Source organism: Rissa tridactyla, chromosome 7 (assembly GCF_028500815.1).
Source record: "Rissa tridactyla isolate bRisTri1 chromosome 7, bRisTri1.patW.cur.20221130, whole genome shotgun sequence".
Lineage (NCBI taxonomy): Eukaryota > Metazoa > Chordata > Aves > Charadriiformes > Laridae > Rissa > Rissa tridactyla.
In genome coordinates, this window is record NC_071472.1 from 40,276,471 (window position 1) to 41,361,689 (window position 1,085,219).

The 1,085,219-nt window shown below is 44.8% G+C and overlaps 2 protein-coding genes across 22 annotated transcripts; both read right to left on the reverse strand.

Moving 5' to 3' along the window:
* Positions 1-183,014: 183,014 nt before the first annotated feature.
* Positions 183,015-816,176, reverse strand: ERBB4 (erb-b2 receptor tyrosine kinase 4). 9 transcript variants are annotated; one of them, XR_008467602.1, is made up of 30 exons: positions 816,045-816,176; positions 579,745-579,896; positions 490,544-490,730; positions 398,008-398,142; positions 377,104-377,169; positions 368,841-368,959; positions 364,871-365,012; positions 363,250-363,363; positions 361,853-361,979; positions 356,017-356,090; positions 354,471-354,561; positions 352,799-352,998; positions 345,479-345,611; positions 342,937-343,030; positions 341,319-341,473; positions 333,833-333,907; positions 313,427-313,559; positions 311,729-311,851; positions 310,532-310,630; positions 289,048-289,233; positions 224,008-224,163; positions 221,261-221,336; positions 219,153-219,299; positions 217,127-217,224; positions 214,596-214,766; positions 195,724-195,771; positions 195,392-195,439; positions 194,445-194,736; positions 186,605-191,857; positions 183,015-186,492 (listed from the first exon to the last, which is right to left on the reverse strand). XR_008467602.1 is itself a non-coding variant. In XM_054207994.1 (29 exons), exons 1-29 carry the CDS (start codon positions 816,136-816,138, stop codon positions 191,421-191,423), a joined length of 3,972 nt encoding a protein of 1,323 aa, XP_054063969.1. In that variant the 5' UTR covers positions 816,139-816,176; the 3' UTR covers positions 183,015-191,420. The 9 variants fall into 9 exon arrangements, 8 of the variants coding, with proteins under 8 accessions (XP_054063969.1, XP_054063970.1, XP_054063974.1 ...); XM_054207994.1 differs by having other exon boundaries at positions 183,015-191,857; XM_054207995.1 differs by lacking the exon at positions 333,833-333,907 and adding an exon at positions 334,028-334,072 and having other exon boundaries at positions 183,015-191,857.
* A 100,544-nt stretch (positions 816,177-916,720) lies between these two features.
* IKZF2 (IKAROS family zinc finger 2) lies at positions 916,721-1,034,591 on the reverse strand. 13 transcript variants are annotated; one of them, XM_054209293.1, is made up of 10 exons: positions 1,034,264-1,034,591; positions 1,033,247-1,033,317; positions 1,032,791-1,032,826; positions 1,031,441-1,031,489; positions 1,030,599-1,030,703; positions 970,389-970,655; positions 960,534-960,701; positions 936,690-936,827; positions 929,144-929,287; positions 916,721-923,633 (listed from the first exon to the last, which is right to left on the reverse strand). In XM_054209293.1, the coding sequence occupies exons 4-10, from the start codon at positions 1,031,472-1,031,474 to the stop codon at positions 922,909-922,911; spliced, it is 1,581 nt and encodes a 526-aa protein (XP_054065268.1). In that variant the 5' UTR covers positions 1,031,475-1,031,489; positions 1,032,791-1,032,826; positions 1,033,247-1,033,317; positions 1,034,264-1,034,591; the 3' UTR covers positions 916,721-922,908. The 13 variants fall into 13 exon arrangements, with proteins under 13 accessions (XP_054065268.1, XP_054065264.1, XP_054065266.1 ...); XM_054209289.1 differs by having other exon boundaries at positions 1,030,599-1,030,706; XM_054209291.1 differs by lacking the exon at positions 1,032,791-1,032,826 and having other exon boundaries at positions 1,030,599-1,030,706.
* Between the last annotated feature and the right edge of the window lie 50,628 nt (positions 1,034,592-1,085,219).

Below are 1,085,219 nucleotides of genomic sequence, written 5' to 3' on the forward strand. Positions count from 1 at the left end.
GCTATAGTCATCTGCAGGATGTTGAAATCTGCTGTACTACAACAATCAGCTGCCAAATAGTACCCCAAGCCTCTGGTTTTCTTCCTTCTGCATCTCAATGTCTAACACCGCATAACAGAATTTATAGGGAATAATCTAGTTACGCTGTAACATTTGTTTCACCCTTATGTTGAAGAGAATTTAAATATGAACCTTTTAATGGGTCCTATTTAAATGGAGAACATGAGATTTTGTCATTAACTAGGTAGGCTAAACTCTCACTCATCCTCATAATTAAAATATATTGAATTCTGCAGACTGATAATACCAATTGAGATAAACTCTTTTAATTCAGGGAAGTTTGTAAAGATGAAACTGAGAGACAAAAGCATTTGTTGCAAATTATGTTCAAGCTTTATGATAAAGTACTTTGGGGAAAAGATGAGTAGGGGAAAAGGTGAGTAATGCTGATGCTTTGGGAATACCATAAGCTTGGATGAATTCTTTGGATTGTCTAAGACAGTATCCAGGAGCAGCAAGTACAGCTGTTTTGCAGGGAGCTAAAAGAAGTGGCAAGAGTTCGTAGTTCTGGCAGAATTCATTCTCCCAGGGAAAGTTTCTTGTTATTAAAGGTCAATTTTTTACTCCTGTAGCAAGAAGTTTCCTAATCTCCATGGATATGGGGTTTTGTCAGTCTCCGCAGAGTTGCTTACACTAGTGCAAAGCCAGCATAATGTTGCTGTGGTGATTTTACACTGCTTTTAGCCTCTGGTGTAAATGATTGCCCAAGATATTCATCATAGAGAATCAGGCACCTTTTCAGGAAAAACATTTGCTCTTCCAGCTCTAGACAATCTTGTTCTTTTTTCTGACTTCCTGAGCATTACTAAATGCTGCCAGGCTCTTGTCCTTCAAGATCTCTTGTAGTAATGAGACCTCATTATAGCTTAAAAAGGCCCTCTGCTATTCACCATCTTTGAGAGGCATTAAAATCCATCCCCTTATGACAGAAGCACTTGGAACAACTCTTAGAAAAGTGTGTTATGTTCTGACTAAGCATCATGGGGCATGGAATGAAGTGTTTGCTGCTTTTTGTGATTCATGGGAGGCAGAATAGTGGAGGTGAAGCGGTCAAAAGGTGACCTTTGCTGAGGGTTACACCTGAGCCTTTAGTCAAATGTTGAATGCATCGATGTGGCCAGCTGGAAGCAAATAGTGTGTTCTTACTGCCAGCAGGTCTCAGTTCTTGGTATAGCCTGAAATAAACATTGAAATCTTTTGTGGTGCTCTTCCAACAGCTATAAAAGTACCAGGATTTATCCATTTTGCAGCTTAGCCTGAGCTGTTGATCCTGAAACGAAAGTCTCAGCAATGCTGTGTCATTTGTATCTTGTTGGGAGATGCTATGTGGGTACCCAAGCACAGGGTGCCTCAGCAGTAGCGTCTGGTGGGGAGTCTCTGCTATGCAGTTTTCATATGGACGGCAAAACATGGCTGTTAGAGCTTGGCACAGATAAGTCCTGTGATGGTGGTGAGGAGGAGGTGTACGCCCACGTTACCATGCAAGGTAGTATAGTAGTGCTGTTCAGCAGCTGAACACTGTGCAAACCAGACAGAAAATAGAGACTCCTACGGACACTTAGGCACTGGCCCTGAAGGGCACAGGCAGAGAGTACAGGGGAAGAAAGACGGACGTTTAAGTCACTGGGCAAATTCCAGATTCGTTAGCTTACGTTTGTTAGTAAATGCTTTTAAGTAATTTCTGGTAGATACGATAGCCTCAGAGGTTGTTATACTTTGAAAGGGCTGGAAGCTATTGCAAGTGTGAGAGAGGTCATGTTCTGTAGCTAGCTGGGAGAGAAACAGGTGAGTGGGACATCGAAAGGAGAAATAGAAGAACTTAACTGACGGTCCTTCTCCATCCTCATGCAGATATGCTGCTAGACTGGAGGGGAAGTACTTCATTTTCTGTTTGAAATTGCAGCAGCACCTGGTGCAGGGAGAGAGTGAATATGGGCCACATCAGCACAGAGCAGGAGTCACCGGGTTCTGCTGTGCTCTGGGTTGCCACCACTCACTCCCCAACGAGAGCACTCATACAGCACCTAAATGAGTGTGTGGCAAAACCACCGCTTGCAATTTCCGCTCTTACTAGCGTGAATGTACCTGAAATGAAGCTGGAGACATCCAGCTGCTCTGAGATGAAAGTACCCCTGAACAGATAATAAAGATCTGAGACCTCAGCAGAGAGGAGAATGCCAATTATATAAAAGCATATCCAAGAGTTTCCTCAAAGATTGCATTTCTGTCCTGTGGGATCTAAACTTAGCGCAATAGCACTATTTCGTATATTAGTGTAAGCCTAGGCATCCTTAACCAAAAGCTGATTTATTTTTTTTTAAATTAACTGCAGAAAAAACAGCCTCAACAAATTCTGTTCACTATCTGCCATCAAGAAAAGCCTATTAACAATAATTGCTGGGTTTTTAGTTTTCAAAGAACCCATAATTAAATTTTATTGTCTCATAAGTGATTAGAATTAATTGCTTCCACACTAGCTCTGGTGCTCATTATCTGCTTTAAATTGGGAGTGGCTTTTCTGCAGAATTCCTTCGTTTACCACAATCCTTTTCTGTTACGTTCCTTGCCAGAGAAAATCCAGTGCAAAGGCTGTTCACTCTAAGGAATTACTAAAAAGTGATAGGTGTTGATTTAATGTATCTTCTTCAACACATCAGGATTAACTAAACAGAATGGCCTCTCCTAGTGTTTAAAGAGAAATGTTATGTTTGTCAGAGAAGAGGATGGAGAAAGCCATTTCCACATTGGTTAGGTTTTTCATGCGTTAAGACTGTGGGCCGTGTATGAATTCTTTATTAAATGGTTTTCTGCTGCTACTCTGAGAATTAATTCTGTGTAGAGGGGAGGATGTATTACAGATTTACTCATGTGTAACCAGAAATAATGGTAGTTGTCTTTAGTTGCTGTTACGATGATTTAAGACCCTCTTCTCACCAATTTGCTAGATGTGAGTCTGACCTTCTGACCATTAAAGCTGTGACTTTTATTAAGCTTGGACACTGGGTGGGACTTGCAAGTTCTACAGACCTCCTAAAGAGCCAGGGTATGCCTTGTTGGAGACCAGCCACATCTCATTCTCTGTCCATATACATTCCTTGCTGGTTGGACTTTGCCCAAGCAAAACCCCCTGGCCATTGGACTTGCAGTATCATACCTACTTTAATCTTCCCAAGGGCTTTTCTAGCCAGCAGGAAGGGATCAAGGTGTAACCCCTTGTCTTCACCTGTTACATGACCTTCCTTCACTGCTCAGGGTTTGAGTTTGTTTTCCCTTCCCACATAGTAACTATTTGCATCCACAGGTGTTTGGAAGAGGAATTTGCTTTTATCCCACATTAGTTCTCTCAGATACTACCTGGCTGGGCCAAGGTCTCAAGGCTCATGTCCAGCTGTCTCTAAGCCATCACAACAGCTTCCAAAAGCTATAGACTAAGGGCCGTGCTCAGCGGTACTGCTCCTGGGGCTCAACTGAAGAGCAGGGCTGATAATGTCCTGATGCTGCTCCTGATAATGTCTTTTGTGGGTCACTCTCTGAAACACAAATCCTGCAGCCTTTCCCTGCCGTGCAAAGTGGAGGGTTTTGGCCTTCCCTCTCTGATATTAACCCATAGCAATGGGCAGCAGTATAAAACCCAGTTAGGCAGAGAACGTCACCCACCTCCACCCCCAATTCCACTCGCATGTGGTGAGAGGATGACTTAAAGGATGCCTGAATCCTTAGGGGGCACCGTGTAACGCATCTGGTGAATGGGGTTGCATAAGAACTGTATAAAATAGAATACTACAGTGCTTAATACAGCGTGACTTCACTCTTAGGCTGTATTTTTAGAGGGTTAGAGTGCTTTAGAGGATGCATTTATAATAAGGAGATGTTTTCTCTCAATGCAGGATGCTGCTTTAATGGAAAAATCCTATGCAATTTTCATACACTTGTCATTATACAAATTATGTAGAGTATTAGGCCCTTTGTTTCAAACTGGGAGAGTTTAGCAGACAAAGTCTTGCTCCCTCTGAATTGTGATAACTTCTGGAATTGAATGGATTTAATTTAATTATCCATCCCATGGAAAATTATCACTGTCTATTCAGCTCTAGGACATAGCAGAAGGCAGGAGTGATTTGCTCTGTAGAAGTAGTGTAGTCACAGAGAATTTATGTGGACAGTTTCCAGTCCAGCTGAATTACTTTATATATGTGAAAATATTAATAAAACGTTTTTTATTAAAATGTGCTAATGGCATCAAGGAATGCCCTCAATTGCTCAGTTCAGCAGCTAATCTGTCTATAGACGCTTGGGGAAGGGAGACCCTCAGGAAGACCAGGAGGTTCTGCTTTATAGAGAATCTTGAAAAGTTGTTTTATGGTAGAATACGTATTTACAGCATTTTATAATTAGCAGCACCACGTAGCACTTTGATCCCAGCTGGAGGGGATTATGACCTTCAGCTCCTCCTCTGGGATGCTGTGATTTATGTCACCCCCCTCTAGCAGGAAACAGGTGGGGCAGGCTGGACGATGACCTTTTCCGGTGTGTCTGCCCAGAGCTGCTGCTCAGTGGTTGTCTCACACGCCCCCTAAGCGCAGGGTTGCCTTATAACATGAGGAAGGATTTTTTTTCCCCGCCACGGATGCCAGTTGTGCCACTAATAGTGGTTCGCCTTCCCTGCAAACCTCTCTCTAGGCAAGTGACTGGGAGCATTACCTGAAGGAGTGATCTGCTGTTCCCACGGCTGTACCTGGGGGTAGGTGTAACCCAGCAGCTTGGGTGCTCATGAGGGGTAAATCCCTTTGGTGACTTTGTTGCCTTAAGCGGGTCAATAGTCTAAATTCATACCTGGGGGCAAAGGGATTGTTGTTACTCTGGACCAGGACCCCAGCCTGAAGCTGCTGGGGTGTTTTGCTGGCTGGTTCCCCGGTGCCCTGGCCAGTCCCCGCCTGTGACACCTCCTGCCGGCGCAGTGCTGGCCAGCCACATCGCCGCCCGCTGAGGAACAGCGGCCACACCAAGAAATCTTACTCCTTCCCCTGCATTTATTCCAGTGTTTCTGTTAAAAAACCCAACAGAACAAACAAAAGCCACCCGCAAGAAAAGAGGGGATATATTTAATCATCTTTTCAGGATCGTTTTTGTTTATGTTAAAATGTATAAAGAAAGAATCTCCTAAAACCAGACTCTCTTCACAGTAAACCAGGTAGCAGAGTGCCACTTCATTTTTCAATAAATTACCAATTTATTCTTCTGAATGTGGTAATAAAAAGAGATAAAAGGACAGGAGGAGGAAAACTTGGGAAGTTTATGTTTACTGCCAAGCGTTTGGTTTTACATTTATCTCATGGAAAGTAACTCTGTATATCATGATAATTGAGTTCCTCTGGAAAAAAGGGCTTTGCTATGAAACAGCATCTTGTGCTAGAGGAGACTATGCATGGCTTTGCCACTAAGTAAGACATTATCTTTTAAATCAATGGTTTAGGCTTTTTACAGTGTTCCTATTTTGTGGTTTGTTTGCCCAGTTGGTGGGCAAACAAGATGGGCAAGCAAGGTCATGGCATAAACAAAGGCAAAATGTTTATAGTTCCCTTAAAGCCCAAACAAATCATCACTTGTCTACCACCACTCCAGACTAAGTGATTCCTGAGAACTTTATGGAGTGAGGGCTTCCCCTCACCCCGCTTGGTTCCAGCAATTTGCTTGTTACCGTCTTGACTGGAATGGTGCAGAGAGGGCTCTCCCACACTCCTGACCAGGGACTTGGATCCACCAGATTTTTCCTTGGCATTCTGGGACAGGAAACAAGGACTGTCAAACAGCTGAGATCTTGAATTTTTCTATCATTTAACACAACAAAAGCACGTTTTGTTGCTGGTGTATTTTGGAAATAACATTTGTAGCAGTTCCTCTCTGAGTCAGTCAGAACAGAGGATGGGATTGTGGCAGGCAATAAAAAACCCTGCTGCTCCTATAAGGACTTTAATTACTCACCTCGTTACAGGTGAGACCAAGGGAGGCTGGCAGCAATGCCAGCTCCAGCACAGCTGCGAAGGATTTATTTTTCTCAACGATGAGTGGAAAAGGCTGTAAAAATACTGTACAAGGTTGGCTAATAAACTGTATTTTATTAGCCATACTTATTACGAGTGTTTACAAGCTAGTGTGCTGATAGGCATTTTGATGAGATGATAGTATTCCTTAATTGCAATCATTCTGGGATTACAAAACAAAGGATAGAAAGCCAGAAAGCTGGAAAACATAGCATATGCATATGGCAGGTCAAGATTTATAGCCAGCTAGTGAGTAGCTAGCTTGGCAGCAGGTACTCTCAATTGTTACAGTGCTGGCCTCGTCAAGTCAATTGTGGCTTGTTCAAAGCAGATTGATAGTGCTGATTTGCGGATGTTTGTGATTGCGAGGAAAGTGAATGTGCTTTATCCATGGATCTCCTTGGAGCATCTCCAGCCCCTGAGGTCTGGTAGCAGACCAGCGAGCTGACAGCATCTCCTTCTTCTGCCTCTGGTTTCCCTTGGTGTCTGTGGTGGACATAGGGAGCGGTGAAAAGGCCAGGACAGCCTCCCCACACCATCTCATGCACCAAGTCCCTTGTCAAGTCGAGACTCAAACTTGGGGGTTTTGAGTCCCATTCTAACACCACCAAGCCTAACCGTGGTTTTCCTTCTGTGGAGTTCCCGTTCAATTTCCCTTTCTTAACGCCTGCTAGCAAACTGGCATCTTGCAAGTTGGAGCCATTTTCTAGAGTGTTTCCAGTGCTCCATCCTAGGAATGCTGCTTGGTTAGAGGTTGCAATGTGCTCGCTTGTTGGCAGTGTTACATCTCAGGCTACAATACACCAATAGTCCTATAACCAAAGTAATGACAAGCTAGTGGGAAATTAAGTTTAATCTGAGAAGAGGCTCTGTGAAAACGCCTTTGTGCTCAGTGTCTTTGCCTCTCAGTTTATTGCCTTTCAGTCACACAACCAAAAACGTGCTCTGCTTACAAGCAAAAAGGTTTTGCCGATCTATTTTTTACCATTGTGCTTCCCTCTTGCCCTGCCCCTTTGCTGGCAATCCTGCAAATCCAGCCTGAGTTGCCAGGGTCGTGCTGGTTTCTTTACTTTGTGTGCCTCATCTCCAGTAGTAGCTGTTCTGCAGGCAGGCCGCATGCCCAGCGGCAGTGCTGGTGGCCTGCTGGGGGCTGCTGGTTTGCCCTGGTGCATCCACTTGCTGCTGAAGTACGAGCCGTGAGCAACGCGTGCGGAGCAGCAGCTCCGTCCTGCTCCCTTACCTGTGGTGCCTCCGCAGTTCGGACAGCTAAAAGGGGGAAAGGGCTGTGGAGAGCAGATAGCATTCAGAGCAGTACTCGCCTAGGACCAATTTTTTCAGGAAATGAGGTATGTAAAGGTGCAGATCAGGGGAAGTGTCATAGCTGCGTGCTTTTGTAAATCATACTTTGTACCAATGGCCGTTTTAGGAGTCTTAATCCCATTCAAACCTTGCCTTTTATCTCAGTCCCTCCCTGATAAAGAGGAAAAAGCAGGTATGCCTTGTTCTGTTAGAGTGCTGTAAGAATACATCTGTGAATATCCACAACAGGGATGAAGCTTCTGACTTGAGGCCTGGTGAATCCTCTTGGGAGACTTTCCATTAATTTCTGTGGAGATCAGATATGAAAGGATCAAATAGATTTGTAGTTTCTCTTCTCTCCCTGAGCTGGCTCTCTTTTGATTGTTTGCATCTGGAAAAAGAAGCAAGAATATATATCTCCTAATATTTTAGGATGTAAGCAATGGCTACCAGCCGCCATGGGAGTGTAATGCATTCATGAATGGCATAGTAGGTGTTCACTGTATTTTGCTATGAAACAAGTAGCACCAATGAGGTCGTCATCCAGTTAAAGATGTGGTCCGTGCTGCCAGACATCTCTTTGCCAAGACAGGATAAACAGCATCCAATTTCTGGTTGAGCTGGTGGGGAAGTTTGCGTAGGGTGTAATTATACTAACCAGACTTTTACCAGAACACTTCCGCAGCAATCAAATGGCTGATCGATATGTTCTGTTTGTGAGGGCTTCTTTTGTCTGGTTTTGGCAACATCTTAGAAATTGCATGTGCCTGATCTTTTATTTTGAGAAGAAATTGCAGTTCTCATCAAACTTCAAATAGTGGTCTTGAAAATGGTTTTGGTTTTACAAATGCAGCAGAAAAGCCCTCAAATCTCTTAGCATGAGTGCTGCAAGAGTGTTTGTAAAAAGAGGGGCTATTTTTAAAGCTGATAAATTAAAGACAATTTCAAGCAGCTTTATAAAAATTACTTCTTTTATGCCTAGTGGTTTATGCCTGGTATCAGATCTTCAAACTATACAAACAGGTGGAACAGCTGGGCCATCTCACTGTCCTCTTACCAAAACCAGCCTCCAGCCAGCTGCAGAGCTGGATATTGCTCACCATCAACTCTGAGAGGAAAGCAGACACTTTATTGAATCATTGGTGCCCCATCTTTGCCTTAAAGGTCACCTACCTACATATCGAGTAAGTGCAACCATATATAGTTGCAGGGCAGCTGGAAGACTTTTTTTGAGAGAACAATGCATAAAAAAAAGAAGTCCAGCAAAACTGTCTGCATTTCTCACAAATGAGGAGAGTCCTCATTTCCTAATGAACAATCTTTGTGCTTCTTTCTTCAGTTCAGGGAGTGCAGCGTTCATTTGTCTGGCTGAACAGAGAAGGAAAATAACAAGCAGGGAAATTAGGGTTAGGTCTGTCAGTCAGTAAGTACTCTAAAGCTTGAAGTTAGGAACAAGTTGGTCTGGCTTGTCTGATGAGTGTGGTGAGGATAGTGGCCATATGTGTTAACACCTGCACTGGAGGATCTAGGGCTAATCACGCCAAATGAATGAGGCTCACACAAATACAGCTCTGTCTCCCTCCATATGCTGTGTGTAAAATTGCAGGTGGCCATTATGATATGGGAAGAGGACTTATGGCTAGTGATCTACAGAGAAGAGGTTTGTCAGACCTTAAATTTAAGATTGAAATTTAAGAGCAGGAAGAGATTGAGACTAAACCCCCAGAAGGTACATACACTTGGTGCAAAAGTGGAAGTTCCATAGTCGCGGAGCTGGTGTCAGGTCAGTAGCTGTGTCTGCAGAGCATGTTGTGCTGCGTCTTGTGGTTCTCAGCACTGCTGACAGCAAGGGAGGAGAAGGGAAAGTCTGTAGAGATAAAGGACTGAAACTTGTGCCTTTGGAATCCTACTGCAATACTAATTCTAATACTAATCCTGTTCTGCCAGGCCCACTTTTCTGTCAGGGCATATAGAGGGGCTTGAGATCACCGGACTTTCTTATGCCTACCTTCATGAACTCAGGGGTTAGAGCTCCACGCTGGCATTCATCCTGCCTCACTCTTGCTGTCTAAAAATTACACATCTTGTGGAGAGAAAGAAAATTCCACATTTTGCTTATCTGAAATGTCTGTCTTGGGAAGATATAAATCTTTCTTCATGCTCTTACATTAATTACAAATTATGGCAAAAACTCATAGTGAGCTGATTCTTTGGCAGATAAGGTTGTGCTCCCATATGAGGAACACATGTCTGTGGTGGTTTGGTGGCTTATAGTTCATGAAGGATCTAGTAGCAGAAACCTCAGTATATGCCTGACTCCACTGAGCTGTTTAGGATACCTATGGAATTCTCCCTGAAAGGTCTCAAACCCGTGAAGCTGAATTAAGGTCCTCTGGTAGACCAAGTTTTTTATATCCCAGTCTATGCTTCCAAATTCACAAAGATAATGCAAAAAATTATTATGCCTTTTTCTAGAAAGTGTTGTCTTAAGAATAAAATGGTGCTCTTGAATCCATGCTGGGATATGCGCAGTGCGGGCAGGTACCAAAGGTGTATGTCTTGTAGTCATTCACACGGTCGTTTTCAGCAAGGTGTGAACGAGGGATCTGACTGGGGCTGATCCAGGAGGTTGTGGCTGCCAGTGTGGAAGAGATACTGAGGGGCTGAGTCTTGGGGCTGTGACAAGTTATTACAGAGAAGTCACAATTGACATTGGCTTAATGGGACAAACTGTGGTGTAAAGGGACAGATTCCTTCTTTCAGGTGTGTATGACATCCTTGATAGCGAATGTGTGAGGACAGGACTTTGCCTCTGTGAAAAGGTTACGGACCAAAGGGCAGGGGATGCGCTACTGTAAACACTGTGGTTTTGCAGAAAGTGTAAATCAGGTCTGAACCTGGCTCGTGGGCTGCAGCAGCCGTCTCTCCTTACTCCAAATTTCAGACAAAATTTGGGACTACAGAGAAATTTTGAAACTGAAAGTCTGATTAGATTTGAAATCCCTCCCCCAGCACTATCCCTGCTTAAAATTCCTAGCTATCAAACAGCTACTTCCTCACAGATTATTGGCTTTTCATGTTGCTCAAGTGCAGCCTTTTCATCAGATCGCATATGTTCTGATCACTTTCTGGCAATTTTTCTTATTGTAAATAGAGCCCATTCAGCCACAGTTTATATAACCACTACCCAGATAATACCCTCCTAATCACCACTTTCCCTGGAGAAACACAATTATGTCTCTTTCCCCATTTCTGCCAATTGCATTTGAGTTTGCCACAGAGCCAAACCTGGCCCCGCTATTGTACTAGTGCAGATGGGTGGGAGCCACAAAAGCCTGAACTGGAAAATTCCCAATCTCTGGGCAAGAGCTTTGGTCTGCTTCTTTCTGCTGCAGGGGTTCCTGCTAAATGAGTTGGATAGAAGAACTTTTCCGTATGTTCGGACTTTTTCACAAGCTTGAAGGGACATGATTTCAAAGGGTTTGTGCAAAATCAGAAGGTTTGTGTTTAGATGGGATTCCAAACAGGAGAAGTATCCAAAATCTGCCTGATGGAGTGTCATCTGCAAATAATTGCATGGGCCATGGTCTGGCTTTTGCCATAGGTATGCATTGTTCATTTTTAAGCTACAAATGCATGCAACCTGGGGATCCAGGGCAGATGAGAGCTGGAGGACAAGCGAGAGGTTATCAGTAGCTTGGCCAATAGCTGGAGGGCAGTAGCAAATTGTGTAGGGAGATGTACTGCCAGCAGGTTACATTGGTTCGTTGCATTGCCCAAATTCTGCTAAATTCTGTGGTATTTGAATGTGCTGGGTTGCCAAAACACACCTCTGATACCAGGGCAGGTGAATCGAGGAGTGTTATTGAGTGTACACCTTCTACAGGCGTTGACCCCCAGAGCTAATGTGCGTGCTGGGTAAAGCCTACCTCCCTTTCACAAGGTCCCCCGTCTGAGTAATGAGGGTGACTGGGTGCATCTGACCTCTTCTCCTGAGCCTGGCGGGGAAAGGTGGAAGAATGTCCTTGTTGCTGCTTCCCTGCAGGCTTCCCCAAGCCCCGCGACGTGGGCAGATTGCAAGGAAAGGGGAACAAGACCACAGATGCCAAATGAGCCACACATCTCCGAGCCAGGAGGTCAATATTACCTCTCTCCCACCCTGTGCCAGGTGGGGCCAGTGAAGAGCAGCTCTTTGACAAGATGCCCTCTTGTGGGTAGATGACAAACCGAACAGTTTGGGAAACCAGAGACAAAGCTTTTCAAAGGCTTTCACCCAGCTTTTCAGGTGCCTGCATGTTTAGGCATCTGCCAGAAGGCTCAACACAGGGGCCATATTTTCATAGTGTTTTCTAAAAAAGGTTGCTCATTTTAATACATTTGAAGTGTAGAGTCTGAAATTGTTACTTGGGCAGAATTACTAGGCTGCAGATTTGGCTGCTTCAAAGGGGAGGTGAAATACTCCCAGGACTGCTGCTGCTGCAACCCGAGTGATCTCAGGTCACCCAGAAGACAGTGATAATTAGCTAAATATCAAAGCAGGTGCAGCTATTTAATTCTGTAACTTTTAAACTCAGCTAGAAAGATTGAAGGAGGGGGCCCAGAAAAGTCTGAACTAGGAGAGTGCCTTCCCACGGGCAGTGATGGGTATGATAATGCAGGTTTAATGTTATTCTTGCACAGGTAAATGGAATTTGTCTGGTTTTAGGATAGGCATGGTGGCCTTCTATCTGCTTACAAAAGGTTGTATAGATGCATTCTAAGAATAGTGTAGGAATATGCAGGTGTACACTTAGAGATGCATGCAATTGTGTATATTCAGAGAGTGAAGTGTCTCTCAGAGGAATACTGATGTGTTTAGAATTTGTTTTGGTTTTAGGGAAGCAAGACAAGTTGTACATTTTTTCCCTTCACAAATAATTAAGTATCACAGCTTGGAAATATCGTAGTAAGGAAACATGCTGGCAAAATGCAAAGGCATGCTCTCGGATCAAGCAGAACAGAAAGAAAGGGGGGAAAACCCAAAATGTCTTTCAAATGCTTTCATGTGAATCAGACAGACAGAAGGTTTATTATCATTCTGTCCTCTTCTAGTGGGAATAGCATCATTTGTTGCCCTTAGTGGGGAAAACTTCAGACCCCTTGCAGACAATGCTAGGAGAGCACAGCTCGCTCATTTTAGCTGGAAGCCCATTGACAAGGTGAAGGTCCTTGGCTCGGACTGGATGCGTGGCCCAAGGCTCCCTGTTTTGCCAGGGCCCATGTGAACAGCATGGACTGACAGCTTGGCTGGATGTAACACGCGCAGAGGTTTCCCATTAGGCAATCAGAGAGAGAAAGGGAATCAGTTCTTGATGTCTCTGGTAGCCTTTGTTTATCATGAGAGCCCACCCTTCCATTGCTGTTCCTCGTGCTTCTTTCCCAGCAGTTCATTGTCTGTCATAATCTCAAGGATAACGGGTAGGTTGTGGGCCAGGAACGTATTGTGCTACCTGCCATGCGTGGACCCCAAAGCAGCCCGTTACTGCCTGAGGCACATGGGCAGTTTGGAAATTACATGACTAGATAAACATACCCCAAAACCTGTGCAAAATGAATCACTCATTGACTACAGCAGGAAGCCTGCAAACTGTTAGCAGTGAATTTTGATGTGAAATGTTTATAAATTCTTTTATATTTTTAATATTCTGTGGAGATTTGGCTGATACTACAATTCTTAAAACTGCACAGAAATATGATATATGGCATACTCACTGGTCCAGAATATATCAGCACGTCTCTCCAAATCGCTGCCAGCGTACTGGGGATGTTTTCAAGGTAAGTCTGTATGGGAAAATCACTGCTGGCTCAGCGGTATCAGTGTCAACGCCAAATCCTGTGACATTGGATCACAGATTTCATTGCTTCCAAACGGCCCGAATCTGCTTTGTTACTTTGCCAGCGATGCCCCTGTGAAGAGAAGTCAAGCCTGTGGCTCCTTCCTGGGCCAGATGGCCTCTCAAACCTGGAGGCCAGGCTCCAATTGCGCTGACACTAGGCTGGATCCACCGCAGTGTCGTGTCACCCTTCATCTTGCTTGAGTCACTCTGGGCTGATGTGGGTAGGTGACAGAGAGCCCTGGGTTCGGCTAAATGATCGGCGAGGCCTTTGTAGCTTGCTGCAAAGCTGTAAATCCCTCTGTGGGTCTTGCAGTGAATAAAACCCTGGCAGGAATTAGCCCCAAATGAGTAATAGCGCCTGGCTCAGACAAAGGAGTCAGCAGCACTCCGACTCTCAGAGAAAACAGTAGCAGGTTTTCGGTCCAGAAAAAAAAAGGCAAAGTGAACCACAGGGCTCAAAGTAACAGTCTGGCAGAGAAAATATATCCCAAACAGCAAATTATTTAAGCAGTCATGCTGATTTTGCTGCTCTCTTGTGTCAGCGCCATCTATCTATTGCTTTATTTATTTATTTGTAAGGAAGGGATTTGCAGGATGATGGCCAAGCCATAGAAGCTCCCAAAGTCTGCAAAGGTTGCTCAGGGCAGTGGGTCCCACCAGTTGGATGAGACTTCAGCTGGGGAGCACTCGGTAGTATGAGCAGGATCTGACCCCTGTTAGCTGGCTGCAGCACTTCCCTGTGGGTTCACGTTATGCCAGGTAGAAGCTCACTCTGTTTAGCAGGTTGCTTAATGCATGCCTTGGGAAAGGCGCACAGCATTCTTCACAGGGTCTGTCCCAAGTTTTGGTTATAAAAAGGTGTAATGAGAAATTCTGAGTCCTAATATTGGTGTGCAGACTCCCACTGGTCTGGGCTGTCCTTACCCAGATGGTCAATAGCTGCAGGTCAATGCAGGGACCCTCAGGGTCAGGCAGAAGACGCCATGGAGCATTTCCTGAGCATCTCAAGAGGTGTCAGAACCTCTTCCACACACGCAAGTCTCTGTGGCAGAAGAGGTGTGTTTGGGAGGTCTAAACACACCTCTTCTTCCAGGCATCCCCAAGCCAGCTGTAAATTACCAGCTTCAAGTGTTGCTACCAGTTAACGCTACAGCCCTGGAACTAACCTTGATTTTCCCTTTATTTTATAAAGTTTACCCCTTATTCAGAGTACAATACCCTGAGTACAATACCTCCAATCAATCCTGTTTAAGATAGGCACCTCTTCCCAGCCCGGCTCTGGCTGTAAGAGAAATGGGTGATGATGAAGCCTTGTGTTTGTTCAACCCTGTTTGGAATTTACAGCGCTTTGTAAATGATTTATTGCAATTGTAAATAATTGATGCCTCTGGAAATGGATTCCTGTCAACAATACATTCACACCCAGGCCTTCATTTCACCCTCATGGTGGCAATATGCATTTAATGGGGAAATTGGTCCAGTTGCTCTAGGTTCTTGTTTATGTCTTGAAATGTAGTGCTTATATACGTGGTGGTAGTTCTCGCTTCTGTGAAAGGAAAACTGTGTAGAGGGTGCAGGCTCCAGGAGCAGGAGCTGTGGTACAAGTCCTACCTGTGAGTGGGCAATGCCCTGCTTTGTGGAGGGGTGACGTGAGGAATTGCAGTGTGGGCTTTCTGTTATGGTATTAATCTGAAAAGTGGAGTCTTCCCAGGAAAACAACATACTCAGAAGGTCTCGACTGGTGGGGGCAGATATAAACAGATGAAGGCATTAAGGCAGATCATAAAATCATAGAACCATAGAATGGTTTGGGTTGGAAGGGACTTTAAAGACCATCCAGTGCCACCCCCTGCCCTGGGCAGGGACACCTCCCACCAGCCCAGGTTGCTCCAAGCCTCATCCAGCCTGACCTTGAACCCCTCCAGGGATGGGGCAGCCACAGCTTCTCTGGGCAACCTGGGCCAGGGGCTCACCACCCTCACAGCAAAGAATTTCTTCCTAATATCGAATGTAAATCAACCCTTTTTCAGGTGGTCCAGCATTGATCTTGGCCTCTCACACTTCGCTTCCCCTCAGCTTGAGATGGAGACTCCTTTGCTTGTCTTCTCTCATCAAGACTTCTCCTAGAGACCATATAGTGTTTCACTGGGATTCCTTTCAGGTCATATCTCATGGTAAGGAGATAGGAGAAGCATCTTCTAGCATGCAGACCAGTTTTAGGCTTTTCATTAAATTTTCCCTTTCTCACTGACATGCCGTGAAAGCTTCTGGATGAGACTCCTTGTCTTGCAGGACCTGGGCGGTTGCCCTTTAGCTTCAGTTCCCACCTGCTTCCACCAGTGCCAACAACTCTTCTACTGACAGGCACTAAGTGCTTTCTGCCTACATGAAACCGCAACGCTTTGGAATTGTGGAGAAACTGGCTGTTCCCCTGTAGCTGCAGACACAGTTGCTCCCACCAGGTAAAACGTCCGGGGAAAACATCAGCGTGGAAACTATGGGGAAGTTGCGCTTGTTCAGTAGCAGACATTTGTCTGTGAGCTCCCCGCCACCACGTGAACTGACTGCAAAGGAGGAAGTCAAGGAGGGAAAGGTCCCTCACCAGGACATGGGTACAGGAGGCACAGATCTGCTGAGTAACTTCTCCATATCTGCATTCACAAGTCTATCCACCCTCTTCCTTGGAGTTTTGATATCTACAGCTTCAGCCACGTTGACCTGTGGTCTCAGCTGTGACAGTGATGTCATGCTGGGAAGTGAAGCACATTGCTTATGTATTTTTGAAGTAAGGATAAAAAGCTTGTATGGATTTGTTAATAAATGCAATAGAAAAATAATTCAACTTGTCCTTTAGAGACAGTAATCCCAAATAGCCAGAGGTCAGGCATTTCACCTAGTGCCCGATTACTATTTTCAATCATCTCATTAAGTAAGTGCCTGGTTTCACAGTGGCTGCAACACGTTATCTCCCAGGGGATTAGCACACCGAAAACAGAGTAATTGAGACCTTGCGATCATTCTGTCACAAGTATCAACAGAAGGGAGAAAAAACTGTTATTTTTTTAAAGAAGATACTTAAAGGGAAGGAATTGCCTTCCAAAAATAGAAGCCAATGCTTTCAGAAGTCACTTGTGATTTTAAGGTGTCTCCGTTGTTTGATACATGATTTTGGTAAATCTTAAGGGCTGCAGGTTTTAGAGAAGTGCTGTCTGTCTTCACTGTGCTGTTTACTGTGTCGTGTATAGGGACCAAAGAAAAGTGCAAAGGGAACATACTTCAACTTCTTATTAGAAAGGCTGGGCTGGGAAGGGATGAGGTCTTTTCTAGGTATGACCCTCTAACATGCCCATGGGTAAGTTGTCCCAACCCTCTAAGCTAGGCCTATACCATGCCTAGAGTTGCCTGAAACAAGGTGGGGCAGACTTGGTGCTCCGGGTGGCTCTTTTGCTTTCTTCTTATGTACTCCTAAAGTGAGGTATTTTTTGGAGTTCTTTCTGCTTGTGACTCAGAGCAAAGCCACCTTTGAACCCACAGATCTTTGAATAGATCGGCTGAGATTCATCTTCTGGGGACTCTGCTCCAAACCCTTAGCTCTCCTTTTCCTTTGGGGAATTTCCTGGCTGATCAAGATCCAGTTTTCATTATTCTCTGTCGTGTGTTGTGCTGATGGGTTTTATCTTTATTGCAAGGCAGTCTTTGCTCCCACTAGGAAGACTGAGATGTGGTGATGCGCTACTAAAGTCTCGGGATGTGTTTGTGTGACTGGCAGATGGAAACAGCCAATGTGTTAGGGGCTAATAAAGATGATGTGGCTGCAGGGCCTGCTGGAAACCCTTCGAAAGGCCAGAGGAGTCAAAGGGAATTCAAGATGTTACCGCAAACCTAGCTGCAAAATGAATGGGGTAAAACTGCTTCAGTAATTCAAGGAGAAGAAAAGCAGGACATTTGGTAGCATTGCCGCATGTGCAGCCGCATGCGCTGCATGTGCATCGCCTTGACATGCAGTTGGATACGCTCTTCCTTCCCTTGTCCTGCATTGCTGGGCTGCACAGATGTACAGGCACCAACGTGCACCAGAAGCAGCCATGCCTCAATCAGATATGGGTTTGTGCTGTATCGGGTTTGCCTGGCCAGGTTTTGGCAGCGGAGGAGCCACAGAGGTGGCTTCTGTGAGAAGCTCCAGAAGCTTCCCCTGTGTCCCACAGAGCCCGTGCAGCGGCTCCAAGACAGACCCGTCGCTGGCCAAGGCCGAGCCCATCAGTGATGGTGATGGAGCCTCTGTGGTAACATGTTTAAGAAGGGGAAAAAACCCAACTGTGCAACAGCAACCAGGAGAGAGAGAGCTAACTATGTAGAAACCAAGGTCAGTGAAGAGCAGAGAGGTGACAGTGCGGGAAACCTCAGCAAGGTTTCCTTGCTGAGAGTCTGCCCCTCTTCCCTCTGCGCTCCCCATCCTTCCCACTCCCCCGGGGCTCCTGGGGCCCAGGCTCTCACCACAGGCACCACGTGAAGGCTGCAGGGACCCTGCTGCCTTAGGGCTCCCAACCGGTTTGAGATGTGGGGGACTCCGTGGGACTCGAAACTCGCAGCCTCGCCTTTGGGTTTCCCTCTTTGCTGTGGTGGGGGGTTTTGCTTCTCGAGGTGGGTACCTAATCGTGAGTCCATGGATCCCCCTGGGCGTTGGGTTCTTGTGCAACGAGAAAACATCCATGGGTGTCCTGGCAGATGGCTGGGCAGGTAAGGGGGAAACATTAAGGGGACAGAGTGTATCCTCAGCAAGTTTGCTGATGATACCAAGCTGGGAGGGGTGGCCGACACTCCGGAGGGCTGTGCTGCCATCCAGTGTGACCTGGACAGGCTGGAGAGCTGGGCAGAGAAGAACCTAATGAGGTTCAACAAAAGCAAGTGTAGGGTCCTGCACCTGGGAAGGAAGAATGCCAAACACCAGTATAGGTTAGGGGCGGACATGCTGGGAAGCAGCTCTGAGGAGAAGGACCTGGGGGTCCTGGTAGACAGCAAATTATCCATGAGCCAGCAGTGTGCCCTTGTCGCCAAGAAGGCCAATGGCATCCTGGGCTGCATAGGGAAGACTGTGGCCAGTAGGTCGAGGGAGGTCATTCTCCCCCTCTACTCTGCACTGGTGAGGCCACAACTGGAGTACTGTGTCCAGTTTTGGGCTCCCCAGTTCAAGAGGGACAGGGAACTACTGGAGCGAGTCCAGCGAAGGGCAACCAAGATGATTGTGGGACTGGAGCACCTCCCTTATAAGGAAAGGCTGAAAGAGCTGGGACTCTTTAGCCTGGAGAAGAGAAGGTTGAGGGGGGACCTGATTAATGTTTACAAGTACCTAAAGGGTGGGTTTAAGGAGGACGGAGCCAGGCTCTTTTCAATGGTTCCCAGCGACAGGACAAGGGGCAATGGGCACAAGCTAGAACATAGGAAGTTCCGTTCAAATACACGGAAAAACTTCTTTACAGTGAGGGTGACAGAGCACTGGAACAGGCTGCCCAGGGAGGTTGTGGAGTCCCCTTCTCTGGAGATTTTCAAGACCCGCCTGGATGCAGCCCTGAGGGATGTGCTTTAGGCAATCCTGCTCTAGCAGGGGAGTTGGACTAGATGATCTCTAGAGGTCCCTTCCAACTCTGAAGATTCCGTGATTCCGTGATTAAGCAAACCTATGACTGAGGCTTCCCCGAGCGGTGCTGGTGACTCAGCAACAGCAGCTCAGAGCCACCCTGCCGATGATGGCTCCATGGCAGCTTCACAGGGTGTCAGTGAGCGATGTGCCTGAGTGAGCCAGCTGGAGGGTAATGGGATTTAATTGCTCTTTGGAGCAGAGGAGAGATGGAGGTGGGGTGGCTGTTGGGTTGAGGGTTTTTTTTGTCACAGTGGGATGCATTTAAAAAACACTTCATGAGGTGAGGTTGGAAGGGGAGAGGGAGTGGAAACGGATATGTGCCTTTATGGAGTGGGGTGAAGCACCTTCAGGAAGCAAAGGGGATTCTTTGATGGTTTAAGTGGTTCTGTGGATAAGCGCTCAAAACAGGAGGTCAGCTGACGCCAACAGCCTTGCAAAGGCTGGAAAAAGGTGGGTTTTCCTTGCTGAGAGTCTGCCCCTCTTCCCTCTGCGCTCCCCATCCTTCCCACTCCCCCGGGGCTCCTGGGGCCCAGGCTCTCGCCACAGGCACCACGTGAAGGCTGCAGGGACCCTGCTGCCTTAGGGCTCCCAACCGGTTTGAGATATGGGGGACTCCGTGGGACTGTTTCACTCCCATCCCCGAGACCATCTGTCCAAGCCACAGAAATCACCCAGTAATTTAATTTGACTCCATCTCATGTGGTTTGGCTCTGTGTCCGCAGGAAGGAAACATCGGGGACGTTGGCAAGGCAGCGCAGAAGTGAATCCGACCCAGCCGGTAGCAGGGAGCCCCTGTCCACATGGCGTCTGGCACCAGCACCACTTCGCGGTCTCCCTCTTAACTCCCTCCTTCCCAAGGAAATAAAAAGAGACATTTCGGCTCCTTTCTCCCCCAGCAAGCGTCCTGGCAATGGAGGAAGGTCAGTAATGGTTTTCCCTTCCCTTCTTCTTTCCTGCTCCTTTTGTCTGGCACGAGGAGCCCTGGCAAATCCAATTTATTTTTTCATTTTTCATTCTTGGCGGTGCATTTGAAGCGCTAACTGGTGCCACGGGAAATGAGCTGTGGTAGAAGCCCACGGGGACCGGGGCTGCACAGGCACTGAAGGATTGTCCAAGTCAGGAGAGCAAAGGAGCCACTCTTCATATTTAAAGGTACCACAAAACACACTGCCAGGGAGGAACACACACACAGAGGTTTCTTGTTGGAGACATGTTTGTCTGTGTTAGGAATATGCATGGCTCCTTGTTTTGAAAAACTCTCACAATTTCCCTTATTAAAGAGCAGGGTAAAGGAAATTCACTATCTGTGTTTAAACGTTTGTTCCAAACTCACCTTTTCCAACACAGGAGTGCATTTGGCTTTACCCACTTGCTTTTAGGTCGTGGTTGTATTGTAGTTTGTTTTCGGCTTTGTTTATTAATTTCTACCACATTAACCTCCTCTTTTTCCATCTAGCCATGAGATAATGAGCTTGTATCATAATCTTTTATGGTGTCTGTTAGACACTACTTTTAAAGCAGGCTAAGCTAATGACACAGGTAATTAAACCTCACACTTCAGGATATAAGATGATTGGCAGCAGACTCAGGATGGCTTTATTCCCTCCCCACCTCCACTCTCCCTGGCCAATGTGGCTATGCACAGATGCCTACGGCCAGCGTGTGGGGAATGTCGCCTTTCTCTGTAGCAGTGAGTTTTATGAGAAAGACTAGGGTTAACAGGGACTAATACATACCCCTGGTCTGTCCCAGTGTGCCAGACTTCATGCGCGAAGGCCTGTCTGAGCAGACCTCCGTTCCCTGAAACCTCAGCCTGAGTCCTGGCGAGGGGCTGCTCCTACCGTGAGCGGTCCCACATGCCTTACTGCCAAGCAGCATCTTGGACAGGCCCTTGAAATTAAAGGGTAACTCTTCCCCTGTGAACATTAAAAGTCATTATGGAATCTCTATTAGCTAAAACAGTCTTCTTGGCCAAAATTAATGTTCCTTCCAAATAGCTCTTCGCCTTGACATGCAGTTGGATACGCACCTTCCTTCCCTCGTCCTGCATTGCTGGGCTGCACAGATGTACAGGCACCAACGTGCACCAGAAGCAGCCATGCCTCAATCAGATATGGGTTTGTGCTGTATCGGGTTTGCCTGGCCAGGTTTTGGCAGCAGAGGAGCCACAGAGGTGGCTTCTGTGAGAAGCTCCAGAAGCTTCCCCTGTGTCCCACAGAGCCCGTGCAGTGGCTCCAAGACAGACCCGTCGCTGGCCAAGGCCGAGCCCATCAGTGATGGTGATGGAGCCTCTGTGGTAACATGTTTAAGAAGGGGAAAAAACCCAACTGTGCAACAGCAACCAGGAAAGAGAGAGCTAACTATGTAGAAACCAAGGTCAGTGAAGAGCAGAGAGGTGACAGTGATGGGAACTTGTGGAAAAATCTCACCCTGGAGCTGCTATTTTCTATCTGCTTTGGCTCTGAAATGAGAAAGAGGAGCTCACATTTTTAAAATATTGCTTAGTAAATCAGTAGAAATTAATTCCTATTCCACAAAAGATGGAACTTCAGCATAAGAAAACAGCAAGCAGATCGTTAGCTGTTAGAGATGTGGTCAGTTACTTGCTGGGGAAAGTGATAAATTTTTTTCTTGCGCATTTGCGCACTTTCCTCTTACCTTCTGCCCTCCTTCCCCGGGTAGCTGAGGCTGTTTAGGGGCAATTCCTGTGACCCAAGTATGTCACCGACTCACGCTGGCAGGAGCTGAGGAGCACTCTGCGGCATAGAATGCAGCAGCTTATTTTTGCAGAGTTCAGAGTAACACCGCGCCGGTTGTGGGGTACCTGTATCGAGCAGGCACTATCTATAGGATCATTTAATTGTTTGAAGCAAAGAGAAAAGCAATGAAAAGAAAAAACCCCCAAAACAAAGGGAAAAGATGAACTGTAGATAAGTTTATATTTTCTATTCTGAACAATAGATCAGAGACCTGCAGTAACAACTACATCAGCATTTATTGCATCTCTGATCCAAAAGCTGTCTGATAAATTCTAGCTAATTTCCAGGCTTGGTTTAGAACGAAGCAGCAATCTCTTCTGAACCTCTTTTATACGCCCATTTTTATTGCAAAGCTATAAAGTAATTTTTATTTTTTTTTATGATTTGCCTTTTAATGTCCTCCAGCGTTATGCCTTTGCTCATCCGTCGGCTGCCAGCCTGGCCTGCCCCGCTGCAGCCCGGCTCTGTTAATGCTGAAAGGCAGCGCCAGTCCATGCTTCAGGAGTCTCGAGCTCTGCCTCGGAGCTGGTGGGGACTGTCACGCTGGCGTGGCAGAAAGCGCACAGCTCCGGTCGGCGGGTCCTCTGCAGGGCTGCGCAACGGGCTGGCCTTGGCAACGCCACTCAGGCCATGTCTGCAGAGATATTGACTGCAGTGGGAATTTATATACCCTCAGGCGTAATGTGCGCTCCGTTAGCTGAGCCCAGCCCTGGCTGAAGCTGCTAGACACTGTCCTTGTAAGAACTCAATAATATTTTCTAATAAAAATAGCTGCGGTTTTATGTTGTCATTATTTCATTACAAGTACTTGTAGAAAGTATTTTTAGACCATATTCTGCTTGCTTTTCAAGAGTTTGTTGTTAATTTTGGGTATTAACTCTTGTAATGTATTTTCTTAAATTATTTTGCTTTTCACAGTTATATGCACCACACCTTTGAATTATTATTGTGATTTCAGTGAAAAATTCTTACCAAACCCTGTGGGTTTTTGTGAGTCTTGTGCATCAGTCCCCAGATTCAGGAGCCAAGTGCCTTTCAGTGCTGCAGCATAAGTGATAAAAACCCCAAGCCCCAGAGGTTTCCAGTTTGGAAGCCCACCTCCCTTTTTTCTGATTTTGTATGGGAAACGGTGCCAGGAGCCCCGCTCTGAGCAGAGACCAAAGAGGGCACTTCCCTGGGAGCAGGAGTGCCAGCTTGCCGGGGATGCCGACTTGCTCCAGGGAAAGGACAGGGATTTGGCTGCTTAACAGTGACCTCAAGAGTGGGAAATTCGGGGACAAACATTAGCATCCATTGAAGCAAACCAGCGCGTTAGGGGCGTTCTAAGCCCCAAGGCCGCAAGCTGGTTGTTGACAGTGTTGTGTTGGCCATCTCCAAAGGTCTGCAGTCTAAAAACAAGCAAAACAAGACATTCTCCTCCCCCAACTCCCACACGTTCACCAAATATTTTCACAGGGGATTCTTCAATGCTGGGGAAAAAAATAGAATAAAAAGAATGAGCCCTTTCAAGGACTCTGTTAATGGCCCAGGGACTGAGCTATATCCCAGGAGATGGAGCTTTCTGTCTCATCCAAGAGCTGCAGAAGCCTGCTGGAAAAGCACTTGTACCCGAGAATATGTTCGTTATGACTCTATTAAGGTCTGCATTGATATGCTGAAAGATAAGGACAAAGTCAGGCTAGTGGAGGTTTCTCTCCCTTTCTCCCTTTCCTCCTACATTTCCACACTGAAACCTTGAGTTCCTGGTCCCCACCATCCCAGGGAACTTTTTTAAGGCAGGGAATGTGGCAGAGCAAGTGATGCTGTGCCCCAGAGAAAAACCACCTTCCCCCCCTCAGTGGGAAGTGCTGAGTGTGGGAAGTAAATGAGTGTGCTTTCACTGATACCAGATTACTTCAGTGGAGAAGATTTTGATAATATTGAGATTTTAATAATATGGGGGGGAGGGGAACCACCATTGATGACACATCACTAAGGACATGTAACCTAATCAACCCTACATGTCTCCCATGCAATCTGCTGAGCTGTAAATGCAATGAAGCGTTTTTAATTCCCCCCTCGCTGCTTTGCAGGCTTCATGGAGCCTCTTTGGATGGGGTGCTGTGTGGTGCTGGGGGTTGGCAGTGTGTGAGCGCAAGCCTACACCTTGTGGTTACGAGCCCTGGGAGAGGTGTGTGATATTTTCTTCAGCTGCATGTGAAAGAGGTAAGTTATACATTAGCAAATCAGAGCCCTGGATGTCATGAAGATGATGTCGTTTTGTGTGTGATGAAAGAGGTTGTGGGAGCTGTGGGCACCCATCTCTCAGAAGGCAAGGACAGGATTTTTGAAGTGCTGAGCAAGACCATACATAATGTCCTGTACTGATGGCTGTTTAAAGAGCCGTGTTTGTGCTCCTGGCACCCACTACGTGCAGGCCCCCGCAGAACTCCTGGAGAAAATGGGATGTCTGTGGATTGGGAGTTGGAGAATAAAATGGACATGGAATGCAGAAGCTGGAAAACAACAACTTTGCATAACCTGATGTTAATTTTGTTTGTGGTATGCTTCGCATGGAGCTTAGTGTCAAGTTGATGATCCAGCAGTGGCACCATCTCAAGTTTAGTTTAGACAGAAGACCTGGACTCGGTGAAGTCAACTATAAGCATCCCCGACCCTCACCAATAACGAGCAGACACTCACTTTTTAATCTAGTTATCAGCCATCTCTGATCAGATCAGTGGGTTCTTCTGAAAGACCTAGTGTAGCCTTGTGGACAGGTATCTCAGATAGAGAGCATGTACCTAGAAAACGTTTTCTTCTTTTCATTGTGCTGCTGGTTAATAATCATAGCAAATGGAGATGCAATTTGAAAAGATTTAGGCTTTTATGCTGTCATCGGGGTGGCTTTTTTATATCTACTAGAAAAAACCTCTTGATTATAAGGACAGTAAAATGACACATGGAGATTCTCTCTTTTGTATCACGGTAGTTTGGTCCCAATGCTGTGTCCCTAAGCTCAGGAGCATAAGGCCGACTGTTGAGACTTGCCACTTTTCTCTGTGTGTCTCGTGAACATTTATAAGTGGAATTAGTGGTGTGACATTTCTGATGGAAGTCTTTGGCCATGTATCACTAAGGGTGGGACAAGATGGGAACTCTGGTTTTGGGGGTGCAATTTTATTTACAGCTGAAGTTCAGAAAGCAGAGTGTGTTCTCTGAAGGAGTTATTTCTGTAGATAATGACCAGGTCTCACCCAACTGGAACCTCCCTGTGCCTCAGCAACCGCCTTTCCCTCCCAGGAAATGATGGATTAAGTAATCTGTGTTGTGGTGCTGCTGGCTGTAACGTTGTAAATCGCGTGCATGTTCTTCCAGAAATACGAGATCCCACGTTGGTTTTTAAAGAACTGCCACAACAGTAATGCTGATAAAATCTCCCTCTCGCAGGGGGTAGGCACTGAACCAAAGTCTGCTCTCAGACAGGCCCATGCATCAAGGGGTGACGAGCACACGCCTCTGACAGCAGACGCTTCCCTTTAAGGGCTGCTGAGCTGAGTGAAATATCTCTTCCCGAGATGTTTTGCAGTAGGTTGGCATGTTACTGTACGTGAACTATTGCTGAGGCGATTGCAGGCAAACAAGAGCCATTTAGAAATAAAATGAGAATGAAACAAATAATAGAAAAAAAGCCTTTCTGTTTCAAAAGGATGCTTCTGTCATGTGGCCCTGGGCGTCGCTGTGGATCGGGTCGGTAGCTGCTGCCGTTGTCCATCTTTTTGGTTGGCTTCAAGCAGGTGATGCCAGTTTGTACCAGTCCAGACCCGAGGTCAGATATTCACGTCGGCAGAGCAACAGAAGCAGCGATGCAAGAGCAGCAAGCTCATTTTTGTCACCCTCAGCAGTGACTTACTGGGACCTTGGCAACATCTGCCCACCAAGGGATAGGCTGTGGCTCCGAATCTGTGCCTCCTGCTGACTGCTGGCGGGAAAAGTGATGTTTGCTACCTCCCGCTTCTTGTCATCCAAATAATCATGGGGCCATGCTCTCAAGTCATAACAGCGTGGTGATAATGGCTTCAGTGACTTTCAAAGGCTTGTTGGTTTGGGGTTTTTGTTTTGTTTCAGTGTTCTAGTTAGAGCAAAGCCTAGCAAGCTGTTGTACAGGTATAACTGGGGGGGACAGGGAGGAGTGGGCCATGTCACCCATGGGCCTGATGCCAGAAAGAGAACAAAATACTGACTCGAGCCCAAAAGGAGGGCATGAAGCTTGTCTCGCCCTGTAAGCCTGCCCCTTCCAATGGGCAGCTGGATGTGGGCTGCCTTGCAATAGCCCATTCATTTCATGGAAGTGCTCTCTTTGAAAAGAAGCTCCTCTTCCCAAGTCTCCCATTTGGCTTGCCTCTTCATGGCTGTGTCCTGGTTTGTCCCTGTGGTTGGTCTCCTGTGTGCGAAACACTGCGTATTTCCTACCTGCTCAGAGATCAGAATGAGCTGGGGCCAAACTTATGTTTCAGTGGGAAATGAAAGGCAGAAGAAATCCAAAAGTACATATGCAAGGTAGGATGTGATTTCACTCCTCTCGGGTTGATGGGGCCATGTCTAAGACTGCTCATCTCGAGCAGAGCCAGTCTCCATTTTGGAGCCTGGCAGGAGCCCCCACGCTGGCTCCAGTTTTGCTAGAGATGGTGTTTGGGGCTGGCAGCTGAAACACCGCACAGCTGTCTGACAACAAGGGGAAGGTCCCCTCCTAGCATTTGTTTCTGAAGAAAGGGCTACAGACCTCTTCAGAAATGAAAAATAAAGCAGCAGCAAAGATAATTGGCTCCAATCTATCTCACAGTCCCCCCAAAGCTGTTCATAGCTGAGCTGCAGCCGAGGGAAGGCAGTAGGACCTGGACTGACAGGAGAAGGGACTGGACTAACACCATGCTCTGGGGACTGTGCAGCATCGCTGCTTTTTGCTCAGGGCTTGAGGTTTGACCTCACCTCAGCCCTCTGGGAATGGCTCTACCGGGACGCAACAGCTCCCGGTGTGAGTTTGCGTGAAGTCTCCTGTAGGTCGGCCGTCAGCCAGGGAGGGTCGCCCACCCCTACTAGCCAAGCGTGGCCAAAGTCCTCCTGCCGCATCAGTCCCCCGAGGAACAGCCAAGCAGCCTGTTAAACGATGATCAGAGGAATCCACAACCTCCCTGTCTGCGTTAGCCAGGCAAGGTGGAGCGCGGCAGCAGCTGGCAGCAACTGCAGAGCCCGGCTCTTGCCGCTCCCCAGGGTCGCCAGCAGCCCGCACCGGGCTTTGCTCCAGAACCTCTGCCTGCGCCATCCCATCGGCAGAGAAGCTGCTGTAGCTCTGCTAGAGGGAGAAGTGACAAAACTGCATCTAAATGTGGCTCTTTCAAGCTCTCTGAATGACAGAGAACACCTGACACACCGTGTTGGGGAAGGCTGGCTCTTTCTTTCTGCACATTGACAGGGGCATTAAAATGTATTTATAACAGCTGGGATGGCTTGCCCTGAGAAGTGAACTTAATTCTTAGTCTGCCAGGCACTCCTTTGTGAGTGACAGTGATTTGTCCCCTGTGTGTTCGTTCTCCTTCTTGCCCTCTTACATTCCCCTTGCATTTTATAGAGCTCGATTTGACAGTCCAATTTCATATAACTAGTAACATTATGTAGTGAAATGAGCTCAAATGTCCGTTTATCTCTCCACTGCTGAACTACTTGGTAAACACTACTTTTCCTGCCTTTCCTGTTGAGCCTCTGCCGTGGTTTGGTTTTCTGATCTCCCTTTAAAACAAATATTTTGATGAAAGAAGTGCTCTGACTTCTATCTTCCATGCGACTAAGCCAGGGAAGTGGTTTATACAGCCCAAAGAGGCCCTTTGGTGACAGGCTGCAACAAGTAACTAAACAAAAAGCTAACCTGAAATTGGTTGTTTAAATTTTTCAGGTAGAAATCTTGACAGCACATCTCAACCCTCCCCCTCATCGTGACATCGGAACAAAATGAATGCAGAAATCCCAGCTCTGCCAAGATGGGGGCAGTGCTGGTGCTGGCTTTGGCAGGCAGCGGGCTCTGGCCCTGCAGCGTCTGGTCTTTGCTGTTCCCCCTCAATCTGGAGCCACCGAGATCGAGATTGTTTTGCCAAGCCGAGAGGGACCTTTCAGGTAGAGGACTTGGATGCATGTGCTGCAGCCCCCGCTCAGTGGGGGTGACGGTGGGGAGAACTGTGGAAATGCAGAGCTTCAGGTCAGTGCAGGACGCCTGAGACAACTGACAGCTCTGGCTGCCTAATTAGAGGGATTTTCTTAATAAGACTCACCAGGAGGTTTGTAGCGGAGGATATATATTGCACACAGGCTACGACTGCATACAGGTTCCAGTCACCCAGAGAAATGACTAATGGTTTTTGTAACAGCTGCTTAAAAATTTTTTGCTCTTGGCTACCAAAATACCTTGGGGCAACCAGTCCCACTGGGTAAGTCTCTGGGGAGAAATTTTCTTTTGGTAGCTCAGCCTAATACAGCAGGCAGATACATCTCCTTGGTATTGTGTGGAAAAGGTACAAATAGGAGCATATGTGCCATCATCAACTTTTTTGTCCTGCACTTGATCTTCAAAACCTCTGTCGTCCCCTTATTGTCTCCCTTGGCCATCCCATCTGTACCCTCTGTCCCTCAAGGAAGAGTCAGATACAGGTTGCTTTTGAGGAGTCAAAATTTCCAGACCTGTTTTGAAGCTAACGCTTTTAAAATCAGTTTTATTTTTATTTTTTTCTGAATCTTTGCTTTTACCATCACATAACACCCACAAATAATTTGTTTTGGTCAAATCTTCCATCAAATTATTTTTAGCCAGATGCAACAAAGCCCTCTGATTGAAAACTGCATTTTTTACAATGTAACCCTGGCCCCTGGCCTCAGCTTTTCCCAGCTGTGGCTCAGCCTTGGTTTCTGATGCTAGCATGGATTTTCCTGACAAAATAAATTCCCAATAAAGGGAAGAGGTCGGGGGGAGGCAAAGCTCAAAGCTGGCAGTTTCACAGACCTCATCCATTCAACAGCTCAGAGCAAATGACTCTGCTTATTACCTGGTTTGCAGAATATCGTAGTGCATCCTCCAAAAATGGCAGAAACAGATGGTTTTCTACTCGTTACCTGTACTCCCACTTCCCATGTGGAAGCAGCATGTGAAGGGAACGGCTGGTAACGGTGCAGCATACCTGCCCCCTGTCCTTTCTCAGCATATATAAATATGTATGTGTATCCATGGATAACCTGTATGTACGGGTTGGGTTATCCCCATGATTGTATATAGCATGTGATAAGGCAAGTTAAAAGCGTGGAGGCAGGTCCCCCAGGTATTGGGGACCAGCCCTGCAGCAAAACTGCTTGCTGCCTGTCTTGGCCTTTGCTCCCCGCCCCTGTGGGCTGAGCGTGGGGGTCTCTCCTGCCTGTTCCCAACCGCTGCTGCTCTGGGGCGTCTTTATAGCCACGAACAGGGGCAAATGAATTTGGGATATGGCCACAGTTCACAGCAGCAGTTTCTCCTGCTGTAGGAACCTGACCCACAAGACGTTGGATGTTTCCTGCCCATCGAGGGATCGTTAGGGATAGGAATAATAGCTCCTGGCGGAGTTTGGGCAGGATCTGCATGTGTGTCCACCCTCTGTGGTGCGGTAAAATGGCATTAGCTGAGAGCGAGGATCCCACTCCTAGGCATGTGCTAAACGTACTGAAAGTCTGCTCCTGCTCCTGCACCTGGGGATTTACAGCTAGCCCAGGGACAGAGGGAGAAGAAATTACCTCAGTTTATGGTAAGGAGGCAGAATGCTAGAGGGAATAAAAGAGCACAGACAAAATAGTGGGTTAGTGATATATTTCGACTCATGCTTCGGAGCGCTGGATCTAGCCCTGAGATCCTTCTGTTTGTGTTTTGCCTTGTCTATTCCTTACTATGCCGTGAAAACAAACACCAGCTGAGGAACGACGACTTCCCTTCAGGGTAAAGGAGGAGGGAGAACATCACATGGATAGCAAGTGCGCTCTCCTTATTCTCTCAGCCCATATGGAGTGCAAACTCCATTCTGAAGAAGAAGCCAGAAAAGTATTTAATATTTTATTTTTAATAATAGATATGGCCATGTGGAGTAATTAGAAAGACGGCAAGCGCCAGACAGTGAAGGGGTTACTTTCTGGTGTTTCCACTGACGTCAGTTCTTTTGGCTGGCCTCAAAATCACAGTTGATATGGCCTAAATTAGCAGAATTGAGCTGCAAAACTGAGAAAAGCTGCAGATCTTTTATTTTTTTCCATCTTAGCATTCTCGATAAAGTTGCCTCAATGGATTTTTTCCTCTCATATTCATTAATATATATTTTAAATGCTTAATTTAGAAATGATGACAGTCCTTGATCACCTTCCTGTTTACATTTGGACGTTGCAGTCGGAGCAAAGGGACCCCTCTTGTGCCTCTTCTCTCCCTCCTCCACTCTCCGAGCTTTGTCGCCCTCCTTTGGGATCTCTTTCCAAAAGATAAAGAGTAGAGAAAAGGCTCCAGATGCTATAAATATTGCAGGAAGCAGCGTTCATCAGAGAACAGCCTCCTTTAAGATCAATATGTCTTCCTGAGGGGGCATTCAGTCCTTCAAAGTAAACAAGCTGGGAACTTTAATTCAGATGCTTTTATACTAAATACATATACATGAATTAGCCTGTGCGGCTGTGATAAATAAGTGTTATATAAGTGAGGTTTAAAGCAAACCACACATGCAAAAAAAAGCAGACTCTGCAAATTTGCTTGGCACAAGCCAATTCCTACCACCGATCTTCTGATGACAGATAATTTTGTTAACGGGCTGAAAGGAAATCCTCCCCACCTTTGTGCATAGATTGATCTGGGCTACCAGAATCTTTTCCTGAGAGGAGGAATACCATTATGCTGATGTGTAAGTCGAGATACTTTGCAAAATGCGCTGAATCTATATTTTGCAGTCTGTCATTGCCGGGGTGGATGTTTCTCGGGGCGGGCAGAGAAATGGAGATGGGATTACCTCCATCTCAAGGAGGAAAGGGGGAAGCAAAGTGTCTTTCTTTCTGTGTCAGACCTTGAGCAGTGCCTCGGACTGATGTCAGGTATTTTGAGCAGGTTTGTCACCCGCCCGTACTCCCTGAGATGGCGGGTGTCGGAACTGTAACTGCCCCGTGGGAGAGCGGGAGCCTGGCAAAGGCTTGGCTTGAACTGGAGGTGGATAACACAGTCTGATTCTTTCACGAGTCTGATAGCAGCTTCCCCCTTCCCAGTGCCACAGGGTACCAGGACAAATGAAACTTGTGGGAGAAGGGGGTCCATGGAAATTCAGGAAAATTGGGATGGTTCTGAATGGACTGTTTGGGGCTGTTCATGTTCAGGGTAGCCCCTGTCCCTCAGGGAAATCAGTCTCCTTCAGCCCTGCAGGAGGTAAGTTTTCTTAAGAGCATTTGAGTCTCTAGGTTATTAACTCTGGGTAAGGGTTTCAAGAAAATCCTTCCCTCATAAAGTATAACAGGGGAGAGAAGACAGCAAAAAAAATTTCATAGGAACACAAGGAGAGTTTGATCATAGAGAAAATGTTATTAATTATGACGCATTCGAAAAACATGTTAGAATAACCAAGTGGAAGAGAGGGGGAGGAGAAGGAGTCTAAATGAGCAGGGGAATTAGCAGAAAAATAGCCCTGTGGTCATTAATTCATAGCTGGCACAGCTGGTAATTCAAAAGAATCACACCTATGTAAGGAAATGGGCTGGCTGGTGGTTAAAGCATGGGACAAGGTGGTTGGCTGCTGTTTCATTTTTTTACACTGCTGGGGTCTCTGCCTTTTCTGTGTTTGGACAGCTGGAAGATTTCCTCTTAACCCATGAGCTCTCTAACTCAGCTGGATAGAGAAAAATCAAAGCCTTCAGCATGACTTGGCCAAACCTACTGATTACGCCCGGCATCAGTGCAGCAAAAACGTATCTCCAGCCCTATGCAGTGCAGACTCGGAGCGTTGCAGACATGATACAGTACCAGCATCTTGATGCCAATGAAAGTACATATGTTTTTATCCCTTAAAAGGGTTTATGGACTTTCCATTCATCTTGCTCTTTACCTTTAAACTAATGGGCTCTCGTCTTTCCAGTTTGGGGCCGTAATTCTCTGAAAGGAAGACTTAAGTGAATGCGAAACTACCAGCCAGGAGAGTCAGTTTTCATGTGGGTGTTCTGGTCCTGACACGCAACAAATACAATTTAAAGGAACTTCCTACAGGAGGGATATAAATGGTAAATCCAGCAGGCCTGGTGAGGCTGCTGTGAGTTACGCCTTGACCTTGGGTAGCTCCACAATATTTATATGCATTTTGTTCATGGCCTTCCATCTCACAGATCCATCTGTGCTGCCTACCCTAATGGGGATAATAAAGACTCCTGAGACATTTCCCAGGGTCTCATACAAAAGCCACAAACTCCTCCCCATCAACCTCATTCGACACTGTTGGAATCGGTCTGTTCATTTAGGACTGTGCTCACTCTGTTCCTCTGAAAGTGTTTGACATTGGTGTTCCTCCAAAGAGTGTAAAAACAGCCATGTGTGCAGAATATGTGGAGTATCAATGCAGACTAAAATCAGTATCATTATATAAATTTTAATCAATATTTGCAGCATTGTAAATACCTGGGAGGTCGTATTTGACTAGCTTTTGGACATACTGGATGGATGTATTTTCCATGTGTATACCTGGGAGGTCACTTTCTGAATTTATATTGTTCCCCTGCAAAAAAACTTTGACAGGAATCAGAATAAAGCAAAAGCATCCAAACAACCTGGAAGGGAGGTGCCTTCTGCACAGCACATTGTGCAGGATAAGTACACGTGTCTCCCTGAGCAGTGCATCATAATGTGTCTTTTCATTAACTCTAGCTCTTGTGCTCGAGTCATTGTTTCACTTTAATGAAAGCTCTTGATAGCTGCAATACTCCCCCTTCCTCCCAAATCAAATTGGGATCCGAAGCCTCCCACAGGCAATGCAAAGACTCTTGTTGACTTCAAGGTTTTTGAATCAGACCTCAGTGAGTTTTTTAGACAGAGAGAAATGAAGTTACAGCCTCTCCATCCCACTCTTCCCCATTCTTTCTCTTGGTGTTCATGGTTATGAGTCCACAGGTGCTTTTCCGATGTGAATTTCTCGTTTTAAAGGAGGGATTCCCTCTGCTTCATACCATACGGACCACATGTTCATCTGGTCAGTACTGAAATGGAAAACCAAGTCTACCTGAGCAATGGGCTAATATAAATATAAGCCACCTGTCTGGAAGCTGTGAAACAGGTTAGGGTGGGCTTGGGCCTAAATGGGTTAATTTGCTGCTAAAACTCTGTTCCTCAGGCTTAGCAGAGCAGTGGTACCAGTCCAGCAGAGAGCACATCAGGCTGCTGAAGTTGTGCAAAAGGTGTCTCTGATGTACTTGAGAGCTTGATGAGAACAGGGCAAATACCTACGTGGAGTAGCTCTGCGCATAGCTTTGTCTTTTACAGCCTGCGATTGTCAGTCTGGGGGGAGCTCACCAAGCCCTTCCAGGCCATGCAAGGCCGGCTGTTGCTCAGCAAATAAAAATGCAGCAAAGGGTTCCCTGCGACTTCTCATTCTGTTGTAGTTCCGGTTTATTTAATTTGGCTTCTGCTATGTCTAAAGGTGGGGAAGACATGACACAAGCCGTCAGGCAGCAATATAAAAGGTTAGCTTCAGAAAGAGACGTGGGTGTATGAACAAGCAGAAGCGGACACTAAAAAAGGTCAGCTATTTAAGTGGCCTGATTTAAGTAGGGCACGCATCAGGCTGTACTGCCCCCAGAGGGAATTCCTTGTGTGGGTTTATGAACTCTGGGAAAGGGGCCAAGTTAGCCCTAATTATATTTTGTTTAATCAGCTATTTAAATAGCGAACTGTTTTCTTGGCTCTCTTCCCCATCGAGATCACATCTTTATACTCTTGACCTTTTTATTTTATGCAAGAGGCTCTCTTATTGGTCTGGACCATACTTCTGAGTGCAGGTAAGTCAGCTGCACTTAGCTTGCTCCTACATCACCTCTGTTCTTGGAGGAGAGAAAGCCCAAGGTTATTTATTTCCCATGTTCTCAATGTTAAAAAAATACAGAATTTCATTTTTTTTCATTTTCACTATGCAAACTCAAGAAGGCCCTCTGGAATAAAGGGAAGTATGTTTAAGGATGTAATACGAGTAGATTTCTAGGCAATACCAGGAACATCTCGTAGTTTTGCTTTGAACAATGTTTGGAGAAAAGCACAGCTCAGCTATCTTCAACATATATATTACTCCTCTCTTCTAAAGCTTCATTTAGCTGTAAAGAAATGCCAGGAGGGCAGAGGAATTAACTCTCCGAGAGGTCCATGCAGTGTGTTTCAGAGGACTGTTCCCCACCATGAATACCGAGTTCCTTTGAAATTCAGCAAGGTCTGGAGGTATATCAGTTGGAGAATAGAAGACTGAAACTATGCTCCTGCCTTTCCCACCTCTCAGTTTGGGAAGGAGTGAGGTCTGGGACAAATACAGCTTCCTTTCTAAAGAGCTACTATCATAGGCTTTAGCCTGGAACCCGCCTGCTGGTGGATAGAGATCCGCACGTTATCTTTGGAAAATGGAGGCAGCCACATCGCAGCTATTGTCATTTCCTTCAGACCATTTCTAAGCATTTCAGTTACTTCTCAAGAGCTTGGAAAACAATTTAATTACAGTTGTGGATTTAACAAGAACAAGACAGTATTGAACAGCATCCAGGTGGATTTGAATGAGGAACATGCTGGCCCTCCAGTTTATCTTGTAGCTAGACTCTTGCTTCCCAGGTGGACAGGGAACTTTCAGCAGCAGCCTTTAAGCTCTTTTGCCCTTGGCTGGAAGCAGCTGCTCTGGCTTCCCCTCTTTAGAGGGAGCCTCCTCACACTTTAGTCCCTGAATTGGCCCTCTCTGAGAGAGATCTCTGCCCTCTGACCTCCGTTGTGGTGTGTTTGTGGTTACAGAAATTGTGAAAATAGGGTTGTCAAAAAACGTAGCAGTGATGCTGGGGAAACCTGCCTCACCAAGCCCTGCTCTCATTCTCTCCTGCCCTCTCTGCACAGCGCTGCATTCGGGGGGGGTCAGGTTCGTCTCTGGGAAGGCCCACAGTTCAGACTGTCGTGCCCCGGTTATGAGCTGCTCTCTGGCCGCAGGGAGCCATGCCTGTTATTAATCACCCCCTCTGCAGCGCGGCAGGATGCTGAGGGGGCGGTTTGTCTTCGCTCGGGCAGCAGGGCGGGATTCTGCTCCCTCAGGAGCGGGAGGCCACGGGCCGCTTGTGCACCAAAGTGATGCACACTGAGATCCTGAGAAATGCCCAGGCTTTCAAAGAGGTTAGAGCATCACCATTTTACTGTCGGGACGCTGACGTGCTTCTGGTGCCCATTCCCAGATTGAGGCCCTAGGGCTGGGCGTGCTGAGCAGCCGTGAGACACAGGAGCAGAGGCTCTGTATGCCTGATGCTTGGCCATAAGGGCCTAATGCCCCTCAGCTTCCCCCACTGTGCTTCCAAGGCGGGGCAAAATTAATTTCCCAGCTGAGATGTGCAAAAGTGGCCTCCATTTCTAGGCAGCAGCTGCTGTCGCCTTTCTCCCTACTGTCACCTCCTTTCTCCCTCCTGGTCCTCTTGTGCTGATGCGCATCCCAGGATGGCAGCTCTGGGAAAGTTAATGTTGTTTCTGCAGTGCCGGTAAATGCGGTTTTTCTAAGGGGAAGGCCTGTAATTCTTTGGCACCGCATGCATCTGTCCCCTCGCCCATACGCAGCTTATTTGCACTCTGGTCCTGAGGGGACAGGCAGACTGAATTTTAAATGGCAAATCGGCACCGATCTTTCCTTGGCACATCTTGGCTTTAGACGGAAAACCTGAAAACAAAGGCAACTTGCATAGAAGGGGTCCCTGGGCAGGGGAGGGAAGTATCAGTGAAGATCATCTGCTTTTGAAAACAACAGAGTTCCCCCTCCACCGCATATTCCCCTTCAACGCCTCTGTCTCCCAGAGGGAAACGGCTCCACGCATCCGAGATTGCGAGAGCCTGAGTGAGTCAGACCTGCCTTTCCCTCTTCGGTAAGGTAGGGCAGGCTCCAGGATTAGTTATGCATCTGATTGTGCCTCTAATAAACTAAATGTAATTAAAAAATAGAGCAGGGCCATTGCATTTTAACAGCTTGGAGCTTTCCCTGTGGAAGGATCAGCAAACAGTGAAAGAATATGAAAATTCAGCTCCCCGGCACCTGCTGGGCAGCCTCTGTCAAGATTAACAGCATCTCACCAGGTTATTAGAGTGAACACGAATACTTTGGAGGCTCTGTGGGTAGTTATGGTATCACGTTTTATTATCTTCCACTGAAATGAAATTACTTATTGTAATTGCTTGTCAGTAATAAGGCCAACAAATCTGACAAAGGAAAGCTTTTGTGCTGTGAACGGGGAGCAGGAGACAGAAGGGAGAAGATGGACTAAGCAAAACTCTGCTCTGATTTTCCTGGGGGGAGGGGGGAGGTTGAGAAAATATAACGGGAGAGGGAGGGAGAGGAAGGGCTTCTGCCTTGCAGAGTGAGCTGAGACAAACGGTTGTGGCCAAATGACCTAAATGGAGCAAGCGTCTTTAAGAGCTAAGAAGGGAGTGCGTGAGCTAAGCCAGGGTGGTGCCTTAGGCTGGGTGGAAGTGGCTGCTTTGTGAGTAGTGTATCAGCCACAGCAGCTCAGCAGTTTCTTGATAACATCAAATATTATATCTCTCAGAGACGCTGCTGAAGCTTGATGCCTGGGGACCAGCAGTCAGCGGGAGGCGTGAGCTTTGCACATTGCAGAGATCTGAGTCAGACAAGAAAATGACCCATTTGGTTTGTTTGCTTTTGGACGGCTCAGTCTTTTCTGTTAGACTTGGACTTAAAGGAGGGAGAACAGTGTCTGGGAACCGAGGGGCTGGGAGCAAACAGGAGAGCAAGGGAGCACTGCAGATATTTGGAAGTGAAGATTGCTGTAGCAGCAGATAGATGGGCTCTTTTAAGAAGAGCTCAGGGGGCCCAGATTGCGCAAGCCCAATAATCGTGCCTAATATGTTATGGTGCAAGGGAGAGATGTGGTGGTTTGGGCTGCAGGCAGACAGCAGTTCCAGCCCTGCCAGGAGAGCAGAGCTTGCTGCAGCGGGCACCCTTTCCGGAAGGCGAAGGGCTCAAGGTGTCATTATGCTGGAAGTGTGCCACTGGTGAGGGAAGTGGCTCCAGTGTTTGCCATTTGCCATGAAAGTACATAAACGCACCAAGTAACCGTGTTAGCTGTCCAAAAGCATTATAGTGAACCCTAATAGGATGTTACCCCCCCAAAAAAGGAGGAAAAAGAAAAAAAGACAGACACAATGTCAAAATCTGCAGGTAAAATGATGCCCTTGAAAGGACTTTGTGTCTTGTGTGCAGCCATAGCCAGCATGAGGCAACAGGAGTGGGTAAGACCTCAGGAACAAGGCAATCATTCCCTACTTCCTCAGTCTTCATGCTGTTTTCCAGCACTTGCAGCTCCATCTTCAAACTCAGAAAGTATTATTATTTCCTTTTGCATCCATGGTATTGACATTTCATCACTTTCGGAATCTCTGTATATTGTAGTATCTATAGCCTTCTGCAATATTTGAAGTACGTACCTCCCTTCATGTATTCTGAACTTGTTACTTCCCGACTTCATTTGATGCCTCCTCAATGCTGCTTCAGAAGAGACTGTGAGCAGCTGCTCCTTATGCTATGGCTCGAGCTAGTCAAAATGCCAACTCAGTGACCCATTCAGTCAAAATAGTTATACAAAAGGCATGGGAAATAGCAGCTTCTAGCTTCATCATGGGCAGAGAAGCAAGCCATGGCAGTGAACATCACAGATCATGTTGGAAGCCCAACATCATGCAGATCGCCGGCCCAGATGGTTTGTCTGTGCCACAGCTGAAAGGTACAATCTTTCATTTACACTAGCATAAATGTGCTAGACACTGTTCCAGAAGCATGTATGTTCAGCTCTTTAATTATTGTTTTGTCTACTGTATCTAATTTCTGAGTGCATGAATCCCTGTCTTGAGGTAGTTTTTGTTATGTAATTGCTGTTAACGATTAGAGCTTAGCATTAATTAAACAGATCGGTTTTCATTCTCAGACATTTTAGTTAAGATGCCTTCAGGCTATTACACTGGGAGGGGGTTCTCTTTTTTTAGGCATGTCTTCATTAGAGCTTATGTCTCTTTTATCTGCAGATGAGGATTCTCTGCTACCTTTGTACTGCAACATCAACCAGAGTAGTATCGGCTTCTCCTCCTCTCAGCAGAAACTAAACTCCCGTACTTTATTAGAGATATAAAGGAAGCCTAGTGATACAATTACAGCTCATACCTTTTGTTATTTTGGTTCCTGTCCTATTGGCTGCTTTTTAAATTGTGAATGATAGTACAATATTTACATACCAATTTTACAACTTAATCTTAAAACTAGCTGTGTGCCATGCACTGAAGTTTTCAGCTGAGCTCTAGTTTAACAGTATCACTTCCTCCTTTAAAGTTTATTCTGTGATGAAGCATCTAAACATGGACTGCCGATGACAACAGTTGCAAATTTTGTTAACAGTAGAGGCAGGAGGAGTCATTGTAATTGTTCGGACATCATGTATAACACAAAACAAAAAATGTCATTTAATAACTCCTGTTTTGCTCCTGTCTCATGTGTGAGCTACAACAGACCCTTGGGAAGGTCATCCAATCTTCACTTACCGCAGAGTTGAATCCATCACATTCCTGTGTTCCTGTAGTTAATCGTCTTCATCACTGGAATCTTGTTTTGAATCAGAGTCTGTACATTTTCAGGTTTTGGTCCCTGAATCATGTAATTTCTCTGCCTGATAAATGTAAAGTGCCTTAACATAATGAAAATCTTCACTTCCATAAAGATAATTATAGGTGCTCAAGTGTTATGTCCAATTTGAATTTCAAAATGGAAGTGATTAAAACTCCTGTAATCATTAGTGAGGAGGTTTCAACTGTTCTAGATTTTCATGATTTTAGAAAGTGGGATGCGTCTGTAACGAGTTAATCAATATCCTTTTCTAAGAGGTAGGAGTTGGTTCTGGAGGTTTCTGATCAGAAGCTCTGACCACATGAGCAGGGCCAGGTAGATGTCATGCACCTTATGGTGGTTAGTGTGAAACAAGCACTATATTTTTCCAGGAAGATGGGCTTTTTTTATTGCTGCTTATTATCTTCATTTACTATTGGTCTTTGGGCTATCAATGATAAGGTTTGATGAGTCATGTTGCACTGCTTAAAGTATATAGAAATGTGGATGTCTTGTGAACTACGGGTATTATCCTTTATAAGACGATCTGATAGCCTCCATGGCACTGACCTGTCAACTGCGCTGTGCGTAGCTGTTCAGAGTCACGGCCTAAGCTCACTTTGAAGAAATTAGTAAGAGCTTGGGTGGGACTGAGAGTATAGAAAAGGGCCCAGATTTTCTGCATTTTGCAGCAACAGTTATCTTAAGAGTTCCCCAGCTGACACCAGATACCCCAAATTGCCTCAGGTCTTGGAGCTCAGAAGCTAACGGGAAAGAAGAAAATACAAAAGCAGCAACAAAATATAACCTTGCCTTGGTTTTCTCAATATCAGGTGACAGAGGCCACCGAGAAGAAACAAACAATAGAGCTGGCTAAATGCTCCTGGATGCCACTGTCCAGCCATTTGCAAAAATGAAGGATTCTCCTTGGCATGACACACTTGTAAGTGCTTCATCTTCTTCTGGATGCCTGTAAATCCTTTGGCAAATTATTGTAGTTCCTTATTGATCGGTTACTCATGCTACCTAATACAAATTACAATTTACCTCTTTTTAGTTTCAGTTCCATTGCTCCCTGCTACGACACATACAGCTTGGCCACATAGTGGGATTCTTCTCCTAAACGCTCATGGTTACTTATAGCTTTCTCTTAGTTTTAACCTTCTCTTCGCCATCTCCTCATGCATCCAGTGTTGGCCTCTTTGAGGAGAGTGTGTCAGAGTCATTAGTTACATGTTGGGTTTGGTTTTGTTTACATGGGACAAATACTCAAGCTACAAGGCTGGGTTACAATTTCATCTCTCTCACTAACGGCAGTCTTTATATTCACACCTTCTTCCATTAGCGAACAAACATGGACTATAGCAATTTGGAAAAAGAGCGAAGCTGAGGTTCTGATCCTTGCTTTGCCCAAACACCGTTACCAGGGCAGCCTTCACCATCGCAGTGTGCCCCTAGGGGCCTTTTTCAAGGCTCAGTTAAGTCAACTGGGACCATTGATTTAAAGTGATGAATTGGCTTTTCATTGCTCATGTGGGTAAGGTTATTCATCTGCTTCGCAAAATAAAGTCCTCTGGATGGAAGTAATGGCCAGGAGACATAATCCCATCCTGATTCCCCAGTATATCTTTCCTTATTTGAAAAGATTTATGTGATTTTTTTTTTGTTATAATTTCCCTCAGAAATGAAATTGTAACCAAATACACTGTGATACAGGTTTCAAGGCTCATTTCCTTGGTGGATAAACTTAAATCTCTATTGCTCTAATTCTTTAACACTTTCAGAGTCAGTAAATTACAATTTGGTGACAGCGGGTTTTGCTCAGAAATTTTTTCCTCTGTAAGGTGTCTTCATAACAAGGGGGCTGCAATAATATAACAACTGTGTGGTATTTTAAAACGACTGTTTAAATGTGCTTTACCTCATATTAAAGTGGGTTGATATAAACAGTGTTGTTTAAAAGGACGTATTTAAAGCCCCTAGAAGCACAGCTGGCTTGTTGGTTTTTTCCTACCTAATCAGATTAAATGTAATATACAATGCCTTTCTGCAAAGGAAAGTAGAATGCACTTCTAATCAATTTAAGAGGAGCCTGTGGCAGTATTTAAAAAAATTAATTAAAAGTTGCTCTGTTTAGAGGAGCCAGCCTGAAACATAGATCTTCCTACACGCATTTACGTTCCTCAAGCCTGCCACCAAGAGAAGCGTGTATTTCTACAACACCGTCCAGTCCAGCTTGTTTACACCAATGGTTTATGGCGTTTGCAGAGCAGCCCAAAAGAGCGGTGCGGGACCGGCCTTAATTGGGAACACTCCAGAGTTACTGGTTTGGTATTTATTAAAAGGCTCCACCCTATTTTCCATCTTGGATAAAGAAATTTCACCCGGGAAAATGTAAGCATTTGTAAATAAGCCTCTTTAATGCCATCTATCACATGGCGTTCCAGGTGTTTGCTGTATCACTGAAGCAAAATACACAGCAGACTAGGCAGAAGTAGAGAGGAAAAGGCCAGACCATGGGACAAGGCGAGCTGCATGTATATGGAAATCAAGTGGGACTTTGAAGACCTGCATTTCTGGTCTCAGTGCTTTTAGACATGGGCAAAGCGTTTGCTGCCACTGCTTTGAGTAGTGCCTGTCTCCCTGAAAGTAATGAGAGACCGTTGCTGTCCTGTCAAGAATGCATGAAATGAGAGAAATCAAATAGGGGCTCTGTCTAAATTCTGTAGGTCCATTGGGGGATCCTCCTTGAGGAGCAGTTTGAAAGGGAACAAAGTAAGAGCCAAAGAAGTCGAGCAGCCTTGAAATTGCTCCATACTCCTCTTCCTGTTCCTGGGGCTGGGGACACTACATTTACACCGAGTGGTGTTCTCTCTAAAAGGAAACTAAATGGGGCATGAACAGCAATTCAAGTCTCTGGGGAAATATAAGGAAACTAAATCAGATTGAGCATGTAGGAAAGAATTGTCAAAACCATCCCAGGTGATAGAGTTATGGGAGAACAAGGAAGGACGTAGACAAATGTGGGAAGGAGAAATAGATGCCGAGTGCTGTGAAGCCTCCTGTGTAGGTGCAGTCAGGACCAAGGGCATCCTGACCTTCCCAGGAAGGAAGGAAGCCGCTCGAGAGACTGATGGCTACTTCCAAGTGTCTTCAATAAACAAAACTGAAAAAGACCCAGCTAGTAAAAAATAAGGACTGAGTAATTCTGACTGTTTACTCAATGAAGCTCCTAGCCCAGGATTTGCTCGCGCCAGGTAAAGAAGCGGATCAGCATGTTTTCTGGTTACTGAAGGAAGGAGATGTTACGTGGTGGTACACTGTCCACGATCATTGCCACTGTGAGAGTGAGCACTATCAGGTCAAGCGAACCCAGCCAAAAAATTGTTCACCCCTCTGCAATCATTTCTGGTTTATAAAAAAGACTATTTTGTGATGCAGCCAGGAACCTCAGTCAAGGACTTCCTACTCATTAGCTCACCACAGATCCAGAACCGAGATCAGTGCATCATTGGTAGCCATGACTGGGAGCAAATGGAATTGAACAACTGTAAGAAATTAATTCATTGTCAGTGAATTGTGTCCCTTTTTACTGGAGTATCTCAAGATCTATTTATCTTGTAAGTACCATCTCTTTTGTGGCCTTTGTCACTGGTGCAAACTTTCCAACAAATGCAGCTTTATGTAAAAATTGTAAATCAGAAAAAATATTTTCTGGGGAATGTCACACAAACCAAATACAGGGAATAAGAAATCCAGAAAATAGATAACTGATAGTCTGTATTAGGGGAAGAGCATCCTAAGGTAATCCTAAGGTATCCCAAGGGATACCATTAATGGTGTCTTTGAAGAGAGGAATGCAGGAAGAAAAAGCAACTGGCTCTCCTTGGGAAGCTACTTAGAGATGACGTTTTGAAGAAAACTGCCTATAATTGAAAGAGACATGAGAGAATGAACATGGAAAAGGACCGCCCTGTAGGTGTAAGCAAGCAGGTGCAAAAATGAGAGTGGCAGATCCCTCTGCTTCTCCTCAGCTTCCTCCACCTGTAAATAAGATAAATTGTTTGGAAGGGAGTAACAGACATGATGAATTAAAACTGAAGTAACAAAGACTAGAAAAGCAATGCACAGGAAGGAAAATAAATGAAAAATACATCTGACTCCTGTTGTGTGATGATCAAGATCCGTCATCTAATTACACACCCTGAGGTATGTATAAGGGATGGTACTGGAGATGGCTCCCCAAGTTTTTAACCTTGTGTCCATCTTCAGAGATGGCTGCAAGCTGGCAATCGTCTCTTGCAGCCAAGCCCAACTATGAGTGTATGTGGGGTAGATAGATAGTCTTTTGTTTTCCATCTGAAATTGAATAAGGCATATGAACTATTATTGGAATGGGAAGGGATTCCCGGGGGAAAAAGCAACAGCCCAACAGCTTGAACAAACTGCAGTGAGTCTATAGCTGTATGGCTCTCTTACTCTTGCATGGCTCTAGGCAGTATATGAGCAAGTCTTCTCCAGATGGAAATTCACCAGAAGGACTGATTTTTGTTCCCCACAGGAAAATGAAAAAATTTTCATTAAACAGTTGCATTTGAAAAAAGGAAAAAAAAAACTGAAACAAAATAAAAACCCCAAAAAACCAAAGGAAGGCAGGGGGAGCTTTTCAGTTCCTGAGCAGTGCTGGCTATGGTGCAAAAGCAGGTATCTGTTCAAACTCAGGGAAAGAGAAGCTCAAAATCTGGGAAGGAAATGATTGTTTTTCTCTGCTCAGGACACAGTATGGAAAAGGTAAAAGAAAGGCAGAGAATATATATGATCCCTGCAGGATAAAGGTCTTGTCTCAGTCAACATTTACTCTCTGGATGAAGGAGATGAAATCATCCCAAATGTACACAGTGCTCTGTCTCTTCTTTATACCCTTTCCCAGAGGTGCCGTCTGAGGTATTTCAGCCTGCAATGGTGGTATTAAATTACAGAGTACGAGGCTTTTCCTGTGCTTCCTTCCCCAGCAGAGAACAGTAGGCCATCAAGTAGGTTGTTGCAGCATGGATAAGCTCCATAGTTTCCACACGTAGTGCTGCTGAAAAGGGGCTTAGAAGAGTGTGAATCCCTTTGATTGTGTTCCTTGTCCCAGATGGTTGATTGATTTATGAACACGGAAAATCACAAGTCGAACCAATGCCAGCCCAACAAGCAGTTTGTTTGGTTAAATGCAGAAGAGGCTGAAAATTACCACTCTTCATGTTTACAGGGATGTTTTTTGTTAAATATTTATATCAAATATGCTGTCCTCCCCCAGAAAAAAAATCAGCTGTCAGTGTGATTGAAAACAGCAGGGGACTCTTCCCTTTAACTGTCAATTTGGTTAAGCAAATTTAGCAGTAAAGATTTTCTATTATTTCAGCTTTTCATTAAAAAGTGGGAAGATAAGCGTGACAAAATCCTGCAGAACTTCTCCCTGGCTTTGCTGCTGCTGCATTGCTTGGTTCTGAGAATCACAGCAAAATAGTCATGTGGAGCCCTCCAGCCACAGGGCTCGTGTAGCTCCTCTTCACCTGTGGATTTTGTCTCGGAGACCTGCTGGACTGAAAGTCATGAGAGATGGTTAGAAAAAAATAAGTTTTATATGTTTGCCATGAATCTGGGAACCAAATAGCCTTTCAACTATGTATTGTCTAGGTATTTTAATGCTCTTTCATCGTATTTGGACGTGCAGAGGAGTATCTTGCTAATTCTCCGTTGCTGTAGCTGTCCTGAAGGCAGAGTTGAATCCAGCACAATTTCTTGATGGCGTGTTGGTGTGTTGCTCATGTCCAAGAGGAGAGAGCAAAGGTTATTTTCAGAGAGGTTTCCAAGGAATGTGTTGATTACATGTACTTCAAGGAGACATTTACAGCCAGATTCCCACCTGCTAATCTTAAATACCCAAGTAAGAAGATGCCTGTAAAGGAGCATGGGCTTTGGCCACCTTCTGGACCATGACTCTGACTGTGCAAAGTCTGCTGCCCTGGTGTTATATAACAAGTAGGTTGTATCATTGTACTACAGAGATAAAAAGGATTTCAGCAAAGGCCGTGGTTTTCTTAAGAGCCTTGGAATTACGTGTTTAGTCCCTGTCAAATTTCAGTGAGATTTTGGATACTCACAGACGCCTTCCAAAAAAACCCAAACAACCTCTGTCTGAATATTACCCGTGTTTGCTGCTCCCCCTGGTCCAGCTACCCACGACTGCACCTGCCCGCACATCACTGTGTTTATTCCAAGAGGTTTCCAGGCTTTATCCAGAGGGAACGTGCCCAGAACAGGCTGAAATATTTTGGAATACGCACTGAGACATTTGACTTAGGATGAACCAGACCAGGCAATAGGAATGACTTATAAAAGATGTCTGACTGCTGTCTATGCTGAGATCACTCAAACAGTGAATTTGGAAGTAATGGGGTAATAGGGAAATATATTCAGAATTAATGTAGTCATATAAATATTGTACAGTAAATTATTTGCCAAATAGCATTCATTACTTTGCAGCAGAGGTCAAATAATGGAGAAAATGTATTTGTGAATAAATTATTCAACAATTAATGCAAAATGTAGCAGCTAAATTATTCACAGAGACTAATTCAACCAGTGCTAATTCATTTCCACTTTGAAAGTGTTTCTGGGTACATCTACATGAGCATTTCAGCCGGGGGTCATGAGAGCACTTCGGAAGTGAATCTCCTGGTTGCCGGCGCTCGCACAGCTCCAGCTCCCATCGCTCTGCCTCCTCACGGCACGCCAGCGGGATGTGGGGGAAGCCCAACTGGGAGAGCTGCTAACGTGCTCCCTTCCTGGTGCATGAGGGTCGGTCCTCCTCCATGCTGGAGCAACTACCCTGCAAAACACGCATGACGGGGCTGCCGCATCCTCAGTGCTGGCTGCTTCTCCCTGCGGACCTGTTCCTGCAGTGCCGTGGACCTGCTCCTGCTGCCCCTAACCGGGGAGTCGCCTGTTGGGGAGCCCGCACGCCACAGCCGGGTCCTGCCAGAGAGCTGAGGTCCTGGTGCTCCTCGGTGGTGCGGGACAGGGGGAGGAGGAGTGACAAGGGAAATGACAGCGACATGGGATTTGTGCAAGAACACTGCCCTGTTTCACCCACCCCAGCACCGAGACCCCAGCTGATGGGAAAGGTGTTTGATCTGATCAGGAGCTGCTTTGTAGAGAAAGCAAGCGTGCCGCCACAGGGGCACATGGCTCTCGCAGCCAGCAGAGACCATTACTCTTACCCTCTGCGTGCGGCAGTTACTAAATTTCATCCACTGAGGCCTGCATGGAGCCTGATAACTTGTGCTTAACTACATAAATCCATAGAAGTGTTTATTTTTGACTCGAAGACACAAATAACCTATTGCTTTCCTGGACCATTTTTCCCAGCGTTGACTACCCTGGTATAAAAAAAAACAAACAAAACAAACCAAAAAACTGCAAATTATTCTTAAATTGAGTTTTGTTTCAAGAACAACTTCACTGGAACTTGTTATGCCCTTTCCTGCCAGCCCAAAGATTTTTTTAGTAACCAAAACTCCTTCTGCTTACAGATCTTAATATTCTTTTTCAGTTAGATAAGTGGTTCTACCTCTGTCAGCTTCAACCTGCAAGATTGTTTCTTGACCCCTCAAGTCATGTCTGTGCAGAAGAGATTCAAAGTCCTGTCTGCTGCATGTGTTCAACAAGAAGGTAAGCAGACCTCCATTGAGGTATTTAATTGCCAGCTTGACTGTGACTTCCACACAGACCTGGAATAATGGCACCGCTTCTGCTCATTAGTATTTACTTTTCTTTTTTCTGAGGCAGGGAATGAGCAGCACCGTTTTGCGACGGCATTGTAGCCGGTCCCTTTGCAGAAGGCCCCCCGGTCGGGGTGGATCTGAGGGGCTGTTGGACCCGCTTTGCAGCGTGGCAGCTCCGGTCGTGTCAGAGCCCCAGATGCTTGTTCGCAGGGTAGGGGAAAGGCTGGGGATTCCCCGTGGCTGCTGTAATGCCAGTCACATTAATGAAAGTGCAGGAAGGAGATAAGAATTACATACGTATTAAGGAGGTTAAGACATGTCAGCAAAGATGACTAAAAAAATGTCATTTTTGATAGTTAATTGCAGTTTTGAGTAACAAAAAGTACAGTGTGCTTCTTGAGGTAAAATCTGAATGCAGAGAAATACAAAAGAGAAACGTAGTCATTCATGTATTTCGAGACCCCATGTTTCCTCTGCAGGAGTGAGCTGCTTTGCCAGCGGTGCTCCCCTGCGGCTGCGGGAATGCCACGGAGCGGACTTGTTCAGGGGACAGCTGCTGGCGAGGGGACTTCCCCTGGGCAGGGGCACCTCATGGCCCCATGTGTCACGGGTGGTCTCCAGCCGTCTACCTTGAGGGTGGCTTTTGTTTGAATTTCAGTGTATGGAGTCGGGATTTCTGGGTGCCGATGCAGGAGTGTGAGCAGGAGCAGAAGGCGATGTGGGCACAGGAGGGGGTGTGGGCGCAGGAGGGGGGACGCAGGAGCACGAGATGGTTTGGATCTGGGAACAGGAGCCGGTGCAGGTGTGGGGCCTCTCCCAGCTTGCTTAATTGCCTGATTGCCCAAGTGGGCTCAGGTGTGCCCCTTGCCTCACCCAGCCCTCAGCTCCTCAGTGCAGCCATTGCCCAGGCAGGAGCTGGGGGTGCTGTGGGAAGAGTCCCTGGTGTGGGCTGCCTGGGGAGCCCCATCCCTTCAGTAGGCACCTGAGGGGAGCCCTGTGTGGGCCTACAGGTCAAGATGCTGAGCACCTCTGCCTTCCTCCTGCCTCTCCTGATCTGACTTAGCGTGTCCGCAGAGGATTTGGGCTTGGAAAGGTGCAAGTGTGCAGGTCAGTCAGCCCTGAGGCCAGTGGCCATCTCCTCACCGTGTGGCATGAGGCCAGGGAGGTGAGTCCCCCTTTCCTGGTGCAAAAGGGTATAAAGCAGCCCTTGGCCCCAAGGGTGTGGGGGGCCATGGGGTGAGACAGCGTTTGAGGCTTTTCTGAGGAGAGAAGGATAAGTAAAAATGCTCTTTCAAAGCTAAACAGGCACCCTGGCAACCTGTGTCGTGCTGGGGCCGCTCCATGGTTATTTCAGGGCTGCTGTGAAGAAGTGAGAAATGGCGGGCTTCTGTCGCGCGGTGCGTTAGAGGCCAGAGATGGCAGAGGTCTGCGAGCAAGCTGCCCACTGAGGGTGTGAAAAATACTCTGTCAGGGGAGGTGAAAGTTTCTTTGTTTCTGTTGGTTTCTTTCCTCAAACAACAACATGACATAGGGCATTTGCTATCAGCCAGCTTTATTTTCCTTCCACGCCCTATTCGAATCAGCCTGCTAACGCTGCTTGCAAGTGGAGGGGAAATGTACTCCTCTCAAAAAATCAACATTTTAACCTAGCCGTTTTGCCAAGGAGCCAGGTTTGCAAGTTCAGAAATGTTTGGAAACCAGAATCTCAGTGAATTTATAGCCTGTGGCAAGGTGTTACGGGCATTTGTTGATAGCTCCTTCCAGGACAGATGGAGCGTGGTGAGGTACATCAAAAACACTCAGACTTTCAGGAGCTGGAACTGTGTTGTTTATTTGGATTTACTTTTGGGAGATGGTGTTTAGCATAGTCTTTGATAGAGTGGAAGTCTTACCTGAAACGGATGAACATTTTTCTCTCATCCTCTATTTTGAGGACATAATCATTTAAGATAGCTGTTAATTATTTTAACATTTTAATCTTTTAATATTCCTTATGTTTTTTGGGGGGTGTTTTTTTTGTTTTGTTGGTTTTGGTTTTATTTTACATTTTCTACCATGTATCATAACCAGAAACTTGGAACTGGTCATTTTTTCCGTTGACACAATTTCTTATTCCCACTGAACTAGAATCCCCAAATTTGCAGTATTCATTTACGCCTTCATTATGTGCTGCTGAAGTGTAACGAATACATGGATGCCTCAGTAGCAGACCCAGATGCCTTGCAAAATAATCATGAAAATTAACCGGCCCAGGCATAAAATGTACTCTTGCCCTTACCATGATCGTATTGGTATTAATCAGGGGGAAAAGAAGCTATTAACTGGCTCACAAAGAATATGAAAGAAATTATTCATTTCCAGTACACGAGATGCTGGAGTTTTCAGTAAAAATGGGTGTTTTACGGTCTCCAAAGCGTCGCAGTGGGTGCTGCGCCCCAGCCCTGCCGGGGCCTGGGGGTGAAGCTTTCACGCAGGTAGGCCTGGACGTGGGGCCTTGGCTGTGCTCTGTGTTTTTACAGGAGGTTTAGCAACAACTTCTGCGTAAAGAAAACACGTCAGGCTTTCAAGCGTTTCACGCTGCATCTTTCCGTGGTCTCCCAGGACTAAATCTGCTTTTGTGCTGCCGGCAGCAGGAGTAACTGCTGACATCTCTGGTGTTACAGAAAAGAAATACCAAAATTGTGCACTTGAAAGAAAAGAGGTTGGGTTCGACACAGCTCAGGTGCAAAAGCAGGTTACTGTGGCTTAATGAATTATGCTGCGTTAGATAAACAATGTGTGCCTTTACCCAAATTGTGAGATAAAGCCACGTTAGAGAACATCTATTCATTAAGGTTTAAAATGGGTAACCTGGTGTTTGCCAGGTTTTGAGCGTGTGCCTGGCAGCTGGTGATCAACAAGAGGTGGCAGTGTTTCTGTGCAGTTGCAGTGTTTCTATTGCTGGCTCTTCATTTACCGCGGCGTCTGACAGAAGGGCGTTCTGACTACACAGAAATATACTTTTTATAATCACCTCTAAGAATATTATGACAGACGATTAATAATCTGACAGCAAAGTAACTATTTTTAATGGCTTTAAATGAACACTTTATTTTGTCTTTGAAACAATCCTCACTGTAATCCCATTACTGCGATAAAAGTTTGGGTAGCTGAGTACGTGCCTGCCTCGCTCTGCCATGGTGAGACCTGTGCTGGCACCAACGCAAAAGCCTCAGGGGCAGAACTGACCTGCTGGGGCATGTAAATATGGCAGCATCTTAGTTATAAAACATTTTCATTAGCTTCAAAGTAATATCCATCTGGTTTTGGGTGGTAATTTTTGTTTGGAGAGAGAATTTCTGAGGATATACACCTGGTTTTTAAAGGGGGACACTGAGCTGTGCACAGCATCCTCCAGAGTGCTGGTTTTCCTGTTACACAATGTAAAACTTCATCCAGATTCTGCTGAACTGAGTTTAAATAGTTTGCAAGGTGAACTTGGAGCATTCCCAGCAATTTTTGTGAGCTTTAGATGAGATCTTGCATAGCTGACAACAGTTCGTTGGTACGCAAGCATCCTTGGTAAGGCTTATTCTGCTAGTCTGGTCATAGGTACAGGCTTCCTTACTCCTGGGTTCCATCTATTGCACTTTTCATTTGAGAATCTAAACCCTGCTGTTACTCAAGTCCAGGGGAAAATGGTGCCTTATTCTTAGATACAGCTTTTGAAAAATAATAAACAAAGTCACTCCTTGCCTGTAAAGGCTGTATAGCTTTCAGCTAAAACTATGGCACTTCAGCAAGATGCTGAACTGTACAATAAATTGTTTTTTCCTGTACTGTGTGCCAACACACAATGTCTGCATTTGAAGGGGTGTTAATAGAATATTTTGAATTATCATTGGTAAATGTTACACCATACATGGCTTAAATCCAGAATGTGACAGATACTGCAGCTTGCTGTGATTCAGGTAAGGAACATGAGTGATTCACGAGGTTGGTAGAAGTGGAGTAAGTAATTCTTTCATCTTGATCATTTTCTCCCTGAAGCCAAATATCTCGCATGTGATGACAGCTTTGTAAAATAGTGAGATGGCCAGTAAGGGTAGGGGGAGCTTAGAAGAGACCTGCTAAAACACGTTTGGTTGGAATATATGCGGTGGAGCCTCTCTCTTTGTCTTTTTTTTTTTTTTCCCCTCCCTTTTTCTTTCCCTGGCTTTCTCTCTGAGTACACAGGGAATTGTTAGGAATGAAAGGTAGCTGGCCCAGAATGCTAATATCTCTGCTTTGATAAGTATGAGAGATGTTTTAATTAGGAAGAAGATGCGAAGACTTAGAAGAATGTAGTTACTCGTGTAACTTGAAAACCCTGGAAACAATCCTGAGGGGCAATAGCCTGAGGAACAAATGCAGTTTATGTCTTTGGGAAAATATAGCCAGATGTAGCTTACGCGTGGCTTTCTGATGTGATTTTATTGGAAAATACCCGTGTGATTCGGTTTCAGTTGGCTGTTCTCCAGCTAGAAGAGCCCTAAAATGCACTTAGCATGTTTTCAACTGCTGCTGCCCTGGATCTCCTCGCTTGCTCTAATAACGTAGATAAAGAGCATCTTTACCTGAGCCAAACCCATAATCTAGTAGACGTGGGATGTAATCCATGGAGGAATCCCTGCAATAAGCTGGAGGAGAAGGGATCACTTGTTACACTGTTGAACATCATTACAACTCATTGCCAGAAGCTGAATCTTGCCAAAGAGGCTTTGCAGTGCCAAACCTGGCCATGCGAGCCCACCGGGGACTGGCCAGTCACATAAAACAGGAAGGACACTCTCTGTGCCAGCCCTAGCATAAATGGTCAGAAGGTCCTTATTCCTAGGATCGTGATCACCACAAAATTGGTGCCAGACTCTCTTCTCTTGAAAGGATGATTTAATATAACTGAGAATTGACTTCAGTATCTGTTTCTACCTTCTTTTTTTCTCTGCGTCTCTTTGTCATTTTCTTTTTAAGACACCCATCCTTTTTTTTTTTTCTTTCTGTCTTTCTTTGTTTCTTCTCCTGTCCCCTACTCTCTGAGGCCTAATTGCACGTCCTAGTACAAGGCTTCCTCCAGCTCACCTTCTCTGCATCAGAAAGAGAAGTTTCATGAGACAGTACAAGGCATTGTTGCCTCCTCTCGTGCCTGCAGTGAACTCCTCGATACAATGATAAACTACTTGTATTAAACAACAGAAGAAGAATTTTGAGGCAATAAATAAATCATGTCCCTGCAGAGCAAATCGGTAAACGTGAACAGAGTAAGCTTTAAGTACTTTCAACCTCAGGAGCCACAGCATGCATAAGGATTTGGTCCAGTCCTGCTGAAGTCAGTGAAAAGAATCCTGCAGGCTTCTAGGAGCTTTGGCTCGGGATTTGTGATTTCTGGGGAAGCATGAACTATTGGTATTCTCATTCCCCCAGCCGCCTGCATCAAAAAAACCCAAAGCGAATCTCGCATGTTCTAGTTTCGCTCTGATCCCCAAGTGGGGCTCTGATCCAGCAGGGGTGCTAGGGCAAGTAGGAAGCTGGACGTCTGAAAACACCAGTAACCCCACTTCTCTCTCCTCCAAAGTGTCCAGTGGTAATATTTCTTTTTTTGTTGTTGTTTAGAAAAGTAGATTTGAAATGAGTTATTCACAATAATCTGCTTTCTGCTGCTTAAGTTTTACATTTTGAGAATTACTTTCAGTGATAACACTTCAATCAATTTTAATGTTTACTGTAATTATGAGCTTTGTGAGCCTGTAATCCACAATTTTGCATTTATTCCGCAAAATGTTGGTCATATGATTTATAAAGATGATCAGAAACTTGCGTTTTGTTTTGTACAGGGAAAGAAATAGCAGAGGCATTGGCCTTTAAGGTTATCTGATTCTATCTCCCTTATTGTCTCTGGTCACAGAACTTTGTGTATTGGGATGAAAGCCAACCTTACTGGAGAGAAAGCAATGTTTCTCAGCAAATCCACTTTCAAGAAAGCTCAAAAGCAATTACACTAGGTAAACAAGAAAGGATGTTGTAGATCTTGTCCCTTTTTCTAGCTGGGTACTAAATGCAAAGCTGATGGGATTATTTGATTTCACTCTTCCAAATCCTACTGTGTGTTATCCTTGCCGAATGACTTTTATGTAATCTTTAGTGTGCATAAGTACATGTTAACAAAAAGTGATGCAATGAAAGCAAAATGGCAAGCATCAAAAGCAAAGCATTATCATGCAAACATCATGATACTGGGCTTGTGATTTATTTTTTTTAATTATTAGTATTTTCCCTGTGAAAGGTAAGCCCACTGGCTTGGATACTGCAAGAATTCATTACATTCTTTTTCCAGAGTGCAGATTCATGAAAAATCTAATGTGATGTGGAAGCTGAACACCTATTAGTTTAAAGGAATGAAGAAAGCTTTGTGTGGTTGTGATCATGATTTTTCACCTCATCTAGCTGCATTTCTTCTCCTGGTTTCTGTCAGATACTGAGCAAACTGGGGGATTCTCACTTTTAGAGCTCCACCTCTTTTTTTGTATGTGTTTGTCCTTGTAAGTCTTGTAGTCAACACATACCATAAAGCTCCCCACCTCATAATGAAATGCATGCCCTGTATTTTAGAGGACGTGATGAAAACTTTCATCAGAGCTTGTCACTTGGTTTTCAGGGGGTTCTTGGCAATCAGCAGTAGAGAAGGAAATGTAAAGAGCTGTGTAGCAACCATGATGATTCTTCATTTCATTGCAGCTGCCATCTGGAGGGGCTGCCGTCCCTCATTTCACATACCAGATGGTGCTGTGTCTTCTGTCCTAAAGTTTTGAGCCTCTTGAACGCTCCTCATAGCTGTTTCGGAAGGAAGTAAATTACATCCTTTGGAATCAAACGTACAAGAGGAAATCAACTAGATCGTTTCTCATTTCTGCATTTCAGGGCAAGCAAAGTACTCCAAGAATTTAAAAAATGGTTTAGAAGCACTGATTCCATACTCGCTAAGTCAAGTGCTTTAACCATTGCAGCAGCATCCCATTCTGCTGTGCCCAGCTTCTGCCTGTGACCTGCACTGTAATACAGTGGGAATGCAATCACTTCTTCAGTATTTGCTGTTAAGATACTAGCCTTGCCTCGCCGACCTCATCTGAGGCCCCAAAGGTGTACCTAGGGACTGAGAGCATCTACTTGCATGTAAAAGTTAAGGGAACGGTGCCTTAGATTGTGTCTTGCATTTCTGATTATGCATTTGTTTCTATGTTTGTGGAATACATTGAGGTATCAAGGCTTGCAAAACGCCCTCTCTTCCAGATTTGATTGCACATTCATTACTCATTACTTAGTGGTATGCAGTTTGCTGTACGGAGTAGCAGTAGTGCTATCAGTATTATCTAGTGTAATTAGCATTTGAAGATAGGGACTCTGGAATCAGGCCAACCAAGTCCAATTTTGCATCTTAGAAACGATGGAAAATTGTGCATGCATGAAATAATGTCACCTTAGGCTTGAGCAATTTTCTAATTATGACATGATAGACCTTCTGCTGTAGGAATGGATGAGGGGTGCAGGTCCGTCTTCTACCTTCACGGCCAGGAAAAAACATCATGAGTATCTGACTGCAGCAATGGCATCTCCATGCTTGTGCAGTGTTCGCACCATTCATAACTTTGCTGTCCGGTTGCATTTCAATTCAGCCTTGTCTGACATTTAGACACCTTGCAATAGGAAATTCCATAAGGTGCCCGTGTGCTGTGCAAAGCGGCATCTTTCATTTGTTTGACACTGGTATGCTCGTAACTTCATTGCTTGAACTCCTGTTCTCTTGTTATGGTTGGAAAAGATCATCAAGTCCAACTATTAACCTAAAACTGCTAAGTCCACCAATAAGCCATGTCCCTAAGCACCACCTCTACACATGTTTTAAATACCTCCAGGGATGGTGTTTCCACCACTTCCCTGGGCAGCCTGGTCCAATGTTTGACAACCCTTTTGATGAAGAAATTTCTCCTAATATCCAATCTAAACCTCTCCTCGCACAACTTGAGGCCGTTTCCTCTTGTGCTGTCATTTGTTCCTTGGGAGAAGAGACTGACCCCCCCGGCTACCCCCTCCTTTCAGGGGGTTGCAGAGAGCAAGGAGGTCTCCCCTCAGCCTCCTTTTCTCCAGACTGAACACCCCCAGCTCCCTCAGCCGCTCCTCACAAGACTCGTGCTCCAGACCCCTCACCAGCTCCGTTGCCCTTCTCTGGACAAGCTCCAGCCCCTCAGTGTCTTTTTTGTGGTGAGGAGCCCAAAACTGGACACAGCCCTCGAGGTGGGGCCTCACCAGTGCTGAGTACAGGGTCATGATCACTGCCCTAGTCATAGAATGGTTTGGGTTGGAAGGGACCTTAACCCCCCTGCCCTGGGCAGGGACACCTCCCGCTAGACCAGGCTGCTCAAAGCCTCCTCCAGCCTGGTCTTGAACACTTCCAGGGATGGGGCAGCCACAGCTTCTCTGGGCAACCCGTTCCAGTGCCCAGAGTAAAGAATTTCTTCCTAATATCTAACCTAAATCTCCCCTCTTTCAGTTTAAAAATGTTACCACTCTTCCTATCATTACACTCCCTGATAAAAAGTCCCTCCCTAACCCATCCTACTCACCACACTGTTCCTGACACAGGCCAGGTTGGTGTTGGCCTTGTTGGCCACCTGGGCACACTGCTGGCTCATATTGAGCCGGATGTTGAGCAGCACCCCCAGCTCCTTTTCTGCCAGGCAGCTCTCCAGCCACTCTGCCCCAAGCCTGTAGCGCTGCTTGGGGTTGGTGTGACCCAAGTGAAGGACCCAGCACTTGGCCTTGTTGAACCTCATACCATTGGCCTTGGCCCATTGATCCAGCCTGTCCAGATCCCTCTGTAGAGCCTTCCTACCCCCAAGCAGATCAACACTCCACCCAACTTGCCGTTGTCTGCAAACTTACTGAGGGTGCACTCAACCCCCTTGTCCAGGTTGTTGATAAAGATATTGAAAGAGAGATGGATCATTTTCACATTATGTCCTTCGTAATTATACATACTTTAACAAAATTGCTTCTAACTGTAATATAGAGTGAGAATGCAGATTTAAGAGTGTTTTACTAAAAGAATTGAACAAAAAAGGCTGTGTCTTTTCTTTTTTTAAATTCTTTATGACAGTTACAGAACAGGCGAAAGGTTTGGAGATGTAATGTTTTTTAACTTAATTGTAGCTGGAACGGAGTTAGTGAGAACACTGAGTAAAATAACAATTCAGTCAAAATATTATTTTATCAAAGCTGGAGGGTTTTGCAGAGGCATATTTATTTCTAGGATCCTCTTGCAGGAGACTCTTGGGTCTGCGGCAGAAAGCAGTGTTTTACACACTGACCTCAGTTGCAAAGAACTTGTGTTCAAACCCCTTTTTTTTCAGGATGAAGGGAAAAAAAGAAATAAAAAAGTGCTTTATAATTTGCAGTCCTGGGACTTTGCACATGGGATTTTTGCATCGCAGATCTTCGTACATGTTCTTTTAGAAAAATGTGCAAAGATATCTCTCTTTCGTTTGTCAGGAAGGCAAATTTTGGCATCTTAGCAGTTGCTGCTTTCTGCTCCGAGTACTTCATCTTCTCTGGATTTCTGGGGAAGTCTGGGGAGGCTCTGGGGGATGGCTGCAGCATGTTCCTGGTACCTGGGGGTTTGGGGTGTGTGTGTCGGGGGGCGGGGGGGCTGTTGGGAAATTAGTCTATTATTTATGAAATATTTATATTGGTATTTGTTTTAAAGCATCACCTAGGGGACCAGTCACAATTTGGATTCAGTGGTGCTACAAATGCTGCAGAAAGGGGTGCCTTTTTTCTGAGGAACCAGAGTCGTAAAGTAGGTGAGGCAGAAAGTGCATGGGAGGAGGGAAATGCTCTCATGGTTTTATAGAGGGGAAACGGAGATGCGGAGATGTATGATGATCCCCTCGAGTTTGACAGGAGCCTGCAGCAGAATCAGAACTGCAGGCCTAAGATTGCACAAGGCTCAGAGGAGTCCTTTGGCCTCTCCTCGAGCCTGGGGAGCTCCTCTGCCTCCCCCTTTCCCAGAGACAGGCAGGAGGCGCCTCGCAGTGAGCCAAGGCGGGTGCTGAGTGCAGTAGGTGTTCCTTTTATGTTTAGTGCTTTACTTCCTTATGCCAAACGGGGTAAGTGATGCTGACTCTTGTAAAGCTCCTAACGAAAGACGCCCACTAGATAGTAACTGTGGCGCTTTGTGCTCCACAAACCCTCCCAAACATCAGGCCCTTGGTTCCTTGAGCACTGAGTAAATGAAGAGCTGTCTTACCACTGCCCAGCTGAGGATGTGGTTTCAGAGCACAACTGCAGGACAACACAGAGTCCTCCACTCGTCTTGCTCGGGAAAGGACAAGGCAACGTAATCTAGTGATCCAAAACTTTGAAATGAAGAGGTCTTAGCTTGCCACTTCACACACCAATTCCTGGGAGTCCTTTGTAGGCAACTGCCAGACAATGGAGCTGAACGCAACAGGATATTATTAGTATGGTAGTGTTACGGTTTGAAGAACCCACAAAAATTTATTGGCGTTCAGAGAATTGTTCTGTCACCTGATGACACCTCCCAACCCAGGAAGGGGAATCGGGACAAAACCAAGGAAACCTGAGGGTTGAAATATAATAGCATAACGCTAAATATTAAGAATAATAAAAAATAATAATTCTTTTATTATAAGAAGAGCAAATATTGATCCCGATACCAATATAAGATATACAAGGATTATACTCAGCAAATTATACCGGTAGGAAGCCACGCACTCCCAGCAGGGGACAGCAAATGTCGGACACTGCAAGCTCTACGTCTTCAGGAGGAAGGGAAAGGCTTGGGGGTCTGGCACTGGGGCAAGGAGTTCTCAGGATGGCAGCCATCATGGAAGAGGAAAATTCCTCAGCAAACTTTCTAATCTATATTGAATGTGACGTTATGGCATGAAATAATTCTGTTGGCCAGCTTGGGTCAAATGCCCGGGTCTCTCTCTTCTTCATCCCTGCACCTGGCTAACTCAAAAATACTGAAACCTTGAAATCTGCATACCATAGCTGGCTATAAAGTAAGTATTTTCACAAATTCAGACACTGGAATCTTCTAAAAATGCAGTTTTCCGTAGCATTAGAAGAGACCTTACTGAAAAGTAAAATTACTGAAAGATAAATTAATCCTGTGTCATTCAAACCAGGATAGGTACTAAACTATGAGTATAATGCAAATAATATTTCATATAATAAAATGACTGAGTAATGCAATGGAAGGTAAAGACTCAATCATGAATCGCCAGCCTTCCCTCCTGCCCCAGGCAGTGGTATACTTAGATCCTTCCATCGAGACACATCTGGCTATTATCCCCCTTTCTGCGGACTACCAATGGCTTGGCAGCCTGCACCAGAAAGACCTCTTGTTTTCCCACTCAACTCTGCAAGAGTTTGTCGTAGATTTCATGACGACCAAGGCTGCACCCTTATGCGTTGGCACTGGCAGTTAGTGCCACTTGACAGATTGCAGAAATCCTTAAGCTGGGTCAATCCTTAAGCACTATGTCAATGCAGCAGCGCTTCCAGACAAGGGGCTAGTCTTTCTGTGATGTCTTTCACGAGAGCTGGGAGAGTGGCAGCTGTTTGTTATTGATGCTTTATCCCAAGATCCAAGTGTTGATGGAGGGAGGGAGACTTCACTGCCCCTTATTAGTTTTGTACTCTGCTCACGTTTCTTGGTGTGAAATTCTGCTCTGCTGCAGTTAGTGGGGCTGTTAGTGCCGATGCTGGGATTTCACCCTTGGTACTTTCAGAGTGACCAGGATTTGCATTTGGTTTCCAAGCAGGGAGCTGAAGGAACCGAGAGCTGGAAGGAAGGCTTGCAACCTGCTTCTCTTGAGCCTTTCTGTGGTGCTTAAGAGAAACAGCTCCTTCTCAAGATACCAGCCCTTCAGATTCATTGGCTCTTTGCTTAACATGAAATAGTCTTGATTTAAGGGACATTGAAGCAGCTGGAGTCAGGTTGATTTTAGACCTTTCTGAATTGTTTCCTAAATGCAATGTAAGTTGCTGTGAGAAATTTACAGCAGAATCAGAACAGGCATTTCAAAATGTCAGATTGTGTCTGTAAATTGCCATGTCTGGTAATAAACCCACCTGTCAAGTAACTGGCAATTGCAGCCTACTGGTGAATCTGATTTTGCTGTGTGCCGTTCCTTGAGTGAATCACAGATAGAGCAAAACTAGTGATTCTTTCTCATACTCTCAGCAAATTTTTGGAAATACAGGTGAAAGCAAACCTGGAGATGTTAAGTTCAAATGCCCCAGCTAGTTAAAAGCAACTCTAGGGAGATAAAACTTTAAAGCTGTACAGTTATGCATTTAAATCAGGAATTCTTTAAAATAAGACTTGTTCTTCAAACCCGCTCCTCAGCGTGGTTATATGCATAAGAAACAGTAGCCTACAAAATCTTCCTTTAAATATTTGGTTCGTCATGTATTCAGTATTATCCTTGCTGAGCATTTTGAGCACACACATGCGGTGTGATGTCTGGTGGGCTTTAATTCTTTCAGTTCAGCCATCTGATCTGAAGAGGGAAGCAAAATTATAGCCGTAAAACTGTACCCTCTGATTCACCTTCCTGTTCTATTTATGATTTTTGCAACCGGGATGAATAAACTCCGTAGTCAGCGTTCAGATGGGCGGGTGTACAGTTAGCTCATTTCTCTGCACGTGTCCTCAGAACAGAATAGTAAATCTGGCTATTTTTGAAAACACTTTACTGCAATATTGTAATTATAATTCTTTTGGCGTGTTTGTGTTTAAATGTGGTATATGGGGTGAATGAGACTGAAAGGCATTTTTGGAGTGCTACCTGTGAAGGGCATGCGTAAGTTCATTAGATGTCAATTGTATTAAAACACTGAAAAGATACCGGGGGGCAAGTCCTCTGCATTGCTAATGATCAAAAATGCCTTGCCCGTTGTCTGTTACTGTCTTGTCTTCCTCTTGCCAGCAAGCCCAAAGAATGTTAGCAAGTAGTATTTGCAATGGGGTGTGTTTTTAATAAACATGGTATCCCCAAAAATGGTTGGCTTTCAGAAAGTGCATGCCCATGTCTTCGCTTTAATGGTTGCTGAAGCACATGCCACCTAAATTGCAAAAAGGTACTCCTTGACCCTAAAATTCTGCCAGCATCCTGAAAATGTATTTGATCTACAACTTGCCCAGTTAGGTGGGCATTAGTTTGGTAGTTTTATTCTGATTTGTTTGGGGTTTTTTTGCCCTTAATTTATTTTTGCATGTGTTCAAGCTCAGGCATCTCTTCCTTGCAAGGAAAACCACAACAAAGCGCCTGTGCCAAGCCGAGCGCAATAGCTGTATTTCAGGTACCAGCAGCTAGAGGGGGTCAGCAACACGGTTTGAAGCTTCGTCCTCTCAGACTTTACCGGACTGGTGAGTCTTACAGTGTATGTCACCTGGTGGGGAATGTTGTAGTGTATAGCAGTAAACGGTGGAGTCTCTGATATATAAGGCTCTATATTCTTCCAAATAATTTGTTTTAGCACATCTCAGTCTTGGAGGTTTTTTTTTTTTTTCACATTGCATGATTTCTAGAGCATGATTTCAGCCTCCAACTATCCCGTGCTATGGATGGTGCTACTTTCTAGAGCTCTTCAAATTTCCATTAGTATTTCCATAGGAAAGTCTTTCTCCATGATAAAATCTCTGTAGAAGCAAGGAGAAAATATTTGTTTTCTTTTTTCCTTTCCATCCAACTTGTCAAGGAAACTCGATGTTTGACTGTACTTCACTGGTCTTCCCCACCAAAGTTGAGGCTGGCGCTGCAGAGCTGTTGACTCCTCTTGTGCAGTGGAGGCAACTGAGCACATACAGGAGGTCAGGGAGGGTGCAGAGACTTGATTCCAGCTCTCTGAGCCACCAGCTGGTTGTCAGTGCTATTCAGGTGCCCCCTGAAAGGATGTTCATTTGGCCAGGAGAAACGTCAAGATGTGGCAAACACACAAACCAGGGGCTGAGGCATTTAACGAGACAGTATCTTGTATAATCACTAATTACAATACATCCACAGCCTAATAAAGAACCAGATTGAACAGAATTGGGAGATGTGCCAGCTCGGTGCTGTGCCAGAAATCAGCCTGGCATTTTAAACCCCATTTCAGTCATTCTTTTCCACTCGACAAAGCACTTATAAATGTGTTTACGAAATGCTTTCTTGTAGTGGGAAGTTACGTGTCCTTGCCTTTGGTACGTTCCCGCCTGCTCTCCTGTAGGCAGTGCTTCACCTGGTATGGTGTATAGCAGGATAGTTTCGGCACAGCTGTATTGCTGCAGAAAATGATAAATTAGGTTTCTTTAGAAGTGTTATAAAAGCATTTACACAGATGACGTTCCTGAAGCTCAGTAATAGCACAAATGTATTGGGGATGTTTCTCAAGTATTTAATATTCTCATGTATCCCCTTCCCCCATCTCCTCTCACCCCCTCCTTGTAACTCCTAACAACAGGGATGGCTGTGACAAAAGAAAATAGATTTTTCCCTATTCATGATAAAGCATGAAAATCTAAGTCACCCGGGGGAAGCCTATGAAATCACATAAGCTCCAGACATCTGAAGATGCTGCAGGTTTTACTGGGAATGCAAATGCTCTGGTGAAGCTATTTTAGATGTTTGTAACAGGAGATTAATTCAATTAGCAGAGCTGGGAAATGCTGCCACAGCTGAAGTGTGCTTGTAACAGGCCATACTGCTGTTTCTTGTGGGAAACCTCATCGCCAGGGGTAAAGGAGAGTGGTTCTTTTAGGAAATTCCTCTAGTAAAGCTGCTAGCCTATCAACTAATTATGTCCTGTGTTTGCTAGCCCAACCTGACAGAAAATAGTTAAGTGTCCCTGGAAGACTGTTAGTTAGGATGTCACTGGGCTAGTGGGAAAATAAAGGTTAGGAAATGGTCGTTGTACCAGAAACGAGCGTGGAGAACTTCTTAACTCTAGCTGGTGCCTCTCTTCAGAGCCACAAAGACATGCCTGGCAGACACACCGCTGACTGTGGTATACAGTAACGCTGAGCGCATGCTGGCAGGTGTATTTGCTAGAGATTCAAGCTGGTGTGGAAGCACAGCAAAATAGATAATTTCCTTAAGCTGTTTTTAGCAGTAAGGTCATAAAGAATGAAATCTCTTCTTCTCTTTTAAGTGACTCCACTTTAATCCAGCTGAGAAGCAATACCAGGCTTTACTAGAGTAAAGGGACTTTCCTTGCTTTTTGCTTGTATAGTTCCTATTCTACAAATCAATAAGAGCCTGCAATATTTATGTGACATCTTGAAGTCCTCTATACAAAAGCTCACTCCAACAACAAATATATGAAAATTCCCTCTGCTTTCTGTCCATTAGAGCCTTCAGCTGGGAAATGTCAGCAAAGGACTGCTCAGCTGAAACGTGACCTGTAGCTTTTCTTGAATGAAAGAGACATTGATGTTGCAAAGTATTGATGCCTTCAGAAAGATGCACTTAAAGAGCATTTTTATTTACTTTACAACATCAACCTCTGTGCTAACTCAGTGCTCACAAATGAAGTCATCATTTACAAATGACTCTAACACAAAAATAACCAGCTCCTGCAGCAATTTTCACCTCTCGGAGTTGGGGAAGATCAGTGTTATCTCCATTGGAATAGCACTGAGAAGGAAAATGGGAGGTTTCTTTATTTGTATTTTATTGGTAAAGACCTAGATTTAATAAAGCTTTGCCATACAGTCTTGTTGAGGTTCTTGTTTTGGTCATCTTCTGTGCCTGTTCCCTGATTCCCTCTTTAATTGTGTAGATTAATATTAACTGATGCTGATTCTGGTTTTTATTGAGACATTCCCAGAAAAGAGGGGGAGAGTAGAAACCCCTTCCTGTCCTCACATTCTGTTCTTAACTTGGACGATTGGTTCTAATATTGCGGTGTTTTTCAGACCTAGATCAGATTCAGCAATTAGCAAGTGAAATACAGCTATTGCAGGAGAGAGATGTAATATATTAGTGTTTGTTCTTTTGCATATGCTGTGGCATCTCAATTAAACATCATGGTGTTTTTTCAAAAGCTGCTGAACAGACTATTTTTAGATAAAGAATCTGGCACAGCCCACTAATGAGAAGTTTGTTCCTTGCTGCGGCTAGCCACGGCCTCTATTTTTTTCTTTTTTTTTTTTTTTAAATTTGTTTAAAAGCTGAATAAGTAAATATTGCTGGGCTCTTGCCTTTTTAGTCTGAAGATCAAATCATTCCCATGAGGAGCTTCTGTTTCTTCTCCTACAGCAGTACTCCTTCATAATCAAGGGCCAGCATTTTAAAGTGGCTGATATAGTAAGTGCTTTAAATTCTGGGTGCTTAGTTTGACGTGTTCATAGGGCTGATTTTCAGAAAGTCCCAAGCCACCCACTATTAAAGTATCGGGTTCTGCTAGCTGGCTGCACAGAATTCCCAGCCAAACACTGCTACTTTATAGTGATATTTTAAAGGAAAATTCTTTACCGAGAAAGGTTATATCTTCTGGAAGTTATGCCATCAGTTTGACTTTACATTTGGGGCTGTAAAACAATACGGGAGCTCAAATCACGGAATCATAGAATGGTTCGGGTTGGAAGGGACCTTAAAGATCACTTAGTTCCACCCCCTGCCCTGGGCAGGGACACCTCCCACCAGACCAGGTTGCTCCAAGCCCTGTCCAGCCTGGCCTTGAAACCCCTCCAGGGATGGGGCAGCCACAGCTTCTCTGGGCAACCTGGGCCAGGGGCTCACCACCCTCACAGCAAAGAATTTCTTCCTCAGGCCTCATCTGAATCTCCCCTCTTTCAGTGTAAAACCATTACCCCTCGTCCCATCACTACACTCCCTGATCAAGAGTCCCTCCCCACCTTTCCTGTAGCCCCCTTTAGGTACTGGAAGATCGTTATAAGGTCTCCTCAAAGCCTTCTCTTCTCCAGGCTGAACAACCCCAACTCTCTCAGCCTGTCTTCATAGCAGAGGTGCTCCAGCCCTTTCATCATCTTGGTGGCCCTCCTCTGGACTTGCTCCAACAGGTCCATTTCCTTCTTACGCTGGGGGCCCCAGAGCTGGATGCAGCACTCCAGGTGGGGTCTCACCAGAGCAGAGTAGTGGGGGAGAATCCGCTCCCTCGCCCTGCTGGCCACGCTTCTATTGATGCAGCCCAGGATGCAGTTGGCTTTCTGGGCTGCGAGCGGGCAGTGGGACAGGCAAGCTGAGGGCTTGCAGAAACTGAGGGCTCCTCCCTTCAGCAAAGTCACGGGGGGCAAGCTTGGGTAAACACAGTTTTCATCATCTTTCAGTACATTTGCTCTCTCCTCAAGCATACCAATCAGATAAGCTTGCAGATGTGTTTATTTACTGCTCTGTTGCTGCTGTTCTACCATGCCCAGAAGCTTGGTGGAGGAAGTAAATTACAAACTGCCACTCAGCAAGAGGTGGTCACGAACAAAGCTCATTTCTGAAAGCAGAGCATGCTGGGCTCCGAGCACATCCACGTCGGTCACTCTCAGCTTTGCCATCAACTTCTGAGGCATCTGGCAGTGACTTCAGTGGAGCAAGTTTGCTTTTAGCCAGCTGACCATCTGCTTCTGGGCACCTTTCTTTGCACTGTATAAAAACATCTTTTCCAGCAAGATTTTCACCTCGGGTAAATCCCTGCACTTCCATGAAAGTCAGCAGAGCTGTGCTGATTTATGCCAGCTGAATGTCTGACCTTTGCAGTCCAGCCTGCTCAATTCCATCCGCAGCAGCACCTTAAATCTGAGGGGACACTATGCAGCTGCAGAAGACGGGACATTTCTTAGGACTGTCATAAAGAGTCCAAAGCTTTCCAGGGAAAAGTCCTTAATTTCAGTCCCTCTCACATCTCATACTTCGTAATGGAGACACTCTGTCACTGGTGAGGCTTTTTGCTAGTCTCCTGCTATTTCGGTGCAAAAGAAAATGTGGTTCTTAGAAAGAGCCTTCTGCTGTTATGGCTAAGGCAGTTGATAATTTTTCAGCCTGGATGTGTTAAGATGAACAGCTTTTAATTCGTCGTGGAAATTAGTCATTTAAAATAGATGTTTTCACAGTTAAGTGGACTCACTCAGTGTGAATCACTGTGTGAAAAGCCACACGGAGCCAGCCTCACTTGGTGATCCATGTGAGTCTCTGGAGCAACACTTCATCAAAGTCAGTCAATTTAATTTAAATAAAGTAAATCCAGTGTGAATGAGTCTGGAATCAAGTCTCATGTTTTCAGACATCTTTGGTGGTTTCAGACCCTGATGGAAGCTGTTGAGAGACTGCCGCTGGGTGATTTTAATGGCCCACAGGAGAGTGCCTCTATAAAAATGATGGAGTGGCACTACTCATTAGCTGCAAGCTCTGAAGGTGAAATAGATAAACTTCACACCAAAAAAAGAAACAGGGTCTGCAAGGCGTTTGTAGAACACGTATATGCCATGCAGTTGAGAGTGAGAAAGTGCCCACTGCATTGCCTGTCTGCATGTACGGTGTGGGGCTGCTGTGTCTGCCACGTGCCACTTCCCTGACCTTGGCACAGGCTGCCTATGGGCACAGAAGAAGTAACTTGCTTAGATCCTAGATGGTTTGACTTTTAAAAAAGTGATGTTGGATCATAAGATGGGATTTCAACTAGAGTAAGTGATTTAGGAGCCACGCATAATTTTTTTGCATTTCTTCTAGACTGTTCTGTCAGTCCCCACCACCTGAGGGACCACCACCGTTAGCAGTGGGGGTTAAGTTTCCTGTGTCGGGGCTTCAGGGCTGGAAGGTATTCCTCTTACGTGGCTAGGATTAGTGGCCTCTAACATCTGTGTGGACTTTTGATGCTTATTAAATCTATAACTTTCAGATTTCCCATGATGTTCATGCAAAGGGAGATTCTGCAGGTACTCCACACTGGGTATGGACATGGTCCTGCCTTGGAGGATTTATAAGGATATGCATGGGGGTTCTACCAAAGTGCAAGGGCCCAAGTTACTAACAGGAGTGGGAAGAAAGTGAGAAAAATAGCCGGTTATCCAAATTTTGAAAATTCAGGTGTGCATTTGAAAATGTCTGCTACCTCCTCACCTCTGCATAGTTTCATGGCTCCTGCTGCTTGGCCAATGGCAAGGTGATCAGTAGCTCAGGCAGTTCTGATGACTTTTCCCAAGAGCTTGCTAGTGAAGCAGTGCTGTGGATTTGTATTCCTTTTTTCCTGCCATTGCTGGATGCAGAAAGCTGATAGCAAGGCAAAGCAAAGCACGTTCATGTGTCCTCTTTTCTGTGACCAAAACGGCATTGCCAATTTGTTGGACGGTTTCTGATTAGCAGATGCTGGCTAGAATGACTTGGACATCAGAATACAGTTTTGTTCCCTGTTTGCAAGTGAAGAGGTATGAAAAACCCTGATGGCATTCAGTTCTGCTTATTTTAAATTTAACCTTTATTAATTTTTGTAAATGATGCCCATTTACTTGTGGAGGAGCATAGTCTGAATTGCCTCAGCAAACTGCACTAGACATTCCTGATGTAAATCAGCCCACCTCCCCTGACAGCTAATGTCCACCAGTGGAGGATCTGGCATGTGCTGTTTTATTACTTGTTGATTCTCCTGTGACATTCAGATGCTGCAAAAATAAAAAGCACTCTGATGGGCTCAGATAAAGCAGGTCTTTCTGGAAATGTTGCTTCACAGAGATGATAGGTAGCAAAGTTCTTCTGCACCATTTGTGTTCCTGAACTCAGAAGTGCTCCAGTTGGAGTACACTGGATGGACTGGGCTGATACTAGTTCGTCATTGTTATGCTGTAGTCAGCAGGGGCCTCAAAAACTTACAAGTTTCTGAAAAATTAGGTGTTGCTGTATATTCCTCTGCACTGGATGCCGTATGTGCTAGTAATGAGACTGTTAATGCTCTGCACTATGAGCTCATGACAGGGTTCTACAGAGTAAGGTTTGCATGTTATGTCTGTGTTACTGGTGTTGACTGTGCTTTGGACACCCTCCTTCAGGACCTGTCGGTCATCTGGACAAAAGGTGGAAAGATACAAGTTGTCTTCTCCTCATACATGATTGCTTCCTGGCACAGGCATTCAACCCTTGCGTGCTTGGGCGCCTGGTGATTTCAGTAAGTGATAGACAAGCAGTGAGGGTCAGCTTTTGACCTTGTGTCTTGTGCTGGTTTTTCTCTGTTTCAGTGTCACATTCCACGCCTGGTGCTAAGGTAAGCAGCTCCGGGGAAATCACTGTTCTTGATTTTCTTCCCCCTCCATTATAAAATTAAAGGCTCTTGAAGCTTCTGATCCTGCAAATGAGAGCACTGCTGGGAATTTGAGTGCATCGTTGGTTTTACTAGAGCTAGTCCTGAAAGTAAATTTACTTAGGTGTGTTAGTGTTTGCAAAGGGAGGTTTTGATCCCGTAAACTGTCATGCAGGGGGAGAGGGCTTCCCAAGCATTTTGAGAGGTAGGAATGAGCCCATAACAAGTGCACCTCTGAGTCATTTAGAAGCTTGTAATCTTGCTTCAGTGTTAGCACACCTTCAGAAGAGTGTCTGTCAACACTTAACTCAGAATCCGGTTAAAGGCAGCTGGGAGAACCTGGCTGAAAATGTCGGCTTGAAAACTACATATGGCTCCATTCAGTCTGGTTACTGCTGACATAAATGTGGATAATGAGTCTCTACAGCTGTCAGTGCATTTACCCCAGTGCAAAACCAGGATGGCAGGGCTACGTCTGGTGTCTGTCATGAGTCACGTTGCTTAATTTTTTCATGCCAGGACTTTTTTTTCACTTTTATTTCAGTTTGGTATGCCAAACATTTCAACATATGTAATCTTTTAAAAAAAAAAACAAAAACCACAAACCTTGCCTGATGAAGATGTGGTCCTAAGTGATTCTGAAGTGTTAGGTATAGCAAAAACAGGGTAGTTCATAACTAAGATACTTCTGATTCTTCTGGGTCACTGTGTTATTTCTTGGGAGTTATATGTGGGCTGAAATAAAGCAGGTGTTTAGTCCGTTTTGATAAGGAAATGTCAGCTTTAGTCTGGATACAATGAAATCAATAAGCTCAACAAAGCCGTGAATGGAAGAGTTGGCCGAATAAGCAGAGGGTTGAATCCCACAGCTCCGTCTGCACAATAATAGCTGCTCTCTACAACTGCCAGGAGGAGATTGTATCCTGGGTGTTGCCAGGGGCTCGCAAGAGGCTGTGGGAGGGCTGGTAACTGCTGGAGCAGGAAGCAGCAAACCAGCTGGATCAGGCAGCTGTGCAGCTCGGGTAGAGAAGACCTCTGAAATGCAGATGTTAGTTCAAAGCTGATGCAAACTTCAAGGCATTAAGGGTCGTTCTGTATGGGAGAAGGCCAAAAATGTTTTGCAGATGTCTTCTGCAGTGCTTTGTGTCCCTCTAAAGCCAGAAAGCGCACAGGCTTTTAAAGTGAGATCTTTTTAAAGCTTTTTGACTACATTCATTTAAAGCTTCCTAGAAAATATACAGGTAATTTCAGAACAATGTGTGGTGATAACGTTAGTTTCTCAAGCGGCTTCTGCCCTAGAGAGGGGAAATGTCTGAGGACTCATCTACAGATTTTTCCAAGGGTGGTATGTCTCAAGGAAGCAAAGACTAATGACAAGCTCTTCCAGCCAGCTGGAGGGCCCGGCGAGCACAAGCAAGGGGGAAGGGCAGCTCTGAGGATCAATGGAGGTTGTTTTAAAAGTCTGAGAGAAAGCATTCATCTTATGCTGGGTGTTGAGCAGCTGGGCCATCTCAGGTCCACTCAGTTTAGGCAATAGGGAGAGGCAGTGAAAAGCTCAGCTCAGATTTGTTTTAAGGAGTAAGCAACCATTTGTGTTGGGTTCATGGGTCTGTTCTGAGGAATGAGCAGAAGTTTGTGGTACTTCATGCCACCCAGCTGGTTCAGCCACCCATTTAATAATAATGTGGCCTCGTGTAAGAGAAACCACTCTGTGCTGGTTATGGGTGGCCTGACCTACTGTTAGGGAACTCAGCACAGGTAAAATTCAGTCGCTTATTGAGCTGCTGGGGAAGACAACAGCTGAGGTCTGGCTTGGATCCTCCACTGATGTTACATGTTATGAACTCAGCAGGGCTCTCTGGTAGGGATGGGTGCTGTGGGCAGCAAGGACGCTTGTGATAGGTATCTCCAGTCCTCCATTTAACAGGAGAAAACATCACTTTCCAGGTCAACTGTTACTCCTGGCCTTTCTTCATCTGTGTTTGGTTTCTCTGCATGGCTGGTGTCCTTGTTTGTGCTGTGGTTTTGCCTGCCTTGCTATGCCAGGTGTATTGGGTACCTGTCCAGCCACCAGCGCAAAGAGGTGGCGAGGAATGGAGGGACCTGCTCATCAGAGAGGATGCAGCTCTTCAGCATGGCGTGGTGCTTGAAGGAGGGGTGTTTCAGATCCTGGCATCTGGTCCATCCCTTGTACAGATCTGAGCACTGTGGTGATTTTCCTAGTGTAGTAAGCTAAGGGGATTTCAGGCTGTCTACTCCCTTGAAGTACACAGGAGGCATTTTGATGCAGGGGGTATTATAATACGTCAGTTGACCCTCTCTGTCTGCAGTATGACTTTTGTCTCATGAATTTTCTTTGATTTTCACGTAACATCTTCAAAGTTATGTGATACAACTTCTTCTTTGTTGTGGCATTTTTTTCCCCCTCCTTTCTTCTTCTTTTGATTAAACTACTGTGGATTTGGGGTTGCATCCTGTGTTTGTGTTCATGAGCTTAATACTCGTGTTACTCCACGGATGCCAAAAGCGTTACTCTGGTTCACCCTTGTGCAACAGCATCAAGCCTTTTATCTATATTTGGGTTGTGGGACTTCTGTCAAAATAATCTATTTCTTTTTTAATATATTGCTGTTCAGGGCCAAATTGTGGGTGGTTGTTTTTTTTTTTTGTTCCTTTCTTTCTCGACATCCCTAGGGACAGAGGGTACTGACTGTACAGAACTCCTTGAAGCAGTAGTGTAGGGTGAGCGGCTCCTGCCGCCTGCACAGAGGGCACTCGGCAGCGTCCCTCCTGATATGCAGTGATTTTCTGTCTTTCCAAACCTCCACTGCATGGGGCCAGTGCCCAGGTGAGCGTGTTTGCACAGCCACCGGGCTTTGGGCAACCACTGACTGCGACAGCAACTTTGCTGAATTTGCTGACCAGTTGGGAACGCTGCATCGTTTCTTGCCAGCGTGCAGTGTCCTTTGCGTTGGCTGGCTGATGCCTACGTGCACACATGTATGTGCAGCTCTTGGGACCAGCCGGCCTGCGAGCGCTAGAAACATATATGCCCAGAGTTTTGTATATTAGAATGGGAAGAACAGGTTTCATGTAGGGTTTTCTTAGTTTCTGTTTCTTACATTCCCAGTTCTGTGGGAGTGTGCGTAGTTTTACTAAATGTACTGTTTCATTTCTCATGTGATGCATTCACATGCCTACAAAAGTGTCAGGCTTCTGGAGCACGCTCATGGCAGGGTTATGAAACAGGGCTCAGTAGATTAGATTCCTCGGTGTTCATGTGATGCCATGTCTGCTTTCCCTCCAGCTCCTTCATCGCTCGCTGTGCATGACTCCAAAGACATTTCCTGTTGTTTTCTCTATGCTTGCATCTAGTGTTGGGTGGGGGTTCTTTGCCTTTGCCTTTTTTAAATTTACTACTCATTTTCCCTTTCAGCAGGACTGTCTGAGGCTGGATGAAATAGTAATACTGAGGACTCCTAATAAGAGGAGGTATTATAGCTCCAAAATTATTTTCCGATAATAATTTATGTATTATAACTTCATTCTAATTTAGTTCCACCTTCTTCTTCCTCTTTGCCTTCCCACCCACCTGCCCTCTTTTTATAATGTCCAGTATTCTCCTTACACAGCAGAACGTGTGTGATCTCGTCACAAAACCAATTTCTTCTTTTTGGGCAGTAGAGTATTAAGATTTCCCTCTGCATCTGCAGTAATAATGTAATTAAATAAAGTAATAATAATAATTCTGATGATTTGCTGTGTTAACGTGATGGCTACTGCCACTGTGATCAGCATGGAGATGTCTCTTGCTGCTGGTAAATATTTGCGATTAACACAGAGCTCTGAGCTTTTATTTTTTCCATTCCACATTACTTTATTTTTTTTTTAAATTGTATTTTTCCGAAATACAGAAAAAGCCACTAGAAAACTTGCAGTACCTTTAACTTCATATTGCCCATTTTACTCAATCTGTGAAAATTGAATTCCAGCCAGGTTCCTGATGTCTGTCATGCTTGCTGGCTCTTCATGGACCTCTGCGGCATGAGGTCTTAGGCACCGACATGCTGAAATTTGTAATGAACAGCCATTACTTATGGATGGCCTGGATGTTTTTCTCTCGCCAGAAGGTTTGAGTCCTTCATGTTTCATGTGCGTCTCTGGGGACGATGGGCTGGAGTGACCTCGGGCAGCATGTACTCTTTGCTGCTGGAAAGGTAATTAAAAAGGAGAACTGGTAAACAGGGCTATGGCAGGTTCTCAGTCACACGGGAAAACAACCACCAGTTTGTGTTAGACTTCTTCCTGGATAGGGAGAATGTGCGCAAACTTGAGCTTAAGCTGAATTCCCAGAGATTCTCAGCAAAGGTCACCTCCTTGCTGAGACAGAGGAAGAGGTGGTAGGACACAGGAGTCATGGGCTTGGAGAGAGGCACATCAGAGACTGCTTCTGCCCCAAAATATTGCAGCTTCTCTCAGCTCCCACGAAAACAGCAGGAGTCCGGTACCACCGTGCATGGAAGCACCGCAGTTGTAACTGTGCCCGCCTGGGTCTGATTCATGGAGATGCTGCAAGCAAAGGTTCCCACCAGCCTCCCTGTGTGCTTTCGCAGCTTAGCAGCCTTTCAAAAGCAGCCAACAGAGGGGTGAAAGGCCTATATGTTGTTTTCTTTCCCATTGTGCAGGCGAGCGGGACCGCAGTGTGGGAGGGGAAGTACGCATTTCAGTGGGGTGCTGGGAACGGGCTGCGGCAGCCCAGGCAGCTGTCTGGCACCCACCTTTCTCCTGCCCCCGATCCTCCACCTGAGTGCCAGTGCTGTGAAAGGTGAAGTCTGTCCCTGTAATTAAATCTCAGCAACTGTGCAGTGTTCAAAAGCCCATCCTCCCAGCCCATCAGAAACCCATCACTCAAGAGAGATCCTATTAATTGCCTGTGGAGATAAGCAAGAGGCATATGCAGCAAGGCGTGTCGAGCTTGCTTGCTCCCAGCCCACCAAAATTTGCTTCCAGAAGGCTTCGTTTAGTCAAGCCAATGTGTGGGGCCAGCAAGGACTCGGAGTGGTAATTTGCACCTCCTGGCATGATTCAACGGTAATGGGATGAAATGTTATGGCAGGGTATTGACCTCTCACTGCCGCAGTTGCTCTGGCATTGGGAGTAAACAAATGTTAACGTGGGGGCGGTGATTCTCTCATAAACAGGCAGCAGGGATGCTCGGATGCTGTTTTGTGACAATGAATAGATCACACTGAAAACAACAGATGCTGATTTCAATAAAATAATAGCATTTTCAGGCAATGGTTTTCTGCAACTTCAAAGAGCTTTGCGGGCCAGAATTAATAAGCTGGTGTTACTGTGGGTTGTTGCTGCACAGCACAGCAATAGACCTGTTTCATTGCTGGCTTTCAGCTTGGCCCGTTCTTCACTCCAGTTAACAGTAAACTGCTTTGCACAAACGTAGTTTAAAAAAAAAAAAGTTGTACTGGCTTTTATGAATGGGCAGAACTCTGAATGACAAGAGGTTCGAAGTGCATTATTTTATCACTTATTTAGTAATCTGGCTGGTGGACAGCCCAGTGTGGTACTGAGCATAATTGTACTTATCTGCAATTAATAGAGAGGTCTTTTTCAAGTCCTTGCAGTTGGAGAACACTGATTGTTCCAGCCTTCTGTCTCAATCTGCAATCTCAGCACTGCACTTAGCTGGGTGAATTTGTGTACTGAAATAGTTCCCTGCCCTGATTCTCTGTTCCAAGATCTCTGAATCTCAGACATTCCCTGAAGAGCAACGAAAAGCTGAAATGCAAAATTGAACAGGACAGCGGACTGGAGAATACAGAATAAGAATACTTTTTTTCCTGGTCTCAACATGGCAGCAGATATCTTTTTCTCCATTTCTATTTTTGTATGAACTTGGGAAATGAACAGAAAACCCGCTCTTTTGGGGTTAGGCTCTAAACACACTGCAGGCCGAACAACTGTTTGGTAATTAAGTTGGTCCAAAAGCTTGGTGGAAGACAAGTAGTTTAAAGCTGTGTGTTACTGCATGAAAAGAAAAGCATCAGTAAATGTTTCCTTCTCCATGCACCATTTTACTCATCCGGTGGTGTGGGAGCCCTCTATGCTCAGGGCCAGCCATTTTGCAATACTAACACTGCATGGTTGGTGAGTCTCCACCTTCCAGGAAATGCCACCTTCTCCCAGTCTGTTCTGCAATGTAAACATTGCATGTATACGAATAGCGGACTCGGTAAGATGTTTTGGGTCAACAGTGAAGCTTTTTGTTAATACAAGCTCTGCGTTTTGCAGTCCCTTTTCTTGGGGATAGGTAGATTTTCTGACCCTGCCTGGGAGGCTGTTCCAGATCCTCCCTGCTGCAACGGTCTGAGATGTTTTCCCCTTTTTTCCTATGCAGGTGCTGTGTCCTCCCTTCCCTAAATGGTTATGTTGTGATCTCAGATGATCTGACATCAAAATGAACTCATAACCCTCACTTCAGTGTTTTGAAAGGTCTCATGCTTCTTCTGTAGTGACACCTCTCTCTCCTTGTTTTTTGTTTGTTTGTTTGTTTTTGGTGAAAGATCTTTTATTGTTTGTCCAAATTTCAGTCAGAAGATGTGACCTGGTTTGTTTGTTGGGCAGCCCTCGTTCTGTATGGGGGTGTGCTCCTCCACTGCACCAACAACAGCTTTACTGGCTTTCAAAAAATAACAGGCTCAAGTGTTTTCCAAGACCTGTAGATGGCACTGCCTCACTGGGCTGCCTGAGTGCCCGTTGCATGTCCCTGTGGTGGGCTCTGTGTAATCTTCAGTAGGAACGGCTCTTCTTGCAGCTAGAGTAAATAGTTCAAAAGTTCTGGCTGTGGGATGTTTTTAGTTAACAATGAAAAATAACATGGAAATTGCTAGGAACCTTTCCCCTTACTCCTCTTCAGGTGGTGTTGTTTTCTGGACTTCTTTTCTTTTTGAGGTTTATCTTCAAAGGGTTTTCGACAACTTCACTGTACAGCTATTTTTTCTCCCCCTTACATTTCCTGTGCCAGTTAACTACCGAATTGGCTGCAGAGTTAATTGCCTCTTCATAGGAGGACCCTGCTAGCTGGGACATGGGGAGGGAGCTTTTTTCTCATCAGTGTTTCCTGGAAGGTTCCCTCCTCCTGGGTAGAAATGCCCTCCTTGCAAAGAAATGGCAGCATCAAGGACATAGTGGTAGCGATGCATCTCACGTCATTGTTGTTGCCGCTTTCCTACTGCAGTCGCTTTGTTTGCACATGCTGTTCAGTTCCCACAGCTTTTCCTGAAGGCTTGTGAGGTGCTGGGGAGGTACCTTCCCCGTTACACAAGGTGGAGCGCTGCTGGCCTCCTGCTTGCAGCAACCCAGTCGCCCCGTGGCTGCACCCAGCCCAGCACCTGGCAACCGATGTGAGATGTTTGTTCTCTGGGGTACCAGCGGTGGCTGGTTCTCCAGGGGGGTGGGGGGGCGTCTCGCACCCTCCGGGACTCTTATCCCGGGTCTTCCAGCCGGTTTTTACATCGTCTTCTGTCCTACACCGGCTGCAACGCAGAGAGACTGCGACTCGTTCAAAATCTGCTGACATTACAAATAGCTGACAAGCAAATGGAGGTCTGTTTCCTCTGATTGCTCTCTCTGGGATTTCATGGCGGGCAAAACGATTTGTTTGCTGTTGCAGTGTTTAACGGAGGCAGCAGCTATCATACGTGAGGGATCTGCCATATTTCCCAAGAGTCAAAGTAGCCACGGAGAGGTGTTCTTGGTTGCTCCCTGTACATAAATCCTCAGCTACCTTGCCTCAAGGTGAATCGGGTATTTCATGCCTCATAAGTGGTTCGCTTTGTTGAGTGACTGGGAAGTACTGCTTCCCAGACATATCAAATCTCCGATTTCACTGCTTATATTTCTTCAGTATGGAAACACTTGAATTCTGCTTTGCTCCATCGCCAATATGGCTAATCACGACTGCACACTAGCCGTTCTGGACTGCTTTCAGGATGACGGCCCCGCAGCCACTGGCAGGGAGCTCCATTGTGTGATGGCAGGTGGAGACTTGCTGCCCACATATGCCCAGTTTTTTCGTGTGGAGCTGCTGGGTATGGAATGGGTGTTTGAAATGCCCCATCTCCTTGGGCTCTGCTAGCGCTCTTCATTTAGAGCATTTGAAAAGGAAGTTTTGTGTCTCTGCTGCCAACAAACTCGACTGAGCTGGCTTTTGTGTTGAGAAGTTTAATCTGCAGCATGTATGGCAAACTTTCTGGTTTTGATGCTTCAGTAGTTTTCTTAATATATTTTTAAAGTGGTTTTGTATGTTCATACATGCAAAGTTAGGTTTGAGATCTTTTGTGTGTGCATCCCAGCTCCCAAAGACAAGCGATCTATGAGCAAACCTCAGGTTGGGAACAAAAGGAAACTAAATCTCTAGGCTGTGAAGAGAAGCCTGAAAGCCGATGAATGGTTCAAAATCCAGAAGACAGGCCTAAACTCAGAAATAATGTTTTGGTAGTTCTCCTGATTGTACAGCAAGACAAGTTTCACGTGCTTGTGACTACGTATCGCAACACTGTGAGGACTGGCTGAGGGAACAAACACAGCCTGGGTTCCTGGCTTTGGTGGCCCAGAGTGCACAAGCTTTGGTAAATTAAGCTGTATATCAAACCTTCACGACGAGGTTAATTAGCAAAACCATCATGCATGTTACAGTATCGGTAGCATCAAATAATTTTAAAAATTTCAGTTGGACATGTAACCATTTGTTTTTGTTATTAGAGCTGGTCAGCAATCAGAAGTTAGGTTGCTCTTAAATAACTGTCCTTTATTTCGAAGACTTTGTGTATCTTTTTGCCAAATTTAAGTGGGCGGTAAGCTGTGTGTCTCTGCCCCAGTAGCTGTTTGCAGGATCCATGTTCTTTGGTATGGTGGTAACAGAATTTACTGCAGGGAAAAGAAACATCTCCAGAATAATTATTATTATTTTTTAATCCAGAAAACAGTTTCCCCTCCTATCCCCACCCCACTTAATTTTGAAAATAGCTAAACCATTAAAACTGAAATCCCCTTTCTTCCTCCAAACAAAAAGTCTGCCTTGTACAGCACCTCTGAGAGGACACTTCAGTCTGACTGGAGGTAGTCTGACAGAGCTGATAACCAAACTGGGACATCATCCTGTAGTGGGGAGATTCTGAGTTACAGTAGTAACGCGTGAACATTGCCTACAGTTGTGCGGGGTCAAGAGTTGGAATATTTTTTTAGTTACTTGAGCCTTTCAAAAAAAGCCCTTCAAATACTTTTATTGTCTTATTTTTGAGAATTTCTTAGCATTAGAATCCAGAGATACAGAAGGAGGGTAACACATCCAGAAACATGAGCACGTGGAAATACGTATTTAAGGATCCCAATGCCTTTAATTCTGCTGCTGTCCTGACATTAACCTCGGTCATTCCATCTTTATATGTACATGACCCAGGGTCAGGTCTTTTCTATGTTCAGCGTAAACATGTAAATTTGTAGAAATTTAGTGTGGGAACAGCCACCACAAAGTTCACAGCTTTCCACTGCCTCATCATTGTCCTTTCTTTTTTTCTGGGGCATGCAAAAATCCTCAGTATTGAGGAGTCTGGTACTGCAACAGCTTGTAGCCCTCCTGCCATGCCGCTTCCTATCAGAGCTACTGCACGGAGGCAGTAGCCAGATTTCATGAAAGTAAACTGAATTGGCAAAAGAGTCAGAGTACACAGAGGAATTTTTCAACAAGTTCTGCAAAAAGGGGTTCTGGCAAACAGACAGGCACCAGCAGCGAAGGCCACCTTGCAGCTTCAGGCAAACTGCAACCAAGAAACGGTAGACGTGGGTGTTGGTGTGCAAGGGCCTTTTTGTGCTGTGCTCGTGTCAAATTTCTAGGCAGACCTCTAAGGCACTTCCTAAGAAATGCTGTTGGTGCGAGGTTGGGGTGATGCGCAGGGACTCTGCAGCAAGTGCAAAGAGGCGTAGCTGCCGTCAGGGTGATAGGACACACCAGTCCATGGCGGGCTTTGGGCTGCTCGTTTGAGGACGGGGCTGCCCCGCAGTGATCCATGGCATATCTGCAGAAACGTGGACAATTTTCATTTTAGTGCTTTAGGATATCCCTGTTTTGGGAGAAATTTTGGATGTCAGCAAATGGTAAGAAGATGCTGACAATGCTGGCATGGGCACAGGTTTTCTCTCCTGGCTCTCAGCTAAACCCAAGCAAAAATATCCTTTGAAAGGTAACTAGGGCCATGCTCTGTTTTTATATCTGCCTAAAATCTTGACTTACAAATGAGTTCCTATTATATGCCTCTCTAAAAATTACATATTTTTTTTTTTAAAACTGCCTTTTGAAGTTATTGACTTACCAGCCCTGCCACTAAAGCAGAATTGAATGTAGCACCTCCTGATTGTTATCAACTGATCCTGGTTGGCTACAGTGCATGATTGCTATCGATCTTGTGGGAATAAAACTAACAATGCTTTTGTTTTTGGATCCAGAGAGATATTTATCTTTTCATCTGTAACTATCATTTTCTATAAAAGAACATATCCAGGTCTGTAAATTCGCACCACCGTTATACACTTTATTATTTTCTACCGATGGTTTTCATTGGAAATATTGAGCGAGAAGCTGGTTTTTTGTTGTACAACTTTCCACTCTGCTCTTGTCTGGTAATGTTCCCAAGGGCTAATGGATATCGATATGTAGGATTCTGGGAGATGGAGAGGGGTGGAATAATTTTACAGCCTAGGTCTTCATCATCTATCAGAACTATATGATGATTTAGATTTTATTGCATATATATTTTATTTGTGTATTGTATTTGGGTCAGATGCATAGCTATTTAATGAGCGTATTGATTATCAGGTTTATGGACCTATCAGAAAGGGAGGAGAGACATGAATGTAATAAACAAGCATTAGTACTAGTTCATCCTATGCTGTGATGTTTGTTCAGATGGGTTTTCTGCATCGAACTCAATCTGAAAAAGGGGGAAGTGGCCAGAACCCTTCTTTTGCTGATTTTCCCTCTCTGATGCCAGGGCAGGAGGTTCCTGGGAAATGGGGGAAATGGGGCAGCTGCAGGGGAGGCTGACCAGATCCCTCCATGTGCTAGGCTTGCTGCTGTTACACCTGGAGTTCCCAAGCAACAGGACACTTCAGGAATATCTTACAGCTTTTGTGGGATGAGACAAAAGGAGGCACCCAAGCTGCTTTCCTTACCTGCTGCTTTGCTTCCAGCCTGGGAAAGGTTGCTGGCCTGGACAAGGTTTCTGTCACCCTTGTAGAAGCAGCATTCACGTCCCGTGAGTGCAGGAGCAGGTCTCAGTGATCACATCATCCACGGGGTTTGTCTGCTCGACTTAAGCAGGTGCAGACTCTGAAAAACACGCAAATCTGCGTCAAATCAAATACAGGTGTTCATCCCAACACGTTTCAGCAAAGCTCCCAGGCATGAGTTCATGATAGGATCGGTTTCAGATTAATGGGACTTGGAAGGTGACAAAAGATGGATCCTGGCTTGTGTGGTGTGGTGGTTGGAAAGAGTTTGGTCATTCCTCTAAAGCACATGCTGAAGTGGGGCTTTTAAAGTCCTCCTTAGAGCCAGCAAAGAAATCAGAAGGTAGCGATCTGAGAACAGACTGCTTTGATCTTATGGCATTATGAATGCCGTAAAGTGAAAAGAGGTTGTTCCCTTTTGGTTTGGATGTGGAAATTACCAGAGATGTGCAGAATTTAACACAGGGAGAGAAGTCTGGTATTTGATGCCCTTCACTCTTGAGGTTTCATAGCGTTGGTTTGAGTTTCATTTGAATTGCTTCAAGAGGAGTCCATCGTATGGAGCAAACTGAACTTTGTGAAACGTGTATTGATTTAATGGGGTTGGTTTGTTTCACTTTCTTTTCATTGGGATGTGCACTGCTTGATGTCGCTTAATGGTTATTGATATATTAGTAAATAATATGCTATTTCTAAATTCATTCATGTCATTTCTAAATTCATGTATATGTAACAATAATTTTTTCCTTGTCTTATGCCATTTCCAGTGAATAGGAATTTAAACACTGCCACCCAAGATGCCAGAGCAATTTTGCTTGTTGACCTAAATGCTGTATATAGAAAGGAATTGTAGCCAATGTTTCTCTGATACTTTTTTATTTTAAACAAAAATGAACTTTTCTAAATCATTTTTTTACAAAAATACTGGACCACAAAATTATCACTGAAGTGTTAGTTTCCTGGAAAGACGGATTTTTGATAGCACGTTATGGAAAAAATATCATAAAGTGAACTTCATATCGCACAAAAAAGCACCTTTGAAAAGTTGTGTTATTTTGTGGTTCAGATGAAGAATTGTAGAATTGTCAGCATGTCAGAAATTGACTGGACGTGTCCTCTAAATTCTCACTACTGAAGGGACAGTAACAATGGAAAATACAGGCAGTGCTCACAGTTTTCCAGTGCACCGTTCTATGCTGCAAAATGCCATAAGATGCTCTTAATGGTAGGCGAATCTCGGGGTGGGGGGAGAGGGGGGAAATCTGCCTGAAGGAGGCTGAGATAAGAGTTTCGAAACCAAAACATCTCTCTTAATTCTGCATTGCTAATTTCTTCAGTTTGTTTGTATGCACAGGGAGAGCTGGTAAAACAAGACAGAATAATCTGAATAATTGCTGTGAACAGGAAAACATGCAGTGAGGAGATATAATGAGAGATAGATGGTACATTAACGTGTGAGTTGCGAATGTTATCAAAAGGTTATCTTCAGCTGCTGGTGCAAACAGGCAGTGGAAATAGCAGCAGAGCTGCTGAAATGAGGGCTTCTGCAGGAGAAGAAATGGAAAAAAAATATTTTAAGTTCCTGATTTTTCTGAACTTTGCCTGTGGACTCTGAGAATTCAGACAGCTTCTCCCATGGAAGAGGTTTGCCTAAGCAGGAGACAAGGACTCTGTCTCCCTGGCTGCTAAGAGAAATTCCGGAGCAGTGATACTGTGCTCTCTGCTGCAAGTACGGCAGAGGTTGTTAGCTGGTAAATGCTGTGGGCATTTAAAAGTGTAACTTGATGTAAGTTTCATTGCCTTTTGGTGGGGGAATGGGTTCTTGGGATACGAGATAATTACATTTCTAGGTTTTCTTTCATCATCATGGATGTTAGAAACTACTTTTTAATGAAAACGTAATTTCCTAATCTTGTGAGTCTAGGAGCTGAGGTTTCAAAACTTTTTTGAGAACCGGCATTAAATTTGTGGCAATCAGGACCACTCATTATCAGCTGTGATCACTTTGTGCGTGTTCAGCTCCTATAAAGAGCAACCTTCCCTGTAAAGAGAACAGCACGTAACCAAGGTCTGTCCCTGCACTGAAACATGTATATCTCAGGCAGTGAAAAACCCAGAAGAAGAACCAGGCATTAACTGGTGTTTGACATCATGGCAGTCATAAGGTTTTTTCCTTGTTCTTTCTTCCCCCAAGGAAAACCATACTGTTCAAGCTGTGTGGCTGCAGCTGAGGACTGAGGTCATTATAACACCAGTGGCAGAGCTGTACCTAAAATTTCCTGGGAAATAGGAGCTTCGCAGGGAGCTGTCGGCAGCTGTTGGATGTTCTGGTCTCCCAAGAACCCTTCCATTTACAGGTCGTGGCTACATGTGCCTGTGTTTCCACATCCCCTAGACATTGCATCTCCCATGGGTTTTCTTACTATTGATTTTCAGCAGGATTAAGTTTCCCCAAGAAGCAGCACTTTCAGTTGATCGCTTGTGTCTGAGTGTTTAAGACAGGTAGGCAGCCATATTTTGGGGCAAATGTGCAGTTTCAGCCACCCTGAAGTCGGGTTTGATTCTCTTTGAACTAGACACAGAAACTCCTCAAGTAAATATGCTGCTGTGAAGTTTAGAAGTTAGCATATTGACTCAGCCTCAGCAAGTCTCAGGGTGGCTTCCAGCTTGGCTTATGTTCTCCTTTTGCTGTCACTACCAGAGGAATTTATTTTCCTGGGGCGAGGTGTCTTCAGCCTGTCTCTCTGGCGTTGTTTCTTCAGTAAATCAGCGGACATTCACTGCAGTTGATGCACTGGCTTCTAGGGCCATGTCCTGTTCCCCGTTGCACGGAGTCTTTCTCCTGCCCTCTCTCCGTGGCTTTATCCAGTGCACTGCGCAGGGTGGTGGCTGTAGGTGGTGGAGAAGACCCTCTCCAGCCCACCTTTCAGAAGAGTACTGTCAGCCACACAGAGGTTCAAACACTCAGACGAAAGGCAGACTCCCGGCCTGAAGCCAGGTTTCCCCGATCTGCTTTATTTAAGTTAGTATTTCCTTTCCTTTCCTTTTCACACAGGCATGCGTAACAAAACATTTCTTTTCAGTGCAAATGGAATGTCAAGTGAAATTATTTGGTGGGGGGATTTTGTTCTGCAGAGAAAAAAAAAAAATGATCCAGGACTGTTCGTTTAATTTTTTTATTTTCACTCTATATTTTTTGGTGCAGCAGCTGAACCAGAAAACCAATTGTTCCTACAGTCCCTGCATAGAGGGTGAATACAGATGCAACCAGAACCATATCATTTTAATCTAAATTTATGATTTAGAGGTGGCACTGAAAACTCTTTTGAGATATGCAAATGTCTAAATACTACTTTAAAGAGAGTAATAGAAACATGAGTGTTTGGATAATTTTCATTTGTTCAGAGATTAATTGCATATAAAAACCAGACAGAAATTGTACATTTTAGAATAGGAATTATGGCATTTGATCCTGATAATTTAAATTAGTTTCACAGACTCCGTTATCTGACTTGATTGTGATCACACACATGGCTTAACCCACCCAATAAACGGTGGTTAGGCACTGAAATTAGGTGTTTCTGCAAAATATTGTTTTATTTAGGTCTCTGCAACAAATGGAGCAGAGAGACTGAGCTGGGGTCCGTACCCTGCCGCTGTGTTTGGGGCCAGAAGTGGGACCCTGGCCAGGTAAAGGATGAGGATGGTGAGGAGCTGCAGGTGGGATTATGGGGAGAAAGGATGTGCTAAAGACACATGCGTGTTGTGGGTAAGGGTAAAACGAAGGCTGGGAGCAGCACGGGGTTGTGTATTTTAGGGATAGAGTTGGAAATGTCTGGAGTTCCCCAGGCACTATTAGGATGGGGCTGGTAGGAGTTAGTTTCCTAGACAGGATCAGGGTTGACCTTGTATAGATTTTGCTGTTAGTTTCATAATTGCTCTGTAATAATGACGAAGAAGCCATAATATTCATTTGGAAAAGCCTGATAACCCGAAGAGCTAAGTGATGCAGCCTTGGAGCAACCCTGGAGCAGTGGGAGTCAAGACTTACTGATCCAGATGTCCCAGAGGCACAGGTTCCCTTTTAATCAATGACAAATTGATCCCGAGCATCTGTGGCTTCATTGCAAGTGTGCAGATGTTTGTTTGGCCCTCTTTTACAGCCACTTTGTGACTGGTTTAGAAGCTCATCTCTTTAGGCTGTTAGCGTAATCTGTAGAGAGAAGATCCTCCAGAAGGGAATTTGGGGCTGTGATTCATTTTCAGAAAGAAGCTAATTTCTGTCAACTGACAATGGAAGTAGCCTAAGGGAAAGCATCATCAGGCTGAGTGAACACTCCCCAGACCAACCTTCTCCTGCTCTTTATTGTATTACTTTTCCATGAACTTTCCTGAACAGTTTTACCACTGAAGGATAGAGCAGTCTCACCGGGTTTCAGGTCAATGTACTCGCTTTTTATAGTCTTGTTGAATGTTTTGCTGCCGGGGAGCACTTCAGAGCTAACTCAAACTGGAATGCAGTCTAAATCATATTGATCCTCCCTTTACGTAGGTGTCGGTGACCTCTGCTGGTCCCAACAACTGATGTGGACTTTCTGGAGCTGCCTTTAAGTGTTGGCCCCAAAGCTGCGCAGAGGCTGGGATCTACCCTTATCCTAGTCCCTTCTCACACCATTAAACACCTTTATCCAAGCAGCCAGTTGGCGACCAACTTCACAAAGCGTCACTGCTAAAAGTCTGCTTGGCACATGTGGGTGCCTTGTGGGTGCCCGTGGCTGCTGGCGGTGCTGTGGGCACTGCATGTGTCTCATGGGGTTGTTCTGAGTTCAGTGAAACTTCTGCCTCTTTTTTTTTTTTTTTTTTTTTTTTTTTGGAAATGAAAACTTGAGCATACACAAGCTAAATTTTTGTTTTTCTTAACATTTTCCAGCTCAAGTTGAGCTATATCTGAGGAAAGCACATTGCTGTCCGCTGGTTTCATAGGCAGGTATGGTTTAATCAATGGCTTGTAGTGGAAGCAATGCTGACTTAAATTTTTCATCTGAGTCTAGAAATGCTTCTTTAAATATTCCAAGGCAACTATTTAAATCTTTAAAAGCAATTCCTGTTTGTAAGGCATACTTAATGCAATATAATATTCCCAAGTATATCAAAATTCATTGTATTCCTTAACTTACAAAAGGGTCTTGTTCTTTTTAAAAACCTTCCATTACTGTCTAACTACACTGGGGGAAAAAAAATCATGTCTCTCTTGAAAATTTGCAGTATCTTTTAGAAGAATACTATGTCATGTATAATGCAGTGAAAGCCCTATTATTGACTCATGGGTAGTCTCCATTAAAATATTAAATTATAGAGCCTGTCTAAAAAATCACTAGGAGAGGTGCATTAACTCGGAGTATTTAGATGGGCCAGCGTAACTGTAGTTACAGTGGTGGGTCACTGTAATCCTGATATGATCGCATGGTTCTTGGTGACAGCAATCCAGCTCCTTCACAAATCAAAAGTAAAATTGCAGCATTTCCAAAACTCTGAGCTCCTGGGAATTTTACCAGGCTCAGTGAGTTCAAAAGTTGGCATCTGTTGTTCCTAATTATTCCGTAATAATTAGTGATGCAAATCCCACTTGGGGAGGATCTTCCCTGCGCTTTTAGAGACTAACAACAGAAGACAGAGCCCTCTGAGCTGAGGTTCGGTGCTCAGTGAGGTGATTATGCAGTTGTGTTACTAAGGATTAGAAAAAGTGAGCCAGCTGCCTCCGCTGCTCCTGATAACACAAAAACTGATATTTTCTACTCAGTGTGATTTTTCAAGAAAGTATTATCTGATGCATGAGTGATTTACAGCTGAGCAAGTCTATATAGACTAAATAAATTACCATTTTTGTTTTGTACTCAGCTCCCCTCCACCCCCCCCCCGAAATGTTGAATGTTTTACCATTAAAACAGCTAATTAATTAGAATGATTTCAGATGGAATTCATTTCCAGTTGGTTTCCAAAATTCCTCCGATAATTCTGTTCTCGATGGTTTTCTCTCACATGATGTCTGTCAAACTCGGCCGTGAGAGAGGATTTGGGCCCTCTGATTTCAGTCTTTTCTGTAAATGTTTATCTCCACTTGCATGTTCTTCTTGTAAGATAGAAAATGATATCTTTTGGTACAGTTACAGTAATTACAGTCTATCTCAAGAGAGATTGTGAATCATTCAGAAAAGCATGTATGCTGTCTAGCACCAGTTATCCTTAGACAGTACCGAGTCAGAATAGCACAGGTGATACTGGAAGACCAGGAGTTTTGGATCATGAAATAAAAAAAAATAATGTTGTGCTTCTGTTGTTCCTGTTCCCAAGAAGAGGTGGCTCTGGTTTTGTGCTACAACTTCCACATTGGCTATCTGCACTATCCCGACTCCAGTGTCATGGCCAAGTATTTCTCCTCTACAGAAATGGCTGTTGGGCTTTCCAATAGCGAGTCATTGCTACTGCTGGTTGGTCGTGCCAGACACCCCTCAAGACCCTTTTTCTGTCTCTCTCTTTAAATTTGTGTCTCAGTAATATGTAAAGTCTGATTAGCCCCAGAAGTGATCAGCTGTCTAGATTGCATCAGGGAATTTCATATTTATGAAATAACTTAAACGTGTTTCTTACACTCTCAGATGATTTAGTTCAGTGTACAATTTATCTTCACAGTGTCTGACTCTTGATGTCTCATGAAAAAAACAAGAGGTCACAGAATGCCTGGAGTGTTGGCTGGGGGAGCTCTCTGGAGGTCTCTGGTCCAGCCTCCTGCTTGGAGCAGGACAGTCACCAACACTAGAGCAAGCCAGCCCTGGCCGAAGTTACTGGAAAAGTAATTCGGCCATTGCCTTTGGTGGCTTTTGGGCCATCCCTGCGCAAGACCTCCACGCGAGGTGCTGTTTTTCCATTCTTTGTGACCTACTAAGATATTGGAAAACCTCTAATTCTGTATGCAGAGAGCAAGCAGGACCTTGTGCTTTCTCCCTTAGGCCCTGAGCAAGATGCCAGAGGGGTCATGCAGTCAGAGCCCTTTGCCTGAATGTTACACGATGAAATTCAACTTTCCCACCTGTGTGGGTCAGCCCAGGCTCAGTGTTTTGGTCTCATACATAGCAGGCAAGGGCTTTAGCTGCTGCTTCTGCACTCTCTGGTTTTGACCAGGTATTTCATTCAGGACCTTGAGGATTCCAGACAATAAACACTGTTCAAACTTTTAGTGGTAAATAACAGGTGCAATTTCAACGAGTCAACATTTTCTGACAAAAGCAAAATGTGATCAGGAAATCCCTGACCTGATCTAAACCTTACCAAAGTTTTGGTCAGTGTGTAAATTTTCTTCACTGCAGAGTTGTAAATCATCAGCTTACTGCAGACATTGAAAAATTCTGCTCTCCTGATGCAGAAACAGTGCTTCCATCTCTTCCGATTAATTTTCATCAGGCCTCTCATAGTAATTGTTGTTTTGAATCTCCTTCACCTAAATTCCTGTGAATATTGGCTTGGTTTCTCTCTTTGGGTTTTGTTTGTTTGTTTGTTTGTTTGCTTTGGGGTTTGGGTTTTTTATTTTTGTTTTGTTTTAAGCAATTTTTCTACCCTTACAACTAAAGAGAAAAAACTTTAAAACCCAGTTGAACAGTAAGGAGCAAAACCCAAAGTACAAACAGAAAGAACAAATTCGAACTCTTCCCCTGGGCTTTTCAGCCAGCTTTAAAACATTTAAATGTAGATCCTGGTATTACCTAACGGGGGCCGCATCCTCGTACCTCCTGCCGGAGTCGAAGTAGGAGCTGGGTGACTCTGTATGTCTTCTGCATCACCTGCATCTTACCACACTGGTGGTTTATTTCCACCTGTAAATACTGTGATGTTTTCTCTCTCTTCATTATTCTTGCTTGCTGCTGGCTATTTTGGTTGCATAATTAATTGCAGAGGTATTTATTACAAGGGGCTTTTTCTTGCGAGATACTTGATCCAGCCTTTGCTCGCCCCTGCTGTTGTTGCAGTGAAGTGCACTTCCACAATTAACCGTTAAGCGGGGATGTAAATTAAGCTGCTGGACTAGCAGATAAATGAAACTGTCACATGTATAATTGCTAGGCAAAGTGGCTACAATTTTAGCTATTTCCATTGGCCTATTATTGCAGCTTTCTATTGCTAAAATAATAAATCATTGTTTGTGTAGAAAGAGGTATGTACCATATGAGAGAGAGGGAGAACTACTGCATATGCAATAACGATGTCGGGAAGTTTTTAAGCAGCGATTTTGCATAGGGGAGCTTTGGCAAGGCCCCAGTCTGTTATAAGTTGGAAAATAGTTGTTTAAACGGGATGCAGTGCTGTGCTGGATGCTTTGTCCGTGGACAGTGTGCTTGACAGAGGGTGCTGCGAGCCGAGCGTGGGGTGTAGGCAGGCTGTGGGGGCACCGGGCTGGTGCTCCACCAGTGCCCGCGTGTTCCCCGGCGGTGCCTGAGGGGGGGTCAGTAGCTCCACGCGAGCTAATCCTCTGTCTTGTCTGTTCGGCTGTGAGCCTGGTTCAGGGACCATACCTCACCGCGGGCATATGCCATAGTTCACTTGGCGATTTGCATTGCCATGATGGAAAACACAGCAAATAACTTCAAAAAGTGTTGGCAAGCTTTCATTTTTCTCCAAAAGTAATTCTTCCTTAATGTTTGTTTCCGCTTAAAAGAGAGTATGGTGTATTTGATCATTTCCTTTCTTGTATGATATCCAAGAGACTTATTCATATGCCAGGTGACTAGAACATATCTTTCACTTAGAAGTGAAACGAGAACAGTTTGGTACATGCTTTTGATGCATTTTTCAGACTGCTCTGTGTAACTTTAGCCTGTCTGGTTTTGTGCAGGTATTTCGAGCACTCAACAGTACTTGCTTTGGTGTATCAACTGGATGTTTTGATTAGTTACAACTTCCATTAGGGGAAAACCCAAGATTAGAAATTCAAGTTTTATTAACTGTGCCTACAGCAGAAAGTCGTCAGAGTTTCAAATAGGTCTCAAGAGCTCAAGAAGCGATAAATCATTCAAGCTCGCTACAAAGTTGCTTAAGCTCTTTTGTTTACCATCCTAAAATTCTCTATTATGCAGTATTTTATCGTATATATAAAGTCCCTATAACTCCTCATTGTTATGAAAAACAAATGCAGATCTTTGTAATCATTTGGTCTGTTTTCATGGAGGAAACTTTTGAGATATCACATGAAGGATCTATATTGCACACTTAAAAAAAAAAAAACAAACAACACAAAAAGCAACCCTAACAAACAAAAAAACCCCAACCAACAAAAACAAAAAAAAAAAACCCAAACAACCAAACAAAAACCCCCAACTTTGGGCATTTTTGGACAAGGTTTCTGAGGCTATCCAATCCCTCAAACAGATGATAGGCAAGGCTGGAAACCCGTCTTTAGTAAACTACGCCACTGTAAGGAGTCTCTGGGGGGTCACTCAACATTCTGTCTGCTTCTAAAAATACTGACCTCGGTATCTCTCTTCACCCTAAAACTTATCAGTAGCATTGACAAAGGAACCCTATCCTGGACTGAAATTCCTACTTTTAATTGGAGAATATCCCATAGTGTAGGCTCTGAATAGGTCCAGCACAGCTGCAGATCCAATTCAATATAAGTGAGGTGTTTGGTCTTTCTGCAGTTTCCCAATATTGCAGTTTTCCCAGAAATATTAGCAGATAAAGATAAAGCAATTTTAGCAATTCCTCAGTGGCATCCTCTGTAGTGATTTCAGGCTCTTCTTGAAATGCTAATATATCATCCTCACTGCTGTACTCTCGCAGCCTGTTCCCCAAAGGGGATTCGGATTGCCTTCTTAGTAGCAGATTATTTCCTGATCACATTTCTCATATTAGGAAATCTATGTATTCAGCAAGAGACCAAAGCGCAATGATCATTTTACAATTTAGCTTTATCTAGTCATCTATTAGCAAGTCATATGATATTTCAAGTCATTTTAGCTTTGATGAGGAAAAGAGCTCACCAAGACATTAATCACTCAGTAGTTTGTATATAAAGCAAATCGGTGCCTCGAAGCATCTAAATAAAATGCTGTCTCTTTGCCTAAAAAACAGATATCCTTGCTATCAAGGGCAGCAGAGGATGTTTACAGATGCCTTCATGTGTCTACTTTGCTGGACCATTTAATGCTAATCTAGTGTTAGATTACCTTTCTGAAACTGCTAATAAAATCTCTTACATTACTGTGTTCAGCTGAGGCCCCAGGGCTTCAGAGATGAGATTTCTATCCACTGACAAATCATGGCTGGGTGAAAACTCAAAGCAGATACTTCCCTGCATCAGGTGTGAAACACACTCCCATCCTAATCCTGCCAAATGATGTGGTAATGGAGAGATGCGTAAAAGGTTTGTTTATTCCACAGAAGGGATTTCATCTGGGGATGAGGGCACGGGAAATATATATCCTTAAGCTATATGCAATTGCAGGAAGGCCAAAGTGGATGTAAAATGCTGTTTGGCACCCAGGGAATGCAGATTTTAAGGTCTGTACACAGTACAGAGTGCTAAAGGGCTAAGACTCTCTTTGTGTTCCCAGCCCTGCTGGTCTCACTGGTGCAAACAGTCCAGGGAATTCAAGAACATCAAATGCACCTCAGTGAAGAGGGCTTGATAAGAGATTTTCAGCTAGCATAAAATCCGTATCATTCTCTCATGTACCAGTGTAATTATGGCTGTTAAACTTTTTGGGCAAGTACTGCAGCAGTTGGTGAGTAAAAGGGGCCCTGGAGAGCATGTGTCTGTATGGCAGCACGACTGGAAGACTTAGATTTTTCCAAGACTAATGTGACCCATCAGAGATTTGTGCTCGTGTTATTGATGGAGTTACTCTGTTGCATTTATTGCCCAAATGTCTTCCCTTTTAACAAATGACAAACTGTATTTTACAACTATTGGTATTCTTGGAAGATTCCCCTGGAAAACGTCTCAAATTCATTTGTGTAGGGAGCCTTTGGGGGTCTTTAATGTTTTGGATGGATAGTGCTGGCTAGTGCCCAATAGGAATGCAATTTGGAGGGAAGCTTGAGTTTGATTTTTCACAGCATTCTCTCATGTGCAGCCCTTGAAATCTGGGCACTGAGAGCAGGACATAAACCACCTCCCATACAGAAATTCACGACACCACACCAGCTTTGTTCTTTCTGTAGTACCAGCCGAAACTGGAGACCAGCAGGAAAAAAAGCCTTCTCTCTCTGCTTTCCAATTACTGTATCCAGTTCCTTCTACTTCAGATGGCAGCAGATGAGCTACTCATCCGGACTTTCTTTATAATCACTGCTAAGAAACAGGCATTTCTAGAGCATGATTCATCTGATCTGTTTCAGATGTCTGCGTTAGGAGGAGGGGGATGCACTGCTTCTCTCTGCCACCTGTGAAGGGAGGCTTCCATGTCTAGTTCAGAGGTAAGTGTCTAATCTCAGCTGACAGAGATCCTAGCCCGTATGTTCGGCCCCTTCCCCTGACGATCTTAGTTGGCCCTTCTAGAGAAGAAGACCTCTTCTGAGTCAGACTCTGTGTGTGTGGTTTTTGGCAGCTGAGCAGTGCAAAAATACAAAGCCCAATGCAGGGATATAATTCGTCCTCCAATTTAGAACAGGCAATTCCCAGATTAAAACCTACATGTTTCCAAGGCTTGCTCCTGTTGGAAGAAATGCTCAGTGATGGTCTTCTACTAGAAGCACTGAGCTCTGCAAGGGGTGAATTACCCTTTGCTAAAGTGGGACCCAAGACTTGGTGGGATGTTGGTTCCCTTTGGCTGCTTCTAAAAAGAAGTGGTGATTTCCTTTAGAATTGGGTGTGAAAAGAAAACCTGGGGCTTAATGCCCAGTTCTCTGGCCTTATTGCAGCAAGGATCGCCTCTGCACATGGCAGCCTTCTGCCATACCTTTTGCTTCAGACTTCAGCTGCCCACCTCCGCCTTGGGACATTTTGCCTGGGTGACCAGACTTTCAGACTTACCCCTTGCCGTGTGAGTCTAATGGGAGAAAAATGAAGAATGACTCCAAGCACCAACTAAAAAGAAGAGCCAAATAGCTTTGTTTGTAGAGGGGGAAAGAAATTAAGAGTTGGTCTACAAAAAAAGGCTGGGAGTTGAAATGAAGATAAACTAGAAAACAGCAAGCAGTCAGTAGACTGGGTGGTCATTTTTTCTTGAAAACTCTTTGCTCTTATGAATACCAGTGACCCTTGAAGGATCTCTTTGACTGATTGGACAACTCCAGCTAAGTGGGGAACACAGCAGTATATTTTTCATAGATCCTAGAGGCAGGCCTGCTAGCAGAGGCTCAGTAGCAGCTTGGATGGCTCTTTTCTAACCCTTTTGCACTGCTATTAGACATTCTGCAGGCTGCCAAAGCAGGGATAATGGAAATCAAGCCAAGGGAGGTCTAAAAACCTCACTCCATCAAGGACAGTGTCTGCTGTATGAATTGTCAGGAAAGGTTTAGATATTGGCACAGTCTTCTCTCCTGGAGGCAGGACAGTCAGGCAACTGAATTCTCCATAAATTTTCCTGTCATTCATCTGCCAGGAGTATTTTTCAGAAAGGCTGCTGTTCCATCCAGGTACTCCCCTTTTGTAATCGAATGATGATTTATTATCCAAGCAATGAAGAAAAATATATTACCTTGGAATTTATGAATGCGTAATGATATGTGAGCCATAATAATGAATCACTCCTTTCCCTCCCCTCCCTTCCTCATGTATATTTGGATGTTTATTTCCATATAAATTTCCATTTATTTATGTCCTCCGAAATTCTCCTTCACAAAGGGGAATTCCCAAGTTAAGGTGTTGGAGAGTTTGAGATACCCGAGTTAAAGAACAAACAAACAAAACCCATATGCCTTCCAGCTTTCTACTTCCCTGTTTACTTGCTTTCCCAATGCTTGCTTGCTCGCCTTGTCTGAGCTATCGCTATCGTGCGTTTCCATTGCAGACGTGGTTTTGACTCAGGTAACTACTTCAGGTCTGGGTGTGGAGCATTGCCCAGTTCTGGCAGAGGCGAAGGCAAGCCAAGGTCCTTGACCACTTCGCTGCCATCGTGTGGTTCAGCAAGGGCTGGTGCAGAGGCAGAGACGTGCTGGGTCCCCTGCAGGTTGTCCTGGTGAGAGGTGCCGAAGGGGTGACCCTCCCAGGACAGCAGTGTTCCATGCCTTAGAGTTGTTCTCTAGTCCATAGTCTTGGGTTTTGCTTATATTTGAGTAAAACCGACGAGTCTAACATAATCCAGGCCGGAGTAGAAGAAAAAACCCTGTTGTTAAAGCCTTGAGGGAGCAGTGTTGGAGAAAGACTGAAGCCTGTCATGAAGTGAAATGAACCTGGCAATGCAACCTGCTCTAAGTAACTCCAAATGTATGTGCTGCATTCAGGTGCTGAACTCGGTTATCATGATGCCTAGCCTTTGCTGCAGGGTTATTTTTTCCACTTGGATGCATTACTCCATCTGGACCCATTTGGAAGACAAGGTAGTGACACGCACAATGGCAGAGCCATTACAAAAGAAGAAATCTATCTGAACTAGATTGGAAATTGTTTAAGCTGGTTCAGTGGCATGGCCTTGGCCAATGTTCTGCTCTACAAGATGGGGTTGATCAAAAGTAATTCTATGATAGCTACAAGTGACACCAGCTATAGCATACCTGATTTCCCTGCCACACACTCCCCAAACCTCTGCTGCTGTTTGCCAGGGAATCTTCTAGCTAGGATGATGCTTATGTTTATTTTCTAGTTATTTGCAAATATTTGTGTGCCATTTACAAGCTTCCCCAGCTGGTTGCTACTATGCTGTGCTTGAAATGTAGTTGGCAAAATGCATTCTTTCAGGCTGGAGATGTCAAAAGAGCTTCATGGTGGTCAGAGACCCAGACCTACTGAAATCTGGGAGGAGCTAGGTATCTAGCACATAGACATTTCCTTGAAAATCCCAGGCTAGGCCATTTGTTCTACTTGGTATATTCATAACATGCCACAGAAAAAAGAAGTTGTGGCCCGTAAGAGCTGTAGGGAACAATCCCACAGTTTTGGCTGCTGTGTTAAAGTCTCATAAGGCAGCATAGACGCTGCAGCAGGCTTCATCCCTCTGGGGCTACAACATGTGGTTCTGAGGGATTAATAAACCCACTGTATTTCAATGAGTGCTGTAACAAGATGGTATTGCAAAAGTGTCTCAGATGCTGAGGAGGACTTTGGCCAGAGGCAGACTTTTCAGTGTCTGGAACTGCACACACACAGGCGCTCTTAGCTTGCTCAAGACTAAGTCGGTCTTTAGCAAAATGAAGATATTACTGGAAAAACATAAAACTTTATCCATCCTTGCAGGCTGCATTTGCATTTGAATGGGTTTTATTCTTTTCATGCTCATAAAAAGTGTTATATTAAATATTAATATGGTGTTTTTCTTGTGTTACTGTACACTTTCCACACACCTGGAAATTAACTCCATTGTAACCACAATAACCCCCTAAAAGAGGACGAACTCCCCAGCTTATATTAGTGGAAGAATATTGCAAAAGCAGATTGAAGAGTTTCATTTTTCCACCAGCCTGCCAAATTCCTTGACTGACATCACTTAAGATACAGGCATGACTATATCTATGTTCCTTTATTATTAAAATGCAGCAGAAGAACAGGGCAGGCAGTGCCTGGTAAAGCACAGAGAAGGAACTCGTGAAAACCTGCTTACCAGTCTTGTCTTGGGGAGTTTCAGTCTCCAGAGGCAAGTCCAGACAAGGGTGAAAATTTGACTTGAGCTGCAGGGTGTGTTGTCCTTGATTCTTCTGCAGGCTGGAGTGGGACACGTACGTGTGTCAGGGGGATGTGAGGTAGGAGAGGGACCACATGAATTCCCTTGCACTGGCTGCACCATGAAGGCACACCAGAAACATCCTCATTAATGTTACCATCAAGTCAAGGGCAGGCATTGATTCTGCTGCAGTTCCTTTTGCACTTACACTGGCTTGAGCAGAACTTGGTGCACTTTGCTCCCTGTAGCAATACCTGTACTCTGATTGCTTTCAATTCTTTCAGCATTAGGTTCTGGCACTTCTGAGCAAGATGTGAATATGTGAATTTAAACTTGAATTTGGAGCAACACGGAAAAGGAAGAAGGAAATTTTCCATAGGCGTAATGGACTTTAGACACATAATATCTAAAAGCACGGTAATTACATTTTCATGCTCTTCACAGGAAATCTACTGAGGTATCTCAGCTGTAGTCCCTCATTAAATTGCTATTTTATCTGAAGGTTTGTCATGGAAACCCCATGTCAAACTTCAGATCTAAGGATGAAGCCTCTCTTCTTCTGAGGAACAGACTGATTTGTTTAGGCTTGCTACACTTACGTCAAATTCTTCGTGCCAGTTGCTAGTGATTAGATAAAAACAGGGAAAAGATTCCCTTGTATGGTTCTGGTCAACTTTCTTATATATTACATACCAGCTGACTGGTCGTCTTATGGGGCTGACCTTACGGAGAAGGGAAAAGCTGAAAGAATCAAGACCAGTCCTGCCTGATAAGAGGAGAACTGCTGACTCAGCTAAGCCATATGTTTGAACTGCACATGCTAAGCTAACAGACCATAGTATTTACAAGACTTCACTAAACACTTAAATCTATTTTGTGGACAAAAGGATTTTAAGTTAATTTATTTTGTTGAGAGAATAATTTAAGCAAGTTAGCATTTTGTTGACAGAATTATGATGAAATTCATTTTGTCTACATAACTGATTGGACAGTTAGCTGAATGCTTTTTCTCCACAGAATCAAGTATGTGCCAGGACTGTCAAACAGGGTTTCCTCCACGGTTTCAAGTCAGTTTGTCAACAAAATGAATGCAAAATCCTTTTGTCTACAAAATGAACTTAGGTGTTAATTGTTTGTCGATAAAGAGTGCAAAGCCAAATGATCCTCTGTTGAACACTGATAAAAACGTATGGGGGAGGTGTGTGTGTGTGTGTACACAAACACACGGAGCTGTGTAACTTGCTTTGTTGTCAGAGTCCAAATGTCGCAAACCAAGTACCTGGCAGGGAATGGTGTCCAATCCAAGCTGGGACAAGGCACGATCTGGATATCGTGTTCGTGTTGAGAGCATCACAAGGAATAAACTTGCGTAGAAATGCAAAACAAGGGGCTGGGAAGCCCTCAATATTGTTTCTAGCGGGGATTCAAGGCCTCCCATTGTGAGTGTTAATTCCAGTTCTACTTGGTACGGTAAAAGCACACATGGGGGTGCCATGGGTTTCCTACCTTGAAGAATTGTATCACAAATAGATGTGGCAGATGAGGAGCAGAGAGAGGATGTGTTGTATTCAGATCATGCTGGCTGGGAGCTGAGGCATAATGAAACAAACTCATTAGTTTGAAGTCCTGTGGGGAAACACTTCTGAGAGACCGGGAATAGATTTAAGTCTTCTTGACCACATAAACCACCCTCTCTCATTCTGGACAGACACGAATTAAGATGCTATAGCATGAGCCATGTGTCCATACAACATGGAAATTTCACTTAAACCTTGATTTTAAGCACAGTTGGGCTCATCTGAAGCCCACTGATGGCTTCATTTTCTTTCGCCATTTTCATTTTTTCATATTTTTGCAGATACGGTGTGATTGTAAGTATTCCCAGGGCTCAGTTTTGAAGATAGCATCTGGGGTGTCAGCTCTGAGCACCTTTTGGGTAGACATGGGAACATAATGGAAAAAATGTTGTGTGTTTTATTATGAAAATATCATTATACTTTTGGAGCGGTCTGCTTAGCATTAAGTATCTGGAAAGAAACATGAAAAAAAGGAAATAGTCACTCATTAAATATGTCATAAAAATTGCACAAAATTTTTTTTTTCCTTTTCCCTCTCCTCCTTTATGCTTTTAAGAGGGTTAAAGTCAATGGAGGGTAGGAAAAATACGAAATAAAGCTATGAAGAAATATGACAGTGTCATAGTGCAACATAAAAGTTCAGCCCTCTAATATGTTTTCATGTTCATTCAGGAGGAAACAACCAACTAATCCCCAAGTTCATTTATACTGTTTAAAGTACCCTGGCTTTCAGCTCTGCTAATTGTCAGAAAAGCCAAAAGGAAAGAAAAGCAGTCCCTTTTCAGCTGTGTTTTCTCTAAATATTCTAGTCACTGCCGGAGTGTTGAGGTTACGGAGAGGTACATTGGGTATGGAGAGGTGAGGTTAAAGGCACAAAAGTTGTTCCTCCTAATGAGGTTTGTCATTTACAAGGGCATAATCATCTCTGCTTTCTGCAAGGGAACATTTATGTCAGGAGCACTATGTGAGATGCCGTTTTCACAGTCTTTTGCAGAATGTGACCTTTTGGAGAAATGCAGCCCCGTACCCGAGGGTTTAAGGCTGCTCAGACACGGCACACGTGCAGCAGCGCTGGCAGGAGCTCGGCTGGCAGTGGGGCCTGCCAGCTAACGTTGGACAGAAAGAGCAACTGGCCTCACTTATACCTGGAGGTGACAACGCTGTTTGGGCTTGAGTGTCCATTGTTCTTTATTATGTGCATTTTTTACAGGGTTTCCAAAATGTTTCCCTACTGGCTTTTGCCTTTTGCTTTCTGGTGAGAGCAATTGGTCTGTGGGGCTGAGTGGGAGCAGCAACGGGGGTTTGCAGTTTGATTATACCATTTGTTCATGCTTTTTTTGGTTGAGCACATTATGCTGTGTCCTGCAAAGAGCCACCATTGCTCTTCCTGTGGAAGGTAAAGCAAATAAGACGTGTCGGACTCCCTTGTTGCCCAGCAGTCACTAATGACTGCAGCATATGTTGCTGCTTCCCAGGCCGCTGGGAGCTCAGAGCATCTGTTACTCCTCCAGGAGCCAAGTCCTGACTGTCAATACCCTGATCCCTGTGCACTTAGTCAGCAGAACCGCGGTGGTGGTAGCTGGTGCCAGGCCAGCAGCAATGAAGCCCGAGGGGAACTATGCCAGAGAGGGCATACTGGGAAACCTAGGGAGAATTAAGCAACAACTGGGGACCGTGACATGCTAATCTGTAATGCACAAATGATGCAAGTGTCTCGCAGAAATCCCAACCTGGAAATAAAAAGGTTGCAAATTGCAGATGTTACATTAATATGGGTTCATGACGCACTCAGTGGGGGCTGCATGCATAAATTGTCCAGGTAATAAAAAACTGCAGTGCTAGTGCTAAGGGACCTCTCCAAAGCCAGGATTTTCAAAAGGATGCAGTACCTGTAGCGTGTCTGTAAATCTGGCCACTGTGCTATGAATGTAAAGCCAGGAGACCACATTTTTAAAATAACCTGATAAAAACAAAATGACAAAAAAAGGCTTTAGTCACCCCTGTATTTCAGATACCGCCTCACTGCTCACCAGCTCATACATTTGCATACTTCCCAGCAGATCACACTGCATTTCCATTTTACCCTGAGGTCAAGTCTGCGGTGTAGGCATTCAAAGTCACACCTGTTCATAAAAGTGATTGTGCAGTCTAATAACTCTTCAGGGCTAGGGAGAGGAGAGTGAGATTTTAATGCAGGAAAAGGCAGGACACTTGGAAGAAATAAAAAGTCTGTACTATGTGCTATAAGGAGGAGAGAAGGAAATATTTGCTATTAAACTTATAATGTCATAGCATATAATAAAACCAAAATTTGAGCCACTAGAAAGGCCAAACCCTGCTCTCTTTTGCCTACGTGAATTTTCTTTGCTAATGTAGTTATTCCTGCTATTGGCTCCGGCACAATCATCTCCCAAATGACTTGGCCTACATTACATCTCGCTTTCTAGGGGAAACCATAAGTGTCATTTTAGTATGTTGCAGTGATGTAACAGACCTTCTCAGTATGTAAATTATTATCAGCTTCGTTTAAAGCCCTAATAACTAAGTGCATGAATGACTAGAGATTCTTAGTAAGGTCTGTCTGCAAAGGTCACATAGGATTATTTTGAGTGTAAACTGCAGAAATGGTTTCTGGAAAGGCTGTGTGGTATTTTGATATAAGGAACATAAATGGCAGTAGTTATTCCACCTGTATCAAAAAGAATCGAGATGTATGTGGTTTACAGCTTCGAAGTAGAGTGCGATAAAGGATGGTTAGATCACCCTCGCTGCGTGCAGGACACTGGAGGTTTCTGCTGTTCAAGGCGTTTGCTCTTGTTTTGTCCAACAGAATCCCAAACTAATGGAGCTGTCAATGTAATCTGACAGGTAGCTAACTTATAAAGGGGGAAAGATACATGACTCAGAGCAGCACTTGTTTGGAGCTATCTCATTAGTCACATGCAGGAAATCAATCAGAATGCGGTGGGGCTCCCATAATTCAAATGAAAATAAAATAAAATATATGTATACTTCATAGTCTGTGCAGGTGACCATTTTCAATCTGTGCTGGAGAGCTTTTCTGGCTCTGAGACAATTTTGTGTGGTATTCCCACAGGGGCTTCTGTGTAGAGCGGTTCACAGTACCTCCCCGAACACATTGGCTTAAAGACATGGCCTGGCTACCCTGCCTGTCCTTGCAGAAGCCACGACGGGCTGAGGAGATGGTCTGAGCACTCTGCTGGGGGAGCACAGAGGAAAAAGGGGGCAAGATTTCCTTCTGGGAAGAAACCCGAGTTGGTTTGCTGCACAGACATACTGGATTTGTAGGTAGCCTGAACCTAGGGTGAGGGCAGCCTGTGGATGGGCAATGCCAGGTCTTGGGGACAGCCAGGGATTCAGAGCAGGGTCACCCTTCTCCCGTGGCCTTGGAGCCAAGTCCTCACTCATCAACATGCTGGAGCCTTTGTGCATGTCCAGGTTTCTGTGTTGCATTTGCTCATTTTGCTGCTTCTAAGTCATCTCTTGGTCACCTTGTACTCTCTAGCAGCCTTGCTTTTAGCCTCCCACTTATCTGGAGCTACCTGACTGGCAGGGCCATCCCTCCACTAAACACTCATGGTGCCCATCACGAAGCAGATGATTCCCTCTCTGTACTGCTCAGTGACAGACAAGAGTCCCACCACCAGATCCCTGCATCTGAAAGGACCAGGTAGAGGGTATGTACCTGGAAACTGAGGTGTGAGAGATGTATCGTGTTAAACTCTTATTAATTACTTTTTTAAGCTCACCTTTAGCCTGATTGAGGCCCCACTATATCCATTTTTGGGATCAGATTTAATTCTTAATGACCAAAGACAAATCCTACCTTTCTTTTTTGGCAAAGAGGGCTCAATTATGTCAGCTAGAGGGGCAGTGTTATCTTTCTTCTCTTTTTATAGCCTAATGAAAAAGCATAAGAATGATGCTTAGAAACAATAGGGTTGACTCATAAGGGATGACTGTATATGACTCATAAGATGTGAGATTATTCCAGAGACTTGAAGTACATATACATGCACTGAGACTTGGGCGGGGGGGGTGTGTGGGTATTTTTCATAACTGGAAGAAGAATGCTTACTGTGTATTTTGAGATGTGCCTGATGTAAAATAACACGTTCCTTGCCATTGTATATGTGACTTATAAGATTCAGTGGTCTTTCTAAACTATTCCCACTCTCTGAGGAAATCCAGAATTAATCACACATTTCACATCCTTTGCTTTAACTTGGAAGGCTGTGGCTGATGGCTGGCACAGTGGGAACTGTAACTTTCTAAAGAAATTGAAATCACCAGCTTTTGTTAGAGGCAGCCTGGGAAGGAAGGAAGGGTCCCAAACCAAGGCTTGGCTGCGAAGAGCCCCAGTGTCATCCTGGGATTTTGCACTGATTGACGATGGCTCTGCCATTTTGCTTTGAAAACTAGGAAAGCCCGATTCGGGAATGTCTGTGCAAGGGACAGCCACCCTGAGGATTAATGGCTTGTCCTTCTAAGCAGCACAATTAAGCACCAAGTATCCCTGAGTGACAAAGATGTGTGCTTTCACTGTTACAGCCTCTCTAACAAACCCTTGTGATCAATCAACTGTCCTGTTCAATTAGAAAAGAAATACGTCACTTGCCTTCCCTCTGCCAAAGGTGTCCTTGCAGTCAGCTGAGTGGAGACACTCACCTGGACCCCTGGAGCAAGACTCAGGGTCACCGCTGGATGAGCACTTGCTCCTTGGTTGGGGAGCTTCATCAGTTTCCCAGCCAGAGGAGGCTTTTGCAGCTCTTCGTTACCACGCAATGAATTAATGAAACAAGCCTGCCTGAATGGGGCTAGTAAGCTATCGATGAGTTTCCTCTGTACCTGCATTGTTCTCCTGGATCATAACCAAAGCTACTTTTTCCTTAAAATGAAGAAAGCTCTTGGGATTACGCCTACCAACATTATTTTCCAATACTGTGACATGTAGTGGCATCTTGTCCCATTAAATTGCAACTTGGAGAATATGAAGATCTTAAAAGAACAGATCCCATTAAAAGAACAGATAGTTCACACATCTGAATTGCAGGGGCCCATTAGTCCATGGGGAAAGATCTCTCCTTCCAGCTTGATGCTTTCCTTTATTTGGCTGCACGTAGCAAAAACAGTGGCTTTTCCTCATACGCATCCAGGTCCTTACTGCCCTTGAACTCTCTGACATGCTCCAGTCATTGAATTGCCTGAACAGCCTAAACTAAAGGAGTACAACTTTGGCATACTTTTGTATTTAAAATTGATTAGTTTGATGTGCATCTTGTGCCGCATATGGTTGTTTAACCTGCACTGTGGGGATACCTTCTCAGAAATTGCAGCAGCTTCGCCGCTGCTGCAGGCAGGTGAGTTGTTCCCCTGCTTTCTCACTGTTCTAAAGAGCAATCAGGTGGCGTGGAAGGGAAAATGCCAACATAGCTCACTTGGTCTTTTGGGCCACATCCCAGGTGACAGTCATTTCCAAGATGATGTTTGCATGTTGGGCTGTGCACACACTTGGGTGGGAGAGGGAGGTATTCGGTATTTTCTGGCACCGCCAAATCAGCTGATGTGAGATCAGAGGTCAGAAGATTTTATTGGGAAATTTGAATCTTGTACCAGCCCAGAGTCCCAACCTGCTAGACGTGGTTCCCAGTGTACTACGGGTGTGTGTTCAAGCACTGATCATCACTTCTCTCCATACTCTGCTTGCAATTGTTTATCAAAAGGAATGTGAAGAGGCTGTTGGGAAAGCGTGCCGTGCTATAAATAATGGCTTTGTTGTGCCGAATATGAGCCATTCAGTGACTGGAGCAGAGACAGCTGTTGACAGAAGGCTGAAATGTTCAGCAACAGCAGACACCAGGATTAAGTGTGAGATTTGGAAACTGCCTCATAACTTGCAGAGGAGCGTTAACATGTGACATCAAAGATTATTGGTGGTGTCAGGCATGCATTCTCACAGCGAGCTTTCTTTGGGTGGGATTTTCCTCCTGGAAAAAAATAAGAGCATGGATTTGTGTAACTCTTTCCAAAATTCTTAGCCTATTTTGAAGCTACGGTTTGTCACTCCCCTCTACAGCACACAGCCCTTATCCCAGCTCTAGCTGGGGTCCATGCAGCGGTGCTTACGGTCAGGCGTGCACATACCAACTATGGATATTTAGAGAACAGGGTGTCTTCTGAAAAATCCTTGTGTGATAAATTAACCCTTTCAGCCATGTGTGCGTCCAGCGCCAGACTTGTCCACCAGCAGAAACCTGTGCTCAGGTTGGGATTTAGCCAGCATCAGAGAGCTCTGTACACATAGCCTACATTTGCCACCTTTAGATAAAGATGGAGTTAAGTGGGTACGTGTGTGCCACCAGTGTGAACGTGTTCCCTGTCTCCAAGGTGTCAGGGTGCAGCGCAGCCCAGCAGAGCCCAGCACAGACGGCCGGGGTGCAGGGTGGGAGCTCGGGAGCTCGGCAGCTCTGCTCTCAGCTGGGAAAGTACCCCGGGCTGCTCATCCCAGCGGTTCGCACGGGAGCTGCTCCTGCGCTTGCAGCCAGTGAGGTGCAAGTCCTGGCGGCTGGCTCGGGTAAGTCTGGTTCACCTTGTTAGAAGTACTTAGGGCAGCTGAACAGCTGGGTGTGTGACATCCTCGTTTATTAGGGACATATGCAGTTATGCCTGACACCGTAACTATAAACCACCTTGAGGATCTGCATAGATGGGAGAGGGTAGGATGTGACAGGAAAAGCCCTATTTCCTTGGGGCTGTTTTTTGTTTTGTTTTCTTTTTTACAAATAGCAAATATAATGTGTTAGAGACTTTACAGGACACAGAAGGTAGCTTTCCGTGGTAACTATGGTTTGGAAAAGGTGACAGATATTAGATCCCCATATTACAAACTACAGGAGTCCAGCAGCTTGATACTTGGAGCTTAGAATCACAAGTTCATTCCTTCTTGCTTGTACTAAGATCAATAAGCAAAGCCTATATTAACAGTGTAAAAGAGGCTTGGCAAGAGATCCAGGATCTTGGCAGGAGTTAAAAAGATCAGAGTGAATGCACAAATCTTTTTTTGGGGGAAAGTATTAATTTTAATTGTGTCTAAACATGCAGTTGGACATGTAAGGTGGGGAAAAAGTGAACTATTCTGTTCTGGTGAAATCGGGACAAGGTGGGGGTACAACTCAACACGGTTCCTGGCTTCAGAGTGGAAATTGGCACTAGGAATTTGTCCGTGTGTAGCTGGCAGGGTTTTGAAACTGTGCCAGTCTGAGCTGGCTTGATTTTTTTCCATCACAGATGAGTATTTTTTACTGTGGTGTTAACCATATGAAACAGGGCTTTTCCTGCTCCCTTTGAGAGGCGCTGCCACAGCCCTGTGAGATGTTAGTTGCAGGAAGGTTTTCGTGGTGTTTATCCCACATTTTTCCTCACTCAGTTCCAGCCCATTTTTAATCATTAGAATTGGTTACGGTGGGGGGAAAAAATGGTTCTTATTGTAGGGAATTTGTTGAAAAACCACTCATGCTATTCATGCTTTTGTAAGGGAGACATGCATAATTGGCAGTAGCAGAAGTTTTGATGAAACACTTTGTTGGGCTCCTGAAAATTTAAACAAGATGTTTCCCTAATTGGTAACGGGCAATGTAACCTTCTCATCCTCCCTCTTGGCTGTTTACTGGAGACTTTGGGCAAGCAGGAGTTGGGATTGAAGGAGTGAGGTGGAGCCTGGGAAAGGGCGGGGAGGAAGTGTTTTAGGTTTGCTTTTGTTTCTTGTGCTCCAAATCTATTTTAATTGGCGATAAATTAATTTTCCCCATGTCCAGTCTGTTTTGCCCGTGACAGTAATTGGTAAGGGATCTTTATCTTGACCCATAAGCTTTTTCATCATATTTTATCCCCCTGTGCTGTTTGGGGAGGGTGAGTGAGAGAGCGGATGGGTAGGCGTCTGGCAGATGGCCGAGGCCAACCACCACAGAAGAGACATGAGGGTCTGTGGCATTGTCAGGAGGTGACCCTGCCTACGATGCACGACACAGAGATTTGTGATGATCACATTCACACCTCCCAAGCCCTCCCAGCTGCGACAATAAAACGGAGAGACAATTTTCTCCTCCTTTGATGTGGAGCTGGCAGCAGGTATCCGCTGTCTAGGATCAACCAGAAGAGTAGCCATTTGTGTTTGTTTCTGCCTTGCCAGAGGACTGTGCCTGACAAAAATTCAGCAGCTTGCATTTGAGGTCTTCCAAACTTCCTTGTGTCTGTGCTGGATGGAAATAGGCCCAGCGGACTATAAGCACCCTTACTGTGGCAGATGCTTGACATTGGAATTTTTGTTTGTATCTGTGAGGGTGGCTGAAGGGCTTTGAAGTCAGAAGAAATCAGTGTCATGTTCACTGAGGTACAAACCGTCTATTGTCACTTTACAACCTACAGATACAGAAAGATTAATGAGGAATATGCTACACACGCTGAGGATGGACTGGTTTTTTATTGCATTTCTGCAGCACTTCAAAAGGATTGAGAGAGAAGAAGAAAAAACTAATGGCCAGGAGTTTCAGAGATGAGTAATTATTATTTTGGGAATGAAATCTCATTTCTTTTCAGTGTCCCAAAGAAATACCTGATCATTGCAGGAGGAGGGATTAGCAGTTATCCCAAAATATCCGCCCAACACATCAGTCACTTTTTGCAGTTGACCAGTTTTCTAACTCAATGGGTAATCCAACTGTCCTATTTTTGAGGTACGTTTGAAGCCAGCTGCCTCTTCCTTACTGGGTACTTCCCTTCTTTGACTCTAGGATATGTAACTAAGCAGAAGATGATATTGCAGCGTGAAATTCACCATGTGGAAAGCAAGAACTTCAAGACAGAGATGATTGCAAATGGATACTAGAAGTGCGCCTCTTCTGAATGGCGTGCCTCAACCTCAGCAACTGTGTACCTCCCTGGTTTTACTGGACCAAAACTGGATCATCTTCTGCTGTCTCTGCTGAAACGTGTTTGTCGTGTCTCAGCCACTATTCATCTCTCTCCAGATCTCCACTGAAAGCATGTCATTCTTTGCTGTATCTTTTGTTTATTGCTTTTCTGTTATTATTCATAGTTCCTTGACTGCATCTTCCTGAAGCACAAATACTTTTTTAGATTATGTGAAGCTAGAAAGCAGAGCCACACATATCTTTGTGGGTCTTACAGATATAGATACAGAACTGTTCATGTCCCATGGCCTGCACTGGACGTAGTCATGTAAGCAGTGACTTCAAAGTCTGTCCTTACCTGCTGATTGCTTAAAGCATTTCACAGTGGTTTCACAATATGGCAGACCATGAATCTACCATCTACGTACAATTCACATGTCGTACGTATAAACTCATGCATGTATATATTTACATAAGTAACAAAATATTTTCAAGCCATAACTGCTGTTTCTCTTCCTAGGAAGTGGTTATGCCTCCATATAATTTAATGATGTATTTACCATCTTAGCATAAATGAGTAGAAGGCCCTAATAATACAGGATGGAAAGGGAGGTGAAATCTGAAAAGACAAGCCTTAGTGGGAAAACTGCAGGTGGTATGAGCACAGGAGGAGGACAGGTAGCTCTGAAGGCCTTGTCGGAGGCGCCTGTTCACAGTTGTGAGTGTCCGCTCCCAGCACATAGGCAGGGAATATATGAAAGCAGGGAAGAAACAAAGTTATTCAAGTGGGATCTGACTGTGCCGTGAGTGAAAGGAGGGTGCAGAGCCATCTCCCTGGAGAAAACCTCCACATCAGAAGTGACCTCTTAGTCCCACAGCTGATTCCCAGGACTCCTGCCTCCCACTTGCAGAGACAAGCTAAACATCTTTGATCCTGTGCAAGGCTTGGCCTTGTAAGAGAGGATCAGGATTGCAGGAAATTCATTAGGGACTCGGCTCCTTCTTTTTATGAAGAGTACAGAGAAAGGCAGCAAGAAAAAAACCCTTGCAACGGGGGAGTGGAAAGATGAGGCTGTTGCTTAGGCAGCAGCGTAGCCTGGGATGCTGGAGGTGCCAGGGCGCGTGTTGAGAAGTTGCTGTGTAGCAAGGAGGGGGATTGCTGCTTGCTGCCCCATGGGGAGAGGTACTTGCCCCCTTCATAGCTCCTCTTCTTCCTTTGACACTCTAAGATTTAAGGATAGTTTGTCCCATTGTAAAGGTACACAACTGCTACTTGTACCAGGAAAAATTAAATGTACGTTACGTATATTGAGCTTCATAGTGTCTTACCTGTAAGGGAACTGTTGCCTTGTTTTCTTTGCAAAATGAGACAGTCACTGATGAGGGGGTAACAAAAGCCATGCAAGCAAAACTAGCTTTGGTATTTATCCAGTGTGTGAAGAATGCTGTGAACAACTGTGTGTGAATTGCAATAGATGTGTCAGATAGTGCTTTCTTTACCGTGTTTTCCTGGAAATTGTGAGGCTGTTTTTAGCTGCTGATAATTTTGTCAGACTTTAATTGCTTGGGTTGAGCTTCTCTACAAACACAGCTGTAGGCTGGTATGCTGAAATTGCTGTTATTTTAGCCAAGTTTGTTCACCTGGTTTTGGAAACAAGTGATTGAGAATGCTGCTTTGATCTGTGCGTACTAAAAAACTCTGGAAACCTTTTCCTGAAAAGTTTGGGTGGTGGTGACTGTTTCTTCCAGCATGTGGCTTTCTGCTCCGCTGTGCAAGGTTAGACTAAGCTTGATGAGGTGCTTGGGGAATAAAGTTTGTACGTGGTGGAGAGACCTGTTGATTTTAGCAGGGAAAAACCTCCAAAGAGTCAAAACTCTTGGAGCACGTGCCATCCCTTTCTACCCGCTAGCAATGAGTGCTGGGGGGAGGTTTCTCTCCCCGCGAGTGGCTGCCCCCGCAGTGCCTGGCCAGGCCCACCGTGCTAGGTCAGTGCCTGAGATTGCTGCAGCCTGTCCGCCCTGGGGGGTGCTTTCATTGCCGTGTGAGTTTGCGTTTGTGCATCGTTCTTGTGTTCGCACAGTGCAGGCAGGGGAGCCATCCTGTTCAAACGCAGAGCAGATGGGGGGCGAAGAAAATTATGCTTTAGTGCTGGTGTTCTGTGACCTTTGAGTGTGTGATGTTGCAGTACTAATAATGATATTTACCGTGATCTGGAGATCGTACACAAGAGTTATACTGGAGTCAGCTTTCAGCAAAGCATCCACGGTGCTGAAGCTCCTTTTTAAAACAGCGGGGACTAGGAAAGGGACAGTTTCTCACAGCTACAGAACCACATTTCATTTGCAGAGGGGTTCACTCACGTATCAAATAGGAAAAAAATTTGAAATATGCAGTGGATTTTGAATTATAGATGTCCAAAGCCTGCAGAAACCAATGAACCCATCTCACTTATCATTCTATATCATCAGATCAGAATGGTTTCTGATTCCCCAGAGAAGGTCCCGAACACATATTGGTTAAATTTTAAAGACACTAGGAAGGCGTCCAGATTTTCTGTCTTCTTGCTCCCGTTCGTTATTGATTTGCTTGTTAACACTGCAGATGGGTTGAACTGAACTTTCAAACACAGTTGCACTATGGATCATAAGTGCCGTGTGCCTGCGGTGAGATGAGTATGCGAATTCCTGCCACATGCACCTGGGTGCCATCTTCTGGTGGGCTGGTTGTTCCAGCTCAGCTTGTTGAATTGAGCAGTGGCCACACCACTTCTACGTCTGGAAACCCTCCTGAAAGCAGGAACATGCAAACTGTAATCCACACAGGGACCAGAAAGGATCTTCTGTAGAGCAGGAGGAGGACTTGGCCTTAGAGGATCTGTGGGTGCATGAGCTGAGAATTTTGACCTCAGATCGTGGCTACCTGGGCAGCCATCAAGGTTCCACATTTCTCTAAAGAGAGCAGATGAGAGAAAACTCCTCATCCCAGCTTTGTTTCCTCTTGTGAGGAAAGAGAGAGTGAAATGCTTTCTGGAAAGCATGCAGAATGGAGATGCTGACGTGGACTTACACATCCTAAAGCTCTGAGCAACCTCTTCATACGTCATTGCTGACCCTGCTTCGAGCAGGGGTTGGACTAGAGACCTCCTGAGGTCCCTTCCAGCTTGAATTATCCTATGATTACTGCATGCAACAGCTGCCTCAGAAATTCCTGTCCCAGTTGACTCACCTTTTCTGCCACAGGCTTTATATACTGAGCTGGAATGATGCTGAGGAGAGCTGGAATTGCAGGCAAGGTATAAGGGACTTTCACCAGGTCCTGGATGTCCTGGCACTCAGAGCCACAGGAGCATCCTGCAGAGTGTGGTGGCTCTTCAGCCTGTGCTTCCCTCTGGGGCTGGGCTTATGGCAGAGACGGGGGAAGCATGGGAAGAGAGGTTCCAGTGCTGCTCCACGTCCTAGATGGGAATGGGTCTGCTCTTTGCTACAGTCCCTTCTTCCCTTCCCTCCCAGGTGTTTGGTTGGAGCGTCGTAATGCAGCTGGATTAGGGCCTGCACACTGCGATTGTTACCTGTGGTTGAGCCCTGAAGGAACAGGACAGTTGGGAAGTATGGGGTCCTGGTATTTCTGATGTGAACAAAAGGTAAAAGTTGAACTGTTCAGGGGCGAATAAGTCTGGATGTTTGTCACCCTTGTTGAATATTAAATTCTGTCTCTGTGCCTGCAGTTTATTCTTTCCTTTAGTCCGTCCTTCCCCTTTTTTAAAATTATTTTTCAGATGCCTAAATGAGCGGCTTTGCAAAATGCACAGTGTGTTTTCCTTATGTTTCTGCCCAGACTAAGAATAAATTATAGCTTAAACTTGGGAATGCTACATCTGTCACTAGTTGTAAAGCGGCCTTGAAGAATTTTGCCTCGGCAAGCCGTAATTGCTGATAACTGCTCCTTTTATGCAAATCTTGGCACGCGTGGGACTGCTAATGTGGTGGTGGGCTCAGCAGAGGCGCGCAGCTGCAGCGGGCAAGATGGCTTCACAGGCACTGCTCTCCATCGCAGCGGCATGTCCCGGGAAGCTGGGTTTTGAATGATCATTAGTTTAGATACCTGCAAACAAGCCATGCGGTATTGAATCCAATCAGAGAAAAAACTACTTATTTAGTCTCTGCTCGTCACTAAATTAGTCTTCACTATTTATTTTTAAATACAAGGAAATTGCCTTTTGAGCTGTGGTTGCTTTTATTGCCTGGCTCCCTTGCCTTCGATGGTAAATACAACTGCTGTGTGATCATGCTGCCTGCCAGCTTGGCTCGTGGGACTCTCACTGAATTACTGCACCATCTTACCTGTTTCTCCCTTATCATAGAAGCAATTATTGCTTGGCAAAAGCTGGAAGTATAAAGTCATAAGGCTGCCAGCCCCATCCTTGGCCTCCAGACGTAGTTATGGTGCTGAGTGAGCGGCCTGGCAGCCGCTGAGCTGCAGTAACCCATGTGTCCCTTGCAGGAAATAAGGCGACTCACTCTTTCTGCTCCTTTAGCAAAGGAGCAACTGCTAAAGGGGTGGTAACTGGGAAGAATATTAAGCTAAGGCTACGTGCTTTGCTGAGCATTCTATAGAGCAGTCCCTCCTATAGAGCAGTCTCTTCTTTCTTTAAGGCTTTGCTGAAGCATAGTCACATCACTGGGAATCTGACCACCCAGTTAACACTCCCAGAGACAGGTACTGTCACAGCAACAACTCCGAGCATAACGTGCACACCGGTAGCTAGCTAGCATCTAGCTGCTGAGGTTTGTACTACCAAAAATGGAGTAATTATAGAGCATGCTGGGGCTCAGTGCAGCGTGTGAAGCATATGTTCAATGCTACATGGCTAATAGTACAAATTGTAATACCTGACTTATCTGGAAAGGTCAGCAAGCAATGCAGCTGGGCGGCTGTCTTGTGGTTGTCATGGCTGTCTCTGCAGCCGGCTGTCAGAGGCTGATTCCAGCACGTGGATGCTCCAGTGGGGCTGGCATTCAGTAGACTTTTCCTTTTTTTCTTCCAGGGAACAACTGAGGTCCTGAGACCCAGTGTGATACGTGATGCAGAGATGCAGGGCCCAGCAGGTGAAAACAGTCCGGGTTCGGTAAGTCTTTGTTCTTGGCTCGTTGACAAGGAACGAGCGAGTGATTATTTGTTGCTTGTGCAGACGTGGCACTTCCCTGGGTGCTGGGGCGGGAGTCTTGGTGCTGGGAGGTGTGGTGAGGAGTGTGGATGCCCCGTTCCTGTCAGAGCTGGGCACGTGCTCTTGGAGAGGAGAGAGCTCTGCGCTGTCAGCTTGGGAGCCTGTCCTTCAGCATGGCCCTGCTGGGAGGGCTGCTGAGCAAAGTTTTCCTGCCCCGTGACTCTCTTCAACCAGGTGTAAGCTGGAGCGCAACAGAAAGCTCCACATGGTGCTGCAAATCCATGTGGAGCAGCTGCCGAAGGGAGGGAGGCGAGGAGCTCACAGAGGGAGCCTGAAATTAAGCATCAGCTACACATTTCGAATGAAACCTGAGCCACACTGGAGTAAACCCTTTAAGAATACGCGAGGAGAGAGGCACCCTCCTTCCTTTCTCCAAGCACTGGGCCGGTTGCAGGAACACCTTGGCTCAGGGAGAGGCTCCTCAGGGTCATCTGACCTGCCCAGGGTACGCAACGAGGTCAGGTGACCCAAACTGACCAATGGGGGGGCTCAGTATAAAGCTGAGGGAAGGGCTCGGGTTGCACTCTTAGGGACACAAGGTAGCGTTGATCAGGAGGTGAGTTCTCAGCTGACATGTCTGGGACTTCTTATCAGGTGGCACCATTTGCATTATCAGCAGCTTGCAAGAGCAGAGACAGTATTTTGTTGCTGTTGTGCGAGTTTGGCAGGTACAGCTATCAATGCCATAGACCGTGTGTCCTCTCATTTGTCTGTTTGTGGTCAGGCTCCTCCTACCGTGTCATAGACTTCACTCGCTGAAGAACAAATAGGGCTTTAATTGCATAATTCAGAGTGTACAGGGACTATATCGACCTGGAGAATTCCTGCTGGCCCTCACTCCATTTCCACCACCTCTACCACAGTGAGCTCTTTGCTCAGGTTTGCTGTCACAAGCATGTGTGACATCACACTGCAGACCAAGTTGGGGTACTGCAGTACAAAGGGTGCAGTAAAATGCAAATACACGCCTTACTTTTTCTTGGCTCTTTGCATCCTTCTGGAGGGATGGTTTTTTCCTGTCTGTCTACAGCACAGGTCCATGAACACTTTGGGACAGTCTTGCTGCACAGCAGCATGACGTGCTGGAATAGGACGGAGAGGACAGGCTCCTTCAGCTGGCCTTGTCGTCAGCATTTCTGTATGGTGAAGCTACAGCCTGAAGAAGCTTTTTGCTGGAGGGTGGAGGGTAACATGACTGGGTTATTTATTTTTTCCTGGCTTGAGATTTTTGTGGCCTCTGATGGAGAAAGGGGCTCAGGAGGAAACCCTTGGTCTGATCATGTACTGGATCTTCTTATGCTCTTATGATCAGTACTGTTGGATTGCCTCCGTTTTGCGTGCCTGTTGAGAAATGGTCCCATATGTCTGATTTGCCACTTTTGGGTGCATTGTGCTTCCTGAAGTCACTTTCTACTAAGGGAGAAATACAGAAACTGAGATGCTCTGAAATCTCTAGTGGTTTTTGAAAGTTTTGGCTTACATTCATTTCAAGGTACTGTGGGATCCAGCCGAGTTTGCTGTGTATGTGTATTGTCATCTGAGACTGATGGCCCTTTGATACTGGGCTGTACAGAAATGTACCATGAGAGGTGAGGCCTGCCCTGAAAAAAATGTAGGCTGCATAGGCAGCAGATGTGCAAAATGAATGAATTCTGTGGATTGTCTTTTCCTCGTCGCAGTGCTCTGCCTGCTGGACCATACAACCTCTTGGGCCCGTAATTGGTTCTCTCCAATACCAAAAGACACAAAAGCAGTATAGCCTCATACATCACCAGTTAAATGAGGATGTTACCCCCATCTCCCAGGTCTGATCATCATTCTGCCTGCAATGCTTTGGGAGTTTGGGCCACTGACTTAGCTCTTACTCTGTGAACTTCAAAGAAAGTGCAGGTCTCACCACTGCACTATTTCATCTGCTGGATTTCGTAGTGTCTCTGGGCTTCTTAGAAGGCAAGATGCACACAGTTAAACCATGCCCTTGCAAAATAGAAAGCAAAGGTGACGTTGGAGTCATCCTTGTGAACCCCGCTAATGAACTGATTATTGCCTTTCTAGTACCTAGAATAACAATGAAGGAGTACCACTGTGCTTAAAACAAGATCCCCTAAATGCAGGGTTTTAATAGGAAGGTGGAATATGAGGTGAAATAAATTTTACAATAATTCTCTTACAAATTGTTCTAGACATGTAAATATTGCATGGCTAGCCCACATTAGTCGCTTAGGGGTCTTCATTATAGAATGGGAAGACTCAAGAGTAGAATAGGAATAGTTCATAGGATTATACCCATTAAGGAATAATGATATCTGCTCTACAGATGACCAATATAGACACATAAAGGTATTATCTTACTTGTTTTGCTTAATAAAAGTTCTGAGGTTTGGGGAATTTGGAATCCTTGCTCTGTCCAGCAATATCTCCTTCATCTCCCTGGTACATGGGCACACCAAGCGTTTTTCCTGGAAAATACAAGAGAACAGCAAGGAAAAGTGGAGTGTTCAAACTTGCTGACGAGGGATGCCCTCTCAGGGTTACCTGGCAGAACTCAGGGCCATCAGATATCTTGGCTAGCAAGCACATAGCAAGATAAGGAGAAGAGTTAAATTTTTGTATGAGTAGCAAAATGCTTAGTGGGGAAAATGGGAGGACCCAGGGAGATTTTGGAGAGACAGCCTTCATGGTTCAGGCTACAGAACAATTTTGCAAAGGAAGAAAGATCCTTTATAAAGAAGAAAGTTCCCTTGGAGAAGCTTTTTCTGCAGCGCTTCTTTTACTTTGCTCTGGAGAAGCTGGTGTGTACTGGCTCTATCAGCATTTGTTTTAAATCACGGTGGTACTCCTTGTGTCTGGCATTTCAAAGCCTCGCATTGTTGCCTTTACAGCCCATGATAGATTTGCCTGGAGGAGAACATTGCATGGGCATACACTGAAGTGTGACTCCAAAATGCTGCATTTAATATTGTCAAAGACCTCTGCAAAATAAAACCAGAAAGGAGAGAACATCTAGTCTGTTCCCCTGATAAATACATGTTCTTTGACTAGCAGTAGCTTTGGGGCAGGTTACTGCAGAATGGTGGAATTAAATAGATAGTTTAAAAGTCCTAGTGTAACTATTGATTTTCCTATTCAGGCAGTTGTGGTTTAGACAAAGAAGCAAGGGAAGTGGGTGCGTTCGCAAGCTTTTGTGGCAAGGAGCAGAACAGCCATAGCATCCACATGGAAGTAGCTGTTCTCTCTCAGCGTGGAAGGTCACCACAATCCTTACTTGTAGCTCAGTCCTTTTTCCCTTACTCTGTTTAGTGCAGATAGTCATGCAAGCAAGACAGAGGAAAAGATGCTCTTAACAGTTCAGTTCCATGACTACATTAGTGCATGTCATTTTTTGGAAACAAATATGACTGTAGATATCTCCCATAGTCAGAGGCAATATTGAACAAGTCATCTACTTAATGGGGACTGTACATCTGAACTGCTTCAACTATGTGGATGACTGGGTCCTTTCTATGTATATAAATCTGCAAATGTGTAGTGGGTTGTAAAATTTATGAGCACTTCAGCCCTTATAAATTTTTATCAAGTGTGGCCTTTAAAATCACAGGTTGTTATTAGTGTTACATGTGGATTATCATTACTATTAACCCTCTGCTCACCCTTTGCCTTATAGGGGGAAAAAGAAAGAGAGAAAATAAACCCTAAAGAAAAGGGAAAGAGAAGATTTAGTTCATTGGATCAAGGTAGTGAAATCCCTTTCAGGTCCAAAGATTGGTGGACTAAGGCCTGGTAGTAAAGATTATATAACCCAGATGGGAGGAATTTGAAGGAGGATATTCCCATTAAATTCTAATTGCCTAAATGCAGGGTTGCTAGAATAAAATATGTATCAAATAAATCACTGCTTGAATTGAATGGTTTTCTTGCCAGAATTTAACTCAATTAAGAATGTAAGACATAATGCTGTTGAAATACGCTAGACTGACATGAGGAAGGAATCGGTAACTGGAACCTTGATTCTGCATCTCTGTGCTCCTTTTTCCCTTTTCCCATAAGTTGCATGTTGTCCATATGAGTCCTGTCAAAGCATGTGCAGGGCTGGAGCATACCTGGGTCCAGGGCAGGAGGAGGCAATGCAGAACCAGGCTGCAGAGCCACGTTACGGATCTACAGGGGCCCTGGGAGAGTCACACGGGGATGCAGGATGTCTGCTTCTCGCAGACTTAGTGGTGGGCTAGGAAAACTTATCCCAGTGCGGTGTGAGGATATCCATGCTCCGTTGCAGGCTTTGGACCAGTCCTCATTACTATCAGTACATGGTATGTTCTCACTCCTGTATTTTCTTCTCTCCTTCCATACTTTCCTTTTTTGTCAGGGAGTGGAGTCCTTCTCCTTCTTTTTAAAAAAAGGAAAAACGGCTGTTAGGATTATGTCCTATTACTTAAAGTGCTTGTTCTGCTACATGTACACGTAAATTTAATTATATTGGCCATATGAAAGATGCATGAAGGTTCACTTTTGGGAAGCATGCCAAAGATATCTTCTGAATGTGTAGCTGTTTGATGTAGGCTTGCGCATGGTAATTGAATTACTGATCAAGTACTGTATCAATGAAATAATCTTGGTAAATTCTGTGTACTTAAGTAAATATAGCCTTGAGGCTGTGGTAACTGGAGTAACCCTGTTATTGATTTTCTTTGTTGAATATGCATATTTTATACCTCTTAATAAGACCGTCTTTTTCAGCTGTTTCCGTGTCCTTCAGAACTGAGGTTTTTCTTTCAATCGCTTGTGAAGGATTTTCCTGTCACTGCTTACACTAAGGGACTTCTCAGATGTCCTTCTCACAGCCCCATTGCTGCCTTCCTCCTCAGCCGTAGGGAATCCTGGTGCAATGCCACTCCAGTGAATTGTCCTCTGCTTCCCCCTCCCTCTCCTGTGGCCCTTGTGAGACAGGAAAAGTAGGACATTCTCTTTCTCTTATTGTTGCTTTCCGTACAAAAAGTCCTTGCTCTAATTCTGCTGGTGTTTTGTGGGAAAGTCCATTTACATCTTCTCCATTGCTTCTTCCTGGTCTATCTGTCCCTATCTACTCTTTGTATTGTCAGGAAGACTTAAGATCACAGAACTGGGGCAGGACAGTAGCAAATATCCATCCCTGGCGTGTCCCGGGGACCAGGAGAAGTCAGTCCGTGAAGATCCTATTAATATTATAGATTCAAAGTTAATTGGTTTGTCGTTCCCTTCCTTTCTTATAGGACTGGAGAGGTTTTTTCTCCTCTCCAGTAGGCTGCTCCATAGTTAAGCTCTGGTCCAAGGTGTAGCGAAATCAGTGTTCTTCACAATCTTGCTATCAAATTGCAGAAAAAGAAGCTGAAGAAATAATAAGCATCATCCTAGGATCATCTTCTGCAAACAGCTGTCGAAGATGCTTCAAAACAACGTAGGATGGCAAATATAGTAACCCATAACACAGTAACTCCATAAACATGTGACCCCACCCACTTATATATAGGGACGTGTATGGTGTGCAGTGAACGGACTTGAGTAGGAGTTATTTTGCAGACCTTCATTTTGGAGTCATTCTGAATCCTGCAGTGAGATCTGAGCATGTACTTTCCACTTCTCCTAGAGCAAAGCTATTTACTTCACCCTTGTCAGTACTAGACATGACTTGTAGTATAGATGGAAATAGTATAAATGACTAATAAAGGTCATTCAGACTCGTTTTTTGATATAGGCATTACGTATAAACTCCTATAGTATGGCATCAGCAAGAATCACAGTCTTAAAAATTGACCCAAACTTTCTGTCCTGAAATGCATGATTTATGAAATGCACTTAGTCAATTCCTTTTGGTATTTTAGAGACCAAAGATTTTAACGAAAATTTCTGACTTGCTTGAAATAATTCATTGTTCACTGCATTATGCAAAGTATTGTTACAAGTTGGATCTGCCATGCTTCTTTAGCAGCTGTAGCCTCTGCTGGCCTGTTCCAGCAATTCCTCCATGCATCCAGGAGGTTTTACGGTGAAATTGAACCCCAGCATTGCGCTCAAGAGATACGGCATGCAGAACCTGGCTTTGTTTGGATGGAAAAACAGCACCTGGGGACGTATTAAGAAGCTGAATCGGACACAGCAGATGGATGGGGAATTGAGGGACTGCTATTCAGGTTTCACGGACAAAAGCTTGCCTCTGGATGAGAGCTATATGATCACTGAAAGAAATCCCTTGGTGATCAGAGTCTCCTGGCAAGAGCTGAGCAGGTCTTGGACTGTGTAGTCTGGTTTAGGAGGGAGGCAAAGCATCGGGCAGATGTGATGAGACCTCTGCTAAGTGTGCACTGCTCTATCCAAGGGAGAATCTCACCCTTCACTTTGAATGTTGCCAGTTTGCCTTTTCTAGCAGCTGTTTCTGAAAAAACTCCTCTTCTCTGGGATCATTGGTTCCCACTGTTTGTTCTTATTCGGGCTAATGGGTGAAACAATGGAAAAAGAAATGTTTGATTTTCTTAAACTCAGATCACCCTATAAAAATGACGCTAGAAACAACACGTCTTCACTAGTAAACTGAACAGAAGTGTTGTAAATACCTCTGAACCCAAGTTTTTAGATTGTGATCTAGCAAACTGAATGCTGTAACTTCTTTCTTTGGTGTCTGAGGTGAGCAAAAAACGTTTGACATCACATTCATAAAAATAACATCCTATTTCTTGTCGCTGATAGAAGGTGGTGCAGGAGCTTAAACATCAAACCATTTTTTCTACCTTCTCTCCTTTCCCACAAATCCCTCTTTGTGGCATTCTGTCTCAACGTGATCAAACTATGGTTTCATTCACCTCCTTTTTTTGTTTGTTTCCTACTAAATAGAGCAGCCAATGGAGGTGGGAAAAAACAGCTGTCTGAGGCTCTAGTGTAGAATTTGTCATACTTAGTCTAGTCCTTTAATTTTTTTATTTATTTTTCTTCTTTTCAAATTTACAGTGTGTTTAGTTATGTTTTCAGGTCAGGGCATAGTCAGGTGGGAACCTGTAACGGCAGTTTGAGTGTGGACAACGCCTTGGCTGCAGAGCACAGCACCATAGGAGTGTCTTTGCTGCATGCGATGAGATGTCTCACCTTCCTTAACAACGGTGCGGGTCTGAGCCTCCCAAGCATCCATGGGCACCCACCCTCTCCCTGCTGCCACAGACCTCTAGCAAGTCCCTGTTTTCTCATAGAATGGCTAAAGTTGGAATGGACCTTGAAGACCATCCAGTGCCACCTCCTGCCCTGGGCAGGGACACCTCCCACCAGACCAGGTTCCTCCAAGCCTGGCCTTGAACCCCTCCAGGGATGGGGCAGCCACAGCTTCTCTGGGCAACCTGGGCCAGGGGCTCACCACCCTCACAGCAAAGAATTTCTTCCTCAGACCTCATCTGAATCTCCCCTCTTTCAGTGTAAAACCATTACCCCTCGTCCTGTCACTACACTCCCTGATCAAGAGTCCCTGCTGCTCTCTCCCGTAGCCCACTTTAGGTACTGGAAGATCGTTATAAGGTCTCCTCAAAGCCTTCTCTTCTCCAGGCTGAACAACCCCAACTCTGTCAGTCTGTCTTCATAGTAGAGGTGCTCCAGCCCTCTCATTGTCTTGGTGGCCCTTCTCTGGACTTGCTCCAACAGGTCCATTTCCTTCTTACGCTGGGGGCCCCAGAGCTGGATGCAGTACTCCAGGTGGGGTCTCACCAGAGCAGAGTAGCGGGGGAGAAAAACTTTAATAGCAGACAATTATCTGTTTTTAAAGAGGCCTCTTAAAACTGTGCTTCTCAGAAGGTCTTTAAGATCTCCATGCTGGTTTTTTTGTATTTTTAATAGCATGAAAGTTTTCTTGAACTCCTGCAAATACTCCACGGTATTTGTCATTGCCTGCCACCTAAAGAAGATGGAGAAGAGACGCCCAAGATGAGTGCTGTTTTCCCATGTGGGACCATGGTGAAGGACCCGGCAGAGCTGGTGCTGCTGGAGCACTCCCTGTGCTCTGGTGGAATCTCTGTGGTGGAATCCTCTGTGCCCTGCAGTGGCCTGGCCACAGGGGCAGCAGGGGTGGGCTGATGTTAGCCTGCCCTCGAGGCATGATAAGCGTGATGATTATTTGCAGATTTTCATGAAGAGTCAGGATGTCTCCTATTCTCTCTGAAGAAACCTGGCACTGAGTACATGTTAACTTCGTTTTCAGAGATTCATGGCAGGTGTTGTAAAAAGGGAAGTAGCGAAGAGGGGAGGGGAGAGACACCCCCCTCAAGAAAAAGTTCAGTTGCCCACAAAGCTGTGAACAAATTTCAGGGAATTGACACTGGATGCAAATTTGAGGGATCTGCATTATTCTGAGATTACAAAGGACAGTACGAAAGTGCATTGAATATCTTAAAGGTTCTATTGCTGTTTTATATTTTAATTTAAAATTCTCATCTAATTAATGTATTTAGTTAAAAAAGTGCCGTAACAGCAATCCTTGAAATGTCTTCCAAGGCATGTTTAAGCATTTAGGAAAACGAAAACACCAGACCTTATGATGTGATGTATAAGATGTTTTCCCTCAGCAAGAGTGTTTAAAATAAGTGGTCATGTTTAGAAACCTCTGTGAACAAACCCCTTTAAAATTCTGTGGTAGAAATGTAGTCCATGGAGATTACAACTATAGAACATATTGTGCTATTAACGCTTCCTTACGCTTTCCTCAGCAAAATATAGCTAATGAGACCACTTCAGCTTCCAGTGCTCTTAGGAATGCTAACTTCATTGTTTAAAAAAACTAAACAAGCAGGAGTGGGAGTGTTATTTAATAAGCATGGTAAACAGTTTGGCTGTCCCTTGGGGAGCGGTTGCTGCTGCAGAGTCCAACCGGAGGAAACGGGTGGGTTTAGTGACGGGAAGCTGTCATTAGTGGTTTCATTTCACATGGAGATTAATAACCTCATTTTCTATTCCTTTCTCATGATATTAAAACTGTTACAAAAGCAAATAATCTGGTTTTATGGGATGAACAAACAGTGGAGAATAGAAATTCAGTCCACAAAAAAGATAAAAGAGGAGGCGGCAAGTATGTCAGAGTAACACGTGCAGAAGGACACAGTGTGGTACAGACAGAGGAAAGCATTTATTAGTTTCTTGACCCTAGATCTTAGTAGAAAAGTCTCGGCTAAATATATGCTTGCTTTTGTGTATGTGTTTTTAATAAAATATTTTCTGATTTTATTCCTCCTTGCAGTTGTGAATCAAAGACCAATATCACTGATAAAATGGAGGTCAGCAATTTAACAGCATCTTGCAGAAAAGATTTGGAGGTGAGTGAAATTAAATGGTTATCTGAATTAGACGTTCTTCCAGGAGGGGCTGCAGCCTCAAAAATCATGAGGTTACCGGTATGCATATTTGGGATTTTGCGAAGTAGCAGGATCCGTAATGTTGGGAGAAGACATAGAAATTGGCTCTGTGACAGCTCGTGGAGATCCTGTCTGATATTGGGGTCCCATTGTGCAGTACCATGTCCTGGGCCTGAAAGCTTTTGGCTCTAGTCTCTGATTTACCAGTGAGATCAACTGATTAAAGTGCCAAATGATTTTCTTTGAGTTCAGCGGATTTGAAATACTTAAAGTTAATCTGAGCTTCAGGTCCTGCTGGGTCGGAGGTTACAGGGACAAAAAATGAGTGATTGTAATGTCAGCTGTACTGGGGCAGACCAGAAGTACCCGTCTGGGCTGCCACTCTGTGGGGTCACAGCTGTAGAGTGTGTTGGCAATGTGACTCTGGGGAAAGTCATGGTGGGAGACCATGGTCCATAGCCCTTTTTGCTGGCTACAGGCTGCAGAATGTGAGTGATGCTGCATCCATCTGGGTTGTAAGTTGTTACTGGAAAAAAAAAAAAGTCCAGTAACTGTTTAAAACCAAAGCAGTGCTCAGAGAGGATGCTAAAGGCAAGTGTAAAAATCAGTAAAGGTCTGAGCGTCAGTAATTTAGCAGGAGAGGGTTTTGTGAGAGGCAAGGGTTGGGGGGCAGACATAAAGGGTGGGAGGTGCTACAGCCCGGGATCTGTTCTCTAACCCCAGACATTTCCCTTCATGATAATCCTCCATCCTGCAGCGGCATCTCCCCACCCTCACTCAGGCTATCCCCTCATACTCAGCTACTTTTTGGGAAGAAAATAAATGAATTCTTCAAGCAGAAAGCAAAAATGTCCATCAGCTTCCAAACTTTTGTACTGTGTTGTATAGGAGGATTAATGCTGTCTGGGTGTATGTCACCAACTGATGTTTTTACTTTGTTTTTAAATTCAGTTTTCTGAGTGTGTGAGCAAGCTGTGACTGTTGGGAAGATGTGCTGCGTTGTTGGCTTTGGGTTACAGCTTTGGGAGAGAGGGGCCTCTGTGAACAGCAGGCACGCTTGCTCTTCTGGCTATAGTTTGTTTTCAAGAGGAAGTTATCCCAGGAGAGCCAAGAACTGGTGTGGGCTGAATTTTCTTCAGAGAAAGATTAGTTTGCACATGGTTGAAAATGTGGGTTGATGTAGTCCTGTAACACCTTCGTGTCTGCATGGAGGCTGCTCTGCTATATCTCTGTTTTGGGAACCATGTCCACTCCCAGCTGGAAGAAAGGCAGTACTGGTAATAAAAGAAGGTATGAAACTGGCTTAAACTGAGATGAGCCTTAGCCTATAAACTCAGATATGAAATAAAAGCAAAATTTGGAGTATTTTAGGGTGTTCAGGCCTATGCTTTTGCTAAGAAATTTCTGTTGGTGCCCTACTTTCTAACTGCTGTAATAGAGTAAACGTCAAGGGGCTAAATTTTCAAAAAGTGCTCTCCCTCTGTCCTCTTAGTTTTACTATTTAAAAACTTTTCTGTGTTCAAAAGCATCTTAAGTGAGGGTCTCAAAATACCTGAAAAAATGCATAGTAGTTAAACTCTCAGTTATGTTTTGGTTATTTTAAGCAACTCCGAATTCCAGTGGTATTACCGTCACTGCTCCGGTTTACCTCCAACCACTGATTATCCAGATTCAGTAACTGCCGAGCAATACAGTTTGAGGCTCTTGTACATCGTTGCGCAGAGTAATAACTATTCAGAATCTGTATATGTCAGTTCTCTATTTAGTGGCTTGAAAACTTAATACAGCTTTCCACTCACTAAATGCTATCATCACCATCTAGTTGTCAGAGGGGTTTAAGTCTGTTACTGGAGTAGGAAACATGCAGAAATGTTATTAAAAATCTGGCATCTCCAAAGAGATAGACAAAGCAAATGTAATGTCAGTCATAAGCATTTGATTTTTGAATACAGCCTTCACAAATACACCTCTCAAACACCATTTTGCTGCAAAACAGGGAAAACGTGGGCCCTCTCAGGAAGGAAATGGGAGACCAGGTCACCTGGAATATGGAGAAGGCTGAGGCACTCTACAGCTTTTTTGCCTCAGTCTTCATTGGCAAGGGCTCTAGCCACATCGCCCAAGTCGCAGAAGGCAAAGGCAGGGACTGGGAGAGTGAGGGACCACCCACTGTAGGAGATGGTCAGGTTTGATACCATCTGAGGATGTCTCTAAATTGGAGAGACATGGATTTGATGGATGGACAGCTCAGTGGATAAGGAATTGGCTGGATGGTTGCACTCCAAGAGTTGCTGTCAGTGGCTCAATGTCCAAGTGGCAACCGGTGACAAGCACATGGTGGATAAATGACAGGTGATGTTTAAGCCTTTAAATATAATAAATTCTATTCATCAAAGCCTTCAGGGATGTAGACTGGCCCAATATGGGCTAACTGAGATCTTGCAACACATCATAAGTTGATTTGTTTCTGCCTATGTGACAACTTTGTGAGAGTGCAGGTGTGTTTTATAAATATCTCAGAGGGCTATCAGTAATGGAATGTGAAGGGCCACTACATTTTAATCAATAGTTTCTGGGTCCCTAAACCCATCTGTAACATTGTGCTTGTTGCTGTCTCCCGCAAGACTTGCTTATCTGCAAAGTCTCTTAATCATTCATGAACTCTTGCAAGAGGGATCCCCCACTGAAAGCGTGTCTCAAAATCACCTCTGCTTTTGCCTTTTTTTTTCTTTTTTTTTAGATCTTTGGGTGTTTTTCCAAATTGGTAATGACTATTAGTCATGCTATCATATTAGTTATGTTACTAATGTTCACAGGGAGGGCCTGTTCCTTCAAGCGCTGGTTGCCACAGTCTTTCTCCGCTGTTGCAACTTCCTTTAAGGCCCTTATGTTATTAAGTTAGCTGCAGTGGAAGTCCTTCAGTCCAACCTTTAAAAGAGATACAATAAATTAAGTTTTTAGGCATCCTGAAAAAAGCAGTTGTTAAGCAAATGAAGAATAGGGGAGGACTAAGCTTCTCCATTAGCACCCATCCCTTGTCTGCACGGGCTTCTTCCTTGTACCGAGCTGGGAGCTCCGTTATGCGCCGTGGGCTGAATGCCCTCTGCCCTGCCCTGCCCTGCGTAGCAAGCTGCACCTGGGGAAAACTGAGTCAGAATTTATTCAGAGCCTGTTGGATTATAACAGACTTCTCAGTCTGGAGGAAAAAAAAAAAATCACTGTCTGCAGAAAGCATGCAGCTGAGAAAATGGCCTTTACAGACTCTGGGAGTCTTTTTCGTGGTATCAAGCTTGAAAAGAAGTGTACAATGTTATGCCAATCTGATGCAAGAGAGACCATTTCTGATAGAGTTTGTATTTCTGTTGGCTGCATATATAATACTAGGCATCGTCTGTAAGCCTAGTGGGAAGGGTTTACTACTGAAAGGTTGTAAAAATAAAAGGATTCGTAAAGATTCTGTCCTCTCTAGTGAACTCATTGGCTTTGTGATCGATGTGCTTTTCTTCCACTGCATGCTGTAGTAATTTGTAAACTTTGGGATTGCTTATTTGACCAAAGCCAATCAATTTTTGCCAGGTGAAACAGGAGAGCTGAGCAGGCTGAGGCCAGTCCTCGTAAAAAGGAGAAGCTAAAACTCGGTGCAGAGTCTCTGGGATGCCCCAGCAGCGTCGGGGGCTGAAGCTGTAGGGCTGGGTCCTGCCCCATTGAAGGGCCGTCCCTGAAAAGGGAGCAGCCAAAGGGCATTGCTGCTGTTGCTATTGTAGTCCTCTTCAAGCGGGGCTGCTAACTCACTTTCCTTTCCCTGTGTATTACCAGGAGAAAGAAAAATGACAACAGCTGCCTGATGTCTAACTGTCACCTCACTGGCTGGAAAGCTTGCCATCAAGCTTGAAAAGAAGTGTACAATGTTATATCAATCTGAAGCAAGAGTCTGTCTTCTTTGTGTATTTTCTCGATTGCTTTATCTAGTGATGTTTAGTATTCTTCCTTCCTCTGTCATCTGATCTGTTGGAGGATGATAATAGCAGACATCAATAGTGAGGATTTTGTCTTAGAAACCCTAGCGAGGAAAGCACGGGCTCCATGTGGCAGAAGCAATAAGCTCTGCTGGTGTGCAGTGAGAACTGTCTTATCAGTTAGACTGTCACTTGTGGGTTTGTGCCGGCTTCCCAACCCTACAGCGTGTGCTGGTAATAGCAAAGTAATAATGGAGATAACTCTGCTTTCTGCATCGTGTAAGGGGTTTATGCTGTAACTTTCTCCCCCTCCGTATTTCCCTCCAGCTATACAGCTCTTTGGGCAAGTGCCATTTTGAGTTGCATGGAGGACAGTGATCATATGTGAAGAGCTGCGTGCAGATCACTTTGGTGGAGCTTAAACATCAGCGTGTGCATGGTTTTGGGTCAGTTAAGTAGTCCTGGCTCCTCCTTGTTTAGCAAACCACCCTGTACAAGCAATCAGGCTTAATCCCACATTAAACATTCAGCATAGGCACAGGAGTTCTGCTGCACGGGACCTGATTCTCTTTCTGATGGAAACTGCACATTCAAATAAGTAATAGACAAATGTATCGGAGGGTGGGCTCTGCCAGGGGCCGGGCAGGTGCCCAGAGGAGGGCAGGGCAAAAGTGGTGTGTGCTGTGCCCGTGTGTACAGGAGCTGGGAGAGGGTAGCAGCCTGCCGGCACATCCCAGGCAGCAGCATCCTGCCCCACTGGTGATAAATGAGTGGTCCATCCTTGGATCCTGGAGCAGATGGCCCTGCAGGGTGGTTAGACCCTGTTTGTAGGCAGTGGTCAATGCAGATTATGGGTCAGAAGTGCCTTAACTATGGATGGTATCTCCCAGCCTGCCAGGATATGTGGTATTGTGTTGTCCAAAAGCCCTTCCGGAGGCCGAGCATACTGCACTAGCTGGGAATTGGGGGCTGGGGGTGAGGGAGACCATCATCCTTCTCTGCTTTGGGAGGGGATGGGAGGGCTCAGGGGGTGAGAGAAGGCAGCCACATGGCAGAGAATGGCAGTCATTAATCCCATCTGTAGCATTGGGATTTGAGACCTATCTTCTATTTTTAGAAAACCGAAATATTGAAAATTGATTATTTTTTTTCTGCATTTAGAAAATTGGCCAGGTTTCTGACATGTTCCCTGAGGGTTACAACCTAGTAGCTGTTTTTTGTGGCCTTCTAAGAAGTAGCCTGTTCCTACCCTTGCTTTCACTCCCTAGAATTGGAAAACCATCACTTTCAGTGTTACTGCATGGGAGAAAAGTATTTCTTCTCAGCTGAAAACATGGGGCTGCAGGCTTGGGACTACCACCTGGCATACTTATAATGTATACTGAGCTCCCTTGGAATACAGTGTTTTATAGAGTTGGTCAATAATAAAAAAAGCCTCAACATAACAGTATTAACTGCAGCTTGGAACTGAGCATTATGGGCTGCAGTCTAGATAAGCTCACAGACTTCCCCAGATCAATCCCATTCAATTCCATGCTGTTTTACAATGATTCTTGTAGTTCCTACAGATCTATGTGTTCAAATCCTTTTTTGAAACACATTAAAAGCTGAACTCAGCCTGGATGGAGGTAGACAGAGTTACCACCAGAGCTTTTAGGAAGCACGTTGCTTTGGCTTACAGGACCGTCTGAGGAAAGTGCTGCAAAGTGCTTAGCCAGGTGCTTGTAATAATAAAAATGCCATGAGCAGGGTTCTAGCAATATAAACATGCTTGGTTTGGGATTGTTATTCCCCTCGTGTTCCAGGTAGAGGGTCCGATCAGCTCAGTATACTGCTTGTTTTCGTCTTTACAGCAGTAACTGTTGGCACAATGTGGCCTTTTGGTAGGCTTGCAGGGGTCAGTCCCTGGCGTGTGGCGGGGAGCTCAGGCTGCCTGCCCCAAAAGTTGTGGGGCTGGAGGCAGCAAATACGGAGCCCAAACGCCTCTAACACGGCTGCTCTGTGTAGAATTGTGCATGTTGCCTCCATGTCACAACTTGGTTTAGCTTGACTTTTGTGTCTTCAATGGGGAGCTTTGGCCAAAATGACATGTTCCACATTTGAGAAGTCCCCTTCTGCCCTGCTCTCTGAAGAGCCGAGGGGCCAGGTGGCAGCTCCCTGTGACATGTAACACGCTTCTCAACCACTGCACCGCTCTCTGCCACAACTTGCTGCTCAGGGCAGCAGAGGTTTCAGAGTCCGAATCAGAGGCCGAATCAGAGGCCAAAGGGTCAGGGCTGATTGTGAACTATTCACGTTTGACGCTGCCATAAAAAAGTTCTGGCCCAGCTTCTTGTATAGCATGAGGCACTGACAAAGTGCACATGACTGTCAAGGGAAAGGTCACTGTTTTGTCCCCTGTACCGATTTGTTTAAGGATATTATGCTGGCTAAACGTGTTTGGTGAAATGCTGGGTGTTGCTGTTACAGTTGTTGGGATTTACATAATCCTTTCTAGAACATCTGAATTCAACTTCTTATATATAATGTAACTAAAAATAGTATGTCTGTGTCTTCTGTTTTGTTTTGTTTATTTGCCTATTCCATGGTGGTAACAGTCTTGAAATTCTAAAAGCAACCCAGATCTCTTCATTCGAAAGGCAGTATTTGAGGAAGACCTCTTTGTTCTCCGCCTGTGCTTCGTCCATGGCAATCCAGCCCACAGTCCTGGCCAACCTGTGGAAAAACATAATCCGGCTCCTCCATGAGCTCCGGCAAAGACGCTAACTGGGGAAGCGAGATGTGGGCAGCTCCCAGGGAGCGCATCCCCTGGGGCTGCCTCAGTGTCTCAGCTTGTCCCATCTGCTACCAGAGCTGCCCCCCTCCTTTGCGCCTCCGAGTGGATGTCTGCTGCGCTAATTGCTGCAGACCAGAGCTGCTGCAAAGGTCCTCATTTGCTTTAGGACTGGGAAGTGATCTCTCTGGGACACTGCAAAGTGCTGCCTCAAAGGCAACCGTGGTATTTTCAAGGTGTAGAGTCTCAAAGCCCGCTGTGGAATCAGATGGACACATTCTGTTCATTTTAAAGGGAACTGGGAGAGCAAGAGAGAGGCTCTTGTTGGCAGCTTTGAATGTCTGTGCTCTAAAACTGAGGAGTCTTGCTAATGAAATATGTTGCATCTGTTGGCATGGAAAATGAGAATCTTATTTTTGAACTAACATTCTTTGACTAACATAACATGTGCTTCCAAACTGCTTTGTTTGTCAATACCCAAATAATGAGAATTTTCCCAGGAACAAGTGTGACTTTCTCCAAAGTTTTCATGTTCTTCATATTTTTCGGCCTGTTTCCTTTCCCTTTCAGGCCTATATCATTTGCCAAACTCGTCTCTAAGCCTTTCTCTGTCTCTGATTCTCCGTGCACTAGTAATACTGCTGGTTTACAAGCATGGCATTTGTTTGTGGGAGAAGCTAAATTGCTTTCCTGGCAGAGGAGAAATCTCTGCCCCGAGGAGTTCAAAGACTAAGCCTCGAAAGCCTGGACTAAGAAGATAAGGGACTATTAGTGGTTTGGGTATTCCAGCTTCATTGGGGTAACCAGATTATATTCTTCCCACAAGCGCCAACCTCCTGTTTGACCTGGGGAAAATCGTGGGGATCCAAATAGTCAAAGATAGGCAGGCAGCAGTGATATGGACACTATATAACTCCAGTCCTCCTTGTAAGATAGCTCTGGTCCCACCTCTATGGAGCACTCCAAAAATAAATGCATTCCAGACAGCAGGACCTCCAGATACTAGCAACAAGGAACAGCTTAAGTGCATTAGCTGGGACTGGGGAAAGGGAAGCTCCTGCACAAAGGACCATAATTTGTTGCAAGCTGGAATTAAATTTTAAAACACAAGAGAGGTGGTTATGCTGACAGCTCGTTCACAAAGCAAATTGGCGTGTCCTGAACCTCTGCTGGCACAGCTACACAGCGTCCTCGGCCCAGCCTTCCTCCTCTGTGCTGAAGGGATTCATCCCACATCCGCAGGCTGGGCGGAAGGAGGAGGTTGCAAGAAAGTGGCAGGAGTACGAAGCAGAAAAGTTCAGAAGTTCAGATATGATGTACAAATTTACAAGAAATACTAAGGAGGGAGACGAAAAGGTGACCAGTAATTTTGATCTGTGAAAGGAATTTCTGAGATGTTCAAGTAAATAGCCATGCTGTATACTCAGCAGAGGTCAAATCTTTTTCTACAGTCCTCTGTCTTTCTATGCTTGCCTCATGGAATTCTGATGGGTGCATGGCTTCATACCCTGCCGGTCAGCCTGGAATTGCCCATGTAGCAAGTGGAAAATGACCCACGCAAACACTGGCGTCTTTTCAAACTAAGGATACTACCTTTTGTTTGAATTTGTGTGGCACGCAAGATACCCATTTCTTTATCAGGCAACTTCAGTTCAGAATGAATAGGGTTAAATGAAGGCAAAATATCAGGGAGTGAATATGTTCGTTTTCTGTAATACAGTCTGTCCTGCGAATCTCTCATGGTGAATGACGGCCAAAACTAGTGACAGAATCGAGTAGTAAGGGACTACTTAGCCCAAGTGAAATGGTAGCACAAATAGGTACGAGGCTAATGTTCTGCTTTTTATATATATATAACAAGAATTGCCCCCTCAGGAGTACTAGGAGCAGCATGTAGGAGGTGTATCAGGATCTCAGTGTTCCTTTGAGCTTCCAAAGACAACATATATTGGCTGGGGGAGACACTAACTGTGGTGAGCAGGCTGGTGGCGGGGGAGTAATTGCCACTGAAAATCAGTATTTCTAATACACTGTTCCCTCTTGTCCTCTATTGAACAGCCCTGAGAATTAAACGGTTCTAAGCGATCTCCTGGTCTATAACAATTGATTAAGCACTTATTGAAACATATATTAAGCATGTATTACCCCTTCCTAAACCCATTATTAAGAGACTGCTTGAGGACTGTGTACTCTACACTGTGTGCTCCACGTACTCTAGCTGAGTTCTTGGGGATGTGGAGATGCACAGACAATAAAAAGTCTTATTATATTATAGCCACATACATCTTGCTTATCTTTTCCACTCTCGATGACTGTAGTTAGCGGAACAGGGTGGTTCAAGGAGAACATGCCTGCAGCAAACTGCCTCTCAGATGGTATTCCATGAAAGGGGCCTTAAGTTCTTGTTTCAGTGCAGCATGTGTGCAGTGGATGAAATAACACTTTGGGGTATGGTGTGTTTTAAAGGGCAAAAAGGGACTAGAAAATCAAACTAACTTTTTAGGTGACATATGTTGCATTTCTACCTTGTGTTACTTAATGAAATATGTTTCTTTTGTTATGCTATCCTATCCACTTTAACTGAAAGTTACTTGATCTTATATAGGAACCTTTGAAATAGCAGTTGGCAAAACCTGATGAGAAGACAGTGATGTGCTTGAAGCAGAAATTTGAAGAACCAAAACTGTGGCTGTTTCTAAGAGATGGTAAGAAGACGACAGAACCTATAGCTCTCTACGAGGAGAAAGAAGTAGGTAATGGGCTCTTTATGCGGACTGACCATCACTGCTTTAACCATACAGACCCAATGCCAGTGTTGCATCAGCCAGGAACTCTGTAGCCTGTGAAGCAGGGGCACCCTGCCCACCTCTTACGCCTCTGGGAGCCCTCTGCTTCTGTTGGCACCAAAGAGGGGATTGGTTTGAAGTGCCTGCCTTTCCTAGAGCTCAGTTCTGACTAACAGCATGATATTAACTGACAGCTGCTCTGCAGAAGCTGTAGTTTTAGTTTTGATGAACGTTTACACAGAAATGGACAAAGTGCCCCTCAACACAAGTTTTTCTGCCCATCTGATGGGCAAAGTGTGTGGTTCCGCAGTGAGAATACCCAGTCCCTCCTAGATGAGACCCTGGCACCTGCCCAGCCTGCCAGGGGTCCCTAACCTGGGGTGGTCCCATGCGCTGTCCCCTTCCCACCCTCTCTTCCTTCTCCTCACTGGTGACTGCCTGCAGGCAGCTCTGACACAGTCCTGCTCTTTACCCTTCCCCATGAAAAAAATTCTGCGCACATGCCTCTTGGATTCACAGGGTCAATCCTCAGCTGCTGTGTAGTGTCACTGGTTGCAGAGGTGCAGCTGTACACCACCACGGGCTCTCTGTCCATGTGGAGGTGCTCCTGTTGCATGGGAGCACACTGGTGGGCTGAGGTACATCTCTGTCACACAGCGCAGCTGCTGATGGGCTGCTGCAGAGGGAGCTAAACTAAGGAAACAAGGGAAAAACTGTCACTTGCTCCCCCTGAATTTTGTCTTAATCCCTAACAGAGACGACTAAGCCTGGACATTTTGTTTCAAATAATTGCTATAATGTGGAATAGAATAGTCTCCTTACCCACCCAGAAATTCTGTATTGGCATTACGACTGAGTCAGTCAATCAAAGAAAAAAAAAAGTAGCATAAAACTAGAAAAAAGGGCCAGTCCCTTCTGTTTTATTGTGAACATGTTTTCTCCTTTAACATTTTCACCTGAAGTGTAGGGGTGAGCTAGATCTGAAGGGCATGGAAAACAGGCACGTATTCCCTAAAGGGTTCCCTTCCTCGCTCTGCTGGAAGTGACTGTTGGCGGGTGGGAAAACCTGCAGCAGTACTGGAGGCACAGGCCGGCTGGGCTCCCTGCATTGCGCGGGCCACACGAGGCTGCGGGCACGCCTGGCAAGGCACAGGTGGGAAGCGAGTCACGGATTGTCCGTTCTCATCCTGCACAGACTGGGGCTGCCAGGAGTCACTCCCCTCTGCTTTTAGGCAAGAGCGCAAGCTCAGTCTGTCGTGAATAGATCTTCATTAGAACTTGATTTGTTGTGCATGAAAGTGTGTGAATTTGCACGGGGCTTCATTCTTGAACTTACACGTGGACTTTATTCCTGTCTTTCTCTTTGAATGTCTTCTACACAGCTGAAATCCAAAGGATTCTATTTTTAAGTAAATAGCAATATACGATGTGAGAGTGCTGCATGTGCTCTGTGATGAGTCTAGCAGTGAAATGATCACAGGTTTGAGGGATTATTATTTGGATCTTCATTCAGGTAGCTCGCTGAGGGAAGCATTCATAATCTGCCTGAATTTCCAGTGCAGCTAATACAAAAATAAAAAAAAAAAAAGTTGGAAGCAGAAGTAATTAAACTGATAGTTAAACCCACACTGAAGGAGCCGTGGGGTGCAGGAAGTCACATAGCTTTTTTTTTCCAGGAGTTTTGCTTTTGTTGCTTTCTTTCAAGTGATTTCAAAGGCTTTTCAAAGGGAAGGTTAGTGCTGTTCCTGAGTTCCGCTCCAAGCCAGAGCAGTCCTGTGGGATTTGTTTCACCTGGAGTTCCTTGCCCAGCCTCCCTGGGCTTAGGTCTCCTGCCTCCAAACCTGCCACGCACTGGGGCATCCACCCGTGTCACGAATGGTGCTGTATCTTATTATCTCCCTATTCTTGCCTGGGTGAAAAGCAAAGACTGTGAATATATTTCTCTTCTGGTCATGCTTCTTCCAAAGGAAGCTGAAAACAAGTTTATCGCCTTTTATGTTTTTGAATTATAGATCCAAAGTCCTTCTCTGACCTCCTCCTTTTGCGTACTCGGCAATGGGCTTTGCTAAGTAGTAGCTGCCACCCTTAGAAAAGCTCCAAAACAACATATCCCTCGCCTTCCTTGCTGGGTCTCCCATGTGGGTAGTGCGGGGGCTTAAGGCACGGCGGTCCCAGAGGAGATGAAAGAAACTGGAGATTTTCTGGGGCTGTAGGACTCACTGTGCTCTCAAGGAAAAAAAAAAAGCATCGGCTAAGCAGGAAGAACAGTTCATAGAATTTGTAGGGGAGATTTACAGAGTACAAATTAGCCATTGTGCCAAATATCTCATTTGGTTGTTTTGTCATGCACTAGTTTTCAGTATTGCTATTGCTGGTATCAAGCAGGAAATAAATGAAAACAAAGATGCAAAAGGAACATTTATTTATGAATTAATTCAGTTGCCTCCAAAGCTAAGGTCATTCTTATATTTCAAATCTGCAAAAAGTGCCTGAATTTTTTTTTCCCGTACTTCTACAAGGTCATTCAGGCTCCCCTCTTTCTTTTTCCCCTCTCCCATATGTATGAGTGAGCATATAACTGCTTGATCAATACAGGTGAGCGCAGATCTTGCTGGAGACAACTGGAAAGAAACAGGTGGGATTTTTTTTTTGCATTGAATGAACGTCCTTTTGTCACTTTTTGGTGCCAGAGAAGTGGAGGAGTGGTTGGGGGAAAACCACAACAGCCTCTCAAGCCATTGAGTTCAAAAAACTATGAACTTAAGTGAACAGAAACCCGTGATTTCTTTCCCAGTGAGCTGTCGGCTCATAACTCCTGCAGGACCCACGCACAAAGAGTTGCAGGGAACGCTAATGTGAGGACTGGGCACCGAAATGAGTGTAGGGGTTTTTTCCCTTTACTTGGCGGAGGAGGGGAGGTAGGTGATCCCCTCATTTCTGGCCTTGATACGATATCCTAGCATCAAAGATGTCAGTCCGGTAAAACCACCAAGCAGGTGATATTACATGGGCAGGAGTATTTGTGTGCTGTGAGCTGGGCATGGGCTTGGCTCGCTGGCTGTATTTGGGCTGTTTTAAATTGAATAGATGCGTGAATAGTTTTACAGAGCTTTTGTTGAGGGAAGTTTGTGAGCAGAACTAGAAAGCTTGGAAATTTGTCTTGAATTCGTTTCTTGCCTGGTTGTTAGATAGTTTTACATTATTTTGTGTCATTCCATAATAGAATTGTAGTATTTATATTTTCTGCTCTTGGCAGAGAGTTGAAACTTAGTGATGATTGAAATATTTTAGTAGTAGCTGTCCAAAATTGTTTTAAAGAGAATTATTTAAACAGTGCATCATTTTATTCCACTAAAACATCGCAGTAATGGCCTGTATATTTTGTAGAATGCAGAAAAAAATATAAAAGTGAAAGAGAAACATGGCATTCCGAAACTGATAATCTTTGGATGTATTTGTTGTCAGTCTGTGTTGGAAAGAAAACAAATGCTGACATATCCAGATATTCTGCAGACCAGAAATCCTACCATCTAGCCTAGTATATTGGTTAAAAAGGAAAGGCCATCAAAAGAGAAAAATTAGAAAGCAAACTTGAATAAGAAAAAACAAAGCCTGGGGAAAGATGAGAGAGGTAATAGAGGTTTTTTAAAAAAACTAGTATTCAGAGTTAGGCAAAACAGTCATTGAAAGAACAACACGATATTCCCAGAAGGTATCAGGAGAAGTTCAGTTCTGCATATTGTACCTTTTCATGTACTAGCCAAAGTAGATATTTACCAAATATATTTATTTTTTATTAATAAATGATGGCTGGATCCTGCCACTTTGCTTGCACCAAGTGAACAGCTTTACTGAAGTTGCTTCTCACTGACTCTAAGGTTTACATCAACCCAGGAGAGTAAAGAACCTTTTGAAGTTACGTGGATCCACTTTAACACCTCCAAAGTGCTGGGAATAGTAATGGGGGACCCACAAAATATGGGTGAGGGAAGCAGCCTTATATGTGGTGTAAGCCAGAGGTTCTGGTCTTCTGCCTGGCAAGAGTGTAAAATCGCATTAAGGGCAGGAATTCGGTGTCCAAAGACGAGTGTTTGTGGATCTGCATGTCTCAAGGTCTCTAACTCTCAGAATGTCTCCAAGAGAGGTTGTTGTCGAAGACTTCACATGGGACAGTGTCTGAAGGGCAGGCCTTGTTACAGCACGTCATCCTTGCCATTTCAGGTCCGTATTGGGACCCACACAAAAATGTATTAAAAGAAAAATTACTGATCCTTTTTACTTACGGACTTTTGAGTGAAAATTGAGGTAATTTACACATTAACTTGATTTCTTGCATCCAGCTGTCCTCCTCAAAGAGAAGCAAATGGCTCTCACCATGAGTGCTTTACTCCTGCTCAGTGAAATGTGCCCGTGTTGGAAGTGAAGCAATGCACAGTCCTAATTTGAGCCTGTTCTTCCCCCTTGAAGGAAAGAACACAGGTGCCTTTTCCAACGTGGAAGGTTCAAAGACCGTGTATACGCACACTGGGATCAATAAGACTCTGGCGTTAATGAGTAGTCACACCCTGGTGCTAATGGCACCGTTTATTAATACACAGTGTAAATGAGAAGGGGTCTTGCTGGGCAGCAGCATGCTGGAGGATGTTTGTAGCCTGACAGCTTCTTCCTAGAAGTCTCAAGGTGCTGCATGGTGTATTTTGCTGCTTTGGAGGACATTATGCTGTTGGAGGAAGGGGTGGATTTGTTCTGAATGTAGGTTAAGTAGGCAAGTGCTCCCTTCCCTTTCAGTGCTCTCTTCCTTGCTTTTCTTTCTTTGCCCACATTTCCCTCCCTCTGCCTCCCGAGCACGGAAGTGCTTTGATAGAACAATAGGGTTTCTGGAGTGTCTTTCTCCTTGGAATATTACAAATTAATCACCACAAGACTCAGTTGTTTCAGCTGAACTTTGCATCTTTCCACCAGATGGACAGTAAGAAATGGTCAAAACAGGAATAAAAGGATTAATTTGAATTGCACTGGAGTTTCTCCTACATTCCTTGACCTAGAATTTAATCAGGGATCTGACTGAGGGAGCTAAAATAAAACAGACTTCACTGGACCTTGTCTCAAGCCCTGTCAGTATTACATGCTAGGAAATAAATTTGAAGCCTCAGTGTGAGAACCAGGCAGAGGAGTGCGGTGGGAGTTGGAGAGGTAGACCGCTTAGTATCTGTGCCATGTATGTTTCTTGTGATAAAGTTCATCGATTTCCCTCATTCCTGCAGTCCTGGTTAACTGACCCACCTTTTTTTTTTCAGTAAGCTATTACTCTCTTCTGCCCTCAGAGTTAAAAAAAAAAAAAAGATTTTTTTTTTTTTCCCCAGTTGTCCCTTTGGTCTGAAGGTAGGGTGGATAGGTAGACATCATTCATCCAGGGGAAAGGATAGACACTGAAGGCTACAGAAAGTTCCAAGCATCTTTTTCTCTGCAAAAGTGTAAATATATTGCATCTCTACATCCCATGGCTCAGAGGTCTCAAAAGCCGTGTTTCCATCCTTTACAGCCCCTTTTGTGTTTGCCATCCCTTTCTCTTGACTTCACTCTTGCCCAGGGCTTCTTGCCCACTCCTGGGAGTGCATGGAGAAATGATGCCTGCTTGGAGGTGTCTTCGGCTGGGGGGCCACGTGGGGGTCCGTGAAGGGATCAGCCACCCTCGGAAATCTTGCATGGTCCGTGTTGGCTCTGGGGGGGCTGTGGTGCCTGTGTCTCACAGGGCAGCCCCCGTCTCCCCTGTCCCCTCCTTCTCCACACCGCCAAAGCCGGAGTAACTGCAGCCAACGTGAGCAAGTTTATCAGCTGTGGCCAGTGGAAATCTGGTCTTGTTACCAGATAACCACGGTATAACTCAGACTGCTTTCCATTCTCCCCTGCCTCTCCCTCCGTGAATTAGTAGCCATAAAGCACAGCTGTGGGCAGCAGCAAATCCTTCCATAATTTCTGCCTTCCAGAGCCAGGTAACGGTCCAGGTTTCTCATCATCTCTCTCCCCCCTCTTTCGTGCTCTCTTTTAGGGACAGGTAACAATAATACTACACATTACATGTCCTCCTAACTAATGATTGCCATTATATCTCTGTCAGAACTGGGTAGCTGCAATACTCTTTATTATATATCTGTCTTAAAGCCAGTAACAGCAGTACTCTAAATTATGTACCTTTCTTCCTTTTTCTCTGTCAGGCAGGTAATTGTTATGCTCATCTTTATGTGTCTTTCCTGGAGCTGTAATAGTTTTCATTGTATCTCCTCAGAGCTTATTATGGTAATGTTCCTCACTGTATATTTCAGAGTCATAAGCTGATATTTTTTAGAGTCACCTCTGTAGTATTTTGCCTTCTATATTTCTTACAATTTGAGTAATTAAAATAGTGCCCATGGATTAACAGCTTTCAGAAGCATTGTGCTTTTCCTCTCAGGAGCTCTCTGTGGACTGTCTTGGGCTTGAACGTGTCCTGTGAAATGGCCTCTGCCCGCTCTTGATCCCAGGGTTGGCTGGTGCCGTTTCCCCTTAGGATGCCAGCAGTGCTTTACTGCCGAGCTGCCATGACCGTGGGGTCAGCCACGGAAGGTGCTGGGGGAGGCTTGGCTTCCCCTGGGACTCGGGGCACCCTCAGAGATCAAGTTGTCCTACATGTCTGCATTTCCATGTCCAGCATTTTGCAGATTGAGATGCTGAGTTATTCGGAGGAACGGGCTGCTCCTGTACAGTGCCTAGCACTGTTACTGATTATTATTAAGAATTATCTTTCTGGGATTTCAGTGTTTCCTCTTCATTTTTCTTCTGACAGCACAATATCTTCTGTGAGGCCCTGATGGAGCAGAAATAATACTGTGTATTTTAGGTGATGTTCCTCCTTACAGCGTGTATACTAAACAGGATAATAAACCAGTAGTTGGTGATCAATTTATGTAAAAGAACTCCAAGCAGCAAGCCCAATCTGAAAATCACCTGATAAACTATTCAGTAAGTGTATCTGCATAAACAACACACAGGAATAAATTGGAACTGGTTTGAGAGCAGAAAAGGAGGGCTACATTTCCAACATGGTTCAGAGACTGTAAATCAAATCAAACCAATTTTGTCTCCTGTTCCAGCTTTTATTAGAGAATCAAAATTCAGATCAGTCTCATGAAAAGATCTCCTTGTACTGCTTAAATCTCATAAGTAAGCCTGACTCTACTTGCAGGTGAAAACTGCCTATAAAAAAAAAATGGAAACGCTGCCTGCCCCTATCCCCAACATGAAATAGCTGAAAAGTAAAATACATTTCAAGAAACATTTTGTTTGAGTTTTGAGATGAACTGGAGGAGAAGCTGCTTAGAAAAGCAATGTGATGTGGCTCCAGGTTAGGGACTTAACCTATGGAGAACTCTTAAACTTCATGGGAAATTAATAGGTATAGCTGAAGTGGGTAATTTCAAGAGTGTAGCCACAGAAGTTGGTGCAGACCTGTGAATAACGTTACATCCAAGAATGGTGTTATTAAAATTGCCACCTTATTTACTTACATGGAAAAAAATCTCAGAGGAAGTCAGTCGCCAGTATTGAGGTCTAATCACAAGCCAGCTCAAATGGGTGGCATTCCGCAGCTTAGAAAGAAGCTGCAAAGTTTATTGCAAAGAGCATTGCATTTAGGAGAAGGGCTTCTAGCAAAGCCAATCTAAGTGAAGTTACCTTCAGCTTAGATGAGAAAGTTATGCTGGCAATATTTTTTCATATAAAAGAAAATTGAATTCTTAGCCAGAGTAAGGAAGAAAAAAAAATCGGAATCTAGTGTGATTGTGAAATTCCCTCTGTGGTAATCCGATCTGGAGACCATCAGCCAGGCGCGCCCTTATCTGTCATTGCCTGACAAGGAGAATTTCCAAAGCAAAATTTCCAAAGGAGTCAGCAGAGGCGATTGCTGTCAGCGGCAAAGTCCATCGGCTGTCGTAAGAGCAGAGCTGAACACCTCCTGTGGCAATGGTTCGTACCTAAACTAATGTCATGAGGTATTTGGTGTAAATTGCTGTTGATTTCAGTGGGTGTAAAACCAGCCCTCATAAAGAGCTTGAAAGCAATAGATAAGTACGTGCTGCCCCAAGTGCTTCACTTCTCCGTGCCTCTGTCTCTTGGATGAAATGTTTTGATGTCTCATTTCCCCATCCATAAAACCAGCGTGTGAGCGCTCCTGTCTTTGCCTTATGTATAGAGGGTGCTGGGCAGTGAAAGGTCACCAAGTTGCATCCTAACTTTAAACGTGAAATGTTCAATTTAGCAAATTGAACTAGGGTGTGAGTGTTAACGTGGTATCTGCAATACAGTTTTGCACAGCCCGTCCCAGGCTGGTTTTATGCTCCCCAGGAACTCTACAGACCGTGAGTTCACCAGTACTGGCGGCTCCTAAGATCTGTGGTACGCAGCACCAAACAGTCAGATGAAGTTCACAGCCCTGTTCAGATGAAGAGTTTTATGGTCCCCACCCCACCCCCCCCCCCAAAAAAAAAGCTTAGTTAGGTTGCATTGACTAAGTTAAAGGAATGATTTCTATCTACCTGCTAATGTAAGGAAAAATAAAACAAGCCATACTGTGTGTCTTACAAGGCCTACGAGTCTCAGACAATAACATGCCAGCATAGGCAGCTGTAATGAAAGCCAAGCAACTTATTGACAAGGAGCCGAAGGAGTCAAATTCTGATAAAAAGAAACAATTTACATTGAGACATTTCTGACATTTCTTTAATTTGTTTCAAATGAGGTCAAATCCCTTAATTCTTTCTTTAAACAACTGGAAAGTTTTTACAGATTTCATAATGTGGTTGAAGTAGCTCATGCTTTTGCAAGAGAGCTGCCTTCAGAGAGCTTCAAATATGAATATTCTGATGGAGGTGGTACTAAACAAAGAAGAGTTACATAAATGCCTTGTAGCATAGGCTTCATGTGTTAGGAATATTAAAAATAACTCCTCAGTGCTCACAGGGTCTTATTTCAGTGAGGCGTGCTACGTTTTCCATCCTTTTATGCATGACTTCAACTACAAAACCATTATGGAATTGAAATGCATCTGAACAGCCAATATACAATGCCCCTTGGCAAAACCTATGTGAAAATAAGAGGGCTAAAGAGGGAAAACACATTTAATATTCATGTATGAATTGACTGTATAGTCAATACACTGGCTTGCCTTTTTGCTCCGTCTTCAGTTAAGTGTAACTGTTTTGTGTCCAGTTTCCAGCAAGTTTCAATGAAGCACCCTACAAAAAAGAAAAAAACCTATTCCTAAACAGAGAAGAGGTCCCAAATGTAAATTTGACTTCCCCACATTTGTGGGGTTTGGGCTGTTATGAGACCCTCTTTGGGCTGTTATGAGACCAGACCCAAATTTGAACACCTAGATCCAGATTTCCTGAGGATTCAGGGAGGTCTTGAAGTCAGACTCTGTTAATTCTGCTTTCAAGTTTTATATGAATCCAAACCAGATCTCTTCCTGGCTCTTTTAGCCTGGCTTCTTGTATAAAATGTCTCTCTGGATAGGACACTCTGTCATTCTTTCCCCAATAACTTTTGAAGTTGTTCATTGCAACGTCTCCCAAGGGATCAAAAGCCTCAAAGCATAATATTCCTACAAGCATAATGAATATGAACAGCTGGATAAAGGAGAAAGAATGTAGAACCGTTCCCTACTACAAAAGACAGGCTGCAGTGGGCCCCTCCTGATAGCCATCCAGGAACTGTGAACCACGAAAGAGCTCAGGATGGAGCCCTTTCCTCCTCAGGCTTCAAAAATCTAAGTGCAAGACACCTACTCATAGTGAAATAGGCTCTTATTCAGCTATATGGGAACTCTCACCTGTTTTCTTTGCTAGTCTGGGAAAATATTTTTCAGCTTTTAGCATAAGATTTGCTCCTATCTGAGACTGGCAAACAGGATTCGCCAGGGTGGGATAGGAACCTATTACCTTTGAACATTAGTGTGCGTATGCAAACCAGTTCCTCAGACACACGCTTGACACCTGATTCACATAGCGTGCAAGATTCTAAAGAAAATGAAATAATTTTGTGAAGAGTTAGGGTTTGGGGTTTTTTTGTTTTTATGGATTTTTTTAAAAATCTAATTAATTGGGAGGAAAAGATCAGAGAATGAGATCTCTCAGGGCCTTTCGGCCCTCTCTGGAGAAGAGAAAAAAAAACCCCAAGCAAATAAAAAATCTTGATTATTAAAGCCATTTTTAGGAGTCGCTAGGAAATTTGAATACCATAAATTACTTATGTGCAACACAAATTCCCATGTTTTTATATTCACAAAGGCCTTAAAACTAATGCAGGAAACTAATTTTTCTCAATCTCACATAGAGCATGTAAATCAAAGAAAGACCTCTTTTACCAGAAACAGTATTTCTAGCACTTACAAAGCCTGTAATAACTTTTGACTGCTTAAAATTTCCCAAGTGCACGTGCACGTGCTTTCCTAGGAGGGCCTGTTATCTGCCTCCTCCCAATGGCAAACACTGGCTGTGAGTTTCCAGTTTTCCTCAGGTATCTCTGAGTCAAACTGCACTGGGCAGGTGGCAGACTGGATGGTTGGCTTGTGTTTAACATACCAGCAGAAACTCTAAATATATTAATTTTGAAGTTTTAGAAGTATAAGGCAGTGTTAATAGGTGTTTCATCTTAATCACTGCCAGGACAGGAGAAAGGATGAAGACTATCGGGGGAAGGATTAATGGAGTAGCTTTGGGATGGTTTGGGTGGCGGCAGCATGTGGCTGGCATAGTTACTTTCCTTTCAAGCTGGGTTTTAGAAAAAAGTTACCACTTTATCATGTAGGTCAAGTGACCTAAAATAAGGCTGAATCTCTGCAAGGGGAAATCTTTCAAGATTAGTGTTGCAATGGACAACAGATCAGCAAGACACTTCAGATTAGACATGGTAAATTTAGGATTTCAGAAGGGAAGGAATAAAGAGAGTAGTTTTCTTCTGAGTGTGTCGTGGCACACAGAGCCGTGAGGAGAGACAAGCTTTTTCTAGGGTTACAGCAGACACCAGTTTCCCATGTGTCCATCATGGTAAGGCGAGGGTTTTTGAAAGAAAGTAATTGGATGAAAAAATTTTCCATAATTTTTTGTGACCCTAAAAGCTAAGCTGGGAAATGGCATTTGTGAGAGAAAATGGCTTTACGTGAAGTGGATTCTCATACAGCACTGTTCACTTAGGCTTCATTTACCATGTCTTAAGGTTTAGGGATAGGATTTCTAAAAGAAAGAAGGCCTTTTTCCCATATGTGTTTATATGTCTGTGTGTATCTCCATATGGAATTATACATATATATCAAAGAACATCCATAAATATATATTTATAGGTATGCATTTAGTCCTCAGAATTGCAGTGCTCTTGATTCAGAGGCTGGTTATCGTGGTGTAGTTGAAGGCAAGGGTGGATGGTAGAGTTCCCCCTCCAGAAGGGCCGGCCCAGGGAGGCAGTGTCCCTGGCGGTGGGTTTGCCAGCTGTAAGGGCAGCACGAGAAACAACGGCTCGTGGAAATGAATGACTTCTTCCATGTTGTTGTAGAGGCACTGCCATCCCAGATGTAGTTTTTCCTGGGGTTGTGGTTAGAATGAAAGCAGATGAGATTGTTTTCTACATATTCTTTTATGGCCAAATAAGATAAAGTAATTTTTCATTTGTTTAGATACAGATATTACTATCGTGGATATAGTTTTCTAGGTAATTAGAAACAAGATATTTAAAAGAAAGTCATGTGCAGAGCTGTTTTCATCCATGCGTAGTACTGTCTAGTGGAAGAACAGCGCTTGTAGAAGCAAATGAATTTATATAATTTTGTGTGTGTAGACACTCCTTACCTGGATGTGTTTTTTGCCAGGGATTTAGAAAGAAAGCAATGAGGTGTGCAGTTTCCTACTGATTATTTTACGGTCCCTGGGGTTAATAAGGAGGCTGGTGTTTGGTAGGAGCAAACGGCCTCAGATGCATTTCAGTACCTCAGCTGGGTATGATTTTCTGCAGTCGCAGGTTCAGCTGGCGTACAGCTTTCTGGAAGAAAGCCCTCAGGAGGGTGACCCCACAGCTGCTGTGCCCAGGGAGCAGGATTTTTGAAAGCTCTGTTGATGTAGGGCAGGCTTTCCAAAGGAAACGGTCAGGAGAGCAGTTTTCTTCTGGTTCTGCTGGATTTGGAGCAAGAGTGTTTGGAGGAGCAGGCGCTGGATTGCTGTGTTGGTTAGAGAGAGGAGTGGAGAGAAGGGCCTGCTGCCAGCCTAGGGGCGGGTGTGGGGAGGGTTTCATGGTTCCAGTGGGGCAAAAGCTGGTTTGGGTTTTGTTTGCTTGTTTTGCTAGTGTTAGGTTTCTGGTCTTAGAAAGGCAGCTCTGACTGTAGCAGTTATTCTCAAATTCTTTCACGGTCTGTAGATTTAGAAAGGGGGAATATGTCTGCAGGAGTGCCTGGCTTTGTATTAGTATTGGTGTAGACTCTGGATTGCTTTCATTAAGTTTCATACGCGTCAGGTTAGGGATTCAGAAAGGCGATGTCATGCAGAGTACATTTTTCTTCTGTTTTCTTTACCCTGATGTTAGAATGTGGAACAATTCTTAACAGAATTGGATATGTACTCTTTATTTCTTGTATAGATACTATTCATGCTGGTACATTTTGGTCAAAGTTCACAGTACAGATCAGGTTTCGGAAAAGAAGCAATTAGGAGGATGGTTTTCCACTGATACTTTGTTTGGCCCACAGCGGGGACGGATTTTGAATGAGACCATGGTCTTTATTTTTTGCACACAATGGTTACCCGAGTGCTGTTTTCCTTGGAATTTAGGTTGTGTGCATTAACCTGTAACATTTTGAAAAGCAAATATTAAGAAAAGACATAGGTCTAGGATGAAGAATCATATTGGAAGGAAGAAGTAGTTTTGATTCAGCTCTGTGAGCAACGTGTTTTACACTGGGTTTATGATTAACATTAGAGTTTCAGAAAGGGAGCAGGGAGGACTTCATTTTCCTATTAATTGTTGAATGTTCCACCAAGTTATGATAAGGACCATGGTTCACAGGGTAAACTGCATTTATTTAGTTTGAAGTAAATATCAGCCACTCAGGTTTAGAATTAGTGTGAGATTAAGCTTCTAGAAAGAAGAAAACAAAACTCAGATGAAGTGTGTTTGCCCTGTGTTTTGTCTTAAAGCTGGCTGGAGGGGATTGCTATCGAGGAGTCCTAAAGTGACATACAAGCAGGTGAGCTCTGTGTGCCCTGTCAACCTCGGTAGCATGCTGAAGGCAAGCAGGAGCACATAGTGTCCAAAAATTTTGTGGATGGAGAACAACCCCATGCAGCGCTACAGGCTTGGGGCAGAGTGGCTGGAGAGTTGCCTGGGTGGAAAAGGACCTGGGGGTGTTGGTTGACAGCCGGCTGAATATAAGCCAGCAGTGTGCCCAGGCGGCCAAGAAGGCCAGCAGCATCCTGGTCTGTATCAGCAATAGTGTGGCCAGCAGGACTGGGGCAGTGATCATCCTTCACTTCACCCTGTACTGGGCACTGGTGAGGCCCCACCTCGAGGGCTGTGTCCAGTTTTGGGCTCCGCACCACAAAAAAGACACTGAGGTGCTGAAGCATGTCCAGAGAAGGGCAACGGAGCTGGTGAGGGGTCTGGAGCACGAGTCTTGTGAGGAGCGGCTGAGGGAGCTGGGGGTGTTCAGCCTGGAGAAAAGGAGGCTGAAGGGAGACTTTCTCGCTCTCTGCAACCCCCTGAAAGGAGGGTGTAGCCAGGGGGGGTTGGTCTCTTCTGCCAAGGAACAGGCAATAGGACAAGAGGAAACGGCCTCAAGTTGTGCTAGGGGAGGTTTAGACTGGAGATATATATATATAATGATTTCTTCACCGAAAGGGTTGTCAAACATTGGACCAGGCTGCCCAGGGAAGCGATTGAGTCGCCATCCCTGGAGGCATTTAAAAGGTGTGTAGATGTAGCGCGGAGGGACGTTGGCAGTGTTAGGTTAACAGTTGGACTCGATGACCTTGAAGATCTTTTCCAACAAAAACTATTCTATGATTCTGTGATTCTACATTCTCACGAGTCACTAAGATGCTCTGGCCTGTACCAGAGCTGAAGGCCAGAGAACAGAAAGATGCAAATGTGTTAGGCTCACGGCATGGCTGGACACAGTTGTTGTTAGTTATTAGGACTCTTGTTAGATTATTAATTGGCTCTTGGGTTATTAACATGGGCAGTGTGGTTCGGTAAATCCTATCCCATTTATGCAGGGACTCTGTGAGACCTTGGAAGCTGTGTTGCCATCACAGCTATGCTTAAAAGCTTAGAGGTAGTAAAACTTCCACGTGGCAGTAGATTTCAAAAAGTACATCAAAAAACAAATCCAGGAGAAATCCTGAGTTTACCCCTGTCCTAACCCCTGTGATTACAGTAGAGTATCATCAAGATGTGCTGGAGTGAAATGAGATCATAAAAAAACCTGCTGTAACTGAGCAGCAGCAGATTTGTCAGCCTGGGGAGGTTGCGAGAACTACAGTAAAGATGAGCGGGGTGATCCGGGGACAAAGCCTGTGATATCTGGAGCTCTCACAAATGGTAGTCATTTTTAATGGGAGCTGCTGGAGCTTGGTAGCGGTACAGCTTGTCGTTTAAAAAAAATGCTGTAAAGGTAAAGTTATGCCCTGTTTCTGAAGGAAATGACAACAGTTTCCCCTTTGGAAATGACTCCCCAGAGCCATGCTGATGATTGAGTTCTGCATAAATTAAAGCATATACAGACTCATTCAGAGGGACTGTGGTACCAGTGAAGCAGAGGCATAAATGCCTCAGAGACAGAAAAAAGCCGAGGCAGATGCGGTGTGTATGAGATTGGCAGCCCTGTACAGTGCGGTACAGGCATGTGGCCTGCCCAGAACCGTTCAGTCTGCGTCGGAAGGCTGTCAGCACAGTCCTCCTCACCCCTTGGAGGTCAGAGGAGCTCTCAAGGATGGAGCTGGGCAGTGGACCAGCCTGCCAGCAAGATCCTGCCAAACCAGCTGGCAAGGGTCAAACAGCATTGCAAAAATATATCCAAGGGGGAAACATGTGAGTAAGGAGTTGAGAGACAAAATATGTCGAACATATAGGCTGTGTCTGAAAGAGCCCTGGTGGCAGCATGCTGCTGCCAAAGCGTGGGGCTGGGATGTGCCTGGCTCAGGGTGCTCTGCTACCAGGGCAAAGGGTGGTGACACTGTGCGCCATGGACACTCTGGATCCTCCGCAGTGGGAAATCTCTTGCCAGGGGACCTGCATTTCTGCTTCCTGCTGCACGAGACTTGTCAGTTGTGCAGAAGGTAAGTGGTGCTTCTGGAGCCTGGCAGAGATGTGCAGGCAGAGCCAGCCCTCAGTGCCGGCGGGGGCACCCAGTCTGTGCTGAAGTGTGCTCCTCACCCCAGGGCAAGCTAGGAATTCGGCCTCCTCTCATATTATACTGGGAAATTCCTGTTAGAGGTAGCCCTACTTAGGAATTACAGAAGTGCCGAATACATCTGCGGTCTTTAATACAACAACATTCCCTTCCTCTGTTTTTATGTATTTTAATGGGAATTTGCAAGGACTGCCCCAACAACGCATGAGCAAGGCAGATAAATGTGACTGTGATTTTGTGTAGTTTATGCCGTTGGTTTTCTATAGAGGTTGGATATTATTTTGGATAATATTGATTGGTGTTATTTTCCTTTTGAGACTGGCCGGGGTTTTGTAAAATCATACCTGTGTGAAATGAATTTCCTCCTTCAAGGCTATGAAGGGCTGGAACAATGATGAAAGAAAACGCATTTATGCTTTTGCATTCTCCACAGATCTGGAAAGCACCTTGTTCTTTTCTGAGTGGAAAGCTCTTACAAAGAAGTGCTTTATGGGGCAAAGGAGGAGCCTGGAGGAAAATGACCTGGCAGCCCTGCTGGCTGCTCTGTGGGCTGGTGAACTCCAAGGGCAGCTTTCCCTGAGCAAAGCTGTCCACTGTCCCCAGCGCATGGCACTCGAGGACACTTCGTCTCTGTGTCGTTCTCCACCCTGCATCTACTTTGTGGGGTTGCTTGGTGCCTTCTTCAGGGCAGGCAGAGATGAGGCTCTGTTTTGTCAGACATGTCACGTCCTGCTTCAGCCCGTACCATCTCAGCCTGTCTTTGCGCAGTGGTAAATAGTTTTTAATTCTGGATGGAGAACTCTCTTAGATGTTTTTTGAATTGCTGGAAGCTAGTGCTTACTTATAATACTAAATGTGTTAGTTATACATCTCAGAGTCTATTTCAGAGATGTCTCATTTGGCTGTGATCATTTGGGTAACTGCTCTGTGATGTGTACCTGAAGTGTCCTAGAAAATCTTTTATTGGCAAATAAGACATAGCTCTAACCTGCAGCAATTGGGAAAAATAGAGAAAAGAACTTAACAGATACGTATCTTTGTGTTTTCTCAGTGATTCTCTTTTTATTAACTCGGTAAAGCAATTTTCAAAATTACATTTTAGGGCTTTCAAATGACCGCAGCCTCTGGACATATCATTATCTTTAGGCTATTCAGTACATTTGTACTCTATTTTCTGCACAGTATGCATTTTTAGCTTGTTGAGAGAAATATTGATTTATCCAATGAAAGCTAATTAATTAATTTTGGGGGAAAAGTGTGAACCACAAGAGAAAGATACAGAGCAGGAATATTTGAACAATGCATATATAGTAGAAAACATTCTTTGCATAGTTGACTGAGGTTAAAGGGAACATAGTTCCCTGCTGCTCTGGAGATGAAGTTCATCACTGACTGAAGATAGGTTCCCTGAATCTTTTCATACACAGGCAGTGATATGGACATTGAAATGCTACTGATCTGCTCCTGATGGTGATCTGTATGTCAGGGCATGGTCACAAATGCACTATGCTGTGTTTGTGCATTTGGTGCCCAGTCCAGTCAGTTGTGTCCTTCAGTGTGTTCTAGACAGGATTTTAGCAAATACCCTGAGAAGGAAGGAGTGGAAGAAACCTTTCCCATGCAGCTCCTTTGCAGGCTCATGGCATGAAATGTTGTGACATGTGAACTCCTACGGTCCAGAGTCAGAGATCAGCCCTTCTGCACGTTGCACCTACTCAAGCCCCCTTGGGCGGTCCTGCATCCTGCGGGTTGAGACTCCTGGTGTGAGGTTATTCTTTGGGGTATTGTGCCTTCTAGCGGTTTGGGGTGAAATGATGCAGGCAGGGGCGCTGGGGAGGAGGGTTGAAACGGGCTGAAAGCTTGTTCGTGCGTGTGCAAACTGGGTGTTAAAGCCTGAGACATGAAAGGTGGGTGCGGGCAGACGGCTGAATGTAAGAAGGCAATGAGGTGTTATTAATCTGAATCATTGATAATACAAAATACGGCCAGAAATTTACAGGTTTATATATATATATATATGTATTTTAATGTACATATATATTTTACATGCATATTCTCAAATTTCTATCCATCTTGGAGCTCACAAAACAGCCCAAAAGATCTCAGGTGGGACCCACTGCCTGGACTTGAATGCCTTGTAAACATTCATCTCCTACGTGTCTCTTGACATGCCTCTCCACCTGGGAGATGAACCCTTCATTTGCACGTAGGAAAGCTGCAGTTCCAGCAGAACTTCAGCACAGTTCCTGTTTGTTTATATCAGTCCAACTGGGATTGGCACGGGAGTCAGTATAATCTGTCTGCTTTGGAGGTGCGCGTGCTTCCTGCTGTAGGAATTTGTGAGAAGGACATGAAGAAGGGTCACGAGGTCCTGAAAAATCCCATCTCGAGGCAACTGGGTGTTGGATCCTGAGGCTCCCCCAGGCTCAAAGGCAACTGGGTCTCGGAGTGCTTTGGGCACAGCGAGCCCCACCGTCTGCAGCCCACCTTCCTGGGGTGGGAGAGCAGGGTAATGTTCAATCAGATAAATCCCCTGACCTGCTCCCCCAGGAGGGCACTGGAGGCCAGGAGGGGAAATATTCCCTGTGCCCTCCTGTGCCGAAGCCCCCGTGAGTCGTTTCCCCAACATGTGCATCAGAACTACAAAGATACCTCAGCCGTAATAGAAAGTGCTGGGAAAGGATATTTGTCTTTCATTTTGTGTGCGTACTTTTTTCTTTTTTAAAAGTATTAGTGTTTGTTCTTTTTTTCCTTTTTGAAGGGGGAAATTCTGTCTCATGGAGAGATGAAATTTGACATGCTGCAATAAACAGCCGGTGGGCTAGCTATATATTTAGGCAATTTTGGAAACCTGTCATACCGCTTGTATTTTGGAGTTGTTCTATCTATCGCATTGGGTTAGCACAGAGCTGAGAGAAGTGCTAACCGCACACCAGGTGATCACATTAAAATTACCACAATGACAATGCACACCGAAACATTTTTGAATGCAGGGTTTTGTGTCTTATTTTAAGGTGACCTCCAAAACAAGGCTGTCTAGAGGAGCATATGGGTTTAATGCAAAGTGGGACTGAACCGAGCGGATGTTTTCGTGGCTCCTCAGCCCTGCCCAGAGGCCCTTAGTGCCCCGCAGTTACATGGGTAAGCTCATCTTCTTCATCTCAGTTACAGTTCTTGAATCTGTTTAGTTTTGGTCCACAGTAAAACAGCAGCTTAAGAGGACTATCTTTGGGATGCATTTCATTTTACTTTCTGAATCCAGACAGGCTTTTCTTTAGTGTGACCTCTGGAGCGTAGTACAAAGACAGGGATGAGTTTTCTCTTCTAAAAGACCAGTATATGGTCTTCATTTGTGACCAGAATAGTTCTTCCCACACATGTCACAGGCCTATGGAAATATTGTTACAGCTGACTCGAGTATCCAGTATTTTGGTAGTGTGCAGAGGGTTGTGTTTTGCCTGCATTATTCTGACTCCAGAACAGCACCAGGAGTGCCCCATGTTCCTCTGCCGAAGCATGTCTTAGAAGCGTAAGAAGAAAGAAATAACCTTTTTCATTCCCTTACTGAGATTCCTTTATAGCGCCTTTCTCCAAATGGCTCCAGCTAACATCCCTACAAACAATTAAAATAAAAAGAAAATGAAGAAGTTTTGAAACACAAAGGCTAAGAAAAATGAAACAAAATCCATCTGCCTGTGCAAAGTAGTCTTGACTAAAGGATATACGTTCTTATGAAGTATAATTACCAAGTACTTAGATAAACAGCGATAGTTAGTCTGCTTTGCAACATCAAAGGCTTTCCTACATTTCTTGATCTTATTTCAGCTAGTATCAACTCCTCTCATTAATTTAAACCTGAAGGGAGTACTTCTCTTCAGTGTCTAGGAATAAGCTTAAAATATTTTAAAATAAATGCAGCAGATCCCCTTTTCTTTTTAGCTTTGTGTATATAAGAGACATAGTATCGTAGAATCTTCATGGTTGGAAAGGACCTTTGAGATCATCAAGTCCAACCATACACACACACAAAAAACCAAACCCCTACAATCTCTGCCACAAGAGCATGCCCTGAAGTGCCAAATCTAGACGTTTCTTAGATAACTCTAGGGATGGTGACTCAACCACCTCCCTGGGCAGGCTGGTCCAGTGCCTGACCACTCTTTCAGTAAAGTAATTCTTCCTAATATCTAATCTAAACCTCCCCTGCCACAACTTCAGACCATTTCCTCTGGTCCTGTCATTATTCACCTGGGAGAAGAAGCCAACCCCCACCTCTCTACAATCTCCTTTCAGGTAGTTGTAGAGGGCCATGAGGTCTCCCCTAGCCCCCACTTCTCCAAGCTAAACATGCCCAGCTCCCTCAGCCTCATATGACCTGGTCTCCAGACCCCTCACCAGCCTGGTAGGTCTCCTCTGGACACGCTCCAGCACTTCAATGTCCCTCTTGTACAGAGGGGCCCAGAACTGAACACAGTACTCGAGGTGAGGCCTCACCAGTGCCGAGTACAGAGGCACGGTCACTTCCCTACTCCTGCTGGCCACGCTATTCCTGATACAAGCCAGAATGCGGTTGGCCTTCTTGGCCACCTGGGCACACTGCTGGCTCATGTTAAGCTGGCCGTCCACCAGCACCCCCAGGTCCTTTTCTGCTGGGCAGCTTTCCAGCCACTCTGCCCCAAGCCTGTAGCGTTGCTTGGGGTTGTTGTGACCAAAATGCAGGACCCGGCACTTGGCCTTATTAAACCTCATACAGTTGGCCTTGGCCCATCGATCCAGCCTGTCCAGGTCCCTCTGTAGAGCCTTCCTACCCTCCAGCAGATCAACACTCCCACCTAGTTTGGTGTCATCTGCAAGTTTACTGAGGGTGCACTCAATCCCCTCATCCAGATCATTGATAAAGATATTAAACAAAACTGGCCCCAAAACTGAGCCCTGAGGGACACCACTTGTGACCAGCCACCAAGAGGATTTCACCCCATTAATCACAACTCTCTGGCATGGCCATCCAGCCAGTTTTTAACCCAGTGAAGAGTACACCTGTCTATGCCATGATTCGACAGCTTCTCCAGGAGAGTGCTGTGGGGTATGGTGTCAAAGGCCTTACCAAAGTCCAGATAGACAATGTCCACAGCCTTCCCTGCGTCTTGAAAGTGGGTCACATGGTCATAGAAAGAGATCAGGTTGGTTAAGCAGGACCTCCCTTTCCTAAACCCATGCTGGCTGGCCCTGATCCCTTGGCTGCCCTGCACTTGCCATGAGAACTCACTCAAGATGATCCTCTCCATGATCTTTCCTGGTATCAAGGTCAGGCTGACAAGCCTGTAGTTTCCCGGATCCTCCTTCTGACCCTTCTTGTAGGTGGGTGTCACATTAGCCACCCTCCAGTCATCCGGTACCTCCCCTGTTGACCAGGATTGTTGATAAGGGATGGAGAGAGGCTCTCCCACCAGCTCCCTGCGTACTCTTGGATGAATCCCAACTGGCCCCATAGACTTATGTGTGTCTAGGTGCAGAAGCAGATCATTGACTACTTCCTCCTGGATTATGGGTGGGTTGTTCTGCTCTCCATCCTTATCTTCCAGCTCAGGAGGCTGAACACCCTGGGGATAGCTGGTCTGACTATTGAAGACGGAGGCAAAGAAGGCATTAAATATCTCAGCCTTCTCCTCGTCCTTGGTTGCAACTTTCCCCCCTGCATCCAGGAAGGGATGGAGATTCTCCACATCCAGCCGTGTGTACCATCCTCCAGATGTGGCTGACCAGATGACTCCAGGTTGAACACAGCTGCCAAAGACTGGTTGGGGTGTGGGGAACTGGAAACGTTACTAGCAGGAGCAGCAGTAGTAACGATGCCCGGGGTTTCTTCAGCCCTTTCAGCAGGAAGTTTCAGGGTGCCTCATGGTGCCAGGAGCATCCCCATTTCGAGAGGGAAGAATCCGGTCTGCGGAGAGGGAAAGTGGCTTGTCCTGGAGAGCCAGCAACCTAGCCCAGACCTCCTCTGCTGCTGGCAATGAAGTTTAAATACTCATCTGCTTCCCAGGGGAGAGGGGAGAATGCTCTGGGAAAATAAATAATTTTGATGCATGTTGAGAATAATAGTATTTTTCTTCTCTCTGTGTCTAGGCAGTTTGGAGAGATATCAGTGGCCTAGAGCCTAGCTGATGTTAATAACGGCGATTCTCTTGACTTCAATCACAATGGTTCATGCCAGCTGAGAATTAGGGCTGTATTTGCAGAGCTCTTTGAACAATAAACCAACCATCTTCTTTCAGTACCTTTTCCCTCTGATAAGAAGCCGTCTCCTGGAGGACAGGTAGAAAACTCAAAAAAAGTCACTGTATAGCAGGGTGACAGGGGGGAAGGCTGTTTTGCCATCCACGCAGAGGAGCTGCTCTGTCCTCAGGGGTGGCTGTGCAGGGAATGGGGTTTCTCTATGGTGAAACATGGTCAAGCCCTTTTTGTCATGCAGGAAAGGGAGGCATAGTCAAAGCGTTTCTCCACGTGGTTCTTGTGGTATAGATGAGTTGAGCTTTAAAAGGGAAATAAGGGTAATAAGTATGTTCAGTTACTTGCAGCAGCCAGCAACAGGGGAAGCAGAGGGAGATCAAACACCCATATTGGAGTGTATTGTCACTGAATACTCTGCCCTCAATTAGGTACGTGGGGGAAAAGGGAAAGCAAGTCCAGGAATTTTTTCTTCTTAGCATGATGAGAGCCTTGGACTCCAGTAATGTTGTTCGCCATGCCTTGACGTGGTGATGTTAGCACTAGTCTATGCATTAAGATTTCAGGTTTTATTAGGACATCAAGCAAAAAAAAATAACCCAAACAAATTTTTTTTTAATTTAAAAGCTAGATGCAAATACCATTATGGCACTGTCAAAATTGTAACTGTGGTATTGCCAAAGTGGAGGGTGGAAGTTATTTACAAAAGCTTTTTTCAAGGGCTAGGGGCTCTGCACCTATTATCCTGTGAGCTTCCTTAGATGACAAAAATAAAAAAGGACAGTCTCCTTTGTTCGGTGGCAACCTGTGAATGGAATGAATTCAGGAGGGACACTTTGCTAAGGCAGCAAAGTCCTCAAATGTTACAGGCAATGTGCCAAGTTCAGTAGAGCAATTGCATTCACAAAGGCTACTAGGGTACAAAGATAAATGATCACTTAGTGCTACAGAAGTGCTTATTTTTTCTCTTTCTCCTTCCCTCTCTTGCCTGTGAAGTGTGAAGAAATGCACTCATTTTGTAACATTTCTATTAGTTTTGGTTTCTGCATGGAAATCTGCAGATGTGGGGATATTCCTCCTACTTCTCGTCCTACTGCCAGTGAGGTTGTCAACTTTGAGAATATCTGGGTAGAGTGAATCCTTTCTCTGTAATTAAAAAACAGTCAGGCTATAGGAAGGCTGTAGCTCTGTAATGTGCTCAGTGTTGTGCTGCCCTGTGTTTTGCAATATGATGGTTACTAATTGGAAAACATTAAAAAGTTGAAAGACCAGTGCTTACATCAGTCAGTTGTTTCTTATGGTAAATACGTAACTTCTAAAGATGTTTCTATTTGCAGTTTGGAATTGCTGTTTCAAACTCCAGATTGTTGTTCTGCCTTTTTCCATTAGCTCAAAGAGTCCTTCAGTGCCTCAGGTTTTCTTCCCATACGGTGGTTTTTCACATCCCTGGATTGGTTGTGAAATTAAAGAGGAGAGCACATTTGCCAAGGGATTCTCCTCTCTGGCACTGGGTGAAGACGTGGCACTAGAGAGTCTTCCTTGTGCTGGGGCTGTGGAATGACAAAGTATCTCTGAACAGGTCCAAATGTCTGGCACGTAACAAAAAAATCCTGTTGGATCCTTTGGATGAACAACCCCACTCTTTCCCTGCAGCCAAATGAATCCTCTTTTTAAGGGAAGAGTTAACAATTCACTCCTTTGAACCTAATTCACTTTTGCTCAAGCCCTTTTCTATCACAAGAAAGGATTTATTACTTTCTATTATCAAGCCTATCCCAACCTATGCATTCCCATGTGGAAGCGGCAAGCTCTGTATTGATTTTGTGAGTGGCAGCTGCAGAAGGCAACACATGGCTTTGGGACACACTTCTCAAAGAGCATGGCCACGTCCTTCTGCTATAGTTTGGGCATTGTCAGGCTGAAAACCCTCTGGTTTCAGTACGGGGGAGATGCTAGAAAAACTCTCAAAAGCATTTTGAATTGTCATATGCTTCCTCCCTTGAGCCCATAGATTCTGTATGTTCAATCTTTCAGTACGCGGCACAAGCTATTTCTGCTCCTAAGCAGGTAGAAAGATGGGCCATAAGGCTTGAAAATGTAGATGGCTATTGATGAGGACTGGCAGAAATTATTTTAATTTCTCAGCTTTTGTTGTGTTGGACCGGTGAGTTTTGGTTTTGACCATTAGCAATGAAAGATGGTGAGGATTTCAAAAGACAGTAGTTGTGTGTTTGATGCCATTCATTTCAGCCCTCCATCGCAAATACCATTAGGGATTGGTCCATATTGGAGCGTGTCTGGTTTGGAGGCTGCAAGAGAGATGCTGACAAGCTGGAGTGAGTCCAGTGGAGGACCATGAAGGTGTTTGGCGGTTGGAGCACACAAGCCGGGGAAGCGGGGGACAGGCTTGTTCAGCCTGGAGGAGAGAAGGCTTTGGGTATGGGGGGAACTAACTGTGGACTGTCACTCCCAAAGCGGGGTTGTTACAGAGGTGCTAGACTGTTCCCAGGGGTGCGCAGCAACAGCATGGGAGGCAGCAGGCACAGGTTGCAACAAGAGCAATTCTTGTTGGGTAGAAGGTTTGGTACTGGTTGTCCCATTTTGGTGCAATTTCCATGATTGCAATTTTTGAGCGTTTGAGTGGAAAAGGTGCTGAGCAACCAGATCCAGGTTTGAAGTCAGCCCTGCTCTGAGCAGGGGGTGACCTCCGGAGGCCCCTTCCCATTTGGATGATTCTGTGGTGGCGTGATTGCATGCAGTGTGTGCGTTGCGCATTGCACACAGTTATGTGGGCTTTAGACTCTGTGTACGGACCTTTAGCAAAGGGGAATGAACTCTTAAAACAGTATTGTCATCATTCCTATTGAATTCACTTGTTGTATAAATATGTATAAATACTCAGTTTCCACCATGCAGTGTTGTATTTTCCTGAAGATCTCTGCTTAGAAAGAAAAGCATTAAGAGCTCCCCTGTCCTTGCTTAACTTGGCACTCTTGGCTTGATAGTGAAACCTGCCCGTTGAGTGCCCATCTGTATTCGTTCTGTCCTCCTGAAGTGCTAATCCGGTTTATCCTGTTGCTGTAACTTCACTAAGTCTATTTATTTACTGATTAGCTCTAGGCTTGATTATTCCCTTTAAGCACTGACAAAACATGCTGAAAACAAGGTGTACACGTGACAAAAATCTGGATAAACAGAATTATCAAGGAAATACTAGAGAAAGTCCAGAACACAGCGCTGAAGATGCAGAGATGTCTGTTCACAGTCATTAGTCTTAGATGAAAATCAGGGGGAGATTTATGTGAGTAATGTGGAAAATTGGGAAATATGTAGGTGCCTGTGATAAGGGACTCAGATTTTTCATCTCATGACAACTGATCAAACTCCACTTACTTCAGTGGAACTGCACTGATTTATTCTAGCTAAGGATCTGGCCATGTGGTTTGTAAAATCAGCTGTGAATATGCAGTGGGCATGGCGTGGGCTTCTTTAGAAAATCCAAGACCTTTTAAATAAATATTCAGCACACTTAATATGTTGCTAGAGGAGGACCAGTTGCAGGAGAACCAAAGGACTTCATACAGACTCATACATTGCTGCTCATAACAATGGTGCCCTGTGGTTTTAGACTGACCTCATGAATAAAACAGCCCATAGTATTTTGTCCCGTGCTCATTCCTGTGTTAAGCTCATAACCTTTTTCGAGTTACCACAGCACTTTTAAAAGGCAGATGTCCTGCCTAGTCTTGAAGACATCAGGTGCTTATATCAAGTCCCTAGGCCAGTCGTGTCAATGGTTAATTACTCCTTGCTATTAAAGGAAAATAACGCTTAATGTGGCCTGAATTCATGTAGCCTTATCCCCGGCCACTCGGTCTTTTTATGTCTTTGTGTGCTGGGTTAAGGAATTGCTGGTAACTGAAATGTTCTCCCTGCGTGCTTGGTTAGAGACCAGCAAGTTTTGCTTAAGCTTTTAGGTTTCAGTTGAGGCTTTCTTACCAAAGTTTATGTTTCCCAAGACAACAGGCTAAACAGCTTTAAAGCAGACCGTGCAGCCCATATTTACCTGGCCAGCTTCCACCTGAACCCTTGTTCCTGTTGGCTTCAGCCACCGCCCGTTCTGCAGAAGCATCTAATTAATGACAACCACAGACACGTTTGGAAATGGAGTTTAGACGCACTACATCTGAGAATATCTTTAAAGAAGGATATCAGTGACTACTCCAAACAGGCTTATCGTAACAAGTTCTGGGATTTCATTTGCCTGTTATTGCTAATTTAGTTACAAATAACAATGCATAAAAACAGTTTCTGAGAATATATACAGACGCTGTGCAGTAGTAATGAATTCATGTCATTAGTGTGATGAAAATAGCAATTGTGTTAATGAATATGGAAAACGATACATTTATTTAATGCAGACTCCTGGTGTCAGACTTCTGAATGTTGAAGTAACTAATAGATGTGTGTTATCTGCCCAACACACTCTTTCCATTCTCCACTCTCATGGTTTCTTTGGTACATCTGTGGCATTAAGCGATGGGAACAGCTCCAGCCCATCCCGTGGAGCAAAGCTGAATCTTACAGGTGTTCTGCATTGCCAGCACCCTGCAGACTTGTCCAAGGGTATCACTGCATCTGTCCTACTGCGCTCATCTTGTATTGTCTGCTAATGCCAGTAACAAACTTTGGAGGATGTACCTGCTGTAGATGATACCACCTTTGGAGTTAGCAATCGGGTCTGTTCCTATTCAGATATTCTTATTTACTGAGTTTTGCCTCTGGCTCCATTGAAAGAAGACTTGAGTTTGTCTTTGGGGGGGCTTACCTTTTATGTGGTTTCCAAAGTACCATTTTTAAAGTGCTTTTTCTCCACTTCTGTGATTTTAAAATGGCCAGATAGATTAAAATTGGGGCACACAAAAATATATCGCCTTCAAAATTCATCTCTTAGGAAATATAGCTTAGTGCTGGACATGGAGGGATCAGACAAATTTTAGGTCATATCCAATTGCTCACTTTATTCCCCAGCACGTTCCCTGCTCCAGGAGCATAGCAAAATTGCTGGGAGGTAGAAGCAGAGACAGGCAGGGAATGAACGAAGATTTGCTCCTGTCCCCGCTCGTGCTGTGTGCTCTGGTCTGCCGTGAGTGTGAGCCAGTGTTGCAAGAGCTAAATAGAGGAAGGAGGTTATTTTGCACTTTGGAGTTCACTGGACGTTACATGGGCCATCTCTTATTTGTAGAAGACCAGCTGATAAATACCACAACGTATTTTCAGCAACCTGGCACATGGTTCTTCTCCTGTCATGGGTATGAGGCAGGAGAATACTCAGTAATTCCCCCCAGTGAGCGTCAGGAGTAATTCAAATGGCTTATTCACAAAGAAAACCACATTATAATAACTAATTAGGAGAACTGTTGAAACAGAAGGAGTAAAATGCCATCTCCCTCTGTCAAAGGTGTTACTGTGGGACAGACTTTGCTGCTTTTAAACTTGTATGGGGAAGTCTTTATTTTAATTCTCCTGAAGTTACAGCAGTTTTTTCCCTGTGGGAAGGAGCTTCATGCCTTTATTTCGTTTGAGGTCAGTCGGAACCTCTTGCAGCTGAGGGAGCGCTGGGTGTGAGTGGTCCACATCCCCTTCCCCAGGTGTCCGTGGGGCCAGGAGGCCCCCCCACCTCTGTTCCACCCCCACGGGAAGGGAGGCAGCAGGCTGGCTGCCTGCAACGCACAGCTGCCTCCAGCTCCTAACAAAGGTAGCACAGTGCGGTAACTTCGAGTTCCAATTGCTGACACAACCTCAGTTACGGAGTCATAAACAGAGAACTTTTACTGTTGCGTGGGGGATTATTTACAGTAGAGAAGTGTGTGAATACCAAATTCTCTGAGTGATTTCTGGGTGGATTTCACATTTAACTTATGATAACTACCTTGATAAAAGCCCTGGGAGAATAATTCCATCTTGTAGCTTTTTCATGATTGCTATTGTACGGGTTATAGATCTTACACTTTTCATTTAGATATGCTAAATAGGTTTTTTCTTCCATTAATAATGAGAAAAATTTCCCTTTTTTGTATGCTTTTCAGAATTAAAATTAGTATTAACATTATTTGGCTATCTGGTTGTGTAGGGAATTTCAATGATGTGAGCAAGAAAGTTAATTTCATTTTTAGAAGAATATTACTGGGTGGAGAAGAGCCACACAAAGCAGTGTTGGTGGGATCGCTCTTCGCTCTAGTAGATTCATAAGTGGTCTGCAATGACAAAATTATTTTCTTTTGCAGAAGAAAAGTTTCGGAAACCCCAACAAGCTCCTCCCTGCCTTAGAAGTAACATCCTTATTCTGTTAAACTCTAAAATTTGGGCTGCCAATGTAGACACATTTTTGTAGATTCTTTAGAGGCTCAGATTAGTGGTGATGGAAGGGCTAAGCCATGCCCTGCCTCAGTTTCTCCAGGGCTTCAGCAGAAATGAGCAGAGCCGTTTGCAGTGCTGAATGGTGGCATCTCTGCTGCTGGGGCTCTCCAGGCTGACCGGGCAGCTTGTTTTGTGGTTCATGTCGTCTTTGTGTCCCTGTCCCCAGTGCTCTCAATGGGTGCCCAGCTTCCTGTGACATGCCTGGCAATTGGTTTTAAGTAAAACAGCAGTTAGCAAATATGGCACATTGTGGATTTGGGATTTCTGGCATGAAACAACTGACTCCATGCCCCTGCCCTTTGTTGCCTGGATTCTCCTTTCAGCTCCCATGTGGGAGCTGCAGTTCTCCTGTCTTTTTGAACCTTGTCTGGTCCCAGCCTACTTCACAAGCCTGCTGGCCTTGTTCCTCCGACACAGCCCTACAGCAGGCTCAAATGGGCTTACAGATACAGCACGGGGGAGTTATTTCTAAAGGCCAATTTCAGCTTCATAAAGCTAATCTCACTAGGTGCCCTGTATGGCCCATGGAGAGAAACTTGGACTCTCCCCAAGGAGCTCAGTGGGGAACGGGTCGTTGGGTTAATAGTTACTGCGTTAGTCCCATGCAAGGGCCTCTCTTGTCCAGTCTGAACCCCACTCTGAAAGGCCTTATCCCATCCATCACAAAAGTAGGAAACAGAATTTTTAACACAGCTGTAGGCTGTTATTCGGTCCTGTCTCAGTTTTACCCTTTTAGGGTAAACTATTTAAATTGTTGCAATCCTTTCCACGTAAGTGTTGTTCTCTGGACTTCTGATCCTGTTTAGTGTTCCAGTCTAAACATATTCCCAGATGGCATCTCATTTTCTAGAGATACAGAGCCCAAATGTGGCGCTTCAGTAAGGCCTTCTGCCTGCTGAAGAGAGCAGGAGGCTTGTTTCATGTACCTCCCAGGCCAAACAAGCCCCCAGTCCTGCTAAAGAGCGTTCTGGTGGCTGGGGCTAGAACTCTCATCTGTTAAATCATTTTCAATTCCAGGTCTGTTCTGCAAAGGATGTGTTGCTCTTCCTCGATTGGCATCATCTGCAGACTTAATGAGCATGCTCTCTGTTTTATCATCCAGATCATTAGTGGAAGTATTGAATAGTCCTAGACCCAGGGCAGCTCCCTGTGGAACACACGGGTCTACACTGCTATTTTGATGCTGCAACATTGATAACTGCTTTCCAAGTGCTGCTTTCCAACTACTTTTGCATTCTCCCTGCAACGTGAAACCCCCATGCTTCCTTAATTCAGCTACGAGACTGCTATAAAAAACGATGTCTGAAGTCGGGATACATGACATCTGCTACTGTTCTTATACCTACAAAACCTGCCACGCTCTCACAGGAAGAAATTATATTGGTTTAACACAGTTTGTTCTTGAGAAATCCATGGTGGCTGCTACTCAAGTACTGCTTTCTCCTAGGTGCATGCATGCAATGTGTTCAACTGTTTGGTCCCCTTTGTTTTTTCTTTTCTTTTCCCGGGATTTCATGTTGCTTCTATTTCATTTTTCCTTTCAGAGAAGGAGTCAAAACCAAGACCCATGGATTTGGAGATGTGGACACTGATGGCGTGTGAGTGCTGTTTGAGGCCGGGGGAGGGATGGTTTTGGGTGAGGACCTGAGGCAAAAGCTCTCCTTGAGGCTGCCACATTTCCAGCGTGATAAATTTCAGTGACCCAAGGTTCTTTGCCGAAGGTTTGCAGATAGGCCTTCCCTGCTCACACAATTCTCACTAGCCTTTTTGGGTTATGGGGTGTTTTTTTCACTCATACTGTGAGCCAAGGATTTCTACTGGCTTAAGAGCTCAAAACTGACCCTGATTTTTAAGTGTGATTTGGTTTCAGGTATAAACTTTACAGGCAGTTACAAAGTGAAAGCTATCTGTTACAGAAAATGGTGTTGTTTTCTCTCTTTTCCTCAATTCCCTCTCCTGTAAACGAGGTCAGGAATGTTATGAAGCTAACATCATTAATGGTTGCAAAGTGTTTTGAGATCCCTGAATGGAAGGGCTTATATAAGTGAGAAAGTCTTATTAGGATAATTATAATTGCCAACTGTACTGGCACAATATAGATCACTTAATAAATTATTTGGCTTTTCCTTTCTCTCTCTCTCCCCCTCAGCTCCCCAAAGCAACATAAACAGACTGATTTTAATTGGCAACTTTCATTTCTAGCAAATGGATTTTTCACTGAAGTTCAAACTCAGCAGCAACATTTAGAAAATGCAAGTTGGTTTCAGATCACTTGCAATTTGCAGGGCCACGGTAAAGAGAAAATTCTCTGCGCTCTTTGAACTAGAGATGTGCACACTGTGCCTGCCTTTTGAATTACGAGCACTTCTCTCTCCATTACCTTGCAGTGTGTTCCCTGCAAGAGTTGTGCTCAACTGTTGACAGATGATTGCGACTAATATGATGAAGGTGAATTGATGACTTAGGCTGGTGACTAACATGATATAGCTAATGGTCTCTGTGGAGGAAAAGAAATCCCCTTTGTAGTTTGATCTCCCACTGCTGTGATTTACTCCCTTGGTTTTGCGAGCATTTCACTCGTGTTGGTTTGAATGTGTGGCCTTCTGGAACTGACCCAGAGATGCGATGAAGAAACCAGTTCTTGCTCTTTTGTTAGGATTTAAAGGACTATTGATAATCAGCTACCTTCCTTCCCGTAAGACTTCTTCTCTTGGCTGCAGTAACGACTCATGTTCATCCCTGTGAGAAGTGGCTACTTAATGCTTTATAAAAAGGGCTTAAGAAAGCTATTAAGATTTAGGAAATTATGATCCCCTTGTAGTTACCTAATATCTCCTTGTTATTACTACCTTGCAGTCATTAATATCAATGCTTAAATCAGTAGAGGGTTACTTCTTGTCGAGCCCTGAAAATTGTATCTAACATGCGCTGTGTACCCATTTGGAAACGGCAAGTGCAGTGACTGCTGTAAAGCATATATGCCCTTTCTTTCCTTTCTGACTTCTTGTGGCTTTCTTAGAAGTGGTCCCAGAGGTTGTTTGCCCGTGCATTGAAACACCGTGCATTTCATTTATACAATTGCCGTAATAAGTGATGCAATACCTTATTATTATTACTGCCATGCAATACTTAGCCATAGCTACAGTTCTGTCCCTTTCTGCTAAAAGTTTTTGAAATATACAAGGAGTGAAATCCCACCCTATAAAGCAAATAACATAGCACAAATGGTTGGTCCCCAGCTTTTCAAGTTCGCCTTCATTCTTGCTGTCAGCATGGGGTAAAACAGCTCTTACAGTACAAACCAGGCGCCACTGAATCCTGTCGTCGAGGGGAAAGTGCCTGTGCCCAGCTGGGAAGCTGGGGGGGGGTTGGTTACTTGCTTAGCCATCACCTACCTGGGCTTAATGTGAAGGGGCTGTGAAGGAACTCCTCAGTGAGGAAGAGCAGCCCAGAGGACTGTGCAGCTCTGCTCGGCCCATGTTCAGCTGCCAGGCTGAGAAACCCTGGTGGAATACCACCAGGTGAGATGACGTGCAAATGGGCATATTTATGGCAATGTCAAAGGGTGGTGATGATAGTTTTTTACACCATGAGTGAGTGGTGTGTCATAGCCCTGAGGCACTGTATTCAGCTGGGAGGAAGACAAGTCCCAAATCTGTATGTGCTGCTACATCGGTATTTTGTTCTGCACAGTGCTGCTGACCATACTGCTCAGCAACAAAACAAAGCCACAGCTACTACCAAGTTCAGCTTTCGAGAGTAGCTGAAGTTTTTCATGCACTATTCCTTTGGATGTCCTATTTATCTCTGGATAAATCACCGGGGACTGGATCATGCTTTTAAAACATGGGAGATGTCAGATGTGTAAATCCAGAACTGTGTCTCAGCGTCCTTCTGAAGCAGCAAAACGCGCTGGGTTCTGCCTCTTCTTCCCACACCCCCAAGTTTGGTGGCGAGGACAGCTTACACTGGAGAGCTGCTGTCGGGTTTTTCCTAGGACAAGTTAAAAATTCAAATCTCGCTGCCACCCTCACTAAAGATAATGCTGATGTTTACAGCCCCTGGAAGCCCTGAGATAAATGCACTGTGTCCACATTGTCTGCCTTGAATCCAAAATGTCACAGCAAGAATCACATCCCATACAAGACTATCAGCTGTAGTCTTGCTACGGCAGAGCCCTGTTGTGTGTCTAATTAGGGGTGGGTGGGTGTGTATGTGTGAAAGCCCCAGAACATCACCAGGTCTCTGAGGGGGTGCTGCCCCATCTCTGCTCTCTGTTCAGCCTCAGACTTCCCACCTTGTGCACAGTACTCAGTGTAATGTTCCTGGTCCTGCTGGGCTGGGACATATTCACCCCTTGGCAGGGTCTAGCTGGACGTTCTGCTGCAGCTCTGGGGACCTCTGCTTTGTGTGCCTGTTTCTTCAGTTAGCGGTTGTGCTGCCTAAGCCTGGCGCTGGGGAGATGCCACACTGCAGCATGCTGCCTGCACCAGGCTCTGCAGAAAGCCCTGGTGGTGGTTTGGCGCTGCACTGCCAGCTTTATCTCCCTCTAGACCTCCTCAGCTCTGTACATGTACATGCATCCACACGGCAGCCCTCACAAGAGTTTGGGTATCTTGAGATACCCAACCGGAGATGCCCTTGTTCTGGCCAACCATGGCGGAGAACAGGAGGGAAACTAAAGCTAAAAGCTCCAGTTCTATTTGTGTCTCTGAGGTGGATCTCACTCTGCACAGCATGGCTTTACCTCCACTAGGACCAGTAACCAGTCTCTGGGAGTTTCAGTCGTCGTTTTGTCTTCTGTTACTAGTCAGGCTGTTTCCATGCAGATGGAGAGCGTGAAGGGGGGATGCAAAGCCATCCAGGCATCAATAGCACACTGTGCTTGGCGTAGGGAGCATTTCTTGTGCGAGTGGTTGCTAGTTGTGGTGACAGCTCTCATTTTTTCCCAGGGAAAGGTTATTTTTAAAGGCCTTTCCCTTCAGTTAAAACAGAAATTGTTAATATTGAAGGTACATTACAGTTTTTAAAACAGAGGGAAAAAATGCTTAGAATAGCTAGCAGTGGCATTTCCCAGCGTAGCCAGCGCCACCAGACTGCTACCTGACGGCTCAGTGTCGCGGGGACCTGCGTGGCAGAGCGGATTGCTGGGGTTACAGGCTCAGTGCAACTCCTGGGGGCTTTGGGCGCTCTGAGTGAGAACGAAGAGGCTTTTATATCATCTTGAGAACATTCTGCCTTTTCTTGGCATGAAATATTCCCATGCCCTTAAAATACTTTTTTTTTTTTGTTTTATACCGTAGTTTTTTCACTGAGGACTCTTAGGCTTTGAAAGGAAGATTTGATTTCTGCGCTTCTGCGGAGGTGATGTGTTTATAGCATCCCTCCTGACCTCTTTCTCACAGGTTTTGTAGCTTTTCAAGAAGGACTTGGGCCAGGGCTGTGCATGGGCTGTGGGTGAGAAGGGTGCTGGCGGGTGGCTGGTCCGGTCAGCCAGAGGCTACCCAGGGTAGCATTGGGAAAAGCTCTGGGCAAATAGTGAATATATCAGAAAATGGAAGAGAACTGACATCATTTAATAGTTCAGTGGGGACCTGGCAAGCCCTAATAGCCCCAAAAGAGGGAGGGGGAATTTCTGAAATGCAAAATCTTTCTGATTTTCCCCTTTTTATTTATTAAAGAAATAGGAAATTCTCAGCTAGTTCATTTCTGTGGTTTGCAAACAAAATTTCTTAGTTGTTTTGTTTTCCTTCCAAAAATGCATTTCTTCATTTAAATATTGACCTACCAATTTAAAAGAAGAGGTTCAGAAAAAGGATCAATAATCTGAAAATGAGATGAAGGATTTTGTGTTGGACTGAACAGGGCATTTTACCCAAAATGGCATTTTGAAGTTTTTTCTTTTTGTTGGCTGAAAGATATTTTTATTTGGACTGCAGTTAATTGTTTTGTTTCAGCATTAGAGACTGCTGCGTAATTCCAGAGAGACATGAGCAGGGGAGACTCTAATAATTGTTTATTAGCTATGGACAGTGAAGCTAAGGGAATTAATGCTTAGACTTGGGATTTTTTCTGCTGTTTTCCCATGCTTTATGTGTTTTGGCTAATCTTTGCTTCTTGCTCCCTTGCATTAACCCTCCTTCTTTAAGCATCTCTCTAATTGTGAATCTCTAAGCAATTTTTTGTTTTCTCTGGGTGTGTTTATTTTATTTTAATTGCTCCACCTACAAACTGTTGGAAAGTTCAGGTATTGCCAAGGAAAGGGAAACATGGATCAGGACTGGGCCAGCAGGGGCTGCAGGCTCAGCCGTGGCGGTCCTGAAGTCACAGCGGACAGGAGACATGGGCTTTTGAAGTGATGACCAATAGGTGTATTGCCAGGACACAGGTGCCAAAATTCAGTTCGGGGCCGTATTATGCTGACCACTGGTGCAAGAGGTAATCCCTGAGAAGAACATCTTGTAGTCTTGGTAGACACACTGGATTAATAGGGAACAGCAGCATATTCGGCAGGTCTGAGGTGGAGCCGCTGTACCAGGAGATGCAGGCACTTGTGGGGAGGTGGGGGGCTGTCAGCGATGCGGCGCTGGCTGCAGAGACCCCAGTACGTACCGGTGTGTCAGAAGGGATGGAGTGCTGGGAAGGAGCTGTGGGACATCCCCACGGTCCTCACCGGTTGCGAGCAAAAAAGCCAGAAGGCAGCGTGCCATTTCGTACAGTCAGCCTGCTGTTATCCTGATCTAGCATGACAAATTGGTGTTCCCAGAGTGGCAGCAGAGTAATCAGACTGTGACAAATGGTTTACTTAGAGCAATTTGTTTTCATTTTACTGAAAATTTCCGCAGTCTTAACAAAAGGTTCCCCCCTGCCTCCTCACTCCCACCGCCTCCTTCTTCCTTTAATGGCATTTGCATGATGTTGAGAGAGGGACTTGGACCTGACCCATGGCCGAGAGAGCAGTGTGGTAGCTGGGAGATCACGTTTGCAGGGACCCCGGGCTTTTCACAGCCGGAGGCAATGAGCTGGTGAGTGTGAAGCTCCCCCTCCATTAGCCATAGGCTGTACACGTGCTTTTGCCTGCGTTTCTCACATGGCAGCTGAGCTGCCTCTCACCTTTTGCAGGTTGGTTCCTGGTAGATGGAGGGTGTGTGGGAGCACGGGTTTCACTGAGGGTCTGAAAAGGATGTCGGTCGGTCTGGCACCTTTCACAATCCCCTAAAAGCACACACAGCCCTGCAGCAGTGCTACAGCTGGGAAAGGAGGGGAGCAGTGTCTACATGAAGCACTGCCAGCCTTGTCTGCCTGTGGGTGCCGGGGCAGCTGTGCAGACACATCCCCGCTCGCAGCACAGCTGGATCCAGCTGCTTCAGCACATTTGCAAAAGCCAAAGAATACAGAGAGAAGGGGATAACTGCTAAAAATTAAATAATGCCCAAAACTGAGTAGGAATTTGAGAGTGTTCAAGTTCCTGTTATGACAATGGCTCCAGCTGGTCCTGGGACAGGGACCTTACTGCCTTTCCCAGCTTGAGTCTCAGCCCAGTCTTGCACAGGATTCTTCAGTACCGTGATGCCACTGCAAGGTTAAAATTTGGATGGAATCACCTGCTTGACTCTCCTGGCAGAGAGATGAAAAACAGGTAAACTTTGCATTGCCTGTTTAGCAGAAATTCACCCTGCCCTATGGCCGGGAAGTACCTGCCACGGGACTGACCTAGGAGCGGGCTGAACTTGGGCTCCTCACCTTCTGCTTACTCCAGTTGCTCTCATTTATAGTTACCTGCTGCTTCCAAGTGCAGTTATTGCAGTTCCAGCAGCCAGTGCTTTCCATGGGCTGCAGGAAAGGGGGACCGACACCTTGTGTGAGATGAAAGGGTAGTGGTACGCGGGGGCTCTGAGCTGTGGGGAAGGGGCCAGGAGGGCAGGGAAGGGTTAAACTGGTGGCAGGGGACTCTGTGGCAGTTGGCCTTTAGACACAGGTTACTGAGATGAATATTGACAGTGCCCCACTCAACACTGTTCTCCAAAATCATGCATTGGGGCGGGACTGGTGGCAGACCTGGCCACCAGGCCTATGCCATCTAGCTTTTGTTCAATTCTGGCTTCTTTCCTTACTGGTCTTTTCCAAAAATGCATCACTGCCCAGGGCAGAGGCCCTGGGGCTCTGCAGACGTGACACGTGCTGCTGCACTGCTTTAAACCCCCACCAAAGCCAGAAATAGTTATTTGGGACCTTCTGGGGTGCAAGCCTTGCTTATGGAGAAATGGTGGGCCTGGAGCGCTGGAGGGTGAAGTGATGGAGTTGAGGATTTTCTCCATCATGCTGCTTGTGGCTGCTACTTGGTTATACCGGGATGCAATTGCTTAAAGATTGCCTCAGTACAGGCTAACGGGATGAAATGCTCCAGCCACTCTCGTATGGGAGGTCGGATGTGACAGCCTGTAATGCTCTCCTTTGACTCCAAGGTCTGCCTGTAGCCTCAAGGGCTTGATTTGGTAAGCTGCTGCATTAGGTGCTGGTACTACACCTTGCATCCTTGTGCTACTGCACAAATACTCAACGATGTGATGCAATTTACTGCTGCGTCCCCCATCCAGCCACCAGAGCCATCCATCAAGGTCTGGGGAGCAACCAGCCCAGTCCTCTTCCGGCACTTCGTCGCAATGTCAGTTGTGTCTGGAAATAGTGTGGTGCCACTTAGAGAGCCTGGCAGTGTAATGGCTTTCCTTAAATGAAATTTCCACTCTGTTGGCAGCTTTGCTCTTTGCAGAAGCCCTTGGAAATAGCAGAGCGGTGTGTAACTGACTGATGCACACTGGAACGTGTCCCTGGCCTTTGGTGGAACGAGCTTTCTGGTATATCCTCATACAACAAAATGACTTAAGTAAGACCATTATCACAACAGGGTTTTCATAATGTATTAGCAAACGTAATAAAGTGATGGAAAATTACTTGCACTAATCGGACATCCATAAATAGACTGAAATAGTATGTTTGACTCTCAATTGGGGTGAATAATTTATCAGCTGATTAAATCTGATAATTTTGTACAACCTGCCAGTAGTTTTCTAGTGCATGTTTTTACTGTCCATATATCTCCGTTAGATTGACGGATTTGGGTTGTTCAGAATAGTAATAGGTACGGAAATGCCATGTGTAAATAAATAAAGCCGGATTTACAGCATTGGGGCACCACTCTCAGATAGCTGACACCTAAATGGGGTGCTGTTACATGTTTAACTGACAGCTGCTCTGTGTCTCTCAGATGATGTCTCTCTCTCTTAAGACCAAGGGAGAAAGAAGAAAAAAACCCAAACCCTCAACTGCCAAATATAACCTTCCAGACATTGAAGTGGGGCAGGAAAGCTGCCCAGAGCCCCCGTAGCGCCTTCGGGGTTTGCTGAAGGAGAGCCGTGGGGTGCGGTGGCAAGCGGAGGAGATCACAGCGCTCTGTTTCTGTCCTGCTTTGTCAGGGGAGGTAGGTCCTAGTGGTGAACACCCTTCAGAGACCATCTTTCTGTCTCACAGCTCCTCTGTCCGCATCTCCTCTCAGTCTACCTGCTCCCATCTGCACTTGCATGCTGCCTGCACCTGCATGGGGATTTTCTGAATGTTTTGGTGTTTGCTTTCCTTCCTTGATGCTACCAGAACACTGGTTCTCTTTCGCTGTTTGGATATGTGATGACACAGTAAAGTCTATATTTGGGTGCAGAATCCCACATGGCTGCAAAACTTCTGAAGAGATATGATTAAAAAGAAATTACAGTTGTGCATAGAATGAATATTAGATAGCTGCAGGGGTCTTCGGCAAAGTCTTCTGGGAAGTGCGGTATTACTGAAGGCCAAGCCTGAGAGCCTGTGCTCTGGCTTGCTTTGCACAGTTGCCTCATCCTGTGCCGCACAGGCCTGAAGTCACCACATCCCCACACCTTTGGAGGCTGGTGCAGGATCCGGGGTGCTGCTCCGGTGCCCTACGGCACATGGTCCGGAGCTGGCCTCTCCCCTGGCCAGGCTGGTGCCAGGAAGTGGGCTGCCACAGGGCCAGCAAGGAGAGGTGCTCTTCCAATACGTGCAGCTCGCCTTTAATCGAAATCGGGGGACGGTCAGTCAAAATGGGTGATGGCGAAGCTTAATTGCTCTTTACTCTGCAAACAGGATAAGTGTACAGAAATGCAAATACAGATACTCTCTTGATTTGTTTGGCTTCTTCTTTTGCACCAAGGGAATGTGCCAACAACCTGTCACGAGCCGAGGAGCTCTGGCTTCAGTGCTGAGCATGATAGTCCCAATTCTGCTCTCCTTTGAGAACCCTACCAGTGAAACTCCTGCTCACTTCCCTAGGAGGAAAGACGATTTGCAGGGTTGCTTAGCAGTAATTTAAAGGAATTAAAATGAAAAGCACCAAGGGGATGAACCAGTCAGCCAGGGAGCATTCATAGGGCTAGCTATGTGTGAAGCAGGGATAATAACTGTTGCCTTTTCCCTTCAAATTTGTAGCTGAAACATCCCTGTTATCCCCAAAGACCATCAGTTCTGTTCCTGACTAAGGAAGAAGGAGAATTGAGAGAAAGAGAACTGATTTTCAGTGCCGGATCAATACTTCGGGCGGATAGAGGTGTGAGTATAGAATAAGTAAAAAAATTACTATGCATCAGGATATAAAGTAAGCATATGAAATATATACCTTTGGTAAGTCAAGAAAGTTAGTGTTAGCATTGTTACTTTGTACTGGAAGTATTTCCTGTGTCTGTCTCAGAGTGGTGGCAGGTTAGGACCCATGATTAGCAACCTTTTGTAGGAAAAAAATTGCATTATTTTCTGTATTAAATTTCTGCAAAACTGGATCCCAGCCTGGCTTGGCACAGAGCAGTGAAACCTGCAGAGCGCCTAGGAGGGCATGATGGTTTTTTTGGAAAGAGAGAGGGTCTACATACACCAGGACCACAATCGTTTGTCAATCAATGGCAGCGTTGCTTGTTATCTAGAAAACTAAAGCAATGTCTCTAGCATTTCCTCTCGTCACTCCTCAGGCCAGCCTGGCCTCAGCACAGCGTGGGTGAGGGATGTGGCCAAACAGGGAAAGAATGGCCAAAGCTTTGGATTTGGCAGAGCTTTCTACTGCTTTCTACTGCTTGTATTTCTTGAGTACTGCCACTGCCTTCACTGCGACTAGCTTTTGTCCAAGGCTCCGGATAATTAGCACTGCTGGCAGCATTATTCTCCTCAGGTCAAGTAACGCTGTTGTGCAGCTCTGGGCTGGCAAGCTGGGAGATGCCAGGGGTGCCGTTCAGAGGCTGGAGCTGTGTCTCACCTCTTACCAGCCCTTGCACAAGAAGAATTAGCTTAAACCCAGATTCACTGGGTCAGCTCTTCTAGGAAGGCACAAAGATGCTGATCCACCACCGTTTCCGTTCTAGTTTCTTCAGATGTGTTTACACTAATGAAGCCTGTGATGATGTTAGCCCTAGCACACACCTCTGTGTCTTGTAGCACTGGCCATAATTACTGTGATACAAGGACTGGTTCTTCCAAAATGTCTTTGGAGTGGGCAGCATGGTTCATCTCTTCCTTCTCCCTTGGGGATAAATCCCAAGTTATTCTTGTACAACTTTGTGAATGGAATGGTGTATGGGAGTACATGCCAAGCTTGTCTTGAAGGATGGCATCAGAATTCAGGATTAGGGTTCACAAAACCTCAACATTTTCCTTGCATTGATAAATATCAGTCTTGAGGACACTCCCTGGGTTTTGGTGTTTATGCGTTGCTAAGGGGACATTTGACACTTCAAGTAGGAAAGACAAATTGCAGTGGTTGTCAAAGCAGCTAAATGTTCACCAGTTAGTGATGAACTAGTTACTGATAAGAAATTGGTGTTCAGGTATTTGGGTAATATCCAAAGCAAACAGATAGGGTCAAATCCTTTACCCATCCGCATCAGCATCCTTCTGTTGACTTAAGTGGGGTTAAGACAATTTGCCATCTACGTACCTCAAAAGAGTACTTATTTCCTGGTGCATGAGCAGCAAGATCAGAGCCTAGGAGAGTTATTTCGCTGTGAATACCCAGTGTGTTTGGTGCCGATTCCCTGCAGCTTCCCGTGTGCGTGCAGGCAGAGCTCACAGCTTGCTCGCAGCCAGCCTGCTCTCCCTTTTGGACCTGGCTTGGGCTTCAGCATTGGCTGTTTGCTGGGTGCTTTTCTCCTGTGAGCCTGACATTGCCACCAGTGATTTTACGTTCCCCTTCTCTTCCTACCTCAAATAGGGAGTCCAGGAACTTCTTCATCAGCAGTGTTTCATTGTCATCATTTTGAAAACAGAGTCGCTGCTGATAATGCCACAACACTTTCTGACACCATTTTATGTGACGCTATTTGCAACTGGAAGGGAAGATGGTGATGTGAGGGAAGAAACTAGGTTTTACTTTTCTGCATCATCTCACCCAAGGAGGGTGAAACTCAAGGGAAATGTTGCAAAGTACTACAGCTGTAAAGCACAAAACCTGAGCCATTTAGCAAGGCCAAAATAACAAACCCTCAGGACAGGGGCAGAGGAGGAAGGTGCAACCCATCTCCCCTCTGTGGGTTGTAGAGAGGTAGACCAGGGAATGGGAATATGGAAAAATGTATCTCATCCTGGTTCCACCTCAGGCTGGTTTCACCCAAAAGCTGCAGCACAGCACAAATTTGTCTTTTCAAGGGACAAAAAGAAAAGGTATGTTTTTGGAGAGCAGTACCAGTGCCTTTTCCCAGAGCGTGTAACGGCAGGGGCCTGGCCTGACTCTGATATGCTAACAGCTGGAAAAGTAGGTTGATGTTTATTTTCATTCATGACCTAATACTTAAACTGCCTTCTTCAGCCTTGTACGTTTGTCCAGTATGTGATCTACACCCTGGTCCCTCCAGTGACCCCTTGATGCCACATTGGCTTTGGCGCAGCATTGCCATCTTTAAACATTGCTCTAAGGTTCATGGCTGCATGAAGCAGGGATGGGGTATCACAGGAAAGCCTGATTTCCTAAAAACTGAAACAATATATTACTGGAGACCTCTGGAGGTAATCCTGGAAATGATCAAGTCTGTGAGTTTGCTGTTGGGCCTTTATGCATTGAGCTGTTTGAGTATTCCCAGCAGGAAGCAGTGGCTGGGTATGCAGTCGGGGGGGTTGTGTCTCCTAAAAGTACATGAACAAACCAACCATCAAATCCAGAGGAGTATAAATAACGCTGGAAAATCCAGACAGATATTCAGTTTCATTCCCTCCAAAGTGGGGAGGGCTGACTGCGTGAAATTCCATCTGAAAGAAAAAAACCTTCATTTTTGCTATTTATTATAATAAAACTGAAAGCAGCCCACATTGTTTCTGAAATGGGAAGCATGACACAGTCAGTATTACATTTTCTTTCTGGATGCAAGAAAATGACCTTCATAGCTCACTTGAGGCTTTGTCTCTTTAGAGTTATGGGCCATTCCCTTGTTAGTGGTAATAAACCGCATTATATTCCACTTCACATTGATGGGGTTTTTCTACATAATGCCAGAGAACTTAAAAAAAAGAAAAGAAAAAAGGTCAGTGAGTTTCCAAATGTGCTTTATTAAAAAGGATATAAAAGGGAAAGAGCTTGTATCACTTCTCAAATTATATGTGTTATATTAATAAGGCATTATGTTTTAAGCACTATTTGTAAGTGTTGGGCACACGTAGTTTGGGATGTCATTAGACCATACACGAGGGTACCAGCTGTTCAGCACACAGAATGGACTGGACAAATATCAGATGGAGAGGGTGGCTTCTGTGCTGCCGGGCACGGCCGAGGGGCTTCACCTTGCCCATCTGAGTCAGTGGCAGGTCCCAATACCTCAAGCCCTCCCAAATTTTTGGCTCTGTTTTTAAATAACCCTACCTGAATAGCAGAGACCAGGACACTGTGTTAGTGCAAGCCAAAAACCCCACTGATGTTGATGCTGTGCCTTTAAATAATGCTCAGAAACCCCCTTATTTCCCCTCTGCACTTTTGGCCTCACGACAGGCCTGTAATTAGCACAAATTTTTCACATTCAGGGATAGATTGGAAATTTGGAAGCACTTAATGAAAAAGGTCAGTTACCTTGACCAGGCTGAAATTGCAGTTAGAGGACATTTGCTTGCTCCCAAGGCTGGCAGCGTACAAATACATGAATATTAATGTCCCGCACGCAAAAATGCAGACATCGTGTGTACTGTTGGCAAGGCTAGGGCTTTGCATTCAGCGTGACTCCTGCCTCGACGGCTTTTTGTGTTTTGGGGGCATTTCCACCTGGACTTACTGAGGCAGGGCTGTGTCTAGAAGTACCCGTGTGATGAGGAGCTGGGCTGCAGGTCCAGATTAACCACCTCCCATATGGTTTGAGTTAGAAACTAGGTCTGAGACATGTCTTTCTTTCATGGTAGGGCCAGCACCTCACCCACCACAGCTATGGCATTTGCTGGTGGTGCCAAAGCCCGTGTTTCATCTCGGGGAGCTAGTTTTGGTAGGAAACTAGTGGTGTTTTAGTTCGGGCTCAGGACCAGGGCCTCAAAGGTCATTACCCATTTTGGGTTTATATTCCTGAAACAAGAAAGGGCCTGTCTAGACAAGAAAACACCCCGCCTGCAATCTTGTGGGCTTGGGGGTGAGTTAAAAAATAACAAAAATAAAATCACAGCCTCTGGATACAAGAAAGGAGTGTCCCTGTGGCATGGGACTGGCTGGTTACGCTCCCATGGCATGTCCTGTGACGTGGGCTGGAGGATGGCAGCAGCCGCCAGAGGAGGCTGCCTGCAAAATGTTACACACAGGCTGGGAAGTGATGAGAGTCCTGTGGAAACAGGAAAAGGTATGTGCGGTGTCATACGATTTCCTGTCTCTCCCCATAGTTCATGAGTTTAATGCAGATTTCTAAGTCACTGGGCAGTAAGTGCATAATGCATTTTTATATATCTGTTTTAATCTCTCAGACTATGCTGAATTATGACAGAAGTAAAATAAGAAACTCACAGAGAAAATCCTCCAAACAACTGTTAAGTTGGGAAAGCTCAGATCCTTTCATTTCCAGATCTCCCAGGTGCAGTTAATACATCATGGGAGAAGAAGCAAGTCCCTGATAATAATTACACACTTTGAATTGAAGCTTGTGATCGGCAGCAAGGATTCTTACAATAATGCGCAAAGCAACATGTCCTATACTCATAAAAAAAACCCCACGTGCCTTTTAAACATTTATTTTTACTGTGTGTGTTTAATACTAAAAGTGATTATAGCACATTGCTCTTCACCTTAATTGTTTGTCAAATGTCATACTGTAAAAGCAAATCCCTCTCTTGCACTTACTGAGTACCGTGACATTCTCCTGCTGCCAAAAGCGCCTGCAAGATGCTTATGAGAGCACCCTCCCTGTAGCACAGTTTGTGAGCGTTTCATAAACCTTTCCATGCAAAGCATCCCTCAGAGACGAGGAGATGATTTTATTCACACTTTACTTTAAACCTGGAGAACTGCAGTTCAGGAAAAGCCCCAGATCCCCTGTGGTGCTCTGAGTTCATCCCACCTGGCTTTCAGGATGTGGCTGATGGGAGGGTTGTGCTGGAAGTTTAGTTACCCCTAAAAGTCAGTCCTGGAGCACCAGATCGCCTCGTTGCATCCCCTTCCACCTCTCTGTAGCCCCGAAGCTGGCTTGCCCCCGGAGCACAGAGCTGGGTCAAGCGATGCATGGCCAGATTGCCAAAAGATGTGAGCACCAATTATTTGAACATCTGGCACCATTTGGATCTGGTGTTTGTTTTGGTTTTAAAAGAAACGGGGCCCTAGCATGTGTAACGTGCTCATTAGCATGGAAGAAAGACCCGTAGACCCGTGTGATGAGCTACTCCCCTTACCAGGAGTGAAGCAGAGCAGAGTGAGACTTGTCGCTCAGCACAGCCAGAGGTGTCGGGGCAGAACTGGCGCCTCTGTCATAAGTTGGATGGACAAGGCAGGGACAGCTGGGGCTTCTCCAAGACCAGCTTCTCATCTGACTGCCCACGAAGGTGCCAGTGGTGAGACCGCAGTGACATGGCTAGACCACCGCTAGGAAAGGAGATTGAGGGCGTTCAAACTTGTTGCATGCGGGAAGGTTAGTGCCCGGCTGCTGGTGCACTTTGCTGTTTTTTGTGGCTTGTAATTTCTAGAATAGAGCAAATAGAGCTATCGGCATCTCCGGAGATGCCTGGTGCCTTGCAGGATGAGGTTCTGGAAATAAACTACTTTATATCACAGTGACTGTCACCTGCACTCTCCGCTCCGCTAACCGGATTTATTGTAAGGCGGCATCAAACAAATGGAGTCATAAGCTGCACTGTCCCCAGGGCGACTGGATGAATTAAAATATCCAAGACAATGACAAAGGGTGTTGATATGGGGCTGCTGGATCTGTGGTCTCTGGAAAGCCCAAGAAACAGACTTGTCGCAGGGAGACTCCAGAGTTCTCGTTCTCAGCAGCCATGAGGAATCAGGTTCCTGTTTCCTCCGCTTTTGCTGTCAAAGGGGCAGCCAGGCTCTGTGATAAAGCATGCTGCCTCTCCACGCTTTTAGAATGAAAAGCTTCATATCTTCAATTTTCACAGGTCTCATAACCTCCTTCCCTCCACTGCTCCAAAATCCAGCAAAATAAAATATAGATAAAAACATGCAGCAAAATACTGTGGGCCCTGTGCAGCTCCTGCTGAAATCAGCAGTGGCAAAACTCCTTGTCATTTAAATGACATGAGATCAGGCCTGTGCACTTGGCTGTGCATCGGTACACGATGCGCGTTCTTTGTGTGCGCTCATGCACCTGCACTTTGTGCTGCATGTGGTTATACAGGTGTGCGCGCTTGGGAGAGATGAGCACCTCTTTATCTATAGGCAGGAAATGTGTGTCTGTGTAGATGTGTATGCTTGTGTGTGTGCTGCCAAGGTATGTTTATACTGGTATAAGGAGTGTGTGTCTGTAAAGTGTGTATCCCTGTACGTGTAGTGAAAAAGCTAGTCTGCTTTCAAATTGCAGAAGCCAGTTCCAGACATAAGCTGTAATGGAGACCTTTGATTTACAAGACCTTCTCTCTTGGTGACTCTTTGTGTAGGATTTCCATGTGATGTGAAATCTGAAATTGGTGATGGATTGTTACCTGCTGGGCTGCAAGGAGAAAGCTCCGCGTGTAACCCCCTCAGCTACAAGCTCCTTATACGATGCCATTTTATTTTACAGGTGGGCAGCCATCCGAGGGGAAACTTTAATTTGAGAGAGTGTACTTAACAGCAGTAGTCCAGAGCCCTGCCATGTCCTTTTCATCCACCCATTTTGTTCCTTTCTAAAAAAAAACGATCAGGAGCCCCTTCTCACAGGAGAAGTCAAGGAGGGTAACTGAGTATATCTGCTCACAGCAGCAATGGCCAGCTCTTGGCTGACAGCCGGGCAAATGATCCCCTGCCAGGAAACGTGACAGAGGAGGGGGGTTTTGTCAATGCCGCCCTCGGGCACTCGGCTCCCATGGAGGAACTGATCCTGTGGAAGGCCGGGAGCTGTCTCTCTGCTTGGAGGAGGAGCAGGGGTTACAGTGGGCCCCGGCACTCGGACGATGACTCGAAACCAGAGCAAGGTGGGCAGTGCGTCTGTTCATACCCAGAAGAAATCCATCCATTACACCTATGTCAGCATTGCACCTATGTCAGACACCCAGAGCTGCATGCTCATGCACAGAAATTATACAGCCCCTCTCCAGCAACCCTTTTCCCACCCCATGCGCATCTTCCTTTTCCCAGCCCCATCCTCCCCTGTTTGCGTATTTCTGTCTCCAAAGAAATGACTGAGGGAGAGATAGGTTTCTTTTCAGCATCATGCTGACCCCCTTTCTCCTCCCCCCAAGCCCTGAAATTAATTAAATGATGTCACGCTCGATTTTATCTGATTTGGAAGCAATTCATCACCCTTTTGCTGGTTCTATTAGTCCAAGCGATCAGCACATTAATTCATTTGTGAGACTAAGCTCAAGGGTAATTACAGTGAGGAAGCTTAATGCCTAAACGTGTTAATGTCTGTAATCAGAACTATTTTCTCAGTGCGGAACAATTGTTAGACAATTACACTTGGATATGATTGGCCTGGTAGGCAACAGACGCTGTGTCAAGAGGGGAATAGCAGAAGCTTGTTTTGCAAGTAGTGTATTATCAGCAAATTCCACTCTTTGCAATCTCTCTTTTTCTGGATTCTGCGCAACTCACCCCTTCCCCGGGTTTTGCATTATTAATTAAGTTGAAAAGTCATCTCTCTCTTTTTCAGGCTAGGTAGTGTGCGGCACAGAGGAAAATAGACTCCTCTGCTTTTTTCTGACATAAATGTCACAGGCTTTTGCGTCTGGTGGCCTGGTTTGTGTCCATGGAGAGAAATGATGAATTTAACAGGCAGCCCTTTGCCGTCCAACAATCAGTGCCTTTCCATCAGAAGCCTGGATGAACGTTAGGATTGAGAATCTCCCTCTTTTGCCCATCTGGAGGTGCCTTTGTTGGCCTCGTGGTGGGGAAGTTGTGCTGCCAGGGTGGTTCTGGATGTGCTTTAAAGGAAAAGTAGCTGTTGATCGCAGGACCAGTATGGGCACAGTGGGACCACACAAGCATACCAAGTGGCATGCAGTCTTTCCAGGCAAGGTCGTTTCCTCTTGCTCTCATCTTCTGAGTGGGCTATCAGTGCCCTTATCTGACCAGAAAGCTTCTAGTTTTATGTCAGGGATCCTAAATGTGTCTGTTTTCTTCATGCCTAGCTCCAGAAGGAAGGGAGGAAACTTACAGCTAAATGTACAAAGTTCAGCTTTTACTAAAAAGGCGCCTGCCCAGAGTATCAGGAAATGTCTGTGTGATCACGCTGCTTAACGCTCAGCGATAACCCCACATGCGCTGCACAGTGTGTATGGTCTGCAGGGGTGACGTCTGCCAAGACAGGTGATGTGCGGGATGATGAGCGGGCACGCCGCAGACTGCATGGATGTCGCCTTCCAAAGGCCTTCTGGGGAAAGATACAGCTCTGGCTCCTGCCTGCGCAGGGTGGGCCATGGTGGAAGCCAGTGTTGCTCGGCCATACAGGGGCTGTTGCCTCCGTGCAGCAGGAGAAGGCCGGGGCATAGCTGGGGCAAGGATGAGGAACACAGCAGTGGGCACGATGCCGCGGGAAGAGCAATCATGCCCGCAGCACGGAGCAAGGGGAGGTGGGTCCAGCCAAGCACCTGCAGCCCAGTGCTGCTGGTTCAAAACGATTCAGCCTTACGGGACTGCTGCTCCCTGCGTGCCTTATCCTCCTTCCAGCTGGTGTGTAGCATTTGCAGGCAGGTTTTGTTCAGCCGCTTCCCTCCAGATATATAAGCCCTCTCAAAGCAAGGATGGATTTGCTGCCGTCTCTGTGAGCTGGATGGTGTGTCTGGACAGAGGGACGGCCGGGAACCCCACTGAGTCATTCCTCTTCTTCCCCAGGTGGCCACGGTGACCTCTGCTGTCACTGAGCGAGTCCAAGCACTTGTGCTTTTCAGCTGGGGAGAGATTTTATTCTAGCTCGAGCTGGAGGTCCTCCAACGCGCAAGGCACTGTACCTTGCAGGGATTCTCATTTGGGGTAATGTCCCATACACCGCTGGTCTTGAAAAATGCATTTCTTGGTATTTGAAGAAAAGCCTGTAGCTGTGCTGGATTGGCAGCATCCCCGGAGGCCCCTGTGTTCGTCCTTCGCAGCAGTCCCAGCCTCCTGCCACAAATGAGGCAGGGGAGGAAATGAGTTTACAATGATGTGTTTTGCAGACACGGTGAAGCTTGCGCCAGTGACGACCACAAGAAGAGCTGTCTGCTCGGATGGTTTCAGAGGGCTGTCTACACCCAGAGGACGGTATGAATAAATCTAAAGTGTCTGTTGTCATTAGTGGCACAGATGAAGAGCAAATGATTTCTTTTCCTCAGGAGACCTGAGGTCTCCTCTCTGGTCTCCAGCTGGACTTGCAAAGGGACTGTGGCAGTGACCTTCTCCTTTCTCCACATCCAATTTAGCAGGACTGGTTTTAGCACTTCCCTGCTTTCTCCAAAACCTAGGATACAACAAAACCCTGCTGGGGTGTTCTGAAGAGTTCTAAGCCCTCTCTCAACAGCACGAGAGCAGGGAGGCTCTACAGGTAGGAAAGACAACATGGCCCAGGCAATTGCAAACCAAGGGCAGTCCCAGCCACTGACGTGCGACCCTTCGCCTGTTCGGACTTGTTCCTACTCCAGTCTTCAGGTTGGTTTGCTTGTGAGTTTCCCAGGAGGGAAAATCAGCGTGTGCCAAGGCTTTATACAGTGCCCAGCACGCCAGTGAGAGCAGCTTCATGGGGCCAGGTGGGAAACTGGTCCAAAGGGCTGCGAGGGCAGCTGCTGCCGAGGGCCAGGTTGGGGCTGGGGTATGGCTAACCTGACGGGCAAAGTTGTCCTGCTGAGGCAGGCCCCCCAGGGATGGTGATGGCTGGGTTGGTCTTCTGAGGTCTCGCTGCAGGTTTGCCAAGGAGCGGGGCATGGCAGGCGGATTTTGACAAAGTGGTGTGAAAACCAACAAGATATCTTCAATGTTGAATGAGTTAAAAAAATAATGAAATTCAGGGCAATCTCACATCTGTTCTCACCCAGCTATCAGGTCTGACAATGGGGAGTGTAAGCACAATAGGATGATATGTGAAGAGGTCTGAATTTCACATTGTTTCTTCTCCTTTATGCTGGAATACCTTCTTAGCAGTGTAGAAAACCCATTTCTCACCCTTTTGCGTTCTCCTGGCACATCTTTGAATATTAATGCTGTCACCAGCTTCCATGAGTTGAAGCGATGTGCGTGGGGTTGATGAGGGGTGTAGGACAGGAGGGACGTTCCTCTGCCCCCCTGCCCCATGCAGGCAGCTGGCCAAGCCCTGGGGCTGCGGCGGCACGTCCTGCCACAGTGCAGGGCGCTCACCTGCTCGGCAGGGACCTGCCCTGGGAATCAGGGATTTATTTGGCAGCTCTGGTACAGGGAAGGTTAGCCGAGGCATCTCCTCCCATCTTCTGCCTGCCTCATGATTGTAATCCAACGCCCCTCCAGTCCTTGCTCTGCTGGTAGCATCAAAAGCGCATTGACTCTGTTATTCAGAAAGGCACTGAAGGCAGGGATGGCTGAGCCCTTTGTACCATCCAAGGCCTCCAAATTTTCCAGCTGCTGTCCAAGTTGCACGGAGTAGCAGGAGACATAGCCCCTCCATTGTGTTATGGATGTTATTCCTCAAGTTTAGTCCCAATTTACTGTAGATACCATTTGAAACTGGTATTTGAACAATAGCTTCTAAAATAATCACCTCCTCCTCCTATTTTTGTCTTTATTAGCAGCTATAGAATATTTCTAATGTGACAGGAAACATGCTCCATTGTTTCTCCACTGTATTTGACTGAAGCGAAGCTGCTCGCCTGCACAAAGGTACCACCTCTGAATAGCTCGCTATTCAGAGCCCTGTTAAATTTGGAGCCTAACTTAACTATTGCAGTCTCAGAGAGCCCGTCTTGTAACATTCTTCCACACCATTAAAGCTCTCAGATAACAGACCCAGAACAATACCTGGCTTCTGATGAAATACAGCCTACAGTTGACTCAATTAGGAGATTAACTTCTTCATCCTCTCTCCCGTGTTTGGTGGTTGGATGCTTTGAGATCCTTTCTGCCCACCAGATTGCGCTCTCCTTTTCCATCACGCATTTAGCTAGAGGTAATGGGATAATAGATGTAGTAAGAAGAAAAAATTAAATTGCCCAGGAGATCCCAGACCCGGATTTGCAGCACTCCCAGCAAAGCCTAGTGAAGCTGGCCGACTGCAGGGCCGGGGACAAACACTCATCCCACAACCCCATCCCTGGACGCAGCTTGTGCACCAGCATCCCTCCAACAGGGAGAGATGTTTCTCCACGCATTGCTGTGGCAGCGCTGTGCAAATGCTCTTGGACCTCTCCATCCCACCCACGGTGTTAGGGATGCTGCCGAATGCTTTTCCCACAGACCTGCCAGTCCGCGAGGTACTGGACAGGTGAAAGCCAAGCTGCTGTGTGGGTACAGGTGACTTGGAGCAGCAAGTTTTTGCTGAGAACAAGCTGGTGCGTATCACCGCGAGTCAAGAAGTGGACCCATGGTGTTGGTGCCAGCCCCCTGGCTGAGAGGAGTGGGTGAGAGGCAGAGCCCTGCCGCGCCGGGGGCATTGCAGCTTCTCCGCCTCGGGTGCTTCAGCCTGTGCCTTGCGGAGCAAAGAGCCGCCTGTACCCATTTACATTGTAAATGCACAACTATAAGGCACCTGCAAACTTCTCTGTAAATTTGTCTAACTGCAAAACCCGTCAGAAGAATGAAGCTCCTTGCTCACAGATTTTGGTTCCTTTGCCCCTGGTTATGGCTTACCAAACCAAAGAAAACAGCCTTTTATGATGCAGGAACAGTAAAGTTATGAGACTGCATTATTTTTCCCGTCTCACACAACTGTGAGTGCTGGAGGGCTCCACCGGCCTTGCTACAGAAACACCGCGGGGCTAAAAATAGCTGGGGACGGCGGGGCTGTGGGTGAGGAGCAGCCGCGCTGGGCAGGACGCCTGAGCCTCCTCCGGACAAAACCATCCCTCACTCCCACCCTGGCCGGCACGCACAGCGCCGCGCTCGCCGGGGCTGTCTGAATGGATCTGTTCCCATCCCGGCCGGTGCAGCGTGTCGATGTGGCTGCCCGCCGCTGCGCCGTGGCCCTGGAGTCAGTGAGCAGCCGTGGGTGTGCTGGTGTGGGCAGGCCAGGGCTCACCGGGGCTAGCACAGTGCTCCTGCTGCCATGCAGCACCCGGGGCCGGCTCCGGCCAGGGAGCTCTGCTGGGGACCAGCGCTGGGAGGTTACTCCGTTGTTACTCCTGCCTTCCATGCATGAGCATTTTCCCCCTCATAGTTATGAGTACGTTCAATCAAAATGAGCGTGTTTTACTCTGCAAACAATGCAAACATTTCACTGTCTGCGGCTCGGTATTTCTGCATAATCTGGCAATTCTGCACAGAGCAGATAAAATGGTAGAGAAAGAAAGTTCTTACCTCATTCTCTCTTCTGGCCAAGACAATACAGCTAATGGCAGGACGCACAATCTGTCTGCCCCAGATATGCAATGTATGTCTCACTCCGGCTGATATCACCTGTGCTGGGGTCCAGGGAGGCTTTGTGGTCCCCTGGTCCTCCCACAGCTCCTGGTTCCTGGTTGGAAGCTGTCATTGCCCATGTAACACTCTCATTTTAGCAAATCAGCAAATTCAGACAAGAAAATATTTCTGGAGCAATTTCTTTTTTCCAGCTGCCCTGCTCTCTCCTCTGTTCATACGGGCACACTGCGTGGCATGACCGTGTGTTGGCAGGTGGCTTTGCTCGTGGGGCAGGGGGGGTTGGTGGGGGGGGGGGGTGGGGTGGTGCGCGCGTGTGTCCATCTGCTCTCAGGCTCTCCCGAAACGCTGGCTCTGCTGTTGAGTGGCTGGAGCACGCTCAGCGCTTCTTAGGGAGTGTGACCTTCTCTCCTGCACGCTTGCAGCAGAGGAAGCACCCCGACAGAGACGGGCTGCGGGTGCCACGGCGGTTATCTGGATTGTCCAGGCAGCACAGCTGTAAATGATGTTTTATGGCCAACAGTGCAGGTGGGGTGGCCTTTGGGTAAGACTGACATATTACTATTCAGCATTAACTACGTATTCATTAATTATAGCTGGTTTTCCTTGGTTTGGCAAGATTCAGGGGTGCCACAACTCTGAAACAAAAAGCAACAAGCAGCATCCAGTGCAGCCATCAACAGGGGAGCCCAAACCCCTCGGCTGCTGTTAGAGAGTAAGAGAAGCGACCAGCTCGTGTGTGGAAAGCTGCTTCCACACAGAGCAGAGGAGGAGCGAAGGGCAGGTCGTTCCCGCAGGACCCGTGCGGTGGTTGAGTAGTCAGGGCCCATTGCTGGCAAGCAGGATTTTGGTGGAGCCATGTCCATGGTTGCTTTCTAGGGTGCCTTCCCTGTGCCGTGCTGCAGCCTGTGATAAATCAGCCATGGCTCAACTGCCCAGGAAGGCGGGACAGTCCTGCAGCCCCAGCCAGACCAGCGAGCTCAGGGGAGAGAAGCAGGGAAAGAGCCAGGTGCCAAAGCAGCAGGTCATAGCAGAGATCATTTTGCTTTTCATGGAGTACAGCTGTTCCTTCATCCCGCCTGCCCTCCCCGGTCCTGCTCCTGCCTTGCCAGGAGCACACTTCCGTACAAAGGTCCGAAAAAATCAAGACCATGTCTATTCTGTGGGAAGAAAAGATTTCCTTTGTTGTAATTCCTCTGTTCAGCTCTGCACAAGGCCCTCGCATGGGGCACAGCAACGCACCCTGTGTGACAGGGACAAAAGCAGGTGACTGTGGGGATGGCTGAAAGCAAACCACGACTCGTTCTCTTGTTACTACAATCTTGTTGACATGCTGGAGCTTTGCAGGAAGAAATTCATACAGGTTTTCTTTGCATAGTAATAGTAAAGGCTTTTCTTGCCAGAAAAAAGCGGGGGGGGGGAAGGGGGAGGGACTATTTATCGCAGAGACAAACGCAGCCTTGCCAGAAACGGTGTATGCCATTTATGCAAAACGAAATGATCACTTTCTGCTTCCCAAATGTTGTATCATGACCCTGATTCAGCATGGTGGAGAGGGTGCCATAAGCGCTCAAAGGCTGGGCGAAGCTCTTTCTTAGGTGGGTGCTGGCGCAGGAGGGGAGGGCAGTGCGCGGCGGAGGGAGGACAGCAGCGGGGCTCTGCCAAGAGCAGGCTGCCGCACAGCTCGCCTTGCTGGTGGTGTTTGGTGGGTTGTTTTTTTTTTTTTTAACTTCTTTTTGCATATAGTTGGGAAAAAGTAGCCTATGTTAAAAGTCATGGTTAACGTGCTCTTGACACCTCTTGAGCTTCGCAGACACTGCTGGGTGTCCCCAGGAACCCACCTGCAGATTCTGCACAGGAGCATAAAATCTTGCGCTCTGATACAGCCAGGCATTCAGCTGCTGTGCCACGGCAATGGCCACGGCAGTGGGGCTGAGCTGATGTTTGATGGGTTTTACTCGATGCCATCTTTTAATGCTTGGTGGGGTGTGTGAGAGTGGGTGGTGGTGTGTGTTCACTAGGATGGTCATGGGGTTCCTTTAGTAGCTTTACAATCATAAGGGTTTGCAAACTGAGCACAAGCTATAAAGCAATTTGTTTGAGTTTTGGGGCTGATCCAGTTTTACTGAAATGGGTAAAAGAGCCTCTCCTGCCTGGAAGGTTCCAGGCCTTTTTTTTTTTTTAGCTAGTTCAGCTTTCTGCAGAAGTGAGTCCTCAGGTTTAAGTAGCTTCATAGACTCATGTCCATCTGGTTCATGAGTGACATGGAGCTGCAGAGAACTTCATTGCCATCAGCGCAGCATGGAACTGCTCACTGAGGCTCCATTGTGCTTTTCCAGTAGCAGCTTTAATGCCTGAATTCAACGGCCTTTGCCGAGCTGTTCTGAATGAGTGGCAGAGAGCTTTAAATTAATATTGTTTCACTAGTATATAGTTGGTTGATTAATGTTTTGGTACCTTTTTTCGGCCAGGTAAGTAAAATCCAGTTGGGGAAGAGGGATATTTGGTGATGCTTGTCCCTGTCTCTGGATTTTATTTATTCTGAAGCATTGCTGAACTTCTGCCATGATCATGTCACTAGTTTTTATGTCAAATCTCTGCTTTTGCTTCAGACACTGTTTCCTCTGCGACGTATTTAATCGGCTGCAGCCTTTCCCGGGGTGCATGGCCCCAGGTGCAGACCAGCCGTGGAAGGGGCCTTGTGTTGCAGAGGTGGACGGAGCTTCAACCCTGGGTGCCCCCCCCCGGGAAAATATAGTTTACAATACCTACAGTTTTAAAGCATGAATGCTTAATAGGGTACAACTAACCCCTTTTCAGCATGCCGTCTGTTACAAGCAGCTTGTGTTCCTGGTGCTTTGGCGAACCCAAACCTGGAGGGACCGTTGCCAGCGCGGGGCCAAGCGAGCACCGTGCCAGGCCGGCAGGAGAGCTGTGCGTGTCTGTGCAATGACCTTTCCAGACTGCTGGGTATAAAATGTTGAGGTCATTCGTGAAACAAATAGTTGCAGTCCAGGGAGATTGGAGTGTTTTAAAATGCGCCTCAAAGAGCCAAATGACCTTTACTGTTTCTCGCTAAATTTAAAATGCTCTCCAGAGGCCTGGTACTGCGGTTAGCCAGTGAGGCGGGCTGGAGGCAGCCAGAGCAGTTTGATTTAGGGTGCGTGCCAGACCCCTGGGATTAACACGGCTTTTGGAGTGACTCCCGCACTGGGGAAGGTGCCACGTGCTCGGGCTGGAGCCCCTCAGTCCCGAGGTCGCAGGATGGTGTGCAGGTCATGGGATTGAAGCTGGCCGTGGGACAAGGGTGGACGTTTGGTGTCACCCGCGGGCTTATTCAGCCCCTCGGCGGGGAGGGGGTGGGGGCAGCTACACCTCTAACTGGATTTAAAGGTGGATCTGCTAAAGCCGGAGTCAGCTGGGCAGGGCTGGTGATGGGGGTGTCAGAGTGAGGGCACTAACACCAGCAAGTGCGTGTGTGGCCCGGGGACGCGTGCCCGCACGGTGTGGGGTTTGACTCTTCTGTTTAAATTTATGGAATTGAGTTTCTGTGCCTTAATAAACACGTCACCCCCACACCCCAATATCCCCTCCAGCAACAAAGCTGTTAATGAGCTAACATTGTTAACAATTAATTAATTGTTAATGAGCCATAACCTGGCTTGGGCCAGGGCAGGTGAGTGTGGGTGAATGGGCTGCAGTCGGTCACTGGGTGAGTTGGGGCTTGGGCCGTGGGACTGAGACCGCTCAGAAACCGTCCCTTTTTGGTTAAAACACTTAAAGCTCAGAACTGGACAGCCCTGGGACGTAACAAGTTGGGGGGTGCGACACACACAGCGGGGTGGGGGCGTTCAGAGAAGGGCGTTGCTGGAGGAGGGAGCCTCAGTGCACCCCGGTGTGGAGTGGGGCGGCCCCGGGGTGCCAGAGCCGGGGGCTCAGGAAGGACACGCTGCTCCCAGGCTGCTGCAGCTTCGGGGTCTGCTCAGCCTCTGCCGTGCCCTCGCTGCCCCTTCTGGTGACAGCCAGCTGTGGAACAGCTGGAGCCAACCTCCCTGGGGTGGCGTGTCATGTCCCCCCCAGCGTCCCCCACAGGCTCCTCACCGGCCTGTCCCTGGCCACCCTGGGCATGTGGGGCACTACGGCTCCAGTGGTGGGTTGGGGAGAAAGAGACTTTGGGTTTTGGCAGGGTGATGTTTTAGCAGACCATGGTGGGGGGCACTGTGGGCCAGGGAGGGGGTAGATCGGGGTTGAGATGTCCCCCCCGGCCCAGCACAGGTGACAGCGCCAGGCTCTGCCCGGGCAGGGTCTGAGCCACTGGCTCTGCCAGAACACAGGGAGCCCGTGCTGCTGGAAGCACTCAAGCTCTGGGAAGAAGTTTCACGCGTCCACAGAGACTTTGTTTCATATTTTATTGAATTTCATTTATATTAAATTAAAAATATATTTCTGACAGATTCATGTAACAAAAAGGCAGAACAGTTTTCAAATTGTTCAGCTGGGATGAGCGCGGGTTGATGCAAGGTGGGTCGCAGTCTACATTTGCCTTAACAAACAGATAAAGCTCTACCCCAAGGACCATGAGGAGAAACTCGGGACTGCACACGGGGCGGAAAATATAACCACACAAAGAGAAGATCCACAGGTTTCTCCCCAGTCTCCAAACAAGACAAAAGGGGAGGGAAGAAAAAAAAAAGAAAAAACAAGAAACCATGAAAAGAAGGGAAATTATGCTAAAATATGTACCTAATATTAACCCAGGTCAGTATGTATTTTAACAGTGCATAATCCTCAATAGCTAAAATATGAGAAACAAAAGGTTAAAGTAACATTACGCCACACGCAATTGGCATACCCTACTGTGTAAGCAAGTGCAGAAAGTCTGAACACACCACAATAGTGCTAAAACACAGAATCACACAGAATGCCAAAAATGGTACTTCTAACCAAAACCAGAGGGTGGGAAGGGAGAGAAAGAAAAGGGGAGGAGCGGCTTAAATCACAAGCAAATTACCTATATACAAATCAACCCTAAGGACAATTATGTTCCAAATAATGGTGTCCACAAGGAAAATAAAAGCAACATTATCCTTATTTACAAATGCAACTAGCTGTGTCTTTAACAAGCTATAAAAATACTATTCACATTTTCAAAGTAACATACAGTAGTTTTTGTATTTTTTTTTTTGTTTCAGAAAGGCAGCTAACTCTGAATGCATCACTTTGCGAGAAATGAGTCTCTTCCCCAACGTGCTGACGCTTCTCTTCTTCTGAAGGTACTTCCTAAGGCAGAAGTATTGTTTTGTCTCTTTGCCCTTTGAGACCAGGGAGAATTGGCTAAAACTCAGACCCTCCCCATCTCTGCCTCTCACCCGCCTCCCTGCAGGTGGCCGGGCTGGCTGCCCTGCGCCAGGCCGGTTGCCCTGGGCCACCCTGGCTGCAGGGAGCGTGGCCCACGGCAGCAGCCGCCCCCCGCACCGCCCCCACGGCGTGGGGCAGGAGCTGGGCACTGCTCCTGCGTCACCTCCCAGAGGGGGCTCAGCCTGTGATTTTGAGGGGACAGTGTTCTCCGGGCCTGGGACTGGAGCCTCATCACAAAAGTTGATAGTTCAAGACTGCCAGGTCAGGAAATACATTTTGGATGTCTCCGTTTTCAGGAGGAGACTGCTATTTCCCCTCCCTATGCGAGGGCTGCTACCTCTTCAGAAATTCCAGCTTACGATGTTGGGGAAATTGCAAAAACTGGGCCAAAAAAAGGATTAAAACCGTAGTGGATAATGTATTGAATATGTACCAATTTCCAACATTAAAATGCTATAAAAAATGTGTTTTCATTGACCTGCATTTTCCTCTTAACACACGCCACCATAAGAAGGCAAGTACCCAGCAACTACCTTCAGTCCCCCTGCTGAAAGGAACAGTGCTGTAGTGCATTCAAAGTTAGCTACCCCTTACACAGCTGCTCAGTTAATAATCGACCCATTTAACAGCAGTACCAGTTTATGCTACATATGTCAGAGTACCTTACCTCAAAAGAACGGCATACATATCTACACTTACTTATAAAATACCATTCACAGTTTATTACTGTGGTTATCCCAAAAGGGTTTAGTCTTCGGAGTGCTATGGACAATACAGTGTTTTCTCCCTAAGAGGCCTCGGAGGCTGGGCAGGGCGTGGGGATGGCGGCGCTGGGGGACCAGCACTCGCGGCTCCATGTTCGTGTGTGCCCTGCTCACCCCCCAGCCGCCAGTGAGGGTGCCGTGCGGACGCACCTCTGCCCCGGCAGTTTCACCCACGACACGTACGGAGCACGATTTCATGGCTTTTTTATTGGGGGATGGGGGGGGCAGGGTGAAGGACTGGGACGTAATTACTCGCACTGCGTTAACGCCTTACAAATCTCCCCGTAAAACCCCTCTCTACCAAGGTCCGCAATGCTCGCTCTCAAAATTAAATAATGGGGAAAAAAAAAGCAGCTCTGACTCCTCTTGTTTCCTAATCAGGAGAATGTCCCTGGGTTTCCCCGCACGGCTTTTCCTGGCCTGTCGGCACAGAGCCCAGCTGGAGGATGCCCTGGGTGGAAGCAGCTCTTCAGGACGCTCTGCTCAGAAGCTGCACCGGCTGCAGTTCCAGCACGTCCCACCGAGTCCCCCCCCCACCGCTCAGACCTGAACACCCGCAGGCACCCCCCGAAAGGCGCTCTGTGCCTCCAAACCAACGGGCAACCCGAGGCCCAGCGCAGAACCATCGACTGAGCCGCACCCGCCAGGAATTGTCCCACGAGCAATGAGCCTGCCGGCGTTACACCTACTCATCCACACAACGGTACGGGAACATGACCCTGTGCTAAAATAAAATGATAGCAAAGGTGGAGACGAGTGATTTTTGGACATTTTTAGAGTGGTGCTTCTAGCCGTGGAACTTTATTTCTGTTATTTATTCTGAATTTGAAAACCCCATTTGTAACAATGCCCTTTTGTACCTGCATAACACTTGGCAAGAGCAAGAAAATAAAAGAGAGGGAATCTTGCAAACACGGCAGCGCTGCAGAGGCTGCCCTGTAGGACAGTGTGGCTCCTTGCACGGGGCGGAACGTGAATATTGCAGTCAACCACCCCCGCCCTGCACAGCTCCAGCTTTCCAATAAATATTTGAACCCAAATCCAAGGTTTTCTATCACAACAGACGAGCTGTTGTGTCAGCAGCAGAGGTCCAAGATCCATGGGAATGAGAATATTGCAAGTGACAGAGCTAGAAATGAACAGTCTTCATGTAACTGCAAGGAACGCCACCTTTTAAAAAGTATTTGCTGAAGGGAACTCGAGGCGATACTGTCCCCTTCGAGGTGCTCTGCAGGAGCCAAAGAGGTGACCGATAACCAGAGGGTGGGCTCTGGTTCATGCTACAGCCTCTGTTCCACCCGCCACCCTGAAGCTGAACAGTCTTTAGAGCAGGTCGCTACCTACCTGAGCTCAACAGTTCCAAATGGGATTCGGAAATCAGGGTGGAAGCCCCGACACGCCAGTTGTGCAAAGCGAGGGAAAACTCCATCCCAACAAGTGAGTGAGCGATGTCCCTGCCGTCAGTCCCTGCCTGTGGCTTTTATGCTACTCCCGTTCCCCCCGCACTGAAAGGGTCGGCAGGCACAGGGCGCGAGTGTCCGTGTGGGTGCTGCAGTGGCTGCTCCCTTTCCATAAAGAGATGCCCGCCCAGGGTGCCCAGGGCTCCCAGGGGGAGCAAGGCTGACCAGGATTGCCTTCAGTTATCCTGGGGATTACATGACCAACAGCCTAATTCTGAGTTGTGCCAAAGCCTCCTCATCTCCCGGGTGGTACAAAGGAGCCCAAATAATCCTTCATTCCTTTAGCTGCCACCATGATGCAGGACACCTATGCAGACACCCCATTAGAAAAAAAAAAAAGATTTTTTGTTTAATATCTGAGTTTCCCATACAGATCCATCCTCAACTCCCCCCCAGTCTATATTTCTAGGCTGGCTCACCTCACAGCTAGTGCTTGTCACAGCTCGCTCTGGAGCTACGGAAAGAACTGATCCACAGAGCCGGGGCCAAGCTGGTCTTTCAGAGGTGCCATCGGTTTTGCTTCTAGGCTGGGATTAGTGGTGGCTGGGGGGGGGGAACGCTCCCCTGTAACCCCCTCTCAGTCCTCAGTGCAGCAGGTTGGTATCAGCTCGTGCACAGGCTGCCCTGCCCCAGGCCCCACTACGCAACTGCCCCTGGAACACAGCAGCGGGGCAGGAAGGGAAAGGTATTTTCCCATTACTCATAGAATCATAGAGCGGTTTGGGCTGGAAGAGACCTTAAAGATCATCTAGTTCCAACCCCCAGGAATAAATGAAAAGAGATCACTGCATACAATTCCTGCAGTCAAGAAACGCATTTTCTACCAAATAAATGCTGCAAAGGAGCGTTAATGCAACCCTCCGCTGTACAAAGGCAAGGATTTCTGGGCTGAGCTTACGGTACCTGACACAGACCCACACTGGTGATGCTCACTTGGATTTATTTCCATTTCTTGCTACCTGTGAGAGATGGCCCGTCTGAAAGCAAGCTGTAAATACGCGGCTACATCTGAGCAAAGGGCCCTGTAAGAATCCCTCCTGGCTATTCTGCAGAAAAATTTGAAAACAGCTGAAACTTAAAAGTAGTTGGTTTCAGTCAATTATGTTACAGCAAGTCAATCAGATCCCACATCCACATCTGTTTGAAATAACCCTCAGGACGATAATAACATCTAAGACAGGTATCACCGAAGGAAATAAGGAAAAAATAAGGTGCTGTTGTCTTTCATTTAGCGCATTGCTTTGTGCCTTGGCCAATGGCTGATACACACCTGGGCATCTGCTCTTGAAAAGTTAGTCACTGCTCTTCTGTCGCGCAGGCTACGATAAGGGAGAGCCAAACATACACAAATAGGAGACTGCATTATAAAATCCACAAAACCTGATGGTGCTGTGTACAGATACCAGGGTAGAGCTAGAGAATTAATTATACCTGGACAAAACATTTCTGCTGATGCTCTCACCTACTGCTTTGTGCTGACAAAATGCAGTTTGTGTGGAAATACCTGCTTTTTCCCCAAACCTGTGATTATTCATTTTAAAGCCTGACCCTCGTACATTTTAATAACATCATCAGTTGAATATTTGCCCCAATTTTGCCACGTGCATTTGCCCCCCTTCCTTTCAGCAAGCCAGCGGCCATACCCACGCAGGCAGATCCGCGAGTTAGGGCCAGCCAGGTATTTCTGCTGATCAGGTTAAAGCAGCCAAACACTTCTGCTCTTAGTTCTGCCTGTTTTTCTTTAACTGTAGTTAAACTTTGGCAGAGAGACAAAAACCTGCTGTAGCAGCTCAGGGGCACTGCTCTTCCAGAGGAGATGTGCACATTTCGGGGCTGTGTTCAGAACACCACCATTCCTACTGGGGAAAGGAACCAGTTAACGGGATGCCCAGCCCCACGCGGGCCCGTAGGCTGCAACACAAGTCAGCTACTGGCACAGCAGGAAACATGACCATTTTTTGGCAACTGCAACTCAAATCAGAAGCTCAGGGGGGCAAAAAAAAAAAGTCCATTTGTGAGGCTGCAGTCTGTTGAGTTTTCCATCGTCAGGAATCACTGTGTTCATTAACCCTTTGTTTGCCCCCTGCTGCTCGGGACACAGCCAGCACGGCCTGGCCCCCGCGCAAGGTACCGTCCCTCCTGGCCTTCCTGCTGTCTCGCTCCAAGGAACCTCTGCATTTCCACACTACTTAATATATTATATCACACCCACAGTCAACAATTAAAATGAATAAATAATTCAAGTTTTGTAAGAAATAAAATGTTAAATTGTTAAAAACCACAGTTATTTACATTTTGATTATTCGACAGGCTTGTTCCAACACTGGTACCACAGAGAAAGAAACAGCCTCACCTTCCGTTAGCAGCGACATCCCAGCACTGTCCCACCGGGTCTGGAGGTGTGCACGCTTCTGCCCCAGCAGCCTTTGGGCGCACCTCTTTGAATTCAAACTGGTAAGCTGTACCAGGATTTTATTTTATTTTTTCTCCATTAGGAGTTACTCTGTTACAAGACTTGTTCAGGGACAGATCAACCCGTTTTTCTCCACCTACCTATGTAACCCGGGCTGCTTCTGCACTGAATCAGGACATCCACAGCCCTATGCCAGTCTTTGTCCCCAGGCAGCTTGGCAATTGTGTCCCAACCTGGCAGACCTTTGCCCGTGCTTCAGACGACACCCTGTGAGCGCTGCCACTGTCAAACCTTCCCTGGAATGGGATCTCCAGGACCTCAGGCCGCCCCCCATGCCCCTAACCGCTTGCCAATGCCCGCTTCTGTGTCCTGACAAAGTCATGAGGAGTTACGGGAGGGCACCAGGAAGAGGCAAGGCCTCTCACGTTCATGGCTTTTTGTAACCATCTATCCCACTTGAGTGGTGTGCTGGTCACTTGGCGCAGCCTCCACAGACCACCTTGGTACCACTTGACCCAGCATTTCCTTTTAATAGCTTCCAAGATCTGTACTTGTTCTTGCTGTTTTCAGACTCTTCAGCTACCTACTCGGTTTACAGGTTTAATACCTGCCCCGCAGCTGGTTCAAGCTGGCCTGAACACACCTGATGCAGAAGCAGGCTGTTGGCTGAACCAACCTTGACCTAGTGATCACACACAGTTTGTTCCCCATCTACAACCAACCCAGGTTTGAAATCTCTTCATACCTTTGTCAAGCTGACCCTCAGCCACCAAGATCTGGGTAACTACTGCTCGTTTCTTACTCCTTCCTCTGCTTACAGCTGGCAAGCTGTTCAGATGGCAGGACTCTGGAGGAGCTTGATGCCATTTCCAGAACACTGGTTGTTGCTGGTTTCGTTGCTAGGTTAGGTCACCCCAAAGATCTCGACTTTACCAGTACTGAAGTGCATAAACTGAAATACTGTTGTACCACCTAAGATTGCCATCCATCGGGTATTGTTTCTTCCCCTTTAAAAAAGCCTTGATGAATAGAGACATAGGCAGATCTTCAAAGGTACTTAAGAGTTCCTTAAGATTTTCGGTGGGAACTAGGTATGCAAATGCTCTTACACACATGGGTCTTACACATCTGCCTCAGGTTGCTAAAAACGTCCAGAACTCTGGCTGAAGGGTATTTCCAAAGAGGAGCAGGCCAGGGGGTGGGGTGTCTACCTAAAAACTGAGGTTGATGAAAGCAGAACTAAGTGCAAGGAGACTGACTTATTTACAATTGTGACCGAAAGCTCTGCGAGTCATGCACATTTTGGCTTCTCAAACCGCATATGCACCGACTTCTGTGCCAGAGTACTCCTCCTTCTAGAAAAAAGTATTCCATCCTGTGCTGCAAGCCAGAGCAAGCCATTTGTCTCCTCCGATGCCATTCAGGGCTTGCTCTGCTGTCCTTCACGTGGCAGCAGTAAGAGCTGGCTGCTCTGTCACTGTATTCTCTGAAGCAGTCAATGCAATGGCCTGTCAGAACTGGTGGACATTGTTCCAAAGACTTGATTTGCTTCATTTTGGCATTTCCACAGTCATCCTTTACATATAATTAATTTTTTTTTAATTTAAAATTATTGTTTTGCATTTTGCTGGTCACTTCCATATTGCTTCATTCAAAATCCAGAAAACAGTTCAAATAAAATCGGAGCTTAAGTGCAAACAAACTTTCCAGTGAACCGCTATGTGCGTTTTCTCCAGTCCAGTGTCTGTCTTCCAGTTTCAAGGACCCTTCCCACCACCACCCCACAGAACACCAGCAGACTTCATGACCCATACCCAACTCTCCGGTTCTCCATCTTGTCCTCAGTGTTGCCTGACAGCATCCCCAACTCCCTTCATGATCACGAAGAAGAAAAAGAGGGAAGAATTTGTTTGGGTCTTTTTATACCTATAGTCAGCAGGTATAAAACAGGAAAGCAAAGCTTTTTGCATACAAATCTTGGTTTCTTGGCCTGTCTTTTAGCTTCAAAAAGAAGATGTTGGAGGTGTGGTTTTGTTACTCTTCTGAAAGGGTTTTTGTGTTTAACGTGTTTGTCGTGTTGGCACATATACAAAAATGGCCGTGTCATGTACCAGTTCTAAGCTGGAGTCTCTGTGGTTAGGAATTGGCACAAAATCATGGTGTGGCTCAGAAAAAGGGTTTGTTTAGCTGTATATTAGAGTCACATCATCATTTCTTGGAAAGCCACGATGAAGATCTGAACGATTATGAAACGCCAGGTTAGCCATTTTCAGTTGCTGGGATAGAAAGTGTTAGAGAAAGAAATTGGATTCTCAATCTCAATTACTATGCTATCACACATGATATAAAAATTGTCCATTTTCCCCCTAATGGAAACTGCATTGAGATTTCCAGGAATGCTGTACGGACTCTCCTCAGCTCCTGCTGACAGAAACAGCCCCTCTGTGGCTTTCCCTACAGCGTCTGGGTTGAATCACTGAGAACTAGCTCCACAGCAGGCAACACTGCCGCTGGCCTTTACTGGTACTGTCTGGCTTCTCTGACCGTCCGACCCTCTAGAGCTGCGGAAAGTGAGAAACGCCAGGTTGTACGCGCCTTCTTTCAGTCTCTTTCCTTCCTTCCTTCCAGGTTCCCAACCCAATCTGCAAACGACTCCAAGACATCCTTTCACTTGGAAATAGCAAAAATGAGTGAACTGGCAAGAGGAGGAAGCTCATGGGAGAAAGAAAGGGAGGGTGGGGAGAGAGAGAAAAGGAGAGCAAGAGAGGAGGAGTGAGGCAGCTAGAAGGGGTTGCCTTTCCACTTCCGTAAGACCGCGGTCACTACACCACCGTATTTCGGTGTCTGTAGGGCGGCGGGGGCAGCACAGTGCCAGGCTTCAGGGAGAACTCGGAGAGGTATTCAGGATTCTCTGCCACAATGGGCCGGATCCGTCCGTTCTGTTTGTAAAAGTATTTTGTGCTGTACTCTTGCAGGTAGTCCGGGTGCTGGAGGGTGCTTCGTGGGGGCAGGCTGTGATTCCAGTAGTCTGGGTTGTCAAAGGCCTTCTTGGCTTTCTCCGGCAAATTGTTCTTCAGGTACTCAGCATTTTCCAAGGTGTTTGCAAAAGTGTTGAGGTACAATGGCTCGTTCACGTACTCATCCTCTGCTTTGGGCTGCCCGTTCGGAGCATTGTGATACTCTGGGTTGTCCACAGCTTGGAGATCTCCATTTTTACGTCGGGAGACAAATGGGTTCTCTTCCACTGGGTTTAGGTAATCTAAGGAAAGATAAAAAATAAATGAGCAAAGAGAGGGAGTAATCCATCCATGTAGCAAGTATCACGTGTACATTACTACCAGGCTGTACCAGAAGCAGTACTTGGACGTGTTTGTCCTCCACCCCAGCCATTCCTAGAACTGCAGATGAGATCAGGTGCTGACTATGTTGAACGCACTTGCTAAAGTGAAGAATTTACAAACTAAACAGACGATATGGGTTAAAGTGAAGACCCTGGGAGATGAAGGGACTCATCAAACATACTGGCAAACTAAACTACAGCCGTTGCTGAGCCATACCCTGTCTTGCTTGAGACTGGGCTCCCTCTCAGTGTATGATCTACAGAGCCAAACACGCCAAGCGACTCCTGCCTCTGCTGCTGACTCTCTGTGCAACCTTGGACATATCTATCAGTCCCTCCAGAACGCTCTGTAGAAATCTTAGTTAAGCCTCTCTGTACAAAAACCATCCCCAAGGGCTAACTTCTAAGACAGCTTCATTTCTAATAGAACAATTTGCCTGATTAAAAACCTTCCATCCCTGAAGGACAAAGGGCCTCGAAGCATTATGGAAAAAATTATTCAAATGAGCCCTGGAAAGAGTACACGAGAGCCTTACATCAGCGCCAAAACAGGACTTGCAGCAGGTTCAAATTACCTTCTGTGGATTAACAGCACAAAAAATTGTAGCTGAATTGCAGAAAGGTTTTAAAGCATATGGAGCTTGTGTGGAAAGCTAGACAGGGCGCGGGGAGGGAAGAGAAACATGAAGAGACTGGCTGTCCTAGGTTAGAAACACACGCTTAGTAAGGTCTCTCCCACGGTCACACACAGGTGACCAAGCCACGGGGCAATGGAGTTGTTGAGTGTCATGTCCTGCTTTGCCCTGTGTATAAGGAGGTCTCGCTGCAAACCAGAAAGCCAGTCAGCCTGGGCGGGAGGGGGGTCACTGACACTGACACTGCAAGGGAACGGCCTGGAGGTGAGCCAGGGACAAGAGGGACGGGGGGTGGGACCCCTGCAGCAAGATACGTCAAAAGCACCCAGTTCGCTCAAGTCTGGAAAAGGTCAGATCAAATCACTTCCACTATTAATTCTGCCTTTCATCTCACAGCCTAGAGGTTGCATACAAAACGGGGGCTCCAAGCCCCCGCCATTAGTGAGGAATGATCTCTCAGCCTGCCCATGTCACACAGGGATTGCCGACACGAGACCTCTGTTTCCGGTGGCGTGGCTCTGGTCATGGGCTCTGGAGACAGAGTCCTGCCTGCAAGGAGACAGGCCCCTGCCTGTTGTAAGAGGGTGGCTATGGTCCCCTTCAGCTCTGGTTTTATCCAGGATGGGGAAAAAACTATTAAGTGTGTAAGTTCAAGACTTAGCGAGTACCTTTGAATACATAGCTAAAACTTTGCTGGATCTGAAGTGAACAGGCACGTGTGCCTGTACCAAGACCGTAGTGGGAACATACTATTTTTTAGCGATGACAGCCAAGCAGAGCTTTGATTTGAATCCCCCAGCTGACAGACAGCATGCAGCATCGTGGCCACACTGCGACATCCCTGTGTCTGCGCCCAGTGAGGCAGGCAGGAGGTCCTTTCTCATCTGCCACATCCCCGAGGGCTCCGGTGGCACCTGGGAAGTGTGTAAGTTCCTGCAGCACTCTGAGGATCCCTAGGGCGAACCTGGACGTGAAGATACCCATGGGCTCACGCCGAAGCAAACTCACAGCATCACATCTCTTACTGCAAGGTGGCTGCTGAAGCGTACTGCACGTGTGCGCTCCCACAACGGCTACTGCTGTGGGTCAGGCCCCAGGACTCCCTCCCTCCATTTCCACCATGTAACACAAAGGGTAAGCGGATTCCAAATTCTGAAGCAAACTCAGTGGTTACTTGGCATTTACATTTGCATTAATTAATTTCTTTAAAGCTAACGCAAAGGTCTGAAAGCAAATTGCTAATGGCATATCCCCTTACACCTAAATGACTGCTGTCACTATTTAAATAGGAAGAAACAAATGACAGCGAACTGGGAAGAGTAGCACTGTGAGCTGGCACAGATCTAGGCAAACTTCACCTTGCAGTGATGGTCTCTCCGAAGCACATCTTGTTCTTTCAATCCTAAACTTCTCTTGGGTATAAAATGCCAACTGTGTGTATCACTTCTGTGATATGTTCAACGTGACATTTACCAAGCACAATGCCATGAAGATAAAGAAGATCAATAAACACAGCAAAGTGGAGACTACAGCTGGCAAAAGACGGATCCTTTTCTTGGAAATAACTGAAGATTTGTGTTTGGATAAGAAGGGGGTTTGGCTTTTTTTCATTCCCCTCTCTCACTATTTTCCAGAAAGAAAAGTTAAAGGGGAATTACCAAACGACACTTCGGCACACTTGAGCTTTTCCAAATAGAAAATTAAGCCAAGAAAAGCGAATCCCCATGCAAAGAAATATTAACCAAGTCAGAATGTTTCAACCTTGCTGAGTTACTCGAGAAAGCCATTTTTGGTGAAAAGCTGCTGATGTAGAAAAAGAGACAATGCAGTCAGACTACAGCAGGAGCTTCTCCAGAAAGACAATTTTTTACCTGTTTTAGGTTTGTCTCGCATCGGCGTCATGTACCCGTCCTCATCCAGCTCTCCCCGGACAACCCGCTCAGGAATGAAGACCGTGGGATCGGCGCTGTACCTCTGGGTGCTGCTGTCCTCTTTTGCCAGGGTTGCCACTTGTTTTCGTAGCGTGCCGTTACAGCAAGTATCTTCAAAGATCTCTGCTGTGGCTCCTTGAGCAACTGGGGCTTCTGGTATAATGCAGCCGGGAGCTCTGTACGGCATCGGCACTTCTGCAGCGTAGCCACCATCTCTGTACACAAACTGGTTCTGTTGAAAAAGAAAAGGCAGCGTGAGAAAGGAGGCTCCGAGGGGAGAGAAGACGCGACAGCAAGTCATCTCTGTGGCTCCTCCGCCTTTCCTGCCACACTTGCTCAATGATGCGTTTCACCGGGCAGGTGAAGCCTTGTCACCCTGCAGAGCACTGCGCTCCCAGCGCCGCTGGGCTGGCAGCAGCACAGGCTCTGTCGTGGAGCGGCAGAGGATCCGTCTGCCCGGTGGTGCTGAGCCGGCTTCCCCTCCCGGGAAGGCACCACCGGGGCAGCCAGGGGAGCAGGGAAGCGGGCTGGCTGCTCAGGGCTGGCAAAGGGGCTAGAAATGGGGCAGGAAAACTTGTCTCCTACCTAGGCATGTGGAGGTTGGATATACGCAGCTGCATGGGGCGCACACAGTATCTCCTCTTCTATTACTTTGGCAATCTCCCCTGATTTCTAAACAAAACCCTTAAGCCTCATGCTGGGGAGATCTCCTTCTGCAAAGGGGACTGGGGATAGAGGACATTAGCATCTCTGAACTCTTGTTTATTCCTGGGGGGGCTGCATTTAGGGTGTCCTGCAGTGATGATCACACAGTCACCCAAGTGCATTTCAGGCTGGTGACCTGTGTTTGTATTGGGACCTCAACTCAGTGGTTCAACTCAACCTACCATTCTGCTTGTCAGCAAGGGCGTGCAAGGAAATTTTGACATCATGACCTATAAATAGGAAGGAAAAATGTACAGATTCATCCAAGACTGTTTCCTAAATGCTTTTTCAAGAAAGGTTGTCAGTTGGCAAAATTTTGGGTGTGGGTCCATAGAGCTTGCACACGAATCCAGGCTGAGTGTAGAAATCCTGACTATTTCATTACTTACATACACACTCCATTCACTGTTGGGTTTGGGACAATTTACGTAGGAAAAAGGAGTTTGAAACAGAAAACACATAGTGAAGGAAGGAGGAAAACCTAACGGATGAAGGTTGAATGAGAAATACTTACTCCTGACATAGGGGTGTAGGCAGGAGGAGGGCTGTGTCCAATTTCACTCTAATAGGAAAGAAAAATGGAATGATGGATACGTAGTAAGAGGTCACATGAATGAAACAAGTCACATGAGCTGTATGAGCTAATGGGGGGAAACATGCACTTCAGTTAGTCTTCCTAACTGAATCCAAAATTCAAAGAATTCAGTCATGGCAAATGTCTCACCAACATCAACAAGCTCTGTGCCCCATGTGCCCCACCAGCCTTAGGGCGGGCTACTGAGTTCCTCTTGCTGGCTAAGGGCAAGTGCCATGTCACACCTGCTGACACTTGTATATCCTGCAAAGGTCTCGTGCCTAATTTTTGGAAAGGCAGCTTGTACAGAAAGAATGACAGATGGTGCACTCAACTTCAAAGGAAATACAGGGCAGAAGTGCAGAAAGCATCTAGCTCCAAGACGCGGCTTCCTTCCCCAGGGACAAAGCAGGAGAGGGATAACCGAGAGGGCAGGAGCGTGCAGGACTGTCATTAGACTGTCACAGCCAGCCTATGTGTCACAGGACGAACAGTCCCTAGGCTCGGGTGAGCCCACACAGCACAGCAGCTGCTGGATTTCAGGACTCCAACATGCCCCGGTCCTGCTCTCAACATACACCGCTCTTCTAACGTCACCTCTCTATCACAAGCTAAGGGGTTTTACCGAGAAGTCTAGAGGCTGTACATCAAAGTACCCCTGCAGAGATCTGCATTTTGATATTGGTTTCTGGAACCACCTTACGCTGCCCTGTGGACCCCGAGCTGCTGTAAGGTCTCCAGCACAGCGGCTGCATTTATAGTTATTACTGCTGCTCAAACCCGGCCTGGTTTTAACTGAGCAAATGCTGATTTTTGGAGGAAAATAAAAATAAAACAACTCTTTATTTTTCATTTGGTTTTCTACTGCCAAAATGTTATTTTTGAGACTACAAGTTCAGTTCTTCATACTCATTTTGTTTCCCATTTTGTTTCAAAAATGTTACTGTATCTCCCTTATCTCTGAGGAAAAGAAAAAGTCAGGGTTTGAAAAAAGAAGGTCTAAATTTGAGATAATTAGAAGGAAAACTCCACTGCATCAGGAAAGAAGCCTAAGCACCCTGAGAACACTCCACTTTAGAAGATATCTCATTCATCAAAATCTGTTTCAAAAACACATCCACACCAAGAAACACAGAAAACTTGCAAGACAAGACAACACGCATCCTCACATCGTAAGGGTTGGATGTACTACAGCCAATCTTTTCCATACAAACTTCTTGCCAAAGTTGCCTGGCTGAGATGACCACACTCGAAAGAGAAGATCATAACAGAAGAGGGAACAGAAGACACTTTACCAGAGATTACTTTTTTTTTTTAAAAAGGGAGCAGACATCAAGGTCCCCAGTACACACCTGAATACAGACTATGCAGCACGCCTGTAACAGCGTCTTCTGCAAGAGGCTTGTTTGGGACAACTAGGAAGGTCCCTTTAAAGAGGGAGCACCGTGGAAACCGGAGATGCCCTGATCGCAGAGGTCAGATCCTCTCTGAACCCCTTCACCTTTCTTTTGTGCCGCAGATTTACTGCCATCTTTTAATGACACACAGACAGCGTACAACCCAGAATGTGTTAGGTAAATGGATAAAAACTATCCCCTGAGTCTGCCAGATGCTACTTTGAAGTACTGATGGCTATAGGATGTTGCACTGCAGGAGACTTCATCTGCCTTCTCCTTGCCCTCTGATCTCATATTTACTTGAATTCAGGGAAGCTTTCTGTATGCTCCAAAAAGACAGAGAGGGAAAGACTGAAGACAGGTAAGTAGTGAACTGTGGTCCATGGAGGGTGGTGAAGATTCAGGCAAACTGATGATTACAGGTTGTATTTCTTTCGGAGAAGAAGTACAAAGTGGTGGCTACAGAGAGTCAACTCTCAACAGTGAAGAATCCAAAACTCTGCTGGGAATCCTCCACCTCCTCATAAAGCTCCCCAGCTCCCTTCCCTCCCGCCTGCAGGCTGCCAGACTCCAGAGAGAGGGTTTGCTTCTTTTGCTTTCCGAGGTGGCTACAGCCCTCCAGACTGCACGCGAGTGAAAAACCCTGCAGCAATGCTGCGTGAGTATTAGATGCAGCGTATTGGAGGTCGCTGCTGACGCTCTTCACAGACGCTGAAGCAGTGACTGTAACCACTCCTTTTCCATTTGGTACTACACCGTGCTATATTACACACCTTTAATTTACATCTTTCTATCTTTGCAGGGGCACTCTCATGAATTTCAACTTGTGGTTCATTGATTCTGGATGAATAAGGGGAGATACATCTTGAACTACTTTTAGTTCACAGCCCACAGTGATCTCCTAAGGGTAACCTCAGAAAAGCAAGTCTTTCGTTAACAGGCTTGGCTTCAGTACGCAGGGCTATATTCCTCTCCCAGTAAATATTTAGATGATTAGCAACTTAAAAAATATTTTTCAAGGATGGCCGCATTATCTGTCTGTGGGCATGCTTTGCTCCACCCTCATCAGAAAAGGCTAAACCCACCATCCTATCTTTAGATTTTCTTGGCTGCGACTCTAACATTTAAATACATACTATGCAACTATAACAACATAATAACAGGCTCTCTTAGAATAGTCCTGCCCCAAGACGTCAGGAGAGAATGGATTAGCATTAATGCATTTATTGCTGTTTTTCTGACAAGACGCTTCCCAGTCAGCGACCTGCCAAATCAGATCACAGTAATGGTATTTTCTTCATGCCCCCCCTTTAACTCTGTACTAAACAGAGCTGTCTTGCAACGAACCCCCTTACCACAGAACCTTACAGCTCGGCTCTTCTCCAAACCACCGTGCCTGCACACTTTTTTAATCCTTACCTTTTTTCCCCATGAGTTAATACCCTGTGGCCACTAGTCCAAAAAAAGGAGGCAAAGAAAACAGCTGTGGTGCCAATTAGTGGGGCTGAAAATGTGATATAATTGTTTGAAAGTCTTTAAATTGCCTGCTAATTGCAATGTGATGTCATCATTTTTAGGCTTCCAAGATAAGTACCGAAAGGCCCAGCCAGCTCTTACTGGTCAGCACGCGTAGCACAAAATACATTTGGACCTTACCAAGTAAAACATAAATAGCTTGATTTGTATGTGTAATCCAATTTACTTTGTTGATTTTTTTGCTGTTGTTGTTTTTGGATCTTAAATACTATCTTGAAAAAAAAGAGCTGCTGTTCCTTTACTGAGAAGATCTAGGTTTTTGGATTTCTGATCTTGAAATTCTGGCCTGAATGATCAAGATCTCCAGCTTGTTGAGACAGATAGAGACTTCAGAGGCTGGCTGCTCACAGACCACATTACATAACCTACTTAAAAAGTCTCAACTTGCATACTAAAAAAAAAATAAAATTAATCAATAATCACCCCCTTTTGATAGTGTAATATGCATTATATCCATTAGCTCCTGAGAGCATGCATCCATCAACATTTAAGCTCGAAGCATCCTCGAGAAGGAGCCTAGCCTTCTTAACTGTCCAGGAGCAGCCCTAACCAGAAATGCCCGACATTTCATTCTTTATACCACATGATTGAATTTTAGGCACAAACATGACATCAGGGAGAAAAGATAAAAACCAAGCAAATGTCCCCTAAAGCCTTTTTAGAAGCCCTTTGGTATTAAACACCAGTGACATATCAGCTGTTATAATCGCTAACGTTTGTGTAAAACGAGCCTTGATAAAAGAGAGGTAAATAAAAATTTTGTGAATATTGGCTTGTGTTACTGCTTTCTATTCATTAATTTCATTTTCCAATGCCTTGCTTCTAAAATCTCCCAAAGGTAAATATCTCCTCCTTTATAGCAGGGACATAATATTTTCTGGCTGCATGTTGAACTGTAATGAAATCAAAGCCTTGTTGGGTCCTGCCGCTCATGTTTATGTAGTTGTGTGAATCTGCCTCTGCCCTGTCTCTGCTCATTTGCGTCCAGCGCCATGCCTGCCAAAGGGCACCCAGAGCCGTGTCCCTCCCCCTGCCCGCGCTACAGCTCAGCCCACGCCAGCCCCGCGGTCACCACAGCTGCCTCTGACGCTGCGCCCACAGCAGATTGCAGGTGGAAGAAAAGCTGAAGGTATTCCGCGATGTGATGCTGCTGTGGGACTACGGGTGGTACAGGACTATCACCAATTAGAAAATAAATGCAACTTTATTTTACAGCATGACCTGGAACCCCCATGCTTTGCTTGCTAGCACAGCCTCCCAACAGCACCCTCGCTGCCACAGAGCTGGTTTTCCTTGTCACCCACCGAGACGCGCACACACATTTGATAGGGTTGCATAATTATTACTGTTTCTTGTTCTTAAGCAGCCTGCTAGGCTCATGGGACTGACCGATTTTTCTTTACTAAAGGCCAGGCTCTGCCAACATCAATGTACGCACACACACATTTGAACCCGCTCTGATACTGCTCGTACCCACATGAAAACCCAATTCCCTTTCATTCTGCTCTCCTACACAAAAAGCACCAAACCATAAAGTAGGAGTAAACCACTCCCACCTTCTTACTGGGATGCTCTTCACACCTTCTCACTGGGATGCTTCTCACACGTCCTGTTCAGGGGCGTCTCAGGGTCCGTGCTTCACGCAACTCGGTGATTATCTGTTTGTATCACTTCTCTGTACCCGTTCAGTCCCGGGCTGTGCGCCCCCAGAAATAGCTCACTCTCCTCCTTCCCCTAGAAACTGTTTACCTGATTTGAAACCAAGTGAGTATCCAGGCTCGAGTCACCAAACTGCAGCCTTCCAACATACCAGGCTGAGCAGGTCTTGCTGCGAGCACCAAGATTTCAGCAGTTCTCTCGGAAGAAGGATGGCTGATTTATGTGAGGGGACCTGAATAATACATTTGGGATGCTGTGGTGGGGCTGCGGGCAGAGCACATAACCCAGAGCTGCCCCATCAGCCCTGAGCAAACTCCAGCCACATTCCAAGGGAGCAGCCTGGTATTTACAGCTGGTCTGAACTGAAATTCAAATAGGAAAGACCACCCCGGGAGAGCAGCCACCTCCGTTCAGGAGCTGCCCTGCTTCCCTCTGCCCGCCGCGCTGACAGCTTACTCTGCCTTGCTTCAGAGAGCCCACAGCAAACATGGCTGAGACAAAAATCAAAGAAAAACCGTGTACCACGAGATTGCTGTGCAGTGTTAAATGGAAATGAAATGCTGTTTGTATAGTAATAGCTATAAGGCTTTGCAGACCCCTGGAGATTCCTGGCCCCGGCCCCTGCTCAGAGCAGGGCCATATATAAAAAGAAAGGATTAGACGTCCCCCCGGGCCGTTACAGTTAAAGCATATCTGTCCCTGCAGCTCGCAGCACCTGGCACGAGTCTGGCGTTCCTCACGCTCTCTTCTGCTCAGCCTGGGCTCCTGACGCTACTTAAGAAAACTCCATTCCCCACCGGGAACTTCCCTCTAGGACTATGAGGAAAAGCTCCCATTAGCACCACTGCCGAGTGTAATGGCTCGGCACGAGGTACGGCTCCTTGCCGGCACCGTGCATCCCTTCAGCACACAGAAAACCAATCCCAGCACACTGGAGATGCACAACCCCGGGAGCTGGTCTGGACATGTGCCTGTGTGTGTCTCTTACATCACCTGTTTCAGGCACACAAACAGCAACGTGGCCCACCTGAGTTAATGCAGCAAGACATGACACCCATTTTTCCAGTGAGAGGAAAGTGCAGCCTGTTATTCAACAACAGAAATAGAAGGTAGGAATAATATACACAGGTTGTGGACAATAGCTATGCAACAATTGACAATGCCCTTAGTTCAGTGGCCATAAAGTTCCATTGGGGATTGATGAATCTTTATAGGAAATGATGAAGTCCCAGTCCTCTTTCCAGCATCACCCTTTCTCAGAATGTGTGTAGACATTTTAACTTGAATGTTGGTACACAAGTATGGAAAGGAATGTAAGCACCATCCTGTGTTAGCTAAAGTGTTTGCTCCAGTCTCTGATGACTGCTCCTTCCACCATCCAGACACAAAACATCCAGTGTAGATCAGTGAGGGAAAAAATAAATAAACAGAAGAATGAAGGACTAACTCTTTTCTGCACCTAAGTTTTTTCTGGTCGCTGTTTGTCAGAAGAGAGGCAAGATCCCTGGAGGTGTTTAAAAGCCAGGCAGACGTGGTGCTGAGGGCCATGGGTCAGTGGTGGTTTTGGCAGTGGCGGGTTGATGGTTGGACTCGGTGATCTGAAAGGTCCCTTCCAACCTAGACGATCCTATGACTGTATCTGCAGGCAGCCTGAGCTCTGAATTGACACAGGCTGCCTGTATCATCTGGACGTGCCAGATCATGTCCTGGCACTACCGTGGGTTTAAGACATCCCTGAACTTGTTCAATATCCGTGTGGACATTTCGCTGGTGACCTGGGTTTGGGTCAGTCCTGACTTCATAGCTTCAGATGAGCCATTTGAACTTCCTCTTGCACAATTTTCTCTCCTAACAGCTGTCTGTTTTCAGACTTACAAACTCTTTTAGAGCAGCCCATACGTAGCGAGATGCCCAAATGTGATTACAGCCTTCTAGGAGTAATTTAGCGTGGACTCTGAACAGTAAATGGCATCTATCACAAACAAAACATGCCCAACGATGTTGGCATATTGGTATAGGAAACGACATACCTAAATATTGCACAGAGTATTTCCTGTGCTGTTACTGGACAATACCAGACATACACCATGTATTTTCAGTCTAACACGGCACCAACAAGGGGAGTCAAAGACTACAAGAAGGCCAATGAAAATAACCTATAAAAGAGATGTACGATATGGACACAAAAGTCAGTATCCAGGAGCACTGCCAAGGAACCACAGGTGAAATGCTTTTCCATAGACTCACCTCCTGTTCCTGGGCTCGGAATAAAAGCATTCTGCTGCTGCATGGCATCAAAAACTCCCCCTGGAGACCCCCCTATCCTCCAGACCTCGGAAACCTTTGTCCTCCTGACTTCAGAACAGCTGGCAAACAGACTTCGGCTGGTACAATACGTAGTTTGATCTAAGCATGACACAAGAATGAAGATGCAACAATTCCGTTTCCCTATTATTTTGTATGAAGGCCCCGTGAGTGTCAAGCAGCCAGGGGAGCAGGAAGAGAGGCAGCCTGCGTGTGTCTATCTTCCCCTTTCAATCTCTTTTACTCCCGCATCATTCCTGTCACCCGTGACTAGCTTTCTGTCACTCCTTTTTTAATACACTCTCCAAGACGTTTTACAGTAAATGGCACCTTCTAACACCGAGCCAATTCCCCACAGTTTGGAAGAGACAACATACCATTTCCCGGCTCCTCTAACAGTTCCCGGGGGAGAGAAGGGTCCAGGCGCCGCCGCTGCTCGTGCTGTAGCATCTGCCCCAAACACAGGGGCAGCAGCAGCTCCTTTTCTGTGCAAACCTCGAGCTTCAAACCCCGAAACAGGGAAAGGATGGGGAATGGGATCAGAACCGCAACACGGGCATGATTTGTGATTGCGACATGGCAGAGAAAAAAACAAAAAGCCCAGAAGAAAGTTGATGAGCAGCACTCGGAGCAGCAGCCCCCTCCTATGCCGCACGCTGCACTGCCATCTTCCCCAGTCTGTTTTATACAGTAATCAAAGGATATTCTGAGCCTCTCAAAATGCCATCAGCCCTCATTGAGAATGAAATAGAGCACATCTCCACTGAAGCCTTTACAGCAGTAATCATTACAGCATGCTGGCCTGAACAGGGAGCTCTTACAGACAAAGATGGGTTTTAAAAATAAAATAAAAAAGCCTTCCTAAAATCTGAATAGAAACTTGATGATAATCTCCCAATTTTATTATGCAAGGGGGAAAAGAAACCCATAATTGTGCACTCTTGGTCTCTTATAGCAAAGAATAGGCTTCTTGATGAAATGCTGAGTTGATTTAGAGCAGGGCTGAGGTTCTGGTAGCAATAATACGCTAGAAGAAATAACCATCCAGCTGATTTGGATAAAATAATCATTTTTTAACATTCTAAATCTAAACTTCATCTGTGCCTCCTCCCACATCTCCCACCACATCTTTTGGAGAGTCTTTTTATAGCTTTGAGAATTTTTTTTCCCTCCCCTACCACAGCATTTAACAAGACAGACAGACTCTTTGCTCTGGCAAACAAAGGGCGTTTTAGGCTGCGCTGGCATTTCTCCCCACTCCACCTATGTTTAGGAAGTACAGTATTTGGCACAGGATGCTCCAGAGTCCTCCTGCCACTTTCGCTGGAAGCGTGATCCTGGGAGTCCCACCGCCATGGGACGCTGCAGACGGCACTCCCTGGCGTGGGAGCCCCAGCCCCCGCAGGCAGACAGGTCTTCAGATGGCACCTCCAGGGAGCCCTGCCCGGTGCCTTTCCAAATGCCGGCCCCTTGTATTTTCAGGTGCTTTTATTATTTTAAGAAAATACGATTCGGACACTTTTCACTAACAACTTCTGTTTCAAACCTAGTCACTAAAGGAAAATTTTCTCCCAGCTCTCATAATTATTTCCTGACTCTTAGTCCACTTTTCCATCTACTGAATTATGTAGAGTTGTTTAGCTTGCTGTTTTCCAAGAATGCCTCATCAGTGCAGTGTAGAAATATTTATTACTTACTCTCTTTAGATCTATTGACTTTTTCTCTTTTCAGGAGAGAAAAGAAAATGGATCAGCTGTGAGCTCTTTTGACTGTTAACACAGCCAGCAGCTATTCATGGATTAAGCAGATGCTGCCTGGTTTTAAACCAGTTTATATTAAAGCTCGATAAATTTACATGTCATGCATCAAGGTTTGAAGCAATACACAGCTACAGACTCTTCCACTGATACCACTTGCAGTAGGGATCACCAGGAAGCACTGTCAGCTGGCCATTTGTAATTAAATATGTATTAAATTTGTAGAAACCAAAATGGCATCCAACACTTTGGGAAAGTCTGACTCTTAAGTCTATATGCCTGAATTCAGGAGCTTGAATGTGACAGAAAACAGCTAATGCATTAAAAAATTCCTGGTTTAAGGTACTTGACCTGCAAAACCACGAGGCAATTTGACAAGTTGGTCCTGATAATCCATCCGGGCTGAGAAGGGCTTACTCCTTGGGAAACACCGCTGACTTCAGCTGGCCTGCCTGCAAAGCAGGGGACTAATTGCCATAAAGCACTTTCAAAAGTTCTCTGTGAAGAGCCAGGCATCATCTATTCTGTTCGAGTCCTCCATATGAATTTTCTTCCTTTTTCCTCTGGCAAACTTAGCACATTAAAAAAAGGTATTTAAATACTCATATTCTAAATATACATATTTTGTGAGAAGCTTTCCTTTTTAATGTAAATTATTAAGACTGAAATAATTTTTCACCTAATGTATTTTACAGTGTATTTTTGCATATTTATTCTTCCTACTTCAATCACCCCGAGTAATGAAATTAGGCTGACGAGTATCAGCCTGGGTTCACCTCTTCCTTTTCATGGACAAAGAGGGCTCTGCGCTATCTGCATTTCCAACAAAGACTTGAAATAGACACGGAAGAATTTCCCAGAATTAAAAAGTTACAGTAGGTAAAATATTTGTGATGGTCGACTAGCTACCAACAAAGCACAGCTACTGAGAAGTGCTTAATGTAAAAAGCAGAGCAGAACAGAGAGGAGCCTCCTACCACCAGGATGTCATTGAAACTCAAGGAAGCAGAAAATGGGAAGGTGAAATCTTGAAAGAGAGCTTGGTGGGACTTCCAGAATTACTCTGAAGGTCTGATGGCAGCAACTGTTGGAAACACTCTACTTGGAAAAACACACTACTTGGAAAAAACACTCTACTTGGAAAACACACAAAACGTAGTATTTCATGAAAGACAAGTAGAATGCATTCATACAAACGTTCCTAACTAATTGAGCAGTTTTTCAAGAAGCCAGAGAGCTAACACAGAGACAGCATCAGTGTCATCCTCTGAAACGTTACGAAACCCTTTGATACGATGTCTACTACATTTACAAGTTCATCTGTTCTGGCACTGGAGATTTCATTGCAACACCTGCTTAAGGAAGTGACAGAGGTTAGTAGAAAGGCAAAAAGTGACTACTAAGATTTTCAGAAAGTTTTTGATCACCTTTTAAGGAGAAGGAATTCAAGAAATGGGATAAAAATAAATAAAGAAGTCCACAACCTGACAGGCTGCAGTAATAAGCAACAATTTTAAAGGAAGATTTGGTTGTATTATTTCTGGGAAGATACTGCAGAAGCAGAGGAGTGGCAAACACCACAAATAAACCAAACATAAAGGAGACATCAGTGCTGTCCTTTAACGACAAACACGTACAAATGGTACTATTCTAGGCAGCCCCTTAAGCAGAAGAGATTTCTGGTAACTGGCAGCTCCTTAATTGAGCACAACCAAGGGCGCGCGGCAGTTCCAAACCCTGCCGAAAAGCCAGCATTAACTGCCCAGTGAGACTCTTCTACACTGTGATGTATCTTCCATCCCGCCTGATACAATCAAGACAATCTTTCTAACAGACAAACTCCACCTCAAACAGAATTTCTGCACTTGACGCAGAAATTAGGAGACAAGAGACTCTGGCCTACGCTATGCCAGAAGGCCAGACAAATGCTTGCAATGGCCCCATCTAGCCCTGGTATCTCTTCACACAAATTCTGTATTGACTTTAGCATGAAGCAGTTTTACTGCCATCAGCCCCTCGTGGCCGGGACACACCTGGAAAAATAACTAGCTGGAGAGCTTGGGCAGGAACAGCTCACTGCCTTTTCTTACAGGAAAAGAAATGGGGGCCAGGACGGCACAGATTGCTACTAAAGCCCTGGGCACAAGGAGAATCACGGACAAATCATGCCGCCTTCTTTGGCAAGAGGAAAGGATGCCGTCACCAACTGCCAGCTCTCCCCATCTGTAATGACGGTACCTCTCATAGCAGCTCAGCCGTGCTGACGCACTGGGAAGTGCCCCTCCAAATTCTGACTGCTCTCCAAAACTCCCCTTCCAGGAAGTAACTGGGAAACAGCGGAGCTTACGGTCCCCTGCCTTCCCAGTCTGCTCTATTTCAGTATGTAGAGGAGGTCATATTAGACCTCAGATCTGATCTTGTACCACTAGAGCACTGCAGGTGCCCAAGAAATTCAGCCCTGTAACTTAAAAATCTAATAAAAGTCACTTAATTCTGGCAGTGATCCCACTGGGTGAATAGTCCCTGTTGTCCATCATAAGCTTTGGAAAGAAAGATGCTGTACGCCATACCAATGTGAAACACGTCTGGAAATCACTAACAACCATCTCCTTTGTAATCTTATGATTTAAAAATGGCTACCTTTCAAATTTAGAAACCAGAACAATTTAATCATGAAGATAACTTCTTGCCTGGTTTCTCTCTGGAATCATCTTTTTATACACAGACATAGACAGCTTGTCAGGCACGAGACACCACCAGACCTAACGCTGCCCCAGGACGGCTGCAATGGCACAACAGACACCCCTCAGGGAACTGAAAACTGGCTTTTGGCATGCCGAAGTCTGCTTTAGCAAAGCAGAACAGTCTCCCTGGACACAAGAATTAGACACCTCTGAAAAAAAAAGCTCAATATTTAATTGCAGGTTTGGCAGGTGCTTCCATGATATATAGCGTATGGAATAAAATTACAGGTAGAGTATCAGCGAGTAATAAACAGCACAGATGGGTTTCAGTAGGAATTAGCCAAGGATTTAGAGCAAAAAGCATCACAGGGTACACAGAGTGATTTCTGTATTAGTATTATCTCTGTGCACACAGGACAGTACTCGTTACAAATACCTGAATGAATCATCTAATGGCTGTGAATGTAGGACACTTGAGCACTAGCTGGGTCCTGTGCTCACGGAAACACTGCCGAGGATTCTGCTTATCTCTCAGAAGCACAGAGCTTCTAAAACTCCGTATTTCCAGAATATCTCTAGACAACGGAAAATAAAAGCTGGAAAAAGCCGAGGAACTGAAATTGCAACTGAAGAGTCTCAGATGCAACGGAAGAATTCAATTTAGCTTAGGATGGTAATTTTTATTTAAAAACTGCATCAGTCTCAGGATGGACTTCATAACAGAGGGCACCGTTACGGGCTAGAGCACGTGCAAGCTTCTGCGCCTGGCAGGACGGGTCCCACAGACCTGCCAGTATGAAGCCAGTGTGGGTGTGAAGGGAATGCGAAAGCTGTGTCTGAGCCTCGCAGCTTCATAAACCTCAGTAATCCCTGGAGGAAGAAGGACGTGACACTTCCCAGGGAGCTGGAAACTCCCCAGAAGGCTTCCCTCTTTCCTTGCAGCATGGACTGCAGCTCTGTGCTATGAATTCATATACAAATAGCTTTTTTCTTCGCATGGGAGGGAGAAGGCAGGCAGTGTTTTACACAAACCTCATCCAGTGGTGCCTCTCCCAGGCAACAAGCTGCAAGGATTTAGGATCGAGATCATCCTAGAGAAACTTCGGAGCTTTCCTTAGAAAGTAAATGCTCTTGCTCTCACTTAATTCCCTCTATGTTAGGGACGGTTTTGAATGTCTGGAACTCAACACTGTAAATGACAGTGTTGAGTGTGTATGGATAAAAATCAAGGGGAAGGCCAACAAGGCAGATATCGTGATGGGAGTTTGTTATAGACCCCCTAATCAGGATGTAGAAACCGATGAAGTATTCTATAAGCGGCTGGCAGAGGTTTCGCGATCATCTGCCCTTGTTCTTTTGGGGGATTTCAACTTCCCAGATGTCCGCTGGGAATACCACACAGCAGAGAGGGAACAGTCCCGGAGGTTCCTGGAGTGTGTGGAAGACAACTTCCTAACACAGCTGGTGAAGGAACCTACTAGGGGAAATGCCCTACTGGACCTACTGTTTGTTAACAAAGAAGGTCTTGTGGGGGATGTAAAGGTTGGAGGTCATCTTGGGCAGAGTGACCATGAAATGATAGAGTTTTCAATTCTTGGTGAAGGGAGGCGGGGAGCCAGCAAAACTGCCACCTTGGATTTCCGAAGGGCAGACTTTAGCCTGTTTAGGAGCATGGTTGAGAGTGTCCCTTGGGAGGCAGTTTTGAAGAGCAAAGGTGCCCAGGAAAGCTGGTCATACTTCAAGCAGGTGCTCTTAGAAGCACAGGTGAAGGCCATCCCCATGTCCCAAAAGACGAGCCGACGGGGAAGAAGGCCAGCCTGGCTAAATAGAGAGCTTTGGCTGGACCTCAGGAAAAAAAGGAAGGCTTACATTCTCTGGAAAAGGGGCTTAGCAACTTATGAGGATTATCAAGATATAACAAAGCTATGCAGGGGGAAGATTAGAAGGGCCAAAGCTCAATCAGAACTCAGCTTGGCCACTGCAGTTAAAGACAACAAGAAGAGATTTTTCCAGTATATCAACAGAAAAAGGAATACTAGGGAAAATATAGGTCCACTGATGAATGAGACGGGTGCCCTAGTGGTGGAAGACACAGAGAAGGCAGAGTTACTGAATGCCTTCTTTTCTTCGGTCTTCACTGATAAAGCCGTCCCTCACACATCCCATACCCTGGAGGCAAGGGGGAAGGTCTGGAGAGAGGAAGATTTTCCCTTAGTTGAGGAGGACCGGGTCAGAGACCACTTGGCCAAGCTGGACATTCATAAGTCCATGGGCCCTGACGGGATGCACCCGCGAGTGCTGAGAGAGCTGGCAGATGTTATCGCTAGACCACTCTCCATTGTCTTTGCAAGGTCATGGGGAACAGGAGAGGTGCCTGAGGACTGGAGGAAGGCTAACGTCACTCCAATCTTCAAAAAAGGCAAGAAGGAGGACCCAGGGAACTACAGGCCGGTTAGTCTCACCTCTGTCCCTGGGAAGGTAATGGAGCGACTCATTCTGGATGTCGTCTCCAAACACATAGAGGAACAGGAAGTTATTGGAAGTGGTCAGCATGGATTTACCAAGGGCAAATCATGCCTGACCAATCTGATAGCTTTCTATGATGTTATAACGGGTTGGCTGGATGAGGGGAGAGCCGTAGATGTCATCTACCTTGACCTTAGCAAGGCTTTTGACACTGTCTCCCATAACATCCTCATTAGGAAGCTGAGGAAGTATGGGCTAGACGAGGTGACAGTGAGGTGGATCGAGAGCTGGCTGAGTGACAGAACCCAGAGGGTTGTGATCAGCGGCACAGAGTCCAGTTGGAGGCCTGTAACGAGTGGTGTCCCTCAGGGGTCAATACTTGGACCAATTTTGTTCAATATATTCATTAATGACCTAGATGAGGGGACAGAGTGTATCCTCAGCAAGTTTGCTGATGATACCAAGCTGGGAGGGGTGGCCGACACTCCGGAGGGCCGTGCTGCCATCCAGCGTGACCTGGACAGGCTGGAGAGCTGGGCAGAGAAGAACCTAATGAGGTTCAACAAAAGCAAGTGTAGGGTCCTGCACCTGGGAAGGAAGAATGCCAAACACCAGTATAGGTTAGGGGCGGACATGCTGGGAAGCAGCTCTGAGGAGAAGGACCTGGGGGTCCTGGTAGACAGCAAATTATCCATGAGCCAGCAGTGTGCCCTTGTCGCCAAGAGGGCCAATGGCATCCTGGGCTGCATAGGGAAGACTGTGGCCAGTAGGTCGAGGGAGGTCATTCTCCCCCTCTACTCTGCACTGGTGAGGCCACAACTGGAGTACTGTGTCCAGTTCTGGGCTCCCCAGTTCAAGAGGGACAGGGAACTGCTGGAGCGAGTCCAGCGAAGGGCAACCAAGATGATTGTGGGACTGGAGCACCTCCCTTATGAGGAAAGGCTGAAAGAGCTGGGACTCTTTAGCCTGGAGAAGAGAAGGCTGAGGGGGGACCTGATTAATGTTTACAAGTACCTAAAGGGTGGGTTTAAGGAGGACGGAGCCAGACTCTTTTCGATGGTTCCCAGCGACAGGACAAGGGGCAATGGGCACAAGCTAGAACATAGGAAGTTCCGTTCAAATACACGGAAAAACTTCTTTACAGTGAGGGTGACAGAGCACTGGAACAGGCTGCCCAGGCAGGTGGTGGAGTCCCCTTCTCTGGAGATTTTCAAGACCCGCCTGGATGCAGTCCTGAGGGATGTGCTTTAGGCAATCCTGCTCTAGCAGGGGAGTTGGACTAGATGATCTCTAGAGGTCCCTTCCAACTCTGAAGATTCCGTGATTCCGTGATTCCGTGACTTCAAAGCCTAAATGTGAGGAGGCTCACCAGCTCCCTGCTTTCTTCCTGCAAAATTTTGTCCCCAGTAGAGCTGCGCTGCTGGAACGCTCAAGTAAAGCTGTCAGGACGACATGCCCAGAGAAGGAGCACAATCCTCTGCCATCACATAACCGGCTCTTTATTCACTAAAACAACAATCAGAACAACTAAGATGGGAAATGCAGTATCCTTCGTGCTTCTGGTCTCTGACATGGAGATCATCATGTAGGTCTTATCTGTGTGGTTTACTTCACCAAATTGCCTGGCGATCTCCCCATAAAATTTAATTTGCCAGACACAGGGAGCGCAGACTACCTAAGCTGTATCAATTCATTTGGCATCTATAGCTGTAGCAGCACCATAATGACTTTGTGTAATATTAACATTCACTACACCAAACAAACCTAAATCACAAACCATCCAAGGAAACACAAAGACAGAATCAGACAAACTGCAGATAGGGAGCTCTGACAGCACCGCAGTTCTGTGATACCTGTAGCTGACATCCAGCTGCACTGAATGATGCACAGCAGATGCACTAATACCTTAAAGGAGCTAGTATGTATTTTGTTTTAAATCAACATGAATCTTCACTGGAAGAATAGTTAATGTACCAAGAACCTGAGTGCTTCAGAAAAACAACAGACAAGTATATTGCTTTCTGTACAGAGGGGAAAAAAAAAAAAAAAAGTACTACATCCAGCAAAAGCCTCTCTGGAAAGGAAACCAGGAATGCTAGGATGCTATGGGGCTTCCGGCTTGTCCCCAAGCCCCTCCAGCAACACAGTGCTGTGGCCTTCCTGCAATCTCGAGGTACTCGCCTATATGGCATTTGGGAGATGCACAACTGTTGGCAAACAAAGCTGAGTCTGAAGCTAATCTGAGACACCAGACAAGCATCAAAATTCTACTGGTAATCCTGTTACGGGGCAGGAATCGGTCTCCAATGATACCAGCAAGTGTTACTGTAAATCAGCTGGGCTTAAAAATGACCCCTCCACAAAGGGGTTCCTGCAATAAAGAAAAACACTACAAAGATGGAAGGGGTGTAAAACTACAGAACTGGGTGCAAGCTTTCTGTCCCCCAGCTGCCCTCTCCGGGGTGACCTGGGTCTGAAAACTTGGCTCAGAATCTGAAAACTTTTAGCAAGGAGTCATTCCAGATTTGTTCAAGTGTGAGACTGTTGTATGATGCCAGAGAAAAATTCCCAGCAGTCGGAGTTACTGAAAGAAGGATACAGTCTCACCACTGTCATTAAACTGAATCGCAAAGCAAAGCTGCCACTGAGTGGTACCAGATCACAGTCTCAAACCAAGATGGGAAATCGTGAGCTGCGGAGAAGAGACGTCACATCAAGAACGTGATGGAGCCCCTGGGTGGCAAAAATAAAGGCACAGGGTCTCCTTCCGCAGCTCTGCTGACTTCAAGAGGATCAAATGTGTGCAAGCAGCTGCAACAGTGTGGTTTAAAGTTGGGCAAAGGCTGTGAGAAAGATACTTGAATTTTCATACAATAATAATAGTAAATGCCTGTGTTTGCTTTCCATGAATATCCCAGTGAGCATGTTGGCTGCCCAAACAGTGAGCATGTTGGCTGCCCAAACAACACATTTTAAATAACTCTTTCAGAATATTTACTCTGGGACTTTTTGTTGGAATTAATTCCCTCAGCTCTAGTGGACTCCTCTGCTTGGCTGGCACTAAAAACAGCGGACAAAAGGAACTGTTGAAAAGGCAAGTACATTTTCCTACTAATCCCTTCTCCTTTAAATGTGCCACAGTGATTCCAGCAAATACGGGACTGAGATGAATATAGCAAACCTTATGGGTCTGACTCTGCTCTCTCAGCCCTATGTTGGTGTACATGTGTAAAACTGTGTAAAACTAAGCTAGAGTGATTTACAACAGTGGGCCAGTGAGCACCTTTCAAAGGTAACTACTGTCATTGCCTTCTTTTCTCAGAAGTTGTCAGCAAAGGAAACAGAACCTCTCCAGAGACAGCTAGGAATAAAACTGACTTATTTCAGATCAGCATCAACACTAAAAATTAACTCTTGTTGCCATAAAGAGGAAGTTTCTTGCTTATTCCTAAATCATGCATCATCCCCTCCTGTGTCATCCCCCCTTCACTGCCTTCCAGTGATGCAGGAGAAATGCTACCTGAATCCTGCTCGGCCAGCAAGACTACACCCAGCCTCTTCCAAAGCCCTCTCTAGTCTCCTTGCCTTTACAAAGAGTAGCCATTTCCTTATGAATTGAATGGATAAGATCAGATTTTGACTTCCTTATTCCAGAAAAGCAGTGCTTTACTCAGAAGGGGTGAAAGAACTTCATGCAGCGTATGGTCAGAACATGAATACTGAGCCAGTTCATGCACTCTGAGCTCCTTTGCTTACCCCCTCCCTGCCTCACGTGGCGTCATCACTTCAGACCAGGGGATGAATTTGGAACTACCTCAGCTAAAGATGTATGTCCAAAAGGTTTCTAATCCACGAAGAATAAACACCAACATTTCCATGAGACTCCACTTAGTATTTAAAATGTGACTTTCCACTGGAACGAGCACGAAGAGAAGACAAACAAACAAGCCCCTAATTACTAAATACGTCTGATGCTTGTGCGAATGTCCTCACATGCGCAATGCATTTCACCATCTCTTATTTTTGTGAGAAGGGGTGGCACCTCAACTGTTGAAAGGACGGAGCCAAGTGCAGGCAGAGGCAGAGGCGAGAGCTGTGGGCAGGGAGTTCAGGAGTGAAAAGGAATTCTGGAAACCCGCACTCAGGCCCCAGCTGCAGCAGAGCTCCTGTGGCACTGAGGCTCGGGCATTCAGGACAGGATCCAGTCCACCAGGGTGCAAACCCCAGGTCTGAGACTGCTCTGGAGCTCTCAGCAGTCAGTGAGAAAGACACCTCCAGAAGGTGACTTACCCACTGTAGATGTCCAGAGCAGGGAGCACTCATCACCCCCTGGGCACACCCACCCTTCTCCAACGACATGAAATGAAATCTAGACGAAAGGCTTAGATTATGTCCCTATCATTTTGATGGTTAGGTGTGTGTGAGCTGAATTCCACCTGAACACTCCCCCTGTAAAACGCACAGCATTTCCTCCCCTGACAGGGATGTTACGAAGACCAACATGCTGAAATCTGTGACATGCTTAGCAAAACCAGGTGCTTGTGAAGGAAGGGCCATGAAAGCATCACATACAAACAGGAAAAGGGGCTGCGTCTAAAATCTGGCTCAAGACACAGAAGCAGCACTATCTATATATTCCAGCCGCCCGCAGTTACATCGGTGCCAGCCCTGTCAAGACGAGAGGATTGCAGGGAATCAGAGCTCTGCACTTCCTGGCCAGGACGGTACGCAACTGAGAAACAGCACGGCTTGACTGCACGAGCTTCAGCTGTGCTTTCAGGACAGGCAGTTCAAGTCAAGCCTTTGTTCACTCAAGGCCGAGCTATTAATTTAGAATTCACTGAGGCACAATGAATAGGGAACCCAGTGACAACGTTTTTATAGTCGCTCTCCTTACAATGGGAGCTTATAATTCCCAAGGCAACCCTGGCCCGTCTTTGATTAGTGTACTTAAATCTCCACCTGTGCTTTTATAACACCCAGTATTTTCTGTCAGAGTTTGCTCTTACCCTGTTGGAATCAATTCTTGTCCTGGAGGTGTAGATGGGAGGAGGGATGTTGAAGGCTTGAGGAACAAGATACTCTTCAGCATCCATCATATCTTCCAGGTCTTCCTCGTCAAGAAGGTTTTGGAAGAATTTGCTGTCATTTGGGCTTGGGAGCTTCATACGATCATCGCCCTAAATAGATTGTATTGAGAGAGGAAAACGGTCAAAAGATGGATTAATTTCCCAGCAGGAAACTTCAGCCTTCTTCATGCTCTGGCAGCCAGGCTGCAGGGACCACACATGCTGCTTGTTTGTTCTAAAGCACCACATCCACATCATTTGTTTTGTTTTGTTTTTTTTTTTTTTTTACTGGGACTATGATGACAGAAAGGGAATAACTGAATAAATCAAGCAAAGTCATTTTTTGGCATTCTTGTGATGGAGCTTTTATTCTTTCTTCCCTCTTTTTTCCCACGCAAGCTCAGTTCCTGACCCAAGTTCTGTCAAGGCCTGATGTATTCTGTGAAATATGTCCGCTATTTAGGCTCACACAGGGGGGAGAAATAACACGGAACCTGCTGTGTCTGGGTGTTTGCTTTGTTTTCATTTGTATTTTTAGGGACTTGGAGGCTAAATTTCCGTCTCTTCCATATGGAAAGTTCTGCAGAATGAGCTGAAAGCAATAAAAATCAAACCAGGCAACAAAAGCAACAACAATGATAAGTATTTTTATTGAAATAGCATCCGCAAGCTGGAGAGGCAAATGTGGGCTGCACTTTGCTCGGTGCCACAGAACATCACAAAAGGCAGCCCATGCCCCAGACACCTAACAACCCACAGAAATGATGCTAAACTCAACTGCGTGGCTAAAGAATGGCCTCCCACTCTGCAGGAATTATTATGCCATGTGTGGAATCCAGCAGGGAACGATGGCTGTGCTATGGGGCGCATACAGACGGGCTTAAAAGCTCAACAGCAAGCTTGTCGTTCTTCACTGGGAATGGGGGGAACAGGGAGTCACAACGGCAGAGATACCAGTGCAATGTAGCTACCCTGCTTTCCCCTCAAGAAGCTCATGGCTTATATTGTCTGCAAGGATCACTGGAGAAGAAGCCTCAAGGGATGAAATACCCACCAGCCTATACGAGAGGGGAGGGAAGGGCACAGGACAGAAAGGGAGGGAAGAGGTATTTGGAATAGGGAAACGTCCTATTCTAATGAAGTAATTTCATCAGACAGATTTTTCCAGAATAACTTCTATCAGCTGAACTTAAAATTTAACACGGTGGGGAATACTGCGAGAGAAATTCTACGTTCACGACCACAGATCCTCTTGACTATTATTTTACTTTTCAGATATATTTTACTTCTCCTCAAGCTGCAGGAGAGTAGCCTGCATTCACCCTGCGCAATTATGCCCCATGAGTAGGCCAGCACGTCTTCACGGTGAAATGAAACACCATACGCTGAGACTAGCACTAGATCCAGAAGCAATCAGGGGACATAAAGTGGCAGCGACCGTACTTCTGGAGGCTCTTCAGCTAAGAATTCTTATGTCAGTGTGGAGCTAAGGACCAGCTGGATGCACCTCTGCTCTGCACTCCATGCTGTGGAGCAGACAGAGCATGAGATACAGCATGAGCGTATCGTTACCTGGATCAAACTAATTCCGTGCTTTGGTCTCTGGTGTTTCAACATCACCTTACTTCCTTTAATTTTTCATTTCTGTCTGAACTGTTCACACACTGGGACCATTTAAGGACCTTTCCAAATGGTCAGGTCCATTTTCTGTAACTTGAGTCTGAGTTGTAATAAACGCATGCACAACTCTAGGCTTCTGTAGAATGTAGGAGCGAAAGGACAAAAACTTCCACATAGGCCTGCACTCGGGGTGTACACACAGCTCCAGCTAGATGTAGTCAACAGATATGACTATACTGGCGTTGCCCTGCTGACACACTGTAGTTTCACGTGATGAATCGTGCTGGTGTGGGTCTATCACTGTGGCTGCAAAGCACTACGAGCCTACTCAGCCTAAGGACACAGAGGGAAGCTCCTCTCTAGCGTGAGAGGTACCAATGTGACACAACTCCCTGTCTTCTGAGAAACCTTTATGTTTAGGCTATGAAACGAAACTTTCTTCTAATCTCAGCAGTGCAGGAAGAGTCCTTCAGGATAATGCCCTGACACTCAGCCTAAGCAACTGCAGAACCACGCAAGCCCTTGGTCTAAAGTAGGTCCACTGTCCACTGATAGACAAATCTCGCCCCAGTTTCATGAGAGAATGCAAAGCACTGAGCAGCTTGCAAAGCCAGATCTTGTGTATGTGCTCATACTTACAAGCCTAGGAAGTGAATTTCAGATTATTTTATTGTTACTATTTTCGAGAAACTGACACTGGCCATTCTATTTCATTCTTGTCTAGTACTGTGGTCACTGCTTGCCTTACGTTCAAGAGCACCTTGAAGCTGAGAGATTCAAAGGCAACCCTTAACAGACAGGTTTGATAGAGAGCATTCTGTTTTCCCACCCCACGTTGCCGAGTTGCTTACTTGAATTACTAGGTATCTCTGAGGGTCTCGAGCCATCCTAGAGAATTCCGCAGCTAGCTCCTTGAATTTAGGCCGACTGTCAGCATCAATCATCCAGCCTGGGGACAGATGAAAGATGAGAAACAAAACAGTTAATTGCCAAGGGAAGAAATTCGGTTTTTAAAAATGCACAAGTTTGAAGTGAAAAGATGTCCTTGATAGCCGGGCCTAAAGAAAAGATGCAATGAAGAGCCCGGAAGAATGGAAAGCCAGAACTCTAGGATACATCTAAAATGGAAAACATCTGGTCTTGCCCAGAGAAGACTAGATGTTCCACACCGCATGGATTTCTTCTTAATTTGCTCTAAGCTCCTGTTTCCCATCCCCAAAACAGAGACAGAAACAATGCCTTGCAATTTTCTGTCTCATTCTTGCCCACTTAGATGTCAGCTCTGACTGTCCTTTATTATGGATGTGTCTAACCTGTAATATAATGAACCTCATCTCATCCAAGTCTAGTGGGTTTATTACAAAGTTACTGCTAAATACATTTTCACTTTAACTGACCTACCGTTCCATGGTGACTTAGATTAAGAAGAGCTGCTCAACAGATCTACAGGATGACTGACCTTGCATCCGCTTTTCAGGTAATTCTGCATTCACCTGTCTGCATCGTTAACGCAGACCTCACACAGGCATTACACGCTATTTTAATTGAGTAAGGGTGATTATTTTGTCCTTCACTCTCCAAGAAACATTCATTAGAAACAACAATCCTCAATTCCTGCTAATGCTTCCTGCAAAACGAGCAAGTAGTATAGGCAGTTGCCACCAGCAACTAGTTTATCTCGGTGTCAGCTTTTTCCTAACGGAAGAGTCTATCAGCAGCTTCCCAAGCACATGTTCTCATTTGCCAGGGAGGCTGAACGAAGCAGCCCTCATCTCCTTCGTGCCCTTTAACTGAAGAAGTGACCAATGCAGGAAAAACAAAGCTACTACAGCTTATAAAGAATTTCATGCAGACGTTACAGGAGTAAGTCTGTACGTCTAGCTGTAACTTTCTGTCTTCCAGATTGCCCCATCTACTAGGACCTCCTTTTGTCCACTGAGATTCGCCTCGTATCACTAGAAATCCTATCAGATGGAACATTTTTGCACCCAACCCACACGAACCCCTTGCACTATTCAGCCACTTGCCATACCTGCACGCACAGTACAACTGTTTTCAGAAGATACGTTGTTTACCTCTACTAGTTTTATTTTCTTTCTTTCAGTGTTTTTGTGTACAAAGCAAAAGGGAAAGGACTATATAACATGGATGAGATGTCTGTATGTTAATCTCGCTTAAATTAAGCCAGAAATACCAGAGAGATGTTCCTAATTCTTTTTAAATTAGAAGCATAGCCTTGGAGGATACTGTCACTAGTGTGGTTATCTTGGAGATAAAAGGGTAGGCAGACTGTTTTCCTTTTTTCCTAAAGTAAAAATATTCATAAATTATTGTCCTGGACTAAGAATGATAAAAAATTATCCTCTCTGCAGCATTTCTAGTATTAATTTAATTTTACTTCTTATTATTATATTGCAATCATCACTCTTGTTACTACTAACAATAAAACATTCATGCTTTCTTTCCTCGATATTTGGAACCAGCATTTCTCCTCTCAGCCTTCACTGGCTGGGTATCTGTGTACCATAATTATGTTTAATACTATCTTTTTTTAACATCAAAATCAATTGTCATGGAAATGACAAGGATTTACAATAACAATCACACAATTTTGACTTCACAGCAAGAATATCAGCTACCATCTGACAGTAATAAGAAGCTGAGCTAACTCAACCCTTCGTGACTAAATTCATATTCTTTGCGATTGCAAAAAATGTGCACACAGTATTTAAATGGAATGTACAGTATCTTGAGAAGCTTTTGTTTTGGAGCAGCCTGCCCTAGTACCCAGCACTGTCAAAGACTATAGGCGCAAATGTTCTAAAATGAGCCCCTCTTGCGCTGAGCATAGTGATGTCAAGAGCGACAATTACTCACACTTCACCATCACCATATAAACATCAATAGTGCAGATTGGAGGTTGGGGCAACCGCTCTCCCTTCTCCAAGAGGTCGGGGATCTCTCGAGTTGGGATTCCATCGTACGGCTTCCCACCAAAGGTCATAAGCTCCCATATAGTGACTCCTAGAGAGAGAAGAAGAGTGTTAATATTTGAGTCGTACTGTTCAGATTCCTTCACAATTTCCTGCAGCGCAGTATTCTGGCCCAGTTCTGGACTGCAATCTCTTCTGCATTACCAGTGCCTGTAAAAACACTGAAGTCCGGTCTGCCATTTAAAAAGCTGCAGAAAATGGTGAAACAGCACTTTGTGGTAATCTTCAAAAGCAACTTCCCCCATTTTTACTGGTGTAAGAAGCAGCATGATAGACCGGAGACACAAGAGAAAGGTCTAAGACAAATAAATGGTGGTAAAATAAATGGATGCAATAACAAAAGAATGTATCACCCTCTTTTATCATATCAAAAGGGAAAATGAATGGCTGATGCACGCTATTATTTTAAGGGGAAAAACTGCAGATGTTCCCTAACTTAGAGCATCAATTTCCCACAAAGGTAAAGTTCTGAGTAACATTATGTCATTGTCTTTGCCTTGGAAGTCATTCACAGCCACTTGTATTATTTTTTTCTTTAAATCACCTTATGGGTTTGAGTTATGATAGTGCTGTGCTTCAAAACCAAGAGTCTCTTTTTGAATAGCCATAGGATTTGCTTTGGCATCGGAGCTGGGAATAAAGATCATATATCATAAGTAACAGAATTCATCCCCTGAACAAAATCTTAAATATTGAAAATGCTGCTCTCACACCAGTTTAACTTTTATTTTTATTGCAAAGGTCATTTTAAACACACCTCCAGATCAGTAGCCATATTTTGCCAGCTGTCACGCTAATGTGAAAGGTGATAGGCAAAATTACCATATGGATAAAACATGTATTTATTTCACCCTCATTCACCTCTTTGTTGATGTTCAATAACTGTAACTTGCCAATTGTTTTTTGGTCTTGTCCTTTCCGATTATAGATATTCTGGGTTTCCTGCACTTAAAATGAATTTCATAAATGGAGGCATATTTTTCCCTCAGTGATATGGGGTATACGGAATTTGAGGAGAAAGAGCAGCTTTACATGACCAATTTAACTTTCATGTGTTTTTCTCAGCTGAAGAGGAGGGCAGCTAGCCAGTCACAGCAAACAGTGGCTTTTGCTGCTACCCACAGGTAAAAGTGAGTAATGAATAGAATTGTACACCTTTTTATTTCAAAATGATATGGCAACAGGAAATGCAAATAGGAGGCCATAGCCCTAGATACGGCTGAAAAATTCCACTTACAAAGGTATACATGATTTTATTAGCAATAGCTATGCTAGAAGAACAGGCAGATGTGGCACAATAGCTCGTCTGGATAACAAAATTAGCAACACTAAATTAACATCTCATTTCCAAAATGTGAAATTTTCTTTGGTGTGTGTGGAATCCACATGACCTGACCTGTCTACCTAATTCCCAAGTTACCTGTGAAATTAAATGGATGCTTGTTTTAACTTGTTTAGCTTGGACAGTTTGTCTTTTTCTCTTCTTTCTCTTGCTGTATTTGCTCTGTATTACGACAAATTCCCTTTTATCTGACTATAGGTACAGAAAGTCCCATAAGCCTGAAAATCTTTTTTGACATTCATAGCTTTTAGAGTTAAGATTTTCAAAGGACTGCTGAAAATTATGACCTGCAGCTGTATTTTTATGAATCTGTGGCTGAGCTGAAAGAGTCCTTCTTCCATCATAATAATCAGCCAAACTGCTACCACCCCAGACCTTATGGCATCATCCCAGCAGGGACATCACGATAATGTATTTTAGTGACCAGGGAAGTAACGCAGCCGACAAGTAACAAGTGCTGTTTAGAGTTACACATCAAAAAAACCCAAAACAAAACCAAAACTCAAACAAGAAAAAGAAAAAAAAAATGAAGAGCAAAAACCACTGGAATTAACTCCTCTAGGAAAAGAGGATATCTTTAACATAGCAACACAACTCAGTTTAATGCTTTACAAGAGACAAATTTTTAAACTAATCACATGAAGATTTACCATAGCTCCAAACATCACTCTGATGGGTAAACTTCCTGTAGTGTATACACTCCAGAGCCATCCACTTAATTGGCATCTAGGGAAAAACAACAGAAATGTAACCTTAGAAATAGAATAATAAACCAATACAGAGAGATGCTGTATGTAGACATCAGATTACTCCCTTTTTCAACTGCAAGCAGCACTACCCAGTAGATGAAATGGTTGTTCTTGCCCCCTAGAATGGGGCTTTGCCTCATAAAACCTATGGAGGTGAGAAATTCTCTTATCTGCAGAACTTCTCATGCCACCCAAATTTTACTGATTCAGATGAAGTAGAACAACTCACTTTTTAATCATTCCGTACAAAGATGGGACCTATGCAAAAATTACGTCCAATCCTCCTAAATCTGAAGTACAGCAGAGAAAGCGGAGTACAGAAGCTCTTCTGCTTCAACAGTTTGCAAACCCAGACGCTGCTATCTCCATCTCGATTGCTCTCTAATGAGGCTGGTTAATAATGCAGTGTCCATAATACTTCACTGTCCACATCATCCTCATCAGAGTGAACAGGCAATGGGGAGAATTTACAGTGCTGAATTTCTAACTCCTAGTACTCGTTAGGAACTTAGCCTTCCCAGTTCTCTGTATCATTACCGCAGTGAGAGACGTTGCTCCTGACAGCAAGTCAAAAGTCCCAAGTTAGCCTTTGGCTCTGAACCACACAGAGAAGGCTGCGTAGGCAAACACAAACCTAGGCTTGGCACAGGGGTTAGCCCTCTTGAGTTTGTGTTAAAATGAGATTCACGGTGTTTCCTATTGCTGAGCTGGGCCTGTTAGGCACAGCCTTGCAGTCCGTTAATTTCTAATGGACAGATGTTAAAAACAGATTTTTACCTGGCAGGGCTTGTATGGGTCTCCTTGAATTTGCAACTATGGGAGATGTACTAAAATAAACCGGAGAGATATGTAACTGCACGCAAAATCGGAACAGATGGTGGGTGTAAAAGCAGAGGATGCGTCTTCCTTCAAACCCTTATGAAAATACCTTCCATGGAGTTGACTAATGAACATAACCTATACAGCTATAGCAAAATAGCACTCTTAAATAAAGGTTGGCTTAGCACTTGCAAAGACAGTTCGTCCTCCTCCACCAAACTCTGCAGAAGCATATCGCTTTCATCCCCATTAAATGTGACTGGCTTGTTCCAAACTTGAGCAACTGCTAAAGTAGCAAAGCTGCATTGCTCATCAGGTCAGAAGGGACCTCAGGAGGTCTCTAGCCCAACCTCAGGCTCACAGCAGGTTCAGCTATGAGATCAGACCAAGTTACTCCAGGCTTTATCCAGTCTGGACCTGAAAATCTCCAAGGATGGAAACGGCACCACCTCCCTGGGCAACTTGATCAACCGCTTGATTGTCCTCATGGTGAAAAAGTTTTTCCTTTTACCCAGTCTGAATCTGTCTTAGCATGCTCTCAACACAACTTTAAGCTGCAAATGTCTGTCGGATTTCACAGGACACTTCTCTGGAACTGGGAAGTTGACACATCTGACGTGTAAATCCTGCTCCAGAACTCCCAGCAGTGTGACTGGCCTCACAAGCGCAAGACACCACCTCAGAGCTGCCAGGGATCAGTGGGTTTGCACGGACCAGCTCATTCTCTGTCATTCCCTGGCTGACGGAGGGAGGAGGCAGAGGGGTTACCGAAGAGGGGACTAGAGAACTGAAGGAATCAGGGAAGACTGCCAAAACTACACCTTCCCTGCCAGGAGGTCTCTTTACTGGGGAAATGGGAAAGAACCAGTGACTCCTTTCAAGCAATTCACCTCGCTGCCTGAAATGCCGACGTAACCCACGCAGCAGCTGCCCAGGGCAGCAGCCGCACAAATACAGCCGCAGCCCATCCAGGAGGAAAGCACACGCTGGCAACAGCTGCTTGTCCCAGACAAGGGCACGAGTGAGCACAGAAATACAGAGATAGCAACTAGACAGAAAGCAAACTGAACATTCGGGAAAAGGAATGACAGGAGAGGCAGAATCCCTTGGGATTTTGTGACAGGTTGAAACGTGGAACTTCAAGATGTTTAGGGAGCAGCTGTCAGTAGTATGTACTTACAGCCTTTACTTACAGCCTTCTGAATTTTGTAATGCATTAATCTGAAGGAATTAGAAATGAGGTGAGGCACTACATGGATGTTGTGCGGTATGCTGAAAAGTAATATGGGAAAATGTCTGGTTTCAAAATTATCCTCAAGCTACCTTTTTAGTGGCCTGGCACTCAGCATGGTATTGGAGGTTTGGATACAAGAAATAGCATATGCATTGTGACAGAAGAGGTGGCTCTACAAACGTGTTCTGTTGTCTTCTTTTTTGTTTTCTGGAAAACTACTTGTCTGGGAAAATGGGACTGCAAGTTATTGAGGTCCATACTGACCAGAGGAAGGGGCTTGGCAGAAATGCACTAGAACATCTGTCACTCCTTGAACTGACTTCAGAAGTCCTCAAAACAAGACGCAAAATGGAGCATAGGAACAAAACCTAATTCTGAGTGTGAAAACTGTTCAGACAATTATATTTTGGCACCTGGAGAAGCTTACTGAGCAAAAAATGAGCAGCTTTTATGCGTGCTGTCACAACACAGTTTGCTAAGTCACTGACAGACTCTTACATGGCTAATAGTCCCGTAGGGATACACTGCCCTAAAGAGTAACTTCAGCAGGTTTGCCACAGTGATACATTCACTTCCAGACATGTACAGCACTCACCTTCCCTCCATCAGCATTATACTCTTTCTCATCCCCTTCCAAAAGCCTGGCCAGTCCGAAGTCAGTGATCTTCACATGGTTTGGTGATTTCACCAACACATTACGGGCTGCCAAGTCCCGGTGGACAAGTCTCCTCTCTTCCAGGTACATCATTCCCTGAAGGACAAAGAACAGTAAAATAATCTTAATGAGTCTCACACGATCTTTTAGAACCACTTTTCACTGGTGACGTGTAAAATTGCTGGTTCTCTTATTAGTATTCACAATAAGAAAGTGGCCTAGAGGGCAGAAGTTCAACACTGCCCTTGCTCTGAGCAGGAGGTGGGATTAGATGACCTTAGGCTCCTTCCAATGTGAACGATTCTGTAAGATTCTATGGTAACTGCCAAAGAAAAAAACCCAAAACAACAAAACCCCATATAGATATCTCCTTTGCTCCAGCAAGTTTAAAACCTGGAAATGTGAGACAAAGAAAAGAAATATTATGGCCTCAATTTTCAGACAGTAAATCTGAAGACCATAAAAAATAATCAACTTAGCCAGAGCCCCACAGACATTAGGCCAGACTGGGAAACAATCCCAGCTCTTCTACGTTCCAGGCAAGTGTCTTCAATTCAAGATGAAGCTTCTTATCCATCTCCAAATGCTTTTCAGTTGGACACAAATTTTCACTACCCTCAGTGGATTAGAAGGAAAACAATTCTTTGTGCCAAGTGCTGCAACCCACTTGCCTTTTCATTCCCTTAAAATTTGGCATGTAGTATTATAATAAGACACTAGATCAATGGCCTTTTTTTTTTTACGAGCATATATGTTCTGTTAGAAGTACTTTTGTTAACAAGCCCATACACTCAAGCCTGGCCTTAACCTTATTCTTAGTCTGATATGAGACTAACCATCCACCACCAGTATGGAAGTTTACGTGATGCTTTGTGACACTGAGATGAACACCAAAGCTTGGTCTTATTAATTATATGACACACAAAGGATAGTCAGGCAGGGTTACAAGCCCATAATTTCATTAAAAGGCATTTATGACATTAACCATCATTATAAGAACCTACAGATGAAATTACACACTTGATAATTACCCTTAAGGTATCTCTTAATATATTAGCTCTGTATAATATATATGGTAATTTTTAAAAGTCATTGTTGAATACCGAAGAGATCGTATTATCCCATAACACAGATGATAATTCAGAGAGTCACAGGTAGTGATTAAAATAACCAGATTATTCAGTGTCATAGGCCAGATTTTATTCCCTTTCACAGCGCAAGAAGCTCACACGTACCCACCCCCATACACTCCAGGAGGGCAGCGCGTGTGGGTAAGCCACCGCTCACGGTCACTGGGCCAGAACGTAGCCCTTTCTTGACAGAAAGTGGATGTCTTTAGAAAAAGCATCAAATGGAGCTCCGAACTGCTGTAGCTTTTAGGAGAAAAATTTCAGTGCAAACACCGCTAAAAGGTTTGAAACTATGTGGGAGAACATTTGGCATAAACACTATTTCATTTTTAATGTGGTAGGCTTTGCTGCAGTCAACACGGAGGTGGTTTGAAAGGGGACACGGGGACTCTTTGGCATAAAGCAAATGGAATTATTTTTTAAAAGCACTGCTAGTTGAAGCAAACACACCCTCCTGCCAATTGTAAATCAATACTTTTGGCTGTTGAACATCAGAACTGTAAGTCTCTGAAAGCATAATGTTTTTTGACATCAAATTAAAACCTGTAGAAAAAGGACAAATAAATCCCACAGGTCAAACAATTGTGAGTCACACAACAAACACACTATGAAACCAGAGGCACCGTGACTTAGCACAAGAATTACCATCTGAAGAAATCCAACCAGAAAAAGACAACACAGTCAATAGCAATGACACTGTTAATAGAGGAAAAAAACCCCACAAAAGTGGCCCTGTAAAATTCAAACAGATTGGGAATTTATATAAATCCTGGTTCACATCTCTAACACCGAACAGTAACCGGAAAGTGCCTCCAGGCAGCGTCAACGCTGCTCATACCAAGCACTCTGGGAAGCAGGTGGCTACAGCAGCCTCCCAGTCCCATTCCCTCCCTCGCACCTGGGATGAGACGTTGGTGGGTCGGTATCAACCCACCATCCGGATGGGTCTCAGGCAGCCACCGCACAAGCAGCATGCCTGTGTCGGGCCGGGCTGGACCAGGCATGCAGGCAGGACTCTGTGGGCCCACAGCCTCGCCTCCCGCTGTGCTGCGATACCGAGAGTCAATCTGACCTGAGGGGTGGCTTCGGGGTGCCCTTAAATAGTCATTCCTCACACATCTAAACTTATACTGGTTCTTTGCAGCTCCTGGAAGTGCTGCCCGTGAAGGCAGGATTGCAGGCACGTGCAAACAGACAGGTGCCTGTCTGCTCCCCCCAAACACTCTCTTCAGTCTTGCACCTTTCACTGCAAAAGAGCTCCTCCCTGACCAAAATGTCTCAAGGTGCTTTGCACTTCCTTTCTACATCAGTTTAGGAAACATCTCAAATTTTTAGAATGAACAGAAACACTTCTAAAACTTCATAGATTTGACACCATTTGTCAATTTGTCCAATTTGTCAATTGTCAATTTGACCAATGCCTTATTTGGTCAAAAAGAGAGAAAATGGGGAGAAAAGAAAGGCCCAAACCTGCAAACAAGTTTTGTGGAGAGAATCTGGTGAGGACACAAGAACCCAGAGAATCCGATGAGGACACAAGAACCCAGAGAATCCGATGAGGACACAAGAACCCAGAGAATCCGATGAGAGAATTCTGTTGGTATTAGAATACATTAGGCCCAACTAAAATTGTCATTTTTAATGGATTAATTTGCACTGAAATGATATGAAGATACTGAAGATTTCTTTTGGCAGAAATGAAGAAATAGAATTTCTGTCTTGTTAAAATCAAAACAGATGACCTGTACCAAGGCTTTTGCCTCCCACCTCTAGCTAATGATGACAGGAATGAATGCTAAGGTGTCCAGAAACATCCTCCTTTGAAAGAGATAAACAATCAAACCCTTAACCGTGCCTCCTTGATCCTATTTTACCTTCTCAACGTATTTAATTTCCAAGCATTTTTTAAACACGTAGGCAAACATTTCAGCATGTTTCACTGTTTATTCTACTCATTCATTTCCATTTATTTCAATCTCGTGCTATTATTTAATATCATCTAAATAAGGCTGGATTTTTTTCAACCTAACCTCATACTCTCCTGCAAACTAGAAAGATGTCTAATCACCAACCCCAACACTGTGCCTAATCAACACCGCACCTGGTTTTCTCTTCTATCCAGCAAGAGGGTAGGGATAGCTGTCTGTGAATCACTGCACTTAATAGTTCACCTCTGTCAAACAAGCTTCTCAGGGCTTTTTCCCACCTGTGTTATCTGCAAAGCTAAAAACAACCCATGTAGGGTTGACAGCTACAAAATCCTCTGCGGGTCCATGACCTGCATAAATGTAAATCCTCTGAGGAATACCCAGTGTAAACACGCTCGATTTTCCCATATCCTATCAACAAGTTTTAAAGGTGGATGGTGCAAGTATAAGAGGAAAGGTATATATGCATATATTTTCAGTAAATGAGATTATACAATGAACTGAATGAAAACAATCTAAAAATGGGAATCCTACAGTACTCACTGCAGCAATACTGTCTAAACATACAGCATGCCAAGAATCATCATTTGAAGGCATTTTTGAAACTGGCAGGAAAAGTGCTTTATATGCATCTCTCATCTTTTTACATGACACAGAAGAACGATAACAAAAAAATACTCTCCGCATTACACAGCTGGTGCCATCACCACCCAACAAGCCCATAGTCAAATAGCAAGAGGACATTTTATGAGTTACGAGACAAAACTACAAGTGATTCTAGACCCGGACAATGGAAAGAGATCTCTTTGTAAAAATGACACTTTAAAGCCCGATCCAAAAGACACTATTCTGGGCCATTTGGGGTGCGATCTGGGAGGCTGGGGAAATGAGGCACCCTTCAGGGCTTGTCCAAATTAGGGCTCTGCAGATCCCATATAATTATCAAAGTATAAAATGTCCAGGTAATAAGAAACCCCATACTTCAGTATACGTATTAGAACATCCACCATAGGATGGGACTTTTATGATGAACCCCCTGAGAGGAAATACTCAACATGAAGCCGTTAAGCACCAGGTGTCCATTTACCTCTGAGCCCAGATTCATCTCCCACGACCACAAGAATCAGCCATGACCCCCCCGTCACTGGCAGTTCCTCCTCACAGTCACGACAGAGGTTTCCTCACAGAGAATGTCATTAGCAATGCAATTACTGCTAGGGTCCCTTAACTTAAAATCACTCTCTGAGTCAGTGCCTAACGCTATTAAGAAGTCAAACAGCCACTGCAAACAGCTGTAACACAGATAAGTTGAGGAAGTCCCTTTGGAAGTTCAGGATGAGCAAGGAATAGCCTTTTGTCTTTCCCAGCTGCGCCCCTCACCCAGTGCCAAGGTCACGTATGAAGACAAACCTGTGCTCCATGGATCTTCACTTGGACAGACACAGCTGTAGCCTTGATCCTGCTACCTGTGCGACCATGCAACCGTGAAAATGTAAATTCTCCCTTCAGAAGCAGACACAAATGCCCTTGCCAGGACTTCGATCAGTGTTAAAGGTCTTTTCTCCTTGCCTACACAATTCCTAACCTGCCCTGCCCACGTGTGTATACATTTCACGCAGGGCTCCCAACAGCACCAGGGAAACTAATAGCAATGCTGAAGGGCAGAATAGGCCAAGGAAGGGAGGTGGACAGGAAAGATGTAAATGGCCACTGGGAGCTGAACTCCAGAAAGAATTTAGTGCATGTCACTTTTCAGCCTTGGCAGTTTTCTATGTAGTAACTAATGGGGGTGTGCATGTAATCGACAGTTTTACTAACTGAGGTGGATCCTGCTCTCTACCCATCAGTTTACTCTTGGAGCTGGCTAGAAATAAGAGAACAAAAATTATCTTGTTGAATAGACTAAAAGTTAGTCATCAAGAGCTGTAAAAGAAGAAAGTCTTTCCCAATTTTATTATGGAGTGTTTGTGAAGTCTCCGGGACTGTGGATAGCCAGATTTGGTACGGTCATCTCAGGTACAGTCAGGAACGCTCATGCTCTTTTCACAAGCAAAATGACAGACCTGAAAACGAGATAACATGTGCTGGCAGCAAACTGACGTGGGACAGTGGAAAGAAGACTCCCTGTCCAAAAAATCCCATGGGAGGAGAGAAGACAATGAGATGGGACAGTGTTCTGTTCTTTCCAAGTGCTGCACTGCAGTGGAAAGTACCAAATGAGGTTCACAGGACTTCCAGCGCTGCGGACGTCTACAGAGGAAGATCATCAAAGGCAGGCTGGTGGTGGAAATAAGAGACTAAAGGGATTTTTTTAAAAAGCAAAATGAAGTTTTTCTGGAAAGTTATGGGTTTGCCCCCCAAGATCTCCTGCCTTTAAGACGTGGCCATAATTTGCTGCTTTCTTACTTTCCTACCAGTGTCACTTTCTGCTGCTGTCATTTGTCTCCCAGTTCCTGAGGGCAGTTTTTGAGCACAGCCTCCATTTGTACAGCTCAGAGCATAAGAGTTGCAGGCACAGACTGGTTCAGATGCTGTTATTTGATTTCCGTCACTTTTCTGGACTTTTCAGAGTCCCACCTCCCCACTGAGGATGCTTCTGGATGCATTTCAAAAGTGGCAGCTGCCATTCTGGGAATGTCCAACTCTTTGAATTGCATGAGCCTTGTCTGAAAGCTCTTTCCATTAGGTGCCTCTACCACATTTCCAGAAAAAAGGCATTCCTTACTCAGGACAGAATTTAAGCAGGTATGTAAGTCATTAAACGCACAGTCCCTTTGGGATAATTACCAGCGATGAACTGAAGTGTGCTGAATCACTAACTGCAGTTTAAGTACATACATATGTTTTCGCACGATACAAGACATCACTTTGCAAGACAATTGAAATTAAAAAAATAAGTATAGAGACCTTTACCTGCCCCAAGAACTTCAGCAAGACAGCAGATGTACTATAAACACATTTTTTTAAGTGTGACTTTTTGCCAGTTTCTATAATAAACATTATTCTCTCCCTACATAGAGGGAATGTTGATCTTATCCCATCCAGAAATTAGGAGCAGCCTGCCTTTCTTCGATAAAAACTTCCACCAACCAAAGCCAGCACACATGGCAGATTCCTCAAACAGGTACGTGGAGGAAGAAAATTTCAAGCCAACTCAAATCTCATGGACATTAATCTCCAGCCTTGGAGACTGCCCTCTTTTCATCCTAGTAACTTGAGGCAGCTTAATAACAGGAATCACTACAGAAAGCTTGAAATGATCATCTTTTCCCCTGCTTACCCCATGGAAAAAGTGTAATTTTACCTGGGGCTAAATAAGCTTTCAAGGAAAACGCAGTGCCCTTTGTTGTCAGGAGCAACCAGAATAATCTAAGTGGCTGTTACTCCAGAGAGAGCTGTGGGAGGGAAAACTGACACTGCTCCGGAACACACTGACTCAGCTGCAGAGGTGGGATCGTTATGGGCATCTGCCTGGGCGCTGGGACCGGAGGTCACCTGCGCAGCTAAGGCAAAGCCAGGGATGCTAATTACTCTTTCAGTCCACAGCTGCCAGGCTGCGCTGGGGACGGGCAGCTTGTGCTCCGCACACCTCCACAGGTGAGCTGCCATGGATTTCTGAAAATGGCCAGAGCTCTGCCAACTCTGGTAGAGCTGGCAAGGGATCCCCATTCCTGCATCCCAAATACTCAGGAGTTCAATTACTTACTATTTATACAGGGTAAACTAATGCTGCTGGGGTAAACTAATACCTCTCTCTCTCTTTGGTAAAGGGTAGACAAAGAAAATGATAGTAATATATTTCTTCCCATCTTCTGTTCCCTTGAGTAAGCTCGCTCTCTTCCGAAGTTTCTCTTCTCTACAGTTTACTTAAGTTTGAAACAATGTGCTACTCACATGTAACAACCCATATCTTGGGGTAAAAGCGCTTTTATCTCAAGCTGGCTGTCTTTAGAGGCAGGCTTGGGATACAAAGCTGATGCAACTAGCTGGATTCTCCTACAGCTGCTTTGGACGTGTCCTCCCGGCCAGGCCCAGGCACCTGAAACTTTGCCAGACCTGCACTCCAAGCTGGCGGGGCGCGAGCAGTGTGGATGCTGCGTGCTCATGCCTGCTAGTATACCCTTTTCTCACAGTCCTGTTGTGACACTGCTAAATGGTTTCTGACTAAACAGTTCTGAGTACATAGAAGCAAGCCCAAGTTTTCTGTACTTGATTTAAGAGGCAGGATCCCAGTGCAGCTGAATTATTATCCCTGAGGAAAGATAGCAGTGCAAATACAACTCCTGCACAGGTAACTCAAGCCAGTTCTGCTGTGAAAAGAGCTAGAGGTGATGTTCTGCACACAGGTTAGCCTTACATCTCTCCACTTGTGGATTGCCCAGAAGTACATATTCCGCCTGCTCACACAGGGGAGTGTGATCGCACATTGGCTGACTCAGCTGAACCGCCAAATCGAGATGAGCTGGCTTCATACCACCCACAGCAGGACACATGCTACCCATGGCAGGATAAACATGCCAGTTACTCATCAGAAGAGCAAGTATGGACAAGAAGAGTCTACACCAGATCTTTGCCCTGCATCGTGTGTCTGCTGCAGTATATTTGTTCCAGTAACAGGAGTCCTAAAGCTTGATTTACTGCATTGCTGAGCTATGGCCCAAGACACAGAATAAAAAAGACACTAAAGCATAACAGGTCAAAACAAAGTCAGGAAGCAAAAGGGAAGGGAAAGAGGCTAGGAGGCTAAGGTTTAGATGAGAATTACAGGAAAAATGCAGGCTACTCCAAAATGACAGGTGATTCATAAAGGGAGAAAGAGTAGAAAGTAGAGAGGAGAAGCAAGTTCATAAGCTTATGACATTTCAAGACTTAATTGACTGGACTGAGCAGACATTTTGATGGGCCCAGACCCACTGCAATCCTAAATTAAAGTCTAAGGAGTGTCTCCTCACCCCTTCAAAGAACAGATAAATGGGTCACCGCTGAACTGACGGGTTCAGGACTCTGAGGTTGTGGAGTCCTTAAAACGAAGCTATCTATCCTGGGTGGGTGTCGAAGTTCCTCGGGTATCACCAGAAGCGGAATCTGTTCCACTGTCACCATCAAACATGTCCTTTGTCTGAACTCCTGCAAAAAGCATGAGTTGCCTCCCTGGCTCCCTCAAATTATGCAGATACCTAGATTAGGTGGTGCTGAACAAAAAGAGCCTGTGAAGCACTTCATGTTCTTCTGATGAAAGATGTTACATAAATATATGAAGTAGCATAAGCAATGAGATGCAAAACAGGTACTTCAACACTGCCCATACTGCATGCGCCTCCAAGTTCTGGTCCCACCTACAGTCACATCTGTGCAGCTGCGACACGGCATGCGTAGAACGGGAGGAAAAAAAGTTCATTCCTATGCATGACATTCCCGAGGGAGGAAGGTGCGGACTTACATCTTATCTCCATTTTGCAATTAACTCGAGACCATTGTACAGTGCTTCCCTAAGACAGCTGGGTGCAAGGCGCTCTCCTGCGCCAGCCTCAGTGCCTCCAATGGCAAACCGGCTCGTATTGGCTGTGTTACCACCTCCCTTGGGCCAGCTGTCCCAGCCTCCTGGGCTGCGTGGGCACAGGCTACCTTAGTCTCCCCCGGCACCTTCTCCCTGTTCCCAAAGTGCTCAGGAAGACGGGGCTGTTCTCTTATAATCTCTGAAGAAAATCACAGCTCAGCTTACATTACTGCAGCCCAAAGAAGCGAGAGAAACTGTAGCTTGTAGCTGCGCTTACAATAAGCATATCACCAGTAAGGACACAGTAACCTGGATACAGCTTTGCAGCTCCTCTCCTACCCTCATTAGGCCAACATAGAAGTGATGCACAAATATACGTTGCAACAGAGACACGCCAAGAGAGTTTCTGACTCTGCAATTACTGAACAGGACCAAGAGCTGTAATAGGAAAAACTTAATAAAGTCAGGGACTCGTGGGTAAAGGGTCACCCCCAACACTCTGACAAAGCACGGAGCACCTGATGCCTCCCTGCTGGCGCTGCAGTATCTGCTTCTCACAAGGGCTTCTGAAGGAGAGCACACAAACCAGGCAGACTGTCCTTTGGGTGCACTGCCCCATGTAGGAAGAGGAAAGGCAAGGTAGAAATCTACTGATGGTCCCTGTGTAAGAAGGACTGACTGTTCAGACGCGGATTTCCGCCCTCCCCAGCTGTACCACCGGGCCTGGGCTCTGTGAGCCACAGCTCACCGCTTGCCGTGTCCACGAGTGCAAACACCACTCACCTCGTGCAGGAAGAACAGAACTACTTAGCACTGTACGTGTTGTCAACACCTTTTTTTCTGTAAAAGGGGCCTTTAAATAAGAACTAACTGCCTAAATAACAAACTTACAACTGCAAAACTCTCCTTGCTGGGCAATAAACACTCATTGTAGAGAAACTACAGTTAAGAGGCTGTCAGGAACGCAGTCCTTACGACAAAGACTGTGAATTACTGTTTCAAAAGCAAATCCTGGTAACCTGTGCTACACGTGCCAGCAGGAAGAACGTACCTTTCCTCTGATTTGGGAAGCGCTCAGAGACTTCAGGTTTCAGCTCCCAGTGGATAACATACTCCTGGAAAGCGTTTGATGCTTTTCAAAGTGGCAACCAAAGAGAGAGGTATCAGCGCATTAGCGATTTGAAAGAGCTTTTTGAATGCTATTCTTCTCTCTGAGATTAATTGCTACAGTTAGACTAGCTCCAGCTCCTTCCTCTGAAGAGGCAGGCAGGCTAAATGTGTTCCTATAAAGGAGCTCCCAGTGCAGCTTTAACAGCGGAGCCGCGACCAGCGCTTTCTTAATACTCTGTAGTTATAAACTGCCCACCAGGGAGATAACTTGGCTTTCCTGAAACGCAGCCTGCAGAGACGCCGGCGCTGGGAAGGCCAGCAGCATACTAAACAACGGGCTACCCTTCCCCCGCCCCAGCCACTGACCTCTTGCCGATGCAATTACAATGGGGAGAGTATATTCTGCACTGCGTTCGCTCTCTCCAAGAAAGTGTATTTAAAATGGATTACTTCTGCTCCTTAGGCAGGCGATCAATACAGATGTGGACTGCAATAAGTACAGAGACGTCTGTGGGCTGCAGCACTTATCCTTTGTGTCTCTTCAGAAATTAATTAAAAATCAATGAAGTGTGCAGCCTATTAATAAGGAACGTCCAGATTAACAGATAGAAGCACAGCCTTCCCTCGGTTTCGGAATGAACGCAGCCACAGCACAAACGCGTTAGAAATTCTCCAGCACTTTAAACAATACCGTAAGAACTGTGACCTTTCATGGCTATGCCCTGCATCTGACTGAACTGCAATATTTGCAACTTTATGCACCCTTAATAAATTATATGCTATTTGTTTCAAGTTGGTTAAACAGAGGGACTCGAGGTAAGCATTTAGAGGCTCCAGCATTACTGTGCTGGCTTTCTAGAAAATAGTCTTATGACAAAGCAAAATCACCCGTGTGAAGATCGGATCCAGCAAACATCTAACCGGGGGAAAAGTGCACTTTGTAACTCCTGGAGGTCACTCTCGGGATTCAGCAATAACTGAAAAATTCAGTTATCTGACTTCTCCCACACCTGAAGACTATACCTTGCAACCTGATGAATGCTTAATTACTGTGAAAGATTGAATTTGCCTGGGTTTAGAGCAGCTAGGAGGGGGTTGGAGAAAAGCCTTTTTGTTGGTGGTTTCTGTCAGCCAGGACCCCCACTACCCTCCGCAGGCCAGCAGTGCCAGCCTGCAACGTGCAAAACGGAGCAGCGTGTGACACCCCCGCGGCCGCCAGCCCAGGGCAGGGCCCTGCTGAGCAAAGAACAGCTCATACCATCGCAGGAGCTTTCCCCTGCTGCCAGAGATGAGAGTCTGACACTCCCCCCGTGCTAATAGCAATGTAATAAATAAATAATATATAAATTATATATATATTAAAAAAATATATAAATATATATATTTATATATAAATATATAAATTATAAATAAATAAATAAATAAACCATTGCATAAACAAAGCTATGTTTTAGAAGGAGGAAGATGAAATGACTTGCCCAAGATCACTGGGGCAGAGGCAGGGACTGCTCCTAGGTTTCAGGAATCTGCAGTCCAATACAACACTTATCTTCCCTTAGTTACAAACCTACCTTTTCCAGAGAGCTTTCTTGGGAAACGAGTAAAATGAGTACTGACCCAGTAGTAGAAAATAATTTTCCACTGGAAGTGCACTGATAAACTGACATGTCATGCGCTGGGTACAAGGTTTTCCAGTCTTCACCTTATGTTGCATGTTATGATAATAATATATGTGACAAACCAGGTCCTTCCTGTACTCTGTGCACTTGGCTGGTTCAGATGAGACAATGTTTTTGGATAGCAAACTTCTTATTCTGCCCTTCTCTTGGACAGTGCCACCGAGCACACAGGGGACACGGTGGTGGCTGCTGTCCTGTGTGTTCGGATGAAAATCCTGCGAGAAGGGCACACGGCAGCTCCCTGCTCTGCAAAAGGCAAACCTGTCTATAGTTGAGAGGGGAAGGTTTTGACCTCAACATACATGTTCCATGGGGCACTTTTGGTCCAATGAAAAGCTTTTAGCATTATCCTGTGTTCCCATTAAATTAAGCCTGGATGATTTTATTCTTTTTTCTCAGCAGACAGCATGACTGGGGCCGAATTTCTGAGGCAGGCACCTTTACTTGAAAGATGCCCTTGAAGCACACACAACTTCAGGGCTCTGTGTCACCATTTTAAAAATCATCATTTCAGTGTAAATAGGAATACAACAGCACAATGGAAGCACCGGTTCTCCAGGAAACCACCACTTTCACAAGCTACTCCACTGCAAGGGCCACCGGGCTCTGCAGAAGAGAGGCCACTCGTTCCCTCTCCTGCTCCCATGTTCCTCTCACGTGAGCAGAGCGAGCAGTTGGTCTGTAGGATGGCTTCTGCTTAGGACTGCAATATTGTTCTACAAAAGAAAATGTTCTGAATTTATTCTAAATGCTTTTGATACTCTGATTCAAGAGAGTTCTTGAATAAATTAAGGCTTTGAACTTCCAAACTCTGTTGGCACTAGGTTTCTGAGCACTTCTTAAAAACCCACATCACAGGTAACCATAGTTACCTATTTCATACTTCCCCCCCCCCCCCTTTTCTAATTGAGAAGCTTATGACAGCTGACAGAACAGGAGAGGCCAGCCACATAAACAGAGTGTGCTAGCTGATAATGGCTGGAGAAACCTGCTAAATAATCCATTAACCTTATTCAATAAATCCAGATGAATGCTAGAGCGGGGTGGGTGGAAGACAGAAATGCGGTTTCAAGAGACACATATCTCCCCCCAGCTAAAACGTCACATTATTATTAATGGCTCAGAGCATCGCTGTGTTGACAGTGAGAGCCCACAGCATGTGAGTCAAACCGCCACCCTGCCCCGCTCGCTACGTGCATTCAGACTGAATAGCCTTTAGCGCGTGTAGGGGGGTTAGTCATTAAATACAGCTTGTCACGTTTTCTTAGGAGGAGGAGGATGTTTATAACACAGATGATTTACCCAACAATATATGAAAGGTCCATATGCTCCTTGAAACAACAGCCAGTGACTGCAGCGGCAAAGGGCCAGCTGAGCACGGCCCGCCGCACTGGAGCCCCGGCCCAGCTGCTCCCAGCTCAGCCCTATCTAGACGCTAACACCGGCTCCACGGAGATGGGATAACGCATCCCGGGCAAGTTTAGACAAGCCCCCACGTTACTTTTTTACAGGTTACTCACACAAAATGAGGTATAATTCTACCCTTTAGGTATATGGACTCAGGTCATTATGGAGACTGACTGCAGAAGTATTTTGTGCTAGACATCAGTTCACTCACCCGGCAAAGTGGTTCTACTGTTTTACTAAGGGACTACAATCCTACATAGAGCAGAAAATACTTCTGAAGTTGTAAATGCCTAAAAAGAAACCTTCATTATGTCCTCAAAACAAAACTGATTCTTCTTTTTGCCTAGATCCCAGAAATATCTAAATGTGATTTGGCTCAAGCTTTCAAAAGCCATTAATTTTTAAGGTGTATCCCAGCACTAGAGGTTTCAGTTCCCAAATCTGAGAAACTTCTCAGCAAGTGAGAACTGGCTATTTAATTAATCTCTGTGCGCGTCCCAGCTACGGCAAATACTTCAGTTACAGCTACATTTTTGTCAAGCTGTCTCCGGAGCCACAGATGCCGTGATTTATTCAAACAGAAAGACTCATGACTTTGACATCTCAAGATTTGAGCATGTGGGTGGGTGAATACATTGGAAATTTTGAGAGCTGCTGAGCTGAAACAGGTGACCTGAGTAGAACAAAGAGGAATCAGGGCAGGCGTATTTCCACTGATACAACATTTCGAGTGTCTTAAGACTCAATTCCTGATTCACTAAAGTTAAAGGGAGTTTTTCCATTAATTACAACTGAGACAGGTTCAAGCCTCGGGTCAGTGCTGCAACCACTGCACAGCACCCAGCTGGAACATGCAAAGCAGGTTGAAATGGTTTTTAACCACTGGCAAAGTAACTCACCAGGGAAGCAGAGGAAACCTAACAACCCCCGGGCTCCTCTAAAATCCCAAGTCTTCTTTGAGAGACTCACATTTGACCCTTCTCCCCAGCTATGAACCCGTGCCTTTTTGCCTCTCACTGTAAACTATAGCCATGAATTTTTCTATGATTTACAGTGACAAACTGCTAGCCCTGGCTATGGACTATGCGTGGGGCATTGCCTGGAGCAGCCAAAGGCCTTTCAGCAGGAATCAACTTCTTCCTCTAACCTGTGACCAAGACCTTCTGGGGCCTGGCTGCTAACACCCTGCCTAGGAAGTTGTCCCTGTTCCTCCTGCGGTTCTGCAGTAGCATTTCCATGCTGGGACTATTGCTCCAGCACTGCTGATTTGCCATATAACCACAATTGGTTTTGCCAGATTGCCATATAGACACATGAACCTTCTTTTTCTTAGTGCTGAAATGAGAAGATTCATAAAAGAAAGGGTCTTCTAATAGTAAAATCATTGCAGTGAGTAGAGAAGTCTCCTGTTGATTTTGGTTCATTTGGATCAGATCCAAACATATGGGAAATCTCCGAGCACAGTTTCCACATGTCTCTTGGCTGGAATTTTTCAGCCATACCTCCATCTCTTGGCTGCTTCATTCACAGTTCCTCCCCTCTCTCTTTCAGACCGCCTAGATATTTCAAAGGCTCAGCTGTAGAAACTCACCATTTCCCTAAGGACCCAATCATGCTGTGGTTTTTTTCTCCTCTTCAATTAAAACTAACTGGCATCAGGCTTAAATTGTTCCTGTGTCTTGACTGAAACACACTGATTAAAACATAGGCACAGGCATAACATGACCCCCAACAGAAATACCTTTAAAAAGGTCTTTGCAGTAGGGGTTCTGTAGGAGCATGGCAAGGAGAATCAAGCTGTCACTGAGGAAAACATAAAAAAATCAGGTCAATAAATGCTGCACGGACTGTAATGGAAAGAACTGCTTTTCCAGAGGCACGGAGATGGCTGAGGATGCCTGAGATCACACACAGACACCTATCAACAAGCTTCCTGCCCATGATATTAGTACTAGAACATAACATACCCACACAGAATTCTGTCTCTGTGGACGACTTGCGCAACTTCTCCAAATTGCACCACTGTAACTATTACTCTAGCACATCAGCACACGCAGCACAGATCCTGTGTGTACCTCCAATCCCAGAGCCTAGAAATATTAGAATTCATTTATACATTTCTAGCACATACAGAACGAACAGCACTAACAGCTTCGCAGAGTCTGTATCGCATCTGCGAAGAGTCCTGCCAACGGGCTGGGATGGGATGCAAAGGCTGCAATTCTTGTATATCGCAAGAGCTCAGAAGTGACGGCTCTCGGTTCTCTTTTGAATTGACGTTTACTCTTTTTTTGCCACTTCGGGTATGTTTAGCTTTGGTCCCTAAGAAATCAGGCTGGTGCAATCATGACGTGCATATTTATCTTTCTATCTGTCCCTCTAAATTTTTGATGCTTTTGACTGTTTTCAGCCCAATTTGGCACTACACTTGTCTCAAAAGTTTTGCATTCTTATGAGTTTCCTGAAAGCTGGTAGGCAAGGAGAGGAGAAAGGCTGTAATACTTTTCCTGCTATTGTGATTGCAGTCTTTCCTGGGCACTAGAGACTCCACATAAGAGAGACACATTATTGAGGATACTTTAACTAGCACTAGGAACATATTAAATTCCAGATAACCTAATCATGAGACATAAATCATAAGCAACCAGCTCTCAGCAGCTCTGCTGCTCATAAAACTGCTTTTCTAAAGAGCTCCAGGGGGCCTCATTGATCACAAATTCCATGAAGCTCTACTGGAGGAAAAAATGCAGCCCTATTTACATATACCTATCTACACTAAAACTAGGGCTTGGCTCACCTGCTCTGGGGAGCTGCAGACCAGGACACTACCCAGGGGATGCTGAACCATCTTACCTTTGAGTGGCTAACGACACTAAAGGGATGCTGGTAACAGGGTCAGAGAGTGCCTTTTTTCAGGAAAACTACTAACATTTCCCTCACATGGAAATCTCTGTGACATAGCCTCACCCAACTTAGCCCATGAGGGACTGAAGACTAAAGGCTACCTGGCCTCAAACTTACAATAACTATGGTCCCCTGTGCAGTGGTGTGCCCTATGGACAGTAGGTGTTCAGGAGTGGGAAAGACACAACCAAGCAGTTTCCTCTCACTAACTCTGAGGCTGGAAGCACAGGCTGGAACATGCAGTTAGGAAAGGCTGAGCTGGCTACATGTTGCAAAGGCCAAGGTTGGACGCAGTGCAGCTCTCTGAGCTGCATGCTGCATGTCGATATGGAGGCAGCCCAGGTCGTCTTAGCCTGGAAATACCATGGCAGCAAACCAGGACACTGCATCTGGACCAAGCTGTAAGTCCTGTATGGCGCGCTACTGCATTACACAGTCCCCCCTGCAGGTCACAGGTTCCCACTGACCTGTACGTTTCTGCACCATCTTCCAGTCTACAGTGGGGCTGTGACCTGTAGAGCTTACCTTGCAAAAAAGATGACATCCCCAGACCACAAAAAGGCTTCACAAAGCTTAACACAGACTAATTTACTCCTCTTCAAGGACCTTGAAGCCTCTTCCAAAACCAACTGAAAGCCCCATCTGAACTTTAGAGGGCTTGAGATCAGCTAGTTTGGGGGGAATTCGATAGCTTTCCAGCACTGAGCGCTCTCTGAAGGCCCTCGCGTGTCACACTGATGCTGCAGGTGCACTGGTATTCTGCTTTAATAAGAGGCAATCCTACTACAAATACATCCAGGAAAAAAGACACGGGTTCATTTTACTTTGCTGCTCTTACCACTGGGATGCTGGGTGGTCTGGGTGGCAAAAGAAATGGAAACAGGAGCAGGGAAGACTCTGAGAGAGCCTGAAGGTAGGTTTTCTACGGCAGTCTCCTGCATGGACTAACAGCTGTTTAATAATGTGGTTGAGCCTACAGTGCCTTTTTTTTCCTTTGGTGGGAGTGTTAATCACAGTTTCATCTATCTAGATGCCTATTTTTATGAAACTCATACAAAGATAGTATCTGTGAGACCTTTTCTCCCCTGTCAAATCTGAATAAATTCAACCAACATTTTGAAAAGTTATTGCAAGGGAAACTGAAGACAGACACAGCAATTGCAGTGAGGCTGACTTCCATAGAAAACCAGGCAAAGTCCAAAAAGTTTTAAGAAAACTCAAGCCCTTACACATTCCTTACTTTTAAAGGAAAATAGCTTCCCTTCCATTTTTTAAAGGAGATTTAAAATAACTATCCAGTCCTGTCCTGAGGGGAAAAAAATATGAACTACATAAATACACCTTGAGCCTTATTTTATGGATGACAAACCTCACGTAACTCTGAGAACTACCATCTGCTTCATCTGAACTGTGAGTTATTGTTGAGGCGAGAGACCGTACTGGAGCATCTTTGTATCACCAACTGGACCACCAGCTCCCTGGCACACCTGGGCCAGCAAGCTTGGGCAGCATCCAGGGTTTTTTTGCCAGGGATATCTTTCTCATCTTTTCTGTAAGTGCAGCAATGCTGTAATTCCCCAGAAGCCAGACTGTCACAGAAGTAAGTCCATCAGTACTCCAGAAGGTTCACCAATACACATACCATACGGATAAATATCATAACAGACACAATACTGCTAACCTCAAATGCTGAAAAATCAAGGCCAAAGCCTCTAGAAAAAAAAGAAAAAGATATTTACTTACTAAATTCTGAAATTAAAAACACTTAGGGGGTTCTGTTCTCATTTGCCCTTTGACCTTTGAGACATTAGGGTATACTTCTATACTTCAACCCTGTGTGCAGCCTCATACATTCTTTGATTTTGCTTTAAATGAAAGCAAAAAATCTTACAGAGTCTGACCGGAGCTGGAGCCTTCAGAATACCCTGAGGACTGGTGGTTCACAACACAACTGTTGGCAAGAGGGTGGATGTGCAAGAAGACTTAAGAGAAAGATACTTCCCAAACATCTGACTCTCAAACTTCTTCTGAAAGTTCTAAAAGCTTAGTTCACCCATTAAATCTATTATAATTTATATTGCAGTAATCATACTATCAATTTATAATTTCTATCTCCTAGCCCCACAGTGCTAGGCACCTGAACAGCGGAGTCTTAGTGTGTGTTGAACAAACAACAGGTAAATCACGATAAGCAGCTGACCTAGCAAACACCAAAGGTTTTCCAAACATCACACTGTGTGTATCTTAAGTAGGAAGTTGGGTTTGTACATTTCTTAGGAGAGAATTAACAGTGGCAAAGGAGAATGGATATATCATCCCAGAAGTCGTGTGAAACAACATGGAACTAGGTGGGAGTGAAAACCAGCTTTCATTCCGTATTAAAGTGAGAAGGATTCAGTCTGATGAGTTAATTTGATGGCTGAAGCCAGAGAGGCCACCCCAGGAGCCCAACCAGGAAGCTCAGATGTCTCCTGGGGGGTCAAAAAACAGCCATGGAGAAAGGGAACTGCCTGAACGCCACCTGGATGTCCGTAAGAGACCAAGGGATACTACAAGATGACACCAGAAAGAAGGACAAAGAAGATGACTTTTAGCAAGACTTGAAGGAAAACCTGAGAATGACGGCTTCTGCATCCAAGGCAGAGGGAAGTCAGGGACTGTCTCCAAGGAAGGAGGATGTTTCCATATATTCCTAAACTAAGTAACATTCATTAAGGAAAGCCTTGAACACATTATCTCTCTGCTAGGCTCATGGAGACAGTGTTACATCTCAATTTTTGGCTGATTGTGTAAGTTAGTAATTACTGGTGTTCAATCTTTGCATGGCCCTGTGTTTCCAAAGCACTGCGACACAAGAGAGACTATTCTTGGGAGAACAATGTTCTTGGGACAAGAATACTTTTCAGAAACAAAAGGGACAAACAGTTGAATACAAACAGCCTGAGCTGCCAAATTTTACGGGATTTCTCAAACACAAACCCCGAGTTCACAGTGAGCTGCTATCCCCTGTCCTGATGATAGGAGCAGAACAGTCCCAGCCCAATTTCCCCACCTTTGCTGACTCTCCTTCCTTGGGGACCTAGACTCCTCCTGGTTCTGCCATACTGCTGGATTTCCTACCGCAGGCAGTGCTCAGCCTGCTGATCTGAGATGCGTCAGTGCCTCTGGAAATGGTGCGAGATAAAGAACTGGGAAATGAAAGGCCAGGACCAGAATTCACCATTTTGGCTACAGCGATGTGGTTCCGTACAGCCAGCAGAAGAGGTTGTAACTTTTATTTAAAAGTTCCTAGGTGAAAAGAGAAACAGATGAAAATGGGGAGGGAGACAGAAGAAGGTGAATTTACAAGAGCAGTGCCCTCAGTTCAAAGGACCTCTAGTAAGGTCATATGTAATGTCTGCAATTTTGAAGAAATTATCACGTTTTCTCTTGTAATTAGCCGAGCATTAGAATCAAAGCTATACTACTTACACAGTTGCAATGTGTTTACTATTCTGGGCTGCATTTTTTTAATGTGCCTAATGCAATTTTAATACTTTTATGTTTTATGACAGGACTTGGTTCAGACCAAAATAATCACTGTATTAACATTTTTTTCTTACCCACTCAAAGTAGTTCAGTTCATTACTGCAGAAACAGCAAGCCTCCCCAGTCCATCATTAATTCCTACTGTTTTAATTAAGAGAAAGAAAAAAATTCTCTATGGAAGATTTTGTGCATAATGACACTAAATACAAATCCTAACACAAAACTGTAAAGTACAAACCAGACAAGTCAGTTGCTAAAGTAAGATTCTAGTAAAGATCACATTTCATTTGGTAGGAACTTAATGTTTGACTCTGCCAAGCCATTCTTATGCTGCTCTAAACCCACTGAAATTAGCTGCATTGCATCTGCCTGGAGAAGAATGAAGCCCTTAAAACTGTCCTAACAATGAGTTCAAACCATATCCCCATATCTTATAATGTGACAAAGTTCAGGGAAATGTCAGCTCTAAATGGTGTAGAAAAGACGTCTTTCTATAATGAGCATGAATTGGGATTCTAATTCCAAACAGCTCTTCAACGTAGGGAAAGTTTTGATGAAGATCCGAACTTGGACGCATGTCTAGTTCAGGCTGGTTTCTTCAGCTGCTTTCACAACCGAAGCCGGATCGATAGACCCGCTGCTTGCAGACAACATCTATCATAATACAGATAAGCTACACATCTAAGATGGATGGGATTTTCAAAGGTATGGACAGACTTCATTAGGACCATTTTGACCTCAGGGCTTTTGGATCTCAAACTGAAGCATGAGAGAAGTGTCACAGCACGGAAACTACATGTCCACGTTTCCAGAGTGGGATTTTGAAGTTCAGTACATACACACGTGGCACCTCAGAAACAACAAGTTCGCAGGCCCACACAATAAACATGCAAACTGGAAGGATTTTTGTGTCCGTTCCTAATCCAGCCTGGAGACTTTCTGGCTGAGAGTTCCACCTGACTCAAATTTATTTGCTTCCAACCATTAAGTCCTCCAATGCTGGGAAAGAGATGTGATGAGACAAATAGATAAGAAACTCCAGGGATTTTGTTAATGGTCACAGGTTCCTGCTTACTCATGACTATTTTAAAAGAATACGAATAGGAGCAAAGAGGGCTACAAGAACACCTAGCGTTCATGCTAATAATACATTCAAGCAAAATCAAATCACAAATTAAAGCAAAACCAGGACCAGAGAAATAGATTCTTCTATTAAAAGAAATAAAATTTTCTTCTACTATCCACCAAAGTTAATTACTTTTTACAACTAACCACTGCTTGCACCAGCACACCTTATTTATTCATATCCTCGTTACATTGTATTTAGTTCAACTACTGAATGATTATTAGACGTAGTAGAATTTTGTTCAGATGACAGAAAGGGAAAAGCTTCTGGCATGTATCGTTGCTGATTACTTGATTCTAGCAGTAGTATCTGGAGCAACAGTGACTATTCCAAATAACTCACTATTTTCATACATATATACATACACACGCAAAAAAGCAAATATGAAATGTTTACTGTGATGCAGAAAATCTCTTAAGAACTTGACCTGACATCAACAAAAAGAGTGAGTAAAGTGAGTAAAGTGAAAAACACAGAGAGTTGTTGAGCAAAAGCATAATGTACCCTCACGGTGACCTTCAAATACAGCATAATTACCAGGTCCAGCTTTGACAGATCAATATTTGAAAGTAAAAAAATCCTCACGTTCTGCATTGCTGCTGGATACTTCTTGTCAAGTCCACAGTGGATTTTACCTTGGGGCTTTACCCCTTATAAAAATCATCATCAAGCTTGACTGTATCACCAGTGACCAAAACTATTAATGGGAATTGCTGCGTAAGGAAACGAGCATCTTCACTGCTTTTGGCATCTTTGCTGGCTATCCAAATTCCATTTGGACTCTCTGTACTCTGCCTCTGCTCCTTTGGCTTCTACTACTTCAGGAACATGGGCATCAAGAAACTCAGATCCCTACTGGACAAGTACAAGAGCTCCAGATATCAATCATGTTTGCCAGTTATCGCAGTGGTACCACAGGTCCTTCCTTTGGCTTCACAAGATGGAGACAAATTAGACCTCAAGTCACTTCTGCTTCTACATAAAGCCCACCTGGAGATCACTAATGGACTGAAGACGATGCATAAAGCAGCACCTCTTGGCCTGAGTTTCACTTCAGGCCTCAGGCAACCCTCAGCAGCAAGGCAAGGTCTGGCAAGGACCGAAGGGCTAGGACCTGCACGGAGACTGGCTGGTGTTAGGCAGGATAAGAGCTTAGCCTGGTAGGACTGCAGTTGGATCTGCTAGTAAAGACTAGAAAAAGCGTGTCATGAAACAGATGTTTTCTAACAAAAAATTATTTCTACAGAAACAAGGTCAAGTGCAAGGTCCTGCACCTGGGTCGGGGCCATCCCAAGCACAGATACAGGCTGGGCGGAGAATGGACTGAGAGCAGCCTTGAGGAGAAGGACTTGGGGGTGTTGGTGGATGAGAAGCTCAACGTGAACTAGCAAAGTGTGCTTGCAGCCGAGAAGGCCAATCAAAAGCAGCGTGGCCAGCAGGTTGAGGGAGGTGATTTGCCCCTCTACTCCGCTCTGGTGAGACCCCAGTTGGAGTACTGTGTCCAGCTTTGGAGTCCTCAGCACAAGAAGAATGGGGACTTGTTGGAGCAAGTCCAGAGGAGGCTACGAAGATGATCAAAGGGCCGGAGCACCTCTGCTATGAAGACAGGCTGAGGGAGTTGGGGTTGTTCAGCCTGGAGGAGAGAAGGCTGTGGGGAGACCTTACAACAGCCTTCCGGTGTCTGAAAGGGGCCTATAAGAAAGCTGGAGAGGGACTTTTTACAAGGGCATGTAGCGATAGGACGAGGGATAATGGCTTCAAACTGAAAGAGGTTAGATTTAGATTTGATATCAGGAAGAAGTTTTTCACTATGAGGGTGGTGATACATTGGAACAGGTTTCCCTATCCCTGGAGGGGTTCAAGGCCAGGTTGGACGGGGCTTTGAGCAACCTGGTCTGGTGGAAGGTGTCCCTGCCCAGGGCAAGGGTGTTGGAATGAGATGATTTTTAAGGTTCCTTCCAACCTAAACCATTCTATGATTCAATAATTCCAGAAACTTGAGCTCTGTTAGGGCTGACCACCTTTGGTCTCCTTCCTGATCCCAATTCCCTGTAGTTATTCTATGGTCAAGAGGCTGATCAGACCCAACAGCCAAGACTCACACAGAAGACATGTGACTGCATTTCCAGCATGAATATAACAGCAACTGAAATCATGGAACAAAATCCATCCCCTTCTGGACAGGAACAAAATTCTGTAGCCCAGACTGATTTCTGGAAATTTTCATGGAAAGTGGATGACAGTTAGTATAGAGACTTACTACAGAAAAAGCAAGAGTTTGTACAGTGACCACATTTGGTGAGAGGTAATTGCTAAAAAAAACATTCTGGCCTTGAGCTGTCTCTCTGCCTGTATTTCAAACAGCTGCTCACCTCTTTCCACGGGCTCCCTGTTTCACAAAATCCAGTGAGGCTGTTCACAAATAAGCAGCTACCGGGAAGGCTGGCATGGAACAAAACTTAGAAGAGACTACTTCAGAAACCCTGAAGCCTGAGGTACCAACAGAAGAGGATTTTTTTTAGAGACACAGTTACAAACAGCCCACAGTTTTTCAGCCACGGAAAAAAATAGCAAAGAGAGCCTTCCATGGCCTTATTTATAACTATATTTGCTAAGGTACAACAGTTAGAAAAAGATACAGACTTTCTTTTTAGCTTTCTCCTGTAAAAGTAGGTTTTTCTTTCTTACTTTGTATTTAGCATCTCAGGGCTCATGACCGATTTTCAGCAACTTGAAGAATATTGGCTTCCCTTGTGGCTGTCTACGGGACCGACAAGGAACTCCTATCCTTTTCTAGCAGCAGCACACAGCTGTTGTGGCGATACACCAGACCAGGGACCGTCACAGGCATTTAAAATGTAACTCTGCCCTTCCACTGGAGTGGAAGTACGTGTAAAACAAGCAAACTGGACACGTGCTGACGGGGTACGGGTGTTACACTGTGCCAGGGACACCCTGCACGTGGCTCTGAACAAACGAGGCATCAGGCGCCTGCCTGACGACAGACATAACCACAGCAAGTACCTCCTGACAACTATTTCCCTGCCCTTTTTCCATATCACATGGGGTTGGTTTTCTTTTTGTTGGGGTTGTTTTTTGTTCCTGGTTTTGAGCTGCCATTCACAAATGAACTTGGATGTGGAGAATTTAAAGGCTGAATAAGCCAGCAGGAAAGGTAACAGACCAGGATTTACTTATTCATCTCAAACGACCTCCTCTTCTCCCCTTGCTCCAGTTCTGGTTGGGACCATGGCAATCACCACTGTTTATTGGGGAGCCCCGTTAGCTTTCTCAGGATGAGCGGCAGAAGTAATCACTTCAGCTATTAGGCAAACAAAAAGAGCCACCAGTTCTCACAGGGCTTGTGAGACCCACCTGAGCTGCCCTGTCTCCTTCCTTTGCTTAAGTTATTGGCTGGCTGTCTGGCAGAAGAATGCCATCAATGTTTGCTAGCTGCTTATAAAACATTTTTCCAAAGGGAAAAAAGTGTGATCCCTTCACCTCTTCCTTGTCCCTGCCGCCCCCAGACCCCAGCCAGCCACTGAGCCGCTGGGCTGCCCGCACTCCTCTCCCACCCCTCTCTGCTTCTCTTTGACTCTATTTTAAATCCCCTTTAGTGTGTTTCCTTAATGCACTGTCACACATTTTAATTCCAGTTCTTAGTCTGTCAACAATGAACTCTGCCAGCTAAACAGAGCTGAAACTGCTTGCAGTTGGCGGCACAGATCTATTGAAGTAGGGGGTAACATTTTTTCAATAGCAGGCTTTCATGTAAAATACTAAACTGTAGTGCAGACTTTCTAGTATAGACTGCGATTAAACTCTAATTCCTTGATAGACTTATAACCATGATTTCCTACCAGCTGGCCTGGGAAATTATTTCTGTACTTCACCCAACAGAGCTGTTATTTAGGTGGCGCACACAGAAAATGCACATTCAGATTTGCAGTGCCCACGTTTGGCAGGGAGGAATGTGCCGCAGCTCCAGCCGGGGGCAGTTTCTACAGTAGATGGCAGCACCCAGGAGCTCTGAGGCTTCCCAGCTGGCCAGGCTGTTCCAGCAGCCCCCTCCTCCTGTGCTCTTAATTTCCACACGTTTTCCACAACAGGGATGTCCTCCTCCTTCCCTGCCCTGCCCCTGCTTGTAGTGACCTCGGCTTTCCTTCCAAAAGCCTTTCTTGACATCCCCCCTATCAGAGCCGATGATGCTCAGCTTGTGCCGCTAAAATGGGCTCCAAGCAGAGTCAGAAGAGAGAACCCGGCCCTTTGCTAACTCTCTTATTTGACAGATACATTTCATCCCTTAAAAAGAAAACAATATGACATATTCTTCAGGGCACAAAACTGAAATGGCTTTGTACTGCACTTGCAACATTTGTGGAGCGAAAGCAGAGGAGCAGTAACAGGTAATGCTAACACAGATTACAGGCCAAAGGAAATGCCATGTGGAGGAGGAATGAGCCCCAAGCAACCCTTCTTAGCTTTGTGAAGTGTCCACACAGCATATGTTGTCTTTATTATTCTCCCACTCTGGCAGAGCAGCATCCCGCTGCTCGTTTGCACCGGGAAAGGGGCACATTTCGCTCTGTGCCAGCTCCGGGTCTCCTCACATGCTTCCCTCCCAGCTGTGGCTGCGCACGCCGAGGCCCCGCTCCTGCCTGCCTCCGGTGACATCTTACACCTGTGCAGCTCACGCAGACGCTCCCACATCTCTCTCGAGTCAGAGGAACAGTAACCATCACCTTGCTAAACTGTTCCAGCCAGCTCAGCTGATTTAGACTGAAACAGGGCTGATTTAGACTGAAACCGGCACAAGCGGCGCAGTGACAACCCCAGGGGGTGACCTCTTCAGACAGCACAAGCACAGCCGAAGGGGACCGTGTCCCACAAGACCCCCACCTCGGCTGTTGTGGCTGGCAGGCCAAGGAGCAGAGCTACTGCTCCGGGTACTGCGTGTCCCCCACCACCCACGGCAACACCTGGGATGCTCCCCCGCGTGCTCTGCTACTGCCTGTGGTACAAGGGATCATCACACTTCCCCCAAAACATCGCCTGGACATCTTCAATATGGAGATAGGAGCACTAAGGTCCTTAGAAAAAGAAAGAGACAGCATAAAAACCTGCAGAAAAGATGAAGATGAGCTCACACGTTTAGTAACAGAGAAATGCCAGGGTATGCCGCCACACGGCAATTGTCTGTCAGATGCCTCTGCACGAGGCAAAGTGCTGTAAATCCAAACCTAGGATGAACCACGGCTTAGCTAACAACGGCCACTGCAGGAGGCAGACCTGGTTTTAACCAGAGAACAAAAAGACCCAAACCTGTAATTTTAAAAATTCTTACATATCCTAAACTTTTCCTAATACTGCCTTTTCAAACCTCAAGTGCCTTCGTTCATGCCGATTTGGCAACAAAGGCGTTAAGCAGATCTGCAATGGCCCCGATACGTGCGTGGAGCAACGCAGGCTGTTTTCTTTTTCCTCCAGATCTCTGTGGTAGCGTAACGCACTTGAGGAAGGTACAGCACAGCAAGCGTGACTGGGGAGGGCTAGTACTACTTTAGTACTATCTCGCAATCATTTCAGTGTGTATAAGCTGATTTCTTAGTACAAATGCAGAAGCCATCGCTCCTGCAAATGAAGACCTGGGATTGTTTTCAAAGTGCACACCTGCTGATTTAATTTTAGGTCTTATATTTTGTGGGGTACATTTCTAAGCCTTGTTTTAAGTGCTCAGACCTCTCTGTTTCGCCTTCTGCATTCAGAGGTGTTATGGTAGAGACCGAGAACAGGGAAGGAAGGGGAGATACTGCTGTTTACTGTGGCTTTCATTCTGCTCCATTCCCCTTCCCAGAAGGATGCAATAACTTTCACTGCCACTTTGTCGGTGAGACAGAAACACGCGGCATCAAACATGCCATGTTAAAGCGGTGTTTGGGATATGAGCTGAGGGAGCTTGAGCCTTTGCTTGTGTCAACAGCATCTTTCACATCTCACAGGCATGGGGAGATGAAGGTCACTGAGGAAGAGCACTTGAATCAACACAAGCCCAACTGACAGCGTTAAGCTCTAAAGAAAAAATTGCTCTAAATTTTTTTTTCTCATTTCTGACCAAAAATAACAGGAGGAAAATATCTATTTAAAAATATCGTACTGCCAACAGCACCTCACCCCCGAACAACCTGCACCTTTATGATAACGATCGTACCGTGCCTTCCCAGCACCTCAGCGATGCGAATGCCCCTCACACACTCACCATTTCTGGCTTTGAGCAGAACTGAGTGCTGGGACTGGAACTTGCTTCTCCCTCTCCTTAAAGCCACCTTGCCAGCCAGACATCTGCTGCCACTGGGAAAAGTCCCTGGATGAAATGCCAAGTGGATGAGCAGAACGTGACACAGGGAGAGAGAAATGCCCATTGCGGCTCTGACCCACGCACCATTCAAACAGTGAGGGACAACTGGAATGAAGGGGGGACCAAGAGCTAGATTCTTTTTTTCTCCTGTGTGCATGGAGGTGAGTTTTGTTTTGAGATGAGGCTCCAAATACATCTAGTTTTAAAATACATAGCAGATTATTTCATTTGGCAGCAATACTATACTCCTATATTGTCTTCTGCAAATGAGTTCAGAGAACGTGAAAAAACCCACCTAATAAATCACTTTCATTACGCTTATATCTTAAGTAGGTAGGGACTTCCACGGGCATTGCACAGGGGGGAACACGAAACACAGGAGGGATTAAGAGGCCTGCAAAAGGTGAGACAGAAAGTTCATGAGATAATCAGGAACACTGTTCCCAATCTTGTGCTCTTATCACTGTCTGAAGACATCCCGTGCTTGCAGGACACTATTATCAGCTCTTGATACAGCACGATGTTAACAACATTGAATCAGCAGCGGGGCTATCAGTCTTCTGATGGATTGGGAGTTTGGTCCCCTCCCTTAAACAATCAACGCAACAGCTACTTGAACGTAGCTGCAGACACATTCAAAAGGTGGTAAATCCTACCACACTGTTTCGGGAGAAGGACAGATAAAGGCTAATAAAGAAACAACCCGGGACATTGATTTTTCAGATTTACAAGGTGTTTCAGACACAGCTGGCTCTGTGGAATTTGGCATCTTGTAAAAGTTTAGCACGGAAATAATGGAGTCTCCATCACAAATTCAACTTCAGTGGGTTTTTTTTGCATTTTCTGCATTATGAAATTCTTCATTTACCACAAACCCAGGAAGAATAAAGTTAAACTACATAATGTTGGACCCAGAGCTGGCAATTTCCTTTTTGTCCTCCAATGTGTTCTCCACTAAGATCCATGCTGACTGCAAACCCGATGCTGGAGAAGGCATCCGAGCTGGACAGCCAGCCAGGCATCCCCAGCAGAATCACAGGCACTCCTGTCCCACTAGACAGAGGATGAATATTAAAGCTCAGCAGCAATACCAAACCCTCTGGCTTTTCACTCACTTTGCCGTAGGAATACGTGCCAAAGTACAGTTCATCTTACTTTTCCCTTTTGTGTTCCTTAGCTAAGAAGTAGCTGGAGACATGGAGACAGAAAAGGAATATGCTGCCAAGACAGTTTTATCATCAGGGCTGTCCCCCAACACTATTTACACCACATCATTCTGGTTCTTCTCCCCTCCAGATGAAAGGAGAGCACATACAGCCTCCAGATGTGAACTCACTGTCCTTTGTATGTTCTTACCTGGAAAAAAATGCCCATTGCAAAGAAATGCCAAATTGCAAAATACTGGGAGTTTGGAAAAATACTTGGTTCAGACAGTAGGAACCTGTAGTGTACATCTGAACACAACATTGAAAAGCAGGCAGCGACGCACCACTGGAGTCACAAAGACTAACCGCACACCGAGCTGTATGAGCAAGAAATAGCCGGCAGGCCAAGGGGAGAGATTATTCCCCTCTACTTATTTGAAATTGCATATGAAACCTCACGTACCTCTCCTCAGTACAGGGGAGATGTCAACAGACCAGAGAGAGTCCAGCAGAGGACCGCTAAGATGGTTAGGGGAATGGACTAGATAAAATATGAGGAGAGGCTGAGGAAACGGGGTTGTGTTTAGCCTGGAGAGGAGGCGGCTAATGGGGGAGTCCAACTGCACACTTCCACTACCAAAGGGGAGGTTACAGAGGAAAACAGCCCGGTTTTTCTCACAGGTGCACAGCACCAAGAGGCAAGTGTCCTGAGGCAATGGCCACAAACTGCAAGAAGGGGAATTTCAACTGGCTAGCAGGAGGCATCCAGATTGTTTGCATTTCTGTGTTTGTTACCTTTTCCTGGCAGATTGCCTGACTGGTGAGATGGGGAAGGTGAAATGCTTCATACAGTCACTTAATCCCATTTTCTCATCAGCAGAACGTCCACCAAAAAATGAGAGGAAAAAAAAAAAAAAAAGAGAAACACACAGAGCATGGCCCTCCTCGGTGTGTGACTAACACGGAGTGGGGAAAAAACGTGTCTCTCATTTTTGGGACTGCCCGTGCGTATTTGTCCCCCACAGTCCATGTGAACTGCTGCGGCATGGTGCTGCCGATCTGCAGAAGACCCCTGAAGAGCGATCCTTCTCATCTGCCGGGCTATGATTTAAAAGAAGATATTGTCTATCCCACCTCTCTCACCCCCAAATTGTTCTCTTTATAATTTGATCCATTATAGACATTTCCCCTGAAGAATCACAGGCCATCCTGGCTGCAAAAGAAGGAGGCCAAGAGCTATCATGGACCAGGAACCAAGCTCAAGCCAGCCCCAGTATTCTGCTTTTAGCCACCACCTCCCGTTAAAACAGAACATCACCCTTAAGCTGCAACAGCTAGCAGACTTTGATATCACTTGAATTACAGAAAGAGAAATACTGCAATGGCCAAGTTATTGCAAGTGAGGAAATCGCAGATAAACAATAGCTTCTGAGCCAAAGGAGTGACAGGCAACACGTGAGCCTCTAAAAGTATCCGCTTATCATTCTTACTATGAACCAAACACCCACTGTCCACTTCCATGTAGTATATTTGTGCATGCTACTATCAAAACTGAACACGAGGGTTACATTTAAATCAGCAAACAGTAATGAAATAGTTCACAGAGAGAACCTAAAGTTGGATCTGACGGAGACTGACCGGACTGGTCAAATGATGGCCTATGCTAAGAAAAGATGAATTCGGCAGTGCACTTTGGCTTTCAGCCTCTGAGGAAGGCTATTTCTTTGACATATGAATATTCTGAAAAGCAATGGGGACCTCCAAAAAAGCAACAACAAATGAAGATTCTGTGATTAGAATTTCAGGCTTGACTCTTTACAACTCCAGCTTCAGGTAGTAAAGGTCAACCCCCTTTTCCTGGGAAGCCGGCCCTGCACAAGGACTGACCTGTGCAAAAATGTTTTTCATGACATTCAGCTAAAGACTGAAAGCTGCGAGGCTGACTCGTATGTGAGAAGATGCGTGATCGTAAAAATGTGGGGGGGTTTCTCCCCATCTTTCCGTGAATTAAAAACCCCAACATTTCAGCAAGACAGGCTTAGCAGCCCTTGAGAAAGACTTTATAAACCTTTACACAGAATTGCCTTCCTGTTACAAGTTTGCAGTGTTGTTCCAGACAATGGCCTTCACTTAGCAGGAGGCAAGGGTCAGCAGTCATTTTGTGATAGGTAAAAATGGTGCCTCACAGCACTACATGGAGTTAAGTAGATAACACGTTTTAGTCGAAAGAGAGAACACCTCCTTGCACTGACATATGAGTGGTTTCATGCCCTGCACTTCACGTGCAGCTGTAACGCAACTCGGAGGTCTTGTGAACTCATTCCATGCTCGGAAGGGAAACGGTGCGTCTGTGGCTTCCTTGGCTTGACGGGCTCATCTCAGCTGGGCCTGAGGTTACGGAGCCAGCATACAGAAACTCCGTGAACGCAACCAGCTTTGCCTTTTGCCTGCTCCTCCACCCGGTCCCTACAGCTTCTGGGTATAACTAATCCTTTCCTCGGCAGTAAGAGTGAGATTCAACAGGGCCTTGATTTCACCTTATATCTTTGAGCAATTTAAGTTTGGTTCTGTTTCCACTCACAAAATTCCTCAGTTCGCAGAATCAGAAAGAGGAGGCAGAGATAAGCAGGCCATTATCACAATTATACTTTGGGGAGAAGACAGCGTTTTTAAGCTGATATCCCCCTATATAAACTTTCCACAAAAACGCAGCAATGCATTTAAATAGCATGGGTAAGCTCATCCCTTTCCTAGGAAGAAGCTGGTCCACCAACGGGCTCCCTGGGCAGCTGACTAACCTGAAACAGTTTTTGAGTTGTGCTTCTACAAACCTGAGTAATCTAAGTAGCCAGTTCTGCAAAGAGTGAGAGTATCAAACAGCATCTTCATTTCAGCATTCTCCCCTCTGCTCTCTTCATTATTGGTCCCGTGCATCTGAACTTTGCGAACACCCCACAGAACGGCTTCCCTAGCCAAGAGTCTGCAAAGCCTACGTAAATGTCTGTTTCCAACTGAAGTGATGCACAGCAGACAAGTCACTTCTCAGAGAGAGACAAAAGGCTGTTAATTCTATTTAGTCGCGCGCGCAAAACACGCAGCAAATAACAAACATGCACAGGAACGTACACAGCCCTCCCAGAGGACAAAACTCAGAAGTAAAAACCAGGAATGACAGAAAAAAATAGTATTGCTGAAAAACATTAAGCTTTAGAAGTAAAGATCAAACGTTTGCCTGTGAGACTAGGAAAAAAAACCACAACAGGATCAGAGAATGCCCTGTTGTGCGTGGTATTCCTGCCATGATACGGAGCTGGGAAAAGATGTTCAAATAATAAGGTTATTTTGACAATAAGGAGCATTGTGCTAGTAGGTGTTTCACATGAAAAGCAGGAAGTACTCCCCAAATAACAATAACAATAATAACTTCAGGTATCTGGTTGCTAGGACTAGCATTTTCCTAGGTGTGAAAGAGCATATGGATGTCTGCTTTTATGGTTATTTGTCGGACAGAAGGGGTATCTATGACATTCACGGATTAAAAAAGGTAGCCTGTAAGAGGTTACCATTATAAGCCAAATGACGAGGAAGGTCAATGATATTGACTGACTGATTAAAAATGAGATTTATAAAAAAGAATCAGATGAATAGCTTGTATACATGAAATACAGCAAATAACAGATAACGCATGAGGGGATTTATTACTAAACCAATTTGATTTTCTAAGCCTTAGGTAATTTAGAACCTGCAAGCGAATAAGAAAAAGGCTGTTCTCCTCCAGAAAATATTTCTCCTGGCAAAAAAATAGAAAAGAAAAAAAAAGGGGGGGGGGAAAACCTGCTAAACATTCTCTCTCCCATAAACCAAAACAGAAAAGGAAATGGGAAAAAACCTCAACCCTTAAGGTAGCAGAGCTCTATGCTTCATAACTTCATGCACTGCATTGTCAACCCGACTGGCAGATATGAGAAAGCTGACAGCTCTCCAGAGGACCCTGCTGAAGCCGCTGTGCAGAAGCTGGAACGGCACAGACCTGATCCCGCATGTAATGAGAGTGAAGGGAGTTGGAAGGAAGGCTCCCCCTGCGCGGGAGGGAGGCAGCGGCCAGGCTGGCTGCCACCCCACCTGGGCCTCTGGGCCGGGCACAGGCACCGGCCCTCCCTCCACCCGGCTTCGCTCGGGGGAGGCATCCTCCTGGGGAGGGGGAACCAGAAAGTCAAGGCTCTGTTTGCCATAAATGCACACCAAGAAGGCATTAAATTATATCACATTAAAAAAAAACAAAACAAAACCAAAACGACTTGCATTCAATGTGCAACGTCTTACTCATGAATCCAGAGAATATACAGTCAAATCAAAGAAATACTGACATATCTGTGCTCCTCTTTTATGCCTCAGGTTAAGCACACTGGAAAAGCCTCATTAACTAGTGACAGTTTTAGCTGAAGGTCTTGTGCACCAGGCTGGCTGAGAATATTAGGCCTCATTAAATTAAAAAAAAAAAAAAGGAAAAAAAGAAAAAAGAAAAAAAAACAAAAAAAGGAACAAACATAGCTACTCTAATGCTCCGTTCAGTTTGTCTAATTCCACTTTAATTGGTATCCGTGTAACTGATGTCTTGCATTCCTCGTGGAACCGTCCCAGACACATGGACTTCACACCACTGAACACAGCGAACACAATCAACCCTCTCCTTTGCTCCCGCCAACGCCAGCCCAGAAAGGTTCCAGAGGAAGACAGAGACTTTTCACAACCTCCCAGCAGGTGAGGCACTCCGGAAAACGTGGCTGTGGTGGCAACTTGGAAAAGTGTAAGCTCCATGTCAGATGCCAGAGGAGGGGTGGCCTGTCGGTAGCTAACAACTTCCTGCGGTTGCTGTATGAAACAATGTACCGGCGCTTCACCATTTGCTGCCATTCACCACTACCTGCAATGAACAATCAACCCCGACCAACACTACGTGACTTCTCTTACTGAACGTACACCGCTACCATGCTGTGCTCTCAGCAAGTTCAGGGTCTCTCTGATCTGCATTTAAAACAGATGCCCTGCCTCTGCAGGTCAGTTACTCTGAAAACCCAGAGTAAACCTGTGGAAGACGTTGGCGTAGGACTCCCGGCAAGATAAAAAGAGATAGCAAGCCAAAAGCTGACACTGACAGTTGTGTGTTTGCTGCCTATGGGCTCCTGCTATATCATCACGTCATTTATGACTTAACAGGATGAAGGCTCAACACAAGAGACCGGAAAGGACAACTGCCACCCTAATGCAATGCAGACGTCAGATCATCCCTACTTCAATAAAGCATTCTGTATTATCAGTGGCATGCTGACGGAAAAGGTGCAGAACAGGAATGGGTTTGCAACCTTCATGCTCCTTTCTGACAGTAACGCAAAAAGGGGCCCGTCCTGCAGGATGGTCGTACCGCCTCCACGCACGATGGAATTAGTAAGCACACAGCTGTACATTAATACACACGCATATGTATACGCACAGACCCAGAGAGCACCAACACAAGACAGAAAGAGAAAGAGAGGGAGCATCTTATTATTTGCATAATATTCAGAGATGTGACTTTGGGTTGCACCTGCTCTGACAGGCGATCTCTCCGATTGCATTGCAAAGTAGTGCTGCTTTCCTTCAAGGTGCGTGAATTCCACAGGAAAGGCTGCGGTTGTGACAATAAGAAGTTTAAGAAGTCAGCAGCGAATGGATGCTGCTGGCTTGCAGATTTTCAAAGGAAAGTATCTCATTGGCATTCCTTCATGTCCAGTATACCTCAGTTAAAATCAGTCACTGTGCAACAATAAAAAAAGACTAGAAACGCCAACAGGAAAAAGAATGATTTTATAGCCTCGTGCCTGTGGTGAGTAGGATATCTATGAGGATTATGATAATTCTGACAAAATTAATAGGTATCGTCACAGTGCAATTTGGGGAAAGACAACACACTACTCAAGTATAACGCAGTGACGGTAACAGACCACGCCGGCATCTTCTAACAGCAGACAGAAAGAGTACAGCCGGAGCTCTGACTCCCCACCCAGCCCTGCGGCTGCTCTGCAGGACAGCCACACCGATCCTGCGGGCCACGGGCTGCCCACGTCTCGGCACCTTCTCGCCACAGGCACCTTCTTGTGAGGCGCATGAACCAGAAGTCTGTAAAGGCAGTAGGGGGAAGAGTCCTTTTATTCATCAAGAGTTTCCAATACTAAAGAAACACTTGAGAAAGGATGCAGAGTTTCACTTTTCAAAGCGCTGAGCAAGACCCTTCTACTTCCATTAAAGAACTTTTAGCAGCATTGCAGAATGACTTGGAATAGGGGAGGGAAAGGGAATTTTCACTCTTTGCTCAGTCTGAAAGACCCAACTAAGGCAGGTGACCCAGCACGTGCTTTTTACTGCACATCATGAAACTAAACCCCCAGCTTCCATTCGCACGTCTGCTCTTGCTCTGCTCGTTTTTGCTAATGTGCCATGTTCTCTCTTTCTGCCCTGCTGTTCTATCCCGTTGTTTCCTTTTCCAGGAGATAATTAATTAATGCACGAACTATAGCAAAACTAAGCAATCAGAATGCAAACTAAGAAGGAACAGTGTATTGGAAAGATACGAGTTATTCCTTTTAAACGTCACTCTGCACACTAATTTACACTCCTCTAGAGCAGATGTTCCCTGGAGCACCCTGCATGGGAGAATGTACCAATGGTGATGACAACATTTTGACAAAGACAACGCTTCCACGATGTCACCATCCCTCGCGGTCAAGTGATCTCAGACACTCACCCTCAGCATCCCCCAAACTGACGACAGAAGCTGTAATATGCTCGTCCTCTTCTCACATTCACAGCATCCAACCAGACCACTCTGCCATACAGCAGTGCTTGGGCCATGTTGAGTGAAATTCCTGGCTCGTGGAGACCATGGCTTATTCCTCACCTGCACCACATGGTTCTCTGCCTTCCTTTGACTTAGCAGGTCACTCAAACGCTGACAGTGTGTTAAGGTGGTTTCTCTCTCTTTGCTCTTCTCAAAGCCAGCAGCGACAGGCACTTTCAAAGGATTGCTCAGAGCACACCTCTCTTTTCTGTGTCCTTATGCCCCTCAGGAAGTATCACCTTTCTCCATTAACTAACGAGGGCCAGGAGAGCTCTAGGCCTCGACATGAGTTACCTTCTGTGGCACCCTCTGGTAATTCCTGGGAGCCTGCCCAGCTGCCTGTGCCGTGACTGACCTCCCTTCCCCGCTCAGGCACGCACACATGCGCGCGCGCGCGCACACACACACACGCATGCACACGCATTCCCAAGGCTTCGCTGCTGCCAGTTTAGGCTGATGAAAAGAGCTGCTTTATGGAAAACCCCTCTGGGACTGCCTGTACATTCTGCAAAACTGCCTCTACAGCAAGTAAATAAATAAATAATGTGATCCTTGTTTTTGATTTAGACTGTAATTTCCTTTTTAATAACTATCTGCTTTCACAGCACACTCACCAACTCAACAGTATTTAACAGGAGGCTTATACTATTTTCAGGGGACTTCAATTATGAATTAGACTGTAAACTTCTTCCTCTTTTTGTTTTTTATTTCCTCTAACGCTTTACTAAGTGGCAGTGTATTCAAATTCCTCTTCAAACACATGTACTGCTTCAAGTTTTTACATTAGGGAATAGGGCTATTCTCTTCCTGCCTGACTCTACTGTTCTCCTCATGGCCATCAGATTAAAAAACAAAACAAACGGAACAAAACAGCACACTAATAAAGCCCAGGCACCAAATAAACATTGTCTGAGATGAATCCCATGTTTCAATCATTCAATGTTCCTTCATCTTGCTACATACAGCATAGTTGGTTGAAATAAATAGAAACATTTAAATCTCACAGTCACCTCTGTCCATTTTAAATGTCAGAACACATTTGACTTTGTAATGAACTGCAGAGCTGTTTATACAGCCTCCATGTTTTGGAATTAAGCAATGGTCCCCGTGAAATCACTCATTACCACCCAGTTTGTTATTAGAGCCTCAGGCAAGCGTAAGGGCAGTTAACTCCCTAGCGCCACGACTGCCAACCCAGTAAGGACTTATTCCCAGGTCTGTCTTCTATTAGATACGTCACTCCTTACAGAGCGGAGTTTTTGCCAAATGCTTTAAAAGTTACACCTCCGACTGAGCATTCATTAATCAATGTAAAAAGCAGATACATGGAGTGAAGTTACTGGGAGAAAGCTCTATCCTAAACAGACCAAACAACGGGACCGCCTTCACTTTGCAGCCAGAGTCACAGTCTCTCGGTCAGTCAGAAGCAGGCTGAGAAAGGGGAAATGCCACACAGAGAACCACGCACGACACGTTCAGATTTGGCGAGAGAGGTGAGGAAGAGAGTGATGCTCTCAGACCACTGCCCGCAAGAAGTGGCTAGGCATGACAGGGAGCCAGCCAAATCTGCTGGCTTTCCACTCCCCCGGAGGGTTAGCAAGAGCAGCCACAGAAAGCAAAGAAATTCCCAGCCATTTTGGCTCCTGCGCATTGCTCACGTCTCCATTGTGATTGCGTTCAGCTCATTGTCTCTTTGGAGACAAAGTAATAACCCTCACTCCCAGGTTAGGAAGAGGGCAGAGATGTATTCTGATAATACAAATGAAGCGGAGTTATGCTTCAGGAACTCATACACGGCGTGGTGCAACCTTTGGGGAGAAGGGAGATGCGAGAGGGCTCCTGTTTCACTTCTTACTCCAGCAGCATCCAGATGATTAGAAGGGACACTGCCACCAGCTGCCATTGTGAGCCATGTGGTCGGACCTGACTGTGTCTAGCAGGCCGAATTCAGACTGGATTTATGAGGAAGAAGCTCATACAAGACAAACAGGGATGTTTCTGGTTGAAGTCACTCTGAATGCAGACCCAGCTCTTCAGGAATCCAAGGAATTTTGATGGCAACAAAGGATGCTGGCTTCCTCACAAAGGGAACTCGCATCTATGGTACCACTTGCTGAAGGGCAGGGCTGGGATTCCCGCAGCCCCGAAACTCCAGCCAGCCATTGGCAGGACTGCAAAAATGCATCCCCCTCTGGCAGGATGCTCTAAAGAAATCAAATACACCTTGATTTAGCTGCCTGTATTTATATCTGGTTAGCCTGTGAATGCAACACCTCCATCTGCCAGGAAAGGGGGGCATATCCTGAAGCCTGCTGGACTGGGAAGTGGAGGGGGAGAGGACACTCGTGGCTCCAAGAACAGCAGGACAGAGACTGGTGACTTAACTGTAAAGCAAACTTCTGCACCCCACATTTACAAGATTATCTTCAGAAATGGATCACAGGCCACTTATAAACCTGGTTCTGAGCAGTGAATACATTCAAATAAACAATGTTGCTCATTTTATATTTCGTTTGTACGTGTATATATACAATTATATCCTGTTATGTAAATATTTGAGTATTTTTACACAATGTATATTTTGTTATAAATCTGTTAAAAAAACCACTCTGGCTTAAGTTTATTTACACCAAGAAGGAAGACTTGCTTTTTTACATATTCAAAATTATTCTTCTATTAATACAGTGCGCGAATGACTCTGGTGGAGAATGCTACGACTGCCAAGCTCTTAAGACCCTGGTTCTGTCTGCAACTACCAAGCCGTTAAGACCATGGCTCGATCTAAGTCTATTTTCAGTTTTTCTATTATACACCCAGAATCAACCATATTTCACGCAGTCCTGATACTAGCGTTCAGACTTCTTATCAACTGCAAGTTTAATATCACACGATAACATCACCGTGTGCTGTCAATGAAGTCAAAATATGAATATATCGCTAGACAGCAGCAGGATTTATTTTCATCCTCTCTAAACACACAGAGGCACAGATATATGGATCTGTGGTACAGTGAGGGAAGGAGGGAAGTGAGATTTTCAAAGATACAAACAGAAATTAGTTGCCCAGTATCCTTCCATTATAAAGTATATATGTATTTATCATAGAAACGGTAAAAAAAAATAACTGCCCACTTAACTGCTTTAGAGAGAAAAATATATACATAATTAAAAAAAAATAAAAATTATCTGCAACACCTGCATTACACTAACACTTTCAAACTTTTCTGCTAGGAAATGACGCTGAGGTAGTGGGAAGTTGAAAAAATTGCTTATTCTTTACTACTGACATGGAGAAGAATAGCTGAGAGCAGAAATGAACCCATACATACATATTTTAAGGCAGAGACAGAACAAAATTCCTTGAAGATCTCTTTTTGGTACACCACAACTTGAAAGAGTCACCAGATGTTGGTATCTTTTTCCCGATTAGGAGCGCAGGCTGCCACTCACTCGAATGATGGTGATCTGGCAGCCAAGCCTGATAAAAGAACAATGGCGCCTTTTAATTCCATGTGGGGCAAGCGGGAGCAGTAAGAGAGCGTTACGCTATTACTGTAAATTACACTGACAGTGGAGGGCTGCTGGGGTTATATGGGATAAGCAATGCTGCACAGCCACCAGTAGAAGTAATTAGCCGGTGTAATGAAGAGCGAGAAAAAGGAGAAGAGCATTGGACAGCAGTGCGCTGTACCGTCAGCATTATCGTTCTCCAAGGCTTCGGCAGAACAATGCACTGCTGAGCCTCTGGTAATCTCTACACATGGCTACCCATGAAGAGAGTAATTAAGAAATGTCATTGCCTCCTTGGGAAAATACCATCGCGTCTCAAAAGAATGATGATAATCTCCATAACAGCCCTGTTCTCTCTCTCTCCTCTCTTTGTTTTGGTGGAGAGTAAAAACGCGTGACAATGCACTCAAAGCTAACTGCGCTTTTGTTCTTCCTTTTGTAGCACATCAACCCAAATAAAGCGCTGCCGGCTGAGCCAAAACAAAGATTTAGAAGCAAGTACACGCACTCCCCAAGTCTCTATTACCAGGTGAAGCCAGATCTGCGTTGGGCATCCCTACTAAAAAGAGTATTTAAAATTCAGGTGTTTGGCACTAGAGAGGCAAAATCATATGAAGTCAAGTCTGCAAAGAGCAAGGCTTTTCCAAAGCTTCTGGGTCTGAGAAGCACTGAATGATCTGGTGAAAGGCAGCATTACAGCCCTTGTCCGAGGGATGGGGAAGTCAATGCAGGACTGTCCTCTCGGGTCTGACTACAGCCGAAGAGCGGCGTTCCTGCAGCGGTGGGCAGCAGCGATACGCAGGAAAAACAGCAATGCTTCCAGGCCAGCATCAACAAGACAATGGCCACTCTTCCAGCACTGGGCCAGACTCATGTCATCCTTTCCTAGGTGACCTTTGTGTTGTACCCATTCTTTGCCAGTCAGCCATAAAAGACTGACCCTGTTAATTGACACCATGCCTGCAAATGTATAAATAAAACTGACCTTAAAGGTTACCACCTCTAGGTTCCTAATAAAGATTTTTCAGAGAACTCCACGCTGCTGGGGAGCAAAACAGAGAACTCCACAAGCTGGGAGTACGTACTGGCAGACAGCACGGCAAAGGCCATTGCCAGGAGTCACTGAGGAAGCCAGGAACATCCCTGTCACTCTTCCTCTCCCTGCCCACTAGATGTGTACCACTGGAAATGCATGAGAGCTAAAAGATATCTTGCTTGTCACCGCGGTACCAGTATAAATACCAGAAATCCCCTTACAAAAGGTGTGATTAATTACACAAGCAAGGATTTCAGAGGAAAAGGGTTAATGCAGCAGTCTGCTAATGAGGCTGATCAATTCAAATACTTTTTTCCTTCCCCAAATTTCATCCCAGGTTGTTTACTCTGCTCTCTGAAATTAAGCAGTTGTGTCTACACAGCTAACATACCTTTGGTTCTCCAATTCACCACACATTTGTATTGTACTGGAGGTAAACATTTGCAGTTGGAAAGCAGACGGCCAAGAGTTTAAATGTAACGATTGCTTTTTCTGTTTATTCCAGACTGTTTCTCTGATAAAACGGAAAGGATGAGAGGAGAAACTTTCAAGGAAAAGGTGTCTCTTGGCTTCCACGTTACACAGCGCAAAAGGCCCAGGTTGCCAGCTCGGGGTTCTCAGACACCAGTACAACCCATGGTCGCTACCACTACTCATGCGTTTTATTCTGTAAACCTTTAGGCAGAAATACAGCATTGATTAGTGTGTTCTGAGATTCTAAGCAATTTTTTCTACAAGCACGATTACATACAGAATGCTTACGCCATGTTGAAGGAATGAGGGGAAAATGAAAAAAAAATTCTTTTTCAGCCTCCACTGATTACAGTAACTGTCACTCTCCAAAGGAGCCTGATGGGTCCCTGTTAGCTATCTCTAGCTTCCCAATTTCCTGACATTATCTAGTGACACTGCTGGTTTAGTCTGTCATTCCCCCTCAGGATACCACTGAAACCAATCAGGTAAGTAACTAGGCAAAAGATAATCACAGTGAGGTTAAAAATATAATGGAAAAATGAATATTTAAAAAGAGCTGAATACACAGTTTGGAGAAAATGGAAATGATGGAAAATGTCAACTCCTCACGGGCAGGTTCAGAAAGAAGGGGTAGAAAAAAGTAAGGCTTTTTTAATGGCTATTGGAAGAAGGGCTAAGTATTTTTAATTTTGACATTGAACTATTGCAAGAATAGTAAAAAAAGACTAAAATCTGTTAAAAGTCTGAATGGAGAATTACCTCTGCAGTAGACACACAACCTTGCCTCATACGAGTTGCAGTCCCCGCAAAGGCTGTATTAAGAGTTTTGGCTTCCTCTACATCTTTTCTTTGCCTCTGTCTACAGCAAGAGACATTTTTCTTCAGCTACGGATTGGTGGGTTTCTACGGATCAGATGGTGTTTTCTACATGATTCCTATACATTCAGTAGCGATGTCTCCGAGACTTTTATTTTGAGTGAAAGTTGTAGAAAAATATAGGTGTGCCAGTGACATATTCAACTGATACAGCCTGAAAAAGCTGCAAGGACCCTAAGTCTCCTTTTGATTTCACATACAATATAAACTCTGAATGGTGAGCCATGTCCCTTCCTGCACATTTACGCTGATCTCAGTTGTTCTGTCATTGACTTCAATGATCTTAATCCAGAAATCTCCAAATTTGGTAAAGGGACGACCATTTGTTCCTTGGTTTATCAAGCCTAAAAGCGAAAAATCTCACCAAGAATTCTTGTGTATAAGGTCCTGAACCAGGTGTTGACAACCAGCCCAGATAATCTAGATGAATACTTACCCAGTATGTGTGATCAGGAACCATTTTCAAAAGCAGCGTTCTTCATAACGAGCAAAATGATTTAACACCATTGGTAGAGCTACCCGCCCCTATTACTCTTATTTAGCTTGAACAAATCCCCATAGATGCTTTGACTGCAATGGATTTGCACCTAGAGGGAATTCACTCACATATTTTCAAAGGGATTTACAATAAAAAGTAAAGCTCTGAGTCTGTACTATTTTAACTAAATCCCTGACTGAATGGGCAGATACAACTTCATTCTCACCTTTCTCTAAAGCCACTCCATTTTCTAAGATGACTCCCAAGGAGCAAAGACCTACAGAACTTCAAAGCAATGGAGAAACGCTTGGCTGAACACTCAGGGTCCCAGTAAACCAGACTTATTTTGTGGGTTACTTTTGCTATGATGCTCTAAAATGGAAAAAGAGAGAAAGGTAAAAGATGCATGTGGTGGACGGGGGTGGAAATTGCATTTAATACGGCTATAAAATTCTGCCTGGCTCAGATCAAATGCTTCTGTCATTGCTGTCAGGCAAAATTATGGCAGATCAGTATTAACGGTGGGTTCCTTCGAATCTACAGTCCTGCTTCTCGTATTGATTTGTGGCAATGGGTCAATACAGAATCCTTAAAAAAGTACATATATATACGTGTGCATACGAGTCGTAGCCAGCAGTGCTAAATTTGTGTGTGTTTTGTTTCATTTTGCTCCCATTTGCCACAGGAACGTCTTTTCAAACACATTCATTATTGTGACAACAGGTTGAATCTGCAATTCACCATCTGCCTAAACAACATTAACCTTCATGCAACTTCCTATTATTATTGTTAGGCTTTGTCTGAAATTTAAAATCCTCCTAATATAAGCTGGGGAGACAACACTTGCACTTAACATTCTCCCTTCTATTATAAACACAACCATCCTTCTCTTCTGCAGTTGGAAACTTGCATTTGAGAGTGATTTTATTTACTGAAACACGCTAGGCTCTTCTGAGACAGCACTAGTGCGTTAGGAACAGCCTTGTACCACTGGACGGTCTTCAGGTACACCCCCCTCCACATCCCTGCCTTTCAGCAGCTGCAATTCTGAACAACACCAAATTCCCTTTTCTCCGCTTCTAGAGACACAGGTACAAGATTTGCCAACCACTTGAAATACCACAATGCTATTCCTACAGAATCTTTTCCAAGGACTGCAAGTAGTTCTGGATGTTAAGAGCTTGCACTGAAAAGCACAGTGAAGTCCCTCTAGTGGGAGCATTACCAGAGCTTGCAGGTGCAACACCAGCACTGAGAGGCAGTGCCACCACATCCAGCACTCGCGCCTTGACAGCAAAAGTATGGAATGAGACTAAGAAAGTTCAGTGAATGCCGAATGTATCACACATTCATCCTACCAAAGGCACAAAGCCTTTCCACAGATCCAAGACTAACCCTCCTGACAGAAAGCTGATCATACACACGCTTAGAGCATGTGCACAGCTGAAAAACAGATCAGCCTTACTACTTTTTAAAAATATCTTACTATCTTAAAAATATTAGAGAGTATTTTAAATCAAAATCCAATTCAAAAACTCTTTCCTAAAAGTATGTCACAGTCTAACAACTCGGGTTACAGCATCTCCGCATTACTGTTCCAGAGAAGGAGGTAGGTGTCGTCCTCATTTCAAGCTACCAGCATGTGTCCGGCTCAGCCCACAGCTGGCACATCTGTCTGCAACCGGCGCTCCCTGCAAGCACCAAGAGAGACTCCAGGTTGGGAAAACCTCCCTGTATGTGCAGGGGCACATTGAAGACATGGTTAAGTTTGAGCACTTGCGTAGGCCCTTTCCTCAATCACAATCAAAGTCAAAACTCATTTTTCATTTTACACTCCAGACACGCACAGCCTTTATTCTCGTGTTTCCTCTCCTTACAGACCATACTGCTCCATGCTGGTAGTCCTCTGCTCAGTTCTGACAGACCTTCCCGCTCTCGCTACCAACATCCATTAGCAAAATATTTTTATATATACTGTACAACTTCATTATCCACTACCGCCCTGTACTTTACACTCAGAAATTAAGCTGGCAGTGACTGGTCACCATTCCCACTACCTTTGAAATCTAACCTTTTACTGTGTGCCTTGGATGGATTTTTTGCAGTGATGAGGTGTGAGCCCAGTTGCTCCCATTTTATCCTTATTCCCCTGTGTAATTGCAATGGCACAAGTGCAATTAATTCCATACCACAACTGGTATGAAATTAGGATAAAAGGTAGCCACTAGAACCAAGCCCCTAGACATCCCTGGATCCCTGGGAAAGGCTGGGTCTGTGTCTGAATTCTGAAATTTCTGCTTCTCTCTGGTCATGACCGGGGCCAAGACTCGATGGAAGTCATCGCACCTACCAGTAACAAGTGCTGCACTGGGAACGCTAGGGTCCCGGTCCTGCAGAGGCTGGATGACCTATCAGAGGATTTACATGCCAGTGATGGCAAAACTGTGTCACTTTGAAAACAAACATCTTTGTTTTGTTTCTGCATGCTTGTTTGCTATAAATGCTTTAGCTAAGCCTCAATAGCTATATTTTACCGGGAGAACATTATCTGTTGACAATTATGCAATTCTATTAACATCATTGCCTTTTTAATCTACGAAAGGTTACATTAAACAGAAAGAAGGCACACAGGAGACTACAGAAAGGAAAGTACCTACCCTTTCAGGGAAAAAAAAAGATTATTCAAATTATCATCCTGACATTTATTTTTATATGAAGGAAAATAGAACAAGAAACATAACAGGGTATTTTGGTGACCCGCATACCAACAGAAAGTAAATTAAAACTCACACAATAAATGCAAATGACAGGACAGATTCTTCCCCCTGCTCAGATACATTTACAAGGGTGGGGGGAATAAGATTAACTGGGAAAGGGTTATTTTGTGGACTTGTCTGCACCAGTCGTTACTGGACTGCCTGACAAAGCACAGGGAAGATCAAAGAGGATGATCTAATGTATGCTACCTTCTATAGACCCTTTGCTGCCTAAAGAATCTGGGAAAAGCAAAAGCAACCACTACTTTTGAAATACTAGCAGTCTAATAGCTTTCAGAGCCACAGGATGAAACACATCTACCAACTGATGTTTACGGCCAGCCCTGGATGAAAATTCCCGCACCATTTCCAGCAGCCAGGCTATTCCTGCTGCAGGGGCTCTGCTGCCTCCGACACCCCGCTCCCCACAGGGACAGCCCCGGAATGTGCATCTCAAACCCCTACACCAAAGGCAGCCACATGGAGCAGAGAGGAGCTGCAGGCTTCCTCTGCATCTGGAGCTGGAGCATTACAGTATCGATGAAAACATGACAGGTGGACAGAATTTGCTTATTTTTCTTAAATCACAAAGTCGGGGGGGGGGGGGGGGGGGGGAAGGTCCTAATTAATCTAATAGGTTATACACTCCAAACGCTGTGCTCCGTTCTACCCAGAAGACTCCCTCCTATCAGGACTATGATTCAAAATTGTCTCAGTGTCCAAATATATTAGTTGCTTCCAAAGTGTCCCCTTCCAACTGGAGTCACTGGCCAGCAGCATATGAAGCTCTGGAAGTTCGTAAATGCTTCTCTGACTTTCCGAGTACTTGCGGATCGAGGTTTTTAATTAGCTCTGGGAGAAGGGTGGGCAAACATACGGGGAAGAATGGCATGTTCTTCTTTCCAAGACTGAAATGAATGCACATGTGTATCAGGCACGGGCAAAGGACAACTGAGACAGCGGAGAATTTACTGCTGCAATTGACTGACTTTCCTACCTTAGAGATCCCATTAGTTATTAGTTAGGAGATTTCAGAAAAATCTGTTTACGACCATTATCTGTTCAAGTACATCTGGATGGGCTTGTGACGTGAAGTTAACTGGCCCTTTGCATCACTCAAGTACTCTTTATCTTCCCTTTCCAACGCTCTGCTGCCTATTGTACACAGTGTACGAGGGATCTGTAATCACAACCCAGAAAGTAGAGAGAAGGGGCTTATTTTTCGTACGTTCTGTTAGTGCTTGAGAGGTTGTACACTGAATGGAGGGGGCACCTGAAGCAGAAGAGAAATATGAGGGCATCTTTCCTGGGAGCTGATGCTGTGTTTTGCAGAAGTTGAACGATGGCAAAATTGCTACAGAACGATAACAACTGCACCCCTGTTTGACACTAGGGCAAGATCACCAAGAGCCAGATTATGACTTCCTATGATGGACAGCACTTTGCTCCATGAGTACAGGTATTACGAGCTGGTCCTTGGAATTCAAACACCTACCAAGAAAATCACATTTCCTATGAAAATGTGCATATTTGGCGCTTAGATTTTTCACTGTTCCTCACTTGCTCTTCCCTAATTTTCATCATGAGACTTGTGCTCCACATATGGTTTGCTGTCAGATAGAGGTAAAGAAAGACCAGCAGTTCAGTATGCGGAGCCAATGTAAGGCATGAAAGTACAGAAGTACTTTCTATACTTTATTTTGTAGCTATGGTAATGTGTATTTCTAATGGTGCTCCTCGCAGGAGTATTTGCTTGCCCTTGACAAAGCAGTCAGAATTACTCAGTCTGGAACTGCCCTTTCTTCACCTGAAATGACTGATTAGAAGACTCTATTTATAATAGAAGGGGTATCGCCTGCCACAAGTCAGTATCTACAAGGACCCAGAAAAAGCCTGTACAGAATCTTATTTCATTTGTGACTGGAAAGGAATAAGGCAATTACAGAACTGAGAAACTTAAACCAGCCCACATCTTCTCTGCGGAGAGCTGTGAACACACATAGAAATGTCAGTCAGAAGGACTTCTGGAGGTGACCTAGTCCAATCTCCTCAGAGCAAGAGTATCGCCTGTGCTGATTCTACTTCTCCAAGTATTTTTAAAATAAACTGGTAATTTGCAAAACATTCTGTTTTCTAAATGATTAATTTCTTCATATGCAACGAGTAAAAGACTGAAAAATAAAAACATCCCTGAAGATACAGGAGATCACACATCTTTAGCTGTGAGAAGGTCTTGCACCGGATCTGTGAGTTGACCAATTGTTACTGTTACTTTATCTGACACTGAGCTCAAACCATAGACCAGCCTCTGGTTGGCCGCCTTCAACCCCAGGAAAGCTGGTCACGGCACACAACTGCATCAGTATGAAGACAATCCTGCATTCCTCCAAAAAGAAAGACAAGGCTACACCACTGAGAACTTTGTATCTTCGGGTCAATCACTCCCCAGCAGGTCCCCAATAAGTGGTTGAATACATAGTGGGCCATTTCTATGAACGAAAGAACTATTTCTATGAAAAACAACACTCCCACTTGCGGTCATGTTATTTCTACCAAAGTCTGCTCAAAATAAAACTAAGGACTGAACCAACTGGTTGCACCAAGACGACAGAGCAGACTTAAGTTCAGAATGCCACACTTTCTATTACTCTATGCTGAGTTTTTTACAAAATCTAAGCTATTTAAGGCACAAAAATTTTGTTGAAATTCTCACAACTGTGTTAGAGAAGTGCCACTAGCTCACTGGCACCACCTACACGTGCCAATGGCCAGTAACAATACACTTAGGCAGTACTAATACAGCCAGGAACTACAGAAAAGATAAATTAGTCCCTGTGGGGGTACTGTGGGGCTGTAATTTCAGTTCAAGTTTCTATGACAATACAAGCCAAGAGACTGAAGTCTGAATCACGCTGAACCTAATTAGAAATGGCAAGCTTTGGAAAGCCATCTATAACTTTCCTTTTAAATGGCATGCTGTACTAATAAATGAAATGGTTTTACATGCCTTTTACCAGTTTCCACTAAGGCTAGTTCAATTTCAGAACTCATTCTTTAATTGTGATGTTGTCTGAGAAGAAGCCTTTCCAAATGCCAAGGTAAATGAGCATCAGCAAGGTGATGGATGAAAAAAGGAACGTGTGCTGTAGACAGACATCAGTGTATAGATACAGATTCAATTAAATAACATTTACCTGAGCTCTTATGTTCCAGTCCTGCTATTAGATCAACATACTTAAGCCCAGACACCTTCAAAAGATTAAAGCTGGCCAGGAAAATCTGCTTCCTGGAATAGGAATAGCTTTGGATACATAAACGTTTGGAGTAAGTTTTCCTCTGACTGCTAGCTAGAATGCAGAGAAGTGCCACCCAGCTCCATCTGGTAGGCAAGTACATCGGCAGCCTTGAAGCAGGATCACCAGACTCATTACATGGCACAGCAAAAAGTCTGACTCTGCTGGAGATTGCTGATGTTTGAAAAGAAGGGCTGTCTTTGTCTTTCCTTTGGGTTTTTTGCTTGTTTTTTTTTTTCTTTCTTCCTAAAGAATCACAAAAGGTACTTGGCCAGAGGCCAGGGATTCTGTTTTAAAAACTGTACAGGCAACACCTACACAGTGATGTGTTTTCCATTATTGAACCTGTAGCGACTGTTAGAAACTTTAGAAAAAGTAGTGTGTTTCAGATCTGCTGAAGCTAAAATACCTGCTGTTCCTAACACTCTCCAATTTGATGTTGGGCTCAAAATACCCATTAGCTCTCTTCAGGGCAGTGAAAGATGAGATTATCAATTATAACGCAGACTGCTTATGAATCTCTGCTATCCGTTTCTGGTAAGTTTGTTCCTTTGGCTTCATAAACCAACATGAGGCCATACATGACGTGTTGTTGTCTGTGTCAACTGCATCTGCAAAGCTCAAGATTTAAATTAGATGGTGTAACACATATCTGTGTTCCTAATCATTCTCATTCACAGTATTGGGGAGTATTGGAACCGGCTCAAACACTTTTGACTTTGCCAAGCAATGTTCCTGGTGGAAACAAAAAGATAGGAAGATATTAAAAAATGGTTGAGATGGAAATAAAAGTATGTCCATGAAACTCAAGAAAACTAGCTACATGGCACATTCAACACAAAGATTTCATCCTGGCTTTTATCCATATTCCACATTTATTTAGACAGATATCATCACATCTCAGACCTACCACCTGTCAGCTCTGATTTGATAAAACAGTGTGTGTGTCTGCTACAACCCCCTGAGAACGCACAGTAAAACTGCTTAACATAAACCACCGTTATCTAAAAAGCTTACCAAAAAGGGACGTCACATAATGACACTGTTGTGCAAGTAAAGCAAGCTATAAGATATAGTTACTTACTGTACCTCAGCTGACAGGTGGAGATTTATTAAGATATGCCAATTCGCATACTTTCAGGTAACTACAAAGGTAAATGCTTTGTCTGAAAACTGGAATCTAACTATTGCACTAATCTTCAAGTTAACTCAAATAAACAAACCTGTGACAGGTCTGGCATATGTAATCTTAGAAAATTCTCTCAATTTGAAGCAGTCGAGCAATAACACTTTACACTTGTACTGTGCCTCCAAATGCTTTATTTCACTAAGGGCTGCAAGCCCATTTGCTGAAGAGAGTTTAACTGATGTGTCAAAACACCGTTAAAAAACCTAAAAATTCTATGAAACAGCAAGGAACAGAATCCTGCCCTTTCTAACCTTGCATCTTGTCTTTTACCATAAAAACGGGGCCTCCCATTTGAACCACTGCCTTCCAATCTAAGACTGAGCGCAGGCATCGCTGAAGAAAGAATGCTAGCAACTGGCTAGAGTAGGCTTTTGCTTAAGAATCAATGGCATTTTGTCATCTACTGCTTTAAAATGTAAGTATCTTTTCTTCACCTTAATTCGTTCTGGGGCAAACATTCAAGATTCAAAGTTGTACCTCGCCTCCGTGCACACAGCCTGGATGAAGCGAGAGATTAGCGTTCATGAAAACGATGAGAAACTAGAAAGCACCTCCTGAGAGGTTCTGCGCACAAATTGACTACGGAATAAAAAATGGTCGGAGGTTACCTTTACTGTAATTGCCAGATGACTTCAAGTGGTTGACTCTTCAGCTGCAAGCCACTATCCATTCAGTGGAATTCCTATCCTGCATAATCAGGAGACACGCACTTGGCACTTACCCAAAATTCTCTGCAATGCACCTGCTTTTCTGTCATTTTGCGGATTTCCAGTTTAGATATATTCATCACATCAAGCAACACAACACTGGACCTTACCAAGAAAATAAATTAAAGAATGTCACATATAATTTCCTTCTTTGTCTGATAGGCAAAATACCAAGAGGCCTAACACTTTGTGGCCAATACGGAAATGTGCATGTACATGCACTTAAAAAGGAAAAGAAAGAGGTTGCACCAGAAAAAAACACCCAACAGGCTGATACGTACAGCTAATTAGAAAGTTAAAAGAGGATCCGAAGATAAGCTACAGCAAATTAGCCCCTGGAATCTACAGCAAACATTCCAATGCACTTGGACTCCATGTGTCCATCAGGATTTCCAGGACAAAAATACAGGCGCGTGTGCTCTGCAGCACATCTATGGTAAATCCAACGCGTCTGACATGAATTGTGCGTAACCTGTGAATGCTCAGATCATCACACCGTTGGTTTGACCCATCCTGAACGCATTGCACTTTGGACACGCTGCACAGCCTGCACCTGCACAGAAGGGCAGGATCTCACGTCTTCTACAATCTGGAGATGAGTTGGCCCCGCAAAGCATCGGCTGCTCAGCGTCTGAGGGCTTCAGCCTCCCCCAGAACACAAATGCAGGCTGTTTTGTTTCTCCAAGCAGCTTTTCATGTAATATTACCACTATTCTGGCACATGTTACATCCGTGGGAAAATCTTGATATTAATTTTTCATACAGTTAAGAGCTTTTAACATTTTTTTTCTTATTTCTCTCCCTTTCCTCAAATAATTGTATATTATTTTATGTTGTTATGACACATCTACTCCCGTAATCATAATGTGACACCATATCATGATAAAATACATAATGGAAGTATCAATTTCTTTTTTATAAAATTTTATGACATTAACAAGTATTAAAAGCAGATACCACTTAAAGAAAACTGCAACAGCTTATTTCTGTGTTAAAAGCATCTCCTTGTTTGTGTTGCAATGAAATAGGCGCTAATGAAAAGTACGAGAGAACCGCTCCCAGGTAAAATCCTGCCTCTTTGGAAGGCAGCAGGCAGCTGAGTGCTGATGAGGCTGGGATTTACATCGAGATTAAAACCCAAACAACACTTCCCTAGTGTAAAAAGAAGAGTCTATTAATGGGTAACTGAATGTTTTCCTCAGCTTGCTTCTGAAGGACTGTATTACAACAGTTTTCCATGAAGACAAATTTTTTTAAAAAACTGTCACCTCAAGATTAGTTAAAACACAGTCAGAACTCCTACAATAAGAAGTGATTCAAAGGTAGGTAAAGACTAAAAAGAAAATAAGATGATTTAACTAACACACTAAAGTGGAGACTGTGATTTAACTAACAGAACAATGAAAGGAAGCTCTGATGAATGAAATTAAAGTAACAAGACTTAACACTTTTTGAATACATGCACTGTGGCTCTTTAACGATCAGCGTGGTAAAGTGGAAGAGCTTTACAGAGGCTGAAGATCTCACAACGCCTGGTTTGTAACTGAGCAGAACTTCATGAGAAGCAGCTTCTTAATCTGTCACAAGTCTCTGATTCAAGTTGGAATGTGCTCCTAAATAAGGCTTTGCTTAATGCACAGGTACCAAACATTCCTTTTTTTTTTTCCCTTCTCTTTATGTTTATAGGAAGCAGATTTAAAGAAAGTAGCTCAGTTAGCTAACATGCATGGGAACGCCCCTGAATGCCAGCCTTTCAGGCAGCAGCACTCGCTGGAGCTCCACTGACTTCAAAGCCAGTTTGCCCCAGCTAAGAGACTGTTCAGAACAGCGTGGAAGATGAAAGCAACAAGAGAGGCAACGACCACATAAACCCAAACCAAAACAAAAATCCCCTCAGGTTTAGGGAGCCTATTTTGGATGTCCCACCTTGCACAGAAGCATAATCCTGCATAAGGTAGCCAAGAACTGAAACCTCCATGCATAAGAGAATACAGGGCTGCGAACAACATTGCCGCCGCTGGGAATGCTGCTGGGGAGCAGGAAGGAGAAGGCTGGGCAACAAGAACTGTCTGCATCTACTCACCTCCTGGGCTTGCTGGCCAGGAAAGGGAGAGCATCCTTGAAGTACAGTACAGCTTGTGACTGCTCAGCTGCCTGGGACGCTACTAAATACAATACTACTGATGTGATCCACACTAATATCTGAATCCAGCCTCTCGGCAGCAACGAGTAACGGGACCAAGTAGGTGTAAGGCACTAAGGGATCTGAAATACCTTCTCAACTGTTAAGATCTGCTTCAGAAGCACAGGACTTGATTCAAGGCAAAGGGTTGTTTTGCTTTGTTTATCATAGTGCTGACTACAAATGCCCTTGCAATTTTCTATCAAAAAACCCCGCCACAAATGAAATCTATGCTTACCTCAGTTTGGGAGGCAAAGCAAAAAAACCCACAACACAGTACCAACATAGAGCTGTCAAAACAAATTTTTTCTACTGTTTCTATGATTAAATTTCCTTTCTTTCTGACATTCAGGGTTTTAAAATGAGAAGTAAAAAGAATTATTATTAGTCTTCCAATTCAAGATACACAGAACTGTATGGAGCATAACACCATTATTAAGATTTTACCGTTAAAAAGACCGAAGAGTATATGGGAAAGAAATTCAAGTAAGGGCAAAATTGGAAAGATTACAGAGGAGGAGGTAACAAGCTCTACTTGTAAGAAGCAGAGTAGAAAAGAATTCATAACTAATGGGAGAGACGCGAGAACTGTGGCAGACAAAATATGAGACATTGTTCTGTGAATACTGGTAGTCCAAACAGGCGTGTAGGCCTGAATAGCTCACAAGAAACAAAGAGAGCTGAAGGCAAGGCAGATAGGAAAAGACCGGGAGAAAATGGAACAAATTGCCTCATCAATGAAATATTGTCCAGGTGGGTGAGCTCTGAACTATAATGAAGTATTTTTAAATGTAGCCAAAATCAACGACACTGTTATTTCATCTTTGCCCTGAACTGCCAGTTGTGCAAAATAAATGTTGCGGGTCATTAGTCTCCAACACAAACTAGAACACTTATGTTTAAATGTAATAAAGTCTTCATTAAATAATTCCATTATGTGTGTTTTCCACCGACTGTACACATACCACGAATTACTGATAGCAAGCCCTGGGCAAAGGCAAAAGGAAAAACAAGAGTTGAAGTGAAAGCTTCATTTTTTTTTTTCTTAGGGTGAAGCAGGCTGAACGCACACGAGTGATTCTGGTATGTTTGCTCACAAGAATAGCATCATCATTGCATGAATAGGCTTCCTGATTTCAATGAAAACTCAGAGTAATGCATTATTCAGGTCAGCTAATGGAATCAGAATCTGATGTAATTTGAATTAACAATTAGTAAGGTGAGCAAGTAAGAAACAGAAAAGCAAGAAACAATCTGAAGCGCAAAACGCAATTTGATCTCTATTGCCAGAAGCTCCAAATTTCAGACCTGGGCTGCCTCCCAGCAAAGCGTGGGAATGCTCCCTTGCATGGTTTATTCTTGCCCGGTTACTACTCAGCTTCCAAACAGGGCACTAAAAGCAACTGTGGCATCAAATCCCGCCCCTTGAAAGCAACCGCACCGTTCAGTCCAAATCTGCTTCATAAACTTATCAAGCTCCATTTTAAAAGTCATGCATTATTTTGCCTCCTTTATTTCTACTAGAAGGTTTGAGAACCTTACCACTTAGAGTGGCTAACAACCTTCTTCTAATCTCCACTCTAAATTTATTCATAGCCAGTTAAGCCTCATTCATTCTCATGCTGGTGTTGTCCTTTACCTTACGTGCTTGTTTTCCTCTTGGGTATTTAACCATGCTAAATTTATAGCTAACACTCAGCATACAAAACTTCATTTAGCTAAACTAAATACACCCAAGCATTTAACCTCTTCTCCTATGATGAACTTTGCATACACCCAAATGACTACATCTGTTGCAATTTGATTTCACTTTTGGGGTACAAGTGGGTGCTTTTCACTCTGAACTTGAGGAGATAAAGTCAGATCTTCCTATAGTGATAGCGACAGAGCCCGTCTCTATTGAAATTGTCCTGGCTGGTTTATTTGAGACTTATCTTTGTGTGGGACTCCAAAGTTTGTATTTAAATCTGAAAACGTGCAAAACAAATTTTAAAATAACACAATTGCAGAAAGAGTCATCTATGTTCCTGCCAATTCAGAAACACCAAATGCTCTATTCTTCTTGTGTATATAAATAGCATTTATGCCTTGTGGAAAGAAAAGATTGTTTGAAGGTTAGGAAATGAACCCTCAGTTTTGGAAAATAAAGACATTGGCTCCAACCTCAGGGTGCTGACACATCACCCGGTCTTTTGACGATGCAGTTCCTCACCTACTAGGACAATGATATTCCCATGCTTAGCAGACATGCGGGCTGCAAGGTGGGAAGACGGTACCATTTTGAGGGTGCCCAAGTATGACAGAGGGGTGCAATAATGATAATGTTGCACAGGATGAGCACAAGATGAGATGATTCCAAGTTAAGCTGCTTTAAATACAACATTCAGAAATGCTTGCGACCGAGTCCCAGCGGCTTCACATCACAGACCTGCAAGTTTTTGTTACAACTTAATGCGCAGGTGAGTGTAGGCAGCAACGTGCCAGCCAGCACAGAGCAGGACTCCACACCAAGCTTTCTCGCCCCCAGAACCAGTGGCGCACACCAAGGTAATGCACGTGGATCCCAGCATCACCCCCTCCCAGGGAGCACCGACGATGCGGTACCACATGCTGCACCACATGTGCCGGCGGCTGGAGTTGACAGAGGAATTCCCAGGAGGCAGCGAAGCATGGCAGCAGGCTCTTATCTGCGCCGCCTCCAAAAGCCTTAACCTAAAATCACTGTCACCTATCGTTCACAGTGTCACACCGTACTGCTCCAGGCCACTCACAGCCTCAAACTCCTCCTTCAGTGACAGCTTTTCAACTATCACCGCTCCCAAACATATGGAAATTCATGTACTTTCGGCCTTTTCAAGCGCCCTTCTGATACCTTATGTTTCATTTCTTTCTCCCCGTCTACTCCACCGTGCAATTTGGATTGGTTTCCTGAATGCTGACACGGGAGATGTTGCTGTAAGCAAGTCCTTACGTAAAGAAATTCATGAGGCAAGTAATGCAAGTTGAGCCTAAACACACAAAAAAATCATATACAGTGAAGCATTTTAGTTATATACAGGTTCCTAGGAAATGTTGGTCAAAACAATTTTTTTTTTTAAAATAAAGTTGCCTTCTCTAAAACTGAGTTCGGTTATACATGTGAAACCACCTGACAAAATACCATTTTGAAAAAAAAAAAAATCCAAAACAGAAGAAAAATATTTATGAAAGTGATAGGTACTTTTTTTGTTTCAAAACAATTTGTTTTAAAATTAATTAAAAAAAACCCCAAACCCATTTTTTAGACATTTCTAAGATCTTGGAAAAAGTCTTCATTTGGAAAATTCAGAACTGTTCAGAACTGTTTCGGTCCAGGACAATGCATTCCTTTAGCTCAATATATGGGATACATAACCCAATCCACTTTCCTCTATCATCAGAAGATACTAACATGTTGCAGGACTTCAGGTTTAAGTCATGCGCTGTCAGAATATGACCCCCTCTGTTTGCTAACATGGACGGTCAGTAAATAAAAATAGAAGCAGCGAGGATTTTACTCTGGCCCACAAACAACGGTAAAGTTTAAGGAAGCATGAAGGTCACAGGATGAAGAAAGAAAACCAAACTACAGTGAGAATTGCTGCACACTGAGAGCTAATTTGCAGAAACGAGCCAGACAAAAACAGATGGGATGTGGGAAAGCGGGAGAGTGGTGACTAATGACACTTGACTGCCAGATGACCCTGGAGGTTTGGGGGCTGGCACGGCACCCGAAACAGTGCCAGCAGCTGCCTGGAACTGCCCTCTCCCCTCTCACATTTCATTAAGCAGACTCACCTTGGTCTTCTGCATCGCCCCGGAGCAGGCACAGAGATTACACGGCATCCCCGAGAAGCGGAGTCTTTCAGCTAGGCTGCCCTTCCAGCCCGTTTATGGAGAGGCTCTTCGAGAGAGTGCTGCTCACGGCTGCAGGTGCGCTCGCTGCTGGGCCCCAGGGCAACTCGCCTGCAGTAGATTTGCTCTGTCACGTATCCTGTTCTGCTGTTTCTGTAAAACTTCACTTTGGGATGGAAGGAATGGATTCGCAAAAATACCAGGATGTAAGGTGCTCTCTTCAGGGCTCACTCATGGTTTGAGATACCTCAGCAAGGTTTCATAAACAGATACCAAGTCACGCTAGGAGAGGGAGACCACAGGCTTCAGTCCACTGCTAACTCCTGGCTCCCACTTGGACAGAGCAGCAGTTCTACATGAAGAGTGGACGGTTTTGTTTTTTAAGATACACCTGGACTTGGGACGTGGTCAGTGAGTCTCCTGCTATAAGACATCTGCTAAGTTTGATCTCATACTCATGGACCACAGCCCTGACCTGGAACAATTTCTGCCGAACATCCCCCTTCCCTTTCAACAGGCCAGTTCTTTCTCCTTGTACAAAAGGCTACTGGATTTATGCCCGAGCACTGGATTACACAGGAGAACTTGGAGCTGTAGCTAACTGTGAAAGCTAAGCTCCATTCAAATACAGGCACATCCTTTAGAGCCCCAGCACCTTTTGCAAATGGCCTTGCAGCGTCTCCTGAAGGCTCTGACGAGGTTTTTGTGGGGGATGTGCATACCGTGATACTCTGCAAAAATGTGGGGGGGTCCTAACTTTAAACATCAATGCCTTGGCCATCCATTTCTTGTAGTTATCCAAGTAGGATAAGTTACGTTCTAAAATACAATGTTGAAAGAAAGGCACTCATGAGGGGAAAAAGCATTTTAATTTATGGGTCTATATATAGAGAAATCCAGCTTTTGTTTCTGAACTTCAGCAACTTAACAATAGCCAAATACATATATTTCTTGAAAAATAATACAAAAAATGCTTTGGGCTGAGACATTTTATGCCAAGTCACAGTCCAGAGCAGAATTTTATGGTTGAGTTATAAACCTGAAAAATATGGGCTTATAATGGAAATCCTGACAGACCCTAGTAGGTGCTCCTATAATATCTTGAATTTGATTTAGGAGTGGTTTTCAATAATGCTTTCCCAAGCCAGTCTGTTGGGGACTGCTAGGAAAAATCTAATGTGGTGTGTCCCCCCCTGCTCCCCCTGGTGCAGCTCAGTGTACTCGATGAGCATGTGAGAACGCTGCTGTGTTCAGGCAGAGCTTAGGGAGCCTGCAGCTGTCAGGGCCCCAGTATCAGAGACCCTACAAACATCAGTGCTAAGTGCACCTTCCATTTAACAAAATAATCAATTGTCTATCTCTGTGCAATAAATTGCTCACTTCTGTGCTTTTGCAAACGCCGATGTGATTTGTAAATAGCTGAAAAATCTGCCTCTTTGCTATTTTTCTAGCAACCACGAACCATGGAACTGTTTTTGGGAACACTGTCTTTCTTGGGGGGAAGGGAAGAGGAAGCTTAGATAATCCAGAAGGAGTCATGTTAAGACTGGAGAAAGAATGATTACTACCCACTATAAACCTCTCCTGGTTGCTGACAAGCTGAAAGCAAGTTAAAATCCCTGCTCACAGGCCCTTACACGGTACAGAAGGGTCAGCTCGTACCGTACTGCGCAGAACAGAAATCTAACTGCTTTTGTGTTAGTGGTTCCGACCTTAGCTCAGTCCTCCAGGAACTGCTTTGTCCCAGATTCCCCGTGTGTCCCTGCTGTCACCCGCACCCTTCACATTTATCCCCCTGTAAATTAAGCTGTCAGAAAGCTACAAGGTTAGCCTACGCTTGTCTTCTAGACAGCGTAGTCAGAGGAGAGGTAGTCACCTTCAAAGGTTGAGTCATTCCACCCAGCTCTAGAGCTAATGACCAAATATATATCTATACCCACACACAGATCCATAAACAGCTCAAATACTGAAGTTATTATAGCATGCAGAAGAGCCTTAGAGAATCAGAGGTCAGAGCACAAAGCTGGAAGAAAGATATCTCTATAATTTTCATATAAACCCAATCTTACCTTTTTGTTCCTGTGGTTCTGATGCAGTCTCCCTAGATTCAAACATCCCTCCCCCACAAACTAGAACAGCACATGGGGTTTGTGCAGTTATCAGCCGGTATTAGAACTCTCAAAACCAAATGCCTTATTATGAGAGAAATGAGGAAACTGAGGTCCTCTCCAAACCCTGTAATGAGACCCAAGACCATAAAACCTCAGGTGGGTGACAGGCATGATGCTCCTGTGCTCTTCAGAGCACTGATCGGGTACCAGCTAGAGGGAGCCAAGCAGCCAGAGAATGAGAACGAAGGAGAAATGATGACACTGGAGAAAGAGCAACAGGCAACAGAGGTTGACGCAAAACACTGTAAACGTAGGGGAAAGACAGAAGTAAAGAAAGCAACGGACAAAATTACAGATAAAGAGAGAGCGTGTATTTGCTGAGCAGACAGTCAGTCTAAGATGAAAGGAGAAATAAAAAAAGAAAGGAAAAAACTTGTTCAACATTTAAGTTGATGAATTTTATCATGCGTTCCTTCATTTTCTCGCTTTTTACAACAAACTTCGCCTGTGAACAACTGGGTTTTTAGAAAAGATAAAGAAGTTACTAAATCAGTTCAAGATTCCAGATGAAATGACTGGTGAAGAAAGGGGGGAAACTGCTTGAAAGTCTCCATAAATAGGTACATAACTACGCATGAAAATGTGGAATACTGTGCCTGCCAAGGAAACACGCAAAGCACAGATACAGTGGAATTATTGTGAATAGGATCCAATTCCCTGATTTATCTGGAGAATTATTTCCAGCCACAGCAACTAACAGTCAAGGGAAGAGTGGCCAGGCTCTGATCCTGTATCTCAGCCGTACGAGCAATGGCTGCACAAAATGTGCCCACATTCATCAGAGCACGGCAGATCAGACACAATGACCAAAGTCCTAAGATTTATTTCCTGCCCTGCCTTGGATGGAAAAAAAATTCCTAATATCTGAAAGGATCAAAAAAACTTCTTCAGTGTCTCACAAAAGCCCAAGGCAGTCCAGTTAACCACAACAAAAAAGAAATCTGTCCCCTTCCACCACTTAAAAGTTAAAAGCTAGGACGCAGAATGTTGCAAGATCCACCTAAATTTTGTTGCAAGGTGCTTCTCAGGTTTGTATGAACCTTTGTAATCCAGGGAGCTGCCCAGAAAAGTCCCTGGGTATGGACAAGGTGGGGTAATTCCTCCCGGAGACTTGATGCCGTACCCTCTTTCAGTAAGAGCTCTCCAGCCACACCAGAAACAAGGGTCCTTCATTTCAATCTGCCACCTGTGGATATCCAAGCTTTCCAGCAGAGTGAGAAAAATAGTCGTGATGAATAGGAATAAGAAAAGAAAACTGCACAGAGGGATTCAGGAGAGTAAAATGATACTTTCCCTACCTATTTTGATCCTGCATACAATTAAAACCTTGTTTCAATATGGCTTTAATTTCATAGTCCTTGGTCTAGATCCTACTCTTCTATATACTGCACTCCCTAATAGAGCAGCCCCATTAGTAAACTACATCTATGCTAATGTACTTGCTTGCAGTGATAATTATCACAGCCTTAGCCCTGGCCCTCGCCAGTGCAAGCGTGTCAGGAGGGGTTGGTATAGCATTATAACTCTACAATTAGCCTTGTCATGGCAAGGAGCTCTGGGAATAGAGACATCTTGAAGCTTAAAACGTGGACAGCTGATAGATGACTGTCATTAAGCGCCTTTGTTCACTCCATGATGGAACAGTCACTGAGCTGTAGGGTAGGCTTCTTTAATGAAAAAGAAAGACCTTGAACCACAGCACTATCCTCCACCTCCTCCCAACCCGTCCGCTCACCCCTGTTTCCTCCCACTTTACACAGCTTCTCTCTCAGCGCATCTGCAGTAGAATAACAAAAGCTGTCTCTAACAAGTCATTCCTAATCCATCAAGTCTTGATGGAGGAGAAAGGCTCCTCACCTCACAGTACAGCCAAGGGGACCTCGCTCACCTCCGGCCCTCCCTGCTCAGAGCCTCCCTCCCTCCACACCTGAGGAGCGCAGGTTGAGACCCGTTTAATTTCGGACGTGAAGTGAGTGCTGAACCAGCTTCTGGATCAGCTTCTCAGTTGCATAAATCAACACGGATCCTTTGAATTTCACATAGTCCGTGCACTTCCATCCAGTTGAGAAGCACTGCCCTGGGCAGTAATAAAACACCCCTTTCTAAAAAGCCTGGCATGGAGTGAGGCTTCAGGAGCAGGCAGCAGACAGGCCCTCCTTTTTGCCGAGAGAACTGCAGAAGGGCACTGAGCCCCGTAACGCGAACCAGCTAAAAGGGAGAGATAACAGAAAGAAGTGGTAAAGGAGGCTTCGCAAGCACCTTTGCCTTGATTGCTCCCCGAGACTCCCAGCTGCAGATCTGCACTGCTGGCAGAGAATCCCTGGGGAGAGCAACGACTGCAAGTGTGCTGGAATAATACTCAACAGGCTTGAAGACGTGCATCTGCTTCATTAAAATTCGATCCTCAAGTTCCTCTCTCCCTTTCTTTCCTAGAGTGTTTTCAAATGTTGTTTTCCTGCGTACCTGGATAACTGATGCTGTGCAGGGCTTTCGTGGCGGTAATTTGAGAATTTTTTTATATTGAAAAAGTATAAAAAGTAATCCCCTGAAGTACTCGATTTTCCTTCCATGACATTCCACATCAACCTACTTCTGCTTTAGCTCGTTAGTATTCCGAGGGGTTGTGAATGAATTATTATAGCTCAGAATGCAAACCCCAGGCCTGGCAGCCCCTGGGGGCCAGAGGGCAGAACAGAACAGGGCGCTGGCGAAGAGCCAGGAGAGCTGAGCTCTCCTCCACAGGCTGGGCGATCCCGGAGAGCTGCTGTCTTTTAGGAAGATTGCTTCCTTTCTTGCTCTTCCTCTGCCTTGTCTTCTTTGGGGCAGGAAAAGTTCCTCTGCACTCGAACACGGCTCAACCAAACTGCTGCAGGTGTAACACAAATCAACAGCAGCAGAATGAAACCATAATTGTACCGGAAAAAATAGTAAAACAGTAGCTGGGGCTGCCTGGGTTGAACTTCCGCGTTGAATTTAGCAAGTGCTGTATGCGAAGTTGCAGAAGCAAAAATGCATTTCTATAAGCCCTTGAGAGAGACAGAGCCTATCACAGCACAAATAATTCCAACAGGACTCAGGCTAATTTTTCCACGAGAGTAACAGTGAGAGGATGCAGCCTCAAATACAGGTGCCTTATAGTTAACCTCAACTAATGGCGGAGTGTAACCGACTCTTTCTGCCTACAAACCTCAAGATGTTTCTTCTCTTCTTGAATGCATTTCCCCAAGAATGTCCTCACTCCCACACCTCCAAGTTGCCAGGGAGCGTGTTTGGGCAGCCCTTGCTGAGAGAAATTATATCAAAGACATTGAAATATCAATGCACACAGTACCGTTCTTTTTGTTTGTTAAATGTTCCTGATGTACATGTATCTGCACCGCCTGACAAGGACGTAATTCACCTACTGAGAATTCACGTTTAAGCCTGTGCTAACCTTACAAAATTTGATTCCCAATCCATTTCTCAAGTAGCCAACACTATGGACGTTCATGAAGCATTACTCCATCCTTCCATACCCTAAGGCCACCAGGGCTGCCACTCTTGCTGCCACTCTAGGAAGTATCTTGACACATGAGCATAGTTTACTGCTTTACTGGACATCAAACTCCACGTAAAATTGCTGAGCTGAACTCAGAGCTAAAAGGTTAAACATTCAGTCCCTGGGTGCGACACTACACATGGAAGTGAGACACAAGGAGACGCCTTGTGCATCTGCAAAGCAGAAAGGAAAAGCCCCTTTAGACACAGCTGCTAACAACCATGTTTTAGGCAGAATACTGGGGGGCTACTCTATTTTTATAACTTTCATCCATAAAATAAGAAGATAAAGCTTCTGGAAAAAGAACACAATTACCCTACAATGATATAACAGTCAGAATAAATTCAACACAATCTGTATAAGCAAAAAGAAAAAAGCATCCAGGCTTTTTTTCAATTGGCAGTAGATAATACTTTTAATAACTGCCCTATCGTCAACCTTCAGAAATGATCTCCAGAGCCATATGCAGGTTGGCAACCAGGCATAGCGCCTAACTAGTTTTTGCATCTAGTTGTACAGAAGTGGAGACATATGGAAATGAACAGCCTGGCAGCACAAGTGAAGTCTGAAGCAATGACTTCGATAAATAAATGCCTGCACGTTGGCAGATGGAGAAAAGCGCAGTAGGGAGGAACTGTATTGCAGCAGCAACTTGATTTTAAATGATTCGTAAAAATCAGACTGAACTTCGGAATCAAGGCATTTCTTGTTGGGAAAATTCTCCCCATAAAAAGACGGAAGATACGCGTAGAAAGATGTATCTAACAAAAGATACCAGAAGCTGCCTCGGTTCAGGGAGCAGGGAATAGGACTGGGTGGTCACTGATCATTCTTGCCTCTTATTACATTGCTAATCACGTTTCTAGTAGCTTTCAGAAAGATACAACCAATCATTCCCAAAAGTCTAGAGAAGCAAGATGTGGAGAGACATCCCCGAGCCGTACGGCAGAGCCAGCAATGTAAGCACAGTGGACACAGGTACGTGGGATACACGGACCTCTCCCGCAGTAAACGGCAACTAGTGCCTGATGCAAGAGCCACCTTCTGCATTCATCCCCCTGGAGAGCAGGCTATTTGTAGGCAAATTGAATCTTTCCTATTTGCAGGCTGCAGACTGATTCCTAGTCACTGTTAAATGCGACAGATGAGTGGAAAACAAGTATTACTACTCCCCTGCTGCTAGCAGGAGACAAGCATGTTCATTCCACTTTTTGGGATAAGGGATCTCCTTGCCTGGTGATCTCAAAGATTACTCTTCCTAGCACTTCTGAAACATTTTCCTGTGTACATCCTCTAACCCCAATCAACATTACAGTCTGAGAGATGGCAAGGGAAAAGGCATTCCTGGGTCCCATCGGAAAGCACAATGCAATGCAGAAAATTCTGTGCAGCATTTGCCTTACTCTTACATGTTATGTGGTGTGGACAGCCCCATGTCCCTACAGCTTTCCTGCCTTTACTGATAGCCTCCAATATAACAATTAAGGTATGTATCTTTATGCATCGATACAACCTGGCGGGGAAGATTTCCAACACACAATTGTCATTCAAATCTCCAAAGACAAGAAAAAAAATAAAGAGTTAAAGGTACATTTTACTTCTTTGGAGTCTACCTCCACAATGGGATTGCACCACAGCGGCATGGTACGCAGGCAGTCAGTACCTCTGGTGACCTTCTCAGCTCTACCAAGCCATCCATCCCCTACCAGACACCACTGACACACACACAAAAGCAGCAAAATACAGAACTCCCTGTCAGAAACGTACTGATTCTCTCCATGCCCAGTACCAACCACCGCAGGAAAAATAAGAGAAGGGGAAGAGACACATGAAGAAACCAAGGAGAAAATAATCCAAACTGCGCTAGCCCAGAGATAAGAGGTCAGCCATATGTACCAATAACTGCACTTTTTCAAGAAAACAGTCACTTGCTGCTGTCTCCAAGCTGTAGCTGAGTGGACGAGCTTCATGCTGTAACATGAGGCCAAGGCAAAATTAACCTTAAGATTATTATGATGCAGAAGAAGATGAATTTAATTAAACTTTAATAAACTAACTAAGCTTCACTAAACACCCCCTCAATAATAGGCCACCTTTTGTTACAAAGAAACTCCCTTTCTCTTCCTGACACTTCAGCAGTTAATATTAGGCCTACGATCTCACTTCTTTGCACCGCTTGGTTATCCACCATCTCAGAACTCCAGTATCTGTACTACCTCATCTTCTCCTCCCACATCACACGGTGATCAAGAAAACCAGCAGGCGATGATTTTCAAATGACCGTACCTAAATCCAATCCCCACGTTACACTGAAACCATTTACAATGGAAATCAGTTTAGAACCTGTTTCACTTTGATAGGAATCACCATGGGAAAACCATGACCTGCCTTCCACGGACCCTCCCACAGCTCTGTCAGCCTCTGGCATGGATCGAGCTATTTGCTGCACTGAATCAGCTGCCCACACGAAGCCCACAGCAAAGCAAGTACTCCTTGTCCATCAGCAAGTACATTAGTCCAATGAGTCAATGGCCACATGCATTTACAAGCTGAAAATAAAGGTGGATTATCTTTTCACGTATGCCACTGTGTAAATGTTCTGTAATAAATAATAACAGCCACTATCAATCAAGAGAGCGGAGAACAGATGGGAAGGAGGTTGTGTTGAGGACTCAAACAGGAATATGTATTTTCTCCCCCACCTTCTTTGGTCTGATAACAGCCCTAAATAAACCCTTGCAGATCTCCAGATACAGTCAATCCCCATCAGTGTGTTCCAACATTCCGTGCAGCTCTGGCTGCTTTACCACCACAGCGCAGCACAATCACCCACATCAGAAGGTGGGTTTGGGACTGCCCCCACCCCTTCCACGGATCAACCCCTCTACCCAGCATTATGGTCATGGCATCTACTGTCACCTTCAGCCGGGTTTGACAACAGGTCTGATCCTGGGGAGAAAATAGTCCCTGTTAATGATGAACCTCATACTCCTCCTCTCCTTGAAGAAAATTGCAGGGCTAGCTGAATTTGTCAGACAGTATTTTGCGTTTAAGATTTTAAAAGAAGTGGATGTTTACACAATGGCTGCTTTTCGGTCCAGCAAAACAATTGCTGAATCTCCAGGTTTCTCTCCAGCGCTAGAAGTTTAACATCACAATTTGAATTCAGATTTCGTAATACAAGTTGTAGCAAAATTCACTTAAGGCTGCAGATTAAAAATAAGAGGGCAGTCTGTGGCACAAATTTGTATGTAACAAGCACCTAAATAATCTAAAACTTTAAATAACTCTAAATAAAAAGTGGGTTCCAGATTCTCATTTCTGGTAACATCATTGTACACAACCCTAGCTGCAAGAGCCTTTAAAATGGATAAACACTACGGCCCCCTACACTCCCAGATCTTGTTACTCTGTGCAACTGATTATCAATAACTTGGGACTTAGCACAACACTGTATACCTAAACACACCTACAACATTTTGCAAGGATTACATTAGGGCTGCATTTCTGACCTATACTCTGTTCCACCTCAGCTGAAGTGGATATGAACGATAATGGCTTCACTCTTGCTCCTCAGAGCCCACATGAAGGCAGAGAGCATTACACCACAGCAAGCAAAGAAGGATCCAGCCCTTGAGATTTCCCGTTCTGCAGAGATGAGCAATGTTACCCTCCAGCCTCAGCTGTTGTGATCGGTCTTAAAAACAGCAGAACCACGGTGGTTCCCAAAGGAGTGACATGAAGTGAATATTTATCTTCTCGGCAGTGTGGGGGCAGCCAATGGATGGCGTATCAGCATTTAACTGGCAATGCAGATTCAGAAAGGTTGAAAAGTACAATCAGGTTAAATCAGTATCTATAGATAGTGAACAGTAGAATGGGCTGAAAAATCATTCTGTACTCAGCCCCAGATGTCACACAGGGGCCTTCTTCCCCTACCTTTTTTTCTTTTTCCCCCAAAAGACCCCCCATTAATGCTGAGTTGGAAAGACAGTCAAGAAAAACTTTGGTTTGCATAGTAACAAGTAATCGATAATACTGTAAGCAGCCAAAATAGCATGTATTTCAAGAACTACCCAACCCTCTTGAAAACAAAAACACACCTGAAAAAAAATAAAACAACAATTTTTTTGTTTCTTTTTTTTTTTTTTTACACGGCACGTTTTTCACTTAGTTATGAAAATGACAAAAAAAAGAGCAACACGAACCACATACCTTAGCTATTTGGACACACCAGTTTAGCAGAAGCTGGGAGCCGATATTATCCTTATGTTCATGAACATAATCCAACAGGCAGCCATGAGGCATCAGCTGAGTGACTAGCTGAATGGTCGGGCTCAAGCAAACACCCAGGAGTCTCACCAGGTGCGGGTGGTCCATGCTGGCCATGATAAGGGCTTCCTGTAACAACAAAAGTGACCCAGTTACTCCAGTGTGCTCAATGACTCTATGCAGAGAAGACTTCCCATTTCCCATAGAGCATCTAAAGGGGATCAGTGTCCCCTAAGTACCATGAATTCCCGAGTTGTCTATCCAGTGCTTGGCAGAACCCAGACCGATGTACACTTGATGTAAGGAGCCCCAAGCAACGGGTCAGCCTGTCTGAACAGATCCAGGGAAGGCTCAGATCAGAAATTCCGAATGGCCCTATATTTCCTGTCCTGATACAGCCACAGAAGCAGAGGTAAGTGTGACACATTTGACTTTACTTAAAGGTCCCATTGGTATTGTTTTAGTTCCCTTAATTTTGTTTCTTGAGTATATTTTCCCAATTTGTGGCTAATCCATTAGTCATCCACTTTTTTTTCAATGCAAGCAAACCATGCTGCTTGTGTATAGTCTGATGTTAGGTCTTATTTGACAAGATATTTGATTAAGCTGGGCTAAAATGCCTTACTGGATCAGAGATTTTATGCTTAGTATTTTATAGGCTTAAGCATGTAACTTTTATATGTCAATTGAAGCCTTCCCAAAGTTCAACCTGCAAAGGGTTAAGAAACAAAAGGTTTACTGTGGGCTTTTCAAATGTGTCCAGTGCTCCTAAGTCCTACTGAAAATCGGGAGATCTGTTAAACCGTTAGGATATGACCATGCTACTGCCTCTATGACTGCTGTACAGCAACAGCCCAAAGCAGCGGTCGTGACAGCGAGCAGCTGCAGCACCGGTCCCGCCTCTCCGGAGGCTGCCACAAGCAGAGCACTACACAAAGCAGCGCTTCTCTAAATCTGCGCCTCTTAGCTCCGCTTCTCATTCTTCCAAAGTCCTCCACCAATAGATCGTGGGTGAGTTATTTTGTTTTTTCTATGGCTCAGCTTCCCACATAACAAATAGGAGATTATATTCCTTCCTTTCTTCTATATTTATCTTTTTCGAATAATAAGTTTTCAGAGGTTTTCAGCTGGCTAGCTGGGTTGTCCCATTCCAAGGACCAGAAGGCCCTACTCTTGGCTACACTAGTCGGCCCTAAAGTTTGTACCACTGACAAACAGCATTGGAGCTCCATATTAAAAAGCTACCTATCCGTTCCTAGAGGTAACGCTGCCATCACAAGCAACTGGCATTCATTTAGGCAGGGAGAAAGCTTTTCTCTCTCATTCACCGAGCTGAGTCCTCCATTTCAAGACCGCTTCATCATGGCAATGGAACAATGAAAAGTGAGATGAAACTGTGGCTTTGTAAAGCTATTTTAGTTCTCTCTCTTTCTCAAAAAACCCATATGACATCTTTCTGACAACTTAAAGAATAACAGCTGTAATAGCGCCAAAGAAAGAAAGATAGAAAAAAAGAATGAGAAAAAGTTGGCATCAGAGGAACACAGCATGCCCCCCCCAACTCACAAAAGTGGGGTTTTTTCTTTCCCTATATTAAGGCAAAAAAAAGTCCTGGCAAGTAGGCTGAGTTTGTATTAAAGGAAATTGCTCATCATAGTACAAAGAATATTTGAAACCAAATTGCAGAGTATTTGCATAATAGTTCTCTCTCTTTCTTTCCCTCTCTTTTTTTGTTAAAACGAAAAGATGAACAAGACACTAATTGTAGGGTTTTTTCCCCCCAATAAGAAAAGAGCAGATGGCCTCCATTGGGGGGGAGCATCTCCTTCCTTTTTCTTCCTAAATGTATGTGAAGATATAAAATAAATAAATGAATAAATAGGGGCTATTTGATGGGATGATTGGAGGAGGAGCTCTGAGGAAGATTCCAATGTAACAAATTAGAAAAGGGATCTTAATTTAAGTAGTTTTGTTCACATTCAAATTAATATAGTTTTTGCTCACTCAACGGGTATATACAGGCTTTCCTTTTTAGCCTCTCTTCTGTTGTCACTAGAAACTGTCACTGAGGGCCATCAGAATAAATACCTGTTGACAGGTGCATTACCCAGTTTCAGAGCACAAAATTACTTGGCCTCATTTTCTCTTCTTACCCCATTCATTTTCTCCTGCACGTGCATAGGGGGATAGGACTTGTTGCCCTCCCCCTCTCTGAGTAAAGGTAAGAGTTTCTCCAGGAACTTGGAGCAGGAGTGATGAGGACTCACTCAGCCTCTTCTTTGTGATGAGGACTGATTAGAACATAGAAAATACATTCTTTTTGCTCACCAAGGGACTAGATGGAAAGCTTTGAAGCATGCGCTCCATTAGTCTCCAGCTACTTGCCACTTACAAGTCTAAGTCCAGAGGAAAGACACTTCTGTACGGTAAAAAAAGCAAGCAGTGTCATTTGTCTCATTCTGATGTTACGGGAAAGCACATATTCTTCCAACAGTTTTGGGCAATGGTTCCAGAAAAAATTAAAATTTTGTTAATAAAATATTATGGACTGCTCTGTAACAAACTGAGGCACGTAACAGAGAGCAGGGAAGCCTTCATTATAGATCTAAGTCACTAATGGATACTAAGTGAGCACGAATCCTGGCTTCACCTAGTTATTCTCATTAGTAAAAGTATTGTTATTTTTATTGAACTATCATCTACAGGAGAACTAAATTCAGGGTTATGCCTATCTGGCACAGCACAAACACAAAGTAAAAGAGATTGCAATTGTTCTGCTAGAGCCTAATTAGACAAAACAGACAAACAACAACAACAGGAACATAATGACTTAGTAACATTTTAAAAATCTGTTCAGCAAATAGGGAATACGGGTCCCCATTTTAAAATCTGTTTGGACACAAAAGACCCTAGAGCTACAATCTCCATCGCACTTAGGCACTCTGCAGCCTGGTTCCCAATTAAATTTTCTATAACGTTTAAACAGGTAAAGCACCTAAACTCCCTGACTTGGCTGTATGACACTGGCATCTTTTAAAACTGGCCTCTGCAATTTCCCATCTCTTATGTCTGCAGACCTCTGTCTCAGTTGGCACAATTACATGAATGATTTTAAAACTGTGCCTAATTTAATGGAGAGGAAACCGAGGTACAGAAACGCACAACCCACTACCCACAGTCACGCAGGAAGCCTAGAGCCGAAGTGCGAACTGAGCCCCAGACCACTTTATCTTTCCCTCCTGAAAAAAACCCCTTCGAAGGCTGAAATAGAAAAGGGGAGGAGGGGAGAGGAATTATTATGTTATGGTACTTTATCTTTCCCCCAGGAGTCAGAGTCTTTGTAACATCACATGCTCACACTAGCGTCTGAGAAACGACAGGAGTGGTGACAGTTTTGAAAGGCTCCTATCGGACATCAGGCACCCTCCTTCATCTGTCTGCAGGAGCAAGAAGTATTATCACAAGAGTAACCCCCCAGCCAACCCAAATCTCTTCCTGCAGTTTGTTTATGCTACTGTTGCTGCTCAGGTATTAACTCTCCCAGCAGTGCGCGGCAGCCACAGCCAGGACAGCTACAAACCAGCCAGCTCAGACGCAGGTAGCAGTTGTGGAGCTCCGCTTGCCCTTGCCTCTAAGATGTATTTTGCAGACTACGGTGAGCCCTGACCAGCTGAGGCTACAAGATCTCAAATGAGTTACTTAAAACCAAGGCTGTGTATGTACATTCTATTCACTCAGTGCTTACAGTGTTAATATGTCCGAGGGAAGGCAGGTAAAGAAAGATTTTGATGCAGAAGGCAGCTAATCCCACAGGTAGCTTGACAGGGCCATTGCTGTGTCCCCCCAGCCTCGTCACAGACAGAATAGCAAGTGACTTTAATTGAGCCTTCCATGTTCAGCTCAGTAATATACTTCTTAGATATGCTATTTTGTATAAAGAAATCATGTCACATTGATCTTTCCTCTCTTCTATCCCTTTTGAAGGTGGCTGAATTATTGCCACATTAAGCTCAACTCCTGTGATTTATATACACAACCCTACATTAAACAATAACATTTTAATCCTTTACGCTGATCTGTCACGTGCATTTAGTAACACAATAGCATACCCAAGAAGAGGGTGGGTTTGTAGGTCCCAGTGAGCCATCACTAGACTTAGGAGTGCAGTTTCTGCCCGAGCAGCTGTGTCAAATAGGGGCTGAGGAGGTGCAAGCGCTACCCACAGCGAGAGGCCAGCAGAAGCCTCAGAGCACCTCAGTTAGACTGCCAAAACACACTTAAGTAGGTAGAGCTAATTTAAGTCACAAGAACTGGCCATTTCTGTAACGATCAATGCATAGTCACATCCAGGCTGCAAGCACTTGTCAACACAGATGAAGGGAACCAGCCACTCATTTCTCACCAGTCACTTAAGTCGCCTTCATTCCTTAGATGGCTTTGAAAATCCCACCTAAAATTGTCTCCTGATCTATCCATACTCTGCAGTCATGTTTGAAATGCCTTTAATTTGACTGCTGTTTCCGAAAAGTAACTCAAAATCCAACTAAAGCAGGATTTTCGTTTCAGCCTTTGAGGATGAGGAAATAAAAACAATTCTCAAGACTCTGAGAAGAAGGAGTTTCCACAGTGCTCTGAGTAACACCTACAGTACGTTTTATAAGATGGTATTTAACTTCCCCATTTCCTACTTTGATGTGTTATTGCTAACAATTACAACTGACAACTGAACATAAACATTAGCCAGCATGACGGTCCCCGAAGAGCATCGTTTGATACAGGTTATGTTCCTCTGACCAGTTAGTTTGTAAAGCAGTGGACTCAGCAAGCTGCATGTGCCACTAGCAGTAAAATAACGCCATACTCATGCCTACGTTGAAAATTTATTCTCCACTGTCCTGGTTTCGGCTGGGATACAGTTAATTTTCAAAAGAAGCTGGGAGGGGGCACAGCCAGGACAACTGACCCAAACTAGCCAAAGGGATATTTGATACCATATGGCCTCATGCTCAGTGAGTAACTGGGGGGGGGTTGGCTGGGGGGTGGGCATCGCTGCTTGGGAGTAGGCTGGGTATTGGGTTCTGGGTGGTGAGCAGCTGCACTGTGTATCACTCGCTTTGTATATTCCTTTATCAGTATTATTGTTATTTCTCTCTTCCTTTGCTGTTCTATTAAACTGTCTTTATCCCAACCCACGAGTTTCACCCCTTTCTCCTGATTCTCCTCCCCATCCCACAGTGGGCAGTAGTGACCAGCAGCCATGTGATACCAGCCAGCTGCGGCTAAACCATGACAGCCATCCAGAGCAGTCCAGGACACAACTCTCTTCCAGGACACGTCCTCATTAATTAATACACCAGTTCAAGTACCCGGCCAAGCATCCCTGGCCAGACTCTTCCTGAAATGCTGGACATGGCATACAGACAACTCCTGCGATCCCCTGGGGTCCTGGAACTGGGCAGGGCTGACAGTGAACCTTCACCCTGCCAATCTGACCTTCAGAATGGGTCAAGAGACCTTCCCTCGGCTGCTTATGGAGGCTCTGAAACATGTTAACAGGCTGTGTCATTAACAGTCCTGTACCGCGTGGTGGATCCCGGCACCTTCTACTGCAGCGTTTGAGAACCTCATCTTCTTGGTGCTGAAGACTTCACTTAACAAGAGAATTAGCATTCGAAGCAATATTGATTATCTCCTTATATCAGATTTAAGTATCTGTCAAAAAGGAAAAGATGCTCCTTCTGAAGACTGGCTCTTTAACACATGAGCTTCCCAGGCACCAACCAAGAGCCCTGGGAGAAGCCCACTTATAGGTAGCCAACATCCCTTCCCAGTGCTCCACAGACACATGCTGTCCCTCAGAGCCACTGCAGGAGAAACACAGTCCCTGTTCCAGAGAAGTATCACACATCTGCTGCCCCAATTCAGCAAGTCCAGGGTAAATTTTACTGCTCCAGTTAAGCCAGATGAACATATATACCCGATAAAGTATTCAGTAAGCAGGGACAAAGTCTGAAAAATCTTTGGTTTCCCAACCTTCGGCTTCTAACCATTCTCACCATAAAATGCCCTCAAACAAAACAAAACAAAAGAAGCCAGAAAAGAACAATCCATTTGTTTTTTCTAATCATTGTCGAGTAAATAAATGTAGTTAAAAGCTGACTTCAGACTGTGCTGTGCATTTTTCTGAAAGCACAAGCTGTGCTGCGGTAACAGGAGAGATACTACAGTGAGTACACTGCTTTTTACATTCATTTTACAATGTTCCAATGGCTAGGGCAAACACCTGTCTGGAATGCACGTCTGACTGCTTCGGGGCAGATCCAATTACTGTCCAACATATTTTCAATGCCTTTTGTCTGTCTGCTAGGTCTTACAAATGTTTTAGCCTATGCAGTCTGCACCATTACTTAAGCTGAGACACAGCGCAACATACACTCAACAACGCCCACATTTATCCTATGGCACTGACACCCATTGTTGTATTTCCCCCGTACTTCCTGTGCAAGATGCTGTTTTCAATTGCTTTACAGTATCGCTAGACTTTCAACCCTTGGGCTGCAATCTTTCACCGCTTGGGCAGATATCCTCTAGGAAGCTCCTGTTGAAACGTCTGAAATTTCTGAACATGAAATGAGAGATGCAGCCATGGGGAGCACCAAGGGATACGTCAGTCCCCCAGCGGGACAGCAGCAAACACAGGCAGGGCAGTAGCAGCATCAATTGCCACAGCTGTTTTTCCATGAACCGTTTCATAGTCATTAGGAGCAGACACATTAATGGGGCACTTTTAGGTAAAAGTCTTATTTGGGACTTGGCAACAGCTTCTATAACCCATTTTACTGCTGTGTAATACAGCGAACGACACTTAAATGCTGCAAGGGCAGACTAAAGCTCGAGGTCACTACTGCAGGACTGAGCTACGCACTTTAACTTGGCTCATACGAGTATGGTAGCACATCCAGTGTCCTGTAACAAAACAGGTTTTTCTGTCGCTGTATCCTCCTGGGATACAACCTCCTAGGTTGCGTACTACAAATTCTCTCAATTTCTCACTGAAGAAGCAGGACTCGGGAGGAAATGAAGGTATTTTTTTTTAAAAAAATGAATCTTTCTATACATCCACATCCATACTACAAGCATAAAGCAAGATGAGTACTTACAGTAGGTACAGTTTCATTGCTGGTGGTTGCACAGAGGTGTAACAGTGCACATTCAGCTCCAAATCCTATAGGCACACTCACACAACCAACCGCTTTTTCTTTGGGGGAACACCGAGTTTAGCTGGCACAGCAAGAAATAACTAGAGGTCTAAATCCAGGCCCTGTTATTAAGGAAGTCTAACAGCTAGAGTTTTGCACTGTCCACCATCTCCTTGAAACTCCCCCTGGGCTTGTTCTGCTTTAGGAAGCCATGTTAAGGAAGCTGTATGGGACCAAACAGAAAAGATAACAGTAGGAGTCTTGTTAATGTGTGTTTCTTCAGAGTTAGGACAAACCCTTACGATTAAAGAGACTACTGGCTTTGAATGGGTGGTTTCGGACTTTATCTCTTTGGGACATAAGAGACGTGAGCTTTTTTGAGTTCACTTGCCAATGAGGAGCTTGAGAAGAGGTCCGTTGGGCAGTAAGTGGAGTTAGTGCATACTCAGACTGGAGTACAAGTGTGCTGCACCATTAAATGGTGAGATTCTTTCAGAAAGGTCTGGAAATCCAGCTGCCGGGTGTGCCACTACACCCAAAACTTTCTAGAATAAAAACTGAGACCGAAAAATAAAAGAAAATAAAATTCCACAGCAGGGACCACACACTGTGGTCTATCATGCACAAATGTGATGTAACCAGCATCAGGCAAGTACCACTCTCTTGGCTGTGACCGAGCTAGTGCCATCGGCAGAAGCTGGCTCCAGGTCAGCGTCCCCTCCTGCACCCAGGCTGCAGTGTGTCCATCAGCAAGGCTGCTACAACACCTGAGTAATGTGCTCTCCACAGCCCAGGAGCAGAGCTGGTCTCTGGCTGCGGCACTGCACAGCCTTCTCTGGAGGTGGTTTGCGTGCTTAAGTGTGCGGCATTTCTCAGACCAGGCAAACCCTCTGAGCCTCCCGGGTCTCACAGCACCCAGCAGAGCGGGGATGCGCTCTTCCTGACTCGGCGCTGCAGAGGCACAGCCTGCACTGCTGACACTGAATTCAAACGCGTGCAATTGCCCCATGCGGTTCAAATGCATCCGAGAGATGCCCCACTTTCCTCCAAACCCTTACTTGAAACTGGCACTATCCAAGGATTTGAAAGCTCTCCCTCTCAAAGGTGACAAAGGTTACAGACTGCTGGGTCAAACATTCCGTGCCCACCTTAGAGAAACAGTAGCTCCTATTCATGCAGGAATAGATACCTTCACGTGCTTATAGAAGCAAATGTGGCTCACTATAGATTTTGGAGCAATATAAACTACGTTAAAAAAAAAAAAAAAAAAAGAAAAGCAGTACTGTGATCCCTGTCCTGCAAACACTGAGGACATGGGTAACCATGCTGACTCCAGCAGGGTCAAATGCTTGGAGTTAAGCACATGCTGAAATGCTTGAAAGTGTAGGAGATACATTTTGAAGAACGCACACACCAGATACTTCTTACTTCTCCCTGCTGACTTTGTACGAATTAAGTCTCCCAATTCATCAGAGCCTGTGTCAGACAGCTGAGGAGGAATCTCAAAGTCTAAAGGAACAACCCTCTAGTGCACAACAAGCTACGCGAAGATTTTCCACCAAACATCCAGTCAGGGGACAACTCCCACCAGCCTTTCTGTGAACCTTGCCTGAAAACATTGATTCTGGTGACTAGAAAGTAAAATCTAGACTATTTTCTGTTCGCTTTTATGCATAAATGGCCAAGAGTTCAGGGCCTCAGCAACCAGAAATGTTTCCATTGAAAGCCATGACGAGAAGTAACGGTGGGTTTCAGGCTGACCACCCCCCTGTTGGGTGTAAGTGCTTTAACAGTGTGCACACCTCTCTGTAAAAATATCATATCATTCTGACAAATGTTTTACTTACAGTTTGTGACACACATCATTATTTCAGAATAGTCTGTCAAAAGTGATTTGTTTCTTACTATTTTGATGCAACCAGCAAAAATGTTTGAAGTTTTAAACGTGCGGTCTAAAACGAGCAATCATTCCAGCATTTTTCGAACAGGAGCGTAAACAGACCTTACCACTGACCAGCTTATGAACATTTTCAGCCTTAGCCGCAGATTCCTTTCAGATGGAGGGAGTTACTGCTTTGATTTTTGATTTAAGATGAATGATGGCAAGGTCTCAAAAATGAGTGATAAGAGAAAAAAAAAGCTATCAAGTTCTCACTCCTTTCTGAAAAGTCTTCGGGCGTTGCTTTGAAATTTGCTGCTATCACTGAAAAGATTGACTTTGTAATCATAGAATCACAGAATGGATTGGGTTGGAAGGGACCTTAAAGCCCACCCAGTGCCACCCCCTGCCCTGGGCAGGGACACCTCCCACCAGACCAGGTTGCTCCAAGCCCCATCCAACCTGGCCCTGAACCCCTCCAGGGATGGGGCAGCCACAGCTTCTCTGAGCAACCTGGGCCAGGGGCTCACCACCCTCAAAGCAAAGAATTTCTTCCTGAGATCTCATCTAAATCTCTCCTCTTTCAGTTTAAAATCGCTACCCCTCGTCCTATTGCTACACTCCTTGATAAAGAGTCCCTCCCCCTCTCTCCTGTAGGCCCCCTTTAGGAAGGGGGACTATAAGGTCTGGAAGGCCACTATAAGGTCTTCCCAGAGTCTTCTCTTCTCCAGCCCCAACTCTCTCAGCCTGTCCTCACAGCAGAGGTACTCCAGCCCTCTGAGCATCTTCGTGGCCTCCTCTGGACTCGCTCCAACAGGTCCATAATCACACATTCAGAGCTTCTTTCTCCTTCAGGATCAATTTAAAAGGACAGCATCAGATTGAAACCTAATTTCATCAAGTGTACTATCAACATTAAGAGTTGTTTTAATCAGAGATAAATTTTGCCCATAACCCAGGTATTTCAACTCTCTCAACTGAGAATTCAAAATAGACTCATCTCCATGCTTTCCTCACCTATATTCAGTTGCTTAAGAGCATCACACTCGGGACTCAAGTACTGCAAAGGGATGATGATATTTAAACAAAAAGGTTTCATGGGACTGTTTGGTTCAGTGTTAAATTTTTTTTTGTTTTTTTACCAAGCTGGCATCAATGAGCCCCAAATTCATCAAAAGCTACAACACATTTCCTGTGTTACAGCACTTTCTTCCTTTCAACGTTACTCTGCCTGCTATTTTTTCCTGAGTTTCTGCAGTTTTTCCTCCTCTCTTTTCTCTCCTACTTTCTTTGTTCTTTCTTTTACCATCCTGTTGTCCTACTCTTCTCCTGAAGATAATATTTAAATAAATAAAAAAACCTCTTAAAAAATGCTTGAAGGAACATCACTGCCACCACCAAAATTCAAACACCTCCTGTTTCCTGTGCACTGCATCACCTCTGCCAACTGCGGGGTGGCCGGGCCCTGCCCTGCGCTTCTCCTGCCACGGCAGAACCTCCACCCCGGCCAAGTCCTTCTGCGCCCAGCGATGTGCTCCTTACCCCCAGCTGCTGGGCAGATACCTCCCAGCTTCAGGACACTCCCGGCACAGCAAATACTGGGAGCGCTGGGTGTGACTGGTGGGGCCGCGGTAGCAGGGGTGCTGCAGGGGGGCCCCTGTGGGAAGGGGATGCCCCAAGCTCTGGCCACCCCATGCTGCCGCAGGCAGCCACCAGCTGGGAGCAGAGCTGATGGGAGCTGGAGCAGGGAAAGGGAGAGGGAAGGTGGGGTTTTTCCACAAATGTTTGAACGTGGGTTGGGTTTTTTTGTTTGTTTGCTAATACCAAAAAAATATAAAACCGCTCAGTCACAAAACGAGTGCCGCTCAGCACCTGCTCAACTCTAGAGCAGAGGGCTGATCTGCAAGTTTTAGTTGAACTAGAAACACTTGTATGGTGACACAACGTGGTTTAAGCCACTTTCTGAAGATAGGACACTTCGAGAGCTCACCAAGCTGTCACATTAACATCAACATCAATAACCATGGGACTGTTTCACTCAGATCTGTGTTCTCATCGTACATAAACTGTGCTCTCAGCAGACGGAAGAGATTAGTCACAGAGGAACCAGAAGTGTCTCCCTGCTCTTCTTAAAATCAGACAGGACATAGCATCCAGATCCTCAGAAAAGACCTAGCACTGGAAAATGTTTCCCATCCTTTACTCAGCTAAAGAAAAAATTCCCCAGCCCTCCCACTCTTTCCCCCTGAATCCATGGGAAAATGTTCCACATTCCAATTTGGATTTGACCAAATTCCTGTCTAATAAACACAGACTGACTTTTGAAACAACCAATGCCTTCAAAACAGATATCTACCAGAGTTCATTCAGAAAATGACAAGACAGGTATTTCAGTCACTATAACACATTTCTTAAACATCTAGCTGAGGAATTCACTGGCATTTCTCTCTCACTGAAAAGCTCCAGCAGAAACTCTTCCTTTTCATTCCAGCAAGTGAATATATTTTATCAAGAAATTTTTTTCAATATTTTGCCAAAAAAGTATTTCACCAAGGAAACTCACTCTCTTTCCCCATTTCAAACACCATTTCTTTCCAAATCTCCTCCAAACACCTTGATTACTAAAATGACCTCTCAGAGGACTTGTAGCTTTAGCAGGTGACTCTAGCCACTGACCTCAACCAGCAATGCTTCATTTAAAAAAAAAACAAAACCCAATTCACTTGGCTTCAGAAAACATACAGAGCTAAATTCTGCTTTTACATACATTTACAAACCACCCACTGAACTCGCAAGGGCACTGTCTACCCAGAAAAAGCATCCTCAACACTGGAGACCGTTTCCAGATACATTCGACCTGGGGCTGCCTGTCCACTGCCCTTACCTCCGCTCAGCGTCAAAGCCTGAGGAACTGCCCTTAGCTAGTCCTCTTCCACCTTCCCCACTTTATTGAGATCTTACATTTCCACCCGATGAACTGTTATTTGACTGTACCTCAGCCATTTCCTACCATTGCATCAATACTGCTTCCCATCACAGGATGTCCCTATGCGAGTCGGTCAATGAATGCCTTTGAAGCTGGTATTGAGCAAATGCAACACAGCTGCAATTTGTCAACATAGCTCAAAAATCTGCGCAACCGTATTTTCTTAAACATTTTTATATCATTTGTCATGTAAAGCATTAAGATAAGAACAGGCTCTGGTCTAGTTGAGACCTACCTCATTCTATTTCGTACAATGCGTATTTGTCTATGCACTTAAAAACCTGATGCCTTCTGTACAGCAGAAACCTTCAGGACATAATTGTAATCACCTTCTAAGAGGTAAGAACACCTATTTCTCTTTTGTTGCTAATACACAGTTCGCCTTCTATCAAGCATAATCCAGCTTCCTTAAAATACCTGACTTGGGGGAAAGCACTGACTAACAGATTCTCGAAAAGAACATTTTAGACACATTCTCAGTGGGTAACGAGATAAACCAGCTTTGTCTGAAAACAAATCTCATCTAGTATCTGCTTTTCCAAGCCAATTTAAAACCAGAACATAATTAAAATTAAAAATTAATTTAAAAACATTAAATAACTTGCTTAGAGGTTATGAGATCTGTGTTGCAATTCACAGAGTCCCATCTATAAATGGGTATAATAATAATCATTCCTCTACCCTTTATCTGTCATGTCTATCTTGACTGAAAGCCTTTCAGGGCAGGGAAAAGCTGACCATGTTTTCACAGCACAAAGGTTTTCTGATCTTAACAGGTCCAAGAGATGCCTTATATTACGAGAAGCAACACCAAAGTTAATATGGAAAATATTGCTCCACAAAATTGTTTTATTTTTGGCAGTACAGGTTCAGTATTGAAGGACCAAGCATTTCAAACCAGCAATTACTGCTCTGCGGACTGCCAGCCACACTGCGACCTCAGCTCTGTCTCTGTTTATCCTGGTTATTGCACTGAAGGCTAAAAGGCCTTGGCAGAATATTATAAAGGTTATCAGCAAGCCAGTCAGGTACCACATTTCCCTGTCTTATTTCTTCCACTACAACTATGTGACAAGCAGCGATAGGGACAGTTGACTATCACTTGTGAATAGTATGTAGAATATTAATATGAACGGATGTTAACTATTCCATTTTTATAAGTCTATGACAGTCGCTGATGTATCAGAGGTGTCTGGATTAGCACTGAGACATGGAAAACACTTAATTTTTGAAGGGTTATCTACAACAAAGCACTAAGGGAGAAGTGTTCCAAACAACAGTTCCTTAGAATAGTTGAAGATAAAATATAAATGAAAGATAATAAATAAATATAAAAAATATAAATAAAATATAAATAACTTGAAGATAAAATATATTTCTACAGTGAAACATTCAACGGTTCGAATTTTGACAGTTCAGCCACTATAAACCTGTGTTTCTGTACCCTTCAATTGCTATTAAAAATGGACGTTTTTGTGTATTTGTATGTATGAAACGGTCCTGGATGTTCTTTTTCCTCACTACAACACAAAACCCCTTGTTCTCCCTTAACTTCAAGTTGACTTGGTACAAACACAGGCGTGACAAATACATTGCCTTGATGCTCCAGGGCCCTTTGCCCCTGCCCACTGCCTGCGGTGCCGCTGCTCTGAGTCGCAGCCTGTGCTGGAGCTCACGCACAGCCCCATCGCCCTGCTCTCATGAAAAACCTGCTACGTAATAGCCTACCCATCTGGCACTGCCCTAAATCACAGACAAGTGTACTTCAAAAATGATCAGCCAGCGTGTATGTACAGTTTTACAGCCAGCTCCTCTGACTTAAATATCAAGGCATTTCTTCCTCAGTCTTGCCCGCAAACCTCACCAGATTCACCGTTAACCTCCACCTAGCGATGGCTTGTTCGGTATGCATTACAGTTAAGCCTGTGGGAACAGTTCCTCTTTTTTATTAACAGAGGTCCCATAAAAACCTACAATTTTTATTAGTGTGGCAACATTCTGGCATAGCATTGCCCTTTAGGAATTTAAACATTAACATGTACCTATTTTATATTGCTAATGTGAGACGGAGGCACAAAGAAAAAATGAAAAGCAATAGGAAGTTTCTTAAATATAGGCTTTTGGTTTCTTTTAGTGGTAAGTCAGCCGTAGTCGCCCAGTTCTTGGTGCCGAAGTCCGCTTTAAAAACGGCTATCTGGGTTAGCTTCTTCTCCTAGCAAATCAAGCATTATCGAATAATCTTATCTCCCACTTTACCAAGTTTTGTCAGTTTTATTTCGGCACTTTGCATCTGAATGTCAGAAAGACTCTGCAAAGAATTCCAGTGTTCCCAGTCACTTTGCTTATGTTTAAAGAAGGCTGTTTCTCATGCGTGTAATTACACGTCTACCAGCTATAGCCTACCACTCCAGCAAGATCTGTTCCTACACAGGTAACGCCTTCCCTTTTGCCTTAAATCACCCCGTCTGCTGGTTGTGCAAATAAAAAGACTAGCACCTGCAGGCACTATCATGTTGGGAGGCGAGTCCTCATAATTCATGGCCTTATAGTAGCCAGCAGAAATTTTTACTGAAGTGCCCAAGATCACTCTCCTAAAAGCCCATATCCAGATAAAAAGTACGTAAGTCCTGGGAAAATAGGAAGCTGGAGGAGAGTAGTCTGGCTCAGGTCTGGATCTATCATGTAGTAAAGGGTTGCAACATAAAGCACAATGCCAAGAACTAGAGATCCATGGTACTGTAAGCAACAGAAAACTCATCATGGAAATACAAATCCCAAGAGCTACTGATTAGGTCTCCTAATTAAACTATTGCGTACCACTTTTGATGCTCACAGCACCACCTCGCTGCCTTTTTAATTTTTTGTATTATTCCCATCTTTTGCCTGTTCAATTTCCAAACGCTTTTTCAAAAAAGTTCTCTCCTACTATGTCCTGATAAAACAGTGGCAACTATGGGATCCTGACCTCCAGACCAGTAACACACACAGCAAAGCAAATACCTGACTTCGTCTGTCAGCTCAAATCTACACTCCAAAGCAACAAGTACTAACCATGTTACTGGTGCAACTCATACTTTCAAAAAGACAGACATCTGTTCAAAATGTTTATTTCACACACACACTCTTTACAGCCAAAACTACTTTTTGAATTTTATTAGAATTTTTACTGGTTTCAATTAATCCACAGCTATATTTCCCAGGGAATAAACTAACACTCCTTCCTAATCTTCTCCCCACTCACAGATTTACCCAACCTTATGCAGGGTTTCCATGTCATAATGCAATACAAACTTTAAATAAGGAGTTCTGCTGCTGCCATCAACAAAAAGCTTATGAATATACTTCCTAACTCATTAAGGAATAACTCGTAATGTCAGTCACTCACTAAAGCATGTGTTTCTCTCTTAAACCTGCGGCAGGGAGTCCTCCCTCCCTTCTCGTAGGGATGACTCTGGAGGCGAAGTCCCGGCCCTGCTGAATTCACTGGTGAGTTCACAGCTCCCACCGACTGCAGCTGGGCTCAGATGTCCCCCATCACCAATAGCAGGCAAACCCTCTTTCCCTCGCTGTATTTTTCAATTAGAGAGTTAGATTTGTTTCCCAACAGCCTGGCTTGTCTGTCTGTGCTTGTACTTAATCCTTTCTCTGTACATACTTTCTCCGTACAGCCACATGCTCTCGCATATGGAAGATTCACACACACACCCTGCACGTACCCCTGTCTTACCTTCGCATACTATGGAAGGAAAAACTACTGCAGTAAGGAAACATAGATAAAATTATTACTTAAAATGGAAATACCAGAAATGTGGCCTTGAAGCAGTTAATCTTCAGATGACTAAAAGCAGTTAACCTTCAGCAGTGATCAGACTTCCAGCTTCTGTAGAGGCTGATCACTCTCGGGGCTTGTGCATGGTATGCAGAGTTCTCAAGGACAGCTTGATTTCTGCCATCTCTGGACAAGTTGGAAATTGTAATTGCAATCGCAGTGAGCTTCTGTGCCGGGAACTGACAGGCAAACAGTTCCCCCTCCTAAGTGGCTATACTTACAGCGTGCCTAAGTGGGAGGAAGAGGGGAGGCTACACAAAAGGCAGTCTAGAGTCAGATGAGTTAGGTCCCCCCTTGCCACCCAACCCCAGCAGCTTCCCATGACGGAGTGAGAACCTGTCTGAACGGCAGCTGAAGCACGCTGCCAGGCAGTGCAGCAACGTTGCCGTGCACTATCAGCTATTCTTACACAGACCCCTCATGACAGCTGTAAAGGAGGATGTTTACACAAATGACAGCAGACGAGGATAAGGAAAAATGTCTCACTGCTGCCATAAAGGATTTCATTTGATCCTAAAGCTGCCCTTTAAACTGAGGTTCAAGATTAACTCAGCTGTATTTCCCATGCAGTCAGTGGAATGACTGTGGGGTACCTGGACATACTATCCAACAACTGCCAGAAGCATCTACAGGGACTGTTGAAAACCTGGGTCAAACGCTTGGCTAGGAAGCACGAGATGTATACAAGGAATTAAAAATAATTCAAGGGACAGGAAAAAATATTTCTCCACTCACTTACATAGTTCTCTAAGGCAGGATCTTACAAGGAGACTCACTGTAAATGCATCTGTGTCAAGTGAGAAACTGTACATCACGGAGCGTGTCCATAGGGAGCCCCAAGGACTCTAGGAAAGTCACTGTAGGCCAGGGAAGGAAGCTTCAAAAAGCTTCAGTTTAGGACCTTCCTACATCGAATGCCAGTGGTGGAAACCAAAACCAGGTAAGTCTTCTCTCACCTTCCCCACTTGCTAGCTAGCTGTTGCTCCAGTGTACTTTCCACAACGGCATCTAGACATACCTGAAGAAACAAAGCAAGCATCTAGACTCATCCACATCTCTGCAGGTTTTCAGTTGAACAGCAGATAAAACTCTCCTTTGCTAGTCAGCTACATGATTTTTTTCCTCTTAAGACCTCTGAACCAAAGGTAAGTTCAATACATCTGGAGGACTTGTCTTTACTATAAGACAGGCTTCCAATTTAGGAAAAGGTGTTTCTCTTTCTTTTTGCAGTACAGGACATCTGACTGCTTTATTAATTTAGTTAATTAGGCCAGACATAAATAAAAGATGTGGGTATCAGCCTCTTATACACAGCTTTAATTTGTTTGCTGCATGCCTGGTGGAGGTCATTGTCACTTATTACCTTTACACTTTGCTTGACAAATGCTCTCCAGCACACTGACTGCTGCTCCTAGAGACGGCAGGGAACCACAGTCAGTCCAGGCGAAGTCAAGAAGCTCCCTAGATCTTAATTATAAAACCGTAAAAGAAACCAACTGCCTCTGAAGCTCTCTTACCAGGAAACAAATGAGAATGGGAAATTTATTTCCAACCATAAATCCCAAACCCTTCAGTTTAATTTTTCCCAAGTTAACTTTCTCACCTAGCTAAGCAGCGCCGCCTTCTATTATTAGCTTCTGGCCCAATATCAGCTGACCACCATCAGTCAAACTGTCTTCATCTCAATGAGCTCAGGGACTCCCAAGGAACTCTGTGTATGCAGACTTGTGCTTGCAGCCTCTAATTATTTTCTAACAGATAATGGAGCATTTAAGTTCAGAGAGGATAGATTAAACTTGTAAGTGGATCAAAACCCTGGACAGAACCGTGGCTCACAGGATTACTTCTGGAAACACAAAGCTTAGAGGGCTAGAGAGGAAAGGCCCTCATCAATTGTCTGCTTCCCCGTGACAAGTTAGTTTAAAGATATATATTTTTAGCCTGAAAGATGGTTTGCTAATGCTTTCCAACTGCAGCATGACTTCGGAATGTATTACATTATCAATCAAGCATCTGGTTTGATGTTAAACCATCTTATCAGGCCAATGGCTACTTATCAGACAATCACAACAGTCAAATAATTTGAGGCTAAGAAGGGGAAATTGTTTTCACAAGTGAAATTATAAGTCCCTGTTCTACTATCAAGTAGCCTCTTACATGTCTATTTGCCTTTTTTCCTCACAACAAGCCTCTCTCTTCCCTCCCTAAAACTCCAAACCCACCTATATTCTGTTACCAGACTTAGGGGGAGGAGCAGGACAGCCTTCCCTCCAGACACCCTCCTCTCCCAGACCCGCTTGCAGGCAGACCAGTAGCGACAACGCCTGTACTCTGAATTCAAATTCCAGCACCCTTTCGGGAGGACAAAGCGTGACCCGCCAAGCAGGGAGGAGAAACTACACCCCACAACTTCAGTGCCTGAGGGGAAATTCTTTAGACTGTGAAATTATTCCAGAGATAATACATATTCAGAAATACATAGAAAAAGGGTAAACCTGCATTTTACAAAGCAGTAGCCACAAGCTCTGCACAGTGAAAGCACACCTGTACATCTGCTCCTGCCCTGGAGAAGGCAGTATGGGTTACTCAGCAGACTTCAGCTTGCAACGTTGTAAGAGACATGGACTGCTGCAGCGATAAAAACTGCGTAAAAAGTAGGGAGCAGAGTAAAAGAAAAAGCACTGTCTGGGAATGTGTGGCGAGAGCCCAGAAAACAGACTGCTGCAAACCCCCAAAGAAGAATTCCAAACAGGGGATGTACTTTTTGATGATGGCCAATTCATCATCCCCTGGTGGGAGGAGGGTGGGAGGTGTTTGGCCACAGCAGGTGCTAACATCACGCATTATCCCATTACAGCCATTACAGGTCCATTAGTGGGGGTTCGGGGTGCTGAAATGACAGACCAGTAGCCAAATTGTTGTTCTTTACTCTTTTAGCATAACATTTAGCAGAATTTCAGGAGCTCACAGAGCGCTTTTAGACTTACATTCTGCCAACTTTAGAAGTTTTAACCAGAGCCTATGGACAATGCCCCTGACATCTATACCAGCTCTTTCTGTGGACACTGAAGTGTGCCAGGTACTTGCTCTGTATGCAAACCGCTGTCTGCGAGAGGCTTTACATTTTCCAGAGCCTCTCTAAAAGGAATGCTAAGTCTTACTTGCAAGTACAAGGACGTACACAGTCGAGTAAGAAGTAATTGGTGATAAAAGCACATCTGTAGTTGACAAGTACAAAAAAATTCAAGTCAAGGGTGTGACTCATATAATGACACCTCCTTCCCACTAACCTCCTCTTCCCATTCGCAACCAACGTGTCAGACACTTATTTAAGAAATAATCCCCACTACGTTCATAACGGCACTTAGCCACCTAAATACCTTCAAAAAATCTGATACAACTGCTTTTAACCAACAACGACTATTCGATATACTCTTTTTACTGAAATCACAACTGATGCATTGTGCTTTCATATGTACGCTTAAATTTTCCTCATAAAATACCACCAGCAAACAGTACCAAGTCCTATGAGGATAGGTATACTGACCAAAGCCTTGGAGTGAGAATGAGTGAAAAGTAGCTTTCTACTATAACTTACTCTTCAATGAAAGATATTAAAGTTATCCCCTCATAATAGCTTAACATTTTAAAAAGTTTATGTCCTTTCTGGGACGACAGGAGCAGTCACATTAAAATCACAAACAACGTCCAGGTCATTCTCTTCAAAAATGTGGCCTGTTTCAGGAAATAAATGACTGGGTTAGGAGGTGAGGATGGCAGGAATGTCTGTATGATTGCATGAGCAATTATTTCAAAAGCATGAAATTAAATCTTCATCAATGCAGCACAGCAAAGGATGTTACAGACCACTGTACATATATCAAATGCAGCATTGACACAAAACATCTTATTTCTCCTTATTGTCACTTACATCAACTAATGATGAAGTCTAATTCTTTTTTTATTATGATTAAAAATAACCCGTAGATTATTGTTAACCTCTAGGACTAAAAGTGACTTTTAACTTTTCTCTCACTTTGTTACTACTGGGTCAGAGACTCGTGAGAAACTGTTCAAGAGAAAACTTTCCTAGTGTGGCTGTACCTAGAGATAGTTAAAATCTCTGAAGTTTCTAAAAAACCTTCCTAATTTCTGAGCCATTTATCAGACGTTACGATGCATACACTGGAAAGAAATGTGGTCCAGTGAATTAAGTCAGCTGATCAGGCTGAGCTATGAAACCTCAGACAAGTAACTTTGTCTTTTAACAAGGACCTTACGTTTTCTTTGTGGAGTGCTTCAAGGTTAATCAATATCAGAGAAGGAGATATTACTATTATTTCCCTGGCAGATCAGGGGTCAGATCCTCAGCTGGTGCAAGCTGCTCAGTTCCACTGACTTTCATACGGAGACAACAATTCCCTCATCTTGAGGCTGGAATCTACATCGTTGACCGCCGGCGTCAGACATGGAGCGCAGGTCGCACTCCGCAGCCCTGGCCTCCCTGCACCATCACTTCAAAAGGGTGCTGAGCACCAGCTCTCCTCTTTCTGGCGCTCTACCATTAACAGTACTTTTGACCATTATTTTGTCCATTAAGCAAATGTCTAATACTCTTTATCCCTTTAGTGCAATTCATTCCTTTTGAACAGGGCCAAAATGGCGCCTTTTAAAATTCATTTGTGTACATGACTACTGAACACATAATTTGCAGTGCTCTGTAAAAAGCATAGGAAATTCCTTCATCTGTACAGCCTTCCTTCAATTCCCTAAGAACTCACACGTGATAATTTGTCTGAAACAGCTAAATAACTGTACATTCCTACTCATTTATAGATGGAAATATAGACTATATAACAGGAGTACATTCTGCTTGTGGTTAACAGTCTCGTTAATGCTAACCAAATTAAGCCCATACACTGAACAGATCTTCAAGACTTAAAAGTCCTATGTACTTTTCTAGTTCAAAAGAAGGATTTACGGAACAGGGCAAATTTCTACGATTTGTCAAAAAATTGGCCCTGAATAAGACATATGCATTCACAGTGTCAATGAAGCTTGATCTTGACATGGAGCTAAAAACTGAGTGCATAGTCTCTGTGAACATAGAACATTCATGACAATTATGATCTTGACCTCTGATTAATAATATTTCAGATTAGTAAAGCAAAAGGGCTTTTAAAATCCAGCGTATTTGAATTTTTTTGTTTCCTTGTTACGCTTTGCTGCTGCAGACAGCTCCCAGACTCAGTGCTCAGCTCTCCGGGACACTGAAGAAGAAGAGAGCTGAGGCTAAATTCCTGCTCCTGTGAGTTCTGCACCAGTGCAGACTTGCATACATGGTACGGTGCTCCTCTGCAACTCCTTCCCTCTCTTGTCTCTAGCTTCTCTGCCATGGAAGGATAAAATATCTGGCACATGAGACAGGAGTTTCAGCCTTCCACTGATGGGAAGACCGTTTATAAGAAAACTCCAGGCATCTCAGAGTCCATGATACTTCCCCAGTGAAAAACCACTGATCATCTCTTACTTACATCCATAAACTCCACATTGGCTTTCGGACCAGTGGTCTCATTAAGGATCTTAATGGCCACAGGAATCTTCACAGTTTCTCCCTCAGGGACCCAAATGCCCTAGAAAGATTTTAAAAAAAGACATAAGACAAAAATCACAGAAACTTCATTCAGAGTTTCAGAATTACAGTTCTTTTTCATGCATTTTGTCACATTAGGCAGTTCAGTTATGAAATAATAAAAATCCCACAAAACTACTTTCTAATTGATATCTGAGAATTAAAAGCTGAGATGGCTAAAAAGTAAACTTTAAAACTTAAAATTCACAAATTGTGTGTCTCTTGGGCTACTTTTCTATCCTCTTGGCAACCTCATGGTACCCATCTCTACCACGTTATTAAGTCTAAGTATATTCAAACTGATTATTCAAAAATGTATTCCCGTGACTTTGCAGCTGTAGTCACCTGGCCTCTTCTTCCTCCATTTCCTCCCCAGTTTGAAGGCAGATGTAGTCTCTGTCCTTCTCCACTGCTCAGACCTACCACCTCGATTCGGCAGGTTTGTGTTGCTCCCAAAGGGTTGGGTGATTGGTTTGACTTGCTCATTAAGCCCTACTTCACGCCTTTGAGATTTGGACATGACCAACAGATCTTAAAAAACCTTTAACTGAAGTATTTTTTCCCTTGCGGGTTCTGCTCTTACATCCTGGTTGTTAAAAGGGTGCACTGACATAACTCATCTTTTCTATTTAAATGGAAGAAACAAAAAGTATCACAGTTTAGCTAACGATGATACTGTTTTACAAGGTATGATTACTACTACAGGACCCACATGACATTTGCAAAATGAGAGACAAAGTTTATCTAGCTTTCCAAAAGTGTACTGTAAAGCCATTATGTAAGAATGGAATGACAAACTTTGACACAGCATTTTAATATCAAGACAGCCCAGCTTGTATAGTCCTCTTGTGTGCAAAGATGTTGCAGCTGACGCTCCTTTTCTCACCAAGAAATAATATCTGCACGTCTGATTAAAACTGAAGTTAATGTTTAAGCCTGAACACATGCTCCTCCCACACAATTCCACTATCCTACGAGTTTCCCAGACATGTAGGGCTTATGATCCCATTCATGGTACAGGGTGCTTTGCGGCAATGCAGAATTTGACTGTTCAAAAGTTAAATGAGAGAACTCACTGCTGTGTACTGAAGACTCTTACCTTGTATACAGTTCCAAAGGCTCCAGAGCCAAGAACCTTGACTCTTTTCAGCTCAGTTTCCTTCAGGATACGAAGCTGTGCTTGGTTGGGTGCTGTGCCACTTGGAGTCAAGGGTTCCACAAGCTATGAAGGAAAATCCAACAGTCTTAAATATTTGAAAATGTGAAGACCCATCAGAAGTTTATAATGAAAACAACCAATCCAACTAAATATTGGAATAAGACCGGGGTAGAGTCTATCGACCATTGACCTGCCAATTTGTGGAGGGATTTCTCACCTTCAAAAGCAAATTGGTAATGCTAAGAAACCAAGAGATCCAAGAAAAAAAGAGATCCTCACTCAACATGTAGTAATTTCCACTAGGAATTGCATGATGGAATTATGAACTGGAAATTGAATTGGTACCATAATAACACACCCAAGGACTTTTTCTAACGGAGGCAGTATAAATATTTTCTACATGACAGAAATACAGCATTTATTATCAGTGCACCACATTCTATTTTTGCCCATTTTAGTGCCTTTTAAGTTGGCCGTATTTCTTTTTTAATAGCCCCGACTTAATGGGTCATCACGGTCTTACTCTGTTTTGGGTAAGGGACTATTTTTCTGAACTTCTGTTATACCACACAGGAGGACAGCTTTAAGGAGAAGACACCTTATAGCCGACGACTAATTTATAACAGCCACTGATTTACTGCAAAATGGCACAATTAAACCATTTGCTCAAGATGCCCCAAGAAACTGCGTAAATGAGCCACAATGGCACATTCAGTTAAAAATGTTCTCAGATCTCAATGTTATACTGTCTCTGCCAGAAAAAATAATGCATCTTTAAAAATAAACTAGAAACACACGAAAAGAACAATGCTCTAAGCAACGAAAAATAGTCTGTTCCTTTATGGGACGAGGAAAGTAATTCAGGGCTACTCCTACCCAAATTGGTTTGAAACCACTGCAGTATTTCAAAGTTGTCTCTTTACAAGGCTAAATGCACGATGCTCTGTAGTTTGAGAACTACTTTTATGGCTCTTTAAGCATCATGAACTACTTAATTAGTTGTCCAGAGTACTTTGGTTCAGGTAAAAAATACCAGTATCTGGAAATTACTGGAGTAAAAAAACCACAAAACCAAACAGCAACAAGTCAGGTTATCACAGAAATAATTTGTGAGCTCTTTTTTAGAGTGATTTCTCTTTCCTCCTTCCCACTTTAGATGTCCGGCACTTACACGGTGAAAGACAGAACATTTACTGTAAAAGAAAAGTAGACAGACTGGCAGTACACTTTCAGTTTGTGAAGGCTGAAAACAGCTTCTGTGCCACAGTCCGCCAACACAGGTATGGCAGGGAGAGGTGGTGTGGGCATCTAAAAAAATGCTTGTAGAGTTTTACCGAGAATGATCTGCAGAAAGAATAGGTCTGTTACAGCCTCCAGCTAGAAACAGAGACTTGAGCTGAAGCTATAGTCACTTGTGTGTTTATCTCAGTATCTAAGACAAGACAACAGCTTCTCCACACGTTCAGTGGAAGACCTTGGTCCCTCAGCAGCAGCTTCATTCATTCCATCAGTTCAGTCCTGCAGAAATTGGCAAAAGGATTTCTACAGACCTCTATAGAACTGGTAACTGGACGGAAGACCTGAACATCAATACAATATAAAAGCGTAACAGCTCTGCATATTTTTTCACACTCTCACCTCAGTTTCCAGGAATCTTCGCAACGCTCTCTTCTTTTTAATGCTTTTGCGCCGAACGTACACAGCAAATGTCAAGCCCACAATGACGATGATGAAGAGGCCACCAATAACTCCCGCAGCAATCAGAGGGGTTCTAGCAACCAGAATCAGAGACTTTATTTTTAGGTAGAGTGAGAAACCAAAGAATGGTTGGGTACATAAAACACAATCACTTGGAAAGCTTATTAACTGTCTTGTGACCAGAATTTCTAAGTCAGTCCAAATGGGAGGTCAGGGGAAACACATTAACATATGGTACGACTTTTCTCGTTTTTAATCAATATACCAATTCTACTTTTTTCAAAACCACCATGCACATGTGAGGAGTCGTGTGGACAAGGAGATACAACATGCACTTTGATGGCAAACGCAAATCTGCAATGGCAAAATGAGGATACAGGTATCTGCAGTTTTCCTGCAAGAGCTTTAACTACGCTTACTCTTTGGCTCCATCTACATTAACTCATGGGCTTGTGCATTGAGGGAGTGACGGGCAACTTCAAACTTGGTGTTTCACAGACAAATCTGGAGGCGTCATACTCATACCCCTTCCTCAAGGCGAGGATATTTATACACAAACAACATAGTTCATTATTAGGACCATGCACCCTCTTGGAACTCCCGGTTCATAACTATTACACACAAACATTTTGGTTGGGGGTTATGGCTGCACCCATCTGGTTTTGCTGTGGTTTCTCAGCACAACCAAATTCCAGACCAAAAAACTCCTGTGAATGACGCCAAGTGAGGCTCAGATTTTGCACAAGGCCTGTTGTCCCCCCACTACTCCTTAAAACTCCTTTCAGCTTTCCAGGATCTTGAGCAGCATGAGCTACAATTACTAACTTGATTTTCCACAGTGATAAGATACAGTAGGCTGGCATCGTGGCAGATCCTATACAAGCACAAAACAAAAAGACTGTCTCAGAGAGTCACTGTTCGACTTTGGTCCCACATCTGGAGGTCGCCTACACAGTCAGTGGAGAGAAGCAGGCTCCTTCCAAAGAACAAGTCAAAGCGATAGCGGCTCTGACTCAGTTTTCTTTCTCTCTCCTTGCCCTGTTTCTGAAGGGCGGGTAGCAGCCTCCAAACCAAACCTTTAAATTAGGGATTTTCACAGAATACCAACAACTTCCTAGCATAAACACACTCACAGCATTTAAGATCCCTCCAACATCAGCTGGACAATAGCTGAAAAGATGGGTAAGAAGAGCCAGCATGACAACTGCAGAGTATAAATGGTGCTGAAACCACTGCCTGGTAACTACAGGAAGTAGGTCAACCATTGTCAAGACTGCTCTGCTTTAACAGCCTTCCTCGGTCATGTCTGAATGCTGAGCAGTGGAAAGCAGTGCCATCTAAACTGGTTTGGTATGTTACGGTGTGTCTACGCTGAGCACTGCTTTGAAGCCCATCTCTAAACTGGCCTAACCGTCCCTTGTCAGTGCAGTTGGTTCAGATTGGTCTCAAAGCTCACAAGCTGGATTCATTTCAGATACCAACCAGAAGATACATTTCTGAGTGTGCTCCAACATCTAACTGGCATTGAGGTCCACAGGATCAAACTAGAGCTAACCCAAAGGAAAATCCCTTGCAGCAAACATAGCCTAGACACTGGGACCATTACCTATTTCATCCTCCACATGCAATCCCACCACGTCACCCAGTTCATGTTAATAGAGACAAAGCCTCAGACTCCCACATCTACTTATCAATGCACCGTGTTTAAAGCACCACTATCATGTTTGCCCAGGGAAAACACATTAACGCTACACAACACTGTAAGGCCTATTACAGTTCAAAGACTTTACAATGGAAACTGTAAAGCCTGCAAAGAAAGGAAGCTGAGCGTTGTCTGGCTGCAAAATGGATTATGAAGTTTGGGAAATACAAGTCCAGTATCAGCAACTCCTCAGGCAGAGGCACTCCTCCTTCATCTACTTTGGCCCTAGAACACGTTCCCCTTTCTCATCCCATTGCTTACTCTGCTGATTTTGATTGCAGAGCTTAGATGAAAGGCCTGGCATATCCACCCAAACCAATGCTCCTCTTCATTTGCATGTGCTTTTCATGATGCTGATGCAAGAAACTCTTTAATAGGCAATTATGAAAAACAGTGGACATCAAAAGACTTCTATGGAGCTAGTGCTGACTAATGTTCTTGAGCAGAGGAATATTATTTTGGTTTTATGCTGTATGAACAATCATATAATTTTTAACAAACACCACCAAACCACAGACTGACAAAAACAGGCAGGAGACCTCTCAGCTTTAAAGTGGATATTAAATAACTATCATAACAGCTTTCAAAATAAATAGTTAGAGTTTCATGGTACTGTGTACCCTAAAAATGGTCCAAACAATATTTACATGACAGACCACAATAAGGAAACAGTTCCAAAGCAGACACAACAACTAGTGAAGAAAATAAAATGAAGTTACAAATTCCTTGCAGCCCTTTTCTTGTTATAGAGTACGGGGGTTCTTTATGATCCGTTGCGTTAGCTCTCATTGACTTTAAAAGAAAGTCCTCATCATTTTTGGTAGTGAATTCAGAAAAAGGCAAATAATTTTCAAAAACTTCACCAAACAAGCATTTAGTCATTAATGTGCTGTAATTGCACATTATATCTGAATTTGCAGGAAGTACCATTTAAACGCAGTATTAAGCAAGCATAAAAAAGGAGTGTAAGAGGAATAATATAAGGTGTGGGGGAAAAAATGTATTTAAATGCTAAACAAATAACTGTAATGCGGAAAAAATTTTATTTTGAACTCAAATAGTGATCAGCTTCCTTCACGCCTAAGTTCACTCTCCTCACATAACGGTCACGACAGACACAAACATCACAGACCTAAACGGACGCGACTGCACACCACACAGCTTCTCCTCACTCCGCTACTGAGCTGAGCCCCGAAGTCCACAATCGTGTGTTTTATTTGCCACAATACCGAGTGACAAATCACTGCTTTTGGTGCTTTCTGGTACCAGCAGCGCAGTTCACTGTTTTTTCCAACCACACACACAGATTATTCTCTAAGCCCAGCTTTCTGCATGTCACCTGCCTCATTTAGGTTATTTTTACTTATGTTCATTAGGCTGAGTTTGCTTTTCTATCTATTTTGCCAACAACTTCAAGTCTCCTTTATCATTTCTCTGCTATTTTTGTGTTTGCAGTGTCTTATCTTTAATACCCCGCTGAATCTCATTAGCATGCTGTTGCCTTTCTTTCACCTAATTGTTAAGGTTGTTTAACACAGATCCCTGCAAGGTGGCGCTGCCAGAGATGCTGCTGGAGACAAGAAACATCTATCTCATTTTGCCTTTTTAATCCACTCCTTTTTTTGCATATGCATCTAAGCAAAGGTTCAGCTTCATATACACCCGGACACGCAGATCTCCTTACCTCTGGTGGCACGCCCACTTAAAAATAATTCCATTAAAGTTAACAGGAGCAATGTTGATGCAGAGACAAAAATTCCGCTATATAAAAAACCTCATTTTGTTAAAGTCATTTTTAAAAGCATGGAGGCCCCATTTCTCTGTTTTTAGGGCTCAAAAAAGGCTGAAGTCAAGTAAGGAGAGGTAGCTCCATGTCAGTCCTGCCCAGCCAGCATAAATAATGGACAACCAGAAGTGTATCCCAGCTCACATTTCTTTCAGCTCCACCACGAACCCAACAGGAAACTCCTGATACAGCTACTGCTCTCCTTTACACACTGAAAATCTACCCCAGAGGATGAAAACAATCTTTGCTACATGTTTCCGGACTTCATGCTCACCAAAATAGACTTGGCAGTTCAAGAAACGTGGCCCTGAATCATAATTCAACCCTACATAACGAATTTGCTATCCCCCAGCCCTGCCCTCAGCTGAGGCCAGAATTCCTAATGATTGGAAAAGGCAGCAGCAGGGGAGGAAGCGGGAGGGAAAAATCCTGCCTTTTAAACTGAAAATGGTGTATCTGTGGCTAAAAGATGAAAGTAAGATTCTAGTATTCCCTTAGGAGAAATGAATAATATATATTTCCTTTTAAATGTGTACTGTGTTTCCATGTTTAGAAGTATGTAACACCCACTCCCACACACCAAAACTGAGACAAGAAGTTCAAAGTTAGTAATCCAAGATGGACAAGGATGCTCAAGAGGGGGCCCTGTATCAGTCCATCCACTCCAAAACATCAGAACATCTGCAATCCCATGGTGCTTTGAGACCAGGTATTAAAGCTTAATTACTGATTTAGATGAGTACACGGTCTCATACTCTCGACTGGAAAGAGAGCGCGGCAGAAGGGGGAAAGGAAGCGGCATTGTGATCCATGGCGTAACACTGAGAGAGAACACCTGCTTTTCTCCTTGGCATTCACCCACCTAATACAGGGGGGAAATAAACGGAGCTGTGAAGATGAGCTGTTAGAGGGCTTCAAGTGTCTGCCCCGATCTGCCCCACCTTCCTTGCCTTTGAGTTTTATATTTATAGCCAAACAGGATTCATTACAACCTTGAATATTTGCTACAAGAAGTAGTTGCTTCTTGTAGATTTTTGTTACCAAGGCATTATTTTTTCCTGATGGACGATTCCTACATTCTGCATTCCTCACCCCTTCCATCGGTGGGGAGTTCAGCTGACTTTGCAGCTGCACTTTTAGAAATCTGACAGATTCTGCTAATCCTGGAATGATAATCCTAGTATTTAAAATATACAAGATAAACAACCAGACTGGGAAGCAGATCTGTGCATGTTTTAATAGCTTCTCTCTGCTGTGCAGCACTCCCCTGGCAGAGCTCTACCGCCACAACTTCCAGGGTGCCTGGTGTTCACCAGGGTGGGAAGAATTCATCTACTATTACTCACATTAAGATGTGCTTTGCGTCATCCTTTTCTTTTTCAAGAACAAGGCTCCCTCCCCCCCTTCTCCACCTAATCTGAGGGTGTTTGTACACTGACAAATGTCACCATTTATGTACAGATTAGGAGTTTTTATCGTGCGGAAACACAAATTTTAACTCACAGCTGATCTCACAATTCCTACCAATTCCGCGTTTAATCTAGGTATGGGCAAACAGCATTTCATTGTACTGTCAACAAGCTGTAGTTAAACTCTGGTGGCAGGTGGTTCTAGCCACAACTTTTCAATATGCAAAATGACCACAATGTCGTAGCCTGCGTCTGGGTCCATGCAGCACTTAAACATCAAACACAGTTTTCGCTTTGGACAAGGCAAATGCTGACAAACAGGTACCTACAGACGAAATTGCTTTTTCCTTACTCACACTGGGTCCTCTATTGAACCAAGTATTTGAGGACATTTCTAGATCACTATAATGAAATTATCTGTATGCTCAAAGTTTTTTCACCGTTGTTGCCAAGCGAGAAGCAGATGTGCAGACCAGAGCCTTGCGGTCTCTGACTGGCAGCGAACACACTTCCCTCCTCCGGTGCCCCACGCGCCAGGACGTGGTGCTGAGAGCGACCGTGCTCTTTGGATACCTCAAAATGTTTAACGTACAGTGACATCATTTACTGAAGGCTTGCACATATTCTGGTTACCATAGTGTTTACTGAAAACAAAACACTAACCAGATGCAAGCAAATATATTATATGTGTTTCTTAAGTTATAAAAGTGTGTCCTACTCATGCCCCTTTTTTCTTTTTTTAAAGGTAGGATTCCTCATGTCACTCAGAAAATAAATGACGACAAAGAAAAAAAATATTAGGTATAGCTTTGAAAATTAATATAGCCTAGAATTCTAGACATTAATACGTATTGATTATAAATTTACGACATCTTTAGTATTATTTAGCACACACAGTGCACACTGGATTTCCTTAAAACTAGTTTAAAACTGAATGGCGTCATTTTGCAGAATAACCAAATTTCTATTATGTGTTTACCACAAATTACTAAGAGCTCTCAATCTTAACTCCCCTTTAATACAGTCAACTGGGAATAAATTGTGACCTCTCTGGGGTTACAGTATCAATACGGAGGCTTTTCACGGGCTTCTCTCCCTGTAACACTGAAAAGCCCACCTGACATCTCTTGCACCCCTGGTATTTTTATGCTAAGATTTTTCTCTTCTGCCACAACATAAAACAGGAATTTTATTGTTAAGAACTTGCACAGTGACTTTGTTTTGAGGCTTGTGCTTTAAGTAAACAGATTAATGTTCCTTGTAAAATATGCCAAGTCAGGCCCATATGATATAGATTGATTTATCTGTGACAGAAAGCCAGTTAAATCCACTAGACTGGACTCACAGGTGAAGCCAGGTCATCAAGTAAAAGAACAATCCTCTCTATAAACTTGTCGAATTTCCCATTTTCTTTGGGAAGAGTAGTATTTTGCTTTAAATAAAGAAAACTAGACCTGTAATGGCCACGGGTGCTGACAGACTGCTCTGAAACTAAACGCATCAACATTAGCTCAAAGAGTTCCTCTCTGCATAAAGCATTCCTGTTAGAAGCAATCAGCGCAGCCTGCTTCTCTGCAACCAGTTGCAGTCAGCTGGCTCTACCATTACGTCTGTGTACATGAAATTATTAATAAGAAAACATGGTTTTCTCAACTAGAAACATAAAGCGCATTTTCCTGTATGACATTATATGCCGAGACTACTTTGGTGGCAGTGCTTTCTGTTCATTAACCACAGAGTAGCACAGTCTGAGGCAGAGCGTTGTAACATCGCTCGAGGAGCTGGAGCAATGCAAGGTAGTGCCTGTATTAAATCAGTAGATAGCCAAAACGTTCAATGGGAGCTGGGTCACGTACAGAATACAAAACCTAGCACAGAAGTGGCGTTGAAATCGAGGAGGAACACTCCCTCCCTCTGCAATAGGTGTTCAGGGCAGATTTGTATACCGTTTTCTTCATTGCTACATTTTGGTTTCTATTATATGTTCTAGCAGCCACGGGCAGGCCAATTACCTTCACCCTACATCCTGTACAACTTCTCAAGCAGAAGGCTGAACTGGAGACTAAATGGCTCCGAAATTATTTCAACCTGCCCTCAGCTTTGCCACCAGTGATGGCACAGATGAGCGAATACTGCAGTCAGTGTTAATAGGAAGTCATTAACATTTCAGGTGGTAGCTTGAGTCAGGCTAATGCATGCCATTTTTTCTTTACAGTTAGCAAACAATTATGTAGATAGGTGTATGCTCCAGAGCTTGGACAAACAATCGGATCTCTGAGGACATGTATTCATGATGAATTAGACATTCACTACTTTGTTCTCTAAAATTTTTAGTACTCAATATTTGGTACAGGACAGAGGGGAAATACACTTCAGTTGGGTGATAAATCAAACCATAAAGAATAGAGGACAGGAAGGAATGTTCAGGAGTATTTTAAATAACCATCAGGAGAAAAACTGAATACTGGGCTCTTCCTTCTGCTATTTTTTAAAACACTTTCCAAATTCCACTGGTGGAAAGTGCTTGCAACTCACTTAAGTTCCAGTTAAGCATTTGCTGAAGGTGAGCTATTCAACATCGGAACAAAATCCAAACCCACACGCGACTAAGCAAAACCTTGCCTGCAGGACTGCACTGGTGGTTTGCCTACCTTTACGGAGCTGCAAGAGGAAGGTTTCTCTACCCCATGCCTCTCATTTTTACTTTACTTCACAAATCATTGCCTTTTTTTGAAAATGCATTGATCTCTCTTTTTACACCTGCCCCTTTTGATTGTTTTTTGGACTGCCAGTCTTTCCTGAGTAGTCAATTGTTCAGAAGATTTAAGGAGCGCAGAGCAGTTTTTTTGTCTAAGTGGTTGTGAACACTGGACGCCTTCCTGCTCCAGCTTGGACTCATACGGGGCAGTGAGTGTTTGCTTTCGCCAGCTCCAGGAGTATTTCACAGTAGGGAACCTTCACTGACTGTATTTGGGGATCAAATCTGAGATTCTGTCCCGGATTCCCTCCTCAAGTCTTCATGACTTTATGTTTCTCCTTTGTAAGAACAGATTCTGTACAAGACTTTTTAACAAGTGGTGGCATTAAAGCATCTTTTGACCCTATGTTTAAGACTAGAGTGCATGGAGGACTTGTAGAAGAATGGGTTTGGAAATATGCACCCATGTATTGTGCATGTATTACATACATTCATGCGTAGATATACACACGAACACATAGGATTAAAAATTTTTCCTTCAAACTCTAAATCAAAATAGTAACACTTCAACATAGTAACACGTCATTCCACACTGGTATAAATGTATCTATAAATATAGCATTTGAGGCATTTATTAGAATACTAGTGATGGCCATGATGCTATTAACTTCAACATACATTTTACCTACTCCTCATTTGAGTTATAAATATGCAGAATTTATCTTTTTGGAGCATAGCAGGGAATAAATGCAGCCAATGCTCATAACTATCAAGTAGAATCAATGGTAGATGAAGAGCAGGGTATAAGGAATTTATTTATGAGTATGCCTGATGCTGCTTTTGGATTTATCACTATTATTTTACGAGGACGGCATTTGATCTAAACACCCTACACAAATTATATCAGTCATTGGAAAATCCCATTTGATTATGGGGAAAAACTCACGTAAAGTTGAGATCCTCCTTCTCACGCAAGGTTTATACACGGTCATCCCCTATACAATAATATCCCCAAAAATTCTTCTATGTCCATAACTTATCAGTCATCTCCCAGTATTTCTTATATTACCAAGTGGAGCAGAGAGAAACTCTGGTGTATCTTGCAACTCCTCTTAATTCTAGTCATCATCCCACTGCCAGCATTTCCCCAGAGGCCATTCAGAAAAAAAAAAGTTCCGTTCGGAAGCTGCGACCCCACCCACCTTCACTCCTCTCCTCCATACCCACAGCCACCCAAAGGAATCGATTTCACTTCACTGGCTGTAAAGCAAGCCAAGGGAAACCAGTCTTTGGGAATATTATCCTCATCTTCCAGTCTCAGCTCCACTGATGATTTTTTTGTGTCTCTGTACCCAGTAACCTCCCATCATCTTGGTAGTCACAGATGTGACTTGATTAGAAAACCAGCTTGTGTCCATGGCATGGATACTGCTCAGAGTAACCTAGACTTTACAACAGCTGTTTTATTATGATTATGTTGCAGTACAGTATGGCCCACATAAAGGCAAATGATAGTTTAGTAAAACAGCTTTTCCTTCTCCCAAATTGCAGTATGATAGTACATTCCAGAATTTATTGCAGATACCACCTTATCTTCCAAATGTTAAAAATACTCTTCCAATAGCTGCTAAACTCCCGGAACTGAGCAGGCCAAGCAAACAGGGAAATGGTGATCCAGCTTTAAAAAAAATAAATCTCTTTTTCCTCTTTCAGCCACAAAGCCCTTCCTCTCCCCCACCACCAAATCCCCAAACCTAAGTACCAGCCTCTCTGGCTCAAGAAAAAAAGAGAGAGAAGGCTCAGATATCTTTTTTCCCCACCTCTATCGTAAGGGACAGATGGATTGCCCCTCGTCCCACTTCAAAAACATATGTATTTCAAGTATTTAAGTGAGAAGAGCACAAAAAGGTAGATGAAACCAGCTAGAGAGAATACACACAAACATACTGCTACGGCTATAGGTTTGGGTTTGCTTTCTTATTAACTGCCTTTTTCTCACTGGAATTTTCCTGGAAAGGGAAAGAGCCCCCTTATTGTAAAAATCCATTGATTAAAAGATGACTCAAACATCCCAAAGTTCGGAGTTTGGCGCCTGATGCACTGGTTGATCCAGGAAATGAAAGCAGAGCGAGTTCAGCAAAGCTGCAGCAGTGAGACAGCGCTGAGCTTACCCTGCATCCCCATCCCAGTCATTGACATGCAGAGGGTATCGCTGCCACCAGGGAGGGAAAAACATATCTACAGGAGATGGGACTATTTTAAAGCTAGAATATTATCTCTTCAATCTGTTCTTTGTCTATTATCCTTACTGTGACTGAGACTACGCATATTAACAACTAGTGGTCCGTTTTTAATGCAGCAATAATTTTTACTTTCCCTCCTCCCCCTACATCAGACCATGAGGGGCAGGGAAGGAGGCAATTTATTCCTGAAATTTCCACATTTTCTTCAAGGAAGTTTTTTCAATCAAACAAAGCAATCCCCACTGATACAGAGCCCACTGAAATGAACTGAAAATTTCCCAATGGCTGATTCAAGCCTACTGGGAACTTAGAAGAGACCAGTTTGGCCACTGCCACGCTGGTGAATTGCCCAACTAGAATTAGTCCTGGTAGAACTCCAGTCTACCAGGTCACTGCCGATTTTGTGCTTCTATACAACCAACCTACAGGATCCCTGTATCATGGTCCATGCTCCCAGATCTCAGATTAATTTGCAGATTAAAAAAGTAAGATTAAAAAAGTAAAAAAGATGCCAAAAGTAGGCATCGAAACGTCTTTTCTCCTCTTCAGCATGATCTGTAAGACTATAGTTAGCCACACTGACATCAAGCCTATGGGTTCTAACTTGGCCAAACCTTAACAGCATTACCCGAAGCAAAACAAATGGTAACAAATAATTAAAAGCACATCTTCTGTCCTTTTGTTTGCTTCTACTTTTCCACTGTCACCTCTTATTTTCACTCACGTTATGCTGCTTTAAGGCTTCTGTGCCTTCTAAGAAGTATCCATGCTACTTCATTTCAGTCACATCTGTAAACATCATTAGGTTTACTACAAGTAGACGACTATGCGTTAAAATGGAACAGCAAGTAAAATAAGAACGTGTAATGTAAACCCAAGCGAGCATTTTAAGAGGCGAGTAACAAGTGTATTGCTTTGATGGCCTGTGTTTCTAATGGATAGACTATGTCACAGGCAGGGTTTTGGGAGTCTAAGACAAATTATTTGAGGAAATAGTGCACACTTCTTACTTAAAAGGTTGATTGCATTTCAGAAGATTTTCCTTGCAGGTACCACAAGAAAAACTTCATATAATTTACAAATCAGGGATTACATCATGACTGGACCACATTTAACCAAAGTCTGGCCTTTGTCCTGATGGCAAGGTTGAATTTGTTCTCAAATTTCTGCATAAATGCCACAGCTCTTCAGGATGAGGGATTACCAGCTCTGTCGAGAGATGTACCAGAACAGGCAATTACAAAGCTCCTCCCAACTCTCTGCCAACGAAAAGCTCAGTCAGCACTAGCCAGTACCCGTTTTTCACATCGTCCCGCAATCTTTCCTTGCCTGTTTGATCATTTGCTCTATCTCAGATAACAACAGAAATGATTATCTGCACTATCTTCTATTGATTAAACAGCCAATATCTGCAAAAGAGCTTGTTCACCAGTGTGTGAAGATGGTGTCATTAGAAATTTACATCAGACTAAAAAAAAGTCTGAAGTTTTTTGACAAAAGTACTGTCATCCCTAAAAACCCTTCACTTTCAAAGGTTACATACAAATAAAACTACCACCTAGATAACACGCTTTCTAAAACTTCACAGTACCAAAGATACAGCTCCACCAAAGCATCTTTCAGGAAAGGAAGGGAGGGACAATAAGAAGAGGGAGAGGACAAAAAAGAAAAAAGATAAAAGGACTCTGCACTGCAGAATAAGAAAAGATACTTAAGTACCTCACTAGTTATCTAAGGCTTAGAAAACCTGATAGAGATGGATAAATCAGACCTTCAAATTTGTGTCATTAGTGGAGAAACTCAGTCATGGGAAACAATTTGCCTTCGTTTGTACGACATCAAATAATAATGCTGAACCACTAACACACAAAAATGCAACTATATTTATTCAAAATAAATGTCTCATTCAAGCGAATGCAGGCATGATGCAAGAGAGTTCAGTCGAACAGGTAAGATCTGAAGGAGAGTCTGAAACCTCAGAATTTTAACTGACCTAACTGCTAATGAACAAGGATATCAGAAACCCTGGGTAAAGTCACCTGGAACACTCACTCCGTGCCTCACCAAAGCTGACAGGAACCAAAGCCCAGTATTCGGCAGGTAGATTTGCTTGTCTGTGTCCAACTCAGTACTAGGAACCAAAATTCAAAGGAGGAACTCGGTCCTCATCACAGAGCATAAGCCAAGAGCTGATCGTAGCTGGAAACTGTCGTCACAGACATGAAAGTGTTCTGTCACACACTGTAAACGACAGGAGGAACCAGTGGAATCCTCTGGCCTGAGAATCTGTGCAGCACAGCCTACAGGCTTGGCACCCATCCATCGCGCTTGCGAGAAAAAGTTCCGGTCTTGATTTTACAGCTTTAGTGATGGAGAATAAAACATTACCAAGAGAAATCGTTCCAGGGATTAATAATCCTCATTAGAAATGCACTGGCATTTTGCTGCTTTGAATGTGTCTCTCCTCAGATTTCATCCATATAATTATCTCACAGCCAGACAGACACCCTACCCCCCCTTTGCAGTCTGCTAGACTAGCACCATCTTTCAGCAAACTTTTGTTCCTTACCTATGTCCTTCTAGATGATAATCAGGCTCTACACTTTAACCTTCAGCCAAAATAAGCTTTAGCTGTTTGAGTTCCCAAACTTCTTCACTACAAGGCACAATGTACAAAGCTTTAATTATTCCTGGTGGCTCTTCTCTAAAGCCTCTTTAACATACAGTCCTGAGATAACAGTCAGTCTCTCTGAAGGTACAGGGTCTACATCCTTGTTCAACTCTATCCACTGCCATTATAACGAGGTAGAAAAGAAGCAAAATACCTCTACTTTACAGAAAAGAGATGCAAAATATGCTGAAGTACCAGAGAGGGAGCACTGCATGGGAAATGAGTTTAGTATTAGGCCCCCTTTTCTCACTACAACTTGAATGTAGTTATTTGAAACTCTTCATCCAAAAAGCCCAAGGGTACAGATAATTTATATGACATTTTCCCACCCTGTAACTTCACTTCACAGCATGACAGGGAAAAAAAAAAAGCAGGATAAAGTAATTTGGTCTGATGGCTCGATTTACTAATGCTCGATTCTTGCACGGTTGCTGGTATTTGTGGTAATGCTCCCACCTTTGGTAACTGCTGCCATACAACTTTCCACACGATGCACCAAAAGGCAGAAGCTTGTTAATTCCTTCAAAACTGTAGCTTGTTTTATTAGCTTACCATTGTGTTTACATGCTACACACTAGTAAAACTGCGAAATGTCTTATCAAATTCAAAGTTGGTATTTCCATTTCTGCAAAAAGAAATGAAAAAGATCAACTGTGAACACCATTATCATCATTAACGAGTTATCTGCTATTTTTTATCTAATGCTGGAAAAACCATTGCAAAGAAACTGAGAAGTAGAACATATACCTTTGTATGTAAAACAAAAAAGGAAATGTCAATTGCAGATTTCAAACACAAATTCTCATCTGCATCAAGTGTTCTATGCTTGATCATTCCAGCAAATGTTTAACTGTTTTTAAATAGGCAACGGAACAGTATGCAGGGGGGGAAATTCTTGGAAGATTACTTCATAGATACCATAAAGGAATAAATCTACCGCAAACGCAGTCCCCGGCTACAGTAGATTGCACTGCTTGAGACAGTAACTTTGATCAGAAGAGATCTAATTAAGCAGACTTGTCTGTATAGATGCTTACAACACAAGCACACCACTATCAGTGGACCGTTGTAAAGAACTCCAACGAAGAGCTTCCCGTTTTATGCAAGAATTGCAGCTCCTTTCTCACCTGACAGGTCACGGTGAGTAAGCCAGAATGCAGAGAATGAAGTCTTGGCTGGCCTCTAAACTCAAACGCATTTGTCATGTAAATTGTCTAAATACAAAAGAGCGACAAATCCTGCATTACGCAGGTAGATTGGAAGTAAGACTGCATGCTTTAGTTCTGATTTATTATATGTTAAATATTAATGAATTATTAAGAAACCATTCACTGAGGTTTAAACAACTCTACATCTCACATATTTCTAAAGCTCTACAAATGTATTTTTAATAATAGATAATTAATTTATAACAACATTAAATCTAAATTAAATCCTCATTTCAAGCCATAAAAGAAACCCATTGGAGAGTGGTGAGATATATACTGTTGCTGTATAATAAGGTCACTTCTTCATGGCACAATTTTATTTCTGCGTATATTATTTGTGTAGCCAAACCAGTCCAGACACCCAACACAAGGCTTATGCAGCCTGATGAGAAATACAGGCAGTGACCTCTGCAACAGGGCTGTGTGTTGTTTTCCATTCTAACAAACAATTTTCAACTGGGAAGTTCCTAATGCTTCTTGTCTTTCAGCAGTGACCCATCATGTCTGGCCTAATCGCTTCTTATTTTTTTTGCTCACAGTTTCAGTAAAAATAATTTAGTCAGTTTTCTGAAGAAAGACTTTTCTTACTTTAAATGTATTTGAAAATTTATTTTGCAACTTGTGGTAGCAAAGCAAAGGAAAAAAAAAGCTTTTATTGAGAACTCTCTGCATTCAAAGAAATTTGGTTACAACCTGACAAAACTCCAGTGCTTGCTAAATATTGTGTTTAGTGCGTTCTGTATGTTTTCCATGACATTATTCATAAAACCAAGCAGCTTGCTGTTAAGGTGGGGCTGAACACACAGCTCACCAAGCTGGACCTTGTACTCAAGCCACAAAGGGGCAGGACTTAATGAACGCTTGGCATGAAGTTCGGGAATAAGAGATGTACTACAAAATTCACGATGTTACCTTGTGTGCTAAGCAGACCAAATACAAGTCCCTGCACATTTCTGCAAGAAACCTGCTCGCTTGCTTTCTAAGACTGGGTGCTACACTCATGGGCCTTCGGAGCCCAGCAGCTGCAGAAGGCCTGAGGGCTGGGACATACTGAATAAGGACTGCCACACCGACACCCACAAGGAGACATGCTAAGGGGACTTCTGTGTCCTCACCGTGGCATTTCTCTGTTTGGTGTGCACCACTGTGCAATCATGAATATTACCCAAACCCATCAAACGAGCACAGCTGCTGAGAAACCTGGTCTATGAGTATCAATAATCTTAATATACTGCCAGAGTATTTCACTCATATTCCACTCTCTGTGGAACAAACCACTCAAAACATCAGATTTCTGGCCTTATTTTATCCGCTGCAATCTCAACAGGATCCTCAAACTACTGGAACCACAGAACAGATTTTAAAAATACTTGTGTGACAGTTGCTTCTAGTTCTTTCACTCTACCAACCTTAACAGTTTATTTCTCCCTATAGCAGCAGATGCTACCAAATCCTTCCATGCTACGGAACCACACCAGCCAACCCTGCTGAGTAAAGCAGATGAAGCAGAAACCCTCGCAGGTCCCAGACAAATCTTTCTGAACGTGTTTTAGAACAAAAGATTAAATACAAAAGCTTTTTTATCTGTGGTCAGATCTGTGCAGCAGAAAAGAAGGAAAAGCCACCTAGGCCCCTAGACCAGTTCTACTAAGTGGGAGCCATAAAAAGTGGGGGAACTCAAGAAATCACTGCAGTGACTTTCATTCATGTCACAGGGGTACTCAAAACGTATTCCTCCTAAAGCTCCAAGCAGTGAAATGTCGTGATAACAAAAGTGCCCACAGCAAAGGTCTGTTTGAGAACCAGTTCAGTAGCAGCAAGTTCTCAACAGAACAGGGATTTCTTGATCAGTCTCTCCCTAAACAGATCAAGCGGAAGCTCAATCCAACCCACAGAAGCAGGATCAAAAACCGCCTCTTCTTCTAGTCTTGATTCTTAAAAAATAAATATAACTCTGTTTCTTCAACTCCTCTGTTTTGATACAGTATCAGAAAGCTCCAAATTAAAAGTCTCTAAAAAGTAGCATCTTTTACAAATCAGGTAATGTAGCTTAGTTTGTACTCGCATATCCTACTTTTCCTCTTATTTTATACAGAGTTTCTCTTCGTCTTCCCCTCCAGAATGCCTATAATTATTCTATAAAAATACAGAGCATATGGAAAGCTTTCCTCCAAGCAAGGGAACAGAGTGCCATAAAAGCAATGAACATAAACAGTTTATTAGAGGTGGTTTCCCTTCCCCATCACCTCCTCAGAGCTGCTGCGAAATTCTATTGAAGTCATACTGTGCAGGGGTACAAAACAGCTATGAAAGGATTTGCCTGCATTACATAGGCTTTACTGTTAATTAGCTCTTGTACACACACGCACTACATAAAAACAGGTGGGTTTTTTTAGGAAGTGATGATTTGTAGAGAGGACATCCTTTGCTGATCTAAAGCTAGCATTAGGCTTGTAATTTAAGTTAACATCTACACATCATTTTATGTAACCACTTGACAACAGTGGTCTTGGCTATTTAGTTTCTTTTAGTTAAAAGGGAAACGTGAATGAAATTTTCTTAGGGCACAAATAGAGAGAGACAACAGCTTACTCAGACCAATAACATCAAGGCGCTAGTTCTTTCCTATCATATCCAACACATGCTTCTGATCACATCTTCAGCTTTGCAATCTCTCACGCACTGCAAACCAGAAACTTCACTCCTTTGATGATCTCTTAGTATTAAGCTGAATGGATCATAGGAAGGATGAACACATTTAAAATTCATACTTTAAGTAAAAACTTTGTCCACAGCCTAGCTTCAATAAGCGAGTTAGCCAAACCCTTCTGGTGGACTTGGGAGCAGGGCAACCTAGGAGAACCAGGCTTTTGTTCCTGCCTAGAGTAATTTTCTTTATGGACAGAAGAGTATTATTTTTACAGTTTTTCAATCTTCCTTTTAGGCAATTGTTATCCAACTCTTTGAAGCAGGCACGCTCCTTTCACTCTTTGTTCCAGAGCTCCTAGAAAGTATGCTGTTCCACCCAAAGGAACCACTGACTACAGTTGCCAGAAGGTAGTGAAAGGAGGAGTGTCATCCTAGCAAGGGGTGGGGAAGGAGGACGGCTACCTCCTTTGGGCACCCTGGGACACTCCAGCCTCCGTCTGCTTTCCATCTTTGCTTTGGTAACTTCTAGGAAAGGTTGATATAGAAGGAGGAACCCAAACTGAAGCCTTACAGTAATAATCTAGTACCTACTCGCCCACCTCCAAAAGGCAGAGAACAAGAGGAGGAGCCAGGAATGGCTGAGAAAAGCCGGGACAGAAGGCTCTTGTCTCCTCTCTCTTTGCCGGGCTGAGATTCTGCGCACGCAGGGAAGGAAGGAAGGAGACAGAGAGGAAGACAAAGAAGCGGTGATGTTAGTAACACACCAGCTGAGGACTCCACCTTGCATGGGGAATTCTGTGCTGGCCTCTCTGCCATCTGAGCAGCCCAAAGAGGCCAGCCAGGAAATCTGCTCAGCAAACTGACACTGTGGCTCACAGGAATTACAATCAGACAACATTGGGATCGGGACGCTGTGAATTAAACACTGTATAAATACAGACAGAACGTGTGTCACCGATGTGAGGAAAGTCTTTCCCTGCTGTACGATTTCAACCACAGTAAATCAAGAGCTGTAACGACAATAACCAGAATTTGCAACTAACCACAAGCAGAAGAGGCACTCAGTTCTCCTGGGACTTCTAACTCCTTTAGAGTTTGAACTTTTCCTGGCAGTTAAGAATACAATGAAAGCCTTTGTGAGGATAAATTGAACATGTCAAAAATAAATGTGGGCTCTTGCAGGGAAAAAAAGACACATGAGATCCAGCAAGTAACCTAACAGTCATTTGAGAAAATCTCTCAAGTAGTCTAGAGGAAGAGGGCTACAACAGCCTTTATACGTGGCACTGAGCTGGAAACAGGAAAAGCGTTTCTTGCATCCTTTTGGACAGAACTCTACTGAAGCTAAAGGTTTTAAAAAACCCAGACATCCATGCAGAAAGACACACAATGCCAAAAGTAACAATTCTTTTTCCACAAAATGTAAGGGACCAAACATAACTTCAGTTTTTCTGCTTTCAGCGGTCATCCGGAAAACAAGCCACTGATGCACATCTGATTCATCTTTATTAAAGACGACAGTAAGAATTCCTTTGCTATTCTACCAGACTCTTACAAAAGCCGTCAAGTCAATGGATCACGGCAAAACCAATTTGCGAGCTGCAAAACTGGAAAGAAAAGCAACACTGGTATGAAAATGGAAATAGGTGGATGAGAAATATCTCCTTGTTTGTGGTCAGAGCCCTGCTCTCATGTTCAGCTGCCCGAACAGCCGAGAACTGTGCCCTTCAGCTCACTGCTAATTCACATCAATGGAAGAAATTCAAATAAACGGATAAGGGTAAAACTGATTATTAATTATTGTAAGGCCTATAAGTCTAGGGAGGCCATGCAATTGTTAAAGGGACACGAAGAAGGCTCTATCTAAAGTGAAACACATCCATTGCTGATTTACACCCCAACCGTAATAAGAAAATATCACTTTGCCAGTGCAGTTTTGCCTATTTTTAGCCCAAAATGAACCATTTTAACAAAAAAAAGGCACAATTTTACTAATCTAATAAATATAAAAGTATGAAATTCCTTCTTCGGCTTGAAAGTTAAAGAATACACATACATGCTGACATTTAAACACAGTGCAGTAATTTTCCTAAAATAAATTCAGCAAAGTTGAGACAAGAAAAAAAATCACCAAATCTAAAGGAAACATTTGAAGGTCTTCCCCCTCAGACTGAATGGAGCAGGAAATTATTCACTTGAGCAGAGTAAAACAATTGCTTTCATTTCCGCCCCCCTTGATAATTTGCTTTACTACCTTCACAGTAGATTCAAGGAGACAAAACCTACGATTTACACAACGTAAAAAGCAAAATAAGCATTGCCTGCTAACACATGGCTTAAGCCTGGCACCCTGATAGACAACACTTCTTTAGTCTTGTGTCATCATGTTCGAGGTTCCGCTCCTTTAACTCCACTTTTAAATATAGGGCCCAACCTAACATCCACTGTGATGATATCAAATTCAGTGGATATTTGGCAGTACCTACAGAGACTTTACTACTATGTGAACATTTTCAATGCAAAGCTAAGTTTTGGAGTTACACTACTTGAATTAAACAGTGACCAAGGTCTGACTGGCTTTTGGGCGATCAGAGGAAGCTAGAGCGAGCAGCCGGTAACGCTCCAAGAGAGCTACACTACAGCCCACAAGTTGTCTTCCTAGTATGAAGCTCTCAATGTTCCCTCAAGAAGCTGATTAAAAAGTCAGTTGATGAAATCATGTTCTTTTTAAATTGGTTACTTAAGCAAAGAACTTCAGCATGGCATTAATTCTCTGTAGTCTGGTAAGCCCCTTAAACTTATGCAAATAATAACAAGTTTTCTGTATTTGTGCTTTGAGTAAAGTTGATCAAATAGAGACCTTTAAAACTGATTGCTTGTTTTGGGCAACTCATTTTGGATGAGTACATCTGAAAATGAGTCCCCCTCAGAAATATCTCAAACTGGATACCCCACATCAGAAAGATTAAAACAAAATATTGAAATATTGAAAATCTGTTTTCTGTTGCTTATTCATTGGTCCATAAATTGTCAGAACTGATACTGATTTAATTAAACACGTATACCATTTGATAGCATTCATAGAGTACTGTTTTTCAACTTTAAAGGTGTTCTCCCTCAAGAGCTATAAATAGGAATATTCACATTAGGTACACAACTAGGAAGGAAAGGCAACCTTAAGAACTTTCTTTAAAGACAATAAAAAAAACCAAAGTAAAATTCTTAATGAGGTGAAGTTGATTGAAATGATACATTTTTCATCCAATCTTAGCTGAGGACGGTAATCCCAAAGCCTGGAAGTCATACTAACCAGTTTGAATTTAAAAATAAACAAACTCAATGGCAATGAAGGGCTTTGATGTAAAAGAATGCAGAGTATAACTGGAACATTTTGGGAGTCTTCCTACATTAATTTGTTTCAATTGCCATTACTGAAAAAATTGCTGCAAGTTTACAATTATTATTTTTTTTAACAGAAAATGAAAAAAAAATCAAATAATAGTGTTATGTGAATTAAGGAAGAAATTCAGTTTTGCTGAAACATTTACTTTTTTCCAAGAAAGTAGTATGAAAGAAAAAGCTTCATTTGCTTTTATGGTCTGTCTTAAACAAATAAACAAAAAAAACAAATGGAAAAAAAATAATTCCAATGTAACCAGAGTTTTCACCACGTTAACATCTAGTAAAATTTCATCAAGAAACACATATTTCTGGAGAAAATTTCAGAATTGAATCCTTATCGATTTAACCTAAAAATAGTAATTTAAAAAGAGGTACTTTCTAATCAGCCAAAATGAGTAAGATATTTAGTTGGCTTTCAAATGGAAAAGTAGATTTGGATGTTCAGAGGCATATATTACTTAAGGACAAATTATATTCTCCCCGTAACTTGCATTTCTGAACAAACTGGATAGTACAACATTCCTACGGAAACCAGGGAAGAACCTTGTGCAGAAAAATGGAATAGTGGTGGATGTTACCTAGCATGTTGTGGTAAAGTGGACTGTCGTGTCCATGGATAGTAAATGCAGTCATGACTAGCGGGACCTCTACACCTGCAGGCAATTACAGAACAAAAGATGTCATTTGCCATTCACAAGGACATGCACAAGCATGCGCCCTTGTCCACACGTGGAGGATGGAAGACACACAGGGAACGATCACTCAGCAAGTACCTATCCATCAGGCCGATGCAGTCCTCAATACGCGGCCCTATGCACCTGCAGCAAATCCAAATTGAAAACAGGGAGAGAAAGAGAGAAATCTGTTATTTACACATCCAAGAAGTAGGAATCCCCTCTTTGTGCCACATTCTTAATTATAATTCTCAAGAGAGACCTAAGTCACCACAAAATTATAGCTTGTGACAAAAACAAGCCTGCAACAGGAACAATAATAGCAACATAAACAGCACTCTAAGGTTGGACATATCTTGGCTCAAACAACACTTAAGGCAGGTTTCACCTGCATACGTGGGAGTCCTGACAATAGAGTTGCTTTTTCTGGATGTTTTCTGAATCATCAAACCAGTCATTACTGCACAAAAGCTGCTCATTCGCAAGATGAGACCTCTAGGAGCGCAATACAAAACTTTTTTTCTTTCTGTAACTGACGCAATTGTTCATTCTGTTCTAAGTTCCTTGCTAGGGCAACTGCAGAAATATTTCGGAAGCTGACTATGTTTCTAGCAGGGAAGCTCAAGGATGAGCTTCCAACAACAAAACCCAGAGCAAAATGGTGTCTGCCGATTCAGGCATTTTATTCTGCTTTCCTTAGATGCTGCCAAAGGTCCTCCACCTGCAAAATCAGCAGGTGCTCACCAAATGGTGAATGCAGGGAATCGCTTTATGCAGCGGCACTAAAGCGCAACCACAGGGAAAGAGCTGCAAAACACGGATATGCATGGATTTTCCTTGCCCTCATAAAGAGCCGTAGGTGAAGCGGTGTCCTAGGTCCAGGGCAGTCAAATAGTAAGTCAGTTACACATGTACACAGCAGTCGGGGTCCTCAGAGACACGTAAAGTGAAGCTTTTAGGGGTTAAGACAGCCTGACGTCCATTAGTGCTGAATGCCTGGCTAGTCCCTCTGTAGCCATGGGGAAGTATCTAGCTCTCAGAATTTTAAGGAAACCAAACCACTTATTTCAACTTTTTAACAAGATTTCAGAACCATTTTATGAACAGGGTCTTCAGCTGGATGTCTACTAGAGGAGCAGGGGATCTGACACATCAGTAGACTGAAACTCACTTCTGTTGACGAGTTTTAAAAATAAGGCAGGATCCCCAACTCTTTTTAAAGTCTACTGCTTTCAGTTTGGCTTTGATAGAGGGATATGCTTGTCAAAAATCTGAAACAGTCCAAATAAGCTCCCATGAGATCCTCTCCGCTTCACCATCACTTGCCACTCATCAGCTTTTGCTGCATTTAAATTAGCTATCACTCTGCCATTAGAAAGTAAATTCAGTGAATTCCATTTCCCCTCACCTGCCCGTAAGGGAGAGCAGAATGACAGCGAACCTTACCTCTTGTTTGTTTACTTCAATTTTTATTTTTACATAAAAACTGTGATGTGCAAACACAAATTGTAAGGATTTCCTCGATAATGGTTTCCTTCAGCAAATATGCAGACATAAAAAGGATTCATTAAATACCCAGGTGGCCAGATAATGGATAAAGTGGAAAAGGTGGATTTACACGCAGTTCAAAAACTTTACAGAAAGAACTCTTGATGGGTGTTTTCTGAACTTTCAGCTGTCCTGGGCTCCAGGACTTCAGAATTCAGGACTGCCTGAATTCTATCTAACCAGTCTCAACCATACACAACATTTCTTCCTTTCATGGTATTCCCAGCAATTTGCAGGAAACCAGTAACGGTTTTCTTTGCAGTAATGAAGGAGGCTGAAAATAAGTTGTTCAGATCTTCCATGTCCTGGCACGTCAAGAGAAGCTAAGCTCAGACTCTTGCTATAAATAAAAAGAAGGCCCTCTTCAAATTAGACGTCTGAGAGCCCATTACTAGTTCAGATAACTGGCAGACTAACCTAAAGAGCCTATTGCCTTGGCTTCATTTCACATCGGTACATTTATTCTCTCAGACTTTCGGAGAACAGGACTTGAATCCAAGAGGAGAGCGCTGTTTGGACCTCACCCACTCCAAGCTAAAATATCATTGATTTTTATTTAAACCTGTAATCCTCTTCAGTGGATTTCCCAACCCCAAACAGAAGACTCTGCCCAGGTGCAATTTCCATTACTCCTACTCCCAGAATCACAGAATGGTTTGGGCTCTCGTGTTGACAGTTCCCTACTCCCTGCCTGGCCGGCCTGATTACCTGCAGTAAAGTACAATCCTGTGCCGGTAATGGCGATATCTATTAACAAGTTGATTTGCACCACCAAGTCATTAGTTATTTTTCCCCTGGAAGTAACTTCCTTGGTTTCAGGCTTTTTGACACATATTGTGTACAAGCATGACACAATCGTACATCACACTGGTACTCCAATCACCCCCAGGGTTCCTTCTTCTGTGTGGAGTCTGGCTATTTCCATTTCCGAGTTTGCTCTGTAAAATGAACTGGTTAACTGATCCGTGCCAATTTATTAATGACAAATTCAGTACCTTACAACAGTCCAACGCAGTTTATACAGAACATTACATGTGGAGCTCATTCTAGCTCTACAGAAAGAAAATGATGAGTTAAAACAGTTTTGAAAATTGGAGTAACAACTGTTTTTTCCTGAAACAATCCTTTTTTCCCCTCTGTCACAAATACTGTCTTTCATCAGTTTTCCTTAAGATTGAAAGGGGGGTCTTAGCTGTCCACAAGCGTGGAGTAGTGAAGTCATTTCTAGTCAGATGAATTCTCAAAAATCTTTGTCACTGGAAACAAACAAAACTGATTATACAATGGCATAAATAGATTAAGTCTGGACAGGAGAAAACCTTAGTTGTGGCAATGACCTGGTCATCGAACTATTGCTGTGGATAAAGCCAGACAACTCAAAACCAGGGGGTTACTTAGCTAACAGGAAGCACATATTGATGGTGATAGTAAGAAACACGAACGGGGGCAGGAGGAAATTTTGCATCAACAAAGTAGTAACAGTTTCTTATTCAGAGTTTGTTGCCATTGAATTTGCACTATTGTTTCATCTGGAATTCATAATGCCTTCCTAAAAATACACCAAAGCTTTAGAGGCAAGACAGTACTTCTGCTTTGAAATCCCTTCTGGACCACACACGTGTTGATAAAGCTCCCATGACTTCTCAGGTTTTGGCTTCGAAGGAAAACAAAGTTTTGGTGAAGAGTAATACACTTCCTTCAAAACGTTGTGCAAGAAAATGCCTTTCTATGATGAGGGAAGGTGTCCAGTGAGATCTCCCATTTGCGTCTTGCCCAGCGATGAAGCAGACTGTTAAATACTATGATATAATTAGTATTTCATTTCTGTGAAAGAGTTCCATTTGGGCTAGCTCTGCAAGAAGAGGTGCCAAATGCTTTCTGACTCTCTTGAATTAAATGGGATAGCTGTCTCACGTGCCTCTCATCTCCTCCAAACTGGCTTCAAGTAGCTGATGTTTATCATGGGGATGTTGCATCCAAGGAAGTCACTCCTTGATAGTTCTCTTAGTCAATATAAGATCATTATCAGGGTTGGATAATTACAAACCTATTAAGAGAAGCAGCCATTATACTTGAATAAAGGAGAAGAATGGTGTTATCAAAGGTCGTGCTCTAGGGTGTAAAGCAATCATCTGTAAGCGCATGATGAAAATGTGGCAAAATGCTCACGGGGAACACAGAGGTGGGACAGATATCTTCGTTGGTGACAACAGGTGGGGATGAATAGAAAAAAAACTATGAGAACCAACAACCCATTTTAGCAAGCAGCAGGATTCAAAGAGGGCAGAACTGCAGGAATGAGATAATACCACACTGGGAGTACTGCTCTGCAGCCACTCAACATTTTTTGACAATAATCCAAGCTATGCTGCAAGAGCATCAGTTTTATTCCAGCAATTGATCTGACAGAGAGGAGAATAGACATTCTAGATGAAGTAGAATTACGGTTTGTCTGTACCATTCAGTTGCGAGCCAAATATCAAGACGTGATCCTTCCAAAACCTATTTCACCGTAGAATCCCAACTGAGGGCAATTTCATAGAATCATAGAATGGTTTGGGTTGGAAGGGACCTTAAAGATCACCTAGTTCCAACCCCCTGCCCTGGGCAGGGACACCTCCCACCAGACCAGGTTGCTCCAAGCCCCATCCAACCTGGCCTTGAACCCCTCCAGGGATGGGGCAGCCACAGCTTCTCTGGGCAACCTGGGCCAGGGGCTCACCACCCTCACAGCAAAGAATTTCTTCCTTATATTGAATCTAAATCTCCCCTCTTTCAGTTTAAAACCGTTACCCCTCATCCTATTGCTACATTCCCTGATAAAGAGTCCCTCCCCACCCTTCCTGTACGCCCCCTTTCAGACAATGGAAGGCTGCTGTAAGGTCTCCCTGGTGCCTTCTCTTCTCCAGGCTGAACAACCCCAACTCTCTCAGCCTGTCTTCATAGCAGAGGTGCTCCAGCCCTCTCATCATCTTGGTGGCCCTCCTCTGGACTTGCTCCAACAGGTCCATGTCCTTCTTAAATTGGGGGCCCCAGAGCTGGACGCAGTCCTCCAGGTGGGGTTTCACAAGAGTGGAGCAGAGGGAAAGAATCCCCTCCCTTGACCTGCTGGCCACGCTTCTTTTGATGCGGCCCAGAATCTTTTGATGCAGCCCAGGATGCAGTTGGCTTTCTGGGCTGTGAGTGCGCATTGCCGGCTCATGCTGAGCTTCTCATCCACTAAATCCTTCTCCTTAGGGCTGCTCCCAATCCATTCTCCACCCAGCCTGTATTTGTGCTTGGGACTGCCCCAACCCATGTGCAGGACCTTGCACTTGGCCTTGTTGAATTTCGTAAGGTTCGCATAGGTCCACCTCGCAAGCCTGTCCAGGTCCCTCTGGATGGCATTCCTTCCCTCCAGCATATCAACTGTATCACAAAGCCTGGTGTTGTCAGCAAACTTGCTGAGGGTGCACTCAATCCCACTGTCCGTGTTGCTGAAAAAGACGTTATACAGTACCAGTCCCAATACTGACACCTGGGGAACACCACTCGTCACTGCTTGCCATTTGGACATCGAGTCATTGACAGTAACTCCTTGAGCCATCCGCCAACTCCTTATCCACCGAGTGGTCCATCCATCAAATCCACATCTCTCCAATTTAGAGACAAGGATGTTGTGTGGGGAAGCGTCAAATGCTTTGCACAAGTCCAGGTAGATGATGTCAGTTGCTCTTCCCTTATCCATCAATGCTGTAAACCCGTCATAGAAGGGGTTAATATTAATTTCTAGAGGAAGCATATGAAACTAGAGAATTCGATATTGAAGGAGAAAAGGAAAGAGAGTAACTGATTTCCCTTCTCCCTGTAAGCATATTCTGCCCCAACAATGTTGGCAAGAAGATGGAAACCCATAAACCCCAAACATCTGGGGCCATCATTAACAGTTTCATTAACATAATTACATGCCAGAAAGTCTTCAGAAACAGTAGAAAAGAATACCCATGCTTACACCAAGATTTGGGGGATGGTGGGGTGTTGTTTTTATGAGGGGTAACGAAATACCTAAGAATAGACACATTAGCCCTTTAATAAGAGGATGAGGATTTCTGTCAGGAATAGTATTTGACTCATGGGAAAGGGATAGCTCCTCATCCAGGGACTAACCACACCTTGGCACGTGTAACCCAGTGAAGCCTTTGGCCCTTTTACTAGTGGTACTTCGTCATTTCTCTGGGGATTGGCACATGATGCTAAACAAGATGTTCTTTCACCTGATCAGCTGCAGAAAAAGAAAAGAAGGGAAAACTGAAAGCTCAAGGATTAAATGACAACATAACTCAGCATAAAGGAACCCTGTGTCACCAAGGCTTGCCAATTAACACCGGCACGTTCAGTTACAACTGCCTAATGCCTGTTCCTATGTGTTTATGAACTAGCATGTCAGATTTTCATCACAAGGCATAGAAGCCTCCCTTCTTGATCCCGTTCTATCCAGGGAAATAAAACCAAACAACCACTTGCAAAATATTGATGCATATGAAGAAATGTAAAGTCATGGAAAACATCCTGCTCCCTTCCTGGTTTAGGAGAAACACAGTTGTGCCACAAAGATGAGTAATAGTTAGATCAGACCCCCCCAGAAAGGGGAGGGAACGGGAAGAAATGTTGTATCGTGGTCTTCTGAGAGGCCAGCAGAGATTCAAGGCGCTTTCTATGCAGGGTGGACAGTAAATCATCCATAGCTGGGCTTGTCAGACTCAATGAGAATTGGCACTTCCACCATATATTAAAACCAGGACCAGAGCTTGTGAAGTGACCTCATCTTTTCACATTGTTTCTTCCTTAAACTCTTCTTCCACAGTAGCAGCATTTTTCTTATTGTGTAACTGATTTAAAGGGTCTGAGGGGAAGACAAATCTGTAACAGATCCTGGCTGTGTCTTTGCGATCTCACTTTCATTTCCCTAATGGCTCTATTGTAATTAGATTTGCAAAACCAGCAAAAGGTCTCATTTTGAATAGCAACAGCTGTTGACATCAAGATTACATTGAATAATTTACTGGTTTAATTTTAGCTGCTAAACAATAAGAGCCTCTTGTCAAAGATTATTTCACTGGCTGAAGTCTTCTCTCTTTTCCCCCGGCTGCCTCTCCCTTTCTTTGTATGCTGGACACCACTAACCGTCTCATCGAAAAGACATTTATGACTTATGTAGCCCATGCAAAACAACAGTTGTATACCTGACGACTGTTATTTTGTTGCACAGATTTTTAATTCTGGCTCAGATACATGGGCTGTATATTTCCAAATTTAACAAGTGATCTTGGGCACTTAGACAGGACTTGAGAAATTGATGCTCAGACTCAGACTCCTGTACAGAGTGTGGTTTCAGAGAAACCCTTTGCATCAGCCCCCGTATGAAAAAGAGCGCAGTAACGCTTTTGTCTCACGGTAGTGTTGACAGACTAGTTCACCGATACCAAGGAGCAGAGACGAATATTCTGTGAACACATAAATACTAAAAATAAAGTCATTTTACAGGCCTACACTGAAGTAAGTATCAATGGCATCATTTGCTACCAATGAGTGCTAGCTAGAAGGAAAGCTAAGAGTGTTGCTGTGAAAAGTTGTTCTCTATGGTTTTCAAAAGGGGCGTAAGCTTTATTTCTTATAAGCTGCCGGACATTCATGACTGGAACCTGAATGTCCCGAGAGACCTGAAAATCAAAGGTTACGTTACTATTGCACATGCTCTGTTTTCAGGAGTGGGACAAGTGCTCTGCCAAGCCAAACTGTATGTAAACCATCCTGTGCTATAAACAGTAAATAGGATGGCTCACTTCACAGAACTTGCACTTACCCTTGCGTGCAGTTTGGATGACATGGATGGCACTCACGATCCTCATCAGCGTACTTGAAAATGAAGCTGTTGGCCCCCTGTAAGCCATCAGGACATTTTTCCACACAATTTGGACCATCCTTAAAATGGAAACACTTTGTGCAGTGGTCAGGTCCCTGGGAAGCGTGGGAGAAAGAAATGCAGTGCATTCAAGTTACTCCATCTATTCCTGCTGCACTAGAATTGCAGCTCCTAGATCTCAGCGATAGCTCTAGTAGCATTTCTTTCCCAATGAACAGTGAGTTATTGTACGGTTCCAGTCTCTGTTAAGGAGCAGTAAGATGTGTAAATCCTGGGGCTTTTGGCCATAAATTTATTCTGTAGAGTAAGACTAAATTCCAGCTTCTAAAGAGGTTTCTCAATATTATTGGTGTGCTTAATACGATGGACTTGACGCTCACTGTAACTCTGAGAAATTTCCCACAACGTTGTTCAATACCGAACCACATTTGCAAGGCAACTGCAATAGCCTTTCAGCGGGATCCTCCACCTCTGCACTCCACAGTTATTTTCCACACTGCATTCTCCCTCTGGTATCTGGTCACAACAATACTGAAGAACTACGAGGTCTCCTTCTTCCTAATACCTATGTAGACTAGACTATTATGAACTACAAACCAAGGCTCCTGGACATTGCAGAAGTAAAATTTTAAAGCTGTGATGATGAGCCAGTGTATAACCAAATACAGTGTTCAGGTTGACTACCGGTCTAGGATTTTATGTCCAGGAGCCTGCTACAAGTCCGCATTTCCCTCATGGGTTGAATACTTGAAACACTAGCTCCTTGCTTTATGGTTGTGTTGCAGAAAACAGAATATTGCAACAAAAATGATGATGTCTTTTTTCCATTCAGTAGGTAAGTTAACAAAAATAAGGAAATAAGTTATGGGTTAAATTTTCTCAATGATAAAGAGCCCAAAATACAACTCCTCATTGCCCAGGATACTTGTGACTTTTAATCTTGGCAATATACAAAAGACCAAAAGAAAGAGACAGCTTCTATCTCACAACAGAGCAATAATCTTTGAAAGACTCACTGGCCATTATAAAGGTGACAGACACAGTTACCATTCATTTAGGATGCATGAAAAAAATTCTCCATCAAAACAACCTAAAAGGCTAAGTTAAAAAAAAAAACCTCAACATATTGTTCGAGCTGAGAGATTGAGACAAATTCCCACACTTTTTTGTGGAAAAGTAACTAACGCTGTAGTAGAACAGGACAGAACTGAGTATAAAGAATGAAAATAGCGATAAAAGAGTGCACTCAAATCATAACTATGTGCTATCTGTCATTTAAAAATCTCATGCATCTGTACCGCTAAGGCATTAAGACAACTCAGGAAATAAGAGGACACTACTTTTTAAGCAACCTTCTTAAGGAGGCTGGTGCAAGGACGTTTATTCCCAGCACCAACTTAACATGAACAGAATTCTTTACCTAAATGCAGAATATGCGTATTTTCTGCTTTTGTTAACATCGATTTTCACTAGCCACTTTAAAGTCTGTAAGCAGAAAATGTCTATGCTTTAGCACACTTCACCCCGCAGCCCATAACACACCAAATTTTGTTCTTACCGGCCCGTAGCACGTGATCATGTTTTCTTCCATCTTTTCGCACTGGGGATCACACTCCACACAGACAGAACCATTTGCAAATTCTCGAAATTCCCTAGGAAAATATTTTGCAAGCAGGTTAGGAGAAAGCAAGAGTGAGACTGAAACTGAGACAAAATGGCTGGCTCCTCCCTCACCTGGTGGGAATCATTTCAGCTTCACTAAGGTCAGCCCACTGCACCAGCTGAGATCATTTCAGTTAACGACATTATGCTGCTTTACACCAGCTGAAAACCAGGCCCCATCAGCAACCTCTTTCATAGACACACAGACATTTTGTTTGCCAGTTTAAAACTAGAGTGCTTTTTTTCTCCTTTCCTTAAGAAATAAGGACCTCATTAACAGGACAAAGCAACTTATTTCTCAAGTTTTATCTATGGAATTGTGCCTCATGGCTCAGACTCAGAGAGCCACTTGTTACATGTGAGACACCACCATCCGATAGGAAGGATTAGGAAGAGTGTTGATCACAGTGCTGTTCTGGTTTTAGTTCAGCCTCTGCACACACTGCTGTTTTAAAGCCCATTCTTCAAAAGGCTTCTTCATAACTTCTTCAACAACAATTCTAGACTGAGGTCTGAATCTAAAAAAATGTCAAAACAAATCCTTTTGCTCATTTATTTCATGCATGCACAAGAAACTGTCACCCTAGCGACTAATTTTTTTTTATTAACCACTTATAAGGGGGGAAAACAGTAGTGATAGTTGGTGGGATTTCTTCCACCAAACACCAGGTGTCTCATTCCAGCTTTCAGTTGCCACTCACAAAAAAACCTCCAGCACCTTCTCAACACAATTCATCCCACCTTCTAGGCTGAGATGAGTTAACACCTGAACAGGTGGCTTCTCTCCCACTAGCCACAGAGAGAATCCATGTAATCTACGTATCTCAGGCTGGGCACCTAAGCTTTGCAGATGGATCCCACCTTGTTGAATTAACCAGTTAAAATATTTGCACTAACCAGTTAAAGATGTGCTGCCCACTCATGTTAGCTGGCATTAATAATATTCAAGTAAAGGTGAAAGCCTCTGAGCCTAGTTTATCCATGTTCTCCCTCTGCTCCTCTAAGCCATTAGGATCTGTCACAACAATATAGCTGGAGAAAACCTCACTTGACCGCAGCGAGTGAGCTCACCCTTCTCTGGCTTTGGAGTGAGAGCTGTCCTCTTGAGGACTAATACAGAAGCGAAAAACATCTGACCCTACCCTGACATACTGTTGCTGCCCTGAGAGATGAATGTGCAGAGCTCTCAAACAAACAAACGAGAAACTGCTCCCCAAGCCCAGGTCACAAATCACTTCACATATTTAGGAAGGAACTGAGCCTACGGAAAGTGTAAATACCATTCACTAATCAATACAGATCAGAACATCCCAATTTGAGGGCTGGTCATGACAGCCTCCTCGTGATCTTACTGGGATAGGCTTCATGGGGACCCCAGCCACCAAATGTGGTCCAACATACTGCAGTGCGTATGAGAACACAACTGTGGCCTGCAACTCTTCTTTTTACTTTTTTTTTCTTTCTTTGGCAGGGAGGAGAAGGGCTTTTAAGCATACAAAACTGTACTCTGATAAGATATTTTTACATGCATTGTCCAGATAGAGGAGTTTATAGTATTTTCACATGTATATGGGAGTTCATTCAATATTCTTTCTATAACAGTTACACGAGTTGGCATCCAAGGCAGGAAAAGAAAGAAAAAGAAACCATACAGTGATCTTATTTTCAATTAGCAGTTTGACATGAAAAAGGTAATGAAAATAATTTAGTTTTTTTATCTTCACTTTAAAAGAGGTGCCAGGGGCCTTGCTATATACCGTTACACAGGAAGGGAAATTCCACCTGCTTCACTCCACAGCCTAATGATGAATTTCTGCTGCTGCAGCCAATACAAGCAGCTCAGCTCAGCTCTACCTTTCCGTCGTAAGCCAGACTCAGACACCTTGGCTGTGCTGTGGGTAGGGTTTCCCCCACCCATGCTCCAGAAAAGATGAGACACATGCATGAGTGGGAGAAGGAAGCGGGAGAACTCACATTGGTTTTATTATTTGTGGGTACACACACGTAGGGCATTATGAAGAAAAAAGAGAGTTTTCTTACTTTGGGGTCCTTATTCTTGATACATGCCTAAATCTAATGTGAAAGAACATAATTGTATGTGTTTCTGAATAGCGGTGTCAATATTCAAGTAGGGATAAGTGGTGAGTTTTTTAGTGTTCACCTAAATCAAATAGTTCACATCATCAGGAATGCAAAAGGTGCAACAAACTTTTCATGTTGCATGGAAATTTTAGTCAGCAAATCCTAGATAAAGCCTTTCTACAGAAGTTCAGATTTGGAAATACCTAAAACTTATCCCACAATATATTTCACTCAAAATCACTAATATTGGCAATGGAACCAGATATTGATCAATATAAAAGAAAATAACTTATTCATGAAAGTCCTGAACAATGTAGTCAGCAACCTTAGGGAAAAGTGCAAGGGAACTATCTTACCCATCATACAGGTTACAAGAGTCTATGCAGGTCCTTCCCCTGATGAAGCGCTTGCAGGAGAGACACTGGTCTGGCCCTGGCCCCCAACAGCCATCGCTTGAGCATAACTCGTTACACACCATTCCATCAGCAGCTGCAGAGAGAGAGGATACTATCATTAACTTACACAGTCCTCTGAAACCCAAGGGAAACCATTTCATTCAGCATTCTGCCATACTCAGGGAAGCAAACTGAACGTTCAGGTTTTCTAGAAACGGAATAGAGAAAACCCAGAAAATTATCATCGTACCACTACAGAAGCACACTGTGCACTGACAGTTTGAAAACTATACACACTTCTGGTTTGTTCCTTTCAGAAAGGATACGGTAGAGCGAGAAAAAGCTTTAAGGGCACTGCATGATCAAAACTAGAGAAGAGCTTCTGTACCAGGAACAAACAGACAAGTAGCATTAGATATGGGTGAGAAAGGACGCGATAAAGGTCTAAGAAATCATGAATGACAAGAGGAAGAAAAGTAAGCATGAAACAGTTGTTCATTGCTTCTTCCAAGACCCTCATGGGCATTCAAGGAGACAGGAACCCAACAGGGTTCAAAACTGAGATTTTTCTTCATAGAAAGTATAGATCAAGCTCCAGAATTCCCTGACGCAGGAGACGGTAAATGGCTCTGCTGTACAAGACACGTAATTCAGCAGGTAGATGAGCACTGCCTTATTCAATACCGTACCACAGATAACCTCATACATGAAAAGTCTGCACATTCATGTGTTATTACGGCTGGAATGCCTGAATACATAGTATTTATTTTTTTCTATCACATACACTTCCTTAATGACAACATCCAGAAGGTGTTCACAAGTATTTTTTTGGCTTTTCTTTCACCACAAAGCTCTAATCAGGTACAGCCAAACATAAAATAATTAAATTTAGGAGTAATTCCAGGTGTTCGTTTAATTTCCTTTAAAGCGTTATTAATTCTCAGAGATTCCAGCACAGCAAGAGACCCGAAACCCAGAACGTATCACAGTTCTAATTAAACAAACTTTTTGTATGAGTAGTTTTATTTTCTAGTCAGTGACTCACTTTAAGTACTTTTCGAACAATAAAAAACCACTCTGCTTTGGAGATCCCTTTGTTCTCATTTTCAATCTTTAGAACATTAGTAATTCTGATTTTGTTTTACACACTCTCATCGTTGGAAGGCAGTTTCCTATTTGCTTTCTCACCTTTTTTTGTACCTTGCAATTGTGCTTTTATTACTAGTTGATTTCCTTCCTTTTCACTGTTCTCAGCTGTCAGACTACTTTGAAATCAGAATTTATTTACACACACAGTGTTGCACTAAAAAATCCCTTCCAATAGCAAGTAACACTATTATAAAATAGCTCAGAAAATAAACTGAGTAACTTTATGCAAATAAAACAAGAACTCTTCAGTAAAGAAAGTCATGATTACCCTACTGAAATCTAGCCAACACAGTGCCTGTGGTCTATGAAAAAAGCAACAGGGAAAAAAAAATCATTATTCTGCTTATTTCTAAGTCATAGAAATGTTTTCATAAATCAATCTTGGCAAGAAGGGAGTGGTTTTCCTGACAACTTATAAAAACCTATTACACTTGTCTTTCTTCCTCTTCCTTAATTATAGGGATGGCTAAATAAATGTTTCAATTTTAGAAACATTATTTGGCATTCCCATGGGCTGAGAATGTTCTGAAGCTCCAGCATATCACATGGCCATATCTGGAAGGAAAGAACAATAATGCTTTTGACAGGAACTCATTTTCATCGAGAGTTTTAGAACAAGTGTTCATTCTTTATTAATGGGGTCACACAGGTTAGAAGCAGAAAGGTTCAATGTTTTTCCTCAGCCTGGATAGAACATAAGAAAATTAGCTACCTAAAAAAAGAAAATTATTGTTATTTGGCTATACACTTACGGGCCTGATCCAAAGCTCCATGAACTCCATAGAAAAGCTCCCACAGACTTCAGTTCACTTTGCATCACACCTGATAATGAATGTAATCATTTATTCAAGTTGTTAATTGGTGGCTAAATTGATGTGATTCATAACAACCACATTTATAACAACCTTCACATAGAAAGGATTCACCATACACTGTAGGTGTCACTAAAGCTGAAAGTAATTATTTAACTAACTTTGTATAAAAGAATATTTTCTCTACATTTATTTTGTGCGCACTCATATTTAACATGAGCCACCTCTGACTGTTCCATAAAAAATACCATCCTCGCAAAAAATGGCAGATTCTTCACTTCAGCACGGAAGAACAGTAAAATCTAACTACCAGAGCACATCCTCTAGCAAATAACTTTATAGTCATTCATTCTGCACTAGTAATGTTCATAACGAAATAAGTTTTATGCACAAACTGTGTTTAACATTACAGTTTATAGCAGTAGACAATTAAAAGTCTACATTAGATGAGAGCTTCATGCATTGCATTTTAGATAAATGCTCTCCAATTAATTTCCACTCAGCTCATCCATTTGAAGATGCCCATTTGCTACCTGAACTCTTAAACAGCCTCGGGAGACACTATCGGACTGTGCTGAAGGTGCAACAGCTGTTGAAGCCTCAACTTGCGCCTTGCTCCCAAACCTCCTCCTGTACCCAGCCCCCAAGCCTAGCCATCTTTTAGGGTCCACACGGTTCAGAAGCCTCCCGCTGATGATCACGTACTGCTGCCCTTTCCTTGGTGCTCAGCCTCAAAGGTGCCACTTTCTTCTATGTTCCCTGTGTACATGAGCTTGGATGCTGATATTTCTATCCCTGAATGTGTGTAGGGAAAGTGGAGACGAGAGAGGTCGCATTCCTTCCAGCCACCCACCCCTCTCTGGCCCTGCATCGGACAATATTAGAAAGACAACGCAAAGCAATAGAGCATTATGGGGTTGATGGATTACTTTTTTAAATTCAAAAAACACACATCTGTTTTGCTCCTGTATTTTCAACATTCTACAAAAAAGTGAAGTCTGCCCAAGCTTTTAACCAGCTTTTGGAAAAACCATCTTGATGGTGCCATCAAAAAATATTTGATGACTACTTTAACATTGTGAAGAAGTGGCAGAAATAACAAGATGAAATAACTGACGATATCAGGAGTATAACGTATATTTTGTGTGTTGGATATTTCTGTAGCATTTCCACTGACTTTAATTTGTTGTCTTTATCTTCCTTATTGAAAAAAAGAATAAATCAGAGTTCTGCCAAACCCTACAATGTCAGTGTTATCTCAAAAATGAAGCATCACTACAGACTGAACTTTTCAAAAAATATTTTACTCCCTCAACAGTTTTTTAAGTATTGCCTCACTGATTTATATGGTCAGCTGAACACAGCATTAAACGGTATGGAAAAGATACTTCTATCTTGTGATATATCCTAAGTCACTTCAATATGATGCTTACTAGGTCTTGGAAGCTCTTACATGATTTTTAAGAAAAGTTACGCATAGATATTAAATGTTTGCTGTAACTTGCTTTAAGCCATTAAGAATCACTAGGTAGTGTGGAAAGCACAAACAAGCCGACAGTGACTCAAAATATACGAAGGAATAGCAATAAACATACCCGAGAGTGGCTGTAATAATTACCATGGTCTAGGCTGGTTTGTTCACTGGAAACCATGTGAAAAAAAATCTTTAATGTTTTTATTACCAGTTCATACCCTGCTAGTTACCATGCAAGCAGACAGTTTTTCAATCATAGAAGACGGATTCCAATCCTGCAAATATTTACTTATGCATTTGCCTTCCCCATTCTGATTAGTCGTCTTTGTCACTCAGAGAGGCATGGGCATATCCCCAAGCATCTGCAGGATCGGGGTGCAGAACAGGCAAAATAACTGAAAGGCAGCAATGGAAACCCTCGAGGCTTGCCACAGATCCCAAACATTCAGGCAGTGGAAGAAGATTCAGAGAAAACTCTCCTAAAGCCCAGCCTGTTGGCCTATCCTGAGAATCACAGATGTTTCAGAGTACGCTGGGGAAATGCATCTGGTCGTAAGGAAGAATTCTGCCTTGCTCTAAGCAATTGTGAAGATTTTAGTTAAAATCTAACCTGCATCAGAACCCACTGAACTCCAGAGAGGTGCTGACTGACAGGCAGAGCTGAAGCAGCAGTAGAGCTCTTCTCATCTCATGCTGATTCTCAAAAGGCCACAGAACATTAAGCAATTCATTCACGCAGACATGCATAGAGAGAGAAAACCACTGTTCCCTGTTAGGATTCAGGAATTCTGCTAAGATACTGCCTTCTGATCAGAGTAACTTAGCCCCTAGCCTACATTAATTAAATACAGTCCATTTAATGAACATAGGTTAGACCCCATTTTTAAAACTAGCCCCTTGGCACTGTAGCTTACATTGTGACTTCTTAAAATGAAATGAATGAGAATTGTTTTCATCACGAAGATTCCCTTGGTGTTAAATTTCGTAAAATATCTTTAGGAGTATCTTTGTTTCCAGAAAATTATGAGTCTCAGTCATAACAAATCCTTAACAAGCTAAAAGTCAAATAAAGTTTACATTTTCCCTTTGTGTGCAAATGTAGTGACAAGATGTACAGTGCAAGAGGATGATGTGACAGTACCTCCAAGCTTCCATGTGCCCTGGAAGTCCGTGTTTCAGTAGCTCTGGCTGCTGGGACTCAAAGGGACTCAAACTTAGCGATCAGAGGAAAGGGCAAAGAGGTATTTGACAAAGCAGTCCTGACAACTAATATGGGAATATCTTCCAAATCATCATGTTCAGCTACGTCCCCAAGCTCTCAAAACCAGTGAAACAAATGGGCTACTGTTCCATGAAGGGAAAAGAGCCTTGCCAAGTTCACCTCTGGTGGCTTTCCATTGTCTTCTAACATATTGTAAGTTATAGAGAGCTTGAAGCAAAGAGGAGGCATTACTGTATGAGACACGGGGCCTATGTTCCACCCTACTACTGCTTATTTGGCTTTTATACTCATTGTCTAGGAATGGAAGAGAGCTGGTTGTTCTTTGATTAAATGATGCACCATTATCAGTCAGCTATAGCCAATCTGCTGTTAGAAAACATCAAAGAGCACCAAGAGCAAGATTTTTCTCCCACACTCAGCAGTTTTTCATATGGTAGAGAGGAAACCTGTGCTCTCTGGAAAGTACACAGGCTCATGTATCTGAGAGCAAGATGCGACCACTAGGATCTTGGAATATAACCGTAGTGATTCTTGCATAGTCATCAAGACCTTGTGCTTCTTCAGACAGATTCTGTTCCGTACGTGAAACCTCAAAGAGCTAATTCTCCTTGTCACGACATCCAAAATACACTTGTTACTAGACTGCTAGCACAGAACTAGGTTCCTCCCCACCACCTATTAAATTCCAACCCCGCTGCAGGGAAAAGCAACTAGCAACCCACCATCCCTGAGCAGATGTGATTCTCTTTCTTAGCAACACCTTTATTTCTCAAATAATACACACCATTTTTCATAGTTGGCTTTCTATGTGGAGGCAGAAAAAAACAGGCTGCATAGCGGAACCACAAGCCATCTACACATGCTCTAGCTGGCAAGACTGAAGGCACTAGTTATTCATGGGAAGTCAGGAGGCTGTTCAGCCTGGAGAAAAGAAAGCTCCAGGGAGACCTTATTGTGGCCTTTCAGTATTTAAAGGGGGCCTACAGGAAAGATGGGGACAAACTTTTTAGAGGCGCCTGTTGCGATAGGACAATGGGTAATGGCTTTAAACCAAAAGAATGAAGATTCAGACTAGATACAAAGAAGAAATTTTTTACAGTGAGGGTGGTGAAACACTGTCCCAGGTTGCCCAGAAAGGTGGCAGATGCACCATCCCTGGAAACGTTCAAGGTCAGGCTGAATGGGGCTCTGAGCAACCTGATCTAGTTGAAGGTGTCCCTGCTCATGGCAGGGGAGGTTGGACTAGATGATCTTTAAAGGTCCCTTCCAACCCAAACTATTCTATGATAAACTTCTACCAAGAAAAGTTATGTTCAACACATCCTTCTGTCTCACGTAAGAGAAGCATACTTAATCAAAGGATAAAGTATGCTGCAGTTTAAAACTGGACAGTGGTCTGCTGGAGGTTAAGAAACAACCCTTTCCCTCTACACCTGCAGGCACGATCACAATTAAACTATCTATATCAACTGCAACAGGCATTTCTTTAACCTTCACTTTTTTAACTTGTGTGTAGAGACACATCATTATCATCGTCATCATACCCCCAAAAAAGTCAGGCCAAACAAGACCTTCTGCTTCATTCTTACGTGGCAGAAAATATTAGAAAAATAACTGAACAGCAGTGATAAGTGTACAGTTTGTTTCACCTAACACTGGAAGGTACACTCATACTACAGCGATGAGCACAGCCAAAAATTCTCTCAAAACATAACAGAATAGTACTTCAAAGGGAGGGCGGAGGGGGAAGGAACTAAAAGAATAAGTTAAAAGTAGGACCATAGCCTGAAAAAACACAAAGCAAACATTTCTGGACGGTCAAAGCACAAAACTCAGAAATAGCTCTTAAACACACAGCAATTTAATGAATATCCTCTCTTGCTAGCAGTCTAACAGAGGCTTGAAATGAACTGTATTGCTGCTACAACATGACTGTATTAATGCAATTTGCTGCCTGATCTCTGCAGAACCAAATTGTTTCATCTGCTACATAGCATTTATTTGCTTTTCAGTACTATGATCTCAGCCCAGGTACTGGCAAGTATGCTTTCCTGAAAGACAATCAGGCCCAATTAAAAGTAATCTTCTTTATCAGACAGGTCAAATGCAGAAAGGAGGAACGCAGTGATCAAAACCAGTCCCTGAAGCGACCTTTCTGGATTGAGACAGAGCCACTGTGGTGAAGCAGGGCAGAAGAATCAAAAGATGCAAATCTCACTCCATAAGGAAAGGGCTGTACTTTTCAAATCTGTGAAATCAGTGCCTTTCATGAACACTACATTCACTCTACAATTATGGCCTTCAAAACTCATATTCGTGAAACTGGATCTCTAATCTGGAAAGTTCACATCATGGTAAGGAAGCAGTGTCCTCTCTCTTCTCCGTTTCATTTGTTCCTACTTTAAAACATTTCATTTGCCTATAAATCTGCTCAGAGGCAGACTGGGCCAAATCCTTAGATTCTGTAAATGATCACAGCTCCACCAACGTCCATGGAGCTCCAGGAGACACCAGCCAAGTTCCTGGCCTGCTCACCGCACTGTATCCTGTCAGTAATTGTACCATTTTCCTCCCAAGTGAGACAATTATAGGCACGAAGACTGTCACTGAGCGGCAGTACTTACTGCAGTTCTCTGCCTTTTTGTTTCGATGAATCACCGTCTTTTGACTGGGTGTGCTGAAGAGGCTGGTCCAGTTAACAGTGTGGTAGTAGCACAGATTGCTGTTGTCTGTTATGTAGATGTTGCCAGCACTGATTTGCTTCAAGGACTGAAACTGCAGAGAGGTAATACCTTGTTGCTTCAGGATGAGTAAGGAAAGGCCACTGTGATGAAAACAAAAGTAAGAGAGAACAGGAATTAGCTCCAGGAGGTGGAACTTACTAGAGCTAGTTGGGAATTTCCCGCTACAGTTAGTTCCTAATGTCAAGATGATCTTTTTGGCAAAACTGGAATTTGGTCAGAAAACTTATTTTGAGGCAACACAAATATTTTATGAGTCAACATCCAGTTCTATTGCCTGGAAAATTATGAGCCCTGCGATATTGCAAGCTGTGATGCTCACACAACTAGGCCAACCAGGTCAGCAAAACATGTCAATTAGTTACGTTTCATCCATTAACACATTCTTTGAGATAAGGTGCTGTTGAGAAAACTGAGTAAAATCCTGATTTTTTTTCTAAGACAACAGAATTCATACTACGATAGTTTATATGCTAAGGAGAAACTGACAAAGTCATGCAAAATGTATTAACATCTTCTGTCAGGCATCAAATTAATGTCATTTATAGTAATACAGGAAGAAATTGTTATTTTCAAGGAAATTTTTCCAACCCACTTTCTATATTTCATTTTTCTTTTTTGTTGTAATATGTGGTTATCTCCTTTCTTCATGAAAGGAACGGTAAATGATTGTCTGTGCAACATGGAAATGACTGCACATATTTTATGACTGAATATTGGTGAAGACAATATCCAGTTTTTGGGCATCCTTTAGGTTATTGTATTTTAATTATTATAATTGTTTTCCAGCTGTTCCAAATAAAAATTGCTGCTTCCAAGCAGAATGCTGGGCTGTAATTCAATCTCAAGGTTTCACTGCTATTCATAATCTGCTTGGGTTGTTGTTTAAGATGCCAGCAGAATCCCACGACTGATTTACTATATTTACACAATGGGGAACCAGGGGTTGCAGTATATGTCATTCAGATGCCTTCTTGTGCTTCCTTCATTATTTTTCACCACATTTTCTTCTCTTCAAATCAATTCCTCCATATGAGTTTTCATACAGAAACATCTCTGGTAAAAATGGTGCTACAGAGCTAATGTACACCTCACCTGGAAGGTACCTCAGCGATTTCAGTGTCCTTACCTGGATTTATTTTTTACCACTTCTTAAGACGACGATGTTCTTTGGGCACATGAGCCTGCACTTCCAATTGCAACCACATAAACTTCCTGATAATGGGACTAAATTCTACTATTAATGTCTTTTCAACTTATGTTTCACATTCAAAAGCTATTTTAAAGCATAAAATATACTTTCTAGACAATGCGTTAATAGCTACAGCAATCAACCAAGATGATGTTCTTTTTTTTTTGAATTATTATGTTCAAAAGGTATTACCTATTATAAACAAATGATTAGCAAAGATACTGTTAATGAATACCTTGTTAACAGAGAAAAACCTATCAATTTGTGATGCCCTTCCCAAAGGATGGTGCACTCTGTGCTACTGAACAAAGAATCATTGAATACTATTAAAAAATTATTCCATCAACAGAGGAAGCACCTTACCTATAGAGAGCTCTTCCACCAATAGTAACCAGGTTAGAAAACACCCTGAAATCTGTCATATTCTCAGGCCACGACTGTATATTCAAATACCCTGAAGAAGAAAAGGCAAGCATTGGAATGTCAATGATTTCAGCCATAAAGACTGCTTTATCACATATATGAATTAGGACAGGCTCAGCCTATGAATAAAAGACAGCGTTGCTTTGAGAAAAAGAAATAAATAGGTAATGAATGCTGCAGACTAACGTCTTTGAGTTCATCAGCCTGCTCACCACTGTCTCCTCCCCAGGAAGGCGAAGGAGGACTCTAACAGTCACAGCAGCATTACATCCACTGTCAACAGCCACAGTGAGGGTGGCACCTAAACCCAGGCTGGAACCTTGAAAAGCCTCCCAGACTTTTCAAAACAGCAGCAGCAGAAAAAAAAAGAAGATTTGCCTGAATTAGGGACATTCGGTTCTAAAATGAAGTTGAGAGATCCATAATTAGAAGATGACAAGACTTTCCTAAAACAAAGAACTTGCGTTCGTTTCTGAGTGTGTTTGAGGACTGTTCATCACCAGAGAGCATTCTCTGCACAAGTGGAGCTACGTATTGTTTTGTGCTACCCATCTTCTGCAGAGCGCAGTTCCCTCTGATTTTGATTCGGTACCGGACTGAAATGCAGTACATCTTTAAGCACAGCGATAATTCCACTTAAGTAGTAGAGCTGAGACTGTCAATTAGACAGTGTGCTTAAGAATGGCAAATCACAGACACCCAGATGCCAGATTATCTTTGACATTAATTAGGGAGAGATTTAGAGTTTACTTTCATTTTTTAATCCCAGTGGCTTGCCGAAATACACAGCTTCTGAGAGGTGAAGCACATGGGAGAGAACTTACTTCAAATGCGAAACACTTGTTGAGTTCCACCCAGCAACAATCATGCTGTAATGTCCAAAGATTTTTTTTGCGTGCATGGAATAGGATTTTTTTTGCATTTCCCTATCTATACATAACTAGCAATCAATCAAGAACTCAAAGCTGTAGTATCTGTCTCCCTGCCTCCGAAAGGTGAAACAAGAAGAAGCAAGAAAACAAAGTACTGTGTTCTTGCTACACGACCCCACTGAAAAGTCACAAAATATAGTACTACCTCTCCACGCATATGTTTTTCTTTAAATTACAGAAGCTAATTTGCAGCAGCATCTGCTATTAGACCAAGAGAAGTCGCTGCAAAACCACATTGACTGGTCTGGTTTTTTCCAAGGCATATTTCAAACACTTTCAAGTGAGGACCAAGACCCCTCACCCACTCAACAGTAAGGTCTTGGTCTCCTGATGCTTTTGTACCCCCAACATAATGAATGTTCTGCATTCATAAGCAGAGGACAACACATTTGTAAATGCCAACTGATACTGAAGTCGTTGTGTATTAAACTTTCACGAGTTTAAATTGAGAGTTTAAAGAAAAAACCACCTTGTGTTCTTCAGAAAACCCAACAAATGACAACCATAAACGCAAAGTGAGAAGTTCAGATTCTAGGAAATCAGAAGTATGTTACCTGTTATCTCCCTCACTGTTTGGAAGATATTTAATTTCTCTGGATTGATTGCGGCAATTGTGTGATACGGGTCCCTGAAAGATTAAAAAGACAAAATGTGATACTCTGAATAAAAAAAGATCAGCACATGAAAGCTATGCCATATAGAAAGCAGCATTCAGGAGGTCAACACTTTGCTTTTAGGCAGCTCCAGATTTCTTCAGACTGTTTCCAGTGTCTTCAGACTGCTGTTCCTGCAGAACCTATGCCTAACTTCTCCCAAGTCATCTTGAAGGAAAATAATGATGCTTAGCATCTTTAAGTTTCAAATCATTAATGTTTTAGCAAACATTTTTGCTCATGGAAAACAAACAGATTCTAAACAACCATGTGTGACCTCCATAAAGGAAAGATAAATTTTCAACATTTTTTCCAGGAACGCTAGCTCAGATGGTACAGTTGTGATACCGTGCTACCAGAACTAACACAACTGCTACTGAAACAAGTGACAAGCTTTAAGCAAAGCAAAACTAAGAGCTTGCCAGCTGTTCCTGATACGTGGCATTAAAAGGGTACACTTGGCAGAAGGTGTTGAACAGGGAACAGCAAAAAGCACAGATCCTTGCCAACCAAGTTTGTCACCTGAGAAATGACCCCCGCCAAACATTAAAATTTTAAAGTTAGATATGCTACGATGCAAAAAGATGAAGCTGACCTTGATTTTGAGAGTGCCATCATTTAGTAAATATTTTTCCCCCTAATTTTAAAGGAGTAAAGACTCTCCAACTATTTAAGAAGACGACTAGAAGCCTAACCCCAACAAAAATCCTTTAAAAATCCAGGAAAAGGCTCTTCTGCACACCATGTTACGGTATTTTTGTGTTTTTTCTAATGGTAGGAAACATCCTCAGTAAATATGGAGCATGCATTTCTACCTCACCTCCTTCTGCTTTCCAAGAGACAATATTCTTGGAATTGGAACATGCAGGTAATCAACCAGGCTGTCTTTGGGGACAGGCCTCACAAGTCTATGGGGGGACAGACTGATGAGGTCACTTCTAAACATCCTGGAAGCGACTCCACGTTAGCAGTGATCAAATGAGTTCTTGAACCTTAACATAAAGCCCAGTCGACCACGAAGCACCATATACACTTAATTTTAACAATTTGGGGCTCTCAGAAAACTGGATAACAAGTTTTGACTACTTAACAGGAACACAACACTTTGCTTTTAAAATGCGCTACTATTAAAAAGGCAAACCCCTGCCTGTAGTAAACATGAGGTTGCTGAATTTCACCTCCAAATCCTATGGTAAAGCAGTCTTTAAAGATACAATGTCTTTAATACAATACAGCCAAATGTCTGTTCAGGTGTTTTATCAACACATAAAACTGTAGAATAACGCAGTCATCTTCTACCATTCTTATTAGCGAAGCCATGATTTCTCAGTAGAACAGGCACAGCTCCAAGAATGAGAGTTTCAGCTCGTTGTGAAACTGGAGATGGACAACTAAAGGGAAGATAAAAAGCTGGTGAGCACTGAGGGCTTGCTGCTCCTACTGCAAGTGAGGGGAAGAAGGAGGCAGCATTTGCTGTGAGCTGGGGCTGTCCATCCTTAAACTACAGCTCTCCTTGGTATATCCCACCCCTTCACAGGCAGGAAGACGAGCAGAAGGCAGCTTGGCTTTTTAGCGTCCCAGCCAGAAGGGAACAGTAGAGAGAAGGCTGCACCTGACCTATACAGCTCCCACCCGTTTTTCAGCCAACATGTTTTCTGTCTGTCTCAGGTAGCAGATTTGGATCCTAATGAAGATCACGTTATCCATACACTTCAGCAGAGCATCACCTTAAAAGAATAAGAACTACTGACTTACCAAAATTAGGTCTACCTTCATCTCACTTAACCTCTGGACACTAATTAAAGCAAAGTCATAATTACCTAATTTATATATAAACTATTATAAATAATTGTGCATCAAAACAATTCATAATTATATATACAGTTGGTACAAAAATTATTAGAAATTCACAAAGACAAAGTTCAAGTACTCAGGAAAGGAAAAGATTGGCTACAGAACCACAGGAGCAAAAATATGACAGGATCAACTGTAACCCCAGAGTTACCAGTGAAAACCAACAAAAAAATCCACTCAGCATTTTCCACTGAGGTTATTGTGTGCCACTACAAAAAGTCTTTCAGTTCCTCATGGAGAGCTAGCCTTTAAGTCCCTACAATCTGAAACACTGAAAATTCATATGCTTAAAAGCTACCGTTCACTTCAAGTAAACAGATTCATAACAGAAGTCAACTAAATGTTGAGTGGAAATATGTATTATTGTTGTTGCTCCATACTGTCCATTTATATTATAAACTACTTGTGTAGCAAGTGTCATTGTTTAAATTTCCTTTCTGTATTACTGATTTGCAAAATTTAATAGAATTTAAAAAAAAAAAAAAAAGGTTCCAGAAGTATAAAGTTATTTTCATTAACTCTCAAATCTTCTTCTTTTAATATATACTATTGCAATTTATGCTGTGGAAAGCTTTAGGGTTGCAGAACTCAGTGTCCTCATACTTAAGACTTGTTGGAGTGAATTTTCTACATAGAATGAGAGACAAAGTGGCACACAGTTTCAACATTACATGTCTATTAAAATAGAACAAAATATTTTAACCCTCTGCTTTGTAGTCCTTAATTTAAATATTTTTCAGATCAATACGGTTTTATTCAAGGTTGGTTTTGGTCCCTTTCATTTCAACAGATTTTTTAATAAGGTTCATCTCGTAACTTTGCAGCTAATATAACCTTTGCAACAAAAGGAGTTCTAATACTCAAAAGTACATTTCATGTAATGCACTGGAATAATCCACACCAAATTGCTCATGTCCTCTAGCTGTTTGTCTTGCATGTACTAGAATACTTCCTGTCCTGTGAGACTTAATAGTTTTACATCCAGCCTCTCAGTCGGCCGTATGGCCAGATCAGAAAGTGTGACAGCCTGAGCGCTGACTCCTGTGTGACCTTCTTCAGGGCTTCAAAAAGTTCAGAGCAGCATTTCCTTGAACCACTTGAACCAAAGTCCTTCTTCCTCCCTATGCTCTGTTAACCTCTCACACCGTACTCCCTGCTGGAGAGATGAGAAGACCAACTGCAGAGTGGAAGCGCGCATTTGCTGGCCTTCTGAGAATCACCGAGCTGTAGGGCCTCAGTGAAGCGGATTTTCAACTGTCTGTCTCATGGCCGGAGTCAAGTTGCAGGTGAAGCATTATAACCAATCACTATATCAAATCAAGGAAACAAGTTGTTTCTTTCCACCTCACCTAGTAGGGAAATTTCACAGAATCACAGAATCTTAGTGGTTGGAAGGGACCTTTGAGATCATCGAGTCCAACCACATAAAAAAAAAAAAAAAAAAAAAAAAAAAACACCACACAAAAAAAAAAAGCACCCACCAACTAAACTCCACACCCACAACCCCACACACAACACCCCACCACCAACCAATAATCTTGGGCACTAGAGCATGCCCTGAAGAGCCATGTCTACACGTTTCTTAAATACCTCCAGGGATGGTGACTCAGCCACCTCCCTGGGCAGGCTGGTCCAGTGCCTGACCACTCTTTCAGTAAAGTAATTCTTCCTAATATCTAATGTAAACCTCCCCTGCCACAACTTCAGGCCATTTCCTCTGGTCCTGTCGTTATTCCCTTGGGAGAAGAGGCCAACCCCTGCCTCTCTACAGTTTCCTTTCAGGTAGTTGTAGAGGGCAATGAGGTCTCCCCTCAGCCTCCTCTTCTCCAAACTAAACATGCCCAGCTCCCTCAGCCTCTCCTCACAGGACTTGTTCTCCAGACCCCTCACCAGCCTGGTAGCTCTCCTCTGGACACGCTCCAGCACTTCAATGTCTTTCCTGTAGTGAGGGGCCCAGAACTGAACACAGTACTCGAGGTGAGGCCTCACCAGTGCCGAGTACAGGGGCACGATGACTTCCCTACTCCTTCTGGGCCACGCTATTCCTGATACAAGCCAGGATGCTATTGGCCCTCTTGGCCACCTGGGCACACTGCTGGCTCATGTTAAGCTGGCCGTCCAGCAGCACCCCCAGGTCCTTTTCTGCTGGGCAGCTTTCCAGCCACTCAGCCCCAAGCCTGTAGCGTTGCTTGGGGTTGTTGTGACCAAAATGCAGGACCCGGCACTTGGCCTTATTAAACCTCATCCCATTGGCCTTGGCCCATTGATCCAACCTGTCTAGATCCGTCTGTAAAGCCTTCCGACCCTCAAGCAGATCAACACTCCCACCTAGTTTGGTGTCATCCGCAAACTTACTGAGGGTGCATTCAATCCCCTTGTCTAGATCATCAATAAAGATATTGAACAAGACTGGCCCCAAAACTGAGCCCTGAGGGACACCACTGATGACTGGCCGCCAACCAGATTTTGCTCCATTAATCACAACTCGCTGGGCACAGCCATCCAGCCAGTTTTTTATCCAGCGGAGGGTACACTCCGCTGAGGAGTACACTTGAGGAGGGTACACTCCGCGGAGGGTACATTTGAGCCAGGCAGCCCAGTGTCAGCCACCTTCTTACAATATAAACATATCTGAATCTATAGAATCTATAGAAGGGCTAAAGAAAAATATGCTGGTACTACTTCAGACCAGAATTCCATTTCAGATCAATCTGCAGACATTCAGTTAATCACATTTTCATTATGCCATACAGCTGCAAACATGGACTTGGTTTGGGAACTGTATTTAAGCAAGCAATGTTGAAAGCTCCAAAGAACCTAAAAAACAAGTTCAAATTTGAAGCCTACACAGTGGTAGAAGCAATTGAGTATTTTTCACTGTTAGCGTACCACAAAGTATCTGCCTACTTATGGCAACAAAGGGGCAAAAGGGTTAAATCTAATTTGTACGTTTTGAGCATTTTGCTCACTTTAATAGGTCCCAAAATACATCCAAGTGTCACATTCACCATGGTTGATTACAACATGAAGGCTTGAATTAGTAAGAAGATACAATCGTATTTGTATTCTCTCAATGACAGAAAGAATACAATGCAAGAAAGCGGCTAGTTGCATTGGACCTCGGCTGACCATCAAAGCAGAGTATGTCTGTCTTCCCAGGATGCATCCCACCTTGGCATCCGCACCATGTATTCAACTTAGCTACAAAGGCAAATGCACAGTGCGCTGACCTGCAAACAGCAAGGCACTAGTTATCTGCCTGGTAAATCTTCCTTTAGAAGGAGACGTTGGTGAGAATTTTAAATACTGGTTCTGTACCTCCACATCTTCAACCGTGACTAAGACTTATTCAATATACAGCCCTATTTAAACCAAAATACTGTATTTAAATACCAGTGAGTTTTGTGCACCTCTGCAATTGAAACTTGAATATATACTTCAAAACTGATTGAGAGAGGGCAGCTTTTTTTGCAAGTATCTGCAGTGACAGCCATCCGGTTTATGCTAGGTGAGGCACTCTCCGCATATTCTGCCCGTCAGACTGCTGGTCACACAAAATTTAAACAAACTAATGGAAAGCAACTTCCCTTTCTCCCTTCTATTCTCTAATTAGCCATTATTGCAAGCCAGTACCGACGATCTCATAAAGTAACGAAATATCACAGTTGTCTTTTTCTAGTGCAAACAGTCTACTTCATCCTTTTTTTCCCAGATGTTGAGTCATAAGAATCAAGGTAACAGTTTCCTTGATAATGGAAGGCAGAAAACTAATTTATCCTGGATCTGCTATTCCGTAAAAGAAGCCAGTGGCCATCATTAAGAGGTGGACGCAATTTGTTTCAGCTGGCACCACGACATAATGTCTTAACGTTTTGTCACTTACCCATGAATCCCAGTAACAAGGAAGATAAGGTTGCCATTGATCTTGGTGCAGTTTATGAACTTGTCAATGTTGCTGGAATCCACCGTCTGAGCTGACACTAAACTCCCTGTTCCAATGCCATCACATGCTGCCAAAACAAGGAGTGTGTGTAAAGAACTAGGAAAAATGATTCCTGAATCAGAATAAGTTCTTCTAGACACCAGTCTTCATTTCTGTCAGAGATGAAGCGGCAGAGAGGTGTTAAAATGGCACTCTTTCCCTTTTCCCAAAGAAGCAGGTGCTGATTTGAGAAAAGCAATAAGCTAGAGTACCTGCCAGAGAAGGACATCCTGGCACACTGGGTAAGGTATTTTACAGTGGATCTAAAGGCAAGTGTGAACCACACAAAATCCCACTTAAGCCAGCTGTAAACAGCTAGTTGGTGACTTAGCTCAGACTACCCTGGTGGCCTTGCCATTTATTTGTGCACTACTCACTGCAGAAGCTGGGGGGTCCCAACACTGCCGTCTCACAGAGTAAGGCTAAGAGCTTGATAGGAACACTACACATGTATTTTCATGCACAAAACTATCCAGCAAAAAAAGTTATTTACTGCAATTAGATGAAAGGGCTGGACATTGCCTTCACTTAAGAATTCAGCATGTCAGTACCCTGCCTTGGCAGAGATCTCTGTGTTGGACTGTTTCGGCCGCGTGGAGTGACTGTTGATTTACAGAGTTTTTCAGTAGCTTCATTGTGAATTCCCTTCCAGATACGGCTTCCACCAGGAGTGAAAGGTGGCACAGGCCCACCTGGCAAAACCGATGCTGCTTTGCTTCTGAGACCTTCAGGCAGGGAGCAGAAAGACTCCCTAGTGGAGCTTGGGACAGCAAAGTAACCTATAGATTTCAGTCTTCTCAACACCACCACCACTGAAAAACTTCTAGTCTATGTTTTAGACACTTAAAAGGAGGTGGAAGATGCTGGGAAAACAGAGACATTTTTAAAAAACAAAGTAAATAAATGGAAACCTGACATTGTATTTACAAGTATGCGACGTGCCATACATTGACATCAGGGCTTTAGTATGGCCCCCTATGCAATGACAAAAGGACATTAAAATAACACAATAATTAGTTCTTTCAGATTTCTCTAAAACCAACTGAGAAATCCCTTTCCCTTTTATCTAACCAAAAGTAATTGGTTTGGTTATATTACCATTACAGCTCAATAAATTTTTGTTCTATTTTATATGCTTCACACACGGCCTACTTAGCTCCAAGTTCTGTGGGTATCCAAAGGCTATCGATATTCTACAACCTACTCATGAAGGGTATTTCATGCCAAAATAACACCCTGCTCTGCTCTACTACAGCACAGACTACATTCAAGAAAATTTATGCTAAACTCTTGCCTACCTTTAGGACAAATGTCAGTGCAGGGCTTACACATCTTAATACCATTTTCTTCAACCTCCATCTTGGAGCTGGGACATGCACGGACGCAAGAGCTGGAATCCACCACAAAGTTGTCTGAAAAGAGAAAGAAGATACTAGCAGTAACTGAACCACTGGAGTGAGTAATACCGGGACACATGTTTTTGGATGCTGTGTCAATACATATTATTAATTACCACATTAATTACCACAATTAATTATTAATTCCTCATTGACATTAACATTTAATGTTCCGTGTTTTCAGAAGCGAGCAAATTAGGCATGGTTTTGGAGACTTAGGAAAATCCATGAATTGTCAGGCCTGATTCCCCCTCCTCCCCCAATTTGGTTTCATTATTATTTGTAGTAAAAAAAGCTACAGTAATTGGGAGAAATAAAACAAGATGCTCTGCTCTGTCTTTTTCATACACATACAAATATATACGTCTGGGATAAAACACTGCACAAGACAACGACAAGTATTTCAATTTTGCCTTGTAAAACAACTGCCAAAGGGGATATAGACTGATCCTACCTAATTGAAAGCTTAATACGGCCAATAAAGGGAAAAAAAAGAAAAAAAGTTCAATGAAGTAGCTGACAAAGAATCATATCCCTTAAGCAGTGCATGTTATACCGGTTTTGTAAAAAATACTATCTTGCTTCAAAAAACCCACCACCCTATTACAGACAGAACTAAGCCTTGACAGTCACAGCCTCAGCCTACTGTCATCTGAAGTTCTCCAAGAGATTAAAAATCTGGATTTTTGGTTTGGGTTGAATTATATTTCCATGTATTATAGATTACCCATCCTTGTTATATGTAATTTATGGATAAAGTAATTAATGCACAACACAACTGTAAACCTTGGTGGGAACGAAAGGGAGAGCAAGATTACTGTCTCCCTTATTTTTCTTTCTAACTAAAAAGGCAGTATCAAAGACTACGTAAGTGCTGACCCTCTGATTTTTTCTGTTACTTGTCATCATCTGTCTGGTATCTCAGAAGCATGCGGTTTTTACATGCATGAGATTATTCTTTTTTTAACTTCCTCTTCCCCTCTAATTTTACTCTGGAGTTTTAAGACTGTATGGTTGTCGGTATTGCATGGTCTTTCCTCATTGGCCAGAACTGCTCAGAAAATAGTTACGGTGACTTTCTGTCAAACCGTCATTACTCCAAGCTAAGAAAAGGGCATCAGTATCATGAAAGCCTTTGGTGCCAGGTACTACTGGTGGTGGACTGTTATTTTTCTGAAACAGAAGTTTATACCCATTTACAATCCCACTAACTATTTTAATAGTTCATTTTGAAATTTACACGTGCTGACCTAAGGCACGACTGTAATGTGGTGACCATGAAAACAGAAACCTAGTGAATTTCCTTTCTTTAAGAAAATCGCTATAGTATGGGTCACTTGGGCAGTGCCACTGCCTTTAGTTAACACGTGACTGAGTTACTACCGGCTGCAAGCACATGTGGAGTGATTCCAGATACTGTGCTATGCACTTTGCTCTCATTCTTACATTGTTTTGTAAGGTTCCTGAAATGCAACTCAAACTTTCCATCACTACAGGAAAAGGCAGCTAACACAGCACTTACGTGGGCACTTTTTGACACAAAAAGCCCCATAGGTGTACTTGGCATTGTGATTATGCTCCAGCTGGAAGGTGGTAGGATTGTATACAAAAGTCTGGGGGCACTGCGTGACACATGCACCACTATCATTGAAATTCATACAGGCCTGCAAAGCAAGGGAGAAAAAAATATTAAATTAAATTATACAGCTGTTTTTGTTTTTTTTTTTAGTTTAAAATACAGTCTTAGTTGTTCAGATGTGTTGCAACAGTGAGGAATGTGATACATAGTTTTCTAACCTTCACTTTGGCTACTTAGATTTCTTGCTAGGATCTTAGCAAATACATGATTTATAAAAGGGGGCTCAAAGAACCCCCTTGATTTGAAACGCGGTTGACTGTTACAGCACTTCTTACAAAAACGTAACAACACTGTAATTTGTTTCATAACTATTGTTACTACTAGCAATCAGCTAATTCACAACTCGATAGGACATTCTAAAACTGCCAAAAGTGAACAGCTATTTATCATAGTCAGTCTAAACAAATGCTAATGACTCCTTCAGAGGTCCAACCTTTAGATTTCTTACATCATCCAGCTGAAAACTGAAATTCCCAATTAGAAAGCAAGAGGGATAAGAGCTTCTTTTGAGCTAGCACAGGAGGGGGTCATTTCCCTAAGTGGCAAGTTTAACAAGGTCAGTTGCTTCACACACTGAGAAAAGAAAATAAGACTTTGTATCACTTAGCATTCAAGCTCAGCCACCCACAGCTGACAGAGGACAGGGCCCTGACAAATGAAGAGGCGAGTGTGTGGATAAAGGGAGTAATGGTATGCAGGGAAAATAATTGACCATGCAAGGTTGATAATTAGTAATAGAAAAACGCCACCAATTTTGACAATCCTTATCACCACATATCGTGTCTATGGTTTTAAACACAGCTTATAAAAAGCTGTTGGGAGCAATATTCACAAAGCGTACTGTAAATGTTAAATTTCATCTGAATATGAAAGCTGTAGCCTGGTTTGGATCCTCTAGCAGTTTAAGCAACCACTGCTGCTGGATTCTGCTTCCCCACTAACCTGCCTTCCAGAAGCCAGGTTGCTTTCTAAGGTTTAGTCTACGGATGAATCCTTCTGGTCCTTTTCCAGATTGTAAAAAATACAGTCGGTTTTGAGTCTTTAATGTGTCAGCAAGTATACCAATATGTGTGTTTTGTCCTTTCCCCTCCAGGGCTGGAAATGAGAGAAAAGTAAAAAAGATTCCTCTGTTCTGCTGCTTTTACTAGCAGTTCTTATCTCCACACAGATCAGGGCCAGCAGGACTGAGGGAGGTTACTTGTCACCTCAGGAGGTTTCAGAAGGGAGAGGCTAATAACGTAACCAGGGCAGAAGGGTAAACTCTGCTGCTGAAGGGGACAAACTGGGTGTTACATGATGAAGGCACTGTCCTATTGTCCTATGTGGAGCGCGAGCTTCCACAGTCCTCAGGAGCTTGCAGGTAGCCCAAACTGATCCTGTCTTTTCTGGTTCTTTAAAATGCGTATTACAAAACCTGTCAGTTTCTCACAGAAACAGGGCTTTGTTTGCGTGGCAGGGTTTTTTTGAAAAACGAAGATAAATACAGAGCATTACTTTCTTACTAAGAACTGGATGGGACGCCCACTCGATGAACAGGGTTGTGTCACTTTTCTGGTTCCAATGAGCACTCAACCAGGCCCTGCTATGCATTTCAAGGTTTAGACCCAGTTTGGTTTTGAATGCAAGATAAGAATATCTTTAAAACTTTCTTTTAGCATGTTTGCTTGCAGTTATGTCAGATGATGGTTATTGTCTTGCTTTTAGAAGTGAGTATGCAAATGAGAGTATGGCAGCATATGGAGGAGGATGGATGAATTTTATGTAGAAATATTAAAACCATATTTACAACAGGATGCTGTTGCAAGCTGCCATAATACACTAAAGGATTTGTAATGCTTCATATAAGCTGTGCTTTTGCTTATTAATAAATACTAATTTAGCTTGTTTCCTCAACGCATTTTTTTACATCCACTGTTGACTTAGAAGGTACTCTATCATGTACATGACAATCCTCTGATAATGGTTTAGCAAATTCGTAAGGTGAAGCACACTGATACTCTTCAGAGAGATGGCACTTCTCAGGAAAAGCCCGCCGAGAAGATTTGGGAACTTCTAATTTATTACTATAATGCTTTGTATAGATCTGTAATTGCTTCAATAATATATGCAAAATTCTAGCATTTGGTGCTAAATGCCACTAATTTGTGAATGAAAGCACAGGAACACACACAGGAAGAAAACAAAGTTGTATCTCAGCTGAAAGCTAAGCTCAGCTGTCTACAGCCTAAAGGATTACACTTTTCACCCAGTGTGTACTAAGCAAGTAATGACTAGCCCTGAAAATTGCCAGATCCCCGCTGAATTTCTTTTACATTGCTCTCAGGGCAGGAGTGAATGAGAATAAAGCCCTGGGTGCTTCTCTGCTGGATCAAAACAAAACCGCTAGTTGATTTTTTTAGCGTACATGTTTCCATAACTGCAACAGTTCAGAAAGTCTAACTCATTTTCTTTCAAGCCACAGTATTACAGAACTTATGCTGCAAATAAGTCGTCCTTAACCTTTGAAAATGGACACACAAGATGTGGGTTCAACATATTAGGTTTGAGAATGTTCCGCAACAGTCATATGGGAACGATAACTGCATTTTCCTCTTTCCTTTACCTACTTGGATTGTACGTGACACGGGAATGAATGTCATTTTCCCATCTCTCTAGTCCAAAGCCAACGCAGAACTTCCAGTGGGCACTGGAGCAGGTGTACCACACACGCTGAGTACCTACTTGTGCAAAGCCCCAGCCACAAAGAACAGTTCTAGTAACACCTGGTAGCACTTACATCAGGCCATCACTGCATTTCGTCAGCAGCGAAAGAAGAGCATTTAGAATGCGATTTTGAAGCACAACACCTACCACTCTCAAACGATACCTGAACAATGAGAAAGTTTCAGGTTCAGCCAGGGAAAGATTAATTTTTGCTGGTTCATTATAATCCATTTGCCTACAATATCAAAACACCTACAGTCGTCCACACCATAAGATACCGCCTCCTAGTCCTACCTGGCAGATTTTAAAAGGAGCCTATCCGACTTCCTAGATATCTGTCTCTTCAATCACTTGGGTACCTTTGAAAATCCACCTCTCTGTACATGTTCTAGTTCTAGGCTTCTTTAGGCCTGGGTTTGCTTCCCCTGAAAACATTAGCAAAACTTGTCTCTGCAACCCAGTGGGATGAGCTGCATGTTTTTTGAGATCAGTGTTGGGTTCTGAAGCTGCTTACACTATGATTATAAATAATGACTACAAAGACAAATTTGTCTAAAGGCCTGTATGTTCATATGATTTTTTTTTTTTTAAGGAAAAAGTTAGCCTTCTCGTTTTAACTTAAGCACACATAGTTGCATGCATCTGAGGTAATATACTTTGGAAACCACTTTCCTTCCATCTCCACTAAGCAGCATGGCAAGTGAAAATGCTGAGTTGAAATCAAGCCTGTCAGTAATAGGGGACACCTTTCACGGAGAAGCTAAATTGCGTTCCTGACTTTCAAACACTAAGCACACAGAACAGTAAAAAAAGCCATGCTCAAATGTAATGATAAATACTTCTAAAAATTCCCTATCACCTCTAAAAGTTAATTTTAGAAAAGCAAAAGATAAAAATCACAGAGATTAGCATATTAATGGTTCCCAATCTGCATTTACAAATCTCATAAATCTGTTAATGGGTAATATTAAGTAGATAAGTGATGTTAATATAATGTGAAAAATATTAAATGCTAAAATTTGCAGTCTAAATCCGGGAGTGTGCATGCAATACGTTAAAAGGGACAAAATTGTGAATTTCATGGATTAAAGCATTAAGAATTTGCAGTGTGACTGCTAGGAAGAAGAAAAATGAGAAGTCTCACACATACAAAGCAATCAGTGTCTTTAGGTCCAGAGCAGCCTCCAGCACATTCCCGGTGGCAGCAGTCGCTGACGTAGGGCCCATAGCACCGTCCATCGCACTGCTCTGCACACACCGTCTTCGTCACTAGGAGGAGGTAGGAAAATCAGCATGTGAGAAGCAGAACTAAGGAGAGAGCTCTTCAACCGCACACTGAGGAAAACAACAAATCGAAGCGCATACCGAAAGAAAACCTCAAGTTTTAAGGTAACTGCCTTAATGGTACTGGCCACTTACATCCTCCACAGAATACCTTCACAATACTCTCTTTAGGAACATATACGTTGCTCAAGGACTGTGGAGAAAGAATTTTTAAAGCATTTTCTCTCACCCTCGGAAATTCAGGTGGAATATTATTTTCAAATTATTAGGTTTTTTAAACAGCTGATGGAAGGATATGAAAAAAACTCCCACAAAATAACACAAGATCCCACCAGTTCTGTGGAGTTCTCCCCCATGAAGAGCAGCAACACTGAGTAAATGTGTGAAATTCAGACCGAGGCCAGCAATCTCCGAGCCAAATGCTGTTCTTGATGGCAACCAATGTGACAAATAGGCAATGAGATAACAGAACACAACCAGCACATTGGAACACATCTGGAAACGTCACTTACCTTTTCTAAGTAACACAATCCAGCCTTCATTCCCAGGGAAACTATATTGTCCCAACTGGAACGCACAGTGGTTTAACTGGTACCATAATACTGTACCTCAGGGCTTAGTCTGGCGCAAAGAACGGTCAACAAGTGCAGCATTTTCCTCCCCTCACTCGGCTATAGCCACTATCTTTATTTTATGGCAAAAGGGATTAATATTATGTGCAGGACTATACCAATCACTGCCTACAGAATGCCAGGAAGCTGTGCTGTCACCTGTCTTTTGATAAAAGCAGGGATGTCACATTTCTGTAATTAACTCTTACCATTTATTTTGTTAAAAGCATTTAATTGCTTCTCTATGGAAAACGCTTTCCAAGAAGCCAGAGAATGCAAAATTCCATCCAACTTTCTGCTCGATTCTACTTATCGCTAAACTTCTTTGTAAGTACTTTGCGATCCAAATTCTCCCCGCTAGTTCTGGAAATACTTAAGGTAATGCCAAAGCTTCTTGACATACACAATATTTATTTAGGACATAAAAATGTAAGTAACCAAAGAGAAGTCATCATTCATAATCAGCAGAATAAAGCAACGCATTTTTAGAGTAATTCCGTCTTGCTGATACCAGAGGCAAACCCCCAGACAGAAAACACTTTCGTGCCTTATGCAATCTGATTTAAGAAATAAGGGAAATTTCTGTAAATGCACTTGCTGTCAACACTGCTAGGGAAACAGATTCCAAGGATTTGTTTATTTAAGTAACAGTATTGATAAACATTAGGACAGAGATAGGAAACAGTAGCATATGCTAAGCAAAACACACCCGTCACAGCATGCTGCCATCACACCATGAGCTGACAGGGACAGAGTCTCATCTCATGAAATGAACAAAGACCTCATTTACTCAGTGACTGCATGTTGTTTTCTGCCATTTCAGAAATTGGTCCGCGGTGCCTTATTTGCGCTAGAACGGGCACTATCTGCTTCAACCTCAAAGGGAGGTGAAGCCCAGATCTCTCCTGACTTGATGGAGGATCCCATTTGCCAGAGGTTCCCCTCTGCCATCAGCGGAGAGGCACAGAAGCAGAAGACATTCTTTCACTCCATCCCACAGCCCAAATCCTCTGTCTTCACCTGTGTCACTCCTCAGAGAAGGAAGGGGCACCATCCAAACTCCCTTGTCTCCCTTTTACACAGCAACCGCTCATGACCGTGCTTACCCCATTGTTTAACATGACCTCTCCTCTCCCACCGCCTTCTGCAGCCGGGCAAGCCCCGAGGCCGAGCACCCCACCATTCCTCATGGCGGCAGCGCAGGGGCAATAAAATGGCTGCCCCCGCACTGAGCACGCCCTTTGCCCCCTTCTAGAAGGTTCCTCAGCATCCGGGGTTCCCCTCACCAGCACCACCCCACTTGCCACGGCCTAAAGAGTTACAGTACACCAGCACTCTATATCCTTTTTTTTTTTAGTTGCACTAGAGGCAGAGAGCCAAGGAGCCAAACTTCAGGCGGATACAATCAGGAAAAGAGAAGAGGCCATGATAGCACACCACGGCTGCTCAACGGCAGAATGCAGTATAAAAGGATTGCTTGCTGTGCTCCACAGCAATTTAATGTTTTGCTTAAATCTGGGAAGTTTTGATAAAAGCTCCTCTGTGCAGACAATTAGTAAGATCCACCTAATTAACTCAATTACAATTTTTTTACCTCAGTGCCGGCTGCTGTTGGGAGCAGGTCAAGCTGTCCACCACCACTACACAACCATTGCTTCCCCGTGGAGGAGGTTTGCTGGCAGACTTCTATAAGGGCAAAGATGTCAAGCCCCAGCAGCGTGTCCCTTACCATCTCCTGCAAGAGGTACTGGGGATCCGCCACCGCTGCCTCCCCAAAACCGAGCCCTGAGGAGGTGAATCCCCCGCCTCGAGGGGAGGAGGGACCTGCCGCTCCGGTCCCTGCTGCCCGTCACCACAAACACACTGACCACCCCGGGCATATTTAGAAGAGGCACGTGTGTCTTGTCAGCTCACAAGCTATTACTTTTAGCCAGCCAAGATCTGTATTTGCAGGATTACACACTTGTTTCAAGCCGAGCTGCAGATAATAGCACTTCCCTGGGCTGCGTAGTTTAAACAGCGGTGGGGAACGAGCTCCAACAACAACAATGGATTTAAGCAATTTACTGACATCTTTTCAGCAGTTTTCATACTATTAGGCTAGGACTAAATCATCTAAACCATTCGCCCTCCTCTAGAGCCCCGCAGTAAGGCCTGTGCAATGTATAAAGTTACAGATATTGACATTTTTTAAAAAAAAATTCTAACTTTTTAAGAGACTACCACACTTTATTGCAGAGTACGTTGGCCTTTTAAAAAAAAACAAGAGCACCCCCCGCACCAGAGCTGTCCTGGAGGGATATGGCCCCCTTTTCAGCACAATACTTAAACAGAATGCCTTCAAAAAGCATACTCTGCTTATGATTAGGCACCCCTTAACGAAGGCCTCTCCCACGCTGTTCAGGATAGGGAACGTTTTGAGTTTTCCTGAAGACTAGTAAGTTATAAAGTGGTTTGCAAAATTCACAATTACAGCAAAGGTTTGTCACTGTTCTTCCCTAAACCTGTATTTTGCTGGGAAAGCAAACCATGACAACAGAAATGCCAACATTTAATTCTAGGTAAAGGCCACAACAGACTATATTTATGTTTTGGTTCATTGCATGTGTATTTGGATCAGAACTGCTCCTGAGGGTCCAGCTCTGAGGAGCACCTGCCAGCTATCTTCAGTGGCACCACACACCAAGACAGAAAAGAGCTTAGTGGGCTCTGGATGTTTTTAAGGACTCATATTCATAACACTTTACAATGAAGGGTTTTCCCCAAAGCAAAAGAAACACGAGGCAACACTACGTATTGTTTGAAGTCTCAAAACAATCTGATTGTTCAGATTCCAATAAACTTAACTCAACAGTTAGCTTCCTGCAATCATTACCACGGGGTAACACTACAGAAATTGTACATAGCTGCACTGGTTTAAAAAAGATAGCAAGCTTTTTCCCCAAAAGCTTTCCTCCAAATGCAATCAATTGATTCTATAGCCGTGACCTAAGATCCGTCCGAAAGAGCGAAATGTAAAGATAAATATTATCCAAAATATCAAACTGTGTATTCAGGCAGATGAATGTTGGTGGGTGGCTCCTAGAGGGGACACACGGACAGGGGTGATCACAGCCCTCACATCACATCCTTCTTGCAGCCCAGACACACACGTGAGATCCAGGAGTTCTGAGCTGGGACCTGAGAGGAATTTTAGGTGCCAGATAATCATTTCTTCACCCAACATAACAGTGAAGAGACCCTTCACTAATCACAGTTGAGGCCCCAAGTTTCAAACCAGACTTTGGAGGGTCAGTGCAATTACTTGTCCTGACGCCTGCTGAGCCTTTGTGGGATCACAAAAATTGGCTGCACAAAACAGTCGCAGCCGGGGCCAAGACAGCAAAGGACAGTAGCAAACACCAAGGCCCTGAAAAAACATACCATGTGTTGGGACGGGTTTCTGTGAGTGCAAACACCGACTGTCAGTCTCTACTAGTATTTCACTGTGATACAGCAATAAGCTGTGTTTGGGATGGGGTGGAATGGGCACTTCATTCATATACGTGTGCAATTAATCAGTCGCTCTTATTGTTTCCCTTAATCTTTAATTATGTCAGGCTGCTATAAAACTATGACTGAAAAAATGGGAAGTAACTGAAATCAATGAAAAAAGTCTTATGAACATGCAAAGTTATTAGAGAAATACAAGGATTTTAATTAAAGATGCTGGCTCCGAGCAAAAATGCTGGGTTACCCTGATTGATCTAAGCTGCTGGTTCAGCTCTTTCTGTCTCCCCCGACCAGACTCCCGCTTGCCTTCTGCGGCTCTAACTGGGTACTTCCTGCGTCGGCACCTTCTTTCTCTCAGCAGCATCAGCTGCACAAAGACTGTATAAATACAATCATGCTCAGGCCAAACTCCTGTACACATACACAGCCATGGAGCATTTCACATTTGCTGAATTATATGTTTTGGGTTTGATTTAAAGGCGCTTTGCCTTTTTTGCATTCCCTTAGTTGGGCCTGTATTTTAATTTAGATTTTTTCTTTTGTTTCAATTGCATTCCTCTAGGACAAAGTGCATAATCTGTCATTTTAATAAAATAATGTATGCAATTTGTAAAAGTTTCAATTTTTTTCATACAAAAAGTAAAAAAAAAAAACCCCGAACTCTTAACAGACATCAACAGCAAAAATAGTAACATAGATTTTAACCACAGATTTTCAAATTTGATTAGTAACTTCCAAAAGCGTTTGTTCTTGAGTTCTTTTACAATTGGTTACATTCTATCTACTGGGTGCCCAATACTCTTTGAAAAATAGATTCTTTTTTAAAGTATTTCCACATTAGCCTCTCCTGACACGGGAACAAAGAACACAGTCTAGCCTTTAAATGTTTGATATTAATATTTACTAATAATTTAATTGTAAAAGAAAAATGGATTGTTAACTGCATAAAACAGTACCCTGCAATTACATCTTCTCTACCTCCAACAGAACAGCTTATTTTAAATTTCCTATTAATTGTCTTCTTAAATACGTAAATTTTCTTGTCACATTCAGAGCGACATTAGGACAAAGTTAGATGCAGGTGGTGTTGCAGACAGAGTTAGAAGTACAGAAAAACATTGCTAGAAGGCAACATAAGAAGCAGCTAGGTAGATGATATTCATGCAAAAAACAAAAGGATTTTGATTTTTTTCTGTATGTAATTTGAAATGAAAGACACGGATTAAGATCTTTCATTTTTAATCCTTTTCCAGGAAAATAATTTAAATCTTATCTTGGGAGGGGGGCTCATTAGAATTTTTTGCTTCAGTGACTCAAGAAAAAAAAAAAGAAATTATTAAAATGCAGACATACCTCTGAGTTGTTTCTAGGAACAAAATTGTTTGACACTGGGATGTAGTACTGCACACGTTTGAGCGACGTGCATCCCCAAGGTGACGAGGTTAAGGTATACGCTGTGTTTGTGATACCATTCATTCTATCTCTGCCTTCTATCTAGGAATAACATTTATGAGCTTGAAAGCCAGGCATGTTTTTTAAAGTCAGAAATGAAGGCAGCAAAAGCATACCACCACTTGCATTTTTATTTTTCGAGTCCCTACTTGTATTCTTATTCTTTGCTTCAAACAGTTTGCAGAAAAACACATTTCGAGAAAGTGCAATGAAGAAATGCCCATTGCCAGACTAATATTCATTTTTTTCCTTAAAACCTGCTGTTTACCCAAGGTGCGGGAGGCAAAGAAGAAGTACATGAAACTACTGTCCTCGACAATCAGAGGCTGCACAGTATGCTTGAAGGTAAAAGGCCACAGAGTAGCTATTTCAAATTAGAAATGTGCGATCTGTGTATCTCCCTGGAACTTAGATGCCATATGTCTTTCCATAGTTTATTATTTTAAATCCACAGTTGTGCCTTAGCCTGTCCCCACTGTTTGGATTTGAGAGGGCAGTCACTGTGAAGAGAGAGATAGCTGTCACTCCTGGAGCAAACCTACCGTGCAGCCCCGCTAAGCTTCTGGCTTCACAACACTGCAGATAAGTTTTTCTCTCTCTGGTATTACTACATTAATCCACCAAATCAGTTCACTTATCGGAGAGCAGTGCTTTGTAGAGGCGGAGGCTGCGGAAGCTGATCCTGCCACGTGGCCTTCTGCAGCCACACGGAGTCCAGCTGGACTTTCCCACCGTACACGAGGCTGGAGCCTCTGCTTGCGGGCACAAAGGCCTGAGGCAGGATCGTACCATCCTTACAGAATGTAACTGCCAAGGCTTTACAGTATTCTTGCATAAGCTAACCACATAAGGCCTGAATAAGTCTACTCAAGTTTGGATGAATTACCCAGCTTCTTACAGAGTTACTAGTTTTAACAGACAAACAGGCTCTCATCAGGGACAGAGAAAGAACCAGCATTAATCGATTCCAACCTAACCACGATATAGAAAAATTTGGTCAGCTTGGGTTTAAGTCCCTTTCCATTATCTACTTCAGCACGTAACCCTGATGTAAGGAGGATTTCGGAGCACTGACTTCTTTGGGGCTTTCATAAAGACTGCTAGCAAAGGAAGAAGATATACTAGCTCAATTCAGATAAAGAAGAATCTGCTTAGCATCACTGTACCTGCTTCATTACGCAGTTACTCCTACAACCTGTCCTAAAGTGTTTTTAATTACACCCGCACATAAAGCTCAATATGAAACAGTAATATAAGGACACATTAACTGCAGCAGAGCTGTAACTGTCATCAGCTTTGCCAGCAGCATCGGCTGATGCTCCTGAACGGAAAGCAGCGCCTGGAGGGTGGCAGAGCCTCTGCAGGCACGCAGCAGCGGCGTGTGTGCCCCTCGCTTTCCCACGGACAGGAGGCCAGCTTGGATTTCCTGCTCGTGCTCACTCGTAAAACGTTCATGTCAAGCTGTCTGTTATTTCTAATTTCCTCTTATCTCTTGCTCTGAGCAGTCAAAAAAAAAAAAAAAAGTCATGGTTGCACTGTTCCTAATATTTCCAACAAAAAAGGCAGATGACATTGGGCTATTGTCAGTTCAGGCAGTTAGTCGGTGTACTTGCTTGATAGCGGTTAATTTGTCACAATCCCTTCCTCCTATCTACAACTCAGCCGAGGAACCAAGCGCAAGCTAGGGCAGTGCTCTCTTGGGGACATACCAGCAACCATTTCATTTCCTAGGAAGAGTGACTCCGGTAAACGCAACCAATTTCCACGCTCCTAAATTTCAAAGAAAGGATATGTAAAGGATAGCTCTATTCCCGTAAGGGGGGGAAAAGAAAAAACTTGTAGGAAAAGACAGCTCTCATTTTCCCCTCTTTTGTATTTGCTAATATTGTGACTGCACTTCTAGCTCTTTAGTGCCTATCTGAAGGAGCTGAAAGCACACAAGGAAAAACCTCTCTCAATATAGTTCTTTTTTATTCATTTTAATGTTCTCTAAATTCAAGAGGACAGACAGACAGACACTGAACAACGCTTCACTTACTACTTCACAAAAACCCTATTATTCTCTCTTTCAGCACAACTCAAATACATTCTGAAGTTATTATAAAGAGAACAATTCTGCAAGATAACTAATATTCCCAGGCTCCCACTGAAATTAACAGAGTGTTTTGGCATTAGGAACTTTGCAGCGTCAGGCCGTCATTAAAGATCTCCAAATCTGCCTTGTAGTTTTTTTCTATTCCTGCAGCATTCATTTCCCTGTATTCCAAAATAACCATCAATATTCTCAGGAGTCGTGCTCCATGTTGCCGCCAAGAAGTGAAAAGAAAATTCAAGTTAGCTTAAGCATTTTTAGAAAGCACAAGGGAAGAAAGAAAAACATAAATTCACATGGGTGGAAAAAAAAGGAGATCATCTGTTGGTAAAAAAATACGGACAAAAATTTCAAATATTTTACAATTATATTAAACCCAGAATTTATCGTATCCCTTCAAAATTAAAAAAAAAAAAAAAAAAAGTAGTATCTCTGTTACATCATTTTTCAGCCCTTTGTTTCTCAGAATCTTGCATACTTACAGGTCTGGCAGTGATTCTCTGTGGGTCCCCAGCATCGGCCTGTGCAAGACTTGTGACATCGACCACCTGCAGGACAGACAGAAAGAGAGAAAGATTGGAAAGGTGGCTTCCTCTCATTTCCTCAACATCCAACAACTGCTGAAGAGGAGCATCCATCTTGTCTTTGGAGAGTTTTTATGCTTTACCAAGGTTGAAACAGTGCCTGTAAAAAGGGGCCAGATAAATAGCCAGAATTGGTGTCAAACATACATAAAATATGGCTACTTTTAAAAGTGCTTTATACCCTAAATACCACTCTGCTACATATAACAATTGGGACATTTTAAAACACCAAAAAAGATGAACAAATCTGGAAGACTGAGGAACGATTTCATCACCCAGTGCTACTACTGTTGCTCTCTGCATCCTACGTGTGACCCACTCATTCCTCCACGGAAGAAGAGATGGCTGTGCTAGAGAGGATCTCTATCTATCTATCTGTCTCTGTCTGTCTGTCTATCTCATGTTCAATTCCCTCTGAACAATTGGGCGATACACTCAATGCCTGTGATTAAAAGCCACCCCTCTCCCCCAAAAGCTTGCAGAGCCTTCATGTCCAATATCACGGTAAAGGAAACGTGCCCTGTGCAACCACTTAACCCCAGTGACAACTAAGCTCACAGGACATTTCCTTTTCTGGCGGTTGGTTCTCCAGTTGCCTGCAGTTGGGTTCCTGAAGGAACGACTTGTTCCTTCAGAACCTACAGGTGATGTTCTACACGGTCCTTCTGTTGACCACGGACCTAAACCGCTGACAGGTTTAGTCCCTCAAGAAAAGGAACTGTAGGTGCTTTCATTGTGAAATACAGATGGAAGAGGAAGAGTTAGCAATGGTACCTTTTGTAAACTGCCTAGTAATTAGTGACTGAAACCTGCTTGGACTGAAGAGGGACCTGAGTTCACCCTGACCACTGTGCAAGGAAATGGAAAGCAGGCAGAAGAACTGGCACCTTCTCCTCTGGATGTATCTTATGTTATTCAAGAAAACACTCAGACAGTCCCACACCAGTCCTGACCGCGAGTGAATGGAGACCTCATTCTGCAGCTCCCACCCAGGCGTGGGCAGAACTCAGTCACGCTCCTGCTCACGGAGCTTCTCCCTCCTGAATGCCGAACACTCCCCGAGCACCCATGGGGAGCCTGCCTTACCGCACCTGGAACCCTGCTGCTCAAACCCTGGTGTGGCAGTGCCTGAGGGGGAGGCAGCCAAGCCCTCTGCACCCAGGCGGACGTGAAGGGATGAGCTGAGAAACCCAAAAGAAGCACCGTTAAAGACTATGCACAGTTCTTATCGCTGCTTTTTGGACCACAGGAACCTAACCACATTTATGATCAAACTTTTATTCATCACTGAGTACTGCTGAGATTCTATTAGGCAGATTTCCCCTCTGAACCCGATCCAGAAGGTTACCTTTGAATCCTGCCTTAACAGCAGCTGCTGTTAACACTGCTCCGTTACACTAAATCAAATCCTTCCCATGCGCCCTGATGGGAGATAGCATTGGAGGAAATGCAAAATGTCTCTCGGCAAAGGTTGGATCACCCCAAAAGAAAACACTGCTCCTCTGCTAGCAGCGTGCTTATACCTCAGAGACGTTATACACTTGAGCAACCCACTGTGATAGTTGTGTAAAGTTGGACTTTCTGTCACTACCTTTGCAAAGCTCACGTTCTTCCCTCAGCGCTCGCACAGCATTCATGGCGCTATTGATGATGTTATGTGGTAATTACCCCACTGCATGCCAACTACCTTGTTAAAACTACCAGCTCCTTGCTGCATTCATGTTCATTTAAAGCAATTATACTCGGGAAGCGTTGTTGCTGACATCACCAGCACATAATTTGCTGTCACATTCTGCCATCTGTTTATTTAGATCACAAATGTACTATAACTACATAATGCAAACTCATTCTGGCTGACAGGGAGGGGACTCCATCTGGCATGAATAATGCAACTTTAATCAGTAATAACGATTATTATGACTATTAAGAGACTACTGGAACCCTGTGCAGAAAGCAAATACATCCATATTGATTTATAAGAAGGTGATTTAAAAAGAAGGTGAGGTAAGCAGCAGGTTAAAGGAAGAATTTTAACAGAGGAGACTCAGTAAGATACTGTTTGTTGGCTTTGGTGTTTCACCCAACCAAATAAAAATGATCCCTGGGAAGCGGGTTTTATAAGCTGGCTATCCCTGACCACCAGAAGAGGGAAGGAAAAGAGCAGGGCCCTGCACGCACGCTCAATAACCTTTTCACCACTTGCTTTGCTTGGGCCTCAGCGGAGCAGGAGCTTCCCTGCTGAGGGCGGCTAGGGAGGAACACAACCCATGGACAACAGAGCCTCCTCTTGCAATGCTCTATTTTATGCCCAATCCTTCCTTGCGGTCAAATCTCATGCCTGTCTAGCTTAAGGGGTCTGGAGTTGAGGGAGAAAGCCAGAAGTCCTGCAGCTGGCTGCAGTTTAAAGCACTGCACGGATCACTTGTAACCACACATACCTGATGCAGAACACGGCACCAGCTTGGCCATTTCTTCCCCTTTCTGTCCCTGGATTCTGTCTCCTTCCAAAACATACTGTATGCACTGGGCTTTCCACTGCCTTACTTGCAGTGAGGTAACACAAAAGAAACTTCAAGCACCCCTCCAAGTGATCTCTAACTGGAGAGGCCGCCCACGCTTCTGCAAAAGCTACACTTAAAATAAAACCCTTCATATTTGAAACTCGTAGGTGCTGAGCTGACCCTCAGTACACAAACAAAAACGTATTCAGCCAACTCTACCCCTCCTGGAAATAAATGCAATCCAGCATCTTCAAAAATAATTTTAAAAACTTTTTTAACTTGCACGCCTGCTTCCTGGTACGTGACTTTGTTTGACAGTGTCAGATGATCATTTGCATTTAAATAGAGATATTTAACAATATAGCAAGCAAAGGCTGCCAGTTTTCTTTTTTCTCTTTGGGAACTCAAAGTATCTGCTTCATTGTTTTCACTTTTCTCAGCTGCACAGACACAACAAGGAGCTGAGCTTGTAGGCAGCACACCTCTGAATTGCATCCTTATGTGTCCTTTTGAAGGTCAAATATACTGAGAAAAACAAAAACCAAACTCCCTCCAAATAGTGTGTCTATATTTGTTTGTTTGTTTAAAAAGAAAAATAACTTCCTTTGCTCTCAGTATGAACTGGTCCAAATTCTGCCCTCACCTAACTCAGTATTTCGGCAGTTTTTCCCCACTGTAATAAGGACAGATCGCTACCCATTAAAGAACAGCTCTGTAAATCTAACACAAAAATAGTCCCACGGAAGTCAACATAAGTAGCCAGGAGCATAAGGAGCATTCATGTGAGGAACAGGGCTCACGATTAGATGTGTATGTCAGACTTAAATGCTAATAGATCTATTGGCCCTAAGATTGATGAGGTCCTTGAAATAATTATACTACTTCTCACAGATCCTTCTGTATATATTTCTTAGGACTTTTAGAATGTAGCGAGCCAACAGAGAAAAAGTGAGAAAAAATTGAGAAAAAATTATCAATCAATTCTTGGCATAGAATAAATTATTCCCGTTTTCCCTTTGGTCTCTAAAATATTCTAAAACCCTCCAATATACAGCAGTAAGGGCTAAAAGAAACAACTAATGAAGAAATGGCAAACCAAGAAACCACAGAAGCGTTCTTCCTTCTGTTTTGATGCAGCAAAGAGTAGAGAGGTAGAACTCCTTCCTAGGATTTCCTCCACTGGTTCTTGACATCAAAAGATGCTGAGTGTCCTAAAGTCCTGGTGGCAACTGCGGGGGCCTAGGAGCACTCAGCTGCAGGGAAACAGCCCATCTGCAACAACTCATCAGATATGCTCCTATTACAATCATACAGGGATTCAAGAAGTAGCGGGAACTGGTGTAAAAAAGGAGAAATAATTCTGCAGGGCTCTGCCTTGTAAGCTCTACCTAGCCCATTCACTTAATTCTTGCACACTAGTGAAGGCACATAAGAAAAAAGGTTTGTTTTTGTTTTTCTTTTCTAAATGAGATATGGAGAGGAAGAACCTGGAAAAGTCTTCTCCTTGTTACAGGGGTCACGCTAGAGTACATTTCTGCTCCTGAATAGTAGAATTGTTTTGCATACACAATGACGTTTTATTCACTAGATTGCAGAGGTGGAGGGAAGGAGTTAAAAGCAGGCTTACGTAATTTTTACAGGGTTTGTTATGAAATTGAAGTTTAGAAAGGGCAGATTCCCACTGGAACATGAAAATTAATTTTGCTTTGGCAAATTCCACGTAGAAAACCAATGACTCGTCTCCTGGGCTCATCTTCCCTTAGCCAATACTACTGCAACAGATCCTCATTATGGGCTCCAGTGCAGAGTATCATTGCGGTAACTTCCAGGATAGAGTTATTGTGGGCGATGCTTCTGCTCGCCCAGCCAGGGGAAGTCACCAGCAGAAAATGTTTGCTCACTAGCACAAGGTTACTTCATCCTTGTGCTTTCCTGAGAATTGAGAAGGGCTTTCCTTTGGCTCCAGACTGACTTTATTATTTCAGGAACAGTAAAACCACAAAGGATTAAGTTACTGACAAGACAAGAAAAATGAAGTCCTCCTCTTAGTTCTAAGCTCAGCGTAGTACAGAGAAGAAACGCTGCTTCTCCCCATCAGCTATGCCAGCTGCCTCAAGCAGACCTCTCTCAGTAGGAGAAGGAAAGCAGAAATAAGAGAAGATATAGTCTCACTTTGCACAAAGCTTGTGTTTACAGATGGTTTCTACCAAGTTAATAAATCATTAATAAATGTTAGTATATCTGCAACACACTGATACTGAAGTGTGAATAAACACAGGCAAAATAAAGTGGCTTTGATGGTTACAAGCCATGGTTATAAGCAGCCTCTTTACTTATCTAACAGTCTGAAATAATTGATTAACTATCAAAACATCTATAAATCATTTATTAGCTTCTGTAAGCTACTTATAAACTCATCCTTCACCTAAAAAATTCACTTCTGCAAAAACACTACAGATGCCATATAGATGTTTCTAGGCATAACTAGCCCTAAGGTCCAAGGAGTTGCAGGTATACTCTGCAGCCTCTTCTTGCCATTGCTTAGAACAGACAGAAGGTTTAAATACACTTGGCACGTTGTTTTTCTAGGCAGCTGAAGCTCCTTAGATTTATGTATTAAGAGATAACAAAATCAAAATATAATTCAAACACTGCAGCACAGCATTAACGAGAATTAATGATACTATTGTTGTTATGGATTGTTCTGCCTTTATCAGGCTGTAATGCTTTCCGTGTCCTTGTCTGACTATTCCTATTGTCACACGTTCATTCATTCACACTCCTTTGTTAAATAAAAATCATTTTGCGTTTCCTACCAGCCCCGTCCTAGCCTTCAGATCTCTTCTATTGATTTGAAAGTTAATTACCTAACAGAGACTCACACTTTTCAGGATTTCCTTTCTTCATGGCAGGAGAGACACATGTCGCAAGAGAAAGTAAAACTTTCTGTAAAAGAAGAAAGTCTTATAGAAATATCTAGTGCTCATTTTCTCTTCCTTTCCATGGAAGTATTATGGGATACAATAATCCAAGGGTCAATTCCTCTGCTGCTATCAAACTATGTTGCTTTCACTGATGTCAGATGAGTTCACTTTGGGATGTATCACCAAACAGTTTTCCAACATGGCATTAGCCACAATAAAAAGCAGGCTTTTCTTTAACAAGCTGTAACTGCACTGATATTGTTACTTTTATTGTGGTAAATAGCAGCACTTCAGCTGACCTTTCTGTCTCGTATCTGTATTGTTGCTTCTACCCCAAATTCTCCATGCCCAATAGAGAGCACAAATATTAACGGGATCCCTTTACAGTGGAAACTCGCACAGTGTTCATCAATGAGGAATACGTACACTGTGGAAAAGCACAGCGCCTTCTGTGGATGCTACCATCATCCCTAAGTCAAAGTTTTCTAGCGCCCAGCCCCTAACTGCCACGTGTGTGTGCATCCAGCACGCGGGCTCCACTGGGGCTCAATCATGATGAAAGCAAACTCCCTCTAAAGATCGCTTCCAACAGGGACTTCCAGCTCTGCCATTCAACGCCTCTATCTTCCCCTCATCTTCCTCAGTAGATAAGAAGAGACATGCACACAAATGGAGAGGGACTCGGGAACAGGCAGCTGAAAAGAAACTGGCACGGGAAATAGGTCTGGGAAATAAAAACAATCCAAGAGATACGCCCTGAAAGACAGGCAGAGGGAGAGGTATGGGGACAGTGTGAGGGAACAGAGATAAAACTGAACCAGCACTGAAGAAAACAAAAACTGAATACCAAAGGGGGACGCATTTTCTTGAGTAATGTGTGATGGAGACAACCCTCGCATGTGCACAGGGACTAGGGATCTGTTGAGAACTGCAAAATTACAGTTTCGCTAGATACGCTGGTGGCACACAGTTTTGGTTTTAAGAGAGATTGGCCACCAGAGGTAAAGGAATAAATGGAAAGTCAAGAAGAATATGTCAGCAGCACCGAACGGGCTCAGGCTGGTGGATTCATATCTATCGCTGACAGCTCGGAGCTGATAGGAAGGCTCACTGTAGCGTTATTTCAGCTGCTACAGAAAAATGTCTTCAGGCCACAGTAACAACTACAGAAAGGGACCTGAGGGGGGTAATGAAGACACTGGTTATTTTTCTCTGCCTGGAACAGACAGCACTGGTAAGGCCATATGACTCGATACATTAATTGGGGGTTTAGTCATCCACAAAAATAAAAACCTTCACATATGACATAGTCTAAAACTTTAAACTGATTAAGCAATTAGGACCTATTAATTATCACTGCTTATAGCTGTTAGCACAGAGCAATGTAAGTGAATTCCCCCCACTGTGGTGGTGAATTAGTTCCAATCAGCATCAAATGCCTTTCTGCACACGCACACGGGGATCCTGAGCAAATGGGGAGACACAGCTGGAAGGCCAAAAGGATAGGTCAAGTCCTACCTGCTGCTTGGCAGGCTCATCAGGAACAACAAGCCCTCAGGAATCTTTCCTTGTAATCATTATTCTTAAAAAAATATATTCACCTCCAGTAAGCCACAGATAACTGTCCATCCTCGCACACTGGCAGCAGGACTCTGCTCCTGAGCAGCAGAGCACTTGGTCTCTGTCTAACGGGAGGTTACACGGGACTAGAAATGAAACACCCCCAAAGCACACAGACCAACAACCCCAAACCCCATCAAAACACAGGGGGACCTCTAGTTTTCCCTTTCCTTTGTGTGAAAGGAGAGGGCAATATTCCACCACCTGTAGACATTAACACTCACCTAGGATGTGGGGTTACGCATTCCACTTTCTCCTTTGCTTCCTGTGATGAAGACTCTCACCTCCCAGGACAGCAACCCAAGAAAGAGCCTACAGGCTGTTCTCTGGAAGGGGAGAGCACAGCGCAGGCAGCCATCCCTGATGACGACAGCTCTCCCGACGACACAGGAGCTCACCAGCCCTGAAGGGAGAGAGCTGGACACAGCTTCTCGCCCCACAGCTAGTGGTTATGACCACTGGAGAAGGGATACATTTAAGGATCAGTCCATGCCCCTACAGCTATTTCTGTATCTTACCCAATGATTACTTAATACTCAGTATTTAAACAGAAGGAGTAGAAAAGACCTCAGCTCAGACGAACCTGGGGCAGTTTCCACTGGGAGGTGGGAGACAGTAGGTACAGATCTGAATGCCTTCAAGCAAGCTAGGAAACTGAACCCTGCTCCCCGCATCCTGGGCAACTCCTAAGCTCCTAATATATTTCGTAAAAGGGGAGAGAAGTCCTCACTGAGGAAATCTGAGTGTGAGCAGAAGACAGGTCTGTGAGGGGAAGGCAGCAGGCAAGTAGGCACTGCAGATTCCCAGCAGACAAAAAAGCAAACATCTTCTATGCCTTTTATATTCATTTCAACATTTCCCCTTGTTTTCCTCCTGGCAGGTACTATTTTAATGGGTTCTCTCCTCTGCATGGGGGTGTCCTGAAGAAGATGGATCTCATATCTAAGAAGCAGCCCTTGCGATGCCTAACGCTGTGACACCCACACCCTTCCTTGCTCCGGGACACTGCCCGTTAGCTCTCAGTGAGAAATGTCAGCACTGTTAGAGGAGATTTTCAAAGGAGTTGCACAGAAAACTCAAAGACACATAGAAAAGTGCCAAAGCTGGGGATGTTTTTGTGCTTGCTTAATACCAACTCCTCCACCCCTCACACAGATCAAGGCAGTCAATACCACATAAGTCAAAATAATGTCCTGTAATAATGTTCCTGTAATGCTGCCAAAGCAGTAATAAAGTTCGAACAGAGGGGCATACAGTTTTCATTTTTTAAGCAAAGTAATAACCTCCAAGAAGGGAAATGAGAAGTCAAAATTGAAGTGGCTTTTAAAATTCATTTTACCTTTTCTTGGTGCCATGTGATATTCCTAGAGTCTGCCTGAGTACAGTTAGGTGTGCTAATGTGTAACCAACTTTTGACTCAATTAGATGGAAATAGTAGAAAGGAACTCCCTATTCCCATGAAATTTGGAGTCCGTTTTTAGACAAACTTCGGAAAAGTATCATAATATGCTTATTCAAATGTAATTGCTTATTCAAAATGTATCTCTGGCTATTCTAAACAAAACTGATTATTACAAAACAATACTTGGACAACAGAAGCCCTATCTCTGTTGGAAAACAATGCATATACTCGGATATTTAGATTCAGTGTTTGCTATACACAAATATTCAATGAAAATAATCATACAAACAAACTGAAGACTGCAATTTCCTGGAAAATCTTCAGCTCTCGGAGATCTGCAGAGAGGTGATGCTGTGGACATTCTGTGACTTCTCATGTTCTCATAATATGATGAATATTATCATATTCTCATAATATGCTGAATTCAGTATGAAGTTGTTTCATATGTAGCAATTTGTATAAAACCACTTGGAAGCCCTGGATTGAGCATCTTACTCTGCAAATATTCCCAACATTTCCCCTCTGCTAGAACACTTCATTGATGATGGCTTTTATTAAGCTTTGAAAGTAGCTTACAAGTTCCTACAACAGGAACAGAAAGAAAATTTGGAGATGTGAAAGCTCCTTTCAATACTAGCCCAAGGAGATAGGAATGCGGAGATCCTACACACAGGGACAGAAAGTGTGAGGGACTGCAGGAGCATAAAATACACTCTTTTTTTTTTGCTTCGCTACTTCCTATACCTTGTCCGTTGTTTAGCAGACAGAAACTTCCCTTCTAGTCACTCAGCCACAACACTTGTCCTCTTCCTTGCAGGAGGTGTGAAGGGAAGAGAGAGAAGACCCCGAAACAGCCCTGGATTTGAGCAGAGCAGTGGCCAGAGCTCTTTAGCCAGGCTGTCCACAAAAGCAGGGCAGGAACTTTAGTGACAGTTTTGGGAATTTCTGCCGAAACAGGCATGTGTAATGAAACCCTTAAAAAATTGCACGTGATAGCAATAAAGACTTGGTGTGATTTTGTGTTTTATGCAAGCAACAGAGGAGTCTGTCGGGACATGCCAGCTGGCTCGTCCCACCGTTGCACCCCCCACTGCCCCTGAGTGATACACACCTACCCTCCCTGCTCCATGCAGCAGCACCAACCAAGGCCACTCTGAGCTGGTGGCTGGCACGTACATCTTGCAGATCTAACAACAGACAACTTCAAAAGGGTGGGAGGCACACAGCAGCTTCAAGAACCAGTAGATGCAATTAAGTGGCTGATTTTATAGTTTTTCTTTTCTTCCTCTTTCCCTAAGCAGCTCTTCAAAGGCAGCTAGCTAGAGCAGCTGGAGCTTGCTATGAAAGACCAATTCCACCCACCCACCCACTCAGTACAAATCTGCCAATTACCATTCAATTAGACTATTTTAAATATTCGGAGTATTTGGAGTTTGTTTCCTACTTTCAAGAAACACTGGTGTTTGTGATAAAGCAAGCTGCTTATAATGGAAAGGGATGCTTTCATGTAAACTGAAAGTCTCTCCCTTGTGCAATATTCTGCATAAATGCCAATCTGCTTATAAACAGGTGGTATAGAGTAATGCATTATACACACACAGGTTGCCATTAAAAGACAAGCATTTAGCAACAGTTGCCACACGCTACTACCTGGAGCACTGCTTAAACTCTGTAGCTATAGAACTAGCGCTACTTGGTGATATCTCTATACATGAGCATGGGAACCTGTGCCACTTGGTGGGTGACTTTCACCCTGTAACTGCTATATAAAGGGAGGGAGATACTCAGTAAAACAAGGTCAGCACTTTGGCAGGGAGGGAGTTGGGTTTGGGGTTGGGTATTTTTTGTTTATCTTTTTGAAGAATATATTTTTCACCGCAGAGAGATGCCCATGTCAGAGGTTCAGGAACTGTTAATGCTGGCTTTTGCAGTGCCCTCCTTTCCGTGTCCGCCACTCCTAAAGATCCCTGGCTTTGTAGCAGTTGCTTTGCTAGATCCCTGGATTAAGCTCTGGCAGCCTAAGGGGTTCTGTCCTTCACGGCATTATTTATTTGTACTAGCTACGTATGCTTGTGTTTGTTACTTACTTTTTATTCAGTGAACTCAACTGTTAGAGGCATTGTATTTCCATCAAATGCCGCACTGCCTGCCTTTCAAATCTGTTTCAAGGGCATTTGGAAACTGACAAATCCCTTCTGAAAATGCTGCTGAAGATATTTATTAGGAAAATAAACTGATTCCCTTTATTCAAAACAGAGTGTTCTGGGTTGAGGAAAAACATTAGTGGCAACTTCAAGCAGTTCAGCTTGCCGTACTAATGCAAAACAAGTTCATTATATCACTGGATTTCATGTACTCCTCCATCTTCAGGTACATACGCTTGGGAAAAACTGTTTTTTAGAATCAGTTTATTCTGTGCCTATATATGTCTTTCTATTCCAGGTAAATAAATAAATTCTGGCCTGACTAGAGATTCCCTAATAGTAGGAAAAGGAACCTCCACGTATGCTGAACAAAAGACGGTTGCGGGACTTTCTGGCTGTCTATATTCAGCTCTGATATACGTTTCCTTTCCAACTGAGATATCCATGAAACTGCTGCTAAAATGCACTGCTGCAAGCCCTTGAAGTGTGTTCCACACGGAAGGAGCTTTCACAAAACTGTTTAGTTATTTGTGGCTTTTTACCAAAAAGAACAGCTTTTCCTCCTGACTTTGCCGCGGTGACACCGGTGGCAGGGAAGGTATTCTGTACTGAGACCACCTCTCTGCAGAGGCCCCGCTCCCTGGTCTCCAAACGTACATTTAAAATGTTAATTGAACTTCAAGTAATAACCTCAATGAAAGGTTATAATTTAACAAACTGCAATAACAAATGTCTTCAGCGCATACTTTCTGGAATGCCATTTTCTCCGTAGGTAGTTTCCCATTTAGATGTACACCAGAAATGATACACTAGCTATTCTGAAAGTTGGCTTTCAGCATGAATTAGTCACTTCCCTCTTTTCTTTTTGCCAGTATACATAAATATACCGCTGTTACTCTGGCCTTCTGTAGAGCAAAATCCTTGTGCTTTGAAAAAGCACAAAATATCTTGGGGGAGTAACTGGACAAAACACAGTCAGCTCACCTGTGTCTTGGTACTGAGGCCTAGGGGTTTGATTTACACATAATTGTCTCCTGTTACCAGAGCATCCTCTGGGCTTTAGAAAGCTTTCCACAAGCTTGCATCTACATTACGTCCAGCTCTCCTGATTTTTTACTAACCGATGGCATTTTTACTGTGGGAAAGGACTCTGTCCTCCCTCCCACTCTGGCGGAAGACACCCTGCTTCACCAGTGTGGCGTCCCGATGGGAACAGGACTGGTCTGCGCAAGAGCCTGTTTTGGATGGTCCAGTTGGAAACACCGGTGTGTACATCTGTAGCATTTTATGTAATTTAAGTGCGGCGTAACTGAGAACTGGTGGAAGGTTGGGACTTTTGGGAGAGACTGCAAGGATCTGAGGAACGCCTATTCTTCAAAACTATCACATAATTACTTCAGAATAAAATAGCCAATCGTTTGACCTGAGTATAAATTTCCAGATAAGCCACTATGTGTAAAAACGATCCTTTTCTAATATTGCGACTACTGGTACAAAAAATGAGTTACTGCCCACTGAAGAATTACAAGGCCACTACTGAGCATTAAATCAATGCGCTGGCTTCCCGTCACACCTCACTCCGCAGCTGCGACAAATGGCCCTACAAAAATTCACCTACAGCACTTGCCAGCAACTCCAAACACAGGCTGTTAACACCCAAAGGAGAACAAAGTTTATCACTTATACAAAACTCCACGCAAATATCAACGTACATTTGTCGTGAAACACACTTCAAGAGTACACTATGTATGCTGAAGGGAACGTACATGTATCCACATGGTCGATTTTCTCCTATACCAATTTAAAAAAGGAGCTTTTGGCCTTAAACTAGTCTGATATATACATTTCTACTAAGCTAAGTTTCTACCAAATTATTCCCGTTTCTGCAATATTTTAAAGAAGTACCTCTTTAGAAACTGTATTACTTTTTTTGCTAGGCATGTGGAAAACTTGCAGTAGAATATGGCCCAGCAAACTCTCAGTTATCAGGGCCGATGAGGTAGCAGGTTAACCTAAACAAAGCAACTCACAAAGACAGTGTAACGCAGAAAATGAAGAAAGGAAAAGAAAATAATGAAGCCAGCACGGACTCCCATCAAGCAAATACGTACTCTCCAGAGATAAGTATGTCAAACCAAGCTCTATTGCTTCCAAACACACCTGCACCCAGGTAAGGTCAATCACGGCCTGGATTGTCTGCACCAGCAGAAGAGAAAGCGGACTTCATAAGCAACCGTGCAGCTGGCTAGTCCATTTTCTGGTCCTTTAATTAAAATGCAAAGAGCTGGCTAAATGGTAAACATTTAATTAGATTTGTCTCTATGTTTCAATATTAATAAAACACATGACAAATGCATTAAGAGCCAGCTAATTGGGGGCTCTGCAAACGTAGCTGTAAATGAGCAATTATAACACAATTGGGGTGTGGTTCCCCCCAGGGGTTGTTGCAGGACTAACGCTTTTTAATATTCCAGCCAAAGGTTTAGAAATTATTAAAAGATCACTCACACCAAATGTCTTTTATGTGGCCAAACATAAGATGGCATATTTTGGAATAAAGCATACAGGCTACATTTTCTGGAAAACAGGGGGTCTCTAAAACGCGCAGGTGTCAGAACTGCCTGAATACCAGGTTCCTCATGTGAAGCTGAAACACAAAGGACACAATTTTTACGTCTACAGGATGTTGGTTAAATCAGTAACAAAAAGCTATACGTGCTTTGGTTTCTGCCTTCTAAAAGCATATTGAAAAATATTTTACATTGACAAGCAACGAAAATTATTCTGGGGCTGGAAAGAAATTCCTCACTATGAGAGACGTGAGCCCCTCTATCTGTTGAGCTTATGAAGAAAAGCTCAAGAGGTGAGCTGACTACACGGTACCTGCCGTTTCTGCAGGGAGAAACTGCTGGCTGCCAGAGCGCTCTTGGAGCTAGCTGGGCAAGGCGTAAGATGCAACGACATCTGCAATTTAAAACGGTGTTCAAATTAGAAATAAAGGCAGCTAGCGTTATTTCTTCTAATGCTAGGGAAGTAACCAGCTTCTTGAGGGACGGCTGCACTTCTGCAAAACTTCAGCGCAGTGCCAGGAGAGCGTACAGGGAACCGGAGCCCCACGCTCGCCCATCCACCGGCGGCAGCAGCTCCAGCCACACTGGGGCTGCGGCTGCTTCTCAAACTCAAAACTGTGGTTAGGAAAGTTCCTGAGCTCAACGCCAGGCAAGAGGATGATAATTCAGGGCCTCCGCATATGGGAAATCAGAGCTAATGATGTTTCAAGGCTTCTTTTGCCCTTGGAAAATCTATGAATCAATAGGTAAAAAAGAGGGAAGTCATTTAAAGGAGCGTTTCCTTGGAATACATCATGGGATTTATTGAATCACAGGTACACAGCTGAAGACCAAGCCTTTTCTTCCAACGTATCACGTAACAATGTAGACACACTTCTGTCCAGCTCAGAACTTGGGTGTTTTTACATTACCGGGTGCAATCAGATTCAAAGCAATGACAGAGGAGTACAATGTTATGAACAGCAGTTAACTGAAGTTGTTCTGCTTGAAAAAATATCTTGCCAAAAATTCCAGCTTTTTGCACAGCTGACAGGGGCTCAGTTGAAAGGCCAAATCAAGTCAAGGGAAATTTTTCCACAGATCTCACTGCACTTCAGAGTCAGAGCAGAAATTTCAGTTCAGGAGAATACTTTAAAATGGGCTTTATTTTCACAGGGTTCAGTTTCCACAACTCTGGGCACATGCCAACTTGCAGTACTGCATCTTTCTTGAATAATTTCCTGAAAAGCAGCCATTTTTTTTTAAACTTGAAAATGGAAAGTAATTTTTTAATCTTTATTACCCAAACAGTTACCAGCTCCATCATGAACATGTACCCATATAATTTCAGTATTTGTAAATGCGTTATTGATTTATTTGAACCTATGCTATTAGCTATGCAAGCGACCTTAATGCAGTAATTCCTTCCAGCTTTTCTGTGAAACAAAATCTCCAAGTAATGGTCCCCTGAAAATTCTGATTTAATACTACAGTCCTTGTCAAATCCTGCAAGACAGTTCCCCTGGCACAATGAGGGGCTAGTCCAGAGCCTGCTAACAACAAACCCACGGAGAACGGTGAGGACCCAGATCAAAGCAGACGGGTTTTCACTGGGCTTTCCCTAAAGCTGGTCAGAGAGGAGTTGCTTACCAACCTAGAAGCATTTTAGGCAAGAAGTGTAATCCTTATTCCCTGCTTTATTTCCTGCACCATCGCTGGGAACCGCCACTCAGGTTTCTAGCTGCAAAGGGCAGAGCTCTGCCTCTTCAGTTAAGATACTAAATCCAACAAGTGGTAACAGGGGAATATGCTCTTGCAAAGAGTGGCTTTAGCATGCTTGGCTAATGCTTGAATTCATGGCTTAGTTTTGGAAGGAGAGAAAACAGATCTTCAGCATTGCAGAAACAAATTCAGTAACATATACCTAACGGGGAAATTTTGTTCCTTAGAGAGTTAAGCACTTTTGAGATTCCCACTGCAAGGTGCCCAGCTTAAAAACCCCAGGCTGATAGCGCTGATTTCAGGTAAATGAAAAAGGCTGCTTTCAAATTACAATTAATTTTAAAAGCTTCAGCTACAAGATACCAGTATAGGAAGGCTCTGCAAGCAGTAAATACTAGTAATATTTCAGCATCTGAGTCAAAGGCAGAGACGTATCTGTCCTGGGAGAGTTGAAGTACGCGTGGTCCCTGGTACAACATTTATTACATTGCAGCGGCACACGCTGAGCTCTGCGCCGGCAGCCACTGGCTGTACTCAGCTGAACAGGGAGACCGTGTAATTCAAAAGCTTCTAACACAAACTTTTCTGCATGCATTTGATCAGAACACGAAGCAATGGGTAGAACGCATTTCAGGCTAAAGAAAAAGAAAAAAGGAGAAGCAGCACTTAGGATCCATACATCTGCAGGATTTCTATCATAGTAGTCAAGATGCCATGGCTTTTTCAACTGGCTTCTTAACGCTGATGTGACAATGAAAGCCTGCGAAGAAGGGAATCAGAAAAGCTTTATTCCCAGAGTTCACTGGCCATATTCTCTTCTGTCTAGCACTGATGTAAATGAAGGGGATTGCCAGAGTTGGCAGATCCAAGGTATGAAACAAGTACAGAGGCAGGAGACTGATTTTATTTCAAAGCATCTTCATTTCACTCCGCCCTTTTGTCTTCCTCCTCTGCTGATTGCCTTGGAGCAGCAGGGAAGGTTGCAAGTGAAATTATCTCTGAAGTGGGATCACTATCAGCTCTTCTCTCTGGCTGGGGAAGGGAGCACACCAGCAGCTTGCAGTGCCAGCTGGCTCGCGGGGGCAGAGCAGGCGGAGCGGGGCTGAGCCCTGAGCACACACACCCCCGCTGAGGCACAGGTGCCCCCAGCATGGCACTGCATTTATACCAACCTGCTGGAGTCCACTCTGCCATCGGCGAAAACCCAGCAAGCCTTGGGCTCTTCTCTGAAGGTGGCCCCTGTTCTTTCGGACATGTAGACACCTTGGGGGAGATTTCATGTTCGCTACTGACTGTTGGAAACAATGCTAGCGATGCCAAAACACCAAACCGTGGCTTAGGCTTTAGGACCTGCTGGAATGATGAAGTATCCGATTCTGACACTCACGGCAGGTCACAGCTTTTTGTCCCGAAATATTCTCTGCCAGGGAGCGCTACTGAAGTTGTTACAGTGAAACAGCCCTAACAATTCCTGGGGCATAAGCTACCCTCCAGTACTGCCAGTCACAGCTAAACATGGCCCATAGGCCGATGCATCTACCCAGGTCTTACATGATCACGCATTTACACAGACTTTCCTAAATTACTACTAGTATGGACTTTGTTATGCTTGACACAGAAGGTTTGGTTGGTTTACTTTCCCAGATTGATGGAGCCTCTCTGACAGACCTTCTCCCCCTCCTGTAAAGGTTTTTAGATGAGCAGTAAAACCCACTCATTCTTTTCAAGAGATGCTGACATGGAAAGTCCCAGAGGGCTTTCCTTGACATCTCTTCCATTTAGGATATTCTTGGTAATGCCAAGCAACGTGTACTTACTCAGTTCCAATGGACTTCACCAAGATTTGCATTTGATGGGAGGCACCTGAGACTTCAGGCAATTTAATACAGTCATGTAAAATAAACAGTAAATACATACACATGCTGGATCTAAAAAAGCATGAGTCGCAGTCTATGCAGAAAAGTACCAAAGACTGAGTATCATTTGCAGCAGCGGAAAACCAGCACGGCTGGGCCCAGCACGCACCCACAGTGCCCAGAAGATTATGAAAAGTGACATGTGAGCCAAATTTGAGAAGTATTTCCCTTATTTAATGATACTCTATACTGATTTCCATTCTAGGGTTATAATTCAATGTTCATTTCTCCAAGTCTGTTCTGCACCAGCACAAAAAACGTGTCTTAATTCTTTCGTAAACTACCAGTGTAGCACATTCTTTTTCTCCTACCTCTTGACAGGTAGTAATAAGGTTCCACCTTTGAGTGATTTCATTTGAGGGCTTTACATAGATATATATTTACACACACCCCCCTATGCATGTGTGTGTAACACACGCACGCACACACACACAGAGACAGCTATTTAACTTTAGTCTATTTTAAATGATGATTTCTGTACCTGAATTGTTTCCCAAAGCCTTAACACCTTTGTTAAACCGTTTTAGCCATTTCTTGGCTTTCTGTATAACGGGGTTTAGATTTTCACCTATGTAAATTGTGAAGACAGAAATGGTTTGGATTAGCTAATTTAATCAAATTTCACAGGATTTAGGAATGGTATTGAGGTGGAATCCAGTTTCTTGTTTGTTAAATGAAATACAGTCCAACTGCACTCTGCTCCATCCCAAATAAGGCAAAATAAAGTAAAATTTGGGTGGCTATCTTAATGAAGCTGCCTTGGTACATAACTCAATCAAATAATTGAAATAATGCTGTTTATCAGGTTTATCAAGCACAAATGGCAAAGCGCAAGTTGTTCCTTCCCTGTGTTTCAAAACAACTCAAAAGAAACGAAAAAATCATAGAATCACAGAATTATAGAATCATTTAGGTTGCAAAACGCCCTTGGGATCATCGACTCCAACCATCAACTCCACTCTACAAAGTTCTCCCTTGCACCATATCCCTTAACACCACATCTAAACAAGTCAAACACATCCAGGGATGGTGACTCCACCACCTCCCTGGGCAGCCTATTCCAGTGTCTGACCACTCTTTCTGTGAAGAATTTTTTCCTAATGTCCAGCCTAAACCTACCCTGCTGCAGCTTGAACCCATTCCCTCTTGTTCTATCACTAATTACCTGTGAGAAGAGACCAGCACCAACCTCTCTACAATGTCCTTTCAAGTAGCTGTAGAGAGTGATGAGGTCTCTCTTCAGCCTCCTCTTCCTCAAACTAAACAGTCCCAGCTCCTTCAATCGCTCCTCATAAGATCTATTCTCCAGGCCCTTCACCAGCTTCATTGCCCTCCTCTGCACTCACTCCAGCACCTCGATATCTCTCTCATATTGAGGTGCCCAGAACTGGACACAATACTCAAGGTGTGGCCTCACCAGTGCTGAGGGGGGACAGGGGGACAATCACCTCCCTCCTTCTGCTGGTCACACTATTCCTGATACAAGCCGGGATGCCATTGGCTTTCTTGGCCACCTGGGCACACTGCTGGCTCATGTTCAGCCGCTTGTCAATTGGAACCCCCAGGTCCTTTTCTGCCAGGCAGCTCTCCAGCCACACTGCCCCAAGCCTGTGGCGATGCATGGGGTTGTTGTGGCCCAAGTGCAGGACCCGGCACTTGGCCTTGTTGAAGCTCATACCGTTAGCATTGGCCCATCGGTCCAATCTATCCAAGTCTCTCTGTAGAGCCTCCCTATCCTCATGTAGATCAACACTCCCGCTTAGCCTTGTGTCATCTGCAAACTTGCTGATGATACACTCTATGTCCTTATCAAGGTCATCAATAAAGATGTTAAACAGAAATGGTCCCAACACCGAGCCCTGAGGGACACCACTTGTGACCAGCCGCCAGCTGGATTTAACTCCATTGACCACCACTCTTTGGGACCGCCCATCCAGCCAGTGCTTGATCCAGCAGATCGTATGCTCATCCAGGCCATGAGCCGCCAGTTTTTCCATGAGAATTCTATGGGGGACAGTGTCAAATGCTTTCGAAAGTTTAGATAGACAATGTCCACAGCCTTTCCCTCATCCAATAATCAGGTCATCTTGTCATAGAAGGAGATCAGGTTCATCAGTTAGGACCTGCCTTTCATAAACCCACGCTGATTAGGCCTGATCCCCTGCTTGTCCATTATATGACTTGTAATGGCACTCAAGATGATCTGCTCCATGACCTTCCCTGCTACCGAGGTCAGACTGACAGGCCTGTATTTCCTGGATCCTCCAATCCTGGATCCTAAAATGTTTTAAGAACGCTGGACTTAGGTACATACATTCTTTCGTCTTGCTATGGGAGCTGATAGTTGCCTTTATTACTTTCAGGGTGAGATTCCAAAAGTACTCAGCACTGATCTTGTACCGATTCCTCTGGAGTCACCACTGAAACTTTTGTTAGCTCAAAAACATAGAATTGATGTTGGTTGCTTTTTTAAAGGAGCTTATTACCTTGGTGTTGCAGAAGCATTTGTCTTGAAGAACTGGCAAAGGTTAAAAGAAAACCCAATAACAGAACAAAACAGAGTAACAACCAAGTCGTTTTCTTGTTGAAGCAATGACTCATAAAAGGGTACAGGCATTCCCTAACCTTCAAAGGTTTTATCAGTCCTGCTTAGAACTGATCATCACTCGTGATGAGGTTTTTTACTATGCAAATAAGATAGCTGGCTGCATTACAACTCTGTCAGGTTTCCAACCAGAAGGCAGCCGAGCCAAGCCTCAGCTCCAGGGCTGGAAGCTGGAGGAGCAGTGGAGTCTGGCAGGCTCCCAGAGGAAGCTGTTTCTCAAGTAGCTGTGCTCTGGTTTTGAGCGCAGCAGGTGTGACATACAAAAGCAAGTTGGCCTTATATAAAATATATTATTCCACAAAGCACTTGGTTAAAAACAAGTTGTTGCTTAGAAATTATGGGGACTCATCAAAGGGTCTTTACCCAGAGTCTAATTTTTTTCCCCTGAATTCCTAATATACAGCTAAAGAACTGAAGTTGTTTCTTGGCTGTAGCCGAAGTTAAAGAGACAATCCGTCATTTATACATCCTTGAGGGACACCCTGGGATATGGTAAGCAATCCAGAATGTCCCTATATCCAGAATGCTCCGAGCAACGTGTCTGCTGCGGTGTCACTTCTGACATCAGATATAAACTTCCCCCCAGCCTATACCTGAATTTCAATCCCGAGGGTACTGTTTAATAGCATGTTATTAATTTTGAATGCACTTTACTATAATATAGAATATTTTACATAAACACTTTATATCACTGTCACCACCATTCACTAGAATTCACTATTGCTGCAAAAATCATCAAAATACTATCAAAAGTGACTAACCCTAGGGAAGAGAAATAGAGAAATGGATCAGACAAATTAATCAAAGTAAACGGATACTCCAAGTTTGAAATTGAGAGCATTAAAATAGAGAGAACATATTAAAACCAGAGAAATATTGGTTATATTGTAAAGAGCATCCCATCCTCTGCAAATTCTCTCTCTTTCTTCGCAGATATACACAAGACAACAGGATAACTATTTCTTTGAGGTTCATTTCTCATCTAAAGTCAGAATATCCGTGAGCTTGTACCGTAATTACTCCAGCAGCTAATTATGATGCCATAGACAGACCGTTGTGACTCAAGGAACAGCCTGAGCAGCAGGAACAAATGCAAAGCAAACAATAACGGTTGTGCTTCCAAGGCAGCACAGTGGCTTTAGTGATAAATAGAAAAAAGAATATGCAGAAGAGAGAAAACAGATGAGAGGAATTTCTGAAAAGATATGATTTTCTCAAATACCCTCTACAGACAAAGTAGAGATTAGACTAAGCGTTCCTACAAGCAGTGTACAAACTTTGAAGAATGTAATGAAAAATGCAGGAAAAATTTACAAATACAATTCTCTGTAACAGAGGATCAAGGAAGACTTGTGTCCATATTTATACTGTTTCATGCTGAGTGGAGACAACAAGGCTAAGAATAAAACCGGTACTTACATCCTGAGCTGCCATTCGTTGGAACCAAAGTGAAGTTGGAGGCCCAGGGGTTACGCACGATGTCCTGCCAATGAATGGTGTCTGCGAAGCAAAGAAATTTGTTCTGGCCAACATACACGCCTCCGTTCAGTATTTCTGCATAAAAGAACACGAGAACATACTTGTAAAACTTTAGACATACAGCTGATTGAATCTCTTGCTGCTTTGTGTACTGGAGAGAGAGGGCATGAAATTTAAATGCAAAAAATTCTCACTGCAATCTCACTTAATACTCTGAAAACTGGAGGGCAAGTAGGCTTATGGTATTTGTAAACACGAACCATTTATTCGTATGCAGAAGAAACCTGATGAGGACAGCCACACAGCCGCTACATGATTACTGGGTTTACCTGTTGTTCCAGTGTAATCAAGTATGGAACAGTACTGTTATTTGTGGGTGAAAAACCTGCAAGACTTACCTGACTTTAAAAACACAAGCAATCAACCACACTACACTGTATTTCATTAATACATATGAACACCTAAAACATACACTAAACTAACGTGCTCCACTGGGGTAGGAATTTTCTAAGCCCACAGTACATGAGAAGGGTCCAGTCATCACCGTGTCCGGAAAAGCATGTTTTCTGGCCAGACTGTGCTACCGTAATACCATGATCCAAATACTCAAATAATATATACGACCCAAAATCTCAACTACTATGATCCAAAACTACCGTTGGCATGCCTTGCTGGAAGCTTTGTGTCAATAGGAGATGGTTTCTGAGCAGATGAAAGTTGAGTGGGTTTTTTTATATTTTCATGTTTATATCAGTTTGTTTAAAAAAATGGCTTGTTGATTTGTCAAATCTCAACATGAAAATGACTTTTAGCAATAACTTGCTTTAGCAATAACTTGCTTTAGCAATAGCTTGGCTTTTTACCCTCTAAACTCTTCTTCAAATTCACAGTTTCGCTACTTAACCTGGCTCTCGTACTTCCAAAGCAGGGGACAATCCATGTGACCTTCATTAAAGTTAACAGGACCCACGCAGCTAAAACCTCTGCTCTGCTCAGTGTCAGAGATTCGAGCCTCAGCAAAGAAACGTTGAAGGTTAGTTACTAATGGCACCTTAGAATGACATTAAGTGGTGCTATACAGCCGGGAGTGTCACACTTCTCACAGAGACATTAAGAGTCAATCTTGACTACGGTAGCAATGATTAAGGTCGTCTGATAGTCCTCATCCCCCAAGAAAACCTTTAAAAGCTTTAGTGTGAACGCTAATGTCTACAAACAACAAGGAAGGAATTACTGCATTATTTTTTTTACATTTCAGGGTTTACAGGCCACAGCATGTAGGAGAGGTAGCCCCCAAGAACAGAACGTATTAAATAAAGGTTCATCTGTAAATACATCCTTCCACCATATTAATAGGTTCAGAGTATTACTATTTCTTAGAAACCGCTGGTTTAAAAGCTTGGTTTTTCATTGAAAAGGAGCTTAAAAATGAAAACAATAATAATAATCTTACACAGAAAAGAGTCCAGATTAGAGATATAGCAATGATCTGTCTGTATGATATTCTTATGATCCCTGAAAAAACCCATACAGCATCTGTTAGCAATTCTGCTCTGGGGAAAAATGGGACTTAGAAGAACACTTGGAAAAATGACTAGTGATGATTTCTCTGTGTTGTCCCAGCTATACAGGATTACCTAATTCATTATGGCCCAGATTTTGATTAAAAATAACAACGAGTAAGCCATCAAAAACTGTAAAATCTACATTCATAGCTTCTTTAACACACACACACGATTCCAAATGGTGTCACTATCAGTTGGTACATCTGAACACCTGCTACTGGCATAATTTCTGGGATTTAGAGCATTCACTCATGACAATACCTATAACATTTTCTTTTCTGCTAGGAACTTTGATGCATTCTAATATAGCAGGCAGCATCTCACTCTAAACCTAATTCTAGTAGTTTCATTTTGTGGAGAAAGACTTTTTTCAGCATAAAAGTAACCATAAAGTGTCCCCTCTGTACTGTAAGGAAAGCTGACAGCTTTCCTTGTGATTTACTGAAAGCAAACATGGAAAATGTTCTGACTTCCCTCATCACTGAATAATAAGCGTTTTTCCTGCTGCCCTTCCCCAAAAATGCGATGTATTACCTGCCCTGCACTGTACCATTTTTTAGAGGTGACAGGATTAAAGTTTACAGGTCTATTCATGTGGTGAGACGCTAATAAACCTGCGTAATAATATCAAAGATGGGCTCTTACAGATATTAAATAACCCTGAGTTCAAAGTTTAGTACAATCCTTAATATACTTGTGCTTGACTCTTTCTGCTCTGTGGGATCCAGACCCATTCCCTCTCTACCTCCCCGTTCCAAGCTGCTATGCTGCTGTTCCTTATGCCGAGCCCTCGGCGTGTGTAAACCAGCACAGATGCGTTGGCTTCACTGACTTAAACTCCAATGCCTTTTGCACTTCTCTGCCCTCTCTTAGCAAGAACAATGCCTGGAAAGACCTAATAAACCCTCTTACATGTTAAGCAAATGAAGCTCAAGTGTAATCAATATACAATAGAGTTACTGTATAATGAACTCATCATCATAAAGCCATCATCTCATTTTAATTTACAGCGCTGAAAGTGAGAGATAAAGTTAAACAATAAGCAGGAGGAGAAAGGCAGGCATCTCTGCCTATGCAGACCAGCTAGCAAAGGAAGCCAGGCAAAAAGAGCTTTCTTCTCCTGCTGCAACACCCGAGGCGTCTCTCTGCTGAACTCCTTCCGAGGCTGGAGCAGGAAAGAGAATGACAAGTCCCCTAGTGAATTCTGTGATTTCTACTGCAAAGAAAGAAGCCAGTTCCTGCCAAGGAAGCGCTAAAAAGGACTGCTCATGGTGGAATGTATTTTAAATACCATTTTGGGGAGAGTATTTCTGTCTTTTAAAACAAATTTTTGTGACATTGGAAAATTGTTAGTCTAAGTACAATGCTGCTGCCTGGGACGGGAGGCAGAGCACCCACCTCTATCAGCTGCTGCCTGAAACACCTACCGAGCCACGCTGGCAGCAAACGTTGCCCTTGGACTTCTACGCTGCTCAGGGACACGGAGTTACCAAAGGGGATTCTGAAGCACGTGTCCCACTAGCTTTCATGGGAAAAAAGTTCGTAAAGGTGTCAGCCAATTTTGGACACCTTCCCGTAAGGTACTGATGGCCACACTTAAGAGTACCACGATCTCCCACTTTGGCACAAGGGCTGCAGCTCCTCTGAACAAAGAAGTAGCTCCATGGTCTTTTGCCACTTGATTCTGAAGTGAATGCAAAATCTTATCATCTTCCTTATCAGAGCTACTTTACTGGCTTAAAAGCAGTATAATTCTGTAACCAAAATTATATGAAAATAAATCAGCAAGTGCGCTCACCACTGACTTCTGTCATTATTTTCCTTATTGCTGCCAAATGATTGTGGGGAACTTATATCTGCGTATTACTAAAATTCTATTAAGTGGCTATTTATTCAGGAAGCTAAATCAGAAATGTTTTATCCATTATATCTGTTATTTTCTGGCTTCCATTAGCCCAGTGATGAAGCAGAGCCATTACCACATAACTCGGTATGCACTACCACATTACTCTGGCAACCCACGATATAATACTTGCGATACTAACAGGAGAAATGGAAACATACAGGTCTCTGGCAACATGAAACACAAGTATCTTACACTTTCCATAAAGTGCCATGGAACACAGATACATCACACACAATTTATACTTAGTCTGCTAAATTCTTAAAGGGGCTACATTCGTAACATCTATTCTAACAGAATGAGTTTGACTGGAGTCAGTGAAAACGTATCACCAGCCAGCAGAAGGTAAATTCACTGTAAATAAGGCAAGGGGACACTAGCTCTCCAAGTGTGCTGTCTGTGGAGACAGAAAGAACTCTTCTTCATCCATCTGTTAAAAGGGCATTTTCTTCAGCTGACTTTTTCTTGTGTACAGTGTAATCCCTCATGGTCTGTTGTCTCATTTCTAATGTGGATTAAATTGGCAAAACATGTTTACATTCTGCAAAGTATCCTGAAGTGCAAGTAACTCATGTGTGTTGACATGCAGTGGGGGCTGTAGGCACCTGTTTAGCAGTAGAATCTAGTTCTGAAACAGTTATAAAATTGTTTATAAAATTGCTGTTGCTATTCAAGGTTGCAAATTAAAAGCTCTTCTCTGGTGCTGTGAAGCCAGCTGGCACGAGGAACTGGAAGGCAGCATAGCGAGAGGGAAAAGAACTAGCTCTGAAGTGGACAGAGAAAGGCAAAGGAGTTAATTAAGAAAAACTGTGGGACATGTCCACCGTAACCACTTCAAAATCAAAACAGAAGATATCTTATACCTTCCAAGTTGATTGTCTGCTAAGGAAACAGCTGTCTTTTACACTACACCATATACAGCTACACTCTGCACACACGTATTACACAATGCATGCTGATGACACCTTCACTTCCAAGGTCAGCCTCCGTTAGAGCTGAAGCATCTCTGTATGCTGACAGTGCTGCGCCCTCGCCATCATCGCCCAGGTGATGGGGATTTGTTGTCAGACACTGTATCACTCTCAAAACACTGTCATATTTCACCCAAGATGTTGAATGCACTATCTGAAAATGGCTTTGGCCTGGAAATTTCATGCCAAACCAAGTCTTTTGATCTCTTACCACAGCTGATTGCTGATGACCCACTGGGAAAGCACTTCAGGTCCATCACTAATAAGCTACGTCTTAAAGGGTAATGAGAACTGGGTGCTTTAGGAGACAATAGCTCATCCATCATCAATCAAGATCTGAAGTTTTTATACAGATGATTTAAGAAGAGTTGGACTGTGTAAAATTGAAATGTCACATTTGTATTGGGAGATGGGGGGAGCTTGGTAATGAAAATGAGAGTTTTAACCTTCTCCATTTCAGCTCAATGACCATACTCAAAAGCTCATGGATGTGGAATCTGTGTACCAGCTAGAAGCCCCAGACAGCCTTCGATCTCAATTATACAATTTCAAGTAAAGATTATTTGGGTCATTATTTGGGTCATTAGCTGGAAGTCAGTTTCAAGGCTTGATGGTAACAGCAAGATATTCTTTACTTCTATCAAAAGCAATCAGTGTTATGTGCAGCCTGTGGGTCTGTACTTCCAGCTGCTAAATATCTAAGAACGCTGGATTGTAGCACCTGAGCATAAATCTTCTAAACCTGGCTACCTATTTTGCTGCTTAAATAAAAATGGAGTCATTTGATTACCTTTCACTGAGTTTGATGGGGTACCCTTTTCACCATTTCACCACAAATGTGTGTGAAGATGGGCCCACAGGGTCCTTGCGAGTCATTCAGCTACTTCATCAAAGGACAACAGGCTCTGGTCAAGTCTTTCTTTAGTGATCTCCCAAAAGTGAGTATCTGTTTCATGAACGTGTTCAGGCATAGTAAACCAACCGAAAGAAGACATTTCTATCTGCTCGGATTATTCCTCTGCCTGCGCATGCCCTGAATTCTTCCTTCTCACAGCCGTATTAAAATTAAGACATCAAATCATTTGGCTGGTTACTTTGTAAAAGGAATAAACACTGCAAATTATCCCAGCTCTTTGCGGTAAACACCAGAGTTACAACACACGTTCCAAGTGTGTTGGTCTCTCTCCATAATCCAGCTAGATTGACTTCTCCCGGTGGCTGCTGAATTTAACCCATCTTGCAATGATCACAGCAGCCTCCGTCTACTTGGATTTTGATTCCCCAAAGTGCTTAGGCCCAGGTTTATGTTTAAATCATCTCCTTCCCCTCCATTCTGGAGAAGGCTTCCTGCTCCTGTAATAATTACTCCGCTTTGACGATGGAGAACAAAAAGATGTACTGATTCCAACCAACACTACTTTCGTTAACCATACACCTGCCCATCAGTATCACACATCCTTGATGTTAATTAACAGGGTAGACAAAAAGCTGTATGACCAGCGTTAGCTCCAGCATTTCCTTTGCGGATATGAACTGCACAAGCAGCAGTAGCTGTTTACGATGTTACCCACCTCATTTGTTTGCTTCTTTTCCCATCACTGGCTTTTGAAAGCTGTTTGACCCTGTTGACTTTGCAGGTGAGGAGCTTTCATGTAATATGTTGACTCTGTTACAGGGATATTAATTTTCAGAAGAAGATGCTAATTGCCTCGTTTCTTTGACCAGTCAAATTCTGAGCCTGATGTTAGCAGCCAAGCGCTTGATTTACTGTTTTCTTAATATAATTTTGGGGGGTGACAGGTATATTAACAGATATAAAACAACATTTTAACAACCCATATGGCTTCCTGTGGGTTTGTCCAAACCAGGGAGAGAGGCAGAAAAGGGCCTGGCGGTCCTTATGGGTGGTAAAATGGACATGAGTCAGCAGTGCACCCATGCAGTGATGAAGGGTCATCACACTGTGGGCAGCAGAAGCAGAGCCAGCAGGTGAGGGAGGTGATGATGCCCATCTGCTGGGCACTCCTGAAGGTGCATCTGAAGTACTGGGTCAATTTTGGGCACCCCAGTGCAACACAGTTGTTGCCAAACTAAAAGAGAGTCCAGAAAAGAACCACTATGGTGATTAGAGGCTGGAGGACTTGTCACATGAGCAGAGGTGAGAGGACTTGGGCTTTCTAGACTGGAAGAGATGACTGGGGAAGGGGGACACCTAACTGCAGACTGCCTCTACCTAAAGGAGGGCTATACGGGAACACAGAGCCAGACTCTTACCAGAAGTGCACAGCTTAACGACAAGAGGCAATGGGCCAAGGCTGTAACATGGGAAACACTGATTAAACATCAGGAAAATATTCTTCACAGCAAGAGTGGTTAAGCACAGGAGCAGACTGACCAGAGAAGTGGTGCTATCTCTATCTGTAGAGATCTCCATAAACAATGAAAACCTGATCCTTGTCTGAAGTTAGTCCTGCTCTGAGCAGAAAATTGGACCAGATGACCTCCAGATACCCCTTCCAACTGAAGTTATTTTGTCCTGCTATGATTATTAATCATCTACTACCACAGTACTTACAACACTCCATAAGTAATCCATTCTCTCCATTTTTATAAAAGCATACTTCATTTTAAACTTTTATCTACTGATAAGCATTTGGTGATGCAAAACACCCAGCTGGAAAATAACATGTATTTAAAAGCACGTCACGTGCGTGTGTGAAGAAGTGCTACAGTATTTGAAATACAGAACCTATGCCACCGTCGCTGCCCCCCATTTAATGCAAAGGGGACATCTGAACTAAGAACCATTACAGCTTCCAGTATGAAAGAACTGTTGCCCTTCGATCTTTTGATTTTTCTCAGCAAAAAGAAAATTGTATTCATTTAAGTCACTGTAATGAATCACTGATGAGTTTCAAATTACTGGCTATGGGGAGCATGACACATCACTAGCTCACCCGAGAAGGCACGCTCTGGAGCTCAGTAAGAGCGGCAATATGCAGCAGTCAGAAATGAGCAGTCATTTCATTCACAGGAGCCAGGAGTTAACATTCAGGTAGCACAGCTCTACCTGATGGGGATATGTGCGTCCCAGTCAGCAGCAACCCACGTTCAGGAAGAGGTGAGCCATTTCTGCAGTGCATTGGGATGTGCCTCTTCAGTGGGTCCTCTGATAACACACCATCATTTGGTAGTGCTTACCTTTCAGTGTTCCGAACCCCAGACCTCTGAGTATGGATTTCTGCAAGGAATCACCTCTGTGGGCATCTGATTATTCAAAAGTTACTAAAACCTGCTGAATCCTAAACAAATCATCACTCCTCTGCCCTGCTCTTATTCTTTGGCAGAAAGCCAGCAGAAGGCACAGAAAGGGAGATGATGTGCAGCAGACTGGGTACACCAACAGGGCAAACAAAGTCTCCCCTGGTGTCCCAGTGGGCTCCAGAAAGTCTGGAGGCTCTGACAGACACCCCACTACTGGAATTCATTTCTGCTGTCTGGACACCTTTAATGGTGAGCATCCTGTGGGACATAATCTGGTGCAATAACCCAAAGCAGCTGTATCAGCACTTGCCTTGCAGTCTTTCATGACACAGTCCCCGCTTTCTGTGTCAGGCATCCTCCAAATGTGTTCAGTGAAGACCGAACAGACCCCAGTGTCACTTCTTCTGCCCTCTTGAAATACTGCCAATGCCCTGCAGCTGCAAGAACTCCTTCATCTGTCACACTCATCAGCCTCTGCAAAGGTGCAGCAACAACAGACAACCAAGCCACACTTGTGGCTCACCATGATGGTTTCACATTCATTTTTCCTCAGAACTTCTCTAGAGCTTTTGCTGTGATTGAAGCATTATCCAGATGAATGATTTCAGCTCCTGAGGGGCAGTATGTTTATTTGCCAGCCCTACAGCAACATGAGTGGCTTCTGGCAGAGTTTTGTGGTGCATCCAGGACATTGCCCTTGGCTGCAGTTTCACCCACAAACTCCACAGTCAAGGTTTCCTAGGGGTAATATTGCAGACTGATCCTTCAACCATCCTCCTTCACCTGTGACCAGCTGTTCTGCTAGTTCAGAGTCCTGGTGTATGACCAGGAACTACTGGACATGCTGGGACCTAAACCTTACTGTCCCACTGCTCCTACAGGGACTCATCCCACCTTCTTCCTTCCCTGATCTTAAGGGCAAACCAACAATCTGAAGAAACACAGGGCAGCGGTGGAGAGAGCATGAGCATCTTATTCCAGGCCAGAAAAAGTGGGAGCTGCTGCTTGGAGCCACCTAATAGATATGACATTCCCCGAGCCAAACCAGCTATCCACTGAAGACCACCTTACATTTCATATCATCTGTGTGGGCCAAATTTGATAAATGTCACTGGGAGTACTTATTTATACTGTTTCCCCTAAACGTTTTACAAAGTTCTCTACTCATAGGATGTTCATATCATTTCGCCACCCAGGATGAGGCTACAGACTTTGACTGATTCACTTCTATGTTGCCAAGACAGACACAAGCATTTTAAATGCCTCTCCTTGTCAGGACATTTGCTATACAGTATTTTGATCACACCTGTAATGTTTCATGTCCGCTGGTGGCAGCCCTCAGTTTATCTTTTCCATCTGCTGAGATATGTAACTGTGAGACTACCGTGTCTCTCCTGGCATCAGCTCTTTATAAGAGACATCTTGCGAGTAACTATTGCATGGTAGTTTATCTGCCGTTGCTGCTGCACCCCTTCCAAGCGGGCTTTTCATATGGAAGTCAAGCTGCAGTTGGAACAGGGCCCCCCTTCCAAGCGGGCTTTTCACATGGAAGTCAAGCAGCGGGGCCAGAGGCATCTGAATGCAGCAGGGTTTCCCTGCAGCATCCCCAGGAGCTTCAACTCTGGCATTATCTGGTGGTATATTTTTCAGTTCTTTTCATACAACCACTGACAAATTCCAGAAGCCTGCTTTCTATCCCAAGCACATCTGGCACTCAGGCCGCACACTTGGCAAACAGACTGATGGCCTTCTGTCTTGGAGTGTAAGTGTTTCAAGTACATCCTGATTGGCATCAACATGCAGAAATTCCTTCTCCCTTTGAAAAAAATAGTTAAGATCTGGATGTAGTGGTAATTTCCTCCATTTTTCTGAAAGGCTGTAAAAATTACTGGCTCCATAGAGCCCTTCTCTTTCAAAACTGTCATAATGTGGCTTGGAATAATCCTGGAAGGGTGCCCAGACCCACGTCCAGCTGCATCCTGCATTTCAGTACAAGCATTTGCATACGGGCTGGTAATTGGCATGCAGCTGGTTTTATGCCAGCTCCAGCAATTGCATAACCTAACTAATCGTTTTTCTGGGCTTGAAAGACGAGTCTGTGTCCGCTGAGCTTAAAATTTCTATATGGGATCTGTTCAAGTACGCTCTCACATTTCTATGCCACGTTGTTAACCTCTCCTGAGATACGGTGTCGACTCTTCGAAGAGGAATTTTAATTGAAATTTGTCTGAGGTGGGAAGTGCCTGTGCCTTTCCCTGGCTCTCCTGTACTGAAACAGTGCGAATGACATGCTGCAAATCCTCCTCCTGCACAGAGGACTGTGAAGTGACTCTTCTTCGGCTCCTACAAGGACCTTGGATTGCGTTTGCCCTCCCAGTGCTGTGGCTGGGGACAGCCAGATAGCCAAAAGAAGGCCTGTAAACTGAGGAACATGCATGTTAGTCACAGCAATCAGTAAGGCCTTCTTTGGAAGCTAATGAGTTTGATAAAGTCTGAGCCTCAAGTATTCCAAATCATGTTTTTTCCCCTTTAACTGCTATAATTGCTAAGAGGTCACTATCGGTCTTGCTTCTTTCTTTTGCATGCGCGCTTAATTCAGGTTTCAAATCTAGCTGGATGTAAGGGAACCTGTCCGTGCTGCTGAGCCGCCAGCCCTGTGGAAACACAGGCAACGTGTTCCTGATTACTGTTCTCCCCCCAAAAAACTCGCGTGCCTTCTGTGATCATCATGTTTGACCACATCCTTTTTGACTTTAATTATTCCCACTTTCTGTGCATCTATTATAAGGTAGTAGTGAAACAGTGGCAAGAGCTAAAATGTGGCTGTTACATTAAAAAAAACAAACAACAGAATTCAGGCCAATTTTCCCTAAACTATTAACCTCAAACCAGATGCTTAGGTGTGGCACATGTGAATTCATGCCAAAATAACCACTTTGGATAGTGGGAGCTAAAGGAATGGGTGACAAGGTCCTCAGCACATGAGACAGTTCAGGATTAGTTCATTCACTTTTTTTAAGACTACCGTCTCTCCTCAAGTTTTCCCAGTTCTGCCTGCTCTTAAATAGCCTTATGCCAGCCTTATGAGCCCTTCTCATCTCCCACCAATCCTAATTTTAAAAACACCTCATCTGACACATTTAGCCACAATGAAAACATCCTCTTCTTTCTTCCCATCAGTATTTTGATTGTAATCAACGTGGTCACAAACGTTCTCCCAACACATCTCTTTCTTTTCCCAGCAGGTGAACTGCATTGAACCCGAGCTGCTCTCAGTTACGATGCAGTAGATCAGGAGTGACACTGTGGGCTGGAGTGACATAGAAGAATTGCAGTGAGATCTATGCCTCCATCAACAGAGGACACACTCTGCTCCCAGTAGTGGCTGGTCACATGGTGGACGGTCCCTTTTCTGACTCGTTCCTGCTCTGTACCCATGCAACCTTGGCAGGAACGAGGGTTGCTTGCCCTGTAATATTTGATAGTAGAACACACTTTCTTCCTGGAAAAAGGATCGGTTTGCTTCCAGCATTTTACCGCTCTGCAGTTAAACTAGTCCAAACAGCTTCTGTCTGCAGGCAGCGAAAGTGCACAGTTTGTCCTTGTCTACACTCTAGCTAAACTGCAGCTGGCACTGATTGATGATATTTATTTCAGTGAGATCATTTTTAATAATGTAGACAAGAGGAGGGAAGAGTAAGTGCCCGGACCCACCAATTCTGTCGTACTAACTGCTATGCTTAGTATTAAGAATAAGTCTTAGTAATTTTTTGCCAAAGAGCTTCCCAAAAAACCCTACACAAAAGAGAGAGGGCACACGAACAGGCCATGGGCTACGAATAGGGTCACCGAGGGTGGAATGAGGCAGCTCTTCTCCCAGCTTCAGGGCTTGGCTCGGTAGGGTTCAAGCCTGAATGTCTGCCCCTGCACTGCCTGTGGTCAGCTTTGTAGCCTTTCTTACCATTGTCTTTTAAGGTCGATGCATCTCGGACACAATTTATAAATAAATAAATAAATAAATAAATAAGAGAACCCGAATTATAATTTCTCTCTCAGTCCATGGAGTGCTGTGTTCCAGAATTAAATAAATGTTGGTAAAGGGACAGGAATATTCATCCAATCAAATATGGGGGGGAGGGAGGGGGGCAGGGGTCGGAACATATTCTTCTGAGTTATTATAACTCCTTATTTGGCTTTAATAGCTTGTCTTTCTCTTGAGCTTCAGAAGTTTTTCCTCAAATTGCATAGGCAGTCAGTGTAAGGCTGCAGAAGTTATATACCTGGCTATTCCTGGTCTTCAAAGGCTACAAAACATCTGCTGGTTGGCAAGAGCAATTAATTAGCAAAATTGAAAAGATGGTTCTTTTTTACAAAGGCTTGGATGAAGCAGGGGAGGGGAGACAACTCCAGGAAAGTCAAGCCTTGTAAAGCCCTGTAAGCTGTGTGCCTCTGGGCAAATTCCCAAGGCTGAAATCTCAATGAATTTAATGGTTCTTAATTCCACAGGATTTCTAATTACAGACAAGGGAAGGTAATGGGATGCGACGTAAATGTTTAAATGAAAATGAAGAAAATAAAAAGCCTGTCAAATTTACTAGCCAGTCTCCCAGACACAGCTCCTTGCATGCCGAGCACCCAGGCAGGCGCTCAGAGCAGCTAACCGATTCCACACACACAGTGACAGGAAAGGAAAATAAAACAGCTCCCAAACCATCCTTCCCACAACTTGTTAGAGGCTTTCTCCTAATGAATATGAGCCACCAGTGTGCCCAGGTGGCCAAGAAGGCCAATAGCATCCTTCAGTGGCTACAAGCAGCTGCGTCTTGGAGTTCATAGGACAATCTCCTCCTTCCCATCCCAAATCTCCCTGTATGCCCTGTTCCTGGATCTTCTCCAGGGTCTTCTCCCGGCTTTGGGGCTTGCTCGCAGCCTCCCTGCCTGCCCCACCCTGCTCTCCAAAATCACAGAGGCAGAGCACTGGGGGCTTGAAGCCAGGACCACATTGGTCCCAGAACGCTGCAGGGAAGCAGCCTTCCTCCCCCTGCCCACCACCACCTTCCTCCCCCTGCCCCACTGCAGCCCCTGCCATGCAACATGTGGCACCCATACGGGAGCTGCTGCCAAAGCACCCTCCCCTGTGGCACCCTGCACGTTTCTGCCTGTTCTCTGTGCCAGAGAAGACAGCAAAAGCCTAATGCTTTCACCTGCAGAGAAGAGAGGCAGTTTGTTAAACGCCATCACCAATGTCTCACCTGCCATATTAAAAGCTGTCACTTTCCCATCGCAAACTCGAATGAAGATTCGCATTCCTGCAGGGCAAGGGCCCTACGGTAATTTGGGGAATCCTGGAGTTGCAGAGCACATCAGACAAGAGGACAGAGTGAAGGGGGGTAACTCATGGACAGCTTTGCAGGGAAAAGATGGGAAGGGGTGGTTAGGCTGAGCGCTGTGGTGTGAGCAAAATCTCTTCCAGGGTGTTAACCCCATTCAGCACTGGCTTTCATTTTTTAACACATGCGAGGATGTCCCCCTTCCCTTCTTCCTTTGTTTTGCACCGTTTTAGAATGAAATTCTTAGAAAAGGGTCATGTGAATGACCCAAGTGTCAGATGGAAACATCTGTAAATCACTACTAAGGGACAAGCAAACAATCCCCTGAGCACCCAGATCTCTGCAGACACCTGCAGAGAAATCCCACCGAGAGCCAAGCCTGCAGCGCAACACGCAGCATCACTGGCCATCCCCACCGACAGGCCAGCCGGCATATCCCATTGCGGAGCAGCTCGTGGGGCTGCCTCTAGCCCCTCTGCCTCTGGGATAACCCAGCAGGGGAGGAAGGAGATAAAACGGGCTTCATGAGGCACAGCATAAAATTCAACATTGGTCTTCTGAGCCGTACCCTTAGCACAAATCACAGCCTGCGTACGAACAAAACCAGCTCCTCGCACATAGAAAGAGGGGAAAATCCTAAAACATAAGACACACGAACCTCTGATGATGTACCAGAGCAAGAGGTACCACAGACAGAAGCGAGGCATGCCTGAGTCATCTCTGGAAATCAATGTGCATTTTGGAAAGACCTATTGCTCTCAAATGAATTGGACCAGTATCCACTTAAAACCACACTAGTAATTATGGACTTAATTATAGGTTTGGGGCTTTTTTTTTTTCTTTTTAAAAAAGAGACTTTATTTTTTTTTTGCAAGCAAATTTTTCCTAATCCGGACTGTGTCAGTCTCCTGTCTCAGCATCCTTTTAACTTAATACCAACTCAATGGTTCAACAAAACTCCCATTTAGGCGCTGCAAGGGGTACACAAGTGTTGCCAACTCTGGTCTGCAGTTCTTAGCCATTTGGCTGTTTTTCACTCAAAAGCTGCTAGGTGCTTTCCAGGGGAGCTTAGGCTTGCTAAGAACAGTAGAGGGACTTTTTGCAAACAACAAGCAATATTCCTCCTCCCCTTTTCCCAAGGAAACACTGTGGTTTGATGAAAGGAAGCACATTCTTTCCAATGGGGCTCGGTGCTCAGGCCTAGCACAGCAGCACTGCACGTGTCGCAACCAAAGCAGATCCCGGCTGAGGACACGCAAGAAAGGAAGAGCATCATCTCCACTCCATCCATCTCTCTCAGGAATTTGCCTTGCGTGAGACTGTCTCTGAGGGGGTAGGCTGGACAGCTTTGGGAAGGAAGAGTTGGGCCAGAGCAAGAATTTGGATAAGCAAGTTCAGCTCAGGCTCATCTCCCTCCTCATGTGCTGTAAAGCACTCCACCTGCATGAACGTCATCTCAGTCCGAGACAGCTCTAGCCTTGCCCCTTCCCATAATGTCAACAGAGAAGAAAATGTCCTTGATTGCCTTCCAGCACTTGTCACAAGAGGGACAGAGTACTCAGGGCTCCAGCAGGCGCTCTAAGATCTCTGGATTCACACATTTACTGGTCCAGGATGCAAAATATAGCTCTGAGCACCTCTAAGATTATGCTGTCAGTGTCACCAGGAGCCGACAACCACTGCCACTGGCGCTGATGCGTTTCTTGCACTTGTTCTTCTTCACCTGCTTCTAGTTATGGAAGCAGTGATTTAAGTCCAAACAAGTCTGAACCTGAAGGTTCTGTTCACAGTTGCCTAAATCTGACATGGAGATGATAGCTGGTTCAACAGAGAAATGCAACCCCTAAAACAGCAGCTGCTCCTCCCAAGCGCAGCGTGTGCCGTACTGGAGAGGAACACCGCAGCAGGCTGAACGCTCCTGGACACTGCCCACTCCTCCTGTACCACACAGTACACTGGTAACTGTGTCTTACTCAGGAGCCAAACCCTCTATTTTACAGCTCTGGCAGAACAAACAGAAATCAGAAATCCTGGCAGCTCCTACCTGCACCTAGCGCTCAGTGTGTCCTGTTGAGACCTGAACTCGCATCCTTCAGAAGGGCAGTGCCAGCAGCCCACAGCAGCACCCATACTGTAAATTAAACCTACCAAATGGCATATAGGTACTTGGAGGGGTCTTAAATAAATCTCAGCTAAGAAAAAAATATAAAGGTACTCACTGCACTCATTTACTAGAAGGCAGAAGGAGAATATGGCCAGACACCAAATACACAGGAGAACACGCTTACGATGATGAAACAACCACCCGTAATTACAAATTTAGGAATTTTTTTCTTTGGTGATTTCGATTCCCTTTCCGAAATAATTAACCTTTCCCAGCATATGAAATGTTTCTTGCCAGACAAGAATAAACAGAAGACTAAGTGAGTCTCAAGGCTGAAAAAAAAATTCAGATCTTCTGTTCAGTCATGGGATGCCCATACGTTTTGCCTTTAAACCCATAACTCAGTTTTATATTTGCTTTGTTAATTAAAAATGAGATTTATTAAATTTGTAACTTAAAAATCCAATAAAGAAGAAGCCACCATAGGCAAAAGCATTTCCCTTGGTATAGCTGTTATAGTAGACTATCAATCAGCTGTGAACACGGATACACAAATTGACTGTCCCTATCAGAAAGTGATAAAACAACACCCCACTGATGTAGGAAAGTTTTGCTTATCAGCAGCACCTGTCATTATTCCCCAAAATACAGAACTATGTTCCATACAGGCAAATTCACGGATGAGGTCTTTTTCCTCTGACGTACTCCCTATGCTATATTATCATTATTCCAGTAATACCTATCTCAGAAATTAATTCAACGCCAAGTACCCTGGCTGCAGAGAAGTTGGAGTAGATAGCACTCTATACATAAGGGATACCAAAACCATGCTGTTCTTTACCTCGGATTTTTTTCCAATAATTTTGAACTGTTCATTAAATAACCAATGCTCTTTGCCTGAGCAAGCAAGACACTGAACTCACAAGAAACTCTGAAGAGAAACAGCGCAAACCTGCCCTGCGAGCTTTCATGTGCTTCCCGTTGCTAAGGGGGACAAGGGCTGCTTCGGGATGAATATATCACTGGGCTCTTCTGAAGAGCCTGTTGGGCTAGACAGGAGGTATGGCAGAGACTGGACGGGATGTTAAGATGCTTTTCTTCTGTGCTCTTCCCTCACTGCTTGAAAAATACATAAGAAAGAGAGAGGAGTCTTTAACTTTTAACCTTGCTATATATTTGCAGAAGGATGTACTGACTTCAGAAGTTTCTGTTTGTCTGTTGATTCATTGTGTAATTAACCTTGTGCTTACAACTCAATGAATTGCTAAAAAACCCTGTGTTATGTGCCAGAGCCTTTCTAAATAAAATACATTCATGGTTCTTAAACGGTATTGTACTAGCAACAGTAAAAAGCAAAGCCTGGCCTAATTACAGAAGTTATTACAGGACATATTTAGGACGAAATATGCCTTTTGTTTGTTACTAAACAGTGGTAAGAGATGAAACTTGCAATGAACCTTACCCATTCTCTTGCGTGCAAAAAATAACTTTTAGGCTTACAGTTTCTTCACTCTCCATGCAAAGTGAGATTTCTGAAAGCCTGCAAACATGTTTTGCTGTAGTTACCAGATGTTTTCATTTATTTGCTGTGATTGTTTGCGCAAGTAAATTCCTGCTCAAGATAAAACCAGAACGTCTCAGACACCCACATTAAAGAGCCTGCGTATCACCTATTTCGGCATATGGCAGTTTCAATCACTCCACCAAGGACCAGAACTGAATGCCATGATCAGCACGACCAGCCACCGTGCCCTTCAAATAACAACTAGATTTAACTCCACTGCAATGGTTTTATCCACACCTCCTAGCTCAACCTGATCAGCAAAAATATCTATTGTCTTCTTTTGATTGAAAGATAAAATAATGTTTAAAAAAAAAAAAGTTTTAGAGTGATACACCAAGAGGGCATCAACTTGGCTGCAAACTACTCCAAGCCACAGTTACACCAAGTACAGGTCTTTCTGTGTTCCCAGCCCACTGGGTTTCACCTCTGTTTGCACAGCTAAGGAACTACCATTTCAAATGTTCTTTATAGTATTTCGATTTGAACCAAATCTAAAGTAATCCTGGGTCACTTGAAAATATTTCTACCACCACTGAAGTTTTTATTTGCTGAAATGTATCAGTGCTCGTACGTATTATTAATATATTACTTATTAGTACAAAATGGATTTGAAGGCCAATAAATGGAGTGACCTATTTAAAGGCCAATAAAATGCAGCAAGGCAAATAAAAATACAAGAAACTCATGTGAATTTTAAAATAATCAAGGCCTTTAGGAAAACAAATTAATACGCAAATAACTGTCATTCCTGAACTGTTTCTTAGCCAAGATAACTTAGAGACTTAGCTCCCAGCCTGGCAATTAGAAATTGGCAAAGTACTTGATTAATACAATAACAGTACTTAAATTAATGAAGCAGATAACACCTATAATCAAGGCGAAAAACCTAGAAAGGGTCTAGGTAGCATGTTATTATATCACAAAAGAGTTGATTTGTTTTGATTTCAGTTGTGCCTCAGTATGTTTACTAAATGGGGTTCATTTGATAGGGATTTTCATCTCTTTATGCACGTGGCAGTTCCCATTAAAATGCCAACTTGGTTAATGATAAATCCCAGAGAGTTTTCAAGTTTATGGGATGTGAAAGCTATAGAAAACTTCAGTTGCCTCTCCCTAAAAGCTGCTGCTGATTATTTAGTGGCAATCAGTTTGCAGACCAGAGTTTCAGAGCTGCTCAGATCTGGTGCAGATAGAAAATACAATGAATTGACGGATTTATATGTCAAAATGAAATCTCTGGAAACTGGCCCCTTTTCTCGGTGACTTCAAATTCTATTCTCAAAAGTTTCTGACTACGTAGCACATCCACAAATCTATGAAAGCACACAGTATTTTCATTTATGACGGATTTTACACCACGCCTGGTGACCCACTAGCAAGGTGCTTCTGCTCAGGGATGGGAACTTTCAGCAGGCTCCAGTGGAGCCGCAGGCTATCCTTGGGGAATATTTCGGGTTTATTGCAATTGGCCTTTTGCCAGCTTCCCACAGAGAAAGCCAGACTAACTGGAAGATATATCACCAGGCCCTGACACTTCATATTTCTCCATCACTGGCAGGACCATCATCCTTCAAAAGTCCATTTCCAACTCAGCTGTCTGAGAATAATGAAAAATCATTCTTCTAAAAAGTCTATGCAAGGAAAAAAGATAAATGGATTTGATCTAATTTAAAAGTTGTTGAAGATGTAAAATGACATGCGAAGACACAAGTACTAGTTTATTTAGGACAGCAGCCTAAGGCACTGCCTTAAATGCCCATCTTTGGTAAATGCAGGCAGGCAGTCTTTTCCCCGGCTTTACTTCTGTAAGGGATTCCACATTATAGAGATAACCTTGGTATAGACACGATGTCCTTTGCTCTAGCACCTGTCACAGATCCACTTTCTTGTCTTGCCAAGCTCTCGAGGGGCATGCCTGCTCTCTGGAGTAGCAAATGGAAGGCATCTGTCAGAGTGCCAGAGATTGTCATTAAAAAAATAATGGAGAAATAACAACAGAATTAAGAAACATCTAGTGCTTGGGAACCTCCGCCAAAACTTCCCCAGTTTAAGATGTCACTATTGCTGTAACAAATGGACTAGCTGAAATGCACTTATACATGCCAGTGTTGCTACCTTCATAAATTGTTGGATCAATTCCACGTTGTATTAATAACTTAGTTCTCCGCTATATTCAGCAAGTAAATCGCATGGCTCAAAAAAAAACAAACCCAAAACTTCATAAGCCCTGATAAAAGTATACTGTTCGAAGGATGCAAAACTATGCCTTTTATCAAATATGTAAACCAAATATGACACCTAAGCCTTTAAAATAAATTGCTACACTTTTCTTTAGTTTATTTATATCCACAAGCATAAACAGCAACAGGCAAAAGAAACAGGGAGAGAGAAGGGCAGTTGTGCGGGCAGCCAGGGCTCTGAAATACTCCACATCTATATTATGTAGACAGGGGAAACCCAAAGGATTCAAACCCTAACACCTCCCCTTCCCATAATCCAGGAATATTACATGATCAACACATTGTAACGGGACAGATCCATTCAGATCATATCTGCCATAAACATATGGACATGCAACAGAACCACGTGAACTATTTGATATACTTTGCTGCTTCTCTTGCCATCGCTCTGCTGCCAAAGGTCAGCTAAGAGTCCTGGCACTCAACTAGCTTTGCCGTGTTGCTCAGGTCCCCCCTCCACTCCATACGTTTCCAGCAGTGGGAGCAGGGATCCAGAGGCACCCAGTGCTACCAGCTCATGCAACAACACTTCTGTGTGCAGGCTCCACGTTTTGTGAAAGCTGCCCTTTCCTCAGTGGATGCAGAGCGTTAGCTTTAAAAGGCTGAGATAAAATCTGAAGTCCCTGAAACACATCCCAGATGCTAGAGTCAATAATACGGTCAATAATGAAAGACCCAGTTTCTTCTTCCCCAATGGTAACATGGTGTACTTTCAGCTCACCGTGCAAGTGCTGCTGCCTCTCCGACGCAGTTCCACAATGAAGCTCCCATTGATTCCTGCTTTCTACAGACTGCTGGATCAAATACCATACCTACTTATTTATGACCAGTGAAGCAAAATAAAACAAAACTCAAAAATCATAAAACATCCTATTTTCTCTTCTCCCTTATACACGCTGACTCAGCAAAACTTCAGCCCAGGGAGATCTGAAATCCATTTCAAGTTATCCCCGAAGACAACGTGTTTAAAACAGGAAACTACAACTACAGTATTTGACACTGTAAGGCTTTTTGCTTAACACTGTGTTTGGCAGACCTGTGAGGTTTCTAGTCTAGAAACCAAAACTAGCTTGCACACTGATTTTAGTCATTCTTTAGGACTATACATAGGAGAGGTAGCAACACAAGACACTAGTAACTACTGCAGCTCAGAAAGAGGTGAAACAGCTGATGCATTCAAGGAACCAGATGTTCTTGTAAGTACGTGTAAAACTGAGTTGAAGCCATCTGGCCTCAATGCTTTGCCACTTGGAAGATGTGATACTGCATTCTCAATTTCCTCTCTTGATATCGCTCATTCTAATTGAGGTTTTTATTCCTATGAGGGTCATGGGGTGTTCAGTTTCTCCCAGAAATTATGGTTCAAAAGTGACACTTTTTAATGTAAAATGAAGTTTAAATAAAAATGAACAAAGACCCCTATCACCTTCTCGCACCCCGTATGCCCCAGAGCTGGTACCATCAGTGAAATTGGAAAGGGATTGCTAACTATCAATAACAGATCGACTTTTTCTCCAAACCTCCAAGTCTGCTTTTGCACTTTAGTTGCAGTTGACACTTTGTGGTCTTGACACCATGGGGCTAGGAAGCAACGAACTTTGGCCTGCAAAGCCCAGAGAGTTATTTTAAGACCTTCTGCTCTGTGTCTAGGCCACCCTTAAACACTTCTGGCTGCCAGGGCTGTCCGAGTAGAGGTTATTATCTTGTAGCAGATTCCTCTTTCACAGGGATTCCTTGTGTGGTATAACACTCCCAGGGCAGCCCTACCCTTCACCCTCCCATATGCCCACTGAGGGTTATCACCAGATAAAAGGGTTGTGGAGACAACTGTTGTGGCTCGCTAGGATTTGGCTACCACCTGGGCCACTGGAGGCCATCAACATGCAGCTTTAATCAGAGTGTCTTTGAAACCAAGAGGACCCGCGTGCTCTTTCTTTATCAGCGCTGGGGCCTTAGCATGGCTAAGTCCGTGGAGCCATGCTGATTTACCGCATGTGCAAATTCAGCCTTACATCTTTTGCTTTGCCCTTTAAGCACATATTTTTGCCTTCCAATGTACTCAGCCTTCTCTGTGACAGCTCACAAGTCACCACTCAGGAAAAAGATGCTCCGTCTGGATAACTGCCAGCCGCCCTTTGGAGATACTTGCAATAAAGCAGCTTTCACGCTGGCTGTTCCTGCATGCCTTCTGGAAGTGCACTCCGGCTCAGGACTGCATTACACCACACCTGCTCGCATCAGAGGCAGTGCTGAACACATTCACTTTTTTCAATATGCTATGCTTGGAACAACAGTGCTTTTGATTTCTGGGGTTTTTTTACAATCAAATGGGCTATGCAAAGTAAGTGTCAACCTAATGGTTCATACAAACACTTTTCTGGAGAACAAATATTAACCGTTCATCATGACTGAACACGAAAATTTCCTGCTTTGGATGTGCACAGGCTTCATACAGAGGGTTGCACAGAAAGGCCATTTAGAAGTTGGAGTTTGCATCACACTACGATCTGCAAAACACTCCTATCTGCAAAACACTCCTAACAGTCCATTGCCAGAGGGCTTTCTCTGGGCTAACTTCAAGTAACTAGGGACAAAGAATTTTTGATGCTTCTGAAGTCTGTATCATAGCCTAGGCAGTCTTTATTATTGAAAAATTTCCCTACCGAAATTTTTCTGTGCCCAGTTTATTCTGTTACTTCTAGTTATAGCTTGTGCCCCGTGCCTGGACTTTATCTTTCTGCATTAAAGCAAAGAAACAAGCTAAGCTTTCACTGCTGCGGCATTCACAGCCCTCCACAGTATTTTGTGCAAAATTTAAGACCTTCCAAATCTGGATTCTTTTTGAGTCGGAAAAGTTATACCAACATGAAGCATTTTCTAATATTCCCTGCTGCCGCCCTATTTCTGTAATGGCAGGCTTGCTTCCTTTGTAGTTTCTTGTAACAAGCCAGAACAAAACCCACAGCACGTCAGGACTAGAAGTGTTGCCCATGTATTGAGAACACGCTGCTGTTCCCACATGAGTGCATATTGTTTCAGAAGAGCTTTGATGACATGGTGTCAGAAATAAACCAGCAGAGAGATTGCTCCTGTCAAGTAATCACAAATACCTAATTTTAGTGCTGCAGGATGTTTCAGCTCTAACAAGCCCCCGGACCAAGCAGAACGAGAGCTGTACCGTTGTAGTCTCTGCCCCTGCAGAGTTTAGGAAGAACAAGGTGAAATCTAAGGTGGGCTGAGGTCGCTCGTAGAAAGGGTCTGTGCAGACTGCCAGTGCTTCAGCCTCTCGAGAGCCAAAAAACCTGATGAGCATCCCTTGAGAATGCCACACAGCGTGTGTGCTGTGCCCAACTGTAGGTTCTTCAAGAAAGCGGATTCGAAAGACTGTGGTAAAAGTCAAAAGCAATATGAAAATGCTTTCCTTGGATGTCTGTGGGATTTAGCAGAATCCTGCAAAATATTAGGAGAAACGGGCTTGGATCTGATGGTCCATGCAAGGCCCCCCCAGGACCCAGTGGCTGACCATGCACTGCAGACCCCAGCGAAGGGGAGATTTTACCATTACCATGCAGTTTGCGTGCTCGCTTCTCGCTGCAGAAGGGAGCACATTTGGGATGAACTCCTCATTAACTTTTTCAATGTTATATCACAGGAGATTCAAATCCAACAAATCACTTGGATGACAACCCACCTTGAGATGATTAATTCCTGAAATCAATTATAACACCGGGAAGAAAAAAAAAAAGGTGTAGGAAATTTGAAACTCTCTTAGAAAAGAATGTCTCTCCTAAACCAAGAAATGATGGTGGCAAATGAAAAATGCTTACACAAACAACAGAAAAGCAAAAGAAGCTGATAAAAAGGCATAATCATACCTACACCCATGTGGTTAAATGCTTAGCAGGAAGCACAAAGGTCTAGATCCTCAAAGCAGTGAAAGATCTGAGAGACGCAGAACAGTATATAACAACTGAGATGACAAAACACCAAAAAGGCACACACTGCAATGGGTACTCCTCTTTTTGGGCTTATCCACATATGGTAAATTGTAAAGTAAGTTTTGCTTATTTGTAGTGGACAGCCAAATTCTAAAATAAACATAAGCGATAACCAGTGTTTTATTTATTAGCCAAGTACTCGCCAGCTATTGATCAGCAATCGACCGATATTCAGTAGGTAGTACATCTCTGGGTACTACTGCAGTACAAATAAACAATTCAACGTACTTTTCTGGGGGCTTTACAGTGAAAACAGTAAAGCTATAGTGAAAGAACAGAGACATCCTATCTGCCCAGGCACAGGCCAACCCTGACTGCTGAATCCCGCAACATGGCCACAGAAAGCAGGGACAATTACACAAACCTCTCGGAAGATTTGGCCAAAGCAATAAATCAGCGCAGGCATTTCATGCGATGGCATTTCCAGGAACTCCCAGGCCGGCCATCCCAGCAAGAAATACGGCTATTCTGTTAGTTTTACTGCTACCAACACTGTGGAATTACGCAGGGCTCACCTGATTTAAAAACACTAGAAGATACAGGCTTGGCTAAAGCCCCAACAAATGTAGTGGTGCAGCAGGAGAACCATAGCCCCAAAGGAATGGGAGATTTTTATCATTAGTATGTATTTACAAGCTTTTCTGACAAATCCTGCTGCATGCAGAGAGTGTCAAAATAGCTACGTTAATTCTATTCACCCAATACTGTTTTCTGCACTAACTAGTTTAGCCAACGAAATATCTCCACCGCATGGGACTGAAATGCTGCAGGATGGAGACAAATCTATGAGTGGTATTTTGATTTGGGATTAAATCATTAGTGTTATCTGGCCTAGTTTCCTGAACCAGTAAGTGAAGACATGTTGTTTTAGATCAGAAAATAATCCAGTTATAGAGCTGCTACAGAGAGAAAACATGGGCAATGGTTTCATAACCATGTTACGTGAAGACTGCAAGACCTGTTTTCAGGGGATTTGAAATTCTGAAGTCCGACTTCATGTCTTTTAAGCCGAAAGTCAAAAATTTAAATTCCTCTGGCAAAAAGATCTCTTTCTCAGATTACCTGAAGCATTTCATATCAGCAAATGTAAATATTTCCTTTTGATTTGCCCTTAGAAAAATTTAATATATAATACAAAGGAAAATATTCAAAGCAAAACATACTTTTAAAATGAAATGCTGAAATAGCACATCGTCAGAACTGTCTTAGGAGAGTCAGGAAATCCCCAAAGTAACTTCTGCTGAAACAGCCTCCTCCACAAAATCATTCCAGTTCTGACAGAAGTACATATTGTCACCGAATACGGTTCAGCTGCACCTTTACCAAGGTCCCACTTAGACATGTCTCATGCACTCAAAAAGTCCATAGGACAAGCCCTGAAAAGCTGTGTCCTTCCATCAATTAGGCTAAAAACATTCTCTAGGGTACAATGAAGAACAGAAGAACGTGCTCCCAGGTGAGACTGAAAAAAAGAGATAACTGCTACAATGGGCTAATGTAAGGGAGTATTAACTATATTACTTAATTAGAAGAGTGTTTTCTGCTCTTTGCTACTAGTTTTCAGCACTCAAAATGTCTTGCAAAATAATGGAGACTATGCAATTTGAAATGAACAGGTTTTACAGTTCCATCATGTTCAGAACTAATTCTAATTAAGATCTTGTCTCAAAATATGCAGAATCTAAAAAGAAAACATGTAATACCTTGGGAAACTAAAAATACGCTTCCCCAGGCAATAGTAAGGTCATGCTGTCAGAAAGCTCCCTCCTGCCTTGAAATCTTGACAAGAGAATATGATGATGAACGAGATATTAGAGGATGCACAAAACCAGCAAAGATGACTGAAACAGAACATATTATAGGAAAGTCTACTTTTTCACACTACCATTTTGATTAGAAATGCATAAAAAGCCAAGAAATGTTTTCCTCATCACCTTCACAAGAAAGGTCATGAAAGGGCTTCCCATCGTCTTTAAGATGAGGGATGACAGCACTGCATGATGAATTCTTATTTTCAAGGTGCTGTTCATGGTATTTGCCTGAAACTTTCACATCTGTGGAAAGTTTGGCATGTTCACTCTGGGCAAATTCCAAGCCACTCATTACACATAATAGACACCAATTTTAAACAGCAAGGTTTCAAGTTTTCAAGGAGACATTATTTTCAGAACACTACTACGTCTTCATTATCGCCAGAGCGAGGAGAGAAGCCAAGAAAGCTGTCAGTCCAGGTAAGAAAAGTTCCTAACGTGATGCTGCCTTTTTAGCCCTAATAACTTACAGAGTAACTTGTTCTCACTACCACTAAATTCACCTGTTTTTACTAAAAGAACAAGAGTTGCAGTTGTAGTCACCTGAGGCAGCTGGAGTCACCTGAGAGACTTGTTAGTACCTCCTGCTCCCTGCCTCGGTAACTGGAACATTTCTGCCAAAGCATGTTAACGGGTAACATGCTTCCTTGATGAATTCTGGAATGAATAATCATTTGCGCAGAAAATCAGAAAACTTTCAGAATTCACAAGCAGTTTCTGTCTCCTTCCCACTGTAAAACAAATAATCTCACAGAGAAAATGCAATGGAAAGCGGTGCACGTGTTTGCAACATTAAACATGAATCAGGCACCAGTGGGAGGTTGCCAGTGTGTCTATTTAATACCAAAAATGTCCTGCTGGGACAGACCAGTGGTACAGCCGGCCCGGTCTGTCCCTCTGCACGGCAAAAGGGCTGGTGCTTAGGGAGAGGAGGTAGCCTGGCCTCTGCTCCAGCATCCCCCACCACCCACAGACACTGTGTTGGGGATGTCAGGTCCCTGGCCTGCCAATGTATGGGCCTGTTGTCCATGAGCCTGTCCAATCCTTTTGAGCCCCCTGCAGTGCCTCGCAGGGCAGCGAGCTCCAGGTGTTCACCACCTCCTGTGCAAAGAAATTCTTTCTTTTATCTCTTACAAGTCAATCCAATCTCCTACTCATTTCACCAAGCGCCCTTTGCTCTAGTACCACAGGATTTGGTGAACAATTCTATATCCAACTTATCCTTCACCTTCCAGATTCTGCAAATCATAATCATATTCCCCCCACAGCCTTCAACGCTCCAAAGTGAAGTCTCAGACTGTTTAGACACTCCTTATAAAGCCGCTGTTTCATGTACCTAATCATTCTAGTTGCCTTGCTATGTACCTGCTGTAATTCTACAATAGCCTGCTTGAAATGGTACGACCAGGACCTGCATGTACTATTCTGCTTGTTTGCCAAGTATTGCTTTACATGGTCCAGTTCAAACTAACTTGCCTTTGAAAAAGTATGGCACAAACTATATCACGGACTGTGTCCCACGGGGCAAACAGATGCACGTTTCCTGCATTCCTAGTCTCTATCTACTAAAGCCAAACCCTCTCGGATGTTTCTGATAAGAGAACCTCATCTCCTGAGTTAAACCCCCAGTTCTTTCCAGCAGGCATTTGGTTTACAGACTCCTAAGCCTATCCTGAATTATTATTTTTTTTTAAATTTTCTTTCCTACACATCTTGTAGTTGAGTCAACTTTCAACACTGTGCTACAAGAGGAGAGGAGAGCTATAGTCCTGAGTGCAGAATGTGTTGGTGACTGCATCAAAGTCTGGGACCCAGAAGATCCAGCTGTAATTTTCTTGGTGTGCCACAAAATTTTCTGCGCCCTTGGACAAGACATCCCTGTCCTGGTCCCCATCGGTGCAATGGAGACAGCAACAAGTCTCTAACTCCTAAGGATGCTGTAAATCTTTAACAACTTTAACAACTACGAGACTTTAACAACTACGAGATCCACTGTCAGGAGAAACCAGTACATTAAAAAAACAACAGCTGCTTCATCAGAGAAGCACAGACTACCCTCCTGCCTGGAAGGCTCCCATTTTAAACCCTTTGTCAAAGGTGTAAGACTACTCCCTGGGGCCAGGAGAACAAAGAACATTATCTTAACCTCAAATCATAAAGTGCTCCTTTACATTCTGGCTGTGGAAAGGCTGTTCCATAGGCTACTGAAGAGCTGGAAGAAGAAATACGCTTCACTGTGTGTGTGATGGTGGCGGGGGGGGGGGACGGACAAAATTCATCCCCTGTTTTTCATGAAGCACTTCGATATCTATGTAAGAGCCACCTACTAATTATTTATTGTTTCCATTCTGGAAGTGCACGTCACAGCGGCTCTGGGGAAGATCTTTCATCTTCTGTGCTGTATATTCCTCCGAGTGTAGGGGCTTTAGTACCGCAGTGTCTCGAGACCCTGCTGCTCCCACAAGTGCAACAGAGGTTCAGCACTAAAACAGAATTATTAAGTGGTCTTATTAACTTGCAAGTTTGCTCATTGGCTAAACAGCTAATGTGCACCTTGGCTCCTTGCCCCGTGAGGGATCTTGCTTTCTCCAGTTCCCTAAGAAACTGGTTTATTCATACCCACATTGTTCTGTAAAGGCAAATGTGATTGCTTTTAATATAGCATTAATCTTATGAAGTTTTGATTAAAGCTAACTACCATTACATGAAAGTCACTGATTTATTTTTTTTAAATAGGTTGATTACTTGTTTGTGTGCACAGAAGAGCATAACAGCAAGCTATTTTATGAACTACATGCATATTTACTCTTGGTAAAGCATTTATCAGATATTAAAAATCAAAGGAGAAAAAGCAGTCATCACCTTTCAAAAAAAAGTTGCCTTAAAGCAGCATATGAGATAGCTCTTTCCCAATACCAAAAATGAGAAATAATGCACCTCTTGCACTTTCCCTTAACAAGCAATATCCCCTTTAACTTGCGCTGCCAAACAGGCACCCAGCATTTCGCAGTTTTTCTCAAAAGCTGATTTCCACCTCAAAGCAAGCTGCAATCCGATATATGCATAAACATCAGTTTCTGAAGTTGTTTGTACAAGAAGTGGAGAAATGCAGGATCATTTACTGGAGCAAGAGGTAATGCAATCAAAATACTGAAGAAAATATCCTTTTTATAAAGTTGAACTTAAATTAGGACTATTGTGCTTATAGTAGTCCTTACTCTTTTTTTACATTTAGCAGATTTTTTACTTAGTTGAAGGTTTTGAGCTCTGTGGTTTTTTGGGTTTTTTTAAAGAATGACGACTCTGATATCCCACTTCAATGATTCAGTCCAAAAAATACAGAAACTCCCCTTGGGAATTTCAAACCTTTTTCTTCTTTAATCGAAGACAATAATCTGTAGCTACCCCAGGGGCTACAGTCTGAAATGAATGCTTCTGTCTTTCTTTCCCCAGTTCTTACAGAAGAAATGAACCAATGCTGCTAACAGTGTAAATCTAAAATGTTTGTATTAGTATTATTTTTGTGCCTATAAAAGAAAAAAAAAAAGGAAAGAAAAGTAGTATATTGGTATAATCTTCAAATAAAAACTGTTAAGCTTGCGATCACAGGGCTAAGACAGGGTTTGGAAATATAGGAATGACTTTCAGACAGGTACAATGTTTGCCTCAGATGTACGTTCTTTTTAATATCATTGACTTGCCAACCTGTAATTAAATCCTACTAAGTGTTTTGATTGTTCTAACTTTGCTGCTGTATACATAAAATCCTCCGATGCTTTTTCAGAAAATCAAGAATAATCACGAGCAGAAAAATGAAAAAAACCCCAAACCAGATAGAGAAAAGCTATCAGAACAAAACAAACAAAAAAAAAGGAAAAAGGAAAAAAATAGTCTTCTACTTAAAACCCAAAAGCTAAACCTCAACAGCCTGTTTGCTGCAGCTCAGTGCAATACCTGCTGCATTAGTAAAAGCTTAGTGTTTCAGGAATCTGTGTGCTAGTCTAGCAGTATTCATCATATTTACTAATGCTTTTACATAGTAAGGAGGAACTATGAGATGTAAGGGGAAGCAAAGTCCCTTCCAAATGAAAAATCCCACTATTTCTCTTCTCTTCCGATTCCTTACCAGATTGTTACTAGCAGTGTACGTGCAATACGTACATGCAGTACGTAATAGCAGCATCCCCACATGGAACACCTGTGGCTCCTGCTCCAGAGCTGATAAGCAGGTCTAGATGCTGAGAAGAGCTGGAGGCTGCACAGCCAGAACCTTTGGCTTTCCCCATCTTTAACCACGTTAGCAAGACCCAGAGGGTGCCCCTCAAAAGGGAAAAGCCTCTGCAATTAAGGTAGGTCATCAGATAAACATATTTCAGCGCCACAGTGAGAACCAAGTAAGGCAAGATGGCAAATGCTGTAGGCTCCAGAAGCACTCTGCCAACCCACGAGATGCAGCCCTCCAGTGCGGGTCTCCTACACCATCCCACCCAGCACAGCTCTACAGGTTCAGCCGCAAAAGCTTCACCAGCACTTGGCTAGAAGCAATGCTCACTCAGCTTCCCAAATCGGGGACGTGACGCCAGACTCCTTGAAATTACTGGTCCAAGGATAAAAAATTGAGAGAGTAATCCTGTTCTACACAAATAAACCACTGTATATGGTAGTGGCACAGCACAGAAACACTTCAGGCAGCAAACACTGGCTAATGGCTGATCTGCATCACTTGCTTTCAGCGTTTTTCAGTGTTCATCAGCTCCCCAAGCACTTTGTTTCCTTAACCTGCTGTTGACAAAAGACACTTTTCATACCCAGGCTTCAATGTTGAGAACAATCCATGGCTCTTGGAAAGGACTGGTATTTTCTTAAGCTACTCTGAGGCTTCCACATGAAAACTGCCCACCTTTCCCCATCTGCTCAGCACAACCTCCCACATTTAACCTTTGTCCATGGTGGGGCAGATTCTGCTCAAAGTCCAACATAATGAGCCGTGCAACTGAATTTATCTACTCAGTGAAACTCAGGAGGGGTGCAGCTGGTGTAAACAGCAATGCAGATGCTTACAGTGTGAAAACACCACATCACAGGAGGTATCAAAGCATGAAAAGCTCCAACCGATAGATTTCAGGAAGTACAGTTCAGTGCCAGCAAGGCAAAGGGACACACCATACAGACACGTGCCATAAGACTGGAGAACCACAATTCTAACATCATTATTTTTAAGTGTTTGTCAACAGGGATATACTGGAAAAGAACAATGTAAACTTAGATACCTGCTTCAGACAGCAGAGCACAATGTCCTCTCACCACTGCTGGAGCCTCGTGTGGTCTAAAGCAGGGAAATACTTCTCCCTGCAAGGAATTCAGTGCTGATAATTATAATTCACCACCAAAGCAAACAAACTCTCTGCAAAAGTAGGAAATTGACAGACCTAATATTTTCATTTACTCATATTTTCGTCTAATAGTTATAGCCAGATGGTAGAGCAGCATCGTACCATACATACCAAAATAGTCCACTTTTCTCACAAGGACTAAATGAAATAACAGCCTGCTTTCCTCTATTTACAAAGCTCGCAGTACCACTTCTAGTGCAGAGCCAGCATCTTGATTTTCTGGTATATACTATGGCCTTGTGAGGTAGGCTAGATTCTCACGTTGTGTTTCTTACCGTGTTTTCAAAAGGTCTTTATGAGAAAAACATTTACTATGGAGAAGAAGCCACCATGTCCCTTGCTGGGAAAAAGATTAGGTGGGTTTATGCTGCCCTGCCTACTGCAATCTGGATCTATGCTAGCAGTGGGAAGAGGTGCCTCGAGGCTCTCAACATAAGCGCTTCGCAAAAGCCTGGTATCAGCTCGACGTGTCCCTACCCAAGCAGATACCCCGTAACACCTGTAGCTTGCCTTTTCATATAGATGCAAGCATATGCCCATTTTGAGGAGCATTAGGTCTGTCAAATCACGCTTGCCATCTCAATTAGGATTGCTACTCTGTGGGAGATCAGAAGCGCTGATTCCAGACTGGTGCTCTACCAACGCACTTCTTTCTTCAGCCTTGATTAAAGCATTTCTATTCTCTGTAAGTACCTGCGGGAAGAGCTGCTGTGCCTGGAGCACCATCTCCCGCCAGCCAGCCCGGCAGGAGAGCTCAAAACATCACAGAGGTGCTCACCTCAGGAGCTACTGGCTCACTTCAGAAGGCCCAAACTTTAAAAAAACATGAGCATCTTTTTAGAAAATACACATTCTTCTACTTGAGATGGAACATAAGGTTGTCCTGCCTAATATTCTCATAAGCAAACTAGAGAAAGACAGTTTGGGAAAACTTGGAGGTGGGTGAAAGCTGGATGAGTAGCTGTGTGCAGGGAATAGCTACCACTGCCTTGAGGCCAAAACAGAGCCCTACAGGGAGCGGTGCTGAGGAGCCTGTCTGATTCTCTACAACTACAGCCTGGGTGATTGACAAGAACGTATGCTCATACGCTTTCAGACAATGTCAAGCAGTAGGGGACCTCAAATAAAGGGGGAAATCAAATTAGAATTCAAATGGCAAATAAAAAAAATGGTCTGAAAAGAGCAAAATTCAGAGACAAGTTCCGGGGACTATCCTTAGACAGAAATAATCCACTGTACAAGCACTGAACAAGAAAAGAGGAGAGAGAAGTTCTTCAGGAAAACATTTTGATCCGCAGACCTAAGATTTTGTCACGAGCCAGCTGTGACACTTTGTCACGAAGAGAGGTGAAGACCATGCTGCAGTGCGCAGAGAGGCACAGAGGCTGCAACATTTATGAGATAATCCTTTCACGCTGCTCATCCCTGGCAAGGTGGCAGCTCAAACACTAGCTGAGTTTGAGCACTGCACTTCAAACCAAGGTGGACCCACTGGGAAAATCCAGAGGAAAAAAAGGAGAATTGAGCAGAGACCTACATGGGTAGGTAGAAAGAAAGGGGGTTATTTGGTCTAAGGAAAAGGATTGAGGAGGATGGTGACAAAAGTCAGTAAAGTCATTCCTGTACAGAGGGAGGGAATAATCTCCTCCCCTGGTCATTGCGAACAGACACGGAGCAACAAGCTACAGCAGTGGAAAGCAAGGTACGGAAGAAGTGAAGCACAGCGACCAGCTCCAACTTGTCTTGAGGAGTCATCTGGAATCTAAGAGCTACTTTCACTTCTAACGCTGACACAGCAATTTCTTTGTGCAACCCTTTTCAAGATCACTTAGCTTGCTGTAAGAGATGCTTCCTCAGCCCACCAGCCACTTCTACTGTCCCGGGGACTCAAAGCTCTTTGCTGCAGAGATGCAGTGCCTGGCTAACTGGTGTGCTCTGCAGCACTTAGCTTCCCATCCTCTTAAGCTTAAAATGAAGCAAAACGGTGCTTCCAATGAATGAAACCTCACCCATCAAAAGGTCAAAAATCACTGACTCATGACATCTATAAATAAAAGAGTACAAATCTGACAGGCGAAATCAGGTGACACATTCCTTTTTATTCTATCTGGAGTTGTCAGTACTTGCAAATAACAGAATGAACAACCAAAGGAAACTAATGGCTGTACAGCCAAGGCAGGCTTTCTTACACGTTGTGGCAAGGCCTTCAAATGACTTTTTGGCAACTATCAAGTATAATGCCATCCACTCCTGACAGGACCTCTGCACAGCCAGGAGACAAGCGGCAGGTTAGAGGGTGTTAATTACAGTATGTAATTCATATCTCTTACTATTATACACACCAAGTGCAACACCTTATTCAGCACAATCAACACGCGGAAAGGTCCAGCCTCCAAACAGAAAGGGGACTGTTAGCAGCGCATTACATAAAAGGACTTTCCAAAGCAACCAGCAATAATGTCTTTTTCTTCCCTGAACTTTATTCAAATTTAATTTAATTATTATTTGTCTAGTTAATTTGTTTTCCTCAAGCTCTTTTGTGATCAGAAGAGCTTAAGGCAAAAACTTGTTTAATATCCCTCGTTAGAGCCAAGTTTTCAAAGAATTCTTGTTTAAGCCATTGGGCTGAAATTTTCAGAATGATAAATGATAACAGAAGGGGGAAAGCTGACATATTGAGAAAGGGACCCGTTGCTAGTGGGAAAATAACAAGTGCTCTTGGAAAAACAAACTACTTTGAGGAATGTCAACTCCAACCTCCAAAAATGGAAGTACCTTATGAAAACAGAATCCCAAAATAGGTCAGTGTGTTCAGGTATTTGAAAAGACATATTTTCTGCTTCATGACAGCAGAGGTTTGGTGACCATTTCTGAACAGAATAGCTGTCATTTACATGCCTAAACAAGAAATGAAATCTTCCGCAAACCTGGCATCAGTCCTGAATGATGAACAGTTGATATTCCAGGTGAAACAATTTTGAAAATCACACTTTTGCAACCATTCCTTTCAATAAGCAAGCTCAAGGTAAGTGAGGCCACAGCCCATAGTATACAGCAATATCACAGGACAATTCAGGCATAGTAATTGAAGCAAATGATACAGGACTTTCTACCCACGCGTAATTGCTTTTCAACAGTTCGCAATGAACCCTTTTAGGGGATCAAGGCTAGCCCCTCAGCAAATATGCGCTCAGCTGCAAGACCTCCTCTCCCCATAGCAGGTTTTTATCCTTCCTGTAAACTGAATTACATTTAGGACCAAAATATGCTACTTGTGGTGCTCTTATGAGCATATTTTGTATTGAAGCAAGTTATCATAGAAGCAAAAGGAACCTGCCCATGAGTAAGGCGTCTGATTAATCACATCTATGGAAGCGACAAAGGCTTTAAAGGAGAAACTAGTTTCCTGTAAAACAGTGACTGGAACTGTTAAATACTCTGATTCATGGACGTTTATTATTTCACAGTAATTAAATGTTCTTCCTTCTTTTCACCCTAACTGTATTAGAATTTGTGACATAAAAAGACATAAAAAGAATAAATGCCACATTGCCTGCCACAGATGAGAAGGCAGCAAGTTGGCGAAAGGTTGTTTTGCAAAGTTGATGTTTTGAAGACTTCAGACTACATTTGAGGGCAGGCATCAAATCTGCACAGAACTGATAGGCACTGCTACCTTCTCCCTTCCCAGCGAGGCCGTAGCTCCCTTCCCTTTTCCTACAGAGTCTCTCCTCTGGCCTGCTACGTTTCCTCCCTTCCTGCTGAACAAGATAAGCCCCGGGAGCAACAGTACCCATTAACAGGGTTAGCAAGGCCAAGCTTAACTCTTCAGTGTAAAAAGGCCCCCTAATTCCCATGAATGGTTCAAAAATTCAAAGGGTTTGGCTTTGTTCTTTTTTGTCTTTTCGTTGAAGACAGATTCTGTTTCTTGTCTTGTTTTTGAACCTTTGAGATATACGTTGCTTTGTTCCTTCTGCACCACAAAGCCTGTTCGTTCTTTTAATGCCAAAGCTAAGCACCATCACTTCAGTCCCATAACTGCCACCGGGGCTTCACTGCTACCACCATGCCCCAGCCAGCACTAGACGTGCACAAAATCATGGGGTCCAGGCAACAAGGAGGGGGATTGTTTGCAGAAGGCATTTTGAGACCCAACTTCACAGTTCTCTCACAGCAAACTTTGACGTGAATATGTATCACACTGTTTAAAAAATGTATTATTTGGGCACCCTTCCCGTGCTGTTCCCTCCGACCCTCTTGTTTCCATATGAAATTAATAAAATGCATTCACTGACTTCAGTGATCTGTGACTCCAAATTATACACTGGGTTCACTTGTTTGTTGAACACAAACATCTACTTCTATTTAGAAAAAGTTTAACATTAGAACATTAGCCTGGGCAAATCTCAATTTTTAATACATGTCACAGTGCCAAGTGTGCATTCTGAACCTATTAATGACTGCTTCACAGAGCATTAATATATGCAGTAGGATCTACAGTATTATTTTGAACGGAAAAATGGTTCAATTCTAACATTTGACCACTATATACTGTGAATTGTTTATTACCAGCAAATCGACACTGAGGGAATCGGCGATTTCAAAAGCAAACCTACCTGACCCATAAGAATTAGGCGATTAGCTGATTTTGTTTGCTACATGCAACTGCTGCAAACAGAGAGAAGCTGAAGAGCAGGCTGGCTCCTCAGCCCGCGGAAGCAGGGGGCGATCACTAAGCTGGCTTTGCTCTGAGCATGACAATGACAGCTCGGTTCACACATACCTACTTCCCAGCATGGAGCAACACTCTCAGTTATCTCCCATTTCTGCCCTTTCTTTCCCATCACAGCAGAGCAGAGAAGAGGTCAAGAAAGTGCAAAAGCCTCGCTAGAAAATTATTGTTGAAGGGCCTCAGTGATTTGCTTTTGTGACTGCCGCTAGCAATGAAGGGACGGTAGGATTAATGGATTTTTTTTCTGGGCAAAAATAATTATGATCCCGTATTTTTTCATCCTTTAGCTCCTATGAATTACATGAGTTCATTTAAATACTTGGGGCTTAAGGATCTTTTTCTTCTAACAAAAAAAAAAAGATGCTAAGCTCCATCTCCATAAGCATTATCATCATAAGCAAAGCAATGACAGACACAAGCAAATCCAAATATGAATTATTAGAGCCTAGCAGAGGACTGTGGCTGTCCACAATTGCGTTCTCAATGACTGGTAGGGCTTTGACTTTGTACTGCCCTATCTATGCATACTGGTCAGCAAAAACCAGACAGTTTCACCCCTGTGTTGGAAGGAGAACGTATAATGAGGAGGGGAAAAAAATAATGAAAGAAGTTACCGCCTTTTTTTTTTTTTTCCTTTTTTTGTTTTAAAAAAACCTTTTCTCCATTTGGTTACAGGAAAGACCGGTGCAGGAGGCTAGAAGGAGGGCTTGTCCAGATGCTACCAATGCCTTGATAGCATGGCATTTTTTTTTCCACTCAAATAACATCAAAAAGCGTTGGCCTTTGTATGTGAAGCCTAAAGTTTTCTGAGCTGATTACTTACATCCATCAACAACCTCAAAAAAGAAGACCATAAATGTACCCAGAGTGTTGCTGAACTGGATCCCCCTCATATCGAAATGGAGCTGAAAAGGGTCAACCCACAAGGCTTAGATGGCAGAAAGGTGACCAGCGAAGATGGCAGCTCTTAAGCCAGGAGATAACTGCTGTGGATGAGATTGGCAGATCGAGCCAGACCTTTTTATTCCTTTCATTTGATGCACTGTTTGGTGTGAACAGTTTCAAAGGCATCCACCACTTTCTGCTGTATATCGATAAAAGAACAAACAAAGAACCCAAGTGCCAGTGCACTTCATCAAACAGAAGAGATCTGGTTAGATATAATGGTACCTGAAACACATTCACAGCACAGGCTCAGCTTGGTTCAAGACTGAGAGTACACACAGAAAGCCATTTTAAATTCTTGCACTTAGCTTGGAAAGTCCACAGAAACCAAGACTGTCACATGATTACAGCATTTAAGATTCCAGCTACAACCAAAGCAATCCCTTTTTTCTGGGTATATCTGTCTTTCTGCTTTTGCTGCCAGAAAATGACAAACGAGCCCGAACAACATAGCACAGGGATATGAAATTTGCCCAAAGTCAGGTGTATATGGAATGACTACTTTAGATATTTCAATTATGCACAAAATTCAAATTTCAATCCAACTCTAAACACCTCACAGAACTTTTAAGAAAAAAGGGAGGAACAGACATGAATCTGCAGCTCTGGTTACGGGTTATGCCTAACTTGAACCCTGCACAAGACTAAAAATGCTTCACTCCAGCTTGGTTCTAAATCAAGCCAGAGGTTTCACGCAGGCATCAGTTTTCCCCTTGCGACATTTCTCATGCAGATTTCTACCCCTGCTCCCATGTCTGAGGCGCTTCTTTGTCCTGAACAAAACCACTTTGGACTTTGCAGTGTTTACCTGCCTGTGATGGATTTGAAAAGACTGGTATTTAGAAATATCAGCAATCCTCATCCACCTGCTCAAGACTTGGAGAAAAAGCCTCCCCCCAACCCCATGTTGTGTGTCTAATCAAAAGCACTAGATAGAAGAAATTAAAAAGTTCTTTCCCTAGGCATTTTTTCCCAGTGCTGCTTTTGTTGTTCAGCTCTTCAGTTCTGTTCTTCCTTTTAATGATTTGTGAAGCTTTGACTAGCACAGAAATTACGCTAAGCATACTTTAAAGTGGTGCTACCTGTAAAATATTATCTTTGCACTTCTGGAACAACAGAAATAAATATTGTTTGTATTATTTCAGGACAACAAAACAATTACCACTTTATTTTGTTAATCCATTTCAGCCACAACTGCATGTGGCGTTCTCTTGCTCACACAGATCAAAACCCACTAGCCAAAAGCCATTCCCCACTAGCACTGCTGAGTTTGCCCTTTGCTTACCGTGTACCCTGATCAGACTGGAAGTCATTTCTTAAGATTTGCTGTGAGGTTTTGTTCAGTTAGGAGAAGATTTTGAGAGGCAGCCAGCATTTGGTAAAACACGCTACAGATTTGGGAGAGCCTTTTAAAACCTGAAAGACCTCCCTCGATTTCACAGCACTTGGTAGGATTTTTTCTGTCCGTGGGAGATGACACCTTTGCTTCTGTGTGCAGACAACTTTAAGAAGTTTACTTGCTTCTTTTTTACATACACATACGATGGTCATTTGGACCTAATAATAAACGGCATTTTGCACAAATAGACAATGAGTTTCCAGTCAGCACCAGTCTCACAGCTCCCCATAGCTGTGTTTATGTATGTAAAAGCAGAGCCACTTGCCCTCTGGCTTGCCTAAAGGCAAACCCTGACCCTAAATGACTTTAATCACTTCCCTTGGCTAAAGGGACTTACTGTCTGTGCTGAAAGTGCTTGCTGGAGCCCTACATCCACTGCTGAAACCCCTTTTGCAAACATAGTTGCTGTCTCCACGTCTCCTGCAGGAACCTTATTTTTAGGAGGTAGAGGCTCCAGCATGTTGCCCATAGTCCTTGCCACTAAGGGAGAACAGAAAGAAGTGACTCTCGTAACCCCAGTGTATGCAAGTTACTGCTCACTCTTTCCACCTCATGAGAAAATTGAAAGAAAAAAGGAAAAACCTCATCCTGCCCCATAATAATTTCAGGTAAACTCTTTTTTCAATTACAGCACTGTTTCGTGCCAGTTCTTGCTAATGCTCTGCAGTTTATTCACCTGTAGAAGCAATTGTCACTTACATCTCTTCTCACTTGTCCCCCTTCCCCTGGGCTATTTTGGCTTAAGACATATTGCTTGCTAGAATAGACAAGATTAATATAGCTTTCCCACCAAATTTAGGCAAGAATATTCAGATGCTTTAGCAGCTGCCTGGGCTTCTTAAGAACTCGGTAATCCTTTAATCTCCAGATACTTTTTTTTTTTTCCATAAAAGATTCACAAGCAAAACAAATGCAATATGGATCAAAAATTCAATCAGAATGCTTAAAATGCAATTACATTCATCAGGGTGTTCTGTTAGGTTGGGTATTAAATCTGGGTTTTATTCAATATCCTCCTTTTATTATAAAGCAATATTTTGCTACTCTGTAAATCATCTGATCCCTAGGCTAAAGTCCTCTTTGCCCAACACATATACAGAAAAGGAGGGAGGGGGAGGGGGCAGGCAGGGAAGAGGGGGGGGGGGGGGGGGGGGGAAGAAAAAGAGTTGGTTAGAAATCCTGCACAAGATCGCTCCGGTGGAGACATAAGAAAGAGACAAATAAGACAGTGAGCAAAGACATTTCTACTGAAGCAGGGAGGCTAATTTCAGAATTTGAGATTCTGCAGTTATGGCTTTAATAAGTAGTTGTCAAATGAGTTCCTTCTTTAACTCCATTTTCAAAGCAAATCCATGTTATCTGCTTGCACCTCTCTGTGAGCATTTCCCCCCATCTTGCAGTTTTAAAAGAGTTCTGAAATTTAATCACATTGTTTTGCACCAGAGCTATTTGGAAATTTTCCAACCCAATGGATTTTTCTTGGGGAAATGCCAACCTGTTTAACCCAAAACTTTTTGTGAAAATGCAACTTCAACAAAGTCTTTCAGCACAGACACTTTTCAGGCTCGGGAGGGAGCTCTGGGGTGAGACCCACCCTAGTCAGCCAATGTCTTCACAAGCAGTTCGCGCTCCGGCTTGGTTGCACGGGAATTTGGCTCTCTCCTCTGGAACAGAGCAAGGAGTGAGGTGGTCCCATGGACCATCACCTGGGCTACTGACCTATCAGCTCTTTTGGGGAAGGGGCAGTAACACATCCCCTTCGCTCTCTCTCCTGCCCCCCCTCCTCCCCATTCCTCCTACCAGAAAGGCTTTGTTTTTATTGGAGTCTACAACCCAACGAAAGCCCGAAACCTCTTTTCTCCTCCCAGCGAGAGGTAAAACTGAAAAACGTACAGACGCCCAGCAGGCTGTCACCATTAGCTTCCCACAGAGCCCCCAGCACAGCCAGCCCCAACCTGCTGCACGTACAGTTGCTTTCCTGTCCTTCAATCAAGTTCTTCAGCATTCAAGCACAACAAAAGGGTTGCAAGTAAAAGGCTGGTTTTCCTTCATCTCAGAGCACACAGGACGCCTTGCACTACCTTTCTGCTGCAAGGAAGGGGCGGTTCTCCGTTGCTGGGTGGTGGTTTAAGACGACTGTCTCTACTGCTTCGCAGATGTTAGCTGACAGACCTTCAGCAGCTCTTATCACGCTCAGTGCATCAACAAAAAGGTTCAAGCACTCAAGAGCGTGCTGTGCACAATCAGAGAAGGCCAGGGATGGCATTGGCTTAATGATTTGGATAATCTGCAAATTAGGGCTCAGAAATTAATCTAATTAACATTGTATCAGTCTCTTTAGTGCTTTGAGACAGACAGGGTTAGTGTTTTTATGACTGGCTTGGACAACATCAAGCAGAGTGAGTGGGGTCCCCCCCGCATATATATTAAGAAGCCCATCATGATTTGAGTCGTGCAGCGGTCCAGAAGGTAGAGGCAATAACTTGCTAAGCCTTGGTAGCTCCACACGCTGCCCTCCAACGGTCTTCTTACAAAATGAAGCTGTGATGTTGTTAGATGCCTGAAAATTGCTGTCTTTTATGACAGCTGGGTAAAATTCAGTCCTGCTACATGCAGCAAAGTACGATGGTATTTTACCAGCTGACATTCATCTGAGTTTGACGGATGGCTGTCACAATTCAGTGTCTCTAACATCTCAGCTTGGCATCATGGAAGGGAGTGGGATCTCTGCGCAATAGTTGTGTCTGAGCACACTTCACCAAACTGCTTCCATTCCTTCTACACGCCACTGACCAGCAGTGCTCCCACCATCATTTTTGAGGCAGAGTATCAGAGTCCTAAAAAGTCCTTCAGAAAGCTGCAGAGTCATATTTTCAACTTCTCAGATGCACACTGACGTACCCTCTTCCAGTGGAGACAACCTGCGCTTCTCTACCTGGGCTGTCTACTGTAACTCACTACCAACTGGGAATACTGGAATAGAGATTTCTGAAGAAGATTTTAGAGGTTTCCCAAAAATACAGCATTAATGTAATTAAAGGGTTTTTGCCAACTGGGAGATGAATTTTGAAATAAATTATTTTGAAATAATGATACCAAGTGTTTTGTTAACCTGAATTAACATTATTGGCATTTCCATTTCATCTACTATAACAATTTAGTCAAATCGTTCTGGGTGACGCTCATTTTCTTCATTTAAAATACTCGTTGACAACAACTAAATTTCCCCAGTTAAGCGAGGGAAATACATCGAAATCAACCCCAGTCTACAAAAAATTTTGATTTGGTCACACTGACAATTTTGGTGGGACCACTGTGTCACCCTGTTCCAGGCACATTTCCCTGCCAGCTGCAGGGAAGGGACGCAGAGGAGCTCCGCAGCACAGCGCTGCCCCGAAGCCCTGGGAGATCTGGCCTTTCTTGTCAGCTCTTCTGTCGAGAAGGATGAGACCATTCTGCACAAGGGAATCGTGACTCTCATTTCCAAATGAACAATAAACTATAAAAAGGTGTCAATGTAACCAGATGGAACAATCTGTATGTTGCTTCCAGTTAAAGAAACTACTGCTGTTCTGTAATTCTCTTCTGTTTTTCTTTTTTTTTTTTTTTTTCCTTTTGTTTGTTCCAGAAGATGCAAAGACACAGAATTAGAAAAAGAACTTAGGTCTCCAAGCCAGTAGCTCTGCAAGGAGCATGATAAAGACGTTTTTCTATTTTCATAACTGAAATAATACATAAAGAAGACAGAGAATGCTTTCTTTCCAACACAGATGTATTAGTGATCAGGAACAGTGTAAGTGAAATGCAGAAAAAACCAGTATTAAATATATATATTCCTGCATGTTTATAAATGTAAAATATAACACATAGAAAATCTATTAAATATGGAAAGAGTTCTTTAAGAAACTGGTTCCTAGTAGGCATAAAACAATCTTAGCTAAAACCAATAGCTCAGAGGGTCTGATTTGTTTCCCCTATGATGAAAATTTTAACTTTTTTTTCAGTTGCTAGGTTATTACTGTCACACACGGAAAGGGCTATTCCTAATTTATAGACACAGTAAAGTACTTACTACTCCTAAAAAATTGTCTTGCGAAAATAGTTAATTTTTTTAATTAAAAAATTAAAATATTCCATGAATTTAACCAAAGAAGGTTATAGACTGTTGAAAACCATATGTAAAATAGTCTGTCTGAAACATGAATATCACATCAGGGTTCTTCAATTAGGTTGGTGGATTGCTTATAGAGCACAACCCATCGCGATTCTTCATTACATTGTTGGGGGAGATAAGGATGTGCTGGAACAGCGAACTCTTCAAACGCGAGGATTCACATCATGGAAACCCCTGTAGCAGGGTTTCAGGCCAGTCTCATAAACCAGAATGACAGGCCAAAAGAATGCATTAGATGTCAGAGCCAACTCAAAGGGAAATGTTCAGCCGAGTTCAGTGAAAGGTGATGCACCAGGAACTAATTTGCTATACTGCTTGCCTCACAGAGACAGATAATACTAATGCTTTTAATATGCATGTTTCTTACACTGCAGCTTTAGCTGTTCACCTGCATAACCCCACAAGATGCAGCAAGTTCCCTTTGCTTCCCTTTACCTTTGCCTGTGCCGTTTCCTTCTCTGCTGATTTACAGTAAGATCAATAAGGAGGCAATCAAGGTCCATCACGAGGTCAGCCGCTCCACTTTCCTGACCCCTTAAGTAGGTGTTTCCACAATGACCGCAGAGCCGGCAATCGGACAGCACTTTAGGCCCACTTCACACTTATTTCAGCGCGATCTAAATGTGCAGGAGGTCAGCTTGCACATACACCACAGCTCTGTTAGTCACTGCCCTCTGCTCCTGTAGTCATCCCCTGGAAACTGGAAAATGTTCTTAAACCCAAAAAGCAGCATCCATGCTAGCCTAATTCACTGCCAGCAAAAATCACTGCACAAGATGCAGGACAGTAGCGGTCCTGACCTAACAAGCCGTTCTTGCCATCAGGTTCAAGCTGGGAGAGCGATTCTGCCATGCTCTTAAAGCTGATCTCCAACGTTCTCGTTTCCCCAGCAGACAAGTTTACACCACCCAGAAGTATTATGATAGCCAAAACGGGCCGTGCAAAATAGCCTCAGTGTTAATGACAGTCACACTTGATGTGTATAGAAAGCAGATGAAGAATGAAATCAGATGCTCCCTGGAAAACTAACTTGCTTGGATTTAATCTTCCATGGCATCCAATTTACAAAAACTTCCTTTATCTTGTGCTTCATTTTCACATACCTGGCTTTCTCCTGCCTGAGTCTTTCTCTTCATTTCCGTCGGGGTTGTTGCTGAATTCCAATTAAATCATAAAAACGAGTGAGAACAAAAAGGAGAGCAACACAACCAATGCAGACCTGAGGAGGTGACAATTGCAGAGTGGAGCTATCACAGAAGGTAGTTTAAAAGTATCATGTCAAACACACGAACTAATTAAAACATGCCTTCAGTGAACCCAGGATAGTATTTCATGGCAGAAAAACTCCCCGTCTAACATAAATCTAAAGGCAGGAAGAACAGCTTGTACCCAAAACATTGCTCCTGCAGCTATCTCTGGAAAACAACCTAGCTTCAGAGTCAAAGGTGCACTCTTAGAAGGTCAAACACAAGTAAATGCAAAAACTTAGTCACAAAGCACGAGAAGTATATGAGCATAAAAGTAGTCAACCCAGCTCAGACTAGGTTTTCTTCTATATCCTTTCTTCTGTTGTTACACAGTGTTTGAAAGAAGTGTACATTTTTAAGGAAAATGCAATTCCTACCAGTGGGGAGCTGCGGCATTTTCATGCTCTGAAGAGAACTGTAATGGTGAAAGCTGGTGCTACCTGCACCAATGGCTGCCCCGTTACTCAAGCCTGATGCTCTTCTGGCTGCAGCAGCTACTGCAGTGAGTGAGTTCCGCAAATCAGCCAGCTGTCTCCAAAGTATTTATTATTCTTTGTTTCACACTTGTAGTTTTAGTCTTTCTCATCTCTGTTGTGAAAACCAATGAAGAGGAGTTGAAGAGAGCATTAGTTTGTCTACTCACACGTGCCATCACCAAATTGAACAATTGCCCCAGTACTTCCATTGGAAACCTCCCTCGGCACAACTTTCCTGGGACTGCTACGTTTATAGCACAAAATAGAATTAAATGCAAATCATCAGTCTGTGCAAAGATTTGTATGAGGTGCCTGGAACAATGCACACCATTCTAGGGATGAGTGAGCATTTTGGGACGGTACAACTGTTGCACAGCGCCGTGAACAGCTTGTTATAAAAGCAGCAGTACTTCAATACACATCTCAATATTCTTTTCTTAGAATAGCTTTGGGTAAAAAAAAACCAGATGTCTTCATTGAATTGTTGATCCTTTGATAACAAAGCAAGCGATTTCTGCAACAGCCTCAGGGAAATTCACATTGGCTTTTAAGCAATAAAGCAAATTAGTACCATAGCTTTAAAGGTTAACAGACAGAATAATCCCATCCAATAGTAGGGGAAGAAGATGAAATTATTAAAAAAATCGATTTGTTGCTATGTTGTGATGTTGTTTATTATCAATAATAGTATAAAATCAGCTCCTCTGCATTCCATAAAGACCTGATTCCTGCACATGGAGTTACACAGCCCAGTCTCTGCCCTGAGTAGCTTGCACAGAGGATGGGTAAGGCAGGTGAAACAAAGGCATGGAGGTGCAAAAAGGCATCGCACAGTGGGACAGAGTGACAGAGGCAACACCATGGCCAGAGCCATGGTCTTTGGCTGCACGACACAAGGCCTTATCCTGCAGCCCACTGAGCCTCTCAAAGGCACCCAAGAAACGGTAAGTGAAATTCCCTCCAAATGCCTATCTGATGTATCTCCGCAGAGCAGTGGAGTACAGACCAAACGCTTTTTCTCTTTCACAGAGCATCAGAAAAGATTACATGGTCCTGAAACGTAAACACAGAAACATCCCGCTTCTCCCCAGGGCTGCAGTGAAGGAACCAGCTCAGGGATACCGCGAGCTGGCAAACTGTCGCACACGCAGGCATTTCAAATGGGGTGATTCACTACGTTGCAAGAGCTCGGCTGTGCTTGGTAGCTAAGCTGGTTCATTTTGAGCTAGTTCAGGTACCTTTCAGAGTAGGTCCTCCTCTGATACAAATAAGCAAGCTTTATCTACGCTCCGAGTCCCCTAAAAGCTTTATAGCTGCTTTAGTACAGTGCTAGACCAGGGCTAATATATTCTGATGCACAACTCAGCACGGTGTTACTGAAGACAGACAGCTCAGACTCAGCTGCGGGCGTGAGCAAAGCAAACTCATACTGACCCGTAAAAGACTGCAGACATAACTTCAGCCACCCTGCAGTTAGCAGTGTAAGCAGATCCCCTCCTAAGGAGTCAAGTCTGATTAATTCTCTAGCACTCCTTCACTGAAAGACCAGGCAGAAAATCAGATGGAGCCATTCTCCTCAAAAAAGCATGTAACACCCCCCGCCATTACCCAAAACACCTCCAGGGTATCACCTCCCATCACACACAGACATACCCATACCCAACACAGCCTCTCAGAAGATAAGGCATATGCACAGCAACAAAAAGGATGGAAGAAACACAAATGCTAAGGAATCTCCCGTTTTCCCCAGAGTCCAGGAAATACACCCTAGAGCAGACCCCTTCCTTTTTTCCCACCACAGCTCACTGGGGTTTTCTGACTGACAAGACACCACCAAGTTCACATCTCTTTAAGGCAACGGGTTGATGTAGGTTTTTTTTCCTTCTAGCCAAACAACCGGTGGTCACAAAATTACTGGTTATTTACCAGTCTTCAGGTCAGGAGTTTGAAAAGCTATCTTGTCTGAAACATTTAACAGTCTGGTTTTCCACATGGACAATTTTACCATATCTGAAAACTGCTTGTTCCATCATCCCACAGCAGCTTGCAAGTCACAGGGTAAAAAAAAGTTACTCTCTTCCTTAATGGATAAAATATGCTTGTCCTGAAGAATATGTTTGCATAACACAAAGTACCCAAACATACTTTCTTTTCCTTTTTTGGGTATATTTTTTTATATGGAAAGGACTACTAGCATTGCCTCATATGACGGAAAGAGGAAAGAAATAAAAAAGGGAGGCAAAGAGAGCAAAAAACTGTTACAGATGGGAGAAAAGAAAATGTTTCCTTTGGCAAAAGCAAGACTAAGTGCAAAGAACAAGGAAAAGATGAACGACAGATCTCAAAATGTAACATGATGGGCATGGTGGCACAGCTTATAGAAATTGTTAGCTTTAGGAATGGGAAACTGCCAGGGGTCTTTGTCCAGCTCCACAACCATGAATGAGGAGAGTTCAGAGGCAGTTCAGTGGTGGTCGTGGGGGCTGGACCGTCCTCTCTCAGGACCCTTTTCTGCCTATGATGTTAAAGCTGCACTGCAGAGGTAGGTGAGGAGTCCCAGAAAGTGAGAAAGCCTTGACTGAAACAACACTGGGACATAGTTTAACACTGTCTGGCCCTCTTTTCCCCCCTCCGTTTGGGCACTAAACTGCCTGAAGTGGGTAGAAGGGACCAAGAGCAAGTTAGCGTCAGCTCACTGTCATCAAAGGGACTAAGTTGCCTTGAAATGGCTCTTACTTGCACCAGGACTCCTGGCCAGCCCACGGGCTGCTCAGAGCAGTGTCCCAGCCGCATTCTGTCCCCACTTGTACTGGGGCAAATTTGATTGCTCTTCCTTCTTTTTGTACCTTAGGGCTGTCTGCAATGAGACCTGCATACGTAGTAGTCTTTTGTGGTGGGATCCTGCATAAAAACACAGCGTTATGTGACTCCCTGTTCCACCAACACACCTTCAAAGCCTCCCACATCAAGAGATGTAGGGAAAGCCTTTTTTGAACACAGACTACGAGACAAAGTGGCTTCATGTGCCACCTTCTACATTTTCATTTCAGCTACTATGTAGAGTATGAAGAAACCAAGCAGTAGTTGGGTTCTTCTGGCACGCTGAAATCAGTGGAGTTGCAATGTCCTACTTGTGTTCACTGTTTGTTCCATAAAGATAATATTGTGATTTCTAGTATGGAAATGAAGGTAAGGATTCCGCAACTGAGAAACTGTGTATGTGACAAATCTGCAACAAAAAGCCATGCCAACTATTGGTCTACTGCTTTTTTTTTTTTTTAATATGGAATGAGAAAAGGTGTTAAAAATTAAAACACAATAGGAATAATGCAACATTGCTAAGCCATCTTTTTGCCATCTGTCAAGTTTGCAATATTTTCAAACTACTCTCAAGCGAATTATTAATTCATCACAACATCTCTCTTCCTGTCATATGATAAAATAGAATACAATTGCTAATGCAGTACATTTAACCTTTGTCAGGAGTTTGTGTATTTGTGTGGAACCATAAACTGGTTGCTAGTGTGTGCCAGAAGGCTTCTGGCAGCCTTCCTAAGGATTTGTCAAAAAACAATTTGGATTCCCATTGCAGCAAATGTGGAGCCACAGACCGATTGTTGCTGTACGTCACAATCTTGTCAAAAGCAGCCCTTGCAGATAATACGAATCTAGGGCTGCTGGATTTATTGCAGTGGACAAAGGCATCATGTCTTTTCCCAGTGTCTCCGTGATTTGATGAATATCACGCTTTTTTCTTCAATTACCCAAATTACCTCCTGATCATTTGGCAGGTTGCTGATTGTTTTACAGCGACCAGGTGAGGTCTCACCTCCCATTTAACATCTACTGAGATGGCCGGGGAATGTTCTGATTTACAGGCGGTCTGAGCAAGACCAGAATCCCATCCATTAAATCGTGAGTGGAGGAATTAAACGGGCATCCTCCTTGGAAGAAACGCCCAGCTCATCGCTTTTTGTTTTCTATCTTTTACAGGAAACTAATGGAACCAGTTTATTCATGTCCAATTTTTCGATTAAAAAAAAAGATTGTTCTTTTCAAGTGTTAACAAAGCAAATGCAGAATGAGTCACCCCAATTACTGTTATCTGTGGATTTTACACTGTCCTACCCATCTAAGATAAATAATTAACTAACCCCTCCATCCTGTAAGCTCTTCGCACATCTTAGTCTGCAATTTTCTGCTTTTCTGCCCCCTTGCTGATACAATTTTATTTTACAAGTTTATTGACAGTAAATATCATAAATTTTTATTTTCTCAGAAGAAACCTCTGGTGCTTTGGACCCTGCTAAGGCTCTGGCTCTTCAGGATGATGTAAACTTTGCATAATGAGTTACTATTGAATATTAACAACTGAAATATTAATAATTAAAAGAACGCCAAGCAATACAGCATTTTCCAGATTATGGGCACCTAAGGATCACCGCTAAATAGAAGGGAAGTTTGAGCTTGAACAGAAGCTTGAACAGAAGCAAAGCTGTGAAAATAAAAAGGGTGGAGATGTTGAGAAGGGAGGGAAAACAGATTCAAGGGAACAAAAGAAAAACCTGGCAATGTGATCGAAAGAGAAATGCAAAAGCTAATTCGATACAAACCGTGCTTCAGTTTTGCTTTAAACACTGTAAAGCAAAGGGCATTCCTCTTTTTGGTATGCCCCAAAGTGCTGTATTTCTCACAGTAAGAGAAACTGCAATATATTGCAGGTTACGGTTTTAACTAAGAAAGCTGTTGGACTGACAGATATCAAACCCACCTCTGACCACTGGGCTGTCACAGCAACCAAGACTGTTTCATTAGTGAGACCAAGAAAAGAGATGAAAATGAAAGTCCATGTGCCCAGCTGACAGGGCAGGAGGTGCTAAAGCCCAAACAGAGCTGAGTTGGAAACAGATGAAGTATTGTCTTCACAGAAAAATTGGCAGAGGGCTAAGATTAGCCAGCTTGAGGAGATGGGCAGGAGGTTGCTGAAGACTGGAGCCAGGACTGATAATTGAAAGAAGAGAATAGAAATGATCAAGCTAGGAACACAAAAACAACAGCTAAAAGGGATGTCAAATATTTCTCTGCTGCTTTTAGTAAAGTGCTGCTTTCATCAGTTAAGGGAATGCTTCAGAATTTTAGGGTCCTGAATCAAAATAGCCAAATTTATTCCCACCCTCAGTACTAAAGGGCATCTTCCATGGTAATGTTGTCTTCGCATTTTAAAATATATGCGTGCATGTGTATACCACCACCACACCACCATGTTCTAAATCGGCTTTTTGATCACTGGTGAGCTCAGGTCTCTGCAGCCTCCTCAGCCTGAAGACAAAGAGTTCACCTTGCCTCTGCATTATCAGGACAGCCACCAGAAGAAAAAGGCCACTTGTTCAAAGAAAACTGCTTTACATCGACTATCAAAACCCCAGAGCCCAGCATACAAATTTCTATTGCTCCTGAGATCTTCCAAAAGCTTTTTGAACACACTTCAGGGCCCCAGTACAATAAAACCACAATCCATTTTCAAATACCATCCAGTCTGTCACATCACACCCAGAGCGCAATGCACAGGGAAGATGTCACTGCACCAGAGGGTTTAAATACAGAAATGCAGAGGCAACATTTAATCCTTCAGCAGCAAAGGGGAGTTCTGCAACTGAATTTCAAGGGATGTGGAACTGACACCTGCAAGAGTACATGCTGTAGCTCCACCCCTGAGGCATAAATTAGCAAAAAAACAGAAAAACATTTGTTTTTAAAGGGGCTGATAGATTTTGTGTGTGTAAATGTCTGCAGGCTCCTGAATTTGTTACCAACTCTGACATTATATCACACTACCTGCTTGCTGGTCTTTCACCAATAGAAATTTTTATATTTAAAAAAAACCCTGCCAATTAATAAACAAGAGCAAGTCTGATGTGTAATGGCACTAGCTAAGGTAGTGCCACTCCAGCAAAATGCCTGCAGTACTATTCAATGCCACTTCTTCCCTGATTTTCAGTGAGCAACAGGAAGGAATGAGTCCCAGCCAGGATGGAGCACGTGAGACATCAGTCAAGGAGCAGGAAAAAGCATAGAGCAGAGGCTGCCTCCACGTTGCCTCTGCCCCATAGGCAGCACCCCAAGGGGTAACTCATCTGGTTCTTCCAACCAAGATTACCAAAAAAGGTGTCATGTGTGGCAGCAGTCGGCTACCTGTCAGCCTGGAAACAGACTATCCTCGGCAGCCAGCTTCTTGCAGGACCAAATGCTAATGGGGATTTCAGCTGAACGGGGGGGTAAAGATACAGAGAGCACTGACAGACCCTCTGCTCATTGCTGACCTGAGGTGAACCTGGCACAGCTACTGAGAGATAAACAGCTCTCTTGCTTTCCCTTTGGTTTCTAAATGCCTTTTGTTAAATTGTGGGCTGCATCCTCAGCAGATATAAATTTGCATAGCTCCCTTATAGTCAGTGAACCATGTCTATTTACACCAGATGAACATCTAGTCCTACACTTTCAATGGCTTTACAGTTTTAGATGGGCTGGAAAATTAAGATTTCTCAGTTCTAAATGCATTCCTGAACTCTCTTCTTTCTAATGTGCCTACCCCCCTCTCCTTCTCCCTTCCATTTTAACCTACAATTTTTCAGGTCATTTGGTTCAGAATGCAAACACAGATGAGTTATTAGGAGTTGAACATTGCCAACTGTGCGTGTAATGTGACTCTGTTTCACAAGGAGTAATAAGCATATCTGCACTAACAAAAAATAAGGACTCACAGTTCAGGAAGACATGATACAACAGGAGAGGCCTCAGCAATCTAACGAGTAAACACTCTTTTCCTTAAAAACTTATTGGAACTTTTTCAAGTACTTTTGAGCTGAGGATATAAGCTGAGAGTAGCAGAAAGGACTAGGCCAGTAGAATTAGCTATAATTTTATGTACTACCACCACTACATCACCAGGATGAAAAAAAAAGATCATCCAGGGGGGAAAGGGTAATAATGTGTGTTCTTCAACATGTCAAATACAAAATACTGCAGAAATGTTGAGGCCTGGAAAGGGGCTAAGCTAAAAGGAAAAGGGCAATGGTCCACAGGATTGGAGAAAGTAAGAGCTGACCCCTAAAAAAAGTGTCAATTATTTTAGATGAGCTGATCCTCTGGGCTCAGAATTTAACTCGTTTTTACTGCTGTTTTATTACTTTTCCCATTTTGCCATGACAAGCTAATGATTTTTCCAAAAAATGTACCATGACAAATTTGCCCCTGCAGGTGGTTTTACACACACTACATTCACGAAAGACTGTTATCCCTCTTCTCTTTATAGTTTTTCTCCTTGTGTTGTGTTCTCAGGGTTTTTTCCTTCCAAAGAAAGATTAAAGGAGAGAAAAACAGACACTGAGGAACTCGTAGGTAGGACAAAATACAACACAGTCCCAATAAACCAAGAAATACAAGGCTAAAGGAAGGTTCGCAGCTGACTTCCCTCACATCTCCACCTCTTAGAACTGCAGTGGGTCATTGGCAGGCACTCAATATGATCCTTTGACGGTCACAAGGCACTGAAGAGAGGAGCTACTCCCTCTGAGGAATCACACTGCTGACAGGTCACTACCATTGCACTTCAATGCTCCCTGCCCTAGGCCATCTCCTGTGCTGTCAGGAACAGCTGAAGACGCTGGCAGGATGACTCTCATAAATGGGGGTCATTAGGAAATCTTCAGGTAAGCCCTTTTGTTGCGGGAGCCCTGACTGTGAACTCATTTAATGCCCATGTGCATTTCTGATTTCTGTGCTACACACACACCACACCATCATTTGAGCTGCAGCACTCCATCTTTGAAGCTCCACATTCTATTGCCATCAGGAGATGGAGTCCAGCTTTCTCCCAAGCCCGGGGCAGCTGAGCACCAACCATGCCAAGTTAACGGGAGCTGCCCACCTCCCCAGAAAACTAGGCGTTATTACTCTGGATCATATTCCCTCATATAATTACTACCTGATGCCTGTGAATGGGAATAACAACAGATGTTGCAGACAGGCTGCGAAGAGAAGACGGGGGGCAAGATGGACTTTATAAACACTTATAACTTCTAAAGATTATTCCTTTTGAAGCTAGACATACATTTTAATCAGCTACTTTCATCATTATTCATGAATGAATTATTAATTAGTCCTCTTGACTAAAAATATCATTTCCAGCTTGCTGCAAAAATACACACACACACAAACATGAAAAAATAATACAAGAAAAGGAAGATACTCCACATCATTAGCACTAGAGTAAAGGCTGGGTATTTGATCTCAGTTTAATTATGAATGCCTAGTTTGAAAGAACATTTCCACATCACCAGTCAATAACGCTGCTGTGTGCACTTGGGTGTTAAGACACGTTAAGAGGCAGTATTGGCAATGGCTTATTTTGCAGCAGCTTCACTCACTATGCCAGTGGGTGTGTGCACATAAGTGCCTGCACAAACACATCCCTTGCTAAAATGCCTTTCATCTTGTGACTTCACATTCAAAATTGGGAAAAACCCACCAACTCAACCTTATGGTTATTTCTGATTACACGGCAATCCAAGCCTTCAGCCACTGTAAGGAACCCTGAGGATGAGACAGCCTTTATCCCCAAACTCCTGTGCCACAAGAAAAAGAAAAGGAAAATCCAAAGAGGAGTACTGCTATTTTACTTTACAGATGGGGAAAGAAGGTAATGACAGTAGAGATAACTTACCCAGGTCAGAAGTAAGGTCTGAGACCAGATCTCACAAGGGAAACCTATTAGGCTGCATGATTCCTTTCACTTTCTTATCTATCTATCTGTCTATCTGTCTGTCCATCTGTCTATTTATCTATCTGTCTGTCTATCTATCCCATTCAGCATAGGAAAACCCTCCAGAACATGCACATTCATTACCTGTCTGACCTCTCCTTTCCTCAGACTGTCATCTACAGGCATCTGGCCAACTGGAAGCACAGTTTTTCCATGAGGGAACTCCAGATGGCTCTGTAATGACCAACGTCACGTTTCCTATTGCATGCCTCCATACAGCAAGGAAGCATCTTCATGGTGATATTGCTCACAGAGCTGCTGGGAAAGGCAGGGCGGGAAGGAGAGGGTGGAAGATGATATCTGGGAGCCAGAGGCTACGGAGGATTCTGATCAGCTTGCAGGGTCTTTTTTTCCCATAATGATAGAGACAACTAACAGTTGTGCCTTTTTGTTATCTGAATTGGTTTCCCTGATGAGCACATCCCTTCAGAAGCCGCTGCAATGTTAATTTCCTAAATGATCAAAAAGCTTCTAAACTAAGAAAATGCTGCACACTCAGGGAAAGAGGGGAAGGGTTCAGAGGAATGGGAAACGATTTGTTATTCTTAAAAAATCTGGGCCATCCTCTGAATGCTGTTATTTTTAAACAGTTCTTGTTTTATGTACGTGAAGGTACGTAAACACTTGCAGAGCTAATAAGGCTGAATGACTGAAAAACTTCTGTTTTGCCAGAGGCCTAGCAAAAATTTCAGCTAACAGGTTTCATGAACCTTTTTTGGGCTATTTTAAGTTACTATATTACACATCTGCCTCAAGCCTGCTCCAGTAAAGTAGCAGTTCCTTAACATGTATTTATCATGACCAGGGCAAAGGAACTAATGTCACCAAGGGAAGACATGTCCAAGACGCAGCTTTCACCTCAACTGAGCTGAAGAGGCCAAAGTCAAAGATGTACCGTGATAAATACACCAAGGAGAGGGGGATTTGGCACTTATTATGGAATAGCAACTGTTCACCTGCACTAGCAGATGGATTTTTTAAAAAATCAGGGAAGGTACTTGAAGGAGAATCTGCTGAACTTGGGTACTTCTGTCCTCTCAGGACCAAGACAGACTTCTCTGGCAGTTCCACCTCTTTGAGTCATGTTTACAGCTCTGTCCCTTTTTATTTTTCCTCCAGATTTCCACTGAGATTTTTTTCACTTAGGTTTAATCTTGCCTGGTGTGCTCTTTTAGGTCCATTTTCGGCTCAGCAGGTTTGTAGATCCTGCTCTGCTGCCCACCCTGACTCTGCTTTACCTGCAGATTCCTACTTGCTAATCCAGAAGGGTGCCCCCAGGGACGCCGCGCTCAGCACGCTCACGTCAGTGTGGGGCACACACACTCTGCGCTGACTGTTCTGCCCACAGAGCGCAGTAAGTGCAGAGCACATTCAGGTCAGGCTTTTCCAAAGTGGAATCATGCGCATCACTTTGGTTGTTATTAATATTTCATTAATTTCCCAGCTACAGTAGTCCTCCCTTGAGAGATCATTAATAAAATACCACCCAAATCAGCAAGATAACAGGCAAAGTGACCAAACTACAAAACAAGTTTAATTACCTTGGTGCTATACCTTCGCAAGCACCAGCTTTAAATTGAAGAATTGTATAAACTAAAGCTTTGATGATGATGAGGGTCTATTGATTCCTAGGTCTTGTCGTTTTAATTACTTCTCTGATTTTCCCCGACTTCCTCTATTTTATTTGGAAGAAGAATGAAAGTGCCTGTAGGCGTTATGGAGGGTAGCTGGGAGGATTTGAGCAAAACTTCCCGGCACAAATCACTGACTGTGGAGGCACCTCACCAATATACAAACCTCACAGGGAATTCAATGCTCCCCAAAGCGGTAAATCTTTCAGAGATAAAGAAAAAGATGGGATTGCTCAATTAGCTAAATCCTATTTCTTCTCAGGTTAAAATATAAATTTTGCCAATAGCTAGTTATTAGATTTAGAAGTAATCCAAACAAGAAAAGAAGCAAACAGCATTTCTGAGGTCTGCTCATAGAAATGACATGGCAATTAACCAATTAACGAGCATGAGCTACACAAAAAACTACAGCAAGGGGATGAAGCGGCACAAAGAAGAAAGATACTTAATGTTTCCTTAAAAATATATGTACACGTTGGCAATGCTACACACAATGTCGAATCTGCAGGAGATACATGCTCCTCCTGGCAGGCTCTGGACTACGGCATATATGAACACGCTTTATGAAACGGTTGTTCACATGAATCCAAATAAGCACGTACAGAAATGCTTCAACGGCCTCCCATTTCTTTATCTGCAGATGATTTTCCCAACTTTCCGCCCCAGACTGTTCTCTTCTCCGGTTGTTAACAAAAACTTATTTCATACAAAAGTACTTACCTAACTTGTATTATTTCTATGGCTCTCCTATGCATATTTTCGTGCTTATTTTTTTTGAGCATGCTCTACTTTGGAATACCCCAAATTGTATAGGCCTTTGTCCAAAAATAAACTACACACCACCTGTGTTTGAAAATTAATTCAGATTACAATGATTTCAAATCGGATCTACTAATCACTAAAGAAAACATGCTAGCGCTATTTTTTCCTTAAGATCCATTAAATCCTCACAATGCAAAATATCATCAGTATAAACATGATCATAAAAATTTGGCCCATAATGATTCTAGTGCCAGTTCCTTTTGTGAGAAAATAAGCAAGGGAAATGCATTTCACACTTTGACACTGATGACTTTTAAACTTACAGTAGGAGTTTTTGTAAGCATACATAAAAGTACCTGCCATGTGCATGTGTGCGCACATACATGCCTGGGTGTACACAAATTTTATTTTATAGAAAGTTCTATTGAAACTACAACAGAAATAAACATGCAATGTTGAGACCAATTCATGCCTGCCTTAATTCTTTTTAAAAAAAAAAAAAAAAAGAAGAAAAAGAAAAAAAGTGCACACACAGTCGTGTATCTCTTGCTCTTAAAATTTCTTTCCTGTTGAAAGTGTTCTCATTTCCAGCCTGGAATTAATTTACTGCACAGTAGGCCCTACCAAACTGTACCCTTTTTAAGCCTAGCAAAGGAAAAATGAAGTAGATTTGTTACACAGAGAAGAAGCTGAAAGGTAAGCACTTCTTCTGCCAAGACAGAAAGAAAGTCAATAACTGATTCTTTGATGGTTCACTAAAAAAGCTGAATCTTTACTGACAAAATGGTGAAACCATTTTGAAAATGTGCAGATTTAAAAAGAGGCAGCTAGAAAAAAGGAAAATAAGAGACTGACACATAAAATAAATAATTGTTGTAATCTTCTCTAACGCTTAGTATGACTTTGATCATCTTCAATAACTCTTGTGATGCACAGCAAAATCAGTTCCAAAACACATTTGCATACAGGAACTTTTTTACAGTGCTCAAGATGCACTTCTTTAGTTACACGCAAAAGAAAAAACAATTTAAACAAGATGGCAGACAAACAGGGCACTAATCAAGCTCAAAGAGACATCAGCAAGTAATTTTCTTTGCCCTTCTGACAAAGTTCCATTAAACTTTGGCCTAACCAAAAGAGAACATTAACTATGGGGCCTCAAAGTGCCGAATGCCACCTGGACAACCAACAGTCGACCACACATTGCAACCTACAAGATGGTCCAGTGAACAACTTTAATAAAGCCAAAGGTGTGAAAGCAGGAAGAGGTGGGGCTCTGTGCACACAGGGGCAGCAGGACGCCGGGCTCTCAATGCAGGAGCCCAAGGCAGGCTCTGCGCCCAGGGCTCTGGCCAAAATGGCTCATGAGTAGGGGCTGTGTTTGGCATCAGACCTTGGAGCATTGTGCCCAGTTCTGGTAATAAAATCAGAATAAAGATTAAATGAATACGGTTCAGAAATGAGCCATAATGATTAGAAGTCATGATTTATAGTGAAGGGCTTCCGAATAGCCATCTATTTTCTTCGCTGAAATAGAGCTGACCTTACCACAGTCCACACATACCAACACAGGGAACAGACACTGGATAGGAAAAGGCTCTTCATTCTAGCAGACAAATATCCTGGACATGGTAAGTAACGCTACCGGAATTTAGGCAAGAAAAACCACATGTGCTCTGAATGGGAAAAATTACCAGCCAGCCCAGCAAACAGCCAGAGCTGAGGCAAAGCTCCTTCGTGGAAGTCTACCTTCCAAAGGCACAGGGGCCATTGCCAGTACATACAAATCAATGGCATTTTCTGGGCTGTTTCATGGAGGAGTTGTAACTACATAATCACATTACCTTTTCAGGCTTCCTAATGACATGATCTTTGGAAACCACAGGGCCAAATGGGGCTTAGTCCTCTAAGAGCCTGAGCATTTGAAATAAAATAAGCAAATAATAACATGGAAGTCTACAAGCCTACTCCTGTAGGCAAACTCTTTGCTAGATTGTGCTCATACCTTGCAGAACTCACTGGGGCCAGCACCCATACATCCCCACACTATATAGGCAGGATTTTCAGCAGGGATCTAGCGAGATTTTCACCAAGTGAAGCAAAATCCTGCCAGTACACCACCACTGCTGACTGGCTTAGAAAATCCTGCCCTACGTACACAAACATTCATTTGTTTCATCCCACTTCTACTATGAAACATGCCTGAAGACATTGCCTTGGGGAGCCTGAAAAAATATTAAAGTGATTACATAGTAATTTATGCAAATTGCTATGTTAATTTTGAAATTACTTAATTCTATAAAATGTCTGCAGTTTTTAGTGTCCTGTTCTGAGTTGGCTCTTGAAACACTCCTTCAGAGGTGTGAAGAAGGAAAGGTGTTGGAACAACCCTGCAGCACAGTGTCTCACACAATGTCACAAAAGCACAAAGGGAAAGAAACGCACATCTTCTAAGAGGCCTGAAGCATTTCCAGAGGACAAGAAGCCATAACTGCTCATTAGGGTCCAGTAGTACAAGAGAAATGAAGTGCAAGAGTAAAGGGATGCTGCGAGCAAAAGCACATGGGGCTCACTGTCTCACCCGCTGTTGTCAAACAACCACCACCACAGTGAGGTGGCACAGGTGGTCAGCTACTTCTCTAACAGGACTTTCTTCTTCTGCACCTCTTCCTATCGACTTCCTAACTCCCCTGGAAAACTAAATTCACCATTTGCTAACTTGGACTGGAAATCAGTGAATAATAAAAGCTTGTACCTCTACTATCCTCAAACCAGCTCTCACAGCCAACTTCACAACAGGTACCCCAGGAGCAGGTGCGTAGGAAACATGTTAATAGAATACAATGAGATCTGCCTGTACAAAATTTGTTGCTGTTTCTGATATGAAATATTGCCTGTGTACATATCCCCGTTTCAGACAGATTTGCTGTTAGCCACTGCTCGTCCAAAGGTGGCCTGCTCTAGGTCAGTGGTGAAGTGGGATGGAAAGAGGATGGGAGCCCTCCCTGCACCACAGAAGAGCCAGGGAAACGCCACTCAGAGAGGAGGTGTGTCGTGGTTTTGGCCAAATTGGCCGCCGACAGATGCTCCCTCCCAGCCTCTTGTGCACGGAGAGGAGGAGGAGAGATAAAGAGATTTACGAGTTTAGAAGAAACTAAACTACTTTAATGAAATATTAATAATAAGATAAAAAAGGAAATAATGAAATTATTATATATAATTTCATTATATATATATATAAAATAAATAAAATATACATGAAAGTATATACAAAACCATATTAAGCTCCCAGGATGATGTCACTGGCAGGCACTGGGGAAGTCCCAGGCTGGACTCAGCGACGGGTGGGAACCGGGTTCCAGAGATGGAGTCAGGAACACACGGATCGGGATCAAAGGCAGATGAACAGACAGGGTCCTCCTCGGACGTCGGCCATTGAAGGAAGAGAGCTGACCCTTTGATCCCTCAGCTTTTATACTGAGCATGGGGCAGATGGGATGGAATACCCTGTTGGCCAATTTTGGTCACCTGTCCTGTCCACTCCTCCCCACAGGTGGGACCTCTCTACACTTTTCCAATTCCGACCCTCTAATGGGGCAAATAATGAAATTAGCTGACCTTGGTTGTTACAGCAATAAGTATAAGCAAGAGCCTCTCTGTGTACCATTCCTTGGCACAAACTGTCTTATCACTCTACATGAACCGTTTCAGACACAACATGCTGTTAATTTCAGAGAGTTAGAAGAGGCCTAGCTAAGAAGTAAAATTACTGAGCAGAAAGTTGGTTCTGTTTTACCTCAAACCAGGACAAGGTGAAATGCTTGCCTGCTTTTAGTGATGGAGGAGAAATGACTGAGAATCCCCAACTCTGCAGTAACCCTGTATGGTTGGTCTTAATTGCTGAGAGGCTCCACAACCAACGGCCAGAGACCAGCAGACATAGTTATTCCCTTTGGCCTGAATTTCTATAAAGTCCAAACTCTATCAGTGGCTAAATGATAAACTCACCCATTTATGATTACTTAGTCATGATTGCCTTGATGGAAAAGACCTCAAAGAACGTAAGAAGTATCCATATGTTTTGAATAAATCCGTTAAGGATAGAGATTTTATCGAGCAGCACATTAAAGCAGATGGGCACAGTGGAATAAGCTTCCAGCCTTAATTAGTAAGGAAAACAGTGACCTGCTTTCAATTTAAAAAATATACACAGTAATAATTTACAGGACACAGAGCATACCATGGCCTAAGTAAACTCCAGGTCTGGCTGACTGTGAACCACCAGTACAGTATGTTTTGCTAATGCTCAGAGTATGCTTTTAATATGCTAAATGTATCCCTAAAAGGATACTAAAAGCCTCACATTAGCATATTCTGCATGATCTTTGAATATATGATCAGTGCAAGACAGGCTGAGACTCACTGTCATGGCCTATTAAAAATGAATAGTGTAGCATATTGACCTAACAAAAGTAATTTCTTCATCTCAATTCACTTCTGTTCTTTTTAGTTCTTTGGCTGGAGCCAGTGAAGAAAGTCGAACTGAACTCCCTTTAATAGCTGGCAGCTTTGGGGTGCTAGTTTTTCATCTCAAACACTATTCGTATTTTGCTAAAAGTTTTTTTTTTGTGTAAACAGAATATATTGTGCCTTGAAGTGGGAACAATACTTAGCTCACTCATCAGATACCTTCTGGTGCCTGCAGCACTCAGGAATGAGGAGTTCTTCCTCTGCCAAAGATCAATACTTGATCTATCCCAGAAGAGGCATAACAGATCACCTCCAAAGTGTCTATGCATCATTATAAATGGAAATCCAATTACATATGGCTGTCAAAAGCAATTCGCCCCAAGTTATCTAGATGCAGTTTCTCCAGCCAATAAGCAAATAAGAATGCTTAAGTTATGGTGACCAAGCACAACTTACACAACCCCCTCAACGTCAAATCTGGTAAATGCTAGTAGATTTACCACATGGCAGGAAAACCCCATGAAACTTTAGTGTGTGTTCCATTTCCATTTCTGTGTGTAACTACAGCGATGAGAGGAACTGCAGGGAAGCAACACAGAAGAACCAACAGTTTGCCTGCCCATTTCCCCAGATGCGCAAAAGGATGGAGTGAGGACCATCTCTCAAGCTTCAGCTTAGCCTTAGCTCTACCAATGTTGTCCCCAGTCACAGACACATCAGAGAAATCATGTGGGGAAATTACATGGGGAAATACCCCTTTGCAGTGACAAGACAGGTGATAAAATGGGGTCCCTCATTTGCCATGGTGACATTCCCCTTCTCTCCGCAGCTTTCCGCCTTCCCCAAACTATTATTTTTATTAAATTATAAAACAGCAAAGGTGAGAAAAATAAATCATTACCTAATTTATGGTTTTCTACTAACACGATTAGAATTCATAACTACTTCCTCTCCATTTCTCTTTTCCTGTACTTGTTCAACATGCAGCCATCCACTTGCGTCTTCATTACACACCTGTGGAGTAAGGGTTTAAATCTCTGCCCTCAACAGAACAGCGACAGGGTTGTGTGTTTTGTTTTTCTTAAACAGGGCCTTGATGTGGAGGTGTATTAAGTTTCACAGATGTCTTATCAGTCCCTGGCACTTTCCGTAACATTGTTTTGAAGTCCAGTTAATTTTAAGTCAGTCTTTCCACTTGTATTAAGTATCTAATGATTTAAGAAACACTGGAATGAATGCTGACAGGCAACATAAAGCAAAAACATGCCATCACAAAGTCATTATTAAATTATTATAATATACGTGTGTGTTTGGTTAACCAAAAGCAAGCCACTGTTTTTTGCTAAGTGACTTCTTTGCCTTCCTGCTAAGAACAGTGCAGCTAAAAGCTAGCGTGTACCTTGATGCATGTAATTCAGGCCCAGCTGTATCTGCTAAATTGCTCACAAAGCGTTGTAACTTTGGTATTGCAAATTAAGCTTTCAGGGATATTCTAAAACCAGATCCCAGGTTTCTCACATATCAGAGCTGGCTGAGAATGAACTGTTCCCTTCACAGCTCAGAACTATCAGACACAGAAATCACATCCAGCTATAATCTTCAAACCCTGGCAGAGAAAAACACATTTTCAATACCTGCTAAAAGTACTACTTCTTGCCAATATGCCAGAAATATCTGTGGCAACTGACAATGTCTTACATACTCGGAGTAGTTTTCTATTCTATTTAAAATAAAAAATTGCCAGCTTCCTCTGTCTGAGGAAGATAACACCTTAAAGGCCTCAATCCTGCTCAAGTAAGGCAAAACATACATTGGATTCAATGAGTCATGAGAGTGCCTCTAATATTTAGGTCCGTATTCTACCTGGAGACCTTGGTACAGGCACCTGAGCTTTTTGTAGTTTCAAACCTGAAAACCTACCAGGCTCCCTGCATGCTGAACGTACAAACACGCCCTTCGGTTCTACTGTGCTGTCTTATGCTCAAGCACCTTCCCGTACTTACACGGTTCCACAAAGGCAACTGATGCCACTCACAGACTCAAAACCATACCTAACCCAGCATTGCATGCACATATACAGGTCTCTGGCTTGCTTAAAATTAGAGGTCCAGAGCTCAGCTGCCTGGACATAATGGGATACTGACACAGAGATGCTGAAGACGAGAAGTCTGTCTCTTCCCACAGTGGTACGCAGCTATCACAAGTAGTGAGCAGATGCCTCTCCCATCACAGGCACTGACCAAGGGAACCAGGCATTTGCTGATCTTACGCATTTTGCAGATTCTGTTTTTCATTTTTGTACGTAATGTAGCAGCACTCGATACACAAGAATAACCCAATACATATGACAAGGAACAGGAAAAGCAGATGCATTTTCTGCAAACATCATCAAACCCCCAAAGAATGAAGTGCTTTGAAGCAGGTGAGAAAGCTGGGGAAGTCCTTCTAGTTGTGGAGATACTTTCCCCTCTTTCCTGACGCAGTAAGTTTGGCTTGGCTGGTTTGAATTTAACGGGACCTGCCAATGAAGTACAAAACTGCTGTTCGCACTAGAATTGCCTGACAAGTGATTGGGCTTAACATGCCATGAGCGATAAGATGCAGACACAAACTACAAGGAAGATATGCTGACTCCACAGTGGCAGTGATGTCCACGCAGTACAACCACGCTGGCTTCACTCTGGTTGGATTTGGGGGAACTCCCCCTCACACCCTGATCTCAGCACAGCCCTTTGCTTTTGTGAGAGCAGGTTTTTGTGCGCAGTCCCTTCCCCGAGCCGCTGTGGTTCAGCCCACGCTCCAGAAGGTGCTGCTCTCGCCCGCAGCTCCTTCTCTGGCAGGGCCCAGGGTCACCAACCTGACCGCCAGCAGCCACAAGTGTCCTTGGGCTGAAAGTGATCTCAAAAACTAAATGCCTGCGAAGAGCAGGAATTCCTGAAAAAGGCCCTTCTCTTTGCTTAGTGCTCTTGCTAAGTGGCATCTATTTCTGGACAGATTACAAACACCGAAGACAGTTGTTGCCACATTTAAAAATAGCCCTGGAGGAAGCCTTAACCTTTCCCTGACCAGCAGCAAATTGTAATTGCTACTCCTAGATCAAAAAGGCAATTATTTGGCAGATCCTATAAAGGAATGAAGGGATCGGGAACATCTCCACATGAGATTCCTTCAGGAGTTCCCTCACCCCACCTAACCCTGAGTCTGCACCTGAATAACTACCCAGCGTCCAAGTCCCAGTCCAAGTCCACCACTCACACCTCAAGTATTTATAAACCTAAAATAACAGCAGGAAAACATCCTTGTGTTTGAGGCCCACAGGAACTTCCATTCACTCGGTACTGTACTTTGCAGCTTATTTAAGCTGTGACTTTAACACCAACCATTTGTTTTGTAATCCCTGTTTACAAGCAAAAGGCTTTATCTGTCTTAAAAACTAGAGACTTAGTGGAGCTGCACCACAGTGTATTTAGCAAGGGCAGCATCCTGACTAAGGGCTTGTATATCCACCTTGTGCTAGCACCATTTAAGGTATGAATTTAAGGTGATACAATCAAACCAGAGGACAGGCTCTGTGGATGGGCCTACACAGGGTATACAAGTAGTGTCTTTCACTAGATATTTAAGAAATTTGGGGAAGTCTTCACCTGTTAAATAAATCCCTCTCCTATTGAAATTTAAACGATCATGCAGACTTATGAAACTCTATCTCAAATAATTTAAAAGCTTACCCAAGTTACACTACCTCACTGTCCTGAAAAATGTTACTTCCGAGCTCAGTGTCAAGCACTTGGATCACATTTACAGCCGAGCTGCACGCTGTGTACAGTTACACACACAAGTGCATCCGCGCAAGGTGGGAAACCAAAAGGAAGCATCTCCCAGCCCCACGCGCTCAAAATTCCTATTAGATTCACATGATGCCGCTTGACCAAACAGTTAAACCCAGCTCCTTTCAGCTTGTTGTGTGAGCAACTCGAGCTTGCGTCTGCAAGCCAGCACTCCATCTTCTCTGCTCTTCTGGCTCTTCACATTAAATATAATGGAACTGTACACGGAGGGACTATTTAAAATATCTTTCCAGGAATAGTCTCAAATAAATGCTTCCCTTCCTGTGATCAGATTTTAAAGAAGCCTTTTTGAACTGTGGGGTTCAGAAGCTTAGTACTGCCTAACGCTAAGGGAGAGGCAGCTTCATGGCACGTAGGTGGCTGGCAGGGGCATAGTGCAGGTGCCAAACGCATTCCCAGACACATCCCACCAATCAGCTACCACCACGGCCCTGCACAGCACACAGAAACCAGAGGAAAGCAGCTTCCTCACAAGAGAAATGATTAATAAGCTAGCAGCAATATTGTCAACAAAAAGTGATGGGGACACCAGCTAGCGGTAGAGCACTTTAGCTTTGGAAACTTCAGGTATACACTCTTCCCGAGCACAACTTTATTTTGCATTAGAGCCTTCACATTTCATGTACCTATGGCTTTCAGAAACAATATATACAGAAAAGGGGAAATACTGCATCTAATGCATATGTATGCTTTGAATACATATATAAGGTTTTTAATTTAAGTATGATCAGTAAGTCAAAAACTTTAAAGCAAAACCTGTGGCTTTAGGCTGTGTGTGTTTAGGCACATATACACGAACCTTGCTTTTGGGCAAATGTTCATCTTATTTGATTCACGCTGTAATAATGTACAATTTTCATAGAGCAAATCACTAAAGGGTCTGATGGTGTATAAGGAAATTCCTCATTTTCATTTTAAATCATTCTTTTGTCATGGGAAATGTAAAACAACTTATGAAGTTACAATATATAACAGACTAATGATGAAAGGTCTCGTCTAAAGTCAATGGAAAAAGTCAATTAATTTCATTTTGGTTTGGATTCCTCTCAGACGTGTCACTCCATTTCAGGACTATCTGCCTTGTCACAAGCAAAGAAACAGAGGAGAAGGGGTGTGCAGAGAGCGGTGGGCAGGATGATGGGCAGGACGGCGCTGGTGAAACCAGCCCAGCCCAGGCCTAACGGAAGGAGGTTCTAACTGGATTCAGGCCATTCATAGGCGAGACTTGCTGTCCAGAAAGCAAGTTCCTGACACAAAAACTGACCCAGCTCAAACTGTTTTCTCTAAAGAAAAGCAACTGTAAGCATAGGAACCTGTAAGGTAATGAGCTCATACATATGCCAGAACACTAACTATGGGCCCTCGTGGTCCTAAAGACCGTAGGAACAGGAGGAATCTATACAAAGCAGGGGGAAGTTTAAGGCAATAGAATCTTTAAAGCAAGAAAGTCCTTTGAACACATGAATGCTGTGGGCAACCAGACACAGCTTTACAACACTAAACACAGAAACAGTCTAGAAGTGTGTCTGTCTAAAGACAGTACCAGGAAATCACGTCTCTGACTACAAAATGCCTGCTCTGTTCTTAATATCCATGCAATGCAAGCAGCCACTTTATACCTGTTGAAAGCAACTTACTTTTAAGTAAGGTCCTCTCAAACATGGATTCTATAATCAATAACAATTATGAAATATTGGTGTGGGGCTCAGTTACCCGTTGCCTATCCTGGAAACACCATCAAGGTACTTCCATGCCTTCCTCCTGCCACAGGCAGGACAACATCCCACTCCAGGAACTCCCAAGTGGACAGGAGTGAGAAGCTGCCTTTTCAGAGCGGAAGAGAAACGAGAAAGGCATCTCTCTGCAAACAGCAAGGACAGTGCTACAGGTGCCTGAAACTGCAACACAAGCCAGAGGCTTCAATTTCTTCTGTGTAACTCCAGTGCTATTCTGGGACAGAGCGTACTGCTCAGCTATAGCGCTGGTGACATGCAGCAAATAATTTCCAGAGCAGTAATCTGAGCAGACTACTTGAGTAGGGATGCTACTTTTGTTCCTCTTTTGAAGATAAATCCATACCATACCAGCATTAAAATTTATGAGGCAAGCCATTGGACAGCATTGGATTAAACTAGTTTTGAGACATTTTTGTATTGGCAATCCCTTTGATAGAGCCGTATTTATCCTTTCTTAACACTGCTTTGGTAACTGAGGAAGGTTTTGTATATACTGCCGCGTATTTTGGAGAAGACTCTTATAGCTGGGTGCCACTTCATGTGTTTGTGGGAAACCTGTGTCCTACATACCTCACAGAAAACTTAGTTTTAGTAACTTACAGGCTGAATTTACTCTGCTGGCTGAACAAGGATGAACAGCATAAGGCGCAATAAAGAGATGCAACTTGTCAAAGGTACAGGAATGGGATGCTTGTACCCGCAACAGCAACCACGTCTCCAGAGCCTCAAGCCACTGTCTGCTGCCTGGGTGATGCTCCCTGACATATCTGATGGCAACCCTCTGCACAATTTTTGACTGCAGGTGAGATGAATCGTCATAGTACTCTGAAGTGGCTATGAGCATATATGCAGGCTTATTGAGCCATAAATCTGGGAAGCAATGCGTTCAGGTGATTTCCAGGTTCACCTAAGTTTTATGAAACCTATTTTTTAGCCAAACAACTGCAAATGAGCAGTGCCTGGTGACATTTTATTACATTTTCCCTTATTATGCCTTAGCGGTAAATTGTTCTTGCCAATCAGTGTTGCAGTATCGGAGAGTCTGTTAAAGACAGTCGCCTAAAGAAACTAGAGATAAAAGATTTGACTCTCTGTCTCTGCGAAATGGGCTTCTTTTCATTTTTCAGTGTAGCTTAGAGTCCTGATTAAAATAATAAACCAATGCAACAATCAATTAAGAGAGTGGGGAAGCAGGTATGCCAGTCAAAACTAGCAGCCATACTATAGGAATAAATCAAAGTTAACAGCAGCACCAAGAAAGGAGCAGTTTACCCTGAATGTTATACTAAGTATTCTTGAAATTGATGTTTCACAGTGACGCTATTTAGCACATTCACACCATACTAATGAGGAAGAAAAGACTATTAAGGATTTTTCTTTTCCAGCTCCACTCAATAACATGAGCACCTGATCTACTAATTTACAATTATCCCTTTATCACAGAAAAGTATCCGCCCATGGAAACACCCATGTTCTCATGGTGCTATTAATGAACAGCACCTTCATAAAGTTTTCAAAGACTGATGAAGAAAACAGAAGCTTAAAAACAAAGCATGTTCACACTTCCTTCCCATACATTTTGGTTAATAGTGTTGTAAACATAATTGCCCAAGATCCAGTCAGTGGAATACACATTTTATTTCTAAGAGACTGACATGGGGTCACCCACTTTGCCACTTGTGACTTCTGCGGGCCCGCTTAATGAATACCAGAAGCCTATTGCTGTGTCCTCCTTCTCTCTCATACATTACTTATGAGTTGGCAGGCCCTGTTAACCATTTGGAAAGCAGGCCTATCGTGAGGTTAGCAGCTCATTAAATGCTGTTCCTCAGAGCTAATAAACTCACATTAGCTGAATTCTACATTACAAGTGACTGGCAAAGCTCAGACCTCACTGTTGCATTCCCTGGCCATCGCACAGCATGGTGCACTACAGTAATTAACATGAAAACGCATGCTAATTCTGTTGATATTTGATATAGAGCAGTGTTCCCTCAAAGTGGTTGTCAAAACCATGTTTGCTGATAATAAATGGTTCCTATGCAAGTGAATGTGGCAGCCTCCAGCCTTGGTGTTTATCATATTACAGTGTTATAGGCTCTCAACTCCGAATATTCATGGTGGGAAATTAAGCTGTAATTTTTGGATGCTAACAGTAGTCGATGTTTAATGTCATTGGGCTTTGGTAGTGCTTTAGGTTGTGTAGGAAATAAAAAGCTAGACACACCATCCATTTTTAAAGCAGCATCTGAAAGGCAGCCTCCTAAAAAAGGTCATGTTTAGGCATCAAAATAAGACACATTCAAGCAACTGCATACTCGTAGGGTTTAGAAACAAACAAAATACTCCAGGGGCCTAATTCCACAAATATTTATAGGCATGCTTCTCTAAATATTTGGGAAATTATTATTTTATGCCAGCACCTCACTTTCAGCACTGTTTTCTAGACCCTAGACCCTAAGCAAATAACAAACCAAAAGAAGAGTTACTAGTTACTCTGGGATGGGTCTGTGCCCTGCTTACGAATCAAAGGGTCCCCCTTCCTCCAGCCTGTGTTTGCTAAATGCTACAAAAAGATCCACTCGTTTTCAACAAACTGTGAGCAGGATAAACAGATCTGCTGCCTGAAACCTCCATTTGGGACAGAATCACCAGGAGAATGATGGCACAAAGAGCAAAGAGCTGCAGTTCTTCACAGTAGTCAGAAGATCAGAGGAGGAGTGTTCCCAAAAGAAGAAAACCTTTCCCACCTCTCTAGGACATCTGACAGATCGAAGTTAGTGAGTGGCTGATAAGTATCCTAACACCCTCTAAACGCACACCGTACATGCACATACAATGAGGTTTGATCTATTTGACTCGGTGTCAGTCACCAGATGAGACCAGAACTGGCACAGCAAGAGGAAAGCAGAAGAGAGCATGGATCTTGAAAAGCCTGAAAGAAAACTCACAAAAGGCACAAAGTCTGCCATCCATTTTATGTACCTCCACTAATTCACTGACCTTCTTGTACTAGGCCCTGAAAGGAGCTAAAACGTCATTCCTTACAAACAGCTATTAAAATTAGGAAACAGAAGCTTTTCATAAAGCAGGTTCTCTAGGAAGCCTGTCCTATTCCATCTCGTCCTCCATGGTTCTCAATAACTAGTCCTGAACACGGGGTGTTCAGCTTTACAGAGTGTTACCCCAGAGCAATGAGTCTGTGGCTTGCAGTTGCTATGCAATTTTTATTGTAATAAGGGAGTCCTTTCTGGCATTCTTGTGTTGCTAAGGAATGTATGGTTCCTATCCCAGACTGCAGTTTCGCACAGCAATCATATATTCCCTTGGACGAACATGTTAAATAAATGCCATTGTGTCATTTCTTTCTGCCTGAGATGGCGGTTTTGTTTTTAAGAAGAACACAGCAACAAGGTGGGAGAAATGCAACACTGGGCTACGGGAAGATAAGAGCACTGCGAATTACATCTTCTACCTGCCTGCAAGCCTGTGATCCTGCTGAGATGTAAGCACAAGATCCAGCACAAGCAACAGGCTGCAAAAGGAATCCTGGGCACTGACCAGCTCCCCCTGTTCTAGTAGAACCCATCTGGACGACTTTAAAGTTGTTCATGCCTTTCTGCTCTCAGTGACAAGGCTTGGACAGAAGACAGAGATTGATTTAACGGAGAATGAATGTAATGCTCTGCAAGGAGCTTAGACTGCACCAATTAATCAATTATCCAAGTACATTGCACTTTAAAACATTCATTACTATTCTAATCTTTAATCAACTGCTTGTTCCACGCACTACGCGGTTCCTACTATTCTGTGCGAAGAACAACATTCGCTTGGCAAAGGAAATATACCGTTTCTGGTGCAAAACCTGAAAAACCAGAGGTGTGTTGACCCCTGTATAATGTGAACTACCTTGTAGCTAATGGCTTACAGACCATGCTGGCGCTTGCTGTGGCTTTGTTTGATACACCCATTAAAAATATTTAGTGGAAATTAATAGCAGAAACTGATCTGAAGAATGTTTTTACCTTATTGTCTCAGCTTGGCATGCGCAACAAACTTCTACAACCAGCTACTGAAATTCCTAAAGTCAGAAGTCCTTTCAAGCTGTGATTTATTTTATTTTTTTGAAAAGGAGGAATAAAGTTTGAAAACTGTTTGCACCATCTCCAAGCCTTCAGCTGTATCACTGCCTTCTCTCCCCCTCTTCTGACTCTAGCATAGGGTAACTGCATTCCCAGAGGGGACATCCCACCCCAGCAAGGCCTGATCCATTTAAGGCTGAAGAACCTCTCCCTTGACTTCAATGGGTTGTTAATTTTTGATCCATTTATTCTATAAAATGTGTGACCTTCATATGACTGCTTCAAGTCTGTCAGTCTCTTTGCCTCTATAGGCATTTCACATATTTGTTCCAGTACAGGAGAGTTTCTGCCAGAAGGTGCTCTGAACCCCCATCATCAGCCAGAAGTTGAGTAAGGTCTTTCTGTAAGACAACCTCTTCATCAGTGTGCCATGGAGGAGTCCTGGTGACAGAAGACCAGGGGCTGGGGTGGGAGGAGGAAAAGTGAGCTCTCAGATTGAAGGTAGAAGTGGATCAAAAATTATCTGCAATAGTGAGAAAAATGCATTTGTTGATAACAAGTCCGGTGTTTGATGTGCATACATACTTCACTATCTAGCCTTTCATCAAGAGCCAGAGGATTTATCCTTCAGGCATGAGAGATGAAACAGCTTAAAATGGTCAGTGACCACAGAACAGATTACCACATTATTATCTTTTTAATCCACAACATTTACTTTTTCAGGATTTATTGGAGCTAATACAAAAGTGATTAGTGTTCTCGTTTTGCCAAAGTAAGAGGTTGTTTATGACTCCATTCCCACACATGGTCTGTAATAAACAGATAGCGCTGGCTGGAAAGCGGCCAGCAACAGAAAGTTTCATCATCTACAATATATTCACAGAAAAAGAAACGACTTGTGCAATTCCTAGTAAGTACCTGGGCCTTCTAAAAGTAAAGCAAAAGTATGTTATATTACCCCACCCTGCAAGCATACAATAAAAGGCGGTGTGAAAAAGTTTTTTGCATTTGCTAGACATGCTATTTTTACAAATGTGGGATAATCAGCCCACAGCATTCCAGGATCTCAGTCAGCCCCCAAGAAGTCATGACTAAAAAATGCTGAGATGTTAAAAATAATCAATGTTATTTTTTGTACGTCCATTCTAGCTTCTGGAATTCAGCATTCATATTTTTCATTTTCACTCCACATTTGTGATGGCTGGACATGGAATGGAAGCTGAAATTCTCAGGCCATGACAAAACTCGAGCATTTAAGGTTTTAGGAAGAATCCCCAAATCGACTTTCTCAAACCTGTCTATGCAAGTGAAGATGCTCAATCTCTTTTTCAGATTACCACAGGAACCTGAGACTTCAGGATTGTGTGTCCTACCCTTTCCAAACTGGACTTGTGTTCCTAGAGTGCATACCATTTTAAATGGTATTTAGATGGCTAACTCCTATCAATTTGAGTTAGATGCTTCTCTATTTTTAAATATCTGGCCCTCACCACCTTTTGAAAACAGGGCTTACTATTTTAGGTCTTTGGCTTTTGAAACTTGTACTTATATTATTGCCACATTAGCAAAAAAGTATGAGAAAACTGGTAAGCTGAAAGGATGGACAGATGGACACATGTAAAGAAGTAACAAACCAGAAAACTTTCTTCCTCCCATTCTTTTGCACTGATTAAATTTGTTTCTATCTGTGTTTGAGCAGACTTGGAGAAGTAGAACTTGTTTCTCCAAACCTCTCTAACACTTAACAGAATCAAACTAAACTTGGTAAGTGTAACAACTGAATGTTGCCCCAGTCTTTTGTGTATTAAAAAGTTTTTAGCTTTTCAAAGACAGAGTCATAGGAATGCCCTTTAGTCTTGCAAATGGCAAGGCAAATAGCACAGCTCACCCCTACAAATCCCAGACTGTGATAGCTTTGTCTTGCAATCAGTCCTCTTCGGTCTGTTACAAAAACAGCAAGCAATTGTGCCCTCACACTCACACAACCCAGTCAGGATTCTTACCGCACTTGGTATTTGAAAACACATCCCAGGCCTTAGTGTATTTGCAATGAATACCTGTACTAAATCTCTCCAGCATGTAAATGTTTCTTTCTTAAGAAAGATGCTGAAATCAAAGGTGAAGAAACTTAACTGCGGGCTGACACCTTTAATTCTTTGTTCACCTTGAGGCTGAAAGGACAACAAACAAGCTTGTGAGAACTCTCTTTTCTTCCCCAGTTTGAACTGCAGATCAAATGTGAATTGCTACAGAACTTTGAAGCAGATTAGGATTTCAAAATGTCTTTTCTCATTTAAAGGTTAGGTCTGTATTGCAAACACAATATCTCGAGTAGATGTGCTGGGCTGGCTTCAGACCACTTAAATCTCGTACTGTGAGCAGTGTGACTTGGGTAGCACGGAGATCGTTTTTGGCCTGCAGCCCAAATGTTCACTTGGTATCTGGGGAAGCCTTTGTGGCCTATGCTGGGTTCCCTTGCTCCACTGCCAAGAGCAGCTGAGCCAGGCAGCTAGCTAGCGTCTAAATCCCAGGCTTCCGCAGTGCAGACATGCGCTTCAGCACTTGTGTGGATAAGGCAGAGCGTACAACCACCTTGCACTGCCACAGAATTGCTAAATTCTTCACACGCTGAGGTTGTCACTCTCACCTTTCACCTGGCCTGCTGCTTTGTGAGGCAGCACCATGTTGTGTATGCTACACGTTTCGTGTGTTAGCAAACACCTGCGTCAACCATACACACTTGTAAACCCGGCCTGATGCTAGACTAACGCTTGGCCATTGCGCGCACGGAAAGTGCACTGCTGGCTCACACCAACCTTCCCTCTGCCTCCCAGCCTTGGCACTGGCAGAAAGCGCCTGACCCCAAAGGGAACACACTCCCTTGTGCTGGGCAGCTGCCAGTTCACCCCACTCTGCAGTGCCAGAGCAGCCCAAAGGGGCCAGGGAAATGCCACAGCTACCCCTGTACATCCACACGTAACAAAGGTCATAAAGGATTTAAACAATATTTAAATTAGTTGTCACTCTCCTTCCATTCCTTGTATGCATTTCTTACCTGCATCTCAGTTTACGTTAGGATCATTTTTTGTAGAGCAAGGCTTTTAAGACAATAGTGCAGAAATCTCTCGCAAGTGTATTCACAGAATCTTCATGGTTGGAAAGGACCTTTGAGATCATCAAGTCCAACCATACACACACACAAAAAACCAAACCCCTACAATCTCTGCCACTAGAGCATGCCCTGAAGTGCCAAATCTAGACGTTTCTTAAATACCTCTAGGGATGGTGACTCAACCACCTCCCTGGGCAGGCTGGTCCAGTGCCTGACCACTCTTTCAGTAAAGTCATTCTTCCTAATATCTAATGTAAACCTCCCCTGCCCCAACTTCAGGCCATTTCCTCTGGTCCTGTCATTATTCACCTGGGAGAAGAGGCCAACACCCACCTCTCTCCAACCTCCTTTCAGGTAGTTGTAGAGGGCCATGAGGTCTCCCCGCAGCCCCCTCTTCTCCAAGCTAAACATGCCCAGCTCCCTCAGCCTCATATGACCTGGTCTCCAGACCCCTCACCAGCCTGGTAGCTCTCCTCTGGACACGCTCCAGCACTTCAATGTCCCTCTTGTACAGGGGGGCCCAGAACTGAACACAGTACTTGAGGTGAGGCCTCACCAGTGCCGAGTACAGAGGCACGGTCACTTCCCTGCTCCTGCTGGGCCATGCTATTCCTGATACAAGCCAGAATGCTGTTGGCCTTCTTGGCCACCTGGGCACACTGCTGGCTCATGTTAAGCTGGCCGTCCAGCAGCACCCCCAGGTCCTTTTCTGCTGGGCAGCTTTCCAGCCACTCTGCCCCAAGCCTGTAGCGTTGCTTGGGGTTGTTTTGACCAAAATGCAGGACCCGGCACTTGGCCTTATTAAACCTCATACAGTTGGCCTTGGCCCATCGATCCGGCCTGTCCAGGTCCCTCTGTAGAGCCTTCCTACCCTCCAGCAGATCAACACTCCCACCTAGTTTGGTGTCATCTGCAAACTTACTGAGGGCGCACTCAATCCCCTCATCCAGATCATTGATAAAGATACTAAACAAAACTGGCCCCAAAACTGAGTCCTGAGGGACACCACTGGTGACCAGCCACCAAGAGGATTTCACCCCATTAATCACAACTCTCTGGGCACGGCCATCCAGCCAGTTTTTAACCCAGTGAAGAGTACACCTGTCTATGCCATGATTCGACAGCTTCGCCAGGAGAATGCTATGGGGGATGGTGTCAAAGGCCTTACCAAAGTCCAGATAGACAATGTCCACAGCCTTCCCTGCATCTAGAAAGTGGGTCACATGGTCATAGAAAGAGATCAGGTTGGTTAAGCACGACCTCCCTTTCCTAAACCCATGTTGGCTGGCCCTGATCCCTTGGCTGCCCTGCACTTGCCGTGAAAACTCACTCAAGATGATCCTCTCCATGATCTTTCCTGGTATCGAGGCCAGGCTGACAGGCCTGTAGTTTCCCAGATCCTCCTTCCGACTCTTCTTGTAGAAGGGTGTCACATTAGCCACCCTCCAGTCATCTGGTACCTCCCCTGTTGACCAAGATTGTTGATAACGGATGGAGAGAGGCTTGGTGAGCTCTCCCACCAGCTCCCCGAGTACTCTTGGGTGAATCCCATCCGGCCCCATAGACTTATGTGTGTCTAGGTGCAGAAGCAGATCATTGACTACTTCCTCCTGGATTATGGGTGGGTTGTTCTGCTCTCCATCCTTATCTTCCAGCTCAGGAGGCTGAACACCCTGGGGATAGCTGGTCTGACTATTGAAGACAGAGGCAAAGAAGGCATTAAATACCTCAGCCTTCTCCTCGTCCTTGGTTGCAACTTTCCCCCCCTGCATCCAGGAAGGGATGGAGACTCTCCCTGGGTCTCCTTTTGTTGATGTATTTATAAAAGCTTTTTTTGTTGTCCTTAATGTTAGTGGCCAAGTTGAGCTCCAGCTGGGCTTTTGCCTTCCTAATTTTCTCTCTGTATAACCTAACGAGATCTCTGTACTCCTCCTGAGTTGCCTGCCCCTTCTTCCAAGGGTGGTAAACCCTCCTTTTGTTCCTAAGTCCCATCAGAAGTTCCTTATTCATCCAGACTGGCCATTTTCCCCACCCTTTAGACTTGCGTCACTCGGGGACAGCCTGCTCCTGGGCCTTTAAGATTTCCTTCTTGAAGAGCGTCCAGCCTTCCTGGACCCCTTTGCCCTTCAGGACTGTCTCCCAAGGGACTCTCTCAACCAGTGTTCTGAACAAGCCAAAGTCCGCCCTCCGGAAGTCCAAGGTGGAGGTTTTGCTAAACCTCCTCCTTACATCACTACGTATTGAAAACTTGACTATTTCATGATCACTAAACCCAAGACGACCTCCGACCACCACATCTCCCACTAGTCCTTCACTGTCTGTTAACAGTAGGTCTAGCCAAGGCACTTCCCCTGGTAGGCTCACCTGCCAGTTGTGTCAGGAAGTTATCTTCCATGCACTCGAGGAACCTCCTAGCCTGCCTGCTCTCTGCTGTGTTATATTTCTAGCAGATACCCGGCAGATTGAAGTCCCCAACCAGAACAAGGGCTGGTGATTGCAAGACTTCAGCCAGCTGCTTATAGAATACTTCATCTGTCGCCTCATCCTGGTCGGGTGGTCTATAGCATACTCCCAGCACAACATCTCCCTTATTTGCCTTCCCCTCATCCTTACCCATAAACACTTGACTTTATCATCACTGGAATCTAGCTCTATACAATCAAAACATTCCCTAATGTACAGAGCCACACCCCCACCTCTCCTTCCTTGCCTATCCCTTCTGAAGAGTTTATAGCCATTCATCGCAGCATTCCAGTCATGACAGTCATCCCACCATGTTTCCGTGACAGCAACTACATCATAGCTGTCCGGCTGCACAATGGCTTCCAGCTCATCCCATTTGTTGCCCATGCTACGTGCATTCGTGTAGATGCACTTGAGCTTGGCTACCGATTTCACCCCCATCCTTGGCCCTTTATCCCTAGGCTCATTACTTGTGGGCCTGGTTTTATCCCCTTCCCCCTTCATTTCTAGTTTAAAGCCCTGTCCGTGAGCCTTGCTAACTCTTGGCCTAGTACCCTTTTCCCCTTTCGGGATAGGGTTTTCCCATTCTTAGCAAGCAGGCCCGGTGTCCTGCAGATCAAACTATGATCACTGAACCCAAAGCCCTGCTCGTAGCACCAGTTTTGGAGCCAGGTGTTGATCTGTCCGATTTTCTTGTTCACCCATTCCTCAGTCCCCAAAACTGGAAGGGCAGAGGAGAACACAATTTGTGCTCCTGAACCCTTGACAAGCCGTCCCAAGGCCCTGAAATCTTTCTTCATTGCCCTCAGACTTCTACTCTCCAGCTCCTCGCTGTCTGCCTGTGAGATCAAAAGAGGTTAATAATCTGAGGGCCGTATCAGGCCAGGAAGCTTCCTGGTTATATCCTTAACACGGGCCCCAGGGAGGCAGCAGACCTCCCTGTGGGAAGGGTCCGGCCTGCATATGGAACCCTCAGTTCCCCTCAGAACGGAGCCCCCTATGACTATTGCCCTCCTCCTGCTCTTCACAGAAGCAGTCTTCATGCGTCGAGCTGGCTGCTTTGGCAACTCCCTGGATGGGGCTTTATCAGCATCCTTAGTTCCCTCATCATCTATCTCCATAGGCCCATATCTGTTCTGTACGGGCACCTGGGGGGGCATGGGAGGTCTGGAGGGGGCTCTCCTGCTGCCCCGAGCAGGTACCTGCTTCCATTCCCCCCCATCCTCTCCTAGTTCCCCTCCTTCTGCCTGGTGACAAGAGGGCAGGGGATCCTCTGCCTCCCGTGGAGCCTCCGCCTGCTGCTTTTTCCCTAAGGATGGCAGGCTGTGGCTCCACCGATCAATCTCCCTTTCACACTCCCGAATGGTCCTCAGCCTTTCCACTTCTTCCTTAAGCTCAGCCACCAGCCTGAGCAGACCATTTACCTGGTCGCAGCGCACACAGGCGCTGTCTTTGCTGTCCTCCTGCCAGAGTGACAGACATTCCATGCAGCCCGTCGCCTGGACGGCTGCACGTCTCTCCGTCAGGTCGGTTTGGGTCACTTTATTCCTTTTGACTTTGGCTATAGACCGAGTGGAGACTGTGTTTTCTTTGCGGTCTACCTAGCCTGCCTGCTTGCTCTCCTCTTGTTCCTCCCCTCACGGTCACCCATCCCCCACCACACTCTGCGGTGGCTGCCCGTCTCTGATATCACCTTGCCGACGCACACCCTCCCCTGGTGCTCCCAGGTAGTTCCGCGGGTGACACCCAGGGAACACCCACTCACCGCTTGTTTGCTCCCAAAGGGCTTCTTTTATGAGGGGGGAGTGGTCCCACCCCCTCCTCGTTCAGGCCTGCTGCCGGGGGTGCTGGCTCCGCCCCACTCCTCCTCAGCCATCAGGTAATGTACTTCCCAATGACATGGCATCCATGTGGAAAACATGAAAGGAAGAGTCAGTAGCTGCTAGCTATCTCGCCCCCTCTGAACTGCAAAAATTTCTTAGGGAGCTGTGAATTACTCCCCTATTGTTCTTGCTACCTTATTATTTTGAAGTGGCTCATGCCTGTGTTATTTGGTTGCCTTTGTTTGCCTTATCAGTTTGCTGGGTGATGTATAATTAAAAAAGCCCTGTTTTACCACCTCACTCACAGATCCCTTTAGATAATACACCAAGTACGATAGCAAGAAAAATACAATATAAACTTCAACCGCTGCAACTTCTTTGTGTATTTATTGAAACTCTCCCTTCTGGGATACGTGTTTCTCATCAGAAATGGGTCTGTGCTACAAAAGCGAGCATTTCTTTCACAGCGACATCCGTGAGCATGACAGTTTGTTGACATAAGAAAGCACAGACTTCGATGGTAGGTGAGGCTGGACAATCTTCCCCAACCGCTCATCATCCACAGCTCCTAACAAAACCTCCCAGGAGGTACTTAGCACGTGGAGATACACCTGGAGATGGTGATCACAGATTAGAGCTAGACAATACATTTCTAAATGCCAGGCTAGATACTCCACAAATGTGTGTCGAAGAGAACAAACTCTGCGCCTCCTTCCCACACACACTCTGCCCTCGCTCTTTCAGCCCCAGCCACTGTGGCAGCTGCTGCCGACTGCTCCAGCGATCTGGAGTCCTTTCTCCTTTCACCTCTTCTCCAGAGTCTCAATCCATGCAACACAGTTGATGCCACCTCTGTTTTCTCTTTGTAACACGGCCTTTTCTGTCTATCATTGAATCGAGAGCTCCCGTCCAGGCTCTTCTCATGTCTTGACAACAGTATCTCTCCTTTAAGAAGCAATTTTGCCCTTCTCTGTTTCCTTCCAAATCCCGCTGTGTGACTACTTCTCTAGCTTATCCCTCCAAACATGCTTTTTTCTTCTCCCCCCATGTCATGTCTCCTCATGACAACAAATAAAAGCAAATTTTATTCACTTTCAGGATCTTCCAGAGCCTATCATTCTCTCATACACTATTTATGTCTTCTCCTACTTTCAATAAGCCCGTCATGCCACCTTTCATCAAACACAAGATACAAGATTTTCAAACATCTTTTGTTCTTTCTTCTGTGCTGTATCTCAAAGACGTGGACGTCCAGCAAGTTATCTCATTGACCTCTTCCAAATCCTTCCCCTCAAACCTTCTTTGCCTTCATATAGAAGTGAAACTTGTCTGCTTTGGTAGCTGTGGATGTGCAGAACTGATGCTGCCCATAAGAAGCTGCTCTGTCTCCCTGTGTTTGCTTTACCCACCTCTCTGGGTCCACTCGCGGCCTCCTGTCTTAATCACACCAAGCTATTTAGGGCAGGGGCTATTTTTCCGATTCTTCTCCTATGAGTTTCTGAGCCATGACTGGGAAGTGCTGCTTACAGATGAATCCTCTGTAAACTGATGACCCTTGTGTTATAGAAAAAAGTAGCTCAGGTCTACATTTACTAGAGTTTATGCTTGCAAACTCATTACTTAAAACATGAACACGGCCCCTAATTTAGAAAAGCCTAAGCAGGAACGCTTTTCTCAACAGGTAAGAGAAAGTTCAATGTTTATTGAGTAGTAGTCGTATTTTCAGGATATTGTGCTGTCACCGTTTAACACTGTCCCACCATCTAAACCTTGGTAATAGGTCCAGTAATCGCATGTAAAAATAAGGCAAAACACATTCCTGTAATCCATGTAGAGCACAAAGGGCATATACATCACCAGTTATCACAGCTCAACCATTGAGTGATAATTTATGAACAAGCGACTCATGAATCTGTGGTAAGTTGCATACCTGCAATCATCTTCCACATTCTGTCTTCACAGAGGATTAAAGGGAAACCATGACCCTCACTGCAGGCCCAGTAGCCAGCTCAGGAAGATGATAGGTTAGGTTTCAATTCCTTTCCACACTGTCAGCGGAGCAGAGATTTGGTCACAAGTGTTAGTTTGGGCACTTAAGATTAGCTCTTGGTGGCTGAGATAAAAAAAGCCTGACAGCTCAATGGTTGAAGGAACACTGGTATATAGCACAAAGAGACACAAAGCTTAGCCAAAGCTGAAAGACACTGTCTGAAAAAGGAAAGAAACCTTTGCTTAAGGGCTCTTAACTGTTCTTGCTTGGCTTTGGGCGGGGGTGGGGGGGGCATTAGGCAGGATGGTAGAGAAGTAGGTCTGTAAGCCTTTTGTTCATCTTCCTTTCTCCAGATACTAGGTAACAGTGCACCTGGGTGCAAAAGGATTAAATAAACAGTCTTTTTCAAAGAGTGCCTTGCAGAAAGAAGACTGTTACTAAGGTATTTAGACAATGCTTGTATCACTTCAAGGTCAAAAATAGGGACAAGGTTAGTAGGGCACCCTAGCATTACAGTCAGCAGAGCAAAAGACACCTTTTCCCTTAAGTTGTCACATCGCTCTTGAACAAACCAGTAGCAACAAATAAGAAAGGCCTATTCTTCACACAAGGCTTGCATTGGTTTAACTAAAATCAGTTTTGAAGTCAAGTCAGTTCAGGTATGAAATCCCAAGTGAATGCACTTAACTTAGTGCACAGACATCAATTTAGCTCATCTGAGTTACTAAAGCAGGCTAAATCAATATAAGGCACTTGTAAATGGATTTAAAAGACCATTCATGTGGGGTTTGTTTCAATTTAACAAGTCGTGTTAAGGAGCAATTTTAGTTAAATCCAAGTAAGTTTTCTTTGTTGTCTATCCTTAAACCCTAGATTATGACACTAATTACCCACATAAGAAAGCACAGAGGAAAGCAACCCTTGTATCTCTGAGCAGGCTAACCTGAGTCTCTGTATCAAATCCCACAGAAGATGGATGTAAAACCGGCCATCAGAACCTTGTATCATACACGTCCCATTGCTGGGTCAGTGAAACCACCGTCACGCAATGCCAAAGCATGTAAACACCAGTCACATGCTAATGCCAAGAGAGAGCCAGCAACCTCCTCCAGTAACCTCTGAGATGCTGCAAACAGCACAGCTTCTGTCTTCGAGGCTGCGCCTGTGCCCAGCCAGAGGCAGCAAGGCAGCTTCCTCCTGCTGCTTATGGAAAGACAGACTTGGTTTGGATACCAACAACAGATGGGCACAAAAGAGTTTAGAAACAGCCCTGTAAGGCATAGGCAAACATCCCCTCTACCTGTTTGTAAGCTGGTGTTTGCCAGGAGACACAATCCTGACCAGAATTGCTGCTGTCAGTGTGCCATGCAGCATGCAAATGCACCGTCCCAGTGGAAAGCGGGAAGGAAGCCACAACTCCATTTGCCCAGCTCCCTCCTCCCCTTCGTAAATCCACGTCTAGCCCTTCAGAAGGTTGTAAAAGGACTACATATGCAATAATGTTTATCTGAACTCAAACAGACTGAAGGTAGTCCCTTCCGGCCCCCCTTTCCTCAGTGAAAGGACATTATTTCCATGTTCCATAATTTCTTTCCTAGGACTGGCACAGTAAGGTAGCCTGTCACAACTAACTTGTCTCCATACAGACAAACAACCTCTTCCCAGAAACACCCAAAGAAAAATGAGAAGGAGGGCAGCTGTCTCCAGAGAAGGATGCAAGAAAAAAGAAGAGTTATTAAACGGGGATGTTGGAGGATATATGCCCAGGAAACAGGTGCCCCATTGGTCCCTGGCTGCTGCAACAAGCACGCAATAATCTGCTCTACCACATACTGTGGGATGGAAAGTGCCCTGAGCAGAGAAGCACATGGGCAGCACTGCCACTTCTTCCTCAGAAGCAAAGCAGTAAGGATGGATAGGCCCACTGACAAAACAGTGACTGCAATTATATGTTTTTTTCTATTTATACCAGAGGCTAAATTAACAGATTAATGTTTACTTCCAGCCACTGCTACCAGCCTGAAGGGGAAATGGAGCAGAATGAGGTCAGTAGAGGTCATAGCTCATTCAACCCATCAGTATAGTCAAATTTGCTCAGCAGAGCTTTGATTACTTTTCCAAACTTCAAGGCTGGTTTGTGGTAAGAAATTTTTTTAGAAAAGGAAGAATAAAAGGCTAAAACTAAGGGCATGTTAAGATATTAATAAATCGCTCAACTAGCAAAACTATTATCTTTATTTGGGAAGCTGAATGCTTCTGAATATTAAATCAAAATCACTCAGCTCTGAACATCTAGGAGTCTTGCTCTTGGATGCAACAGGGGCTGTAGTGAGATTTACTGAGCTCGCACGGGGCTAACGATACAGCCCATGGGATTAAGCCGTTACGGAGCCCCAGCCATTAAAATATCCCTCTCAGCTCTTCTTCTGACACACACAGAGGAGAAGGCTGCCCTCGCAACCTTACCCTATGCATATTTTAGCTCAGTGCCTCCTTTTAAGACATCAAGTCTCGCTTAAAGACCATCACTCTCTAAAGCAGAAGAGCCTCTGAGTCCAGCTGTTGCTGAAGCATTTCATGACTGTCACCTTCACGTGACAGCAGCACTACAGCGCACACCTGGAACTGGCCTGTATCAGCACTTAAGTGTGACCGCCAGAAGCATGGCTACCACAAGTAATAGTTAACTCAGCAGGAGCGAAGAAAACCACAGCCATGCGGTCACAACAGGATCATTTCAGAACTCCTACACACCCTGCGCAGGCAAAGAAAAGAAAAAAAAAAAAAGACTTCATTCCTGATCTGCCCAGTTCATCTTGTACTTGGAGCATTTCAGAATAATCCCTTCCACCTTCGACCGCTTTTGGCGCTTCCCTGACACAGCCTCCAAGGGGGAGCTCGGCCAGCCATGCTGACAGCACTAGTCCAACCTGGCTGGCTGCACCTGCATGATACTGGGAGCAAACACCAGCCGGGGGCAACTCTCGGTAGCAGGGCTTTGACAGCTAACTGAAGAGTAGCATATGTCTCCTGTTAAAGAAATAAATACACAGCACTTTGGTCTTTAAAAGAGTCAGCAGTGTGCTTCTTTCTCAGGGAAAAAAAAAATAAATTAAAAATTAGGGAGCGTAGTATCACCATCTCAGAACAAAATGCAATTCCTGCTTGGTCCCAGTGAGGCTGGCAGAGAGCACCAGCGCTATGGGTACACCAGACTTTGGATGCCCTGCCAATGCCAGTCAATGTCTGACTCTCCTAGAACATAGCTTGTAACATCGATTCAACATGAGGGAAAAATCTTTTATCAACCCCTGTGGGCTTCTTCCACCGCCATTTCTTCTACAGCCTAGGCCACATTCAGGTATGTCCATCCCAGCTTCCCCATCGACCACATACGGGACAGGGAGCTTTGCCTTTATCCTCCCTATATTTGTCTTGCCCTTTTCTGCATTACAACTTTGTTATTAATGTTTTCTCTTCTTCCACATTACAGTTTTTATTAGCGTTCGCAACACTGTGCTCAGGTAATGTATCTTTAGCTGGCTGAGGCTTGTAGAGAATTCAAATATTAGGGGAAGATAGTCATTACTATTTCATGGAAATGAAACTCAGTTAACTCCACCAGAGATGTGAAACCCATCTCCTGGGCTACACATCCACTTTTCTTCTCATGTGAAGCTAGTAAAGACTTATTTCAGTAGCGTCTGGACCGGGCCCTCAAGCCAGGGAATGAACTCAGTCATGACCTAAAGCTCACTGCAAAGGTCACCACTAATTCAGGTGTACTTATTTGACGTTGCTTTGGCTTAAAAATAAAAGGAACCAGCATGCTTTTCTAAAAGAAATTACAACAACAGTAAAACTAGGGCATCACTCCAAGACACAATGTGCTCCTGCATTTAATTCTGCACTCCAGAACAAAACAGAGACATACTGTGAACCCAGAGTTTGTCATATCACTTAAAAATTAGCAGAGATGCACAGAAGTTAGGGCTATGCATCCAGTGTAACCTCAGAAGTGACTGCCACCTGCTCTAGGGACATCCACAGTAGCCTGAAGCTAGTGGGCAAGTTCAAAGATGGCAGCAAGCAGCTCCCGAAAAAAAACAATTTACCCTGCCCAGAAGCAGGTAGCTGATGTCAAACCATGGTGATCGACCTGCGCCACAACCAGCAGCTGATTCATTTACAACTTGCTCTGTATATCTATTTTCCATTGGACACACTCTCACAAGAAAGGAAGTATCTCATGACTGATACTGGGATGAAACATGAGAGAAAACAACTTTTCAACCCTTTTTAAGGGTTTTTAAAACCTTTCATTTCCTAGACCAGGTAAACAGCCAACACCAGACAGACACTTCAATGAGCTGAAATCCAATGGGAAAGAAAACTCCGTCTAAAACAGATTCAATTATTATTGCTCAATTAACACAAATTATTTCAATTTGTTTGGTTGAAATGTGAGTTAATTTATAGAAGAAAGCATGAAAAGCTGTTAAATATCATACGCCACACAGTTTTAAATGAAAGATGGTGCCTGATAATTTCAGCACTTTTCCCCTTGTTTTAAACTACTCCTTTCTCAAAGAAAGCTTCCCTAACAGACATTTTTCAATTTAAAAAAATTTCTCAAAAAATTTGCTACTAGCTCTAACTGAAGTCTACATACAGAAGATCAGAGCAGATGAGCTTCTTTCACCCTGTGCAATACTTTTGGCAAGAACATCTTGAACCTCTCCATGGAAACTCGGCCTCTGCATCCTGCCCTCAGGTACCCATGCCCCTGAGCCATTTTCAAAGCCGACTGACTCTACAGACCCCACACTGTGATGGAACCAGCTCCCAGAGCTTTCACAGCCTTTAGCATCAATCTGAAGGCATGCCCGGCTGACCAGTTAAAAAACACCACCACAAAAAACCCCCAAACCAACACCATGATCTCCTCTCTCCAGCACAGTAGACAGAGCTGTCTTTGATGCTGCCCTTCCTTCTGTGCCCCCGGGTTGGGAGTATCAGCATTTTCAAACCCAAAGCACGTGCTGTGCTATTTCTGATGGGCAGAAGCAGAAGCTGGCTCTCAGGGGAACTCCAGCATGAGCACGTTTGTACAATGATTGGCCAGATGGACGCCCTCTTGCTTCTAAGCCTTAAAGAAACAAAAGCACATCTATGAAAGTTTCACCAAGGGGAAAAAGACAAAAAAAAAAAAAAAAAGGGAAAAAAGAAAAAAAAGAGAAGAAAAAAAAGGAAGGCAAAGGGGTTTCAGAGAAGACAGCCCCTTGAGCAATTTCCAAACATCAAAGAAAAAGGCCTCCAGCGTGTTCTCCTCATCTGATACCTTTGTTCCCCCACTCCATGCCTGCAGGCACATTCCTAGCGATGCACAAAAGGCTCCTACAGCCCACGGACAGCTCTGCGTCCACACACATTACCTGCCTCCTGCTCTGATTACCTCACGCTGTCACTTCAGACCAATCAAAATTCATTTTATATGGAAAGCGGCTCTTGCAAAGCTAGGTGGGACTGACCGGGCAGTCTCGAGTCCCAGGGCACTCTAGCAGTTCTGTATCAGCAGCACTCCTGCACAGCCTGTCTGCTCTTTCATCCGTAATGCAGTCACAGTTCAGATGAGTCCTTCTGCTCTGCCATTAGATTGTGGGGCACGTACTTGGGTGTTTCCCAGTTTCTTACCTCTGTTCACACAGTGATTTCCCTTCTTCTACAGGTCTGCATTTCTATTTTTATGTTCCACTCAAGGTTACCTTTTCCTGCCCATCTTTGCGTTTGCCTCAGTGGCTTTGCAGAGGTGCAGGGCAGGTGGCTGCATGTTTCAATGTTTACAAAGCACAATCACAGCATGCCCAGCTGCCTAAACTGCTGCCCTTGAATGCATCCCTGTCATCACATCCATTCCTGGGGGGCAAGGTGTGGGTAGCAAATGAGACAGGCCAGAAAGGGTCTCTGGAGACAGCTGTAGTTGTCGGTCCTTTTTACTTCCCCCAGTCATGTAAGGAAAGCTCCTGCCGGCAAAGTCCTTGCTCCCCATCAGGAAGTGCTGTTATCTGTGTGCAAATTCATCAGCAGTACTTATGTGGATAAGCCAACAGAAGAGTTTTCCTCACCCTGGAAACTGCAGGCAGGATGTGTCAGCATAGCACTGCAGACACATTCAATCTGCTGGAACCTCTTCTTTCGTAGACCAACACACAATGCATCCTCATAACAGCCGCATTTCCCTTTCACGACCCAACATACAAAGCTTGTGTGATCAAACTCAGTTTCAGGTGAACTCTTAATGAACTGCTGCTCACTCCTGGCCCTGCACTGCTGAACATCTTGAGGCTGCTGCAGACCCAGCCAAGTTTACCCCATGTTGGTTTTGACAAGAATAGTTCCAGTGCAGGCCAGGCTGAGACTTGTGACAATGCAAGAAACAGGTTTGTGTGTAGGCAAGGAACAAGCAGCCTGGGATGGAGTTGGCCAAGAAAGTGGGAGCACTTGCCTCTGTCAGTCTGCAGGCAGTCAAGGCTACGTGACAGTCTTGCCCCTGTGCTGAGGCTTCTCTGCCTCCTCTGTCTGCAAGGACTTCCCTAGAGCTAAATGTAGTAAATAAAACAGGTTTTGGTTCATCGCCTCTCTAGTCTCTCCATATAAAGTTTCTAGGGAATTTTCCTCTGCAGCAAATGACATGAAAATGAACAGGCATGAAAATATCCTAGGAACACCAATTATTTCCACTGTGCAAACCTAGGGGTCTCATCCAACCTTCTTTGAACTCAGTGGAACTTTAGTGTTTGCAATGAATGGTGTCCAAACCCCAACTCTAGGTTGGCAAGAAAAGCTAGCAAAGGGAGTTCACTCTCAGATTTAGGTTTAAATCCAGCTCTGTAAGCATATGCTGCCTTGTAGACATATGCTGCAAAGCCACTGAAATGCCTTTGCTGAGCTTTGCTGATCTTTAAGCAAAGGCACTACACTTGACACCTGATCCCCAGAGTTTCATGCCATTTGGAGCCCTAAACATCAGCAGCCCCACACTGCTGCCAGCTGGTCCCTCTGCCCCACCAGTGGCTCACAGCTCACATCCCAGCAGCGGGCTGACAGAGCGAGCCCGTCACCCCATGGCAACTGAACTATCTTGCTCAGTAACCTGCCTTTTGCTAGGGAGTGCTGATAGGTTACATTCCCCTTGTAACGCAAGACTTTAATTATTTTACAAAAGCACCAAATTCCTTGTCAGCTGCAGCCTGTCAGAAGGAACTATGAAAATCAATGAATTCAGAAGACTGTAGAGAGAAAGAGGGGGGAAAAAAAAATAATAAAACCCACTGAAATTAATGTTTCTTTCATTCACCTGAACTGAAGAAGATACATTACTGGAGTAGCAAGGATTTTAATTTCTAAAATGCTTAGTCAAGACCAGAACTTGGCCTGGGTTGTGGATTACAATCCAGCTCGCTCTTTCCTTTCCAAGCAGGTGGGGAGCTGGGATATATATTTTCAGCAGCGCTGTCGCTATAAACTGTACAATTTCTTCCCCACTGTAATACTTATTGCATTTTACTTAAGTTATAGTGTAGCCTGACACAGATCTGTCTGCCAAAGTTGGATGTTTTGAAATGCCACCCATTCCTGACCTGAGTGATTGAAATGGAGGGATTACTCTGCTCAGATGTTTAACTCCCTGTGAAGCATGTGGCCAGAGAAATCCCTATGCTGCTAAAGCTCTCGAGTCACTGAAGTCAGGCAAAGCTACTCCATTACTAGAAGGCTTCAGTATTACTGGATATATCTTGATTGCCCATATTTCTAAAAAGCTAAAGGGTGTTTCACACCTCCAGAACACAGAGAATTTCTTACTTCATAATTGAAAAATTCACAGATAGAGAGAATGACTGCAGAGAGGTGAAAACGAGAAACTGCCAAGAAAAGAGAATGAATGGCATTATTATTTTACATGGCATTATCAGGTGACAATGGCAGCAGCATACCTGGATGTTTTTCATAATGACATTTAAACTAACATTTGTCAGTGTTAAAAGTTGAAGTCCACATTGTATCAGGTCCTCTCTGAGTAGCATTTTCATACGAAACTATCAAAATTAGACTAATTAAAGTACGCAAGTATTATCGGCTCTGCTGTAGAAGTGGTGATTCACAACAGAAAGCAGCAGAGGTGTAGGTTACCACAGGGCTAGGAAGGATTTCTTCTATCTACTCTAGACCCCAGTCCTTCCTTCCAGTCCACCACCCTTCTTCACCCAGCAGCCATACAATTAAGATCCTGAAATCCCAGGACAACGTGCTTCTGTGTGCAGAGACCATAGTCAGACAGGAGCAATCGGCCGTGCCCACCTTGCCAGGTTATTTAGCGCAAGCACATGACCCAGTGGTGTGGTTAACACTGTTCCTAAATCTAGCTAGGCTCGGTTCTAGCTAAGGGATCCCTGTACAGAGCTCCGCTGCATGGTGTAGACATGCCTTGAGTCAGCTGTCATTAACTGGTATTAATCCTGACAGAGCACCCTGAACACAACATCCTTAAAAGGGCTTAAGTGGGTGTTAGGCACTAGTTAACTTATAAATTAAAGCGTGAATTAAATTATCCACTGAAGAAAGTAAAGGGCAATTTAAATTTCAATTCATTATGAAGTCAAAGCAAGCAAGCCAATTTACACCAGCTAAGGATTTGGCCTAGTTTCTCCTCCCCATGATTTTAAGCCCTGTTTTGTTGCAGAAGAAGCTGTGCGATGTGAAGTTATCCTGCTGCATGACACTGGAGGCTCACGTCAAACATTCTGCGTATTACTTTCATTAAACTGTTTTAGACCATTTGCAATCCACTATATGCATTTCATATTTTATGGGAAAGTACTGGGGGACCGGGGAACACCAGTAAAAAACTTTCTCTGGGATCCTTTGAATTTCCAATTCAAAACATTTACCAATATATCATTACTATGATGGGGTTTTTTTGTTTAACTCCTTGCCATAATCATTCCAAACAAGGTTGAGCATTTCTAACACTAGAGACAGAACTGAAAACAGTAAAGTCCTTTGGAAGAAATAAAACTGAGCATAAAGTTGATTAACAAGTTGCAAAGAATCACAGACATTAGGTACGCCATTTAGCATGACAAAAGCACATCCAAATCCTTCAGAGAGATTGCGCAAAATTCTAACCTTACTGAAATTTTAAAAATATGTCTTACCCTTGTTACTGAACATAATAAACTCATGAGTATAAATCTCATAGGGCTCAAAATCAGTATTTATTTCTGGCCATATACAATATACCTATTTGCCTTGATAACACCTGTGAGCAATTTTCTGCTAGCTGGAGGCAGTTGCTTCTCAGCCTGCAGGTCCCTTAACTGGGATTCCTTGGGGCCACGTCTGCAGCCGTAAGCCAGGGAGTGCCTGGAAGCGTTCCCAGGCACTGATGCCAACTGGCAGGGAGCAGCCCAAACCCGCACTAGTAACTGCCTTCGTGCTCAGCACAGGGTGGCTGCATAGTGACTGCCAGCGGAGATCAGTCTGCGGACTCTCCTGGCTGTCAAATCACACCTACAATGTTCGAGAAGAGCAGTAGCTGGGATGGGGCAATTTTTTTTCAAGGAAGAAGCCTAATGGTGTCTTGGGGGAGAGGAGACAGACATGCACGAGCAGGCACACTTGCATTTATGACCATGGGGGCAGCCACAAGCCTTCGCCCTTCTTTCCACAGGGTGAGGTGAGCAAAGGGAACCCGTGGCAGGTCCTGCACCACGCCCATGAGGTCTGTGCCACCACACAGAAGAGCCCTCCTTTCCCAAGAGAAGCACAGCCCTGCTCAAAGTGTTCCTCCCATTTCTCCTACCTAGTGGCTGGTCAGCAAAGATGTGCTGGGATATAAATGCCTCTGTGGCCTGTGCAGCTCCAAGGACATAAGGAAAGGAGCCCTCCTGGGCAGCCACAGAGCCACTGCAGCTTTTTCTACAGGGCAGATAACTCCTGCAGCAGCCCTGCACGCAGAGGGTACCAAAGGGATTTTTTTAAACTAATTCCTCATTCCTCCATGTATCCTAGCAACACCTCTCTGAGGTTAGAGATGCAGTGCCTTGCCCACCTGTTGCATAGGAAGCCTGAGGCAAGTTACATATTGCTTTCTTCCCAGCTTGCCCCACTAGTATGAAGTTGCACTGATTATGGAATATGCCACAATCAGCATAGCCCATTCTCGTCCACTAAGGCTGGGTGTCACACACGGGCATTCTCTGAACACCAGGAACTGAGCAGTGGCTCATGCAGTGTGTGTGTGCTCCAAGGAAAGGTCTTGCTGACACAAGCTGGGGGCTTTGCGATCAAGGCAATAAAAAGGGGGTGGCCTTAATTCCTGCTGCAAAAATCCTTTATGTGCAGTCACACAGCACAAGCCCTGAGCGGGTATCAAAATAAGATTTCCAAAAACACTTTAAGTCCAAAATGTGCACAGTGAATAAGGCTGAAAGGAAATTCTACTCCTACTGTGCCCCTCCCTCCAACCTGATCAAGCCGCAATGTAATTATAGCGAACGTGCAGTCCTCGTTAAAAAAACAACCAAGAAACTAATTGAAAAGCAATCTGTTTTCGTAAGAGATATTCTTTTTCTCCCTCCTCTAAAGCACCCCTTAAGCATTTTCTATTTCTTGTGGGGGAAAAAAAGAAAATGAAAATGTTATAGATATGACCATAGAACTTGAAAATTTTGTTTTATAGAACAATTAAAAATAAATTTTATCAAATCCTAAAAAACCAAAACCTACTACAAAAATCTGTAGAAGGGGAAATTTACAACAGATCACTTTCTACACGCAGTGAAGATTGTCCTTTCCCTACGATTCTCCTGCCCATCAAATCAGATTTCCTTTCTTTGGCTATCACTAACCAAATCCTTTCAGCTACAATATGCATTTGTCACTTGAACCTCAGTTATCTTAATTTTGAATCTACCTGCATTCCTGCAAAACAAGCAGATAAGAAACTACCCATTTTGCTGCTTTTTTGGATTACTGAACTAATCACTGCTGAGCCCATTTTATTCTGATATATTAAAGGAATTCAGTGGTTGCACAGGCACACGCAGGGCAGCCTCTGTCCCCAAGGCTAATAGGGTAGATGAGGTTATCACTGCTCAGTCAAAGATACATCATTTGCCGTAGATCTCTTTTATTCATCTTCACTCAGAGGAAAATATGGGACACTTCATAAGTGGTTCTGGCACTTGTGAGTTATCCCTCTTTCCCCACTCATGAAGATAAATGCCGTAATGAAACGCAGCCATCAGGTATTCTCTATATTTGGAGTACTCAAAGTGTGAACAATGATTATGCCCTTTCATTGGGTAAGTTAAGGTTGACTGCCTAGCTACCTGGGGAAGACAGGGATGATTTGCACTAGCTCACAGGCAATGAATGGAAGAAGGTGGCATACCTTCTCCCTCAGCATCGGCTATTCTGCTAATCTCAGGCTGAATAATACATTCAGTATGTCAAACCTTCCTTTTTACTTTAAGGCCACTTGGCAGCTGAATCTGCAAGCTGAGATGCATCCAGCTGAGATGGCAGCAGCCACTTCATTAGTTCAGTGTCTGTTTGTTTTTGACACTTCTGTGGAACCATTGCCTAAATTTTTCAAACAAGTGAGAAAAGGGTTCTTATAGGTAAGAGTTTCTGCAAGTGTCACATGAATTTTAGGACATAGTCCTGGCCTGAGCTACACAAACAAAACTCCCTTTTGGGTTGACAGACATTATAAAGTAAGAACTGCATCTTATTTTCTGTGTGAGATAAAACTTACTGCCTTCATAGCTGTCATTTTTTTATAGCGTAAGGGAGGTAATTCAAGCATTTAAAGTTACATTTAAATATGAAAATTTGAGAGAAATATCTGGCAATAAAAACACAGCTGTTAACAACACACTGAAAATAATGCAGTGGTACTGTGGAGGCTGAAACCCTGTCTCTGGTTAAGTCTGAGGATAATCTGCAGGTGAGAGCAGCTTCCTCATTTATTTAACACAGGAAGTAGCATTTGTATTTGTATACTGTGCAGTACTGGGCAGAAATACCCTCAGGATCCCATTAGCCAGACACTGCACAAGTAAGAACAGAACTTTCCAAACTTCTGTGAACAAGGCATAAGCTCTGGAAAGACATTTCTTCACATGAAAGGCAAGAGTTGTGTTTACATTTTACGCAAGTGGAAGAGATACACCATTCAAAAGCCAATCTCTTGAAATCTGCAGTGGACTAGAAGCTTGAAGGATGCAAGCTCAAAGGGTCTGCTTCATCTTTAATTTAATAACAAATCACTGGTTCTTTCTGATGCAAATACAGAGCAGTTAGTTGACACAGGATAGGTTCAGGCACAGCTGATCTATTGCAGCCTTGCAACATCACTGGCTCGCACATCCACCAGTTATTTTTATGCAGCTCCTAATGATAAAGATGTATCAGGAAAATAAACTAATATGCTCCAGGGAGAGCATTTGCAACACGAAGCAGGTTATGGGTTAAAATAGCCAGGTGCATCTTAGCCAGTATACAAAATGGTCAAAGAACAGCTGCTGAAGAGACTCGTGAGGCCCTGGCACACGCTATCTAGAAAATATTAAGAGTATTTTGAAGCACACGCTGGCTCATATTCAGCACCCAGAAGCTATTTTAAGTGCTCAGTGGAGACAAGCTAGTGTTATTAGGGCACTTCTCTTCCAAGAGACAACAATACATTTTGAGCCAAATAATCCCATCAGAGGGCTTTGTAAACACCTAAATCAGATGAAGTGTCTGTGATGATCTCATGTTAGGAAAGACTCAGAGGCTGAGCTAAGGCAGGTTTTCTCGTGACACCTGAAAAGAAAGTCTAATTATTTGCAGGGCAGTTTTGGTGCTGTGCCTATCACGTAAAAGCAGCTTCCAGAGAGAATCTCTGGAGCTGGAGGAACTGCCTATTGGTGCAGGGCAGCTGGTTCAAGAAGAAAATCTTGAGCTGGGGCCTACAAGATAAGGTTTTTTTACCTTACTGAGCAGCAAAGACATAGCTAAACAAGCACTGAAAATACAACCCTCGCTTCCTGGCAAAACAGCAGCCTCAGACCCAGGAGGAAAGAGTCCCAGTCCTTCCCTGGCCTTGGCCTCGCATCACCTCTGTCTCAGTTTCCACCCACCTCATGTCTTTTACAAAGCATTTTTTGTCCCACAGACAAGAAAAAGTATATGAAGATACAGATAATACTATTATTACCCAATGCCATGGCTCTGTATTATGTGAAGGCATAGACAGTCACAGTGAACGCCCTAAATCAGAAAGATGGGAAGAAATGTGGGAACAGAAGAGGAGGAAATTGGATTATGACAGTGACAGAGAGAAAAGTAGTAGATTGCAGGGATTTGGAGACCTTGGGAAGCACTCTGATGGTCTTGTGATGGTCTCAGTAAAGAAAATTGTTAAAAATATGATCAGAAGAAAGAGACTGATCAGAAAAAGTCAGCCCAAACTGTTTTATTTTGTAAAATATTTCAAGCCTCCTTTTCCCACCCGTTTTTGAAAAGCTCAGCTGTACGGCCTGGTGAGGCTTGCACAACAAGGAACTGTAAAGCATTTGCGTGCTGCTCTGAATACGCGACATGAAAAAAAGCAGAGACTGAAGAGTGCCTAAATATAGTTCAGAAGGCTCCCACCTCTCTGTATTCAGGTTCACACTCCACATCCAGCTCAGGTCAGTGATTTTCAGTCAGCGTTTAGCCACTAGCAGAAACAATTTCATAATCACTAAAGCTTAGGGTAGAAATGATCATAGCTGATGACAAATCAGGTATAAATAAAATACTTCCAGTGAACTCCCTAAAAAGAGTTTGCCACTGCCTGCACTTAAGTTACAGTCGAGTGATATTTAGCCAATTTTTAATCTCCCACACCACTGGACTGTAGATCCGTAGCTGGGAGAAATGAAGTGTTGATCTACCCCACATGATGATCCAGCCCTGAATTTACAAATGAACATAAAACCATGGACTTGGCTTAAATTTTTGTCTCAAGAAAATAAGCGCTTTTCTCACTATATATAATACACTAATTTTGCTTAGAAAAGGGGGTTCTAAAATTAAATACACCGAAAATACAGTGTCCCCATCCCACCCTCTTTCCCTCCTCCCACACCAAAGTGCAGCAGCAAGGGTGGTGACACAGCAGCAGCAAGAGCACAGGTAGAGGGGATGCTACATCTGAGCTAACTTGGCAGAAAATACCTAACACCTAAGGCAACACATGTGCAATAACCAAGGATCACAAGGAAACCAACATTCTCGAAACTAAGAAAAAAGCTCATCTACTCTTTCAACTACTGTTTTTGTTTCGAGTGTGCTCTTGGCATGAATTCCATACACAGCCTTTGATCAGCACTGAGAAAAGTACAGTTATGAACCAAAAAAGGAATTAAATGAAGTATCAACGAGCCTCTCAAACAATGTACAACTGCCAGCCTGTTGGGGTACCTCTGTTATTTGCAGAATGCAAGTGACTGAGGGCACTGGGACAAATATTCAACAAGCTCATTTTTTTATTGCAATTAATCCATAACATTTGTGAGTTTCACTTACCTGTCAAGTTCTTCAAGCCAAGTTCCCTGAGTCCAAAGTTACCATCCTTTCTGTAGTTAAGAAATATCGCCAAAGCATATCGCTCTTCATAGAGTTTGGTCCCACGAACGATGCGCAGGTTCTCCAACGGCAGGTATTCAAATTGATTCAAAGCCACCAAAACATAGCCTGTGACTTCTCGGATAGACTGAAAGACAAAAATTAAACAAACGCATTAGAAATGGTCCATTTTTAATTGTTCTGAATTTCTCATGCAGTGGATGCTTTAGTATGAGATGCTGGTATCCAAGAAAAAAAAAAACCAAAACTTTGGAAAACAAATTCTGTTTCAACCTCTTAACCACATTTCTGTTTCAATTTAACAGTTTATTACAGATACTGGTTGGAAAACTAGAAGATAAAGAGGTAGATATTCTTTTCAGTTTTATTAAACTTGAGAAGAAATTCACAGTAAGTATTAAAGACGCATGAAAGGATGATTTTGCACAACTCAAAGCAGAGACCAGGTCAAAGGCCTCTGCAGGACCTGATCAGAATCCACTGGGGCAACGCCACAGTTCAGATAAGATTGTCTGCAAGTAACGGCTCTTTCCAGGGTGAGACTGAAGGGACACAACACGCAGTGAGAGAGACACTATCAAACAGGAAAGGATGGTTGAAATGGAGGGGCAGGTTTGCAAGAATAAATAAAGACAAAGCACAGATGTATTAGCACCCACTTTTGTACTTCTAATGAAATCAATCACCGAACATTTACCAAGATTCAACACCAAGTTTCATTTGGAAGTACTGGAACTGTACATACTATGTATCCCAGACTCTGACCGAAACAGGTATCAAAACCTTTAGCAAAATGATGGCTACATCTTTGGGTTGGCTGAAATCTGTCTGCTTTAGATGAGCTACTCAATAACCCTCCTGCTCATACTCAGAAACTGATTGCCTGGGTTGTAAAGGACAAAAACACCCCGAACCCAGTAATTAGACACAGTTTTTTGAAGTACAAATGGTTAACTGAACTAAGATGTTTTTAGAAAGGAAAAAAAAGATTTAAAAGTATGTTCTCTTAGAAAACAAATTTCATTCTAAGCAATTTAAATAAATGGCCTAGAAATCTGCAAATGCCTTTGAAAAGTGTCATTTCAACACCATCCTCAGCAGGACTTCACACAGGCTGAGGGATACTTCTGCCCAGAGCTGCTCCCAGAAACAGCACCTCCATGTGGAAAGGCTCTCTCCAATACGGTTTTCACGTCTCACCTAATTCCATGCCTACAACAGCCTGCAACCACTGTATATGCAGATATTTATGTGGGTATGTATATTTAATGGACAAAAATTGATATAACTACTTGTGTGCTTAAGTGAACGCATGCACTTTTTTCTTCCCTTTGGCAAAGTCAATACCTTAAATAATACACAGAAAGAAAAATTCTGCTTAGCGTAACGTGCACAGACTATAACTAACGTGATGGGGACTCCAGTCAATACCGTAATAAAAACAAACAGTCAAACAATAGCAGGCATCGAATTAAATGTGATGTGTATGTATCATTAATAAAGAAAGGCAACACAGATTTGCAGCACAAAGGACGGGCTTTTGTTTTGCTGGTTCAGCGCTGTTGCCATGATTTCATATGTAAGCATGTAAGAACCTTTTAATTACATTTATAAAAGTTCATAAGATTATTAACAAGTGTGGCAGTATACATAAGGAAGGATTTATATGCCACAAACTCTAGGCACTAGCTGTCCTTCTAAAGTCAGACGTCTGTACTCAGCTGAAGCTTCTGAAAAAGCGCTGGAACTATTTCAAGACTTGCTTGGCATCTAAACAGAGCACAGTGTCATTACAGGACTCTGATGAGAACCCAGTGAGTTGAGCTAGGTTGAGAAGTACGGTTCAGTAGCTCAATATTAAATGTAGAGCTGCATTATACCCTGGGACACTGATTCCATTATAATCAGAAGCTTTCCAGCACTTTCATGATAGCTCTTTGCTTTCAGACATTTCAGCTTAGCCAGTTTGGTCAGGAATTTGTTTTTCATCATACGCAAGAACTTCCTGAAGCTGGCTTTTTTAGCCTGTCGTCAAAATTTAGGTAATGTTAATATTATACTCAAAGCTTCAATTTCTCCACTGATATTTTAGGTATACTATGATTGCTCTAATTAATTTAAAGGGATGTTTAACTTGGAATGGAGTTGAAAAAAATTAAAAGCCGTTCCAAAACTGCATCTGAGCAAGTCCTCCCTACCAATTTTTGTCATTTATAACCACGTTTTCTATTTTTAGAGTATGCCTTATTTACTGCTGTACAGCAAGTCCACCTGAAAGGGTCCTAAATCAGCATGGCACTGAAATTACACACACACACCCTCACCAGCAAATCTTCATTCCAAAACTAAAATATTAAATAAAAAAAAAAAAAGAGGAGAAAAGGACAAAGTTTTGCTGTTGATAATTGTGAACTGCCACCCCTAACTCAGAAGCCTTCGTACTTTCTTTGTTTGGTTTATCCAACTGAAATGACAAATTATGGCATGTATTTTGAAAGCCAGAAGGTCCTTTCCAGTCCCATAGCTTCCATCACTATTGCAGCACCTATTCTTTGCTAGAGAAACTTTGATGTTAATCCTTGCAAATCAAAATTCTGAAAATAAACCTAAGGGGTTTATTATATTTTTTTAATTCAAATTTGAATGAAAGAGGCAGAGCGATAACACGTTTTGCAGCATGGTGTGTTTTCTGATTGGTACAGCTTGAAAAAACGTACTGGGAGTGCAGCAGGCAGCTCAGGCTTTGGCCACTCATGGGCAATGGTGTCACTTTGACAGTCACTGCTATTTTTGATGTGATTCTTACTGAAAATGGATGCCTGCCCACTTGGAGCTCACTCCAAGCCCTGTTGGAGTCACTGCAAAGATGCCTGTTGTCTTCCATGCAGATTCACAAATCCTCATGCCAGACGGGATAAGACAGCCTGATCTCCTCCTCTCAACTCATGCCAAGGTTAGACGTGATTTGAACCTCCCATCCTTTGTATAGAAGGTTGAACACTTTCCTGTTCAGGTATCCTGAACTCAGGTAGAAGCTCAGGTATCCTAATGCTCTATTTGAGCTGCTTTTGCTTCGACATTAATTTATGTCCCACCAAGAAGGTGGAGTGATTCACAGCAGTGGTAGCTTTGAGTGTCACCTCCTAGTTTGATTCTTCTGCCAGGGCTGGAGGTCCTTGCAAAAACACATTTCTCATGAGTCTGTCCTTCAGGAAAGAAAAAAGGAGACAAGGGTGCCAATAAATGCAATTGTTCCCATAACCTAAACTGGAATGGAAAGAAGCAGATTAATCAACAACAGACTTAAAGCTAAAAGTTTCCGATGGGGAAAACCAAATGAACTCTGGCAACCTACAGTCTTGTTTGCTGACTACTGTGATTTTGTGGGACTCCCCCCTAACCCCATTGCAGCATTATTTCGACTGGGAATTTCTGGCCAGCGTGATCTTGCCTTTCCTTGTCACCTTTCCAGCTCCTGAGACATGACCTGTTATGTGAAGAAGCCATCGAGTGAGGCAGCGACAGGCTCAGACTCCCATAGCACTCCTGCTCCTTCTGTAAACACATTTTGGTTCCCCAAAGTCGTCTGGGTACAGCAGTGGGAATGAGCATATAGATTTGAATGAGGACAAGGCTGAAACTCAGAGACCCTGTTGCGAAGGGACAAGGGACACTGTTCATCAAGCCCCCCAAGCAGACACCTGGCTGTTCATAAGCAGACGAGAAGACACCTCTGAGGATGCAAGAGCCAAAGGTGTCTGCTCCTCTGACTGGGCCTGTTCGCTTCAGATCCTGAAATAAGAAAGGGCATGCTTCTAGCAGGAAACAAACAGGGAGGGCAGGGGGGAAGAGAAGTATTAATTCTTGACAATCCTAAAGCCTCGCAAGCTGCTTTAGAGCCACACCAAGCCACAGGATTCAAATCTCATATATTTACCGGAGAAAAGCTCTTCATCTACGTTTTTGGACAGGAGACCAGCAGCTGTGCTCCACAGCTTGCTGTCCCTACGGCCCAGCACTGCCCCGCACCCGACAACCAGGCATGGTAGGTAGCCTATAAGCCAGTCTCCTAACAGCCTCTACTATCCCCAACAGAGCCAATATTTTGTTTTTAAACCTAAAACCACATTACCCTTCGATGACAATGGACCTAGTCAAGGCCGTATGTCCCAAAACTCCTGGTGCCTCCAGGCAGCTCCCTGCCCCGGGCGGCTGCTGCGCCTCAGGGGCTGCCACAACATGGCGGCCGCCGCTCCCTCAGCCATGAGGGGCAGACACTGCCAAGGGGCGGGGGCGGGGCCAACAGACAAACAGGGGGCCAAAGTGACACCAAAAATTAAGAGGTTATTTTCAGAGGTTCTTTTTCAGGTGATGAACTGTAAAAGCGAGCTCTAGACAACCCCTTTCCCTTAATTACAACTAATATTAGCTGAGCACAGATAAAGCATTTTAAGCTCCCAACAGCAAAGCCTGAATTATCCTGTCAGCTGGGAGTAAAAGGCAAGATTGTTCCTTGCCATCTTAAATCGTCCTTCGGCTCAAGTCAAACGAATCTGTGTGAAACAGCGCAAAATAACAGCGAAAACTTCATCGTTCTGCTCAGAACAACAGATCAATGAACGATTAGGGAAGCTGATGTTTCTCATCAACATTACCACGTCTTCTTAACATCTATCGGGGAAGGTCAGGCTGCGGCGAAGGCACCGAAGAGAGCTATATCGTGGGTTTTTATTTCAGCTGCAGATGCGTTATTTATCCAGTCGCTGAACCCGATCCGGCAAAGCCCATGTTGCCTCATCTGACCAGACACGTGTCCCCGGCACGGGAGTCGGAGCGACGGCAACCCGCTGCAGGGGTCAGCCCATGCTTGTGGGACCCCAGACAATTAATTATTATCTCTTAGGTTAATTTTCCCCTTTTCCATAAAAGCTAAATGCATTTCGGGTCTGCTTTGATCTCACATCGAAAGTGCCAATAAACACAAGCGCAGGAGATGAGGATCACCTGAAGAACGAGTGTGATCATAAACATTAAAAAAAAAAAACAAAACAGCCCAACAAACAAAACAAAGAATATATATTCATCATAGTCACTTGAGAGACAGACAAAGGGCTTGGCTTTTCCAGCGCCTATTTGCAGTGAGATGGAGGTGCTTTGGTCCTCAGGGGAATCCAGGGTGCCACGCCCAGCAGGGAAATAGAACAAAGAACTTTAAATTAGATATACACAGGGAATAAGTTGAGTGAACGCTTTTCATCCCATCTGTTGCAAATACAGTAATTTCTATTTTCAGGGGATATCCATTTCACGAGGCGGCGGCACCAAGGCTCCTCCCGCGGCTCAGCTGCCAGCAGATAACAGACGTCTCCTGACTCCGATCCAAGGAGCTGGGCTGACCCTCCAACGTGACCTGTGCGCTTTGCGGCAGCACATTAAATCCTAAGAAAGTCAGATTCCCAAGTGATACAAAGGGGAAAATATTTCCTAAGTGCATCGTCCTTTTTTCCACTTTAACAAGGTTAACATGCCACAGCAAAGTCACCATTAAAATAACGAATGTGAATAGTCACCACCACGTCATCTCCTTCAGAAGCTTTTCACATCTCAAGTTGACTTGAACAGCGCATTTCACAATTTGCTTTTTGATCAATTAAAAGGTACGCTTTTATATCTGGTTGGAACCGTGCAACACCCAAGTGGCCACATTTGTTTCCTATTTTTATTATGAGGAAAACACACAATACTGCAAAGACAACGCTTGCTTAACTTTAAACAAGTTCTCAAGGCAATCGTAATATCCACCTTCACAAAATTCAGTCAGACACGTTTGTGAGTGTGGTGCTGACCTAAAACACCATCAATTAATTTTCATTATTTGTTCACGCATTTTCACCCATGCAATGCAATATATCTTTCATTGTCATAATTAAGAAATTAATGTTTACTGAATAACCACAAAGTGGCCCCTAAGCAGGCACGGCACTTGCAATGCTAATTCTAAGGCAAACACTAATATCCAAAGTGTGGCAATAGCCAGCCTGTTGCAATTTATGGAGCTCAATTAGCTGTTCCATGCATTGCTCATGGATGGTTGGGAATTTTTAATGACACGACAAACTGAGATTTTCAAAGGAGTTCAGGAGACACATTCACGGGATTCAGGCACATGGCTGTTGCCAGCTTCTCTCAAAGCCCCATCCATAACCATGAGAAATATATAGTACATACTGACATTTCTCACGTCTAAGAGGACGCTCCATTTAGACACGACACAAAGCTAACACAGAGCACCCATGGAAAGAATTTTGTTCCACAACAAGCTCGAGTCTTGTCTCCTTCCACGCTGTGCATCCTTCAGTTACGTCAACACTTGTGAAATTGTGATGTTAAGCCCTTCTGAGCACCAGCGCTTTTTCAGATACGCTGTACAAGCTTCAATAAAAACCCCTGAAGTTTGAGCAGGCTGATCAATATGAGAACGTAGATTGTGAAAAGCATTTTTCTGGTGCCTGATCCAGAAGCAAGCCGTGTATTGTAACGAGAGTTGCCTTGGCAGCTGCAGAGAATTTATTGTCCAAAACACTAAAGTTGCAGGTTAGATTCAAACTTGTTACCAAAAACCACGGGAACTTCTGGGAGTCTTTCAGTTTGCTTTAAGACGTATTAAAGGTAAAGGAATTTGTTAAGAGCCGTACCTGAGGAGCCTCGCGCTGCTCTATGGCTGCAGAATCAAACTGTGACTCAGTCATTTAAGACAGCTGGTAGAAACTTTAAATCATACTCTTGTCCTTACAGACATCTGGTCGTCTTTGGTAATATGCTTAAAAAATATTAATAATATCCTGAGCAGCAGATCAATGGATTGAGCATAGCATTTCATTCCCTCAAATTTAAAGTAAGAGTCAGTTAGAAGCATCTTTAGTTAAAGCTGTTGTAAATTTCTAAGTGAAGATTTTGCCACATAATTTGTAGGGAGTTGTTGCCTTTGTTTTCTGAATGGTTGGGGTTTACATTTTGTTATTCCAAGAGTGGGACCTTTCATGCATTAGAATAGGAGAATTAGCTGTCTAGTTAGTTATTTACCGAGTTTCAGGTAGGAATCGCGCTGTTGCATACATGAGGCAAGTTAGACTGAGTCTGAACTAATATACATCACAGAGGGGTCTACAGAGGGCTTGGAGCCATAAAAAATACCGGTCTAGAATCCGTTAAACTGCACATCAATGCCCAAATCTGGCATTTGGAAAGGAAGCCCTATAAATAACGCCTAAGTGATGGACAAAAATGTGGGGAGCCTTTGAAATGTGTATTTTGACTCATTTTGCAGAGTATTGCTGGGAAAACAATGCAGGATGTGAAAAATACATTAATAATAAACAAAATAATAACGTGATGTGGGAATGGGAACATTAACTAGAAATAATAGATAAGTAACAGTGAAAAAAAACAAAACAAAACCCAAACCCTTTTGCTTTCAAATTTTGAAATACAGCTTCTAAAGATGTATCGAAGTATTCTTGCTGTTGACTGAGTTAGTCTAAGCTCAGGTGTCTGCACCTGCTTTTCAGTTAAAAATATCATCCGAACAGAGAAACTGATCAGGCTTTCAACAATATCTGAGAGACTTCCTAATGTTTTCTTGTCTAAAACAGAATTCCTCCGTTTGTGTATCTGCTTAGGAAGTGTCTAACTTTCAGGTACACGGGCTGCCTGAGTGCACACAATAAATGCCAAGCTGTTTATGTTGAGCGATGTTATGACCTAGACAAAGACTCCACTCTGTAACAGCCCCATCTTCACAGCTAACATCTTTCTGTCCTGAGGAAAGCTATGGATGAGTACATATTTAGCAAGTCAGTAAGAATTTTGACATTATATCTGTAATACCTGATTGGCCTTCAACATATTTGCAGAGTGGTTTCCCAGAGAGTTGATTGTATCATCTCCCAAGGGAAAACTTGGTCATAAATTAGATCGGAAAGACTAAAATGAGAGCATTATGCTGTTACAAAATGCTTTACCATTTGGGCTGTTCACTAGTAGCTACGTTTTGTAGAAACTCAAAGCACATCAGCTTATAGCTGCCCAGTTACAGAATTTCTAACTGGAGAGATTGATGCTTTTTGCTTTCTCTGCTTTTGGGAGCTTCAATCAAGTAAATCATCGTTTCTTTCCAGGCAACATAAAATTGCACAAACTGCTACTTCATAAACCAAATAATAACAACACTCTGGAAGGATTTTAGGAAAGCAATAACCATGGGAAAACACATCCCCTTTTATCAATTTCCCCCAGACAGCCAAAGCCTACAAGAAGCTGTGAGCACGTTCAAGGGGCTCGAGACGCTCTCCTCAGGAAGACAAAGCAAGGGCTGTCTCACCAAACCCACGCCTGAAACTGCTCTAGAGAGGCAGCGCGGGCCAGCAGCACGAGCACTGCGTTGGGTTGTCAGTGCCCACTATCGGCTTTGGCGTTTCTGTTTTGTAGTTAGACAGTATATTCCTCAGAGCAGAGGTGCTTTCCTAACAACACAAGAAGCCTCAACCCCAGTTGTTACCTTCACTGCACAATGCTTCATGGTCATATTTACACAAAGTGCCGACTGCGCTGCCACAGGCATCCTGAGGTACCAGTGAACTCAACTAAGTTGGTGTATTTATTTTGGCAAAACAAGATATCACGTATGAAAGAAGAAAAAAGCATTCAGTTCCTTGTTGTTCCTATTTGTGACACTCTAAATCCCCACAACATCTTTGCTTGGGAGCTTTGAACTACGCCTTGAGAGGCTGCTTACTTGGTCCTCCAGATCATGAAGCTGGTTGGAGCACGCCAGGGAGCCCATCCGTGCCCAAGTCGCCTTCCCATGGAAAGAAAACGGAACAGGAGGAGGAGTAGCAGAACCGGTGCTCTCAGTGTCTCACAGCTCAGAAGCACTCCCAGTTTCTCTAGAGTACGTGCAGCCTGAGACAGCAAGTGGATGAAGTTTTGTACAGGGAACAAAAAGGAGGTGAAAAAGGATGTCTTCCCCACGATGGTTATGAAAGGTCAGGTGTCTGATGAGAAGTCAAATGGAGGAATACAAATGCAGTGCAGGCTGTAACGGGGTGCCCAGAATTACACACTGCTGTACGTAAGCTGCCTGTGAAGATCCTAGGAACATTTTGTGGGCATTTAACAGCAGAAGGAGGATTTATTTGTTCATTTAATATATGGTGAGTGACAGGCTTTGTACATCAGACATTGTGATTTCTTTTTTCCTAGTACACAACAAGGTTAGTTCGTGTGAATTACCGGCAAGTCTATGATTAGCCAGAAAAATTAAATGCATGTATTAAAATTTCTCCACCATCCATTGGGGAAGCAATGGGCGCCCTTGGCTGGCATGATTCCCACTCCTTGGAGCGATGCAGAATGAATTAAACATCCCAGAGATCTGGTACAGAGGTGGAGCTGAACAACAGGACTTTTATATTTTTCTATTCAAACTGCAGGCAAAGGTGTCAGGCCACTCCTGAAATCAAAAGGCTGCTTCTATTTCTGGACACAGGGACTGACTACACGTAGTAAAAACGTGTTAACCTTGCCAAATTTCAGCTAAACAACCCCAGTCTGAGCTTTTAGGTTTTTGCAAGAAGCAAATGGCCGTCTGTCCAATCCGGGAAAAGCAGTTAGCTTCTTTTTAGAGAGCTCTGCTTTTCTTTCCCAAGAAAATACTTTCTTAAAAACATACTTTCAGTTTGTTTCATATGTGCAACAACCACTCCTTAATGAGTATTTTAAATGCATTTCCTGGGAGGAACTGACTTTATTGGCACTCTAGGACATCTTTACACACACACAAATTAGTGAATATTGGAGGAGCTGTCGGCTGCCGGGTTTCATTGAAGAGGAGAATCTTCATCCAAATATTGGATTTTAGCAACTCTTATTTCTAGCTGAGCACATACAAATACATGATCTGAGCTCAACATCACACCTACCTATTGAAACGATTTCAGCATTTGTAACTCTAATCTCTTCAAGAACAGAAACCCTGCAGAGATTCATTCATCGCGGGCTTTTGATTAGGTTTACTTCCATTAAGATAAAAAGTGAAGAGGCTTCTTGTTGTTTTTAAAGCTGTGTTTTTGTTTTATTTATCTAGAAGCTGGAGAATAGTGCTGTTATTCAGGCTTTAATAGATTGTTAAATTCTCCTTCAAGGACAGATCCATAATTTGTAAGATGTGAGCAATTAGTAAATGCACCTGATTTTCCAATTCAGAGATATTCTTTATGAACGACATGTAAACTCCAGATTTTGAGATTATGCAGGGTGCCACCAACCAGGAAAACAACCTCTAATCTGCAGTGACTGAGCAACCATGAGATAAGATTTTTTCTCTGCATTAATTCCACGACTTTTCTTCAAGGGGACACGTTAAAAACTTCTCCCACTCATTAAATTTTCTGTGTGGTTCCTGAACCGAGTAAAATGCACAAACTTAAAGGAGACGGGAGCTTTTTTCAATCATGCATAGAATAACCAGACACCTTAAATACACCATTGTTCCTACATGCAATTATTGAAACAATGAACAAAATTGTGGTTCCCTCGAGGTTCACAAACAACATCTTTTTTGTTTAAATTTTAGGTGAGCTTATGGGGGAGGGGGAGGTGTTGGAAAAGTTGTACGTAAAATTATTTCTCTCTTCCAGAACAAGACTAGAAAAAGTGGTTTGCTCTTGATATAAAAATTCTAAAAAACTTAAGAATTAAGAGTCCAGAATAAATGGTAATTTTATGAAAGGAAAAGATGGGGAACAGCGCAAGAGATCAGAGAGGAAAGGGGAACCGCTCGTCATCAGGAGCAGAGAAGGACAGAATGTGTCTTTCCTAACACAAGGCAGATTCAGGCAGCTGTCATTCTGGCGTTACTTCATTTCTGAGCGCTTGAGTTTGCAATCTTACTGCTTTATTTTTACATCATTTTGTTCTTTTTTTAGGGGAGGCATGGCAGGAAAAGTGTAATACTCTGTACAAGATATAATTTCCTTCAATACTTATCACCAGCAAATGATTGGACAAGCAATCTTTTGCCAATGGCTTAATTAGAGGAAACCTCTATATTTAATAATGTTCCTTAATGTACTGAACCACACACAATAGCTTGTTGAAGGAGAAAAAGCAGAGTGGTTATTGTCATAGCTAAGGATGGAAGAAAGGTTCAATCATTAAAGTCATTACAGAAACAATGTTATTAACTGTACAGGAATAATCTCAAAGGAGTTCCCAGCTGATTGACAATGGTACAATAATGCAGCAAGCTAAAAAAGGGCCTCTCACTCACCTGTTTTTATTAATACCCTTATTACCTTTCCCTGAAAGACAGCTTTTCACAAGCTATTATGGTACTTAATATAAAATAAAATTAACCGTGGCAGATTTTGAATTATGTCTTCTGAACCCCTAAACAGAGGGTGCTCAGCAGTGCATCCCTGCACCAGGATGTGCCCTCCAGCAGGAGGGTTCCAGTGGCCAGACCCCCAAAAACCCTGAGACACCGAGCGCTGCACCCGAGTGAGGCAGCCTGTGTACAAAAACTACAGAAACAGCAAAGTCTGGGCTGAGTGGACTGAACTTGTCCACTACTACCTCCTTCACCCCACTGCCCACGGTGGGGATGTATCCTCCCTCCCCCAGGAAGAGGAGCCAGGGGGTAGAGTGGTCATCCAAGACTCAAGACCAGGCTTTAGCATACCCAGCAGAGGTTTCTCTTCCAACAAGGGCTGTCTCTGCCCAAAGCTGGCAGCCGGCTGTTGGCTTGGTACTGGCCTTGAAAACATGTCCGTCATTCAATATTCGGGGACACAAGGAAAGAAAAGATGGCTCAAGAGAGAGAGAAAAGGGAGTGTTCAAGGACCCAACTACATCAGAAGGCCAGCAGTGGCATTTCATAGATATTAATTACTTTACAGTCTGTAAACTATACAGAAAGTGCCAGCTGCTGTGAGCCAGGACTATCAAAGGTCAGATTATCATGAAATCATTACAGGAGGGGCTGCTTTTACTTAGCACAAAATTGCTGAGCCTAAGCACACTCCATATAACCAATAGGAAAATTAATTATTTAAATACTCTTCTTTTAACAAATAGTATTACCATTTTAATTATACCAGTATTAATTTGAGTCTAAAAAGTGCCTGAGGATTTTGCAGAATTAAGTTTTGCCACTCTGGAGTTTTCAGAAATTTCTTACCTTCTGCACAACATACACGTATCTGTATATATATTTATATTTAGCTTTTGTATGTATTTAAAAATACGCATATATGCTTAAAAAAAAAAAAAAAGTCGGTGTGTTTGTATTCCTGCAGGATTTCTTGTCTTTGGGTATTCTGGGTGTCTAAAAATGCAATCTTTAGGTAGTTTCCTCACTCAATTGCATGCTGCTGTGAGACGAGAAAAATCCTGGCTAAAATTATTTTTTTTCTCAGTTGACCAAAACCTGTTCTCATTCTCACAACACCCAGCGTGACTTTAGGGCTCAATCAGCAGGCATAATATCATGTTAAAGTTGCGGGCATTTCTGGCTCCAGAGAACTTTTAATTTTTCTTTTTACCCTTCCTTTACCTCTTCCATTGTAGCAACCAGTGCTTTTAAGAGTGAATTGGGAAAACAGAAGATGGCAGGTCAGGGGTATTTCACTCCTGGAGATGGAGCACACAGTCAGTATATGCCGCGCCAGCTGCCCGGATACATACACGCTATTTCCTGAAGTACCATGATTTTCCAAATGTTGCAGGAGTACTCTCTCCATACTACTCTACAGCCTCTTTAGCTACCAGCTTTCCTCCTCTCTCTTTTCTCACATGGCCCTAGACAGATGAGACACTTTGATTTCTCATAGATCGTTATTCCCAACCACTTTGAACTACAGTTACTTTCTTGCAAGGAACCACTGGCCCAGGGCTGTGTTTGCCCTTGCTTCCTGACCCAATCTTCCCGACCTGAGAACTCCACACCAGACGCACCAAAAACACCTTTCAGGCCTTAAAAACATCTCACTGAACGAATAAATCCATTCAGTTTTATTGCATTAATTCAATAATTTCATTTATTGACTAGAAGTTGGACGGTCTAAGTCCTGATCCTTTGAAGTCAATATACATCATTTCACAGGCCTTGAATCATGTCTTAATTGGCCAGGACGGGCCCAAAAACATCACTTGGTCACGCAACAACCTTACATAGATATTTCCAGGATGTCTCAAAACCAGCCTTTTCTGTCCCTTAAACACATGAGATACGGCAGACTTGTTATGTGCAGACCACACAGCACATGCTTCAACATTTGGAAAAGTTTCCCTGTGCGGCTAAATGCCCAGCAAACACTAGCGCCTTTGGTTGGCTGCTCATTTGAAATTCTGCGTGTGTGCGAGCTTGCACATGTTGCATTCCGTACTCTGGAAGTCCCACACGCTGTGGGCAGGAGCGGCTCATGTTTAGCTCTCTGACTCACAGATACAGGGAAGATATTTACACTATTTTTCCTGACGGGTTTCCAGGGATGGCTGACCTTTTGGCTGGATACATCAGCATCCCACTTTGCCAATGTTTGTTACAGTATTTTCCTATCCCTATTTGACCCTGCCAGTCCATGAATATTGGATACTAAATTAAAGCATTACAAACCAAGGGATAAATTCTGTCCAGGATGCAGCCCTCACAGACCTTAATTACATTTGCCAGTGTGATTGTTAAAGGCCTGTCATTGTTAAGAGCTTTGGGCTTTGCCTTCTGTTGGACCAGAGCTTGAGAAAGAAGGGAACTGTCACCTGCCGACACCTTCTCAAAAGCAAAGGGTTTTTATTTTACTTGACATTTGCCTGTGTGCCGGCACCGTCCTTCAGGTCAAACTGCTCCCAGGTATTGACAGCAATTAATACAACATTTGAGGTTTTGTTCTGTTACCACTAAACCAGCTAAACTCAGTTCTTCTGCTCTCTTCTTTTAGAGGCTCTCTATTCCCTTTCCACCAAGTAGTTCATTTCTCTGTTCCTCATCTGTAAGAGAGGATTTAGCAAATTTTCCTCTGCCTTCATAAAATTGCCACTTTTTTTTCCCCTTTCTTGTCCGTTTAGGCTGTAAGCTTTCCAGAAAAGGGAAAGGTCTGTGTCATACCATGTCCTTATGCTGCGTAATGGAATTCTTAAGTGACATGAAGTTGAGAAGTCAAGAATAAAACACAAAATTATCAGTAGCTACAGAAAAACGTCTGTGATCTCTGCAGGTCAATACCTAGAGTTTAGTGAAAGGAGCTGAAAAGTTGCTATTTGATATAAGCTTCTCTTTCAAACTACTTATTAAAACAGAGCCGATGATAACATCTGCACACCCTGTACTACAAATCCCAGCAATCCTTCCATTTCCAGTGAAGGTTCATGGACTTTTCCACCTTGTCTTTCCAACAATTCACGTTGGGCTGACGTGAAGCCCAAAGACTGAGGTTAATCTGTCTCACCAGCAGCTAAAAATCAGCAGGCGCTCCCTATCTAAAGAGACAATTACAGCCCTGGCACCCCGACGGCTTTGCCTTGCCACAATATTATCAAAATGGTACAAATAGCTACATGGGACTCCAGTAACCCAAATGACTAGATTCGCAGCAAACTTCAGGGAACAAAGAACTGGCCCCCTGGCTCTCAGCACAGCACCATGGGCTAAGGGATAATGTCCCCTGGAGAAACTCCACCATGGCAGCCTTTGCCACCCTCACTGCAAATATTAGACTGAAGATACAGATGAGAGGTGAGGATCTGGAAGGCACCAGAGGCTCACTCTCATGTAACTTCATATTCTGCTGTTTCCAAAACCAAGGAAAACTACGCTTTCCTTTTCTGCCCGAGTCAAAGTTAACTAACAGGACTCTTAGAAATTAACGTGTCCTTTGCTTTGGCTGTTGTTGATGAGATTTTTAAGTAAAGCTGAATCAATCAAAACAGATACAGGGGGCCATACAAAGAAGTTTGCCAGATTGCACGGCCCCTCACAGCACATATTTTCCTTCTAGGAAAGTGGTGCTGGGATTAATTTCAACTGTACTGACAACACTGAATGTGTATTTCAGTATTAGGAATTATGTGACATGCCAAGTAGAAGGAAGCCTTTTCCTTTCAGAGAAGCAAACAGGCTCAGGGCTGATCCACAGAGCTCCTGAACTGCAGCGTAAGACCAGGAACTCCCTTTCATGTCCCCAGAGCTTTGCTGTGCTTACCCCAGCTGTAGCCAGCTCCCCCACGACTATGTCCGTCCTCCTCGGCTGAGGCTCAGACTTGGCTCCGGCAGGAGGACGAAGAACCACATGCTGCAAACCTTGCAAGTCATGGGCCTGTCCCTGCTCTGCAAAGCACATAACCACACGCAGCTGCTGCTGTCATAAGGCAGATGGAAATGTCTTCTTTTCTGCCTCAGGATGTCCTCTCTGGGTGATGCTGGCACGTCAAACCCCATCAGCCTTTCCAAGCTAACAGCACTTTGAAGGGAAAACGATTTCATCGGAAGAGCATCTTTGGGTAAAAAGTGCCCGATACCTCTCTCTGAAGGTGTGCTTCATGCAAAATTCTGGCTGGTGCATATTTTGGAGGCCAGTGTCTCAGAAGATTGCCATAGTGCAGACGTTTGGCTTTAGTCCTTTCTTATCTTGTCACATTTCCTGCTTTGTTAGGAAGAAATTCTTGGTGTAAGCCTTGAATGAGTCTAGATGGCAGCCCTGGCTTAAGGCATGGAACATCCCTAGTCTCCCACCTCCAGAATCTGACTTACCTAGTGCTGGAAGAGAACTGTTGTCTTACTCCCCGAGAACTGAAAATTAATCCCAGCATAGCACAATGCATTGTGGTGGGTCATAACCAAACAGGCTCCACCTGAAGCAGATTGGGATGGATGGTAAAGTTTCGCTATGGGTCAAGACGTTTGGAAATGATCAGAGCCACAAGCTCTGCCTTGAGGGCTTCTTCAGAGCCTAACTATGACCAGCTCCAGCAATCACTGCACAGCACTCAGCTCTCTAAACATCCTAATCACTACGAAACAGGCAACACTGGGAGATGGCTGGGGTGCCGAGTTCCTCTCTGCCCCTCGGCCCCCTGCACTTGCCCTATTCAGCACGTTCACCAATTTTTTGGATACAAACTACAGAATGTTGAAACTGTCAGAGGAAATGTAGCAAGTGCTAAAAACCCACTCTAGAAAGATTGTGTAACACCAGGCATGTGTCCTCATCTCTCACAGTTACTGACTGCCTTTCCTAAGTCCTGCTTTTTCAAGCATTAGTAGGAATCTCTGGCAGCTGCTGAAGGGCTGATGGTGCGTGGGGTGGCCAAATATTCTTCCTGCTCTTCATGATGTGATTGAACTTTACTCCTGAAACCATGACACTTGGCTAATCAGCAATATTTACATTTCCACATATATATATATATATAAAAACACTTGCTATTTCTGAGGCACAGCTAAGACAGTAACTCCTTATTAAAGCTACTTATGAACACAAGAGAACTCAGTGCAAGACAGACAGGGGTAGGATAAGGGGGGAGAGAACGCTGCCTTCTAGGTGGGCAAAAATGCTGACATGACAAATCTTCCTCCTTAATCAACTTATTTACTTTCTTGAAAGCTCATGATGACAAACTACCTGAACTGGAGCAGCTTGGGAGCCGATATCCCTCAGCGTCCGCTGCAGTAAATTATTGCCTGGCTCTGCTGATGGAGACAGAGAGAGGTGATAGTGTTCCATAACAAAGGATAAATGGTAATATCCACCATTTCTTTCCACTCTGCAAAGAAGCCGCTAGTACAGAGTGCTTAGATTAGGAAGTCAGTGCTATTAAAATAAAATGGCTTTCTCCCTTTTTTTATTTTCTCCCTAAGGTGAACAATGGCTATAAAAAAGCCATATATTTCCTAATAAATACTAAGCTGTGCTAGAATCAGATAACTGAGTTTATGCTAAGTTCTAAAATGCATTTTTTGGCAACAAATAGTCATTCAGATATCAATAATCATTGTGGACTTTATCATCATCCTGCTGGGTTTTCAGCTGGCAAAAGAGCTGTTTATGTTACGTGTCTTCAATTCCCAATTTCTCAGTATCCCGCTGCTGCTATTCCCACCCTCTCCTCATCTCGGAGGTGACTTCTGAGGTGCACGTGTGTTGCTGCTGAGACAGCTCTGCTCCTTTGCACTTCTCCTGCGTATCACTCAGCAGACGACCTTTTGCTCGCCACGCCACAGACACAGCCTGGGGACAAAGTATGGCAGACTACAAAGAGTTCCTACTGTCCTGAAAATAGGGATGTAACTAGTGGTGACTCCACGGCATGGTTCCACTTTGGTAGCTATGGATTTAATGATACACTCCAAAAGGACACAGCCATTAGCAGCATATGCATGAAATGCAGGACACAGCCTTTTACTAGACACCTGTAACTACTGCAAGGCGAGAAACATCGTTCAGGGAGTGGGGCACAAGGGAAGAAGGCGGTAATGCCAATGCAATCGCAAAGTAGCAAACGGAGACACATCCCTCCAGCCTGCAATGCTGCACTGAGACCTGCACAATAAATAGGATGCTGTGAAAATGTCGATGAGAAGCAGCACATGGCTTCTGTTTCTCGAAAAAGCCCTGATGCGTACTGAGAGTGAGCTGAGAATCTGCTCATTTTGCATAATGCAGGCGATCAGCAGGGGAAAAGTGCTGGAAAACCTATTTCGATCCTCTGCTGTGGCAACGGTGAACGTCCCTTGAAGCCAGCAGCTACCCTGGCACTCACCGTGTGTCACACTGGCGAGAGACTGCCCAGCACACCTCTCTCTTCCCACCAGTGGAGCTACAACAACTCCTTTGCTACCTACCACCTTTAACTCTCCTGCATCTCAGCATGGCAGCTCCTGGCAAACCCAAAACTGCATTGGCTTCCTTTCAGGGAGCACTCAGCCCTCGTACTGGAAGGGAGCGGCTGCTGCTCACTGACACAAACCAGCTGCTTTCCACCAGCCCTCCCGAGGCACCGGCGCTAAGTGGGTGCTGTGCCGGAGCTCCTGCCATCCCTGGTTCCTGCATGGGAAATAATTCCCTGAGCAGCCAACACATCGACCAGGTCTCATCCCCAATCCTTCACAAGCTGAAGGGGCTGTGTTTGACACTGGCTGACACCGGTGCAGGTCCTGCACAGCCAGCTAACCAGGACCCCATTAATACCACAGGCACTTATTGGATTTTTTTCACTTGGGTAGATATTATTAGAACAGCACAAAATGCTGTTGCTTCGATCATTTATCATAATCATATTTCTTTTACATGAAAAGCCTCCAGGTCCTAGACGTTTCAGCTATGGCTAGTTTTGTGGCATTGGCCTTTTCTCCTCCTCCTGAAGCCCGTGTGTGAGTGAACATAAGTTCACAAGCTGTAGACAGAGCTACGACGTTGGCCGTAACACAGCCCCACGAGCTTGAAAGTTCGGATCGGGGCTGCCCACAGCTGGGTTTGCAAGTCGCACCCAACACCCCACAGTGCGGTAGTGTGCAGCTATAACCCTGAGGACAGGCTGTCTTAGGAGCCAGAAACACAAAACTACTAACAGCGCTTACCATTCACTTGCTGGGCAGGTACAAAATAGCAGGAACCCTCTCCACAGAGCAAAGCAGAGAGCAACACCGAAGCAAATATTACCAGTGACGCTGCCACCACAGACATGGCTACATTCAGCTCCAAAACGCTCTGAAATTCAGACAACTCTTGGTTAAACTCACAGGTTCCCAATTTCAGCAGATATTATGCCTGTTTATTAGGTACTATGACACAACATCCAACTCCTAACCTTCTCTGGGGTTTGTACCATTTAAGCGAGAGAGATTGAAACTGTCCTGCTCACTTAACTCACCTCGTCCGCCACCTCTAGCCTCTGCCATGAGCTGCACAAGGACAGACAGACAACGAGAGCTCAGGAGGCTGCAGGGCTCTGCTAAAGCGTGGGAGGTGAGGGAGAGAAAACGGTTCATGAGCAGCAGAAAGCACTGCTTCTGGTTTTCCTAAGGCTTCGTAGGGGAATTTTCTCAAGACTAGAAGTGTGGTGAAGCTTGAGCTGCAGCAAATCCCTATGGGGAGGCCCTGACTTGGGTCCCTGTCGTCTACCCTGTGATCATTTTCCAGGCTGGAACATACTGTCATCAGAAACTCTACCTGACTAACAAATTTGTTTGAAACCAAATAATAAAAATTAAAAGGGAAGGCAACTGAGTAACAGGTACACACAACCCTTGAATGCTTCAGAAACCTGTCTGTAAAGGGACTGGGTACAGGCAACCACCCATCTACCTTCTCCCTCCTGGCAGTCAAGCCAGAAGCCACACACGTAGCAGGGTGAGCTGACTCAAGATCATTTATGATTTTGACCCTCAGCTTGGAATGAAATTCAAGCAGAGGGGACACCACACTAATGGTGCAGGAATATTAAACCCATAAACCGAATTTCTTTGGACAATGAGGATCAGCAATCCTGGAAAACTACTGCAAACGCGTGTGGATGAGCACTCAGTCAGGGCTTTGAACAACTGGCAAATTGACAGTGATGAGATTACGTGACGGAGGTCATCCAACTCGTTCTCCAGATGCTTCAGACAGCAGAAGGCTGGAGAAATAGGGCAGGAGCAGGAGGAGAAAGACTCCAAAGGTGCCAAACCCTTGCCTAAAGTACGCTCTGGAGTGGTGAAGGGACGGTGGCTCGACACGCTTTCAGTACCCCGGGTCTTACTTTGGGCCCGCCGCAAAGTAAAGCCTGGGACAGGACTGGCCCCAGGAACCAGGGTGTCCCCAGCCCTACGCTTAACGCTGTGGGCCCAGCAGGGAGAGGCAGAACCACTGCCGCTGAAGATGGCACAACACGGTAACACAACATTTTACAGAAGTTGAGGGCAGAGAGAGAGGAGGTGCCAAAACATCAGCGCAGTAACAAAAGGATTACTTCCAGCGTATGTCTGGCACTTCCATTCCTCAACTGCTAGATTTACTCAGATACTTTTAAAAAGCATTGACTATGAAAGATGTCAGCGTGATTGACTGACCAGAAAAATGTAAATAAAAGAGCCCTAAATTGCATCATTTGGGTAAATATGTATTTATACAGTTTGGAAAGAAAAGCCTTGTTATTCAACTGTTGGACAGCAGCAGCGACACAGGAGCTGTTCTGGTTTATAATGCAAATCATGTAATTTGGGACACGCATTATGTGTATTAAAAATGCGAAGTAAGATCCATGTGAAATGCTGTTAATTTGCAGTAGCCACTTTTCAAAGTATAATTTCTCAGGCATTTACATATTTTTTTCAGTTAAAAAAAAATAATAAATTAAACAGTATTTAGAACATTTGCCATATCTCATTTGCTGGATCAAGATACTTTTGAGCTACAGAAACATGAAAATGGCAATAGGAACTGGTAAATTACTGATTTCCTCCTTTATTTTTTTTTTAAAAATCAAATATAAATTAAATATAGGAGTCTCTTATTTCTAATAGGCCAAACATTTTTAATTACAAACAATCTGATCTCAGTTGAATTACATGATCTTCTTTGCCAACTCCCAGCCCCTGTATTTACGCTGACAAAACAGAGGCACAGAGCATCCAGCAGTGAGAAACTCCAATTCGCAGCAGAGTTGTGCTCTGTGGGTCAGCCCCACACAAGCTGGGCCTCGAGCACAGATCAAGAGGGATGAAGGAGCAGTCTTACCTCCCTAATCGGAAGGTCCTGCTGGCCCTAGCAGGAGTCTTGCAGCTGTTCCAAACCTTTGCTGTAATTCTGCGTGTTTTGGCTCCGTTTCTCCCTCTCCACGTGCCCCACTGAAGGAGCTTCCAAGGACGACAGCTGGGAGGTGCCAACATCCATGACACAGGAGGTGCAACCATGCATGACACACGGTGTTTGCACATTTTTCCTACAGTTATCTCAAGAACCTCTGAGCCTTTCAATAGCAGGGACACTCGCACTGCTGCATCTCCTAGAGAGGGGGCTGTCTTCTCCCTTCCTCTACTGAATTGGCAGATTTACTTCCTAAATTTGCAGATCCTTAAAAATATCACAAAGATTCTTCTTGGGGATCCGGAGGATCACTCTGTGCTTCTCCTTGCCATGTCTGCTTTGCTAGGTTGCTCTCCCTCATCTCAGGAGGGAGCCCGAAGTTGGGGTGTGTTCCCCAAGCAAGGCAGCTTGCTGCCCTGGGCGTGGGATGGAGTATCCAGAGAAAATGAAGGACAAGTAAGTGAAAATAGTGAATGCCACCCACCAGTGGTGAAAAACGCCACCACTCCAGGTCACCTTAAATTTAGGAATGTAACTTTTCATTGCCACAAAATGCAAAACCAATTCACTTACATAAAATTAGAAACAGAGATTTTCTTTTCAGGTATTTTTCTTTGCTTTAGTTTTGCTAGAACTGCTCACAACTGCCTACCTGAACAAGCTGGTGCTGGGCCCTGGGCAGCTCTCGGCCGTGCGCGTCCTTCCTCTCCTACAAAAACTGAAGGGCTGTGCCTGCCCAGGCCCTCCTTGCAGGCACAAGAAGCCGGAGGCCAGTAGTTCTCTTGCAGGGTACTAATTCCCACAGCCGAGCTAGAGCATGGAAATAGGATCTTTGGGCCCGAGCCCTAATCCCGGCTCTGGCGCAGCAGATTCAGCACGTAACCCAAGGCAAGCCATTTTGGCGTGTGCCCCAATTGCTCGCTCTCTAATCCAAACCCCATCGTACACACCGGGGAGCGAGCGAATCCACAGGTTTTAACGGCATTGGGATCATGCCCAGTAATACTTGGTAGCACTCCTGGAGGTCATCACACAGAAAGTATTATTTAAACCTAGCTACTTTATTATTTTCCCAGCGGCATGTCAAACAATAACCCTTCAAGTGGTGAAGCCAAGCCATAGTTTTTGTCAGATTAACCTTCCTAGAGGCCTTCTAAAATCAATTGCAAATGTTAGCTCTGAAGGACCAGGCAGATAAAAAGCAGTTTCTATCCCTCCCCCCCAACTTTCATTTCAAGTTGCGAAACCAATCCACAGTCCTATTACAAATCAGATCTGAAAAATGCTGCTTGATTATTTTTTAAAGAGCTCAAACTAGGTCACCAAAAATAGAGTCTCTAATGGGCTAAATGTGGAAAATGACTGCTCAAAATTAACAAGTTCCTGGGCTCCAGGACGACACAAAAGCTTTCTGAGTAGATTGCTTGCAACTACACAAACTGTATCCTCTGCCACACATGGCAGAAACCCAGCCTGCCAGATGCTAAGCGATCATTTGTGCAAAGTGTGAAGTAGTTTTCAAAAAACCATAAAGGAATTTTTATTCTTAGAAAATAACTCTCCGGCTTCTTTTCCCTCCATCAGGAAGCGCTTTATAAACATGGCTCCCGAGGCGGGCTGGCCGAGCCACCGCAAAGCAGAGGCTTTCAGCGCCTGTTGCTGCTCTCAGGCTTCTCTCGAGCGCGTGGCAGGAGACAGCATTCGATCCCTGGACTAACAGACCCACCTGGTTTCCATAAGAATACACCTTCATAGGCAACAGCAGGCGATACGGGGCCATTTATGGGGAGCTCTAATCGAGGTTAGCAAGCCCCACAGGCAGCCTGCTGACCCACCAAGCTGAAAGCCGGGTCAGAAGTCAGAACACAGAGGATATTTGCCTTATTTTCAGGAATAGGATACCCTCAACAGCAATGCCCTCCAGCCAGTGACTGCTAAGGGCCCACGAGCGGACACCAAGACGCTACAGAAACACTAGTGAATGCTGGTGAACGCTAGCACTGTGATCACGTGCTAGCTACTCTGGCACCAATACGCACAGCATTCCCGTAAGTCACAGCAAGACACATGCAAAACCTAGGGTCTGGAGAATAGCAAACATGCTGTATTTTCTCAGAGCCACCATTTGACCCTCCCACACCAAAACCAGTGGCTAAACCCTAGAGGAACAATCAGGTCCAAGGAGCGACTACCTTGGGCACAACACACTGCCACTCTCCCTCTCCCCAAACCAAGGCGTAGCCAGTGTGTCACCTTGACTCCTTGCAGCACTGCCTGTGGCACCATGCTGAAACCCAGCATTATTTTCAAGGGAGAAAAAGCTACAGGAGACATCCTGCTCTGGGGACAACCTCTGGCCCCCGTTTCACTAGCACCCCCGCAATGATGCGCAGCACCTGTAGCTCTCCTCGGTTGCTCATCTCCATCCTAACTGGATTTAATGCAGAAAACTATGGTAAAGGGGTCTTGACGTTGTGGTGTGTAAATAAGGAAAAAAATGTTATGTACCCTGATTGCTTTCTCCCAAGAACCTTCCGTCTTTTGAACAAACATTTCCACAGATAAAAGCAAGTTCTGCCAGATCCATGGAAACAGATAGAGAAAACATTCTGGGAAGCACATACAGGTCTCGGTAGTAAACAGATGTGCTCGTGTTTTGGACATAAGTCACCCTCTGCACAAAGCTCAAGAAAAATCGATCAAAAACACGGACAGTCTTCCATGCAGAACAGACCGGTTCAGATGTACTTTTTGGAGACTCTTTAGCGAGCAAACGTCTGAAAGCCTGGAAGCTGAAGTGGTACTTCCTAGCCCCACCTTCACCAAATGGTTAGTCAACACTTTTCATCTCTGCCTGTTTCCTCTCTGTAACGTGAGGATTTTGTGTAACACCTAAGACCCTTGGATAAGGGATGCTTCAGTACATGCCAAGCAGGGTCCTGATTCTTCTGCAGCAGCCCGCTGTCACCCACATCAGAGGTTTTCAAGGCTGAGTTTGTTTGCTTGAGAGCACAAGCAGGGCTGATTTGGTTTGCTCTGCATTTTATTTTTGCTGTACATGCCTAGTGGATTGCACCTCTCACAGAAATGTCACTTTCCTGCAGACAGACTGACCTTTGAAAAAAGTGAAGCGTTTGAAAAAAATACAAAATCTATGATTAAAGTCCAGCCATATGTTGGGGAGAACTCCATCTCTTTAGATTTTCCACCTACACAGTGAACACTGTACTGCACTTGTCCTCTTGCATTATGCTACATGACATGATGGAACAAGACATCGATATCAACATGATGCGACGTGTAAAACAAAATGAGAAAGCTCTAAACATATCTTTCTTTGAAAAGGCTTGTTCTTGCAGAAAGTGCAGATCTCAGGGTACCAAGACACCAAGCAGTTTCCCACTTCAGGGTAGGTGCCATGAAAACAACCCGGGTAAGCAGCGAGTGAAACGTGGTGCTCCCCGATCGCAGCTCAGGGGTGGTAACGAAGTGGCAGACGGCGGTGGTACCAGGGGGTGAGTCCAAGCTAACCTGGTTATTGTAACAGCCTTGCAGCTGGTCTCAGGAGGACGGGCAAGGAAGAAGGCACGTATCATTTTCCTCTGCCCACTGCTGGGATCTACACGCAATGTCCCTGCTGACGGCGAGGAAGACTGCAGTACAGCGGCTGCTGCTGGTACCGGCTTTTCCACCTGGCAGTGGAAAAGGGATGGGGACGTGGGCGGGTGAGACTTTCTTCAGTCTTTTTATAACAGCTGTGGGATTAGAAAGGCACTGAAGATAACATAGTTTTGCTATTGGTTTTAAGGCCCATCACCAAAATTCATGCCTGGTAGCTCACATTGCAATTTTATTTTTAATAGGTCAATAGAAATACCGTGTTGCTAAAATTACATCGGTATGATTTACGTTGATATGTTCACACACTTTTTTAGTCTGATCCCTCCAGTGCAGGCAGCTGTCTGGCACTGCATGGCGTGGAGGAGTCCGGACGGACCTCCCGCGCGGCAAACACACGTGTGACTCTCCAGCGTGGGCAGCGCCGCAGAGGTCTGCGCGAATGCATCGAGGCTTAGTGTGACACAGTCCCACCAAAAATGTCTGTGGGATCAACATAGTTTAAGCTGTAGGCACTAGTGTCGTTTCAGCATACTCGCATGCCTATGTGAATACTGTTTAGCTGGCATTCATTTTCTGTACGCAGTCGTAGGAGTTTGTACAGGGGGAGATTAATTTTACAGGACCAGAGCTTAATGTCTATTCAGGCAAATCGCCCACTGATTTCAGAGGGAGCACTGCCGGCATTTTAAGATTTTTGCTAAAAGACCTCTCTGTCTTTATATGAAGCTGATACTTTTAACGTAGGCTGGGATATCCTTGTTGTCACGTGTAGGAATTCTTAAGCTTTATAAGCAACGAGAGTTCATGGATGTGATACAGCAAGTCCAAGAGAAGATGGATAGAGGGGATCGGGTGAGGATTCAAATCCTCGTTCATTAGGGCAAGGAGGGAGAGCGCAGGCACTAAATTGCCCCGATCTCAACTCCTTCCCTCCTCTCCTTCCATCTTTCAAACAGCATTTCCCTTCCCTTAAGCAAAAGAATCCGTAGTATCTTCCATTTAGTGGCTTTGCACAAAAGCTGCAGCTTAAAACCTCAATGCAGACTTATGGCAGAGAACAGCAGAACCACAGATCCTCACTCAAGCTTCAGGAAAACTCATGATTTATACTCTGATTTTACTCTGCAATTTATACAAAGCATTACTGTGCTCAGGCAACCAGCCTGGTGTAACCAGGTTATGGGCACAGCTCTTGGAGAGGAAGACGGACTTGAATTTAGCCAGCTGGAGTACACGTGGTCTCTGGTCAAACCAGTCATAACGAAAACTCACAAGGACCTAAACCCAGGAATTATGAATCAAACCACTCCTAAATTGCACATCAGGAGTGAGACTTCAGATGGGGACCGATAAATATGTAATGCTATCAGAACTGCTTGTGAGACGCAGGGCAGGGCAAATTATAGCAATTACTGTATTCTGTCAACTAGATGAAAAATGAGCAAATTTTCTTTTGCCCTTAAGTAGTGGATCAGAGATGCTGCTGGAGAGCCGCAGCTGCAGCAGCTTGCAGAGGGCAGGACAAGGGAAGGATGGGGACCGCCAGGACGGGGTCAGTAATCACCAAATGCCTTCCAGCCATTTCGTCGTTCAGTGCTTTGAAACAAGCTATTTCTAGCACTAACGCCTTGAAAAATGCAAGTTTTTACCATATGGCAACACTGACAAGTGCTCACTGAACACTCGTGAGCCCTTCCTTTACAGCCGTGCTGTGAAGTTGCACTTTAAAGTCTCAAAAAAGAGACATGGGGAGAGCGTCAGTGCTGTCATTAGCCGTTTTACTCACAGGAATACTCATCAATAGCTGCACAGTCAGTTTTGAACTTGGGCAAAGCACGTTGTCTCCATAAAAGAGTAAATAAATTAGCTTTTCCATCAATGCCTCTTGTTTTCCTGCTTGACAAAGAGTAGTTTTTCATTACTCAAATTGCTTTGTGCATTAGTCAATGAAGTCCCAAACACTAAATTCTGCTCATGAGTTAGAAAAATTCAGTCCAGATAACTTTTCTTTTGCAGCCTTTTTTTTTTTTGTCAGAACAGAAATGTTCTTTCGTGTGGTTCTATCAGTCGCAGGCATTACAGCACTCCCGCAGCTCCCGGCGAAAGCCACCCGCGCTCCGGAAGGCCCGTATCCATTTCTCCTGGCTGCTGTCATTAACCAGCGAGCAAATCATCCGATAATAAAATACCAGCATCCAAAACACCTGCATGTTTCTGCCACACACCAGACACCCGCGTCCTTTTCTAGACAGCAGTACAACATCTTCCTTTCTAATGCAAACTTCCACCCACCCACATACCACACATAATGACTCAAAAAGCAAAGGCAGCGGATTAATTATGCCTGTGATGTTCTCCAGTTTTTTTGTTCTCACCATTATCCAATTCTGAAAGACTGGCATCCCTAAATTCGCAGAAGCCTCTTTCAGCGGACGGCTGCGTCTGCAGGATGGCAGGCAAGGCCGAAGCACCACAAATGCCAACAGGGCAGTGCTGAGTTGTGCCACCACAAGATCTGGCCCTCGGTTTTTGCATACCATGTCTTCAACCACATTTCTACTGAAAAAGTTCAAAACACCTGAATTTTCTTGATTTTCTTTCTTCCCCTTAGAAACCTGATTACCCCAAGATTAGGACCAAAACCACTCTGAGTTTGTTTAAGTAGCAGTGCCAAATACAGACAGCATGTTTCTATTTAAGGGGATGATGAAATAGTCAAGATTGTGTCCCTTTAAAGCATCCCTTTAAGTACAATAACCTAAACACTGGAAAATGGTGATTTTTCTTTTTTTTTTTTTTTAAATTAAGGTGAAAATCATCTCAGAAATATGCAGATACAAAAAAAAATAAAATCATCGTTACTATTGTCCTTTTCAACTTCATTCATGAACACCAAAAGCTTTCTTCTCCTTTGCAAAGAAGCTTCTGCTTTCATGTTTTTGCTGTGGGCTGTAATTTTTTAATAAAAATAACCGCTAATTCAATCCCAGTGCTGAACTGTTTGGGGCTTCATTTCTTTTTAGAGACTAATTTTGGAGTTTTGCCATAATTTGCTGTGTCTACAGTTTATCTGATTTTTATCGACTACTTTAATTAAAATGACTTGCAGTACAATACTAATTGATTTTGTGATAAAATAATTAATAGCAATTAATTCATTTTTGACGTAATTAGCATATGTAATTTTTCCGCCAGCTGCCATTCTCTGCCTCTCGGAAGCCATGCCCTTAGGGCAGGAGAGGTAAAACAGAAACGGATCTTAATCCAGATGCCCACAGAGGATGCTGATCCCTTCCCCTCATTCCAGTCCTCTGCGGACGCTCCTTGGTATTCCGAGCATTCCTCCACCAGCCCCAAATAACACCTGTATCGCTGCCCAGTGCTCGCCAGGGAAGGTACCCAGCCTCTCTCTAACAGAAATGGCGAAATGTTTCATGGGGGTGTTGCCCAGGAAACGCGACGACACTTCATTTTAATTAACCTCTCTTCAATTAGAATGTGAGAGCATCATAGGCACCCTATAAAATGAAGGAATTTTTTCCCTATTCCCAGCATCTTTCTCCCTCCCGGACCTTCACAGCGTCAGTCTCAGACCAAGCACGCATCCCTGAAGTACGTAAGGATTTTTCCAAAGAGAGACCACATGGTGCAAACTCATGTCAAGCGCTTACTTTTTCCTACGGGCCTAAAATTACATAGAGCCTCGTGCCTTTTTTCCAGAGTGAACTCCGCAACAACAACTCAAATAACGCTTGGCTTCCAAGTGAACTCAAGAGCCGAATGCTGTTTGAAAACAGGAACTGCGCATCCCGCGGATCCGCGCGGGCAGGCGAGCCAGGGAGGAGCGGACGTGCTGCGCGATGCCCAACGCAAATAACATTCCAAAAGGCATTTTGTCAGTGCTCACAGTGCTGCAGGCTGGGAAGCAGTGACCCCGGGGGCAAAGACAGCCTACGAACGCTGGGTAAGAAAATTGCTTTAGAAGCGCACGGCACCTCTTAATGCAGTGTCAAACACAGGGACCAGACCCCGGCGCAGCAGGCGCTTGAGGACTGTGAGTTTTCCATTTGAAAATCTTGTTTTGAGGCAGCGGCCGAGGGAGATTTTGCTGCTGGTAGGTGTGAAGTGGAGCAGAACAGATTTTATAGTCTTTGCTACCAGAAACCATGCATCCTAAGCAATCCTCTGGACTACTGATAAACACCAAGGAACCTTCACGTAGGAACCCCTCCGCATTGCACTATGAAAGCTTCTAAAGCTAGTAACACACTGAAGAAGAAAGAAGGTGACCTGAAGGTGCAAAGCAGTCCCCAACCTCTGCAGACATCTGTGGCAGGAATTAAACCCATCACCAGGCCGGCTGGAAGCACCACAGCGCAGGAGAAGACGCTGCCGCGGGGGCTGCGAATTTGAGGGATGGAGAATAAATGCCCTGGGTTCCCTGGCAGCAGACGCTTCTTTAGAGAGACCGGTGGCAGCGCTGTGATCCCCTCACTGACAGCATCCAAACCCGACCCCCGACACATCACTGACTGTCAGCCTATGATGAAGCAAGCTTAGCTAAAAGGAAAGCATATTAAACACTAGAGTTAGTTCCTGTGGTCAGGGTATCGGCGAGCTTTACGCACTAATATTTTCCTTTGAACTGTTCTACCTTACCAACCATTTTTATTACATGCTTTTGTATATTCTAAAAATTTGTTTTCAAGCTGCTGTTTCATTTTCAATGCAGGCATATTTCTATCTGTCACTTAGATCTAGAGCAGTCTTTGCCTAATATTGTGAACTTTTGACACCCCAAAGGTGAATATAATTTCATGCCAGCTCAGGTCTTTCCGCAGAACTTATAAGTTCCCTTTTCAACTGCTTTTCTCAAGACCTCCTGATGTTTGTGCCCAGTGTTCAGCAGCTGGCACCAGCTCGCCTGGACCGACAGATGTTTGTAAAAGGCTGTCTCCTCCAGGATGCCACTTGCTACGGCCAGAATCTGCCCTGGAGGACTTCATCAGTGGTCCCTGATTCATCACACAAGAATTCACAGCCCAAAGGCTTTGCTTGCCAGTTTGGATAGGTATAACCCAGAATTTTGGGCACATTTGAATCAAGTCACCACGAAAGCAGGCAGTTTCATAGAAAATCCATTGCCTTTTGTTGCACAAGTTTCGTATTTTTTCATTACTTCCATTGACTGTCTTTGGAGGGCGTACAAAAGCCCTGGAGCCTGGCACTGTGCGGTCTCTTCTTGTCTCGATGGTGAACAAACGATGGTTTCACCTTCCGTTTCTTACTTGTTTCTGCTCAGTTTTGACACCCTCCAACATATTCCTCTGAACAATAAAATCTATTTCTGCTTTCTTACAGATTATGTAAATAGCATGAGAGCGATAGAAACCTCATACCCTGACACTGCAGCAACCACACCACGGCTCTTCAGCCCTAAGTGACAGTCACAGCTTTCCTTGCGGAGGGAAGAGGCAGTGGAGATGGATTTCAAGCTTTGAGCTAAAAACGCTCCACTGATCCAAGCCTAAATTCCCGGCAGTACTTCTGTCTCTTCCTTTTATCTTTTTATTTAACTGATATTTATTTTCTGGGTTTTGTTGTTGTTTTTTGGTGGTTGGTTTTTTTTCTTTTTTTTTTTTTTTTTTTTCCTTTAGCTGTAGGTTTGGAAATCCTGAAAGAAAATAAAGAATGTTTTGGTTGACCTCAGACTGAAACATTTCTGATGAGCTGACTGGAATACCCTGGTTCAGTTCATCTTTAATTTGCCAAAGTGTTGCTTCATGGCACTTATGATTTATAGCTTTGCTGATTTTTAAGCTGAACTTGCAACTCAGACACCACCGTGGTGCAGCTGGTACCATCACACCTCACAACACGATTCATTTTGTCATTGCCAATACGTTTCTGTGTGGGTATTTCATTCTGCTGAATTTCTGGACATTTTAACTTGTCATCCCAAATCAGGATTACCATAAATGTTGAAAGAGCAGAATTTCCCCATAAGGCAGGAATACCAAGGCGGCATTTAGCCTTGCAGTTTATTTTGCTGCTGTTAGTGGAGAAGTCTTCTGCTGCTCTCCAATAGCTCATTATCCAAAATCATTCGGCAATGCATACTTAAAATAGAAAACCCAGAATAATCCTGCCAAGATTGAATGGCCAAAGAATTGAAAGAAAAGTGCCATTTGGTCCTGCTGACCCTGCAGCTAGTAAAAATCAACACCAAGGTGATGGCAGGAGGAATGAGTTGTGACAAGATGAGAAAGTACCTCTACCTTAGTTATAAAAGAAAATCTATGAAATGCTCAAGGAGATAAATAAAATCTGCTTCACGCAAGAATTATCAAGGCCTTATTATGTCAGGAGAAAGAATAATTCCCTTCTCCTTTCCCCCCTTTCTCCACCCTGACTGCTAAACACACGGAAACACAAGCTACTGATGAACTGACCTGAAGTGGAGAGCTGCTGGCCAGCTCAACAACCAGAAGTATTTTAACTGTAGTTAGACGCAAAGTCAGTCTTTTTTTTTTTTTTTTTTCCAGTTTTCCAAATTAGTCTTTAATGAGATTATGGGAAATTAACAGATTTTAGACTCCTTCTACCAAGCAGAAATGGCTTTAAAAAAGGAACCATGACAATTACACAGATGTTCTGTCCTCCTCCCTTTGCACAGCTCCCTGACCAATGGATTCCTCACCAAAACTGTATATACACCCAGCACAGACATAGCTACCATCACTTGGCCTTATTGCCACCCTTCTTCAAGAAGGCTCTTGGCAAAGTCACCAGCGAGCCCTAGACAAGGACCATGTAGATATTCCCAAACCTGTACCACATGCTGGCAGAGGAATAGCACATCTTGAAAGAGGCGAGTACATGAAGAAGAAAAAATTTTGCACAACACTAGTCGAAATAGATTGAAATAATTAAAAAGGGCTGGAGGGAGAAAGAGATTGAAAGGAATATAATGAGACACAGCACTGGATGTCACTGTTGGTGGAACAAGACAAAGGCAGAACAGCTGGGCAAGACGATGGGATTGCTACCAGCAAGCTGGAAACAACATAAAATTAATGTGTCCATAATTTATTCACCCTTTGAATATTAAGATTTAGGTTCAATATTACCAGGCAGCAACAAGTGAATGCCAGTCATTTATTTATGCCATCCTTCAATATGGAACTTACAGACGGATTTACAGAAACAGTTTGGCAGACTTAGTTGTGACAACTCTTTTAGGGGAAAAATAAGAAGCTTGTAGCCAACCCCACTCGGGCTCTGCTTCCCTGCCCATACAGGACCATTTAAAAGACAGGGTCTGTAACGCAGCAGATGATGCAAGGTATTTAAATCTACATTTACAGGCCCTAGTAAGTCACTGAAATTTTAAGGACTAAAGCAATTCGAAAAGCTACTGAATTTCACATTTGAGGCTCCAGATTAATCAACCTGCAGGAGCGTAACCTGCAGGCAACCGTGCCCATGCCAGGCTAGCCACGCTTGTGCTTCAAAGTGCTCTGCAAGAATAATTCAGTGTATTTATATAGAATCATGGATTTGCCCAGGTTGGAAGGGACCTTTCAGATCACCGAGTCCAACCATCGACCTAACTCTGACAAACCCATCACTAAACCATGTCTCTAAGCACTGTGTCTGCCCGGCTTTTAAATACCTCCAGGGATGGTGCCTCAACCACTGCCCTGGGCAGCCTGTTCCAGTGCTGGATAACCCTTTCACTGTAAAATTTTTCCCCAATATCCAGTCTAACCCTCCCCTGGCGCAACTTGAGGCCGTTTCCTCTTGTCCCATTGCCTGTTCCTTGGGACAAGAGACCGACCCCCCCGCTGTCTGCAACCTCCTTTCAGGTAGAAATGACAAAGCACAAGAGAAGCTGATCACTTTGGATCACAGCTCTCTGGAAACCAATTTGCAACTCCGCTTTGACTTCTATTCCTAACAGTGGACGGTTTAAATATATAATGAGAGGTTTGCATGTAATTTAATCATAACTGTGAGTTTGATTCACCTTCATTTATTGAGTCAAGTTTTAAGAGCGTTTGAATAATGCCAAAAAAATCTATTTGCGTGCTTAACACTTCCATGAGTTTTAGAACACACAAACCTCTATTCAATGATTCATACGACAAACATTATTTCTCTTCAGCAATTCATGAAATTCATTTTTAAAAATAGTTCCAGTCACCCAGTGAGAGAACAGAAATTATTAAGGACGGCACATGTAGATGGTAGCAAAGATTGGTGTGATTGAATGCACCTTACCAGCAAAAACCAGTGAAATATCCCTCAGCGCAGTTCACTGCCAACTCGTGGTACAGGAAATATTTTTCCAAAGTACAGTAGATGGCAAATTCTTGTAAATACCAGTAGTGTGTGGTGAATATGAAACTGGCCATCAGCAATTTGCTAACGACATTAGGAGAAGAAACCTCAGACCATTAGAAAATGATCACTTTAAATAAGCAAGTGCTCAAGTTCATCTTTATTTAGCATAGCGAAGCATGCACTCAAGTCCCACAAGCCAAAGACATTTACCCTCATGCTCTGAGTTAAACAGATGTCAAAAAGCTTTGCTGGATGGGCTGCCACGGAGTCCAGGCTGGAGTCAACGGTTGATGCATCTATGAGACAGACTCCAGGTATGATCAGTGATGGGAAATAGCAATACAGTGACAAATACATGAAGAAAAGATAATAACATGCAAAAATGGTGTTCAAGAGCCAAATGTGTTGGGGAATTTCCTGGCGATCTACACGATGATCTACTACCTCTGCTTTCTAAACTACGTCTAATTCATGCAGAACCCTTATCTCCACATAATATAACTCTTACGGGGACAGAAAACATTCGGGATCAAATTAACGAACCCTTCTAGGAGTACAGAAGCTCACAACGCGAGAGCTCTGTGAGTCCTGTGCTTTACCGGTGGAGTTTGTCGCAGTAACATGTGGGAGCTGACGGCTGCGCAGCCAGCTGACGTGCTCTAACAGGAAAGCTCTTTCCACCTCCAGAAGAGCCGCGACCCAGGAAAATCCTCCCTCAATTCTACTTTTTCAACTTCTGGACATGTATGGTCAAGCCTATAAAACAACCTGGAGCCTTACAAAGCGTGACTTCCTGCAGTCTCCTGGTCCTGCGCAGGGATCTCGTGCAGCATTTCAAGAAGCCTCGACGGTCAGTAATTTTCAGCAAGAAGGTTAAAGCATCAAGGTTTCTTGCTATAGAGAACACGTTATCTAGTAAAATAAGCCTATGAGTAAGAAAGTACTATATCTTGTCAGAAGGAAAATGTTAATTTTGAATAGTATTAAAAAAGCCTATTAAGGCTCCACACAGTACGTTCCCAAAATACCACGGATAGGGCTCACCTTCAAGTAAGAAAGCAATCCTACCAATTAAAACCAGTAGAGAGTAACATTTAAGTCCACAGCTCTTCATAAATGCCTCAAACTGTCTCTCAACACTATCGTTTCCTTCAGGCACCACAAGGGTCATCAGCACACACCGGGGAAGTGTTCGCTGCCTGCAGGTTCTTTGAAATATTTCAAGGCACTACATTTGCTCAATGAATTTCCTTTCCAGCTATTTTTTAATCTGTGGGAAAAGAAAGCTGTCTTAAATGTTTTGGTATCAAGTATACAAAGACTGTTTATTCGTGTCATTATAGCACAGCTTTAAAGCCTTTGCATTTTTTCTTTATTTTTAACTGGGGCGGGGGGGAACCACCAACAACCAGATTTATGAGGCTGGCATGGTTTCAAAGCTGAAGTTGGTCAGAAAAAAGCTTTGAATATAAGACACAATAACCAAGCCAGTCCTGTGAAACTTTTGATGGATGTGGTCTTCCCTCAAGCCATGAAATCCTACTGGAGAAACGTCAGCTTGTCATACCCTTTTAAAAAATATCCAAAGGCTCCCTGAGCCCAAATATCTTTGCAGTGATTCGAGAGCATCATCTGTGCTATGCGTTATCGTCTTCTCAATGCCTCAAGCTCAAGCTACTTGAAGGTTATCTCAGTGCACCAAGAGAGGTGCTCGGACAGGAACACCAAAGTGGAAGGCAAAAGACTTCCCTGGGACGTACCTTATGAAACTCTGCAGCAGGTCACGTCAGGAGCAGCCAACTCCTCTCTTACAGTCTTAGGGAAAGAGCATGCCTTCCTAAACAATGGGAGTCACTTCAATGCTAAATTCCTTCCAAATGCCAAAAATTAGCTCCAGCCAATGAATAACCCAAGAGCAAGAGCTCGGTTCATTTTTATTGATTTATCATCACACATAATGAATCCTGACCTAGACCTCCAGCAATCAGCCTAACCGTTGCTGACATCGCACCATATGTCTTTTCCCTAGGTCTTGCCTTAAAGTCTAGAGGCACTTTGGAAAGCGCAGAACTTGATTTTGATCACAAATGTCTTTGCATGATTCACTGCCACTTCTCACAGCCTCCTGAATTCTTCATTAGTTTGTAAAACGAACACAGGTAATTGCATTTTATTTTGTTCATAGCCTTGTTAACTTACTACAAGAGTATAAAAATGAACATTGACAGTCAGAGCTATATCCCGAGATCATTCAAAGTCATACACTTTCTCTAGGTCTCAAGTTTTTTTACGTGAAACGAGGGCAAAAAGTCTCCCTTCCCATTTATCTCTGAAGGGCCTGACCTGAAAACCCGTAATTGTGCCCATGTCCAAACGCTGACTGAAATACCACAATGACCAGACGTTTTCTTTTCTCTTTGGTGTACCACTTCCAACTGCCAGAATACAGAGGGGTAAGGGTAAATAATCTCACTTTTCCAGATCCCCCCGAGAAGTTTGGCTTCGGCTTAAATTAGGAAGGCCTGGCCTTCCCTTGCCTGCCATTTGTCATGCTTTGGTGTGGTCTGGCACGGCTAGAAAATCCCCTGTGGCCTCTCAGAGACTTGCTTACTATTTGCTCTGCTCAGAGCACAAATCCAAAAGGCAGCTCTTGTGCTTCCACAAGCAAACAGGTTCAACCGAGCCCTACAGAGTACATGAAACCTCAACACAATTTGTAGAGCTTTAGACCAAATACAAAGCCACCTGCCTGGGCAAAGGGAAATATAAAGTCAGCGACACAGAAATCTTTCCTAAAACACCATATAGATCAGCCAAGGGTACTGAAAAGTTGATGGCCGCTGCTTATGCTGAGCCCAAAGTTGTCACTAAAGCCAACCCGGCAGAGGCCAGTGAAGCTGGGACGTGGCACAGGACAGGCACAAGACGTACCTGCGGGAACTTCCCCTGCCTCCAAATACATCGTCTTCTTTTTGGACTCTGAAACCCAGCAAAACCAGCAGTGATGGTAGAGAGGAAACGAGGCAGCTTTTCGGAACGTAAAACGCCTGTGCAGCCCACACAGTCACACACCTTCACGCAGAACATGAGAAACAAGAATAAAAACCCCAACAGGTTCCACCGGGGTTTGCTACCCCCACACAACCGGTCGTACCGCTCACTCTCTATTAAGCTGGCTGCCCCGAAACGCGTGACCAAGCCCGCAGTCAGTGGGGTTGAGCCCGCAGAGAGCGCAGGCTAATGCAGTCCGTGCCCTCTCCAGTAGCCCTGCGGTTTTGAGCTGAGGGCGAGTCCCCGCAGCCATCTGAGGACTCATTTTGCCAAATCTGTGGAAAACTAGAAGAAGCAAAGTTGACTGCCCCGGTCTCTGAGGCACAGCTGCTGGCTCCGACAGCCCAAGCCCATAAAACACCAGCTGCTCCCGTGGACTCCAGGGAAAAGATCTGTGACTGGGCTGACATTTGGCTTGGCCCTCGTGAAAAGGGCTGCCTTGATTAGGTTTGCACTGACCAGAGCAGTCTTCTGAGACCAGGCAAGAAATAACATCTAAACCACTCGCACAGGAAAGCACATTGTGCAACTATTTGCTGGCAGCTTGGTAAGTAAGCTCTTATTTTTTAATTTATTTTTTTTTCACAGGGATGTAAGAGACCTCATGCACAAAGGTGTATATAAAAAAAGACTAAGAAGAGATTTAATCTATAGCTCAACTTTTTCATAGGCTGACATATCTCCCTCAGTGGAACGCAGCTTTTGCACTGTGAGTGTCCATTGAAATAGGATTTCTGATTAAGTCCATAAGCCCGCAAACTCTAAGGATGCAAATTGATCAGAGAGTGAATTAACATAGCATTTGGCACAAAACCATCACAAAAACTAATATAAATTAGAAGAGCCCCCCAGAAATGGGGTATTTTGAAGGGTATTCAAACTGCCTAACACAATCTAGTCTGACTCTTTCCCTGAAGGACCACAACCTCCTGGCCCAGGACCATCGTGCAGGTATCCGAGTTTGCTACCACCGGTACTCTCTTTGTCTTGGTAAGTGGCAAAAGACAACCACACAGGACCCTCGCCAACGGAGTCATCAACAGAGTTGATACAAAAATTGATGCAAGAATTAGAGAACTGCAAACAGACACAGTTCAAAAAATAAAATAAACCCAAACATCAATTAAAGATTTTTTTCCGTAGTTAAACAGCTAAGTATTTTTATTACCCTCCGCGAAAATTCTGCCTGCCTTTTGGACTTTGGGTTAAGACACTTTAAAAAGAAAATAAAAATCACCGGACAATCTTTTTTTCTTTTTTTTTTTTTTTTTTTCCCCTTGGTTTTAAAAATCTGTGGAGATTTGCGCAGTCAGTTTTGTGCTTTTCACATTTTTTCAGGGTTTGGGTGTTTTGGTTTTTTTGAGGTGGTAAGTGGGGACCTAGACTTTGTAGATACCAACCGATTACCCTGAAATCCCTCCTCTGATCACTACAATTGACGCAAGCTCTAATCTTTCCTACTGTTTTATAATTGAGAGGTCTCGTCACACCTACAGGGACAGAGACTCCAAAGCAAGACTCTTTGGAGACTTCTTCGGTACCCCTATCTTCAGCAGACACATTTCCAACCTAGTCCTAAACCCCATAACAGAGAGTTTTCTATGGGCCTGATACAGAGATAACTACACTGTCAGCATCTATAAAGAAGCTTTTCTGTATTGCGAAGACTTGCATATGAAAACACAGTGAAGAAAGAGAAAATGAAGTCATACTGTCTATAAAATTAAGTATTAAATCCTCACACAAATGCTTTTTTATATGTAGAAGGCACGCTTGAGTTCAGGCGGTTTGACTTCGGTAATGGCTGGGATCCCTGTCTCTTGCTAGCCTGGCATCTCTCAGGGAATTACAATTTCTAACGTTGTCATTTCGGAAGGAATCATGGAAAGTCCCACACTCCGTTGCGCAAAAAAATTGCCCCCTGTCTCTCTGCACCGTGGAGGTGCATAGCTGGGGACCACGGAAAACATTTTGTATCAAAGAAATAAAATCAGGATTGGAAAATGCTGCCTGCAGTAGGATACCTTGCAATATTTTCTTCCCAACTGCCCAGCATCAAAGTGCATCCTCTAAAAAATGAGACCTCGCCCTTGCATAATGTGACCACCCTGAGCCTTTCATTGACCCATTTTTGTGATTACTCGCTGTCCTCTCACAGGACCTAAGAAATGATCAAATTTATTGCTTTTGATAAGTATTTCTTACCCACTCTGGCAAGGACAAAAGTGCTTGAAAGAAAAAGAGGATCATCTCCTCATTACATGACACCACTACAATGTCTTCTCACTGTTTATCTTTCCACACAGCCTTACTCCCTGCCTTTGGAAAGCACCAGCTTTTAAATTACACCTGTTTTGCAATTGCTAGCTTCTTGTTTTATACCGTTTTGTGAGACACAACCCTGACAAAGGAACAGTTTATAAAGCAAGAGAAATCCCACTTGTCACACGCGCCTGTGGGCGCTGGGGTGGCCATTTGGCAAGTGGCTGCTCACAGCCTGCCTTGACCCGCACGCGCAATAGCTCAGATCCCGCTCCCAGCCCTCGCAGAATGAACGGGGATACAGAAAGCAGTCAGGGAGGAGAAATACCGGGAGTTATCCAAGATGGAAGCATTTCAGGTGAAGGGCGATATGATTTACCATTTGTTTGCAATTACTGCCGCACGATTCAGGTAGCTCGCAGCTCGGCATTGCTTCTATTGACTGTTTTCCCCAAAAAACATTTGCTGGTGGGGCTTAAAAAATTGCAACAGGCTGGATGCAGGTGTCTGTTTCGCAGCCAGCCTGTCACTGAAGCTAAATGGATTTACACTGGCTCAGTCACAGCCAGAGGCACGGAGAAGGAAAAGATATCTCAAGGCACAATGGGAATTAATGGAGAAATTCCCCCAGATGGCTCCAGCGCTACCCCATTTTCACTGGTGAAAGCAGCCTGGGCCACGGCCACGCACCACATCAGCCCTTATCATGACCATGAAATGGGATGGAGGAACTGCACATCACCTTGCTCTGCGCTCTCCTTTATTCCGGCACCTCTAAATATTTATTGAAACTGATAGACCTGGCACTGCGCTTCAGCCAACTTTATCGTGCTTTTCCACACAGGAGGATGCTAATAATTAGGATCCTTCCTGATATTGAAAATAGTTGCAAATCTCCAGCGTACAGGACTAACGATAGCTTTAAAGCAATAGCTGTGAGCTACTGCTCTGATACCAGGGCTAAGTTTACTCTACTGAAACCTGGTGTTGGCTGATTCACACGAATAACAGGTAAGCAGCAGAGAGGCTCAAAGTTCAGAGAAAACCCTGTGTTTTAGACGCTTACCCGAATTACCCTGGCCTCTTGTGTCTGATGGGCTGCAGCAGCAGCTCTTCACAAGCAGTCTTTGATATATTCCAGAGACTTTTACTATACCGGGTACAGGGTATACAGGTACAGATGAGAAAACCCAACCCTCAGCTTCAGCCTGTTGATCTGGTTCTCTGGGATGGTATTTATTACCTGCACAGCAGCAGCGGCTGGGAGCAACATCCACCCCAGGAGAAAGTCCCTCATTTGGACAACTGATAGCCAAACTCAGGCATGAGAAAACCATGAGATGCAACGCACACTTGTGAGAAGCAGAAGCAAAGCTCAGGGATGAACCCAAAAAGCACCATCAGGTGGGGAGGAAGCACCCGCGCTCCCCCATGCTGAGGGAACTTCTCTGCCAGTGGCCTGGAGGAGGCGAGCGTTAAAGGGAGATCGGAATTACGGCCAGATTGCAGCTTGCTTTCATCAAGAGCAGCTCTCCCACCAAACGGATGGGAGGCAGCATCCAAAGGATATCCGGATGGAAGGGCTGGCAGGTTACATGGCATAATAAAGTGAAAAATAACGGGAGGAGTGAGGTTAACTAAACATTTCTGAGCCTTTAAAAAGGCTGGGGTCCCCCCCTTCAGCAGAGGCAACGCTTTGGGAACGAGCGGACAGCATCCCTCCCGCTAACAAGCTGGTTTTCAGCCTTATTTAGTGTTCAAATGAGTTAATTTTCCTAAAGCGTTCAGCTATGCAGCAGCACAGGCACCTTCTCCCATGGCATGTTGTTCTAACAGATCAAAACTCTGTTGTTTTTAAAATCTCATTAAATACATATTCAGCTGTCAGATACTAGCGCGCATTACAAAAATGAAATTGATGGTTGAGACTGAAGATCCAGCCTGATGTGCTGTCCCTAATTTACCCCGGCTATTTCAGCAGACTCTTCGGAGTGTGTGAGCCGTTACAGCGCACTCGCTGTAATACTGAAACACAAAACGGATGAGTCAAAGACAGAATGTCAGGTCACATTTTTCAGGCTTAACTCAGGATTTAATTGCATTTAGAGGTTTAAGTCAGACTATTACAACTGACTTTAAGGTAATCTCCTCATGTGGGAGGGAGTATATATGTCCCACAGCAGGTACCAGCTAACCCTCTCTGCTATTAACCATTGCTCGACACAGCTGCTCTAAGACCCCTCTTCTCGTTTTTGACTGACTGCTGGTGAATAATCAGTTTGGGCTGTAAGTCAGGAAGCACAGGCATTGCTTGTGTCAAGACATGGGACTCCCCTCCAACTGGGCTACGGAAGCGCACGGAAACCCTGCAACAGGGATTTCACAGAGAGAGGGGCTCAGAAATGGCTGAAGTCAGGAGGAAGGCACCATGAGTCTCTGCAGCAATTTTGTGTGTCTAGTTCGAAGTCGATGGCTAACATGAACACGTTTGCAAGCTCAGCCCGCATGAAACAAAAGGCACACGGCTTGGATCCCAGCTGCGGGCCTGCCTTCACTGGAGAGGTACGTACTGCTACCAGTAAAGCCAGCGGGCATCGCATGTAAACATTTCCAAGGGGGCATAGCGCACCGGATTTTCGTGCTAATACCAACTCAGAGGCTCAGCGCAAAGGTTGCAGAGGGTTGTGCAATCAAAGCCACCGCTGAAAAGAAGAAAAGGGAGGCAAAGGCACCTGGAAAAGCAGCACCCCCACGACAGGGGACTTAGCTGCTGCTTTGCACGTAATTCAGAAACAACAAACATCACCGCTTCTGTTGGCTAAAATGTTGACATTTTAAGCCAGGCATCCACCACTGTACCTCGGTGGAGATAAACCTGCCCGCCCTAACCCTGCCGGCGGCTGCGTGCATCACACTATCTATCTGCAACCATAGTGCTGCCATCCTCACGCTGACCCTACCCACGCAGCATCAGTCAGTCCTCTCCCAGCGCTTGTCGACCTTCCCTCCTACCACTCACATACACATGCTCACCTCTAATGAAAATAAACAATGAAATAAAAGAATAAATAAATAAGACCTCTTTTTGCCCCTGTACTGCAAGTTCATGACTCCTAGGCCATTTGGTGCAGCCAGCAGAGCACCAGCCCGGACGTCCCCTGCCAGGTCTTCTGCACTTCTCGGGCCCTTCTCTCGCTGTTCCCCAACCTCTCCAACTCCCTGCACCCTTTGCACCGACACACCGCAGAGCAGAACGCGCCTTTCCAAAACGAAGTTCCCTGTAACGGTACTCAGGTGAGGCTCTTTGGACTGTATCATCACACAAATAGTGTGCAAATATTTATAGACCCAATATATTACTTTGTGCTTTTTTTTTTCAAAATTAAGAATCCAAATTCTCCCACCCAAAGAGAATTATCTCGCTTGTTATAATAAATAAAAATAAATTTTTAAAAAGAAAAGACTCTGAGCGTTCTTTGGCTGTTTGGACCAACTAGTCCAGCAAAAAAATGAAATTTCTTCCCTCGATCCTGAAATAGCCTTTGAATTAAATACTTGTTGCAGCAAGAGAAAGTTTGGTTTGTTTTTGTCATCAGATTTGCGATCAAGAAGAGATGAGATGGTCTAGGACGAAAGGCAGAAGCGCCAGATGAAAGACTGAAACGCAAAGATGATTTAAAATAACTACACAAAGGTGCTGGGAGAAAATCGTGGATAACTCCATGGTACCAGGCTTGGTTCCAGCATATATGCCTTGAGCTGGATGCAAACAAACACCAGAAAGAGCCAGAGGGTGGTTATGCAGTGCTGGCTGGGATGGATCCCTCCACCCCCAATGTCAGCATCGCCTCTGCCTAACCCTAATCCCAAATTTATGGTTCTGGCGGGGGATTTCTAGCTGCAGCCCTCCCTTGCCCCTTGGCAGCTCATCCTGAGCAACACTTTCATTGAAGGTTTTAGCTTTCTCCTGTTTTGGAGACTTAACCCTAACTACGCATCAGCCCTGAGGTGGGACTGAGACCCTGGGCTGTCCCAGCAGACGGCCCCGCTTTGCTTTGGCAGCCCCTTCTCCTGTGCTGTGCCTTGGGGGGCCTCTGCTCGGCGCCCCAGGGAATTCGGGCTCTCCCACACACACTGCTGTGTTACCACAGCCACCCCTGCAAACCAGGAGCCACTTTCTCTCCAGCCCAGCCTTTACTCCCACGTTGTTTTTTTGGTTGGCTTAAACAAATTCCGCCTGGTTGCACAGGGGGCTGCTGCGCACGCAATTATGCAGAACCTGATTACAGCAATGATAAAACACGACCCATCTCATTTCCTAAGCCCAAGTTTATAAAGGGAGTACAGCACAAATGTCTTTTAATCACCGAATATTCTTCTCATGGAGAACCCTCTCAATTTGGGGGGGGGGGGGAGCTGGGTTGTTTTAAAGTTCATTTTTCAATTTACAAGCCCCCTACCTACTTTTCATCAGGATCACATCAGGGGCACCCTTGGATAATCAGACAGAAATGGGTTCAGCATAGGAAGGGCTCCGACAACCTGTGGGAAGTAGGCTAAAATCCATAATAACCACAAAAACCAAACTCAAATCAAGGTAAATCAACAAAAATCGTAATAGAAAAAGTGCAGATTAGAGATAATCAGCCATTATAGCAGAGGAACAATTTCACACCAAAGAAAGAGAAGGAAAAGCAAAAACCGACTCCCAACTTTAAAAGACTCAATTCGGTTCCTGTGGGTTCATCATCTTCATTGCTGACACAGATCTAAACCCTTCCTCAGTCTGGAATAAAACACTCCAGAATTGCTTGCTAAGGTCTCCAGCCCACCCGAGGCGGCTCCAGCAGCAGATGGGTGCTCGTAGAAAGCTGAAGTGGGTGCTCCAGATAAAACTTAGGCCAGGGGATTACTGGGTCTGAAACACCTTGCAAGTATTTCTTCCATCCTTTGGATTCTATTGTACCATAAACCTGTTGCTCTGGAATAACCACCAAAAAATTACCTTCTAAGACACCCAAACGTTGATAATTTTTTTTGTGCCTGTGCCTTTTCCTGTGTTTCATTGGCAACGTTGGTAAATTCAGTGGAGCTGCCTAAGGTGCTTTAAAAAAAAATTGCAGTTGGGGTGTCAAAAGTATCAGCCCATACTCTATTTCTTGCAAAATCCCACTAGCAGAGAGAACAACATGCCCAAGAACCTACTAATTTGAATTTAACTAAAGAAGTTAAACAAAGAGCTTCACAGCACCCAAATACTCTAACTTATAAGCAAACAAACATTATAGAATTAACAAAGAGGTGCCAATCTAATTAAAATCAATCCACAGATATCTCTAAACACCGAGGGAGCCTGATTAGTAGCTGTTTATAGTAGCTGCTTAAGCAAATTGTGGAGGAGTAATAACTCTGATCTTGTCACTTGCCAGAAAGATTTTTCTCACCTCCAAAACATTCCTTCAGCTTCAATTTATTTAAAGTTCACGTTTTAAAACAAACCAGCATCTTCTGTGCCGTAAGTCCTTCTAAATAGTGGGTTTTAAAAGATGCGCGTTACGGTAGTGACTGTTTCTCATGCACCATGACACGCTCGTGAGCATCGTCGCAGGCTGGTGAGGCTGCAGGAAGGGCTTCTCTGGGAGGGAAAGGAGCCAGCGGTGCTCAGAGCTGCCCCGCCAGAACTGCCCGCCACTCCAGCACCGGTTTTCTCAAATACGCTCCCTGCCTCGTTGCAGCACAACTGATTACAAATAGGCCCCTCCGTTAAATTTTTGATGGAGCGTATTTATCCAGACCTCCCACACCTTCTCCTTTCTCCCATCAGCTTGATTGGCACGTTAATGAATCCCTGTTGCAAAACAGATGGCAACTTTTCAAAAGACTTTTGCAAATATTTGGGGCAGGAATGGGGGAGGTGGGAGAGACTTTAACATACAGGAAAACCTTTCATCCCCTCCCGATGTTCGTGGGTCCCCCCTGCAAGCTGCCCACGTTCCCCATTCAGGAGGTGGCCCCTCTCCTGCCCCCTGAATTGCACCAGTCCAAGAGCCTTTCGGGGTGCTCTGCTCCTTCCTCTGCCTCGAGTGCTAGTCACCATCTGGGAAAAAAGCACCGCCAGACACCTAATAACGGGCTATAGGGAACGAAAATCATGTAGGTGCTCCAGTTGACAACTAATTATTGCGGGGGATAGACTCAGACAAAGAGATACATAAGAAGTGAAAGGGAATACATCTCCTAAGATGCTCCGAACCATTCCTGTAGACCGCCTACGTACGTAAAAGGCGGTGTCGGTGGCTGAAGAACTACAGCACCCGAGCACATTTGGGTCATTGGAATACAGGACACACAACACCCTAAATAAAATGAGGGTTTCTTTCCCCAGGTTCTTTCCAGGGGTTTCAAGAACGGCAGTTGCCAAAGGGAGAGAAGACAAGAGTTCAAAAAACATAGAGATCTGACAGAATAATGAAATAGGGGCTGAGAGATAACACTTTCAGAAGGAAAAACAATTTTTCAACTGGACTTCAACTCAGTCCAGGCTGGGAGAAAACTGGCTGCTGGACAGAGATGCTCTGTAAGTCACGAGGAAAATTATGAGCCCCAGGCAAATTTCTAGAGACCTTGAAGATCAGTAAATCCTGAAAACTCCCAAGAGAAGTGATGAAGCTGAGACTGAGCAGGGGGTGAAGGTGTTGCTTCCCTTGCATGACCTGTGTATTTCATGACTGGTCTGAAGACAGATTATATTAACAACCTCCTCTGGCAAAAGCACTGAAAGGAACAAAAACTGAAATGGGAGACAGAGGTTTGTGCTATACCCTCTTCAGAACCAAGAAATCCTTAGAAAAGGTGGGGATTAAAACACAGCAGCCTCAGGATCATTTGCCCTGGACTGTCTGGAGATTTCACATGGACCTTCTGATGCTGATAAACACCGAAACGTGGGAGACCCCTCCACGCTCAGGTACCCTTCCCACTCCGCAAGGCAAGACCTTGCAGCCCAGAAGGTCTGAGGTTGAGGAGACAGCAGAGCTCTTCCAGCACATAGACCTGGCTCTCGCCCCTGTAATTATGTGTTTGTGTCTGAACCGCTTTATTTCTTAATACCCAGAGTGTCCCCAGCGAGATGCCTCTGGAGATGCCTGTCTCTGCTCCCCCCACCTCCTCCTCCCCCAGCCAAGCCCAAAGGCAGCAAGAGCAGAATGTGCAAACTCAGGCTGTGCAAGGCCATCTGCAGCCCCAAACAATACCCAGCCCAACAAATCACTCACTGTTGCTCTTGCAGGCGCTGAGTGGGAAAGCGAAGTCTAGAGGCTCAATCTGTGGGTGCCGCCCCGCTTCCCCCCCCCGCCCAACGGCACAGCTGCTGCAAAGCATTTGTTTTTAGCAAGAGGGGAGAAAGAGGGGTTTTTTTCAGTATCCAATTCACAGAGCTTTGCTTTTTCCTTTTTTTTTTCTTCCTAATGTGAAAAGTGCTTTGTGAATGGGCCAGCTAAAATTATTTATAATGAGCTAATTTCCATAAAATTGGGCTAATTAATTTCCATGCTGCCTGATGAAAATTGCTAACATCGGCTTTTTACTGACAATCGAGGTCCTGCAGGCACAGTCTCACACCCATCTGACTAGGAGGAGGTCCAGGCTGGATCCTCAGCTAGCATAAATCAGCAGATACCTACTATAACAAACAGCAGCGTGCGCATTTCCACAGGAAAAAAACAGTTTGGGACACTTTACAGTTTATACGGGGTGACTGTGTAATACCTTCGATTAAGTGCATATATAAATAGAGAGGCACAATGGCAAGTTTGTTCTTCAAGCTCCTGAAAGCCAAGCAAAGACTCAGCTCATGTAAAACGCATTTACCCTCCGCTGGATTTAGGGAAAATATCAGTCTGGGTGCAGGAGTCAGCCAGAAAGCAACAGGAGGGGCAGCTCAAAGGGAAAATGGAAAACAACCTTACGGGAGTGCTTCAGTGCCTTGAGGTTTTGCAAACAGCCAAGGGGTATGTGCGCTCCTAACTGATTTGCAAGTGAAAATTGCCACTAAAGGGATTAATATTACCCTTTTTAAAACCATTTCACACAGTATTAGTGGACACAAGTCCAGCTATGGCTAGTCCTGCTTCTTCGAACAGTTGACTTTGCAAAACAAAATGTTGGTGTCCTACATCAATGGGATTTCACAGGTACAATCAAAGGCAAGTATTTGGCTGGTCTCAGAAGCAAGAAAGTGCTCCTTGTAGTGTCTTTGTGTCGCGGGCTACACTTTGACAATATTTTCTAAATCATGTTACGCTTTAAGTCCCTAAGCCCACACACCACCAAAGGCAGCTCCTGTTGGCATTTAGAAAGGTATTACTGAGTCGTAACATGGGCTTGAGATTATTCTTGGACTCCTAAGAAATATTCTGTTGATATCCTCGTATTATTCCCATCTGAACTCTTTCCTGTAAACTTAGAGGTGTAAGTTTGTGATCGTCACAGCTCCTGTAATGTCAACATCCACACCTCGGGCCTCCCCGACAACACAAGACCATCGTTCCCAGACAGGAGGAAATGCAACTCCATGATTCCCGCAAGTTTGTCATCCCAGACTTATCCCCATCTCTGACAACCGATGGAAACTCTTTAAGAACTCGTTCAAAGGCTTCATTTCTATACTGCGTTTATGCTCACTATTAGTCGAACACGTGTACTAGGCACAACTGCAGGATAGATTTATGTGAATACATATAATATAGCTAAAACCTTGATATACTTCAAGCTAATATCTCTTTCTCCTTTCATTTCCACTCTTGGCCTTATAGAGGCACTTTATTCTACTGAAATATTAATTATGATTTTTCTTTCCCTTGATGTGTCTACATTTGTCTGTTGCTTCTGTTTACTGCTTCACGACAGCTCATGAAAAGACAGTCAATAACACTGTTTTCCACTCCCAGGCAATCTGAATGGATGACTTGCAAGAAAAGAAAAGAAATTAAAAATGTGTATGGTGTCGGGGAGGAGGAGACAAATATTAGGCCATGCTTGTACTGGATGACATTTTCCAAAGGGGCTCTTCTAATTGCTTTTTAGTTTTTAACTCAGCGAGGCATAGTCTCAGCCTGGCTTTGGTGTCGATAGCAGAATGAATGCTCTTTTAGAGAGGGAAATAAGGCCCACCGATGTGTTTGTATTTCTGCCTCAATACAAAATCTCCCCGGACAAACTTTTAAACTCTATGTATGGATCAACGGGAAGGAAAAATGTCTGGAATGCAGTGGTATTGGGGAAAAAAACCACATTTTGATTATCATTACATGCAAAAGAATGTCTCTGTGAAAGCAGACATGACAGGCAAAACCCCCAAAGATTTTCAGTATGACTCCGGGTGAAGTCCTGAAAGTTTGCAGGGTCTCTGATAGCCCGCAGCCCAGGCTGCCTTGCAAGGCATTTGGGGTGGAGTTGGGACGACAGCGCCGCAGGCGAGCGCACACACAGCGCGAGTGGCGAGGTTACGGACAGAGGAGACGGGCACGACTAGTTTTTGGGCTAGGTTTGGCCCAAAACCGGGAGGGCAGAGGTACAGAAATGAATGATGAATATTTTAAAAATAAACAAGTTGAATCCTCCAGAAATAATCCACTCAAGTTTCGACAAATGACACCAGGTGGATCAAAAGCAACGCTGGTATCAGCTGAAGCAGCTGCAATGTGGCAGCTGGCTTCATCCCGTTAAGATTTTGGGACACCCAGAGCATCCTCAAGTTGAGATGAGCGGTGGCAGTTCTCAAGGGGCGCCATCGTGACCAGAGACCTGGATTCCCCCTCTTGTAAACCTTGTACTGGGTTCGTCCAGAGCTGTTTGCACAGCATCAGCCACAATCCTGCAGAAGATACCCCGTGGCCACCCGTCATTGCTGCACGGTCACAGACTAAGCTTTCCTGTTTCACTTCAAGGAACTTTTCTAGAGTGCAATTAACTCACACGCTGAAGCCTAAACGAATAGACTTATTAAAACAACACATCATCTGTGCCTGACACAGAGGTGCTCACGGAAATACAATTACATCCTTGAAAGACAAAGGAACACGCTTTTTATCAGGGAACGAACTTCCCAAACAGGGAATTTCTAACAGGAAAGGACCAACCAAAAGAATACGCCATTCTGCTCAATAAACATGTTTCTGCAGACTGCAACAAATATATTCTAGAAAATATTTTCTGCAACAAATATATTCTAGAAAATAGCTACAGTGTATTAAAATCATTTTTTGGATGCAATAGCTTTATTCCATTTGGCCTATAATTTGTTGCATATAGGATGTGTCATTTTAACTCTATTTTAGGGATAATTTTTTCACAGATATTCAAAAGACGTAGGTGTCTGATTTTCATTCATTTTTAAGAGTAACTGAAACGCTACTCAGCCCCGCTGAAAGGCTCAGTTAGGAAGCACACTGTGCTGGCTTAGTATATACTCACTGAAACGCAGCATGCTGCTAATACGTGAATTTAGTATACCCTATGTTATTAAACAATAATGAATCAAGGTCCCAAAGAATGGCATTTCAGATGAAGATATCAGAGACTTTAATTACATTTATTTACTTGCCTCCCAAGGCAGAGCAAACCTAACGCCCCCGCACACCCAGTGCACAGTCACCGCAAGCTGCGAGAGCTCCGGCTCCTCGTCTTGCCCCACCAAAAAACCCAACATTGTCTGCCGGGAGCTTTTGGCTTGTTCTGGGATCAAGGTGGAACAAGGTTCCTTTGAGTGCAGGCCCCGAAGTGGCCTCCTCTTGCTGGCATTACAGCATGTAATCCCCCTTAGACATTTAACAACCTCCATCCTGAAACTCCACCCACCGCTATGACCCAAAGGCTGCTCCAAAGCCTCTGCCCTCTGATGCTCAGACACCTTTTTTTAACATCAAGTTAGTCCATTCTCCCTTATCTAACTCTGTCCTTTTAGCCATTGCACCGCTTTTTACTCCTCTGAGTTTCTTCCCTCCCCACCAGCAATTTTCTTTCCTTTCAGCTCGCTCTTTACTGCACATAAGTAACTTCAACTTGCCCAAAGAGGTTCCCGGCTTGCAGCCAGCAAGTGCTGGCCACCTTTGCAGCCAAGCGCCTCGCAGCTCCGCTCATCCAAATGTCTCTGGCTACAGCGATCCCACCTTTCTGTTTCCATACAGTATTTACTTCTACATCTTTCACCAGAAGCACAACACCCTCCATTCTGCTGCGTGACATTATTTGCATTAAAATAGCATTTTAGCATTTCATTCACTTCTTACTGACCAAGCACTCGGCACTTCACCTGGGTATAATACTGTAACATCATGTCTGTAAAGCCTGCAAAAGGCAGAATGATGTAACACTCAAATAAAATGTAGGAAGGCATAAAATTGAATGAGAAATGAGCACATCACTAAATGAACTGACCAAAGCTGTAGGACAACCATCGTTGTCCTAATTTCATCCAAAATTATGCTGCTGCTGATGACAATCAATGTGAGGTGGTTTGATTTTCAGTAGAAAAGTATCCTGAGGTGAAGGAGGGAAGTTAACCCCCCAGAAAAAGAATTAAAAAAACGCCATCAACAATATCATTAGCTCTCCAGGGAGGCGTGCAAATTGCAGTCTTGCAAAAGGCACTGGTGCTGAGGGTGTCCTGATGGTCCAAGGACAGGGACAAACCTGCCCTGTGCCATCAGCCAGTTCTCCACCTACCATAGCTTAGGTTTAGACTTGACTGGGAGACACCTTGACAAAAATTACTGGTGCGTCAAAATTTGCACGTTGAGGTGGGAATAAAATCTTCCAAGGTTAGTAAACACATGCGTAAGTATACGTGGTGAAGCTCAGCCACATGTTTATAACACTGGCCTACTGACTTAAAGCACTGCTTTGGGATGTGGAGACGGGGAGAAACTCCTACTCCCTCATTTTGTGGGGAGGGAATAGACACAAAGCTGGGTATTTTAAAAGAATGTTTATGTTGCCACAACTTGCTGGAGTTACCCAAAACCCAAGGGCTTCCTTATTAGTTTTGTACAAAGTTGAAACCAAAACTCGGTCTGTTTCGCCAGCAAATGAAAAATCAAACGCAGATACATCAACCCCCCTCAAAGCACAGTTCCTTAATCCCGAGCAGCTTTTTACTACAGCGTAAATCAAATTACACAGGCGGGCTAGATCTCACATCCCTCTTCCGGGCACATCAATACGAACCCACCAATTAGTCCTGACGCTGTGTGGCAGCAGCCCCCAGTCCCAGCTGTGGCCCCGGCCTTGTACCCGAGGGTGGGTCACGCTGTCAGTTGCGGAGCACCAGGCGGCACCTCAACATCTTCCCAACAGGAGACCAGACTGCTGGATTCCATCAAATTGAGCAAAATTGCCAGCCCAGGAACTTCCTAGCGAGAGCCAGGCTAGTGCCCCCAGGGCTTTGGGGGCAGCAGGAGCCAGATGCAGGCGCAGGAGCAGCAGAATTGCCGGGCACCGGCTCTGCATCTCCGTTTGTGCCCCAGCAGGGATACCCCCAGCATCCCCCAGCACCCCAAACGCAGCTGCACGGGCAGCCAGGAGGAACCTGAGCGCACTTTGGGCAGTGGTTTCCCTCCAGGACTTCTCCTGTGACCCAGCTCTGCCCATGCTCAATAGCTGCCTTTGATGGGAGGTTAATTTGCAGCTGCAGCTGCTGCCCTTTAGTCCCAGGGACTCCTCCACTAATGGATTGCCTCCGCAGCAAGGAGGACCGGGAGGGTCTTCAGGATAAACAGCTTAAATAACGATTGCCACGCTGCCAGTCTATCTTGCTGCACGCGACCCAACAACTTTCCCCCACTCAGTAAAATATGTACAAGGAAATAAGAAAATAACAGTATCAATAGGGAGTATCACCTTCGGCGGCGAAAGCAGAAAGACGGCCCCCAAGAGGGGAAGGCATGTCCTTCAATATTTAACTTCTTCACTCTTTGTTCTCTGTCTCAAGTTGAACAATACGTTAATTACCTGATGAAGCGTTATAATTACTCTAACAGCTCTGCTCTTAGTTATAATTACTGCATCAACACTTTCTTTTTCATATGCTTCAATCTATACCTATTACATTGTCATGATGAAGACACATTAACATTATAATACCGTATAATTAGCTGATGAGCAATTAAATTATTCCACTGCTCTTGTTCCTCTCTGCCAAGAGGTTGCTTTCCAAGTGCTATTATCTTCTTTTTCTCTGGTTTGCTTCAGAGGTTGGGCTTTTTTCCTCCTTTTTAAAAAAGGACCTCATATACTTTATTCAAACAATTTCGTTTAAAATTCCAAGAGAGTACCATAGTTAAGGTCCTAGGAGAAGATAATTTGTTTAAAGTATTTCAAACTTCTTTCCTCTCGAGTTCAAACTGGTTTTGTTTTCCAAAAGCTGCCTGGAATAGGAAAGTATCAGAAAATATTTGTATAAAAAAATAAATGAATCATTAATTGCTCCTTTAAAACACTTCGAGCCACATCACAGAATTATGCTAATAAGGAGGAAACAGAAAACACAAAAAAACTGTTTTTGTTTTTATCCCCATATTTATGCTACTTTATACCTGAAGGAAAAAAATCAGATGGTTTTTTTTTTTTGCACTTTTTTGGTAACACCCTGAAGAAAAACATTGAGAATAAGCTCAGCGTAACTATTTGAGAACCTGACTCGATCTACAAGCAGCACTGGCAAATTCTCCTGGCATATAGGAAACCTCCTCACAAACACTGCACAGCAAACGATACCTCCCTGTTAGACCTTTTTACCTCTAGCACTTATCTTGATTATTAGCCTGCCTTGTAGGTCTCATTTGCTTTGTCCTCTCACTTGATTTTTGTGGCTGAAAATTGCTCATCGGGCTTTCAATCAGTGCAAGTGATTCGTATGCTATTGTATAGCCTTTCCCCTCTCACCCTCCTGGCTAAAATCATTTTAACATGGTTAGAAAATCTCTACAGCACCGCACCCGTGGAAATCCCAAATGCATTGGTTTTACACGGCACTGGGCTGCCTGGTTTCCGTTCTGGGATCCTTTCCGTCTTTCAGCCACACTTTTCTGTCCTGGCTGTTACTCTTCAATCAACGCTTTGTAATCAAACAGTTTGTTCAATGTAATGACACAGAAACATGAGCAAAACTCCTGTAGGACAAGAGGGCAGGCCCTGGTGATGCAGTCCGACCCCAGGCGCCTGGGGAGAAGTCTGTCACCAAACAGCACTGACTTTCCCCACCTACCTACCAGGCTTTCCATAGAGGGGTTCTCCGTCTCTCTTAGCACCAGAACCCTCCATTCCCATTTGAAGAAAACTGCTTAAAATCACATCCGTCATTTGCTATGTTGATTAAATTCCTCAGTTTCAGACCTACCCACTGAGCCTTCTGCCACCTACCAAAGCAAAGCTGAATTTCTCGTCTTCATGCTCAAGCTGTTACTGGGCAAAATTCCTCATTTGCTGTAGGCACCAGCCCTTGAAGTGCTGAAGCCTGTGCTTGCATTCATCTTTACCCAAGAAAACCCTGAAGGACCTGACTAAATGTGTCCCAGTGAGGATTACTAAAAATGTATGGCATCTGAATAAACATCCAGAGGATGGAAAGTTGGCATGAAGGAATTTTTTTTTTTTTTTTACTCCTTCCTGAAGGCTCACTGTCTCTGCAACACCTGCATCCACCTCATTACTAATAATGCCCTCAATGGCATTCAGCATCCATCCCCTTAAGCCTGCCTTGGTCCTGCTCACCCACACCCCTGCGGCTATGGCTCTTCGCCCGCCAACGCAGGGACAGGCTTCCACGCGAGCAGTCTGCTCGCACGAAGGGTTGGACTTTGCTCACCTCCTCCCCGTGTTAGTCCTAACGCTTCTGGGTGAGGTGTGAGACTTTGAAGGCTTCGTCAGATGGGAAAGCACCAGGAAAATCAGCATTTATCCTCTCTGATGCTACCGCCGCATCCCGCAGTGCTCAGGGTAGTTAGGCTGCGTTAATCTCAAACAGAGGGACTGAAAGCTCAGTTCACATGGCCATTCAAACGGGTGATCCATTTGAGAAGTTTCTTTTCATCTATTGGCAACTCTCCTGCATTTAAGTTCTTTTAAAATCATAGAGATGAAGGATGTGTTATTTGTTTTATCACCCTCTTATTTTCCATTAAAACTCCTATTTATTTTCTACAAAGCTCTTTACAGAGATACTGCAAAAGCACAAGGCAGTGCTGCCCGACAATAAACAGAACTGAAAAGAACAACACAGGGGCTGCTGCCTTCCCATTCATTGATCCGTCCCCACCGCCCCATCTCTGCCCAGGCAGGTCACCGCATTGCTCGTGCCACCACCCCCGGGGGAGCTCCGGGCTGGGGCTGGGGACACGGACGCACGGATGGACACAAACACACACACACCCCACGCGTAATGGAGTGAGAAGAGGAGCATCACAAGCAGGCAGCAATCAGCGTGGCGCTTTTTCTTTCTTGGTATCTCTGTTTGCTGGAGCGGGGATAGAAAGTTCAACATCTTGGCAACGTTCTGTTGTTTTGGGCTTTTTTTTTGGCAGCGCTCTTTCCAAAAAAAGCCATTTGGCAGGTGTGGCACACAAACGTAGCCAGTCAGCTCATTTGTGTACCCTCGACCCTTACTCATCCTCCAAGGCCTTTGCACAAGCAACATATGCCCCCCGTCAGCCTGGCTTTGTTACCGCAATTTCATTTTTAGCAGAGCTTCTGGAAAGACTGCCCTGGCACACGGAGCTGGCGCAGGGACATCCGGAACACCAACGCACCCGGCCCCTGCACGCAAAGGTCCCCCCCCGGCTGCCTCCAGAAGAGAAGCGCGGCTGTTGGAAGTTCCGTAGTCTCCCCCCACAGTGAGCATCGCCCCGGCAGTACTGGGGTCCCGCTCTCCCAAACGCTCAGGGATGAGGCTTTTCTTCTCGCATTGGCTAAATTCAGAAAAAGATTTAGGGGCTCATCCCGGTGCTGCTGGGGTCACCACCCGTGGCTGAAGAGCTGAACTTTATCCTTAATTTTTTGAAGCAGGGGCACCATCAGTCTCTGCAGCTACGCTGGACTGACCTGACCTCCCTCTTTCCCCTCCCCAACAACATACTTTTTTTCAGCATTCACAGCTTTTCGGCTTTAAAAAATATCTCATCATTTTTGCCCATGTTTGCCATTATTTCCCAATGTTGTTTTAAACTGTTTGCACATGGCCCCTGGTATCTCAGCGGGTGAGCACTTTACAAATAAAATGATGAGGAGGGTTAAAAGGATGCGACTTGGTAATTCACGCTAGTAGCAGCCAGATGTCTTATTGCCTTGGAAAGAAACAAAAAGGAGAAAACAAATCATCCTCATGTGAGTTTAGCTGTAACATAACTTTAAAAATGAAAGCAAAATAATATACCAGATGCAAAAACTGAAAAGCTTAACAGAAGTGAGCTGAAAACCAAACGTACACAGAAACGACGGAACACGTACTTCCTCATGCTACTCGCCATCCTTGGTACCTGCACTCAGTGAGGTTTTGGTAGCCTAAACCTCTCTGCACACCAACAGCTTCCGCATACTGTTTTGCTAAAACAAGAGTTTTCTAGTTGCAAGTGAGAAATAGTGTACGCACACCTCTGCGGCATGGGTTACAGGAACAGAGACAGCATGGGACGGGCAGATCCTGCCCTTCGGGCACTTCACTGACGCTCCCGCATTACTGTAAAAAGCCGGGTTTATGGCTTGTCTCTGCACCAGCGCGGGGGCTCCAGGCCCCAAGGAGGGGAACCAGAGGGTCACTTCCATTTTCACATGATCCTCTGGCAGTGAACTGACCTGGAGCAGCAAAAATTCTCATCTTAAGATCATGTAATTCAGAACCATTTGATAAAACACAAACAAAATGATTTCAGAGTATCACTCCCCATTTCCAATCCCCCGCCGTTTGGCTCTACCATCTGATGCCTGATATTCCAAACGTCTCAGCCCCCGTTGTCAGCCTGGGAGAACTGCGGCCCCACCGGACCTTGGAGGACTGGATGAAAAAATCCACCTCTCCAAAGAGCCCAGGGCAAAGTCAGAGGCGGCTGCAGAGCTGGCCATCACCGCTCCGCGCCGCTCAGACACGCACGCAGGCCCAGGCACTGGGAAAAATTACACTGCCATCTCACACTGGTGGGGGGAAATCTGGGAGGCAAAAATCCTGCCAAAGGCTTTGCACAAAGAGATCTCTTCCTTTACAGGAACTGTGAAATGCCGTAAAGCACGTCCAGGAGCGCGCATTTCAGAGAGACGGGTTTAGCTGTAAGGCACGGAGGGGGAAACAGCCATGCACAAATCCTGAGACTGTAAATGTGATCACCTTCTAAAAACCATCTGGAGCCTAGTACTAAGCCTAAATCGAGTTCTGCCTCAGTAGAAATAAAAAAAACAGTAAAATACTCCATGTAGTGGGCAAGTTCAAACTTGTAGGGAAAATAAAAAAGTGACTTTAGTAACTAAAGATGCTCTTTTTTTTCTTTTTTTTCTTCCCCTCTTTTAATAAAGAAGACAGACATCCACCGAGAAGCTGAGTTAATGCTCCTTGAAGCCAATTTTCCACTGAATTTCACAAAGCTGTGGATTTTGCTCCTGGTGAACTTGGTGGTAGTTTCGACAACGGTCTCTTCAAATACACAGGTTGCAAAGCTTAAGTGCGCCTCTGTATTTACTTAACCCTTTGACACGACATAGGAAAAACTCGGGCGCAGACTGTCAGTACTCACAGATGCACAGGGACCACGGCTCCTCTGAAATCACACCGAAGGCTAGTTTGCGGGGTCTCAGCTCCAAGAAACCAGCTGCTTAGCAGACAAAACCTCGCACAGTGCCACTGGCAGCAGTCAGGCTCAGATAATTTACACTAACAGCATCTTTGGCCTTTAGCACCTAAAGGTATTTAATGAAATTCTAGAAATTATTTAGTTTGGACAGAGCTTGTATGTCCAGTATTGATATTAGGATAGGGGTTGTCGTACATCCAAATAAAATCAGGATATGCATTTTTGTCGTTCTAGAAATTATTTAGATTGGACAGAGTTAATATGCCCAGTATTGGGACCAGGGTTGTTAGACACCCGAATACAATTAGGATACACTAAGTTCTTGTGATTCATACTAAAAGGATTCTAATAAAATAGTAAGTTTTGGGGGTTTTGTGCATCTCACCCCAGATGCAACACCTGCACCAGACCTGGCTGGGGACCCCATAGCCAGCAAGGCACTACTGATGAATTGAGGCATGTACAGAGCAGGTCACTGAACGATCTCAGGGGGCCACCTCTTGCCCTACAGCTCCAGAAAACGGGCGTAGCCTGGAGTGCTGCTGGGGCTGTCAGACCACCCGGGAGCGGCACCAGCAGCCCCGTGCATCCCCAAACCACCACACCTCTCCTGCTCTCCGGGGCCTTCCCGTGGCACCAACAGCAACCGAACCACACTCCAGCAACTCCACTACCGGTAATGAAGGCCTCAAGGGGCACGAATGAGCCAAAGCAAGGACAAGAATGGGCTAATAACGCTGAGTTTAATCACCGCTAGAATTTTGTGATCCCATTTCGGGTCAGTAAGGCAGGAGAAGGCACCCCATGCGGAGAGGTTCAGTGAAGAGCATGGCAAGCAGCGCTTCAGCTGCACAGCTGGCACTTACGGAGGTGTGACAAGCGGCAAAATGACATCCATCCTTGCACCAGTCCTTCCTCCTTTTACATCCCAGCTACCACTCCTTCCTGAAGGAGCACAAACTGCTTACTGGGTTTCTTGGTCATGGCACCATTTCTTTGACAAGGGCTGTGGTCAAGCAAGAGAGTCGCCATGCCACACTCATTCCAAGAGCAAATAAACGAATATAGTTTTCAAAGATGACACTCATGTGTCATCAGATTCACACACTCTGTCCTGAAAAAACAAAAACAATGTTGAAATGGCTTCTACCTTTTACTGTAAAGCTGTAATTGAGGAGCAGGAGAAGCGAGCAAAATCATCGACAGGGGCCCTGTTTACTGCTTCATGCATAACTCCTTCCAATAACCAACACGGGAGAAGGGGAATTCCTTAGACCTGACGTGCAAAGGGAATTCTTTTTCCACCAACACTTCCCATAGTACTATTAATTTTAAGCAGAAATCTCATCCTTTACATAGCACACAAAAAACGCAGGCAAAATCTCAACCATCCTGACACAGGCACCTATGCTCAGCATTTAGCATGATTTCCACCAGAAAATCAAGGCCTCACCAGCGTGCCAGACATTTTGTTTTCCAAGGCAGAGGAATTCAATGCCCATTCAAGTCTAGGAGGTTGTACAGAGAGCTGGAGAAAGAGGCAGCTGGCCCTGTCAGGCATTTCTTTCCATCTCCACCATTTAATGTATGGCAGCGTGCCTTGGCCAACGCCGTATCTTCCAGCTCCCGCCGCGGGGGAGGCAGGAGGCCCGGAGACAATAAATGCTGAAACCAGTGGGGACAGACGCTGCCCCTCCTTTGGGATAAACGGGAAAAGCAACTGGGGACGGTGTCCGGAGTGTGGCAGATGCCACTGAAAGAAAAGGCATGTGCATGTCTCGGCTGCGTGGGGGGAAGGTCTGCTGGCACGGTGAGGGACAGCATGTGTGTGGGAAACCGAAGACCCCAGAGAAACTGAGGAAGAAGCAGAAAAACAAGGCAAGAGCCCCTGTAATTGGAGAAAGCCCGGCCCCATGCAAGGATGGCACGCGCTGGGCTGAGCAGCGACTGCTGGGTGAAGCTTGGACGAGTAACTAAAGCAATTACCTCCTCTGATTTTTTGAAATTCCTCCTGCGTTCAGAGAGAGAGGGCTTTGGGCAGTGACAGATGGCCCCTCCTGAGTCTTGCTGCGTCACTTTGAGGCTCTGGACGTGTCCGGTCAGCCCGTCTGTGCTACAGCCCTGCAGCAATGGCGTCAGCAGAAGGTGACCGGGGGCCAAGCGCTCACAACCCAGACACATCCCAGGTGGAGAATGAGGGCTCTTGACTTAAGCTGCCAACAGAGGTGGGCTTTCGCTCAAATGTTGGCCAACAAAGCCCTGAGGAGACTTTGCTGGGGGGTCAGGAAGCAGGAGGTGGACACGCATTAAACCAGCGCACAGCAAAGTGCACCCTAACAGGGCTGTCTAAATGCTCAGCAATTTCCATACAAATAAATGTAACTGGAAATAAGCATTAAAAATGCCTGTCTTGAAAAATCCATCACTCTGCTTGGACAAAAAATTGCTAGACAGAAGTTTGGGCAATGGCTTAGATTAGGAAGGGCAGCAACACCAAGGATTCACTCTGATGTGTGCACTGACGCTGCCGAGGCACAGAGGAAAACAGAAGTCCAGAAAGGAAAATTAACTGTACCGCAAGAATCGCATCACAGTGCATCAGGGCTTGCGTTGTACCGCAGACAGCAAAGTGAAACTAGAGCCGTCGGGCCACTTTTTTTGGGGCACCTCCAGACTTGAATTCCTACCTTTACCCGTATCTCCTGGAGCAAGATGCACGTCTGCATGGATGCGCAGAGGTGCACACATACCGCACCGCTTGCTTTAAACCTGGAAGCCTTTGGGCAACATTATAAGCAAAACATTCCACTTAATAAAGGTAATAAGCAGGCGCTTAGCACCTATTTGAACCTGCCACGTCACTCCCTAGCCAAACAGCGTGCCCCTAATCAGCATTCTTTCTGACAGGTTTATACTGTAATTGATAAAATTAGACTAAGTACTATTGTGCCAAATGGCAGTATAATTTAAATTCCCCCTATTTAAACAACTGCTGGCTCTTATGCAGAAAGCACTGTACTTGAGGTAAGCATGTTACTTTTAATCCCTACTTTCCTATTGTGTCAAGTATTTTCTTGTGGCTGAGCTGACTCCCAGCTCTATTCTGTTCTGTAACCCTTCTTCCATTCATCGTCATAAATCTGAAATGAGGCCCTTGAATATCATGTTACTCAATACAGCATCTTCCTTTACGCCTGCTTATGCGTAACCCCCAGCAATCTAAAGAACAGCCCTCAAGTAGAACATACCAACACGCACCTGTAATTGAAAACGCAATGGTAGAAAACAGAGAGAGAACTGACAGTGCCCGGTATCACAAAGCGATAGGAAATAGTGGAAATAGTAAATTATCTCCATGAGAAGCACAGCAGAAATGTTGCCGCTGCCACCAGCGCTGGGCTCGTGACAAAGACAATGCTTGTGCCTTCCTGGGGACACAGAAGAGCTCTGTGAGTAAAACTTTGCTGCGGCCGCCAGCTCACCCATACTGTGGGAAAATACCAAGTTTGCACAGAAGCAGGGACTAACCAGTAAGCAGTACAGGACATCGAGAGATGGCAGTCCAGAAACCATGTTGTCTTAAGGAACAATGTAAAAAAATGTATAGTTGTACACTCTGAACACTCAAATTTCATACAAAGGGATATCTTAAAAACTGCCCCAGATTTTAGCTTTTCCCTCCTCATTAGCCATCCACTTTTGAGTCTCGCGTACGGCGAGCAGCAGGTGTATTTCACATCGTGTACGCTAATAGCAAGGTTAAAAAAAGCTAGCCAGCATACCTCACTGAATTAACTTTCATAGCCTTTTCTTGCATTTTAATATCATTTACCATGATGTTCATGCTACCATGTTCATATCAGGTAACATGAATAGACCTGGCTGGAAAACAGTGTTTCCACTTTCCAGCCGCTCGGAGATCAAAAAACTCAGTTTGCAGTTTGTACTGACAAAATCCCCAGCCCATATTGACAAGTTTCTGTGAAAAATGCTGATCGGGCAAAACCAGCATTTCCTAACAACAGAAGTTTAAAAAATGATTAATTCACTACTTCATGGGAGGAAACAGAAAAAGTCATTTGGAATGGCAACAGCCTCCTGAGGCAAGAGCTGTGGGCATGGGCCCCAGCAAAGGGAGTCTTGAGGACATGGGCTGCATATAGGGAAAAAATGGGGGAAAGAAAGGGATGGCCCTTGGAGCAGAAATCATAGAATCTTCATAGTTGGAAAGGACCTTTGAGATCATCGAGTCCAAATGGAGGAGCCAAATGGAGTCCAAATGGAGAAGCCCCTTCCTGGAGAGGATCCACACGGACCACACTGCCATCGAACACGCTTGGCGCAGCAGGAGGGGAGGGATAAAACTTCCCGAGGTGCAGCTCAGCATTTCTTAAGTTTCTGGTACTTGATGACTGAAGGAGAGGTTTGCTGAGATGGGTGATCCTACGGGGATGGGAGAGATGAGTCACTTTCCGGCAGGATTCAGGTGCACACGCTGCACAAGAACATCAGTGTTCTCTCAGTATTACTTTTTCATGCACACAGTTGCTGTACGTACCTCAGGCACGCACGGCGGGCATCACGCATCCGTGGCACCAACCACAGGACGTGTTCTGAACCTTCCAGAAGCCCTACACCACATTTAGCAGGACAGACCGGCAATTCTCATGTTCAGAGTTTACTCACTGAAACAGCCGTGTCTTTTCTCAAAGGTATAGATAAAAAAGAATTTAAAACTTAGCTCACAAAACTGTAATTAAACACACCGTTGGGCTTATGTCTTTTACTATGCCTTAGCACCACCTCCTCATTCAATTGAGAAAACAGAACAAACAGATTTTTCCTTTTGGACTATACCGTAGATATGAAAACACCCATTTGGCTGAAATAGCTGGTTTTCTGTGATTTATTGCTTCTTACGTATTCATATCTGGCTGATAATTTATCTAAATGCAATCTCTTTAAGACACTTGGCACTAATGCCAGAAATCATGCATTACCATACATCTTAAAAATATCTGTGAGTATAAAGATTTCAACATGGGAACGGTGGCTGAGTAAGTGCAATGCATCACCAGATTGCAAGTAGAGCTTTTGCCCATTATCTATCATGCAACAGAGATGATCTAAATTATCATCTTTCATGAACAGCAGCCGAGGATCTGCCCCTCTGACTTCACTTGGCAGCTCCCTTGTGTTCGCTACGTTTGAGCAAAGCTTCCACATCTCTGGAAAGCAAACCGGGATTTTAATTTCGAGACGAACCTGTGCTGGCGTTTGAGGGCTACGCTGCCAGGTCTCTGGGGGAGGAGCAGAGGAGAAACAGCAAGGCAAAACACAAGGAGGGAGAAATGGATGAAACGCTAGATTTACAATAAGAATAGCGTGAGAGAGAAGAGGATTATCAATCTTAGCACAAATTAAAGCCAGGAGGACAAAGGTGACCTGGCTTTGGCCACAGCAAAGGCCATCCAACCAGAGTTTTGGAGCCAAGGAAATGCACGATTCTTTACTTGACTCCCTGATGGTTAACAGCTCCCTTTTTAAGGGCTGTGTATGCTAAGCATGCACTACCTACACACACAGCTTTTCCATCCTACCTCTCTAATTGGTCTAATCACGCATTTCATTATTAAGGCAATTTCTAATGTCACACATTGCATTAACCAAGTCTTTCAATTTATTTTCTTCTCCACTTTTCTCAGCTAATAAAAGGAGAGCAAGGAGGAAGAAGAAAGAAACTGCCCATGGTCAACACTGTTAATATTTAAAGGAGCTCTGCACAGGCTTTTCAAGTTCAATACCTCCCAGAACTAGGGCGACTTGATTTCATTTTTACAGCAGCTACAGAATGGAAACAGTTCTCTAAAGGCGGGTTTATAGGGTGTTGGGACACCGGTTTCCAGCTGGATTGCTGTAAATGGGTGACTCGGAATGCCCGCAGTCTCGGTAGCTCCCGGCAGCCCAGCGAGCTGTGCTCCCTCCCTCCCAAAGGCCGCCAGAGGCGGATGAGTAAGTTGGTTGTCACTCATGAGCAAGGAAGGGGATCCCAAGTCATGGGGCTGACCATTTCCAGCTTGTAGATTCACCACAAATACCTCCCTTCCCCTTCTCACAAACTCCACAGTTTACTTTTTTATGGATTTACCTGTTTATTTGCTGTCTGCTGCTACCAGTCTTGCAGAAGGGCCTTAAATGAGCAGAGGACACTGTCCCGTTGGCTCAGTTCAGTGAATTTGGGTGGGAAAGCAGCAGCAACTGGCCTTCTTATCCAGACTAAAATAAATCCCTAGGGCAAAGGATCAAGCGGTGGGGGGGCTATAACCAGATCTGTCCCTCTCTGAAATTGTTCAGGAAGCCCTTCTAACTCCTTGGCAAGCACCTCGGGTAGCACAGGGGCAGGACCAAGCGCAGAGCAGCAGCCACTGGCACACAGAAGAGGACGAGATAAGCCCTTGAGACGTCCCCAGCCCGAATTCCTGCAGCAGTGTGCTGCCACCTGCACAGACAAAAAGCTTTCAGCATCACTGTAGGTCTAGATAACCACGCGTTATCCTGACTTTATTGTACAGTGGTGACATACAAGCACGGAAGAAGGCTGAAAAACAGCAAAGTGCTCTTTGGTAATCTCGCTGTCTTGCTAAGGACACTTCACTCTAAGTGATACAACAAGATCAGTGGTGAAGGTATTCATAACTGAAACCAAACATCCATTATCTGGCTTTCTGTGACTTCCTTGGCATGGCTGTTATGTTTTCCTAATACTTTTACAGAGCTCAGAGCGATTTAAACTTAAGATGCTACTTTAAGCAATTTGATGCTAAACATGTTTTTGCCATCAACAGGAGTCTGTCTGACACCTCATGGCAGCTGTTAAAAAGGTTTTTCCCTGTCTACGCTGACCGTAAGACATATTGAATAGCAACTTAGTTAATATGATGAAAAACATCCTAATCTTCAACTGAAGACAGAACTTCACTTATTCATCGTTAATAGAGCAGGTCGCTTTCCCACTGACTGGTGTCGGAAGGGATCGTCAGAGGTGGACAGCCAAAGCCTCATTTCACCCAGGCCTTCTTTGTGAGCACCAGCAGCCACACCGCTCACAGCCAGGCAACAGCCACAGCTGTGGACCACCGCATCCCTTTTCGTCCCAGCGCCGGGCAGCCGCAATGTAACATCCCCCTGCCAGCCCACAGGGCTTCCCCAGGGCCACGGGCTGGGCTCAGCTCCCAGTTAGTGCCCTGCCACAGACCAAGGTGCGTGCTTGAACAATAATTAACTATATTTTTCTGCACCTCTGGAGGACAGGAGAGAGGCAGAGACGGGGAAAGGCAGAGAGCCCAAATGGCTGCGATCACTAAGAGCAACCACACACTCGGTGCCACGGCCAGCAGCGAGGGCCCGGCCAGCGGAGATGCCCCTACAAGCAGAGAGCCTCCAGGCAGTAAAAACTAACCGACAGCCCCAACGCTGAGCTGCCATAAAACTGTGCACGTGCTGTGAAATACAGCAAACAGTAGCCGGAACTGCGTCACTGAATAAACTTATTTAATAAGGAGCTTACTTGGAAGATACGGGTCTCTCAAGACCATCACGCATGATCCTGCACTACGACTCAGGCCACGTACCTCCTCTCAGGCTCTTGGTGCAAAAACCTTCCCAAACGCTAAATGTTGCCTAAAGAGGGATAAATTTAGGTGCTCGGATTGACTGCTCTTTGCTACAGAATGACTGACAGCTTACAGAAACTAGCGAGAGAATTAATGCATTTGAAAGTGCCACAATAATCACAATATATTTACATTTTTCTGACACATTAGTCAAACATTTATCATTTCTTAAAATGTAGCTATGATACTTTGTCTAAACTGTCATGAGTCACAATGTAATTACATGGTAATCATATGGCAATTAATTTATATGATATTCATTTGAAACAGAGAAGAATTAGGCTCGTGATAGCGTGCAAAATTAACAGGCACACCAGACAAGGAATGGAAATTAAGCCACTGGAAGAAAAAAAAAAAAAAGGCAGTAAAATAAATGTTAAAAATCAATGTTTAAACAAATTGCTCCAAGCTTTAGGGAAAAGCTATGAGAATAAACCATCCAATTTTCTGTTTCTGAATTTTTGAGACAACCTCTCAAAAGTTTTCTTTTGAAACTTCAGTTTAACCCCTTCCATCTGTCATAAAGGATCATTTTAATCTGCCTACAACATGTATTTTAAGAGTTTCCATACCCAACTACATAAGGAAAACAAATAAACATGAGGCCAAAAGGCTAACGCAAAGAACCCCTGCACTTTTCTGTGCCCGATTTTATGATTTCAGGTCTCTAGATCGCTGTCAGGACTTCTGACAACAGATCCTGCCATCCAGCGCGCACCAGGGATCCTCGCACACCCACAGCAAAGCAGCAGCAGTGCCGAGCTCACCGAGCTCCACGACCCTCCAGCCCTGTAATCTCTTTTTCCAATTCCTTAGATAACTGCAGGTCACAGCTGGCCACCCGCGCACTGAGCTCTGGGCGCTGAGCTGAGCCGACAGCGACGGGACACTCTGGCAGGGACAACGCTGGAGAGGCAAAGGTGACTTGGGCACAACTACAGTATTGTCTCTATCCAAAACCTGGGAGGGAAAACGGACAACAGGGAAGTGAAAGAGACAAGGCAAAAAACCAGGAGGGACCCACCAAAAAAGAAGTTCTGAGCTTACAAGCGGTCTTTAATGGCAACAGAGAGTAAATAATAAAAAATGAAAACTGTTTCACAGTGAAGAATATTAAGATGCCGTGCGTTGTGAATTATTCCATTTACAGCTTCCTTTTAAAAAGTCATACTAATTAATGACTTCAGCTAATCTCATCCTTATTCACAAGACAGCCTGTATTTATTTTGCAAAGAAAAATGTTTAACTGGAATAGTCTGTTGAGGTCTTCCTAACTCATCTTCGGCAGTTGTCTTGGGAAACAGCACTGTAGTCATATTTAATACATGCACTGTGTACAGCAACTTTGATGAAAAAGGGAATAAAATTATACAATTATTGCATTAATTATACATTATACATTTTTGTTCAGTGGCCCTTAGTGCTTTTCAGGATAGCTGGGTCACCTGGAGAAAAACCACCCTGCAAAGCTTTCTCACCACCATTGTGACAGGGACGCCTCAGACACTGCAAGCAGCTGGTGAGAAGGAAACCCAACGTTCACTTGAAAACAAACCCCACAAAGTAGGTGCCATGGGGTACACAGGTCATGCAGGTGGCTGCAGCATCATCTTCCCAGCAATCCCCTCAGCCTGCATGGCTCAGCGTCCGGCAAAAGACTCCAAAACCCAAACCTACCCCGGCCCCTCACCTCGGGATGCTCTTGAAGCACTGATGCATTTTTTACAGCAGTTTAAGTCGACCCGATGTGGTGCTGCTATAACTTCCCCGTCCACTTCGCCATCACCCGCTCTCATCCGATATCAAGGTCTGGCCCAGGAGCTTCCCTGCACCCGGAAATGGGAAGAACCCCATTTTGGTGGCCCCATTCACTAGGAAGCTCCCTGTGAACCTGAGATAATCTCATCCTGCAGGAACATGTGTTCTCCCTGCCACTGCATGTCAGGAAGCAGCAAATCACAAACTACAGAAACTGTCTGCTGACGTGGGGCGTGAAAGCACGGAGGGCCAGCCACCATGGCAAATGTGGTGTCAGGAGTAGCACTGTCCCCACTGCTCCTGATCCCCAAGCCTGATGGCCAGCCAGGCCACCCACCGCTGGCTGTCCTTAGCAAAATCACCAAATTAGCCAGTCTGAACAAAAAAACCAAACCCCTTTTAGAGGCAAGAGCAGAGGAATGGTGGCTAGTATTGCCATGGGAAGCTCCAACCACAGCCACCACCAGATGATGGTGGAGGTGGCACCATGCGGAATGGGACACTAACAAAGACACGGGGGACCCTGCACAACAGGATTAAGCTGGGCGGGGGGTTACAGCTGCTCAGGGCCTTCCATATACGTTGACTTATAACTTCTTGGTGCCTCACTGGCACACCTGTGAAACGGGGCACGAATTATCTCTGGCCGTCCACCAGCACGGAGCAAAGGCGATCTGGTTCGGGCCACAGATGACAAATGACACTTGACAGCGTCCCGTTGCTTCTTATATATCACAACTTCATTGCTAGCTGTCACACTACGGAGCCACTCCCGCGTTCCTCCTCTGCGCTACGGGCAGGAAAACGGGTATTTCAAGCTCCTAATGCCATTTACTAGTGGCTTTTCTGTTTGTGTGGGGTAAACACACCAAGGCTTAGGCAAATAATGAAATAATAATAACTACCTAATGAATTCTCTGATTGATTTGATAAATGCTCTCCAAACAGAGAGGAAAATGGAATCATAAATAATGTACTCCTCCACTGATGGAAACAGTTTTGAATAAACTCGCACACGTCGGGCAGTGTTTGCTGGGATGGCTCTGGTACGTCCCCGGGTGCTGCGCCTGCCAGGGACCAGCGATGTGAGCCTGGAACGCCGTGACACCCTCTGACGCAGCGCCTGGTGCTCCAGGAGCAAGGGGAAGGGACCTGAGGCAAAGGGATCTCCTGGCCTGAAGAGGTGAGCCAGTCGCACCACTAACCTCCACGGGTACTGCACGCACGTGGTAAATTGCACTGAATTTGTGTTCGCAGAAGGGCAGAGAAAGATTTCGAGTGGGTTTGCCTTTTCTAAACCCCGCAGTCCCATCTGGTTCGAGCTCAGAGAGATGCTGTGTGTCCAGGTGCAAGCTGTTACCCCTGCACAGCGCCATGCACGTACCTCTGACCCTAAAAGTTCTCCCCGATGCCTGAAGTCTTCTCCAGGCTCTGCAGCAGATCCACCCTCTCTCCTTGGCACAAGCCTGAGGCAGCTGAGCTCGCAGAAAAGGCTTCAGTTGAACTTTGTGCTTGATTCTTGCTGCCCTCCCTGTCAGCAAAGCTAACCTCCAGGAAGCACATGTTCAGCTTTCACACCGTACCCGTGTGAGGTGCATATAGAGCAGGCTGGGAAAAGTGTCAGCAAATAAATTATTTATCATATTATTGAACGGGCTTGGCTTGGATGATCAATATGAAGAACCCCCCAAATGCTCCGAAATGCTTAACAAGGCAAAATCCTTGGATCCACCAGATCAGTATGCCAGTCTTTGCAAGGACTGGATTCTTCCCCAGCATTTGAGGGACTTCAGGTTGGAAATGAATGATGATGAGCTCTTCTGCTACCTTTGCTGTGTGGGTGACTTAACAGTGTCAGTTCAGCCTCGCAAGGCCCAGACTCGCCGCAGGCCTTTGTGCCCGCAGGGTCACCTACCAGAGCAACACCTCTCTGCGGCGCCTTGCAGCTCCCCGCTCCGCCTCTGCTCTCCCAGAGAAACCATAAACCCTTCTGGAAGCAAAACAAAAAGAGTGCATTTCCCGGGTTTTCTGGAGAAGGATTCTCAATGCAAATATGTGTGTGTGTATATATATATATGCATGTAAACACCCGCTTGGTGTTGCTGACTTCTTGTGCACAACTCCCCGGAGCTCTGCCATGCTGCCTGGCTGCAGGCCACAAGAAAAGTCTTTTCAAGACTTACCAAAGCTACATTTATCTTGCTCCTGCTTTATATACCCAGAACAGCTTTCACAGATGACACCTGATGGAAAATGCTTTAACAGACTATAAATTCTGCCATCTCTTCTATGCCTGCTCCGGGCTCCAGTTAAATACGGCAAAGAAGAAAAATTTGTATGTACATGAGTTATTCTTTTATGGATAAACCCAGTCAATGTGGGAGATTGGATCCAGTTCAATTAGTGCCTCCATGACAGTAATCAGAAACATACTCTGTCATGACCTATTGTAAATCTAAGAGAAAAGGCTCCAGCAGGGACTTAGCAATTCCTGGGCTAATTGTACATAATTAAACAATGTAAAAACACCGTTTACAATAACTTCAATGGAATTCAATGATATACACATTTACTAAGTTTATTACAACATCTGTGATCTCCGTTTTGTTTCATTTATTATATTTCTTCCAGAGGCAAGAGCTCTTTTCAGTGCAACAAAAACTGACCTGCATTTTTATGAATAACTTGTTTCCATCAAATTTTAACCCAGCAAAGAGAAGGCAGATTTGATAAAACGCCATGAAAAAAAAAAAAATCTATCCTTATTAGGTTGGAGAAAGTTTTCAAAGAATAAACATATCAGCATGTGGGAAAAAAGATCAATTTTTGGGTGACGAAAGTAAATTGAGTATTAATCTTGAACGTGGCAAATAGCTCCAGTTGGGGAGGAGACGGAAAAACACACTTGAAAAAAATCAAGGTGCTCATTGTTGTGCAGTTTGCCTGAATGTATTATTTAAAACAAATTAAGAACTCCTTTGCTTTGAGCTGAAGAACAAAAAAAACCTAAAAATCAAAAAAACCAAAATCAGTTGTCAGAGAGCAACATTTTCCATAATGTTTGTTTTGATGAAAGAAAAAAAAAAAAAAAAAGAAAAGAGAAAAACTTCTCTTTTGGGTCAACCCAGAAAGACTTTCCTAATTCTTTCCCAATTCAGACACCAAGCCGAAGTGTCAAATATTTGCACGGCTCTGGATTTTACAGGAGTTTGCTTTTCCTGGTCGCAAATTCTCCTTTCCAACCTTCCTCACCCAGGTGACTGCTGTCACTGTTGGGTCTCTCACTTATAAAACATCATCCGTCACCTTTTTTCCTCATTGCAAAAGCTTTATCATCAACAGCAGGACAAATACTGATGGAACATCCTTTCAATCCAGCGAAACAGCACCCACACCCCAAGCTCTGCCCCAGCTTAACAAGATTAAATCAGGCCACGGAGATGCCACGAAGCCATGAGCAGAGGTGCAGAGGTGCTCACAGCCCATCTCTCCAGCATGGTTTTCCCCAAAGGCGCTGGGCTGGGTGTCACCTCAGTTTGCCCCCAGTGACAACTTTCAGCTAACGCTCCCGACAGGGCACAGTCCCCCGAGGCTCTGGCATGTGCATAAAGAGCTCCATTTTAAAGCTAAAATGGAATAATTCATTTGACTTACCAGGGGAACAGGATTCCCCCATTCACTGTAACACCTTAGTACCTGCTTGCTGCATAGAGCGTGTGTTTCAGCCTGCATCAGTGGTGCGCAGAGGCGCTAAAGAAAAACAGCCATCTGGTTTAAATTTGCCATTGCTCCAGCAGAGAAGTTTTAGACATCTCCTGAGGAAGACTTTAAAAAAAAAAAAAAAAGGAAAAAAAAAGGTGGAAACCCCTGAATGAAAATAAGAGGAATTAAATTAGGAGCCTTAGAGGTAAGGATGATTATGCACCTTCTTATATTTCTAGGGTGTGCCCATTACGCACAGTCAGATATCAGGTTTGCTGGGATGCCTGGGAGAAAAGTCTCTGCTCCACCATCATCTCATGCAAACCATGGGGCAACCCAGTAAATGCGTTTTGGCGGAGGGCAAAGGGGTTTCACACTGACAGCCCCAGTGTAAGGGATTGTGGTTTGTCCCCCCTTGTATTTAGGGAAAGAGCACGTCTGTCCTGTCCTACTGCTCCTCCTACCAGCCTTGTTCCAGCTTGCCCAGTTTATTGCCTCTCTTTGAAGGGGACAGACCTCTGGGGAAGTGTATCAAGAGCGAATCGCAATCAGTCTTCAGAAAAATAACACCAATAAAGCAAAAAAGCAAGACTGCCCACAACAGCTGGCAGCTTTTCCTCCTCCAGTCACCTCTGTCGGCTGCACCACCCAGATCTTCCACTCTCCTTATCTTGCAAAGCAAGCCAGAAAAATGAGGAGACTTCGAAGAGGAAAGAGAAACTGAAGCTCGGAAGTAATAGGCAATGAATCTGAAATTTGAAGAACAGCCTTTTTTTTCCCCTGTTAGTATTGTTCCAAGGAGCGTGGGCTTGTAAAAGTCTAATCACTTCCCATCCAGCTCATCAATCACATGAGGGAACCGGCCCCTCACACAACAAAGTGAGCCTCAAATTGGCTTCCACCAATAATAAAAGGTAGCGGTGAAGGACAATCCCTTCAGAGGATTGTTTAATAAATCTTGTCTAGACAGGGAACACAAGAGAAATGGAAAAGATTTCTTGGAAGACCGTGGCCATTCAGTCCCGTCCCACTTACATTATTGATAACACGCTTGCTGCAACCGGTACTTTAACGTGAATTTTCATATTTTGATTCTTGTTATTCAGCATCATCCAAAATTAAACAGTAAACTTTAAATATTTAAAAACAGGTGAAAGTAGTAACTGAAGCTGATGGCAATTGCACACTGGCACTATTCCTGCTGCGCGTGTCTGCCTGGCTGCAAAAACGCCAAAGAGACACTGTCACTACTCCTGTTTTCAGCAGTTGCTGGCATTTTACTGTAATTTATTCTCATTTTCTCCTCTCCTTCTTAAAAATAACACCACCATTACTATTCTAATAATAAACCAAGGGCTCTCACATCCGAAAGACCTTTCAGTAGAGGACTATTTCTGCCCGCAAAGGGTGCCTAAGCTCGGCGCACACGGTCGACTTGCGGAGCATACACTGTATAAAACCCAACCGGCTGCTCATCACATTACGCTCAGCGCTACGTTACCCTTTGGTTTCTTAGTCATAATTTTTTCCTTCGGTAGCCTGTCCGTTCCAATGCAGGGGCCCAACTGTCAGCTACCTGCAAAAATCCCATTCCAGCCTGTATTTGGTGTATTTTTTGATGGCTTCCTCCTCCCTCCTCCACTTTCATCTGTCAGAAGCTCTAAAGACTCCCACAAGCCATAAAGCGTTTCTGACATTCATGGCTTTTAGATCCCGTGTTTCAAAGAACTGCTGAAGGTTATGTTGATTAAGCCCAAAGACGTATTTCTAGAAAGCTGTAGCTTAAATAAAAAAAGGTGTTTTGCTGTCACAGTGATCAGCCAAAACTGTTACTGAACCAGAGCATATGGGAGCCGAAAGCCATCAGAGAAACATGTGATGTTGCAGGCTGCTAAGATTTGCTCTCTCCAGCAGAGATCAGAGGCAGCGGGAAAGGAGAAGAGGCATTTAGCTCAATTAAAAAATAAACAAATAAAAACAAAGCCTTGCATTGAGCAAGATGATGGCCGATTACCCGCCAGTTATGCGAGGGGTAAGAAAAATCATTGCCTCTTAAAAGTGCTATCAGACAAGGGTCCTTTCTGTTTGGTGAGCGCTCCAGAGGGGCACTGGGAGATGCCTCTGGAGGATGGAGCTGAAGATGTTTATTTAAGGAAACAAGAGGAGGCTTTACTGGGAGCTTTCCTGAAACCCCAGATGAAGGCCTCCTTATTTTGTTCTGAGCAGTGCCTGCTAGCCAGGCACGACAGGATTCATCCTTCTGGCAAATTAACGGCCAGTGGATGCTGTCTGCAGCAGATCTGGTAAATATTTGCATCCACTACAAACTGATGGCATGATGCAGCATTAAAATTTCATGGGAGAAGAAAAAACACAAAATTGCTTAAGGAGCTGTTGGGTTTGGGCTCCACGCAGTTGCAGGGATAGTTACAGGCAGCAGCCACTGTAAAACTGCTGGTTGCTTCACCTAACAAAATTTCAGCCCTTATTCGACATAAAAAGATATGTAAGTTCCTTCCAGAGGTCAGAGTTAAAACGCAACACTTAAGGTACAGCAGTTCTGCAAGGGCTTTAACGAAAAAGTAAAACTAAAAGGAGCAAAATGAAAAACCAGGACTATGTCCCACAGTCTGAGGTACGTTTGGAGAAAGGTGACCTTTTATGGGAGGAGCTGAAGTGCAGAAACACAATCAAAATTATTTCTTTTTAAACAGAAATCCCAAGGAGTGCGTGAACTCTATTCAAAGTCATTTAAATAAATAGGAATTTTATAACTCGTGGCTGTGGGCTTAGCTGGCTCTGTCCATTTGTGCAAGTGTGCTCAGATTACCTTATCTGAAACGGTTTCCATTCAGTGCTGCACTTCTCACATTCACCTTGTCAGGTGGAGCCCCAGGACTAACAGGTGCCACAAGGTCTCTTGGAAACAGCTGCTCCGCTCCTCCCACCACCGGGCCATAAGAAACCACCCTTACCATGTTCCCCTCTCCTCTGCCTAAGGAGAAACAGAAAACTGCCTAATGCAGGTTGCTCCCAATGCCACCCGAAAAATCTTTTTTCAGAAAATAAATACACCCGTAGGTAGTTCTACTCCTCCCTGGTGCACTACAGCATGCAGGCATCGGCTCTGGATCCGCAGCGGGATCTCTACTGAGCAAATCAGGTATTTCGCACTGCTGTAATGGAAATCTAACAAGAACAAGAAACAATATCAAAGACGTCAATCCAGGTGCAAAATGGTTGGGTGAAGAGGTATTTTTCCTGCCTTGAGCTGTTCCCTCTCCATCCAGCCCTTGGGGTGCGGGCGCCTGTGCTGCAGGACACAGCACGGCCTGCCTGAGGGAAGACAAACCCCGCATGGGAAGTCAGCTCCCAGCGCGCTGCCCTGCTCCCAACAGCACCCCTGGGTCTCCTTAAACACTGTTTTCCTAAGTGGCACGTTTCTAACAGAAGCTGGAAAAGGTGACCGAAAGCGCGCAGAACCGAGCACACAGAAAAGCTGCGTGAACCACACACGTTAAATCTTTGCATACTGAAAACATAATATTGAGGTAAATGAGCCATAAAACCAGTATTTCCCATCAACGCTGAATAAGTTTTTCACTCCATCTCGGGAACACCAGAGAACACAACAAGCATAGGGGGTCAAACGCTTGTGACAAGAAGAATTGGGGAACTTCCCAATGGAAATCAGCATGAGATACCTGTATCGCTGCAACCCTTTGGGGGAAAAAGCGTACTTACTAATGACCACTCCTATTAAATAAAACCAACATATTTTTGTCAAACACAATGATTACAAAGCCAAAGCAAAATGGTATTTTAACATTTTACCAAAATTTGCATCTTGACTGCTTCCAGCCAGCTCTATTTAGCCCCACGCTGCGCAGCCGCACGTCCACCAGCACGCGCGGAAGGGGTCCCACGGCAGGCAATGGCTGGGCTGCAGTGAAAGGTGCAAATATATTGATGGTGGTACAGACTTAATTGTGCTGGACCTACCCTGCCCAAGGAAAAGCTGGCTTGCCTGCTAGGAACACCTCTGGTGATGCCATTATTTCACAATTTTGGGACTTTGCCATTTCATCAGCACAGTTTAGGCTTGCACCGGCTGAGCACGTGCCACATCGATTTGTGTGAGGGGTCTCCATTGCAAATGAAGCAAAATTTCTCAATTTCAGCGGCCATAATGGAGAAATTTTGATCAAAAGGCCGTAATAACGTCAAGGAAAAGATGGCATGAAAACACTTGCTTTGGAATGACTGATTTCCTTTCACGCAATACAGATTGGCTCCCCAACAGGCTCTAACGACACGTCTTTGATTTTACATTTGATCAGTTTGAGTGATTTTGGTGTCACCCAACAAGGGACACTTATAGGCAGTGTGAGAAATAAGTGCCCTTTTAACCGCATTTTATTCTTATATATATGCATTGTTCTGCTAAAATAATGCATTGTATCCTAATGAAATGAGCACAACTGGCTCCGGGAATGAATGAATACTCACTCCCCGGTGATGGGTATTTATGTGCGGGGACGGAGGGTCTGTAATGGAAGATCTGTCGTTAGCGCCTGAACCCGTTTTATCTTCATTTCACACGATACAAGTGAATTGAATGTTGTTTTGGGGGTATAATTGATCTATAGCTGAAACAAATCAGCTCTGCAGCTAAGTGAGGAGATGAAGTGGTGGATAATCTGTAGTTTAAAACCAGCTGTTCTGCTGAGATCAAATGATTACTTTGGCACTGAAATGATTAGCTGACAAGGGAGCGTGTTTCAGCATCCGCCATCATTACCGGGCGCCGCTGCCGTAACCTCCGGCCACGCTGATGCCGGGCACCAGCGCTAATTGACAGCACGGCTGGGTTCAGCTTGCCGTTCGCTAAACCGATGGACCTCACCTGGCCTCAATTACAAATATCAGCATTTTCAGGAAACAAACAGGCAGAGAGGAGGCACGGAAGGAGGATACTCGTCCACCAGTGCGATAACTGTGACTGCAACAAATGCCAGCAAAACGTTTTAGGTTTAAGCTTCGTGGCTCTCCCTGCTCTCTGCAGTAGTTTTCCCACAGCATAAACACCTGCAAATATTTTCCTCTTATTTCTCTCTGCTTGCACATCTCTTGACAATTACTGAGAACTGAAATCCACCCCATCTCTTTCTGCGGTGCCCTTCCACGGGGATTCCTGCAATGCCTGGTTTTAAGAGGTTTCCCCATTTTAGGCAGGGTAAGGCACCACCTGCTCACGCAAACGTCACACAAACAGGACAGAAATACAGGGAGGACAGGGGTTTGTAGTTTCCTTTCCTTTTTCCCTAATCATCTTCTCTGTGTCTAACTACAAGAGCCTTTTCCAAATAACCCGAAGACAACGGAGGTTGCACAGCAGATGAGAGACAAACACGTCCACACAAAGGAGCTGCAGAGGCTGGCCACCAGAGCAGGGAGGTTCTGTGCACTGAGCTCGCCACTCGGAGAGCAGGAGGGTAACCCATCTGCAAATTGCACTTTCTTTCTTCTTCCTTTTACCTAAAAATTCACCAGGCTCCAAAGAAATTAAAAACGGTATGACAGCAATCTACAAGATTTGTTAGGTCACATTTTCCACACCTTTATCAAAGCAAGACAGTCCCTTACAACAAATGTATTTTCTTCCAGTTGACCACTCAGCAGGTTTGAAAGGAATCCAGTAACGTCTTCTGCTTCCCTAAGAGGTTACTCCATGCTTTTCCAGAGACAGCCATTATTCCCTGATACTCATTACGGATTTTCCTTTCCTAGGCCCTCACTCTGCACTGTACTTTTGAAGGATGAGCTGTCATTATCATTCCTGAACTACATGCTACACGGGGTTGTTGCTTTTGATTTACAGCAGCAATACGACACGTGCCTCACCATCTCTTTCACTCTCCCCCTGCTCTTTGGCCCTTTCTGGAGGGGAAGCCGAAGAGTACGGAGTTGGGGAGTTGTTTTCTGAAACCCGCTTCCAAATTCAAGGTAGGAGGTGTCCTTCTGAGTGTAAATTAGCAACGCTGGTATGAAATGGGTTTAAAGCAATGATGTTCCACATCTCAGGCTTCCCCATTTGGAAGCGGCAATAGACTTGCAGGAAGGCATGGGTTTCCCTGTGGGTTCTTTCAAGGGCTGTCTCCTCCAGAAAAATGCAGGCACTTCCACCATCACCATGATTATTCAGAATTATAAAGCAATTTATAATGCTTTACAGCTCTTTTGTTGGCACTTAGGGTCTGAATCAATCCCAAACCATCAGTAATCAGAATAAGTGGAACTGTCAGGCTCTGGCCGCCACTCAAGCTCTTGGACCATTTGGCTACATCCCTTCCATCCTATTAAATCTGAACAGCATTTACTTTGAGGGTCTCTGGTCTCCATCTTGGGCTTGCTAAGGTTTATTTTCTCAAAGCATAAGCATAAACTCTCTTACGCAACGCATTTTTTTTATAACCTCTCTCTCCAGTGAGCAACATTAAGCTATCGCTATTATTTTTCCTGCACATAACAGCACAGGTTTGTCAAAACTGGCATGATATTTCTACCTTGCCTTTTGACATTTTCAAGTTTATTATGTTCAGACAGTACCTCAAAGCACTTCATTCTTCCTCTCTGGCAGGATAATCACCACCAAAGGGGGGAAAAGAAACACTACATGCTATTCAATACAGCATGCAGATACTCTTACCCTTCCACTTAGCTTCAAACACAAGTACTAGAAGTCAATGAGACCAGCTGTGCTTAACCACCCGCAGAACTACTAGGTCCTCGTCGCTTTAACCAAAACCTCTCCGTTCCACCTTTCTGTGATGACGTTTGACACTGGGGACATCTTACCTGAGAAGTCAGTGTCCTTGATTTCATATCCCGTAGGATTCAGCACTTGGGAGCCAGCACGCGGTTAACAGAGATGTCCCTGCTGGCTGCTCGTTGGGTTGAGCACACCCAACCTCAGTCCCAGAAAGACACATCCACTATCACCCCCGGCCAGCTCCAGACTCCCTGGCTCCTCCGACCAGCCCCACACAACGGAGCGGCCTTTGCTAGGACACATCCTTGTGAATGCTCCATTGACATGCTATTTTTGAGGTGGACACTCAGGAATGCCAACTTCTCCCTCCACCCCAGCCTTCCTGGGTACCTATGTGAGATGCCTGTGTGACACACGCAGGACCGCAATTAGACGGCCCAGTGCTAGTATCAGGTTCGGGGTGGGAGTGTTGCTGAATGCTGCAATCTGCACGATTGTGCTGACATTTCTGAACTATAAAAGCCCTCCGGCAGGCATCAACAGAGGAAACCTTTAAAATTGATCCAGTTTAGCACAAAAACTGTTGGCTAAGCCTCCATCCGTCCCTCTGCTCTTCCACCCCTTGACACAGCTTACAGCAAAAGACTTTGCTTTCCCTTTCATACGGCTTTTAACAGCAATTCAAGCCCATTGATCCAGGACTCTGAGTCAGTGTATTACAATGCAAGATTATTCAGTTCTCTGACAGTCAGTTTGTTCAATTTCATTTTATTCAATAGTAAAATAGGACTGGAGGGAGGGAGGGCTAGAGGAAAAACTGGCAACGCATTGCTTAAATGCTCAGGAAAACAGAAAAATGTCCAAGGAAAGTATAAAATAGTTCCACTTGGTGCAGGCTGCTATACCGCAATTACATATGTATCTATATGCCTATTTATACCTTACCTGTGTCTTCTGACTTCAATCTCTGTTCCACAGAAAGATTTGAGAGGGCGGGTGTACAAAGAGGAGAATAAATAAGCCTTAACGACACCTGAGGAAAGCTTGTCAGTGAACAGCGTGAAACAGTGGACTTCATGCCATCTCCCAGCGAGGATTAAGACTGAGCTTGAAAACTCATTACACTCACCATTTACACCAAATGACCTTTCTTTCGACGGCTAGATGAAAACTACTCATTTGCTTTATAATCTAATAAATCCATTTATAATTTAAAAGCATTTGAAACTATTTTATTTTTTTTCTGTTGGTTAGTTTAACTTTACTCCATTGTTTGCTTTAGCCCAGCTTCAATTAGGCCAGCATTTCCAATGCATCGGTAGGGGAGAAGTTTACATTTACAAGAGTAAGACCATTAACAGCATAAGGTGGTTGAAAGGGAGGGCATAATTGGTTTCACTCGCCTAGAGGGAAGATCAGCTTCTAAGAGAAACAACACCTAATTAAGAAGGTTTGCACTGTTTTATTTTTAATAATGTCCTCCCTCCGCTACCGGTGTTTTTATAGTACCCATCACAGCAGCTTCTGAGTTCTGGCTCAGCCACATGTATTTTGCAAACACGCAGGAACTGACAGCATCAGACCCCTTCAGGGACAGACAGAAAGAAGAGTCTGATGCAACGCTAAACAACAGGAGAAGAAAGAAATTAATAGTCTCTATTTCATCAAAAAAAAAAACCAAACCAGAAACCAAGCCAGAGCAAACCATGGATCTCAACGGTTGCTTTTGTATACGTGAAGAATTTGACTCCTGACCTGTGTTTTCATCAGGGGCTAAGCTTCTGGGTGCCAGGACCACTTGGAAAGCACAACTGGTTTGTCAGACACTTGGCTGGCTGTGCCCAGGCAAAGGCGGGTGACACAGCAGACACACAAGGTGACAGTGCTGGCCCAGGCACCACCCTGGACTGACACAGGGCAGAGCTGGGCAGGAGGTTTACCTGCGCCTCAAAGATCTCCAGCAGACGTTGCCCAAGGAATAACGTGCTTCCACCAGCACGCGTAGATCATGAAGGGAATGGCTGGGGATCCTCCTCAGTACCATTACACGGCACATGCAGGAGAACAGGGTTATCAGGCCCAGTCAGCATGGGTTTGTGAAGGGCAGGTCATGCCTATCAAACCTAATATCCTTCTATGATAAGGTGACCCACTTAGTGGATGAGGGAAAAGCTGTCGATGTTATCTACTTGGATTTTTGCAAAGCTTTTGACACTGTTTCCCACAGCATTCTCCTGGAGAAACTGGCTGCCCATGGCCTGGACAGGTGTACTCTTCGCTGGGTAAAAAATTGGCTGGATGGCTGCGCCCAGAGAGTGGTGGTAAATGGAGTTAAATCCAGTTGGTGTCTGGTCACAAGTGGTGTACCCCAGGGCTCGGTGCTGGGGCCGGTTCTCTTTAATATCTTTATCAATGATCTGGATGAAGGGATCGAATGCACCCTCAGTAAGTTCGCAGATGACACTAAGCTGGGTGGGTTTGTTGATCTGCTTGAGGGTAGGTTGGCTCTGCAGAGGGATCTGGACAGGCTGGACCGATGGGCTGAGACCAATGGTATGAGGTTCAACAAGGCCAAGTGCCGGGTCCTGCACTTGGGTCACAACAACCCCATGCAGCGCTACAGGATTGGGGCAGAGTGGCTCGAAAGCAGCCCGGCAGAAAAGGACCTGGGGGTGTTGGTTGACAGCCGGCTGAATATGAGCCAGCAGTGTGCCCAGGTGGCCAAGAAGGCCAACAGCATCCTAGTCTGTATCAGGAACAGTGTGGTTAGCCGGACTAGGGAAGTGATCATCGCCCTGTACTCGGCACTGGTGAGGCCCCACCTCGAGTACTGCGTTCAGTTTTGGGCCCCTCGCTACAAGAGGGACATTGAGGTGTTGGAGCATGTCCAGAGAAGGCCTACAAAGCTGGTGAGGGGTTTGGAGGACAAACCTTATGAAGAACGACTGAGGGAGCTGGGGTTGTTTAGCTTGGAGAAGAGGAGGCTGAGGGGAGACCTCATCACCCTCTACAACTACCTGAAAGGAGGTTGTAGAGAGATGGGGGCTGAGCTCTTCTCCCTGGTGACAAGTGATAGGACGAGAGGAAACGGGTTCAAGTTACGTCAGGGGAGGTTTAGATTGGATATTAGGAAACATTTTTTCACTGAAAGGGTTATTAAACATTGGAATAGGCTGCCCAGGGAGGTGGTGGATTCACCATCCCTGGACGTGTTTAAAAAAAGGGTAGATGGGGCACTTAGGGACATGGTTTAGAAGTGGCTTTTGTCAGGGTAGGTTAAAGGTTGGACTTGATGATCTTAAAGGTCCCTTCCAACCTCAGCAATTCTATGATTCTATGTGCCCCCAGATACAGCCCTATATAGCAGGCTGTTAGGAAGAGAACAAGATCTGTGTTAGAGTGGAGGAGGAGAAAGGTCTTCCTGGCTATTGTTGATACTGCACAACCAAAGCGCAGGAATGCATCCATTTTGCAGACTGCTCAACAGTTTAAGCAAAGAGCCCCCAGACCCGTTTGTGACATTCCCAGGGTGATGGTAGACTTTGCCAACTCCTCCAAATGTTTTCCCCTACCATTAACATCCTCCACACGCTGCCCAGGCTGAGCTGCTGCCAGCTGGCATCCATCCACCACGTTACCTCTGCCAAACCTTGAAAGTACTCCACCTGGAACAGTGAACCCTGTATCCTGGCCATATTTTTGGTACTAGGGCCTCTTGCACCTCATAATCTCCCAACAATGGGACCAGGAAAGTGGTGGCAATACTGTTGAATGGCAAAAATTACTGGCAGCTGTGGCTAGCACCCCATTGGAAGGGGGAATACTCCCACGCCATGCCTCCCACATCCATCTAGGCTTGCAGGCACCTCTGCAGCACCCAAAAGCTGCCGGAGAGGCTCACGAGGTTCAGCGGGACTAGCAAGAAAGACGTCGCAAGCACCACTGCTGCAGCCTTTGGGAATGAGGGAGCCGCCCCCCATCACCTCCCCAGTGCTCTGCTCTGCCTAACAAAGGGCGGCTTCGCTGCAACCACAAAAATGGTATAGCAAGCAAAAAGGATGCTGCTGATCTTGAGCACGTGCATGGGTCCGGGTTACTCTGAATAATTTAAGTCAGGCTTCTTTTATCTCTCTCCTGCTCCAGAGTTGCTACCACTGCCACGCACATGAATCAGACAGGCTTCCTGAGCGGCTGGAGGTGGGGTGCCTCCAGTACGGTGGGAGCTAAAGGGGAAATGCTAGAAGATGATTTAAAGAGACTCCTTAATCATCCTGGACTTCAAATCTTTAGTTCTCATCTCAAGTGTGATACAGACGAAGGATGCTCCCCCCAGCCGAAGGGGACACAGGCAGAGGCTGCAGGAGAGCTAGGGAAGCTCTGGGCCGCTGCCAACACAACAAAGGGGGAAACAAAAGCCCCAGGTAGGGCTCCGTCCCCATGTCCTTCCGGAGTCTGGTGGGGGATCCTCTCCAACTCCCTGTACCTGCGTGCATGTGTGTCGATGAAGGGCCTGTGGACACCACCTGCTAATCGCTCCACACAGATGACAACACGTGTTTTATACAGCAAATCGATCCCAGGGAAGCGGACACAAGGGAATGTAGCTGCTCCTGCCTCCAGCGGCTTTGGCAGCACTCCCAAGAGCTAGCCCTGCGGCAGGCGGGACGTGAGGAGCAGCCCAGTGACGTCCCCAGCAGGCCCAGGCTCCCCTGGAAAAGGGCATCATCCGCAGCCCATCACAACCCTCTCAAAAACCCGCTTCCTGGGGGGGGCTGCCCCGCACCTGGCACACACAGAGGCAAAGGGCCACTTCACAGGCCATCCCTGCGCCAAAACAGGAGCCTGCATTTCCACAGCACGCGACTCTCCGCCTAAACACAAGCGGTTATTTCAAACTGTATCTCTCATACAAAGGCACCAAAAAATAATTGCTAAATTAATGGAGCAATAGCTAATGTTCATATATTTGGTTACGGCTTGGCAGACCCAGCTCTAGGATTAATTGTATATTAATTCTCTTCTATGTTTGTTTTGCAGAAGCTAAAAATTTAATTCAAGCAGAAGAGTGCCAGCTTGCAGAGTCCTGAAGTTTCTCTCAGGCGAAAGCAAAGACCAAGCTCCACGGCATAGCTGATCTGGGCTGCCTGCTAGTGTTGTGTTGCTGGTAGGGAAAGGACGAGAGGGGAAAGAGAGGTTGTGCAAGTGGGTTTTTAAGTTGTTTTTAGGGACAGGAGATTGGTGTTGTGTATGGAAGAGACAGCAGCCTCCTGGCCCAGTTATTCTGCTTGTTGCAATGCCCTGGACAGCTATAAAAATAAAAGAACAGGGCTGGGAGGAGTATAAAACCCGAGACAAAATCTGGCTGGGGGGAACTAGCAAAAGCATTAGCTGCTTGGAGAGATGAAGCTGCCGGGTTTGTAAACAACGTTAAAAAAAGGCTGTGCAGGAGCTGGACAGGAATAGCTGCGCGGCAGGCGAGGCCACCACGGCAGCGTAGGGAGGAGGTGGAAGGTGGGGAGAGGGCTTTGGGGTCACCCCTCGGTGCTCTGCAGCTCCCCGAGGCCCGGCGGGAGGGAGCAGCCCCGCGGCGCAGGGTGGCTGTTAGCCGCCTGGCATTATTTGCCCCCCAGAGCAGGCAAGCGTGGCCAGCTGCAAGGGGGAGATGCTGGCAGAAGGGCGGGGAGGGAGGCAGATGGGAGGCTGGCGGCCACGCAGGCAGCTCTTTGGGGGGGAAGGAAGGGGAGCTGCGAGCAGGGTCCCTATTCTGCCACGTTGCATCTAGCGGCGGAGACGCACGAGCAGCAGCTAGAGGCTTACACCAAAGAGGCCTTGGCAGAGCCACGAAGTGAGCGGTACTGTGTCCTGTATCTACCAAAAATGGGTTGAAACCAGCCAGGCTGTTGAAAAGGGGTTTCTGAGCACCCACGGGAGGGAGGCGTGGAGGCAGCTGAGGGCGGTCTGCAGCACAAGGCCATACCTACGTTACAGCTGCCCCACTGGGACAGCAAGGGAAGCAGATGCTGCAGAGCCACGCATGCTGTCTTATCAGCATCTCATGAAGATGGAAAGCACAAAAATAATGTAATACCTCTGAACACATTTAGGCCACAAAGCACTGGAGGCCTTCTACCTACCAGCTGCGGAGGCTCCGGGAGCCGTGGGGTCGGGATGGAGCTGGGTGAGATTCTGTTGGGGACTATGTGGCATGTTAATACTCATCTTCAGTAGCAGGGACCAGGCACAATCCCACACATCAAGGGCCAAGGGCAACGTGAATGCCGCTGGTCAGTTACTGGCAAGGGAGACGAGCAGGACGGCATCATGTTTCAAGAGGGGGCAAGTGCTGCTTTGACAATGCTGATCCTTGCCCCGAGGCTGGTGGAACCACCGATTTGTTATCACCATCTCACCAGTTACCATAATAGCATCTGGCACCCTGCTCCTTCCCTGCTGCTGCAGCACGGGCTTCCCATTTCACTGCCTGCTTCTGAACACACTACAGGTCTGGAAGATCCCACAAATTTGGGCCATTCCTCACCTGGGCAATCAATACACCCTGGCCATTTTGAGACCAGTTTAAACCGCTGGGATTATTTTAAGCTACTGTTTCTGCAAAAGCGACGGGAAACGGCAGAAGAAGCTGTCCTCCTAGAGGAGAGCTGTGTCACACACACTTTCTGCAGTTAGCCTCTGCTCCCATTCCACCCTCTGAGTTTGGGATCCAACTCACCTTACACAGCTCGGGTTCGTCCAACACAGTTGGCAACAGATCACAGCTGGCATAAAACATTTTGCCCACGCCAGAAGCATGGCCTGGCGTGCCGCTGGCCTCTTGTAACCCACGCAGCAGAGCAGCCATGTTTATTGCTGCGTGCGCGGGATGCCCTAGCCAGGTTTACACAGTGAGTCGGGGGTGTCCTCTTTCTACCTGGATTTGTGTGGCACACACAGGCCCGCCCCTCATGCCACTGCTGACACACCATTAGGCTCTTTATGCTTCATTTTCTAACGGGTAAGGTCCTGGGAAGGCAATTACAAATACATAAACACATGTATTCGATTTCCAGGTTTGTAATTACCTGGAGGCCACTTTGCCTCTTGCCAGCCAAGGACAAAACACATGCTGGCGAGGCTCTCCTAATGCAGTGCATTCCGGGACAAATGCTACAGGGCAGCTTTGCCCAGCAAACCCCTCCAAAATCCCCATGCTGGTGTAGGGACAGACTGCAATGTTTTCCCAGCACTTCTGGGGAAAATCCCCCTCCACATAGGCACAGCCAGCCCATAACCCCCTTCTGGGGACTCCTGGCAGGCACTCCACTCCACATCCCACTCCCTTTCTGCTGAGCTGGGACCTCATTGAAGCCTGTCAGCTGGGAATTGAGATACCCTTTTGCTGCAGAAGAGGATGCAGAGCTTTGCCGCCAGCCTTCGGGAGCCATACATATCATCACAGTGATCTGCCGAGCACACTAGAAAAGGCAAATACGCTTCTGTCTCTGTGCTCCCTTTCCTGACACCTCTGTTCAGACTGCAGGCTCTCTTCCATGCCACCAGAGCTTTCACAAGGGTCTGCTTAGACCCGTTTTGCTAAAAAAGACCAAAAAACTTTCAAAAAAATATTTATTTTATTTAAAAAAAATAAATAAATCATAAGCAGCTCCGAACGCCTAGGGGCCAGGCAGCACGGTTTGAAACCAGCTCTTGCTGTGGCTGCTCTGGCAGTCCTCCCCCCTTGGAGGGAGCCTGTCTGACCCAGTCTTCCTCGAAGGCTATTAACACAACCAGAAGCAAAAAAACATAAAACCCAAACCCCCAAATTCCATCTGCCCCAAAGTCTAAACATGGTAAGGAAAGTGATAAGTATGGGGCTACACATCTCCGCAGTAACCGCAGCAGCTATAAAGCTGTCCACCATGAAACGCCCACTCTGCTAAAGGGCAGGCAGATAGCTGCCAACGTAGCTGTGGCTCGGGGTGCTACGGAGGCACTACAGAGGTAAAGGAAAAAACAATTTATAAAGCGGTGGTATATAATTTTCGAAGGCTGTTGATTGCGGTTAGAAATAACTTTCATAATCATTTGGGAGAGTTATTGCAGAGAACAGCACAGAACTCTGGTCATGTCTTCAAAAATAAATAATCTGAATTGGTTAAATAAAATCCAGGCACAAGAAGACAATTTACTGACTGTGAATTGCTAAAAGCTTGGGGATTAGTCAAAGATAACTCTCGTTTACCAAATGTGTTTAACAGAACAAGAGTGCTTGCAGAAGATTGTTTTGTGGTATACTAATTGTGTATTTTATTTCGAAAATTGAATACGGAGATGCTATTAAGAAATAAGAATCGTCCACAATACAAAATGCCAGCTTTGCCAAGCAAAACTAAAATAGGTTGCTGCTTCTGAAACCAAACAGTCGTTTGCAATATAAACCGGTATGCATGATCTGAGCTTTTCTCAAGATTTTCTGAAATGCAAACCCGGAAAATGAATCTCAGCTCTAGCCTTGACGAGACTCAAAACACACACCAGCTCGGCCAGCTTATCTAGTTCCACAGAGCAAGTCCCAGTGCAAAAACCTGGCCTGTGCAATCAGTTGAAGGCTTGGGAAGCACTGGGAGACGGAGCCCGACCTCTTCCCACACCATCACTGCTGACCTGGCGAGCCTGGACAGGCTAAAGGGACACGGGAGCTCTCGGGGTCTGCTTTCCACTCACTTACTTGTCCTGTCCAGTTCAATAATGCTCTTGGAAAGAGTAAGTGCCTTTTCTTACTGCAGCCCACGTGCCTCGGCCACAACAGGGAGGTGCTACTGCAGCAGCAATGCGCTACATCAGCCTCAGCCTCATTTCATTGCTGAAGCTCGGAGTGATGGGTCCAACTGAATTACCCTGGTGTACATTTTTTTGTCCGTAGGTTGAGCCTTAGAAGAATAACAAAGAGAGCCGGCTGTCAGCCCACGGTCAGAAACATGTTGCTTTTCCCACACTCAGGCGTAGACACATTTTTTCCTCCTCTGGAGCGCTCCTTTCCTCTGCCAGGACTCCCGTTGCAGCCACGGTGCGGGGAAGCACCGCGCAAGCAGGAACAGAGCTGATGGAGCTGGAGGGTAGGACACGCAGAGGACAACCTCACACTGCAATTGCTCAACCTTGTTTTGGCCCCCCACAGGCAAGCAATACCACGACTATTTTTGCTTCTGGTTGTGTTATAAAATACGTAAAACTAAACCAGCGGATTTGTACTCCTGTTCTGCACATGTATGAAAATTATAGGAAAAAAACACTAGCGTATACAATAATCCCTTCTTATATGAATGAAGCTCCTCATGACCTTAAAGCCACGCACCGGGCTGGCAGGCCAAGATGTTTAAGTAGTTGAGCATTTTGTTCAGGTGACAGGCAGCCCTTTTAAGTCTTAATCAGCAGATATCCAGAGAGCTAACTTACAGACATAAAGCAAATCTACTTAGGGAATAAATGTCTAAATAAGTATGAGAGATGGGATGCTGATCTTTTAATGTTCCTCTGCAGGGTAAACAAAATTATGGTTGGGTTTTTTTTTTCCAGTTTAATTCATTTATGGCGTTCGTCTATTATTGCATGATAAAAAGGCTCAACATGTCTAGCTCGCTAGGACTTCCCTCTGTCCTGGAGTGAGCCTGCCCAGCTAAGCTGAGCACTAACGAGAAGGCAGGCAGGCGTACAAAGCCATGGCACTGATCAGCCAGATGTACAGATAATCCAGACGTACATCAACTGCCTACCTGAAGTCCACTTGGTGGACAAAGTGGGCAACTGCAATAGAGACTATGAAAAAACAGAGCAGACTGGAGGTACATCACCTTGCACGATGAGTTCACCATAGAATTATAGAATGGTTTGGGTTGGAAGGGATCTTAAAGATCACCTAGTTCCAACCCCCCTGCCCTGGGCAGGGACACCTCCCACCAGCCCAGGTTGCTCCAAGCCTCATCCAACCCGGCCTTGAACCCCTCCAGGGATGGGGCAGCCACAGCTTCTCTGGGCAACCTGGGCCAGGGGCTCACCACCCTCACAGCAAAGAATTTCTTCACAATATCTCATCTAAATCTCTCCTCTTTCAGTTTAAAACTGTTACCTCTCATCCTATTGCTACACTCCCTGATAAAGAGTCACTCCCTCTCTCTCCTGTAGGTCCCCTTTAGGTACTGGAAGGCTGCTGTAAGGTCTCCCTGGAGCCTTCTCTTCTCCAGGCTGAACAACCCCAACTCTCTCAGCCCGTCTTCATAGCAGAGGTGCTCCAGCCCTCTCATCATCTTGGCGGCCCTCCTCTGGACTTGCTCCAACAGGTCCATATCCTGATTATGCTGGGGGCTCCAGAGCTGGATGCAGTACTCTAGGTGGGGTCTCGCCAGAGCGGAGTACAGAGGGAGAATCCCCTCCCTCGCCCTGCTGGCCAGGCTTCTTCTGATGCAGCCCAGGATGCAGTTGGCTTTCTGGGTTGCAAACGCACATTGCTGGCTCATGTTGAGCTTCTCATCAAGCAACACCCCCAAGTCCTTCTCCTCAGGACTGCTCTCAATCCATTCTCTGCCCAGCCTGGATTTGTGCTTGGGATTGCCCCAACCCAGGTGCAGGACCTTGCACTTGGCCTTGTTAAACTTCACAAGGTTCACACGGGCCCATCTCTCAAGCCTGTCCAGGTCCCTCTGGACGGCATCCATCCCTCCAGCGTGTCAACTGCACCACACAGCTCGGTGTCATCAGCAACCTTGCTGAGGGTGTCCTCAATCCCACTGTCCATGTCTCCAACAAAGATGCTAAACTGCACCGGTCCCAGTACCGACCCCTGAGGAACATCACTCAGACATTGACCCATTGACTGCAACTCTTTGAGTACGGCCATCCAGCCAGTTCCTTATCCACCGAGTGGTCCATCGTCAAATCCATGTCTCCAATTTAGAGACAAGGATGTTTTGCCGGACAGTGTCAAAATTTATTTAAGTCAGAGAGAGACAAATAGCCTTTCCTTTAGTTATCTCCCATCTGCCACTTTCAATTGGTCATTAAAACCATTTTTAAAATGATAAACCAAGCAATACTGCCTAACTAATGAATGTCAAATTATCAGTGTAAATATGCCAACATTTTTTTATTTATTTGCCTCACCAAGAACATGTTCTCCTCTGTTTGGTTTTCCATTTTAATGACTACAATTTATCATATTAACTAGACTTCCAGTTTGCTAGGTTTTGTTTCAAGTTCTGCTTTTTACCGAGACATCTGCAAGACAGCAGTCTCAGGTAAGAGAAGTAATAAAACTAATAAAAAAGCGATAGTAACTGTCACCAAAAAGCACAAGTGACCGAACCACCTTCATTTACTACACACTTCTTTCTTCCTCTCATTTGCTGATTTTACTGCCCGCTTTCCACTAATATTTTACTCTGCTTATATGGCAGCTCTCTGCAAGGAATGTTAATTCCCCAATTTCCAAATAATTTCCTTTCCCTACCTACCAGCAGGCAGCACAGGAAGGAAGGAAAGCCAAAGCGGGAGAACCGTCCATGATGAATTCAAGCCTCGCACAGTGGCCCAGTCGGGAGTTTCAGGATGCATTTGAAACTCCAGCGATGCCTGAATCTGTGCAGGATCCTGCCTGCGCAGGATGTATCTATCTGCTGCCTAACGTGGTGGGAAACCAGTTAGTCCAGCTGCACCAAGGCTGTATCTATTTCAGAGCACGAGCATATGTGTTTTCCCCACCTGTCACAACTGTGAAATGTATAGATAGCATTTACTTCCTAGGCATTCGTCGCTCAAATTAACAGGCAACCTGTTAGTCTGAGTGCAATTAGCACCCCAAACTTTACTCCAGACGTATCTGGTAGCTGAAATTTGCTTGCAAATCTTTAAGCAGCCTGGTGTACGCTTTGAGTAAATACAGGCCAACGCAGAGAGTGGAAATCCTGTGAAATCCCCAAGAAATTTAACATGAAGCAAAGCTAAACACGCTGTTGGAGAATCTGCCGTGCCTTTGTCAGAACCCATAATGGAATGTTCACGTTTTTGCAAACTGAAATTGAGCACTAGGTTCACCCGAGACCCAGCAAACCAAATGACAGCGTAACACAACCTGCCAGGGCTGACTCCTGCCGCCCTCTTCCTGCTGCCGGATTTAAACCTGCCGCTCCCTCTACATGCTTTTCATGAAAATGCCAGTTACATACAGACACGCATCTTGAAAAACGACACTAGCGTTTTGCAGAAGCATATGCAAGCGATACCATACGATACCAGTGGTGTAAACGCGCCTATCTGTGTCATGGCATGACTACTTTTATTGGAGAGTACAGAGAGTACGGCCAGCAGAGCCTGCAACCGCACTGCCACAGCTGCCTTTTCTACTGTGGCCCTCACACCTACATACCAGTCTCTCCCATGTTGCAGCCACATTGTCTGCAGCATGCTCAGATGCCCACCTGAGTGCACTGAATCACTCCTTTGCGGGTTATTTCTTCAAACATAACCAGTTTTGAAACACCAAATAACGATGGGCTTAAATTCTTTTCATTCAGCATTCACCTTTCCCTCCTTGAGGTCACTAGCACGTTAACAAGGAATGCACAATCCACACGGAAATGTTCCTTCACAAACCCAAAGGCCAAAAGCTTGATATTTACTCAAAGTTTGAAGTAAGGAGGGCTGAGGGAGTGCACAACCCAGGTTCCACAGTGGCAGGACAGCCTTCATCTATCACAGACTTCCTTTGGATGCTGGAGATTCAATTAGGCTCATAACTCCAGTCTCACGCACAAAGATGGTTTGATGTTCATTCAGCAATCACCTTTTTTTTTTTTTCCTCTTTTTCCTAAATGCTCTACAAACGTTGCCCAGAGTTCTTCCCTTGCTTAAGTCTATCCATCAGTCCATGTATAGCATTTTATTAGGATTAGCTTCTCAACGCCTTCAGTGCTTATCTGCATGATTCTCTGACCTTCTCAAACCCTACCTTACCTGCTGGCACCACACAGTGACAGAGTCCTGCAAGGTGTCACCTTTCTGTGTAGTGACATGGTTTTCTCCCCCAAGTCCTGGATAAATCTAAACGACACATATTCAGAGCATCTGTCACAGCAATGACATTGCTCTTGTTCTCTGCACATCTGTGACATTTTATTATCCTCTTCTAATATGACAGCAGAGCTGGTGGGAAAGAGACCTGCCCTCCTCCAGCCCAGTACCCATAGCTACTCCCCACTAAGCACAGAAGATGGAGGGAAGGAAAAAGATTTCTTACCCGTAGGAAGGAGAGGTCTCGGTTGTGCTCAATGCTCGTGATTTCCAGGTTGCCCATAACTACCTCGCAGTTCTCATAGTACTTGCGCAGGGCCCGATACTGCTGCTCCAGGTCTGAGAGGGAGCTCAGCTTGTTCTCGGTGCCGGCACACACTGCAAGAAACCACAGGACAAACAACGAGGATGAGTGTGGAAGAGGGCCACAGGAGCAGAGAAGGAAATAAAGTTTGCACACAGGGATACGGGTAATTGTAACAGAAGTCCTAAATTATTCACAGGGTTGGGTACTAAAAAAAAAAAAAAAAAAGAAAAAAAACCACACCAAACCAGCACAGGTTATTTGAACGTCAGCAGTAAAGATAGGAAGAAATATGGTCCATGATCATCTCAGCAATTTAAACACATCTCACCAAACGGGATGAAGTTCTGGTATTTACCACCAAATGCAGAAAGGCTGAAAACGCAGAAATGCAGGAAAAACTCAAAACTAGTTGACCCCAGAACCTAAAGGGCCAAGGCCAGGTGTCAGTGGAGTCACTACTAGTTCTGCCAACGACAGAATGGGACACTGAACAGGGATGTGCCAATCACAGACTAAAGGACGTAAGGCTGGAGAGACCCGTGCATCCAAGCTGACCTGGGTAATCCAGCATTTTCCCTATTCAGCTGATGCTCAGAACGGCCTGTTGGACAAGCCAAGAGCAACCTGACCAGAAGGCTTATACCCAACATTGTTTTCCCCATCACTTTCCTCAAGATCCCAGCCCTTCCCAGCTTTACGCAATTAAATAGGAGAAAGACAATAGCAAAAACCACAATGTCTTTCAGCTAGTCACCAGACTGAATATGCAGCAGAGATGTCTCAGATGAGTTAGGAAACACCATCCTAATACAGTTAGTTTTTGGAAGATGCCCTTTAATATTATACTATTCCGTTCTAAATTTTGAAGTCAGATTCAAAGCCACTGCAGGGTCACAGCTCGGCTCAATCTATCAGCTTGCCGTGCATCAAGCAATGACAAAAATGAACGCGGGAAAGAAACACAGAAGCAGCATTTTCCAACAGCAGTTTTTCAGGCAGCGCTCAGCCTGCCAGGACAGCAGCGCGACTGAAATGGTCAAGTGTAGGGCTGGGCTTTTTTGGTTTTAGTTTTGGGGTTTTTTTGCATGCACTTACTTTTCCTCTCTACCAACAGCTTTGTGGGTTGTTCTCATCTGTGAGCAAATTAATCTGAATACGTCCAAAACTTTTGAAATGAGCATTATATCATGCAAAACATGAGCCAGACCGGAATAGCATTTCTGGAGTCATTCCCGCTCCTGGATTAAATCAATACAAACAAAACTCTCCATGACTGGAGGCATAATCAGTAAAATTGGCTAAAATATGCTGTTTTGAATGATGCAGGTCCTTTTCATAAATATCAAAAGTAATTAGGTTTTTGAGTACTACTATTATTGACTGTTTACTTACTATATTCCCCCCCCCCTTTTTTTTTTTTTTTAATAGAAATAGGAACAATTCTCATCTCAGTTCTCCGCTGCAGAGCAATCTGCTCTTGTGCCAGGGCGATCCGAGCTTCAAGCAGCCTCTTGGCCAAGGCCTTCGGGAAGTGGCCAGAAACCCACAAACTGCCCAAAGTTTTCTCCCAAGGAAATTCCCTCTGCCCTAAAAATGGCAGCAGAACTCTGTTCCCTCCCAAACCGTAACTGCCCAGTGGGGAGGGACAGCAGTGGCTGGTTTCATGGGGAGCCACGCACAGGATGAAGGCCTTCTCACGTCCTTTTCGGGTTTTATGTTTGCCGCAGCTAAGGAGCACGGACCAACACTGAACAGGCGCTACGTAGGGCTGATTTTCCAAATACACATCTGGTCTAGATACCAAAGGAAATATTCTAAGGGATGTAAATTTTTTTTTATTTCTTTCTATGACCTGATAGAAGTAAAATTTTGAAGTCCTCACTACGTTTTAAAACTTGAAATGTTTGCATGTATTCATTACACTGTGTCTCAGAAAAACAAAACTGGTTGGTTTGCTCAGATTTTAAAATAAAAACTACCACCTCAACTCAAAGCTTAATTTGAAGCACAAACATTCCCATTTTGAAAGTTTTCTTGCCAAACCTTACCACTTAGAGTAAAACATATCTAAACAAAATTCTGTTTATAATATTTTAATAGCTATTTTGGGGGATTCCCAAGATGGAAAGACGTGATCCCACTGGGCTTGACACAGCTCTGCTGGACTGGGAACACCCGGAAGGATTAACCAGTGCTGCTCGGGGATGGCACGTCTGTCTTTTTGAAATACAAAGCCGTGTCCTAGCTCACGTTGAAAGTTTTATTTGGAACAACCTCGAGATCTGCTTACCAGCATCTCCACCCTGCAGGGAGACACGTGCCTGTCCCTGCCAGCAGACTTCAAAAATATTTGCTCCCAATTACAAAATTAGTTTGTTTGCTTTTTCCTTAAAAGCAGCAGCAGCATCTATAACAAGATTGACTATGTTTCCAGCCAAATAAGTATTATTCTGTCTTAAGGCACCCGAGGACTAATAAATAATTTCTGTTCCATTTCGCAATCGGTGCTAAGGATCACCATAGCTCAGAAAACAATTCCAGCAGCTCAGCTAATAAAGCTATACACTGCAACACTGGTATTTCATGTTACACACCCATTAAACGTTTCCCGAAAGCTGATTTAGCCATTTGTTGCTGTAAGGAGGCAGAGCACCTGGAGCCTGCTCTTGCAAGAGGATTCAACGGGGGTGAAGCCAGCCCAGATGTGAGCTGGGGCTGCAAATTTTATTCAAGTAAGATTAATTTTGTACAACCAAACCATTGCAAGTAACTGCTCCCAGGTTTTGACAACGCTACAGAAATCAATTCTTTCAGATGAATAAAATCTTAAAAGCAAATTTAGAAGAAATCATGTTGGTCTTTTAAATTTATCCTAGAGCAATTCCAAGCACTTAATTTCTGTCTTAAAAACAAAAATCCCCTCTGGTCCTCCGTTAGACAAAACACCTCTGTGTTCCAGCTCACAGCTGGGCCTCTGCTGCCTGCAAGATACACGGCAAAAGGTCCCTGCAACCCAGCTCCTCACAGCCTGCTCCCGCTGCAAAATCTGGGAAGCCAGGGAATGCAGTGCCCAGCGTCCATCCTTCCAGCCATGGCTGGGCTTTTACAGCGCTGCACTGTACTGACAGGCGGAGAGGGAGAGGGAGAGGAGAGAAACTGGTTACAGACTGCTCAAATCAAGCAGTACACCGAAAGTGGGATTTATCCTCCATCAATCGGCAGGGAACGCAGCAGTGGAGATTTTCTGCCATGGGTACCCGAGCCGCAGTGCCGCTGGAGCAGAACCTGCCCCCAGAGCGGGAGAGAGCCCCAGGCTGGGGAATGAGCTGAAATCCCAAAGCCAACGTGGGTATAACTATAGATCACTAATAATGCATTACCATAATAAGCCATTAATCTCTCTCTGCCTCAGCTTTACAGCACAAGTTTTGTACGTATACTTTTGATGCACCTAATAATTGCACCAGATTCAAAATACAAAAGAGAAAACGATGCAAATATTCAAGAAAAGCAGATTAGGTCAATTCTCACTCACCAGGGCATAGGGCTGGGACAGTACCCTCCACCCTTCACAGAGTCCTTTAAAACAGTGAGATTAGATATGCTGTTGGGTTTTTTAAGGAAAAATACAATTAACAGGGTAAAAAGTTATTCCGGCCACAAGGGAGAAATGCTGCTGCCATATACAATTCCAGCAGAGCTCCCGCTTGCCTGCATGTGCCAGGGAGCCAAACCTGGGAGGGACACGGGGCACAAAGCAGGCTGCAAACCGGGAGTTAACAGTAAGTTTTAGCTCCCATTTTGATCCACAGGAGGCAAGTTCCAGCTGCTCCAGGGCAAATACAATCATTTTGGGTCTGAATTGCCAAAACAGTCAAGAAGCACTAAAGCATGCAAGGTGGGAGCTGAGCAAGGGTCACAGAGGATGCCCAGTCCATCTGCCCCCGAGCACGAACACATCCCTCTCACCCTCCTGCTCATCTCTTGGAACAGCAACAGGCACCTGTGCATTGTAGCGGCTCTTTAAAATTAAGTGCCAAAATAATACGTGTTTTCAGGGATGCTCCAGCCATATAAAGGCATAAAAACATGAGCACAACGAAATACATTTCCTTGTCATGCCATGCTAAACTACCATAATCTATATTTCATAAACTCTCTTCAAAGCACTTTGTTGTATATTGTCAGACACGTTATTTTATATAGCCCCAGAAACAGATGAGCAGCAAGAAAATAAAGACTGCATGTTAAAAGCAGTCCCTGCAGCAGAACCTCTCCTGGTTAATGAAAAACACTAATTCCCCTGCCACTAACAGAGGTCAAAAAAGTACCAGTTTAAGATGTGCCTCCACAATCTGCAGCTTCTCTCGCTATTGAGTGCCTTTGAGCACGTATACTCCCAGCTTGCTCAGAAGGTCTTACAGAGGCGGCTCAATGAGGGGAACCCTTCAGCACCATTTAAATGCATGCCCAGGAAAATCTGATGTCCCCTTATGTTTTCCCAGACGGACTCCCCAGCGAGCTGTTGACTGACAGCCTGTGCCAGGTTACCGGCATGCCATGAAGCTCTCAAACACATCTCTCCACCAACACAGGCTTGGCCATTCCCTCTCTTCCCATATTCTGGCTACAAACCTCGCATGTATGCATGCGTCCGTGCCCAGTGACACCCACTGCTAATGTTATCCCAAAGCTGAAGGATGTGCACCTTCCTATCTGGGAATGCCCAAAGCGGTGGTGACGGTGACCAGCCAGGCTGCCAGCCTGGGGCTTCTTCCCATCTACACTTCAAACGTGGGCGGTTTTGGGTGGGTACTGGGCAGAGCCCTGCTTGGGCATCACAAAAGTGGATTTCAGGCATTACTCACACATTCACACTCCACATTCAGTTGTTTACTTATTACCAGCTACCCAAAATGACAGAGAAGAGCTTCAGCTCCTAATGGCCCCAATTACAGCAGTAATAATCATCTGTATTGAATTGAATTTACGTTTTTCATCAATATTCATGCACATGACTTGGAAATTAATTTCCCATTGACATTTTTTTCATAACAAAGCCGAATCATTCAGATGCTCACTCATAGGTAGCAAATAACGGAGGCACTTAAAAACATCCTTTATCTTCTGCTTTTTAGGCCATTATTTTTGCTCTGCTCTGTTGATGATAAATCTATACATTAAATTAAGAAATCACATTTGACTCAATCTATTTCTGTTTCTTGTAATACTAATGGATTTTATAATCCTCCCAGCTCAACAAGATGAACTAACTTTTGGAAGGAGCTCAGCTCATTCATTCCATTTCTTATTCAACTCCTCTCTGGATCTGCCTACATTTGGAGTTATTCAGGAAGAGCGAATCCCATCATCTCCGGCATGGTCACCCCCACCTGAAATACCGGTGTCTCCCTCCTCTCCCAAAGCACGTTTAGCGTAGCAGCGACGAGGCATCCTTGTTACCAATCCCAAGGGAGTTATCTTGAGCATCTGGATATATTCTTTTGAATCATAAAACATTTATTGGCAGGGACATGAGAGAGCAGCACGTTTGTCCCGCACCAGCCTCTGCCTGAATACAACACGACCTCCCTTTGTCCATTGGTTTAAGTGGGCCAAAAACGCAAGAGAAGGCTTAAACTCCCAGACTCACTAGTTCAGGAGCATGCTTACCAAAAGAGAATCACACGTTCCTTCACCCCAGTCAGGACAAGCCTAACAACAGTCAGCACCTCTTTCTAACATTCTCTTCCCATACTTGCCACTTATTTACTTAATTAGCTGTGTTTTTACAGACAGGCCCATCATCAGGGTTTCCTGAAAGGCAGCTAACATAACCGTTTATTAATAATTGCAAACACTCATGGCAATTTGTTAAGGCCCCCAGATGGGGGGAAATACTGGAGCCCCTTAAGGAACAACTAATTACCAGCAATGCCACAGCAGTCCCCACTCATTTCATTATGCTCTGCGCTCTCAGCTACAGCCTGGGCACCCTATCATGTACGCACACAGAAGAAGGGGTAAACACACTTTTAATCCTTTCATTATTATTTTACAGCTCTCCTTGAACAAGCGGTAAAAGCCTCGAATTTTCTTGCAATTAAGCACATCCTAATGAAAGGAGGGACCGCCTGCACTTACAGTCCTGCAGATGTCTCCTGGGAGAAGGCAAAACACTCCTTGCGGTCACCAGCCGCCTTCCTATAAACCCAGTGGTTTTGGAGAATGTTTTGAAATTAGAGGCTTGCTTTCCCTAGGTGAGAGACTGTAATGAAGGAGAGCATAATTTTCTCTGTACTCCTAATTAAAAGCTCAGCTGGCACAAGTGTTTTCCTTCCGTGAGGTCTGCTGTACGCTAGAAAATTATCATCCCATTTGAATCCAGTTGCGTGCAATCAGCCCAACTGCCATGAACTCCTGGACGGCCGCACGGCCAGGAGAGGAGAAGCTCAGCATTGCCACCCAGCCGCCGTTCCGTCCCTCAGGGTGCCATCATGATGAGGGGACACAGAAGGGGCTGGCCCACAGCAGCTGTGAGCTGTAATCCCTCCTTACCTGCACGCAAACAGCCCAGAGACACAAGCCCCGGAGTGCTATTATTCATTTTTATTTCAATGTTAAGCTCCCCACAACTGCTAAATAAAGTCAAATTAAAAAAAAAACAAAAAAACAAAAAAAAAAAACAAACAAAAAAACAAAACCCAAACAAAACCCAAACTATAATTGTCATCCAGACTTTAATGTGCAATGCTAAAAGGACATTCTGAAACACTTCGATAGCCTTTCTTCTCTTTGTGTGGAGAAGACGTCCCTGGGTTGATTGCAGCTGGTATCAAAAGTATTAATTCCCTGAAATTTGCTCGCTAAACCCCCAAATAGCGTTTCATATGCCGCTGTGAAACCTTCCAGCACTTCCAGAAAAGTTGTAGGAATGCATTTTATCAGGGTGTTCCCACCTCCAGTAGAGGCTCATCAGATGCCACCTACAAAGGGAAGAGCTTTCCAATTTTATGAACAGGAACACAAATAGGCACAGGAAAGACTGACAGTGATTGTAACTTCATCAAGAAGGATTAGTTATGTGTGATAACGCTTTCCGGAGCTGATGGCACCCTCTCCTTGCACCAAGCTCTCCAAAATCTGTTTGGTGGATGCTACACAGCATATTTTATTGATGTAGCACTCCTGTCCATACCAATCAAAAAATGGCATCAAAGGACTAGATTTATACTGTAACATTTCAAGGATAATTGCCGGTGCCGACCATGTCAAGCCACTGTCACCTGCCTGCATTATGCCAGTATTTCCAGCATTGTTTCTCTTTTCGTTTCCTCACATATATATTATAATACAGCAACCGGACAGAACAAGATGGGAAAAATTTACTGCAGGACCTATACCATACAGTTACCACTAAAAAAAAAAAGCAGAAATTAATACCAGAGACTTTGCCAATGGCTCTTCCCACCCAAGCCTTTGTACCAAATTATTTTTCTCTGGGTACTTCTTCCCTTTTTCTCCCTACTCTTCACAGACACACATATCCACGCTTTCTTTACTCATTTCGTTCTATTTTGAGGGTAAATAGTTGCTTCTTAACTATAATGTAGGTACCGGACTTGACAAGCAATTAAAGCAAACAATTTCCACTCATCTAACTTTGCCAAATTAGTCATCTGCCATCTGCTCTATCATCTGGCTCTCCTTGAGGTCTTGCTGTGAATCTGGAAGCGCCTGCTCTGATGAGGAGGCAGCAGATAAGCCTCCAAGTTGGCAGGGAACTCAAGGGATGGAGGTGACACGGGGGTGACACGTGGCCCTGTGCCGCTCCCCACCACCCCTGTCGGGACAGCTCTGAGAGGTGCTTGCTGGCTCCAGCGGTCAAACCGGCAAATTACCGGCACAAAAGTGATAGAAAAGCATTTGAAATTAAAAATTGCTTTTTCAGCCGGTTATGTGGCATGGTTGCTCAGAAGGAGTGTGGGATTTTCTTATTGGATGCAGGATGCAAGAAATAACTTACTTTATTGAAATGACCTCAGCATTTACAATTTAGTTCCCAACAAAGTACATAACCTAAGCAAACAATTAATAGACATTCTCTAAGAAAGATTTGAGTGGTCTAGGCTTCCAGCACCTGGTTTACTTCAGGTAGGCCTTGTTTTGAGCCAGTGAAAAGGTTTTCAAATAGCTCTGAAATACAATGCAAATCTCCTCTGCCCTCCAACTTGTGAGCATTGGCGGGACCTTTGTCTATTACCAGTTTTCCAGTTTGGGCTCCTTACTGGGTCTTCCCAGTACGATCAAGAATATCACCCTTTCCTAACTAACCTACGTTTCCTCCCCGAGGAAATTAAATACCACTCCAGAGTGCAAGTTAGTCCACCCACATGTTGCCGTTGCCCAAGCCATCACATGAAGGAATCGCTCTCCCTGTTGGTGGTGAATTCCTGCACTAGTCTCCAGTTCAGCCTCTTGAGCGCAGCACCCAGAATTAAGCTTATGAATCTAACTCAATGTCAAGAGCCCAAATCCTCCCCTACAGTACTAAAGTATAGACCATCACCAGATCTGCAGATAAACAATCGTGAGTAATCCAAGGCCATCTGTTCTTGGGCTGCTAAATGCAGAGCAAAGGCCTAAGAGTTTGCAAATATTGCTCTCCCCGCTTTCCAACTCTCACCCTTCCCCAGTCCCGCTCCAGCACACCAACAATGGCTCACGCGACCTATTTCTCTCCGTCACGGTGTATCCTGACTCCTTACCAGAGCAAAGCGGTGGGGGTGGACCTGCTGGAAAGCAGCTCTGAAGAAAAGGATCTGGGGGTCTTGGTAGACAGCAAATTATCCATGAGCAAGCAATGTGCCCTTGTTGCCAAGAAGGCCAACGGAATTCTGGGCTGCACAGGGAAGACTGTGGCCAGTAGGTCGAAGGAGGTCATTCTCCCTCTCTCCTCTGCACTGGTGAGGCCACAACTGGAATATTGTGTCCCGTTCCGGGCTCCCCAGTTCAAGAGAGACAAGGAACTACTGGAGAGAGTCCAGTGCAGGGCAACAAAGATGATGGAGGGATTGGAGCATCTCCCTTATGAGGAAAGGCTGAGAGAGCTGGGACTCTTTAGCCTGGAGAAGAGAAAGTTGAGGGGGGACCTTATTAACGTTTACAAGGATCTAAAGGGTGGGTTTAAGGAGGATGGAGCCAGACTCTTTTCAGTGGTTCCCAGTAACAGGACAAGGGGTAACAGGCACAAGCTGGAACATAGGAAGTTCTGATCAAATATGAGAAGAAACTTCTTTATGGTGAGGGTGACAGAGCACTGGAACAGGCTGCCCAGGGCGGTTGTGGGGTCTCCTTCTCTGGAGACTTTCAAGACCCGCCTGGATGCAAGTCCTGAGTCATGTGCTCTGGGCAATCCTGCTTTAGCAGGGGAGGTGGACTAGATGATCTCTAGAGGTCCCTTCCAACTCTGAAAAATTCCGTGATTCTGTGAAATCTCTACAGGACTCAGCAGTGGGAAGGATTTGGGTTGCATTTTCAATGCCAATGGAAGAAGTGGGGGGAAGATGATGGAGCACGAACCATGAGCCCAGGTGAACACATCCACGGGTAGGAACAGGGGGAGCAGAAGGGAGCCAGGCACTTAGACTGGTTTTTGTACATGTGCCTTCACCGCAAATCAATTTATCAAGGGATGCCAATAACATCTGCTATGAGGTTGGTCCAAAATTGCTTCCCAGCTCACAAACCAGGCTGCTGTGCTGGGGACATGAAGGGCTCCTTCCCCCCCCCCCCGCAGTGCCCTCCTGGCACCCAGGGGTGCTCCGCTCGCACAGAGCATGGCCATGGTGCTGTGGCAGTGGCCGCCTTCCCCACCAGCTCCTGCTGTTCCACCAGGACTCTTGCGGCTCCGTGACAGCCGGGGGCCTTCGCCTGCCTGCCTTTTTTTTCCTTCCCCAAAGGGCCCCTGAATACCGGCAAGCATTCACTCAACTTAAATGCATTTTAATTAACATTGTACAAACACACCGAGCTTGTGCATGCACAAGGGAGCGCATTCATTCAGCTTCTGCCTGATTCTCAGCCCAAGAAATCCAGTGGGAGCGCTGGCAGCCGCTGCGATGGGAATGGGATTGCAGTCCTCGCTGCCGGTACAATATTTAAAATACACTTGGCAAAATGCGCACAAGCCCTCAGATCCTACTTACTAGTATTTAAGCACCGTTTATGTAAAAGATCCAGCTCAGACAGAGTAGGTGGGACAGGTGCTTTTATATCTGCTAATGTAACTGCGGGTAATTAGTCACCACTAAAACACACAGCAACCGCTGCGTCGTTCCAGGGTAAGCATAAGCCACCTGTGACATAAAAAAAAAAAAAAAAAAAAGGTATTTCCCCAAGATCTCCCACAGAAATTTCTCTCGCATTAATTATCACATAACCCAAATACCACCTAATAAAATGATTAAAATAACTATGAAATTTAAACACAAAGAAAGGGACCGCTTTGGAGAGAGCAACCTCCCCAGATTTTGTCAAGACAGAACTGCAGAGGGGCTTACGCAAAAAGTCCTGGGAGAAACTTCAGAGAAATAAAGAAAACCAACACCTCACGAGGAGCACCTGAGATGCCATGCCAGGGCTGGGGCGTCCCCATCAACCGGGCAAGCGCCAACCCAGCATTTCAGAGCTGCTTTGCCCAAGTGTTTCACGGGCACCGTGCAATGCAGGAGAAGGCGATTAAAGGAACTCCCCCATTTTAGCCCATATGCATAGCCCTATTTAAGTTGAAGCAGCACGCAGTTTATTTTTCGTTGATGAAAATAACAGGCTCTCAAGCAACACGATAACCTTGTCAAGTAGACGGGAGAATTCAGCTCAGGTAAGACAGCTGAAATGGCAATTATTTAAACTTGGAAGTACTACAGATGAGGGGATGGGTGCTGCAGCTGCGGAGAGGGGCAGGGGCTGCGCTGAGGCTGGCCGGGCCAGGGGGGTGATCAACGCACTTCGTCTGGAGCCACAACGCGCTGGATCTGGGAATTCGGACCACCTCCTGGAGTCTCTGGCAGTCATATACATTAAGGTCATCAAGTCAAAAATTAATCCAAAGTGCTCTCTTACATAAGCCTTCCTTAAACCGATGGTTGTGTTTTCCTAATTGTCTGTGGCTAAACTAAGTGATAAAACCCATGTTAGTAAACCAAGTGCTTTCAGATATCAGTTTACAGGCAGGAAAAACAATCTTTCAATAATTAAAGTCTATTCAATAACCTTTTTACTTCCATATGCTATGTATAAAAACATACCGCCTAATCGTAAATTAGTATCATCTGCCACAGACAATCCTGCATCTCTTGCAGTCCGTGCACATTTCGGATGAACAGCCTCATGGAGGATGCCGAGCACGTAGGGCATCGCCAGCGGGCCCGCTCAGGAGGGGAGGTGCTCGCGAGCACCCAACTCCCACCCTCTCAAACCTGCATCTCCTGAACCAAGTCCCTGGGTTGCACAATTTAAATTAAACATAATAAAAATAAAAAGCTAAATAAAAGCCTGAGCACCCAATAAATTCTTCCAAGGCTGCTGAGGGCTTCAGCTCTAGTGAACGGCAGCACAGTGGCCATTTCTGGGTACGGTCATGGCGTACAAAACCAAACCTCTCCCACTGAGAAGCTTTCCCATTAAGAAAGTAAAGGAACTACTTTTTAACCTCATTGAGGCTGTTGGCATAAGCTGCTCTTAAATCTGCGCAAAGCGGGCCAATGCAGGACTTGCATTTGAATTGATAACCTCATTGCACGCGAGCCGTACATTCCCGACAAACACCTGCAGTGCCGAAACTTCTGCCTGTTTCACCTGGGTGGGGAGGACTGCACGGCTACGTTTGATGAGCTTCTTGGTTCGTCTCATTGATGCTTTAAAAACGAGTGAGCCAGAGGCTGCAATCACAGAGCGAGTTGCCCCTCTTCACACAATTCCCACTAAGCCTTTATAAACAGTTTCCCTTTCCAAGGCTGCAAGGGGGCACGGGGGGAGTCAAAGTTGCTGTGAAATTGCTCCTCAAACACACTTCCCCTGCAGTCAAATCTGGGAAAGTGACTTCAAAAATCTCTAATTGTTTTCCTCGCCCAACATATTGCTGCACTGGACTAACCTAAGGCATTTTTATTTGTTAGTTTTTGTTTCTATTTTCAGACATCATCCCAAAAGGTAAATTCTAGGTAACCATACTTGTCCAAATCATGTATTATGAATTCTTTATAGGTAAGTTTGCTCAAATATCCTCCCCATTAATACTGTCTGTTTTTTCTGTCGGGTTTTTTAAAATACACTCCATATATATTTTATAAATGCTTGCGTTTGTTCCCACACACACCCCCCCCCGCCCCAGAGACTGTCCTTAAACTTCTGCCCATTGATTGTGACGGCATCCATTTGTAAAGGTCAAAAGAAAGCTTCTCTGACAGCTGAACTCAGAAGGCAATTTTAAATGAGCTGTTTCTCTTCCTCCACAAAGCAAGACGCCAACAAAATCAAAACCCTAGGTCTTTTTTATTTCACTGGCCTGACCAGTGGCTTTGATAGGCTTTGGATGTCTGATGGCCGCTGAACACTCCTTGGAAATCTGAGCTTGTTTGATGGTCTTAAAAAATAACAACATGTGAAAAAGCACGTTTATGAAGAGAAACAGAAAGTTTTAATGAAAAGAAGAACGTTAATTTGCTGCTCTTCTGAAAACCTCTGCAGACCCAAGTACCAGAGCTCCCAGGGTTCCCCCACAAATGTCACCGCTGTGTGGACTTGGCCTTGTGCATCCAAAACATAACCAAAACACAACTGCCTGGCTAGTCAAGAAACAGACCGTGCCAACTTATTTTGATGCCTGCTTCAAATTTGTACAGAGAAAACCGGTTATTTTATCTGGGGTTGTGATCAAAAGCCTCTTCAAAAGGCTTCTGCCCTTTCCCCCCATCCAACAGTTTACCGAATATCTCAAATTCACAACCATTGAAAGCAGGGCTGCACTATTTATGGCACTGTTATACATGAAGAAAACCTGCCATAAATCAAAGAAAACAGTTATATAAATGAGCATAAAAGTGCAGGGAAATGTCACAAGACAGCAATAAAGTATCTTCCAAATGGTAAATCCCAGGAGCAGGAGCACCATTAGTTTTGAATCTTCGACTCGGCAACAGCAGGACTGGTTTATCACTGGAGCAATCAGTACCGGGGCTCGCCTCCCTTAATAACTGCGGATTCAGGCAAACTTGCACCCCTGGGCAGGGGATCGGGGAGGGCAGGAGGAAGCAGAGACAGCAAATGCACGGCTGTGCTCGCACCAACTCACACCGCTCAGAAGTAACACCCTCATCCCATGGCTCTTCGCCTGCCGCTAACTCTACGTGGAACATAGGAGCATACCACGTATATTTATTCCCCACATACATTATATATATATAAATACAGTTGGTCTTTTTGGAGACTGGGTAATTATTTTTTTAGCGCTTTCTCACTGCAACGCAGAAACCACGGAGGACTGATTATTGTTTTACGTGCAAGAAGAGAGATGCCCACCCCAGGGTGGCCAGCCAGGTCTCCTCTGCAGACACGGCAAAGAAAGCTGCTTTAACAAAAAGACAGTAATACATAACAGGCACAAGTCTTGCCTGGGGATCAAGGAGGCACGGCGAATACAGCAGTCCTGGGAGGGAGTCGCAAGAGACTCTGGAAGAGCAGAGCGAGGGGTTTAACTTGGCAAATGGCCATAACGCCTTCCACCAACTTCCAAGGCCCCAGCTCAGGCTGCTATCTGATATTTGGTCATTTTTCTGCAAACGCTACCAGCAGAAGAATGGACACGTAACAGCAAAATAACAAGGAATTTGCTGGGATGAAGGAAAGGCAATGCCTTGTACAACACTGGAGCTGCCCCAGGAACAGTGGTGGCAGCACCGGGAGGATCCACCGACAGATTAAAGCTTCAGCCAGTAGAAGATGGAGAGGATGGCCTGAGAAATCGCTCTGAGACCAAGCGTGGTGCAGAAGACTCCCACCCTGACCACCACCACAGGCTTCTCCAAGGGATTCCCCTTCCACGCTGCTTTGCTCCAACAAGGCTACACATGAGTAACCCAGAGAAAACACCAGCCCATGCCCTTGGGCTTATTTCTTATGTCTGTGCACAAGCCATTCCCTGATCCTTTTACACTCGGAAAATTCCCAAGACTATCCCTGACCTTTTAAGAGGACATTTACATGCACCTTTATCCTGCAAGTGGTAACCATTAGCTCACTGTTAAAATAACATGTCCCAGCGATGTGCCAAAATAATGTTTTGTGGTTCTTAACCCAAAGCAAGGGGGGAGAGAGGGAGAGACGCAGCAGATGGCTGGTTGTTTTTTTTTCTGAAGACGCAGATGACATATTCCCACAGACCAAAAGCAGCTTCATATTCCTGCCTCTCACAAGAAGATGACAGTGCTTCTGCCTGAAGACCTCCCCACCTGATTTTATTTTCATAAACAAACACTGAGAAAGGCGGCAGAATGACAGGCGCCTTGCTCCTCAGCACCGGGTAGGAAGCAACAGGCACGTTATTAACAGCTTCATTAAGAAGAAAAGGCCAAGAAACAATTTTCTCAACGCAAGCCCTCTGTCAGGAGCCTGCTCTCAGGGTCCCCATTTCATTAATACCTCCACTGGATGATCCGCTTCAGCAGAAGCTGGGAAATGGGAGGGCTGCGGGAGGGGGAGCCCCGGTGGGGGGCACGGGGCCCCCGGCATGTGATCCCAGCCAAACCGTGTGCCGGGGGCTTTGGCCACGGCTGCGTGCTTAAGTGATGCGGGAGCACGTGCGGCTGGAGCAGCTCAGTGCAAATTTACCCGTTGCAAAATGTCCTTGAAGCTGCCTGCCTGTGACGGGTAAATGGCATCGAAGGTCAGTGAAGCTAATTTGACGGTAACGAGCCTCTGCACCGCTCACCAATACCGTGGCCTTGTCCTTAAAAACACCCCCACCCGCCCCAAAACCATCTCGCGGGGCACAGAGAAGTTCCCAGGAGCAGGGCTCCCTTGTTTTCCCTCCTTAATACCGCACTTACAAAACGCATCCACTTTTTATTACAACCACAAAAAAGCCCAGCCCAGCTAGGAGTGCTAGGAACAGCTTAATTAATAACAATTAGCCGCAGCACAATTGTGATTCAGGTGGCGTTTTGGAGCATGAAGGAGAAACTTGACACTTTTGCTTGTGTGCACGGACATAAGAAATTCCAGGCAAAGTTAATGGAAACTGAGCGGCTGAGCGACGCCGAAATTCAAATGTACTGTAAAATTACTAAATGATTTCAATGTCACAGGAAGGCGTCGCACTACTTCCAGGATTATTAGCCCATGCAGAGTTTTAATAATATTTGGTCAAACACCTCAGGAGCACATAACTGGGATATCATAAAATCACTGGGATAATACAAAATATTTTCATATTTTACAAAGCGGGGAGGGAAAAATCCCTATTTACAGCAAAGGGGAGGCAGCAGCCTTGAAAAGACCCCTGATGGGGCGAGATGCCAGCAGGTTGGGGGGACACGTGGGCTACCAGTCCCACGGTCCCCAAAGCCACCACCAGCCTCACGTGCACCAAAGCCACCCGGTCCCTGCCTGGCAGCAGGTTCCCCGGAGCGGGCCTGGCAGTCCCCTCCTCGCCAAGGCGATGGGGAAGGACACTTTATGAAATTGTGGTTGTCTAAAGCGGTCGAAACACCTGCCAGTCACAGCGGGTTTATTGGCCACGCTCCCCGCGAGGGGGGCTGCATCTGAGTGCCTCCGCCTTAATTAGTGTCACCACAGTCAGATGCAATTTGTGTTTAAATATACATGGGGAATATGAAGACAGTCCCAGTGACTACTTTCAAACGAGAGGAAAAAGGTGGAGGCTTCAAAGGCTTTTGATGGAGAACAAGGGAAATTCTTAGCAGGAGAATGAGTGGACCCTGCTAGTAACAGAGAGTATTTCCCGACTCCTGGAGGGACAACAATAGCTGGCTTCATCTTATTAGAAATAAACAAACAAAAAAGAAGAAAAAGGATCAAGTGCCCCTACAGGATCACGTTTTGAAAGCCTGAAAAAGCACAGAAACATGCATCCAGTTTGCATGCTAATTATGAGCACACAAAGAGCCCTTGTGCAAGGCAAGCGAGGCAGCTCCAGGGACGTCTGTGAAACGCGGCGTGGCAACTGCACACACGTGCTTCGAGCGGTTTTCACAAGACTTCTCCTAGTGTCGCATGGAGCCATCGCCCTGATCTCAGGGAGATAAGCGTCCTGTACAGACCAGTAAAGTACATGTATTTTCTGAAAAGAGAGAACATACTATAGCCATCTTGCAGGCGGAGGGAATTCCAGGTGGCCATGCCTGGCCAGGAGGGAGTATGTTTGGAGGTTGTTGTCATACAGGTGTGATGCTGCTAGAAAACCAAGCGTTTCAGGCTCCTTACCAACAGTAAAATGGCACTTTCTAAAACAGGTAGACCAAGAACATCTGGGCTGAAACTGGAAATGAAAGAGGGTGGCTCCTGCCTCAAAGCCATGCAACAAATCCTACCCCTGCAGCGCGCTGCTTCCCAGGGGAAAGCTATCATACGCTCTGTAACATAAACTTTCCTTATAATTTAAAAAAATCTAAGTCATGTTGTTGTAAAAATGTGTCTCAATGTATGAAAACTGTTCCAGGGCTTCTGCCAAAGCCTGCAGATAGATTGGCCAAAAACATGCCTTCCAGCAGCACGAATCCATCCTACTCGTCTCTAGCATCACCATCCCGAGAGCACGAAGCTGGCTCGACATCACCGGCGCTACCGGCTCAGCGGCCAAGGAAATAGAGATGACCACATCATGAATTTACCAGCTTATCTCCACCCCTCTTTTTGTCACATGCAGCTAGAGCATGGCACTAGACTTTTATTTTCTGTTAGGTCTCTGCAAGATCCCTCATTTTGCCATGACAAATTCCCATCAAACTTAAGTTTGACAAAATGTGTCATCAAGAGAACCAGTTGGGCATCAGTGTCCTTCCCACTGGTAGTGCTGGATGAGAAAAAACAGTGTTTGATAAACAGATTTGGATCCTACTGTGTTACCTACATCAGGCTGCAAGGTCTACGGCTCTCCACACCCAAGGAAAGGAGACAGCAGAAGAAAAACATATTTTGCAGATCATTTGAACTAAGAGAAAACTTCGGAAAATCTCTCGGGTGTTCCTCAAAGTCAAACCAAGACCTTCTGTGAACATACTACTTGCATGTCTGTAGCCATTAATGTGGGTAATATTCCTGCTTAAGAAAAGCATCCCTTTTCGTTTAGCTGCCTTGCTTGTCCTCAAACATGCTCCTTCCCCAGGAAGGTAAGGTTGGGCTTGGGCCTGAAACTAATTGCCCATGTAGATTTGGTTCTTAACACAACAAACCTTAGTTCAAAATTGGGTTTAATACTTGATCAGTTTTAGCCTGATATACTTCTTCCCAACAGAGATTACAGCTGTTTGTCATTTAAAATACGGTGGCCCTACTCCTCCCAAAAGGTTGGAGAAATCGCCCAATACAGACCCCACTGTGCTCTGAAAATTTGCCACTGGGGAACTACAAGCACTTGCTTAAATTAGTGGTTCTTTATTAGCTCTGCCTCTAGATGAAAGGAGGAAAATCTCTTCCTTTGGGCTTGGAGATAGTGGGAAGCACCACCCAGAAAAACACAGGGCCTGGCAAACCCACTGGAGAGCAGCAAACTGTCCCGGGGGTGCAGAGGATGCCCCTGGCTCGTCTGGGAATGGGACACTCATCCCCTGACTTCAGCAGAAACACCTCCCTAAGTCACACACGTACCGTGCTGAATCCTGCCTCTCCCTCTCCTCTTTGCTCCTGCCAGCGCTATATGATTAATATCACATCAAATTTGTCTTTGTACAATATCCCACCAATCTTTCTTTGTGTAATGTTCACTTTACATCAGGTGACAGTTTTAGTGATTCCTCCTTTATTTGCATGTCCCCTTGAAGAAGCTTCATTTCTCCTTCTAATCAAGTCATTAATTTTCACGAAAATCGTTCCCACCCTGAGATGGCTGGATTCGAATTTGTCTCTGTCACACAAATGACAAGTACCACCTCATTGCCATGCTGTGATGTTCCTCCACATACCTGTATTTGAGTAGGAAAAGCACCAAGATTATTCTTCTACAGCCATAACTGCTTTTCTCCATGGCAGTTTGATTCTATCATGATCCTTCCTTCAGGTACTTTGTAGTAATATTATACAGCTGCTTGCTTTTTATTTCAAAGCAGATCTTGTTCACAATTTTTTTGTAATGGGAGAAGTGGAAATGACGGTGCCAAAATTACTTTTCCTTTTTATCTTCTCTGCATCCTGTTTACCAACAGTGCTGCCCACCTGGGATGGCAGCGCATACGCCCCTGCTGTCAGATTGATGCATCTCCCAAAACCTCTTCCCCTTCTGTGGTGTTGTCAGCACATGGATTTTCACATGCTTTAGTCACACACAGAGCCCTGGAACAAAAGCTGGATGCATCACCGTAAAACAGAGTTTATGCAATCTGGAATCCCACCTGGGCAGCTCCTCCCTCTCCTAGTCTTCTTCCAATTGCATCCCTTGCTCCTCCTATATCTTTTTTTTTTTTTTTATTTAAAACTGTCCTCCCTAATTCTGGGCCACTAGTCAGGAGAATCATGAAATGCTTTCCAGAAAGGTAACATAAAGCGTGGCTGTAAAGGATGACAGAGGCTTGTACGCTTTGCAACTCAGTTCCTTTCGCACCTGCCTTTTGTTATCAAAACAGCAAAAGTACTAACTGCATCTCTGATTTACTACGGCACTTGCACATCTCAGTCTTCAATGCACCAGGAATATGCAGCAGAGAAAGCAAAGACAAAGTCAGAGTTGGCAGACCGCAGCGCCTGCATCATGTCCACGGGACCATCCTTACTCTCCTCCTCTCCATGAAACTTGCTTCCCACAAACAGCGCTCTGCCACTACTGCAAACAAGGGCTTTTCCAGGGGAAACATCCTGCTTCGTGATTCACAGCCTATCTGTGATTTTCTTCTGCCATTTACTACAAAGCACTAAACTCAATATTAACATCAAAAAAAATGGCCTCTCATAGATTTTAAGAACACTGATCGAATTCTTTCTCATTTCACACTGTTTCTCCTCGTGGAAACGTACATGAACCCCAGAACCACCCTCAAAATCACATTTGGAAAAAGGCTGGGGCTGCAACTCCATCGCTAGCTATTCCCAGTACACAGGATATTAGATATCAACAAATTCCAGTTCAATACCATTGAATAAATCAAATCTTTCCCTTAAAGACAGATTACTTTTGCTTTATTAAAGAATCAGGGTTGTATGCACACCCTTGAGGACTGCCCTGCCTTTTAGATTTCCTTTCTGTTGTTGTGCTTACCGCCCGTACCACCTTGCAGAGAACACCACCAAAAGGGATGGGAAAAGAGAAGCGGAATTATTCACACAGGATCTGAAGACCTTGCAAGGTGGTTTTTTTTTTTTAATTGTCAGTTCAGCAGATAATTTCCACTGATGGGCCTGGATTCCCGAGTTATATATTCACACGGTTGCTACACGGTAATACTGAGCACAGCGCTCCAGGGAGAGGGTTATTCACCAATGCAATTGCCTGGTCCTTGCCCTCAAGGTTTTTCGTGGCAATGCTTCTCCTTCCTTCTCCCTCATCACCTTTCCTTTTGCCCCTCCTCTCCGGCGATGCCCCAGTGCTGGGTTCATCTGCACCTTCTGCACGCCCACATCTGCAAGGCCACTCTCTGCTCACACGTCTCCTAAAAGCCCCCATCTCCTCTCACACGGAACCAAACCCACTGAAGCGAGGTAAGAGGAACCTGTCAAACAGCGGCAACCGACCCAACCCGCACCGTCAGGCGGGAGCGCTCTGCCAGCAGCCCCGTGCCCTCGGCGGGGAATTCAAATACCGCGCTGGGGCTAATTTCAGTGCTGGCAGGAGCGAGCGCCAAGGCACCAATTCAGCAAATTACAGAAGCATATATTCAATTGCAAGTGTTCAAGACTCAGTTAATAGGGGTGAACTGTGACTGAAAGGATTGATTTTTTGCCATACCATCTCACCATCTCCCTCCCTCTCCCGCTCTTATAGGCTGCTATTACGTTGTATGCAAACATCGGTCACATTTTTCCAACCTTGTAATTGCACAAATCAATGACATTCTCAACCATAAAAAGGCAAAGTAGCAGAGGGTTTCCTAACATGTCTCATTGCTGCTGAAGAAATCAGAGAAGATCAAATGAAACACTGCGTTTGAGTATCCTGTCGAACCCCAACTTCAGGAAACAAATTAATTTAAAAAACAACAAACAACCACAACTCAGAATTAAACCAACAAAGGCTGCGTTTTGCATTTCTACTGTGAAGACTTCCAAACGCATCGCTTTTCAGCATTTGATCTGAGATACAATACAATAGATGTAAAGCATGTGCGCAAGGGGAAAGCACATGTACTTTTTTAATCATCCTGAAATAAAACCTCTGCAAGTGACAGCGCGCAGAAAGGCAGAAAAGAACTGATTTCTAGATCTGGAGGTAACGCCATTATTTGTAAAGGTTCAGTTGGTCTTGAAAAAATGCAAAAGCATGAACTTCGAAAATCTCTTTTTTCCCAGCTGGGAGAAGTTGTTCCAATTCTCATAAAGTCTTGTAAGAAATAATGTGAAACAATACTGAGCAACACTACCCGGCAAAAATTCAGATTCATTTTGTATGATGGATTTATCTTGTTGGTCCCCAGACTAAAAAGTTTTCATTCAGTTCTAATTTACTCAGCCAGGCTCCTGATTTTATAGACACGCAGCAAACTCGACACAGATGAATCACCTTGCAAAGCCCAGACCTGGAGTACAGGCAGACATTAAGCCTTTGCTCTGCTGTAAAAGCATGTTTTGCAGGCCATTGACTTTAATAAAAATGAAGTTTAATTGAAAACTCAGACATTTTTTCTTTCTTCTCCGTCGGATCATTGTTATTGCTAGATCACTTGATTCTAAAAGAGTCTATAGCTTAGGAGGAATCACCCCTGGTAACACTTTTGTTCATTTTAGGCGTATTCTGGGTTAACAATGCCTGCTGATTGTTATTTTGCCTTCAGCCTTCAGGTATCTGGCTGCAGACTACTGTGACTTTATGCCGTGTGTGTCAGTGCAGAATGGCTGTCTGACCAGGGATGCATGTCAGAAGACATCTCACCCGGGACAAATCTTGTGCTGAATTCAAGCCCTCTTCCCACATGGCTCCCACTTGTCCCCCGGCCGCTCAAATCCACCTCTGCGCTCGCAGGGCGACCTCAGCAAACCCCCAATTTCGAGTGCCCTGAATTCAAAAGGTCTCCAAAAACTAGAGGGAAGAGAGAGCTACTGCAAAGGGGAGACTCACAGACCTAAAGTCATCATCTGGAAAAGAGTTCAGAGGGACAGACGTGGGATTCTCGATACCAAATAACCAAGAAGTGGGATCTGCCAAACCAAGGTGGAAAATAAAAGCCAGTGGAGGAATACTCGACAAGAAAGCAAGACGGCAACATGGCTTTAAAGTGGGGAAGGAGCAAGCCACTACCAAGTCTGAAATAAGAGCATTTCGATTACTGGTTTTGAAGCCTTTTATTCAGTGGCCTGGCAATCAGTAAGAACATTTCTTATTTTAAACAGCATCAACTTAATTAACCTCCCCGTAAGAACTCACAGCTAATTTTAAAACTTCCAAGCCTTTCTTTGGGTACTTAAGGAGCAGTCAGGCACTTAATCACTGCCTGAATCTCAGGTAGTGCAAAGAGCTGCATCCCACAGATTGAAACATGGTTTATCTGAAAGTACGTTTTGACAGATAGCAGGCCAAAACGGGGATTTTAGGTCCTATATTTAAAAGATCTGCCTCAGAGTGTCAGATCTGAAAGAGTTATAACAGGTACAAGCACTTTCTAAGCGTGATGGAAAATCTCAGCAAAAGGAAGGACACCTTTGAGAGAATTTGGGGCTCAACCCTTTCCTGAAATTACAAAAAGAAAACCAAAACAAAACAAAACAACCCAAACAAACGCAAACCTTAAAACATTAAATCTTACTCCCTTTTAGGGAGGAGACAGAATTAGGCAAATGCCTGGAAATGTTCCATTTGCTAAAACTAGTAAAAAAAAAAAAGAAAAGAAAAAGGTCCAAAATGCAGCACTCAAAGAAACCCCTCCCTGATTAGAATGCGTAGCATCTTGTGTTCAGCTCTGTAAGACGTTTCTTGGGGATTAATGTTGGATTTTCTTTTGTGTTATGCGAATTCCCTGCTGTATATCATATGCATAGCATTGTCACAACCATCAGATAAGTAGGATCCCCTCTATCTTATTTTAACTTGAGTTTGTCTGGTGAGCGGATGGAATACACAGTTTTTCCTCCACTGAGGATAACAGGAAGAATACAAAAATTTTCATCTTTGCTTGTGTGTGCATTTATGGTTTTTTACTTGCTTCTGGGATCCCACAGCAGTAACGTTCCCCGAGATTTAAGTTGTGAGCCCTTTGCTGTTGGTCATGATTGATTTTTAACTCCACCACCTTCAAAATTCCCACGCCCTGGAGCCGCTGCTTTTATGTTTTCTTCTCTTCCTCAGTAAAAGTTGTCTGGGGGAGAGAAGAAGGACAGGGCTGGATTGAGATTGATCATCCTCCCGGTGGCATTTGAAGATTCAAGCTGTGCCTTATCGCCAGGCGCAGCAGGGAGGATGCAGCGGCAGCAGCTCTGCAGACAGCAGCGGGGGCTACATGTTCAGCTATCGAGTTTCCACGGGGTTTAAATGGCTCTGAGTGCTGCTCATTAGCAGAACAGGTATCCTCCACTGCAGTCCCTCTGGAGTCAAATGGAACCGACACCTCAGAGAGACATGTAATGGCACCGGCACACTTTCACCTGTTTGAGGGGGTGCGATAAGGAGAAGAACAGACAACAATGACTCCTTTATTCCTCAGCCAGGGTTACTGAAATGATTTGGGGACACTGACGATGCTAGTAGGTTTTCTTGGTTTTAGAGGAAGACTGGACACCAAATATGCTCAAACAAGGTAAACTTGCTCCCAATATCTTTTCTATGTTTCCAGGCGAGAAGGAAAAGATCTTTTTCATTTAGTACTTGTACAAATTCACTGAAGTCACCAGGAACAGAGCAATGTGTAAAGCCAAGGACAAAGTGTCTTGTTGAATCAGCCACGTACCTTTGACCACAAGTCACTCAAAGATGAGCTTCCCTCACCAGATACTGCTGAGAGTCTAAAGGGAGAAATACGAAGAAGAATATGAAGTGCATAAAAACTTTCTACTATCAGTTTGCTTCGGATTATTTCTCAGTAAATCACTGCTCATCCCATAACTTCACTAACCAAGAGGTTATGTCTAGCTGGAAGTTGTCCATAGTGAACTGCCAGAATCCGGGTTTCAGCACTGGTTTTGAATAAACTCTACTGTTTATAGTCAAGGCTATAGTTTACAGTCAGCAACAATAATTCGATAGCCTCCAAGTCAGAGACATGAGGAAATAATATCTTGCTCATCTCTGTATCAAGGACAGAAGTCAATTTGTTCTGGAACAGCACATATTTTCATTTTGGGAACGTAACAAAGGTGAGTACCCTTGAACTGCTGCGAGCAAAGTGTTTCCACTTTGAAATTCAGATTCAGACAAAAACTAAAATGCAAGATTGCTGTATCTTCCAAACGATCCTAAAGTTCAAGCATAGTTTTAGAAGAGTGTGAACGTCTCAGCCTGCGGCTCCTTAAGCCAGTACCTCGGCGAAACGAAGGAGACAGAGACACTCAGCACTCAGGTTAGGGAGGCTGTTTGAGCAGACACAGAAGTACACAGAGAGCATAAGACAAGCAAAACCAGGGAATTTTGCAGCAAAATAACTCTCAGGAAACTTTTCATCGCCAAATCAGAAAAGCAGATCTAGAAGACCCTCCCCTGCCCAGCCACATAATCCTCCCTAATATCATTTGAAATTCTCTGTGTATTCTCACGTGCTTATGAAGACCAAGATGACTGCAGGACAGAGTTCACGATACGGCCACATGACTACCTGAGGACAGCGAGGGTGCTGCTGCAATAACCACGTATACCCATGTGTCTCTGCTACAGACCCACGCTACATAGAATCCCTGTCTGTCATTCAGTGAGAGTCCCACCCACGGTCACCACTGGGCTTTACCCAGGGGGAGCTCAGCCTCCACAACACCTCAGCCGATTCTTTCTTTTCCACCCATTTAAACCCAGAAAACGTAATCCCAGGTAAATAACACTTGGGTGAAAGCAGGGATCACTGAGATGTCTCAGCATAGCTGCATTTGCCTCCCAGTGCAACACTGTCACGGCTAATACCTTAAATTCTTCCATGCCACGCCAGGACTTTTCCAGGCTGGAGCCTTTTTGGGGAGTAAGAGGTGTGGGGAATCTCACAACTGACCTTCGCTAATATTTACCCAAACCACCTCTATTTATCATTCACTGAAATAAAGAAAAACAACCCAAATCACCGCCATTTAGCAGCCACTGAGCTTGAGGAAAACAAACACACAACAAAAAACACGTGACAGGCTACATCCAAGCAAACAGCTTAGAGAAGGATGCAAAGGCACTGATGGGAGAGCCTCCGGGAACTCCCTGACCGCTGCTGGGGGGAGCCTGCCTCCCACCGTAACCACAGAGGATGAAGGCTGTGCTGTGACCGACGAAAATGCGGAGTGGCGGTGCCTTCCCGTGCACGCGGCAGCAGGCGGGAGAGCAGGAACAGCGCAGCCGAGAGAGCAGAAAGGTGTTTGAAGTCTCTCCCAGATAGCCAGGGAGATGAAAGACGACAACTACAAAGCACACAGCCTGAACGGTGAAGGTTAAATATGGGCTCCCACTGCCATTATTTATCCCCTGAAACAGCTGGGAAACTTCCGAAGTAGTTAATATATCACAGGAGCGGAGGAAGCGAGACCGACTGTATAAACACACCTCGGGGCCTGCTACTGTTCCCATTAACCGCCTGTCTCTGAAAAGGTCTGCTATTAGACAGCCTCCTGCTGCAGCCGCTCTGATTGAACACTGCAGGTAGGGCAGGGAATTAGAGTGAAACAACATCTCTAAAGATGACTCACAAGAGGTTTTTCGGGGAAACAACATTTATGTGGCAATTCTGGGAGGGGCTGAGGCCACTCACACGCTCAAGCCCCCATTCTCCGCCTGTGCCCCTGTAAAGCTGCCTCCGTCACACCAGCCCTCGTGCAGGGAGAGACGCAGGAGAGGGTGCAGTTATGCATTAAATGGGGGAGGGGGGAAATGTCAGCCTGCTCCAGTAAGGTTCAAGCTGCAAAAGACAACATGGATGAAATCCAACGGAAAGGACCTCGTTCAAGTTCACGTAGGATGCAGGTGAACTCTGAAAAATCACCAAGGGCTGATCTCCTAGGGGCCAGAACACGTCAGGGAGAAGTGTGCTGAGGCTAGACATGTACTAAAAAAAGTTTTATGGGTGCAAGAATCTGAGACAGATAAAATACCTTTTCTTGGTGTCACCATCGTACTGCCCACAATGCAAGGGGGGCGACGTTGCAGAGCAGTTCTCAGTTCAGCTTTGCAAGAGACAAGGGGTAACACTCTGCACCTGTGAACTCAAACGCAGCTAAGATGAAATAGTGAGTTTTACAACCTTTGGGGAGGAAACCTGGTAAGATTATTGAAAACTGCCTATTTTATCTCATACCATAGCCTGCAGGAGGCATCTAGTGTCAGCAAAAATGCCCATCCCAATCTCACCTTTTTTTTTTTCCACCTCAAGTGCCATAATCTTTCTGTCAAGTGGTTTGAGAACAAGTGAGTCCATAGGCTCATTTGACCAAAGCTCTTTATGGAGACAAAAATGCAAGGTGGTAAAATATTTAAGAGAAGCAAAAGCAAATGCGATTATGGCTGGAGATGCCAGAGCAGTACATCTGTCCAGCCCCTTGCCCTGGGCAACTCTCAGCAGCACAAAGCAGCCTGAAGCCAGGGGGTCTGTAGCCACACCAGCTCTCCTGAGGGCCAGGCGGCTATTTGACTTGCCCAGAAGAAACGCCTGAAACAATTCAAGCTAAAAGGAAAATACTATAGCAAGTTTCAAAGCACCTAAACCCAGCAGAAACCTTCCTGCAACCTTAACCATCACTGTTATTTTCAGGAACAAAACGTAATGCAAATGGTAACACAACACATCACAATTAGGGTATGTCAGACAGATGCCTTTGAAATGAAAGAACGGTGATAATTACGGTGTATAAGCAAAAAATTTGGTTTTACTGTTCAGAAATCTTCTTCCCTTTTATATGGGGGAATGTAGCATCTGCTACTAATATAATGCACCAATAATTGAGGCATATAGTGTATACTCATGGGAACCATAAGGCTGTTTTATTTATTCTTGGCCAACTGCGAAGATAAACAGATTTCACCGAAAGCAGTACATATGGAATCCTATCTTCATGGAGAGCCTATATATTTCTGCAGGGAGGTAAGTACTGAAACACAATACAGTCTCAGTTGTGAATGCTAATGGAACTAGCAGAAAATGAGGTAGTACCACCAAGTCTGACCTTGAATACTCTCCTCTGTGTAGAGGAGTGGCATCCAGGTTAGCCCAGTACCTGTGCAGGGAATGGTTTTAAGACTTCTTAGAAACCCAAGCTCACTGAAACAAAAACGAAGTTGCAAAGTCCAAAACTGCCGCAGGCACTTGCTTGAAACATTAGCAGAGGGGTCTAGATTAAATGTAAATAAGCAAAGGGTGAACTCCCATTCCCTACCACGACATCTTGTGTACAAGTGATGTATTCATGCACTGCTTGACCCTCACTACAGATGACTCGGGGGAAAAAAAAATGCAAAAAACTATTCAAATAAATATACACACGCACACAAATAAATGCAAGCTGGTAAAGCCTGGCAGGCGATCAGTGCCAGAGATGACTAGCTAGCAGTCATATCCACAAATTTATCTTGCACACAGGTGTTTCCTCTTGGATTTGACAGCCAGCCAGAAGTGGACATATTTTGGGGGGATCCCTCGCAGTTGCTGTGCAAAGAGACAGAAGCTCTCCATGCCAACCTGCGCTCATTACAATAATCCTCCTGCCTAACGGCTTTAGCATTGCAGCCAGATCTCTCACTTCGCTCTCTTGCCACGGGATTATAAAGAAATCAGTCTGCCAAGGTGCACAGATCTTTCGGACAATAACCCTAACGCAGCATTTGCTCTTTCTTCTCTCTCTGCCAAGTTAAATGCTGCTGTCTTCATCCCTTCGGGAGAGCTGAAGACAATGACAGGCTGACTCCAAGTCCAGCCTTTTGATTAACTCCAGCACGTAACATTTTGCTTCTGGTGCGGTTTGTAAGCAGAGAGGGAAATGGCGATTTTGCCTAGGAAGACGCTACATAAAAAAAGTCCTAAAACCAACATTTCCATTTACTCCATAAAAGAGCTGTTTGGCTTTGCACAATCTCAAACTCCACGGAGTGCAGTGAATCAAAATCTGCGGTAGAAGCTTTCCAAGTACACACAGGAGAATAGCCATTTCTCTTCGTGGGGTTGTAAGCAAAAGGTTGAAGAAGTAAGCACCAGCTTGAAGAAGAAGAAACTGCATCTGCTTATGAATGAGTACAGATGAAAAGAAAGTTTAAAAAAAAAAAAACAAACAAAAAACTAGCAACTTGGCTTCTGTCAGCAGCCAGATGGATAAGAAGCAAATTCCGTGTCCAAAAAATGCTCATCGGCTACATTAGAACAATCGCCAAAAGATTTTATTATCCTGTGGTGACACTTAAGGAACTTTAAAATGGTTCCTGTGGACTGTGGCTGAAGCAAGAGGCAGTCTTTTCTAACTCAAGTGTTTCTCAGGTTACGTATAGCCAGACCTAATCTACCTTCACCCCTACGGGTTATCTGACACAGACATCCCGCATCTCACAGGCAAACAGCCCTATTTAAACCATTTCTGTTCCCAACATCTTCCAGTGATGAAGATCCCACAATCTCTCCACTTAATCTATTGCAATTCTTCGCCATCCTCTGCATTAGAAAGATTCTCCCTAATACCCAACTTCTGTCCTTCTTGCTGGTATTTAAGACCGTGACTCATCCAGTGTTCTTCTCTGCAGCATCCTTTTGCACACCACACTAGTCACCTCCCTCGCCCCAGGTCCCTTCTACACCAAAGTTTTCATCCTCCTTCTCCCTTTTCTTTCCATCTGCCCCAAACTGGGCGCAATGCTATGGCTGAGGGGTGACTTCACATAACACCAAATACGATGCTAGCTTTATTTGCAGGAGCTCACACCTAGCTTTCGGCTTATGATCCCCCATAACCTCCACGTTAATAACGGCTGTTACAGGAAAAGTCTTTGCTCTCACATCCATTCCAACACAATGTGCTACATGTCTTACAGCAAGGTCCTGCCACACACAGGATTAGGCTCCAATTCTGAAATTTGCTCTATGTAGTGGCTTTTAGATCTGAATACATTTGCAGTAGCAGCACCTGAATGAACCACTTCCATTAATATAGTAAAGAACAGAAGGTAAAGAGTTTACCGTGTGAAAACCCTGGTGAATGCTTCAAAAAATGAGTTTGAGCTACTCGGTTTAGAGATGACGCACTTGTTTCCTCCAGCCTCACCTGAAAGTCAACAAGCCTCCCCTTGCCCAACAGCTGCCAGGCTCCCAGCGAGGAATAGAGTGGCGAGATGCAGCGTGGCTCGGCGAGACACTGCTGCCATCGCTCCCAGCCACCGGCCTCCACCTCCTCCTCCGCTCCCGCCTCAGCTCCATCCCTCCACCCCCGCCAGTGGGTCTCATCTGATTTACTGATCTATTACCCATTTATATTAGGAGCTTCTTCAGGACAAAATTGAAGCCTGCGTCTCCACGAAAGGCTATAAAGAAACCCACACACATTCAAGAATCATTACAGGGTGATATTTTACTCTGTTAGCCCATTAAACAACAGATGAAATATCAGGCTACTGAAATCACAGCAGCGGTGTGGTTTCTAAGACACAGCCCTTAAAAGACCACATATCTTTTATTCTCAGGATTCTCAGAAACCGTATTTTTTTTTTTTATATTCTAGAAGCCATCATCTGCGGAAAAGATTTTATCTTCTCACTTGGCAATGGCAAATCTATTTTCAGTAAAGAATGGGTGTTCAGAGGCTACTAGTATCACTCACTACTGCCTGCAAACGTTAGCGTTACAACTGTAATTTCTTCTTAGTGGAAGAATGAATTATGTTTAGATTAAAAACTGAGACTCCCAAAAACTTTAAATTGTATTTACCAGACATTAGTTCCAAACTGGGTTTGCAGCTTGGATTTGTTCTCCATTCCCTGGAGTTGTGCATCGAGGTCTGTCTACGCCGAGGAAGCGCTTCACACTACAGTAGACATAATTTAATGCAGCCTAATTGTTTCACGGAAGCATCTTTAAGATGATGCATAGTTTGTTTCCCACAAGTCCCTGGAAAATAGCTCAAGATAAATTGCACAGCTCTTGTCAACGCAAACCAGGCAGACCTCGCGCTCTTCGGTACCAGTCTCACTTCTATCGCCGTACCACAGGGCCTGGCAAGCCCCCGAACCCCCAGGACGCTACACTCGTACACACTTCTGCGATCCTCGACACGGGGGGCATTTTTGACCAGCCTGAGGGGACCCACAGAAAACACAGAATTTGTGTAGCCTGTGAAAATAAAGAGCAATTTTGGCTGCAAGCAGCCCCAGGTCTCAAAGTTAGCTGATTCTCCCTCTGCAGCCCCCAGTATATGCCGAGCCTTCAAGAAGCCGTATAGCTCTGCCATGCTTGTAAATCACCCTGAGCAAGCTTGGAAATTGGAAATACTTCCCATTGAGATCAGGACTGGTTACATTCACAATCAGTCCAACCCATAAACACATCATGTCCTTCACCAAATTCCTGCCAGAGGTCCTGATGCTTTAGAGAAGCTTTTAAGCTGCTGGTTTTACATCCCAAACAAGGTTCCTCCCAGGAATCCTTAAATACCTCCAGCAAGAATTTATCTGAATAAGTTTTTATACAAGCGACCTTTCTGCGTTTCCTCTCTGCCTGCCTCCTGGAAACTTTTGCCTGCTCAGATACGTTACAGCAGTTATGTTTCGTGACTGACAATTATCTCATAATGAAAAACAAGTCACAATTAATAAAGCTCAAAACTAATACCTGCTAAACTCATTTAATGATTTAATGAAGTAGGAGAGAGTCTTATGAAAAGATTTTAAAAGCAAGGGACTCAATTTCCAATTAGACCCAACAATCATTCGAGAGCCTGCAGGCTCCCAAGGTAAGAGATGGGGAAGAAAGGAAGGAAAAAAAAAAACCCACCACACAGATTTTTGCCTTATTTTTCTTTGTATATTTCTAAACAGGAAGACACTGTCCTCTACGTTATTCTTGCTGAACTGGCCTCTCCAAGGTGGGATAGCGTCATCCATCGATTTTAAGAGATTGACAGAAACACACAGCACGTTGGCAGGGTTCATAACACTCCCAGCTTGTCACGTATACACGTGGTGTCTGAAATAGGAACATCCAAACCAAGCTCCGGCAATAAGCATGGCTCAGGAACAACACAGCACATTTCTAAAAAAGCAGGAGTGCGCCAGGGGGAAATAAAAACAAACAGAAACCAAAAAACCCACTGTGCCTGTGTCTCCAAAGGGAACCGTACCGGCGTTGGCAGGAGGCGAGCCTGCTGGCATGCCCTACTCCGGCAGCAGGGAGGCCACCACGAGGAGCTGCTTCGGCACACGGCCAGAACCACGTTCAGACTGACGCACAGAGATCGGCTCCCAGTGCCCACACCAGTGTCTGTCTGAGCCCGTGCCCACGTGTGGGTGTCATCTCCACTGGCAGGCTGCACAGGGACAGGGCACTGGGTGGCTCACATACACCCGCGGGACCAAAGGGTGTCCCCACCAGCAATTAACCCCCGCGGCAGGAGCTGCAGCGAGCAGATATTGAACTCCGCAGGGGCAGGAAACGCTGCGCTAGCAGCTTGAAGTAAATTACTAGATCACACATAACTCCAAAGACAATGCAAGTTCAATTTACAATCGTAAATTTGATCCTTGAATGATGATACACCTTTAAATGTTTTTGCACTCGACCAGCTCTGCTAATAAGCCTTAAACTAATTTAATGTTGTGCTATTCATTAATCACTATTATGGAAGAGAGATGCTGAATGCAGGGGGCACCCTACAGAGGAGTCTTCACAGTGTTAGACTTTTACCAGGAAGCATGCCACACCGCCCCAAGAACGACAGCATAAGCATAAAAAAAAAATCCCTAATCATTTTTGAAAAAAACCAAACCTGATATAGGACTAAAGGAAAACACCAAATAACAGACAACAAAAATTATATTTAGGGAGAGCATTTCCTCCATCATCAAAATATCCAGATTTTACAGAAATTGCATCAGACCCTAGTTTGGTCTATAAGGCACTTACAATTCTTGCGGGGAAGAAAAAAATCCCAGCAACTTCAATGGGCTTTGCCAGAAGCTGACAACTGCAGGCAACGATGCGGAGGGGACACAGGGAGCTTGAAGCCAATGGCTGTGGATAAATCAGACCCAGCTCAGCACCAAGATTTCATGCAGAACGGAGGCATTTTTCTTTTTCCAATCCATTATAGCTACAAGCACACTCTATCTGGGTTGCCTCTTTTTTCCCCCCCCTATCTGCAGTACTAACTCTAGCATTTTCCTACTTACTTTCTCCTAAAAAACAAAGGTGACTAAATAGTTCTAATAATTAGATTTTAATGTCTCATTTCTAGACCTGTCAGGCGGGATCTCTCTTTGATGTCTTCAGCTCTAGCGAGAGTGACAGTTCCCAGCCCGGCTCCAGAAAGCTAACCAAGGCGGTACACCCATGGGACTCCCAAGCAGCTGAGTAGCTGAATCTCTCTTAGTTATCCACAAAACTCTCAACTGCTGGTAGTTTTTAAGGCAAAAATTCCTATGGCTCATGGCCGGGAAATATAAATCTAAGTCCAGGAGGATCTACAGATGAATTGCAGGATTTTACAATGGGTAAAACAATGAACACACACAAATTTGCAAAGAGTTGGATCAAATCCCACCTTCCCTTCTGAACATGCTCACAAAGGCTTCTGAGTTCGCAGCTTGCTGTCAGGCTGATGCTGCTGTGAGCCGTGACTCGTACAGCTCCGAATGCGGGCCCTGCGCCCCACCAGGGGGAACTGCTCACCGGGGGGTGGGAGAAGTGGGACAGAGGAGCACACTGCCCAGGCAGGAACAACCTGCAGGGCTGTTAACGCCCATTTCTCCTCTCCTTATGATTTTCAGCAGTGACACCCTATTTTACATTATCCCCCACACACTACAGGGACAAACGGACACTGGTAAGCCGCTGACAGCAAGGACAAACACTCCACAGAGCAGCCCTCAACTGGCATGATGCTCTTCACTTGCCTTATGTCCAAATGAGCTCTCTACCCATTACAGTATTATATTTATTATCCATCTGTATTATATATCTCATAAAATGAAAAATCATTTGACACTCCTTCATTTTTGGGCTGCTAAAGGTCACCCTGACTTGAGGGCTAAGGAAATCCTGGAAAGTGAAAGAGAAATGGCACATGCAATACAAGGGGCTTCCCTGACCCCTCCAGCCCACCCCCATCCGCATTCCCCCCCAAAAAACCCAAAACCAAGATTTGAAAAGTTCACAGTTCCTCCTCATGACCCATACTGTGACTCCAAACCCCGAAAAAGAGCAGGGCAGCCGCCTGCGTTCCTGCAGTTATTACCAAGCTGACAGCACTTCTTACAGATCTGAGGGTATCAACTGCTGATCGAACCGGGCTATAAATTGCTGAAACTCCATTTACTTCAATGGCTCACGTCTGGCTCAACCATGATTCACACCAGCTCCCACCTTGTCAAATCACAAAAGATTTGTATTTTATTTTTACTGGACCTACAGGAGTTTCACATAATTAAAAATAAAAACATTGCAGTGATTTTGGTCAGTGCCACGTATGTTCAGCTCCTGTACATATGTATCTGCGAGGCAAAGACAGCCCGCTCCCAGCCGTATACAAACCAAACTGTGACACTGGAATCCCTTTGCCCATTCTTTCCTCTTATATAATAACAAATTATTATTATTATTGTTATTATTTTCATACCCAGGGCTGTCACAAGGTTTTGCGATATAAGACAGAGCTACCAAAAAAGCAGGTTTAATCTTTTTCAATTTGCAGGCTCCAGAAATTCCACAGTGAAAGCTTGCAATGACATACAGAAAACGTATGTCTCTTAACAGCGACCCTCTTTTCTTACCTGTGTTTTATGGACCTCCTCTTAGAAAAAGCACACAGGCCCCTAAAATACTAGATCACAACTTTAAAATCTTGTTAGAAAGGGATCCTGAGCTGTTTCCAGGGACGCTGTCCCTACATACCGCACACCTTACATATGTAACCTTGATATCACGTGCTTATTTCATAATATAGAGACCTGAACCCCATTCTTCTCTCTGAAGCTGGATGTTCTCCTGAAGAAAAGAACTGAAAGCAAATTCAAAATCTGTTTCCCAAACCCCTCATGAGTTTTCCCAGCTGATTCAGAAGCTCAGCTCCAGGTACTATGCTGGATGGCAGCAACCTCAGATGTCCCGGCCCTCTCAGAGACTCCATGGGAGAAATAATCTCCTCCTGCTCAGTCTATGACAAGTAAGACTCAAATGACTTCACGTGGCTAAACCACATCCTTGTTCTACACGTAAGAGAAAAGAGCCACGAAACTATGCTTTGCCAGAGCTCTGGCAGAGTCAGAAGGAAACTGCGTCCCAGCCCCCTGTTAGAACCAGGAGTGTCCTGCCCTGCCTTTGCCGGCGAAGACGGGCAGGTCCATCCAGCAAGTGGGACATCAAAGGGGTTCTCGGCACGGCTGTCACTGAATACAGTAGGGACAGTACCGCAAACCTCACGTGCAAGAGATCAGCATCGCAAATACCCTCCACCGTGCTCCAAGCTGCTTGGACAGGGGAACACCATGATTCTAAATTTCATTGCTGTAAAATATAGGTGTCATTTATCTAGTGCTTAACTTCACAGCTTCATTGAATTCCTGAACCAGGGTGGATTTAAGCCCTTACCTTAAATAATCTTGCTTAATCAAGGTCTATATTGGACTGGAATTATTACAGAAACATTTCTGCTGTGCCCAAACCCCCTTCAAACGAAAAAGCACTGCCCAGATCTCCCTGTCTCCTCTTCCATAAGCCGCCTGAAGAGCAACAGCAAATATTTTAAGAAGTTACTGTCCTTCCCTTTTTAATAAAATGTTCTCTCCCTCTACCACCAAATCAAATTTAAATACACAACAATGAAACACGCATTAGTCTTCCTGTCAAAAATTGCAATCACATCCCAGGTAAAGAACACCAAGTCAGCCCCAAGGCCGTAGTTAGCTAGGTTTCATTTGACTATTATGTTCTCCAGGAAAAACAGAAAGAAATCTATCTATGCTGACACAATCCAGATTGCAATAGCCAAACCACCACAGCTGTTCTTTGACTAGTTCAGATAATACTCTGCATCACTGACGTTAGGAGCGCCTGTCTCTTCCAGTGCTCTGCTACAATAATCAGCACGCCAAGAGGAATCTCTGCCACCCTCCCAGCTGCGGAAGAGCTATTATTTTCTCTCTGTGACAGTGTATTTTTGCATCACAGGCACCAGAAACAGAGGCTGCTCAAGAGAAATGAAGAATCTAGTCACTCCAATGTAACTATGAAGGAGGGCAGCTCCTGGACCCAGCACACGGAGCTCTCAAGACAGCGAAGTGTTCCAGCAGGTGCTTACATTAAAGCACGCGAGTCACTCCACCGTCACAGTGACTTACAATGTGCTTTAAACCAGGCGCACACTTAGAGCCAGATCCCGAGATGCACTTAATAGTATGTCCCACGAAAATCTGCTCTGTATCTCGGGTGCCATGTTTGATCAGAGGACGGATGCATAAAGTATCACTTCACATATTTGTGTTCTCATACCATTATTAAAACAGCCCATCTATTAAAAATCAAGCTTTTCTTTTTAAATAAAACTGCAGGCGTTTTTACTCACATTAAGAATTTTGATTAAATGCTTCCAGTTTAGAGGTTTCCCACACACACCCAGTTTACTGTGGCAAGTAAAGGTGTAGGACTGAAATATCTCCTTCCTTTCTTTCTGTTAGCCAATAACTGCAAAGGCATAAAAAAAGGTATAAGATACAGGGCTCGTTTTGTTGTTTCTTCTGCAGGGTCAAACTGAGAAAAGGGGAAACATCTTAGAACAACAAACGGAAAAAAATTTAAGAAATAATTTATTATATTGCCCTTTGCTAACAAAGGAAAAATTAGAAAGAGGAGAAGTAACCATTTCACACTTTAAAACAACTCTATGAAAACTGATGCCATGAAAACTAGATCTTTAGGACGAGATGCTCTTACATCAACTATTTTCAAAGGCCCAAATCTTTGGGACATCACTGATATTTAAATAAGTCCTATCTGATCTGTGGTATCTTTCCCAATAACCTGCAAAACTTATCATCTGCAGAGCTTTCAGAGACTCAGAGAAGTCTGAATTTTTGTCTTGAAATACCATGCTGTAGTATTGAGAAATGTGCTGACAGCACTGACTGAACACACATGAGAAAAAAAAAATTAAAAAAAGAGGTTTAAAAAGAAACAGTTGTGCAAGATGTCTTCTTCAGATGTAAACCCTGGCAGCTTCCAGTGAATGAATGATACTAAACTGCAACATAAGACCATTTCCCTGAGCTATTCCCTATTGCACAAATGCCAGTGAGTTCACTGAATGCAGAACAGCAGATTATGGTATTTAAGCATGCCTTGAGAAACCACAGAAACCCCATAATATCTTACTATAATTTATAGAAAGCTTTCAGTAAAGAGGTTAATTATGGATTAAACTGTCATGCCTGCTTGTGTATCTTTAGGCTAGCGATTCTTAAAATGCAATAATACAATCAGAGAGATCTTAATAATAGAAGGGTGGGATTCCTCCTGTGCATTTCTAGCCATCCAAATGTGCAACACCAGGAAGGTGCCATCAGGAAGCTTCGCCTCTAGCCTGGGAGAGAGCACACTACTGAAAGCGGGTAATTCAAGCGATTGTTTTAGTTGGGATAAAAATCACCTTTAGAGATATCTGTTGATGAGAGAGGGAGACTGGTACACTATCTTAGTACTTAAGCGAAATTACATTTCATCATCTTTTTAACATAATTGAAGTCAACCTTCCTAGTTTCTGAATATAGGTTTACTTAGATTTCAGTTCTTCTTTGAAAGGGATAGATTCAAACCGTGACGTCTGGCTGTGATGCCATAGCATGACCATGCGTCTTGGTAATTTGGTTTCCCTCATCAGTTTATAAATTCTCACGTAGGGAGGAGGCAGGTTGAGCCCGAGGGAGGTTGTCCTGCCGGGAAGGCAGCAGCCTGGAGCCGCGCTGGCCCAGCCCCCAGGTCAGCCTTTCATTGCATCCTCGGCTACTCAGCACCCGAAGTGGTCTGCAAAGGGACATGAACACTACGGAAGCCAGGTTGCTGTAATGAATTTATCAGGGTTTTATAGTAATTTGTAATTGATTTCATACTCACTGCAAACTATTAATTAGCATCTTTCAAACACAACTTTCCAAGTTGGACTTGCAGCTGAGTAAGAATAGTCTCCCCATAAGCTGATTTAACGCACTGGTTTGACATTCGTTACCGGAGCAGGAGGAGTCCTGCATTCAGAGGACTGGCCACTGCTTAAATAAACTCTCTCAGACATGTGCTCAGCCCACAGAAATTTACATTTTTAGTCCCAGGACACCGCAGTTTCTTTCCTGGTCAAGACAAAAATGGCTTTCATCACCCTAATGTTTTAATTTGGGATCCTACTGGCAAGCTAAAATACCAGTTAAAATAAGTCGTGGATTCAGTACTGGCAAGCTGAGACAGAAATAGAGCAAGTCAAACAGTCAAAAATTCCTCCCTGCCTGGAAGTAACGTGACACTTAGGAGAGAAACTTTGGTTCCAGGGGGTTATGGTCAAGAAAATACAGGAGCCCAGTGCCACCCAGGTGATTCAAATTTTTTTAGACACCTACAGCTGGCCACGTTCATTCTCACAAGAGGAATTCATGCAGCAACCTCAGAGCTGTTGTCCAACCACCAATGCATGTTTCCTGAAAGCTATCCCTGGGGGCTGGGAAGGAATGTAATATGATATGGAGTTAACAGTGGAGGACTAAGCGCTTGCCTTCATAAACTGCGCATTGATAAATACCAGAAAGAAAGTCTACAGACCTTAATCCCTGAAAGCCCAGCGAATGACATAGCTGTGATCCTAAGAAGGCTCTTACTACCCTGTCTATAAAAAGTGCATGCAACAAATGCTAACAGTAAAGCGCATATCTGGCTATCCCAGACAAGTTCACAGGACGATTCCTGTGGTCCTTCTGCTGCTTTGCCACAGACAAATAGTCACGCTTCAAAATAACATCAAATTTCTAAGTTCTTCCTCATATCGAAGTAGCATTGGGAATAGGCTGGCTGACACACGGCAGCCTACAGTAATTTTGGAGGCTGGTTGGCAAGGAGACAAGGGGAAATGTGTTTCATAGCAGGACCTAAAAGTCTAACCTTGAAGAATAGAGATGAAACTCACAGAGATTATTTCAGAAACCCCAAAGCAAATTACCTGGGGAACATTTTACTGAGCCCCATAGGACTATTCCACGTATTTTGAACATTCAGAAGGTCAGCTGTCCTCTTTTCTTCTCAGCATTTTCCTCGACCTAGGGCTAGGCTACCAGTGTCATTTCAGTTGGGGTCTTCTCATGACTTGTGCTGTGTTCATGGGTGGATCTCTTGAAATTGGGTTGTGACTCACCTGAGAAACTGTTCTGATCTGAGAGCGGGAGAGAGATGAAAAGAAAACATTAATAGAAAGAAATACAACAATGCTACGCTAGGAGAGGCATCCGCTGGCTGGCATTAGCTCCCCTCCTACTCCCCCGAAAGCGAGTGACTCATTTACGGAGGACCTGTCACGGGTTGCCCAGGAGGGCTAAGAACAACGCAGGTACTGGCTTGCAGAGAGGCTCCATTTATATTCCCAGCTAGTTCACCTGTTTTCTGCGAATTTTGCAGTTACACTGCAGACAGATCAATCCTGTGATTTGTTTTCAGCAGGGAGGTGGAAACCCCCTCTGGCACTTCCTATTTTTAAACAACTGAAGTTGTTTTGTATTTCCCAAACCATATTGATCCATGAGGCTAATGATAGTTTTTATTAAAGCTCCCTTTTGTACACTCTGTCACAGAGGAAGCCTTGGAAATTACAATTAGTGATACGGAAAATGTTTGAAGCCTATTTTACTGCACAAGTCTGCTGCCAGCTCCTGCTATATGCAAAACAGAATAACCACAAATTCTTCTTCTCCCACGTGGAAGCATGGATGGATGACTATACACGCAATGGAGAGGGCTTACATAGGGTGCAACAGCTACTATACACCTTAATTTACACCATGTTGTCCATTACATGAATGAACAATAAAAATAACACGGGCATAATTCTACGGTTCAAATATATTGAAATATATGCAGAGCTCCTCCCCCAAAGTAATTTATTTTTCAGTTTGCCAATGGAATGAGAAAATGAGATTTATTCTAAAAATAATTCCCCATCTTCAGGATATGAAAAAGCCAAGGTCAGTCAAAATACCTTGTTAACATAAAGGGCATTTGTCAAAATAAATGTATCGATAAGGGACCTCATCTCTGACAGACACATCTATGAAAATAAGAAAAAAGCACCCAACCTGTGTGTGACCTGGCCAAGCCTGATGGCAAACAGAAGAGAATGAGCAGGTTTGGGTCACCAAGGGGCCTTTTGTCATTCACTCCCACTGTGCGAGTACACTGCCCAGCACTCAGAAAGGATGATCCTGGGTGCCCGCTCCTTGTGTTGTCACCTATATCTGTCAAAGTACTTGCAATGCTACAATAGAACAGTCACATTTGGGAAGGTAAAAATAAAGAATTATGCCCTCCCCTTATAAAAACAAAACAAAACAAAAAAACTCCATGTTTTCATCATCTGGATCTAAACTATGGTTTCTCCTCTAGAAAAAATGTAATACGCGTTTCCATAAAATGGTACTGCTGGGAATTAACAAGCTAATAAAAAGGACTTTAAGGATGCATTAAACTTGGGTTGGGGAACTCTCTTGCATTTGCAGCATAAATGCTAATAAAATTATAAGTCTGTTATTAACTTTTTATATCCCTGCCAAGTGATGAAGACTTAAAAAAAAAAAAAGACGTTAAAAAGGCTATAGATGCTATAGATGTACGTTTTAAAGTGAAAAACTGAGCAGTCCAGACAATGCAAAAGTTACTTACACCATATGAATTCTTCATACATCCCTAAAAAAACCCCCACGCTTGTCTCCCCAGGGCAGTGAAAAAAGAATTTCACTTTTGCTTTAAAAGCTGATTAAAGCAGGATCCCGCCAGCATGTGCCCGAGAGGTAGGGCTTCCCCAGGCATCGCTTATCCGACAATAAGCCGTTTATGTCAAGCCCTGGCTGACAACACGCTGCGTTCGCCCATTAGAGCCCTACAACTTTCTTGCTGTACTTAACACACCGAGCTATTCAGTGCGCTCATTGTTTCAGCCAGTAACAACCCCCGGCTAATTGCTACACGTGGAAGGGAAATTAAAAGGATGGTCCTTTGAGACCGCTACGTCTGCTTCCAAATGAATATAATTAGCAGAGGAGGGAAAAAGATTGTAATTGCTTCAGACTTAGTGATATAGGAGGGATTTAGGGATTAATATTTCGGGGAACAACCAATCTGCCAGCTCAGTGTTTGGGAATGCAGAGCGACGGGCAAACAACTGAACACCCAAAACCCACGAACCTTCAGGATGGAAAAACCAAGGCAAGTTAGCCAGAAACAGGACCAGAAGAGCACACCGGGGAGATGACCCCCTGGAACTTGCAGGGAGCTGACATCAATCACCAAACACATCAGAGGGAGGTCCCAGCTGCTCACCGAAGCGTGTCTTTCAAGGTGCCTTGTCCAATACTGGAAAAACATGGTATTACAAGAGATGGGAGAGACTGCACAACCTTTCCTGCACTGAAAGACTCACACTTGCACTTGGAAGCATGGGTGGCACAGAGACAGGCACATTGCACAACCCAGGACAGAGGCAGATCCAGCAACAGAAGACCTCCTCCCTGCTGCAGGAGGTAGCAATGGCTTCACCCACACTAAAAAGCGTTCTTTTAAAGAGCTTTGCTAAATGCCTGGGTTTGCGCTACTGGGCTCATGGCTCCTCATCATTTTGTGCAGTCTCATAGCCCAGGACTGGGGAGCTCAGCTTTCGACAGGACACTGCTCACCAGCCAGCTGAACCCCTCATCCCACTCCAAGCCATCGCAAGTACATGCATTTACTTTCTCCCATACCACGCTGCTGGGGAAAAAAAAAAAAAAAACATTGCAGAACACATTCTCAGATGAGATAAATGCCTATTTAGGTACTAGAATACAGAGTTGAGTTTTTTTTAAAAAAATACTTATTAGCAAAGAGCCGTCTGAGATCTGGGAAGTGCTGAGAGCCATGCAATTTTGAAAATTCAGCTTTTGTTGAAGTGAATTAATGGGTGCTGAGTAGCTGTTCAGTCTGAACTCAGTACTCTGTGTGGAGGTTTTCAGCTCCTACCCAGTAGTAAAAATAGTCGTACCTTCAATGGAGTGACTGATAACAGCAAGAAACAGTAGCCAGCCAGTTGAAAAAGGAAGGCACAACCCAAAAGATTTGTGTCCATTTTCTCTACATGGACTCCCTTTAAACATTACCTCCTTCTACAAGAAGTGGTTCATTCATAGCCCTCAGTCATCACAATTCACTTCAAAATCTGCATTAGAAATAGCACTTTTCATTAATTTATTTGGAAAATTAGTTAAATGGGATTATTTTACTCTGCATTTTCCCTCTTGGTGTCACTGAACTAAGACCCAACCATAGCATGCTTCAGTTACTCCCCGAGTATCTTTCTCCATATAAGCCATATGCCTGACATGTAAGTCTAGCTAAAAAACAACTGTGCCTGAAGCTACCTTATTTTATATTAGCTTCACAAAAATCTGTTTTTTGCACAGCCCCTCACAGACACAACAGGTACCATTTCACTGCAGATCTCAGGCCACAGGGGGTACGTTGCCACGGAAACAAAAAACCAAATGAAACAGGCAATAAATGCTCACGTGGTTACAACTCCCCTGGTCCACTGGTCCTTCCTTCACCTTCTCCTTTGGAAAAGAGGAGGAAAACGTGATGCTATTGTGATTCAGCCAAGCACGGATACCTAGAGCTCTTCCCTCCCTGCTCTTCAAAAAATCCCCAGACTTGCTTTGGGACAAGTCAAGGTCAAGAATGCAGATGCATCACCAATGAAGGACTTCATGGAACACAGTCTGGCCATCCCGGTGCACCTCTGGCCCTTCCTGAGGGCAGGACACACACCAAGTCTGCAAAGCACCTCACCTTACCCTCCTGTGCAGTCACCACACGCCTGGAGGGCTCTGCAGCAGGTCCCATCAGATAGTGTTTCTCCAAGGTTTTAGACTCGCTAAGGGTGAAGGAGCAAGTGGTTTTTGTCCTCGAGTTTTCTTCAAATTATATGTATATAGTATCACTCTTAAAGGAACACACATGTGCTTGGAAACCTCAGGAAATAGAGCAGCACGAACAAGAGACATGGATCCCCTACAGCACTCCTGTGTTTGCTTTCCATCACGATATTGTAAAGACTTGCCATGATGCCAAACGCCTACAGAATTAAAGGAGGACTACATGTCACTTAGGCAAAGTTTCCATACGTAAATCACATGAGAAATCAAGAAGGCACCAAGATCAACGGGACTCTCCGCAGCAGTTTCCATGGGCCTCAGGTCACCACCCTCAGAGCAGTGTAAATTCCTATGCTGGATATAGTAAATGTTAAGACATTTCAAACTTCCTGGTTTTCTCCCTTTTGAGTGACACCACTGAAAAGTGCCAGTCAAACTGAATTTCTAAATTCAAGATCTTCATATAAATGCACAGCTAAAGAACGCAACAAAAGTGACATAACTAAGCCTATAAAAGATTGCTTGATCTGGTTTTATGTTCTGTGATTCTAGGTCATGTTAAATCACTGGTTTCTTATAAAAAAAAAAAAAAACAAACAGAAAAAAACCCAAATTATCTCCCTCCTCCTGCCTACTCCCCGCTAGCTGATTGCCCCATCTCGCTCTTTTTTTCAACAGGCTTTGAAGAAAGCAGGATCCAGCCCAAAAGTGTTTGAATTTCTAAAAATACCATTATTTTCCCCTTGCGAATGAGTAAATGGCAAACTGAATAGCGCTTCATAAAACCATATATTACACACACAGCAATAGTAGATTACCATTTCAAAGGGCCTCAAAAACATGAGTTACATAAACCTTGTAGACCTATAGTAAGGAAGGAGTTTGGACAGATACTCACTTCACGGCATCGAACAGTTGAGTGTGAAACGCTACGTGGCTTTGCAGCTGGATCAACTGGTCTTGGGGGCAACTGCAGAACTGAGGTACAGCACCGCATCTCCTCCTCCCCAGCACCAGCTCCTCACAGCAGCATGGTCCCTGCTCTCCACAACACCACCACGGCTGACGCACAGGTCAGTGCCTTCGTACAACGTCACCCTTACTGTAAAAGCTGGTGTATTTCTTTACAATGTCTTTTCTTTTAATTTACAATATTCTGCCAGGAATGTTTCCTCTCTGAATTCCTGCGAACTCAGGCTAAAGGGTAATAGAGGTTACCAGCTCTCCATGTAAAGGGGTGACGGCCCAACACGACATCTCCTGTACCGCTCAGTGCCGGCCCCACAAATACAGACACAGAAATGGACAAAGCCCACCTGCTTTCTGGGAATAAATTTACTGAAAAAATCAGAGGTCCGTGTTGGTAAATACTAATTGCTCATATAGGCTTAGTGTTAAGGGGAATATTTTTCTGTAATGTGCACAAAATAAATTTTCAGGGTTGTATGTTTTTAATCCAATCTGATTTTACCTACGTTTGTTTTACCCTGAAATAAGCAACTACAGCAAAACGGAATTAAAACAAAGGAGAAAAAAAAAAGGAGAGAAAGAGGACTTGTGACTTTCCTCCACAAGCTCTCTTTTCACTTGTCATAATGTTTAAGTACCTAATTTCTGTTGATTGATTCCCCTCTTTATCGTCAGCTAATCAACATGCAGCTCCTACTACGTCAAATTACCTTAAAATGATAAAAATCAATGGAGTGTGTTGGTTTTCCCCTTTACAGTATACGAAATCATACCTGAGAATGATACCAGAACACCTCTGGAAGACACAGGAGATGGCTGCTCCGCACAGAGCCTGATATTATTCATTTTGATTCTGGTCGTGCTTTGAAAAGTCCTTCAACCAAACTTCTCAAGAACAAAAAAGTAGTTTGGTGCAAGTTTTTGGGGCTGACTTCCTTCTCTCTTTTGCTAGGCTCTGAAGCAAGACGGGATCTGTTATTACACATGCCATTCATATTTAAGTAATTCCATAAAGTAAATGAGAAATAAGTATATTGATGTTAGGAAACGCGCTGCAAAACACACACCAACAGAATTTCCTGGTGTTCTTGCTGCAAAGCAGCTGCAGCACTGCAGAGCTCGTTTTGGTATCAGATAAATTGACCATAACTAATTTAGTTATTATGCTAACTCTTCTATTTGAACTCATTCACAGGAACAGAAAAGTTACACAACTCAAATTAGGAGTTTGTTGGCAGTGCCTTGTATTAAAACAAACTAGAAAGGAGCGATATTCACATTAATGGGATTTTGACAGATATACATACTTTATATGGCTGGCAAAAATATACAGAGGCACATTTAAAATTACATTAAGGTTATGACAACAACAAAACCAGACAGTGATACTCAAAGACTCCTTCAGGTCCATTGTGGGATTCAGCAGTACAGTGAACTCTGTGGACACGGTTCTGATGTGACGAATGCACAGCTCCAGAAAAAACCTTCTACCAGTGATCTTCATGGCAAAAATGGAAGGTACTACACTGCAAACATGCACTTTTCCTAAAATACCACAGCTTTTCTCTCAAGAGAGGGGAAATAGCAGCATTACGTCAAATGCCGCCAGCATGTGGCTCTCCCTTGTGTTCACCGCAGCCTGAACGAGGCACACAGCCAGTATCAGACACATCCTAGGAGATAAACACCTGAACTTCTTCATTTCTTCACTTCTTTTGTATTCCAGGACTAGCAAATGCACTGGATCAATAAATGACATAGCACTTGATCCCTGTTTTCCTTTAGAGTTTGCAGTTTAGTATCAGACGATCAGGCTGATCTGCAGAAACCTGCACAGATGCTTACTAAACATTTTTCCAAGACTGCTGGTAGTTAATCAGGACCAGAGGATAGTTATTGCCCTATACTACATGCTTCCAAGCACATCTGATGAAAAGAAAATAACAAAGGAGATTTTTAATATACTTCAACAGCATCTATTGTATCCCATTGCCCCAACAAAGCCACAGAGAAGTGGTGTAGACATCACACAGCACACACCGGCACAATCCTAAGGTCTTGGGGCCAGCTACCTATGTCTTTTTTTAATAAATGCTGATTATCTTCGGAGAAAATTTTAAATGAGCCTAAGATATTGTTTGCAGGCAGCCATTACATTTTTATTTCCCTAGGCTTGTGGATTTAATTGACTGTCATCCATGGACCTCATTAGATACAGCACACAAACCTCCATCATACAGTTCCTACGCTGTGATGCCACTTTCGCAACCCAGAGCTTAGGTGGTGTGTAAGGGCTTGCCCAAGATGACTAAACCCAGGTCAGTTTTGCATCCGAGCCAGGACAGAGTTACAGTAGATATACATTCACAAGCAGTCTAAAAGGCTGGACAAAAGTTTTCCTAGAAGCTCTCCTGCTCCCAGACTTGCAGTTTGCTAAATCTGTCTACCCAGCGTCTGGGCAGAGATTAATTTTCCCGGTCCACCTCGCCAAGTCTGCCTTAGTCTCCACAACCACTTAGCCAAAAATTCAGAAGAAAACCAGAGTAATAGAAACAAGTAAGAGCACAGATGACATAGGAACTATAAATCATTGCCAAGATGCTTGCAATCACATAGTCCTCATCATTTCATCATCCTGACTCCGAGCTAGTCCTTGTTTTCAGATATGCTGCGGGCCTTGCCTTTGGTGTCCTAGCCAGGTTATTTTGGCAGGACTGGGTCTGGCTCAATGCCAAGGCATCACTTGGCCTCGAGATCAAGGCAGAATGATATTTGTTTTTCTGCCATGTAGTACCAGCTTAAAAAAAGAAACCAAAAAACCAAAAGAAAAATTAAAAAAAAACAACAAACCCAAAAAAACCACACGACATAATTTCTGCCTTTTTCTAATCGCACAAAAATGAGCAAACTCCCACACTGATCCCACGTGAGACTTCACAGGTTATTAAAGACTTTGGCTTTTGTTTTGCTTTTTTAAACTTATTTTTCTTTTCTATGAAAACAACATCACCTACATCAACAGACTTTGGCCAAAAGCAACCGACTGCAAAATCCTTGCCAGGTTTTGTTTTTAAACAACATTCTTTGGATGCTACCTTGCTAAGTGTGACATTCAGACTTACTGCAGTTAAAGAGCTGCTGGACTCGAGGACCAGGGGTTAAATGTGAAGCTACGCTTCTTCCCAAGAATAAATAACTCTTCCCTTGCACCCCTCCAATGAAGGATGTTCTAACGTGTTACAGTTTGAAGATGAAAAGATGCAAGTAACATCAGATTACATTCTGGCATCATCTGCCCAGTACAGAAGGAAGAAAAATTAGATGGGAAATGGTAACAGACATGGTGTGTTAGACACCAAAATGATTCCTGCAATGCTGGGCCTGATGTGCCAGCAAGGCAGAAAACGCACTGCCAGCTCTTACCCTCCCAGACTGCAAGCCTGGAAATTAATCAACAGTGAACTGGGAAAGGTCATCAAAGAACTACAAATTCTTTAAAAGAACCTTAATAAACCTCCTGAAGCAGCAGCAGCCAGAAACTGTAAGATGTGCAGCTGCTTTATTGGGATATAAAAGTGGAGAGGGGTCAGGGCAGAAGGTGAGAGATGGGGTCAGGATGAGCAACGGCAGGTACTGCTATTTGGTATTTTAAAAGTCTGTTTCTAACCATTCCACCGACAGAGCTTTTGTGAACTTGCACTAAATACAGCAGATAGATTTCATCTGTGGAACTCGGGAAAGCACTGGCCAGTCTGGAGGTCAGGGTTTAGGAGCTGCTCAAGTGCTAGGGGACTCCCATCAAAGGTCCTGAGCCCACTGCTTCCAACCTGGGTCTCCTCACCGGGCTGTCCGCTTACCATCTCTTCTTACCCCCATATCAATAAACCGCTGCACACAAATGCTGGGAAAATAACTACCCACTTCTAGACACTCTTGATTAGGGCTGGTCAGATTTACTCAAACAAAGGCCTTTACGCTCCATAAACCAAACATTTCATTTGAAACATCACAGGTTGGACCACTGGGAATTTCTTAGAGAAATGGCAGGCTGCGTAGCCCCAGGGAAGAAAAACTCCATTAAAAGCTGCCAAATCAGGCAAGCCAGAAACGGGAACTCTGGTCCCTTCTATCCCAGACCATTATTCAGGTTATGAAAGCACATTTACTTCCAAAAAGTTTTGTGGAAAGTCTGTTGTCTCCATGAAGTATTTAAGCTTAAACAAAATGACAGGTAAAGAAGCGTCAAACTACACAAGTTTGAGGAGCTTTTGAAGGGCTTATGAAAGTTTGTAACAGAGAGAAAGAAGAAAGCTTTACGGCTCAGAGGGATGACATCTACAGTTTTTCTGATCTCTCAAGTACAAGACAACGCGTCCTTTCAGAAGTGACCAAATCAGCAGCTTAGTTTAACCCATCAACCAGAACCCATCAGATTTTAATCTGACAAGTGGCAATGCTTTATTTGACTGACAACCTTACTTTTTACCACCTAATTTGGCAGAGAACACAGGTTAAATAAATCTTGGCTCTCTTTTGAGTTTGTTGCAGCTAATGACTTTGAACTTAAGGGTCTGTTAACACTAAATGGCTATCATCAGGCAAACATGCTAAATTACCGCAGGAAGTAGAAGGTACCTTGAAAGAAGCAACTGCGCTGATTTATGCCGAGAAAACTGGACGTCAGTGAATGTTGTTGGACTGTTCTCTGCAACACCAGGTTTCTGGCCCAGACAAACATATTTCTCATCTACAGTATTTATCCCCTGCCAATATAAATCCAGCCAAACTGGCTCCATCTAATTCTCACTCAATATGCCCTTGCAGAAACAAACACAGAAAAAGAGAAGTCTTTATCAATAAAATTGTCCTGCGTAATGCAGAGCGACTCTCCTTCTTGCTTGCTCAAAGTAATTATCTCACCATTTTAGATACTTCCCCTTTATCGCCAATTTTAGAAGCAGTGCTTATACAGCAAGGACTGATGAAATAAGGACTGTAACCTAACAGATACCTAACGGATTCTCGAAACAGCCAAAAAATCACTTGACATTTGCTGGAAGCTCTGAGCCTTTGCAAGATAGCATGAAATGTAGCCTCATTCAAGGCAACAGGGAATGTTGCCTTTTGTGGTGGATTGACCCTGGCTGGATGCCAGGTGCCCACCAAAGCGGCTCTATCACTCCCCTCATCAGCTGGAGGCAAAAGAGTCATTGAGTACCTCAGCCTTCTCCATATCCCCAGGTAACCAGGTCTCTCATTTCCTTCCAGAGAGGGCCCACATTTTTCCTAATCATCCTTTTATCACTGATGCACCTGTAGAAGTTTTTCTTGTTGCCCTTGACATGCCTGGCCAGATTTAATTCTGTTTGGGCTTTAGCTTTCCTAACCTAATCCGTGGGTGCTTGGACAACTTCTTTGTATTCCTCCCAGGCAACCTGTCCTTGCCTGCACCCTCTGTAGGCTTCCCTTTTCCATTTGGGTTTGTCCAAGAGCTCCTTGTTCATCCATGCAGGCCTCCTGGTAGTTTTGCCTGACTTCCTCTTTGTTGGGATGCATCGCTCCTAATCTTGGAAGGAGGTGATCCTTGAATATTAACCCTATTTCTTGGGCCTCTCTTCCCTCCAGGTCTTTATCCCATGGTACTCTGCCAAGCAGATCCCTGAAGATGCCAAAGTCTGCTCTCCTGAAGTCCAGGGTAGTGAGCTCGCTGGGTGCCCTCCTCGCTGCCCTAAGGATCTTGAACTCCAACATCTCATGGGCACTGCAGCCAAGGCTGACCTTAAGCTTCACATTCCCCACCAGCACCTCTTCGTTGTTGAGAACAAGGGTCCAGCATAGCACCTCTCCTCATTGGCTCCTCAAGCACTTGGAGAAGGAATCTTGGCAACATTCCTTTGTCTTACTCCTTCAATTACCCTATGCCTGAGATCATGCCAAGGATTTAGGGACCCAGCACCCTTTTTTTGAAACCACCAGCCATGCTAATAATTTGAATTGACATGGCAGCAAGGATCCCCCCAAGCCTGTGTAAAGTTATTAAATATTTTGCTTTAAATTTCTTAGTAATTTCTTGCAGATAGGTGGGTGTTCGCCTCTTCCTATGGGGACACGTTTAGTACGCTCTTTGCTGTGTTCTCACTAGTGGGCCCCAAGAGGCTTCAACACCCCAAAGGTTTGGGAAAGACTAGATCCACATTCGTCTTTCATTAGCCATCCTTGCCAGCAAACAGCGGTCCAACACTTCGCTGGACATCTCTCACCAGCAAACAGAGAGAGCTAGTACTTACATCACCTGTAGTGTCATCACATTTTAATCAACTGAAATGTGTCCCGTGATGTTATAACACAGATCACTACGCACAGAGAAGTTTTCTGCTTGATAACTTTGCCACCGCCCTCCAGCGCCATGCTTTACCACTGTTCTGACTGTGAGGTTAGTAATGCATTCTGGGACACGTACTATCGCTGCTTCTCTTTGTGGAAAGGCAGACACAATTTTTCTGCTGGAGTAACGCTTGGAAGGCTTTCTGAAAAATCTTACAGCAATTAAGCTAATTTACCCCTGCCAAGCAGATGCCAGAAATTAAAACTTGCAAGAATGACAGACTTGCATGATAGCTAAAGACAGAAGAAAATTGCAAGATCCAAGATTATCATTCTCTTGACTGTATAGAAGTGATTGTAATTATTGTTTGGTTCTCAACTATTCTGGGGCAGGCACCAAGGAAAGACATCTATCAAGACATTTGGATTCATTTAGGCACCCTACTCAAAGGGGTAATAAACCCTGGGCTAAAAATACCACTGACATTTCAATATTAATAATGATGTGTGCTCAAGTATCGCTGTAGTGATCCTTCTGCAATAGCTTTGCGATGTCTCTGTTTACTGCTGGCATGCGTTTACCTTCCAGCTTCCTGAAGGTGATCTCCACATTGTTGCAGCCTGAGCCACTGGCTGTCCAAAAATCAACACTTGATCCAGTTCCTGAGCACATAAGCATTTTAACTTGCCTGTTCCCAAAGTCTGTACTTTACATTAGTAATGCACAAGATTATAAGAAACTCAAAATTGATTCAAGAAGTGAAAGTGGCTGCTAACAAGCTCAAGATTACTTAGGGGCCAACCTTGTAAAGCAACGTGACAAGTAAGAGAAAGCAAAGATCCCCATCTTATTTGCTGCAAAATGACTTCCAAAAGCATCTATTTTTTTCAGCTTTCCCTGAGCTTATAGGAAGCATTTAGAGGATGCTACAGAAATTAATTTGAATATACATTGCTTAAGCGCTATATGCGACTGTAGCTCCTATTTAAGAAAAAAACCAATCCTCTCCTAACCGTTTAACTTCACTGAGTCGTCTCACAGTATTGCCCAGCACTCAGCAAATAACAGATACCCATCCTCAACAGACCTGTCTCCAAACCTCTGCAGTCTGCCTCATATTCCGTGCATTAAAAAATGGCAAATACGTTTTCACAACTTCTCGTCCTTGCCCATTCTACGAGGTCAGCACATCCACAAGAGAACACTCACCCACGAGGGAGCGGCGCATCCCAGCACGAAGCATCTCCTCTCAAGGTTACGTTAAATCGTTGGAGGTTAAACCCTGATACTTCAAAGCACAAATCTCCCTCCTCCCCTCCCAGACCAGAGCACAGTTGGTGTGTTAATCGTTAGGAAATAATCAACATGGAGATTGACGCTAGTACTGTCAGAGCATCGCTTCTCCATGTACAACGTCACCCTAATGAAGAAGCCCCTGGACTTAACGTAGATTGAAGAGTTTTTAGAGCAGGGCTGACAAAAGCGTATTTATTCACCACTGCCTTATTTTAATCTCCGCGTTTCACAAATTCTTTATAATTATGTACGCAGGTTGGTTTCAGTTGTATCACCCTCTCCCAGAGTTGTGAGCATATTAATAAAAATAAATAAGCCTGGCTTGCTAAAAGAGCTTTAAAGAGGTGGATGTCCAATTAAATTCCCAGACTCCTTTGAAAATCCTACCATTTTTCACTGTCAGGTGCCATTAGAATAAGAAAGGTCAGAAGCAAAGAGGGATCTCGTGTAATTCTCTGTGAGGAACACAGTCTGCAAGCAGACAGCATTAGCAGACATGGCAATGACCGCTTCCCAGCGGAAATTCTCAGTTTGCTTTACAAAAAAAAAAATATACTCCACCACTAAATTTATTTTGGTTACAGCTAGGTGAAGACAACAAGCAAATTTATTTTATTTTTTTTTAAACGTTTTCAGAAACTTTTGCCTAAATATTGTTCAAAGACAGACCAGCATAGGTTGCTATTTTACCTCTTGTATTAAGAGGCACAAAGCCAGCACCAATGCAGCACCTCTCCATGTGGCACACGCTTGACAACCAGGAAAATAAATTCATATGGAAACAGAGACAGGAAGACAGATGTTTTGTATTTTAACAACTCCAAGAAATGCTTCATGCAACCCGATCAACAAAGCCCTATGGGCTGGTTTTATAGTGTGGATCTATCTAGAAGGTTAAGTGAGAAAATTAGCTTTAGAAATATTACTTATCGGTGTACTGTCACAGCAGTTACCGAGGAGGATTATCCTACACCAAACAAACAAAATAAGCACCAGGAGAGAATCCCATTAGCGGCCAAAAACCCACGGCCTTGTTGTGGGTGCCATTTGCATACATTGCGATTGCACAACGTTTAAAAACTGCAAATTGGATTTCATTTTCCCCTGGCTACCTGCCCATTTTTCTTTAAATTGATTTATTAATGTCCACTGTTGCTTTGCAGTTTTATCCTTTTAGCAATAATAGATGTAATATATCACAAAAACAAATTTTTAAGAGTACATCATTAGAGTGATGTAGCACTGGTAATAAACCCCTTCACACTTGGATGAACTTAAATCAGTTTCTCTTTATTGATTTTTGGTCATAACATAATTTTAAAGTTCAACTCAGTTAATAAAAAAAAGATTTGCTCTGGTGTTGTGTGTAAAACCCTTGTGCTGTAAGTTTTCACGTCATCTGTTCCAAAGGCTCCTACAGATTTATACATTCCCTCAAACAGTGGCTCATCATTATATAGCCTGTCTTATCTTCTCTGCTGACCCACATTTATCTGCCTATCTTTATTGCCACACGACTTAGTGCACAATAGATCTTTATGCCGGAACCATCTATCCAAACACACGCAGTCATTTTATCTTTCCAGCAGCGTTTTGAGTAATGGCCATTTGCATTTTACCAAACTCTGTTACTTTACAGAGTGTTCAGCATTGACAAAACCATTTGCACGACCGTGCTTTTTATTTTCCTACAACAAAAAAAAGCAATAATTCACCTTTTCCACTTAGCTTTTTTTGACAATGTATATTTAAAAATCAGTGGAATGTTTGCATGCTTGTGTTGGGAGGTTTTTTTAATACACTACTTCATCTTCCAGAAGCACAGAGTCGCACAGACAGAATAAGTTAAGGACAGCTGAGCTTAGGGATTTATTGGTTCAAACTGCTCGAGAAGGAAGCATATGATTTGGATGGGTATATAATCACTCACCTCCGCTTTTCTTGCCCTCCTGGAAAGGTGTAGTGATTATGGTGGAGACTAAAGATGTGGCTTCACTGTCACCACAGTCTCCACAGGACAGTGCAGACGCTGCCACTCCTTTAGCCTATTGGCACATCTCCGTATCATGATGGCCATGGAGAAGAGGAGTGGCCAAACCCACCAAACGAGGCCAGGTTATCTCAGGCTGAGGAGACATATCTTTGAAGAACCTGAACTGCTCAAACTCTTGCATTTTTTACAGGACTCGTCAAATCATTTTAGAAATAAAAGACAGAAAAACCTACCAGTGCAATAGCGCTTACGAGCCAGTTGGCCACCTGAATCTACTTCACCCTACTTTTTAGGCCACCATTTCCTAGGAAATCAGGAATTTAATCGCCTGGCTTGAGATCTTTAGGAAGGGATCGTGCTTTGACCCAGCGTTTGTGCAGGACCCAGCCCATCACAGTGTCGAACCATGACAAACTGCTGTAATAATACACATAATGGGGCAATGGCAACTCTGAGCAAGACTCCTGGTTCATTGTGCTTTTTCCCCCACCCCACTCAATCAGCAGCTCCGAGCTCTCCCATGGGCGCCTTGGAGCCCTCCCAGAGCTCACTGTAACACTGGCAAAGCAACCTGCAAGCCTGGGTGTTGCACAAAATACTACCCAAGCATTTTATTTAATTGTTTTTCACTTTCTCTCATTTAACAGGTCACAGAGCATCTCCAGAATGGTCTCCTACAGACATCAAAAGAGGATGATTGGCCCTGGAAAGGACCATAAACTTGTTAAAGTCTGATAAGATATGTAGTGTTTGTCAAAAAAGATACATTTGACTCTGACCCCAGATGAGTTCAAACAGAGATGCTGTGCTACAAACCTATCTGTCCAACAGTTTACCTAATCCAGCACTTAGCCTACAGATATCTTTATGTATCGGCTCACTCCAGAAACTTCAAAGGGAATAAAAATGAGATCACTTGGAACTAGTGGTCCATAAGGAGACTTTATGACTAATGAAGAGAATGGCTTGCTTTATCCCAGACTGTGAACTAGTCACACATACCTTTATTTAACAGGAAGCTTAGGGCTAGTGAGTTCTATACTTACTGGCACATTATTTAGAAAATCCGTGTTCATAAAATTAAAGAAATGAATAGGTGAATCATACCATAAATCTTATGTGCTTGTAACAATAGGGAAATTCTTACTTCGATACATTTGACCGAAGAAGAATAATTCATTCCCAGTAAGGACTTATTTCTGGCTTTCTTTTGCTTAAAGGGCTGTTTGTATATGGTTTTAAATAACAACATGCTCATACACATCCATACATACTGAAGAGCTGTAGGTAGGATTCAGATTTGTACTGTGTCTACCTAGTGACATACAGGGAATCTCTGTGAAAGCAAAATAGGTTGTTATGACTAAGTTGCCTTGACTGGTTAAACAAAGACAAGAAAAAAAGGAAAAGCTTTTAAGTTTTATCATTCTAATTCCCAGGCTGCGCTACTTTTCTTTTTTTTTAAATGGATTTAAGATTCACCTCTCTCTAGCTTTGTCCTGGAAGATTTGCATCAACAGCTACTTACAAGAAAAAAAATTAATCCCCTACCTGACACATACACTGTAGGACAAGAATAAGCAGTTCAAGATTTGGCCTTACAAAAGAAATACACAAGGCACCAACTCAGAGCACGACTCATTTGCCCAAAGCAGAGCGATGCCTTCCCCAAACCCCACGCTTGGCAGCGCCGGCACAGCCCTGAGACGCTTCGTCCACCTGGCAACGGCCCTGCTCCCCATTCAGCTCTGTTACCACTAAGCTGCTAATGAGGAAATCCATAACCTTTTTACAACAGATGCTGTGAAATATTCTTTCTTGATATGTAATGGTATATTGATTTTTAATTTCAAAATATGCAAACATGACATTTGCAATAGTGACTCCATACACACAAAAGCTATATTTTTGGACTTTTCGATCTGTATCACATTTTGCAAGCATTTGCCATCAATAAGTAGGCAAAAAAAACCCAACCCTAACCACGAGGGGTTGCTTGCCCATAAAAAAATAGTACAACTATGGATTTCTCCCTGAATAAAAATTCTCTTGTAAAAAGCTGATGTAAACAGCTGCATGTAATGAACTTGTCAAACCTCAAGGTTAATTTAATGCCACAGTGATAGAGGTATTATGGATGGGGTAGTACCTCTGCCTTGACTCTACGACTGCTCTACATTTCCTGCTATAAGAGCAAATCCAATAGCATCGCTCAGGCTCCTGCCTCCCTTGCTGGGCGCCTGCCTCGTTTTATTTCCTTTGAAAGGGTGACAGTGGAAATACCAAAACAGATTCGCTATTTGCACGAATGAGATTTAGAGAAAAAAAAAAAAATGTGTTTTGCGTCTGTAAAAATAATTCTTATGACCAACTCATAAAAAAATGAAAAATAAATAAGTTAGCACCGCATGCATCTTTCTGGCATAGGTCCTTAAATCTGGGGAGGAGGGAGACTGGAGAGGTCACTGCCACATCGGCAATACAATTTCAAGTTTAAAAAAAATATATAACTCTGGCCATACTGTACAGCCCAACCTATGCCCACTGTAAAGACGTACTGCAATTTGGAAAACTACTGAGAGGGTCAGTCCTTACCACGTTTTTTGCTGGAGACAGGCTCCTTCCCCACGGGCCACGAGCCCATAAGCACGGCAGCATGGGGGGCGCAGACACCCCACAGCCGCAGGGAGAAGGGCTGCCTGGGGTAAGGAGCCAGCACAAATGCAGGGTATGGTGGCAGGAGCCGAGAAAAAGGACTAAGTCAGAAAAGACAAATTGAATCCGCCCAGCTGGCGAGGCAAGGAATGAACAGTACCACTTGCAGAAGAGACGGGGCAGGGGTTTCAATCATTTAACAAGCTTCGATTTGGCCAATTTTTGGGCCTGTAAGCCTGGGTTTGTGGAGTGCAGCAGGGACGGCACAGTCCCAAATCAATCCCCCCTCTCCAGCAGATGGCCAGTTGAATTACAAGTGGGTCACGCTCTCCCTCGCTGGGTAAAATTTCAATATTGCTGGGAAACCACTGAGGAAATACCCAGTAATTCAATTCATTAGATGATATCTTGATTTCTTATGAACAATCACTATTAGTTCAGAGACACATGGGGAAAAAGGAAAAAGAAGCTATTCTTTAACATAGCCCTCGTCTCTGCCTTATGTGGGAGATGCAAGTATTTAAATCACTTTTTGAGTTCCCTTACAATTTCAAATTACTGAGCTCCTCTTCTTTTTCTCAGATATGTACAAATTTTACCTACGGTCTCAAAATCAGCCCTGCCCTATGGACAAACGGACAAAATATCCACAGGGCACATCTCCAGCTGGGATAAATTGGCATGGCTTTACTGACTTCAACAGAGTGACATTGATTTACACCAGTTGAGACTCCGGCCTTACGTTTACTTTTCAATTCGTTCCTTATGTACTTAAAATATCTTTTGGAATCAACGTCCTGTAATAAAACATCAACCCAAGAGTGCACACACTGAATGTCAAGGAGAGAAAAATATACATCTTGCATAGACTTATGCCACATTCATAATCATTCTTTTAATTTTTAAGCAATTCAAAGGGGAAAAAAATGCTGAATATTTCTCGGGATGTACCCTATAATCTCACAACATATTTAGAATAGGAAATTAAAGCTGAACTAAACTACCAATTGTGTCAGCAAAAACAGCCTTTCATGGCAAAATGACAATTTTCTGTCTTTGAAAGCTGCCTTTTCCAATTCAAAAAAAAAAAAAAAAATCAGGCCGGAATGAAAAGTGGTTTGCCCTTTTATTGTGCAAACCAGCAAAAATACATTCCTCCCTGCAAGACTTTTTCCAAATTAAATATGTATTTTTTACTGTAAGTCTCTTGGAGATCAGTCATTTGGTAGCAAGAGATTTAAAAAAAAACCCCAGCATTTAACTAGACAAAGGCAAATAATCAAGCCATTGCCATTTTGAACAGCTACAGGTTTATCCAAATATTCAGTAGATTTATTTTTACTTTCTTCTAAATGCTCTCAGAGTGCAATTTTGACCCCATTGTATAAAGTGGCACAAGTCCATCTGACTTTAGCACAGCTCGCCTATTTGTAAGTCTGGGTCCCTCACCGTAAGGCATATTTAAGGACTTTGAATGCTACAAACTAAAAGGCATTAGCATGGCACAAGCAATTGAAAAAGAGCATCGCGTTACGTGACCTGGTAAATCCGTAATTCTAATCTCTGCCCCAAGCTCCTGTGGCACTATCAACATTTCAGCACACACCTTTAGGCTTTCATAATTTAGCAGGGGATTTAGTTTTCTTTTTCATTCCCAAGATACTGGGGGTTATTCTGTATGAATAGAAACCCTCGCACACACCCCCGCCCCCCTCCAGGCCAGGACCCTCCACAGGAGCTATAAGAGGACCTTTTGGTAGGACAAGTTCCCCAAAGCACCTCTTCGATTAGCTTTCTGTACAGCTGGATACTTAAACGATTCTCACTTCAGGCTCACGATGTTTTCTCATTTGTGTCCTAGCACACATACGCTGCCTGAATCCCAGAGCCTGGGAAGCAGATGCCTACCTATGAGGAAGGTCTGGTACCGGCTTTGCACCTGACCTCACTCTTTAGGCATTGGTGGCTTTAAAGCAGAACCCGTATGCAAGAAGTAAATGAGACATCCAGTTATTCATGCTGTGCAACTAATACACAATAAGCTCCCGTAAGACCTGACAACGCTTCTACCCAAGCCATTAGTCGGTGAAAACAGAGAGCAACTTGATAAAGCCAAGGCCATAAGTATAAATAAAAATAAAATGACCTTAAATTGCTAGCTCAGCACAAGAGGGCATAAAAACTGGGGAGAACAGAGACCCAAATGTTAGCCTCTGCTCAAGGAATAATAAGAAAGAGAAAAGGCAAAATCAGCACTGAAATCTTGCTGGCCTGCCAGGGCCCGGCAAATAGCTCTGAGGGGCCAATTAAACCGTGGCAGTGGGCAATGGGAGAGGCAGTGACCGTGGCAAGCACACTGCTTGCCGGAGAGGTGTAATGAAAGGCGGCAGTGATGGATAGCCCACCTGCGCGTGCCTTTGAATAAGATGCAAATCCATTAACAAAGCAGCGGTGGTGGGGGGTTCCCCCTGCGCGCTACGCACAAGGTGGACAGAAAGCAAAGGACTGGGCTCTTCCCTTCCGCTTCCAACCCGGAGAATTTTAAGGTAGAAAGTGACACACTCCAGGAAATTGTGACCACCTGTGCTTTATCGCAGGCTAGTGTGTTTGCTACCATGTCTGCCCCGTGCCAGCAATATTTCCCTGCCCAGTGGGCAAAGCAGGAGGGAATAAGCTTTGTACCTGGCTCTGCATGGGTCCCCTTCGGCTTAATTCAGGGGCAGAAAGGTCAGGCCCTAATAAAAGGAAATATTTCTTTGAATGGCATTTACTCCTCCCCTCTATCACCACTTAACGAAGCACAATTGAGACTGCAAAGCGCTACATGGGTCCTGAGTGCATGCTATGTCTGAGCTGCTGGAAACCATAAGGAACAGCAGTATCACTTCATCGCTTGGGATGAGCCCTGCTCCCAGGGCTTTCCTCAGCTTCCCAACGGGGTGGACACATGAGCTTTGCCTATTTTACCAGCTGCACTTCAACGTTCAAACATCAGAAATGCCAGAGTGGCAGACGACAGAGGAAAAAGAAATGCAGTTTCAGGCTGTTGTGTCAATAAGTGAAGCCTGAATTGATTTTAATGACTTGCTGAAAACTATACCACTGGGGAGAAAGAGAGTCACATCAAGGAAAAAAACTACCACCCCAGAGTTGCAGGTGATCTTTAGTATCGTTTTGCATTTATTAAAAAATACCTTAGTTGAGCATAAACGGAAATAAGGCTGGCAAACCCAGATCGAGGAGGGGTTTCTACTGGGAAAAATTCATAGTGAAAACAGGCATTCCATTAAAAAAAACACAAAATGTCTATGATACATCATCAACGCTAGGGGGAAAAAAAAAAAGAAAAAAGAAAAAACCAAAACCAACACAAAAACCTTGTTGATATCGAATTGGGAGGAAAAAAAAAAAAATCCATCAAGATGTCTGTTCACACTGAAACCTCCTCATGCAGCCAAGGACCCTCCCTGCGGCTTTACAAACCATGACCTCTCTCAGGCCTGTCCCTGCCAGCTGGAGAGAACAGCAGCTCTGCTGGCCCTGTGCGGCCAACGCTGGCCACGCCACACCAGAAGGAACAATGCTTCCGTAACCTTTTCGTGCCACCCAAGCAAGCACTCAATTTTACAGTAGTGCTTGTAGAAGACCCTGAGGTTCAAGAGCAGCTCATGGTGAGTATGCAGATAATCCAAGGACATATTTGCAATTACAAGATAAGCCAAATCAAGGGCAAGAGAGCACTCTCCTTTCCAGAAGTCTCTGGCTCGACTGTGGTCTACTTTTTGTCCCCAAAGCCCTGTTACCCATTGCCCCTGCACCGCTGCCTTCCCCATACCCAACAAATCCCCAACTGCTGAGTTTCCCCACCTCGGCCTCCAAGTTTACACAGGGTATTCGCACACCTACACTGTAGATAAGAAAACACAGATTATACAGCAAAAGACAACTTCTGCTGTATCAGATAGCGTAACAAAATTTAAACTCACTTCACTATGTTCAAGCCATCTTACTCAACAGCAAAGTTTCCGAGAGTCCCTGTTCTGCTGAATACCTTGCATTTAAAGAGGAAGATTTGCTGCTGATTGGATTATAACATAAGTAAAATTTCATGCGTATTAATGATAAAATCCATTATTAGGGGTAAAGATGAATGTATAGTCATGGGGCATGTTAGTAACTAACTTTTAAATGGAGATTATTTCTCCAAATGAAAAGGCAGAAATAATCCTCTCTAAACCTGCTTCATTTTTAATACTTGCTGCCAAAAGCTAGATCTGCTTGCTTCCATTCCTGATATACCATAAAACCTTACGGCTTGTAATATATCTTCTGTGTATGTGCCACATCACTTACTCAACAACAAAAAAAAAAAAAAAAAGACTAAATCCAAACCTGTAAAACTGAAAATGGGAAAATCATCTGTGAAAAACTGGTGATTCAGGGGAGGTCCCTGACACGTGAGGAAGGGCTGATGCCCTCCCTTCCCTAAGGGTGGGGGCAGCATGGGGAGCACTGGGTGACTCCCCTAGGCAGCCCATCCTCCCGGCATCCATCTCCAAGCAGTGAAGGACAAGGAGGAAATTGGGTCAATAGCGGAGCCATCATCAGTGACACGTGTGCTGACACTGAGCACACCCTCCACAAATCTGCGGGTGCCAGTACACCACGGGAGGTGACAACCTAAGAAGCAGCTAGAACCAAGCACTAGAGGGATCCCGGCAAACCCAAGGATGGGGCCCATCAGAAACCTAGTGGGGTCTGATAAGGAAATGGGCTAATTTCTGCCTGGGGCTGCAAACTAACACCATGCAGAGACCAGTGGAGCAGTAGCGCCACAGAGAAGGGCTGGAGGGCTGCTGGGGCCACCAAGCTGTCTATGGGGCTCCCTGTGCTGGTGGAGAGGAGGCAACCAGCCATCCACATCTATCTTCCCCAAAAGAAAGAAGGACCGCATCCCTGGGTGCGGCAATGCTCCTCGAACCAGCAAAAATAATTTGCTCCAGTGCTGGGGGCTCCCCTGGAGCAGAAGCTTGAGCTGGGTGACCTCCTAAAGGGCCCCTCTGGGGTCATTTCTGTCATTCCGCAGCCCAAAAACTACAGGTAAAGGCTTTAAACAGCATCTCTGCAAACTACTTATCTTGCTTACTCTAGGACTTACGCTATCACAGCCAGGCAATAGAACGAATAAATTTGCCTTCTGTCAGGCAGTATCGAAGACATGAATAAAGCATTACAAGGCAATTTCAGTAACGCAGATCTTTGAACTGTGCTCTGCTTTCCCATCGCTATGCCCCTAACCACAGCAGCAGTCGGAAAAATCCCTATTCATCACACTGGGACCTTCTTTTGATGTTGACTAGAGATGGAAGAGATCGTGCTCAGACCCTATGGATTATTGGTCAGTATATAAAAAACTCCTTATGAAAGATGACTTCTGCCTGAAGACTTGCGCACGGTGGTGCAGGATAAATAGCAGCGAGATTTACAGCAATGAGCCACCGTGTCCTTTGACATTGCGCTGTCAAAGCAAAAACAAGTGAGGCTCGGTGGCTCCCTGCCAGCCCACTCCAGCTAAAGGCCATGCCACACCAGTCGCGTTATTACACTGATGAAGAGCTTGTATAAAAATAGGGAAAACTGTCCATCACTTATTGCAGTCTCTGTCTAAAACTATCTACTCCTGCTAGCCTTTGCACTCTTTCTTCCTGGCATTTCTTCCTTTCTTTTTCTTCCCCATCTCCTTTTTCTTTCAGCTACCGTTTCCAGATGCAGTTACTGATCTGCAGTCCTTAGGGTCATACACATTAGGGACGCTGAAGGTTTGGTTCTCGGTATGCTCAGGGGAGCTCCAAGGTGGGAGCCCACAGGTGAGGTCATCCCAAATCAAATGCTACTTTTGAGCACACCAGTCTGACTCTTTCCTCCCTCTTTTTAGAGCCTCACCCTGCAGTAATGTTCATATAAAGCTCCTACTCGATATAACGGGATCACTCACAGCAGCAGCAGTCTCAGATACTTGTTTCTTATTTAGACCAAGTTTACTTTAAGGTCTCGGTCCTGTAAACGCACAAAGCACGTGAGTGGTGCCCTTGATTTCTGGGAGACACTCACATGTTTAAAGATGTACAAATGCCTTGGAGCTGGCAGAGGCCAGACGTGCGTAGGCATAGAGCAAGTTTTTAAAAGTGGAGAAAACCATTCAGTTAATGAATTACTTGTTAACTGATCCTCCAGTTCCAAACAGAACAACTCAAGTGATTGAACTCCGAAAACAACACAGAAGGAACTGTGCGTGTAGAGTCCAGCCCTACAGGTACCTCAGCCCCTTCCCTTCCCAGGGACCTCCGCGAAGGCTGCATGAGGCACCCAGCCCCACGCACAAGCGAGTGTTTCATGCCAAATAGCATCATCCTCTCATTTTCTCAATTACCTCAGTAACCAAAAGCACGCATCTAAAGATCTGCCAATATTTCTGACAGTAAGTAATGCTTTTCTGCAGTAAATTGAGTTAGTTATTCTTTACAAAGGAATTGTTTTTAAGGACATCCCGCTGCATCTCTACATTTTGTTTGTGAGAGAAAAAGAACGTCTGTCCTGGAATTGTACTCAATGAAGTATCTGTAGACAGACATACAAGAGAATGTATTTTCTAACATGAAAACAGCTTTTTCAGTGAATAGTTGCAGTGCACTTTATAATGGGAGCTTGTTACAGTTTTAATTTGACCACACAGGCATCCAAAAATCATGGAATGGACTTACTCAGAATCATTTACGTCAAACACACATGCACACAGATATAGATAGAGAGATACACATATATATATATATAAAAAAAATATATATATAAAAAAATAAAAGCCGGAGTTTACCTTGGCTTGTTTTCTACACTTAACGTTTACATTTTCCTGTTTCTCTGATCTTCTTTTTATCAAAGCTGAAATTCTCATAAATCACACAGTTCCTGGAGTTTGGGCTTTAGGAATGCAAAACATCACAACATAGATTTTAAGAGGAAATAAACTCCAGCTGCAGTTAGGGGAATCTGCAGATACCCAGCATCTGAATATTAGACCTGATGCTTTGGGATGACAAAGCAGTGGCTTACACAATGATTTTGCACAGTTTAAAAGAGAGCTCACATGTGGTATCTTGGAAGTAAATTTAAAATAAAAGAGCAGTTATTCTGCTTCATGTTTGTTTAAAATTACAGAAACTTCTACCATCGCAGCATCCAACCCCTTCCTCAAGCAGCACGAGCTGCGATGGCAGGACAAGCAACCACCGCCTTCCGTAGAAGCCAGATTCCCCAGCACGCAGCAAAGCAACCTGACCATCCCTGGCAGTCAGTATTTCTCCCAATCTCCTTGACTTTCATCAGCATTCTCCCTAAAATCCCACATTTCCAGTGACGACTTCACTCATCAATAACAGCTGAGGGCAAATTCCCTTTCATGGGAAACAAGTCAACCCTGGTTTTAAAGGCAGTTTTGACAAGCCAAAAGGTTTTCCTGAGGGAAGGGAGTGGTGGGAAAAATGGCCCCACCAGCACCCGTTATCTAAAAATAAAAGCATACACCAGCCATTGGGGAAAATGATAACAAAATGCTATTGAGATTAAAGCCATGAGCTCTTTGAGACGCTGACTCCCTGCCAGAAACCCGTGAAAGAGCACAGTGCGGCATTATTCAGCCGTTCGCTGATCTCCGGAGCACACAGGGCAGCAGGCGAGCGCCTGGCCTGCGCAGCAGAGCCTTTCACGTCGGACCTCTGCAAAGAGCAGGGACGCACCCCCCGCATCCTCAGCTAAGGCTAGTTTCTCATCTGACCGGATGGGTTTAATAGGCGTGACCCCACACCGTTATTAGTAGCATCGTCTGTGATGTCCTCTGTTTCTCAAGGGTGTGGGTTTAATGGGAAGCCCTTTCTATACTTTCCATCTCTTATCCTCACGCCACCCCTGCAGCCCTGAGATGCATTTTGATGAAAGAGGAAAAGTATATCGCTGTTTGTCAATGAAACCCCTACATTTTTCTTCTAAAACAACACCCCCAAATTTTTGCTTGCTTATAGTAATTTACTTCTTATTTTGATAAAAATCTGAAAAATGTCTATTTATACATGACATTAAGTTTTTGAAGAGAAGTAAACTAAAAGAAACGAAAGCAACTTTGCCATGCGGCACGCGATAAGCAGCATTAGTCCTTCACGCTGGCACACCAGCCCTCCTTGCGGCACGGCACAAGCACTGCCAAAGGAGGGCCCGCGTTTCACCCACCACACAGCAAAGGGACAAGGTGGCCATAGCACTAACGGGGCAACACATCAGCACCAGGTGCAGCAGAGAAATAACTTAAAGAAGGTTCCACATGACAGGACTGCATCCTCTTACCTTTCCTTTCTCAGAAAGGGCAGATGTTTCTGGCCATATTTTCTTTGTCCACCTCCCCGGCAGGGTGGTAAGGCTGAAGTGACTCCCAAACACTTTGTCCCAATCACCTGAAGGACCAGAACCTTGCTCCTCTCATTCCTTCAATTAAATAAAATGCCACTTAAGGATAATAAAATCTTACTGTAGGGCACAGTCTCACTGCCTGATTACCAAGTATAAGAACACAATATTCAGCCTTAAATAGCCAATCTCAGTTTGTAAAAAGCATTGATAACAATAACCAGAAAGTTAAGTTTAGATTTTGAAGCAAATATTCTTGGCAATTATTTGTGGTAATTGTGTTTCAAGCTGGTACAATTTCATAAACAAGGAGATCTCATGCAGAGCTAGGAATAACACCTTTTTTTTTTTTTTTTTTTAATACCTCTCATGCAAACAGAGTGAAGAATTACAAACAACCTCCGAGGGCTAAACTAAGCAAAGATAATACAGAGATGTTGGAATGGTAAAATATCTGCAATTAAAGTGAATACCTTCCTTTGAGAGCTACACAAAAGGCTCCACTAACAAAGCTGAAGAGCGTGAGAGTTTTGTTTGCTGGGGTTCAGGGCTTCTGTAAGACCTATGCAATGACACAATTGCATAAACTTCTCAAAGATACATAAAATAAATTTGCGGCCATAAAGTCTCCCTCGCTTTTCTTGCGGCCCCGTCCCCTCTCTTTGATCCTGCTTGTTAGCTATCTGCTGAAGATAAGGGAGAGCACCCAGCAAGTTTCCTATGCCATCTCCTGATGACTGGAGCTGGGGCATCTTGCCCTGCCGTCCCAGAGGCACTGTGGCGAGGCAGGATGCAGCAGCCGGAGGGTTGCGCTGGCTCACATCAGGGCAGGGCCAGCACCTAGGGGACTCTAGGATCCACCTTGCCACCATGGTCACAGAACCTGGCGTGGCCAAAGATCGTCCAAGACAGCTGATGTGGGGAGAAGACTACAGACTGCCCCTCTACTCCAACACAGACAAATACAACCCACTTTGTACAGACCAGTGCTATACAACCTAACAAGCTTTCCTGCTCTGCTTCACACTTATTTTCCATTTAGCTACTTCATAAAAATAAAGGAGGTGGCATCGCACACAAAGTCCTTTAGCTGCTTACCAGGTCCCCAAAGGAGCAGGTATTTTTCCATGCATCTTTAAAGTAATGCTAATTACATTATACACAGGGGACCAACAACATATCTTTTAATTAAGTATTACTGTTGCTTCCATTGTCTCTTATCCTCATTCTCACCAGAGGACGAAGGAGGAAGGTACAGCTTGTCAAGCCTGCTCCCCTGTCGTGCTGCAACAGATGAGCCTCTGGGTTTGAGCCTGCCCAGTAACCTGCCCCTACATCACAGTGGGCACTGACTTGCTATTGTAAACTGCTTATTCTCCAATACTAAAACCAAACCAAAACAAAAAATATACCATCTTAAAAAAGTTTCCTGGGAAGGGCTGGCTGTAAGACCACAGTGCTCAAGGGGGACAATCTTCCACCCCGGGCCCTGCATCTCATGAATGCATCCACCCTAACAAAACACACAGCGCGTTCACAGCCGACATCCCCCTCTCCCTCTGCTGAGCTCCCCAGATCTCCTTCAGCTCATGGTGCCTTTAAATCGTAAGCATATTTACTTATCTGGCATTAAGCTGTAAGCACAACTTAAAGGTTGCTCAACACAGTTACTAACAAAATACTATAAATCCTGCAGTGAATATATGTAGTCATATATAAATTATACATTATCATGAAAATTTATTTATAGGTACACATATGCAAACAATTTTTTTCAGGGATTACTCTTGTAATTCCCTTGTAAAACTGAAGAGTATCTCTTCTCCATCATTGTTTCTTTAAGATTATTAAATGAAATGCTTGTGACAGATCATAAGGATGGGTTATAAAACCCAACTGAGGCAAGTTTTACTTTTTTTTTTTTTTTTTTAAAATCAGGATACTTTCCCAGTTTCAGTGTAATTCCTGAGCTCCCACAGCCTGAGAGTCTCAGTCTCACAGACTGAGCCCAGTCCTGCGCCAGGAGAAGAAAGGAAGGTGAAAGAGTCCTACCACATAGTGGCACTCATGAGGAGGGCAGAGCAGGGCTGGATCCTGGTCCCGGGATGCCAGCAGCAGCGAGCCGTTTGGTAGGTATGCATCTACATGCAGAAAGGTGCCTCTGTCCTGTGGCATTTACAGATGACAGACAAGAAAACAAAGCCGAGGGGAAAGCACTGTACAAGCACTCATTCACAGAGACCTTGGGCAGGGAGCCCACGGGTGCTCCTCCATCCACCCAGGGCACGTGGGTGCAACTAGTCGGCTCTGTGACACAGCGACAATGTGGCTTGGGAAGGTCAGGTGATACGCAGGTGCACAGATATCAGCACGCAGGGACGTTTTACATACTCTCAGACATCTTGCCTGTCACTGAAGGTCTCCTATGGGTCCAGCGTCACATTTACTAGCTCTCAGCAAGTGTCTGGGCCACCTTAAGGTGTCTAGTAGGCAGCAGAAGCTTGTTTTAACCTTTTGAGTTTCTCCACACCCAAAAATAAGATTTGTCCACGGATGCTCCAAATCTCTGCAACTACCTACATCAGCTGTGGGCAGCAGGGAAAGGGCTTGATTTAACAGTGCATTTCTTGTACGGGGTCAAGCTACACCTTAACTGTATTTCAACTTCTCCCTTCCTGCAGTAACAACACAGCCCATTCCTCAATGATTTAGCTCTTCCACACTGAGAAGTTTGGAAAATTGTTCTCCATACTATTTATTTGAAACCGTTTTAGTCTGGACTATAGGCATAGCAGAGTTGTGAGTTCAAGTTAACCATCCTGTTTAAAAAAAAGTCTGTAAGAACGAAGGACCAAACCTAACTATCCCAATCATGCTTGAGCTGAGCAGAATAAGCACTCTTCTTCCAAGAAAAACACGGTTTACCCTCCTTATGCAACATGTGTTTATGCAACCAATTCTGTGCAGGTCTATTACTGAGAGCTTCACAGACAACAAGCACCAGTGGGTGTGTTAGGCTCAACAAATCCAACCCTGTACCTGACCCAGGCCCCAAGGGACCCCAGTGATTTTTTCAAAAAAACCCCAAAATTCTCCTAAGCCAGCCTACCCTTACAGGACAGTGTGCATGGGTGAAGGAGTGCATGCGCGTTGGATGATTTAACTTAGTGCAATAGCATGCTCAAACTGAGCAGGTTTCAGCTTAGCAGAGAGATTGTTTGGGCTGATTTTGTCACAGCACACTGTTCTTCAACTAGTGGGAACATACAGAAAACATGCAGAGTGCATTACTGTTCATTTTTAGTGGAAATATTAAAATAAATTAATATCAGCAAAAGCCGATTTACATTTTTATATTTCAAGAGAAAATACTAGCTAATTTATCTTCCTACTAATATAAAGGGACTCAAGCTTGCACGTAACTTGGTTAGTGTCTCTCTAGCTCTGCATGACAAACCCTAAGGTAGTACATACAGCAAGCTCTGCCGGGTCTAATTAATAGCAATAAGAGAGGCAACGTGCGAGGTGCTATAACGCGAGCTGGTGCTCCAACTTTTGTCCTCGCTTGCAATATGCATGCGTAGTTTGGGGGCAGTAGAGCCTGTTACTGCAAGACAAATTCAGACCTAAAAGGATATGGCAGCCCTCCACACTGTAGTCTGATTGCATTAGACTGAGCACAGCGTAAGAAATAAATATTTAGACAGGGTAGATGGCACACTGAACACACTGAAGTGTCAGTTCTGATCTCTGACAAGTGAAAAGCACCCTCCTCTTCCTGCGCTCACGTGAAGCTCGCCATCTCTCGCTGTCTCATCCAGATGGTGTGCGGGCAGCGCTCTTCTGCTTCGTTCCTAGACAGCTAAAAACCACAGCCAATCTGCCATGTTATTTCCGTCTCTCTCTGCACTGGCTCATCTATCACTGCCAGTGCATCTACTGCAGTACACGCTCCTTCTCTGCTGCTGTTTACGATTAAAAAGGAAAGAAAAAAAAAAATTCTCCAAGCCCTAAATTACAATTGAGCTTCAGCTGCACAGTAGGTAATTAAGAAATTTGGGAGCTTGCAACTTCCCAGGAGGTAGTGGACTTAATTAAAATTAAAGCATTTCATTTGGAGAGGGTGGTGCGACCCTCTTTCTGCCAGACTTCAGGCCCATGGAAACCCCTCACTGGTAGCTATGTAAGCTCTGAGTATTAGGATAAATGTTTTCATATGCAAATTGAGCAAGCATTCCTCAGTGCCCTGCCTACAGAGCCCCTTTATTGCTTCCCCATACAGTTGTGCCCAGCAAACAACAAAAGGCAACCTGTGTTTATAGGGCACTGGCCTGACATTCAAGAAATCTGTGCTCAAAATACTCAGCTGTGCCAAATGTCAGCAATGTGATGTGGGCAAGTCAAACACTGCTCTGTCTCATAGTTCCCTCATCAGGAAAAATGGAAACAATTTGTACTTCTCTCCCACTTAACCTACATAAAACCGTAAACTTTTCAGAACAGGGATGGACTCTAATTACGCAGAAGCACAGTAGAAAGCGAGGCAGGCGCCTTTTCCTCTTTGTCAGTGCCATCTCACACAACAGAAAGAGCAAATAAAAAACACTGGACCAGGTGGTCCATCCTCTCCCCTCCTGCTTCTCGGGTTGTCATCAAACCAATTCACACTGGGTACGTCTGGTTAGTGCAACACGCAGTCCCAGCCCTGTGTGGGCTCAACAGCCATCAGCTGCGTTAGGGCGTGCTGGACGGCAGCACGGGCGCTTTGTCGAGAGGGATGCGGGGAACGGCAGTCCCGTCTGTGCTCCAGCATCTGACCCAATTACAGCTGCCGACAGCAGAACAGGTGAAGAAAAGTTAAGCTGCAAATTGTGACGGCAGAGCTTCTGCTGGATTCAAACTAATTGCCCACCATTAGCTGTAATTGGTGCACATTCTCCAATGCAGGCAAAGCCTTATCTGTTTTAAAAGGAGAAGCAACCATAGCTACAAAGGGTGAAGCACCCACAAGCGCATTCCCTATAGTGACACTAGTCAGGGCAAGCACAGTGTCCTCAAGGATGCTCCACCAGTGCCGGCCACGCTTCCTCCTCCACTCACCCCATGGAGGGCTTCATGACCCACTGCGGAAGATCAATCAAAAGTTGTACCTCCTAAAAATATCAACTGTGATAGGAAAGCAAACAGGTAAAGAGCTAAAAATTGTCCATCAACGCAGGTGAAGCCCAAAACACTTTAAGGCAGTGGATTGCCTAAGAAAGCATTGTAGAAAGGTGGCCAAGTGACCAGACGACATATTGTGCTACAGAAGGTACTAAGAGGATGTGATAAAAAGGAAAAAAAAAAAAAAGAAAAGAAAAAAATCACAATCTGTAAAGGTGGCTAATGAAGCACGTGGGCAAGGATTTTCACAAGGCATCCTGCCTGCTTGAACATGACACAGCCCGAAATGGAAGCTGACAGCACAAGGGGAGGAAAAATGATCAGTGACACAACCTAAGGTTGCGGCTGCCCAGCTCCTGTTCTGACATCTGAAAAACCACTGGCCCACAACAGTGAACCAAGACAACTTAATTGCTGTTTCAAGATAATTACTATCGGTTGGCTATTCTGCCTTCAATACACATTAGCCCATCTGAGCTGTTTAAGTTCCCATTTGCAGTCTCCCGGGCTCTCTAGCACCGCCCCGTTAAAGCTTAGCTAGAACAGAGTCATCTCAAAAGCCATGGGAAAACAACAGGATCAGCCAGTGCTGAAAACAGTGGAATGAAGTGCCCAGCATCTGTAATAATTTCTTCTATGCAGCTTTTGACCATCACTCAACTTTCCTGGCAACGGTTTGAGTGTTCTCACAGCTCAGCTATTGCTACGCAAGAGGCTGAGGCTCTATGGTGGAAAGCAGAAAAGATCACAATCATTGGAAAAGAGGATGGTCGAGTTAAACTTCAATGGTCTAAAGGATCAAGAAATTTAAAAAACCCGAGACCAACATGATTTGGGAGTGTAAAGGAAAGCTGTAACAGAGGCAGGGTCATCTTCTCCTACATTAACGGCATTGGCTTCTTGCATCTTATAGAGTTGACTGCAGAAACCCATCAGCTCATGTCTGTCCCCAGTAGCAGCAGCGTAACACTGTTTGCCTTTCTGGAAAATACCACTCTTTTGGGTAACCCAATATATTCTACCCTTCAGGACATGGGGTGTATGCTTGCCTGATCCACACACACGCTCTTCTACGCATTGTGGAGACGGGCAGAAAGGCTAGAGGGATTCTTTGGTTTGACCCAGTAGAGTTGTTCTTACTCCACGCAACTGAAGCACAGCAAACTGGCACCACCAGTGGGCATCCGAGTGAGGAGGAGTCTCCAGACAGCCATTACTTCTGAGGGGCGCAGTTTCTATGTACCATCACAGAAATCAGTTAGCTCAGTTCTCACTAGGAAAATAGGAAAGTTGCCTTCTCTTTGCCAACAAATTACAACTAATTGCTCACGTTGTCAGGAATAGACACAGATTCTATATATCCATTTTAAAGATCTTAAATACACAAGAATGTATAGGAGGTTGAGCATAAAACCATAACACAATAGTGGAAGAAACTGAAAGAAAGAGAGCTAATTTATACTAATCAAATCATTCAAACTGAGCAAGTAGCCGCCAATTGTTCTGTCTAAAAAGCCCCTATTAAATGTGGCAATTTTTCATTTGAAGTGTTTTGATTCTGACTACGTACACTGGCACCTGAATTTCTGCAAAGATGAAACCATTGATTTTGCCAGTGTTTGTGCGTGAGAAAGAAAAAGGAAAAAAAAATCCTAGTTTTTTTTTATTTCAGTCTATTCCTACTTAACTAAACACACTTCACAAGTGTTTCAAGAGCACTGAAGTCCTCCTCAGTCTTAATGAGGCTGTTTATTCAGTGAAGGTCCCCAGATTTTGGTGAGAACGCTCTTCCTGCATTGCGGTCTGCTTTTGAATGGTTACACAACAGACACCATCCGAGAAAATCTTCCATGGCCCTGTGAGCCACAGCGTGTGATGCGATGCTGCTTCATAGCGGGGATGGTTCAATCTTACATTTTCATGTGCTTAAGTCAAGTAGGGTGGTTTCATGCTACGTTTTTCCCTTACCAACTGAGGCTGGAACAAGCCCAAATCACAAAGCAAGTTGTCTGACAAAGCCACGTCTTCCATTTCGGTCTCAAAGCAGTTCATAGGAAGCAAATTTGACAAAATTACAATGGGAAATCTGAAACCTATCCCCCAGGTATATCATGAACACAGGAAATATTCAAGGACGAATTTCTGACAAAACAGTGCAGTTCTGCCCAGCGTTTGGCTGTAGATTTCAATAGTTTCCAGCAGAACTGCTGCAGGCTGCTGAAGCAGGAGATTTCAAAGCTACCAAGCCAGAGGGAAGCCTGGATGAGTACCTGAACAGAGGACAAGGATTTATTTCTTGCCTAAGGCCCACTTGAGCCTTCCAGCTGCCTTGTTCACACAGCTACTTGCCTCCTCTGAGGCACCAGAGTCAGTGTGTGTCCCTGTGGGGCTACAAGCATATTAAAAAGTAAGAGACAAATTACTAACTAGCGTTAATCCTCCTTACCTGCTTACAATTAGGACAGTTTGCTTTAGAGAGATAAAAAGAGTTGCTTTAAGCACAGCTATGACTGACGTCTGGTGCCTCAGACCTGGTCTTGATGATCAAAATCCCTAAAAGGTAAGGACAGACTAGCAAGACAGAAACGCAAAACCTGGTCAGGGGCTCATTTACAAGGATGCTTACTTCAAATCGCCGGTGGCCCCAATTAGCCCACAGGCTGAGGAAGTGTCTTCAGAGAGCAGATTTTTTTTATTGCCATGTCTAAAGGAGCACGATTAAACGACTTCAGGGTATCTTTGTCAGTGGGAGCATCAACTCAAATGTGAAATAAGCAGGGAAGGCAAGTGGATCACTTATTTCCCCCAAAAGAAAATTATGCATGCTGACAGGCTGATAAAACCGCTAAAACCTGATCCTACTAGCCACATGGCAGCGCCAAACAAATCCGATGCAAATCTCTTCAGTGTTTCCCACAGCTGTACAACAGGCAAAGCAATGTCAGATAAGGATTAAATGAAGAAATTAACTCCCTGACACCCTAGGAGCTGAACGCTGTAACATTTCGGCAGTCTTTGAAACACAATTCCCCACCCAGATCGTGAAAGTCGAAAATCCCTCCCCAAGAAGTAAACTCTAAAATACCACACATGAATTCACAGACTGGAGAAAATCACCATGCACGAGGAGGTCACCGTAAAACATTAAATAAAGATGCAGATCTGCAGAGGGAGATGTTTCATTGACCGGACTAAGCTTTCCCATGGCATCGCCTTTGTGGAGATGAACACGGGAGCATGTTAGCAGAGGTCTTTACTGCCCGCTCGAATGGAGATGGAGCCTGTCCTCCTTGGTAACTTGTCATCTGCAGAAACAATATTTCTGCCCTGATTGAGATTTTGACATTTATAGAGCAGCTTAGAGGGAGGTTGCCTACCTCTTCCAACCACATTCAGTATTTGTTTGCCCTCTTTTTGGCTTTGTTTGCACTTAGGTTTGGTCTCTATTTGCACCCTTTACCACTGGATGAGACACAGGTGCCAGCTACGCGCTGGTGCATGTGGCCGTGTGCTCTTCCCTTTTTCCCCCCCGGCTCCTGCTCAAGCCGTGGCCATCAGCGGGAGTTGTTATGAGTGGCACTTGAACTGTGGGAGATGGCTGGCAACATAACCAAAACACTGTCTGGAGTGGGAACCTAGGTATCTTGTTCCCATGAGAATATGCCTATAGGTCAATTATCTTACTCCATAAATAGTGGACAGCCCAAGAGCCCTTTGAGCTCTCCTGCACGGCAGCGGGCTGCACGACAGGATCTCCCCTTGAGCGGGGATGCTCGCTTAAGGTTCTTCTCCTCGAGGTTGAGAGATTCCTTGCCGCAACAGATTCTCGGTAAGTGACTAATAGCATGCTAAACTTTGAAATCTTAGCTAAGTGATCCAAGGATTGATTGCGCATATATAACCCTTTAGACATAAACCGTTGACCAGGTCTGGGACTAGGATTAGATCCAGCCGCACCTAGACTCCTCTCTGAGAAGGAGTTTAGAAAGCAAGGGGGTCCTTTCTGAACCTCGTGACTCAACGGGAGGGTCTCCCTGAGAGCTTGCCTGACCCTGGCCTCTATGCATTAAATCAAGTGTACCCTGGCATCAAATCTTGTAAAACACTGTTGCATTCACTACTAACTTTGTTAAATCACTGTTTTATGTTACTAAACATTTCACTACTCTCTTACCAGTGAAGTTATTCACTCCGCCCGCAACAGTGCACAGGCCCCGTTCGGACTGTGCTGCAGGTTTGAACCACCTCAGCCCATGGACACGTGCCCGAGGGGAAGGTGACTGTGCTGAAACCCACGGTAGTGGCCCACCTCGCTGTGCTGGGAAAGGACATCGCTGCACTGCATTCCCCACCCACCCAGGAGGTGCCAACACAGACGGCACATGTCATAGCTCGGTTTTGCCGTTCAGCAAGCGTAGGCGATGATTTTTTGCATCCCTCTTCTTCTAAACCTCTCCATACACAGCTTGTTCCCATGCTGTTGCTCTCCCAACTTTCCTGCTTTACAGTCAACACATTAACTGCTTTCATAAAATCAATAGCAGCATTTCACATATGCTAGTACTAGCACATATTCAGCAGAAAAAGCTCGCTCCTTGCTCTTTATGCAAGACTCAGGAGCCATGAGATCTTTCCACTTCAGGCCTCTGCTAACCACAGAGAGGGAGGGAACACAAGTTTGGCACGTCTCAGGGACGCTGAACCCCCGAGCCATGCACACGGGGTGGACGGGGCAGGGCAGGGCAGGACAGTCCATGGGACGCTGGCAACCTCCACAGAAACAGCCCTGTCCCCTCAGCGCAGCTATGAGGCACCAACCACCACGTGAGCATTTGTGATGAAGGCAAAGCAGGTAAGATGCTGCTGTGGTAGAAAAGACCTTGGGCAATCAAAGATGAGGAGTGTTTTGTATCAGCCCACAGACAGCAAAGAGACACAAGGAACCTAACTAGGGAAAACTGTGGCATTCTGATAAAACTGCAAGGTTGCTGGTTGTTACAAGGTGTTGAAAAGAAAAAAGTATGCGTCCTTTAGGTGAACTAAGCTCCTTATAATGTGAAAACCACACCTCCAAATCTTAAGCTATCGGTCTCCTAGATGAGGGCACTACTCACTGAGCGTGGGCAGTAATTTACAAATGCACTATATCTATAATTCAAAGCGAGAATACAAGTAGACAAGGGGAGCTCATTGTGAAATCATGAGCTGCCAATTAAAAATACAGTATAGCAATTAGTCAGTTTTTGTAAAATATCAAAGCTTACAACGTATAGGCCAACGTGTGCTAGCTTTGTGGAGTTTCCACCTAGCACCCATTCTGCGCAGACATGGAATAAACATCTCGACTCTGTGTGCGGATTGGCTCTTTGCACAGTGGGTAAAGATCCCAGATTTGGGACAACATTTGCAGGGTGTCCAGAATCCAAAAACTCCATCTGTGAAGACATCCAAGCACCGAGGTGGAAAATTCTGCCTGTGATGTTGAGTAAATTGCCTGGACTCTGTGCCTCTGGTTTTTGGTTCGCCTTCCAACTAGCCCGCAATGCATTTGGGATGAAGACCCATCTCCTCCTGCGCAAGGAGCTCACATCTTAGTTAGGGTGCTTGCATGTTATTTTTAAAACAGGCAATAAATCATATTTCAAATTCTTTGCGTTTATCTTGCCAGATTGCCAAAACCCACTCTTGGTTTTTGGCCAAGCTAAGCCGACAGGTATGCAAACACCATACACAGGCAGTGCCGTCACTCCCGACCATCGCTTGCCCTTTGCAGGGCTTGGATCTGCAATGAAGAAGAAACCCAGCCACGGGCTTTCAGATTCCTGCTCTGCAAAGAGCAGAGAGTATTTATTTAATTTCTAGCGCAGACCCCTGCAGCAAGCACACCTTGTCAGAAAGGAACCTTTGCAATGGAAGTCACGCACTTGCTCTGCTGAAATCTGCACTGTGAACGTGAGACACACTCAATTTTCAAGGAATCAAATTGGCTGTGAAGGCTGAAAGCCAGGGCCTGCAGCTCATCTGGAAGGGCTGGAGCTGAAGCACTCGGATGAGGAAGCCCATATGCATGCTAGGTTTCCTCAGACTACTCTAATTTTTCATAGTCAGACTGCTGGGCAAACTGGACACCACCACCTCCTGCGCAAGCTGCCAGGGGGCTGCGTACTTGGCCACCTCCTCAGCACAAGCAAAATGGCACTGGCTGGTCAAGGATCAAAGAAACACAATTTAAAATGGAATTTTTTTTTTTTTTTTTTCCTTCGCTGCCCTGAGCGCCCTAGTGGCCATGCCTGTCCCATCGCCACATCCTCTGACACGATATGCTCATGCCTCTCCCTCTCAGCTGGCCTTACTAAAAGGTATAAACAGGAGCATCCTCCTTTTTGGCAAATGTACAGCTACAGGACCAGGCAGCAAAAAACCTCGCCTGAGCTCTTTATAGCAGGTCCCAGAGCATCCTTCCTACTTCAACTTGCCTCCCTAAAAATCCAGCCAGCCTTTTAATCCACGCACCCAGTGCTGTATGGCAACATAACACACCACTAAAAAAAAACAAAACAAAAAAACCAAAAAAAACCCCCACACCACCACAAAAAAAACTCCAACCACAAAACATTTACATTAACTTTTTATGACATCTTGAAAACCATCTGTGTAATTCTGCAGCATTTCCTTTTAATCCCACTGACAGAATTACGTTCATCTGCCTGAAACACGGCATTTGTTGTGACTATCACAAGACCTCATTTGGTGGACGTCACGGCCCATTACCTGTTTTTAATAGCAGGCCAAGGTCTCTCCAGTTTGTGTGTGCTGCAGCAGACTCTGCTCTCCTGCAACGGTCAGGAGTGGCCCCAGCCCCACGGCTGTCCCACTCCCCCCACTTGCCAGCATTGAGCAGCAGAGAATAAGGAGGTTTTTGCTCGTACAGCTGGGTACAGGTGTTTTTGAGCTATGTACCTGCCTCCGCATTGCTTTGTTCCTTTGAGCAGCTGTTTACGCCCATGCAAAGGGAGTTTTCGGCATTCTGCACCCACTTTTGACAAATGCTGAGGAGCGCACTGGGACCACGGCAGCTTGGCACATATCTGAATGCAATGTGGAGCCCGCTAAGCCTCGCCAGCATCCCACGGGACAGGGCAGGTCTCCAGGGGAGGGCTGCAAGCAGGGAGCTTGCAAGCTCATGGCCACTAGCAGGGCAGCCCGGTTGGCTCCTTCCCACATGTGCCAGCACAGGGTCTCATTGTCCACAATCACCCCCTTCCCCCTCTCCCTGCTTTGCCAAAAGGGAATTTTTGTTTACGGAGCGCAGAAGTGCTCTGAGGCTGTATTTGCACAGCCCTCAGCACTGTGTGTCCCTGTAGTGCAAGTAATCTCATCATAAAAGTTGGAAAACAGTCTCCACTCCCTTCAGATCTCCTACTAAAGAAGTCTTCCCAACTATCTTTAAGGGGCTGCTTTTAATTTTATGGTCTTCTGGTGGGTTTTTAGTCTTTACAAGAGACTAAGAGCAAGATGACAATTTTCAAACCAAATTAATAGGGCAACTATACAGAACCAGTCCACCTGCTATTCCGGGAGGCATTGTGAGCATCATTAAATAACAGGGATGGCAAAAACACCACTGCCAAAAATCTAAGCATCAGCTGCCAAGCAGAGTTAGAAGACTGATGTGGGTTTCAGCGGGTTATGCCTGTCCCTGGGCTCCCAGGCAGCTCCTCAGCAAGCCTGACACCCTCTGACCAGCCTCACAGGACCTCTCTATCTGCCTGTCAGAATAAATATCGGGATGATTTTTTCAACTGCCTGTCTCCCCCACCTGCATAATCATGCAGGGGCTTACCCACCAACGATTAGGTAGTAGTCGTTGCAGTGTGTAAACCTTTGAAATGGAGATTTCTTGGGACAGTGAGGGGTTGGGGTTTTTTTTTTTTCTTTCTACAAATCCAAATGCTGTCAGAATGACATGTCATAAAAATCAGCGATAAAAAATTCATAACAACCCCTCCAGGCTAGGAGAGTGTCTGCTTATTGTATTTACTAAGCCACTGTCTGGGAGCCTGAAGCCTGATTTCACACCAACCCACTCATTAAACATCTAGATCAACATTGTACAGATGAGGGTGAAATCCAAACAGCAGCACTGGATCTGCCTGTAGAGATCACTGCACAAAGGAAACAAAAGCCCTATGTGTTTTTTCTTAATGTGTTTTTTTTTTTTTCTTAAAAATCACCCATTCAGCAGTACCAGTAAGCATCTTGCTCCTCCTTGCTGTGCTCTCTCTCACCTGCTCAGCTCAGTCCCCTCTGCTGAAGGATCAACAGCCCAAACCAAAGCCTGCAGGTGACAGTATCAGAGCCACCCGAGGACACCGCTGTGTGGCATGGGACACTGACTTTTCATGAATCCACAACCTCATTTATTCCGTGGTGCGCTCACAGGAGAAACAACAACAAACTATTGAGTGTTAAGTTGTTTAAGCTGTTTCTCTTGCTAAAGAGGAAGGACTCCTCGCTGAAAGATGAGGACTGTGTGGTTTCCCCTGAGTATGTTTTCTCCATCTTAATGAGTTTACACAGGAAAGGTTAAAGCTAGTATCAGAGACACCAATTGCTCAAAATCATGATCTGATAGGGAGAGATTATCTTCCTGAAATGGCTCGTTTAAAAAGAGGCAGCTAATAGCTACGCTTGAGCCCTGGAAATTCTTTCAGAATATACAGTATCCCTACCCTGACAGTGTGCTGGTTTGTTGTTTTGGGGTTTGTTTTTTTAAAAACAAACAAACAAAACCAAAACCAAACAAAAAACCAACACAAAAAACCCCAGCCTCAGCTTGAAACTACTGAGCTTGAGGTACAAAGGGTGTCAAGTGCTTTGACGTTTACGTTCACAGTTCCGTGCTTTTAAGGTGTAATTATATTTTTCTTCCTCCATGTTGCTGCCTGGAATACCGCAAAAAGCATAAGGAAAACGAGCTTGGCCAAACTGCTTACACAGAGAAGAGCAAAGCTTCTTAAATCCAAGGATCTCCAGGAATCTGCTCTCCTACTTTGCATGGAGAGGAGACTCTTTGCAAACAACAATCAGCACACTGGCAGAAACGGACCCTGAGTACTCAATACTGAGAAGAGTCGATAAAATAAAATGATATATCAGGAGCCTATTTTCTCATCAAAAGGCCCAGTTTTGTTTGGTAACCTAGTGTATTCAGGGTGATGAAACATCCACAACTCTGAACTGCCCACATCTCTAGTGTTTCCAGCAGCTGCAACACCAGCCAGGTCACAGAGCACTCAGTCCACTTTCGTGCAGGGTCCACCCCTCTTCGCATCGCTCCTAAGCCTCCATTCCCAGCGCACCTCAACAGCTCAGTCCCTAAAGCGCTGCTGCACTATGCCCTCCAGCACAGCACAGGGCGGCTGCTTCTCCTTCGGGTAGCGGAGGCCCAGAAAGGCTTTGCAGCTTTCCCAAAGCGCCAGATCTGTCTCTCCGGCTTCCACGCTGACACCAGCGCCATGCTGTAAGCAAGTGCTGGGGCTGATCCTCAGCCACTTGCAACCAGCAGCGCTCTCTTCATCCATTGGATGAAGGATCCATTGGATCCACTGGAATACTTAAACATGCCAGGGACAGGCACTTGGTGCCCAAGATGCAAGGCAAGTTCAGGCCCCTCTTGCGTAACTTCCTAGTTGCGCATGTCTTTGCTCATGCAAGTGGAGAAAGGAGGAGCTATTTCCATTGCAGTAACAGCTACACACTCGATGCCAGATCATGGCTCTCTTGTATCAGGTACACCCCATTCAGACACACACATATAGATATATATAAAGTCCTTCCTCAAAGAGCTTTACATCTAACTATGGGACTAACAGGCTGTAAGCAAGACCTTGATATGAAGGGATTAGTCCCTTGAACAAAAATCTGCCACATCAGGCACATTAGCACTGAAACCCACAACACAGTCCAACAGAGACAATGCAACAGAAGTCTTCTGCCATAAAAATAAATAGATCAATGAACGCTTCAAAGAGCGCAATAAAAGCAGAGTAATAATCCAGGTTTACTAGAAACCCATCTCAGAGCCCGGCACTGGCAGAAGTGTTTCACACACCGCATGGGAGCCCTGATCTAAGCACCCTCCCAAAGGAGGCACCTCCAAGGGGACAAATCCCCCCGCCTCTCCTGGGAGAGGGGCCGGCAGCCACGACCGACACTCTGCCAAGCTTCATCCTAGCCGCTCCTGTCCTCCTGTATGCTTCTGGTGCAGCTTTTGAAAGAGAAAAGGAAAGCATGTACTACAAGTAAACAAGGGCTTTGCTCCAGCCCTTCTTGCCACCCTCTTCCCCCACAAAATTTCTCTGAAAACCAGGAACAGCAGCTGTCCTCTGGAAATGCTCTGCAGCAATGTGCTTCATTTCACCAAAAAAATCTCAAGCCTTTTGATTTGCAGCACTTTCTGGTTATAGGCTAAAACATTTTACACAGGAGAGTTTTCCTTTTTCAGACTTGGGTTTCTAAAATGCTCCAAGCTTAAAGAAAACAAAAAACCCTAAAAGACAATGCCCACATTGCTTTAAACTGAACAACTGAGGCTGTAACTGTAAGGAGAAAAAGACTCCACCTCTCCCAAGCCCCCATCTTGGGCACCACTCAACACAACAGATGTGCTTTTGTAAAGAACAGAACCCTTCCCACGTGTTTCACAGACTTTGGGCTAGCAATGGACACCTGGCATTCTCTGAAAGAGCAGAAGAAGGACAAGATGCATCTCCTCCTTGGTAGCAAGGACATCAGCTGCTTGCTAGGTATTTAAATGAAAGACCTCTATGTACTGCCAGAGGTAAAAACCCAATTTATCTGTTGGAGACTTCCACCTCCAGATCCTCCTCCTTCCCTAATGGTATTTGTTTCCACATTTGTGCTTGTCTGAAGAGGTGTGAAACAGAACTCATTATCAAGATAAATGACCTAAAGCACAAACCTACACAGCTGACAAAAGCAAAGGTTACACAGCACTGTGCACATCCAGAGACACCAGTGCACAAATCCAGGTTGATCTGCCACGTAAGATAACTTGGTGCCAAACTAAGTCCCAAATCATTACATCTCTGGTGCAGAAAAAAGTTGACATGGGATCTTGCAAGCCGGCTCACAAGGAGCAGCCCTGCAACATTTACGACAATCCCCTTCCATACCATTGCCAGGGTGGATAAAAGCAGGCGAGACTTCTGGTGAGGTTCATATCCACCGCGATCAGGTTCAGCGGAGGCGGCATTTAGCCATCCCAACCCCAGGCTGTCTAATTAAGTGTGACCTCGTGCTGCTTAGAGTCCCTGTTGTGCAGCTCCAAGAAATGCAGGACTGCCTGGCTTTTGAACATCACACTTTTAAAAAAAATCAAGCTGCTCATATTTTTAGGAAAGCAGAGATACTATTGATTCAACAACACAGGATTTTTGGAGTCACTGCTGAGGTTTACTTTTATTTGCCCTGAGAAAGAAAATAAATAAATAAATACAGTGACACCACCGGTAGGAAAGAAGCTGAGTTCTCCCAACTCCACAGCAAGGGAAACATCGAGTACAACATAAAGCTTTTTCAAAGTATCTGCAATTTTTCACCCATGTTCTTGCTCCTACAACTGCATTTCAAGTCTGGAGCAAACTCTCTTCAGCAAACTTCCATCCCCCCCCTTCAGCCATCCCAACTCATACCTTTTGGTACAGGTTAAAGCCTCCTGCCCTACAGGCATTGCCTGGCTGCATTTGAAGAGGGATGTTTTCCTTAGACACAGCAAAGGCCTGGCTCGTCTTTAAGCTTTGGGTAAACACTGAGGTTGGGTTAAGGCAGTTCATATTTCCCCTGCACTGGCTCACCATCCCTTAGTCATGGAAGGAATGAAATAAACTCAAATCACCATTTTATCTTACAAGTCAATGGAGCTCTAAATTGCCTTTAAATCTGAGGTCTAGTCTATCGCCCTCCACGCAGCGAACAGCCTTTGCGCAGCATCTGCAGGGGCTGGAGAGAAAGCCGCGCTCCTGCTTGCTTCCCAGGTCAGGCTGCTAGTACTAATATCCCAAATACAGCTCAGCTCGGCCCCTTGAAGGCTCTCTTACCTCCTACTCCTCATACAAGAGGTCAGAAATTTCCTCACTGATTGCTCTTCACAAGTGCCCCCAAGCCCAGCTGCAGCAGCAGAGTGAAGTGCTACAGTTCTTCATTGCTGTATGAACCTTTGTGTTGAGGTCTCCCGGAATGTATTTTGACGGAGTGGAGAGGGAAGTTTGGTTGTGCCTTGCACCAGGGCTGTAGCATGGTTAGCCTCAAAAATCAGGCATGCTCAACTTCATTTCTTCCAGTAGCCTCCTCCAGTGACGGGAGGCTCTGAGACAGCTTTCATCCAAAGGGAGATCAATAAAACCAGCAACTACAGCCAAAGACACATTGAAAGTAGGTGGGACTTACACGTATTCGCACATTCCAGCAAAGCACATCCTCAGGTGAAAAATAACTTGTGACTAGTGACACATGACCTCCTAAATCCTGTATCCAAACACAAAACAGGACACAACTGATGCACGGGCTTTACTCTGAGGAAGTCACCCTTCGCCTGCACCCCGCAGGAGTAGAAGCGGTGGCTCACCATGGGACAGTGGGAACTGCTCTTTCCCTACGTTAAACTGCAGCATCCAAAGAGGGGGACCTCAGAGGGCAGGTCTGCCCATCTTGACTAATTCCCACAAAGGTCTGCATATTAAAAATGAGCACGAGCGCAGAGTGAGCAATTCAAAGCTCCGATCGACAAATACCAGTTCAACTGGATGCCACTGGGTGTGGCAGGTGGCAGAGGTAAATATGTGCTTACATGCAGTTTGGGCTAGTGTAGTGGGAGAAAGGGCATTTGGGCTAAACACCAGCTTCTGGGGAGCATCCAAAAGGATCCAGGGCTGATTCCTGTCTGCAATGGGACACTGGGCTGGTTGGACTCAGCACCAAAAAAAAAAAAAAAATCTGTAGAAGGCAGTCCCTGAACCATGAAAAAAAAATAATTCTAGACATAACCCAGCCTTTCTTTTGTTTTTTCTCTGTATGTGCCCTTAGTTGGCACAAAGGCAATGACATTCCCTTGTCCAAGTCCCAAAGGAATTAGGTAAACACAAATCTTTTGGTTCGCTGGTTGTTCTAGTAAGTTGAAGCACCAATTATCACTGCTGGAACTCCATGCATTTCCCTGCCAGGTCTAATTATTAAAGAAGTTTTACACATTTGATGAAGGTCCCTTCCCCCACCTCCGAAAAGATGAAATCCTCTTTGCAGCTCATGTTGTTTACATGTCTAATCTGTTCAATTCTGCCCAGCAGCTCAGCCCAGCAGACCCATTACAGCTGAAACTCCTGGTCAGAGTACCCAGACTAAATACATTATTTATGATTTGGAAAATTCACATTTCAAACCTACGGCTTTCCTTGAGACTGTTTTTCTTGCTTGTTTGGATACACAGTAAGACACACAGCTTCAGTTTATATTTTGCTGCTTGTCATTTAGGTTTTTGTTGCAAGTTTAAACAAAAAAAAGTAGTAAGAAAAACAGTGTTCAGTCCCCTTGCATCACATGTGATTAAAACATTGGCTAGAATAGTGCTGGGATGTGATTTTTATTCTTTTGAATGAAACTATATTATTGAAAGTAATCCATGGCATGCATTCTGTTATTTTATTTTGTTTTACCCGTTGTAAAGTGTACTTGTCATGGCAAAGCGCCATGAAAACCAGGCCCCAGGTAACCTGATCAAGCCTTCCTGGTAACACTCAGCAGATGCTTCCAGTCTGGGCTCGGTGAAGGATTAAGACTGATTATTTCAAAGCATTTGATGGAAGAATGGAAGAGTGAGAGTGTGTGTGTGTATAAACGGCACAGGTAAATAAATGGGGAACCATAACACCTACAACAGTGTTCTCCATTACAGACTCTGTGTACACAGGCAATGCGTCACCAGGATCATAGAAAGGTCTGGGTCAGAAGGGACCTTAAAGATCATCCAGTCCCACCCCCCTGCCCTGGGCAGGGACACCTCCCACCAGACCAGGTTGCTCCAAGCCCCATCCAACCTGGCCTTGAACCCCTCCAGGGATGGGGCAGCCACAGCTTCTCTGGGCAACCTGGGCCAGGGGCTCACCACCCTCACAGCAAAGAATTTCTTCCTAATAGCTAATCTAAATCTCCCCTCTTCCAGTTTGAAGCCATTACTCCTTGTCCTATCACTACATGTCCTTGTAAAAAGTCCTCTCTAGTTTTCTTATAGGCGTCTTTCAGATACTGGAAGGCCACTATAAGGCCTCCCCAGAACCTCCTCTTCCCCAGGCTGAACAACCCCAACTCTCTCAGTCTGTCTTCATAGGAGAGGTGGCTCCAGCCCTCTTGTCATCTTTGTGTCTGTCCTCTGGACTCTCTCCAACAGGTCCATGTCTTTCTTGTGCTGAGGGCTCCAAAGCCGGACGCAGTACTCCAGGCAGGGTCTCACCAAAGCAGAGTAAAGGGGAAGAATCACCTCCCTTGACCTGCTGGCCATGCTGGATGTTCGTGTACCTATTTAAGCAGATATACGCATACACTGATGTCTACTCAGTGGGTTTGCCAATAACTTTAAATGCCTTGCTGAATCAGAGCCTGCCCACGAAAGAAGTCTCTCAAGCAAAAAGAATCATGCAGTTGAAGACCACCTCACATTGCATTTGAAAAAATAAAAAATTAAAGCTCTGTCGTCAATCCAGTTCCTTAAATATTTTCTAAATGCTTACCACCACAACCCTAATGCTCTTTTAATGAGGTTTGTGGAGCGTCTTTGTTCTACTACCTATCCTGTGTCCTCTCAATAAACAGACTCATGCAAAAAACCTGTCCTGGCATGATTTATTGATTCATCATCCCTTCTTCAAACTTCAGTGAATGCTGTGGGACCAACCCCATTAATTCCTCACACAGTTCTTTCCCCCTAGCAGGGGAACCCCCAGGAAGGCAGTATGTCCACATGAAGAGCAAAGGGGACATGTCAGCACCCTGCTTTTGTCCCAGCAACACCTCTTGGAGCACCCAACAGGAGGTGAGACCTCGCACAGGTCTCAACTGGCAACTGCCTTAAAGCCCCTACTACGTTGCACAGCCAAGCCCTCATGCACTCGAGCAGCACAAATCTCCTCACCCCGTCCCAAAGCAGGCATGGTGGTACAGCAGCAAGGGAAGCCAGTTTTCAACACGCAAAGGTCTCTCCCTCAATCTTCTAGACCCAGAGTTTGTGGGGCAACATGATCTGGGTTATTTCCAGATCTACCTGCCACACAGAAAAGCACCAAGTTATTCTGAAAAGTAATTGCAAATGTTGTATCTTTAGGAAAAGAAGTACTGCCTTCCAGAAATAAAGCAAAAAATTCTGGTTACAGACTGACTGCTGCAGGCTTAAACCACCGAAAGAGTGAGTCATCCATTCTTGTCCCATCCCAAGGGAGGCTGCAACAACAACTATCGGCATTTTCCTGGAACGCAGTGTTCCAGATATGACAGCAGCAAGGAAGATTGGAGCCCCTTAATAAAATTTAGATGTTGTTTGTTTTCAGGAATCGCAACTCAGTCAAACACCTCCTACTTAAGATATTCAGGTTTCGGAGAGCCCTGGAGCTTTTCATTGAGCCATGGTATTACAATAATTGTGTTATTTCATTAGTTTTATTAATAATTAGCCATTTTACTAAGAAGCAGAAGTTCCAGAAAATGAAGTCCAAAACCTCAAAACTACCTTAAAACGTACAATTCTTTTTACAAGAGTAGCTGTCACGAGGAACGTGGACAAAGCAGAACTATGGAATATTCTGATGTACCCTTCAGAAATAGCCACAAAACTTCCCCCAGAAATCCCGCAACACATCAGCACTTCCAACAACGCTCCCGTGGTATTTGCTAACGTCGGCAACCTGAGAGAGCTCACGTTTTAATAGCACCAGCTTTTCTACGGGTAAGAGCAGCACCGAGCAAACAGGCAGCGTGTGCGCAGTCGCAGCAGGGGAAGTGCCGTTCCCCCTCGTGGGGAGCTGCTGAACCCCACTTCTGGCTTCGGGAGAAGCCCGGCTCAGCACCTTCAGGCAAACACACAAGCAGCAAACACCAGGTGAAGCTTGTCCACACACAAGATATGAACAGCAAAACTGAGTTATATTGCTTTGCATTAATACCACCTGCCTTTTTTCTTTTTTTTTTTTTTTTTAATCAAAACAAACAAATCAAGTGCCTGACTCCCACAAACACGCACAGGCTGACTGCCCTCATCCCCACAAAGAGTCCTACATTCTCCACACATCAGAAGCAAAATCAACTTGGTAGCTACGGCGCTCATGCCATGTCCCATCACACACAATTGAAAAACACTTCTGCTTTATGTTGTTTCCACTCCCTCATAGTATTAAAAAGATACACTGAAAATCAGCTTGCTCAGTAGATAATTTTCTTTAATGACCAGACCAGGGTCTATAAATTACAGAATCACAACAAAAAGATCAATAGGTCCATCGAGGTAGGGGAGTGGGAGGAGGAGGACTTCTCCCAAGATATTATCAATATTCAGACAAATTAGCATCACATGCTTCAGTAGGACTGGCTCTGTATCCAAGAAGCAGAGTGTGACTCATTGATTGTGAAGCTCCCTGGCCCAACACAAGAGAGGTCACGTCCACTTCTGGATGCATGTCTTCCCTACACAGTGCAATGCCTTCTGAATGCAACAGGCAGAAAAAAAGTATACACTGGCACGATTAAATCGGTGACAAGCATTTGTGCAGAAGTTATCATGACTTATTCAGGAACACTTGCAAAGGGCTAAATGTCAAAAACATCTCTGCTAGGAAATTAATATTCAAACAGGTATTAAAGCACACAATAACTGTATACAGTAACTCCCCCTACACTTATCAGCAGCATTAATCACGAGGCAGGGATGATAAAAACTTCCCTGCAAATACAGCAAAGCAAGCCGGTGCTGCTCATGATCTGATTTGTTTTGACACAACTGCATTGTTGAACATTTGCCATTGTGCTTTTGTACGACGAGGCATTTAGCACTCGGCGCACTGGGCTCGCATACCCCCGCCTCCTCTCCCTACATTACACTGCTGTTCAGCCGCAAGCGAGCACTCTGAACAAAATGTTTAATTTGCAGGCACGTGCGATTCCCTTTTTGATTATCCATCTCCCCACACAATAAAATCCAGCTGATGCAGAACTCTACAAGTGCTGCCAAGTCAAACTGCAGGCAAAGATTCATTTAGCAGCACAGAAACACCTTTGAAATTCTCATTTATTGGATTCTGCTGCCAATCACGTTAATTCCAACACAAATGTCAAAGTAAGATTAAAAAAAGTTGCCTGATTAAAGGAGTGAACAACAAGGAAGGCTCTCTACATATAGTTTAAAACAAAAGGTCTATTTAAATTAAGTCACTCCCTCCCTCTTCTGCATCTGCAGGCAAATGCAAACTCTTGAAAACAAGAGGCAATTGTTTAGCCTGGATAAATCAGCAAGAACTCAGTATCAAGATCAGCTGGTTTTGGTAACTCCAGTCCCAGACAAAAACTTTTCTGTGGCACTTCATTCAGTCTTACTAAAGTCAAAAGGAAAGAGACATATCTTCCCAAACAGTTATTTACCTTATACATCCTTCCACACCCCAAGCCCACCACAGCAAAACCTTAAGCATTTAACACTGAGCTTTACTTTTGACACACAAATGGCCAACCAAGCACAAGTCAGGGATTTTGCCAAAGGCAGCAGCACTGGCCTCATTAGCTTGGTGGAATAGGCACCCACCACGTAGCCCACTAGAACACAAGAGGAAGGAAATTAAAAGGAGATGGGTCTCTCGCTGGCCATTTACCAATTTCAGCATGCTCCAGACATCATTTTACTTATACCATCATTTTACCCTGTACAGGTTTTTGTTATTTTTAACATATATTGGGTCACTGTCTTTGTGACCTGGAAAATGTAAGAAAATCTATTCCTGAGCAGAGGCTGCTTGCCTCTACATCAGTAAAATCTGCAAGAGGCAGCCTGTAAACATGGAGCCCACTACACAGACACAGATGGTAAATAAGCAGTAGTAGCGCTTTTTACAATGCAGAAATGCATATATTTGCTTTGTATTTTATCATTCCTGTCTCTTTTTTTATGCATGTGTTAATAGATGTTCCCCACTGAAAAAGACATTTTGCTAAAATCAAGCCAGGATGCACTACAATTAAGATAGCGCGTCCAGCCAAGATCTTTTTTTTCTTCTGCGTGTATGTTCCGATGCCCTCTTTGCTAATAATATCAAACCCATTTAGGGGACTCATTTTCTTCTTCTGCAAGCAGGCTTTGCCCTACCCCAGGGCTGCTCAGGGAAATGATCCACGGCTGTTCAGTTTTCTCAGATGTACACGACCTCGCTGCACGTACAGAAGTCCCCTTTTCATCAGCCTGCAGACAAAAGCGGGTGGACACGAATCTCTTTAGCATACAGAGTGCCTAACCAAGCACTTCTCCTGAAGTGACATCTCTCGGAGGCTCTGCGGGCCATCGATGGCACGTCACGGCTGAGATTTGGCTCCTCTTCCTCGCTGCGCCTGCTCAGGCCGTCTGTGCTTCTATGTGAGAGGACAATGGAGGAGAAGAGGCTTCTTAGGCCACCTGAGACATCTGGACCTTGGGTAACTTGCACCAAAAATAAGTTGCATTCGCATGAATTTGCACAAAACCAAGAGTCACCTTCCCAGCTCTGAATAGTTGGTTCAAATAGGACTGAAGGCCCTGAAGTGCTCTGGGCAAGTCGCCGGCACAACCGATCATCAGGCTACACAACCTGCCTCATTTTTTTCTAGCTTACATGGAAGCCTGCCAGGACGCCTCTTCCCAGCGTTCCTAACGGGAAACCATTCTACAGCTTCACTCTTTAGCCAGTTAAAAGCCCTCCTCTATTTCCCAACTTAAGCTGAAACATGAGTACTTTAAAGGAAATGTTTCTTCTCATAGGTATTTCTTATATAGCTCTTGCTTTACGATCACAAGTGAAATCAAATTTGTGTTACCAAAGATGATGATAAACTGTTCACAGAAAATACATGAACAAAGCTTCTGTTTGAGTGCCAAATTCACATCTAAGTCAAACAGTATAGTTGAGGCAGCTCTAAAACAACCATCATTGTACAGAAAAAAAAAAAAAAACCAAACAAAAAACCACAAACACCAAAACCAAAAAACGCCACGCAAACAAACAAAAAGACTCAAGTCACCAGATGCCAGAAGGGTAATTCTGATCTCCTCAAAGAAGTTGATTGCCATACTCTGGCCCTGATTTGGGATTATCACGGTGTTCATGGGCTGAAGGCTTGCTCTCAGTACCACGGTGAATTAAACCAGCCTCTGAAGACCAGTGCCATCCCTACCCGTAACAGATGCAGCATCTTGCATCCAAATCTAGAGCCCTGCTGCCTCTGCTCCTCTCCAGCCTGTTTAAAATTAACCCCCTCCCCTCCCTCTCGGGCATGCATGGCAAGGATCAAAGCAGGCTATCATTCAGACAGTTTTGACTAAATACATCTTATCAAGGGAAAATAAAGCTTCCTATGAGACAGCTGCACAAAAACGCCTCATGAAGTTATGAGCCGTTCAACAAAAACCTCTGCATTAAACTGTCCAATTGATCGATCGCTGTCTTTGCCAATTAAGTAAAGCCAGAGCTCCTCTATCTTTTAATATACTGATAACTGTGAACCACAGGGTTCACAGAGCAACTCTTCACTTCTGTCACCTTCATATCTTACAGTAACCACTGAAGCAGCATTTACTATATAGGACACACAGAGCCATTGTGCTAATCAGTCCCTGCAGACCTTATGGTGCACTATGCTGCAAAAGCAATTTTCATTTTTTAACTCCAACGCCCGCTAAGCGAATAAAGCCTTTTCAAAATCATCTCGTGGCTCGAAAGACTGGGAGCGGGTGCCCTTTCCACTTCCTTCCTCCCCTCCCCACCCTTTTCCCTAAAATGCTTAAGCGTGGCACATCTTTCACTAAAAGAGCCAAAAAAGGCACCATGGACCACAGGAAGCATTTCAGCGGCTTCTCCAGTGACAACTTCTCCCAGTCTCCCTTTGGAAATAAAGATGCGGCAACAGAAAAGAGGCTGACTTTGTCATCAGGGGGCCTGGGGATAGCAGGGAGAGAAGTTCCCATTTGTCAGGGGAAGGAGCTCCGAAATGCTTGCTCAACATGGGAGCCCGGTGGTGGGCAAAGAGAAGAGCCAGACCCACCAAGTTTGCTCACAGGCTGTTTGACACAGAGATAAAATTTCAGTTTAAATGAAGCCATTCTCTTTTTTTAAACATGCAGTTACTCATTCAAAGCAGTAAATAAGCTGGGTAAACACAGAACCCCCACAAGACTAAAAACTTCCAGTGAAAAATAAATGGTGTTTTAAAGCACATCTGTCCACACTGCGTTTGCACTTGATTTTTAAACAATTCGACTTCTACCAAAACAAGGGAACGCACTATTTCCCTTTCATTTTACAACTACTTCTCCTAACTTTTTGCCTCCCCCCATCCCTTCACTTCTGAGAAATGCAGGTAGATTGGGCAAGGAAGTCAATGTTTTTGCTTCAGTCTTCCTCCAAGGATGGATGCTCACATGCCTATCAACAGCGCTTGCAGGAAAGTCAAGAGTTCTGAGGAGAACAATATATCCAGCCCCAATTTCTGGTAGTCTGGCACAGTGGTCTGGCTTCTGTGAGAATTCCTGCCAGAACATGGTCATCTAAGCCTGTCCCCTAAATGTTTTTCCAATAGTGTTACTCACAGAAACAAAAAAATGGCATTTCTCCTCATCTAGCAAGCAAACAAAACAGAGCTGAAATTCAAGCTGTGTAGGAGCACATTAATTTCACCTTATAGATCACTTTTTAAAATAAATCTTTTCCCGCTAAGACAAGTTGATATCACAGGACTGGATTTGTCATAGCCATGTTTATCTCATAGACGTTTTAGAGGAAGTCATAGATGTGCTCCCTACTGTGGTGACAGGAGCTATTTTCACTATAATGCAACAGCACAGATCATTGTTAGATACCACGTTTCCAGTTATCATGTCTGGGAGCAGATAGTCAACTCTACCGCAGACAGGAGCTTTCACTGGAATTATGCTGGCAGGAGATTGAACCTGAACAGAGGTGATAATACTATCTTCAAAATACTTTCAATTACGATGCCTACACGCACATTGCAATTGAATTTAAAACAATATTTAAGGCTTAAAAAAAATAAGTGTTCCTTGGACATTCAACTATAGGAAGTCTATTGGCTAAACAAAACTTAAAAAGATTTTCTTTATTCTATGTTAATAAAACGACAGCAGTAATTCTCACGTTACTGGTAATTGCGGACATCCCATGCCTAACTCATTGACCCGAAGCTTAGACTCCAAAGTGTCAGATACCTGATCTGTGCCATGGAGCCACCGACAGTTGGAGTAACTGGTAAGTGATTCAGAGTCTCTACGGGAAAGTTTTTAGCAACTTTAATTTCAGACTGAATAGATTAGCTTTGGTGTATTTTGAAAAGCTTAAGTTTTGCACTTGATTTTTAGAAGGCCAGATATGCACCACCTGCGCTTTCCCTCCTACTAGGAAAATGCTCTGCGTTACCTGTAGCAGTTGCATCAATTACCAGCAGCAGGGAAATGGAGGCAGGGATCCCCAGGCCCTGGCAAGCCCTCCGGTGCCTGAAGACCTGACTGTAGGAGGGTTACCTCAGGAAACCTGACTAGAGGAGACCAGGTGTGTCCAGAACTACCTTCTCACAGCAGTAGCACTGACAAGGGAGAAACGCCCATTAGCACAACATGCGCTCTTTCCCATTTGAATCCCAGCCACAACAGACTTACTCTTCTTCGTGGAGGGTTTTGGCCAGCACCACAAGCACATGGGTGCCATAAGTCAGCAGCTCTGTGTACAATGCTGGAAAAAATTCAAATTATTCTTGTTACCTCTTCATCGGGTCCTTTGTCTTTGCTTAGTGGGCTTGGAAGAGAGTGGGTCCTCTGTGTTATTCAGAGCATGACTGCTTTGCTCTGGCTGGCTTTCTGTGCCTCACATAATGCCCTTCTTTATGAAGAATACTTTTTATTTTCTCTTTAAAACATTCTTACAAGTACTAAGAAGTATAGGGAGCACAATCCTCCAATTTAGCTGTGGTAGCAGAAACTGTAAGACCTGACCGGTACTCAAAGCATGCAACCAACAGATAAACTTGTCTCATCCACAACACTGTTGTGGTTTAACCCCAGCCAGGAACTACAACCGTGCAGCTGGCTCACTCACTCACCCCAGTTGGGATGGGGGAGACAAAAAAAAAAAAAAAATATCACAAAAGTGAGAAAACACTCACAGGTTGAGATAAAGACAGTTTAATAAGTAAAGCAAAAGCAGCGCACACAAGCAAAGCAAAACAAGGAATTTGTTCACTGCTTCCCATGGGCTGGCAGGTGTTCAGCCATCTCCAGGAAAGCCAGGCTTCATCATGCATAATGGTCACTTGGGAAGACAAATATCAGAATTCTGGACGTCCTCCCTTCCTTCTTCTTCCCCCAGCTTTATACACTGAGCATGACGTGATATGGCATGGAACATCCCTTTGGTCAGTTGGGGTCAGCTGTCCCAGATGTGTCTCCTCCCAATGTTTTGTGCACTCCCAGCCCACTCGCTGGTGGGGTGGCGTGAGGAACAGAAGAGGCCTTGACTGCTTAGCAACGACCAGGAACCCCAGTGCACTATCAACACCATTCTCATCCCAAATCCAAAACACAGCACTACACCAGCTGCTAGCAAGAAAATTAACACCATCCCAGCTGAAACCGTAACAAATGCCCACATTAATTTTCATATACTGCTGGAGGAAGGGTGAGCCATCTTAACAGATTTCCAATCTACACCAAATATATGCTTTCTCTTGGTATAGTCTGAGACTCCCCCACTGCTGGTACAGCCAACAAGTCCAACTGCTCTAACACAAGCCTTGTACAGTCCCTTTGGAGGCATTTATTTTTATCAGTAGATAGAAATTAAAACTGGTGCATCAATTTAGTCCTATCTGATTACCTTGCAATTCTCCTCCCTGGAAAGCCAGCAAAGGATGCTCAGACAAGAAACAAAAGTCTCTTTCAATGCAGCCATAAAGCACAAAATAAATAATATAAAAACCCAGGTAAGCCTCTTCCAGGCTGCTAAACTGAGCCTGCAGATGGAAGAAAACCAATGTCCAAGAAGCATTCCTCAATCTCCTTTATGCATGAGGGAACAGCTTTAATGGCACGCTACTGCGGAACTCTGCTTTCCTCTCTCCCCTTCCCAGAGCCGAGGGAAGAAACATCCAAGGTTGGTTTGAGCCCCAGGGAGCTCACAGGAGCCCCTTGTCAACAAGATTCCCCAAACACCGACTCTGCAGTAGAGAATTTTTAACTTCCATGGGCAAAATAAAACAGGAAGAAAAAACCCCAAGCTTGCAGCCCTTTCCATTGCCAACCCTGTGACACATGTGAAGGCATGTGCATTTATACCATTAAAAGGAAGCACCTGACAGCCGTGCCCTGCACAGCATCCAAAAAAATGACAGTCCTGCCAGCAAGCCCGGCTCCCTCAAGACCCACAGCACTGAAAAGCTGCCCCAACCCTCTTCCCAGCCCTCGCAGCTCTCCCCTTCCACCTTCACCCCCAGGCAGGCTCCTTTTCTGCTTAATTTTTTGTTTTCACTATTTATTTAATTTAATTTCTTAGAAAAGCTAGGTCATAAGCCATCTGATGACTTTGTAAATGCAAAAGGCCAATGTTGTGGAACAGACAATCTAATGACATAGTGTTTAGTGTTCCCTAAAGCAGGAGACAGATGAAGAGAAACGGTGAACCGGCAACCTTAGCATAATTAAGACAAGCCTGAGTGCTTGCTGTAGTGGCATTACATTAATCTCACATCGGTGGCACCTGGCTAAAATTTATGAGATATGTAAAAAGGGCCTTTCTGACTGACCTTGATAAGACAGTGTTATTTATCACGTGAGGGAGCAGGCAAGGATGCTAGGTGGGAGGGGGTGGATAAGGAATGAGCTAGGAGGGAGATGAGGAGCCATGGGCTAAAATCTGCTTACACCTGAAATTTTAAACAAGAGTATGCCTGTACAGTAGTCGCATCTGGCAACTATAATCAATCAGTACAATTTCATATTACTAGAACACCACAGAAGATAACAGTGGAGCAACCCAGGCATTCGGCACAGTGCAGCCTTGTGAAGTCAAAACTCAACGTGGTCAGATTTTTCAAACTGGCAGATTTTTACATCCAAGAATTTAGTCTTACTTTTCAAAATTCTCCTACCGTGAAATAAAATGAAACTTGAACACAAAATAGCAACCTCAGGTTGGAAAACTATGTCTGCGTTAAAATTATATAGCACGCGTAACAGCGCAAAATTTAAAAAGTGTAATTTCTTGATGCTTTTCATGATGTTCTAAACATACCAAAAAAAAAAAACCAACCCTGAGGAAGATGAAAGTTTAGGACAAATATTTACTTCCCACAGAAACAAACCATGCAAGACCTCAAAGCACTGTAATAAAACAACTTGAGAGCCCCCCAGGAGCCTGCAGTAGCCAGTGACTACAGATATCAACTGTATAGAAAGCTGGGCCCGAGATCTCGAAGCACCTCCCTGCGAAAACAATACTTATCTTCCCACATCACAGAACGAACTGAACCAGGGGTTACTTCAGTCCTAATGGGTGTCCAGTTAGATTTGGTAGCTGGGCGAGAGCCCAGCTCTTTGGGGATTTTGGTGTGGCATCCTCTGCTTTCTTCCCGCCTGTTTTAAGGGCAAAGGGAGGAAGCACCAGAGGATTTGCCGGAGTAGCCCTGTTGAGATGACCTGCACCAAGCTCACCCCAGGCAGCAGCAGGGAACCCAAGCCTGAGCCAGGTCTGCAGCCAGAGAGCCATCCTCCCTATCCCACAGGACCCAGCATGGGCTCCATCCTCCTGGCACAAACCCAGACATCTTTCAAATAACACTCCCTGAGGGATAACATAATACTACCTACCGGAGTCAGCATCTCTGAGCAAACAAGACTCTGCCGTCTATTTCTGTTGAAACGAGAGTTACGTTGTCAAACGCTTCACACACTCAGAGAACCCTGCTCCTATTTGATCTGGCCTTCAGAGTACTTACTCTGGATTTCGTTTCAGACAGAAATTTGTGCTCAAATTTCAGGGAAAAGCCCTGAAACACAACACTACCTTCTTCCTGCTTCACCAACTGCTTGTAACAAGGCTTCATGGCACCCTCTGAAAAAATGACACTTTCTGTCAGACGAACCAGCACGGCTTCTGGTCCCAACTCCTATATGCTTATAATCACAGCTCTGCTGTCAAAAGAAGAGAGGGCAATTCTCCCATTTTAAACAAAACCCAAAAAGCACAAGGGCTTCCCCCATACCCTCCAAGTATAATCATCATTGTGCTGCAACACCCACCAGCAAAATTCAGCAATGCCAATTTATTTCCAGCACAAAGAAATAAAAGCAACAAAAGTAAACCCAAATTGGGATTTGCCAAAGACGGTAACTGAAATGCAGTTGCCTGCTCTGAACTATTCTTCTATAAATGTAAAGTTACAACAAGTTATGTTATTTCTTATCTCAAGGGAGAACTTCTTAAGCTAGGTTTGAAGAAAGAAATTATGAAGATTAAACAGAAATTATTTAAATACCTCAGTAATTGATTTATTAATGATTTTGCATGTTTCCTTATAATAAATTAATTTTAATCCAGCCTTAGTCCCACTGAATTTAGGAACCGGCCTTCGTAACTAAATATACGGGGAGTTTTATTTAAACAGATATTGCTTCCTTCATCTGGCAATAGGAGCCTACAGAGCGCAGTAGCTGTGCCAAATGCAGCAATAATGGCAAAGATACCATAGCTGATTGCACGACAGGCAAACAGGATCCCTCACATGCCAAGTTTATAGTCTGCCCTTGTGCCGACGGCATCATTTTCACCTGATCGCTCTCTGCAGGGGTGCCTTCCTCCCATGCACGCATGCCTGCAGGGAACAGGAAAGACCTAAACTTTGTCTTCCCCGCTGCCGCTCTCTAGGCTTCCTCCCACGCTGGAAAGATTTTGGCCAAAGTCTGTTTTTAAACTGGTGTCTGAGAGAAAGGCTGAACAGTAAATGGAAACATTATACTGTGATGAAAAAGTGTATCAGAGGAAGATAGCGTGAATAGCAAACTGCAACAAAGAGGAACTATTTACACATAAAAGTGGTTATCAAAGTTGCCATTCAACTCCTGTTAATCAACAGGTTTGGATAGGACTAAGTCCTTCTCACGGGATAGGCTCCATCAGACCTTGCAATTTAAATAACCTTGTTTATAACTCCTTTTCATCACCGCACAAAGACTCCATTTTCTCTTTCTTGGTCTCCTTCTCTCTTTGTTGGTGCTGTTTACTCCCAAGTCTGCCTCTGAACTCTCTGTCTAATTAGCTCTTGATAGATCTGCTGCCCTGTTTCCACAAACATTTAATTCTGCCGTCAGTCCCATTTACATTACAGCATGTTGCATTGTCTTTTACCAACCTAATTTTGTTTGAGTGAATGTAAATCCCATTAAGCAGTCACTATGTACCTATTAGACTGTGGCATATAAACTCAAAAACCCTCCTTATTTACAAGAGCAAACATAAGGCCCAATTCATAAAGGACTTCTAGGACACTGCAATTTGTGCTTTCTCCCAAACTACAAAAAATTCTTAAAGGCTGCAAAGCTCTTTTCTTCAAGGTGGTATTGTTGAACTGCCCAAAACTCAACACGTTCCAACCACTGCATAATCAACAATAATGCTTTTATAATTCTAATGAGTCCCCAGGGAGTGCTCACTAATTAGAGCAGTGATTTAAAGTTGTCATTAGGAGTTGCTCTACGTCTACTCTGGATTTTACTTGATTTTTTTTGTTTGAGAAGAATACTTGGGTAAGCAGTCCAACTGTAACGAAACAAACCCCAACACATCACTCTCTTTCCTAAGCTAACTACCGTAGCACGAGGAAAGACAAGTCAGTATGAAACTCATGGAGGTGATCAATATGATTTTGAAGTTTCACCTGGAGTAAACTTTCATTCAAAACACAATCTCCCTTTTGCCAAAAGTCTTAACAACGTGGCTGGAGTCAACTCTTGTTTGAGTTTTTCTTCAGGAAGGGAAGTGTTCCTTGCTCTATTAACACAGGACAACCCAGAATATTCCCAAAGTGCCAAGCCCAACCCATCATTTCCTTAGTTAGAGGCCAAACCAGCAACACTATTTTGCAATATATGCCAGAGCCCACACTCTGTACAACCTCCAGTTGAAAAGTCCTCTGCCGGGACAGGTCTGTGTAATTTAATGGAATTACACCATTTTGTCCAAAAGTCTTGTTCAGCAAATATCAATTTCAAACAGCAGTAATATTCCTGGTAGAGTAATTTGTGGGAACCAGTTTCATCAGCCAACATGCTTCTCTCACTGTAGCAAAACCTCTAAATCAAAACTCAGAAGCTAGAAATAAAAATATTTGCGTAGATAACTGACAAGTTTCACATAACAAGAAATTCAGTTAGGTCCCAAAGACAGCACAGGCGTTTTTCTTTTGCAATTTTGTCCCAATGAAAAAAGAAATAAATTAACAACAAAAGCTGTCCAATGCTTATTAGTTACAATTGCAAAGTTTAATAAAAACGGTTTTACTATGGCCACTGAAATAGACAAAAAAGTTCCCATTAGCTGCATCAAAAATTAGCTGAAAAGCACAATTTCAAGTTTAATTATTTGAACAGCTTTTCTGAGGGGAAAAAAGTGAAGGAGCTCTAAAATATGTTTCATGTAAATGATTTTTAATTTTCTAAATACTGAAGCTTTAAGAGTTTTTTTAACTAATTGTTGGTTTGTTGGCTTTTTTGGTGTTCTTTTTTGTTTTTCATTTAGAAGCTGCCATATTTAAGGAAAAGGTAAGATTAAAGGATTAAATAACTTCAGAATAAAATGGCATCAGAAAATCAATCACTCTCAATATTAAGTAAACTTTTCCTTGGACATTGAATGGAAATTCCATCACTTACTTGTGCTGAAAAAGCCAGAACGGCGAGCATTTAAGACATCGGTATTTTCAAGTGCATCACTTAGACGCGTGGTTCTTATCAACCTTCATTACAAGTAAGAAGCACAACTCCTTTCCTGCATAAAAGCTTAGGACAAGTGCTTTCATGATCTCTGTCTTCATTTCAGTGATCTGCAAGGATGATGACATGAGCTGAAACAATAACTACCACGCCAGTAAGTATACAGGAGAAGTGTATCCATTTGCTAATGATTCTGTCTGTGGCTCACATGCAATCAGAAGTACCATTATGTAATTAAACCAAATGGAACGTATAGTTTTCAACGTAGATTAAATATTTCATTTCAGCATCAGAAGTAAACAAACAAGCTCAAAAAGATGTTTTGCATCCATGTCCACGCTTATTTCAGACTACCCATTGCCTAATTTGGAAGGCGAAAACACAAAAGGCAGATATCCCCTCCAGGTGTACCGTACGAACCTGCATTTCCATGGCAGACTGCTAATTTCTTTGCCACATATGCTTTAATTTTGGATAATGGCCTGACTTGAAATTATAGCTCACATTTGATGGATCTAGCTGATCAGCATTACCCCCTGTTTATACTGTGGGAAGCAGGCGGGAGCGAAACAGAAAAAAGGAATGGGAGGGAAGGTCATTTCACTTGCAGGGTTCACAGGTGACTCAAACACCCATTTTCCCTCACGGGCACCTCCAGCCCCACCTGCTCAGCTGGGCAACAACTGGGTATTGATTCCTTCCTACCTGTGGCTGACAACTCTCCCCACTTTGTCAAGACTACAGCACATTCTCACACGCCACTGCACAAAGGTCCTCAGCTGGTGAATGAAATACCAGGACTCAGAAGCACATCAATGTCAATCCCAACACTAATTGATCGTTAATGTCCAAACAGGCTGTTGAGTGGCACTAATTTGTTAGCTATAGATTACCAAATCCTTCGGGATACTAAATTGGTGTGATGTACTTTACTGTGTTATAACAACAAAGTCTTTAGACACGGACTTCGAAAATGTTACTCTTAAGTGACAGTTGGTCAGTCAAGTAATATGCGCAGGAGATGTATACAAGAAATATTACAGAGAAATATATTTCACTGCCTCTAAAAGCAGATTTAAAAGCTGTTTTTACATCTCATCTGCAGCTCCCTGCAAGTGACTCAAATGCATCAAATCTGACACCATGGTCAAACCCATCTCTACACATCCCATGCTGAAATATCTAAGAATCCATAAAAATTGAAGCCTATAAGTTCTATAGCAGTTCTACAGAGGCACGTAACATGCAATATAGCTCAGAGAGATGTCCTAAATCTGCTCCCCGCTGCTACAGATAGGAACCTTACTGCCAATTTCACTTAAAAGATTTGAACTACTGCTATCCGCTTCCATGTCATGTTAAGTGAAGAGCTTCATAGTATATTTAGGCAGGAGTTTTCTTCACTAAACAGTCATCCAGCCTAGTGAGATTCTCACCTTTGGGGGTAAACCATCATGAAAACAGCAGATAATACTGACGAAACATCCAAATCAAACCCTTTATTTATAGTCCTGATTTGGAAAATAACTGAACTTGAATGGCTCTTCAGCCTACCTTTTGCTATAATTAGCCTCAAAAACGCCACAAACTTTTACGAAGCAAAACCTAAACAGTTTGGAACTGCAGTTAACTGAAATCCTGCTACAAGGGACTGGGATCAAGATACCCTTGAACATCGTGAGCACCATCTTGCATACGGACATCCACACGTTCCCTGCTCCAAGACAAAGCAAGATGCTCTCCAGACACAGACAGCGAAGCTTTGCTCACAGAAGAGATCAGGGATAAGGTAAATGGATCTTTTCCAGCATAGGTAGGGTGATGTTTCCTCCATCCCAGTGCACGCACATCCCCTGGCTGGTTACCTCTCCACAATCCAAGAGCGTTAATTCTATGACAAATTGTATTCTGCCTTATTTAAATTATAGCTTTAAACACAAACACAAAACTCCAGTTTCCGTGGTCTAGTTGCGTGGCATCAATAAAAGCTAGTCCTAATCCCATTACAACTTCTTAGACTCTGCATCTGATGTCATAAAGCAAAATACATTTTAAAGGCTTTCTCCACAGCAGTTTGTTTGCAGCAAAGTCAGTGAAGCTCTGATAGAACAGTAAGAAATTATGGACCTCATAATTCCCTATGCTTTGGAAAAATAAAACTGTTGTATTTTTATTGGGCTCATACCTTGAAATATTAAGTTTGTGATTTGAAAAACGTGTTTCATCTACCAACAAACATAGCTTTTAGCTTTCCACCTCAGACCTTTCCTGCCTGACTGTGCTTCAGAAAACATTTGTGGCTTTTTTTTCCTTCCAAAAGCATTTGAAGTTCTACTTCATACTCTGTTCTTTTATCCTTGCTATCATCTACATATAATTTACACTGTCACTATATATTGTCTCTCTACCATGTATTCGTGAGGTTTTTTTCTGCTAAGTATTAAAGATAAACCTTTCAAAATAGACACCTTTCAGTGATGCCTACTCATTCTCTAGCTTTAAAGAAAAAAACCCGCTATGTAGGTGTGTTTTGCCTCTCGCCTTTTTCTTTCTTCCTTTTTTTTTTTTTTTAAATAATGCACATTTGTCCAGATGCAAAGTAGAGGACACTACAAGGAGAGAACCACACTCTGCAGGCTGCACATGTGCACATCACACAACTAGGAAGAAACTCTTTGGTTACACTCACGCAGCTAAAAGAGGGAGGTCAGCAAGTGAACAGCCAGAAGGGCATAGTAGGGTGCTAAGTCTTGGAAACCTCTTAGAGGCAGTCTTTTAGCAGATTGATTTTCATGTGCCTTCAGGCTGACACAAAGCCACGCGTGAGAACCCCTCTCAGTTACCCAGTGAACTGGGTCGTGTGTGACAGTATTAGTTAGATGGTCCTGGGATGTGACAGCAGAGAGGGAACCAGCTGTCCAAGGCTAATGTGCCATCTGTGCCTAAAATATTCTGCCAATTGTTTTGGCAGAGCATAAAAAGTGCATCCCTTTATCGAGCTATAAATCACAAGCAGGTCTTGCACACTGTCAATTAAATGCTGATATATTGAGTGGCCCGGATGCTTCACTGACTTCCAGCCTTTTGAGTGTGACATTTGGTGGCATGACCACTATGGAGGTCATTAGCTACAAAGTTAAAGCACCAAAGCAGCCTGAACAACTCCTCAAGTGACAGGTCCATGGTTTACTGCCATCCAGGAAAGCATTCAACATTTGGTAATAGGTTTAATTACTTGGGACAGGGGGTGGGGGAAAAGCATCATCCATGGCAGAACAAGTTGTTATAAATTTCATTATTGTATTTCCCTTACTCCTGGGACACTGGGTTGAGTCTTTTTCCATCTTTCCATTTACAATCATAAGCAAAGACACCCATCCCGTCTTCCCATAACTGGTGTTTTGGTGGAACAGCCATCAGTCCTGCAGTCAGAGGCCCTGGACACAACTGGTTGGACTCAGCTCCTGGACAACTGTAAAACGCAGGTAAGCAGAGTTTCACACCCTCCATCACATTCTTCTCCCACAGCCTTACCAGTCCTTAGTCCACGCAGGTCAACACACAGACTGGAAAACCCTGCAGTAGAGCTGAGAAAGGGGAGTACTACCCCTTCCTGAAACTGCCCTTACACAGCAGCCTCTGCACTGTCTAATGGGCCTGCTAGCCTTTGCCTGGGCTCTAAGCACAGCTGAAGCGGGTGCCTACAGAAGAGTAAGCAGAAACAGTTCTCCCGTCACAGTAGCATCCTAACGGATCCCAGACTCTGGAGCCAATGAACATCTTTCATTGCCATGCTATGGTGTGCGATCGCCACCTCCCACCCAACCCTTGGCATGTATCTAGCACAATCTGTAATATGATACGCAGATCTTTCAGCACAGAGAAATGCTGTACCTACGGATTCCCTTTGAGTTGCCAATGCAAACAAGGAGGAAGGAAAACCGAAAACTTAAATCAGTTTCTACGAGACAGCCTCCTAATAAACAGCTACTGACACGGGCAAAGAAACAAGATACTGCTACCTTTTTGGTTGCCAAATGTGATGCATTAGATAGATAATCAAATAACATTTACATCCAGAATGAACCTAATTTTATGGCATTGTCCTTGCAATTGACAATGCCATAAAATATAGGACCTAAATCACTGATCCCTAACTTGGAAGTACTGAGTATCTTACTGGTTGACCAATCTGCCCTTTTTTGTTTTTTTTTAATTTCCTGATAGACAGTGCAATGCCATCTCATATTCCCCTTTTTAAATAAGGAAAAAACAAAGTAGTTCAAAACTAAGTCTGTGGTATCACTTAAGTCTTGCTTTTAATAGCAAGAAATATTTTGATGTATTTTGTAACTGGTTCCATAATCCTCCTTGTCTTTCTGCACGCAGAAGTGAGAAATGATCAAACTCGAAGAAATGTATTTTCTTTAGACCCTTGGACACTGAACAGCTCTACTGCAGATTAATCTAAGATACCACTTTTATGTTGCTATGTCATGAGCTACCGCTAAAGAGAATTGGCATCAGTAATTGGAAGAAGCTTTGATATCTCCTGAGAGATGTAATTTAGCATACATCAGAATAAATATAACATGCTAGTTTCTTTAAGAAAAAATAAATAAAAAAATAATAATCAAACCTTCGGGTACACCTTCACCGTGTATTAAATGCACAGGGATAAACAGAGATTTTTTTCCCTGGGAATTATCACACCAATATCGGTGAACATTTTGGAGTACTTGTACTGTGAGACATAAAGGCATAATCATTGTTACACTGGTGCTTTTCAAAAGCCTGGCCTACATCACCACCACTAGGAAAAGAAACAAGGCTAATTTTCCAGATATCCATTGCATTTATAATTCACTGTTGACCTCCACTGTCTATCTGTGAACAAAACAGCATTTTAAAGGCTATATGAAACATTCTTCCCTAAAATAAGTTATTTCTGAATGAGCTAGCTTTTCCTGAGGATTTTTTAATAATCATTTCTATATTGCAATGCCATGGAAATAAAATAAAATATATATTAAAAAAAAGCTGTATGTCACATACTTGAGATTAAGGGTAGGGAATTCAGTAAGCATCTAGCCTTCAAGAGATTTTCTTATCAAAAGGCAGGACAGGGAAATTCATAGTAAGAGACATGAGTAGAACAAACTGAAGATCTATTAGCTATTGCTGGAAACGTCATAGCGTTTTTCTTTAGTTTTAATCTCATGCCTGTACTTGATCTATTCATACCAGAATCACAATAGGCTGTTGGACTTGGTAGTGAACTACCGAATGCATACTTTCAATCCATCTTTCTGTTTTCCTATGTGCTTATTCTGCCAGCTTCCTGGTTTTCTCACAAATTTAATTCATAGCTCTCTGCCAACTAATACTGAAGTCACGAAAATGAAGAAAATATGAAGAACAGGATTAGGGGATGAGTTTACAAAACATAATAGTTGTATAGGCTTACAACACCTACTGCCAAAAATCACTCCAGAGAACTAACATTACGATGCTGTCTGGTATTCCCTAGCTAGCCCCTAGGCTAAGCGCAGGGAAATCTGCGGTAACATCATCTGCTGGCAAACAAGAAAAACCACAAAGTTTTTAATTGAGAATTAAATGTCATTGAATACTCCAAAGGTTGCTGAGAGGTCACCATCATCTTCTGTATGCCAGGAGGTGGAGGAAACCAGGTTCAGCCTGAAGCAGAACATTTTTCAAAGGCTCACTCATGTGAGGTTAACGCCTGCCTTCTGATTTCTCCTGTGTAACTCAGCCAAGAGGAGGAAAAGAGGGTGTGTTAATATTTGGCTTTTTGAACACTGAAACAGAAGCTGTAGAACTTAATCCTGGGTAGCTTTGTTCTGCTTTGGAAAAATATATACATGTGTAATTTTTATGTAGAAAATCCATTTAATGATGGAAAACAAAAATACTAGTGTTACTAGTTATACCAGAGGATAGCATCACAAAGAATTCCAATTACAGTTATTAACAGCATTAGTTACTGAAACGGAAATAGTCACCAAAAGAGCTAAGCAAGAAATACTGGAAGTCATTAAAACAGATGTGTTCTTCTGAAACAGGTAATCATTTCAAGTTACCAGGTCTCCCTGGAGGATATTCAATAATCCCAACAAGGTGTTTGCATTACTATGAATGGTACCTCTTGGCTTTATAACCAGCAGGCACAGTAGTTTCTAACAAAACATTGTGTTGGAGGGCTGAGTTACGTGTCTCCATCAGGCAACTCAAGTGCATCAGATAACACTACACTGGTTTTAGTCATTCTAGCCCAACTCCACTGTTTAAGGAAATCAAAACTATATGCCCAAATCATTTTGTAAGGATGTGTTACGAGGACAAACCAGACTGCTCCTTCAGAGGAACCTTCAGTTGACCAGATGAAAGAAAAAGTTAGATTCACTTACTATTGAGCACTGTTTCTATGGAAAGGCTTCTTTTAAGAGAGACAAATGGCAGCTGGGCACCGAGTTCCCACTGCTACTCGAGCCTAATTCTCAGCAGGGCATATGGAAATCTCCCATATGACTTTTTACGCTGGACTGCCAAATACTCCTTTAGAGTTATTTTCAGATGAGCACATGGTTCTTCTTGCATTCGTTACTAACAAAAACCCCACAATGTAAAAAGAAAGAGACCATTTACAGACAGTCCACAATCAGAGTTGGCTAGAAATGCTATAATGTGCATCTCCGCTTCGGTCAAGCATGAATAACCAATAGCATCTGCCTAAAACACGCTATACGTTCACTTATTAGTTGCATGCCCTTTGCAAGATATTGAATGATTTCTCTGGAGAGCTCAAATCGCGGCTCATTATTGCTAGCTATGTGAAACGATGTTTGAGACACACCAGTAATGACACTGCATTATTCAGAGATAACATCCCCCATGATATCTGTGCCCGATCAGTGTAGTAAGCCACGAGGATGAACAGTGGACTGCAGAAATCCCAGACTCCAGGCACAAATGAGCAGGAATAGCTGACAGATATTTCTGTTGTGTGAAGAGATCACGCAGTCTTTGCGGTAATTCTTTTTCTTCCCCCAGGAAGTATGCTGCTCTTCCAGTTGAGCTAACTTTATTTACAGAAGTTTCTTTACACACAGTATAACGCGTTTATTTTTAGCCTCACAATTTAACTACAGTAGGTCCTAGATTAGATGGCCTGGTTGCTACTTGCATTTGATTTAGAGACAACAGCTTTTCTCCTATGCACGTGCAGACTCGGCACCTTCTACCTGGGCTGCTAGAGCAAGCTGGGGAATGTCTTTACATCAGCAAATTGCTTCACCTAAGCAGCAGCCTCAAAAAGCAGGTTAATTTGCACTGTTCAAACATAATCACTTTAAAAAAAGGAAAGGACTCATTACTTTCATGCGTTTCCTGGTCCATTGCACCATTGTTGGAAACTGTCAGTAAAGAAATTACATTCAACACTGTGCCCTTCCGCTAAACAGATCTCCTGAGAATACCTTGTTATGCATAACGCTTTCTTTCACACCTCTGGCGGAAGGACACAAGTATTTCTCTATAAATGCTGGATACTTTCCTCCCATATTTTCCATCTAAAAAGAAAGTAGATAACGTGGGGAATAACTATAGCTCAATACTGAAACTTCCCTTTCAAGTGGCAATATCAAAGAAAATAATTTTTTCGTATAGTAGCAGCCACTTTTGGTACTTTAACCCACACAGAGAAAAAGGACCAATCTTCAGAAAGTGCTGAGGATCTCCTGCCTTAAAAAAAACCCCAAACAAATAAAGCAGGTACTTCATAGATGTCTCCGCATTTGGGTGTTTCAGTATTTAGGAGTATTTGCACACTTCAGAACCACTAACTGGATCAAACTAACAGGTTCGCCTGAGGAGGAAGCTAAACCCCAACATTATGGGCAATTCTCCCGTTAACTGACAGCCAGGACTATGGAAATCGATATCATTCTGGGAAGGCAGTACTGCAACACCGTACTATTACGGTTTGAAGATGATTTTAGAGGACAGATGGAACTTGCAAAACACGCTGAAAGCTTTGTTGGCAAAACAACAATTCTTGTAAATTAAATTTATCACCAAAGTTGAAGGCTTCCCTCCCTCCAGTAAGCCCTCCTCTCACCTGGAGGTTTATTCAACGATTACTGAATTTGTATAGTTCTTGGTGTATCAAAATTACAGCAGTTACTGGGAATTATAAAGGACAAAATTAATTTCTTTTGACTCCAGTGGACTTAAACCATTGCTGCAGTTATGGCTATTTCAATGGATTATCCCATGTGAAGGTTTACATCAAATCAGCCGTCTCCCCAAGCGTCACTAGACAGACGTTACAGCGAGAAGTTTACATGCCCCATACCCAAGGTAACAACAGAAAGCCCTGGTGATCCTCCTGCCTATCATCACAGCAGGGGTCACCCCCAGTGACCACAGTTGTTCCCAACAGGAGCTGCAGAATGCCAAGTGCTTTTGGACATTCAGCCCAAACAACCATCTGTTAACTACAAGGCACTGGAAAATGTGAACCCCGAAGAGTCTGTAAAACAAATGCATGATAACAACACTTTCCAAGATAAACATACTTTTTTTAAAAAAAACCCACAAGTATATTGGAGACCTCCCCTCCCATTGCCTTTGTACAGTATGTCTTGATTTCAAATTAACAGTATTTGCCTGCAGCCACTGCTGGCATCACACTAAATACAAAAACAGAGTGTACGCAAGCCAGGGATAGGGAGGAAGGGAGAAATCTCATGAGGAAGGATATTACACACTGGAAAACAAAATTATTAATGCAGGACCTGGGTAAGAATAAACAAACTTATGAGAAAGAAAAAAATATTGAACTTTTCCTTATATGACAGGAAAATACTCCCACTATTTTGCCCCCACCCCATCTTTTAATTTTGAGTTAGCATACAGTGGGAAACACAATGTGGCACTACAGAAATCTGTAAAACCTGCAAGAGATGGGAAGCATTTTGGAAACATTATGGGCAATTCTGGCCAGAACACTATAAGGAAAACTTTCGTTTCGTCTGACGCCCTGCTCTGAGGGTTCAGGTGAGACTCAGCACCAGGTCTAATGTACGGAGAACTGCCCACAATTGCAGACTACAGATTACAGCATTACAGATTACAGCAGTTACTTGTCAACATTAGTAGCAAAAGAAGATTTCAAGGAGCAGAATCTGTCATCAGGAAAAGCAAGTCAGAGATGGGGGAAGGAGAACCAGGAAAGGAATGGAAGAAGACCAAAGGGCTGGCTGCGGTGCAAAAAACCTGCTTTGCCATACTTAGCAAGTACCACACTACTGACTGACCTTTCAGTTTGATGACATCTCAGGGAGAGCTTGTTCCCCAGCTATCCTGCATACAGAAAGGGAAGCCATGGTAAACTTCACACACGCTTGCACACATTCTTACAACTTCACCAGGCCCAAAAAACTGGAAAAATCAGTACCAGAGTGGCAGGAACTGCCAAGACCCTCCGGGTCAGATGCTAGCGCAGAGCTGCTGAAATGAAAAGTGATGTTCACAAATCAGTGTGCAATCATCTGAGCGTGATTGGTGCTTTGGTGCGTGAGGCAAGCCCGAGGCTTGGGAGAAAGTGAGCTGCTGAACATTATTACACCCATGTATAATTTAGAATAATCTGTTACAGGGCTTACGAAAGAAAAGAGAACGGAAAGGACTGAGACAGGAAGGATGAAACTATACCTCAAACAGACCTTTTCCCATAGAGTGTTTTGCCTCTAACTTTTGAAAATGAGAGTTTAGGTAATTACCAAATCTTACAGAAAAACCCACTCATGCAAAGTGAGGAAGGGGCTTCCTACCCAGTCTTTTCAACAGGTTGGTTACAGCCTCAGAGCCTACTTTTGAAGCTTGTCAGGACCCGATAAACAACCTGGGAGGATTTGGCAAAGTTCCCTTTCTGTCTGCTCTTTCCTTTTTTTCTTTCTTTTTTTTTTTTTATTTTTTCTTCTTTTGACACCAGCAAACTTTGGGGGAGTGCTTATTTTGCTGACATAAGCTCCAGATGGATGAACTTTTGGGCAAAACATCTTAACAGGCATTAAAAAAAAAAAAGAGAGAACAAAAACGGGGAACTGCAGCAAACAAACATTTTGTGGCGTCGGGCGAGACAACATAGGAAATGAATGCAGCATCGTGCGAGGGTGCCCTGGTGGGTTCTTACATCACAATCATCAGCAGCTTTGTTCCAGCCACAAAAGGTGTGTTTTGGAGATGGCTATTTCAAGGCAGGCGTTAATCATTTTTAATTGAGTCAGGCTTATTTACTGACTTCGTACTTCTTATTTCCCTTGGACAAGTATATTACTTGAAATAGGAAAAACTGAAGAATGCTGCTTTTCTGATATGGTGGGTATTACTGCATATATTCATAATGTATCCACCCAATTTTTCTGACAAGACGCATTGACGTAAGAGTAATCAAAACATACAACCATGTCCCTTAACCTCTTTGACACCGGTCCTCAGTTACATCTTGATATGTTGTGAGCTAAAAATGATGAATGCCAGAACCATGAATGCTGAACAGGATAACTAACACTAGTAGTGAAAAGCAAAACACATCTGAATATGAATTGGTATTCTCAAATTAAATAGCTCTGATTTTGATAGCTAGTAAACATATTTATAATCATTCAGATGCTAAAATATGTGCTTCTAGTCCTTGCATGAATAAACATGAAAGCTGTGCCTGTGTTGATAAGTACTTACACATTCATTTCTTTAGTTGGAATACAAAACATACTTTAAACTTTTTTCTTTTTTTTTTTTTTTTTTTTAATTAAATGGGCTAGGACTCTTTCAGCAAGTCTGTGTCATTGTAACACCACCACTGACTACGAACGGTGCACAAAACCATTATATACGATTCCGAGAGTGTTCTGACAAAAGCCTTTCACACGGAGATAAACCCTCTTCAGCACATTTGCAACTTGAATTGATCAATAGTCTGGTTAATTTTTTTATGTTTTATTTAAATGAAAATGCAGTCTAAATCAGCACCTTATTTATGTACAAATACCATATTTTGATAAAATCCCACAAAGAATAATACCAGTTAGTGCGGTTCCAAGCTTGGGGAGTGGAGAAAAAAACAACAAAAAACCAACAAAAAACCCAAAACAAACAAAAAAAAACCCACCACACCAAACAAACCACCAAAGAGGAAAATCAAAGAAACAGGTAGTTCATTCTAATTTTTAAGGATATGTTTTCAATGGTTAAAGAGCAGAGCAGGAAAAGGAAGAAGGCATGCAGTGCCTTAAACCTACAAGCAGTTGGTAGAAGGATCACTTGGCACAAATCTGCCTTCCTCTGAGCCCGAGCAGGCTGAATTTTACCTCCTGTGAGTTTTGGAAGTGACAGAGCTGACAAGGGAGGCAAAATATAGTGATCTAAATACATATTTGGACAGAATAATTTATCTAAGGAATAGAGGATACAAATGCAACTGCTCTTAAAACTCCTCCAAGGTATCTAACAAAGGTAAGCAGAGGAAGCAAGATCTCCCCATGTGGACACCCACCTACCCAGCAGCACTAACAAACCTGACGGGTATCGTCTGAGGCACCGGACCCCCGCTACCAGTGCATGAAAGAGGAGCTGGTGAGCGCTTATTGTCAAAGACCTAAGAGGTAGAGGAGTGCTATCACCTGCAAGAGAGAACTGAAAAGGGAAAAATTCTGGAGGACCTAATAACCAAAAGGTAGTTTACAAAGCAGCTAAGTGATGCTCTAACCACTGCAACATCCTCTTCTTCACTCTCATGAGAGCTAAGGTGCATTGCCCTCCCTCTTAGGCAAATATTTAATTGGAATTATGGTACCTAAAATAGCCCCTCAATATCTGACCCTGTCTGACTTCTTGAATCTTTAGAAGAAAGATATCCATTTGGTGAGTATTATGCAATAATTATGGTACTATTCAGAGGTTTCTAAAGTCACAGTCTTCCAAATGCACACAGTACACAAACCAGGAGTCAAGCTGTTAAAAAAATAAATACATTAAGCCATCAAATTGAGACTAAAATGATTGGGGGTGGGGGGGATGAGGGGGGAAATCACTGAAAATATTAGTTTAGTCCTTTCATAATTTTTTTCTTTGCCATATGGTTTTGGAGCCTTTCATTTTCACTTCTATTACATTTTCCACATGAACCTGAAGTCCAGAAATTACTTTCAAGAAATGAAAAGAAAAAAAAAAAGGTCGCAACAGAGATTGCTCTTGGAATTGTTTATCTACGTGGCAAAGATTCTCAAAGAAAACTAAATATCATTACATGTATGAAAAACGGAATGGGAAACACTAACAACAGGAAGTAAGACTAATATTGAGCTGTAGCAATGCTAGCATGACACTGATTTTCTCAAGGATGCTTAAATGGGAATCCCCTCTTCCTCCATCCCCAAATATTAAACCAACAGTAAATCCAAGTCGATTCAGGCTTGTGTCACTTATCTTTAAAGTTCCTGGAGGACACCCAAACTCCACTGCTACTTTTTCCCCCCCCCCTTACGCCACTGGTCCTGTTCATGCATGTGTCTGCAGTTGAAATGTACATGAACACATTTAGCTCAAAAGGGATAAGCATTTCACATATTTAAACTGACCCGGGCCTTCTGAAAACAGCCTCTCGCTCCCAGTCCACACCAACAGCAGACCCCTCTGTCAGGAAAACTCACACCAGCCTCAGGTTTGGCCCTGACAGGGCTTCTTCCTTTAACAAGGAGCACAATCAGAACCATAGCCTATGTAGAGACAAGGATGCTTTGCAAACTCATTCCTCTGTCTTCAAATGGCATGATTAATACGAACACAAATGCAAAACTTCACAATCTAAATTAAAATTCAAGAGGAAGAGGGAAAATGTGACACCCTGTATTTTAAAGGATAATGTTATGCAGAGACCAGACCACTTTTACCAACCAAGCAAGACATGACATGAAGTTTAATAAATATTCAATAAAAAAAAGGAAGAAATATGAATTTGATGAAGTTTACAGGCAATTAGAGCAATTTATTTCACTATTAACATGACAGACTAAATGGAAATCAGCTATGGGTGAAGATGCAGTTTTACTGCCCGGCATTCAGACTGCTGTGTTATTAAATAATGAAACGGGTGAGGGGCATCCACGACTGACTTCTCTAGCAAGGCAACCATCCATCACAGCCTTGCCTCCTGCCAGTGCAGTGCTGAGACAGTATTTGCGGGGATGTGTGTGCGCCTGCCTGCGTGTAACACCGCAGGGAGGATTTCTTTCCACTATGCTAAGAACATTTCCCACATGGGTAGCTTATCCCTGCTTCTGCTGCACTGAAAATGCCAGCTACGGTTATGGGGTACCAGGTTTAGTTTACCGCTTGTTTTCTTTGTAAAAAAAAAAATCAATTAGACATTAAGCAAGTCAACATTTTATCCGATTCCAGACTGAAACTGAAGACCCATGCCATTCCTTTTCCCCCCATAGACACTCCTTAGGAAACCAGGACTCTCCTATATCAGACCCTGTAGGAACAAGGAAAAACAGTCAGTGCTTAATACACCATGTGCCGCTCTTCTGCCTCGAGGAGGTCTGGAGCAGGAGGAGCACAGATACACCAGAACATAAAGATTACACCCGTTCTAAATTTGAGCATATGCACCCCACTATTTCAAGATAAATTTCACTATTTATGTATGTTAACCTATGCCTAAGCCTTTCCTTACCCTTTCAATAGCAGGTACTGCTCTGAACAGATCTAGCAAGTTGGTCTCAGTCCCTGAGTAGCTGTTCCTGACAGACTCTCCAGCAACAGAGTTAGCAGTCAGTTGTGTCTGCCAGATTGTAGATCTGTCTGAGGTTAATAAAATGCTCCCTTTCTAAAATAGCTGCTTTGTCTGGCAGCACATACAGTGATAGATGTGCAAAACACTTGCTCTAAGTAATTCCTCCTTTTGACTAACTTCCCCCAAACACCGCCTTTTTGCAAGAGGATTTAAAAACAAAAAAAAAAACCTCCAAATATGTCTGCTTGCAAGCTTACATCACATATAAAAACCTGAAATAGGCAAGTTCGAAGGTCTGATTTTTTAGCATCTTTAAAGGAATTTCCTTTAGGAAGTCTGCACAGTATCTAAGACCCTGCAAATAAAATCTCTTTACAGTGGCTCCAGCTGGTCACCCAAAAATTGCAGATACATTTGAAAATCTATTATTACTAAACTATCTTGCAACATATAACATACAACTTGGCTGTTGCTTCTCACAACTTCAGAGCTAGGCCCTCCACTAATAGCCATCACCATGGGAACAAGGAAACAAGCGCCAGTGATAGGGAAAATATTTTCTTAATCCTTGAAAACCTACAGAGATGTTCCTCAGTTGCATTTCAGGCATCAACTCACTGCTGAAGCAAGTGGGACTTCGCAACACCAAAATCAATGGTATTCCATCTAAAATTAGGAACATTTTTATTGATCAGAATTTCAGTTTGAATAAAGATACCCATCTTTGTTCCACTGATAAGAAACACGCTTTACAGATCAATCTCATGTTCAGTTTCAAAAGGAAATAGAGTGCCCCGAGAGCTTTGATCTAGTAGACCTTGAGAAAACAAGTATTCTGTAGTGTCATTATTCCCATTTTCAGGAAAGAAACCAAGAAAAGGAAAGAAACAAGAAAGCTATCCCAACTAAGTCTACCTCAGTGAGATTAATTTCAGCTATGCATGTAACAAATTCACCTATACAGCAAATACTACAGCCAAGTCAATGCAGCATTAATTCATCTTTAGAGTAGGCACACTGCTGTATCACTGATTTACAAGAGATGACACGGTTGACTTAATATGTGTGTTGGTATGTACAGTAGCAAAGAACATGCACATGATCAGAAAGCATGTGTACATTTTAACAGCGATGAGCTAGCATACTAGTTTGTACTAACAAGTCAGGTAACATCCTGGCTCCATTGAAATCAACGGAAGGCTTGAGACGGTCTTCAGTGCGGCCAGAATTGCAGCCCAGCACATTCTGCAGAGGCCAGCATGGTGCAAGAACCTCCATCATCTCCCTGACAGGCTCCTTAAAGGGTATGACTTTACTTAAACCCACTAAAACAGCAAGAAAGGGATTTGATGTACAAACCAACTCACGAAGGATCCATGACACTGCTATCAGATATAAAGCTGTATTGTAGTTTTAAAAGCATGTGTGGCAGTGATGCGCTAATTAAAGTAAAAAGAGAACAAGATGGCCAGCCATCTTTCAGATCAAGAGGAATACCTTGATTCCAACTTGCAGCTCCGCTGCCTACTAGCTGATGTGTTGTTCCCTTGTCAGGGCATCAGAAGGCTGCCTCAGTAACAAGGAGCCTGTAGCTATTAATTTTTCACAGGGAGTACGTATCGCCACAGCATTGTGAGGAGTTATTGATAAGGAGAAATGAGAAATCAAAAAGAAAGCACAGCGTCTTTAATCATCGAGATTCCCACCCCCCCCGGCTGAAAACAGAGAGCACCTCATTAAGACAAAGGCGATGGGGAACAGGCACCACCGCAGGCACGTTCCCCCACTGGCACCTGGCAAACCCCACAGGCACAGCAGCAATGGTGGCATTACGGACAACACAGGAAGGACATGGACCTGTTGGAATGGGCCCAGAGGAGGCCACCAAGATGATGAGAGGGCTGGAGCACCTCTGGTGTGAGGACAGGCTGAGACAGTTGGGAGTGTTCAGCCTGGAGAAGAGAAGGGGAGACCTTATAGCAGCCTTACAGTACCTAAAGGGGGGCTACAAGACAGATGGAGAGTGTAGCAATAGGATGAGGGGTAATGGTTTTAAACTGAAAGAGGGGAGACAGATTCGGTATGCGGAACACATTCTTTGCCGTGAGGGTGGTGAGCCCCTGGCCCAGGTTGCCCAGAGAAGCTGTGGCTGCCCCATCCCTGGAGGGGTTCAAGGCCAGGTTGGACGGGGCTTGGAGCAACCTGGGCTGGTGGGAGGTGTCCCTGCCCAGGGCAGGGGGGTGGAACTAGATGTGTTTTAAGGTTCCTTCCAACTCTAACCATTCTATGATTCTGTGAACCCACACACATGTCCAGCACAACACCACAAGCCACTTTTAGTGGCAACGTAACAAAATGCTCTGCCTGCAGTAAAACAACAGGCACCTGCCCTCCTCTGCAGTCTAAACAAATCCTTCCTCTGGTTACCAAATATTTTAAAAGGCTGCAAGGGAGCAACACAGCAAAACTACCCACACCATCCCTTTTTGGATCAACTGCGTATGAGCATAACTCATTAGAAACTTCATGAGTCGCCACCTCCCCTGCTATTAACAGAATGCATCAACAACAACATTATTTTAATGCTTTTTCAATTTGCATTTGTATTTATCCAAACACCATCGCGTTAAGCAGTGTTAATTACACGGTTTTGTCTGGGACATCGCGTTTACAGTAGCATCTGTTGAGCTACTGACACGCGAGACCTGCCACATTTGAATTTTTTCTGACAACTATTGTGCTAAAGAGCTGGTGATGCTTCATTAGAGCTTCTCCAAAGTTTCAGAGACACTGTGGCTTCTGCTCTGCAGGCCCCCCATGTTTCCTGGGGCCACAGCAAGAACTATGCGGAAACACGACCCCTTTTCTCCAGACCGTTTGGGTTTGTTTTGTGGGTTTTTTTTTAATAGATTTTTTTTTTTTAAATTTGCTCCTTATATGCTTTCCAGGATGGATTCAAAAGGTTTCCTTCCCCAGTAGATGAACACGCATGGTTTTGTTACTGTCCTCCATCTGTTGTAAATCCAGTCCCCCCAGAGCTGCCACAGTCCAGGGCCCGCCCACAGCCGCCCTGTTCTCCTCAGCGCCATGTCCTCGGGGCAGAAACGCCTCAAAAGGGCCCCAAAACCCCCAGGACCCTTTGGGGGACACTGGCAGCCGGCCACAGCTATGTTCCCCCCAGGAGGAAGGGGCTACAGGGCGACCCCCGGCCCTGCTGAGCCCCTCAGATCAGCCCCTGAGGTGACGGAGGAGCCGGCCACCCACCGCAGCACAGCTGCCATTTCCTCCCTGGGACACCAAGCAGCCCTTTCACAGGAAAAAACAGAATAAAAAGGACCAACAGACATACCTGAAGGAGATACGGAAACCTCCACAAATGCTGCCAAAGCCAGCAGAGGGTCCAGGCCTGCCTTGATTGTATATAAGTATTTTTTTGGTGGTAACCACCAAGGTAGCAGCAAATGCCAGCAGGGACTGCCCCAGTACCCGCCGGAAAGCACAAATGTCACCCACGAGCCAGGCACTGCCAGAGGATCCAACGTTCTCCCTCTCCATTTTGAGTCAAAAATGCTTCCTGAGGAGAATCAGGCACCACCCCTGAGGCAGGGTCCCTCCTCACTCATGGCTCCTCGGTGAGGCGAGGGCCTCTCCACGCACCGCCGTCCCTCACAGCAGCCGGGTCCCCATCACCGCCCCCCAGAAGGGCAGGGGCGTCTTTGCAGCAGAAATACCAGAGAAGCTAGGTCTAGCCAAAGCAAGTTTGTGGGCAGCACGAGACCACGCAAGCAGGGTGGCATTCACCAGAGAGCGGCAGAGTGGGAAAATCCTGCCTCTAAAACCTGGAGTCATACATGGTGGTCAAGTTGGCATGTGAACGAAAAGGATTTTCAAAATAACTGGATTTTCAAAAAGCCTTCGACAAAAGATTATTAAAGAAACTAAGCTGTCATGGGCCTGAAGGGAAGTCTCTCTTACGGACCAAAACCTGGTTAGGAAGCAAAAGGTTTCGGGATGAAGAAAAGCTAGTACTGGGGTCCCCCAGCGATACACGTTCATGAGGATTTCATTCAATACCTTCATCACAGACATGGAGAACAGAGAAACTGTGAAATCTCAGAGCCTGCAGATGAAAGTAAGCCATTTTAGGTAGTCAAATGGCACAGCAATGGTAAAAAACACCAGCAGAAAGTCAAAAAGCCGAGTGAGTGGGGAAGGCACAGGCAGCAACTAAGCCTCACTAGATAAGCTTAAAGGTAATACATATAGGGATAATAACCTAAACCATGCCTATGTGATGCTGAACTCATGCAATTCACCACTTTAGTTCCTGGAGTCATCACTGACAGTTATCTGAAATCATCAGCTCATTGTGCAGTGGCCTCCAGAAAAAGAATCAACAAAATGCTGTGAATCATCTGGAGGGAAACTGTGAAAGAGACAGGTGTTGTTTTGACACTTCCCAAGCCCTTGGCATGCCCCCATCCTTTGCAGTCCTGGTCTCGGGGAAGGCTGCAGCAGCTAGGGATGGGCAACTGATGTGATAAAGGGGACGGAGCTGCCACCTTGCACAAGATGAGAGCACACAGGTTCAGACTACTGAGCTTCAGGAGGAGAAAGCTGAAGAGGGTTTGCTGTTTTAAGGTTTACTAGCATAATTTTTTTTAAAAGACATTTGGGTCACTGGGTGGCAGCGAGTAAAGGAAAAACAAAAGAAGGAAGAACGAACAATGTCCAAACCTGCCCAAATCATTAGATCATTCCAAATGTTCAGCTGAAATCTCCGTCCAGGTCTTCAATGCCCCGAGCGCTTGCCCCATCCTTGGTGTGTCAGTATAAATTATCATCAACATTAATTCTTTTGTTTCTTCCCTTTCCTAACAGATGTAGTAATCACACATTTGGACACTGGCAATATTTCTAATTGTGGAATGGGGGCAGAGATAGAATTAATTAATGATCCAAGTTACAACAGAAAATCTGAGTTAATTTCTTGCAGGTTTTTGAGGGGTTACTTCTGGTTGGAGGTGTTCTTGCGGGCTTCCAGCTCTGTCACAGGAGCCAGCCATGCATGCCAATGAGAAAACAGGCATTTCGGAAAGAGAATAGGCCGGATATTGAAGGACCCACTGCCACAAAAAGTACTTTCTTAGTGGCAACAGGCCTCAGATAGTAGATGGAGTCAATGCAGAGCAGTACTGCCAGAAATTAAATTTCCCTGCTGGGAGCACGGTAGAGTGATTCCATTTGAGTTTCTTCGTCTCCCACCCCCACATACACCCTGTTCTTCCTTGTCTGCTCACCTATCTAATTGCTTCCTGCTTATCAACAGACAGATGCCTTCCACCAAGGAGAACAACACGCACAAATCACACGTGCACAAAACACAGAATATTTCAAGGACAACGAAAACGACCAAGGCCACCCCGGTCTTCAGGCAACTGTAAGTGAACTGCTAACCGGGAGAGATGAGCTCCGGATCAGATGTGGATCAGATGGCCTGGGCCTGTGCAGGATGAGTATATAGCACAAATTACACGCTTTGCCGACAGGGAGATAGTGCCATAACACCTCGCTAATCTATACAAGCACGCTGCTGGCTTTTACAGGTGGCCACTCGCTGGAGGTATTGTCAACTGCCACAAAAGAGTCCGACATAAAGTAAAGGGAAGAAGAGCAAATATGAATAAAGCTTGTTCGCAGTCAGGATCACGACTCCTGTTCTACTCTGGAAGTTTTAAAATGTTAAATTAATCCACCATAAATTATATGTATATAAGGTTAAATGTCTAGCAAAAATGAGGCTATTCAGCTAATAATGCACTTGGATGGAGTTTTTAAGAGGCAATAATTCTCAATGAGATGATTATGTTTCACAGCTTTCGAGATTAATAACAAGATTTACATTTTCAGTGTCTAGTTAGTTATTTTGGGGGCTTCAGTTTGGGGTACGAAACTTACCTGAAAGTAAGAAAAGCTTTTCTGAAAGAGGCTGTGTCCCATCTCTGAACTCTCAGTTTCTAGTGTCCAAATTCACTACCAATTACTTTTTTTTTTTTTTAAAAAAGAGTGCCTCCTGCTATATTTTCACATGTGTTTGCAAAAAGAGCTACCCCAGCCCTCTAGAAGAGAGAGAGACACACACACATATATAAAATACTGCAGTACAAATACATGCCGTGTCTGCTGTAAAGCTGATCTCGTATAACAAGAAAAGATTCTGATCCATCATCATCACTACAGCGATAATTATTCATCAACCAAGAGCATTTAAACAGACACCAGGGCAGCAGAAGACCAACCCAAATGCCATTTCTCCATGCGACCGGCTCAGGAAGGGTCTATCCACAGTACCCAGTGCTTGTACAGCCTGCTTGCAAGGTACAACCTTCATACAAGTAAGAGACCAACCCCAAGGCCAGCCCATAACCAGCATGTTAGCCCCTGGCTAAGCCGATCTCCGCTCCGCATCCTGCGGTCGAATTAAGCTCAGGTCTGTACTTAGCCCCAGCACTGGGAAACAGCACTGCACCCTGCTAATGTGGTACCAGTTGTGCACACTGGTTAGCGGCAAACTGAATCAACTCTGAATACCATCAAACCAGCAGCACTCAGCTTCTACAAGAGATGCAAGGTCCCCTGAGGCCTCTGTGTATATTTTATTATCCAACTTCTCTAGTTTAGGTCTTGAATTCCTATTTTTACTGTCATGACAATTTTTTAAATAAGCAAAAGCTGCTGACAAACACTTGCCTTTCTCAGCAAACTACTGCATTTAAATAACTTTTACCACACCTGAACTTTTGAGGAAAACATGACCCAGACACCAACACCACCTCTCTTGATGGAAATCAGCTGCCTGGCCTTTTGCTATGACAAACACCCAGGCTCCCCAGAGTTGCACTTTCATCAGATTCAATGATTGCGTATTTGCAGCAAGCAAATACTTACTCCAATTCCCACTTCAGGCTCTTTCTTTTATCATTAGATTTCTCCTACTTGGTGTACACAAGCTGCATGGTAACTCTCACTCACGCTGAAACAAGTTTTCAGACGAATTTACCTTGGAGTCCCCAGTGATCGTGAGCAAGTTCCCCATCACTCTCTCTCAGAATTGCACCCACACTGCCCCCGGCATTTGGATAAAAGTGGTTTGTCAATAAAGTTCTGAAAGAAATTGCCTGCTTGGAGTGTGTAGTGTCAGCTAATGGACAGGAACTGAGCAACTAGCTTATCCTGACAAAAATAGGATAATTTTTAAGAGTCAGGAAAGAATTCAGGCCCAGTTGGTTTATTTTTTAAAATACTCCCCAAAAATTAATTTTTCATTCAGCATTCCAGCTTGGCCTCTCTCTAAAGAGCAGGACATTTTTCTTTTTGGTTTGAAAGTGGATGTTGATGTTTAACAGGTTATATAGCTCTAGGCATTATTATTATTCAAGCTACTAACAGCTTGAATATGCTTTTTCTTTAACTGTGGCATTCCAGAAATTCCTAGGTCTAACCCTATATACTGAAACAAAAGCCCTGTGTCTTTGCATTAACTCCGAGTTACAACTGCTGTGGATCTACAGAGTCAAGGAGTGTTAAGGTTACCATGTCATCTGGCCACAAGTCTAGTTAGGGACAGCTCATTGTCTTTTTATAATTAGAACTGCCTAGAACCCTTGCAAGGCACACAACTTGCAATTTTGGTTCGGGTTTTTTGCTTTTTGTTTTTTTTAAATCATCGTTTCATTTATCCTATATAAATATACACATATATAGTATGCATACAGTTAAGTATATGCTTATGCACACACATACACGCAAAGGTCATCTTTTTATTGTCAGTATTAACACACCACAGCTAAGTGTCTTGTCAATACAGGATCTCACTGATTTTAGGTACTTGCTACAGTGAGAAGGAAACTCCAATATGAACATTTGTAGTCTCAGGTGAGGCAGACAAATGCTGGCAGAAGTGACATTATACCTCTTCAAATGGGAAACAATGAATACACAACTACATATCAAGCAAGACATGACTGAAAGCATCAGACCTCTAAGGAGCAGCTTGTAAAACACACAGCAGGAAAGGAAAACACTTTTAATACAAAAAAACCCAACAAATCGGAAATTAACCTGATTTTAAAACCACCTGAGTTGCCTCAGATAACTGAACAGGGTTAAGTTTGTGCTCTTCACTCTAGGCAGCGCCAAGAGGAAGAGCGCAGCTCCCAGGATTTCTCTCCTTAAATCCAGTAAGATTTATCCCACTAAACCCCATTTAGCCAAAGCAAAACAAGTGATTTTTTAAAAGTAATGAACATCTCTTTCCCACCCCCACCCTACTCGTCCTTCAGTTTTACTGCTGCATTTCTTTCCATCACGCTTGTAGTGCTTACTGTTAGAATACAGAAAGTGAACGGTCAGCTAAATCAACATCTACCTGTCGCTAGGGAGCTAGATGACATTCCCTGTCATACAAGAAGTAAGGGAAGATAGGTCTTGAGGGCCATCCTTCACCCCAGCAGATGTCTGGAAGGACGGTGGCTCCATTTGTTTTTGATCACCAACCCAAGTTCAGAAGAACAGCTATGCCTGGGCACACCTGCATTCAGATGCAGGAGCTTTGAGCAGAAGAGGCACTTGGTGATTTGACCACACTCCTTCTCTCTTCCCTAAAGGATATGAAAAGATCGATTAAGACAAACCTTGTGCCAAGCTCTACAATGCACTCCTAATGACATAAGCTAGAAATCAATGCATCTCCAATGTCCTGCCATTTCCTTGGACTTGCCAGTGGAGTGGAAAACAGATATTCAATGCTTGACACAAATTATTTCTGAACGCCAAAATATATTAACAAATATATTTTGTTGGTGCAGCGTACATATTCAGTTTCTGGTGTTTGTTATGAAAAACCACACCAGTGTGTTAAAAAAAAAAAGAAAAAAAAAGAACAAACCAAACACCCAACTGAACTCCATAGTCCATCACTAAGGTCAAGTGTTTAACGCAGGGGTCTGACACAACCATGGATGACATCAAGGAATTCTTGGCTGGCCTGATTCATCTTGTTAGTCCTTTTATCTCAGCACATGTAATTTGTTCTCCCCTCCTCCCCGCCCAGTCATTCCCCTTCCCACATGACGTACTTTGCCTAGCTTCTAAGAACTAGATAGAGGGTTTTTTTCTTTTAAAGAATGCTGCTGCCTGCTGTAAGGACGCAGTTGATCTACTCTCTGGGGGTAAATACATTAGAGATGGGAGAGAAGGAATGTAAAGTTTCCTTAACCTATCACGACCTCTGGGTCTACAAATACAGCATATGCAAACGTTTCATTCCTCCGTTAATTTGGAGACAGAGTTGCAGGAGTCCATCACATAAAAACCAAAGTCAGTTTCTCCAAAAAGGATGCCAAATCCCATTTCTACATGAAGGCTACACTCAGAGAGCTGTTCTGCACAGGAGGTTCGAGACCATTACTGCCAGTCTCAAAATGCTTATCCACCAGCCTGAGTCAAAATGCACACATACAAGTTGACAGGCGTGCAGGTTATTGCAATCCATGCAGAAACAGAATTAAACCATCCAAAAGGTTAATTCTCAAAAGTAGTGACAAAGGAGGGGGCAAGGGGAGGGAAGCCATAGGGTGCTGCCACAGGCAAGGGGTTGGTGGTGCAGGGTCAGGTCAGCAGCCGGTGCAGAGGAGAGCAGCCAAGCTGCCCAGATGTCTCCTGCTGAAGGAGGAAGGAGACTGCGGGGAAGGAGCAGAGCCAGCTGCCTCAGATGTCTCACACTGTTGGAGGGAAAGGTCCCTGGGTGTTTCAACATGCTGCCCCCTCCCCAAGCTGGATCTGCAAGGGGGAGGGGGCACAAGGAAGCAGGAGAGACCTCAAGATCACCATCACCTTCAGAGCCTTCTGCAAGACAAGTGATGCTGCTGTCCAACAAAAATAAAGATTCCACTAAAAAAGCCTGCAAATCCTCCCACAAAACCATTTTGTAAAGATTGGCAGCAATGGATCATATACACCAACAGGGAAGAGATGTGGAATGTACCAAGAAAAACATCAGCATTGCTGCCAGAGAGAACTAGGGAAAACGCACTGGCAAAAACAGCAACTTAGCTTTTGCAGCTTACCCTCTGCTTTACATAAAACACTACCTTCAATATTAGTTAAATATTTATGATTCCACATCTATGCACATACCTGCGCGGACACAGGGAACTTGTTCTACCATCCAAAAAAGCAAGGTAGGAAACAGAAAATAAATATGCCAGGGATGGGTTGTTCTTTGTATATATAATAAATGTGATTTTGCCAAGAACTGGCAGAAGGGAGGCAATGCAGAAACTGAAAGCGACTTCACCAATAGAAGCAGAAGAGAAGTGCCTCAATATTCAGCCTCTTGCCATTATGTCACATAAAGCCAACCCGGCAAGTGGAAATGTAATAGCAAAATTGTGGCTAGGTACCTACACTGTATTTTCCTTGTTTTTATTTATTCATATCTGCCAACAATTCTTTGTCCTTTGCTTTCAGCCTCTGGTCCTGCTGCACCTCAGTACACCATGGTACCTAGATGGGAGCATCAGGCAATGGCATTAGGCATAGAGGCATTACTTGCCATTGCATACAGTTGAATTTTTACCTGAGTTAGTAACAGAGAGATCTCCCCTGCCAGTATTCCCCATTTGCCTTCTTGCCATGTAAAATGCCACATCATCAGCAAAGACACACAGCCAGTCTCTACATCACTACAAACATAGCTCAGCAGGAACACACACCACTGTATGAAAACAGCACAGCAGACAAAGGCAAACGTCAAGACATTTGAAGAAAGCGGTTTCATATCACAAGGCAAAGCACTGTTATTCCTTATGAACAAACTCCAGAAGTGAGGACCCAAATCCTACCTCTCCCATCCGAGGAATTACAGACAGCATTTTCCATACAGATACGGCAGTAAGAGTTCACATCCCTAGTCAGCCCAGGGATCTGCTCGCCCGTGCCCCAGGTGCCAACCTACCGACCTTATTAAAGGGACAATGGTAAGGAAGATGGTTTTCTCTAGTGCTGCTTAAAATTTTTACTATGAAAATAAGACTCTTTCCTGAAATAGTTTCAGCTGATCAATCTGGGCATGGAAATGGGGGTGTCCTGAACAGGGTTTTGCATATTCAGTTTTCCTTTGAAAATCTGACATCTGAAAGTAAAAGCTCTGTATGAAATGCTCCTGCCACTGGATTACTGTGCAAAACCTCGACAGCAGCTACTTGTATATAACAAAAAGCTAATACCAGTGTGCTACTTAAGAGCTGACATACACCAAATATTTATGGAGGCATGCATCTATAGATTGTGCCAACTTTTATGGAAAGTGGGGGATGCAGCAAATCTGAAAAGGACAGCTCTTTCATTCATAACTAGCTGTGCATCCCTAGAGTACTTCAGCTCCACTGTGGGCCATATTTCTGATGTACTTTCTCTTACATTGATTCAAGTCATTTGACTTCTATTGCATTCTTACATCTCATTAAGTCTATCAAACTACAAGAGACACATGAAAGGAAAATGGGCCCAAAATGCATTTGGGATCACAAGAGACAGAGAGTCATGTAATCCAGTCAACTTCAACGAGAGTTGTCCACGCAGCTCTTCTGGAAATGCAAGACCCCCTGCTAACTGCCTCACTTCACATCTTCTGTTATTTAAGCACCCAATTCATAAAAGACTACAGTAGGTGAGACGACAGAGGAACAATAACACCACCAAAAAACAGGGGAGAATAATTCCAGAAACGTGAAACACAGCAGGCCCATCATTCACCAACTGCAAGCCCAGAGCTCAACAGCACTATTTAATAAGGTAGCGCTCAAGGTTTGAAGACCATTCTCTAGACATATCTTACATCATAATGGCATATACCAATTGGTCTGAACAATGAAAAAAAAAAAAAATCAGAAAAAAGCTATTTAGTGCCATCCTAAACTGCTGAACTAAAAGTAAATTACCCAGTCAAACCAGACAGCATTATCGCTGTGGCTTATAGCCAGGCATGACGGATCAAGGTTTATACTCAGTGTTATCAAACACCGAGAACAGAGACCCAGACAGCCGAGAACTCAGCTCTGCCACCAGCCTGCTGTGTGACACTGGGGGTTGTTTTACCCCTCTGTACCTCTGCTTCTCTTCTTCCTCATTGCTCTGCTCTTTGTAAAGGCTTCTAGTCCCTCACTAAGCATTTGCTCCACATCTAGTGGAAGACAACCTCAGCTTCATTTGGAGACTGGAATGCAGCTTTTATGCTAACATGTGTAAATGCATACTATAGATGCATAAATCCTGCAGGCAGAAGGTGTCACTTTTTCCTCTCAGCCCCCTTCCCTTTCTCACCCAAAATTCACCATGAAAAGAAAGACAGAATAGTAAATATTTAAAAATTAGATCTTTAAAACACATAAAAAACATAAGGAAGGGACCTTTAAAAGTTCCCTAGTCCAACAGCCAAAGATCTCGAAATGTTAAAATTCAACCGAGTTGCACATGCAAACACACACATGCACACTTTAAAGCTCGTATCATATTCATGGCATGCAGCGCAACCATCAGGGAAAGCTTTATTAGATGAAAATAAGCCTGTTGTAAGAGATTTCCTTGCAGTTATTCTGCTGCCATTATCCTGGCCAGGCATTCATGCAGTGTTTCAAATTAATATGCTTAGTTTTCTGAGCAGGAGATCAGAATAGTGGAATTCTACAGGGAACTCAATTACCAAAGAAAATGATTGCTTGAGCATTCAAGAAATTGCAACTACATCTAATTGTGAATAGTAGATTATTATCCGGATTACGGAAGACACTTTGAAATGAACTGAGACGTATAGCTATATGCATCTCGAAGATGGTACCTGCTAAGATTTCCAGGGCTCCTCCCAGGCCCAGAGGGGCTTGCTCTCAACTGAAACTACCAATATGGATTTGTTGGCTTTCAGGCAGAAATGCAAAAAGCCAACATCCCTGCCGAGAAGCTAAAAAGCAGAAAACAACAAAATCACCAGGGGAGTTTTCTCAGGACTTGTTCCTTTCCCATTTTGTATTCCTTTGGTGTGGATGAATGTTAGCATGTTGCTGTATGGTTGGGGTTTTGCTGCTTGGAGACTGTGCTGTCTGGTTGTAGATCGCTGGTGCGTTCAAGGTGGTGGCTATACGAAATGAAGGTATCCTCCTGCCTTTGAGCTCTGCCATAGCACAGAGACAAGCATAAGTGGTGGACCAGGAGGGCAAGAAGGGTTTAAACCCAAGAACGTCGAGATTTTCAAGAGAGCAAAACAGGACCCTTTGTAGGGGAAAGGGATATGAGGATTGTGTTCAATTTCTGTCTGAAGATAAGCAAGTACTACAGGGAAAAAAAGATTATAGTATTGAGAAAACATTTGAGAATTACAACAGACATGAAAGGATACAGAATCTTTAGGATGCACACTGAGTAAATATCTGTAAGAAATGATGCACGAAGTATATCTTGCAGATTAGTATCAAAATGGTGCGAATACTAGAGATGGAGCTGGGAACAATGCTAAAGCTCAGACAGCAGGAATAAGGATATCAAAGCAGAGAAGCAACGTGGACAATGCGAGACCTGCAGGTACTTACGTGCAGATTTTAGACAAGAAAAATATAAGCGTAGCACCACAAAGAAGCAAAAACACTGCCCAGAAAAATGAATTGAGGAGTAAATTTGCTGCACAGGAGAGCACACTGAGAAACCAAAGACAAAATTGCACAGAAGTGAAGAGAAAGCATTTTTTCATGAAAATACTATGAGGCAGCCAGGCAGTATCGCAAGCAGGATCTCCCCAGAGATGGAGAAAGATCTGTGCTACTGCCTGGTAAGAAAGCCACAGGACCTTCCTCTGTACAGGTGGTTTCAAACACAAAGAGGCTGAGACACAGATAACCAGGGAGGGAGCCCACTTTCAGAGGGCAGACTCAGAAACTGCACTTACTTAGACTCAGAAAATAAAGGTTAAGAAGGCATTTAGTTGTATACTACACATACATTACCAAGGAGATAGAATATATTTCCACAAAACAAACAAAAACAAACCCCCAAAACCAAAACTTGTTTAATACAGTGCTGGCACCAGAACAAACAAGAGTAATGCAGGCAGAGTAGACTCAGGTTGGCAATAAGGGTTTCATAACACCCCAGGAATCCCAGAAATATCATCCTAGAACAAAAGCAAAAATGGCAACCTAGCACTCTAAGGCAGGGCATGTAAATTTTACAGGAGGGATTACATGATACAACAAGTTTGCAAGAACTGAGGACCTTGCAGTTCTAGACAGCCTTGTGCTCTAAATCAGGTGACATCTCAGATTTTTCCAAATATAAACACACTTTTATCACCACAGCCCCACTCTTGTTCAAAGAAAAAGGCAAATACTGTGTCATAAAATCAAACCCCTCAATTCAATTTACTAGTCAAAACCTAGCTCATTCTCCTTAATAATGCCTTCAAGATGACCTTGTCTATATCACACTTCCCTATATACAGCTGAGTACATCATCATTCACTGCTGGCCACAACGCAAAAGCACTTCAATACAGACTCCTCCCTTCCGAGGTACTTTCCAGACCTAGCTTTGTAGTACCAAGACAACTTGTCAGTAACTCACTCCACCAGCCTTTAAAACACATCAGAGAGCGCTCCATTCTTTTTACACACCTATAAAACTTGAGTTGTGACCAAGCACGTTTTGTCTGCACTCTGACTTCAGGTAGTTTGGCCGCGCTGTTTCAGCTATACGGCTCTCTGACAAAGAGCTGGTGTTACTCATATGTTTTGAAGGTTACTGCACTGCCTGGCATTTCTTACTGAAAAAAAAAAAAAAAAAAGTGACTTGAGCCTTGAGACTTCAACCCAAGTGCCAATGAAGGATTTCAGAGAAGTTTAATGCAGGAGGCAGATCAGAAGGAGAGGAAAACCTGTTCATGAAGTTACTTGACAGCAAACATCTACTTTGAAGCAAGTTGTTTTGTTTTGCTGGGTTTTGTTTTCTATTTAATTGCTGATAGATAGCAAAGCTAGAGACTAGAAATAGGATTCCTTAAGTTTTGCTTTTATTCCTACCACTACCCCCAGTTTCAACACCTGTGAGTTACACTCCAGAGCACAGGTGAGTTTTCTGTAACCACACCATGAAACACATACAGCCCATGACCACACAAGTTAGAAAAGAAACCAACTCTTCCTCGAGTTTGCAACTATCTCCCACTTGTCCATAGAGATCTTTGCTCCATAGCTGCTGGGACTTACCACCAATCCAAGTAAGTCTGCTTCCCATTTCATCCTTCCCTGTTTTCCCAGGACCGCTTTCCTTTGCTTCAAAGCACAAAACAAGTTAGCAAAGTCTTTCCACGCTCCAAAGCTGAGAACTAAGGCCTCCTGCTACAACTGGGCTGAGATATGTGCTCTCCAGCCCCACCAGCAATTAAAGAAAATGCCCCCCAGCTGAGACCAGGGCTCTGACTGGCTGCAGGTGTGTCTGAGTACCAGTCCCCGTAAAACGCCCATCACCCTCCTAACAAAAACACAGTTTCTCCAGCCTTTTCCCTTACACAAGGAAGCTGAACTGGCTACAAAAGAGAGCTTGGCATGGAGAAGGCATCCCATCAACAGTCTGTCTGCTCAGCCTTGCTCTCGCTTGAACTTCTAGCCCCACAACAGCCACCCGCTGCAAAACTACGAGGGAAACCCCACCCACACATAGCACTTTATAGACACCAGTGCTGGCTTTCGTTTCCCTTTGAAGAGGAATTAGCAAGTCCATAAGAAGTGTCCACACAGATCCTGAATTTGGAATAAACAGAGCATTTTCTAGACCTTGCTAGCAGCATACTGATGGTGTACCATTAAATATTCATTTTAGAGTGGGTTTCAGACACGCGTGACTCCCATAACCAATGTGCTGCCTCTTCCTCACATTAGCCTTGTATCTCTTCATGAAAACACTGCAGCTTCCTCACTCCAACTCCAGGAGGTTTGCATCAAATATGTATTTGTGCTAGTCAGCTCTCCGGCTAATAATAAAGGCAAAAATCATAGTAACTAACTGGAGACTGACTGTCCGTAGTATATTATCATTATTATAGCAGAAATACAAGAAGGATCAAAGGACAGAGATGAGACAGCCATTGCATAGTTGGGAATATGGCATCTTTCTCAGATCTACAGGCAGCTTAAGATGCCAACCTACTGATGGATATTTTACATGACAATGTTATAAGCCATTTCACTTCTGATTATTTTAGTGGAAAACATCCAGCTCATGCTGTTGTCACAGAGTTGTGAGGGAAGGATAAATGCAGCAGCAGCTCATGTCTCAAGGGCTGCAGGACCAGTTCTCAGCTCTCCCGACGCTGCCTTCACTGTCTGGGCAATTGCTTGGCTTGCACCTCGCTCCTCTGCCTAGACTTGTTAGCTCACATTTTAATTATTGGGAGATATTTAGGTGCCTCTGGAAGTATGTTTTCTTTCTGTTTAAGAGCCTCAACCAAGGGCTTCTATCAGGTAGTCATCTGTAGATACTGCAAAATACGTGGCTTACTGAAAATGCAAAGAGAAAATACACTGACTTTAAAAATATGAATTCAAATAAAAAATAACGAGTTCAGTGTCAAACTGGATGGAAATAGGTAATTATGCAGATTGTTCTGCTGAACCAAAATGTCTGTTTCTGGACTAAGGGATGCTTCTGCATACTTACATGAGTAGTCCCAAACTCCAACGGGAGACTTTGCAGAAGGGTTGTAGCAATGGCTAAGTCTGGCAACTACTGAGTGTGAGTGGCCGTGGCCACCACTGGTCCATGCAAAGGAATCACCAATAGTTTTTTAATGGGTATCTCCACTTCCAGGCTTAACCATTTGTCTTGAAGGTGCTGAGCTGCTCTTTGAGGATCACTCATTTACACTATCCTTTCCCAAGGAAAGAGAGACATCCAAACAGAGAATAAAACGGAGGAGAAAGGCTTTCAGTGGATGGATAACAAGCTGTATGACCTAGAAGCAATCCCATTGGAGCGCCTCACATCTCAAATCCAACATGGCTCTTTCTACTCTACATTTCATTTTAAAAAATTATAAATGTGCCATTGTCTGGCTAGAGCTTTAGGGAAACACAAAGGAACTCCTAGGCAATAAAGCACCAGCTGCTTCCCTGTAGCTAAGTTTATCACAGTTTAACAACAAACACGTTTCATATAATTTATAGCCTCTGTATATTAAGTCTCTCTAAGTAGATACCTGCTGGGGTGGACATTTCTAGTCCTTGTGCTCAGAAACATATCAAAGAAATGCTGTTCACCACGCAACAGTACATATATATTTAAGTATGTACACATATATATGCATTTTTATGTAGATGTTTACAGATGAACAGGTGTGAATGAATATATGTATATCTATATCTTATATATACCTGTGTGTATATAAATAGATATGTATATATAAAAATTTTCACAGATGGTAGCAAAACCCAATGTTTGTGGGCAAAAGCCTTCCACATAAACCAGCGAGGGCTCCTCACTGGCATCAGTTAAACACAAGTTTGAGGATAACCTCCCTTCTCTTGAAAGGCCGTAGCCTATATGACTGAGAAAGGATAAGGTACACCTGGAACAAGAAGTCTGGCAGACCTTTGTTAGGATATAGGGCATTTGTCAGAGGTGGGAATCAAAGACATAACATTATCCAGATGACCAAGGAGGAAAAACTTGTCGATAGAAAAGAGTGGCCCCTGAACTAAGGTCTCGGTTGAGCACAGCAGCTAAGCAACATTTAATTCCCACAGAGCTCAGTCAGGTTTGCAAATGTGTTCAAAGCTAAGCACGAGGCTCAATGCATTCCTGAGTAAGAACAGCAGACGATCCATCATAGGGAAGTTAATAAGAGGGTTTAGGTAGATATAAATATGAGATGCAACAGTTAGACATCTTTTATGCTTCCAGCATCCCTTGGCACCATCAAGTTGTCTTTGCCAGCCATGTTGCAATGGTTTATACAATAGCTAACACTGAGCTCACTTGACAGTTGCAATTGCTTAGGAATTGCAAAATTAGAAACTGGAGTTAAGGCCTGTTATATGGTGATCATCTGATGCCCAGAGCAAAATTATAGTTGTCGCAGGTGCTAGCTTACACAAGTTGGTTATTTTTATTTTCCAGTCTGTTATTGTTACTAAACACTGCAGAGCTCCACATCCCACGCGCAAAATTTTCATTCAGCTCTACCCAGGGTTTGCTTTTCAGCCCCTCCTATTCAGTTATGTAAGGGCAGACTGAATTTTAATTTTTACTTAGACACAGAATTAGAGACCACACCAGCACTGTTTCTCCACAGGAGCAGAAGAGCAAGGGGAGCCATCAGCCGCAGCTGCCACCCCTCCATGAATGAGGAAAGTCCGCGATCCGCAGCAGGCTGAAGGCTAAGCACTTTAAAGTCAATTAAACTTTTGCCCCTCTTTTGCCTCCTAGCAAATTGTTCTCTCAGTTTCAAACCTAGTTACACCCCCAAAATTACTTGATCCTTACTCTTCTTGCAATCAAAAAGATTGGAGAGGGACGGGAAATTTGTAATGTGGGCTCTACAAAGGCAGAAAATATTGCTCCATAATACTCTATGACCCTTCTTATTTTCTTTGACATATCCAATGGGTCATCAGAGCCTACGACAGGTAAAATGTACACAGGCCCCTATGAAGGAAATTGTCCGCCAAGATCACAGAACAAGGTCTGAAAGACAACCCAAGGAGTCAACATCAATTTTCATGGCACCACCACATAATATGGAGAACTGACAGAAACTCTGCAGCACCCAGAAAGGAATTCAGTAGCATCTACTAAAAGTAGTATAATTTTCCCCAAATTTACTAATCCTGAGTAGGCTCTCTTTAGTTTTCCTGGCGTTTCATACGGTAGCAGTGCGGTAGAAGTGAAGGAGGTCTGCCTGCCCTCACCACAGCTGACGGAACGTGAGAATCAATGCACCAAAGTCACTGCAATCTCTGTGATGCCTTGAAACTTCTGCTTTCCAGCCTATAAACGCTGGAAGCCCTCCAAGTGTCCCAAAGATAAAACAAGACACAGGATTTAGTTCCAAAGTCACAGTTAATGACAGCACATCTCGGAAGCGATATTAAACTGTAAACCTTGGTGGCAAAGGCAGTCTCTTGCTATTAGAGACGAGGGTGAAGCCTATGGCCATATTACCTTATACATCAGCTTCATGGGTTTAACGCTTTCCTCCAAGCCTCTGGTATTCTGCCTCTGAGAGATACAGGGCATACAGTGGATTCAACAGACTTAAACGTGATACAGGCTGGCAAAAATCCTATATTCTATTTTTTTTTAAAATAAAAAAAAAACCAATTAAATAACAGATCCTTGGCATCAATCTTTGAGGAAGATGCTAACAATGCCAGGTTATTTCCATAGAAATGGACTGACTTTACAAACCCATAGAGATCCACATAACAGTATTCTTCTATATGTAATCATTATTTCATCAGCCTACTAAATTTATGCCTCTAAACAGATTTCAAACCCAAGCTTATGAGTCCTCCCAAATACAACACTAACCGACTTCAAAATTTAGATTAACTCATGAATCTCATAAGAGTCTGTGGAGTGGCACAGGAACGATGTGGCTTCCAATAAGCTGAAAGAAAAACAACCAGAAATAATCAACTCTGTTATTAACGTTCCTGTTCGGAAAACAGTACGGACCATGGTTCATGTGAGAAGGGCTGGCTTTTCAGTTAGCTGCTCGTTCGCCTCCATTTTTCAGTCCTCCCACTCCAACAAATTTAACTAGCAACCTTTATAAATCGGCCAATAAATTACTGTAAAAGGAGAATGTACTTCCTGTCTAAATAAATGATAGCTGAAAAGTTCCTAATGGGCCTTGTACGTGGGAAGAGGCTGGCTTTGTTCAACACGCTGCATGGTTTTTTCATTAAAAAACAGAGGCTTCATTCACTCAGCCTCCTTATCTGCACCTGTCGTCGCTGCAGCTTGGCAGCTTTTCCACAGTGGTGTGCCGTACGTTATTTTCTCTCGAAAACTAGAGGTCAAGCCAGCCTATAGGGTGCCAACGGGAGGTGGCCGTCGCTGCATCTCAGCATCGCTCCCCTGCTCTGGCACCGCATCTCCCGGCCCCCATCTAGCGAGAGCAGCTGCCCGTCCCGCTCCACATGCCTGTGCCTTTCGGCGCTGGGCTTTGGCGTCCTGCGATGCTGAGTTGCCCACGGGCTTGTCTCAGTGCGAGTAATGCACGACACCGAGCCCCTGGGGTCCCCACGGCTACGGCTCGGCTCACCCTCCTCCCTCGGCGATGCAACTTCTGCATTTATATTTTGACAGTTTGAAGTTTTTCTGTTTCTACAACTACGTTACCTACGGCTTCTGCATCTTAGAAACAGCCACAGTGGACAAATATGCCTGGAAAAATAACGGGAATCTACATGTTTGTTTTAACTTCCCTAATTCTCTTCAGAATAAGTGGACATTAATCTTGCAAATGCTTCCACACAAGTTACCTTATCCTGAAAGGGATATGTTCACCAAGCTGAGCAAGGTCTTTGATGAGTAAGAGAGACTAAGAAAATGAAAATGCTGGCAATTAGCTGCCTTTACTTTATCAGCAGACCAGATACTGCTCTAATTATACCACACTCGACTTTGCACCAGCATGGCCCCTTAAAAAGCCCTGCCTTTCACACATCATTAATATCGCCCATGTCACGTGCCAATGCAGGGCTACCATCGCAAGATAAACAACGTTAATGCAATGCAACAGCTACGCTTAAAATACACATTTATTGTCAGATTAGCCCCACTCCCCAGTTGAGAAGCATACGCTCTAATCTACTGCAGCAGTTGCAGACAGTGCAAATGCCAAAGGATCCTAAGTGGAGCATGTCACGGGGCATTGACTTTTAGACTTGCGGCAGGCACAGACATCGAAAAATTTGCTTGAAAAGTGGTCAGAGAGATTTGTGTGACTGACACAACGCATGGCTCCTTCTATTACATCACCAATCCCACACACTCTGCAGTCACCCAACTAAAACTTCCCATTTTCAACTAAGCAACCAAGATTTAGCAGACTCTACAGAATGCACAGTTGTAGTAAACGAAACCTACAATTTCGGAGGCTCCCACCAGGAGCAGATGTCACCCTCAGGAGGATTGCAAAAATGTTCATCAGGGTATCTCAAAAAGCATCTGCAATTAGGAGAAGGGATGAAAAGAATGACTACGCCCCTCCTATTAATGTCAGCTGGAGCCACCTTAATCTCCTTGTGTGGTCTTCAAAAGTTACTCCCACAATTCTTACTGAGCTTATATTTTTCTGTTGCTTATAGCATGCGTATTTGTTTGCAAGTGATAGCGATTCTGGCTTTCTATGCGTGTCGAGGTTACAAAACCCAGGACGTATTCACTCAGGCAGGGGTGATATCGCATCACCTTGTCTCAGTTCCAAGTCACCTTGCATATGATCACAGACCTCCAAACTGAAACCATCATGTCCTAGTGCCAAGCGCTCTCAGCACCTCATTTCGGCTCTGGGAAGGTTTGAAAGCAGCGTGTCACCGTACCCCAAGCTCCTTTATTGCTCAGCATATCGCCTGGCGTGAACAGCTTCTCCTCTCAACCTTGTTCTCAAGCCTTCACAAACGCTTCATTATCTTTTCTGAAATAGAAATTGTTACAGCAATACAGCTGTTCACCCAGTCATCAAGCTGTGCCGACCTTCGACGGTATGCGGCCAATGCTTGCAGCGTGTTGTCTGCTAATACAGCATATAACACACAATGGGAGCTACGCCAGGCTGTGAATTCCACTTTAGAGTAAAAAGGAAATCGGGGCTCAGGCAACTCCACTTCTCCACACCTTTGAGCCTGTTCTCCACTTCTTCCCCCCAGTCTAACCTACTTTGTTCCTGAGGCGCCTCTTCTCCGACTTTCCACTCCCTTTGGCCCTTACCTAGCCTTTGGCACATTCATGAGATAACTATTCTCTTTTGAGGCGAGCTGCTAGAAAAAGATTAGCAAACAGGGTTTGGAGGGAAGAAAACCCTTCATACAACTACATCATCGCTTAGTGAAGTACAGTAGCAACCAAGGACCACTGGGGAAGGGGAATAAACTCCTGACAGATGCCCTAATACAATATGAAACTTGCCTTTTCTTAGGTGTAAAGACAAAAATCTTGTCAAAAACTGGAATTTCTGCCTGAAGTCCTATTTTGGAATTTAAGGAGCTAGAAATGCTGACGTTCCCTGGGAAGAAACAGAAGTGAGCCCCATCCCAAAACCATGTCAGTGGTATCTGTTAAACCCAAAGCTCAGTATAGGTGCCCGTTGCCCACTGGGCTGGCAGGGCTCGAGGTTTGGCCCCAGTATAGCCATCCCTTCCAGCTGCACTGGGTGGGGACCTCTGTTCCGCTGGAAATCCATCAGAGCTGATGCACTGCCACAAAGTGTCTGGCTTCAAAAAACAGGTGTTTCTCTAAAAAAATCCCAACCCAACAGTGTTTGATCAAAAAAAAGTCCACATAATGCAGAGGATAGGGCACCTGAATAACCAAAGTGGGCTTCCTTGTGTTGCTGCCCCCACCGGCGCTGCCCAGGCTACCGCTCCTCCTCATCCTTTCCTCTTCAGCTTTTTTCTGAAATACAAATGTGTTTATAACGGGACTCCCAAATTTCATGCTCTTTCATTAGTAGCCAGGAACTGAAAACAATTAAAATTACCGTGCCATGAGTAATACTTTAAAGTTGTAAAAAGTTATTTCATTTTCTACTGAAAGAGACAGGTGAATTTCAAATCAAGCGAGAAGGATATTACGGCGCCTGCAGCCACTCCGCAAAACAACAGCTGCTTCCAAACCTCTTACCAAAATTCGCCATTTAATCTGTTAATCACATCTGAAAATGGATGTGCGTGTCAAAAAGAAACAAAACAACTGGCTCGATAGCATTTAGATAAGAAAAAAAACCTTTTCAGCCGTAGCCGTTCGACCCTGCAATCCAATTTATGTCATTAGAAAGTGTTTGTACTGGGCTCTGCTTGGAGGATGGCGCGACTACGAGAGGAAGTGACCTGCATTAGAACAACAAATACACCTGGTGTGAAAGCAATGAACTTTAAAAGCCTTTCAGAAATTCAGAGTATTATTTAGTCAATCATATACCACAGAGCTGCCCCCAAGAGCTGTATGTCATTTTGATAAATTAACTTGAAAGACTTGGAGCATAATAAAGTCAAACCCGGACCCCAGACTACAGCAATCATGCTTGAATGCAGCATAAAATACTTCCCACAATAAAAGTCACACTTGCTACTGTTTAATGTTTAAGATAATTTTGAACCTGATCAAGGTCAAAAGTTGCATAATGTGTTTGGGCTTCGTTGGTTTTCTGCGCGTTTGGGTGCTTAGAATAGGAGTGACACTAAAAACATCAGCCTCTGGGGAATACCTGCCTCACCCACAAACACTGCTTAGGATTCCGCAGCCCTGCAAAAGGTAGCTTGCCAAAAAAAAAGGGACAGTATTTTTTCAGGGAGAATTCATGAAAAATACGGCGTTTTGTTCCCTTGAATTTCCCCATAGACTGAAGTAATGCTGCACAACACGTGAGAGGGCAAGACGCGCTGTGGATGGATGGTACTAATTTAAGAAGGGGAAGGAAGGAAGACTGCAGAGAGGAGAGCACACGCCGTAAGTACAAATGCCCATGGTGGGGGGAAGCCCCCACGCACAGCACCCTGCTTCTCTCCAGGAACCAGAGGGCCCACAACTTTTTGGGAGACCACAGCTCCGCAAGACCTCCAGCCCTTGCCGAGGCACCGTGCCCTTGTTCTGACTTCGGTTTTGGTAAGTGCATCACTTCACTTTCAAAGAAGTCCTTCCAAAAAAATCCCTATTTTTGCCCCAGTTCTGATGCTGCCCCTCATTTCAAGCGTCAATTTAGCACAACTCACCAGATGCTGCTGGTGCCTATTAACTTAGGAAATATTTGTTCATGTCTGAGCAGGGTTTTAGACCTCAGAGCAGTCAGTACTGCACTGCGAACAGGGCTGTGCTGCCGTTCTTCAGAGGAGCCCAGGCAGAGCGCGGAGCGGGCGACTGTGCTGGGCTGGGCTTGCCGGCTGGGAAGCCTCTCCGGAGCACAGCTATTTCCCAGCCCCGGCTACAGCCGTCTCTATCTTTTTGAAAGAGCGTATTGCTTCTCCTGCTGTTGCTGACTATTTCTACACCAAAATCGGTAAATAAAGCACATTACCCAAAGTCTAACCAGAGCCTTCACAGGCAGTGTTTTCCCTTTCCATCCTTATTTCCGCACTCCGCTGCCAGTGGGCTCAGCAGCGGGGCCATGGGTGGCCATCGGAGGGAAGAGCAGCCCCCGTTGCCCCCAGCCGTTTCTGCTGGCGTGTTGCCACGCACGGGGGCCGAAGGAGCAAGTTACACTCACGCATCAGCCTTTGCAAAACCATAACCTCAGGGAAGGGGAAAAACGAGCATTAGTTTTCACAGGGAGTAAACACTGTGACTCAGTTTTATTTCACAGACATCCTGAGTAATTTGGTGCTGGAGGAAGGAAAAAAAATACTGGAAGTCTTTCCCACCAACATGTCTAAAAGAATCTAGTTATGTGATCTGCCAATTTTTCTTCTCTGACACCAGCACAGCTAATCTTGTATGAGCCCCAGCAATTCTTGTAAGTAAAGGACGTAGATCTCTGCCCATCACCCTAACGAGCAGCTGAACTTCAGACACTTAAGGCAGATTTGAAAGAGCACAGCCACTCTAAAGTCTACAAAAAATTCACTTTTTCTGATCAGCTTTCCTTGTTGGAGGCTGCTGAGCAGACCTCAGTCACCTCCCTTCCTGAAGGGAGCCCCAAGTGCTCCGCCACACGACCTGGAGCCAGACTCCTCTTTGGTTTGGCTCACATGTGTCTTCAAACTGCCATCCCAGTTATCTCATTTTTCCACTTGACTGTGTGGCGCAATCAAAAAAACTGCTGTTTTATTTTGCATTACACTTTGGGCATTGCCTTCCTCCTTCTGGAACAACAAATAAAAAAAAAACAGGGTGGGAAAATCACCACCACGGCTCTCCACAGAGCGCTTGCGGCAGGCGGCTGTTAGTAGTCATGGAGTTGTATAGTTTAACGCTCATTTGTCTTTTTACAAGACCCCCCAAATACTGCGCACTGCTCTGCTTTCCCGAAAGCCCTCCCGAGACTGCTGCCTCCCTCCCTCCTCACCCTTCCTCCCCAACGTCCCCTTTACCCACCACCCCTGCCAGGAGATCCCGCAGGTTCTCTGGGCTGCCCTAGACAGAATCGACCCTTGCCAGCCTCCAAATTTGAACTGCTGTTTTGTTCAACATCCACATCGCCCTATTTGCTGAATTTACACCAGTGCTTACTCTCTCGTTCTCTGGCCTTGAATGCTGTGGGTGCTGAGCAACGTAAACCCCACCTTCCCTGCCCTCCGGAGCTGGGCCTGTCCACCTCTTCTACTGGTGGAAGCATGGCCGAAATCTTCCTAAGATGGCAGCTCCTCTCCGTTCCCCAGCACCCTCCGGCAGTGAAGTGAGACCCTCCCTGTGCATATAGAGAAACTGCCCCCAGCCCCCAATTCCCCCCTTCTCGCACACACCTTAGCACCGTGGCTTTGGGTTATCTACAGACTTCAGAAGACCATCTAGTATTCTATCGTCTTCTTTCGTAAAGATTTTCCTTTGGCCATAAAAGCCTATGCATAAAGAATATTTACCCAACGTAAATGTGCAACCAAAGAAAGAAAAGCTACGATTTCTGAAAAGCAGCACTCACACCCAATTGCTTCTCTGCCAGTTTTTCCATATCCTGCAAGTCAAAGCATCTCGCAAATGAGGTTGATGTATCTTCTAAAGTCTCCTGATGTTTTGTTATGAAAATAAACAATTATCTGGGATTATTTACTTGAAAACGACTAATGAAAATAAACAATTGTCTGGGATTATTTACTTGAAAATGACTACCCTCGGGAGATGCCGACAGTCTCTGCAGACAGAGGGGCTTTGCTCAGTTTAGATTTCTGCAGCTACTGCTGGTCGCAACCGGGGCTGCCTGAAATATCTGATGCAGCAAGACCACACGAAGCAGTTTCTTGCATTTTGATTTAACCTTGCTAAATGCACTAGTAAGAGGAGAAGAAAAAATACAACAAAAAAGTGAAATGAATCTGCCCGGAGTCACAAAAACTCCCTTCTTGCACACTTTTAAACCAAAAAAGCCCCCATACTTGGGTTTCTGTTTCCCTGCCCCTCAGCTGGGGCTTGATATACAAACGCTTTTGAAGTGGCCCATTTTTCCCCAGGGGAAAGACACCAAGTGCGGGCGCTCGGCACAATCCCCAGCCACGGGTGCTGTTAGCCAGCCCCTTCCCCGTGAATCGGCATCTGTGCCGGCCAAATCAATGGTGGTCTGTGCGCAGACAGAGCCCGTGTCAGTCCAAACCCAGAGCCAGCGGCGGTGGCTCAATGCTGCACTTCACACAGAAAAGGTTTTTGCTCGCTCTTGAGCCCCGAGTAGGTTAAAATAAACCCTGGTTAGGGCGGGGAGGAGGGTGGAAGGCGCTACGCAAATATATGCATCGCCTCGAGCATCCTCAAGCTGCGACAAGGGATGCTTGTCCCCTCTTCCTGGGAGATCAGAGCTACAGGATGGGCTGTTTTTCCAGGTTTTATCTCAATTAGAGAAAATTGGTTTGCAAAGGTCTCGGACAGCATAATCAGCATGCTACGCCTAATATTAGAGATCTGGATCTGTGGTTATATGTAAGAAAGGTTAGTGTTATATGGCACATCACAATGAGCTTATTGTTCTTGCTTTTAAGCAGGAGCCACGTTTTAATTTTGCTACCGATGAAATAACAAAAGGGCCATTTCCATAGGAAATCACAAGAATTAATTAACCAGAACATAAGGACCTTCATATCCTGCTTTCAAGCTGGGATTTCACTTTGAACTCAAGGACGTCCTAATTCCCCTACCTCGACCATAACATCTCTGAAGAAACAACCCTATTTGGAGTTTGCGTGCGGAGGACGAGGCAGTGAGGCTCGGTATGCATATTGCTGTGCATGAACTCACCTCCTGAAGTCATGTTTATTTATTAATATGCACTCCTTCCCAAAGCACACTTGCTCAAGATTTTCCAGCTACTCCTTGGAGTTAATAGGTCTTATCTTTTCTACCTGCCTGCTGGATTAGGCACAAACTTTTTTGTAAGACAGAAGCCAAGTAACCATAACAACATTTAAAAACAGGTCCACAGCCTTCAGACGTTTCCACCAATCCTGAAAAGCTCCTCTGGTCTATAACTTTTAAATTGTGTTGCACTTTACCGCTCAAGTGTAATTCATTTACAGAAACATCCTTGATTTCACCTAAAAAATAATTTTAAAAATGTTTTTAAGGTGAATGTCACTTGAGCCTCAGGATGCAGGGACGTCTCAGATGGTTTCCCTGGGAAAGCAGGAGGAGTTTTCTCAAATATTTTTAAACATAACTCTCAGTTTTGTTTTCAGAGATCACATCCTCCCATGTGATAACTATAATTATTGCCCCAAGACTCCTCTGTGTTGAGGATGGTGAGAAAAGCAGCAGGAACAGCCAGACTCCCTCAGCAGCGTGTGGAACAAGCTCTTCCTGCTCCTCAAACCAGGGGTGAAGCCTTCGCCAGGTCTGGAGGAAAAACATATTCATGCACATGAAAACAGGAACAAGATGGACATTGCTTCTGCTTCCTCCAAATAGCGCAGAAGGCTGGGTGCTGCAGTGCTGGCACTACCCACAGAATAAGGTGCAGAAGTCAGGATTTGAAGGCTGACTTGGCTTAAGCTTGGCTTAAGCTACTGAATGGAAAAATATTATCTTTAATAGGCTTTATTGAATCACAGCCACATTATTCACCCATAGATTTTGGGTTCTGAACAGTTCACAGCTCTAAACAACAAGATCATTGTATTTGTGCAACAGCTTTAAAAAGCCAACATTTGTTTGAGCTTACAAACATACTTAAGCCTGTTCTTCAAACAGCAGTTGATGAAAACAGTGCTTCTCAATTAAACCTGCATATATTAACATTTATTAATTTCCTCTCGCTTCTTTGGTTTGGTCTCAGGGTGACAAATAGGCCACGAAGACATCGGCCGGCTCCTGACGCCACAGCCCCAGTGGAAGCCATGGAGGTGCACACAAGCACATGTCTTCTGCCAGCAACGTGGACACGCGTGCAGCAAAGTTCAGCCAGGACGGAGGTGCCCTCCAGATACACAACTTATTCTTCATTTCTGCTCCATCGGATCATGGAAACGTGACAAAGTCAGGATGCGTGATAGAAAACCAAACAAAACTCCAGACTGCGATGTGCTTTAGATCATGACTCATGCACTAACATACAAGTGTAAAGTTTGCCCTTCCCTTTTTTCAGTGAAGGGACTGGAATCCGGCTCCAGCGTTGCCTCTAGGTCAGTGTTGTTTGCAGAACAAAGACGCTGCAGCATGGAGTGCCAGAAACGCTTCCGCAACAGAAAGCAACTGAAAGGAAAAGGTGTTTCGGGAGCAAAAGGGAATAACACGTTTACTATGTAATGACACAGCGTGTGTGCTGAAGAGGGAAACAGAACTGAAGTACTCTTTTCTTTTTTTGTCCTACAGTCAGGAAGGATGGAAACCCTCTCTCTATCAAAATAAGTAGCCTTGCTTTCCAGACAGCACCAAAAATTGCAGTCACTGAAGAACATACGCTTGTAGATGACCAGAATATATCTTGTCCTCCAGGAAAAGAGAGCGCCAGAGAGTTTTAAGGTCTTGTTGAGAGTCATGAGAGCATGTTCTCGCTTTCCTTTAAACTACCAGGAGAACTGTAAACCTGATGTATAGCATCATCTAAAAAAACGAAGGCTTCCAGCCATCGAAAGGAGTGCAATGTAAACTTAAATATTTGATTCCTAGGAGCAGCCATATAACAAGATACGGGAACATACCTATGAGTGCAGAGTAAACTCATAACCGCATCATTTACAATTCTGCCCCCGAGCTCCTGTATTTCAATATATAAAACAGAAAGATAATCTCTGTGTAGCTTTCTCTTCAGAACTTCACCAAAAAAATGTCAGAGCTGAATGAATGCATTTTATATCCACTCGGTATGTTATTTCCTACCCCATATTGTGGTTTCTTTTGATTTCCCCCGATGGAAGTGGTACTTCCCTGTACCAGCTCGATCAAGAAGGTCGCTGGCCTATATAATGGCCAACCATTATACCAACAAAGAGGGCAGATTTTGGCCAGCCAGTGTGACTGTCCACCATACAAATCGGGAAACCCACATTATTAATGATAATAAAGAAGCAACTCAAAATTAGGGGGAGCAGCGCCTTGTTCCCAATTAAGTCAATAGTCATTTTATCCCTGACCCTGGTGGGATGAGGACATGGGTCACTGTAATTAAATTCTTTTCTCCTCTTTGAAGTTTGGGCTGCAATATATTAATTTGCTGTTCGTCTGACAGGACATTCTGGCTGCAATTTATTTAATGAGGAGAATCAGAGGAAGAAACAAATGAGGCAGGACAGCAACAGAAGATTCATGGTGGGTTGAAAAGAGACGAGGAAAGCAGAGATGTGATTATCTCCCTACATGTCTGTAAGAAGAACTGCAAACTTGAGCAAAAAGAAAGACGTTACGAAGCTGATGGAGCTGTAAGACAGGAAGCGGTTTGTTTTTCCATACACAAAATCAAATCAGGTGGATTTAGTATGGAGGTGTTCTCAGTATCTCAGCAAGTAGCAATAAGCAGAGAGGACGGCGAGCAGTACAAGGCTGTCCACAGCGAGCACACAGCACGCGAGGAGACCTCCTCCTCCATCCGACACTCTTATACCGTGTTGGACGGAAATATCCTGCTGCGGGAAAAGCAGAGACAACCGGAGTCACTCCTTTTCCCCCGCGAGACATAGGACCTGTCCTGGGGTGCATGTACACCACCCAGCTCCAGGCACCTTCCCCTGCACCTGCCTTAGCTAACGGAGTTCAGCAATGCCAAGGGACCTGAAAAATGAAACACACCGGCACCCAGGGCCTGACACTCGCAGCACGTGCATTTGGGGAGTTTTAATGCAGACTAGGTCCAACCGAATCCTGTGGACTAAATGCTTGTGAGCAGAGAGCCTTAACAGGGGTCTGGAGCGCATCATCCAGCAGAGTTTCAGCCCAAAGAAATTCCGCACAGGCCCCCCAAGGCAGCCGCACAGCACGAACCCAAGCACAGCGAGTGGGGACAGCCAGGAAAGCCACTGCAAAAGCGCACTCCAGGTGCGACCTGGAATAGCAACAAGAAAAAAAACTTTTCCCTAGGAAAAAACACAGATGTATCACAGGGAGGTGTGATACAGCCTTGGGCTGACCTGTCCCAAGACCGAATGCAGCCACACCAAATTGGTTGTCATTTTTAATTATGATGAAGAATGCCCTATCCACAGTGATGCAAACAGGACCAGTCAGGGCAGACGATGGTACACACGGCTGCTCAGTAGCCATCCAACAGATTATGCGAGCTCTGTGCAAGCATTCACAGTAATTTACCAGCTTGGACACTGCAGTGGCAAGCACTTTCCATTTTGGAGGAGACCACAATATACCAAAATTTGCTCTTTTATACTGCAGTGTTGAGCTGTGGTTACAATAACACCAGTCAGAGCCACCGCACCAACTCCTTTCACCCTCGGATAATGTGCACCGCTCTGTTGTATAAGAAATGGATGTGCTATTCAGCTCTTTGATTTATTCAGGTAATATCAATTCAAGCTGATTGCAACCTACTGAAATGGCAAGTACTGGACACACATTTAAATTTAACTATCTATTGTGACACAGTGATAAATTTAGACTGGCTCCAGGACCAGTGTTTGTCTCTATACGTCACTTCACAGCAAAGCTCTATGCCACTGAAAACCTCCAGTAGTCCTTAAATTGCTGTTCTGTCACTTTACTCCAAATTTAGCCTTTTGAAGAGCACTGGAAAATCTGAGGGAGATGAGAGAAAGCGTTGCGAACGCTGGATACGCACAGCCGTCCCTGCTGGCTTCTGTCCCCCTCAGGCACCCACCTTGCCTGCACCACACTGCACCACCTCTGCCGTTCCTCTGTACCCCACACACGCACAAAGAAAAAGTAACTAAACCAAAAAAAGGCCACCTAATGCTACAAAGCCAGTACCTACAATAAGTCTAGATGGCCTGCAAAGCTGCCCACTTCATAAAATGGGGCTCGTGTAGCTCCGAGAGCTCCTTGCTCGCGGATTTGCAAGGTGCTGCTTCTTCCCCTCCCTGCACTGCTGGGGCTGGAAATTGCCCCCACGTGCCATCCACGGGCTCCAAATGTGCCAGCACCTCCGATTTCTCCTCTGTTGTGTTGTCCTTTACTCTGAATTTTCTTCAAAAGGCGTGGGGAGCCTCGGGATGCCGTCCAAATCCTCCTCTGCAGCAGGCAGCTGACTTCATGGGGGTCATTTCTGGGGGCAGTGCACTGAACTACCACCCCTCTGTGACTCAGGTATGAACATCACAAAAAAATCAATTTATCTTTAGATACTTGTCCCCAAAGGCAAATTGTTTTCCCCGTGCAGCTCACGGAGCTATCAGAACGCCATCTAAACAAATGCTCTCCATTCCGAGGGCAACTAACCCCATTAAAAAAAACAACACAACAATACAAAACCTACACCTTACGTTTCTTGCATGTGTTTTCACATACACTGCTGCTCTGCACATTTAAGCTGCAAATAAATCAGTTCCTCACATAAAGGCTTCAACGTGGGAACACGCTAATAGAGGATTTACTCGGTATGTGGTCTGGGTAGTCAAAAACATGGAAGAAAAGCTTCGATTCCTCAGGTTTGCTCCTCTCAGGAACCAGCCACCACACAGCAACAGGGCACGTGGCAGCCAGGGACACGAGGATGAAGTCTGGCAGTGTGGCTACTGTGTTCGGAAGGCCAAGCCCAACACCTCTGCTTGTTCCTGCCCTGCTCTGCCTGCCTGTTGCTCCTGCGTCGGTCTGAGCAGCTCTCTCGTGTACAAAATCACGCATGTATAGGAGGAAAATGAACAACCTTACGAATTTTTCCAGCTCAAGATTTCCAGCTCAAGAACAGCGGACAAAACTCAAAACGTCCTCTATGAAATGTTTTGGGTGATAGATAAGTTGGATGTTTGGGGTTTTTGGTTTGGGTCATTTTGCGTTACATACTAGAGCTTACTAGAAGTTCACGGGAGAGTTTTACTATAAAGATTTCTGTCTGTGATAGCGCGCTCCTGCACGCTGCTGTTGCCTGGAACCCATATGTCAGTGCAATGCCCGTGCACCGACAGATCACTAAAGGCAACCAGACATACAAAAATTACAATAACATAAAATAGAGTAAGTAAAGAAATATATTATCTTAGGTTGCATTGAAAACGTATTTGGTAGCGGGGTATTAGATGGGAAAATCTTCCTTAGAGCAGCGTAGATAAAAGGTTTCATGTAGTAATGTATAAGAGGTAAGGAGAGTTATTGCCTGGTTTCCACAAACCGGAATCCTTGTTCTGACACTATCATCTCGCCCAGCTTCTGCACCCAGCTGGTCCATCACTTAAGCCCAGGACGGTTTGTCACAAAGAGGTCTGTAATAACGTAGCCGCAGAACACTTTGTGGGAGATGCAGCTAGGAAGGGAACAGGACCAACCCACGTTCACGCTTTTATCCGCTGTTAATTTGTTTGTGGTCGGTACAGAAAATGGACGAGCGATTTCCCCCGCGCTGCCTCCCCCAGCAGCCCCAACCGACAGCCTCTCCGCGCGTCGCCTCTCCAAACCTCTGTGATGCATTCGCCCTCGGCAGCGAGCGCGCACAAACAGCAACCGCTGCCTGCTCGGGGAACAGCAGAGACGTGCTGATGCCAGAGCAAGGTAAGTTACCGCTGTCGTTAATTCCTACCGGATATAATATTGGAGACAATGAGGATCGAACGGGCAGCACAAGGCTTGCAAGCAAACAGACGTGGGGTTTATTATCTCAGCAGAGGTTCTCCAAACCGTGCCTGAAACGCTACCCTTGGGATAGTCTGCCCTGCCAGGATCTTCCAAACATGCTTTTCTGATGAAATAACAATGGAGCAGGAAGAATATCCTTGGCCTGACAATTCCCCACAAACTTTCTGGAAAAGTCTGGATTTACCCTTACAGCTGAACAGCGTGCACCCTTAAGTAATGCCAAAAAGTAACCACCTCAGACTATTTCTTCAAAATGATCGCTCAGATGAGATGAGTTACGGCAGGAGAAGGACCCCACCACAAGCACCACAGCTGCCGAGTCGCAGAAAGCTCAGATGGCAAAAGCAAGACCCGTCACGCAGCAGGACCAGGACCCTCCTGCAACCAAGCCCTGGGGGTGAGACTCTACACAAACACCCTCCCAAATGCAACGCTGGCTTTGCCATGGAGCAAAGGAGGCACCTTCGTCGCCTGGCATTAGACAATGGCAGTGCCTGGGCTTTGCCCATGGGAAAAGACACCTTCAGGAAATGATGGCTCAAGGTTACCACTACCTCCACCCTTGGTCCTTTGCTGGAAGGAATGGAAAAGCCTTTCTGGAGCTGCCCAGGTGGACTACTCAAACATTGTGGCTTGCGAAGAGCAGGGCAGCTGAGCCCAGCTAACTGGTTTCCACCTAGCTGCTCCTGTGAGCAGTTTGTCTTCAACAGCTAAATATAGCAACTTTGCACAGATTTGTCGACAGTTGGCTTTCCGCTCTCCAAAATTATTAAAACAGTAAAAGGGAAAAGCCAATCTCTGAGGAAGAAAAATGCCCTTTACATAATCACACAGGGAGGAAAGGAGCCTCTAATCTTTGAGCAACACACAGCTAGGTGTCCCGCAAGATGGCACCCTGCCAGTTCTGAGGGACCACCCGGACCTACTGCCATTGTCATGGTCCCACCATCAGCTACCTACACCACCACCATCTGCCTCCGGCATGAAGCAGGCTCCGGTGCAGAGGCACCTCCCATCTCCTCGCTCTTGCACACTCCTCTCCATTCATTTCCCCCTTCTCTCTGGTTTCTCCCCATAGCTCTTCTCTGCTCTTTCCTTCTTTCTTCCCTCCACCAGCACAAGTCCAGCCAATGCATTTCACTCACCCAAAAACTACTTTCTGCTCAGAGTAGGTCCCTGTTACGCTGTATTTACTTTAATTATATTATTTAGCAACCAGATGTCTTTGTAAACTCTGAATTCTTCCATCCAGAATATATTCCTTGATAATCAAGGGAGAAAAATTTGCAACTCCAGCTGTGACTCGAGGAACTCAGTTTGTTTACATTGGTAGGTGCTTATTAAACACCTCCTCACTAAAGAAATCTCCAAATAAACATATCAGTACATTTATTTTCATTGCTTATGGGGGCATCTCAGCGAAAATAGAATTTGGACAGCAAACTAGAGCCCAAGATTTCAGCGCTGTACCAAGAGGATGCCATGGCCAATGATGCAAACAGCTACTGCAGAGAAGAAAGCTACCACGTGTAATCAAACACTGCAACTGAATACTGAGATTTTCAGTCCACTGAATATTGATCACATTGTTTACGCTATCGTTACACTGCTTGAAGGCATTGTAATAGCACACCTCAGCTCCTGTAATCGCATACCTCAGCTCCTGGAGAGCACCTACTGTCAGAGAGGCGACGCGCAGCAGTGATTACGCACAGGACAGCGTGTAACGGGTTCAGACAGATGATTGCTCGCTTATCCCCTCCCGGCGGGAGCAAGAGGCTGCTGAGCACAGCAGGGGGAAGAGCCCCTCTTCTGCTGAGTGCTAATTTGGGTAATGGATACGGGCACTGGAGGCTAAGGAAGCAGCTCCCACCTGATGCACTCTGGGGCTTCACACATGAGCTGACTTTTTGGATGCTCTCATTGCATTATTACTTTCAGAACAAATTGGCTTATTTTTATCCAGAGGTCAGACTCTGATGGCCTTAGTTCAGTTTCTTTAATAGTTAGCCCGTGCTTCCCAGGTTAAAAAATGAAGCCAAGTCCTAGGTTCCAGCCTCAGCCACAGCCAGGAGCAGCAGTTCTGATCTCCTGCCCAGGAACAGCCGGGGCAAGAGCACGCTGCCCACGCCAAGCACTGCAAGCGCAGTATGGGTTTGAGCAGGGATCAGCCCCCACCATGGGCAGCTGAAGGGAGCAGAGAGCAGGACATCCTCCACGCAGGGGCCTTGCGACAGCCACAGATGGGGCAGCAGCCGCGAGGTGCTCAGGCCACCCTCGCTCACCTGCAGGAATGGGCCATGCAGGACCGTTACACCACTAAACTTGGAATAAGCTGGGGAGAGAGAAGAAAGAAGCCTGACTGAAGAGATGGCAAAAGGAAAAGAGAACGAAGAGGACAACAGCAGCCACGCAAGTGCCCGAGCCCTCGGCAGCATTTCCCGGAGCACCCCGCTCCCAAAGCGCTGGAGCTGCCCCTCACCGTACCGACCGCCGGCTCCGGCACATCAATGAAGCCATCCGCAACTGCCTCGCTGCGGCCTCCTGTCAGGAGGCTTATTTACTAAACGCGGGAATAATACATCTCGTGTAACATAATTTACTGCACAATTTCACAGCAGTTCTAGAAAAACTCATCCTGGTGTCACTGTGATTACCAGCCACAATCTCTGCATCTGTCTTTTTAGCTGGATGCTGGTTTGTGCTATTTCATCCGTAATTGTAGCACAGGAGAAATCAGTTGCTTCATTCTTTATTTATTTTTTATCTCAAAAGGTAATATCCCACTACCCTTCCCCACCATTTCATAAATCAACACACAGGGGGTTTATGTTGATTAAATTACATCACATAACGATGCACTTTTTTTTTTCAGCACAGAAGGAAAAAAATTATGACCTGCAATTGCCGGGCAATTCTCCCCGCTACCTGGAGGTTTTCACAAGCTCGGTACATGCACCTGGCAGCGAGGACACACTAACAAGCCGAAGAAATAACACACACCAAATCGCTGCCCATGGATTTCCAGGGTTCCTGTTGGCTGGCACAGCCCCATGCCCCGCTTCCCAGCGATTCAGCAAGAAGAGCAGAGGGCTGGAAAGCACTGCTTTAATTATCGCCGTCAGTCTCTGAGACAAGGCGCTTAAGAGCTTTAGCTGCTGTAAACACTCCCTTGATGGCAGGTAAGGGACCTGCTGGAAGAGGGGTTTGTGTGGGGAAACCCCAGGGGCGAAGGGGTGAGCCTGGGCAACGCGCAGCTCCAAACCGGCAGGGTCGGGGGCGAGACTTGGCCCTGCTGTGATGACTCGCCATCGATGAAGGTCTGCCAGGGATGCCTTTGGAGCAAGTACCATCACTCACCTCTCCGTACTTCTCAGAATCCTCCCCCAGTCCCCAGTGGTTCGTGGTGAGGGACCTCCCCAGCCACAGGTTGTTTCTTCCCCTTTAATAACCCTCTACGGATTTTTATTTTTTTTTTAGGAACGTGTTCCTCACTGTATTTCAAAACATGCCATCGATTTGAGTGGTGTTTAAATGAACTTGGGAACTCGGGCTTAAAGCTGTCACCACCATAAATAAGTGATTGATACCAGCAATGAGTTGTGCCTCCTCCTGTTAGGGATTAATTTGTCCCCCGCCATCCACTGCAGACAGACGAGCCGGCTTTCCTGGAAAAGGCGGCTGGACTTTGTGCCTTCCCACGTTTGGGGCCAATTCCTGCTTTTGGCAAAAGCACGGCGGCAGAGTCCAACCTCCTCCTGCTCCCTCTCACAGCTCTGCGCCCTGTGAAAGCCATGGGGAGATGGGGAAGGAGCCCCATCCCCTGTGCCCGCTGCAGAGGTGCCCCACTGAAAAGCCACTTTCTTGGAGAGACCAGGATGGGTATGTCCATGCATCTCCATACACACCTGATACAAATAACCATTCAATTACAAGATGGGGAAAAATGTCCGAACACCACTTCCTACCCAGTGCTGTGTCCCGCCTTTTCCAGTTTCGGAACGACACGAGGACCACGGCATGAAACTCAAGAGCAAGCCAAGAGGCAGAAGAAACCCATCTCTATATCTCTACTTCTCTGCCCACTCCCCTCGCTTTGCACCTTTGTTTGAATAATTAATTTATTTATTAACCTCCCTGCTTAAAATGTTAAGAAATAGTCAAGCATCAACACCAGGGACGTTTTACGCAGATATATATGCGGTTTTGATCACAACCTACAGCCTGATTAAGGATCACAACCTACAGCAGCGTTTTACCGGGCGAACACCACAGTGATGAAGAGCCTCAAAATCCTGCCCGCCTACCACCAACCCTTCAGCACTGCAAGTTTTGTGCTGGTGAATCCTGCCCAGCCGCTGTGTGATCACCTACGTATTTTTACCCCTCCTGCAGCACGGTGGCGTATGCCTGCCGGCCCATAGGCAGCACGTTTCAGTAAAACAGCACTGCCAGCTCGGAGGGTAACCCTGAGCCCTTCACTTGGAAGGCAAGCAGGGGCAGATGAATGACAATAAACAGAAAAGGGGGGAGTCACCAATTCGTGCTGCTGCCAAACTTCCCGGTCACCTGTTTCTAATGACTAGAGCGTCACGCACCGAGCTTGACTTTTTATATAGAAGATGCTTAAAACAGTGCAACCGTGGACCAGGCTCTAAAGCAAAGGAGTTAAAGAAATATCCTGGAGCAGCTTGAAGGGGGGATGAGAAACCAGTGCCCGAGCTGGAGCTGCCACGTCCTCAGCTGTCCCTTGAGGCCACCCCGGCTCCGCTGCCTCCGTCCTCTTCCCAGGCACTGACTCACCAGCCGTTTTGCCCAAGAATTTTTACAAATGCACAAAATGCTCTTTTCCTAGGTGTTTCCAACTAGAGCTCTTACTTTTATTTATTAAAAACAACAACGTGCATTTCTGTCTCATGCCTTTCGACTCCTGCCTTTAAGGCAGCCGTGGCCGCAGCTTCGCAGGATGGGGCAGCCTGCTTTTGGGGGGGTGTGTGCGGAGAGCACCGCAGAGAGGACCTAAAACTCTGATGAGCAAATACACATTCTCCCTTGAGATTTCTGTTTTGTTTTTCCCTTAGGAAAAAAAAAAAAAAGAGAGAGAGAGAAGAAAATAACTAACAAAACCAATTATTTTTTTTTTCTGCAAAGCCAGCTGAAATCAGCTCCTCCAGCACCAGGGCACCAGCCCAATTTATTACAGCTAAATATGCCGTAGATGTTTCACAGTGGGCCAAAAGAGTCGTGTGGCTTCTTCTAGGCTGGAAAGAGGGCCAAGACCACAAATGCAAGGCTGTGAGCGGACAGTACAGCCAGAACATCAGTCTAGGAAGGCTTATTTTAAAAGGCATCTTATTTTCAAAGGCAGGTTTACTGAAGGGAGTTGACTCCAGAAAAATAACAACCTTATTCTTAGCCCCTTCAACCACATCCCCCCCAGTTTAATAATCTCTGATTATTAGTTGGCAAAAGCATCCTCCGGGTGGAGGGATAAATATCGGATAAAATCACCTTAGTGGTAACTCAGCCCATGGGAAAACGCTCCCAACCCCTGCAGAAGGGATCAGAAACAAAAAGACGTTTTCCGCCTTCCTTCACCCTGAGACCGTGCGAGCAGCCAGGCAATCTCCCGACGTTCTGCAGTTGCTCTCACTTTCCTTAAAACGTGGCCAATGGCTTGGGGGGGCCAGTGTTCACGGGCGCAGGTTGCTCCACAAAACCCCCACCAGAAGCGCGCTCGATGCCAGCCTCCTGCCCGCCGCCAGACGTGCAGCTGGGCCACACACCTTCCAGGGAAGCAATTCTTTATCTCTTGACATAAAACACCTCCGTTTTCTCTGATGCCACATCATCACACAGAAGCATCTCCATATTTTATACAGCAGCGTAAGAATTTATGAGTGAACCCGCCTCCCCGTAGTGGCAGAGAGAGAGATCTCCAGTTCATCATCTGGTTTAACGTTTCCGTGCTTCTCTACCACACCGCATCACCTTTTTTTGTTGTTTAAACGCACCCAACATCTCCCGCTCTAGGGACTATCAGAAGGTGGAGAGCTCACCCCTCCCACGTGTACCTTGACGGGCCATGGCCGCCCAGGCTCAGCAAGGCTGCTGGTCTCACTTGCCGGAGTAATTTAATGGATTTTGTAAAGGTTAGGACAAAATTAAGATTAAACTTTCATGTTCTCGACACTCCTTTTCTTCTTTTTTTTTTTTTTCTTTAAAGGTATTTTGAAGAAATTATTGCTGCAATAAAAGAAAGGACAAATACATGTCAGCAATAGAAAACAAATTTATACTCCTCCTGTGACAAATGGGCCGTGCCGCGCTGCGTCCCTGGTCGGAGGGGACGCCCCGGCCCGGCCTCGCTTAATGGGAACTTCTCATCCTCTTCTGCCAGGCCAAGTTTCCACCTGGAGATTTGATATTTGCCTTCATGGCTGGTTCTTAATCAAATAGGGTACTTTTAGAACGAAATTACCGTGGCTGTATTACGGACGTAAGACATCTCACTTCAAGGGCATAAGCCAACCATTAAATGATGGACATTAGAAAGAAACTTTCCTTGTGAGCAAGTTATTATGTCCTGACAGTGCCGCTTGCGTTTTCTGCTTGGAGAACATCATCTTTGCCCGGCACTGCCCACCTGTGCCCATGCGCCCCTGCGTCCTACCTGGCACGTGGGACCTGGTCTTTCTACTTCGTCCCTTCCCCTGGGGACGCGCCTGTGAGCCCCGAGTACCCAACGCCCCTGCACGCCCTTCCCCTTGCAGAAAAGCACGTGGGGGTCACAACGAGGACCATGGTAGAGGACTGGACTACTTATATTTAGCAGCTCAGACCCCACGGCCCAAAGAGGCTGTGGTTCTCCAGCCCCAACCACGTACCGAGGAAGCCCCACGAGCATCGCCATTACCTTCAGCTGCACGTTTGTTTCTGGTCCTCAAGAGGCACCTGATTTCCGTTCTCAGGGAGGTGCTGTGATGTGAGAGGGATCCCCTCTCCGGAGAACACTACTGTAGCCACGTGCCCCAACTCTTCTTGGTTATAACCACTTTTTAGGGCTGTGAAACCACCCAAAACTTGCACCAGCAGCTGCCCATGAGCCCGTGTGCCCACTGCAGGTTGGATCTACTGCGCAGATCCTACAAACTGCTGTTTCTGGGGAATATTTGCCGAGGTCAGAGCAAGAAGGAGAGTCCCCTTCCACCACGCTTACTTCAGTCAAACCACCTTTAAACCTCCACGCTGTGGCATGCTCCAGACAAATAAGGAGGTCCCGTTGCGTGCACATGTAAAGCCGAGAAGGCAGGGACGGAGCAATACAAAATAAAGTTATGGGCCATCATTTTTAGTGGCATTTCTGTGCAGCTACTTTCAAATTATCCATTATCCTAAGTTTTCTTTTTCTCCCAGCTTGAAGATAATTCAAAAATAACTTGATTACACACACTTCCCATCAGTGGCAACAGTACTGAGGGGAAAAAAAAAGTTTTCCGTTACTGCCTGGTGCTCAATTCATTTGATTTTTTCATGTAGTTAATACAGCTTGTTAAGTAGTAATGTAATCAAGAATGGCAAGTACAGAGACCAGTTTTACAGCGATTAAATAATCTCTGAAGGAAGTAGCAACAAGAGTCGGAAAGAAAATCTGATCCTGCTGGAAATCCATTAGTCTTAAAAAGGACAGACCTGCTAGAAAGGGCACTGGTTAAATCAGATGAGGCACTGCATAAAATAATTGGGTGGGGGAAAAGGGCTCGTTAATTATTATGTTATAAACATGATTATTGCAAACATAAGTATTTGCACAGATTACAGTCGGCTGGGTGTTTCTCCAGGGATGAATCTGCAAGATTTCTGTCTGGAATGACAGCTGTATATTTTATATATTTTTATATATATATATATATATGTACGGTATATACATTATACACACACGGTGTATATAACATACAAATCCAAGACTAATGCCTCCCAGCCGTTATTGCCATGAAAATGGATGCAACGCTTAGAGAAAACAGACTCTTGCTGTACGCACGCGATACCCTGGGATGCAGAGCACGGCCCAGGCCGGGGAGCAGCTCGGCACACCTTCCCTCCTCCAACACCTTCCCCCTGCAAAGAGGAGCCGCAGGGCGAGGACACTGGGATTTCTTCTTCCTGGTGAAGCTCCCGGAGATCCACGAATAAGGAGCCACGCCTGAGCCACCAGCACCTGCAGGACGCCTGGTACCCTTTCCTCCACCCGCACAATCATTTTCAGTTAACAAGAGTTGGAGTGTCTCCGCATCGTAAATGCCAGTGCAAGGGATAACTGCATTATTTGTGTAAAAATATTACTTTCTAAAGGTTTTAAAAGTAGACACCCTGGAGTTAGGCAAGTAGATGCTTAATATGTATACATTTCTTAAATATTGCAAAATTCGGACCTTACAACCCATCTCTTGTATTACCTTTCGCTTTTTTGAATATTTCACCGTACTGTTTTAATATTTTATTATAAATGCTGCCTACGCACCATTGCCAGGCAGCATTCCAAATGACAGAGGTTAATCTGCATACACGTCCCCTTTGGAACAGCCCGAGATGCGCTGCCATGTGCCAGCAATCAAAGTCACGGAGCTCATTCCTTGATTCAGAGGAGCGAACTCAACTGCACGTGGGTTTAGGGGTAGGTGGCACTCCTCAGGCGAGTCAAAGCTTTGGGATTCTCCTGCGTTGCATTAGATTATACCAGAGCCATCAGATCTTCATTATTCTTTAAATATTCATGTTAACACCAACCACAAAGAGCCAGCAACAGCCAAACCGACCGATACAGAGAGCATCTGTTCAGCGACAGATGTGTTGGGAAACTATTTTGACTGGGCAGATTATATGTGTACTTATATTTACACACAAATAAATGCATACGCATGCACACAGAGGTATATATATTTAGGCACCACACAGACACTGAATTGTTGCATTAATTTTAGAGATGTTAAAAGAAGAGAAAACCTAAAAGGATGCAGACTTTGAAAACCATAGATGTCACAGAAAAGGCTGATAAGAGAGGGGCGGCACCCTTCCCCAGAACTGCCAGTTCTGTAATCCCTTAGCTAATGGTGCTGCTTTTGGCAAGGGGAGAGGGAAAGCTCGGAAGCAGGAAGGAAGAGAAACCTGTCCCAATGCAAACCACAGCAAACTGGGAGCAAGAAAACACATTTAAAATAAAAGAGAATAGCAGGAGGACAGGGGAAGCACTGAAAGGTTTCCCACGGTTCCCACGCTCTTCTTTCTGGAATTTCTCCACAGAACACGTACCATGTTTTCGTAACATTAGCAGCGCTTTCACAGCATTGCATCCTATCTTGGTTTTCTATAACGCAACACCTTTCGCAAACAGAGGGGTTCCCCACGGCATTCCAGGCCATCCACAACCTGGAAGCTAAAGAGCAAGGCCGATGTGCCGGGAGGGGCTGCTCTGAAGCAGCGAGATGCTCACCTGCTGGGGGTGGCCATGGCTGTGCTGTTTCCATTAAACAGGTGGAAAATTACAACAGTGAGAGCAAAATGGTTACTTCTTTAGAAAAATATAAATATATATGTCCCCAAGTACGCACAGTCTGGGGTAGCCCAGTGAGCCCCCATCTGGAGGTGCGGGGACCATGCCAGCCCTCAGCATCCCTCCACAGGGGTCGGGCAGGGATGCTCCCGGGGCAGGGGGGGAGGGTACCCAGCGTGTGGCTCAAAGCTGCCTTCGACAAGTTGTCATTAGCATCCTGCTCCTGCTTCCCTCTGGTTTCTGTCTATCTAGGCCATTAGCTTCAAAGATACTGCATGGAGAACAGGAAAAGGGCTTATAAGAAAAATAAACACATCTTTGTTTGCTCTGAAAATGGAAACTATAGGATTAAAGGTATCTGTATAAAAACTAATATCACAGATGAGCTGGAAGCTATTTCATTTTTTAAATGAAGACCCAAAGGTATGTACTGTGCCCTGTTAATCCACCAGCTATTTGAACACCCTAATCCTTTACTTTGTTCACCCCCTTTCTTTTATTTTCTTACCCTGACTACTTACTCTTTGTAAGCAGCAATCTTTGCCAACAGCACAGATCTCCTTTCCCATTGTCGGAAATATTTACCTTGCAACTTCATGCTGCTCCTGGTTAGCTGCAAAGATGCTTCTCAGCCTAAAATCTGGATAATTGCAGAAAACCAAAGTGAATGAGCAAACAAACACTGCCTCGGATTACACGGACTGGCTCATCTTCAGACATACTGGAATCCAGCAGCGACCAGGAGCCTTAGGCAAAATGACTTGAGTCCCAATCACAATTTGACCGGCATAACGTTGTCTTGAAGGGCATTAAGCCCTGCTACCCAGCCAGGGAAAGGGAAAAAAAAAAAAGAGTGACAGGTTCAAAGGTACTATGATACAAAGTTGTTATTCCAATTTGGTGACTGCTGCCTTCTTTGCCCCTCCTTGTTATTTTGGTTATTCCCCCTTCAGTCATGTCACAGTGAGATGCTAACAGGCTGCCAAATAAACCCTTTGGAGAACATAAGGACATTACATGCTTCATGATTCCTAAAGAAAACATCTAGTACCGTATTAAGGATTTTACATAGTTCGATTTAACTCTTGTGCACTTGCGTTAGGCTGCCGCGAACGATGACTCCCCGCAAAGCTGTGCCCTCTAATTGCTTTCTGCACCTTCCACTCAGCCTCCACTTCTCCTTCCCTGCGCGGGCGGCCACAGGAGCACCGTGGCAAAGAGCATCTTGGGATGCCCAGGGCAGGCGGGCCGAGGGCGGCAGGGCTCCCCCTCACCCTCCAAGGACGTTGCTTTGGGAGCCGTGTGCTTAAAAACCACGAAAAAATAAAAAAAAGCCTTTCCCTGAACTCAGAAACGATGCTTTCGAACTGCTACTATTATTTTTTAATAAACTACACGTGTCCAAAATGGCAGGGTATTTAAGAGAAAATGACACTAATTTATGCAAAAATAAATTATATAATTGCAATATTCATTTCTACCTCAAGTCAATTTTCAAGCTGGTAATGGAAACCAATAGGGCTTGAATAGGAAATATCTGGCAGGCAAATCCAAGGGGAGAGGCTCAGAAGACGCGATGACTGTGAAGAGACTTGGCCAACGCTGCTGCAGAGGCGAAGGCACGCACCCGCACCAGCCACGCTGCCGACGGCAGGCTCTCCGGGAAGCAAGGCTTGCTTTCCCTGGCCAAATTCAACCCAAGGAGGAGAGAAACTCAACAGGGTGCTTCTGGTGCGGCACAGTCCAGCAGAGATTTACGACCTGGTAAGCATCACTGGTGGCAAGCGCAGGAGAAACAACCTTCCTGCAAGACATTTTGCAACGGATCCCGTTAACCACCACTGCATTCGCTCCCCCTTCCCAAGCCCTTTCTGATGCTGAAATACATCCTGGTGCCCGGAATCAAACCTCCCACCACAGAGCAGGCAACCAACTAAAAGTTTACTCGAAGCACTTAGCAATTACTCATTTGAAGCAGGGAAACAGAACAAATCACAGGTTATGTGTGCAATTCCTTCAATCGATAATGAAAAGCTGCCTGGAACTATAGAACACTTTTGACCTAGAAAAGTCTACTGAATAACCTCTTTTTGCACCACTGGATCTAAAGCTGAGCGCGCACCTTGCATGAGAAAGAATGGGGCACCAGCCTAAAACCTGGACGAGGGGAATTCCTACACTGCTTCAGGAAAAAAACCTGATTTTTTTCACTGTATCCTTGCCTTTGACCTGCTATGTCAGAGTATAAATAAACCTCACAAAAACATCCTACAATGATGCTCTTCTCTTCTTGGGGGAAACTAATGAAAAGAAGTCTTTCTTCTATATATAAAAAAATGAATCTAAATGATAGCAAAGCCACATAATAGCTGCTATTATGGAGAAGACAGATAACAAAAAGCTACATTAGTGTACCAGATCTTTTTTTTCCTTAAGAATCAACCTCCAAGGACTCCAGATAACCAAATAAACAGCACTAGACAGACCAGGGGCATAAAGAGGACCTCAAGCCTGGCCACAACGAAGGAAGATCATTTCTACATCTCTCTGTTAATAAGAATTGTTGCTTGAAAGAAAAGTCCTGATGCCTTTTGTTGAAGAAAAGCCAGTTTGTGATTAGTACACTGTAGAAAAAGGTTGAAGAACACTTTGACCATTTGAAATTCTGGACTCCGAAGTATTTTATTACCCAAGTTAGTGAAAGCTTGGATGAATCGATATTCTTTGTGCATTCAGTGCACAGTTCAAAGCTGCCTGTCTGCTGATTTCATGGCTGCACACAAGTCTGTCAGGAACTCTAAGAACTGTACGGAGAAAATAAAATAAAAAGTTTTAAGTCTGCATCAGTTTGTCGTTTCTTTCTTTCCCCCTCTTATTTCTCCATTTTCTTGGCCATCCTGAACATCCTTACAGAACTCTCTCCGTTAACCTAACAGTTTGGTTCCTTACAAACAGAACATTTAGCATCTCATTTCAGGCAGCAGAATCTATTTACTCTCTAACAGAAATTGCCCGAGAGTCGCAAAGAGTCCCACGAAGTCCTACACAGAGCTCCTCCGGCATTAACAGCAGCAAAAAGGTCTTTGCTGACAAGTTCCTTTCAATCATTCATAATTATTACGCCTAACTGTTACTTGATCCTCACCTGGAGCATCACGTCAAAGCTTGTTCTGAGTTACCTTCCCCAACTCTCAAGGCATGGAGTTCATACAGGCATGGAAATTTAAGGTCAAGAATGATTGTACCTAACATAAACGACGTGAAAAATGCCAGCTTTTGGGATTCCCTGTTATCTGAGAGCAGAAAGCAAATCTTGTGGATGACACAAGATGGTTAGATTAAGACGCAGCAGTAACAAAATGGGCAACTACACGAGCTTTATCCTTCCAAGATAACTTAGTAGGATTTGTGGAAATGTCACACTGGAATTCACCTCAGCAACTACACCAGCAAAACATGGTTTGGATTAATTATGGGAATGAGTTAACCAATCCAGTGTTGTTCATGGGGAGAAAATGGACCTGGAAACACTGAAATATACTCAGATCTGTAGCACTACCAGGATGGCTCCGCTCCTCAACAGGCTCTTCCCTTGCAAGCAAAGTCAGTGCTAGCCCAGCATCCCTTAAAAAGAGCTTCCTGTTCCTGCTCCTGAAGTACACGACAAGACTCCAAACAACTTCCACATCCTGAAATCACGACGGTTTTGAACTCGCATCACCAAAAGAAGTATCAATATTCAGAGTTTCTGACCTTCCCATTTCTTTGGGAAAAGTCTGAACCCCAGACTCAGCCTTTCACCCAAGCTGGAGTTAACTGTATTAAAAAAACAAAGCAGAAAAGAAAACACTCTGCTTTACTCCGTTTTCCTTAGCAAAGCACAGGAGCTAATGACTGTGCTTACAATACACTAAAAAGAAGCTGAATTGTTTAGGTAAACACGATCATCCTCACAGGCTGTTCGGAAAGCCCAATACTGATCACTGGGATATTGCAGCAGAGACTGGAGTTAGCAGTACAGGATTTCCACTTTCAGCTAGTTTTCAATTGCACGAATAGACACCGTAAACGTCTCACTACCTGAGCATGCCCTTGGTGAGCTACGTTGGAGCTGGTGATATGCCTTTGCTTATTAACACCACCAATGCATGGTCTGGGACCAACCCAATGGTCCCCACTGCATGGGTTGGCCAACTAAAGCCATCAATCAGTTATGACAGAGCACAAAAACCACACTAATTTTTATCAGGAAACTACCCAGCACAACAACATACTAAGAATGTTCATGTGTTCATGTTATGGTTTCTGAGGAGTCATTTTGAGCTGGACACATCCCCAGGTGTGCCTTCGTCACACAGTTACCCAGTGATCAGCAGGACCTTGAGCAACTTGATGCGATGTCCATGTCAGCTCCGCTTTGGGCTGGGGTTGGACCAGATGAGCTCCTGTGGTCCCATCCAACCTAAGCTGGACACCTTGTTGGTGCAAGACTAGAGGGGAGGAAGGATGGAGGCGATCCCTGGTTGAAGGCCCACAGGCAGCCCAGGGAGAAGACACAGCCCAGGTGGCCGTGACTCGAATACTCAGGCTACTCTCCGCATTTCACGGCGCTTGTGCTAACTGCAGCCTCGATCAAGTGCTGTTTTGACAGCTTAAAATGAGGGAGACCGTTCTTCATGAAGGAATTCAAGCTGTACCCATTGAATCGAAAACTACCTCGTTCACACTCTGCGTCTGCCAATCTCACCAGTCCGCCTAGGCCTTGGAAAGAGAGGGGAAAATGAAGATAGTGTGACATGATTGCATATATATGAATATTAAATTCATGCCACATTGTTGATTCATTTATAATTCATTACAAATTGCATTGCAAATATTTGGCTAAAGTGCCGTGATGTTGCAGAACACAACTTTTTTTTGTTTTTCTTTAAACAAACTGAGACCAGAAGTAACACATCACACTTACTCCGAGAAGGAGTCCACCTCAGGGGGACATGAAGGACAGCCAGCTCCCAAATCCTGTGGACTTGGGGTAAGAACTAGAGGACAAGAAACCCTCCCAAGTAGGGAGCATTCCTTCAGGAAATACATGTAACTGGGGCATGTCATCACAAACTGGCAAACGCCCCCACAAGCTCACGCGTGCCTTTAGAACAGAAGAATTAATTCATTTGAATATCCAATAAAATTGCTATATGGCTAAGCAAGGCAAAAAATACAGTCAGGTCAAACAAATATTTTTTTAATATATATATATATATATATATTCCCCCCCGCCACACACACTATTTAATTCCCTCAAGTAAGTCATCCAGATATTTAGGCAGGCAGTTTACCGGGAAGCTCAGGCTTGAATGAAGAGGGAAAACTTGTCTGGAGTGCTGCTGAAAGCCATTTTCCAGACTCCAAAGGCTGAGAGGTGGGCAGAGAGAGCTTTCTCTCTGTCTTGAGAGATCAACACCTGCCAGCAAAATTTGTGACATGATTATCTGCAGCCTACAGAGACCTCCAGCGACACCGACTACCGAGCTGACACAGAACCAGTTATAATCCCTTGTCCCCAGGGGAATGGTAGCCTTTGGGTTTTAAGCTCCTGCAAGTTAGATTTTGTTTAATTATGATTATTATCGTTCTCTGCATGCTTTGGCTCTGCTGAGGTGATGTAAAGAAACAGCAGCCAAGACTTGAAAAACATGTAACACGTAAAAAGGTCTGTCTCAGAGGTCTCGTGGTTTACTTGCAGGTCCAGTTGTACTGCGTGGGAAAACACATGGGACAAAGCACAAGACAAACGTATATAATTTTTTTTTCTTATAAAAAGAAATAAAAACTTCTATATACACCACTCTTATCCTGAAGCAGCTGTAACAGCTTAAAAGTCTTAATACTGAGACAAAGAAGATATTTAGGGACATGTCTATTATTAAGCATTTGAGGAAATTACTAGGAAATCACGAGACCACTCACTTGTGCTAAATTCTTATTTATAAAAGTCTAATGGGAAGTGTCCCTCCATCAACAGGCTAAAGCAGAGTCAGGCAGCACTAGCGAGCGATGGCCGCAGCTCAAGGATTTCACCCGCGCGCCCTGAGCCTGCGAGGGTGAATTTATGGCCAACGTAGAAGAGCAGAGACCTGAAACCATCTGGGTTGAATGTGGCCGTAGGAGCTGCCATTCCACTCCCCTCTGGACATCAGCAGGGTTCTGCCACAGAAACTCTGCCAACAGGAGGAGGCTCCTCCAGCCGGAGGGAAGCGATCGGAGGCGGCAGCAGAGGGGAGCCCTCACTGATTTCCAAAGCCCTTCCCAGGTGCTCCAGCTCCCTCTGACAGGCATCGCCCAGTCGCTGACATCAGCTGTAACCACTGCGAACAACCAAGCAGCAGCCATCCCAGTTTTGCTCCTGACTGTAAAATCACAATTTATTTTACCATGCATAATTAAACAAACAAACAAACCCCTATTTCTCCTCCTTCAACAAAATTGGTTTCAGATGCTGAGGAAATACTCTTCTACCCACTACTGAACATAAGAGATGAAAACCCTGCTGACCTCACTGGAAAAAGCTCCCACGAATGTAGTGGGGCCATGTTTCCCCCCCTGCAAAATAAACTTTACTGTACTACTGTGGTGTGCAGAATGGATTACACCAGCCTTGCTAATTCGGGCAAGCTCTGAATAGCGTCGAAGCCGGACGACGAGCCAGTGCCTTTTATTATCCCCCCATTGCCGCTTCCTTAGTATGCGACCGAGCGCGCGTGGCAGAAAGCAGCGGCCTTTTCTTGGCGCTTCCGTGCAGGGCAGCGCTGTTGTGGTAACCTCGGCGGCGTCTCTCCCAAACCAAAGGCTGCCTTCATTCAGAGGGGCACGCAGGTGTCCTCCCTCCCCGCCAGCAAGGGCAGCAGCTGTACCGACGGCGGCCAAAAACCCGCCCTCCTGAATTGGGCATCCTCATCCCCACCGGGGCAGCCAGAGCCCCATGCCTCGCCAGGCCCCCACCACTGCACCCAGCACCCAGGGATGCTCACGAGAGGAGGGTCAGGAGAGACATGGCACCATCTGGATGCTCACGGAGGATGATAATCTGTGTATATGTCTGCACCCGCCCCCCAGCTCATGCACCCCTTGGTTATGGGAGAGGCACTCAGGGCTGATCTGGGTCATCTTGAGGATAGAGATACTGAGTTAACCCAACCCATTCAACGGGTTCCCTGCCAAATCAGCTATCGCATCATATAGACTTACTGGTAGTTTCCTCAGGACAGACTGACAAGCCAAAAAATAATTGGATTCCTCTTATTTATTATCTCTCCCAACTAAATTTTATTTTCGTAAGCATCTTAGCAGGTGGAACAATGTATCTCGTATTTCCCAAGTGCTCTTCAGTGGTTTAGTCCTATGCATGGTCAAAGCCCGCTTCTGGAAGACAAATGTACGTGCTGGCACACACACGCCTAGACACGCTCAGGCGGTGCCAGCGCCCCTCTGCAGAAGATCTCCACTAAGAAAAGAAAAGCATTCAGTAGGTAACGGCCCAACAGCCCAGATATCTCCTGCAGAAACTGTACAGAGCATAACCATGCATTTGCTCAAAAAAAGCGGGGTTGTTATTTTACATATATATATAGTTATACATATGTGTGTGTGTGTGTATCTTTTTTTTTTTATATATATATATAAAACATGCTTCTGGCTGTATGAATATTAGTCTAATTTTTAAAACAAAAGCTCAAATAAGGAATATTTGTTTCTGCCTACAATTATTTGGGGATTTTGCTTTTTCCTACAGAATGACAGATGATACTGTCTTTTCAAACTGACAGAGCAAAAGAGATTACCGTGATAATCAGGTTACCTTAGATAGAAAGAAAAGAGAGATTCAGAGATACTCTTCTGCCTAACAATCCCCAGACTTAATATTTTCATCTGCTGGGTGAGCACTATCTCTGTAAGGTTTATTTGAACATATCACTTACCCACTAAAGCATTTTCTGGCTTCTTACACTTTTCTAAGGATTTTCAGCTAAAAATAGGTTATAGTTTCATAGTGCGGTCCTAACAGAAATTGGAGAAGATATATCATGGTAATTTTGTTTACCTTATAATAAAAGAAAATGAGGAATATTCCACTTACTTGAACTGGAATTTAAAAACAAAACAAAACCAAACCACTAAAAGGGAATAAAACAATATCTGTCCGTCCCCAACAAGTCTATAACCAACCACTGATTAATTACTTAGAGACAAAGCTAGCAGCAGAGATTTATGTTCCTGGGGTGCACACGGAGTCCATGGACCGTTGAGCCATGGAAAGGGAATTTCTGAATCCCCAAATGAATGCGCTGCTTAACCCACCTCCAGTCCCATAGCCACGATCACGGTTCAGTTTTCCTTTAGCACAGTGCAGGTGATGTTCTCCAAGCTCCAGTCTCCAAGTTTCACCCAGTTGGGCTTTTTTCACCACGTTTTTAATGTTCAGCGTAGAAGACTAATCATGACCGGTGCCACATGTTCCCCTCTAATATGCATTTAATGACACGGGGAGGGTGCTGAAGCAGCACCCATGGTCCTCTGGGACTGGGTCTCAGAGCACAGAGAAGGCTAAAATAAATGCACGTGCCCCCAGCAGCTCACAAGTGTTTTGGTCAGCCTGTCTCACAAAATGTCTTCACAGATCCCAAAGAAAATGCAAAGCAATTAGAAGATCCTAGTTTTCATTTCATTTTTCTAAGCTCAGCAACTCACATCTGGATTTAACACCAACCCAGCATCAATTTCAGCCCGGGGAGGATCCGGCTCTTTCAGATTTGATTTCTTCATCAGCTCAGCCACAATGCTCAGCAGTTAGGAAATGCATTGCTAAAATGAGAGCCCTTTGCTATCATCCAATTAAAAATGCAATTAGGCAATGGGGGAGCCATTCGTGTGCATCTTCAGCTCTGACAACCTGCAAAACCTTAACTCCATTCCCAAGGAACGCTGCTAAGCCTGGTGAGGCTCGCTCACCTGCGCCATACCTTTGACTCGAAAAAGGACCTGTCCTCACAGGTGAACTCCTAAGACATGTCGGATCACGTGCAGGATCGGGGGCAATAGTAAGTCTTTGCAAATTCAAGATCCAAGTTAAATTTGGATCTCAAAAGCACATTTGATCTGCAACACCAAAATTCACAAAAAGAAAAGGCTTTCCAGATACAACTCCGGTTTGGGTTCATAAACAGGTAGTGTTCATAAGTGATAACACGGGCAAATCCCAGTATTGTATATCTTTAATTGTACATTAAAAAAAAAATAATTAAAAGTGGGTAAGTATTGAGTCTGAAACCTTTAAAACGGGGTGGGAAGGTATTTGATGGCAAAATACCAAGCCAGAGTCCTAACCCTACATTAAAACACATGTGGGTAAACCTCAGAGCATCCCTGCTTTGCCCCTCAGACAGCAGCTACCGGGGAAGGGGCGTTCCCCCGTGGGCGCTGGGAAAGCCACGGAAATGGGCATAAGGAGACCTGCAGCAGCTCAGAGCTGGAGGAAAACCAGGTCTTCACCTTTCATTTTCCTTTTTCTCTCTAAGACATAGAACAGGCTCATCGGCTTCCATTTTTTCGTTTCCCTTTCCTTGAATTTACGAGCACATTATTTGTATTCATAAAGGCTGCAGGAATGTCAGCATTAGAAACCTAACCGTAATTATTTATGTAAGGCTCCAACCTAAAAAACACCTCCAAGGAAAAGGTCCCAAGACTGCCCAGCTTAAGTCTGCAGCTCTAAAACAGCCCAACTCAGGCATCTTTTTTGACAAAACATTTTCTTTTTCCTTTGCTGAAAAAGGTGACACCTCAAAACCCAGCCACGTTGGGTTTGAGGAAGACTTCATTAGAGAAAGCCCAAAATTTCGCTACCGCAACGCCTGGTCAAAACCAGAGAGTGAAGATGAAAAGGCACCTGACAGCCAAAACCGGCGGTGGGGTGAGGAAAGCCTTGCCCGCTGCGGAGGAAACTGAGACCAGGCTACAGGTACAAGGGACAGTCCCAGCCCACCAGCTCCCCGCGCCGTCAGCTGCTCATTCCCAAATCCTGGCCACAGGAGCAGCGCACAGGCAGGAGACCATTAACATCTCAATTCAGTGAATCAATACAAGCACTAGAATTACAACCGCTCTTCTGGTTCCAGAGGGTGAACTTTCTACCCTAATCCAAGCTCTTCTCTTCACATGGCGGCTGCTTTAGAAGCCTTTGGGGAGCGATGGGCAGAGTCACTCTAAAGGCAACCCGACGATTTCCAAACAAAACACACAACTGATGCCGACTCCATGATCTAGTAGAAGATGCTCCTGCTCGTTGCAGGGGGGACTGGACTGGATGACCTTTAAAGGTCCCTTCCAACCCAAACTATTCTATGAGTCTATGATCTGAAAAACACTGCATCAGATGAAGCCAACCCATCAAAAAATTCTTCCTTATTAAATTTCATTTTACATTTCTTCACAGGATAATTAAAAAGCTTATGGCCAAAGATATAGGAAGCACTAAAAATGATACATACAAAAAGATCTTACTGAACTTAATGCAGCATGAAATTATTCAACGGACCAGTTTAAACACTTTGCTGTAAATAAAAGCATGATTCACTGCTCTTTGTTTAATAGATGAGATAATTTAAAAAAAGACAGTATTTCCAAGTATTGTTTAAAAAAAAAAATAATCAAGTATTTATGTTCTCAGAGAGTTCCTAAAAGTACAGCTCACTGACTGCAACAGCAGTAGACACAAACGTAAAAGGCCAGGGACTCGCTTCTCTTTTCTAATTCTCTGAAACTATCCTTTCCAAAACAATATAAAATAACCCAGAAATCATATTTCTCTTCTGATTGACTTTTCATTTTACCAGGCTCAACGTGTTTAAACCACTATCTTGCCATGACCTAAAATATTTCAGGGTTATGGTTATCTTACAAATGACTGTCAAGAGCAAATTTGCAAATTAATCCTAAAGTAGCAAAAAAACCCGTCTGCTGAATAATTTCAGCGCCGCTCCCCAATGTTTGCACAATTCTTTGCTTAATTCCCACTAGCCAAACGCCTCTGCCGGCACGCAGAGCCGGAAACGGAGCACAGGCTGTGTCTACACTGCAGATTCTGGCCAAATAAAGAGTTTTAATTTTATTTTAGTTTTTTTCAACCTGCTCTTATTAACTCTTCCAGCGCTGACACAAAGACGTATGTTCTCATTAAACTCTCCTTTTTAAAAGTTAATGGGACTTTTCTTCAAACAACCCGCTGCCTTCAGGGAAGGACTGGGAGCACCCACCGACACGGGACCGTGTGTGTTTTGAGAGAAACGGTCGTAACTCGTGTCCTGTCTCGCCCCGTGTCAGATGGCTGGCGCGGGCGCACGCCAATACTCGCTCCCTGCCATGGGAAACGCATCCCCTCCTCCTGACGCGATCAGCCACGAGAGCATCCCAGATGCAGAGAACAACATTTCTGAAATTCAGCAGGAGAGAAGCGGATGTCAAATAATTATTAAGAAACCAAATTAAGGAAGCAGAATGCGAGTTTTGCCCACCGAGCATTTCAGCAGCAATTTTAAACGTGGTAAAAGCTGTCAAATTAATATTAGTGTTAGTCTTAATTTCTTTTAAAAACCTTGCCGTTGATAGAACACTAAAAAGGGAACTTGTTAAGTGTAGTCGGTATCATTCACCACTCCACTGTATGCACAAGCTAACAGGTTTTTTTTTCTTTTAAAGTATGCTTCTATGTGCTTTTCTTTTTTTTTTTTTCTTTTTTTTTTCCCCACTAGGACAGGGAGAGAAAATAATGCTGAGGATACTTATTTTCCAAAATACTCTAATGAAGTCAGTGGAGACTCCAGGAGCTCGATATCATAAATAGAAAAAAGAACCAGAACATATCAATCAAACCAACCCAGCCTGAATTGCATCTATAACAAAAACAAGGAAGGAAACAACAGCCTATTCAGCAGGGGAATAGCAGAGAAAATATTGACTTGTTAAAGAGAAACTACGGACGTATTTTGAGCTCTGGGGTGGTTGTAATCGTTTCTAAATAAAGCTAAAAGTCCAACTGCGTGGTCAGCCTGCTCCTGAAAGGATTCGTACCGCTGAACTACAAACAGCGGGTGGGATTCTTATCATTGTTTCTCCTCTGATTTTTCTCTTGGAACAAAAATACCAATGCCCGCTAATTTTTAAAAGGAAATATAAGGTGTGTGCGCTGGTACTCTTATCGGCCACTGAAATACTTCTGTATTTATATTGCACTTCATTTCTGCTTTTATTGACCTTTTGGGTGGCCTTAAATGAGTCTGAAGTATGACCGCGGTTATACCGTAGTGACAGCACCCCACAAGTGTTTCCAATGCCCCGAAGTGCTCCCCAGGCCATGCCTCAGTAGGAGGTCAGACAGGGGAGCACCAGGAAGATCCCCCGGGGACCGCTGGGGAAGAGAGATGCTCGCTGCTAGAGCAATGCTTTCACAGTACTCGCCCATGAGATGTTCACAACTGCCTCCAAATTAATCCGGTTTTGGCAGAGACTGCTTTAATTACTGGCAGGACAAGTGCTGTGGCCCTTCCTTCCCTCCCCGAAGCCGTCCCTCCCGCTCGGCACCGGGCTCTGGCGGCCGCATGCCAGCTGAGAGGCAGAAAAACCTCTCCTTTTTCGAGTGGTAATTATAATTCTCCTTGTTACAATAAAATCCTTTCTGTGATTAAATTTCAATCTGAGCAGGCTCATTTTCTCATTTGCAGAGATTTTATTAGTTTGTGGGAATGTCTGCTTTCCCTCCTTTGAATTTATTCTTAAATTACTCTCCTTTTTTTCTTTTTTTCCCTCCAAAAATCCCTCTCTTTCAAGTGACATTTGCCAACATTAGTCTGATTTAAGACCTTTTATCCAACCCATTGCCTTTTACTTAACTATATTGCTTCCAAGACCACTGGGATCTCCAGGCATTAATCATTAGCATTCGCGCTGAAGCTGGCTTTAGGCAACGAGTTACTGTTTCTTTGGGGAACACCCTGCACCATCAGCTGAAATGCTCCGAGCAGTTTGCTCTGGTAAATTAATTCTAAAAGCTAACTCTCCCCGTGCCCGTCAACGCCCATCTTCTTACAACGCCTGTTCTGCAGCACTGCGGACCAGTGCCATGGCTGAGCTGGGTATACCCCATGCCCAACCTTACCTCGTCCCTGAATTTAGGCTGAACTTCCCTACCTACCTTTGGTCAAGGGAAGCGAGGACCACGGTCTAAGCTCAATGCTGTGTCTTGGAGCAACATGTCAGGCCTGTCTGCTGGGCCAAATTTGTCAACAGCGTGGTCTCGCATCGCACCGTCTTGGTTGGCGGCCACCCTAAAGTCAGTGAGATGTGAAAGCCCAGACACTCCCAGCTAGGAAGGGCAACACGCTACTGATGGCCAACAAATTTGTAAAATGATGTTACAAACTCAACGAGGCCACTCAGCCTGGCAGGAAGGAGACAGGGACCGGCACTGCCGAACGAGCACGAGGCAGATGGCACAGCAGCTCTGAATGCAAACCAAACTCCAGCCGGTACTGAGCACCTCGTATGAACAAAAAAAAAAAACCTCACCCCACACGGAACAAAAGCCACCCTGCATTTGGTGTCAGGGCGTTACTGCAGCGCAACCTCCATGTAGCAGGGAGCAGAGCCCAGGGCTCTTGCCTTCACCAAATACTCTGCCCACGCTGCAACTGAAGCCATTGCTTACATTAGAACAGCTGCTACACTCCTATAAACTACGACCCTTCAGGATCTGCAGAAACATGAGAGGTGTACCCTTCAGTCGGTCTGAGCTCAAACCCATATTCTGTCACTGCGGCTGCGGCCACTGCAAATAATCTAGGGGTTATTTGCATTTTGCAGAACTGCCCCAACTCTGCCGCCATGCACAACTCAGGGCGCACCAAGCCAGCTGCGGATAGCGCATATTAAAATACCGCACCACAGGGTTTCCCAAACACTCGAGTATTTCCTAGCTCCTTCTGCTTTCTTTTAGGTGGCACTGGGAAATAAAATGGGAGTAATACTCATCAACTTAGCCCCACTTAAATCCAATGGTGTCCCCCCAAAGTAGCCATGTCCTTGCTTTGAGGTTTAAGCTGCACTTTGCATAAATCCCAACCACGGGGGCTGTGTAAACCTACGTTATTTTCAGGGTGTCCAGAAACACCCCAGGAGATTTCCAAGGATGCAAAGGACGCATCAGGCTCCCAAAAGTTCCCCTGACCACTACAGGCTTGCATGAAAAGCGTTAGACTTTGTTCTTCTGAAAGTACACGAGCGGCATTGTTTTTATTTGTTCTCTTGGTGTTTATTATTAGAGACCCGAGGTCACATTCCCAGTCAGAATAAATCAGCGGCAGCACACACACATTTACGGAGGCGAGCACCTAAGGTCGTGTTTCCAAAGGCAGGAGGTACAGGGAGGCGCTGGCAGGCACCCAGCAAGGTTTTCCAAATGGCGTGAGGGGTCCCGCGCCTGACCCCCGTTGTCTTCTACCGAGATGGAGGGCTGGTCTACAAGGTGAAATTAGTGCCGAGTAAGCCAGAGCGTAAATTTAACATGCGTTCATAATTCCCCCTGTGAACAGATGTAATCTGCATTACAAATGTCTTTTCACGGCTGAAGTCAACCCAGAGCTCTTCTTTCAAGGGTAGGGGAAAGCGGAGGCTCTGCGATTATACACTTCAGCTTGAGTTTCTGGCGTATTTTTCTTGCTCTAGGAACGTGGACTTAAAAACACACTCCTGATTTCTGCAAGTCTTAGCCAATGCATAACTAATATTCTTAGGCATCTAATAACGCAACTCAGACACATTACCTATAGGAGTATTTTTTCAAAATACCATTAGCAGGCCTTGAACTTAACAGCCATCTCTTAAGTTTCTCTGTCTTTCCCCTATGATTAGAGCACAAGGTTCAAAGCATCTCTCCGCAAACTCAGCTACTTCAAGAAAATCATCTGTACAGGCCGAATAGCCAAACATACACACACATACGCAATTAAAATCAAATGCCTAAATGATCATTTCAATTTTAATTAGATTTTACCAGGACTATGAGTTAAGTCAAGGCTGCAGGCTGAGATGTTGATTTAAAGCTGTAGCTAATGTGTTTTATTGCTAGATTTGCTCATAGTCAAAGCTAATTATCCCTATTATGCTTACATGATTTTTCAAACAACAACAACAAAAAAGCATTAAAAAGGCAAGCGTGTAGAAAACAGATTGTCGTGCTAGTGCCTGTGCGTGCGTACACGTGCGCGCGTGTATTTACCAACTATTTAAAAACCTAGATCTTCAGTCATACAGGAAAAAAACAAGCAATTAGCAAATGAAGGAAGTGTACTACAGTTAAACAAACATCTCATTTCCAGACCCATCAGAAAACATTTAATGCAATGAGAAGATCCTACGCTACTGCTAAATACAGTAATATTGCGGAAAGTGTGATCGTTTTGGCGGGGGTGGGGAGAGAGGGGGACCTAAGAAATGATGAGTAGTTTTTCTGGATTCATATCTTGGAAAGTAAGGGGAGGTTAAAGAGAATTTTCTGTGGTTTTCTACATGGAAAATCAAATACTGCTTTGCTTTTTCTTTTTTTAATGCTTCTCGCTACTAACATTTCTTCCTTAATTTTATCTCTGGGAAAACAAAGAATGGGAAACGTTAAAGAAAAAGAACAAGCGTAAATTTGAAGCTTTTTACATTTCTAGTTTTTAAATATTCCAAGAAATTTCAAAAGAAACAGCAGTTGGCAAAAAAAAAAGCAACCCCTAACTACTCAATGTGAAACGGGGCCTTGCCTCTTTCTCAGAAAGCGTTCAGGTATGTCTTACAGAAGCCTTCACCGTTGCCCTTCCCTCCTCCTCAAGCAAGGACCCAAGAGTGTTCCGTCTTGGTGTCATCTCTGTCCATTGCCTCCACCCTGAACAGGTGCTCGGGGTCTGACAGCCACTTTCTCTTCTACCAGGGACCCTCCCATGACGCACAGGGCTTCTAAGGAGACTTCCAGAGACTCGTCTTCCATGAGTCAAGCCAAAACCAGCACGCATACGGTTAGCCAATACTTTTTTTCCCCCCTCTCCTGTCAAAACAGATTTCGTTTTGCTTCTGTTTTGATTTTAAAAGGAAAACATTCTGGAGGGGGAAAAAAAATACGCTTCCCCAGTGGAAAATGTCAGTTTTTCTTTGAAAAAGAGAACAAAAACACCCCAAAACCCAACCGTCAAGATCTTGACACAGGGCTGGCAATGCCTCATCGTTTGTTTCTCGAGGAGAGTCCCCCAGCGCCGGCAGGGCCACCAGGGAGGAATGGCCTGGGTGAGCGTGGGACACCCCCACTGGTACTTTTGAGTCAAAAAATGTTCAGTTTTCAATTCTTTTATCTGACTGCTGGAGCTGCCAGTCAGTTCTTCTGCAAAACCGAAACTGTCTTCCTCTCTGTTTTTGCAGGGATGGAATGGGGGTCTCCAAGCTGCTGGAAACACCTGTAATGGTTGTGAAGCTGGAGCGCACCACGGTGGAAAGCACACATAAACACTGTGTTCTAGGGCAAAAAGCCAGGAGGAGAAGACGCTTCATCTTTTCCGAACATAATGCTGTATTGTTAAACGTACAGATGGGTTATCACTACTTGCTTGCAGCCAGGGTGTCTTCTATTTATAACTTTTGCTTACGAGTAGTTACTCCCTCACCGTGTACAGGGGAATTATTCTTTCCTAATGCTTTCTGTGGAAGGGAACGCCATCCCCACTAACACCCGGCCATGCCACGGAGCTCACGGCACAGCCCAGAAACATCAGCCCCAACACAGGTAGATCCGTGGAAGGACCTCCTCAAGCAAGGAGACGACCGCAGACGGGCTGACTGCTCACCCCCGAACCCAGCGGGGATAACCCTGGCGCTTAAATGCTGCTGAAGCAGCAGTTTGCTGTCATTAGGTAAGCAAACCACTTCCTCAACATTGGAATGGAATAGCAACGTACAGGCCGCCTGCACCTCCCCGGTACCTCATATATTAAAAGACATCCAGCAAATACGATGGTAAAACCTTGGTGAAAGTTTAAAGAAAAAAAAAAAAGAGAAAGCTGGTTTTAATATTTTAAGTGCAACCACATTTGACAACTTCAGGCTTTGGCTAGAAAGAGGACGCAACGCATTCCTGCTATTAATTGCTCGTGTATTTACACTTATAAGCCTCTTAAAACAATTTTTATGAGCAACACTCTTAAGCACTTCCACATTTTCTAACTTTCTTAGCTTTGTTAAAAGAAATAAAATTTAAAAAAAAAAAGGGCAGGGAAGCACTCAAAAACTGTACATGTTTTGCTAAAACCGGCTCCTACATTGTTTCAGGTCAGCCACGCTACCGTTTCAGACCCAACACCAGACCTGAATCCAGCCCCGTTGCCAGAGCACCCCTAATGGTAACGACCGCATGCGTATCCCTGCCCAGGCACACGCGGCACGGCCTGTCTGGCTTGGGGCATGCCCAGAAAATTACTTGTATTTCTTTCCCCAGGGGACTAAAGCCTGCCCTGCAGTCTCAGCAGGTTTTGGGACGGTCTGACCATCCCCAGAGGCTGCACAGGCGCGTCTGCAGGTGTGAGCTCGTACCTGCCTGCCGCAGACCGCCAGTTAGTTTTCTTTTATCTTTGCTGGCGTGGCTGATTTTCCTATCACTTACTTTAAGGGAACAGATGGGCTTGCTTATTTTGTGTGCGTATTTCCAAGTAAATCAGCCAAGAGTGGCCTGTGAATACAGCAAAGACAGACCCCTCTTGGAGAGCCCTTCCTTGGGCATCCAACAAAAGAGGAAACGAAGAGCTAATACTGGACGAGACCCAAGAGCTCTTCATATGAATAACTGCTAATGGGAAAAAGATGCCCCTGAGAGACGGAGTTGGAGGCAAGTTGTGATAATGGCTAATAATTCCTGAGGCCGTCAGGGCTGGGGATTATTTAACAGCCCAGCATGCCCGTGGCATTAGATAGACACCATCACCCACCAAAATCCTGAGGGATTTCGTTCAGTCTGCTTATAAATTACACCTGAGGATGTAGACAGAGCTTTTTGCTTTTCCAGCCTCAAACAAAATGTCCTTTCAGCAGCACCTGGCTGGGGTTTCTGCTTCTGTCTCACTCTCCTGGTACCTTCTTGGTCAAACTGAATCCCACAATCATTTCAGCTTTCAATCCACAACGGGAAGGTCGGACCCTGTGAACAGAGGCCAAAGCCTTTGTTTGCAGCCCCAAATAGGATCGCATTAGTTAAGCCTTAGCTGCCATTCTCAATTTTCTTCATTCACACTACACACTGGCAGCCGATTTGGTTGAAAGAAATTTGGCAAGCGCTCTTGGACCTTCATCCTCCACTGTTCCTTTTTCCCCCCAGTTAAACCAACCATTTTCCTTTGCTATTAACGACAGATACTAAAGCATCACGCCAGTGCCTAAGCAGGGCAAACAAATGCGTGCCTGTTCAGGACATAGTTGGTTCGAACCGTGAGGATCTGATAGCAATTAATGCCTACATACAAAGACTTTTTTCTTTTTATTTAAGCATTTTCATATGGATCACAAAGCACACCACCATCTGGCATGCAAAAAGTGACAAGGTGCACAGGATGATATATATCTATTAAATGAAACAAAACAGGAATTCAGTCCCCGGAGGGATGACACCAGGAGGCCGTAATGATTGGGACTGCAAAGACCCCCAGTCCCCTGACTGCAGGCACGGGGTGGATTTTCTCTGCTCATCAGGTTGATATTACACCTGTAGTTTTTTATGCTACGGTTTCAAACACCTAGCACTTCCAGTATTATTTAAGAAGGACTAAGAGCATCGAGACCTTAAGACTTCAAAAGTAGCCTTGAAAATATTCCTTTTCACGTAACACAGCCAACAGGACCTTTTCTAATACTGATCAGGATAAATCTGAACTCCAATGTCACCAGATCTCCTGAACCAGGGCAGAAAGCACGGCTCTGAATATGTATTGCAGGTATTTATGGCACGCTCACCCCGCAGTTACTGGTGCCTTTCTCTGTACAGGCAGAAAGCAGGTCCGTATCACGGCCCCCATGCACGGTGGCGAGCTCAAGGAAAGCTAATAAAGGGCTTTAGAGATGGGTACATTCGGTACAATTGCAGGAGCACAATTTAAAGGCTGCAGTGTGAAAATGCACAGGTAAGATCCCCTTAAGGACATTTCACACTGGAGCAGACCCTTCCTCTCCGAGAGAAAGGTTTTCAGTCTCCTACTTACTGTGGCCCCGCTGTTTCTACAGGAGGCAAACCCCTGCGACGTCAGTGGAGCGCCTTGGCCGAGCCCACCCAACCGCTCTCCCCCCAGGCCTCGGGGCACACAGCAGAGGAAGCGCTCACAGGCAATACCCTCCTGAGATGACAAAGCGCTTGTCTCCCCCGCAGGCCACCCCTGTCCCTGGACAGATTCACTCCATGTCATACGCCGGCACCGTACCTTGCAATGACTTGCGAGACGCAAGAGGCAATGGATGTGTCATCTCCTGGACTGTGCCACCAGCAGGCACTTATTACTAATATTTGTTTCTCATGAGTAAACAGAACCTGCACGAACTGGCGTGCACACTTAACTTGCCTAGGTGGCAATCCCATGGAAATCAGCAGCATGGAAGGTGCATGCACACAAACACCTTCACGTGTCGGGGTCCTCCAATTGTTCTTTCCAGAAATGAGCGGCCATGAAAGATAAATGGCATTGAACGCAATCAGAGCTTTAATTTATTATATTCCGTTCAAAAGCTGCCTCGAGTTGTGTTAACCAAACTCATTCTGCCTGCATCGTTTTGCACATTCCCATTGTTTTATTTATACGTCTTTTATGTTAGGGAAAAAAAAGATACTGGGTTATCCATGGGTCCCGGCTGCCAATAAATGTCAGGACTGGAAGTTGTGTTGTTTGCTCAGCCCAGTAATGAGAGGTTTGTAACAAAATCATTCAATGCTGGCACCATTTATTGACTTTGTAAAACAACCAGTTTTCAAACTCACTATCATTAATTGATCCCGTGAAAAGTCAAGCCTAAAAGAAAGAGAAAGACACGTCGTATTAGCATAGCGAGGTTTCCCACTGGTAGCTCACTAAGGGACTGCCAGTCAGATTATTTCCAGGCTTAACCCCTGGAGCTCAGAAATCCTTTTGTACCCAGAACTGGTGGGGAAGGTGCGGTCAAACAGCCATCTGCTGTCCTTCTCCAGAGCTCAGCCAGCACCGGCTCTCCTGGGTGAGGATGCGCCAGGTGGACTTGAAAATCTAAAATGTGACCTGCTTTATTCAGGTAAAAAAAAAAATTGTTTTAAGCATCAGGTATGAACTTTGGATCCCACGAAGTTCAGATCTAACACAAAATATGCCCGGTATCAGTGAGACTCAGGGAAGTGTCCCCCCGTCCATTTGCAAGGATTAGATTTTAAGAACATTCGGATGCCCAAGGGCGCACAAACACCTACAGCAAGATCACCGCCGTGCTTCTGCAAACCCTGCTGAGTACCCAAGCGCATCTTTAGGTAGCTAAAGCAGACTTGAAATGTCTCATTAAAGTCCTCACTGAGAAAGGGCTGGGCTTCACAACACACTTAAATCTCTTCTGCAATTAAGGGCATTATTAAAGAGACAGGTGAGAATCTTGATCCTTATCCAGGTGTCTCTAAAATACAAATATTTGGACAAGTTTTAATTTAGGTCCAAGACTTGTTGCTACCCACGAAGATACTGATGGTACACTGGTAATTGTATTTCATGTTTTACAACAGCAGAAACTCAGTGGTTATCCTGCACAGGTTTATTCTACCTGTGGCAGAACTTCAACATGCCAAAAATGCTTAAAATCCCACTAGCGTTTTTGAAACTTTTTTCAAGAAGTACTATATCCACTGCAAAAAATCCATCTTCACCAAAATAGGAGAATTTCAATGGAATATGTAATTTTTGGAAAAAAAAACATAATGGGTAAAATTCCAAGATAATTGTTTCTGCTTTTTCATTTCAACACTGTCAAAACACATCTGTTCAGTAAGAGCAGAGTAGCTTTGTGTCAGCATTGTCATTTTATTTAGACACATGTATTAATTGAATTATATTTCTATTTATTTTACTCAATACTACTCTGTTAATACACACCCAATGATTATTTCCAAATTATTTTTTCAGTCCTAGCTATTCTGTACATTTTAAAATACTGCATTTCCTTTCCAACTCTGAAACCTTGTTTAATGTCTAAAGACATCTCGCAGAGCAGAAACAACCTCCCTCCATCAGGCCTCACTCCAACGCTTTACACGCTACATTTTTTTGGAATAAATATAACCGACTGGGGGTTTGAGTCAGGAAAAACTAGCCCTGTTCTGTATTTGAGAAACACTGAAGATACAGGCTACTAGAAGGAAGAAATAAGTAAGGAAAAACAACAACAAAGGTTCTAAAGATCTTTTAAGTGTTTAACTAGTATGAAATGGTGCCATGCTTTACATCAGACGTACTTTGGCCGATGGGCAGCCAGGCTCCGTATCCAAAGGCACATCCCACCGGGTTCCCCAAACCAGCAGTGCAGCCTCACGCAAAAGGACTTCAAATTTATTCCTGCAATGCTTCCCAGCGCCAGCCCAGCGTCAAAAGCCCCAGCCCAAGGGCATCTGCTCATTTTCAGTGAGCATACCATGCTCCTTCCCCTGCCCACCCCAAAAGCTGGACACGAGATTTATGTTGAAGGAGGAGCCGAGTTAATGCGTGAATGACTTAGCAAGGTCAGTAGAGATTAATCTTGACACGGGCTAAATTCTGCTGAAATAAACGGAGGTGTTGGAAGGGGTTTGGGCCAATACTGGGACTTCCTGGACAAAATCAACAGATAAATCAAGGGAGGGAGACTCAGAAAAGTCTGCGAAAAATGCAGGACCTTGAGCAGCAGCGAGTCACTTCCAGACATTGTCAGGTGGGAGAAGGAGGAACTTTCCTCACCTGATACCCATCATCAAAAGCTTGTGCTCCTCCTCCGAACCGGTCAGGTGGGCTCCTCTATAGTCAGCACCTTATAGGTGTCCGATCCCATGCCAACGTTGGTATCCTAAAGCATGCAGGACAGCTTGATCTCAGGAGAGAGCTGCTTGTGCCCACAGATGGAACCTCCCTGATGGGTTTAAGATCAGAGCCAGAGCGTTTGACTATGAAATAAGATAAATCTCATGTGAGGCAAGCGATCTGAGCTGATCTGACCAGACTGTACCATGGCAGCTCGCGGTTCTATCACACAAGCAACAAATGTAGACTTTACTTAACACTCACTTCTGCCCTTCCCACCAACACTGTGCCAGGACCCTGCACGCCACCGGGCAACTTCCCCAGCGAGTTTGCTCATTTTAAATGATGTTTTCCCAGGGAACCTGTCCTCAGTTGGGAAAACACAACAGATGCATGCTGGAACCCACCAACACCTAGAAACGGAGACTTTTAAACATTTACAAAGACAGAAAAACATCATTCTGGTTATAAGGAGACATAGGCTTCTGACCCTTGAGGGACAGGTATCTTAGCATTCAAAATCTGACATATACAGAAGAAGGGTTGATATTTTTCTTGAAGAGAGGGAGGGCTTCAGAGTCAAGTATGTTTTTCTTCTTTTATATTTAAAAAAAAAAAAGGCTTTACAAGTTCCTAAAGTCACTTGTACTATAGAAATATATTCCTATCATTTTTCTTTTGACCACCGAAGAAAACGCTGCGTACAAAGGGAAAAGAGATGCACATAATATCAACCACAGTGCTGACATGAAATAAAGTACTTCGGAAATATTATGATGTGGTGAGGCACCTTCCTGACTACTCTTAAAGATGTCAAGTGTAATTCAGACTCCACTTCCTCCACCATGGGTAACCCAACCACCAGAAATTTTCATCAATAAAAAAAAAATTTAAACCACATGGCTTAAAACTTCCCATATATAAACACTAAGAGGATGTGTACGCTGGATCATAAATCTAGAGCTCTCCAATGCCGGTGCCGCAGCCAGCCAGCCAGACACAGGGCGTACATCCTGGATCAAGACAGCAATGTCAACTTAGCCTAATTATTTTCTTGGAACAAAAGTTCTGAAGAGCTGTGGTTATGAAATGTTGATACATTTCATTTCCCTTCGACAGCTCGTTGGCCCAGTGCCACCTGGGAGAAAGGGAAGGCTCTTCCAGATAAAACCCTGCCCAGTTCTAAATGCTTTGCCTTATTTATCTTCGTAATAACAGCCAAAAATTCAAACAGCACATAGGGGGAGGCACTTTTGCCTTCTGAAACGGACATGAGGCATGACACATGCTGGGCTTTTTTTTTCTTTCCACCCTCCCTTTCTTCTTTTTAAAGCGTTATGCCCACAGTGTGGCAGGGAAGCACAGCAAGCAGGAATGAGGAAGACCAACTTGGACAACAGAGGCTATGCCCACACGGGCAAGTAATTTGGTGCAAGAGGAGGAGCAGATCAGTAGGTCAAAACCATCGAACACTCCAACTGTGTCAAATTTTAAGGGGAGGGCTCAGGGTGGTCCACGAGCCCATCAGCCTGACTCCACGCATGGATGGAAAGCCTCTCTGGGAGTGCATTTGGCGCACGCCTGAAGCGGAGCGCTGGAGTTGGTGTCCTGCAAAGGAAATTTTGGATATCTGCTCCGAGAACGTGCTGTGATGCAAACCGGCATGCTGGAAGGGTCTGCCCTAACAGTGTGCTACTGCTCTGAACCAAAATGCTCCCCTGTGCGCTACTGGGATATGAACTATGGGGAAGCTGTAACAGCACGTTCGCCAAAAGTTATAGTATAGCAGGAAAACCAAGCCTGCTAATGGAGTACATCGAGGAGACAGATTTATAGCTGCACACAGGCTTGCAAAGTCATTAGAGACTTAAATGCATTTACAAAACAGAAGGAGTCAAAACGATCCTTTGGGTTGAGAGGGTATCTGTGCTTTTTTGTTTTATTAAAAACATATTTCAGCTGCCGATTCTTTCTCTCCGATTTGATTTTTGGCTTTCTCGTCCTATAGAGAAAAAAATTCCCTCTGGATAAAAATACACCTGCGGGAGAGAGCTCACACGTGAGCCTGGGTCTTCTCCACATTTATTTGTTGTTCTGCTCCCCATGAAGCACAACCGAAGGATGTGACTGATGCGTTTGATCCATTTGTTTTCTGTCAACAGAACCTTGGTTTCACGGGCGGTTTGTCAATTTATGAAGACCTTAAATTATTGCAAGAAATATAAATGACAGCTGAATATGAAGGATTTGCTTTGTGTTTACCCAAAGACACGAAGACATTCTTTGGTGCTGAGCTCTGCCCTGGTACCTCCCAGGGAGCTGATGTCAATTCTAGTCCTGAGCACGAGTTTCAGCCTGCGGCGCTGGGTGGGGCGACAAGTCAGGAGAAACGATTAGCAAGTAATAGTTTTCCATCAGTAAAAAAAAAAAAAAAAAGAAATCAGTAGTTCAAGGTAATACCTGTAAAAGAATCACAAAGTGGTAACTTCCAGGGTGGGATAAGGAGAAGAATGAACATCCAGCTCCTCACGCCCTGCTTTCCTGCACTCATTCCTACGTAATAAGAGAGGCAGTTGTCAGGGGAAAAACACCAACAGTATCTGTGAAATTCACTTCTACGTAGACCATGGTGAGAGTTTTCCCCGAGCCACCAGCAGCCGAGCTCGCTAATGACACCTGCTCACGTAAAATGTCACCAGTGCGACTCCTTTTCTTAAGGGGATGTTTTGTAAAACTTCACAAGCGACAGGTTCATAGTCCTGTTCGCAAAAGGTCATAAAAACCTGTATTCTCATTTCCCGCTGCTCTAGCCGCTAGCTGTGATTTAGAGCCCGCAGTTTGGCGGCATGATTGCTGCCGCGCTGAGGAAGAAGCTCCGTGCATACCGATACCGCAGCTACAATTTGGCAGGCTAAAAGTCTCCTAAAATTGTGAAGTGCCACCATAACTTTATATGACTTCGTTCCAAAACCTCAGCTATTTCTAAAATAAAGCGCTTAAAGGAATTTCAAGGCTCCAATTACAGTATTTAAAAGGTAATGTACTGCTGGAGACCTTGCAGCGCTCATCCTCAGATCCTCCTGCAAATCTGCACTCTAATGCTTACAAATTGGTTCCCGCAGAGTAAAGTTACTAGAAATCAGGGCAGCATTTTTACTTCATTTTCCAACGACTTTATACGGATGGGAAGTGAGAAGCATGTTGAGTGGATTTACGTTGATGCCCGGGGATGGTGCGATGCCACAGCAAACAGCCGCGATGCAGGTTTTTATGTCCACGTGGCCATCCTGCTGCAGGTAAACCTTCCCAACGCCCGGCCAATTCTACCACATTTTGTTCCATTTTATAAAAGTTAAAAAAAAAAAAAAAAAAAAAAAAAAGAGAGAAGCCCTGGCATGAAGGAGGCTCCACAAGCTGGGAGTGACCCCTGGCTCTGCCCGAACACAGTCAACTTTTCTGAGCAAACCCATCTGCTGAGGGTCAGGCTCCGGATGGCCCCTCTGCCAGGGGAACGCTCCGCCTCAGCCTTTCACCTCTCTATTTTAATCCCCCAGCAGAAATACCTACGTGCGCTAAGCTCAAAGCAGGAAAAATAGCCCAAATCCTTTGTTGATAGAGATTATATAAATACCTACAAGGAACATACGCAGGTATTAATTTACCATAACATATAAGTACTTGATTGAGAAGAAAATTTCCATTGAGCCTTTCATCCTGGCAAAGAGCTCTCCTAACAAAAACAGAGGAAAAAAACAGTTCTGTTTTTGCTGAAAACACCTAGAAATGGAGCATAACAAGCCCTAAACCAAAAGGCACTGAAAGGTCTGATGTGGAAAAAAATAAAAAAAAAAAACAGGAAAATATGTGTTGGGGAGGGGGTTCAACAGCTTTCAGTCTATTTAAGGGAATATTCCCTGACAAGTATTTGTTTTTCCAATTTACTGCCTCTCGGATGTGGTCAGCACTCTGCACATTAGCTGTTACGGTGACAAGCACAAACCCGTGCAATTCTAGGAAAACACCTGCAGAATGCAATACGCAGTGGGCTTTAAAATATCCCACTAAACGCATTACCGCGCTGTTTTCCAGCGCTGGGCAAGCACAAACTTGTGTCCAAAGGCAAAGGGCCCATCACCCCATCCCGGTATTAGCACCTGAACTGAAACTGCAAAGTTTGGATAAACGCGACTCTTAAACGACGGCTGGAGAAAACTGCTTTCTAGTAGCATTTCCCAGTTTCTTTAATGCTCAAGATAAAAATCGGCATATTGGCATTCTGCTGACTCCGAACCAGAAACGATAAGCTGGATTTGTTTCGGGTTCCTTTGGTCCACACAGCACTTGGAATAGTCCCGATAAGATTTTATCGCAGATTATTTTTCCTGCAGGGAAAGCAAGGCTGGGGGAGAAAAATATAGCATTGTTTGCGCTAACAGGGAAATTAAAAGAACTTGTAATTCTCACATGATAATGTCGGAGGGACATACTCGGGGACACAAAGAGCGGCTGATCGCACTGGGAGCTCCGTGTTTGTGTCTTAAAGGTTCTCTAGACCCCTAGTAACTCCAACTGCATCTCCTTGTCTCCTTTCCTTTATAGCTCTGAAGGAGCGGATGCGGGAGTGGTGAATGGCCCCGTTTGCTGGAACGCCTCGGAATTCATGAGCCTGCCCCACGTCCCACGGCACAGCGTCCCGCCCCACCACGCGTCCCCCTCCTGCAGTGCCAATGTCCAACCAGCCACCGCAAACATCCCGGCAAGCACGGCAGTCGTGACCGATCACTATGACAATTTAAAGATTATTAAACCCGATTTAATCTCTTCTTGAATACCTGACAGAACTGAGCACACAACGTCCTCATTCCTGATGTCTGCAGAAGAGTCACAGAAGTAAAGACTAATAATTTATATTAAACACACTTTTTTCAAGCTGTTGCTACAAAACCCCATTAAGCACACACAGGAACGCACGAGTCAGCCCACAATGAGCTCCAGAGCGTTCCTCTGCTGCGAGCGCCTGATCACCGAGGTTGAAGGGTTTTTGCAGAGCGTTGCATTCGGCTGCTGCAGATGACAGTGGGGAAAACGCACGCGAAAAGGCGTGAGTCCTTACTGCCACACTGCTCCCGAAGAGCCAGCTGAGAGCAGGAAAAGGAACACATTGCTTTTGTAGAGAGAGACTGTACCTTCCCGTTGAGATTTTTTTATTGCGCATTTTCCACCGTATAACCCGCGTATCTTGAGAACAGAGACATTCGGGGTAACAGGCTGTTTGAAACTTATCTTTAAATTATTTGTAATCGGCTGCTTTTTATAGGGAGCTGTAGCTGAGAGCTTTTCCTCGGAAGGTGAGATAAGTTTAGTGGTAACTACGGGAAGGCATTTTGCGGCAGAGTTGAGACAGGGATAAAGGTGAGGTACAAGCTGTCAGAGTAAACGCTGGGTGAGATACCTTAGCGCGTCCTCACGCTGTAAGTCAGCACCGGCTCTGTACGGCAGTCTGTACCTGTTCACGCTTTCACTTTGATCCTTATCGTCTTCTGGTTTGATTTTTATTAAATGGTGCGATTTGCCTTTTGTTCTGTGGTGCAATAGGTAGTTAATCTCTCTCCACCATACCACCTACCACAGAAAGTGCTATCCAACTCTTCCTAGAACCAAATTCTCCTCTGCCTTTTTCTACTAAAAACAATATACTAATGGGTGGAAAAAGTATTTCTTAGAAAAATCAGTCAACTATTCCAGCTCCTCCTGATTAGCAAGTCTTGTATTTATTCAGTAACTCATTTTAAGGAATGCATTTACTTCCCCCCCCTCTGTTTTAGACCTCAAATTTATGGTGCAAGGCAGCAGCATTTGAAGGTTGGATGTTTACCTAATTAGCTGTAGTTAATGGAACCTTTTATATAAAACCCTTTCCCAGTTCTGGTACTTCTCCAACAACATCTTTCAAATTCACCTGTTTAAGGAGTGATAAAACAGGACACAGAGAAGCGACAATGCTTCACCCAGCACCACATCACCTTGCTAGAGCAACACCAGTGCCCCAACCGCCAACCCTTAACCTGCACCACTAACTACGCTACAAACATCAGTTTTACCCAACCTCATCCAAATCTCGTACATTTCAAATCCGAGATGACAGCTCCTCAACAGGTATCGTCCAAAACCAGAGCAGGAGTCCAAAACATCGTGTTATGCGCTTCTGTACCTTGAGCTAAGTCTTCTACGAGCTCCACAAAAGACCAGATATTCTACTATGGAAAATTCCCCGATGGATGCTGCCCACCTTCCAGTGTTTAACAAAATAAAACCCGCTCCCGCATTTGCAATGCTGAAGAGCATTTCTGCACGTCTTCAGAAGTACACCCCTGTGCCATTATACCACAGGACAACTGTTTATTGATATTTCAGCTGTACTCTATTGGGTTTTCTAATAACAAAGTGTCTTGATTCCATTCACAGTAATATTCAGTCTGAGTCATTGTCTTCTATTCCCAAAAACGGCTGTGAAGCCAAATGGGGAGGAAAAGGAAGAATCTCCACGCAGCATGTTACATAATTGTAATGGTTGTACTGTAATACCTATTTCGTTTGTATTATTTCTCTTTTAGATCATTTCCATTTCAAAATATAATGTGCTCCTCACGTCTAGAATATACATATGTAATTTCTATGTTTTGCATACAAGGTATGTAACAAATATTAACCCGTAGCCAAGGCAGCCCTGGGATCTTCAGGAAACTAAACGTACCAGGAAATCGCAGCAACAACCTGTCTCTCTTGTACCCCGCCGACCTCCATCTTCGGCCAAGCAGCGGGTCTGCCTATTGTCTCTGGTCCAACGCTGAGTTGCAACTTTGGTTTGGGGGGGCCCGTTTGGGCACTGTTTGCTTCTTTCTTTCATTTGGAATAGGTTGCTATTAAATAATCCTGAGTTCTCCTGTACCAATACCAGCTTCACTGACAGAGACATGAGTAGTTTCCTGCCGGGCAGCTCTGGCACAAGCGAGCGCGTGGTGTCCCACGCGCAAAGTGCTGCAAAGCTCCACGTGGCTCTTGGCTCAGAGAAAAGCCGGGACGTGCGCTGCTCCTGGCTCTGTTCCTCTCCCATTAACATTGGGATCCTTTTTCTCAGTCTGTTACCAACTCACCCCTCCAGTCTGCTCTCTCACCTCTTCTCACCTGCAAGAAGCATTTGGATTTCTGTATAATAGAGTGTAACTGTGACTCCAAAATCCCGGAAATCTCTCTGTTCCCATGCCATTCACTAACTCCTTAAAGATAAATGTTCACATTTCCTTGTGTTGTTCCCTTCCAAGCCTAAAATAACAACAACACGTAGAATAATTTAAGATAGACCTGGAAGGGACACCAAGACAATATCTATTTCAACTGCCCCACAGTACAAAGGAGGACTAGCAGTGACTAAAAGTTTAATGTAAAATACCTGAATGGTCTAAGCAATGTAGGGTCTCCCACGTGTCACTTCTCCTTCCGATCAAATGTATTTCCTAATATCTAACTCAATGGTCCCTTGCTACTGTTTCAGGCTGTCACCCCTTGTCCTGCCTCCTCCTCTCTGCAGCAACCTCAAAGCTGTCACCAGGTCTACCTTCACCCCTGCATGCTAAGCAACCAGCCTTCACCGAATATCCCATCCCCCAGCTCCTGATCATTCTTGCTGCTCCCATTCTCAGTTGCCCCCTTCCCATCAGGACGCTCAATGCCCATCTGAGAGCAGTGCTTGGGCTGAGACCTGCCACATGTTGACCAGGTCAGAAGAAAAAAAACCACAAAAACAAACAAACCAAACCCAAACAAACAAGAAGTCTCATGAGCAGTACATCAGATGGCAAAGTGGAGTCCAACTGTTTATATTCAAACGGCAGTCTTGGTGAACCTCTGCGGGCAGACTATGCACTGTAGTCCCATATATCACTGTCATTCTGCTACGCGTCTGACTAATTCATAGGCTCAACACCTTTACTAATGCCACATGGCAAGGTGTTCAAGAAGGGAAAGGGTTGGATGGACTAACGTTGTCACCCGACAGCTGTTGTTGACCCTTCTAAAGCACGTACTCTGACAATCTCTGTTCTGACCGCTTCAGCTCAGATAGCAGCATCAAGTGTGATCTTCACAAGCCACCCAATCACTGCCAACTACAGGTCCAGAACTCCTGCAATGGGCATAAGCCATTTATTATTCAACCGTTAAAAAAAAAAAAAGCCAAAAAGCCATTTCTGTTCTGATGACAAACTCTTGTTGACTATCAAACACAGCAGGAGGATCTCAGCTGCTTCTGATATGGCTACAATACAAATAATTCATGGAAGTTGTTGATACTCAACTGGCATGAATCACTGCCGCTCCAGGGAAGTCAGGAGGCCAGAACCCCTGTTCATATTAAAAATATATAGATCTCCAGAGTCCCCTGCTGACTTTTATCTGCTAGTGATCTAGAACGGTATTTTCTGACTAATCCTTCAAACCCATTGTTTTTTTCAGCCTCATCAAATTCTTCATGTCCATTGTGCCTGCTGGGACTTTGTAAACGGCCCTAAGTCTTCACTCCTTATACACATGATTCATCTGTAGCCGCCTTTTCCCCCTTTCTCCGACTCCCTAACAATTCAAAGTAGTACCCAAGATAAACACAATGCTTTTCCATTAACTGGTTTAGGTATGTACTGTCCTGACATAAGTTTTTTATTTTAAGGCACTGGTCTAGCCGGACCAATTGATATGGAAATGAGTGTAATTACCAGCGTAAACAATCTGTTATTTTCCATACAAGTCAGAGCGCTAAATCACCAATGGCCCACTAACATTACCATCTGAATAGGAGGAGGCAGCTAATGGGCCACAAGTTAAAAAGCAGGTTACTTGCATCTTCATTTGCAAATGAAAAGCAAGAATGACAGCTGGATAGTAACGATATGACCATTGATCATATTGCCATTCCCAGGACCCCCACACAGAAATACCAGGTATCAAACAACCACAAAAGTTTCTCAGCTCTGAATCCTGCCTGCTTCATGACAAGGCTCCAAAAATTACTGATGATACACCGAGAGCGTGGTCCAAACCATCTCCAAGCTCAACATAGGAGGTTTCCCAACCAAGTTTCACATATCACAAGAAAGTATTTGAGAAACTATGCTACAAAATTTACATACTTGCCTTCCCAAGTTGTGACACATACCAATGGACTAAAGTTTCCCAACGAAGCTGTGGAGAAGCAGCAAAACAAGTGCTGTGCATCAGGAGGGGCTCGTACAAACCATCAATTACAAGAGAGGCATGCCCAACACTGCTCCAGTTCTGAGTCCCGATCCCTACCCATGAGCTACACGATGCCTTCATAAGACCAGCTGGGCACAGTTGATGGGCTGAAAGAAGACCCAAACCGCAACTGAAGACCCAAAATGACTAAAGACCCAAAATGCAACCAAACCAAGACATCGACCCTGAAACATAAAACGGTATGTTCTGATACTGCATCAAGCGAGGTGTCAGGTTTTTCTGCATTTCTGCAACACAAACACCAGGTAGGACCAGGAGGCCAGTCCCCAGCTCCGACAGGAGCAGCACATCTCACCTGGGAACTAGGGCTCCAGGCATGTCCCCTCCAGCAAGGGGAAATGGCAGTGCACGCAACAGGCATGACGGGACAGTCATAAACTCCCCAACTGATGTCCAGCCAGAGTGATAACAGCACCGTGCTCTGCCTCAAGAGCGCTACTGCTATTAGCGGTGTTTATATTTAATATATCCTTCAAAGATGCTGCTTTGGTCTTTAGGAACGGGACTTTCTCCCTCAGTGTTCTGGTTTTCCCCTGTCCTCCCACATATACTCCTGACTCAGTGGTTAAAAAAAAGAAGAAAACCAAGTTGAGAGGAGGTCAAGCCACTCTTAAACACATATGCATTAGAGGTCCCTGAAAGCAAACTAATTACACTGAAAATGATGAGCTAAACAGAAACAGTGTGACACCAGAAATGACCATTCAAGATGTGCGAATAAGCTCCAATACATACATTATTTCTCACTTAAAGTAAGACTGGGCAGCTTTAAAAAACAGATTTATTTTTGCCAAAATAATCCTGTCAGTGATGGCATTTATAAAGGAATAGGTATGCAAAGCTCTGGCAGCCCTGGCTGGGCTCGGCCCCCCCCCACCCCCATTGTCCCTACGGGAAATGGCATCTCTCCCCTCCCAGGGGATGCACCCACAGCACTGTGCTCGGGGGATGGTGGGGGGGATGCTCCAGACACCCACCAGTCCCTCCCTGGAGGGAAATTTAATTGATAACCCTGGGAGAAAACTAAAACTACCTACACAACCTACATACTCGATGATTTTTTTTTTCCTACAAGAAGTTTTTTCTCATTCTTGACTGACTTCAAAAATTATCTCACGCATCCTCTTTCAGTAAGGAAGAATGAGGCAGTCAAATCACAACATCCTGGCATTTATAGCAACTAATGGATATAAACAGCATTTTCAAATCTGTCAAAATAATTTATAGTATCTCCCAAAGTTTCCTTGCAGTACGTACAGTTGCCAAGTTAAATGGTTCTACAACTGCAAATCATTTTTGGAAACATTCTAAAGAATGAGAATATTCATCAATGGGTTTATTAATATAGGTAGAAAGAGTAATGGATCCAATATCTGCTAAGGGGACATCACATTATGATACATGCTTTAACTAATTTGCAACTCAGAAAAAAAAAAAAAAGAAAAAAATAGAATATTGTATCCCAGGGAGGCTCTTATCATTTGCCGACTGCTCTCTCTTTAGGCACTTTTAGCACCTGATTAATTAATAATTGTTGCTTGGGTTATGCTGCTTGGCAACTTCTGTACCCTGGCTGTGAATCATAATCTGGCACTAAAAATTTAATAGGTGTACTGCAATGCTATCTGAGATGCACCCTGTTGAGTGTTAAATAACTTATTTTTTGTAAATATAGTCCCTTTTTTTTTTTTTGAACCTGAAAGCATAGTCCTTTCTTTTTTTCTTTTTTTTTTTTTTTTAACCTGAAAGCAGCATTACGCTTCGATAACTCTACCTGTCACCAATAGCAGTAATTAGCACTCGTGTTGCTTCACTGAGAGATTACCCGATAGAATCCAATTACGGAAATTTTTTTTCCCCCCCCGTTGTTTTTCTGAAGCCATCACGGCACACGGGTGAGCTGTGTTTTTGTGCTGGGCAACCGAGTTCATTAAACACAAGCTGTCAGCTGGGGGGTGCTTTTTTGGTGCCATTTGTAAAGGCTGAGCCCTGGGGCGCCGGTGGCAGCGGCGCTGCAGATTGGGCCGGACAAGAAAGGTTCAAAGGCTTTCCCCCAAAAGAACCATATGAAAAACGAGTTTCCGGGACAAAACACCAACAGAAAGAGGGAGACCTCCTGTATTGCCACTACAAGTAAATAAGAACGGCAGCAATAAAAGCAAAGCATCCATCCTTCCAACACCAACCTCCCAGCAACCGCAGGGATCCAAATAACAGGATGAACAGGTTATTTTGGTATCAAAACCTGCCCCCTGGCCAAACTCTTCAGTGAGAAAGACAGAGTGAGAGTCAGACTAAGACTAGATGATTTCAGGACTGCCAGCAAATATCATTAATATGAGGAAAGACATCCACCACAGCCCGGTTTGGGAGGAACAGCCAAGGCTACCCACCCAGCAGGGTTATCTGCAGCCCACCAGGACAGCATCTCGGGGCCTTGGGGGGGGGCCCATCCTCTCACCAGGGCTGTGAAACAGGACGGAACGGAGCCAGTGAATGAACGCGCTTCATTGCGGAGGAGGACAGAGAAGGACTTGGGGGTGCTGGTGGACGAGAAACTCAACATGAGCAGGCAATGTGCGCTTGCAGCCCAGAAAGCCACCCGCACCCTGGGCTGCATCAAAAGAAGCGTGGCCAGCAGGGCGAGGGAGGGGATTCTTTCCCTCTGCTCTGCTCTGGTGAGACCCCACCTGGAGGACTGGGTCCAGCTCTGGAGCCCTCAGCATAAGAAGGACATGGACCTGTTGGAGCAGGTCCAGAGGAGGCCACGAAGATCATGAGAGGGCTGGAGCACCTCTGCTGTGAGGACAGGCTGAGAGAGTTGGGGGTGTTCAGCCTGGAGAAGAGAAGGTTCCAGGGAAACCTTATAGCAGCCTTCCAGTGTCTGAAAGGGGGCCTAGGGGAAAGGTGGGGAGGGACTCTTCATCAGGGAGTGTAGCAACAGGACGAGGGGTAATGGCTTCAAACTGGAAGAGGGGAGATTTAGATTAGATATTAGGAAGAAATTTTTCACTATGAGGGTGGTGAGCCCTGGCCCAGGTTGCCCAGAGAAGCTGTGGCTGCCCCATCCCTGGAGGGGTTCAAGGCCAGGTTGGACGGGGCTTGGAGCAACCTGGTCTGGTGGGAGGTGTCCCTGTCCAGGGCAGGGGGTGGAACTGGATGATCTTTAAGGTCCCTTCCAACCTAAACCATTCTGTGATTCTATACTGCTAGTCTCCATGTAACAAGGTTCTTGAGGGGAAAAAAACCCAAAATAACTAAAATAACCACTAAAGTAACCATAAAACCAATTCTTTAATAACCTCAACCCACCCCCCTCCACTGCCTGGCATGGATAACATTTGCCACAGCTTTTCTGGGCAGAGCTGAGCACTTCAGAAGTGCAGGCTTTTGGGATCACAAAGAATTTTGGAGATGCTGGCAAGCTGTGCCAGGAGGTCTGAAAAGCAGCACCTTCTTACAGCACTCAGGATCACAAACATTTGCCTTGATATCACTTTCATAGAATGAGAATAAGGAAGAGTAATAAAGGTTTTAGTAGAACTAATTAAAATTAAATTACTCACAATTTACAACCTGCTCATTCCACATTCTGAACTCTCTATTAAATAAAAAATAATAAAAAAAAGTTTTGGCTTTCCCTTGCTTTTATATGTCAGCCAAAAAATAAAACACTGCTGTTATGCCCGCATCTTCACCAGCAATAACTCTGGACAAAACCATTAATCATGAAAAATTTATTCAACACATTTTGCCTTTTTTACTACGTGCGAATAGTCCACAAATTAAAAGGAAAGCATGCAGGGTTACCACCGCGATGATTAAAAGCTTTGGAAGAAATACAAAGGCTTTCGCTTCAGGTCATGTGCTGACCTCTAGTTAAGAGCAGCTGGGAAGAGCCGAACCAAAACTGCAGCAAGTGGAACCAAAAGTGCCTTCAGGAGGAAGGCTTCCCCAAACACTGCCTCTTGCCAGAGAAGGACCCCAGACCACAACTTCTGAGCTACCTGGGCACACTTGAAAACCCCTTATGTATTATTTGTTGTTTAATATACTGCGTTTCCCTAAGCAGCACTCCGGCTCTGAGGGCAGTGGGTGGTAGGAAGCTTCACTACTACCAAGTCTAGGAGGTATCACAGAGGTGTCTAGACAGGCTTTTGCACAGGATCCCAGAAACTTGCACATACATATATCCGCCCATTTTGTACGTACACAACCCCTGCTTGCATACCCATTCACAAGCCTTGCATTGTTTTGGTACGTTGGAGCCCAGACCATGCATGGGGTCCTTCCCAGCCCCGGCAATTCCCCACCCCAGCGTTGGTGTAGACCGGCCCGTCACACAACGCAGAGTAGCACCGGAGGTGCCTTGTCTACAGGTGACAAGGTAAGTGTGAATTTTGGGTAATTGCCGTTTTTCTACGCCAGATGAGAGTGGGAGGATGGAATCAACTACTCGACAAAAACGCTTCTTGCTGCATTTGGGAGACAAGCAAATTGGTGAAGAAGTGAACTCTCATCATCCCCAGGAACATTTTTTTCTGACTTACAGCCAAAAAAACAGTCTGTGATGCATAAAAGTCTCCTAGAACACATAATTCAAAGAACATTACGAAGCCAGAAAAATCCCCGTGATTTTGGGAGTGCTTTTCAAATCAGCGACAGAGCAAGTAACAAGTACATGAGATGAGACAGAGCTAAAATGAACTTATGACAAATGTTAAATATCGGTGCAGCAATCGAGGACCAAAGTAAAAGCAGGGGAAAAAAGGGCCCATGATTAAGAGTCCTACATTTCCTACTCGGATAGACAATCCCGTTAATGCTGCAAACATCATCGTGTCCCTTGTGGGGAATTAATAGAAATACCATCTTTCTCAGGAAAGGCGCAACCTCCCTTATGCAGGCACATCGGCAGCACAGAAATTTGGGTTACATTTTCAAGAGGACACGTTAGCTCTGCTCCCAAATGTTTCCTGGGTGCAGCCAGGCACCTCCTCTGTCCCCACTGCAGCTTTTTATAGACAGGATCCCAAAGCACGTTTCATGAAGAAGCCTGTATAATTTTACAGCTGGGGAAACTGAGGCACTCCTGCTTGCAATAGGAAAACCCCAGATTATCAAGCCGTGGGCTCTTCTTCTTTAAATGAAGGAAATACGAATATCCACTTCCGTCACTGCTAAGGGATGTTACACCTCTCCCCCTCCCCTGCCTCAGTTCTGCAGCTCATACACGCTCTGTGCTGCACCCTGGGACAAATCCAGGACCCCAGATCACAACTTCAGAAAATGAGGGATTGTTATTGTTTGTCACGGCTTTTAAAGCAGACACGGGCTAACCTCTTCAGCAGCTCTGGAGTATTTTTCTTTTCTGTTGTATTTTGCTGGACTGTTTATTATCTTCCCATTTATTTTAAGTCCCGTTAAGCCCAGTGGAGAGGGTCTGCAGTTCATATTGCGCTACACTCATCCTCCTCCTGCTTGTTTTTTGTAGTGTATGGCCACTGAGGTTATAGCCCCTGTTCCACTTCTGTGTCTAGCTTTATTACCTTAGATTTTTTTTTTAATACCAAAATCTATATGACACTTCTCTCTGCAGGCATCTCTTCTGTCCGAATTCCGATTTAATCTCCACCTTTTTTCCCTTAACTACTGTGGATACCCACAACGTACCAGTGCAAAGCGTGCCACGCCACTGGAGTGGTCAGATGCATGGAGGAGAAATTAGTGCTCCTGCTCGGATTTTTATTTGTTACTTAACAGCAAGTTATTAGCAATAACATTAGCCCTATTTGTTAACTACTATAGTCAGCTAATGCTAAGCCTTAGTAGTAACAGCAGTCTTCTCTTCTTTTACCTTCACTCCATATCTTGTCACAAAAAAAAAATCCCACCCAATTTTCCATTTTCCTTTCCTGTTGCAGGCAATTTTCCTCTTGGTTTCTCCACAAATTGTTCAGGACAGTCCTCACTGGTTTGTCGGGTACTTGGTTTTGTCATGGACCAGACTGTCCTCCTTGGACAAAACCAACACCTTCATGGAAAGGAGAAGGACCACGGGTTGATCTGTTCAAAACATTTTGACCAGGGAAGTTTCCTAACAAATCAACCTTTCAAGCTGAAATCATAGAATCTTCATGGTTGGAAAGGACCTTTGAGATGCTAAGTTTCGTCTGCTGTTATTGCCCCAAACCCTATGATCTGAGCAGCACTCTTTGGAGACTGTTTTGTTCGTGTGGCTCATCACACAACCGGATGCGCCACTTTTTTTTTTTAATTTATTTAAATTTCTGCAATAACAACCCAACTCTTTCCATCTGTGTTCATGCATTAATTCCTTTCTCTGCCATCATGTGCATTTGATAAACACATTCCTTGTTCAATTACAATTACCCTACTGAAAATCCATCCTATTTATCATCTTACCTGCTATAAACTAAGGAGCTCATTTTGATACTCCTCCTGAGGAGCTGCCTCATACAGTGTCTCTCTCATCTGAGCGGCTCTGCCAACCCTCCCAAAGCCATGTATCGAATATAAACATCAAACCCCAGTCCTCACAGGTGAGGAAGAGATAAAGCGTTCTTGCTACCTGCAAGGCCAAGCCCAAGCTCCTTTTCTGTTTCCTTTCCTGTGTAAGAAAGTAGAAGACAAAAGTCTTAACCCCTGTGAAAGAAGTAAGGAACGATGCAGCTTTAAACCAGAAAAAAAACCACCCTCTTTCTATCTACAAAATGTCAAAGGTGGAAAGATGCTGTCCTTTTCATTTCCTTTCTTCTCTCTTATAATGAATGGGAATATATCACTGAGGGCTGTTTTTTAACAGAAGTACTGGAGTTAAGCAAACAGTTAAGGCTTCATCTTCAGGTAATGTAAATCAGAGCAGCTTCATCAAAGTAAAATCTATTTATGCTGGCTGCTGTCCTTGTAACGTAATTTCAAAGCATTCTTGTCACCTGCTACCGGCTTTACGAGGGGCAGACGGCAGAAAACCTACGGAAAGCCAAAGGAAAAAAAGATAGTAATAGAGATCTCTTAGTGATGATTGCAGAATCGATACGATGACAACGGAGACTAAAGGGCTATGAATCATCTTGTTAAGTCTAGCTGGTCTGCAGGACTGCCCCAAAACAGCAAACAAACAACATCAACAACAAAAATGCCAAAACAAAGTGATTAATCCGACCCTCACAGCCGCTAAACCTGTGCAGAGGATGCGGTGCCATCCCGAGTGCCACATTACCGGGATGCCAGGGACATGCCAGACCTCCCAAGACCCTGGCCGGCACAGTGTGCCGTGCCCTCGTGCCTGCCCCGTGTCCCCGGGACGGAGCCGGGTTTCCGGGGCTAGGAGAGCTGCGGATGCCCAAGAGGGAGAGCGGGACAAGGGTGACATTGTTCCCTCTGCCCCCACAGCCCATCGCCTGGGTCGCTGGAGTTCACATCTCTCTTTTTCCCAAAACTTGTTTATAGGAGGCAGTTACCATCATTCATTTCATGCTAAAAAAAAAAATATATAAAAAAATAGTAATAATACCACAGGGGGAGCAAGGGAGAGTGCCCGATGATGACATGGGCACAAAGGTATGCAGGGAATGAGGAGGAGGAGGAGGAGGAGGGACGCACCCCAGCCGCCCAGGGCCCATAAATCACAGCCCAGGGCCCATAAATCACACCGGCTGGACGATGACCTTTCCCGCGCTGCCCGCCGCTAAAGGTTTCTGACATGCAAAGTCCTCCTCTCCGCTTTGCGGGGACAACAGGGGCTCATGAGTTACTAAAACAGGGCCTGATCGCTAGTCAGAACGAATAAAGCCATTTGGAAGAAGAGGGAGACAAAAGGTATGAAAACTTTTCATAAGCAAGGATGCAGGTCAAACATCTCCTGAAGGCGATAGGAGTTTTGGGGCACGTCTATTTTTGCCTTCGTGGCCGACGCTGCTGCAATGGAGGGCTGTTAACACCAGTTACAACGCTCACGCCAAGACCTGGGGAGGGCAACAGCTCTTGGCCGGCTGGATATCGGATTGCAAAAAAACCCAACAAAACAACAAACAAGCAAAAAAAAGCAATGGGAATTACATTGTCACTTTATAGGACAGCACTGCCAACCAGAAAGAGAGCCGCGGCAGTGATTTTATTCTCCTTGTCTTTTGCCGCCGTCACCCCCAATTGTTTCACCCTCTGTTTTGAAGAATATGAAACTCTCAGACCACTGGACCATCGAGTCAATTGTGCTCTTTATCTGCACAAATAATCAAGCATTTTTGGTGCCAAACTGGAGTAACTCCAACATGAGAAACTGAAGTTTCTTGTGCACACCAGAAGTTATATATAGTTAATACACATATGCAAATGTAGTCACAGTATATATAGTTATAATCCGAAAGGTCACATTTTCATTTCATTTCAGGGCAAACCACAAGTTTCCTGGTTTATTAACGTTATTTTCGCAGAAGGGAAGTTTTCTGCAGAGACTTACATCTGGCTGATGACTTCTTGTAGGAAGAAGCTAAGCTTCTCAACGGGAAGCGCTGGCAGGGCTGGGTCCCCGCGTAACAAACAGATGGGCAACATTTTCTGGTTGGACGTTATTTTTAAACGTGACAGGATCATCCAGACATTATATAGTAATCGTCACACCATGAATTCTTTGCCTGACACAGATCAGGAATTGTAAATAAACTCCCAAGGCAACAGATAGCCTAGTGTGAGCTTTAATCTATCAAATATGGTAATTGTTAGCATAATATAACAACTCGCTGGCTTGCAAATTAATCACTCCGTCTTAGCAGCAAGGTGCATCTTTTTATAACTAATGCCTGGCATATGAAGTGTGGCTAATAAGATGCCTCTAATTTAAGAGTCTCAGAACTTCCTCCTTAAGGAGATAATTGCTCACAGTGAAGGCCTCAGTCCCGAAAAGGCTGCAGAGAATAATGCTCACCGACACTCGCCAACTGCTCCCTGCCGCTGGAGGGGAGGTCAGAGCAGACCACCGCTGGCTGGAGTGCCCAGAAGGACATCACAGGCTATGAAAAAACCAGTTTGGGATTGCAACTCATCAACATATATGACCTACTGGGCCAGAAGGGTTATGTAAGTTCTGGCCCAGAAATACGCACCTGGGCGTACCTGAATTTAAAAATTCAAGAATTTTTAACAATTTTGACCTAGTAAATTTGCACAATGCATTTTGAACAATATAGGTTCAAAACCCATAGGTTTTGAACAATGCTTCTAGTTCCTTCCTTCTGGCATCACCTTACCCCTCTTGCTGTCCAGGCCTAATCAAGTATCCAAGCCTTTTCTCACGCACAGCCGCCTTCTTCCCCTGCTCAGCGTTCAGCTCTGCCCAACTGCCCCCAACCCGCATCTCCAGCTGGTCCCTGTCCCTCTGCTCCTCAAGGAGGTGGCCATGATCTCATGAATTTCAGCCTCAGGGCTCCTCCTCAGGGCTGTGCCTGCATTATCGATCAGACTGACTGCCCCTTCCTGGTCCCTCCTTGTGACTCCTCTCAGAGATGAATTTCTTTAAAAGACAAGAAGTTTCAGCCAGGGAAGTCCTCCTCCTGACTGAAGGGTGAAGAAGTCAGCCATGCTCTAGGGCACCACGACGTCATAAATGCCGACAGCAGGGTTTATGTCTTTTCTACATAATGACTTCATAGCCTGCAGTAATTTCAGATAGGATAGTGAGAAATTTGAAGACAACAGAGGAGCCGACTCATTACAGAATGATAATGTTAATTCTACCTTCTTAAAGCACATCATTAATGCAGAAGATTAATTAAACAGGTCCTGACAGACTTAGGGCCTTTCCCAAAGAAAGCTGGGGAGAAATGAAATTTACTGCAGATCTCAAAAATAGTAATCGGCTAGTAAATACACCATCTCAGTTGAGGTGTTAATCAATTGCGTATTTGCATGAGTTCATTTTGACGACAAAATGAATGCATTTTGGTTAAGACTGAATCCCCCCAAAATCGCTGAGATGGGACAGTGCATCTTGCGTTTAAGTTGGGGATCTGACCCCAGACAAAGCAGGCTGAGTCCCCCAGAGCACAACACGAATTTGGGAACAGTTCAGAGATCCCATCTGCCAGCCGTTTTATCACTGGAGATAATGAAGAGCACAGACACTCGCTGCCGCTCCGTTATTTCTTAAGAACTGGAGCTGAGGGCCACTGAGACTAGCCGAAGGCTCGGGCTGGGTTCTGGATAAAACCCCGAGTGCCCGTGAAGTCTGGAAGGAGGTAAAACCAAGCCCTTTCGCTCCTGATTTGCCCTGCCCAACAACACAACAAACCTCGTTCTCCACTCCTTTGAATCTTTGTGACCGCAGAGGCATCCAAACCCCCCCCAGGGGGACGGCACACCCCTCCTGCTCTCACCTCACACAAGTGGCAAGAAGCCGGTGAACCACTTTGAGAGAAGTCAGCTGCACAGACAAGACAAAATTTAAGGAAACATGAGGAGGATCATCCAACATTATGGTGGGTATCCAAAACTTTCCCGCGGGGCAGCTCGAGCAATTTGAGAACTGCACTGTAGACCAAACTATACAGGAGCAACCAGTAACACTAAAAATTCCCCATACAGCACTGATTTATTTTTTTTTTTCTGTTTTATTTTGTTTTCACTGCAAGTCGACAAAATATCTACTTTGAGCATGACGGCAGATCATCGCCAATCTGGTGAGACTGAGCTACTTCTAAAATTGGGAACTGTGACAGGAGAGTAGCACAGCATTAAAGCTTATCTAAGGAAATGAGCCAACCGCATTAGAGAAGCAGCTATAAAATTTAATAGACAAAATTGGTATCAACTAATTAACGCTTATGATTGCTATTATCAGAGGTTTTTATAAAATTATAACCTAGATATCATTATGTAAACATGAAGCTGAATAACTGATGTACAGAATCAAACCCCACTCTACCGCCTTCGTCCAGTATATAACTGCTTATTTAGGAACGGAATAATGGACTAATTAATCAACTAAAAGTTCAAAGTACCAGCATATTACCAGAAGGCTGACACTGCACCCCGTGAGTTGGCACTCGCGTTTTTAATTTAGTATTCCATTTCTTAGTTAAACTTTACTGGCCACCTTCTTTATATAAGCCTTTTATCTTCTTGAAAAGCAGGAGGTACCCCCTTCAGGAAGATATACTGTTAGAAGGACATCACCCCGGCTGTTTCTTCACATCCCTCTTTCTGACACCAGTGCGGTCCAAACCTCTCTCGCTGCTGCAGCTGCTGAGCAGTAGCGTAAGAAAAGGCAGGGAACTTTTTAGTATATGCTCTCCCCATACGTTAAAAAGTGGAAAGGAGACCCTGGCTGCTCCCGTACGACAAATTCGCTTTGCTCTCCTCAACCCCAGCATCACAAAGAGAGAAGCACGGCAGTTTCTCCTCTACATCTCCAAGTCTCACAGCTCAGCACGCCAGCACCGTAAATAAGCTTAGAAGTAGTATGTTCAGAAATTGCAACGTCTGGGCAAAAACAGCCAGACAAAATCTGTTCCAAGTCCTCACTTCTGCAGATGCACCAATTCACGCGGGTCTCCTCTGCATATCCTTCTGCAAATATTGAAGTGAATGAGTTTCGCTCTCACCAGTTTAAAAACTTCACACCTGTGTCTCTTTACCAGGAGTTTAGTTTTATAGGCTCTGGGAACAAGGGAAAAGCAAAGCGCAGGCACAGTTTATCAGCCAAAGGATGATGGCGAGACTGCAGGCACTCGGCTTTACGTCCTCAGCGGCGGAGAGGCTGGGAGACCAGCACTAATGACATGTCAAACTGGAGGCAACAGCAACGTGCCCCGTGAGAGGCAATTTCCAAACTGGTGACAAAGTGGGTGAGACAGCGCACAACCCTCCCCCGGGACGAGTGCAGCCCCACGCCGCTTACTGGCATTGATGGGACCGGGCAGCATGCCACCCAAACGCCACACGCCGCCAAGACGCCTTATCTGACCGCCTTGTTCCAGAAACGTTGCTCCGGGTGAATGTGAAAGGCGGGAGCTGTAGTTTCTGCAAGGGCAGGATCCCACAAGTCAGTGACCTTTCCAGGAGAAGCGTGGAGAAGAAAAAGCACATCCCTCTCCTGCTTGAGGCCCAATCCCATGAAGCTTTTACACACGCTTAAGCTCATCCTTCCACATTAAAGCACTTATGATGAACTTTAAGCACTGTCTTACGTACCACGGAAACTTCACAAGGTGCCTCTGGAGAACCTGGTACTTGACTGCTCGCTGAACTGGACTGGTTTGGCATTAACAAGGACCATGTTCACCCCCAAAACGATTGCCACAAACTGAACCATCAACAACAGCCTAAACACAGCAAATCCAATGTACTCGGAGCTGATAAAACATTTTCCCCAAATGAACTCCCGCAGTCCCATCCCAACGCTTTCGGCCACCTTCTATAGCACGACTGTAGCAGAGTGCTCTACAGGGGCCACTCCTAACCTCGGGCATCCCAATCCCATGGACAATGATGCACAGCCCATCTGTTGGAGAGGGCAGGAGCATGGAGCGATCAACCGAAAACACAGTTTTTTCCCACAGGTATGTGCTCCTCTCACACCCCAAAGTCAGGTTCTCCCTCTCCACGTGAGGCTGTGGCACACCGCTTCTATATGAAAAAGCGATACGTAGTCGCTAATTGGTCTAATTTATTACTGTTGCACTGTCTGATTCAAAACATCATTTAGACCCAAGTTAGGATTGCTAAATATGCTTTAATCATAATATTCCTCAAAGAACGAAAGGCAGCCAGACAGCAGCCATTTTGCCTTCATCTGTCTTCTCTTGTTGCCAAAGCCCTCTCAGACGCTCGCCCATTTATCACTTAGATAGCGATCGTTAGCTCTTTTCATCCCAACTCCTACAGACTGATGAGGGTTGTTAGACTATTTTTTTTTATTTTATTTACTTTTCTCCTAACTACACACGGAGTTAGTGCTGTAATAACTCCTGTCCTTTTGTAAAAGTTCTCATTTAAATCAGCGGCACTGAAAATCATATACGACCCTGTGCAGGCTGTACGGAGACGTGCCCCCGGATAATGAACAAACAAGGAGATTCCAAAGCCCAACAGGTAAGCAGCCAAATACCGCAACTCCACGCTGTTGACAAAATCTGGATTTTACTCTCGTGGCATTTCAATAATCTTATAAAATATACACCTCAAAACACGTCATTCTGGGTTAGAACTGTAGTTGTTTGCTCAAACTTAAGAAGCAATTAAATTTAAGCTCCAAAGAATATATGAAATGTATAACCTGGAGCACAGGCTACGCTGGCTGCCCTCGCTCCTCGTGGCAGCCGATGGAGCTGTATTCACCCTTTTCCCCCAGATTTCCTGGGGCCAGCACCAGGTCCAGGCAGACCACGGCGGGCCGCAGAGCCACCGGCAGCACTGCCGCGGCACTGCCTGCTGGAGAGGCCTTTCATAAAAGACGACTTTGCACCCCAAAATGAAGTTGCCTCAATTTGCCTCACTGCAGGAAGCACTGTCACCGCCTCCCCTTTTCCTACCTGGATAATCTCCTCTGCGCCTCCAGAATAACCTCCTCTGCACCCTTCAGTGCTGCCATGGATGCAATCCTGCTCCTTTATTCCCTTACCGCCAAACACCAGGCAGCCAGAGGTATTTGGGACTTTTTGCAGAATATTACCATACACAAAAAGCAGAGAAAGAAGAAAAGATCCTTTTCCAAAGTTTGATTTTTCCATAAGGAATTTCCCTTTTAGAAGCACAAATATTTTTTTCCCTCCCTTTTTAGAAGGTGCCTTCCTAGTTTCAGTTTACTTTCAAACACCACTTGTTCTACAATTTTGCAGAACATTTGGGTCTCCGTTTCAGGATGTTAAGATGTTTTATTCCAGTTTCCTTTAAGAAGAAAGATATAGAAAAGTTGACTGAGAAGAGGGGAAATTAACAGCCTCTTTCCAGCTAAGGTGAAACTCAACTGTTAACTCAAAACTCAACTGAAAACTCAACTGTTAGGGAAAAAAATAAACAAACGCAGTAAGAGTATTTTTCTTTTCTAGAAAACTTTGACTTAAACCACACAAGTGGGAAAGTTATTCATGTGAAACAGTTTGGCCAGCTCTAGAAATAGCTGAAATATACTAACAGGATGCTAAAGCAAATGAAGAAGGCAGCCGACGTTCTTTAAATTCAGATTTGTGGGCATTAATCTATTCAAGGCCGTGAAAACACAAGCTGAACGCTCGTCATCTTCAGCGTCCAACCCACCACCTCTCACCCCAGTTCCCATGTTCACTTTCTGGTGTACCCCAGGGAACCCTGCGCCTCATTTCTCGCAGCTCTTCACCCACAGCATCGCGTCTCCCGTCCCGCCACACCAGGCTCAGCCCCACAGTGGAGGGACACGTTCGGGCATTTACTGGGAATGGCGGGTACCTGCAGAGAGCCCTTTTCTGGGAGTATCACAACAAAAAGCAGATCAGAGGAAATTACCAAAGTCCCTCTACCAAAAAGCATCTCATTTGCCAAAAAAAAAAAAAAAAAAAAAAAAAAAAAAAAAAGCGCTCTATAGGCTGAAAACTGCTGACTTACATTTGTTCAACTAATGTCCAATTATTATTACATGAAACTCTACATGGAAAAAAAGCTGTCTAATAAGAAAGCTAATGAAAATTAAGCATTTTACAAGAAAGTTACCTAAGCATAAAGTGAACTAAGATATCACACTGGTTTTCAAATCCAGGGGCACCAAAGCTGGCATTCGCACAGGAACGAGCTCTCAGACATGGAGGAAACAGTGGGAGCCAAAATCTTCCCGAAGTCCAGTCTCAGCATGGTACCTCTCTTTCCCCCCCCCCCTTAAGAATACATTTTAATACCACACAGGGCCTTCAATACGATATTTGAAAACAGTTCTCTGTGCAACACTTTGAACTGAAATTTTTGCAAATAAATGTTTGGCAAAGGAAATAGAAAAGGAAAGGAAAAAGAGAAAGGAAGGGAGGGGGGAGAGGGGGCATCCAAAGGGAGCCCAGGCTGCACCTCCCTCCCTTGTAGCCCCGAATTGCCGAGGATCAGAGAAGCGTGACAAGAGACGGGGTTCAACCTCTGGGCAGCCTGCCCTCCTGCAAAAACGAAACGGGCAGCAAAGTAATTCATTACTTTTTTTTTCCCCTTCCAATTTCTTCCTCGATTATAAGCTTAATAAAAGCCTCTGCTGCACTTCAGTGCAGACAGATTTCACTGCTACGCTCTTCACTGACTTCAGCCATAAAGCCACGCTAATTACTCTGAAAGGCTAATGGGAGGAAAAAAAGAGACAGACACAAACACACACATATTCCTAGTGAGCCGTCATGGGTAAAAGAGGGCTACAGCCCCCCAGCCTGGGCAGCCCCATTGATGGAACAAAGGAGCTTCTGGCCTGGCAGCGGAGAGCAAAAACCGTGGATGCAGAACGGGGAGAGGGGAAAAAAAAAAAAGGAAGAAAGAAAAGGAAGTAGCACTCATTCTTGTGTTGTGGGGTCCTTGCTATGCAAAGCTTTCAGGCTGCAAAGAAAAGTGCTATTGAGAGAAGGTGGAGGGGACTGAGACGCTGGGAGGCAAACAAGCAAACATGCTGCAAGCGCCCACTGTGAGGGGCCCAGGACCCTTCGGCAGCGCCTGCGGACACAGAAATCATTTAGGGAGCTAGAGGATAGGATAGGCGCCCATTTTCAAATGAACAAAATAACTGCCTTCTTGAGAGATTTGCTCAATGATGCGGGTACCAACCTGCAGGTGCTCACCCCCTCCGAGCATCTCGCACGGCGCAAACATATATTGTAAACCACCACAGGATGGATCACATATTCACCCTTCCTGTGTGCACGCGTAACATTCAGGGTAGTCACCCGAATTAGATCTGCTTTTCTGTAAAAAGAGGAGGAGAGAAACTGAATTACGAGCGAACACACTTTGGTGGGATGGAAAGATGCACCCAGAGAGCCCCAGGTCATCCGGGCAGTCCCGATGCAGCCAGCTCCAGCTGAGCATCCCGGGGGATGTCCCGGAGAGGATTTACCTCCTCCCTAGCTCACAGACAGAAAACTGCCTCTTACCATCATCCTGTGGAATTGCAAACTCCAAACACTGCGATTTACAACAGGCATGGGTAATAACTACAGCTTATCTCGCTTGCATGGAATAAATCATCCGTAAGTTAAAAACTCCCTCTCTCCTCGATCCCTCTTTTACAGAGAAAAGTCCTCTGAAATTGCATTTACAGCCCCCCCAGTAGAGATGGAAACGTTCCACTTGCTGAAGTTCAGCACAGGCTGGGCTGCTTTGCCCACCGAAGCCTTCCCCTGCAGCACTGAGCACCGGGACAGGATCTGTACGCATGAGGTGCTCCCACCCAGTTTACAAAAAATGCCATTTTAGGGGTTTTCCGCATTTTTTTCTATTGGATAAAACACCGGGAAACACGAGCCAGAAAGACCATCAGGCAGTCTTTGCTTGGGTGCAGCCCCCGGCAAATCAAGGGGGTTTTACTCAAGACTGCAAGGCTCATACCTTAGATGACATTTCACGATGAATACTACTCCATTTTGGATGAGTTTCACCCACAAATCTCAAACATCTTGGAAACACAAGGAAACCTCATTTTTAACACTTTCCCCATTTTGCAGAAAACAGGAGGTGCGGCGAGGGAAACCCCTCACCAACGGCCAAGAAATGGGACAAAAGGTGTGTGTCATCGCCGTCCCCCCATCTTGCCACACTTTCCCCCGAGCTTCACCACCCCCCCAAGCCCTGGAGAAACTTCGGATCGCTTAGGAAATGCATTTGGGAAGCCCTCCGTCAAACACGAGGTATTTATCTCCCCGTTCCTGAAATCGTGATATCTTGACACTTGATAACTAGCCCTTGTCAGCACAAACAAGAAAACGTATTTTCTGGCTACCTATGTTAACTACACTTTAAAAATATTTAAACTGTAGTCATGAGAGGAAAAAAAAAAAAAAGGGGGGGGGTGAGGGGGGAGAAAAACTTTGTTACAAAAGCCACACATTGACAACCAAACACATACAAAGTAATTGTTTTGCGTCTTTCCCAGCAAGTTCCATTCCATTAGCTGCACCGCTGAGTTCAAAAGGTGATTAATTGAGGCCTATTCTGGTTTATGGAATTACATTCCCTCCATGATGTATGCAAAGACATGGGGAAATCTTAGATTTAAGCTCAGCTGCCCTGGCTAAATAGTGAAAGGAAAAGAGAGGAGAGGCGGGGGGAGGAGGAAGGCACTCGGCATTCACGTCTTGTCCGTGGTGGAACAATTAATTTCCCACTCTGCGATGAGATGACCGACCCCATGGTGCAGCGCTCACAAATACTTGTCTGGCAGCACTCCACACGTAAGGTACCAGAGCATCAAAACCGCTCCTTGATGATGTACTGCCAGTAATGCCGACAAGCCCCGGGGACGGTCACCACTGCACCCAAAAGCTGATCCTTTTACCCATGTTTGAAAATTACTATTCTTTTTTTTTCAGCCTAACAGCTTTTTTTCCTGCCCTTACTGCCCTTTTTTTTTTTTCCCCCTCATTATTTTGTTATGTTATTTAGCAACTGTAATTTTCTTCCCTTGTCCATCCATCCCGATGGGAGGGGGAACATACATCTGAGTGCTTTTCAACAAATAAGCCACTGAGGCTGCTCAGGGCACTCCTTCATCCTGGGCTGAGGAGCAGGAGGAAAATAAAGAGAAACATAAAATGAACTTAAGGAATGATGAATCATAGAATCACTTAGCTTGGAAGGGACCTTTCAGATCACCAAGTCCAACCATCAACCTAACTCTGACAAACCCATCACTAAACCGTATCTCTAAGCACTGTGTCTGCCCGGCTTTTAAATACCTCCAGGGATGGTGCCTCAACCACTGCCCTGGGCAGCCTGTCCCAATGATCCTGATCTTTCCACGGACCCCTCACCGGAGGCTTGCTCTGCCCGCTCAGCTCCAGATGTGCACCAGCCCCTGCCTCCAGCATCACCCCAGGATCTCCAACTCTTTGCTTGTATTAGGACAGGCTTCCAAGGACTGAGGAACTAGACAGTTTCAAGGGCTCCTTTGGCCTGAAATCCCACCCAGCACGTCCCTACAGGAGACATGGGGAGGGACTGTTTACAAGGGCATGTAGTGATAGGATGAGGGATAACGGCTTCAAACTGGAAGAGGGGAGATTTAGATTAGATATTAGGAAGAAATTCTTACTGTGAGGGTGGTGAGCCCCTGGCCCAGGTTGCCCAGAGAAGCTGTGGCTGCCCCATCCCTGGAGGGGTTCAAGGCCAGGTTGGACGGGGCTTGGAGCAACCTGGTCTGGTGGGAGGTGTCCCTGCCCAGGGCAGGGGGTGGCACTGGATGGTCTTTAAGGGTCTCCAACCCAAACCATTCTGTGATTCTATGATTACGTGCTGCTCAGGTACAGGACACTCAGCCTTATATAATCAGAGGAAAAAATAGCTTGGAAAATATACCTGCAAGAACGATGCTTACAGACAATCTGACTCTTCTACCCGAGCCCACTTCTTTCCCCCTGGATGGTTTAACACTCAATAAAAATGGAATAAGCATATCTAATTTTTTATTAGAAAAAGTATTCATTACCTCACAGTTTAAAAAAAAATAAATAAATCACCAAGATAACAGATGTGTTAGGATTCTTATCCATGGCAAATCTAGCATGCGGAATTCACGTTGCATCCAAAATAGTCCTTCTAATTATGTCAACCCTCTTCTTCCTTTACAGCATGGTTTACTTTGATTAGTGAATTAGCACAGCGCGTTTGGGCTGGTGCATGCTTGAGAGCTTTCCTGATTGAACCGGCCCACTTCAGCCCAAAAGCTTTCTTCCACGCTCGCACTTTATCAACCGGAGGAAAATAATTAGGTGAAACTGGGAAGCAACTAGAAAAAGGTCTTAAAAAACCCATCCCAAACCCAACAGCATGAGCAATCCATTGAATAGGTATCTGTAACAAACGCATACGTGGAAAGGTTAGGAAAAGGGGAAGAAGCAGAAGAGACGCAGGGTAAGGCCAAGTCCACTCGGTGAAGTCAGTACTGCCCGAATGCATTTCACTCATCATCCTACAGGCGCGAATATGGAATTTCAGTGATTTAAAGAGAAACTTTAATATTTCTAATTTGCTAGGTGTCAAATGCCTCCTCTGAGAAATGCAAGCTGGCATGAGCAGTACTCATTTATGTCCTCACAATATGCAACTGGGTACTATTACTATGCAAATCTCTGAGCAGCCCTTGTCCGTGCGCTTATGCTAACCTTAAAACCCCCCAAAGAAGTTAAAAGGAAATGGAAGCAGGCTTAGTGACAGATTTTACTGAAGCAGAGAGCAAAACCACTGGGATGTACATCATATGCTTCCCAATCGCCGGCTTAGGTCAGAGGAAGAGCAGAAGAAGCATCTGCACCTTAAACCACCCTTAGGATCTGCTAGGGTACAGCGTCCCAGTGAAGGCGACGGCCACCACAACAGCTGCATGGAAACAATTCCCTTTTTGCAGAGCATTCTCTGCGGGGAGTCGAGGGAGAAACCAGCTTTTGAAGAACAAAGGAGGCACCGTGAGAGAATTCTGGCCACAAGGAGCCATTACGTTCAAGGAGTGACCATTCACCTCGAGCAGATGACTTCCACCCTGGGGACACAAGAAGCAGCTGCAGGTGTAAGCTCGCACAGGCTGTAAAATAAAAGACGAATTTCTTCTTAGGCTTTAAGGCTGGGCTGCTTTGTGCCAGATGCGTCCTTTTTGTCCACGGAGGAATTTTGGGAAGGTGCACCCTGCATCTTTGTCACGAGTGACCCCGAGAGGTGGCAGAGGGTGGCAGGACACAGCAGCCACACCGACGCCAGGCTGCCCAGCAGGCACCAGCTGCGCACACAGCTGGTCACACCGCTCCTCAAGCCTCGAGGAGCAACTTCCAAAGCGCAGCCGTATATATCTATTTATATTACCAACAAAACAAAAAACTAGCAGGGAAAAGAAAAAAATATATTTAAATATAAATGTAGGGGGAAAAATAACCCAAGAAAAGGGGGACAGCAGAGAAGCCCTGCAGCACGGCCAGTGCCCAGGCAGGAGCAGAGGCAGGAGCTCAGGGACGTGGGAGCAAGCCATTTCGGCTGCCACCACACGCAGCATGCCATGCCGCACGGAAAAGGCACCGTAAAGAAATATCGGTGCAGTTAAGTATGCAAATATTTTGTTGTTGGCAAAGGCAATAACAGGGTGTTTTTTTCTTTGTTCTTCCTTGTGGAAAGAGGAGGCCCCGTGCCCCTCTCTAAAGGCATCAACTAGCAACACCACGAGCCTCACCATCACCTTCACGTTTGACATTTTAAATCCATAAGCACACACGCAAATGCATGTATACGCACTCCCAACATACTTTTCCCCCCTTCTCAGAAATGAAGTGCCACTTTTAAATATTTCCACTTTACTTGCTTTGAATAGCCGGAGATCAAATGAGTCAATTAAGTGCTGTGTCTTTTTCGTTCGGAGGCGAGATGAAGGTAATTTGCTGCTCGGTGCATCTGTTTCCTCATCAGCACAGTAAGGACCAGGCTAATTAGGGGAGGAAAACAATATGGTCATATGGATAGGCCAGATTGCCCGTCACTCAGCTATTCTGCGGGCAGGTTGTGCTATGAGGACAGCAAACAGATGAGGAGTGTTCGTTTCCTTCCTCGGGGAGGGAGGGGGGGGAAGACTTCAAGCTCTCAGATGGTTCCCTGAATATTTTTAGCATTAATCCCAAAAGGTTCTCCCCCAATTCCTCTCATCACTTATGTGCCCGTGATGAATGCTGCTGCTCTGTGCTGCAGCCAGGAGCGGAGGGGTTACATGCCCTGGTCTCTCTCCGAGCAGCTCGCAGGCAGCGGGGCCGGGCACATGGCACTGCCAGCACAGCCAGGTGGCCCAGGGGCGACCCCAGCTCACGCCACGGGCAAGCCGCAGCACTGGCAAGCCGCAGCACTGGCACGTGGGATTTATTACCAATTAAATGCATGATGCTAATGAAGTCGTTCCAGTTCCCTCTTCTCTTGACTTTCATCCCCACTGCAAGGCATCGCTCTGCTTTCCGGCGGCAAACGCGGGGCTCTCCTGGCCCCGAGAGCTCCCCACGCAGCACCGGGGAAGGCACCCATCTGGAGGGTGACTGTCTTAGGAATGCATCAAAATCTTCACCACCTCTGCCTCCCTCCTGCCTCCCACACCATATTTAAAATACACGCTTTGAAAACAAAACTTGTAAGCAGCAGTGCATGATCAAGACCCATCTAAAAAGCTGCTGTTGCTACCGCCTTCACTATCTGACACTGAAAATTCCTCATTATTTTTCACCATTTCTAGTTTCAATAGATTCAATTAGGCATATGATTTCATTCTCAAATGCCTCTGGTTTTGCAGCATTGCAGAATCGCAGGCCCCGACTCAACAACCCCATGGGTGGGTGCCCTGATCCAGCTTTAAACCACCTATCCTAAATCTGATGTCAAAAATTATTTTCTTGGTAAACTACAAACATGTAAATGCATGAGAAAAACAACTTTAAGGAGGCGAGCTAGAGATAAGTAATTCCCAGTCACTCGCATGCAATCCCACTATGGCATTTCTGTTTATTAGGAGGAGATATGGAATATCAGAGGAAGTTAATTTATTCACTGGCCTGTAAAATCAAGCGGCAGTAGACATTACGTTTACTACATCTGAGCTTTATTTGCTACCACAAAATGAAATGGTATAAGGTACAGAAAACAAGTTAACTCATATCGAGCATATCATGAAGGCAATCAACCTAACCAAGGGCTTTCACATCTCCCTGTCAGCCGCCACAAGACGCAGACTGAGTGCTCCATACTGCAAATACAGCTGCTTTTTTTAAAATAAAATTATTTATGTTAATACGGTATTGCCAGCAGATCTCTGGTTTTACACTGATCAGAAACGTACCCGTGAAGTCTGCTCCTCAAGCAGGGAGTAGTTTTAAAGGGCTTGCTAAAAAAAAAAACAAAGCACAAAAAAAAAACTTCCACAAAACCCAGAAGAGACTCGTAATAGAGCCCACCCTTCTTTGCAAAGTGGGGAGGACCGGTTCACTCAAAAGCTGTTTAAAAATCCACCAGGGAGTACCTTAATGCCTCAGCCCAAGATGAGACAATGTTCACCCCAGGTTTTGGCACACATTCCATGCCGGCCTTAACCCAACGGCTTTGCTTCAACCCAGGCAGCTTTTTGCTCCCATTCTGAGGGCTGCAAAGTGCGGGATGAGTCACCAATTATTCTAGATCCATAAATAAACAGGCATCCGAGAACACGGATCAGACCGCAAAGCTCCCTCTGAACCTCCAGTCGTTACCCTTGCACCCTCATCAGATCTGGCAGAAGTTGTGTTTCTTCCTCGCTAACTCTTCACATCATTATTTACGGGAAGCCTGTAACACATCCAACCCCTCCAACAGGTGAGTGTTACCTGATGATACACGTCAAGGGATAGCGGCCAGTATTTCAGAGCAGCTGTGATTATACACAGTAGCATAGGTGAAAATAAACAATAAGTCAGTATGCCGTGTATTCAGTAGGAGTACATAAACTTGTTTAACCACAGCTTTACTGCACCAGTACCCCACAAAATTAAGGGTAGAAACTATGATTCATATCTTTCCACTTCTTAAAGCCATTTAAATTGATCCCTCTAACAGCGTGTAAATATTAAACCTTGCCCAAACGGCATAATCAAATTTAGCAAACTACGCAGAGAGCGTCAACAGCTGGAATGGCAAACCAGGCATTTGCCATTAAGCAAATCCAGACAATAAACCGTGTCCTCCCCAAGAACAAACACTTGATGGAGTGGCTGTGCGCCCGACAAAAGGGGAGCACGGAGCGCTGCAAAGGTCTGGCTCACAGGGACCTGTGCTCTGCTCAGGTGCCCCACCTGAGCTTTGCAAAAAAACACAGCGAGAGCTGCACAAAAATCTACGTTTTGTAGCATGCAAGCTATGCTGACCGCTATGTGCGAGGGGGAGCATAGGGAAATCGCACACAAAGCACAATGCACGCGGAAAGCCAGCTCGCAGGGTGCTGCAGGTGCCAAAGTTTGCATGGGTTCAAAAAAGCAAACAAATTCTTGGCTGAAAAGCCTCCATCGATCGCAATTCAACACAGGTCTCCACCTCCCGCTCAGGGGCCTGAGCCAGAAATTAGTGGGAGCCAGAAACAAGTGGGTAAAGTTTTCTGGGGATAATTTTATATGTGGGTCTTGCTCTTATGTTCTCCAAAGGACGAGCGCTCCTCGCCCTCGGAGCCAGGCTACTGGGCAAGGAGAACCATGGTTTGACCCAGCCAAGTTGCACGTTCTCATATGCACCATTACACTTTGCTTTACGCTCTGCATCCCCGCAGGCTGATGCCACTCCATCGCTCAACCCGTCCTCGTTAAATTAAAAAAAAAAAAAAATTAAAAAAAAAAGCCCACAAGCCCACCCACTGCAAAGGAGCAGACACCCTATTTCCCAGAAATAAGCACTGAAGGGAAGTTAAACTGGGGGCTGGCGCTTCAGCTTCATCACGGTCACTATAACGGACTGCAAGCACCTCGACTGAGCGGAGCTAGCCGCAAAGTTGCTACGCTGCAGTTTTGGCTAGAAAATGAGAAAGAAAAGTCAGCTCTGCAGTACATATAAAGAAATACCCAGCTCCAACCTGGCAAACCACCGCATCTGAAAAACCAGAGATGGACACGCCGCTTCGCTTCGGCAAATGGAACTGAGGGGTCTGAAAGACTGCACGCAAACCTCGGAAATTTTCGCAATTATGTGCATTAATTAAAAAAAACAAACAAAAAACACAAATAGCAACCAACCAAAAGGAGCGCTTGAGACTCCTTAAGCCCAGCCAACACTGAAAGCATTTACTTTCTGGCAGCTTCAGAACAAAGCGCCAGCATGAATTTAGATACTTGGGTACATTCAAAGTCTTCCAGTTTCAGTTTCACTAGAAAACAATGAAACCGTACACAATCAAATCATTATAAATAAAGTTTTTTGAGCTTAGTGGAAGACAACACTGATGGATTCACGATCTGTGCTGCTGTAATAGAGCTAGTAATAATCATGATGTATTGATTTTTTTTTTTTCTTTAAAAAAAAAAATACACCACTGGATTTCTGTAAGGAATGCCTGCTCAGGAATTTCAGCCGAGCTGAACACTATATGTTGCTGACATTGTCACTGTGCTTTAAGTCAATTAGGGAGACTGGAGCCAGATGGCTGCAAACGACCAAAATTACACAGTACATTCTGTTTATTAGTTAGGATTATTACTCAGGCCATAATTGCTTTTAACAGATTATTTATCATTATTAAGATTACAATGATGTGCAAGAAAATTACAAAGTTATGAAAAACATGATTTTTCAATTGCATCTTTCCCCACCCTGTTTCAAAACTTTTCTTAGATGTCTGAACTAACAAATACAAAAAAAAAATTAAAAAAAAAAATAAAAAAAAAGAAATGCATTTCAGTAGCCAGACACACCAAGAGAGTGCAGAAGGATGCCAGCAGCGGGGAGTCTCCCAAGGAGGCTTTTGCATTGCCCATCACCTGAGCTGCTGGGAGCCTCTCGCAGGGACGGGAGGAGGGATATTCGACACCTCCGAGACCACCGGAGCCCCACCATAAACTCAAGCAGGCCCCCTTTGTAAAGGGACACCTTCAAGTCCTGCCTCTGAAAGATTCATTCCTCCCGAGCTCCAGCCAAATGAGAAAATATAGGAAAAGCAGGTTTCACAAGGACTAATAATGAAAAAAATCAATTGGGAGAGGCCTCCCAGAGCTAATTTTGAAGCAGTGGTGAGTACATCACTGCAGTGAAGGCCAAGGCTTGCCTGAGAGAGTACTCAGCTGTTTACACCATGGGTACCAACACGTCCATCTCTTCCTTCAGGAGGCGAGATGGTCCCTCTGATGGGTTTCCCTACAGCCCCCATCTTCAATATATAAAACTTTTTTTATTATTTTTTTTTTTTTAATCACTCACTCATACAAAACTTCACGTTGAGATAAAGACGGTCGAATGTTGCCACCCATGAGATACCCGTCACTCAGGAAAAGGCTTCTCCAAACTGCCTCCAATATTGCCAGCTTAGGAAATTCCAGTCCTGTAACTCTGAACCCTCAAAAATATAAATCCAGGTGTCAGCAGCCAGAGATCAGTGACTGGACATTGGGACTGGGAGAAAAAGGCAAGTGCTCGTATTAGAGCCTACCCTGGAAAGGAACAGCACACAGAAAACTCACTGGTGGACAACAGCTTCACACAGCCCTACTCCTTTGATGCTGGGAATATGAAGTTAAAGAAAAAAACCCGTTCAATATAGGTTTCTTTCTCTGCCAGAGATCCTAAGATTGTAATTGAAGTTAAGCAACAATTGTGACAATTCAAGTTGTGTGAAGCCAAGTCTCTTAAGCTTCTAACTTAATATATACACAGCAATCATCTGAAGATTTATCTTTGTCCTGCAGCCTTTGGGGAGCAGATCGGTTTAGCTGCCCACCAAAATCCCAAAATGCAGTACGCCACATTGCAACTACAGTTCAGCTTTGAAATACGGACCTTTTGCTACCGAAAGAGGTGCATTGGCATGCTGTTTGTGGTTAATCCTGAATTAGCACTTGGCCAACCTGTGGGGTTTTCAACCGCACCACACTTCTCCCTCCCACTCATACAGACAACTTAGCATCTCATCCCACTGCACCATGAGATGCTCAATGCTTTTGGCTGCTGCTAGGTTGGGCTTTTAAGACTTCTCCTAAAATAAAGAAAATTAAAAAAAAAAAAAAGAAGAGGCATTAGTAATATGCATAAAGTGTCCTCTAAGTGGACAAAATATGAGGCCCCATTAAGAAAAAGGGCACCAGATGAGAAAAGCGCCATCCTTGCTCGCCGTGATCCTGGCCATTAAGCTTTGGACAGACCAGTGAGGAATGGAGGGAAGAAGCAGACTGGCTCATCAACAGGTACGTCGTGCAGATACCCATTAAAACCATATTACATTTTCTCAAAATCCATATACTTCTTATGTTACTTCAGCTCCCCCCACACCTATCTCCTCACTGCCCTCAACTTCTAATAGCAGCAATGACCTTGGCACATGGCATTTTCTTAGAATTAATAGTTGGCTGGTGTTAATGGCCCTTGGCTACACCTTGGGCCATCAACTCCTCCCAGACAGTCATTAATCCCAAGGAAATACCCTGTACCTCAATCGTTATTACTTAATTAGCTCCACACATAATCTGTGGAGCTGTAACACCACACCAAAGGGTCGACTTGTAAGTTATGAGTGAGAAAACTTCCAAGTCAAAAGATTCGAGACACTGCACCAAAACCTAATTAAAGGCATTTTAACGCACCAATAAATAAAGGCTAATTATTTTGGGGCTAAATCAGCTACTTGAGTAAGCAAAGCAACCGCTTTTGACTCAGTTAGAGGGGCTCCTTTTATTTTGCGATGCTACGGCGCACGCCGCAGCAGCCAGAAAAAGCATAAACCCAAGCTCGTGCTCAAAATGCTACTATTTTTTTTTTCATATGCCATTTACTGCACACCAAGTAACAGTTCCGCTGCGCTGGGGGAGACTTTGAGGAGGATGCATGCCGAACAGCTCCGCACAACAACAAACAGGATTTAAGACACATTTGCAACATGCCACGGCTTCGCACACAGGACAGCTTAAAAAAGGAAAAGAAAAAAAAAAAAGGAGGATAATAGTCTGTGAGTGTTTTGGCAGTCTCACAGGCCGTCTGAACGGTGAATACGCTTTCTGGGCTATTCTGTGATGAGTGGCCTCTTTACCAAGGCACGTTCCCAGCAGCCGAGACTCTGTCCCAATGGCATCCACCTCCGTCTCGTGCCCTGGGCCCAGCACACCTGTGGTTTCCGTGGGAGCCCAGGAACATGAGCGTGGCCACCCGCGGACGTGCTGCACAGTCCAGTACCCCAAGGGGGAAGGCTGCGCAGGGATGCAGGGGCAGGAGTCCCACCCCAGAAGGGTGACAGAGCCCTTGCTCTCCCTGCTTCATCCCCAGCGTGCACGCAGCCGCCCAGCCATGAATCTCCATCTTACCGAAACCTACAGAACCTTTCCTGAGCACACTATGGAAAAAGGCAGAATCAAACCACAACAAAATCCTGCCAATTAAAGGCTCCCACACACACTGCTGAATACTCCTCCTACAGAGGTAGCCCGGGCTGCTGCGGCTCCTCTTTCCATTTCGGTGCTCCTCTCACGTACTCCTGCCACCTTTAGGGCAGGTGTTTCTCCCAGATTACATATCCTCCGCAGAGCCAAATATGATTAATTATGTTCTTTCATTATCAGAGTCACCCAAAGTGAAGACAGATCTCATATTTCATGATGCTGCATTAATATCTCCATCCCAAAGGAGACCCAACCTCATCACTAGCTAATTCAAGCCCAAAGCCTCTTCCATCTCCTTCCCTCTCCTCGAGGACAATGGGGGAATGGGTTTGGTAGCGGTGGAACCGAGGGAAGATGAACTGTCTCGTCAAAACAAAATACAATAAAAGACCGATCTGCAGAGGAAGATAAGCTTGAGGAAACAATTCAGGCAAAGAGGACACCTGATGATTTAAACGTGGGGCTCAAAGGGAAAATGAGATGTCTATAATTATGAAAAGAAGTATGTGTTCGTTGCCTGGACTGTTATTAGCTGGGATAGGAAACAAGATGACAACCAGAGACTCCATAAACCAGCCAACATCACACGTTGCTGCTCCTTGGCATTAAACACAGTTGCCTGGGCACGCCGGGGTCAGCAGGATCCTGCTGTTTGCTTGGGGACGGCGGTCCCTCGTGGCTTGTCTTGTTCAACTGGTCAACTCCAGTTTATGTAGCAATGGGACAAGGGGCAATGGTTTTAAACTAGAGCAGGGCAGGTTTAGATTAGACATGAGGAAGAAGTTCTTCACACTGAGGGTGGTGAGACACTGCCCAGGTTGCCCAGAGAGGTGGTGGAGGCCCCATCCCTGGAGACATGTTCTATGGTTCTATGATTCCGCCTCCGTCAAGCTAAGGTAAGTACACAGCTCGCAGACCGCAAACCCACAGCATCTTCCAGCCCTCACCTTTCCTACGTGTCACAACCTGCCAGATGGGCATTTTAAAGCTATTTATCAATGCTCACACCAGCAGAAAGAGGGCTGGTGCGTCCTGCTGCCCTGTTGTGCATCTCCTCCTCTTCCCTATCGTACAGCTTTTCCTTTTTGGTTTGTTTTTATGGGTTTTCCTAATAAGGATTCACCCACGCCGCTGAGCTCTCTCCTCCTCCCCACAGGCTGGCTACCTACCGCCCTAATAGCTGCATAATTAAAAGGAAAACCACTCCAGGTAATTGGCAGGCTTTGCTAATTGAAAACTGAGGAGGTAATTATTTGGCCCAGGGAAAAGTCCTGTTCATATGCCATAATATGGACCACCATCTGTTTGCTAAATTAGCTGCGGTGAAATATTAACATAGAAATGACTGACACCAATTATTTTTTTAAGGAGTTTGCCTTAACATAGAGGACATTTCACCACCTCACTGAAGCTCTCCCCATGACAGGAGGCAATTTCTCTTCCAAGGGACTAAGGTACAGACGTAGCCAAACTTTCTTGAGCATAAAGCCACCGGACATTCCCAGTACCGGCAATTTAATGGGTCCGGCCTCCTTGGCTCTCACCGCCTCAGGCAAGTGTCCACCCCTCCCGCAGGGACACTGGGGTCCTCCTCTCCAAGGAGGAGATGCACAGCCCCATACACGACACCTAGGGTCACTTCTTAATTCCCTGTGATTAACCAAACCTCGGGAGATTAAGGAGCTCTCACAAGCTCTGGCCGGCTCATGTAAAACAGGGGACAGAAACACCATCCCCGCTTTATCTGGGATCACAAGGCGGGGTCAGCGATGATCACCTGCTTCTCTTTGCAATTCCCACTCAAGCCAAATCCTCCCCATCCAGGATGGGAACTTGGTCACTCCAGCAGCCACCAGTCAACCCCCCCGTTTTCACACCCTGCCTCTGGAAGCGAAGGCAGACGCGGAGCCCCTGAAGCCAGGAGCACCTTGGGCACACACCTAGCATCGCCCACTAGAACACCACAGCAGAACCGCTCAACATAGTAGTCGAGCTCCTCAACTCCATCTTCATGAGATTTATCTTTATGCTACCATCGTGGCAACTGTCTCCCTAATGCTCCCACCACAAGCCAAAACCCTGGAGACACTGTGCACAGCCACACAGGAGAAAACAGCCCTCGCACCCCAAAACCTTACCAGAAGAAAACAAGAGAAAGGAGCAAGAACCAAGAGAAGAAGCGGCTGATAGAGGGGGATGCCAGGAAACCCAGGGCCCTGGACCGGCTCCCGAGCATCGTTGCAAAGCCCTGGTCAGCCGCCCTGTCCAGAGCCGCAGGGAGAAATGGCACCCGAAGAGGAGTGGGGCCCTTCTTCCTCTCCAACCTGCACACACCACGTGGAAGGCACGCTACAGTAAATTAAAATGAGGACACCATTCGAGCAAGGAATCTAATTTAGCCAGTTAAAATTGTAACAATGGCTGTAAAACAAAACAACATTAAAGCACGCAGTATATTTGCCTTTTACAAGTTCCCATTGTACAGAGAACGCCTTCCTTCCCCAGCACTGCTTATTTACCTAGGGGAAGGAAAAGTATGCTTGTTTTTCTCCTAGGTTTGTATTTTTCCAGTGAATGCATAACCTCTGTAGTATAACCCATGCAGATGGCTGCAGGGCTACAAAGCATCCAAAATACAGGCCCCATCACTTGCCATGCTGACACACAGCGTCAGTGTGTCGCACAGCCGCATGCGTGCGTTGTAGAGACACATAGCAGGACATAGGAAAACACAGACACACCGTGTTATGCCTTTCCTAAGCTGAAGTAAAGCTGTGCCCCCGGAGCGGGAGCCAGAGGGGCTCCCCCATGCGCCCAAAGGTCCTTCCCCATGTGCCCAAAGGTCCTTTTTGCCCTTAGCAGGGAAGTGCAGGGGGACCCCACACCGCCTGTACCTCTGCTAGCTCACACAGCTGTCAGGGGACGGAAGAGCAAAGGCACCAAAAGCTGCTCCCCTGGAGCACACAGCCCTCAAACTCACAGCACGCACACTTTCAAGAACTCGGGAACCACATTTTAATTCTTTACTTTGACACACAGTAACGTTAGCAATTAGTACTGTGGGCAAGCTGCTTCCCTCCCTTCTCTTTGATGTTCGTTATTTTTGCACTGATTGTTTTGCTGAGGGAGGAATTTGGATTCTCCATTATCCTTCAGGGACAAAGGGGAAGTGCGTAATATTAAAAAAAAATAATAAATAAAAAAATCACCCACGAAGCCTAACATGATACTGAGAGTTAAATCCGAAATCCTTCGCATCAAATATTATAGTTAGGAGAGTCACATCACCATCTCAAACGTTCACTTCTCCCCACGCCCCTTTTACAAGAGATCTATTTTTATTTTCGCTTAAGCATCAGAACGAGTAATGGGGAAAAGTTTGAGGAGAAGCCGTACCAAGTTCCTGAGGCAACAGCTCATTAGTGACTCACTGCGATAACTAACAGTTAAGCTGGCCCCATCAAGAGTCAAATTGCATTTTTCTGATGGAAACCGAGTGCATCTCCAGCAACCTCACCAGAGCAGTTCAACACACACACACACAGAGGTGGCACCCTCAAGAAACACAATTCATCATTACAGACTGCATTTATATAAGGACATAAGTAAACAACAGCAAATAAAGAAAGTAATATTTGCACGATGCCTTGATACATTTCCCTCAGAGATTTTTCAGGTGTCAGCTGTAATAAATGAAGCATTTACTGGGTGCAGACGGCACTTTAAACAAATCAGCGCAAGTCCCTAAAGGAAACAAGCAGCAGCATATTCGGTAGTATTTCATCATTTCAGAGCCGGCAGAACGAAGCTGACAAGTACACAAGATAAATACTTTGTTCTGTCACGCTGTGTCATGTCGGGGAAGACATGAAGTGTTATATGACCTTTGGAGGCACAGCCCACGGAAGCTTCCCTTCTCGCTTCCACGCCGCTCTTCACGGGAGGGGAAAAAAGAAGATAAAAGTAGGAACACCCCTCCAAGGCGCTGCCTGGCAGCAGCTCCAACTCCAGGGATTTCACGGCCGCTTTCCTAACAGAAGTTTTGCTGCCGAAGCCTGAAAAGGGACGAGGTGTCGGAGCGGGGGGCACCTCCGGCGGCTCTGCAAACCCAGCACTAACGTGCTCCTCGCAGAGGGGAAGGAAAGAAGGCACCGCAAGCTGATTATATCGATCACTATTTTCCACCAACAGAATGAACATTCACTTTTTTTGTTTCTTTCTAAAAAAAAAAAAGTTATATATATACACACACACACCCCCTTTTGCTGTTGGTGGTATCTAAAAGCACAAGCCAGCCCCGCTGCTCCCAGCAGAGCGTGGCTGCGGCACAGCGGCACAACCAGAGGGCGATGCCTTCTGTGCCAAAATCACTTTCCCAGGCCAGACAAAATCACACCAGGACCTCAGCCTGCCCCAACACCATGGCAAAATTAAATCTTAATCTGCATATCGACAGAGACTTTAAGAAAAGCACGAGATCCGCAATGATGCACTAAATAAAACCTAAACACTGTACCAAATGCCCATTGAGGTAACTTTTTGTTCACTCTAGGCGTGTTGAAATTCCCCTCATTTTTTGTTTGGGGTTTGTTTTGTTGGGTTTTTTCCCCCCCTCCTTTCTTGTTTCCAGCAACACCCTCCAGGCTCCCTGTCCAGGCAGCCAGAGCAAGCAACGCTGGGAGACACAGACGCGACACCTCCATCGAAGTTTTACTGGCAAACAGCCTCAGTGGGAGTACTTTGAGAGTAGGGGAAGGAGAATACTCAAGTGCTTTGGATGGGAGAGCGAGTATTAATGAACGCCTTTGAATCCTGAAAGCGTGGTGCAATGTGTGGTTTTAAACAGTGAAGGCACCTGATGGGACACACAGTCCTGTGTCACCTCACTGAGATGTGCCTGCTGCCCTCCCACCTGCCACTACTGTATCTCACAGACATTAGCACAATCAGGCTTTTTATTTTTTTTTTTTTTAAAGACCTCCCATTTATAAAGTGCCAGGTAAGCAAGAAAACTAACTCGATAAACTAAAGATGGCTGCAAAGCAACAAAGGCCAGCAAGATGGGTCAGAGCTGGGTTTAGCCAATTTTAGGCATTTCTTTATTAAATCTAAACATCAAATATATAATTTTATTTAAAAAAAAAATCACTCTGTGTTCTCAAATAACTGTAATAACTAACCACAGATGTTGTATTAATCTAAAGTGTGGGAATGTTTGACATTTTTCCCCTCCCCTTTCTCCCATGAAAGATGGCACGCAGCAGCCCACCCTTATTAATTACACCATCACTTTTGTGTAACAACCCACAGTTACAGGATCTCCATAATAAATTATATATATTTACATCAACTTCCTGGCTTTCACACTCATGTATCTAATTACTGTGAAAGAGACAAATAGGTAATTAAGCTATTTGCAGCTATAGAAGTCTGGAATTATCAGTGTGAAAAGACAGGTACTGGAAAGCTGGCCCTCCAGTATATGTAGTAAAAAGCAATAATACCAAAAGTGGATAAGGTAAAAGTGCATCTGTAATTAGTAACAACATGCTTAACGTTTAAGTGTCACATTATTATGAATTAATTTAACATTCATTAGAGTTGCTCTGATCATAATGAATCCATTTGCCAATTACTTTGCCTTCAGATAAGGCTCCCGTAGTTCCATCATAACCCAGTCGTTAAGTGTTAATTAACAAACACTTAACAATGAAACGCTGGAAGGAGTAGTTAGATAACAAAAGGGTTTTGACCTGCCAAAAATGCTGTATAGAAGAAAAGGGGGAAAAAAAAAAATAGGCAGACATAAAGAACCTCTTCTATTTAGAAAGTAAATTCTGGATGGCTGCGGAGCGCGTTGCATCCGTCCAAGTGCTCCAAATCTTTGCCTTTTTTGTCCAAGTTCAACAAAACCAGCCCTGACCCCGGCGATGCTGAACTTGGTGCAGGGCTAACACGGCAGGAGAGAAGAGCCCGCTACTCAGACGGGCTGCCCACCAGACCCTGCTGGGAAGCGGAGGACAGAGGGACACCCATCTTCAGCACAACACGGGCAACGTCCTCCTGGCCCCAAAGCAGGATGGAGAGCGAGGACCAGCTCCTCGCCCCAACTCCACCCTGGCCACGGAGACGGGACGGCCAGCAGGCAGCAGCGCTCCAGTAGCACTTGTGTGTGTTTATCCTTCTGTCTCTCTAAAATACCACCACACAATGTTTTAAGTGTTATACGAACTAGAACAGCATGGTACTCTGTGTCAAAGAAGAAAAACACCAGTATAAAGAAATGAGAGGCAACCTGAGTGCTCACGGTTTATTGTAAGCATCCATTAACTAACGCTGAACCATAGTAAAATACTTTCATAAGTACACATGGCATCCCCAGGAATACTAAATGGCTTCATCGTTTTTACTGCTTATACACCAAATATCAAACAAATTTATAATAAAGAGACTACTGCAAGAAAATTTTACCCCACCAAGAAACAGAAGCAGGGCAAGAGCTGCTTTTACTGCGCATCTTCCCAGCCCCTGGGTTTGGGAAAGCACAAGAAGAAAGGGTTAAGTGTCCTACTAGTCTCATATTGAGACTTCATTAAAAAAAAAAAACAACACACTGCTCTTTTCTTCCCTGCATTTCTGTCCCAAAGCCTCCCTCAGACCATGCCGCCAGCGTGCCCTGCATCCCGCTCCCCGGCTTTTCACCGGACCACCCTGTGCCACTCCCCTCCCCGCTGAAGTTTGGGAAGGCGTTGACTGCTCCCCGCAGAGCATCTCTGATCCCCGCCGGTGGGAAGGGACCACCCTGGGCAGCGCACACAAAACCTCCACATGGGTTTTTGTGTGCTTTTGGGGGAGGCGGCTCTGTGAAGTGAAAAGGATGCACTTCAGAGGGATGCAGCTTCTGATGGGATGCAGGCATCTATTTCTGGACGGGGACCAGAGCCCTTCCCGGGGTGGTAAGCCAGGCTTTCCTGCTGCACAACCTGCATTTTCGCACCCCGCAGAGCCTTGCCCAGGCGCGCTGCCGGGGGAGATAAGCGAGTGCAATCTCACCCCACCAGGCAGGCACACCTCCTCAGCAAGGGGCAGCGCCAATAACTGCATTTACTTCAGGATGACCCCAGCCAATGACGACGTTCAGCAAGCAAAGCCTGCCTCAAAGGGCTCATTAAAAAAAAAAAAAAAAAAAAAATTTAAGAAGTGGCATGTGGTTTTTCGTCTCCCCTGTTGCTCTCTTCCCGCTGCATCCTTGCACCCTCCTCACCTTGCCAGGGGAAACCACATTTTCGCAGGCCACAGCTTCTCCCCCTTGTCTCCAAGACGCACCCGTGCGGTCACACATCAACAACAGACAGGCGGGGACACACACACACGCTAAAAATAACACCAGCACAGCACTCAGAAGTAACCTGATGCTAAAACAATATGACAGCTGCCATTCGCCTTTCCCAGGCAAACCAAAGGAGGAGTTCAGTCATCCCGACCCCCTGGGTACCGCAGCAAGTGCTGGGCTATTACTGGGGGATTAGCAGCTCCCGCTGAAGGTTACCAAAAGGGGGGACGTGGGGTGGCTGTGACACTCCAAGAGGCCGGCATGAGGCTGGATCTGGACCCACACCGGGGGGCACAGGCTCCCAGAGCCGGCAGAGCTTGGGCTTACGTGTGCCTGGTCCACAGGGGGCAAAGGGGAAACGTGAGAGCAATGGTGCCAGCGCTGCTTCTCCTTCTGCATCCCCATTCCCACCCCTAGAAACTTTCTCGCTATCCCAGCAGAGAGAGGAAGAGGAGGAGAGAGTCTGGACAGGGGAAAGGGAAGGCATCTGCTGATATAAACCAACACATCATAACCCTAGCAAAGTAACATCCCGCTCCCCCACCAACGCTCTTTGCAAGCTTCAAAAAATCAAAATACCCCAATGACAAGGTGAAAGAAAACGCTCCACAAATTTAACAGAAAGCTTTTCAAATGGACAGATGTACAAAAGTACATTTCCATCAGTCTGTCTTACACCAGCTCTCTTAGAGGCCTTCTGCATTCTTCTCCTTTAATTTGGCATCCACTTTAATTTACAAGCAAGCCTCCAAATTACCTTAACTTCATAATGAACTGTGACAAGCCAAGGACATAAAAAGCTCTGACTACATTCTGCCTTGCTATTGTATAAACCTTTCTCTCTTTTTACTTCCCCCCTCCCCTTAAAATATTTAAGCCTTCCAAACCCCTGCCTTTTGCCAACTATGAGTTCAGCTAACTACACTTCCAGGCAGCGAGAGAAAGGTGCGGGCTGTACGCGATGCACTGAGGGCTGAACAGCCGGCAGCGGCACAGGGGTTACGCCGCCTTCAAGAACAGCCCGCGGAACCTCGGTCCCTTGCTGGTAGACTCTTCCCCGGGAGTACAGAAGCAACTGCAAGCCAAGGTCAATTCTTTGCTTTAATTCCCTTCTTTTTCCTTTTTATTTTTTTTTTTCCCAAGGCATGGGAAGAGAGCTTAGTTATTTCTGCATGGATGCAAGGTGAATGAGGCTGTCGCTTCTCATTGCAGTGCTATTTATTACAGGTCCCTGACATAATACAGCTTTCCCCCACCTCCTCCAACACACACCAAAAAAAAAAAAAAGCGGGGGCAAGAGTTCTTTAGCACCATTTCACTTGCCTCTTTGAAGAGGATATATGAACAGGTTTTATTTATTTATATAACGATCTGACAACTGAGATGCATCAGCTTGTTTTCAGAGGCTTCCTGCTGAAAAAGGCAAGTTACCCTGTTATTAGGGGGTTTAAGAATCCACACACACACAACAGAAGAAAAGAGTACACGTCGGGAAAAGAAACTGCAAGATTAACAAGACGTGCCAAGAAAAAAAAAAAGGAAAATTTACACCGAAATGAAGGGGGGCAGTGGGAGGAGTGCTGTAGGCTTCCTCCTGCGTAAGCCAGATTCACAGTGAGGAAAAAAAATTGGGTAGTAAGAACTCAGGCTCCACATCCTCAGGTGGTGTAAATCAGCATCGTCCCAACTCCCCTTGCTGCACCAGGACACCCGCTCCCAAAAACCTCTCTGGTTTAAGGGTTTGTTCTGGTCTCTCATCAGCAGTTCCTCCCAATTTAATTCATAGTTTCAGATGAAAAGATTTTATAGATCTCTATTCTGTCTTGAGATGAGTTTGCCTAGAGCTCCGAGCAATAAATTGATGATAAATCAATTTTCCTGCGCTGTGCTTTGTAGTCTGCTTTTTTCATACAGTGCTGAGAGCTGTATATAAAATACCACATTCCTTACTTGTTTTTTTTAAAGGCAGGCTAACGCCTCTAAAAATCAAGAGTACCCACAGCCTATTTTTAGGTCACTAACAGTAAGCCAGAACTGCCTTAATGAAAAGATCTTTTAATTCACCTCTAAATATTTCATTGCGCCGCCAGATGAAGAGATAAGCGAATTTGTACCGAAGGCTGTGGGAGCTGCAGCGGTGGCTCAGGAGGCGGCAGAGGGACCCGAAGATGAACGCAGAAAAGCTTTTGCAAGCTCCCTGTGGGGCTGGCTTCCACTCCCCCCCACACCGTGGGGTTGAGCCTGACACCCCACAGCGCTGGTCAGTCCCATGGCCAGCTCTCACCCACGGGACCCACACACAGCTCTGAGGAGAGGTGTCCCGTATCCCCCCCGCGCATCAGTTATCCCTGGACAACACACCTTAACCCCTTCCCCTGCCCTGCCTCGCAGCACTGCCTGTAACACGGCACGGCAGTTGCTATGGAGCAAGGATAGCTATTTCTGCTGATAATATAATTAGTACTATAATTTACGCGGCGTGTTTTTTTATCCTTTCCTATCCCGAAACGCTTGGCGGATTTATACCATTACTCAAAAGGCTGTCCATCACGTCAACCTGAACCAAGAACACGGACCAGAAACTCGTGCCTTCGGAGAGCTTTCAAGTCTTCAGGACTGTGTTTTCCAATCCTCAGGGTGCCAACAGCAGAAAGGCAAACTGGTGGTCACCAATGGCCACCACAGCCTTTCAAGCAGTGTCTAAATGCTCTGAGGGGTCCAGCAACCCAACCTCACAGCTACTGTCAAGGAGCCACCAGCTCCTACCCACAAATCCCCTGCCAAGGTCCCATCCTCTCCAAAGGCAGGAGGTTGCTGGGTCTCTACACAGAGGAATAAAGAAAATACAATAGTCACCCACACTGGGATTTGGAAGGACCGCCTGTGCATCCCACAAAAACTCAAAAAGATTTTTAGTTTCCCAAAGTGTGCCAGGACAGAGCACAACAAGCCTCCCATGCTCCAACACCGTCCCGGCTGCCTCCTTCAAACACCATTCCAGGGGCAACGTTCACCCGTGGTTTTGGCTGCACCTCAACTACAAACTGTTTTTCTGACACCATCTCCTTCCCCCTCCGTGGATGTGTAATCCCCATCAAGGCCACTGGGAAGGCATGAGGAAGAGTTTTGCAAGCTCTGGCTTATACGCATATAAGACATGAAAGATGTAAATTTTGCATACGGCAACCTGCAACCCCCTGTTCTTCCTCCCTGTAACCTCCCATGAACACCAGACAAAATAAATTAAAAGCAACACAGGAATAAACAAAATTAAAATACAATGTTGGTCATTTGGGAGTTTTGGGCTTGGACCTTTTCCCCGTTTTTGCAGCAGTCACGCTAAAGCAGCGTGGAAGATAAAGGCGGCTTTTCAGTCCGCGCGCTCTCTTCCAGTTCAACTGCCAAGGCTACCCAACACGCTTGCACTCTTGTTTGCTCTCCTTTCTACCGTGTCCCAGGCTGTGAAATTAATATGCACAGAGGACATAAACCTCTCGCTCGGGAATAAAACATGACCTTAATACGCTCCTGCTTAATCCTTCCCGGGCTCAGCCTACCATCACTTGGGGAAGGCAACCCAGCCTGAAACCAAGGTGCCACTTCACCCTCCAAGGAAAGCATCCACCCCATGGGCGCATCAGGTGCCTCCCCGTGGAAAACGTCTCCTTGTGGAAAATCCCTTGCTGGGAGGGAGCTCCGCAGGAGCGGAGGTGCCAGGCAGGGCTGTGGAATAACCCCTCTCCCGCGCAGGGCAGAAGCACACCCAGAACGGGGCAGCTCCATCCATTCCCGGACAACACGATCTGAGGATAACCACTCAAGACAGCTGGTTCCCGCAGAAAGTCAGGGGGTTGGGGCTCAAAAGGCTCGATTTTAGCCAGGAGGTTCACGCAAGAAACTGCTTTTGCTTCTCAACCCACCCACGCAGCAGCGATGGGCACTTTGCGCAGGAGCGCCCATCCTGCCACAGGCATGCACAGGGGCACAGCGGCTGCTGAAGCTGCAAGGAAAAACTCCATCTGAAGTACTTAAAAATTAAATATTTAATTTATAATGCCCACCTGCGCTCACCCCACTGCCCCAGGTCAGGCCTGAAGGCTTTGCCAGCCTCTGGCTTCTCCCATTCAGACTTTCAAAACTCTGGGGTCCCAGACAACAAGTCCTGAAAGATTTCAGCCAAATCCGCCTTCTCACACGTGAGAAACTGCCACAGCGAGCCTGAAAACGGGCACACGCCCTAGAGTTTTGCACTGGTCAGCACGGTGCAGTCGGACGATGCTTCGGATGGGAACGCAGCTCCCCGCTCCGCGGGAACAGTTTGGATGATAGTATTGCCTTCATCCCAGCCTGGAGAGACGCCTAAGCACACACCTTGCTCTGAGGGCACGAACAAGCACTCCCTCCTGGGAAGCAGCGCCAAATTTTGATAACAAATCATCACTGCCTATCTCCGGGGGTGACAGCCCGCACGCGTGAGCCAGTTACACAAGTCTTCTGATTTTATTTTTTTTTTTTTTTTTATTTTTGAGATAACATTAATTCTCCTTGTCCTAACACACAGAGTGGTAACAGCCACAGATACCTAAAACCTCGCTCATGCAAGCACCCGGGGACCGTGCCGGAGGAACGAGAGCTTGTACTAACCGCGAAGTGGTGACTGGCACCATTTCTACAGATTCTTCAGCTACAGCTTTGAACGCTTTCGTTGAAAAGAAATATTTTGGCAGCACACCAGACAAAAGCAAAACAAAAAAAAGTAACTGTGAAGTGTGTGTATATATATTTATAAACCAAACAATTGCTTTTACCATTGCAGAAGTATCACATTACGTGTTTTCAAAACAGTAAATCCCAGAGCAATGAGGCAGCACGTATGTCAGCAGCTCTTCAGTGTCACACAGGTGTAACACACACACACACGCCCCCCTCCATGGCCCTTTCAACAGCTGCCACGGACCCGCAGCCCAACGCCGCAGCCAAAGCAAAACCCAAGCGACTGGACTGACCTCAGGAGAGCCCAGGGCTGCTTTTGGCTTTGCCCCCCACTTGTAGAAGGGCGGGTGCGTCACCCTTTATTTGGAAGCATGCCAATATATATTAAGTTTCAGAGGGAAGACTTGTTGCCTTCACCTCCAGCCGCTTCTTCACTAACACCGCAGCCAAGGCAAAACGCAGGAGGCTCGTAAAAGGAGGACACCAATGGAAGGGGAAGGCACGCAACACGGCCATCTCCAGAAAGCCGTGTTTTCTACCATGACTATTCAAAGTCCAATTTGCAGAATTGGTTAATTTTGCATGCAAATGGACAGTTACACATCTAACTGACCATTTGTGCAAGCAATTACACGCGCGATTACCTGATTGCATAATTGTGTGGGCCTAATTTTGAAATTGGGTCTTACATTTTCTGTTGAACACCAGCGCTGTATTTAATAAATAGATATTGAGTAGTTTCGAAGTGAAGTCATCCAGACCTACTGACTCAAAACCAAACATTGACAGAACATGCTGAAATGTGTATTCACCCAAAAAAGAGCATCACGTAACCCTAGCATAGAGCGGCACCTTCCCAAACTGAGCCACAAGTTTATCTGCTGAAACTTCTAGCCCTTTAAATTGTGACTGACAGCAAAATACATTATATATGTACGCACACATATCCGTACAAACATGCCAGATATCTTCATCAGAAACACTGGCAAGTTCCTTTCTGTAATATTTTCAGAGGAAGACTTGTTCTGGGGCATTCTTGCTGCTTAGGGTGTATTCTAGGGAGGAAAATCAAAGTAAAAGCACATTAAAAGAAATACACTATTAAGAAGCTGGTCAGCACCTCGTGAGTACAGTTTCATCAGACAAACTCCAAAGATTAGGCAAAATTCAGACTTTGAATTATAAGATCATGCAGGTTTTTTGCACGTGATCCACATGGTTAATGTCCCAGGCCTTCACATCGCCGATCACTGAGGAGAGGTTGCCACATAAGCTTCATCATCCTCAAGTATTTTCAGCCAATCGTAAGAAGTATTTTTCTTTTATGGAATAATCCCAAAGACCATCAATTTTCCTGTGAATGTCATCCACAGGTCTCTATTTTACACGTCAACCAAAAGCTGTTTAAGATTAGCTGTCAGAGTCGAGTTTTGGCCAAATATCAATTTTCTGTGTGGATGGTGCATTAAATTTAAGACGCTTGTTGCTACTGCGGGCAAAGCGATACAGCAATTACCGAGCTATTTCTAACTTATAAATCCATAAGTAATCATACTGTTGGAGACCCAAACTTGGTGGGAAAGAAATGAAGCAGAGTGTTAAAAACAAAGACTATCGCCAAGGCAGTAGCTGCCAGCTTCCCTGGGATGCATGTTGGTGGGAAGACCTGCTATCAGTCCCCGAGCCACCCGTACATCTGCAGAGACCTATGGAAAAGCAACTCCAATGCCCTCAAGCCTGTATTTCATCCATCACACCTATATTGAGGCCACAGAGAGGATTTGAGGTAGCGGTTGCTCCTCTCTCCACCCTCCCCTGGTACTTGGGTACCCGCTGCTTATGTTTATCTCTGCCCCACCCCTGCATGCCACTAAGGCCCTCTATTACTTGATGCCCAGATACACTCTGCCCAATACTACCACGTAAAGCTTGCGTGACCTGAGAAGCGATGCTGTTCCAGCACCTCATACTGTCGAGTCCCGGGGAAAGCCTTGTTTTACCTGGCGTAATAAGCCTCTGAGCCTGCGGCACCAAATAGACAGTGGTTTTATTCCAGATATTCCTAGAAACGCAGGCACACTCAGGGTCATGCAAGTTCTCAGAGACTTTCATCAACGACCGGTTTAAGAAACACACGTAAGATGAGCTTTGGTGCTCTTAGGTGCGTTCTGCAAGAGTTAGCTGGGATCCCAAAAAGCCCTGGCGCTTTGGCTCACACCAGCACTCTCCGAAGAGCAACGACCCAGGTAGCAGGGCGTCCCTCCTCCTCGCCTGGCTCTGCTCCAGCGCTCATCCTCCAAGAGCCTGAAGCAGCAGCGATGCTTAAGAGCCATCCATGCCCTGGGGAGACACTGGCATCATTAGGGCTCAGGACAAACTATAAAAACCTTAAATTGGCCCCAGAAGGCAGCACAAACAAATCTAAACTTGACAGGGGCTACCCAAGCCAAAGCTCTCCCCATGCTGAGGAAGTGTCCAGTCATCAGTGAGCCAAAAAGGACGCTCTTACAAACACTGACGTCATGAAGGTACCAATAGTTGATGTCATTTTATCACACCACTGCAAAAAACAGTCAGGCTAGACCCAAAAAACACAAATCACAGCAATTCTCACATAACCTAGGACAATTTAGACACTTTTAACCCAGGAAAAGACTGAGGGAAATAGTGTTTGGAGCAGAAACTTTCTGCCCAAGTGGACAGGATCCATCTGGGACAGACAGTACCTACAGAAATCACGCACCTTCATATGGCCTTTACTTGGAGAAAGCTGCTCTTCATGACACTCCCCCCCGCCCTCCTCATTTCTGTGGGCCCTCAGAGAGGCTGAGATTATTCAAGTTCACAGCAAAAGTTTGGCAAGATCATTTTCCAGTATCGAAGGACACCTACACAGTAATTGCTCTACTGTAGCATGAGGCATAACCCATATATTTTAATGCCTTAACCACATGTCATGGCAGCAACTGGACTAAAGCTATTAAGAGTCTTAATAAACCCCTGTTTCCATCTCCAAAATCACCAGCAACATGTGCCAGGCATTGCACAACCATAAGGCAACCAGCCCCTGCATAAAAATCTTACAAATGAGTTTAAAACTATGGCTTATGAAACAAATTCTTGGACTTTTCCCCCTGTTTCTCAAACTACAGGAGTTTTAACTTTTCTCTGCACACAGGGCAGCTAAAGATGCTTTTTATTCTTCATGCGAAGACTGAGATTCTCACAACTTCAAGATCTTGGGATAAAATTAACACGACGAAATTTGAGGCCAATAACACTGTGTGTATCTATTTGTAAATCTTCCAAAAAAAAAAAACCAAGAAGAAAAAAAAAGCATTCTCCTTCTGTGCCCAATCTTTAGTTACTACAAGAAAGCAAATGCTAATAAAAGGCTATTTAAGAGGCTGTTTTATTAAAGGTTCGAGTTGGGCAGCCAGAAATATTCAGCACAGACCCCATTTTGTTTCCTTTCTGAGAAGCTGGACAGAGGGACAGACACCGTAAAGCATCACTACAGTTGTCAGCAACTCCAGAAAGACACCCCACACACACCTGCGCCGCAATTATCAATGCAGCAGCTGCTTGTTATATCGCGACATAACGAGGTTCCACAGCGACACGTGAAGCAACACTAGAAGCAAACCCAGCCCGTGGCTTCAGCGTGTGACGCAGCACGAGGGTGATGTAAATGCCGTAGAAGTTATCGCCGCTATTTATAGACTCTAATAATTTTACATTTTTCTCATACGATCTTCCAGATCCAGAGCAGACCCCCCCGGTGACGGCAGGGCTGCGGGAGCTGGGAGCAGTTTTAAACGTGTAGCACAAGAAGACCCAAACACTCGCAACTGGCAGAGCTGCCCAGAAACTCTCTGGTTTGGGAGACCAAAAAAAAAAATCCTCCGCGTGGAGGAATCCAGGGAGAAAGTTGCAGCAACCAGGGGCACACCGGCGCCAGCACGAAAGCCCTCCCCTGCCCCAAGGAACAGGCAAAAGGAGAGAAAAAAGCTGCAAAGGATTTATGTTGCTTTTGAAAATTTCCTTTTTCCCCAAATGGGATATTAATTCCCGCGTTCCCATGAGCTCCGCTGGCTCTAGGTGGGGGGGAACGACTCCCAGCTCACAGCACACGGCCGCCCCCGGCAGAACCAGATCCCCCAGGCTTTTCACGGGCATGGAGTCAGCTCGCGGAGGCTGGGAAAGAGCAGGGATCAGATCTCAATTTGCTAAACAAAATTAGCTGCACACCATTCTGTTTGCGGATCGGTTTCTCCCGCTCGCGATGCGCTAATTCGGGCAGCGATCGCTGCGGTGCAGACAGATAGGGTAATAAAGGCGGCTTTCAAATAAAGCAGCCATATACATTATTTTTGCCTCCTTCCTACACAATTCCATGGCTTTTTCCATACCCTCCAATGCGTATGTCCTCCGAGCATTATTAATAGCTACTAAAGAATATTATCTGCCTACCAATCACTTCAGCTTCCTACTTAATGGCAAGTACATTTTTAGAGCATCAAATATATCAACAGGGACAATGGTTGCTAAATTTGAAGTCAACAACAACTGGAAAACGTTAGCTACTTCACTGGTATTTTTATGCGCTACAGAAATATCTCTTCAAATAAACGAGCCTTTTTTTATCCTTTCAAAGAGATAATAAAATAATACTGAATTCTGAATACTGTCACATATCCTCAGCAAACAGCAATTTAAATTTAGATATATACATTTTTACTGCCAAAGATAATAAGGAAAAATATCCACAATTCAACTTTGCATAGCAGAACAGATAAATAAATAAATAAAAGCTTAAAATTATAGCTGGATGGAAGCCACAGAGCAGCCCATGAAGAGTCGCCAGGATATGGATGCTCTCGGAAAAGGGGTTAAAGCAAAGTAACTCTTACAAACGCTTAGCATTGCATCTGCTGCGAGGCTAACCTTAAAAGATTACTAAAATATTCCATTAGCATACTAACCATGGTACATAAACTTTTATGCTTAAAACGTTCAATATTTCAACGTAATTTCAATTAATGGAAATTGAACATTAGGATGTGTATCAAGTTAAGTGTGATGATTTTTTCCTTCGTGCACCAAAACAGCTCTATCCCGCCGGGGCTGGCTCCTGCAGCAAGAGCTGCGTCCACGGGAGAAGGTCCTCGGCAGCTCGCTGGGGTTCAAGCCACCAAAATGCCGCCGCGGATCTCTTCCCAGCACATTCAGCTCTGCACGGCGAGGTATTTCAGGGCACGTTTAAATGCAAAGCGCGCAAGCAATGTCTGCTTGGGCTCCTCACCAGGCTGCACACACCAGCGAAAGGTGCCTGCCCCACAGGAGGGGCTTTCTTGGGAAAAGCGGGGACAAAGGTGCGGAAGCACCATTTGGAGAGGCCGGGAGAAGCGGCAGGAGCCAAGCCATGCCGAAAGGCAGTAGGACAGGGACAGGTTTCAGAGCTTTACCCGCTGTACCGTCACCAACCCCATCCACAAGAGCCCTATGCTCTCTTGCAGCAATGCTCCAGCCAAGGCGGCCGTGCCATTTCATGGAGCTTCGGGCTTCTCCAACTTGTTCGTAACACAAGTTCGTTCAGAAGGGGTTTATTTCTTTTTACAGCGCGCAAACTTTCTTCTTCAACCTCCTTCCGACTCGACCCTCTCCCTTCACGAATCACAGCGCCACAACACTCAGGGTAGGGGCAAAAAAAGGAGAGAGGTCAGGTATCGCAGCTCTCAATAGACATTTATTAGGCAGTTTAGCCCAGCAGCTGCGGGCAAAGGGTCAGATAACGTCCTGCAGTGCCACAGCAGCCTCCCCACGTGAATTTAAAACCTGTCAGCAACACGTTCCTCAGCTCAGCATCCTCCCCAGCCACGCTGGGGACACAGCCTGGGATGGAGACCTGCCTGCCATGGGGCAGCTCAGCCCTGGCCCCACTGCCCGCACGGGGCTGAGCTCTGCCTCGGGGCACGGCCCCCGCCACGTCCTGCCCGGCCCCGTGTCCCTGACTTTCTTACTCCCGTGGTTGCCCCAATGGCTTGGTGCACGCTCCAAAAAACAGAGGCACTGAGGTTTATGGTGGGTAGGTGCCACCCCACGTACCGGCAGGGAGACAAGGGGCTCCCCACATTCAGCGGCGCAGGTACATCAGCATCACCCTGGCGTGGCTGGGAGCCAGCCGTGAGCACTGGGGAGGAAGGGCTCACCCCTTCCTGCATCACCTCCGGGCTGGTCCCCGAGACCAGCGCCCAACCCAGGGCAGTTTGGGAAAGATTTCTGTAAGCTCGGTGTTTCTCTCAGCTCAACACCAGCTGGTGGCGAGATACAGGAGTCGTGTCACCATGTGACAAGAGCCCACGTTGCCACGCTGATTCATTAGGAAAAGATTAAGAAAGATCAAGTTATAAATGCCCGTTCCGTCACTGTACGCCTAGCGGCACAGACATCAGGAGAAAGAGGAAGCAAACACAAAATGAGTATATCTTAGAAATCTCTAAAAAGGACTTTAAGGAAACAGCATGCAATGACTGATAATTTTTTATAGCTCTGAGAAGAACTGCATCCGCTAAAAATTTGGGGCTTACTTTCCCATTTATTTACTTTATTTTCCCACCTCTTCCGTTGTCAGGAGCTAGATTTTTATGGGCTTCGGGCATGGAAACAAAAAGCACTTACCCTTGGAAAACAAAAATACTTCTCGATACTCTTACAGCATGAATTTCTATTCCTTGTACGTATTTGCATTCTCACTATTCTTACAGTACAGGTTTACAGTGCGACTGCTATGTGCTCCTGTAGCTTGAATTACAGACTTTGCTGCCCAAACGCCTGCCAGTGTCAGACCCTCGGGGACCACTGATGCACAAGCAAATACACATCAGTCCTGGACTTTACACCCCCTTCACGCCAAGTGGGAAGAAGGACGAGTTTCCCTGGCAGGCTGAGAGAAAAATAAAAAAGGGATATATATAGATATAGATATATCAGCAGCTGTTCAAAGACTTCAGGAGGCTTGGCATGTGCCCACGTGCCCAGCAGAGGTGGTGGACAGTGCAGAAACAAGAGCATTTATCACGTGGACACATGGCTCATCACAGGGAAGCTGCCACCGAGCACGGCTTGAACTGTTCGGCCGAAGCAAGAAGTCGCTAAACAAACGTTAGCTAAAGTTGCTGAAATGATGAATCTTTCTGGCAGACTCCAGCGCTCCCGTGGGACAATTCAGCCTCCGTTACGTGGGCACACATAAAATCCACCGGCAGCCTGTGCTTGTTTGCAAAAGGAAAACCTTTTAAGTCAGTGAAAACAGGAGCCCGTCGCACACCCCAAGGACTTGTCAGCACACGTGTGACACACGGTGAACAGCCCAGCCGCGGTCACCTCCTCCCGCCTTGGCAAAAAGCAAATCCCAGGAACAAGCCCCCACTCCCTTCCCGAGCAAATTGGCTCAGCGCAGTGAGAGGAGCGGGCTCCACGGGGCAGAGCTGGCTCAGCTGCTCCTGCAGAGCCGCCATCACCTACCAGGGAGTCTTTGGAGCACAACCGTCCAGTTGCAGAGGTTAAACCCCTACCTGCGCAGGCAGGACACAAAGCAAGTTCAGAAGCTTCCAGGGAACCACCACATTGCTCCACACCAACCACCACGTACCAGCTCACCCTTACTGGCCTAAAGAAATCAGGAGATGGTTCATCGCGATGCCAAAGCACCCGCGTTTTGAGAAAAGGAACCAGAACGAACATTTTTACAAAAGGAAAAAAAAACAAACACCACAACAACCTATGGGCTACACCGTACTTTTGAGCAAGTGTATGTGTTTTAGAAGGACCATCTGATCCGAGCTGACAGCGCTGAGTGACAGGGTATGTTTTTTTTTCCTCCCTAGCTTGCCACCACAGTTACGACACGGTTAAGAGCATGCCCTTCACTGCGAGTTTGAACTTGTTGCCCCCCTCCCCTCGGTACCCAGCCATTGGTCTGGTCCTGACTCACTGGTTAGCTTAACGAGTCCTCTAGAATATGAACCTAGAAATTCGCTCCCTGTTTTAAGCGCTTCTGAGTATGATCAAATCATCCTTAACTCCTTGCAGTCACCTCAACTCCTTTGGTTGCTGATATGAAGCACTTCATAAGCGTTCGAGTTACTCTCCCAGCACGTTACTACACACCCCGATCCTGCGAGCGAGGGCAGGGGGAGTGAGGACAGGACTCCAGGGACGGCCCATTCCCTGCACCCCCCCCCTTCCCCTCCAGGCACCCAAAAAGCTGCACCCGGCCCGGGAGAAGGGTGCGGAGGGGTGCTGAGCCTGGGAAATCACATCTCCAACACCGGGCTGCTCGTCCGGCTGCCTGGGAGCTCCTGGGGGCTGCTGCCACCTAGAGATGCTCGGGCTGCAAGGCTGCAGGCATGCTGCCCAGTGCGTCCCAGTGTGCCCCAGTGCGCCCCGCAGCAACGGCTCACAACCCCCCCCAGCAGCTCACCTGCTCTGGCAGCCACTCGCGTAAAGATGTTTTTCCATAAAGCCTTGGAACACGCGCGCGCTCTCGACAACAGGCTGCGCTTTCCCACACAGTGAGAGAGAGCTGGCTGTGGTTTGCTTAAATTTACTGAATTTACAAAAAAAAAAAAAAAAAAAATTTAAAGAACTCCAGCATCCCCTGCAAACTAGAGGAAAACATTTTAGTTAAGTTAAGGGCTGTAGCTATTCCCTGCGAGAAAACTGAGGGCACATTTCAGAACAACTTCATTACAAACGAAGGTCAGGAGTGCGGAGCAGCACTCGCAGCCCAGCTCGGGGCACCCGCAGGGCGCTGGGCACTGCCACGCTCGCAGGGGACCCAACACGGCTTTCGCGGCTCCCCGGTCCCGCTCCACTGCCCTGCGGGTTCAGGAGAAGGGCTTCGCCCTGCCAGTCTCATTTGGTTTACTCATAGGCATGTATTTCAGGTCCTTATTATTACTGTTTTCATGTTAATTACAAGCGCAGCTCTTCATGCCAGAATCCATACACATATACTTCAATTACCATCTCTTTTTTTTTTTTTTAAAAGAAAAGGAAATAAAAGGAAAAAAAAAAAATCACAACTAAGCCACTCGGGCACTTTGCAGCACTGGTATCAGCAGGGTGGGTGCACCCAGTGCCAACGCTGCCCCAGGCTCCCCGAGGATGCCCCCAAAGGCAGGGCCAGATCCAGCCTCCTCTGCCCTGCAGCAGCACTGGCTCGCAATGACCTCGGGGGACACGCAGGGACAGTGGCAGCCTGCCCTGGCTACCATGCTGAGGCACACACCCCCCGCGGCACAGCCCTGAAGCCAGACATGCACGGGGAGGGGGGGGCAGTGGGACTCCCAGGAGGGACACGGGGTCTGGAACAGCACCCGCTCCCCTTTGGAAAAAGGGCCGAGACGGGACATCCCCTTTGCAGGGACTGAGTCATCTGACGGCAGCTACAGCCTGAAACTCCCCGTCAATATTTATCATGCCTTTGCAAAGCCTCAGCCTAATTTTAACCATCAAATAGACATCGTGGTGGAATAAACGGGAGAGGTGCCAAGGAGGGCTGCTGCAAAGGAGAGGAGCTGCATCTCTCCGAAGGCTTGCGGCACGTCCCATCCGACACGGCCCGGAGAGGAGCAGCGGCATGAAATTAAAGCCTTGCACATACATCAGCCTGAACGTGCACCTCACTGAAAAAAAAAAAAACCCAAACAAAAAAGCTGCAAAAATATTTGAAGTACAATTAATTTCTCAGAGCAGTTGAATACTTCAAACAGCACTAAGTTAATTTGGCTGTAATTACTTAACAACTCAACAGCCCCATATATCAGAAAAAGGAATTAATTTATCAGCTATTTCCAAGCAGAACAAAGACTTGCCAGCTTCCAGGTAACAGCCCAAGCTGTTTGGCTCACGTGACCGTGGCTGAGCTGTGCACTGCAAACATTATATGCCCAAACACATAATGCCAAGGAGATAGAAAAAACTGAAAAACCCCAATGTATTCACGTATTTGCATCCTAATCAACAGAATGAAATCAAAAGTTTGGCCAACAGCTCACTCGCAGGAGCAAAGGCGTCATCATCTCCCTCGACACGCTGAACATGAAAGAAGCAGCCAGAGCCCCATCCTGGTGCTCCCAAAAGCAGGAGAGCCCAAATACTGAGGGGTCCTAAATACTTGCAAACCAAGGCTCACCTGTCCAGCCTGGCTCACTGTTTCAGCAAGCGCCACGCAGCCAACCATTAATAGCTACCACTGCCGACAGCAGCGCACAAACCCCTCCAAATAGGAAATGTCACTCCAACCCCATAACTGTAACAAAGAGATTTTCTTTTTTGCACAGTGCAGGGCATAGAGGCTTTTCCGCAGCACAGATCCAGGAGGCTTCCCCAGAGGCGGCAGGTGAGCGGCCCTGGACTGATGCCTTTTATTTTCACCGGGATATAAATCCAGCAAGGGCGCGCCTTCACCATCATCCACTCCAACAGCCACGTCCGAGCGGTGGGGAAGGAGGGCTGGGGAGCGCGGGAGCAGCCCAGCAGGAACAGCTGCTGCCTGAAACCAGGGCAGGCTACGGGGAAAGTCTGAGACAGAAAAGTCCCAAGTCAGGGGAAGAGAGAGGCTGCGTGTAAACAAGGAGGCAGGCAAAAAGGTAGAACAAACCAGAGCCTGTGAAACAAGGAATGCAATGCTCCATCAGCTAGGATTTACCCATTCAAACCGCAGGAAAAGAAAACGTAAGGGAAAGCAGCAGCAGCCCAACGCTTCACCCCTCCTGATTTCAAGGACTAGGAAACAATCACACACAGAAAAAGTAAACTGTGCAACGAGATCAAAACTGCCTGCGAAGCCTAACCAGGCAAGCAAAGCCGGGACACGCTGCTTTCGCCTCTCATCAAACATCTCATCATCTCAGTTACATAAAGCCCCAAAATATAAACTGAATTGTGAGAACGCGGAGCTGTTGTACCAATACCGCCCAAACATCATAAATTTTGCATCACCGGGGAGGGGGGGGAAGAGAAGAGTTACAGGGATTGAAGAGATTTCCTTTTAATGTTTTATTCACGGCAAAGGCTCCCGTGAAGCGCAATGTAGCGGGAGGCGATCCCGCTGCCCTCCCCGGGTGATGACACCGGCACAGCCCCGTACTACGGCGGCGGCGAGCGCTGCTCCGATACCAAAGGAAAAAAAAAACAAAACAATTCCAGTCAAGGCTGTAAGTTTCCCTGCAGAAAGTTACAAAATGGGGGCAGACCCTGCCAGAGGAAAATGCGTCTTTTCTGGCTTTAACTTCCAAGCCGCCTGCTCGTTTTCCCCCGTGGGCAAATACACTGTGACCGGAGTTTATGTAGCAGTGTTTGGACACACCTTATAGATATAATGTATACGCGCAAGGGCAGAGCTTCCTCCTCCGCCCGGCGCAGCGCGAAGTTTGGGAGCGCGCAGCCCCGTCGGGGCGGAGGCACCTGCGCGGCTGCCACCGGCGGGGACACCGCGGGGGCTCCGGCGGACGGCCCCGGAGCCCGGCCAGCCGCCACCCGAGCGGGGACACCCGGTAGCTGCCGCCGAGAGAGGGCGGCTGCCCTGCGAGGGGCTGCGAGGCAGAGCCCCAGCGCGGAACGCCCTGTCGCTTACAGCGATAATAACAATAATAATAAAGTAAGCGCGTGGAGCCGCGCCGCTGCCTGGAAGCGGCGGGCTGCGCGGAAGATCCGCGCCCGCCGGCTCCGCTCCGCCGCGCGGCCGCTCCCGCAAGGGGCTCTGTCCGCCGCCTCTCCGCGGGACTCCGCCAACAAACTCCCGCACCCCGCGCAGGGGACGGGGACGCGCAGCCCCGCCGGGCTCCCGCAGAAGTTGGCGGGAGGGCGCCGCGCCGCCACCCTCCGCCCCTCGCCGCGCACCGGGCCGCTCACCCACCTGCCTGCGCCGCCGCGGCGGCCCGCGGGGCCCCGGCCGCCGCCGCCAGCACGCAGCAGCTCCACCACAGCAGCCCCCCGGCCGCCGCCGGCATCGCGCCGCCGCCGCTGCCTCAGCGCCGCCGCCTCAGCGCCGCCGCCGCCGCCGCCATCCCCCGCGCAGCCTCCGCGCTGCCGCCGCCGGCTCCCAAAAGTTGCCCGCCGCCGAGCCGCCGCCCCCAGCGCCGCCCCTCCGCGGGCGCGCCGAGGCGCCGACGGGGCGGCCGCCGCTGCCGGCCGCGGGGCGCTGCGCCGCCAGTACGCGCGGAGCGGAGCGGCGCGGAGCGGCGGGAGCGGGAGGAGGAGGAGTGGGGGGGGGGGGGGGAGAGGGAGGAGGAGCGGCGGGACGGAGCGAGGGGGCGGGCGGGGGCCGGCGCCGCGCGGGACCGCCCCGCTCCGCGCCACCGCCCCCCCCCCCCCCCCCCTCCGCACCTGCGGAGCCGCGCGGGGCGGCGGGGGCTGCCGCGTGCCCGGGGGTGGGGTGGGGGGGTGCGCGTGCGCTCCCACGTCCCCGTCACCCCCCGCCCCAGCCTTTGCAAAGAAAATGAGGGGCAGGTGCGCGAGGGCGCGCGCGCTCTCGCTTCTGGGGGCCAAAACCCGGGCGCTGGTGCAGCGTTCACCTGTCCCCGCCGAAAATGGGGGGCGCAGGGAGTAACGCGTGTGCGCCCCCGCTTTTTCACCTGTAAATACACAATAAAAATTTTAAAAAGTGAGGGGTGGCGGTGCGCGCGCTTGCGGGAGAGGGAAATTTGGGAAGAATCCCGGGCGGGTGCGGGTCTACGAGCGTGCGGGGACCCAGAGGGAAGTTTTCCCTTCTCCCGCCGTCCGGCGGTGGCGAGGGCCCCCCTGGGGGGCACCGGGACACCTCCCGAAGCGGCCAAGGGGAGGGAGCCCCCAGCAGACGGCGGAGGCAGAAGCTGGATGAGGCGATGGAGAGCCTGGGCTGGGCTGAGCCGATCCGATCCCTCGGTACTGATCCCGGTGCGATCCCACGGTGCCGACTCTGGTGCTGATCCCTCGGTACCCATCCCAGTGCCGACCCCGGCGGTACCAATCCCAGTAGCAAACCCTCAGTACCGACCCCAGTGCAGATCCCGTGGTACCCATCCCAGAACCGATCCCAGCGGTACCGATCCCAGTGCCCATCCCAGCGGTACCCATCCCAAGTGCCAATCCTGGCGGTACCAATCCCAGTGTCAATCCGATGGTACCGATCCCAGTATAGATCCCCTGGCACCGGCTGTGGCCGGAGGTGAGGTGTGAAAAGCAGCAGGGACTGCATGAAGCACCTCAGGCTCCTCTCCCTTTTGGGCTTCCCCAGAACGCCTGGTCCAGCTTCCCCATCCTCCTCCCTGGGTGCTCCCTGGGTGCTGCCCCCGCACCCCCCAACCCCCACCCACCTTCTCCTGCTGGGTGCTTGCAAAAGCTGGAAAGCTTTGGGGTGGAAGCGGTGGAAAGGAGGGCCAGGTTTTAAGGGCGGTGGGGCAGGGAGGTGGCACCTTGGAGCCCACTTTCCAACGCGGCGGGTGGATTCTGCACTGGAGCAGCCGATGAGCAGCCACCTTTTCCAGCCCGCCAGCAAAGCCCCGGGGCTCAGAGGTGTGGTGGCATCTCCCACCAGTGCGTGAAGTATCCACCACCTTGATGGCCACCACCAGCCTGGTGGCACCTCCTGGATGCACCCAGGGTGGGGACAGCTGGAGTGCAGGGGTCCTGCAAGCACCAGCCAAGTTGCCACGGCATCTCCTTTGCTATCGCCCATCCCGGCACAGGGCTGAAAGGCCAACACAGACATCCTCCCATCAACAGGTCCAGGGGACTGGCAACTCAGCAAAGCTTGTCTTGGCAAGACAGCGGCTGAAAATCTCAACATCTCATCACAGGTTTGAGACGGTAGGTGCCATTTATCACTCTTGATGAGTCGATTGGCGTCCTCAGAGCCCCAGTCACAGCTTAACTGAACTCTGCAAGTGTGCGAGAGGAGAATGTAGAAGCATCTTCAGTTCTTCATTTTATTTCCCTGAAATCTGGGCTCTGAGATGAGTTTTTGAACCCTCCTCACCCTGATCCAGCCTTTGTGGAGCTCCTCAACATGAAGGAGCTCTCTTCACCCCTTTCTGTCTGGTCTACTCAACACTTCTTGGAGTGCTCCTCTTCCCAGTGTCCCTGATGGCTTTCCCTGGCACCCGTGAGCAGATTTAGTGGAAGAGCTCAGCAGCAAGCATCTTCCCTCCAGCCAGCCCCAACAGAAGAGTTTTCCCATTGGAATTAACTCAACCTCAGAGGATCAACCCCACCCCCTCCCACCAAATGGCCTCTTTTCCAGCGATGCTGGAGTCTTGCTCACCTTTAAAAAAAAAAAAAATCCCCAAATTAACATGGTATTTCAAGTGAGATTACAGCTCTTTCGCCAAAGAGCCAAAAGTTTGAGCTGAAAAGAATTAGCTGGGCTCAGCACAAAGAGGCTGTGAAGAGGGAGGTCTTATTGCCCTCGGCTCCGCATCTCAGCGCCCCGCGGCAGCTCGGCATACAGCAGCAGTGGCAAGGGGGCAATTCAGCCAGCACAGAGGCGGGAGAAAGCAAAGGCAGTGGGGAAGCAGAGCCCTGACGTGCAGGGTTTTTAGCATCTTCATTAGGGTTTTCCATGAGAACATGGAAAGCAGAGGCAGCCGGCAGAGGCCAGGAGCCGGCCAGCGCACTTGCCGATGGGATTAGCAGCAATGCTAATCATTCCTCCTCACCATCCCCAGGAAAAAAAAAGCGTTAATTCCTTTCTGTGGCAGAAATGGATCCAACGGGAGGCTGTGGGACGAAACTCGCTCAAATATTGAACCAGAAAAATTTTGCTCTATCTGCCTTTCAGTAAACAGTGACTAATTGCTCTGGCTGGAGCTGCCGTACCTTCAAGATTGGAAGGTGCAGATGGAGCAACGATAGCGAAGGCTCCTTACCTGACGTTGGCTGTACATTAATCACAAATGTTTGCTATGCAAATCTTGTCATACAAAGCAATTATTGCTGTTCCCAAACTGACCTCATGTTTATTTATTACATGAGCTCTTTATTTGAACCTTGTCTGGTCTCTCTTCCCGTATAAGCGTATTAGCATGTGGCTTCCAAAGGCACCCAGCTGAGAAATTGTAGATTTATTTGTGGCGTGGAGGGACGGCGTGCGCGACGCCGACTGCAATGCAGAGCCGGGAGGCTCGGCTTTTGTGCCTGTAGCTCTTCATGCAAAATATTCTCACCCTGAGGTCTTTTGCTGGGACGAAGGACGCTTTCTAATAGCGCAGGGCCGTGACACCGGGTTCGCTCTGACTCTGCAGTATTAGCCGATGGTTAATGGAGACTGTCAGCCTGAGGAGCCACGCAATAAAACTCTGGTTGGGCTTTTTAGGGCCCGCTTAGTAAAAGTAAAATTTTACGCAGTCCTTCGTCCTTGGCTTTGCCACCTTTGCCTACCTCTGGGACGACGAGTTGCAAAAAGATTTAACTCTGCCACCGAACAAGGTGCAAGCGCGTTGCTGGAAGGGGCGGCGCCTGGGTGGCCGGAGCGCTGGCTCTCCTTAAGCGCCAAATATTCTCTTGCCACAGGAGTTCTCTCAGTGTGATTTAATGTTGAGCAACAGTGGCATCCGGTGGGCAGAGGGTTTCCTCCCTGACAGCTTGCGGCAGCTCGCTCCCTCGGTTTTGCCGTATGGTTTCTCTGGATTATCATTAAACACGGTTTCTAAATTTGTCTGGATTTAAGGTTCTTGTTTCCCCTCCTCTTTCTTCAGTTGGGCTGCACAGCAGGCAGAGCCATGTGTTAACTTTTGCAGCGTTCTTTTAAACACGCTAGATTGCGCTCCGCTGTATGATCTAGAGGCAGGCAGGACTATTGAGATCAACCCCCGCCCCCCAGCCCCGAGCCCATCGCTTTTGTACTGCAGGGATCTGGCTGATACCATGGGTGATGCTCCATCCCCTGCCGCCAGGGCAGTGAGAAGGCTTCTCATGGTGCCTGCCTTGAACCAGACCCTCTTGTCTGACCTCTCGTGGATCCCTTCCACATCCACAAACATTGCCAGTGCCCTCTTATCACAGAAAAAACGCAAAGATACCCTGGAGCCTGAATGGAATGAAATATGGCTGTTGTACCCCCGGCCCTCCGCTCCCATCTGCAGCCTCCCGGTATCTCCCGCCGCTCTTTCCTCTGCTCTCACCGCTGCTTTCAGCTCTTCCCAACCTAGTGTCGTTTTCCGATGTAATTAACACAACATTTCCCATTGCTTCCAAATCATTAATAAAGCCAGTAACTAACCGCAGGCCTGCCGATGAACCCAGCAATGCCACGCTGCGTGCTTTCCCCTGTCCGAATCACCCCTCCGCAGCATCACCCTTTGGTTAGGATCCCGGCTGGCTTTCCATCCGCCTGACAACTCGTGTGCCCCGGTCGATTTGAAACATGCCTTTCCCCCCAGTATTTCTCTTTTATGGCACAGCCGTAGCTTTTGCTAATTGTTCATGAAATGACTTTTTTTTTTTTTTTCTTTCTAAAGTAATATTTTCCTTGAGAGGTTGAATTAAAAAGGGACCATAAATGACTAATGGTAATTAATAAAAATGAGGAAATAATTAGGCAATATCTTTAAATGTATATGCCTGGAGTCAAACTCCTAAATCCCCATTTCAGTTAGAGCAGCCTGGGCTTTTTTTCCCTCCCCCAAAGGAGCAGCGGTTCTCATGACTGTCTCAGCAGGGTGAGACACAAACGGAAGGACAGGGAACATTCCGAGTGATGGAATAACCCTCTGAGAACCCAGAAAGCTGCCGTCTGGGAGGGCATGCTGGACCATGCCGGCAGCGAACAGGGGATCTGGGGAGCTGGTGAACATCTTGGTCCTCTTGAAAACAGCGCGTTTAACCCATGGAAAGCCCTGTCCTAGATACCTGAGCCCCGCCGCTTCCATAGGGCTGTTCAAAAGGGATTAGACATTTAAGGGCAAGACAGTTACATTAAAAAGAAAATAGAAGCAATAAAAGTCTTTTGTGGTTCAGTGCATAAATCAGCCTTTTACTGCTTCCCCTTGCAGGGAGTGTGGCCGCAAACGCCTAACTCAGGGATTTTTACATTTGGTTGTGAAATAGCTGGGAGAGAGCGGTGCCAGGGAGCGGGCACGGGACCGGTCGCCTGCGTCAGCGCTGCCGGTCCAAGGATGCTGCGGCATCCCGGTGCCTTTGGGACGGAGACTGAGCGTGACAGTGCAGGGTTGAGCGTATGATCCCGTCGAGCAGAGCGGGACTTGGGCACACACAGAGCCCATTTCGATGGCTGCTTCACCCACCCTGACAATAATTTATCGCCAGTGCTTCCCTTTGGCCAGCGTGGACTAGCAGAAACTCAGCTCCAGCATCCAGATCTAAATCCAAGCTCATTAAAAGGTCACGTCTTACAAAGTAGCGCAGCCACCCTAACCAAACGAGTGCCTGGCTAATTGCCTTCCGTCTGAAATTGGGTTTGTGGTTTCCGTGGGATCAAGCATGGTTTCCTCCTCTCCTCCCCTAACTCTTTGGTTATGTTCCCAGGTGCTGATGAGCATTTGATTTGCAGAAAATACTGCATTTTTTTGGCCACAAACATGTTTTCCAAACCCCTGGGCTTCTTTGCGCCCGGGATGGCGCAGAGGCAGAAGGGCTGCAGGCGCTGCGGTGTAGCAGAGCAAAAACCTCCGCACTGGGCTAAACCTCAGCAGGCAGCTTGAGAGCGCAAAGCACCTCCCCAGGTGTCACGCGGAGGAGGCTTGAATCACACATGTAAGCCATTAGGTCAATTAGGTCAACGCCTCGCTTTATTTTCACTGCTTATCGCAATGTCAAGTGGGACAGAGCTGGCCAAGCTGGCACATGTAGAACAAACTCTGGGCTCCTCCTGCTTGCTGGGCTGGAGAAGGATATATACATCACAGTAGTAAATTGTTCAGCTGAGAGCATGAGAGAGCTTGTGCCTTGCACAGCGTCATCCTATGGCATTTAACAAAGCAAGTGTGTGTCAGCTGTGGTGACAGAGACGCTCCGTGTCAGCCGCGCCGGGTGAGGAGCCCTGGTCATCAGGCAACACGTGCTGGGGCGCATGAAGCACGGAGCGGGTCAGCAAATGGGCTGCAGCCCACCCTGAAACAAATGCAAACGCATTGCATGAGAGAAATATTCACTCAGGTACCCCCCGCCTTGTCTACCAGCACAGCCCTGCGTTTGCGTGATGAGCAGCCGAAACCTCATGCAAGAAGAAAGCTTGTGCAAGAAGAAGATGGCTTCTCACCTCCAGACAGCCGGGACCATTGGAAATGCCAACTAGCCCACCTCAGATGGATGTCAAGACAGTTAATCATGGAGGAGCTTTTACAGGTGCAGGCTTTTCTTTTCACGCATGGACAAGCAGGACAATAAATACAGGATCTATATCCATACCCCGACATGAGCAGCACTTTGGAAGCCCATTGCCTTTGTAGATAACGGCGGTGAACATCCGTAGGGAGAAAAAGAGTGTCATGGGAGCATCCCCACCTCCTCCATCTCCTGCAGAGAAGATGCTCTGCCGCTTGGCTGAGATCCCCAGCTCCACATTTAGAGAAGCTGGGGACCTACAATGGGAGCAGTGTGGAGCTCAGCTGTGTTTGCAGGACTTTGGAGATGATATCATAACCCCAGAGGAGGAGCGGAGTGGAGATCCAAGCGGGTTGCGAGATGCGAGCTCAGCCATTCACCGGCACCAGCGAATCCAGCATCAACAGTGGGCCCATTGTAGGGTGGTGCAATGCACTAGTTTGCCTTTTTATTTTTGCAGAATTATTGTTTGGGGAGTAACAAAAATTCCCCTGGAGCACAAAGAAGTGTATTCTGGGAACCTGAAAGAGGCCAGGCGATTTGATCATAGAAAACTATAAAACATGAAATTTCAGAAGTAATAGGTAATCAATACAACACAGACTTCATAACTATATTCTGGAGCTAAGGACTGAGCGCAAGAAGGCATTTTAGACCACGCTTGGTTTTTAGTGGTGTTCGTGTCTCATTCATAGCAAAAGCATTTAACCACACTCTCAATTTAAGGAGACCTAAGACAGGTCCACGAGGTCCTCTCTGAATTAGGGCATCAAGTTCGTTCTTTTTTTTTTTTATTTTTTTTAATTTTTGTGGTCCTCCTGTATATATCAGTTTCCTTGGTAACCTGCTTTTCCAGGGTCTTACTTAACATTTACAGCTCCTTGTCTTAAAGCACTCTGGTTCTCAGCCCAGTAGAAGGTACAGACCCTTTTTTTTCTCTTGTCCACTTGCCGAAAGGTGGGTGTTTTTCTGCTTTTCTCATGCCAGAGTCACATACGACATCCAAATGCAGCATCCTCTTGCCTCCGCCTCTCTCACTCATCCTCCTTTCCCACTTCTCCCCTGCCTTCTTCGTCATCCTGGTGGTGGGTCTCCTACCTGCAGCCAACTCCTGGCAGCTCATCGATACCCTGCTGCATTTCATGTCTTCCCTCTTTTTAAAAATAAAAGAGCCTCTTCCCAAATGACATTGAACAGAGTGCGGCAAAGACCACACAGAAGTCACTCGCTTGATACCGGTGGAGTTTCTTCTTGTTTCTTCTTGTAGTTGGTGGATCATGCTTCAGTTTGGTCCTGATACATCACTTCTCAAGCCATGCGCTGCAAGCATATCAACGTACTAATAGCCAATACTGATGCGAATAAGCATTTGCTCACGGAGGACTCAATTTTGCAAGACAACGGAAGGCAACACAAGCTGCGGTTCAGCACAAGCCTGGTGCTACAGATTGACAACAGCGGGGCTGAAGGATCTGCTCTGGGGTCGAAGCATCCCCCCATTTTCAACACATTCTGGGTTGCATCTGGAAAATTTTAAGGAGGACTAAAGGCTATCCACCCATTCCTCCAAGCATCTTTGAAGCTCCCAGTCACTATTATTTATGAAGCAGTTTCTGACGTCTTTTTTTGTACAAAGTTTTCCTATGAAGAATTAATTTATCCAGCACAGAATGTGTCTATAAATAACAGACACTCCAGCTCACCTGCCTCTTTACATTTCTATCAGCATCGCGAGCTCTACATATAGCAAAATAGAGAAAATTAACGCCGTGGCGTTATCAGCACACATCCCCGGCCTGGCACAATTTGCTGGATGGTCCCGTTTGCCTGATAATTCATTGTTTCTATAGCAATCCCACCGAGAAGAGTTTCCCATTGTGCTCGAGGAGCAGGGCACTCCCGAGACCACAATAGCTTTATTAGCTCCAAATACCTTACAAATAGACCCTCGTTATTAAAATTGGTTTCCGAAAATCACTGTTATTTCAAGCTTGGTCCTTAACGTGCCCAGGACGAGATGTTGGGTCACTTCCAGGGGACCAGCCCATTTGCTTATCAGCAGCTGAGCGCAGGCTTATGCCGACTTTATTTGTAGGAATGGCTGCACCAGTCGGATCCTTCCAGGTTGCTGTTCCTGTGTTAAATAGTTCCATTAATTCTTAATTTTCCATACAGTTGTAGGAGTCACAAAGCTGACAGTGTGAGCGGAAGCACTCAATAACGTAACAAACTGCACCAACGAGGATTTCAAACCCGGCTTGGCGTGACATTGGCCATGGAAATGGCTCGTCCTCCCCAAAGCGACAGGATCAGGGGCGAGGGGGCTGCACCGACTGACGCCACGGTGGTACCTGGGGCTGCGGCCGCTGCTTGGCAGGCGGCTCACGCACGGGCGCTTTCGCATGTAGGGCACCCCCACCCGCCCATGGCCAGGCCTGGAGCCCCCCGGAGCCGCAACACAAAGCCGAGCGGGAGTGCAGGGCGCTGCTGCCAAGGCGAGGGCAAAACTTCCGCTGGCAGAGCGGGAGCGGGCAGGGGGCCAGCGGGTCGCCTTGTCTGCAGCCAGCGTGCAAATCTCCGCCCCAATTTTCCACCCTTTTTTTTTTTTTTTTGCTATTTCTTTTTTGAATGCTCAGAGAGCATTCATGAGGTGAATGCTCTCTTCTTGCACTGCTTTTTCTTTCTCTTTTTTTTTTTTTAAGAGCATGCACTAAAAAAAATAAACTTTCAGCAAGTCCTAGGCACTATATACATATTTTTATGCAATTTTTAATTTATTTTTTTTATTAAATTTTTAACTTCTGTTACTGATTCTCTAGATATTTGGCAGTCAGGAAAAAAAACAACGAACATTACTTCAAGTTATGACGAAGGTCCCCCCACCCTGACACCACTGAACAGGAGGACAGATTTGGCACGAGCAGTCACAGGAATTAATTCTGCTGCTTTTTGGGCCTTATTCTGTGTGCAGAGGGTCAGGCACGTTCTTCAGAGAGATGTTGCTTGATGCCTCTTAGCACTGAAAAAGCTGAAAGGGGGCTGGAGGAAAAATCGCAGCCCCTTCACATTTCTCCATGATTCCCTGGCTTGTAGAAGCCCTTGCAGAAGGAAATACAAGGTCCTGTTTTAACTAATTTTTCTCCCTCCACGTTTTCTCCCCCCCCCCCCAGCATCTTTAATTTAAAAATTTATCTCAAGTTCAATAATAGTGATTTATCTCAAATAGATAGACTAAAAATGATCCAAATTCAGAAATTTTCACTTTTTCCCCTCCTTAGGTAAAACTAACGCTGCCCTTGCCGTAAGATCACCCAAGGAAGAAAAACCACCACCCAAACCATCCTGATCTAGAGTAACCCTCGTAGGAAGGGAAAACCCTTGCCTTTCAACCCCCCAAGCCTTCTAGCCCTCCCGTATCACCCTCTTAATTTCCTCATCAGCCTGCCGTGATCACGCGAGAGCTGACTCAAGTCCAGGTCTCATCCCGGTATCCATGATACAGCTGCTTGACCACTTCCTGCCTTCGGGGCAGTTTTTCTGAGCTTTCCTTATTTGCACGGTTTCCCTTTTCTGCCAGAAAAACCTGCCACGAATCGCATCCATCCTTACGAGCAGGGCATGGTTGCACGCTTCCCTCCTAAGGTTTAAATCAAGACTTAATGAAGACTCTCGAATTTAAGATTAAACGTTCAGCCCCTGGCTAATTATGTTTGTAAGGTTCAATTTGCTTGGCAAGCATCTGAGTTAAAAAAAAAAACAAAACACAAAACAAAACAAAGCCAAACCAAGCCCTAAACAATATTTACACGTTGGAGAACACAGCGGATCCTCCCTTGAAATGGCACAAGAAATCCCTGTAGATCTCCGGTACACTTTCAGCCAGCCTGCTTTAATTTTAAAAGTCATCCAGTTTCCAGGAAAAAAAAAAGCAAGCTCACTATCTTTGTGATTTAAAAATAATGAAATATCTTAAATATTTATGCTTGTCTGTTCTGGCAGCTCTCGTGCGCGTTATAGCTATACGTGTAGCTCTATATGCATATAGCTACGCTTCTCCTCCACACCTCTACGTGGGCAAAGATCTGAAATACAGATCCCCTTCGCAGCTATTATGCATCACTTTTCAAGAATTATGTTTAAAGAATTACGTTAAGCTGGTGTTTACCTTCCACTTAGGTCTTTCATTACAATTCCAGCCATTGGCTGGATCAAGTTTTCATTTTTATAGTATTTTTTCCTCCCTGTAGCAATGTCTTGTAAACAGCCTGCTTATTTATGACTATGAACGAGATGGAAAAGCCAGCGAATATCTTGCGGTATTAAGAAAAAAATAACTGTGGTTACTGCCTTACACAATACACTTGATAAATTTGAATAATCTGAATTTTTATTGCAGCAGTCTTTAAAATAAAGAGCTACAATTTCCTTTTTTTATTTATTTTAAATAATGCACAAAAATTCTAATAAACAATTTAGTCTGAACCACAGGGAGAAATGAAAGGCTGTTCAGATGTAGTGACTCACTGGATTATCGAAAACAATCGTCCGCGGCTGCAACTGCTTTGACTTGCCGATATATCTTTTCCCTCTGTTTCTAATAACGGGATCACTGTAGAGCTTCTATGAAAAATGAAATTTCCTTCTTTTCCAATAGACAGAAATATTTATGTGGGTTAGAGAAATACAGCTAAAATGATGAGACCTTTAACACACCTAAAGTCTACCAGGCACGGATTTTTACGTATACAAGTTGTAGAAATCTGTCTGCCCGTCCTAATTCTTGTGACTTATCCCCTAGCGTGCTTCTTCCCTTTGATCGGCTGATCAATTTTTCCTCCTTCGTTATGAATAAGCCTTCCTCAGAAATGAAACGCAAGGCTGGCAATATCTGGGGGAACCTTTGCTGCCACCGTATAAGAGAGATGTGAATTGAAGGCTGTTCTGCTGTGCGACATTAAGTAGATTATGCCTCCCACTATGCCAAAAAGCTCTGCTGTCAACATTATATACCAATTTGTTAACAGCCAGATAACTATAGATACACCTAAGGAAAAAAGGAAAAAAAAAGTTAATTGCAAGAAAAAAAAAACACAAACCCAACGCCAAGAAAGGTTGGCATTGGGTGGTACCTCTCTGGCAGATGCTCTGAACATCTCCATCGCTCCGTAGGTATGCAGAAGCATGGCTGTGTCAACCCATCTCCGATACCATTGCTGACACCACACAACATTTAAATAAATGAATGATTAGCTGTGGGATTCCAAAGGAGAGTGTGTGTTTTGCTGGTGCTCGACACGCTGACAAGCAGGTGAAAAATGTTGCCCTGTAAACACAGTTGTCTCCGTTGATAGAGAGATGCGTTATGGAAAGGCATTAGTCACTGTAAACCCCGAGATACCCAACAAAGATGGATTTCAATAAAAATAGAGAGTCATTAAACTATCCCATCCTCTCTTCACAGGCTCAGGCGTGAAGATAAACGTTATATATTCACTTCTGTTGATCTCCACGCTTAACAGAGCCATGAGCATGTGAAGCAAGTAGCATTTCTGATACCACCGTGTTTCTTTTAACTACCCCAGAAAACCTGCCCGGGGTTGAGGCCCTCTCCCACTGAAATGCCAGTTTAGCATCACCGATACAGACAGACAAATATTCCCTCCATTATGTTTTGGAGTAGATATATTTTTTTGACTGTGCAGAACAGGTGGACTGCTTTCTTCTTAAATATTTACTAGACTAGTCAGTCTAGATCAAAGATCAAAATGAGCAAGTCTTCCTTCCCGCTCAGCATCAGACACCAGGTAAAACAAACCACACCTGCCAGATGGTTGGACCCCTGTAAAACTCAGCGCTGCAAGGGGCTTCTTTCCAAGCAGCTTCTTGACCTTCACTCGGCTTCACCCCATTTTTCCTGATGAGCTCTCAGTGCTAAGCTCCGCTGCAGGAGCAAGGCTTGGGGAGCCATGAAGGACTGGACATGCCTCCAGCTTTGCAGAGTGTGAGAGCCACCTCGCCAGAAGGTGATGTTACAAGTGTCACCGCCTTTGCATCTTAAACAACATGGGGCTGTGGACGGTTGGTTTGCCTGTTCGCACGCATCTCCTGCTGTTGGAGGGGGCTGAGGGTGCGAAGGGAGCAGAGTGTTCCACCTGCAGTAGGTCAGGCAGCTCAAAAGCAAGATTCAGTCCCAGGGACAACCTTCATCCTCTCAAAACTTTAACCTAAGGGAGTCCAAGAAAATAAAAAAAGTCATCTGGTGTTGGTCATTCACTTTGCTTATCCTGACAAGCATAGCAGAAACAGTGACCTGCAGCAGCATGTGCTTTAGATAAGGAATAACTCCTGTTCCAGTCGTTGCTGGGGCTGTTTAGTCCTTCAGTTTTTTGACATATTAAGGAAAACGTCCACAATACAGGCAACTGCAGTGAAATAAGAGGCTGGCTTGAACACTAAGGATCCACTTAGTCTACGTGAGCACAGAGATGATCACACTGTCTGCCTTGGCAAGCCCTGTCCTTCCACCCCGCTTGGTAGACACCTCCTTGTTGACTGCAAGGGGCAGAGGTGGTTCCCCAAAACTGCCTTTCCCTCCCACTCTTATCATTCTCATCATATAGAGTAAGAACCTAAAATGGGCCAGTGGCTTTGCTACAGTAGTACAAGAAAATCATCATCTCCTCCTTGTTTGACCTCGTGAAAGAGAGGTGAAGTACCTGAACTGCTGTTTTCCCATCTTGAGATGTCATTTGTACCGATAAGTAAATTGTCATGCAAGAAAGGTAATTATCTGCGCGTTCTCTGGCATAGCGTGGATTCACCTGTCCTACAGCATCAGATAAAGGTGAAGGCAGCCCACTACCATACACGCTTGGGTGCCATAGTTTGCACCTCCCAGACATTTTTGGTTCCTGGAAATTAAAGGAAAGCAAACAAGAGAAGATAATTTGCAATCACTTAGCATTTGAAAAACGACATCAAACAAAGCAGGGTAGGGAAACGAGCAGCTTTGCACAGCGTAAGCCAAAATGATGTGGCATATTTTCACCCGATTCAATTGCTGCTGCCGGTGAGGCCTTTTATTTGTTTTAAACCAGGGAAACCTTGTGGTGCAACGACTTCCCTGGGGAATTGGCCACCAGAGGGTCACCTAGGGGGGCACGCAGCAGGGGTGGCCGTGGTCCGTGATGCTGAGGTTTGGCTGAAGGGCAGCTGAGGAGCGCAGGGGATGTGGCGGGGCATCGTCAGCACCTCGGTGGGGCACCTGCCCACCCGTGAGCCACCGGTGGCAGCGACCTTCAGCCGATAACTAGCCATCCTCCAGCCCTCGGGTGCTCTGTAAGTGCTGCCGTACAGCCCAGGCGCCCGCTCCGAAAAGAAATGGCTTTTGCTGACATCTTTAAATTCCTTTATAAACGTAAAATCTAGTTTTGCAACAGGGAGCGTGTTGCAAAGCGCCACGGCTCGGCACCACAAAATACAGTGGGAGACGCTGCTGGAGCGCAGGGGGGATGCTGCAAGCGCTGCCCCCCCCCGCCCCGGCCCCGCCGCGTCCCCCTCCTGCGGTACAACACTGCCCTCTCACGGCTCCGCCGCCGCCCGCACGCAGCGTTTTCGGCGGCACACGGGCAATCCCGGCCTAAAATCCCGGGGTTATACCCGCCGTGGCTCTGGCATCGCCGGGGGGTGCACCCCGCTTGCTGCCAGGGCGGGGGACCCAGCGTCCGCTCCCCGGGCCGGAGGTGGGACGGGTGGGTTTGGTTTCTGCTCCGCAGCCGTTCGTCACGGAGACGGGGGGATGGAACTGAAGGGAGAGCTGAGCCACCAACTTCTGGTGTGGTGCAACACCCTGCTTCTGTGCCAACCTGAGCCTTCTCCCCAGGCTTATCCCCTCCCCGCCCCCACCCCAAAAAAACCCCATGAACACAGGAGCGCATATCACCACATCGACTACTGCTGCCACGCGTTCTCCTGGCTTTGACCTTGCCCTGCAACCTGAAAGGAGACGGTTTTCCTTCTTAACGTGGAAAACCTTCCCTTGGTAACATCAAGTCCGTGCCAAGCTCAGGCTAAAGGAGATGTTTGCCCAGAGCAGGTGTCCTCGGTGGGTGACAAGGCAGCAGGATATGCTGCTGTGGGCGCCCCGAAAGTAGAGCTGGGTGCTGCCCCAGGCCCCTGAAGGATGGCTCAGGGTGTGTGGACAGCAGACACGGCTGGGATGGAGGGGGGGAGGGAAAGCACAACGCATTACAGTCTCACTGCTCCTTCACGCTGGCACCAAGAAGGGGTAAGAGGCCCCCGTGGCATTGCCCATCCTTCTCCCCCTCTATGGTCTCTCCCTCACACTGCCCACGGGGTCTAAGCCCGACTTTGGCAGTGCCACGGAGGACTGGGTGGCTGCTCTTCTGCTCAGTCTCATTCCTGCCAGCTTGCGTGCATTACTTTGGCCCGAGCGTATGAGTTGTGCCTGTACCAAATGGTGGGTTTCCAGTTTACATATGCTGGAAATCAAATGCTTGCACCCCCAGTAGGGTAGCTCTTTCCCCCGAGCTCCAGTCCTGGAGCTTTCCTCTGTATAAACAATTTCTGGATTCACTTTTCAAACAAATAACTCCCTGGGCACCTCAGGCACTCAGGGGGAAAAAAAAAAAAAAAGGTGCAAGATGCTGTTAAAAATTGACCATACAGACATCTCTGTTGCACAGCTCAGGCTCCTGAGCTGGAACTAAAACATGCAGGTACAAACGCGAGCTGCGCTTGGATGCTGCCAGCCTAAGAGTAAGCCATCCACAATGGTGCTTCCGTCTCTCCACTTCAGTTTTTTCCCCTGCTTTGCAAGACTCATTGAAAAAAATTTGAGCCCCAGCTTTTACCTTCTGGTTGCAGACTTGTGGCCTCCGGCTCCACGCTCCTCTGCTCATCAGCCGCTGTCGCTGCCCTTCTCCACAGCAGCTCCCACTGGACGGTGCTTAAACCATAATCTCAATGGAGCATCACCAGTGAGCTGAGGACCAAGGCCTGCCGGAGCAGCAAAAATAACTGGCAGGGTTTTGCCAAGAGACTGAGACTTATTCCTGATAAGAAAATAAACAGCAAGAGAAGAATTAAAAAGGTGTTTCTGCACAGGTCAGAGTTTTGTTCAGTATTGTCTGCAATGCACTACTGTGTCCACGGGGACCAGCAGAACAAATGTCAGCACACAGCCATAAGGCCAGCACGGAAACCCAGAGCATTCATAGGGTCGGGGAAAACATCTGCACACGCAATATCTGCATGCATCGTATGCATCATACGTCCCTCTACATGGTGTCGAATCAGACCTAAAGGAGAAAAAAGGTGTTGCTAGTTTTGGAGAAAACTGCAGGTCTCTGAAACAGCTTCAGGTCAGGAAAGGAGGTTTTTGCAAACCGTACAGCTTTTTGGCAAAGGTCTCAACCCAGCCTCATCCAGGGGGCCCTCGCCCAGAGCTGGGACTCAGGGTGCCCGTCCCCATGGTGGCAGGGAAGCAGTCTGGGGTAGACGGCAATGCTGGTCTTTTCCCACTAGCAGGGGAAATTTGCCGCAATCCTGGGAGTTTTCCTGCGGGGAAAGGAAGGTTTAGAAATGCTTTAAAAGTACAAAAAGGGATTACCGCATCCAATCCCGGCATTTCATGTAAGTAGCTCTTCAACTTATACTCATTGCCTACTCTTTGTAAAATTCTTGGCATTCCCAGTGTCTCCTTTTTTCCTATACCTCCATTCAAAACCCATAAAAAGCTTGGAGGCATTTCTAAACCGAGAGATACTAGACCACGCTGCCTAATTGAAACCAATAAAGTGCTATGTTCCAAGGTTTCCTCGGCAGCTTCTCTCCTGGCAGACAAATCTCATTCCTCAGCTAACCCAGAAAAAGGTCAACCAAGCCATCAAACATTTCAAAGCAGAATTAAGACCCCAAATGAGAGAAGTTAAAGTTTAATGCTGAAACTTCACTGCCGGTTGATGCTCACCAATTACAAGGGTCACTTGAAATACAATCAGCAGAACCACCGCATGTGTCAGAAACCTGTCTCTGCTGATGGGCTTTAGGAAATTTTTTGGCGAGGCAAACAACCTTGCTATAATAATATGACTGCTGCTATTAAAAAAAAAAAAAAGTAAAAAAAAAAAAAAGAAAAAGCAGTTCAGGCTGTAGCTGACAATTAGAGCCGGGAGCTGCTTTGGGTCTGTAGAACTTGAAGTCAATGGGTTTTGATGGCCTTAAAACAATTCAGGTCCCATGTGGGTGGGGTTGTCCAGAAGTAGTCAGAAATTAACTCTCCATCCCAGGAATATAGCATTTAAGGATAAATCCCCCCCCCAAGGATGGGCGGGGGGCGGGGAGTCCACAAAATAATCTGATTCAAAAATACTGAGTAATTTCTTTCTAATAAAGTTGAAGTTTTATACAAATAGTCCTGTTTCCCTCCCTCATGAATTCTTGAGTACAACATCCTATACTTAAGTTTAAAACAAAAAGCACAAAGTCAAAACTAAATTAAAGAAAGTTCAAGCGAAGCGTTTCAACATCAAAAGGAGCAGGTAACGGAGTTTTCAGGTTTGATGTTCTTCTGTCCACCGCTGTCCGTCTGACGCATTCTTGCGTTGTGTTTTATTTGAAGAAACCCTGTTTTTTCCAACAGCAAAATGTTTCATGGGAAACTCTCTTCACTCGCCTCCTACCCATGGCTGGCTAGACTTTATGTCAGAGGGAGGACACTGAAATTCTGTGGTGCTGATACAAATTTCATACCAGTGAAGTTATTACCGGCAAAAAGGCGGGGGGCGGGGGAATGGATCTAATATCTGCGCTGTCTTTCCTCCTGAGTTGCCACAGCAAGGACTGTCTTCCATTAAAAATAAGAAAAAAAGAGAAAAAGGCTTTGCCAGCATAAGCCTTTCCCTGGATCAGCCAAGGAAGATATTTCAGAATTAAACAAGATACCCAGGCTTGCTCTGACTTCAGCTCTGTCTCTGAAGTTGAGGAAGTCAGATAAGGAGTTGCACTTCTCATGCATCCAAAATAAATTAATATTAGCCTGGCTCTGGCCAGCTGGAGATCAGAATCATTCGCAGCTCACTGAAAACGTGCTGGGGACTATACCGGCGCTATTTATAGCTGCCTACTTGCTTACCACTGCTATACCTCCATCTCCTTCATGAAAGAAGAGTCACCAGATCAAAACCAGATCTGTTTTTGGAGGGGGATGACCCAGCTGCCAAGAGACATGCCCATAAGCACTATTTATTCCCAACATTACTTCCAGTAGTGTGACTCCCCATGGGATGCGATCTCATGGGAACAAGACCCGGAAGGACTTCCCGATAGTTTCTAACAAACCTATTCATAGAAGCTCAGACACCTGCTTGTGGCCCCACAACATTCTCAAAAATCCCCATAACCTGCTGCAAGAGGCTCTCTCTAAATTTCGGATCAACTGGAAACTCTTGAGTCTGCCAGAAGTTTGATGCATCTTCTATAAGGTCCCACCGTGCCTAGTAAGTGGAGCCTACCGGGGAAGAAGGCTGTCGATCCATCCTGATACGACCAGGTTGAAACACAGGAGCGTTGGTATTATGCAAATTTGTGTGTGGGCACGGAAAGGTCTTATTCATTCAGGTCAGTGTTCCGGCTACTATAAAACATACACTACAATGGGGCTGATATTTGACGTAGATCCAAGATACGCCAGATGCCGAGGAGCCCCTGGAGAAGGAGAGGTTGTAGGACATGGTGCTCTGCTTCTCTGCACCCTCACCAGCCTTTGTGGGGTCTTTGGTGGGGAATGAGGAAGGGTGAAGGGAGACTTTAAATTAGGAACAATCAGTTTGACAGGAGAAGGACAAACCCAGTTTCAGGTTTTTCTTCTTCTATCTAAAGAAACGGCATAAGAGAGTTACCAGCAGCCATGCCAAAAAAACCCCAAAACAACCCACTAAAGAGCTAACAGTGAAGCCAAAAGCAAATCTGAGATTTACTGACACTGGTAAATTGGCAAAACACTGTTGAAAACAATTGAGTTTGGCTCCTTTTTTGGCAAGACAAAAATCTGGCTAATTTATTTCATGTTCTCACATACATATTTAAAAAAAAAATTTCTCAGCTCAAATGCCACCTTTACACATTAACTATCTCCTTTCATTATATTCATCTTCATTTTGGGTGTAGGTTATGAATGTATAATCTAAGACAGAACATAAAGGTTTCTCCGTGGTAGTAAGAGGTGACATTACACGACGTTACACCGCAGTTTATAATGTCAGTGGAATAATTTTGCATAAAGGGTTACAACAAAATTCTTGATAGAGAAAGATGTTATTGGAAGTAATTACTCCCTCTCCCCCCTCCCCCCCAGCTATTAAACCTTAATAACTCAGATATGATTTCAGGCTCCGTAAAAGACAGGCTGGGATGGAAAGTTTCTGCAATTCCTGTATTTTAGTGGCCAGAATGAAAGAAAAATCTCTAGAATGTATTCACTATTTCATTTAGACAAGAGATGCAAAACAAATACAAAATGGGCTGTTCGTGGCAGACCAGAATAAATCCTTGCTCCTGAGCTTAGATCCCAGATACCAAATCTCGTCTGAGGGGCAGCGTGTCTGTCGGCTAATCCCGTAATTATAGTTATTTAGACCAGAAACTGCAAATGACACATAACGGTAGAAACAGGAAGATAAACCTAGGATATACTTAATGGATTATATAAAAACAAGTGAGAAATGCCCTATAACTATTCCAGGCAGTTGAGCTGGTTTCTTGGCTGATTTTAAAGGCTTAGCTACCTCCTCTGGAGAAATAAGTAGAGCCAACTATTGGCATATATACTTTTTTTAATAGCCCACTCAACGTGGCTCCCAGCCTGCGCTATGGGCTGGCCCTTTGGCCGCTCTCAGCTCATCAGCGCGGCCCAGCGCGAGCAAGGGGAGGGAATTCTGCAGGGCTGCACCTGGGGGGTCTGAGGGACCTTCTTTAGGAAAGCGTCTGCACAAAAGTGATAGGGCTTCATTCATTGTCCTCCCTGGAAACACCAGAGTCACCTGTAGAAATAAGGCATGAGTTAACATTCGCCTTGCTGGTTTCTGCACGCGAAAATACCCGAGAAATATTGTTTCTTTGGGGCTTTTTGTTTGTTTTTAAAGGCATTTATATCAGTACCTTATCAGCCTGAATGTGAATTTCAAAAGCTCTTTTATGATCTGGGGCCTTGCAGGGGCAAAAGAACTTGTGTTTTTATGTGGTCCAGCCACTAAAGCCTGCCCTACAAAAAATAGCGTTGCAAAGCCCACTGCATTTTCGCTCTCCCTTGGCGGACTTGGCTGTGCATGTCTGCACCGTTCCTCTTGCAGAATTACTAAAAAAAATAACAATAATCTCATTGAGCATAAAAAGAGGGGAAGGGGGTAAGGGCATGAGGGGCCAGTGGTACCAAAGCAAACCAGAGCTTTCTTCCGCCATTTTCACAATGGCCTTGAAAATGCTATACAAAAAAAAAATATTAATTTTAAAATGCCAGTTAGCAGGCGGCCCTCGTCATGTCCTCCCAGGCTAGTCAATGCCACTCGTTGTTTGCTTATTTTAAATCCAGCAAGACACTTAGGGATCTACTAATCTTTACACCTGGGAATAATAAACGTCAATTAACATACTCCAAATTTAAGATAAGGATTAAGTGTTTTGCGACTGGGTTCTGCACATCTTCACCTACCACTCACTCAGACAGACCCGCTAAAGAGGTCCCCAGATTTTACTAACACTTTCCTACATACTCCCCCACACTAAATGCTATAGGGGAACAACATCCACAGCAAACCGCCCCGGGATCAGGCCCTGCGTATTTACACCTCCAAACACTGATGTTGTTATGTTGCCATCACCCCAAGTACTGACCACTGGCAAACTGGGACCAGCATCACAATGTTCCTACAGCCGGGGTGACAATAATGAAGAAATAGCTGCTCTGGACCGCGCATCCAAGACATATTTTAACCAGTTGGGCGTTCTTGTGGGATAGGCACCTTCCAGTCCTGTCTCACTCGTGGTTGCCAAAACAACTCTTACTTTCCTGCTCAAGTCAAGTTAGTACCATAGCAGGGGTACAACAAAGCAAGTTTGATCTCTTTTTTGCATTCACACGGGAAAAGAGCTAAGCCTTTTCCTCTTGGCCGTGGATGAGATGGCCAGGGGAGCTGGTGGGCAAGACCAGACCAGTTTTAAGCCCCATGTTGACCAACCAGCGTATAGGAACAAGGCTGCAAAACAGGAGCAAGTTCGTCTTTCTCTTGGACATCTGCTGTTTCCAGTTAGAGTCGATTCCAACCAGTTCCAGTTTTTGAGCTGAACCATAATATTAATACAATACCCATAATATCCTCCAGTCCATGTAACTGGACACTCAATGCCCAGCCCAGGAGGCCGAAGACTGGAGTCTAGGTGAGTGTTTGGATGCCTTGTTTTAGGCACTAGATGTCAGTGTTTTACCTACACTTACAGAAATTCCCGCTCCCAGTGAATGAAGAGTTACCAATAAATAAATAAAAGTATAAAGCATCTTCACTACCAAAGCCCCGTCGAAACAGCAGCAAACCTCTCTTCCTCTCAGGTGGTCAAAAGGTTTCCAAAAGAAAGGTGTACTTTCACCTCTCTGCCGTTTGTTTATGCACGAAAGTAGTAGTTTAAAGAAGAGGAGCTGAATCGAACAGATGCATGACACCAAAAGTTCTTGCCAGTATTACCCAGAGTAAAAAAAATAAATATAAAAATAAGCCTATGCTTGCTAATAGCTGCTTAACAACACCTAGAAAAGAATTTTTAATATAAGGAAGGAAACACTGCCATTTCTTTGAAACCCTTTTTTTACATTGTATAACACTCATCAAGGGTTTGACCTGGAAAAAGAAATTTAATAGTTTTTTATCTATATGAAAACGTTTCTTATTTTTGTCAGAAGCAATTTTACTAAGATCTTAAACTGTTTTTAGGTTCAGGTAAGAAAATGGGTTCAAACACATTGACAACATTAACCAAAGCTGGCGTCTTCAACATTTAGTTCATGCAAGTAGGACACCCACCTTTCATTTAGATTTGAACTGCAAAACAAGAAAATTTCTCAAATCAAGTGATTAAGAAACATTTAACCCAGGTGTATTGTATCCCATTGTCATCTCAATACCATATGAGCAATACATTACATGGTTTAAAATACAGTCCCATCCCTTTCCCCTCATGCACACGCAGTCTGTTTGCACAACGCACTCTTAAAGGAACTTACATTTTAAAAACTTGGAGAAAAGTAGGGGAGGGGAGGAAAATAGCTCATAAATAAGCTTTTTGCTTCTGTCCCAGCACAAAAGAAAACAGTCCAGCATTACCAAACTTGCACTGTTAATTCAAACCCTAATGACTCCTCATACTTTTCAATTAACATATCAGCACCCTGCCTCCCACGTGCTTGGTGGTGTGTCGTCTGGGATGTCGAGCGGTGACAGACAGGAGCGGGACTGCATTAACCTGAGGCCTGCCTGTAGCTACGGCCTCAGCCGGCCTACAAACCTGGTGAAAGGAAACGTCTTTACTTTTCTGGAAGTTCAGGCAGGATTTTGAAACTGCTGTGAGCTTCTGTTCACAGACCAAACAGAAGCCTGTGCAACCACGAGCCACGCAGAGCCGGGAGGTGGATCTACCGAGACCTTCCCCCTTGCAGCGATCTCCCCAGGGAGACTTCCATGGCCACGTATTTTCCACTAAGCGTGTTGCTGTTAGCCAGCAGCAGAGATGGGTCCCAAGAGTGGGATGGATGCATATATTTGGATTATGTTTTTTTAAGTCCAAAGTTAAAAAAAAATCTTGTTAAAGCGAAGCTGTTGGCTCTCAATGAGGTTACTGCTTAATTCCAGCTTCCCTGCAGATCATCCCATGCATGGCTGCCTTACACCGCTAAAACGATACCCTCTTGAGATCAAGTTTTCCAGTCCTTGAAGAGGACCATTTCCAAAACAAAGGTTGGAGCAAATTGCCATGCAAATTGGCTTGACTGGGACTGGACTTCAACACAAATGCAGTTAAATTAACCCATGCAACCTCCTGAGGTGCCAACAACTGCAGGAATTAGCAGATCTCCTTGCCTTCCAGGTGGACTGGAAGGTCCTGTCTGGTGTATCACCTTTCTGCTCTCCTCTTCCCAAATCCTTTTTGTTCCCACTCTCCCCTCAGCACAGGGCTGAAGGAGAATCACCTCTTGACTCCCTCTTTGACCATCAAAGGTGCTCCATGCTGGACACTGCAACCAACTGCCATTTGCTGTTCAGAGTACAGTTAGAAAAAACGAAGCACCAATAACGAGTAGCAAACAAAAAATTACTGAAGGAAGAAGAAGAACACCTGCAAATTTTAAAGGTAGATTTTGTGTTATCTTTTGCCCATCAGTAAGCATATGCTCTGTCTCACTTTGCACGTGTTGATTGAATGAGAAATTGTGCACCATCAAGTAAAACATAACAAAATAAGTAAGTGTCCCCCCCCCTTTTTTTTTCCAGGCTACCTATGCATTAAGCTCAATATGGAATTTCAAGTATGCAGTGCTAGTTGCACTCGATGGCAGCCTACGGGCCTCAGGGGAAAGGTAGGGGAGTACCTTTGCTGCAGAAAGATCAATGTTAATCTTGTTATGTCACTAGTCATAAACGAAGTGTTGCAAAGGGCGTACAGATTCCAAGCAAGTATGGAAAATTGTAAAACTTTTCTGAAAGGACAGGGACACACTCTTATTTGAAACTAAATCTAAGGCTAAACTGCACCCTAGAAGAATATATCAAGGATCTTTGCACTTCAGGTAATGATACAGACAAATGCAATGCTGCATTTATAGTTTATTTTTAGACAAAGCCTGGCCAAAATGAAAAAAAAAATAATCCAATTTTCTGGTCTAATTCCTGAAGAGTAAGAACAAAACCAAAACAAAACTATCAGTGACCATCTAATGATCCATCTCATCTCAGACTCTGGAAATTCATTAGTGTTCCTGCAGTCTCATGAATCCGGGCCTTGAATCAGCGTGTTAGGAGCAAGTCAAAGCGAATCCAATCACTCTGGGATACATTATATCCCAACACATGCTGAGGAAGACTGGCATCCGTTACTCATGCTTAGCAGAGGGGGTTTTCAGGGGGGAAAGCGTGTGCCAGGCAGACCCAGGACCAGCAGGACAGGGCATACTCAAGGAAACAGTAATCGCTTCCCTCTTTAACATGGAGCCTGGCTTTTCATTTAAAAAGCTTTTGATACAAAGAAGAGTTTTCTCCAAAGAAATAGGTGGAAAGCATGCTGTGTCATGCCTTCTGGAGCCTGATGTCCCCATTCTCACAGTGGGTTACCAGAGATCTCTCCCGGCTGCCTGCGTTCTGCTGCTTTAACAATGGCTCAAAGGGTCCCAATTAATATAGGTTGGAAGGGAAGATAATATAAATTGACATTTCAACAGTTGTATTGGCTGGAAGCAATAAATCATACAATCAACCATAAATCAACTTTACATCGTAGGACAAAATATCAATTTGTTTTGGTGAAATCCAGTCTCCATTGAAAAGTCAAGTCGGCTTACTGGGAGGGAAAGGAGAGTCAGCAGACAGATGCTGCAAGAGTTTAACAGTCCACAAGAAGTTTATTTTTAAACCGTGTCAGGAGCCACTTGTCAGCACCTGGTGCGTGGTTTGCTACAGCCACAGCTCCCGCCGACATGGAGAAACGCAAGATCAGAACAAAGTGCTGCTGAAGGAAAACCGTGACACTGTCAGTCTTTCACTTTTTAAAATGAAGCATCCGAACCTCTGAAGTCTTAGGAATAAGCCACCAGCCATACGCCTTTGGTTTTGCAGCCACTGCTAGCAGGCAACGCAGAATTAATCCACATACTGCAGGCTACTTGCTCATCATAAGCTTTTCCTTACAGTCGGGCTAGTTTGGACTGGATAAAATCAATCAAGAGCCCTCAGCCATCCCACTACTGTCTAAAGACATCATTCATAAGAAGGGCTCCTTGTTTGGACACCACTAAGGCATAAAAGAAATACAAGCTGGTAAGCCCTCCACATCATCAGCACATAGAAATCAGTGTTGCTCCGTGCAACTCAAGTTATGCTTGTGTGAAAACATATGTAGATCAGCCCCAGGGTTTTATTCTCTCCTTTTAAAGTGTTGCTCATAATTTGGTTAAAGTCTTTGTAAAGTATTTGCGTTCTTGCCCAGTCCCCAGGAAACCAGCGACAGTTTTGTCATTGATTCTGATGCCAGAACAATTACTGCGAGACTCAACGGGCTGGTTAGGCAACGGGTTTTCAATCATTTCGTATAAGGCCATTAACAGCTGTAATTTCAGCCAACTGCTACATATTTGCAAGTGTTTTATGTTTATATTTTATCTTTAAAGGTTCTGCCCCATTCTATCACGTTCGACAGCATCTCTCTTTATGGCGGTACTTCAGAAAAGGGCCACTTGCCACATAGCCACATCTAATTAACACTGGATGAGCAGCCAATTTCCCATCTGCACAATAGCAAGAGAAGTAAATTCTCATGTCGTTACACGTTTCTGCTGAAGAGCCCCGCTCTGACACCACAGACAAGACAGCAGAGGTGAAGGATGCCGAGTCAGGAGTGGCTGTTGTGGACTTAAAATAGGGTGGGAATGGGAGAGCTTTCAAGGCTCAGCTGAAAAACAGTGTTTGAAAAGTTGTTTTGACTTCATATTCAGTCACAAATTGACTGCAAGGGTCTGAGATTTTGCTACTGGTTGGATTGGGTGAGCTGGGGGAATTTCTGTTTGCTCTTTTATCACTCATCCACCATTGCACCTTCAACTATTCATGTGATCAGCGACATTTTAAGACTTTTTGGACATAGTGAATTTTACTCTGAAGCAGTTCTGGGTTTGGACAAATTTTCAACCTTTTGAATGGGACAAAAGAAGGATGCAAAAGACTGTTCAAGTATTTGGAGAAATAGCGTTGTCCCATTCCCACATCTGTATGCTCAAAGCAGCCCAGGAACACAGCCACGAAGCTTTCCTCCCTGGGAATAATTAAAAACAGCTCCGTAGAGCCTTGTATTGTCATTCATCAATTTACTACCAACTGTCATCTGTCAACTCTAAGCAAGCTGTGAGGTTTCTCATTTGCCATGTCTTAGCCATTAGCTATTTCAGGGACCAAATTCGGCATTTTCCAGATTCTCCACCTGTATCTGCCGCTCCTGGGCTGGGCAGGGAGCATTTGCTCCCACTTGCCACATGGCCACTGCAAGGCACAGGAAGCAAACCCATCCTTGGCTATTGCCCCTTGCAGAAAACTCATGACTGATAAAAACTTTATACTTGGCAGTCCTCCAAACGCCCTGCCACAGAGGGTGAAAAACAGGAAAAAGGATTTATAAAAGAATAAGCAGGTGAGCTTCGCCAGGGAACAGTCTTTGGTCCCTTTGGGTATCCGGGGGCAGATAACCTGCTAACACTCCTCTGAGCTGCACATCAGAGTCCTACACTAAAGGCAAATGGTTTTGGGTTTCTTGCATGGGCAACCCTGACAGGGTTTCGTCAGCCACGGCGGGCTATATTGTGAACTACGATTAACTTTGAAGAAAACAGAATGGATAATTTCATGCCCCGTTAAACCAATAATTTCTTTCTGCAGTGCTGGACTTGGGCAACATTGTTCTCATCCCCGCTCGGCTTTCCACAGCCTCATACTCATTACTGCAGAGCGGCATTAATTAAATACATAAGTTCTCCTTGTCAAAGTGCTGACTAAGGAATGCCAAATCTCATCTCCTCAGATGCCATAAGGCACCCATTAAGTTATCTAAACACTTGCAGAAAGCATCTCAGCGCACTGCAAATCACAGCATTACAAACAGGCACTCAAGGTGCAAGCAGCCAGCCACGTTGGAAGCCTCACCAGGGTACCTCTATAAGGTCTGGTATGGGCTTGCTTCCCCCAACAACATCAAGCCAGAACACATTATCTCTATCAGCCTTTGAGGCTGATGACAAACAGAAGAGAAACCTGTATCCCTATAGCATAAAGAGCTCATACCAGGTAAGGAGATACATCCGCTTCTGTAGCTGCACCTCCTGAGCAGGCTGCTGGGAAAAGCCAGTCAGTATCAGCTCATCTTCATCTGCTAGAGGTGCTCCTATGGGAGGACAGAAATGTTTTAAGTGGTGAAGGACCCACATTTCAGAAGGTGCCTCCTCTTAGCTTTGAGAATCATACACAAAGAGACAGAAAGCCTACAATAACAGCCAAGAAAAGGTCACAACCAGATTCCCCCAGCTTAAAACCTACACAGGCAACCAAGAACCAACAAACAGCCCCACCTTCTCCTTTTATCCACACATGACCTTTCCCATTAGGTAATTTCCAAACCGCTTTCACCTGCAAACAGCTCCTAGTCAGGAGTCCTGGCCTTTCCTCCTCTTCTCCTACCAGAGGTGGTCTCCCATCGTCTTAGAATCACAGAATCATTTAGGATGGAAAAGACCCCTGAGATCATTGAGTCCAACTGTTAACCTAACGCTACCAAGCCCACCACTAAAACATGTCCCTGAGCGCCACCTCTACATGTCTTATTGCATGGCAGGGCTGTAAGGCCCATGTGAAGTCTCCTGAAGCCAGTGACACATACCACCAGGGTCTCCTTGCCTCACCCTGGGGAGAATGGAACTACAGGAAATTTAATGGAGCAAAGAACGTACCTCTGGGAGAGTAAGAAAAATGCTGTTCAAAAGAGAAGGCAAAAAGAAGAAACCCTTAGGAATGTCACTCCCTAAAATAGCAGGGTTGGTTAGCTGCAAACCCATCTTCTTCAGCATAAAAAGCTTCAGTGGGAAGGCTGTCAGCCCTGCTTTGGGCTTCAAGAAACTCTCCAGCAGTCCTGCAAAGGGCTCAGGAGCACTCTTAGCAGGAGAACATGTGGATTTTTCTGAGCACCCGAAAGGGGAGGCAGCTGCAACCTACTTAAAACACATAAGCAGCTCTCAGCATTGGCGGTGGGGAGCCAGGAGTGCCTCTCCGGCAGGTGACTGCACCTGAGAAACGTCTCAAGACTTGCAGGGAAGTGCCACAGAAAATTTAGGGTCTCGGTCCCAAGAAAATTAACCCATCCATTCTGTTTGCCAGAACCGTGCAGGGTGAAGGGGGTTTTCCATAAATCTTGTGCATTGCTACTGAGTCAGCTGGTGTTAGCAAATATTGCCAGCCTTTGCTCCAGCGCACACCTTGGGACCCAAACTCAGCCACAAATCTCCTCCGGTCCCGCTTTGCGCTCAGCTCCCTTGGAAAACAGGAATAAGATTTCTAAAACAAGGTTTAGAGCTTGTCCCACAGTTGCCCCTTTCACTTTACGCAAAAAAGCTTAAAACACGTTTCTGGCCATGTTTATAAGAACAGACTTCACACGTCCTGAGAGCAAAAGCAGTTCCTAAGGTTTTCTACTAAATAATGATGGCAACAGCTCCCATACCAAAAAGCACATGCCAGCTTTTTGTTTCTTTATGCCAACCCACATCTCCCTTTTCTTTTGCCTCGTGTAGACGAGCATGTCATTAATTGCGTACTTATAGAATTGGTAGCTCTATCACAGTGTTTTGTCCTGTCACTCATCATTGAGCTAGTTTTCAGTCAAAAATATTAATCAAAAAATGCTTCCTCACGGTGGCTGTACAGTTTCACACCTGAATAGCAAGTAGTTTTCATGCCTGAACATTGTTTCAAGTCTCCTTTTCATTTTCAAACATGATTTTCTAGTTCTTTGGGATTATAAAAAGTGTATTAGGAAGATCTCCTTTCTTAAAAGGTTTCTAATGAAAACATGTTCCTGGTGTGATAGATGGATAAGATAAGCAGTCGTGCGGGCAGATCAGTGAGGAAGCACTGACCCTTTGCTACCCCGAGCTCCCTCTGGCCGCGGCACCCTGTTGGCATCTCCTTCCCCTTCTCCTGCTCCTCCAGAACCGCAACACGCTGGGGATGAGCCACCTTCACCGCCCCTCTGTACCCCACCGCCTCACCTGGGCAGCTCTAGTGCTTCTTGTTAGAAACCTGTCTTGTCAGAGTCTGAGGACAAACATTTTTCCCCTCCAAGAGGGTGGACATTCATTGCCGGTAACAAATATATGGACCTCCTGGCAGGCAACCATATAAATGACTATTATAGCAGCATCCCATACATCCCTTGTAATAGAAGCTCTCAAAAAGGCTTTGTTTTTTACATCATTTCACACTCTCTGACATAAGAGTCATTCTTGGTGCTATTTTTAGTAAACTAATCTGTGTTTGGAGGCAATTTTTCCCTTCGAATATTTCTGGGTGTTTGATAACTGACACAGCCCCCACAAGCTAATCATTTGTCATCCTTCACTAGAGAAGGTCACTCATGACCATTTTAGCACCTCCCAGTACTTAACTGTCATGAAGAAGTGATGGTTCTTATTGAAGTTCAGCAAATAAGTTGGCGTTAAGTTTCCGGGACCAAATACTCCATACTATTAGTTTCATATTGGGTCACAGGAAAGCAACAGCTCCTGGTTGGACTTCGGAGCACGCTGAGGTGCCAAGGTGCCTGTGGGAAACCAGACTCTCCTGGATCCATGGCAGATGGAGCCATCTCGTTCATCTGATATGTTCTTTGTCACACGGTTAGGATTCACGCCTCAAAACATTCTTTCATTTGTGTAAGTACTACAGCTAATGAAAAGAAACTAACGCAAGAACTCAGCAGTACCTGGTTCATAACAAGGAAATGGGGCATGGCTGGACTGGGTCTGTGTTCCTCCTCTCATCCAAAGTGTGCCACGCTCTTAGAGGAGAGTTTCTCGCTTGACATCACTTGGTGGTCAGAAAGCACCGGCAAGGTGAGTGAAAACGCTTGCTGTGGCCTCTGCAAACCTCTGTCCCCCAGGAGCAGAGCTCCTTCATTGGGTCATTATGTGGCACTAGCTCCCAGGAGAGTTAGGGTTTCTCCAAATACCACAAGGATCTCCTCTCAGGGGACACTCGGTACTCCACAAGGTCAGGAGGTTTGCAACTATATGGGTTCATGCGTGAGAAGAGCAAAGCCCCCCTGGAGCACAATGCTAGTAAAGCACCAGAGGTCAAGGTGTCCCTAGGAAGACGCTGGTACAGAGCCTATCCTCCACTTCCACAGAAACCAGGTCCTGTTGCAACCCTGACGCTGGAGGTGCTTTTAAAAGCAAACACCATCAGGCAACATAGTGGGGGAAAACACAGTGAGGTATTTGTAGAGCGAGGTTCACTCTGGGTAAGCCCGTTCCTCACCTGGAGAAATTTTACATTGCTACCGAAAGTTTCAGAGCTACTTTGAGACCTACCTAGCTCTGGAGAGACAGAGTCCAGGTGGAGGATTTAAAAGGATGTGCAACAAAAATGTGCGACACAAAAGGTATGGCAGCCAAGGTGGGTGCCAATGGGTGTGGGTCCACTTAACGCACACATTAATTAACACCGCAGGTAGCACGGTCTGGTCTGCTGCAGCCGCGTAGCTCCGCAGCCAGAGCACTGGCAGCTGGTTTTAAAACGCAACCATTTAAACCTCTGCAAAGCTCATACCCTTGTACTTCAGCCAGTCAAGGTAACTGGAAAAAGCTCCTAAATTATAGCTCAGCTGCCTCAAAATGATGGCATAGCCCACCTTGAATTAAAGCCCTGGAGCGAGGAAACAGCTTACCTGAAAGGTTTGATATTCTTGCGGTCCTTCAAACACTCACCAGTAGAGTCTCCATCTTATTTATTCCCTCAGTTTGTCCAACAATTGAAAGAAATACTTAGACTATTTCTGAGCATTATTTCACATGGCGCAAGAGAAATTAGTCCTGTGACTATAATAAGATTATTTCTTCTGAGGACCCTGGGTAAAACCTCTGTGACACTTGTTATTTTTTTTTTTCCTGCCCGTTTTACTTCTTATCCTGCATCCAAAAACACACGAAAATAGGATTTCTTGTCCTCTGTAAAGCACCATGAAATGTAATATTTTCCCCAGAACAGGCTGTGAAATTTGTCTACCTTATCAGCAATTTGTGTAGAACTTGCTTCTTGGATTAAGTGTTTGACTCACTGAATGCCTCCTTCCCACAGTCAGTGTTTATCGAATTGGATTGTTGGAAAATACATGTTTCATCCTCTTTTTTTTTTTTTTTAATGGTAGTTGTCGCCTCAGAAGTGATACACGGCATTTTATTGTGCGTGCATATGTTTATGTTTAATTGCTGGAGCTTAAGAAAGAACATTATGTCTAATTCTCTGCCAGAGTGGCTTTATTGCACTTTATGCACAAGCACACAGCTAAAATACCCAGACGGCTAGAAGCCCTGTGTGTTGCTCAAGATCCTGAAGCGATGTAAACCGGGGGAGGAAATGGTCCCCGCTTGAGGATTTAATGAACAAAGCAAAAAATGAGGCCGCTGACCGGCCCAGACTAGTGCTTTTAAACAGGACAATGTCAGTATCTGTGACCAGGCAGATAATGGGACAATGTCAGAGCACCAGTGACCTATAAATAGATTTCCCCCACCCAGAAGATCCCCAAAATACAAAATACTGGGTTATTTGTAGATGTGGGGCTTATTCTTCCTCTGAAAGAGCAACCTCCAGGAAAAAAAAAAAAAAAAAAAAGAAAGAAAAAGTGTGTTCTGATGATTGCCCCAGACTATAATTTAGTCTTGTATCTGCAAGTTTCAGGTTTTGTTCAAGTACATAATGGTGCAGTGGAATGCTTCCCAGCAGTCCCCCAGTGCACGCTCCTTAATAACAGAGAGATCATTTATTGGAGAGAATGAGCAGATTCTTGCATAAGCCTCTTTTGTATGAGAAGTTTCAAGGATATGAAAGCAGCAATTATCCTCACCTTGGCTAATACAATTAAGAAATTCTGAAGTACTGAGAAAACTCCGGAGCAATTAGACTTTGAAAATCGCCTAACTATGGATTGTCGTTTGCCAGTAAGCTATAGTTAGATCAAATTAAGTTGGAGATGCGGGGAATGATCTGAAAGCAGTCAGAGGCAGTGGGGCAGGATTTCCACCACAGTTTGTTACGGAGCTGGATCCGGATCCGCTGTCAGCTATGGCCATGAGTTATAGGCCCTTGGGAGTTTTCAGGGGACTAACCAGACATTTTTTGCTAACTTAGGCAGAACCATTAAATTATTTTGGTGATAACTGTGGAACTAATTCTATTCCCAGTCCAAAGGAAAAATGTCTTAGGCAACAGGAAAAATGCTGCTGAACTTAAATCCCTCATGCTGACTCCAGCTTTTGTGAAGGAGGTAGGCTGGTCCTTACAATGGGATCAAAATTCGAACAATTTGTCTTTGATATCAGGTAGAAAAAGCCCTTGCAGGATTATTGCCGCTTAAATATCATCAGTAAGAAACAAAGCAGTCCCTGGATAAGCGCTGCACTGGCTTTAAGGCAAAGACATGGACTGCAGAAGAGCACAGGCAGGAGCAGACATCCAGAAAACATGATCCGGGAGAAGGGGGTCTGAAGAAGAGACAATATAAAAATCCTTCCATCACTGCTATTGACAGGAAGGAAGTGATTTCTTCAAGGTGCTCACAGTGGTTTAAACTTCAGAGGTTTAAGCTTACATTAAGGAGGAGTTTTCTGACGATGGGAAGTGAGAAACACTGGGTGGCTGGGGATGCTGAGGGACCTCCATCACATCTGTTTCTGGTAATGTTTGATCCGACTGATTTTGCCTTAGGAGAGAGGGAATGGGTGACCCCTGAGAAGGCTATGATTTCAGCATCCTATTTCTTGTGAGCATGATACTCTGGAGGGCATTTCAGCTGCGGATGAGGCTGTTATAGCAGCATCCCTGTCATAGAATCATAGAATCATTTAGGTTGGAAAAGACCCTTGGGATCATCGAGTCCAACTGTCAACCCCACTTTACAAAGTTCTCCCCTACACCATATCCCCTAACACCACATCTAAACGAGTCTTAAACACATCCAGGGATGGTGACTCCACCACCTCCCTGGGCAGCCTATTCCAGTGTTTGACCACTCTTTCTGTGAAGAATTTTTTTTCCTAATGTCCAGCCTAAACCTACCCTGCTGCAGCTTGAACCCATTCCCTCTTGTTCTGTCACCAAAAAGGAAAAAAGTTAATATCAGCGTTAAGCTCTAACTCCAACAAATGTTTGGTTCAGCCTTATTCCTCTAAACTAGAATACAAGTCCTAACTTACTGCTTCTCCTTGGTGTTTAACCTTTTTGCTTCTAAAAAGGAAAGGTAATGGAAAGGAAAACTAACATCACATCTTAAGCTGATGCTTTCATGAAACTGATATTTTCTGATATCATATTGGTGCTTCTGAAAACAGGATTAAGCAATAGGCTCACCACTTATTTGCCTGAACAGGCACGTTGACAATAGCTTTGTAAATAATTTTCGAAGTTGCGTGCCCATCGATATCATCCCTCAGAAGCAGGACGTGCTGCTAAGGCTGAAGAGCATTCAGTGGGTCTAGACTCAGTTCCTAAATCTGACAGTCCTTTTGTGCTCCGTGTCCCTTCTGCTCTCCCATAAAGTGGGGCAGGTTTTGTCACTGGGTGGTGACACTGTGAGGTTCATATGCACTTGGGCCTCAATGACTTAAAGTATCTTTAATTACCAGCAAGAGGTCCCCGCATGGCTTTAAGAGAATATATAACATCGGCTCTAAATCTAGTTTCCAGAGGTTAAAGCCCTGTCTCATGGTAGTGGGAAGTGTCACCCTCTGCAGTGTTCCTGCAGCACTGGGATGGCCAATTCGAGCCACAGGGCGGGGGGCGGGGGGGGGCAGGAGAGCTTTGGCTGCAGGGATAAAACATGAACCTGCTACTCCCATGACAGGCTGCTGCTCGCAGTCATTTTCTGTTATCTCTGTTAGGACCCCGCTGACGGGTCAGAAACACGAGTGGCTGCTGCAGCTGGCACTAGACGACCTTGCGCTCGGCAGCCTGAGGGGCTCCACTCTTGCTCATCTTGCTAATAAGTTTCCCATTGCTAACTCTTCCTATCATGCAGTCAAGCCTTGCTAATAAGTCTCCCATCGCTAACTCTTCCTATCACACAGACAAGCCTTCTCAGGGCTTGATCCCCACACCACGGGGACAAAACTCACACCGCGCTTCAAGCCTTTTGAAAAAGAATTGACATCCACCGTGTAAAACAAACAGTATTTCCAACTCATTTTGAAAGGCAATTCCGTGAAAAATAGGATGAGTCCTGTCTTTCTGTTGGCTTAGTTATACTTGATTGCATTTGCTATGGTGTGCATGTAGTTTCAGATCCTGCCGGGGGGCTCAGGAATGCAAAGCTCACCGTGAAGGGTCGCTTAGCACAGCCCATGGAAGGACCCTGGGCTCCAGCGCTGCTGCTGGCAGAGCCCAGCCTGGGGGTGCTCCTGCCGGCCCCGTGAAAGCTGTGTGTCCACCCGCTCCAAGGTTTGCCTGCATGGACAACTTGATCCAGTGCTAATCCCAAGTTTCATGTCAATGGAAACTTCCTTTTGTGCATGGAGAACTGGATAATACTTAAAGCATGGGGATATCACCCCATCCAGATCTCACACACTGACAGCAGCTGACGCTGTGCTCCTTTCCCATTATCTTGGTGACAATACAACTTGTGAAGAACATTACTTCATCGTTAGCAAGAGAGACCTAAAAGGTCCGAAAGTTTGTCCTGGACAGTCTCTCTCCTTATTAATGGTAAGCTTGCACAGGCATTGGTGGTTCACCTGTAGTTAAATGGGTAAACTGCTTAATTTACAACACGGGATTTATCTGGGAAAGAAGGAAAATAATTTTGTGCCTCATTGTTTTTCTGTGATCCCGTTACACCAATGGATGATGCTTCCTTTATACCAGTCAAATACGAAATAGGAGCTGAGGAGCAGAGCAAGGATTGCTCTTGAACCCCTACCTAGGAGTATCTGGCCCAAGTTTAGTTTCAGCGCTAAATATCTTCTTCCCTCCTCTAGAAATCTAATGATCTATAGGCTATAGCCACTGCAGCTGACAAACCTGTGGTACCCAAGCAAAATAAGGGCCCCTCCGAGCACCTCCTCGCTCCTGCACCACCGAAGGTGAGAATCATAGAATCACAGAATGTGTTGGGTTGGAAGGGACCTCTAAAGGCCATCTAGTCCAACCCCCCTGCAGTGAGCAGGGACATCTTCAACTCGATCAGGTCACTCAGAGCCTTATCCAGCCTGGCCTTGAATGTCTCCAGGGATGGGGCCTCCACTACCTCTCTGGGCAACCTGGGCCAGTGTCTCACCACCCTCAGTGTGAAGAACTTCTTCCCAATGTCTAATCTAAACCTGCCCTGCTCTAGTTTAAACCATTGCCCCTCGTCCTATCACTACATGCCCTTGCAAACAGCCCCTCCCCAGCTTTCCTGTAGGCCCCCTTCAGGGACTGGAAAGGGCTCTAAGGTCTCCCCAGAGCCTTCTCTTCTCCAGGCTGAACAACCCCGACTCTCTCAGCCTGTCTTCAAAGGAGAGGTGCTCCAGCCCTCAGATCATCTTCTAAGGGAGTCCACCTCCACGGCGGGAGGGACACGTGTGGGTGGGCGGGCAGGAGCTGAGCAGTGCGGCAGATGAAGGAAAGGCACTTCAGTAGCCTGAGGACTACCCACTTGCTAAAGCATCAAAGGCATGCTGCAGAGTGGAGGTGTGAGAGCTTTTCACAGGAGAGGTTGTCAAGATCTTTTTATAGACGGCAATCAGCACAGAGAGGTTTCGAGCGGGTTTTTCCCTCCCGTACAGTTATACAAATAGTTCGCTAGTTGATATGAGGAGTCAGTTCCACGAGCAGCAAAATGACTGAAGTCTCCTCTTCTCTGGTTTTGTGTGTGCTGCTGAATTTGTTGGAAACTAATAAAAGGGGAACCTGCTCCGGGAGCCTGTCCCTCCCTGGGGAGCCTCTGCGGGGAGCGCTGCTTCACACAACCTCTTCTCATAAGGCCTGGACAAACTATGAGATGTGACAGAAATCAGCCAAAGAGTACAAGTCTTCCCAGGGACTGCCTGAGCGGTTTCATAAGGACACGAGATTTCTCTTTGTTTACAAAAATCTTAGCGCCAGATGTTGCACAAATGCCGCGGCTTAATGGAAAACCCCTCTTTTATATTAGCTGACGTATCATATGTTAATGCAACACCATTTTGTGCATCGATTAGCAGAAAACCTAGCACCTAAGGATCTATTTTAAGAGATTAAAAATCCACAACGGGTTTCACACTTAAGTTATCTTTGTAAGACGAACAATGCTGCAACCTCAAAATAGTTCACAGGCACTTCACTCTGCAAGTTTTTTCCACTGCCCCCAGATAGGCATCTGCTCGAGAAGCGTGCCAGGGTCAGCCGAGCCCCGTTTGGTTCCACAACGCCCTGTGTGCCGAGGCTGATTCACAGCTTCACTTGTTGCTCTCCCGTCTTTACTCATTTATTTCTGCTGCCCCCGTAGTCCCGAGAGCGAGCCTGAGCACTCGTGGACCTCCGAGCGCTGTTGGTCCTTCAGCTGCTGCGAGCAACAGCATCGCAGACACTTCTATCTGTAGGCGCAAGGGAAAAAGAAAAATAATTTAAAAAAAAAAAAAAAATCACACCCGCCACCCACCTCCACCCTCATCCACACAGGCACTGGAGATGACTAAGAACAATCCAACTGTCTTTCCCAATTTCAATGAAAAGGTTTTAGTCTTCATCATGGGTATGGTGAAGACACAGTATGGGCTTCTTCTTGGTGCAAGAGGCATTTCCACTATGAATCACCATTTCCTGATTCATCAGCAGCTGGGCTTGCTGTCTGCGGGCATTAAGAAAGAGAAGGCGACACGGCTAACCTTACTGCACGTCTCCGGTACGATTTTACCCAGCCCACCTTCTGGGGTGAGCATCCTCTGAAAGCCAAGAGAGGAGGGAGCAGCCATGGCCATCGCTCTCCCTCTGCTGAGGCGGTGGGTCAGGCAGCCTCCAAAAAAGTTTCCAAACTATGGTCTGATGCCAATGGCAACTCACAGCTCCATTACACGTTGTCACCTTCAGCGCCGTGACAACCACGCTGGGAAAGTCCCACAAAACCCAACAGTCATCTCAAGGAGTTGATCTACAACCTGAGGTGCAGACAGGAGCTCCCGTCTGCAGCCGTGGCCTTGGCTTCTGCTCAGCGCCATTTACTCTAGCTCCCCCCAGGATGTTACAAAGTAAAGTATATGGACCTTTTCCAGTCCAGAGGAGAAAGAGCAGAAAACCACCTGGATATATTTTGGAATTTATATTTTCCTGCAGTACGCATAGCAAGGACAACCTTGGTCTTCATTTCGAATCTGCCTGCGGAGCTAGCTAGACAGCTGAGGTTTTTCTGAGGTTTTCCTGTGAAATTTCAGCAGAATTGAGACATGCTGTCACAATACTGCAAATTGCCTGCGAGAGCTGAACCCTCCCCTCGGAGCCAGCAGACAGGCACAACTGCGCCTCCTTTCTGAGGCAGTCCAGCACCAAAGCCCAACGCCACAATGAAAACTGAGGAGTCTGGTGGCCCCGCAGCCACATGCTGCACAAGCACCCAGATGCAAACACCAGCCCTTGCCTACCATTTTTTTGAGCTGTGACACTGGTTTCTGGTCAAAACCAGAGACTTTTCTGCAAAAGACTGTTATGACCCCCCCCCCTCCCCTCAGTCATCTACTATTTCCTGCAGACCATGTTTTACCTGTCTGACCTATAAGACAAGATCACTTAATCTGTCCGAAGCCAACGGCCTCAGACAGGCTCTCTGGAGGCAACAAGCTGTTTCTGATCAGAATGGGTTGGAAAACCCAGTGATGAAGCAGACAAAACCTTGCAGCTGGTCCACCATATGCAGACAATTTCAGAAGTTTCTCCAAAGTGAATAACGGGTCAGACAGGAACTTGTCAGGTTTTTATCTATCTATCTCATTTATGGGGGGGTACTCCTTCCTGATTATCTGTGAAGAACACAGGAAGGACTGATATTCCCTAAAAAAAACCCAAACCAAAGTCAATGAGAAAGCTCTCACAGACATGTAAAGGCACCATGGCTCTGTGGTCTAGTTGCAATCCTTGCTGGCATCAATTTCAGTCAGAGTGCAACAGGGACCTCCGGTTCCACGCGAAAGAGAGAAATTGGCATCACAAACCACACAAGACTGCAGCCACTCTCATTTTCCTTGCAGAGGTGCCATGTGAGTAGCACAGTTTCTCAGCTGGAGGTGACCTGGAGGACGACCAAAGCTCAACCTGCTTTATTTTGTCCCCGGTGGCTTGCATTGAGTAAGCTTGAGTTCTTGTGGTGGAGGAGCACTGTCCCAGTTGCGGTATGCAGATCTGTCCCTTCAGGCTGGGGAACGGGACACTGGGACTCGAGCAATACTCATGGCTCTGTCACGCAGTTGAAGGCAGGAGTTGCCACTCCTAAGCCCTGCCAACCTTTCAATCCAGGCTGTCTCAGGGGAGGCCCCAGCAGTGGGATCCTAAGGAGGACAGGAATGTAATCCTGGGCTCTACCAGCTAATACACCTAAGCCATGGGAATTAACTATAATTTACAAGTCTTTAAAGCAACGCACAAGAGGCCAAGGCTTTCAAAAGCACCTGAGGCTCTTCTGAACAAAGTCTCATTGACTTTCAGTAGCACTGCTGCTGCCACTTAGGTGTCTCCAAAAGTCCTACCCAGAGACATAAGGCAACACAGGTCGGACAGGAGTGTGCAGCTCAGCCTGCTGCTTTCTGCTGATGATTACCTTAAGCACAGCAGTTTGACGTTGCAGGGCTTCACGCAGAGGTTTTCCTTTATTTCTGACACACCTCAGGGCACGACCTCCACCTTGCCAGCTCTGTACCGAAGCACTGGTGTGAACAAAGACAAAATCTCAAAAAGAAACTCAGCTACCACGGTTCCAAAACTTTCTGATTTCGTTTGAGTTCAGTATAAAAGTGATCCTAATTCAACTCGGGTTGCCGCTAAAGGGCCTTAAGAAGAATTGTCCGCTTGCCAGGTTGGGCTGGCACTTTAAAGAGGCTGCTCATTCAGCAACTGGGCAATTGTGGGGCACCGGCTCAACCTGCCCTCAGCTGTTGCTGCTGCTTTCCACTAGAAACATTGAATTTTGAGTCCCGGGGTGCAAGTCTGGAGTAACTTTTGCCACTGCTCCTCTTTGGTGCAATCGGAGTGGGAAGGGATGGGTACTACTGCCCTCGTTTGGGGTGAAATGACAACGATCCTCCGACACAAGACAGAATATTTGCACTTACACACTTCTTGCAAAAAGAAAATTAAATGTTACTTGTGTACCTATTTCAGCAGGTGTCTGAAGGCGGGTGGAGCTGAGGTTTCCACAGAGGACTTGAGAGGGCTTTCAGTGCTGCAATGCCATACTAAAAGAAAAAAAAAAAAAAAGAGGATGCAATAAGCGGGACTTTCTTTCGTGGCCTTTTCACTCCTACCCCTGCTCTGCCATTGCGAAAATCCTGCTTTGGCTCTGGCTCATCACAACACGCGTGACACTGCCAGTGCTGCGGCTGGGCAGGGGACAGGGGGCTGCGCGGCCGGCGGCGCATGCAGCCGTCGCTGAGCATCGCAAGATGTCGTTGCTGTGCCGCTTTTGTCCCTCCCGCCCATCCCCGCTTCCCTCGCAGGGAAACGCACCACCTTTCCCATCCAAACCCGAGCTCGAGCGCTCCAGGCCGTTTCCTGGGGAGCACCCCACGCCTCTGGCGACATTCACGGACAGGCTTCCCGCAGCCCCCGGCGACACAACGTGCTCGACGCTGCTGAAGGTACAGACCCGGCCCGTCCTTGTCTCTTGCTAAAATACCAGCCTTGCAGAGAGGGACCCACCTTTTGCTCTAGCCGCTCATCCCAGTGCGTGAGAAGCGTCCCTGGGTCTCTCCCAGTGCCACGGCTGCACCATGGACGTGCAGGACTTGGAGCAGCACCGTGAGGCACGGGTTGGGTCATGCATGGACTCTCTCCTGCCTGGACCTCGAGCACAGGGCTGCCTTGGACAGGCATAGCGAGTGCGGAAAGGCTGCTTGGGTGGGATTGCTGAGATTCTGTCTTATACGGAAAGAAGGGTTTAGGAATAAAGAGGCACCCCTCATTGCTGTAGGGCAGAAGCCTATGCTTGTACGGCACCCGTGGAGAGGGGCACATCACCACTCTCCCCAACGCCACGCTGGGACTGGAGATTTTTAGAGCTGTGACTAATTCTGGCTATTTGTCAGACCCTGGACTTCATCGAGCCAGGCTGGCAAAAGCCTGGAAGGAGAAGAAGAGGTGCCTGCAAAGGTCAGCAGCCGGCCCGATGCATAGAAGAGAAGACGGGATGACTACGTGGGCTTCAGCAGGACTTAAAAAATCTCCTGTAGCTGCAGCAAAACATTTCACATCCTACCTCTGGATAAAATCTCCAGTCCTTTCCCATACTGTAAATTTAAGATGGAGGTTGCGTTTGGAAATGCCTAATTTAGCGCAGGCTCTTTTGGGGATGCAGTGCCATGGGGTAAATCAAGACGGGTTCAGGCACCCCCAGTTAAAAGCCGCAGGTCCCCTGCATGTTTGGCAGTGACAGTCCTTTCAAAATCCACTTCAATCTTGGGGTGTTTTGCACACTCCAGAACAAAAACTGCGCTGCTGAAACTGCTGCAGATCTGACAATATTTGGGATATCTGTTCCTCAGATTGATGTTTTCCCCTCTGTAATATTCATACCTTTCAATACTCAATTTCTTTGCAAGAAGCACCTGGCAGATGGTATTATTTACTTTTAGAAGAACTTGCGCAGCAGCTACGCTAAAGCCCAGCAAGAATTTTTCCATGAAATAGATTTAAATTACAGAAAAGCCCTTTTCCTCCCAGGACGCCACCAGCTTTAACTCAGATCAGGGAGGTTTTCCTGCATGGATCTAACCCACAGCCGTTCAACTCCAGCCCAAGGGCTGAGCACATGATTGCATTGGGCTTCTACCAAATTCACACCAAGAGGTTTTACTCACTTTTTTAAAAAATGAGTGCTGCTTCTAGGATGTGGCATACAGAGCCTTCCCCAAGGGCTTTCATGGCAGACAACACTTAAGGGCCAGCACATGGTTTGGTTGGTCTTTACATGCTACCTTAAAAAATAAATTCAGGTATATTGGAGTCAGGATATTCCTTTGACTACCTCAGGCACCCTTTAGAGAACTCCCTGCTAAGCCTTTAGTGGTGCCGCAGCTCACTTATTTGTAAATCTTGTTTATACTTGGTGAATTAAAGGGTGTGAAACTTAAGCACATTCACTTGGTTTCTGGGTTTCCAGAAATGCAGAAGCCTTTACGCAGCAATCCTTTATGCAGCAGGAGGAAGACCCTCACCCTTCTCGCTCCTCTGAATCCCCACTCAAAGGTAATAAGCAGCAATTCAGCTTCCTTTTTTACAACCCGCCAAAATCCTAGAGGCGCTTTACATCCTTGGTCCCTCTCCTTGGGCAAATGGCACGAAATAAAACAGCTCGTAATGCCACCCGTGGCCCAGCGTGACAAGAAAGCCAGAGTCCCACACAGGTTCAGCAGCAGCCATCTCTGAAAGCTTTTTTGGAAAGAACTGAGACTCCCTCCCTCGCTCGGCCAGAAGCAAGAGGTTTGAGATGTCGAGCAGCAGAAACGCCTCTACAAATCCACCGGAGCCTGCCCAGTGAAACGCGGGGGACCCTGTGGCCATCCTGGAGGTGCTTTTTCCTATTAAAATATCACGCAAAAATATGAAGTCACCCCAGTACATGTGTTACCATCTCCAGATCAGAGGGGAGCACGTTATAAATACTGCCAGCGCCTATTAAGGGGTTTCGCTTTACTGAATCTGGCAAACACAAATAAGCGTTTGCGAGCTGAACTAGCTCACAGAGCTTCAGCCTTTGGATTACTTACTAATGAACTCCCCGTAGTCCAGCCATTTAATTTCATTAAATTGCCAAGACAGTTCCAGTTAAAGGCCTGGGTCAAGCGACATACTGCTGTTTTTTCAGAGACCTCATTGGGAAAAAGCACATTCCTCTGTTTAAATAGATAAAATTTCATAAATATCTGCATTGTGCAATAACCTAAGCAGACTGTTTTTTCCCCGCCAGCATATCACTGGAAAACCCAGCAGGAGTCACAAGCAAGGGTCATGCTTTTTGTTTTTTGGCATTTTCTGCTTCTGAGGCCAGAAAGTCCCCCCGGACCCTGCCGACACAGCGGCGCTCTCACAGCTCCAGTTAACTGCTCACATTCTCCTCTCCCCTTCCCAGAGGCAGGTACTTCAGCCCACGGAGGTAGGATATTGTAACAGGGATTTGCGCCCTGGTTCAAGGAGAGATGCTTGACCCCGCGGCTGATTTCAGTACCCTCTCGCTGCTTTGAACAAGACGGTTTGGACTCTTTGGTCCATTTGCTCAGTCCTTGTTGACAGGTTTCAGGCTGGGATGGAGAAAAAGGGAAGCCAGGCAGGCTGCGGGGAAGTTCTGCCTGTCCTGTCCCGCTCACAGCAGCGGTACAGCCAGGGTCAGCTCCTGCATCCCACAACATCCCATGGTTTATATGCTCACCTGCAGCAAAGGAGGTCCCCGGTTCCATCCCACCCCTCATGCCCACAGCTGGAGATGAGGTGTGAGCTGAAACCCACTCCTGGAGCACCTAGCTCACGTCTCCCGGGGCTGCCGAAGCCTTTCCCGCTGATCTCACAGGTTTTGGACTCAGCCCATAATAATCTGCGCGATCAGCAATCCTTCGGCAAGAGAGCAGGGCCACGAGCCGAGGACGACCGAGGGGAGTGAAATTTAATTTACAGAATGGATGGCTGTCAGTGCCGCATCCTCCCGGCTGCATCCAAGCGGGACTGCAGAATGCTCCAGCGCCGGGAGAGAGGCTGCTGCAGCTCCAGCCAGCCCCAGAGTCACTGACGTGGCTCATCCCCGGCCAGAAACTGGGACCACGCAGCCTCTCGCTCACTCCCCCCTTCCCCTCCTTAGAAGGGCAGGGACAATGGGGATAAAAGGAGGGGAAAGGGGAAACACCCCTCTGCCCCCAAATTCACGTGTTGAGATAAAGACAGTTCAATAGAACAATAACGGAAAAGGAAAATAACAACAATAATAGTAACAATGGTGAAAGAACATACCAAACACAAGTCACTCTCACCACCTGGTGAATTGGTTGCCCAGCCCGACCTGAGCAGGGATCACGGATTCCCCACCCCCTGGCCATCCCCCATGTATGTACTGAACATGACATCTAGCGTACGGAGTATTTCATTGGCCATTCTGCTCTTCTGTCTATGCTCCTCCTCAGCTTCTACGGGAAGCTGAAAAACGTCCTCGACTAGTATTAACATCACTTAGCAACAACCAAAACCATATGCATTATTGACATTCCTTTCATACCAAATCTGAAAACACAGCAACCACTAGAACAAAAATTAACTCTATCTCAGTTGAAACGGGGACCTAGACTTACCTGTGGTGATGCCGAATTGTCTCTTCTCATCTCCAGCTTCAGGATTTTTCCTTAAAATGGATTCACTTCTTCTTGACCTGCTTTGTCAACCACAACGTTGCATTGCCTGTCAGAGGGGCAAAGAGGCACCAATTCAGCACAGCCACTTTGTCCCCCAAATCCACCCTCAGCCAGCAGTGACCCACGCACTGCACTGCCTACAAGGTGTAAGTTCACCTTGCTGGTACGGTGTTTTCCCCCAGCAGCTCTCACTGTGGCAGCCGGAGTGAATCCTAGAGCCCGGAGCCAGCAGGAATTGCCCTGAGAAAAGGAGCATGGTCAGACCGATGTTGCAGCTCTCGGCAACATCAGGCCAGCAAAAAATAGCGTTGAGACACGGTGGGGTATTGTCCTGGTTTGAGGTAAAAAAGAACCCATTTTCTGGTCAGTTTTTTACTTTTTAGCTAAGCCTCTACTCATAGATATTCATAGCAGAGAGGCATTTATCCCAATGCAGTAAGGGAATTGCTAAAAGATATGACGTAATAAAAGAAAAAGTACAGGTATAGATCCCCCGAGACCTGATTTCCATGCTGGGACCTGTAGATCTCATACAAGTCCCACCATAAAGTCAAAGAAACAACCGGCAAAGCCAACATCAGCCAGACCTAACCACAAATCCCACTGCCTTCAGCAGCCTTCAGCTCAGGCCCCTTTCCATTAATGCTCTTGATCCAGAAGACTCAGTTAGACCCCCAAGCTCTCATGGTGCCTTAAGATGTGGGTGCAGAAAGGTAACTTTTAAAACTGTTGTTGTTTGTTTTTCCCCCCAGACTACCAAAAGAGCACTTCAAGCCTTGAACACCACTATACCTCAGCATTCTGTACCTGGAAAAAGAGGGTGACCCTTCCCCAAGGGCACCAGAAAGTCTGTGGATGCTGGTATGGGAAGTTGTGCCCTGGCTGCCCCAAGGAACACAGGTGGCGTTCACAGCAATATGAAGAACGTGGGTGCCCACCCCTTTGTGAAAACGCAATATTGACAGCTGGCACAAGGAATTTTGTGGGGCAGTGTTCAGAAGGACGCAAAGGAGGAGGGCAAAAGGCAGCAGCAGCTTCCCAGGCACTTCCCAGGCATCCACATTCCAGCTGCCTTGAAGGCTTCTCGGGGGTGAGAAGGACTTTTTTCGATGGACATTCATCTTGTATGATAACTTCATCTCACGTGTTCAGGGGAGAGAGGGGACAGGAAGGAACCCCCCCACCCCGACTTGCAGCAGCAACCTTTGCTTCATCGAGAGGAAAAAAACCATGAGCATCTAAATTCACAGTAGACATTTCTATTAACGGGGACAGGGTTTGGATTTAGGTTCAGAACCAGGACAATATCACTCTCAGAGAGCTCTTTTCAGATGTTAATCTTTCTCAGAGCAGTTATTCCTGTGCAGAGTGCTGGGCATTGTGGAAATACAGAGAAAATAAAGGATGGTCAAGAATAAATTACAGCGAGACTGAGTGTGTCTTTCTCAAAGATATGCCCTAGTTCAGCCACAAGTTATTTGGCTCCGCGCAGGAATCACTGAGTAAAGCTTTATGTCCCGTGTTATGTGGGGAGTGAAACGAACTGGGCATGGTGCTTCCTTCTGCCCTAACAAGAGGTGGTCTCCGTGCAGCCTTCTCCTGGCATGGGGCTGCTGCCAGCAGCAGTAGAACCCCCGTGCATCTGCTGTCAAGCGTCCCACATGGAGATCTGTCCCTTTCAATCACAAATTTAGAGAAAAAAATGGAAATAAAAATAAAATAAACTAATGGCTGTGGCAAATCCCTCTTGAAAGTGAAAAATCGACAGCTGTTTTTCAAAAAATGAATAGAGGTGAGATATAGAAGCTGCTGCTGTCGTGTCCAACTTCTGCCCCAGGCCCCAGCGTGGGGATGCTCACTCTTGTGGGGTGCTGCTGGCGATTTCAGCAAAACTTCTTGAAAAGTATGGCTGGGCAAAGAGAGTCGTAACGAATCCCAGCACAGAAAATGGCTCGGGCTCATCATTTGTTCAATAGATATCGTAAAGGTGTGTTTGGGATGAAAGTATTTTTCAGTCCCATTGAGGTGTGTGTCTGCATAACCTTCTTATTCACAGCTTTCAAATATTCATAAGAAAAGTGTAAGAATCTGACGTCTGACGACGACCATTTGGTATACGCACTGTGTTTGCATGAAAAAAAGAATTACTGAAGCTCTTGTGTGAGTCGTGCTAATCCTCCGTCTAGTAAGTTTTAGTCAGTCAAACTTGGAAGGGAAACAGCGGGAAAAGGGGAGTTTGGAGACTGCTGACAATGATTATTTGGACACAGAGAGGTGTCCACACCGAGACACAGACAGGATCACTCTTAGTGCTGCTAGAGAAGAGATTAATAGCCTGAGAGGGATATAATAAACGATCAATACACTGGAACTTGGCTACTTGCACAACAGGGAAAAAAACAACCTACTGTGCTTTTTCTCTCCCTCTTTCTTTCTCTCTCTTTTTTCCCTTCAGAGAAGGCAGCATTTTTAGGAGGAGCATCCTGTGCTCTCTGCAGCATCCTGGGGTGCCTGTGCCCTGAGGAGGAAGGGAAAAGCCTGGCTTTGCCACCGCAGCTTAACACAGCTGTTTAAGCAAGGTGTAGCAGGAGTAAAGAGATCTTCCTCTGACACATGTCTATACAGCGAGCAACTACTGTCCGGGAGCTATGAAAAGTCCCTAGTCCATTGTTCACCAATCTGGGATTGGATTTACTTAATTAAAAATAGTTAATGGAATGTTAATGGCACTTAATTGTATTCATTGCACTGGTTTTGCAGTGGTTTTTTTTTTCCTCGATTCACAAAGATGGGATTAAGTGCTAATGTATTGCAGGCTGCTGAAACGTATAACCTGCGGTCATGATTTTGAACACATGTAGAGGTGCTAATTGCATTCAGTTGACACAACTGTAGATGGGAAGATCATTTTTCGCACCTTATCGGCGCTGGGGAGGCGCTAACTGCATTCAGAAGACACCACTGCTGTTACAAAGGTAATTTCTTGCACTTCATCAGAGCTTAACACATGCTTAGCAATGCAGCTAGCCAAAAATATCATACCATCAGAGTTAATGAGGTGCTTGCACGTTTTTAACAAATGGGAATTGTAAAAAAATTTCTCCGCTTTTTTTTTTTTTTTTTTTTTTAAATAAAGAGTAACAAATTCCTGCAGATGCCACATTGCTGGAGTTGGTGGTTGCCTACCTCAACGCAATTCCTGAGCATGTTGCGAATGCTTTCTGGTGGATGGATACCTACGCTGACGGCGTGCGGCTGTGTGTCTGTGAACTGCCGAGAGCCCTGCCGCAGAGCAGAGCAGGTCCAACAGCCCCGCTCCACTTTCAGAGCCTGCGGGGGCAAAGACTGAGACATCTGAATGTACTTCTGCGCTTCTTTGAACCTCAGCAGAGATTCAGGCAAAGCTACTCTGCTTACCTTGTTTAGTTCTCCGTTGCTCCCGAACGCTGGGTGATGCCTGAGGTCTGGGCCATCCAGGCGGCACATTTTGTGTCGTGCTCTTCTCTTGCAGCTCTCCTGCTTCCCTGCCACCACGTCTGCCGGCACATTGGGCAGCCAGCCTGGTGCTAGACCAAGCAGAGCTCTGCTGCTTTGCAGCTTGAGGAAGGGCAAGGAGACACCCTCTTGGCCTTGCCTAAGCATACCAAGAAGATTCGTGTGGTGTCCAGTACCGCCTCTCTGGCAATAGCCCACTCCTTGTCGTCTCTTGTCCTTCTGCTCTACCATCTCAACCCTATCTCCAGGAAGTGTTGCTGGTGAAAAAGCTGAAGCTTTTTTTGCCGGGTAGCCAAAGATAGTTTTGAGATCAGAACTCATAATTTTGTACAACTTGTACTGTGCTCTGAATGGTTCTCTTCCCCTCTTCCTATGCTTTGAAGATGCTTTACTCTTCTCTGAGTCTGCCCGTGCTCTTTGACTGAAAATCCGCCATTTACAAGGTGGAACATGCTGTGGCTGTTAGGATGTCCTGGGTAATTTGGACACGCAGGAGATGTGGGCCAGGGCTGGTCTGAGGCAAAAATTCCTACTGAAAGGAGTTTCTCTCTGCTTTAAATAAAGAAGCCTATGATAAACCATTATGCTGGGAATAAAACTGGTTGGTGGGAGAGCACCACAAGGCTCCTCTGGCACAGGCAGGCGACTAAATAACATGACCCGGCACCTTTTGCTTCCCCTTCTCCAGCTGTGACAGCATAGGCGACCAGGTTCCATTTCTCACACCCAAAATTAATGCTGGGTCACTCAGAATAGCAAGCGGCAAGACATGACTGTTGAGCCTTCACAGCCAGGAGACCACGCACTGCACTCGTGTGTCGCTGTCGGGTTCTGAGCAGAGGGACGCACGTCCGAGGGGTGCTTGCACGGAGATGAAGGGTGTGCTATCAGCAGTGCTGGCAGAGCAGAGAGCACCGGGCAGCAAAAACACTCCTACGCAGGTGGTGATGAGAGTTAATGCTTACCCACGTCTTTGGAGGACTTTGCTGTATGTACTGGGCTCAGTGGTTTTCCAGCTGTGCTGTAAGCAGCACCCCCACCTACCAAAAGCAGGAGCCCATGGCCAACCGGAGCTGTACTCACAGCAGTGAGCACAGCGGAGGCTTACCCACGACGGAGCCGGTAACTTCAAGAGAAACTATTCAAAAGCAAAGAAAAAAATGTGTTTCTAATCCCCAATATACCCACTTTAGGTGCTTGCCTTGAATGACGTGCTGGTATGATGTTAAACAAAAAGGAGACATTTTAACGAATAGAAGCATGAATATTCCCCCACATTACCTCCAAAATCCTTGAGCAAATAAAAGCTAATCTGAAGAGACAAAGGTAGATTTGCAAAGCAAATTTACCCCGTTGATACAGAGGTGCTGCTCCTGGGGAGAAGCGAGGGAGATGCTAGGAAGCGCCCCAAGCAGGCTGCCTGCCTGGTGCCGGGGTGCTGCAGCTCAACAGCACTCAACTGGGATAACAATCACAGCCGCCAGCTTACGTCTTTTTGTTTTGCCTCGTAAGACTTCCTCAAGCTCTCCTTGCAGAGTCAGCCAGCATGTGTCTTATCTCTCATTGTTTTCTGTGTTTTCTTTTTAGTAGTTCTTTTCTTTGCAGAAAGAATCACAGCCTTCCCTTAACATGATAGTATGAGCATCACTGGTTGCGCATTAGAAGTTGGCTCTGCCAAAAATGTTTTTGTAGCTGCCCTGCTGCAAACTAGAGAATTGAGCCCCAGTTCAGATCGACAACAGCAGGAAATTAGCACTTGGGATGACTTTCTTGCTCAGAGTGGCAACTTCTTGCCAGTTCCTTTCCCTACCAAAGCTCCCATTTGTCCTGGGTCCTCCCCAAAGACATCTTTGTGGAGCACCGATCCACTCCTCCAGCAGGTGGATGTAACAGTTTTCCTCCAAACAGCAAAACAAGAAAAAATCCAACAAAATCTCCCTTTGTTCAAGCAGCTTCTGATGACCTTCCCTCTCTCTCAGCTCCATCTGACAGAAGGTTGTCTCAAAAAGTGCCTCACCTGATGAAAGATTGTCTTGAAAAGCGGCTGGGTCTAAACAAACCTGAGCACGTTAATCCCAAGGCTCTGGGTGTAATGTGTCCCAGCGCAGACCGTGAAATTACCTCTGAGTGCATCGGCCTGCCCAGCCAGCTGGTTTGGTGGCCAGCAGACCCTCACCTTTGTGACCTTGGCCACCACGGCCGCTCTGCAGAGCCCGGGGAGCAGACAGCACGAGGACCGGGCTGTTTGCCAGGCTGGGTGGGCTGATTCTTTCCAATCACAGCAACCAGCTTCCCAACAGCGTTTATAAATGGGAAAGCAGAAGGTGGGATCCAGCTTTTTACTCCACCATTTTGCTAAAGCTGAGAACTATGGCTTCAAGAGAAACAAATCTCAGCTTTCCCAAGCTCTGGAAGAAAGATTAACTTCAGGGGAAAAAAGGAAAAGAAAAAGGCCTCCAGATGCTTCATTTTATGCTTCTCCATGGTGAGTTCCCAGCTGGGGCTGGTAGCCATCCACAGCAATTCTGATGTTTATGAGCAGCTCAGCCCCGTGCACCTTCTTCCTGCTCTCCCAAGAGTCCCTGCGCACCCTGAGCTGTTACAGACAGCAGTAAGGAGGGTATCCCTCCTGCACGTCCCTCTTTGCTTCTCTAGTCTCCAGTGTATTATTTGAATTGTATATCATCTAAAATAAGCGGTCCCAAAGACACTCCATTAACAGAGGTTTGAGTGTGGCCATGGGTAGAGCAACGTTTCTTTTGGTGGTGTAGTGCATGAAGCAGATAGAAGAGACTTGCTCTGTAGCATAAATTAGCACGATCCTAAGGCAGCGTTCATTTGCATTCAATGACACACCTTCTTAGGGAAACGCCTTTCTTATTAAGCATGCTTTGGGTGGCAAAGCTTGACTAGCACTGCGTTCGTGACACTCGAATTCAGATGCAAAGATCCCAGGAATGAGTCGGGAAGCTCGTTGCTGAGCTTACCCACAGCAAGACACGTCTGGCGGCTGCTCATTTCTTCAGTGCTATAGGAGAGATGACGCTGGCAGGGAATTGGTGAGCAATCAGCTACGACAGCTGGAGGGGTTTCCTCATCTCCCATAAAGAACGGCCACATTTTCCTCAGACAGTTTTCACCCTGTCGCAGCCGGGGAGCACTCCTTGCCTCTTCCCTTCCTAACGCTCCCAGAGGTGATATTGCATCGGTCACACAAGTGCAAGGAGCTTCCCTTCCCCGCCAGCCATCTCCCTGCAGGCCAGTGCCTTCCCTGGCATTAACCTCAGGAGAAAAGGCGTCTTCTGGGCTGGAGCTTGGGAATTACACATTCAATTCCCTCCTCTAGCAGCAGCTGGGCTCTGGTCTGGGGGCAGTTACACCATTTGACTATGGTTCTTTCCCCAGCTGTAAAATGGGAAGAAACCTGCTTCTTTCCTCTCTTATCTTTAACCACGGCTATATCATTATATCTACACTTTATCTATTTACAGTTTAAAACAGAAAGTGGCATTATTTCTAAAGCACCTGCAGGCTGCCTGGGCAGTCCGACCTCTTTGGGATAATTAACGAGGCCATGGCAGAGACGTCCACGTCTCTGGCTTTGCTCGGGGTCTGCCGGCATTTCCTTCGCACCAGCAGTAACTAATAACACGGGGGGAGCCGAGGACTCTTCCTCCAGGGGAAGAAACACAACCCAGTTGACTGCAAGATGAAATTTACTGCAATATGAAGGGATCACCATGGAAACCTCTTTATTTTATTTCAGCCAATCTTTCTGTGCTGTCACTAGCAATATCACCTTCTCACTAGCCATAAAGAAAGCATTCCCAGAGAGGTTTGTAATCCTCCCTGGCTGGCTGAGCCACCTGCCGGGAAGACATTTTTTTCTCCAGGAAAACCATTTTCTCTCTGCTGCTTCTCCTCCCCAGGTGTGACTTTACCAGTAAAGGATAAGGCGCCGATCCCGTCCTGCGTTTCTCCTCCTGTGAGAATGCTAGATTTTAACTTTGAGAATAAGAGCAGGCACAAGAAGGAAGACCTGCTGTGTCACCTGCTATGACCTGCTATGTCACCTGCTATGACCTGCTATGTCACTTCCACCATTTACCTCTGTCCCCATACCTCCTGTCAAAGAGAACGGCTGTTTTGCCATCCATCTGCCCTTGAGCACCAGCCCTTGAGGAGCTGCACATCTCAAAAGACAGCTTACACTTTTGTGTGCAGCTTCTCCATGGAAAACCTGAAATAAGACCATTTGGAGGAGCCCCACCAAGTGAGGCTCCACTTGAGTCTTCTTTGCAGGAACCTAATACTTGGAAAAAGAAAAAAAGAAATAATCCATTTTGGCTTCCAGCTGTGGTGACAAACGTGAGGAAGGGAACCGCTGTCTTTTTGGAGAAACTACGTCTCCCTACACAAACACTTAAGAGAAAACAAGCTCTTTGCATGGCACAGACCCATCCTGGTCCTGTGGCTGTAGACAAGCAGCAGTTTCAAACTCTGCGTGTCAAAGTGAGAAGAGTTTCCATTTTGGAAGACCATCATGACCTGAATTGTGGAGGAAGCTAAATAACCCAGGCTTTTCAGACACTTAGTGCATCACATCTGGGCTTCCCTTATATCCTGTACAATGAAACTCTCCATTTCCATTTGCAGTCATCAGTAAAAAGACTTCAGGCCACGATGCTGCTCGTTTAGAGGCATTTCCGAAATGATCAGTGGTTTGAGGAACATCTGCGTTGTCTGTGGGACATGTGACAGCCTCGCGTGGTTCCGCTCTCCCTCTGGGGGTGCTCAGGTGTTGTGAAAGATCGCTTGCCTCCAAGTGGAGCACAAACTCTGGAGAAGATATCATCCATTCCCCCTTCGTGCTTGGATGAGCACAAGTACCTATTTGCAAATCAATGCCCCGCCAGACCAGCTCCCGTCCCCAAACTCTACCAGGTGGACAGTTAACGACGGCCTCCACCTTGCAGGGTGCCCACATTCCCCCGTAGCAAGTGCTGCCCTGAAGAGCTGTCTCCTGTAGCTCCAGCTTATTGCATTAGCCACGAGGAAGCCTGCAGATCTCGGTGACCTGATTTGCCCCAGAAAACACAATTGCCTCCAGCAAGGAGGGGTTCGTCAGCAAGCGCAGCACTTGAGCAGGGAGAAGGCCGTTATTAGCGAGCATCCCATTGCCTTCCGCCGTAAAATTGCCTTGCCTCTAATTACTTCGTGCCAAGAAATAGCCTCCGATATATCAGAGGAAGCAGAATCCTGAAGAGAGCTCACTTGCTGACAAAGCCTCCGATAAGTTCAAAGAACAGCAGCTGCTAAAGAAGCATCACTTTGTCTTTTAGGCAAGGAAGTATTATTTGCAAACTCTACGTATTCTGCAATAAATTCACGGCAGAGAGATTACGGCTGCGATATCACCCAGGGCAGAAGAAACTGAAGTCCAGAGCACCCCCGTGGAGTGGCACACGCATCCTGAAAAGGGCACTAACAAAGACGTTAGAAACTTACTCCAATGCTTTGGAAAAACTGCACATTGTCAGTTAATATTTTCCCCCCAAATAAATAAATTATAACAGACACATTTAGATAAATTGAACCTGTAAGCTAGCTTCCTTTTTGGGCCTCAGGGTAGATGACCTCTGAAAGGACTGGCCTCACTAGCCGTGCCTATGAAGAGGTAGCTAAAGCAATCGCAGAGGCATCTGGGCAAGCTTGACCCCCACACCTTGCGAAGCTGCATCATTTCAGATGTACAGGAGGTGCTTCACTTTGTATTTGCTGAATTGAAATTTAATAGCCCAACTTTTTCTGATGGATCAGTCATTGTGGTTTGCAAGACAGGAATGTCCACCCACTGAGTGAATAAATTTAGTCATCCTCATTCCCTATCGGCTCATCTTCAGCTGAGTTACAAGGTACGACCTGGGGCATTTCTAGAGCTGCTTCCTTAATAAGCTCATTTCTCAGTATAAACACTCAAGCAAAGTAGGAATTTTCTACCTCTTGTCACCAGGAGCACATCCCAGCCCATCCCGGCTGCCAGAGAGGAATGATGGGGAGGAGAGAGGAGTAAACAGAAAATGGTGGGATACTTTGGAAAATGGCTTAAGTTTGCCACTTGTACTCCACCACTCCTGTGCAGCAGTTTTAGGATGCTCCGTTTGTCTTCTGCTCCTTGTCCGTCTTGTTTACCTCGAGTGTTAGTTCTTCAGAGCAAAGACCATCTCCCACTGTAATTTGGTACTCTGTTTGACGCTAGAACAGTCTGTTCTCAGACAAGGTCATTCAGTACTTCAGTAATATAAATAACGAGATCTCAAGTCTATTTTTGACATGATGTTATTGTGAAGGAAGTCGAAGAATCATTTTTTCCTACGAAGTGCAGTTAAATACTTTAGAGAAAACATTATAATATCCCACACAGCAAACACCTGTTGAAAGAGTTCCTACAGAGGAGCCTTAAAAATTTGGCAGGCATAGGCTCATCACAAGATCAGGTGGAGTGATCTCCCCCCAAACCTTTTTTTCCAATAGATTAAACCTTTTGGGGATAAAAATATTCACAAATCATTTTTGACAAAGAAGCCTAAACAAGCCTTTACAAATTTGACGTTTTGCAGAAACTTCACATTTCACTTGTTTTGTTTCAGAAATTTTCTTAGTGTAATTTTCCGTTTTGGTATGCATACATATGTTAGATTTTACTGCAATACCACTGCCGTGGAAGATGTCACGTAGGAACTTTTGCAGTGAAAAATGAATATTGCAAAACAAGGGCCAACGTGACCTTTCAGGAGATTTTTACATAAATTTGGATCAACATATCTTGGAAAACTTTAAAATAATATTTTGACTCCCCAGTTTAATATGTGCTAAATATACATCAATCACTGTGTTATAGAGACTTCAGAAAGGGAAATCGGAAGAAAGAAATGGAGCCGTATTATACATGTACTTACTACTACACTTACACCATAGATTTATAGGGCTGTTACAATAACTTTATTTTGCCATAGGTTTCTTTCTGTCTCAGAGAGTATACAAGTAGTTTGTTGGGAAACAACCTGAGGATAAAATCTACAATAAAGCAATCCATAATAAAAATAAAATACACAAAGCCATGTTTTAAAATCAGTAAAGGTTGCTTATACTCATGAACTCTTCACGCTTTTTTTAAGATGGAAAAATGGTAGAAATGTTATTTGTTGAATGTTTTGTTTTAAAAATATTTGTTAAATTATGCCATCACAGTTAATCTATCATCACCAATCTGGATGCTATAAATATTAATTATTCTTCAATAATTGAATTAGTAATTCAATTATTAATGGGAATCTTAATATGCATTAATATTTTCATCATTTTGTCTAAGTTTGCCCATCTGTCTAGCTGTTCCGTGCAAAGCTACCGTAAAGCTGGTGAAGGAGAGCCCGAAGTGATGCATTTTGCGAGGGCAGGTGCAGAGCACACGATCTCGTATCTACTCCAAGGTCCCAACACACCGAAACATTCAACTGCGCCCTTGGCTTGAAGAGCAAGAGCGCTCCATCGATGGCAGCAGAGCTACCTGCGTGCGTTGGGTGCTAGAGCTCAGTCCAGCTCCCGCTAGAACTTTCGGAAATATTCCTTCTGCTTTTGTTAATGGGAAAAATTTGCCTGAAATACTCTTTTTAGGTATGAGGGTCGCAAACTCATGCAAGACCTTGTTCAGAAGTCTGGAGAGCAGCGTGGAAATGCAGTGCATCCTTAGCAGACATGACATTACTTTTAGTCTTGCCTTTGCCGTCTTTGTCTGCCCTTCCAACCCCTATCATTCTGTGATTCTGTGATTCTGTAATCCTGAGATAAGGCAGCTGAAAGCTCTCCGAGGGGCTCTTGGGTGGAGTGCTTGCTAAGGGGAGCTGTCACGGAGGGCTGTGTTCAAATATTTGCCCGTTTCTCCTTTTTCTGTCTCCTTGCACATTCCAAACGTCGTAGCAAAGATCAAAGCCTGCAAATTGGTTGCTTTCCCCCAAAAGGCAACCCAACCGGTTTGGTTTCCCGGCTAAATTTATCTCAGGCAGTTATTAGGGGAGATGCAAACTATGAGGGGGAAATTTGGCAGCCTTCTCATACTCTCTTAGAAAAGAAAAGAAAGAGAGAAGGCATCTCACCAGGCGCATTAAACCAGGGAGAATGTGAGAAAAGTAAACTCTGCCTCACCATTTTTCCAGCGCTGCCCCTTCCTAGCCTCCAAACAGCCTTCCCAGTGATGCTAAACTTCACAAGGAGCAAGCGCAGCAGTCCAACGCCCACCGAGTGCGTCTAGACATTGCCTGGGAAATACATGTAACATTTATTAACTGCAAAACCAGTAAAAAGTTGCCCAGATTATAAATTGCCAGTAGCTCTCACTCAGGAGAAAGCCAACTAATCACCTCTCCCATACTACCAATAGCTGTCGTCTACTTGTGCCCATCACATTTTCTCACAGCTAACCTGCTGCGTATCTAACTAGACTTGGAGGAACTGTGCTCAGCTTGCATTTAGCGTTGAAATTTTGGCTGGTTTTATTGACAAGCTTGTTCTACTCCATGCTTGCGTGACCCGAGGCTTCTCTGTTTTCTCCCTGCTAGCTATGGTAGTTTGTTCAACGCATTACTTGGTACTTGGTGCTTGCAGACCTTGTTTCACCTGTATCTTTAAACCACCACAGTCACAGCACTATTATAAAGACTCTTGCCTTGATGTTATAGAGTTGCCTCACTTCTAAAGCATCACCCCTCAGGCATCTCCATGTACCCTGGGGTATCCTGAATACCAGATTGGCCAAGACACGTCTGAGACCCATATCCAGAGGGCTTTGGAGGCACCATGCGCTGTGGTTCAGCCTGTCTTCAGCTCCCATCTATCCTTGCAGTAAGTCGTGTCCTCTCCGGGAAAGGCTAAGAACATATTTCCTGCCAAAGTCAGTCTTTTCTCCACAGAGACATGTGGGCTAGATAAAGGCAGCCAGACACAGAGCACTGGGGAAAGACAAAGACAGAAAAAAAGAGAAGGGAAAAATTATCACAGCATGCAACTAGTCAGGAAACAAAGGATATAAAAAACATTAGAGGACAGATGTCATCTCATCATATTTAGCCACCCAAGAGCTGTCTGTCTACTGAAAGCTGATCAGTCAGAGACGGTTGTAGAATGCTGTCTACAGGCAATAACAAGCAATAAGCCTCCCTAGGAGAAGACTCATGGCATCCTATGACAAGGATAGGGTAAATCGTCCTTAGTAGATGCCTCTCCTGCTCTCTGCACTCCCCACAGGAGCCTAAGGACTGTGCTTGACAGTTTTGTGCAGCTGCCATTCCTAACGAAAGGCGAAGCCCATCTGCTAGAGGTTCAGGTGAGATAGGAGTTCTTTGCATGCAAAGTCAATACAGAGTTATTTGTTACTCTATTATCTCCTTCCCTGTCGGAGGTTGATGGGCCAGATGGACAACCCAAGAGGTCTCTCCTTCTGGAAAGAGCTTACTGGTCCCTGCCACGGGACAGCTGCAGTTAGTAGAAGGTGAGATAGACAACCAGATTGATTAACAGGTGCTTGCCTCGCAACAAGATGACTTGTTTTCATGGAGCATAAACCACTCCACTTGCACCAGGCAACGCTGGATCAACCTGACAGAGATGTCAACACAGCATTTACATCTCTGTCACCAGATAAGGTATTCCTCTTTAAAACCCATCCCAAGCGTTTAATTGCGAGATGACAACTTGAAACAAAGCTATGCCTTGCCCTACAGGAGATACACAGGTTAAAGAAGACAATGACAGTATTGTCCTAAGTAATGAGGGGAAAGCAGTCGCACCGGGTAGTCAGTGCACAGGAGGGGAAGGAGGAGAACAACCTACAATGATCTGAACCTCGGTTCTTCCACATCAGTAGGAGATTGCCATTAAACTCCCTGAAGAGTAAATTTTCTCCTGCCTTTAACTCTCTGTTGCCAAAGACCATGTGAAGCTTGCACAGCTGATGTTAGATGACAGGAAATTCAAGAACTAGGAGTCGTCTGACAAATTTATTAAATCGTACCCGCATCTGTCACAATTTAATGAACAGATTATGCATTGGTTGGACATATAAATGGTAGCCATGGAGAAACAGACCCGTCTCTCTCCAGAATAAACAACATTTCACAGTTTTAATTGTGTCCTGATGTTATAACGATCACAACTAAACTGGGTAATCATTCATTAAACATGAGCTAATTCCATGTCCTGCTATAATTATTATTGTTTCCTGAAAATATAACATGTAGTACAAGTACAATAAGTGCAAATTGAAATATTGCTTTTGGAAGGTTATTTATTACTACCTTCAGCTGTAAACATCTATAACCGAAATTTATTGGTCCACGGTCTCTTCATATAAATATTTTATGTTCAGCCTCAGGGATCTGCATCTTCTCGTTTAAATGTCTCGGTCTTGGTGTCTGCACCAGCAAAATAATCTTGGGAGAGAAAGTTTGCTGTCCTGTATTATTTGGCCAGCCTGCTGTTAATGTAAGGCAGCATTATGTGTGCTATATATTACCTGTCCGTAGGTGCATGCAGATGTGAGGTAGCAGCAGCAGGCTTGTTGCATTATTCCGGCTTACAAATTTGTTGGCGTAGCACGGGTAGCATTCCTACATGCAATAGGGCAGTAAAGAGTCATCACTTCTTTTACTGGAATTTTTCTGCTGAGATTCTTCGACTGAGTTGAAGAAAATGTCTGGAGCAACTGGAAAAAAAAAGATCTGTAAACATCAGTGAAGAGGGAGGGTTCACTGAAAAGATGCAGATGAGTCTCTCTGTTCTTATTTCTATTCCCATGCCAATAGGAGAGCAAGAAGTGCCCCAAAGCAAAGAAGTGAGAGCTGTTTAGGTAATGTGAAACAAGTTTAAGACCAGGCCTTATATGTCAGCTTTACAGGAAAGGCTGGGAGCCAGCTAGACACGGGGCACTGTGTGCTCCTCCGTGTGACAGCAAAATGACTAATGTAGAGAGTAACACTTTTCAGCAGCCCTGATTCATGCCCGAATATGTGTGTTCGTACCACAGCAATGCAGAAGGAGAGGTGTCTCTTGCCTTTACTCCTTCCTGTTCACAAACCCAGCGCACCTACGCAAGGCGTGCTGGATCCTACCATCCCTCCTGCACCGTGTGTCGGGGCTGGGTTGCTCTGCGCCATGCCCAGAGCTGATGGAGAGGCACGGGGAGCGATAAAGAGGTGCCCGTTCAATCCCAACCACTAAAGTATAATAAATCACTTGGGTTTCCATGGTGCCCGTCCAGAAAAGTTGAAGGAACTGAGAATGAAGTAGCCGAACTGCTAACAATAATAATGTATGCTTTTTAATGATAAATTACAATTTCTACAGTGGAGGGACTGGAAGAAGGCCAGGTCCATATCAATCCTTTCAAAAGAAACTAATGGTTCTCCCAGGACTCCCAGTCCCTCCCCACACTACCAGGAAAAACAGCAGCAAAGATCCTTAGGGAAAGCTGTAGAGCCTCTTGATGAGTATAATATGCGAAGGGTGAGCCAGCGTGGGTTTTGCCAAGGAAAAAAACACCACTCTGTCCTAAATAATAAGAATTTACTGAAAGGAGAAACAAAGTAATGGCTGAGGGATAGGCAGGAGATATCATGTGGACTCTCAAAGGAGCTTCGTCTTAAGTGCCCCAGAAGACTATTAACCCTTGGAGCATGAAACAGGAGCGCTTGCTTTCAGCGCTCACTTCCAATTATCTGCACCGAGGGACTGCTGAGCATGTTTGCCTCTGGATTTCCCATTTTCATAAATGGATAAACACGCAAGCGGGTGCCTCTCTCTCCGGCGCCTCTTCTCATCTCTGCCTGCAAACAGACTTTCCGTCTGATATTGTTTTCGTTGCTACCGGTATAAATCAGGAATAAAACCGGAGAAAAACCTGCCTGAAAGATTATCATCAGCCCCTGGCTCTGCAGATAAATCCCCCATGCAATGAAATGGGACTAAGTCCCTACAACCACCGCGTGGGGTTTTTTTCCCCTCTTGTTTAATTTCTGAGCCGTCCTTTATCGCACAATTTTTAACAGCCCCAGAGTACTCCATGTTACATCACTTATAGTACGTAAGGGGTATTGATCTCTTCAAGTTTATCCCTTTAAGTGGTTCCCATCAAGTGTGGGGAAGTCAACCTGTTTGAGCTGTGTAGCCCATCTACAAAACTCAGGATGAGACAATCGAGTCTACTTGGAAAATGGAGCTTGGCTTGGTTCTTTTCCAGAGGGAACTTGAGTGCGCATAATGCTGTTAACACACTAGTTTTGCACGCCCTTAAAAATCATTTTATAGCCGTACTGAGTGCCTCCAAACATTAAATATGTTTTATAAGTAGTTGGCTAACTAGCTGGGGGTGCCGTAAATTCAGTAGTAAATAAAACAATAAGACTCATAAATATCAGCTGTATTTCATAGTCAGGGGTACTTTTTCAGCCATGCGGCAATTCTGAATGTTAAAAAACCTTGATTTTTACTTTTTAAGCTACACTGTGACTAGAATTCACACCTAATCTTTTAAAATCGTGCTAAATATCTCTCACCTGTTTAATCTGATTATCCTCCCACGAAAAATGAACGTGATTTACACCGAGTGGGTACAAACATTTTCTAAACCTGGAAATTTCTTTCCCAGGCTCCTACGTGCATCAACAGCATTAAATCTGATGCTGCTTGGTTTAGGCCCAGGTGACACTGGGAATCCGTTTGTTGTTGTCACTTACTGTAGGACTGCAAATATTGGGGCAGTTTTCGTATCACCAAACTTTTCCCGGGCAGAGGCGATTTTCCTGGCAAAACTCAGCTGGAGAAAGCTGTGCATTGTAGTCGGTGTAAAGGGCACCTGCAAGAAGAAGGGGAGCTGGTAAAGTGCTATGGGCAGCTGTTCAGATTAACCCATCTTAAAACTGTCTGTTTACGGCACAGTTGAGGTTGACAGAAAGCAGAGCTATGCCCTTCAGCCCCAGTCCTTGACTCCGAAATTTGTTGTCTTAAAACAAGCGCTCACAGGGAGTAGGAAGAAGAGAGAGAAGCCAAGATAACAAAAGAGAAAATTTTGCCTATGAGATAGCTTTAATTTTGTAAATTTTTTTTTTCCCCCATAAGTATTTCAGGGTTTTTCTTTTTGTTACCACAGGGTGCGATGAGGTATCGGCAGGAAGAGAAAAGGCACTTTTCTCTCATTCAGTCCTCAGGGACTCAATGTCACGTTTCTGCCCAGCGCGGCAGTGCCCGTGCTATGGAGCGGGACATCCCAATGGAGCAAACCCACCCGCAGCAGGTACCAGGAGGGCCCGTGCCCACACCTACCCCGAGCGCCGCTTCCTCAGCAATCACAGATACCTGGTAGCCACAGACCCCAGCCCTGCCGTGGAGAAATCCCAACCCAACTGACCAAAACAACTCAAAAAACCTAATCCAACCTTGGCGCTCCTTCTACAGACAAGTTTCTTTTAAAATAAAGTCTATTAACTATTTCTGATTCTTCCAGTACCAAATGTGTTTGTGCCCTCCCAACAATGCAGAATCTAGTACATTTTATGCTGCTGCAGACGAACATTTACTGGGAGCCAGGAGGGTGAGCTGGGGCAGGACAGCAGTAGACGAGTCCTGGTCATCAAAGCACACATCCAACGTGACACGTCCATCACCTATGTCCTTAAATTATTCCGGCTCTGCTGTACAGGTGACTGCAATGAGCTTTGTGCTCTCAGGATGGGCGCTCGCACGGTGCTGCTGAGCAGCCCTGTCATGTAGCTCCAGTATTGCTAAACCCAACCCATAAATCAAAACGGGAGGATATAAACCAGGACGGAGACATGACTGCAGAGTGCCCGAGATCTGAGATCAATATTCATTTTACAAACCTCTCCAGAAGAGTTCCTTAATTAATTGTTGGAATTAAAGTCAAAATTGACCCCTCAATTTGTTCCTGTTGCCTTTAAATCAATTTTCTTTTCTTTATAAATCATCATTTTAGGACTGGCAAATGAAACAATGCTTTTTTTCTTTATTAAGTATGAAAAAAAAGTACCCACACTCTGAATATATTCTAAACAGGACTCACAGGGCATGAAGCCAGCATCTCTCACTTTAATCTAAAAGAGGGGAAATATTTCCCCAGTCACAAGCCAATACCCCATTTGGCTTCCATCCTCGCGTGCACATACCGCTCCTTCCTCCCTCCCTCCCTTCCCGCCAGGTGAAAGCTGATCCCCAAGGCCCCGTTTCTCGGTCCGCTCGTTAAGCCGGTCCACTCGTTAAGCTGTGTCGCCGGCACGGCAAGGAGCTCCGATAGCAATGAGCAGAAATGTTTGTGCGTTGCCACAACTGCAGCTTCTAGCCTTTATTCTGCCTTTCTTTACCAAATCTGGAAGGCCAGCAGAACCGCATCCCGGGTTACCGAGAGCAAAGACTCCCTTATTTTATGCCACTGTGTAACTGCCATACCTCCACAGGCTTTTACTAAATTTATCCTCGCATTGCGATCCACAAGGTAAGGGAGAGAGAAAATAGGATTCAGGAGATGAAGGGTTTGCTTCACATCACTGAAGTCCCAGCTGGTGCAGACCAAAATTTCCCAAGCTCTCCATGTGACCTTCAGAATCCATGCGCTACCTTCTCCCTGCACCTTTTCCTGGATTCCCTTATGTCCATTATTTTGATGATACTTTCAAAGATTTCCTAAAAACCCCAAATTAGATAAAGCTGGGTTGTTTTTTTTCCTTATAGCTGACATTCTGATTACACCCTCCCAGTATTCTATAGCTCGGTCTCTACATAATATTGTTCTCTGGGAGAGCAGGTAGCTCCCACCTGGGAGCGCTTTCTCGTTGATGATGCTATAATCTTGCAGACCCAGGACTGGATTAAAGCATATTATTTCCTATCCATCGTACCCCCAACCATGGGAATTACCTGAAAAGCCCCACTGAGGGTGACCAGGATGGGTCTGTAGAGTGGTCTTGACAGCAAGAGCAGCCTCTGCTGGATCACACGTTGATGGGAACATCATTCCTGATTCATTCCTGATCTTCAGAACCACGTGTAGGTGTATCACAGCCTGTCTCCTCATCCATACACGGGGCCAACATATTCAAAAGCCCTCTAAAACCTAGGACAAAAGGCATGTGAGCTCAACGTAAAGCATTTTTATCTGCAGGAGTCTAAGTTGGCAGAAGGATCGTTGTAAATCAATATCTCATGGATTTTTAAAATAATATTCATAAATACACCTATTTAGTTGCACTTCCTCACTATAATTAAGAGAATTAGTAAGTAATACACACATGACCCACTGAGTCAAATTTTCCAAGGCTGCGGTGGGGACGCCGGATAGGCTCTGAAGGCACCTGGAGGCGTTGGCAGGTGGAGCCAAGTCACCTCTTACCTGCCCAGGCACGGTGAAGATGGGCAGTGAAAATGGGCAGATATTATGTCTGCATTTTAATAGCACACTCCTGTGCAATTTTTTAAATTGATAGCTCTGCACAGCATTCACAGATGAATACCATCTGGTGTGGTGATTTATTGCCCCTGAATTTCTCAAGTTACTTTTTTTTTTTTTTTAACTTTTTTCATCTTACCTTTTCCTTATATTTTCTCTCTACAAAAAACATTTTCTATAGAAATGCAGTTGAGAGAGGCATTTCCCTAACATGCTATTTTATCATAAGATAAACAGCAGCCTGTCACTAGACAGACCAAAAAACAACTGATGTATGGGATCTATTTAGTATCTCTGCAACTCCAGAGGCCTTCTGGTCATATACGCTGTTCTTTTCCAATATTGTAAGAGATGCTCATAACAGGTCACACGGAAAAATTAATATATGATGATGGCATTAAAGAATGTGTTTTAATGCACATACACAAGGGAAAAAACCAAAAACCAAAACAAGCATCCCTAACCCTGGTCCCTCCTAACTTTTAAGTGACTGATCTGGAAGAACATAGTAAACTTATTTTGTAACTTTGTTCACTGTAGCTTTTATTGTAATTTCAGTGTAACCTTCCTGACTTTGATTTACATTTTATTTACAGCTCATGTCTTACCTCTTTCAGTGTATGTGATGTCCATCCCTACAGCTCCCAAGTTCTTTGCAATCCTTTATATATCTAGCCTTTTAGTGCTGGCCCATAACGGCATTGCTCTTGGACTGGGGCCTGAGCAGGAGGAACACGGGCCATGGGGGCCAAGATCCACCACGCTGCTGAACATCGGCAGGATGGGGAAGGCAAGCCCACGTTTTGGAAAGGAAAACGGTCTTCCAGGTCAGGTAGTGCAGCTTACTGCCCTTGCAGCAAGGTACATGGCAAAAGCATTGATAACTCCAGCCTATGGTGATCAAATGATTTCTTATTTTTTAAATTCTGAATTAAAAGTTTTTTTGGTTTTTTTTGTTTGGTTGTTTTTTTTGTTGTTTTTTTTTAACTATGAAGAACAATTAGCTAGATTTGTGATAATTTTGGCAAGCAACTGCTGTTACACCGAGGAACCTTGTGCGTGTTTGGGACTGGGTGAGAAACCAAAAGCTCTACCAGGCTCACAAAAAGACATTTTTCTCCCACCATGAAAAAATATCTGCCCTAAACTGGAGTCTCCAGAGAGAGCTCTAGAGCCTGCCTATAGCCTGGGACACATGGGAATCCCCGTGCCTCTGCTGTGCCCCGTGTGGAGCTGAGCCCCTCAGGGACCTCCTCACGTCCCCATCTCCGTCCCAGGAGTCCCCTCCCCCATCAGACACTGCCTGGCAATAACACCCCAAACTCAGACCTCCATCAGCAAACGCAGGCACAGCAACGGCCGGTGCCGTGGTTTGGGCCAGGTTGGCCAATGACAAGACGGCAGACGCTCTACCCTACCTCTCGCTCCAAGGAGCGGAAGAAGAGAGATAAGGAGAGTTATGAGTTTAGAAAAAACTAAACTACTTTAATGAAATGTTAATAATAAAATAAAAAAGGAAATAATGAAATAGATACAATATATAGAAAGGAGCGAGAGGTAGGGTAGAGCGTCTGCCGTCTTGTCATTGGCCAACCCGGCCCAAACCACAAGAGCTGACCAGGTTCACGGACAGGTTCATGGCTAGGAGGAGAAGGCTTTCCCAGCAGCTCCAAAGGGGAGGGGAGGAAAGCACTGATCCACCCTCCGTTCATACAAACCCTCAACCATTTGTGATTTATTTTTGAATATATCTGCCACATTAGACAATCAAATCACCCTTCTTACCCTGCCAGGAGGAAAAGCTTCCCTTACTGTTTAAATATGTTAGGCTGAATGGAAACCAGACTAGAGACTGTCTGTCCTCTTGCACATATGAAAGTATAATTAAAAGTCACGTTAAAGTTGGGAGATCAAGAGAGTTTGTGAGAGATAACAAGCTAGGAGCTGTCAAAACTGTCAGGCCATTAAGAAACAAAATAATTCACACCCCAGTAATTGCTTTTGTGTACATTTTCTTATAAAATCCAGGAGACATGACTCACCGGTCCTTACAAAGGAGCCTTGTTTATCAGCCTTGAATACACTATATTGCACTTTTACTTTCAGGCCGTGTTTGCCACAGGTATCATCCTCTGAAGATTTAAAGAAAGCGAACACAGCGCTTAGTGTCACTGTGGTGTCCCCTGCTCCTCCCCATCCCCATCTCCAGAGCTGGGGACGTCGTCAGGCACTGCCGTGCCACACTCTCCCCGGACTCCTCACTGCTGGTGGCGGCAGATTCGGTCCTGAACACCTGTAATGTGATAAGAAATTTTGTCTTTGTAAAACTACACGTGAAGATTATTTTTTTTTCTTCCTCCCACCCAGTTCTGGGATGTCTTCTTGATCTTTTGAAGCTGAGACAAGCCTGAGCTAAATAAATCATGCAACCAAAAATGTTGGAGTAGTAGCAGGCTTCCTCCAAAACTGATGTTTGCACCCAGGCTTCCTCGTAGCAGCTCCTCCGTGCGCTTGGGGAAGCCACAGCGATGTATGAAGGGATGCTACAGCCACGAAGTGTTATTTCCACATGTTCAACGGAAGGAGGATTGAAGCCACATGCGAAGTTCTGCTTCTTATCCGAAATGGGTATTTTGGGAAGGAGGGTGGGCGAATGGCGAGAGGGATATCTTTTAAATCAGATTATTGGCAACGTTTCTGACCTCGAGGTGTTGACTGTATTTGTGCAGTGAGGGACACTAGCCTGTTTAGGGTGAGAGGGGTGGCTGGAGATGACATTAGAGGAGGGTATAGAATGCATGGCAATACCCGATCACTTGTACAGCATTCAGCCACTAGATGCCCCTGCAAGCCACGCAGTCTGCTGGGCACCGCCAGGGTTTCGGCAGGCAGAAGAGACAAAGCTGAGGCTCAACACAAGTAGAAGGTGGATTTTTTTTCTTTGCCAGGGTTCTTGACCTCTTTAACCAGCATCACTCTGTTATAACAAGAGACATGGGATGTGTGTGCAAAACAGCTTCAGAACCAACCCAGAACCTTAATGGCCCTCGACCATCCCCTGCACTGGTGTTTGGGCCATTGAACAAGTGAAGGCATGTCTCCTTTTCCACTGGCCAGTTTGTACGGTGCAAAAGAGCAGTATGGGGACATGTAAAAAGCCAACAAATGCTGCAAAAGCCTCCAAATATCGTGTACTTGCTGTGATGCACTATGTGGTGTCAAATCATTTCCACAGATGCTCTCCATGCTGCCTGTCCAGCGAGAAAGATGTTATCGCACAGGCTGATTAGTGCTTTCAGCTCAATGGTTCCCAGGCCCCCACTTATTTTACACACCATTAACAGGGTAACAAAGTCCCCCCAGCTTTCACAGTCACCTTTCCTTCCTGAGGCACGATCGACTGCATGCTGCAGAGGGAAAAGAAAGAAGAGGTGAGCTCACACCTTTATGTACAGGTATTTATGGACCTAGGAGTCCTAGGACCTATTTAGGAGTGAGGCGCTCAGGTTTGGTGCATCTCTGGCCATCGTCAAGGTCAGACCACCAAAAGCTGGGACAGGACTTGTTACTTCCCCAAAGCCTGTTTCTTGGGGTTGTGGGGTTTTTTGGTTTGGTTTTTTTTTTGGTGGTGGTGGTAGTGTTTTCTTTTTCAATTCCTTTGAAGATCTCCATGTTCTTTGCGGAGATTACCCAGGCCTCGTGTGTCCCCATGGGTGGGGCGAGCACCGGTTTCGCTATGAATTTCAGCGACAAACCTGGCTGCGCAGTTCTGAGCACTCAGAGGAACGGGGACCTGGGGGTTGGACCTGCAGCCTGACCTGCACCAACGCGCGCCTCCCGCGGATGGGGAGGCTGGGCAGGAAGTGCCTCCTGACTCATTTTGACTCTTGCCGGTCCGTCCACACGACACCGTGGCCGGGATCCTCTCTCATCGGTTGCTTGAGCTTTTCTCACAGTCCCACACTTTTGAGTCCCCGTGTCAAAACTCGGTGGCACCACCCGTGCATCGCCTCCTCGTCCCTAGCACCCAGGCCCCCTCCTCTGCTGCTGTGACAGCCCTCCCTTCCCCTCTCTGGTACCAGCCTGTGTTCTTTTCCCCCCAGGGCTGCAAATCCCTGCCTGGCACTGGTCGCCCAGCCCGCACACTGGCTCTCCTAGGGGACTTCACCTCGCGACCTCTGCAGAAGCACCACCAAAACAGCTCCTGCCCCACCGCCCAGTACAAATACATACTTGTGGAAATAAACACCTGTGAGAGCGTCGGGGTAAGCCATGCACGGACTTGAATTCACACCTTACGCTGGGGAGGGACCGATGTCTCTCCTGCTTCTTGCTGTGTCTGCGGGATGTTTTCTGGACCGCTCTCCATCCATCGCCTGTGAAGCAGACAGGATAAATGCTGGATTTTGTTTCCTGGTGGGTCTTAAAAAAGTCTCTGAGAAGTGAGAATGGAACTGTCTGACCATTAACTGCAAAGCTGTTGTCTTGCAGCCGTAGCCTGTGGCTCCTCAGCACTTGGGCTTGTACCTGGCATGGAGCAGGGCTGCCCGTCCCCCCTCGACCTCCCCTCTCCACAAGAAAAGCCATATGCTCTTTTCTGAGCAAAAAACACACCTGCCCACCTCCAACCACGCTCTCTGTCACCGAGGGATCATCTCCTCCTGGGGGACCCACCCTAACACTTGTTTTAAAAGTTCCCCGCTGGTTGCAGAGGTCAGGATGCTGCAAGGTGGGGGGAGCACGGCCAAGTATCCCCTACACAGGAAGGTGTCAGGGGGTTCCGGTGGCCCTGCGTGCCGCAGGGACCCCACGACCATGCTGTGCCCCCTATCCTGTCCCCACCAGCGCCTCCTCTGCGGCTTGGGCCCCCGTCACCCATCTTGGCTCAGTGCCCACCCCCCCCCCCCAGAGCTGCCTCTCCCAAATATTTGTCAACGGGAGATCCTTGCTGATAAGAGAGCCGGGAGGCTTCCCAGGGTGACCTCGCAGGGAGGATTAGGGCTGTCTGGGCAGGGATGGGCGCTACGGGAGGCTGTTTCCATGGGGAGCAGGAATCCGGCTCCGCTGGTGGCCGTCCCGCTGCGCTGCCCCTGAGGGGTCCTGCCGGCACGGACCCGCGCGGTCGCCTCCGAGATTCACCCCATCCCCGGCATGAGGGCTCGGCAAGAGCCCTGAGTGGGGCAGGGGCACAAAGCCTCCAGGTGCCACCTCCAAATGGAGTCCTTCACACTAAGCCAGCGCTTGCGGAGCAAGGACACACTCTGCCCACATGCTGTGACAGCACCTCGCACGGCACATTCCGGAAGGATGATTTCCAGGGTGTGCTTGGAAAGGACGTTTCCCCTCCTTGCTGCCCTGCATGAAGGATGGCCATGGAAAACACCTTTGGAAAAAGAAAACATAACTATCATTCCTTCCCCCACCCTTTTTCCTTTGTTGTTCTTATTTTTTTTTTTAAATCTCACTCCCTGGCAGAAACTACCCTCTCCCGTTTTCGCGACCCGCCTTGTCCCTGGGCTGGCACTGACGGCTGCGGGGAACAATGCGGCTGTGAGGCCCCCGGTGCGTGCAGGGGAGGGGATGGGAGCGGGGCGCTGAGCTCTGCCGCAGCTGTAATCCCCCTTTAATTGCTGTATAAACACAACCAGTGATTTCCATGGATTGGTACAGCTGAACGTGTTGTTTTGCGGCTCCAAGAGGAACTTCTTGACTGAAAAAAAGCTCTTTTTTTTTTTTTTTTCTTTTTTTTTTTCCCTCAGATGGGACCCAGATCTCAGTATTTCAGCAGAGGTGCTAAAATTTATCAACCACAATTAACACCAGCAGACCACTATTGTGGAAACAACTAAATTTAAAAAAAAACCAACAAAACACAAACAAATTAAAAAAAAAAAAACACAAAAAAATGTAAAAAACCCTATCGCTTCATGGAAACAAGCACATTCATATAAACAGTTGCAGCCACATTATACCACTTTTCTCCTATGGATAACCAAAAGCAGCACAAACTGGGCATATCGAGCACCCCAGATTTTGACGGCTGTCCGCACGGCAAACTGCAAGCTCAAATCATGGAGCAACGCTTGCCGGTGCTGTAAATCACCGCAGCGCTAAAGCCAACGCAGTTAGATTGATTTCAGCCAGCTACACAGCCGACTCCGTAATTCTGCAAATAAACTTTACAGGTATCAAAATACTTCCCCGAATTGGAGGGCGCTGGACAAACATTATGAAACTCAAGAGAATTTTTCTATGAAGTATTTTGAAGGCTTTGGATACGTTCAGTTGGGCTGTTAAAATCCCACATAAGCTAACTACAGTCAAAACTTTTCTCTTGTTATAGGAGTGGACTAGAATGAAAATTAGAGGAAAAGACATTTTCCTCTAGGAAGTGCTGATACGCAGTTTTCGTTTTATCAGAATTTTCCATGGGAGAAAAATATTTTTCAGCGAAACATCATGAGTCAAAAATGTGTCACCGTGCTTCAGTTTTTGTCCCTTAAAGCTTTTTTTTTTTTTTCACCCCACATTTTGTTTTGTAGCCTAAGTTTTTTCACCCGAACTCATAAGACCTTGAAAGCAAAAGACTTTTGTAGCTTAGCACACACGCTCTCGCTGTCCACGTGCACCCTGGGAGCTGCAGGTTGCATCAAAACTTGTCCCAGAAAGGAGAATGGAAGCAGAAGGTACTGAAAACCACAATTCCCATGAGACGCGCTAATGCCATTTTGCACAAAAATCCTTGGGTTTTCAGCCAGGACAACTTAGTTGTCAGTAGTATGATATATAAATACCAAGATTTGGGGTGGAAAGCAGATGTGCACATGAAAAAGGTCATTTTTAGTCAAAACCCCCCAACTTTGCACCAGAAGAAAAGAGGAAGCGGCACCATAAATCTGACAGGCTGTATTTCTGGGAGAGCCCCGTGAAATCTCAGCCCCACGGGAACTTTGCTGTTCCCCGCGTTGGGGTCAGGACTCCTCCTTTAGGATGTCAAACACTGCACGGTGTTGACCGAAAGTGGCACTGACCATCACACAGGCAAACTGGCTCTCCAGGCCATTCGCCACAGGGATGAGCTGGTGTGTTATGAAAGGACAGATTTTGGCTACCTTGCAGAAAGTTTGAAAAAAAACCAAAACATTTTCATATTTTTCCTGCTGTTACACCAAAGTTTCACTGAAACACACATTTTGAAAGGTTTAGGAGGTCGCTGCAAAAAAAACTCTGTGAATTCCTATTTGTCCGTACGCATTTTGCATGCACACAAAGACCGGCAAACAAATAAGCAAGTAATTACCTACCGGGGAGGCACACCTCTGCCTTGCCATGCCTTGGCAGACACCTCTGGGGACGGTCTTTGCCATATAGGCTACAAACACACAGATGTTATACCATAAAACATACTATGCTCAAAACTCAGAGCAAAATGTATTTGCTGTCATCCCTGCATTTCACGGAAAATTGTTAAAAGTGAGAGTAAAATTTTGCATCATTAAACCATAACTATTAAGCCATCAAATTATAAATTCGGAGGGGCAAAGGCCTCTGTCTAAATTTCTTGAAGCATTACACACGGAGGCACATGTAGGCAAAGACCCTTTGAGTTGCGCCAGGGGAGGGTTAGACTGGATATTAGGAAAAATGTTTACACTGAAAGGGTTGTCAAGCCTTGGGACAGGCTGCCCAGGGCAGTGGTTGAGGCACCATCCCTGGAGGTATTTAAAAGCCGGGCAGACACAGTGCTTAGAGATACGGTTTAGTGATGGGTTTGTCAGAGTTAGGTCGACGGTTGGACTCGATGATCTGAAAGGTCCCTCCCAACCTGGGCAATTCTGTGATGATTCTGTGATTCCCACCATTTAGCAAAAATCACGACAGAAACCACGCCAGCGCTCCAAGGAGCTCCGAGTGGGCAGAGAGGACCCATGTAATGAATAGCAGTGTATCTTTTGCTGTCCCCCAGGAGATGGGCTGTTTTGAAACATAAGGCACACGCTGCTCCCAAGGAACCAGACACCATGGGATCTTGACTGGCTGCATCTTCCACAGCCACAGAGGACGGCTCTGGTAGGCTTCCTCCTTTCCCTTTTCTCCGGAGATGAGGCTTTCAGGGATAAGCCAGAGACTACACTGATACAGGGTTCCCTGCACATTTCCATTCATAAGCCACTGAGCCGGTAATTTTATAAGCCATAATTAGACGTTTTCTGACACCTAATCCACTCATGTGTCTGTTTTAATTTTCCCCATCGAACGTGCAGAGGTAGACGACAGCAAAACAATACCCTCCTTATTCGCTGCTCGTCAGTCTGGGGAGGAGAGCCGCTCTCGAGAGCCGCCACGGCGGGTTCCCGAGCTCAGGGAAGGGATGCACCGGCGGCGCTGGGAAAAGACACAAGAGCCCTGGGTGTTGCAAGCCCAGGGCTCGAGCAGGGCACTTGCCCTTTGCTCCCCTGCGCGGGCACACGGGCAGCTGTTCCCAGCTTTCCATAAGGAGCAAAGTTTCCATTCTAACCCCAGGAACCGGAGAGGAGAGCACTGCCGTACAGTGTAAACTGCCGGACTTAAGCAAGAAGCAAAGGCTGTAGGAAAAACAAACAGAGTGAGCATTTCTGGACTACGCTGTCCTCATAGCACAGGAATGCAGGCAGTGTCTAATGTTGCAGGAACTCGGGAAACCCCCCCTTTCCAGTAGGTTCTTTCCTTTTTTTCCCCCCTTTCTTTTTAAACAAGCCCAAGCTTACAAAAGGTGCTTTGCTGAACTCGAACGTGGCATTCATGTGTCAGAGGCTGCGCTCCTGGCCGTCCCTGAAGCCTCTTTCAGCCCACGGATGCACCCCTGCGTGCTGCGCCCCCAGCCCATCCCAGCGACCGGGGCGCATCCCCGACCGCAGCAGCACTGCCCTGGCGATTGACAGCACACGTTTCAACCCTGGGATGGTTCAGGACTGCGCAAGGTAAATACAACTGACAGTGTAATTGATGTGGTTTTTCTCCAAGCGAGTCGAGAGGGTTTTGTTTGTCTGGGTTTGAATGTCAGATCACTGCAGCTCATTTCATCGGTGCATTATCAAATTCCTTTCTTTCAGGTAAGAGGGTGCAACCAAATCACGGCTAAGAGGATTAATGAAGATGTGTGGCACCTCAGTCTCAATTCAGTTCAGGTGAGAGCAAACAAAAATTCATCATCTAATGACCAGATATCCACAAACAGCTCACTATTTCCATGAGAGCAGCCAAAACCTGGGGCCAGATGCCATCAGCAGTCCATATGAATCATCCCTCTGGTGAAGCTGTAGAACAAGATGTTGGTTTGCTGTGTTCTTGCTTGATAAATCATGACCTTACAAATCCAGGGAAAGGCAGGAAAACGTCAAGATCTCTTAAGACAGGGACTGTAAGCTGGGGTCTGACCTAGGAAACGTGTCTTTCTCATTAGCCCTTTTGTCTGAAAATGGAGGCAAATTCTCCAACATCTCAATGGTTAACGTCTAATACTGACCACAGGGAGTCTCGATACCATGTGATGTGACTGTACAAAATACAGGAGGGAAGAAAGATGTTAAATAAATAGATGAAAGATTCAGTCCAGAGAGAAACGTTTATGGAAAACGTTGAGGGAGGTCACTGAAGAAGCAGCAAAACTGTTGACTAATGTAAACCAGTGATTGTGAGGGACTGCCTCGCTGGCTGCTGGGCAGACAACCTGATCCATGGTTAGATAGCCACCTGTGGAACGAGAAGAAGGGAAAATGGCTGGGACTTTAAGAGGGCAAGACCCTTGTCCCCGTGAGGCACGGCCTTTGCAAACAGGGAGGCAGATTGGCACTTGCATTCAGTGCGATCAGAAAGGCAGAGAGCTGTGGATGAGGAAGGAGACGTTAATTTACCCTGAGAGTAGCAGGGACCCACCCACGAAGTATTGGGTTGGTTTTCTGAAGGGATTAAGGAGTCCTCACCCTTTTGGGAATTCTCTGTGCTGTTTTTGTTGCTGTCATCCAACAAAGGTGCGGCACCGGAGAGGTCACAGGAGAGGTGAGCAATGCGTTGAGCACTTTGCTTCCCCCAGGATGGAGCAACAGGCGGCAACCAGGCCAGGTGAGTCAGAAGAAGGGGAAAATAATAGGGAAGACTGGGAACTCGCATCAGAGCTTCCCGATCAGAGCTCAGCCCCTTATAATCCTTTATACTGATAATCAATGTTAATAGCTACTGAATTGCCCACCTCTAATTGCAGGAGAATAAGCCATGGAAGAAAGAAAGTGAACTCTTCTTCAAAGACACAGTTTGCCCTATGGAATTGCATGGGATGGACTTTCCTACCCTTCCCATGGGGCTTAGATCCAGCCTTTCCCATCTGGGGAGGTCATGACCACAGAAAACCGCTTTCTCCTCCAGGAGCAATGCTGAGCAGTACAAAGAGTCGTTCACGAATACAAAACCAATAAAAAAGGGAAACTGGTGTCACCTCCTACAGTCAAGCCCCTGCCCAGAGAATTTGAAGGGGAGTTACGATAACGACAGGGCCAAAAATCTTCGTGGTAATGGCAGGTTGGGGCAACGGCCACATATTGTGGCTTATGAGGTTCAGATTGGACAATAATTAAAAAAAAAAAATGCACTAGGAGGGCAGCACAGACCTGGCATAGGCCACCCAGAGAGGTGGCGACACCTCCATCCACAGCAGTGGTCAACCTTTGGGTAGTCAAAGCTCCAGCTGACCTGATCTGGTGTTGGAGACAGTCCTGCTCCGGGAGGGAGTTTGGATTACAGACCTCCCGAGGTCCATTCCCACCATCACTTCTATGAGAACCTGGGGGAAGAAATAAAACAGAAGTGGCATAAATAGAATAATCTTTCTTATTTGGAAGCCTCTTGTTACTTTTGCAAGTCATCAAATATGTATTTTCATGCAAATAAGGACAATGCCATACACCGGTGGGTAAGCACAGCATGCGCTGCCAGTTCTCTTGCACCCCCTCCATCTCCTATTGGGAAGCAACAGGGACCACTCTTCTCCAGTCCTTCCCAGTACGCAGAGGGTCCTCCTTCGAGCAGTGGGTCATGTCTTCTGGGGAATGCTGGAAGGGACTGAGGGCAGAGCTGTGCAGGTAGCCCACTTCCACTGCTGATGGGACAGAGAATTGGGTCTTTCGATTCTCAGATGTTATCCTTTTTTTTTGACCACCGACAGGGAGCCCTTTTATGTGGCACTCACTGACAGAGGTCTCGCCAGGAAACTGGGAACAGCTAGTTTAGAAGCACAAGGTGACAACCCGGTCTCCACAGCCCTGCTGCCCCCATGGTGGTACTCCAGATAGCGCCACTCTGTAACTTCTAAAGATGCTCTTGTGTTGATGCCACCAAAAAGCCACACTTGAAGGCTTCACATGACAGGAAAAGAATGGTTTTCGGTGCGAGAAACCCAATACATGCAGCAGCTAGTGACTGGGCACATGCTTGGCTGTTAGCAGCTCTGCGGATGCCGCTGGAAATGACTGTGGGATTTTTTTAAGGGCGCATCAAATTGATTTGGATCTGTTAAAACCTAACGCTTAGAGCTCCATCTGTGTTTCGAGTGTCCCTGCTGGAGGAGCAGAGGGAAGAACAAACACAAGCAGAGAACAGGATTTTCCTTGCCTCATCCCCACCGAGTATGTTTGTTTAAACAAGATGGGTGGAACCAAAGCCATGCATGGGTGAAACTAAAAGGAGTCAATCTATGCGCCCGAACGCTTCATACCAGTACATTTGCTCAAGTACATTTCCTTGCAAAGCAAAAGCCAATGGAGTCCTTGCAGCTCACCCAAGCCAACACCTTCTTCCCTCTGAAAAATTTTGCTCACCTGCCAGGCCTTTAAATTTAGCCTTTTTTTCCCCATTGCTAGTTTACTCCTTCCTGCCTTCAGTATTCGAGACAGTGGGTTTTACCTTCCTCACGTCACACACCACATTTAAAACAGAGGGTATGGGGTGGGGATCGCTACTCCATGCCAGCCCCAGCAGGTAACGCCCCAGCCCCAGCCCAACTTCTCAACCCTTCCTTAACGCCCTCCCCGTAAAGAGGGCAAACAGGTCTGTAGCTCACCCCCCTCCAACCCATTATCCCACCACTTTCAGAAATTCAGTCTAGTAAATGGGTTGGGTGCGTAGAAAATTTTACACAGTATTAATACAATTAATTTCAGCAGTAAAGTAATTCTGCAGGAACCCAGCCATGTACAAAACCTCCTCTGCATCCCTTTGCTGTCTGTGAGCAGATCTCCGGACCACATCAGATACCTAACTCACCCTTTCCGGAGCGAAGGCTGGAAAACATGCTCAACGCTCCTTGCAAAGAGCATCTCAGACATGTTATTTACAGTACAGGGGAGATCTCTCCAGTGTTGCTGGATTGCAGCTCTGTTAGACAGAGGATCCTATGCTATTTAAGAGCTTTGAGGGCACTGAGCCTAAGCTGTGCCCATCGGACTATAGGTAAAGGGCTGCTACACCGACCTACGCAGACACAGACCTACTCAGCCTGGAGTGACTCCCTTGGGATAGTTTGCTGATAAATGGGTGAGACGTAGCCATCAGGAGTCTGACAGCGTTGCTCCAACACGGCCCAAAAATACTCCAGCGCTCGCATGTGCCTCCAGAGCACGTCCCAGCCCACCACTGAGCAACCTTGCTCGCGCCAATAGCATCAGGCAGAGCTTCACAGTAATACACACAGGGAGAGATCAGAAAACTGGGATTAGAGTGGATGAAGAGTTTGGAAACATGTCCTCGGTGAGTAAACACTCTTTTCCTTAAAACAAAACCAAACCTAAAACAACAACAAAACAATTTATTCACACTCTTTGGAAGATGCTAATTAAGGTTTACTTTAAAATACTAGCAGACACGAGTGTGGGCTGTAACAGGAACATACTGTGAAGTGACAGGTCTGCAATAATCCCATGCCTCAGCCAAGTCTAATTCGTTCTGATCACACACAGGTCCGAAATCCAGGGACGCTCTTGGAGCAAAAGCATGTGCACTTGTGGGAGGTGCAAGAAGTGGCTCCGGAGCTCTGGAGGTGCGAGAGCGAGAACAGGTGTGAGAGCAAGGGTTAATAAACGGGGGGTGCCAAAGAGCCCAGCTCTGCAGCAAGCAGAAGGAAAGCTCTCCCCGCTTTGCTATGGCAGCTTTGCAGAGCTCTGCCTCGTTCGCCAGCTCAGGGAAGGCACCACTTTCCAAGGTTTGCTCCAGTCCAGAGCAAGCTGGCCGCGGAGCACTGGAAGGAGCTGTGGGAAAGGCCGAACGCGGCTCGGTACTGGAGGATGAGATGCCACGACTACTTTGCCTCTGAGAAGGCGGGCACACCGTCATCACACCAAACAGAGTAACTCCCTTAGCTTTTAGGAGCTGACAAACCCCTTGCTCCTCAATGAATCTCAACGCTGCCTCAAAACTCATGAACCGGGGAAGAAAGGTTATTTGTCTCCTGCTTTCTCAAGGTTTTCCACTCATGCACAGCCATTTAGGGACATGCCCTGATGGTACCTAGGTGCCCAGGAGAGACCCAGGTGCATCTCAGGAGGCATTGGGAGGGCCTGGGAAGGTGCTGGGGAGAAGCAGAGCCAGGGGTGATGCAGAGCACCGGGCTGGCAGCTGCAGCTGCAGCCACCTGAGCAAGACCCATATCTCAGAAGTCCTCTGTGCTCCATCAGGTATCTGAAGACAGGCGCTAAGTGAAACACCAAGCATTGACAGAGTAGTGAAAAAAAAAAGTCCCATGTGGGCAACACTGAAATAAAAATTAGTTTGTTCTGGTGATGCATGTTACAAACAGCCCCCCAGTTGCCAGAGCAACACCAAAGCTCAGATAGGGCCCAGATAGGTACAGGGGGCTGAGGGAAAGGCTGATAGAGATGGGCTTCATGTCCCTGAGCGCGGTTCTACACCTTGTACTTCACTGCTCGTTTAAACTCAAATAACGTTCCAGTTTGGGTAAGAAAAACTACAGAATGGGATGCGTACTGATGTGTTTTTGACACCACTTCCTAACTTACATGGGTCTATGCCTAAAGGACTCAGGAGTTACTTCCATTTCAAGGTCCTCAATAAAAGAGGTCAAGAACATCAATACTGCAGCACATAGAGGTCATTGCATCTTGACTAGACAGTAGCTGGCTTGCTGTACGCCAGCTAGCACAGGCAGCGATGGCAGCACAGCCTCCAGCCACCAGGCTTCACTGGACATGACCTGATGCTACTCAGTGCCCACCGACCTACCCAGGCTGCAAAGACTCCCAGTGACGCGCATGTATACTCCTAGTGACCTTCCTCCTGCGAGACACTGTAACCGCTGCATGGATGAGAGCCGGTGCTTTAGGAGCCAGAGCTGCCTCCCCGCCTCGGGAAGGCGCCTGGTCTCGCAATGCCCACCCAGGCCCCCTCCGCGCACGGAGGAATGCGCCTCCCCGTCCCTGCGCAGGGAGAAATCAGCATCGACACATCTGACTTCTGGGCATGTTTTAACCCACCCAACACCAACGCCAAGCAAGAGCGCGGGAGAGACTGCCTCCAATTTACTCACCTTCCCGAAATCGCAAGAATATACCTGAAAGACTGTCAACGGCAGCGCAAGAGGCAAACAGCTACATGGGGCCCCTGTGCTGCAGAAGGATGGTAAAAACTCATTTGGAGTTTTCCAGCTGTGAGCACAGCTTGGGAATTACCTCCTGCGCGTGGCACTGCCCCACTCCTGCCTCCATCCACCGGGGATGGCAACGCAGAGAAGCACGCTCCTCCAGAGCAAGTCATTTTGTCTGTTCCCCGCAGCCAGCGTTATTTATTTTTATTCCTTCTTCCCTTCCCCTGGTCTGCACATGCCCTGGGAAGGCATTTCAGGCGTAGGATTTCACCGAGATCCCACCTGCACTCGCCGCAGCACTGGCAGACTTTAATTAGACGGGGCCAATAAACCATATGTCAAACGGGTGATTTCACTCTTAATTACGATTTTCCAAAGGGTAATAAATAGTTCTATTAAAGGGAACACGAAGCACCAGGCGCTCGCTCCTCAAGCCTGGTGTCACGTCAGCCCTCGCAAGAAGCCCCGCTTACTGCCGCAGCAGCCCTGGGATGCTCAGGTTGCTCCTCGCAGACTCCCGCCCGGCCGATGCTCTCCGGGACCTGGCTCCATGGCGGGAGCTGAGGATGCACACACACGGTGCTCTGCATTGCAGACTCCTCCTTTAACCCACTGGAAATTTCACTGGGCACCTAGAAGGAAAAAGGGAAACATTTCCCCTTAATTTATCATAGGACTTGAAGTGGAAATGAGTCTCTTAAGTGCTTGGGTAAATCATACCCTTTATCCAGGCTTAGGGCTTGCTCTCCCTGGTTATACTGTCAGCTTGTCATCCCCTCGGTCATTGAAGAGAATTGCAACCTTATCATATAAGGTTGCATCCTTGCCTTAAGGAAATTATCATCACAGACACCAAGGGGAGAGGTTACTCCATCTTCTCTCTTTCCTCCCGCAATCCAAAGGCTTTGATTTCTTTGCACGCGAACCTGAGGTCCCACTTCACTCCCCCCATCCATCCATCCATCCATCGACCCACCCATCTGTGCTGCTGGATACCACAGTTACCTGTCACACGCTCTGCGATACAGCATGGTGTGAACCTGAGCTTGCTCGCACCCCTGCAGCCCACTCACCTGGCGTTAAGTTCATGTCCATACGATACACGAAAGCTCTCTTAGACCCTTCATTGATAAACAAAGTTTCATTCATGTGTTTTCCTGCCTGTGAAATCCCCATTACTCCCCGAGACACGAACACACAGAGATCCTAACAACTAACCCGACAGATGGGAAGCAGTATAATGAAGGAGCCTTACCTCTTACAGAGTCTCAAGCTTTCTCCTTGGGCCTCTGAAGAGCTGGAAAACAAGGTCAATATAAATAATTTCGTATCCCAAAGCTGTTTAATAAAAACATCCCTATGTTTACCAGACCGCTGCTTAGCTGTGCGCTCGCAGTTATCTCCCTAATTGGAGAGCAAGAACTTCAGGGTAGCTGCTTCCCACCGATCAGGGTTTCTGGCCAGAAATCTGGGTCAGATCCAGTGTCACATTTGACTTTTTCCACATTAAGAGCCTCCTCTTTGAGCTGATGTGTTGCTTTCGAAAATAAATATCAGTAAGTAATGTCAAGTGTGAACTGCAACCCCCAGGGGAATTCTCCTCAAAAGTGTGGTTAGATCCATGTCAAACACACTCTCCTGCACCTACCTCGTGGTCTTTGGGGAACAGGGACTGTCACCTACAAAACCCAAAAGTGTCTATTTCATTTCTGCCATGAGATAGTGGTACTCGGGGACAAACACTGTGGCCACTCAGTCCAGAGCACAGCCAGATCGTGTGGCCTGATTGTGCTGATCTTGACAAAAGAAGCAGAATTTGCACCATGATCTCTGACCAATGCGAGTCACAGACCTAAAAAGCTCCTGAGAAAAACTCAGTCTTTAAGTTTAGCATGTGGACGTGGCGTCTGGAAACTGCACAAGAATGCCTTGAGGCCTATAGGCAGACAGCAGAGAGCGCTGCCATCAGCACCGGTGGATGCTTCCCACTAAAACACTTTTAATTAGCAGCTTCAGTATCCTACAGGAGGAGACGCAGCTAGAGTATCTTAGTATCAGAGGATTTTGTTTTGATCCAGAGTGGCATCTTGATTTCAGACGTAGCAAGTGGCAAGCTGTGTGTCAGATAGCGCCCAGACGAAACTTGTCTTAATTTAGAGTTGAAGCCACTGCTGACAAAACGTGACTTTTAACCTCAGGAAAAACAAAATCATCCCAGTTACCGCCAATTTGTGTCTTCAAGACCAATGACAAGCACCTGAGAGGGTCCCTGAAGGAGCTGAGCTTGCGAACCTGTTGCTGTGGGCTCAGAAGAGGACTCTGCGCCTGCCTGGGCTGTGCTTCTAAGGACAGAGATGCGCAAAAAGCTGGAGCAGAGAACTGGGAACTCCATGTGCCTCCTCCCATGGGCCTTTCTCCGACATGACACAAAATAATGACTGTGTCTACGCCGGCTGCCCTGGCTGCTTTCAGGCTGTCGGAGAGCAAGGAAGAAACCCCCCTCCTCCCCACGCTAAACACTGGCTGTAAAGAGACAGAAACTGCTGGCTGAGGCAGAGTAGTCTTGAAAGGGGTCCATCACCCAAACTTACACAGCTTGCTCTCCTCCCCCTTTGCCCTGAGATCCAGTTGATGGCAGCTGACTGACAAACCCATTGCTTTTCTCCTTAAAACCACAAACCAGCACTGACTGGTGACGCTCTGCACTGACATTAAAAACTCATTCCAGAGCAGACCCAAACCTTCAAATAATAGCAAACGCGTGGAGAGCTGCTAGAGCAGAGAAAGGCAGAGGAGAGAGTTTTCTCTCCAAGGCTCTTCATATCCTACAGAGAAAGCACGGTTAATGCTGATAGGAATAAAATCCAGTCTCAGAGGGAAATTCTGTCCTCGTCTCCATCAGGAAGGAACGAGGGAGCAGGGTTTGACAGAGCAAGTAAAAAGTCAGGATCATCTGAGTTGGACAGGACTGCTGGCAACTATTTTCTTCCTAGTTTTGATGGCTCTTAGCTATTGTCATACCTAGAACCAAGTCAAATGCATGCTTATCTTGCTGTGCAAAGCTCTTTCTTTCAGCTTCTGCAATAAATCAGGGGCATTATCAAACTCTTACACAGGTTGCAATAAAGAACCATCCCGTACTTAAAACGCACGAACTTCCAGCTGATATCGATCGGGCTCCCTTTTAATTTTCATTGCTTAATTTTAAGCCAGCTAAAGTCACTTCTTTCAAGGCTGCTCATGCCAAGCACTGAGTTCCCCGCTCACCTTCTGGCCCCAGCGGGATGGAGAGAGCCCTCAGCTGCCTGAGCACCAGGCCCCGGGTGCCTCTAGGATCTCACCTGAGCATCCCCCGGGAACCAGTCCCACCCACTTTTACTGCTCACACGGTGAAGTGAACGTGCAGTTTTATGTATTTAGAACAACGTCCCCCAGCTGATGCTCAAAACCCTCCCTGGCCGCCCCTGAAGCACTTCTCTCCAACAGTAGCGCTTGCACCTGCACGTGCTGCCACCCCATGGGACCTCCTCCTCCATTCCGACCAGCCACACGGATTATTTCCTTCTGTTTTGGCAGAAGCGGATGCACGTCCACGCTGCCGAGGGTGCTCTCTGGGATTCTCATTGCACGTCAGCGCTTTCACGGCATCCCCGCGATGCTCCTCACCGTAACATCAGAGAGAAACTTAAACAGGAGCAGTGTCTACCAGACGCAGACAGCAACTCGTCCTGTCCATTGATGGGATCTCGCTGGGGTGTTGGCCTTCTTTTTTTTTTTAATATATTTGAAACAATATTGTAAGCCAATTTCCAGCCAAACCAGCTGTTTATACACGCTTATTCCTCCCTACAAGTCATGCATTCTGGAGCCAAAATAGTTCATCGGGTCTTCCTGTCCAGCGAGTTTGGAAAGTCTCAGCAAACCCTTTCAGGGAGTTAGGAGAATTTGTTCTGTGTAAATTGAAAAAAGCCAGAGAAATGAACAAAAAAAAAATAATCCTGAAGTTTGCCATTTCTGCAATGGAGAAAAATGTTTCATTGGTGATCTAACATCAGCTACGAACAGTCATGAAAATACCGTACAATTCTGAAAAATGGTGACTGATACAGCTTCAGGAGGCTGATGAACACTGCCCCTTCATGATGATGGCCACCGTCCCGTATTACTGCTCGGACATGAGTATTTCGAGAGAGTAGAGAAATGTGCTGCTTGAAATAAAACGAGACATGAACGGCTGAGGAGAGTCTTGACCTTTTTATGTCAGTTTTTCTGTGAAATTTTGTAAGCTTTACTGGATGCTGCTTCCTGCATTCACAGAAAGCTACCTTTCTTCGTTAATATCCCAATAAGTGCAGAAGGACGTCAGAACCAGAACTGCTAAAGGACTGCTTTTAACCATTTCCTTTCAGATAAATGTAATCGTCTGCTCAAACGCAGTTATCAGACATCAGCTGAAATCTTTCGCCATCTCTTCAAGGGCCTTTTTCACCCCTGAGGAGCAGCACAACAAACAGTCACGTAACCAACTGCTGACAGTGGGAGATGTGAACTTTGAATAGATTGACTTTGTCATTCCAAGTCCTAGCTCCATAACACTAACTTTAATTGCCAGATAATTTCCACCTGCTCCTCTAAATTTCTGTATGAATATACAGGAGATTTTCGCTATGAAGTAGCTTTCAACACCATATGGGAGACTAAGTTATTCCCATTTCAAAGATGAGTTTGTGAGACCAAGAAAAACAGCTTGTTGACACTTGAAAATTGACTAGAAGAGCTTTTCTGGATGCTCTTAAGCCAGAATAAGAAAATGTATTAAGTCAAGTTAAAATACATCAACTCCTATTCCAGAATGAGTGCTATTATATTTTGCATTCAGTACATCAATCCTTACGGATGCTCTTCTAGACGTCTGTGAGTCCAAACGCTCTCAGAGGCCATGGTAACACTTTCATTGGTCAAGCTCTTGAGAAAGGGCCTGAAGGGCTGCAGCCTTAAGACTCACCAGAGCTCCCAGGAGGCTGGTACCCACAGCAGAAACCTGAGCCTGGAGTGGATGGAGATGTTCCCTGGGCTGTGAATGGGTAGGAAGAGCCACGTGTCTCGAGACAAGATCCTTTTAATCATCACAGCAAGGGGCAGTCACCCCAGCTCAACAAAAAGGACTAGGAAACCTTCAGTGAGGGAAGGATAAGAATGGAGGTATCTTTCATCTCACCTCCCCGTAACTCTGCGCTCCTGGGATTTCGTCATGCTCGAGATTCACTCCTCAATGTGGCGCTTCAATCTTTCAGAGTAAGAATTTGAGCAGGATAATTCTCCTTCCAAAAAGGAAAAAGGAAAAGGAAAAAGCAAAAAGCAAAAGCCTTCATTCAATATCTCACTGGTTAAAGTATTTTCACCTAACACATGAGACCAGATTTCAACCTCTGTCTGAAGATCAGATGCATCTTTTCTGCAGAGTGGAAGAGTGAAATTGTCACTCAAAACTAACACATCCAGGAGAAAAGGTGACTTTTACTATGGAGCCACCATCACTCAGCAAGACTCAAAGTTACCTGACGATAATAACTTGAATTTAAGCACCTATCATCCCGACAAATGATGTTAATGTTTGCAGAAGGCTGAGAAGGCCAGAGTGGTGAGATTTGGGTGCGCAAGTTCCTTAGGCAGTTTTGTACAGCTTATCAGAGAAATACCCCACGGATGCTGTAAGCACTGCCTAGTTTTTCTAGTATTAACACTCTCCATTTTGACCACCTGCTTAACCGTAAGTGTTGAGGACAATCCCCTTCAGATCTCATTTGTGTGTTCTTTGACCATCCAGCAGAGTCCTTCTTGATGGACTTGAGATCTTCCCCTTTCTACAAGAGAAAAATGCAATGGGTTTTATCCCAAGAGACTTCAAGCCAGATGCTCCACCACATATGGCAGAATCCCTAGTCACACCCACCAAGACTGATTAACTTTTCTTTAGTTGTTTTTTTGTGGTTTGGTGTTTGTTTGGTTTTTTTTAAATCAGCATGACATTTACCCAGGTGTGGTTTTCTGTGCGTGCCTGGGCCAAAGCGTGGCCTCCTCGGCATGGCCATGGCCAGAGCCCCAGGGCAGGCAGAAGCGGGCACTACCAGCTTCCCTGCCACATCCACCTCCTCTGCACCCAGCCCAGTCCTCAGCATCCAAACCTCGGTGAGGACGCCCTCAGCTCTTCTTCTCCCAAGTGACCTTGGAGAAGAGCTCTGCCTTGGTTCAAAGTGATGCGCAGCACCTCAAGCCCTCTCTCCACAGACACGGTACCCTGCTGCCGGCCCTTGCCCAGGCTCCTCTGCGGTGGTGTCCCCCCAGCCTCCCTCGGAAGCCTCCGGCCATAGCAGGGAGCATCACGCTACATTCTACCGTCAAACTCCTGCCCAAAGCCAGACGCCGGCCTTTGCTGCACACACCTGTGATCCCTCCTGTCACGAGATGAGGCTTCTTCAAATCTTGCCAAGTCCAAACAAGATGACTCTAATAAAATGCTAACGTTAGAAATGAGTGACTCCCTGTGGAACCCGGCTCCTTGATAACCGCCTAACACCTTAGCTCACTCGCGGGGTCTGGACTGCGTTTCCTCCACCCGGTGCAGCTGACAAGGTGGTTTCATAGCTGTCAGAGCTGGGATCCGATGCCTTCAACAAGGCACATCCCCCAGGCATTGTCCCTGTGGACACCTCTCATCGCAGCCATTCTCATGCTTACTGACAGGTATGGGCCAGCTCAGTGGACACCCCAACTTCACAGGTACAATTTTTTAGGAAAAACACCTACCCTGGATACCTACGGCTTGTTTATCCCTGAGAATGGAACTCCAGAACAAAACCAAAGTGCTGCTCATCTTTCTCCCTGATCGAACCTTTTCTCTAAGTGCACGGGATGCAAACAGGTTGGGATAACCCATATTGCCCTGGGTGCCATGCCAGATTTTCAGCCTTGGTGCGTCTCGCCTGCTCGGAGAGAGCAGAGGGTTATCAGCAGCCTGGTCTCCTTCTGACCTGTCAGCCGCGTGATATTTTCTCATGGTTTAGAACGACGCCACCACTGACATATTTCACACAAAACGCTACACAGCCAGGTGCCTCAGTTTCCCCCTTGCTGTCACGCACAGAGAACACCCCGAGTGCCAAAAAAAAAGCCGGGGGAGAGTTCAGCCAGCAAAGCCCTAAAGCAAACGGAGGGGAGGATGCCTGGGGAGAGCGGCGGGACGCAGGGGGGACCACAGCTGGGAAACCCAGAGGAAACCCCGTCGGAGAGGAACCGCCGGGATGGCTCCATTGCTCTACCTGGTAGAGCAGCGTCCCACCGCTCCCCTGGCCCGGCCATTGGTGCCTTTTGTGCAGGGAGACGCCGTTCATGAAGCCATCCCGGGCCCTGTCACCGCTCGCGCAGCCGGCAGCGGCGAGAGGAGCAGCAGGGGTGCCGCAGGCTGAGCGCCGCCCGCGCTCGCCAAGCCAAGCTGGGGAAATTCATACGGCAACTGCCTTCCACTTCGCTTGGCTCCAGGCAGTGCTATTAAGTCTCTCCGCTTAATGAGCATTAACCACCGGCACACAAACAAACACGCCAAGCGTTTGCATGCGGCTGCGGCGACTGACGGAGCAATAAACCGCTGAGCTGAGCTGCGCCGCACATAAGGATGCTTTCCACGCATCGGCAAGGGAGGGAATGCGATTTTTCCGCCACAAAGCATGTTCCGTGAGAAATTACAGGCGTGTTTCTCATGCCCAGAGAGAATAATAATGATTTTAGAATTCCTGAATTAGGCCAATCATTCATCCATGGGGCAAGGAAAAAAAAAAAAAAAAAAATCCTGCCTGACAAGCTGCCACCTGAAACCAGAGGCAGGTTCTTGACCTAAAAACAGTCCTCGCCAGAAAGGCGTCTGAAGGGGGTAAAAGGAAACTCTTTGTTTTTGGAAATATTTTTTTTTTTTGTTAGAAGACATATTACATAAATCTTCAAACCAGATGCATGGCTGATAGGACAGAGTAATTCTACGGATTCTATGATCCTAATGTAAGGGTTTCCCATGGTACGATCAGAAAAGGATCGTCTCTTCGCTGTCTATGCACAGAGCAAGACAGTTCCCGTCCCAAAGCGCTTACGAGAGGGACACAGTGTCTGAAACTTCTCAGGGATGGATTTGAGTTTTTCCTTTTCATCTCCACCCAGCAAAACGTAGACGTGTCTTGAAAATATCGCGTTGCCAGAGTTTCATTTCCCCTTTCGCTTCTTCGCCAACATCTCCAAAGGCAGGGAAAATGCCAGGTAGCAAGCAACAAGGAGAAATAAAAGCACGGAAGGAAGCAAACCAACAGGCATCAGCTAGGATTTTCTTTGGATTTTGTTTTCATTCTGTTGTGAATGGAAAGAAAGAAATGAAAAAAAAAAAAACCCTTATGTCAACATTTTTGAAAAGTCCAGGCCTTTAAAAGTGTTGCTTGTTTCAGTCCCCACAGAATAAAGCACCAGTTCAAGCCAACCGCAAGCTATTCTGATACAAGTTGCAAAATTATTTTTCTAGTTATTTTGATGAGTGCTGAATAATTAGCAAGACTGTCTCCGCCCGAGAAGGTGGCCTGAGCAGGTACAGGGTGAGGATGGGCCTCTTTCCCCTTCCACAATAAATCTCCTCTGCCGACGGACTGCACAAAGGCCTGAATAAATATAATCCTGATTTAATTTTTTTTTTTTTTTTTTTTTCCACGAGAGTTAAACTTGTTCTCGTCTCTGCACAGTGGTGTTAGACTGCTTGATCCCCTATGGCCCGTTTCAGCTCTGTGTTTCTGTGCTTCTAACTTATTATTGGAGCTAGACACAAACTCGTACGGGAAGGGAAGGTGATGCAATCACATTTTTCACCTTTTAACTTTTTGTCAATCAAGTTTTAGAATGACTGTATTCATGTCAAAAACTCCCCTAAGCCAACAGGGGTCCCTGCGTCTCTCTGCATACCCCAGCATTTTCCAAATGTGACAGACGAGGCGATTCCTCTCCCCTCGGGGCACAGAGCAGTTTTTTCCCCTCGCTTTCCCCAACGCCTTTCATATTGCCACGCCGTCGGCTCTTGTCACCCCCCAGTGAAACCGCACGCGCGGGTGAATTAGCAAACCCCACCCAGCCTGCCATGAGCAACTCCCAGCTGTGAACCCCCCATGGCCGTTTGGTAAGCTTTGTGAAATTTGGCTGTTCTCATCCTCTCCTCCCTTTGCTTTCTTGTGCCTACCTCAGGGCTAAAAAACCCAAAAGAAACACCAGTGCCCCCACTGCTGCTTTGCAATTCAGCAGGGCTGCAACACCCCCACCGGCAAACCCAACACTTGCTGGCGTGGGGAAGACCATCCTCCTTGTGATCTGGTCGGCATCCTCATCGGAGGAGGAAATTCAGCTCCCCACCGACCCGCAGAGCCGAGCGCCGGTCTGGCCTGAGGCAGGGTGTCTGAGGAGGATGGTACCCACAGGGGTCCAACATCTCACTCCATCCTCCGACCCTCGGCATCTGTACGTCACTGGACGACCTACAGCTACGGTACAGGTGGACGTAGATGGACCTCTATCACCCTTGCCTTGTTCATTGGGTTTGCCTGCGGGTAAAAACAGAGGCCAATCATTACGTGACACAAAAACAAGCCTCCACGGTGGAGGTACACAGCAGATCGTACTGAGTGACAGGGATAATAATTCATTTCTTTATATTTCAGGTCATTTAACCAATTTTTCCTCATCCCTTAGATGATGTGTCAAAATATCACAAACCCGCTCAAGCCTTACAATAACAGGGGCTTTAAAACTTTTGAAGTTTTTCACAAGAAGAGCTCAAACAGAGCCTTTGTTGGTAGCCCTACTTTGTCACCTGCCCTGGCAATTGGGTGCCAACCTGTTTGGTGCCCAAATGGGACAGTGCCACTAGTCTCACCCCAGGTCTCAGAAAAGAGGTGTCTGAGTTACACCCAAGGCAGGGTACAGCAATGGTGATCCTGCAGAGACGCGGCACCAGCTCCCTCCGGGTCAGGCCCGAGGTGCACTGAGGGCCAGAGGAGAAGAGGATGCTTTATTAGGATCGGACGACTTCAGCCTCAGATGCCTTTCTGTAACTACGAAAACAAAGGTTCCCATTCGCTTGATGAAATAAGCAAAAAGGTAACATTGTTTGTGAGTTTAACCAAATTCCAGCAGTTTTCAGCCAAAGCCCTGAGCACACCACCTGATGGGGAGGAGGAGGAGGGCCACGTCCTGTAACAGGAATCATCAGACGTGCTCTACTTCCTCCGCTCTTCTTTGCTCACCAGATCTTTATCACGAGAGATCGCTCGTGCTGTGCTGTTTCCTCTTCTTGTTACGATCTCCTGCACAACAGGGACTTCTCAGAACTTAAATGCTTAATAATATTTTTGACCTTTTCATTAGTCCAGCTTTTGGTTGGCTTTCAAGTTAACTTCACCTTTTTTGGGTGGCACACGTTGTGAAGTGGGCAGAAACATGCACTGATGCCAATTCACATTAGAAAACACTGTAAAAACCAGATTAACGTACTCCGCAATTAGGTTTCAAAGAATTCAGGAGTCATTACAATTTGGGAAACAAAATACCACCTTTTTCAAAACAGAAGTGGTGCCAGGTGTGTCAGAGATGACTAAGTTTTGAAGAAAAACAAGACATACTTCTCATTTATTGGTAAAATTAAAAAAGTTTAACAAGATAGTATTATTTGGCACTGCTGGAGACTGAGCAGTCTGTCTTACGGCTGCAGAAGCATAGGGCAAACAGACGCAATACAAATATTAGCTGGTGCCGGGACTCGAACACCACAACTTCTCACATCACCCTTTTTGACATTTCTCAAGAAATCGGCACCAACAGTTTCTCTGCTTTTCTATCTCTGCTGCCTGGGTTCGTTCTGTGTTATAATACCCTTATCCAGGGCCATCTGAATTTCTCCAGCCGCAGTATTTCATGCATCACTGTATTAAAATGCTTTCCAAGAGCCTACCTTTGGGTTTTTTAAAATAGATTTTAAACTAAAATCGAGATACATTTATTGATTCCATTAGTATTGATTCATACTGATTCAGGTGCTTATTTGGGGGTGAATCAATTTTGTTTGGAATACTGCAGCTTTGTATGGGATCCCATTCCACCTGTGGGTGATTTTCTGGCTTCCCTTCCCTTGCTTCTCCACAGAGACTTAATATTTGGTCCATTATTTTCATGAGGATAGCAGGGACAGCTATCAACTACCTGATGACAACCTCCAGAACGACCCAATTATCTTCTGAAGAACCCTTCCCGAACCACACTTTGCCTTCTCTGGGCATTTTCCACCGTCCACACGTTTCTAGAACCCCTCTGCGAGCATAAGGCATCCTTTGAGCAGGGAAAGGTACTGCCTTTGGTCAAAATTTAATTCTGTAAGTTTGGCTTGAGGTCACACGTCTAAAAAGTCCAGCAAAGCCCTCAGTGCCGTGTCTCTGGGCTCTGAGTGGTACCTGAGATGCTCCACGCAACACAGTAGGAATCCACCTTTTGACTTTTGACTTTCAACTTTCGTGGTTGTGTTTCCTCAAACTCCATACTAATGTTCACCATTTTAGCATGTCCCACTTCTTTGTATGTGCATACAGACCAGACCTCCAGGCCTCCTACAATATGTAAAAAAAAGAGGTGTACACATACATTACATTCGGAAACAAAATAGTAAGAAGAGCGGAGAAAGAGAAATATCCCTGTTCCTCCCCACCCTGAAATAAAGGCATTAAAATTAGTTGCTCGTGCACTATCAGATATGTTCAAAGGACAAGTTGGGTGCCTTTATCTTATCATCACTGCTTTACAGCTACAAGGGTCTGTTATTCCCCATGATGTTTTCTCTGGGGTGACAAAAATCTGTTTCAAAATGTTCCTAGCCGTGGTTTCAGGCTTCCTTGCTCAGGGCCGGTAGATAAGGCGGCTGCCCGTCGCTACACGTGCTGCAAGCAGGGAGCGGAGCCCAGCAACTGGCGCCAACCGAAAAAGGAGCTCTGCCCTGATCTTATCCGTTGAGCCCGTGCAACGCCCCACCATGCTCCACGCGGGCATCCTGTTTCCCAACGCCCCTGCGGCCTTCGCACAAGAAAAACACATCGTTACTGGGAGGGTGGTCAAAGACTGGTTTCCCAGAGAGGTTGCGGAGACTCCATGGTTGGAGAGACTCAAAATGCAGCTGGGCACAGCCCCGGGCAACCCGCTGTATGTGACCCTGCTTGAGGAGGGGGTTGGACCAGGTCATCTTTTGAGGTCTCTGCCAACCTCCACCATTCTGCGTCAGAAAACGCCAGCCTGACTCAGAGCACAGCTTCCAAAAGGGTCTTTGGCAATGGCCAAAGAGAAGATGGTTACTCTTTATAACTATGATTTGCACGGTGTTAAGGCCACATTGCCTCAGTCATCCCTCAAGACCTGGGAGCGGTAGATCCTGTACAAACTCAGAAAGGAAGATTTGACTCCTTTCCTTTTTCTGCTCCCTTGTGTAGGCAAAATTGCATCGCAGTATCTGGAGAAGCAACGCTCTGATCAAAGAGCTAGCTTCGTTATCAATATCCTTTAAATGTCACGTATAGGATATATTAATTATACTGATTCGCAGCACAATTGCCAGGTTTTGTTTTTCCCTCTCTCCATCCTCCCCACATGAAGCATCAGGTGGTGCCTGGTGAGGAGAAGACTATGGGTATCGTCTGGGTGGAGTAAGTGATTAGCAACAAATTAATGTTAAAGTGACAGGCCATAGTAAGAACACGGGAGGTGACAAGCAAAAGATCTGTGACACATGGCTGCATCTCAATAGGCCAGCACAGAGAAATAACAGCTCCACGCTGGCTAAATAAAGCAGGTTTCATTCTTCCTCTCCACCTATGAACGAATGCATGGAAAAAAAATGAGAAAATCAAAGGTGATGTGGTGCAATTGTCCTTGGAAAGCAGTGAGCGTAATGGTGACGCTGCATATGACTAATGGAAACAATGAAGGAAAAAGCAAGAACGCAAAAGGCCGCGTGCCACATGAAGATATTCCCTAACTGATTGGCTTGCTTCTTTCGCCGTTTCCCAATCCAGTTGGATGTGCACCCGATTACAACCCCTCTTTCCCCTCCCTGGAGCTGAAACTCTAAAACCCAACAAGCACCTTGTCACCTGCACCTTGGCAGCCTCCAACCAGGCCCTCAAACTGCTCTTGGGAGAAAGGGGAAAACCCCAATGTCAGCCCCCCTCCATAGCCGTGTCTTCAGCGGCAGTGTCCACGGCTTCCTCCCCAGCAGTCAAGAGGTTCCAGAGTCCCAACATTTAGTAATCTTACGCACAACTGCCAGAATTTTTAACCTTCCTTGTTTCACCAGACCATCCAGTGGCAACGCGTGAAGAGGATCATCTCTGTCACACCGCTGGATTTGTTTGCGCAGATTCACATCTGGGCAGTCCCTGCCACACCGCGTAGAACAGAGACGCTCACAAAAATTAATATTCAAACAGGAAACCGGCCTGAATTCTGCTTAACTACACACGCGGTGGCTCTTCAAGAAACTATCTGAATTAACACCAGTCAGCTCCAGCTGATGAAAACATTTTGATGGATAATCATTCACTAGGAAATGGCTTAGAAGTACCAGCTTAATTCCAAATAAATTAACAGACAAGCTTGCATGGGCTGTACCTGCCGCTGGGCTCAAACTCAGATTTAAGAGACGCGGCATTCGCTGCCTTGACTACCTGCATTCAGCCCTTATCTGTTTTTTGAAACTCAAAAGGCGATTGCTACGCTTGCTAAAATATTGGTTTCATATGGAAAAGAGATAACGCTTTTTTTTGGTTGGGTTTTTTTGTTTGGTTTTTTTTTTTTTTTAAACAGGCAAAGAAAACAAGGTGACAAGTGTCAAAGGATATTACCAAAGTTCTTTTCTTTGTCAGGAAATTCTTAAAAATGCTTAAACCCCAATAATTTAGAGGAACAAAACGCACCAGAACTACATTCTTAAAGCATTGCCTATAGATAATTTATCAGCTGATTAAGAATAGAGATTTCTCTCCTAATTATGCAAGCACGGAGCACTTGAAGAGTTTTTCGCGTTAAAAGAAAGCAAATAATATTAATTAATCACGTCTCCCTGCCCCCACCCCGGCCCTGCTAAAAGCAGAAAGTTAAGTGGGTCAGGAGAAGGGTTATGAGTGATGCTGCAAGACCAGAGATAAGCCATCAGGCGGTTGGAGGGGAAAGCATTTTATCTAGAAGAACAGGCCTGACTTTTGTTCCATCGAGATAAGCACTAGAGCTTCTCTATGTGGGGAAATAGCCCAAAATAGCTGCTGTGGAATACCCCTGCCTGAACACCTCCCGAGGCAGATACACAGCGCTTTGCACCAAACCCTCTTTGCGGTCCAGTGGGGAACGGGACAAGCCGCGTGGTGCAAAGGCTCTGAGAACGACGAATTAGGGGGTGCCCTGAGAGAGCAGCAGCGGGAGAACTATTGTGCTGTAAAACCACCATTGGGCTTATTCCACCATCATTTCCCCCTAAAAAGAAACTGCAAGTTAGGGATTTTGGCAGCGTGTAAGCCTGATAGCGGAACGGAGCAAAGGACTAAAGATAAAATTGCATCAGAGGTCACCCAGGGTTTATTCAGCCTGGCTTAGACCTGCATGGATCGGCCTGAACAGCAAAGGTTTCCCCGTTAACAGCCTGGGTATCAAAGAAGTCTTGGCAACGCAGCAATACACACGTTGAAATGAAGCACGTGGGCAGTATTGTGGTCATCTGAATTTGGCAGGGCAGGAGAGCCAGAGGTCACTAAAACATCGGCAATTTCACGTGATGCTGAATGAACGGGCTGGTGAGGTTACCATCACAGCCGCTCCTCGCTTGAGAGCTTAAGTTTTCTTTTATAACCGAGTCTGTACCAAGCCCAGAAAGCCCTTCACCTTTCCTCTGTCACATAAACCTGTCTCTTAAGAGCAGCTGGAGTGTCTTGTACAGGTTGCATCACACCGGCTTAATCTTAAAAACTTCCTTTCCAGCGGAGACGACCAGCACAGAAATGGTAACCCATTGATCCCGTTATCACTTCCCCCTCTCTGGAGAAAACAAAAAAATCAACGCTCGTATATTAAATGGATCACAGCCCGATCTGTGCACTGGAGAGTTTTCAGTAGGAACTGCCAAGAGGACATCACCCAGCTGCAGTGTCTCCAGCAAGGTCCCATGTAGACCTGGTTTTGACCCAGATCGTTTAATATCCTATCAAAAGATCTAACCCAAAAACCAGAGAAACAGAGCCGGTAACGTTCACAGATGAGGCAGATCTGTGAGAACGTGATAAAGATTAAGATGTCGGTTATCCAAAGCCGTCAGGATCCGTTGGGTGGCTGGACTCAATTGAACAACGCGCGTTGTAGTACGTCTCAGCTCCAGATCAGGCAGCCAAGGAGCAGCGGCGCTGCTCACGTTTATTATATTGTATTCTGAAAAGCAGTGATTCAGCCAAAGCTTAGAGGTCAGCTAAACACAAGGCAAAAGTGCACGATTGCAAGCAGAGCTCTCCGCTCCACAAACACCGAAAAGCCATTCATGGGAACCCAAGGGCATATATCTCTGTATGTACCCATATATAATCTACGTAACATGGGGAACAGGCTCAAGAAGCAGCAAGATGTTAGAGGGACAGTTGCTGGAATACTGTCTCCAAGTCTGGTATCTCTGCTTTGACAAATAAAGGAGTCAGAATAGCCTTACAAAAATATCTTTGGACTTCTGAAAATGAGAGGAAGCTTGGTTTCTTTTTATAATCAGGTGATAAAACCCTTAGTGCTAGCTAGGACCTATTTTTGCTCTGTGCTAGAACACCACCTAGCTCTGAAGGGCTCCTAAGAACTAATATAATGCAAATAATCAATATCAACCTGCATTGAATTAAACCTTGCTGTGTTCTAATGTCTACCGACAACTTCTCTTTTCTTACTGGAAGAAAGGGGGGAAAAGTCGAAGGCAAATCAAGAGAACATTTGACCGAGGAAATTAATTTTTAAACAGAACTCCCAAGAAAAAGCACTTTAAATGCCTTATCACGGCCACACGGCAGCAGCGTACGGCTCGGTGTACTGCAGGCATCCAGCTGCGCCTGCCCTGCTCGGGGAACGCAGCCATCACCCAAACGCTACACATTTCTGACGCTTCAGTGAAAGGAGAAGCTTTTCAAGCTGGTAGGACTTGGCTTGTTTTCAGGTCAGCCCTCCAAACACCTCTTGGCTAGATAGCAGTATACAGAGTTAGCCAGGGACAACTATATTCCACGCTTTTCTGAGTACACTGGCCCAAACGGTCAAGCGCGTCCATCTGTTTTCAGTATGCGGCGTGTGACACCTAAACTTTAGTTTTCATGGAGACCAATGACTGATACTTGCCCCAACCTCAGGCACAAGGACTCCGCACACCTCGAGATAACCATTAATAAATAAATAAATAAATAAATACCCCCCCGCAATGACTCTATTCCTAGATGTCTGGATTTAATCGGTAAATGAGATAAGGACTGAACTGATAACTAGAAGTCAAGTTGCCCTACCACGGGCAGATGCTGTCTCAAGATCACCCATTTTGGCGGTTATGATGGCTGTCACCGGCACAGGTAGGCACGATAGGGTGCGCAGAGATGGGAGCGTGTCCGGAAGAGCCCGCACAACAGCCCAGAGGGCTCGGAGGAGCCCTCGCACCCGGCAGAGAGAGGGTAAATCAGCTCAGCCAGGCAGATTTGGGACAGCTGAGGATCTGCTCCTGGAGGTGATGTCCCCCCTCTTGTACAGCAGCTCGTCCTTCCGAAGACGGGAGGGATTCAGCAGAGGGGTTTGGAGAGCAGAGCAGCGGTGGCGCCGCTGACGGCAGGGTGTCAAAAGGCCACTTCGCGGCTTTTGGGAAAATACAGCGTCGTTTCAGGCGTGCCTGCCACGACTCGCGTGGAACTGAAAACAGGCGGACAATTCTACCCCAGCCCAACGGCGATCACAGAGCTCCCGTCTGCAGATTAGTCCTGTTTTGGCACTGCCATGAATCGCGTTCAGAGGCCAAACTTTAAACTTGTGGTTTTTTTTTTTTTTACTTATTTTAAAGTCAGTTATCAAGAGCCAGCCAGTGGCAGGCTACCACGGGAGATGAATTTGAAAAGGGAGGCCAGTCAGGTTTTGCAACCAACTGACAAAAACAAATCAACCACAGAAACAAATTCCTCGACTCATTTCAAAGAGCAAAAAAAAAAAAAAAAAAAAGAGAGAAAGGCTTCAAGCAAGATCTGCTTTTTCTTTTTTTTTTTCCCCCCATCTCTGAGATTTCTGTGAGTGCTTTGAATGCTTTATTTTAGCAAGGAATAGAAGTCCCTGCTCCTGACAGATTGCAACGTTCTCTGCCCTGAAGACAGATCAATATTACAGATCGCAAATAAAATAGAAGGATTGAAAACAGGATTTACAACTGAACAGCTACCACACCTACATGAAAATAATAATTTACATTCCTCACCACACCCTATAAACTACACACAGGCAGCCTGAAACAGGAAAAGTAACAAAAATAATGGGAAAGAGCAGCAAATAGTGTCTTGACATTATTTGAACTGATATGAAAACAGGAGTTGAGGGCAGGGAAGTATTTCCTCTTGAAACCAAACAAAATAACCCAGAAACCATTGGAAGGTTTAGAGTTTCAGGCTTTCTTATTGAGGGAAAAAAATCCCCAAATCCTCCCAAATCTATGAAAAGCAGACACTTTCCATAGAGAATGGGTTCATTGAAAAGCAATTTTCTGTTCAAAATCAGTTTTGACAGGGTAGTTTCATCCGGGCTCAGACGCTGGATGCCAGAGGAGCGTTTGGCAGGAATAGAAATAGGCGTTTAGCTGGGAAGGGCCAGGCTGCCAGGGTTAGAGACGTCGTCTTGCCGAGGGGAGAGGCTCCTCCATCCCCGGGACGGCGGGTGACAGATCAGAAGGGATAGAGGTTCACGATTTGTGTGGGAGTCTTGAATAATCTGTTCCTATTTTAATGTGAACATGGGTGGTAACATGGAATTACAGCGTGCGGAGGCGGGCTGGTGCGCGCGGATTAATGAAAAATAATGAGATAATATTGAGCATTTATATAGTCTCATTAGAAGGGCTCGGTCTCCCCACCAACAGAAATCCCTGGGAAATGTTGTATTCTGGGACTCCATCCCTAATCTCTGCACCAGGAACTAATAGGATACACAGAGGCTATTTCACAAGAGGCTATTCCTTTCAAAAGAGCTTTCGTTCTTAGTCTTAAATTTTAAGTGACCCGAATACTTACACAGTAATCCTTTCAACTCATATTTCATCGAATCCAGAAGTCGCTGCAGCTCCTAAGGTACTCTGCTGTGGAAAAAAAATAAACACTGATAATTGCATGCTGGAAATTATGACATGCTTATACAACGCACCAAGAAGAGACAAAAATAAATACTGAAGGGCAGAAGGGGAAAGCTGGGTTTATCGAGGACCAACTACATTAGGATTGACTAAAAAGAAAAAAAAAAAAAAAGACAAAAAAATCAAGCATGTTCAAAAACTGCCATCCAAGCAAAATTTATTTTTAGTCCTTCGATTATTGTGAGTTTCATAATGCGATTTTGAGGGCCCACCGTTGCCTCCCATTAACTCGGTCCTGTGAGATACTCTGCGGTGTCGGGGTGGGGAATGATTCACGGGAGGGCTGGGGTTTGACAGGCGAGCACGGGAACAGAGAAAAACGTACTTTGATTCACCACATTTCAAAAACACAAATTCACCCTCAGATGAAGCTTCAGTAATTTCTTGAAAGTACCGCATAAAAATAGAAATATTAGCGCTAGAAAGGCGAAAGCCAGGAACCAACACTTAATCTTTATTAACTGAGAAAATTATATTGGTTTTGGTAAAGCACTTGAGCACACGCTGCTCAAAATTCCCTCGTGCTGTCGCTGCCTGTTGGGGACAAGGGGAATCGGAGCTGAAGGCCGAGGCGCGGGACAGGCGGGTCCGGCGTACGCCACTTACCTGGTGCCAGATTGATCCAGTCACTCAACACAAAGGGCGATGCCACAGTTTGAAAGACCCGCTGCGATTACATCATTTTGTCCCAATAACAGAGAAAACGATGAAATATTTTGAAACCAGTTGCCTCCCGTAGACCAAAATTAAGACCTGACGATGACAGCACGCGCAGAGACTGGACACTGGAGTAGTTTTTAAGCCTCTGTTGCTGTAAAGCAGCAAAAGGCTACTTTCGATAGAGTAAGAGTTTCCCAGGAAAAGCGCTGCAGGGGAAGGATTAGAGACGATTCCCCGTTGCCCAGGTAGAGTCGAGTGGGTGAGGTCAACCTGCCCCTTGCTTGCAGCTGCTGGCAGGGCGTGCTAGAGAAGGCGGCGATGAAACACCACGGTGTGACTCGCACCCAGACACTTCAACAAGCACAAACAACACAGTGGCCTGGAATCACAGCCAGGAGATTTCCAAGACTCTCCTTCCTTAACAGCATGAAGCCACGCACAGAATCTCACTCCTGCAAAGGACTCAGCAGCCTTAATGAGTACCAGTCCTTTAGTTTCTGCCTATAAGCTCTCCCCTTGTCTTCTCAGACCCTTATCTGAAGTCAATGAAAAAAGCATCACCATCTCCACTAAGCTTTGGGACAGGACCTTGAGTTGGTCAAGCCACTCGTTTCTGTCTTACAACGGCCCAATGTGATTTCTCCTCCAAGCATTAAATATCTGGACTGTCCCAATAGCTGCATCTTGGGTCTTTTTGAAGCAAACCCAGTAATTTGGCAATCCTGAGCAAAGGAAAACCGGAAATTCTGCTCATTGGACAGAAGCATTCCTTGGAGACAACATACATCAAACATGACTTAAAGGAAGATTAAGTTTTATTCAGATGATATCTGAAAGAGTTTTCATTCTCACGTCAATGACGAACACTTTTATTATGGGGAGAGGCTGGTTAATCTTTAACCAAGAATTTACAAGAGATTCTTAAAACAAATAACAGACAACTTACAAAGCTTCGTGAGATCTTCCTTTTTATTCTGAAGAGTTTGTACCGTGAACGCGCCCAGATTGATAGCTGCCTTACGAAAGAAAGGCCAAGTTAGGTGATGTGAACTACCCAGTAAATCCCTACTGGGAAGATCACCTCTGGATACAACAGAGGGGAACTCAGCCAAAAATCCATGCCGAGGGAAGGGTTCTGAGGAATTGTTTATGTGGCCTGAGCGTTTTCCAGAAAAAGCTGGACCTCGGGCCACTCATTTCAAAATCACGGTAGACCAAGTGGCAGGTGACCGATGCCACCATTTCACAAAGTAGGACCTTAGGGGGAATACTTCTCTAATTTCACACTGAAGCTGATGAAAAGAATGTCATTAGCTTCAATGAATACTAAAAGTGGATCTGCGCCCAATTCGCCAGTCCCATAACCCATACTCAGAACCCCAACTCACAACGCACTCAGTCTCTCCAGTTCATCAACAGGGTTTGTTACCAGGTAGCAACGCGATTCCTTTGAGGTGCCAAATTGCCAGGCGTGTTTCCTGCTGCAAGAAAGAGAAATGTATGCATACACCAGTGTTTCCAGAAAGCTTGAATGGAAAACCCTTTCATGTCAGAAGTTTATTTTTATTGGTAAAATATTAAATAATATACAGAATTAAAAACTGCACTTACACTTCTGAGAAGAAATAATTCTTGGACAAATTATATGCTTGTTCCTGAGATTCCCTACATTTATTCCAGTAGCTGTGCACTCAAGACAGTACAAACCTTTATAATATAATCCTTTTCACAAAGTATTACAAAGTTTCTGCAGCTTCTTTTATTTATACACACATACGGACTCACACTCTCACATGGCTGTACAACACTCACACATGTACAGGGCACACACATACAGATGTGGAACCATATGTATGCATGTATACTAAGAAAAAAAATAAAAATAACAAGTTCCATAGTTCAGTCTATAGCGGCAAAACTTTTTTAGCAGGGGGATACAGGTTTACATCAGGGTTGCTCATATACACCACTGCCATAGCGATCATTTCTGAACTCCTTTTACAAAAGCCTGTTCCAATGACCACGTAAAGCAACGGGAAAATTCCCATTGTCTTCACTGGCTTTTGGAATAGGCTCTGGTTTTTATTTATTTATTTAATTTAAAAGATTCCTCAATTTGAGCTCAGAACATAAGTCACGGAACTAAAAAAAAAAAATTGTAACCTGGGAGAAAAGGGGTCATTTGCCAGATTACTCACCTGGCTTGGTTCAGGACAAGGGCACTAAAAGTGGGAACTCCGTACAAGCCAGGGGAGATGTCGGGACAGATGGGTCAGACCCCACAGCCTGAAACGATGCTCACAAAATGGTGCGTGCTTTGCTGTGATCCCACCGCTTCAGCACGGGCCCCGTTTGCCGGAAGACCTGAGCAACCCACAGGTCACCAGAATTTGGCCCTAGGAGCATGAAACCCACAGGAACCATGACACTCGCCCACCAAATGCATTTTTCCTCTTGAACTCAAATGCAAGAGTCTGGGAAATAATTTTGGCAATCAATTAGAATGGGATACAGTTATGATTAAAAAGAAATACCTTAAATACAAATTTAAACGACCAAAGTGGCTACTGTGCATGCGCAGTAACTGCCTTTCAAAGAAATCTCAACGGGATTTTTTTTTATTTTATTACGTACCTAAATACATATTTACAGAACAGCGGCTTCAGTCTACTGGGGGGGGGGGGGGAGGCATTAAAAATACACTATATATAAATATGTATGATATGTAAAACAAGTCCCATCTAAACTTATATAAGACAAGGACAACTCTAAAGAAGCTTTTCTGGTCTCTCAGGTAGATAAAGGACACGAGTCCTGTAATTCTTACACAGGCAAATCTCTCCCATTCGAGTAAACGGCAGTTTTGCCCTAGCTAAGAGATTAGGCCTAATCCAAAACCCATTATCAAAGTCAACAAGAGTCTCCACTGAGTGGGTTTTGGACCAGACCAAAAAAAAAAACCAACTTTTTTTTTTGTTATTTTTAATAAACATCACTATTAAGTGCTTTTCTTAAAAAGAAAGCTGCAATTACAAAAGAAAAGGAAGAAAGAGGCAAGAACGGGTTATGTCCTTAATTCATACACTGGATGTGCTTCAATGTCAAATAAAACCAGGAGTTAAGGGATGGGCTTTAGCCTTAACGTACAGCTTCTCACCTTTTGTCAGTCACAATCTTAATTTACATAGTTTCTTGAACCTTATCTTTGAATGCATTTAAGAGCATTTTGTTTCACTCATTTGTGTGGACTGAGGAAAGAAAAAAAGAAAGCATCGTACATTAATAAGACGCCAGGGAAAGTATTGCACTTGAACAGAAAAAGAACCCAAAAAGGTGGTTTTGTTGGTGATTTTTTTTTTTTTTAAACTAATATAAGCAAATCATCCATGTCTGCAATGAGCATGTTTAGAAAGCAGGATCCAAGAATGAAGCATAAGAAGTAAATCTGGGGTTGGTAACCCCCACCCTGGAATACAACAGTAGTAAAACTTTTTTTAAAGCATCTTCTTCCAATAGGAAAAAAAAAAAAATTATATGTTTTTTTTTTTTTACTTTACAATTTTAAATCTTTCTAAACATTTGCATTAAAAGTTTCCAGTTTCTCATAAAAAGATATACATTTTAGGAAAAAAAAATACAACCAGAAAATAAAACCAACTAAAAAGGAAGGCAAATATACAGTATTATAATTACATCACTGTGGAGTCATCTCGGAAGGTACCCTAGATCTTTAAAGTGTTACAAAGAGTACGTACCTTAATATTATTTCTTTTCTCAAATCAACTATCTTTTTTTCTTTTTCCTGTTTTTAATATAAAACTACACTTGAGTACAAAAATATGTAAACAGACTGTACAGCCAATGAAAAAAAAAAAAAACAACCAAAAAAAACCCCCAAAACAACCCCAAAAAACAACCCCCAAACCCCTTTGACAGCCCGAAGCTACAGGAGATAAGAGCAGGCCCAGACTTAAAGCTCAGAGAAGGAAAAGGGGGAAGAGAGAAGGAGAAAAGCACGGAAAGCCAGAGGAGGTTGCTACATGGTCGAGGAAGTGAATGTGTTCAAGCTCTGAGGACACTTGACAATTCGTCAAATAATTGATCACAGTTTCAGAATCTGAACGACTACAAAAATAACCAAAAAGTCCTTCCCTTGTTACAGCGTGTTCAGAAACGAACATCCATTTCCAGTAAGCAATGTCAAATCCCAGTAAGTGCATAGTAGGGGATTCGGTGACCTCCACCCCTTCAAGAAGCTTTTCTTATTCGATGTCACTTGAGGTAAAACTAAATGGCCCAATTTACTGCAAACTGGCCTCGCTGTGCCAGTAACCGAGTCCTGCGCTCCAACTACACCTTGCGGGAGGCGCCCGTATTTTATCCGGGATGGATAACACAGACGAGAGGCTGCCAGTATTCACGTACCACCCGCTGCAAGGGATTAAGGCTACTACACAAACGTAAGCGAAGTCGCCTCGGCCGCAGAGCCCCGGCACCCGGTGCCGACGAGCCAGACCTACCCAGAGCTGCCGTTGCCCCACCAATTCGCAAGTAAGTCCCTGATCTGGCAAAGGAGGGTAATTATTAAGCACGCGGTTAACTGCAAAGATCCTGTGCGCTTCCAGATCAAAGCAAAGGGACGGCAGGAGCCACCGCACGCCCAAATGTTTTACCGGGCTGCAGCGCCGTGGCCTGAGGTGACACCCGCCACAGGAAGGAGCAGCATCAGCCCAAGTGTTGGGTCTCCCAACAGAGCACACACCATGCCAGCCACTCTCAGGACATGATTCCATTAACTTCGTCATCACTCTGTTAAAATACTTGCTGCTAGTAAATATATCACAGTATTATTTCTTTTTTTGTAACTGTAAATAATATTAGGCTTTACTACAGCAATGTAAGTCTGTCGAAATGGTCATTTCTGTCCATAGATTAATTAGGTCCCATGATTTGTATGGAAAGGAAAAGTTTTTATAGAAGGAGAGAGCATGGGCAGTCATCCTCCCAAATGAGGATCCACCTCATACCGAGAACCACCTTCCCGAAGGCTGGAAGCAAACAGGAACTAGGAATGCTTGTCTGCATGATCAACTGAAAAGCTGAACGATTTAAATAAATACAATTTTTAATGTTACTTGGCCTACCAAGCGTGCAGCACAGCAAGATGTCAGCACACCACCTCCTCCTGCCTGTCCCGCGTCCGCCTCAGGGGAGGAGGAGGACAGAAATCCCGCGCTTCCAGGCATGGCTGCAGGAGCCTACATTAGAAACCAGGGACGTTCTCCTGGGCCTATACTGCAGGACAACTCTTAACGGGATAAAAAGAAATATATTTACCATGAAGCAAATTCTGCCTCTTTTCTACCCAATTCCTAATTCCTCCTGCCACTTGCTCCCTGTGATGGCCGCGGCCCTGACCCCAGCGAGGAGCCGTGGGGCTGCAGGGGGCTGCTGGGCAGGAATTCTCCCCTGCCAGGGGCTCCATGGCTGAGCCTGACCCGCTGCAGCCACGCCGGGTAAATAAGCAGATCTGAAACTAGGTCACCAACCTGCCAGGAAAGTACCGAAACAAGACTGCGCTTCTCACCAAAGCGTTCCAGCTAATAACCGTCCCCCCCTCCTGCCAATAACACCTCCTACCGATGGGTTTCTCTCATCTCTAGGTCAGTCATTAGGGCGGCAGCACCACGACAGTCAAACCCGCAAACCATTTCCAGAGGACTTTTGTTCTCGCTGGATTTCTTTTTCCAGGTTGAAGCAAGCAGCTGATGCTTTAAAGTCTGCTCTCGTTCCTCCGTGGGAACTTACAAGCGCAGCAAAGTCCATTTTCAAGCAGGATTTACTTAAAGCTGCGGCGGGGACGAGGAGTGGGGCACAGTGCAGCCGGGGGGCTTCTACAGCAAGACTCGGGGCCGCTCTGGGCACGCCGTGTTGGTCGGCACCAGCTCCGAGACCAGCTCTGGCTGGAATGCACTTTGCTTGGGTAATTTTCAGCCCTTCCTGCTCCTAAAAGCCAGCTGAGCCCAGGAAACCCCACAGCAAAGCACTAGGGTGGCCCTCGCCCGGGGTCAGGGTGCCTAGGAGGGTGCGGGAGAGGAGCGGGATCTGCCTCGCCACGCCGCCGGAGAAGGGATCAGAGCTTTGGGTTGGGTTTTGTCCTGCATTTCGAAAAGGTACGGGAGGATATCATGAACGACATCACGAACTTCCAAAATGCATTTGAAAAAGGCACATATACAATAAAGCATGTATCTAATTATATGATACCATATATATAAATATACTTTCTCAAAATCCCCAGCTTCCCTAGACCGCAGGCCATTACTACCAGCCACTTCTGATTTTAAATGATGCTAAGCCAAGCTAAGATGCACATTTCTAGCATTCAAAGTCAATTTCATCACACTTTTCCTAAAATCCCACACTGCGTTTAGGCAACTCGGGTCCCGGTGCAGCCTCCCTTCTCCCTCCCCGACACATGATAATGCGCAGCGAGAGTTTAGGAAAGAAATATTATCTAGCAAAGGAACTGTATTACTGCGGCTCCTGCCCTTGGCTGAAATAAGCACCTTTCCCTAAATTATCTCCGAAGTTTCTCTCCGGAGGAAGGAGTGCCTGCTGTCTGGGTTCTGTCGAATATGAAAAAGCCAGCTCAGGACCTGGACAACAGTAACAATGTCCTATTAAAGGCCAGTTTGGAAGCGTTTGGATTAATTCCTGGCCTCCTCTGCCTGACAGCCCCAATGCAGGAATACCCTCGTAACCAGAAAGAAATCTGGAAACTCTTAAAACTGAGAATTTCTTCCCCTTTTACTAAATATACTTTAGCTCCACATGTGAGCTGTGTCCCCACATCATAGAAACTACCACCATTAAACCCCCCAAAAATCAGGCCAATTAACAACTTCCAATTCTTCCCCTCTAGCGCAGAGCAATAGATGTTAATGCCTAGACACCTTTCACATCCCATCACAGATGGACGCACTTTTTAAGGAGAATAAAATTGTTTTAATCCCATAAGTTACTGAGAAAAGAGCTGGCTTTACTGAAAAATGCTATATATTTTGATGTGCACTCCTAACCACCTGCGAAAGAGAGGGGGCTGTAAAATTCATTGGCCCTAACAGCAGATATATAGATAATGCCCTTTGCTCCAAGAACATGGATCATACCAAGAGCAGAAGAAGCAGTTGCACTTCTATTTCAATTAATAGGTTTGCAATACTCTAAATTGAGTCAGAGTCTTGCCATTTTTGATGTAAAACGAAGCGCAAGGATTTACTGGCAGGGATGTGTGCAGAAATGGCTTTTTTTTTTTTTTTTTTTTTAATGAAAATGGGGAATGCTCACTGGAAGCCAATGCTAAATTTGCAAACGCATGTTTTTAACTGGAAACCTGATTCCAAGAATTTCAAGCAAGTCCAATAAAAGTCAGCCAGGTTCAATTTCCAACACCAAATACTTAAAACAAATGGATCCGCAAGGCCAAGGATTATCTACTGAAATTCCTAGTACACTGTGAATGACTAATGAACTTGACAAAACTCAAGAGCTTTTCTTAGAAATCTGCAGAGGGCAAGCAAGCAAAAAAAAAAAAAAAAAAAAATATCTCCGAGGCCTCATTTTGCACACCTGCGTGTAGCGGCAAACGGCTTTATATAAAGCCCTCCAATAATTTTCAGTAGGAAGTGAATGCAAGTCCAAAACTTTGTTCAAAATTTGAACTGAATTTCATCTTTCTCCTTTCCCTAGCTCTAGGATGAAAAACTCCAGTGAGTGTTCAGCAAAGAACACTGATAATAAAAATTAATGCAACTCCTCAGCTTCTCGCTCTCCAAAAAATGCCGTTTTTGGAAGACAGCTAAAGCAGCGTGTCCCCCCACTGCCTCCCCAGCTCCCTGTGACACCAGGACACGGCAGCGCTGACATACAGAGCTTCCACGCTACCATTGGAACGAGAGGTTGGGCTTAACTGAAGGCAGATACAAACCACTGAGGCTCCCCATCTGATCTTTTAAACGCCCACATAATATACACTATAGGAGGTATCAATGAATCGTCAGTGAATGAAAGTGCAAACTAACGAACTGCAGCCAACTTATTTGTGGATACACAAGAGATTCTCTGCCTTTCCTGTATTACAGTGCTTTCTCAAACGCAGGTGGAATTTTTTAACACTTTTTCCCTAGTGCTAACTATTCCAAGAAACCACAGGCCACGTTCTTCCCACTGACCGCAGAGAGGAGAACAGAGTCCCCCAGAGACTGAAAGGGATTGCCGGCAACTCTGGCTCAGCTGCGTGTCTTTGTGGAGGCCCATGCAAGCCGTGTGACCTTCAGGCCCACCACCTTTCCCTTTGCACATTGCTCTTAAAACACCTTTCCCTGCCTCAGCAGAAATCATAACTGCTTTTTTTTTTTTTGGTGGCACGCTGTAAAAGCAACCCCCCGTTTCTCAATTTCCAAGCACATCCTGATGCAGAACATGGCTGGCTGCCTCCTAACCCAACCTTCCTAGCTGCAGAGAATCAGCCATACGGGATAAAAGCGATGCCCTCCAGCATCTCCCCCTTCTTCTCCAGCACAAACTCCTCTGATTGCACCAAGCACAAAAAATGAGAATGGTCCGGAGGACGGCAGCGGTTGATTTGCCTGAGTTTCCTTTACATTAGGACAAAGAAAGGAGGAGGGGGAAGAACCCAATGACATTAAGAACAATGTTGGGAATAGGTCTTTAAATCTGTCTCTCCAAAGCCCGTATATTCCCAGCCTCGATGGCTCTCACATTACACAAGATGACATTTCTCTCCATATTGTATTATAATTAATAGGCTACTGCAATACTTTACCAGCTCCTACTTAATAGCATTTCAGTGCTGGGAAGCAGTCATCAGGTAATCTGGCCATGATCTACTGTATCCTTTCTAAACACAGGTTCTAGCTGCCAAGAATGTCACCATAAAAAGATTTCAATCAATACCACTCAGCTCCTACTTTCAAATGCTCCAGGTCTAGGAAGAGAAGAAGAAAAAACCCAATACCCTCAAAACGAACAGCAAACTGGCATATGCGTCGAGTACGCAGATTGAAGCGAGCAGATGGGAATTCATTATGGCCTGATCTTGCTCTCTCTTTTGTACTTTAGTAACTTCATACGTTGGAAAAGGTCTCACCAAGCGCACGGAGCCGGCGTGCACAGAGGGGGTTAAACCCATGCAGATCTTTCCATTCTCAAGCTGTGCTCTTGTTGCCAAACAACAACATTTCAATTGTGATTGGTACAAACAGTTGGGTTTCAATGGCAATCTGTCACGTAGGTTTAAGCCCAGTTTTTACTGATACAACCTGCAACTTGCTGGGTGGTTGCTGGCTTTGTTATTTATTGGGAGAGAAAGAAAGGGAACGAAACAGATTGGTGGGGTTTTTTTCTTGTCCAGTCTGTAGTTCAAGGACTTGCTCTGGAGTTTGTTTCCCCACTTGTTTTCCCTGCAGTGAAATTAATAAATTAGGAATAAAAATTCAATCTGCAGATCTAAATCAAAGCCCAGCACCTGCACCTCCATGTATCACTTTCTGAAGAAGTAGGGAAGGTCATACATGACCTGTTTGTTTGCCGGGCTTCTCTGCTCTCCAAGAGCAAAGGCTATCCACCAAAACTTGCAAACACTTCCACCCCTAAATTAAAGCAGAATCGATGACTTAAAACCAAAAGGAAGTCCCTGGTTCAGCAAATTAGCAAATAAGATGTCAACAAGAGGAGAAACGGTCAAGGCTCGGATGCTGATGTAGCTGAAGTAGTTGGGGTTGTTCCATTAAATGCAATGGAGCTAAGAGGATTAATGCTGGCCCAGGAGCTGGCTCCCAGCCGTTTCCCAGCTGCAAGTCTTAGTTTAGGCTGCTGCCAAGAGGTTAACACTGTGATAACAGAATGAGAAAGTATTCATATAATTATATATCTATATATACCTATATTTAAAGAACACTTTGCTACTAGTACTTCTGCCATTTTAAAATCCGTAATTTTAAATCGAAATTATTTCAGAAGAGCAGCAGAACCTCTTGAGTAAACTACAGACTCTCACCCACTCCTAGGCCACTTACTGTCCTAGAAGCAAGTTTTAAATGTTATTTCTAAATGCTATTTCTTAAAACATAGGGTGCAACTAAAGACATAAGGCTCCCAAGGGTCTCTAAGAAGCCAGTGAGTCAACACATAGGCATGGAGTAACAGCAAATCAACAGTTCTAAAAAAGGTGCTTCATAAGTTAAGGAAAATAAAAATACAAAGCCTCAGACTTACCACAGAAGGCCCTCAGACTTATGAAACTAAACTGCTGCGATGTGGTACAGTGTTAAGACATACATTTCTTTTTTTTTTTTTTTTTTGTTTTTTAATACATTCTAGAGGGGCAATAGACACTGAACCCAGGAAAACAGCTCACCCTAGAAAGTAATTTTGAAAGGAATATCGACTTTGATTCGTGCTCCTAAATCCCTAACAGTTTTGCTTCAAAAATAATTGTTCATTCTGCAGAATAAAGTCCCCCCCCGCCCTTCTCCAGCTACCAAAACCCCACGCCTTACCTACAGATTTGGAAAAAGCTCTCCTCTGAAATGTTTCTACCTATTTGTCTGAAATTGAAAATGAGTGGCATCTCATCGGGACTTTGAAGCACCTAGCAGGGTTGAGCGATATTCAAAAAAAGGACACGATGTACAGCTGACAGACGGAAACGGACTGCCTTTCATTTCCCACAGAACGTGAGGCGGGTCACTCACCAGAAAGTGACGGCAACAACAAACCCCTCTTTTATCCCTTCCCTTCCTTCTTTCCATTCTTAAGCTGGGCAGAGCAAATGAGGTTGGGTCCACAAAAAAATAAGGTTAATAATAATAATTAAACAACAGCAACAACAACAACAGCAACAACAACAAAATAGGCATCTCAATGTCTGAGGAAAAGTGGGATTGTAAGTGCAGTATTTCTTCATGTGCAGTTCTTCTACTTCATACGAGTCCCCTTTGGATGAGAAGGCCTAGTGGAATGTGTGCTCCCCTCGGACTATGTGCGACGAGAACTCATAGCGGTCCTGGCTTCGGTAGCCACAGATGTTGCACTCTAGCGGGTCCCGGTAGCCGTGGCAGCCCATGTGGATGGTGTACATGACATGGTCCAGGAAAAGGACGCGACAGTGCTCGCACTTGAAAGCCCTGATCTGCTCCCCTTCTCCGTTGATGACCTTGTAGATATCCTTTAAAGAGCCCTTAGAAGCTTTTGTGGCATCCAAAGCCTTGGCGTCCTCCTTCATATAAGCCGGGCTTGGCTTTCTCTTGGGATTTAAGGCAGAGTTTCCTTGGTAGGACTGGCGGTCTTCGTGGCTGCTCTCTGAGTCAGTAGAATCCAGGCAGCTATTGCTGGGGGAGCCCTCTCTATCCTGGGTTCGACTCTTTGGTCTGATGAGGGAGATCGGGCCATCCATGTTGTTCTCGTGACTGTCAGCTGTTTCCCTGCTAATGGGCCTTTCTATCCTGTTAGGATGATAGACCTGAGCGTAAGCTGAGCTGATGACCGGGGCCACCTCTGCAATTGTGCTTGGTGTGTGCTGCATCAGGGGGTGAAGTGCCTCAGCTCCAAGGTAGGTGATTGCATTGTTGATGGCTTGGTCCATCATGTGAGACTGCATCAGCTCAGCCTCCTTCTCATAGGTTAGGTTCATATCAAAGGGAATATCTGGATAGCCAAATCTCATGAGCTTTTCACCTAAGGAACAAGAGCAAAGGAATGAGAAAAATCAATGTAATCACTCCAAGGTTCCACTGGAAAAGGGGTGGGGAGGGAGAGAAAATCCCTGACTTCGGGTGAAATTCATTCCTGAGTCCAAAGTTAGCCTCCTTCTACTTGTTCACTGAACTCCTACAAAATTTCAGTCCTGACGTGGGTAAAACAGCAACCCCACTAACAGCCTTTTTTATAATTCTGTGTGAAGCGTGTGGCTGCGGCGACCTCCGGACCAATTCCAAACCTTCCGCTGGGCCTGACTGTGCCCGTGCTTCAAGTTAGGAGATACATGTTAACTGGCAGAAAATGGGATCAAACCACCGCGGTCAATGAAGCTCCGCCAGTTTATACCATTAGACGTATTCTTCGAAAATTAAAGGGGGCAGTACCACATGCCCCTCACGCTCCGAGGTGCCCCATACATACCTTACAACAGGGCTGCATGGTAAAAAATTTAACCAGCAGGTACAGAGGGCTGGTACGGGGGGGACCTAACAGCTTTAGAGCCACAATATGTAAAACCTTCAACCAGCAGGCAAAATATAAAATGACTGCATACGGCTACAGAATGGAGCAAGTAACAGGAGTATACAGGGGGCTGACCTGCTGCCTTGTGTTCAGGCCAGAGTATTTTTATAGCTCACCCCCTCAAAAAAAAAAAAAAAATAATCCTACCCCAAAGTTTTGGACAGAGAAAAAAAAAAAAGACATACACTCCTCAGTGTCTATTTAGGAAAGAAAACAAAATAGAGAAACCACATAGCTTAGTTTCATTTGGTAAAAGGCAAAAGTAACTTTCATTGAGACAGGATAAATTAATATATAATGATAAGGAAGCCATCTGATTCATCACTACGTGAATCCAAATTAACATCCTTGTAACCTTTTGAAATCCATGGCATTACAGAGATGCGAAACTGGAACCACACGCTGGTAAATTCTGCTAGTCACAGGGCACGTTGCGTATTGCAGCTCTCCTTTGAAGTTCAATTTACAACTACTTACGTTGGGGCTCAGCTCAGCAGCACCGCTTTTCCAATGATGGCTTTACAGTGCAAGTACGGGGAAAGTTTATACAATAATTCTTCTTTTCAAATAGAAAAGGTTATATACACAACTATATGTGTAAGATACAAAATGTACATATGCTCGTATGTGTTCACACATAAATATTAGCTAGCTAACAGTTAACTTTTGGAGCTGATTTTACAAAGTCTGATAATTGTGCTTGGTTTTCATTGTCTTTGTTACTTTTCACTGCCTCGGTACATAAACCCAGACTTTTCTTCAATAATGTAAGCTAATAAATTCAAGGACTCACTACATACAACTGGTTTGGCTATCCAAGAATTAAAAAACTCAAGAATCTTGTATCACCTTTTGCCAAAATTGCTTGGAACAAAATGTGTATAAACCACCATAAGAGAGAAACAGAACCGTAATCCCAAATCTGTTCCAAACAGCATTAGTACATTTCGACATAGCTATCACTCAGCATTTTATTTTTCACTATAATGATTCATTCCAGACATATACATTCCATACAGGGAAGGAAAGAAGAAGCAAACAGTGCTACAACGATGGCCGTTGTAATCTAACGTGATCTAAGGATGAGTCTTGCCATCAAACATCGTCCTGTCAGTACTTCTGCTGTGGGCTGGCTTGTCTGTGCTGCCACTGACAGGATGGACAAGTCTTTAATGGGAGGTGGCTCCTTCCCAGGTGGGGCCAAAGTGGGACTGGAGGAGAGCTCTAGGAGGCACGGGGCGTCTTGGGCACGGTGGGAAAAGTCCACTGGTCCCTGTCACCTGCTCTGGCCACCTGTATCGTTCCTGTGTTCAGACAAAGAGCTGGCTCTGGTGAGAGTGTGATCCAGCCTCCAAACCTACTGTCCTTCGTAGGCTGCACAGATCAAGACATGATACCTATTCTTTACGGAATGCTTGGATGAATGACGCAAACCTTATTTTGATTCCTTTTATCTTCCCCGCTTAGTTACTCCTCCACAGACAGCAGAGAAAACTGTAAATTGCCAGTGACCTGAATTATTTATTCCTTTAATTATGAATCAGTTCCCAAGATGTCAGAGCCTTAGAAATGGAGTGTGACATAAAAAAGTAAAATAAATGATAACATGGGGAGGAAAGGGCATAAAACACAGAGCTCGGAAGAAACATTAACAAACCAGTCCAACGTGGTTTTCAATTTTAGTGTCTCTTTAGCCAAACTGTACTTAAAACTAACTAAATGGATTTGTAATTTTGAATTTTCATGCAAAATTATGCTTAAATTCTATTTATTCTCACCCTACATTAGGGAAGTAAAAGAAGAAACATTCTCTGTTGTGGTCACCTTATCATATAGCATTCCAAAAAACCCCAAAACAGGTATTTGAAGCTAGACTGAAGCACACAGACAGCTGTCCTGTGATACCTTTAGTCCACCTCGTCAAGTATCTAAAGGAACTGCAACACTGGACACTTAGGAGAAAGCTGCAAGAAACCTTGGAGAAAGCAGCTGCAGAATTCACACTGGGTAAATTTCTTCCTGACCCCTATCAAGTAGAAGTCCACTCTAATTTTGAAGCCAGTTGATCTTCATCTGTTCTGGGATGCCTGTGTATTTTTAATTTTACTATAACAACCGGGGTCTTATCGTAAGCCACATGAATGTCTCCTTTTGTATCCTGCCAGATCTTAACCTCGGTGACACTCTCTGAGAGTGAGCACCACGTTCAAACGGAAAATACGTGAATCTGCTTCATGTGATTGGCCTGAAAATGGTTGTGTACAATTGCACTAGTGTCGGCTTCTCCGTGGCGTTGCAGCAGAGGCAAACCCAAGTACTCAGACTCCTGCGCATCAGAACTTAATACTTTCTGCCTCTGCTATTTCAGCAGGTTTGGCAAGATTAGTACCTCAATAGCAGCTACAAAACCAAGTCTCTCACGCAGAAGTGAGCTCAATTTGCTGTATGCTGCTTCCTTTCCTCCCAAAATTTCAGCCAGAGTAGAGACTGTGGTCCATAACCAAGGTCCCTTGGAGACTGCTGATCAGAAAGAGCCGTAAAGCATTGATAGATGTAGCATGCAAAAGATTTTAGCTTATGCTTACATGACCTTCTCATAAACACCATTAAGTTGTTTTGGACAGGTGCCACACTTGCAGTATGCACAGGAACCATTACAAGTTGTTCCTGATAGAGTTGAACGATATTTCATTGGGGAGAAAACAGGAAGAAAAGTGAGGTCATGGTGAAAAAAAGAATGGTGAAAAAAAGAAAGGTAGCAAAGCGGAGACTTCTGGTTTTCAATTCAAACACTGTGATGCCATGAAAGATCAGAAAAGTAAGATATAGTAAATATGAAAGAGGACACTTTTCCCTACAGCTGGATCTGGATGAAAAGCTGCATGTGACGTGAAACCCTGAATTCCTAGCCCCAGAATAACGGAATACCAAAATGATCCGTTTCACCTGCAGAAGAAACAGGTTTATCTAACAACAAAGTAGTACACCCTACCAAAGAGAATAATACTGAACTGCTAGGCGTATCTCAGGCAAGGATTTCCAATCAGAAATTTGTCCCTGAAGACAGTAACGACATATGGTTAATTACATGTGAGTGGAGACGTAAAATAACCTTCCTGGTCTAAAGAAAGAGACCATCGTCTGTAGCTTCCAAAAATTGATTCGACTTATACCATCCCAAAAGCGGGTTGCCTCAGGTGAAAGGTACACTTGCAATCAGTAGACTGCACCGCTTGGGGAGCAGGCGGGGGCACACCAGAGGTTAAGGGAAGGGAGTGAGGTCTCCAGCCCTCTCAGATAAAGCCTCCAGCCCCTGCAAAGATAATCTGAGAGGTATCGCAAACGCAATTCTGTTCAAGTCTGTGGACCACCTGGGGGAAAAAAGAGCAAGAGGTGTGAACTGCCTTTGGTTTTTTTGAGGCTGTAATGTTTCTGAGGTCTGGACACACCAGTTGAAGTGTCAGCGTGGTTAATTATTTCACTGCTGATCACAACCTGCAAGAAAGTACAGCACTTGCTGAGACAACACTAGGGAAACCTGCTGTGATGTGGCCACGTTTACAATCTCATAAAGCTGTGTTTGGCTGGTCGGTAGAGAGTCCTGCTCCCATTTCCACCCTCTTCAACCCCAACTATTGTCACAGCAGTAAATTAAATCAGAGCAGAACTCCCCCAGCTCCTATCAGCTGCACAGTAATCCATTTCAGACCGCTCTTAAAACAACAGTCTAAGAATTAAGCTTTTATCTCAGAAGGGCTAATAACAGTATAGAAAATACTGATGCCTCCCAGCATTCCTCCTGTGGGTTGGATGGTTCCTGACCTAACCTTGGCTTAGCACCGATATTTGGGAACGGGCAGATGACCGAGAGCAGCCAGGTCAGTGTGTCGGTGTCCCCCAGGTGAGCTGCTGCATGCTGCCAGCCCCCTACCATTCAAAACCATGTGGGTTAGCTTAAAACCACCTTCAGTGGTGATTTAACAAATCCAGCTGAATCTGCATTTAGCTGAGGGGCAATGACTTTTCTAAATGTCTGTGTTAATTGCTTACACTCTCTGATCCTCTCTCCCTAAGTGTCCTCTGTGTAGGCAGAGTAAGTATAGGACACCCTTAAAATCCATACAACTGTCCTTCCAGGGAGTGAGTGCGGAAAATGGCGTATTACGTGACTTTGGAGTCCAACCACATACACTTACCACAAGTAATTCCCCTAAGAAGTTCTGCACTGCCTCAGTAGCAGTAAAAAGAAGCTTTACGCTACAGCTCAAACCAAGTAAAATCCCCCACACTGTCTCCTGTTACAAGCCGAACAATTTCAATTTGTCAAGATACAAAGCAAAATATGAATTCTAGGCCTGGGATTCTGGGCCAATCCTGTTTTATATTCATGCGTTAGTAAGTTTATTGTGTGCAGAATGCTGCACATGCAGCAAGCGCTGCTTCCAACACAAGTGATGTGATTTTACTTCCTCATGCCGGTATTATCAGACCAGTTGTTGCCAACTCTCAAGAATTTAATACAAGTTACAAGTCTTGAGATACGTGGTTTTTTGTTTGTTTGTTTGTTTGTTTTTAACACACACATATGGAGACAGATAATTATATGAGAGTCTTAGTTTTTATTTGCTGGGGCATGGAGAAGGAAGGATGACAAGTCTAAATCTCAAAAGGGACAGAGAAAAGTTAAAAAAAAAGCTAACCAGCCTTAAGGCACAGTAAAAAGCTCAAGATTTTATAAGCCATTTTCATGATGTGGGGGACCTCACTTTTGAATTCTCTGGGTTGGTAAAATTAATTCAATAATTTTCAGGATTTCTTTGGTTTAATCATTTCCACCATTGTCCCCCCGCAACACAATCAAGTCCTGAGAGTGCTAATTCTCCCCTTGTTCTTTTGCCTATTACAAATTACAAGTAACCTATACCTATGCACTAAGAATAATAAAAGGCGTATTTCAAGCTTACCCACAAACTTCTGTGGGGTGGAGCTTTTACGCTTTCCCATGTTGCTTGTCAGCTTCTCTATAACAGCAGGTCTCTCAAAAGGCACCAGAGAAATATTGTTGTCCATCACAGGCTCTTGTTCCTTACAATCTTCCATAGGAGGTACTACATAAAACCAAAAAATTGTATCAGACAAGTCTGGTCTACACTTCACAAGACAACACAAATCATTTGAGCCCTGCTGATCGTGCAACAAGTGCAAGGCAAAATAAAGCAAGGTGCAGGAACACACTGGGCACCCAGACAGCAACTACCTTTAAGCAGAGACACGTTTTCAAAGTGTCTCTCTCTGGGACTGTCTTCTTTAGCAGAATCCCAACTTGAAGCATTTCTGAAAGGACTTGTTTTGCTCTGAATACTCAAGATCCCCAGTGAGGAGGGGAGACTTGAAAACTCACTCTGTAGATCACATTTTCTGTTATTCTCCCTTCGGTATGCTCACTTGTTGCCAACATAACTTTTTAGTTATCATTCTTCGTGTATTCCGTTAACTTCACACTTATCATATGGCATGCTTACCGTTCTTATTCTCTTTTCGTGCTAATCTCAATGACTAAAAAAACATACAAGGCATTGATGACTTGTGTTCCCTGGGCCTGGCTGTGTCTTCTCCAAGACAAAGGCTTCCAGAATGAAGAATATACTTGTTAAAGCGTGTTTCCTCTTTCCATAAGCGAGATTGTGAAATCAACAAATGCTGTACTGGAATTACAGGATTAACATCATATGGAAATTCCCTTCAGAATCAGTCGCAGAAACCATTAATTTTTTCAGTAATATTTTATCCCTAACAACCAGCGAATGCAATTCTTCTGTGTCTGGGATCATTTTTGGGATCAGCAGGGAACATTCCTGTGCTAACTACGATAGGGGAATGCTCACCCATTGTCTTTGAGACAATAACAACAAATTAATGACCCCTTCTGTCTTTACTCATTTCACTCTCTGTTCCTTGTTGGGTTAGGGAATAAGGTGCTAGAGTAAAAGAAGTATAGGAAACGCAGGGGCTACCGACCAGGGCAGCGACCGACTCACACAGGGTTTTATGTCACTTGTCGACACAGCTAATCACTATGTACCTACAGAGTACTCCGTTTTTGTTGAACATCCTCTTATAAACACCGAGAAGGGTCAGTGGTATCATGCTGCCAACCAGGCTCAAAGAGTCCGAGTCATTTGCAATATATGTCAAAAGCGTGATTCCATGTGGAGCTCTTCCCACGGCTCTGCTGTCATGAATTTAATACACGACCTAAATGTCCCGCATTCATTGTCATCAGAGAGCAAGAGAAACCTAAGAAGGATCACCCAGTACTCTGTGTGCTGATGGGATGGCTGAGGTGTAAAAAATGATTTGAGGAGAAGAAAGGACGGCAGAGAAATAGAGACTGGGATGATCTTGCAAAGAGTTTCTACAATTTATAAACTGCAAGCAACCCATTGCATTCTCTGTATTAGAGAGACCTTCCAGAGAAGCTACGGGTGGTATTGCAGAGGTAGCAGAGGAGTGAAACCCACATCTTCTGCTGGTCCTCCTCTGGTCTCTCCCCGTAGCAGCCTTTCGTGTCACGGATACCTTCTCCCTGAAACTGTGCCATAAATGAACGCCACCAGCCCACTTTCCTTCCCATATAAATTTACTACCTTCAGCATCCTAACATGGAATAATCACTCCCCTGTTCTTAAACACGCGGCTGTTTGCTAGCACATAGTATATGAAAAATGGAGTGATAAAAGCCTTGTCTTCGCCTTCTTTCTAGTAAGGAAGAGCAAATACCAGGCAATTACAAAAGAGAGTATCTGCTCAGGTGAACTTCTCAATTCAGACATTCATAATAAGAAAACATGGCAATTTATTCATTTGATTCCATTTGTGCCTCGGCTGCTATGGAAAGCTGAGTACTTTGAGGCTTCGAATCTACCATATGCTATAAAATGATTTACTCTGCTGCTTTTTTATTTGTACAGGATGCTCCCCCTGAGAAACACAATGGTTTCTCATTTACAAGACAGTCCTGCTGGCATCAGTGAAAGAGAGGAGGAAAAAGCATAAATATGAAATGAATCTAATGTTGCAACAAAATGGGATGCAGTGTTCGAGTGACCTAATTAACGCCTAGTGCAGACTGGGAGGTCTGGAATACTTCAATAGCTCAGGCTAAATTTTTAAGGTTATTTAAACACTGCGCTTTGTCAGGAGCTATCTGCTCTAGTTCTACTCAAGTATTTACCGAGGAGATTTTCGAAGAAAGGAAAGATTACGTCTGTTGATCTTCACTGGAACCTGGCGTCTGACTGTCCTTTCGGCTTACCAAAAATCAGCATATGCACGGACAGGCACACACGCTCTGCGTGAAACCCTAGAGCCCTACTCAGGGGCAATACATGTCCTTACCACGACGGGCCAGGTCCGCGTGTAAGTGCCACTTCAAGAACTTCCCGACATTGGTGTACAGGACACACGAGGCTGGTGGTGAGCACCTAGGGAGGCTCAGAGTTCTCTATATCCCCCCTCGGAAGACTTCCTAAAGGTATCCTGGCTTTGTAGGACTGTACCTGCCCAGAAAAGCAGTTGAAAACCTCCTGATGACTTGACTAGCCCTCTGATTAAGCCCCAAATGTAATGACATTTGTATGTCTTACAACAATTAAGTAATAATTAAATAATTCTATTGTTGGGCATATGCATGTAAAATTTACTAGATGGAATTTGAAACCTTTCTTCCATGAAAAATGAACAGTGCTAAAAAAGACATCTTCTCTAAGTCAGGCAAGAATTCTGCTTGGACTTCTGTTGAAAGTAAAATCTTCACCAAGAAAAGCATTTTCTTGTCTCTCTTTCCTGCTGCAAGCTCTTTTTCCCACCTCAGAACTCAACTCCATACTCCAGGGCACGGCTCTTCCGCAACACAATCACTGAATCACACCAATATTTGTGTTACGAAGGGAATAAGTTGCCAGAATGTGTTTTGTTACATAGATTCCCTGGGAGAAGAGAGAGATGGAAATAGCCTCCTTTCTGAAACCATTTAAATTGCATGTAAAACTGGACCAAACAGGTGAGATGTCACATTTTAGAAACTCAAAGAGTTAAGCTAAAGTCAATTCTAGATACATTAATTTTAATTTCAATTTAAAAATACACAAGGACAAATAGCCCAGCCTGCCTTTTTTTTTTAAAAAAAAAAAAAAAAAAAAAAGGCAAAAAGCCCCCACAAAATAAAAAGGGGATAAACAAACTGCTCAGACACAACCAACAGTTTATCACAAATCAACTGCTCTGTGGTAGAAGCTCATGTGTAGACATTTACTCTGCAGTAAATACAATTCCTTTTTTGTTGTATTTCATTGTACTTCATTACCTTGGTAGTGGGAGGTAGCGAACAGCTGACGTGTTATAACTAGCTTTGATACAGCAACTCATTTTATGCTGTGAACTTACGGTCTCAGCTCAGGAAGGCTTTTTTATTCTAAAAATCAAGCGTCGAGGCCATGAAAAGCCCACACTTGAGTACGTTTCTGTTCCGGGACGTTCTTAATCATCTCTCAGGGTGCGCTCCTGGACTGCCCATGCAAACGTTCACCATCTCTGACATTTTTAATGTCTTCAATCTCAGTTACCACCAAATGTTGTTTCTAAGCCCAAAGCCTCAATACAAATACCTGGACGGTCTTCAGAACAAAGCCTTTATTTTCCTGAAGACATTGGTCTTTCAACCATAGTGCTCAAAGTGGTGACCTTTTAGGTTCTGCTTCTTAATTTGTAAGAAACCGCACACGCTATTAAAAAAGTTTATGCTGTTCCAGTGAGGAAAGAATAGGGCAGAAAAGAAGTAAAAAAATTAGCCAGTGTGTGTTTTGCTGATAAATACTTTTGTGTGCGGACAACAGACACTGGGCTAAGCCTCAGCTGGTATAAATTAGTATTACTCCATCAACCTCAATTTCCTTTCCTAAGCTCACAATATTGCTATTTAAAAAGTGTGTGTGCGCAGAGAAATTTTAGGAAATATTCTCATGGCCCCTGGTGTGAAGTCTCCTGTGGGACCAGCATTTTAACGATGTTTTAAGCAACTACGTAAGAGGGAAGGACACGAGGCCATTGTGTGTTTTACACACAAAAGCTGCCCTTTGAGCCTCACACAGCCTGGGACCAGGCTTCTTTCTCCTCCTCCTCGTAAAAAGAGCATCCTTCTCTGCTCCACTTCAAGAATTTCCCTGGACCTTTTGCTTTGCGGACATGGAAAAGAACGTACAACCAGGTGTAAACCCTAGCTAGCCTTCAATGTTTGTCCCTGTTTGTTCCCACAAAGCTCATGTTCTTGGCATTGACAGACTGTGACTTTTGTCACCCCCCAATACACCGCTAGCTAAGAGACTGTAGACTAATTTCTACCTTTGGGGCCAGCACTGCTTAGCTGAGAACTGCCAACAACAAAGTCATGGCAGGTCTCTTGCAGCTGCTGTGGTGCTGAGCAGGGGACAGGACCCAGCCACATGGAGGGGCAGCTCAGCAAGCAACCAGCACCCTGCTGGAGGGAGGATGGAGAGAGACCCAGGGACTTGTACGTTCCTACCCACGCACCGAAACTAGCCCTCCTTCCCCTCCTCTTGCTTCCCCTTGTGGCTTTAGTCAGGTGATCTAGTCATCTGCAAGACAAATATAATTGAAATAAAAGGCCTCATCAGGCCAAGGCAAAAGCACCCAAGTAGATGTCTGTAGCGTGCCTATAAACTGAGCAACTTGAGCACAATGCTTGAAAAAAATCCAAACTCTCTAGGGGCTGCCTCCAGTTTTCCGGAACAATTAATCTCTGCAGAAATAATTTAGACCGATGTTAAACATTGGCCATGTTGGTTGAGACCCAGCACAGCCACCCGTGTGCTTAAAGCAGGGTGCTGGCAGGGATCAGAAAATCCCCACCTCTACCTGTTCCGTGCATAACAGTGAAATTGTGACCAGGAGTCACACCAAAATGCATTCAGAGGCTTCAAAACACTCAGCAAGATCAAAATACTTTAAAAGTATTTGGAAACAGAGTCAGGAAAACTTAACCCCAATGTGATGCAAAATAAACTGCTGATCAAAATCTCCAAAGCACACACTCACTCAGCCTCAGGAATAGCCTTCCACGTGTGACACGGGAGAGAAGGAAATGAATACACGTTTCGGGGTTAGACTAAGACCTAACTTTAAGCTGAGTAATGATTTATATACAGTTCCCTGGTGTCTTTATAGTCCCAGGAGAAAGGACTTTGCTGCAGACCTCTACAGGGTGGTGCTCATGACCCTCACTCCCATGCTGAGCTTCACGGGGAGGAGTGACGCTGGGATGTGAGATGGGATTTATTACTGGTTCCAGCTGAATTTGGAGCTCCCTGTTGCTGCCTGTCCTCGCTATGCCCTCGCTAAACAGCGCAATGAAGACAGTGGATCAGACATCCCTTAAACGTTCACCATGGGAGATATAGGCATATTTGCCCAGAGGAGAAAAAGGCACTGGTTGAATTCAAAGTGCTGTTTTAAGCTAATTTGGTTGAGAAAAGTAAAGTGGTTGTGTGAACATTTCTATTTTAAGCCCAAGCAAAGTCAGTCAAGCTGTAAATAAAAGAACTGTCCGCATGGGGTTTGCACTGGTTTAACTGCAGTTGGTAGAAAAATCAATGCAAGGTCAACCATGCCAGCTTCTTTGGGTAGACAAGGTTAAGGACTTCCCCTTCTTGTCATAGCATTAAGCAGCTTAGAAAAAGCTTTAGATTTCCTCAGAAGCATACTATCGACAAGAGTAAAGCCAATTTTAATAAATAACTGAATAATAAACCCAGAAGTTGAGTGGAATTTGGGAAGATCCTCCACAACGTGATCTCTGAAACATCCTGGCTGTCATAACTCTATCAACCTACTGCTATTCCGACGGAAATCCTCACCCAGCTGGTTAATAAGACAGTCACACCTTTGCAGAGTGAAGAGCGTGTGTTTTGTTGGCAGTGGAGTCAGTGATTAAAATCCTACTATCAGCTCCAACAATCACCCAGTGCTCCATCTAACAGCCCACGCACACAACAGGTACCTGCAAATGGCCAAGCCCTGAAATCTGTCTTTTCGCTGACTTTTACAAGTGTAAAGTCAGGCCCAAAGCAGATAATCCCTAACTTCAATGTCTTTAAAGTTATCCATTACATTTTAAATGTCGATTTTAGTCTCCAGGGTGTCTACTAAGACAGTAATTACTTAATAGAGCTGTACGAACATTTTGGCCATACACATTAAACACATTTAGAATGCCTTTATAGGATTAAATTGTTCATGGAAAAATACTCTAAAATTTCTTAGGTGGTTTTTTTTTTCCCCACCAAAAATAGCCCACGTTAGAAATGCTGAATAGATTTTATTTCAGCTTGTATTTTTAGGTTTTTAGAAATGACCTTTCAGAACTTATACACAATTAATTTCCAAATGAAGCCATGTGACTCCACTCAACAATGAAAAACGGAAAAAAAAAAAAAAAGAGGAAACGTTCTTTTGCCTTTTCTTTTACCTACAATCTAACTTTTTGGTACTCTTAGGTATTAAGGCCATTTTTAATCAAAATGGAAAACATATAATTTTTATATTTTCTGATTGGTAAGAAATCTTAAATACTTCAAGTACCAAATATCTAAGGACAAGTTTTAAAAGTTAAAAGATGTTCAGTTTTAGAAGAGCTTCTGAAACGCTAATTTTGAATGAAATTATAACAATTTTTGGACAGCTACCATTTAGTGCTACAGATAAGCCTACAAAAGCCTGCAGTCTGAGATATTATGCTCATTATCCATACTAATAGCTACAGAAAATTTTGAAAGCAAATTCAGGGAGTTTGACATTTCCCGCTTTCAACAATCTTTTTGGCAATCTTCAGTCTTTATGTACATTAACACATGCAGTGTTACTTAACATATTAATACTAACGCATGTAAATGCATATAAACAATTTTTTTTTTTTTTGGTTATAATTACTTTCATCAACAGTCTTGAATTCAATTCTGGCCTGGAGATTTTTATATCTATCCCTCCCTTTTTTGGGGATATAAGATAATATTATAGGGAGTAGAAATAATGACTTCAATACATCCACCATCCTTATGTCTTATAATTATCAGTCCCTATCAGAAAGGAAGGGGAGGGGAATCCTACATTTTATACATGGCTTAGATCACTTTTAGGGTAACTTCGCACAGGTGACTGCTTTATTTTCACGTCTGCATATTTATACATACTAAAAAGTGAAATACTGACTTTAGAAAAAAAATAATCAGCAAACCCAGTGCTGTTAAATTGGACAGAGCAAGGATTTTAGCCCATCTTTTCTCCTCCTGCCTATCTGAACATCGGCAATCTGTAAGATGGAAATGATGCAAAGCTGAAAGGAAGGAAGAAAAACAGACAGAAAAAAAAAAAAAAAGCAAAACAACCCGCAAGAGATGCTCCAAGTCCAAGAGACCTCAAAAGGCGGTTTCCACCCACCATGGTGACTCATGACCTGCCCGGCAGCCTCCATACTGACGTTCTGCAGATAGTTGTGGCAGCGTTCCTTGTGCTCCTCCAGCGAACTGCGCTGCTTGTAGCTCCGGCCGCAGTAGTTGCACTTGTGAGGCTTCCCCACTGCGGAAAGAACGAGAGCATCGGGTCAAATCCACTGCAACCCACTTCTTGCTATCGAAAAATCACACCTTTGCAACAAACAACTCTTACAATGGAAAGACACCTAAGAAAGGTTACTCAAGTCCCAGACCTTCTTCCCAGCCCCATTTTCCCACCGCACACACTTCCTCCCACCCATCGGGTGCTTTGCCCCAGCCGCTTTTCACACTAACACACAGTATCAGCAGAAGGAAAAAGAGGCGGACTCGTCGGTGGCAAAGCAAATAAACAGATGACAAGAGGGGAAAACAAACCAAACAGCTGAATCACACCCCGGCCCTGCCCGCGCATCGTCCAGTCTCATGGGAAAGAAACTTCTGAGACATTTTGCCCATGGTACCAAGAGTTGCCTTCACAAAAATGGGCTGCCCCACTGGCCTAGTTCTGCTCCCAGCTGCGGGGAAACCCATTACGTGGCCGAGAGGAGTTCTTCTTTCATTGAGACATCCTTGCCAAAATTGCTAAGGGAAGTTTGGAAAATAAAAGACAACAGAGAGTAACTTTGGTAACAGCACTGTTACATGCCAGAACTGAGCTGCCACCAGTAATTCACGGAGACCGGATAATATTAAAATATATATAATATAAAAAAAAATATATAAAAAAAATATATAAAAGGCCATGTACAATGAAAACCAAGCCAGATGAATGCAAGGTGTAACTCTGATTTTTTTCAATTTTTTTTTTGTTTCACTCTGCAGCACTATGAACAAATGGCAAATGCCTCTTAATACATGCAAAACCTGGCACCAGATTCTCATAAAGTATATCCCTTTTGTAGCATGTCATTAGGAAACCACAAGAATGGCCTAATCCAAGGCCAGAAAGCTAGCCAGAAGTGGATTTTGCCAAGGCGTGCTAATAAAGGTTTTTAATATAATTTAAACTTGTAGAACATGAACATTTATTCTCTAATAACTAAAGAGCTATTAAGTCAGTACTGCAAGTCTAGTAAAACATCACCGGCTGTGATTTTCAGAGCTGGCTGAGGGATGGGGAAGGTCAAACTTCTTACAGAGTTTTGAAAATCTTAGGTAAGAATTTCAGTTTCTGGCCAAAGAAATTGAGAACATCCTCTGTTGGATAATATACATGTTTCTATTGGGTTTGTCCCAACACTGAAAGCTTTTCAACGGCCATTTACTTAATGAAATCCAAGCTGTACTAATTGCAGCCAAAATGCACCGTCACCACTGGGGTGGGAAGATGGAAGGGCAACTGTGGGGGGGACAGCCGTAGCCAACGAGGAGCCAGGCAGAGGGCTCCTTGCCTTGGGGCTGAAGCCCCAAACATCAAAGATGCAGAGTCAGGGAAATGCTCCGGGGTCTCTGCAGGACTAATGTGTGCCCCAGCGTGTGCCCCACGGCACCTGTACGATGGAAGGCGAAACAGCCCGAGCCCCCAGCAGCAGAGCTGGCCAAAAAGTTTCAACTGGTTTTGTCTCACAGCAAAAGGGGTTTGGTGAAACAAACACACTTGCAGAAAGTTTCTGTTTTTCTCAAAAAGCGTGTTTCTGCGTGCAGTTCAGTGACACAACCAAGTTTTCCACTGGGGAAAATAAAGCTGCTTTTAATAAGCACCCAAACCGTGGATTTATTTCTCTTTATTTAGAGATAAGGCTTATCCTCAGGAAAGTATTATGTCTTCAACCAAACAGCTGTTGTGGCCTTTATTTTATTTTGCTAACTAGCTTACACTTTCGCTGTCAGTGGCATCGTTACTGGGAATCTCAGTGGAGGCCGAGTGCGATGCTTATTATCATTCCCAGAGTAATTGCCCTTGATGTGAATGATCTGGATCAAGCCTCAGCTCTTAAACACAAAACAGTCATCTCATTCTGGAAATGAAACAGGAAAACATCCTGGCAGCTCCTCAGGATGGAAAGACTTTTATCATCACCATTACAATGCTTCATCTTGCATCGAGATGGCATCAATGCCTGTCAGTCTGACACCTCTATTAGAAGCTAACTTGCTATCTAATAAAAAAAAAAATAAATAAAAAAATCAAATGCAATTGAAGGGATTAAGTTAACCGAGGTGAAGCAGGGCTGAGTTAACCCACCTGATCTGGCTACAGTAAGTTATTGAGCAACTTAGACAAACTGTAACATGCAAGGGAAAGGGATGATTGCTTTCAGCTATTCCAGCGGTAGCTACAATTAATTAACTATATTATCATTTAGCACAGAGAAACATATTCCCCTGCAAGCTCGCAGTACAAAAAATGGATTCAACAATCACAAAAAAGTTGGTATTACACCTCTTCAAATGGTTGCTGCCTGCATTGCCACAATTTCACAAACCATTCACACCCAACAAGGCTGAGCTTTTCCAATGATGGTCAGCTATTCAGATTCCATCAAATTTCAAGGTTCAGAGAGATGATAAAAGCTAATGATGATAAAGGCACGATTTCTACACGCAATAGGGGATTTGAGGAACGTAACTCCCGAAGGAAAGAAATACTCCAAGCACACATGCTCCTTCCTCTGGGGAGAAGATAAGAGGGCAAACAACATGTGACAAACGTTAGTCATGTTGCCAATACACAACTGGAAGCTGGCTCAGGCTCAACCATGAAGAACAAAGTTTGTGAGCTCCAGTTGAGTAGAATGGAATACAACTCCCTTGGGTTCATTTACAAATTCTGTCCCCCCTGTTCTACAGATGCAATCACGCCATAGCCCCACAAGCGTACAATCTGATTTATACTATAAAATGATACAAAGTGACTGTGACTTGGGTTGCAGCACGATTGATCAAGGTCAGACCCCAATGGAATCGGTTCTGATAGCAGCCGTTTGTGTCACCAGCAATTCTCACAACCCATTTGGTGAGAGGTACAGCTAGCCAAGGTAGCAATTACGGTCTGGATTGTAAAAACCTTGTCGTTGTGACAAATGTCAAGTCATTGAGACAGCTGCAAATTTCCCCTCATATCCTCAAAGTAACTCATGACAAAAAATATGTATATTTGTGGATACAAACATTGACAGTGTGTCTACATTCTTCCATATTTCATATAACCCAACAGAAAGATGTAAAAGCGTATACGAGAATTCAGTTCTGGTGATCTCCTCAACAGCCTACTTTGTTCCACACAACAAACCACCATATGAAACCACATGCCTGCCACAAGAGATATCAGCCTTTAGTAAATACTGTATAGTAGGTAAACATTAATAGTCAAAATTTACCCTCAAAACACGTGGCTTGCACTACTGTGCATGAGCTGTCTTGGTCTATAGGCCACTGACTTGAAGGCAAAGAGTTCAACAGTGCTATAAGCCTACCAAAACCCTCCCCAAGCCCCCACTGAAGGCAGCTCTTCCCACCACAGAGCCATTTCCACTGTGGAAATGACTCAAAGTTCGGCTCACCTTGCTTGGTATTAGCCTCCTCCGAGATCCTCACTGACGACCATGGTACAGAGACACCACACGCGGCACTGTACGTAACCACCTCTGCCAATGGCAGTGGCACCCAAGCAAAGTCAGTTTGGAAATCCCTGGTTTGGGGTAATTATTCTTTTATCACCTTTTCAGGGTAAGCAATCTGATAAAAAATTACCATAACTCATTCTCATAGAAATGACACAACCCAGTGAATGCAAACAAGCCCAAAATCTTGAGAAACCTTCGATCTGTTGTTGAACTGGGAAAGACCAGGGCACTGGGCAAAACCCAGCGGCCATACCTATGAAACAGCTAACTTGAACAATATAAAAAAACACTTTATATTTCTTACTGAAATGTCAGAATTTCCACGCATTTAAGCTCAGATTTGTACAGATGACACAGAAAACCCACAGTGGAGTCTCAGCCTCAAATGGAAAATATTATGACAGTCACAGTGAAAAAGACATTTAAATTTGAAGAACAATTTTTACCATGAAACAGGTAAACCGCTCATCGAAATTCACAGCGAAATGGAGTTTGCTTGTGAAATTAGAACGCTCATGTGGAGCGAGGAGGGGGAAGAGCAGGGGGACATAAAAGGCAAGGTGTTTCTGAGTTAGGAATACTTTGAGTCCTGTGGGTGAGCTCTGATAGCTGAGAAGTCTGCGTGCAGCGACAATGAGATGGCGTAACTCTAAGGTCAATATTCAACACAGAAAGCAGACTCGGACCTAGGGAAACTTCTTTAAAGTCATAAAAAAAGGTCACTGAAAGAGAAAGAGTCCGTAAGGCATTCGCGCAGCATTTTGTTCTCAAAAGAGATGGAAGTGCGTAGCAGAATATAAAGTAAGTCAAAGGGAAATAACAAGGGATCCCAGGTAATACCTTGCCATAAGCACGTAACGTGAGAAAGGCTTACAGAGCAGGTTAAGAGCAACCATACACTTCGCTGAGCTAAAATCCTGCCTCCATTAAGACCCACGACAGAACACGTATGGGTTTCAGCAGCCAGGATTAACTTCTCCTATGTTTCTTTATTTCGGGTACCACGTTCTTATCCATCTGCCCACGGCAGCTCAATGCTAACACTTACTAGCTCATACAGGAAAGGACATCACTATGGCCGTCGGACCTCCATCAGCCCAATCAAAGGTTTAGAGACTTTGCACTGAGCTTTGTACCAGACTTTTATTATTTTTGCCCCATCAGGGCCTTGGAAGGGAAGCCAGCCAAGATTTCTGAACTAAGGAGGTATTTAAAAGCCGGGCAGACACAGTGCTTAGAGATATGGTTTAGTGATGGGTTTGTCAGAGTTAGGTCGATGGTTGGACTCGATGATCTGAAAGGTCCCTTCCAAGCTGGGCAATTCTGTGATTCTAAGTGGCCACCTGATGTAGCTACTTTGGGTTTGTGGAAGGGAAGTTCCTCCGACAGCAGCACACCAAGCGCCACTAATTTCTGTAAAACCTGAACTCTCCCTCGCCCCCAGCACCCCAGAGCTGGAGAAAACCTCTGCACTCTCCAACTGAAGCTTTCTGAAGCAGCATCAAAGAAGTTAAAATGTTCTTTTGGGCTGATACTTGCACCTATCAGTGAGGTCGCAGAACTGTGTCATGATCATAACCAGCATTAATTCATTATTTCTTATTTCTTCCTTAAAACTAGAAGCTGCCTGGGAGAGGAGAGCTGTTCTGCAGTTACACAGGGCCTGCCACAGAGCAGCCCTTTGCCTTGAACGGGACTTATCACAGCACGATCAGTTTAAACACAGAGGCAGGAAACATGATGAAGGTGCCGGGTTGGGACTAGGGAGCGTAGGGTTCAGCTCTTAGTTACGCTACAAATTTTGTGACTGCAGGCAAGTTATTCTGATTTCCTGTGCTTCAATTATTCATATGTATGATTAAGGTAATAATTCCCTTCTTCACAGCATGTAAGTGAATTCACGCACTTTGCAAGATGCGCAGAGGCTAATTTGGTGAAGCTCACACAAGTAGGGAGACACGGAAAAATACGGCCTGTATTTCTACAGAGAAATTAAGGACTTAATAATACAGCATGATCTTATTAGATATGGGAGCGAACGTTAAAGAGCGGGAGGAGATATTTAGAACGGAGCAGAGCAGAGGATCAAGCAGAAATCAGAAAATCAAATCGGGAAAAAAAATAGGTGGCATATGAGGCAATCTGCTGGCGTGGTATCCTTTCAGGCCACAAAACGGGACTGTAAAATGCCCCTGAGCTTGGTGACATTTCACACCACACAGGAGAAGAAAAAGTGAGCGTGCAATAGTCACAAAAAGGTGGATATAGCAGCTGCTGCGGTGCTTCCCACCTCCAGCCGCTCTGAGCTGAGGAAGCGATTGGGAGAGCCGAGGTTTCGGTGGGAGGGCTGAGGCTGCTGAGAGGCGACACGTGGCGTGTCCCCCCCAGTTCACTACTGCTATTAAATAGCCCACTTTGGCTTTTCTAGAGCTGCTGAGCTCAAAGCTTCACACACAAAAATATTTACATGAATAATAGACCCCTGAATGAATTAATCACACCAAAAAAAACCTGAAGTGAGACCTAAGCCCATGCTGGCTCTGAGCAGCACGTTGCTTTGAACGGAAACTGCCTCCCACTCCCATGCCGTATCTCGCTGCTGTGCTTAATGACTGTAAATGTGTTCATTGAAATTCATGGGGGCTCTTTGATTTGTTGCCTTTTTTTTTTTTTTGCCTGGGAGATCTCACACACACACACACACACACACACACACACACACACAACTCAGCACATACCAGAGTTCAGAAATAACAGCAAGTCCCACAGCTAATGGGAGATTGTCCAAGACAACCTGCATGCAGAAGTCACAACGTATAAACATCTCAAATAAGGCTACCGGCTGCTAGAGCACACAAACACACGCTGGCGACACGCAGTGTCAAGTGCCTCCACTTCTGAGGGCCCAACCTGTGACATCTTAAAGCTGTCTGATTTTCAGAAAGAACAAAATCTCAAAGCACGTTGTGAAAACTTTGCGCCTTCATCTTTTAATGCTTGGCAGTCCGAGCAGAGGCAGCAATAGGGGGCGTACGTTTCATGGGGCGCAGACATGTTTCTGGACCTTGTGGAGTTCCGATGTCTCCATTCTAAAAGCACTTTTTACATTTTCATATTTTTGGCCAAGTGTTAGGGTTCGTGAAGTCGTGTGGTAAAGGACAGGTTCACTAGATGATGCACTTAAATCTGTGCTTAACGAGGTTTCTGAACACCTCAAAAGGTTCAAAAACACCAATGCAGCATTACAACAGAAGCTCACATACACGCCGTTAAGCAACTCCTACTTTCTTGACTTGGGCCTTGAAATAGAACACTTGTCTCGCTTCGCGACCTCGTGGCCCAATGCGTCTTAGTAAACATTATCAATTGCCTATTGACATATATGCGCCCATTCAAGATTTTGTGAGCCTCCCAGCAAATGAAAAATGGCTTGTCCTGACTTTTTGCACCGCGGCAGTCAATGAGAAGTTATTTCTGTCGACAAGTACTAGGTACTACTGCAGTAGCCCTAGGTGGCTAGCAGTGAGACACCGCCAGACGCTCGTGGTACATCAGCACACGGTAAAACAATAAGAAAACGCTGCACCTACACACCTACGCCTGCCTTCCCTATAAATATCTCCAGGGCACAAACCAGCAGTGTGACACCTGCATCCACCTGCCAGTTGTTTACGGTACTGTAAAATAAGCGGCTAGTAGTGAAATACTCTGCTAGCATTCACTCCTCCTGCCATCTCCTGCTGTATTACACGTCAGATGATATACAAACTCCGAGGACTTCATCCGTGCTTCATTTTGGCTAGAACGGATCCACAAAAACACAGGCGTGCGCACGTGTAAATACAACAGTCAGGAGAAACTATGAAGCTTCTATACCTCCTCTAAATACAGAATACTGTGTAAATCAGTAAATTTTAGTGCTCCTGTACAACAGCTAAGGGGCTGGGGTCCTTATTTGTACCTTCAAGATGTTTCTGTCTGCAGCCTTTTATTACTTTAGTAGTTTATTACGATTTATCTTGCAGCTACTGGTGGGTCTGTTACTTAATCTGATTCATCAGATTGTGTTTATTTATTAACTGATCTGCAGGATCTTTACAGATAAAACAATGTTCCAATCTGCCACAAGAGTTATAAATAAGTAGGTGGCGTTTTTGTGCCAGAAGTTTAACAAACAAACAAACTCACTCCCGTTTCATTGGCACAGTCACAGAATTACTGTAATCTCCCTAACCGTCCAGACAATTGCAGGACTCCTGCCACAGTCTTGCAGCACCCATTACATTAATTAAAAAAAAAAAAAAAAAAAAAAGAAAAGCAATAATCCTACACCTCATTTGCTTCCTTTGCAGCACAGAATACAAACGGTTCACTTTGTAGCTTTGAATGTTGTATCTACGTAGGTGTGAAAAACAAAGGAAAATGTACTCGTCTGTGTGAATACATGCAAATAAATTACATGCTAAATCAAGGAAAACACAGATTAAATACCACATCAGTGGTATTCAGAATTAAATACTGAAAAAGATTAAATTCACAGTTACTTGCTCCAATTCTGTGTCCCAAGCAACATACATTGCATGACACAGGAGCTCCCCTCACATATCTCTCTTGGCTTACCTTAGCTTCCTTTGATGTAAGAGCTTCAAAGTTGGCAAAAGGCACCTGACACTCATTTTTTAGTTTATATTAATGGCAACAGAGCTTTCAGATCCCCCCCCCCCCATATATATTCAAAAATTTCATGTGCAAAAGTTCTGAATTTGCTCTGTGAGGCCACTGAACCGGGCACGCTGTCCTTGTCCCATACCGTCGTGTCCCACTCTTCCCTGGCAGCGGTGGAATTTTACACTGACTCCAAAACGGTTAAGCACTATTACAAAGGGACTCTGATTAAATAGCACTCTGGCGGGGAAATAAACTAACAAAACCCAGGAAGTCCAGAAAATAACTGGGTGTTTTATCACCTGGCTAGCTTCGAAATCGCTTAAAGGCAACCAGTTTTACGGCAACGTACTTTTCAAGCGGGAGAGACCCTGCAGGGAACAGGAGAGGGGACTTGGGAAAGGAGCCTGCTCCCTGCACTCTCTGCGAGCGTGCGGGTGGGAACCGGCTTAAGGCGGAGGTTAAACCTTAACCGTATGGACCAGCTCCGTACTTGCCACTCCGCTTCAGACCTTTAAGGTTATATTAAAGACTACTTGATAAAATGGAGTGCTAATTGGTTCACGAAACAAACCTTCCAAAAGGAGCTTGTTGGCTTCTCTTATTTTTAACCCTTTCTCCACGGACACAGCGAGCAGGAAAAACAAGACCAGGTTTTAAGTGGGTCTGTTGTTCTTATCCTCCCTGCCCTGCCTGCTCCCCGTCGGTGCTGCAGCCTGGCAGGAGCGTAAGGAGGTGACGGGAGCCATCGCAAGCCGAGCTCGGCTGCCAGCGGCTGCAGACAGCGAGAAAGAGCTGAGAGAGGCGGCGCGGGGTGCGGGTACCTCGGCGCAGGTCAGGAATGCGGCTGGACAAACACTCCCTGCAGAAGCCCTTTCGTCTGGTTTGTCTCCCCCCAAACCCTTTTGGGTAAAACAAGTGTAGATGTTGGGCCAGATTCGTAGGTAGTATCAATGGAAGTAATACTTAAATCTGTTTACATCAGCTGCTTACAGTTCGCATTTATTCCGAGCACAGCTCCTTGCGTATCTTGCAGAAGCCCTTCAGCATTAAAAAGGCAACAGAATCTATGAGGTATTCGAAGCAAGCAGTGCCAAACGCAGTGGTACCAGTTATTTTATACTATATAAACAAAGGGAGACAGAGAGAGCACATGACATTTAACTTTTGCTGTAGCACCAGATAGTATCCTCCTGCATGGAAACACTGAGCAAGCCCTGAACTCACTTCTCACCCCGTGACAACATGCTCCACTGTTCCAACTACATCCTCCTGCACAAGAAAAAGTATTTCTTCGAGCACCTGGCATCTTTCAATTTTGTGTCTCATATTAGGAGATACAAAGATTGTGCTCCGGTTTCCCTTTACGTAAGTAAGTTTTCCCTTTTCTTGTCAATGTCAGAAACAAAGTTTTGGAAACAGACTATGAGGAGCAAGCTGTCACAAAGATAATAGCAACACCGGAGGAATAATATTGACAGCTCCTCTTCTTTTCCCAACCACTGAAGTTGGGAGTTTTCACTTATTTTCATCAAGGCCAGCGGCGAAGGGAACCTTGCTTCCAAAACCAGGTCAGGCTGTGAAACTAATGGGCTCCTTCGGGACGTGAAAATTTTTATTCATACTTTCCTTACTGCCCAAGAACCAGCACGGCCCATGCCTTTGTGTTACCCTCCTGAAGATCTGCTTGTGCAAGCATGTGGGTTTGTCATGTCTTGCGCAGACGTCAAGTGAGGTCAAACAGAAGAAGAGCTGACTGATTCCTTTCACCTATGCAGTTTTCCTATTCCTGTTGCTCTCTGCCTGACAACACAGATATTTACCACCAACATTACCGAGGAGCTCGAAAATAGGGGTGGGACTTTTCTCAAGCAGACAGCGCTGAGCCAAGCTCTGCTGTGTACTTCAGAAAAATCTCATACACTAAAGGCTGCTCCAGCATGGGGCTTTTTGGGCCAGCTCGCTGCTCCCAAATGCTCTTCCCAACACGCAGAGCACTTACTCCAGCTTCATCAAGGCAAATGCACCTGCTGCCACCAGGACTGGGCAGACGCCTCCTTTTCCCACCATGCTCAGCACCAACACTTGCGGCGTTCATTGCTCTAAGTTAGCCACAGTATTCGGCAAGGGAAGTCAGGACGATTTTACAGAATCATAGAATCAAAGAACTGCCCAAGTTGGAAGGGACCTTTCAGATCACCGAGTCCAACCATCGACCTAACTCTGACAAACCCATCACTAAACCATATCTCTAAGCACTGTGTCTGCACGGCTTTTAAATACCTCCAGGGATGGTGCCTCAACCACTGCCCTGGGCAGCCTGTCCCAAGGTTTAATAACCCTTTCCATGTAGAAATTTTTCCTAATATCCAATTTTTTCATTTGTATGAAAAAAGTTCTTAGCATAACAAAAATTAACAGTAAAGATATCTTCTGAAAGGTGATGGGATCCTTTAACTGTCCAAGAGAGAAATCTGGGATACTGGACAGCTTCTGTTCTAGCGCAAACCTCTACGTCAAGTGTCTGGGTCTGACATTGAAGCTAGATTAATCTTTTCTGGATAATAAAATTCAGCGATTCCTGTTAGCTTCTGTATCTTTCCTAGTTGTATTTTTTTTTTTTTGTAACACAAAAAACAAATAACGACAGTTCCAGAGCACTTCCTAAAACCCAGGATTTTTTAGGTTCGCTCAGTGGAGAGAATGAGAGGGTGGGGGGGAGGAAGGATTTGGGGGTTTAGGATGGGGGTTTTTTGGTGCAATTAGTTTCGCGCTACAAGCCCTGGGTGGATTGAGAAACTGTTATCGTGGCTGAAAGGGAGGCAGACAAAATGAAAGGAAATTAAATATGGGTGTGAAATTAAACCAAAAGGAAGAAAAAGAAAAGAAGGAAAGAAAAAGCAACCGCTTGGGCTGAAAGTAAAGACAGAAAAGCTGGAGAACACAAAACAGAGCTCTCTAAACATCCAGAAGTACTTTAAAAAGGTTTCCTGTAAAAACAGGAAATTTAGGAAACTCTGAACGTACTTAACTCCATTCCTTGACAGAAAAAAACCCAAACAAAAATTCATATTGAAGGTTCCACCAGGCTATTAAAAAGAGGTCTCTGAGAGGTCTGAATCAAGAGTGAAAGAGTGTAAAACAACTCATTTCTCGATACCTGGGAGAAGAAAAATCTCTCTTTCTCTCATTTTCTTACATTTTTTTTTTTTCTTTGTGTGTGGAGAGTCTTGTAACTGAGTCAGCAGACAGGGATTTAGCACATCTGGGTTCATTTCTATCTGCAACACTGACGACTTGAATGCCTTTGACAAGTCATTTTTTGTCTGTACTCTAGGTTCATCCTCTGCAGAAGGTGGCTGGGCAGTAAACCTTGCTGTCTTCTTGTCTTGGACAATCCGAGAAATGACTGTCTCTCACTATGAGTTATGTATTCCATTCCAAGCTTCATTCCAAGAAAACATGCCAAAAATCCATCCTTTGGAGCAGCTCAATGAAAACATAGCTATGGATATTGAGACAGACCTGGTCCTACAGCGCTACCTGACCCCAACTCAGATACGACACTACGCTCCCCTTCGGCTCTAGCTCCTGGAGTCAGTTGACCAGAGAGAGACATCAGCTTGCATGTTTTCTCACTCTCTCCCCACTCATGAAATAAATATCAGAAGGTAAATATAAAGGCCAAATTTATCACCTTTCACTACCCTCATTTGTGTGTGTTTATGATCTGGGGGATCCAGATTCATGATTTTTTAATTCCTGGGGTTAGAAACACGTCAATAACTCTGAGGAATCATGCCAATAATCAATGGAGTTTCTTCAGATTAGTACAACTACAATTGATATCAAAAGCTCAGTCATTTTGTTCAAAAACACCTTCGTGAACCACCTATTTTCCTACTGGAAATTTTCCATTCTCCTGTTGTTTTAAAAATCCAGTGGAGTTAAGATGGCTTTTCTCCCTAAAAGTGCTCTGACTTATGCCTTAAATCATTTCGCTGTTCCACCCTGGTGTTTTATAGGAAGAAAACTAATATTATATACCAATCACAGAATAAAAAGCCTCCTACAAAAGACATCACTCTATTAGGAGCACGTTCAGCGTGCATTTAATTTTCATTTACAGTATGTGCTCTACCTCCAGGACGCTGCCTGTAGCAGTTTTTGTTTTCATAACCTATTCCTGACACCTGACAAGAACTGGGAGTGCTGCTCCAGGATTTGGCAAGAAGGAACAGGTTGTGGATGAGCAGGTTTCTCTGACTCACCTACACGGATCAAGAAGGAAAAATAAAAGGGAGAGGGTGGAGATTGGGGGAGGGTGGCGGGCGGGGGGGGGAAGAGAGAGGAGTGACGTGTTCCGTTGGATGCGGTGTGTAATGCCGCTGGCAGACTGCCTGCCCGCGGTGCCACCGAGTTCCAGACATGCCAGTCCCGCTGACTCAGCTCTTCGGAAGAAGGAAAAGGAAGGGAGAAATTTCACAGACGTTTCTGATATCTGAGAGACGGAGATCGCCAGGCTCTCTTCGAGGATCTTCGAACCTGTCTGTCACACCAGGGACTCAAGCGGTGTCCCCAGAGAGGCATTAGAGAGAGACGCTCCCTCGATAACCTTCTACAGAGCTGCTTATGCTCGTATCAAATCGTGTCTCTGTGGTTGTTGGAAAATTCAGCAGCACAGCTTCATCCCACAAACCAGAAACGTCAGGCCTCTCCTAGCCAAGGCTAGCTGCTCTCAGACAAGCCACTGTCTCCAAGGAGACGAGCAAAATGCATGCACATGAAGGGTATCCAAGTGAGAGAGAGTCTACAGCCCATGTCACTTTTCTATATAAAAATTTCATCATCGGATTCTCGGCAGCGTATCTTTTGCATGTGATTTATTTTCTAGGAAGAGCTTGAAGCCCTTAAATAGCCTGGGCTCTGCCAACCTGTGAGGTCAGCTGTATCCCAGGATACCGTGCTGTGGCAGCTCAGAAAAGCCCCGCTCCTGCTTGGCTTGGGGGGGACTCTCTGCTGTCCTAGCCTTCCACTCCAAACTGATGAGGCAGGAGGAAAAAGTCCCTATTTCCCAGCAAAAGGAACAGAAACACAGGCCTAGACTGTCAAAGCCCCTAATTCTCCCTGAAATCAAGCAGACCTCAGCGCTTTTGTATTGAGCCACAGTGAAACGGCCCCAAAATCAGCACTAGGATGAACTCGTCTTAGTTTTCAGGATCCTTACCATGGGCTCTCAACTGTTTCAGAGCGCGTGACAGCATTCAGGCTTGTCTCACTGGAAGGGAAGGACACGTGCTTAGGGAGCACATTCCCCCATCCCTAATACGGAGTCACTGGCTCTCTGGGCAGGAGACGTCTCGGGGCAGCAGCATCCCGGGGGACTCTGTTGCCTGACATTGAAAATCCTACTGAATGACAGTGCCCCGCTGACCCCTCACTGCGCTTCCTGCAGAGGTACAGCGGCTCTTGCGTATTTAATACAAAAAAATAAGGAACAACCTTTAAGTCGAGGCTTTCCCGAAAGCAAGTGCTTTGCAGCCCACGGATAACTGTGTGGTTGGGGAGCGTCCCAGCCAGGTGCTCTTTGTCAAAGTTTCAATAGGCAGGGCCTCAACAGCATTTTCTCCAGCTTCAGGAATGAAGATAGAGATCTCGTCTCTCTGTTGCAAGGCACGGAGGGAACTTGGGGCACCCTGTCTGAAATCAACACAGTGGAGTTATGCAAAACATGTGTGCAACTGGCATCTCTTGTGTAATCCCGGCTGTAATCAACCTCTCTAACCACTCCAGAAAGGAAGGAGGGGCAGAGGGTGGAGAAAGTTCACACTTAGATCAAATAAAAAATGGGAAAATATCCAGAGAGCTTTAGTCAGGTAAAAACACAGTTCCCTCTCATGGGAAACCTCCAGGACAAGTTTCCTTGAACTTCATACAGGGTTATAAATAGGAGGAGAGTCACGCAGAGTTCAGTACAGGTTCACTGTAAAAAAAAAAAAAAAAAAAAAAAAAATTCTAGACATTCTCATTTTCCTTCTTGAGTGATATCCATCAATATCTTAGCTGTAAGCCAATTCATAATTACAGCTTGCTGAGAGCTCAGGAGAATATATCAGTAGCAGCTTTCTGCAGCTCTGCTGTGGCGTGGTGTTAACTCGGTTATTTTTTTCCCCTTTACTTTCTCTTGGCTTCCTTTCCAGATGGCAAAAATACCTCTCTTACACCTTAAAGCACCCATATATTATCAAAAACGTCAGTGGCTGTTCTCCATTTCGCACTGCCCCATAAACCAGCTCTGAGATGGCAGTGAAAGATGGCCTCAAACCACCGTTTGATTCCAAGCTGAAACTTTCTCAAGCTGAAAGGTTTCACAAACTCCTTCAAGAACTGACAAAGGTCAGGTGCAAATGCTGGATATTCTTTCCTCAGAGGCAATATGCAAAAGCTTTTTGCCCTTGAAAATAATTTTCTCAGGGGGAGGGGTAATACTTTTTTCCTCCTTGGAAAGCTCCTCCTTGGGAGCTGCTGTAGCATTTTGTTGCTACAAGCAAGAAGTGGTCTTGGTTTTGCTGAGACACGGCTTCGTCAAGTCAAGACCATGTTTTCCTCTCAAGTGCACAAGAAAGCTTTCAGTCACCTCTTGGATCTCTGTTGTGCAAAAAACCACTGCAGCTACCTCAGAAGGCTGCCTCTGGAGCAGGAGGACTCCTGATGCGCTGCACGACGTCCCTCAAGCTTATCCTAACGCAGTGGGACACCCACCCAGCTCCCAGAGCCGGTCTGCAGCCCGGCCGTGCGACGCCTGTGTTCACAGCTGCACCTTAAGTTCTGGTTTTGTGTGTACCTGTGCCAACTTGAGCATAAAAACACTGGATTTGTGATATGATCCCCGATGACAAGGAAAACAAGGCCAAAAGAGGCCTCTGTAGCTTGAACTTAAAGGAGCAAAAGACTACACACCTTTAAACATCTAAGCTCCTGGACCCCCAGCTGCCAGCCTGTCCGTAGCGGTGCTGGTGCGGAAAGAGAAGCGACTCACATGAAGCTACCTTGGTGCTTAGGTACCCAAATTTGCAAATTGGGTTTTTTCTTATTTCATTTTCCCATCACTGAAAAACGGATAACGGGGCAACAACACATACCCACTTCACCCAGGCTTTCGACTGATGAAATAAGATAGGGTTCATAAAAGAAACAAGACGCAAAAATTGCAGGCTAAGTATAAGTCCTTTAGCATTATTAATAATCACCTTACTATTGTGTCTACGATAATCACACCAGTATCAGGGTATAATACCTCAGTGGTTACTGTAACAATACAAAGTTATTATTCCTTCCACTTTGTAATTATCTCATTTCACTACTGCACAAAGGCTAAGTAAAACTAAGGAGATAATAGGCAATGCTATGCGGCAGGGGTGCCAGCAGCGCTGGAATACTCTGCTCCGTACTTACACGACCTTCATTGCAGCAATCCGTGTGTGCCTTGCAATCGCTTGTGCATCCTGCCCTCTCGCCACCACGGCAAGGTTGGGAAGTGCTCTTATTTCCATTTCACTGGCAGGCAACTGAGGCAGAGATGAGGTTAAGGACTGGCCCGTGTCTCCAAAGCATAATAGGACTTCGCAATTTACATCCCTCGTAAATGAGTGAGTACAAGTAGCAAAAAAATTCAAAATTAGTAATAATAAAAAAAAAAGAGATGAGAGGATTGGAAGATAAAGACAACCTAGAACAGAGTCAATGCCAGACATGACTACAGCCCATCACAGTGTAAACTGAGCACGGGAATTACTCACAGTCACAGAAGACAGTGTTAGGAAGAGCAATAATCACAGCAGAAGAAAGGACAGTTTAGGTTAAATATCAGGATGAGAGGCACAGCTATAAAAAGCAGATGGGAAGTGGAACTGTCTCCCTAGGGAGGCAATAGAAAAACAGTCTCTCTGGATGTTTAAAAAACAGGTTAGGCATGCTGTTTAGGAGGACTGCTGCTCTACATGCAGCAGTCTTAGCACATTCATCTGGTTTTTTGATGCCAGTGAAATCCCTCATATAGCACTGTGGCAGAATAAAAGCCCAGAGGAAGAAGAAAGTCACCGTCTCATTTGCTCCTCCAAAGCAGGATGGCTGGCGACAGAACTGGCACCACCCAGCAGTGGAGAAATGTCTGTTTTCTCTCCAAATAGCAGCCCAGAAGGGCAGGACCGGGTGCTTCATTCTGGTTGTACATGGCCCGAGGCAACACAAAGAGGGACAGAATCTGGCTGATGACGCCAGGATGTGAATTGCTAATGTGGAGGGGAGGCAGAAAACAGGCAGAAAACTGGACATCGGCAGTCCTGTCCCAAACACACGCTTCCATCTCGGCACAGGCATCCCATGCGGAGGAAAGGAACCAGTCAAAATTAATGCGGGATGATGCCATGTGAACCTTAGAACGTGCTGGCGCCGTCCGAACAAGGACCTTGTTACCCCTAAGTACTGGGGTACTGCAATCTGACCTTCTGCATGAGGTGACAGCAGGTTCAGGAGGTCTGAAGAAAAGGGCAGAGGACGCCCTGTCCCCTCTTTGTGAGCGCCTTGTTAGGCTGCAGAATTGAAATCTGCCCTGGGGGAACGTTCCCTCATGCTGAAGCCACAGTGTTGGGGCATTAGTACTCTTCCCCACTTTGGGGTGCAGGTGTCTCAACACAAAACTCTTCCTTGCCAAGGGTCCAGAGGCTTAACCTGACACCAAACACACAATTCTGCCACTCTGTCTCATTAAGGAGAGGAAACGTGGATGATCAGGGAAAGGAGGAGACGATGCAGCCTACCTCCAGGCCTGCTCTCCTCCTCTCCGCTGAAGAACGGAGGACTTGCTGGTAGACCTGCAGGTGGCAGAGACATAGCAAGGCCACGTTCCACTGAGAGACAGAGCAGGAGGCACAAGACTTGTCTCACAGATACCATGGTAAATCTTAGCACCTACTCATCTTGCTGTGAGCTGATATTTAGAATGAGGATACTGCCGTGGTGTCGGGGTGTCTCATCACTAGCAGAGTGGGTGAGTCTTTCTCTATTCATCAGATTTACAGGCAGCCCCCAAGCACCAGAGGAACCGGGTATCTCCTGCTTACAGTGGGGCACCACGAGAAGCAGGTGTCTGTTACCCTGTCATCGCAATCACACTCCCCGCAGAAAAAAAAAAAAAAAAAAAAAAAAAAGAAAAACCAAAACGGGGTGTGGGGAGAAAAGCTGATACCCAGTCCTAAGAGAGAGATTCGTGAGGCTGGCACACAGCACATCTCCCTTTGCTCGGCAGAGCCACTTCTCCCGTTGGGAACACATCTCCTGGGTTGAACAGTCAAAGACTGATCCGTAACTACTGCAGATAAGAACAGGAATCTTTATGGAATTTCAAGATTTTTAGAAGTCCAGGCAAGAAAAAAGTGAACACTTAATGCTCTGGGTGGAACCATATCTTTTCATGAGTTCCCCCCAAAAACAAACCCCAAAGGTACTTTTTCTGGAAAGATCATGATCCTACAGCATCTTTAAATCAAAGATGGCTTCTCAGTGATAATTACACCTTGTAGAAAAGGCTTAGCACGACCAAGCTTGTACACTGAGATAATTCTGAGCACGTAAGAGATGATCTTTTCACATAGCTGGTACTAATACTTGTCACAGTGGTGCTCTGGAGGTGGAGAGGACCTCACCGCTTCAAGGATCAGGTTCAGATGGGGCTTTAGCGAAGCATAGGATACAAGTTGGCTCTACAGAGGATTAAACTTTAAATAAGGATGCCTAGGGGGTGATATAACAAACTCCTACCCTTGTAGACATTTTGATCTTACCTTCCAAAAATGCACACACAAACAATACGGGAAGCAGAATACCAGAGATTTTAGACACTCTGCAACGCAGAGCGAAGGCCTCTAGGTACTGGAAGCATTAACAAGAAAGCAGAGCTGCTGCAGTATTGTGTACATGCTAATAACAGTTTGGAACCTGGAGTCCGATAAGAAAAACACCAAATGATTTTGCAACGAGGTTAATTCCACTGAGTTTAACTGAAACAGCAGAAGAAAACCTGAGAGAAAGAGCAGCTCTGCCTGATTAAACAGAGCTCTAAGTATCAGATCAACAGAATAAATGTCCACCGGCTCATCACAACTGAGGGAAGATGCTGTTTGCTAAGCTGTTTGCAGAACTGGGATTTGTATGCAAAATATCCCCTCCGCCCCTTCACATACTCGCTTCATTTTTCACCGATAGTACCCTACTTGTTCGCATTTAATCTTTTTTTCCCCGTTCAAAATGTGTTTGAGTCAGTCCAGCTCAGAGTGTAATGAGAATTTCAGGTCCCGAGATTCTTCTAATTATGATGTTCCCATCCTCAAAAACATGGTTATGGAGTAGATATCAGGCCTTTTGGGAGTGGAGATGTTAATAGTGGTCAAAGTCTCTTCAGGTGAAAAAAGCAGTTTAAATCATTGACTCTTTATTATTCTTAATAACCATCCTTGCTGCCGTTTCAGTAATTCTCTCTGCCTTTTGACAGGCAGGAGTTTAGGCACAGCATTGTGGGTTTTTAGCACTGTGCTTGTTCATCCCATTTTTTCAGCTGGACTGAGACATTCACGGGTGGAACGACTCTCCCAAACATGTCCTGACTCAGGCACGTCGTCAGAATCAGGATGCAGGTCCCCTCTGCCTCTGAGCACAGTCACGCACACAGGAATCCCACCAGTAACGCGACTGCACACGTGCCGGACACGGCGAATGGCTCCCTACCACACGGGAGGAGCTGAAAGAGAAGTCCTTATGGAGAAGAAGAGAGGAGAAAGCTAGACTTGCCAACCAAGAAACATAGAAAGAGTTATGAAATTACCTTTCCATGAACAGGGCATTTACCTTTTTAATTATACATGCCTTTTATCTTGTGCACTGTACATAGTTTGCTAAGATCATGCTTTTGGGAGTTTTTGCCTAAGCCTTGCTTTTCAAAACAAATGCTTCACCGCTTTGCTTTTGCAAATAAAACCATACCATTAGTTCAGTGCTATTGAAGAGCTGGGCAGTAACAAACAATGTGCAGCAGCAGCAGCACAGGAAGAAGAGGGGGAGGAAAAAGCAAATATTTGTTAAAAGCATAAAAGGGGAAAAAAAGGCATTTTCTAAACAGGAAAGAAGTAGCTTGGAAGCAAATTTTAAAATGTATCGTGAGGAAAAGCTTCTGTGACAGGGAAAAATAATGATCTGACTACCCATTTTTTTTAGGAAGAAATAAACAATAAAAGTGCTTTCATATACGAATAACACTTATATAAGCCCCCAGTAAGGGAACATGATTGAAGTTGCCAAGATAAAGAGAAAAATCAGGAAATTCCAGAATTAAGGCTGCCTGAGAAGGCTTCTTGTAGCCAGTTTGCGTGTACGCATGATGAGACAGTCTTTTAATCACAAAATAATTTGCCCACAGGACCACTCTTGCTTAGCGCAAAGGATGGAGGGATGGTGCTCACTTAATGAAAACCTATTCTGTGCTTTTTCCCCTCAGCAAGTGATCCTATCCCTCATTTATGGCTTACTGCCCAAGCCCCGCTCGGAAAACTAATGCACTCATGTTTTCTATGGGCTCTTCCAGATTGCTCATCACTGCAGCCTTGACTTTTTTTAAGAACTATCAAAGCATTTATGTTTACAATAGCATTATGAGAGAAGGGCCGACTTGGCTCCATTTTGGACACGAGAGAAATTCATATCAAAGCATAACTGCCAATTTCACGTGCCCATTCGAGGATGCCTGGCTTTTCAGGGTAAAACAGCACCGGGTTGTACGTCATATCTTTCAAAGTACGAAGGTCAACATCTAGGTGCTTTAACTATCAGATCGATCTGTCTTCCTTAAAGCTTCTGGGGTTTGTTCATTAATTGCCTACAGTAGAATTCGTCTCACCTGTTTCGTATCTGCCTTTGTCTCGTGCAGTTCTAGAGATGCTGGAGAAGTTGGGCAGGTCTCAGGGTGAGCCAGCAGGTACTCTGTGACTGCCGTCAGGAGACTGGCGTTGTCTGGATGTTTTCCTCTTTAAAACCAGGAAAAGCCAGGCAAGGTGAAGCCAATCCCTGCTGGTGTCTCAAGCGCATCCTGCAGAAGGGGGCTACCAACGTCTGCCCCAGCCCTCCAGAGCCTGTACTTACACTCACGCCCTGGAAGCCCACTCGGGCACCTCTCCTGTATTATCTCTGTTGTGGAACTACGGAGTTAATTCTGAAAACACCATCTGAAAGCCCTGTAAGTACCTTGAGGCTCATGCCCACTCTTAGTGTAATTCAGTGCATGAATCTCTCCCCAGGCATTATCCTACTGATGTCCTGAAGGCATCATTATATTCCTGAAATCAAAGAGGCTGCATGTGGGAGGAAAATACAGACACAAAGTTCATCAGAACTCCATATGTCAGTAAAAGGTAAATAATCGCAGGAGTAAATCACCGCAAGATAAGTCCTTAATTATTTAGGGTTAAACAACAGCAGCATTACAGATGTGAAGTGATATTTTGTTAAGCACTCATCCTGGGACCACTTACATAGAAAGATATTCTATTCAAGAAAGGAAAGCAAAATGTGGATTGTGATGCTTAGAAACATTTTCAAATAAATAGGAAATAATATTAAAAAGCATGAACAAAAAATCTATCCAAAGCAAAAAAAGAGAAAAGAAAGAAGCTGTCACAAATTATTATTTTTTTTAAGTTAATAGTAGTTTCAGCTATTTCAAACATCTCCAAGATGCTTCTGCTGATTTCTCCTTGCAGTTACATTTCCTTATTTTTTCACCTTTCCTGTCTTACTCTATGAAAACCCTGCATGAAGCATAGGAAAAGTTGACTAACTGGCTGTAGTGAGAGGGTGTAACTGACTAAGTGGCAACACCAACAAAGTGCTTTCAAATTCACACATCAAACTATCTGGGAGGGAAAAAAAAATAAATATAAAAACATTCTTCAATTTCTTTCTTGCATACTCTGCCTTCCATAAAAAATGAGTAGTTTAAAAACCTTCTTAGGAAGGAAAAAAAGAGTGGGGCTTTTTTGAATAATGGCACTCTCTTATTTAAGGAGGAAAAGGACATACAACATAAAAGAGGAAATTGGTCTTGCATTTATGAAATCATGTGCCAGATCCTCAGCTGGTGCAAAACAGCAGTCCTTTCCTTGCTTAGGGGATGTAACTCCAATCTATATCAGCTGAGGATCTGATCTAAAGAGCTTTCCTCTTACAAACATAAAAACATATTCAGACTCACCTCAATTTAGACGTTAAGTTTACCAGATTGAAACTGGATTGCAGTCTCACATTTAAAAATAGTTTTCAACCTCTTCTTTCTATATCTTATCCGATATGCCCATTTATGGTCAGAACTAGCAGAAGATGTAAACATTCAATGAAGTTTACTAGATTTGCTATACCTTCAAGGTCTACTTAGGGACTTTGATGTGTGATTTATTAAAGCAGAAAGTGCTTGTGTAGAACATTGATACAAAACTGCTTAAAATCTCTAGGGAACATCTACCCACCTTCTCCATGAACCATGTTCACGTACGTATGCATAAACCAACCACGCCTGCCTATATGACAGGGACAGAAAGACACCTTAACTCCCATGCTCCCGTTCAGATTGGCATTTCCCCTTTCTGTAGGTGGGAGCCAGGTTTTAGGGCAATGCCTCAGGGTAACTCTTCATCCCTGAGCGCTACTCTAAGAATTTTCTCGGGGAGTACCGTGGGAGCACTCGTCCCTTGCCCTCTGTTGAACACTGCTGTAAGCTGACTGCTTAGAGAGGTGAAGCTTTCCCCACCAAAAACAAAACCTAAAATTACAAATTGGGCACAGCTAAGTCAGCTAGGGAAGGTGCCGCAGGGCAACTCATGTGTCTAAGCAGCTTAGGTGCCTTCTGAAAATCCCACACCTTGACGTTTCATCCTCACGCAAAAAGCAGAAACATCAGGCATGTACTTTTCTACCAGGAAGAACGAACAATCTCTATCGATGGCTGCATCGAGGTAACAAAATCTATATTCACATTATGAAAACAATCTTCAACCACAATGTTCATGTATTGTGATGTGGGCTATTTTATGTCACAACTCTCTCTTGTATTTAATTGTGAATATATTTATCATGTTTTCTTTTTTACTAAATTTCAAGTTGAAACTACAGTTATGGTCAGATACGTGAAAATTACAACTCACAGTTCCACAGACATTTTTCCCTTCTGACTTTCAGATCTAATCATCTCAAGCTGACGACTCTCAAGCGATTCTCTCTTGGGCTCGTCCCACACTTGCTCACTCCCTTGGAAGCATGTGCTTTCTGTCAGCAGTCTGTTTGCATCAATACAGCCTCCTGCGTACTCCAAAGCCTACCTGCGGATGCTTTCTAGATTCTCCTTTCTGATTCTTGGAAATGTCAAGGCAACTCTGTATCCTAAGACCAACCTCATGCTCATAAAACAGAACCCTCTGCTGAAGCGGGGCTGACCCTGTAGAAGAGATGCGTCTACAGAGTCAGGAAGCTCCATGACTACATTTTTCACACGCAGAGTTTCTGCCTGAGGCTGCACTTCAACCACTGTGTTTCAGCAGTCACACGTTTGCTAACACCTCAAAAAAAGTTCATCTGTAATGCTGTCACTGGTATCCATGCCAATTATCTCTGCTCATTCAACAATGAAAAACACAGCCCCCTGTAAGTGGCCCGGACACAAAGTTGAACATCCTAGGGGAGAGAAAACGCAGCAAGTTAAGATCTTACTCAGGAGTCCGACACAAATGAGTAAGTGGGCAGAATGCGGCCCCTTGGTGTAGCGTACAGGGACTGGAAACACATCTGATCCTGATCATCAGGGCTACCAACATGACTACTAACACGCTGTTACGCCACCTGTATTTCTTTAGAACACATCAAGAAACTCTATCAAGTAGACTTGATATAGACATGACGCTACCGAGTGGCAAAGCAAGACAAACCCGACCTCTCTCTGCGACCTTCTGCTCCAGGCTGAGTGCTGCGGCTGCCATGAATTAGGACTTCACAGCAAGATGTAACTGAACCAAAAGTGCAATTAGGAGGTTTTGAAAGATGAACAAGTATGGACTCCACCAGCACATGGCATTTATTAGATGAAGAAACGGGTATGAACTGCAAAGGAGGCTCCCAAGAGCACACAGTTATTCTTTGCGATCTTTGGAATTTCAAAGCCACTTTGGGGCTGAGAGTGTCAAAACAATCTGCCAGTGAAGCCTGGATACACCCAAGGAGACATTCAAAGGGAAGTGCGATAGCATCAGCAGAAGGGTTCAGCAACACAAAAGGAGAGGTGTGGCTGAACCACAACTTTTCTGATTCATGTCAAGGCTTTCCCAAAGTTCCGTGCTGTGCTATCTGAAGACGATGGTCCAGACCCAGAGCCACCAGGAACACAGTTATTTTCACAACCCGCTTCACTTGAACGGTAACGACAAAGAAAAAAAAACAAGAGGGAAGAGAAGACAACGTGGGCTCACCAGAGTGCGTCCTGAGGTGTCCTGTGAGGGCGTCCCTCCGTCGGCAGGCATAGCTGCAGAAGGGACATTTGAACGGTTTCTCCCCAGAGTGCAACTTGATGTGCCTCAGCAGGTTCCCCTTCTGGGTAAAAGAAGCTCCACATTGGTTACAGTGGAAGGGGCGTTCACCTGGAAGGGAAATGGAAGGGAGCTGTCAAGAAACACCGGAAGATGCACGGAACCCGTTATCTCGCTCTTCCTAACAGTGCCATCAGGCATGGTCCCCACGACCACCACCACACAGCACTTGCTAAAGTCAGAGGCCGTTTCTTTTGCACAAAGGGCAAAGCCTCCCGCGTAGTGATCTGGGGCTTTTCTGCAGCATCAGCCTGAGGTGACTAACACAGCCTGATTTTCATAAAGTTCTCCACCTCAGAGGTGTTATCCTTCATAAAAAATGAGCTCTGCTCAAAATTTAGATCCATAACTGTGATTTTGTAGCATTTATCTCTATGGTTTTGCACTTATTTTTAGTATAGGTCCAATAAACATGAGTATTTAGAACCCATCGTAACAATTGGACTCGGACAAAAGTTAAGGTCTTTGCTTCAAACCAAATCTTTTGCTTACATTATCCTTGAATTGAAATCCCTTTTTAAAGGCTGCTTCGCATTGCTAGAGTGGCGTGCAGGGAATCGATGCAAGTGAGGATCAGGCCCACAAACTTTGGGCAGTAGCAAACACTGAGAAAAATCTTATGCCATTAAACTGTGAAATAAACAAATTTATATTCCAAGAAAAACTAATTGAAAAGACTTATTTGATGAAATAAATAAATAAGTCAGAATTATCTACACCTTCCCCCCTCTCCCTTCACCCCATGCATTCACACACACACATGCAGAACTTGTTTTGATGTCAATCCTTCACATTTGCTCTGGACAGTGGGAATTGGGTCCATAACAACAAACGTCCATTTAAAAAACAAAAAAAATGTTATTATTTAGAGGAAAACCCCTGATAAACTGGCCTAATGGGAGGTGTCCCTGCCCAGGGCAGAGGGGTTAGAGCTAGATGATCTTTAAGGTCCCTTCCAACCCAAACCATTCCATGGTGCTATAAACTCACACAGGTTTTGTAAAATATTATCGAACCCATTCTCTATGTCAACATTTATTGAGGACACTCGGTCTGTTCCAGCACTCTTGGGCAGGGAATCAGCTCTCATCACCTCCTCATGTCCCACCAGGGACAGTGCGAATCAGTAGGGCACAAGCATATCCTCGTGCTGGCCCCTCGCCTAAGGGCTTGACCGCAGCTGGGCTCGAGACGCTGAAATGTTTCCATCAACTAGGGCCCCACTTCAACAAGGTCTTGAACATCAGGTTTCAGCTGTATGCAGTCTCATTCATTTTTTGCAGCATATCACCTATTACGGAGCCTTGGTCAATGCCTGGTGGGACTTGCTGAGGTTGAATTCACTGGCCTGAAGCACAGTTCTCATGAAAAACAAACACGTTCTGTGATCTGTCACATCTCTCCAAAGCCTTTTTCAATTGCTTTAAAATGATTACTCCCTTGCTAGACCAAATCAAGGCTATGTTTTTATCAAAGTAGGTCACGTGTCTAGTGTAAAGTCCTACATACATCTATTCATTCAAATGGAAAGCGTGAGGAAGAGACCTCTTACAGATGTCCACAAGCAATTCTTGCTTCAGTGGCTGAAATCACTGCCAGCGTTTTGGTCCTGCCAGGAGGGCAGCGGAAGGCCATACATATGCCATACCTCTGCAACTTCACTTTACACGTGTGAGCTGCAATTACAGCTGAAACCACTGCAGATGCACTGAAAAAGATACTAAGGTTCCTACAGTCTTGCCAAGAACGTTATGGAGTAATGATTAAAAAAAAAAAAAAAAAAAAATCAGGGCATGAAGCTCTTCAGAACACGAGCTCATTGGAATTGATAAGAGTCTGTGGTTTCCCTTTTAAACTCCCACACTATACTTAAAAGATCTGATTAGCCATTATCTTCTTTTCTATCATTTCAAAATGTCCATAGCAGAGATATGTAAAGAGACTGCAGTAGAAAAATATATGGGTTTTTTTCTTTTCTGTTTTGCTTTCGCTGTCTGAGAAAACAGGCAAAACCCCTTCCTTTGACACGTTTCTCAGTATTCAGGAATGATAGCTTCAGTTTCAGGATGACAAACATTAAAGAAGGTAGCGAGTTTCTTACCAGGTCTAAAGTCTTTCCTTTTACTCCTGCTGTATTTAAAACTATGCAGTTAATGTGTTTTACCCACTGTATCACCCACTTATCTTTGATATTTTGGAAGCCACGTATGAGTAGGTATTATTCCTCCATAAACTGGCAGCTGGAGAGATGCCGAAAGCCTTTGGTCAGGAATTTAGACAGTCCCCGCACTACAGTTCAGTGGCAAAGATGACATGAAAACCCTCATACCACAAAGTCACCAATGCTCTGCTCCTCTCTTGCAAGAGACAGAATCTGCCACAATAGCACATCTTACCTTAAATAACCTTCGGGTCTATTTAAAGCTAGCATGAATTCATTATTCTTACTGGCTTAATTCTGGGTAAATAACTCCTTTGATCTGCTTGTTATACTTTTGCCCAATCATTTGATTCCTCTTCCTTGTTTAAACTGCAGGCTTGTGGGATGGCCGTAATTTTAGTCCCACCTCCACGCTATTCATTAGCAGCTTTTACATTTAGCACAGCTAATCTGAGAGACAATTACCCAATAGAAGGGTGCACAAAAACTGAATAATAAGAAGATTTTGCTTGTTTTCCAAGAACTCCGCTGTCTGATGCCCACTCCAGATAGCAGCAAACCAGCTTTCTTCTTCACTTCAGTGCCTCGAGACGACTCTTTTCCAATTATTTCTCCTGCCGCCTTTTCCTAGTAGGTTTGTAAGCAGTTCTCCGTATCATTATTTCCTAATAACAAAATAACAACCTTGACATCCTTATTCACTTCCCTTATGCTTCTGTGAAAAGTAAAAGTTTTTATTCATAGGCTGCAATTAATCACACTTCAAACTAAACATCCACTCACGAGAAGTCTTTACCTAAATACATTTCTTCTCTACGTGTCAGTGCCTGGCTGTGTTTAAAATGTTTTCCTGTCTCTGGGGGTGACGGCAGCAAAGACACACCAGCAACTGTAGACCTATTAAACAAGTGGCACACAGGACGACAAGAGGCTACTGATAATAACGAGCATGGTGTGTATTTCACAGTTATACCTATCTATGTATTTACTGTTTGACTCTAACAAACTCGCACTGATTTATTGAAATAAGAACTCCTGGTAAGAAGGACATGTCCTGCAAAGTTACTAAGCAAGCTTTTTGCTTTTCAACACTGGGAACTTCGTGACTGCAAAATATTTTTAGTCTACTTGAAGTATCAAACCTTTTCTCTATTTTAGAGCTAAACCAGGGCAGAAAAACCTCAAACCTTAGTGATTTAAAAAAAAAAAAAAAAAAAAAAAAAAAAAAAGGTGAGGGGGAAGAACAGCTAACCAAACAAAAAAGATGTTTCTTTTCAACTCCAGATTTAAGATCCAAAGCCAGACAAAACCAAGAATGCCGAAAAAGCCTTGTTCTCCAGCACAGGGAATTTAATTATCTAAAGTTACTTCAGGAATGGACAAGGCAAGGTAAGCCAGAGCTGCAAAGTATTACCCATCCTAAAGGCTTAATAAGAGGGGCTTGTGCCAGGGAACTGCTCTAATATTTAAATTAATTCATTAAATAAATCCATGGGGTTTTATCATTTTACACTTGAATAAAGTATTAATTAAAAGGTACGATTTCAAATATTTACCTCCAAATTACAGTAAACTTCACAGTTCATTTTTGAACATGCTTCCATTACAGCTATGTCTCCTCCAGGAAAAATAATAATGAAATATTACTGCTCTTTGGCTACACCGCTATCTAAAGCACACAAGTTAACTTGCTGTTGTGTAAACAAATACTGAGATGAAAGGTGAAGTGGACCGACTGAGTCAGGGTTATTAGCACGACACGGTCGTTTCATAAATATCTTTAATATACGGCAGCTGGCAGAAGCCTTCATAGTAGGAGCCACGAATGCTGTCTCGCTGATACAACCTGAAACCAGGCAAATGAACTGATTAACTTCCTACAAATAGCTTTCATATTTTATCGTGTATATGTCAAATGTTATTTCAAAAAAGCAAACCAACTCCTTTTTTCTGCTTAATTGGAAGCTTCCCCGCACAATAACTCTCCTTTACCGCCTCAGCACGGAAGTGCTGCGCAGAAGTTTCAGTATGAGTTACCCTTCTTCGAATTTCATACTGGTGGAAAACACAGTGCCGATATTTTCTGTATCAAAACAGAAATTTAACTGAGGACAAGGAGCCCACAGACCTCACAACCAAAGAGACTTAGATTTTTTCGTAACCCTTGGCTGGTAACTTTGGTCCCCTTGAAGTCAAACGGAGCGACTCACAAAATAGTGATGTTCTCCTTAACGGCGAGGCCTGGTTATTTCTACAGCAGCGCTCGGGTCTCTTTCTGGGAAGGTTTTAATTACTTTTTTTAAAATAAACACATGTTGGTTTTAAAATCTCTTCACAATAACAAGAAAAGCCCAGACAGAGTCCTTCTAAATATAAGAACCGAGTCCAATGGGACTACAGTTAATATCTGTCCTGGTTAAACGTATATCTAAGATCTCAGCCTTTTTTGTTTGGCACATCCTTTCGGTATGCAAAGGATAGCTTAGGTACTTCTCAAACAGCATTTTTTTTTTTTAAAAACCTCAATGCAAACTTACTGTGCCCACGCTGCCATCAGAAAGTATTTGCTCATACTACTAATATTGATTCTTTTACCCTTCCGTAGTAGGCTTTTTGTTAATATTCAGGTAAAATGAAACATTTCTCCTGATTCATCAGGTGCTGCAACTGCTCCGATTCCGCTCTGTCCCAGGAGCACAAGTGAAATATCAACTGACAGGCAGGGAGCTGCAGCCTGCCTTTACAAAAACACCGAAACAGAGCAGCAGACTTCGCTCCGTCTCTGCATTTGTTATTCTGGGGACTGTCTAGCCGGCCTACCTACTTACTCTTCCATCAGCTTCACTGAACTGGCTGCACATCACTTAACATCAGTGATTTTACGAGGGTTTTTTGTTGGGAAAAACCTACTTCCAGATTGGGCAATTTATCATAAAACAGTAGCGACAAATCTCCCATGAAAAATTCCTGGGAAATCCTGGGTGATTTCCAAGTGTCCCCTGTACACAAATTTATGACCGTATCCTTTAGGGAGAGAAATCCTTTAAGCGAACTGGCAAAGACATCAGAAGAGTTTAGCTACTAAGTCCTGTGAGTAAAACACATCCTTATGCAGAGGGGTCCTTTTGAAAATCTAAGCTCTCCTGCCTTATGCTAAAGTAGAAAATGAGACTTTTGGAAAAGTTAGATTTAGGAACCTAAGTAGAAAACATCACTTTTAGAAATTTGGCCCTACAATTTTTGATTCAGTGCCAAATTGATTCATATTGCAAGAGACAGGAGGCTGCACCAGGTTACGAATTACAAATTAAACCAAATAAAACCTTTTTACTAAAAGAATAAGACGGGCAGTCCAATGGAGTTAATTGCAATGTGTTAATATGACCGTTTGTTTAAATTTGTTGCTGGTTAGCTGCTTTAGGCATAGAAGCCTTTTATGCTGAACAGCATGATTGGGTTTTTCCTCATTAATTAATTGTGTGCAAAAAAACTTGAACTCCGCATGAAAAATAAGAATTAAATGGCATTCAGAGCTCCAGTGTTGCACATGTTCAATTATAACGCTATAGATGCTAAAGCAAAACTCAAGAATTTTCCTCACCGGCACCCAACGTACTAAAATGCATGTGGAATGCGAGCAAAGATCTGAGACCCTCCTGCCGTTAGCACCACAAAAAAGCCTCAAAATAACCTACCAGCAGCCCAAAATGAGAGTGGGGCAAGGCTGCTGTCCCTGCTGCATCCTGCCCCGTGCCCAGGGACCCGACTCTGCTGCTCGCCCCCTGCATCCACGCAGAGGAAGCATTTAAGCATCCTCAACAACAAGGATGATATCCCAACCCGCCCTTCGAAATAAAAAGCTTTTCAGAATCCAGCGGTGGAGCAGATAAAGGACTGGACGTTGGGGTGGAGGAAAAAAAAAATAAAAGAAAAAAATAAATCACAATGCACAGTGCAAGGGAGAAGAACGCGTGGACCTCGCAGGTCACAGAGGCAGCAGCACAACTGCAGCAGCAAGCGGTTTCTGCTTCACCAAAAGTGAGAAGCAAAGAAATTTTAATTCAGGCCTGCTAGCAGAAAGCCTAAAGAGGTGAGAAATCACTGGAGTTCCTTTTCATTACCTCAGACAAATTGGATTATTGACCTTATCTTCTTCCTCTCCTCTTCCCTCAACATCCCCAAGCAAAAGCCCCTGGAGTATCCCGTGGCAATATTGTGTTACCAGTCATCTCCTGCAGTAACAGAAAACTCTGACAAAGATGCTGCAACTTGGGCTATGTGCTGTGGAATAGGAAGTTTGGGCCCAAAGAAGATAGTATGGGAAAGGAGAAAAATAAATCAAACCTGACACATGCTCTTTTTCTGAGAGGAGGACGGCAGGGAGAGGCTGGGGGGTTGCCCTGCTCGCTAAAGCAGGGAGTGTATCATCCTTAATTCCCACACTGCGCTTTTTATTTATTTTCTGTCAGTGATGACAAATAAATAGAAAGGCCTTCTCCTGATGCCCTGGTAGATTACAAAAATGCTTCACCAGAACTGACAGCATTTCAGAGAAATGTTGTGTTCGGTGGTATCAGCTGAGCAGGGCCATGCGCTCCGTGATGGAGGTGCCGTGGACCAAAGCATCGCTTGCACCACATGCACGATCCAAAAGATGAATGGGAAATCCCCAGCTCCGTCTATCAGGGGAAGGGGTGACTGCAGGCATCAGAGGAAACGGATGCCACAGCCCATGAGGATGAGAGATGGGACACTGAGCTCATCTACCCTGGCCTCATCCCCACCACAGAATATTTTCCGCATCCCTATATCTGCCTGAACTACCATAACGTGGCAGGGAGGACAACTGCTCCTCAGGAACTGAGGAACAATGGCTGGAGAAGACTGTGCCACTTTACGTGCGTAACGCAGGCAAAGCCATCCAGCGCAGCTTCTCGCAAAGCCTGGGTCCCCAGTGTAAGGAAAGCCACTCTCATCCCAGCACACACTCAAATTACAGCCTCCGCTATGGACCGCAGCGTTTTGGGTGATTTACAGAGAATTCCATCAGTTTTTGGGGGAAGAGAAAAAGACTTCAGTTTTTGCCAATGCAAACAGTTGGCCAGACCATGCTTTGGTTTCCTACAGATAAAGGGGAGAGTAGGGCGGGATTCAGCTCCCAAAACATACTTTAATTGGCTTTGAGAGGTAAGGATTCACATGCCGGTTGCATTAGCTGATAAAGAATATAATCTGTTTCCACTCACTAGGGACAACCTCCCTTCCCTCCGCTGTTCTCCCTTGGGCTGCAAAACCAGACTACCCACAGGCCAGGGCTCATTCCAGAGCTGGGGCCAGCCCATCGCACCCCGCTGCCGAGGAAGTGGCGACAGATTTTAAAAGACAGATACCAGTATGTTAAAAATACTCCTTCGAATCAAGGATGTGGAAATCCGAGCAAACTTCTCCTTCTGTTGTGGACAATGAAGTAGCAGCGTGGATTAAAAAAAAAAAAAACACCAAAAAACAAACAAACAAAGTGGGGGTGAAAAAGAAAAAAATCTGCAAAATTTGCCAACTGGTTTACTGAAAGCAGCTCCTCTGCTCAGATGGCAAGAGAGTCAGAGCTCTACGAGAAGCCCGCAGCAGCCTGAAGGAAAAAGCTACCGGTTACACAATTCCTTCCCGGACACGTGCGGACAGCCCTCTCGCCTGCGCGCAGATGAGACTTTGTTCCCTTCGCTTTGAATTTGCACGTTCTCCTTTAACACGAACGAGGCAGCTCGTCCGTACTTAAAAGATGCGCTAGCTATTCAGTATCTCAAAAACCGCAGACCATTTAATTAAGTACCTAAATCTAAATTTAGCAGGTCTAATTTAGCTGTTCAAGTTCAAATAAATGGACTCCGATGCACCTACAATACATATGCTCAGATACGTGCGAGTGCCAGTGAAAACTTTTGGGGAGGTTGAAAGCTGGGGACTCAGTCTGTTACGTTCTCTGGTCTCTCTCCCTTTCTCAGCAGTAGGATGTCAAATTGTTAATCAAGATTTCGGTTTTCCAGCTAATGCTTTTCCCCTGTCGTAATTGCCGTCTAAAATCATGACTGCATCATAAATGATACTGCAATGCTTTGCATTATACATTTATGTTAAGTTATTATCAATACAACTTATACACAGAGCATTAACTATGTAACTTATATTTATTATTCCTCTGTACAGAAATTCTATTGATTTCTTTCCCATCCAGCGCACACGACTTGACTGCAAACTACCAGCTTTACAAAGGGATTACACAAAGTCTTTCTTACTCTACCTTAAAACCCCACTTTTCTCTTTATATCCTAGCAGATATCTCTCAGGCGGTGTGAGTCTCTCACCTCATTAAATAACAGCAGAGGAAGATAAAAAACAAAATGTCTTTCATTTTGTCCAAAAAATATGAAGAACAAACACCCGCTGAGGCTCCAACACAGAAACCTGTGCTTAACCTTAATAAGATTTAAGTGTGTATCTTAAGTTAAGCATATATTGTAGCACTTCAGGTGACTGACATGTGCTTAAATCTCATAAAAGTTAAGCACAAGCTTAAGTGCTTTTTTGAACCAAAGGCTCTGGCAGGTAGACCTCTGCAAGACTGGAGAGCGTGGTCTTCTGGCACCATCTAGACTTTTATCCTGTTGGAGGTAACTGTCACTCCCACCTGAGGAGCAGCAGAGGCGAGCGAGGACCAGCCTCTAGGGCACCCCGGTTTGTCCTATCAGCCAAAACTCCCCTGAAATTCCCTGTTTTGAACTTGAGGCCTCATCTTTGAGACCCCAATGACCTGCTGAATCAGCCTACGCTCAAAGCTGACCTGCTCAAAGCCTTTGCAGGCTTTGTCTGCCTCTTGAATTCTCAAATCCATAAGCCTAGTACGCTGGTTTGGTCTCTAAACAGCAGGAGTACTAACAGTAATAAAAATAAACTATTGGAGAGCGGCAAGCACTGAAAGGTGCCACAAACGTAGTATCTGGATGTTGAGGGGGAGCCAAGCACTAGCCCTCAAGAGTGGTTCAGGTGAGGTTTCCCTGATGGAGCTGTCACGCGATGAGCAGCAAGCCCACCCCGGCGTCAGGATCGCTAGGTAATGTGTGTCCCCCGCGGGGTTTGCTGGAACTGGGGCACCGCGCCCAGCCCCTCGCAAAGGTGGCATTGTCCGCCTGTGAGCACCTGCAAGGGAAGACCATCTAAGACCCACCTTAAAGGCTGAAAACCCTTGCACGTGCACACACACATGAACACACAGACACCCATGCCAGAGGATGACTCTCACCATCTTGCCCCTGATCAAGAACAATTAAAAAAAAGGCAATTTCCAGACTTTTGTGCTGTTTTTAAGAACCAAAGGCTGGAAGTCAATGTCAAGGAAGCAGCATGCTTGCCAGAAAACAGAGCATCACCGGAATTCGGGGAGCAGAGGGAGAACCAAAACAACAAAGCCCATCTTTCCCCTCCCCAGCCTCCTGCTACCCCATGAATAAAAAGGGAAGAGAGAAGGCAATAGCAACACCAGACGCCACAGGCAGTCATCAGATTTTCTTTCAGCTGCTTACCAGTGTGGCTCCTCTTATGTACCATTAGCACATTGGGCCCAATGCAAACCATGCCACAGACGTCACATTTCAGTTTACCATTCGGAAGCCGGATTCCTCCCTCGCTCGATAGCTCCTGGATCTTTCTGTTATCCGCCATCTCGTTACTCTCAGTGAGGGGCTCTTCCAGGCTGCTTCCTTCATCATGAGCCCTGATCTCATCTTCCTGACCCAGGGGCTTCCTGTCACATTCCTCATCACTTTGCATTTCTAGCTTTACTGAATTTGCTGAAATAAAAATAAATAAAAAAAAATAATTAAAAGTGTGTATTTCTAAGTTCCCATTTGGTAGTATCATGAAAAATGTCTACTGTTATCAATATTAAAAGCACAGCCAGGAAGCTCAAAGCAACACAAGGGCTTCACGGTGGTGAGAGCACTGCAAGTTACAACTATGTATTTCTTCAAGGCCTTTTTTTTAAAAAAATAAAATAAAATAAAAAATCCCAATTTCCATCCCTATTTTACAGCTCAAACTAAGGCACTGCGTGATCCAGAAGCCTACCAAAAGTTGCAGAGATGCAGCAGGCTTAAGAAGTGGCCTCCTGCTTCTCAGCTTGAAACACAGGAGCCCCCCCATCCCTTTGGCAGAGCCCAAGTCACAGGAGCAAAGGATGCAGCCGAAGGTGCTTCCTCCAGGTCTCTCCTGCCCAGGGCACCAAGACGTAGGGTGTCCAAAGACAGGACACAGCTCACGGAAACAAGCACCCTTTGCAGGCGGGATTGTTCAAAACGATCTCCGAATCACCCTGCCTGCACAGGCAGGTTTGCTGACGGAGGGGAGACCAATTGCTGGATAAGCCTCCAGTGCTTTTTTGCCACCATCTTCTGATTCACCTAAGTGGGACACTGCCAAGGTAAACAGGTCTGAAGCGAGACCTACGCTTATTTATATTTTATATATCTTATATATTTATTTTTATATATATAAAAATCTAAAAAAATATATTTATATATATATTTTATAAATAAGCTACCTACGCTGGCTTATTTATATTTGCAAGTGAAATATTGTTGAAGATCTTTCTTATCTGACTGGTTAAACGTGGAAACCTTTTAGCTGCTTTTACGCATGCTTTAGCCAACACCAGAATGGAACTCCTCACGTATCTCTTAGGTGGACTGCTGATTCCTGGGATCCTTGGGTCACAGCATGAACCTCCTCTAACTAGCAAGAGCTTGTGGGATCAGCAAATCTTTAAAACAAATGAATGGATCAGGCTTTCTCACGTAGGGGTGTTGGTGCAGGGGTGCTTTAATCACCAGACATCCCCATTTCAATGCCTCAACGGTTGGCTGAAACTGCTGAAAGGCCTGTGCCAGAGTCACACTCTCCATCCAAAGCCGGCCAGAAGGCAAGCCCACGTGTCTGCTCCCCTAAGCCTTGATCCTGCTGAGGGCTTTAAAAGGAGGTGATTCAGCCTTCATATCTAAGCAGTCTTTGACCTCTGTACTAAGGCCATCAGCATGAGTGTGGGTGACAGCAGTGGACCCGGAGTGCCACCGCCTGCCCTGGGCCTGGCCGGTGTCTCTGATCCCCAGCCAGGTGTGCTCCTGAGCAGCCGCCCAAGGGGACCCTGTCCAGGAACCCGACGAGAGAGTTAGGAGCAAACGTGTCTGATTGCTCTGAGGCATCACAGTTTCAAACAGCAGGCCTGGCAACGTTAGAAGAACAAACCCTACTACTTAAGACTTCCTCCTTCATCCTCCTTTCTCCTCCTTCCCCAGAATTTACGGTTAAAGAAGGTTCAGAGACTGATGTTGATGTTGCAACTCTAAATCACTGCTGTTACTCCAAGGCAAAGCATAATGAACAGGGCAAAAGCACCAGAGACCAAACAATGGTAAGATGTTGCTTTTTAATCAGAAAATTGTTGAAACACATCTTCCACTATTCTTCAAGGCACTAATGGGAGCTAAGGAATGAAGTACTATTACAGCAAAGCCCGTGCAGAGCAAGGACACAGATGGATCAGCTCACAGCAGCCAAGCATCAGCCCAGGCACCGTCATCAAAATGGTCTGTAACTAGGAAATGTTTGAGCGCTTCATTTATAGAAGGGAACTGATATTTTTGTTGCCACTGAGATGCATTTATTGTTTAAAAAACACCAAACAATGACACAGACTGAGAGCTTGACCATGACCTGGCCCCAGCCAGTTGCCCGGGGCCGTTGCGCGGCTGTGCTGGCCTGGGTGCAGGATGGCCATCCCCACCTACACCCAGTGTGGTGGAACAGCACAGTGCCCTGGGGATGGCTCTCTGCGCCCCAGGGCTAACCCTGGCACTACCAGAGTGCACAGGGAAATAGGTGGACGAAAGCAACCTCTGGCTGGTGGTGAAAAAGATGCTGTAAACTTTATGTAATTGCAGATCATCCCCCAAGGACAAGATACATCAATAGCTTCTCCTGTGAGGCCACCACCACCTCAACAAGGGGAGGAAGAAAGGCGGAAACAGGTCAACAGGAGGCTGTTCGCATGGCAAGCGGGAGGGGGCCTGCCCCACCAAGGCAACAAGAGAAGCAATGGGAAGCCACCCTACACCCGTGCAGAGCCCAAGGTACGGTGGGTGGCACAGCCACCGCCAGCCTCGTGACCAGGAGGACGCAGCCTCGATGGACAGGCTGAGCAGAAGGGAGGAAGAGTGGGAGCTCTGCCAGCTCCATGGGCCAGCAGGGAGAAAGCCGAGGTCCTAGTCCCACCTCCCCATGGAAAGCACATGTTGGTGATTTATGGACAGCCCACTTTCAGAGCTAAGGAATGGCAGTTCCCTCTAATAATAGCAGCCTTTCGGGGTATTCAGCAAGTCTAAGAATGAAGCCTGAATAAACAGTTTGCTGTCTTCAGGAGCAGGATTTAATACACTTGGCCACACAAGTAGCTGAGGGTAGCGCCAGAAATAGTGCCCCGAGCTCCTCCCCTAAGATCCCGGGTTGCTGCCACAAGCCTGCGCACTCTCCACGCACAGTAATGCACAAAATAACCAAAAAACTTATACTGTATAATTGTGTATATGTACTAACAAGACGAAGGCTTGTATCTCACGTGTCTTCTTACACATATATATTTTTGTTGCTATTTCTCCGACGTGGGATAATAAACGCTTGACAACAGTAAGCGCTGGGCGCCACGAGTTCCCACTCAAGTCTGTGGACCTCTGCCGGCTCAACACGTACGAAAGCAAGGCTGCAAGAGCTTACAAACTGGAAGATCACTTACTCGCTATCCTGCCCAAGCGTTTCTTTCTGCTGAATGATGGCTTTCATCCAACAGGATAAACAGCACAAGAAAACAGAGTGAGCTGTTTGCCGAAATGCAACCTTCCAAAACACACGGGGCTCCCGAACTCCCACTAACGTCGCTCACAAAGCCCAAGTAATTCATGTTGCATCTTTCACGCAATCCCAGCTATTCCGCAGTCGCGCAGGCTGTTTATTCCTCCTAATTCTCTCACCTTCACGCACCCGGAGCGCCACCGGTGCCATTTTCAGAAACCCTCCGCCAGCCCTTGTTTGCTGCGGGAAGATTTCCTTCAGCTGGGACTAGTCACGGGTCTCCAAGGAGGGGAGCACTGGTGCAGCAGGGATCTCCTCGGCTCCTTGCGAGGGCTGTGCTAATCAGGTCATCTCCGCTGCCTTACATCATACTGGTGTATATATTAGGCTCCTGTGGTAGCCTGCACACAAACAGGCACTTCAATTGCATCTGGTTTGTCTTCTCTGTTCTCAAACAGCCTTTGAAACTACAAGTGTTTTGTGGCACTGTCTTTGTTTCCACCTACAGCCGCAAACTCAGAGAGCATAATGAACTCTGCTGCAAAGAAAAAAAGAAATATTCCGGGGATGTTTATGGCTATCCTGCATCATACACAAGTCCCCACGTCAAATTTCACCCTGGGTTCCCTGGCCGTTCTTGTTCACGCGCTTGGGAAAAGCGGCAGGTTTTCTCATTCCTTGGCAAAGCAAAGCACAAATAAGTAAACGGAAAAAATTTTTAAAGTTTTTGGCGCTTTTCCTAAAAATCACAGCAAAAGAGATAGCAGGGATAAACTGCTCTGCAGCTCACTGCAGAAGCATGAACTTGAAGGCAAACCATTTCCCTCCAGTTAATACAACTTCCTTCCACTTTTTCCCAGTCCAGCACAACACCTTGTGGGAAAGAGAGACGAGCAGCCACAAAAGCTTCTACCTACGAACACGGAGCTAATGGCAGATATTCAGCAGACCACACAGCAACGTTTCTTTCCTCCCCCCCCCCCCCCTTTTTTTTTTTTTTTCTTCCCCAGAGCACCAACCAGCTGATCCTGAATCACACTTTATCCTGAGTGGTCAAATTGAATACAATTATTGTTAATGTCTCATAAGTGCTAATTAAACTGCAATTCTCTGTTAAACAGCATTTTGGCAAGTTTTCAGTACCAGAATATTTCCTTCACCCGCAAATTAGCATAGCTGCAAACCAGAAGTTGGAAGATCCACCTAAGAAAAATATTCCTAGCATTTCATCCTCTGTCATGGAAATTTGTTTCCCTCAAAAGTGAGACCTGGGAAAATCATAGAATCATAGAATTGTTAGGGCTGGAAGGGACCTTAAAGATCATCTAGTTCCAACCCCCCTGCCGTGGGCAGGGACACCTCCCACTACATCAGGTTGCTCCAAGCCCATCCAGCCTGGCCTTAAAAACTTCCAGGGATGGGGCTTCCACCACCTCTGGGCAACCCGTTACAGTGTCTCACCATGCTCATGGTGAAGAACTTCCTAACGTCTGATTTGAATCGTCCCATCTCTAGTTTTAATCCATTCCCTCTAGTCCTACCATTACCTGACATCCTAAAAAGTCCCTCAAGAAAGCTTTCTTGTAGGCCCCCTTAAGATACTGGTAGGCCAGTATCTAAAAAAATCCCTTTCCTGTCTTGCTGAGAGATTTGATCCCCAGGTGAGGTGTAAATTAAAGCACTGGTCATCTTTTTCTTAAGCAAGCTAGAGTGCAATTCACAGAATCACGGAATTGCCCAGGTTGGAAGGGACCTTTCAGATCATCGAGTCCAACCATCAACCTAACTCTGACAAACCCATCACTAAACCATATCTCTAAGCACTGTGTCTGCCTGGCTTTTAAATACCTCCAGGGATGGTGCCTCAACCACTGCCCTGGGCAGCCTGTCCCAAGGCTTGACAACCCTTTCAGTGTAAACATTTTTCCTAATATCCAGTCTAACCCTCCCCTGGTGCAACTTGAGGCCGTTTCCTCTTGTCCCGTCGCCTGTTCCTTGGGAGAAGAGACCAACCCCCCCTGGCTACCCCCTCCTTTCAGGGGGTTGCAGAGAGCGAGAAGGTCTCCCCTCAGCCTCCTCTTCTCCAGGCTGAACACCCCCAGCTCCCTCAGCCGCTCCTCACAAGACTCGTGCTCCAGACCCCTCACCAGCTCCGTCGCCCTTCTCTGGACACGCTCCAGCATCTCAATGTTTTGTTTGTAGTGGGGCCCAAAACTGGACACGGAACAAAAATCCTGTCCAACACGCCAGAGAGCAAAGCAGTGGGACCGAGCCCCCCTGTCTCCTCCCCTGTCTGCTGTCCTACGTTGTTGCTTATTTTATCTGCGGCCTTAGAAAACCAGGCTGGCCACTGTCACCAAGGGTTTGTGGTCTCCTGCTGGAGGTTAGCCTTTCCTGGCAGCGGCCATGCACCACCGGCCTCTTCCTGCTGCCCCCGGAGGAGCAGAAAAAGCAAGGCTGACCCCTCAAAGCCCTCCTGCGCCTCCTCCCTGGCCCTCTTCTCTCCTCAGCGGGAAACAAAGCCTTGGCCCGGCTTCAGATACTCAGCCTTGAGGAGGCAAAATTCAAATCTGCCACCCCCAGAGAGCCTTGGGGTGTCTCTGTGGGCGAGCACGGCAAAGGACGGCTGCAGCTAAGGCGGACACAGCGTGTCCTCTAACCACCCCCATCTGGTAACAGGGTGCATTAGCTCTCCTGGGGTCTGCCGCAGATTCCCTGTCCAGAACACAATATAATGCGATATTCAAAGCCTGGATAACGTGTCTGCCTTTGCCCCAGAACACAAAGAACTTAAGAAATGGTTACTTTCCTCCAGAAAATGAGGCCGAGCTGTAACTACCACAGCACGGTGACAGGCAGCTACAGCACAACCTTCTGCACGTCGTCTTGTCAATGGTCAGTGACACCGTCTATTTTAATCATGAACTTCTCCTAGGCAGTGGATTAATGACATTGCTAATTGGCAGCTAAAGACAAAGAGAAAATGACCCAGCTTCTTGCATGTTTTGAACCTGGGTACCTAGTTCTTGCACATCACAAGACTCAGATGTGGAGTGTTTCTATACTCTTAAATGCCCCGTTTCTATATTATTAAAAGCACTTGGTAATGGTGAGTGGAATACAGTTAATTTTAAGAGCTGGAATGGCAAACCAGTAAGTGCTTTGTAAAATAAAAATTAAGGATGGGGGAGGGACAACTCTTCCTCTTGATGGAAGATTTTGAAAATTTAAGGTAAGGAATGCCAAAAGCTGGAAACAATGATCCATTACTCTTGTTCCATCTAAGAGCACTCTGGTAGCAAAAAAGGTCCTTAAAGAGGGTGTTTAGACCACTCCAGAACCGTAGTGAGACTTTAATGCATGTTTAAACATACTTGCCTCCTGGAATAGTATAAAGGGGTCTTAGTGAAAAGAAAACTTCATCCTTCAGTTTCTTGTTGCTGGTAGAATTTGTGTCTTAATTAACTGGGCTTTCCAAGTCCATTTTTGGCTTAATTGTGAACTATTAAATGTGTAAACAAGGGAGCACCGACAAATCTTCTCTTTTTAAAAAGGCAGGCATACAAAGGGTGAGAATGCCAGGCGAGCAGCGGCAGACCTGGGCAAGGAACCTGCTCTGTTGTCGCCTCATAGCCGCAAAGTACTTGGCAAACAAGTTAACATTAAAAAGCAAATTAGCTGGAAATTATATTTAGCTCCTGAGAAATGAAGAGGCCTCCCCTTCTCCTCGTGCTGCACGGGTGCGAAGCAGGTATCGCTCCAAAGCTGTGTAGGTGTGATGCTGAGGAATAAGGAGAGTTGGGTCTGCTCAAGGCGCATCTGCTGCTGAGGGGCTGATAAGCGCGATCTTGAAGATCACAAAGATGTCTCTTAAATGACACCTGTGGGCAAGGCTGCCCTAACACCACTGTAATGGAAAATGTTTCGGTTGGGGGTTAGAAAGGTGTATTTCAAGGGAGGCAATTCTGCTTTCACAGTGGGTTGAGACTTTCTGGAGGCTTAGAGAGAAGAGAAGTGTATCTGGATGGAACAAATGAGGGTGAGCGTCACCTGCAAAGAAAGGGGAATTACCCAACTCCTCTCTTGAGTCAAGCGACAAAAGCCTAAGCGGGGCCTCTTACATTACACACGGACATCCCCGATGCTGGGTGTCAAATTTGTTTATCGCAAGCTGCCAAAGAGTTAGCTTTTGGCCACTGAGCAAGTGCGAATCTTAGACGGTGACACCACCTTGTCACGGTGACCTCAGCAGGGTTACGTGCATTTGTAACAGTTAAAGGAAATCAAATATTTCATAAGTAATAAAAAGGAGGAAAAGGAAAGATTTAGAAGCTTTGTGCCAAGTCCTTTTCTGCATGCTACAAACAGGATTCTTCAAGCCCACGTGGAGGTGGGTAATACACCAGAAATTCAGTGAGAAACGATCAGCTTATTTAGGCATCCTTAGAAGTTTTTAGGTTTCCCATTGAAGAATCTCAATTTAAGCCTGCTACCTCTGAAGTCAATTTCAACACTCACTAAATGCAACAGAATACTTATTTCATGTCTTCTGGAGGTGGTGTGTGCAGTAAGTGTAGACTAACAGGTCTGTTACACCCAAGTGTAGTTTATATTCGGATGTGGTTGTGTAGCTAAGCCAAGCTTCAGCCAGGCTTTAGCTGACACAAACTGTGGTTGCCATCCTCTCGTTCCCCACCCCTTCCATCTCTCATATTGGCACCAGCACTCATGGAACTGGGTGGTAAACTAATCTGGTTGAAAACTAACCTTCCTGAGAAAAATCAACCATTTTCAGCCAGATCAGGCCCCTGACCATCACAAGAACCAGCTCTGGCTGATGTGGGGCAGCACCCTGGCTGTCACTGCATACTTTCAGAAGCAATGGTTTTAAATTACCAGGCGGCTTCTCCCAACCCAGCTGTCCACAGCCAGACAGAAGGAATGAAGACTGCAGCAGTGAAACCTGTGGAACAACTTTTATGCTCAAATGGCTATACAAGCTTATTCAAATATTAAGCTGAAAAGACCACAGTTAGAGTTGGAAGGGCTCCGATTTAAGCACACAGAATCCCAGCAAGTGCAGCATTTCAACATGAAATTTCTCTTCTATCACAGGACCAAACTCTGCTGGGTACAATCAATTTTGAGTCGCATTCAGTGAGAACCCTGCTGAAGTCTGAAGGCTGAGACGCTGAGTCAGGAGTACCTTGGTGTAAGTAAGGATGGCAGTATCTTGACCAGAATCTGCCCCAGCTGCCCAGCCTTTAGGCATGACTGTTTGCTCACCACAAGTCACCCATGCTGCGTACCTCCATCTGGCAAAAGTAAGAACTCCTAATTGAATATATATCTGATTGCTCAGTGTCGCAAGATTCCTCTCCAGAAGGACCTCAGGCCAAATTTCACCCACAAATGCATCTATGCAACTTGTACTTACACAAGTAAGAGTCATGTATTCATATCCCAGGGTAGGAAAAGTACTCTTGATGACCTGTCCTACCCCACCTTTTTCGCCTATACTCACAAAGTAATTATGGTGCAACAAGTATTGTGCTTAACATAATACCAGGTTTCTACTGATTCCCTATGGGTACAAGGAAGAGCTTCCTTGCCCCCATGTCCCCCTACCCATTTGCAATGTCAGAACCTGGTCCCTGCGAAAGACGAGTGGAACACAGCGGTACTCGGCTCCTAGCTGCCGTCCCCCTCTACAGATGCTCAAGCTAAGCCAGTAATTAAGCTTGGACTCATGGATTATTCCCTAAAGCCAAATTAGGAGCAATTGTTGGATACCTCTCTATTTATTCTGCTACTTTTTGGGCTGTTTTGACAGGGTGAGAGGGAGCAGTTTTTCTTTTTTGTCTCCTTTTTCTGTTGTATGAAACATGGTTTTCTGGGCAAATATCATCTAGCAAACTTTCTGCCTTGGCAACACCTGGCCAGCCCCTGCGCTCCCCTGCTCTCTCCTGCCGTGTGCTGTAATTACTAAGGTTTTCTGCCTTTGTCTTAATGACATTACACTTGTTACATGTGGGCAGGTGATGCTGGGGGGGCTGTGGCGCATAGCAGGTCTTCTCCAGGGCCCCTCCTCATTGTAAACTCCTATTTCACAGTTAGCGTGAGCTGCAGGAGGCAGGGTTCGGTGACGGGGGTGGACTTTCACAGCCCTGTCCCTTGCCCATCAAAAGCAAGTCTCTTACTGTCTGCAACACGTACATTAAACACTGCCAGTCTCCTCTCCTACCACAGCGCTTTTTTACTTCAGGAGAGTTATTTCTGATGCACACTGGAAAGCAGAGAGGAGGAAAAATAAAATCAGGCTCAGTCCTGTAATGAAACACTCTGTCTCTCAAAACATTAAGCCATTAACACCTCTTTATTTTTAAGACCGGTTCAAATTCTAATCAGGGAGCAGAAGAAACATATCTCCATTGAGCAATGACACAACGTTCACCTCTAAGTAGATTTTCTAAGAGGCTGCTGAGAGCTCTATATGGTACCCAAAACTAGAAGTTTGCAATGGAAAATGCTGACAAACTACAGCTATATATAGATCATCTCTTATAAACAAAAATAAAGTGATTTATAACATCCATTTAAAGTGACCAAAACCTCATTGCTCGCTCATTGTCATCTCTGCTTCTTAAAAAGTGCACGACTTCCTAAAATGCTTTCCAACGTACGCAAAGAGTAGTAATTATAACAGTAATGATTATTTCATTTATAAGGAACTTTCCACTAGGGATCTGCACTATATTTGAAAATACACTCGACAAAGTTGTTTGACGCCAATGGAATGACTTCCCTGGGTCTGGACCAGGTACTTTGCTTCATTTTCTGGCATTTTTACCATTAGAGACATTATTTTAAATAAGTGAAAGGCTTTCATTACCAAAGTTACACCTTTGGATCATTCACAGCTTTCAGGAAAAGATGTATTTATTTTCAATCATATAAACCCTAAATCATCTTAATGCGACCTGACCCAGCCATGTCCTCCTCTAAAGGGAGCCACCTCCCCTGACTCATCAACCCATGGAAAATTATAGGATAAGCACCTGCCACAAAACTATTTTCTGTCTTTGTCACGACATTGTAAAAGGAGATTAACAATAAAACCTGGTTTGTGTATTCATTTGAGTCAAAGCCTCGTCTGCACCCTCGGAGGCAGGTGGCCAATGCTCAGCAATGGGCAGATCCCCAGGTACGGGACCATTTGCAGCCCTGGGTCACTGCACACACCTGAGCGCTGGGACTTCTCGCTGGGCACTTCACTCATTGCTGCATCGGACTCCACCGGGATTAAAAGAAAAACGGGAAAGCAGTTTTGCCCAACCACAGTATGACTGCATGAAGTTGAAGGAAAACTCTTAAAAGCCAGTGTCTTTGAAAACGCTGAGTTCTGTCAGCACGGTGCTGCTTTGAGACATGGATTTTTACTTGAGACGGCTGAAAAAGGGTATTTCCCTTACATTTTTTTTTTCCTTTACTGATTTCAGAGGGACAATGGGGACCAGGATTTGGGGATCTGGGATCTAGAGAGACATGCTCACAGTTCAGAGACCCCAGCAGTATCGGATTCAGCACATTAAGACCAGACTTAGAGCAAGAAAATTCACCTGCATCTAACGATGCACATGAAAGGGCCACTCTGAAAACCAGACGCTGACGGTACGTTGTAAGGATGGCAGAATCTGGTTTAGTCCCTTAACTTTTCCAAATTTAAAGGACAGAGCATCTTATAATCACTTTCTACTTTCAGAAGTCACTTCAAGAAACTAAATCTGTTTAAACCCAAAATCTGATATACTAAAAAAGGGGGGAGTGTGTCTCTGTTGCCTCCTTCCCACAATTTAAAACACACCAGCTATTAAAGCAGCAAGATATTTAAATGACTATTCATTCTGATTTTTTTTTTTAAAGCAACGTTAGGCTTTCACCTGTATCATTATTATGTAGGCAGCGACAGATGGCAATGGAAAAATATAAAATAACTCTTAGAGTATTAACTTTTTTTCAGTACCGTATGTGTCAGATTCTTTAGCATAAATAAATGGCATTACACAGTCTCATTAAATCTATACATCTGTGTAGTAACTTGCAATTTATGGATATTTTCTGACACAATGTTCAAACCAACAGGTTTAGCTCACATGTTTCTTTTCTCACCATGCCATCTCCAAGTCACCAGAAAAGCAAACAAAAGCAAAACCCTACAGTAAATATTCCTGAAGAATTCTATGAGAAGATTTGCTATTCATCATCTACACATATTTAAGGGAATAAGAAAAAAAGAGGGTGGTGGGATCATGGAAGAAAGGGGCTGGAGGGAGTTAGCGAGTAAAACACATAATTAGGTATGTAAAAATTTACATATCTAACAAGTAAGGAACGTTTCCTCAAGTTAGATTAAAACATGGGGCGACACACATTTTCTTGTATCAACCACTTAAACCCCCAAAGCAGCCACCACTTTTTCACCAGAGTACCCGGAGTGCTGAGCAGACACCCCCATCGGGTGCTCAAAGGAGAAAGGACCAGGGGCTGCAGGACCGAACCCCAGGCTGGAACGTTTCAGCCTGCTGAGGAGGTCATACCATCACCAAACAAGCTGAAAGATGCTGCAAGTGGCTTTGAGCACCTCGCAGTATTAATTATTCCAGAAGAGTCAAGAAGATGGAGACGTAACAGACTGATAGACTGAAGCATCTGATACTTCCTCAGCAGATACACACAGCGCTCTCCTGAACCCACCCCATAAGAAACCGCACGTTCAGCCACCACGTACAGCCATGCACACAGCCCCTCTGAGGGACGGCAGAGCTATTCCACGTGTTTGTCTTTGGTTAGCTGTAAAGCAGTGTGTGTCCTTTGTTTTATTAAGGGGCTGAGGCTGGGCAGCACCAAGGAAGGTCCTTGTTTGCCTTATTCTGGTTCCTGCAGCCCAGGTTACGCAGGGAGATCAGGGACACCGCTCCTCCCGGGGCACAGGGCCACAAGGAAGGTGGGATGGGAGAAGAGGGCTGGCTTCTATGCCTTGTACATACAAACCTACCCCGGGAACACTCTCAGGTCCACCTTCCTGCATCCCTGAGCAGGAGCGGGGCAGCTGCAGGGACCTTGTGGCTGCTACAGTCTGATCCGGTTAAAGAGTCTCTTTTTGGGCAACAAGTTGAGTTTGGGAGCCCTCCCTTTAACAAACCAGCCCGCTGGTCGAGGCTGGTGGAAAGGGATGCAGCACCACTCACTGCTACTAAACATTCAATTAAAGGCGTCAATAAAAGATGAAAACCCGTAAACTCAGCCACAGGGACGGTCAAAGAACAAGTGCCTGCCACAGAGGTGTACAGCGGCCCTGCAACTTCATTCTCGATTGCTTTGTTTTAAAATGCACCTCCTTTTTCAAATCCTGGGAGAGTACCTTTGGAGATACTCCCCCAAAGAGCTCCAACAGATCTGGAGAGCTGTTAATACCTCCAAAATATCACAGAATATCAAGAAACACTCTAGCCCAAACATCAAGTCACATCTTGTAGACAAATTCAACCCTCACATACACAACACATTCCCATTGGAAAGCTTAAATTTGGCATTAGCAGCAACTTCTGCACGTCAACCTTTTGTCTCCTTGGGTAAAGGATCTGTTGGGTGCTATTTACGTACTGGCTCTTTTCCTCTAGGAGGAGCTGGTATCTCTGCCTAAAATTAAGATTGCTTGACACTTCCTACGATAAGGCCCTGTTTTTCACTTGCTTATCATTTTGCCAAAAACAATTTAGGCTGAAATTTGTGGGCAATATTTTAAGTTTTTTATGTGAAAGTGCAAAGCAAAACAGTTCAACTGACTCTGACAAAGAGGTCGGAGAAACCACCACCACTGGTTCTTAGCGTTCAAGTAAGGTGATCCACGACAGTCTAAACTAACAAAGCCGCTTTTTATACAGATTTGTACCTTCAAGTCTCTTTCAAGCCCACTTTTCTCGCAGTGATCCCTCTTGGGTTACCTGCTGCCAAACAGTAACACCCGAGTTCCAGCTGCCTTCCTTTCTCCTCACTAACGAAGGCCGGCAACCCCAAGATCCTCTGACCATGCCCCTCATTTCATCTCATGGGTACGCTGCTGCTCTTGTGTCAGTTGAAGAAAAACAGGACCCAGAGACACAAAATAGCGCTGACATGCCTTACTTTGTTTTTGAGGATGGGTCATGTGCATTTAAAAATCATTACTCACTGCAATGAAAAGAAGAAGAAAAAAAAAAAGGAAATAATTTGGCATCCTAAGAGCCTCACTAAAGCTCTTTAAAGTGCGTAATTCCATCACCGTACTGTACATAGCACACAATCTCTGAGGGGTAATTATCCATGGATTGGAAGCCAGTGTGAATATACACACAGTCAGTCAATATGATGCTGTGCTTGCTGCTGCTTCTCTCTCTCTTTTTTTTTTCCTTTTTTTTTTTTTTTAAATCAATTTTAATTGTTGTGGATCTATTTCTGCTAATAAAAGAGAGTGAACCGATTCTGGTCGGATAGATTTCTGGATACGGAAAATGAGTGAGCAAAACATGTACAAGTACTTACTGTATTACCAGAAATATTTATAAATGGCTCTTCCCTCCCTCAGCTGGCAGAATATCAAAGCACTGAGGAAGCAGCACGGATGGCTTCGGAAGGGATGGAGAAAGCAAAAGTCCACTCCATCATCAACCTGGGAAAGCAATGCCACAGAGCTCTGGCAGAAGCCCAGACTGAGCAGCTCTAACAGCAGCATCTCCCCTCTTGTCAAAGGGATAACGCTGTTCTGAGCACAAACTGTACGAGAAAAGGTCACAAATGAGCCTCTGCAGGGAATACATACTGTGTCGACTGGGTTATGACTACGTAGGAACTGGAGACCCACGTTATTTTGTAATTCAGATGTGATTCCTGGGACTGTCAGTCATTCCAGCTGAGGACAATCATGTTGTCTGAAGGCTTGATGCCTCCCTACACCAAGACCAACCCAGGGTCAAGACCAACTTTGGGCTTGACAGCAGTTCAGCCTTCTCTATAACACACAGCACTACCACAACGCATTAGGTGTATTTAGACCATCAAAATAAAAATGTCGAGCCAAGCACATTTTCAAGAGGTGCACGGAAAATCATCCATATCCTTGAGTGAGAGCTTGGCTGAGAAAGAAAGGACTTTGCACCACGAGCTCCCGCAAACGGTGTTTCTGCAGAGGTACAAACATCCACAGAGCTATACCGGGATGCCGATTCCTGGCACGGACACACGCTTTTGCACAAATCATACCTGCACACAGACTAATGAGGCTATCTGGAATTGGATTAACCAAATACACACTCTGAACTTTGTCTAACATCATGTTTTGTTTACACACATCCCACTCGTGTTAACGCAAAGGCATTACAGGCCAGCTGTGGTCTGCAGATTTCCCTGGGGGAAAACAATGTGCTGCGCTCCCAGGCTGTCCCCGGGCACGGGCAGGCTCTGGGAGTGTCCCGAACCCGCTCGTCCTTCCCATCGGTGGAGAACTACAATAAGGTGCACCAATTCCCAAGTCAGCTTGTGAAAACGCCTGGGGGTCCTGATTCAGTGCAATACTTAAGCAATCACTGATCTTTAACGTTAAAGTCAACAGGACTTCGGTACATACATAGGTAATTACATGAATTCATCATTGGGCTGAGCAAGCATGTTCCAGCTTACAAAAGCAATGAAAGGACAACGTGCAGGAAGAACGAAAAGCCTTCAGGAAAGGATTAGTAGTGTCACAAGTTAAACATCTCCTCCCTGATGACATACAGGATCGGGTCAACTGTGCAGGCAAGCGAGAATGCTGTAGCATGAAGTTAGAAATGGTAATGGCCTGCTCGAACTACTGCCTGCAGTAGCTTTTCTGATAACAAATGCAGAATACTAAATGTACAATAAGCAATAGTTTAATAGCTCTCCCGTACTGAAGCAGCACAGATTTTTCAGTGTTTAACTGCACGTCATTTCTATTCCAGATCTCCTACTTGGCTGGTTTTAACTTACCTGGCAGATTTAAGCGTAAGAAATAACAATAAACTTATCTCTGTAATCAACCTCTGAAACCCTGCAACTCTTGCTTTACAGTTCTGAAAAATCATAACCTAGGAGGGCTATAACCTAATAACGATATGCTGTCATTAACAGTCTGCTGAATTACAACAAACAATGTAGAAGGACCTGAGCAACAACTCCACCCCACTATTTTAAAAATAGGTAACAGGGGTTTGGTGACAATACGAATACATTTCAGTTATATAGTGCTAAGTAACCTATCACTAGTTATGACCAATCTTGGCCTTAAAAAAAAAAAAAAAAAAAAAGCATTATTAAAAAAATTGTCTTAATTCACACTAACTACACAAGTTCCTCAAGCTACAGCAGGGTAGGTTTAGGCTGGACATTAGGAAAAAATTCTTCACAGAAAGAGTGGTCAGACACTGGAACAGGCTGCCCAGGGAGGTGGTGGAGTCACCATCCCTGGATGTGTTTAAGACTCGTTTAGATGTGGTGTTAGGGGATATGGTGTAGGGGAGAACTTTGTAGAGTGGGGTTGACGGTTGGACTCAATGATCCCAAGGGTCTTTTCCAACCTAAACGATTCTATGATTATGTCTTCTCATAAGTACAGGAAATTTCAAGAATTTACAGTAGGTCATTTGAGTACCCTCGCTCACAGCAAGCAGAAAATAGTTCAGCACCTGCTGAAATAATTGCCAAGCAAGGAAAAGATAAAGCTATAAACCAAATTTATTGCCTGTCTAGCAGACTTTACATTCCATTTTCTCTTGTCACATTCTCATCAAGTGTATGTACCCTCACACTTCGAGTTGCAAAGGTTACGATCAAAAACTGTGTCAGATTCAACTACCCTGGTACCAAATTTGATCTGAAGGGTTCAGGAAGGCAGCATGCATACTCCCAGGTAGGACATAGAATTTTATATATCACATGTGATGCTTCATTTATCTGCTTTCATGTGCATAGTGGATCCATCGATTTCCTTTAATGTTCCTGAACATCTAAAACCACCATTAGTCATGCATATATGCTAAACAGTCTTTGTAGAGCGTGACTTGTTCATATAAGCAATGCCTCGTTACTACTCTGTTGTCAAGCTTCTGACCTGGGGCTTTGGGATCGTTGGCTTCCTTAAAGATACCATCAACAGGGGATTCTCACTCTAGGCTAAGAATAAAGCATCTTCCATGAGGCAGAGCCTGAGATGCTTAAAGATTGGAGATTTATTTTAGGCAGCTGCACCCCGCACACATGGAGGTGGAATATTCCAGTCTCCAACTTTCAGTTCTGGTGGGAGACATAAGGCAAATAGAGTTTTTGCAGTGACTACTGAAGACAAAAAGAAATCATCATATGGGTCAAACAAACAGAAACATTTAATTTGCTACAAAAATAATTTTGAGTTGACTCCAGACATTGATTTGAGCAAAAATAAAATAAACCATTTCTGAAGTTGTATAACCTCCCCCTTTCAAGTGCTGGCCTTTTTGAGCCGAAATACATCATTTTGAAACAAACATGGAAATGTTTCCTACTTTCAAACACCAAAAGCCATTTCAATGTTGCTGAAGTGTTTTCTCCCTCAACATTTCCATCTAACTTGACTCAGATTTCATTCTGGTCCCGCTCACAAGCTGCCTTTTTCAACAAATTTATTACTTGTCATTTCCACCTAGCGGTTTCGGCGAGCTCCTTCCCAGCAGGCGGTAAGGATGCAAACCGGTCCCGAGCTAGTCTTCTGCATCAGGAACCAGGGAAGCACTGAACTCACTTAAATCAAGGAACTTCCAAAACAGGCATTGTTTAAAACTAACTAATTAAATAAAAAAGCAAGCATTTGAAACCTGTATATGTCTTGAACTGTATGATGGCATAGTTCTGTACTATTTGGGAGAATGAAAGAGTTGTGCCTCCTATCCCTTTCTTCGGCACAGATGATCAGTTCAGAAGCCTTCCCTGTGTTCCTGGTTGCCCAGCCATGCCAGGGATACGGGAACTCTGCAGCCACTGCACTTCCATGGGGGCTGGAGCCGTGTCCTCTGCTGGGGCTGGAGCTGATCCAGCTGAAAAATAACCTGGGGTGGGAAAGGGGTTGCTGACAGAAGCTCGAGGCTGGAAACAAGCAGAAAGGGGGCAGAGTGGCTGTGTATGCCTGCCGGAGTAGTGCTGTCCCCAAACACAAGCCACACAGTCCTCAAGGACCCAGCTTCCATCCCCTGCAAGCACTCTCTGCCTACCAGGAGGTGCAAGTCAGGGTTCAGCCCCAGCTCTGCTCCCAAACGCAGGCGAGAGCAGGGCAGTCAGCACCAGGCGGCTCCAAATACTCCAGTACCCAATTTATAAAAGCCCCTCACTTCTCTGGGCCCTAAACTTCCACTCCAAATCAGTTAAGGCACTTTCATAAATCTTCCTTAGCATCCAGCTGCATCCTTAGGTGCCTGAACACACGTTTAAACAGGAATCTAAATCTCTTTGCAACTCAGTTCATCTACAAAATAGAGGTTGTAATTCTTTATCTTATGGGGGTTCAGCAACAATAAATTGATTAATGTTGGAGATTAATGTTTGTGTGCTGAAGTCAATGGAAGCAGAAAGAAATCCTAATTCAGCGTAAGTGACACACACTGCTTCCAGGAATCCCAGCATTTGTAAAGCCAGTGCCTTCTCTGTCAGGGACAAGATACATCTGCTTGCAAAGAAACTTGCACAATTTTTACTTGGTATATTTTGGCTCAAGCTAGCAGTAGCAGCCTGGCTCTTATGAGCCCTTCAGAAAAAATACCTCCGTACATCCTTTAAGTTCTCTACTGTCGGGTTCAATGAAATTGATGCAGAAAAACTTGGAATGTAAATTCAAGTGACAACTGAAGTTTAACACAGGCTGCAAGAAAAAGAAAGGCACGCAGGGCTTCGCGTATGTTTGCACAAAAGAGAAATTGTTCAAGCGAGTGGGAAGACATTTCGAGCACTAATGTCTTTATAACATGACCCCATGCCAGTTGAGATGTCTTTCACAAAGACCACGTCACGTGCTCTTGATTCCATGACTCATTATTTCCAATGTTAAAAGAAAAGCATGGCTGGATACTATGCTGAGAAGGAAAATTAATTTGTGTCTCTATGGCAAGTTTTTCTTATATTGCAAACAGAATACATTGATTAAAAAACTCCAGACTCTGGATGTTAATTTAAGGTAAAATTGGCCATTAGTAGTAATTTGGAAAGAAAAAGTAACTACATCTGCTAAAATAAAGAGACACGGAACAAAATCCTATCTAATATTTAATACATATTATTCTCTCCCTCTACAAACACAGTGCCTGACAAGTGCTGGCTTTCAAGAGGAGTTGCATTAGACAGAAATGTCAAGGCTGTCACTGAGAAAGTCCTGAAGACGAGGCAGATTCCAACGCAAGCCCAGGGAAGAACCTGCCCCCTTTGGGGTCTACAGTGACACGTCAGGCACTTGCTCAGGTTGACTGAGCCCAAGCTCCCCATGGCCCTGCCGCAGCTTCTGCCTTCTAAGCTGGCAGGGGTGTTGATCACGCCTCTGTTTTCATCAGAAATTCCATCTGGATTTTAGAAATCTTCTCAATTTAGATCTCATCAAGACTTGCACACATCTGCAGAGAGCTTTGATTTCTAGACGCCAAAGGCTTCCAGCGGGGAAAAAAGCTTCTCTGAATAGTTTCCCACCCACTCTTGCAGCAAGACTGATAACAGTACATTTTTGCCTGTGCTTTTGGATAGAAAAGGTACACACACACGTATATATATATATGTACACACATGTGCTTCTGCTGGTGGAGCTATGCTCTCTTCTTAGCTTGGGTTTGGATGCCTTGGCTTGAAAAATATCACAGCATCGTGAGCTATCAGAACACCTTCCGCCCTAGAGCCTAGCACCACAGGTTTTAATGGAAACACCGATGCCGATAGGTTTTGTTTCTACCATATCTTTACCCGCTGGCTGGAGAATATAGGTGCAGGAAAGAACATGGATGTCAGCTGGATACCAGGCATCATCGGCCACTGGCGAGTCAAGCAAATGGCAGGACTGAATGGAACGGATTTGACCCAGAGGTTATCAACCTTTCAAAATATTACGCGCGACCATTCCTTAAATAGATTAGATGACACGTTCTCAGCCAAACAAAAACCAGAAAGCGGGATTGTTATCCTCCTATTTGCCCTCTTTTCGGAAAAAAGGGACGTCAAACTTTCAACCTTCTTAAAAAGGCAGTGAGCTTTCTGCATTCCTGACCTTTCACTTGCAGAGGGAATGCTGATTTCTTGCTGAGCTATGGCTCTGATCATCCTTGCCAAAGCTAAGATGTACACGAGCTGGCTTACCCTTGTTTCCACTGGCTGCTGGAGCACGCCAAAGAGCCTGTGTGCCCTACTGCCTTAAGCACCGAGCCAAGCAACGTGATACTTTTCAGAACCTTATATAGCACTTTAAGAGCTGTATAGAGGAGCTCAAAACAGGATGACATAGAGGGCAGTGGTGCAGGGAAGCTGAGAAATGTCTTCTGCTTTGGCTGTGAAGCAGATCAAATGGTCGGTTCCAAAGTGGGGAATGACAAACTCCCTAAATTTTTGGAGTCAAAAGTTAGTTGAAAGACTAGAATAACACACAGGAGGAGGGGAAAGTGGATGTGATCACCCACAGACAAAAAAAGAAGGTTTATTCAAGCATTGCAGTATGACAATCGCGCAGTGCAAATGCCCCAGTGAAGTTAAACCTGCAGGCAGTGCTGGAGGCTGGGGGTTTCAGCATTCACAAGGCAGGGCAGCTAACTACGGCACTGCATTTGGCTCTACCATTTCTCCCAGTAAGCCCAACAGGAAACACTTGTGCTGAACTATGACTTCTAAATACCCAAGTTACTGTTTGAACAGGCTTCCTACTATCCCTTCCATCAGAGCTGTGCCTACGGATCCTGAGCGATGCCAGGATCCCTTCCTGCCGCAGGCTCTATTTTACCCAGCGCAGAAAGAAGGCTCAATAGCAGCAAGTCGGGAGGTCCGTACCTGCAGTGCCCACTTATCTATCCTGTTAGTTAGTGTAGTGCCTAATATATGCCGCAGTCCTACGATTCTACTTCTGAATGAATAAAAAGGGATCAGTTTCATTTTACAGTCATTGCGGCATGTATCTGGGGTGCTCTCTAGGCATATATCAGCACAGACAGACTGTATCTTCAGGCCTGAGAAGAGAATTTGGCCCAAGATGTTAAAGGGTTATTTTAAGGAATGCTTTTTTTTCCCTCCTCTCTCTCTCCATTTGTTTGTTTTGGAATTGATACCAGGAAAAAAAAAATGTAACTAGGAAACAGAATACATAACCGCCTGAGGTGATGTACAAGAAGTTTCTTCGCATTCTCTGACTTTTTCCTGGTTAAAACCAGTTTGCCTGGGGATGGGCCAGCTCGGTTTCGGCTTCTCCTGCTTTCCCAGCATTCCACAGACTAACATGACCTTCATTAACTCAACACAGCAACTGGATCCAGCTAACAAAATCCAACACATGTAGGCACTTGTCCCCCTCGTCCTTAAGGGTAGAGAAACAAGGATACAGTTGTTCCAAAACTGGCCTTGCCATTTCCAATCCTTATCCTTGCACAACAGATGCTATCGAGACTGCTCCTTACTGGTCAAAGCCTGCAGCAGCTTCTCCGCACACTTTCTGCTCACTGCTTTCACACCTGGTTGCTCCCTTAAGGAACTGTGGGTCTAGTGAGAGAACTTCGTGAAAAAGAGTTTACAACAGAAGATAAATAACTAGTAGCCAGCTCTATACTTGTGTTGGCTGGGTGTCAGGGTATTTGTTACTGAGAATATGGACTTGTCCCAATTTAAAAAAAAAAAACCAAAACCAAAAACAACAAACCAAACAAAACCAAACCAAGCAACAACAGAAAACCTCAGAATTGTAGCAATCTGGACACAGTTTGATGGATAAGGGGACAGGGAGGAGGGAAAGATCTAGTCAGTCTGCAAAACTACGTATCTGGAGATGCAACAGAGATAGTGGGGAATGCACTGAAGATAACAGACTGGCCTCATGTTTCATTACTTATTCAAACTTCGCATGTTTTCAGCAGAAATTCCACAAAAAAAAAAAAAAAGCCCAGTAGCTATCAGTAGCAGAAAGCAGGACACTATTATGAGCTGAAAAAAAAAAATATAAAAATCTCTGTACCATTCACACTCAGGCCCAACACTCAGGAGCACAGCCTCGGCAGCGGCAGGTCTGATATGCTGCCTACATCCTGCTGCCTTCAACAAAACTATTTTTCTGAATTTACAGGTTAGTGAACAAGACAAGCTTCAGACCTAATAACTCCAAAAACAGACCCTGCACCTCATCTAGCGCAAAGAACTACAGTACCTAGAGGGACTGCATTATTTTATTGACTATGCTGTTTGTCAGCTGTACAATAGTGACAATCTTACGAATGCTAAATTGGATCTTAATCCACAAGGCTCCTCCGGTGAAACCAGCCCTTTGCGAAGTGGCCATACTGAATAGCTGCAGACCCAGAGGCAGACGCTTAAGCCTTGCTCTAGATGAAGCCTAAAGCCATTCTGAATCAATTCAGCTGTACATGGAGATCTGCTTTATCTGAGACAGGGAACCAAAGGCAGCTGGGTGCAATCAGAGAATCATAGAATGGTTTGGGTGGGAAGGGACCTTAAAGATCATCTAGTTCCATCCCCTGCCCTGGGCAGGGACATCTCCCACCAGACCAGGTCGCTCCAAGCCCCGACCAACCCGGCCTTGAACACCTCCAGGGATGGGGCAGCCACAGCTTCTCGGGGCAACCTGGGCCAGGGTCTCTCCATCCAGTGAGGCCACTTGGTCAATTCCTTGAGGAGATAAAAATTGGCACACCTCCTACGCAGGGCCCACATAAGAATAAGGAAGACCCTTGACATATTTCTGACCATAACACGTAAGTGTAAGCCCTTTCCAGACCCAGACGCTTTCCCTCACTCCTTAAAAAATCACAGAAAACCAAAGTCCACAGACTAAATACCCAGAACAGAGATGGGCAATGGGAGATGGTGGAAGAATAAGCCTGAGGGAAGTGTTGCATGAGGAATGTTAGGGTTTTAGTGGGGTTGGTTAGTTTAGTTTGTCATCTCAGCAAAGGAAGCAGAGAAAAGTGAGTGTTCCATATTTATATGGAACATATATACAAAACGCATACAAGTTCAATAAATACTTCTCAGGACTGCTCCTCCATAAGGATTCCAGGTACCACAGTAATACCAGAAGGAGTAAAAAGTATCCTCAAGCTTGTACACTAGTTGCTACGATTCTGTTATTTGAGCAATTGAAGAAGTCTGTCATTTTTATCCCCAGTTTAATCTCAGACATAATCATCTGGTGGTGCATGTATTTAAGCAAACTCCTCCTCATTATAGTGCAGACGAGTTCCACTAGCAGACAGCACCCCAGGATGATGCTACAAAGATCATTACTGTTATGGGCATATACTATATCAAAACAACCACTGTATTTAAAGTAACCAACATGAGAGATGTCCTTGCCATACTCAAATTCCAGAATGGTTTTGTGCATGCATTCCCATCTGTCTTTGTCCTTCCCCATGGTGAGTTTAACTATCACCTCACCATTTACTGCTGTGAGGGCAAATTTATGCCACCTAGTTTTACACATCTAACAGCTAGTTAGCCAAGTCCCAGCTAGCACTGTCTGGGTTCCCTGTGAAGTCAATCCAAATAAATAAGCATCTCCAGAGGGCAAATAATTTCATCCCACCTGTTCTGTGAGATGATGATTTCTGGAGAAGCCTATAGAGTAAGATGAAATTACTAGTTTGGACTAGCTATCTAGCTTCTACAAGGCTGAAGTTCCTCTAAATGAACTCCACGTGGACAGGACTATTCGGTGCAGAACTTCACAGATCTTTCCACAGAAGCTGGAAAATCTTTACCAGCCATTTCAGCTGAAACTATTTATTACTAAGACAACTGTCCTAAATCATCTCCAGAGCAAGTCATCTTCATGAGATATCACGCAAAGCTGGACCATATTGCTATGCTGTCCCAGCTTTGGGAGGGACACTCAGATTGCCCACCACCACCTCGGTTCTACTTTCTTCCCTGTTTTCTCCCTTCAAAAATCCTAGAAGTACATGGCTTACCCATGCCTTCATTTCCGTGTTTTCCATGTGATGCTGAAGTCGAGTTCTTAGATTATTACACGCCCTGTCTGGATTTGACAAAGTTTTAATCCGAGTATTTTGTGTTACTGGAATTTCTTATACCAAATTCCCTTTTACAGATCACAGATTAAATTTATGCCAGAAGAAAGTCTTATACTTCTTTTAATTACTTTATTGATTTCTTGGAAAAAGAAATACAAACTCAAACTGGGAAGAGGGAAAGACAACACGCGCTTGTCTGCCCCTTTCTCAAAGTCCTTCCAACAACGCTGGTTTTAATAATGCCCAAGATCTACTCTTCTGCTCTACAGTGGTAAAAACCAGACCCTTTGCTTTCCCCTATCCCCACGGGAGAAACAACTACAGAGAAACAGCAGGAGCAAAAAGACGTGGAGAGACTCACCTACAAAAGCTTTCATATACTACAACTTAGCAACAAATTTACAAGCATTCATGCAAAGCATCATATGGTGAGAACCTACCGTTAAGTCACTGTGAAACAATAAAAGGAAAACTACCAGTAACAGAGCATAGGATGGTTTGAGAAGTCCAGAGTCAGGTAGGATTCAGACACACTAAGATCAGAAGAGGTTGTTATGATCTTCTAGTCCGACCTCTCTACCCAGAGAGCTTCTCCTATCAATGCCTGAACAGAAGCCACAGCCTGCTGGCTGTTATCTTTCCCTACACCACTGACGCTTTTTCTCTGCAGGTGCCAGAGGCAGGTAGTTCAAAGGTTTCTATCAACTTGTTTCACTCCCTCGTAAACGACAAGCACATTACGTACACAGCTCTTCTAAGGACAGTCCTGAACTCTGATGATGTGACCAATGGAATTAACTAAGGATTCATTACAGGCGTGCTGTGATCCGCCCTGAAAACGCTGGGACACGTGGCTGCACTTGGCTGTCCACCATGGTAAGTCCTCCTTCCCACCAAGCTTCCAGCCAGGACACTGAGCAAGGCCAGGTTTAATCCCAGGTTATGAGCGCGGAGGAGAGCATACCACTGGAAAAGAGCAGATTAATAGTAGCTGGAGTTCCTCCTAACTTCACAAGTATTGCTAGGGCAGAAGTCTTGCAAGCTGACTCACACGGTTCCCCACCCTCCCTGAAAGAAGCAACCTTGTCAGAGAGACCTATAAACTTAAACAGAAAAAAAAACATATACGGGTTTGCCTAAAGAAAAAAAAACAGACAGAAAAAAAAGGTCCTAAAGAAACACACAAAGAGTATATCTACACTTGGATATTTACTAGGAAATAAAAAAAAAAGTAATAGAGAAAAATAACTGCTTTCTTAAATTTAAAAAATTCTTATTTTTTAAAATTAATTGTTATAAAAGCCTGTTAGTACTCAAGACAGTTGTACTGGCTAAGTTCTAAACCAGATCTGCAACATAGAAATTAGACATGAAAAAATCCTCTCCCAGAAAACACTGTGTTTTGGATTTTAAACTCTGGTTTCTCACAGCTCCAGGTTTTCTCCCGATTTTTAAAGCACAGCCTGGTGACACATAACTCACCCAGAAGAGCAGGCGGTGCACAGCCTGCAGTAGCACGGACATGAGAAGAAGCAGGCAAGGGATGAGGGTCCTGTCCTCTCCCTGTTGCCAGCAGCACCACTGCTGGTACAGCAGCACGGCAACACCGCGCGAGCTCGGGTCCTGATCTGAGAGATGGAAAAAATAATCACTTCTTCCTACACTGAAACTGCAAAGGTTCAACAGGTTTTCTGTGCTATTTAAAGGGGGAAAAAATGACTATTTGGCTTTTATTAAGAATGGCTGCTCTCAGGTTAGAGACTATTCTAATAGGCATTATCACCAGTTGGTTTGCGTTCTTCGCTTGCTGCCTGAGCAAAGCTGGAAAACAGATTTGTGCTCCCTGCAATAAATTATTGCCTGCTCTGACTCTCAGGAAGCCCAAGGTGTGGTCCTTGCTGGCAGGTGTGAGGGTGTTTGTTTGCCAGCTTTTCCCCCAACTGGAGGAAAGGTGCTCATAAAGTAAAACTGCAGAAGAAAAGCAAAAAAAATGAGAGCCAGGATTCCCCCAAGTGACTTTTCGGCATTCGGTGGACATCCGCATTTTGACCACGTCAAACAAGCAAAGCTTATGTCAGAGCGTAAAGGCACTCCACACCAGAAAACTGGGGTTTATACTGGTCTGTATTAAAATGCACGGAGATGGCTGACCTTTGCTACGTCTCCTTCTTCAGAGCCACAGGTAAATGTGCTCAGTAATGCAGAAAACGGCGATCACGCATGCACCGCACAGAGCAACTGGAAAGCAAATAAGGACAGAGCACTGCGGTCTATCAGTCCACTGTTAATAGCTGCTAAAGGATATTCATGCTCTCTATGCTGATGTTTCCAAAAGATTCAGGTGGGGTTTAATTAACAATTCTGCCCAACACCCGTCCTGGGAGGCAGGTGGGGAAACGTCCTTCCCCCTTTCCTTGCAGAGGGGAGAAAAATGAAACAGAAAGGTAAAGCAGCTTGCTTCAGTCTGCCTCGTGAGCCAGAACTAGATTTCACCACCGCCTGCCTCCCAACCCAGTTTTCATTCCTGCAGACCACACCACCTCTCAGATCTGCTCCAGGTGAGCAGATAACACACATGTACTTCATACCACAGAGGAGGAAAAGTCATAGCGAAAAATGACTCAAGGATTCAAAGATTCGGTGTGATTTATAACCGAGCACTCTGAGAACAGTGGCGGCCAATGATATTCGAAAGCAAGTAGGTAAAAGCATAAAATTAGAAGTGGAGCTAAGGTGCTGTGCTAAGCATGATGACCTGACTGCAAACAGCAACTCCTTTCGCGCTTCTCCAGTGCCCTCAGAAGCCTTCAGACACAAGGCAATTTGGATTTCATCCATGAATCCCCGGTACTACACCAAGTTAACATCTCAGCACCCTTTCCCCACGTTTTTCCTCTTTCTGCAGCAAAAGATTAGTTACAAGTTTCAGGAGAAAAAAAAAAAAAAGTCTTTATCAATGGTATCATTCCTTAGGGCATTGCCAGTATAAAAACCCAAAGGATGTAAAATTAAATGCCTTGTGTCCTTAAATCTTGTAAAGTGTATTTCCTAGGGGCTTTGGCTGCTGAAAGGTTCAAGTGGCACCATGCTGCTCAGAGTTATCCACCGTCAGTGTTTTCGTTGTTCTGACCTCGTCTTCTAAAACACTACTGCTAATTCCTCCTAGTTAGAAACAGGAAATTTTAATAAACCAGCCAGCTGTAGCTCCTATCATTATAAAGTAACGCCCCTTGCTATCTCCCAGTTGTAAAAAGTTGGACTTTAAAATAAATCTTAGTCTCTGGAAACAGAAAGATATCATGCCTAGACTTACAGCACTTGGAACAGTACAAATATTCTGAGGTGAAATGCTCTATGGCCAGAGGCTCTGAAAAAGAGAACGCATAACTTAAAAGCCCTGAAGTTACGGGCTAATTTAAGTACTTGGTGAATCTTAAAATAAAGCCTTGATGTAAGTGTTTTTAGGATTGTGGCCCTCATTTGTTTCTAACTGAAGAAATGAAAACTATCATTATATAGCTCTGGAAAAGGCTTATTCCCAAATAGATCCTATTTACAGGCCAAATTCTACACTCCCATGTTTACATGCATAAAAAAAAATGAAATACCGTCCCCTGGAGATGATGCGATGGTGCAAACACACAGGGGCTGCCAAGCATACTTAGCCTGGCCAGGTGCCTCCAAGGCAGCATCCGTCGGTCCCGTGCTGCGGCGGTACCAGCGTCACGGCGGCGGTGCCCGCAGGCTCCCGGGGTTGCGCTCAGGGCCGGTACCCAGAGCATCCTACGCCTGCGCTGCTGGCCCTCCCTACGCGTACGTGCAAATTCATCTACAGCCAGCCCAGGTACATCTGCAGAAGCTGCGCTCACGCCCCTGACCATACTGTTGATGTACTTTGAGGGTAGCGGAGCAACCCCGAATTCTTAAAAAAAAAAAAAAAAACAAAAAACTAGCCCTTAACAGTCTGATTTCAAAGACAAGCTTTTTTCACCCATTGCAGACCTGACAAATTTATGGTTACAGAAAAAATGAGTTTCCATAAACATAAGAAAGGTGCTGCATTTTAGCTTATTTAAAGAGTTAAGACTTTCAAGATCACAAGCATTTCCCCCGTCTCCTTGAAAGCACCACCTCAGCCCTACCTCGGTGGGCCAACATAGGTGAAACTGAGAGGGTGTGTCAAAGTTTTAAATCCAAATCACACCACCTTTCAAGATGACGGATTGCAGCATTTCTTGCTGAAAATCATTATCAGTTTCTTTAGATAAGAAATACATTTGGTTTTTTGGAACGCTCTTTGTGAGTAAGCAAATCTGCCTGGCAGCCCCCTCTCCCCGGCACTGCTGCATTTGGATCATGTGGGGAGGATGGGGTGGCTGTTAATCTCTGTGTCGTCGGGTCAGCGTCTCAACAACACGCTCCTCCGACAATCCTACACCTCCTGTAAGAGCATTCCTCTACCTCCGCTTGTTTTTCCAAGTTTAATTAAAATCCACCACAATTCCCCCCCCCCCCCCATCTGCTCCGCGAGGCTGAGCGCCTCTGCCTGGGCTCTGCTTCTGGAAAGCAGCAGGAACGGAGGGGTTAATGCTCTGCATTCAGAACAAAAACCACAACAGCGAGGCAGATCTGCACTCATCCAACCCATTCCCTGACAAAACTTGTTGCTAGTCCTGTCTGCGCCATCCTAGATCTCCCAGGTTTCACTGGCCTCTAGCCAAAAGTGTCGTTTTACTCTCATAATGAAGGGGGCCAGAAGGATTTATCTTTCCCAACCTCTCCCTACATTATGTCCATCCCTGCAGAGCAATCTTCTTGTTTTTCCACATTTTCTTGCAGTCTGAAACCCTCCCAAGGGCATATCCCCAAGGATCTGCTGAGATGGAGGGCTTCTCAGCTTACAGCTTCTGCCTACAATGCTGTATTTAGCCCATTAAAAATCCCAATAAGGTTACACATAAAAGCTCCTTCAAAGTTTTGGCCCTGACACTTTACTCCTTGCCTTCTAAATCAAGTTATGCCTTATTTGAAAATCTTTAGAAATTGTTTGGAGGAGCGAATGACCTATTCTGAGGCTTTAAAATTAGATCAAAAGTATAAAGTTGCTTCCTCCCAAGCAACTGCATTACTAAACAAGGAAACGGTCACACAATAAAATTTCCACAAGAAGAATGGAGTCTGTAAACTGAAGCTGTCACAGGTGGAGTAGTAAAAAAAAAAAAATAAAAAAAAAAAAAATGCAAAGGCTGATGCTTTAGTATTTGTTAAGGTCCTGAAAAAATTCGAATACATACACAATGCAGTTCCCATCTTCCAACTTGCATCGAGACCTGCCTCCCCCAAAACAAGCCCCTTTCCATAAAACTAAACCTCTGGGGTCAAACATTTTCCCCAGAAACTAGGGGCAGGCTGAGACTCAGGTTAATGGAGGAGATGCCGATTTTACCTTTATCTGCTGGAGTAGTCAGCTACTCTGCCGGAGCCAGAGGATTACAGACAAGTACAAATAACAAAGTCTGCCCACTGGATGCCTCCATTCCCTATTTCTTTTCTCCCTACAATGTATCATGACTGAATTAATCACAGTATTCCTACTGACTCATGAAAGCCCTCACAAAAGCACTGAAAGCACACCTGAAAAACAACTGAAAAATCCAGCTCTGTACAATTACATGTTAGCTTTCTCTGAACAGATTTATTTTCCTGGGCCTGGAAGACTAATCCAAGATTTAAATTGCTTTCCTCCTGGCCTGTGAAAAAAAAAAAACAACCAAGAGTAAAAGTTCCGCAGCTGTAACTTAACAAATAATGCCATTGAGGCACAGATACCTGTTCTAACGTGGCGGTTATGACTCTACTGGCTCAGGTGGTACTACACTTGGAGTAGAAACTTTATTTTTAGGTAAAGTGAGCAAATACAAGTCTGAAAGCAGGGGGAAGGATCCTGAAGCCAGTAAGTGCTATTTTTACAGACTAATTGCCGATAAAACCACACTTAAGGGAAGAATGAACTTCAGCAGCACATCCATTGTTCCCCATTGCCATGGTCTACTGAAAGGAAGAACTAGATCGAGCCTGCCTTGAGTTTTACTTTGTGTTTTGATTCCAGCTTTGATAAGGTCACACCTTAGAAGAGCCATGCACAGTGTAACAGATGGGAATAAAGCTTTCAGCTACTCGCAGACTCTGCTAATAGCATTTCTAAGAGAAGAAAAATAAAAATTTTTTTATATCTATATAAATAGGTACGAGTTTTCGAGTTACTTTTGCTCCCACCTCATCCCACCAGCCCACATGGGGATGAGTTCTGCTGCAGTGGAGGCTGTAACAGCCGAGAGCGCAGAGGCAAATACCCACTCAGGCAGGCGCAGCGCCTGCAACTGCCTCCCCGCGAGGACCACGACGGCACCTGGCCTCCTCCCTGCTCTCCTCGGGGGTGCAGCTCCTACCATGAGCTCTGCAAACCACCCGGATCCCCAAACCCACTCCTACGGTGTCAAAGGACATCTGATGCCCAGACCTTCCTTCCCAAATAAACCGGCCACCCTCTGCTGCCGCTCTGCTGCTGGCACTGATTTCACATTCTGAATTCACCCCTCTGAAGCCTCAGAGCCTTCCTTCACTCTCCTTCCCACTGCCAGTTTGCGATCCAATCCATCTTGGGTGTCACTGGCAAGACAGCCACAGTGTCAACTACAGGATTAAAAAAAAAATAATAAAAAAAAATAATAGTGAGGTAATGGTGACCTAATTTCCTAGCCTGGCTGTCTGCTAACCACAACTTTAAGGTTTCAGAGACTTTGGCTCACTATCAGCTTGCTCTAAAAATGCCTTCTGTGCAAACCAGAAATAAGCATATTACGTTGTTTTCAGATAATACCATCCAAAAAATACAAAGGAAGGCCACAAACTTGCATCCCCCCCATGAGTAACTAGCCAAAAACTTTTTTATTCATGTCAAACTTTAAAAAGAAATATGAACTTATATATAAAAAGTAGCTTAACTTTAGTCCATCACAAGAATGATGCTGTCACACAAATGGCCCTGTACCAAGATTTCTACAACACAGGCTTAATCTTCAGTGAATTACGTTAGAAAAGCCTTCGGTTTATGCATCACTTTATATCAGGTCAAGAGATAAGCGGTAACATTATTAGCCAGAATGCTGAAAGTCAACTGAGGGGAGAAAGTTTTGGACACTGCATGCCATAAGAATGAAATGCTAGGAAAACATGGAAAGCAATGTGCTTAAGACTGCGGTGGCTGGACTGAGGCAGCAGAAGTCACGCTTAGCAAAGCCTCAGGAATTCCCCAGGGACAGCACTGCAGTGACACGAAGGAATTTCGGGGGATGTTGTATACGCGGAGCGGTAAAAAGCTTTTCAGAAGATTCTGCACCAGACAGCAACAGCTAAGGTGAAGAGTTTTGGAAGAAGATCTAAAGTAGGAGTCTGTACAGTAAATAGAATTAAGAACAGGAGCCAAAGGGTACCAAAAGTGAAATTATTTCAGGTTGGAATGAAATCAAAAGATCGCTCCAGCGGTCAGTTTAAACCTCTTTTAAAAAATACATAGGTACTCATTTATCTATACAGGCTTTTCTTGCCTATGTATGTGTTTGACAGAAGTATAGTAAGTCCATAATGTGGTTTTGGTTCACTCTTCCCTTCCATGTTTCAGTGCATTACATTTGCACATCACGTTACTGTTGCTAAAAAGCAAAATAATGAAACTAAATTGAAATAGGACTAGATCAGCAAAAGAACAGAGCCATCATACATCAAGCGATGTTTGACAGATGGGAGCCTGAAGCAGCTTCACCAGTATCCAGCCATGTGTGCCTCAATAGCTCGTACTGGGGGGTCACTATACACAAGCACTGAAAACAACCACCCCGTACACGTTGGTCAAGGGTGGGGGGAAGATTAGGCTGCATTTACACAAATCACAGACATTTGTTCTGGAAACTAAAAAAAGTCTAGAAAACCTGTGGAGGAGAGGCGGCAAACAGCCTAACCGAATTCAAGATGGAGCTTAAGGGAACTGAGACACAGTTGCCTCTACCACGGCTAAAGACAGTATTTCATGGCTAAAAGAGCACAGAAGGCAGAAAGGCTCCTCCGTTCTTAACTCGGGATCATGGCAGAAACCTGGCTCAGAAATTCCAGTACCATACATGGCAACCGGTAAAAAAGCAAAGTACGTGGTTATTCTTCTACAAGGCTTCATTCAACAAGGCTCTTAGGCGCACACTCAAATCCTCTACAAGCCAAAGGGGCTTGCCAGCATCTTCAGACCCCTGGTGAATGGAGGGAGGTTTACTCAAAGTTAAACAAGCACACAACCGTTTAACTAAATATTGTGCTACTGAATTCCCATCTAAGACATTTGCTAAATACCCATATTGATTAACTTGTATACATCCCAGTTCAGTTCCGCAAGGACATACTACTACTTTCCCCTGAACAGTTCAATGAAAAGCAATTGGGAAGATGCTAAATACCAAACCCTGTACATTACGAAGAACTGAAGAAGGCAGGTTGATTTCCAGCGGAAGAGACAATTTCTAGGAGACCTTTTTGAAATTTTTTATCAGTACAGGAGGGACAGACATCGTTCACACGCCAACTGTTTCACAGTGGTAAAAGGTCCAGAATTGAAGGAGCAGTGTAAAAAGAAGAACAGAAGTAAACAGATTTGCTTCAATGCCTGGTTAACTTGGGCAAATATAACTTGGAGAAGAAAACTGAAGTTTTTAACTGAGCTTAGAGGAGACTTCTAAATAGCAGTTCTGGATGAATCCACCTAAGCTCATGGATCAACTGGTTTGTGTTGGACTCATCTCTGCTGAAAACCCAGCCAACAGCAAAAATCCAGCTCCAGGAGCTCAGAGGGAATAAAAGACAGTGAGCATAGGCCACCTCATACGTTTTGCAGGAAAGAAGAGAAAGTGAAAAATAAAGTTATTCCAAAGACTGTCTCCTTTCCCTAAAGCATCGTCAATTTTCCCAGTTCCACCATCATCAAGTAGACAAAAAGATCAGCTTTGCTGGTTTGCACTGAGCCAAGTGCCTGAAATGCTGCAGATCACTGACAGGTTTTAAGAAAAAGAGGAAACAACGTTCTTATCACACAGCATTTCTTACATCCAGCTAACTGTTAGCAAAGCCTTTGGCCTCTCAAAATATCCTGTACCTAAACTGCAACCGTGAGCTTCTCTGACATGTCACGGCTGTTTGCCAAGTGATTATTCAGCAGAACTACCATGAGAACAGAGTACCACGCTTCTCTACTTCCTGGCTTTTAGACACAGATATTTCTGAAGTCAACTGTTCTGCTTTTCTCCAGCTTTACTGCAGGCCGTGGGCACAGAAAAATCCTGGACCCATCTGCTCTCGCTAATATTGCTAATGCAAAGGATCCTGTATTAAACTGAGGTCTATTTGTGCCCCCAAAATCCCAGGTGCCATTTTTCAGCTTGCTTCCAGCAAACAAATTCCTTTATAAAAATGGAAGTAACATTATGTTCACATTTAAAGGAAATGGGCAAAAACTCTCTCAGTGAGAGTATTCAACTTTATGCTTTTCCTTCCTCTTGCCAAGCAGCCCTTGCAGAGACAGGAACCGGGCAGGGGAAGCAGGTGTAGACACAGAACCAAATCTGCAAGAACTGATCCCCGTTTGTCACACTGTCCATGCGATAATGCATTATTACATTCCAAGCACCAACCCTCAGGGTGAGCAGGTATTAATCTGTGGTGGATCTTACCCCCCAAAAAGCCCACCAAAACACCAAAATTATATTCAATGCAGATAGAGGCACCATTTCTTATTGTTCAGGTTTGACAGACAAGGTATCTCGAGGTAAGGGTGGTTAGAATAGCCTTTCTCCTGAATAGCACTGCAGATATACTCTCTTACAGAAATATAATAAACATACTTATCTCCTAGAAAAGCCCAGCCTCTTTCATTGTCACATCAGGCAGCTCAGAAACATGAAATTTCTGCATTAAAAGATAATTTTGAGGTAGTCCGTTATTATTTTTTTTTAAAGAATCTCTTGTAGTTTCTCCTAGTTTGTACTTTAGATACGATAAAAGCTGAGAGCACTGGGAAACTCTTATTCTCAGTCTTTAAAGAATACAGTGAGTCTTAAACGTGTGTCCAGAAAACTTTTGACGCTTATGGGTATGTTTTCAAAGCAGCCCATGGGAGGTACATGCACAAATCCTATTATTTGTTAACAGGATTAGCAAACACTGCTTTCAAAATATACCCCAGACTCTTTTGGCATTAGCATGCACATTTGCAAATCTCAAAGACATTATAATTTATTCTTGGTAAGAAAACACTGGCCTACTAACTGTTGTCCAAAACTTCCAGTCAGCCAGCTGCAATTAATCCCTTGTCTCATTTACTATCTGGGAAGCATACCTTGTTTGTCTGGCAGAAGTGACATTACACCATCCGATTTTATTGTAGAGGAGAGGTAGATTGTAAAATTGAATTTTGATCATTGGAGTGAAATCACGATTTCAAACATACATACTACATAAGAATGGCATTCCTTCTCTGCATATGGGAAAGGAAACCAAACAAGGGTTTGCTATAGAGCTTTACCATAAACAAAAACAATGGCACATTTTTAAAGTCGAAATAAACGATTTCTGCTGCCACTAATTCATTGAAAATTGAAGATGGGCCTAATCTTGCCCTCAGCAAAGTAAGTAGAAAAAGGAGCGCACTGAGTTTTCAGACTCCATGTGTCACCGGTGAGGAACACTGAATCCTCAGACTTACTCATTCCGTCTAACTTTTCCCTTGTACTCAAGATTCAGTTCTGAATATAGAAGTATAGAAAATAATATGAAAGTCAATTAAAATGCACGAGGGGTATGAAACATAATTTTCAAGGGGAAAAATGTCAGACTAAAACCTACGTATTTTGACGGTATTAAAATCATAAACAATATGTCTTGTTTAAAATGTTCTTTTTTCTCTACTCGTTCTTCCTCTCCTCACAATATTTAGCTTGCTGCATGGCTGGCCACAAGTTTGGATAGCAACAGTTATTATAGAGAAGTGAAGTCACCTTGCTCCCAACAGCTAAGGAAAGAGCAACACTGAACCGTGGCAAAACGTCACATCATTTAGACTCCTTACACAGCTGCTCAGCGAGATGACTTTCCTTCTTTCACCTTCCTCTCTTAAGGAGAGAAGGAAATGCAAGTGTCCAAAGACTTTTATTTTTGCATTGTCTTGCAGCACATAAAAAAAGAAAAAGAAAACACAGATTCTTAAGTCCTCACTACTCCAAAGTCCCCCCCAGCTCTATAGTAAAACATAGAACATCTCATCCAACTAAAGGGAGTTCATGACCACGTCAGGGCTTCTTAGGGTAGGCAACTGCTTCTTTGTTGTAGACCTAGTATAGGTCTTGCCAAGGAAAACCTTGGCTTTCCTACTGGAGCTCGCCTCAATCAACAGGGTAACAAATTCATGCTAGAGTTGCAGAAAGTCATGAAAAGTACACGGAAACGATGCTTCTGCTGCTGCACAATTGAACTTTGGCCCATGAAAAGCAAGACCTTGTGTAAGTGCACAGACATTGCAGGCCTTGGATGTTAAGAGTAGAGAGGGACTGACATCAGCCTTTGAGTGAGAATTTGAGAACATGAGGAAGGTGTCGCTTATGGCTTCAGACAGGCCACACAATTGGTGACCTCTATAAAGTGAAAAGGTGCCTCGTTGCCCTACGTGATGTTCAGCACTCTGCCGTCAGGCCGTCATGCCATATGATCCCATTCAGAAATGTGTCAGACTCCTGCCCACATTCTAGCAGAAGCAAAAGGGTAACTTTGCTTTATTCGTTGTCTGCTGCTTCTCGTGACATTTTTTTCAGTCTAAATAGCTTGCCACCCTACCTGATATTTACCCCTTCCTGTACTTTTCAATGGGCGCAATCCCATGCCCTTTCAAAAGGTTTGATTTACCAGACTGACTAGACCGGGCACCTTCATTTCCTCACAGAGAGCAGAGATTCCTGAACTAGTTTTAAAAGGGAGTTCGTGAAACGGAAGACGTCTAGTCGATGAAGCACAGACCTCTGCGTGGGCTAAACTACCCTCATTCTCAGGCTTGTAAAACACCGTCAACATTTCCCTTCTCCACTGGAAACGCTTTACCTGCAATATCACATCATGCCATGTGCCTCTTTCGTAACTTTATCATGTTGGTGCCCGACAGACATCTTGTGTCACCTAAAAACATTCAGAGCTTTTTTCTCCTCTGTCATTTTCCAGCATGCAGGTTACAACAGAAATTCTTGTTACTCCCTGTGTCTCCGACCTCACACCGTACACTATCATGTTTCCTCTCGTTTTCATTGCTCCAGCCCAAGCACGTCAACTCTTTCCATGCAATTTTCTGATTGTTTTTCATGTTGCTATTGCCTTCTGCTTTGACTTGGAAGATACCTCAGTACCTCCTCATTTTAAATGGCAATTCATTAATGAATATTTGAAACAAAACCGTTTTGAGACTGAACCGGAAGAAGCCTGCAACCTTCTTGTAGCCGGATAATTCCCATCTATTATAGCCTTCGAGTTAGACATTTTCTCATGCGCTTTATAATAACCGTATTAATTTCTATCTTTAGTTTAACTGACAACTTTCTCAGTGGTAGCATATCAGCTGCTCTACCAAAATGCCGATAGATTAGGTATACTGTGTTTCTTGTTTCTAAGAGAAATATATTTTATTAAAGACATGGTGAATCAATTCATAATCAATTGATTTAATCATCTTTTAAAGTTGGGGTTTAAAAAAACAGCCAGGAAGCTTCAGTTGAAATACTGTAGCTTAACCTTGTCTCGTATTTGGACTTCTCTGTTGTTTTCTAAACAAAAACTATTAGCCACAGACACCAGTCATTTTGCAAATAAATGTAAGCTTTATAGTAGATCAGGCACTTCTTTTTATCACCTCAGGGGATATACCATGCACTTATTAAAAAAAGCTTAACGTTCATTTATTCACACATTTGTTTTACATGTTACTATATTAAAGATAATTAACAGCTTCATTTCCTAGATGATTTTTAAATTCATTATTTATGTCAACCTTATCCTGAATGCAAATTGGAATTGGCCTCAACCTCTCAAACCAGTTTTTATTCACCAGCTTGCTGAGGAGAACAAATCTTTCTGCTTTTTAATCTCCTAGCCAGCTTACCCACTTTGAACTCCGAATAAACTGAAGAAAATATCCCCGTACCAACAGAAAAAGCAACAACTATAGTAATAAAGCACTTTCAGCAAAAAGCTCTGCTTTTAGGTGCTGATTTTGTGACATCCCCAATTTTAGCAGCTAGACATTCTTTAACATTTCAGCAGCAAATATTTAAGCAGCACTTCTGCTGTTATTCAAGTGATTTTTCTATTACAGTCGATTTATGTTTTAAAATAGGTTCTCTCAATTTCAAACTTAAGCAGGGTTTTAAAAGTTATTGAATCGGACCCAAAAAATCCAATTGACATTTCAAAGCTTCCTTTTTAAGCTATCGGATGTTTACGTACTCTGGTGCTCAGCTCGCTCAGCCTGCCTTCGGACAACTCCGGTTGCAGATGTTCCTGAAGGCACCTTAAGGCGCCTCCCCCCTCATCCTCTCTCCCTCTTTTCTTTCCTCAATTCTTTGCACTATTGAGGTCACACTAACCCAGCTAGAGTTGCCCACATGACTTGTGTCCTGAGAAACGCCAGTGGCTACTATGCCGTCCCTGTGAGCGGTATTTATTAAATTATGCCTTTGTGGCCATTTATTTATTTAAAAACTCCAGCCTTGTGCAAAATAGCGTTAGCTAAGAGGAAGTACACAGAGTTTAATAGACAGGGATGGGCATGTTTTGCTAACTAGCTAATCAGACTCAGAAAAGCATAAACCCATTTAAAACTTCCTGGTGAAACCTGGTGCTGTCACAACCAGCCCGTCACTGGGGTATAGAGGAGTCGCTCTCCCTGTTGTCCTTCTCCCTTCATTTTCTGCTCCGTTCACTCTGGGGGTTCCTGCTCTGAGCAAACCAGTATCAAAGGTGGCAGGAGCTGCACTCGTCTGCAGCGGCTGGGCCAGGTCAAACAGCTTCCCAGGGACACTCAACATCTATAGGACAATCCTGGAGTCCTGCCCGGCATTCCTCCTCTTGCTTTCATAATCATACATAAATTAACTGGCACTAATGAAATGTTCATAACTGTGTGTGGAATATTGTTGCGTGCCTAATGCCTATCTTCAGGTGCATAATTAATTGCTCCGTGAGGCATTTTGAGGCAGGGGGAATAAAAGCTCAGCATAAATGTTGATATAACAGTCTGTAAAGCCAGCGGACTAGAACAGAAAGGCCTCAGAGATCAGTAGCTTTCAGCTAAGACTCCCACTATCGTTATGCAGAGGACTAATTAGGATATTATTTGTTACCATTTGGAGGAGCAGCTTCTCAGTTTGGTTAGAGGTGAGCACTAATCAGCTGCTGAAATCTAAACTGATTATGTCTGAAGTGTCGACAGATGCAGAACTCCCCGAGTGAAGAATGAACATGTGTCAGCTTTTTGTGACAAGCTAAGGGAATACTTGTTTAAGAGAGAAAAAACGCACATTATTTAATACTGTGCAACAGTCGTGTACAAATAGAATGAATCATATGGAGAACAGTGGGATTGAATGTACCAGTCTAACACATAAAATAATTATATAAAACGTCCTTTTTCTTCTCAACATAACCAAACCCTTTCCCCAGTGATGCTTTTCTCTTAATAGAGTTGTTCAGGGGCAGGAGAGGGCAGAAAGAAAGCAAAACGTCTCAGGCTTGACAGCAAAGCATCCTGGTTCATTGTTCTTAAAATGTGCGATAACATGTTGTTTAAACAAGCGTTAAAAAATAAGTTTTCCATTCCTCAAACGCTAAGCTCAAATCCTTCCCCCGATCCCAAAAATCATCTGTGTACTTACATTTTTACACAGTAACCTACTGCCACCTGATATATCTACACACAACAAAATAGCAATCTTTGCCCTCAGGAATTTAGAAGGGCATTTAAGAGCGATACTCCCATCCATGCTTCAGGGCAGCTCAGAAGTAGCAGAAAGGTCCTAGTTCTAACCAGGACAGCCATGCGGGCAGCCGGGGAGGACCGCCTAACTTGGCAGGCCCTGAAAATTTCTTAGATTTTGCCAGAGGGGCACTCTATCCTGTTTTGAAAACGCCACAGGACTGAAAGGGAGTAAAACCCAACCCATTTCCTTTGGTCTTCTCCCCCAGAGCAGTGGGGTCTCATTCAAAGCCCTTTGCGGGGTCAGGGCCGAACAGCTCGACAGCCGGCAGGAGCGAACACCAGCGCTCCACTGGAGAAAGCTACGCAAACGCATTACTAGTTGCCGGACTGGGGCTTCAAAGACAAGATTTGAAAAGTGAAAGGAACAGAAGGATATGGGGTCAAAAATGGCACGTTCAGCCTAATCACCTGTTCACACAATTACCAGATACAGATAAAGCAGTTGCCATCGTCATCCTCGTTGCACTGAGGCAGCAGCTCGCACGCCCGTCCTGCCTGCACTTTGCTGGACCAGGTATACGGCTAACAACATGCAACCATTCAAACTGCTCCTTCCTAAGTAACATGAGGAGTTATAAAGACACTGCAAAAGCATCTAAACTACATAAGGTGCTGAGTATATATATGGAAAGAGACAGCCCATATCCCAAAAAGCTTTAATCCTCCTGAAAATTAAAATCCAAATGAACGTGTGGGTTTGAAATGTCATTGTTCAGCACCAGCCAATGAGATATTCCAGTCTGAGTTTCTGAACCATCTGGTAAAGCATCACAACAGCTTTAAGCATCCAAGGATCTGTCAGGGGCTTTAGTTTAGAAATACTAATAATCCCATCATGTGCAGCTCCTGCTGAATGGAAGATATACCTACTCAATGATTTACTCCCCCCTCCTTTTCCCAACCGAGCTAGGGAGCATTAGCCTGAACAAAATTTGTTAACATTTCTCCATTCGAATACAGCATTGTTCAAATGATTCGAAAATGATTACCCTCCTTCAGCTTTTGAGTCTCAGTGGTGACCTTTGGTGGGCCAAAAGCAAAGAACAATTTAAAGGAAAAGCATTTAAGGAAGAGAAAGCATTTTGCTTTGAACTACTTAATTCTACTGATTTTATGCTAGGGATTTCTTTCTTTCCTACAGTTTTAGAGGTGACATTTGGGGGAATAAAAAAAATAAAAAAAAATAGGGAGGGAGCTTCATTAAACACATTTAATACTTCTACACAAGCCACAGAATGAGAAACGCTGGTCTGGTGAAGTGAAGCCATAGCTGACAGACAGGCGTTTCAGCTTGTTTGTGGCTCAGTCGCTGACTCGCTGCATGTCGTCGACCAAGTCACTCAGGACCAACTCATGAAGAGTCCAACTTCATGTATTCTTGACCCATTTTCAAACAGTCTAGCAACCCACATCATCTCTAAAAGTCAGGCAAGGCTACAATATCCCAAGTGAGGCATCCCACAGACAGGCAGCTCTTGCTAAAACGGAGGGTAAGCTCTTCTCCCATCTCCATCCTCTGAAAGTACAGAGGACACTGCTTGTCCGTTGTAAAAGAGGGCTTTGAAATCCTTGGATGAAATGCCCTTTCTGAACCTTATACATAGCCTGCTAGCACTAGTTTGGGGTTCTTTTTTCCTGTTAATTCCGATAGGGTTTTAAGCCATGTCTACAAGCACGAAGGTGAAGTAGCAGTTTAGGACTGCTGGCCCTAACATGTGGCTTGTGGTCAACGTGTTGCACTTGGAAGAGTTTGATAATGCTCACAGCAGCAGAAACAGAAAAATGAGGTGACACAGAGACCTGAATACAATATGTTTGCAGCACTGTTATTACCCGTGGGCTGAGAGTGGCTGGCGACTGTTTTTTAGAGCAGCAGTCTGCAGTCACTAGAGCATGGGATACTCCTGGGGGGCACACACACACACAAAAGAAGAAAGGTGTTACTAAACAATATTCAATTCACTCAGTGAGACCCATAGCTACAATGCAAAATGGTTTGGGGGTCTGGAAATTAGAAAAAAAGATATTGAAAATAAGCACTTTCTAGAAGAAATTGGGCTTTGAAAGTAGCCTCGCAGTCTAGCCTCACTAGAGAGGCACTCTAATATGCAGAATCTTCAGGAAAGTTGTTTAAAAATGCTTTGTACCCAGCCAATTAGCTCAACCTTATTGATTGAGATGGCATCTCTTAATCGTTCAATTTGTTAAATATTTCTCTTTGAAGAATTTTCTTTCCAAAGAGCCACTTATAACAATTTCTGTAAGTTCCCTTTCAAGCGATCGGTGAATGCATACACATTCATAACAGTTACATACATGGTGATGAGCTTTTAGTAGTTCAAAAAACCGGCAGCAACAACAAAAAGAAGAAAAAAAAAAAAAAAAAAAGAGGTTTGTCTTAGAAAACCACACTGGAAAATAACCACTCACAGGTAATTCTAAACAGAGACTTGTGAAGTAAAGACAAATGCAACTGAGAGCTAATAAAGCCCTATCTGTTAAACTCAGCATCCTGTGAGCTGATATTGGGCTTTTAGCACTCACCATTCTGCAAACCACTGGAAAAAAATGGTAATGGGTAAAACCCAAAAAGATGCGATAAAGTCTTCCTATTTCGCTGAAAAGCCACGTGTCATTTGCATGAACAAGTCAGCAAATCATTGCAGAAAAATCAGCTGTCAATCAGCTGCTGCTTATATATCATAAGTTGACTTGGGGGGGGGGGGGGGGGAGGGAAGTGTTTTTCAAAATTAAGAATTGTGTTGATGTATAAAAGCCATTGATCAGTACGTGGGCCAACGGAGAAGTGACGCAAGTTACAAGGCCTTGAATTAAGAAGAGTCAAAACCCACAAAGTGCAAGCCCTCACTAAACTCACAGGCTACCAGCATCTGAGCAAGACGGACAGTTTTAGGTAAACGAAGAAGTATTCTTTATTGATGGGAAAGCAACCCGGTATGGGGTTTGTGGCCCTAAAGAAGAAAAAAAGCAATTCACCAGACAAAAAGTCTATGCTGAAAGGAAACCTACTGAACACAATTGACGAGAGCAACTTTTTTTGCTGGCACCTGGGCCTTTTCCTATTAGCGTCGCAACTTCACGCTTTCCAGTGCGAACCAGTGAAAGTCGAGCTGCCCCACAATCAAGCCATGTGTGCAAGTTCTTCCCCATACAGGATTACAGTGAGGGAATTCACCACGACAGTAGCCTTAAATTGTTTTAGAGCAACTTTGCAGATGAGAAGCAGTGTTTGGCTTTTAAGTGTCCAGTTTCACTCACCACCAGCTCTTCCACACCCGCTGCCTAAGACGCAAGCCTATGAATGCTGAAATACGTTAATAATTCTACCCGTGTGGGTATTCCCGTGGCCTGGCTCTGATAAGTCAAGGTATACATGTGCCAAATCACAAGCAAAACCTCACACTTTACGCTTGCTAGACCTCTGGATGTAACCTGAGATTCTCAAATCTCAAAAGGGAAGATGTGATTAACACTCTGGTCTTTTTGTCCCTCTCAAAGGTGAAAAGGCTGGTGAGCATCCATGCACTAGATGACAACGTTCTCAGAAGAGTAAAAGGCAGGTACGGAGTTACCACACATCCCAAGCCAAGTACACCTTTTATTGGGGCAGATGAGAAAACAGAGTGAAATTAAGCCTGAATAACAAATATCATGGATGTAAAATACAACTTTAACCTTAAAGAATGACCCATTTTTCAATCAACAGCAGAGCTGGCTAAAAGTAATAGTAATTTAAACTCAAACAGAAAAATGAGATGTTTTTCATTAAAATTGATTTTTCAACCAGCTCTAGCAAAAAGGAAGTAGAGGAAGAATGAATATAAAAGACATGGAAATGTAATACTAGAAGTACCCCATGCTTTGTGGCTCTTACTACAGTAATAGCATCTCCCTGCCCCATCCACAAATTTCTTTGCAAGATCAAAACCAGACTGGCCTGGCACTTCGCTCCATATAATTTAGACTTGAACTGAGAAACGTAAATAATACTCTCAGTCTCCCTCATACAGTCTACTATTTATCAGCTACAAACACCTTTACTCTGAGATAAAGTAGGTTTCCAGCTCTCTAGATCAAGGGATAACTTATAGCAGCATTTTGAAAACATGTTTGCCCAACTGGGGAGAATTCAGAGCAAAAAGGGAAGTCCTGCAGGATGTGCTGGCCGCTGATAGTCAAACCTCTCTACTGTTACATGAGGAACCGAGGCTGAATGAGGAGAAAGAGTGAGGAAAAGGAAACACACACATACCACGACTTCACACTCATACAACATTTCGGCTTCGCAGTCCTCTACAGAGAGCCAAGGCATGAATCTTCATCAGCCCCATCTACCAGGGATGAAACCAAGGCAGAGCAGAGGGGGATTTCCCCAAGATTGAATGGGTACCAGAGGGAAAGCAAAGTTCACACTAAAAAGTTTTACTGGCTCTCAGGATCATGCTAATACTACCGCCCTTGTTTTTTTCCAACAGAAGAGTCCTACCACATAATTGCTTCTCCAACACAGCAAAGGACATTGAACTTGGAGTTCAGGGAAGCGGCAGGAGGGGGGCGGAGAACGGGAGACAAGCAGTTTCAAATCTTTGGTGTGTATTTATAATGTTGTAGAGAAACTGCATTTCAGGATGGAATGATTATTGATTTCTTAATGGATTACTCTTGCACAAATTTACACTCCCCCCAAAAAACATCAATCTTAGGATAATAATTATAAACCTATCACAGTGTATAGAGCATTCTGACTGAGTAGAAACTTATCGTTATCTGCCGGGAAATGGCCAGTTTTCTACTTCTCCCACTCCAACCACATTACAGCATAGCAAGGAGCTACTGAAAAATACATGCTATTATAAAACAAAGTTTGTAATAGCCACAGGACATACCTCCAGTCAACTTTCATTAAACGGACTCTATTAAACTGCTGCCCTTAAGACAATGCTTGATCCATTAGTGAACAAGTTAATTAGTTATTAGAATCCTTTTATGTTATTTTTATCACAGTAATGAAGCAGCCCCAGCAAGAGTGAGACTCCTTAATGGGCAACATACATTCACAAACCCACACACCCTCACTTTTTCTGCTTACCAGCCTACAGTCGAATGTTTCTGTAGCTAAGTAATTTTTTAGCTTTGCTACAAGCAGCATCCCGTTGCAAAAATGACTGAATTACCACAAGGACTCCCCTTGACTTCAAGAAGTGTCAGACCAAACCACTGGAGACAGGGCACAATGGAAATTTAAAATCATTCTAAAACAGAAACCTCAATGGCCCAAAGTTGGTGCAAGGTGCAGGAATGTGGAAGATTCAAGTCTGGCTCTGTTTAGTGGTTGCCACCCATAACACCATCTCTCTTCAGCCCACTGTTTAACTAGAGACGTTATACGAGGTTATAGTCCAACTGTGAGCCACAAGCTACCGGCAACCTGCAAAAGGGCTGGTTATGAAGCCAGTGGCTCTGAGCTGCTGGCCGCCTCTCTCTGCAAGAGGTGACCACCCTTTGCAGCAGGGCAGAGGCGGCAGAACAGCCAACCCTGCCTCCTTGACCAACACAATTTGCAGCTCTGTTAGCTCCAGGCATTAGCACAGCTCTGCGTACCTTTGCCTCTGCAGAAACACCAGCACCAGGAGCTCCCACCCCTGCTCAGACACCACCCTCCCGCTGCGTGAGACCATGCAGTAAACTGGATCAGCGAATCGATCCAAGCTAAAAATACCCCATTTTGTTGTTTGCTTTTTCTTTTTTAGAAAACCTGCTGGCATTGCCACAGAGAACGAGGCACATTGAACTCTGCTTTGAACGCTAGAAGGGCATGTGGGGCACTTGCCAGTCATAACATCTTTAAACAGCCCTAACTAATGACAGCCCACACATCCAGTGCCATTAAAACACGTGCAGGTTAAAACCTGGCACACAACAGATTCTGGAGTGCCTGCAGCGCTGTTCGACTGCCGTCTGCTCCGGAGCAGAGCTGCAGTTACACCCTCCTCAACACCAGTCCCATGGTACCCAGCACTGAGTCTCGCTCAAGCAGTGGGCAATGGAACAGCTCGTAGAAGCCAAGTGCTAGAATTTAAATGGAAAGACAAGGTACCACTTGACTGTAATCTGCCTTACCTTCCCTTACATGCCCAAAACAATTTCATATACAAACACAGCCAGTTGATGTTCCCCCAGAGTAAGCTTGTCACTGCCTACAACGTGCCCCCATTATAGCGGTCTGCTCCAGGAACGTGTGGAATCAAGATGGAGAATCTCCCACAAAGCGCAGTGGGCTTTGGCTAAGTCCTACATGACTTCTGTGAAGCTCTCCAGCTACACAGCACAGGATCAGTACCTTAACTCTCATTTCTCTAAGAGGCTACAATTAAATTAGTGGCTACAATTAAATTACCTTTCTCATAACCTCTCATTCCTCCCCTAGCCCAGGAACTAGTCCTAGCTGCTCCAGGACGGTAAGAACATCTCCAAAAAAACCCTTAATCTACTCAAAAGGTGGTTAACAAAAAATAAAACAGCCAAAGAAAGAAGCGTTGTCTCCAAGGTACACAGGCCACATAAAATAAAAGCAAAGGGCCCAAAGTGCAACACTTGCCATCAGCTTCAATTAGCAGCAAAGTGGGGTTTGGGAAAACAAGGGCCTCTTCAGAGCTGCTATAGGGCAAAGATGAAATCCCAGAATTAAAAACAAAATCCCCACATGCACATTAATATTCAGAGGCAATTACCTTTCAGCTTAAAGTCAGCCAACACGCATCTTACTACAGCAGCTCTTAAAGCAATCTTGTTTACAATTGGAAATGGATTACATTATCTCAGCTCCACCTATCCACATAATGCAGAGCAAACTGTCAAACATAAAACTACAAAATGGTTATTGTAAGGTATCCCCTTCAGCATAAGAATTAATTTGACCTATTTTATTACTAAATTATTACTCCCACACAAATTTTCTATCATAGATATCTATCAGCGCTGACATTTATATTCCAGCGAGGCGCTCTCAGATGCATATTTTCTTCTTCTCCATCTCAAAGGTGTATTGAGCAGATTCGATGTAAACAGCCTCCTGCCAAGCTAGTTAAAATCTTTAAACTTTATACATACAATTAGATTGTGACAATAACTGCTTGCTTTAAAAAAAGAACGAGCACGAGATTCACACAGAGTTTCAGATTCTGAACCAAAATGCTTCGCAGGTTAAAGAAATGATTAATCTAAATTTAAGGAGGACCCACAGATATTTTTACTACGGCTCTGGCAGGTTGTTCCGATTGTCACCAAGACGCACGATTTGACACAATGGCCCTGATTAAGAATGTCCTTAAGTCCTATTAAAGCCAATGGAAGTTAATCATCTGTTTAAGAGCTTTGCTAAATCAGGACCACAACAGGAGACATTTCCAAAAAATCTAGGCCTAAATTGAACACACACTAATTAGCTGCACACACCAATTACATGATTATGGATAAAATGCAGTTGTTCAGCATTTACAACCACACACTTTGTGTGGAATCATTTAGAAATAAGGTCCAATTATCATTCTGTAACAGGTCCCACAATGCATTATAACCCACATACACCATGTTAATTTTAGCTGAAGGAATAGCTTAAAAAGAAAAAAAAGAAAAGAGAAAAAGAAAAAAAAGAAAAAAGTCCTTCCAGTAATATTTGTCCAAATTCTCAAGATCTGACCCTTTTCTCAGTAATATTTGTCCAAATTCTCAAGATCTGACCCTTTTCTCAGTGCTAACATCTGAGCACTCCAGCTCAGCTCTCTTTTCTTATCGCTACATTTTGCTTACAGAAAATATTCACTCTTGCATTTCAAAATGTAACATTTGCACTCCATGCCGCCTAACGACTTCAGCCCTGCATTCAGGAAACAAACAAATTGGCACAGATTTGCATACCCAGGATTACAGATACCAGCAAATAATTTCTAGCAAATCATTGCACCTACAAACCAGGAGCTGCTAAAAGTGTAATCCTAAAGGATCTCAGCCATTGGAACTATTTGATGTTAGCCCGTGTTGCCAAGTCTCACTTTTATATCTCTTAGCCCGGTATTTACTGTTTTTTCTTAGCAGCAAGATTTCCAGATAAGCAACTACAAAAGTCTCCACTTTCATTAAATTAAGAAAAAAAAGGCATTCCCAACCCCAGAGATGGCTGAAAAGCCATGCTTCAGTGCAAAGCACAGCTCAGAAACGAGAGGGTACATCAAGAATTACATTTATTAAACAAACACACACACACAAAATAATCTCATGGCATGCAAGGCAATCTTGCGATTTAAAACTTGACTCATGATTGTGAAAGTTGAGAGTTGGCATGCCAACTTGGTGAGCCATCTGCTCACCAACAATTTATAAACGAGACTGCTGCCAAAGCCACCCGATTACTCAGTTCTAATATTAGTGATGTAACTAAAACATGCTCGTAGGGTTTTTCTCCCCATGAACCAGGAAGCACAAGGGGAAAAAAAAAAAAAAACAAAAAAAACCCCAAACCCCAACCCCACAACTCACAGAGGAAAAGTTAAAAATAAAATAGGTAAAATGTATTTATGCTCAATATTCCTATCAAGTGTGATTAGTAGGAACATTCAAGATCAATGTAATGTTTCAGCTCAGTAATTCCCTCTAAACCAAGTCAGAAGGAAAAAAAATCAGTAGTGATTACAAATGATGAAACAAGGTGAATCATATATTCTTTATCCAGTGCCCATTTCTATGTTAATGATTCAAACAGCAGTTTGTTAAAATAAAACATACTATGCTAAAAAACCCAACACCTCATAATAGCATTAAATATATTTTGTCAGCAGATTAGAAAATAAATAAATTAAGAAACTATGCATACAAACTAGCAGGTACAACTGCTGATTTTACTAGCGATGCCAATTTTACCATTAGAACTGGGCAATTTGGGATAAAACCACTATCCTATTTAAACAATTCCTTTCTTATTAAAATTCCAGATTACATATAGCAGTGAAAAACTGCTGGGAGTTAATCTACAGTAAATAATCCTCGGGGCAAAAGATACTGTAATGAAACTGCATGGAAAATTACTCACTCAATCATTTTTAAAACATTGAGTCACAATTCAGTTTTGTTGGCTTGAAACTCCAGCTCTATCTCCATGGCAAGTCAGCAGCAAATCCCAAAGCACAGCCCGTATTCCCAGAGCTCAGGCCCGTGGATGCGCTGCTCCGGCAGTAAACCCTGGAGCCTGCAACGTCTTACAACGGTGCTTCCAGGGAGCACCTTCTTCCCATTGAAGTCAAAAAAACCCAGTTTAACTACTGGCTTCAATGCGGGCGGAATTAGGACATTTCTGGGCGTCCCCTAGGACACTAATAAGACTGAAAACACGGGCAATCCTGGTGGTATTAATTGAGAGGAGAGTGACAGCGATAGCGATAAGCATCCCGCTTCATTTCAGAACACCTTGCTCCATTGCTGCCAAAAGGAGTAGCTTTTAAATCCGCATTTTGAAATTAAATGCATCATCATTACACAATTACTGTTCTAATTAGCCTCCTCAACAACAGATCAGCTTTATTTATGATTAATTTTGGTTAATGAGTTAGTTGTAGTTTTATCTGATGGATAATGGATAAGAATTAATAATTGCTTAATCCACACAAAATTTCGTTGTTCGCATAGCGCACAAAATTTTGACAAATGTTTCTGAATCCTAGCCAACAACCACCAGCACATTTTCACTATCTGAAAGCAGCCAAAGCGCAGCAAATGTTACCATATTACATTATAGTAGATTAAACTGTTTATATATATAATTAGAATTATTATTATAAACTACAGTCATAATTATAAATTGAAATTTTGTCGCCAGCTCATAAGGAAGCTTTCCCCCTTCCGAAACACCTGGACAGAACAATTAACTCGGGTCATCTCCTTGATGGTCTACCAAGACCTGTTCCATTTACATGAGAAAATGATGCAGAGACCCAAGCTGGAGAAGAAATTGTCTTGTCCACACATCAGGTGTCCTGTATTTCACACCTTTGTCCGCACCCCTCCAATGAACTCTTGCCTGCCTCTGAGGCCCGATTAAGGTCACAGTCCCAGTTTTTTAACTAGGCGTTGGTTTTAAATGGTTTTAAATGGTTTTAAACCATCACCTGCAGTTGCCACATTGCCCCCTTCTCTCAAAACCACTTTCCCCCTCCCAAACGCAGGGCTGGTTTTGCCTCCACCCAGACCCAAGTACTCACAGGAGACACGTCAGAAATTCCTCAAAGGGACTCTCACACCCCACTAGTTTCATAAGGGTGTTCGGATGCCACAGCAAAGGCGAGGAAAACATGACAAGCTGGGGCACCCAACGACATTCACGTGTTTGAGAAAACAGAAGGGATGATAGCAATCAGCATAAGCAAAGCAGAAGCGATACCTCAGCGCAGCCGTCCTCTGCGAGCCCAGTTGTCTGGTGCTGGGGTCCTGTCTATCAGACACAACACAAAACTTAGGGATCTCCCCACATACAGTCACTAAAGAACCCTGGATAATTTTACTGCAATTATCATTCATGTTGCTACAATGAAAACACTATTTTTACTCTTTTCCTAAGGCACTGTACTCTGTTGCTGTAAGCTATTAAAAAACACCAACCAGGGTTCCGCTGCAGAAACGGCTCCAGTTGGGACACAGATAAAGCATCTTGACATGAAGATGAGCAAGTACTTTACAGAGCATCATTATAGATTATTTCCTGGAATGCACTGCAGTTTGCTTTGGTTTTGAATACATATGTGATATATATTTACTATAGCAAAAATCTCACTACTATCGATTTTCCTATAAATATTTAATGGTTACCAGTCAGAAGCTAAATTTAAGTAACAATAGCGCTAATGACATTAAATAAACGAAGCACTTTAAAAGTGTGAGAAAAAGCAAATGCCTCTTTACAGGATTTTAATGCAAGCGCAGTAAGAAGGCAGCCTGAAACCATGTTATGTGCTGATAGCCTGAGTCACGTCTGGTCTCACAGTCCGACCAGCGAGGTGATTTTGCACAAACATCTAACAAAAAGTAGGTTCTTGGAGCAGCAGACTTAGAGACTGGCTTCCAGCAACTTTTTCCCATGCATATGACATTTGAAGAGGGTGGCGCTTAATAGCTTTTCCTTCAGCAGAGGCACAATTCACATACCCCTCCTCTCTCTGGCTTCCTAATTTCATGAGACTTGCATGATTCTAATATTTTTCAAGCCTATACATCTCTATTGTATGTGACCAAAACTCTCTATAAGTGCCTTCAGTTTGTATTTACACACATCGCACATGTACAGGCTTGTCATAAGCCAAGGCTGGACACATTTTCAAAATTTTTTTCCAGCTGCCAACTTTCTCTACTTGGTATTAGGTAATTTGGGGGCAGCTGACTGGTGATAACATTTATACTCTGAGAACACTCTGCTTTGGGATTCACATACGAGTGCATGGGATTTTGGAGAAATACAGAAATTGTGCAACTGACAGAATACAAATTTAAGAGGACACAAGAATAAAGCTCACAGTGCTGTCATAGTCTGCTAATGTCATATACTACTTGACCCTTAAACACAAAACTAGAGTATAATTCTTCTGAACTCTTGAGGGCTACCTATAATCTGACATTTTGAAGTCAAATACACAGATGATGAAGCTGACTGCCTCCCACCTATAGGAGCTGAATTCATACTAATACTGATTTCTCTAATTTTTCTCCACCTCTTCATCCTATAATTTTATTCACCCATTTGTATCTCTTGTAACCGGCATCCTTTGTGAGGCTCTTAAAGATTTATTGTTGAAAAAGCATGATATAATGAGGAGATATTATTACATTACATTCTAGAAGAACAGATTATCCAAAGGATAATGCTTAACAGTGATGGAGAGAGAGGTCTGTGTATTTAAGTGAGAGGAAAAATTTCAAACAGGAGGTTCCAAGTAAAGCTGACATCCCAGATTGTTCCACACAGCTGCATGGAGGTGTATTAAACTCACACAGGAACCACCTGTTCTGGTAACAAGGTCAAAACAACGGGTAAAGTTGACCCAATTTGGGGAGATTAAACTGTAAAACTATTACACGCATCTATGTCTAGGACATGCCTACATCTGAAAGGTGATGAGGATTAAAGCACTGAGTGAATTTAAGGCACAACAGTGTCTTCTAAAATATTTCTGTACTGGGGCAAACTTTGCGCACGTGCCAGACCAAGCTCTAGAGGTGCAGGGAGAGAGGCCCCTCACCACAATACTACAACGTGCAATACAAAGACCATACCTAGGAACGGACAACTAAAAGCAGTATGCAAACCCACTAATTAATAAGATTTGTTACCCTTCGGGGCAATTTTCTGGACAAGGCAAAACGCACACTGCAGGATACTAATTTCTCAAGAAATAAAACTCACCAAAACCAAACCCCATTTTCTTCTTTTGCCTGAGCCTTCTCCCCTTTATCACAGACCTGGCTGCTAACCAGAACAAGGTCTTCGATCTACTGCAACTCTTTCCTGGAAACTTTTAAACCATCCATGATTTAAAGAGAATAGCTACTCTTCCCCAGATGAATCGAGCTCATACCTCTTCTGTGTAAAAAGACTTGCTGTTTTCATACAGAAAGAGACAACTTCTTTCATTTTCAAAAGAAGGCAATTCATGCCATCCTGTTTGCTGCTCTTTGGACAGAAGCGGGTGTTAAATTCACGCTGCTGGAGTTTAAAGGATGCACAGATACAGTTACCAAAAATCCTCCCCATTTGTGATTTATGGCTAGACCATTACCTAAGAGAGCACATTTGCCTGCAAAGGAAATCATAAAATGTCCAAAAGCTGAGCTGGGGACTAGGAAAGAGTAGGTGTGAATTCTCATACGACTGCACACACACACATTCCCAAATCAAAGAGTAATTATGAGAAAAATTAACATGGACTTGGGCATATCACAGGCCTCTTCAGCCAGCTTTCTGCGGCACTCACCAACACACCTTTCACGGACTGAGGGAGCACATGTCCCTTGAGAAATACCAGGACAACATCACTTTCTTCTGACGGAATTCGTGATTTTTTGGAGGCTTAGGGGAATGTAAGGGAAACATGACTGATAAAGAGCTGAGAAGACTCCAGCCTACTGTTGAACATCACAGCATAGATACCTTTAGGTTAACACTTGTTTGTTTTTTTTTTAAGTAGAGGAACAAAGGGAATAAACAAGAAAATATCCCGCATCAGAAACTCGAGCTTTGTTGCATATGTGCCTTAACTGCAAACGGAGCACCTCTATTGCAAGCCCTGCCCAGATCTTCCATTAGCTGGAGATGAAGCAGGTACTGTCTTACCTCTTCACGTAAGAGGAAACTTCATGAGAAAAAAGGTGACAGACAAGAGAGGCAGACAAGGTGAATGGATTTTCTGTGCTTCAGTACGTTCTACCTTCTTTGGAAACTGCTTCAGACCTCCACCCCCCAGGACAATGGACCTGACATCAACAGCACAAAGATGCGGCTGGGTCTTCTGTCCCCACCGCACAAAGCTTCAGGGCGGACAGTAGACCTGAATCCTCAGATCTCCAGCCCAGGGGTAGGGAATGGACTTTAATATTCCCACTAGTCTTCCCTTCTGCCTCCCCTACTGCAGTGACTATTCCTGTGCCCAGAACAGCCTCACAGGTGGTACCAACGCCTCAGCAGAAAGAGGGGGTGGGGAAAAAAACCAACAAAAACCAGTCTGTGCAGCTTCTCCAAGTAACAAGAAGCCATGGTGGGGAGAGTGGAGGTAGGTCTGGAGTGAACCAGATTCCTTGGCCCATACCTTGCATAAAATCCACAGCCTGCCAAGAAGAGGGACCCCTACCTGTTTAGGAGATGATGCACTTCAACTCTGCTGTCTTTTTCATTCTCCACTGGCTGGTAGATGCAGATATTCATCCCTTCCACGCCAGGGCTGGGAGTGCAGTTTGGCCCTAGGACTGACCTCCAGCCACCGACAGGTGTTCCCCCTGTTCCTGAGAGGGCACAGGCACCTGACAGGCAATCTCAGCTTCACCAGAGGGGAGACCGAGAGCCCTCTGACCTCTCCGGACAGCTGTGAGCTAAAAGAGTGGGTACCACACACACAGAGCCCACCACCTCTGTTGTCCTATGCCTTGGCCACACAGCATTAAAGAAACAAACACAAAAACTCGTAAGCAGGGTCAAAAATAAGAGGTGTGAAGAAAGCAAAAGTCAGTTAAAAAAAATAAATTGGAGGTTCTGATTTACAGAAATTTAAATGACCTATCAGAAACGAGGGGGGTAAATCAACCCCATGCTTTTCCAGGAACAGCGCCTGCTGTCTTACGACACGCTCCAGTGTACCACCTGCAACACCACTTGCAGGTGACCCTGCCAGCCAGGACTACACTCATAGCAGGAGCTTCTGCCAGCATCGCTCCACCTGTGAGGGATTACAGCTCTTCAAAGCCACAGGCTGACACCGTGGTACCAACAGAAGCCAGTAATGTAGACCTGGCTCTGGATCAAGGGCACGTTTTGCTGGGCGGTGTAAATAGGGGTTTGTCCGCACACAGACCTGGTAACGCTCAGCTGTACGGGAAGAGTTAAAATGCTGTGGTTGCTCTAATGTAATCACACCAGACCAGGGTGCTTTAGGACTACCACAATTATTCCTGTGCGGGACAGGAAATAAGCTACGCTGGTATTAAGGTACTTCTGAACATGTCTCATTACAGGGCTACAAAAATTAAATGTAAAACAACCCCTAAGCAAAGCAGCTATCATAATAAAGTTCCTACTTTTGACAAGGCCTAACATGTGCCATCTAAACCTCCATCTTGAATGATCTACGGCCTCTGTCACTCAGAAAAAAGGCAAGAGAGGAAAAAAGCAGCACAGAAACATGAAGGGACTCCCCTCCAATGACAAGAGTCAGGACAAAATCTGGGCGTCTGGTCATCTCGCCCAGAGCCATACCTGTCAAGTCTCATTGCTTCTTGGGGATAATCGCAGCTTTGCTGCCTTCCATTGGGGCGCAGCAGTCGGCTGCCTGGACCCCAAACAAGTGTTCACCGCTCTGGGCGAGGGACAACATGCCGTGACAGAGGTTCTCCACGCAGGCTGGCAACAGGTCTTGTTACTGTAGAGAGCAGTGGCACAGCCTTCTTTTAAATTTTCTACAGAGCTGCTTCAAGGTGGATCCCCCAAGGAGTTTTTATTCACTGCAACTACTGAGGAAAAAGCAGAAGAGGGCTATGCCTTTTCCTCCTGGCTAGAATAGCATCGCTCCTCCAAGATGCCTTCTTGGCACTGGAAGGAGAATAAGCACTGCTCCCTCTCAGTAATGCACAAAAATGATGCAGGTAGCTGCATTTTCACCTGTAAGACCTAGTCCTGCAAACTGCCATTTAGCCAGAGGACTAGAGAAAAGCCCTCAATCCAATTTCCCAGGAAAAACACACTCATCGATTTCAACAGGAGTGGCACCTTCCCCCAGATTCAGGGATCGGAAAGACAGAGCGCTCTCTAATGGGTATCTCATCGTCCAGCTGCTATCAAAGTGACACATTTCAAGGAAGATTAGGATTGCTCTTTTTGTTGGCATGTCTGAGAAGGAACTGAAATTCCAGAAGCAAACATTGCAAACTTGCTGACTACAAAGCTAGCAAGAGCACTGAGTGTTGTAACAGGGTGTGTACCAAGGAAAGTTAACCGAACCTGACAGTCCAAGAGAATAACAGAAGCTCCCCAAGAAAGGTGTGTGCTGCAACAAAGTCCTGGCAGATGACCTCTCAGGAGACTTCCATCAGAATGAATAAAAACCTATTTAATGAGATTAACTGATCATTTCGCTCCACCCTCGTTATAACACTCACCGAGAGAGAGGAATGTTTTTGCAGCCGAGTGCCTGATTCCACAGGGAATGCCAGAGACACCGTGACAGAAGATATGGAAAAACACACGGGGGAACCCTCCACCATTGAAGTGTGAGCCACAGAGAGTAGTTACTTAAACACCTAGTAGTTTCAGCAGCTACTCAGTTTTCATCTACACACAGATTTTGTATCAGAGGAACTACTTCATGATTTTAACCGTACCAGTGTGAAAAATATAAGGTGACGTTTATGAAGGTACAACAATCCAAGGTGCATCCCACAGGTATTTAATTTCCAGGTGATTTTTTTTTTTTAATAAGAAAAAAAAAAGAAACAGCGTAACACTATTGTGCAGAACTTCGGTTTCACATGTGTGGACAAAACCCTAGATTTTATATTTCTGTTTAAACCCTCACCTCTTTTTTGGTTATTATTTTTTATTGCTTTATTTTTCCTCCTTAAACTTCAAGAAAGCTAAACCCAGTGGCTAAAACTCTCATGAGTATTATTTCCCTGGCAATCCTCAGGGAGTCTGAGGTTAAAATACTGAAACAAAGTCATTGCTTCTCTAAGTGTCAAAGTAGCTCACTTCGGGCAGTTCCCTGCCACACTTTATTGAGCTCATCCCTTATGTCGAAGCTCATCTTGGCAAAACGTGTCTTCGCCACCCATCAACCTGTAAAACCACAGGTACATCTGTATTGGGCATCACTGTGAAATTCCACAGCTGAGCTCTCTAAACATCAAACTGTCAGGCTTGGAAAGTCAGACACAAAGGACTGCAGGACTTCTCAAATGACTATCAAAAGCCCACCTCCCTTCACTGGGGCACGCCCAAAGATACCCAGACCAATAAATGTTGCCTACCCTACTCCTTAAAGTCCACCGAGGAAAGAGATTCCTCAGCATCTTAAGGTTTTCCAGTCCAAGTTTTTAAGCACCATATGCAGTGTTTCACACTTTCCAAGATATTTGGAAGAACCGGAGACCTGAATCCCCACTTCAGACCACAGCAGTTTGGCTGCCAGAATTCTTCATGCCCCAGTGCACGTGTCAGGGGAGTGACTCCCTCAAAGTACTAATTCAGTTTTCCCCCCTGCAGCCCAGCCCAGACAGCCTCAACTACCCTCCCTAAAGAAAAGCTGCCTGCAGAAGCTCAGCCTCCATCACCTCATCCTACTGAAAAAATACACATACTGAGCCAAAAAGAATCCCAGTGCAAGGTCCAGCCTCACATGCCTGTGCTGCAGACCCTGGCGATGGCAATGCTTGTTTGCCACGTAGCTGAGGCATGAAGCAACCTCTAATTTTACGCATTTTCATTCCAAAAGGCAGACTGCACGGTTACATTTTCTTTATCCATACAGATGTGGTGCTGATGCTGCTGTGGTACATGAAACTTTCTGCTCAGGGCAACACAACTGTGACAAAACAGGGCTTATATGACAATTTAGAGTTGAAAAATGAAAGTAATCAAGACAGATTTGGGGCTTTGAAGTTACCAAAAAAAAAAGTGATAGTCTACCCCAGTACACCCCGATCACTGGGAATAGAGTATTGGCTACATTATAAGACCTTGCCCGAGTTCTCTTTAAATACTGCTGCTGAAATCACTCAATACTGTTGTCCCAACAGTTATCTTGTCAGATAACTGCGTGATCATTCCCCGCCATGGAGAAAATGCAATTGTCTCATTATTTTCAGCAGAGTCAGTTGACAATGCTTATTTTCTTAATAAATTATTTCTCATAACTTAGTAACACTTTAAGCTACTATAAACACATCTTGAAAGCGTACCACAATTTTAATCAGTTTCAAACATCAGATGTTGAGTTTGATATTTATGATTGTTCTGACTCTGTTTCGTTTAATGGCTCCTTTTGTCTATGAAAGCAAAGATAAGAAAGTTATCTAGGACATGCACTGTAAAGTCTCTAATTTAAAAGGAAATTTCTTTTGCCACTAACTGTCAGATGCTAATAGCTGCTGTTCCTATTTTCCATGCGACACCAGGCAAGTGGTCTTAGAGAAGTATCCTTCATATACAAAGCGGTCACTGAGTCAACTAACCGAACAACTCTGTTTCCAAAGGGGACATTCTTCTAAGTCCATTTTAACCCGCAGGGAAAAAAAAAAAGTAATATATATCTCAAATAACTACAGTAAGAACTCAGCATGGTATTACGAGGAGGCAACTGGGAATTATTTCTTTTTAAAGCCTCTTTTATAAAGATTCCCCAACAGCCTTTAATTAGCATGCCAGTTCCTATTCTGAGGTTCCTGATCACTTATAACCCAGTTCAACACTCACCAAAGGCAACAAGACAGACCCCCTTGAACTCGGTGGGGTCTAGAGGAGGGCTTTTAGGGCCATACAGGGAACTCTCTAGTACCAACACGAAGTTAATTGAACAGGCCTTTGACGCCCAGCTCTGCATGTCAGCACTTGGAAGAGTTTTCCTACCAAAGATCAGAAGAAAATCTGGACTTCCAGATTTGGGGCTATGTAAATGTATCATCTGTACCCAGCAGGTACAGCACTAATTTGTCTTTTGCTGTAGAGGAAAGTGAGATGATCTATCAACGTATTCAGTTTGGCTGTTTACACATATTTTAAATCTTTGCTTACATAAAATGACAATAAAGTATTTTAGAACACAGCATCTGCCAACATATATACTGTATTCTGCTAAAGGCAGATACATACCGTAAGGTACATGTAAGATCATTAGTTAGCTATGACAGGCGATTTACTGTGATTTATCTTTCAGGATCATCTCATTCACAAGGAAAATTGAGTGTAAGCCCCATCCATAACCTATATATCCCGTCTAGATACTTGAAAACGATAATAGGTTAAAGGATGCAGTAGACAACTTTCCAACACAAGCCAAAATATTTAACCCGAAACCTTTTGGAACAGAACCTGAAAATATCAGTAGCCCAGCCAGAACTCCTACTAACAAGGATTGCCAGGGGCTAATGAACATAGAAAACTCTTTACCTAGCACATAATTTTACTGTTGCTGGGAGAGCACTGCTCAGTCGTTTCAGTACAGATCCAAGAAATTTCCTTCTCATGGTTTTGTCTCTGTTTGAGCCAGACGCAAATTAAGGCTAAATTAAGAGCTGTGGTTGAAAACAATTCAATGGAACACAAGAACAAAGGTCAAAACTTAGATCTCTACCCTGCAGGTGCATATCCTGAGCGCACAGATAAATAGGGCCATCCACCTTCTTGGGGCAACTGGCAACAAAATCGGGAGCGAAACATCTGGGGCCTGATCCACGTACCACCTTCTCCCGTTAGCAAACCCTACCCAGCCAGAATGACATGCCCTGGGCAGGCCAACAGCACGTCAGTCTCCAGTGACTCCACTAGAAATTAAAACCATACTGAAACACAATGCAGGCACTTCCTATGATGGGTCAATCCGTTGTGAGCTACCAAATTCATACAAAATATTTCAAACAGCTATTCTTCCTTACACTCCCACCTCCACCTCTCCTAAAAAGAAAATTAAAGTAAAAAAAAAAAAAAAAAGAAGAAGCACAAAAAAAGAAAAAAAGGAGGTCATGGGCCCCTCAGTTACTGAACCTTTAAAAGGATTTCCTGTACCCCACGAAACAGGTGGAAAGCTCTAAAGCACAGCCTGGCGATTTAGTCTACACATGCCAGATTCAAGATTTGGCCAAAAACCTTAAATGAACCAAGGTAACAGCTGCCACAAAAGCCGACAACCTCTAATCAATACCTTCCATGTTTAAGACAGAACAAACCGCCTTTCTGCAAAACATTCTTATGCCTGCAAAGAGTAAATAAATTACAACCAATTTAAGAAGGTTGAGTTTTGCTTGGCTTAGGAAACCCAGGCAGAGCCCCTAATTTTTCCAACAGCAGTACATGCTTAATGCAGAGCAGCGCTGATGAAAGCAGTTGAGACACCTGTGAGAGGCCAAAAAACACATCTAAAAAAATAAGATATTCACCAAGGCTGCGGATACATGTGTGTTGCAAAAATTAACGAAGCTTAAAAATCATTGAAAACGTTAACACAAAGAACATGAAAATACTGAATGTGTTAAAGTATTTTTGCATGACTTCATCCTAGATCTTTTTATTCCCTAATTTGACTCCGGTTTTTAGTCTAGATTATAAAGAAGATTTAAAACAGGGAGCTTTTTTCCCCCCTTCCAATGAAGGCTTCCCATTAATAAAAAGGAAACAAAGAAAATGAAGAAAGTGAGTAGTAAAACTTTTACAACATAATAAAATATATCAGAATCCCAGTGCAGCAGGATTGGAATTGTCTAAAGATGCTGAATTATGATCGGTTGTCATATAAAGTTCAGTCCAGAGTATTAGCAATCATATTCTCTAGCAACATGTATATAATTGGGAGATCTTCATAATAACCCTCAGTTTTAAAGGCTCATAAAAACTGCGTTTTACTCATAATTTGCAGGAGGAAAGAAGAATTCTTAAAGGAAAGTAACATCTTTTTCTCAGCAAGAAAGACTCTGAAGGCAACACACTGTATTTTAAAGCAAGCAACCCTAAAAGCCCTCTTTTTCTTTCACGGTTTTCGGTGGGGTATTACACACTCAGTTTAAAAAGATAAATATGGAACTATAGTACACACACTGGAAAGAAAATTAGTATCACATAGAGAGGAACCCTCTGAAATTATCTTGGAAGCAAAGCATGTTAAGTTATTTTTGAATACTAGTACAGAGGTACTTTAAGGCAAATATCTTCATGTAACATTGTAACCAACAGTAAAACAAGCCATGGCACTCACTCACAAAAGAAAGGATGTTGGTTTTATGAGATGTGGGTAAACTACATTTATCCACCTCCAAAGTATAATATGAAAATAATTACAAAAATATTACCAGCATGTGACGCTCTCAGTAGATGCCTAAATCTCTACATTTTCTTAATTTCTCCTCGACATTCTAAACCAAAATCCTTTCAGTTTGTTAGAGAATCAACTATCGAGCCCCATAAACTTCCAATTATCCCAGCCGCTTTTGGACTTGCCAAGGCAAAGCTGAGGCAATGAATAGGATGCTGAAGTTTCTACACGGAATAGTAAAATACAACCTGTCATCAAACCCAGACACCTTAACTTTATACTTTTGCCAGAGTAAAGTCTTTTTGTAAATAAAATTTGTTTGTTTTCAAATAAAGCTACTTCAAGGTGTTTTGGGAAGCACAGTAAGTAATAATAATAACAACAACAATTTCCATTCGGATTTCAAAACCTGATGAAACAAAACCAGCACATGTCAAACCTAGGGTTTTCCTACCTGGAACAGGTAAGGACCAGCTCTCAAATGCCACCTTGGGATAGTTCAGACTAGCAATCCCGTTCATGTTTAGATGAGACACCAGCATGAACAAGAAAAAAAAGAAAAGGAAAACAACAAAAAAAAATAATCTATCCTGTCCTTCTCTTCTTTTATTATCAACTCCTACAGACCCAGTAAGCAAACTGAAGACCCGGAGGACCCGACTAACCCAAAGAGGCTGCTAGGAAGATGTTTAAGAGGAGACTTACTGCTTGCCATGTGACTGGGGGAGGTGTGCTGCCCGTTGGGTGTGCTGGAGGTGAGGTCAATGGCCATGCCGGAGCGCTCCCTTTCTGGCGAAAGCTCATTGTCACCTGCTTTCACAAAACAAGTCCCCTGTAAGTTTCCATCCCCTTCTTCAGCAGAGTGACACAACCATTAAAAAAGCGCGCCTCGCTCACTCCCTTCGCCCCTGCCCTTCCCTCCTTTACCAGCGGGGTCTTTCAGAGACTATAAAAACTCAGTGGCCACAGGCAGATGTTTGACTGACTGATTTTAACAGCCCCCTCAAACCTACTGCCACCTGTCTTCTATGCACACACCTATGACAAATCTTGCCCCAGCTGCTTTGTCTCAAGAGAAGTTAGGATTACTTTTCCATTAGCAGAGGCTGAGACTCGGGGCTGGGCAGAAGACTGAAGGAGCACTTTGCCACACAGACTTTCCCCCCTCAAAGCTCTCGGTTAACTGACAGTTAAACAAAGCACTCAAACTAAGACATTTTGCCCTGACACAGAAAATGGGCGAAATGCATAGTGAAAGGCATAAAAAGTTTTTGGCTGCAATTTGAATTTCTGAAGATGAACTCTCTCTCATTTGCAAAGTTCATTCATCCTCAGCAAATATTTAAACCTAGAGCTACTCACCCATGCACGCATCCCCATGCATTTTTCAGTCACACACAAAGTTTATGTTTAAATGCTATTAATTCGGCATCATCTCAAAGCAAAGACCATATACAAGGAAGCTAAAGTTTCAGGCGTCTGCATTATAGAAAGGGTAGCGGAAAAAGGAAACTAATTCAGAATAATCAAATGAAATGACTACTTACATGTTATATATCCATCAGCAGCCTCTGCTTCCATAGTCAAAGTGCAGTGCTGCAAGGCAGAAAAGTACACCCTCAAAGACGCCTGTCAGTATCAACCATTAGATGATTAAACTTACTTAAAGCCCTAAGTAGTTGCCCATTTTACTGCTGTTGCAACCATTGCCTAGAGAAACGCAAGTGTACCGCCATGTACTCATTTGCAAAGCACTGAAACTCTTCCTGCAAATTATCCCCGTAGAGAAATGCAGCTGCCTCCTGGGCAGGGGGCACTGGGATCACCTTGGTCTGACCGTACCCCTCTCTGTTCCCCACTTGCATTTTTACCTGATCTGAGAGGTTTTTTCCCCTGACTTTCCACTTGTTTTGTTCAAGCCGGGATGGTAATGCTTTATCAATTATCAACTCTCGCAGCCAGAACAGACTTTGAGGAGATGGCTACAATTAACAATTGCTCTTTTCACAGGCACTCCAAGAGACTTCATCCTGATCTAAACAAAATAAAGCCCGCCTGCGTCCGTTCCCCTTCCAGACAGTTATTACAACTCTTTGTCTCACACCACCGAACGCGCGCACGCACACCTGTACACGCACCTGTTCACTCTAACCCCATTTATCTGCCACAGCATGGGGCCGAACGTCACACTTAATACTCCCAGATCATGCATTTTGTGGCATGAAGCAATCTTAAAGTTTCTGGAAGCACTTTGCTGACACAGAACAAGCTATTACTTTCCAGAAACCCAAGTAACTGTATAGAATGACACCCCCTAGCTATCATTTGATATATATTGAGGAAAAAAAAAAGAAAGAGAGAGAGAGATCAATAATCATAACTATGTTCTTTTAAGTGGAAAAGTTAAGAATCTGACATGACCAGAGGAGAATTTTATTTCCTCTCTCCCTCCACGGCCTCTTTTTTGCCTTTAGTTTCAAAACTCTCACTGCACCAGGCAGCTAAATTATTCACAATGAGCCATTTCTGTATTGATCGCCAAGTATATTTAGCCCTGGCTCCTGGAATTTCTCCATTACTTACTGGAAAACAGGCAGCTTCACTTCTTGTCTCCAAAACCACTTCCCTCCCCCTCTCTTAACCTGCTTTCCTCCCCCTCCTCTCCCCCATGCCTTTCCCCCCAATAAATAAATACTTTTCTCTGTGCTCTTCTTTGGTATAAAGCAGATCAAATTCCCAAGGCATTCAGCACATAACACTTAAATTTCAACCTGCCCAGCTGCTACCAAACTCTCTTCAATTACTGATTTTCACAGGACTCTTAAAAAGAGATCTCCCAAAAAAAAAAAAAAGTTTTAAAAACAGGTAAGCCGCTTCCTCAAACCCTTCAAAATTACCTTATCTTCCCCCTAGTCCAGGTAGGCAGGCACACACTGAGAAAAAGAAAGAAACATCAGAAGCAACAGGGAAAGATCATCCCAGCCAATGAAGTGGAAGGAAAGAAAGGGGAGGAAGGGAGGAGGAAGAGAAAGGACGACAAAAAGAAACACAGAACCATCCATAACCGAAATTAAAACACGGTTTGATTTTTATTTTTTATTTCTTCCAGGGAGGGAGGAGGACCGGGGGGGGGGAGGAAAGAAAAAGTTTGGTAACCGTTTTTAGGCTGGTGATGGCAAATCCCAGCTGCTAAGCCTCCCTCTCCACAACGAATGGAGAGAGAGAGTTTTGCTCAGGCTGAAGACACGGCAGGATGGGGAAAGTTTAGCAAATATTTTTTAAAAAGAGGGGAAGGGGGGGGGGGGAGGGAGAGGGAGAGGGGAAGGGGAGAGAAACCCGCCCCCGGCACTTACAGGTGGGGCATGCGGAGCCGGGCAGCCCCGGGGATGAGCCGGCGGGGAAAGGCGCTCAGGAACGGCACATACTTTGAAGAAAGATGAAGAACAAAAAAAAAAAAAAGAGAGGGAGAGGAAGGGAGGGAGGTCAGCCGGTGCTACAGCAATGCGATTAACCAGCGGGGAGGGAGAGAGAGAGAGATGAAAACTTGATCCACCGGTTCCTTACGGATCGGCACGAAAACCAGGGAAGGGGGGGAGGAGAGGAGGGGATGCGGGGCGGGATGGGGCGAGGGGGGTCTGGGGAGGGAGGGGACGGGGGGGTCCCGGCAGACGCTCTCACACCCCGCGCAAGAGACCTAGGCCAACTTCCCGGAGCGCTGCTCCGGCCCTGGGCGCCTCATCCCTGCCGCTCCCCGCCCAGACCACAATCTGTCAAAGTCATGGAAGTCCTGTCTCATTTCTCAGCTTATTCCATTTTCTCCCTGTCCTTTCCACGCACACACCCCCCCAGCACACACACACACACACCGGTGCCCCCTCGCCGCCGCGCCAGGCCGCAGCCCCCCGGGGGCCCGCAGGTGGCGGCGGGCGCTGAGGGAAATGGCAGTTGGGGCCGGCGCTGACTAACGGAGCGAGCGAGCCCCGGCACACGCACGCCCGCCGCCCGCTCGGGGTGCATTTGGGGGCATTTTTTTTTTAGGTTTTAGGTGGGTTTTGGTTGGTTTTGGGTTTTTTTGGGGTTTTTTTTTTTTTTTTTGAGGGGGTGGGGTACCAGCAACAAGTCAGCGGAGCCCACCGCCGTGCGGGAGATGCTGCACAACCGCACTTTAGCCGGGGACACAGCGCACAAACAGACACAGACAAGAGCCAGCCCCGCCGTCCCCGCCGCCGCCGCCTCGGAGGTGTCCTCCCCACCGGGGAAAGAAAGACCGGGGTGAGGAGGGGAAAGAAGGTGGGAAGGACGGGGAGGGGGGGGGGGGAGGAGAGAGAGGAAAATAAAAAGAAATATAAAGAAGCCAGGCGCAGATTTACCTCAGCCGCGCAGGCAGTGAATCACTTCCATTCCCCCTTTTGTTTGTGTTTTTTATTAGTGTCGGCTCCCTAGTTGGAGGGGTGGTTGGATGTGTTTGGTGTGCACGGCCGTCGGCTCCCGGCAACTAAGGCAGCGGAGCCGTAGCTAAGGGTAATCCTGTTTTTACTTCCTCCATCTTCAGCCAGACGGGGGTTAGCCTGGGACAGCTGGTCAAACCCCGAGAAACCGATCCGGCGGCGGCGGCGGCACCCGCCCGCACTCACGGACACGCACTCACACACACCCGCATGGACGCGCACGGAAACGCGCCGGCGCGGGCACACGCACCCTCCCCCCCCCCCCCTCCGCTGCTTCGCCGCGACGGCCCCGTACGGGGCCGTCGCGGCGAAGCAGCGGCGGCGGAGGGGGGGGGGGGTGGGGGGGGTGGTGTGCGGGGGGGCGCGGGGGGCGGGTGCCCGCGCCGGCAGGGCCGCTCAGCGCGCTCGGCAATCGATTAGAGGACAAGTGCCGCCGCCGCCGCGTGCGCTCCGCGCCTCAGGCGGGCGCGCGCCGCCCCCCTCAGAGCAACGGCCGCGTCGTCCCCCCCCCCGCCTCCCCACACACACTTCTTTCCGCCGCCGCCTCCCCTCACAGCCGCTGGGGTGAAGTTTGTCGGCGGACTCATGATTCAGCACTTCTATTTTTAAACGCCCGGTTTTAAATTGTTTTTTTGTTGTGTTTTTTTTTTTTTTTTTTTCCCTCGCCGAGGCCCGTCTTTCCGTCCGTCCCCCCCGTCCCCCTTCCTATATGCTAATTGCCGCCGAGGTCGGGGGTGGGGGGGGCGCGGTGTAAAGCCAGAGGGGAAGGTTTCGGAGCCGCCCTGCTTGTTATGGAATTGGACATTCAAAAGTACACGCGGGGTAATTTCTTTGCCTTTTCGTAAGCGTTTCGCTTAGAGGGAAAGCCCCGTTAAAATAAATGCCTTTCTACGCTGTCGTCCCCCCCTTTCTCCTGAGAAGTCAGCGTGGTGGGGAAAAAGGTAAAAATAGCATTCTCCTGAGGAAAATCCGTGCTGTGTGTCACGGCCAAGGCTGAAGCAGCACCACCAAGTTCCACGGCCCCACCTGGGGCCCTGACCCAGACCTACCCCAGCCCCTCTACCTCAAGGCGCTGCCCGGTGTCTTCCATGCCGATGGCGAACCCTTGGTGTGCTTTCTCACAGGAGCTTTCCCTTGCCTCCTGCAGGTCTTGGTTCAGGTGCAACAGCATCATCCTTCTCGTCTTTGAGCATCTCTTCATCGAAGCCGAACTGCTGGATGCTGGTGATCATGGTAATGCCATTATTAGGCACCAGAGTTAACGGTCTGTTAAGAAGCTCTGGTGGTGCATGTCATGCATTACATTCACAGGTATTATTAAATTTAAATTTGCAAAGTTAAGCATGCAAGCACTAGGGAAGCATCAGAATTCGGCGTCCCGTACACTCTTGAGCCTATTTACCTGACAGAGCAGCCAACAGGAGTAATATGGAGTTATCCTTTATTTTCGCTGGTACCGAAGGGGAATAACTCACACATATTTTGCCTGTGGGTTGCACTAATGAGAGTACCTTCATCACTACATACCCGCATACTTTGTGTATCAAGAGCCTGCAAAGGCTCTTGGTACCTGTAAGTTTTGCTTTCAAGCAAAATCCTAACTGCAGCCTTAACTCTTGCTCCAGCTACGCGCAGGCGCAATACTGTTGTTAGAGGCAGTAAAGTAAAACCCGGGCTTAATTAGCTCAGGCCACTTTACATCAAATGACGTTCTGCTTTGTAGTGGCAGAGCCACCCTATCCTGAGAGAGGGAGACAAACTCCACTTTCAAAAATACATTAAATTATTCAGCCAGCCAAAAAGACTGAAGGTAATAGACAACCCTCTCCCCGGCGCTACAAATTTTAGCCAATTAGTCATTACGCCACATCTGTGATGTGGGTTAATTTATGTCGTCTTATTTTGCATAGGAAGGAGGCAGAAAGGTTAGGGGACTGGCCCAAGGCCACAAAGAGCACTCAGAGCTGAGCCTAGAAAGCAGGCTTCTTGTTTCCCACGCCTACGTTTCAACAACTAGGCTTGGCTTGCCTACATCAGAAAATAGACTGGCAAAGCTGTAGCTGTGTAATTATACCATAACAGTTTATGCCGGAATAACTCTACTTGCGGACATTCTCCTCCAGATGGAAAGTGACTTCCCAAAAGCTGTCCAGATGAAGTCACTCAACAGCACACACTTTGGGTTTTGCCTTCCCCCCATCCCCATCTTCATTTTGGGGGGTGTCAAAATTCCCAAGATGTGGGTCTCGGCAGCGTTTTGAAGCCTTTGATGACTTTTACAGACCATTGAAAAGCAGGGACAAATGCAAAACATGTCATTGAAATGCTACAAGTTGTCTTGTCAAGATTTTTATGGTGCTTTTCATCAAAATGTTGAAAACTGAAAGCTTCCAGCTGGCTCTTCTTACAGGTAATAATTTAATAGCTAACACCTTTTCTCCCAAAGCTGCTGGAACCTGCTTGAGCCACCGAAGCTGATGGGAAAAGCCAGACCCATCCTCTACAATAATTATTTCAGAGTTTTTAATCCTGCTGCTTCATAAGCTTTCACAACCAAATGAAGCTGTGAAAACAAGGAGGAGTCACCAAGGGAAAAGTAAGAGACGGGGAATAAAGTGAGAGGGTTTACCTTTAAAAATAGTCTTGTTAACTCCGAGGACTGCAGAGATGAGCACATCTTCACTACAGCAACCCGGGGCTGAATCACTGGTTTCAATACAAAATTCAACTCGGGGGCTGCAGCAAGAGCTCCACAGTGATTTACATTAACCCCGCACCTGCCCCCAAATGATGCTCAGCAGAGCAGCCGTCTTGATCTTGAGGACCAAGTGATGGTTTGGGGATCAGGAGACCAGGGTTCACATCCAACCATGGTCAGAGGTCCTCCACGTAACTTCAGCCAAGTCATTGTTTCTCTGTGTTTCAGTTCTCAGTTTCTAAAACACAGTTTTTACTCTGCCGAGCAATGCGCCAAGAGCAATTCTCAGCTTTGCTGCGGACTGCTGCCACGTTATAGAGGTCACTTCAGCACATGTTTGAAAGAGCCGGCTCTGGAGCTCCTGTCAGCCTGGTGGGCAGCCCCTTTCACCTCCATTTCCATCGGCAAGACCTAAGTAGCCTTCACTGTCTGCCCTGGGACAGTGTCTGGCCACACAAGCCTAGCTGCCCTGGGGATCACAGGCTGCGCCGACAGCCACCTACTCTTGAGACCTGTGATGTCCCTCCAGGCATTTTACTCAGTCTCCATGGGCCTCAGTTCTCCCCACTGTGTGCTGGAGATAACAGAGCTCCCCCATCTCACAGGGATGCTGGGAGGAGAATTTAATTCCTCATCGCTTGTCAGTAACGTGCTTTGATAGATCAGTGATGGGCTCAGCCTGTTTTCAGCAAAATATTTAAACTATATATGCATTTAACCCGTATGTGTGTGTATGCATATGCATGTGTGTGAGAATTATTATTATGTTTTTATGTAAATTCTGTTTTAAATTATCTAATTCTACTTTGTTATATGCCTGTATAAGGTCAAGGTGCTTTAGGGGTTCACTCCTAAAAAGCTTGTATTAGATATTCACATAAATAACAGTCCACCACAGCAAAAGCTCCAGATTTATTTATACTTAGCAAATTAAAAAAAGACGCATCTAACACACTCTTGCCGTGGACAGCTATGAACACCACAGAGCTGCAGACCCCTGGATCGGCTTTCTTGCCTTTAGACTGAACCCTCTTTTCTCTACCCACAGAAATGGCACTTTGAAGACAAACTGGATCAAATCCCAATATACTTCGAAGAGGACAAACGTGGACCTTTCTTTACTTCACTGTGCGTTGGGCAATCTAAAAACCATATAAGCGCTAATCTATTCATTATTCCTTCTCCTCCTCTTTACTACAATAAAGCACTGTTTTATGCTTATATGCATCAATAAAGAGACCTATAAAGAAAATAATGAACATCCTTGAATATCTTCAGAGCATACCCTGTTAATTTTAAAAGGGACACAACATACTGTACCCCTTGTATTTCACCAAGATAAAAGCCTATAGATTAATTCCTATTAAAACAGTTGGTATTTTCAGAACATGCAGATGTAATTTATGGAGAGGCACAATACTCATAATAGCTCAAAGGCCACAGAAACTGTAGATCTGTGTCTGTTACTGTAGTTGTACAGGCATTCATTGTACAGAGAGCAGTTGAAAAGGCAGAGTATGTAATCTGAATACTAAATTTGTGAATAGTTTCTCACTTGGGCTGGTTAGGCTTTTCAAGAGCAGCGGATGCTTTGTGGGGGACTTTGTAAAACATTCTGCTAATATATCACATGGTTGCTGCATTTTCTTCTCTTATCTTTACTGTTAGAGCTTTATTCATGAAGACACAATATTTGATTCTTAAAGGGCACCAGCTCCTGCTCTGTGCTCTCCACCTGAATTCAGTGTGCTCTGTGTGAGAGAATTTTCACAAACAAATACTTCTGCCTTCTTCTGAAAGTGGACAACTTAAGATGTATACAAGAAAAAAAAAAAAGATCCTTTTCCCCCACCCCCATGTATTCCAATTGCTACATCTAAGTTACTTGGAAAAGAGTATTATATTTCCTGTTTTATTATCAATAATAAAAGTGTACAGGTTTTCTCTTTTACTATGGAGATATAAATGTATATGGAGATATCATTTATGAGGAAGGGCAATTCTAAAGTGTCCTAACAAAATTTAATTATGACACAAGCTACTAACAGAGAAGCCTTGAGCCTAGGATCATTTTTATTCTTTGCTTGTACAGCACCTAGCACAATGAGGATTTATGCATGACCTAGCTTCCCACTTAGTGCTTCAACAAAAATAAGAATTAACTCTTGCTTTGCTTATGGCTGGAAAACACAGTATATCATCAGAATTAAATACATCCAACACTGAACAGCGAAAAACACAGAATTATGAAGTTCATGAAACAGTAGATAAAAAACTGTGCTGGATTTATTTAAATTACTAGAGTTGGTGTGGGCATTTAGGCAGATAGACAGTTGTTACTTGAGCTGAAATTTGGTAAAATTACAGGTGGAGTATTGCAAAGTACCAGGGAACACTGAGTGACAAACAGCCAGGCTAATGGCTTTGCAGCATTTGAAGATTTGGCAGGAATGGAGGTTTTCCATTTCTCTGTGACAGGATTAACATGAAGGCTGAACCTCAAAAGGTCAAAAGTTGCCACTTGGGTTTGAAAGGGCTTCTACAATACAGAAGACTCCTACCAAATTAGGCTGCAAACATCATGGGAGCAGGTCTTGTAAGGCTTCTGGCACTTACCTCCTGGGTTCAACTGGATATACTAAAGCTATATTCGTGGTTCTCATCCTGCGTGAAATATAGAATAGATGTGGCCACCCTGTGCATACCTTCCTGAACTTGAAAAGAGTTTCCACTCCACCTCTTTAAAACCTGGGAAAGAATTGAGGGATAAGGACATTTTCTCTTTGAATCCAACCTACCTGTCAGTGCACAGCATAGGCCAGTGGCTCCTTGGGGGCAAGGAGCCACAGGGCTGCCCCAGGCCAGCATGGCAGGAACCTCACTAGCCAGGGCCTGTCCCACAGCCTGCAGGAAGGGAGTAGGGCAGGCCAGAGGCAATGGCCAGGTCTAACCAAGAACCCTGATCTTCAGGCAAGTCTGCAATGATGAGGCAGGTCTGGGGTCAAGCCAGGAAGTCAATCTGCAGGTCAGGACCAGCAAGGTCCATGGCTAGCTGGAGGCACAACCATGGCCAAGCAGGAGACCAGCACTCCCCAAACAGAGAACAAAGCATGGGGCTGAGCTTAAATGGGCTCCTGGCCCAACGGCAGAAGTGTGGGTGGATGCCCCAGCTGAGGCTGATCAGTGTCATGGAGGTCTGTAGTGCCTTCAGGGTCCCCATGCTGCCAACCTGCTTCAACTCTGACAGCAGTTTTCAAACAAGGAAACAGACAGATGACCTTATCACAAAGTTAGTCTCATTGACTGCACGCTTTTGCTCAGCTGGAGCTGTTAGGCGTCCCACTCCTCCTTTGCTGGAGAGTGATACTGTGCGCAAGGGAAGCAAGTGGTGTGTTTTAAACTCACGTCTCGCTTTACCTTGCAGGAGCTTACAGACCTGCCTGGAAGTTAAACAGGCTGTTTTCCCTGATTCTACCTGTGTGGTTGCATGATTTCCCTCAGAGTCCCAGGGCCTTTATTCAAAACATGTGAAGGATGTCCTGTTTATTCTTGTCACTCCTCACTCACCACATTTCCAAAAACAACACCACCCCTGTTCAGTGTGCATTGCTACAAAAAAGTCAGCACGGGTTTACGGGCATGTACTTTACCCTCCTTAATCCTTGTCCCTGTTCGTTCACTGCTTTTCCAGCATCGTGCTGGTGCTTGTAGGGAGCCGGGGAGAGGCAGTGGTGCTGGGTCGAAAACTAGTTGCTCTGGTGGTCAGGGACTAAACAGCGAAAGCATGCTGACAGCAGCTCCTGCAGGTGTGGGGCTCTGTAACAACCTGAAGCAGGGGACAGGAACGGCTGTCCCCAGACAGGGATTAGTCCCTTCTGTGCCACTCCATGCAATGCGTGGACTCGGAGAGAGCAGTTCGGAGTGAAGTACCACCTCTACAGCGAGCGCTGGGGGGGCGAAAAGCTGCCATCCAAACCAGTCTTTCCATCGTTGGGGAAATGGTATGTCGTCAGAGTCTCAGCAGTAATGGAGTCAGAATGTAAAATTGTCTGAGAAAAAAAAACGCCCAGCCCTCCACCTCCAGAAGTGGCACAGCTGAGCCAAAGGCTGACACTGTCATCTCAGAGGGGAAGGACAGCCTGGGGACTAAGCCCGAGTCTGGACGGTGAGTGACTCACTTTCAGTGCCTTGCTTTGGAGGAGGATAGTCATTTTCACCTCCATTTACAAGGGGCATTCTGCTATAGGCACCTTGTGTAGCCTCCTATTCCTCGGCTGCTTCTGGAGCCCACATGAAAGACTGATGCGTCCAGATTGCAACTCCAAGCGCTGAAATCAGATTCCTGCTTGTAGTCACTCTCCAGAGGAGAATTTCTTTCTCTGGTCACTACACAGGGAGGCTGGAGGTATCGGCTGGCTAAATGAGTTACAGTGGGTGAATATCCCCTTTCGTACTTGCGTTCTTCGCCTAGAAAATACAGCTGATAGTATTTCTTCTCCTCTGTCAACTGTGTTGAGAGTCATGAACACCTCAGCAAGAGGGGCAGGGACTTGGAGAGAGCTGTGATGGAGGCCGTGCCAGCGTGCGAGAGGGAGACATTTAAAAAATACGGGGATTGTACACCTCCTTTGTGTCCGTAAGCAAATGTCATCATAGAAGTTTCCTGGTGTTTGGTTGTGAAAATACAGTCACCTTAAATTAACTGGCCACATAATCAGTTTTAAAGTGGAGCCAGGTTAACTCTGATTAACCATAAGCAACAATTTAGATCGTAAAAATTAAAACATTAGCATCTTTTTACGCTCCTCTCGGCATTACATGAAACAACGTTTGACCACAGCCTTTTAAAGCTGCGTGTTAATTTTTATGGTGAAGCATTCCCCTGTCTCGCTCCAGCAGCAGAGCTGATGGAGTGCTCCACAGCCTTTTTTTAGGAGGCTGATTCATTTAGTGGTAGAGGATTTCTTCATTTTTCAAAGTTTTATTTATTATTCTTATTTTACTCCAGGAAAGGAATAACATTTCTCTACATCCAGCCATTACCCGCACATAACTGTGCAAGCAAAGAAAACATAACTTCATTCTTGTGGTTTGAAAATGCCCCCTTTTTCCTGTTTATTTGTTTGTTTTTAAGAGGGAGGCGTTTCTATTTTTTAGTTCTCCTCTGGGGATTTAAATCAATGAAGACATCATTCGCTCTCTATATTAGAGAGACAATCTTTTACTCCTGGCTACTGCTAATACACTGTCATTTTTTTTGGAGATCTGCAAGAACAAATGTTACTTTCTGTTTATTAGCAACACGAGGGATTCTTCTAATTAAGATTTTGAGTGGTGGAACAACGGCTAAAGAAGACGTCATTTTATCAGGGATCTTTTCTTCACTGCACAGGCCTTAGCTTATACCACTAATATCAATAGAAATTCTCCTACTGACTTCTGCTGAAAAGACCCCGTCTAAAATCTACGAAAGTAAAAAAATACTCAAATTTTACAGCGTTATGAATGAGGACACAAATAGAAAAACTTTTGCATATATTATCACCATCTTTGTCTTAAAAATTCTTCCCTGAATTGCTTTTGCTGGTTTATTGCGTCCATATGCTGCCAAAGAGTGTTCTTCTCGTAACAAAACTTTCCCCACCCAAGACACTCCCCGAGTTCCTTACGAAGCCCATAGAGGTACCAGCTCCCAGCTTTCTCTTTGCATTAGAAAGGCAAATGCTTTTTGCAGTGGCTCGCTGCTGGTTTGGTGCTGTTGGGATGGTTTTTAATTCAACAAGGGTATAATTTTACATTCGGCTCTGAAATTTGGTTAAAAATAGCTATTGAAAACGATCCTTAAAATCTGAAGATGTTTTCCGTGGAAATTGTATCCAGAGTAGCTATAGGTCTTTAGCATTGACTTGATCTTTAAGAGATTTCTACAGTATATTGAGCTGTCTTAATTGGCTGACAAGAAAATCACGACCCTCCAGAGAGGTTATCCTAGATGGCTCACGCAAGACTTTTGCCCATTTGCACAGATGACCCTTTGAAATGAAGTGTTTGTCTGGCTGTAGATGGTGGCTTCTTTTGTAAGACAAAAGAGCTCTGTTGAAAACCCTCCCTTAGTTGTCATCGCCCTAAAATCAGAGATACCGACAGAAGAAAAACTAAGACGACAACTTCTCTAAGAGTTACTATCTGTGAATGCTCTTAAAGTAGGCAGAGCTGTGAAAAGACCAAAATGCCAAACTGCGGGGCTGAGCTCGTATTTCTCCATGGGCATGTTTTTTCCACTGCCTCCTTTAAGAGGTAGTTTCTCACTTTAGATAAGGGAAGCTCCATCGGCTGCTTCATAGAGCAAAACTGACACCCACTGGCCACCCCCAGTACTTGAAACATTTTGAGCTATTGAGCAATCCTTGCTTCAGGGCAGAGCAGGAGAAACGAGAGGTGGATCAACCTTCCAGCTCATCCCAGCCCTTCTTCCTTCCAGCGAAGGACCTCAGCGTCATCAGTGGAAGCCCCAGCACCCCACTGCCATGAAGCGGGACGATGCAGGACCCAACGCTCAGGCTCCTTTTCGCTCCTTAGGGCATCAGTCCTATCAACTTTTACGTGACCAGTGACAGGGCTCCTATCCCTTTCTGAAGGAAGATGGACCAGCTTTACTGACCATTTCCCCCCTGAAATCCAAGCAGACATTTTATTTGATCAATCTCGGGCTTGCTGTGCCCGTGCTCTGCCACACTTCCCTGCACCAGCTATTTGCGAGCAGCCATCCATGTGCTGGTTGCCACTCAGCCAGACGTACCCAATTCTGCTCCGTCTCTTCTGCGTCCCACGTTTCTCTGTGGTATCCTCATTCCTCGTCACGCTGTCGCCTGCGATCGCCGGAGCTTTATTATCAAGGCTCCCAAAGACAATGTTTCCTACAAAGTACTGTCGCCTGTGTGTTGTGGGAAGAAGTGTCCCTTTCTGCCTCCCTGTCACAGCACAGGCCAGGATTACATTGGCATTTATACATTTATTTTTCAATCGCATTGCGTGCTCATATCTGATTTGCTATCCACTTAGGCACTTCCAACATGATTGCCTTGTAAGTAGCTCCTTCCTACCAAATATCTTTGTTTTAGATTATATTTGTCTCCTCATGGAGAACTTCAATCTTCCCCGAGATTCAATCTAATTCTCTTATTTCCTCCACATGTCATATATCATCATGTGCTACTCTCTGGTATTATTCCTCGCTCCTGTCTGGTCTTTGAAACTCTTCTCCACTCTCTTGTGTGTTACCGATTTCATATAGTACATTATATCCTACATGCAACATGTCACTTTGCTGAAGGGTACATTATTATATTTTATGTAAGCAGCCTGCCCTTTCATGCCTGCCTGATCAGTTTGCACTTCAGCTATTTTAAACATCCCGCTAGTACATTATTCAAAATTTAAAGCGTGGTATCTCTAAAGCGCTGTGCTGTTCCTTATCGCGGTTTCCAGGCAGTGTAGAGTAACTTCTGCTGTTAGACAGGGAAGAATGTCCTTTACCACGGAGTGCGTCCCGCTGCCCGCTCTCCCTGCCGGGGCCGCTGACGGAGGAGGCTCAGCCTCAAGGGAAAAAGGAAAGCGGGGTAAGCTCTGCTCTCCCTTTCTGAACACTCATACGTTCACGTCGTCTCACAAGGGTTTTCAAGAATAGGCAAGGTCCTCTAGTATTTTAAAGAATTCTTTTTTTGAGACACCTCCCCCCCCCAACAGAAATTAATACTCTGACTTCATTTTAAAGTTCTCCTTTTAGCTTTTAACTTCTCCAGGTGAGCTAAGCATCACTTTGCATTGCTTTAGTGGAACTCGATGAAGTTACAGGATTATTTGATGATGTTTAATAGCCGATTAAGTTACAAGTTGAAGGCAACATGTGACAGCAGCCTCTCTAAGACGAATCGAGGCCCCAGTGTTGCTCTGTATTTCCCCAACGCTGTTTATATCCCCTTCAGCCTTAACCAATTCCTCTCGGCCACGGCCTGACTTCAGGACAGGCTGTATCCCAGGCTGGGTGGTCACAAATACCTCTGTCAGTGCCGTCAGGGGGAACCGGCCAAAGATTTTAGGGCCCCTCATTGCCATGTGCCCAGTGTCAGTATTACAAGGGGGGAAGATCCCACCTCGATGGCCCAAGCCCAGGGCCCGACTGCTTTGACTCAGCCCGGTTGTTAGTCCAGAGCCAGCTCTGAAGTGTCGGCCTTTCACAGCACGAGTTGTGGATCTGGGTTAAGAAGACAGAACTACTTGGCCCACGGCTGCACCGTGTCATTTGTGAGCACACAGGGACGCCTTGTCTGCCCAAGCTTTTGGGAGCAGCGGGGAAGGTCCTACCCGCGCACAGACATACCGGGAAGGGTTGACGGCTTCAGCAGAGTTATTACAGAAACAGCCAACCGGGAACCCGTCCATTGCAGTACAAATATTCTTTACTGCATCTTGCTTTAGTTTCTAGCCTTGCCTGAATTACAGTTTCTCCCAAACTAAAATGCACAGCCTCATGGCCAGAGGATGAGGTGGTGACTTGGAGAACATGGAGCCCGTTCATCCCCAGACGTCACCATTTCCCAGAGGTGGTGGCCACTGGCCGGGCAGAGGGGACACCCTGCTGCCTTGCTGGGGACACCGGGCTCCCTGAGCTCCCTCTGCGGGGGGGTCACGCTCAGTGCTGGAGTGAAGCTGCAGATTCCTCTCCCTGCCTTTCTTAACGCAGTGATAACATTATTAAAATAATACTAAGCTGCCGTAGACATGGCTGACGGCTACACATCATTTATTGATTTTCCTTGTTTAAAGCTTAGCCATGATTTCAGGCATGCAAAACTCCGTTACATCAGAATGATTTCTCAGTAAATTGCTTTTTATGTTAAAAAGGGAGGGGGAAAAAAATATGCTCAATGCAGAGTCCTGGGATTTCAGGCTATGCCTTAGGTAATGATGGGGTTGTGAGAATACGGTGAGTCCCCAGCTCGAGTCATGCCCACACAAATGATACGCTGTCTCTGCTGGCTTCTGTTTGAATATTCTTTTCCTTATTCAGACTAGATTTGTCTCTATATAGTGGGATTCCTGGGGGAAAGAGTTGTTTATATAGACAAACTCTACATTGTTTTGGTTTCAAATTTCATTTTTCAAAGCACTTTCTGAAAAAGGACCCACCCCATCGCCCTCCTGAGTGTTTGCTTATTCAAGGCCTGCAAAGAGGGATAATTCACTCCAGCTCTCAGCGTGGGGGCACAAGAAGAGGCTGCAGCTTTGCAGGGGCACAGGACCCGTTTTGGTTGTGTTTTGTGGTTGTGTTTGAGCACAGAGTCCTTGCCCTCTCCCATGCTATCAGGGCATCGTTCTGGAAGCCCAGGCCTCTCTGGCTGCAAGTTATGGCGGGGTGTCTCTGCTTTGCAAATTCCCCAGCCCATGTTAAGCGTATGGTGTTGATGTACAACCCTGAGCTTATTGATGCTTGACTTGTTAAAGCTAGACATCGTATCCACCCTGCTGCATCCTATTGAGACCTCTGCACTGTGCCATAAACTGTGAGGTTGGCATCTTACCACCCATGTTTCCATCTTCTCATATTAATACCGAGCGATATATCTACAGCAACAGAAACAGTAGTCTTTCCTACATAGCAACAAATGAGTTGAGGACACTTCTGAAATGCATGCAGGAGCCCTTTGCAAACTGACACTGACTGAAATCCCTCAGAGAGAAACAACCTGGAGAACCTTCGAAGTCATCTATGAATGTATTTTGCTGGGATCATACACAGGCAGAAATAATACCCAGCAAGCTTGTCCTGCTAGGTAAAGATTAATTACATACCCCATACGTTTCTATATGTTTATATATCACAGAATCACAGAATGGCAGGGGTTGGAAGTGACCTCTGGAGATCATCCAGTCCAACCCCCTGCCAGAGCAGGGTCACCCAGAGCAGGTGGCACAGGAACACGTCCAGGCGGGTTTGGAATGTCTCCAGAGACAGAGACTCCACCACCTCTCTGGGCAGCCTGTGCCAGGGCTCTGCCACCCTCACAGGAAAGAAGTTCCTCCTCATGTTTAGGTGGAACTTCCTATGCTCAAGTTTGTGCCCGTTACCTCTTGTCCTGTCCCCTGGCACCACTGAAAAGAGCCTGGCCCCATCCTCTTGTGTTTTAAACGCAAACTTGTTTATCGACTCACAACCAGTATTTCCATGATTTTACCAGTTATGTTTCTGCTGTCAGACAAGTGCTTGTTTTTCACTTTGATAACTAAGAACTGCAGATGTGGTTGGGTTTTTTTCCTCCCTGGTCTTTCAGTCTTCCTCCCAGCTGCATCAAATGTGCAGACTTTTTCGTTTCAATTTTCAGGTTTAGGTCCCAATCCAACAAAGCACTTAAGCCAATATCTTCATTTGAAGTTAGCTGCCCCCCCTTTTTTTTTTTCACCAGGGAGGCTGAATTAGAGGAGCTCCAGACGTGTCCCTTCCAACCTAAATTACCCCCCCCCCAATGAATAGTAACAGTACTTCTCATTTTCTGTAAGAGCCTCCCATGGCCATCACAGAACAGAAAGGCTCAAAGATGTTACTATAATCCACATTTACAAGAATGAAGGACAGAGAAAGAAAGGGCAACATAAGGAGCAGAAAAATAGTTGGTTTCCAGTGGTCTAATAATTTTTTGCAGTATCACGCCTTTCAGGGTGAGGTTTCAAGGGAAATTGTGTACTCATCCCAATTTTTCACCCTTTGTGCCTATCTAAAATGCATAGTCAATCTCCAGTCTTTCAATGACTCTTCTGGTCTGGGTCTTTTTAATTATTATTTTTAAAGGTGTTGCAAAAATAAATACACTGATCAAAGGGTTTTCTGGAATTGCAGCGTGCTTTCTACCTTTTCATAAATAATGGAAATACACAGGCGAGGCGCAGCGAGCGTGCGGCTGTACTATTTATTGCTTTCCTCTGGGGAGCCATTTATCTTACAACTACTACAGTTTACTTTGGGAAACGTGTCGGATTGTAACACTTGCAAACGCGCGGTTTGAAAGTTGGCTCTGATAATTTATGCACTCACACTTCCAGATCACACATTATCTTTAGAGCTTCCCTTTGCACAACCATGTTCCCCATTTTCACTAAAACAAAGGGGGAAGAGAAAAGCCCACCTAAAGGGAAACCTGTGTAGATGAAGAACGAAGTTTCCACCACGTTGCTTTCAGTGTCACATTAGTCCTTTTGGGCCACAGCCTACACCACACATACCGAGATAAAAAAATAGGGGAAAGCTGGAATTTAGTACAAATTACTATAAACTTGTCGAGATCGTTAGTTCAGAAGAGGAGAAACAGAAAAAAAAAATAGCTATGCAAGTTTATTGCACCTGAAGACTCGTCCCCTACAATTTACCTCAACAGCTAGAGGAATGTGCAAGTTGGTGGAATGTTTTACATCAAAAACCCACACTGTTGCCTTTTTTCCTTCATTTTCATTTCCGCCAGTTGAACTTGAAAAATGTCCACCCTAAACTCGTGTTTTCTACTTTTGGAAACATATTTCTGCATTCATGGTCTCCGGTTCTCTTGAGAAAAAAAAAAAACAGCCCAGTTAATAGAAATTATTTAATTGTCTTTTTTTTTTTTAAGTTAAAATTCTAATTTTCTGTTAAAAGATTTTGATTAAAAATTTTCACCTAGATTTAATCTTTACTCTTGCTTTTAGTCCATAGCTGCAGGCATGGCAACAGACTGAAGAGAGGACAGAAGTAGTCCCCAGCAGAGGCTCTGTGAAAGGAAAACACATGGATAGTAACTAAGGAATAATGTTATTTGCCTTATTCTGACCAAGTTTCCAACATTCAGTGATTTCGTACCACCATATTTAACAATGAAACCAAGGCCCCAGTCACAAATATCAGGATCGGTTTTTTTGCTGCGTATTTTACCCCCCGCACAAGCTGAGGGTCACGTTGCTGAGTGTGAACCTCCCAAAAAGAACTTACACAGAGAGAACTGCAATATTCCTGGCCATTTCTATGTTTGCCAGTAAGAAAAGAGAAGTGATATATAATCTCCTACCCCTGTGCATGCCTGTTTGTTTATTTTAGAGCGCTATAAGCCAATTTTAGCATGGCAAAGGCCATAGTATCATATTTTGTCTAATACCAGCTATTTCACAGTGAGGGAATATTCACAGTAGGCTGGCTATCCCAAATTAATGACGGATATTTTTAGGTGTGCATTTTTGAAGGACTGAAAGCAGACGACGAGACGTTGCACCGCGGATGTTGCCTTTGCAGTTGGGCACGTTTGCGGGGAATCTCTTCCAACATCCCTCCCCGAGCAAAAAGCGCGCTGCGCCTTTCCACGAATTTAGCTCCCAGTGCTCTCCAGATCCACCCGTGAAGGGCATCACAGATCCCTCATCCCCATCCTTCCCCACCTCTTCACCGTCCTCGTGAGCGTATCCTGATAAAACCCCCATGCGAGAGGAAAGCAGGTTCACAACCGCCTCTCGCAAAACCAGAATTAGGGAGCTTGTGGGCTGCTTGCTGCCTTCTGCAAACTGAAAACTTTCCCCGGCAAAAGGTGTCAGAGCAGGAAAGCGAGGGGTAATTTACAAAACAACCCCCAAAACTTTCCACTACTCTTGAACTTTCTTTTTTCTGTGGTAAGAGGCAGATGAGTTTGATGCTTATTATCAGTTTTTCCTATTGTCATTGCGCAGAGTTAATGTAACTGCCGTGCTATAGTAATATACATCTGCTCTTTGAAATGCACCGGTGAATGTCAGTTAGGCAGGATTTATGCTTTTCATGGTGTCAGAGTAATTAACATCCCCTTCGTTTTAAGTACGCGATGAAACAATACATGAAAAGTCCCTGCAGAACATACCAGAAAAGTCTTAAACGGTAGGAAAAACAAATAATAAATCATAGAGACCAGGGCTGCATTTCTGCACCTCACTTCAGGTATGGGAAAGTGGAAATCCAGGGAAATCCAGGGCAAAATCCCACTAATGGGAATCAGGCAAGAGTGCCCAGGCTAACCGCCGGCACGGAGCCGAGGACGGAGGAGCATCGTTTGCTGAGGCTTTGGACTAGAGACACCCGAGCTACTTGGACTCCCATTCATTCTCCATTTGTCCACCCTAAACCCTCTCTTTCTCTTTTTTTTTTTTAATTCACACAGCATAGAGTTTCATTAAATGTTTATGACCCTATTACAAGATACAGTTTTAGATTACTATAATAAAAGGGAGTTGATAAAACTTCATTATCTGTGGTGGCAGAGGAAGAATAAAATCTTACACCTTCAAGTTTTTCCATCACGTTGGTTGTAATAACTTTTTTAAAAGCCAAAGCACACAAAAAAAACCCCCAGAAAAGCCAAATTCACTGTTACTGGATCCAAAGTCACAAAGTCACTGGTGGAAATTGGTGTATCAAGCACGTAAGGAGAACTTTACTAAAGCCACAATTTCGTTGCCATATATTATTTTGGGGCAACCCCTTTTTGTTCCCTGTGTTACTACGGTGGGAAGTAAACGACGGTTAAAGTACGGGAGTATCACCTCAGCAAGGACAAATTTATACAGGGTATAAATTTGGCAGGGTATGGAGCTCAGAAATTCCTGTGATCTTTGCCTTTAAAAAATAAATTGGTGGTACTTTAATCATTTTTCAGAAGGAAGAGAGTGTTTGTTTCAAAGGCGTGGAACGAGGGCTTTAAAATTAAACTGCTCATCTTTGGCTTCTGAGTGAACGCAGGAGTAATACGGATTTTAAGATCTGTGGAGATGTTTTAATTCCTTCACGTTTTGCAGGTAAAGAAAATAAATTTATCTCTTTTCCTCCCTCTTGCCAGGTGTGCAAGAAGGGACATTTTGCTAAAATCCAGTCCTCAGTTTCAAGGTTTATAAGAAAAAGAAAATAAATGTATCAATGCAAAAATGCCGTAGTAACACCCCCCGCAAAATACTCACCTATTCCCCTCCCGTGGCATTTTAAGAGTCTAATTTTGTTTAGAGGATGAGTTTGGCCATGCAGTACTGATGCTCAATCACCTACTGCTGGACCCCGAGGGGTACCAAAGGTCCCTGTGGCGGTCACACGGGGGACCCAAAATGTCTGTGGTGTTCGGGCTCTGACACCCTTGAGGGGGGTTCGAGCACTGTGGCATCGAAGGGACACAACGGAGGGCAGGCAGGGAGAAGGTGGGAATTGTGCGGTCAGAGTTTGGGACAGGGTTCCGCAGGGGAACCCCTTGTCCAGGCTCCTGCAGAAGGTCTCAGCCAGACCGGTCTCAGAGGGGCGTATTGGTCACGGCGTGAAAAACCGGTCTCAAAGGTCCTTCGAAAGCAGGGGGCTGGGTGAGCTAGTGCCTACCCCCGAGCTCGGGGGCCACCAGCCTGACTGCTGAGGGTTGACAAGAAGCAGGAGATGGTGGCTTCCCCAGCTGCCCTGTGCCGGTGCCACCACCCCTCATCGCCCGCTCCGAGCCTCACATGTATTTCTTTTGCTTCCTTCATTTCTTGCCATTTCCCCCCCAAAAAAGTTATCTCTGAACAGAAGAACCCCCTCCGTTTGAGGGCAGGGCAAGCTGCGGCCCCCACTTGCCAGCTGTGGGCCCCAGATGTGCTGGTGGAGAGCGGGCACCCACCTGGGCGCCTGCCCTCTCCCCACCTGCTCCCAGCCATGGAGACGGAGGGCGCTGCTCGTTCTGACGGTGGTCACCCCTCTGTCAAACCAGGCCAACATGCTGCCAGGGGCACCCGGGGGGCTGGCGGAGGGAGGGAAGGGGAGATGCCACGTGGTTGGGGTGTCCCCTAGCCCCCAGCATGGCACGCCGGCATCTTCCCATGGGCAGAGGAAGGAAGCCCACCAACAAAAGAAAGAGGCAGGTGTGCAAGGGGAAGGGTGAGGAGGCGAGAGATACGGGGCAGGATGAGGCACTGAATGCAAAAAGCTGCATTTAAGGAGCCATTTTTGTATCGGAGAGGGGCAGAAGGAGCACACAGCCCCTTCCCACTCATGGTACCACGGCCTATGTGCTGGTATCACCTCTGTGTGGAGAACCTTGGTCACGTCTCCTCTACAGTGTGCCAGGGGGTGGTGATAAGGTGCCCTCTACCCAAGGTGGTTGTCCTCCATTTAATGCCGGTTTGATTGCATTTGGACTAGCAGCACTCTGCATCGCTGGGGCTGGTGAGAGCTGCTTCTCCCTTCGCCCACCTGAAAACGCATCTTCAGTTTGTGGTCATGGTCCTTGCTACTGCTCCGGTTTGGGCTGTCGGCACACAGGCAGGTCCTGCCCTCGGCCTTTTGACTGGAAGTACGAGGGCTAGAAACAGTTCTCATTTAAACCCCCTCTCCGTATGTAAGCAGAAACGGTGTGAGATTTGGCAAAATCAGGAGCTTCTTGACTGTCCCATTTTTTGTAGAAGTTAAAAGGGAAACTTAGAGCATTCCTGATCCTTCAAGGGCCTTTCAAGGCCCAATAACCAACTTCTTGTACTAAAGAAAGCCTGTTGCACACACAGGATCATAAATGTGTAAAGTCTAGACACGCGTGTGTGTGCGAGAGCCAACAGCCCCATACTGTAAAACTCAACAGGTCCAGGCTTTGGCTCTCCCAACCGGCACATGGGCAGATGTCCCACTGGGGCAGCTGGTGCTAGAAATACAGCAAAGTCAGCAAACAGACTTTTGTTTCTACCTGTGGAAAAGACCAGGAGGTGAAAAGAGGAGGTTTGGGGGAGAAGAGAGATGTTTAAATGGTCTTCGAGTAAGAGCTATTTTCTGAAAGTGGAACCAAGCATCTCGTGGCTGCTTCTCCATGGTTGGAAGCGACCATCTCCTGCTCTGTAAGACAGCAACCTCAGGTACACTTTGTACATTAAAATAAAATTTCAGTTCAGTATCTTGGATGGAAACTGCTTGACATGAAAGAGGCAGTTTCACATAGGTGTCATTAGGATCCGGGGTTTCTGCCCACATGCAAGGGAGTGGAAAGCTGCTTTTAAGCCGTTGCTGGAGCAGCCCCGTTTGATACATTGGTTTGTGGGACGGACTGTGCCTCCGAGGGTTTAACTAAGGTTTTAGCTCAGTGTGGCTTGAGCCCCGGGGGGGTCTAGTGAGTACCTGCCAAGGCTCCTCAAAGGTAAAAAATGAAGTTGGTGCCTATTAGTCAGAAACCACCACAAAGCTGCGGAGCCGGAGGATGCCGAAGCCCTGGGTGTGCTATTTAACACCTGCCAGCTTTCTGCGCAACTGCATCCTACGAGGCTGTTTCCACTTGCATTTGTGGTTAGCAAACCCAAACCCCAAATCTTCAGCAATTAACACTTTTTCTCTAGGGTTTCTGCTGAAAAGGACTGTCACGGCACACCTGAACGTCAGGGAGGGAAGCACAGGTTGAATGCTTGAACTGTCTTTTTTATGGAGGCTTCGGTTTCAGGAAAGACAGCGATGGGGAGAAAGGCATCAGGGAGCTGAAAAGAGCATGAGAAAAGGAGACTGCTGAGAACGTGTGGCCTCCGTGGAGTAAGAACCTTTCTGGATACTCAAATCCCTTTGAAAATCCAAAGCCGTAGGGATAAGGCAGTGAAGTGCCTGCCTTTTAGCTGCTTTTGAAACACCCTCCAGCGTGGCACCATTTAAACAGGGGTTAAGGAGGGGGATTAATTCCCGCTCCCCTGAAGCAGCCTCCTGCCTGCAGCCCTGCCTGCCCCATCGTGTGTCGGCCCCCGCAGCCAGTTCACAGGGCAGAGCGCTGTCGCCCGAGCCCGTCCTCTGTCTCGCCCCTTCCCTCATGGGGAAGCCTGGAAATACGCTCCCAGCTCCAAGGATGCTCTTTCACCCCGCTCCTCCGAGAATTTTGCTGCCCTGAGGATAGGGTGGGTCTGCTCCCAAAGCCCGGGGCGGGGGGAAAGTCTTACAGACCTCGACTTGCTGCCAGGGAAGGGAAGAAAACAGGTAACAACTTTTAGGAAGGAGGGGGGGTCTGCTCTGCACCCCCACCCAGGGAGGAGGGGAGGTGTTGAAGAGCTGCTTCTGCAAACGCAGGTGCCTCCTGGCCCCGCTCCCTGTCCCAGAGTGGTACAGGCTGTGTGGACATAAGGTCCTCAAAAAGCTTTGGAAACAGAAACATTTTTAAACTTGCAGGTCCCATGGGCATTCCTCTACAACGAGAGAAACTAGAGGAATCAGGCACTTGGGAGCAGAAGCAAATATTTATGTATGAGCTGCATTTATTAAATTCCCTTTCATGGTTGACCTCGTTTTTTCTTCTTTTAAGGGGTTAAATAGCTTAAAACCAAACCTTCTTTGGGTCAGCGTTTCAGGTTGCTCTAGACCAGAAGTCCCCAGCCATCCTGCTGCTTTAACTGCAAACACGGCTCGTCGCAGACCTGTTCCCCACCAAACATCTCCAGCTTCCGAAGTGGGAAGCCCTGGCTTTGCCTTGCTGTTAAATCAACATTAAAATAGGGGAGAGAGGACACGACCCAGCAATGGCAGCCCCGGAGCTGCCGGGCTGCTCAGGAACGGTAGAGCTCCCCTTGGCCTTTAGCGGGTGGCAGCGGGGGGGAAAAAAGAGGATGAGTAACAACAAAGGGGGGGAAAAAAAGGAGGAAAAAAAATAAAAATGCATCTATGTCCCCTCCACCTCTCCAAAAACAAGAGAGCTCAGACAAGATGCCCACATGCTTGCAATGAGGTGGAAGTAAAACACATTAGTTAAGTGAAAAACCAAATGCGAGCTCACACAAATGCAGGACTTTGAAGGCCTGGTTTGTTGCAAGTGAAGCGATGGTCTCCACTGGATCTCGGGTGTGATTCTGCACTGCCTGGATTAAACTGATGCTCCTCTGCGGCTGCTGTGGGACATGCTGGTGCCGTAAGTCCATGGCTGCACGGCTGGTACCTACAGACGGGATCAGTGTGGACAGTAATATCTATTTACGTAAGGTCTCCCTGCTGGAATGAACCATCGGGAAAGAGAAACCCGAACACTGGGTGAAAGCAGTGATGAACAGATTCAGATAGTGCAGGCCTGCTTTGACTCCTTGGTGGTCCCCAAGGCATTCTGACCTTCATCAATCCATCGTCAGCTGCGCCTCGCTGACCAAGCAGGCTGGGGCTTGCAGAGCACGTCCTTCGGGGCACCTACAGAATAATGTTTAGAATCACAGAATCGCCCAGGTTGGAAGGGACCTTTCAGGTCACCGAGTCCAACCATCGACCTAACTCTGACAAACCCATCACTAAACCATATCTCTAAGCACTGTGTCTGCCCGGCTTTTAAATACCTCCAGGGATGGTGCCTCAACCCCTTCCCTGGGCAGCCTGTTCCAGATGTGACATGGGGTTTCACCCATCCCATAACCATGGGGGGTGATCCCAGTGCTGCACTGGGAGCGCTTTTTCAGAAAGCCTCCCTGCTCTGCCTTCGTTATCCCGGCAGCGAGGGGGTGCCGTACCTCACCGCGACACATGCGTACAAGAAATAAGCCCTGTAATATTCTTGCACAACCAACGTTGTAAGTTAGACTGCATTCCTGCCTTTCAGTTGTCAGGAGAGTGTGGAAAGAAGATATTTATCGCATTAGCCCTGCATGATCAAGGAGAAGCCTGGCTGTTTAAGGATGCTTTATTAATGAATGCTAGAGGACATCTACCCCTCCTAACGTACAAGTGGCTCGTTACTGAAAAATGCAGGGAGATAAACAGCCAAGTCCTCTGTCTTCTGTGGCTGTTCAGTAGGTGTGTTACACTTGACATGGGTTATTTATGAGTCTCAGATAGTGCCCACGGCTAAACCTACCATTGCCATTAAAAAATAAAAGCAGATGTAACCGGCGGTGTTCTTCTGCTGCTGTTTTAATAACACGAATGTCTTTCACATGACTTAAAAGGCCCAATCCAAAGTGTATCAAAGTCGAGGATAATTTTTTCCATTGACTTCAAAGGGTTTGGGATTCGGCTTAATAACGCAGCTGGTACCTCGCCCCCCTCTCTCCCCCCCGCGCCTGCCTGGCTGGAGGCGTATCGATACCTCAGACAAAACCAGCCTTGTGTGTGCGGCGGTGGCCGCTTCCCTGCTCTGCAGGACCCGCGGCTGAGCGCTCCCCCAGCGCGCCCCGTTCTGCCAGCGAGGCGCCATGCCCCGTGGGGACGCTGCCCGGGAGAGCGGGGAGCCGGGCCGGCCTCTTCTTCTTGCCCGGCCGACTCCTTCTTAGCAGGGCCTCGACGGCACATGTGACACTTGGAGAGGCTCAGCCGGGCCACCTTCCCCAGTCCCAGGCACGGGAAACACATCCCTCTCCAAAAGGGGAACAGGAGGTGTGCTGCTGTAAGGGAGACCCTTCCCCGTGGCGTCACCCGTCTGCTCTTCTCCCGCAGCCCCAGGTCCTCACACACCCACTGGTGGCGGCCCACAAACAGTGTGGGAAGGGGGAACCCCAACCCGGTCAGTAAATCACACTTTGTGTTGAACGATGAGACGTATTCACATCCAGGGCATTCCCTATGGCTGGTTCAATCCCGCCACAACCGAACAAAGGGCAAGTCCGCCATTAGGAGTCACGTAAGGACCCCAGAGCCCTCACGTGGACCCCACGGCAACCTCCCCCGCTCCAGCAGGCAGAGCAGAGCGGGCAGGGGTGGGTAAGCGATATACGGCTTCCATACCTCGCCATCACACCGCTCACTCCCTGCTACGCCAAAGGCCTGGATTTTTACCAGCCAACCTTAATTTCCACAGTGAACCACGACACTGCGCAGCTCTGCAAGCTGGGTAGTTAAGGCTTCTAATTAAAACCGAAGGAGCTGATGGCTCCGAATGCCTCGCAATGCCTGCTGGCAGCCCGGCGGTGCCAGGGGGCCCTACTGTCCGCCCCCCCGGTGGCTTGGGAAGGCGCCCAAAACCACGCTGGCCGACAGGGATGCTGCAGGCGCGCCATGAACCTCCCCAGAGAGCACAGAGCTAATAACGCCAGGTACGCACCTCAGCGCACGGCTGGAGTGGGGCCTCTTAAAACATAAAGTTAATGAAACCCCAGCTCCTGACGAGCTGTTAGTATTTTAACAGCCCTCCCCCTTCAGGTGCGGGAAGGCGTAAGGGCACCGAGGTGCGCAGGGCTGTCCCGGCACAGAGGGGCCGAGGTGCCAGCGGTAAAACGCCCTGGTGGCAGTGGGCTTCTGGGCCGGCGAGCTGCTGGGGGGAAGAGGAGGGTATCAAAGACCATGGGACACCCCAGCGGCAGCTTCCCTCGGCTCCCTCCCTCGCTCCCCGCCAGCACGCTCCCTGCTCGCTGCCAACACGTCGCGAGTGCTCTGCAAAACGCTGCTCACTTGCTCTGCGGCTGCTCATGGCGGCGTGATTTGGGTGAGGAGAGAGAATTAAAACTATCTTCTGAAGAAGATGAACGACCTGCGTCCAATGCTGCCTTTTCTTCTGTTTCTTTCTTTCTCATTTTTTCTTTCCAAGCAGCGCTGTCCTTCCAAGGGCCAGGTCCTCACCACACCACAAACACCAGCGCGTTTTCAAGGAGGTAGTGGCTGCTTCTCATCTCCCCTTGTATTGCGCGCAGGGAACACGACACCAAAATAAATTCATCTGTGACTTCTACCAGCTCCAGACCCTGAGGGCACATCGCGCCCTTACGAACACCTCTGTGCAGAAAGGATAAATTTGCCCTCGAGAAGCAGTTTTGGCAGCACCACGCTCAGGTGAACCCTGCCGGATTTATCCCGTTGTGCCGGATTTATCCTGCCATGGCAGGTACCAGCCCAGGGAAGGGTTAAACCAAGCCCTCCCTCCTTAAAACAGGAGAGCCTTGCTCCCAAGAATGAAACTCCTGCGGCAGACGAAGACGCTCATTTTAATGACTACACTTTGTTGTAATGTTACCAGATATTTTAAAGAGCATATCACTCTAGCAGAAGCCACTGCCATCTGTGCTTCCCCAATTAGGAATGCAAGCAAATATGTATTTTACAGTAACATCAATAAAATGTAACGTGCAAGTGATGTGTTTTTGGTGGTGTTTTTTTTTTTTTTTTTTTTTTTTTTAAAGACACAAATTAGGGAACCAGTCGGTCTTGAAACTGCGGAATTCCCTCGCAGGAAGAATGGGGGTTTTGTAACCAAAAGAACAATCCAGGCAGGGCCTCCATCACATGGATTTTACTTCTCAAAGCAGAATAAATGGGCTTTAATATCTTTTTTTTTTCTTCTTTTTTTAAATGTATCATCACTCTGAGAACACAGCCTCCACTTTTTTATTTTCTAAACCCCGCTTGCCAGGCTATTCATTAGTGAGCATCCCATACGATGTGCCCCAAACCTGCCCCCTGTCAGAAGACAGCTGTTGAGCATTTTCCAAAATCTCGGCACTACTTTTTTTTGCTGCTGGCTCAGATGGGTCACCCGCAAGCTGAGCCACTCTAAATCAGTGATTCCGGGAAGAAAACACTTTCATTTCCCTCTTAGTTGCAAGACAGTGATAGGGGTGCTCTGCAAATATTTTTGGTTATTTCCAGAAAGTGGTTTCCCTGGCAGAGCTGGGCCATCACCCCCACATCACGCCACAGCACCCGGCTCCCCAAGGAAGGCCAGAAAAGCTTTCAGAGAGGCGGAGAAGAAAACACGGGGTGTGGGGAGAAACCCCAGCATTGCAGAGAAGGTGCGGGGCTGGCGAGCCCGGCTCCTCAGGGGGACAGGGAGATGCCCGCGGGGCGAGGCCGGGGGCCACGGGGGGATGCTGGGGACCACCACGTCTCTCAGGGGCGATGCTTCTCAGGCTGCGAAGTCGCAGGGCGAGGGCTCGCTGCAGGCTGGGGAGGTGTTTGAAGTCGGAGGGGAGCCGTTAGAAACCTCCAGCGCTTTGCACTGCGGTCACTTGCCTCTTTCTGCCTTTCTTCTTTCTTTTTTTTTTTTTTCCGTCCAACTGCGTCTTGTCTTAAACTGTTTCTCTAGAGCATGCGGCCCCCAAAGGGGAGGGGGGGGCCCAACCCAAACAAACTAAAACAGCAACACATTGTCTGCGCCTGCCAGCAAGGCATCCCCTCCCTACCTCGGGCTTAATGCGATAATGAATCTTCCCGTAGGAGCTTTTGTGGTTTAGGGCTTGCTGAATAATAATGTACACCAAATACACACAAAGCCACATTTCTCTCTCTCCTCCTTTTCCCACCCCCCCCCCCCCAAAAAATACACATCTGATCAAAAGCCAGGCTGCAATTAAAACGTAGCATAGTTTGGGTTTTTTTTTTCCCCGATGCCACTAGATGGTATTTCATCAGCAAATGAAAGCTAAGACAGTGTAAATATTTTCCCCACAACGGTAATGATAAAGGTTATACTTTACAACTCTGCTTTGTGCTTTAACACCTAGCCCTTTGAAAAATATTTCATGTTAAATTACTATGCAGATAACGAAAAAGTGTGTGTCGCACAGTAGGGTTATACCTGCTTCAGGCCACAGGAATCTCCTTGCTCTGCCCGAGTTTCCCGTTTCGGTGTTCCCTGACCCACCGTAACTGTGCTGCACTCACCTGTGCGTCCCCTCTACTGGCGTAACCACGGACGCTTCTACCCAACAGAGACCTCGGAGCATCCCCATGTGGTGCCGCAGAGACCCCAGAACGATGCATCTTTTAATGGTGGGAAAAGCTGTCGAGCTGCTGTGGTCTTTGTCCAGGTTTTTTAGCAACTTCATGGCAGAGAGAAGAACAGAATAAAGTCCTCCTGTGGCTATAGAAGTCCTCCCTGTGCTGTCACTTGCTCTCTGGGTGCATGTTAACATACTGGAGAAACTCCTTGACGTATCCGGGGGCTACACACCACCTAAAGGAGCAGATATTGGGTGATAAGCCCCAACAAATCAAAGTGAACAAGAGTGAGATGCGAGGACCTCACAGATGTTCACCATGGAGTGGCTGGTGTTAGTTGTGGCATTTGAGAAAATACTTGCAGGACCAGAGCATTCATTCTGTTTTCAGTCTCTTTTGTGTAAATCCAAGGAAAACGTTAAGCTACATACTGATGTGCAGAGATCCCTTCTTCAGTCCATCGGTGAAGAGGGTCGTTCTCAGGAGGAACTTCTCTATTTTCATCAGCTTGAAAATTTTCAAACATGAAAGAGAAACAGGTCACCAAATCTTCACTCTCCATATACCTTCCTACACACTAACACTTAATGGCCTTCCTCGTGGGATACAGATACAGTATCTTACTCGAACCCCTGACAGGAGTCACTCATATGCACAATTAAAATTAATTATGTAGCTATAGAGATGTCCCTGAGCCTTGCTAATAGAGAAGTAATTCAATTTGACGGTCATCTTCATTTCTATCTTAACCACAGCATGTAAGATTGCAAATACATGTGTTTCACTTCAGTTAATTACTCTGGGCACACACACAAATACATGTGCTCCACGATTAATTACTCAGAGCTCGGTGAACTTGGCAGGGACTCCACCATAGTCAACAAAACCCTTTTCTCCACAATTTGGCCCTTGATTTCCCCGTGCCTGGTTGGGAGCCCCCTTGTAGGGGAAGGTGGGCACGGGGGTTTTTGGTGCGCCAGGAGCCAGGGCCACGCGATGTGCAGCTGGGGAGGAGGTCAGGCAAGGGAAAGAGCCTGCCTTCCCCCCTCGGCCACCTCTCACCTCAGCCGAAGACAAAATACCTGGCCAGAGGGAGCTCAGGTCTGGCCAGGCGCAGCTGCTCTTATCTCCTTGGGTAGGAGAAGAAAGCCTTGGCACCAGCGAGGAGCTGGAATCAAAGCCTCTTAAGTCCCTCCAGAAAAAGTTCTGCGTGGGAGCCAGCCCAGGGGAGCCGCAGCTCTAGAGAAATGCCTTCGCCTCCCCGGGCTGCTCTCAGCTCCTGCCCTCCAGAAACAACCCCGTTCAGCCAGGACGGTTTTACATACATCCAGAGTGATGTTTGCATGGTTTCCTTTGGCTATTTCTCTGTCACATGCAGCTTGCCAAGACCTCCTGGGAGAGCTGCCTCCTCTCCTGGGCTTGTTCAGTGCAGGACAGGGGAAGCAGGAGGTGCCACCTGCAGTGAAGGGGAGCTGGGAGAGGAAGAATTAAAGAAAAACTTTCTAGTGGCAGGGGGACACAGGCATGGCAATAGCTGAATTACCCGTGGAGGTTGCGGTGTCTGTGTTATTGGCATTTTTTAAGGTTGGAGAACCTTCTCAGGAGTGACCTAAGCAGCATCTGCAACTCTAAGGACAGATCCAGCCATCTCCAGGAGTCTCCTCTGGCCAAGCCTGCTGCAATTCCCAGGGGCCTTATACCTCACCGGCACTCAGACGCTCCTCTGCGGCACCAATGACCAATGTAAGAATTTATGACCCATTCAGGAATTTATTTTAGATGCTGATGAAGTCTGAGTTGAAATTAAGTTCCATTTTGCGAATGACGACGACCAGGACATTACAGTATCTGCAATGGAAGTTCAGCAGATCCCATTCAGAAGACACGAGCTGCTGCATTATGTTTATTTTGAATTTAGAGGCTTGTGCTTAGCGACAGGTTGCCAGTGTCCATCTGTAGCTTGTTTTTTGTTTTCATCCATGCTGCACATTTGTGTGACAAGACGTGGGCACGTTCGGCATGGAACAAACCCGCTTGTTTTTCACCTCCAGTCTACCCACAGGGAAAGCTTGGCAGATCCCAAGCCTGGCAGCATTTTCCCCACAGGCACCTGGTGGGGCTCAGCATCCCCATCCGCTGCCCCAGGAACGGGCTCTGCCCTGTGCGGGAAGCCTCTCCAGGCCAGGAGCAGAAAATCCCCTGAGCCCCGATGCTCTAAGAGAGACAGGATATCCTAATAATTTCAGCTATAAAAGCCATTATTCCACTCCGCTTCTCAGAGCCCCGCCTGTGGAGCGGAGGATGGCTTTACCACTGTTATTTAATAGCTGGGTCCACAGGCAAAGGACATTTGGGCATTAAACCAAATCAACCTCCTTCAAGCTTGGAAGATCCCTTAACCGGGGCTTTATACGCCCCACGGGCAGCCTCATCCCAGCGCTAATTCAGCGGGCAAAGCGCAGGGTTAACATCTGCCAAACCTCACATTGCTCTTCCCATTGATGCCGGTACCCTCCCTGCAGGCCTCTGTTAATTTGGTCAGTTAATTAAGCGTCCTAATTTTTGTTCCCCCTACTGAGGCCTTTCCTAGCATTTAGGAGAAATGTTTAAATGTCCTGATGGCCCTTCCCTGGGTGCCCCCAGCTATTTAAACTTCAGGCTGCCACAAGCTGCCCCCAGGAGAGAGGATGGGGAGACCAGGCTGGCCTTTGCAGCAGATTCGGGGATTATCACAGCCCTCTGAGCAAATTCAGAAGTACACGTGCATACAGTTAACCAGTGAGTATGTTTCAGTAACAGAAGAGCATCTTTTGCCACTAGTTGAAAGAAAAAAAAAAAGTGATGATTTTTAAAGCAAGTTCTTTAAGGAAGGGAAATGATGCAGTTATACAATTTCAACGATAAAACAAGGAAGGAGTTCTGTCTGGTCTCAAAAATAGGCAAGAGGTAAAAGGATGCTGATATCCCCCCGAATCACTGATAGCAAGCCAGCTGGTGTGCGGTACATCCTGTGTAAGCCTGAAATCTGTCTTTCCTTTGCCTGCTCTCTCCTCTGCGGAGAGGAGCTCCCCGGCAGGGATCTCAGACCCCAGGGCTGGCTGCGGGCTGCCGCATCCCTGGTGTGGCAGAGACTCACGCTTCCACCCCAAAAGCCCAGACGCCCCTTCCGTGGGCACCAAGCACCGCGCACGGCATGCGCCGCAGTCAGATGGCAACGTAGGAGACCCAGAAGTTGTGCCAAGGCTCTGGCTGGGGCCCACGGGGGCGGGGGAAAGAAAAATAAAACAGTCACCCACGCGGAGCAGCCTTTCCTTGCAGGCTTGCCGGCAACGGAGAGCTCGTTGGTGTGCCCTGGAACAGCACCTGAGCATCCCAAAACCGGCAGAGAGAGGAGCCAAGCAGGCAGCTCTTTGCCAGCTGCCGGCCTCAGTTGCACGGGTTTTTCCTTCTGCAACGTGCACTTTTTAGGAAAACCTTAAAAGAAGCAGAAATCTCTCTCCCTGAGCACAGAAGCTGATGCTTTTGAGGCTCTTTTCTTACTAAATTTAGATTTTCACAATAATTCAGCTAAGGGGAAAACAAAGAAAACATCGACGACAGCAAATTGGTAGGCTAAACTTTACCCTTTGGGGCAGCACAGCCGGAGGGGGCTGCAGCCCGCACTCCCCGGGAAGGCGAGCAGGAGGAGAGCCAGGGAAGCAGCCGACACGAAAAGAAAGGTTCGGTGGGATGAGACCAAACGTTAGAGGAAGCCTGCCCCACGTGCACAAATGCTATAGCACCGGTATTTTCAGGAGAAGTCCCCTAGGAAATAGGCAAGTGAGCAAGAATAGATGAAAAGAGAAACTGTTGATTATTTTCGCAATACGTCCCTCCCCTGCACAGGCAACACGAGAGCTTACAGCCCACTCCTGTCACAGGAACTACGTGCAGGCTCTGCTTGGACACCAACTGGCAAAGCCCACGTCTAGCCTTAGCTTTGCCCTGAGCTGTCATGTAACCTGGAGCAATTCCCTTCCTCCCCGCGTAACCCTGCTTCTGCAGGGACATCCTCAAAGGAGAGACCTTTTTTTGGTGCATACAGCACCTGGGAGAACAGGATCAGGGGAATATAAGCTCAGATATGATGTTTTCTGTAATTACAATAGTGCCTGGCTGTCGCCCACCCTGTGCTCAGACACAAGCTCTGACAGTTTGGCCAGAAATCCAATTTATCCGCCGGCATCCTGATAGCTCCTACCCTTATCGCAGAAAGCTGCTCCCTTTGATCCGCACACGGTGGGAGACTCCAGTGATTTCAGAGGCCTCGGGCAACCTCCTTGGAAGGGCAATCAGCCTGGTGTGGGACTGGAGAAGATCTATAACCTTGTTAGCACAAGTGAGGTTTTTCCACCCAGACTGTGACGGGGCTCTGTGGGGCACAGAGGTGAGTGCTCCGCTGCAGAAAGCTGGGCACGTGGGGCATGGTGTCTCTTTACAAGCAAGGAAATCGACAAATCCAAACTAGCACAAACAAGGAGTATTATTGTCCTTATTTATACTCTGCTCGCTCCTGGAGGTAGAAAAAAAGTAAAAGCTGAGCACCTTCAGCTGGGAAAAGTGATAATGTGAGCCTTAAACACTGAAACATTAGCAAGAAGAGAGGTGGAGGATACGACAGACTGTAATGTCTTTTTCTGGTTTTAATCTCTTGCTGCTTGATCACTTATAGTTTGGCTTTGTGCTTTTTTTTTTTTAATTGGTCTCAATTGTACATACTGGTCTGCGACAAAAGGCGCTACTTGTTTTCCTCTGCACGTGGAGTCTGACACTGGCCATAGCCTGAACCACGCAGCAAAGAGCAGTCCCACCAACATGTTTTACTTGGCACAAGCAGGCAGGTCTCCTCGCTCCACTAATGACTGAGAAGGAACAGCCATCACCCACATATCTCCCCTCCGCAGTTTGCTACGAGTACCACCAAGGGGCTTGAGATTTTGTAAGCAGCACTCGAGAGCCTCAGCTCATGGCCTTGCTCTGACAAGGGAAATCCTGAATTAATTCTTAAAGGTTGGGTGGGTTTTTTTTTTTTTGTTTGTTAACCTAAGGTGGTAGACTGAACCTTGAGTTTTAAGCATTTCAAACATTATTAACCTCTATTTGCAAATGGTACGAGCTGAGAGGAGACTTGCTGCAGGCATCAGGTTTCCATTCCCACACGCTCAGAGCTTTTCCTGCTTAGTTTACAGTGTGAGTACAGATGGACTTTTTAAAGGCTTTCAGCTTTGTAACTTTGGCTTTCATCATCCCCAAAAATCCACATTCAAATGTAATGATTTGGCTATTAGAAAAAGTAAGACAGCCCAATAACATGCTTGTGAGATCTGCCATCCTGCTCATGGGAGCAACCCTTGCAAGGATGCATCTCACACTGACAGGCATCTGTGTTGTCCTGAGCATCTTTTTCAGTCCAAGGAAATAAAAAAAACATAAAAATCACAAACTGTGCTTTAGAAATGCTGTGCTCACTCTGTGGGGGGACAGCAGGGGCTGTGTGTTAGCAGTGTCCCTTCATGCTGCTGAGCTGTGGTGGTGGTGGGATCTCCAGGGCACTTCACCACAGTCAGGGTACACGCAAAATAACCCTGGTGATTTTATTTAATTTTCCGGGAAGTGCAGGATTGCCTGAGCTCTGCAAGCTTGGGGTATCAAGCCCAGCCAAGCCCAGCTCGCTTGCTGAAATGTGTTTTGTTCACTCCTGCCCATGGAAAGCGGGGAGTGAACACCAGCCCGTGACAACCCTCCTGCTGACTGAGCACCACCCGACAGAGGCCACGTTCTGGCACGTTTAAGTTATACTTCACCCACTGGAGTAACCAGCAGTTTGATTAATGCCACAGTGAACTTTATTATTTGAAGAATCTGGCCAAGCTGAAGAGACACTAACAGGTTTCCTGGTTAACATTGATCCTGAGCTTAGGGAAAAAATAAATAAATCCCCTCCCTTCTTTCACCCAACCTGTTCCACTTGTCAGGATGCTCTCCCCTCTCGTCCCGTGCCCAACCCACTGTGCAATTCTCACTTCAAAGGCTGCTCTTTCTGAGCCCACTCCCAACATTACACATGCTTTGAAGTACCTGGCCCTCATCTTCCTCACCAGCACGGCGCTTATAAACAGAGCCTGAGGAGATAAAACTGCTTTCTTGGCAATTCCGCCCCTGGAGCCGCTGCCCTCTCCCCATTTTCCTGCCGCACCTTGTTAAATACCTGCAGGAAATTGCCTGCCTCCCTCGGGTCCAGCTCTCCAGTGCCTTACACAAATGCGGAATGAGGATTAAAAAAGTTATTAGTCTAACCTGGCTGTGTTTTCCACCTGCCTGCTCCGGTATAAGGGACTGCAGGAGGTGTAGGGCAACAGGCCCAAGGTGCAGCTCTCACTTTACGTCGTTTCAATCAACGAGAGGCAGAAACCTCTTAAAAAGGTAACCCTGGCTGACGCTCCAAGCAAAACCCCACTGCAACAGGCATTAAGACTCACTACTGACCTCTAACATCGCTCCTGTGGCAATGCTGAACGCTAAAGCAATGTTTTATAGGTAGTAATTTTGCAAACATATCTTTTTCTGCCTACAGAAGTAGCACGTCCCTCAGCCCCCCGCACAATCCAATGGCTGGTGTAATTAAACTGAAGCCAGACTCAACTAATTTGACAATCAAGCAGCTCAGATTTAAAATATTCTCTTGAAAAAAAAAATGCACTTTGCTGTTAAGAAGCAGCCCATATGTTTATGTATGGATAATGAGCCTTGCTGGCAAGGACAATTAAGTCTCCTGTAAGCATCTGTGGTCATTCTCCACCCGCATTTCCGAGGGAGGCTGCCTGTAAAATATTTGCCGTTCTACAAGGTAATTGTACTGTCCCTTGAACTTGCCTCTTGTGGCTGCTACAGTGATTCTATAGAAGACTATTCCTTGCCATTTTCCTGACGCGTCTTCCTATCTCAAAGGAGGACAGCACTCATCACCCAAAGTTAAGTACATTTTATCTTTATTCTCCTTTTACATCGTATTTCTGCCTTGAACTTAGTTATAAAATAAGCACAACCTAAAAAACTGGATTGACAAGTACAATGGCAAGATATCTAGTAGCAATTCCTTTCACCCAGCTTTTCCCAGCTTCTTGATTTGGCCCTATCACATATCCCCGCTGCCAGTGAAATGGCTCAGGGGTTTTTGTAGGTGTGGAAATTCAGCAAGAGGCTGATGGCAGCTTTTTCCACGTCAAGTGGGGCTGGATGGGGCCAGCCTTGCTTCAGGGACAAGAGCTCCAAAGCCAATCAGGTGACATCACCCATCTTCCTGGCCAAAAATGACCACATTTCTGGATATTTATGAGATTTTCTTCAGCCTTCCAAGGGGGAAGCTCTTTTCCCTAGTCTGGAAAAGAATTATATTGTACTTCATTCCAGCATCCAACTTAACAAGCAGCCCAGGCATGATGTTTTTTGCTGCCAGGTGGGCCAGGCTTCTTGCAGGCACCGAGTCACCACAGGCACCGCAGGACAGACAGGCAGGGGTCCCCCTGCCCCTGCAGCCACATGCAGGAGGGTCTCCATGCCCAGTTTCCCTGGGAAAGGTGGCAGAAGCCTCGTTGCATTTAGGCCAGCAGGATGCACTAGCTACATCCTTTTTTTTTTTTTTTAAATAAAACTTTCCCTGCAGCTAGATGGAGGCAGTGCAGTATTAGCTCCAGCCTGAGCAAAGCTCCAGCGCGCACTACTTCTGACGCCTTTCTCCATGCAGGGAGCTTGCCAAGCTCTTTGCCTTCCCAGTCATTCCCACTTGCTCTAACCCTAGGGATGCCACAGGACTGTACTGAAAGAGCTCACGTTGCAAAGATGATGCACAGGTAGAATATTTTATACTGGGTTGTATTATCATGGTAGGAACCAGCGATAAGGAAGGCATTATTTTAGGAGCCAGCCGTACCTTTGCAGGGCTAGCCATCCCCAGTTATCAAGCTACAGCCATACCTTACCATGTGATTTAAAGAACAGCTGAACAGGGTAGTAGCAAAGGTAGCCCTGCGCATGTCAGCTCTCTTGCTTTTTAAAATTTATATATCTCTGCATACACTTTGGGGGCAAAGAATAATCCAGTGCGGTCCTGAGGAGTCCCCTTCTGAATTTGCCTTTTTCCCTTCTCACTCACAGCTATTTTGCAGTAATACACTTTCGGTGCTAAATACAGGGTGGTTTTTCAAAGCAGCACACTTGGGAACAATTATTTAGCTCTGGACCCATACATCTACTTACACCCATCTCCACCCCTTTTCCCCTGTTATATTTTTGGCATCTTTAATGCATGTCAAATTCTCAACAGAAGAATAATAGTCCTGAACGAGAGGCTTGGGAACAGCAAGCGGAGCCGGTTACTAAAGGACCAACTCCGCAGTGTTGCACAATAGGGATCTGCCCTCACGGAGCAGGGCTGCTTGGGGTATTAATACCAAGCAGTGCAGTTGTCTCCCTTTTCTTCTTAAATTCCTTCTTTCATAAAAAAGATTCTATTATTTATTCACATTAGGAAAGTTGAGGCTACTCTAAACTGAGGTGAAAGCAAAAGGCAGCACTAAAATATCATTAAAAGTGATAGAAGGTTCCAGGTCAAGTTGGCTATTGCAGATAAAGCTACTATCATCTCCCGTTACTAACTGGGACTGAGTGCCAAGTGTTTTCATTACACACCAAGTAAGAAGCACTTTATAAATCACAATAACTCCTGACACGCAATAACATCCAGTCTTATTAATATAAACTGCAGGGATTTTTTTTTTTAAAGTCTGCTGGCAGTAAAACCACCCCTTCCATAAAACGTTGGCATTCACACATGCCCTGCAGCTTCTCACAGCACCTTTAAGCACTAAAAATGCTCATTACCTCATACACTGAAAAAAAGAGAGTGGGATTATATCATCACTTCAAAATACTTTCCCCTATCTTTCCCCAGTAAAGTTAAAAGGTGGTGGCTGTAGGGACCCCCAAACCCCATGGAGATCTCAGACTTGGAGCAGCCAGCCCTGGTCCAGCACCGCCACGTTGTCTGCACTCCGCTGATGCACCACTGGTTTTAGCACCCTGGCATGCAGGTAAGGCAGAATACTCTGAATTAGGGCAGAAGAGCATTGCTCTCCATGCTTTCTTCCTCTTTCCATTTAGAGACAGCTGGGGTTTAATTTGCTGGAAAGGGCTACCTCTCCCTCCAAGCAGCTTTTCCCCACAGCCCTAGTCTCCCCTAGCTTACGGGTTGCAGGTGGGACCTTCTGTGCTGCAGGGAAAGGGCTGGAGTTTCCAGGAGACTGTCCAAATCCCTTTTTTCCCCAGGGGCCTTCAGCCAAGATGATGAAGTATTAGCTCAAGCCCCCATTGCTGGGTGGTGGCAGAGTGGCCTGTGGCTACCAGCATCCCACAGGCTGCCAGCCCCCACCTCACTGGCTCCTGCCATCCTTCCTGCTGCCTTCCTGGGAGCTCTTCTGTGCTCAGTGCCCAGAGCATAAAGTCCTCCACCCTAGTGAGGATCTGCAAATGCTCCCCTTAGACAAGTGAGCACCATCACAGGAGACATTGTGCTCTTGCGCAGGAGGGACATGGGAGTCCCCCACAAGGAGAACAATCTGAGCTATCACAAAAAGACAACTGGGAAAGAAGCAGATTAATGACCTTGCTGGTCTTCCCACATCCATCCACCAAGCAAACAACTCTTTGTGCTACATACTACAGCAAACATGCTGCAAGAGGCAGATGGTGTTGCAGTGTAAATACCAGGATAGAAAACAGCTCAGTGAGATACCATTTTTTTAATCTTGCAAAAAGGGGGCTTTTTTTGAGGTTCTCCCTTTCTGACTGAGGAGAGTGCAACATCATCAAAGCAGGGGGGAAAAACACTGCTCCTCCAGTTTAGCCAACACCAAAGGAAGCAGGAAGATCTGAGCTCAAATTGAGCAACAGCAGGGCTTGGCTCAAGCTCTTCAGCATACCAGAGAGCCTCACCATCACCAACCTGCCTGAGGAGTTCCTCTTCTTGATGAGGTCTTTTGTCAAACAACTTCTGACCAGCCCTCTTGTCTTCCTCCCAAGAGCCTCACAAAAACCACCATCCCTGCTTAAATACACCTTGTATTATAGTTAAAATGCTCATCAGGTGTTGATCTGACATAGTTTCATGCCAACGCACGACAGCTGGGCCTCATACATGCCAGCGCTGAATATCGATAAGGATGCCAGAGGAGAGACAAGCCTCACGCCGCTGTTATTTTCAAGTGGCTTTTGATGAGATACGTCAGAAAGGGCAGGATCATTTCAGAAGACTGCTGTACTTTGCACCAATAGCTGCTTGTTGTGCATAATGTGTCGAGGAGGTGCCAGCGGGAAGGGCTGTAGTACCAGGTTATAAATAAATTAATTGCTTATAATTGGGAATGTTCTGATAAGGGCATTCTTTAAAATGCGATTAGGAATAGCTCATCCTGCAATAAACTTCGGCAACTTTCTGACGCACAACTGAAAGCCACTTTGCCTGCTTTGTGGCGTGCGGAAACGGTGGATTCTGCTTATCGTCCCTAATGTATGCACAGCCGTACACAATTTTTCTGTTCCTATTAATTGCCGGCGTCTCTCAGTATTGCATTTGGTTTGTAGCTTCAAGGTTTATCCCTCCCCGCATTGACGGTTCCTATAATGTACACAACAAGGGGCTCCCGAATGTCACTTAAATGTTATTAGAGACGCAGCATCCAAACGCTGCAGCAGAGGCACAAACGCTGTTATAAGCTTCATTTGTAATCTTTAAGGCGCTTTTTTTGGCAGTTTATTCTTTCTTGCTGCAGGAAATAAAGCATGTTTCCTATCTGCACTGTGATGAAAAAAAGATTTTAGTACTAATTGGATGAAAGGAACAGTGTAAAACTTAATAGAGAAAATAAATCTAGAAGGTGGAGAGAATTAATGCGTAAAAATCCTGTGGGTCTCCTAAAGAGAGCGAATGTTTACCTGCAGCGCGTATGTATATTTTGAAGGTACCTTAGCCCGTAACAAAAATGAGATGAGCGCAATTCAGCCTTCTATAAATATTTGCCCTTCAGACGGTTCTCTGGGGCTGCAGCATCGCGGCATTGGTGACGTTTCCCCAGTTTATTGGTCTGTGCGTTCGCCCTCAGCCGGACTGGTTACTGAGTAGAGCCGGCCCCGGGACGAGCCGTGTGCGGGCAGAGGGAGCGGGCGATGCCGAGCTCGGACAGTAGATGTCAGCATTGCCATTTCCCTGGCGGCAGCGCGACCCCGCGCAGCCTCCCCGCCCGCGCGCGGGGGGAAACTCTCATTGGAGCAGAAATTAGTGAAATATTCACATAGAGAAAATATTAAGCTAGAAGGCAAGAGCATTTGTTTTAGCTATTCTGCACATTTCTATGCTTTTTTAAAATATTCACATTACCTAATGTCTTAAGATGGATAAAAACGACAGCGCTAAGTCTTTTTCCATCAGTTTAATGCTCTGCCAGATACTCTTGTAAGGTTTCTTTTTAACGATTTTTCACATCATCCGGCTGTGAGAAAGAGAATTATTATTCCTTCATTTGGCCGCACAGGCTCTGAGGAGGGCAAGTGGCCCCTTCTGCCCCCTCTCCATCAGCGAGGGACGCTCCTCCAGTGCTGGGCATCCGTTTTACCAGCCCGGGATGGCTTTCCCATGAACTCCCGCACCTTGCAGGAGGCTGACTGCGCCCATTCTTGAAACTCTGCAAATCAGCAGATAAACCAGCCCTCAGGTCTCTGCCCCCAGCTTGGTTCCCTGATGGGCTCTGTGCGTACACACAGGGCTGCGTGGCGGGGGTGCAGGGACAGGGACAGAGGCTCTCTGCCTGGTGCAGACATATTAGAATCATAGAATTGCCCAGGTCGGAAGGGACCTTTCAGATCATCGAGTCCAACCGTCGACCTAACTCTGACAAACCCATCACTAAACCATATCTCTAAGCACTGTGTCTGCCCGGCTTTTAAATACCTCCAGGGATGGTGCCTCAACCACTGCCCTGGGCAGCCTGTCCCAATGCTTAATAACCCTTTTGGTGTAAACATTTTTCCTAATATCCAGTCTAACCCTCCCCTGGCGCAACTTGAGGCCGTTTCCTCTTGTCCTATCGCTTGTTCCTTGGGAGAAGAGACCGACCCCCCCTGGCTACCCCCTCCTTTCAGGGGGTTGCAGAGAGCGAGAAGGTCTCCCCTCAGCCTCCTTTTCTCCAGGCTGAACACCCCCAGCTCCCTCAGCCGCTCCTCACAAGACTCGTGCTCCAGACCCCTCACCAGCTCCGTCGCCCTTCTCTGGACACGCTCCAGCCCCTCAATGTCTTTTTTGTGGTGAGGGGCCCAAAACTGGACACAGCACTCGAGGTGGGGCCTCACCAGCGCCGACTACAGGGGGACCATCACTGCCCCAGTCCTGCTGGCCACACTCTTCCTGACACAGGCCAGAATGCTGCTGGCCTTCTTGGCCACCTGGGCACACTGCTGGCTCATATTCAGCTGGCTGTCGACCAACACCCCCAGGTCCTTTTCCACCAGGCAGCTCTCCAGCCACTCGGCCCCAAGCCTGTAGCACTGCATGGGGTTGTTAATTCTTTGCTTTTGCAGATATATTCTTTGCTTTGCATTAGGGTGGCAGCATTGGCCACGCGATGGGGCCTGGCAGGAGCCATGCGTCCTGCACAAGCTGTAGGTGCTGAGCTGTAAGGGGAGCGCAGCAGGGCAGCGCAGGGCTGGCTCTGCCTGAGGACACGAAGCACCACCAGTCCCCGCAAAGCTCCTCCAGAGCTGATGTTTCACCATGCTGAAATGAGAAGTGTCACTCTCTGACAGCTGCGGGATATTTTATAGCATGAAGTGGCCCCAGGCAGCCCACGTGTGGCCAGCTGGTGCTCACCAAGCTGAGTGTAAGCGTGGTATTTGCCATAGCCAGGACACATGCGAGCAACCAGCCTTCTTGTCCTCGCTGTCCCCTCCTGCTTTCAGGATTTTGGAAAGAGGATGGATGGGGTTTGGGGACAGAAAGTTCCCGCTGGGGTGTGGGGCCGTGATGCTGATGAAAGGGACTTCATCTGGAGGGCACTTGAGTGCGAGCAAAAGACACCAGTCGTCTGCCAACACTGCATCCCCCCCAACCCTCCCTGTGCTTCCCCAGGCACGGAGGGAGAAAGGGGACATCTGGTTGGAGGAGAGGAGCCGGAGAAATGGAGGAGAACCGGAGACAGGATAAAGCGGTGCATTTATTTACATGGGAGGTTTTAAAATGATGATGGAGTGCAATAGCTGGTAAAGATGAGAAAGCGACATTCATCTTGGAAGATTTCTCCCCTCCCAACTTCTACCACAGCCCCTCTCGCAGCAAACATGTTTTCAGGAAGGCATCCCTCTGCACCTGCCATTTCAGACCTTTGGGTATCTAAACCCAACGCTTTATGAGAGACTGACATATCCAAAGTCTTGCAGTTTTATTCCACCAACCCTCTTGGGATCTGAAAGTGGCATTGAACTATTCTGCCAGAGCCGCGCAGTGCTATAGCGTACTTAAAATTTCATTTTAATTTGCGCAGGGGTTTGAAAGCCTGGAGCAGCACCATTTATGAGCAGCGTAGTCTCCTTTCTCTTGCCCTACAGTGGTTCACTGGTAGGAAGTATCATTTGAAGACTCTCATCATCACCTTAAAAATGTACTCCCCAGCTACAGTTTTTAAAGCAGCTGACGCTTTTTTTTTTTTCGAGTCCAGACTCACAAAACCCACAAGCCTTTGAACAACATGAGGCTTCAGATGGTGCATGTGGGATGAAAACGGCAGAAGAGGAGAATTTCCCATTATAATTACACACGATTGTTTGGACTGATCGCAGCATCCTTCGTTTCTGTGGTAATTACACTGGCCTTGAACACCATGTACTGACATCCCAATGTCTTCCTGATACTCAGTAACTGCTTCTGATCAATGCTGATGTGAATGAATTAAAGTTAATAATATTGCCTCCTATTAGGGCAACGGTTGCTGGGCTCTAATTCAATTCTGCCAGCTGAGCGCCAGCCTGAGCAGGTGCTTTCACTTTGGACATGAGAAGAGACATGATTTAAGGCCCTGGTGAGCAGCCTGAGATGTTTTTTTCCTCTTCTGGAAAGAAGTGAGGAGAGGTAGGTAGTGATTATGTGTTGGAGAAATACCTTACCAAATATGGTTTTTTTGCCTTTTTGTTGGCACGATAAATACTAAGTAATGAATTTTAAGATTGAAAGCTTTACTTGGTTTTTGCCCTTCTGCAACAGAAGGAAGGAAAAAGAAATTATTTCCTTCGATGTTATGAATGGGTCACGTTAGGATAGGTAGCTTTAGAATGAAAAATATATTTGTATAGTGCATGAAGGCAGCACTAAAATACTTTAAAACCCCTGTATATATATTACTCTTGAATCCTGGGGCCTGAGTTCACTATTGTCCTGGACCTTGTTTGTCTCATCACAAAGCCGATGTGAAATCTAATTTGTCTTTGCACTAGGTGGTGAAATTAGAAACCAAGGTACTAGTGAACGTGATAGTGCAAGACAGGTGGCAATGGCTCCTGATCCTTGCTGGTACTTCCCTTCTGGTTAGGTCCCCTTGCAAACTGACAAAACACAGATCTTGGCAAATCATTTTCTAGCCTGCACATGTGTTTAATTAGTCTCTAGTCTGCATAAGGAACTGCAAGGAGAAAGATAATTATACAGGCTTCATGCTGTTTTGAGCTCTTGTGCTTTGCCATTTCTTTTCCAGTGTTCAATTAAAAGTTAAGCACTTTTTGAGGCGATCCAAGTAGACAGCTATTGATTCTTCATTCTGTAGCAGAAGCCCTTCTTATAGTTTGTCAATTTGTAAAGTTGCTGGTTGGGAAAGAAACTGGGTAGCACAACATCCTTGGGGAAATACCACAACTAATTCAAGGCGTGAGCTACAAAATGGCCTCCCACTTAAGACCCAAATATCTGATAATTCAAAAGTGCCTTGCTTTTTCTAAACACTACAAAATATTTTTCCTGTTAACTAGAGCGACGATTTGTGATGCATGGAGATAATTTGAAAAGACCTTATTATGCGAGCCAGTGCACTGAAAGCTGAGGTAAGGAAAAGGAATTTTTAGGTCTGTCTGTGCTTGCAGAAGGTAACCAGAGGATGAGGATCTGGGGGCTGTTCAGGGAAAGTGTTTCAAGACCCTCTACCTGTATTGGCATGGCACTAATAAAATAGTGTGGTAGTCACCCTGACAGCTCCCTGGGACAGGTGAGAAACCAAAGTGGTTCTGCCTGGCAGGCATCCTGCCTCTGCCAGTGATGCTCTCCTTTCTCTAGAGGATAAGTGCCACGGGGAGGAGGGGGTACCGTGTGCCTTAATGCCCATTTTAACTATCATGCAAAGTCCCTTCCAACCCAAGCTATTCTATAATTCTCTTCTATCTACATCTTTCCTATGTGCACTGCTTATCTGCTTTGGAGGAAAGAAACATCTTGTTACAGGTTTACTGTCTCTCTAGTTGTGGATAACATACCCGTGTCCTCAGTGGCCATGGTTTATCACTGCCACAGGACACAACCTGATGTGACAACACCTGAGAAGATGAGAAGGGAAGAAGATTGCAATTGTTTGATTTTTTTTTTTTGGCTATTAATGAGTTGCCTCAATAATGCTAGGTCTGTGGAAACTTACTCTGCTTTGTCGGGAGTTTCCACAAGGACCTAATCCAACAACTGTTCACCCCCATGGGATCTTTTATTTTAACAGATCTTGAATTTTCCCTCTAATAAAGGAACAGCCAATACGCTGTTAGAGGAATTGACACAGTTGGAATATAAATTCCCTTGGCGGACGTAAAGATTTTTATACAATAATGGCTAAAGAGTAAAGAGGATGGTTCAGACAAAGATTATAGATATCCTCATTAAGGGCCCTCATTTTCACCGATATAATTACAGAAAAAGCAGGGAACTCTTATGGGCAAAGTCAATGCTCCTCGTACAGGCTTTCAGCATTGATAATGGCGCATAGTTTAATGGTTACCAAGTCAAATGGTCCCTTCTGTAAGCATTCGGTTGTGGAGACCCTCTGCTCTCTTTTTCATGCCTGATCCACTGGACGTGGGCTTGGCTTCACAGCAGCTGGGGACAAGCTTTGGTGTTGAAACCAGCAGAGCCTGGTCCAAGTTTTGCATCATCTTTCCTCCTGGGCAGTTTTAAGGGGGCTGCAGAAAGCGGTGGCTGTGGCTGGGAGAGCAGGGAGGCTGCCACGGAGGGTCCTGCTTCTTCGGGAGGTTCCTCTCACACTGGGGAGATAGGCAGGAGGTGGGTATGAGCTGCTTATAACAGCAACACTTTAGATCCACAATAGCATAGCTCACTCAGTCCTAATTAGCTATGACCAGTGGAAACATAAAGTTGATACCATACAGTGACAGAAACATAATGGAATACCTGCCTAGGAGGACGGCTGTTACAAAAATACTGTAGTAGAAGATGAGTCTCTCTAATTAACAAATTATGGTACGGTGGGTGCATGATGAATTGAGACGGTTTGGTTAACTGTGGTGAACTAAGCTGCATCCTAACAACCGGTGGCTCTCGGCATTTGCAATGAAATGTCATCTTGCTTGATAACTCCAAGGCAGACTAAGCTGCAAAGCTGAGGTCTAGATTTACACACATGTGCAAAAAGAAACATTCAGACATGGAGTCTTTGGCTAACTTTACAAAGTCCATCTGTGAAACCCAGACCAGAGCTGGTTTCCAGCTTTCAGTGCCAGTTCAGACTGGATTTTCAGAATGAAGCTTTTGGTCTGTGTGTATTGGTACTGCTGTCGTACGCAGACACGGGGACCAATTTCATCAATGTTTTCCCAATGTTAAGAATCATTGTTACTTGTTAATATCAATTTACACTAATGGTAGTGTTAACCAAATGTTAATTAAGACATTGGGTTCTGTGTGATGAAGAAACAGGCAAAGTTAATGGTCACAATATTTCTCATATCTGGACTGTGCTCGGGTATCGGAGAAAGGCTGAAGCTGGCTAGAGGACATCTGCCTACATTCTAGAGTTGGGCAATGAGCGCAGCGGCAGGGCTGCAGCTCAAGATGCCACCCATTTTGTTGTGTTCAGGTGCCATCATGCTGTGAGCCTAGCTTCATACAGGGACTCTCATACGTGGTGGATTCTGGAAACTGAGGCAAGTGAGATGTCAAATCTGAAAATGTTCAGTTAACCAGCTTAGAGTTGTATAGACAACCAAGTGTTAGGCCACTTGCCATAAAGACAAAATCTATAGGGCTATTTTGCCTGTAACATGATTTAGTGTCCAAAGTTTAGGGGTTATTCCTGTGTTCCTCCTGTGTTTAAAACTGCTGTTCTTTAGGAACAGCTGAGAGGAATGATAATACTTTTGAATAAGATGAGATCATGTAGTTAAAAAAAATGCACTTTTTTCGGTCCTACCTGTTCTCCTTCAGATATGAGGATTTGGGCTAGACATCACGATTACACTGATCTTGCTGGCCATTCTCAGCATGAAAAAAGATGGGAGGAGAAAGGCTTTGTTTTTATACTTTTTTCATCAGAGCTGCTGTTTAACACAAATTATCTTTTTCCTGTGTAATCTAATTACCAAAACTTCAGCTGTTTCATTTGCACAAAGTAAGGTAACCCATGGGATATTATACAGATGTAAGAAATAGGTCCTCTGCACTGTCTTAATATATAATAGATTCATGCACAAATTAGGAGAAAACAGTCTTAGCCATGTGTTTATGAAGCATGGCAAATCTCATTTAAAAAAAATGGAGGGATGAAGAAAACATTGCTGACATCAATTTTACCTTCCTTAGCCTTAGATTTGCTAGGCAATATCATATTGTACCTATTACTATTTTTATGAGCTTTGTGTAAATCAATGTGCCCTGTGGCTGTTGAAAAGAACATAGCTTCCAAAAAGCTGGTGACTTAACTTGTGATGACAAGAGCTTGTGAACGATGGACATCATGGGTTCAGTTTTCTTAGATCCAGTCCAGCTCTGTCCTAAATTGGTAGGAAACCTAATCTGATTTCACTGAGGGTTGGGCCAACAGATTACTTTTTGCCTTTAGCAGTAAGTAAAAATCACTGGCTGATGTCTACGTGCATGGTATATGCAATGATTTTTAAACTGTTAATTCTGTAGTCAACATGTCTCACTATGTTCAGTGGGTGCTTGTTGACAGAGCCTTGGGTTGGAAAAATAGTGATTTTTTTTTTTTTTTCTCCTGAATTATTCATTGGGGAATCTTCTGCTTGTAAATGAGATAAATGTCTTTGACACATGACCTGACCACATGCCAGTCTGAGTAATTGCTGTCTCCCTGTGAAATCACCTGGCATGGGCTAAGGAGGGTGAAGCCTTGGCGAGGGGAGTGTCCAGGTTTAGAAATGTTCCAGCTAATGGGTCCACGTGAAGTCTTGAAGTCTGCTAGGACAGCTATAGACAGACATACACTTTGCTTTGTGCCATATATGCATGCTCCCTCCTGAGCAGAGACAGAGAGAGGGAAAAGGAATTTGGGTCTGGACAGATATGTACTCCTGCAACAACTCCAGTTCACTCAGAACCCAACTTCATGTGTAAAGATGATTTTTGTCCGCAAAGGTATGGTGGTGTGTTTTGTTTAAGCAAGTGATCTTATCTTCTGCAAGCGTGGGAATTACAAATGTAGTCACTTGTCATACTTACAAAAATTCTGATCTGTAGTCCCTAACTTGTGAAAACTGTAATGTTTCCTTCTGCTTTAAAAAACTTTAAAAAAAAAAAAAAAAAAGGCGTAGAAAGTGAAAATTGCACATCTGTGATGGAAACATTAAAAGGGATACGTATGGGCTGCTGTTGTGGCTTGGGCTGGTCACTAAAACAAATGACACTAAAACCCAGGCAGCCTATGTTCGATTCCTGGATTGGGAACCAGTAGGATGCAGATGGGATGGAATACCCTCTTGGTCAGTTTGGGGTCACCCCTTCTGTCCGCTCTGCGACCCCTCTATGCTTTTCTTCTTCCAACCCTCCAATAGGCAAATAACAAAGTGAGCTGGCCTTGGCTGTTATAGCAGTAAGTACAAGCAGGAGCCTCTCTGCGTACAACTCCTTAGTATAAATTAGAAATAATCAGGTCTGCTAGAGGCCAACAGCGTGTGACAAATACGTCTTTAATTTCAGAGCATTCAGTTAGTTAGAAGAGACTTAGCCAAAAAGTAAAATTACTGAAAAGGAAATTGGCTCTGTTTTACCTCAATCCAGGGCAGCTACTCGGCCTACTTTCCTTTTCTTTCCATACCTTGTTTCAGATTTCCCACTATCATATGGAATGGACTATGAGGAGCTACACTCTGATGTGGGGTTTGAATTGATTCTGGTCCTGGACAAGGGCAATAGATGTGGAACTGAACATTGTCGAGCGGGTATTGAACAGTCATTTCTGAACGGAACCATTTCAAGAGTGATCAACTCTACAAAGCACAGCAAGGACAGTTGTGGATCTTCTGTAAGGGAGAAGATGGTCAGACAGATGCTTATGTTGGTCTATAAAGATACTTGTATTATGTCCCAGCAAAGTACAAATATGTGTTCAGAAGTTACCAGAGATGAATTTAGGTGAGGGAATTCTCATTCTTCTCTTTTGATAGAGCTGTATATTTTGAAGGGTCAGAATGCCTTTACAGGGGAGGTATTTGTTAAAAAATCTGGTTAATTTAAACATAAATTTTGTAGTCCTTATATAGATAGATCATTTTAACTTCCACTGCAATAAACTAGTACTAAAAGTAAGGCTACACTTCTCTCTGTTCCTGACCAGCGGAGAGGAATTGGCAGCCCCCAGACTGCCTTGTAAATGCACGTTTTGGACAGCTGTCTGCCTGGGATGGTTGTATCGTAATCAACACACAGAGCAGGGAACTGTCTCATCTGGTCAAAACACAGTGCTGGAAAGAGCTGTAACTGAAATGATATCCTTCTCGAGGGCTTGGGTACCTCAGCCCTGACTGCAAGGAGTGCACTGGAGAAGAGTGGGGGCCCACATACAGCAAGTCTCTTTTGGATGCTGGCACTGCAATTGCTCTTTTCAGAAAGGGGACAAAGCTGACGGAGTCAGTGAAAATCTAGAGGATTTTCCTCTTGGTTTCAGGTGCCTGGATGCCTTTAGACCTCTCTTGGTTTGCAGATTATATTAAGGATTTGGCTCTAAATTACTGGGAACATACACGAAGTAAAAAGTAGCAGGAACTATAGTAAGACTTTATATTAAGTTAAGCTTCTAATGTGTGAGCTAGAAAGTTTTAAACCAGTTTGGGCACCTTCAAATGCCATGCAGGGTGCCCTAGATTTAGCTATTGTTGAGAACAGGCTGCCCAGGGCAGTGGCTGAGGCACCATCCCTGGAGGTATTTAAAAGCCAGGCAGACACAGTGCTTAGAGATATGGTTTAGTGATGGGTTTGTCAGAGTTAGGTCAATGGTTGGACTCGGTGATCTGAAAGGTCCCTTCCAACCTGGGCAATTCTGTGATTCTATGAGAAGCTGAATTACCAATATTTGCTCATTCTGTTCTGTACCAAAATGGGCAAATGGCTTGATAGCAAAAGTTATGGCTGTGCTATAAGCAATGTGAAGGTAAAAGCAAAGAACTTAAACATAGGATTTTTAGACTTCAATTTTGTGGCACTTCAATATTTAAACAAAATATTACAAAAACCAGGAAGCAAAGCTTTGACATTTAAGTATTGGGTGTCAATATTGTATTACTGCTTTCATCAGACACGTGAAAATGAAAACCATAAAATGCTTCCTTCATATCACAAATTGCAATCAGTATTGGATATAAATAAAAAGACTTTTTAAAAAAAAAAATCACCTCTTATCCAAAATGTTGGTTTTTTACAGAATTGTTGCCTGAAGTCCTGTATCTCTGTTAATAACAAAGCAAAAAGAAGGACATAAAGACTGTGCAGTCTTCATCATATATTAATATAAAGAAACTAGTGTACACTGTCACCCTCAGCTGAGGTAAAACAGATTAGAGGTGGATGACTTGACTTCTAATTATTTATATCTTCACATTCTGTATGTGAGAAAGTGATGCTGCACTAAGAACAAACAAAATAATAGAGAGGAAGTTAAAATTCCATCCTCGGTCTTGATCCACGCAGCTGGCTTTAGGCAGTTAGGGAAGGCTTGGCTAAATACTCTGGTAGCAAATGTTGCTTTTGGCTACAAATCCCCTGCTAGTCCCTGCCCATCTTGTGTGAAATTTTGTGACCCCTCAGACCAATTTTTTATTTTTTTTTAATTCCTGGTTGCTTTCCTGGAACAGGAATATACAGTATCTTCTACGTGTATCTCTGAAAAGATACATGTTGAAGAAACGTATTAGAAACACAAACGGAAATGATCGGATTTCAAAGGAGGTTGAACAGAATAGGAAAAACTGAAGTGAAAAAAGCAGCAATGAGTCTAAGGAAAGCAGCAAAGAGCAGGCAAACATGTTTTGGGGCAACAAGGGTGATAAGAAGCAGTCTTCTGTGCTGAGCTGATTACAATACAGATAACACAGGACTGGTTGCAGGAAGAAAAGTTAATTTTGTGGAAGCACCCAACAGTTTTGAATAATTTATGGGTTTGCTAGAAATATTAATTTATGTAGGTTCTTAATCTGACTTTGACAATTTCATAGAATCGTAGGATGGTCTGTGCTGGAAGGGACCTTAAAGATCATCCAGGGACACCTCCCACCAGACCAGGTTGCTCCAAGCCCCATCCAACCCGGCCTTGAACCCCTCCAGGGATGGGGCAGCCACAGCTTCTCTGGGCAACCTGGGCCAGGGGCTCACCACCCTCACAGCAAAGAATTTCTTCCTGAGATCTCATCTAAATCTCCCCCCTTCCAGTTTGAAGCCATTACCCTCACCCTATCACCACACTCCCTGATAAAGGAGTCCCTCCCCATCTCTCCTGTAGGCCCCCTTTAGGTACTGGAAGGCTGCTATAAAGTCTCGCTCATGCCAGGCCTTAATGTGGGCACATATGTACTCTCTTTGAAAAAAAAAAAAATCATGCCAGAAACCAGATCAAATTATTCTGGCATGTGCTAATTAGTATGAGACTCAGACTTCCAATGGGAAGATGCACTACCTGGGTAACAAATAGTGCTTTACTTGGAAGCATGGTAAAATTAAAAAAAGGTAATAATTTCTGCTAGCTTTTCTGTTGCTTATCCTTTAACTTTTTGTCTTCTGACATGACAGCACCTTAATTCTTGCCTCTTACTAAGCACATATTAGGGCAACACAGTACTTTGTTTTCTCTGGCCTTTTGTGTTAAGGATGGTGGCTTTCCTTGTTACAACTGTCATAAATAGTTCTAAACTTTTTTTTTAGCTTGTAGTAGGAGGTTGTTAGCTGCGTTGTGGTCAGTTACCTAAACTTCAAAAGCATATTAACTAAATTTAATTTTGAAGAGAAGAACATATGAAATGAAAAGCCTCTAATTATCAGGAACAGATGATCATTAGTTCCTATAAGCGGCGTAAATAACTTCGTGTTCATAAAGCTGGAGTTTAGAGAGAACATGGGTCACTTACACTTCTAAAATAATAAATGACTATATGCCACCTCTCTTCTCTTTCTTAGCGCAATTTATTCTTGTCTGTGATGCAGAAATACTCGCAAATTTAGTACACGGAGAGCCAAAATGTACCATCTGTCCAATGCTCCTGAGAATTTTCAAAGGCAACAACAGCAGAAGATGTGGAGGCTGTAGTTCTTGGAAACAGCAGCAGCAGTGTGGATAGAATAACTCTTTTATAATACATTACAGTGTACAGACTAGACTATATACATTACAGCTCCAGTGTCTGCAGTGGGACACCTGCCCTTCACAGTACTGTGCCCTGTAAAACCTATGCTGTGTCATCCCACTGTACCGATGTCACTCCATATCATTGACACAATGCTTGACTGTTCAATCCTGATTTTTTTTTCTGTAAGTGGAGTCAAACCTCTTCATACTTCTGTTTGCACCCCTATCATTGGGTTTTCAGCAGAGCACTGTCTTACCATTTCTGTCCTGTGTAAAAGATGTGTGAAGTTGAAGCCAGGCTAAACTTTAGAAATTTATCAAAGAAAAACAGCTTTTGGATTAGGCGAATAAATAGTACAACTAGTATTCCAACCAATGCTAGTTATGCTTTTAGTAAGGTTTAGGAGAATGAACACCAGCAGTAGTGCTGATGCATTGGGAAAAAGACATTCTTGTTCCAATACAATCTCAACTCAACACCTTCTTTTCAGAGACTTAGTATATCCTAGATCTAATCTATAGAAATATCTGGAAACATAGTAGAAGCTTATACATTGAATGTTCTTCTGCAGAGTGGACACAAAACAGTACTACATTTGATAACTTCAGCTTAAGTCTGAATACCAAACCTCTAGCATTTTAGTATTGCTTTTCCTAGCATTCAAAAAAACCTTTTTTTTTCTGGGTTAGGTTTTTTCTGGTTTAAGTTATTTGAGAATCATAGGAGCACAGCAGGAGATAGAGTAGAAGATTTATTGATTTAAGCTGTCATGGGATTGTATTTATTGAAAATCCTACTCCTTTTTTTTTTATTTTAAAGCACCCCATTCTGTCACATTTAAAGCCCAGCAAGGTTACTATGGCCCCTAAGCTTTGCAAATGTGACCTTTATAAATATGAAGACCTGGCATTACAGCTATAGCACTGTACTTCATGCTGCACTTACACTGCTTTTGGTAATATTTACATTTTTAGATCAAATTTTTGTTAAAGTTCCATCTTTTTGATGCTTTGTGTTGTTTGTACTAATCAAGTCCTTTAATTTGTTTCCTTGATCAAAACAACCTTTGGTATACATCGTTATAGGGGGGGGGGGGAAAAAGGCGCGGGAAAAAAAAAAAAAAGCCCTGCTCCTCTAATTCTGGAAAAGTGAATGTATTCCCGTAGCATGGCAGAAGTGCTGATACTTTTCAAGAACAAACATTTAATTGGATGCAATGTTCACATCCTGTGGAAAACTGTACGGGTGCTCTCTACTCCCCGGAAACTTTTACAGGACCTCTGTAAAAAAAAATACATGCAAAATATAAGGCTGTATAACTTCCCGCTCCCTGTTCCCCACCTGCAATACTCTGTGCATGTAATGCCATCTGTTAAAGAAACTTTCTTTGTAGGACTTTTTTTTATTTCAGAATCTCAGTGTTGCAAGTATCCTTGCTATGATTCTAAGGATACCGTTAGCCAAATTCTGCGTGTTACTCTGTTGTTGTACAAGCAGCTGCCAGGTGGTTATACGGAAAAAATACATTTAATGTCAGTCACCTAACTGGAAGCCAGATGGCACAGCAGAAGTTGGAATTAGATGTTTGCCAACTCGTTCTGGCTTCCAGCTGTGGTCCCATGCTCCACCATGGCCATGTGGACAATGGCCTCTTGACTGTCACCATGATACTGTCTGTACAGTGTTCCTGGCCACATTATGTGCTCACTCAAAAAGCTGAATTGATGACATTCCCTTGTCCCCTCTCCCCGAAAGCTGCACTGAAGAACAATCAGAAATGTGTGTGTAAAAGTCAGTGGGGCAGATAATTCTTTGCTGGCTGCTTCTCTGTTGTGAAGAAGTGCGTAAACTGGACGTTTTGGATGTCTTCCTGCAGGGGAGGAAGAGTCACTGAAAGTGGCTTGGATGGATATTCTGTTTTTTTAACTCAGCCTGTCAGAACTGTAGTCAGTTTGCTTGTGGAATTCAGTAGGCGGGGATATTTCGCTCTGAATGAGGGCATAGTCTCACAATCCTTCAGTTGGTGGTATAAAGCTGGAAAAGAATCTGGCCCTTAGGGCTTGGGAGCACGTGCAACACTTTTGGAGCAGTCCAGTTCAGCCAGTTTTCACGAATGATGTTTTTCAAATACTGTAACTTGTCTGGCTGATGTATCTGGCCAAGGTGCATGGCTTAGTCTTTGCTAAGTGAGAAAAGTAAACAGTCTGTCTAATGAAACGCTCAAGCCACAGCAGATGCTGCTTCCGTGTCTTTCTCATGAGAAGTTACGGGATATAGTAACAACATTGGTTATTGCCATTTGGGAGATGATAATCATTTATAACACAGACTGTTATGAGGCTATAAAGCAGGGTGAATCGCGTGCTTGGAATTCAGCTTAGCAATAACCAAATATAATGTATTTATGGTAGGTGGCTCTCAACAAGGTAGAGAGAAACAAGTTGGCTTGTTACGCCTTTTGAAGGAAAATGATTGTACTGTCAGGCCATTTATATAGTTACAACGGGATGATATAAATGGTTTGGAAGTTGCCAACCAAACACTGTTTCCAAACAAAGCTTTAAACCTTTGGGAAATAACAATCAGTGACCAACCGATTCTTCTTTAAAGGCAAACAAATAAACTCTATGGGTCCTTTA

Coding starts and splice junctions, on each gene's coding strand:
- ERBB4 (XM_054207994.1), bottom strand. CDS start 816,138: ATGCCGGCGGCGGCCGGGGGGCTGCTGTGGTGGAGCTGCTGCGTGCTG. Junction 363,364..364,870: donor TTGTGTCAAAAAGTGCCCAC/GTAAGTGCTGTG, acceptor TTCTCTTTTCAG/ACAACTTTGTGGTGGATTCC. Junction 361,980..363,249: donor CACTGACATTTGTCCTAAAG/GTAGGCAAGAGT, acceptor TTGTTTTGGCAG/CATGTGATGGCATTGGAACA.
- IKZF2 (XM_054209288.1), bottom strand. CDS start 1,031,474: ATGGAAGCAGAGGCTGCTGATGGATATATAACAT. Junction 1,030,707..1,031,440: donor TGCTGATGGATATATAACAT/GTAAGTAGTCAT, acceptor GTTTTGTGAAAG/CAGGTGACAATGAGCTTTCG. Junction 929,288..936,689: donor GCAGGTCATGAGTCACCATG/GTGGGTGGAAAC, acceptor GGTTTTATGTAG/TACCTCCTATGGAAGATTGT.